The following is a 1153433-nucleotide window of genomic DNA, read 5'->3' as shown; positions in this document are numbered from 1 at the left end:
CCTGTATTAAGTGCTTTGTATTCAAAGGAAAGGGCAGTAGGGAGTTAATGTTTCTGGAGGGCTTACGATCTTCCATCTTCCTCATCTCCCCATCCCAAACAGATTTACCATTGCCAGGTTTTATCTGCTTAACATCTAAAATAGATTCAAATCCATTTGATTTTTCTTCATATCCACTAGTAACTTGTAAGCCCAAGCCATCATCATCTCTCTCTCCTTTGATTTAAATTACTGCAGCAGCTTCCCAACTGGCATCCCTCTTTTCACTACTGCTCTGCTTCAACTCATGCTCTCTACACAGCAGTCACAGTGACATTTCATAAAACATGAGACTTTCTTTTTTATTGTTTTATTGTTATTAAGACTTTATTTCTAGAGCAGTTTTAGGCACACAACAAAATTGAGGAGAAAGTACAGGTATTTCTCATATATCCCCAGCCCCCACACATGGAGTGCATTTGTTAAAATTGATGAACCTGCGTTGACAACATACTCATCACCAAAACTTAATAGTTTACATTATGGTTCACTCTTGGTAGTGTACATTCTAAAGGACTGGACAAATGTGTAATGACACGTATCCATAAGTATGGTATTTTCACTGCCCTTAAAATCATGTTTGCTGCCTGTTCTTTCTCCCCCTCACCCTCAACCCCTGGAATTCACTAAACTTTTTACTGTCTTCATGGTTTTGATTTTTCCAGAATGTTGTATGGTTGGAATTTTGCAGTATGTAGATTTTCCAGATTAGCTTCTTTCACCTGGCAGTATACGTTTATGTTTCCTCTGTGTTTTTCATGGCTTGATAGCTCATTTTTTTTAAGCACTGGGTAATATTTCATTGTCTGGATGTGTCAAAGTTTGTTTATCCATTCACCCACTGAAGGATATCTTGGTGGCTTCCAAGTTTTGACAATTAAGAATAAAACTTCTGTAAACATCCATGTAAATTGTTGTTTAGACGTAAGTTTTCAGCTCCTTTGGGTAAATACCAAGGAGCATGATTGCTGGATTGTATGGTAAAGTGTATGATAAATTTTGTAAGAAACGACCAACATATCTTCCAAAGCAGCTGTACCATTTTGCAACCCACCAGCAATGGATGAGAGTTTTTTTCTTGCTCCACACCCTCACCAGCATCTGATGTTGTCAGTGTTCTAGATTTTGGCCATTCTAATTGGTGTGTAGTGGTATCACACTGTTGTTTTAGTTTTCGTTTTCGCAACAGGCGTATGTTGAGGAGCATCTTTTCATATCCTTATTTGTCATCTGTATACCTTCTTTGATGAGGTATCTGTTAAGGTCTTTGGCCTATTTTTAAAATGGGTTTCTTTCTTTGTTTGTTTGTTTTGTTTTTATTGAGTCTCAAGGGATTTTTGTGTATTTTGGGTAACAGTCCTTTATCAGATGCATCTTTTGTGAATACAGTTGACCCTTGAACAAGACAGAGGTTAGGGGAGCCAAACCTCCTTGCAGTTGAAAAATCCACATATAACTTATAGTTGGCACTCCATATCTGTGGTTCCATGTTCATGGATTCAACCAACTGTGGATCATGTACTACTGTAGTATTTACTGTTGAAAAAATCTGCGCATAAGTGGAGCTGTGCAGTTCAAACCTGTGTTGTTTGAGGTTCAACTTTATTTGCTCCCGGTCTGTGGCTTGTCTTCTCATTTTCTTGACATTGTCATTTGCAGAGCAGAAGTTTTTAATTTTAGTGAAGTCTAGCTTATCAGTTATTTCTTTCATGGATTACGCCTTTGGTATTGTATCTACAAAGTCATTGCAAACTCAAGGTCATTTAGGTTTTCTTTTATGTTATCTTCTAGGAGTTTTATAGTTTTGTGTTTTATATTCATGTCTGTGATCCATTTTAAGTTAATTTTTGTGAAAGGTGTAAGGTGTTTGTCCAGATTCATTTTATGCATATGGGTGTCTGGTTGTGTCAGCACCATTTGTTGAAAAGACTATCTTTGCTCCACTGTATTTTCCTCACACGTTTGTCAAAGATGAATTGACAGTTTTTATTGCTTAACCCAACTTGCAAGGTCGTGCATGACCTGGTCCCTATTCACCTCTCCAGCTCATGCTTTCTCCTAAATGACTCCTTTCTATTCGTTAGGTCTCAATTATCTCCTCCTCTGAATGGCCTTCTTTGAGGATTCTTTCTCAGATAAATTTCCCATCTCTGCTATTTAGTTACTATCTCACATTATAGTTTTGATTTCTCTATAACACTTGTCACATACTACATTTTTTATATGTTTGTTTACTTATTTATTGCCTATAGTCTACTGCCTCCTAATGATCTATTCACTAGAATATAAGTTTTGCAAATATAAGGATACCACTTCTTCCTCTTCTCTGCTGTATTTACAGTGCCCAGAACAATTATTTGACACAGCAGGTGTTCAGTAAATATTTTAGAAATCTCTTTCTCAATATGAATAATATAGAATCAAGTTTTGGTCCAGAAAAGGACAAACTTTATTTATCTAAAGTTATTTTTTTGATGGGGCAAGTCTTTGTCTAATGTGTTCTGTTAGTTTATATGTTACTGCTAATGCATAATTGCTTCAGATGTCTGTCATGTTCAAGGGCCTGTGTCAGGGGCATGTGTACTTGGATCTCATTTATTTTTCAGTTTTTCTCTCTCTCACACACACACAGACACACAGACACACAGACACACAGACACACACACACACACACACACGTCGTATAATGTATATTCCCCAAATCAGATCCCTCTAGTTAGCTGAAAAATAATTAAGCATGCTGAAAACCCTGGACCACTTCATCCTCTCCTCCATCTTGCCCCTGATAAAACAGAGTGTCACTTTTGCTTGCTCCATTCCCATGCCAGGTGATACTGTTTTTCCTCATCAAGGGATTAAAAGGTGCACAAGTTTCCATGCTGTTGTGTGCCATCTTGGTCCAGGTTCTTGGCCAGGCAACATAGTTAACTGTTGTGGAATTATCTAAGGAGTCAGATTTTCTCAGTGAAGCCAATTGGAGCTTTAACAGGATCCTCACAGAGCAGAGGCTGTGGGGACATTTCAGTAGATAATTCTTAAGGTTTGGCAGACAGGAGGCTTAGTTCTCTGCATCACCTCTTTACATCTAGTCTATTATTATATTATTCTCTTTCATATTTCATTTGGATTTCCCTTTGGGTATGTGCTTTATGCCCACCTTCTTACAACTTAGAACTGTTTCTAAAACATTTATGTTCATGAAACCTTCCAGAGTCTTTAATTTTAATAATACTTAAGGCTAACAATATTGAGATGAACTCTTCTCTTCTGTACTGTCATTGTGGCTACGGTTAAATAAGTGAAATAGATTAACTGACTTTGTTTTGCCTGTCCTAATCATTTTATTTCTTTAAGATTTGGTGATGAGATCTCTATGGAGAATTTCACCCTAGGTTTACTCATTCTCTCTCATCATATTTAGTCATCTATAATGCATCATATCTAAGACATACAGGTATTTCCTTTTCTATTTTTTGGTATTAAGTTCCCACATGATAAGTACTTCGTAGTAAATATGCCAAATATTTATAAAATCTACTTGTTTTATTGTGCGCCCTGCCTTTGGTCTTTAATGTGGTCATTTGCCGTCTTGATTCTTGAAGAATGTATGATACATGATTTCTGCCCTTAAACAGCAAAAACAGAAATGACCAAGGTGTATATTTAATCATTACAATGGCCAACTGGATGAGTATACCTTGGATGTATATGTTGCTTCATGTGTTTCACAGTGTTTTCATGGTAATTACCTCATTTTAACTCAAAAATTCTGGCAGAGATGTTGGGAATATATGATTATATACTTTAGTCATTAGATAACGAAATTGAAGCACAGATAGGTTTAATAGCATACTCAGAGTCACACGGCAACTTTCTATCAGTAATAATACCCTGGAACTTCTATACCTGACTTACTTCTATTACAACACACTTAATTTGGTAATTTATCAAAACGTTTTCCATTGTATACCAAAAAAGTACATACATTCTTTAAAAACTTGACTAGTTTCTTTACATGGATGTAATTTGACAGCAGTATAGTACCAGTATTTCATTTGAGAAATAAGTGTCTTTGGTTATAATAGCACATCATATATCTGAGAGAAAGTAGAAGAGGAATTTTGTGGTGAATATCAGTACTTGAAACAATCTCTTGGAATACAACAGTATGAATTACTTAAAGCCTTATGATTTCTATTTTTCATGTATTTAATAACCAGTCAACAAAACTTGTGACAAGACTGGTAGAAGAGCCTTCACTGTAGCAAAAAAATTAAAAGTTCTATTAAGACAAATCTAAGTTAGAAGTTAGGGAATGATCTTAATGTATATATATCAGCATAAATCAGAATTCTAGAATGGTATCTCTGAATTTCCAAAGACTTTTTTAAATGTTGACCTTTATTTTATTATTATTATTATTATTATTATTATTATTATTATTATTATTATTATTATTATTATTATTATTTACCATGAAGAGTAAAAGATTACAAATGAGGCTGATGACCTCATTTCTGAAAAGGAGAATGAATAGCATGATCATAGTAGCAAATGAAGTAAAAGTTATTGGATTCAAACTTCAGAAAAATCAAATAACCTCACAAAGATTTGTGTGTGATTACATACCTGTGTTCTCTGTGTACATGTACATTTTAATTTCACTAATACTTGAAGTATGACACTTTGACCCGGAAAGAAAACAACACACATGATTATTGAGTCTCATCCTCATGAGAGTAAAACAATTGAATTTATATTTGTTCAAATTCAGATAACAGGATCTATAGCATCATCTGTAGCTATGGAAAGCAAATTTTTATTTGATATAAACATTTGTTCATGACATCTGACTCTAGGACAGCCTCATGGTTATGATTTCTAACACAGGAGTAAGGAAAATGACCTTTAATGTAATTATTGTAATTTTCAAGGGTTCTCATCACTTCTACAAAATAACATTATATTCCATAAAAACTAAACAAGAATTTATTGTGCTAATATCATTTTCTTATGGACTGAGGAAATCTCCCTTAATACTTTGCTCAAAATCAATGTAGTAAGTTTACTTTAGGAGCCTTTTTTTTGGCCCTTAATATCTGTAGACTTTGGTTCTAAACAAAGAAAATGATGGAATTATTTTGCTGAGTTTTCATATCCTTATGTATAAGAAAAAACTTAGTTGATCTTTTTTATATCACTGATTTGGGGAAAATAATAACATAATGTTGTAATATCAGTGTTTTTCTTTAAACTTTGATTGATAGGGATTTTAATGAAAAGAAAATTTATTTTGACTCATGATATTGTTTGTGTATGCCTAAGATGAAAGCAGGTACTTGAGCACTGGGCCTGCACTTTATATTTATTTTGAATATCTCAGTGCTTCATAAATATTGCTGTATCACAGCAGAAATTATTTAAAAACTAACCAGTTGAATCGAACTGAATACACACAAATATATAGAAACCAGCTGAGTTAAAATGGGAATTGATTATATTCTCTGGGTTTATCTTAGTTTAGTGAAATATCTGCTATATATTTTCAGGTTGACTTATTTATAATACATATCATCATCTTTGGTGTAAGACTTAAGGTTTCTTTTCTCGATTCATTAAGTTTAAGCTGAAAAAGTGAATTTTTAACCTTATGACTCAAACCACTTTGTAAACACCAGCGGCCACATGCAATCTCGGCAAAAGGGACCAACGATAAAGATAATAGCTAAGTTTTATGAAGTGCTTACTAGATACCAAGTATTGTAAAACCCTAAGAATTTTCTGAATCGTCTAGAATTCCAAGCTACATAACAACCTTGTGAGATAGATATTATTATTATGTTCTCCACAATGCAAACCAGGAAACTGAGGCCTGGTGAGAGTAAGTAATTTGGCCAACATCAGTCAGCTAATAAGTGGTGATAAGAATGAAAAGCCAATCATTGTGATCTAAAAGGCAGTCTCTTCACCACCACACTTAATGCTTTTAATTAGACCCCTAGGCTGCTCCAATCAAAATAGGCAAGGATTATAAAGTGGAAAGTAGAATAAAATCATGGAAGGAGTGAGGTTTCAACCTGTTTCATTAGGTAAAAGCTAATGTATACAGCAGGGTTTGATCCGATTTCGATGTCCTAAATATCACTTTTATGGTACAAAAATCTTACAATTTCCTGTCGAATTAAGTCCCAAACCTCAGCTGCCATGGCTTTCAACGTTGACTGTTGTCTTAGTCCATTTGGGCTGCTGTAACAAAATACCAGACTCAGTAGCTTATGAACAACAGAAATTTATTTCTTACAGTTCTGGAGGCTGAAGTCCAAGACCTAGTTTCTAGTATGTTCTCACTCATTCTCTGGTGAAGACCCTCTTTCTGGTTCACAGCCAGTATCTTCTCATGTCCTCACAAAGTGGAAGGGAATAGGAATCTCATTGGAACCTTTTAAGTAAGGCACTAATCCCACTTATGAGGGTTCAATCCTTAAGGCTTAAACACCTCCCCAAAGTCCAGTCTACTAATACCATCACATCGGTGGTGAATAACATTAGGATTTCAACATATGAATTTGCAGGGGACAGGAGAATACCAACATTCAGATCATAGAAACCATATTCCAGTCATTTGCTCTGTCTACTTATTTGTCTAACATGTAAGAATTCATGGTTCTCGTCAACATACTCATTTTTCCACACATTATAAATTCTATGCCTTGTATTCTCATGCCATTCTCCCCTTGCCTGGAATGTTGTCCCCAAGAAAAATCACAACAATCTATTAACACTCTTGAAGCTTCACTATCTCTTTAAGGTGAAATGATCTCTCTCCTTTAAAATAATCTACCTTTGCTTTTGGAAGAATGTATTTATCTACTGTTTTTTAGTTTTATTTAAACATTCTTCTCTAAAGGTAACTTTTGTCTCCTTATAACATTAATTTAGACATAGGGAGAAGGTTTTGCTTCATGTATATTTCTTATATACTTGTGCATTTCTCTAACATCACTGTATACTGTTAAATATCCATCAGTCATTCAATAGTGAATTAGACTGAACTACCAGGTTGTATTGGGAGGGTCTGTCTTCATCCTCACAAAAATATAACACCCACTCAAACCAATGAAGCAGCAATAATTGGCAGATTTAATATTGATCGGTAATAATGTATGTTAGTATAATTTTTAGCTAGTAATTGATACTTAATAATTATATTTTCAAACTGAGTTGAACTGATGGCAATACTGACAATTTTATTAAGTTTGCTGTGTTTTTCTTTCACTGATATTCCTGAGAAGACCATTATTATCCAAAGGCCTGGCCTCTCTGTGGTTTTAAAATTTATGTTTACCTTATAGAAAGTTCTCATATTTCAAAGTCTTAGAATTAAAGGAAAAACTTACAACACAAAATGCATTTGAAATATTTGGAAAAAATAAACACAGGCCCTTCTCAAAAGGCCAATTACTAACTTGGCTTCTGTCACCAATACCTATTCAAGATGCTACCTTAATTTCTCTTATTTAGTAACTCTTTATCTACCTATTTTGTATTTGGAATAAACCAGTATGAAACTCTGCTACCTGCTCCATGAAGTTCTAAAAATAAACTGGAAGAAGGGGGGGAATGAAGATAAAGAGTCCATTTTTACTCTACTTTTAGATTCAGTTGTCTTTTTTTCAGTATTAAAAGGTCTATTTTTATCTTAAAAGAACTACAAATTCAACCAGGGATTGTTAAAATAAAATTTATTTCTGTATCTTATTTATTATATTCAGCATCTCTCGGTAGACATGGCCTGTGAGATATATATATATATATATATATATATAGATAGATATCTTTCTTCTGTAGATTATTCATTTGTCCACCCTGGGGTAACCAAAAGAAAAAAAAAAGATGAAAATTATCACAAAGCCTTCTGTGTCAGCCAATCATAGTCTATTCAACAACTACTCTTGTGCGATAAGAGGGAAACCAGAGAGAAATCAGAGTAGGTGGAAAATAAGGAAGGCATAGGAGCTATTCTCACTTGGCAGGTGAGGTTAATATATTATGTGCATTGTACTACTTTTACTTTTAGGTCTATCAAAGGGATCTTGTTTAAATTGGGAAATATAAAGGCTAGAATTAGTAGTTTCATTTTACAGATGGAATAAACTAGAATAGTTATGGACTATTCCAAAGGTCACATAACTAGTTAGTGATAAAGTCAAGACAGTATTAAATATCTCAGCTCCCAGCCTTGTGTCCTCATTTAATGATGCCACCATCACACAGGCTGAGGTGTCTGGCAAAGGATTCACTGATGCTGATGACTTTCTTTTTTTTTTTTTTTTAATGTGAAAATAGTTCAATCCTAAATTCACAGAACAATCCTTGCAGTTGTTATATTGGAATCTTTCTCTTTAATCAAGAATACTTTGTGCTTTCCCCAGTGGACATAATTAAATTTCATATAAGCCATGTCCTGTTGTGATGTGCTGGGAATCCAGTCTCTACATCATTTCCTTGTCCTCCTGTACCTACAAAAAGACTACATTTCCCAGCTCTCTTACGTGTAGGTAGTGGTACATGACTAGTTCTGGTCAGTGGAATGTGGACAGTGATGGATGTCAGTTGCAGGCTTACTGCACCCCCCACCCCCATCTCTCCCTTCATAAGCTGGCTGAATGTACATTATGTAGTGCACAGTGTTCTGAGGAGGCCAACTGGGATGGCAGAACCACTAACCAGAAGAAGCCTGGATCTCTGAGTCACTGCCTGCAGGGAGAGCTGTACAAAAGAAATGTTCATCCAGAAACATCAGCTTTTGCATGAGCAGCAAAAAAAAAAATTAACAGTGAGCATTAATTACCTAATAATGCAGGCTTTTCCCTCCTAGTCCCTACGATTAAGGAGGTACGCATTAATAATAGGAAATTACATGGTCACTGTTTACTGGAAAACACTGTTGTCTACAAGAGAAATGTCACTCTTTTCAATGCCCATTGCCATCAGACAGTGACTATGGCAGGATAATTACTGAATTATGCACATTGCCCTTTTCTTTATGCCTTCTTATCATACCTACAGTGTTTTCTCAAGAAAGCATGTTTTCACTCCAGTGAGAACTATAATTCCCTGCAGCTGTGGATACTACTGTTCTATTTACTCTTGTCTTGACACCATAGTTTGTAAGAGTGAAATCTAATTGCAGAATTTTAATAACCAGGAAACAGGCCACAGAAGTGCCCCAGCAGCTAATAGTGTGATTGTAATATAAACACCTACTGCATTTTCATGTACTGTAACCTCTATCCAAAGGGCCCCAATCCTTCCTTGTGCCTGGCACTCCTCCACATATCCCTCAGCAGTTTGTTCAGATAGTAGCCATGCCTGACAATATGTGTGTTATCACTAAAAATTTCCCATTTCTTGGTATGTAGCAAAAATGTAGCTTTTGGCTTCAGAAAACATTCTTTTTCTGATTTTATACTGGAAATGGCTCACACCTGAATAGCCAGAAAACACTTGTACATGTGGAGAACTCACTGCCAAACCGTTGATTTCCTGGCACAATTTCCCAACCATTCCCATTACCAAATTTTTGCACGTACAGACCCAGGATGATTTGAACTTTGCTTATTTAAGTAAGGTCTAAATGTTTAAGTTGATAGGAAAATATTTCTCATGTAATTTCTCAATAGTTCACTGATCTTTTAAGATATTTTCAAACAAAGTTGTCCCCAAAGCATACAGATATGAATCCAAGTAGTGCTGAAGGTTGGTAGCCATCTTTTAAATCTATCTAGGGAATACCACTAATTCATCAGTCCTTATTGTGGAGAACTTGTCTTGGAATCATATGGACTGACTGTTAATGATTAGTTGCTTCCACCTGAGCCTTCTTGCAATCCATTCAATTCCATCACATTCATTTCACCCACAATAGTTTGGCATCTGGTCCAGTTCCTTCTGTAGTCCCTGTGTTGCCGAATTTCCCTAGGGTAGATATGTTGGTATTGATCTCTGACTACATCTTCTGTCTGCTGATTTCAAGTGCACTGTACTTTTCACTCATCCTTTTCTAGTCATCCCTTTTACTCTAATTCATGCCCTTCTTTCATGTCTGGAGTCTATTATAATATCCCCCTTTGCCTGCACTTTATGTTTGTTCTAAACCATTATGCTCCTATCACAGTAAACTTCCCAAATTTCAAAATTGATTATGCCATCACTTTCTCTAAACAAATTACCTGTTTTTAATTGAAATACAGTCAGTTACAAGGTGTCAATTTCTGGTGTACAGCACAATGGAAACCCATTACCTTTGAATAACATGTAACTTCCTCATCATGATATTCAAAATCTCCACTGTTTCAACCTACCTCTTCAGTTTGTATTCTGAGCATCCTCTCCTCTGCTCCAGGCACTTTGGATAGTCCCATTTTACTTTACCTTCTACTCATGCTATTCTCTCTCCCTAGGATGTCCTTTGCTTGATCTCTGACTGTCAAGGTCAAACTCATCTTTTAAAAACCAGTCCCAAAGATATATCCTCTTTTAAGACTACCTCCTTGGAGTTAACTGATTTATTCTCTCACCTCTTGCTACAGTTTGTCTAGATGACTCTTATGTTCCTGTTCAAATTCTGCTTTCTAGTATTTGTCAACTCTATGTGTGTTGCCTATATCTCTGTCTCTTCTAGATTTTTGAACCACGTGAGTGAAATAACCATTTTATATTCTTGTTGGTATATCCTAAAATATCAGGTATTCAATATATACATATTTTTAATTAAATTTGCCTATTGACCTTTATCACTTTGTTTTTATGTGACACGCCAAGGCTAAACTGCTGTGAGGCATGCATGGAATGGAACAGTTATAACTGTCCTTGGCCCAGTTCTCAACCTGGACACCGATATACCTGTTAACCCTAGTGCATGTTCAACAAGCACAAATTTTCTTTTACTGAACTTTCTAGTCACCAAGGGCCAGGGTGACAGATTACTCACTGTTGTGTGGAACACCTGGCATGCAATCGAGAGAAAGGAAGCAAATTTTTTGCTCTTATCTCTTGTAAACATGTCATTCACAACTAAAAATTCAGTAAAATCAGATAAACAAGGATGTCTGAAACCAATGACAAGTGGGTTTTTTCATCAGTGCACCTGAGAAGTTCATGGACAAGACACAGAGCGTTAAAAGTAGGAGAAGCAGGGACTGAGTATGGTCAGAAATAGCTGCCTTGACTTTATTCTCTCCATAAGTCCTTACTAACTAGATTCACAAAGTTACACGTCCCAACTTCTGTTCACTGCGTATGTGGTATTTCCTTTTTCAAATCTACGTGGAGTAATGCATAAAACACTAGGTTTCTAGTAAGAACATGTTAATATGAGGGGGAGAAAACTAGCTTGAGAAATGGAGGTTTTAGCAATTTTTATTTTTAAAGTGCAGAGACAGTTACAATCAATCAATTGAACATTTATTAAACTGCCTTTAAGAACATGATACTGTTTTAGGGATGAGGCAGTTATCCAGAAAGTGGAAGACATGCTCCCTGACCTGACGAAGCTCAAAACCTATGAATTGTAAGCAACCTTTTAGCACTGTCATACATTTATAGAAAGTTTGTTTTATCCATGGCTTCTCTCTCTCATGTAAATAACTTAGAGTTTTGAGAATTCTTCTATAGGTTCACTTATTATTCTATGCTTTTACATAGGCCACAGGTCCAAGTCTATCCCAGAAATGTAACTCCATACAGTACTATCTTGCTATAGGACAGTGCAGTACTATTATAAGCTCTTACTGAGTACTGTGCCTGCAAGATGCCAGACTGTGCACCGTGTGACATCCATGCCATAGAGATGTTACTGCTGAGGAGGTAGCAGTCTGGTGGAAGAAACAGATAAATATACAGAAAAAAGAGAGAAATTCAGCATTAAAAAAAGTCTATATCCTAGACAGTGTGCTGAACATTTTACATATGCAATCTGTAACTACAACATGACCTGCTGAGTCACACATGACCCTCTCCAAGATCTACTGGATCAGGATTGCTGCCCCAAGTCAAGCTTCATATTTACAAGAAGCAGAAACCTCTTTGTGGTAAACACAGGTTAACCTAGTGGCCTAGCTGTACATAAAAGGAAAATGTCTGTAGACATTGGTGGGGAATATCCTTAAATAATTTTATCTTGAGATTTTATCCATCTAGATGTGAGGGCTATACATGGATGTACAGTTACACAGCTCTGACACTTCTGGATTTTCTGCAACTTACCTAGATTGATATATATATATTTTTAATATTGAGGTATAGTTGATTTGCAATATTAGTTTCAGGTATACAGTATAGTGATTCAAAATTTTTATAGGTTATACTCTATTTACACTTTTAGAATAGTGGCTATATTCCGTGTGCTGTACAGCATATCCTTGTAGCTTATTTATTTTATGCATCTTAGATTGTACATTATATCTCTTAATCCTCTACCCCTATCTTGCCCCTCCCCACTTCCCTCTCCTGGCTGGTAACAACTGCTTTGTTCTCTGTATCTGTGAGTCTGTTTCTGTTTTGTTATATTCACTAGCTTATTATTATTATTATTATTATTATTATTGGATTTCACATATAAATAATAACATACAGTATTTGTCTTTCTCTGTCTGACTTATTTCACTAAGCATAATATCCTCCAGGTCCATCCATGCTGTTGCAAATGGCAAAATTTCATTCATTTTTGTGGCCAAGTATTTTTTTTATATATATATATATATATATATATATATATATATATATAGCATCTTCTTTATCTATTTATGGGCATGTAGGTTGCTTCTGTAGCTTGGCAATTCTCTACAATGCTGCTGTGAACATTGGGGTGCACATATCTTTTCAAATTACCGGTTTCATTGTCTTCCAGTATATACCCTGGAGTGAAATTGCTGGATCATCTGGTAGTTCTATTTTTAGTTTTTCCAGAACCCTCCATAATATTTTCCACAGTGGCTATAGATTAGTATCTGTTTTTAGGAACCAACATTTAACAGGGGACATGGTGGTTAACAAGAGAACAAACAAAAATAAAAAATACAACTTTCGTGAATCCCTGTACATCCCAATTAAAACAGGTAATCTTACTAATGTGTAAAAGGTAAGCTTTGTTGTTTTAGACTTGTTCCCAGCCCCATTCCTGTATGTCCTAAGCTAACATTGTTTGGTCTAAAAAAAGTTTCTCAGATCAAGGAGATTTTCACCATCATTTTTTTTCCTTTCACATGAGTGTGCTTGTCTGTTCCTGATCAAATGCTGCTGAACAGGGACACTGGAATGGAAGATAAAATTCTAGTTTGAGATTGTGACTATATGATGACAAATAGCCTTACTCATATTTTGTGTCCTGTTACTTATTTTGCATACCCTGTGGTGTGGGGTTATATGGGGCATTTAGTCAATTAATTAATTAATCAGTATGACTAAACACTGAACTAGGAGCCAAATGATCTGCAAGGTGACTTGGGAAAGTCTTGCATCTCCCTCGCTTTGGTTCAATTCTCTGCAAAATCAGCGTACTTTCTAAGGTCTCTTCTAGTCCTTTATCTCAATTATCCTAATGACTCCATATACCCAGAAACACACTCTCATCTGTAAATAATTTTTAAACGACATTTAATTGGCTATTCAAGGGCAAAAACTATTTCTTCTTTTAGATTCCATATTATTTTCAATCTCATTTAGAAATTTGAAGTCTGGCTCATAGTCCCCTACTTTAAAATATAAATAATAATACAGACTAATTATCAGATCAGAGAAAGAGAAAGCCCTAGAAACTGACTCTTGGAGGTCTGTCTATGAAACCATCTCAGCAGGCTCACCAGTTTAGCTCTGTAATGAACGAATCCCAAGAATGTACATAGCCCTTCCAATTGAGTTTTAGAATTTCCTCTTAACTATGAAAGTACATCCAAGAATTAACAAATCATTGCAGAAAACATCTAACATTAAAAAAATTTGAAAAACGCTATCAATCTCATCCGTGGAAAGGCATTCAAAAGATCACGAATCAAAGTGGTATCAGACTTTTCAACAGCAGTACTGAAACTCAGACGATAAAGGAGTGTAGCGTTTAAGATTCTAAGGAAAAGTGACTTACAGTATAAAATTCAATACCCAATCGTACTATCAATTGTGAGTGACATGAAAATAAAAACATTTTGAGACATGAAAACAGATCAACAGCTTCTCTTGCATTCTTTCCAAGGAACAATTTGATCCAGCAATTCCACTTCTGGGACTATATCCAAAGGAAACAAAAACATTAACTCAAAAAAATATCTGCACCCTCATGTTCATAGCAGCATTATTTACAATAGCCAACACATGGAAACAACTCAAGTGTCCACTTATGGGTAAATGGATTTTGAAGTTTTGTTATATATATATATATAAATAAATATATTTATATATACATGTGTATGTATATGTAAAAATATTATTAAGTTATAAAAATGAGAAAATCCTGCCATTTGTGACAACATGGATGGTTCTCAAAGACATGATGCTGGGTGATATAAGTCAGACAGGGAAAGATAAATACAGTATGATCTCACTTATATGTGGAATCTAAAACAGCAGCAACTCATGGAGAAAGGGGTCAGATTTGTGGTTACCAGAGGCAGAGGGTGGATTGGAGGCAGGTGGTCAAAAGGTACAAACTTCTAGCTGTAAGACAAATAAGTACTAGGAGTGTAACGTGCAACGTGATGACTACAGTTAACGTTGCTGGATGATATATAGGACAATTGTTAATAGAGCACATCCTAAGAGTTCTCATCACAAGGAGAATTTTTTTCTTTTCTTCCTTTTTATGTTATGTATATGAGATGATGGATGTTAGCAGGACCTATTGTAATTATTTCACAATATATGTAAATCAAATCATCATTGCTGTATGCCTTAAACTTATACAGTAATGCATATTAATTCTTTCTCAGTAAACCTGAGAAAAAAGGTAAAAATAGCAATTTGAGAATATACTCAAGAAAATGGGGATATAAACCAAGATATGAGATGCAAGGTAAGGGGAAATCAAAGTGAATTTTTAGATGAATATCCAGGATGATGGCTAAAGGAACTCCATAAAAGCTATACTGTAGTCCAGATTATAGCACAGGACAGAAGGCTCCAGAAGGGATGCATTCCAGATTTAGGAGAAAGAGAAGGAGGTAGAGGAAGGAAGGAGGAGGAGGGGAAAAAAGAAGGGAGGATGGGGAGGGAGGAGAAGGAAGAAGAGTAAGAAGAAGGAGGAGGAGAAGAAAAGAAAACGAGGAGGGAAAGGAAGAAGAAATCAAACAGATAATTTGCTGTATCTGAATGTACTGGAAAGAGATTTGCATTGTTAGAAGTGTAGTTATGAACAACGTATAGGTTTAGAAACAAGGACATTAAAAAAAAAAAAGGAGAGGACATTTTTAATTCCTGGGAAAATAAAACACTGTCATAACAATGTACAAAATGAATTATTTTTTGATGAAAAATACTGATATAAGTATAATGGAATCAGAGAAGGAGGAGGATTTGTGCGTTTTTTGGAGGTAGACTAGGTAAAACTAAATCCTCGTTTTCCATAATAAAATATCAACAAATAATGTAAGAACAGAAAAAGATGAATACTAGCAGTATAAGCATGTTATTTAGTATTGTGGGAATCATCGCTGAGCTGGAAAGCTGTATCTCGTGAAGAAGGATCGGTTATGAGGATGGATAGGGAAGGAAACTGCTCAATGTCTTTTCCAGTGTAACCATGTAGTTACCAAACAAGTTGACTTTTTTTTTTAACTCTGTGAATGTATAATTTTATTAAAAAATGAAATTAAATTTAAAGGAAAACTGCCGATCTTGCAATTTTGTCTAAAGTTTATTCTGTTTATTCATTTTCTGAGTGGTTGTAGATAATTCATTTTGTTTTTATTCCCTGTGTGGCTTTTGCTTTTGTTTTTGTTCTGTTTGTTTTTAAGCAGCAGGCACTCCATTAACAAAATAAATGTGTAGATATTTCCCACAGTGAACTTGGCCCATAAAAATATAGTGTATATTATCAAATTCATTAATAAGAATCATGTTTATAATTACATAATCAATGAAAAAACCTCTCTCAGATGCACCACTTCATTGTTACGGTCTTATTTCAGGCCTCCGTCAGCTCTTGCCGATACAATCATAATAAGCCCTGAGTGGTCTTGCTTTTATATTTTGCAAGTTTATAGTCTTCTTTTTGAAAGCAGACATGTACACATGAAATAATAGTTTTTCACATGAGAGTGTTTTATTGGGATTTCATAAACATAGACCCACTTTATTCAATATATTCCCAGGGTGACAGGTTTCAACTAGGTACAGAGAGTTAATTAAGCTAACTAATGATTATTAGTTCATAATAGAACAGCAAATGGAGCCCTAATTAAGGCGTGCGCTAATAGCTGCTCCATTTCCAGGCATTAGTCCCAAGTTCTTTTTAATCAGTTATATATGGCTGGGTATAATCAGAGGATGTAATAGTAATACTGGAAATATCAGCAGTAAATACTCTACATAATTATATTTCATTCCCTGCCCACATAAGACATTAAGCACCAAATTTGTGTGGCTTGTATTATGTATTGTGCAAAGAGGTATTTGTAATGACACTACTTTTATTTTGGTTTATATCATTTTTAATGTTTATTTTTGGTCAGGAGGTAATTTAGATGTTAAAATGAAATTACTAAGGCTCACTTCAGCTCACCACTGCTGACGCGTTTATACACACACACAAACACATGCATACACATACGTTCACCTTACACATCTTTCTGACCTGGAAAAAGAGAAATGTTTTTACTTTTTGCTTTTTTTTCTATAACTTAATTTTTCCTAAAGTATCATTCCCAAACTGAGTCATTTGTTTTCTTGTCTCTCAACTTGTAAAAGTATTTTTAAAAACGTATCTCTTTAAATACCTTGGAATGATAGCTCGTTATGTGATACAGCATATCTGATTAGATTTGTCACATTGCATCACACGATGTCCATAGTGAATAGAATGGGACTGAAGTAACTGGTTTGCTGGCCTGTAAAATCCAGTGTAGGCTCCGGAAATGGAAAAAAAGAAAGGCAGCAAGTTAAAACATAATGACTGTTTCTGAAGTTTGAGTTCCTGCATGTCTGTTGATAACATGAGAGAGCCAGAGTTTCCAAACAGAGCTGCTCCAGCCGTCCATGAGAAAGGCTACAGATTCAACATTTTGTCTAATCAGGGTTTGTTCAAAGATTATATCACTCTGAGTAGCCTGTACTAATGACCAAACTTAATCTGTTCTATAGAGAAGCCTTTTTCGCTTTGGTTTTGTCCTTAGTCTATTGCGTGGTAACATAGTACTATCTAAAAACAGGGTTTCAAAGTCTTTTGTAAATAGTCTCCTAAATGCAAGCTCCCTGGAACTAAGCCTAATGAAAACTGCAATTTGGTTACTTGACTCCAGGAAACACATCTCTAAAATATATTTCTATTCTTTAAAGGACATGTAACCTTGTCAAACCCACAGAAAACTGAAATTTAGGGAAAATCTGAAAGGCTAGACTTTCATATGCTACAAAGAAAGAAATTTCATCCCTGAGATCATTTTGCAGTTACGTTGCTGTATTTGTCAAACATATGTATCTCTGGGATGGTGCTTCCAATTGTAATCATGTGACCTTTCAGAGCCACCCACTTAATGTCACATGGGGATTATATAATATATATGTGACATGTGGTTTTATACACAGGATTTTTACCACTGAGTTGATAAAATCTAAGTCAGAAACAAAGAAATTCCTCCTCTTATTTAGCGTATGTAATTAGATGTGATGCTTATTATATTTAAAGATTTAAAGTATTTAATATAGCATATAGATATCTATTATTATCTTTGGGAACTTTTGGGGTGTAGGGGCCCTGGGTTTAGAATCCAGTGCTTTGCTTCTTTCTGTTAGTCTGTTGAAATAACTTTTTTTTTGCTGTTTTATTTATTTATTTATTTTAACATTTTTTATTGCAATATAGTCAGTTTATAATGTGTCAATTTTCTGTGTAGAGCACAATTTTTCAGTTATACATGAACATACATATATTCATTGTCACATTCTTTTTCACTGTGAGCTACCACAAGATCTTGTATATATTTTCCTGTGCTATACAGTATAATCTTGTTTATCTATTCTACATATGCCTGTCAGTATCTACAAATTTTGAACTCCCAGTCTGTCCCTTCCCACTCCCTTCCTCCCCCTTGGCAACCACAAGTTTGTATTCTATGTCTGTGAGTCTGTTTCTGTTTTGTAATTTTTTTTTTTTTTGGATTCCACATATGAGTGATCTCATATGGTATTTTTTCTCTTTCTGGCTTACTTCACTTAGAATGACATTCTCCAGGGCCATCCACGTTGCTGCAAATGGCATTATGTTGTCATTTTTATGGCTGAATAGTATTCCATTGTACAAATATACCACTTCTTCTTTATCCAGTCATCGGTCGATGGATATTTAGGCTGTTTCCATGTCTTGGCTATTGTAAATAGTGCTGCTATGAACATTGGGGTGCAGGTGTCATTTTGAAGTAGGGTTCCTTCTGGATATATGCCCAGGAGCGGGATGACTGGGTCATGTGGTAAGTCTATTCCTAGTCTTTTAAGGAATCTCCATACTGTTTTCCACAGTGGCTGCACCAAACTGCATTCCCACCAGCAGTGCAGGAGGGTTCCCTTTTCTCCACAGCCTTTCCAGCATTTGTCATTTGTGGACTTTTGAATGATGGCCATTCTGACTTGTGTGAAGTGATACCTCATTGTAATTTTGATTTGCATTTCTCTGATAATTAGTGATATTGATCATTTTTTCGTGTTCCTAGTGATCATTTGTATTTCTTGGAGAATTGCTTGTTTAGGTCTTCTGCCCATTTTTGGATTGGGTTGTTTGTTTTTTTCCTATTAAGTTGTATGAGCTGCTTATATATTCTTGAGATCAAGCCTTTGTCAGTTTCATTTGCAAAAATTTTCTCCCATTCTGTAGGTTGTCTTTTTGTTTTACTTATGGTTTCCTTTGCTGTGCAGAAGCTTGTAAGTTTCATTAGGTCCCATTTGTTTATTCTTGCTTTTATTTCTATTGCTTGGGTAGACTGTTCTAGGAGAACATTTTTGAGATGTATGCCAGATAATGTTTTGCTTATGTTTTCTTCTAAGAGGTTTTTTGTATCTTGTCTTATGTTTAAGTCTTTGATTCATTTTGAGTTTATTTTTGTGTATGGTGTAAGGGATGAGATAACTGTTTTGAATAATGCTTTCATCACACTGATATTTTTAATATGCCTATGTTGTAATCCATTCCCGTATGGAAGGGAGGTAATATCTGGCCATGATTTTACACTTTTGGTCCTCTTGATATTTCATTTATGTATGTATGTATGTATTTATATATTTTTACTTTTTTTAAGTTGAAGTATAGTCAGTTACAATGTGTCAGTGTCTGGTGTGCAGCATAACCCTCTTGATATTTATAAATGTAGTAAATATCCCATGTGTTGAAGAAAGTAATTGGCTAAGCCTAGACTCAAAGGGTGGAAAGCTGTCCTCTGCCCATAAAAATAGGGTAGGGAGAGAGTCAATATGTAAGAACAGTGATCTAATATAATGCAAATGATAATTACTACAGTGCATTAAATAATCAAAGTGTTCTGATTTTTCCAAAAAGAAAAAGCTGATTGCATTGCTACTACCTCAGAAGAGCTGGCTTATTTAACTAATATGTAAAATAAGATATTTTGGATAATTTTGTGTTTTTTTTTCCTATTCAGTTTTGCTAGTTGCTTCTGGAGCCAATTTTAAACCCAGGTCACATACCTTTCTATCTATCATTCAGTCATTCATTTACTTACTTATCAAATATTTGCCTATCACCACACATATGCAAGATTCATGGATAAAAGAAACTAACATGCATTGAGTCCCTACTTATAATCAGCACTATGCTTAATACATTCAACATACAAGAATTATTGTCTTCATTTTATAAACAAAGAAACTTGCACAGGAGTTAAGTAACATGTGTAAGGTCTTTCTATTAATAGGTATAAGACAAAACACAAATAAGACATGATGCCTGCTTTCAAGGAGCTTGGAATCTAATGGGAAGGTTAGACAGTTCCCTAAATAATTAGAATGTGAAGCAGATGTACCTCCTGCCATAACAAACATAGGGAAATTGTTATGTGCCAAGTCACCAAAGGTTACTAGATAGCATTGACTTAGCAGCATGTTTCCTTTAGTATGTAAGGTAGTATTTTCTGTCATCATGATTTGTGTTACTTATTTTTCCCAATACACGGTTTAGAGAGGAACATAGACTTTTCTGTTGGGGTTATTTTTATTTTTTAATTTTTTTCTGTTCACATTTTTTATTAAAGTACAGTCGGTTTACAATGTTTTGTCAATTTCTGATGTACAGCAAAGTGTTTCAGTCATACATATACATACATATATTCCTTTTCATATTCATTTTCATTATAGGGAAATATCGACTTTTGACATTATTCACAATACTAGGCTTTAGCATGAAAATGAAAACTAATTATTTTTATTATTTGTTGACAGAGCCATAAATAATTTCTTTTAAGTGGATCTCACCCACCCTCCACCTCTGTATTTGTAATTCTCAAAGTTGATTACCTTTTTTGAGAACATGAATGTGATACACAAGAAGAATATTTCTTTATCTTCCTTTTCTATATCTACTAAAACCCTCTATGTCATCTCTAGTCACAGAAAACTACTTCCTTCAGTAGATTGAGGCTGGACCGTGGGAATCAAGGATAACTTCATAATTGTACTCCTGATTTTTATTGAAACAACCTTTCTCCCCATTAATAAAGAAAGTTAACTTGTAAAGGAGTGTTTTGTAATCTAGCAGGGTTTTTTGGCAGAAGAGGGGTGGTGGAAACAAAACTTTCAAGGGTAGGAGTCATTGAAATTTAGAGCTGTGCAGATTGTTTTTTCACTTCATATTGAAATAATTCATTAGGAATTCACAGTGAAGTAAAATATAATAAAATATTAGCATCATTCCCCTCTTTCTCAAGCTTTAGGAGTAAAATGATAAAATTAGACTCCTTTCATAAAATGCCTTTTGGAAAGCTACAAGCAAGTGAGAAATAATATGGCCCTCAGGAAAAGTTTTCTACTATTTGTTTTTGTCAAATGAAGAGAGAACACAAACACAAGTGACAGTGATTATAAGCAAATTCTGAAAATACTACTCTGACTACATCTGAGTGATTAAATATCACCCCTGGCTAACTCAGATTTCCAGGAAATTTTGCAATGGAATGGATCCCTGGCACACAAAATAAAATGTCTATATATTCTGTTGGCGGAAACATTGAGACAAAATGTGGATTATAAATGAGCCAAGTTGCTAGAGAACATTCCATTCGGCAGTCTTGAATAGTAATAGCTCAAGCACACAGGGGCCTGGTGCAGAGGAGCAGTAGGGTGGCAGGGACCTGCCGCTGACCTGAGCGTCGGGAACCGAGTCCTGACTGCTGTGAAGGAATTAAACTTGATTATCCTTAAGATGCTTTCCCGATACATGATTCTGTGGTACTAATGTTAGGAAATACCAATAGCATTGAATATATGTGAAAAATCTGTATGGTTTAGAATAATTGTTTAGGAATGAGTCAAGTCCTATATAAGCACTTATAAGCCACATAGACACAAACAAGTTTCTTAACTCCTCTGAGTCACAATTTCCTCAGTTGTAATAGGGGGATAAAAATAGCTGCCTCGAAGGGTTTTGTGAGGTTCCTGTGAGATGGTGTATGTTAAATACCCAGTATAGACCCTGACTCAGAAGAAGCATTTAAAAAATGAAAGGAATTTCTTTATCTACTTTAGTCCTTATAAAGGCTGAGCTACGAATCCCTGTTTAATATCGGATTTACTTACATAACTGTTACACACATAGTACCACCCTAGAGTTAGGTGCTCAATAGATTTTTATTCAATCAGTCAGTAAGTATTAAAGCAGTTAGCTATTGTCAGTCTCCACCTATGTCTAGCCAGATTTTGGCAACAGATTGACTTGGGCTTGAGTCTTATTCTGCCACTTACTAGCTGGCTGTATAACCTTGGACAAACTGCCTAACTTCTCTGACTTTCAGTTTTTCTCACATGGGAAATGAAATTATTAAATATCATCTACCTTAGAGGATTTTTGTGCAGATTAAATGGCAAAATGTAAGTAAAGCATCTAGTGCAGTGCACGGTCATAGAAAGCACACAAGAAATCAATCATTATTGCCACTGGTCCCCAAGAGAGCTAAATCATGCTGGTAGAAAAATAAGAACTAAATAATGTTGTGTAAGGCATCAGTAAAATGTATGATAAAGAATATGTTTGAAATTAAGAGGTCTCTGAATCCTTAAATTCAATGAACTGGAAAAAATAATGTGTAAATGGAATATATTAACATGTTCCATTAGAGGGTATGCCTTTTTTAAGTTATATACACTGCATAAACACTAACACATTTATGTCATATTAAAAATAAAACTTTAGTTTTTTAGTTAAATAAAATTATTTAGCTTGATACTAAAACTAATGAACAAGTGCTAGGCAACAGTGTGTGTGTGTGTGTGTGTGTGTGTATGAGAAAAGAAAAATGAGAAATGAAAAAAGTGAATTAAAAGTTCATCCCTGCCAATAGACATCATTTCTAAATGCATTTAAGTGCCATGACAAAAAACAACCTTCAGGGTGATAAAGGAAATGAAAGCATTTTTACTTCATCTCAACCTTATCAAAGAAGGTCATCATTTTTTTTTGTTGTTGTTGTTCTAAATGCATTTAGCTATCAACAGAATAGAAAGGGAATTCTCCACAATGCTACTTCAATATATTCCTTGGTTCCAATTAATGTGTATCACCTGTATTTGTACCCGTAACAAAACTCCCTTCCCTTGGGGCTTTTGACCTAGAAGTCATTTTGAAAACAGAACTGTTTTCTCTAAACTGTTAATATGAGGAGACAGTGCTGTTGGCCATCTCTAGATTTTTCTCTCTTCTGAGGCAAAAGAAAAAAAAAGATTCTGTATACTGAATCAACCTGTATAGAGAGACTTAATGGGAAACTTTTTTTCTCATGAGGTGAAATTAGAGATGTTGGTCAGAAACAGGTTGTATGCAAAGTGAAAGGGTGTTGAAACTTGGCCTGATCATGGTATAACCTGGACCATGGCATGCCTTAGTCCTCACAAGATAATGGGAACTTTAAATTATGAGTTGTCAAAGAAGAGTAGATAAGCTTTTACTGATATTGCTGATAAAAATAAGGCCACTGTAGTGGTAAACTAGAAGAGTGATTATTTAGAGAAATTGTAATAAGTTTGTAAAATTAAGTAATATAATTCACTACATTAGCATATTTGTAAGAAAAATCAACAAAATCTCTAGATAGACAAAAATCATTTGTTAAAATTCAACATCCATGTATGGCAAAAAAAAAAAAAAACAACTTAGGAAACAGAGTAATTTTTAACAGGTAAAATATACGCAAAATCAAGCAAATCTAATCCTTAAGGTTGGGATATTAAAAGCATAATTTACTTGTTTAGATGTAAGTAGCTATGAACATATTCTGCAGTTTACTGGCTTCAGTGTGGAGGGGAAGGTGCTTGTTATCACCCTTCTCTTCAACACTGCACTGAAGATCCTGGTCAGTAATGCAAGGCAAGACGAGAAATTAAAATTGTAGGGACTGGAGATGACTCTGTAGATAGACTACTCAAAATAATGTATAGAGAAATCATAGAATTAAGTACAAATTTCAGCAGGGTGGCTAGATATAAAAATCACTATACAAAATCAAATTGAGTTCTGTATACCAAAATTTAACAGGAAACAAATGTAATTAAAACATAATTGCAAGTACACCAAAATATAAATTATGCTTATTAGAAAATCTACCTTTATGAAGAAATTTTAAAACTTTATTGAAAGAAACTAATGAATATTTAAATAAATTATGATGTTATAGACGCCATTGTGTCCCCTCTTCAAATTCATATGCTGAATCCCTAACCCCCAAGGTGACTATACTTAAAGATAGGGACTTTAAAGAGATAATTAAGGTTAAATGAGATCATAAGGGTGAGGTCTTAATAACAAAAGGGCAGGTGTCCTTGTAAAAAGAGGAAGAGACCCAGAAGTTCTCTCTTTCACTGTCTCTCTCTGTACATCCACACAGAGGAAAGGCCATATAAGGACACAGCAAGAAGGTGGCTGCCTCCAAGCCAGGAAGACAGGCCTTACTAGAATGCAACCCTGATGGCACCTTCATCTTGGACTTCCAGCCTCCAGAATTGTGAGAAAATAAGCAACCCAGCCTGTGGCATTTTGTTATGCAGCCTGAGCAGACTAATACAGGTAAGATATAACGTGTTTATGGATGAGAAGACTGAAAAGCATAAAACTATCACATCTCCTCAAGATGATCTATAGATTTATTCTTTCCTTCAGTATTTAACTCAAATGTTTATTGAGTCCCTATTGTGTACTAAGCACTGTTTTAGGCACATGGAATAAAATAGAGTGAACAGAGCATAAAAATCACTGCCTTGATTAAGCTTACATATTAGTTCCTAGAGTGCAGAGTCAATTATTTTAGGATATAGATTCTAAATGTCAAAAACTTCTACATTCAGTGCAATTCCAATAAAAAATATCACCAGGTTATTTTGGTGCAACTTAATAATCTGATTTTAAAATTCATAGTCAAGTGCAAATGTCCAAAAACAGAAAAAACACATAAAGAAGAAAAACATAGTAGGAATATTTGCCTAGCTAAGCGGTATCAAACATTAATTTAAAACAATATCAAGTCAGTATATTAAGTCAGTGCTGAAGCAACAGACAAACTGATAAACTGAACAGAATGGGGATTTCAGGAACAGAACCATATATAAATAGAAATTTGATGTATAATGAGCTGGCAAGATGAGATAGACTTTTCAATAATATTATGACAATTGCTTGACCATATGTTTTTCAAAAATGAATTCAGACCTGTGTTTTGCACCATGCATTTTAATAATTGATTTTAGTTAGATAAAAGATTTAAATGTGAAAAACAATACTGTAAGCTTTTACACAACATATAGAAGAATAACTTATTAACTCAGGTAAGAGAAAATATAGAAGATACAAAACTTGTAAAACTTAGAAGTAAAACGTATAAATCATATTAAAATTAACATCTGTTCATCAAAAGATAGCACAAAGAGAGAGAAAATGCATGCCTTAAATTGGAGAATATAATTAAAAGACATTTAACTGGCAAAGAGCTTGTATTCATATGATATAAAAACTCTTTACAGGAAACCAGAAAAAGTAGTTTAGATGTTGACTAGCTGATACAAAAATTTAAGTGAAAATTGCAAGGGCCAAGAATAGCCAAAATATTCTGGAAGAAGAGTTTGGTCAAAGGACTTGTTTTGCTAAGTATGCAGATGTATTATTAAGCTACAGTTAAGGTGGTGTGGATTTAATGCAAGGGTAGACAAACATACAGACAAATAGATTGTTTAGGGAAATAGAGATACATAGATAGACCGATAAAGGCATCACTGTAGATCAGTGAAGAAAAAGGCAGCATCTTTAATGAATAATTCTGCCTCAGTTGTACATTACTGTGAAAAAGAAATAAAACTTGGCCCCTACCTACACCATTCACAGTAATCTGTCCCAGGTAGCGTGTCAATAAAGTTGTGAAAGGCCGAAAAGAAGTCTTTTAGAAGATGATACACAAATCTGCACAGTCTTCAGTAGGAAGAGATGTTTTTATTTAGAAAGAATACAATAAACACTAACCTAAAGGAAAATATGTATGAATCAAACTATTATTAAAATCAACAATCCATGTTCATAAAAATTCACTAATAAGAGAATAAGACAAAAATGGAAACTAAGAGGAGGATGATGTTTGTAACATATATCACCAAAAGGGGGATGTATCTAGTATATATTTGGAGCATTGATAAATTAATATGAAAATGACAAACAACCTTATGAAAAAATGAACAAAAGACTTGGGCAGACAGTTACTAAGAGAGGAAAATCAAATGGCAAATGCATATTTAAAAAGATGTGCTATCTCAATAGTAAGTAGGGAGTGCAAATTAAACCAAAAGATGATGTCATTTCATATCCATTAAGGTGGCAAAAATGTCAGACCTAACATTATCAAGGTTGATGAGGATGTGGAATAAACCTATACATTTATACACTGCTGTTGGGAGTATAAATTGGTACAGATCTTGAGCAAAGAATTTAGTATTACACAATAAGTTTGAATATGCATATAATATTGGATTCAGCAGTCCCACTCCTAGGTGTATATCCTAGAAAATGTCTTACCTCTGTCCACTAGGAGATATGTATAAGAACATTTATATGAGCATTGTTTCTCTTCGCAGAAAAAAACAAACTAGAAATAGATCAAATGCCTATCAACAGAAAAAATGCAGCTATGCATTCATATGAATTATCTCACTAACATAATGTTAAACAAAAAAGAAATAGTTTAAGAAGTCATAGAAAGTTCCCACAACATAATTCCTTTATGTAAGTTTCAAAAACATGAAAAGTCAACGCATTTTTTTTTAAGGGAAAATGTGATAAGTCTGTAAAGAAAAGCAAGGGGACTGTAAATACAAAATTCAGGATTCTGAGTATCTGAGCATGCAAGGAAGGGCTTGGGTTGGTTGAATGACACACAGGGGACACCAATATCAATGCAGGATTTGTTTGTTTGTTTCCTTTAAACTGAATGATAGAATATGAATGTTAAGAGCATACATTACTTTTCTTTACCTTAAATTCTATTCAATATTTAATAAAAGCAATGAAAACAAACAGAACTGTCAGGCATCATTTTTATATAAATGTAGATATATACATCTGCAAATTTAGTGTTGAAGGAAACAAACCTATTTTTCATTATGTGCTCTTATGTTCAGAATTTAAAGTGTTCTAAATAGGCAGATGCATTTCTATTATTTTTTTATTCCACGGGATTATTTGGTGGTCAAATTGTAGGCTATTAAATTAAATTTAAAAATATGTGTTATTAAGAAGAAACAAACAATAGCAATCAAACCAACCACATTTACCTGAGGAGCAGAAAGCCTATGTGTAGTCCAAAAGCCTCAGCATTTCCTATCATTGAGCCATAAAATACTCAAAGGTATACAGTAAGTCGTTAGTAGTTCTTTGACACTCCCAGATACTGTAGACAATTCTCCTTTTGCTCTGCACTGGAGCTGAATCTCAATCCCTTCCTCTGAAATGTGAGAGAAAGACACGAGGGAGTAAGCGTGAGCAGGACGAAGAATCCCAATAGCAGCCTGGCTGAGCCTTAACCTTTTGTACAGGTCTTTAGCTACCCGAGCAAAAAATCATCAGCATGGCAGGGGGACCACTGACCTAGATGCTGTTGTCTATGAAAGGTTGTTCAGGAGCTGTGCCTTCTGGCTCAGAGCTGTCAAAGCCCTGCCAATGTGTGGTCAGTGGAGAGCATTTTGGAAGATGAGGGCAAATACAATGCAAACAGCCTTGTCAGCCAGAGAGAAATGTGCCAAATAGTGAGAAGACAGCTTAGCATGTTATTGTGTGTTACTTCAAGGAGCCCCTGAGAAGCTGAAGCCCGGCCAGACTCTTGGTCACAAGCCCTGTGAACTGCTGCTGCAAAACTGTCACAAGATTTAAAAGGTATATAAAGTTGGCGCATTTGACTGATGTTGGAAATAAGAAGGTGATTGGACAATTGAATGTTTTAGCCTGACAGATCTCCTACCAGGCTTCTGAATTGAGCAGAGAAGGGGTACACACTTGGGTAAATATAACTGGAATGAACAAACATCCACAGTTTATATCATTATTAAGAAATAAAGTAGAATATCTACGCCACCGGGGTTTCCACATGTAAATGTGACTTCACTCTCTAAGCTTATGTTCATAGGCTTGTCTGATCTTTGTTTCTTGTTAACCGGCCCACACTTACATTAGTTTTGGTTTTGCTTCAAAGTTTCCCTGGCAGTGTGTTAGTCCTGGTGGTGGTCACACTGAAGTCGAATGTATACCTTATCTCTGGATGCCGTCTTGAGCCCCTGGCCACAGTGCAGAAGGCAGTAGTGCACTCCTGGGATTAGAAACCATCATGGCGGACTAGAGCAAAGAGAAATGGGGTGAAAGTCAGATTGTTTTTTGCTGACTAAAAACAGCATTTCTTGTTAATAGTAGAGTGAAATATATTAATCTTTAATTGTCAGTACTTAAAACTCTGATACAAAACTAAAGCTATGCTAGCCTTCTAAACATGTATGTTCTTCTAAAGGGTAACACTGCCTCAATTAATCTTACCCCTGTGAATACAATTCCAACTCAGTAGTGACTTTTTGAATTATAAATACAAAAGCAGGATAGTAGCTCTGTTTCAGTAAGGTGAGGGTTTTCTTGTTGGACCGTGTGAGCAAAGAAAGTTTGCATGGTGTCTTAAAAAACATGGAAGCGAAAGGAGAGGAAGCATAGGTTCTAGTCTACTGGCGGCAACACTGGCCACGAATCTGCAAGGCCTATCCCATTGTCCCAAAAGTTGTCCCAAAAGTTGTGAACGACTTTTACCACAGATTTTGTTTCCATTTTGATTTGTTTCTTTTTCTTCCTTTGGTATAAAGAGTTCCGATCTTGTGACAAAATTTCAAGTGGAAATAGAATCCATTTTACACTGAATTATGTTAGTCTATGAAGCAACGGATCTTGGCGTAACAGAACTATAAAGGATATGCTCTACCAGAGAGAGCCAAGAAGTTTGAACTCAAGTGCCAGCTCTTGCTGATGGATGGTGGCTGTCTGCAGATCTATGTTGAGAGAGATTCTGAGGTGAAGTCTGAGCTCAGCACAGAAGAGTGCCATGATAGATTAGCAGAGTAACAGGGTGCAAGATGGCAGGCATGTTGGCAAATGCACCACTCATTTGCTATTATCATATCGTTCTTTTCCTGACGTGCGTGTGCATTTCTCTTCCTTGCTGTCATTTAAGTCTAGCCTACCTGACAAAATATGAGTAAATGGCTTTACAGTAGTAGGGGCAGAGACTACTATGATTTTATTGGTGACAAAAAGCAGTTAAATAATAGTGGTTTGTCAGCTTAAAGAGTTTGCAACTGATAAATTGGATATATTTGTTTTACATAGTAATACAATCTTGAATCCTTAGGCTCATTCTTTTTACTATTTTTTTAACATTTTTTATTGATTTATAATCATTTTACAATGTTGTGTCAAATTCCAGTGTAGAGTACAATTTTTCAGTTATACATGAACATACATATATTCATTGTCACATTTTTTCTGTGAGCTACCGTAAGATCTTGTGTATATTACCCTATGCTATACAGTATAATCTTGTTTATCTATTCTACAATTTTGAAATCCCGTCTATTGTTCTTTTAAGTGATATTGCAACAAAAAGTGAGTGTGAGTATGAACGTATTGTCCATGAGTTCTGTATAAATGACAATGGACAACACTGAAAGCAAAATACCAGTTGTCTCTTCTCTCTCTCTTTCTCTGAGAGCCACTGCATATTCTTTCATTTTAAAAGATTAGACTCTTCTTAAATTGATGTTCTTATTTTCACATTTCTCTACATGTTTTCATAATGTCATATTAAATCCTATTTTTAAAAACAGCTAAGGACATAATAGTCAGCTGTGGAATTGTAGAGTGAAAATTGGAATGGAAGTTAAAAACCTGGTTTAAGTGTGATTTTCTAATTTACCAGTGTGTCATTTTGGGAAAGTTGCATAACTTCTTTGATTACAAATTTCTGTAAAACTATAAAGTTGTTGTGAGGATAAATGTGATATAGTCTTTGAAACATCTTAGATTGAGCCTGATACATACTATACACTCAAATGATTTTATTTTTAATTTAGACAAAGTCATTTTTCTCAGAAATGCTCCAGGGTAAAATATTTCTTTGTAGTTGATAAATTTCCCAGCATTCATCATGAGTCAAATTATCAAAAGTCATAATTGGTCAGAATAAGAAATATATATCATTTCAAGTTTCTAATTTGAGTAAATTACTTAATGAAATAACAAATAAAATAAATAACTAGAATAAAATCACACCTACAGAAGTGCATACTGATACACACATGCCTCAAACAGAAGTAGAATATTTATGTCTTCTCTCATCTGTGTTAAAATGAAAGACAAAGCGGAGACCAGACGAGAATTCCTTGAGCAGACAAAACCATTTAAATAATCTAAACAAAATTAAATCTAGCTTATTTCATGAACATAAGCAAAACTTAGGTTATTTCTTATAAATGTCTCGGACAATCATAAAAGAAACTTAAGTCATCCTTCTAAAAATGGAATGAGATAGTCACTTTTAACCGATACGCTGCCATCGGAAATGCGCATTGTAATACTTAATCATTGTAAAGGCTAACAGCTTCCGTATTTTCACTTTATGAGCCGTTCTGTAACTTCATGCCCCTAAGCTTCATACCAGTCTTTAATTTTGAAAGCTCTCGGTTTACGAACTGTTCTTATATGCATAAGAAACATTTACTAAATACCAAGTATTGATTTGGTGGCTTTAATTTTGCTATTTCTGGATTTTTGACATCTGGTAGAAACACTTTAGGTTTGGCTTGATACAGCTTATTTATATGTGGATACTTGAAGCCCCAATTAAAATTATGCAGGGAAATGACATCAGCAAGATGGCAGAATAGGCAGGCCCATGCTCTTAGTTCTCCACAGAAACAGCAGTGTCTAGCAGGAACTGTCAGAACCACCGTTTTCAGTACTCTGGAAAATAGTCAAGGACTTATAGCTGCCAAGATAACTGAATTTTTTAAAAAGGAAATTTGAAAATGATTGGAAAGTCTTGTGGATTTTTTACTTGCCCTGCTCCACCCCCCCCCCCTTGTGTGCTGGCAGTTTTAAAGCAGTGGAAATTTTAAAGCAGTGCCAGCCTGTGACCCACTATGTGACTATTTCCCTAGTTCTAGAAGGAGCAGATTAGATCTTACTTGCAAATTGTTGTCTTTGTCTATTCTAACATGTCCAATGGCTTCCTGAAGAACCGATGTGAGGAACTCATCTCTGTTTCACCTAATTTGGAACATAGGCTGGAAAGTTGGCAGACGGTGCTAAAAAATGCTTAAAGTGAACTTACCAACTAAAGATGTTTAAGGCAAAAGAAAATTGGTCAAGACATAGAATAGACATCCAAGAGGCTCAGAGTAAAAGCTGGCAGAGATTCTTTGGGAAATTAGGAAAATCAAAACCAATCGTGTCTATGGGAAAATTTCAAAAGCCACGTACATGCCAATGGCAAACTGTGTACTCAAAAAATAGCAGAAGAGACCCTAAGCTTTCACCTCAGACTGACCCCTACACTTGCAGGACTGGCCAAGCATTGAAGGAATACCCTAGCAAGAGACAAGCTGCAAACACTTGAGAGGTGCTTGTTTTTATTTTTTTATTTTTGTTTCTTTTTTTTTTTCTTTACTTTTTTTTTTCTTTTTTCAGATCTTGGGATTCAAGGAAATTTCTGTCAAAGCATTAGTTGAACATGAGCTAAAAGAATAGGGACTTGGGTCACCACACATGACAAGAAATACAGGCCTTGCAAAAAGAGTTTGGAAAAGTACCTAAACAAACATGGAGTTAGGAGAGAATGTGTTTTCCATAGTTAGAACATTATAATATTCAAATGTCTAGCTTTTGATGAAAAAAAAAATCAGAAGGCATACAAAGAACAGGAAAGCATGGCCCATTCAAAGTAACAAAATAAATTGAGAAGAATCATCCCTGAGGAAGTTCAGACAGCAGACTTATCAGAAAAAGATTTCAAAACAACTATCTTAAATATACTCAGACCTAAAGAAAACATGAACAAAGGAAAGTGAAAGCAAATTGACGTAGGAACAAAATGATATTATCAACAAAGAGAATTTATAAAAAGGGATCAAACAGAAATTCTGGAGATGAAAAGTACAGTAACTTGAAAGTAAAAATTCAATGGAGGGATTTAACAGCAGAGTTGAGCAGGCAGAAAAAATAACCAGCAAAATTGAGGAGAGGACAATTGGGATTATTGAGTTTGAGGAATGAAAAAATAAAGAATGAAGAAAAGTCAACAGAATTTATGCAAAATGAATGAAGTAAAACAAAGCAAGTAAAGTGAAAGAAGAACAATAAACAGAACCTGTGGTACAACAACATACATGTTAAATGGATACACAGCATACATGTCATGGCAGTCTATCTATGCATGTGTACGTATATAAATAAAATTCAGGCTTAAAAAAGAAATCCTATTATATGCTACAACATTGATGAACCTTGAGGACGTTATGTTAAGTGAAATAAGTCACTCACAGAAGGACAAATATTACAGGCTTACATTTAAATGAAGTAAATAAAGTATCCAAATTCATAGAAGTAGAAAGTAGAATGCCATTGTCAGGGACTGGGGCAGGGAACATATACGGAGTTTCTGTTAAATGGATATAGAATTCCAGTCATCCAAGATGAAAACGTTCCAGAGATATGCAGTAAACCAATGTGCATATAGTTAACAGTATTGTACTGTACATTTAAAAATTTGTTGGATATGTTTTTCTTTTTCCACACAAAAATATAATGAGTGTTGGTGAAGATGGGGAGAAACTGAAACCCTTGTATATTTCTAGTAGGAATATAAAATGGTACAGTAGGTGTAGCAAGCAATTTGGAAGTTCCTCAAATAGCTGTTTATAGAATTGTCACATGACTTTGTAATACTCCTAGGTATATACCCAAAAGCGGTGAAAGCAGGATCTCAGAGAGATACTTGTACATCAATGTGCATTGTAGCAATATTCGTAATAGCAAAAAGTGGGATACAACCTGTGTCCATCCACATGTGAATAGGTAAAAATATGCCTACATACAGGCAATGGGATATTACTTAGCCATAAAAAGAAATTAAGTTCTGGTACATGGCACAATATTGATATATTGTGAAAACATTATGCTAAGTGAAATTAGCCTGGCACAAAGAGACGAGTATTTTATGAATCCACTTATATGCAATATCTAAAATATACGTTCATACAGATAGAAAGTAGATTAGAGGGGGCTGGGGGCAGGATGGAATATGGAGTTATTGCTAATTGTTACGTAGTTTCTATTTAGGGTGTTGAAAAATGTTTGAAATAGGTAGTGGTGATGTTAGCACAACATGAATGTAATGAGCGCTACTGAATTGGACAGTTAAAATGGTTCAAGTGGCAAATTTTATGTTATATATATTCTTCCATAATTAAAAGTATTAATCTAATATATAGAACAACTAAATTAAACAGTTAATATTGTGTAGTATGTGAATTAAGTCACAACAAAGCTGATAAGACATTTTACAGTCGTTAATATTTCTTCATTATGATCTACGTGTGTTTGCTTGTGTATATGTGTGCGGTGGTAGGGATATACTGTTAAAATCTATACATAAACAACATGCATGTGTATCTAATGGTAGAGAAGTGAATTATCATATACTTTTAAACTATCTTAAAAATCATTCTTAGTATCACTTTATTCTATGAACAAATAAGAACTTATGAGTAAAATCACAGAGAAAATATTCTTCAGTGTATTCAGTAACTGTCTCCTTTGTTAAATTTGAAAGGGTCTTCTCAATGAACACCACTAGCAATGATTTTTATAGGGTGGTGATTTTTATAAATCACACATTGTTTTAGTTAAGCAATTTCCTCTTTTAAGAAAGTTCATGAAATCCCTCCATGTGAGACTGGAAGTAATCTTAAGCATCAGCTAATTTAACTTTTACTCACTCAACCCAGAAAGGACTGAATTTATGTCAGTATTAACTTCTGTCTGATCCTTTTTACCTCAAATTCATTTAAAGCACTTTTCAAAAGTGTAAAGTTTCAAGCTGTCAAATAGCACGCGCCACTCTTCTTCTGTAGCAAAGCCAGAGAGGAATATCTCTTTTTCTTATTTTGCTATGAGTTGTACAATACTGACGGCAGTAAAGTTGATATCTACTCAGTCTTCATTTCTTTCTATGAAAACACTTGAAAGGGACATTTATTTAGGGCTTCATAAATACAGCAACCTATTCCTTTACGACAAATGAGTGAATGAAAATGTGACTATAGATAACTCTCAAACCAAGCACTATTTTGTAAGTTCAATAAGAACAGGAACTCTAGTTGCTTAAAGTTTAGATATTTAAACAGATAAAATTTCAAATAAAATTTATTGCAAAGCAAATTTACTTCCTGAAATATTTCTGTTGTCAGTTAATTATTCCTTATTTTATTTGCATGGTATATGGTTTTCTAGCCTTCCACTCTGAAGGGTCTCTATATGTTCACTACATTCTGGCAATGAGGTAGGGAGTGTGTGAGTGTGTGTGTGTTTGTCTTGTGTTCAAGGTGGGTGTTATCTGTTATATTAGGTAGGAAGATAAATATAAATTTATTTAAATTTAAAATGAGTTCATCTTATTAATCAGAGTCCTGGACATCACTGACAAGAGCAGCTCGCGTTTTTATTAACAGTTTTATGTCTCCTATCACAGAGGCTGTTGTCAGTGAAAATGTGTTCAGTAGACCAATATCATCTTCATCTTCTGAAAGTCATTAAAAATGCAGAATCTTGGGCCCCATCCACACCTACTGAATCAAAATCTGCATTTAATGAGATCCTCAGGTAATTCATATGCCCATTAAATTATCAAGACGTATCGACATAGGCATATAGAATTTTATTAATTCACTTTGGTTCAAACAACCTGACACTAAATAGTTTAAAGGAACAACTCATTTGTTTACTCATGATTCTGTTGGTGGTTAATTTCAGCTTGGTACAGCTGTTTTTTCTTCTATTGTGTAAACTACATTTCCTATGTATTTGTAGTTAACTGGAAGTTGATACTCACATGTCCACCATTTGCCTGCCTGTCACCAGGTGTGATGGCAGTAACTCAGCCATGTGTTGTTCATTATCAGGAAGGCAAGCCCAGGTTCTTTCACACGGTGATAGTTGCAGTGAAATTTCCATTGCTGAAGCTGTTTTCAAGCCTTCTTTTGTGTCATGCCTGCTAACGTCCTATTAGCCAAATTGAGTTGTATGACCAAACTCAGATCTTAAATATAATGGATTCAAGTGTCATTGTAGAGGAGGAGGGTGGTGACAGGGATGTGAAGAATCTGTGATCATGTTGCCATCTACTACAAGGACAAAATACCCAAACCCTCCTGTTTCCTACTGAGCACAAAAATAATCCACTGATGCTTCATTCTCTCCCAAGTAAGTAGACATAATTTAGGAAACTGATTGAGGCAAGTGAACTCAAGCTAAATTTAATCATCCATTCATTGATTGATTAAAATCTTTATGGCCTCTTAATTGCATATTGTTAGTTGACAAAGTCACTTTATAGATTAGAGATTAAATGATCTATAAACATATTATTGTAGACACACAGGCCACATCGCTGACACAGTATCCCACATTAGATAGTAATTGAAGTTACTTGTAATTATATATCAACATAGTGTATATCCCTGTGTGCACATGCGTGTGCATGTGTGTTTGTAATTTTACACGAATCTAAAGGATTCTGAGACAAAATCTGAGGAAGTCGCAAGTTGTGACTGCACACTTCACCAGGAGAGACTTTAAAGACTGCTCAAGATCTAAAGATAACTAACATTCCTAACATCTGAAAGTACAGCAAAACTTGAATTAATCATGGCCAAATAGTCTTCAATCCTTATTAGAATTATGTTATTTTGGCTTTATTTTATTTCTGCCTAAACAGCAAATATTAAAAATTCTATACACACATGCTCATGCTTAATACACAAATAATAACTAGCATAGTGTCTGGCATACTTAAGTATTCAGTAATTGTTATTGAATGAATGTATGCCTTACATTTTTAATAGATTTTCGTATAGAGTTTTACATGCCTGTCTAAGTTAAGCATCATAGTGTATCTCGAAGGTAGTTGCAAGTGTATTTCTTTTTCAAATTAGACAAACAAACAAAAGCACATCAAGAAAGGTCTGAGGATCTGGATACACCCAGTTCAGTCTCTTATATCATTTCTACCTGCAAGCTTGCAAATAACTGAACACATTTAGAATAACTGAGATAGAGAAACCGTAAGTCCTCCAACCATCAAAAAATATAAAAATACGTTGCCTATATGATATGACAGATGCAGCAAAGTGGACTAATGTATTCGAAATTGTGTTCAGCATAAGGTTTTGGAGTTAAGATTATTTTCCTAAGAAAAAATGAATAGCCAGAATACTCTAATAGCTGAACATTTTGGTTAAGAGAAGTTTTATTGTAGATGACTAGAATTTGTTATAACTCTACATTATGTCAGAACAATAATCTCATTTATTAAAATATTTTAAATAGTTGACCACATAGGTGAAAAATAGGTTCTAAATTCATGTGATTTTTCACTTTTCAACTAGATTTTTTTTAGCATCATAAAGAAATGTTTCATCCTCACTTCTGCTACCTGACATAAAGAACTTCCCATGATGAGTCATTCTCATAAGTAGTTGTAAGTCATTATTAATTTATGTTATCCAATAAAATAATGAGAAAAATTTGAGTGAACAGTATGTTGCCATAACACACTGCATTTACTTTGTGGAGTGGGAAAATTATTTGTGAATAATGTTCATACCTATTGATTTTTACATGTTTTAAAACAAATCTTTAAAAAATAACACAAGTATAGTATTAGAAAAATTCATATCTCCCTTGGTTATTTCTTTTTTGTAGGATGCAACATTTATGGTAAAGGACAAACCAAATAAATGAGAAGATGGGAATTAAATAGTAAGTATCTAAGGGATGTGGGCTAAGAAGACTTGCTTTATGGTAAATGCCAGCTTTTACTCCAAAGAATGAAACTTTCACTGTGGGATTGCTCTGGGGGTAAGTTATAATTGTGCAGAAATTTTACTGAGTTGCTTAGCAGTCACTCAGTTTTCTGAATTATGGCAAAAGTCATCTATCTCCTTTCTCTTTAGTGTTTTTTTATATATCTGAAATCATAAAGACATGCACAGAGTTTGCAGCATGTTTTAAAAATGAATGAAGATGTTGGGTTGTGATATTGTGATTTATAATAAGAAATATATATTTGGTCTTCATCCCGTTTCCAGCACAGAAGTAAAAAACCCTTGGAATTTCCTAAGTGGAGAGAGCAGCAAAGGTTTCTTTTGTTACGTTAATGAGGTGTCTTTTAGACTGCTCCTACTGTTGGGAGCTGGTTGCTGGGGAAACCAATCCTGAGATTAGAGGGTTGGAACTTTCAGTCCCACTCCCTGCCCTTGGGGAGGGAGAGAGGCTGAAGGTTGAATCAATTGCCAATGGCCAGAGATTTAATCAGTCATATCCACATAATGATGCCTTCATAAGACCCCAAAAGGACAGGGTTCAGAGAGCTTCTGGGTTGGTGACCATGTGGAGGTGCTGCAAGAGCAAATGGAAGCACCTGGAGAGGGCATGGAAGCCCTGGGCCTTATCCCTGTACCTTGCCCTATGCGTCTCTTCCATCTGCTTGTTTCTGAGTTACACCTTTTTACGATGAAGTGGTGCTCTAGTAAGTTACAAGTTTCTCTGGGTTCTTTGAGCTGCTCTAGCAAATTAATTAAACCCGAAGACGGTGTCATGGAAATCTCTGATTTATAGCCAGTAGGTCAGAAGTTCAGGTAATAACCTGGACTTGCACCTGGCATCTGAAGACCAAGGAGGGCATTGTTGGAACCTCCCGTCTCTAGCTGTTTGGTCAGAAGTATGGGTGATAATCCAGGCTTCCGATTGGTCCTTAAAATGATGGGGGACAGTCTTGTAGGACTGAACCCTTAGCCTGTAGAATCTGATGCTATCTCTAGGTAGATGGTGTCAGAACTGAGTTAAATTAAAGAACACACCACTGGTGTTGGAGCATTGCTTGTTGGAGATGTGGGAAACCCTTCTTCCACACTGAATTTGGGTCCAGGAATTCAAACATGGGTCAACAAATATCTAAGATATATTTGGTATTTCTTGGTATATATGTACTATTCTGTTAGTAACTGAAACTCTTTTGTTAGAAATTTATCAATATTTTCAGGATTATTATATATTTGTACTTTGAAATGGTTTATTTGTGTGCATTAGGGAGAAGTCATTCTGAGGGAATTCATTTGATGGGTATTTATTTAGGACCTACTGTGTGCTAGGCACTGCTCTAGTTGCTGGGTATAAGAGCAGTGACCAAAACTGGCAAATATCACTACCAATGTGAGGCATTTTAGAGGACTATTAAAATTAAGAATTTTGTTAGCTTGAGGATTTCTCAACTATATAATTTCAAAGAAACTAAAAGGTTTACAATTGGAGTTCTTTGACAAAACATATTTTAACACAAATATAATTTGGAATTATGTTATTGAGTGTCTGTATTTAAATTTATTAGATAAATGCAGTACCTTAAATGTCCTAATGTCAGACTGCCTGAGGGATTCGTTAGAAGGAGGCTAGATTTGGATTAGTGAGTAGAAGGTGTGTGTTGATAGCGTGTTGACTTCTTTAATGGTTAGATGGAATAAAGTGATCAGTTATATTATTGGTATTTTGTTGAAGAACTAACATATGAAAGGTACACGAAGTACATTACTCATTATTTGAATAACCAATCGAGGTATATAATATTTTTATTCACTTTTTAAATATAAGGAGGCTGAGGTTTATAGAGATTAAATAACTTGTCCAAGATCTGAAAACCGTTAAATCACAGAGCCAAATTTCTAACCTACTACTTTATTGAGTCACTCTGCTTTTTATTTATCTGACCCAATTCTCTGGCTAAACCACTCAGTGATACTCTCTCATTGGTCTCCATCCATAATATGGCCCGCTTCCAGAAGGTTCTGCTCTTGTTCTCTCTATGTGACAGAAATACCTAGAACTGGGGGATCCAGCTCTCAGTTACCTCAGTCATCTCTAATTACTTGTAAGAATAGACTGTCAGAGAGGTCCCAACTGTCCCCACTCAGACTTCTCCTTTTCATTAAGACACAGTTTCCTTCCTGAAGCATGGCAGTAATCTCCCAGTAAATGCTCAACAAGCAATGCTAATTTCTGAGTGATATTACTCATCAATAATGTGAGGCTGATCCTAGAAAGACACATTTCAGACTTTATGACATATAACAGGCACCAGATATATATTTGTTAAATAAAAGAGTGAAGGAAAGGAAAGAATGATAAATATAAGGATATATACTTGATGAAAGATTAGTGAATTGAAATCATTCACTGAAAATTAAAATACCTTTTGTAAATAAAACAAATTCTTACATGATCATGCATTAAGTTCAAAATAATATTTCTGAGTTTTCTTTTTTCTAACTCAAGTATGAAATACAACTTCCTTTTTTAACAAATATATGATATTTGGTAAGGACTAAAAAGGTCATTGAATAAGTACAGATTTAGAATTACTAATGGGTGGTATCTTTTCTTCAAACATTTTATCTTTAAATGGAGATAAGATTTATCCTTAAAATATGTGGTGTTGGCTTTATTTTAATGACATATTTACCTTCTTCATAAGAAATAATGTGTTATAAGTTATGGTGCAAATCTTCACAGTGGCTACATTGTCGTTTGGCCTGGACTTCCTGCTTCACAGCACATTAGATACAAATGATCACAGTATAATCTGCAACCTATTGTGACCCTTTGGTTTAATGAGAAATGAAATGTTGAGCATGGTTCCAAAACTCATTCTTAAAGAAGATGTGAGTTTATGCAGTTCATTCCTTGACCCTAGTACTTATTTTCACATGCAAAAAGAAACTTCTAGTGGCTAAAATTATCTAAACCTCCCTTTTATTTGAGGAAATTAATCATTGAAAATATAAAATGCTATCTTCAGTTTTGATCCAGAGACAACTGCAGCTATAAGTAGGCACTATATGCAAAGGAAATGACACTAATGAAAAAATGCACATTATAGGAAACTTTCAATATTTTTTTCATCCTATTACTGGCTACCTACTTTGCAGGACTCAAAAATACAATGATTTTTTTTTTCCTAGTAAATTAGTTTATACTGAGCCACCATTTTGTTTTGTTTTTCCCTTTCTTTCCCTACTTCTCAAGTGAAATATGAATCCAGGAAAGTTTCTTACAGTGGATAAATCACTTTACATACAAACACTGTCAAAAGCATCAGCACAGCCATGTGGATAATAATGTTATGTCATTGTTGATTTAAAAGTGAAATCCTGCAGTTAAATACAGAAAATCAAAATTGACCCATTTTTTATACATGTATTCAGCCACTCAGATCCGAAAGACTTAGAATAAGGAAGGATGTTTAACATAGGCTGACTGTCAGTCAAAATGATTTATTTGGAGACAATTTGTCCACATGCTTTGTCACAAGTAATTTTTAATGATAGATAAGAAAGACATCACACTGTGTAAACAGTGTATTTTTCAGTGCTTTGAATTCAGTAAGGAAAAATTTATTTAAATAAGACATTCGAAAATGTACAAAAATCTCAAGATTACAGCTTGGTGTCATGCCCTTGTAAAATCATATATCCAATACTAAGTAAAAGAAACAATATGGCCAGTGCTCTGGAAGCCCCATTTAGGTCCTTCCTAAATACTCTCCCCACCTTATATCCCTAAAGGAACTGTTATCCTTACCCCTAATAAAATAGATTTTTTTTCTGTGATTTTGAACTTTATGGAAATACATAAAGTTTGTGTTCTGTTATGCCTGACTTCTTTCACTCACTATGTGTTTTTTGAGGTTTATGTTGTCATGTGTGATAGTACTTCATACAATTTCATCACTAATATTATACTCTATGATTGTACTGACATATATTTATCCATTATACTGTTGATAAACATCTGTTTCCAGCTTGAGGCTATTATGATTAATGCTGATTTGAGCCATCATGACCTTGTTATTTTTTGGCAAAAATGTGAACTCATTTCTGTCAGATATATCTGTAGGGGTGGAACTGCTGCATCATAGGGTATGCATGTCTCCAACTTTGGCCGATAATGCTGAAGACTCTTAGAAATTGTTGCAATGATTTAAACTCATTTCTCTGGCCTTCTTCTGTTCCAATGTCCCATCCAGAGTATGACATTTTGTTTATTCATTATGTTTCTTTAGGCTCTTATCATCCAGGACAGTTTCTGTCTCTTCTTTCCTTCGAGGACTTCAATCACCAGACAAAAATTAGACTTTTTCATCATTTTCCTTCCTTTTATTTCTCCAGATTTATGTTTGCATATTTTCTTTGAATCTATTTTTCAATTTACTAATTCTCTCCCCAACAGAATCTAATCTGCAGTTTAATCTATACATTGCATCTCTTACTTATTTTACTTGACACTTATGCAATTTATTTAGTTCATATTTGTAGATTTCAGTTCCATGTTAAAATTCTGAATCTTGTGTTCTAGTTGATTGTTCTGTTGTTTACAATTATTTTAATTTCATATATAAAATTCTGTTATTTGGGTAACCCATAGGTTTATTACTCTTTTGTCATATGTCTCTTAGTTTTTGATCACATGATATCAAATACCATGTGCCTGGCAGTTTGTGGTTGGGTTTAATACACCGTGTTTCCAAAATTAAAGAGATAATCTGAGACTCTGAATGATATATGTCTCCTTAGAAGGATTATATATTTATTCATTTGAACTTCTGACTGGGGACTAGCTAGAACAACTAGCAAACCTTTATCAGTTTAACCCAGTCAAGACTGATATGATTCAAAAATGAAGTTCGTTTTCTTGTGAGGATTGATCTGTTTCTGGTTCTTTCTCCTTCTTTGTATATAGTTCCTCAGATTCCCCAGTCAAGGTGCTTATTCCTTGAGAGGCCCTGATCATCAGTATTAATAACTGTCTAGGGTCAGTAGGTGTATTGAAAGAATTTCTCAACTTTGTGTTTCAGTTGAACTTTTAGAGTTAGCAGATACCCTTCTTTAGGGAAAAGTTGCCACAAATGTTTAGTTTGTATCCATGGGCTTTCTTCCTCTCCCACGTTTGAGTTGAGCTGAAATAAAATGTCTACATATTAGTTATTTCACAAGAATTATTTTTCAGGTTTTCTTCATCTTTTTCTTTAGTTCTCATTAAGGACATTGGCCCCCAGACTAGAAGCAGAGTACACTGCTTTACTCAAACAAATTAGAGTCCGTTCAAGCCTATGCTCAAATTTTGCCTTTCTCACTCACAATCGAACATTTTGTCTGATATAAGAAGTTTAGAGTTTTGTAAAGTAAAAAATGAAAAAGGAATGGAGTATAAGCTTGGATATGCCCAGTGAAAGTATGAGAATCATGTAAATGACATTTCTCTTCTTTGCAGAAGAAAAGTCACTGAAGTTATTTGCTATGGAACATGTAGTTTAGTTCTATTTTGCATTCTTCTATCACTCTCCAAATCGTGTAAGCCATTAAATTCTATCTCCTGAATATTTCCCTTATTCCTTTAAGGCAGCTACTTATTAGTTTTTTCCTCCACTGCCTATTGCAAAGCCTATTTGTTTGGTATCTTTACCTGTCATTGTTATCATCTTCTTTATCATCATCAAAAATGGTATTGGGCTTCTACCATATACAGGACCCCATAGACAGTCTCATTTAATTGTTACTCTGTGTTGTAGCAGAAAATCTGAATCCACCATAAAAACAGCAGTAAATACTTTCACCAGTGGAGGAGTGGAAGAAAGGAACTAATATTTATGGAACAGGAATTATGTGCAAACATATTACATGCATGTTTTACAAACCTAAGAAGCAGATATCACTGACATTTGAATATTTGAGATCTCCTAAGCAATTTGGCTTCAAGGTTTATGTTTCCTTTACTTCACTAAGTTGTATCCTCAGGTGGAAACATTTAATAGCATAACAAATTTCTGAGAGCCAATTTATCTAATTTTCCCATCATCTCTTGATGTGTACACTACTAATTTTATCATTTGACAGTTGAGAAAATTAAGACAAAAGGAATTTATTTAATTTGTCTGAGGTCACACAACTTGTTAGTTGTGGAACTGAGATTCCAGTCCAGATCTGGTTAATTTCAAAAGTCTGCTTTTAACTAATGCAGGACAGGTCTCAGCAAGCTTATTTCTCTGCATGTGTGACAAACATCCAAACATATTTTAAATTGTCAACATCTGAATATTAGTTAAATGTGGCTTCTAAAGAAAAATTTATATTACTCTGAATAAGAAAACCTTAATCATCATGAAGATGTGTTTTCCAGTTTCCTTTTGCACATACTTCATTGTGGAGAAACTGAGGGAGATGTAATAATTGACTTATACAAATACAAACATGGACCTTTTGTTTTAACCAAAGGAGCAATAAAGTATGAGCTCAAAAGAGATATATTACTACATTTTTTGGTAAATTAGAATATTTATGGTAAATTAGTTCTGAAAATGATATAAAAGTAGCTAACATTTTAGGTTCAAAAGAGTATAAAGAGTGAAATTTATCTAACAGTTATTGTTAAATTTTTAGATGACATGTATGTTTATAATTTGGGAAAATAAACTTACATGGGAAATTATATTTCATTTAGATGTTGGCTCTGTAAAGACATTATTTATGATACTATTACTCAGATAACAAAAGCAGTTGGCTCAGAATCATTCCTTTCTCCACAAAATCAAATTTGTGTTGAATATAGATATTCAAAGTAAATGCACAGCTCTTGTGTGACTTTCTGAATACTTGTTATAATTATCTCTGTTAGCTTGAATGTGTAGATATGAGCTGCTTATACAAATTATTACTTTTACATTTTCATTGCAAATTGGAAATTTTGCAGTCATGCACATTAACAAATCTAAATTGGCCACCTTAAAATAAATGTTTCAAGGTGATAATTTTTTGACATGAAAATGAGGTTTTGGTGTCTTTTTATAGCTAATTAGTACATAGCCAATTCTAACAGTTTCCTTGTTACAGGAATGCAGAATCAGTTAAACACTGGGGTGCTAATTAAATTAACAAAACTTAATTAATGCCATAATGAAACACAGATAAGAAGTTACAACAGTGATTATTCCCAAACTTCATCCTCTTGACATGGTGCCATTATTATGTATCGGTCTCTAAGCCCTATTAAGGTAATATATGACTTATTTAAAAGTAGATTGCCAGTGACGTCAGCAAAAATGGGAGAGTAGGGAACTCCAATAGCTCATTGTTCCACAAAAGCACAGAATTAACTTGCATAAACTGCAATAATGACCTTTAGCAAAACTCTGAAAACTAATCAAAAGTTTATAGCAACCTGAAAAATGCTTAATCAAGGAAAGAAAAAAACAAACACTTGAATATCATTAAGAGTGGTTTGTGAGATTTTTACCTACCCTAATCCTACCCTGCATTCAATGGCTTGATGACAGCCTTAAAGAACTCATCACACATCCTGGTATAGGTTCCTAGTGGTGGATGGAGAGAATGCAGTATACTCCAAGAATTGTGATCTCGTGTTTTGATCTATCTGGTAACATCCTAAAGGATCAGCTCAAAGGGCTCCCCTTTGTTTCACCTAGCTCAGTAAGTTAGCATGGCTGACGTGGTTACCCTGAGGTGGGGGTGGTTGTTGAAAGCATATCAGACAAATCCATTAGCCTATGCCACAGGGAGCAAGGGATAAAAATTTTGGTAAATAATAGATGAACTGAAAAGCTTGAGAGTTAAGGTTGGTTAATAAGACACTTCAGGGGAAATGGGCTTTGAAAAGCTTCCACATATTTCTGGGAATCTAGAAAGACATACACATACCCAGGGATGGTTGCTTGTTCAGAAACTACCTGAGAAGTTCCCAAACTTTGATTTCTAGTAGATTTTCAGGTGCTGCATAAGCAAGAAATGAAGGCAAAGGCAGAGTTCTAAACTCAAAGCAAGTAAACTTAGGAAAATAATAAATATTTGAATGGGATGAATGAAAAACAATAGATAAAATCACCAAAACCAGAAGTTGTTTCTTTGAAAAGATCAATAAAATTGACAAAATTTTAGGTAGACTGGTCAAGAATAAAATAGAAGATTAACATAACTAACTTCAGAAATGAGGAATGTAAGGAATGCTAATACAATTGTGTATATCTAACAAATTAGATAACCTAGGTGGGTAATTTCCTGGAAACATACAAACTACCAAAAATGTCTGAAGAAGAAATAGAATATCTGAATAGACCTATAATAAGAAATTGAATAAATAACCAAAATTTCTAACAAAGAAAAGCCCACGATTAGAGGGCTTTACTGGTGAATTCTACCAAACAATTAAAGAATAATTAACATCAATCCTTTTCAAACTCTGTGCCCCCTCCCCCAAATAAGGGTAGAACACTTCCTAATTCATTCCATGAGGCCACTGTTCTCTTGATACTAAAGCCAGGCAAAGATATCACAGGAAAAGAAAGCTACAGGCAAACATCCCTTATGAATATACATGCAAAAGTCCCCAACAAATTACTAGAAAACTGAATCAATAGCATATTAAAAGGATGGCTAAATGGGATTTTCCCAGGAATACAAGGGTGTTTCAACATACAAAATCAATCGATGTAATTCTTCATATTAATAGTATGAAGAAACAAAAACACCAATTGATCATCCCAATAGATGGAGAAAACACATTTAACAAAATCCAACATGCTTTCATGATAAAAACTCAACAAAATAGCAATAGAAGGATATTTCTCCAAAATGATCAAGGTTATCTATTGTAAAAAGCCTCATCTACCATCATACTCAATGGTGAAAGATGGAAAACTTTACTCCTGAGATCATTAACAAAAGGAGGACGTCTCTTTTTGCCACTTCTATTCGACATTGTACTGGAAGTTCTTGCTAGAGCAATTAGTCAGGGAAAATAAATAAGACATACAAACTTCAAAGAAATAAATGGAACAATCTCTGTTTGCAGATAGCATGAGAATACATATTGAAAATCCTAGGAATCTACAAAAATATTAGAACTAATAAGCAAACTCATCAAAGGATCAGGATACAAGATCAAGATACAGAAATCAGTTGTATTGCTATATAGTAGAAAGAATAATCAAAAAATGAAATTACTGAAAGAAATACATTTACAACAGGACCAAAAAGAACAAACACTTAGGAATACATCAGCCAAGTAGGGGCAAATCTTATACACTTAAAACTATTGAAAGAACTTTAAAATGATTTAAATAAATATAAAGATATCCATGTTTACCAATTGAAAGACTTATTATTGTTAAAATATCAATATTCCCTCAAATGATCTATAGAGTCAATACAATCTCTGTCAAAATCTGAACTGCATTTTTAACAACAATGGACAAATTGATACTAAAATGTATATGGAATTGCAAAGGACCCTGAGTAGCCTATAAAATCTTGGAACAGAGAAAAAAAAGTTGGTCTCCCTCATTCTGATTTTAAAACTTAGAACAAAGCTACAGTAATCAAAAGAGTGTATTCCTGGCATAGGGATAGCCTTTAGATCAGTGGAATGGAATTGTCCACTAATAAGCCTATATATCTGTCTCTAGTTGATTCTGACAAGGTTGTCAAGACAACTAAATGGGGGAAAAATAGTCTTTTCAAGGAATGGTCCTGCAACAAGTAGATATTCACTTGGGAAAGAATGACCCTTACCTCATACCATTTAGAAAAATAACACAAAATGGATCAAAGAACTACATAGAAGAAGTTAAAGTATAAAACACTTAGAAGAAAACCTAGGTTAAATTTTCATAGTCTTGGATTTGGTTGTGTGTGTGTGTATACATATATATATAGATATATATAGATACATAGCTAAATATAGATATATAGATAGATATATATTTAGCTATGACACCAAAAACAAGCATCAAAAGAGAAAATAGATAAATGGGACTTCATCAAAATTAAAAATTTCTATGTATACAAGATTACTATAAAAAATGAAAAGACAATCCACAGAATGCATGAAAATATTTTAAAACTACATATGTGATGAGAGTCTGTGTCCAGAATATATAAAAAATACTTACAACTTAACAACAAAAAGCTATCCAACTAAAACATGGGCTAAAGAGTTGAATAGAAGTTTCTCCAGAGAAGATAAATAAATGACCAACAATCACATGGAAAGATGCTAGAATCTTCAGTCATTAGGGAAATATAAATCAAAACTACTGTGAGGTATTATTTCACACTTACCAGATTGGTCTTAAAAAGAAAACAGTAAGAGTTGGTAAGGATGTAGAGGAATTGGAACACTTAGTGTATTTTGGTGGGAATGTAAAATGATAGTGCTGCTGTGGAAAACATTTTGTCTACTCATTAAAATTTAAACAGAATTTCCGTATAAGTCAATCCTGTGCTCTTAGTGATAACTGAAAATATATATTCCTGAAATAATGTGTTTGGATTTTCATAGCAGCAGTTTTTATTATAGCTCAAAAGTGAAAACAATCCAAATGTCCATCAGCTGCTGAAGAAATGTGGTATATCCATACAATGGAATATTATGTATCCCTAAAAAGAAATGAACATGCAGCAAAATGGATGGATTTCAAAAACATTATGCTAAGCGAAAGAAGCTAGACACACACGGCACATATTGTATGAGTTTATTTATTTTAAGTGTCCAGAATAGGCAAATCCATAGAGAAAGAAAGCAGACTAGTGGTTGTCAGCGACTGGAGAGAGAGAGTGGAGGATGGAGAGTAACTAGTTAATGAGTGCGGGATTTTCTTCCGGGGTGATGAAAATGTTCCAAAATGATAGTGGTGATGATTGTACAACATTGTGAATGTACTAATAGTCACTGAATTGTGCACTTTAAAATGGCTTAAATGGTGTAATTTGAAAATAAGAACTAAGAAATGGAAGGCATTTCCTCTGGGGGTTGGATCTCTGATCAGATGGCTGAAATACTCATTGTGGTCTCCAAATTGGTGGTAGACAGACACTTTTTCTCATTGTACAATGCTTTATGCAAACTAGAGAGAATGGATCATCGAAGTTGACTGTTCACATTTCCTGTGAGCTACTTATTTGGATGATAGCACCCAGAGAATAGTGAAGTCTATTACGACAGAATGTTTCTTTTGTTTTGTTTTTTTTTAAGAACTTTTATTTTTAGTTAGAATTTTTAGAGCAGTTTATTTTAAGATTCTCAGCAAACTGAGAGGAAGATACAGAGATTTTTCCATATACACCCTGCTCCAATACATGTATAGCCTCCCCCATTATCAACATCTTCCACCAGAGTGGGGCATGTGATGAATCTACATTGATGCATCATAATCACCCTAAGTCCACAGTTTACAGTTTGGTTCAAATGTTGTACATTTTATGGGCCTCTTGTTTTTAAGAGGACTCAGGCCTTTACTGTTGCCAAGACAGGAAGAGAGGGCCATTCTTATTTCAATCAAAGCAACTATGCTTTTGTCTATTTTATAATTGGGAGTTCTATAAAAAAGTTTCATTTTAAAACAGGATCTGGGTGCTGAAAGATACTTTGCAAGCTATTCAACTAAAGTGTTCTAAAATTCCTTCCATCTTTGATGTTCTATGTGACTATTGTGACTTTTAACCTTGGAGCTTCTGACATCTATGAGATATTCCTGCTCAGAAACATAATTGCAAGGCTTGCAAGAATTTTTAGTTAGCAATTCGATATAGTTTGTATAATGGGTCACATGCAACTCCTAGAGCTTTGCAATAATTATTATCTTTAATCATCATAGGAGCACTATGAATCGGAACTATTTTCATCCTAATTTTGCAGAAGATAATAGTGAGGGAAGAGGAATTAAGAAATGTTCCCAAAGCCTATGTGAATTACAGGATGGGGATTTGCACTCCATTAAGGTGGCTTCACAGCTGCACCATGCTGTTTTTCCACACTAAAGAAGCCAACTTTCCATATTAACAAATCTCTGCTAGTGCAGCTCATTTCTAGGCTTTTGAACTACTGGGCAAGGGACTCACCTATACTTTCTTACTGACTGACTTTGGTGACTTCAGGGAGGTATTTTGAGATGGCTGGCCAGACGAAAGGTTACTCTTTCCGTCATTTTGTTTTCTCTTCTCTTCTAATGAAGGTAACCACTCCTGTAGGCAAGCTAGTGAATAGCAGTTACATAACCAATTAGCTGACAAGGGGACAGACCCACGACTTGGTGTTGCCAACTCTATTTTAATAAAACTTGACATTTAACCCTAGAGACCCATAATGGTAGCTTTCCCAGGACTAAAACAGTGTCTTTGTTGATGAACACATCTTGTTGAGAGTTTTTCTCAGGAATATAATTTCACCATTGTCTATTTAAGCAACTCTCTGGAGCTATATTTATCCATTCTCCAAAATCTACAAATAAGTATGTTTATTTATAAACTTCATGATCACAGGCTTATGCTCACAATAAAGAACATTGTTTTACTGGTCAGATACTGATCTAGAATATGCTCACAATATTCTCTAGTCAACTCTTTAGTACCGAGGAGCTGGGTGAAATGGAGCATGCATGTCAAGTAGGTTTAAGTCCCTTCTGATTCAAAAATAAGGCAAATGGAATCAAGTGAGTGTCTAGTGATATCACTGGAGCTAGCTAAGTAATTTCAAGATGGATAATTGGCATAGTTGAGTTCAGTTAAAAAGATGGGTGGAACACTTAAACTCCTTTTCGATGACTGAATATATTTCTATCATTAATTACCTGTAGATTTTCAACCATTTGGTGAAGCTGTATAGTTACTCTACTAAAATGATGCCATGGTAAAAACAGCATATGTCATTCAACATTTTTAAAAGATGATATAAAGTTAGAGAACTCAGAGATATAATTAAAATGATTCTGAAAATATTTCAAATTTCAGAAATTAAGACTCATGAGAATAGGTGGAAAGAACGAAGCTTATTTGGGCTGAAGCAGGGAACACAAAAGAGAAACTTAATAATGGGTTTCAAGTGTATGAGAATCTGTCATACAGAAAACACTATCTTCCATCTCCATTGACAGCAGAGCAAAAATAAAAGGGCTAAAACAGTAAGATTATGGATTATCTCAAATAAACAATTGAGGCACTGGTGTTAGTGATGTGAAGTCAATTTCCTTAAGGAGGAATGAAGCACAGTGAATAATAAAGTAAAGCAAATTTTAAATGTTGAAGGGTAGAATATTATTTTTAACTGTTTTGTAAAGGGAGGCTTTACTAAAGTACTAGAACATTTAAGAATCTGAGGATCTATTCTAGTCATAACATGAAGTTTAAAATCTGTGGTACTCAGACTTACAGAGAAACTTAACTCAAAAGCTTAAAGGATCCTAGTATTGAGATTTCTGAGACCAAGAGAGTGTGTGCTATCACTTTGAGCTGCCATATGTAAGGCAAAGAGAGGCAACACATTTGTTCTTCATACGACTTAGAATGCACTCCAATAACTAGGCCATTTTCTCATTCAGACTGAAAGCTTCTCCACCATTTGTCATCTTATATACCCATTTGGTAAGACGGTAAGATAATGTTTTCACATTTAGTAATTTCTCAAAATTTCCAAGCATCCTGGCATTCTGAGAGTCAATGGGAGCATTTATTTAATTCATAATCTCTAAATAATTATCTAAGGGAAAAATGTGCTTAGAGTATTTTAATTTAAAAGTATGCTAGAGATTTCATGTATGTTGTATATGTGTAGTTTATGGGTCTATGTGAGTGTTTGCCTATGCTAGTAGAAGATTGCTGGTTTTTGAAAATAAATACAATTTCTGACTCAATAAAGAAATTATGTATCTATTGGATTTACTATGGTTGTAAAAAAAAATTAAACCCAAGAGAACAGAACTTACAGTCGTTCATAAGTGCTACTTCCTACTGTTAAGTTAATGTTTTATGACATCATTAATGCAACTTTTTCACTCCCATTGGAGAATTGTCCTTTATTCTCTCTTCTTGAATAAATAGCCTGAAACAATATAACTCTGATAACTGTTCTGGCTGCAAATCATATCTGCACCCTGTTGAGAAATATGGTCCAATTTAAATTAGTATTTCCAGTAAATATACAAAAACACTTTCCAAAACATCTTTTAGGGAAGCTACATCACCAAATGATGTATTTTCTAAGTAAGGCAGACCAATTTGTATTCAAGTCATTTTCCTATCCCGTTAAACTTTACAGCATATGGCATTTTCTTCAAAAGTAATGGGACAAAGGAAAAGAGAGATACTGGAAAGAAAATAGTAACTACTTTCCTTTGTATTATATTTTTTGTTCCTTGGATTTTGTTTTGATGATAAAACAGACTTTTTTTTCTTTACCCCTTAAAGGATAAATATGGAGGCACATTTTGGATAATTTTGTGAATCTGCATGCAGTGTTGATTCATTTGATTTCCACAGACATAGAACAAATGCTGAAACAGCAAGACATTTTATAGTTTATTATTGACAATGATAATTCAACAAACATTTATTGACCTCCTATGGTTGCCAGCCTCTTGTTCTTATCATTAGTTATACAGGGGTGAAAGAGAGAGGCTGGGTCCCTGATCTCATAGAGCTTACCTTGTATAATGACAGGAGGTGGGGAGGTTAGAGGAAGCTAGAAAAACCTGAATACATCAGTAAGACATTTTAATAGTGAAAAATTTTATGAAGAAATTGAAATAAGGTAATTTAATAGAGATATCCTTGGGTAATGATAGAGGGGCTTTTTCAAGAACAGGAGGCTTATCTGAGGATGTGATATTTGAAGATGGAACCAACCTCATGAATATGCAGAGCCAGAGCTTTTCAAGTGGAAGAGACTGTAAGTACAGAGGCCCTGAAGGAGGAGTTAGCTTTGTGCAGTCAAGAAACTTAAGGATTCAACCAATGAAGTTGGGAAAACTGGATATCCAAATGCAAAAAAAAAAAAAAAAAAAAAAAAAAAATCAAGTTGGACCGTTACCTTATATCATATGTAAAAACTAACTCAAAATGGGTCAAAGATTTGAATATATGAGCTAAACCTATACAAAACATAGAAGAGAACACATGACATTAGATTTTGCCATGGTTTCTTGGGTATGACACTAAAGCATAGGCAGAAAAAGAAAAAAATAGATAAATTAGACTTTATCAAAATTAAAAGCTTTTTGTACCTTAAATGACACTAGGACTGAGTGAAAAGGCAACCCATGGAATGGGAACAATGCCAAATATCTGATCAAGGATTAACGTACAAAATAAAAAACTCCTACAACTCAACAATGGCAACAATAACAAAACAATCCAACCAAAAAATGAGTCAAAGATTTTAATAGATGTTTTTCCAAAGAAGATACAGAAATGGTCAATAAGCACATTAAAGAAGAGATGCTCAACATCACTAATCACTAAGGTAATGCAAATCAAAACCAGAGTGAGATGAAGTACCCAGGAAAGTCAAACTCAAGAGACAGAAGGTCAGTTTCCAGAGCCTGGAAGGTAGTAAGGAAATTTTAGTTGGATGACTACAGTTTTCTAAGTGAAAAGGTAAATGATATATTTTTGGGTGTAAGTAACTAAGAACAATCTGGAACATCATTTATCAATTTATCCAAAATCACCTTGCTTATATTTAAATTTGCACATTATAAAATGCTTAAATTAGTGCCTGTTAATTGCCTTACATGTTTTAAATCTCACAGTCTTTTTTTTCTATCAATTATTCTTCAATTCATTAGAAATTCAAATTCTAACAATTATAATACTTCAAAAAATTCTTCAATTAATATTAAATAATTGAAGTTATATAATTTCATAAATAAGTTTACCTATGTACACACACTATGCTTCCCATTCGTTCATTCAAGCATTTTTGACTACTGCAATCAGGGTCAGACACATAACAGGCACCCCAAAATACTGAACCTGAGTCTAAAGTGCCAAGAATCTCTTCTTTTGTTTACCTACAAAATATTATTACAAACCTAAGGAAAAAGTTGTTTTAGTATTTTAAGTTAATATGGAACATGGCAGCCTGAGAATGATACCAAGTCCATGAGTAGCATGACTTGTGCTCTGAACAATATTCTGAAGTCACAATCAACTGAATCTAGAGACAGCAGTGTATTTCCCCTTAGTCAGAATATTTTATTATCTAAAAACTGATTATATACACATATGTGTGTGTATATATATCTTTTAAGTGAACTGATAACACCCTGCAAGTTTCTGCTCAATTTTACAGTCGAATATAAAGCAAGTCATTGCTGTTTCTCAAGAAATTAATCCACATGCTTTTGGTGTTTTCCAGAATGCTGTGTAACTACAAAAATGGTGCTGTTGATTCACAAGACACAAATAACTTTTAAATAACCTTTTTGGGGAAAAAAGTCTTTCCTGAAAATCAGTATGCCAGACCTAAAGTGCAATTGGTCATTACAACATATGGCGTCAAATATTTAGTATTTCATTGTTTGAAATATTGAGGTACTATATTTCTGTTAAGTTACTAAAGGGTTGAGGAGGAAGTGGGGTTGGGGGAAGGCACTGGCACTCAGGAAGGAGACATTCTGATGATAAGATAGAAACAATTTAGGGGAGGGCTTTTCAAAATAAAACATCATTTTGTTTTGAAAATGTCAAGGTGAGGAAAAGCAACAGTTCTGGCCTTTTTAATTACATGAGAATGTCAGCCTGGCATATATTTGTAGTTCCTTTCTTTCTCATTACAGATAAAAATATTTTGCTCATTAGAAACATTGAGCAATCGTTGGTTTCTTAGATGTCAACTTACAGGTGTATTTTCCCCCATTTTCCAGCAGTAAAATGGCTTTACACTTTCTAAGAAAAGAAATTTTTTTTTTAAATTACAGAGCAAGATGGCAGAATAGGAATCCACATACTCTCCTTCCTCCCTCCAGGGACCCCAAATGAACAAAACACAAAAAACTCCCTCTGTGAGAAATGCAGAAACAGGTTAAGTGACTTCTGCACCCCATGCTGCATTAAAACCTATGGGAAAATTCGCGGTACTCACTTGCCATGTTCCCTCCCCCCAGCGCAGTATGGTACAATTGAAAGGAAACTCCCAGCTCCTAGCCTCTCTCTGGTCAGGGAAAGAGAAGACTGGTTTGTATGTAAAATGTTCTAGCTTTTCAGGGAAACTGTTTGAGTGGCTCTTGATAAATACTAAAACTTTGAATCTCAGTAGTTCTGGAGCAGTATTTCCTCACAGTAGTACTGTATAAGTAGGCCAATTTTCTGGACATATCAGTAAAAGGAAAAGAAGACTTTGGATATTTGAAGAATACTAAGAAATTGGACTTCTGAAGTTACTATTTGTTATCCACAACTCTGCCTGCATAATGAAACCCGATAAACTATTTTGACCCCTTACATCCTCCCATAAACTTTCTCCCCTATTCCTCAGTACTTGAATGGTAATGAGGAATTTTGGTGGTAGAGATAAGCTTTCTCTGTTCCTTCCTTTATTTCTTCTTTCTTTTGTGTGAGATACATTTTCTACTAGTATTATATATGGTTGTATTATGTAAGTGAAAAATCAATTATATTTTGCTTTTTAAGTCTATAGACCCTATGGCAGAGGATGGTACTCGCTGGAATTGAGCCTGTGTTTGCTAAACAATGAATATGTGTGGTCTAGAGATGTTTGCTGTGATGAAATATAAGTAAAAAGGGGGAAATAAGGTGGTATTATTTCAGTAGTAGTAGCTTGCCACCTTTAAAGCCTGCTGGAACTTCTGCAAATGTATAATTTAAATGTTACTAGACTTCCAGTGATGTCTGGTGCTGTGAATTCTGTCTGGTGTGGCTTTACTCCTCATGGTCTCTATGATAGAACCTCTGAGACCATGGTAGAGCAGAGAACCTAGCAAATAATCCAGTTGTCCAAAGCCCAGGAATTAATTCTCTGTCACATCTTCTCTTGAATTAAGACAAACCAACTTAATGATCAATTTCAAACTGGGTTTAAAAAATGATTATATAATGCATAAGAAAACCAGTTTATTCACAGCAAAACTTATCATCATTTGATGCTACGTTTAGATAAGATACTTTGATGAGAGTAAAGTGAGTTATCTAGTCTTTGATTTAAACACATTTTAAAAAATCTGTAAATATCTTGTCTTAAAATACTAGGTTAACTGCTTTCTCCTTCTAGATTTCCAGAGTAAGCTGGCCTTCACCACAGTGATAGTTCCAGTGTGTTAGATAAAGGCTGGACTCAGAGATCATTTAGTCTATTACCCCAAATTTTACAGATGAAGAAATTAGAACTACCTAAAGCATTCAAAGTCATGTAGCCGATCAGTGGCAGAAAAGTAGGAAACCAGGTCTCCCATCTTCCAGTTCAAAGGCCTTTCCATTATCCTTGCATTTCCATCCCTCCACACAGCACAAGTTTGTTAGTGGTGTACTTTCATCCCTTGGTCACTTTCTAATCTCAGTGGGAATGAGTAGTGATGGATTAATCAGATAAAGGAATTCCTACCAATGGATGTCTTATTCATGCATCAGTTTGCAGTGTTGGTTTTTAGGCCTCTGAAACACAAAGTCAAATAGAGGCTAAACCTGATTGCCCTAGAGAAACTCAGAGTTCTAGTGGGGGAAACAGGTAATTACAGTAATGTGATAAGTGCTGTAATGAATGTTTTATGAGGTGCTAAGGGAGAAGAAAGGAGAAAGCTCTCTACCACCTGTTTTGGAGAGAGGGGGCATATGGGTAGGGAAATTCACAGAGGAACTGATTCTTGGATTGAAGTTAGATTACTCCCACTAATTTATGCATCCAGCATCATACCTTTTGTGTGTGTGTGTGCAGGGTACAGAAATGCAACTTCTAAGTCCACCATTTCCTAGGCCAAAAGACAAAACTATTTTGATCACTAGAACTGGGTTCCACCCTTCTCAAAGAGAGTCATCTTTTCTTGGATTATCTCCATCTTTGAGAGGGGTATTTTCTCAAACTGTTTCCACCCTGGCTGGAATAAGCATTGCTCTTCTGCATGCTCACAGTACTCTGCTTCTCTCCGTCAATATACTTATGTCAGTGCACTGTGCTTGGCAGGTATAGCCCATATTCCCCATTCATCTGTTAGTTCAGTGAGGTACTATATCACTAGCAGGTGCCTGGCATGTACTGGGTGTCTGTTGCTGAATGAATGAGTGAAATATTCTCTAATCCTCAAAATGTTTGTCCCGTTCTTACTGTACTCAATAATTCATGAATTCATTCAATAAATATTTTTGAGCAACTACTCTTTGTCAAGCCTTCTGCTAGATGTTGAGGCCACAAAAGTAGAAAAAGACCCTTCTCTTCCCTTGCACCATTCACTGCCTAGTGGAGGAGATAGGCAAACTAACAGGTCATTGTTGGTAAGTGCCAAGCAAAGGGAAAGTAAAAACTTCCCTAGGGACACAGAAAATTAGAGGACTGAAGAGTATTCCAGGCAGAGGGAAGAGCATGTTCAAAAGCCTTAGGGCAAGACAATACGGTATCTTTGAACAACTGAAAAAATTTAGTTGGGCTGGAGCAGTAAATCTGTAGGTTTGAGATCTGCTGCTAGTCAGAACTGTCAGCGTTGGAAACAAAAAGCCTTGGGTGTGTCAAGCTCTCTGACAACTGAGACAAGCCCTCTAACCACTAGGCCCACAGACTGTGTCCTCAGAGAGCTCATAGAGACTCGATGCACCTTTGTCTAACCCTGTCTTCATTCAACATCTAAAGCTAAATCCTCCTGGCCATTTAAGCCTCTCTGACACCATCGTAACCCAACCACTCCTAATCTTTCCTCCACTTTTCACACCATTCCAATGTGACTTCCAGAACTTCTGCTGTGTAACCTGCAGCTTTTTCTTCTTCTTCTTCTTTTTTTTTTTTTTTTTTTTTTTTAACCACTTCTCCAAGGGTACCCTCCATGAATGAAACCAGGCTCACCCCTTATAGTTAGGCTCCCTGACCCTATAACTGTCTTGAATTTTTATGGTTCCCTCTCATCCTCTGTATACCTCTGGAGGTTGGGTATTTCCCTTGATCCCTTTGATATTTTGAGACTTAAGGGCTCCAAACATCTTGATAAAGGAAAAATAGAACAACAACAAACTCTGCTCCTTTGAGACACGTGTTACCTAGTTCCCCACATCCTTCCTCTGCCCACATTGCGTTTAGTAATGACTTTATTATATAGCTTACAGTTTTTCCTCCATTTCTATTTCAGACAGTATTAATGATGACTTCCAAGCATCTCAGTTCCATGACCTCCTTATCTTCATTGGGTTCTCAATTTTTTTTTCGCCAGCCCATTCTCACCGCCACATCTTGAGCTTTATCCCTATAACTGCCACCCCCAAAATCACTGATTTCTGACCCAAACTTCACTTTCATGGCCCACAATCCATTGATCCCTCCACTCTACCATTCCAGGAGACTTATTTTTTACCCACTTTCTTCCATATCCAGCTTTGATTCCATGGTTCATACTTTTAATAACACTCTTACCAAAACTCCAAACTCACTCACTTTCTGTCTTTCATTCACACCATTTGACAGAGTACTAAACTGGATGAGCATTGATACTTACATTTTATATACCTGCATCTTAGTATCACCACTTGAGAAATCTACCAAAGGGGGAAGATAGATATCTGTAAATTTATGGTCACCACTCTTCCTTTCACAGCCAAACTTCACAAAAGAGGAAAATGCCTTCATTTCCTCAAGTTCCATCCATTATTTGGTTTGTCCAATCTGGATTCTACCAAACATATTTTGCTTAATATCACCAATGACTTCTAGATCACTAAGTAAATAGACAGTTTTATTTATTTATTTATTTATTTATTTATTTATTTATTTATTTATTTATTTATTTATTTATTTATTTATTGGTCCTCAACTTACTTGACCTTTCAGCAACATTTGATATTGTTGTACATTCATTCTTTCTTGAAACATTCTCTTCTTTGGTTTCTAAGACACAATACTCTCTTGGTTTTCTTCTTACTTATATGGTTGTTCCATCTCTGTTTTCCAGACTCATCCCTGGCTACCTGAACCTTAACAGGTGGTTTTCCTCAAGCCTTGATTTTTTTTTCCCCTTTTCTCTTCTCATGCCCCGTTCTCTTCAAAAATAATCTAATCTATGCCCTAAGACTTCAGTGATGGCAAATGAATGCAATCTCAACCCTCTTCTTTGAGTGACAGACAGTATATCCAACTGCCTTCTTAGCACCACCTCTTGTCATCTCAAACGCAAAGTAATACCACATCAAATTAATGGTGTCTACCATCTGAAGGTCTCCAGTTCCCTTTCCAATATTCCCTATCTGGTGAATGGCATGTCCAACTATTTTGTAATGCCAACCCAGAAAACTGACCATCTTTCTTGACCCTTTCTTCTCATTTAGCCTCAGTATCTCATCAATTATCAAGTCTTGGGAATTTTTCTACACCTCTAGAATGCCTACTAAGACCTGGAGACTTTACCTTTCTGTATCTCTATAATCTGTCATCTTCTTAGCCCAAGCTACCATTCTCTCTTTCCCAGATTATTTATATAATTTGTTAATTGATCTGGTTGGTTACACTTTGTCCTAATTTGGGAAATGTTATGGAGTTAATACCAGCATGATTTAGTGATTGGATGCAGAGAGATGGAGGAAAGAGGAGTCCTAGATGATGTTTTTTATTTCAATGACTGGATAGGTGATATTTCTAGTCATTGAGATAGAGAACACAGTAAGAGGATGAGTTTTGGGAGTTCAAAAGTAATCTGTGTGTTGGTGGTGATTGAAGACATAGGGTTGGATGAGATCACCTAGAGCGTGTAATAAAAGAAGTGGAAGAAAAGCCAAAGCTTGGGAAATAAGACTACTATTTTCAGTAACATGTTATTCTAACTTTTAATAACACTTAAGGAGCAAAAACAATGCTAGACATTTCTATCAGTAGGTATTCTGTGAGATATAGATTCTTGAGATGAGTTTTTTTGGTAAAATGACTTAGATAAGTGCTAGTTTAATGTTTATCTTTTCTGTTTAACTGCAAACTGTAGGAGGACAGTGTCATAACTAGGAAAAAATCCAGCAGTGTAACTGCTTTTACTTAAAAAATCGTTAAGTATTAATTTCAAATGAGCCTGACAATTCTATTTTCCTAGTCAATTGTTTTTCTCACTTTTCTGGATGACTTATCTCACCTCAAATGTCTATCATTTCCTCCAACCCTCTTCAATTTCAGATGATGAAATTAATTCTCATTTTACAGGGAAATTGAGTTAATAAGGAGAGAACTATCCAACAATCTCAACTTTAAATCTACCAAACTACTTTCTTCTATGCCCCATTACAATTTTATCATGTTACTGTGGATGAACTATCCTTGCATCTTGATAAAGACAGTTATTCCATTATGCACTAGATCCTACCCGTCTCATCTATATGAAGTTTTTCTCTCAGTTTCTCTTTTCCCACTCTATAGTAAATTGCTCCCCTTCTCCTGCTTCATTGCCAGTGGCCGATAGACATGCCATAATACCTCCTTCCTTAATAAACTATTTGCTTCATCCTATCCATTACTCCAGCTACCAACCACTTATCTCTGCTCCTTTTTAGAGAAAATATCTTTGAACAAATTATCTACATACGTACTCTTACTTTTCATCCTCCCATTCTTACTCTCTGTGTATATATGTATATATATACATATATATGTATATTTATACACACACACACAGAATAGATAATAAAACATAAAGACACAATTTAACAAATATTTACAAAGCAATAACTAATGTAATCACAGCCCAGGTAAACAAACTAGAATTTTCCAGTACCCCAGAGCTGCTTCCCTGTCTTCCAGGTGTATCATTCTCCTGAGTTTTATGAAAATAATCTCTTTGCTATACATTATAGTATTTCTACATATGTTGTATCCCTAAATAACATGGTTTTCCTTTGCCTGTTTTGAAAATGTAAATGGAAATTCACTGTATTCTTTTTCTTCTTTTGTTTGATATTTTCTTTGTGAAATTCATCCATGACAGCATTTTGGTTCATTCTTATTGCTGTATAGTATTCCACTGTATGGGTATACCAAAATTAATTTATCTATTTTCTTGTTAATGAATGTGGGATTATTCCCATCATTCAATTATTATAAATAATAATTCTTGTACATGTATCCAGGTACACATGTTCATGAGTTTCTCTGAGGTATAACATAATTAGGAATGGACTTGTAGGTCATACATGTCTGTATCTTAAAATTTATCAGATGTTAGTTTTCTAAAGTGTTTGTACCAAATTGTACTTTCATCAGAACTATACAGTAGTTCCCATTGGTCTACATTCTTACCAACATTTCATATTTAATATTGTCAATCTCTTTAATTTCTTTCAGTTTGGTGGCTGAGTTATAATGTTTGATTTTAATTTAAAATTCATTTATATGAATTTTTAAAGTTGAACATCTTTTCATGTATTATTGGGGGCCATGTAGTTGTCTTCTGTGAAACACCTGTTCAGGTATCTTGGTGATATTCTTATTTGTATTACTTCTTTATATATTCTGCATACTAATCCTTACTGGTTTTACATTTAAAAATGCCTTCTACCATTTGGTGGCTTATTTTTCACTCTCACTTAGATGTCATCTCATTAAATAAACAAAAATTATCAGTTTTATTATAGTTGACTTTTTTTAATTAGTCAGAATTGGTTTTCAGTATATTATGTGAAATTCGAACTAATTTAATTTTTTCCATGTAAATACTCAGTTTTCACAGCACTAATTATTAATATTTTTAAAACTACTACTCTGCAGTGCCATATCTATAGTATCTATTATGCTTTATTGGTTTATTTTTCTATTCTGTGAGGAGGGGCTTTTTTTTTAAACTGTTGAATCATTAGTGACTGAAAATTTTCTTAATGTTTCATAGACATTCAGTAAATTTTTGTTGAATTAATAAACAAATGAAAGAAGATGATCTACTGATAAAATAAGGAATCATATCATTGCATATTTATCACAAGTCAGTTATCCCAGGGAAGATTGACTAGAAAATGTAACTGTTATACCTACACCATTACAATTTGATGTCTACTGTTTATATACTGAAGAAATAATTGGCATTGATACTTGACATTCTTAAGGCAACAGCAAAGTATATCATCCATGTTAATTAACCTCATATTATCAAAGAACAGTGCATCCGCATTAGGAGAATTAGATACAGACTGGGCATATGCTAGAGTCCATATACATGTTGACCAATCCTTAACCAAATTGTTTGGGAAAATTTTGATTCTGGACCTGAAAACAATAAGGCCCATGAAATAAATTCTTAATGTACTTATTGGACATTTAGAACCTGAAAGTTTACCAAATTTACTCTTTTCATCTTACAGTTGAGGAAAGCAGACAGGAGGACAAAATTATTTAAACATAGCTTTCTTTTTCTCCTCTTCCTCCTCCTTGCCCTCCTTTTCCTCCTCCTCCTCTTTGTCTTCCTCCTCCTCCTCTTTCTCTTCCTCCTCTTCTCCTTTTCCTTCTTCTTTGTCTTTTAATTACTGTATTACTACTTGTAATAACGTGATTTCTAACAGATTGCCCTTGAAGTCTGTAAACTGCTGCATATGTATTTTTAAATACGTTTCGGAGGCTCCAGACCTACATGGATGTATACCTGGTCTATGACATAGTAATTCTAATGCAGTATTTTAAAATTAAAATCTCGTTATAAAACATCAGCCACAGCTTCCTGTATTCATATTGCAACTTTTAATGCTATTATACTTACCTCATGGCCAGTCTGCATCTCCTCTCCTTTTAAAATTTTAGTGTGTCATTTGTTAACACTTTTTGCTTATAGTGTAATCTCTTCCCGGATGCAGTACTAATTGTATTTTTGGATTAACTTTGCATTCTAGTTTAATTGGCTCTACTTTAATTTGTTTGGAATCTCTTAACAATTTAAAGCTTCTTTTCAAAATTTTAAAAGGAGGACATAAAGAAGTACTTTTGTCCAAAGTTGGCATTCAGTGACTTGGTATTGTATTTAAAAACTTGGCTCCTTATAGTGAGGTAGAAAAGTTGTTTTATACCTTCTTTAAAAAATGAAAACATCTATATGTATGTATATGCATGACTGGGATATTGTGCTGTATACCAGAGAAAGATACATTGTAACTGACTGTACTTCAATTAAAAAAAAAAAAAAAACTTCTTAAATATGAGAGAGCATAGTGGGAAATAACAGAGAAAAAACTTGTCTCTCCCTCTCTCCATCTCTCTCTTTCTCATTCTCCAATAACAAAAGCATCATATAGGAATTAAGTATAGAAAGAGTTCATTGATCCTTTACTTCTCTTGTTTTTAATGTTTTGTAATGCTGTTTCAAAATCTGTGGTGTTAGGCCCTAAACAATATCTTCTTGGTCTGCATGCATATGTTAATTAATATTGTGCAGTATTTTTTAAAGTTTCTAACAACAAAGCATCTTCTTCAAACCCCACCCCTTTGTCCTCTTCTCAATGATATCATTTGAAATTGTGCTGTTCCCTTTTGTTGTCTCCCATTTCTATGTCTTCATTATTGGAGTCTAAAATACTGAATTTGGATGGTGTAATGGTCCACTTTCTAGTTGAGTTCAGAAATCCTGCTTGGGAGTGATTTCAGCAAGATGGTAAAATAGGAGTTTTTAGACCTCATCTCCCTATAGAAACACCAATTTTGACAATCACTTATGAATGAGAGTACCTTTGTGAAGCCTGGGAGTCCAGCAGAGAGGTCCCAGCATCCTGTTGGGGCAAAATTCTGAGAACAGATGCATTGAAGAGAGTTACAATTATAGTTTCACTTTACTCACCTCATCCCTCCACCAAGGCAGTACAGATCAGTCCCAAGAGAGACTCCCTCAGCCTGTAGTTTCTCATAAAGGAAAGTGAGAGTGTAGTGAGTGCCTGACTTGCCCAGCCATATTGAAAAAGAGGTCAATTCATTAAAAGGACATAACAAGTGTAAATATATATGCACCCAACATTGGAACACCTAAATATATAAAACAAATATTACCAAAACTGAAGCGAGAAATTGTCAAGAATGTAATAATAGTAAGGAACTTCACTGCTCCACTTTCAACAATGGATAGATCATTCAGACAGAAAATGACTTAGAAAACAGCAGACTCAAACACTATAGAGCAAATGGACTTAACAGACATACAGAGACTAGTCTATCCAATTGCACCAGAATACACATTCTTTTTAAGTGCACATGGAATATTGTCCATGAAAGAATGTATGTTAGGCCACAAAGCAAGTCCTGACAAATTTAGAAAGATTAAAATCATATCTATTATATCTTCTGATCACAATGATATTAAATCAGAAATCAATAACAGAAGCAAAACTGAAAAATTCACAAAAATGTGGAAATTAAACAACATACTACTGAACAACCAGTGTGTCAAAAAAAAAATAAAAAGGCAAATCAGATTCTATCTTAAGACAAATGAAAATGAAAACACAGCATACCAAAACTTATAGGATGAAGCAGAAGCAGGTCTAAGAGTGAAGGGTATAGTAATAAATGCCTACATTAAGACAAGACAAAAATCTCAAATAAACAACCTAATTTTATACTTCAGGGAATTAGACAAAGAAGAATAAATTAAGCCCAAAGTCAGCAGAAGAACGGAAGTGAAAAAGACTAGAGCAAAGTATATGAAACAGAAACTAGAAAGACAATAGGAAGAAAATCATTAAAACTAAGGGTTCGTTTTTTGAATGGTTAAAAAGTTGGGAAACATTTATCTAAACTAAGCATGCGAAAACAAGAGAAGACTTAAACAAAATTATAGGTGAAAGAGAAGATATTACAAATTCTATCACATAAACAAAAAGGATCATAAGAAGCTACTATGAACAATTTTATCTAAACTTGAACAACTTAGAAGAAATGGGTAAGTTCCTAGAAACAAATGACCTACCAAGACTTAATTATGAAGAAACAGAAAACCTAAATAGATCAATAATGAGTAAGGAGATTGAATCAATAAACAAAAACCTCTCAACAAAGGTAAACCCAAGATCAGATAGCTTCACAGCTGAGTTTTACCAAATATTTAAAGAATGAATGCCAATCCTTCTCAAATTCTTCCAGAAGATGAATCCAAGGGAACACTCCCAAATGCATTTTCCAAGGTCAGAATTGGCCTCATACCAAAACTAGATAAGGACACTACCCCCTGTTGTAGTCCAGGACAATTGCGGGGTAGGTGAGAAGAAGTTGTGATATTCTCGATGTATTTTGAAGATGGAGGCAACATGACTTCCTGAAGGATTTTATGTGGAGTAAGAGAAAAAAATATAAATCCAGATAGCTAAGAATTTGGGTCTTAATAACTGTAAGATTAGAGGCTGTTGTTAGTTGGAATGGGAAAGCTTGAAAAGAGCAGGTTTGGGAGATTAGCAAGGGTTAAGTTGTAGTCATGTTCATTTTGATAGTCCTGTGAGACATCAAGTGAACATGAATCCCCTTTCCTTCACATCGCTCCGAGTATCATTGCTACCATGGAGGAAGAGAACAAGAGTATCAGAATAACTCCAACCAGTGGTCCTGTATCTGGGGGAAAATATTCCAGGCAGAGGAAACAACTAGTATGAAGGTGGTAATATGAGAGCAGTGCTCAACCCTAGTTGGAATGGAAAAACCAGAGCACTGTGTTCTACAGGCTGACCACACATTTCTTCTCACCTAGGGGACAACAGACTACATGATCTGAGCACAGTGAAGTAAAGTAAATGCAAGAACAGAAAACTACCCCACCCCAAAGCACACGTGTCTTGATACAAGTATATAAATAAAAGATACACTATTAAATAGTTTTGTAGTTAATGAGGAAATTATTATGTAAATTACCACATGGGAGGCTGACAATGAAAGTATTAAATACTCAAAATTAAGTACTGAAACAGTACTTAATGGGAAATTTATAGCTTTGAATATACATATGAGAAAATAAGAGTGAAAATAAATGAGCTATACATTCAACTCAGGAGGCTAGGAAAAGAGCAACAGTAAAGTCAAAGAATAAGAAATGATATATATGATATATTCAAAATTATTGATAAATCAAAAGCTGGTTCTTAGAAAGGAATGTTAGAAAGGATAGATAGCTAACAAGATTAATCAAGAAGAAATCAGAGATGAAATACGGATGAAAAAGTGGGCAGTAAGTAAAGATAAAATAGCAATAGCAGTGTAAAATAATAATATAATCAACCTTATACAAATATATTAAAAATAAGTGAAGTTAATGTATTTCTGGAAAAATATTAAACATCAAAATAAACATACAATGAAAGAGCAAAATGGAAGCATTGAAATATTCATTCCATGTATTGAAATGAAAATAAAAATCTCCTGCCACTGCCAGTGGCCCCAGAATCAGACAATTTTACAGTTGAATTCTACCAAACATTCAATAAACATGTAATATCAATTTCTATCCTGTATGAAGAGTTCCTGAAAATAGAAAAATAAATTTAAATGATGAAAGTATTCCGAAAATATTTAAGCTTTATTGAGGTGTTTTGGCATACTATTATTGTTGGCAATGATTGGGGGGTAATAGGAAGCACCGTGTATTGCTAGTGAGAATGCAAGCTGATGCTTGTTCTGGAAAGCGTACTTATAGTACCAATTTAATTTAAAAATGTATCTTAAGACCTGGCATCTTATTTCTGTGTTTTTATCTCAGAAAAACTGTCACCCAGGTTCAAAAGAAAACAGGTGTGATACCTCTTTTAATGAGTTACTTAACATGCTAGCTATTTCTTTGTTAAGTAGAATTCTACTGCCAGTATCACTTAGAGTGCTTTGTTAAAACACGCGTATTAACAACCAACCTATGGGCAATATGATTCAGTAGATTTGGGTTGAGACCCAGACGTGAGTATCTTGAAAAATCATAACACATGGTTTTGACATTTTACCCTTCGTTAAGATGTAGTGATGTGGTGTGATTAGCATATACCCACTTCTCCCAAGAGTTCAGTTACAGGATTTCCCAGGTTCACCATGGAATAAGTGGGAAGCTCGAAGGTTGAAGAACACAGGAGGTCAAGCAAAGCTCTCATTCTCCAGTTTTCTCTTAGTCTTTAGATTGTGTATTTATCAGAGCCAGAGAGGCCAGGAAATTCATCCCACATAAATGTTAGTAGAATGCTTTTCAGAATAGAGTAAGCATTTATGGATGATTTGAGAGAGTTTATCCTAAATGTATTGAAGTCTACTCCACATCAAATTGGTTTTCTCCCATAATTTTTTGTAAACAAACAAATAAACAAACAGAAATCCACTTCGTAATCCATTGGATATATTTACCTTGGAGATATGGAAAGCCCACAAGACTTTTACTTCTCCCACCACTGTCACAAATTCTGTGTCCAAAGACTGATCAAAAACTCCAAATCCTTTCCTGTAAGTCAATGTCAGGACATTTCCTGTAGCTCATAGATCTATGTAGTTGTTGGCTGAGACTGCAGAGAAAATGAGAAACCTCTACAAGTCTGTGGTTAACACTACTGACTCCAATTCTCAAATAACCCAGGAAGAATTATATCAAGTTGATCTTCAGAACTTGCTTGCTAGCTGGTGTGACTTGAGCCACATTCACCTTGCCTCTCACCACCCCCTACCTCTCAAGCCAAATATATCAATCAGTAGATAATTTATGTTTTCTTGTTAGTGCTTCAAAAGTTGGTAAAATTTTAGCCACATTTGAAGAATTTGAAGTTGAAGTATAATGAGCTAATCAATCAGTTTTACAGATTGATTATGATCCTTTCGTTTTGGAAAGAAGGGAGTGAAGAAAAGACATAAAGAAGGAGCTGAGAGTGGAGAACAGATTGGTAAGGGAGAAAGAAGAGTATATATTCATTATTGACTCCAAGTATATCTAGAGTGGATTGATTCTTCTAAGTCTCCCTTGGGCATAGACAAATATGTAACGAAGTAATAGTTGTGGGTTTGACTCCTGTAAATATAAGCCACTCTGACTCAGGATTTATGTAGTTTTGTTTAAAACCAGGAGATTTTATGTGAAGCTTGTTTGAGGAATTTTTATTGATGAATTGCATTCTAAAATTCTAACTTCATAACTACTAGTATTTCTTATATGGTATTCATTAAAGTGCTGGAAGAGTATCTGGTTAAACAGAGTATTTTCTTTTATGGCTATGCTGGATAACAGAAGAGCTTCTCTACTACCCAGATTTTTCCTATGAGCTTTGTGATGAAGCAAATTTGCAAAACAAAAGTGAAATAATACCAAAGAGAAACTGTAACTAAAAATGAAAACTCTTCTCTGTCAATAGTTCCTATGTTTAGAGGATTTCTACTCCATACACATTTAGTTTCAGCCTGAGGTGATGAGAGAAAATAACATTTGACACTGTAACAAAAAACCTGTCTGAAAGATTATTTTTGTTTGAAAGCTGGAAAATTGATAATAGGAACTGAACAATGGTGGAAAATCGGGTAGGCTATGGCAGTGATAACATTCTGGTGGCATCCTGTCCTCTGAGCAAGGAAACAGTATAACTCAATGCCCTCCACATTTCCCTGCTTACTATATTCAAGAAAAGTGGAAGGATAGGCGTAACCTCTAACAGCAGTAGAGGAATGGTGTGGTTATAAGCAGAAAGCTAGTTAGAAAAGGTGTAGGTAGCGGAATGCAGTGGGAGGTTGAGGTCAAACAATCTTGTATTTGAATTCTGGATTGAGTACTTTCTAGTACCATGACTTATGTCAAATTAACGTTCCTGGTTTCCTTCTCTTTAAAACAGGAATATTAATACCAGCTTTGCAGAGTTGTCAGATGTAGTAATGAAATATGTAAAGGATCTTGTACTATGTATGTGGTCAGTAAATGGTAATGATTATTGTTACTTTTCCCACACCAACAAAAGTTTACATAGGAAGACCTCAAAAAGAAACCCATATGGTAGTGAATATTCTGATAAAGAAACAGTATTGCTAATGAATTTTCCTACCCGATTTCAAGCTAAATTGCCTTATTATCTTTAAAAGTTCAGCTCTCACTGTTCTAGGAAGAAAATTGACTTTTAAGTCAGAAGTAACCATTAAACATGTCTAGCATAGGGCAGTGTTTGAGAATACCATGCATAAACTAACGTGGAATAATTTAAAAATGGAGATACTGTGACTACATTGTATTTTCCTTCTTTTTTGAGGCTTTTTTTTTTTTTCTGTAGCTATGCCCAAAGTGAAAATCTGTAAATGTAAATGTAGGCCACATCACATAGGTTTCTTAACAAGCATCTCTTCATAAAGCAATCAATGATCTCTGACCAAAAATAAAATAAATTTATAAAATTTCTCTAGGGCAAAGAAATACTGTGTGCAAGCTTAATTTGAAACAAAATAAGCCTGATCAATTTATGAACATCAGTGTTCCATATTTACAACTATTCTCCACTACTCTGTATTAATATGCAAAATAAGGTTTTTTATGGAATAAAACATGTTACCAATTTGGATGCTTAATTTATGTAATTAAAGCAATTAAAAACTTAGTTATTTCAGATACAAATATGATCACTAAATATAACTCCAAAATTTATACAAAACAAATCATATATACTTTGAAAATACTCAGGGCACTAGAGAATGAAAGAGAAATAGAATGGAATAGTAGATAGCAGAGGCTTCTTAAAAGATTGAAATAAAATGACCAATCTATAAATTTAATGTTAAAAGTTAGAATGGCAAAGTATTCTAGATGAAATCTGGAATCTTCGAGAAATTGATAAGAACAGATTCAAAAATTCTATTAAGGTTCAGCATTGTAGGTTTAATGTTATCTCTGTTATGTTTAGAGACAAATGATATGTTCCTGTCACTGGATGGAATAAGAGTTTTGGACGTTTTTATCTGATGATTAGAATGGAAACCCCTCAAGTCAGATTAGAAATTCTATACCTTCAGGTGTGGATGCATCTGTGAACACCAAGGGGGGACCCAGGCTGCCCAGTTCCTGCATCCTACCTGAGAAGGAAGATAAGCAGAGTAGGTGCTCTCCTTAGAATCGGTCACAAAAGGCCTATGAGCTCCCTGCCAACCAGGGGAGTAATTACCTGGAATAGTCTGTGCTGGTAGAATTCTAGCCACAAAGATCCCTGATCTCTGTATATGTGACCCACATAATTACTTTCTCTTGAGTATGGGTAGAACCTGTGAATTTGATTTGATGTTACTCCCTTGATTAGAATACTAATCAGTTGATATTGAGGTAAACAAAAGGAAGGTAATATTGGGTGGCCATGGTGTTTCAGAGGAGGCTTTAAAAGAAGATGAAGTGTTCAAAGGGTGTGGTCTTGGCTGGTTTTGAAAATGTAGCCTCTATGAGCTCTAGAGCTGGAAAGAAATGGAATGTGTCAGCAGCCGCATGAGTTTGGAAAAGGAACCTGAGCCTTAGATAAGATCCAAACTCTGGCCAGTACCTTCATTGAGGATGAATGTACAGTGAGGCCCTGAGCAGAGGATCCAGCTAAGCTATTCAGTGCCTGGACTCCTATCCATAGAAGCTGTAAGGTGATGAATTTGGGTTGTTTTAAACCACTAAGTTTGTGGTAATTTGCTGTGCAGCAATAGAAAACTAATACACAGTCTGGTTATGCTTTGTTGAAATAGAAAAGCTCAGTTAAAATAGAAAAATATGTAACTGAGAAAAAAAAAAAACGGCATGTGCAGATATGACGAAGGAAGTGAAGACAAAAATGGAAAGTGAGTGATCAATGTGAAGTAGCCAGAAGTGTTAAGAGGGGGACAAATTGAGGAGTGGAGTGAAAGGTAGAGGGGGAACAAAGACGAAAGGTCTGTATTTATTCTGGTCTATTCTTATGAAGTAACATGAATAGCTCTTGTTCTGGAATGTGGATTGATTGATTGATTCGTTCATTTATTTATTAAGAACATCTTTTTTTTAAATGGAAGTATTGGAGATTGAACCCAGGATCTCCTGCATGCTAAGCAGGCACTCTACGCCTGAGCTATACCCCAGACCCGGAATGTGGACTTTAAAATACACTTTTTTGGCCTACTGGATAGATGGATATTGCTTCTCTTACTGAGTTTCAGACCAGTGAATAAAGTCAAAGGGTGAATGAAGGACATAAACAGACTGGGCAAGAGAGAGTAGTGAAAGTCAGTGAATATTTATGGAGAGGGAAGAAGTGATGCACAAGGTGATGAGATGGATGCTACAGACAATTTGAATAAGCTTAGAATGAGTCGTATTTGTAGCTGATTCTTGTAATGAAACTGATGATATATGCCTGAATGGATTTTTAATAGTTTATTTTCTAGTAGTTTGCCTATTCCCTAGTCCTTTCTTTAAGTCTGAGACCTTTTGGTGTAAAACATACCTAACTGATGTCTACTGCCTACTTACTATGACTTTGAAGCATTGCTTGCCCCAGATTTCCCATTACTGTGCTCTGATTACCCATTGTGATGTCCAGATACTTTATCTTGACCTTTTATTCATTACTAAGTGCATGCCTGGAGCACAAAATTCTATTACCATATACTCATGGATGCTATATTTTACCCAACAGAGTAAAATATCCCCAGTGACTCCTTCTCCTGTACCTTCCATGACTTAGAGAGTACACATCCATTCATTTACTGTCTGATAGGAAAATAGGCCATGCCTGACTAAAAAATGGGGCAGAACATTTAAATCCTAGCCCTTTAAAGTAAATCTCATATCTCCATTTTGCAAAAACATATCTATTTAAATTTCCTGAAATTTTAGGAAATTGAAGACAATGGTCATGATCCCAATCACTTGCTGACTTCAGAATGTAGTCAAAGTATGAACCACAGTTAAAGAGCGTTAGAACCATCTGTGGATAACTTGTTATAAATAGTTTCCCAGGTCTCAACCTCATAATCTTTGATCTTTGGTTAAGGAAACTGCATTTAAAACAGGCTCCTCGGGTGATTATTGTGCAAGAAAAATTTTGAGAGCCACAGGATTAAACATTTTAGAGATGTAATATAAATCTTTCACATTTTGTTTTACAAATTGGAACAAATTGTGAAGGAATGTCAGCACTTGGTAATGTATTAATTATTTTCCTTTACTCATCTCAATATTCCTTTTAATTTTCAAGTTCACAGTCTAAGGAAGTATTCCCTCAACAATATTATGTGTTTGCATGGAGTAACATGATTGCTGATATCAGATTGGCTTTTATGGGGTTGGTTCTTTTCCATGACCAGCATTTAGAGATAAACAGTGTAGGAAAGATGATTGTAAAGATGAGATAATAAGAAAGCTAAGTAAACAGGATTTGTAAGCACACTGAAGATTAATTCTTCTGGTCAGTCCAGAGACATGAGATACATGTTACAGAGCTGTGGATTCAAAACAAATATCACTCACGGGTAGGACAGAGTTATTTATATGTTGCTATATTTGCTTATTACTGGTTCTGGAATTGGGTGGACCAAACTTGCAAGTAATTGGTTTTCATTACCAGCATCAGGGCTGTTCAGAGTATTTTTATATATTTTAGAGATAAACATATCTCACTGAATTCTAATTCATGATTCATGCCCAATAAGTAAATTATTACTATACAATGTTAGACACTTTTGCACTTTTGACTCTAAGGTCACCAATGGAGAGCAACTTTCATTTTTATTGCTTAAGTAAAAACAGGAGTGAGTTCGACTAAGGTTATTTTTGTACCTGTGAAAGAATGTTTCCCTACATAGCACTATTAAACACATAGCTGAAGGTCTCCAATTTGAGGATTTCATATGGTCTGAAAAAATACCTCTCTCAGAATAATGAAAATATTTGATAAATAGAAGTGTGATTTGGGTGAAAATCCCCACAATTTCTATATGTAAGATATAATTCCTATCCATAACTGGAATTCTAAAAAACAGTATAGAAATAAGGCAGTTGATGAATGTTATAAATAAAAGTACCTTTATGTGACAATCTGAGACATGCATTTGGGAAAATGTTGATCTGTTATTATAAGCGCAACTGATCACTTTAAATTTAGGATTACAAATTAGCATTTCGTTCGGGATTAACCAAGTAGGTTGTATATCAGAGAAATAACAACCAACTCCCCAAATTGAGACCATAAATTATTGTACATAAAATATACTGCATACTAATAAACCTAGAATCTAATTATGCAAAGTATGTTATAATTAGAAATGGGATTATGACCCTACTTTACCTTAGTCCGTGTCATAAGACTACTATATAATTCCATACTATTGTAACTCTCTCTAGAAAAATTACAGAATAAAAAAAGATAAGTAATGTATTATGATTAGGAAAAGTTGAAAAGGATGTTTCAGTGAATATGAGTGACCAAATCATAATTACTCACAATTTAAAGAGAAGATAAGTTGACACTATATTGATCTCATTTGTTGGTAAAAGACTTTCAGCATTGCAATACTGAATTTTATATATATCTTTGCCAAATACTATGCATATATACATCAAGAGTTTTCCTTAAGTGATGAATTAGTTATTGATAATGAATTCTGTACAATTATGCATAAATTTAATCTTTCTATAAACAAAACATTAGTAGCAAAATGAAGAACTCAGTATTTAAAATAGAATGGATTGTCAAATGGCATTGGAATGTAAAAATTTAGCTTATTTATACTATTTGCAGTGACTTTGAAGATCAGTGCGCAAATTCAATGCCTTCCCTAATTGATTTAGATCGTTACTGGAAGCAGTAAAAATTACATTCAAAAGAAAACTCTGCATTGGGGAACAATATGAGAATCAGTAGTAAAGAATGGGGTACAAATAATTAGATTTGTAACAGGAAAAATTGGGTGTCTTAATGTACGGCAAGAATCAGATGTGACTAAAATATTCACTCGATCCGACCCTATGAAACACATGAAGGCAAAGTTTGTGGCTAGAATTTGAAATTAAGAGCTCCCTGTTGATTGTGGACTAAAGCAACCTGGCTAAAGAAAATAATGATGGTGAAGATGAATATGAAGGTGAATTTAAAGCTGATAGTGATGATGTGGCATTCATTGTCTATGTGGTGCAGTGGACATGGAAGATCTGAGTTTGATTTCCATTTTCACCATTTATTAGCATTGTGACCTTGAACAAGTTACAACTCCTTAGAAATTTCATATTTGCAAAATGTAACTAATAAGGCTTATGTCATCAGATTGTTCAAAGAGATAATGTGTGTAAAAGCACTTCACAAACTATAATTTTCTGTGTCATCCTATATTTATACTCCTGACCCTTAAGAAGGAAATTGTTTCAGTTGCCCCTAAATCAAGTAGTACCTCTCCTAAATATTAAGGCCTCTACAGCAACCTGGGGTAGTTAATTCCTGCTATGAATGATAATGCTCCAACTTTTGTCAGGTTCTAATAATCTGATATTTCAAAAGGAGTTTCAAAAACTTATGTCTACTGTATTTCATGAAATGAACTATTTATAAAAAATTTCAATTATAATCTGTGAAGTCAAGTTTATTATTAGTTCTTACTGTGTTTCTGCAATTCAGTCCTTAGTCTCATGCTGATTGCTTTCTTCATTTATTTTCAGTTTTTCCGTCTTTCCACAATAGAAACTGCAAATCTCCCTTATTCAAAAATTAATTGCATGAGAATCATAAAATTCTAGCATTCTAATATGCATGGATATTCTAATTCCTTGGATCTCTTGGGCAACAGTATTGTTTTTCTGTCAGGCATTTAAAATGATACACATGCAGAAGTTTGTTAATGGTTCATTGAAATGGATTTTAGTATATAGACTATAGCATTACTTCTTTACTTATTTGGTGAGAGTGTAATGAACACAATCTAACATGAAAACAACAGAACCTACCAGTAATTAGTAAGGATAAAGTAACCTGTATTGCAAATATAATTAAGTTAAAGACAGAAGCAAAATTATTAAACTCTAATTTCAAATTAAGTACATAAAAAGATAGCTATATTAATGCTTACCAATATCAAGTTTAAATTTGAAAACATAAAGGTAAAAATAAAATGGAAAAGTAATATTTTTTTTGTATCAAAGCACACATCTACTATCTCACTTAAAGATAAATGGGTCTATTTTTTACCATCTGAACTATTTTTAATTTTAATTTTTATCATTTATTTTTATTTTTAGTTGTAGATCTATTTTGGGGCTGACTTAAGAAAGGAGAAAAAGATATGACATAAAACAGACAAAATAATGTTAGAGTTTTTTGTGCCCAATGGTATAAAACAGCAAAATAATGTTAGTTTTTAATTTCTCTCTTGTTCTTCTGTCTTTAATATCCTGGACTGTCTCATTTACTTTTCAGTCAACATTTTTTCAATATGTAGCTCAAGCAAGACACAAGTTAAATGTTCATATAATCAATTATATTCCATCAAGTTGGATATGAGCTATGAGGTCTTCAAAAACATTTGATAAAAGCAAAATGTTATTACTCCAAATTATTTTTTATTGTTTTAGTTTTATTGAGATATAATTGACTAATAGATTGTATAAGTTTAAGATGTACAACATAATGACTTGGCATACATATATTGTGAAATGATTACTACAAGTTTAGTTAGCATCCTTACCTCATATAGTTACAAAAAATAATTTTTTCCTTGTGATGAGAACTTTTAGGATTTACTCTTTCAAATATACTCTACAGCAGTGTTAACTGTAGTCATCATGTTGTACATTACATACCAGTAGTTATTTATCTTATAACTGTAAATTCGTACCTTTTGACCACCTTCATTCAATTCTCCCATTCCCTACCTTCCACCTCTGGTAACCATAAATTTGATCTATTTATATGAGTAAATTACCTTTATTTGCAAATGACATGATTTTATACAGAAAATCCTAAAAACTCCACAAAAAAACTACTAGATCTAATCAATGAATTCTGTAAAGTCGAGGGATACAAAATCACCATACAAAAATCAGTAGTGTCTCTATATACTAACAAAAAATTACCTGAAAAACAAAAAGGAAAATTATCCCATTTACAATAGCATCAAAAACAATAAAATATGTGTGTGTAAATTTAGCCAAGGAAGTGAAGGATCTCTACACTGAAAACTGTAAAACATTGATGAAATAAATTGAAGACACAGATAAATGGAAAGTTACCCTGGGTTCATGGATTAGAAGAATTAATATTGTTAGAATGTTCATATTACCCAAAGCCATCTGTAGATTCAATACAATTCCAATTATGATTCCACTAGTATTTTTTTTACAGAAGTAGAAAAGCAATCTTAAAATTTGTATGGAACCACAAAGACACTGAGTAGCCAAAGCAATCTTGAGAAAGAAGAACAAAGTTGAAGGCATGACACTTTCTGATTTCAAACTATATTACAAAGCTGTAATAATCAAAACCGTATGGTACTAGCCATAAAAACAGGTACATAGACCAATGGACAAACTCGAGAGCCCAGAAGTAATCTCCTATGTATACAGTTAACTAATATTTGATAAGGGAACCAAGAATAGTCAGTTTAGAAAAGACAGTCTCTTCAATAAATGGTGCTGAGAAAATTGGTTATTCATATGTAAAAGAATGAAACTAAACCCCTATGTTACACCACTCAAAAATTTTAGCCACAAATTTAATAATAATGATAATGATAGCAGTTAACATTTATTGAGTGCTTATTTTGTGTCAGGCACACTGTAATATCCTCCTTATACTGATTAATTTCATGAAACATTACACTTATTCATTCAGTCCTCGAAACTACTCTATGAGGTTGCTATTACTATTTTCTCTATTTTACAGGAGATAAAATTTTGATGTTTAGACACTTTAACTAACTTATACAAGGTAAAAAGGCTAGAGTAAGTGCTGTAGATGAGATTTACAACTTAATTCTTTTTAGTTACAAGGCTAGAGCACTAAAATACCAAACCATAGTATATTATTAATGGCACAGTTTTATTTACTTTCTCTCAAGAATAATGAAATAATTGACTGGTTATTGCCTAAAAAATGCATGAAGTTAGGTAGGTGTATTTTAAGTATAAATAACTATTAGAAAGTTCTTCAGGGTAAATGTATTCAAATTATACATGGTCTGAAATCATGTATACCAGCCAGTCACCACTGTACATTTTCACATTTGCTATTTTAAAATAGTTCATGTTGCTACCCAGATGGGAACAGTCTCCTCATTTTCATTCATAATAGTGAGACAGTTGACACTAGTACAAAGTTCACTGAGGTCAATGGAGACTTAGGGGAAATTGTTTATTACTTAGTATAAGTACTATTATATTGTTCTGAAGATTAGGAATCTGTTACTTCTCAAATTCAATAATTGAGTTAAATCTACAAGATATTGCTATCTTTCTTGGGGGCTAACTTGCAAATGCTATATGAATAATTGTGATATAATAACTAAATGAATTGATGTTCAGAACACTTATATAGCCAAATATTAATTATGAACCTTTAAAAAAATGCTAAGTAGTCATGACAGGTTGTGTGTGCTTGTGTATTTGTATTGAATAAACATTCCTACGAAGATTTGAGAAAGTATGATATTGGGGTACTATTAATGCATACATTTCATGTGGATAGTTGGCAGTTCGAGGAAAAATGTGTTACTTTTCTCCAACAGAAAATAGGAGGCTATTGAATTATGGTTCTAGGAATTAAGGAATATTTCTTGGCAGCAGTTCTTCAACCCATTATGATTTTAAGATTAGTAATTCCTCTCCCTAGTTCCAAAATGAGTTATTTTTTTCCTTCTTTCTTTGTTTTCAAAAAAAAAAATGGAAGAATATTTACACACACTGCAATCAGCTGAGCTTATATTCTTAGAATGTGCGAAAATCTGGCTTATTACAATTCTAGAATTTATCAGTTGAAATTTTAATTTGCAATATAATGTCTATTTCCCTATGAATTATGACCAGGAAATAAGCTCAAATTCTATATTCAGCTGATATTTCGGCTGATTTCCTGTTTTGTTTTTCTTTCTCTGAATTCTTTTCAGTTGATATTTCCTAAGAATTCTTTCTAAAACTGGTGTAACTAGGGAACCATAAATGGGACAGCTGAACAGAGGAGAGATGGCAGGTGTTGTTTAGTGATGTTTGCCCCAGATGAAATAATTACAATTCACAACTCTGCTTTTGAATGCTAAAGAAAAGAAACTGAGAATTAGTCAGCTGTCTTATTGAAATGGAAACATTTGAAATTAACAATTCGTAGTGTATTGGTCAGCTCTCTAGAAGAACTAGAATTACTGGTTCTCAAAATTTATTATACATTGGAATTATCTGGGGTACTTGTTGAAAATGAAAATTCCTGTGCCCCGAGTGGAAGATTCTTATTGAAGAGATATGGGGTGGGACCCGGAAGTATGTCTTTTAAATAGGTGATGCTGATGCGAGTGGTCCCCAGACCTCAATTTGCCCTGGACAGACCTTCCTATAATCCTGGGCCACCAAGGAATGCCTACTGCTCCTTGGTATTTTCTATCCTAGGGCTTGTGAGATTTCTAGCAAAAGTGCCCAGGAAAGTGCACCTCCGTGCTCCTCAAATGAAAGGGGAAGGAGAGTGACAGGGGGAGTGTCAATTGTTACAGTCAGAGTGGGATAGCCCAAGCAGCTCTGGCAAGGTGTGGTGGTGCTGAAGATAGGATAGGGTTTTCATGGGGAAAGACAGAGGGGGAGGACATTCTAGAATGAAGCAACAGTTTGAACAAAGACACAATTATGATATTCAGAGTCTAGGATTTGGAGTCAGGCCCACTTGGGTTCATACTCCAGCTCTGCCATTTAATAATAGCTGTACCTATGGCCCTGAATGTTTTCCATAGCTCTGTCAACCTCCTGTTTTCATGTTTTACATCATTAAGCTTCTATTACCCTAAGGTGTAATATTCTCATAACTGCACATGCTAACTTAGGATTTTTTCTGTCTTCTGTCAAAGGGCTTTACCACTATTTCTTTCTCTGGTATTGTGCATGATTTTGCCTAGAAGGCTAGCCATTTTGTTTGACTTTTATCCCAAGATTCTCTTGTGAAGTTGTCACCAATCTCCTCTCCAAGCATAGATGCTTTGTGATTGATTACTTAATTATTTGTGGCATTTTCAGCTCAGGTTTCCAAATTTAAGTACAGATTTAAGTGCAAATCTTAGATACTTCCTACCACTTATCCTGGATGACCTACCCCAGTGTACCCCTCCCCCCAAATCCCCTGTATCACAGTTCTGATGTCTCTGTCATCCTGTGCCGTAATATCAGGGAAGATCACATCTCTTGAGAGGAAGTAGGTCAAGAATGGCTTCACAGAACAGGCTCCTTTGAGCTGACCCTTAAGAGATGGGTAGTATTTCTGCAGAAAGAGAAAGCATTCTAGAAGAGGCAATACTATGAGCAAAGGCAGAATCTTCAGAGATTCTGAATCAATAGGTCTGAGGCAGAGTCTAGATTTCTTAGAAATTTATATTTTTAAATGATTGCTCCAGGTGATTCTAGTTTAAAGACAACCCTTTGAGCATTAGTACTTGTATTCATTGATACTGTAGTAAAATTTAAAGGAAAAGGTCCTGCTCTTCAGATTCCCATACACATGCTGTAACACTTAGTTGTGATGCAACTACTGACTTAGTTGTGATGAATGACTCTTTCCATATGATGGAAGAGGGTATGAGAAGGGAATTGGGGGTGGTCATAGAACCCTCTCCATTGTTTACCAAATAGAAAGGTATAAGCATATAGCTATTTAATCCAAATAGAATCCAAAGTTGAAGGTCCATTACTAGCATTTCAAAGATTATTTATTTGGAACTTTCCAACTTTCTGTATAACAAAAGATTCTTCTGCCAGTTTAATACATGTTGACATATTGCAAAAATAAATGAAAGAAAAAAAAAAGACCAAAATGCCTCTGCCTCAAGAGAGCCTTGTTTTATACAGTAGAGAAGAAAGAGATCCTGGTATTTCTCAACAGTTCTTGAGTTAAAGAAATATGTGCCTATTACCCTGGAGAGCCAGGCTCAGAAAACACTTTCCTATAGTTTTAAATCTAATTAAGGTAGAAAGGCTTTTGGAAGAATAAGGTGAATATGAAAAAGAGAAGCAAAGTTCATAGATTTGGTTATTGTCTAGGTTTTAGAAAGAAGCAAGGTGAAATGCACACACTAGCAGAGAGGCAGGCCTGGCCTTGGGCTTTGAAAAACAACGGCTGTGATGAAAGATGCTGCAGAGTCCAAGTGGTGTGAATTGATGTCGAGATGACTTATCTCTGCCTTTTCTGGTTCATCATGGGGCTTCCTGTGTGATCCTGTATAAATCAGAAAGAGTAGAGTGAAATAGACACAGAATTACATACCTAAAAAAAAAAATTCACACAAAGGCAGCCTTGTTACTGCACAATGGACACACATGTTTCTCTACAAAGACAGTTTGTGTTTGTTTTCTACTTGGTTAGCACTTGTTGGCGTACTGCTCTGTAATTTTCTTCAGTTTGTTTTTTTTTTTTTTTTTTTTGTCTTGGACTGCATCTTCTTTCCTCAACTGGATTGAAAATTCCTCAAAGCCAAGGGTCATGCCTGTGATTTCTTTGGTAGCCCCTCACGTATTCAACACAGCATTCTGTGTACACACTGGGAGCTGGAGATGTGCTTGAAGACTGCCTTGGTATAATAGTGAAAGGCAGCTATAAAACTCTTCTGCGTTTTGTTCAGCTGCCAAAATGTGGGACCTAAGGCTAAATAGCATGTTTTGTATTAATAAACTTGCAGCCTTGTCAGCAAGTACTTCAAATGAAAACTGCCTCTCCCCATCACAGGATTGTCAGGGAGATTAATTTATGTTTTCCGATTGGCTCCCGACAGTAACTGAAGTATTGTAATTTCTGTCTGTACTAATGTTACTGAATTTATGGGGGCTTTTCACCTTACTATGTAGGTTCATAAAGCTACCTCATTTTAAGAAAATGCTTCTTCTGACAAAATGATAGAAAGTTATTTAGAGACTCTCTTATAACCACTTCATCCAAAAAAGGGCTCAGTTTTTTCAGGGCTGAAAGCCGGATCTAGAACTGTACACAGGTGTTGTATAAAAGACCCTAATTATCTAAGTTCAGAAGATTTCCATCATTGGTTGTGATTGTGTATAATCGCTATTGTTCCATATAACATATGAGATTGAAAATTTGATGAGACATGTTTTAAAAGAAAAAAACTTTTCCTTCAAAGAGGAAAATTTTGACATTGATGATACTGTATAAATAAAGGTACATGGAGAGACTCTTTGGAGAGGGGTAATAAAAAAGCCTATTATCTAAAATCATAAATACAGTTTCCCTTCTGGAGATTTTAATTAAATATATATTTTTAAAGACAAATTCAAACTCAAACTTTGGTAGTAAGAATAAGAAAGAAGACCTGTCAAGTGTACTAACCTGAGTCTGTACTGAGCAAAAATTATTTTGGTGGAATTCTGATCATGGAAATATTGCTAAGATAATTGAAATATGATATTATATAGGGGGATACATAATATTCTTGTCCAGAGAAAGCTTTCCAAGATGCTCTCATTAGTACAAACTGAGTTCAGAGTTGGTTAATCAGGTGTAGGAATGAATTAGGATCCAAACAGTCCCTGTCTTGTCTCTTTATGTCAAATGACAAATCAGGGGAAATACATCAAAGCATGAATATAAAACTTTAACATCTTAAGCACGGCATTGATTATTTTTCCAGGTTAAAGTAAATTGCAAATCCATGAGGAATGTCTAGGACTACTGAACCCTAACTATCTGATCCTGAGCCTGAAGATACATATAAAATGGGTTGACATTGTGTTCCCCACCTAATTAAGCCTACTTGTGAAGGACATTCCGATACATTCTTTGGTTTTCTTCATAAGTATAACCAAATAGCCAGGCCATGGGTGAGGAAATACAGTCACTGTACCTATGCTATAAATGTCCTATGCTTCTCAATGGGAATTTTTTTTTTTACTAAATATGATAATAAAAGTAACAATAACCACACAGCAGCAGAAGCAACATGACAACAATAATGACTAATATTTGTAAGCATTTACTATGTACTCAAGTTACTATGCCAAGCAATTCGTATGCACTAACTTAATAACTTCCTGTAATACTCTTAATGTTACTTTGTGTCCTGTTACTATCATATAATACCTTTAAAAGCCCCATGGTACATTATTGTTATTATTTCAAAGGTACAGATGAGAAAGTTCCTAGCCCTAAAACATTCAGCTATTCTGACAGAGACAGAATATTTAAGATAGGGCCAGTTCAAACAGGCTCTGGCTCAGTGGATCATGAAACACCATAATTTTCTGAATTTTGTTGAGTGGAAAAGTATTTGGTAACTCCATTCAGTGGCTTGACATCATGGATATTATCCCAAATACTTTTATGGTGATTATCCCTTTTCTAGTTATGGATGTATAGATTGGTGTATTATGTCTCAAATTTATTAAAATCTCTACAGCATATTTACTATTATTATATCATTATCCTGTATGTAGTTGAATTTCACAAAGTGTTCATAAGCTTGCCTCCAGCAGAGAATTTAAGGAAATGAGCAGTCAAGAACAAAGCTCTGCTAATTAGCTCCGAGCCTGTCTGTCTAATGGGGGCCATCAGCAAGGAAAAATGAGAAGCAATCAATGAAAGGACTTCTGTCTCAACAACACACAAAAAGGGGCTGAAAAATTTTAGCAAACTCAACCTAACAACCAGCACTCAAAAACCTCTATGCATTCTGACTATACTTCAATAAAAAACAAGAAAAAAAAAAAAGCCCCAAAGAATAGCAGTAGTAGCAATACAACTATATGTCAATTTTTAGATCTATTTAACAATACAAGCGTGCCAAGGGGGGTAAAAACCCTCTCTGCATTTCAATGAAATACGAATTTAGAATACTACATAAATCATGAATGTTTGCAGGACTATTAACTCTAAGTCTCTCTCTCTCTCTCCATATATATGTGTATACACATATATATGACATTATTATATAAATATATATTTATAAAGTTATATATACACACATCTTTATATATTTACATTTAAACTAACCACATTGACCAAAGGAAAGAGACAGTTTGAAAGATTCAGTTAGCAAAGAGCCTAAGAAAATGAACACAAACTCCCCTGCTCTAATTCAGTGCTGTTAAGAAGCATTGTGTAGAGATAAATTGGACCTTTATCATTGGACATTACCATTGGACAGCATGATACATTTTAGAACAATAGGCAAACATGAACCTATCCTCAGGTGATAGTAATCCAGTGTTAATAACTTCACATTTATATCTACATCAGTTTCTTTACAGTTTAAAAAATGTACTCAAGAAGACTATAGCACAAATCCAGTACACGAAGATAAGGGGGAAAGTTAACCCCAGTATTTTAAAACAAATACAAAACATAAATTCTACAACTGAAAAAAAATGGAAGATAAGATTCTAGGCAAAACAAGTAAAATGAATGAATAAATTATACAAGGAAACAAAACTGAATGAATTAATTTGATAATGTTGAATTGAATAGTTCTGAAATTTTTCATTAATAGTTTGATTAATACAAATGAATGACACAAGACTATGTCCATTGAATACATCTTATTCTAGGAAATAACAAGTAAACAGAGGCTAAAAATGATGTTTGACTAAAGGAACCAAAGAATGCCTTTTCCGGTTCTGAGGAATACTCTGCTTCTCTGCACTTAAGATCATGAGTGAATTAAGAGCTACACTTAATAAAAAATAAGGCAATCTCATGCCAAGGATCGGCTCTTAGAAGAGCAGAAGTGTAATATATATGCTTCAAAGCTTGGTTATTTTTGTTCATACAGATAACTGCATCTTTATTTAGGTAATAAATGGTAACGTGTAAGGGAAACTACAGTCTCTTTAATATGGAGGCAAAAGCTTATATTCCATGGATTTACTTTCCTGCTCCTTTATTTATCCATGTTCATGATTACTTTTCCTCTTAATCCCTTTCTAAACTTTCACACTCCACTTTATAAACCTCCACTCAGTACTTTAGCTGTCAAGGTTACTGCCAAATTGTGGTGATTTCATTGATTTTTGCTCACCATTCATTTATTCAGCAGATACTTATTTCGCCAAATCTGTGTGCAAAATATAGTGCTAGGTACTGGAAATATAATTTTGAACAAAACTAGCCAACATTCTTTACCCACATAAAGCTGACATTCTATTTGGGAATAAAGGTATTAACTAAAAATGTTTAAAATACATAATGAGATACGTATTATCAAATGTAGGCATTCATAAACATTCCTTCTTCAGGTATATGTAAATATTTTTAAAAACGCATCAAATGGATTGTATCAAGAAAAAAGCAACCAGAGTGGACTAAGGACCACACTCCCCGCACTCATAAGGAATTGTATACCACTCAGTAAATTGTATGTTGGTGGCATGCTGACTGTGCAGAGCTGCACATACTATGCGGGAGAAAGATCAATGGACCAAGGTGTTTAAATAGAATGAAATGACTACAAAGAAGATTCTGTTGGTTTAGAAAACAAAGATAATCCTGGGAATTTATAGGTACTGAAGATTATGGTAGGATAGCAGAGTTTGAGTTGCTGGACAGACTATATGGATTCATTTCTTTCCTTAAATTTTGAGGGGAAGAATGATTAAGACTCTTTATTGGATAGTGTCAGTATTAATCATCACTGATCTATAAACTCAGATTATGAAATATGCTATAGAGTAAAAGTGCAGCATAGTATGAAAGTGTACAACAGTGGGAACAAAGCTAATCTGAGAGTCCAGGGAAGGCTTCTCTGAAGAAGGGATTTTAAACTGAAATCTGAAGGATGACTAGGACTCATGCTTGGGAATGTTAGCATGTGTGAGGGAATGGGTTCTAAGCAGAAAGGATGGCATGCATACGGCCTGGTGTTGAGCTAGATCATGGTGTAAGATCAAAGATTCATCAAAGATTTGCTTGAGACAGATATGTCATGTAATGTCACATGGGCCCCAGGTTAAAAATTAAAGTTGTAATGTTATGATTAATTGCAAACTACAGTCTTTTCAAGAATAGTAAGTAGACATGTGACATAATTTGAATTTGTCTGTAGAATAGGTCAGCTTCCAAGTACTTGTAAAGACTGTGGCGTTGACAGAATTCTAGTGGTCCATGAAATTTGCCGTGGACATTTTGCCTTTATCATTGTGCAAGGCAATATGCAATATAATGATGTGTGTCAAACAAGTTGCATCATACTTAAGTGAGGTGAGAGATCATTTCAGATTAACATAGTAATGGAAATCCTCATAGAAGAGGTGGAGTTTGAAATAGGGTTTCAAAGAAGCAGTAATTCTGATAAGCATTATAGGGACAGTGGTGGCCATAATGAGGGAGGATATTTTCTTTGAGGAGAACAAGATGAGGAAAAAGATAGATATGAGAACATGAGGGCCATGTTCCAAGCCTGGTGATATGAACACTTTGGCATCATTGAGATGAGTTATAAGCTTACAAAGCAGGTCACAAGTTCCTTACAGTGAGAGTGAAGATGGTGGAACATGGGGATTCAGAAAACATATTCAGTGAAGAATCTGTAGGATTTATGGCTAATTCCATATGAAGGATCAGGGAGAAAGAAAAGGAAATGTTTACTCTATACTTGAATAATTAGGAACGTAAGTACCAAATAAGAGTGTTGGTTTTCTTATACTTAGTCTTCTTGTAGGCCTCACTTTCATACACTGAACAATGACACCCTAAAATGTCTTTCTTTTCTCTAATTTGCAATTTTGTGTAACAGTTGACAAATAATAATTATGAGTTACTGCATGCTGGTACTACCTGCCAGACAGTAATTTAGTTTAAGTGGCATCTTCACCTATGTTTCTACAGCCACACCTGTTGGTACAAGTGTTGACTATTTAGATACACTTTAATTTCACTTTATGACAAATGAGAGAGGAGCTAAATGAAAGAGAAAGTACTGACACTCAGAAGCAAGTTCTCTTAAATTAATTCAAGCAAAATGAAGATGAAAATCTAGTGGAATGAAATCTGTCTAGCCTTTTTGGATTTAAACTTGCACTTAATTGTGAAAGGAAAACTTTTTTATAACGTCAACATGGCAAAAAATATATCAATTAAGTGTGTATATAAATGAAGGTTGTATTTCAGGATTGTATTTTTTCTATTTAAGAACAGAAGCCCTTATGTAGCATAAAATTCTATTTTTGGCTTGTGACATATTTGGCTTGGTATGTTTTCTCAAGTATGCATTCCAGTAAAGGACCTTCTGTAGGAAAGTCACAAAGGTACAGGCACACCTCACAGATACTGCAGGTTCGGTTTGAGACCACTGCAATAAAGCAAATATCACAAGAAAGAGAGTCACAAAAATTATTTGGTTTCCCAGTCCATATAAAAGATATTTTGACACTGTACTGAAATCTATTAAGTGTGCAATAACATTATATCTAAAAAATGTACATACCTTATATAAAAAATACTTCATTGCTAAATAATGTTAAGCATCATCTGAGACTTAAGGGAGTCATAATATTTTTTTCTGGTGGAGGTTTTGAAATATTGCAAGAATTACCAAAATGCGACACAGAGACAAGAAGTGGTCAAATGCTATTGGAAAAATGACGCTGATAAACATGCTCCACACAGGGTTACTACAAATCTTCAATTTGAAAAACTGCAATATCTGCAAAGCACAATAAAGTGAAGTGCAATGAAATGAACTATGCCTTTAAGCCATTTTTTTGGCATATGAAGGAATTTTGTTTTATAAATGTTGAGTTTGAGGTGATGGTGGACATCAATATGGAAATATCCAGTAAGCAGTTGTAAAAGTAGGACTGAAGCTCAGATTGCAATTAAATGTTTGTTATATGGCTAGGGGTATATGGATCATGAGAGTGGAATTCAAATAACTAATGGAATAACAGATCTAAGAATATTATATAAACTTTGCTCTTCCAATAGTTAAAAATAAAAGAGGGAAGGTTTTGGATCTCTGAATAGCAGAGAACTGGAATCAAGTTCTTTGCAAGAAGCTAGAAACCACATTTCTGTAAAACAGGCATTAAAATATCTCTATCTGCTGGCCTAGGAACTTAGTAAGAAAGTTGGCCATCTTCAAAGTGTTGTTAAAAAGAGTCACCTGCAAGAAATCAGAACCCCAAACCAGTGCCATATACAGGAAAATGTAGAATTCATACTGTACAAAGAGATGAAAACTGTAAATTGATTAATTAATATAAAAGTAGCATCATAAACATTGAAACCTATAGGGGCTTAACAGAAGTAAATATGAACTACTTAAAGCAAATCTGCACAATCCAGGGTATACAACAATCCCATAAAAAAACTATTACTCTGAAAATGAGGTTACAGTTAAAATTGCATAATTATACATGGAAGGAAACCACTATGAGAGAGTAAGCAAATAAAGTAAACATAAGGAGTAACACATTGTGAACTATAGGTGATAGAAAAAAGTCTTTAAAGTAAGTATTTGTAAAATAATTGAGTTAAAGGAAATAATACAGATACCAAAACAGAAAGATCAGAACACCATAGCAAAAATGGTAAATAATCAGGGATTCTTGAAATAAAAATATAAGCATTTGAATAAAGAATTTGAGGAAAAGAGAAAAAGTATATTAGACATAGTTGAAAAAACACTTAGTGAAATAGAATATAGATCTGAGGAACTTGGCCAGACAGCAGCACAGAGCATTAAAGAAATAGAAGAAATCCATTTAACATGGAAGACAATATAGAAGGTCAAATCAAGTAATATCTAATCAGAGTTCCAAAAGAAAAGAATAAAGAAGATGAAAAATCGACAACTTCCCAAAAATACTTCGTTGAGAATTTCCCAGAGTTGAGGAAAGACAAAACTGTTTAGCAAAGGAATACATTAGGTACTGAAACAAAATCCAAAATAACAAACCTACATCTAGACTTTTCAAGTGGTGAAAATGAGAAGTATCAAAGTCAAACCTTAATGCCTACCAGAAAGAAGAAACTAATTATCTGCAATGGAACTATAATGAGACTTGCATAACACTTCTCATTAGCAACAATAAATGTCAGAAGTAAATGGAATAATGTTTTCAAAGTTCCGAGAGAACATAACTGTCAGCTTAAAATTATAAATTCATTTAAAGTGCCGTTCAATAATGACAGTGAAATGAAGAAGTTTTCAGACCTACAAAACTGCAAAGCTTACTAGTACAGAATATACATCAATGTGAAACAAAAAAGGGTTGGGATGCAAGAGCAATGCTGAAGAAAGAAATTGATAAATCATGTTGGTAAATTTGAACAAGTAATTGGTAACTCTAAATAAGTAATAATAATAATCATAGCTGGAGAATTTAAATGCTAGACAACAATAGTTTGACGGCAGTAGGAGATATTTGAGTGAAATTATTCTAAGATTTTTGTGGGAAAGAAGATACAGACACTGATTAATTACAGTAGTTTTAGGTTAAGCACGCATGTTAAAATGTAAAGAAAACCATTAAAATGATAGAAATAGAAATTTCGAACAAGTAGAGGAAAGGAAAATATATGAAATATATGATAAAAACTTGATCAGTTCAATAGATGGCAGGAAATATAATAGAAATGAATCCAATTATATAATAATTATAACTGAAAAAATTATTAAATCTATTAAAAGACTGGTAGAAGTACAATTTAGATATATGTCAATGAAGATAGACTGTCAAAATATGAAAAAGGCACGCCATGAGAGTGCTCTTAGTATTAACCAATGGCAAACCAATGCATAGGATGGAATACCATACAGTTCATAAAATGAATCATCTTTCTATTTATCTGTCATCTATCTATCCATCTTAACCTGTTTAGATAGCAAAAACATGATGATGATTTTTAAAAATACACAATTATATTGCAGTATTATGTCATTTATGTAAGTTTAAAGCTTCAAAATATTTTATTTATGAAAATGCATATACATATGTGGTAATTTATAAAATCATGGATTGAGGAAGATTACAGTGGGAACAACAACTGGAACAGTAATGGTTTACTTATTCTTAGAAATATCAAAAGAAAATATTGCAAATGAGGATAATATTATATTAATATTTATTCAGTATTTACTATTTCTCGGGCACTGTTCTAAACACTTTATATGTATTCAGTTATGTAATCTTACCCAATGAGGTTGATGTTTTTAATTCTGTGTATTGGATGCTTGGGTATTTGTTATATTACACTCTATAATTTGTAGGTTTTAAATATTTAATAATGATAACAATAATATAATGTTCTGGATGGTTAGGAGGTTAGTGGTAATTTTTGAGACTAATTTCAATGAACAGAAGTGAAGCCAAAGAAAATGGTGGTAAATTATAACAGGAGATTTAACTCACTTAAAAAGTTCTAGAGTGCATCCCCCCTCACACACACACATGCAATATAGATTTATAAGCACATTTTCTAAGCATAAAGGGTGTGTTTGTTATTTTATTTTTATCTTCCCATGACACTCAGTAATGGGCTCTAAATCAAACTGGTCTTAATAGATGTTGATTAAATACAAAGAAGAGGCAGATGATATATTTTAAGCTCAATGCAAGCAAATTAGTAGCTATTTTTAGAAATTTGAAAAGTCAATTCATTTAATTTTTTCTCATTTTTAAGTATGATGTAATAATCAGTGCATGCTTTCTTTCATTGTTGAAGACAATGCTACAGATTCACTTACAGTGAAATATTAACTTTGAGGTACTTCTCAAGAAGCAGTATGATGCTTATATTTATGCCCAATAAAAATATGATGATCATGCACATGCATTTACACCATACCTGGATGGCTAGAGATACAAGTACAGCATAAGAGGATAAAAATTGTCCTCAAAACATTTTTATTAAATACTTCCTTTATACAAGACACCTTACCATGTGCTTATTAATATGCACTTTGGTTACCAAACTGAGCTCATCAATTAGAATTTGACCTGTTAGTATTTGAAATACTTTGCCTTGGCAAGTTCAGCATATTGGTAGTTTTGCTAATTCTGCATTGCAAATATCATTTTTGAAAGGCTCTATCGATAACCCTTACCACATTGGGAAGCAATGGAAAGAACACAGACATCAACACACCAGATTCTTCTGCCCACTGTAATCTTGAGTAAGTTACTTCTATCTGAGTCTCTGGTTCTCTTGTCTGAAAACTGAGGCCATTCAACGAGATCATCCTGCAGATTTTTGTCCCTGAATCACTCCAAGACAATAATTTTTAAATGCCTGAGACTGCATATTAAAACCTAATTTTGTTTTTGGAAACTGAGCAAAATTTCATTTTCTTAAAAAAAGTGTTAGAGATTGCACAAAAATAAGAAAGAGAACCAGTGTGCTTTGAGAAGTAGCAGTAGAGAAGTTAGGCTCTTGAGACTCTTAATTTGGAGAACTTGCATTTCATATAACCCTAATAAGATGTCTTTGAATACAACTGTGATAAATTTCAGATTCTGGATAACATGAGGGGACGCTGGAGATTTGTGTTGTGTATGTAGAATCTACTGGGCTGACTAAATAATTTGATTAATAATGAATATGTAATAGCAGCACCTGCACTATTTCAAGCATCAATCAATGGCTTGATTAATGACTTCTGGAAGGATAGGAAGCAAAGTTTATTTTAAAAAGAAGTCTACTAAAGACACCTGAAGGTGGCATAATGACTGCACTCAAGACTCTGTTTTTGCCCTAATACAAATAAGATGTGGCTACATTGTCCAGTGATCCAAATATATTGACAGTTATTTCAAAAATAGAGACACCTCTCTCTTTCCTTCTTAGTGATTTATCCTTCCATGGAGTTCCCAATCTGTGCTTTCTCTAGAAGAAATAATCCCCTTCCATGTGTGAATACTTTAGGGATAACAAATAAAATAGTTCATTTTGTTTATACAACCACTAGAAAGAGTAGGCGCACGTTTCCTTATTTCACAGATATAGAAATAAAAGCTTAGAGAGCTTAAGCGCTCTGGTGAGTGGCACAACCAGGATAAAAACCTGCCTCCGTGATCCATGCATTAAGTCGCTTCCCATGGGGCCATCGTGCCAGAACCTCTTTTAATGAAAGCATTTTATGCAGACCAACAAACATTACCTTTAATGGAAATGACAATATTTGCCCTTTATTAGATGACACTAATTTTCTACTCCTTTTGAAGGAAGAATGGGTGTTTATTCGACTCTTTCTTCTATATTTTCTCTGGCTTAGCCTAACTTCAGAAAAGGTGCATTCTGTTCTCTCAGGGTCATACAATAAACCTAGAGAGAATGACTGTATCTCTGAAGTGGATGGATGGCAGTTTTTCAAAGCTGTCTGCAACTGGGTGGATAAGTATCAGTGATTTAGGGGAATACTAACAAGAAGTTATAACTGTTACATTCTCCAATTTAGCTTTTAATTGGCAAAAATAGTGACATTTTGATTGTGATTTTTCTCACTCCTGAATGTATCTCTTAACTGATGCCAAGTGCTTTTGTTGGGCCCACTAGAATACTAACACTGACTTTAATTTAATGATTAATTTTGCGAGCTATCTCTATTATTGAAGGTAATACTGGGCACTTGGACAACAGAGATGAAGAAGACACGTTCTTATAGTCTGTTAGGAATAAACACAATTTTAGTATCAAGTATCTCTGATCCAAATAACAGAATTCCTCTTCCTATTTACTGTTGTTTACAACCCCACAGAAAGTGCTCAAAAGCTCTAAGGAATTTTTCTTCAAATATAAGGCTTGCCGATGTCTCATGGCAGGACTTGACAACAAACCAAAATTTTGACAGATTAACTGGAATTTACACAACAGATCAAGGCAGATTTAGCAGCACAAAATGCAAAGAATCCCAGAATAGTGGTCATGGCCATCAAGGAGGGTCACCAGGAGACTCAAAGGGTTGTGGATCATACCTGATTTAAGAACATAATGTGAGGATGATTTAATAAATAAGCATGAATCCAGGCAGGCAGTCCAGCAGTGGAACTCAGGAGGAACTTGGATTAGTTGAGACCCAGCCTGGGTACCGAAGCAGGACTCAAGCCTTTAGAATGATAAAATAGAGTAAGACACTCTGGTCTAGACTCCAAGTTAAGGACTCAGCATAAAATATGTGTTTGAGCCTATATGATTACCAGTCTAAAGATTCAATTAACAGAGTGTTGGTTGAAAGGAAAGGAGGAAAAGGGCAGTAATAGACTTAGGATATAAAGGCTGCAGTGGCAAGTCTAACTGGTTTCTTGGTCACCAGACTATGCATTGAATGATCACTATACTTGCTAGTAGAATCTAGTGCAGGGATGGGCTTCGAAATCGGAGTTACATTGTCCTAGCTTTGAGAACTAGGACATGGAGCCAGGAAAATTATTACCAGAATGTCTAGGGCAGTGTCATGATTCCAGTGGGTATTGGTGAACCCTGGGGAAGAGATAGTGCCATGGTATGGGGGACGGAGGGGAAGCTTGGATTAAAAGACAGAAAACATGGATTCTAAACCTGGATCTACCAGTAAATAGTTGGGTAATATTGGACAAGACACTTTTCCTCCCTCGGATTTATTTTTCACACATATATAGTGAAGGATTTGGATTACGTAGATCTCTCTTCATTCTTGCAATTTTAACATTCTGTGATGATAGGGCAAATGACTTATATCTACTCCAGGTTTTTCTATTCAGGACGGATATTCTGAGCTGCAGGCCTGACTCAATCTGAGGACATACCATGCTTATATAACTAAACCAACGTCTGGATTTGTATTTCCATTGAGTTGATTACATCCTACAGATACCATTAAAAAATAGCATTCTTGTTTTTACTTCTTTGCCCCTCCCCTCTTTTTGCCCAAATTAAAATAATGCCACTGAATATCCATAGGGCAATATAGAATGAGTTTTTGTTTACTTTGCAATTGAAATGAACATTTCATATTTCTTGGGAAATAGTGATAATGCTTGGCACAGACTATCTGCATTTAAATTACTAGTGAGTAATTATTAAACCATGTTTATTGATAAGCTCTTCTGACTAATGACTACTTTTTTTCCCTTTGAATTTCATCCAAACTCTTATGGTTTTCTCTCTTTTTAGGTCTGCAAAACTTGATTTAGAAATACTTAAAGGATGCAGTATGGTTGGTGTTTTCATCTTCCAGGTACAGGAAGGAAAGGTAATGGATCCACTCTTATTTTGTTTGTTTTCCTTTTAGTGTTATATGTTAGTTTGGGAAGGTTTGCCGGCCAACAGTGCTCTTCTAGTCTGGCAAAATTGTGTCTGCTGGATAACACTATTCATACCTCATTGGACAGTGCTTTACAATTTATAGCATCGTATTGATTATGCGGTAATATCCCCCTTGGTAAGCCTTGCAGTTTCTTGACTCAGGGTGACAAGGAAATAACAAGAAAAGTTCATAAGCCTGAACATTTCTGGGCTTTCACTAAATCATGTTAGTCCTTGTTTGCAAAGAATCCAGACATCTAACAACTGTCGTAACCCTTTGGTTAAAAAGCCAGCACTTGAGTTTTATTTTGAAACATTTCTCTCTTTTAAAATGCATCAATACAATAATTGTTTGACTTTTAATTTCTAAAAATTGTGAGAAACTAAGTGAATCCAATTAAGAACTATTAAGAATTGAGTTCTTATTTCATTTTGGCTGTTTAGGAATGATTTTTCCAAAGCCAGTAGTATAGAATGCAAGAACTGTGAGAAAAGAAATAAAAGGCAATGCATCTAACATAGTTTATATATGCTAATATTACCATATTTCTTTCAAAGACACCTTGAAATATGTATTTAACTATTATTACACTAATGCCTGACCTTCCGTGTTGAGCTTGGGGCTCAAAAGCTGAGGTACTGTAGTTTTATAAGTTTCATATGGCCCACAGATTATATATATGTAACTAGATAGCTTCTGTCATCTTTTATTTAATTGTCAATTGTCAGCTATCTTACGCAATGAACAAAAAGTGCTTATCCAACCACATTGCTCACAAGAATATATATCTCCCAAATTTAATTGTTCACTGCTATGGGACTTTACCATAATGTTTCTACATTATGTGCATATTTATATAAGATACATCCAGAACTGACAGTGAGTCCTTAAATTATTATTAGTGTGGAAATGATGGAAAACTAAATTAGGTGATTAAGAGAATTTTATAGCATATTACATATATATATTTATTTCATGGCATTAAAATTTATTGTTACTATGAATTGGTCTCATTAATGGATGGTAGGTTTTTTTTTTTTAATGTTGAAGACATCACTATTATGGTGGCAATTTTTGGTAAAGGGGCTTTTAAGACTCTGGTTTAATTTTCTTGAAACAAAAGTATTGGTTTTGGTTTTCTTTTATTCACTGTACATCTAGTATCAGTGAAGCAGTCTGCTAAGAGTTGTGTACATGACTGAGGCAATTGATAGATATTTGGTGCATAAATGTATGAAAGACTGACTGCCCTTAAGGAGCTTATAGTATCATGAGTGATAGACATAGGTACTCAGGGAATTCTAGTACGGGAGAGTATAAAACGATGTGAAAGAGGCCCCTGATGCAGTCTTAAGTTGTCATGAAAACTTTCATGTAGAAAGTGTCTTTAAGTGGAGAGCTGAAGGATGATTAGAGATTTGCTGGTTGATGGCAGCAGGATGGCATAGAGGGGAGATGAAAAGGTTCTAGTTAAAAGGAACAGCATCCATTCCTAGAATTTCATGAGCTCATGGTGCATTTGCGGATCTCTCAAACTAAGTATGATCAACTTGATCATCACTAATGTGGAATACATGTGAACGTATTCCAATTTATTTTTTTCATTCCTAACCTAGTTCAGATTTAATCTGATGTCCAGCAGCCAATCTCACCAAGAGAGTATACCATGGCTGAATCCTTCATGGATAGTAAAGAGTTAGTTGTATCTCAAGATCACCTTGTCATCTTCATTGTTTTAGGGGAGAAAAGAATAAGAGTAAAGAAACTGAGGAAGATGAGCATTTTAATGAACACACAGAGATTTACATGCAGAAAGTGAGGCAATGATAGCCAGTGACATTTATACAATATCACAGTCCACTGAGTACCTTCACCTGTTTTATTTCATTTTGGCTTTACAGTTAGTCAGAAGGATGGGAGAGGATTGGTATGAAAGACTAGTGAGTCTAGGGTGCTTTCTCAACAGCGCACATGAGGACTCTAACCAGCTCTTCTGATAAGGATTTTGTCCATCACAAAACATTTTCTCTCCAAACCCCCCTAAAGCAGGTGAACAAATAACAAATCATCATAATGTTCGGTTACGGGTCCTTTTCTTCTACATCTTTCCTATAGGAAAAGAAATTTATATTCTGCCATATAAGCTATGACTATCCAAGTATGTGTGAATTGGAAATAGACTGCTACAAGCAATAAAAATATCTACTGTAGGCCGAGAACTGCGTGAGGTTCTGAGAGGGTTACATGAAAAGGAAGGAAATGGAGTCATCAGATAAATATACATGAAACAACTGGAGAACAATCGTGTGACACTAAATGAAAATGCAGTAGGCATCGAACTCCATATTGAAAAAATTAGGCTGTGAAAAGACAGTTAATTCACATATGGTTTAAATACAGATAAACAGTTTTGCAGCGAGCACAACTGTTTTGTTGTCCATAGAAACTACGAATGGTCATATTTCCTGATAAAGCAACAAGAAAATGTCAAATTCTGATGACAGCAAGATACAATTAGAGAAGAATTATGCTTAAAGAAAAATCAGCTCATCTAGTTTAGTAAAATTTGGATTGTTTTAGTCTCTCCCAAGCAACACATGGTGCTGTATCAAGGCACTGGCAGCCTACCAGAAGGAGGCATCAGTGATTCCATTCACATTATTGCATTAAAAGTCTCTGGAAACCTTTTGTTGCACAAGAAATCCAAAATAGCTGTAGCTATATAAGAGAAATGAAATGGCTCAGTGGGGATTTTTTATTTTGGTTTAAAATGGTAACACATAGGATTTGTTTTGATTTATCAGTAAAATAAAAAAGCGTGAGGTTGTGAGATATACACGTGGGACATGATGGAGACCTTTGCTGATAGTAACAGTTCTGCTAATTGGTTCAATCCCCAGGAAGCATGCAATCCCAAATATGCCAGCTTTTTAGACAACGCAGGTTTTTTTTAAATTAGCAGTGATATAAATGAAGGTGACACAGGGCATTTTCTTATTATCAAGGGATCCCAGAGGTATTTGTATTGTAAATGGTAGAGTTGCTGCCACTGCCACCTGACTGTCCCCACAGGAATGAGTGGTTTCACTGAGTGAAGGCAGCTCTGAAAGAACGTGCAAAATGTGACATTTATCTGTTGACTATTTGGAAATGATTTGATACCCCTGGGGCATGTCCACCTCAAGTTCACTCTCATTGTTCTGTCACTGTTCTCAAAATGGACAGGAGCAAGCCTGAAAGGTCTTTATAAAAACCGTCTTTCCCTTCATGCTGAGGTCGTATTTCCCTTGCTATGGGTCTGTGGATAATGGAATCCGCTTTACATAGCCTAGGCCAGCGGCTTTCAAACCTGTTTTTATTTTGGCCCATGGTAAGGAATAATAAAAATACATTTTATATATAGACTATGTAAACACATATACACACATATTGAAAAATATTTTAATGAACCTATCTTTTACTATTTGCAATGCTCGCTGACATTTTTTTATTCTATTACTTTTTTTCTTTAATTGGTGGTTTCAGCCATTTAGTTTATTTCAAGAATCACTAATGTGTTTCCACTTGCAGTTTTCAAAACATTGGTCCAGGATGCTTTCTTGTTGGGAGATCCACTGTTTCAAACCTACTTCTTCACTAGAAAATAAAACAGAAACTTTAAACAATTATGAATGAATGGTGTGAAAGTTGAGATAAAAATGCTATTTTAAAGTACGTTTTATAAATTCTAAAATACTGTATTTATTATTTGTCTTTGACTTTACTTAAAATTGTGTGGCTTACAGATCCAATTAGGGATGATGATTTATAAAAATCATGAATTATTATCACACTTATATTTTAGTTTCAAATTCTACATGTCATTTTGCTAAGCAAAGAAGTTGATCCATATAAATCCATTGAAAGGCCTGACCTCTGTTATGCAATTCAAAGATATTTTGGAAGATTCAAATTAAGTGAAATGCATTAATGATCATAAAAAGGCCACAAAATAAGGTATTGCCTATTAGAGAAATTAGTAGCTTCTTTGAGAGAGATGTAAACAATGATCTTTCATGACATCTTATTTTGTTGCCTCAGCTAACAATGACAAATTCATGTCATGCAAATAACTCAGCATGTTGGCATTAAAAGCATATATATGACTACTCTACATTCATCAAAACCGTCCATGCAAATCTCTTGTGAAAAATCCAGGAAAATAATATGTTTGGAAACTATATTATTGCTTATAGGTTTTGATATCTACAGGGTCTCAACTTTTTAAGTTTTGTTTTCCCTTACCCACTGAAGGATTCTCCTGGCTGTTTATTTGTTTTTTTATTAGAAAAAATAAACTGGGATACCAAGAGGTAAATAGTTTAGTTTTATTCTAAACAAAGACCATGATAACTGACACATAGTAAGTAGTTGATTAGTAAATGTCTAGTAACTTGATAAACATATCTGGACCAAATAACTAAGCAAAAAGTTCTGACTTTTGGCCCTTTCTTTTTGTATTGCATATTTGCTCGTACCAATAATATGAAGAAACTAAACTTTTCTTAAGCATAATTAGATAAGAACTTCCTGCAATAAATTATAATTCTACTACCTTTCCATTTCATATTGCAATGTTTTCAAATGTCCTGGCTGCTTTATTGCATGCAGTTATTTTGGATTAGAAGACAATAACATGGATGATGTAAGTGAGCATCATCTATTACTGTATTTCCCGTCAGTCTAGGCAAATTTGATCAGATGTAGTTAGAAGACCAGTTTTTCAGGTGATACCTTTCTCCAATCTCTTACTTTTGCATATGAATTAGGTTCAAGTAAAGAACTTCAAAGTCTCTAAAGAAATGAATGCAATGTAGAGCTTGCTATATTAAAATCTTATATATTTACTTAAACCGTTTTTCCCTGTTCCTGTAGAAGGAGAGTTTGAACTTTCAGATATCATAAAAGTTATAAATGAAAGATCAAATGTTCAAAATATGGCCTTTGGGGAGAAATTTTGGATATGTAATTGATACAGAAAACTAATAATAAGGACATCACTGTGATTTATTTCAAAAGTGCTTTCTTGAAATTCTTTTCTTGGGCTACCATATTCAGGCATATTTTACTAGATAAACACAAGAAACTAATGATCAAATAAAATGTAACTTCCTAAGTCTAGATTTCCTTGGATTAGGTAAATTCAGTTATATAGTAATCCAAGTAATAAAGAGAATGGCCTTTATGAATTTCTCTTGCTTGGAGATGAGCTGTTTCTTTGTCCCATATATTGAGGAGATATGCTATAGTGCATTTTCATGTGTTAGAATAATACAAACATTTTAATTTGATGATTAACAGTAAATTCTCAAGGGAAAACTGGAGACCTTTTCTCACACTAACCAGGTGGCCTTACCAACAAGATCAGTTGGATCTCAGATTTTGACTGGCTGAGGCCAAATGAATGAGTTAACTTTGTAGCTGCTCTTTTGCTCATGAGCGTGGCCTGTAGACTCAATTTGAAACACAGCAGACTAGACTATAGGAGATTTTTGCTCAAACACTATAAACGAGTTTTGGAGATGGTTTCTTTCAGAGCATTCAAAATAGCAACCCAAGTCCGGCATTGTGTCATCAGTAGTCAAGTGTGGAACAGTTATTGTGGAGGAGCATACATTCTGGCCAGAAATGTTGATTTGATGTAAATCTGTATGTGTATAATATGAATTTCCCTTGACAATTTTCAAATTAGTTTATCTTGTAATTTAACATAGCATCTGTTAAAGTGATCTAAATTTTAGTGATTATTTAAAATATTCTACCTTATCCATCCCACTTATAGAAGTTTGGTAACCCAAGACAAACAGATTTTCAAACAGTTTACTCAGTTTATGGGCATTTTCTATAGCTCCTTTAAGAAATATAGTTGAATTTACTTTCAGGATGCTGTTTTAGCTACTATGAGCAACATATATTTTAACTTACCTGATTTCCACTCATTTTCCCAACTTACAATTATTCCTTCTTTTTTTATATATATAATTGTAAATGTTATTCACCTTTTAGCAACTTGCCCTACTTCCCAGCACTAATTCAGTCAATTTAAGTTAATAATTTTATTCACAATAACTAACATGAGAGAAAATTGGAATAAACTAAAATGAAAATTATGAGGCTAATTCAAAAAGCAAGTGACATAAAGAATAATAGCTATTATATTTGATGTTTATATGAGTCATAAGTTTCATCACTATTATTTCTCTAGCTTAGTTTTATTAGCATCCTTTGAGCCACAAGACATTTTATCCTAATTCACATTTTTTTTCAACTGAAGGTAATAAAAGGTTATTTTTATGCAACAAAGCAGTGCTTTGTGATTTTGCTTTCCCTGATAGTGTCTTAATACTTTTGCGTCTCCCACTGCACAAAGGAAAGATGAATAATTTCTTCCAAATCAAAGGGATATTCACACAAGACCCGAAACAATTCCTCATTTCATCTTGAGCCAAAAATAATGCAATGATGGAGAATAAAATACAATGTTATGGTAACATTTTACTGACTTGTCCATTTTCTGGCATAGATTAATCAATAAAGTGCAGTGGGTAAAAGGCAGACAAAAGATAATCTCAGGTGTCTCACCACCTACTATGCTCTCCTCAATGCACCAGTCATACTATTCATAAGAAACCACAACTGACTGGCTGGTCTGTTAATCAAAAGAGTATAAAATGCCAACAGAAAAAATTCTGGCTTTGGTTGCATATGAATGGTACAACCTATTTCCAAGAAGAGGTATTACAAGCTAGTGACCGCCAAATTAATTTCTGTTTGCAGTGTAATATTGGTAGGAAAATCAGTAGCATTCATGAAGGGATTAAAAATACTCAGAACAATATTGAACAAACAATGTATAATTATGATAATATCACTACTGCAGCAATATGATGTCTCACAATATTTGGCAGAGCAGCTCCAATACTTACACTGTTCACTTCGTGGATCTTAGGCAGGTTTTCAGTATTTGTTTAAAAGTGTTTAATGCCCTGACCTCACTCTCCTGCATTCAAACAAGGCAAAATGTCTCTATGTTTCAAGAAATATATAGTCATTATTCAGTTTAACCGTATATTTGACAACATTTTCTATAAGACCATGCTTACTTAGTAAGAACAAAGGTGTATTTTACACATTAATGAAAATTTAGCAGCATAAAAGGTCGCCATGGAATACTTGTTGTGGTCACAGTTTTAGGTCCTCTTTTTTTTTTTTTAATTAAAGTATAGTTAGTTACAATGTGTCCATTTCTGGTGTACAGCACAACGTCCCACTCATGCATATACATACATATATTCATTTTCATATTCTTTTTCATTAAAGGTTATCACAAGATATTTAATATAGTTCCCTGTGCTATACAGAAGAAATTTTTTTAAAATCTATTTTTATACATAGTGGCTGACATTTGTAAGTCTCAAACTCCCAAATTTATCCCTTCCTACCCCCTTTCCCCTGGTAACCATAAGATTGTTTACTGTATCTGTGAGTCTGTTTCTGTTCTGTAGATGAGTTCATTACCATCCTCTTTTTTCTTTTTTTTAGATTCAACATATGAGTGGTATCATATGGTATTTTTCTTATTCTTTCTGGCTTACTTCACTTAGAATGATGATCTCTAGGTCCATCCATGCTGCTCTAAATGGCATTACTTTATTATTTTTTGTGGCTGAGTAGTATTCCATTGTATAAATATACCACTACTTCTTTATCCAGTCATCTGTCAATGGACATTTAGGTTGTTTCCGTGTCTTGGCTATTGTAAATAGTGCTGCTGTGAACATTGAGGTGCATGTATCTTTTTGAATTAATGTTCACTCTGGATATATATATGCCCAAGAGTGGGATTGCTAGGTCATATGGTAAGTCTAGTTTTAGTTTTTTGAGGACTCTCCATACTGTTTTTCATAACAACTGCACCAAACAACATTCTCAGCAGCAGTGTACGAGGGTTCCCTTTTCTCCACAACCTCTGCAGTGTTTATCATTTGTAGACTTTTTAATGATGGCCATTCTGACTGGTGTGAGGTGACATCTCATTGTAGTTTAGATTTGCATTTCTCTGATAATTAGCAATCTTGAGCATTTTTTCATGTGCCTTTTGGCCACTTGTATGTCTTCATCGGAGAACTGCTTGTTTAGGTCTTCTGCCCATTATTGGACTGAGTTTTTTGTTGTTGTTGTTGTTGTTAAGTTGTTTGAGCTGTGTATATATTCTGGAAATTAAACCTTTGTCAGTTGCATCATTTGCAATTATTTTCTCCCATTCCGTAGGTTGTCATTCTGTTTTGTTGATGGTTTCTTTTGCTGTGCAAAAGCTTCTAAGTTTAATTAGGTCCCATTTGTTTATTTTTCCTTTTATTTCTATCGCCTGGATAGGCTGCCCTAGGAGAACATTGCTAAGATGTATGTCACAGAATATTTTGCCTATTTTCTTTTAGGAGGTTTATTATGTCTTGTCTTATATTTAAATCTTTAAGCCATTTTGAATTTATTTTTGTGTATAGTGTGAGGGAGTGTTCTAACTTCACTAATGTACATGCTGCTGTCCGGTTTTCCCAACATCACTTGCTGAAGAAGGAGACTGTTTTTTCTCCATTGTATGTTCTTGCCTCCTTTGTCAAAAATTAATTGATCACAGGTGTGTGGATTTAGTTCTGAGCTCTCTGTTCTGTTCCATTGAGCCATATGTCTGTTTTTATGCCAGTACCATGCTGTTTTGCTTACTGTAGCTCTGTAGTATTGTCTGAAGTCTGGGAAGGTTATTCCTCCAGCTTCATTCTTTTTCTTCAGTATTGCTTTGGTAATTTTGGGTCTTTTGTGATTCCATGTAAATTTTAGGATTATTTATTCTAGTTCTATGAGAAATGTCCTGGTAATTTGATAGGGATCACATTAAATCTGTAGATTGTGTTGGTCAGTATGGCCATTTTAGTAATATTGGTTCTTCCAATCCAAGAATATGGGATATCTTTCCATTTCTTTAAGTCATCTTTAATTTCCTTAACCATGATGAAGTTGGAGTCATCCCAAGGATGATTCAACATATGCAAATCAATCAACATGATACACCATATCAACAAAAGATAGGACAAAAATCACATCATCATCTCAATAGATGTAGAAAAAGCATTTGAGAAAATTCAACACACATTTATGATAAAAACTCTTACCAAAGTGGTTATAGAGGAAACATATCTCAACATAATAAAAGCTATTTATGACAAACCCACAGGCAGCATAATACTCATGGTGAAAAGCTGAAAGCCTTCCAACTAAAATCTGGACTAAGACAAGGATGCTCACTCAACCGCTTCTATTCAACATAGTCTTGGAAGTCTTAGCCACAGCAATCAGATAAGAAAAAGAAATAAAAGGGATCCAAATTGGAAGAGAATAGGTCCTCTTTTTAAAGCAGTAACTGTTGTCCCTGATTCAAACTGATTTACCTGAAGGAAAAGTGTTTTTAGAGTCTTAGCACCTTGTCTTTTTATCCACCAAGACAACTCTAGATCCCTTTATACCATTATCTGAGATCAAATATGTCCTAAAAATCAGTGTCATCAACATTGCTATTGTTATTATTTTACTTAAGATATTTCTAAATTTGCAATTTCCTTAATTTTTTCTTCACAATATATTTCTGCATGAGTCAATGTAGCTTATCAGTAGACAATAATAGAAATACCAATAGAAAAATGAGGACCTCAGCTCCTTAGGTAACTCACTTAAAATCCATTGTAGTTCAAACATAGTAGGGGTAGTTGTGAATTGGGTAATTTATAACTATTTTAAAATTATTTTATTCATATAATCCTCCGTTGTAGTTCAAACATAGTAGGGGTAGTTGTGAATTGGGTAATTTATAACTATTTTAAAATTATTTTATTCATATAATCCTCAAAATAGTATCCCAATGTACATATTATCTTTAGCACTTATATTTATGTCCATAACACAATTGAACAATTGAGACTCAAGGAGTTTGTGACTTCTCTAAGGAATCATTGCAACTCAGCTACAAAGATTTTCCTGGGTTTATTTACTATAATTGCCTATATTTTTAACAAAACCTACCTGTATAAAATTTCCCAACATCTGTTTTGTAAAACATCTTAAATTTTATAAATTTAATGTATCAGAGTTCAATTTAACTTGCTTTTTTGTTTAACCTGAATATGACTTGAATATGTTATGTATCTCTGAATACATAGTTACTTATTATTTTTGCAAAACATAACTGTAAGTTGTAAATGTTATTTTGATACAGGTATTATGTATCATAGGTATTGAAACAGTCTCTCAATATCAATATTATATCATTAGTCAGGAAATACAGATTTAGATTCAAAACCAGGAAATCCAAGAGAATTCTTTTTTCATCTAGTAGGCAAAACAACCTTTTGTACACCCTGAGCTCATGTACCTTTTTAGAAACTTTGGAAAATAAGTTGTAGTGATTGCAAGTTAAAACAAAACATTTTGAAACCAGGAATAACAGTAAAACAAGAAGTAGCTTCACAGATTGTGTTATAATTATACTTCCTCCTGCCCTGGCTTATCCTGTGTCAATTTTGCCATTCCCTAGTGTCTGTTCATTAAATTTGAAAGAGTAAGACAGGTGTTTTGCAAAATATTAATTCATGTTACCCAGAGTAAGAAAAATCACCTTAGTAAATGAAAGATGAATGAACTTACTGAAACACTACTCATTGCTTCCAAGCACTAAATAGTAAGAAACATTTCTTCATCAAGAGGATAAATGTCTCATTATGACAAATTACTTTTCACTTTCTATAAATTGTGGTCTTTGGGATTTGTTAAAGACACAAGAGGGTGGAAATCTTATTCGTTATTTTCTTCTCTTCTGTATGTTCTCCAAAAATGGCTTTAAATGTTTTTCATTTCTCATTGCCAGTAGTCTGATTGGCAGATATGAGAAAAAAAAGAGTTGCCAATTTTAAACTTATGGAAAACTAAGGAATGTTTGAGAAAACCACTGATGTGAAGGACGAAAATGTTAGTTTCATCTGGACTGAATTGTTAAAGATCTTTATCTTATATCTGTCAACATCATCAACTTTATCCTAAAAAATTTCCGTCTTTTTCTTCAGTTTTTAAAAGATATGTCAATTTGTTGCCTGTCCTGCGGCTTAGAATATTATATATAAATTATAAAAAGTATACATAATTGTCTTTTCCTGGTAGCATTACATACATGTGAAACCATAGTGGGGAAAGATAAAGAAAGTGAAATGATTCACAAACCATCCTTGCCACTTAACCTCCTTGGCCATCCCCTGTTTTTTTTCGAAAAAGGGATATGAAATGGGAAGTATTAAACCTAGTACCAGTACAACATGACTTATTTTATAAACTCAGTCTTACCTAAGCTTTTTTTTTGCATAACTGTAAATGGCAGTCCCCGTATCTTTATGCACATTTCTTTTTTCTAAAACATTTTTATTGAGTTATTATAGTCAGTTTACAATGTGTCAATTTCCAATGTAGAGCACAATTTTTCAGTTATACATGAATGTACATATATTCATTGTCACATTCTTTTTCTCTGTGAGCCACCACAAGATCTTATATATATTTCCCTGTGCTTTACAGTATAATCTTGTTTATCTATTCTGCAGCTGCCTGTCAGTATCTACAAATTTTGAACTCCCAGTCTGTCCCTTCCCACCCCTCTCCCCTCTGACAACCACAAGTTTGTTTTCTATGTCTGTGAGTCTGTTTCTGTTTTGTATTTATGTTATTTTTGGTTTTGTTTTTGTTTTTGTTTTAGGTTCCACATATAAGCAATCTCATATGGTAGTTTTCTTTCTCCTTCTGGCTTACTTCACTTAGAATGACGTTCTCCAGGAGTATCCATGTTGCTGCAAATGGTGTTATGTTGTCGGTTTTTATGGCTGTATAGTATGCCATTGTATAAATATACCACCTCTTCTTTATCCAGTCATCTGTTGATGGATATTTAGGCTGTTTCCATGTCTTGGCTATTGTAAATAGTGCTGCTATGAACATTGGGGCGCAGGTGTCTTTTTGAAGTAGGGTTCCTTCTGGATATATGCCCAGAAGTGGGATTCCTGGGTCATATGGTAAGTCTATTCCTAGTCTTTTGAGGAATCTCCATACTGTTTTTCCACAGTGGCTGTACCAAACTGCACTCCCAGCAGCAGTGTTGGAGGGTTCCCCTTTCTCCACAGCCTCTCCAGCATTTGTCATTTGTGGATTTTTGAATGGTGGCCATTCTGACTGGTGTGAGGTGATACCTCATTGTAGTTTTGATTTGCATTTCTCTGATAATTAGTGATACTGAGCATTTTTTCATGTGCCTATTGATCATTTGTATTTCTTCCTTGGAGAATTGCTTGTTTAGGTCTTTTGCCCATTTTTGGATTGGGTTGTTTATTTTTTTCTTATTAAGTCATATGAGCAGCTTATATATTCTGGAGATCAAGCCTTTGTCAGTTTTATCTTTTGCAATCATCTTTTCCCATTCTGTAGGTTGTCTTTTTGTTTTACTTATGGTTTCCTTTGCTATGCAGAAGCTTGTAAGTTTATTAGGTCCCATTTGTTTATTCTTGCTTTTATTTCTATTGCTTCTGTAGACTGCACTAGGAGAACATTTTTGAGATGTATGTCAGATAATGTTTTGCCTATGTTTTATTCTAGGAGGTTTATTGTATATTGTCTTATGTTTAAGTCTTTGATCCATTTTGAGTTTATTTTTGTTTATGGTGTAAGGGAGTGTTCTAGCTTCATTGATTTACATGCTGCTGTCCAGTTTTCCCCATATCTTTATGCACATTTCTTTGCTTCATTTTTGAATAGCTTGGATTTTCCCTAGCTGTCTGTTGATCATTAGTCAATTGACATCAGACTACTTTTACCCCTGTAACTTTTGCCTTTGACCTCTTTTTTACCAGATGCAGGGAATGCAAAGAATGTCTGCTCTGAAATGTTTTTCTAATTTCATTTTGTTCCCTTTCACCCCCCAGGTCGGTGGTTGATTGATAACTTGTTGATTCTCTTCTAGCATGTATATTGGCTAACATTTGCTATTGTTTTGCATTAATCTCTCACTGTCCCCTTATGCATTATTTTCACAATTCTGATTTCACTGAAAATTGGAAATAAAATATATAGTTCATAGTTCCCAGCACATAATATTTCTCAATTTTAGCTACTGTATAAAATAGTATGATTTTGCCATTGTTGTCCCCCTTTACACTTATCTTAGGAATGTAATTTTTTCTTTTTTGTAATTATTTTAGTAGTTACTAATGCATTGAAAAGTTCATGTGATTTAAAATTAGTCAAAATGACTCTAAATATACAACAGCCTTAAAAAGAATAAGAAAATAAAACAAAGCAAAATAAAAATGTTAATAATTGGCACTGGAGCAGATCCAGAGAAGGATGCTTAAAACAAGCAACTTTTAGAAGTGAAAATTATTTCTAAAAAATTTGCAAGGGTTCCAAACTGGCAGCAAGTTATATCAATTTAGTCTGGAAACTATTTTGTTATTTTGTTTGGCATCTGAGTGTTTAAAAAATAACAAATATAATGCTTTCGAATGAAGCGTGTGCTTTCGGATTGCCAGAGATCCATCCATACCTATCTGTTGTCTTACCTGTCCATTTGATTCAGCATAATGCTTCATATATTTGGACATCATAATCATGCACTTTCTTCTTTTGGCAAAACTTTACTTCAATTCTTCATCCAGAGTATGTTGAGTCTCTTTACTGTCTAGGCCACCTTCCTATGCACATACTCTTGTTTCTTCATGTTCTTCTTAAAGTCTTATAAGGAGAACAGAGATGATAACTGGGTAGTCTTTAGTGCTGCTCAGTGAATATTATCATTCTCCTTGGAGCACATGGTAGTATTCTAGTTCCCTACCTGTTTGGAGTTTGCCTGGCCATGTAACTTACCTTGACCGATGAATTATCAGTGTTAATGATGTGTGTCACCTCAAGGTTAAAGATTCAAAGCCAGCATACAGTCCGTCATGATCTCTCTTCTTCCTCTTCCATAGTGATCAGAATTATTCCAGAGAGCCTGCACCATCTGTCTGGATCCCAGAATGAGGGCAAGGCTAGAGAGCCCATACTATCCATTGTGGACATATAACATGGGCAAGAAATAAAAATATTATTTTAATTCACTGAGATTAGAATGCTGTTCAGTTACTACAACATAACCTAGTCTATCTTGATTGATGAAGAAACTGTTACTAGAACTTGTGTGTTGCTTTCACATACATATACAAACTAACATATGTGGCAATGGCTGAGAGATTAGATGGCAGGCTGTAAGAAACAGTGGAAGCTTGAAAGATGGAGATCCGTGTTGTTCGGTGGCACACAAGTAGGAAAATGGCTGCTTGTGACTACTTTGGACAGTAGACCATGTCAAACCTGGCACTGGGGCTGGCTGGGAGCCTGGGTCTGCAGCAGCCCTCCTGTTGCCTGGGGCCTTGGCCGATGGCCTAGTGCTTGGATAGGCTGAGAGCCTGGGGCTATAGGAGTGGGCCTGGCACTGGAGTGTGCCAGGATCTTGGGGCTGTGGGAGTTGGCCTGGCCCTGGGGACAACCAGGAGCCTAGATCTGTGGGACTCGTCCTAAAGCCTGGGTCCACAGGGGTTGAATTGGTACTGGTGCAGGCCTGGTCCTGAAGTCTGCAGTAAAGTCAATTGCTCATTTTACTTTCTTTTCCCCACTAGGAGAATATTTCTGTCCATGCTGGCTACCAGAGCTTGGGGGAGGAGTGATAGAGACAGTGTCAAACTGTTTTTCCCTCCTCTTCAATGTGTTTTATTTCTGTGCTCCATCCAGGTGCTATAATCTTTCACCTGAAATCCTTAGCTCTTGTGAAGATATTTTTGTGCATGGCTAGTTGTTCAAATTGATATATCTGTGAGGAGAGGAGAGCTAAAGACTCCTGTCCACCATCTTGCAGGTGTCACTATCATTTATATTTTATTTTTTGTGGGTAGGAATGAAGGGAATTGAAAGATTCTGTAAATTCAGGTACTTGTAGGAGTGGAAGAAGCAGCTGCTTCTCAACTCCAAACAGCAAAAGATAAAATCAAAAAATGCTTTAAATTACAAAGGCCCATTAGAATCTTTCTTGTGATTAGAATCAAGTGGAGGTTCTAGCTGTCATACCCAATGTTAAAACCTTTCAGTGGATTAAGTTAGCATCCCATACATTCCTCCAGTTGACAAAATGGCTAGGGGAAAAGAATTTGACTCTCCCACTGCAGCCTGATTGGCACAAAGTCTCTGCAATTATGTTGACAGATATATGGGATACATGGGAACAAGAAAGTGAAGAAATATAGCGAATCTAAAGAGACTCTCAAGGAAATAATTACGGGTGTAGCCATCAGCACATGTACCTGACTGGACTCAAATACAGAAAAAGCCTATTCAATTTTAAAGAGAGTTTAGTGCCAGAGAAACCATGAAAGAGTGCTTGTGAGCTAAAAATATTCTAGCTTATCCTAACTGATAATTGCTTAAATTTGGTCTGAGTATTGTCAAGTAGAATAAAATAGAATGATTACCTCTCTTCTCATGAACTTCATATGTCTATTAATGCTCCTTAAATTTTATTTAATCATTAATGTGAAATATCAATTTTATTAAGTACAATTTAACAAATTTGAAATACCATATTTAATGCATATTTAATATTGATTTCACATAATCTGAAGATATAAAGGAATCAGAAAGGATCCAAGTAAATTCCACAGCATCTTATCCATGATGGATTATTAACAAATATGAATGCTTGATAGGCCTATCAATAATAATATTGTTGCAGACAGACAAAACATTTGTCCCCTATTTACTGTTATCCTGACAAAGGATTTCAGAAGACAGCATAAAAGAAAATCTTTATGAACTGTAATTATACAGATATTTCTTGGCTATGACACAGGGGGCATGAATCACAAACGAATATAAACGGTAAATTGGATATTATCAATAGTGAAAATTTCTGTTCTTCGAAAGACTCTGTTTAGAAAATGAAAAGAGAATTCACAGGCTTGGAAAATATTTGCAATATACGTATCTGAGAAAGGTCTTGCATTCATTACATTAGAAGAATAAGTCAATAACAAGAACTCAAACAGCACAACAAAAAATGAACAACAGATTTGAACAGCCAGTTCATCAAGGAACATGTACAAATGTCAAATAAGCACATATAAAGCTTCTCAGTCATTAGTCAGTGGGGAAATACAAATGAAAACTACAGTGAGATATCCCTTCACACCACTAGAATGGCTAAAGATAAAAACAGTTGTTCTTATGAGGTATTGGTGAAGGTTCCAAACATTTGGAATTCTCATACATTGCTGATGACAGTGTAAAAATGTACAACTACTTTAGAAACATTTTGGCAGTCTCTTATAATGTAAAACATACATATACCATATGACCCAACAATCCTACCCCTAGTTATTATTAAGTGGAATAAAAACGCCTATCTATACAAAAAGTTGTATGAAAATATTCCCAGCAGCTTTACTCATAGGTCAAAAACTAGAAACAACTTCAAAGTACATCAGCTTGTACATAGAATAACATATTCACACAATGGAATACTGCACAGTGACTAAAAGGGATGAATTTCTTACAACAACATGGGCAAATCTCAAATGCATGACTCCATTTTATATGACATTTTGGAAAAGGAAAAATTACAGGGGCAATAAGCTGTCGGTGGTTGTCAATAGTTGAAGGTGACAGGAGAGAATTTACTGCAAAATGCCTAACAGGTTATTTTGGATGTGATAGAAATGTTTTATATCACTACTACAGTGGTTTTATGCTGTATACATTTGTCCAAAATGCTACATACCTAAAGAGAAAAACCTTACCAAAAGAAAAATATATCAAAATAAACCTGTTTTAAAGGAATCAAAGTAAATTCAAGTTATTAAGCCCTGTGTTGAGTTATTAAATGAAGTTCTGATTGCTTGCCAACCCCCTTATTGTAGCTATTTATGGTTTTACAATCAACCAGAAAACATAGGGCCTTATCCACTATTGACCTGGCAAAGAACTATAGAGGGATGGATACTTTTCATATATAAGATATGGGTTAAAAACTGTACTAACTCCACAGTATATCATGTTTCCCTCCCTCTCTCCTTTGCCTTTTACCTCCCTTCCTTTCTTCTTTCACTTTACAAATATTTATCAGGTGCTTACCATTTGCCAGGAATTGTTCTAACCTCTAGGGATGTAGCAGCAAACAAAAAGATACAAATCTTGCCCTCATGTTACATATATTACAGGAAAATTAGACTTAAGAAGATCTCCATAAATGACAATTAAATGAATCTATTTCTGGTGCAGTTTTTAAAATCTCAATTGTTATATTTTCAACAAAACTGCACATTTCTATAGAAGAAAGAGTGTAGAAATAATCATACCTAACAACTCTAGGTTGCTCATTATACTCCAGAATTGTTACTTTTTTTCCTTTCTTAAGCATAAGAGACAATTTCATGCAAAGCTTAGGTGATACCTACTTATCTGATCATTCTTAGTGCTTATCTGCTGCAATAAATATGGGGGAAAATCTAGGCAGTTTGCTTCCATTCATCAGAATAGCCATTACCTTTATTGCTTTTTCCTTCTTTCTTCATTTCAAGATGAGTTCTTTCCTTAAAAGCTTTTCTATATCTGATTCAGGAACAGTATTTACTTTCATTCTGTTTTGGAAAAGTTTAATTCCCACAAAAGTAAAATTACCTAAAACACATAGAATAGAAATTAAATATCTTGTTACAATCATGTATCTAAGTAAACATATATATCAGCTTTACTCACTTTGCCCTTCTTAAGTAGAATTTCAAAGGATTACCAAAAGAAAGAACATCACACTATAACTTTGCTAGGTGAAATGTGCATTTCTTTTATCTGTGCAAGGAGATGTATTAGCACAATACGGAAGACTATGGGGGTTGTAACGGAACAGAGGGAGGTTTTTATAAAACAGAAAGTCACTTTCAACTTCACACTGAAATACTCAGGAAGACATATAAAGATCAAAAGCCATAACAAAAAGTGGTTGACAGCCTGTTGCCATAATTTATGAAGATCTTCCACTACTTATATAGCTAATGACACAAGGTTCATAGAAATAATTAGTGTCTCATCTATGAAATATATCTTTTTAAAGATAAGGCATTCATTCTGTTTTAATTTTCCACAAATGCCACCTGTATGGAAACGTTGTAACAGGGAAGGTTACAGCCAGGTGTTTGGGTAGCCATTCCTTTGTCATGCTGATTATTGCCTGCATTCTCTCTCTCTCTCTCTTTTTCTCCTTCTCTCTCTCTCATCATCATCACCATCTATCTATCCATTTATCTAGCTAATCTGTTCATCAATCCATCTTTCCAATCTGTCCATCCATCCATTTGATAAACTTTAATCCCCAGAAAACTTTGGAGGCCCATTGTCAGAGACTGTATGTGATGCTCTTAGAGCAGCAGTCCCCAAAACTGAAAAAAGTCCCCCAGAATAAAATGGGAATGAAGAACCAGTGTGAGGTAAACAGGTCAAAACCATGTTTTGAATTCAAGGGCAAGTTAGAGACAAAATGATCTAGTTCTTACCTGGATTTTTTTTCCATTACTGTCTAACATATTTTAGTAGGTTTTTAATTATAAGCTGCAGAAGAGCAGATGTTGATCTATTTTTGTCTACTTCTGTATATTGAGTATGTAGAACAATGCATTAACATTGAGATGCTCAATCAATATTAAATGCCTCATTGAAGAAATGGTTCTATATACTGTAAAGGGAAAAAGTCTGAATAAAATCTACATCTGTAGTTTGTCTCTGACCTCTACTGAATCCAGTTTTCTTCAGAGGAAAGATGAAACCTTAATTGTCTTTAAATACCAAAGCACACAGGACAGTGTCTGGTACATAAATGAATGTTTTTTTGTTTTTTACTTAATGGAAGATTTGTATGAAAAAAGAATGATTAAAATCTGGTAAGATATAGTTAACCAAAAAACGAAAAGTTATAAAAATGTATTACACTTATTCTTGTACATTTTACGATATGAAAAAAATTTAAATTTCCAGTAATTGATAATAATTGTTGAATCTAATTGCATTGCCTACATTATCTTATTTAATCCTTAAAACACCAAGTCAGATACTATTATTACCACCATTTTACAAATGAGAAATCTAAGTTAGATTAAGAATATTCTTCTTCACAGTAAATCATATCTCCTCAAATAATCTCAATTTAGAAGCAAATTTTAGGCCTAAGCATCAGTGCCCCTTTTTAAGAAGGGGCATATGTAAATTCCATAAAGAAAGGATATTTTTCCCTTTTATTTACCATTGTATCACCATAGTCCAGAACATTGCTTTATCACTATAAACACTCAATATTTGCTGAATGAATTTCATTAGACAGTTTGGGCTGTAGGTCTTGAGTTCAGTAAAGAAAATGAGGTAGGAAATGTATATTTTGAAGTAACCAGTATAGATGTTACTTGAAGCTTTTTTTAATATGTTCAAAAAATATTTGAGTCCTTACTCTTTGTTGCTGGTCTTGGGGGTACAGCAGTGAACACTAATAATGTTTTTACCTTTTAGTGTCATGCAGTTTAGTTGGAATAGTGAGGATGACCAATAGAATGTGTGTAGTGAAATAAGAGGACAGGGTTGGTACCTGACCAGTGGATAGACTACCAATAATAGGTGGAAAACCTAGACTGTGTTGTGTGAAGATCCAAAGAAGAGGAGAATTACAAAAAGAATGGTGAAAGCAACATCATCAAAAGCTACAGAAATATCAAATAAAGACTGAAAAAAATGACAAATTTTCATAATTAAGTCATGAATAGTCTCTAAGACATTGGTCTCAGGAGCAACATGAGAGCCAGATTTCCATAAAGTTTGTAACTGAAGATGTTTATGGTCGAGATCTTTGGCACCCTCATGATGTTTGTGGCATTCTAAACCCCATATTAAAATTTCTAATTTAAAAATTATTTTGATTATTGAATGAAGGAATTTTGAATGAATTAATAAATGATTGCATTCACAGGCAGTATCACCTTGTCTGTCTAGCTGCATCTTCAATTATGCATGATATAAAATTTCTCTTAGAGCTTTTAAATAAAACACTGGAGTATTTTTTTCATATGTATTTTTATTCATACTATCCTAACCACCTGAAATGACACTATCTTAACTTTTTATCCACAGCCTGCACTTTTTTTCCACCAGGCTCGGTTTACTTAACACCTTCTTCATTAAAACTTCTTCTGTTATTAAAGTTTAAAATTATCCCCCATCTTTGACTTCCTATATAGCACTCAGAGGTAATAATAAACATTCTAATACTTAAATATTTATTCTTGTCTATATTTTTCCCCCAACAAGATGGATAAATTTTGGAGGACTCGACACAATTAATAAGCTCATGGCAATTGTGTGCTCAATACATATACAATAACTAGATTTATAAATATATTTAATGACCTTGATTTAAACATTGAGATAAATTCAGATTTGAAGGAAAATTCTCTATGTAAACCATTTGGAAGCATTAATTTTTGTTTTTATTTTTTTCCTTTTCCTAACTTTGACATGAATGCTTTTTGCTACATCCTAGAAGGACTCCCTCATGTAGGAATAAAAAAGAAATTAAAACACAGTGTGACTGATTAACTCACTTTGATAAACATGCCTTGTTTTCTAAATAAAATTGATTTAGTCAGTCATGCAAATGTTGACTTTGTGTTTTGCTGGAAATTGAATGTAGTGTTAATTGCTGATATCTTCTGGATTGGGTGGTCTTGACTATACTAACATGTGGTATATAAACAGATCAAATAGCAATTTCAAATACTGTATAGACCTAGGAAGTCAACCATTTCTTGGTATTCTTCTTTGCTTTACAAAGTTAACCAATTGAATCTTTTTTCATTGTTATCAATAAACACATCTGGGGGATCTAAATTTCCATTATTCAGAGTTCAACAGAAGTCTTAGCAGGAGACAGTGATGTGAACAGTAAGCCATTTCAGCAGCTAGTTCTCAAAAGAATCCTATTTAGAGTTTTGTTGCATTTCAATTTCCCCATGTAGCTTTATGAATTCATGACTTTTGGAGGTCGGCCTGGACCATCTGCTAGCTGTTCTCTATGAGGTTACCAGAGCTTGAGATGAGCAGGGAGCAGGTGAATCAGGCACCAAGGGGATGACTTTCTGAGTAGAACAGGATATAACACCTGGGTTCTTTCATTAGTTTCATATTCTCTCCCTACTACTGATGGCCAACCACTCTTTCTTCCCAGAATTTTGAATTTTATATCCTTTCTTTCTCTGTCTTTCTGCTTTTTATTTCCATTTCCTGTTTCCCTCTCCCCAAGTACCAAATGGGAAGGGCTGTGGATAGCTTTATATTTTTTAGACCAGCCATGAAGCTAGATTCACACATGCTTGCATGTGTGTGTGTATGTATGTGTGGTAACAACAACTTTTATTGTGTACTTAATATATGCCTAGCCCAAGAACAAAAGTTTGCACATGAGGTCTCATGTAGTCTTCCCAACAAACCCATGCAGTAGCTGCTATGATTATCTCCATTTTACAAATGAGGTTAAGTTTCTTGCCTGTAGTCACACAGCTAATGATGGACAGAGTTACAGTTTTAAGCCCTTTGGGGATAGTTTGGAGGGGTTAAGCAGGACTAAACCCACACCTGAGTAACTCCAAATTGATGCTCTAAACCACTGTGCTGTACTGTTTTGTGTAATTTGCTGATTTGACCAGCCTGTCATCTGGATTTTTATGGAGATAACTGATGAAAATGTGGGACAGAGTAGGCCTGTGGCTCATTATTAGCTAGTTTTCTTATCATTGGTAAGAGTTTTGGAACATTAGAATTCTAATCTTTGGTTGTCAACTTAATAAATATCCTATAGCCCTGTCCTGCTTTGAGTTCTTTCTCAGGCCACACATGGTAAAAATGTAATCAGTCTAGCTGCATCCCCAGATCTAGTACGGATTATGGTTCCCCCTAGGATATTGACATTGAAGAGTCCAGGTTGGTGGAGATTATGTTTTCCCTGTAAACTGGAGCAGCCATTGCTGTCATGTTGGCCCATAAAGCATATTCTGCTTTAGAGTCAGATTGATTGAGCAGCTATGAGCTGACCCAGAAAATAGCATTAGTCTGACTAGCTATTTGTTCATTCTTTTTTAAATTAATAAAAAAGTACTTATTAAATCTGTATTGTCTGTCATACACTCTGGTAAGCACCTTGCATTTATTATCTCATTTAGTGTACACAACTATTCTAAGAAGCAAGTGACTTTATTATTCATATTTTACAGCTGAAGAAAGTAAGCTAGGGAATCTCAGATTAAACTCACGACTAATCCCAAAGCCTGTTTTCTTATCCATCATGCATATAATTTCTATTTAAACTTAACCATTTGAGGACATTCTTATTCACCTTTGATATTTGTACCAAGAGAAAAATGTTATCCCTCAGGATAGCGGTTTGCCTGTTGGCTTGTGAGATCATCAGGACCTTGGGAATTTTTTTAGAAGTCAACATTTCCTTTCTAGATTGAAATAAAGATAAGTACTAGCCAATAGCAGTCGTCCCTTACAACTCCCTCATCTGAAGTGGTAAGATTCTACTTACAGAGTGGTATAATTTTTCTCTTTGTCATTGTCTTTGATGTTAATTCTTGTTTCTTACCCTGAGGGATGCTCACTACCTTCCTTCTTATATCATGAATGGAAACTGTCAAAGATTCTTACAAATTTTTATGCTGTGGTTTGAGACAGACTATTTAAAAATAAATGATTAAGCTGATCCAGAAGGAAATGCTTGTTGTGCTCCTTTTTGTCTTCACTGGATATGTGCTTAATGCCTTTCAGGAATTCAGCCAATAATTAATAATTAATTTTCTGGCCTTTTGGTGGGTCTCAAACTCAGTACTGACTACCCATAGCACTGGGCAAAGTCCCAATGATAGAATCTTCATTATTGATACTGATACATACAACAAGAGGGACAAAGAGTTTATTAATGGTAGAGTTTTAAGGGAATGAGTAATTTCTCAGAATATTTTAAGACATTAAATTATTTCTTTTTTCCCTCTGGAGTATCATCACAGAAACTCATACCTAGGAAATATGTATGTATTTGTTTACCAAGACTTACCAAAATCATTTAGAAGATTATAGAAAGGTTTTAGAAAACTGGCAGGTCATGGAAGCATTCAATATAGGAAATGTCAACTCTCATTAGGGGAAAATATACAGTTTAGACATGGGAATTCAGTAGCAATAAGACCTAACATTTCCTGCAGTGAATCAGTGGAAATGATCCCCACATGACAAATGTGACTAGAAAGTGTGGTCTGAATATGGTATTGCTTATTATTATTATTAATATTATTATTATTATTAACATTTTTTATTGAGTTATAGTCATTTTACAATGTTGTGTCAAATTCCAGTGTAGAGCACAATTTTTCAGTTATACATGAACATACATATATTCATTGTCACATTCTTTTTCTCTGTGAGCTACCATAAGATCTTGTATATATTTCCCTGTGCTATACAGTATAATCTTGTTTATCTGTTCTACATTTTGAAATCCCAGTCTGTCCCTTTCCATCCCCCACCCCCTTGGCAACCACAAGTTTGTATTCTGTCTGTGAGTCTGTTTCTGTTTTGTATTTATGTTTTGGTTTTTTAATTTTTTTTTAGATTCCACATATGAGCGATCTCATATGGTATTTTTCTTTCTCTTTCTGGCTTACTTCACTTAGAATGACATTCTCCAGGAGTATCCATGTTGCTGCAAATGGCATTATGTTGTCAGTTTTTATGGCTGAGTAGTATTCCATTGTATAAATATACCACCTCTTCTTTATCCAGTCATCTGTTGATGGACATTTAGGCTGTTTCCATGTCTTGGCTATTGTATATAGTGCTGCTATGAACATTGGGGTGCAGGTGTCATTTTGAAGTAGGGTTCCTTCTGGATATATGCCCAGGAGCGGGATTCCTGGGTGATATGGTAAGTCTATTCCTAGTCTTTTGAGGAATCTCCATACCTGTTTTACACAGTGGCTGCGCCAAACTGCACTCCCACCAGCAGTGTAGGAGGGTTCCCTTTTCTCCACAGCCTCTCCAGCATTTGTCATTTGTGGAGTTTTGAATGATGGCCATTCTGACTGGTGTGAGGTGATACCTCACAGTAGTTTTGATTTGCATTTCTCTGATAATTAGTGATATTGAGCATTTTTTCATGTGCCAATTGATCATTTGTATTTCTTCCTTGGAGAATTGCTTGTTTAGGTCTTCTGCCCATTTTTGGACTGGGTTTGTTTTTTTCTTATTAAGTCGTATGAACTGCTTATATATTCTTGAGATCAAGCCTTTGTCGGTTTCACTTGCAAAAATTTTCTCCCATTCCGTAGGTTGTCTTTTTGTTTTACTTCTGGTTTCCTTTGCTGTGCAGAAGCTTGTAAGTTTCATTAGGTCCCATTTGTTTATTCTTACTTTTCTTTCTATTGCTTGGGTAGACTGTCCTAGGAGAACATTTTTGAGTTGTATGTCAGATAATGTTTTGCCTATATTTTCTTCTAGGAGGTTTATTGTATATTGTCTTATGTTTAAGTCTTTGATCCCTTTTGAGTTTATTTTTGTGTATGGTATAAGAGTGTTCTAGCTTTATTGATTTACATGCTGCTGTCCAGTTTTCCCTATGCCATTTGCTGAAGAGACTGTCTTTATTCCATTGTATATTCTTGCCTCCTTTGTCAAAGATTAGTTGACCAAAAGTTTGTGGGTTCATTTCTGGGCTCTCTATTCTGTTCCATTGGTCCGTATGTCTGTTTTTGCACAAATACCATGCTGTCTTGATGACTGTAGCTCTATAGTATTGTCTGAAGTCTGGGAGATGGTATTGCTTATTATTATTAGCACTGATGATCAACAAACTTAATAGCATAGAGAAGCTAAAGAAAAATCATGATTTCGTCTTGAACATGATAGATCACATTCCCGGTGATGGAGAGGAGGAACCCTTTAAAAATAAACTGTGTTTTAATGACTGCTTACTATTTGCCTACTCCTTTGAATTCAATATATTATTTAATTCTCACACCGGAACTATACAGTAGATAAATTGTTCCTATTTTACAGATAAAAAGAACTATGTCTTAGAAAAAAGGCTAATTAATATAGTCATTAATACACATTCAGTTTGTTTTGAATTCAGGATTCAACCCCAAAAGTCTGTCAATATTTAAGCCCTTAAGCACTTCACTTTACTTTCTTTCTAAAGTCATCCTCAGATTCCTTCCACCTACTCTACCTTGCAGCTATATTTCTACCTGTTTCTCTATTGCCTTCAGGACTTTGTATGTACTCTTATTTTTTAATCCAACTTTTGACTGGAAAAAATAAAGCAACCTATTTGTGGCAGAACTCACATATAGACTATTTGTTTTGTGGAAAGCCTTCTCTTGCTCCTTAAAAGGTTGACTACCTGTGCTAGTGCTCTCACAGAAAATTATACATTCCTCCCCCATCACACTCTTTTGTAAAGATTATTTTCTATTTGTTCTTTTCTGGATTATAAACTCCTTAGGTGTAAGTGCCACATTCATTTTGTTCACCATTGTATCCCCAGTCACTAACATAGTTTCTAAAACATGGTAGGGACTTTATTAGTTAAATGAAAGAGCTATATAAAATTTGGTAATTCTTATTAATAGATTGTACCCAATTATGGGTTTCCTTTTAGTGCTGTAATATATGGGATCATTTGCATGCATGCTAAATCTCTTTTTTAGATCGTAAGTTCCATTGGGTCACCGATCTAATCATTTATATTTTCTTACATCGTATTTAAAGAACATTGGTGCAAAGTTTTGCATGTAAAGTTACTCAGTAAGTATTGTTGATCGCTCATCTGATGCTGGAAACATTGAAAAGAAATTATACATAACATATGTTGAAATTAATGTCTCATATAGCACCCAAAATCAATTCAGCATAAAATGTAGGTTTTGTTACCAAACTCAGGTCTGGCTGTTTGCCACTAGAAAATTAATACCAAGAGAGAGGCAGTTGTTGGTAGAATGGAGAGTTGCTTTTAATCAGAATGCCAGCAAGGGACATGAGTCCACCTTCTCCCCAAAACCAACTCTGAAGATTCTGCTAGGCCATGCAAAATTTTAAAGGGAAAAGGGGAAGTAATCTCAGTTAATCATTGAGATAGGGAATCAGACTTGTCTCCATCCCCACTGTGTGCAGGCTTGTGGACTTCTTGTGATCTTTCTTTAGATGCTATCTTGTTTACACAGTTTGTTTGTAAGATTACTGAAGGGGAAGCTGGGGGAGAGATCTGGTCATCTGTTCATTACTTTGTCGTCATTTTTACTTCTTTGATCTATGGAAAGAACCAACAGGCTAGGCAAGATATTGTGTGATCAAAAGATGTGAAAAGTGTGCTTGGGCCAGGGATGAGTAGAGCATGGGGGTGCTTGCTTTAAGGTTAGTTTACAATATACCTCTGCTAAAGTGATAAAACAAATGGGTTTCCTGCAAAGAGCTGCTTACAAATCCCACCCCAACCCCATTTGATATCATTCCATGTCATTGGGATTAGGGGTGAAGGTCCTTCTTCTGTCCTTGCTTCATGCTGAGAAAGGGTGAAGAGGTCTTAGACTGAAAGATACCGACATGAGTTTGGAACATGTCTTTGCTGACAGCTTTAGTTGTCTACTTACGTATATGGGCAGAACAATCTAGAATTATTTAATGCCCACAAAGATATAGATTATTTTGAGCAATAGTGTTAACCCCATTCTCTTGAGGCCAGTTCTTGGAATTGTGCTAGCCACAGACTCAGTACTGCTCAAGACGGAGCAGCATATGTCATGGCCACAGTCTGGTCATCATGCAGTTAGCCTTTTCCCTCTGGTGGCAGTTCTAGTATCTGTAAAACAACTCAGGAATGCGTGTCAGACACTAAGCCTGTGACTCTATTGTTATGAGTATTAATTGCTTGAGCCTGCTCTTTTGTGACCCAGGGAGGCCTAGGAGACTTCTGCTTTTCTATGAACAGGAGACAGGGTATATGGAAGGGCCTTTGTACTTGGAGGGGTAGGGATTTAGAGGAAGGAATTCAGGAGTGAGATGAAAATATACCCTCTTTTCTTATTCAAGAACCAAAGATAAATGGTTGTGCCTGGGACTGTCCAATCCTGTATTCTGCAAAGACAATTGTAAATAAGCCTTATGTATTTCAGGCTGCTGTTTCTAAGTCACAGTAAGAACTGAACAACCAGTGTTGCATGGTTGATGTTGGATAAATAATGGAAATCCTGAAAGAAAGAGGGGGAGGAGAGTGAAAAGGGAAAGATGGAGAGAAAGAAGTCTTCAGTACATATATGTATGTATATATGTATATGTATGTGTGTGTGTGTGTGTATAGCAGAAGTTTGATCTATGCCAACATATATTTTCTTAGAAAGATTTACTTTAACTCAGAGATAAAAGTAAAACATTTTTTCTTTAGCATATTTATTATTTCTAGGGTAAAAGGATTTATCCTACCATCTGGAGCTGAAAATAGAACTGTTCATTTGTTGAGTTACTGTTTCTAGAGTCAAAAATCTCAAAATGATTGAAATATTTTTTGCACTTTATATGTTTCCTTTTAAGTTTATGGGTATACTTCTTTAAAACAAATTTGTTGAACAAGTCAGTATCTTTTGATAAAGATGTTGGTGTCTTTACTCTCCACCCCAACAGCTTTTCCATGCCTCTTCTATTTCATTCAAACATTGAACAAAATAGCATTCAAGTAGATAAAATATATGTAGATAGTATGTATATACAAATACAGTATTTTTATGTGTAGTATTATATGTAGTATGCATTATAACTATAATATTATACTATATAATATATACTAAAATATATACTATATAAATAATACTATATGTATAGTATATGAATCAATATCTATCTATCTATATATACACCACTTGAATGCCATATATCTGTGGGTAGATTAATTTCATCTTTGCCTTGTCCAAATGTATATATTATTATATATGTTTTTAGATAGTCTTAATTAGCATGATTCAAATTATTTCTGATATTACAGTTTTAGTGTCTATTGCTCATCACCAAGCTGGTCCAACTATGCAAAATTATAGTATTTTAAATGCTATTTAATTTAATGGACCAAAAAGGGAAAATATAAATGAATAATTAGTCATTTAGTCATTTTTGTTCATAGATCAATACTACTAATGTTCAAATCAGAAATAAATTTTATTAGATATTTCATATATTTTCCATCCAAAGGATATACCTCAAATTTTAGTGTAAAATTTTCCCCACAAGTACAGGTAATCATATATTTTTTGGGAAAGCTGTTTACTTTCAAAGGCATGTTTCCTAAATAGTTAAAGTATACTGGCATTTATAATTAGATTATTTCTCTATTGATCATTTTTATTGCTCTATTTCACATTTTATCCTATTATTTATAGGACACAGTAATGAACTTTCATTGCTTTATTGCATTATTTGGTAAACAATGTAACAAACTAGAGAACTAGAGCAATAAAATTAAGATGATTTAGCAATAAAGCAATTCCCTGGATTTTAATTAAATTATGGAAAGTTATGTACTAAAGACTCTAAACTAGGGCTCTGTAATATGGGTCTGGGACAGCACTGATCTAGTATATCACTGTGAAAATGCAAGTCATCTAAAATATCTAGTTGATCTGGATTGTGTATTAAAAATGAGGGGAAAAAAACCCCAAGAATAGACAAATAATGTCTATAACCTATCTTTTCCCCATGAATAGAGATCTCTGGCAACAAGTATGGTTCCTGACAACTGCGAGGCTCTAAATGAATGTTTCTCAATGAATGATTCCAAGTATGTAGCAATTCGCAAGCAGATCTTTATAGCAATTGAAACTTTTTAGTTCTTGAACATTCAAATCCACTTTTAGAACTATTTCCTAGAATATATTCTGTAGACAGAGTGTAAATCTAGGTCTATGACTATGAAAGTGAAAATTGTTCAATGTTTAAAATGCAATTTGAACATATCAAATAGTTGGGGGCATAGAACTACCTTACTCTTTGATAAATACTCAAGGACACTAAAAACTTATTCTAATAATGTTTTAAATGCTAATTCCACTAAATAATTTAACATATATTCATAAAAATGTCCTTGTGTTCTTCTGATCATCCAACTTAAAGCACTCTAAAATATTTAACAGCAGTTGAGCCTTTGCTGATAATTGCAATGTATGCATAGGGATTCAGAATGGGTAACATACTACGAATTTATCAATCTACCAAAAACCTACACCAAGTATAAATAGATAGAAATCTTATTTATAGCCAGATAACTGATTACTGGGAAGCCTAGGAACACAAGTTGATTCAAAAAAGAGTAAGTATAAGATTATGTCTAGAGTGGTCATCGAATAAGAATTGTTTCTGTTTCCTTATATCAGAAATTTAAAATTGTTTCACAAGTGACTGAAGTACCCAAAGTTACACACTCCTATGATTCATTAAAGATATTCTCTGCTTATTTATCTGAGTCTCATAAACATCAGAATTTGATGGACTTAAACTTTTGTTTTAATTTTGCAGCCTCCTTGGCCATAAAAATAGATCATATTCATCGGAGAGAGATGCAGTATGGGCCCCAGGGATCTAGTGATATCAATTGGTCCCTTTTTAAGATAATTTTACTTTAGGATTTACCTTTCTAACACATTTGGTATAAACACTACATTATATGCATTTATGTACTTATTTTTCAGATTAACCCTTTTGTGCCTACAGGCTTTTAAAATTGTATTTCTGTGTAGAGAATCATTGTAGTACATCCATATTCTGCCTGCTTGACCTGTAAACATTGACACTGTCCAAGATCATGTGCTTTGTCATCTTCTCACTCTGCATAATCTTCTTCAGTACATCTTCTCTTTCCCGCCGTTTTATTTATTAGTTTTAAGCTAATAACTGATAAATCTTTATTTCCCATGATAAATTTCCCTAAAGATTCAGCTGTAATTGACATCTGTCTTTGATTATCCCACTGGCACTGCAGTGGACTGAATGTTTGTGTTCCTCCAAAATTCGTATTTGAAACCTTAATCCTGATTTAATGGTACTTGGAGGTGAGGCCTTTGGCAAGTAATTAAGTCAAGAGGATATAGCCTCATAAATGGGATTAGTGCCCTTATAAGAAGACGCCAAATAGCTAGCTAGCTCTCTTGCCATATGTGAGAAAACAGCAGTGAGATGGCCCTCTGTAAACCAGGAAGAGGGCATTCACTGAGAACCTGACCATGATGGCACCCTGATCTTGGACTTCCAGCCTCCAGAGCCGTGAGAAATAAATGATTGTTGATCAAACCACTGTCTCTGGAACTTTGTTATAGCAGCCCAAACTGGCTAAAACAGGCAACTTAAAATGTGCAGAGTAGCAACCCTAAGGTCTCCAACTTCACATATACTTTGTGAAGACAGAGACCACGCATTATTTATTTCTGTACCCCAGAAACTGATAAAGCATATAATGCCTATAAGAACTGATAAATATTTGCTGAACTATGCTTCATACTGTCCAGAACTGAATTTCTCATACTGAGCTTTTTTTTTTTTTTTTAATGTAAGACCTGTCTGTATATTCTGTATTTTAATCTTGGGCCAATTCTGCAGTTTCAAGCAAAATATTTTCCAGCTCTTAAGCTCAAGTCCCCATCTATAAAATAAATGATTCAAGTATATTATCATTAAAATTTCTTTCCACAATGACATTCTTGGGACTACAAACCAAATGTTATGGGAATTGTTAGGAAAGCTTATACTTGAATTGAGTATTGAGAATTTTTTTTACTTTTTTCACCCTCAAACTTCTTTTTAAATTGTTTATAATAGCTTTATTTGTATGTATTTCAAATACCATACAATCCATCCTTTTAAAATGTTTTACTCAATGGATTGTAGTATAGTCACAGAGTTGAGCAACCATCACCACAATTAATTTAGAACATTTCCATAACCCTTAAGAGAAACTTCTTACCCATCAGCAGTCATTCTCATTTCTCCCCAATCTTCTCAACACCAGCCCTAGGAAACAACTAGTATATTTTCTGTATCTATAGATTTACATATGCTTGACATTTGATAAAAACAGTATTCTATACTATGTAATATTTTGTGATTAGCTTCTTTCACTTAGCATTGAGTTTTCAAGGATCATCCATGTTGTAGATTGTATGAGTACTATATTTCTTTTTGTTGCTAAATAGTATTCACTCATATGGACATACTGTTGCTGGTGATCAGGTTCTTGTCTCATCACAAAGAATTCAGAGGTGAGACATGGAGGTTAAGAAAGTAAAGTGGACAGGTATTAATGGTAGATGCAACACTCTTAATAGGAGAGCAGACAAGCTCAGGTGAGCAGCTCGGCCAAGTTTCTTTGGCAAGTTGGTTACATAAAGTGTAAAAATGGATGGGCAGGATGTTCACTGGGGAGAGAAGGGTTTGGGGTCGTATTCCCCGTTTTTAATCCAAGCTCCACCTTCCCAAGGGGAAGAGGGATTTCTGGCCTTATTTAGTCTAGATTGGAAGTATCATGGTGTAGGTGCACAATGGGTACTTCTAATCTGCAAGGCTAATTTTATTGTAATGAGGGCATAATGAGCAAAAGATAACATTCTGACACTGGAGATTCCTGCCTTTTCCCACCTTTCTGTGTTGGCTTCCAGGACACTTGTCACCCCAAAATGTGTGATCTCTTACCATTCTGGAGGTTCCTGCTTTTCTTTGTCTGCCCAAGGACTCCTGTTGTTTACATGATGCATGGTTTCCTGTATTTGGCCCATGCCCCCACCCCCTTTTTTTGGCCCAGTTCCTGCCATTTTACCTGCATCCCCCTTTCTCTGCTCAGATCTAGCTATCTGCCTGCTCTGACAGTATCACATTGTATTTACCCTTTATCTGTTGATGGCTATATAAAAACCTGTATCCTTTTCAGTATGTTTCTCTGCTTCTGTTTTTAAAATTGTTGCCTTCTATAAAAGAATACTCCCTAAAATTCCATCATTATCATCAAATATGTATAAGTAAAACTTTGTATTTGAGTAGGAACCATATTTTGTTTAGTTGGTTAAAGAAAAGGCTAAATGATCTGACTGAAATAAAATATTGACCAGAAAAATCAACAGTCCAGGGTGTTAATCTTAATCTGCCACTAACTTGTCTAGAACTGCTGAACAGTCCTATACCTGTTCTGAATTTTAGTTTGTCATCATTTTCTCCTAAAATGTGTTTCTAGGAATGCCATTCCAAAATATCACATGTGCACACGCAATATTCTGTGGTTATATAAGTTGCAAAAATCTTCCAAACTAAAGCTTTAATTGGAACTTTGTGATGCACAGTAGTTGTAAAATATACTCAGTAAAGGAATATTTTAACCACTTTTTTTCTAAATTGTGTCTAATATGGAAATACTCCACTTTTGACTATCCCTAACTCCCACATAAAACATGCTCAATGGAACAAACTTTAGGAAATGTAAAAGTATGTTTTCTTTTAGGAAGAAGAAAAAGGACATGGAATATTGAGCAAACGACATACCAGGTCTGTTGCATAGTCTCAAACAAATCATAAGATCTCAAAGAAGAATCCTTCGAAATAACAGGCTTAGTTGAAATAGGGGAAACACACTGAAGAGAAACATCAGGTAGAAGATATGAGAGTCTGTGATCTATTGTCAATTTTCACATTTAAAAACTATGCCGATAGGGAAATCATTAAAATATCTGAGCCTCAGTTTCCCTATCTTCATAGGGATGATATTACTTACCTATCATCATTCAAATAGACATTATGATTATAAAATGGAATAACAAATATAAGAGCTCTTTGACTTAGAAGTACTGTCTTATTTTAAAAGATATTTAACTACCTTTGAGAAAGGAAATTCAACCTTTTCATATGGTAATCAGTACGTTTAGACACAATCCGTTTAAAAGACAAAGAGTTCAACTTATGTCATTAAGAAAACTTTTTTTTTTTGCTTTTATATTTTTGGTAGTTCTCTTCTGTATTGTATTAAAGAATGGAATGAGTCAAGCAACCTTAAACCCATCTTTTGTGTTAGCATGGATTCTTGAAGATGGTAACCTATATTTTTGATGAGTTTGCTAGCAAGAGAAGGGCCTGAAATCTAGCAGCTCAGAGTAGATATAATGCTTACAGTAACATAAATGACAAAGTGTCAGTGATGACTGAGATGACAAATGACAACATGCATATTAATAAGCAGTAGACGACATTCAATCACTGTCCAATATTCATAGTCATGTTGAAGGACAATGCAATCTTCAAATGCAGCACCTCACAGAGGAGGTGTGACTGTCACCAAACAACTTCTATAACTTAGAAAGTCAGCAGAAATGTGGCAAGGTTATGCCTACCTTGGTGGAGGGGTGAATGACACCTACGTATTTCTTATATCCATACTAGAGGGCAAAAACAATAGTCCCTCAGATAGTTGTGTAGAACTCATGTCTACACCTGCCACCAGTTCAGGCTTTTCAACTGAATTTAATAATGAATGAAATGAAAATCTCTCTGTCTCTGTCTCTCTGTCTCCCTACCTGCATAGTTATTTGACTGAATTGCTTGTTTATTCAACCCTGTCAACATAGTCAATCTAGTTGGAATTTATGTGGTCCTCTGTTATTAATCTAATTATGTGCTGCAGTGCTATGTGTATGTGTTTATTCATGTTTACAATAGACACATAGGTAATTTTTAGATCTCCAGTGTCCAGACTTCTGTAAGATATACTTATCTTTTTATTTGCAGGATTTTTTTTTTCCTTTTTAACGTGGAGAGGGATTTCTTAAAGATATTTTACTATCAACATAAAATGAATTTAAATAATGTAGATAGAGACTTGACAAAAACATTCAATAACCCATCAAGGAAGTCCTGAGGTGGACAGACCAGTCCAAAAGCTAATTGTTCAACAGAATGACAGGCAGAGATACCCTCTGACAGTGTAGAAATGGCTGATACTGTTGCTGTTGTCACAACCCTAATATTATTCAACAGATATTTTGGACTGAATATAAAAATCTATCAAAAAACTATTTGGGTGCCTGAGCTTGAATGTAAATGTGTATGGAAGATTCATACCTTCAGCTCTTATGGTTATTTCTTTTCTACCATAATCAACACATAGTTTTCTTTGTTTCTATTCAGACAACAATAAGCTATATTTCAGAGATAGGTGGGTGTTGCAAATGTCTTTTCTTGAAATAACATTAAGAATGATTATATTAAATAAAACTTAAATTTCGCCCAAGAGATAAGAAATTATCTACCTAAAAATATTAGAAATAACTGGCTTTTCCATGTAATTATTTATCTTTAGCACAGTGTATTCGTCACCTAGGGCTACAAACAAAATATGCCATTCTGTGAGGCTTACACAACAGAAATTTATTTTCTCACAGTTCTGGAGGCTGGAAGTCCCAGATCAAGATGTCAGCAGGTTTGGTTTCTCTAGAGGCCTCTCTCCTTGATGTGCTGCCTTCTCTCCATGCCCTCTACATGGCCTCTCTCTGTGAGCAGGCATTCCTGCTGTCTCTTCCTCTTCTCATAAGGACAGTAGGTCTATTGGATCAGGGCCTCACTCTTTGACTTCATTTAACCTTAATTACCTGGTTAAAGATCATATCTCCAAATACAGTCAAATTGGGGGTTAGAGCTTCAACCTATAATCACAACCTATTATCAGGAGACACAATTCAGTTCATAACCTATAGACAGAAGAAAATTCCATCTGTTTTAAGGAAATACTTGGTACATCATTTTCAACAAAATTCAATTTAATTTAGTGACTATATTCTTTGATAAAGCATGTAAATCACTTATCACATTTACCGGCACATAGTACATATACAGAAAATACTTGTTATCATTACCTTCCTAGCACAGAAAATTAAAAGAGAGAAAGGGATGAGAGATAGGGAGGAGAGAGAGAAAAAATTCAAGCCTTAGAAAAACTGAAAAAAATATTTTGGGAAAAAGACAGCCATATGTAATGAAACAAAGCTTACTAAAAGATCTAGTATTAAAAGGAGCATTATAGTAATCAGTGATTCCAAGAAAGAGAAAAAGGGGAGTTTGTGGGAAGGATTCATGATGGAATTGAATTTGTAGTGGGCCTTGAGTGAGAAACAGGGTGGAAATCCCAGGCAAAGAAATTAGCATGAGCAAAGGCACAGGGATAGGAGTGAGCATAAGGTGTTACAGTAGGTTCGTCTTCTGTCTCCTCCACTCCCCAAGAGCCAAGGACAGGCTGACACACTCAACCCAGCCTGCAGCCTATGGAATGTTTGATGGTCATAGCTAAGCTAGGATACTCTGAACAAAGTATTATTTGGGCTTTCAAAGAACATATCTTCCATAGTGTTAAACCAGCATATATTTCCGATTCATGTTTATCCATACTCCCTTGTGAATTTGCTAGCAGTACATCTATAGAAAATTCAGTCACATATAGACAAAGGCAAGAGAGAAAAGCAGTATATCTAAATGAAGTTACAGATCCTTTAAGAGGCTGCTAATAATCAGATAACTGAAATGTGAAGGTGGGCCAGATACACATTTTGTGAGGGGTGTTTTCCAAATAAGGAAGTCTAAGGTTTTACTAGGATTCAAATACCAGGTTCAATTTTTGTCAGGTATTGCTCACAGTTATTAAGAAATAAAACAAATATAGTATATTTATATACACACACTTGTATATATACAGACATATACATATAACTTTAATTTTGGTAGTTTTTTATTTCAGAATTGCCCCTTGAGTAAAAATGGGAGGTTGACGTTGTAAACTATTTCAATCTGGATTGCACAAAAAGGGAGAATACAGCTATATAGGTGCTGATCATTTCCATATTCTAGTTTCATAGTTATATTAAAGATGTTCATTATTTTTTTGCATGCACCCCATTCTTAGATTATTTGACAGAATCACAGACCAGAAGAGGTAGACTTGCATGTCGTGCATTCTGTGCTTTGGCCATAGTGATTGTACCAGGGCCATCTACTTGATCCAAACTGAGATGATCTGATTTTCCTCAGGAAATTTGAACTTTAGGTACAGAGACAGATTTAGTAGAAGGGTGTTGGACACTTGAACTTGGGCTGTAAGATTAAATAGATATGGGCTGGAGACGAGTACCCATTGCATCACCAAACCACCAGCAAGACCAAAATTAAGAGTCCTACAGAGAAAGTTTGCCTGCAGAGAGATGGATGGACTGCAGATTTTACAGAAAAGAAAACACAGAACACAGAGTCTGACTTACAGACTGTATTTGAAGTCTGGTTATAATTTTGGAAAACCATTTTCTATTCTTTTGTAATAATGTTCACTCAAATCAGCGAGCTTTAGATTTTATTCCTTGTAATTAATGAGTCTCTGGCTAGAATATTTTTAACTTCATTTATGTGTGCTTTTCGATCTCCTTTACTGCCCCAGAAATGAAGGTATTTCAAAGATAGTGTTTGCTTAGAAGACAATAAGGCATTTGCGTATTATATAACCTGCAATGGATGCTGTAGACTCTCAAAAGATATTGAATGGATTGAAGAAATGCATAAGGTTTGCACTCATGCAGTGGGAACATAAATATTTTTATGAAATTATGGAATTTAATTACTATACTATGACATTTCATCCCAACATAAACCTACACTTAGAAGACCTGATTTGAAGTGGCCATAGCATATGAAAATATTGCATAATGTATCAACTTGTATCACAGATATTTTAAGGGCAATTCTTAATTCACATATAAATACTAAACAAAATTCTTTCTTCCTTCGTATAATCTTTCCATTTTTATCAGAGAGGCAATAGCGAAAGTAACATCAGTAAATAAGGCATAGTTACTGCCTGGCCTGGTGTATATTTTCATTGACTATCTCTCAAATAAATGAAGTTAATCAGAAGCCAAAGGTAAAGATTTCTGGGGGGGGGGTAAAATTTCCTCTTTGCATTGCCGTTTCTATCTCTAATAATTGGTCCATTAGAAAAGAGGAAGTGTATATTTAACCTCTATTCCTTTAGATTTTTTTAACTTCAGATTTAACCTTTCCAAGATTGTGCATAGTGCAGTTATGGATATAAGGTTTATGACCAATTTGACCTTATTAAATGCAGTCCTACCAACATCCCCTCAAATCCTGTTTGTGAAATGCTCCAAGAAGTACTAGATTCTAGACTCCATCCTGGAGTGTGGAAACTATAAGAGTCATTTTGCATCACTGATTTCTGATTTATATAAAATGATCAGTGATTTATGTAGAATGGCTTTACAGATAATATGATCTTCAGTGTGGAGAAAGTCATTACCTTCAGTGTAATATGTTGAATCAAAAGGATGAAGTGTGAATGGAGAGAACATAAGCCACTCTCCTTTTTCAGAATTCAAGTTTTCTTTTCTCTAAGCACAGATATGCAAAACTGAATCCTAATTTAGGCAACACTAAACCCTGCTACTTGATTATTTAGGTCTTCTGTTGAAGGATAATAACAATAATAACAATAGCACTGATTTTACATACGTTTAATGAGGCTTCCGTGGTCAGATCATTCTCCCCATTCCGTGTCCTACTTCCTTTTTTTGAGATATAATTCACATGGCATAAAATTCATCTGTTTAAAGTGTACAGTTCAGTAGTTTTCTGTATATCCACAGATACATTCAACCACAGCCAATTTTAGAAGTTTTATCAGCTCAGAACGAAAACCCAAACCCTTTAGCTATCCCTTGCATATCTCTTCTTTCTTTCAACCAGCCCTAAGCAACCACTTCTACTCTCTGTGTAGATTACCGTGTTCTGCACTGTCATAGAAGTGGAATTATATACTATGTGATATTTTGTGACTGGCTTCTTTGACGTAGCATGTTTTCAAGGTTTTTATATATGTTGTAGTATGTAACAATACTTCATTCCTTCATAGGACTAAATAATATTCCATTTTAAGGATATACTATCTTATTTATTCAACTGATAGTGGACATTTGAGTTGTTTCCATCTTTTTTCTACTATGAATGACTCTACTGTAAACATCCATGTGCTAGTTTCTGTGTGGACATATGTTTTAATTTCTCTTGGGTTTATATCTAGGAGTAGAATTACTGAGTAATATGGTAACTCTATGTTTAATCATTTGAGGAATGGCCAGACTGTTTGCCAGAGTGACGCCAACATTTGACATTTCTACCAGCAGTGTATGAAGGTTAAGTTTTTCTCACATTCTGGCCAACACTTGTTCTTATCACACCTTTAAAAAATTATTAAGGCTTTATTTTTAGGGAAGTTTTAGGTTCACAGTAAAATTGCAGAGAAGATACTGAGATTTCCCATATACCCCTTGTCCTCACCATGCATAGCCTCCCCCATTATCACCATTCCCCACAGAGTGCTACATTTGTTACAACTGATGAACCTACATTGACACATGATAATCACCCAAAGTCCATGGTTTACCTTAGGGTTTACTCTTGGTGTTTTATATTATATGAGTTTGGACAAATGTATAATGACATGTGTTGCTTACTCTGGTATCATGCAGAGTATTTTCACTGCTCTAAAAGTACTCTGTGATCTCCCTATTCATCCCTCCCCTTAGACCCCACCCCATCAACTGATCTTTTTACTGTCTCCCTAGTTTTGTCTTTTTCTGTCTTATGATTGTAATCACTGAGTATGTTGATTTTCAGATTGCGTTTTTTTGCTTATTAATATGCAGTAATGTTCCTCCATGTCTTTTCATGGCTTGATAGCTCACTTGTTTTCAGTAGTGAACGATATTTGATTGTCTGGGTGTACCACGGTTTATCTGTTCACCTACTGAAGGACATCTTGATTAGTTCCAAGTTTTGGCAATTATAATAAACCTTTTATTCCTAACCATGTACCGGATGTTTTGTGGGCATAAATTTTTAGCCTCTTTGGGTAAATACCAAGGAGTGTGATTGCTGTATCATATGACAAGATGATTTTAATTTTTTAAGAAACTGTCAAACTGTCTTCTAAAGTGGCTGTAACATTTTACGTTCCTACCAGAATTAAATGAGAGCTCCTTTTGCTCCACATCTTCTCCAGCATTTGCGTTTCAGTGTTCTGTAGATTTTGCCCATTCTAATAGGTGTGAAGTGATATCATGATATTTTAATTTGCATTTCAGTGATGTCATATGATATGGAGCATCTTATCATATGCTTATTTGCCTTCTGTATATCTTCTTTGCTGAGCTGTCTGTTAAAGTCTTTAGCCCAGGTTTTAATTGAGTTGTTTTCTAATTGTTGAATTTTATGAGGTTTTTTTTGTATATTTTGGATAACAGTCCTTTATCATATGTGTCTTTGGAAATACTTGCTCCCAGTCTGTGGTTTGTCTTATTCTCTTGACATTGTCTTTTGAAGAGCAGAAGTGTTTATTTTTAATATAAAAAGTTTCTTACTTCCTAATCTGTATAACTTTTATGTTCTTTACTTGTCTTATTACATTAGCTAGAATTATCTATATTGAAAAGGAATGGTGAGAGGAGACACTTTTGTCTTGTACTTGCTCTTAGTGGGAAACCTTTAGTTTCTTACCATTAAGTATAATGTTAGCTGTAGGTTTTCTGTAGATATTCTTTATCAAGTTAAGGAAGTTCCTCTCTATCCCCAGTTTACTGAGAATTTTTATTACGAACAGGTGTTGGGTTTTCTCAAATGCTTTGTCTGCATCTACTGATATGATCATATGATTTCTTTTCTTTTTAATCTTTTGATGTGATAGATTACATTAATTGAGTTTTGAATATTGACCCAGTCTTGCATAGCTGGGATGTAAATCCCACTTGGTTGTGGTATATATGGGTTATATAAGGTGTATGTTAAGAACCAGAGGCAAGAAAGAACAAGTCTTGCTTCAGAAAATTAAATAAATTTTATTTGGCTGGAGAAAAAGAAAAAAAACATTATATATCTCTATATATGTTATATGTGTATGTATATATATACATATGTAAAATAAATGTGTGGATGTGCTTGCTTGGGGAACAGAGTGAAGAGTGATGAGGCAGATAAGTAGAACTGGCACTACCGAATAAATACGGGGACCTGAAAGAGCTGTTCCCTCCCTTCGCGATGGATTTGTAAACAAACAAAACTCTTTGCACTGGCTGATGGAAGCAGTAATGCTTTTCATCTTTGTTTGAGATGAACACATGATAAAGTTCTCAAACCAAGTAAAAATTGCTTTATAGAACCACCAAGAGGCTGAGCGCCCCAACTGTTTGAGATAGTAGAACTGTTGAAACAAACTTGATGTATGTTAAAATGATTGACATTACAGAAAAGATCACAGAATATGAGAAGTGATTTACATGATAAAAGATAATGTGTACTAGACTTCTAGAATTTCACAAAATATACTCAATGAATTTAAAAAACCCAACTATTGGATTTAAAGTAAGATTAAACCCTGCTGCAGAAAGAATTAGTAAACCGCATGATAGATCTGAAGTTTTCATAATATAACACAGACAAAGTGATAGAAAATAAGAAAAAGTGGTAGACTTTGACTGGGGATTGAGAAGGCTTATAAAGCCAGAGAGAAGAGAAACAACTCAATATGCAAATGTAAAATGGTAGATAATTTTCATAATTGGTGAAATACATGAATCCCCACATTAAAGAATAAAAATGACTCACATTGGATAAATAAAAATAAATCTAGACATGAACACAGTGTACTAAAATTGCAGAAATTTATGGGCAAGGAGAAAATATAAAATACATCAAAAGAGAGTACAGAAATTAAAGTTTTACAGTATTTTACTCCAAAGACTTCTGGAAACAAACAAACAAACAAAAATACCAAAGAAACTGGAATAATATTTTTAAAGTACAGAGGAAAATGACTCAACTTAGAATTCTATTTCTAGGTAAATTGTCCTTAAACAGTGAAAGTGAAATAAAGACATCTCCAAATAAATTTGAGGAATTTTAACACTTCACAGACTGTTGCTGAAAGAACTTGCCCTGGAATATGTATTTTAGGAAGAAGAAAGTTTAATTCAGATGGAGGCAATGGTAAAAAGTAATGGTGAATAAAGAAACTGACAAATACATGGATAAATATAAGTATCAACTCTAGTAATATTAATAAAGATTATATACAGAACATTTTTTAAAGGTAGAACTAAACATTAGGAAACAAACTGATATAAGTATTCTAAGATCCTTCTATTAATCAAGGGGTTATGAGAACAAAATGATTGATTTTTAAATTTGGCAAATCAATAATATATTTTGAATATTTAATGTATCCACCAAAACAATGGAAGGAGAATGTGTAACTTTCCAAATTACTGTAGAAAGAAAAAATAACAAAGGTAGAGAAAATGAATAATAAATAAAATCACAAAATGATACAGTAGCTATAAATCCACGCTATATCAAAAATTACAGTCAAAATTTCCAAGAAGCATAATCAAAACCCCAGGAATATTTCAAATGAGAAAATCAGAGCCTCAGTGTAGGGCAAAAAAGGGTGGCCATCAGAATCTCTACAGAAAGCAGTCGGGCAAATAAAATGGGTAAATGAATAAAAGTATTTTAGCTGATCAAAACTCACTGTCCTTAAACCACCATAAAAGAAAAAAAGGAAAAATAACACATAATTCTAACTAAATTATATATTACACAGTGAGGAGTTTGACACCTGTCTGTCTATCATCTATTGTTATTTCTCTAAACTTGGAAATTAAAACACTACCACAGAAATCAATAAAACAAGGAAGAAGTGCAAAGAAGGTTGAATTCAGAAAAAAAGTATTAAACTGTAGGAAGAAATATACTTTGTAAGGCTAAAAACCACATTCGCAGTGAAGACACAACAGAAATTAATATCTGTGTGTAATGTCAAATTACATAGTACATATCCATTAGACCAGAAAATATAGGCAATGAATGGAGAAATATGTAAAAACATTAATAATGTGAATCTTTAATATACCATTTCAGTATAAGACATAAGTGGGCATAAATAAGAATAAAATGAAATTATTCTCTATAATACTGTAATTTTGGACACATCACACAATGTATTTGCTGAAATCCATAGAACTGCAGCACAAAAAATGAAACAGTATATGAACTTTTTTTAAGTTTTAAAAAAATTACAGCGTTGGAGAATTCATGATGCAATGAATAATGTGACAAAACTATCTAATTGTATTTAAAGTGCTTGAAATAACCTAGATTTTTAAAAATAACTTTGTAATAGAGTATAATTAAATCCAGATAATTATGTACCAATGATTGCTTAATTTTTGTATTTGTCTTTTATTGTAGGATTAGTTCTTTATATTCAGGGAAGTTACTATATTTTTACTTTTTGAAAAAAAATGTTAACTCTTGAAATAAAAACGTAAAAAAAATTAAAAAAGAATATGGGAAATAAAAACAACTTAAGTACCACAGTAAATCTTATAGATAGATATTAAACACTATGATCTAACAATAGACTGTATGTTTTTCCAAAATGCTTATAGAATATGCCATATTTTGTTATATATGAAGACCAGTATCAGGAAAATATCAGCAAGTGTCATAAAGAGAAACCTTATAAATATTTTCTTATCATCATGCAAAAGATCTGGAAATTAGAAATAAAATATGAAAAATTGAAAATCTCTTTCACCTGAATATTAAAAAAAAAGCTGTCATACAATTTTTAGAGCAAAGGATACTGAAAAAAATTGCAGGATTTTTGAGAAGTAATGTAATGACAGTACTACATATCATAATATATGAGATATATTTATATATTTGAAGTAGTCACCTAAAGAAAATCCATTTTACAAAAATACAGGGTACATGAATTTTCTTGTTGTTATAGGGGAACAGTCAAACAAATTCATAAAATGGGGCATTCTACAAAGCAACTGATCTGGCCACCTTTAAAATAAAGAATTTAATGGAAAAAAATGGAGGAGGTCTTTTAAATAAAAAGAAAGCATGCAAATAACGAAATGCAATGTGTGGTGTGAATCCTCATTGGATCCTGGTTGACCAAAACCAAAGATCGGTTCTATTATTGTGGCAGCTAGGAGACATGGACTGAGACTGGATATTAGATGATATCATGAAACTATTGCTTACTTTCTAAGGTGTGATAATAATATTGTGACTATATAGAAGAATGAATTTAGTCGTAGGAGACACATGCTGAAATATTTATGTAGTGAGAATGTTCACAAAATGTGGCAATATGTTGATTGTTGTTGAATCTAAATGGAAAATATATGGTGGTGAATTCTTTCCATTTTGGTGTATGTTTGCATTGTGTATTTTAAATATAACAGATATATAATAATTTATAGATCATAAAATTAAATGTTAAAAGAAAGAAACATATGCACAGTATAATACCATTTTTGTAAATATTCTAAATATACAAAATGATACTAGGCATTATTTCACACATGGATCATGTGTAATAATATCACATGCCAATTTCAGGTAGCGATTAATTCTGGAGAAGAGTATGAAAGTGATGGATGGGGTGGTAGTGAGGCTTATGTTTTATTTCTTTAACTAAAAGTGGAGGGAGAGAACCTCAGCAAATATGGCAAAATGTTAATCTTTATTAAATGTAGCTTGTGGTAATTATTTTTGTTATATTCTGTATTTTCTATGTTTATTTCATAATGAAATCCTTTTAGCTTAAAATGTCTCAAGCTTAAACGTGGAAGATAATGAATATTTATTTTGATTTTCTCTGTGATGAATGGAGTAATATTATTATCACTTAAACTGACATAATTATCTAGAGGGAAGAAGAGAGAGAGAGAATCTAGATGAAATAAGTATGCAACCATTCTACACTGCTGATAACTTCCTGAATTTTTAATCCAGAAGGAAATTCATATTCTTAGAGGTCAGTACACTACAACCTTATTTTTACTGAACCAAACTTGGGTCCATTTGCTGTCATACTAAAGCCAATCTACTGACACTGGGTTGTGGTGAAGGAAAGTGCAGTGTTTATTGAAGGGCGCCAAGCAAGGAGTGCAGGAAGCTAAGGCTCAGAAGACCCAAACTCTCTGATGAATTTCAGTGAAAGGTTTTTTTTGTTTGTTTGTTTGTTTGTTTTTAAAGTAGGATGAGAGGGTTGCAGAGTATGTGGTCATGGACATTCTTCTGATTGGTTGGTGGTGAGATAATTGGGCGTGAAGATCATTAAGTTTCTGGTTCCGACTAGTCTTGGGTCTGTGTGGTTGTAGTCAGCACACAGTTAACTTCTTCCACCTGGTGGGGGCTTTATTATCTGCAAAAGGATAGTACCTCAAAGAATATGGCTCAGAATATTACCTGCAGCCCTTCAGGAGGAACAAAATATCCCTGACTCTGTTTAATGGCTAAATTATTATTATTTTTTCTTGCTTGACTGTTTTCCTTTGTTTTTGCATTTTCTCTCTTCTCTGGTTAAATTTATTCTTTGGAACTTGAGGAAGGTCTAGGAGGCTAAAGTTTTTCTCTAAACAAGGGGCAGATGGAAGGCATAGGGGTATCTGTCGTAGGAGGGCCCCATAGGGTCCTGCTCAGTTACACTTACTACAAAAGCAATGTTGTTTTTTGGATGTTTTAAAAATTCACTATGCTTATAATCCCAACTTCCTTCATAATAAAGGAACCGTGCATATAATTCCACAATTTTTATATAAATGGGGTCAATGCAGGGATATACTTTGGTCTGTTGGAGCTAGCTCATGCTGGCTCAAGAAAGGTGATTGTACACATTTCAGAGAACTGGCTCACTGGCATATTACTGGTCATGTAGGAATTAAAGTGGTGTGCTGGGAAATGATTAACAACTGGCTCTCTTAGGGATAAAAGTTCTGATTTATGCTGTTTGCCAATTTCTATGATGTATATATGCCTACCATGTCAATTTTAAGCTACCAGTGTGACCTCACTGAACGTAGAATTGGTAATAGAAGCACAGAATCAGCCCTTGTGAGCCCGTGTGAGTTGACTCCAGCACACCTCTGAAACATACTCATCTCACACTTTCTGAGTGTAGTGGGTTCTAGAGCTGCATGATGGAAACAAGAGAGAAATCTGTTGTACCTGTCGGAAAGAAGAGGGTAGTAAGGACAAGGCTACTTTGATTAATTTGCTGTATCTTGAATTCCTTACATAGGTTAGGAATGTTGTCCTATATACTATGATAAAACACTACTCTATCCATCATTTAGGTACTTTGATAGTATGTTCAGATAATATTTCTTCAATTCTCCTAGGATTTGGGATAATGAATATTATTTCGTAAAATAACATACTGACAATGGTTAATTCTGTAGCTGCGTATTTTAAAGTGAAACAAGTTTTGAACTGTAGACAATGTAGCAGAGAAGCTGGTTGGGCAAGGAAATGTAGAAAAATAAGCTAGTCTTCCAGTTTTTGTAGCATTACCACATGAAAGGTTAAAACACCCTTCAGAACACAAGTGATTGACTAATTAACAGAACATAGGTGCTGTAAGTACACTACATTGTGAAACAGGTCATTTTAGAGTGATAACTGATTTTCTCTAAGAATTGTAACCCAGAGGAAGAGAATGCTATAGTTTCATGAATCTGGAATTATGCAATAAAATTTTAATCAGACACAGTCACATAATGATTATTTTCAGGCATGAATACTTCAGCCACCAGTGTTAATACTAAAGATTAGGTGTTGAATGTATATTATTTGTAGAAAAAATATGCCACAATTTATTTAGAAGTACTTGTAATGGAAACTGCCTGTATTTTACAAGTCATTGGAAATAAGAACATTGGAGAATCATGGTTATCATGGCACAATTTAAATACATCTCCATAAGAATAATTTTCTATATAATATTGTCTTAGTCTGTTCAAGCTGCTATAACAAAATACCAAAGGGGTAACTTATAAGAGAATTTATTTCTCATAGTTCTGGAGGCTAGAAGCCCAAATTAGGGTGCCAGCATGGTTGAGTGAGGGCCCTTTTCCTGGTTGCAGACACACCCCTGGCTGTTTCCTCACTTGATGTTAAGGGGTTAGGGAGCTCTGTGCTGTCTCTTATTAGAGCACTGATTCCATTCATTACTGTGTGCTCTCATCAACTCCCAGAGACCCTGTCTTCTAATCCCATCACATTGGGCCTTAAGATTTCAACATATAAATATAGGGGGACACAAACCATTCAGACTCTAGAAAGTATGAACAGGAATTTCTTGTACTTAGTAAAGATTTTCAAATCTTCCATATCTTTGAATTATATTATTGCTCCATCAAGCATTAAGAATGATACTGCAGAGATAAGAATAAGGTCTGTGTGTATTTATAGATTCCCCAGTGATAATTCTTATTTTAGTCACGAGGCCAGGCTTAAGGTATATTTCTGATGAATTAAAATCCCTGAAAAATATTATGTCTGGTTAGTGGAATATTGTGGTTATGTATAGAAAACTTTGAGACTGATACATAAAGCACTTGAACAATCTGACATTAAATATCATGTAATATGCTTCTCATAAAGTATCACGGATTGAGATGTCTGGAAAGCAGACTCTGAGGCAGGATTTATCAATATAGGATGGTAATTAGTACTCTTAGAATCAATACCTGTAGAAACAAGAGGGAGAAAGGAGAGTTAGACAGAAGGGGTAAGTTGAGCTGTGATACAATCCCAAATAAGGTTTCAGCTGGCCCTCCTTGAGGACTCTGGAGGTGGGATGGCCCTTACAGTTATCCCAAATAGAGGCAAGGGGGCTGGGCCTTTATGCCTTCACACTGATCAATAATTTGATGTAGGCTAGCAAAAGTCAGGGAACCTTGAGTGAGACTCTGTCCTTTAGCTGAGCCTCCAAAGAGGACTGACAACTGAGAGCTGAAGCTAGGAGTAAATTCATGATTCCTGAAGGGGGCATCTCAGTGAAGCATCACAGCCTCCATCATGTAACTGATGAAACAAGAAAAAGTGGTCCCCTACCAAAGGAAACAAAATTTATTTCTCAGCTTCAGAGAGTTGCAGGTTGAAATTTTCGTCTGCCCACATCGATTCAACTACTGTTTTCTTTCTATATAAATACTGTTTGATTTGAATTACACACTTTTAGCAAGAAAGTAATGATTCTTTGCTCTGAGCTGGGTAATATATAGTAAATACACCATGATGGCAAAGCAATACTGATGTGATAAAAATTAAGTCTTATATCAAGTATCTCTAGTTTTCTCTCTGTGTGGCATTAACACAATACATTGCATGTGCTTTTAATCATATTTGATGTATACATGTAAATATTGACTTTCCTAACTGATTCTACAAGATAAATAATAGTCTCCCTAAACATATTGGACCCAATAAGAAAAATACACGTCCTTAATATTTAAAAGTGTTTACTCTTAATATACTATTTACATTTTCACTGCTTCTCACTGACAGGAAGTGCAGTTTTTCAGCTCTTTGTGAGAAGGCTGAACAAAGAGGAGAGCATAGTACGATCAGTAGACAAATTTTATAGTAATCTGTAAAATCTAGATCTAGAAAACTCTTTTTGTTTCTATTTTTAACCCAAACATTGTAGCCAATGTATGTATCCTGCTCCGTTGTGATTGGGTGTCACTGCAGAAGGAAGCACAGTGGGATAAGTTAGTGTGCAATAAAAACCTTGGAAGCCCTTTTGCAACATATGTTGTATGGGATAACCACATCAGTGAAGTGGTTCAATTTCAATTACAACACTTGCTTTCAGATTTCTCTGTTTGGTAATTTTTGTTTTCTCATGTTTCCTCTCTGTTTTGCATACTACTCTATTCTTGCATTTCTACTTGAATTGCAGTCTGAAGGAAAAGGTAGAGAGTTCAATATTAAAGTGACCTTTGCTAGCTTTTATCTCCTAACCCTCAATAGATTGTATCATGCTAACTTCCTTTCCCATCTGAAAGAGGACTTATCTAAAATGGCATCTGATCCCATTTCCCCAAGACCACTAGGCTCCTATCATTTTCTGTTTTTTCAACCTGCTTTAGTTTTCTTCATGGATGAATTCTGACATTGTGATTTCTTTCCTTGATATTTGTTTTCTGTGACTTCCAGTAGAATGTTAGATACTTTAAACAAGGACTTTTGTTTCTTCTGTTTCTAGCTGCTTCTCCAGGAGTGGAACACAGAGTTAAATAGAATTTCAGGTACATATTTCCTAGTTATGCCACTGTCTTTAACCTCTCTTCCAGACTTTGATATGTTTATAATTTTATGGGCCTAAATTGTAGGTTACTCACAATCTTAATATGTGGAACGCATTTGCTTAATAACCCCTTTGTTTAAGTCGTGCCTTCGAGCATTCTTCTCTTCTTTTTGTTTTTCTTTCTTTGTATCATGAAAATTTCAAACATATCCAAAAACAGAGAGAATGACATGAAGAAAGCCCCCATACCCGTCATGCAGCAAAAACAATTAATGACCAGTTAATTTCATCTCTACATCTATATGCTTCCACATACACCCAGATTATTTTGAAGCATATGTTAAGGCATCTTCTAAGAAAAGTAAGGATGGATTCACAACTAGAAACAACACCTTTTGGGAGTCAAACATCCTGAATTTACGAGGTACAACCACCCCTGTCTTGTTTTGATCTTTCCAATCTCAGTGCTGTGAGGAAACCTAAAATAGGTCATGTATAAATAAAGGTTATCTTTAATATCTTCTATATCCTTTAACTAGCTATAGTATTTATTTTACCTGAAACTGAAGCAATAATTAAAGTGGATTTTTGAAACAATATTGTCTCAACTAATTATAACATTATTTTTAAAAAAGCATTTATATCCATGATAAAATCTTTTTGATGTCTGTTCCCAGCTTTCATATAACAAGAATGATGTGAGTATATATTTCTCCATAGCTGAGTATCTATTATATTAAGCATATAGTGTCCCAAGTTCCCTGTTACCCCTTATATGGTCCTTTTTGAAATTTTCTTAATCAACATGAAAAATAATAGACTTTTCAAATTGCTAGTTCTTGTCATATTGCCCATAGCTTGTGACCTTGTTAGCGTTAAAGGGACTATATCTGTGCAAATATATAGTCTCCAAATCTGTTACATTTTTTCCCATTAGTTAGAAGGGATAGATATGTATATTCTGTGACCACCTACCAGAAATTAAAAGTATACCAATGTGTCTTTTCAGAGCATGTTTTGTTTCCAACTTTAAGTATAATTAAACTACAATAAATTGCACATATTTAAAGTGAACAATTTGAAATTATGTGAAATATATACACTTGTGGCTCCATCACCCAAAAGAGATAACAAACATTTTGATCACTCCAGAAGTTTTCTTGTGCTCTTTTGTAACTCATACCTAACTTCACTCCTGTATCTGAGCAACCACTGATCTGCTTTCTGTCATAGATTAATTTGCATTTTAAAAATTCTTTGTAAATGGAATGATATAATATGTGTGCTTTTGGATCTTTTTTTTTCCTATCAGCATAATGACCTTGATTGATTTGGGGATATTGAAAAATCCTTGCATCCCTGGGGTAAATCCCACTTGATTATAGTGTATGATCCTTTTGATTTATTGTTGGATTTGTTTTGCTAATATTTTGCTGAGGATTTTTGCACCTATGTTCATCATTGATATTGGTCTGTAATTATCTTTTTTGCGATACCTTTGTCTGGTTTTGGTGTCAAGGTGATGCTGGCCTCAGAATGAGTTTGGAGGCATTCCTTCCTCTATAACTTTTTGGAATATTTTGAGGATAGGTGTTAACTCTTCTTTAAATATTTGCTAGATCTCACCTATGAAGCCATCTGGTCTTGGAATTTTCTTTGTTGGGATTTTTTAAATTACCGATTTCAATTTCATTACTGATAATTGGTTTGTTTTATATTTTCTGTTTCTTCCTGGTTCAGTCAAGAGATTCTATATTTCTAGGAATTTGTCCATTTCTTCTAGGTTGTCTATTTTATTGGCATACAGTTGTTCATAGTAGTCTCTTGTGATCTTTTGTATTTCTGTGATGTCAACTGTAACTTCTTTTTCATTTCTGATTTTATTGATTTAGGCCCACTTTCTCTTTTCTTGATTATGTACATATATATGTATATATGTACATGTATATTTATATTCTTCATGTTGTACAATTACAAAAAATAACTTCACGTTGTACAACCTAAATGTTAGGCAACTATTATTTGTCAATTATACCTCAATAAATATGGGGAAAATAAAATTAAGAAAAAAGAGAGATTGACAAATATTATATTAATAGTCTTCAAGTTGAGAAACCCTTATCTAGAAGTTTATTATGTTTCTCTGGTCTTTTTATAGAATTAGCTTATGTCATTATGAAATGTTTATATATTTTATGCCAATGGTCTCTTCTCTAATTTGTATTATTTCCTTCATTCTACTTATTTGGGTATACTTTGTTCTACTTTTTAAAGTTTCTTAATTTGAACCATAGATATTTCATCTTTCCTAATAAAAGCACTTAAACTGAAAGTTTCCCTCTAAGTGCTGCTTTCAACATTTAAATCTAAAATTTTCTTTCTAAACACTGTTGTAGCTGAATCCCAGACATTTTGCTATGTTACTTTTGTGATTGGTCCATAATTTATTTAGAACTGTGATGCTTTTCTTTAGATATGTGGTATTTCTGGATATTGTTATTGACTTCTATTTTAATTCTGTTGTAGTTAGAAAATGAACTTCCTATTTAATCTTTTAAAATGTATAGGTACTTGTTTTAAAGTCCAATATAATTTATGTATTGTTATAATATATAATGTATTCTTGTAAAACACATGTTCTGAAGTTTGTGTCTAATGTACTATAAATGTCAATCAGATCAAAGTAATTGATGGTGTTGTTTTGATCTTCTATGTCCTTACTGAGTTTTTTGTCTAATTGTATCAATTACTGAAAGATGGCTATAAAACCTACTGCTGCAATTGTGCAATGTCTATGTCTCCCTTTAATATTGTCAATATTACTTCATGTAATTTAAGAACCTTTTATTAGGCATATATATATTTTTAAGCATTATGTTTTCCTGATAATTTTCCCTTTTATCATTATGACACATCCTTCTTTAGTTCTAAAACTCTTTATTTTGGTGTCTGTTTTATCTGACATTAAACTAAGAACTCCACCCTTCTTAAGATTACTCTTTGTGTAATAAAACTTTTCCCATCTTTTTAATTTCAATGTATCTGTTCCTTTGTTATATAAAAATTATGCCTTGTAGGCAGAATATAGTAAGGTCTTGCTTTTTTCTTGTCCTCTTAATTTGATTCTGTTAATAGATTTTTAAAGATAATTCATTCAGTGTAATTATTGATTGTAGATTTCGCTTTGCCATTTTATAACATGAGATTTTTTTGGTCCTTTTTATATTTTATGCTCCCCCCCACCTTGGTCTGTCCTTTCTTGCCTTATTTTCGATTACTAGAATAATTTCCCCATAAGATTTCTTTATTCTGTAAAGAAGACAACATACTTTCCTAACTTATCTTTAAATACTGTGAGTCTGACATAAGAACACTAATATAGGCCAATCTCATTTTAACAATTGAATCTCTTATTTCTTTCTACTATAAAAATTAGATAATTTGAATTTCACTTCTAACAATGACAAATTAAGTTATTTTAGCAATATGTCTGCTGAGAAAAATAGAAAATGGGAAAAATTTAAAAGGATATATGCTTGAAGGTATATGAGCAATAACGGGTAGTGAAAAAATGTAGAGTCATGATCTGGGAAGTGACTAAAATTTATAGAGGTTATTCTGAAATCTGGAACTTCTTCCTCCTATATAAACATTTGCGGATTCCATGGAGAGGCAGCAGATATGCTCAGAAGATAACAGAGCTGTTTATAACCTAAACTGATTAAGGCATCAAAAATTATAGTCACCTATCAGCCAGGAGTTGACCAGGTAAACCAACCATACCATCCCAATGAATAAGAGAATCTGGGTTCAGATTTTCTCTATCTTTGAAACTGAATTAAGGAGATTGTGAGGTCTACCAGCCTCATGACAGACTGAATGCTAATCATCTCTTGATGAAGATAATATCTTCTAAGGCTTCAAAATATGTATACATTTTTTCGTATAAAATGAATTCTTTGTTCAAAATAACCTGTCACATGAGGAAATAAGAAAAGCATGAACAACAATAAGAACAACATCAAAGTCACACAAGAGAAGCAGGCTCACTGGGCCTCCAGATAATGCAGGTATCAAATAAATTTATAAATAACTTAATTTAGTTAGAGACATGATACTTTGGCCAAGAATTGAAACCTAAAAGAATAATAGAAATTTTAGAATTGAGAGGCGTAACAAGTGATATTAAGAAATTAGTGTGTGACTTTAATAAAACATTAAAGATAGCTGATTATATAATTAGAAAACTGGAAAATGTAGATCAAAAGAGAATATATGTTATGAAGTCAGAGAGAAAAAGACATGGGTGGAAAATACATAAGAGGGTAACAGGAATAGAGGACAGAGTGAAAAGCTTTCACATGTAAGTATAGTCAGGGAAGGGGAAGGAGGCTGATGGGGCTGAATATGTATTTGAAAATATAATAGATGAAAATTCTCAAAAATGTGTGAAAATCATCAAGATGCAGGTGTAATAATCCCTATGAGCCCTAATATGCTAACAATTATATATAAAATAGATAAACAGTAAGTTTCTACTGTATAGTGCAGGGAACTATATTCAGTATCTTATAGTAACCTATAATGAAAAAGAATATGAAAACAAATATATGTGTATATATATGTATGACTGAATTATTATGCTGGAGACCATAAATTGACAACATTGTAAACTGGCCATAGACTTCAAAAAAAAAAAAAAAAGAAGTTAAAAAAAGAAAAAGGAAAAGGACACCTAATAACATGAATATAAAATTCTTTATAAAACAATGACAGGAAAAAAAAAATCTTAGAAGCTCTAGGAGAAAAAAGTTGCCAAGGAGCAACAGTAATGGAAGTAGAATATAATGGAAAGATACTATCGATGTGCTTACAGAACTTAATTGCATGCATAGAATTGTATACCAAGAAAGGTAGCTTTCAAGAATGAAGTTGAAATAGACTTTTAAACAAAAATTATTAATTTAGTTACTAGTAGACTTGTAATAAGGAAATATAAAGGGTTCTTTAGGCAGTAGGGAAATGTTACCAGATGGCAGGTTGGCAATTAGGGAAGCAGTTAAAAGGGTAAATATATTGGAAAATATAAATGAGTATTGAATAGATACATGAGTAATTATAATTGATAGCTGCAAAATTTAAAAAGGGAAAACTGGAATCAAAACGACTCAATTTGAATTGATTCCAAAAGACTAAAGAGAGAAAAAGGGACATCAAATAGGAAGGAAAAATAGGTCAAAAGTGAGATGGTAGATTTGGGTTAATAATTATGACAGCATAGAATTGATTCAAGGATAGACAAATAAAACAATGTAACAGAATTGAGAGTCTGGAAACACATGCACACACACATGGATTTTTATTTTATTACAATGTTGGCATGAAAGATAAGTAGGAAAACAAGACATTTTTTGATAAACAGGGCTGATTCAACTGTGTATTAATGTGAAGTAAAATGAAACTGGACCCCTAACTCACACCATATGTACACACACACACATACGCACACACACACACACACACACACAATTCAAGTAGATTGTAGATTTGAATGTAACTAATAACTAATATATCTCATAATATTAGTACAGGATAATATCTTCATAAATTTGTTAGACTTTATTCTGCAAAGAGAATCTGCTCAATCTCTTCCTCTCAGAGCCAAGAGAGTAGTTCTGCCTTTTCCTCACTCATCTCAGCTGCTTGTCTTCCATTTTTCTATCACCTTCCTTTCACTACAGTTCCTCCTTTAAAGCTCACACTGTGATCCAAATATGCCTTCAACTTCTCATCCTCCGTATTGGCTTTACCCACCCCAGGTCCTTCTCTCAAACTGTGTTTCTAATAATGTTTTCTTCTATAAGGACCCCTGTCCAAGGTGACATCAGTTTTCACACGAGCAACCCATGTGATTATTTGACTCTGTAATTCCTTAACTCTCTCTCCTCTGAAGATATTTACTTATACTTCAGTGTAGCCTCATTCTCTTGTGGCAACAATTGTAACTTGTCCTCACCTGCAATTCAAACTAAGACTTCTCTCTCTGTCTAAACCAAAATCTCCTGTGGTTATTCACTCCCACTCTACCCAGTCTACCATATTCTCACATTCTCCCTATTTTCTTAGAATTTGAAATCCCTCCTGCTTTCGCACACCTCCCTTCCTTGGCTAATTTCCTAACTTTGGGCAAATGAGACGTCCATGTACCTTGCTCTCGATCCCAGGTGAGTGAACATAAGGGGTGGTTAGGAATTCAAGAACCTTTAGTGAACAAATCAACCTTCCCCAGCCAAGTGCTGACAATGCTGTTCAGTTATTTTATTTACGTCAAGTATCTCAACCCCCCCGTCAATGCTTTGAATCTTTCTCACTCTTTTCAAACTTCAGCTAAATTTGCTCTCCTTGTTTCCACCTTCACTGAGAAAAAAAAGAAACCATCCAATCTGATCTCTCTCAACTCTCTTCTTCAAAATGTTTCCACATATGTTTTCAATCTCTCTTTCCTCCATTCTGCTTCAGAAGAAATGTCTCCTTTTCTTTTGCACCATACCTCCTCATATCTCATCTCCTTGAATCTCTGAACATCTATGTATGTGTCTGTCTCTGCCTCTAGGCTTTGCTATTCTGTTCAACCCAATAATTTTCAAATCTGTCCTTTGAAATAAAATGATTATAAAACTTCTTTGGGACACCATCACTCTCAAGCTATCCTTTGTTACCTTGTATACATACACACACACACACACACACACAAATTTATATATCTCTTTAGTAGATACTCCCTTATTAACCTCATGGAATAAAAACCAGCTAACTACCAATCCATCAGCCAACTTTCTTATTGTACTTTGATTATCTCTCTGCAGAACTTGATTACCACACCCTTTTCTTAATATTCTCCTCTCCCCATGCCTTCTCTAGAGATATATTTCTATCCTAGCTCCCATTCTATTTGATCATATCTTCTCTTTCTTCTTTCCTAAGTCCTGTCTTTATTCCCCTTTAATTACAATATTTTATAATGCTTTGAAATTTTTTCTCTTCTCTTTTTGTATTTCATTTTATTCTTCATACTCCTGGATTCCTCTTCTGTGCTTATTACTTCCAAATCCATATTTCTAGTGCCCATCTCAAAAATTACATCAGTACCATCTCTTCAGTGAATCCACTATTAATGGTCCTCAAAATTAAAAACTTCTTTTTCTTTACTTGCATAGCACTTTACATACTTCATTTTGAACCTAGTAACATTTCCTTGTATTCAGAGTAGTTATTTACATGTCTGTATCTCTCCCTTTCTCTAAAATATAAGTGCTTTGAAAGCAAGGACTGTGACTTTGCCATCTCTGTATGGTGGTTTTGAGTATTGGATCTTTCTCTTTTCCAATGTGAGACCCTTTCTGAAACAAATTTCCTGTCTGTCAGTACATCAAGCTTTAGCCCTATGCTATCATTAGCATCATGTGTAGACCTAGAGCTTAGAAGTAGGAGCCAATTTTTGCCCTGCTTCATGGAGATTCAGCCCGTCTCTAATTTCTCTTCCAAGGAAACTGTGCCTAGTGAAAAATTTCCTCTTTGCAGTTTAGTGCATTAATTCTAAGCATTACACTGTCCTGGCCACAGACTCCCCTATAGGATGGGTGTGTGTGTGTTGTAAAGCCATACAATCAAGTCTCAAATGTCCTTCCAAATTTGTAGCTGGTAGAAATCTCAGCAGCGTTTTCTATAAGAGGCAACAGAACAAGAGTTTAGGTTTGGGTAATCGCTGCTTCATTTATTTCAACTTTGCCCAGGAGCACAAGCAGTTTTTTCATCTCTCTTTGTTCTTATATTTTCTGTTTTTATTTATTTAAAAAATCAACTCTATGTGATATAGTTATTTGCAATAAAATGAAGATTGCTATTTTGGTTGATATTTTCTCAATAATTGCAGTCAGTGAAATGAACTATTTCTCTTTTTTTATTTGGTATCCCACTTTTTGCTTTTCTACTTAGTGCTCAAATGGAGTTAGAGAGGCAAATCTGAGTTAATTTTTCCATTCTATGATTTCAATGGCCTTTCCCTTATCTCATTTTATCTTCATGTGATGGCCAGAATAGAATGCACAATTTTATTAGGTCTTATCGAAGAATAAAGGAATCCAATTAACATTCCTCAATATTAATATGCAGCTCTTCTTGATATATTCTTTTGCATTCTTTGGCCTTTGTAAAAGCTAACTACCAAATCCATCAGCGAACTTTGCTTTATTTCTATAGTGGCCAACATTACTATAGAAATAAAGTTCAAGGTTAATCATTTGGAATTAGCAGTAGTCATTGTTTCCCATTCCCCACTCCCTGCATGTCCTTTATTCACCCCACACTAGTTTGTTCGTGAGTGGCATGAGTAAAAAGTGGAAAACTGTACTTGCTATAAGTATACGATTGAGTACCCCCTCGCCTTCTGGACGGTTAGTAGGTTTTCCTGATTTATACGTGGCCTCACCACAGACTGAAATTTTTTGTAAATGTTACAGTATCACTGAATGTTTAGTCAGCTCTATTTTAAATAAACAAGGCTGAAAATGAAATGTTGAGTTTTTTAAAATTTAGTTTTAGAGTTATCACATGGCTTCTTCAGATTTGCTGGCCCACAAAGCTTTCTATATGAAATTCAAAAAGGATATAAATTTAGTCTGTATTATCCTCCACTCACCATTACCAACCTTATCTGTACTTGGAAAGTAATGAACAGGTAATTTATAAGATGCCTGGTGCCGAATAGGAGAGAACTAGACAGAGTCCAGAGCCTGTCACATCTACCTTGCTCAGGTTCCCCTAAGATGACCTAGTACTAAGAAAGCCATCTTGGGTAAACTGGACTTTCAGGAATCAAGTTACTTCATTATTAATGTAGTCATCTACACGTTGTATATAAGTATCATATTCTCCATTAATCATATTCTGCATCTACTCCTTTAAGTTTTCCTGCTAAAAGGTATTTTCCCTCTTTCTTCACTGATTTTTATTGGGGAGAGGGGAATTAATGAAAAGGCTAAAGCAAAAACCACCTACAGCATAAGGAAACCCCCACAAGAGAAAGATAAATTATTGAAATAAGCAGTAATTTAAACTGAATAAACATACAAGGGTTTAGAAGTCTGTTTATCCACAGTTATAACTCTGATATTTAACAAGTAAACATATATAACATCCTTGCCTATAACAGAAATGTGATATAGAAGTTGAGGGATTGGATGGTGAAATACATCATCAGTTGTCAGGGAAAATGGTTCATCTTTGCCTCAACATAGTCAATGACCAAGTGGTTTATTCGAATCAGTTTAGTGGTCTATATGGAAAATCATCTTATACAAAATGGAATGAGTATTCAATATCTAGTTTCAGGGATATAAGCTCCATAAATAACCCAGATATCATCTGTTTGAAATGAACAATAACTTCTACAACGTGGTTGTCTTTCTGAAACATCTGTAATCTAGTAACTTATCTGTAAATTTAAACTATCATTATGGAATGTATATAACACCATTTTGAATCTTTTATACTTCCTGCTAGTGCCATTTTAGGGAGATTAACACATTCATCATGTGATTATTGCCTGCTGTTTAAAATGGTATTTCCTACGGTTCTAAGATGAGACTCTTTTCAAAATTCAAGGACTGGTTCATTCCCATTTCAAGACCCTGAAAACCTTTTGCCATATGCTTCTTGGTTTTATAAAATTTTACTGTATCTCCTATAGCTTTTGTCTTCCTAGACTCACAAGTCCTAATGCTGTTGCTTGCATATGTGTGTGTCTCACCAATCTTTCCATCATTTTAGTTTCCTTTTACCAAACATTTTGCAGCTGAGTTTCTCTGACCCCTGATCTAGTGTGCCTAATAAAATGTCTGTCAAAGTAAGACACTTTTCCAAGTAGGGAACCAAATATTCTATCAGGAAACAATTATTTCATTATTATTATTTATTTTAGTTCCTGCCATGGTATGAGAGCGATCAGGTATTCACTATGTGTAGTTATGAGTACTGACTTGGCTTTCGTAGGAAGTAGAAGGAGTAATTTAACCCATAGATATGTGTGATCTCACTTAGGGGATTTATGAGAAAATTATACATAAAGATAAATATCGATCTTTGTAGATCTGAATTGGTTAAGCTACCTATAGTTATGTATTTCAAGTTCATAGTATTTGAAGTATTAAATTTCTATCTCATTTATAATTAAAGGCAAATGAAATACAGATAGCGTTTAGGAAACCAAATATAATTTTAAGAGAGAAAACAAGAGTTTAGTTTGAACTGTGTTCTACCACTTACTTGGTGGTTAATTTGCTCCATGACCTTCAGTCAGTAACCTCATTGTATCTCAGAGGATATAATAATCCTGACCTGCTTTACAGGGGCGTGCTGTACCTTAATTGATGTGTGTTAAGCGCCTGGAGGTAGTTTAATGAAAGCCATTATTGAAATGCAATTATTAACATTTGGGATAATGAAGTTAGCTTAGATGGTTTAGGCAAGGCTGGCGTAAAGATGGTTTCTAAGTTCAAGAGCACAAAAATTCCATGATGCAAAACTTAAAAAAAAAAAGTCCTAAAAAAGCAAAAATAGAAAACGAAACCATAACTGGCTTATTTGCTGACTTTAGCAGCATCAGGGCCTGCAGTTTATTGCTTTGTCTCTGATCAAGTGCATTGCAATCAATGCGAATTACTACAGAGATGCTAGGAGATAATTTTGCAAAAATGTCAAAAATGCAAAATTTGGGAGAGCCGGATAGGCTAGAAATGACTGTATTGATTTTGTAAAGGTTGGTAAATTACTACAATACCACCTTATTTTAAGGTAGATTGCAAATCTTGCATTTTAAGCAAGATCAACTCTAATTTTAAACTTCACAAAAGGCTTAGTGTATTACATGCATTAATTTCGTCTATGAGAAATTTAGAAGATCGTGTGCTTACCTAGTAGAAACTATCTGGGAAATTCCCAGTAGGGCTCATCCTTCTGCTCAACAGTTCCTGCCTGTCTCTACATTTCAGTGGACTTGTCTTTGTACTCAGAGAGCAATCAGACCATAATAGAAGTAAGTTGAAAGAAAAAAACTCCTCCTTATTCAGAAGAAATGACAGAAGGAAGCAAAAACTGTTTTTAGAAAATGATCTGAATAATGGTCATTTATTCATTGTTAAGTAATGTTACACTTATATTCATCTTTTTTAAATTAATGCTATTTTTGAATTGATGTCCATTACATTTAAATAGCACAACAATGTCTAGAACAAAGGGTCACACAAACTGAAAATTCGAAATTTAGAGGAAATTTCTTCAATTATGTCTTAGCTTTCAGGCACTGTAAAGTTTCAGTGCATCTAAAAAGTACATAATGTAATCATTCTGCTAGAGTTCAATTTTGTGTTTATTTACATTTGCTAAAAGTTTCAGGAACCATATGTTTAAAACTACAACAAACCCCCATGATATCACTTCCCACAATTAACAAAATTATTTTATATTAATGAAAAGATTTTTTTCATTTTTTATTTCAGTTTATATATATGTTTAAAATGAGGAACATTGTATAAACCCCCTTGTTTTCTTCCTCAGTCCAATTCTCCTTCTAACTTCATCAGAGCATAGCACTATTGTAAATATTTTTATAATTATAATATGGTTTAATGTTTTATAACATGTATGTGTATGTATACACTAGTAAGCATCATATATTATTGGGTTTTGATATTTGTATGTTTTAAATATATATTAATGGCATTGTACTACTAGTATTATTGTGCAAGTTGCTTTTTCACTCATTATTGTGTTCTTCATGTATATTCATTTTGATATATACAGACCTACTTCACTGACTTTAACATATATAGTAGTATTCCATTGTATCCATATACCATATTTTTCTTCTATATACCTTTACTGATGGGTGGGTTTTTTTTTTAATTTTTTATTGATTTATAATCATTTTACAATGTTGTGTCAAATTCCAGTGTTCAGCACAATTTTTCAGTCATTCATGGACATATACACACTCATTGGCACATTTTTTTCTCTGTGAGTTATCAGAACATTTTGTGTATATTTCCCTGTGCTATGCAGTGTAATCTTGTTTATCTATTCTACAATTTTGAAATCCCAGTCTATCCCTTCCCACCCTCCACCCCCCTGGTAACCACAAGTCTGTATTCTCTGTCTGTGAGTCTATTTCTGTCCTGTATTTACACTTTGTTTTTGTTTGTTTGTTTGTTTTTGTTTTTGTTTTTTAGATTCCACATATGAGCGATCTCATATGGTATTTTTCTTTCTCTTTCTGGCTTACTTCACTTAGAATGACATTCTCCAGGAGCATCCATGTTGCTGCAAATGGCATTATGTTGTCGGATTTTATGGCTGAGTAGTATTCCATTGTATAAATATACCACCACTTCTTTATCCAGTCACCTGTTGATGGACACTTAGGCTGTTTCCATGTTTTGGCTATTGTAAATAGTGCTGCTATGAACATTGGGGTGCAGGTGTCATCCTGAAGTAGATTTCCTTCTGGAGACAAGCCCAGGAGTGGGATTCCTGGGTCATATGGTAAGTCTATTCCTAGTCTTTTGAAGAGTCTCCACACTGTTTTCCATAGTGGCTGCACCAAACTGCATTCCCACCAGCAGTGTAGGAGGGTTCCCCTTTCTCCACAGCCTCTCCAGCATTTGTCATTTGTGGATTTTTGAATGACGGCCATTCTGACTGGTGTGAGGTGATACCTCATTGTAGTTTTGATTTGCATTTCTCTGATAATTAGTGATATTGAGCATTTTTTCATGTACTTTTTGATCATTTGTATGTCTTCCTTGGAGAATTGCTTGTTTAGGTCTTCTGCCCATTTTTGGATTGGGTTGTTTATTTTTTTCTTATTGAGTCGTATGAGCTGCTTATATATTCTGGAGATCAAGCCTTTGTCGGTTTCACTTGCAAAAATTTTCTCCCATTCCGTAGGTTTTCTTCTTGTTTTACTTCTGGTTTCCTTTGCTGTGCAGAAGCTTGTAAGTTTCATTAGGTCCCATTTGTTTATTCTTGCTTTTATTTCTTCTAGGAGAAAATTTTTGAAATGTATGTCAGATAATGTTTTGCCTATGTTTTCCTCTAGGGGGTTTATTATATCTCGTCTTATGTTTAAGTCTTTAATCCATTTTGAGTTGATTTTTGTATATGGTGTAAGGGAGTGTTCTAGCTTCATTACTGATGGGTGTTTAGATTGATTTTGATGAGATTTGTTTTTTGGCAGTTACCAACACTGTATGAATGTCTCCTTGCGCACATGTGCAAGAGTTTTTTCCTGGGTATGTACCTAGGAGTTGAAATGATAGATAATAATGTATGTATATTTTTAAATTTATGAGATAATATACATTGCTTTCTTAAGAGCCTATTGCAATGCAAACTGTCATCAATAATACATTGGATTGAAAATCTTAAAAAAATACATCATCATTTGGCAAGAAGATGCAGAGAAGCATGCAGTGGTGGACTATATATGTGTGTATATTAGTTTGCTAAGGATGCCATAACAAAATAACACAGACTGATTGGCTTAAACCACAGACATTTATTTTCTTACAGTTCTGGAGGTTTGGTTTCTTCTGAGGCCTCTATCCTTGTCTTGAAGACAGCTACCTTCTTGCTTCATCCTCACATAGGCTCATGCATCCCTGATGTCTCTTTATCCAAATTGTATCTTCTTATTAGAGTACCAGTCAGATTAAAGCAAGGTTTATCTATATAAGCTCATTTAACCTTAATTACCTCTTTAAAGCCCCATCACCAAATATAGTCACATTCTGGAGCACTAGGGGCTAGAGATTCAACATATGAATTTTGAGTGTACAGTTCAGCCCAGCACAACATGTGTGCATATTTATTTTTGTGTTTTCTCTCTCTCTCTCTCTCTCTCTCTCTCTCTGTGTGTGATTTAGATAAATTGAATATTCATTTAGCAATCAGTCTAAGATGGGAACTGCACTTTTTCAGTGAAAGCAAATTCCCACTTTAAAATTTAGATTAGATAGGAAATATGAGGAGCTCTTTTTCTGAGAATAGAATGCACTTTCCTCCATCTTGTAACTGACCCCTCTCAACACATTTCAAAGAAGTCATGAATTTGTTCTATTTAAAACTGAAGGGCTCTTGCTTAAATTTCAGAAAAAGGTTGCTCATGAACTAAACTAGCTTTTTAAACTCAGTTGAATTTCACAGTTTTAAATCGTAGGAAGCAAAAATGATTATGTGTCTTAAATGAGATAGTGGATAAGAATTTTCTTTCAAAATGTGTATAATATATAATGTATTAATATAACTGGGCAATAAATTGAGGCATTTCACATGCAGCTGACACAAATGTAAAGGAAGCCATTGCTTAGTAGAAAACCTGGAGATATTTATTCAACTAGCTGAATAAAAACTCAACAATATACTTTTTGCTCTTTTTCCTGAATATTCCAACTGAAATTCTTTTAGTATCTAGAAGTCAAATGGCGTATTAGATAGGATTTTTCAGATAACATTCATGTTTCACTTTGCTTTTTAAAAAATAATACAGTTGGCCTCAATGACTTGAGAACCTCAGATATAAACCCTTTCCTTTATTGAGAAGCCAATGATTGCATCCTTGTTTAGTTTCCTGCCTCAGTTCCAGTTTTGTTTTAGCTTGTTCATGATTCTACATTACAATTCTATAATACACTGTGATTTTTAAACTGATTTTATCACATTCATAAATAACAAATCCTGAATTCCAAAAATTACATGTATAAAATTAGATATGTCATAGATTCCATGCTTGCAATGATAATTATGGCAAACCATTTCTCATTTTAATTCAAATGATACTTGGTATCTCACTCTTCTGATGGACTACATAGAATAATGCCCTTTAAGAATAATGGATATTATTCCTATAGAAGTACAGTGTCATGTTTGAAAATCTTCCACTGCAAAGAAAAAAAGAAACAGTAGAATAAACCCAATTTACGTAATATTTCTAATGAAAGTATGATAAAGAGAAAATAGACTCCCTTTGCTTTTCTATATAGAATAGATGATAGTAAAGCAGAAAGTTAAACTCCGTGTAACAATATATCTTGTTAAGGATATGTTTCTGGATTTACGTATAATTTTATAAATGAGAACATATGTGGTCAATAAAATGAGTTTATAAAAATACCAATACTTAAGAACTTTGAACTTATATGTACTCAGAGCACCCCAGATACAGCCAACACATTTCAAATCCTAGGTGTTGTATTATTGAAATATACAGGTTTCATTTTGACAAAATCCTTTTTTTTTTTTTTTACCAGTTTTATTAAATTTAACAAATATCAGTCTTCTTTCGGTTCAATTGGATGACAGAGATTGCATTTGGTAAAATTATTTGATTAGAGAGTAATCATCATTATTAGATTAGAGGGAATTAAATTACAATTACTAAAAATTACAGGTAATTACAATACAGCTTAATTTCAAAGCTAAACTCATCTTCCAAAGAAAAACATTTTATGCATGTGCTTAAAATATGCCTGTATATCTATTAATGTGATGCATAATAATGGGTTTGGTCATTTGAAAGCCAAAAGTATGTAATTGAACAATTATTACAGCCACACTGCCTGAAGGCACTATTTGTCAAGGGAGTTATATGATGGCCAATTATATCCACTCAACCTTGAAGGATAATTCTATCTTCTGATGGGAACAAATCACCATTGCACTTCTTTTTTTTTCTCCCCAAAGTTTAACAATTGGCTTTTACAACGTAAATTTTCTAAAATGAATGCTTTTTTGAAGTGCCAGACTTGCTTTGATTTATGTAAAACTGTCTAATATACAAATTTATCAGAATATGTCGAATGTTCAAAGAAAATTAAAATATAACTTCAGCCCTGAAGAACATAGACACAATCTAAGAAATAAGGGGTAAAGTTTTGAATTCCTAAAATAGTAGTCAGAAAATTCCTAACCTTAAACTTGCCATTTTTCTCAAGCAGAGATGTAGTGACTTTGTTTTAATATGCATATTGGTCACCTGGTTTCCTGGCTCAGAAAATATTAGAAGTAATAAACCAGGAAGAAACTGGAGGAAACTGTTAAGGCACTTATAATGGCAATAAGAGAAGTAATAGCTCAAAATGTGTCTTCAATGAAAGGAATAGAATAACTAAAAAATAGTTGTGAACTTTAACCTGTCGCAGTACAGTAAAGGATATTCTTCATGTTTACCTTGGGTTAGCAAGAAATAATTAAATTATGTTCAGTGTCCTTCTTGGAATTCCAGGGAGTAGAATAGATATTAGAAACATTTCCATCAAAAATGACTATTTTTAATTGTAATTTCACTATCTTGAAATTCAGTTACTCACCTTCCTCAGTGAAGCCAAGTAAGGTAAACATTATTCTACACTTTTGTAACATAAAGTAGGATTTAATATTCCAGAAAGAATGATGCTTTCTTGTGATGTTACTTAGCTACACTTTCTTGCCTAGGTATTTCATTTTAAAAACGAAGGAAATAGTTTAGAATTCCAAGTAGTTGGTAGATCTATTTAATAATTTCTGGTTTGTAAATGTATTATGTATCCTGGAACCTGTCCACTTGTCTCTCTTAGATTTGGTGTACAATTTAGAGTGGTATCTGACAATATATCGTATATCAAGGATTTTTGATGTGTGTTCTTTTGGTCCAACAGATGCCAGGAATAAACATTAGAGACATACAGTGCTGCTTTGGTCTGTGAACTATGGTTGGGAAACAGTGAATTGGTCCTTTTTCAAACAGTATGTCCAATGAATCTGATTAATTTAAACCAAAAATAAAAAGGAAGCAAACAGAAAAAAAATTTACAGTGAGAGCCAGTTCATAGGATTTTTCATTATTAGAAGTAAGTTTTTAAACCCTGAATTTCTTGTAAGAACCTTTTCATGGGGGTCACAACATTATGGGAAATAAATAATAGCAGACTGTAAAAAAAATACAAGTTGGAATTATCTGACTTCTTTCACTGGAAATTGATTTATTTTGTCTTTCTCTATCATTATATGCTACATTTAAAAGCCTTAATCTATTTTCTGCCAGGGTGAATCATTCCTCTTCATCTTGCTTCACCAATCCATCTGAACCAGTTACCATGTACTTCTGGTTCTATTTTCTTCAATACTATATCCTTTCTGCCTCCTTTCTTCACTCCACTCCACTTTAGACCCCCATGGGAAACTGTCAGTGAGGTGTAAACTTCTGTATGAGAAACTGTTTCTCACACTAGCACAGCAGGTTAATCACAGACATTTTCTGAAGTCTAGAAAGGGAGGGTGATTTTGATGTCTTATGAGTAGCTAAAGGCAAGAAAACACTCAGTACAGATTGATGGAAAAATCCTGGACTGTGAATCAGAAGTCCTGACTGACTAGCTACATATTACTTTGGGTAAATCTCTTGATTTCTGCCATCAGATCCCTTGAATATAAATTATGGTTTGAAGTAGATGTCTCCTTTTAAACTCTAAAATGCTGTGAATAAGATGACAAATTATCGATTGATATATTTTCCTATGCTGTCCATTTAGTTTTCATTAATCACTTGCTATCATTAAATATATACATATGTGGCTAAATATCAAATTAACATCCAGTGTAAAAAATATTGTAGTGATAATCCAGACATAGAAAAAAATAACGATTTTATTTAGTTTCTTAGCCCAATATAATTCTACCTTGAGGATTTAATCCTATATCTAAATGTTAACTACCACCCTGAAAAAAGTTATTGCTACTCAACATTCAATCTTTTCCTAATCCAGCCACATTGTGAAACAGGACTGAATTTTGAGTCAATAAATGCCTGTAGTCACACTTGAGAAAAACCAGTCTGCACGTTCTAAGATTAATTCCTAAACCTTTTTATGGTTTAATTCTTGCAACCAGTCAGAGCAGTTGCATTTATTCTACTGTCAGTAGCTCACAAACAGTAAATTAACAATTTAGAAATATGCAAAATAAAGTAACCATGTGGTTCTGCAACCAGCTTAACCAAGTAAATGTGCCCAAATGAACCTTTGTGAGAGAAAAGAGTATGATTCTAGAGAAGGCAGTGCACTGAATTGAAAACGTAGAAGTTAAATATAATCAGAAAAGTCTTGTATATTCTTATACAGCCCTCCTTTTTGGTACATTTTTACCACTTAAGTAAAATGGTCATTCAGGGAAATGTCAGATATAATTTGTCACCACTTAGCATTAAAAAAATAATAACTGCTGCTTGTTAGAGAAAAAGGGCAGCCTTCTTAGCTATCTAGGTAAGTCAAAGAAATACAGGCAAAAATGGCACTGAAAATCAAACTTCTTCCTTAACTGCTTTTCAATTAAATTTAATATTTACAGAGCTCTTATTAATGACTGAGCTAGCTGTTTTGGAGGATACAAAGATAATTTAGTCTTGGTGCACACCCTAAAAATGCTTACAATCTCATTTCTTTTGACTTTGCAAGAAATGACTAAGGGATTTAGAGAGTTTTTTAGCTTGCTGATTAAATTATTTTTTAAAAAAATCTCTCTTTCTATAAGGATATTGTCATCAGCAACTAGAACAGTGCCAAGATCAATACATCTTTATTGAATGAATGAATGATTGTTTCCGGTTTAGAAACAGTGATGCTTACCTTCACATTTTCAAAAGCAGGTTGAAATCTCTTGCTTTCCTTTAGACTAGTGATGTAATATAATAATTTCATTCAGTTTGAAATCTCCGTATGTAGCACAGCAGGAAAAGTTAAACTAACTTCACTATTTTGCTAAGTGTTAAAGGATTATCTGATAACTAAGTTTGTAATATATTCAGAAGACTAAGTTAATAGAGGAACTAATTTGGTTAAGAACATGAGTTCCAGACTCACTAATTTTTTTTTATTTTATTGAGTTATAGTCAGCTTACAATGTTGTGTCAATTTCTGTGTACAGCACAATTTTTAAGTCATACTTGAATATACATGTAATCATTTTCATATTGTTTTTCACTGTGAGCTACTACAAGATTTTGTATATATTTCCCTGTGCTATATAGTATAAACTAGTTTATCTATTCTATATATACCTGTCAGTATCTACAAATCTCAAACTCCCAGTCTGTCCCACCTCCCCCACCCCTGGCAACCACAAGTTTGTATTCTATGTCTATGAGTCTGTTTCTGTTTTGTATTTATGTTTTTTTAGATTCCACATATGAGCGATCTCATATGGTATTTTTCTTTCTCCTTCTGGCTTACTTCACTTAGAATGACATTCTCCAGGGACGTCCATGTTGCTGCAAATGGCGTTATGTTGTCATTTTATGGCTGAATAGTATTCCATTGTATAAATATACCACTTCTTCTTCATCCAGTCATCTGTTGATGGACATTTAGGCTGTTTCCATGTCTTGGCTACTGTAAATAGTGCTGCTATGAACACTGGGGTGCAGGTGTCTTTTTGAAGTAGGGTTCCATCTGGATATATGCCCAGGAGTGGGATTCCTGGGTGATATGGTAAGTCTATTCCTAGTCTTTTGAGGAATCTCCATACTGCTTTTCACAGTGGCTGCACCAAACTGCATTCCCACCAACAGCAGACTCACTGATTTTTAAACTGTACTCCACCATTTACTACCTGTGTGACCTGAAGCAAATTACTAATCCTTTCTGGAGCTCAGTCTTATAAAAGCAAAGTGGGGGTGGATAATACACACTGTCTTCCATGGCAGTGGCTGATTTTAAAGTGAGATTATAAAATATATCTGTTTACAGCCATGAGAGAATAATAGGGTCTCACTTTCCCTCTAAATTTTGACTAACTTGAGAACTAGACAGAATATATAAAATACTGGAAAACAGTTATCACAGACATCAGGAAACAGACCTCACAGGATTGTATGCCCTGAAAAAAGGGAAACATTCAAGGTGAGACATGGAATAAGTTTAGATTTCAGCCTAGAGGTACCTCCAGACCATGCTACAGATTAGAGGAACCCAAAGAGACCCTGAAATTCTCACATGGAAGAGGAGATAGAGATTGGAGTTTGGAGAGGCCACAATAGAAGTTGCAGGGCAGAATTTCAGAGAGAAGGAAGTTACAAAGAAAATGAGCCCCATAAACTAGTGTAAGGGTCACATTAAATGTTTGACTTAATTACATTTTGTACGTACATTTGGAGAAATTGCTAGAGTTTGGGAATATAATAACTTCCTGGGAGAAATATATTAGGGGAGAGTAAGATTAACAATTCTCCAAATTCAGGCAGGTCCATGGGTCATTCAAGATCCCAACCTTGGGAGAATACACAAGGCATTCAGTAGAAATCCCAGAGGGATCACATATTAATGATGAGGGTAAATGAACCCTATATTATCAGCTATTTTGGGTCTGCCCTAGTAAAAAATGATCCTTAAAAGGGTCAGACTTATTTCCAAGTAACTAACCTACCTACCAGATCAAAGACTACCACACTTTGAATAAATACAACAAATTCTGACTCGCAAATGTCAAGTTAAAAATGTCTGTAATCCAATAAATCACTATTAGATATGAGAAGAAAAATGTGATTCATAAGCAGGAGAAATCTCAGTATAAACATACACAGAAATGATAGAGGTTCTACTATTAGCAGATAATATCTTTAAAATATGCCATTGCAAATTTAGTCAATTATTTGTATTTACTGGAAAATAGAAGCTTAATGAAGAATACATAACAAAAATAAATAAGTGGAACTTTTAGAAATGAAAAAAAATTCTTATAGGATATACAAATTGTACTGGATTAGTTTAATAGAGGTTTAGATACTCTAAGAAAAAAGGAAAAGTGTATTTGATCACACCACAATAGATAAATCACTTAATAAAAATAAGGTTAGAATAGAGAAAAAAAGAGATGGGGTAAAGAAAAGATGGGGCAAATAGAAAGTAGATTTAAACCAATAATATCAATAAATATATTACATGTACAAGTAAATCTCTAAATAACTGAGATTATATGATTGGATAAAGAAAACGCAACACAAAGCTTTATTCTGTCTATAAGAAACTCATTTTAAATATAAAGGAAATTTAGATTAAGAGCAAAAGTATTTTTAAAAGATATTCCAAACAAACACTAACCATAAGAAAGTTGGAGTGGCTATTTTAATATTAAACATTATAGGCTTCAAAACAAAGATTATCACTAGGGATAAAGAGGAATATTTCATAATTATAAAGGAGTCCTTTGACCAATAAGTCATAAAAAATCCTAATGCCCATGCACCTAATACATGACTCAGTAATATATGAAGCAAAAACTGTCAACAGAAAAAAATAAATCCTCAATTACATTTGAGTATATCAACACTTTTTTCTAAGTAATTGATTAAAAAGATAGGAATTTATAAAACTTAAATAACACTATAAAATAACTTAATTAACATTTATAGGACACTTCACCCAACAGCAAAAAAATCCACTTTCTTTTATAGGGCACATATACTATTCATCTAGATAGGTAGATTGGGTATAAAATAGTTCTCAATAGATTTAAGAGAAATGAAATCATATATAATATTGTTTCTATAAATATGGAATTAAATTAGAAATTAATAACAGAAATCATTGGGAACCTCAAATTATTTGAGAACTAAGCAGCACACTTCGAAATAGCCCATAGGACAAAGAGGAAGTCTCAAGGGAATTAATAAAGTATTTTAAACATGTAAGAAATTGAAAATGTAACATATTGAAAGTTATGGTATGCAGCTAAAGTAATGTCAAGGAAAATTTATAGCTTTAAATGCTTCTATTAGAGAATAATTACCAAAATATCAAAGTTTTGTGCTTCTACTTTATGGTATTAGAAAAACAAAAGAGCGTCTTAGAATCAAATTAAGTTAGAAGAAGGAAACAATAAAGAAAATGAGAGAATCATTGAAGAGATAACAGGCACCAAAAAGAAAAAAAGAAAAACAACAAAACCAAGGACTGGTTCTTCGAAAAGTTCAGCATAATTTATATAATCTAGCTAAATGTATAAAGCAAAAGAAATGACACAAGTTACAAATATCAGTCATGAAAGAGGAAACATTGCTACCAATGATAAAAAAGATTAAGGAGGGAATACTTTGAACAGTATTATGCACTAAATTTAACATCCTAGATAAAATGTTCAAATATTCTGAATGACATAAATTACCAAGACTAACTCAAGAGGAAATAGAAAGTCTAAATAGCTCTAGCCCAATTTAAATATTATTTTATTTTGACAAAGAAAATTCCAGTGCTAATTGGCTTTACTGGTGAATTAGCACAGAGTTCAACAATTGTAGAATTAACTAATCAAAGAATGAAAGAAGTGTCTTCAGAAACTTGTCTATTTTTTATTTAATTAATGTCCATTATCATATAGCATATGTGATTTCAGTTGTCGGAAAAGAAACCCCAGGATTCATGAAAAACATTCCCAAAGTATGTCCCTAATGGGCAAATTGGTTGTCTATCTGCCATCAGTCAATTTATTCTCATTTATTATGTATTTATACAGAGCTCAGCTTTAAATGACAAGGTTACAGGTTATCCACATACTGACTGTTAGTTTAGCTTTCCTCCATAATCACAGTGACACTATCCCCTGAACAGGAATCATTAGTCCCAATGATTACTGGACAAAATTTTTAAATCAAATCATATAGTAAGATATTTGCAATTGGGTTTCCATCAGTTTAATGAACACGAGCAGGGGTAAGTGTGGAGTATGTTAATTAAATGTGAACACAAATCATTCTTAAAATATTTGTTTTAAAGTAGGTACATTTTGATGATTCACACTGTTATTCAATGTTACATTTGTCATTAGTGTTATGTGTGCATTGCAAATTGTGGGGAAAAGTAGGATCACAAAATGGAAGAATGTGGTTGTTTAAATGTCCTAAGTAAGATTTTAAGGGTTAATGGAGTAAAAATGTTATTATACTACTGGAATAATAGGATGAGAAGACAATAGAAAAGGGGAGGGGAAACTTCACAATATTGTGGAACATCCATCTCACTCATAAACAACAGTTGTCTAATATTTAAAGTTTACATTGTAAGGGGATCTATGAGTGTGACACCTGAAGAAAGATACTTAATTCCAATTTGGAGAAAAAGGAAGGGAAGAAAGAAAGCAAGAAATTCAGCTTTTATAGCAAAAGACAGTTGTCCAACAAAAGTAATAATGAGGAGCTGGAGGCAGTCTTGCCAGTGTAAACATTCCTGCCTAGAAATCTGCAGAAATATTAGAGATTGCTTTGGAGTTTCCCCTGGGAAATTCAAACTTATCAAAATCTTAAAAGAGTGTTCCATATGTAAATTTTGATTGAGGAGCTGTGGACATTTTCCCTTGATGACATGAAGAAAAATAGAAATGTCTCCATGCATGTCTTTCTGATGTGCAGTATTCACAGGACAGAAGAGAAACCTATTGGGACACTTGTTTACTTAAGTTAATTCCTTTAATATTCAAATGCTATACTTTTTAATGATCAAATATTTCACGTAAAATGTTTTTAATTGTGACATGTTTACTTACCAGTTTATTGTTATTTATGTTATGGTTATTTAACTTTAACAGTATCAGAATAACATCAGATCCTCAGAGAGTTCTTGTAGAAGAGAAATTATGCAGTAAGAGAGCAAAAGAAAAAAAAGGAATTCTATTCTTTGCCCCTCCCTTCACCTCTAGCTAATGCCTTGAAATGGAGGAAGCATTCTGTAATCTTCTAGATTTTTCCCAGTGTATGAAAAAAACCTCAGGACATTCTAATGTTCTTGCTGGTTACAAGAATAAAACAAGGCAGCATATTTAGCCATCACCCCAAACAGAAGACGTGAAGGGCAATAATTTCTTCCTTGTCTTCCTTCTCTTTCTGTTAGCTTTGTTGGGAGTGGGAGAAAGCCAGGTCACAGAGAAAAGCAAGCCTTGTAGTGAGAATGTTACAGGCATGCTCCATGATTAAGAAGTTGATTGGACATTATCTAATATTTTGCAATGTAACAAGGTGAATGAACATAACATTTTCTATTTTTAGAAACATATAAAGTACTTAATATGAGATTCTGTTTGAAATGTGAAAGTACAGTCTTTCTAAATCAAAATGTTTGAGTACCATCTATCTGATGGCCACCACTAATTATGGTTTTAATTTAGAAAACAGAATTGGCAAGTAAAACAGATGTCCCATAAATTAAAGCATGTCTTAAGGTAATATATAGTAATATTAACAGTAATAATTCAGAACATATTTTGATTCAAGCGCTCTGCTAAATCACTCATTTCATTATCTTATTTAAACATCACAAAAATATTTGTCATTCACATAGTTCAGGTGAGAAAATAAGGCCTACAGTGATTTAGTTACTTGCCCAAAGTTCCAAGCTAGTAACTACATGTGTGTGCATGCACATATTTGCAGGTGAGTAGGTTTCATGTATGTGTGTGTATGTGTGTAATCACATGTATGTTGCTGGAGTGGGTAGCAGGGAACAGAGCGAGCAAGGGATCATGAAAAGGCTTACGTGTTATTCTGAGGAGCTTAAAATTTATCCTATTGTCCTTTAATCCCCAAACCATGGCAGCCTTGATTCTGATTCAGTAGATCTGTGTTGGTGTTCAGAATGTATTTTTAATTTTTTGGTGGGGGAGGCAATTAGGTATTTATTTATTTACGTATTTAATTGAGGTACTGGGGATTGTACCCAGGACCTCATGCATGCTAAGCACACACTTTACCACTGAGCTATACCCTCCCCCTCACTGAGTTTTACACTCCCCCTGTTTTAAAAATATACGTATTTAAAATACGTATATTTTTAAATGTTGCTTTGAGACAACAGACAGCCATTCAATAATGAAGTTTCCACACAAATGCGACACGACTAGAATTGAGTTTTATAAAATTAATTATTGAGAAACGTTAAGAAAATGCATTGAGATGGAGTGACAGGTGTTATCATGCTTTTGCAGTAATCCAGTAAATTATGAAGGCCTCAAATAAGGTAACAAAAGTGGCAGAGGGAATAGAAGTCAAGTATGTGATTTTGATGTTGTTAATGGAGGAAAATGGTGTTAAGAATATTGACTTAATGTCAGCCACTATATATAAAAATAGATTTTAAAAAATTTCTTCTGTATGGCACAGGGAACTATATTCAATATCTTATAATAACCTTTAATGAAAAAGAATATGAAAACAAATATGCATATGCATGACTGGGACATTGTGCTGTACACCAGAAATTGACACATTGTAACCGACTATACTACAATTTAAAAAAAAAGAATATTCATTTGATTTAGGTCCCACTGCTCCCAAATACTTAGTGCAGAATCATGGGCTAGGTACTTAACTGTAAGTCTTGGTTTCCGTATTTGTAAAATGAAGACTGTACAATATCACATTTAGGGAATGATAAGAAATATAACATAGGTAAGTAACCTTTGTTTTCAATGAGGTAGGTTCTATTACCATACTTATGTATTTGGGCAAGGAAAATAAAGTTGAGAGGTTAAATATCATTATTTTTAAGGTCAACCAACCAATACAATGAGGAGTCAGAATTCAAGATCAGGTAATCCGAATCCTTCATTTCAAGATTGTTGACTAGAAATGAAGAACAGACCAGATTTTTAAAAATCGGATTATAAAATAACACGATAACAACAAAACAATAACATCTAACACTTATAGAACACTTACCATACAGGTTTACAAACTTTCTACATATTTAATTCACAGAGTAGACTTTATAAAATAGACATTATTAGCCTCACTTTAATGATAAAAAAACTGAATTAAGAGAGAATGAATAACCTGCTACCAATAACCCACCAAAAAGTGGCATGGCCAGGATTTAAACCACTAAATGAACTGATAGTACACAAACACACACACAGATAGTTACATGTAAATTTCTGAAATTATTCCCCACAATTATTCTGATTTTGTACCCAAGAATTCATGACACATATTCTGATTGGACTTTTTTTTTTTTTAACCTTTTCTCTTGCCAAGTTTCAGCAAATTGTCTTCCAAAAATTATCTACAACTTAACTAAAACAACCCTTATTAATGTCATATTTATAAAGAAACCCTTCGGTGAAATGAGTAGCCTCCAGCTTTGGAAGCAATCAAAATAAAGGCTGTCAATACTCATTAACTGCTTTATGTGCAGAAAGACAAAAATAAGTTACTAAGTAAAGTGCCTTGAATGGTAGAATACTCTATAAAATACTGTAATCTGTTTCTGATCTAGAAAATTAAGAATGGATTAATGACCCAAGACTGCCAAGAAGTGGTATACAAGAAGGTTTAAAGTCCTGTGTTTCTTTAAAGCTACTTCAGTTTATATCTAATGTGGGAAAACCCGTCTCTGAAATTATCTGTGGAAACTGAATAGAAATATCTTAAGGAAATAAAGAGTCTTGATGCAAATGGGAATGAAAATCTTTGTAGAAAAAGTACTGGATTGAAATTTATCTATTGGTTCTAAGACTAGTTTTATTACTAATTGAGTGAACGTAGACAAATCACAATCTGTGAAATTGGAATAATAATTTATTTTCCATCTACAAAATGTGTTATTCTGAGATTCAAAATTAGATTTTCCCCACAAAGCAGCTCCTTCCTTAAAACATCCTCATTACTTTTAACGGTACGATTGGTTACTATCTGCATTTTCCTCTTCCCACGCACACGAGAATCTAGCTGGTAGCTCATTCCTGCTGATTTTTCATCCATAATATGTCTTGAATATGTAAATTATTTTTCTTAATCACTGACACTACTTTAGAAGTGGCGTGCAGAAGCATGCTGTAGAAGTGTATAGGTTGCCTCCAGTATAAATTGGAAACACTTAAGCGTCAATTTACAATCTTACTTTTTAAGGCACCCCTTCACAGATTTGTTATTTTCAATACATTATCCAAACAAAATTAGAAAACAAGCCAAGATTAATTGTATTTAACTTTACTGTCCCATCAGCCACTTTGTAATATTAATCCCAGTCAGGAATGCGGTCAGAAATTAGAGCAGATTCTCTGCCCCTCAATTTTCCATCTAGGTTATCTACCCCTTTATTTAAATTTCACTTTTGTTCTTACCCCGTTTATGTGCCTAAATCACTCCTAATTTTTCTCTCTTCACACATCAATTCTAACTCTCAGAGTGGATTTGCTGAATTATCAGTGTAGCTGAGTGATTATTTTATGTCCTGCTTCCATTGCCCAAGGAAGCTGTGTCAAACTTCACCTTCCCCTCAAGTTCCATACCCTCGATCCTAGAGGTTATTTTCTTTCTAAAAGAAAATAGAGATAGGAAACTTACTCAATATTGTTTTCCTCCATCTTTTAACCCACTTTATTTTCCTCCTGTCTCTATGTTTGCTGTTTTTTGTTGTTGTTGTTGTTGTTGTTGTTTTCTTTTCACTTGAGTTTATCCCCTCTGAACTTTTGGTTTCCTCTCCATCAATAATCACTACTTTCTCATACCCTCAATTTACCCCTTCTTTATCAGCTTTTATACATGCTTAAATCTCTCCTACCTTAAAACAAGCAAATGCAATACATACACATGCACACACAGTTACACAAACCCGTTGTAAATAGGCACTCTCAAACATTGTGAAACTGTAAATTTGGATACTTATTTTAAAGGATGTATGCTAATATCTACCAATATTTTAAATGTCAATACCTGGTAGCCTAGTTAATTATAATTTTGGCAACTTTGTCTTACAGAAATGCCCATACAAAGGCCCAGATACTTATTTTCAAGCGTAGATTAGATTCCCTGCAAGAGCAAAAAAATTAGAATCTATCCTAATTAGCCATAGTAGGAGAATGTTTAAATGAATTATATTTTATTTATACTATTAAAAGACTGTCACTAACAAAAATAATGGAGTAGAAACAAATATATTAACACAGTATGTTCTCTAATGTACATTAAATTTTAAAATCTCATAACAATAATAAGGTATAATAATTGAGATTATAACAAAAAAAAATGTACGTGGGCCAGACAGGATGACAAATGGGACTTTTCCATTTTTACTCTTCCTATTGAATTTGTACAGTGAGCTAAATCTTTATAATAATTGCCTCTGTGTGCATATATATATGTCTTGAAAATATATATTATTTTCCCAGATACTTTATTCCGCTATTTTCCAATCATCACACAGACTTTTGAAAATATTTGCTTTTTGATTTTTGTATTAAATTATACTTGACTTAACAATAATTATGTTAGTTTTCGGTATACAACTTAGCAATTCAATATTTTTAGATGTTATACTCCATGCAAAGTTATTAATATCTATTTAACTATGTTCCCTTGCTGTACATTACATTCTTATAATTTGTTTATTTTATTCATAATAGTTTGTTCCTCTTTATTCTCTTGACCTGTTTTGCCCCTTCCCCTCCCCACTCCCCTTTGGTAATGACTAGATTATTCTCTGTAACTGGGAATCTCTTTCTGGTTTGTTATATTTGTTCCTTTGTTTTATTTTTTAGATTCCACATATAAATGATATCATACACTATTTGTCTTTCTCTGTCTGACTTATTTCACTAAGCATAATATCCTCTAGGTCCATAGATATTGTCTCAAATAGCAAAATTTCATTCCTTTTTATGTCTGAGTAACATTCCATTATATATATATATATATATCACATATATATATCACATCTTCTTTATTTATTCATCTGTTCATGGACACTTGGGTTGCTTCCCTATGTTGACTTTTGTAAATAAGGCTGCTATGAACATTGGGGTACCTATATCATCTTTCCAAATAAGTGTTGTTGTTGTTATTATTGTTTTAATGTATACCTAGGAGTAGAATTGCTGGGTCATATGGTAGTTCTGTTTCTAGTTTTTTGAGAAACCTCCATACTGTTTTCCCAAGTGAATGCACCAGTTTACACTCCTACCAAAAGTGTATGAGCGTTCCCTTTTCTCCATATCCTTGTAAACGCTTGTTATTTGTGGTCTTTTTGATCACAGCCATTCTGACAGGTGTGAGGTGATATCTCATTGTGCTTTTGATTTGCGTTTCCATGATGATTAGCAATGTTGAGCATCTTTTCACATGCCTATTGGCTATCTGTATGTCTTCTGTGGGAAAATGCCTATTCAGGTCCTCTGCCCATTTTTATTCTGGTTGTTTTTGTGATATTGAGTTGTATGATTTCTTTGTATATTTTGGATATTAACTCCTTATTGGACATGTTGTTTACAAATATCCTCTCCCATTGAGTAGGTTGCCTTTTTGTTTTGCTGATGATTTCCTTGGCCATGCAAAAATTTTTAAGTTTAATTAGGTTCCATTTGTTTATTTTTGCTTTTCTTTCCCTTACCTAGGGAGATATATCCCCCAAATATTATTAAGAATGATGTCAAAGAACATACTGCATATGCTTTCTTCTAGGAATTTTATTATTTCAAGTCTTACATTTGTTTCTTTTGTACATTTGATTTTTTTTCATTTGATTTTATTTTCGTATATGGTATGACAAAATGTTTTAGTTTCATTCTTTTACACATAGCTGTCCAGCACCATTTATTGAAGAGACTTGCTTTTTCCTATCGTATATTCTTGCCTTTTTTGTCATAGATTAATTAACCATATGTATGTGGGTTTATTTCTGGGCTCTCAATTCTGTTCCATTGATCTATGTCTCTGTTTTAGTGCCAGTACCGTACTGTTTAGATTATAGTAACTTTGTAGTACAGTCTGAAGTTGGGGAGAATACCTCCAGCTTTGTTCTTTTATTCTCAAGATTACTTTGGTTATTCAGGGTCTTTCGTGGCTTCATAAGAATTTTAGGATTATTTGTTCTAGTTCTGTGAAAAATGTCATGGATGTCTTGACAGATGTTGCATAAATATGTAGATTGCTTTATGTAGTATGGACATTTAACAATATTAATGCTTCCAGTCCATTAACACAGGATAGTGTTCCATTTATTTATATCATCTTCAATTCCATTATCGTTGTCTTCTAGTTTTCAGAGTACAGGTCCTTAACCTCCTTGGTTAAATTTATTTCTAGGTATTTTTTTCTTTTTAATACAATTATAAATGTGGTTGCCTTTGTGAATTCTCTTTGTTATAGTTTTCTATTAGTGCATAGAAATGCAACAGGTTTATATATATTAATTTTGTGTTCTTCAACTTTACTGAATTCATTTATTAATTCTAAAAGATTTTGGTGGAGACTTTAGGGTTTTCTGTATATACTATTATGCCATCTGCAATACTGACAGTTTTATTTCTTTCCTTTCAATTTGGATGTGTTTTATTTTTTTTTCTTTTCTGATTGCTGAAGCTGGGCCATCCTACACTGTGTCATATAGAAGTGGTGAGAGTGGGCATCCTTGTCTTATTCCTGATGTTAGAAGAAAACCTTTCAACTTTTCACAACTGAGTATGATGTTAGCTGTGAGTCTGTCATAAATTGCCTGTATTATGTTGAGATGTATTCCCTCTATATCAACTTTGTTGAGAATTTTTATCATAAATGGATGTTGAATTTTGTCAAATGCCTTTTATGCTTCTGTTGAGATGATCATGTGATTTTTATCCTTCATTTTTTAAATGTAGTGTGTCGCATTGATTGATTTCTGAATATTGAAACACCCTTGCATCTGTGGAATAAATCCCACTTGCCTATGATGTATGATACTTTTTATGTATTGTTGAATTCCACTTACTAATATTTTGTTGAGGATTTTATATCTATGTTCATCAGAGATATTGGTCTGTAATTTCTTTTTTGGATTGTGTTTGTCTGGTTTTGGTATCAGGGTAATGCTGGAATGAGTTTGGAAGTGTCCTCCTCTTCAAGTTTTCGAAAAAGTTTAAGAAGGATAGGTATTAAATTTTCTTTGAATGTTTGGTAGAATTTCCTTCTGAAGCTGTCTGATCCTGGACTTTTGTTTGTTGGAAATTTAGTGATTACTGATTCAACTTCATTACTCTTAACTGATCTGCTCAGATATTCTATTTCTTTCTGCTTCAGTCTTGGAAGATTGTATGTTTCTAGGAATTTATCCATTTCTTCTAGATTGTCCAATTTGTTAGTATGTAACTGTAGTATTCTCTTATAATTCTTTGTGTTTCTGTGATATTGGTTGTAACTTTTCCTCTTTTATTTTTTATTTTATTTGGTCATTTTTTTTTTCTTAGTAAGTCTATCTGAAGGTTTATCAATTTTATGTTTTCAAAAAAACAGCTTTAAGTTTCATTGGTCTTTTTATATTGTTTTTTAAAACAATATATTCCCTTATTCTGCTGACTTTGGCCTTTGTACTTCTTTTTCTAATTCCTTTAGATGGAAAATTAGGTTTTTGTTTTGTTTTGTTTTGTTTTTTGAGATTTTTCTTGTTGCTGAGGTAGTCCTGTATTGCTGTAAACTTCCCTCTTAGAACTCCTTTTGATGTGTCCTATAGATTTCAGAAAGTTATATTTCCATTTTCATTTGTCTCAAGATATTTTTTGATTTCCTCTTTAATTTCTTCATTGACTCATTGGGTTTTTAGTAGCATATTGTTTAGTCTCCATGTCTTTGTGTTTTTCCCATCTTTCTTCCAGTAATTGATTTCTGGTTTCATACCATTGTGGTTAGAAAAGATGCTTGATATAATTTCAATCTTCTTAAGTTTATTTAGAGGGTTTTGTTTTTTTGGTTTTTTTTTTAATGACCTAGCATATAATCTATCCTGGAGAACATTCCACATGCACTTGAAAGAATGTGTATTCTGCTGTTTTTGGATGGAATTTCTCTAGATATCTATTAAGTAATCTGGTCTTTTTTGTCATTTAAGACTACTTTTCCTTATTGATTTTCCTGTCTGGATAATCTATCCATTGATATAATTGGGGTTCTGAAGTTCCTTACTATTATTACCATCAATTTCTCCATTTATTTTTGCTAATATTTGCTTTCTGTATTTAGGTACTCCTATATTCAGTGCATACGTGTTTATAAATATATCCTATTCTTGGATCACCCCTTTATCATTATATATTGCCCTTCTTTGCCTTTTGTTGTAGACTTTGTTTTAAAGTCTGTTCTGTCTGATACGAGTATTGCTACTGCATTTTTTTCTTTCCATTTGCATGGAGTGTCTTTTTTCTATCCCTTTACTTTTAGCCTATATGTGTTTTTAGCTCTAAAGTGAATCTCTTATAGGCAGCATGTAGACGAGTCTTGCTTTTCTATATTCAGCCATCCTATGTCTTTTGTTTCAAGCATGTTTTCACTTACATTTAATGTGTACTCATAGGTATGTACTATGCCATTTTGTTACTTGTTTTCTGGTTGTTTATAGATCTTCTCTGTTATTTTCCCTCTTCTTTTATTCTCTTCCCTTGTCGTTTGGTGATTTTCTTTAGTACTATGGTCCTTGTCCCTTTTGTGTATGTGTATCTGTTGTTAAGTTTTTGATTTTTGGTTACCATGAGGTTCATTTGTATGTCTATATCTGTGTCTGTATCTATAATGATACTTGTTTTAAACTTACAGTTGTTTAACTTCAAACACATTCTAAAAAGTTCTACATTTTTTAACTCCCCATGCCCTTGCCACATTTTATGCTTTGGTGTCATATTTTATGTCTTTATGTGTATCCCTTAACTGTTTATTTAGTTGTAGTTGATTTGATAATTTTTGTCTTTTAACCTTTGCAGTAACTTATTTAAGTGGTTGGTCCACTGCTTTTACTATATATTTACCTTTACCAGTGAGAATTTTTTCTTCAAATGTTTTCTTATTTCTTGTTGTAGATTTTTTTCTCACTTAAAGAAGATCCTTTGACATTTCTTGTAAGGCCCGTTTGATGTTGATAAACTCTTTTAATTTTTGCTTGTCTGGGAAACTCTTTACCTCCCTATCAATTCTGAATGGTAGCCTGCTGGGTAGAGTATTCTTGATTGTAGTTTTTTTTTTTTCCTTCCAGCATTTTAAATACATTTTACCACCCCATTCTGGCTTGCAAAGTTTCTGCTGAAATATCAACTGATAGCCTTATAGAGGTTCCCTTTTATATGAGTCTTTACTTTCCTCCTGGTACCTTTAAAATTCTCTTTTTAGTTTTTGCCATTTTAATTATGATATGTCCTGGTGTGAGTCTTTTTGGTTTAATCTTACCTGAGACTCTCCGTGCTTCCTAGACTTAGATATCTGTTTCCTTCTTCACATTTGGAAAGTTCTCAGCCATAATTTCATCAAATATATTTTCTGCCCCTTTTTCTCTATCTATTCCTTCTTGGGACCCTTATAATGTGAATGTTAGTATGCTTGATGTTGTCCAAGAGGTCCCTTAAACTATCCATATAATTTTTTTTTTCTGTTTTCTCTTCTAATTGGGTGATTTCCACTATTTTGTCTTAAGGTCACTTATGCATCCTTCTGTATCACCTAATCTGCTGTTAATTCCTTCTAATATACTTTCATTTCATTTCATTTCATTATTGTATTCTTCAGCTCTAATTGATTCTTTTTTTTTAATATTTTCTGGTTCTTAAAGTTCTTACTGGGTTCCTTTATTCTTTTCCTTTGTTCAGTGAGCAATTTTATGTCTATTTCTTTGAACTCTTTATCAAATCATTTACTTATCTCTGTTTCATTTGAGTTTTTCTGGGATTTTATCTTGTTATTTCATTTGGATCATACATCTTTGTCCCCTCATTTTGTTTGAATTGCTCTGTTTGTCTCTATGAAAGTAAGTGAAACAGTTACCAATCACTGTCTTGAAGGCATGTCCTTGTGTGGAAACATCCCTGTATAGTCTGCACAGTAGCTTTTGTGGGAGAGCTGAATCTGAGGTGAGCATGGGCTGTACCTCCTCCTGGCTTGTGTTGCTGGCCATCACCTTAGTTGGGAATATGGCTAGAGCCAGAGGAGCTAGGGTGGGAGGCTAATGAGAGCTGGAGCTTCTCTCAGGCTCAGTGGTGATCACTGCCCTGTCATGGGTTAGGGCCAGGGCCCCAGGAGCTGGAGCACCAGTCTGGATCCAGCTCAGCTTCTCCCTAGTATGATGGCAGTCGTCAGGTTGGCTGGGGGCAGTGCTAGAACCTGAGTGGCTGGAACAGGAGTCCTACAAGAGCCTGACTTCTCCCCAGCTTGATATCTGTCTTTGCCTTGGCCAGAAGTGGGGCTGTGGCCCCAAGGATGGGAGCAGGAGCCCAGTATGAACTTTGCCTTCTCTCAAGGTACAGTGGTACAGCTGGAAAGGCTAGAGTCAGAACCTGATGTGGGATGGTGAGTAAGCTTGGACTGTCCTGGTAGGCTGGCCACAAAGCACCAGGCAGTTTTCAGTCTGCTACCTCTGTGCTAGGCCTGGGAGTAAGCAAGTCAATGAGGGCACTTGTCATGAGCGGAATCTCAATTTCTTAAGCCCCACTGGTTTTCAAACCAGCCAAGGAGGGCTCATCTTTCTGGTAGCAGAATCCAGGACTGGAGTGCCCAGTGTGAAGCTTGAACATCCTCACTTCTTAGGGAGGATCCCTGAGCCTGTGATTTCACCCTCCTCTTCTGAGTCACACACCAGGGGTGTGGGTCCCAACTAGATCACTTCTTTTCCCCTCCTACCAGACTCCATGTGGTTCTTTCTTATAACCTTAGTTGTAGAAGAGCTGTTATGCTAGTTTTCATTTTGATTCTCAGAGAGAGTTGCTCTCTATGTAATTGTAATCTTGATGTATTTGTCAGGGGGAGGTGAGCTTGGGCTCCTTCTACTCTGCCGTCTTGATCCTGCCCTCTACTTTTGATTTTTTTTAATTATTTTTATAAAATATTTAGGAAGACAAAAAAATATATTATCCATAATTCTAGAAAACTAACATAATTATTTGGTGCCTTAGAATCTTCTACAGGAATATGGAAGTGGGAGAACAAAGTATAGTCTACCACGTGCTTTTGTAAATAGAGTTTCATTGGAACACCAACACAGTCATTTGCTTATGTATTATATATGGCTACTTTCACATCACAGTGGAAGAGTTAAGTAGTTTCCACAGAGACTGTATGGTCCACAGAAACCTAAAATATTTACTATCTGGCCCTTTTCATTAAAAAAAAAATTGCTGACACATTGAGTAGAATATATTATCACAGCAGTATATTTTACATGGTTATAATCATCATTTATACGATTTTGTACACTTTTCTATTTAATACCATAGCAGTGCATTTCCTTATTGCTATTTTTATGAGCATAATTTTTAATGATTTTCTGGCATGTCATCAGTCAGATAAGACATTATTTAAAAGAACTTTTTTTTTATCATTGAACATTTAGCTTCCAATTTTTCAGTATTAAAAATACTTCTCAGAAGAATAACTTTAATGAATATTTTGGGCACATTTTGCATAATTCTCTTAGGGTACATTTCAAGAAATTGAGCTAGAGGGTCAAATGATATGAATATTTTATAGTTTTCATAGAAATTATCACATGGATGTCTAAAAGATTTGTACCAATTGACAATGGCAGCAATAATCCATGGTGGTACTGAATTCATTTGACAATGCCAGAAAAGGTTATGGGGACAGTATTATTTATACATATAAATATATATTTAAAAGGTAAATATATATATATATATATATATAACATAAATTTTGTACCTCACTTCTTTATAATTGGTATTTCTTTGATTACTGCTCAGGTTGCATATTTTTCCTTCCTTTTTAAACTTTGTATAGTATCTGATCTCATTTTTTGCTCATATTCTTGGGGTCTTCAAGTTATTTGTGTTATCAATTCTGTGATTTTTTTAATGTCATATATCAATTTATCTGATATTCTTGCTTTAATATTTTAAAATTACTTAATTCGCTATATTTGGCCAAATACTTTAGACCAATGTTACCTGTCTTCCATCTTCTTCTATTCTCCTGAAGTGCTGGAGAAATTTTCATTAGTTGTCTGCTTTTAAAATATTTATCTTTTATCACTCATTTATGACATTTGACCCTGACAACCCTTATGATCATATTAAAACTCTCTTTCTTATTTATGCATTTTTTTCCTCCTAGTCCTTCTATACTGGGACTGTTTGTTTCCTTTGCTGAATTTGTCTTCCATATTTCAGACACTAATGGTCTTAAGATTCCATCTAACCATTCTTAACAATTACTAAATTTTTCTGGGCATTCTCATTCTCTCAAAAGTATTTTTTCTCTTATACTTTCACATCTTTATTACTCATCTTCCTCCTGTTCTTCAGTCATACATTTTCAATTTCTTACTGAACAGCTACAGATCGTTGTCTGGCAGGCTCTTCCAACAAATTAATTAACTCTTCACTCTCCTGAAAGTAGTTCCACTTCCTGCTATGCATACCTTGGTTTTAATGATACTATCATTGAGTTATTTTATATAGTTACAAATCTTGGAGTTGTCCTTTATACTTAACTCTTTCTAATACTCCGTACTCAATAATTTGCCAAGTATTGTCAATTCTAACTCCTAAACATCTTATTCTATTGAACCATCTCCACTGCCACAGATTAGGCCTTCAACACCTCTTTCAGTTGTTTCTTAACTGTTTTCTCACATTTAAAGTCTTCTTCCCTCTTGTTGAATGCTACCTAGTTCTATAGATTCTCCCCTTTTAGAGTACTACTCCCACTGTATTATAATAAATTATTTACATGTTTGAATTCTCCATTGTATCATAAGCTCCGAACAGTGTCATATTAAATCCCAGTATTTTAAATCCCAGTTTCTAGAATAAAGCAAGTGTCTACATTGACAGTTCAATAAATATTTGCGTATAGGCATTCATGTGTTATGAAAATAAGACTATTTGTTTACCAAGGCATTTATTCTTCACTTTAATTATGAAAAGGACAAAAGGGATGTCTATTAAAGATACTTTAAATGTCAGCATGCAGGTTTAGATGCATCTTCTTGCCATCCCTGTAAGTCCAACACACAAGCAACAATATACAAATAATCTTAATAGATCCACACCTAAATAGTTTCTTTAACACTAGATAAGTAAATTGCTATATGTACTAGAATATTTGTTTAGCTTTTTAAACAGATCCAATAACAGAGGCTTAAGACAGACAGAAGATTTAGTTCTCTTACACGTAGGTGGAGGAGCTATGACCCCAAATACAACCAGGAATCACTTTCTTCTATGTTGTTACTACTCTGTCAACCCACAAGACAAGCCATTGCCTTTGTCTAAATGGCTTGACCAATCACTACATCCAGAAGAAGGTGGGATGGAGGAATGTATAGGAAGCACCTTCCTTTTAGGTATATGACCTGAAAGTTGTACATACCACTTCTTTCATTCAATCTGCCATTGTTTAGTCATGTGACTAAATCTACAGGCGTGGAATGCTAAGGAATGTAGTAACCTGATAACCATAAGTTTGAGCCAGATAACTTTCTAATCAATACTGCTTTATTAGGCAAATATTCAAAATAGTTAAAATTAATTCATCATTTTCCTAACATATTATTATGTTCTTTTGGTGGTTCATCAGATTCTTCTTGAATCTAGGTATCATTGGTTTTGGCCAAAGAGAAAATGGTAAAGCCAGTATAGAATACATGTGGAATGTTGAAAATAGGTTCAGTCATCAAAATTCATCCTACCTAAAATTAAAAAGCCATGATTTTATTGCATATATAGAGAAGTTAATGAACATTACCACCTGTGCCTTTGCTCATTTAATTTATTATGGAATGGTATACTTCCATAATCTAAAACAGTGTAAAAACTGCAAAACAACTCACAAATGCATGGTCTGCTCATCGAACTTTGACTGATTTTTCTCCAAAATAGTGTCAGTGTATGTCTGTGTGTGTGTGTGTGTGTGTGTGTGTGTGTGTGTGTGTTTACAATTCCTGTGATTGTTGCACATGTTTCAATGAAAGGATATATGAGAGATTACTGTGATTCAAAATGAATATTTTAATATACATTTAAAGCTAGTTTCCAGGTTAAGCATCCTTTGGTCCTAAAGTGAGGCATCCAAAAAAGAAATGTCTTTGGAAGAGTATCCATCTATAATGGAGTCTAAGTCTCTTTGAATCTTTAGTTCTGATAATTTTTAGAAATTTATTTGGTGGTAGAAATATGTGTGTCAGTCTATTCAACAATAAAGCAAATATTTTTATTGTGTATTTTCTGTATGCACATCATTCAACAGTAGCATTATGCTAAATATTGGAGATAAAATGTTTAAAAACAAAGAATAGTTTCTGCCCTCATGTAGTTTAATAACAAGTCATAATTACCTTGGCAGTCTTTTGTCTTGAATATGTTTTAAAATCTCTGGGAATAGCCCAGAGTATTTAAGGGTAAATATTTTTACCATGTAATTTAATTATGTCTCTCTAATCTGGAAGTAAGTCTGGGATACCAACAAATAAGGAAAAAGTTAGTTGACTCAAAAAACTAGTTTATTGGAATGTTTAAATTCACTAAATCTTCTGATGTGAATTTTAAAGATAGAAACATCTTAATGATGACAAAATTTCTTGATCTTTTACCCCCTTTGCCTTGATATGAAAACAAAATCATGGTCCAAAAAAGAATGAACAATGACCATTCCTGGAAAGAATTTTCCACTCAGTAAGAATTGAATTTAGTGTTCTTTTTGCATTTTATCACAAGTAAACACAAGTCCTAAAAAATGATAACCATATTTCTTAGTCTACTTTTACTTATTTAAATGAAGTCTGTTCTACAGGTCAGAAATAATATGGGGGATGTCAATAATTATATATAAAAATAATCCCCAGCAAAAGGGCTGAAATTAGTCCTTTTTAGACATTAAGTCTGTGCTTAATCGTGTCTACCCAACTAGAAAGAAATGTATTAAGGTAAGACAAAAGTGTGCTTGAACATGGTGCCAGAAATAAATAATGATAGGATGACATAAATTAGGACTTTATTTTTTATTATCATGTCATGACTATAGGTTTGTAACAGCTGCAGAGACACTACAGAAGACAAAGTCCAAGAGGCAAAGAGACAATTAAGAGTTCACTTTACATGCTTATTAGTATCTTACTGGTTAACATCAGGCAAATACAATTAAAACAAGAAAAATTTACTAGAGGAGAATTTTGTGAAGAAGATGAAATCCCAAGCGAATTTAAAAACAGGAGAATCCGGGGCACTCAAAACATCTTGTTATAGCAGCCATTTCTAACGAAAAAGCACTTCAGGGTTATGTAAAACAGTTTTTCAGGTTTCTCCTAGACATGAAAGGATCGACAACTGTAACTAGGACATCCTCTCCATAATGAGGCAATACTGAAAGGTATTATTTCTACCATCTTTAAAAAACTCTTTTGCCACTCCATCATTTCTCCCCAGATGAAAACGGTCAAACATAAATGCAGTGTCAAATTTAAAAAAAAAAAAAAAAAAGGAAACTGCTCAAGTGCTGTACTGTACCTGCCAGAAATGATTACTAAAGACTCATTCCCATAAACCATCTCTGATTACAGTATTCATCTGGAAAGAACCTCCGTCGCACTCAGTTCTAAGAGGAAAATATAAACCACTCCTTTATGAGCAATGCTAGTATGGGCTGGAGTGCTGCCTTTTAAACGCAAATTAAGCCAGACCTAATTGGATTCTTCCAATAGCACAAGTTTGGAGCTTGTCAGCATCAGTATTCACTACTTTGGCAATGTAAAATCACAATAAAAAGGGACAACTGTAAAATGTACCATTCTTTGCATTTGACCAGAGGTTAAGTTGGATAGTTTTTAATAAGGATGATCTCAATTCAGGTGTTGGAAAGCATTTTCATTAAGAATATTCTTTTCAAAATAGCCACATATGAGAGTATATTTAGTATTTCACTTTTTTAAGGAAAATTTCACTAAACTTTTCTAACTTGACAGCACATTTCAGAGAGAATATATTTAATACAAAATGGAAGATCAAAGGCTTGACTCTACTCGTGCATTCATTTGTGGAAGGCTAAATTATACACAGTAAATTGGCATTATGAAGTCACCCAGTAATTGGAAATTCATAATCACTTGATTATACTTAGTTAAAGTTTGTCTTTTTTCTCTATTTAAAAAATAAATGTTTCTATTTTCAGTAAAATCAAGTATACACAAGGAAAGGGGTTTTCCATATTTAAGAGCAAAGACCACAAACCTACTGTCAAACTAGCATTTATAGACAAATATTACTTGGGCTAATGAAAATGAATTCCTAGTATATAATAAGTTAATTTATTTTTTAAAAGCAGATAGTGATATATAATCAGGACTTGAAGAATATATAAAACCATAATAACCTTATTTTTTGACAGATAAAGGAAAGGTTATTTCAGGGCACTAGGATTTAGATGGAAGACTTCTTATATGACAATCCTTTTCTGACTATCCCACTTCCTAACAGTTCTTTAGGCAAACACTACCAAATAATAAGAGTTTGCACTTTTGATTAAAAAAAACTATTTTACATCCCTGGATAGGGGCAGGAATGCATATCACCTATTCTTGGGAGGATAAATTGCACTGCTGAGCTGAAGGAGAGATTTTATGTAAGGAATATATATGCTGAAACAGGTCAAGTTATGGAAATCTATGAAAGGCAGGTTGAAGCATTTGTATTGTTAATTTGTAGCACTTTAGTTCTCTACCTTTTTTCTTCAGCAACATTTAATGGATGGCATTCGGGTGAACAATGCATTCTCAATGAGCGTACCCAGAGATACATTTCCCAGAGCAGGAGCTCTAGCTCCACCCATCTTCTCCTTCACATAAGAAAGTGTTTCTGATCAGTGAGAATGTTTTTATAGGAATAATTGTAAATCTAGTCAAATGTATTATATAAATCATTTTTAAATTGTGCTCTCATATTAGTATCTCACAATCAGTCTCATAATTACTTGTGACACATCTCATGACTGACCATAGTGTAAGAAGAGCCAAAGTTGTTTTGATGTTTTGTGGGGAAAGAAATCATATGCAAACCGCTGTGTGTATGCATTTCTTGAGCCTCGTAGTGTGGAAGCAGCAGATCAATTAAGTACCATCTCCAGGATTTCAGACTTGATGTGCTTTGGGACCATCCAGACTAAGATGAAATGGTAAACATGAAAAAAGATGGGACATTAAGAATATGAATTATAAGGAAAAATCAATAGGTTTTATTTTTATTTCTTTTATTGCCATTGCAAATAAAGAATGAGGATGCATTGTGTTGACGTTTGTGGAGTAATATTTTAAAGTTTAACAATGGGGTTTACATTCAGATTGATTTTGGCATCAATCTGGTCCAGAGAAATAATATTCTTTAGTTATGATAAACCATATGAAATTGCTGATATTTGATATTTTGACCTAGAAAAATAGTAATTTCACATAGTTCAATCTAATACAATCCTTGTTTCTGTGGCAGAGGCAGACTTGTTTCTGGGATAAAGTACAGGCTTTAATCATGTAAAGTATGAGCAAACAGTGGGATGGCACTCTTTGTGGAAGACAACTGAATAAAGTAAAGTAAACAAAAGATCTGAAATGTAAAAAATTATCTCCCTTGGATATACAAAAGGTTTGGAATTCTCAAGGAAAAATGATCAAAAAAAAATAACAAAAGCAACATTAAATATCAAACCATATTTATAGCTACATGATGCCAAACAATAAATAAAAATTGAACATCTCATCATGCTGATATTTTCAAGTACCATATAGATGAAATATCCAGATAAATAAATGCACATTTGTTTTTCTTCTAGATGTTGAGATATAATCTAAGATGGGATTTCAAAGAGTAAAAACCAATTCCATATAATCATACTAAATAAACAACATCCTCTTTTTATATTTTCTTCTTATATAAAGAAAAAGAATACATCAAGGTTAATGTAGAATTCAGAAGACAGATTTTAAAACAAATTATGGTAAATAGCCTTCCTTTATGCTTAAATGCTATGTAGACAGCTGGTCTATATATAGACTTGGTAAAGGGAGCAGAGTGGCAGCTTATAGGCATGTATTGCTTTGCCATTAACAGTAATGGTAATAATTATTAGTTATTAGCTAATAATTATGATTAGTGTTCTAATAATTTTTGAATACAGTTTCAATGTTTAAAAATTGAGAGAGTAACTACAAGTTTAGATTTCTAGCCTCTCTTGAAAATTTCAAAAATCGAGCACTGACTTCACATTTCCAGATGTCAGCAATCAGCCAGAAGTGAAGAGCAGATACTCCCTTTAGATGAGGCAAGCACGCTAATTTTCTAAACACCCTTCCCAGCTCATTTCACTCCATTATGTTCTTGTTCCTTGTAAGCATTTGAGTGTGTGATCCCTGACATAGTGTTTGAGGACCAAATATAGATGATTGGGACAGATTAGGGCAAACGGATGAATTTTAAATCAATGAAAATTCTCTTATCCCACATTTTCTTCCTCAGCCCTGTGGAAATGTATGTATGTTTCAAAATGAATGATGCTAAAAGCATGTGATTAAGATACAATTTGCATTTAAACATTTTAACAGGATTCCACCCATCTGTGGAACAATTATTCTGGTATTCTGAGGTCCTTTTCCAGAGCTTCTCAGATAATATGGTATAGATACCCACTTGAGCTTATGTGGATAATGATGAATTCCTTCATAGAGAACTTTGAAGCAGTATTTAACAAGGAAAGATGTTACAGGTGCTGGAGATTTTGAAAAGAAAAGAAAAGGGAAGGGAAGGGGAACAAAGGAAAGAAGGAAGAAAGAGAGAAAGAAAGAAAGAGCTATATGACTCATTCATCTCTATCAGGGCCAGACATCCTGTGTGGTTAGAGCCAAAATGTTTTCTGTTAATAGAGACTTCTGGAAGGAAGGGTATAATAAAGAATTTTTGGTTTCAGACCTATTTAATTTTTTTCTATAATATTTAAGGATTTTGAGTTAAGTTATAACCTTTCAGTACACCTTAGGCCATGAAATGTGAAGTAAAAGTCTTTGCTATAACAGTGAGGTTGAGACAATGAAGTAACATTACTGAAGTTAATTGACCTTTAGCTTCTTCGAGATTGAAAGAAATAGGGAGATTTGGGTTCTAAAACAGGATAAAGCCAATTTGGAGAAAATAGGCCAGGGCAAGCAACTGTAGCAGTTTGGGGAACAGTTATCACATGGCCGTAGATGAATTGCCTAGAAGCCCAGAGAATATATTAAAAATAAGAAGTGGAATCAACCACAAGAAGAATGTAAACATCCCCTGGGAATGCTCAATAGTTCTTAAGGAAGGAGTTAGACTTCCTGCAGTAAGTCGGGATAGACTCTTTCATAGGGTTAGTTGAATTTCAGAGGATGGCCTCAAATGGCCGCAGAATTTGTGGACACCTGGTGTCATTGTTTCATTATATTTCAATGACTGTTTTCCATGATTAAGGCCAGATATTGTTTCTTATTCATCTTTGTATCGCCATCCATATATCTGGCATGCATTGAAGACCTCAGTAAATTTCGTAAATGGATATATGCTGCACATATCTGGAGGTGAAGATGTGGTTAACTGGGAATAGCTCTGATTGAGAACAAATTAATTTGTCAAACATGACTTCATTCCCCAACCACGCAATCACAAATGAATCCTCCCCCCAAATTCTGGATTGTTGGTTTCAATGTCCCAACCCATATCAGAAGAGCTGAGATCCACAAGCTTGGGGACTTGCACAGAAGAGAGTCATTAAAAACCAACCAAACAGACAAGCAAACAAAAAACAGTTACACTCATGGTCACAAGATGAGGAAATCCTCTGCCAGCACTGGGCCTTTAGTTCCCTGACTTAACCCTTCTTCATTTTGAATGAAGTATATTAATATAAGGATTTATTTCTCTATTATGTCACAAAATAATTGAACTACCTCTGTGTAATGTCCTTTTTCTTGTTTCATTTTTATGTATTTATTTCCTGAAATACTTCTTTTGAAAGCATTTTTATTTGTTGGGAGATTATTTCCTGAAAGTTTTTTGCTTCAGGGTAATGTTAAGCCAGTCTTGACTGGGATTGGATAGAGAGGAATTCAAGAGAGAGTGAGGTATGATTCCAAGATGACTTTTGCCTTTAATCTTCCAGTTTAGTAAAACAGTATAAAAATCTTCCTGGCTCAGAGCTCAGAAGAGGCCTACCAGGCTCACGTTGCCCTGTGCAGTCTGGTATTTGTTCTTCCACTTATCTATTAGAATGACTTTTCTCAGCCGAGTAGGCAAGCGGCTTTAGACACAGTATAATCAAAACAGGTTCCAATGTTAGTCATTTTAATCTTTGCTTTTTTTTCAAAGTTGTGCCAAAGGGAATGGAGTAGGGCACAGAAGGCAGTGAAAATAGTCTGCCACAGCTGCAGCCAATAAGAGGAGGCTCTACTTAAAGAGAATTTAAAAACAATCAAACAGACAAAAAGTCGGTCTGCTTTTATTACCACCATATGTCAGCAATTTTAAACATTGTCAGTGATAAAATACTTCTCCTGTCATGGTTGACTGCTCTCATGGTCCCTTCCACCTTGGTACATCACTGCTTTTTTTCCCTTATTTTTCTTCCTTTCTAATTAAATTAACAAGGAGCTTATAATCATAAAGACAAAACCCCAACTACTCTGCCGCATGCTAACTATGTGACCTTGGGCAACTCATTTAACATCTCTGTGGGTATATTGATAGCACCTACTTCATAGATATGTGTGAGAAATTAATGAGTTGATTTTTTTATAGTGCTTATAAACAATGCCTGGTGCATAATAAGCTCTTAGCATATTATTATTATTATTATTATTATTATTATTATTATTATTATTATTATTATTCCTTTGGGGACTTGGCGATTACTTTTTTAAATAGGTACAATAATACTAAAACTTTTTTAATTTGGAATTCCAAATTGCAAGAATATTTGTTATATTTGCACTGCTTCTGGATATAATTGAACAACTCAAGCTTGAAATAGAAGAAACTGATCCTTCTTATCTATTTTACTAAACTGTATTAAAACAGGGACCAATGCAAAGAGACTGATTCTGCAGGGAATCTTGAGTTGTGAATGGGAGAATGTTATTTGAGTATTTATCGAATGTCTACTGTATGTGTGGTACTGTGATACCAAGGTATAAAGTATTATCTCTACCCTTATAGTCTAGCTGATGAGAATAAATCATGACCTGTATATATACAAAGTGACTCCTCTATTTGGCCATGGAAGATATTGTTAACTAATCACACATTATTGCTTAATATTAATGGTTTCACAATCTTTCGGAATGTGAGACCTCAAGTAGCCATCACCTATCTGTGGAAGTTGGTAGTTAAGATGAAACCTATTTGCTATTGGGATCAAGATGAAACAAGATGATACCTAATTGTTAAATGAATAAACTGTGCAAAAGAAAATCATATTAAAGGGGTGAAAGAGTTAAATGTTTGAGAAAGAGCGACCTTCACTTGTACTTAAGAATAAATGAAATGATATTTAAAATGACCCAAGTGATATAGTAAAGTTGAACAAATATTTTAATATGATTTCATGGTCACTTATTTTAAAGAAAATACAGTATGCATCTTTCAAAGTTTGAAATAGGTTTCATGAAAATAAAATGTTCTGATGAAGTTAAGCAATATCTTCTTAGATGATTAGGGTCAGTCTCAGTCTTAGTGTTCTATAGAATAAATTGATCAGCTGGATTGATATCCATTTGTTGAAAAGAACTATTTGGATTATATAATCTAAAAATCAAGTAGAATGAGACTTTAAATGTGACTTGTTTATTTTTCTTTAGAAAATATAAAGTACAATTCCTTTAATTTTTATAGGAGATACGTGGAGCGCCTAAATAAATAAAACATTAAGAAGGGATTTCTTATACATGTACTTTTATATAATTACATATTTATCCTGGTTGTTTCTTTTTAAATTGCCAATTCATATGACTCATGTTCCAAAATAAAGTATTTTTTATGAAAGCTAAACATGACCTATTTAAAAAATAAAGCTTTTTCAACTGAGCTGCAGGTAGTTACTTTGCAAATTAAATGTATAAGGAGTCAAGAGCACAAGCTAAAAATGTTCAAATGCATATTCAATTTTAAAATAGCATTAGCCGTTCTTTATGACTGGGGAGACAACATGGAGTATGATCCCACAATTCACTTTTTATTTCCTTTCCTTGAGTTAGTACTTCCCAACATACTGTTCTTAGTATAGGGAAATACAATTATTAATAATTAACATTTCTTACTTTCAAACACTTTGAGGAGAAACTTTATGTAATTCTTGCTCAAAGGTAATAATTGAGACTGAGGCAAAGAAAGAAAAACTTGTGGTACACACTATGCCTGTCTGTAGATTTTCTTGAGTCTCCCATCCAGGTTCAATGTGTAAATGGTTAGTCAGTATAGGGAACTATGTTTTGATAGTTTCCTTAGTGGTCCCCCAAATTCATTTTCTTAATGATCTTTATAGAATTAACTTAGTTAGCCCAAACCTTACAAATAATGATAATTTAAAGAGATCTCTTTTGGGACTTAAGCATTTTTGAAATAATTTAGATGTTTCGATACACACAGACTGTTGTGAGTGAGTGCTTTTTTTGAAAGACAATGGCCCTTTGCCGCCTTTTGTAAAGATTTCATGGATGCTTTCTAAGATGACTTCCAAGGCTATTTTCAAAACCTTGACAATTAACTGCATTGTTTTGGATTTTGTTCCTAATAGACTATGCATAAGAATATTTTTTCTTTTTAAAATTTCCTCTACTGAATCCAATATTCACATTATTTACTATACTGAGTTTAAAAGAAATTTCTACACTAAGGTAAAGCTTCACAAATTAAAAACTCAGGTTTTAAATGCAAATGTAACTTTTTCACAATAGAAATTGTCTTATCCTTCAGAGGAGATTGGTGGGAAAATCTGCATACAGTGTAGTGGAGAGGACTTGGGATGCATTTTGCAGGAAAACAGAGAAATCCATGTTCACTGGCATTCAGGAATCTAATAGATCAGGTGGCTATTGCCTGTTGCAATTTTCTTCCACTTTTTCCTGGAGGGAATCAGTAGGGGTCTGATTTCTGGTCTGTCTTGAAATATGGAACATCCCGCTGGCAGAAGTAATGTGTCCAGGTGGGCTACAGTTAGTTCTGTGGGGGAACACTGTGCTGTGGGAGCAGCTTGCGGTCTTGTTCCTAACCCCATACGTACGTTTGTTTTGAATGTAAGAGCTAGTGTCAGTAGGAAAATATGCCTCATCATTGCTATGTCCAGCTGACCAAGGAGATGGTACACAGCCCCCTAGGAGAACAATCATTCTCTTTTGTAGCTGAGGCATTGGTTTGTATTTGTCCACAGTGTGGTACTTGGCAACTTAATACAAATCTGTAAGTTATCTATAATCTGTTTTATTAAAGAACTCTACATTTCAAGGAATAAAGGCTGGCTTCACTTTTAATGGCAGTAAGGATGGACCTAGGGTTTGCTTTTGACTCTTAAAAGGCAAGAGAGTTATCATAACATTTTGTGTATATTTCCCTGTGCTATACAGTGTAATCTTGTTTATCTATTCTAAAGTTTTGAAATCCCATTCTATCCCTTCCCACCCTCCACCCCCCTGGTAACCACAAGTCTGTATTCTCCGTCTGTGAGTCTATTTCTGTCCTGTATTTACACTTTGTTTTTGTTTGTTTGTTTGTTTGTTTTTGTTTTTGTTTTTTAGATTCCACATATGAGCGATCTCATATGGTATTTTGAACACTGGAATTTGACACAACATTGTAAAATGATTATAAATCAATAAAAAATGTTAAAAAAAAAAAAAGACAAGAGAGTTGAAATCAGCATGGCCTAGTCAGAGCTAAAGTCGAGTAGTTTCAATCTGTAAGTTGTCCATCTACAGAAATCTCAAGAAGCACAGCATGTGGGCATTATAGCTGAATGCACAACTCATACATTAGTAGGAGATTTTGATCTGTCAGACAGTCGGTGCTAATCTAATGATTAGCAGTCATGTTAATACCCGTGGCATGATCATAGTGGCAAGGTAGGACTAAATACAGACATGGTAAGATTGGTCATACTAAGGTGTTTAAATAAAAATACTCTTAATTATCTATACTTAGTATTTTCAGCATGGAGTGCAATGACAGATATAAGGAGATAATACAAACACTGTGATCAATGTTTTTAAATTTAAAATTATTCTCATTTTCTGCATCAAGTTATTGTTCCACTGGACCAGATGATCCTCCTTAGTTACAAACATGCTGTGCATCTCTTAACATAAAAAAAACACTATTGACCAGATATGCCTATGCAGCCAAAGGCCCATTTCTCTGATCTCCTGTATAGAAAAGACCTGTGCAAGGGTTTCATGAATTTAATCTCTCTGTCCTCTCCTCTCATTCTCTCACTTTATTAAAATTTTGGTTTAATTCACTTACCCATAAAATACACCATTTTAATGTTTTAAAGTTCAGTGTTTTTTACTATGATCTCACAGTTGTGCAATCATCACAGTTCTCTAATTTCAAAAAGTTGTCATCATCTGGAAAAGAAACTTCTTACCCATCACTCCCCACTCCCCTTATCATGACAGTCCCTGGCAACCACTAATCTGCTTTATCGTTCTATGGATTTGCCTATTCTGGTCATGTAATAGAAATGGAATCATACAATATGGGACCTTTTGTGAGTACCTCCTTTTTTACATAATACTTTCAGGGTTCATCCATGTTGCAGCATGAATAAGTAGTTTATTTCTTTTTATTGTCAATATTGAATTATGCAGTTATACCACATTCCATTTATCTATTAGCTGGCATACATTTGGATTGTCTCTACTTTTCTACTATTATGAACAAACTACTAAAATTATTCATATATATGCTTTATTTAGACATATGATTTCAGTTCTCTTGGGTATAAACTACAAGTAGAATTGCTGGATCATATAATAACTCTATGCATAACATTTTGAAGAACTAATTGTTTTCCAAAGTGGCTGTATCATTTTACACTCACATCAGCAAAGCACATGGGATTACAAATTCTTCACAGCCCAGCAACACTTGTTCTTCTATGTCTTTTATTTCAGAAATTTTAGGAAGTGTGAAGTAGTACCTCATTGTAGTTTTGGTTTGTATTTTCCTAATGGTTAATAATGTTGAGCATTTTTTTATATGTTTATCAGCCACTTGTGTATCTCCTTGGGAGAAACTTCTATTCGGAATTTTAAAATTGATATATAATTTATTGAATCATGAGACCTTTTTAATATATTCTAGACACAAGTCCCTTACAAGATATATGATTTGTGCATATTTTCTTCCATTCCATGGGTTTTCATTTCAATTTGTTCATGATGTCATTTGAAGCACAGAAAATTTTAATTTTGAAGAAGTCCAGTTTATCTGTATTTTCTTTTATTTGTTATCATTTTGGACTCATATCAAAGAAATCATTGTCCAATTCAAGGTCATGAAATTTACTCTCTATTTTCTTCTAAGACTTTTATACTTTTGGTCCTTTTCCAGGGATCCTAATAACTCAGATTCCAAAATTTCTTGTTTTTAAAAAATTCTTAGCAATTTGTAGGCCATATAACTGTTTGAAAATGTGATAGGAATTAGGACTTCTTTTCCCCAAAAGCTGAATAAGGAGCACAGATAGACAAAAGCCTGTATATAATTTCGAGGGATTCATTAATATTTCCAAGCTCATCCTTCAGTTAAGCACTTTTGAAAATGAGGACACTATTTATCCATAAGGAATTCTCTTAATACGTGGCTCTCTATTGTAATGAGCTAGTCTCTTTGGGAAATGAGTTAACTGAGAAACTATAGGACACTTTACTCAAAGGGAATATGATTTTTTGAGTAGCATTTAGGGTATTTACATTGGTATTATAATCATAAATCTAATTATTGTGGTACTTGAAACATTAAAAAAATGAGAAAGGCAATTACCTAGGAGCCAAGAAATCAAGATTTGTCTCCCACAATCAAATTAAATGCACAGCAAATGTAAATGATCGACGTTGTCAATGTGGGGATAAGGAAAACAAAACAAAACAAACCAAAAGCATGAAGTCTGTTACATTTGGTTCTGATTTCATAGGAAACCCCTCATGTATGTAAATAAATCTTCAGAACCGACTTCCACAACAGTTTGAGTTTTTGAGTTTTTTGGAGATGTGAATTCAGTATTGGATAAAGTCCTTTTTCAGGGATCCTAATAAGTTTTCACATAAGGAACTACCTGCTTATCTTACATGTATGATTTAATTTTAGATTATTGTATACTTACCAGACCATCTAGATTTTGTATTTGGAAACATAGGTTCATATCTAAGCAAAGGAAAAACAACCATATCTCTATATAATGATGATTATACACTTATCCATAGATTCATCTATTTGGCAATATTGAACAAATTCCTGCTGTATATAAGACAGTGTTCTAACTGCTGCAGGAGAAAGGTAAAGCATGTACACAAAGCCCAGTAATGCAGTGTTGTGTGTGGAATAAGAAATTAAAACATTTTATGGGCGCTCAGAAGAGGGACAACAGAGGATTTATGACTAGGATACAACAGAGAAGGTTAGGGAGCAGGAGAATGCTCTGGTCCCAGCTGTATTTGATGAGGCTTGAACTGATCAGTATAAGGTAGTTTAGAGAACGAAGAGTTTGGGAGCAGGAAGAGTATGTATTAGGCTATGTGACGCTGGTTTATAGGAGACGTGTTTTTGACTCAGTATAGAGTGGTAGTAGCTGTACAGATGAAAGCTAGATTACAAAACAAAAATAAGGCATCACAAAGGTTAAAGAAACAGACCTTAATAATGTTCCCTTAGTAACAGGGAAGAATCAAAAGCAACTCAGTATATTTGATAGGAAATGCCCATAATTAGCAAAAAAAAAAAAAAGGAAAGGCAAGGCAGAATAAAAGGCAGCTGTGGGAAACATGGTGAATGTGATGCATGCTGAAAACCTAGGCTGGTAAGAACTGTTAAACATAGATTTCTGTCAGAAAGGTTCACTCCAATCACCACCAGAGTTCTGTTAACATTAGACTAATGAGGCTGTCACCTCATTTATACCCCAGAGGGGTTAAGCTGTGCAAAAATACTGTCTTCGATGCCCTAGAACAAATTTGCTGTTAAAGTGAATAGTGAGACAAGTAACCAATGATGGAAAAAGGATTACAATTTAAAGGATATTTTAAGTACAGAGGGATAAAAACACTCTTCACATCTCTCTTTGACCTTCTGAGTCTGCTGGGTTTCTAACGCAGGAAATTTGGGTTAAGAGTATTTATAGGCATACACCAGCATTTGGTATGTGACAGGAGTGTATTATTATTGTTTATTTTCATTGTCTAAATAACATAGGTTGAATCAGAGATAATAGGAAAGTGAGGAAACTCTTAAAGACAATTTCTGTAGCTTTTCAGTTCTTTAACTTTTTAGTTCCCTCCTCTGTTTCAGGCCCATATGCACAAAATCTGTTTCTGAAAATGAAAGAAATTGGGTTTGTTTACATTTACCTACTGTTAACTTAGCAATTTGTAGCTGTGAAGATGTACCAGTTACCACAACAATACAATCCAACAATACAATCTAGACTTTAAAATTAATTTTTAAAAAGGATAAAAGATGAGAGTGAGAAAGTTAACTGAGGACACTGATGAACACTTGTACAATAGTAGTAAAAATGAACAACCTAATGCTAAGAAAAGATACCTAAATGAAAATGAGATAGTAAACCCATATTGTGATACAGAGGAAGACCTCTGTGAAGAAAAACTGGTTTAAAAAAAAATCATTATCCATGAAATTCAGGACATACTGGTTCAAAAAGTACTGGACAAATAATACCATTTATAATTCATATGAAAAAAGTGGATCTATTTTGGATTATTTTCCTATTTTACTGTCTGATCTAACTGATCTTTAGATTAAATTTTCTGATATCAGTTTCCCATTAATACTAAATGTTCCAAACCAGCTCTCAAGAAAGCTTTCTCAACTTCTGATTTGGGATGTTACATGATCTTGATTATATACCAGTTCTTATTTTACCTTCAAATGAAATGCACATTCAAACAAATATCATCACTAAATTCCAATTTAAAATTGTTTTGATTTAAATTAACTTTAATTTCATGGAACTCTGGGAACAAGTTTAAAAAAAAAACCTCTGAATCATTTATGGGTATTAAGTTCCATTATTCTTATTTTTTTCTCTGTCTAGTATTTATTAAATCCATGTGGTCTTTATATCCATAAAAATGTTTCACAAATTAATGAATACAATTATTTAACTTGAATATAATTTCTGCATGTTGTTTGTTTCAAATTTGTCAGTTGAATCAGAATTCACTTGCTTAAGTAAAGCATTAGTATAGAAAATACTATGCCAGTCACTTCTTTTGAATGTATCCCTTTCAATCTGCAGCCTATTGATACACGTCTCTACAACCTAATCATATACATACAGTATTTGTGTCTATTATATATTTGTGCATATATATATGCTATATATGTAAAACAGGTGTGAAATACACTACTTTTGACTCAATTCACATGTCCTAACTTTAAATCTTTGTTCTAATTCTTACCTACTGTGTGATCTTGAAGAAACTGATTAACCTTTCTAAAGCTCCATTTTGCCGCCTGTGAGATGGATACGATGATACGTCTCACTTCATAAGATTATTAGTAATAATAAGCGTAATCCTAGAGCACACTTAACACACTAGCAATATTTAATGCTAGCTATTTTATATATATACACACATGAAATAATCCCCCCAAATACAAAAATATCCACAATAAAAAGCCCGAATCTATTTTAAAAATCCAAGACTATTTTAGAAATAAACATCAATTTATGTCATAGCAACTGAAGAACTCCGATAAAATAGGCATTAAATTTCTGTCAGCATCCACAGTGAAATCGAGCACAGATTAGGGAAGACTGTTGCAACATGATATATCCTTGGACTATAAACTATCAGCTAATTACCAAGCTTTTAAAAATTAAACTACCTTATTTCACAAGCTGAAATTTGTAATCCCCCTCAAGTTAACATCATTGCTTTTAGTGACTCAAAGCAAAACACAACCATTTGTGTCTTTATACTGCTGGTTTTAGCTGTAGGCTAAAAACAAACAACAAGCAAACAACTATGATTGTAATTCAGCAGTAACAATAAACAACAGTATAGTATGCAGTTCTCTCTGCCAGAACACATTTCAATTGCACCTTTCCTTTTTGATTTGGTTAACTCTACTCATCCTTTTGGACTTGAGCAAGTCTCATTTCTGTAGGGAAGCTTTCTGCAGAGTTCCTAAAACTAGGTTAGTTCCACAAAAGTTACACTGGAGTCTTACCTCATGGTAAGAACTCAGGAAATATTTGCTAGTTACTCATATTTCAGATCATTAGTTTTAAAAATAGTGTTCAGATGAACCCCAGACTCTCTCAAAGTTCCTATTGGGCATGGAGGGAGACACACAATGAGTGAGGCTTTTCAAATGTAACTAAAGTGATTCAGGTTATATCACATTCATATACACAATTTAATGTAGTATTTCATTCGGAAAAGTATTCCATTGTTTGAGTAATTTGAAAACCACTTACTCATCTAAGGAACTCAGCAGCTATTTTGCTTCAGAGGGTGTTCCAGGCATTGGGGATGTAACAGCAAAGAAAGCCCTCGTCTTAAGGGAGTTTATGTTTTTGAGGGGATAACTCAAATTGTCTATCATGGTTTTTCATTGCTGTAATGTTAAGTTAGTAGCACTCTAAGAATTTTAGCTTGAAGAAATATTAGGCCTAATTCCAAATGCTTTATTTTACATATGAAGAAATGGAGATTGAGAGAGGGAAGAAAGACTCATTTAAGATCACAGTGACTGCACTACAGAGTTAGAATTAAAACGTAGGCCAGATTTTCAGTTCAGTGTACTCAAATATTCTGCCTCTAATCAGTATATCTCTGTGGTATCACTGTATCATTTATTATCAAGAATTTGGAGGATTCTGACCGGAAATTGGTAAATCATCAGAGATTCAAATCCTCTAAAGATTAAGGGCCATGTAAAATCACCACACCAATACTAGTGGCAGGAACTCAAATAGCACATAAGTTTTTGCTATAATTTATAGTTACTTCCCTTGTATATATGATGTGGTTTTTTCTTGCTGTTTTCAGAATTCTCTCTTTATATTTGACTTTGACAATTCAGTTATAATGCATCTCAAAGTAGCCATTTTCTGGTTCAGCCTGTTTGGGGTCCGTTGGACCTCATGAATCTGGAGTTACATTTCTCTTCCCCAGGTCTGGGAAGTTTTCAGTCATTATTGCTTTAACTGCACTATCTGTTTCTTTATTTTCCTTTTTTATATTGAGATATAGTTTACATAAAACATTATATTAGTTTCAGGTATATGACTTAGTGATCTGATATTTGTTTATATTGTGAAATGATCACCAAAATAAGTCTAGTTAATGTCTATCACCACACTACAATTTTCTTGTAATGAGAACTTTTAAGATCTACTCTCAGCACCTTTAAAATATGCAATACAATATTATTAACTATAGTCACCATGCTGTATATTACATCCCCACAGCTTATTTATTTTATTAATAGGTATTTTTTAGCACTTTCATCCCTTTTACCCCCTCCCACCCCCACCCCTGGCAACAACCAATTTCTTCTCTGTATCTATGAGGGTTTTTTTAGATTCTGTATATAAGTGAGATCATACAGTATTTGTCTTTCTCTGTCTGACTTACTTCACTTAGAATAACACCATCAAGTTCCATCTGTAGTCCTAAATGGCAAGATTTCTTTCTTTTTTTATCTGAATAGTATTCCTGTGTGTGTGTGTGTGTGAGAGAGAGAGAGAGAGAGACACACACACACACACAATATTTTCTTTATTCATCATTGATGTGAGTGTGTGTGTGTGTGTGTTTGTGTGTGAGACACACACAATATTTTCTTTATTCATCATTGATGGGCACTTTAGTTGCTTCATGTCCGTTTCTCTTACTCTTCTCCTTCCGGGATTTCCATAATGTGTATATTGTAGGCTTTCTTCATACTTTTACATTCCTCTTTTTCTTTTTTCTCCTCTGACTGGATACTTTCAAATGACCTTTCTTCTAGTTCATTGATTCTTTCTTTTGCTTGATTGAGTCTATTGTCAGTACTCTCTATTGGATTCTTCAGTCCAGACATTGTATTTTTCAACTCGTAGATTTTTCTTTTTTTATAATGGCTTCTGTTTATTTGTTGATCTCATTTTGTTCATGCATTGCTTTCCTAATTTAATTTAGTTATCTGTCTTTGTGTTCTTATAGTTTACTTAACTCCTTTAAGACGATTATTCTCAATTCTTTTTCAGACAGTTCATAGATCTGCATTTCTTTTGGGTCAGCTATTAATGTTTTATTACTGTCCTTTAGTAATATCTTGCTTACTTTAGTCTCTGTAATTCTTGACTCCTTGCATTGGTATCTGGGAATTTGAGTAAGTAGTCTCCTCTCTCAGACTTTACAGTTTTGCTCTGGTAGAGACAGCCCTTCATGAGTCAGGTCAGCTTGGGGTGCTAAACAGGTCAGCTAAGTTAATAGAGTCCTTGGACAGGTGAGGCTTGGTAACAGTGTCTTTATTAGAGAAAGGCCACTGCCTGAGCTCTGAAGTTGGGAGGAATGTTGTTGGTTGAGAACAGTTGGATGGGACTGCTGGCATGGTTACCTGCCCATGTGTGACTATATGATGTGCTCTGTTGTTGCCTGGATTATCTGAAGAGGCCTCCTAGTCATGTGAGGCTAGGGGCTATACTCAGTAGTTAGGCAGAGCTATGAATGTGCTTCCCTGCTTTGTGGTGCTCTAGAGTGGACACCATGAATATTAGGAACCCAGATCTAACAGAGCTACTCAACAAGCTCCCTGGCCAGATGGTACTTCTAGTTTGGCTTTGTGGATGGGTAGAACTGCTGGTTAGGTTTTCTACTTGAGTGCCACTGCAAGGAGGAACTCAAGTCTACCAGGATCCAAGCATTTGTTGCTATAAGCCTTTCCCCCCTTCTCCGTTACACCATGATCACCAGTGATCAAATCACAGATTCTCCCCACAACCCCTGTGAAGTGATAAATCATTGGGCCTCCCAGGAAGCAACCCACAATGATGCTGGAGTTGGATGGCCACCTTGGACTCTCTTTTTCCCACTGAAAGAATCATAAGCCCAAGTGGGACCTCTCAGTATTTCACTGTGCCTGCTTAGAGGTGATGTGGCTGGAGTGTGGCCGTTCCTTTTACTCTTCTATTTCATTTCTTGGTCTCTGTTGTCTGGATAAGGGGCTTCAGCCTCACCTCTTGGTTCTGGGATTTTGACAATGGTGTTTTGTCTATGGATAGCTGCTAGCTGGCCTTCTTGTGAGGAGAACTGTAGCCAGAAACACCCTATGTCACCATCTTGATCCAGATAGATATTTTTTACCACGAATTGACTGAACTGTGGCCTACTATAGTCTGAATTAAAACAAAAGAAAAGGTAGAAAATATTTAATCAATCAAAGTTCTTAGGCAGGAATTTTATTTTGATTACAATAATCAATCTTCAGCAATTAATTACCTAAAAGAAATGGAAGCAGGTTCCACATAAAAAAGCAGTAAGTAAACATGATATTTGTGTAATGTCCAACTTGCTGCATTAAAATCTTAAAGTCTATTTGATGGAATGTTTTCCCAACATGCAAATATATCCATCCAATAGTATTGAACCTCTGTGAATGAACTGACTCTTCTTTCCAGATAGGGAGGCAGATGTAAAAGTCAAAATCAAGAACTCTGAAGACAGTCTGCCATTGTTTAAAACTGGTTATGCCACTTACTATGGGTGTGATTTCAAGAAAGTTACTCTACTTCTCCTTGCCTCACTTTCCTCGACTCTAAGGTAAAGGTGACAAAAGTAGTATCTACCTCAAAGGATTACTGAGATAATTACATTAGTTTATATATACACATACTTATGAAAGTATTTGAAATATAATGAGAATTAGCATTACCTCTTATTCTTATTTAAGCATATGAAGTTATGTTTTGTTTTGTTTTGTTTTAATAAGAGATACTAAACATTTGTTTTCTAGATCCATGGGAAATTGAAAAGAAATAAGAAATGTCAAAATAAAGTAGAAAGGACTGTGTTTTCAATTGGTACATAAGGAGGAATTACTTTCCATTAATGTAACAAAGCTTCTAAGAAGAGGGGGGCCTCTCTTATTGATGAAGATAACACATTGCCACCCACTGTGAATGCTTTAGATCTGTGCTATCCAGTACAGTAGCTACTAACCACATGTGGCTATTGAACAGTTGAAATGTAGCTAGTTAAAACTGAGATATGCTGTAAGGGTAAAATGCAGACTGGATTTTGAAGGCTTTTAATATAAGAGTAAAAGGAAGTTAAAGTAGCTTATTAATATTTTATGTAGTTTAGGTGGTGAAATGATAATATTTAGACATATTGGGTTAAACAAAATATATTCATAAGATGAATCACAATTGTTTCCTTTTTACTTTTGTACTGTGGCTACTAGAAAATTTGAAATTACATGTGGGCTTGCATTGTATTTTTGCTAGACAGCAGTGGTTTTCAACCCCTGCTACTACAAGAGTGGTCTGTGAACCAGCAACGTCACCTAGGAGATTGTTAGAAATTTAGAATCTCAGGTTTTGTCCCAGACACTAAATCATTTCCTGATATTTAACAAGATCTCCAGGCAATTCCTAAGCACATTACAGTTTGAGAAGTGCCACATTCATTGGCCTAATGACTCATATCAGGTATAAAGACATTTTCAGTTTTAGTCCTATAAAACTACATGATGATTTAATGACCAAAGTTTGTATTTAAAGAATGATCTAACTAGAGACCAAGTATCCTGAATGTTGGTTTTTTAATGTTTTCTCTTTGGTTCTAATTTGTCATTTTTCTATAATTGATGGCAGAAATTGTTTGGGTGTTCAGTAGCAATTTGCCACATGTTTACTTAAGAGGGCATTTTTCGTGAGCTAAGGGGGCTGGAGTGGGTAGGGAAGGGGACTATTTCAATAAATCTGGTTCTCTAGCACTAATGCAAGAGAATATATTATTACAATCATGTATTGTTATGAAAGTGACTAAGGCCATTCGAGTTCCTGTAGACAGCCAATTACACTTAAATAATCCAATATCTAAAAGGGAAGTCAAACATCTGATTACAAATTCCTCCGTAGTAAGAGCGCCAACAGCCTATGTTGATTTGAAATAATCAAGAAAAAGATGTTTAGTGAGATAAGAATTTTACTTCATAATTGAAAGTTCAAGGAATATAGTCAGAAGAATCAGGGAAATTCAACAATATAAATGCAGAATGGAGAATGAAAGCCTGGATGTACATCTAGCATCAACATTTTGGAAAGAAAGTTATGTGGGAAGTTTTTTTTTATTAAAATGAGTGTTAAATTAGGAAAAGTGAAGGCTGAAAGGAACATAGAGGAATATTTTTTGTAAGTTATATATTTGACAATCTTAGGAATATACTACCCAATTAAATCTGCCTGAGAAGAGAGCAAGCTTGGCTGGAGATACGAGGTATTTCAGCAAAGTACTGGAGGCAATTAATAGTGTCCAATTTAGCAAAGAGAACAGATATTGATAAAAAAAATATTTCTGTAATGCCATCCAAACTCTATGATGTAATTAGAGGCTGCCAACTTCCATTTGGTCTGGCATAATATCTTGGCTCTCTAAACTAAACTTTATTATAGAATTAATTTTTGATAAAAATCGCCATTAAGGCCATGAATATTGTATGATTAATGTACCATATGATTGTATGAACTGTATCATTGCCAGAGTAAATGTATCATGTAATTGCATGAATAAATGTAAAATTATACTATTAAATATGTAACTGATCTTTATGTGGATAAAAATGAGTCAGCACAGGCCACTTCTCTTCATTTGGGGTCATACCATGCTGCAAATCAGTGCTGCCTGCTCATATTTCTAGTTAATTCAGTTCCTTCATTTACCTGATCCCATGGCTAGGATACCAGATTTAGCAAATAAAAAATACAGGACACCCAGTGAGATTTGAGTTTCAGATAAACAGTGAATAATATTTTAGCATTAGTATGTTGTATGCAGTGGTATTTGTTGTTTATCTGAAATTCAAATTTCACTGGGTATCTTGTATTCTATCTAGCAATTTTACTACTCTTCTTTTGTTTTCAGGATATTATTACATACCTGCCCTCTCCAAATCATCCTTTCCTACACTTTTCTCATCATAGGCAAAATGTGAAATACCAGATTTACCTATTGGTTAACAATGAAAACTTTTCTGAAATAGGCACATGAAATAAAGATGCTAACAGAGGCTTGTCTTCACTAACAACGTGGAAATCCATACCTGCACTTTTCTTTTCAAAATATGGCATTTTGGTTAGAGGTGGTGAGAGTGGAGCATATAAATCCTCGACAAACTAGAGATCTACCTTTTAAATCAAGGGCCAGGGTCATTTTATTAACTTAATCTCAGCCTCTCTTTTTTCCTTCCTTTTTTTAACTTGTATTTTTAGTCTCTCTCTGTGACATAATATTATCGTAAGAATTTTACCACTAGGTCTTGAGCATTGGGGTTTTTTTTCCCTTGTTTCTTTTGTAACCAAACTTTTAAAAAATTATTTAATTTTCTCTCTTCCTGTGCCTTTATCAAGTCATTCTTACTAGTGCCTGTGCGTGCACAGGCACCTGCACGAGTGTGCACACATGTACACGTACACACACACACTCTCAGTGTCTCTCTCACCCAGTCACTTTATTTTTTGCTCTCTAAAGAGGACTATTGTCAGGGGAGAGTTCTTTCATAGTTTCCCTTTGACTAAAGCAGGACTATTTTTTGTTGCAAAATAAAAGAATAGATTTTAGAATGTTTTCTTTGCCATGGACTGACATGTTAAAGGTTTCTGTTATCTATCAGGGGGCATGTTAAAAATAAGGGGTTGGTGGAGATGCTATCGTTTTGCTTCTTACATTGAATTTGTTCTATCAAAGGACCCTGTGGTTTTTAAGAATCCTTGTCATTTCTTTTGTCTCTTCCTATTTCTCACACCGCTGTGCTTTTTCTGCCAGAGCCCTTTAATGTCCTTAGCAATAACCAATTTGAGACTGGCAAGCAAGGAAACTGACATACCAAAAAAAAAAAAAATCAATAGCATTTTTTAAAAAATTAAGTGGAGTTCTTACTATCTGCCATTAAAATGGGTTCTTTATGCTCTGGCTCTAGAGATTTCTTTACGAAAGGATCATAATGATTGAAGTGATACACAAATGTGTTCAGAGTTGAAAATTACTATGGGGGAGAGGTATCAAAATAAGAATTATACCCAAACTATGTGTATCAAGATGTCTGAGGCAACATTCTTTATTACAAAATCCAAAATTCTTCAAGTGTGTTAGAGATTTTGTTCATATTCATCATTAGCCTCGGAATACTGTATACTACCCAATCATTATCCCAAGCGTGCCCCACCCTATTACCAATTGAAGGCTTTAGTAGATCTCTCCATCTTGGAGCTCAGACATCATCCTGTATGACTTCAGTAGTCACGTGTTTGTAATGGTTGTAATGGTTCAGACCACGCCTTCCCAAGATGTACTGTAGTGCTTTAGCATGAGAATCATTTTGAGCTAAAGGCAATCAAAACCCTGCAGACTCAAGAGAAACGACTGCCCTCCCTGATCTACCTTGAATAATTCATGTATAGATGTGTTTTTTTATTGAAGTATAGTCAGTTTACAATGTTGTATCAGTTTCTGGTGTACAGCACAATGCTTCAGTCGTACATGAACATACATATATTTGTTTTCATATTCTTTCTCACTATAAGTTACTATAAGATATTGAATATAGTTCCTCATGCTATACACTATGAACTTGTTTATTTTGTATATATATAGAATAATTTAAATAGGGGATTTTTCCCAGAAAAAGAGTTATTAGCAGAGATAAATTTTATCTAAATGGCCCCATCTGTATGGCATAGCAAACAACTAATTACCCAACATCTGATCTTCTTTTTGTTGTCCTGAGAATGATCCTCCTGTGGCCCCAAGGCCCTTGCCTCAGAATGGCATATATTCCTCATTTTACCTTTCTGCCTCTGACCCTCTCACATATATGGGGTTCTTGTATTACGAAATTAAATTTGTTTTTCTCCTGTTAATCTGTGTCACGTCAGTTTAATTCTTAGACCAGCCAGAAGAACCTTGTAGGGTAGAGAAAAGTTTTCATTTACCTTGGCATGTTTGTCCCTTTGGGTTCCTTGATGGCCTTATTCAGTGATTTTCTTTTTGTAATCCAGTTTTATCCAGTAAACACAACAGAATGCAAATGACAGATGTTTCATAGCTATTTCCATCTGTCAGTGTCAAAATTGTAAGTTCTATCAGCCATCCATTTTTTTCTTGTACCATTATTTCTGTAAATCTTTGTACTTCCTTGCTCTTCACCAAAAGCCTCTTTGTACATTCTTCCAACGTGTCATTTAATATTTTTGGTGTATAATGAGCAACTGCAGGCAAAATGTGTATTGAAAGTCCCTTATAGGAGACAGCATACATTCATTCATATGGCGCAGCAAGTTCATTTCTTGACTTTGAAAGGACTTCTGCTAGTTTTACTCACCCGCACTGGTTTCAAGTAGGTTTGGAAAAATAGATTATGACAAGATAATTCTATTATGTCAATGTCAGATAATTGTTTTATTTATTCATTGTACTGATGCATCTAGTCCAAGATCTTATAGAAGTTAAGACATTCTGTTAGTTGCTGACTTTGTCGACCTTTCATAAAATAGCCATTTATGGAATCAGAGTCACAGCCTTCTAAGAGCTATCGTCTAAAAGAAAAAGGCTGACTGAGAAAGCAAACGTTAACAAAACAAATGTTTTGTTTAATCCAAACATTTTCAAAAAACAGCTTGGCATCTCTTTGCTAATACCCTGTGGTCTTGGGAAGTAATCACTTAGATTAAAGTTAATTCCTCAGTGCCTACTTCTGCAGTCAAGCACAAACCAAAGACTGTTGTGACAATTTTGACTGGACGGCTCAAATGAAAATCAGTTTAAGGAAATAAAGTTTGTGAAACAAGTTGTTTGGTTTTGTTGATATAATCGCATCATCTTGTCTGTTGACTCTTCAAGCAGTCGTTGGCATATTAATAGGACACAGGCTCAGTCATGAAGTTCCACAACTGTTGGAATTGTGACACCTCATGTGCTTGATTTTATGACGCTTATTCCAAAAAGTGCAGTATATCGCACAGTTCACTATCAAGGTTGTATCTGTTCCGTGAGTCAGGGCAGGTATTCATAAACTCTTTAGAGAGCTAAGAACGATGTATTCACTTAAAACAATATCTTTTCTAAATTATTTTTCTTTGTAGAGTTGATTTTGGTAAATTTTCAGACAATCCATAAGATATCTGAAAAGACTTTTATTGTCACGTATATTGGAACAAGAAATAAAGTCTAAAATCGTAGTTCACAGTTGCTGAATCAGAAACCTTTCTTACATTTTAGTCTATTTTTTCACGTACATAAATCACACTAATTGGGTATTATATTTCCCAAGTTTTAGGCTAGCAGTGCTTACTACAATAATTGGTACATAGCAGGAAAATATTAAGGTAAATAATGATAATAATACACTAATTCATTCATTTACCAAGTACCTGCTGCATATTAGACAAAAATAGATAAGGTTCCCATGCTCATAAAACTTAGAAAAGAAAGGGATGAAATGTAATTATTTAAATTCAATAAGATAAGATGTGTGATAAGAGCACGATTATTACATTGTGGTTTAAAACTTTGAAGCAATAATGATTATAATAAAAATGCTAATGATATAGAGGTGGAAGTATTACAGGATGTACATGCTTTCTGGCTTTGAAGTCTAAAAAGATTTTGAGATGGGCAGTTTCCTGTGCTTGGGCTGTGTTTCGAAGCAAGCTTGCTTTACACTTGGACTAGGACTGTTGGAGAATCCAGCATTGAACATGGGAGGATGGGGGAAGTAGGGAAGCTCTTTTGTTTTTAAACCTGTGTGCTCATTTCTACCCATTTCTAGCAAAAATTCAGGATAAGTAACAATTAACTGCTAAATACCTACAGAACATAAATACAGTATTAATATATATGTACAAATAAAAGCTGATGCATATATTATGTTGGAGATAGTAATAACAGAAACCATGACATTACTGACAGGAAGTGAATAAAATATGTTTACATACCTGCATGAACAAAGGGATTCCTTTTATAAATCACATAAAGCTACATATGTTTTGTTAACAGAAATTGACTGTGGTTTAATAAGTTGATTGCAGTGAGTTTTCTCGTATTCCTAGGTATAAAAGTCAGTGTAACAACCAGTGTTATATCCTTGGAATGTTTTCTTGATTGAATAGTTGCAAGCTCACCAACTACTGTGACACTCTGTTTCTCCTTATTCCTTTCCCTTCCATCTCTCATAAGCTATTGTGGAATCACCAGTTAATTAGTTTCTGGATCTTAGTCTCCTTATTCCCAAGATTTAGCAGTTTCTACCATTTCTGCCATAAAGGGCAGTTTGACAATACTCTAAAGATGTGACTTTTTTTTATATATATACCCAATGCTAGTAGACATGTGTCTTACTGTGGAGAAAATGACATTTCTGGAAAATGGAACTGGGATTTGTTTCCTTACTATATAAAATGCTAAAAGTATTCTTCTGAGCCTGTTGCATTTAATTCCATCACAAATGGAATTAACTGATGAATATGTTTTTGTTCCAGTACAAATTGATATTTTTTAAAGTATATTCTATTTCAGATGTTCACAGGGAGCTAATACATTGTTTAAAGGATTGTATTGAATAATTCTCTTGAGTAGATTCTACTTTAAGATCCCAGAGAAAGATATGTTCCCTTCAGCCTTCTTTTTGCAAAGTTTTCTATCTGGAGTACTTTCCTCAAATTCTGTCTCATGGTCTCTTACCCAGTGTTCCAGGATCAGTTCAGGTGGAAGTTTTCTATCCTGACTTACTTCTCCTCAACCCATCAACAGCACATGAATATGTGTTTATAACCAGGTAGCACTTTTTACACTGTATTTTCTTTCTCAAAATTAATTTCATACTATCATTAACACCTGAGCCATTCATTGCCGTTCAATTTCTATACAGTACAGCTTAGATATCGCTTTATACATAGTGTACTTGGGATGTCACCTTACCTACAAAAAGCTTGTTAATAGCTTATTAGTGTATTTTTCCAAAGAAAAGACAGTGATCCCTAATATGCACTCTTACGTGAAACTATTTAAATAAACTCTTTAAAAATTACTATATATTCTTGATTCTGTGTTGAGGGATGATAGGTCAGAGAAAATGGATGAACAATGTAAAACAGATGTTTCGGCATGGGTATGGCTAGGTTATAAAGAAGGTGGTATCAGGAAGAAATTGATAAACTGAAAGAGAAATGAGAGACGTGGCAGCGTGAATCATAAGGTTCAATTCTTTTTAAAGCCATGTTGAAACCCAGATAGTGGTTATCAAAGCTATTCTGCAACATTTTCTCCAAAATTATATCACAGTGGATCTCACTTTGCAGGTGATTTTTGATACAGCCCATTAGTTGAAAACCAGCATTCTAGGCAACTTGTTAGACAGAAAAAAGTAACAAGAAGCATAGCTATAATTCATCTTAATATTAGAAATAATGGTAAACTAACACTGGTGGCTGACATTATGATTGTATGCCTATAAACTCTAAAAGAATCTGCTGAAAATTGATTAGGAATAAAAAGAGGTCAGTAAAGTGTCCAGAAAGAAAACCAATATAGATAAAAATATTAATTCTTTTACAAATCAGCAATAACTACTGAGAAAACACAAATCCAATTCAAAATAGTAACAAGAATGTCAGCAAAATGGTGGAATAGGAGTTTTCTGTCTTCCTCCGAAGGAACACTGATCTGAACAATTACCCATGGATAAGCATGCTTCTGTAGACAAAATATATGTTTCCCAGGAGTAAATTTAAAAAGAAATGTGTAAAACTTTTAAAACAACAAGAGCAACAACGAAACTTTATTTGGGATATGAAAGAGAAATGAGTGAAGAGCTTATTGTAGACTAAATATTTGTGTCCCCCCTCCCAAAATCCCTATGTTGAAATCTAATGCCCAGTGTGATAGTATCTGGAGGTGAAGCCTTTGGGAAATAATTGGGTCTAAGGGCAGAACCCTCATAAATGAGATTACTGCCTGTATAAAAAGGCCAGAGAGCTAGCTTGCTCCCTTCCACCATGTTAGGACACAGCAAGAAGATAGCCTTCTGCAACCCAGAAGAGGACCCTCACCAGAATATGACCATCCTAGCACCCTGATCTTGGACTTCCAGCTTCCAGAACTATTAGAAATAAATTAACTGTTGTTTCTAAGCCACCCAGATACTTTGCTATAGCATCCTGAAATAAGACAGAGTCATATAAGATTTTGTGAGATGTTGGGTAAAAAATTATGAGCAAACATAAACAAGGTTCTTGCTCTCATGAAGTTTCAGTCTAGTGGGATAAGCATCTATTAAGAAAAAAAATTGCACACAAAAATACAGATTCCGGTTTCTGATAAGATAGAGTATGCATATACCACAACGCTGTCCCACCTCATGTAGCTATAGATCCTAGAAACAATTAAATTCCCCAGGTGTTTGAAGACACCAAAAAGTAAATAATAGCGGGCAGAATGGTGACAAAATGAAAAGTCCCAGTTGAACTGGCAATAGATTCACTATTTTTTCTTTAATATTCTGTTTAGTGGCATAGAAAACAATGAAGTGAGCCATAGAGAACAATCAGAGAGAGATTTAGAAGCTCTCCAGTTCTGGTTCAAGATAGGGAACTTCAAATACTCAATGAGAATACAGAAATCCACTATTATATTTCTTTTTTCTCTCTTCTCTTTGCACCCCAGTAGCCAAGAAATTTGTGTGCCTGACATAGTAGTGTAACCAAAGCCACAATATTCTAGCCAGGAGACTTAAAAGGCAACCCCTAAGTGACTAGAAAATGTCATAATTGTTCATTAGTTCCTCGGCTCATTCTATAGTATGCAACGATAAATCTGACACTATTCAACATGCGACACACAAAAAACATTGAGAACTGAACTAACAGATTACACCCAGGTCCCAAACTGAGCCTTGGGTGGAACACACACACAAGATGGGTCCAAATGGTACCGTAAAGGCTTTGAAAGCTGAACTGACATTAGAATCGATGAAACAGAAGACACATTGGAAAGCTCTCTGAAATTAATGAGGATGCTACCTGATAAAACAAAAGTCTCAGCATCTTAGATCTACCAATTGTCAAATTCCATCTCACCCCCTCAGTCTCTGTCTGCCCCCCTCTCAATCTGTATCTCAATTTCTATCTCTTTCTGTGTGTGTTTAGATGTGGAATATATATGTCTGTGTGGAATTATCTACATCTGTGTTTGAACTACTTGAAATTGAGTTATATATCATCCCTGAACTCTTCACCATGAAAATTACTAGATAAGTCATTTTGTTGCTGTTGTTTGTGACAATGTTGACTCTTTGGAATGCTCTTGTATAAAATCCCACCATTTCAGATATGTCAGACTGCTTCCTCATGAGTACTCAAGTAGATAATTTTGGAAAATCTATTTACATAGGTCATGCTATATGTCTCTTACTGTATTGCATCAGGGACACATGAGATAGTTCTAATTAATGGTAATACCAACTTTGATTACTTACTAAAAGTCCTAACATTTTATTCAAAGTGTATTTTTTTTTGCATTCATTGATGAATTCTTCCATAATCATTGCATGGGTATTTGTAGAAATTTTAATTCTATTATTCACTCTATATTTCCTGCCTTTTATATGTATTACCCCTCTCACTCTTTATCTCTCTCCTTCCTTCCTCCCTCCCTTACTCTCCCCCCTTTCTTTCCTTTCTTTTCTTCCTTTTCTCTTTCTTTCTTTCTTTTTTCTTCTTGAGTGGGTATTCATATGGAATAATGAGTTGTTAATCCATTTTCATAGTCCTTTAATGCCATATGGTCATTATTCTTTTTAATGTTTAATTTCCCCAAATTCGGCCGATGTGAGCTTTTCAAATTGACTCTTACCTCCTTTGACATGACCCAGTTTATTTTTGAGTATTTCTTTGCTTATTTTTTTGCACAATATAGCTCAGATTCACATATTTTCCCTGCCCACAACCCGGAATAGGACATTTCTCCAAGACACTCCAGCTTTTTTTTGGCGGGGGGTGGGGGGAGAATTAGGTTTATTTATTTAATTACTTTTTTAATTTAGATGCATGCTAAGCATGAGCTTTACCACTTGAGCTGTACCCTCTGCCCACTTCAGCTTCTTTTAATGGAGAATGGTATTTAGAAATTAAGATCTAGTTACTAGAGATGTTGTCTGCTACTGGGATATAAGTACTTCTAGTCCATTCAATTAATTAATTAATTTTTAATTGAAGTATAGTTGATTTTCATACAATATTATATTATTTTCAGGTGTACAGTATAGTGATTTAGTTTGTACAGCTTATACTCCATTAAAAGTTATTACAAAATAATGGCTATAATTCCTTGAGCTATACAAGTATCCTTGTTACTTATCTATTTTGTACATAGTAGTTTGTATTTAATTTAGATCCCCTCATCTTTTCCTATTCCATATTTTTCTTCTCCCCTCTCATACTGGGAGAGTTAAACACCTCTCCTGGTAACTGGAAGGAAAAAAAACCAGTAAAATATCACTAAGTATACAGAAGATTTGAATAGCATCATTAAAATGAATTAAGTATCATACAGAGAATTGTATCCTATAACTGTGGAATGTGCATTTCATTTAGACACACACAGAACATTTGAAAATTTGCCAGGCTTGGGATCATAAATAGAACTATTTGGGAGTAAATTTTGCAGTATTGATAATTACATAAGGATAATAATCATAAACTAAGATTGTCCCATGCAAAGCAGATTATATGGCTATCCTAGACATAAAATAAGTTTAAACATAATCCAAAGATTGAAACCAAAAAGCGGCAAGGAATATTTCTCTGGCCACACTATAAAGTCTCTGTGTGCTTAAGAGATTAAAGTTGAAATATACTCATGTAAGAATTTTCCATAGATTTCTATTATATGCAATTGAAAGCTCTAATTTCCCCCTTTAAGCATAGAATTAGCTGCATTCATTCAGTATAAAATATTTCTAACATATTTCCTTAATTTATGTATACTTTCCACATAGTACTTAATCATTACAACTATGCATAATGGACATTTAGAGCCTCAAATGGATATATTAAAAGAGAAGGAAGAATGATAATCAGTGAGTTAAACATCCATAACAACTAATCATAAAAAGAAAAGCAAATTAAATCCAAATAAACTAGTAAGGAAATAATACAAATAAAAGCAATAGCTGATAAAAGAGAAAACAGTGACATATTTTGATGGCAGCCAATTTATGATTTTGAAAATGGCACACATTTCACTATGGGCACTATTTTGAGCAGTTAACTAAAAGGTATGGAAATTATTTTTGTTACTGTAAGTGAAAGATTTTTTTCCAATAAATTTTCTTGATTGGTTGTTAAACACAAATATACAATTCATTCCTAAAAGAGAACTGGACTAGTTGTTTAGTGAATAAGGATGGTTTCAGAACTCAATAACTTCCTAAATGTGTAAAGTTAAGTCACTGTGGCCAAGTCACAGATTTATTGCAGTGTATATTCATTCATTTTTTCATTCAACAAACGCTTATAGAAAATTAAATATATGTTGGTATTAACAAAACACAATACAACTTTATCCTATTTTCTAAAAGAGCTCAAAGTTTTGGAGGGGAAACTTGTAAAAAGATCAGTTATAATACAAAGTGATAATGGATCAATAAAAATGTAGAAAGTACAGAGTTAGAACAGAAGAGTGGTTAACACTATGAAGAGCGAGTGTTTTGTTAAAGAAAGAACCCACAAAATTGTAAAGATCTATAGAGCAATAATCCAGTCAGTGATTTAAAAAAATATTTTAGTTACCACTGGTCAATTAAACTTAATCTAACTCAGTGTAGTCATGCTATTAATTAGGTTGAAAGGATTTAGGCATTGAAAAGGAGAAGGATTTAAAGGTAAACAATATTGCTAAGCTATAAATGATTTTCCCTATTAAGAGGAAACCCAAGTTGTAAAAAATAATTAAAATAATATTTTTCTCATTGTCTGAAATTCACATGTTTAATAATCATCAACCTACAGGGGGCAATAATGCAATATATTTTATAGAGTGAATTGTGCCCCCTGAAATTCATATTTTGAAGACCTAACTTATAGACCTTACACCTTTCACAAAAATTAACTCAAAATGGATCAGAGACCTAAATGTAAACCAAAAAGTATAAAACTCATAGAAGATAGCATAGGAGAAAGCCTAGATGACCTTGGGTATGGTGATGACTTTTAGTTACAACACCAAAGGCACAATTCATGAAACAATTGATAAACTGAACTTAACAAACTTAAAAACTTCTGCTCTGAGAAAGACGTCAAGAGAATGAGAAGATAGGTCATAGACTGAGAGAAAGTCTTTGCCAAGGATACAATTTATAAAGGCCTATTATCCAAAATATACAAAGAACTATTAAAACTCAACAATAAGAAAACGAACAACCTGATTAAAAACGGATCAAAATCTTAAAGAGAAACATCACTAAAGGAGATACACAGATGACAAACAAGAATGTGAAAAGATGCTCCATGTCAAATGTCATCAAGGAAATACAAAGAACATGAGATACCACTACACACCTATTAGAATGTTCAACATCAAGAACACTGTCGACACCAAATTCTGGCAAGGACATGGAACAACAGGAAATCACAATCATTGCTGGTAGGAATGCACTTCAGAAGATAGTTTGTTGGTTTCTTACAAGACTAAACATTCTAATCATAAGATCCAGCAATCACATTCCTTGCTATTTACCCAAAGGAACTGAAAATATATATCCCCCCACAAAACTTGCACTTGGCTGTTTACAGCAGCTTTATTCATCATTGCCAAAACTTGGAAGCAACCAACATGTCCTTCAATAGGTGAATGGATAAATAAATTTAGTACATCCACATAATGGAATATTATTCAACACTAAGAATAAATGAGCTATCAAGCCATGAAAAGACATGGAAGAAATTGATGTGCATATTGCTTAGTGAAAAAAAACCAGTTTGTAAAAGATTACATACTGTATGATTCCAACTATATGACACTCTGGAAAAGGCAAATCTATGGAGTCAAAAACATCCATCATGGTCAGGGTTTGAGGATAAGGGAGGGATGAATAGGTGGAGGACAGAGGATGTTTAGGCCAGTGGAACTACTCTGTATACCAAAATGATTGACACTCGTCATTACACATTTGTCTAAACTCATAGAATGTACAACACCAAGAATGAACCCTAAGGTAAACTATGGACTTTGGATGATTATGATTTATCAATGGAGGTTTAGTAGTTGTAACCAATGTGCCAGTCTGATGAGGCATGTGATAATACGGGAGGCCACGCATGTGTGGGTATAAAGGGTATATGGGAACTCTCTGTAACTTCTCAATTTCACTGTGAACCTAACACTGCTCTTTTTTTTTTTTTTTTAAAGTCTTATACTATTTAGTTATGTCTAGAGAAATTTTTAAAACTGGGTAAATTATAATGTCAGTTTAGTTTCTCCATTAACATTTGTCTGTCATTCTTTTCTAGCAGGGTGAAAAGAGCAAAAAATAACTAAAACAAAATGCAAATATGAAAAATTATGTTCATAATAATATCTGAGAAACAACTCAATAATAATGACAGGCAAACACCAAATGGTAAAGAGGTTAGAGACACTCTCTCTCATCTTAACAATATTGGTATTATTTTATTATCAACACAGCAATAACACTTACCACAGAAGTAATACTTTTCATCAGATGAATAAATAAAAATCTCTGGGGAGAAAGAAATGTAATGACAGTTAGAAGTTGTTATAACTATAAAACTTATAGAAGGCCAAAGGGGTCGTCGAAGGGAGGAAAAATACAAAATATATAAGATGAAAAAATCGCCCACATTGATAGTATTATTCTAGACAAAGTGTCACAAGATATTTTTAAGACTCCATTAAACAGGCTTTGGCTCTTAGCTTCATTGGTGCCATTTTCTCCTGCAGAGCATTTGGCTAGGGAAGAGATATTAAAAAGTACAGCCTCTAGCATATTTGTTTTAATCATTAGTAAGGTTTAATGCTAGGAATGGTTTGATATATTAGCACATTATCTCTGATCCAGAGGGGAAAAGATGCCACATTGCAATACTGTTTATACATTATTGTAATATAATACAACACATGCAATGAGAACTATTTCTATTGTACCTTATCCTTTCTCTTTTTCATAAAGAGGAAGTGAGTTGATTGCTACATCGTCAGTTTGACATGATGAGAACAAAAACACTCCAGCTCCAAATGCTCAGTAGTACTCCCTTGCAAAACATCTTAAAATTCCAGAAATCAGATACATTTCTCATGTTCTGGTAATATGTGTATTTTCATTGGGTTTAGATATAACACCTTTGCTAAGAAAATTAATAGCTCAATAACTTGTTGTAGCTCTTTAAAATCTATACTCAAGTAATTCATGATTAAAAATCTTAAGAGGATAAGGCAGGTAAATTTTTTTCAATATGAGAAACCAATGTATGTAGTGCTGCTTAGAAAAGTCAAAGCAAGGAAGACTTCTGGTAGCCAGATAGCAGTATGTGGATCGTGGGGACCTGAGAAAGCTGCCCAAAGTAGTGCTTATCTAAAGAAATTATATAAGAAATTAAAAAACAAACAAACAAAAAACCACAAGCAAAAAACCACAGAAGCATAGATAAATAGGTAGCATTGGCTAGTGTTTAGAAACATAGGCTTTTGAGTCAGCTTGGGTTTGAATACTGGCTTTTGACAAGGATTCTCTCTTAGTCGACCAAGCTTTAGTCAGAGTCCTCTGATCCCTCTTCTCAACTGAGTCTCATCCTTGGTCAAGTTCCTTGGCTTGCTAGTGCCAGTTCAACAAGAATTCTACCAAGCCAGTTTAGAAAGCATCTTTCCACCCTTGATACCTAATCAAGTTTTTCTTAGTAATTTTTCATCCACTGACTTCCTCATCCTGGTTGTTGACTAAAAATCCCTAGCTGCTCCTGTTTTATTCAGAATTAAGGTCACTCTCTCTTCTATATTGAAATAGCCCTGATTGTATTCCCATCAATTTCTCCCTTTATATCTGTTAGTATTTACTTTATGTATTTAGGTGCTCCTATAGTGGGTGCATATATATTAAAATAGCCTTGAATAAAGTATTTCTTGCCTGCTTAACTCTGACTCGTGTAATTTTTCTTTGACAGTTCTGGTGCTGTGACTTGGAGAGGACCAGATTCATCATTGGACCCCTGTATCTCTCACCCAGAATCCTACATGCATTACTTTAAAGTTTTTGTCTTCACGCCTGACTGACTGATCGAGGATCCATTGGTGAGTCAAATTCTTGATCCAGTGTTCTGAATGATAATCTGTTGAAACACTAAAAGAACAGATTTTGATTCTTACGGTTCAGCATATACTCTTGGGGCTGAGGCTGGGTTAGAGTCTCAGACTTACATTTTTGGAAGGTATCATTGGTTTAGAACCTGGGAAATCCTCATGGAATTCTCATTTGGTTGAACTTTATTTTTTTGGTATTTGGAGTACTCTTTCTCATTTGGATTGTTTTTTCTTTACAGAGCTCTCATTTTTAGAAATATTTTATGGACAATTTATAACTTCAATTGTCTCTTTGTGAAATTTGAAATTTCCTTAAACTGGTTCTTTCTCATTACCTCCACTCTTTCCATATCTTATGACCTTCAATCTTCCCTTTAGCTCCTTTAAATCATTTGATCTGCCCCAGTTCAATACCCCTACCCACTCTGTCCATTCCTGCCAGACGTCTACCTTCCTACTCTGGTCCCTCAACTCCCTGCCCTCATGTGAATATTTTGGGATTCAAGAACTACACAAGCAACCACCTGAGGATGAAAAAGAAAAAGAGAAAATTGGAAACACAGTGGATATTTTATTCACTCAGATGGGCTTTGGCGACACCCAGACAACTGCTTGGTGTCTCCCAAGTCTCTCATCTAAAATTTTGTCCACAGCGTCCATAAAATGCATATCATGGCAAAATAAAATTTTAGAAATCTCTTCCAAAGATACTCGTGGGAAGATTCAGCTCTCATACTGAGCAGATAACCTCAATATGTCTAATTTGTCAGAAACACAATTCAGATAAAAAGAAAAAGTGGGACAAAGATTAGGGTCAACTCTTTTTATATAGACCAGTGAGTTTTGTAGTACTGTGTTTATGCCTGACTCATAGCTAAGATGTTTGCATCTATCCATATGAGTATGTCCATATATACATATGTATGTATATATGATATTTACCTGCTTCCATTTGGTATTAGCAATTAATTTGTAAAATCTGATACAGAACTCTATTCTAATTGGCTTAGAGAGAATCACTTGTATAAAATAAAAATACCTGAAACCTTCCAGTGATAATAGTAATAATAAAAGCCCGAACTTCTAATAATTCCAATATGGAAAAAAAAAATAACAGTTCTCATAAAAAACTAAGCAAATGTTCTCATAAATTGAGTAAACATTTAGCAAATAAAACCAGTTTAATATTGTGGATACAATAAAAACAGCTGTGTGTTCTAGCCATTAGCATTAATTCAGTACACACATATATTTTATTCTAATTGGGTTTGCTAGTCAAATAAGGTAATATTATATTTGCTAGGTGTTTAAGATTATAAATACAATAAGTTTGATTTTAATCAAATTGAGGCATTACTGAGACAAAATTTATTTCAGCAATAATTATTTTTTGTAATTTGTCTGCTTAAAAATAGTTTCTAAAATATTTCTGGTAGCATGCAAACTTAGACTTATGCTAAATTAAATTAAGTAATACATACTAAGATAAAATACTGAAATATAACTGAGTAAAAGTTTATACATTTTTGGCTTCTTATTTTTATATGCTACAGAGGCTAAATGTATTTGAATCCATTAATAAATATGTTCTTTTTGCCACATTGAGAAATTATGCTATAAGGAAGTATATATCTATAAAAATTGTAAGATGATATATTCATAAGCATTGATAGTCTGCTAGACAATGCTAATATTTGAAAAACAACTAATAATTATCCATTTCCTAGTTTTCTCTGTAAAATAAAAGTTACTAAAAGTTAAAAATTATAATCAATATATGTAAGTGAAACTACTAGAAACAATAAAGGCAAATTGAAACAACTTGTTTAAGGGAACTATGCAAGGCAGATAGGATGATTTTCGTTAAGTAAAAAAGAGTAATTTTGTCCTAAAGTTAGATGACCAGTTGTTCCAGACTGAGAGAGAAGAGAGTGTAGGACAAAATCTGAATAGATACAGAAAGTTGTAGAAAGTTTGTGGAAAAGGAACCTTACATTATGTGGTTAAAGCTGACTAGGATTGGACTGGTTTATTTACAGCGTTTGGCAAGTTGGATTTAGTGAGCTTTAGTATCAACTGTATACTGATGCAAAACTAGTTTTCTTTTCTCTCTGTTTAAATGACTAAATTTTTCTTGGATTACTGGTCTTCTCTTAATAAGGAATTGTAAAAGACTTTTCTTTACCATTTAAGCAATCTGCCTAGGAGACAAAGATTCTCTTATTAGAATCATTTCCTCTGCTTTATGTTGACTTCATCCTATCCTTGATTATTTAAAACTTACTAATTTAAGTCTTTTTAATATTAAGACTTTTTAACTGAGTCTTCTCACTTTTAATGGAGCTAGAGTTTTTTTTCTAATCAAAGTACTTCCTATATTTACTTTTCAAATATTTTGTGACTTTTGTAAAATTGGTAGCTCAGTATTATTTCATGTTGGCCCATGATCTTATTAGGCAAGTTTCAAACATTTTGACATTTTTAGACAACTTTTGATATTTTGCCTTCCCCAAAACAAATTCTAACTGAAATTTTGATCTCAAAATTATTTGAAAATCTCATAGGGTCTTGTTCTTCCACCTTGTAAAGAGATAGATATTAAAAATAATTAGATTTATTTGATATGTTGAATTGCATGAAAAGTGTTATCAAAGAAGAGATACTTAATTTTCCCAAGGTTATATTTGTAAAGATAAAATGTTATTAATATAAATAGTTTAGGAATTGTATGAAGTTCCTAGAAATTTGTGAATGTCTTTGCTGCATACATATCTTGGCCTTGCTATGCCTCATATTAGACAAGAACAGTATAATATTCTCAGTTATACTTTTTATTATTATTTTTTGAAGTAGCTAGACATTTTCTTTTTTGAGATATAGTTGATTTACAATGTTACATAAGTTTCATGTGTACAACATAGTGATTCACAATTTTTAAATGTTATACTCCATTTATAATTATAAAATATTGAACATATTCCTGTGATGTACAATATATTCTTGTAGCTTATTTATTTTGTACAGAGTAGTTTGTACCTCTTAATCCCCTACCCCTGTCTTGTCCCTTACTCCTTCCCTCTTCCCACAGGTTAGTAGTAGTTTGTTCTCTATCTCTGTGAGTCTGTTTCTTTTTTTATATATTCACTATTCTGGTTTATTTTTTAGACCCCACATATAAGTCATGTAAGTGATAACATATAGTATTTGTCTTTCTCTGTCTGACTTATTTCACAAAGCATAATATCCTCCAAGTCCATCCATGTTCTTGCAAATGGCAAGATATTCATTTTTATGGCTGTGTGTGTGTGTGTGTGTGTATGTGTGTGTGTATATATATATATACCTCAGGTGCTCTTAAGGCAGCCTGTCTGCTGGTGGGTAGAGCTAGTCCCTGCCCAGTTATTTACTTGGCCTGAAGTATCCCAGTACTCTTGCTGACAGAATGTTGGGTGGGGGGATGGGGCTAGGTCCTGGTGCTAATAAGCTAGGGGGAGGATCTGGAATGGCACTTGCCAGCAACAATGCTCACATGGTAGAACAAGCTCCCCAAAATGGCTGCCGCTGGTGTTTTTGTCCCCAGTGTGTACTGCAGTTGCCTCTCGCCTCTCCCAAAGACTCCAGATCAACAGGTAGATCTGACCCAGGCTCCTTTAAAATTTGCTGCTTCTGCTCTGCATCCCAAAATGTCTGAGATTTTGTGTGCACCCTTTAAAAGTGGCGTCTCTTTTTTTCCCAGCCCTTTACTTTCTAAAGTAAGCCCCACTGGCCTTCCAAGCCTTCTGAGGACTCATCTCCCTGTTGCAGGACCCCCAGGCTGGGGAGCTCAATGTGGGGCTCAGACCCCTCACTCCTTTGGGAGAACCCCTGCAGTTGCCGTCATTCTCCCATTTGTGAGTTGCCTATCTGAGGGGTGTGGGACTTGAATTTATTGTAACTCCACCCTACCTACCAATTTCATTGTGGTTCCTGCTTTATATCTTTAGTTGTAGATCTTTTTTGGTAGGTTACGGTCTTTTTCATCAATGGTACTTCTGTAAATAGTTATAATTTGGGTGTACCTATTAGAGGAGGTGAACTCAAGGTCTTTCTACTCTGCCATTTGTCCAATCTCCTCTGTTATTATTTTTATATGTTGTTCGCCACACAAACAACCAGATTTCTTTGTCAATTGTATTATTTTATAATGGCCTCTCATTAGAGCTTTAGTCACAGCCATTTTAAGACTTGTTATTCACAGAGTTTTTGTTTTACTCTGATACTTCCTTGAAAATTCTTGTGATCAGCTACAGGTCAGAATGTTTAATCTTCAACAAAAAGGAACTGTCTGAGAGATTTATTGAAAGGACTATTCCAGGTACTCTGTGGCACAGGCCTCTGACGGCCTTCCTTAAATAATTTTGAAGTCACCCCACTGGACTGATTCAGCATTTTCAAAACCCTAATGGAGAAGCTGATGGATTCATGAGACTACTAACCCAAATAGGAGATGATTATGTGTTTTGTTTGGAATAATGCTGAGGGATATAAGAAACCCCTTCATCTTTCCTTTTAAGATAAAGTGGTTTGTCTTAACCCTATTTATAATTTAGTAGAATATGTTTTATAAACAGAAATTAAACATTTATTTTTTTCTCCCTTCCTGGTCCCTCAAGAATTCTGAAACTCTTATTGAGTATTCTTATTTTCATGACAATGTAATTATTTGCATAGATTCAATAATAATCTGTTTTCCTTGAAACAGGATATAATTGGAAAATGATTCAATAATCAAAGCTTTGATTGTAGTATCATATTTAAAATGATGTGTAAAATCAGATATGATTCCATGGTTTTAAGGAACAAAGGTTGAATCTATGTAGCCAATGCTTACAAAGCCCTCTTGGGAAAACTAGTCTGATAGCTAGATTACAAGGTTCCCAGCCTTACAAAAGACTGAGAAGGATCACCTCCTGGCATGTCCAAGATATTTTATGGGACCTCAATAAGAGAAGACTTTACTCAAATTTATAGGTGAATGCCAGTGGAAATTTCTTGGCTTGGTTTCCTAGACTCAAGAGACTTTTAAAATTCCAGTCTGATATTTATGAAAACTTCCATCAAAGCAAACTTTAAAAGGCCTGCATGTTTAATTACTACCCTTGTTGTGTAATAATCATGTCAAATGTAATGAAAACAGACTTAGTTTTAAAATAAGAATAATCTTATCTTTTCTCAAAAGGAGGTTTGATATAGATATAAATTTTATATTTCAATAGAAAATACACTCTTGTGGGTTATCAGATTCTGGTAGTTTATTATCTTTGAGCTAGTTTTTACTTGTTTGTTAACTACACAGTGTGATTGATGAGTCATATGGTAGTTCTATTTTTAATTTTTTAAGAAAATCATACTCTTTTCCATAGTGGATACACCAATTCACATTTCCAACAGCAGTATACCAGGGTTTCCTTTTCTTCACATCCTTGCGAGCATTTTTTAATCTTTGTTCTTTTTGATAATAGCCATACTAATAGATGTGAGGTCATTTCTCATTGTATTTTAGATTTGACTTTCCCTGATGATTAGTGATATAGAACACCTTTTCATGTAATTGTTGGCCATTTGTTTATCTTCGTTGGAGAAATGTCTGTTCAAGTTCTCTGCCCATTTTTAAATAAGATTGTTTTTTGAAATTCCTTGTATATTTGGGGGTATTAACTATCAGATATATGGTTTGCAAATATTTTCTCCCATTCTGTTAGTTGCCTTTTTATTTTGTCGATTGTTTCATTTGCTGAGCACAAACTTTAGTGTGATGTAATCCTACTTGTTGATTTTTGCATTTGTTGCTCGGCTTTTGGTATCATATCAAAAAAAAAAAAATCATTGCCAAAACCTATGTAAAGGAGCTTTTCCCTTATCTTTTCTTCTAGGAATTTTATGGTTTCAGTTCTTACATTTAAGTCCTTAATTCAGTTCATGTTGATTAATAAGTGGTGTAAGATGGGCCCAATTTCATTCTTTTTCATGTGAATATCCAGTTTTCCCAACAACATGTATTGAAGAGAGATTATCCTTTCCTCATTGAGTATTCTTGGCTTCTTTGTCAAATAGTACTTGACCATATATGTGAGGGTTTATTCCTGGGCTGTCTGTTCTGTTCCATTGGTTCGCTATGTTTTATGCCAAACCCAAACTGTTTGATTACCAGAAATTTGTAATATATTATGAAATCAGGATTATGATGCCTCCAACTTTGTTCTTTCTGAAGATTGTCATGTCTATTTGGTGTCTTTTGTGGTTACATATGAATTTTATGATTGTTTTTTCTATTTATTTGAGAAATCTGGCCTCCTCTTGTGGAGTGTGGTTCCAGTGGTGATTTATTTTTCAAAGCCATTGAGGTGTTATTTTGGTCCAATTGTTTATCTCCTGCTGCTGAAGTTCCTATTGGACTCTGCTCATGTTGCCTGCAGTAAAGGAGGCTTTACTGGGCCAGGATGCTTCCTGTTGTGGGGTCCACTTGCTGGTCCTCTCCAGCACAAAAATGTGAGTGTACAGGATGGATTAGAGAAACACAGGACTTGAGGCAAGAAGAAAGACCTGTTAGGTCAGTGGAGTTATGTAATAGAAATGACCTAGTTAAGATAATGATAGCGGAATTACACGGAAGTTTATGGGTTCAAAAGATATTTCAAATGTGTAATGCTTAGTGATGAGTTAAATGTGATGAGTAAAGGAGAGACACGACTCTAAGCAGACTCCTAGTGTTGTATTTTTTTTTTTTATTTAATGGAGGCTTGTCCTGCCGTTCACCAAGATAGGAAAGTAGTTTCTTTCTTTCTCATTCCAGACCCCCATTGTTGCTGGCGAGTCTTCTTTCTAGAAACATTTTCCACTAGTTTCTTCACTGTTTCTTCACTCTCCGTAGAAGTCTTATTCGTGCTTTGACACTTTTGACATTCTTTATTAGTGTCTTTTCCTCCGAATGATTTTATATTTTCATTTTTCACATTTCATTATTATGTTTATAATATCACATATTATATCCCCTGTAGAAATTTTGTACCCCTATATCAGTTACCATAGTTTTCTCATGTATTAATTGTGCTTTGTTCTAATTTCATGAAATAGACTTTAAACTTCCTGAGGGAAGGGACTGTGTACTCAACATATCACCCATTAAAGGGTGGGTATTCAATGCATGTTTATTGAATAAGTGAACAGACACATAAATAAATGGCATTAATTGTAACTGCATGTTCACCACAGTATTAGTGATAACATTGATTTTTTTCCAGTAGAGAATATCCTATATGTATATCACATAGAAATGTTGAAAACTATTCTGTATATAGCATATGCGCTGCAGCACAAACACAGAGACACACAAAATAAATAACGCCATCCCTGCCTTAGCCCTAATCACGATAAAAATCACTCTCTCTATAAGCATAGTTTCCTTGCCAAGCCTATTACAGTTCTGAGCTTCTGTGAGATGTTTCAAGTCATGTTTACAAAGTATCATTTTCTATCCAATTCCTAAACTTGCCATAATTTTAAATATAGCAAGGGACTAAAGACTTAAGAAAATCAAGGATCAGGAATAATTAAAACTTTTTTTTTCTGTTTCAACCTCTGCCTGAATTAAATTCTGTAGATAGTGCATATTCACTGAGATTCCAGATGATTCAAGTGTTGGCTTGTACGAGCATCCTTAGAGATGTGGAGTTTTTAATAATGTAGTCCAGAAACCAAGTACATTGAGCATAATATGAATTGCTTACACCCATATCACTAATACCATTCTGATTCTCAAACTTGTCTGTCTTCAGGCACCTCAGATCAACTATATGATATAAGATATGTATCTTTGGTTAAAGCTAGATACTTTGATTCCTGAACATTTCACTGTCTTTAATACTGCATTCTCAGATACGGGATCAAGTCTCTTGGCTACCTTTCTAGTAATGACACATTCTGTCAGAAGGTAAAAGTGCAGCTTGTGACAATGTAAGAAATAGAAGCTGCCTTGTATCTACGTCACAGAGACTAAATTTATGTGTGATCTCAATTAGCACAGTGAGCCCTCAGCTACCGAGCTACCAAGACACTTGCAATAACGTCTATTCTACTGAGCATCTATTCAGTTTTTCTGAATCAAAAACGTTTGTCACCAGAGCAATTCTTTGGTATACTTGATTTTACAATACCCCGTCAACTTTCTACCACACAAAGTTTGTTTTCCACTTGCAAGTACACTCTTCTGGGTGTCTCTGTCTCCTCTCTCTCTCTTAATGACATCATCTATCTTCCACCCCTTGACTCAAGAATGTAATATGGTGTTATGTTAGACTAATGAATCTCTTCCTTACTTTTGGCATCTCAACTTTTCTTCTCAGCTTCATCATTCATAATTGTCCCAATTTATCATGTCCTCCATCCATACCAGATTTCTTGACTTTTTTTTTTCATATGATACATTCTTCATGCTTTATTTTTGCCCATGCAGTCTTTCTACTGGAAACATACTTCTCTTCCCTTTATTGTTTTGCCAACTTCTTTTATGGCTTCTTCTGTGAAGCCTTCCCTAGCCTTTCAGGTAAAAGCAATGACTACTTTTCTTTTTTTCCATTACTCTTTTTTTTTTCAACATTCCTCCATTTTAATTGAAATATAATTGCCATATAAAAATTGTATATGTTTAAGGTGTACAACTTGATACTTTAACATACATCTATATATAAACACATTGAGAAGTAGTGACCAAAATCAAGCTAATTAACATATTCATCACTTCACACAGTTACCATTTTCTTTGTGTGTGTGTATGTATGTGTTTTATAAGAACACTCGTGATACATATATACGTATATTTTGTTTATCCATTCATTCATTGACATTTAGGTTGTTTCGAATTGTGAACAATGCTGAAATGAACATGAAAGTCCAGATATCTCTTCAAGATACTGATTTCATTTCTTTTGAATATATACCCAGAAGTGGAGTTGATGTAATATGGTAGTTCTAGTTTTAGTTTTTTGAGGAACCTCCATATTGTCTCCCATAACAGCTGCACCAATTTACATTCTTACCAACAGTGTACAAGGGTACCCTTTTCTACTCCTCCTAACCAACACTTTTTTATCTTTTTCTTTCTGATAATAGCCATCCTAATGGGTATGACGTGACATCTCATTGTGGTTTTGGTTTGCATTTTCTTAACGATCAGTGATGATGCTCAGCTTTTTATATACACGTTGGCCATTTGTATGCCTTCTTTTGAGCAATGTCTGTATAGGTCTTCCACTCATTTTTTTTTTTTTTTTCATCAGGCTACTTGGGCATTTTTACTATTGAGTTATCTGAGTTCCTTACATATTTTGGATATTAACCTCTTATCAGATATATGGTTTGGAAATATTTTCTCTCATTCTATCAGTTGTCTCATCACTCTGTTAATTTTCTTGCTGTGCACAAGCTTTTTAGTTTTATGCAATTCTATTTATCTATTTTTGCTTTTGTTGCCTGTGTTATTGGTGTCAATTTCAAAAAGTCATTGCCCAGACCAACATAAAGAAGCTTTTTCTCTGTTTTCTTCTAGAAGCTTTAAGACTTCAGGTCTTACATTTAAGTTTGTAATCCATTTTGAGTTGATTTTTGTAGATAGTGTGAGACAAGAATCCTATCTACTTTTTCCGCATTTGGATATCCAGTTTTCCTAAGACTATTTATTGAAGAGACTGTCCTTTCCTCATTGTGTGTTCTTCACACCCTTGTCAAATATCAGTTGACCATAGATTTATTTCTGGGCTCTCTATTCTGTTCCATTGGTCTATAATGTCTGTCTTCATGTCAGTACCATACTCTTTTGGTTACTGTGGCTATGTAATATATTTTGAAACCAGGAAATGTAATACCTCCAGCTTTGTTCTTCTTGTTCAAGATTCATTTGGCTATCCAAGGTCTTTTGTGGTTTCATCTGTATTTTAAGATTTTTTTTTTCTGTTTCTGTAAAGAGTGCCATTACAACTTTAGTAAGAAATGGCATTGAATCCATAGATCACTTTGGGTAGTATGAACATTTTGGCAATATTAAGTCTTCCAGTCTGTAAACATGGGGTGCCTTTCCATTTATCTGTCTCTACTTTAATTTCTTTCATCAGTGTTTCATAATTTTCATTGCACAAGTCATTCATCTCTTTGGTTAAGTTTGCTGCTAAGTATTTATTCCTTTTGTTGCTCTTGTGAGTGAAATTTGTTTTTTAATTGCCTTTCCAGAAAGTTAATTGTTTTTATATAGGTACATAACTGATTTTTATATGTTGATTTGCATCCTGAGACTTTGCTAAATTTATTAGTTCTAACAGTTATTTTGCTGTTGTTGAGTCTTTAAGGTTTTCTGCATATATGATCATGTCATCTGCAAACAGATACAGTTTTACTTCTTCCTTTCCAATTTAAATGCACTTTTATTTCTTTTTCTTGTATAATTGCTCTGGCTAGAACTTCCAGTACTATGTTGAAAAGAAGTGAAGAGTATGAGCATCTTGTCTTGCTCCTGATCTTATAGGGAAATCTTTCAGTTTTTCCTCATTGTTTATAATGTTAGTTTCTTTTCATATATGGCCTTTAAGGTGTTGAGGTAATTTTCGTTATATTTGATGTATACTTGAATTAAGATCATCCTTTATGTTCGTCACATAAGATGTACATATGAATCTCTGCCTTTCTTTCATAGTAAGTGATCAATACATTTTATCTCAGTATTATTATCACTTTTTACAATTGTATGAGAACTATATAATTCCATGTTTCCTCCTTTTGCATTACAGACATACCTCGTTTAATTGTGCTTCACGTTACTGTGTTTTGCAGATACTGTGTTTTTTTTACAAATTGAAAGTTTGTGGCAACCCTGTGTTGAGCAAGTCCATTGGTGCCACTTTTCAAACAGCATTTACTCACATCATGTCTCTGTATCACAGTTTGATAATTTTCACAATGTTTTAAACCCTCCACCAGCTAAAAAGATTATGACTTGCTGAAGGCTCAGATGATAGCATTTTTTAGCAATGAGGATTTTTAAATTAAGGTATGCACATTGTTTTTTCAGACATAATGCTATTGCGCACTTAATAGGTTGCAGTATAGTAGAAACATAACTTTTATATGCACTGGAAAACAAAAAAAAAAAGTATGACTGGCTTCATTGCAGTGAACTGGAACTCAACCTGCAGTATCCTGAGGTATGCCTGTATATTCCAGATTCAGAGCTTAATCATCATTTTAATTGAATTTGTAAGCTCTTTCCCAGTATCTAGTGTATTGTTCATTTAATTACTTTATTTTATAGGCTTAAAAAGTGTTACTTTAGATGTGTTATGACATTATATGTAATTTCAAATACTGTCAAAAGTATGCAAGTATAAATTATAGACAACAGAAATGAAATGTCTAACATGTTATACTTGCTATTTCAGAAAATAATTTTCTGAACTTCATCCCCTGCCTTTATGCTCATAATTTTCAAAAGTAAGATTTTCTGACTCCAAAGACAAGTAGATCATTATAGCAGGTGTAAATTGAGCTTTTTTTTAAAATGTAGTAACATCAAGCATTTTATACTTAAAAAAGTAGCCATTGCAGCACAACTGGTTGTTCTTGTCTGTTCAGTTGTCTTCATAGAACATTTAACTTTATAATACACTATATTCATTATTTATTTAATATGTCTCTTGTCCATCTCTCATAACCATATTTAAGTTTTACAAGGGCCAGTATCTTTTTCTTTAAAATTATTCACTGATGTATATCAAGTGCTTGGAATAGTACCTGCCACACCATAGAAGATCAATAAATTTTGGTTGAATGAGTGAATGAACTATCCCTTAATCTTGTATCCTACCTCTAGTTATCAATCTCTTCCCAATCCCTTCTCATCATTCTTTTTCTTTTCTCAATTTGTACGCACGACTTAAACCATGACATTTATGATTCTGGCCTAACTATTCTATTAGGAAAAAATGTATCTATCATTTCGATGACCTCCTCAATACTAGACACAACAGGCACACTTCAACCATCTTATTCTAGTTTAGGCTATGTTTGACACTGCTAGGTTCTACTTCTTGAAACTTGCCACTGCTTTTTATTTCCATTGTAGTATATTCTGCTTTTTATTTCCTCTTCTCTCTGATTTTTCCTTCTCTTACTTCTTCCAGGGCTCTTCCTCTTCCATGGGCCTCATTAATACTGACGTTTATCTCTAGAGATCCACTACTGACCCACTGCTCTTTTAAATCTGCCTGCTTTCCAAAAATAATCTAATTCATGATCATAGTATCAACTATCATGTCTAACTCACAGAATCTGTAGTTACAAAACAGATCTCTACCCCAAGTTTCAGAGTCATATATCTAACTGCCTGCTGAATGACTCCTCCTGGGAAAGCCAGTGTTATCTTAGACTATACAACACAAATGCTAAACTCAACAACTGAAACTGGCGTTTATCCTGCTTTCTCTACTGAATGGTACCACCAGTCATTCGGACACCCAAGCTAGAAATATGGAAATGATCCTTGATTTCATCTCCCTCTCAGTCAATCAGCAAATCTTACCAATTTACCATATAATTTTTTTCTTTGATGTGACTAATCACTGTTCCTGTCAATATCACCCTGGTTAAGCTCCCCATCATTTGTTACCTAGGTGATTTGTTGGCTATGAAATTTGAGGAAACAAGTAGTATAAAATGGCATCTAGATTTTTATGTGCTTATCTTAGGTGACTTAGTTGACTGGGAAGTTGGAGGTATTATAATAGAACTTAATACATTCTTCCAGTCACCAAGACTGCCCTCTATCAAACCAGTCCTTCACTATCTTCCAAAGCAAGATTTTGGAGTTGTCAACATAGAGATGGCAGTTGAAACTGTCAAATTAGATGAAATCACTCAGGAAAAGAATAGATAAAAAGGGAAAGCAGTGGAAGAGTATATTTGTTAGCAAGAGGTGGTATACGTGTTAGTGAGAGGTGATGAGAGATGGGATGAAGAGATAAGGAGAGACCAGATTATTAAGGGCCTTGTAAGGTATTCTGAAGAGTTTGAAATATACTATAAATTCAATGCAGGGAGCATTGTAAGGTTTAATTCAGATAAATGAATGCCATATTAGTTTTTTTTAAGCAGGTTACATTGATTGCAGTCAATGGATTATTGACTATAAAGAATAGAATTATGATTGGGGAAAAGCAAGACCAGAGATGGGAAAAGCAGTTAACTACAGTAATCTTGGTGAAAGACGATGGCAGTATGAACCAAGCCAGCAGAAAAAGATGCCAAGTCCATCATTGTGAGGGATGTATATTGCTTAAGGAGGAGTTCCTTGTGAAATAACATGGGAGTGAGCTGCCAAGATTCGGGCTCAGATTACATAGGATCATTAATTAAAAGAGTATGGAAGTTCACCAAACCCTAGAATAAAATGCTGTTTAAGGAGAAGTACTTAAAATCAGTGATGTGGAATAAGTGTTCAAATGAAAAGAGTGCTGAGATAAAAACAAAGTGCACTTCAGAGTTTCAAGTATCAGATGAACGGGGGAGCAAATTAGAAAGCACACTGAAAGGTTTGGAGGATGTTGGTGTTTGGGGTTATTAGAGAATTTATTGAGGGACTTACATCAGGGAAGGGGTGAAAAATCTTAAAGGAAGAGACTTTTAAAGAGTAACTTGAAAAATTAGTTGTGTGAATGAAAAATGTTGCCTGCCACATCAGTAAGCAAAGGATGTTACAGCCATCAAGCCACTGTAGCCGCTCAGGACAGTGAGCCCTGAGGGAACTCAGGATACAGATAATCGGACTGCCCACTGCCAAGCCCTCCGCCACTGCAGCCACCCTCAACGGTGTACCCTGAGGGGACTCAGGATGGAAAGGAATAGGATACTGGCCCTAGACAGCTAAGGTGCATATCAAAGGAATGATTTCAATGAGCCCAGACTCCTGTATCTTCCCATACACAGAAAAGCACTAAATTCCTTAACTTGAGATATCTGGTTTTCTTTAATTAACAGTTATCTTTTGATGTCCCGATTACTTGATCTTTGTTGCAAAAACTCATATATATATCCTGGCTCCTCCCTTACCTCTTGGGAGCAGTCCCTTAGAGCAGTCTGAAAGGCTCTCTCCCAGGTTTGAAGTCCTCAGAAGATCCACCAAATAAGATATAATTCTCAACTTTTAGGTTGTACTTTTTTTTCAGTTGACAATTGAAATTAGAGGGGAAAAAATGTGGGAACAGTATTCCAGCTTGATGGAGCAGCACTGCAAAGACCTTGAAGTGGGAAAGATTGTGGTATTTTCCAGAAATTAAAGGAAGACCAGTATCTTGATTTCAGAAACCTGGAGAGAATGATACAAGATAAAATTGAAAAGTTGAGCAGAAACCAGGACATGTAAGCCTTACTGATAATTCTTTAAAAAATTTTTCCTTAAGTAATGGAAACTTATGAGTGACTCAATCAGATTTGCATTTAAAGATATCACCCTGGCTGAAGTCAGAGAATGAACTGTAGTGGGGCAAAGAAAGAAGCCAGAATATTTGTCATAGTGCATTACAGTGGTGCAAAGGAGAGATGATGTTGTCTTAGGGAAGGATTGTGGCAGTGTACATGGAGAAAAATGGTCAAAAATTCAAATATACATATTTGAAAACATACCCAAGATGGGTGTTTGGGCCATATGGAATAAAATCATTATGGTTCAGGAATATAATAGATGTACAGATTAGAGCTATCTGAGAAGAAGCCTCAGAATAAGACAAGAGGAAGATTAATTTTGTTTTTTAAAATTTTATCAGCTGAATTTTGAGACATGCAGTTATTGAGGTGTCTGTAATGTATTTAAACAGAAATATCTACAAATCCTTTGAATACTTTACCCTGCACTTAATTCAGAGATCTAAGGTAGGAATAAAATTTTGAGTTATTAACACTCTTAGTAATTGACAAAATAGGAGTTGATGAGATCACATACATTTTTGGTAGGATGAAAAAGAAGGTCCAAGATAGAACTCTAGAGTTTCTATACTAGGTAGAGGAAAAGAATTCATTAAAAAATTAAAAGGAATGTTGGTGTCACTCACAAGGAAGTAATCTATCTTAAAGCCCCATAGGGGAGACAGGCCAAAATAAATTCCAAGTATTTGTTGGTAAGTATCCTGTGACCGTCACTGCAGTTGACATTGTATTATAGCAATGTATGTGTTTTTTAACCACTCCTACAAGGTTCAGAATTCCTATAGTGAGGAGACAGGTTGTAGTTTCATCTTGTTATCTTTGTCTGTTCTTTTCAGAGTGCCTTGTAGATGCTCACTAAAACTATATTATTGACTTTATTAATGCAACTAGAAAGTAATAAAGGTGTGTGTTGTCTTATTTTGCAATTCTCCACACATTATGAAAGGCAGAAAAAATGGAAAATAGAATACAAAGGAAGGTGTACACACCAAAGAAAGTTATCAATTCAGCTGGAAAAAAAATCAGTTAAACTATTTATTACTATTACTTTAGAGCTTAAATTGATACAGTTTTCCCCCCCTCTTGACTAATGATTACTCTGCTATCTATGTAAAACAGCCATAGTGGGGAGGAACACAAGAGAGGGAGGGAGGGAAGAAGGGTAGAAGGGAAGGAGAGAGAAAGAAGGAAATTTTATAATTTGAAATTGGATTTGGAGATTATCATCTCTTTTATTTATTTGTACTTCAAAACAAATAAAGATACTTCCAGTGTTGTTGTGGATATTAGCAACTAAAGTATAAATTATTAAATTATTTAAAAATCATACATTATATATCTCACAAATTGACAGGAAAGCAGTGTAGTCTTTGAACACTTGAAAAAAGTATAGGCAGTTCTCCTACAGTTGCCTTTATGTAATCAATATTCTCAGGAGGTAAATAAACATAAAGCTTAGGTCACCATCATTTGCCAGCACAATAAGGAGCAATGCCTCCCATGTTTTCTAGGACACAAGATATATATTTTGTTTATCAGTACACCTGTGTGGATCTAAAATGAAGGTATTCATGTCACAGACTAAAATGGTTCTGCAAATGAGACTTAAAGTTGTGCTAGAAGAAACACACAGTATTTGTATACTCATATCAGAAGAAGTAATCTAGGCCAATTGTAGTAGACAATTTATAGTAGTGTTGTCCTCCATGCCCAAAGGGACTCTCATATTATCTTCCTGAATATCATTTGACCCATTCCTTTAGACCCCTGAAATTATATGGGTGGAAAAGTCTTTGTAAGAATGCAAGTGGAAGGGACACTGTAGTAAATTATTTGTACCATTAGATCCTTTAGCTCGGGTTAGCTCATAGAATTAGCTACTTGAAAGTAAGCAGCCTTAAGTGGAGTGTTGGTTTTACAGTACTGCCAGTAGGAGATGAATGTTCTCTCTCTAACTGAAAAGTTGATATCTTTAACTGGATACTCGTGGCATATTTCAGGTCACTGTATTAAAATTTTATCCTCTGTATAATGTTAAATTAATAAGCACAACACATTTCCATTATCTTCTCTGAGTTTGTAGTAACATCTAAAAGAAGGGAGGGGGTATGACGTTCTAGATAGTGGACTGAGTGTACATTTTTACCTGTTCATTCTCTGCAAACTACCAAACAATGATGGTAAAAGAAGAACCTTAAACAGTGAAGAGAATGGGAAAGGGGTCATCATGGAATTAAAGAAGGTGAAAGTCATTTGATAGAAAATAAAAAGACAAGTGGCAGTCTAAATGTCTGAATACACAAGAGGGACTATAGAGGATGAGAAAATCTAGACTCAGAGTTGGCAGGGGTGAGAAAAAGAACACACTCCCCATGGGGAGGACTTAATTACTAGTCTGCCTCTAGTAAATCCCCCCTTTTTTTATACTCAGAACCCAGTCATCTGAGCATATTAGCCTTAGGTAAAAGTAAAAGGACTCCTCTCTAAAAAAATTTAAACCAATAACTCGAGAATTTAATCTGTTGGTGAATGTGTGTGCTTATTGTCTCACAAAAGTCTTCCCATTCTAGGATTTGAGAGAATCCTAGCCTGAAGGCTGGCATCATACTTACTTTAAAATGAAACCTGTCAGTGAACAAGCCTGGCCCACATACACAGATTTCCAAGTCTGACTACATAAACACAGGGAAACCTAACAGGAAAATGATCAGTATAGAAACAGAGCTACCTAGAAAAAACAGACTACCTACCTATTCTCAAATGTAAAAAATCCCCCAGGTGTGAAGAAAATCAACAGCACAAAAGGCAAAGAATACAGAACAAACACATGTTTTAAACCGAGGGAAAATTTTATTAAAAAGACATCATTTAAGAAGCAAGAAATCGAACTAACAAATAAGCATAACTATAGAGCCCTTTAATTTGCTTTTTTAGAGGGACCTGTAAAGCAATTTCATTCATTACAAATCAGTAAAAGAGGAAAAAAATCATAGTATAAAAAAATTGGAAAATATCATAAAATATAATTTCCAAAATTAGAAATTATGTGGAAGTTGGAAGATACAGCTGAAGAGGGGAAAAAAAGAAAGAGGAAAGTCAGTAGACTAAATAAAGTTATTGAAACAAGAAAAAGAAGTTGAAGTGTGTAATTTAAAGATACAATAATAATCAATAACTGTAGTTTTCAAGTATACCTCAATAAAGCTAGGAAATTCTTTTAAGAGTAACCAGTAGTTTAAGTGGAAGGGTGACAATGACATAGAATCTTGCCTTTCAATAAAGAAAGTAGATGGATAATGTATTAAAATAAGAAATCAATGAGCAATATAAGCATATTATTTCAAAGTAAGTCTGAAAAACTTTAAAAAAGGTAATGGTTAAAAATGGTTACCTCAGAATACTACTCAGTAATAAAAAATAATGAACTACCGATACATGAAGTAACATGAGTGAACTTTTTAATACATTTGAAAAGCAAGACACAAAAAGTATATGATGTACTGCCTACTGTACATTTCCTGTTAATTTCTAGAAAAGACAAATTAATAGTGATAGAAAAAGAGCACTTGTTGATAGTGAGAGCCAGGGGTTGAGGAAAGAAAACTGAATACAAAGGGGCAGGAAGGAATTTGTGGAAATTATAGACATAATTTGTATCACAGTTGTACTGGTGGCTACACAACTGTTAGATTTGTCAAGAGTCGTCAAATTGCCAACCTAAGAGGGACAGAATGTAGTGAATGCACTTTATAACACAAGAAAGCTGGTCAAAAATTAAGAAATAAAACTGGTTACCCCTGGGAAGTAGAACTGGAAATATGGAGCAGTGGAGAATGGAACGGTTGCAATTTATTAAATGATATTGTATATGATTTAATATATTAACCACGTATAAAACTTCAATAAAAATTAAAATAAGCAAGCAAACAGAAACAGAAGACAGTGAGTAAAATATATGTGGATAGAAAGGATATGTGTATAAATACCACCTGAAAAGATTGTGCTTACTCTGTTACACTTTTTTATTCAAAATATCTTTTTAAGTTTAGTTGTGGGTAAAGGACTTAATTTATTTTACTAAATATTTCAAAAGAATTCTTTTTTTATTTAATTTTTTATTGACATGTACTTGATTTACAATGTTAGTTTCAGGTGTACAAGAAAGTGATTCAGTCATACATATACATACATTTTTTTCATATTCTTTTCCATTATATGTTATTACAAGAAATTGAATACAGTTCCCCGTGCTATATAGTAGGTCCTTGTTGTATATCTATTTTATATATAGTAATATGATTATGTTAATCCCAAACTCCTAATTTATCTCTCCCTGGCCCTTTCCCCTTTGGTAACCATAGGTTGTGAAAATAATTCTTAAACAGTCAAAGCAATACATGATTTTAATTTTGACAGCATTCGTATTATAAAATGGTATACTTTTTATTATAAACTATAATGCTTTATTTGATAAGATGACTCTGTTCTTTTGGTTGAGCTTTAGTCTCCGGTTTTGAAACTTCCTGGTTGGCCATACATATAATAAAAACCTAGAATCTATGATGGTGGCACCATGAGAGGAGAAAGAAATAGAAAAATTTAAAATATACCTTTACTCTGAGAACAGGATTCTATGTTATGACTTTTTTAGTTGTCTGTCTTTCCTGTAAGGTCAAGAACCATGTCTATCTTGCTCATCACCTTATCACCAGTATCCTAGCAGAATATATGGCACATAATCAGGATTTAATAAATATATGTGAACTTAATGAATCCACAAGGAAATATAATATAATTTATCCACTCAGTATGAATTTATGTAGTGTTTACTATGTGTCAGGTATTACACTGGGGGAATTGTGACAGAAAGTTATACAGAAATCATGGTTCCTACCCCTAGGGAACTCACAATCTCAGAAAAGCATCACACAGCAAATTATTTAATACTATGTGATAAATGTTGCAATTGAGACATTAACAATGACTTCAGAAGATAAGAGGAATATTTACAAGATTTGCCTGGGAGAACTGGGGAAAGCTTCAAAAGGAAGCCATATTTACAGTGAAGATTTTAATAAGTTAAGGCTGATACTAGAAAACTAAAGAAGTTCTATTCAGAGAGAGAAACAGATGCATAGGCCAAGTAGTATGAAACAGCATGTTACATGTCAGAAAAAAACAAGTAGTTTTGTGCAGCAGGAGCACATATAGAGAAAAAGAATGGGAATCCAGTGCTGGAAAGATCGATTGGGAGCAATATGACCAGAAGAGCATTAAAGACTTCATCCTGGAGTCACTGATGAGCCAAAAGAGGATTGTACAGGGAAGTGTTATTCTGGCAGTGGTGTGAAGGAGAGAAAAGGAGCTGATAGTCTAGGGGAAGAAATAAGAATAGGTGATTGTTATTGTCCAAGCTGCAATCATGCACAGATACAACGCAATAGCCATTATAATAAATACTTTGGGTTATATAAAAGGAAAAATGTTGCCTGATATGGATAAACTTTTAAAGTAAGGATGATCTTGCATACATGAGGCAGAATTCATTCTTCTTTCACATATTTGATGTAAAAGTACTTGGCTTTTCTCTTAAACTATAGAGAAAATATGCTGATTTTTTGGTATATTTGTTTAGAATTAAATATTTGAATATTGTATAACAAAAATTACTCAATTTTGAAAAATATTTTGAATCATAATCATATTGTAAATTATATGCAGATAATTCAAAATTCTGCTTTAATTAACATATGAATTCATAATGCTCATCTTAGAACTAGAGTGAAACTTGTATACCTCCTGAAGTATAGCATTAACCTGAGCAGTTGTTTTGATGTTACCTATATCCCAGGTTCCATGCCCTCCCGTCTGTTTTTACTTTACAAGAAAGTTGCGGGAGTGTTGGCAACTATTTCTTTTCCACTCTTTGGCAAAAGAATAATTTCCTTAAAGTGGAAGGGGTAAGAATGGTTTTAATGTGGCAAAGATTATTTAATTAAAACACAGAGTATAAAGTACCAAGGTTCCACTGCTTCACTTCTTAAAATATAATCATTTCAAATCTTCTTGCACCCTCAGTCACTATTATTTTTAGCTTTTTGAAAGCAAGAACCATGTCAATTCATCTCTGTTATCTCAGCACCTTTTCATTCCATGGGCTCTAAATAAATAAATCTCCAGGGAGTTTCAAGCAACAAGGAAATGATTAGTGTATAGCAATAATAATATTCTTGGCCAAACCTTTACATAGTCAAGTTCCCTTAAATTATTTTCAAAGAACTTAAAGAAATACTATAATGTTAGGAATTTGTTTGTTACAGACTTCTTACTTATTACGAGCCCCCTTACAACTCCAGGTAATTCATATGGGTTGTCAAAAAAAGTGTGTATTGTTGAGACCATGTGTTCATATGAAGATGTCATAGAAACATCTGTGTGACTGGATACACAATTGGCACCCTTTTATTCATTTCACTGTTTCAATAGACACTTTTTGAACGCTTTATATTTACCAGGGTTTAGGATTACAGAGATGGATAAGACATAGCCTCTCTCTTTGATGGTCTCAGATATGGTGGAGGATCCTGACATGTAAAAAGATTACAGTGCAAATAGTATGTGTTTTATAATATGTGCGATTAAAATGTGTTATGAGAGCTCAGAGGAAGGAGCAAGGATATTTCACTGAGAAAATCGGTTAAGGTTTAAAAAAATGACATTTTAAGTGGCTCCTGAGGGATAAAATGTATTTAATAGGCATATGAAAGGATTAAGGACAACATTTCAGTTATTCAGAACGGGAAATTTTAAAAAGCTTAAAGATGTAAAAAAACATAGTGCATTTCAGGATTGGCAAATAGTCAAGTATGACAGTAATGTGACACGTGTGGATGATAGTTCTGATAGATAGAGCAAGAAGGCTGGAAGAGGCCAACTTGCCAATACTCTTAAGGTACCATACCAAAGTGCTTATTAGATTATAGCATGTATGTAACGGGACACTGGAGGTTCCTTCAGGTGACTGATATTAATACACTTCTGTTTTAAAAGGCTGTTTTAGATGACTCTATACAGGTGGATTGTTGAATATGAAACTGTAGGTAGGAAATTTTTACAGTTGTCTAGGTGAAAAACTATGAAAGACAAAATTAGAAGGGTGTGGGAGAGAACATATTAAATAGAGATTTGGGAAGACTTGTACTCTTAGAATTTAAAATAAAAGTGAAGTCTAAGTAGAATACAGGTGAGAATTGAAGGAATAAGCATTGAAGTAATGAGACCCGCTCTGAAGTCAATGAGGATCAGTAGAGAACCTTGAAGAATAGCTTCAGTATGTAAGAAGGCAAAGGCGAAAAGACAAAAGGGTCCAGTAGAATGAAGAATATTGAGTCACAGTACTCATAGACATAGGAATAGAGCTGGAATGAAATGGTTGTGTAGGAAGCCAAAAGAATAAAGACTTACCCCAAAATGTCAAATATGAAAGATATGTCAAGTAAAATGAAGTCTGATAAAAGACTGTTGGGTTTCATAAGTAGAAAGTCATTGACTGACTTCCTGGCAAGGATTTTAAAGAACTAAAGACCAAAACTAATTTGGAGTGAGTTGAATAATAATTAGTAAGTTAAAAAGTAGAGGTGAGGTGAGAAGTCTACTTTCTTAAGAAGTTTGTGTAAGAAAGGAAATACATCATCAATAAGTTAAAGAGAAACACAGTTGAGGGGTTTCTTTTCCTCTTTTTCCTCCTCCTGCTTCTTATCCTCTTTCATCAGTTCATTCATTTTCTTCTTTTTATTAAAAAAAAAACGTTAAGCATAATTATAGACGGAAGAGTCTATACAATAGTAGGGGTATTGAAGATAGTGGGAGTGGTGGGAAAACCCATAATTGGTATTCCCAGATTACAGGGAAAAAAGTAGCATAGAGATTGATAACATTAGGATTTAACACTGAGGACCCCAGGCTCTGGAAACTGGAAGTCCTGAGTTTATATTCTGGCTCTTCATTGAATATTTGTGTGAGTTGAGAAAGCTATTAAACCTTTTGAGTTTCAGTTTCTCCATCTGTAAAATAGGAACAATAATAATAACCACATCATAGGGCTATAATGAGGGAAAAAATGACATAATGGAACAATAAACATGAAACATTGCCTGGTACACCGTAGATGATGATAATGTTCATGATGATGATGATGATGATTGTTACTGTCAGAGGTTTATCTTTGCAAAGGAGATAGGTTACCCATTTCTCTAAAATAAAATTAAAGGAGATAAGGATGATTAAAGTCATAGATAATTTTATAGGTAACCAGGGACAATGTCAAAATTATTTTATTTCTGGAACAGTTTTGTGTGTACATGCACACATACCATAGGCACAATATGCACATTTTACTTGGGACTGAGTAGCTTGGAATGCCCAATTAATAATCTTAGTCATCTTCTCTATAGTAATGAAAACAGCATGATACTGGCACGAAAAGCAGACACATAGATCAATGGAACAAAATAGAGAGTCCAGAAAAAATCTCACTCACCTATGGTCAATGAATCTATGACAAAGGAGGCAAAAAAATACAATAGAGAAAAGACAGTTTCCTCAACAACTGATGCTGAGAAAACTGGACAGCCACATATAAAACAATGAGATTAGAATATTCTCTCACACCATATGCAAACATAAACTCAGAATGCTTTAAAGACCTAAACGTAAGACATATAACCATAAAATTAGAAGAAAACCTAGGCAGAACACTCTTTGATATAAATTGTAGCAATATTTTCTTGCATCAGTCTCCTAAGATGAAAGAAATAAAAGCAAAAATAAATAAATTGGATATAATTAAACTTAAAAGCTTTTTCACAGCAAAAGAAACCATCAACAAAATAAAAAGACAGCCTATGGAATGGGAGAAAGTATTTGCAAATGATGCAACAGACAAGGGATTAATATCCAAAATCTACAAACAGCTCATACAACCCAATATCTAAAAAACAAACAACACAGTCAAAAAAATTGGCAGAAAACCTGAACAGACATTTTCCCAGAGAATACAGATAGCTAATAGGCACCTGGAAAGATGCTTGACATTGCTAATTATTAGAGCGATGCAAATCAAAACCATAATGAGATATCTCCTCACATCTGTCAGAATGGCTGTTATCAAAAGGCTAGAAATAAAAAGTGTTGACAAGGATGTGGAGAAAAGGGAACCCTCACACACTGTTGGTGGGAATGTAAATTGGTGCAGCCATGATGGAAAACAGTATGGAGTTTCCCCCAAATCTAAAGATGGAACTACTGTAAGATCCAGTAATTCCACCCCTGGGTATATATTTGTAAAAAAACAAAAACAATAATTTGAAAAGATCCTTGTATCCCAATGTACATAGTAGCACTATTTACAATAGCCAAGACATGGAAGCAACCCAGGTGTCCATCAATGGATGAATGGATTAAGAAAGTGTGGTATATATACAATGAAATATTACTCAGCCATAAAAATAATGAAATATTGCCATTTGTAGCAACATGGATAGACTTGGAGGATATTATGCTTAGTGAAATAAGTCAGACAGAGAAAGACAGATACTATATGATATCACTTATATGTGGAATCTAAAAAATAATACAAATGAATTGTATATGCAAAAACAGAAACAGACTTACAGATACAGAAAAAATCTAGTGGTTATCAAAGGGGAGAGGGAAGGGACAAATTAAGGATATGGGATTAACAGATACAAAACAGATATTATATTATTCATATAATAGGTAAGCAGCAGGGATATACTGTATATCACAGGAAATTGTAGCCATTATCTTTTAGTAACCTATAATGGAGTATAATTTGCAAAAGTAGTGAATCACTATGATTAAACCTGTAACTAACACAATATTGTAAATTAACTGTACTACCATTTAAAAAAAAAAGAAAATGGAACAAAAAACATGATACAATTCCTTGACCAAATATTTTAGCCATCTAGACTCAGATAAAAAGTGTAAGAATAACAGAGAAACACAATCTACCGCGTGTCCAGTTCTCACCTGACCCTCTCTGCATGATAGATAAACTATGATATTCTTCACACATAACTGCAACTTTATTAATATAAAGTTATCTTTGTGTCTTATTACAAATATTTTTTAAAATTGTGGTGTGTGTGTTTTTAAATTAGTCATAGATATGTGACCTAGTACCAAAGTATGGTATTTTGAGTTTCCCTCCATTCATGTTTTGTCCACCAATTAATTCTTTGTACAAATATTTATTTCTCATATTTTGCTACTTTTTCCAATATTGGTACACTGAAGCTGGCAGCCAGTGTCTCAGGACCACTTCTAAGTCTACTGGAAGCTATTACTTGCAGAGTTTTTGTCTGCTTGTCCATATTGCATCAACAAATATGTATATTATGGAATGATAGTTTGGAAGTCCTTTGTGAATGTAGCACTGTTGTACCATAAAACAGGTCACTGTCTTAACCTCCTGCCTATGAGGTAGATTAGCTAGAAGTTAAAGCTATTAATGTATAATTTTAAGAATTAGTGTTTTAGCATCCTATTTCTTTGTCTAGTGTTCATTCTGAAGCAACTGTGACAAAAATTATTTTCATTGTTCTATAGGGAGATCCTGCTTTGTCATATTACATCTATTGCTAAAACTCAGGGATCCTTGTTGGCAGTTGAGGCAGATAAATTTGTCAGAGAGATAATGCTCCAGGTTCCAGGGACCCAAATGATCTCTGTCTCTGGGTCAGTGTCATTAATGATTACAGTATTGATAAGCTCAAGTTAAAGTTGCCTGCTCAGACCTCTGTTCCATATTAACTGTTCAGAATTGGATATCCATGATAAAATTTTTTACAACAATGAAAATTGTCACTCTGCCAGCTTGATAAATTGTAGCCCCAACTGGCAGAGCCGTTTGCCTTGCAGTAAGCACAAAATGATAGATCTTTGCTGAATACAAACTATAATGCTTGCACCTTTCACAGTTAGTTTAGCTTGTAAACACAGCAGAGAAAAAAAAAGACTTTGATAAAAATTGATGGTTATGTACAAAACAAGTCTACAAGTAACTTTTTTTTTTTTAGTTAAAGGGTATCACCTCAGTTATTGAAAGCTAGCCTAAATGAATACCCTAAAACAGCTGAAGATTATGGTTCAAAACTTCCTGTGGCATATAGTAAACTGATTATTCCACACATTTTAAACTAGTTTAACTTTCACCAATCTGTTATTTCTAATCTGCAAAAAAGTCTCCTTTCATCTTTTACTACTTTCTACTCAGAACTTGAGAATTTACTGGTACATTGTATAAACATTGTACCATTGGTTACATAGGCGTCTCTCCGATACCAAGTAATTGTAACATATAAACAAATAGCCACCCTGGGTGTACTATCAAAAAAATAGTTATGGATATATTTCAAAATGTTTTGAGTATGCTGTTGTGTGATACACCAGATTAATCCTTAGGCCTGCTTCTTTTCCTTAGTTACTGAGTAAATGCAATGATATCTGAACAACAATTCTATGATATATCCAGAAATTGATGTTAATCTTCCCTGCTCAGGCAGGACTCAATTTATAGGCGTGAATTTAATAGAGAGGAATTCTTTGGCGGGGGGAATTACTCAGGTCTACATTACTCTGGTGATTTTTAAGATATGTTACACCAACACTGCTTCTTCAACTTTAGGCTACCCAGATTACTTATTATTTTATATCATTATATATGTTCTGTGCATATTATACCTCTACTTCTGTACAGCACGTTTACCATCAAAAGTTCAGTTTCCATTCGTCACCATGCTATTGACCTCTTTGACCCATTTTGCCCTCCTCCCGCACCATTTTCCCTCTGGTAACCACTACTCTGTTCTCTGGATCTATGTATTTGTGTTTGTTTTCTGCATCTGAGTCAAATCATATGGTATTTGTCTTTCTCATTTGACTTATCTCACTCGGCATAATACCCTCAAGGTCCATCTGTGTTGTTAAAAATAGAACAATTCCATCTTTCTTATGGCTGAGTAATATTCCTGTGTGTGCGTGTGTAATTTTCTTTATTCATTCATTGACTGATGGACACATATTTTGTTTCCATGTCTTGTCAATTGAAGTAATGCTGCAGTGACCCTGGGGGTGTGTATACCTTTTCAAATTAGTGTTTTCATATTCTTTGAATAAATAGCCAGAAGTAGAATAACTGGATCACATGGTAGTGCTATTCTTAATTTTTTGAGAAATTTCCATACTGTTTTCCATAGTGGCTCCACCAATTTACATGCCCACCATCAGTGTATGAGGATTCTCTTTTCTCCACATCCTCTCCAACACTTGTTATTTCTTGCCTATTTGGTATTAGCTATTCTGACAGGTATGAAGTGATATCTCATTGTGGTTTGATATGCATTTCGCTGAGGATTAGTAATGTTGAGCATTATTTCATTTGTCTGTTGGCTCATCTGTATGTCATCTTTGGAAAAATGTCTATTTAGCTCCTCTGCCCAGTTTTTAAAATTGGGTTTTTGTTGTTGCTTTTGAGTTGCAGTTCTTCATATACTTTAGATATTAACCCCTTATCAGACATACGACTTGCAGATACCTTCTACCATTCAGTAGGTTGTCTTTTGATTATGTTGATAGTTTCCTTTGCTGGACAGAAACATTTTAGTTTCATGTAGTTCCATTTATTTGTTTTTTGCTTTTGTTTCCCTTGCTTGAGGAGACATATCCAGAAAGATATTGCTGAACTGATGTATGAGTGTACTGTGTATTTTTTTAGGATTTTTATGGTTTCACAAGTTACATTCAAGTCTTTAATCCATTTTGAGTTTATTTTTGTGTATGGTGTGAGGTAGCAGTCTAGTTTCATTCCTTTGTATGTGGCTGTTCAGTTTTCCCAACACCAATTACTGAAGAGACTATCCTTTCTCTATCATGTGTTCTTTGCACCTTTGTCATAAATTAACTATACATATATGTGTAAGTTTATTTCTGGGCTTTAATCCTGTTCCATTGATTTATGTGTCTGTTTTGTTGCCAATACAACACTGTTTTGATTACTATAGCTTTGTACTATAATTTGAAATCAGGGAGTGTGATACCTCTAGCTTTTTTTCCCCCCAAAATTGCTTTAGCTGTTTGGGCTGTTTTGTGTTTCCATATTAATTTTTTTTAATTTGTTTTATTCATTAGAAAAATGTCATTGGGTTTTGATAGGGATTGCGTTCAATCTACAGATTGCTTTAAATAATATAGATGTTCTAATACTGTTACTTCTTCAAATTCATGAGCATAAAATATCTTTCCATTCCTTTATGTCTTTTATTTATTTCAATAATGTTTTACAGATTCAGTGTACATGTCTTTTACCTCTTTGGTTAAATTTATTCCTAGGTATTTTATTCTTTTTGTGCATGACTATAAATGGGATTGTTATCTTAATCTCTCTTTCTGCTAGTTTATTGTTAGCATATAGAAATGCAACAGATTTTTGTATATTGATTTTGTACCCTGCAACTTTACTGTACTGATTTATTATTCCTAATAGTTTGGGGTTTTTTGGTGAAGTCTTTAGTGTTTTCTGTATATAAATTTGTGTCATCCTCATATAGTGACAGTTTTACTTGTTCCTTTCCAGTTTGGAAGTTTTTTCTTTTTCTTGCCTGATTGCTCTGGCTAGGACTTCTAATACAATGTTGAATAAGAGTGGACAGAATGGGCATCTTTGTTTTGTTCCTGATCTTGGAGGGATAGCTTGTAGGTTTTCACCTTTGAATATGATGTTAGCTGGCAATTTGTCATATATGTCCTTCATTATGTTGAGGTACATTCCTTCTATACACTTTTTATTGAGAGTTTTTATCATAAATGTGTATTGAATTATGTCAAATCATTTTTATACCTATTGAGACTATCATGTACTTTATTTCATTTTGTTAATGTGGCATATCTCACTTACTGATTTGCAGATGTTGAACCATCCTTGCATCTCTGTAATAACACCATTTGATCACGGTGTATAATCTTTTTAATATATTGTTGAATTATATTTGCTAATACTTTCTTGAGGATTTTTACAACTATGTTCATTAGAAATATTGGCCTATAATTCCCTTTTTTTGTGTTGTCCTTGTCTGATTTTGGTATCAGGGTTATGTTGGCCTTGGAAAATTAGGAGGAAGTGTTCCTTCTTTTTCAATATTTGGAAGAGTTTGAAAAGTATAGGTTTTAAATCTTTTTTGAATGTTTGGTAGAATTCATCTGTGAAGACTGGACTTTTTTTTGGGGGGGGGGGTGGTTTACTACTCTTTTAAGCTCCTTACTAGTGACTGGTATATTCAGATTTTCTATTTCTTCATGACTCAGTCTTGGAAGGTTGTATGATTCTAAGAAGTTATCCATTTCTTTTAGGTTGTCCAATTTGTTGGTTTATAGCTGTTCATAATATTCTCTTATAATCCTTTGTATTTCTGTGTTATCCATTGTAATTTCTCCTCTTTTGTTTTTTATTTTACTAATCAGAGCAATCTCTTTTACCTTATCGAGTCTAGCTAAAGGTTTGTCCATCTTGTTCATCTTTTCAAAGAACTGGCTCTTAGTTCCATTGATTTTTTTTCTATTTTCTTTTTAGTCTCTACTTCATTGATTTTCAATCTGATCTTTATTTTTTCTTTCCTTCTTCAGACTTTGGACTTTGTTCTTTTTTCCCCCTAGTTCCTTTAGGTTGTTTGAGATTTTTAGATTGCTTGAGACTTTTCTTTCTTCTTGGGATAGGCCTAATGCTATAAACTTCTCCATACCACTTTTGCTGCCTCCCATAGGTACTGGTATGTAATATTTTTATTTTCATTTGTCTTCAGGATATTTTTATTTTACTTTGATTTCTTCATTGACCCAATAGTTGTTCAGTAGGGTGTTGTTCAGTCTCAATATATTTGTCATTTATCCAGCTTTCTTGTAGTTGATTTCTAGTTTTATACCATTGTAGTTGGGAGAAAATGCTTTATATGATTTCAGTCTTCTTAAATTTATTAAGATTTATTTTATGCTTCCAAAGTATGGTCTGTCCTTGAAAATGTTCCATGTACACTTGAGAAGAATATGTATTCTTCTACATTTGGATAGAGTGTTCTGTATAAATCAGTAAAGTTCTTCTGGTCTAATATTTCATTTAAGGTGGCTCTTTCCTTGTTGACTTTCTGCCTGGATGACCAATCCACTGATGTAAGTGGGATGTTAAAGTCTGCTACTATTATTGCATTGCTATCTATTTCAACCTTTAAGTCTGTTCATTGCTTTATATATTTTGGTGTTCCTATGTTAAGTGCATACATATTAATAACTGTTATGTCCCACTTATAAATTATTCCTTTTATCATTATATAATATATAATATCTATCTTTTTCTCCTTTTTTGTTTTTTTTTTTTTGGTTTGAAATCTTTTGTCTGATATGGGTATGGGTATGGCTACATCGACTTTCTTTTGGCTGCCATTTGCTTGGCGTCTCATCTTCCATCTCCCTTCACTTTGAAACTTTATGTGTCTTTAGAACTGAGGTGACTCTCCTGGAGGCAGCAGATAGTTGGGTCTTGTGGCTGTGTGTGTGTTGTTGTTGTTTTTAAATTGTAGTTGATTTACAGTATTGTGTAGTTTTGGGTGTACAACATGATTTAGTTTTACATATATAAATAATTATATATGTATATTCTTTTCAGATTATTTTCCATTATAGGTTATTAAAGATATTGAATGTAGTTCCCTGTGCTCTAAAGTAAATCCTTGTGGTATATCTATCTATTTTATATATAGTGGCATGTATCTGTTAATCCCATACTCCTAATTTATCTTTTCCTCCCAGCTTCCCCTTTTGGTAACCATAAGTTTTTTTTTTTTTTCCCCTATGTCTGTTAGTCTATTTCTGTTTTTTAAATAAATTCATTTGTATTATTTTTAGATTCTACATAAATGATACCATATAATATTTGTCATTCTCTGTCTGACTTACTTCACTCAGTATGATAATCCCTAGGTCCATCCATGTTGCTGCAAATGGCAGTATTTCATCCTTTATTATGGCTGAGTAATACTTCATTTTATATATGCTACACTTTCTTCATGCAGTCATCTGTTAATGGCTACTTAGGTTGTTCCATGTCTTGGCTATTGTAAATAGTGTTGCTAAGAATCTTAGGTTCCATGTGTTGTTTCAAATTAGAGTTTTTGTATTTTCTGGAGCTATGCCCAGGAGTGGAATTGTTGGATTATATGGTAACTCTACTTTTAGATTTTTAGGGTCTTGTGTTTTAATCCAGCCAGCTGCTCTATGTCTTTTGATCAGTGAATTCAGTCTATTTATATTTAGAGTGATTATTGATAAAATGATGGTAATAAGTTCTCATTTATCTTTTGTTTTCTGGTTGGTCTATATCTTCGTTTTTTATTTTCATTTCTGTTTGCTGATTTGTTAGTAGTTTTCTATGATATTTTTGTTTCCTCTTTTTTTGTGTATTTTGTCTGTGCTCTAGATGTATGATTTGTGGTTACCATGAGGTGTTTAAAAGCTGTCTCATAGATAAAATAGTCGTTTTTATGCTAATAACATCTTATCTTTATTTGCCTATATGAGTTCTATTCTTTTTCTCTTCCCTTTTTATGTTTTTGTTGTCTCATATTACCCATTTTTATGTTTTGAGTTTGTTACCAAAGTGAAGTAGTTGTAGTAATTTTTACTTTTTCCTTTTAACTTTCTATGCCATTATTGTTTAATAACCTATTAGAATATGAATTTAAAATTTTCTGATTCTGTCTCTCTATCACCTTAGTCAGAGTTTTCTGTGCTTTTGCCTTTTTGATTCAGGTAGAAGAGCTCCTTTCAAGATATCTTGTAAGACAGGTCTAATGTTGATGAACTCCCTCAGGTTTTGTTTGTCTGGGAAAGGCCTTATTTCTCCTTCATAGCTGAATGATACCTTGCTAAATAGTATATTGAATGATGGTTTTTATCTTTCAATATTTTGTGTATGTCATTGTACTCTCTCCTGGATTATAGAGAAATCTGCTGATAGCCTAATGGGTGTTCCTTTATATAGGTTATTGTTCTTTTTTCCCTTGCTGCCTTTAAAATTCTGTCTTTGTCATTGACTTTTGACAGTTTTAATATAGTGTGTCTCGTAGAATGTCTTTCTGCATTCAGGTAATTGAGTGTTCTCTTAGCTTCATGGGCTTCTATATGCAGTTCTTTTCCAAGATTTGGGAAGTTCTCAGCTTTTATTTCTTTAAATGAATTTTTGGGTACCTTCTCCCCTTCTCCTTCTCGGATGCCCATCATCCTAATTTTGTTCTTCCTTACAGAGTTGAATGGTTCTCAGAGACTTTCTTTATTTTTTTAGATCCTAATTCTCACTCCATTTTTATCCGTATCACTTCTAAAGTTCTATCTTTGTACTGTAATTCTGTATTCTATATGGTCTGCTCTATTTCCGGTGTTTCTAATGCATTCTTCATCTCATTTTTTGAGTTCTTCAGCTCCATAATTTCTGTTTGGTTCTTTTTTCGTTTCAATGTTTTTTGGTAAAGTTTTCCTTCCAGTAGGTGGCTCTATAGCACAAGTTTTTTGTTTCTCCTACCTCTGCTACCTCTGGTTATACTTGAGAATCAACACTTAACATCCTGTATTACCTCTTTTAGAGACATCTCCCTTCATTGTTGCTACTTGTGCCTCTGGGTTCATGCATGACTTGCTGCTACCAGTGTCACTGGCATTGCTCCCTGTGACAGCAAAATGGCGGGTGCCTCTAATGGGTCTAGGGTCTCCTCAGTTGTAGGCTCCACCATCATGAGGAGGTATGGAGACCCAGGGTCGTAGGTGTATTTGCCATGACTAGGGTTGTCAGGTTCATGGGTGCCACTACTGCTGGTGGAGTTGGGAGGCCAGAATCATGGGTACCTCCATGGCTTCAGGGACAGGGTCACAGGTTCCTCTGCCCTACTGTCCACTACCCTGTGGCTGTGGGCACCACTACAGCTGGCAGGCTGATTTTGTGTGTGATGCCGTCTCCAGTGCTGCTGGGTCCTCTGGGGCTGAGGGCTTAGCCGCTGCAGCTGGTGGTCCATGATCACAGGTACTGCCTCCACTGCTGGTTCTACTTCCTCTGTTTTCCAGTCCACCCACCTTTAGATGTACAGATATGTGCAATTCTCGGACATCTTGGTTTATAGGCAAAGGCATAGTTTTTGAATTATGGATATAGCTTGAAGAGGAGAGACAAAGGGAGCATTTCATGATACCATGCTGCTGACATCACTCAGGAATTCTTTATTAATAGTTAAATGTTACCTTTTTCAACAATTATCTTAAAGTTCTAGCTTAAACCAAATACACAGAAAGCAAGAAACTTCCAAGTTATATATAGTCATTACTTTAATCACCTGCTCTCAATCCTTATCATTCCTAGTTCCTTTTTACTTTAATCATGTTGTTCAGTAACCTCACAGAGATAGATGCAGAAATAAAGAGATGTTCACGTATGCATTAGATAGTATTACTACATATGATTTCTAACACCACCCACAGAAGATGACTAGAAGCAATGACTCTTCAGTAGGAATGAGCATATCTAGCAATCAGATATTAGTTTTTTACTTTTTTACCCTTGTCAGTTTACAGTGTTGTCAATTTCTGGTATACAGCACACTGCTTCAGTCATACATGATATACATATATTCACTTTCATATTATTTTTCACTGTAAGCTGCTACAAGATATCAAATATAGTTCCCTGTGCTATACAGTATAAACTTGTTTATCTATTATATATATACCAGTCAGTATCTGCAAATCTTGAAGTCCCAATTTATCCCTTCCCACCCCTTTAACCCTGGTAGCCATAAGTTTGTTTTCTATGTCTGTGAGTCTGTGTCTGTTTTGTAAATAAATTGTCTTTTTTTTTTTTTTTAAGATTCCACATATGAGTGATAGCATATGGTATTTTTCTTTCTCTTTCTGGCTTACTTAACTTAGAATGACATTCTCCAGGGACATCTATGTTGCTGCAAATGGCATTATTTTATTATTTTTAGTTTCTAAGTATAATTTGTCACTAAAAGGAACCAAGGCTCTTTGCCAAAGTTGTTGACTTCAAACTGGGGCAGGGGATGAATGTTCAAGCTGAATTTGGAGCATCTTGTGATTTCAGAAATAAGGATGTACTAAAACAAAATATTAATGGAGTTATATCAAAAAGGCACAGAAGCCAACTTGAAAGAGCTCACAAATTTGGCCAAATTTGGAAAAACTTGAGCAACAAAATAAATAACAATATTATTGATCATAACCCCTCCCAAATAAAATAGATAACCACTTGGTCATAATGATTTAATTAAATAATTGAGGAAGAAGGGACAACCCCTCCTTCTGGAAGAATCATCCTTAGAACCCAAAATTAATAATTGCTGGTACAAGTGTACCAAACGATGATAAATCTCGTGGGCAAAATTTTAAGGAGACATAGAATATTTGCATGACCTTAAACTACCCCCAAATATTACTTACAAAAGAGAAACCTGAGAGCACCATGCAAACCAAGGGATCAAGGTTAATATCCACAATTATAAAGTATCATGACATCATATGATGTCTGATACTATAGACAAAGAAGGACACGTTACCCATATGGTATTTTTATCAGTAACAATAATGCATTACCTCAATGTGATCATGAAAAAATATCAGAGAGACACAAATTGACGGGCATTCTACGAAATAACTGACCAATACTCTTTAAAGTTGTCAAAGAGTTATGACAACTACAACAATATGGGGTCTCTGATTAGATCCTGGAATAGAAAAAACTACATTAGCGGTAATCAGTAAAATTTTCATGAAGTCTGTTAATTTCATTAATAACCAGATTACAGTGTATGAGGTGTTCTAGGTGTATGAGGTGAATTTTGTTTCATAAATTTGTGAAGGATGAAAAAATTCAGTTAGGCAGACAGATGGGATGAAATATTTTATTTGCTTGGTTGTATTATGGCAGGAGAGATACAAGCGTACTTAACTGTTGATGACAGAGATAGTACATAGAAGGTGAAAAAAGAGAAAGGAAATGGATAGGATAATTAAAACTGTCAGGTACTGGAAGGAAGGGAATCATGACTCAATAGATATTGAGGGCTACTATTTCCACCCTTAACAACTGGAAAGTTGGACATTTGCATCATAATTTAAGAACCATATGTATATATTGGAAGCCTGGGTATTGAGAAAGTGGTTGGATTAGGTTGGGAGTTACTGGTAGTTACCTGCTTGTAGACTTGATACAATATGGGGCAACTAAGCAGTGAATGGTATGTAATATTTTATAGACTCATCTGTATTTTTGTTTGTATCAGTAGTTTGTTCCCTTTTATTGCTAAGGAGTATTCCATTGAATCTCATGGAGGTAACACAATTGATTTAACCATTCATCTCTTAATGAAGATACTGATATATAGACTATCAGAAATAGAGCTGACAAACATTCCTGTACAAGTATTTATGCATGCACATGTTTTTATTGCTCTTGGTTAAGTACCCAACAGCCTTATAAGAAACTGCTAAACTACACCATCAGTGAGTGGCAGCCTTGTTATCATTTGTTATTCATTTTATGCTAGTCGTTGTTATACATCCTAAACATTTTACAAAAATTATTCATATTAAATCCTCGAAACAATTCTACTTGGTGAATATTATCCTCTTCTAGTTACCAACAAGGAAAATGAGAATCAGAGAAACAATGTCATATGCTTGAGGTTATAGAGCTAATAACTGTGAAGCTGGGATTTGATTCCAAGGTGCTTGGATTCTAGAATCTGCATTTTTACAGGAACATTCAACTAGTGTCATTCCTGGCTTTAGGAATGGCTTTTGAAGATTTATGAATGAACCTAAATTTTCCATTTTTCTGGGGTCTGCTAGTGGAAACCGGTTACTTGGCCAGTTACTGAGCTTAGGAAACTGCAGTAACTTTGATTTTCCTTTTTTGGATTCCACATATGAGTGATATTATGTGGTATTTTTCCTTCTGGCTTACTTCACTTAAAATGACGATCTCGAGGTCCATCCGGTGTTGCTGCAAATGGCATTATTTTTTATGGCTGAGTAGTATTCCATTGTATAAATATACCATATCTTCTTTATCCAGTCATCTGTCCATGGAAATTTAGGTTGTTTCCATGTCTTGGCTGTTGTAAATAGTGCTTCTATGAACATCGGGGTGCATGTATCTTTTTGAATTAACGTTCCCTCTGGATATATGCTCAGAAGTGGGATTGCTGGATCATAATGGTAAGTCTATTTCTAGTTATTTGAGGAAGCTCCATACTTTCCATAATGGTTGCACCAAACTACATCCCTACCAGCAGTGTAGAAGGGTCCTCTTTTCTCCACACCCTCTCCAACATTTTATTGTTTGTGGGCTTTTGAATGATGGCCATTCTGACTGGTGTGAGGTGATACTTCATTGTAGTTTTTATTTGCATTTCTCTGATACTTAGTGATATTGAGCATTTTTTCCTGTTTGTATTGGCCATTTTGTATGTCTTTACTGGAAAATTGCTGTTTAGGTCCTCTGCTTATTTTGGATTGGGTTCTTTGTTTTTTTCTTAAGTTGTATAAGCTGTTTATATATTCTGGAAATTAAACCTTTGTCAGTTGCATCATTTGCAAATATTTTCTCCCATTTTGTTTTGCTTATGGTTTCCTTTGCTGTGCAAAACTAAGTTTAGTTAGGTCCCATTTGCTTATTTTTGCTTTTATTTCTATTGCCTGGGTAGACTGCCCTAACAGAACATTGCTATGATTTATGCCAGAGAATGTTTTGCCTATGTTTTCTTCTAGGAGATTTATTGTATCTTGTCTTATGTTTAAGTCTTTAAGCCTTTTTGAGTTTATTTTTGTGTATGGTGTGAGGGAGTGTTTTAACTTCATTGATTTCCATGCTGCTGTCCAGTTTTCCCAACACCGTGTACTGAAGAGACTGTCTTTTCTCCATTGTATATTCTTGATTCCTTTGTCAAAGATTAATTGACCAAAAGTCTGTAGATTTATTTCTAGGTTCTCTATTCTGTTCCATCGATCCATAAGTCTATTTTTGTTCCAGTACCACAATTGTCTGAAGTCTAGGAGTGTTATTTCTCTGGTTTCATTCTTTTTCTTCAGTATTTCTGTGGCAATTCTGGGTCTTTTGTGATTCCATATAAATTTCAGGATTATTCTAGTTCTGTGAAAAATGTAATACGTAATTTGATCTGGATTACAAATTGCCTTAAGCAGTATGGACATTATAATAACATTTATTCTTCCAATCCAAGAGCATGGGCTATTTTTCCATTTCTGTAAGTTATCTTTAATTTCCTTAATCAGTGTTTTGTAGTTCTCCATGTATAAGTTTGTCACCTCCTTGGTCAGATTTATTCCTAAGTATCATATTGTTTTGCATGCAATTTTAAAAGGGATTGTTTCTTTACTTTCTTTTCCTGCTATTTCATTGTTAGTGTAAAGAAATGCAGCTGATTTCTGTAGGCTAATCTTGTATTCTGTTACCTTGATGAATTCTTTTATCAATCAGCTCTAGTAGTTTTTGTGTGGAGCTTTTAAGCTTTTCTATATATAGTATCATGTCATCTGCATATAGTGACAACTTTACCTCTTCTCTTCCAATTTGGATCCCTTTTATTTCTTGCTCTTGCCTGATTGCTGTGGCTAGGACTTCTAAGACTATGTTGAATAGACGTGGTGAGAGCTGGCATCCTTGGCATTGTTTCAGAATTTCACCACTGCATATTAGCTGCCTGTAAGTTTGTCATAAATAGCTTTCGTTATATTTAGATATGTTCCCTTTATACCTACTTTGGTAAGAGTTTTTATCATAAATAGGTGTTGAATTTTATCAAATGCTTTTTCTGTATCTATTGATATGATATGTGATTTTTGTTCTCTGTTTTGTTGATGTGGTGTATCACATTGACTGATTTGCATATGTTGAACCATCCTTGTGTCCCTGGGATGAATACAACTTGATCAGGGTGTATGATCTTTTTTATGTGCTGTTAGCACAATATATTTTATGTGCTAATATATTGTTGAGGATTTTTGCATCTATGTTCATTATTGGCTGGTAATTTTCTTTTTTAGTAGTGTCTTTGTCTGGTTTTGATGGTGGCTTCATAGAATGAGTTTGGGTGTATTCCTTCCTTTTCAATCTTTTGAAAGTGCTTGAGAAGGATCCATATGAGTTCTTTGTATATTTGGTAGAATTCCCCAGTGAAGCCATATGGTCTGGGATTTTTGTTTGTAGGGAGGTTTTTTTTTTATTATTATTATTGCTGATTTCATTTCATTTCTAGTGATTGGTCTGTTGAAGTGGTCTATTTCTTCTTGATTCAGTCTTGGTGGACTGTATGTTTACACAAACTTGTCCATTTCTTCTAGGCTGTCCAGTTTGTTTCCATATAGTTGTTCATAATAAGCTCTTATGGTTTTTTGTATTTCTATGGTATTGGTTGTAATTTTTCCATCTTCCTTTCTTATTTTATTTGTGTTCTCTCTTTTCTTCTTGGTGAGCCTGGCCAAAGGTTTGTCAATTTAGTTTACTCTTTCAAAAAACCAGGTCTTGGTTTGGTATTTTTTAAAGATGTATTGTCATAAAAGAATGGGTCATGCTAACTTTGTCCAATGTTTCTGGAAATAATGCATCATATAAATACACAACTGTAAGTATAAAAGAGAATATGACAAAAATATATTAATTATAAATTAGAAAATGAAACATATTGCATATCATTGTTTTGCTTTCTAGTTTGGCATTTAATCTTCTATTATTTGAAAAATGTAGTTATTTTCAGTAATGTGTAAGTAGTTTGAAATTAAAACTAAATTAGAAGGAACCCAACAAACTCCCTTAGGATGATTCCCAACACAGAAATACACATAATGGGGAAATGCCACAATTAGTGAAGTAAACTTAGATGTTACTGACTTCGTGAAGCATGTGTCCAAATCTAAGACCATCCCTCAACCCCTATGTGAAAGTCTTGGTATTTGAAATTGGCAGTGTTTATGGATATCTTCTTGCTTAGCTATTTCAGTCTTTCTATTAGGGAGGAACAGATTCTAATAGTTTTCTTTTTCCTGACCCTGCCCAATCTGACCATGATTAAGTTCAACAAATAAATTGTGCTACATTAGCAGCAGCCAACTCATGAAAATCTGCTACCATTAAAAAAAAAAAGTTAGACTGTATTAAGAGCTACAGATATGACTCTCTCATCTTTAGAAATAGAGTTGCTGGTGTAGAACATCGTTAAATGCATCTTAACAATAATTTATTATTAACTGTCTTCTATGTAGAGTTCAAGGAGTGACCTGGAATAGTGCCTTAGAAACAAATACATAATATAGAATACTTTTATCTTCCTCTTAGTGCCAGTAACTCATTTAACTAGCATAAGAAGAATAACAGTAAGATGCAATAAATAATGAGGTCTGTTTGTGTGTGTACTGATTAGAACAGAGAGAAGAAAAGGGGGTCACCTTGTTCTTAAGTTATCCATTTCCTCTGTCTTTGATCAAGAGCATAGAGGTCACGTGGGAATTTCTTGGTAAATCAAAGAGAAAATTTGTCTTCAGTTAATTACCAGGGCCTCTTAAGTAAAGAGACCCTTATATTTGGGTGATTTGTATTGTTTACTGCACTAGAATTTTTTTCAACTACATTTTGAACATGTTAAGATGAAATCGGAATTTTGAGTACTAAATGAAATAGTGTGAGTTTTGTTCCTTAAATTGTTCATTGTATTAGCATTTTTACATTTTAATGAGAAAGCAGTCAGTCACAAAGTAAAATGGCTTACCAAGGCAATCTGCATTATTTGTGAATTCCCAAGCCAAATAATCATGGGAGTTCTTTTCTACCAAGCTTTACAATGTAATTAGCACGAGACCTCCTCTGTTTCTCAGCCAATTTCACAGTCTTGAAGCAATCTAGATATGATGATAACTATTTAATATAAATTCAAACCATTAGAGTGATGAGAGTTTTTTTTAAACATCACTGTTACCTGAAATAGCCAGAAAGAATATTGTTCTGTATGACTCCTCAAGAAAATAACCCAGCTATTCTATAGACATTATCTCTGAATATGACACTACTAGATAGTTGGCAATCTAATATCTGCTACCTGTGGATAGGTTAAAGAGAAAAAAATAGTATCTACTCTTAAAAATGCATCAAGTAGAATTATTTGCAAATTATAACTCTGCTTGTAGAAGAAATATTCTCCCAAAGGATAGGCCTAAGGGAAAACAGTATATTTTACTTATGTATTCAATTGTTATAAAAGTGCTTATTAAACAGTATATGATGTTATACATAGTGATAAAAGACAATTGGAAAAGAAGACATGCCATAGAGGAAAAGAGTGAAACATACACAATTTTTTGTTGATATGTGTAATAATATAGGCATACATATTGTAAAATGGGGGAATAAGGAATGAAGCAAATGTTTTCCCAGTCTAAATAATGACTATTATTTTACTAGATATATTGAGAATGAAGAAGCTGTTTGGCCCAAGTGCATGGAGGCAAGAAAGAGGATGGTTAATTTTATACAAACTTACTGGAGGCCTGAAGTTCAAAGTGAGTTCCGTGGAGCCCAAATCAAAGGTAGTACTCCTTCAGAAGGCACTAGGGTGAATCTGTTCCTTTGCTTTTCCAGATTATAGATACCTGCATTCCTTTGTTTTTGGTCTCATCACTCCAACTTTCTCTCTACTTCAATCATAATATCACCTTCTCTGACACTGGACCTCCTACCTCCCTCTTATAAGGACAATGCAGGATAATCTTTCCATGGCAAGATCCTTAACTTAATCACATCTACAATGTCACAATATCTCTCCTGTCATGTAAGGTAACATCCATAGGTTCTGGGGATAAAGTGTATACATCTTTGAGGGAGGGGAGATTATTTTTCAGCCTATCACAACTTGATAAAGATGATGGAGATCGGATCAGGTCAAGGATTTACTAAGAGATTACTTGAAACTCTCCTTCCTGAGAAAGTGATTATAATCAGCAGAATTAAACAGAGGTATCCTGGTACAATCTTACTTGCATGTTCTAATTTTGAGGAGTGAAGATGAGGAAGGCCATGGGTCAGATAGGGAGGCTTCCACTTGAAACTATTTCACTGCTATAGTTAAGTCATGAAGACATTCAAAAGCAGTAGCATTGGAATAACCAAGGAGAAATCTACAGTCAACTGAAATGTTGTCCGGGCTCATTACTGAGACAGTGGATATCAGTGGCAAAAGTGAGACTAGACATTGTCACTCTGTGTTAGTATGTGATTGGCTGAAAAACAAAGAAAAAGGAATTTAAAGAATAAAAGGGAGGAAGGGAAGGAGGGAAACAGTTTCACAATGAAGGCAAACAACATCTCAAAATAGGAACAAAAAATTAATCTGTAGGAATAAAGCTTCCCGGCTGGGACTCGCTGACCATACCTCCATTTCCTTCCTGCTCTTCTCACCACATCACTCAAACTGCTCAAACTCCTAGCTGATTATATAAAGTGACATCAATCAGGCTCCTACTTAAGTAAGTCAGAAAGAATTGAAGGCATACCTGAGGGTAACCAAAGAGAATACTTTCATATTTCCTTGGAGCTAATATCAGGCTTGCAATGACCATCATGGTTTCTGTGAAAATTAATTGTCATGTAAAACAAGGAACAAAATATAAACTCCAAACCTCATGTAAAAACATATATGCAGAACAGATTTACTACCATAAACAAAAGAATAGTTTATATATCATCTGTGTTGTGAGACCAATTGTTTTTTCTTTTAACTTTTTAAAAACAATTTGCTTCTTCTGGGAACAATCCCCTTTTCTGGACTATACCCCATCCCCAATTAAGTGGGGTCCAAGATGTTTTTGTGTTATCAGATGACTATGCTTACCCTATTTACACCAAAATAGTGCAAGTGTGGACTCCTCACTGAATCTAGAACAAAAAGAGCCATTTCCAGTTTCTTCCAAAGTGGAAGTAAGAAAGGGAGTGAGCCCTACCTATTCCAGTAGTGGAAGCTCTAAAATTTCCACTTGGTAGCTGAAGAGAGAGAGGAACAGCAGGAATTTCTGACTCTGTTCAAGCCCTGAATTGGAGTCTGTGGAGGATCTTCTTATTCTGTCCATCCAAGGAGTCTATGAGTAAAATCAATAAATGGACCATTTTACCTAATATAGTTTTAAATCGACTTCTTCCACATAAAAGCAAAAGAACCTTCACTGACATAATGCAATTGTTAATAAAATAAATTTATGGAACAATAGAATAACATTCTCAAAGTAATTCCAGAAAATAAATTGAAATTATTATAATTAAAGAATTAAATTTGCATCAATCTCAGTATTAAAATAGTGACATAAAGTACAAGCTTTAAAGACTTACATAAAATGCAAACGAATAAGGCAAATAGAGAAATATAGTGAGAAAGATGTGAAGAACAGAAGACAGATATCAGAAACAGCAATGAAGCTTCCAAAGAGGAAACTTCTCATAGGCTGAAGAGGTGAGGGAATGTATGCTAATTTTGTCAATATATAGTTAAACAATGAACTAATTAAAGTCTTCACAGAGATGAAGAGAACCCTATAAGCTGAAGTTATAGGATTTGGCCAAAGCAACAGGTAAAGCATATTAATATCTTTGAAATCATTTTAATATTAAACTAGAATAAGTGCAAATAAATTTGCACTTAATTATATAGGAAAATAAAAGATAACAAAAGCAGAACTAAGTAGTATAAAATATTAAAAGGAATAATTAATGTAGGAAAAAGGGAAATTAGAGTATATTAATAAATGCAAGAACCATAACCAAACAAAATGACAACCTATGGAATGAGAAAAAATATTTGCAAAGTATGAGACTGACAAGGGCTTAATTTCCAGAATATATAAACAGCTCATACAACTTAATAAGAAAAAAAGAAACAGATCAATCCCAAAGTGGACGAAAGACCTAAAGAAGCATTTCTCCAGTGAAGCCGTATGAATAGCCAATAGACATACAAAAAAATGCTCAATATCACTAACAGAGAAATGCAAATCAAAACTACAATGAGGTATCACCTCACACCAGTCAGAATGGCCATCATTCAAAAGTCCATAAATTACAAATGCTGGAGAGGCTGTGGAGAAAAGGGAACCCTCCTACTCTGCTGGTGGGAATGCAGTTTGGTACAGCCATTGTGGAAAACAGTATGGAGATTCCTCAAAAGACTAAACATAGACTTACCATATGATCCAGCAATCCCACTTCTGGACATATATCCAGAGGGAACCTTAAGTCAAAGAGATACATGAACCCCAATGTTCACAGCAGCACTATTTACAATAGCTAAGACATGGAAACAACCTAAATGTCCATCGACAGATGACTGGACAAAGAAAATGTGGTATATTTATACAATGGAATACTGCTCTGCCATAAAAAGAATAAAATAATACCATTTACAACAACATGAGTGGACCTGAAGATTGTCATTATAAGTGATGTAAGCCACAAAGAGAAAGAAAAATACCAGATGATAACACTTACTTAAATGCGGAATCTTAAAAAAAGGCAAATGAACACATCTACAGAACAAACAGACTCACAGACATAGAAAGCAAACTTATAATTACTAGGGGCAAAGGGAAGGGATAAATTGGGAGTTTGAGATTTGCAGATACTAACTAATATATATAAAATAGATAAACAGCAAGTTCATATTGTATAACACAGGGGACTATATTCGATATCTTGTAACCTGTGGTGAAAAACAATATGAAAACGAATATATGTATGTTCATGTATGACTGAAGCATTATGCTATGTACACTAGACACAACACTGTAAACTAACTACAATAAAATGTATATATACAAAATATAAATTAATTAAAAAATAGAATTAAGACAAAATGCAAGAGATATATCTTATTGTTTCTTTTGAAAACAAATAAAATACTAACATTAATGGGCCTTGAGGGTATTATGTTAGTTGAAACAAGTCCGACCAAAGAAGACAAATGCAGTGCGATTTCACTCATATGTGGAATACGAAAAGCAAACAAAAATAAAATAAGTGAACAAACCAAACATGTAGACATAGAGAAAAGAGTAGTGGTTACCAGAGGGGAAGAGGTCAGGGAGTAAAGGGGGTCAACTGTGATGATGGATGAAAATGAAGGTTTTGGTGGTGAGCAAGAAGCAGAAATATAATGTTGCATATATGAAACTTATATAATATTATAAACCAATGTTACCTCAGTTTAAAAAAAACTTTAAAAAGTGGAGAAAGCCTAAATATTAAACAAAATGGCTATGAAATCAAGCAAAACAGACATAGCATTTTTTCAGAAGAATAAGTTAATGACATATGCAAAAAAAAGCTAATATATTTTGACAATTCCCCAGGACAATGTAAATAGGCAAAAAAGTAGAAAACCTAAATAAACCAATGACCTAGATTGTTTGTTTTAAATATGACAAAATTACTTTCAAATACATATTTGACAAACTTTTTAAAGAATAAGTTCTTTCAAAGTTTAAAAAGAACAGATTCTTTATTTCATTTTAATTTGCTATATTGGAGAAATATTTCCAAAATTATAAACCTACCCTAACAATAAAATTTTGTAATGCTCACTCAAAAAAATGTTAATTTCAGAACAATCTCAAATTATAAATGCCAAACTCTTAAAGTAAGCCTCAGTAAAATAAATATTGCTATAAATTGAAAGAAATATTACAACATAGACTAGTAAAAATTGTGTTAAAATATTATTATTATATAATACAATCCTTCACTTCATTAGATCAAGGAAGAAAAGACAAAAATACACCCATTAATATTCTGAAAAGGCATTTGATGAAAACAGCACCTTTTCCTCATTTAGAAAATGTCTTAATAAATAGTAAACTAAGAATAAAAAAGCTTTTTACTAGATTAAAACAGTACTTAATCTAGTGCAAATAAAAGGATCTATTTAATTGTGTTCATTACTTATTATGTTCTATGTATTTTCACCATGTGCAATAACATTAGATGCTTAGTTCAAGATAGTGGCTTGAGCATAGACTGTCTCTAAAATCCTTTGTAATAATGAGCTATGAGAAATTAATGAATTGGTAACAGCAGTATAGCACTAGGAATATTATCAGCAGACTAGAAATTGTGAAGATTTTCTCAAAAATAATCAGAAAATGTTAGATTTGAAAAGAAACAAATGTCAAAAATGTGTGTGTGCATATACACAGAAGTTTACTCTAAAGACATGCATAGTCAATTCTGTTAAATAACATCAGTGAAAATAGCAACTTACGGAAATCCAAAAGTCTATCCTTCCACAAAAGTAATAAATAAATAGATAAAACTATCAAACATTTTTGGAAGTGTGGAATCTAACCCAAAACTTAACAGCAACCAGGGATCTCTTAATCAAGAAAATATAGGTGAATCTTAGTAAAAGAGCTTCATGGTATTTTGACTTACCCTGGTAACCCTTTCTCAGCTTCTGTTTGACAGTGGCTTGAAGACAGTAACCGGCATTACCAGTACAGCTATGTTAAACCAGAGAGAGCAAAATGGACCTTAGTCTCAAAAAAAAAAAAATTGTGTTTGTTGTTTTGGACCCATCTTGTGGGTTGCTAAAGGACTGTATCAAAAGACTTGTCTTTATTCTGCCTTACTTGGAACTTTCTAAAGGCTAAGGCAGCTACCAAGGGGGAGGGGACATTTGTGGGAAATATTTAAAAACAGATGTATTAACTGCTACTTACTGAGTGAACTAGTACCAGTTGGGGGAAAAAATAGTCTAACCAAAATCTTAAGAGAAAAGGCTAGAGAGTAAGATGCTTTGGGAAATGAAGACTTTGGAAAAGTTACACACATTCCTAGAAATCTAGAAGGTCATGTGCATGCCAAGGGCTGGGTGCATGTTCATAAAAATATGAGAAGGTTCTAAGCTCCTACTTATTGCTAAATGTCAGGGTTTGTGCAATAAGAATTGAAGGTTAAGGCAGAATTGTAAACTCCTTGCTGTGCACTGAAGGTATGCCCCAACACTCATGTAGAGCCAAGCTGTAAAGACTGGTAGATTGTCTGGGTTCCAGACATTTAGAAAATCTCTATGCAGTAACTAGCTAACTGCTAAATTAATGGAACTGAGACTTCAGTAATGACATTAAAAATAATGTAGAATTTATGAAATTTGTCCTTAAAATCACTAAACAAAACAAAACAGTACAACAAGCATCAACAACAAACCCAGGGAAGGAAGAAAAATCTGATTTCCAGAGTTGCACATTGTAATATTCAAAATATACAGTTTTTAACCAAAATAAAACTACTGCATGATTTCAGTTATATGAGGTATCTAAAGTAGTTAAATCCATAGAAACAGAAAGTAGAATGGTATATACCAGGGTCTGGGGGGTGGGGGAGGGAAGGAAACTTGTTGTTTAATGGGAATACAATTTCAGATTTGCAAGATGGAAATTTTCTGACGATCTGTTTCACAACAATGTGAACAGGCATAATACTTCTGAACTCTACATTTAAAAATGGCTAAGATAGTAAATTTTACGTGCTTTTCACCACAATAAAAAAAATCTAATCTTTATTAAGGAACTATAAAAAGAACAAACTAAACACAAAGCAGGCAGAAGGACAGAAATGAAAATGACTAGCGTATAGATAAACCAAATAAAAAATAAAAACAATGGAGATAATCAACAAAACCAAGGTTAGTTCTTTGATAATATCACCATATTGGCAAACCATTAGATAAAGTGAAGAAGAAAAATTGAGAAGTGTTAAATTACTAAAATTAGGACTGAAAGTAGAGACATTACTGACAGTAAGAAATAAAAGGGGTTAAAAGAGAACACTATGAATATTTGTATGCTGACATATAGATAATGTAGACCAAAAGGACAAAGTTCTTTAAATGGGAAAAGTACCAAAACTGACTCAAAAATAAATAGAAAATCTCAATAGACCCGTATATAGGATAGAGATTAATTATAAAAACTTCCAAGACATCAAATCCTAAGCCAAGATGGTTACGCTGATAAATGCCACCAAACATTTGAAGAAGAATAAATGCCAATTCTTCACAAAATCTTCCAGGAATTAAAAACAGGAACGAACACTTTCCGATTTCTTCTATGAGGCTATAATTACACTGATACCAAAACTACACACAAATATACCAAAAGAAAGTACAACAAAAAAGACAAATCTCTTATAAATATAGATACAAAAATCATTAACAATATACTAACAAGCCAAACCTAGCAATATATAAAAAGAATTAAGCACCAAGTATGACCAAGTATAATTTATCCCAAGAATGCAAGGTTAATTTAATATATGAAAATCAATTAATGTAATACACCATATAAACAGAATACAGTCAAAAACCACATAATCATCTCAATAGAAATTGAAAAAAATATGACAAAAATTCAACACTCCTTCATAATAAAAAATCATTTAAACTAGAATTAAAAAGAAACTTCAACACGATAAACTGACATCTCTGTAAACATACAGTTAATATCACACTTAATGATGAATAAATCTTTTCCCTTTAAGATCCAGAACTGTTCTTACCACTTAGCTTCAACAACATATTAGAAATTCTAGCCATAAAAATTATGTGAGAAATGAAATAATAGACATCCATACTAAAATGAAGGTGTCAAAGTATTTCTATTTGCAGATGCAATGAACTTATATCTAGAAAATCCTAAAGAATCCATACAAAAAGTAGTAGAGCTAATAATAAGCAAGCTCAGCAAATTTGCAGGGCACAGAATCCACATACAAATATCAGTTATATTTCTATAGAATAGCATGAATAATCCAAAAATACAATTAAGGAAACAAATCCATTTACAGTAACATTGAAAATAATAAAATACTTAGAAATACTTTTAAACCAGGAGGTGTCAGGAACTCAGCTGCGCTAGAAAGACCTGATCCGTCATGTGTCAGACAGAGATCAGCCAAAATGGAAACAACAGTAAAATCTTGAAACACATACTGTGATGGCTTAAACAAGAGGCTAAGACCTAAGAAAGCACTGATTTTCCCCTGGTTCATTCTTCCCCATGGAATGGCACACTGGTCAAGGCTCAGATGGCTCAGCAGAGACAGGGATGTGACCCTATTTCTGAGGGAGCGTGGAACAAAGAGCTTTTGCAGTTTCATGGACCCAGGGGCCATCGAAAGAGGAATGGCTAAGAGTTAAAAAAAACATTCTGAGTACTGAGTCAGAATAGGGAAAGTTGCCTTCAAGGTTTTCCCCTCTCCCCTGATAAGGAGGCCTTGACAGACATACTTGAAGTAAATCCAGCCAAGGACCTCAGATAAAGACCTAGGAAGGAGGACATTGACCTGGGAATGCAAGTATGTGAAGAAGAGCATGACAGGCCAGGTGGACTTGAGTCCCTGACTGCAGCCTCACTAAGACACTGTAATTTGTTGGCTGTGCATGAGGTCTGGGGTGGAAAGGGCACCATTTCCTCGATGAGCACTGCCAGGTAAAACCTATGTAATTGCTTATGGTTGGGTCTGGAAAATCACACAAAGGCCTTTGGCCAGGAACCAGACTCCTCAGGATGTTGAAGACATACACACTGAAAACAATGAAACATTGTTGAAATAAGACAAGACACTATAAACCTCTTAGAAGAAAACATAGACGAAACATTCTCTGACATGAATCTTAGCAATGTTCTCTTAGGGCAGTCTACCCAGGCAATAGAAATAAAAGCAAAAATAAATAAACGGGACCTCATTAAACTTAGAAGGTTTTGCACAGCAAAGGAAAACAACCTATGAAATGGGAGGAAAATATTTGCAAAAGATGAGACTGACAAGAACTTAATTTTTAGAATATATAAACAACTCATACAACTTAATAAGAAAAGATAAACTCAATCCAAAACTGGGCAGAAGATCTAAACAAGCGTTTCTCCAATGAAGACATACACATGGCCAATAGGCACATGAAAAAATGCTAAATACTGCTAATTATCAGGGAAATACAAATCAAAACTACAATGAGGTATCACTTCACACCAGTCAGAACAGCCATCATTCAAAAGTCCATAAATGATAAATGCTGGAGAGGCTGTGGAGAAAAGGGAACCCTCCTACACTGCTGCTGGGAATGTAGTTTGGTGCAGCCGTTATGGAAAACAGTATGGAGATTCCTCAAAAGACTAAACATAGACTTACCATATGATCCAGCAATCCCACTCCTGGGCATATATCCAGAGGGAAGTTTAATTCAAAGAGATACATGCACCCCAATGTTCACAGCAGCACTATTTACAATAGCAAAGACATGGAAACAACCTAAATGTCCACTGACAGATGACTGGGTAAAGAAGCAGTGGTATATTTATACAATGGAATACTACTCAGCCATAAAAACAATAAAATAATGCCATTTATACCAACATGGATGGACTTGAAGATTGTCATTCTAAGTGACATAAGCCACAAAGAGAAAGAAAAATACCATTTGATATCACTTATATGTGGAATCAAAAAAAAAAAAGACAAATGAACTTATTTACAAAGCAGAAACACACATACAGAAAACAAACTTATGGTTACTGGGGGGAAGTGATAAACTGGGAGTGTGAGATTTACAGATACGAACTACTATATATAAAATACATAAACAACAAGTTTTTACTCTATTCCACAGAGAACTATATTCAATATTGTGTAGTAACCTATAATGAAAAAGAATATGAAAATATATGTATGTATATGTATGACTGAACTGTTATGCTGTACACCAGAAGTTGCTACAACATTGACTATAATTGAATAAAAACAAAACAAACAACAACAGCAAGAAACCCAGTAAGATACCACTTCACATCCTTTAGGATAGCTAATTTTTTTTTAATGGAAGTTAACATTTGCTGGCAACTATGTGGAGAAGGTGAAGCCCTAATTCTAAAATTAAATAATAATATTAAACAAAACCTTATGACCCAGCAATTCTAGTCCTAACTATAAACCCAAGAGAATGGAGAAATATATCTTCCTACAAAAACTTGCACATGGATGTTCATAGCACTATTCATAATAGCCAAAAAGTGAAGAGAAGCCAAATGTCCATCAATTCATGAATGGGTTAAACAAAATAGAATATCCTGGCAGGCTGCCAAGGTGGCAGAGTAGAAGGAGCTGGAACTTACCTCCTCTCACAGACACACCAAGATCACAGCTAAGTGTGGAACAACAAATCTTACTTAAAAACCAATAATAGACTCATGGATATAGAAATAAAACTATGGTTACAAAGGGGAAAGGGTGGGGGAGGGATAAATTAGGAGTTTGGAATAACAGATACACACTACTATATATAAAATAGACAAACAACAAAGACCTACTGTATAGTACAGGGAACTATATTTAGTTTCTTGTAATAACATATAATGGAAAGTAATCTGAATAAAAAATATATATGTATGTATATGTATACCTGAATGACTTTGCTGTATACCTGAAACTAACATTGCAAATCAACTACACTTCAGTAAAAAATAAAATTATAAAACAAAGCATATCCATACAATGGAATATTATTCTGCCATAGAAGAAGGATATATATATATATATAAAAATAATGGAATATTACTCAGCTATAGAAAGCAAAAATTTGCAATGTAAAACAACATGGATGAATCTAAAAGGTCTTATGCTTACTGAAATAAGTCAGACAGAAAAATAAATACCATATAATTTCACTTATATGTGGAATATAAAAAACCAAACCAAACAAATGAACACACAAAAGACAAACAGACTCATAGATGTAGAGAACAGACAGGTGTTTGCCAGAGGTGAAGGGTCTGGGGCAATGAGTGAAATATGTGAGGGGGATTTAGAGGTACAAACTTCCAGTTATAAAATAAATGAGTCATAGGGATGAAATGTACAGAGTGGGGATAATAGTCAATAATGGTATAACTTTGGTGACAGATGGTTAACTAGACTTAATGTGGTGATCATTCTGTAATATACGGAAATAAATCAGTCTGTTGTGCAAAAGGAACTAACACAGAGTTGTAGGCAAACTATATTTCAAAAACCAAAGAAACTCATAGAAAAAGAGATCAGATTTGTGGTTACCAGAAGTGGAAGGGTGCAGAAAGGAGGAAACAGGTGAAGGTGGTCAAAAGGTAGGGATTTCTAGTTATAAGATAAATACTAGAGATGTAATGTATAATATGACTAATATAATTAACACTGCTGTATGTTATATATCAAAGTTGTTAAGAGAGTAAATCCTAAGAGTTCTCATCACAAGGAAAAAACCTTTTTTCTACTTCTTTAATTTTATAACTATATGAAATGATGGATGTTCACTAAACTTATTTTTGTGATTATTTCATGATGTATATATAAGTCAAATCATTATGCTGTACACCTTAAAATTGTGCAGTGCTGTATGTCAATGATATCTCAATAAATAAAACTGGAAAGGAAAACAAAGGAAAAAGCAATAAAAATTCACTAAAAATGTTAGGAGTTAGTTTTTCTGTTACATAAAAGAAGAGTGGCCATAGAGGGTCAAGGAAAGATGCACGATCAGTGTTCATCTCTTTCCAGTGCTCCTGTTTCCTGGCTTTAGACCCTGTCCCTTATCCTTCACTCTCAAAATGGTCATCAATTCGCCAGCTCTCATATTCACGTTGTAGACAGAAAGGAAAATAAATAATAAAAACAACAGATGCCAATTAATTGTACTCCTGGGCAACAACTTCCACTAACACCTTTTTGGATAGGACTTTGTCACGTAGTACAAACTGCTTTGCAATGGAGATAGAAAAATGCATTTTTCATATTGTGCCTGTTGCTGTTCTCAAAAATATAAGGACTATGTAAGTAATAACTGTCAGAGTAGGTAAGCAGGTGGATATCTGTTTAAGACATAAGTTATTCATTAAAATTTATTATATGAATAAGAAGAATGAATGAATATATGTATGTATCTTATCCAGTATCTTTCCTTTTTTTTTTTTTCTGTTTGAAAACTTATTTCTAAAAGTTGAAAAGCTACTTTTTGCTGCAGCCCTTATAACACCCCTGCAGAAACCAAATGACCCCTGGGTGAAATTTGGGGGAAAAAACATGGGCCTAGTCCTTTCTGTTTGTTTTATAGATTAAAAATAAACATTGTCTTATCTGACTCTAGCAACAACACTTTGGTGAAAATTAAGTAGGTATTCTGGATCGTAATGAAATTCACGTCCAAGGTGTAATATGAGTTATTCAAAGTCAAGGATGTGTAGAGTGGAAATTAGCAAGTCTTTTGTCTATCCATTTAAAGATTTTCCACCATATTAGAACAGCCATCTCAAATACGAAAGGAAAATATATAAATTACATTTCAGTTTTAACAAATCTGAAAGGTTTAGATCTTTTTTTGTATATAACTATATAGTGACTTGAATTCTGACTTGAAATCTACCTTTACTTCAATGTAAGACTCAATATTTTAATGAGATATAATTGACACATAACATTGTATAAGTTTAAGGTGTACAAATTGATTTCATACATTTATATTGCAATATGATTGACATTGTAGCATTAGCTAACACTTCTATTACATCACAAACACTCAAAATTCAATACAGTGGTTCTTAAAGTAAGGTAGATAGACAAGCAACATTGGTATCACCTGGAACTTGTTAGTGATAAACATTCTCAGGCCTCTTCAAGAGCTAGTTAGAAAATTTGTTAGTGGGACTAGCAGTTTGTAAATTAACAACTCTTTCAGAGGATTCTGATACTCACGCTTTAATGGAGAGGAATTTATTGTAATGTTGTTACCTTTTTCTCCAAATAGAATAACTTCCCCTTTCTCTATCCATCTTTTCAAATCATAACCACCCTTCAAAGACTGACTTATACAGTATATGTGTATTATTATATATTATTTCATTCAGCTATTCCTTGTGATCTGCTGTAACTGGCCTTGACTAACTGCTGTTTTTATTGTCTACCCATACTCTCCTTCTGAGGTCAAAAGCTGAGTATTTATGGGACCTGCATGCCCCTGGATACCCGGGTTAACCTTGAAGGATGCTGGCTCTTATGTCTGCCCATTCTCACGTCGGAGTCATTGTTCGTCAGATTTCCTGTTTCATAGGGCTTTGTATTCTTTCTTATATGTGGAATTCTTAGGTATAAAAATACTTAATAATTTCATTCTCCCTGTCTCTGTCTCCTCCCTCTCTTCTCTCCTCCTCTTTCCCATACCCTCATCTCCCTCTCCTTCCCTTCTTTCCTTCTCTCAAGAAAGTAAAACTTTCAGGAATGAGAAGGGGAAAAAATACATATCAATCTCATTCTCTCTCCCATTCTCTCTCTCTCTCTCTCTTCTCCTTATTCTTGAAGGTTTTACTTAGCAATTTGACAACTCTGCCATAAAGCAAATACCGAGTTTGTTTATAGAGGGAACAAGATATGTGCAAATATAGTAGTGAGGTTCCAACTTGCAATTCTCTGGCAGACAAAAAATAATTCACTGCCTAAATGCTTTTGTGATCCTGAGAAAAGGATTTTTGTAAGACATATTAAGGAAGACTTTGTGAGAAAATGTAACATATAAACAATCCACACATAGTTATGAAATCCGAGCACATCATGTCCTACTACCAGGCAACCACAACTGCATTAAATAGATAAGGGGAAATCAATGGAAGCAAATGAATTTTTAGTTGGAAATTGAATTGCAAACATGACCGACATTTGCACTATAATATAGATGTTCTACAATCTAAGTATAGTCACATTTGTTACTCTGCTTTAATTTTCTTAACATTTAACACTTTTATAATGTATAACTGTTATATTATCTGTTCCTATGCTCAAATGTGAGCCATATGCGTACAGAGGATAGTTTTTCTTCATTGTTATATCCTCAACATCTAGAAAAATGCCTGACTCATAGTTTGAACCCAATAGATACATGTTGCATGAATGAAAGATGAGAGAATGGTGGTAACCCTTGAAGTTAAGATGTAATTTCTTTAAAAATCTTAAAATATCTTCTGATATGTTTTTTTATTCTCAAAATGCTAATCTGATTGATACCAATGATAATTAAAACACATCTTCTTAATGACAGTGACAAGCCTAAAGACAGGTAATGAAACATCATGAACACCAATATGCCTGCTTCTGGGCCAGTCATACTGGCCCTTGACAATAGTCATTATGATTTAGAGTAATTTAAACTAACTCAATAAACCATTATTGAATATATTCTTTCAACCTCTGGTTTTATGAAGCAATAACAAAAATTGGGAGATATTATTTTAATTACCTATTTCAACTGCAGGGCAAAATATAAGTTTCAAAGGCAGTTTTGTTTTTTTCTAAGGATTTTTTGAATAATTAAAGCTTTTAGAGGTAATCCGACAACACGAAGCCAAATTTTCATACCAAATAATAATGTTAATGCTTTGCTGAAAGTTCAAACTCATATTAGAAGTGTCCTACCAGGGAGGTAAATAACTCCAGATGAAGTTGAAATTGTTGATTGAAACTGTATGCACACTATTATATCTTTATGTTTGTCTTGAAATCCTGACCTTTTTATATAACTCTGAGTCCTTTGATATATTTGCCATTTACATGTAAAAGTACTGTGATGTTTTGATTTTAGATATCTTGAAGATCAAAAGGAGGAATTTACAGTCTCTTTGCTTTCAACTGATTATTTGCTCTTCTATTTTCATTTATGTTTATTCATTTATTTATTTGATCATTTATTTTCATTTATTTAACACCTCTCTTCACCAGGCACTGAGCTGGACACTAGAGCTGTCACTCAGAATACAAAGATGGATACAAGTAGCAAGGGATGGGGCTGTCAGGGAGGAATGGGCCACATTATGAAGGACCTTAAGTGCTAAGGAAGGTTGGCATGATGCAGAAGTTACTAGCTACTATTTGATATCTCAGCTATCTACTTATCAAAGCAAGTCTGTGACTTGTAGCATGGCTCCGAGCTGATCCTCAAAGCCCTGATACTTCATACATTTCAATTACAGGCCAATCGGTGTGAGGGATACGCTCCGGGTCCCAGCATCTCCAATTAGGACACTTCCACTTTCACATGAATTGTATATTGCTATGGTGTATAATTCTTCTGAAGAAGAATTTCAGCCAAAACAAGATTTTTTTCTCTTGTTTTGGTGTTTCAAATGATTATTTTAAATGGAAATATTTATAATGATCTGGCACAACATATCAGGCAATTTCCCCATGAGACCACGATTAATTTGTACCTAAACAGTCATCATACCATGAATAACTAGAAAGCTGACTAAAAAGTAAGAAGCAAATATGTTTTAGGCTTTGGAAAATAGTGCATGACTGTGTTTCATGAGAAAATCAAAACAAATGAGATGAGCACTACTATCGTCCTGAATTTCTGCCTCACTCTGGCTGGGAGAGGGGGTGCCCAAGCAAGGGACAAAGGTCTCATTGAGCAAAGGAGAGAGGATTTGGGAGCTCATAGAAACTGACATACCTAGAATAAGCAGGGCCAAGTAAGAGAGAAAATGTAGATATGCAGAGAAAGTGCTCTCAAACCTGAGTAGTTTGAATTGAGTATCTGAATAAAATATTACCAATTCTTAGGGGTAAGTTTCCATTGGACTAGGCAAAGAATACAATTGAGTAAAAACAAAAATAACTATCATGGAGTTCTATGTGGAAAAACTTCTACAAGCTTGCATTGTTTGGGAGATTTCTAGTTCCATGATCCAGGTTGAAGAGACATTTTTCAATATCCAAGATATGCAGTAAATATCACAAAAAGTCACACCTTAGGAGAGAGCACAAAACCAGCCCTAGAGGTGATGTTACTGGAAATGGTGAGTAGGGAACTCGAAAATTCTGTTCATTCACTAAAGTAGCAATTAAACTGGCAAAAATTCTCAGATTCAACTTTTCTCAGAAATCTAGATTCTAAGTAAAAACTTACAGCAGTAAAGAAAATGCTAAATGAAGAAGGAAGCCACTAAATCTCAAGTGAGAGAGCATTGTGACATATTAACTTCCCTGCCACCATTCCCCACTCCCTAGCTTGGTGCTGATGCCCGGAGGGAGGCCTGCATCCCTGACGCAGATAGCTAGTGCAGAGACAGCAGTACTCATGCTATTCCTTCATGAGACGGTCAGTCAGCTATAAGCACAAGTGGGGACACAGAATAAGTGCAGGAATTAGAGAGACAGAATCCCCACATGCCATGAGGGGGCCTTGTCTGAGGGAGTACAATCAACCAAGCAGTTGGGGAGTTGAGAAAAAGAATGAGGACTCATGGAAAAGTGCTTCTATTGAGAGTCAGGGTAGAGGAAGCAAGCAAAAGTCACAAATGATTTCATTGGTGCATATAAATGACGCTAGATCACAATCAGGGGAGGCCAAGAAACGGAACTTGTGGCAGGGGCTAGCCTTATCACACTGAAGTACCTTGGTCACCTAGGCAGGGGGCTCACAGCATATCTGTGGAGACGTTAAGGCAGCAGGAAAATACGAAGTTTTAAAATTTACAATAAAATACCTATACATCCTATTGGTTCTGTTTCTTTGGAGAAAACTAAGACACCGTCTTGACAAAAATAGTTTAGAACAGCTGCTAAACAAACATATAATGCACAAAAAGCAGCAACAACAAACCCCACAGAGAGGACAGAATCTGGTTTACAAAGTTAACATGTTATCATGTTAATAAGTACATTTTCAACAACAAAAAAAATGAGACATTTGTAGAAACAAGGAACAAGTTTGGCCCATTCACAAGAAAAATAATAAAATAACTAATAGAAACTGTGCCTGAGGAAGCCCAGCCACTGGAGTTACTAGACAAAAAAATTAATCAGCTATTATAAACTTGTTCAAAGAACTATAAGAAATCGCAAAAAGCATGTGTCAGTAAAAAGATACTATTAATAAAGAATTATAAATTATAATAAAAAACCAAATAGGGATTCTGGAACTGAAGTACACAATAACTAAAGAAATTCACTAGAGGGTGTCAACAGATATTTGATGGAGCAGAAGAAAGAATCAGTAAACTAGAAGTGAGATCAAATGAGATTATCTCAAGGAAAAGAAAAGAAAAAGAATGGAGAAAAAAAAAAGACCCTAAAGATATCAGTGGCACACCATACCATCAAGCATACCAACATGCACAATAATGGGCGTTGCAGAAGAAGAGCAGAGCGGGAAGGGATCAGAAGGATTATCTGAACAAAAAATGGCTAAAAAGTTCCCACAGGAATCTATACATAAATCTGTAAGAAACTCGGACTCTCCAAAGGATAAATACAAAGAGATCCACACTGACAGACGTTATCATCAAACTGTTCAAAGACAGAAACAAAGGAGAGGATCTTGAAATCAGCAAGAAGAGATTCATTATATACAAGGGATCCTCCATAAGATTAACTGCCAATTTTTCTTCCAAAAACGTGGAGCCTAGAAAGCAGTAGGATGACAAAAAACAACAAAACAAAACAAAACAACCCTGCCTACCAAAAATTCTAGATAAGGAAAAACTATCCTTCGAAAATTAAGGAGAAATGATGACATTTCCAGATAAACAAAAGCTGGAGTCTGTTTCTGGTAGATTTGCACTGTACAGGGAATCCGTCAGGCTTAAATGAGAGGAGACCAGACATTAACTCAAAGACATATGAAGAAATAAGAACTCTGACAGAGGTAAATTCACCAATGAACACAAAAGCCAGTGTTACTGTATTTTTGGTTTATAACACCACTTTCTTTTTCCTATGTGATTTAATATGTGCACTCAGAAAATAATATTATAATCTTTGTTAGTAGGAATACAGTTTATAAAGATGTAATTTGTGGCAATAACAACATGAAAAGGGAGAAGCTGTGTAGGAGCTGAGCTTTTGTATACTACTGAGGCTAAACTGGCATTAATACAAACTGAATTGTTGTAAATTAAAAATGTTAAATGTAATCCCTGGAGCAACCACTACAGTATACCTGAAGCATACACAAAAAATTAAATGAAAAGAGAATCAAGGCAGTACACTAGAAATATCAAGTAAACACAAAAGAAGGCAATAATGGAACAATTAGTGAGCAAAAATATACAAGATAAATAGTAAACAAATAGTAAATGGCAGAAGCAGTCCTTCCTTATCAGTAATTATTTTAATGTGAATGGATTGAAAACATCCTTTGAAAGTCAGAGGTTGGTGAATAGATAAAGAAATAAGATCCAAGTCTATACTGTCTATAACACTGTTACTTTAGGTATAAATGCGTAAGTAGATTGAAGTTAGAGGGTGGAGAAAGACATTCAAAGGAAATAGTAACTAAAGGAGAACTGTGGTATCTTTACTGGTATCAGACAATATAGAAAATAGACACTGCATTAAAATTGTTATAAGAGACAAAAAAGGACATGTTACATATTGATAAAGGAGTTGATTTATCAAGGTGATACAACAATGATAAAATATATACACTTAACAACAAAGCCTCAATATATATAAAGTTAAATTAACAGAATTGAATGGAGAAATAGAAAGTTCAACAATAATAGCTGAAAAATTCAATACCCACTTTCAATAATGGATATAAAATCTAGACAGAAGATCAGTAAGTAAACAGAGGATTTGACCAACACTATAGATCAACTAGACCTTACAGACATATAAATGCACTCCCTCTTACCACCAAAACAGCAAAATATATATTCTTCAAACATCCATGTGGAACTTTTTCCAAATAGATCATATGTTAAAACTCAAAACAAATCTCAACAAAATTAAAAATAGTGAAGTATTTTCTCTGACTACAATTGAATAAAACTAGAAAATAATAACAGAAGAAACCTGGAAAATTTACAAATAGGTGGAAATTTAACACTCAAATAACCAAGTGGTCAAAGAAGTAAACAGACTGGAATTATAAAACGCTTTGCAAAATATAAAAACAAAACCACAACACACCAAAACGTATGGGATGCCTCAAAATCAATGCTTAGAGTAAACTTATAGCTATAAATGCCTACATTAAAAAGGAAGAAAGATCTCAAATCAATAACCTAACTTTACACTTTAAGGAAGTAGGAAACGAAGAGCAAACTAATTCAAAGCTAGCAGAAGGAAGGATACAATGAAAACTATAGTGAGATAAAAACAAATAGGGAACATAAAAACAACAGAGAAAATCAATAAAACCAAAAGTGTCTTTTAGTATCACCTTAATTTTTGAAGTATTTAGCTAGTTTGACTACAGAAAAAGAGAGAAGCCTCAAAATACTAAAATCAGAAATTTGAGACTACTACTATCAAACTTACAGAAATAAAAAGGATTGTAAAACAACGATACGAACATATGTAAGCCAGCAAATTAGAAAAATTAATGAAATGTACAAATTCCTAGAAATACACACACTACCATAACTGTATACACAAATGTATGTAACAAAACAGAAACAGACTCAGAGAGAACTAGTGGTTACTAGTAGAGAGATGGAAAGGGTAAGGGGCAAAATAGGTAAATGGGTAAGAGATGCAAACTACTATGTATAAAATAAATAAGCAACAAGGATATATTTGTACAGCAGAGGGAAATATAGCCATTACTTTGTAATAATTTTAAATGGAGTATAATCTAAAAAAATTAGAATCATTATGTTGTACACCTGAAACTAATACAATATTGTAAATCAACAATACTTCAAATACAAAGAAGAAAGTACTTAAAAATAAACATAATAAGGAACACAACAGAGGAAATGGAAGCTATATATAAAAGGCAGAAATCTTGAAGCTGGAAAATACAAAATTAAATGAACCATTTCACTGCATGGACATAGCAGTAGTATAGAAACTGCAAAAGAAGAGATTATTGAACTTAAAACACCAGTCAACAAAAACTATCCAAAGTGCAGTACACACACACAAGTGAATGAAAATAAATTAACAAATCCTCAGTAAATTGTGAGACAATATCAATCAATCTGATATACATGCAATTGTAGTCACAAAAGAAAAGGGAATAATAATAATAAAATAATAATATTGATAATAATTTGTTTATAACATATGTAAAAGTAAAATGAATTAAAGATTGGACTTAAGGAAGTTTTGGAACATTACAAGTTAAGTGGTACTCTGTTATTTGAGGGTAGACTGTGATAAACTCAAGATGAATATTGTAAAGGCAAAAACAACAAATGATGAGATAAAAATAAGACAATAGAGAAATTAAAGAGGTAACAGGAAAGTAAGGAAACCAATAAAGGAAAATGTGGTCAGAAGTAAAACAAATAGTATAGTAGGCTTAAAACCAACATTTCAACATTTAAATGATGCTCTCAATGTAAATGGTCCATAAATATACAGTCCTAAATATATGAGGTATCCAAGAAACACACTAATTTTAAAGGCAAAGACTCCTTTAAGTAAAAGTATCACAAAATATACAGCATTATAATATTGGTCTACTAATTACAAGAGAGCAGAAATGGTTATAGGAATTAAACTTCAGTATAAAGGATATTAACAGGGACAAGGAGGGACATTTCATAATGATAAAGGGAAGGATTCATAAAAAATGGCATTAAAAAAACTAAAAGAGGATGGACTTAATAACAAGAGTTTAAACTTAACACAGAGTAAGTTGATAGACCTTAAAGACAAGTCCATGTTTATATTTACAGAAGTCAGTATTACCCTTAGGGTAATTGGAAAAATTGACAAATTGATTGACAGAAAATCACTTATAAAAGATTTGTACACTGCTATCAAACAGTATGACCTAACTCCCATTTATGAAATATTTCCCATAACACTATCAAAATAAACATTATTTTCAAATGTATATGAAACACTGACCAAGACAGACCAATATGTTACACCATAACCAGTCTGTGACTTCAATTTAATTTAGTTAGAAATCAATAATAAAAATGTTATTTGGTAAATCCCCCAAACATTTAAACATTACACAGCATGATTCTAACCATAGGTCAATGGAAATATCAAAAGGAACTCATGAAGTGTTTGAAATGAATAATGAAAGCACAACATACAAATATTCGTGGGGTGCAGATGGAGCAGGACTAAGAGGAAAGTATGGCTTTCAATGTTTTAAAAGGACAGTGTTTAAAACCAATGACCTAGGCTTCTATAACTTAGGAAGTTAGAGAATGGGTAGTAAATTCAACAAAAGGAGATGGAAAAAGATAAATAAACACTCAAGTAGAATTAAATAAAATAGAAGATGGACTAATAATAGAGAAATTTGATGAAACCAAAAGCTAACTGAAACAGTAATAATAAAATTCATAAATCTCTATCTAAGATTGATCAACAATACATGTTGATGAATTAAATAGTTACATGATCCCTAAACAGAACGCTAGATAGATGACTGATCGACTGATTGATAAAGAGTGAGAAAGAACTCAACTTTACCATTTACCATTATCAGAAATAAGAGTAAAAAGTGATTGTAAGTTTTCCACTCATTACAGGGACAATAAGACACCATTATCAACAAATGTAGGAAAATAAATTTAATGAGTTACATAAACAAATTCTCTGCAGAAATACAACCTACCAAAGTTTAGTTTTAATGAAAGAGAAAATCTGAGTAGACTTATATATTAAAGAAATTTAATTTGTTATCAAAAACTTTCACACAGAATATTCCAGGCGGAGATGAATTCACTGGTAAATTCTACCAGACATCCAAAGTCTCCATAATGCTAAATATTACATAAATTCTTCCAGAAAATAGTGGAAGAATAAATGTTTCCTAACACTTTTTAAGAGGACAAAACTATCCTGAAATAAAAATGAGAGAAATAAGAGAAAGAAAACTGTAGACTAATATCCATCATGAATAGATACACAGAATGCCTTTCTAAATTATTAGCTAATTGAATACAAAAACAGTTTGAAAATATAATGTATTGTAGACTACATTTGTCCTAATAGAATAGAAAAAATATAACTTGACATATTAACAACATAATGCAGAGAAATATGTATTTTACTCAATTAATGCCCAAAAAGCATTCAGTAAAATTCAACACCTGTTAATAATAAAGTTGTACAAATGAAACAAAAAAAAACTTTCAACACATAGAAGATGAACAGGTTATCTCAACCTGGTAAAGGGCATCTATGAAAAACCTATGGAAAATGTTAAACTTCATGGTAAAGACTGAATGCTTTATCCCTAAGATCAGGACCAAGACTATGATGTCTGCTCTCACCGTTTCCATTCAGCCATTTACTGAAAGTGCAATAAGGCAAGACAAAGAAATAAAAAGCATATTGATAGAAAAGGAAAAAGTAAAATATGTATATTGAGAGCTGACATGATCCTGTTTATAGACCATCCTAAGGCATCTACAATAATCTACAATAGCTAGAAAGTAAATTTACCAGGATCCAAGGTATAAAGCCAGCATCAATTTTATTTATATATGCTATGAACAAAATTTAAAACTTAATTTAAAATGTGTCCTATAGAATTTCATTAAAGTTATAATAAAATACATAAAAATATATTTTTAAAGTATGTCAAGACATACAATAAACCTACAAAATATTGATCAGTTTTCCAAATAAATTAAGAAAATGGAAATTTAAATCAACATAATCCATTAGAATACTCGATACTGCTAAAATAAAATTTTTGCCAAATTGACCTACTGATTCAATGCAGTCCTGACTAAAATCCCTGTGGAATATTTCTGTAGAAATTTATGAGGTTATTTTCAAAGATATATGAAAATGTAAATAATAGATAATAATAGAATAGAAAAAATCTTAAAAAATAAAGATTCACTCTAAAGCTACAGAAATCAAGACAGTGTGTAATTGGAATACCCATATATATAATTAGTACAAAATGGAGAGTATAGAAGTAGACCCATACATATATATGGTTAATTGATTTTTACTAACAATACCAAAGTAAATCAATGAGGAAACTACAGTATTTTCAATGAACTGTCAAGGAGCCACAAAATATCTACAAGGGAGAAAACAGAAAAAAGACTTTTATCCCTACCTCACATCATACACAAATATTGATTCAAAATAAATCATAGAACTAAAAGTAAAAGGAAATACTACAGTATTTATTAAAGAAAATAGGCAAAAAATATTTGCATTCTTGGTGCAACAATATTTCTTAGAATGGAAACAATGAGCATTAAAGAAAAAAGATAAATTAGACTTCATCAAAATTAAAAATTAATGCTCTCCAAGAGCCACTATGAAGTAATTGAAAAGATAATCAGAAATTGGGAGAAAATATTCATAAATCTTATGTCTGACAAATGATTTGTATATAATATACAAAGAGCTCCTATAACTTAATACCAGAATCCAGTATTTCTTCAATGTTCAAATATTTGAAGGCACTCCACAAAAAATGATATACAAATGGCCAGTATGCATGTGAAAAATTCTCAATATATTTAGACATTAAAAAGTGAAAATTCACATAAACAAAATATGCTCTGGAATGCCTAAATTATATAAGCCTAACAATACAGTGTTGTCCGGGATGTGGAGCAATAGGACCCTCATTCATTGCAAAAATACAACTTGCCAGATTTAGTCAGACATGAAACAGTTTATGTTTATTAAATAAATTAATTTTTTATCAGTATTTTCACACCAAAAAACCCCCTCTAGGCCAAGACTGTTTTACTTTAAGTGTCATGCATTTTTGAAAATGTAAATTGAGAATGTAAAATGGTATAACTTCAGAAAATATTTTTGGCAAATTTCTTTAAAACTTCAGTATGTTACTGATTAAATTCAGAATTTAATGTAATGTCCAAATTTCTCTTTTTTTTAATATGGCAACTGTTATCTTCTGTCAAAATTTAGTTGGACATTTTTGGAGAGGGGTTTCTTCTTAATATAAATTAGTAAGTATGTTTGCATATTCTGGAGGAGGTATTAACAGCCCTTAAAAAGAATGTCAGTGTATATGGAAGTCTGCACATATATAAGATATATTTTTATGTATACCTTAATTATGGGGTCTATAATAAAATGCACTAATGAACCCACCATTCTAAGACTACTCAAAAATAATCCATTAAAATATTTTTATGTATTTTTGTTTAAAAAGTCACAATTCATTATTAAGAACACCAAAATCAATGCTGGCATCCTTTCTCAAAAGCTTGGGAAATATTTTATACCTCAGTAATGCAAACAAATTTTTGTCTGAAAAGAAATGTCTTAATGCAAAACTACTGATTGAATAAAATTGTCATCCCAAATCAGTAGCACCAAAAAAATGACTATTTGATTTAATCCAAAAATAAAAAGTGAAGCTCTTTACCTTCCATTTTCTAATACAGTGAAAGGTTTAACAATGTTGATGTTTATTCAGATAGAATCCCAGTACTGAGTCAAAAACATTGAGCTTAGCATCTTAGATATTCAAAATATCACTTGTATGGTTAAAATGAATATACACATTCTCTAGCTGAAAGAGGTTGATTATAAGGCTCATCACTCACTTAAAGGGATAAATGATTTCTTGTTTTTCAAATTCAGAAAAGGAACAGTGAAAGATGTAAGAGCCTAAAAAATTACTAAGTGATTGAGGCTAACTCAAAGCTTTTTAGGCTATTAAGACACAACTCTATATCTAATACAAGTAATCATCTTAGTTGTATGTGGTTATATGCTAGAATAAAATATTATCAAATTGTTTATCTGTAATAGATACACTTCAGATTTAAAGGAAGATATAATTAGTTTAATTTATTTTTCCTTTTCTGCTGAGAAGGCACTGATTTAATGGATGGATAGACACAAAGGAATCTTTATATAACTAGATATCAGTATCTATCTACTTTTCATACTCATATGATAGCATATGCATGTGTGTATGCAGTAGACAGATATAAATACATGCATTTAAACATGCATATAGATATATATGTAGATATATAGTCGTATCACTGTTTCAGTCTTTTTTCCATAAACAAAATCAGATTATTTGGTAAAGGAAATAAAATAAAAGCTAGCCAATGAACACAGTATGTTACAAATTTAAAATAGAATCAAATAAATGAATTAAAACAAAATGCATACATATGAAGGTATATAAATATATACCTCTTTAGTATACCCATAATGCCTTGCACAGTGTATATATATGTGTATATATGTATATATAAAGTATATACATCAGGAAATGGCTGCTGATACAATATGACACTTGCTATGTTGAACACCATCTAACACGCATGTGTAACTCTTGGCATATGTTATTTTTAATTCTAGAGATTTACAATTCTTGCTGGATGAGGTAAATCCTTTTTGCCTCTGAAATTCCAAACAACAACAACAACAACAAAAAACAATGTAAAAAAGCCTGTTTCCTCTGGCCAAAAAACTCACAAAGGTACAGCACAGCAGGGTCTTAATGGGGATACACATACCCAATAGCAGTAGTGGGTCATTGTTCTTAGAGCAGCAGCAACAGCAGAAACTGGGCTGGTCAACCCATCCCCTGCCCCACGCCTAGAAGCAGCAAGTTGACAACTATTCCACCTCCAGCTCACCTGCAGGCATCGTGTCACCTGGCCCTCCACCACCAGCAGAAGGTGACCCAAGACAGGAGTCTCCCAATCCTACACACAGTGGTGGAGAAATACCTAAACCCAGCATCTCTCAGGCTTCTACCCCATAACAGTTGGTTAGCCAGTTCTGGCAGTTCCCAACCTTCTACCAGTTGGCAGACACTGCTGTCTCTGCCTTCTACCCTGCAGCATTCAACCCACACAGGTGTTTCCCTTCCCCATCAGCACAAGAAGAAACAGAGTGGTAAACTCACAGGTACCAAATTGCTGAAACAGAGACCAGGGGAAACACTCATCATCACAAGATTCTGGCATTATCCAAAATCTCACCTAATATCACACAGCCAAACAAAGCGCCTTCCACCACCACAGGTGTTAGCAACAGGGATCTAATTTTGAACTCCAGTGGAGTCAGAATAGCATTGCAAAGAGTTGGAAAAGTTAATTGTCATTGATACTTCAGCCCACAAAAGCAGACCATAATCTACATGATAAACTTAAACAGGATAACTTTCTGCTAAAATAGAAGGTTTAACATAATACACAGAATATCTTGGATACATTTGATAATCACTATCACACCAAGAACTGGAAAAAATCCAAAATGAATTAAAAATACACAATCAGTAGACACCAATACGTAGGTGAATATAAAGATGGAAACATCATACAAGAATTTTAAGGAAGCCATCATATGATGGACATGTTCATTTGCTTGATTTTGGTGATTGCTTCACGGTGCAAACATATATTAAAACATTAAGTTGTGTACCTTAAATATACACAATTTTTATTTGTTAATTATACTTCAGTTAAACTTACAGAAAGGGAAAAAATAAAATACTCATTGAAAAATGCTTCAAACATCAATGACATCTGTTGAATCAAGTTAAAATAATAGAAAATATTAGCAAAGGTATATAATTTATAAAAAAGAATAAAATAAAAATTTTAGAACTTAAAAAAAAAACACAAGAACTTGATAGATGAGTTCAATAGTAGAATGGAAATAACAAAATAGAATCAGTGAACGTGAGAACAGAATTTTTTTTTTTATGGCTTCTCTTTCTTTATTAAACTTCTAATTTTGTTCATGTGTTGTTTTCCTGATTTCATATAGTTGTGTTCTCTTGCATCTCATTGAACTTCTTTAAAATAATTATTTTGAAAAAAATTATTTACATTTTTTTTGTCAGGCAATTTGTAGATTTCTATCTATTTGTGGTCAGTTACTGGTGCTTTATTAGTTTCCTTTGGTGGTGCCATATTTGCCTGATTCTTTGTGATCCATGTAGCCTTACGTTGGTATCTGTGTATTTGAAGGAGAACTGATTATCAGGTGTTAAGGTAGGGTAGAGGAAAGGATGTGTCTGTGTGTGTTTGGTTATTAAAGGGCAACAATAGGGATCCTTGTGTTCATGGAACTGTTTTGTATTTATTATTGTGATATATATAGAAAAAAACCCACATAAATCTAAACATGAATGCACATTATTTAGTACAAGGAAAACAAGAAAATCTGAACAAGATAGGTGAATTGTGTTTATGTCAATTTACTGGTTGTGATATTTTACTGTAGTTTCACAAGACGTTATTGAAGGGAACTATGTAAAGTGTCTCTATGTTTTATGGTGTCTCTATTATTTCTTATAACTGTGTGAGAGTAAACAGTTATCTAAAAATTGTAAAACTGTTAAGTAAATAAACTAATAAGGGGATTGAATTGTAGGAAAGATAGAACAAAAAAAGATAGTTTTCCGAGGAAATTAGATTCCATCTTTTGTGGGAATGGTTAAGTACACTACTTGGATCTATGTTGTCAAATACTTACTTTTGAATACATTCAGTGAATGATTTTATAAATGGGCAATTGAAATATCAACAATGAACTCTTTCTTGATGTGTAATTATTCATTCACTTCACATAAAACTTTTAATATAAAAATATGTAGGAGGAAAAGCAAAAAATAAAGGGAAAAAGAAGAAAAATAGTTATTACCAAAATTTTGTGATGCAAACATAGTGTCCTAAGTTGGTCAACAGGAAGAACCACCACTGAAATAATTTAATGGTTTACTTTAGTAATATACTTTAAGTCCCTTTAAATATTATTCCCTTATTATTGGCTATTTCCAATTCAGATTTGATCTTTAGTATTAGGATTTGTCCTTATGTCTCAAGTGAAGAGTCCCACATACCCTGTTGACAAACAATGCTCTTAGTCCTGTGGTTTCTGCTTATAGCTTTACTATTATTTTACTGGATAATTTCTACTAGTCATTACAATTGTTCTTGCAAATTCCTTTGGAAAGTATGCATTTATTAGTTTGAAAGTTTCCTATCCCTTGCTGTGTGAAAACGACTCTTGCTGTGATTAAATGAGGAGCAAAAAGTCACTCACGGCAGGTCTGGTGGCATTCAGTACCCTTTCATGCAGAGTAAATGGGACTGGTGGGCTTTCCACTGAACATTATTTCTGGGACTGCTCAGAAAGAAGCAGACTGGGAGCCCTACACAGATGCGCTCTTATGCCTTTTCAGAGAAGCAAGAAAGAGAATTATTTTTCCTTTGGTTGACAAAGTTGAATAGCTCCAGATTATTAACATTAGTCACTTTTACAACTGTCCCAGTTTCCTCTGTGTGTACTCAAGCACAGATATTTCTTTCTTATGTTTTTCCTGATATACCTTATGCTGAACCAAAGCAACCAGAAAATTGACTGGAAGTCTACTTACCAGAGAAAGACAAGACCAGAAATGGATAGTGGATTATAAGAACAGTAAGATCTCACGGGATAGGATGCTTTCTCCCTCTCCCCGCCCCCCCACACGCATGTCTGCATGCTCACTGCTGTGTGTGTATCTGTGTCTGCCAGTATTGTGCTATATGTGATTCGATGTTTAATAGTTGTTTTTAAAACAAGAAAGAAATAATGAAAGAGAGAAAAATGGAAAAACTAACTTTTTAAAGAATGACTATAGACTCATATGTATTTTCCTAGTCCGAGTTATGATATATTCTGTCACAATAGATCCAGTTCACAGTTGAGGAAAGCCATACAGTCTTGGGCACATTTTAGAAACACAACCAAATGAAATATTTGAACAATGTATTTTTGTATAGTAAAGAGGTAATACAATTTATCAGTGGACTATTTCTTTAGATATATTAACACTCATGTTTATCTAATTAATTGTTAATTAGTTTTTCAAAATTGTCATATCAGCTGGCTGTTATAAAATTATTTCTAAATATACAAAATTATCTTTTCTAAGTAAAAAAAACTTAAAACAGAAAATTTAATTAAAACTAAATGTGTAAAATACATTACTCAGAAGGTTATAGGATAAAAACTGACAGGTTTAAGAAGGGTTAGATACATTAATTAGTGATATTATTGATGGTTAGAAAACCAAACAAAAATATTTGATGTTTATTTTTTAAATTTCTGAATATAATATCATAATTGACAATCTTTCTGTTCTAAAAATAGCTGTTTATTATCCATGTTAGGGGATTAAAAATTAGGAATAAAGAGATGTATGTTGACGAAGTAATCTTTTGTGGTAGTTTGAATTGTTATTCACTATCATTTCTTCCATCCTCGTTCTTGCCATGTTTCTCTGCCCTGTTGATTTTGGTCATGACCATGCAACATTTACTGCATGCGAACAGAAGGTTTAAATGTAATTGTGACCCGTGACCTTCTTGCTTTCAATCATTAAAAGATATAGCCCTCAGTCATTAAAATTGTGTGTCCAAGATCACAGATACATTAATTACTTCAGTTTAGATTTCTGAATGGCAAGACATGTGGAGACATGTTTAGCCAAACCGAACCGAGCCCAGCATATACTGGCCCAGTAGAGTCTAATAAAGCGAACATATGCCAGTAAAACTCAAGACAGCTCAAAAGAGTTACAGGGGACCTTATACCCTAAAGTAACATAAGTAAGAAATGCATATTTGTTTAAGTCTCTAATAGCATGTGGCTGTTTGTTAAATGAAAAAACATAGTGAAAACACATCAATAAGATCCTGTAACACTATTTAACTTTTTTTTTTAATAGCCTCAGCTAGACTGGGGCTTGTAGGGTCAATTCAGTCAGACTGGCTCACTGGTATAATCAATTGTTACATTAGTGATCATCAAAATGGAAGAAAATCCATAACTGATATCCTCATAAACAGTTTTGTCAGACCACACTTACAGCACTACTAGAGAATTGAGTGAAATAATCACAGTGGGTAGTGACAACACTTTGGGCCAAACTTGTAGTCAATAAACTTGATTACAAATAAAATTTGATAGAATAAGAAAAACAAAATCCATGCGCAAATCCTTTATTTGTTCTTACCTGTGAACTATAGATTAGGACACATGTCATCGATACACAAGACACACTCCCCTTAAGAAGTTAGAGACTAAGTTAACTTCATTTCTAAAGAAGAGTTTGATACTTACAGTCTGAGAGAGATAATGACTATCACTACACTTTTACCTACAATTTCTTAAGATATATTACTCAAATACTCATAATTAATAAAATTATTTATCATGCCAATGAGGCACTCAGTTTTTATGGAAAAAATGGCCTCCTCAGCATTCTTATTTTTTAAATATATGACAGTTATTATAATTTTTATCTTTTTTATATATTTAGTACATACCATGCAGAATGTCTGGAAAGCATTATAAAGAAACAGCACTAAGAATCACAGACATTGGGAGAAACAAACAAACAAGGAAACTACAATGATCATGAAAAGGTCAGTGTTTGGAAAGGTTGCTAAAGAGTAGCTCAGTGGAAACCTGGCAACTAACTGTGCCCAGAATTACAACATTAATCTCTACCAGCGTATAGCATTCAGGACTTCTGACGTTAGAGATGAATGTACTCTCAGCAGGTAGTAGAAGGCCTATCGGGTTACCTGAAACCCATCAGTGCCACGTAACAATAACCGTTACTTTTTTTTTAAGAAACTGAATCCAACAGAGACTGCATCCAACACTGACTGTTACAGATAATTCTGCTTAAATGCACAGCCATAGATTGAGAGATCTGCAACTCTTATTATTGATACTGGCCCACATACTGATGAACTTCTATTTCAAAAGCATATTTAGAGTATCATTTACATTGAAGGAAACTTATATCTCTAAGACAAACAAGGGGAAAAATCGAAACCAAATCACAGAATCACACAAACACAAAATCACAGATTTATCCTATATTTCAGATACTCGTTGGTGATTCATTCATCTGTATATTTTAAAAATAATTAAGGAGAGCCTACTGAGTGCTAATCATTGTTTTAGATGAAAGGAGTACAGTAGTCAAGAAGACATACAAGTTCATGTTTCCATGGAATATCCTTCATTTTCTAGTTGGAGGGATAGACACAAGAAATAAACTAAATAATTAGTTCATAGTTGATATTTGCAAGATGTATTTTTTAAAAAATCACAGTGACTTAGTAAGTGAAGATACTACATGAAGATCAAGGAAATACTCTGGCATCTGGTTTCCAGTCCATCATGAAGGGAGCTTGTAAGTCATTACTCTGTCCTAACGACAAATAAAAAGGTGAAAAACTGAAAACCTCCAACTCTTTTGAGATCTATCACATTATTGAGGTTACAGGGAAACTCACTGCCCCCAAATTGGAGAAACATCAGTCAGATATGTAGATCACAGCTTTTCAAGCAGACACCCATAAGCAGAAACCGAAATAGGAATCAGTACAAGAGTAGGAAAACTTAAACTGTAGTTGGAAAGTGACTGGAGGTTCAGTGTAAAGAAACCTGAGAGTTAAAAACCCCAGGAGGTGCAAGTCTTAGGGAACCATACCCACAGTTTTGTGAACTGCCAGGAACTTCCCTAGGTTCTCACAGTTGTGATCAGAGAAAAATTCCTCATGATTCTGCCAGGAGGGGGAGAAAAGAAACCATTTTGAAATATACCAGATCATTCTGTGCTACTTAACAAAGCCTATCCTCAAGAGAAACTATTTTAGTAGAGCTCAATCTATTAGAGCTTTATCAAAGCTAAGTGACCTGGGGGAACAGAAATATCCAACTCCAGCTTCCTCTTGCTTTCCAAATGGGGAAAGTGAGGAAAGGGAAAGACTTAACTCCAGCCCCCTCTTTCCACCCTATTTTCCCACCTAAAGGAGTGGGGGATGGAAGCACTTTAGAAGTTCACAATTCAGGGTCACAGGGTCAACTAAAAGACTGAGAACCAATCATAGAACTACAGAACACTTTCTTTCTCCCCACATCTCAGCAGCATATTACTGAAAGCCTATTTACCACAATTTCTTTTACCCAGTATATTATGTCCAGCTTTCTATAAAAAAATACATAATAAGAACAAAAAAACACAGTTAAGGCAAAGAGTAAGCATCAGAATCAGAATCAAATACGGCAAGAATGCTGGAATTATCAGAGAAGCAATTTAAAATAACTATGATTAATATCCTAAGGTCTCTAATGAAAAAATAAGACAACACACAAGAATAATTGGGTAAACTGAGAAATGGAAATTCTGAGAAAGAATCAAAAAGAAATGCTAACACTGTAACAGGAATAAAGAATGTCTTCAATAGATTTATGGGTAGACTGGACACAGCTGAGGAAAGAATCTCTGAGCTTGAGAATATGTCAATAGAATCTTCTTAACTGAAAATCAAAATAACATTGACTGGAAAAATGGAACAAAATATCCAAGAACTGTAGGAAAACTATAAAAGGTAAAACATATGGGTAATAGTAATACCAGAAGAATGGAGAAAGGAACAGAAGAAATATTTGAAGTAATAGTACTGAGAACTTCCCCAAATTTATGTCAGAAGCCAAACCACAGATCTGAGATACTCAGAGAACACCAAGCAAGATAACTGCTAAAACAAACAAACAAAAAACACAGACAAAAAAGACTCACAAGTACATCTAGGCATATCATATTCAAAACTAAAGAAAATAAACAATAAAGAAAAAAATCTTAAAGGATGCCAGGGGTAGGAGGAAGCCCTTACCTATACAGGAGTAAAGATAAAAATTACATCTCATTTCTCCTTAGGAACCATGAAAGCAAGAAGAGAGTGGAGTGAATAATATTTAAAGTGTTAAGAAAAAACTACTTGTTCAAAATTCTGTACCCTAACAAATTATCTTTCATAGGTGAAGGAGGAATAAAGACTTTTCTCAGACAAAAAAAATATTGAAAAAATGTGTTGCAGTAGACTTGTCTCACAAGAAATGTTAAAAGAATTTTCTCAGAGAGAAAGAAAATGACATGGACCAGAAACTTAGATCTAAATAAAGGAAGAGCACTAGAGAAAGAGTAAGAGAAGGTAAAATAAAATCTTTTCATGTTTCTTATTCTCAATCTAAGAGATAATAGTTTGTTCAAAATAATAATAGCAACAATGTATTTGAATTTACTTCATATATAATTTAAAGGAATGACAACAGTGGTGTAAGGGATGGAAGATAGGAATAAGGAATACTTTATTATTATAAGGTACTTGCACTATCTATCAAGCAGTATAGTATATTTGGATTTTGAAATGGAATAGTTGTAAATGTACATTCCAAAATCTTGGGCAATCACTAAAAATGTAAAAAAAAAAAAAAAAGAGGCACAATTGATATACTGATAAAAGAGAGAAAAAGGAATTATACAAAATACTTAATTAAAACCACAAAAGACCAAAAAAGAGTGGAAGACAAAAATAGGAACAAAGAAAAAGGTCAACAAATAGAAAACAGTAACATATGGTAGACATTAATCCAACTATGTAAATAACCACTTTAAATGTCAATGGTCTAAATGCACCAATTAAAAGACAGAAATTGTCAAGAGTGGATCAAAAAACAAGGCTCAACTATATGTTGTCTATAAGAAACTCACTTTAAATGCAGACATATGTACATTAAAAGTAAAAGGATAGAGAAAGACATACTAAGATAAATTCATTAAAGGAAAGTTAGAGTAGCTATATTAATTTCAACCAGAGGTGACTTCTGTGCAAGAGAAATGATCAGGAATAAAAAGGGAAATTACATAATGATAAAGGGGTCAATTCTTCAAGAAGACATAACAATCCTTGAAGTGTATGTACCTAACAACAGAGCAACAAAATTCATGAAGCAAAAACTGCTAGAGCTACACGGACAAATAGATGAAATCACTATTATAACTGGGAAGGTCAGCACCTCTCGATCAGCAGTGAACAGACCCAGCAGGCGGAAAATCAGTAAGAACATAGTTGAACTGAACAGCAATATTAATTAACTAGATATAAGTAACATATATAGACTGCTTCATCCTATGACAGTAGAAGACACATCCTTCTCAAGCTCACATGGAACATTCACCATGATAGACCACATTCTGGATCATAAAACATGACTTACCAAATTTGAAAGAATAGAAATCATACAATGTATGCTCTCAGACAAAAAAGGAATTATACTAGAAGTGAACAACTGAAAGATAGCTGGAAAAATTTCAAAACACTTGGATATTAACCAACAATTCTAAGCAACACATGAGTCAAAGAAGAAATATCAAGAGAAATTTAAAAATATTTTGACCTAATAAAAGTGAAAACATAACTTATCAAAATTGGTGTGAGACAGTAAAATCAGTGCTTAGAGGGAAACTTATAGAATTGATTGTATATATTCCAAAACAAGAATGAGCTAAAAATAGTAATCTGTTTCCACTTTAGAAAACTAGAAAAAGAAGAACAAATTATGTTCGAAGTAAGCAGAAAAAAAGATTTAGAGCAGAAACTAGTGAAATTAAAAACAAGAAATCAATAGAGAAAAATCAATAAAACCAAGAATCAACTCTCTGAAAAGATAAATAGAATTCGGTAAACTCATACTCCATATTGTCAAGATGTCTTTTCTCTCCAACTTTATCTATAGACCCAATGCAATCCCAATCAATATCCCAGCAATTATTTTTTTGGATACTGAGAAATGGGTTTTAATATTTATATGGAAAAACAGGAAAAAAGTGGCCAACAAAATACTGAAGAACAAAAAAATTGGAGTACTAACACTACTCAACTTCAATACTTAAGTATAAAGTTACAATGATAAAGACAGAGTGGTATTGGTGAAAGAACAGACAAAATAGATCAATGGAACAGAACAGACTGCTCAGAAATAGACCCACAAAAATATGGTCAACTGATGTTTGAAAAGGGAACAAAGGCAGTAAGACAGAGGAAAAGTAGTCTTTTCAACAAATGGTGTTGGAACAACTACTGGATATCCACATGCCAAAAAAAAAGAATCTAGATTTGGACCTTATACCCTTCATAAAAATCAACTAAAAATTGATCACAGATCTAAATGTAAAATGCAAAAGTATAAGTCTTCCTTGAAGATAACAAGAGAAAATCTAGGTGACATCAGGACTGGCTATAACTTTTTAGATACAACACCAAAAACACAATCCATGAAAGAAAGAATTCAAATATTGCACTTCATTAAACTTAAATACTTTGCTTGTTTAAATCCACTGTCAAGAGAAATAGAATATAAGCCACAGACTGGAGGAAAATATTTTTAAAAGACATATCTGATAAGGAGTATTACCCAAAATAAATAAAGAACTCTTAAAACTCTACAATAAGAAAATAAATAACTTGATTTTTTAAATGGGCTAAAGAAATGAACAGATAGCTCACTAAAGAAGATAGGCAGGTATCAAATAAGCATATGAAAAGATGTTGACCGTCACATGTAATTAGAGAAATGAAAATTAAGACAACCGTGTAATACAACTACACACTTAGTAGAATGGCAAAAACCTAAGACACTGATAACACCAAATGCTGGGGAGGATATGGAGAAACGGGAACTCATTCACTGCTGGTGTGAATGCAAAATGGTATAGCCATTTTGGAAAACAACTTAGCAGTTTCTTAACAAAACTAAACGAACTGTTACCATGTGATCCAGCAGTCATTTTTGCTGGTATTTATCCAAATGAAATTAAAAACATGTCCACACAAAAACCTGCACATGGATATTTATTGCAACTTGATCATTTCTAAGACTTGGAAGCAACCAAGATGTTCCTCCTTATCTGAATAGATAAACAAACAGTGGTACATCTAGGCAATGGAATGTTACTCAGCAATAAAAAGAAGTCAGCTATCAAATTGTTTAAAACATAGAGGAATCTTTAATGTGTATTACTGATAAAGGAATCCAATCTTAAAAGGCTATACACTATACAATTCAACGGTATGAAATTCTAGAAAAGATGAAACTATGGAGACAGTATAAAGACCAGTGGTTGTCAGGGGTTAGGAAGGAAAAAGTGATGAATAGACAGAACAAAGGATTTTCAGGGCTGTGAAACTGTTCTGTATGAAACTATAATGGTGGATACATGTAATTATACTTTTGTCAAAACCCATAGAATGTACAAGACCAAGAGAGTCCTGGTGTGGGTTTTGGATGTTAATTATGTGTCAGTGAACATTCAGAGTTTGTAACAAATGTACCACTTTAGGGCTGGATGTTAAAAGTGAGGAAGGCCATGGCATTTGTAGGGGCATGGGATATAGGAGAGCACTGTATTTTCTGCTAAATTTTGCTGTGAACATAAAACTACACTAAAAAAATAACCTATTAAAAAACCTTTTTAAAAATATTTCATGCAAAGAACAGCACAAAACAATATTCCCTGAGTTTCTATAAATGTAGCATGTTCAAGGAATAGAAGGAAAGGCTGCGAGGCTGGAACATGAGAATGAAGTGACTGGTGGTTGAAAAAGAGTAAAGTTCAATCAGTGCCATTTAGATTAGCAGTTGATAATGCAAACAGACTGATATCTCATTATTGATCTGGATCTGCAAACACAAATGTAACAATTGAACAAGTTTATTTTTATTGTTTTTGAATACCAACTACATATGAAGCATATTTCTGGGTGGAGGAAATAATAAAATTATGAGTAATTCACAGTCCCTACTTTTATGGGGCTAAAACATTAGTACACTACAATGTATAGAAATAAAACAACAAAAAAATGCACTGCTATCAAAGAGGTAAAAATGGAATACTTTGAGGATCAAGAGGAAAAATTTACATATTTGTTGATTATAAAATATTACTTGAGGAATTATTGTGTGCCAGGTATTATTCTGGGCTCTGAGGAGGATTTTTGAAGAAGACAAAGATATCTGTCCTCACAGGAATCATTTTCTCATTAGGGGGACAGACCATACACAATGAGATTAATAAATAAATGTACTATATAATATGTCAGAAGTTGAGATGTGTTGTGGAAGTAAATAGAGCCATGCAAGGAGATTAGAAAACCTGATGGTATGTGTGGGGTGGTGAGTGCAATGTTTTATATTTATTTATTTAATATAAAGTTTCAAGTGTATACTACTATAATTCAACATCTGTATACCCTGCAGAGCAATCACCAATCCCAAGTCTAGTTACCATCCATCACCATACAGTTGACCTGCCTTCACCCATTTCAGCCCCACCAACACTTTTCCCCTCTGGTAATCACTAATCTGTTCTTTGTATCAATACGTTTGTTTTTGTTTTAATTTGTTTGTTGGTTGGTTTTCTTTAGATTTCACATACAATAGTTGTCTTTCTCTACCTGAAGTGATAGACTTACCTATTAAGATATTTGTTAGAACAATATCCAAAGCAGATGAAACAGCATCTGACTTAATAGTGAAACAGTAACATCTGCCCTGCTATTGTCAGAAACGAGACAAGGTTGCCTGTTATCTCTACTACTATTTAGTATTCTGTTGTAGATGTTAGTCAACGCAGTTAAACAGGAGGAAACACCGCAATTATACAAATCAGAAAGGGAAAGTTAATCCAACCCAATTTGTAAATGGTATGGATATAATTCTGGAATACTAAAGAATTCATGGAAAAAGTACCATAAGAAAAAACATAATTTAATAAATCATATCAGGTAATGCAATTCATTTATACAAATTAACATAATCCATGAATAAAATAAAACCAATTTGAAAATATAAAGGAAGAGAATGTCCCATTCGCAAAATAAATTTTAATATTGGATATAAATGGCTAATTTCAGGACTATGTTAATGAACATACAGACTGACTCTGGAGCATCCTTTAGTGCCAGAAATTAAGGAAGTGCTAAAACAAAACAAAACACAAGAACAGATAACAACTAAAATGATGTGAACACATCAAAGGGATGCAGAAGCCAACTTAAAGAGCTTCCAGAGGCCAAAGCTATAGCAATTTGAACCACTAAAGTAATATTGGATAATATCCCAAAGTAAAAAATAACCCAAACTATAAATGACTGAATAATGATTGAATAAATTACTGAGGAAGAAGAGACAAATCTCCTTTGAGGGAGAATTTCAAATAACTTATGTAGATTTTACCCCTCATGTAGGTGGAGTATTAATCTCCACACCTTAAATGTGGGATCCACGTATTGACTTCCTTCCAAAAGAGTACATTATGGCTAGGAAAAAAAGAGTAACTTTACAGTGAAAAAAAGCTAACAAAAACTACCTCAGCCAAATGATCAATGTTACCATCATCTATGATAAGTCAGTCACATTGATATGATGTAATGAAACTGGCACCTAATCTCTGTGGTCTTCCTCCCCAAAACACACCCCAGTCTATTCATAAGAAAGTAATCAGACAAATCCCAATTGAAATTGAGGGACATTTTACAATATACTTGTCAAGTACTCCAAAAACTCAAGATCATGAAAAATAAAGTTAAAGAAACTCATAGCTAAGAGGTGTCTAAGGAGACCCAAGGACTAAATGAAATGTGGTATCCTAAATGGGATCCTGGAGCATAAAAATGGTATTAGGTAAAAACTAATAAAACCTGAATTAACTATGGACTTTAGTTAATAATAAAGTATCAGTATTTATTCATTAAGTGTGATAAATATACAATCCTAATGTGAGATGTTAATAATAGGGGAAACTGGGTAGAGTATACAGAAACTTTCGTATTACCTTAACATTTTATTTCAGTGAATCTAAAACTACTTTAAAATTTTAGATAAATGTATTTTTAAAAACTGAGTGTAAGCTTAACAAGAAATATATGAAGCCTGAATGAGAAAAATATAAAACACTTCAAAGATTCCCAAATGGACTTAAAAACAGAAAAATATATTATATGGTCTTAGAAAGACTTAAATTTATAAATATTTCACTCATCCCAAGGTAAATTTATAAATTTTAGTCATCCTGATAAAATTACCATTAGGTTCTTTCTCTCATGGTAGATCTCAAAAAGTTTATAACATTTTAAGAACAAACTTACTGGAATTGTCAGAAAAAAAGTATAAACATATCTGATATTAAAGCAGCCTGTAAAAACTATGTAATTAAAACATACTAGATTTTTATTAATATACAGAGTAATATAATAGAATGGGCAATCTAGCAGGAGACCCAGTGGATAGGGTAGTTTAGTGTGCAATGAAGGCATTTCAAATGACTGAATAAAATATAAAAATATTTTGGTTACTATTAAGATAATTGGATAGCTTGTGGGAAAATGTTATATTAGTTATATTCCCTTCATGGTAAATCAGAACAGATTCAAAAATCAATATGAGATTGAATTCTACTTCTAAGATGGTAGCATGAAGTGTGCCAGAGACCCACTCTCAGGCAAAACAAAGCAAATTGGTAAAAATTGTATTTAAAAACCCAGCCATTTAAAGTCTCTGGCCATTGTCTTAGGAGAACAACACAAGTGAAGAAATGTCTACCTAAAAAAATTACTAAAACTATAGTGAGAGTCTGAGACATTTGGGTCAGGATTATTCTCACAACTTTCTAGAAAATCTAAGACTATTCTAAATTAAAAAAAAAATTACATTGGGCATAAAATGAAAAATAAATAATTAATATTTCTGCTTCCTCCCTCCCTTTCACCCATCTCATCTTGAAGTAAATTCCACTTTGTGCGGGTTTGGTTAAAAAGATAGGGGATAAATCCAGAGATCAAAATTTGCACCTCTTGGAAAGTGATGGAAATGTTAGGTATCTTGATTGTGGTGGTGGTTTCATAGGTGTATACATCTAACAAAATTCATCAAATTATAATCTGAAATATGTGTAGTATACTATACAGGAATTATACCACAATAAAGGTGTTTAAAAAAAGAAAAAAGTATAAAAGTAAACAACAAAAAGAGAAGAAGAAAAAAGAGAATATGGAATTCCCTTTCCTTTCAATTCCCAAAGGTTACTATTTCTGAGAAAGGCATAAGGCCACATTTCTCTTCCTTTGTACTTGCAAATTGAAGAGAATAAATTCCTGTTGAGTGTGGCTGACATATTTGGGACTTCTTTATTCATTCAGCCTCTACCTATAGAATGGAGGCACTATTTCAGGAGTAGCAGACTGTGAATACTGGGTCTTAATTGCCCTCAGCCTCGCTTGCCTCTAGGGCAGAGGATTTATGCTGCGAGAAGCAAGTTAAGAACAGAGGCTACTTCCCTACCCAGTGCTCTTAGTTAGTAGCTTCGCTATTTTGCCCAGGTGGAGAAGTTCATAAGGAAAAAAGCTCACCAAAGTCCTCCACAGAGGAACTGAGTTTGAGACAGAAGATTAGGAATTTTAAATCTAAGGCTACTCTTAAAAATAATAGCTCCTCAGTAGCTGCTCTTTTCCCAAAGCCTTACAAGCTGAAACTGGATGACTTGATATAAATATCAAAGAAATCACCACAACAGATTACAGACTAAGGACCTTCATGCCTGCTGCTGGGTGCTCCACTCAGAAAAGTTCACTGGAGCAACGGATGCCATCACCAAATGCATTCAAACTGCAGACCAGAAAATCCATCAGATCACCACATGAAAGTTTGAGCCTAACATCTGGAAATCTTCTCAACCAGCTGTCCTCTGGACTCAGAAACTGGGTTTCCAATTATTAAAGTTTGGTTTTCTTTTATTTTCAGAGAAATCCCCTCATTAAATACTGACTGCTTTCATCATCTAGCAGATATCCTCCACCAAATGAGAAATGGACTTATGTTGTTCAACGGAAGAAGAATGGATCTTCTTTCCTTGAACAAGAGTGGGGGACAAAGACTTTCTCCTTTGATGAAACTTGACTCAAGCTCCTCTATGTCCGCTTTCTGACTAGTCTCTGACTTTGGCCTCTGTCCTTGGTCAGTTTAGTACAGTTTTAGCAAGAATGCCACTGGGTCAGTTTAGTGAAAATTCTCCATCCTTGATATCTGATCAAATTCCTTATTGCTCAGTCTCAATATCTTCTCACCCTAATTTGCCTTCAGCAAAAATCCTATCAAGTTGATTTAACTCAAATTCCCCTTATCCCTGATGTTTCTTCTTAGAAATATTCCACCCACCGTACTGTACCCTGTTCATTCGTTATAAATCTCCACTTGTCTTTGTTGTATTCAGAATTAAGCCTAATAATTTCTCTCCTGTTATGACATCCTACTGCAGTAATCGCCCTAAATAAAGTCTGTCTTACCATTAATAATAATAATAATAATAATAATAATAATAATAATAATAATAATAATAATAAATCCTCTCTTAATTAAGAGCAACAAGATAAATGATAGGCCAAGTAGTTCAGCAGTAAGAACCAGAGAAAAAGAGAATTAAGAGCCTTTCTGGAGTCAGAACAAACTTAAAGACTGGCATCAAGATCAACCCTGTCCAAATTCAGTTGGAAAAAGTATTGAACAATTTAAGCCCCAAGGCATTGTTGAAAACAATAGGGCTAACAACTGGTAATTACTGGAGTCTAAAGGCTGGGGGTAATACCCAATTAAACAGACCACTTAACAGAGAATACCAGGGAAAGAGGCAGAGAGCCTTAGTAAAACAACTGTGCATCCCACTGTGACTATGTGCACCTCTCTCACACTTTGGGGAAAATAGACATTACTAAAATGGTCCAGCTACATCATTAGATAAACAATCAACAGCAGCAAAAACAAACCCTGGATACGGGTAAAAGGGAATTTGTATGCACAGTTGCTATATTATCTAAAATATCCAAATTTTAATAAATTATGAGACATGCAAAGAAACAGGAAATTATGACCCATACAAATGGAAAAAGGAGGCAACAGAAACTGCCCAGGAGAGTGGCCAAATGTTGTATTTAACAGACAAAGACTTCAAAGTAGCTAATTTAAATATATGCAAATAATTACAGGAAACCATGCTTAAAGTAAAGGAAGGTTTGATAACATAGCTTTATCAAATAGAGAATATTGATTAAAAAATAGATATTATAACAAATGAACCAAATGGAAATTATGAAGTTAGAAAGTATAAGAATGAAAATGAAAAATTAACTAGAATGGCTCAATAGTAGAATTTAACTGCAAAGGAAAAATCAACAAACTTACAGATAGATTGACAGACATTATACTATCTAAAGAGAGACAACAGGATGAAGAAAAATTAACAGAATATCAGAGAAATATGGTGCACTTTTAAATGCAACAGCATACACATAGATTATGAAAAGGAAAGGAGAAACAGAAAAGAGCAAAAAAACAGAAAATGTGGGTAAATATTGGCTCAAAACTTCCCAAATTTGCTGAAAAACATTAAACTAAACATTCAAGTTCAATGAACTACACATAGAATGCAGATTCACATGCAGAAACATAGTAGAAAAGACAAAAGAGGAAGTCTTAAAATAGAGAAAAACAAATCATCATGTACATGTGAATCCCAGTAATGTTAACAGCTTCTCATCAGAAAAAATAAAGGCCTAACCAGCAGTGAGATGACACATTCAAACTTCTGAAAAGATCATGAACCAATATACAGCAAAACTATCTCTTAAAAGAGAAGACAAAGACTTTCTCAGAAGAACAAAAAACAGAAAATTTATTGCTAGTAGACAAGAAATGCTAAAAGTTCTTCTGAAGTCGAACAAAGAGTTCTACAGAAAGGTAGGAAACCCATATGGAGTTTCAAACACACACACACACACACACACACACACACACACACACACAAAGATCACTGGTAGAGGCAATGATGCAATTTATAACAGACAAAATAAATGCCCACTTCTTCTCTATTCTTATATGGAAAAGAAAATGTATAAAACAATATTTATGTAATTATATTGTTGGGCCCATGTCATGTGGGACTGTAATATATTTGACAGCAGCAGCAGAGGAATGACTGAAAGCAAAGAGGTAATGGAGTAAGGAAATGACAACAGATGGTAACATAAAAAAACACAGAAACCAATCAAGAGAATCAGAAATGGTAAATAATAAGTTAAGTATAACAAATCTTATGTGTACCTGCTCTCCTTTTTTAATCATCTTCTTTAATAGACATAAAATTTTCAAAAGTAATAATTATCACAATATACATTTAGCTTTGTAATGTATATAGATGTATTCAGTAGAAAAATAAGCACAAAAAGGGGGAAAGTGGAACGGAGCTAGATAAGAAAATGGAATGGCATTTCTATAATCTCATTGGAGTTAAGTTAGTATAAACCTCAAGTGGATGTGAAGATTTAAGATGTATATGGCACACCCTAAAACATCCACAAATAAACCCCTCAAAAATACAGTGGAAAATTCATTACAGGAATCAAAACCTTAAACTAGAAAATATTCACTTAATGCAAAAGAAAGCAGTGAAGAAGGAACACAGGAACAAAAGGGACTTGAGACATATAGAAAACTAAAGTTAAATGGTAGACATAAATTTAACTATATCAGGGATAAGATTAAATGTGAATAGATTAAATAATCCAAAAAAAGAGAAACAACAAGTTCCTACTATATAGCATAGGGAACTATATTCAACAGTTTGTAATAACCTATAATGAAAAACAAGTGAAAAATAATATATATGTATAACTGAATCACTATGCTGTACACCAGAAAGTAATACAACATTGTAAATCAACTATACTTCAAAAAAATCCAAAAAAGAGGCAGATTGTTAAACTATGTTAAAAAATTTAGAAACATATTTATATGATGTCTACAGAAGACATAGCTTAGACATGTTACCAAAGATATATTGTGTTCAAATAAAATTAGGCTGGAAATAAAAAGGTGGAAAAACATGTATCCTGCAAATAGAAACCATAAGGAAGCTGGGGTGGCTAAACTAAAAAAGATAAAGATAGATTTAAGAACTAAAAATGTTACTGGAAATGAAGAAGTTTTAAAATGAAAAAAGTGTCAATACATTAGGAAGTTATAACAATTATAAAAATGTATGTGCTGAACAGCAGGACAGCAGGGCACCAAAATACATAAAGCAAAGGCTGATAGAATTGTAGGGAAAATAGACAATTCAATAATAATAAGACTAAATATTCCACTTTCAGTATTGGCTAAAACAACTAGGCAGAAGATCAGAATGGATACAGAAGACATGAACAACAAAGTAACCAAACTAGACTTAACATCCATCTATTGAACACTACCCGACAACAGCAGGACACACATTCTTCTGAAGTGCACATGGGACATTCTCCAGGATAGATCATGTGCTAAACCATGAAATAAGCCACAATGGAGTTAAACTGAAAATTAATAATACAAAGAAATTTGGGAAATTCATACATACGTGGACATTAACAGTTTACTTAACGAACAGGACAAAAAATATCACCAGAGAAATTATAAAATACTTTGAGATGAAGGGAAATGAATCACAACATACCAAAACTTATAGGATGCAGTTAATACACTGCTCAGAGGTACATTTAGAGCTGTAAATGCCTATATTAAGAAAGAAGTAAGATCTCAAATTAACACCGTAATCTTCCATTTTCAGACATGTGAAAAGGAAGGGCAAGCTATATGTATAACAAGCAGAGGTAGAAAATAATAAGGATTAGAGTAGAAATTAAAGAGATACTAGAAAAACAACAGTGAAAACTATCATCAAAACCAAATGTTCATTCTTTGAAGAGATTAAAAAATTGGTAAACCTGTAGTCTGACCAAGAAATGAGGATAAAGACTCATGACTATAAACAGAAATGAAAGAGGAAACACAATTACTGACTTTACAGAAATAAAAATTATCATGAATGAATACTATGAATAACTGCATGCAACAAAATTAGATAAACTAGGTGAAATGGGAGCATTCTTAGAAATGTGCAAACTATGGATACTGACTTAGAAGAACTAAGTAGTCCAGATCCATCTGGCTTTACTGGTAACTTCTACCAAATATTTGCAGAAGAATTAGTATCAGAACTTTGAAAACCCTTCTGAAATATAGGAAAAGAGGTAACATTTGGTGAAAGGAACAAGATTCAAAGAAGAACACATACTGTGTCATTTCATTTATGTGACATTATGGGAAAGGAAAAATAAATGGATAGAAGATTACATGGTTGCCAGAGGTTCAGTGTGTTGGAGAGGTGACAACAAAATATTTAGCATGAGGGAAGATTAGAGTTGTGCTACAGGATTTAATAACATTTATAACACTGCATAAAACTATATAACAAAAAGAGTAAATCTTGGTGTTTGTTAATTGAAAAATAAATTTAGAAAATGTCATCTAAAATGAAGAGTCAATTGAAGGTTTTGACAATTCCAAATATATACACTTCATATTAACTTTAAAGATTATTACAAGCAATGTAATTACAGTATTTAAGACCACTGTAAAAATACATATATTTTCTTCAGAAAATAGCAGTAGCATGGTGTTAGATGCCAGTATGACTAAAAATATGAGTATGTCCAATAATTATTCTGACTGTACTTTTTATATTGAGATAATTGAGTCTATAAAATATTTTGCTGCTATGTGTGTACAAATACACTTTTGTTTTTAGAATTTATCCATGAAAATATTTTTAGATTCAACTATATGCTGGGTTCAACATTAAAACAAAACTATGTCATTATGTCACGAAACAAGTATCTCAAAACTTTTATAATCTTGATTTGTTTTAGTATCCCATTTTCACTTTCAAAAGTATACTGATTTGGATGACAAAAACTATGATCACCTGTAGAAGAGGAAAATTCAGCCTAGGGGATTTAAATTGTTTTCTCAAGATTACATAGATTTTTAATATTTAGAATTTCAACCCAAAGTTGTCCTGCTGCAATCCGGATGGTCTTACTACTACACATGCTTCTCCCAGGCTTATACTTTGTAATTTTCTATGTAAATTTTGTAGACAAAATGAGTAAAAAACTTTACTAGGCGTAAACACAACCAGTTCATTTGCCTTTGGGCTATGTCTAAAACTCACCGACAGATTCATCCTTTCAGTCATATTTTCTTCTGAACTTCGTTAATGCCACAATGCCTCTCCTTCCAGCTCATATTTATCAATAGCACCCTAGTTATGTTTCTTTTTATTTTATGCAATTCTTTACTGCACCAAGAACTTTAAGAAGGTTTTGCATTTTGCAAATATTGTTTAGAAACATATAGAACTATGGAAGCTAGATATATATTTGTGAAAATAATAATGAAATAAATTAAATAATAATGAAGTAATTAATTTCTAATATGAATACAGGAGTGTATCTTCTTCCCTGAATCAAGCTGAAAGTAGTTAAGGGGACTAGAAAATGAAAATGAATATATGTATATATACGCATGATGGGGACATTGTGCTGTACACCAGAAACTGACACGTTGTAACTGACTATACTTCAATCAAAAAAAAAAAAAAAAAAGAAAGTAGTTAGGGCCCTAAAGAACAATATTTCCCTAATTTTATATATATTTTATTTTTCAGTTGTCACTTTGTTCATTCAGTTTGCAGAAAGTTTTATTTAAAAAATATAGCTAGAGTAACTAAAAGAACCATTGCTTAAAGATAAGATAGGTACAAGTAATTTTGATATCTAGTAGGGCACCAACATTAACATAAAAATCCATAAAATTTGTATCTACAAATAACCACTTAATAGAAATTTTTTTTTCTTAGCCCAACCTATGAATTCAATTTATATACAATCATTTTCCTGTGGAGACTAGTTACATTATTCATTTGCAAGCAGTAATAGTGAGGTATATTCATCTCTTACAACTCTATATTATTCATCTTAGTTTCTCAAAATTAATACCCAACTGCCAGTAATGACATTCAAAAAAATTGTTTGAAGTATCTGCTTATTGCCTATACATAACGATGAAAATGTCAGAATTATGATAGCACCTCAATTCTAACTTTTAGAGCTTTTAGAGCTAAATAAGTGGGTCAATTACAATTCATTCTTCTTAGCTAGGGATATTTTAGGAATTTAAAAAAATTGTAAAGCTTCTATGACCCAATAATAATAAATATATATACTGAATATTTAAAAGAAGGGAGTTGTCTAAATCTACTTCTGCCTATGACAAAGTCTATTAAAATATCTTTTAATTTCAAGGTTAAAACTTCAATAATCATGATCACATCAAACTTGTTCTCCATATGTACTTTAAGTACTTAAGCAAGTCATGAGACCCTTCATATTTTTGCAAAGAAAATTCAACCAACATTAATAGTTTAAGAAACAAAAATAATTATTTCAATTTCCTCTGACCTAAAAGTATTTAAGTGACTGAGAAATATACAGAGAAAGGAAAAATGAGCTATACTTGTTCACTGTTTGTGTGTGCTTTTCACATTTAGGTCTCCAGTATGGGAGCTAAAAACATACGGTAAATTTTGCAAACCACCGCAAGTGGCCCAGTGATTAAAAGACACAGTCTTTGTTCATATAGCACTCATATAGGCAATATGTTTGTCAATTCACTGACCTCAAAGAATTGGTAAAAATATAATAATATTTGGGTAGCATATAGAGCGCAGCATAGGGTGAAAATTCTCTCTTTATTCCATAACATTCAACATCCATATTTTCTTATATGTACCACGTATTTCTCATTCATAAAAATAACTAGCATTTGAGATCTTACTGTGTGCCAAATGTGATTTTGAGTGCTTTTATAGATTTATCTCCATTAGTCTTCACAATAGCCCAATAAGAGCTATTATTACCTACTTTTTACAGATTATGAAATTGAGACCTAGAAAGTTAAATAATTTACCCAAAATTACAGATAGTAAGTGCTAAAACAGAGTTATGTGTCTAAGCAATCTTGTTGCAGAATCTTTACTCTGAATTGCCAACCTGTAACATTACCAAACCCTATTTTTTTCCTTTAAATAGCTCTTTAAGTTGCCTAAGTTTCATTAACTACTGAGTAGTTCAATGTTTAACCCCCAACGAGTGTTTACATTAAATCTTTACTTTAACCCCAATAATTATTCATTTTCAGTGAAAAAGTACTAGCAAAACATAAAGTAAAAGTGACAGCTTCCACTTAACCTCACCAATGCTGGTGAGTTAAATCCCTGGATTTCATTTTCTCCATCTAAATCTTGGGGTAATGCCTGTTTGTTTCTCTTGCTACCTTACCTTCTTAGTATTTAAATCAATTTACTGTTACTTAATAAATTAAATTTAAATATTAATATCAATAGTATCAATGTTATTTAACCAATATCATTCAATTATTAATAAATGTTATTAAATATTAATTTGGAATTAATATTTCAAGTATGTATTTCAAGCTTTCATAAATACTTTTAATTATTTCACAGAAGAGACACACATAAACTCACATATAATTGTGAATTATGTATTATTAAACAGCTTTCAAATGAGGAAACTGAGGCACAGAGGTTATGAATTATATGACTAGAAAGATGCAAAGTGAGGTTCAAAATAGTCTCCTGACACCAAGGAATATATACTTTCTAACACATTATACTAAGTACAAATTGAAGCAGTGATTGAAACACTATAGCCTGAAAACAATGCCTATTATTACAAGATGGGTGGTAATGAGATAATAGTGTTTTATTCCTTCATTTTGGTTATAGAAAAACAAGTTTTGAGAGGTATATAAAGAAGGCTAGATTGTGGTAACAGATTAAAATATGAAATGGATCTATAAATAGGTAGTTCATTTCTTACTTACTTAAGAGTCCAAGGAAGTTATACATTTGTTAGTTCTGCCTTTTCTAGAACTTGATTTCCAGTGTTACCCAGGTGATTGCCATCCAGGTGGCCAGAAAGGAAAAAGAACATGGAGAAGCATATCTAACTTCTTAAGAGCTCTGGCCTGGAAGTGACACAGATCACCTCTACTCACATGACATATGCGGTAACTAGTCTTTGACCACTTAAGATTAGTGATCACATAACTTGCTGGCTGGGTAACTGCTACCTAGGTACAAGTGATACTAAAAAATTAGAAATTAGATTAAGATGGACAGATAACCACTAATAACTATAGGAGGTTATTAGTTGATACTGAGTTCACCAACAGCCTAGAAATAGATCGCATATCAGAGGGCATTTTTGTTGTTATATGAAGACCGATGGGTCAATATTCATTGAAGTGAGCATAGCCATCATGTGTGTATAAAATATATATATATATATATATATATATATATATATATATATATATATATATATATATACACACATGGCTTAGAAGTTAGAAGACACGCCTAAGGCAATTACAGATGAAAATAAACACAATAAAATTATGTAAGTTCCATTTTGGCCACCTGCCAAAGGCTCTTTAATAGCTACTCACTCATAATCATTCTTTAATGAAAAATAAATAGAATTATAAATGTTGTTAGGCTAATTTACTGTTCATCAGAAATTAGAAATGAATAAAATAATTTACCGTTCATACATTTATAATCAAAATCAAATGAGAACTGTTTGTTTGTTTATTTTTTACTGAAGTCTTTAGCTTCCAGGCCATCAGAAGAGAAATAAAACTTCAGCAACTAAGGACAAAGGGCACTGAGCTGCACCCATTTTCTTTGTAAACTGTTGCTTTCTTTGTTAGAAAGGCCTTCACACAAGAAGCCAGCTTAGAAATCAACTGTAAACGTTCTATTCTGATTCCAAAGACTGAGAAAATACTGAAATGAAGTATAAATGTCAGATTTTGTTTGGCAGGTTGAATAAAACAAAGTAATGGTTGTTTGCATGCTGTTAAAAAAAGCACTTTTAAGGAGATGTACGGTTATCACTTTAACTGTAAAATAAATTTGGTTATTGTATTATTTATATAGACCTGAATTATATCTAGAATGTTAAAAGAACAGGGAGTGCATCTGTTGATTGTGCTAGCATCGGACTGCCTTCTCATTAACATGGTTGAGAAATATCCAATAATCTCTAATACCATTCTGACCACAGCTTAAACCTTCCAGTTCAAGTTCATTCACCCATGCATGATTATCTAAATACAAGGATGTGCCATGAAGATAAAAGTAGAAATAGGATGATGCCAAACTGTGGCTTAGCTGTCATTCTCATTGCTCAGTGCAATCATAATAGTTCTAAATTATCAGCCTCTCCTCAAGAGTAGGTAACTATAAGTAATCTACATACATGTGAGTATTTAATTATTGTCTAAATCAGTAAGACTGATCTTTTAAAAATATTTTAAATATAATCTGTACAGTATAAAATATCAGACAGAAGTCTCAAATTTAATTTTAACTTGATTTTTATCCTGTGAAAATAAACTTACAGGGAGACAATGTCAAAGACTTTTTAGTATGAGAATAATGTGCACTGTCACATTCCAGAACATTCTTTTTTATACAAAGTCAATTTTCTTGTACAACTATTATGGAAAAAAAGGTATGAAGTTTCCTAAAAAGATTGAAAATAGAGCCACTATATGATCCAGCAATTCCACTTCTGGGTATATATCTGAAGGAAATTAAATCAGTATGTCAAAGAGCTATCTGTACCCCCGTGTTCATTGCAGCATTAATCACAACATCCAAGACATGGAAAGAACCTAAGTGTCCATAAAAGGCAAAAGGATAAAGATACATACATATATACAATGGACTATTATTCAACTATAAGAAAAAAGGAAATCCTGACATTGTGACAACCTAGATGGGTCTTGAGGGCATTATGCTATGTGAGATAAGTCAGAGAAACACAAATACTGTATGATCTTCCTTATATGTGGAATCTGACCCCTCCCCAAATTTATAGAAACAGAGTAGAATGGTGTTTGCCAGGGTCTGAGGGTAGGGAAAATGGAGAGATGTTGGCCAAAGGATACAAACTTCCAGTTACAAGATGAATAAATTCTGGGGATCTAGTGTACAGCATAGTGACTATAGTTAACAATATTTGTATTATATACATGAAAATTGCTAAGATACTAGATCTTAAATATTTTCACCACACACCAAACATAACTATATGAGATGATAGTGTATGATGAGGCCACCCAAGATGGCTGTGTGCTTGCTCTTGGTACAACCCCTGCTTGACCTGTCCCTGCTTCATCTACATACACCCTACTCACAGGACTGACCTTCCCCCTTAATCCATAGAACCTAATCAGTAAATACCTACATACTTGCCCCTGGGCCCCAGCTAGTGATTGTTCTAATCTTCAGATCACAATGGTTCCCTTTGATAGTTTAACAAAGGGAATATCTCTGCCCCAAGAAGGTACTTAGCCCAAGGGGCAAAATGGAAGTGCCCTTCTACTGGTTTCCTTGGTAACCAATGAGCCATTCTGAAGTCAATTTAATTTCATAGTTTCCCTATTTCTCTCCTGCAGGGAAGACTGCTGCTGCAGCATCCTGTGTGCTGTCTGCTGTCCACGGTGGGGTGTAGCTCTAGGACTATATATATATGATACAATCAAACATCTTTAGAAAAACCAAAGAATTTAAAAAGATTAATTGTCTGCTCCAGATGTTACTGGACAGAGTGGAGAAAGAAAACTCAAGTTTTCAAATTTCAGTCTCAAGTACCAAAATGACCTGAAATCTTCTATGTGTGTCCTGAAGGAAACCATTATTGTCTATAGCCTCAGGGCTAAGATTGCTAAAATTCAAAAACAGAATCTCATTCTGTGACTGGCTAAATTACAATGCAAATTAAATTCCCATCTCACAGGGTTTCTACTGTTAAAGTAAAGCCATTGATTGGGAACGAAATGGACCCCTTAATTTAGAATGGAGATATGTGGGAAAACTTGGATTAAACTGGGGACACTGAGCCCCTAAATTTTAAGGACTCTTTTTTTGCCAGTGGAAGAAGACTCTCCACCCTCAGTGGGAGCAGTTTCTCTCCATCTGAGGGGATTAAACTTGCACTGACTAGGAGATTGTAATGGCCTCCCTTAAGGCAGTTGCTCTGCAAGAGAATGCTAATTCTTCTCAGGACACGCCCACATCAGCTCTCTTTGCTTCTAGACCTTTAACAAGATACAAGTCTCAGCAGGTCCCTAAAGGTGAGGTACACTTTGTGACCATGAAAATGTGTGCTATGCACCAAAAGAACTACTTGAGTTTTCTAATTTATACCAACATATCTCAGGCACATGTGTGAGCATGGTTAGAATATTGAGATGTGGGATAATGATGGAACATATTTAATGTTGGATCCGGCAGAATTTATTGAGATGAGCTCACTAAGCAGAAATTTTGCATTTAAAGTTGGAGCTCAGGGAGTTAGGAAGGGCTCAACTGGTTAGCTGGTTGGCTAAGATATTGCTGGTGATTAGGTTCTTGTCTTATCACAGAAAGAATTCTGAGATGAGACACGGAGGTTAAGAAAGCAAAGTGAGGATTTATTAAGGGATATAGTTTGCTCTCCAGGGGAGAGGGGGCAGGCTCAGGTGAGAAGCTGTGCTGAGTTTCTTTGGCAAGTTGGTTATATGGGGGGTAATAATGAATGGGTGGAATATTCCTTGGGGAGAGAAGGGTTTGAGGTCATATTCCCTGATTTCCATTACAGTTTTACCTTCCTGAGGGGAGGAGGGATTTTTGTCCTTATTTAGTCTGGATCAGAAGTGTCATGGTGTCAGTGCATGATGGGTACTTCTAATCTACAAGGCTAATTTTATTGTAATGAGGGCGTGATGAGCAAAATGTTACATTCAGACACTGGAGATTCCTGCCTTTTCCCATCTTTCCTTGTCTGCCTCCAGGACATTTGTCACCCCAAAATGTTTATTTCTTATCAGTCCAGAGGTTCCTGCTTTTCTCTGTCTGCTCAAGGACCCTTGTTGTTTACATGATGTATGGTTTCCTACATTTGGCCCATACCCTACTTTTTTGCCCAATTCCTACCATTTGGCCTACATCCCCCTTTCTCTGCTCATATCTAGCAGTCTACCTGCTCTGACAGAAACGTGGACCAAAAGGTGGACTACAGTGAGTGAATTAGAAAAGCCAGATCTGCCTTGATTTAATGTAGAGGAAGGCATTCAAAGGCTTAGAGAGAATGGAATATTAGAGTGGTTATGTGACTTAAGACCTACTCTCCAACACAGGGAGGTTCCAGAAGACATACCTTTCACTAAAACTCTGAGAAATAAACCTCTGAGGGGAACCCCAGCATCCTTCAAAAGCTCTGTTGTCGCTCTTATATGCAGGCAAGACCTTTTCATGGGAGAAAAGTCACTGAGTTGGCTAATGTAAATACAGTGGGAGTAATTGGATTCCAGGTGGGAAGGGTTGAGTGGCATCACTCTTACCACAGGCAAGGTAAGTGTGCTTGATTTAATGGACAGTTGTCAAAACAGCAATCAGAATAGTCTGAATCATGCAGATCTATGCTTTTGGCTAATCAGTCATAGTGACTGTGCGTTGAAATAGAAGACTAGTAAATTATTTCATTTGTAAAAGCTGAAAAGTTCTAGGTGAAGTGAACAAAAGTCTAAAACTGGATCATAAAAACAAAGTTTTGGATCTTTAATCAATTCCCAGGCTTGAGCCATTTTACATACCCAGAACTCCCTGAATGAAGGAGAGTCCGGGTCCCCTTGAGGAAGGATCCCAGTACACAGCCAAAGTTGTACACTTACTCCTTCTCTCAGCATTCCCCCAAAGGATCCAATGGCTTTGTATGAGGGTAACTACACTTGGGAAAAGAAAATCATCAGACCTTTTGTGGATTATAAAACACTGGCTCTCAAAGGACACTCACTTGAGGAGACCCAGAACATCATGCAGTGTACCATTTAGAGTGGGGGGTTATGAAGGTCAGGTGATCACTGAAATGCTGGCTCTGATCCATCTCACAGTGGGCCCAGTGGGTCCCCAAACCTGCCCTGTGGTTATTTCCCCACAGGATGCATAACTGGAATACATATACTCACCAGCTGGCAGAATCTTCACACTGATTCCCTGACCTGTGGTGTGAGGGCTACTATGGTGGATTAAGCCAAACAGAAGCCACTAGAACCACATCTACCTATCAAAAATCATAAATCTTAAGCAATACCACATTCCTGGAGGAGTTACAGAGATTAGTGCCACCATTAAGACTTGAATGATATAGGGGTAGTAACTCCCAACACATACCCATTCAGTTCTCCTATTTGACCTATGCAGAAGTCAGATGAATCTTTTAGAATGACAGTGCATGACTGTAAGCTTTACCAGGTGGTGATTCCAATTGCAGCTGCTGTACCAGATGTGGTTTTATTGCTTGAGCAAATTAACACATCCCCTGGTACCTGGTTTGCAGCTACTAATTTGGCAAATGTCTCTTTATCCATCCCTGTCCATACAGTCCACCAGAAGCAGTTTGTTTTCAGCTGGGAAGACCAGCAATATACCTTCATGTTCTGGTCCAGGGATACAGCAACACTCTAGACCTGTGTCCTAATTTAGTTTCCAGAGATGTTGATCACATTTTACTCCAGTAATATATCAGTGTAATTCATTACATTGATGACATTATGCTTATTGGACATCGTGATCAAGAATTAGCAGCTACTATTGACTTAATGCTAAGATATTTGCATGTCAGAGGGTGGGAAATAAGTCCTACAAAAGTTCAGGGTCTTTTTACCACAGTGAAATATCTAGGACAGTGAGGTGTGGATTGTGTTGAGACATCCTTTCTAATGTGAATGTTATACACTAAATGTTTGTCCCCCCAAAATTCATATGTTGAAACCTAATCCCCAATATGATGGTATTTGGGGGTGATGTCATTGGAAGCTGATTATGTCATGAAGGTAGAAGTCTCAGCAATGGGATTAATGTCCTCATAAAAGAGACTCCAGAGAATTCCCTTGCCCCTTCTACTGTGTGACAATTCAGAGAGAAAATGACTGACTATGAACCAGAAAGTGGGCTCTGAATAGACAGTGAAACTGACAGCACCTTGATCTTGGACTTCTCAGCCTCTAGAGCTGTGAGAAATGAGTTTCTGTTGTTTATAAACCATGCAGTCTACAGTATTCCATCATAGTTGCCCAAACTAAGACAGTGAAGGATTATTATTGCATATGGCCCCTTCTATGACCAAAAAAAAGAGACACAATGACAAGCCCCCTTCTTCCGATTGTGGGAGCAACATACTCCCCATTTAGCTGTCTTACTCTGGTCCATTTATCAAGGGATCTGAAAAGCTGGTAGATGTGAGTGGGGCTCAGAATAAGACAAGACTCTGCAACAGGTCCTTCTTTCTGTGCAAGCTGCTCTACCTCTTGGGCCAGATGATCCAGCATATGCAATGGTGCTTTAAGTGTCAGTGTCAGATAGGGATTCTCTTAGGGGCCTTTGACAGGCCATGATAGGCGAATCATGGCCCAGGCTGTTAGGATTTTGGAGCAAAGTTCTGCCAGACTCCACGTATAACTACTCTCCTTTTGAGAAAGAGCTCTTGACCTGCTACTGGGCCTTACTAAAAATGGACTGCTTAACAAAGGTTCAACAAATTACCATTTAAACTTAGCTGCCCATCATGAACTAGGTATTTTCTGACTCATCAAGCCATCAAGTTGGGCAGGCACAACAGCCCGCCATTATCAAATGGAGATCGTATAAGTGATTGGCCCAAGCAGGCCCTAAAGGCACATAAACCACATGAAGAAGTGGCCCAGATGCCTGTGATCCCCATTTTTGCTACACTGCCTTTTCTCTCCCAGCCCGCATCTATGGCTTCATGAGGAGATCCCTACAATCAGTTAGCAGAGGACAGACTAGAGGCTGGTTTACAAATGGTTCTGCGTGATATGCAAGTGCTACCTTACAGGGGACAGTAATTAGTGACAAGAAACTTTGAGGAAAAGGCCTGTGGATATACCTCTTCTAGTGGGAAAAACTGTAGATATTTGTGTCCCATGTGAATGCTCACCGTAAGGTGACTTCAGCAGAGAAGGATTTTAATAATCAAGTGGATAGCATGACTCATTCTATGAATACAAGTCAACTTTTTTTTCCCTCTAGTTACGCTTGTCATTGTCCAAAGGGCTCAATAAGAAAGTAGATATGGCTGCAGTCTCAGGAGGACATGCATGAGCTCAGCAACATGGGCTTCTATGCACCAAGTCTGACTTGGCTATGGCCACCACTGTTTCCACTCTACCAACAACAGACCAACACCAAGTCCTCAACATGGCACCATGCACTGTGGTATCAGCCAGCTACCTGGTGGTGGGTTGATCACACTGAATTGCTTCCATCATGGAAGGTATAGCATTTTGCTCTTACTGGAGTAGATACTTTCTAGGCCACCAGAGAACATGATCATGGGAACAAAAAGCAAAAAATCTGATAGTGAGTCACTAGGAGTAGTAGTAAATGGTACCATTTTCATTCCTTGATTACTGGATCTGTGAAATCCTGGCTCTGAGCAAAACAGCACCATGAATAAATGCTAGAGAGGGTATGGTGAAAAGGGAACCTTCCTACACAGTTAGTGGGAATGTAAATTGGTACAACCACTAATGGAGGACAATATGGAGATTCCTTAAAAAACTAAAAATAGACTTACCATCTGATCCAGCAATCCCATTCCTGGGCACATATCTGGAGGGAACTCTAATTAAAAAAGATACATGCACCTCAATGTTCATAGCAGCACTCTATACAATAGCCAAGACATAGAAATAACCTATATGTCCATCAACAGATGACTGGATAAAGAAACTGTGGTATATTTATACACTGGAATACTACTCAGCCATAAAAAGAATAAAATAATGCCATTTGCAGCAACATGGACAGACCTGAAGACTGTCATTCTAAGTGAATAAGCCAGAAAGAGAAAGAAAAATACCGTATGATACCACTCATATGTGGAATCTAAAAAAAGGAAAAAAGAAGACACTAATGAACTTATCTACAAATCAGAAACAGACTCACAGACATAGGAAACAATCTTATGGTTACCAGGGGAAAGGGGGTGAGAATGTATAAATAGGGATTTCGAGATTTGCAAATATTAACTAGTATATATAAAATAGATAAACAATAAGTTTCTTCTGTATAACACAGGGAACTATACTCAATATACTGTAGTAACCTATAATGAAAAAGAATATGAAAATGAATATATGTATGTGATTGAAAAATTATGCTGTACATCAGAAATTGACACATTGTATACTGACTATATTTCAATTTAAAAAAAACAGCACCATATATTGGTCACTGATTAAAAGCATATGCACATTGTGGAGAAAATTGCCTCAACCCTGGAAGGTATTGCCACCTTGCTGGTCATGTAACTGAGTCTTCAAAAGACTGTTCCACCATTTTACTGATAAATGCTTCAGGATCATGGTGAACATGGTAAGATCAGTGAATTCCATGAGCACGGACAATTGCCACACTTGTTTTGCTGATAAATGAGTTCCTTGATCACAAGCAATGGTATTTCGAATACTACAATGGTGGATAAGGCATTATGTAACTCTATGGGTGGTAGTTTTGGCAGAAGGATTATGTACAGGGAAGGCAAATATATTTGTTAATTGTTACTCACATCTGCAGGAATCAGCCATTATTCAGTTTTAATCTAGGACACATATAAATATCCATGGAGACTACAGTTACACAAATATATTTTTGGATTCTACAGTGATTGGAATCATGAAATTAGCGGCACTCAGCTGCTTTAGCTCTCTAGGCATATATATTTCTGTCTTCATCAATCAGCTCTCTGCCAGGAACAAATGCATGGTTACATTTTACCCAGATTGTCCCATTGTTTAAATGAAGGCTATTTAAATAACTTGATGTTCAGTTTCACGACTTTCGGGCATATTCTGAGCTGGGTACGTAACTATGTTAGTACATCATTTTATGGAACTTGTCTCTGGGGAGCATTCACCCAATCATCCTGTTCTTTATAGAGAATCTGGAAGGAATCTGGATGCCCTGTAGACAACGGAGCAAGAGCTATTGCTATTCACTTTGCCTGTATTCACTCCAATTAGTTCAGCAGCTGATTAAAAAAAAGAACATATGAATGGGATTTTGGACTATACAAAAATTGAATGTAAAGAAAGATGACTTCTGTTTGTTATTTTTGTTTTGCAAGAGACACATTTGTCTGTGACTAAAGCTATTTTAACTGCATAAAATATTTGAATTGGGCTGTGCCATTTAACACAGTTTTTAATTGTGGCAGCTATATTTTGCCTTGCAGATATTTCTAAGTACAAATTTGCAACATAAGCACACAAATGCATATAAATACATAGTCCATTTCTGTATAACCTTTATATTTCTGACTCATTTATAACTGTTAATGAAATCCAGGTCAATAAAACAGTTACAGAGAAAGTGGATGCTATATTTTTCTAAACTTGTGTACTTACATGCTGTTCTTGAAAACTGCTCATTTCCTTGGTATCATAGCATTGAAATATTGTGAAACAAATTGAAAGCATTTGTTAGAATGCATAGCTCACTTAACAATCTGCCTTTGCCTTGTGTTATGATTTTCCTACTTGACACAAATAATTCATAATGGTCAATCTTTTATAAGCTTGTAACTTAGGGCAATTCAGGTATCATTATCCTCATTAATAGATGGCTACAAACACACTGAAAGTAAAAGGATGAAAAATATATATCATGGAAAAAGCAACCATAAGAAATCTGGATTGACTATCTTAATATCAGACAAAAAAGCCTTTAAAGGTTGTTACTAGAGATAAAGTGGGACATTATATAATGATTAAAGGGTCAATTCATCAGTAATATAAAATAATTATAAATATGTATGCACCTAATAAGAAAGCACCAACATGCATGAAGCAAACTGACAAAAATGCAGAGAGAAATAATCAACTGAACAATATTAGTAGGAGACATCAGCACCTATCTGTCTATAATGGATAGGACAACAAGGCGGGATATCAACAAGGAAATAGAAGACTTGAACAAGACCATAAATCAAACAGACCAAACAGACATCTACCCAACACTCCACTCAGCAGTAGTAGACTATATATTCTTCTCAAGCACACATTGAACATTCTCCAGGATAGATCACTTGCTAGGCAATAAAATAAACAATACATTTTAACTGATTTAAATAATACAAAGTACATTCTGTGACCACAGTGGAAGGAAATTAGAAGCCAATAAAAGAAAAATTTGGGAAATTCACAAATCTGTGGAAATGAAACAACACACATCTACCTAACCAGTGGTCAAAGAAGAAATTAAAAGGGAAATCAGAATATATACAAACATTTTATCCTCAAGGATAAGATATGAGAAAATATGTGTACACACATTTCATAGAAGATAGTCAAATATCCAAGAAGCACAAAAGAATATATTCAACATCATTAGCCATTAGAGAAATGCACATTAAAATCACAATGCGATATCACTGCACCACATTAGAATCACTAAAAATAAGACCACTAATAATACCAAGTGTTGATAACAATGTAGAACCACTGGAACTCTCATACATTGCTGATAGGTATGAAAAATGGTATAGTCACTTTGAAAAACATCACAGGATCTTAAACTATTACACATATATTCTACATATAATCACTATATGTGTAACATGTTTAACATATACACTATACGACCCAGAAATACGAAATACTATACGACTCTTAGTATTGCCCCAAGATAATTAAAGCATAAATCCACACAAAGATTTATACACAAATACTTATAGCAGCAACAGTTATAACATCCTCCTAAATGGAATCAATCCAAAGGTCCATCAGTTGGTAAATGGATAAACAAACTGTGATATACCCATAGTAGAGAACACTGTTCATCAGTCAAATGAAAGAAAATATTCATACATGTAAAAGGATGGATGGATGTCAAAGACATCCACCAAAGAAGTCAAACATAAAAGGCAAGATACTGTATGAGTTCATCTGTATAAAATTCTATAAAAGACAGAAAAACAGATCAGTGTTTTCATGAGATAAAATTCCAAACATGAGATCAACAGCAAAGAGGCAGAAGAAAGTTTTTAGGGATATGGAACTAATTTATATTTTGATTGCGTTTGTGGCAGTTAGTTCTACACTTTAATAAATTAAACTTTAATGTATATACTTGATTTTTAGAAAGGCATGAAGTGATTGGAAATGGACACTCTCTTATTTACATGACATTGAAAGTGAATATGGAGCAATTTATGCATCTCTCAGTCTGCACGGTATTCACACATGATAGTAAATTTTATATGTATTTTATATAGAATCTATCATAAATTATATATGTCACATGTATAGGTGATTTTTGATTTAGAAACAATAATAAAATAAATATACATGTAACCAATACTCAGCTAAAAAACATAATACTGCAACTATTTTTAAGACCATTTGTACTGGGGTCTGATGTGATCTCTCTTCATCCCATCAGAGTAATCAACTGGAATTTTGTGTAATTTATTCATTTATTCCTTTTCCTTTCTTTATAGTTTCATCAGAGCTGTGTGTATCCCTAAACTATATGTTGTTTAAGTATATACTATTACTACTCTTTAAGTGCTCATCATACAAATTTTCATATGCTTCACAATGTCTAAAATTAATACTTTAAACTTTTCCTCAAAAAATATTAGAATTTAATTCCAATAATCTTTACCCCAAATTATATGTTATTGCCCAATGTTTGCTTTTTTAAACCTTAAAAGTAGGCATCATTGTTATTATTTTATCATTTTTTTAAACTTACCCACTTGTATGGTGTTTTTGGTTATTATTCTTTTGTATTTCTTTAAAATCTCTTCTAAGATTATTTTTCTGCCTCCTGAAGAATGTCCCTTAAAAAGTTAAGTTTCAGTTTTTGTTACCTGAAAATATCTTTATTTACCCTGATTTTTGGAAGGTAGTTTCCATGCTTTGACACTTCTAACTTGGCAAAGTTATTGTCTTTCATTTTGATAAAGATATTATTTCATGGCCTTCTGGCTTCAATTACTGCTTTGGAGAAGTCAGTGTACTTGTCAGTTTTTGTAGGTTATCTGTATTTTCTCTGGCTATTTTTAAGATGTTACCTTTTTTGTATTTTATACTTTACTGTGATACAGATTTATTTAATCGTATTCTGCTTGTGAACTGCTGCTTTTCTGGCTTTTCAGACTGATTTTATTGATACATTTGGGGAAATTCTCTGGCATTCTCTCTTGATATTTCCTTAGTATGCTTCTTTCCCTTCTGATATTCTTGATTAAATAGGTGAAAATTTCCCACTCTTCTACATGTTTCCTAAACTACTTTTCACATATTTCCTTTTTATCTCATGGTGCTGATTTTTTCATAATTTCTTCAGACTATATTTCTTTTTAACAATTTTCTAATCACTTGTGTTTAATCAGCTTTGTAAGTCCTCCGTTATCTTTCTAAATTAAAAGGGGTTAATGTTTTAATTCTAAGAGTCCTTTTGGTTCTCCTTTCAAATTGATTTCAAAATTTGTGAAAGCACTTTAGTCAGCTTTCATAATATTAGTAAACTTTCGTATGTCTTTCAGCATATTTAACATCCATGTTTTATGTTCTATTCCCTGTAACTTGATAATCTAAAGTAACTATGGATCTAAGACACCTTTTCATTATTTTTCCTAAGTGTCACTCAGGATAAGTGGTTTCTTATATAGTTTTTCAGTTTTAAATTGTATTTGTTATTTGGAACTTTGTGGCAGTTTGTTGTGACCATACCCCAGAGAGGATGTGGTTTGGGTGTTACCAGGTGTCTCAGCATTTTAGAAAACTTCAAACATTTAATTAAGGATTTTTTTCTTTCTGGCCACATAAATAGTGTGATTTAAAACCCCATGTACACATGAGGATAGAGGTTACATGAGGATTTAGTTTTCTTTTCTACCTCTCTACACAGGACCAAGACCAATATAAGCAAATGTTCATCTTCCTTAATCAAATCTGTCTCTCCATCTGTCTCTGTATCTCTGTCAGTCTCTCTCATACACACACATACACACAAACTTTTTCCCTCTATGAAGTTGCAGCATTTTAGTACACCAGCTTTACCCAAGACTTTCTGATCTAATGGAAGTCACAGGATTTGTCTTTTCATTCCCACATGTGTATTCCCTATATGCCTACTTTCTCATTCATTCTGGCCTCTAAGTGTTTCGCTTTCATTTTCAATAATTTATTCATGCATCCATAAGGGTATTTTTACATTTTACCTAGCAGTTTCTCTGGCTATGCTGCTAACTGTGTTCTTAGAAAATGAAATCTGCCACATGTGTTTTGTAGTTTATTTCATATAGCTTTGTTTATCAGGGTGCTGCAGTCATGGTCAATGCCAAATCCTCTATCAAACTGTAAGAACTGCAAATATAATCTGTATGGCTCTGCATGACCTGTTACATACCTTGTCTTACATTAGTTTACATGCCTTATCTTACATTAATCTCTAGTTCACATGCCTTGTCTTACATTAATCTCTCCTTCTCCCTATAAGCACCAGTCATACTGACTGTTTCTTGAGTCCTTCAAGCCTATTTTCTATTATGTTCATCCTAGCCTAAGAGCCTACACACATACTGTTTCTTCCTCCTTGAATGATATTCCTTCTCTGGTTGCTTACTATATCTATGCTTCATCAAAATACATTCGAAAATATTATGGCTTATGGCTTAAAGCATCAATGATTTATTATTCCTTGTGATTCTGTCATTTGGCTGGAGTCAGTTGGGTAATACTTCTGCATGTGGTGTTGGTTCACGTCACTCAGATGGATAAACCGAGTTGGGGGCTTGATTCTGGCCAGGTGATCCAAGATAGCCTCAATCAACTATCTGTCTTTTAGTGTTACCAAGCGTTCCCTCTGGCAGGGTAGCTGGATTTTTTAAAAATTATTTACTTATACTGAATTATAATTGACATACAATATTATATTAGTTTTAGGTATATAAAATATTAATGTATTTTTCTATATTACAAAATGATCACCATGGTAAGTCTAGTTACAATCTGTCACCATACTGAGTTATTACGATATTATTGACTATATTCTCTATGCAATACATTAAATCCCATGACTTATTTATTTTATAGTTGGAAGTTTGTATCTCTTAATCCCTTCAACTATTTTGCCCACCCTCTGACCTCCTCTGGCAACCACCAGTTTGTTCTCTATATGTATGAATCTGTTTCTGATTTGTTTGTTTTTATATTCCACTTATGAGTGAAATCAAAGTATTTGACTTTCTCTAATTTATTTCACTTAACATAATACCTTCTAAGTCCATCCATGATGTTGCAAATGACACAACTTCCAAATTTTTATAGCTGAGTAGTATTCCATCATATATATATGTATTTTTACCAAATCTTCTTTATCCATTCATGTATCGATGAATAATTAATAGATGTATGAAATTAGGTGGTTTACATAGCTGCAAATAGAGATATATCTATCTTTTCACATTTGTGTTTTTGTTTTCTTTGGATAAATACCCAGAACTGGAATCACTAGATCATAACACAGTTCTATTTTTATGGTTTTATGTTTAGCTTTTTGAGGAACCTCCATACTGTTTTTCTCAGTGGCTGAATCAGTTCACATTCCCACCAACAGTGCATGAGGGTTCCCTTTTATCCACATCCTCACCAACACTTGTTGTTTCTTTTCAATTTGATAACAGCCACAGTGGTAATACATTAAATGGAGTTTAAAAACCAATAGAAAAGATCAGTGAAACTAAGATCTGATTCTTGGAAAAGATAAACAAAACTGATGAACTATTAGCCAGACTCATCAAGAAAAAAAAAAGACCCCAAATAAATAAAATCAGAATTGAAAGAGGAGAAATTATAATTGATAACAAAAAATAAAAGATCATGAGAGAATACTCTTAACAATTATGTTTCAACAAATTAGACAACCTAGAAGAACTAGATAATTTCCTAGAAACATACAATCTTCTAAGATGGAATCATGAAGAAACAGAAAATCTGAATAGACTATTTACTAGTAATGAAATTGAATCAGTAATCAAAAACCTTCCAACAATCAAAAGTTCAGGAACAGATGGCTTCACAGGGGATTTCTATCAGATAGTTTTTTAAAAGTGAATACCTATCCTTCTCAAATTACTCCAAAAAAAAAAATTGAAGAGGAAGCAACACTTCCAAACTTATTTTCAGAAGTCAGGATTATCTTCATACCAAAAGGACACAAAGATACTAACATAAAAGAGAAAATGACAGGCCAATAACCTTGATGAACATAGATGCAAAAATCCTAAACAAAATATTAGCAAACTGAATTCAACAATACATTAAAAGGATCATATACTATTATCAGGTAAAATTCATTCCAGGGATGCAAGGATGGTTTAATATCTGCAAATCAATTAACATGATACACCACAATAACAAAATGAGGAATATAAATCACATGATCATCTCAATAGATTCAGGAAAAGCATTTGACAAAATTCAACATCAACTTATGATGAAGACTCCCAACAAAGTGTGTACAGAGGGAACATACATCATAATAAAGGCCATATATGACAGACCCACAGCTAACATCATATTCAGTGGTGAAAAGCTGAAAGCTTTTTCGTCTAAGATCAGGAACTAGACAAGGATATCCAATCTGACCACGTTCATTCAACATAGTTTTGGAAGTCTTAGCCAGAACAATTAGTTAATAAAAATAAATAAAGTGTATCTAAATTGGAAAGGAAGAACTAAAACTCTCACTCTTTGCAGATTATGATACTATCTATAGAAAATTTCAAAGACTCCACCAAAAAAACTATTAGAACTAATAAATAAACTCAGTAACATTTCAGGATAAAAATTAATGTACAGAAATCTGTGCACTTCTGTGCAGTATTAACAAACTATCAGAAAGAGACATGAAGAAAACAATCCCATTTACAATTGCATCACAAAGAATAACATACCTAGGAATAAATTTAACAAAGGATGTGAAAGACCTGAATTCTGAAAACTATGACATTGATGAAAGATATTGAAGACTACACAAATAGAAAGATATACCATGCTCATGGATTAGAAAAATCAATATTGTTAGTGTCCATACTACCCAAAGCAATCTACAGATTCAGTGCAATCCCTATCAAAATCCCAATGGCATTTTTCACAGAACTAGAATGAATAATCCTAAAATGTGTATGTAGCCACAAAAGGCTCCAAATAGACAAATCTTGAGAAAGAAGAACAAAGCTGGAGGTATCACACTCCTTAATTTCACACTATACTCCAAAGCTATAGTAATCAAAACAGTTTTGTACTGGCATAAAAACAGACACATAGATCAATGGAATAGAATAGAGAGCCCAGAAGTTAACCCACACTCACATGAACAATTCATCTAGGACAAAGGAGGCAAGAATACACAATGGAAAGAAGACAGTCTTGTCAATAAGTGGTGTTGTATTTGTTTTTATTGTACCTCAGAACTTGAAGGGGGTGACTGCAAAAGTGGCAAGGTCTCTTTAGATCTAGGCTCTCGAAATTGCTGTATTAGTTTTCTATTACTGTTGTTACAAATTATCACAAAATTAGAGACTTAAAACAGCACATTTGGTGGGGAAGGGATAAATTAGGAGTTTAGACAAACAACAAGGTCCTACTGTATAGCCCAGGGAACTATATTCAATACTTTGCAATAACCTATAATAGAAAAGAATATGACAAATAATATGTGTGTGTGTGTATACATATATGACTGAATCACTATGCAGTACACTAGAAACTAACACAACATTGTAAATCAACTATACTTCAATGTTAAAAATGGCACTTTTATGGGAAGAGACGAAGTATACTGCTGTGAAGATTAAGAACATTCATTGTGTATTTTTAACATCTTGGGGTTACTGAAATTAAATCATTTAGTTTGATTTTATCTGTGATTTGAAATATATGACACAACCAAATTTTCCAAAGTTAGAAATCAACAGAATTATCTGGAGAATAAATACAGTTAATTCTCACTTTGAACTGTAGCTATGATCACAGAACACTGATTTTTGTTTTTTATGGAGGTAAAACTTCAAGAAATTTTATATAGGGCAATTTAACAACATATTAAGATGAAAATAGGATCTGTTTATTATAGAGCCAAGACTAAGGTTTGTGAGCAAATGCTCAACTTGGGACAACATTTTTCCATTCCATTCCATTTCATATATTCTGAATGAGCCATTTTTTTTCTTTGATCTGCTATATCTCTCTCTTGTGATTGTTGTTTGTTATGAATCTGCTACCAAAAATGCATTTCTTGTTTTATCCCTTAAAAATAGCCTTTTTCATACAAGGAGGCAATATGAAGACAAATTTACAAAAGGATATTTGCTTTGATGACCAAGTGCTTCTGAAGTTTTCACAGAAATACATTTTTTACCTAATATGTACTTTTTTAACTTCTAATCGGTGTATTAAAATATCATTACTTCTGCTTTAAATAAGAAACACTTATTCACACAGTAATAGTTTTCTTTCTAGCTTAACATCTCAAATTTAATACATCACTTTTATTCTTTTCACGTTATTGTTATAATGAAACATAGGCAAGTATTAACTGTAAGGAGATAATTTGAAAAATCATTAATTTTGTAGGAAATTAACTTGGTTGAAGTCATACAACTTTTATCAAAGGCTTATATATGTACCTAAATATTGAGAGTATAACAATTTTGAATGTAAAAATGGCAGATTTATATCAAAATTTTCAGATGAAACATTTGATGATTAGCAGTTTCTACTGAGTAAATTTTAGCTCTAGTTTTTGGTTCAGAAGTTATGAAAACCTGGGATTTAAGTTTCTCTTATTATTTAAATAAATACTTCTATGATTTTATACTGTTAAGAATATAGTTTGCTGTGAATATTTGGTAGTTTACTGAACCTCATTTCAATATCCATCTTTATAAAAATCTTTAAAAATTGTTTAGAATAGCATTTTATAAATTTTAATTATTAATTTTTCTCAATTCATTTAGTTAATCCCAGAATATAAAAGAGCATGGTGATGCAGCAGCTCAGATTTGACAGTATTCTTCCTTGTGTGGATTCTGTCACCAGAAGGGTATATCCCGTTTAGGTATTTTGAGGGCCAGATGACTTGAATAAAGCATGTTGCACCTGTTCCTATACTTTGTGGCCTCCCCTCCTCCATACATGTCTGGAAAAAATGAATGAAAATGTACTGTAACTTTTTATTCTATGTGTGTGTGGGGGGGTGTAGTCTTCCCCATACATATATCTGTATCCCACTGGAAACGCTGCAAATGAAAAGAAAAAAAAAAAAAAAGACTGCTTTTGTCTTTCATTCTTTTCATTGGAAATAATAGAGATCAAATCACATTAGTGTAACTAGAGAGTTATGAGAATGATTATGAATAAAGGGACATCTTATAAAAATCCAAGAAAATGAGCCTTTATTGTATTTGGCTTCCAAAGTGATTTCTAGACTTGAACTAGAGTGTGGTTCCAAATTAATAGAGCTTTAGAAAATTTTTCAGTGGTTATTGTAGAGCTGTACTGTGATGTTCCAGAAGTAATCTTTTCCAGCTATACTCTGCATATCTTCCTTTTTGCTTCAGATGACCAGTAGGCCTTCTCCAATAATTCATAGTCTGTATTTCCTTACATCTTTGAATTTCACCACATGGCACTCCACTTTTGCTCCCTCACAATCATGTAGTTACATTTTTGTATCATTAACTGGCAGCTTCCTTCTATGTTTTTTCATTCAAGTTCCCAAAATAGACTATGTGATTCTTCAGTTGAGCCAGACCACAAATGGATTTGTCAACTCCTGGGTCAATAGTCCCTTCTCAGTCCAAGTGGTTCTGGCCACCATGGGATGAGTGCAGGGGGATGTATGAATTATGACTGTCTAGGCGTCAAGAGTTTTGAATGGAGCAGTTTCCATTAGAAAGGAGTATCAGAGTGGTATAGAGCATGAGTGGCATATATAATGTAGGCATATAACCCAAGGACAAACTCAAAGGAATAGCATGAACTTTGGAGAATAAAATTCAAAATCAATTAGGTATAGGAAAATGCCAAATAAAACAGATTTTTTTCAAAGCATTTTTATCTGCAAAATTGAACTTTACGGCCTTCCTGTCCCATACAAATTATTTTTTTTTTCCTGAAATAAAAAGTCTATGAATAACAATATTGTGGTATTTGAGTCAAAATGCTCTTATGTAAAGATTCAAAAGGTGATACTTTTCATTATGTGAATTATTTGTTATGAACTGAGATGTGATTTCTGTTACTGAAATGAAAAATTTACAGAATAAAATATTTATATTAAAATTCTTATTTGTTAATTTATTTTTAACCCTGAGCTGAACAGTGATTTGATAAAACGTCATATGCTGAGTATGGAATTTATGGTATCCTTTCTAAATCAAAATCCTCCCTTGTGTTTACATAATGTCAGTCACTAGAGTTCAAAGCACTTAACAAACATTTCGCAACAAGCCTTAATGGATTTTAAAATTAATTAAGGAAGAGAATGTCGCATTGCACCTATGCTGATTCGGTATTCATTTGTCCTTGTCAATGCCTCTTACTCTTTTCAACATACTTACCCTTCGTACTTTTTAAATTCACCCTTGGAATATTCCTCTGACAGATTAAAAATTGCATCTGGATTCCAAGTTGCTCAAGGTCACAGAGCCAGCAAATAGGAAAATTTAGGTCATTACACAATTTGTTTAATAGCACTGAAACACAAATTCTGTACATTTTAGACATATATCATTAGAGGGTAAGGTGTCATGTATCTTCTAATAGACAATGCAGTATTGCCCCTTCATGTTCTAGGAATCTTTCAAATTAAAAAAAAAAAAAAGAAAAAAAAGGGTTAAATCTTTCATTAAGCTGTTTGCTCTTCATAAGGTTCATTAAGACAACTAGAGGTGACACTCACCATAGCTACCATCAAAACGTCTAATTATAATAAATATTTTTAAAAGATGTTCATCCATTGACTTCACTGCAACTTTATTGAAACATCAATTATAAGAAACCTGCCAGTTTGTGAAATAAATATTTATCCTTCTGTCCATCTATTCACCGATCTATTTATACCCGTTATGGGTACTTTCTCCCCATCAGAACCTGTCAAATTAAATAGATTATAATCATGTTGTCAAGAGCTGACTGTACTTCCATTAAAATAAAGTTAATCTGAGTGCTATAGTCACATAGTTATTTTAAAGAAATATTGTACTGTTAATACAAAATTAATAGGAAGTTACTTAGAAAAATTAGTGATAAAGTTAACTCCAAGTATATCTGGGTAAGGTTTACCTTAAAATTTTATTATCCCACATTCAAAGCCTTTGGAAGATTAAGAGCTTTTGAAGGTAAGTGAAAAATTATTAACTGTACTTCTACTGTTTACAACTAAAACGATCTAAAACTGCTGTTATTAAGAGCTCCAAACACACTCCTCCCAAATATATATTGAAAGCCCCACCTACAATAAAGAACCATTTGCTGATGCCCGATATTTGGCCATCAGTATTTCCTTTCGATTCATTCTTATCAACCTTTACTGCCCTTTAGAATTTCCTGGGGACTATTAAAAACATCTCATGTTTAAGCTGTCTCTCAGACCAATTCAATCAAAATCTGTGAGGTGGGACTCATGCATCAGTCTCTTCTAAGGAGGATACTAAGTGAATCTAATGTCTAGTCCATGTTGATAGAGTTAAGTAAGTCTCTACCACGCATTTTCCCTTCTTTGCCTACTCTATGACATTTTAAATGTCATAAAAGAAATGTACTACTTGGAATCAACCAGAGATTCTTAACCTTTTCTTGGGCACTGGACTCCTTTGGCAATCTGATGAATCCCATGGATCCCTCCTAAGAATAATATATTTTTAAAGTTGTATACCAGGGTATCTTTTTTTTATTGAAATATAGTTGCTTTTCAATGCTGTGTTAGTTTCAGATGTACAGCAAAGTGATTCAGTTATTTTTTTTTTTCAGATTATTTTTCTATACACCACAACTTCTTTACTCAGTCATCTGTCAGTGGACATTTAGGTTGCTTCCATGTCTCGGCTATTGTAAATAGCGCTGTTATGAACATTAGGGTACATGTGCCTTTTCGAATTAGAGCTCCCTCCAGAGATATGCCCAGGAGTGAGATTGCTAGATCATATGATAAGTCTTATTTCAGTTTTTCAGGGTATCTCCAGACTGTTTTCCTTAATGGCTGCACCAAACTACATAAGAATAATCTTTTTAAATGCATAAAATACATGAAATTGGAATGGAAGAAAACTACTGTTATAAGTATCAAAATATTAAAAATTGTGTCATAGTAATATAATAATATTACATATATACACACATTATATATACACACACACATAGCTATTAACTTGGTTAAAATACATAGCAGTGAATTTATTATCAAAACTTTGAGGAAGCTATGAACATCAATGTCATTTATCTTCAACAGCTATAATAGATTAAAACAATATTCATCTATCAATGAGCCAATCACCGTCCTAGTAGTGTGTAAGACTGTTGTTGACTTTTATAATAGATGAAAATGCTGAATTTCAGTTACATTTCAGAGAAAAGAGATGTAATTTATTCGCACTACCCAAGTTTATGAACATTCTGAATTTTATAAGAGGTCTGTGAACCCCAAATAATAACAAAGATGTTTTCTTTGTTAAACTGCAAATATGTCTCAATAAGGTATCACAAATAACAACACAGAAGCTGGCATACAATTTTCAGTCTAATTTGAAGTGGTGGATCTTACCATCAATAGGATATAGAAAATTATTTCAGTGGCAAAAATGCTTAAATTATCAAGCTTTTAGCCAGAGCAGACAGATATTGGGAGAAAACTTATGGGTTGGTCTTAAGGTAGCATTCAGGTGACAGGATGACATAAAGGAATTAAGAATTGAATGAGAAGTCAATTAAGGAGAGAAAGGACGTTTACAAGCCATGGAAAATAAACTTTCCCTGGTTTATAGTCTTTGTTCAGGGTTAGACCAAGTCAAAGTGGTTTTACTGGGGCAGTTATGGCCTGGTGTTACGGGCACAGAATGGAGCTAGGTACCCAAGGGGAAGTCCAGGGAAAACATCATATATTTATATTCAGTCCTCAGTATCAGAGGTTAGGAAGAGGAAGAGGTAGGTGATAATATGGGAAAATAAATGGTTAAGTGTTATAATACTTACATTAAGAAATCAACTTTATTTACTTTGATTTACCTTTTACTCTACACTACTCTTTAGATTATTTTTAAAGAACTCTTTAGATGACTTTTTTAGAACTGTGAAGTGGTAAGTGTAAATCTTTCGTTGCACGCTTCAAGTAGCAGCTCCCTCTTAAACATTGTTTAATGAATGCCCTTTACAACTATTATCTGTCTTTCTAGGACTTGAGGGCCAGGAGCAAAGATTTGCATGCCTGGGTTTAATATTTTACGGATTTATTAACAGATCTTCTAATTCACAGGTTTATTAAGATCTAACAGAATTTAGAGGCTAGTGGGATAGGGACAGTCATTGCCATTCTCTAAAACTACTTTTATTTGAGTCATTAAGAGGTAAATTACTAAATTAATGATGTGTTTCTGTGCACAAGTGCATAAATGACTTGTATTTAAGCAAAAATAATGTAGGCTGGCTAGAATGATGTTGCTGATTGACTGATTAGGGAGTAAAAGTTGAGGAGCATGGTAAATGGAAATTCCACATAAACTGAGGGATGTGTTGGGTATTTTTAGGGTAGCCTATCTGTAAATCAATCTTTCTGTAAAATCGTATTAAATACCAGCTTTGGAGTTGGTATTTATTTCTTCCTTGTACTCTAAACTTGTGCAAAGCTTCTAAAAAGATCTAAAATACCCCCAAAGTAAGAACAAAAAGAAAATAGGACATTTGGTGATATTTTGTTGCAACAATAATTGCATTTTGTGCCACTTTATTATCTCTGTAATGGACAGGATACCCCAAATTCTAGAGGTATTGTGTAGAAAAATGTAAATAATTGTGCATAATTTGTTACTTCTATTTGGTATTTAACAGATACACACTACTATATTTAAAGTAAACAATAAGGACCTACTGTATAGCACAGGGAACTATATTCAATATCTGATAATAACCTATAATAAAAGAGAATCTGAAAAAGTATATATGTGTATATATATGTATAACTGAATAATTTGCTCTACACCTGAAATGTTATAAATCAACGATACTTCAATTTTTAAAAGCTGAAAAATAAATAAATAAATAAATAAGAAAGGAAAAAGTCTTTATTCTGTTATCTTTCATTCTAAAGCACATTGCTAATTCCTTAGCACAGTTCCATATAACATCATCAGTTAATTCTACCAAATGTTTGAAAAACAAACACCAATCAGTTGCAAACTCTTTTACAAAACAGAAGAGGTGAGGATACTCCCTAATTCATTCTGTGAGGCCACTAATAGTCTGATAAACAAAACTAGACAAAGACATTATAGGAAAAGGAAGACAAAGACCAGTATCTCTTTGAATTGCAAAATCCTCAAGAAAATACTAGTAAATCAAATTGAGAAGCATATTGAAAAGACTTTACACCATGATCAACTAGAATCTAACCCAGAAATGAAGAGTGGTTCAACATGCAAAACAAAATCAAGGTAATACACCATACTAATAAATAAAAAATAATCATCTCAATAGACACACAAAAACACATTTGACAAGATCCTACATACTTTCATTGGAATAGAAGGATACTTTCTCAGCCTCCTAAAGGGCTCCTATGAAAAAACTCACAGCTAACATCAGACTTAATGGAGAAACACTGAAATATTTTTCCCTAAAGTCAGAACAAAAGACAGCAATAGACATTTTTGCCACAACTGTTCAACATTTTACTGGACATTCTAGTCAAAGCAATAAGGTAAGAACATGAAAAAGAAGATTCAGATTGGAAAAATAAATACTTGAAACTGTCTTTTTATGGAATCTTATATATAGAAAACACTAAAGATTACACAAAATAATGCATTCGATATAATAAATGAGTTCAGCAAAGCTACAGGATACAGGAAGAGTGTACACAAATCAGTTGTATTTCTACACAGTATCAATGAGCAATCAGAAAAAATTTTTTAAAAACCCAAATCTATCTGCAATAATATAAAAAAGAATGAAATACTTTTAAAAAGTTAATTGAGAAAGTATAAGAATTTTACATTGAAAATGATAATTGTTGGGGAAAAACAAGGCTTGAAGACCTAAATAAATAGAAAGGCAGTATATGTTCATGGCCTGGGAGATTTAATATTGTTAAAGCAATCAGTTGAAAAGTAATCTAAAAACTTATTAAACTTCCTGTCTAAATTCCAGCTTCACTTTTTGCATAAACAGAGAATCTAATCCTAAATTCATCTGAAATTTCAAGGTACCTTTTATAGCCAAAACAATCTTGGAAAACCAGTACAAAATTCACTCCCTCTACTTACCATTTTCTACATAGCAGCCAAAGTTATGTCTTGGAAACATAAATCACATCATATTACTATTTTACACAGAAACCTCCATGCATTACAATGAAACTCACAACAAAATATAAATTGCCTGTTTCTGTCTATAATGTCCACATAGTTTGGTTCTCAACTACCTCTATTACCTGATCTGTAACCACTCTTTCTGTTGTTTACTTAACTCCAGCCACTAGCCTCCTTGAGATCCTTGAATACACCAAGCCAGCTCTCCAGGACCACTGTGTATTATTCCTTCTTTATCTGTAATGCTTATTCTCAGCTATCTTCAGGGTTTGCTGTCTCACTTCATTCAAGTAACTGCTCAAATGTCACCTTTCCAAAAAGGTATCTACTCTATCAAAAACAGCACTCCCAATTCCCATACCTTCCATGGGTGATCTGTTTCCTTTCTGCTGCTTTATTTATCATCACTGTTATCTCATATATATGAAAAGATTTATTGCTTCTTTCTCCTCATAAAATTTAAGCTCATGAAAGCAAGAGTTTTCTCTATTTAATGTTCTGTTGCCAATGCCCGGACCAGCACACAACATACGGTTAAGTGCTCAATACATATTTTATGAATGAAAAAATGGGTATTAGTAAATGAGGGAATATTTACCTCTTTACAATTTGAAAAATATTAAAAATGTACATCTGCCTCTTTCCCCATATCCTTTCTTCTCCAACTCTTTCCCAGTAACTTTCTTCTTCCTTATATAAAGGTATATAGCTATGAAATGTGTATTTTACAACTTTCTTTTAGGAACTGAATGGAGCTTTATTATTACTGTCCTTTATGATTTAAGTTGAATGCTTAATATTTATTTTCTCCTACATTTGAAATATAAATGTGTATATTTTAATGATATGCATATACATGTAGATATATATTTATATGAGTATATACATATACTTGGGCCTCTGTATCTGCAGGTTCCACAACCATGGATCAAAAATATTTTTAAAAATTCCAGAAAGTTCCAAAAAGCAAAACTTGAACTCACAGTGCACTGTCAAATATTTACATACCATTTCTATTGTATTTACAAGTATTTACATAGCATTTACACTGTGTCAGGTATTATAAGTAATTTAGAGCTGATTTAAAGTATACAGGAGGATGTGTCTGGGTTATATGCAAATAGTTCACTATTTTATAATAAGAGACTTGAGCACCCATGGATTTTGGAATCCTTGGAGAATCCTGAAATGAATCCCCCACAAATACCAAGGGACGACTATCCATACACAGAGATATTAGTGTATTTCTATTTTCTCAGGTTATAAACCTGGGTACTATGATAATGAAAATGAAGTCATATTCTCTGATTTTATGCTCATTCTAGTTGCTTTACTTTGCCTAGAAAAAAAGCAAGGAAAACTCAGCTCAGTGATTTCATGTGGCTTACTTAACCTGGAACAGTCATCTCACCTGCCTATATTGATTAAAAGAAGCAAAAATATATGGGCAGCTTAAAAGTAAACATTATCTCTAGGAGCCTCTCATTAATCATACTGGGAATTTGTGACAGTTAGCCACATAATCAAAATTCCAGAGCATTTTCTTACTTTGTAAACTTTTGTATTATTTATTCATGACATTTGTATGAAAAAAGGAGTGATAGTCTTTCTCAACAAGAAGTCAGTAGTCCTAGAATATTCATTAGTGATATGAGAAAGAATTCTGTCCTGAATTCAAACACACACTGATGGACTTCTGCTTACTCAGCAATCATTCATCTTCCTCTGCTCCACTTTTACTTATTCATTTATTTTTAGGTATATGAGTAGGAAATTCGGCCATCTCTCTCCAATTGCAGTCATAAATTCCACAGCTGAAATTCCGAGAATCCGATTTTCCAATGAACTTTTTAAGGCTTTTAAAAGATCAAATGATATGAATCAGTGCCATAGCACAATATGATATTTTAAAAGTTATTCAGAACCTTCTCTCATCAGCAGCTTTTAAGGTGGATCCCTTTGGTCTTTTCTTGGATGAGCTGTAGCCTTACTCTTTAATATCAACCAGCCTCTTTTCTAGAGAGGAGGCACTTTGAAATTGGCAACCATTTAAGCTCACTGATCAAAGTGTGCCATGGATTGTTTCCAACAAACTGCATCTGCATCTATGACCACTGGCTTCCAAAGGATATTTCCTAATGCAGTTACAAAATTGGCTCTGACACTGGTCACAGGCCAGCTACCCTCAGTTTTGCTCCTCTGATGGCTTCCATCAAAGGCCATTGAGCAGTTTTCGATGGCACTTTGGCTTCTTTCATAACACGGTGAAAGAGGAAGGTCATCTTCTATAAATAACTGCATCTTTTTAAAAGTACCAAGCTAACTGCTTTCAAAGCCAAGCAATCCTAATGTATGCATGGTATATATAAAATGGTTTTCAGATGTTGAAAAGTGATTCAAGGGAAAAATTACATATTTTCTGGAGAGAAATTGGTTTTCAAAATTAAATTAATGTGTTTTATTTTAATTTATTATAAGATCCATCTAAAAACCCACAAAGTTTTAAATTGTGCTTTTATTGAAATCTGGTTCCCAGGTTATTGGTTTATTATTTTGACTGATGACCACTGTTTCCATAATCAGTTGTCAATATCCATATCAGTATTAAACATACATCAATTAACTTTTAGGAAGAACAAGTGAAAATCATGTGTCAATTTTCCAGAATTAAAAAAAAAATTAAACAAAAATGACCCTGAAAATATAAAGCCTCTAATAAGGGCAGTAAAAAAAACAGAGAATAAAGTAAATATGTAGGAAAATGGAGGTCATTTATAGGCATATTCTACAGGTCTGCTGATGCTTGAAATATACTTCCCAAAGTAAATACAAGTGGGCATGTAGATACTCTATCACTCTGGGAAACAAGTGATTAAGACATAGTCTGTTTTTATACAGATTTTAAATGCATATGTTTTGAGCTCCAAGAACTCCATAGACATAAGCATACAGGACCAAGTAGTGTTCTGCCGAAGAGCCATCCTAATTTTTAATGTGGTGATGCATTCTAATAAAATTATTTGGAGAAATCAATTTAAAAAGTAAAATATGTAGATAAAATGTTTTTGTTAATTTAAATTAAATCAAACCTTCCTTTCAAGCTTCTAAATATCCTTTCATATTTCATCAACTGAAACATTTATGTCAAAAGCTGTATGTTTTAAACATATGAATAAGAGAAAGAATAATGAAAGACTTGGCCTTTAGTTTTTTTTACGCACTGAATGTTTGTTTCTCCCCCAAAATTCGTATGTTGAGTTCTTAAATCACAATGTTTTGGTATTTGAAGATGGGAATTTGGGGAGGGACGTAGGGTTAGGTAAGATCATAAGGTGGGGCACTCATGATAGAATTAGGGTCCTTATAAGAAGAAATATCAAAGAGCTTGCTTCCCCTCCCCCTTCATTCTCCGTCACATCTTTCCTCTCCTTTCCTCTTCCACTCCCAGTGCACACACTGAGGAAAGAGCATGTGAGCACATGTCAGGAAGCCAGGAATAGGCCAGAAACAATTAGAATTAATAAATGTATTCATCAAGGTTGCAGGATACAAGATTAATATACAGAAATCCGTTGTGATTCAAAAACTAATAATGAAATATTAGGAAAAGAAAGTGAAAAAAAAAACCCATTTATAATTGCATCAAAAAATTACCTAGAAATAAACTTAACCAAGAAGGTGAAAAACCTATACACTGAAAACTATAAAACACTGATGAAGGAAATTGAAGCTGATATAAAGAAATAGAAGAATACTCCATGCTCTTGGGTTGGAAAAATTAATATTATTAAAATGGCCATACTACCCCAAGCAATATGCAAATTTAGTACAATCTTTATCAAAATACCCAGAACACTGTCCACAACACTAGAATAAATAACCCTAAAATTGATATGGAACCACCAAAGACCCCAACTTTCCAAAGCAATCCTGAGAAAAAAGAACAAAGCTGGAGGTATAACCCTCCTAGGCATCAAACAATACTACAAAGCAACTAATGTGTAGTACTGGCACAAAAACAGACACAGAGATCAATGGAACAGAATAGAGAGCCCAGAACTAAACCCAGACACCTAAAGTCAATTAATCTACAACAAAGGAGGCAAGAATATACAATGGAGAAAAGACAGTCTCTTCAGCAACAGATGCTGGGAAAACTGGACAGCCACATATAAAATGGTGAAATTAAAACATCCCTCACACCATAGACAAAAATAAATTCAAAATGGTTTAATGACCTAAACATAAGACATGATACCATAAAATTCAGAGAGAACACAGGTGAAACACTCTTTGACATAAATCATAGCAATATATTCTTAGTCTCCCAAGGCAAAAGAAATAAAAGCAAAAATAAAGAAATGAGACCTAATTAAACTTAAAAGCTTTTTCACAGCAAAAGAAACCATCAACAAAATCAAAAGATAACCTACAGAATGAGAGAACATACTTGGAAATGATGTGACTGACAGAAGTTTAATTTTCAAAATATACAAACAGCTCATACAACTTAATAACAAAAACAGACAACCCAATAAAAAAATGGGCAGAAAATCTGATCAGACTTTTTTCTAAGGAAGACATATAGGCATATGAAAAGATGCTCAACAGTGCTAATTATTAGAGGAATGCAAATCAAAACCACAATGAGATATCACCTCATCCCTGTCGGAATGTCTATCATCAAAATCTACAAATAATAAATGCTGGAAATTATGTGGAGAAAAGGGAATCCTCCTATACTTTTAGTGGGAATGTAAATTGATGCAGCTACTATAGAAAACACTATGGAGATTCCCCAAAAAACTAAAAATAAAACTATCATATGATCCAGCAATTCTACTCCTGGGTATATATTCACACACACACACAAAATGAAAACACTAATTTGAAAAGATGCATGCACTCCAATGTTTATAGCAGCACTATTTACAATAATGAAGACATGGAAACAACACAAGTGCCAATCAACAGATGGATGGATAAAAAAGAGATTGATATATATATATATACACACACATAAACATAGATACACACACACACAATGGAATGTTACTCAGCCATAAAAAATAATGAAATATTGTCATTTCCAGCAATGTGGTGGACCAAGAGAATATTATGCTTAGTGAACTAAGTCAGACAGAGAAAGACAAATACTATATAATATTACTTACATGTGGAATCTAAAAAATAATACAAATGAATGTATATGCAAAAATAGAAAGACTCTTGGACATAGAAAACAAACTTATGCTTATCAAAGGGGAAAGAGAAGGGGGAAGGGATAAATTAGGAAGGGATAAATGTGATTAGCAGGTACAAACTACTATATATACAATAGATAAGCAACAATGATTTACTTTATAGCACAAGGAATTACACCCAGTATCTTTTAATAACCTATAACGGAATATAATCTGCAAGCACTGAATCACTATGCTATACACCTGAAACTAACACAGTATCGTAAAGCAACTATACTTCATTTTTAAAAAATGAAACCAGAAAGAAAGTTCTCATCAGAAACCAAATGGGCTGGCACCTTAATTTTGGTCTTCCCAGCATCCAGAACTGTTGAGTAAGAAATTTGTTGTTTAAACCATCCTTCTATGGTATCTTGTTAGGACAGCCTGAGCTGACTATTAAAGGCTGTCTAAAAAGTTTAGAGGAAGAAATAAACCAGAATGCCTTTTCACTTAACTGAGAACTGAGAGTCCCAGTCCCTATTTCTTTTTCTCCACTCTTCACTCTTCAGGGGGCATTTTTGTCTTGTTTTGTTTTAAATCAATGGTGGATAAGTCCTTAAAATGCTGTTCTAAGAAAAGTCACTAGTATTATTTTATTATTTCATGAAATATACTGTAGCTTGGTGTGGTTAAGAACAAAAGTGACACTTTAAAGATAAGAATTGGATACAGATAGCTCTAAGAAGCAAGGGAACAAACTGACATTAAATGCTGTTTCAAATACTATACTAACTACTTAACTACCTTAATATTTAATATATGTTTAATCCTTAAATAATCCCTGAAAATGGATATCTCCTTTCAGAGATGAGGAAACGAGAGCAGCTTGTAAAACCATAGACCTACTACATTAGAATCACAAATAGAATTATGTTATCCAAAGCCCTGTTTTCTTTCCACCAAGCCGTATTACCTCTCAAACCATGCACACAATTAGTGCTCAATCTACCATACCATTGAGAGACTCTGTGGGGCTTAATGTCTTCATCTTCTCTGAAATGAACCCTAGATTTAAGATGCCTTGGGATACTACATTTCAAATTTCACTGTATTGATTCTCAGTGATCCTGAGTTTATATTGTCTGAGGGTATTATGAATGCCGCTTAATGTAGTAGTCAAGAATAAGGACTGATGCAGACCTCCTGGATTCAAATCTCAACTCTATCTCTACTTAAATAATATTTTATGCTTCTTGGTTCACATCTGAAAAAGCATATAATAATAGTACACAGCGGACAGAATTGTTGTATGGATTAAGGGAGGCAATATAGCTGAAGTATTTAGAAGAGTGCCATATAAAGACTGGTCATTGTCATTGTTATAAATGATGTAAGAAGTAGTACTTCTTTTGGAAAAAAGATACCTACATGATTTAGAAATATATAGATGTTAAATAATGAGTATTTTGATCTGAGATTCTTAAACTAGTTGAGGAAAATAGTCTTGGTAGTATAATGATTCTATGCTCATGCAACTGAGCATTTTATTGTTAATTTAGTTATTCTACAAAATATGAAAGAGACTTTGTTTCTCTGTTTTATTTCCAGGATATCAAACAGTGCCTAGTATATATGTATTTTTGAAGGAATTTTGTCAAAATGTTTGTTTTTATTATATGTGAACAATGTAGATTTGTATGTGTTATGTGTCTGGGGAGGATAACTTGAAAATCATTGAACAGGTCTCAGAAGACTTTGATTCCAAAACTGGCTCTGCTCTTCACTTTGTGTCTGTTTCTAAGTGAGTAGTTTAACTTCTCTAAGCCTCAGTTTCCCTATCTGTAGAACTATCTATCTATATTAACCATGTTTCTAGATTCTGTATTGGCTATTTGACATCTATTATTCCCAACCTCTCCATAAGTCCGCTGGGTCACAGGGCCAGACTAATGACCAAAGTTGTTATTATCTTCACTGAAAAGTAGATTTCACAGAGTGATAAAGTCATATTACAGTTCCCCAACCAGTGACCTTGCCCTGCCGGTTTCCCCTTATTAGCCAATAAGGGACATCTCCGCCTAGTTACTTCCTGCCACCATTGTCATAAAGGCAGAATCCCAGTTCCTCTGTCAGCTTACTAGGTCCTTCACATGATAGGCTTTGTGTGGTCCTGCATGGCCTGCTGTGTGTGCCTCTCATTTCTGGGGGAACTGATTTTTAAAAATCTTCTTTCAGTGGGATTAGCCTCTCTATATCACTCAGTCGCCTTTATAAATTAAGATCCAGGTACAATACACAGCCCTCTGTTCTAAATATCCCAGGTGTATATTTACAATTACATGAGAACTATAAGCACTTAATAAATGGGAAACAGCTATGTAAATGTAGCTTGCTCATCAAACACCTGTTTAACTAAATCCCCAATCAGAAATGTATATTCCAATCTTTTTACATAACATAAAACAAAATTAATGACTTCTGAGACTTAATTCATATTTTTATGAATTTGTCTCATATATATTAAGCATATGTCAAATCTCTTCAAAATTTAGTGATAGCAACCCTTTATTACTAATACTATAATAGTCATTATTTTATTACATTTTTTCAAAACTCAGTTTATTGAAGTATAATTTGCACATAACTTAAGATCACTCTTTTTAAATGTAGTTTTATGACTTTTGACAAACACTTACAAGAATGTAATCTTACAACCACAGTTGAGATATAGAACATTTTCATCATCGTAAAACGTTCTCTCTGCTACTCTGTAGTCAGCCCTCTTTTTCATCCAGAGCCTCCATTTCTAGCCCCTGACAAGGACTGCCCTGCCTCAAGGGATACAATTTGTGTATCCCAGTCCGTTTTGGAAAGGTCTGACTCTCTCTGTAATTCTGAACTCTTAGCTGCATTTGCCATGTTTGCCTTGTGACATCAACTCTTTGATGAGTTCAAGAAAATAAATGATATTTTAGAGTATCTGACATTTTCTCATTTTTTATTGTGGTAGCAATGCTCCTTCTGCCTTATACATCCTACATGGAACTCAAACTATGTTACCTTTTGGACATACATTACCATGTTGGAAACAAATTATAATTTGTGGATTTGATTTGTACTTTGGTTTCAGATAGGGCAGGGTTAAAACGTAAGAATTTTTAAGCTAATTTAAAACCACATGAAATGGAAGAAATCTGTTCTTTCTTCTGGAAATCTGCAATTCTGTAGAAGATAAATAAGCAATAAATCTAAATATTCCAAGTATTTCCCCATTCTCTATAAAATTTTTAAAATCATTGCCTATCAGCATATTTTTAAATCACTTAATGTCCATATTGAAAATTATTCAATATTATTTCTGTATGTGTTTAGTTATAAAATGTAAAATTACAGTTAATTTATGATAGTACTATAGGACCATTCATTTAAAACTGTTTATGTAGGCATATCCCCACAGTGAGCTAACAGAAGTTAAAATATAATTTAGATAAAATGGGTTCCTGGTACTAAATTCAGGGCTTGTAATTCAGCATGTGCTTGTGAACTGTAAACATATTTTCTGGCTGACACAACTGGACCAGTCACTTCTTCATTAAGCCTCAGCATTTTTATATCTAAAAGAAAGTTTGGGACTTGATTATCTCTTGAGAAACTTTCTAGTCTTAACAGTCTTCAGAGTTAATCTAAGGATGTAATTAGGTGAGTCTATCTGTAAAATTAGACATAACCTTCATCTGCTGCTGCATCTTTTTTCGTTATAGATACTTGATTTCTAGGGATGTTGTGTGGGGAGAACAATTGTAAGAACTCTACCTGCCACTTCTTGACTTTATGAAAATCACGGAACTGAGACTAGCAGCAATCCCTGAGGAAATAAAGAAGCTTGTATGACAGTTTTCTGATTACTTCAGGCAAAGAAGTTATTTCCTAGCTCTGTAACAAACACATGTTTACTTCAAAACAGAACAAAAATCTTGTTTATAGGATATTTTTTCTTCAACAAGGATTTAGATTGTGCTACTTCCGGTGAAACGAAAGAAAAAAAAATGTTTTACCTTCACAGATGTACACATTTAATAGGCCAAGTAATAAAAGAACTATCAAGCTAAGAATTTCCACTGCTTGGGATATTGAAAATAAAATCATTATTGAAAATCTTAGAAAAAAAGAACTACTAATGCTCATCCAGCTGAAACCGTCCAGGGCTTCTGGGGTTACTATTTACTACGGGTTGAATGTCTCTGTGACCTCAAAATTCACATACTGAAATTCTAATGCCAAATATGATGGTATTTGGAGGTAGAGCCTTTGAAAGATGCTTAAATCATAAGGGTGGAGCCCTCATGAATGAGATCTGTGCTCCTATAAAAGAGACCCCTCTGAGCTCACTGGCCCCTTCCACCACGTGAGGACACAATGACAGGTTTGCATCCTGAAAGAGGGCCCTCACCCAACCATTCTGGCACCTTGATTTCAGACTTCCAGCCTCCAGAACTGTGAGCAAGAAATTTCTATTTTTTTATAAGCCACCCAGTCTGTGTTATTTTGCTAGAGTAGCCAGAAGAGACTAAGACACTATTCAAACTTCAAACTGTAGGACTTGGTAAGAATTCAGAGACAAACACACTTTGTCTTTGCCTCTGGAAAGGGGCAGAATTTTCTCAAGGATGGGGATAGTATTTCTGACTGATATACTTGAATCAAAGAATGCTTTGAAGCTATGAGTACAAAACTGAAAGGAAGAGATAGATACTTTCCCTTATGAACTTTAGGGGAAGTCAAAGTTAGTACTTTTCATTTTTCTCTATGCCACCATAATTCTGACATGAAATTTTCCAATCTCTACACTAAAGAAATTAAAATAAGTGCATTAGTCTTGTATGGGATGAAAGGTCATTGTAGCAGAAGAAAGCAAGCCTGTTGTGCCACATGCCACACACGATTCAGCTGGAAAGAGTGCTTTCCCATAAGGTTGTTACTTAGAATTACAAGTGGTGATAGAATGTGTCAGTGGTGGTAAGTAACTCTGGATAATTCCAATTCTGAGACTCATATAAGTGATAATTAAATCAACATAAATTAACTAAGGTTTCTCCCTTAAGAATGGAAGAAGTAGCCTCTGAATTATTATGCATTACATTTTCTTGAGACTAGATACACTAAATGACTTTCATGATGACCAGAATTAACAACTATAATAAGCCACTGTCATTCTTACTGACAGACTCCATACGTTTGGGAATTTTCCACCTTATGATGCAGAATTTCCTCTTCTTACAAAGAGTTAAAATGCCAGATATCCAGTTTTCCAGATTCTCTTGCAGCTAGGGAGCAGGGACATGACAATATTGACAAATTATATCCACTCTCTCAGATTTTGAATGGGAAACGACAGGCTAGACGAAGCAGGGCCACTGCAGAACTGACTGTGGTGATGGTACAGTAGTGGCAGTGGCTACATCCAACGTCTGGAGCCTGGAGCGGCATCAGTTGTAGCAGTAGCATTAGTCACTGTTAGTGACTGTAGCGAGTGGTGGTGTTTGTGACCAGCAGTAATAACAATGTTATCTTTAGAAACCTAACACTGTGGCATTAATTGGAGCATATTTTCTGGCCACTAAGACTCTAAACCTGATTCTTCTGTCTTTCTGGAAATTCTTTAAACTTTCAGATGTCCTCAAAGATATTTTCTGCTTAAGTTAATTAGAAGTGTTTTTTGTTGTTTGAACCTAAAATCCCTGATGGATACAATAATCAGGAAGTAGAATTATCTGCTCTTAGTCCATACATACCACATTGCTGATATTTGAAAGTCTTACTATACAGTTATTTAAATATGACTGATGGTGAATTTGGCCCTATATTATAATCCTTAATTGTAACTCTGCCTTTAACCATCCATTGCAGACTTTCTTTATGAATTATCTACATGAATTGCATGTAAGACTGTACATGATAAACGATAAGAAATGAAACCCATAATATTTGTAAGCTTTTTGATCTTAATAGTTAATCCACTTTAGATGTCTGGTCATGAATCTTCTCAGTCAATCTCTTTCTGAATCTCTCTTTTCTCTCCCTTTGTCAATTTTGATAAAAAAAAATGTCAATTTTTTTTATCAAACAAGTTTCAAGTAATCCTATACTCTTTCAAGACTTGTGCTTAATACTACTGGTTCCAGGGAGCAGTACATATAAAGCTATAGAGAGAGGAAGGAAGGAAGGAAGGGAGCAAAGGAGAGAGGGAGGAAGGGAAAGAAAGGAAGGAAGGGAAAGGATAGGAAAGGAAAAGAAAGAAGGAAGGAAGGAGGAGAAGAAAGGAAGGAAAGAAGAAAGAAAAAGAAAGAAGAAAAGAGAGGGTGGGAGGGAGGAAGGAAAGGAAGTAAGAAAGGAATGGAAAGGAAAGAAAAGAAAAAAGGGGAAGGAATGAAGGGAAGGAAAGAAGGAGGAGAAGAAAGAAAGAAAAAGAGAAAGAAAGAAGGGAAGGAAGGGAAAGGAAAGAAAAGGAAGGAAGGAGGAAAAGGAAGGAAAGAAGAAAAAAGAAAAGGAGGGAGGGAGGAAGGAATGGAAAGGAAAGGAAAGAAAAAGGAAGGAAGGAGGAGAAAAAAGAAAGAAAGAAAAAGAGAAAGAAAGGTAGGAAGGGAGGGAGGGAGGGAAAGGAAAGAAGGGAGGAGAAGGAAGGAAGGAAAGGAAAGGAAAGGAAAAAAGGAAGGGAGGAAGAAGAAAGAAACATGGAAGAAACTAATTTATCTCTAGGTAAATTGTTGAAAATCACTGAAAATCAAAATAGTTTCTAACAAGAACATACCTATGGAAACCTATCAAAAAGAGGCATAATTTTTAAAATTATAAAATTTCCTTTTCCTCCAGGAATTATCATTAAATTTCATTTCTTTAGTGATTTCAATATCTTAAGAAGAGATAGAATTCACAATAAAACCACAATCCTTTAATTAAGGGGAAGAAAACTTTTGATTTCTAAGGCATCTTTCTCTATAGCCAAACAAAACAAAACATAACAAGTTATGTTAAAAACAGTAAGAAGATACTTGATTCATCAGGCTTTGATTTTCATCACCTTCACCTTCACTTTGCCTTCACCTTGAACTTTACCTTCACAGTCCAAGATGTCAATAGTGATAGATTATTTTTGCTTAAACACAAACGTAATGCTGCCAATTACATGAGTACAGAAAGGGCCTCTTCTTAAATTTAAAAGCATTAGTTCCACCTGTTGACACTGGTCTCTTCTCATCCTCTTTGTCTTATTGCACCTTCTAAAAGGAGTGTTACCTATTGCCAGTCCTGATTAAAAAAAATGATAATAATAAGGCTATTCTTGGCTTTATATCAATCAGTGGCATACCCATGCTTTGGTAATATTTATTGTTTGACTATAAACCCTGACCTAGACATTTTAATGAAGCAAAGAATAGAGCAGAGAAAATCACCATGCACCTATGTACAATGATGAGAAAATCGGCACTTGCATCCCAGCTGTGATGAGAACAAGCACCATAATCCCTCCCCTGCCACCCAACTGGTGTGAGGCCACGAGAGATTCTCATGTCTAAACAAATCTAGCTCTTCTCCTAGTGAGAGCTCTTTAAAGCATACTTCTCAAGACACTCTAGGGGTGTGTCAATGCACCTGACTAACCAAAATCCCAATTCCATCATCCATTTACTTGGTGCTCTCTACAAGTCCCTTGAGTTGCTATTTCCTCATTTGTCAAATGGAGATAACAAAATCCCCCACATCGAAGGGTTATTTCAAGGATAAAATGAGATAATAGTTGTTAAAATATTCTAATATTACTGAAAGCATTATGTAAATGTAAGACATTGCTATTACTAGAATTAATGAAGGTTTGTACTGAGGGAAAATGATGCAAATACAATGCAACAGAACAACACTCCACCAACCCAAAACTACATACTACAATCATATACTCAGTGCGTGAAAAATTTGGAGACCTTCTGGCTTGGCTATAGCAAAACAAAAACAAAAACAAAAACAAAGTCAAGGTACTTTAACTATTATTGGTGACTTTTTAGTTTACAGTTTTTTGTTGCTGTTTAGAAGTCGCAATTTGCTAAATGCAAGGCAGCACAAATCTACATAATTTGATCCACAAATACACACATATTTCTAGGGCTAATTGTTAGCCTACTAATAGATACAAATTTGCACTTGTGATTGTAAATTGATTATATAACCTAAGACTTAAATCATCCTCTTACATATTACCATCAGCTTATTTGAATCCTAACATTTATCACATACCAAAAATATTGCTTATTTATCTGTTAGCTTTCCCAACAAACCACAAGATGCATGATTATGGGGACTATGCTCGTCTTGCTCACCCAAGTATCTGAAATATAGAAGACACTAGATAGATTTTAATGGAATGATGAGAGAACCAAATGAGTACTAGAATGCCTTTCTGCTGGGTGAGAAATTCCATGTTGAGGTTCAGATAAAAAAGGTTAAAGAATTTTAGATATAAGGTTTGATTTTTTTTTTAAAAGTCATCAACAGTCTTTTCTGTATGATCAAAAATTATCATAAGTTATAGTAGCATATGTGACATTGATTACTGTGATGACTGATATAAATTACTGAATGATTATGGAAACAATGAGATAGCAATCATAGTTGTGTTAATAGGTGTCTCATGAAAGAGATGACAGTTATGGTAAACTACTGGCAAAGTTGGTGAAGAGAAATAGTAAGATGATGAAGTTTTGAGTAGAGAAATTGTGGAGAAATTACTGAAAGCTATAAACAAAGCTCAGTAACATAATGAAAATAATGCAAACAAGATTATAAATGATAGCCCATAAGCCCCCAGCAAAAGAAGCATAAAACTCAAAGGGTAAGCCCTGGGGTAGGAGAACAGACTGATGAGTACATTTGATTGAGTCAAAAGGTACACAGGAGAGCTATGAAACAATAAAAAAAAAATCAAAATGTCTTTTGTCTATCAAAATAGAATAGAGCATGGAAGAGACCTTACCTCAGTCAATTAAATCTACACTGAAAACTACCTCCTTTTTTTCTACAACCAAAACTGGCTACCATTAATGAACAATCCTTGCTTTGGATTATCTGTGAAGAAGCAGGTTTCTATGTGTTAGGATAAATGCCTGTGGCTAAAATAGAGTTATTAATAATGTATGAGTCTATTAAAAATCAAAACTAATGCATGTTGGTGATTTTTCACTAAGCCCTTTTCCCTAAATCCTCTATTTCTATAAGTTAGTTTTTTTCTTTCTTTTTATGTCTAGGAGCAAGGAAAAGTACAAGGCATTTTAGAGTTGCTTCTAATGCCATGACTCAATACTATATAAATCTACGTGCATTTATTCATATGTCTCATATTAGTCAACAACCAACAAGCCAACAACTGTAAAATCAGTTTGGAATTCATAAAATGCTGGAAAAAAGACTTGATAAATTGGAATGATTCCCAGAATAACTGAGAATTTGCTGAGGTCTATTACGAAATTTTCTGTCATAATAAACTATAAACACATCATTTCTATTATTTATATCACCATCTAGTCTACAGTCTTAATGCAACATTATATCAAATGTAGTCTTCAGCTTTATATGCTATTTTAAATTTCTCCCAGTAGATTTATTAAATAATTCAAATGGAGTGATACCAAGCAATGTTTGGTATTTAATGATTAAAAACAATTTCACAAGCCCCAATTCTCTTCTAATTATTTTTTTACCTCATTTTTTAACCACATATTTAATTTTTGAAAAATTCAGTATTACTCCTTCCCTCCTTGTCAAGGTGTCCAATTCACTTTGAAGACAGAAGGAGAAAATTCCTCACTTTTGTGTAGAAGGAGACTCAAGTTACACATCTCATTTTGCACAGAACAGTAAGGAGGCAACATATGTCTTAGCAAGTATAAAAAACAGATCTATGGAGGTGGTGGGTGTCTCCCTGCCAAGCGATATGGAAGAATATTTGAGGGGACAATATGGCAGATAGGGAGCTATGCTGCCTTTCTGAATGCATTTCTGGGATATAATGAAGTACTTGAGAATTTTGCCAAATATCTGGCACATGAAAAGATGTTCAATATCACTAATCAGCAAAGAAATCCAAATGAAAATCACAACGAAGTATCACCTCACATCTGTTAAAATAACAAATGTTAGAGAGGATGTGAAGAAAAGGGAACCCTTGTATACTGTTGGTAGGAAACAGTAACTGTTGGTAGGTAAACTGGTGCAGCCACTATAGAAAAACAATATGGAGGCTCCTCATAAAATTAAAAATAGAACTACCATATGACCCAGCAATTCCACTCTTGCATATATTTCTGAAGAAAATGAAAACACTAATTTTGAAAAGATATATTCACTCCAGTGTCCACAGCAGCATTATTTACAGTAGCCAAGATATGGAAGCCACATAAGTGTCCATCAACAGATGAATGGATAAAGAAGACATGATATATATAGTGGAGTATTAACCATAAAAAAGAATGAAATTCTGCCATTTTAAACAACATGGATGGAACTAGAGAGTATTTTGCTTAGTAAAATAAGTCTGATAAAGACAACTATTCTATTTTATCACTTATATGTAGAGTCTTAAAAAATGAATATAAATAAAACAGAAACAGGCTCAGAGAAACAGAGAACAGACTAGTGGTTACTGGTGGGGAGAGGGATGGTGGAGGGGCAAGAGAGGTATGGGTTTAAGAGATACAAACTACTATGTATAAAATAGATAAGCAACAAGGATATATTGTGCTGCACAGAGAATTATAGCCATTGTTTTGTAATAACTTTAAATGGAGCATAATCTATAAAAATATTAAATCATTATGTTGTACCCCTGAAACTAATATAATGTTGTAAATTAATTATACTTCAATTTAAAAATATCCTAGGAATGAAATGTACAAATTCCACAGTTATAAGCTTAGCATTCTTGATCACACATTGAAATAGAAAAGTAGATAATGAGTTTCAGATATAGAAAGGTAGCCTAGGGTAAGATAAAGAATCATAAAAGATTTCAACAATCTGGATATCTGCAAGAAATCATACTAGGCTAAAATCAGCTATGTGATGAATTCTTCCTTTAATTTACTGTTAATAGAAAACAATAACAATGGGAACTATTAATATGGACCTAATTCTGACTATCAAATTAAAATGAGTTGCTTAAATTGAAATAAATAGTATTTGGGGGAGACAATGAGAACAAGGGTAAAATGGACATGGTCAAATATGTATCTTAGCCTTTAAAGAGGCAGAATGCAAAATTTACGATCTGTGGGTTGACTCTTAAAAGTGAATATAGATTAAGAAGACTTAAAATATCTTAAATATAATTCTAAGTAAATAGTTATAAATGACACAGGTAAAGATAAGTAGTTTGTCTCTAAAAAACTGGTTGAAATTACATAGACTGTCCCTCCCGTAATGTTAAACTAATAAGAATGGAATACTTTTGCTAGCATAGTCTAAAAAAAGTCTTCAAATAAAAAGTGACTCTTAAAAATATTCTAAGGGGGATAAAGGGGTCTACTATATTTATATTCAGAACATGTAAAAGAACAAATAAGATAGATAGGGATTTGGTTTGGAGTGGGTGAGGTCATAAAAATAAATGACAGAAATAATACAAAACTGATCAATCTTAATATAACAGACATCTCTATTTAGAAGACTGATCATCAGACTGAAAATTGTGGAACAAACACTGGCAAGAAGAAACTAAATCCTACAGTATTTGGCATTGATTCCAAGACATCACATAGTTGCTTTACAGAAATCCAGGATCTCAGTTTACCAAAATAGTTCCCAGATGATATTGTCAAAGTACAGTTTACAATATAGGAATCATGATAACTGGAAGAAGTGACAACAAATTTAGGTAATGAAATACAACACTATTTTTCTAAAAATCTGAAAGAAAGTGCATCATGCAATGGGTAGGTGAGTTTTATGTTAACTGTAAGAAAGATATCAGAATATGTATATATGCATTACTGGGTTTTAATTATTTAATACAATAAGGACTTTGTATTGGAAGTCAGTTATATCATAAAAACAGCATCCAGACATGTTGGGATGCCAGTAGCCAACCAGCAGGGAGAGAGGAAGGTGGACCAATTCACTCTCTAGGTCTGATCTCCAACAAAGGTAGTGCATATTCCAAAAAGAGCCTCCAGAATTAAGTTCTAATTTGAACTGCCATCAATATCCAAAAGATCACAGTTAAATTACATTGTGGCATGATATATTTAAAGTGATGCAAGGGAGAAACGTACAACCAAGAAGACTCTATCCAGCAAGGCTCTTGGTCAGACTCGATGGAGAAATCAAAAGCTTCATAGATAAACAAAAGCTAAAAGATTTCAGCACCACCAAACCAGCTTTACAACAAATGTTAAAGAATCTTCTCTAGTCATCAAAGCCTAAGAAATGAGAACAAAAAGAAGAAAGAAAAAAAAAAAGAAAGAGACCTACAAAAGATTGCTTTGGCTCTTTGGGGTCTTTCATGGTTCCTTATAAATTTTGGAATTGTTTGTTCCAGTTCTGTGAGGAATGTCGTGAGTATGTTGATGGGGATTGCGTTGGATCTGTGGATTGCTTTGGGTAGTTTCGCCATTTTTATAGTGTTGATTCTTCCAATCCAAGAGCACAAGAAATCTTTCCATTTCTTTCTGTCATTTCAGTTTTCAGAGTACAGGTAACCTCCTTGGTTAAGTTTATCTCTAGGTATTTTGTTGTTTTTGATGTAATGGAAATGTCTCTGCCAGTTATAAAATTCTGGGTTTTGAAGTGAAAAAAAAAGTGAATGAAGGGCTGCAAATGGTAAAATATCCTTCTTTTTTATGGGTGAGTTGTATTCATACATACACACACACACACACACACACACACTGCATCTCCATTATCTATTCAACTATCGATGTGCACTTAGGACGCTTCCGTATCTTGGCAATTGTAAATAATGTTGCTGGTAATAGCAGGGTGTATGTATCTTTTTGAGTTAATTCTTCTTTTGTGGTTGGCTTTATTCCTTTGATAAGTAAGATAAAATGCTAAAGCTCTAAACGTTCTTAGAAATGATGAACAGTACATATATGTAAATTAAAAAAATATATGTGCAGTAAAAAAAAAAAAGAGCTATCAAGCCATGAAAGACATGGAAGAAACTTAAAAGAAAAGAAATATTACTAAATGAAAGAAGCCAGTCTGACAAGGCTACAAACTGTATGATTCAGACCAAATGACATTCTGGAAAAGGCACAGCTACAGAAACAATAAAAAGATCGTGGTTTCCAGGGGTTTGGGGAGACGGAGGGAGGAATGAATAGATGGAGCACAAGGGGTTTTTAGGGCAATGAAATTATTCTGTATGATACTACAGTGGTGGCTACATGCCATTATGCATTTGTCAAAACCCATAGAATGTACAACATCAAGAGTGAACCCTAATGTAAACCATGGACTTTGGTTCATAATAATGTCCATGTTGGTTCATTAATTGTACTAAATATGCCACACTGATGAGGGATATTGAGGAATAGGGGAGTATATATATATATGGGTGGGGAGGGCTATGTGCGAACTCTGTATTTTCTGCTCAATTCTGTTGTGAACCTGAAACTGCTTTAAAAGAATAAAGACTACTAAAAATAATTATATTGAGGAGTCCAGCTCCTGGTTAAAAACTTATGAGTGATTTTTCAAGTCTGATCATAGACAATTACCTGGCAGGCTTTAAACGGGGGAAATCTGCCCTCCCCAATACAGATATGATGCACAGGCAAAGCATTGTAGACCCTGAAGGGTGTTGCAGTCAAATTCTCAGGCCCCTCTAGCTGGTCATGCTCTTCACTTATTTGCATTTTGAGCCCAGTCGCCTCTATTCCTATGTCTCCTTTCCGGTGGCCAAGGGCAGAGCTCCTTCTGCTAAGGCCTCCTCAAGTAGGGAGGGGAAGGGGGGAGAAACCTTGAAGACACTTTCCCACACTCTGACTCAGCACCAAGTGCTTTTCCATTCCTAGCCTTCCCCTGTTGGCTCCCCATGGCCCCAGGATTGATAAAACTGCTAGAGCCTTTCGTTAGAATCTGTTACTGGCTAAATAGTGCCCCTCAAATTCGTATGTCTATGCTCGAACCCCTAGTACCTGAGAATGTGACTTTGTTCAGAGATAAGGATTTTAAAGAGGTAATTTGGATAAGATGAGATCATATGGGTGGGCCTTAATCCAATCTGATTGATGTCATTAAGAGGAGATTTGGATAAAGAAACTCCTAGAGGGAAGACCATGTAAAGATACCAGAGGAAGATGGCCTTAGAGAGAAACAACCCCTGCTGAGACTTTGGTCTCAAACTTCTTAACTCTCGAATGGCAAGGAAATGCTTTTCTGTTGTTTAGGACACTCATTCTACGGTACTTTGTTATGGCGGCTAAATTTATTTGCTAGGACTGCCATAACAAAATGACACAGACTGGGTGATTTAAACAACAGAAATTTATTTTATCACAATTCTGGAGGCTGGATTCCCCAGATCAACGTGTTGGCAGAGTTGGTTCCCCCTGAGTGCCTCTCTCCTTGGCTTATAGATGACTATCTTCTCCCTGTATCTTCACATGTTCTTCCTTTGTGTGTATGTGTGTCCTAATCTCTTATAAGGACATCAGTCATATTGGATCACGAAGTGTGAGCTCATTTTAATTTAATCACTTCTTTAAAGGTCCTGTTTCCAAATAAAGACACATTCTGAGATACTGAGAGTTAGTTAGATCTTCAACATATGAATGCGGGTGGGGGAAGGTGGACACAATTCCATCTGTAACAGCAGCCCTATCAAACTCATGCATGCTCTCTCAGCAGTAAGATGACCCCCACATCTGTTCTGATCCACGTGACCTTCTACCAGCATGCTGTTCCTTGGGAAAATGGAATGCAAGGAGTCTGTATCTTCTCGAATTTTAGCCCCTTGTTTATGCAATGATAGAAATGACTAAAGTCTTGATTGTTACTTCAATTTTTGGCTTGTTGCTTGAACTAGATATTCTGATACCTGACATCTCAGTTAACTCTCTAGTTCAACTGAGTTCCTTACATACATATTCTGGTTGAAAAATATCCCAGATGATAAAAGTATAAGAAAAATGCTCACATCTTCAGCTCCATACTAAAAAGGGCCTGGCAGGACTTAAGAAAAAGTTCAGAGAAATGGTCAAACAAGTGGGGGACTCAATGCAGAAACAGAACCAAGCAAATGAGAAATAATCCCAGTGATTGGCAATGACCAGAATAACCAGTAACTTGGGAGGGGAAGGAACCAATGCAAATAAATCATTGGACAAGATAATGTTTCTAGAAGACATTCCAGATTTCAGACCAGGAAGATTAATTCCAAAATCTACCTTCCTGTGAAGACTTGTCATAAATTATCACATTTTCTCAGACATGGGGTGGAGCAGAGCATGCCTTTGGGAAGGAAAGGCTGAAATTGACATTTTAAGAAAATTATCCAGCCCAAATTGATTCAATTTGCTTTTATTAGAGAGTAACCAGTGTTTTAATTTTAATTTTAATTCTATGAAAATTATTTCATTTCTGTATTTAAACAATAATTAGAACTAAATGTTTCATGATAACATTTTGGAATGGTTGGCAAAGTGAAAAAAATAAAATGGAAGTTTTGTAGAGTTACAAGCAGTTGAATGTCCATAACCATAAGGATCTGATTAAGGGATCATTATCAAGCGGGATAAATTTTTAAGTAATTTTGATGTCAGCCCTGTTCTATTAAATATTTTTATTAGTGACATGAACAAGGACATTTAATAACTTGATGGTCAAATTTGTCAAAAATATAAAAAAGGAAAGAAGAGTTCACATGTTGAACAGCAGGATGACAATCAAAAAAGATATAACGGGCCAAATGTAACAATGTAAAATTTAACAGAAAATAAAGCTAGGTATTTGAGTCTAACTATGCAGAAACCAAAGGACATGCAGCTTACTTGGTTTATGTGAATATAAGACATTTATGGATACTGCTTCAAAGAAATGAATTTATAAGGCGATATGACTGATTATTTTCAAATTAAAATACAAATTAAATAATTACGTATGAAAGATTACATTTATTCTATTTTATCTTGTACAACAAAACTAGGACAAATTAGTAGAATTTTAAGGGGGGAAAAGTAGCTAAATAAAAAGTAAAATTTTCTAATACCCAAACTATCAAAAAATTTTTTTTTCCTAAGAGCTAATGAGCTCCTCTGCACTGGAAGTGTTCAAGCAAAGCATGAATAATAAAATATGGTAGTGTGTGGTAGCTTTTCTGATAAATTTTATATATGTACACTTTGGTTAAGGGAAGCCTTACTTTAATCAAAAATTAGATACACTATAGGAGTTGACTAACTCAAAAAACTTCCTGACAGTCAACAGTATTTCTATATCATGGACAAGAATTGGATTTTGAATAGAGTCATTTTCAGGCAAGAGTATCTAAGGGCCCAGCAATTAGGTATAATAATAAAAAATTGTTACATTTTACTTTCCTATGACTCATCTGAGCTATAAAATAAATTATCTGGCATAAATATTATATAGAAAACAGAGGCCATCTCACAAAAAAGGTCATAAATAATATTAACTTAGTAAACTGAAATGAGAAAGATACAGACATAATTTTTCATACTTCTCTTTTTAAATTGCTCTTAAGATGAAGTGATGGTAAAAAACATCACTAGGGGATTCAGTGTTTTTCTTCAAAGGCTCTCATATAAAATTGTCTCAGTTTACTAGTAAAAGGATGATTTTCTCCCACATGGCAGCACTAAAACTTTGATTTTCAAATTGCAGTATCTATGTTCTTCCCTTTCTCTTAGAAAAACAATGGAATTCAAATTCCCATGCCTGATATATAAAGCTGTCTATTTTGTTATTCACCATTTTAACGCGTAAAATTCAAGAGGCTTTCAGTACCTTCACAATGTTGTATAACTGTCACTACTATCTAACTTCAGAATATTTTTATCATCCCTCCTCCTCCCCCCAAAATATATACCCATTAAGCAGTCATTTTCCATTTATCTCTCCCTTCAACCTTGGTGGTCACTAATTCGCCTTCTGTCTCTACGGATTTGCCTATTTGGATATTTCATACAAATGGAATCATACATATGGCCTTTCCTGTCTGGATTCCTTCACTTAACATTATAATGCTTTTAAGGTTTATCCATGTTGTAGCATGTATCCATATTTCACTCTTTCCTATGAGTGAATAATATTCTATTACCTAGAAATACCACAATTTTTAAAATCCATTCGTCAGTTTATGGACATTTTAAATTGTTTCTGTCTTTTGGTTATGGTAAATAGGAATGCTATGAACATTCCTGTGCAAACTTTTCTTTATACATATGTTTTTAATTTTGGGGTACTACATGAGTTTTCTAGGGCTGCTCAAGTGTAACAAAGTACTACAAACCAGATGGCTTAAGCAACAAAAATTTTTCGTCTTTTAAGTTTTGGAGGCTAGAATTGAGAGATGAAAGTGTCATCGGTGTTGGTTCCTTTCGAAAATAGAAAAATCTAATCCACAAATATTCTCTAGTTTCTGGTGGTTTTCTGGTAATCTTTGGCATTCCTTAGTCACCCTTATCTCTGCCTTCATCTTCATATGTCATTTTCCCTAAGTGCATGTCCATGTTCAAGTTTCTCCTTCTTATAAGGGTACCAGTCATATTGGGTTAGGGTCCACCCTAATTACCTCACTTTAACTTGGTTACCTCTGTACAGACTATTTCTCCAAGTAAGGTCACAATCTGAGGTAACGGGGATTAAGACAGCAACATATATATGGAGGAGTGGAATTGCTGAGTCAATTGTGTTTAACTGTTTGAGGATTTACCAGCAATGTATGAAGGTTCCAATATCTCCATCCTTTCCAGCATTTATTACTTTCCTATTTTAAAAATTGCAGCCACCCTATCTTTGTCAATTTTTATAACATTACATTTCAAATACTCATACTAGTGATAGGGCTAGTGGATTATCATCAAAAATGGAAATATGTCACTTATATGTGGAGTCTAAAACAAAGACATAAGTGAACCTACTTACAAAACAGAAACAGACTCACAGACATAGAAAACAAACTCATGGCTACTGGGGGGAAAGGGGGTGGAAAAGGATAAAATGTGAGTTGGAGATTTGCAGATACAAACTACTATATATAAAATAGATAAACAACAAGTTTATACTGATTAGCACAGGCAACTATATTCCATACCTTGTAGTAACCTATAATGAAAAAGAATATGAAAAGGAATATATGTTCGTGTATGTATGCCTGAAACATTATGCTGTACGCCAGAAATTGATGCAGTATTGTAAACGGACTATATTTCAGTAAAAATGGAACTGTATAAAAACCAGTGATGAATAATGCATTCTTCTTTGAACATCAAATATTCTTCAGACCCTCTATAGATTAGTGTGCAGAAAAATAGCCCTACATTTACTTTCACAACAATATAATTGTATCATTGAGGGGTTACAAATAATTAATGTTAAAGTTATTACTCATTTAAACAATATTCTAATGTCATTTCTTTCTTTGACTGACAAAAACTTAAAACATGGGGGCTTTTTACATGAAAATATGTCATTGATATGAATCTTTCTTTGAGTGTGTATTTCCATCTATTTTTAAGACAGGAACTCAGCCAGCCCAATTAATTTCTCTCCTAGGTCTCATTTAAGATGTAGTATGGGACCCTTCTCTATTACACATACAAGTAATATGAAAACTCAAAGCAGTCTCCTTTAATCCTTCTTGAATAAGAATTGTGACCATGGGGAAGAGCAAGTTGCTATTTATATTAACATAACTGTTACTGTTATATTAGTGAAATACAATGTTACCTTCAGGATGAGGAAGCAGACAAGTTAGAACTCGATTCCTGATTCTCAGTAATATACCCTATTTTAAACCCAGCTTCACATTTAACACATAGATAAAGGCAATATTTAACCTATATGGGGCAAACCTACTTTGTACTTAAATCCAAAATGTTGAAGAGGGTGTTATAGAGAAATGTGATTATTTATCTTGGTAAATTTGCCTGAAATACTTGACTTTTTGAGGGCTTTGCTTCCTTCTTACACTGTACATGTAACTTGTGTTAGTATCAAAGAGACAGTTTAATATACATGAGGAACAATATATAATTCTTCAAACATGGGGAACCTAGCAGGACAACCTCTATTGCTCAATTTCTGTTGCATAATCTGATATTGACTAGAAGATATCTCATTTCAGTATGTATGTAAGATAACTTGAAAAATTCTAGCCAATTGAAATTTAGAGAATATTTTCAAGATATTTATTTTAACGTATCTTCATGTTTGTTTGAATAATGTTTAAAATTATAATGCATTGAAAAGTTACACTGAATTTGGTAGATAAACTGAGTGGCTTCATTATGAAAAGCATAACATGCTTAGGGAAATTAACCAGCATACATGCTGCATGTAGAGGTACAGATCATTTAATTAATGGAAGAAAATCTACCAGAAGTCTTGAAGCTGTCAAGTTCTCTCCAAGAGCAAATTTGAAAGAACAATTCCACTCAATAAATAAATAGCCTTTTTCATAAATGCACATGAAATAATACTGAAAAGACATCTTACTTCTTCATCTGCAAGATGCATAAGGACTTCTATTGCATCTATTTACTTTAAAAAGAGAATCAGGTAACATATAAGTTAATATATGTTAATATAATGTTAATAATAATAACAATAATATTCTCAAGGTATCTCTAGTCTTACATCACTTTTTTCACATTTCTCTTTTACTTTCCATTTCAAAGAAGTGAAACTCGCTTCATGTTCTCAATTTGGGGATCCTCAAAGATAAACCTAATTCCACTTTTTTACTTTCTATTGGCCAATAAAATAGATTTTGATAAAGTCCATTCGGCCTGGTGGAGTTCTTCATCACACCTTTGTTGGCTAACCCTACATGCAAAAACCTTGAGCTACTGAAAATATTTTTATCTCATATTACATGCTTTTTTTTAAACAGCAAAATGAGTCCCCCAAATGGCATTATTCTATTTTTCTGCTCATTTTGATGACATTAAAACAGACAACAGAATGGCATATGTTAGACATAGACATACCTACCAAAACATAAGCCATTGAATCTCCCTGTAAGTTTCATATCAGTCCTCAAAATTCCAAAATATCTATCATCCAGAACATTAAAACAAAACAAACCTTGATGATCTTCTTGTGAATATTTCCAATTGTTTAATAGATAAGAAATATACTAGCATTCCCTTTATCTTACTGTATGTTACTTTAGCAATTTAATGTACTAAATTAAGATGACAAACCTATAGATAAAATAGATGTCTGTGACAACATAACTGTCCTGGTCCATTGTTTATATGGCATGACTTGAAAAATTTCTTACAGCTCTCACAAACCTCTTCCACTGCCCTACCTTCAGATCTACAGTCGTCACACTTATCCACACACATTGGGACTGAGTCCTTAAAAATCCCTGTTAAAACTGCAAATACTATGTAGGCTTTATAACTCACTTAAACTTCAATTTGAATGTATATATCAGATTAGTAATGAAGAATACAAAATTGATCATTTGCCCAGGGAACCTAGACTTCTAGGAAATGGAGTGAAGATAAGGATGAACTTAGGTATTTAGCGATTTCACAGTAAGTTAATGGTAAAGAAGACCAAAATTCTTAGGCATGGGATGGTATCTTCTCTTCACTTTTTCACTTTTTTCTACCATCTGGTTCTGGAATTTGTGAGTGCCTTTGTGTATATGGTTATGTACACAAATACACACACATAAAAATATATATCCTTGACTTTTGACTGCATGCAGAAAAAGTTAGATTATCTCTACTGTGAACACTCTGAAGACCAAACAATTTCAAATTTTTCTTGACATTTTTTATACACTATTTCATTCAGGATTTTGTTAACTTTGCTACAATTTGAGAGGTAGAACTAGGATTAGTAGGTGAGAGTTAATAATAAAAATAAGTAACACTTATTCCATGGTTACTATTTTCAAGTCACTGCGCTTAGCATTTGTGAGTAAATTAGCTCGCTGAATTGTCACCACACTAGGAGGTAATGTTATTATTATTATTCCCATTTTGTATATATGGAATCAAGCTCGCAAAGAATAAGCAATCTGTCCAGCTTTGAGACTTAATACTCATAACTAGGTTTTTCTGATTCTAGAACCAAAGCACTTAAGAAATAAGCTATGCAATCTGACTTCGTTCGATAGAGAAGAACTGACTTATAGTCAGAGTTCAAAGGAGTCTAAAGGGAGATAATGACCCTTATTAGTTGAAATGTTATAGCTGAGGTTAAATGACCAGCAGACAGAGTTGTAATGGCGATTAAAGCATGGTACCTGTGGTAGTCTCTCCAAGTTGTGAGATTCTCTTGTGAGGGATGTGAAATTGGGCCCAGCATAAAGGAAAGGGTAAGAGAAGAGGCTGAGCAAAGAACAGAACAGGCATTCCTTTTTTTTTCCCTGTGTGAGATTAGTTTTTTGGACCACATTGTTGTAAATTCCCAGAATCTATATTTGAGTGGAAGAAGTCTTTTCCAGAGCCAAATTTAATGTGATCTAATGACATCCATCATTCAGTTTTATCTGACCCGTCACTACCTTTCATTAATGCAGATAATCAAAAATGAATCAATGAACAGTGCTCAGATGAGTCCAAGAGCAATAAAACAGATTCATGTGAGATATATCTTTTTATTACACACATATGCTAGGTTCTGTCACCTTTAAATACACAAAATATGAGGTGCTTATTTGCAAGCTTTTAATTTTTACATTTAAAATCTTAAAATTCTGTAAGTGTATTTATTCTTACTAGGGGACAAGGATGATATCACATGGATAATTCAATTCCAATAGCCATCTCTATGGAATTCTGCTGCTTTATTTAGCAGTCACTGTGTTGAAAGCAGTAACAGGTCATGATAAACTAACAAACTAATGGTTAATTGCTTGTAATGACTGGTTTCTTGGAGATGATAGCCTAAATGTATTTTAAAAGTTGTATGCTTTCACATAAGTCTATGTATGCACAGAAGTTACTGTGCATACCAAAACACTGGCTCTTATCCCTTGAATTGCAAAGACAAATATAAAAACAAAAATCTTACTTCATAGTGCTATCATAAAATACAATATTTTGTTCTTCAGTCACACATTAAATGGATTACCCTTCTCTCTATATAATATAAATCTCTCTATACTAATGTATTGATCAAAACAGTTGGTCACATCTCCAAACACAAAGTTAGACTGTTTAAGATGGATTATTCATAATAATACATTCATTTACTATTATATGTTTCATATTAGGACTTAGGTAAGCTATGAGGATTGTGTTTGAGAGCCCACTTTTGAAAACAGGGATCTGTTAAGCTCAATTCAAAGACATTTTAACATAAAATAGTCACTCATTGTGAGAGGAAGCATAAAATCCTAGTTTGAACATTGACTCTCACTCACAAGCAGTAATGGTACTTTGGGCTCTACAGGGCAGTCAAAACTCATTGACTCTCCCCCAAAGTTACATCTTGTTCAGAACTACGTCATTTTATATAATGGCAAAGAGAGAAAAAAATCTGACTTGCCTGCATGGATGTTATTAACAATTATGAAATATACATTTTAGCAAAATAAGTAGAATGCAAATTCCATTCATAAACAGCAGAAATGGTAACATTCCTCACTTTTTTCTCTTGCATACATGATAGTGTTACTGTTATTGTTATTTAAAATTAAGAATTTACAAAAGGCTATTTAAAAGTATTGGGTTAATGGGGACCTTTTTTTCACTAGCGAATTGTTTCAGTGGTGTAGACTTAGTAAATTAATTAATTAATGGGAAACAAATACATAAATGTATCATAATTAATGTTCAGGTCCAAACAGATATCTGGACAAAAGAAAGAATTAGGAAATCAATTAGATCATTAAATTCAATTGTCTTATTTAGAAAAATAAATGGCAGATCATAATGTACATTTTAGAATTTTACACTCCTATATTTCTCAAAAGGTTCTGAGGATCAGTCAGTATTTTCATATAATTATGCCTGTAACTGAAGAATAGAATTTTACTCATGTAAACTCATTATTTCACTAGACCAGGATTCAAAAATTTGCTAATTGTCCTTCTTTGATATAGATATGTATTAGTCATTCAATGTTAGATCATAGAATTTATAATAGATTGGCTGTTAAATTATATAAGTGAAAAGCATTTATAAAATACACAATTTTCACCTATCATAGGTGCCTAGTAATTATTAACTCCTGAAATTAATTACTAATGTTTACTAACTTAACAAGATTTTGACTAAAGTATCAAAATATCAGTATTAATATGTATTAGGAAACTGAAAATCATTAGACTTGTAAATGATTTTTAAGTATTATTTAGGTGTAATCATTTTAAATACGCCAAATCTTCTGCAAAGACTCCATTTTTCCTAATCATAAATTGAAAACACAGAAATATTATGGTTTTTGAGGTCTTCTATGAGCCATTCAAATATTTACCTAAAAATTAAGCACTCTGATTTTGGAAATGACTTGAAACATAATCTCAAAAAACTAACTTTTAAGAAGAATGCCAAACAGCTGATATTTGCATATATGTATTTTAAGGCACCAAAAATTAAAATAAAGACTAAATTACTTCCATTTAAATAAATGTAGACTGAAAATTCACTTACGAACCTAAACCTAAAACACAAAGTGAGGGCTTGAGTGAAAGTTAAGTATATAAATTGAATTAAATATGAGAAATAAGAGGAGAGCTGAGAAAAAAATGAATATCAAACTAAGAATTTGTCAATTGTTTACTAAGAATTTAAAAAATGAAGCACTGTAAAGTGAATAAATTCAAGAATGTTTTCCAAACTCAAATCCCAATACGTAAAGGAAATTTAAAAGCATATACTGTTAAATGTATACCTTAGAAAATGGGAAAGACGTCAATCTTTCGTAAGAGAAACACCTGCCACCAAGGAAACTCAGTGCTGAAAAACTATGAATGAAATACGCGTAAAGTGTTCAGAAAACAGACAATATGTTAACTTACAGCATATCTTCGAGTACCCTAAGCCACTTTCACCTCCTGAACAGAGTAAAACATATGGGAATACGTTTTATAAAAGCTATTGCAACAGTGTTTCTAAACAAGCAGAGCAGCTGTTTCTATAATTACAAAACAGCTAATTTTTTACTAATTTGGGACACGAGTTCATAGATAGGCAACAGCTGCAGTTTTGTCAGCTGCATCCTAATGCTCCACACACCTCTGCTCAAGGAAATACAAGTAGACACCACCTCCTTTTACTGCCCTATCTCCTCTCCTTTCCAATAAATATCCTGAAGGTCATCAGTAATGAAGTTTCACCAAAGGCTTTTTCATTCGGGAAAAGGTAGATGGCAAACACCAGATCTCTCGAAGTCAGCTCTAGGATTTTAACAGAGTAATCATGGTTTAGAAAAATTAAAGAGGAGTCAGAAAGGACTTCCTACCTGGTACAAGTTGTTACTTCCTTTCACAGCTTGGAACCCTAGTCGTTGGCGCTTCCACTTAATGGCTGAGATAACACTTTTTTTTTCCCTAGTAGAAAATGGTAAGAAAAAATAAGAAAAAAAGTTCTATTAGTCGTTGCCTTATTAGAAAGGGATTATTTCATTCCCCCATTTCCTCACTCTCTCTCTCTCTCTTTTTTTTTTTTGTCTCTGTTTATTTTCTCTTCGTTCAAGAAAACTACTTTAGATGGAGAGTAAGGGGGTGTTTATCCTGGCTCGGAGGATGCATGTTTGTGTGATAACTGCTTGCTCCCTGCAGTATAGCTGGCAGGATGTGATGTGCATACTAAAGGAGATTGCATTAGACAAGTCTTAGCCAAGCCAGGTTTCCATTCTCAACATTTCTATCACAGAGTGAGTGGGCTTGCTTTGTAAAAAACTGCAGTGTTATACTGATACAAAAATGGGTCAGTGTTTCAATAATTGCGTTTGCGGGCAAAGGGTACTGAGGATGTGTTTGAATCCAAAGAAAAGCAGATCGGTCAAAGGACCCTTTCAACCCAGGTGTCGTGTCACAGAAAAGCAGGTACTCTCTACATCTCAAATGTGGTAATATTTTTTTGCATGTAAAAAAGATCACTGAATCTTGCTTGCTGTTTCTATCCACTGAATTTTTAAAAATCAATCTTTCAGATTTTCAGTAATCATCTCTCATACAAAGTCTAACCCAGAAAACATCAATACTCCCTCAAGCCTCATGCGTAAACAATACTTAAGAGGGTAGGAAAAAAATAATCCTTTGTTGCCCAAATCTTGGTGAAAATTTAATATGCATAGAACCCCCAATACTGGTATGAAGTAGAAAAAGCCTCTACATTTGTTCCAACATTTATGTATACACTAAATGTCATTCTACTCTGGTTTGGGAAGCTAAAATAGCTTTTTGACATCTCAGTTGTGTGTATCTCCCGGAAGCCAATTAAATTCATTAGTAAAGCTACACAGAAAATATGTAATTAAACCGGAATCCCTTTTCAGTTTCTGCATTATCTATACTATTATGAAACACCTGGTAACAGACTTCATCCATCACCAACAATACAATTAAAATTCATTAACTCGTATATTTTTGCACCAAGTTCCCATCATCCATCCTCCCTTGGACTTATACAGATTAGGATGTATGGAATACACATTATCATGACATATGTTCAGTTTCTGGACTTTAATAATATTGATATATTTTTAATGCTTTCTGTCTTTTATAATGGGCTTAATTATCAACTCTGACACATCATCAGACAGACAGACACTAACTGGCATCAGGCAGATTTAGACTAGCAACATAAAATCAGAGAATTAGTCTCAACCTAACAATAGTGAATTCTAAGTACTACCAAAGCCTCAGTACAGTACCTTCTTTCCAAAGTCAACCTTTAAACTTCAAAAGCTAAAAATACCTCCTAAGATAAAATACTTTCTGTTGCAGTGGGGAAGGTATATAGTACTAATAATGAAGATAATATGACAGGAAATTCTCAGTTTGAGCCTTACATGAATAGAAACTGAAAATAAAAACACTTTCCCTCGCTAGGCATATGTAACTGTAATGAGTTGATGATTCACACATGCAGCTGATCAAAACAGGATTCAAATCTCTGCATCAATCCTTCCCTGAAGAAAATGATCATCATCTCTCAGTGGCTAAAGGCTACACCCTAGTTTGTTTGTTTTCGAATTAGGATTACTTCACCAGCATTCAAAAATATTTTGCAATAAATAAACCAGAAGGCCCCAGCTAAATGCCTTTTGATTTTTTGTGCTGTTTTTCACCTTTAGAATCATATGTTAGATTGAATTCTAGAAAATTGTTGCAGATAACTTGTAGGTTTCTCTTGATAATAATTATATAAAACGCTTAGGCTAGTGGAATCGATATTTGCACAAAATGACCTATATGAAGGTGAAAGGTCTTCTTAATGACACTATAAACACTGCTTTACTGAAAGATATGTCTCCTTTTGGAGTTTTCAAAACACAGGGGGGTATTTAAATCTGGGTTATTTCTGGGAGTTTTTAAAAATCACTTTATCTGAGAGGAAAAGAAAACATTTCAGTTACTTAGAAAAAGCTCTAAAAACCCTGTTTTATGCCACACTATCATCAGTAGTTAGGAAAGAAGCTAACAATATAAAAAGACAAATAAAAAGAAACAGTCTGTTGCAGATATTCATGCAACCTGTTATTCTTCCAAGTCTATGACAGTCGTGCCTTTCGAGTGAAATACGAGTAACACTTGGCTGCCAGAAAAATCTTTATAGGCAATTGTGCCAAAAGATGTTTATACAGTCTGCCCTCCGTATCCACAGGTTTGACATCTGCAGATTCAACTGACCATGGCTTGAAAATGTTTAAAAGAAAATCCAGAAATTTCCAAAAAGCAAAACTTGAATTGGCTGTGCACTGGCAGTTATTCAAATAGCAATGATATTGTACTTACAACTATTTACATAACATTTACATTGTATTAGGCATTTATAAGTAATCTAGAGATGATTTAAAGTATACAGGAGGATATGCATAGTTTATACGCAAATACTATGCCTTTTTATATAAAGGACTTGAGCATCCACAGATTTTGCTATCCACGGGGAAGGGGTCCTGGAACCAGTTGGCCATGGATACAGAGGGTCAGCTATATATTAACACTGAAAATGTCTGACAGTCACTCCTCCTAGAGCTTTAACTCAGAGTCATGATTGAGTTTAAGATGTCTTTCAAGTTGGGTAACAACAGGAGAATTAGGGTCACATGAGCAGACTGACAAAAACTCTAATACTCCTCGACAAATCTAGAGAAGTACCCATTAGTACTAATAAATCTTTAAAACAAAATTGAAGTGACGACTGCAAATTTTACAGCAATTATTCTAATTCAATGAAGACGGAAGAAATTTGTTCATCACAGCAAAAAAAAAAAAGGTAAATTTTACAAACTTTCGAGATGGAGTCATCATTATTTTTGATAAGGATAAATGAAAATGTATCCGAGCATTTTACTTTACTTAATTGGGATTTATACTACACTTATTCCCCAAAGGACTTGAGGATGCTCTATCATAATTTGCAATGGAATCAGCAATGATAAAAATATAAACTGGAATCCTGCAAGAGAGGAAATAAAAGAAGGAAAAAATGAGAAAATGTGTAGTTGTATTTGGTGTTCACTTTTTTCAGAAAATGGAAAATAAGAAAATTAACTGACAGGTTCTTTTCTTGATTTAAAACCTATTTTTTTTAAATTGAGATATAACTGACATACAACATCGTGTTAGTTTTAGGTGCACACAATAATTTTACATATGGATATATTGTGAAATGATTACAACATTAGTTTAGTTAACATCCATAAGCATATACAGTTACAGTTGTTTATTGTGATAAGAAATTTAAGATCTACTCTTTTAGCAACTTTCTGGTAAACAATACAGCATTGCTAACCATAGTCACTATACTGTATAGCACAGCCCCAGGAATTCTTTATCTCATAGCTAGAAGTTTGTACCTTTTGGCAATCTTCACCTATTTGGCCCAGGACTCTCACCCCCACCTCTGGCAACCACCAATCTGTACCCCGTATCTATGAGTTTAGGGCTTTTTCAGTTGTTGTTTGTTTAGTTTCCACATCTAAGTGAGATCATACAGTATTTACCTATCTTTGTGTAACTTATTTCACATAGCATAATGCCTTCAGGGTTCATCCATGTTGTTGCAAATGTCAGGATTTGTCTCTTTTTTATGGATAAACAATATTGCTATATATATAAATAATATAGTATATTATTATACCATCAATTATGAATATTAATTAATTAAAATATTTATTATTAATAAATTATTATGTTATATATTGTGTATGGATGAATAATCTCTATGGATGAATCACATTTTCTTTATCCATTCATCCATCAATGTAAACTTAACGCTGATTCCATGTCATGTCTACAACCTAACAATGCTTCAATGAACATGAGAGTACAGATATCTCTTCCAACAGCAATTTCATTTCCTTCAGATGCACAACCAGACCTGGAATTAATGTACCATACTGTAGTCCTACTTTTAATTTCTGAGAAACTTTTGTACTGTTTTCCATAGAGGTTGTGCCAATTTATATTCCCACCAACAGTTCACAAGTGTTCCCCTTTTTCCATATAGTCGCCAACACTTGTTATTTCTTATCTTTTTGATAGTAGCCATCCTGAGAGGTGTGTGGTTATGTCTCATTGTGATTTTGATTTTGAAAAGTGAGTTGCTTCATACAAACAGAAAAACATAAGAACCAGGCTGTTCTCAGGTTTTTTTTCTTTTGCAACATTCTGTGCAAGACATGAAGCAAGAAATATTTTCAGAATTTGAGCACATAAAATTTGGAACACATGCAGTTCTACCAATCAAGTTGTTTTAATGAATGAAGACAGCAGAAATAAAGTCTGAATATAAAAGGTATTTGAAAATAAACTAACCACCTACTTATGAAAATAAAAACTTAATAAAAGACATGCATTTATTATCTGAGAGATTAAAGAAAAAATGAAGAAGTTATAATATGGAAGAAGCTCTAGTAAAAATATAAATCAGATATAAATAAATTTTCTAAATAATCATACATTTTGGTTGCTAAAATGGATGCAAATAATTCTGGGGGTAATAGATAATCAATTGATAACAATGCAATTTTTAATATTGATTGTATTTCTATATTCTACTTCTGCACACCTTTGCTGTCATGGTGATTCTGCTTTCAATCTATTGCCTGACTGAAATTTCAACCTCTTGCTTCATACAAATGTGCTTGCTTCTTTTTTGGGGGGATAGAGCCTTCCACTTGCAACAAGATTTTGGAATTTGTGGATCTTTTTCTCTTTTTCCTTTGCCTGAATTCCAGGTGAATTGCTTGAGGGCTGAATTTGCTGGAAATCTGACCACCCTACCAGTGAAGAGAATTTTTCTATGAGACTCAGAAATTTTTCTACAAGTATAAGAATGAGGAGAAGCCATGGAGAACGAGATGATCAGCCTTTCCTTTGGAAAACAAGTTACTCCTTGGGCGTGATTTTTACCTCTTCGCCAAAGGGACACTCTAGTTTAACCCAAAATTAAACAGACCTGGAAAGAAAGACCAGAATAGGGTAGTTGATAATTCTGGTGTTTCACTGTTTTGCTTTATAAATTGTATGGTTTTTTGTTGTTGTTCTTTCCGATTTTTCTTATGCAGTCTTTTGAAAAATACATGTTCAATATTCACATAAAATTAAAAAAAAAAAGACTACTGATTACTCACTTTTCTCATCTCTAGGAAGATAGGATTATATTATCTGTTTTCCAAAGTCTTTTGCAATTTGAAAATACTATGATGATTATAGTTTGATAGATATATTTTTCATTTACTATTCAGTGTATTATATTATTACTTCCATAAGTCACCCAATCTTTCAGTTAATTCAGTTCACAGAAAAAAATGTGTGGAAAAGAGACACAGTTGACTGGATTTTTCAATTTTCACTTTTCGACAGGTTATATTTATATCATGCTGACACACTAAAAAGAAGATCAGTAAAACTAATTCTGTTAGGTGAAATAGAATTGGTTACAGAAATTATATATATAGTATATAATGCAGAAATTACATGTAAATTATCTGACATAATACAATATAGAAATTATAATATATAATACAGAAATTATATATGATGCATTATTTATGTATAATTATTATATATAATGCATATATATTATAAAACTCAGTCTCTTATTCTAACTCTGATAATGTATTAACACAAAAGTAATATGTGCTAAGGGAAGACAAATTTGAAAATACAGATAAGCAAAGGAAACAAAGAGGAAATGAAATAAGAAAAATCTATTTTAATTCTAACATCCATAGATAACAATTATTGTTTTAATGTGTATTTTCTTGAATCCTTCTCTCTCTTTTACTCCCCAACCCTGGTTTACTATACATGCAATTATGTGTTCTGGTTAATTTTCTCAGTATTATATTATAATGATTTTCATGTCAATAAATTGAGATGTTATTCTCATGTCTTATGCATAAAAGTCCTTGGATTTGATGTATCAATCTATAACATCTTCTGCTTTGGATATTTTAGTTTATTCCAATTTTTTTTGTTCAAGTGAACACAGCTGTAATGCATATGTTGAGAGAGCTGAAAAAAATTATTCTGACATGTGTCTCCTGGCTTTAAACCACTGCTTTAGTCCATATAATATCTATTGAAGTAAAAAATATAAAGTAAACATATAGATACAGAAATTATATGTATGTATTTCCTAAACCACTATTTATTCTAACATACTTGACTGAATTGTAATTCTTTTTAGTTCTAATTTGATATGCTCTACTTATCATATGCTAAATAATTAACTTCTCTTTGTCCTTCTATAATTGCTGTTTTGTTCAATTAATCTGTATGCTCATATTTGCACTAGTATCACACAATTTTTATTATACTTTTATGACAAATGATTTTACATTGTATAGGGAATTGCTATAATTGTTGGTGTACACACTGCAGCAGGAAAAATCAACAATGATAAACAGTTCATACATATGTGATAGTCAAGATTGGTAATGTCCTGACAGACGCACTGATAGCTAGCAAATCCATTTACTTTAATTCATTTTGATGTGACATTTTTACTGATGGTCTTTGTACTGTTCTGTTACTTGGGCTGCTGCTCTCAATTAAGAATGACAAGCAGAAAAGAGTCTCCCTAGATGGAGAAATGCAGTTCTCTGGAGGTAACTCTGATGGTGAATTAAAACTCAGTGAGCCAAGAACATGGTTTTTTACTCACTAGTCAATCCAAGTGTAATTTGAGAAAGTAGAACTCTTCAACTAGTTCCCTATGCGTGTTTTTCCTGTTTTTGGAATACAATAAATGTTAAGAATACTGTTTAGTTTGGTTAAAAAAATATGGCATTCAAAATATGGCACTCAGAAGTACTGAACAAAAGGCATTATTTTCAACCTTGTCATTCTATCAGTAATAAAAGAACACAAGGAGATGGCTAATAAAAGCAGAGAAATAATATGATGATCCCATTACTCTACTAAGCAAAAAGATACAACGATTAAATAACTGAATTGTTTTCTGTTTCTTGAAGGTGACTAAAAAAAAAAGGCACAAGACCTAGTAAGATGTGATCTTAACATCTGTATCCATAAGGGCAAATCTGAACTATACTGTAACACCAGTATTTTCACTAAAAAAAAAAAATCAAGTCCTGAGCCTAATTATAACTTATATATTTGAATTTAAAGTGCATCTTTTGTACCTTGGGTTTCAGCAAAAATGTGTTCAATGACAGAAGAGAGAGTAAAAGAAAGAATAATAAGGAAAAAAAATCAGAGAAGTTATATTTGTCCTTTAAAACTTGGAGAAATGTAGATAATGAACAATCTTTGACTGGATTAGACAATAGTGTATACACTTTTACAGCAATGTTCTTAAATATAAAATGGTTTGTTGTAAACCATTTTAGGTTTGAGATCCTATCTCTAATGCTTGACTTTAGCTTGAAGGATTTCTCAGTACTTACAGCTTACTGGGGATTCAATACTAGGACAAATTGATTAAAGAAGTGAAAATTGATCAATGATATCATTAGACAAAGTATATAAAGGATATAATTTAGACCAACTATCCAAATTATGGGCATGCTTTTTGAAGAAAACAAAAACCTTAAAACTATAATAAATTAAGATACCTAACAATATATGAATTCATAAGTCATACATCAGTATTTCTTATTATACACAGAATTCCAAAACCTGTACTTTTGAAAGATTGGCTTTTGGCTCTTGTCTGTGGAACTTCAGTTGCTAAGTAACTCATCTTTGTTATAAGCCAGTTGTTTTGTGTCGCTCTCAGCCTATCAATAGTGGTGTTACCGGCTAGGAATGGCTGATGTGCTCTCCTGGGCCCATCGTATTTGTGAGATCCTCCACAAACATTTTTCCAACCAGAGCCAATCTCATGGCTAGACAGGCCCTTAAGGTTCCTATTATGATTGTATGATGCACATCAGCAAAAATAAACAACAAGTGTCTTCTGTATAGCACAAGGAACTATATTCAGTATCTTGTGGTACTCTATAATGAAAAAGAATATGGAAACGAATCTATGCATGTATATGTATGACTGAAACATTAAGCTATAGATCAGAAATTGACACAACATTGTAAACTGACTAGGCTTCAACGAAAAAGAAAAAAATAATAAATAAATTTAAATTAAGTAAAAACAACAACAAAAAACCAAAAACAAAAAACTATCAGGGAATTTTTTTGGGGGAAAAAAAGAGATCTATTACTCACATGTCCTGGAGTGTACGTGGCAAGCCCAAGGGCCACAGAGCAAAGTCACAAGGGGAGAAAGAGAGAAAGAAGACACCAACCTGGGTCTCTGCCATTATTGGGGTCCAATAGAGGGATGCCTAAGGCTTCACAGGTTCACTCTATTGGAGTATTTCAAGCATCAGAGTAGGAATTAGGGCATGGGAAGGAAAACACAAAGTCATTCAAGTGGTAGGTTACTCAGGGTTTTCTAAAAGGGAAACCTCATGTGTGGGGCAGCCTGGTTTCTTATCTAGTTGTTTCACCAGTAGCTGTGACATATAGCTGACAATATGTTTATTTGAGATGGATGTTTTTGAAATGGATGCCCTGGCAATCCAAAGCTTCATATCAGACACATTACAATCAATAAGCTTGATGCCAGGCACTTACACGACAGCAATTATACCAGTGAGGCAACGTCACCTTTGCAGAATACGTATTAAAGACAAAGCAAAAGAAGGACATTGGAGTTTTCAGGACATCTATTTTTCTCCCCTCTATTCCATAATTCCCATTAGCACTGAAGTTTTCTCTAAATCCAACTTTGATCATTTGCCCCACGGCTAACTCTCTTCTGTTGGCTCCTGATTGCCTAGATAATGAAGTTCAAACTCACCCTGATAACATACAATTTATACTCCGATATGATGAAATATTTTTGATTACTTAATAGCCCTTTTATTTCGATTCATTTATATCATTTTCTAGCTGTTCCATTTGTCCAAAATGTTCTTCTTCCTCTTTGAATTAGCCTTGGTTGAATTCAAATTAAGGACAGACAACATTTCTATTCCTATGTCAAGGTTTATTCAACTCAATGAAGAACAAAACCCTTTGCTTAGACTATCATAGTATTTTGTATACTTCTATGCTGAATGCATCATAGTCTAAACTTATTATGATTTGTCATGCCTATCCCTGCCCTCGCCACTACACTGTGACCACATTGGAAAATGGGCCATAATGTATTCATCTTTGTAACTCTGCAAAGAAATGGAGATTGTTGTACATAGAAGGAAATTATGATTATTAAGTACATGGTAAAGTTTATAATATAATCAATTCTAATTATAATATGACAGACTATGATGTGGGAGTAAAGAAGACAATCTTTTACCTAATCCAAGTGTCTTTGTTACAAAAGAAGCCTTGGTTGCCAAAGACCAAGGGTTGCAATTTCTAACTGATTGCAGTTTCTGATTGTAGGCATAAGCCATGTTATACAATATTCTTAAAACACCAGGACATAGCACAGTGTTCAGAAGATAGTACAGGCATACCTCAGCTGTACTGTGTTTTAATGTTCTTTGTAGATATTGTGTTTTTTACATAATAAAGTTTTGTGACAACCCTGCATCAGGCAAGTCTATGGCTACCATTTTCCCAACAGCATTATTCTGTAATTCAGATATGTATACCATTTTTCTTAAACACGTAATGCTATTGTACACTTAATAGACTACAGTATAGTGTAAACATAACTTTTATACGTACTGGGAAACCAAAGATTTTCTTTGACTCACTTTATTGCAATATGTGCTTTACAGTGGTGGTCTGCAACCAAACCTCCAATATTTCAGACGCATGCCTGTAAACTGCCAATAAATAATTGTTGGTAGTTGAAACGCACCCTACCATAAGCTGATGCAAGGGTTCATATATCCCCATTCCATTTGAGGATAAAGTTTAAAAAATAATAAATGCACATGTACTTGCTGAATTGAATAATTCACCAAAGAAAATATAATTGGATTAATTATGTTTGCTAGAATTAGTTATTTCCTCAAATATTATAATATTAAGACTATATCAACATATGCTATGGGGCATGGAAGTCATTCTAGGTATTTCTTCCCAAAGGAATTTAATGCAAGGAATTAAATGCTTTAAGCCATTGCAAGGCTTGGAAGTCAGGTGTAGAGCACGAGCAGCTTTCAGATTCAGGACAGCAACTGTGGTAAGGAAAGTGAGGAAACGACTGCAAATGTCACACTTTCCCTGCAGCTCTGACATATGTGACTTACGGAGAAAGAAGTCTGGCTGACTGTGACAATTAGTCATGTCTGGTGAACCCAGTATCAACAATTGCTGTCTCTCGTAATAAAGACAAATGACTTCTTTTCCTCTTCTGCTTTCTAAGTCTCTTCCTGGTATCTCATTGACAGAATCTAAATCGTGTCTAGTATCTTAATGGCAAAGATGTGAAAACGGTTCATTAAGGCAAATAGTGAGTCCTTGCAAGATAATGTCGTGACAACTGTTTCAATTAAATGTGAAGCAACGAGGAGGGCAGCATCTTTTCATGTAGTTTGAATAAACATTAAATAGAAGCTTCAGGTCTCCTTCATTCATGCATTCCTTTCTCCCACTCTCACCCACATATCATCTTTCACTTTATTCCTGGACTAACCCATTTGTTACATGAATACATGTAGACCCTAGTTACTGATTATCTCAAAACAACTGACTTTATTAGATTTTTCTGACAGGAAAGGGAAAAAATTTTCATGAAAAAGGGTGTTCTTTGGTCTCACCATTCCAGTAATACAGACTTATCACTGGTAATTTCCTCAGTCAATTCTAATAATATATTATATCTTGATCACTGTGTCACAAATTGGAAGATCATGAAGTCACATGGGCATCCAGTAATCTGAAGGCCATTGCACTTGTGTCGGCTACATATAAATCATTTAACCATTTTTTTTGTTATTTGGACATTCCCTGTGTACTGTGCAAACTGAATGTTACTTTATTTGGAAAATAGAATCTTTAAAATGTAATCAAACCCAAAATCTTGAGATGAGATTATCCTGGATTATCTAGGTGGACCCCAAATCCAATCAAAAATGTCCTTACAAAGAAACGAAGAGATTTGAGACGGACAGAAAAATAGATGACAGAGGAAGGGACAAAGAAATGTAAAGATGGAGGCAAATATTGAAGTGATATAACCACAAGCCAAAGAACATGTAAAGTTACCAGAAGCTGGAAGTGGCAAGGAAGGAATATTCAAAAATTAATAACGTATTTTTCCTCTATCGGAGAACAGCAGGAAATTGATTTTGTCTGACTATACTAGAGTGTGGTTAATATGCAACTATGGAGATTATAAGAAGCCAGTGATGAGAACAAAGTGGGGAAGATTTTACATACTATTAATATGCATTTCAAAGTACTCTGAATACATTTTCCAACAAAAAAATACATACTTTAAAAAATGCTGTCCAGTCAATTTCAGTCAGAAAGGACCTTAATGATTATCCAATTGAATACCCCACTGAATGATTGAATTTCCTCCTGATATAATAATAGATGGTTTTCTAGCTTTTTCTTTAATACCTGCAGTTTTATTGAACACACAGACATCCAAAGTAGCCCATTCCAGGTCTGGATAGCTCTAATTGATAAATATTTCTTATTTGGGTGCATTATTTGTGCTTCTAGACCTTTTTCTCTGCTGGTACTTATGGAATCCTTCAAATATGTGAAGTCAGCAAAATGTGCACCCCACCAACAGGGTCTAATTTTTAGATAAATCAGGTTTTCCAAACAGGTTGTGTATAAATGAACATTTTTGATATAACTGTAGGACTTTATATGTATCTGTAATAAATTTTACTTGGTTAGATTCAACTAATGTTCTGGTCTACAAAAATGTATTTTTGGTTTTAACATACTAAGTCTCCTCATTCTAATGTTGTACATAAATGATAACTGAAAGCAATCGATATTTTCCTTAATAACTGGTAAATATTATTAACAGGAGAGAGGTCTGTTGCATGGTATTAGTGAATGCACTCTAGGTTCATCAGGACTCAAAATTAGCACTGTCCCTGTGAGGTTGTTCAACTAGTTAGAGATCAGCCCAACATTATTATCAGTTAGCCCAGATCTTTCCATCTTTTCCAGAAGGACACAATGACACACTGATGAAATACAGACATACTACGTCTATTGCTCTATTTCCCTGATGTATTAGTCTAGTAGCTTAGTCAAAAATTCAAATGAATGAATGAATTAGTGCTCATTCATCTCAGTTCATAATTGTCAACAACTTTTATAATCATTGATTTTATAATTGTAATGAAATCAAGAGACATGTCACTAAAATGCTATTGCCTTTTGACGAAAAATAAGGACCATTTTTCCATAGTCACCCTTCTAACCCCTTTCATATGTTTTACAATGAGTAAAAACTTATTGGCAGCTTTGGTGATGTAATTATTAAAATTGTTCAGAACTCTCTTTTGTAATTAATTTCGGTCAGGAATCTTGACTACATCTAGAGAAACCAAGTGCTTTCTTACATTCTCCTGACATATCAGCAGATGCAGTTTTCCATTACCAGTGTTGATTACATATTTTCTGATCTGAAACTAATGCATCTTACCTGAGAAGATGGAAACATAATAGGAACTGAGTAGTTTTACTTCTCTTCATCATGTATGAATATCACATTTCCTTCCTCAAATGTCAGATTTTTCCTTTTTTTGTTATTTATTTGTCTGCCCGATTTTAGTTTAAACATTATTTTAAAATCTCATTTGGACGACTTTATAATTTTGTACTATTTGCCAATTTTACCTTTATACATCATTCCTATTTTATGACAATTTTGAAATATTTGACTTATAAAACATGAACCTACACACAAATCTTATACTTTCCTAAAATTAACTCAAAATGGATCATAGAACTAAATGTAAAACTCAAAACTATGAAACTCATAGAATGTAACAGGAGAAAGTTTAGGTGACCTTGGATTTGGTGGCCATGTTTCAGATACAACACCTAAAGGATGCTGCATTGAAAAAAAAGCATAATTTGGAATTCATTTAAATTAAAAACTTCTGCCCTGTGTAGGACACTGTTCGAAGAAAAAAAACACAAGACACAGAGTGGCAGAAAATATTTGCAAAACACATATATCATAAAGGAGTGATACCTAAAATACCCAATAAAGAGCCTTAAAACTTGATGGTAAGAAGACAAACAACTCATTTAGAAGTGGGCAAAAGATCTAAACAGACCCCTCAAAAAATAAGATATATAGTTGGCAAATAAGCATATCAAAAGATATTCAACATCAAAGGACATCAAGAAATTTCAAATTAAAATAATGGTGAGATACCACTACAAGCCCACTAGACTGTATAAAATCCACAACACTGACAATACCAAATACTGACTAGAATGTGCAGCAACAAGGTTGCTCATTCAGTACTGGTGGGAATGCAAAATGGTACAACCACTTTCAAAGACGTACTGGCAGTATTTTACAAAACTAAATATACTCATACCATTTGATCCAGCAATTATAGTACCTGGTGTTTACCCAGATGAGTTGAAAACTTGCATCCACCCACACAAAACCCTGTCACACAAATGTTTATAGCAGATTTACTCATAATTTCCAAAACCTGGGAGCAACCAATATGTTTTTCAATAGGTGAATGGACAAACATACATAGAGTGATATGACCAGACAAAGGGATACTACTCAATGCTAAAAAGAAATGATTGATCAAGTCATGAAAACATGGAGGAACTTAAATACATATTGCTAGTGAAAGAAGGCAATCTGTAAAGGCTACATACTATGCAACTCCAACCATATGACATTCTGGAAAAGGCAAAACTATGGAGACAGTAATAAGATCAGTGGTTGCCAGAGACTGAAAGTAGGGAGAGAAGGGTACGACTTTTAATGGTAGTGAAATTACTATGTATGATACTGTCTTGGTGCATATATCTCATGACAGATTTTTTAAACTTAAAGAATGTACAACACAAAGAGTAAATCCTAATGTAAATGATGTACTTTAGTTAATAATTATTAACTCATTAATTTTAATCAGACTAATGCAAAATGTCAATAATAGGGGTCTCCACACAAAAATTACTAGAGCTGATAAAAGAATTTGTTGAGGTAGCAGAATACAAGATTAACATAAAGAAATCAGTTGCATTTCTTTATACTAACAATGAAATATCAGGAAAAGAAAGTAAAGAAACAATCCCTCTTAAAATTGAATTCAAAACAACAATATACTTAGGAATAAATCTGACAAAAGTGGTGAAAGACTTATACGTGGAGAGCTACAAAACACTGATTAAGGAAATTAAAGAAGACTTAAAGAAATGTAAAGATATTCCATGCTCTTAGATTGAAAGAATCAATATTATTAAAATGGCCATACTACTCAAGGTAATCTGTAGATTTAATGTGATCCCTATTAAGCTACCCATGACATTTTTTCACAGAACTAGAACAAATAATCCTAAAATTTATATGGAATCACAAAAGACCCAGAATCACAAAAGCAATACTGAAGAAAAATAATGAAGCTGGAGGAATAACCCTCCCAGACTTGAGACAATACTGCAAAGCTACAATAATCAAAACAAAAATGCTAAATATTGCTAATTATCAGAGAAATGCAAATCAAAACTACAATGATGTACCACCTAACACCAGTCAGAATGGCCATATTTCAAAAGTCCACAAATTGCTGGAGAGGGTGTGGAGAAAAGGGAAGGCTCCTACAGTGCTGTTGGGAATGCAGTTTTCGCAGCCAATATGGAAAACAGTACAGAGATTCCTCAAAAGACTACATATAGACTTACCATATGATCTAGCAATCCCACTCCTGGGCATACATCTGGAGAGAACTCTAACTCAAAAAGATACATGCACTCCAATGTTCACAGCAATACTATATGCAATAGTCAAGACATGGAAGCAACCTAAAAGTCCATCAACAGATGACTGGATAAAGAAGCTGTGGTATATTTACATAATGGAATACTACTCAGCCATAAAAAAATACCCAAAAGAATGCCATTGTCAGCAAAATGGATAGACCTGGAGATAGTCACTCTAAGTGAAGTAAGCCAGAAAGAGAAAGAAAAATACCATATGATACCACTCATATGTGGAATCTAAAAAAAAGAGGACACTAATGAACTCATCTACAAGACAGAAACAGACTCACAGACATAGTAAAAAATCTTATGGTTACCAGGGTAAAGGTGGTGGGAAAGTACAAATTTGGGAGTTTGAGATTTGCAAAATGTTAACCACTATATATTAAAATAGAGAAAAAACAAATTTATTCCATATAGCACAGGGAACTATGTTCAATACCTTATAATAACCTTTAATGAGAAAGAAAATGAAAACAAAAATATGTATATACATGCATGACTGGGACACTGTGCTGTGCGCCAGAAATTAACACATTGTAACCGACTATACTTCAATTAAAAAATAGTAATAATAGGGGTAATTGTGGGATGGGGAAGAAAGTGGTGTAAAAAATTAAGAAACAGAAACCTCAATTAAATAGAGTCAGGAGAACAGAAATGGCAGCTCTCACTCAAGTGTGCCAATAACAGAACCCAAAAGAAATAAAGAGACAACTCTTCTTTCTTGGCAAGGACACATCCAATGAAAAGCCATGGACTCTTAATTGCAATTCTCTGCTGATCCCAAATAAACTCATTTTGCTAGAGAAATAACTAACCATCTATTTCTTTTAGGTCAACAGAGAATACATTGGGTCTCTGTATTTTCTATAAAATTAAAACTACTCTAGAAAATTAAATATATTAACTACAAACAAATGAAGGGACTGAATTGGGTTTACACTTTCTGTCACTTATAATTTTATCCTTAAATGAATTCATGGGCAGTCATTCAATTTCCTCCCATTTTATTCACTGTCCCTAGAGTTTCTCATCATAATAATGTAGAACTATTAGAAAAAAACTCTGGAATTTCAGGGCACCAGAACCTATTAATTTTATCTCACATATAACTCTGAATGTATCCTCTCTTAAAACCTTGCTTTGGTTTTAGTAGTAGCCCTCAAACTGGTCTTCTTAACTAAGGAAATATCCCCATCAGTCTCTAGTCTTTTCTTCCATCAGTGTTCCTTCTAAAATCCCATATTCATTATTGTAAAATCCATTGTTGAAACACATCACCATTTTTTACAATATACATTTTTTTCTTAACATGGCATAAAAGGACCAACACAATTTTTCTCATCTGTATTTTGTCTCTCATTTTTTTAACATACTTTCCACTCCCTACTTATTACATACCACATACAAACACACTCAGAACAGTTTACAAAATTAAAGTCCATATAAATTTATGACTAAATATTCCATGTTGAGTTGTTTGCTTTCTCCAAAATATGTATTTCTAGGCTATTCTAGCTACAAATTATGATCATTTATTCATTCACATATTTATTTTCTACTTTCTTTAGGCTAACAGTTTCTTCTGGGAGGAGATACTATCTCCAATGTTACTCACTGCTCAGAACAGTAACTTGTACATAGAAATAAACTGTTTGTAAAACAATGTATATTGATTAAATATTATGAAAAACATTTAACAATTTTTGAAACAATGAATAAATGAGAATATTAATCTTTTAAAATATATTGTTACTTCTTTCATCTTAATAGACAGTTATTTTAAATAAGTTTTATATATATTGTATATATATATTTTATCTTCTACAAGTAAGACTGGACTGGTCAGAAAAATTTCTTTGAAAACTCTGAAACACAAGTACAGTGAGTTATTATCCTTTGCTTTATACCTGTATTTATAAATGCTATTTTCAGCTATTTCTGAAAAATTTTTGAATAACCATACAAAATCTAACTGTATTGTCATAAAAAACTTAATTAATACAGTTCCAAATGTTTTGCCCATTATCAAACATTTTGTACAATATTCCATCAGGTATTTTGCTATGCATACATGATACTAGAATGATTAAAAAAATCTGAGAAATTCAACTCTGTATTTAAATTGGTAGCATGACAACATCTACATTGCTTGCCCTCCACAAAGATGTTTTTGTCTCCTTCAAAAAAACAAACAGTATAGTTAAGCCTGAGAATTCTTTAGCAGGCTAATGGTGTAATATCACTACAATAAAAGAAAGATGGGAATTTTCATTAGAGTCAAGCATTCCACAAGTTTTAAGGAGGTTGTTAATTCTAAGCCAAGTGACTATCATCTATATCCTCCATTTTCCTTACTGAACTGCTTCAAAATTTCACTGATGTATCATTTCATATTTAACACTCATCAGTCTATTAAGTTCAAAGGCTCTTATTAAAATATTAGTATAAAGATAAATAATATTCTGTCACAATGAAATCCACATTTAGTTACTTCTTTTTATTAATCCAATAATTCCATTAATATATTCTCATTGGACAAATTCAAGCAATAGTGATTTTTACACATAAGTATGTTAAATTTGAGCTTTTTCCCACTCTGCTACCACCACCTACTGTTAACTGCCCACACTCTTCTCAAGAGGTGATTTTTGTCAATATTCTAGTTACACATTTTTCTGTTTTCATATATATATATATCATTAAACTGGTTTTGAACATACAGATAGTGTTTTGTGATTATTTTTATCTCATTAAAATATATTTTAAAGGTCTTTTCATGTTACATACAGGTTTATATTTATATTCTAATAATAAAATATCATTACATGGAAAGGCAACATAACACAGTGATTAAGAGTGTGAACTCTGAAATCAGTATGTTCGGATTACAATACTTGTTAACCACTCACTCCCTGTTGTGAATTATGGCAAGTTATTTAACCTCATTGAGACTGTTTTCATTCCTATATATTGGAGAAAATAATAGGACCTTTCACTTTCGTGGTCATGAGCGCTGGATGAATGAATAAGTGTAAATCATTTATGTCTCAGGTCTATAGTAAATACTCATTAAATTTCAGGCATAATGATGACATGGATGGGATGTATAATTTAGTAAATTATTCCACATATTTCTTGAAGTTTTTTTTTTACTGTTACAAACAATTCAACAGTGAATATCTTTGCTAACATAACCTCACCACTTGTCAAATATTACTGGACGTTGAATTGCTCCTTAAAGCATACATACATCTTAAATGTTATTATATATATTGTGAAATTGCCTTCTAAAAAGACTATTATTTCATTGATTTGTAGAGGCTGTCTATAATCTCTTGATAAGAACTATCTTCATCTGTTATTAAATCTTACCAATCTTAGCTCCAGATTTGTAACTTTTTAAACTTTACATCAATTGTCATTTATAAAACAGAAATTTAATTTTAATTAGGTCAAGTTGTTTAGTTTTCTCATTAATAACTCTTGGGTTTTGGATACTGTTTAAGATCAAGAGCCAGGGATTTTTTTTTCCCTGAAAAGGCCAGATAGTAAATATTTCAGACATTATAGGTCACATATGGTCACTGTAAGATATTCTTCTTTGTTTTTAAACAACTCATTAAATGTGAAAACCATTCTTGGCAGGCTGAATTTAGCCACAGTCCAGATGTGAGCCATAATTTGCTGACCCCACTTAAAACTGCTGTAAAACTATTCTACTATATTTCTACTAGTCTTTATTGTAGTAGTAAGGTCAGTTTAAAATAAAAATAAAAATTAATCCAGGGACAAGCTAAAATACATGACCCTTGACTTCATATGAAAAAAGAAGCATTCACTGAACATTTTTAACTCACTCTTGTGTTCAGGGGAACACAACACATGTGGTATAGTGTACCTACAACCATTAAATAACTTAAAATGTCTTGAGTTGATATCATATCAAGGTGATAGGCAAAAAACACTAAAAGGAATCAACCCAGAAAGCAGGGTACTCCTAGTATGCAAAATCAAAGTTTACCGAAATATGAGATCACAATAAAAAGTTACAAAGCTACAAAACACAAAAGAAAGCAGTTCAAAACAGGAGCAAGAATCAATGAAAACAATCAACAGTGGATTCCTAAATATGCTGTTAATTTTTTCATTACAGAAAATAACATGACAAAAAGAGATTTGAAATGTTTAAAGAAATAAAAGAGAACATTGAAAACAAAACAGGTTGGTGTGGAATGCAGCCAGGTAACACTAACAGAATAAAAAACAACACTGCTGAAATGAAAAACTCAGTAAGTTTTGCTTCTATTCAGATATATAAAGAGTCTGAAAGAGCATCCCTCACAAAACAGGGACAAAAAGCAAATCTTTGATGCCTTGAGCTTATCTGACTACAGATGTCTCAGGGAAATCAACCAAATTGATTTCTGGAGTAAGACATGTACTTTCAGGAAGAAACATGACTTGAGCATTTGCTTATCATGGGCAGAAACCACTGAAATTCATATAAACCAATTAGAAGATTCAACTACACAATTTTTAAAATTGAAGTATAGTTGATTTACAATATTGTGTTAGTTTTAGGAGTACAACAAAGTGAATCAGTTTTTTTTTATAGATTATATTCTATTATAGGGTATTACAAGATGTTGAATATAATTCCCTGTGCTATACAATAAATTTTGTTGCTTTTCTATTTTATGTACAGTAGTTTGTATCTGTTAATCTCATACTCCTAATTTATCCCTCCCCACCCCTTCCCCTTTTATAACCATAAATTTGCTTTCTGCATCTGTGAGTCTTTTTCACTTTTGTATACAGATTCATTTTTATTATTTTTAGATTCCACATATGAGATATATGCTATTTGTGTTTCTTTGTCTGAATTACTTAACTAATTGTAATATTCTCTAGGCACATTCACATTTCTGCAAATGGTAATATTTCATTCTTTTTAGGACAGTGTTATTCCACTATACACACATGCCACATTTTAAGCCAAATGTCTGTTGATGGGCACTTGGGTTGTTTCCATGTCTTAGCTATTATAAATAGTGCTATTATGAACACTGAGATGCATGTATCTTTTTGAATTAGAGATTTTGGGGTTGTTTTCTGGATATATACCCAGGAGTGGGATTGCTGAATAATACGTAGCTTTATCTTTAGTTTTTAAAGGAACCTCCATACTGTTTTCCTTAGTGGCTGCAACAATTTACATTCCCACCAACAGGGTTGGAAGGTTCCCTTTACTCTACACCCAATCCACCATTTATTATTTGAAGATTTTTTGATGATAGCGATTCTGACCGGTGTGATATGACACCTCATTGTGGTTTTGATTTCCATTTCTCTAATACTTAGTGATGTTGAGCATCTTTTCATGTGCCTCTTAGCTGTCTGTATGTCTTCTTTGAAAAATGTCTGCTTAGGTCTTCTGTCTAATTTTTGATTGGGTTCTTTTTTGTTTGTTTGTTTATATTGAGCTTTATCAGCTATATGTATATTCTGGAAATAAAACACTTGTCAGTTGCATTGCTTGCAAATATTTTGTCCCACTCCATAGGCTGACTTTTCATTTAGCCCACAGTTTGCTGTGCAAAAGCTTTTAAGTTTGATTAGATACTATTTGTATTATTTGGTGACCCTGTCAGCTAGACATTTTTAATGAATTTCTAAAGTGGAATGTGGGGTATCATGATAGGGTAAAGCCCCTAGGGGGCACAAAATAGGGATATTTACACCTTCTTATACGCTTTTGTCCCAAGTACCCCACTAGGCTTTCAGGAAGAATGATGAGAATCCTGAGAAGACTTCCCCCAAGGTGTTGCCTTGGGGAAGGGAACAGCAGCCACTTCGAAGGCTAAACACAAGTCCCTAACTTCTGTCTCCCTTATGGAAAAATCATTAACACACAGAGGGAAGAGAAACAAAACCATAGCCTGAGACAACTGGGGATATTTTATCAAGCCAGGAGAATGACCTACAAACACACACCTCTACCCCCAGGAGGGAAGTGAAAAATATATACCAGATATTGACTAGGATCCACTCTCAGCTCCTTGGGGCTACCCACAATCCCCTGCCACACAGTGCACAAACTTACGGTTACCAGCGGTGGGGAAGGGAGTGGCTTGGGATAAACTGGGAGTTCAAGATTTGCAGATACTAACCAATATCTATACTATAGACAAACAAAAAGTTCATAGTGTATAGCACAGGGTACTTATATTCAGTATCTTACAGTAACTTATGGTGAAAAAGAATATGAAAATGAATATATGTATGTATGTGTATCACTGAAGCATTATGCTGTATACCAGAAATTGAGACAACATTGTAAACTGACTATATATATATATATATATATATATATATATATATATATATGTTACAGTTCATAACAGAATTGCTCACACGCAAGGACTGAAAGCATAGATTCTTAATCAAGTAAAATTGCTGCCTTGAAGCCTATTCTGAGAAATATTTGACATTTAACCACCTCCCTGTATTGAAAGTGCAATGAATTTTCTAACTGTTCTTTAAGTAATAAACATCATGTTTCAGAGCATAGACAGAGATCTTAAATAGAAAAAGAAAGCTCTAACAAAAAAGTTTTGAACGGATATTATGCCAAAAGAATATTCAAAACAGACTATTTTTATCCCCTCTGGGCAACTTTAAAGAATGAAATGGGAAAGTCTAGTTTAATTGTTAACGTGTTAGAATGAATGAATGAATGATTAGAACAAAGGTTGCTCCTATGATGTTGAGAAAAATGGCATACAGAAAAATGAATGAAAGGAAACATCTGGAAGATAATTCCCACACAAATTCCACAGAGACCTCTATAGCTCTAAAGAGGTGAACATGCCTTTATCAGAGTTCTGAAAGAATAAAAAAGCAACTGTTGCTTTAAGTAACATATTTCTCTTTTCCTTTCTAGTCTATTTGGTACCTCTCTTGTGATCTTAGGGTTCTTTGGGATAATTTGGATGTGGGATAGAGGTGCAGAATAGGGATTATCAGAATTATTGCATGCAGGATTTGTTCTAACTTAAAATTGTAGGATGCTTCAGAATAATTAAGCTAAAATCAATACAATTTTAGTGTATTTGGAGAGGGAGAATGCCCAGTTTCTCTGAGCTGTATTTTAAATATATTTGTTTCACAGTAATATGCATGGAAAGTATGTCGAGTGGATGAGGATTAGTTAACATCAGAATCAAAATTCAAAAGAAGCTTTGTAGCTCCCTTTTTTATGTTAAGGAACTAGTTATACACCAACCCACCCCCGCCCCAGCTCCTAACACTGACTTCTTTGGGATTTAACTATTTTTACCAAGTACCAACTAGGGGACTGTTGATTAAATCAGTTCCTTTTCAGTCACTCTCTGAAATTCACTACACACAATTAATTTTAAAGTAGCCTTCAGAAAGTCCCCCAAGGAAGAAATTCCATATTATTTCCTATCTAAATACAGAATGGCCTTTGGTGCACTTAACCTCAAAGTAAATTAGGAAAGAGAATCACAAGTATCAGCCAGTTCTCTCAATGAACTTTTTAACGTGAGGGGGCTAATAAAATTCTGGAGTTTTGAATTTACACAAGACAAGAAACAGAATCTCATCATACAACTTAGTAGGTAATCAGTGGTCTTGGTTTTCCTAGGACTGCCCCAGTTTTAGAAAGTTCTGCATCCCATGAAACCTCTCAGTTTTGAGCAAACTGGATACTTCATCATCTTATGGTGTGGCCAAAATGGAGAGAAAAGGGCTGAATGACAGTTCAGATACTTGGATTCACAATTGGTTGAGCAACATCCTCAATAATTGTCAATCTGGAATATTTTTAACACCTTATTCCTTATCTTTCTATCGATTACTTGGAGCAGTTTACTATGCAAATGCTGATCAGAGATTCATGCAACATATACGCTGATGAGAGAATGATATAAAGATAAAAATGATAGGTAAAACGTTAGTTCAAGATTTTAAAATAGTCCTCTTTGCCCCTACTGTTGATACCTTGTAATGGAACTTCAATATAAAACTTAAAAAGGAAAAAATTAAATTACACAATTAGATTTGTAATGTGTATCACAGTTTAAGAATGAACAGTGTTTACCAACTACATTCAGAAATGTTTTGACTTCTCTAGTATATCAGTGGAGTCTGCTTGAACTCAGTTAATTTGCATACGCCACTGGCAGGTCTGGAGAAAATTATAAAGGAAGAGACTAGGCAACAGGCTGAAGTCAGTTACAAAACCTTAATTATCAGAAGAAATGTATTTCTGAGAAGAGAACAGTTCTTGTAAATTGAATTTGTTTCCTACCTAGAATCACTTTGGCCTAAATCCTATAGAGAAGTGGTACTGTGGGGGGAGAGGCTCTACATGAGATTTGAAAAAAATATCTTCTATAGCATATTAATTAAAAAAGAGATTCCAAACTGGTAGCAGTCAGGGTAAATCAAGTACACAGATAAATTTTCTTGGACCACATGTGTTTTTACAAATGTACCAAGTGAACTAAGGGGAGCCTTGGCATTGGTGATGGAACACTTCTGTATCTTGATCATGGTGGTGGTTATATGAATGTACACATGTGAGAAAACTACACTGAACTATAAACACACATGCAGATGAGGGCATGTATAAGTGGTGAAATGTAAATAGGCTTTGTGGATTTTACTAGTGTCAATTTTCCAGGTTTTAACATTGTATTACAGTTACACAAGATGTCACCATTGAGAGAACTGGATGAAGATTACACTGAGCCTCCCTGTACATTCTTTTAGAACTTCCTGTAAACCTGTAATTATTTTGAAATAAAAAAGTAAGTTAAAGACCATGTTTCAAAAAAAAAATTGAAATAATAATTGATGTACTACCTCTACCCACCCAGTTACTAAATTTTTCCATTTTATCTCAGACATATCCAAGCCCCCAACAAAGCTCTGAGGTGAGAGTTGAAAAAACCACTACAAAAGCAAGAAACAAAATAAACAAAAACCTAACTATTCATTTTAAAATATGCTGTTCTAAGTGACAGAATCTATAAACATTTTTATATAATACATTCTCCTTCCTGAAAACTAGATAATAGACATCGCAAGCTTGGTGGGAGGATCCCATGGATAAGAAAATCTGAGACCTGGGAGGAATAATCCTCAACTAATCAAATGATTTTAGTGGTCCTCATCAGGATGCCAGATAGAAATGGACTCAATACCCTGTTATCTTTTCTGTCACTAACTGTTAAAGACACATATCAATGAGACCTAAGCAGGAGTTACTAGCTTTTTCTTTTCCCCCAACACTCCGCTTAATCTCCTGCCTTTCATATGAAAAACCCTATGTTGACAACTGTTTCTATAGCCTGGGGTACAAAAACCCCGTAGAACAGAGATATGCAAGACTTCTCAGAAGATGTTGGTGATAGGAAGGGAAGGGAAACCATTAAGATTTCCAAAGTGAACTCTTATCAAACAGATCCAGAATCAAACTCACCTAAGATTCCCCACAGTCCCATTATAACAGTGCAACATACCACACTTATTACAGCGAAGATTTCACAATGTATTCATACATCCAACAAGTATCTGTTGAAGGACTATCATCTGCCAGACACTGTTCTAAGCATTGGCATAAAGCAGTGAGAAAAGCTCTTATGGAGCTTACATTCTAATCTGTGTGTCTATGTACGTGGGTGTGCATGCATGGCTGGGGGAAATAAAACAGTAAAGGAGACACAAAGTCTTTCAGGCACGGTAAAGGGGCAGACAAGTTTAATTTTATAGGCTTCCTTAGTAAAGCGATCAGGATAAGCCTTATATATTGAGAAGATAATATTTATGTAAAAAAAATGAAGGTGAGGGGATGAGGAATGTGAATATCTAGGGGAAGCACATGCCAATTACAGCAAATGCAAAGACCCTGAAATGTGACTGGTCTGGTGTGTTGCAAGTACAGAAAGGAAGTCACTGCAGTGTTATCAAAGCAATGAGGGGACAATAGTAAAAGATGCAGTCAGAGGTAATGGGGGGTTTGTAAAGGTACCTATGTCTATTCAGGTCCACTTTCCAGAACAGACAAAATGTACCCATGAACACAGATCATTTTTTTCCTTGTGATGGGAACTCTTCGAATTTACACACATAACTTTCATATATAACATACAGCTGTGTTAATTATATTTATATAACAAGCAGTGGTTTCTTCCCAGAGACACTGAGCAGTCTGGGAGAGGGAGTTAGTGAGCTAGTTTCAGTTCAAGATTTTGTACAGGGATACAAACTGTGCCCACAAACCTCTTCTCCTCACTATTTGTGTTAGGTGGGTCATAGATAATGCATTAAATTAATAACATGCAGATTATGACCTGCTGAATGAGGAGATACAAGTGACCCAAACAGGTGGCTTCCTCAGCATCCAAACTCCTACTTTTGTAACTGAGCAGGACTCTGTGAGGACTTCCTGGGACAGACACCCCACACCATTGTCATCTACCTACCTCTTATTTGTATAATTTTAGCCTCCCAGGCTTCTTCCGAGTTGCAAAGAATAAATTTGATCAGAGGAGTGAGAAAATGCAGAAACAAAGGAAAATATTCAAGCAAGTAAAATAATAATAGTTTAGCCATTGAACAAAATCAAAGACATTTAGTTCCTCTTCAAGGCCTATAAATAATATGCTGAGTCATATCTTTTAAGTTGCAGATACAGAAACCTCCACCAGGTGGAAGGAGCTAACTCTATGCTGACCACAAGCATGTAGACCCCAGATTGGCTGGAACCAGTAGGTTGATGATGTTGACTTCCAGTTACCTCACCAACGACTAATCAGTAGAATGTGCATGAGCTGATCACACACGCTGCAACCCTCTCCCTCACTGTGTCTTTAAAAATCTTTCCCTGAAAGCCATCAAGGAGTTCTGATTTTTTGAACATTAGCATCCCAGACACCTCATTTGGCACCTGCAATAAATGCTGCACTTCCCTTCACCACAACTCTTGTCAGTCAACTGACTTTACTATGTGCAGGTGAGGGGACCCAACTAGTTAGGTTCAGTAACAGTTTGGGGAAGTGCAAACCCTGGGGTCATTATGACTAAAGGTGCAGTTTCAGTTCACCCATATAAAGAAAGTAAAGTCACAAGATTTATTACTTACAAATCCCAGAATAGTAGGGGAGAGAGGGAGAGTAGGAAGGAACATTAAGCCAGGGGAAAGGCAATCCTCTGTCTCACATCACCAGTGGGCAGGAAAGAGAGCAGGGTAGCAAGCACCAATTACTTATAAGGTGGTTGTGGCAGAGGCCACTAACTTCTTGCGGGCTCAATTCTAAATGGTTATTTTTAAAAAGTATCTTGGGAAAACCAAAGTAGGAACTTGAGGTGGGAATCGTAAACTCAGATCCTTATCTAAATATTAAGATTCTTGAGTGTGAGCAAGTTAGAATGCCCAGGCAGCAACTCAAAATGCCTGTTTTCTCATCATTACAGCCATTGGCTTCTGATACTTACTTTATGAGATTTAAAATAAATTACTAATTCCATCTCTTTATTTTTTACTTTCTACTTCTTGAGTCACTTTGTATACCTTGTGTCCTTCTTGTAACTTTCCTATTTCATTTAAATGATCTAAATGTTTGCAATGCAGTGGTTCATACCATTCCTTTATTATCCCTTCTATTTCTGTAAGGTCATTACAGTAGTGATGTCCCCTCTTTCATTCCTGACTTTAGTAATTTAGTATTTTTGAGTCTTTCTCTCTTTTTGGAGGATCAATCTACTTAAGGTGTGTCAATTTTGGAGATTTGTTCAATGCATCATCTCTTGCTTTTGTTGATTTTTCTCTATTTTCTATTTCTTTTATTCCTTCCTTCTTCTTGCTCTTGGTTAGGTTTGATTTTCTTTTTCTATTTTCTTAAAGATGGAAGGTTAGACTATTTGATATCTTTCTTCATTTTTATGTAAGTGTTTACAATTGTAAATTTCCCTCTTCACTATTTTAGCAGCATTACACAAGTTTTGGGTTGTTTTGTTATTATTTTCACTTATCTCAAGTTATTTTCTTGTGATTTGTCTGACTGATTATTTAGGTATTTCAATTTCTACTTATTTGTAATTTTCCCTTATTTTCTATTGTAGATTTATACTTTAGTTCCATTGTTGGCTGGAGAAGAGATTTCTTTGATTTCAAAATTATTTTAATTCTTTTCAGGATTATATTATAGCCTAGCATATGTCTCTCCAGGAGAAAGTTTCACGTAGCCTTAAAAAGAATGGGTATACTACTGTTATTGGATAGAGCAATGAATAAATATCTGTTAGTATCAGTTGACTTATAGTGTTGTTCAAGTCTTCTATTTCCTTGTTGATCTTCAGCCTAGTTTTTCCATCCATTATTGTAAGTGGGGTATTGTAGTCTCCAACTACTATTGTTGATGTTTCTATTTATCCCTTCAGTCCTGTCAGTTTTTGCTTCATGTATTTGGGAGCTCTGTTGTATAATATAATTATTATTTTTTTGGAGGGACTGACCTCTTATTATTGTATCATGTCATTCATTTTCTGTAACAAATGCATTTGTTGTAAAGTCTATTTTGTCTGGTATTAGTTTAGATACTTCAGCTCTCTTAAGGTTAAAGCCTGCATGGTATATATCCTCCCATTATTTTTCTTTCAATGTATTTTTTAATCTGTTTTTTTTCTTTCAGCGTACATTTGGATTATTTTTGTTTATCCATTCTAGCAATATGTACTTTTTAACTGGAGTGAATATTCTATTTACATTTAATGTAGTTACTGATATGGTAGAATTCACTTCTGCCATTTTCTCTTAGTTTCCTACATGTTTTACATCTTTAGTTTCTCCATTTTTGTATTCTTGTCCACTTTATGTTAAACAGATAATGTCTAGTTTACTTTCTTAATCCCTTTGACCTTCAACTCCCCTTTTCTGTACTTTTATTGTAGAACCAATTACAATATACATGTATATATCCAAATTATAAACCCATCAATATATTTTATACTGATTATGTTATGAAGTTATTTTTCAAAACAGATGAGAAGAAAAGTGATACAAGCCAAATATACATGCACGCAGTCTTTTATATTTACCTGTGCCTTTATCTATACTATTTCACTTTATTTCTCCTTATGATTCTGGGTTACTGCCTATTGTCCTTTCATTGCAGCCTGAAGAATTCCCTTTAGTATTTCTTGAAAGGCAGCTCTACTACTGACAAATTATTTCAGCTTTTGTTTACCTGAGAATGTTTTAATTTTCCCTTCAATTTTGAAGGAGAGTTTAGCTGGGTATAGAATTCTTGGTTAAGAATCTTTCCCTTTAAACAGTTTGAATGTCATCCCACTACCTTTTGGCCTCCATGTTTTCTCAGGAGAAGTCACCTGTTAACTTTATTAAAGGACCCCTTTTTTGTGAAAAGTTTTTCTCTTGCCACTTTCAAGAGTTTCTTTGTCTATGACTTTCATTAATTTGATTATAATGTATCTAGATGTGGATCTATGAGTTTTTTTTTTAATTGGAGATCTTTAAGCTTCTGGAATATGTAACTTGATGTTTTACCTAATATTTAGGGAGTTTTCATACATCATGTCTTCTAGTATTTTTTCTATCCTAGTCAATTTATCTTTTACTTCTGTGACTCACCTATACATTAATATGCTTGATAATATCCCACAGGTCTCTGAGGATCCCTTCCTTTTTCTTATTTTTTTTTCTTTCTGATCTTCAGACTGTATAATCTCTATTGGCCAATTTTCAAGTTCAATGTTTCTTTATCTGCTGGCTCACATCTGTTTATAAGCCCTTCTGGCACATATTTTATTTCAACTCCAGAATTTATCTTTTATTCTACTATTTGTAATATCTATCCTTTTACTGATACTCTCTGTTAGGTAACACTTTGATCCTATACTTTCCTTAAATTCTTTAGACACAATTTCCTTTAGTTCTTTGAAAATATTTATAATAGCCAACCTAGTCTTTTTTTACTTATTACAAAATCTAAGCTGCTCAGGGACCTTTTTCCGATTATTTTTATTCCTTTTGTATGTGACATACTTTCCTATTTATTTAAAGGTTTTTTACTTATTGGCTGAAAACTAGATACCTTAGCTAAGACATTAATATAAATCTGCTATCAGATTCTTCCACCCCTCCTCCCCAAAGAATTTATTGCTGTTGCTGGTTTGTTCTTGTTTTTTACTTTCTTGTTGATGCTTATTAGCTTAGCAGAAATATTGGACTAATAAAGTAGATTATGTTTTCCTGGCAGTGTGTGGCCATTGAGTCCTCTGGCAGTTTTTGTTGTTGTTGTTGTTGTTGTTGTTGTTGTTAAGTTCTCATTTTATTTTTAAGCCTGGGCTTGCTAAGGATCACACTTGTGTCAGTATAGTTTAGCAGTGATGCCAGAATTAATCATGTTTCCTTAAATACCTTTCCTTTATATTTTCTACCTTTTCCCAAGGGGACATATGTGAAAAAGAGGACTCTCAAACTTCAGAAAGTTTACAAGACAACCTTAGATTTCACTTCCTGCTTGCATAGATTCTCAAGATCACCCAGAGGTGAGTGACTAGGAATTTCTCCCTTCATAGGTTTTTACTAGCTAAGTGCATAGCTTTCTGCATAAGTGAATCCTATTACATTGCCAGAAATGTGTCAGAGCTTTGCAACAATCTCTACTATTATTTGGTTTTCCAGTATATCCTTTTAAATTCCTGGCCAGGCCCTACATTGCCTCATCTGAAATCACAGTCAGGCAGCTGATATGTTCACAGAGTTTGCTATTGTTTGGATAACCACAACAAATAAAATAGTAACCAGATTTTGAGAATGCTGACTTTCCAGGGACCAATAACTTTGTATAAAATATTTATTGTGCTCTAGGGATGGTGCTTTTAACAAAACTCCAAAAGAGGTCAGATCTGTCCATTGTCTGCAGCTTTTGGCTACTGCGCCAGTAAGCATGGGAAGGATGGGTGAAAGGAACAGACATAAATTAAAATGTCAGATCTCGCTGTTTTACTGAGAGTCAGTAGTTTATACTGGATAGACCATGTTCTGCTTTTTCTGTGGCTTTGGTTAATTGTCAGAGCTCTGAAATAGTCTATTTCATTAGTTTTTCTTTTTTTTAGAGGGAGAACAAGTATACTAAGGTTTTTATTAAATTATTTTGAAAGTTGAACCATAAAAGGAATTTTTAACAGGGTAAAATATTTGAATAGAGAACCATTCTGCTGTCTATCAACTCTGAGATTCCATGCTTCTATGACTTTAAATATGTTCCTGTGAAAATAAATTTTGTAATCTATAGAAAACCTCCCTCCATATACATAAGGCTAGGGATTCATTAGTATTAACTTATAAAAGAATGAATATGAATGTTTTCCATTTTTGAACAAAGTTTTCTTGGGATTTTAGAGCAGAAAAATCTTCATTTAATTCAATTTACTTATATTTTCTTATTACCATTATGATTTTGCCAGCATGATGCCTAAAACTTTGAAGACAATAATTAACTACTGCTGCACAATGATACTAAATTTAGAATCATAGAAATAAAACATTGTAACATATCCGTATGTATGAATAGACAGAAGGGAAGCTATCACCCAATATCTTCTGAGGGATAAACAGGAAGCCACATCCAGTGAAATTTCCTCAGTTTCAATATGGAAAAAATATTTAGTTCCATATACAATATGGAGTGATACCTAGTGATAATGTATGGTTTGAATTTAATGGAAATATAATAGGTTTACCTGGCCAAAAGCAAAAAAGTAAAAGTAAAAAAAAGTTGTAAAGTTAATCTTTTTGTTTAAATATTTATCATTTGTCATGTATAATTGTCCAGAATGTTTGCAACAAAATTTATATGTGCCATTATTTTGCATAAAATCAATCCATTTTAGGCATAATGATGTAATTGTAATCCTTTCAAAGTTAGATGTAACAAATCATTCATAGGTTCCACCACTCAACAGTTGGGCATGCTCCATCTTGTGTCTTGTCTCTCCAAAATTAGAAGAAATGTATGCATTGAAAAATGAATACCAGGAAGCAGTCAGTTTGTTTATATCTCTATTCTTTATAAAGCCAAAAAGTACCCTACATAAAGTTAAAAGTCAAAGTAATGATGCTTATGATTTAGCTGAGCTGGATCCTTGCATATGTTGATCAAAACAAAAAAAAAAACCCAAAACAAAAAACAAAACATAGATCAATCAAACTACCATAAGAATATCGTCATGAACAGACAGCCTCCTGAATATTAAACAACTTCAGTATACAAATTTAATTTTTACATTGATCAAGTTGATAAAATATTCTCCAAAGAGGACTAAATATTTTCAAATTCATTACCATCAACTTTCTTCACCACAATTTCAAACATCATGTAGTCTAGTCAGTCTTTTGATGCCTCATGGACATTTTGTTGGAAAAGTACTGTGTGCATTTGAGCATTTATGTATGAGTATGTATAATGGTCCTTATAATATAGTGACTTTAGTCCAATCAGCTAATAATCCACTCAGGAGTTTACATGATTCCACTCCATTGAACTATATAACCCACTTTAGAGATTGGCTGGCAACTCAGCTCTCTTCTGGAGATGCAGAGAATTCATATAGCACTGCATTCAATTGAGAAAGCTCTTTCCCTTGAGATTTTTATGAAGTAAATCTTTTGTAATTCAATACTTAACTTTTTCCCACTAATGAATCCAAAGTGGAAGAGAACAGAGTATAGCTTCTCGCACTCCAAGACCCGACGTGATGTAGAGGTACAGAATTATGACCATATGTGTCAGCACCAGAACAAATTATGTTTTTCTTCCCTTAATCTTTTATATTACTGAGATAGTCATTTGGCTCACATGTTCAATATGTTTTATCTTTTCAGTTCACCTATATTAGCATATCCAACATAAAATTATCAGTATAACAGGCCACTATTGTAATAGGTGGGACAACAAAGTGATGATTTTGCTTTGGCAAACTAGTGATTTATTTCTGCAAAAAATATGCAGGAATGATCTCACCTAAGCAATGTAACTTACAATCAAAGGGATTTTTAAAAGGACCTCACAACAAGCCAAGGTTTATTAAATTAAAACCACTGCCTGCACCCTCTGGTACACAGAGAGTCCCTTCATGTATTTTAGGAAACAAATGGAAAAACATGCCATGTTCATGAATTGGAAGACTTAATATTGTTAAGATATTAATACCACCTCAAACCATCTATATATTTTATATAATCTTTATCAAAATCCCAGAAACATTTTTTCAGAAATAAAAAATTCATCCCAAAATGTATATAGGATTGCAAGGGACCCAAAATAGCCAAAACAATCTTGAAAAAATTAACCAAGACAGAGGTCTCACATTCCTGACTTCAGACCTTACTGAAAGTCACAGTCATCAAAACAATGCAGTACCAGCATAAACAGAGATTATAGACCAATGAAATAGTATAGATAGCCCCCAAATAAACTATATGTTCAAGAGAATTTTGACAGGGATTCCAAGAACATTGAATGGGGATATGACAGTCTTTTCAACAAAAGATGTTGGGAAAACTAGATATTCTCATGCAAAAGAATAAAGTTGGACCGTTTCCGTCCATGATATACAACAATTGAATCAAATGGATCATAGGACTTAACAACTAAAACTATAAATCTCTTAGAATAAAACACAGGGGAAAGCTTCGGGACTTTGGATTTGGCAATGATTTCTTGGATATGACACCTAAAGCACAGACAACAAAAGAAACATTAGATAAATTATAATTCATCAAATTAAAAAACTTTTCTTCATCAAAGAACTCTTTCACTAGAGTGAAAAGGCCACCAACAGAATGGGAGAAAATGTTTATCAATAATATCTGATAAATTGTTACTATCCAGCCTATATAATGAGACTATATAACAAAAAGAAAAACCAATCTAATTTTAAAATGGGTAAAGGAATTGAATAAACATTTCTCCAAAGATGTACAACGAGCATATGAAAAGATACTCAACATCAGTTATCAGTGGGGACACAGAAGTCAAGATCACAATGAGATACCACTTCACACCCATTAGGATGGCTATTATCAAAAACAAACAAATGACAAACAAAACAGAAAATAACAGGTTTTGGCAAGGATGTGGAGAAACTGGAATCCTCATGTTTTGTTTGTGGGAATGTAAAGGGGTGCAACCACTATAGAAAACCATGTGGCACTTTCCCAAAAATATAAACATAAAATTACCATATGATCTAGCTATTCCATTTCTGGATATGTACCTAAAAAGCAAGGATGCCACATATACCTGTACACCAATGTTAATAGCAGCATTACTGATAGTAACTAAAAAGTAAAAATGATGCACATGTTCACTGACAGATGAAGAGATAAACTAAATGGATGTACATACAATGGAATATTATTCAGCCTTAAATAAAGGAGTGAAATTCCGGTATAATGCTACAACTTAGATAGGCCTTGAAAGTAAAATAAAGCCAGACCCAAAAGGACAAATATCACACAATTCCTCTTATATGAGGTACCTAGAGTAGTCAAATTCATAAAGACAGTTAGTAAAATGGTAGTTGCCAGTGACTGGGTAGAGGAAGTTATGAGGAGTTGATGTTTAATGGGCACAGAGTTTCAGTGTGAACAGATGATCAAGTTTAAGAATGATGGTGAAATGAAAGTACTTAGTGCCTCTGAACTACACAATTAAAATGATTAAAATGGTCAAATCTGTTACATATATTTTCATCAGAATAAAATAACTAGTAAAATGAGTGTCACTATTGTACTAATATCAATAAAACAGTATGAATTCCATAATAAGAGTGTTTTTAAACTTTTAGTTGTCATTACTGTTATCGCTACTACTATTACCACTACCACTACTTCTGTACTATTAGAACAATTTATGGATATTTGTTCATTTAGCACACAATTTAGCTTCTCTGGCATCTCTTCTCCCATCCATAGAGTCTGAGAGTTTGAATCCCGGTAACTGTGTGTCTCCCCAGTCCCTCAACCATGACTGATTGGATTGAGAGTAAACAGATAATCCAGTTTGGGTCAATTACATTCTTACTCCCAAGAATTCAGGCAAGTATTAGAGAGATAATCAGCTAGAATTACCAGATGACTATAATCCAAACATGGGAACTGTGAGAAATACATATTCTTTCTTGTAGATGAAGAAGCAGAGAAAACCGATCTACAAGCAAGACCTTTTTTTCTTGAAATATTATTATAGCCCCACTCTTAGGTGTATAAGACACCTTCATGTTTACATCTCTACAGATATCAAGATATATCTATATCTTTAGATTTAGACCCCTCCCCTTGTTTAGCACCTAAAAGTGAAACCTCAAGTTAATATGAAAAATGAAAACCTTTTAGAATAACAGTGTACCTGCATGTAAAGGCAATACTCTATGTGTATACCTCAGCCAATGATATTGGACTCCTTCTTCATACAATTTCTTTTATCACTATTTTTGCCAACACCATACATACAGAGCTACAGAAAACTCAAAACCTAAGTCAATGTGAAGTGCTACATGGTCAGACATTTACCAGGATGAAGAGTTAAGACAGAAAATATGCTCCATGAGGACAGGGTTTATGCCTACTTTGTTCAACGAACATTACTTGGCATGAGAGGCAGTTGAGTAAATATTTATTCAATACATAAAGAATGGCCAAAATTACACTTTTTCTGAGTGCCCCAGGGAGGGGGGCTGCTTCCTAGCTTTCCTCTCCTATCCTTTGATTTCCTTGTTAAATTCTCAGATTACTGGAGAGCAGGAACTGTCATTGTCTTGCATAATGCTGTATCCTCGGCACCTAGTATATAATTGGTGCTCAATACAGACTTGTTGAATAAATGAGTGCATGACTTTGGAACAAAGTGCACACTGCAGATGTCATAAAACAACACGTCTATGGATTCAAACTTTTCAGTTATCAGAATTCGAATTGAAAATGTTAGTAATTTAGAAGAAAAACAAGTTGGGGATGAAAGGCTTTAGTACCTGGTTATTCTCTCCAGAAAACCAAATCAACAGAATTCTGTGATCAATAAAATTTGGAATGACACAGTAGAGAGATGATTCAAACACAAGTCCAAGATTATTCAGTTGGACGTTTCTTTTCATTTCTCCTGCCTTAGATCAGGCTTGGTCTAGACACTAGTAAAATAAGTTAAATTTGCAAGTCACTTAGAATTAGTTCCACCTGAGAAGAGGACAGGACCTGACATTCATGCAAAGTCCACAGTCTATGAAACCAGGGAAATTTATTAGTTCCTGGATCAGGTTAGAACTTAGCTCAAGAAGAAATCAAGAGAAAAAGGGAAAAATACTAAAACAGTAGTTACAGAAACTTATGAAAAAGAGAGAAAATTGTATGGAATAGAGCTATATTTTTTACCTCTGAATCAAAATTTCTTAAATTTGGGTATGAATTGTCAATGTGCTATATGGGTGTTTAAAACACGTTTATGATAGAGAGGAAAGGTCTGCTTTGTTGAACCATGAATAAATCCCAAACAAAGGCGTTTGGCTGACTGGACAGCTGACAGGTCATCAAAAGTAACCACCAAAGTAAATGTTCAAAAATAACTACAAAACACAAAAATGGAAACGTATCTTAGAAATATGTTCAAAATGTTCAATTGCCACTTTAGTATGCATTCTTAGGCTCTTGTTTTTCCAGATCTTCCCACTGACATCAGGTAGCTGAGTATGGAGAAGCTAAGTATTGTTATAAACACTGAAGACAAATGAAACAGAGACTTTTATACTCATCTTAAGGATCTTCTCAGAAAGATACCAGCCCCAAAATAAAACAGAAGTTCAACTTCAACAAAATATTTATAAACAATGTGGATCTTGAGTTGAGGCTTTGTTTTGTTTTTTGGAGGGGCAGGGGTGGCAGTAGCAAAATCATTAACATTGCATAACATAGGATGATAGTTATTAATATTTAAATGTATACATTTTCTCCCTAAAGTCCCACATTTAAGGCAAGTCCCCTTAAGGCAGCTGTTTTATTCCTTATCTCTCTCTGCCTCTTTCTCACTCTCTATCCCTTCCTCCCTCCCCACTAACCCTCTTTTTGTCTTCTTCCTCCCCCTCCTTCCTCTCCATCAATTATGGAAATAAAATTTGACACATCTCAACTACCTTCATTCCCTGTCATTCTCTTTTTCACTCATCATCCTCTTCAATGTAACAGTGAGCCTTGTTAATTACCAGAGCAAGTCAAGTTTAATTTCTTTAGAAGACAATGGAGGAGAACAACTGTAAAAACTTATACTGCATTCTCTTCTTTCATTCATATCTTGATGAGGTACTATGGACTGTTTTATCAGTCAAAGTTCCAAGGCTTAGAATGAACAAAATGCATATATCTACATGGGTGATGCCTATGAAGAACATAAGGTCTAATACAGCTACTGTAAATAAAAATAATTTTTGTAACACTGTCACAACTCTTATTCTTGGCTGTGAAGAGACACATGGAAAATAAAGTTAAACTTTGAATTTATTTGTAACTCTTTAGGCATGGGAAAGAGGTCTATGAATCTATGCAGAAGAGGTCACAGAACAAACATTTTAAAATAAATAAACATACAAGAGCAAATGGCTCCGACTCTCCTACTCTGTTAGTTGCTGCTAAGAAAGATACACGGATTCTCTGAAGTTCTGCTATGGGGAATGCCAAACTAAACAAGTATGAAGATAATAACATGATAATAAAACTGTATTTTTCACATTAATAGTTAAAGATAAGTGCTCTCATTTTAACATCACTGATTCCATCTTTGCATATGCAAAGTGGAACATCAACTTATAGTTTAAGTCATTATTTTATATAATCTTAAAACAAAATTTTGTCATCTAAGTATGTAATTAACTATAATGAGAGAGAATTCACTCCAAAGGACACACATGTTTGCTCCAAAGGTAAAGCGGAGAGGACAAAATCAAGTGATTTTTTTAGGTTTCTTTTACCTGATTTCTGCATATGAAAATTAATCATTCTATTACACTCACTCTACTGATGACCTAATTTCCAGGCACTTTTAAAGATGAAATCACAAATACTTAATAATGAGTTAAACCCTGGCAAGAGAAGCAGATTAAAATCACTTAATTACCTACATTTTCAGAGTATAAATGCATTAATTCTTTGGGAAGAAAGGTATTTTGCTAATGCAGGAACTATCCAAATTACATATATTCAAAATTCCAATATAAATATTTGAATCTGGAAGATAATTTAATGAATATCATATGGCCAATTTGCCAACTGTGAAAGCCACAGCATCAGAAGTGTCTGAGAGAGAAAACAGGACTGACAGAAAGCATGAGTAAGTAACAATTAAAGCCACACGGAAAGATATATTTTAATGTGTACAATAAAATATAATCTGAATTTCCCAGAAAAGGTATAGGGAAAAAGATCATATTTTCCACACATCATATTCAATTTTATTCCAAGTATTTGACTACGCTATTTTCCTTCAAGTGACTGGTCTTTCTACTCCTCTGTCTGATGCAAATTACATTTATACTTCCTGAAGCAATTCATAGTCAATCTTGTTCTTTACTATTTCCTTTTATTGTGTACTCATAGCATATAAAAGAATGAAAAGTCAATAAAATGGCAATTATTTTTTGAGAATAATTTTATGACAGTCCCTTAAATGATTTTTGGCACATATTTTAAAGTTATTTTAAATATACTTTAAATGTTGGATGATCTTAATGAAAAAAATAGGTGCTAACAGAATGAGTTGTAACCATTACAGAAAATTTAGTGATGTTCTTTTTGTTTTTTAACAAAGTTTTCTAGCCTAAATGGGTCTGTCCATTAAAATTTACACACTTTTTAAACAGAACTGTCAAGTGATGTTTAAAAATTATAAGTGAACAAAGAGAGGGTAAATATTGGTAACTGGCATTGATGATAACCTTTGGATTTAGAGGAAGTCCTATACGAAAGTAACCCTCAGGAGTTGGAATAACTTGACCAATTTCTTCCTGCTAGTATATGTCTTCCTAGAAATAATTACACAGTTTAAAGGTAAGGTAAGCCAATATACTAGGAAACTGTTTAATCGAATAAAATGAGGCATTAATTGATACTCCTTAGAGCCTATTACCTAGGGAGTCACTTGGACCTATTGAGAAAATATATATAGCAAAAGCTTAAAATCTATATGCTATTGATGTTGTTTCAACTCTGGTTCTTCCCATATGTATTAGAGTTCTTTCAAGTTTGACTAATAAACTTGGAAAGAACTGGGTCATAAATAGGATGGGTTAATTTAAATCATAAATAAACAAATGAAAAGGTAGTAATTTATAAGTATTGTAGTTAACAATCATTTGGTTACTTTAAAATAAAACCTCTCCATTCAAGACCCTCACCCAGGTTTTAAAGAAATAAGACACATTTTAGATATCCAAATTATCAATTTATTACTGTATTATGACTACTTATATTGTGGGTTCGTCACCATTTGTGGGTTCTGGCCAGCAGAAGTCCCACCGAGATGGAATGAATTACTCAAGACTGGGGAAGTCAAGAGAGCGAGAGGGAGTCAGGAGCCAACTCCATGAGCCTCTCAAATCTCCCATGTTTACTAAGTACAGTTGAAGCAGGAATTTAGGGAAGGACAGGGTGGGATCACAATGAGTACAAAGGCTTTGTTTATTGTTGGTGTTTGGCTCAAGGTCAGAAGACCCTTTTTGGTGAATCATAATCCTGTTGAGCCTTTCAGCTTATCAGGGCGGAAGTATGAGAATCAGCTGCTTCACAAGATTTTCCTGGACTCAGGCGACTGTGCCTGTCTTAGGTTGCCCCCTCAGGGGATCTTACCCATCATTGGCTCACCAGCCTTCTCACCTCTGAGTCTGCAGCTTTCTATAAGTTGTTTACCATTCCAGCCCGAGGCTGTTTTGGGGATAGAAGACTAACATCAGGCACGCCCAGCGTTTATAGCCGGGGGCCTGGGTCATACTAAAACCTCAAGGCAGTTACTAAGCACATCTTCTTTAAGGAGATAAGTGGCTGGGATCTGTTACAATTTGTTAACCCAATCATGGGCTCCCACATTATATAATATTATACTGTTTTAAAAATATTTTTAAGGTAATATTTGTGTTCAATCTCTTTCTTAGACTAAGAGGGCCCAAGACCTTGATGGGAAAATCAATGTGAGGTTATTTTCATAAAAAGCTGAGGAATAAAAACTAAAAAACAAAAATTTTAAAAAACAACCATAGCTTCAAATTCACATACAGCTCTCTTAAGAGCAGGGAAAACATCTTTACATAACCCAACAACCATGTAATTCAAATGAATTATTTTAATTCTTTGAAAATGTAAAACAAAAATGAATAAATAATTTTTGACTGAATATTGCAGGCAGTTGTTTTGATGTCATGCCATTCAATTATTTTTCTCTGAAGAGTTGAGTGGAGTTCTTTAAAACAGTAAGAAAAGTTACCCACTATAGCAGAGGATTATACCAAAGGTCTGTCCATAATCATGTTCCCCCGGAGTGGTTTAAAACGGGTGAAACTATTTTTATTACTTTATCAGTAGTTCACATATAATGTGTAAATTATAATTGGCATTTATTTCTCATTTAGCTTCCAAAAGCACTTTCCAATGATCACCTCTCTAATCCAACTGTGAGGTAAATAGATGGCAAATATGATTAACCTTCTCCCTAGTGGGATATCGGCAGCGGAGAGGGGTAAATTACTTGCTTAAGGTCACCTAGGGGGTCAGCGACAGAGCCAAAATTTGTTTTAAACTTCTACTCTAAATTTGATAGGGACATGCAGATGAGCTTTTATGAAACCAACTGAATTGCTTTAAGTTTTTTTGAAAATTAAAAATGATTACGTTCCATAAGAAATAGACACAATAAATGAAATGTAATATAAGTATGAGTTTTCTTCTCATTTTCTCTTTAGGTAAATTGTTTCAAAGAATGCAAATTTACCCTGAACTAGATATGACATTAAAAGCTGTTTTCTCATATGCTCCTTGTCTCCTGAACTGTGTCGGGGAAGGTAAAATTGCCAACTATATAATGCACACACACACAAACAAACCTGGCAAAAGTCACAAAATGACATTTAATAAAATATTCATTAATACAGACAAATAATAATGAGTGAAAGTTTTGAATTATGGATATAAAATTCATCTTCTCTCTTCCAAGTACCTAGAGCAAATCTATTTTAAAATTATTAACTCTAGGATGGAGTCTTAATTTCAATAAAAATATAAGCAGCTTATATTTTTCCTAATGAGTTCAAATTTTGATGAACCTCTGTCCAAATTATGTTCAATTATGAAGTACGAAAGTTCCTACTAATGAATGTTTAGTGTATTGAATGCCAAGAGAATGTTTCTCAAGGTGAAAAGAAGTCACAATCTCTACTTAATCACTTTTGGACCTGTTTTTGATTTTGATTTTTGATGTTTAGTAATTTTCCCCTAGAGTTATTAAAGCTGGACTAGAAAGGAATCTGCAAGTACGTAGTGTTAACTCTATTGTGTAATATTTAGGCTTTTCAAAAGGAAAAATGGCTTTCCCTCTGTATGCTCAACAGTCAAGTATTCATTCAGCCAGAAAATGTCTCATATCAATGGAATGGATGATAGAATATTAGGGAATATGTAAGCGTCTCTAATTAGCAAAGCATTCTTCCACGCTTGTCACAGAAAATCAAAGCTTGGCAGAAAACCATGCTCATCTCACATAAGAGGAATGAGGCTTAAAACAGCACATGCAAATGGTGACCTTTAAAAAGTATGTCAAGTTGTTCTATAAAGTGTTTTAAAACCTGAAAAATAGGCATTAGTTCAGGGAAATAAATATGGCAGAAGGAAGACTCACTGTATTAGCTTATATTTCTATAGAACTTTCCCATTGATTTGGTTGAAAGAATCAGTTCCCTATTATATATTGGTTTACTGGTCAGAAAGGAAAAGGCAAGCTTTCTAATCATTATCTATCTAAAAATTAGTCCACATTTCTTCTGTTCTCTCTTGTGGAATTATTGATGTTTTGATGACATTATATCACAAAGCATGGCTGCACAGAAAGAGAGAAGAAAAATATAACACTGATTAATATACAAACATTTTTGATTCAACACAATGAGGGAACAATCAGAACAGGAGTAAAAAAAGGTCAGCATGAGGTAGGAGAGAGGCTCATCAATGAATAAATGAATATGCGATCCCTTAGGAGGAAATTTACTAAGGAGAATAATAAAGCTTTAATAATTGGAGAATAGACGAATTGGTAATTTAAATACTGCATATATATTTTCCCCATAATTATGTATATATATATTTCAAGTAAAATAATAAAATACTAAAGAATATTGAGAAAGACATCATATGACTTCCATTTGAATGTGAACACAGCAGTATACAGTAAGAATTTTCTACTTCTCTCCGAAATCAGTTAGAAATACCAAAAAGAACTAGGAAACACATGAGAACACAAACACAAAAGGTCTAAAAATGCTGCTATAAGCAGTGGAGTTCAAGCAGAGATACAGGAAAAGTCAGGTAGAGAAAGTTCTCATGGCTGCTGATGTCAGAAATAAATAGTAACGTATATTTGCCCAAAGCGAGGGGCACACGTGAGAACAATGGCAATTTCATGATGGAGTTTTCCAATGACAAAGATTCTTTGCTTGATTAGACTCTGGTCAGACCCCTGAAATCTCTCGTAGGCGCATCTGTGCAAGTCTTTGTAAAATCAAGTTTTGGCAAAAACCCTGCTAAGTGAGTTTTACCAGAACCTCCTGCCCCTGATATCTGTTCTGGATCCTCATTCTCTCCCATCTCTCAGCTGACTTCTCATCGACCTAGCAAGAATCCTGTTAAGCTGAGTTAGCCAAAACCCGCTTACTCATGATGTTTCCTCTTAGTAATTTTCAATTCACTAGCCTCACCCTGCTGCTTGTTGTAAATTCCCTCTTACACAAGCTGTATTGGGAGTTGTGCCGAATCCCTCTCCTCTACTGTAAAAATCCCACTGCAATGGTCCCTGTATATATTGTTAACAGTCCTAAATAAAATCTGCCTTACCACCTTTAACAAGTATCATCAATATTCCTTTTCTGTAAAACCAACCACACACTTTGGTTCCATACAGAGGAAGCAGGCTTAAAACACACAGAAGAGTCAAATTTTCAAAAGCAGTCTTGTAGCAGATGGTAACTATTCTAGATCGTGTGAACTATTTGAGATGTTGAGAGAGAACTAACATCTAAATCACTGCACATACACACAACCATGACTCTAGATAACAAGGAAAAGCACAAAAAGCCTGGAACACCATCCACGCTTCTTCAAGGAAAGTCTCTAGTCAAACCTGATCCTGTAAAAATTTAACACAATGAAAAAGGAGTATAATTTTAAAAAGCAGTAGCACAGGATAAATTTAAAATAAGAAAAAAAGGATGAAATAAATGTTTTTTAGCATAATTTATGAACAAATTAATTGAAAGTTAAACTAAAGTCAATGTTCCAGAAAACATTGACACAGGATGTATGGATAGATCTGCAGATAGACAGATACATGGATACAGATATACTGTTTATCATGTATATGATATACATTATATTATTATATGCAAAATAGTGTACTACATGTATATACATCATCTAGCCTATATAATGCATTACTTAGTTAATATATAGTTTAGCATATATATTATAAACTATAATATGCTACATATAAACTATATAATGTATTAAACAGATAACATAGTGTATACCTATAGTACATTATAGTCTGCATATATATGTGTAATATATTATATATCAAATACATAATTAATATACATATACATTCCTAAAAATATTGAACTTTAAGTAATAAAGATAAAGTCTTTGTGACACCAAAGAAAAACCAAGTTGCATATGTTGATTTTTTAAAAAATCAGATCTGACTTCATAATTCCCCATACACTGGTCAATATCCAGAAGGCACACACACACACACACACACACACACACACAGACACACAAAAACCAAAAAAACCTACAAAATCCTTAAGGAAATGTTTCATGCATTTTGGATATTTATATACATAAACTTTCAATCAAGTATAAAATCAAGAGGGTAAAAAAGCCTAAGAAATAGCAGGCATGATTGACTTAAACTACAGAACGAAACTTTGTAATGGGGTTAAAATTACAGAGCTAGACAGGAAGGAACTGGGAGTGATTGCTAATGGGAAGGGGTTCTTTCTGGTGTGATAAAAATGTTCTCAAGTTGACTGTAGTGGTGGAGGTTGTATAATTCTGTGAATAAACTAAAAATCACTGAATTGTGCATTTTAAAAAGATTAATTTTATGGTACATGAATTACGTCTCACTAAAGCAGTATAAACATATTCTATGCCTCACACAAATTTTGATATGTTATATTTTAATTTACATTCAAAGTATTTTCTAGGTGGGAAGGTCATGTTAGCAAGATGTCCAGACCTCACTCCCACCCTCCCAGAAACACCAAATTAACAACCGTTTGTGGGTAAAAATACATTTATGTGCACTTCAGAGTTCAACTAAGAGATCCTAGCACCCTGATAAGGCACAAAATCTGCAGTCAGCTGCAATAAAAAGGGTAAGAAGAACTGTTTCCCTTTATCCATGTCATTTCCCCGCCAAGCCAGCATATTTTAGGACTAAGAGAAAGTCCCCAGCCTACAACTTCTCCCACAGGAGAAGGAGAGAGTCAAGTGAGAGTCTGGCCTCCCCAGCCTTTGGGGGAAATTTCCCAAAAGTTCAACCTCTATCTTTCTACACAACTAATGGTTAGAAAATAGGCACAGATGCATCTGGAGGCAAGTAAGTTCAAAGAAAATGGGCAAGGTCTCAGAAAATGACATGTGCAACTTTTTTGTAATTGAAGCATCCTTGATTTACAGTACTGTGTTCGTTTCTGGTATACAGTACAGTGATTTAATTATACACGTATCTACCCTTTTTTCAAAGCCTTTTCCATTATCAGTTATTACAAGATACTGAATATAGTTCCCTGTGCTATACAGTAGGACCTTGTTGTTTATCTATTTTATAAACATGTGGATCTTAACTTCCCAGTGCATCCCGGCAGATGGCACCCGCTTCACACCCACAACTAGTGACTTGTACACTCTTGCAGCTGGTGCCCCATATACCCTGCAGCAAGCACAGATCTCCGCAGCTAGTTCTACTCTACAGGATGGGGTGAAGGTGAGTAACACTCTGACCACTTCTTCAGGAGTGAGACAGAGAAGTGGAGCTTGCACTCATCACCCTAGCATCACAGTACACTACTTGAGGGAAAAAGGATGGGTGACTTCAGCACACTGACATGGAATTGTTGGGTAGGGAGAAGGTGCACAATCCTAAGACATTTCCTTCAGGAGGGAGGGAGGTAAGTGGTGCTTGCATCCAATGCCTTGACGTATCAGGCCAGAGAGTGGGAAAAGGAGTGGGTGGCTCTCCCAGCATGGCTCTGTGAGATCAAGAGAGGACACACAATCCTAAGACTTCCCCCAGTCCACAAACGAGTGAGAGAAAAGAAGGAGGCACATCTATAGAAAAGGTTTGAGAGATCACCAGAATCTTTAGCCTGGCTGTCTTGTGAAGGTATTTCCCTCCTAAAGCCAGCCCATGAAGACTGAAAGAGGTGATTGCTTCTTCAAATGTACATTCATCAATACAAGGCTACAAGGATAACAAAAAATACGGAAACATGACACTATTTCAGGAATAAAAGAAGCTCTGATAACCAACCCCAAAAAATTGAAGATCTATGAGTTATCTGATGAAGAATTTTTTTTTTAATTATCTTTTCATGTACCTGTTACCATCTGTATGTCTTCTTTGGAAAACTACCTACTTAGGTCTTCTGCCCATTTTATTGACTGAGTTGTTTGTTTTTCTGGTATTGAGTTGTATGTGCTATTTATATATTTTGGATATTAATCGATTGCTGGTCACGTCATTTGCAATTTTTTTCCCATTCCATATGTTGTCTTTTGATGCCATTTTTTAATTTTTTCACTAATTATTGGAGAAATGCAAACAAAACAACATGAGTGATCACGTCACACCAGTTAGAATGGCCATTATCAAAAAACCTACAAATAACAAATGCTGGCAAGGATGCAGAGAAAGGGGAAACCTCCTACACTATTGGTGGAAATGTAAATTGGTAGTCACTATGGTAAACAGTATGGAGCTTACTCAAAAAACTTAAAACTACCATTTGATACAATAATTCCACCCCTGGGTACATACCTGGAAAAAACAAAAACACTAATTCAAAAAGATAAATGTACCCCTATGTTCATAGCAGCACCACTTACAATTTTTACTATTTACTGTTGAATCCTTAGAATCAAGTAGAAAAATGTTTGCTACTTCAGATGTGCTGGCAGACTAACAACTCATCAAACACCATGAAGAACTACAGTTAACACTGTACCACAAAAGGAAAAAGACAATTCTCCAAAAACCAAACTTAAAGTCATGGAATACTGTGTTCTAAATGGTAGAGAACTCAAAATGGCTGTAATAAAGAAACTCAGTGAGATACAGGAAAACTCAGAAAGGCAGATTCATGAGCTTAGGAAACAAACTAATGAACAGAAGGAATATGTTATCAAAGAGGTTGAAATTCTAAAAAAAAGAACCAAACAGAAATTATGGAGTTAAAGATATCAATAAATGAGATGAAGAATGCATTAGAAAGCTCTGGAAATAGAGCAGACCGTATTAAAAAGAGAATTGGTGAGCGTGAAGTAGAAATTTAGAAATGATACTCATAGAAAAGGAAAGAGAATCAAGATATACAAAAATGAGGAAATCCTACAGTAGCTGTCCAACTCTTCTAGGAAGAGCAACATTAGGGTAATGGGTGAGAAGACAGGGAGAGGGAGCAGAGAGCTTATTTTAAAAAATAGTAACTGAGAAAATCTCAAACCTGAGAAAGTATTGATATACAAGTCTATGAAACTAAGAGAACATCTAATTATCTCAACACAAAAAGACCTTCAACAAGACACATTATATGAAAACTGTCAAAAGCCAATGACAAAAAGGATTTTAAAGGCAGCCAGGGATAAAAGGATAGTAACTTACAAAAGAATCACCATTTAGGCTTTCAGCCAATTTCTTAGCAGAAACTCTACAGGCCGGGAGGAAGTATAATGACATTCTCAAAATACCAAGAGATAAAAAAAAAAAAACTGTCAGCCAAGAATACTCTATCCAGCAAAGTTATCATTCAGATATGAAGGAGGAATAAAGAGTTTCTAAGAAAAACAAAAAATGAGGAAGTTCATTAACACTAGGCCTGCCTTACAAGAAATACTGAAAGGTGCCCTTCTACCAGAAATGAGAAGCAAAATAAACAAAACTTGAGTAAGGTGATAAATAGGTGAACAGAAACAGAAAATTATAAATTCTATACCACAATAGGTTTTTAAACACTTTATTATAGCATAAAGGTTAAAGGTGATTAGAAGCAGAAAAAATAACTGTACCTACTTCAATTCAGTTACAAACTTACAATGTAAAATACTGATCATTTGAGACAACAGAAAGATAAAAGGAGAAGAGGAAAAGGATGGAACTTGTATAGGTAAATGAAGATACCATGTTATCAGCAGAAAAATTACTATTTTCTATATGAGATATTTTATACTAACCTCATGATAAACACAAAACATAGATCTAAAGCAGAGATACAAACATTAAAAAGAGGAAACTGACAAAAACATCATAGTAAACCACCAAATGAAAATGGCACACAGAAACACACAGAAAAAAAAATGGAGCTATAGAGCAACCAGAAAATGAAAGATAAAAATGGCACTATTAAATCCTCATCTATCAATTATCTTAAATCGAAGTGTCTTGAATTCACCAATCAAAAGACCCATAGTGGCTAGATGGATTAAAAACAAGACACAATTATATGCTGCCTCCAAGAGACTCCCCTCAGCTCTAAAGATAAACATAGCCTCAAAGTGAAAGAATGGAAGATGACACTGCAAGCAAATGACATCCAAAAGGGAGTGGGAGTACAAATCCTGATATAACACGAAACAGACTTCACCCAAAAAATGTTTAAAAAGACAAAGATGAACAATATATAATGATAAAGGGGACAATTCATCTAGAAGACATAATGATTATTAATAAGTATATATAAACCTAACTTAACCACACAAAAATGTATAAAATAATTATTAATAGACCAAAAGGAGAAATTGACAGCAGTATAATAATACTAGGGAAATTTAATACACCAGTGACATCAATGCATTGATCATTCAGACAAAAAGGAAACAGTGGCCTTAAATGAAACATTAGACTAGATGGATTTGATCTGATAAGATTTTTATAAAACATTCCATTAAACTACAGCAGACTATACATTCTTCTCATGTACACAATGAACTTTGCCAAGGATAGATAATGTGTAGGGATACAAAAAAAGCTTCAATAAATTTAAGAAGACTGAAATCATATCAAGCATCTTTTCCAACCACAATGATATAAAACTAGAAATCAGCTATAAGAAGAAAGTTGGAACAATCACAAATATGTGCAGACTGAACAACATTCTATTGAACAACTTCATTAGATCAATGAAGTGATCAAAGGAGAAATTTTAAAAAATACCTGAAGACGAATATTCAAATATGGCATACACAAATATTTGCATGCAGCAAAAGGGGTACTAAGAGGGAAGTTTGTAGCAATAGAAGCCTACCTGAAGAAACAAGAAAAATCTCAAATTAACAATATAACCTTATGTATAAAGGAACTAGAAGAAGAACAAGCAAAGCTCAGTCAGTAGAAGGAAGACTCTAATAAAGGAGAGAGCAGAAATAAATGAAACAGAGACTGAGAAGACAATAGAAAAGATCAAACTAAGAGCTGTTTCTTTGAAAAGATAAATACATTTGACAAACCTTCAGCTAGACTCACTAAGAAAGAAGAAAGAGGGTGCTGATAAATAAAATCAGAAAGAAAAGAGGAGAAATAAAGATACCAACCACAGAAATACAAATAATTATAAGAACATTATGAACAGTTATACACCAACAAATTGGACAAACTAGAAGAAATGGACAATTTTGTACTATCATACAATCTTACAAGAGTAGAATCAGGAAGAAATAGAAGATCTGAAAAGATAAATCAAAAGTAAAGAGATTGAAACAGTAATCCAAAAACTCCCCAAAAACAGAAGTCCAGGACCAGACAACTTCACTGGTGAATTCTACCAAATATTCAGAGAAGATTTAATACGTATCCCTCTCAAACTCTTCAAAAAAAAAGAGAAAAAAAGAGGAGGGAGCATATCCTAAATCACTTTGTAAGGCCAACATTACCCTGATACCAAAACCAAAGACAACACAAAGAAAATTACAAGCCAGTATCGCTGATGAATATAGATGCAAAAATCCTCAACAAAATATTAATTTACCAAATTAAAGAAAACATTACAAGGATGATGCACCATCAAGTGGGATTTATTCCAGAGATGCAAGGATGGTTCAACATGCAAAAACCAATCAATGTATATGTATAAAATTTTATACACAGCACAAACTATTCTATACATTAAATAAGCTACAAGGATATATTGTATAGCACAGGGAATATAGACAATATTTTATAATAACTTTGAATAGAGTATAATCTATAAAAAGTTGAATCACTATGTACATCTGAAACTACTGTTGTAAATTAACTATATGTCAATAAAAATAATATCAACAGAAAATTATAACATCAAAAGTAATCTATTAAGTGTTGTACAAGATTAGTAAACTGAAAATTATAAATATTAGCAAGAGATATTTGAAAATATCAAAATGAATGGCAGAATAGAATGTGTCTGTGTATTGAGTTAGTATTATTAAGTTGTCAAATTTTGTGAAATTAATCAGTAGATTCACTACAGTACAATCAAAATCAAAAAGAATACTGGGTCAACTGGGGATCCTCATGGAATAAAAAAGAAACTTCATTTCTTTATCTCATGACATATACAAATACAGTCTCAATTTATTCTGATCTACATTTTAAATGTACCATAATAAAAATGTTAAAGAAAATAATGGTAAAACATTTTTGTGACTTAAGCAAATATTTCTTAAACAGAGCAAATATATGCTAATCATAAAAGGCAAGAATGATACATCGAATTATATTTAAGTTAAGTACTTCTGTTTATCAAAAGACACCATTCAAAAAAACAAATTTCAGGATGGTAGAAGTTCGCTTTAATACAACATCCAATAAAGAATGACTATCCAACTATATAACCTAAAAAAAACTAAATCAAAAAGGAAAAACCTAAAGGAACTGAACAGAAAATAGGGCAAAATAATTAAACAGATACTTCCCAAGAGAAGATATGCAAATAGGTATTAAACATGTGAAAAGGTGTTCAATCTCATTAATTATCAGGGAATTGCAAATTAAAACCACAAGAAGATACCACTAACCGCCCATCTGAATTGCTAAAATAAAAAAAAAAAAAGTATTAAACACATGTTCCAAGGGATGTAGGACAAGGAGAGTACTCATGAACTTTGGAAGTATATCCTTTTAAAAAGTGTCTGAGAGAACCTACCAATGCTGAACATGTTTATAACAAATGTTCCATCAGTTCTACTGCACAAAAGTTAATACATTGCTTTCAAAAGACATGTACTGAAACATTTGTGGCAGTACTACCCATAATCGTCAAAAAAACAGAAAAAAATCAATGTTTATTAAGAATAGAGTAGGTAAATGCATTTTATTCATACAATGGAATACATTGCAGCAAAGAGAATGAATCACTAAATTATATCCTATAATCTGAATGAATTTAAGAAATGTAACTTTGAGTAACACAAGCCATACCTATCTTAGTCAGCTAGGGATACTGTAACAAAATACCATAGATTCGGTGGTTTAAACAAGAGACATTAACTTCGCATAATTTTGGATGATAAGTCTAAGATCAAGGTGCCAGCCAGTTCAGTTCCTGCTGCAAGCTACTTTCAGCTACCTTACAGAGGGCTACCTTCTCATTGTGTCACTATATGAAGAAGACTAATCTCTTGCTCTCTTCTTCTTCTTAGAGCCACCATAAGTCACCAGCCACCTCATCATACGGTCCCCACTCTCATGATCTCATCTAACTCTAATTACCTCCCAAAGGCCCCATCTCTGGATGCCATCACACTGAAGATCAGAACTTCAACATATAAATTATGGGGATATACAATTCAGTCTCTATAGCAATACTCATATCAGTTCATATCTTAGAGGAAGAAAGATGTTCTCTCTACCCTTATAGGCTTGATAGCTGGGCCTATGAAATAAACTAGTAACAGGAAGATTAATGGGAGAAAAGATATACAAACTTATTATTTCTTAATAATATGTTCACAGGGACATCACAGTAAAAAAGTGAATACCCAAAAAAGCAGTGACATTCCAAAGCTTATGTATCTTCTTAAAGGGGGAAGCGGGAGGGAGATATGAGCCACTTAAAAAAAAAAAAAGAGTAAATTATTTTTAGGAAAGATGAATGGGCCCTTAGAAGAACAATAGTTTGTCCAGATTTGCTATCAACTTCTAGTCTCCTCTCTTGGGATAAGAGTCAATCTTCTCTGATTAATGAATCTCCCAGGGAGGGGATTTATGAAAATTTAGTCCCTCTTGGAGTATTTGTCTTTAGAAAGATAAAGGGAGTTGAGAAAAAGCCTCTCACTATTTGCTATTTTTCAAGGGTCTTCAGCTAAAAATAATCAATATATCAAAGCTGCATATTTGGGGTACTATGTACCTCTTTTAATGTCATAAGATCACATTTGTATAAAGTACAAAATAGTTAAAATTCATAAACACTATTACAAGTCATGCTTTTGGTTACTTTTGTGGGAGGTTAATGCAAACAGTTCTGCACTACTACTGACGTGCTTTTCGATCTGGGAGTTGGTTACACAGGTGTGTTCCATTTTAAAAAAAAATTCTGCATGGTATGCTATTAACACATGCGCTTTTCTATCTGTATACATGTATATTATACTTAAACCAAAGTATCATACATACACACACACACAATTAGCATATTTGCTAAATGTGCTATCAGCAAGTTCCTGTACTATGAAGTTTTAAGTTGTTGATGCCATATCTAATTTCCAGTATGGTATGTTCTATCTATTCAGTGACACCTCCTTTAAAAAATATCAACTTGAATTTACAGAAACAGTAAAATAAATTTATTCAATTCCATTCATGTCTTTGCTAATGGTTTTCATCAGTACAGTCAGTAGATTTTTCTGTGCACACAAAGTAAATCCAACATCACTGAAAGATTCTCTTTGGATCAAAGATAAAGATTTTATACATTTTTAACATCAATCTTTTTTTTTTAATGGAAGTTAACATCCATCTTGAATTATTTTCTACTAGTGAAACACAGGTGAAATTTATTCTATTGTCCTTTGTACTGTCATTTGTCTGTTTCAATGCCATTCATTTGGGCAAAAACTCCTTTGTTTTCATATGTTAATTCAGTGTTAAACTGTTTTGAAACATGTTTTTGAACTTTTGAGAAGCATCATTATTCTACAACTGCTCAAGATATTTCCATGTTTGCCTTTATATTTGTCTTTCAAATAATTTTATCTCCAGTTAGAGATGCAAACGCCATCATTCATTTCCAATTTGTCTGAAATTTGTACAAACTCTTGAAAGTCACTCACTTTCATTAGTTGCTCCCTAGTTGCGAAAACCTAAATGCTTAATATTATTACTTGTTTAATTATTACTCAATCTGCCAGTAAATGCATTTTTGCCACAGAATAAGAAATCAATCTTGTGACATCTACTTTCCTGTAAAAATTGTGATCTTGCCATCAGATTCTGGAAGATTCAAGTTGGCCATGTTCATAACTGTTATAATTGTTTCTTCTGGCTGTTTTCAATATAGGAAATATTTATTAATTCTTTTAAATATCAATTTTCATTGTCTTTTATGTCTCTATTTTAACAAAATTTCCAAATGGCAAGTTGACTGAACTTATTTGCTTGGAAAAATTTATGACATATTTTGTTTTCATTTTTATACATAATAAGCATGGCAATCTGAGAAACCAGTAGAAGCAGATTTTGTTACACAGAGGGACTTTTTTCCTGGTGACCTTAGTAGAAATTTAAGATGATGGACTGGAAACTGGGAGGGCTTTTCTGTTGCCACTGCCCCAGCAATTTTGAGAGGTGGCCTTGACTCCTTGTCTGTGTGGGCCCCCTGCCTGTTTCAGATTTCAGATTTTAATTAATTTGAAATTTATTTTAGGACATAGTATACAAAATAGTCTTAATTTTATTTTTTCATTTGGTCAAAAAGCTGTATCATGTTTCCCACTGTTACAGAAAGCAGTGATTAGAAAGACTATCTTATACCAATTTTCCATTTATGAGTGTAGGAGTTTCTAAGCTTTCCTTTCTGTCAAGTTATGTCTTTTATTCTTTTCTCTGTCAATACGAACATGCCTTGAATATCAGAACATTATAATATGAATCGATATATGGTAAGCCATGAAAACACAGCTTTTTACTTACTCAAAATAGACTTCTGGGGACAATTTGTATTTCCTTATGATCTTCAGATATAATTATCTATATCATCTTAATATTAATATAGCACCACCCTAATGTTTATGGCCAGTCATATATCTTTAACTGAGAATTAGGAATTGCTTGCTGATTCTCCTGAGTAAATATTTTTAATGGATTTCAATTGAGTAAATTTCTCAATAATTTTCAAAGAACTAAGTATTTTCCCTTAAACAATGCAGCACATATATGTGAACACTATTATGAAGACATTTTCAAAATTACCCTTTCATCCTAGTCTCTGCACAATTATGAATTTGCTCTTGAATATTTTGTTTGAAAATACCTCATGGAAACTATTGTAGATGATTGAAAAATATATGCAGGTATATTTAAAAAATTAAGTAATCAAGGTAAAATTCTTTAAAAACATACATCATTTTTGCAGGTATGTATTTTTCAAAAACCACATATAAAGCACCAACAGTTTGAAGAATCTGTGAAACACTGACATAACATTGGTGCTATAGATGTGCATGGGGTTAATTCTGTTCTGGTGTAATAAAACTATCTGTTGTCCAAAAAAAGCAGCATTTATTCAGTTTATATATGTTTAAAGACTGAGAATATTCATGATTATGCAAATTATATTTTATATGAATACACAACAGGTGACAGAAAAAAGTATACAGCATAACAATTATTACATAATATAAATGGTTTTCTTTCTCTTTTAATGCCTGCTACATGCGTCTAGTGATACATGGAATACCTGATTACATGTTTTTAAGCAACTAATTTTGTTAAGTCAAAATACATAGGAAGTGAAAATTGCATAGGAATTCCCTGAGAAATTAAACATAAAACCCTAGGCACCAATGAAATATATTGTTCTCAATTTTGGGAAAAATAGAGTATACACTTAAAGGTCTAGACCCCTATTACATAATAAATATTCAATAATTCAAGATTAACAAAAAGAATGAAGTGTGAAAATATTAGAATTTATCTTCAAATTACTCAACCTCTAATCTTTAGGAAACACAAACTCCTTTGGTCTTGCAAACAGAAGAAAACCTGCTAATACTATTAGTTTTCTAGCAAAGATCTTCAATATGGCAATTTAGGATAATATGCTGACTTTCCTAAAATTCCACTGAAATTATATCTGTATATATATACAGGATAGTTGTCTTCAACAAGCTGTGGCTCTACACCTGAAGAGGCAAGGCAAGGAAAACTGAGTGTATTTCTCAATTCCCAGCCCCACTGACTATTCAGCTCCTTAAGCTTTGACTCCACCCCTAACTCCAGAGAATTCAAAGATTTTGCCTGGTGGAAAAGCAAAGAACCTGAGAGTCAGCTGGGATGAGCCAGCCTGAGGTCAGAAAATCTTTCAAACACTAATCTTGGCAACTACTCTTTCAAAAGAACCAGATTTTGACTGATGTCTCTGGACCCCAGAGCAATATAGCAATCAACTGACAATTAGTGGAGCTTAACATCTGAGTTCGGTCAAAGGCAGAGATAGTCAAAAAGAGCCCTGCCAAAGCCACTGACATCCCAGGGTGACTGTAGGCAGAACACAGGTTATGCGACACTGAGGAGCAATTTCAGAAGCTTAGTACTGCAGGGGGACAATAGAATTTGCAAAAATAATCCACCAAATCACTAAATAAATTTAAAAAGCACAAACAATAACAATGCACAGAGATGTTGACTTACTACAATATATTGTCTAAAGGTCCAGTTTCAATAAAAATGAGAAATAAAAACAAATATAAAACTATGACACATACTTTTGGGAACAAAAATAACAAGAAATACAAACAGATGTAGAAGGGTCACAGAAGTTGTATTTAGCAGAAAACAGACTTCAAATCACTATCACTCATTATAAATATGTTTAAAAAGCTGAAGGAAATTGTGACTGACTACGTAAATGAAGAGATGATGACAAAGTCATATCAAACAGAGAAAATGAATACAGTAATACTTTTCTCTTTAAAGAAGAACAAAATGGAAATCTGAGGACTGAAAAATACAAAACTAAAATGAAAAACTTCATACCAGAAGCCAGCAGTAGATTTGAACTGGCAAAATAAACAATTACTGCAACTGAAGATACACTTGTAGAGATTCTAATCTGATGAACAGAATGGAGAACATCAACAACAGAATGGACAAAGAAGAACAAAGAAACTGTGGATTAGGAAATAGGACCTTTGAAATTATCCATTTAAAGGAGAACAAGGAAAAACAGAAGGAAAAAGAGTGAAGAAGGCCCATGTGATCTATGGAATACCATCAAAAGGAACACTTTGTAAATTAATAGAGTATTAAATAGAGAAGAGAAGAGAAGAGAAGAGAAGAGAAGAGAAGAGAAGAGAAGAGAAGGGAAGAGAAAGAGGACTGAAAGTTTAACTAAAGAAATAATGACCAAGAGCATAACAAATCTGGGGAGAGATTTGGATATCCAAGTTCATGAAGCTCATAGATCTCCAAAACAAATTCACTAACATACCTGTCACAAAAAAAAAAAAATTGTAATTGTCCAAAAATCTAAAAGCAGTAAGAGAAAAGAAACTTATAACTTACAAAGGAACTTCCCTTAGAGCATGAGTGAACATCTCAGCAGACGCCTTGCAAACCAGGAGGGAGTGGGATGATATATTCAAAGTGCTGAAGGTAAAAAATACTAAAAGGTAACCAATAATACTATACTCAGCAAAACTGGCCATTATTAATGAAGGAGAAGATGAAGATATTCCCAGACCAACAAAAGTTTAAGGAGTTCGTCACCACTAAATTTGCCTTATAAGACATGCTAAAGGGAATTCTTCAAGTTGAAATGAATGGACATTAAGTAACAACCTGAAAATATATGAAAGTGTAAAACTCACTGGCAGAGGTAAATATTCAAAATTTAGAATAGGCTAATACTGTAACCATGGTGGGCAAATCACTTTTATTTCTAGTATAAAAGGACAAAGGTATTAAAATGTAGATACAGTAATTTGTTAATGGATATACAACATGAATATACGCAAAATATGACATCAATAGAATAAAATGTGGTTAGAGAGAACTAAAGTGTAGTTTTTGTATGCAATTGAAGTTAATTTGTTAGTTGCTCAAAAATAGCCTGTTCTATCTATCTCTCACAGTAACTATAATGAAGAAACCTCTAGTAATACACAAAAGGTAAAAAAGAAATAAAAGCATGCCATTACAAATATTCAACAAATCACAAAAGAAAGACAGCAAGAGAGAAAGAAAGGAACAAAGAAAATAAAAACAGAAAATAATAGCATGAGAAGAGTAAGTCCCCACTTTTGATAAATGACTTAAAATGCAAATAAATCACCTAACCTAATCAATAGATATTGAGTAGATGAGTGGATTTTTAAAAAAAAATTCCTACAATATGATGCCTACAAGAGATTCACTTTAACTTTAAGGACACACATAGCCACAAAGTGAAGGGACAGAAAAAGTTATTCCATGCACATGGTAACCAAAAGAGAGTAGAGCCAGCTATACATACATTGTAGACTTTCATTCAAAATTGGTTGCAAGAGGCCAAGAGGATCACTATACAGTGATAAAAAGTCAATTCATAAAGAGGATATAAAACTTGTAAAAACATATGCACACATAATTGAAGAAAATAAGTATTTAAACCAAGCATTAGCAGAATTGAAGGGAGAAATAGACAGCAATACATTATTAGTAGGAAACTTCAATATTCTACTTTCAACAATGGATAGATTATTCAGACAGAAAATTAATAAAGATCTAATACATTTGAACAACAATATAGACCACTTGGACCTAACAGATATAAAAAGACAATTCCATCCAATAGTACCATAATACACATCTTCTCACGTGCACATGGAACAGTTTTCAGAATAGATAATTTAACCTTATATGCAAGAGTTTATTTCTCGGCTCTCTATTCTATTCCATTTGTCTACACAACTGTCTTTGTCACTACCACACTCTTGATTAGTGCATCTTTGTAAAAGCTTCGAAATCATTATGTGTGAGGCCTCTGTATTTGATATTTTTCAGGATTGTTTTCGCTATTCAGGATCCCTTGAGATTCCATGTGAACTTTAGGGTGGATTTTTCAATTTCTGCAAAATAATGTCATTGGTATTTTAATAGGGATTGCACTGAAACTGCAGATTGCTTTGGATAGTATTATCATCTTAAAAATATTGTCTTCCCACCCATGAATGAGGAGGTTCTTTCACTTTGTAAATATCTTCTTTAATTTCTTTCACTTGTTTTATAATTTTAGGTATAAAAGTGTTTCCCCTATTTAAAAAAGCATTCCTGAGCATTTTATTATTTTCCATGCTATTGCAAACTGTATTTCTTAACTTTCCTTTTCGATTGTTCACTGTAACTGTATAAATTGCAACTGTTTCTGCACGTTGATTTTGTATGTTGCAATTTGCTGAACCCAGCATTTATAACACCTTTTAAAACAAAATCTTTAGGTTTTAATACATATATGGTTAATTCATCTGTGAACAGAAATATTTTTACTCCTTCCTTTCTAATATGGATGTGTTTTGCTTCATTGTCTTGCCTAATTGCTCTAAGACTTTTAGGAGTATGTTACATAGAAGGAGCTAGAACGGACATTTTTGTCTTATTCCTGGTATTACTGACAAGCTTTCAGTCTTTCAGCATTGTCTATATGATATTAGATGAAACCTTATAATGCTGAGGTAGCTTCCCTATGTTTCTAGTTTGCTGAGTGCTTATATTATGAAAGCATAGTGAATGTTATCACTTTCTGCACCAATTGAGATGTTTGTGTAGCTTTTCCCCCACATCATTCTGTGAGTGTACTATATTACATCAGTTTATTTTCCTATGTTGAAACATCCTTGCATTCCAGGAATAAATCCCACCTACTCAAGGTGTAACATTCTTTTCAAGAGCTGTAGAACTCTGTTTCCTAGTATTGTGTATGTGTTTGCATCAATGCTTACATTGGTGTGAAAATTTCTTTTATTGCAGTATCTTTGTCTGGCTTTGTTATCAGGGTAATACTTGCCTCATAGAATGAGTCTGAATGTATTCTCTTCTACTTTTTGTAGGAGTTGAGGAATATTGATATTAACTTTTCATTAAATGTTTGATACAATTAACCAGTAAAGTCATCTAGTTACAGGCTTTTCTTTGTTGAGGGGTTTTTGATTACTGACTCAATCTCCATACTAGTTTTAGGTCTGTTAAGATTTGGTAACTTGTGTGTTCTTAGGAATATATTCATTTAATTTAGGTTCTCAATTTGTTTTTGTACAATTTCTCATAGTGTTTTCTTATAACCTACTCTACTTCTATATTTTAATGTCCCTTCTTTCATTTTTAATTTTAGTTATTTGAGTCCTCTCTTTTTCTTAGTTATTTTAGACAATATTCATTAATTTTGTTAATATTTTAAAATATACAACTCAGTTTCACTGATCTTCTGTATAGTTTTGGATGATTATTACTGATAAGTAGATGTCTTAAACATCAATACAAATAGGAAAAATTACTGAGTAGAAAAAGTCAAATGTAATAGTGGGCAATTCATATTAGAGGAAATCTGAAAAATGAAATAATATACAAAATTTTAACAGGCAAGTTGAAATTGCAATTAGAACTATACTTATTCCCTGATCCTTTTTTTTTTTTTTACTGAATGATTAAGGTATAAACGCATTAGGTAGGGCAGAGCAAGGTAGTAGCTGAAGTGGGTGTGGTGGGGTGGGAGGCCAAGATGGCCCAAAGTGGAGTATCAGAGCTCAAGGTAAAGAGAGCATCCATGTGGTTGTGAGAATGGAGATAAGCTCACTATAGAGGGAGAGAACCAGAATAAAGTCAACAGCACATCGACGCATGAGGGTTGCCTGACATGGGGTATCAGAGCCTGAGTAGGATGAGGAGGGTGCCTATGCAGAGAAGGAATTTGACATATCATATCCAAAATAAGTTATGGAGGGTATTAATGTTGAAAATATGGCCTGCCCTAGTAATTCAGCATCTAAGAATGGTATGGAAGATATCCACATGGGGAGAATGTCCTTTTATACATTATTAGAGCAAGAGCAGTATAAAGGATTTTTACATCTAGAGGAGTGATCAGACATGGGGAAGGTTTTTATGCAATGACAAATGGAGATGAGATGAAAGCCTGGAGATGGAGTCCTGGAGTCTGAGTACAGTGAGGAGTGTAAATGGACAAAAGTAGGTGTGGCAATATTGAAGAAAGATGCATTAAACACATGGAGGGTAATCAAGCAATATAATATGCAAAAATATTAAGAATTTTGAGGTTTCTTATTGAGAAGGAAGATACAGAAATAAAAAGTGAGAGAACTGGAAAGATCCTTCTGATATTAGGCTGCAATTGGAGGTACTGGAGTGATCACATAGGTTTCAATATATAAAGATGGAAACAAAAATAAGTATACATGACGTGTGTTTGTGTGTATGCATGTGTATGATTCCCTAGCTCTGTCCCATGGTTTTGTGGTGGTTATATAACATAATACTCTCATTAGCTTAACATTTTCAGACATGATGAGACATTAGATTAGCAACTTACAAGTAGTTCAGGAACATGAAAGTTATTTGTATTACATATATAAATTTTCTTTAGGTTTGTGACTGTTTTGATTGTAAAATAAAATAGAGCAAACTGAATTTATGTTTTCTTATATATGAGCTCGGGAAAAACATACATACTTGAGATTACCAAGTATTGGTACAAATGTGGAACAAAAGGATCTCTTATATGCTTATGTAAGGACGTCAATAGGTGTACTTTGGAGAGTATAGTAAAAGACAGGTTAGCCAATGATTCAGTCATTTCCCTCTGAGCTATGCACCATAAAGAAAGAAATAGTAAGCTTGGAATACTTTTCAGCAGTAAAAAGGAATGGATTAGATAGACCAGGGGTCAGCAAACTACAGCTCACAGGCTAAATTCATTCTGCTGTCTATTTCTATACAATCCACAACAAAGAATGTTCTTAAAAGTTTTAAATGATTCATAAAAAATACAGAACAATATTTTGCGACATTCTGAAAATTATGTGAAATTTAAATTGTGGTACTCATAAACAAAGTTTTATTGGAAGGCAGTCACAATTCTAAATTTATGTATTGTCTATGAAACTGTAGAGTTGGAACACAGACCATCTGGCCTGTAAAGCTTAAAATATTTACTATCTGGCCCTTTACCAAAACAGTTTGATGACCTGCAGATCTATATACATCAATTTGTATAAGTCCCCAAAAACAATGTTGCATGAAATAACTAAATCTAAAATGTGATGAAATATCTACATGATCAATACTGTATTTTTAAGCAGCCTTACAGAAATTCTGTAGAAGGAACTTTTTTTTTTTTTTACTGGTTTTACATAGATGTTATATCTCTACTGATTAAATTCAATCACATCTATTTTTCTACTTTATATTAACATGCACACATCCTATATTCTCTACAAATAAAAAGGTCTTGTAAATTTCCAGAGGGGTTGATTCACCTCTGTAACTCTATATGACAAAGAAAAGTGCTTTGAATTAGGAGGTATCAATGGATATTTATGAAAAAGTGAATACATTAAATAAAGTGAATTTTTCTCTAGTAATTTCTAGTAATGAGATAAGAGAGGACTTCTACTAAATTACCTCATATGCCAAACAGTGTCACGAAAAGCACTAGATGATACAACTGCAACTGAATAAATATTTTTCAGCTTGACTTTCTCTAAAACTCTTGATTTGTTAAAAAAAAAAAGTTCATGTTATTTTATCAAAGATACATTCAAAATTGTTAGCATGCTAAAATTCTTAGCAAGGCATTCAATGTCCGTTTAAATTCTAGTCTCATATTCTTCTATTTGCAAATAATTGACTCAAGTCACTAAATTGACTCTATCCACTGAATTCCTCACTACTTCTTTCACATAATTTGTGGCCTTGTTTTCCTCTCTTCATCTCTGCTTTGTGAACAACTAGTCATCCTTCAAGTTGCAGTAATAGAAGTATCTTTTCCCAAATATGCCAGGAAGAATCGTTGTTCGATATGACACTTTATTCCCATTTCTATTATAACCCTGATTACATTGCAAAGCAACATACATATTTCTGTAAGTGTCTACAACTTGACTGAGAATTTTTGATGGTATCAGTGACCTTTTATCATGGTGAATTTCCAGTGTCTAATCCACAATCTGGATTCTCAATAAATATTTGTTTTAAATGAATGAATTAAAAATATACATTTGAAGCAGTAAATAAAACATGAAAATAATAACTTCACAGGAATGTAATGCTTTATCTTTGAAAACCGCGTGTACTTTGATACCTTTTAGTTTATTCAAGCAGCAGTCCTAAAAGGTAAGGACACATTTATGTCATGTGAAGGGTAAGCATTTGTAGAATAAAGAAAATGAAGCTGGAGGAGTGCCAAGATGGCAGAGTAAAAGGATGTACAGCTCACGCCAGCCCATGAATACACCAAAAATAGCATCTAAAGACCCATCCATTCATGCAGAACACCTACTGGACTTCGGCAGAATATCTCTCACTTTGAAATACAGGAAGATTCCTCACAAAAACAGGTAGGAAAAAAAAAAAAGGAAAGTGGTGCGGGGCCTGTCCCACAGGGAAGAAGCGGTAAACGAGGACAAACACCTTCATGCTGTGATGCCCCATCTCCAGAACAGAAAGGGAACTTTCGAAGCTCTGGGGAGAAAGGAATAACTGCTTGGTAGACAGAACTGGCAGAAACCAGCACACAGGGTTCCTGTGATCCCCAGGCTGAGATGCAAGTGGTGGGGGCGGGTTACAGGCGGGCCAGGACTAGCTGCTGGAGTTCGGTTATGACCCCAGGGAAAGAGCTAGGGCTCACTGCATAAAGGCAGCCTCACGGGGCTGGAGTTGCAAGATATGGCTTGGATTGTGGACAGAAGAGAACAGCCTGGGACATCCACAAAACAGCAACATTGCTAGTGTGCATGGTGGGGAGGGGCATAACGCAGCCAGACCAGAGGCACTGCCCCCACTAGCCCGGAGGGATGGCACAGCACGAGTGTTGGCACGGCCTCGCAAGAAGAGAGGCAGGGCTCTGTCATAGCCATCACAATCACTGGTGTGAGGCTTCCAGGGAGAGGCAGGGCTGAAACCTGAATCCAGACCCAGTGGCCTTGCAACTTCATAGGTAGTGCTTAGATTTGTTTATAGCTCCAGGCAGAGGAGGCAGATATGCTCCGCTAGCGCCTTTCTGGGCCTGCACCTCTAAGACAAACGAGTTCTGATGCACGGTGGGGGAGGGTTTAGCATTTACAGTGGGCCTGTGTACCATATGTGGGCACTGGGCTAAAGTCCGCACTGAACCTGTAGCACACCACAGATCCAGATGCATGAATGCACACTTGTTACGGCGGGTCCTAGTGCCTGACATTGGTGGGTCTGCACCGGTGGCTCTGCGGGCACACAACCCGGGTGGACACGGGAGCTGGTTGCTCACATTACTACAGCAGAGGTGGAGACAAGGGCAGTGTCAACAAGGAGAACTCTGTAAGCCTGCATAACAAGTGACAGACAGCACCACAGAGAGCATTTCCTGCAGAGGGACATCTCCAGCAGAGAAATACTTGGCAGCTCTTCTTCCAGCTGAAACATTCATACTAAAGACAGTGCTCATGACATAAATATAAGACATGCACAGTCTACACAGGAAATCTCCTACTTAAAAAAAAAGCCCTTCAAGACAAGTAGATAACTGATAACCCTAAATCCATAGAGCCAGAGAAATACAAGTAAAATGAGGAAGCAGAGGAACCACTCCCAATTAAAAGAAGAGAAGTTGCCTGAAAGAACCATCAACGAAATAGACCTCAATAGTCTACTAGATCATGACTTCAAAAATGAGGTGTAAAGGCACTGAAGGAAATAAGAGAAACTCTAGACAGACATGCACAATATTATAAAAAGGAAATAGAAACTATAAAATGGAGCCAATTAAATTCAGAAAACTCAATGGCTGAGGTAAGAGCTGAGCTAAAGTCAGTCAAAAGCAGGATAATGCAGAGGAATGAATAAGTGACTTAGAAGACAAGATAACAGAAATCACACAATCAGAACAGTAGACAGAAAAGCAAGTGAAAACCAACGAAAGCAATATAAGGGACCTATGGGATAATATAAAGTGTACCAATCTATCTACAATAGGAGTGCTTGAAAGAGAAGAAAGAGAAAAGGGGATTGAAAAGGTATTTGAAGAAATCATGATTGAAAACTTCCTAAATCTAAAGAAGGAAATAGATATCCAGAGAAATGCAAATCAAAACTACAATGAGGTATCACCTCACACCAGTCAGAATGGCCATCATTCAAAAATCCACAAATGACAAATGCTGGAGAGGCTGTGGAGAAAAGGGAACCCTCCTGCACTGCTGGTGGGAATGCAGTTTGGTGCAGCCACTGTGGAAAACAGTATGGAGATTCCTCGAAAGACTAGGAATAGACTTACCGTATGACCCAGGAATCCCGCTCCTGGGCATATATCCAGAAGGAACCCTACTTCAGGATGACACCTGCACCCCAATGTTCACAGAAGCACTATTTACAATAGCCAAGACATGGAAACAGCCTAAATGTCCATCAACAGATGACTGGATAAAGAAGAGGTGGTATATTTATACAATGGAATACTACTCAGCCATAAAAACCGACAACATAATGCCATTTGCAGCAACATGGTGTTCCTGGAGACTGTCATTCTAAGTGAAGTAAGACAGAAAGAGAAAGAAAAATACCATATGAGATCGCTCATATGTGGAATCTGAAAAAAAAAAAAAACAAACAAAGCATAAATACAAAACAGAAATAGACTCACAGACATAGAATATTAACTTTTGGTTGCCAAGGGGGTCGGGGGTGGGAAGAGATAGACTGGGATTTCAAAATTGTAGAATAGATAAACAAGATTATATTGTATAGCACAGGGAAATATATACAAGACCTTATGGTAGCTCACAGAGAAAAAAAATGTGACAATGAATATATACATGTTCATGTGTAACTGAAAAATTGTGCTGAACACTGGAATTTGATACAACATTGTAAAATGATTACAAATCAATAAAAAAAAGTTAAAAAAAAAAAAGAACGAAATAGATATTCAAGTACAGGAGGCACAGAGAGTCCCAAACAAGAACTGAAACAGACCTTCACCAAGACATATTATAATTAAGATGGCCAAAGTTAAAAAATTGATTCTAAAGGCAGAAAGAGAGAAACAGTTATTACAAGGAAACACCCATAAGGTTTTCAGCTGATTTCTCTACACAAACACCGCTGGCCAGAAGGTAGCAGCAAGATATATTCAAAGTCCTGAATGAGAAAAAGCTACAACCTAGGTACTCTATCCAGCAAGCCTATCCTGTAGAACAGAAGGGGAGATAAAGAATTTCATGAAAAAACAAAAGCTAACATAATACAGCAATACTAAACCTATCCTAAAAGAAATATTGAAAGGTCTACTTTAAATAGGAAAGAAGCTATAGAAAGGAGAGAACCATAATTGGAAATGTGATAACCACAATGAGTTGTAAGAAAAAAAAATGAAGATGTAAAAGAAGACATCAAAATCATGACAGATGGGAGAGGGGAGCAAGAAAATATACATTTTTTCTTTTTTTTCATTCTTTTCAGAATGTGCTTGAGTTTATATGACAACCAGTTTAAAGCAAACAGATATATTAGAGGATTAACATACTTGAAAAACAGGGTAACCACAAATCAAAAGCAGGCAACAGAGCCACAAAACCCAAAAAGAATCCAAGCTAATACAAAAGAATAAAATAAGAGCCTACAATATGCTGCCTAAAGAGACCCACCTTAGGGTGAAGGACACAAATAGATTTGAAGTAAGAGGATGGAAAAAAGATATTTCATGCAAATGGAAATGACAAGAAAGTGCGGTTACCAATACTGATATCAGACAAAATAGACTTTAAAACAAAGGCCATAAAGAAAGATAAAAAAAGGACACTATATAATGATCAAAGGAGTCATACAAGATAAGGATATTACACTCATTAATGTACTCAATATAGGAGCACCTAAATATATAAAACAAATACTACAAGACATAAAGGGAGAAATAGATGGAAACACAATAACAGGGGACTTTAACACTCCATTAACAACATTGGACAGACCTTCCAGACAGAAAGTCAATAAGGCACTGGAGATACTAAATGACACAATGGAACAGTTGGGCTTGGTTGATATTTTTAGGACATTACATCCCCTGAAAACAGAATATACATTGTTTTTAAGTGTGCATGGAACATTCTCTAGACTAGACCACATACTCAGGCACAAAAGAAGACTAAACAAATGTAAAAAGAAAAATTATTTCAAGTATCTTTTCTGACCACAATGGCATGAAGCTAGAAATCAATCAGAGAAAAACAAATGAGAAAAAAATGACTGCATGTAGATTAAAAAACATGTTACAAAAAACCAAGGGGTCAACGATGAAATCAAAGAAGAAATTAAAAAATACTTTGAGGCAAATGACAATGAAAACATAATCACACAACATATATGGGATACAGCAAAAGCAGTCCCAAGAGGGAAGTTCATAGTGATACAGGCCTTCCTCAAAAAAGATGAAAAATCACAAATAAATAGCCTAACCTATTACCTAAAATAATTAGAAAAAGAAGAGCAAACAAAACCTAAAGTCATCAGGAGGAAGGAAATAATAATGATCAGGGAGAAAATAAATAAAATAGAGATTAAAAAGCAATAGAAAAAGCCCAATCAAATTAAGAGCTGATTTTTTGAAAAAGTAAACAAAATCGACAAACCTTTGGCCAGGCTCACCAAGAAGAGAAGCGAGAGGACACAAACAAAATAAGAAAGGAAAATGGAAAAATTACAACCAATACCATAGAAATACAAAAAACAGTAAGAGCTTAATATGAACAACTATATGGAAACAAATTGGATGACCTAGAAGAAATGCACAAGTTTCTAGAAACATTTAGTCTACCAAGACTGAATCAAGAAGGAATAAATCACTTGAACAAACTGATCATTAGAAGTGAAACAGAATCAGAAATAAAAAACCTCCCTGCAAAAAAAATGTCCAGGACCAGATGGCTTCCCTAGGAAGTCTAATTTGAAAAGATACATGCACCCCAATGTTCATAGCAGCACTATATACAACAGGCAAGACATGGAAACAACCTAAATGTCCATTGACAGATGACTGGATAAAGAAGCTGTGGTATATTTACACACTGGAATACTACTCAGACATAATAAAGAATAAAATAATGTCACTTGAAGCAACATAGGTAGAGCTGGAGATCGTCATTCTAAGTAAGCCAGGAAGAGAAAGAAAAATACCATTATGATATCACTCATTTTAAAAAAGAAAAAAAAAAAGAAGGCATTAATGAAATCATCTACAAAACAGAAAAAGACTCACAGACAGTAAATAATTTTATGGTTACCAGGGGAAACAGGATGGGAAGGGGTAAATGGGGAGTTTGAGATTTTCAAATATTAACTATTATATATAAAAATAGATAAAAAAGCAGATTTCTTCTGTATAGCATAGGGAACTATATTCAATATCTTATAGTAACCTATGATTAAAAAGAATATGAAAATGAGCACATGTATGTCTATGTATGACTGGGGCATTATGCTCTACATCAGAAATGATACATTGTAACTGAGTATACTTCAATTTGAAAAAAAGAAAATAAAGCTAATTTTCTGCATTATTTTGTTCTTATTTCTTCATGATCCTATTTTCTGACACCTCTGCCAATTTCACGCTGTGTACATTTATCTTGCTAAGTTCTTCCCATGAGGGAACCTTACTTAATCTGGCAAGAACTATATCAAGTATACATGCTTTTTGTTTTCATTTTACTTCCTTGTTCCTCAAATTAACATCATCATCATCATCATCATCATCATCATCATCATCATCATCATCATTATCATCATCATCCTCCTCCTCCAAGAAAAGATTCAAATGAGTAACTTTTCTAAACCCCTCCAAGGTAGTATGCCAGCCTGATTTTGGAAGCTCTATCTGGTATACAAGAATCAATTCTTTTCTGGAATTCACTCACTTTACCAAACCTATTCCTGTCCCTACACATAGCACAAAATCCTGTTTGAATTAATGAAATATAGCCATTTAGCATAAGCTAGTATTTAAAATATAAAATGGTCAGAAATTTGTATAATTTGTCCTTCCATGTTTAAGAGTTAATGGTCTTTTGATAATTTATACAATATATTCTTTGTACATATCTATTTTACTAGTTGAAATGAATAAAAATTATACAGTGAAACAATTTTTTGTTTTATTGTGATGAAAGTTTAAAACTAAATCTGACTTGCTTTTTTGAGTCTTTTAAATCCTCAAACATGTTTTTTAATAGTAATATGATTATTCATAGAACAATATTGAAGTAATTAGAATTAAATATGGACGGATTAATTATCACATCAGGTGAACTCACCAATATTTATCAAAATATTTGACTGCTTCTCTTTTTAATGATTCAAAGAATCATTCTACCAGTGATTATACAGTGTTAGACTAGCTTCATTTTCCAACAATAATACCTTGATCAGAGCATAATATTCCTGCATAAAAAAGGGAAAATACATTTTGAAAAATTAAAACTCACATAAATAAATCCATCAATCTAATTCACTTTAGAAACACACTCCTCAGTCTGATACAAAGGTATTCTTAAAAAGGGAAGGTCTCAATTATATACTATTACATAACAAAGTATTTTAAAATGTAGTGGCTTAAACACTATTGTTTCTCACAATTTTCTGGATTACCTAGAATCAACTGGACAGTTATATACCATATGTTTTCAGCTCGAGCTACATTTATCTGTGAGCTGAGATGGGTTTGGGATTCGTAAGATAACTTTTCCCACTTATCTAGCAACTCAGTTAAGGTAGCTGGAATGGATATTAGACAGCTGTCCTCTTTCTCCTCGTGTTTTCTCACCATCCAGTAGTTTTACCTGAGCTCTGATACATGGCACTGGATCTCAATGGACAGAAACTGGAAGCTACAAGACTTTTTATAGAGTCTGGGTTTGGAAATGTCAGACTATAATTTTCATCACATTTCAATGGTCAAAAGGTCAAAGTAAGTCACAAGATCAGCCCACACTTTAAGGAAAAGCAAATACAACCTACCTCTTGATAGGGGGAGGGCAGAAATGTAAAAGTATGGGAATAATTGATGGTGGCATCTTAGCAAACAACCTATCACAAGACACCCTCTGACCACAACAATCCACATACCTCCCAGGTGCAAAATATATTAATTCCCATCCCTCATCCCTTCTAAAGTCATTCCTCACTATGGCATCATTTCAAAATCAAGGGTCTCATTAGCGTACTATGTTCAGAAGTATTTAAGGCCTCTCAAGGATGGATAGTCTGTAATTCTATGAACTCAAATTATCTGCCCCTAGACACCGAACATACCATGGTAACACAGAACTAAAATAATCATCATCACAGTTTCTGTCATTCAAAAAAAAGGCACACTAGCACACTGGACTGTTAAAAAGATATAAAACTGTGCCAGGGATACATAACGAGTTCCACCTTCTTGCTCACAGAAGATGTCCCTTGATTAAGGTACAATTCTACTTTTATGGGAACAGTTCCTTAATCCATTGTTCTTAGTGGTTCTTGACTCCACCCTTTAGGTCCTCTGTACTTTTCCATTAAATGTGACCTATGTTTGCAATTGAATAATCCCCTCAGTCTTCTTATTGCCAATTGAAATTTGGTAGACAAGGTCTTCTTTTTACTTGAACTATCTCTATAACTTTTAGTCCAGGATGCTTTTGCAAATATGATTTTCTTAAAACATTTGTGGGGTTTCTGTGAAGCTTATTTGGAGTCATCTCATGCCACACTCATAATTCTTTCTTAGATTTACCTTTCTGTAGTGTGAAAGTGTCAGGCTGCTGTGGGACAATATTTAAAAAAAAATTATTTATCTAGTGAAGGGGAACAAACTTTAACTATTGTTGAGGTCTTTACAAAAATTTTAACTGTACAATTTGTACAAGCTGTACAATTTGATTAGACTACTGGCTTTACTATGATCTGTGCCATTTGGCATTTCTTACTTTTAAAATATTTTGCCAACTGGAGAGACTTGGGTCCAAATTAATTTTCCTTATTTAGCTTAACTTTATATTGCAATACTTGCGATACTTATATTCTACCACTAAAGCAAGCTGTTTGACTCTTCCAGCTTTCTGATCAGAAATTTCCCTAGCCAGATCCTCAAATTTATTAGGTTCATTTTCTTTCTTCCATATTATCTCAGGCGGCAGTGTTATTTAACTTATTTGCCAATACATAATATAGGTTACTTATTTTCCAGCTTTCAATGAACCAATTTCCTAGCTGGTCTTCTAGTCTCTACTAACAGTCTCCTCATCACTCTTCTGCCTCTAACTCACATTTGTTCTCAAAACCAGTGCATATGTTTTAGCTTGTTGTCCAAGTAGCATTCTATATTTAGATACTAATTTCTGTATCAGCTATCTATTGCAGCATAACAAAATCTTAACACATGATGGTTTGAAATACAGTAATTATTTCTAATAATTCTGTGAGTCGTCTTGGCTTCATTGTGTACTCTTCAACAACATGTGTGCTGGTGTCATTCTTGAAATTGTGTTGAGCTGGGATCTTGGCTGAGGTGGAAACACCCAAGATGAATTCAGTCAAAGTCTTGGCAACTTTGTGGGGATTGCTGGAATAGCTGAAGGCCAGATAGGCTTCTTTCTCCCTTATGATTTCCTCAGTAGGTTATCCAGACTTCTTTACATGGCGACTGGTTTGTAAGAAAGCAAACACAAATGTGTATTGTCTCTCAAGATGTAGGTAGAGATGGCATGGTATTAATTCTATCATATGTGATTGTTTACAGTAAGTCACATTGCCATTCCAGATCCATGTGAAAAGGAAACAGACTACCTTTTCATGAAAGAAATGGCATATAGTTAGAGGAATAGGAAGAATTAGAAGGCTACTCTTGCATATGATCCACCAGACATCGTGTTTTATTCTATGTAACACAAAAAAACAATTGATTAGTTAGGATTTTGATACTGTGATTAGGGATATACTTATGACATCTCGGATATGTTTAGCTATAAAACAGAAGTTAACTAGAATCCAATTTGCTATATCTCTCAAATAATCAGTATTTGTGACATTTCAACCTTTCTTGCAGAGACTAATAGAAAATAACAAGTTAATGTAAGAAGAATATAATTCACTGGTAACTTTCAAGAGATGCTCCAGATTTAGTATACAGTTAGGATAGTCTCCTACATCTTTAACACATAAACTCATGTACACTATGAACTGCTGTACTGGCAGATGACCCTGAAATCACTGTATGGTTTTCAAAGAGAAATTCTATTAAAATCACTTTAGTATAGGAGGTACATAAAAGTAGACACAGGCATTTTAGAACACTTAAAAAAAAAACAAAATGTAAAACAATGGGCTTTTTGCTTAATTGTCAGTTAAGCAGAGCATTTCAACAAAAAGACTACCTATTTCTTAGGCATTCTAGTTAACCTGGGTTTTAATACATTCTGTGAACTCTAAGTTTTAAAATTAGTTCTATTCAAAGTGTTTTATGTATTCTGGAATCTCAAATATGAACTGGAGATACAATAAACTAAAAGATTTAAAAAGCATATTTTTAAAACTCAGAAGGACAAGTTAGATACAATCATAATTGAATCCAAATGAAGGCAAATTAAATTGATCAGAGTAGAGGAACAATTCTCATAAGTAGAAAAGAAGCCTTTATTCAGGATACAATATTAAATGAAAAAATTACATTCAAAACCATGAAATAAGCAATATTTCTTCATCAAATTTAAACTAGTTTACAATAACTACTTTCTCTTGATACTTACTCAAAGATTTAAAAAACACTAAACTCTGGAGTTTTAAAGAAATTAATCTCTTCCTCTTTTAATTCTTCATACTGATATTTAAACATTGAGAGAAGAAATAGGTAAATCATGGGGTTTATATTTTTGTTTTAGAACAACCCAAAGTAATGAATTAAATAAAGGAAACATGGCAACACAATAAAGAATATTTTTATATTTGGTATTCCATTTAAAAATTATAATTGTTATAATATTGTGGGTGAAAATGAGTAGGAAACAAAATAATACTAACAGAAATAATAAATTAACGTACAGATACAGCAAATATGTATCATGACTGAAAATAACAATTTGTGTTCAAAAATTTCAATTGCATGCCAGCTATTTATAACTTGGAATTCATTTCTCCGATGTATAGCATATAGAACCAATGCTATAATTGAAGGTCATTTCCTCAGATAATGCAGTATTTAAAACAAGTCCTCCACCAGATTTGCTGTCCTGCTCCTAGGTTTTGAGGAAATTTTTACTGTCTCCATGATATTAGGATCAGATTAAAAATATTTATTTTGTGAAAGGAATCTTACTTTTCAGAAGTCTCTCCATACAATATCCTCTCTGCATACAATATCCTAACATATCATTTTCCAACGATGTATTTTTTATTAAATATAATTTTATTAAATATCTTAAAATCTTTCAGTCCATTATTTTTCCTTCTGCTCTGCCTAATCTGTTATTTAATCCATTCATTTTAGTGAGATATATAGACAGATACTGATATAGATATGTATATATTGATTTATAGTTATTTACACATGTTCATTTATAGAAATATATTCCTTTTATATATGCCATATATTTACTTAGAGAAGTTCTATTTGCCTTTAATTTTATCATTTGAGGGAAACATACACCTGTTTTTATAGAAGTTCTACTTGGAGCACTAGTCAGGAGGAGCCATGTAGGGGTGATGGAAATGTTCTATATCTTATCAGTGGTGATGGTTACGGTGTTTCCACATTGAATTGTACACTTAAAATCAATGAATTGTATTGTATGCAAATTATTCCCCAATAAAAGCAAATCTAAATTATAACTGGAATTAATTTTACCATTGTAAATTTTATTTTGAACTAATTATATCTAACATTAATAGTCATTACTAACCAAAAAGAAATCTAATAGTAGTTATTTCTTCAGTTCTACTAGGAGAATTGTGAATATTTTCATCAGATAATCCAGGACTGTTCTCTTATACTGTTAATCCAATTACTCTGAATACCTGTCATCATTTTCTGTACCAAATTTTAGTTATTTACAGCACTGGTGAAATGAAATTCAAACAGCTGATTTAAAACAAGTCAAAATAGTTCCTTAATTTAGCTGATATTTTCAACCATTCAAGCACTTTTCATATCTTTCCTCAATGTTCCTAAAATATATATAGATTTTCTCTGGTTCCACTACATTGAATAAAGGATAGTTGATTAAATAGTTATAAGGAACTAAAGCATACTTTCTTTACTCAAAGAATGTAACAACCACGGTTAAAACAGGAAACATCAAAATTGTCATTAGAGTACTCAAGGACAGACTGCTTGAACTTGATGGTATTGTAGGGGAGGCAAACTTCTAACTTTGCCCTCTTAGAGTTCTTTTGGCTGGGCCTGAGAATTAAATTAACATAAGACAGAGCAACAGAAATAAAGCTTTCAAGTTTATGTAATAAAAATTCTATATGGTATGAGAGCTTTCACAGGGAATGAAGACTCAAAGAAATAGTGAAATCCACTTGCTATTAGATTGAACAAAGATAGGCAATTGTGGAAAAGTGACTAAACCATGTGTGGAGGCTGGAGGAAGATAAGAATTATTTTAACAAGATCTGTTTGTAAAGAATTCTCTAAGTCTCAACTTCTCATCCTTGATCATAATAATGTTACTTTCTTTCTGGTATAGGGAGAACATCTTTTATTCTGGGAATATTATCTCCTCCTCTAAAAAAAAGAAGGAAGGAAGGTCAGGGTTTTTCTTATATTTGCTGATTTTTAAGTGCCTTTGACTCAAGAGTCAATATGCCACAGTGGCATATTTTGGGGTGGCATGTTTGCAATTCCTTCAGTATTTAAAATCCCTGTTTCAAACATTGATATTCTATTAATATAATTGGCCTAGATTTGTGCCATCTGCCAATTTGATTAGCATGCTATATAACTGGATTTGCATCATCAATAAAATATAGAAAAGAATAAAGCATCCATTTGTCTCACTAACTACTTCCTTTATCAAGGCTTAAATCAATATATTAATCATGACTGTTTGGAAAAATTTAAGTATTTCTTCATCTGTCAGTGTGATAGCTCATGTTATTATTACTCGTTATAATGACCACTATTCTCATACATAATTATATGTTCAATAATCCAGTCAGAATTTTGGCTGGATAGTATCACAAACTGTATATAGCAATTGTTATACAGTTAATTGTGAAAGCTCTAGAATCAGACAGTTATGTGCTGAATCCTGTCTGTCATTTGTAAGAGATGTAGAGCAAAGTTTTTAACTTTCCTAAATATTTTATCTGAAAAAAGCTGGAACATCTTTTTGTCTATCTCTGCCGACCTCTGTGAATTTCCCATCAGTGGTTAGTGTTTTTTGGTTACAAGTAAATGAGAGCTTTATTATTACATTCTTAGCAATTTATAATTATGGGAATTGATCTTTGTAGGAATGATCTTATTTTTCATTTAACAAATCAAGTTCTTTTTCTGATCTGATTTTTTATAGAAGCATTCGCCTTCTTCATTGACTCTTTAAATATTTTCAGCAGTGTTTCTCTCTGTATTCTGAAATATCAGTATCCTGGCATATAATATGTGTAAACAAGGAGACTTGACTTCATCTGGAACAAAGATTCTCACTTAGAGTCTCTTGTATAGACAGTCTCCTATTTTAATTTTTTACTCAATTTATATCCAATCTTCACCATACTTAAATGGATCCTCCTATATACAGAAAATAGAAGTAAGGGGTGGGGAAATTTGCTTTATTTTTGTTTTCAGCCACCAATAAATGTGTCCCAAACAGTGGACTTATATTTTCCTATTATTCTTGGATACACTGATTTCTTAATGTTTTGTTTTACTGCTCCAAAATAAAACATTGCTTACACTGTACTTGGCAAACGCACATCACCAGGAGAACTGTTTTGTCAACCATGCTGTGTCTTCTTTGATATTTTCAAGATAGGGAACAGGAGGTGGAATCTTGGTGGGCAAGTGTAAGTTACTTGTAGAGGTCAAGTAATGTATGTAAGTAACATCAAAAACTAAAGATTAATAGGACATCTTCTCAAGTGGAATGGCTTTAAAGGAATGAGAAGATATCATCCCCAAATATACACTTTTGTCATAAAATTATTTTGGCTGAAGGCAATTAAGAAGCAGTAAATGCAGAAGAAGCTCCTCATTTTCTGCTTCAAGTCAGGAAATAAATTCTCCTTTTATTGAAGATGGACTCTTAGCCCAGAAATGGCATCAAAGGAATCTGGAAACAAATTTTGTTAAACTCTCCCCTGTTTTCCTAGTTACTTTTTTACCATTTACTACCCCTAGCTCAAATCACAGAGGGTGATAGTTGAGGGAAGCCCATAAATTTTTATTCTATAATTGTCACAAAAGAGGAAAATTGACACAAAAACCCCTGTGTCTTCTGACAAAGCTTTAATTCCAGTGAATACTGCATGGTCAAAGAATTTGAATAAATGAAAAGAGTCTGGTACATTAGTAATATAAATTGTTATCATAAAGAAGAAGGAAAAAATTAAGCATCTATTTTACAGCCTTGAACAGAAGGTGGGCTATTTTGCAGGCATGCCAAATGATTCTTAAATCCAGTTACAAGACAATGTCACTTGATGACAGCTTTCAGCAGATGGATACTAGCATATGTGCACTGTTCAGTCTGATTAATTAAATGACCACAGATTAAGTTTCCTAGAATTTTTTAAAAGGGGAGAAAGAAAGAGATCTCTAAAGGCACATCCTGTCAAATTTAAGGCTTGTAAACTTTCTTCAAATACTATTCATTTTACACAGATGATGCTTCAAAACAAGTCATTACGATTAGTTTTCAACAGTTCACTAACTAAATCCATTTCTTTGGCAAATTAAAAGTGTTTATTCTTTTTAATTTAAAAGTTTTGTCTATATTTTTCTAATTCATAAAGGTGCTAAAGAATGTCACATCAAGAAATAATAAGATGGGGAAAATTGTCATTGAATTCTCAGAGGAATTATGTTGCTAACTATCAGAGTTATCTTTACATCTTCTTGTAAAGAAGAGGATCACTATTCTCTCTCCATCCCATGATACACATGTGTCATATGGTAATGTACAACCATGCCAATGGATAATGAAAATCCTGATGAGAATGGCTAAGAGAAGTAACTGGTACATTTCTGATTGAACCATAGCTTCCCAGGGAAATTCTCTGTTCTGCCGACTATGAAAATGCGAAGAAAATCATTCACATTTTCAATATTTTCCTTAAATAAAGTGAAAATCATCAATCAGAAGAAAAGCTCATTTGTATTCACTTTCAAAACCTAAATAACTGTCATTGCTCATTTGATGCTATTTTTTTTTGCCTAGTTATAAACAAAAATTCTGGAAGTATCAAATTTAGTTTGAAGTTACACAATCAACATTGTATGTATATATCAGACATTCACCTTCTTTAAATTTTTACATATCACACGTTTATACATTTCCTGTGTCATACATTTACACAATAACTTAATAGTTACGAAAATTTACATTAAATGCTGCAGTAGCTGGAGACAACAATCACTATATCTGTTCCCATACTGTTGTCATACAAAGAACAGTATCAAAAGTTTTACTAGCAGTCTCTGCATCAAAGGAAGCAAAATACATACATATCTGATGTGTCAAAGTAAACACAAGTACTGGTATGAAAATTAAGTATTTTTTTATTGCTCTGTGTGTCTTTAGACACTAGTATACGATCAAGAGAAATTTACAAGCTCATTATTAACAAGTCACAGAAGCGATGATAGAAGTTTATCCAAAGACAGATTGGAAAGATTTCAATGTAACCTATGTAGATTTAAATAAAGAAATGAATACTATACTGTTTGCTGCCCGTCCATAAAACACCAAAACGCAAATATAACACCTTAATATGGTAGAAAATTACTTATCAAACACCAACTGTAGGCTAAATACTCTGTGGCATACCTTTATTAGATGCTTATCATGGTAGTTTGAATGAGTTTTTCAACCTAGCAAGAAAACCCTTATTTTTCAGGTTCTTTTCAGGTGCATTTATTTAGCACACACACAGAATAAAGTCAATAGCAGGATGACAACTGACAGTAATAAAGTGTTTTAATTAGTTTTAGCATTTGAAGACAATGGGTGTTTTTACTAAGCACAGCATATGTGCTGGACAAAGGTACCTGCTTGTACAATTTTGCTTGGGTGGACATGAAAAATTTTGAATAATAATAAAAATTCCTACATATCTTCAAGGGCCTATTGACAAGAACTTAAAATCTATGCAGAGATATTAAGGAAAGTTTTTGTGTTCTTAAATTTGCACAAAAATAAGCTCATGTGTATACATTTGATTAAATGAATTTTTATGAAGGATTTTCAATAAATATATATTTTTAAAAGTTTAAAATTAAACTTTGTCAAATCCTCTAAAGTTCTAAAGAACACAGTTTGAAAACCAGAGCCCTTGAAGATGACAGACTGGAGTAACGTATTCATTCCAAGGTAAAATGTTACCTCTGAGTTCACAACTTAATACGCTGAATAATGTAAATTTCATATTCTATTCTATCATATCTAAAATGGTTCCATGGAAGTTACAAGTATCTGCAGTACTCCCTCTATCATCCTAACTGCTACAACTGCTGTAAGTAAGTGAGGTCAAGAAAGCACAAAGTAAGGAAGATAGATGATCTGATGTTGGTGCCATAGTGAGAGGATAAATAGACAAAGGAATAGTGGGCATATGACTTTGAACACCTATCCTGTTGTATTAGTGTGTGTATATATATATACACACACACACACTATATATATATTATATATATGTAGTATATATAATATATCCATCAAACATGAAACTGTCACTCAGATTAATCTAACACAGAATTTCCTCAAAGTAATATGATCCAGAAAAGTTGCTTATATTTGTCAAATAACCTTGCTTCTTTAAAATATTTCATTTGCCCAGACACTTGTGTGAACACTGAGGTAAAATTGCTTTTTTCTTCTCTAAAACAGATTAAGTCAGTTGAAAAATAATTATATTGGAACTTTTATGTGCCAGACCATGCTATAGATATTTGGGATATATAAAGGTACTAGAAAGATGTAACACTCACCTTTTATCCTAATAGGCAGAGATCATAATAAATACAATAAATAATACCAAGTACTGATAAGTTCTATGGTGTCAATAAAACAGAGCAGTGCATTAGAATGTAACCATGGTTTAGGAGGAGAATGATTTTAGTTTGATTGGTTGGGTAAGTGCTTATCTGGATGATTCAAACTTTGATCTGACACAGGAATTACGGGGAGAGACATGTATGAAAAGATCCGAAGAATGGTGCTACAAGCAGGAGGAATAGGAATAGTTAAGTCCCTGAGACAGAGATAAGCTAGACTAATTGAGTAACAAAAAACCCCAGCATCCTAGAGTTCAATCAGGTAGATGTTAAGTTGTAAATTTCTCTCAGACATCGATGTTGAAATGTCCATTAGGCAACTGTATATACAAGGATGAAGACAATGAGTATGTCCAAAGGGATAGAATCAAATGGAGATTTAGGCCTTTATAAAAGAAACATTTCTTCCATCATAAAAGGAGACAAAGGAGAAAAATGTGGGTATAAATGTTAATAGGTTGGCAAAATTTAAGGCAATATATTAGTTAAGTGTATAGTTCTCTGCATTTTTTCTTCATGAATTATGCACTGAAGTTATTAGGTAAGACAGAGGTGGCAATTTTAGAAGACATAAGCTGTAAATCACTTCTTGTAGAAAGTGACAAAGTAATAAAACAAGGAAATATGATAGAATTGTCTGTCAATATCCTATGTCCATTGAAAACTTTTGATAATAAACTCAAAGTGAGCTTATTTAGAGCAATCATGTAATCTCCATAAATACTCAGCTTCACATTAAATGAAAGAATAAATTTTATTAGGAATAATCCACTTATGTTCTTAAAAATTAAGAAATGTATACTTGTAAAGCAATGATGCAAGTGACCCCAGACTTTTGTCAAGTAATAGAAACTAATATGTAGTGTTTTGATTACGTCTTTTGTAATATAATTTGAATTCAGGAAGTATGATTCCTCCAGCTCTGTTCTTCTGTCTTAGGATTCCTTTCACTATTTGGGGTTTTCTGTGGTTCCATATGTAATATTTTAAATCCTTTCTTTTCATTGCAACAATTTTCACAACATCTTCACCAAGAATAGATTCCATCTCAAGAAATATTCTTTCCTCAACCAAAAGAAACAACTTCTCATCTGTTAAAGTTTGACCATGGCATTAACACCAATTAAGGCACATCTTCAGGTTCTATTTCTAATTCTAGCTGTATTGCTATGTCCACCACATTTGCAGTAACTTCCTCCACTGAAGTCATGAACTCACTCAAAGTCATCTATGAAGGGTGAAATTGACTTTTTTCAAACCCGTGTAAAAATTGGTATTTTGACCTCTTCCCATGTATCACAAATATTCTTAATGGCATCTAGAATGGTGAATCTTTTGCAGATGGTTTTCAATTTGTTCTGTCCAGATCTGTCAGAGGAATTACCATCTATGGCAGCGGTAGCCTCATGAAATGTATTTCTTAAATAATAAGACCTGTAAGTCAAAATGACTCCTTGATTCAAGGGCTGCAGAATGGATATAGTGTTAGCAGCCATGAAAAACATCATTAATCTTTTTCTACATCTTCATCAGAGCTCTTTGGTGACCAGATGTATTGTCCACAAGCAGTGATATTTTGGGAAAAAAATACTTTTTTTCAGCACTAGTTCTCAAAAGTGGGCTTAAAATATCCAGTAAACCATGTTGTAAACAATTCTGCTGTCATTCAACCTTTCCTGTTCCATTTATGGATAACAGGCAGAGTAGATTTAGCATAATTTTTAAGGGCCCTAGGATTTTCAGAATGATAAATAGGTATTAGCTTCAACTTAAAATCACCAGCTGCACTAGCCTTTAACAAGAGAGTGAAACTTGTCCTTTAAAGCTTTGAAGCCTGGGATTGACTTCTCCTATCTACCTATAAGAGTCCTAGGTGACATCTTCTTCCAATAGAAATCTGTTTTATCTCCAATGAAAATTGTTGCTTAGTGTAGCTACTACCTTCATTAGATTATCTTAGCTAGATCTTCTGGATAACTTGCTGCAGCTCCTAAATCAGCCCTTGCTGCTTCACATTGTACTTTTATGTGATGGAGATGGCATCTTTCCTTAAACCATATGAACCAATATCTGCCAGCTTCCAGCATTTCTTCTGCACCTTCTTCACCTCTCTCAGGCTTCAATGAATTGAAGTGAATTAGGGCCTTGCTCTGGATTACACTCTGGCTTGAGGGAATACTGTGGATGGTTTGTTCATCTATCCAGACCATTAAACAATTCTCCGTAACAGCAATACAGCTGTTTCACTTTCTTATCATTTGTGTGTTCACTGAAGTAGAACATTAATTTTTTAAAAATATTTTTAAGTAGCACTTTTAATTTCCTTCAAGAAGCTTTCCTTTATATTTAACAACATGGCTAACTGATGCAAAAATCCTAGCTTTCAGCCTATCTTGAATTTTGATTCACTTTCCTCATTAAGCTTAATAATCTCCAGGTTTTGAGGTATTTTTTTAACTATTTTTTTATTGAGTTATAGTCATTTTACAATGTTGTGTCAAATTCCAGTGTACAGCGCAATTTTTCAGTGATACATCAATATACATATATTCATTGTCAGATTTTTTTTTTTTTTTGCTGTGAGGTACCACAAGGTCTTATATATATTTCCCTCTGCTATACAGTATAATCTTGTTTATTTATTCTGCATATGCCTGTTAGTATCTACAAATTTTCAACTCCCAGTCTATCCCTTCCCATCCCCATCCCCCTTGGCAACTACAAGTTTGTATTCTATGTCTATGAGTCTGTTTCTGTTTTGTATTTATGTTCTTTTTTTTTTTTTTTTTTTTTTAGATTCCACATATGAACAATTTCATATGGTATTTTTCTTTCTCTTTCTGGCTTACCTCACTTAGAATGACATTCTTCAGGGACATCCATGTTGCTGCAAATGGCATTATATTGTCATTTTTATGGCTGAATAGTATTCCATTGGATAAATATACCACTTCTTCTTTATCCAGTCATCTGTTGATGGACATTTAGGCTGTTTCCATGTCTTGGCTATTGTAAATAGTGATGCTATGAACATTGGGGTGCAGGTGTCTTTTTGAAGTAGGGTTCCTTCTGGATATATGCCCAGGAGCAGGATTCCTGGGTCATATGGTAAGTCTATTCCTAGTGTTTTGAGGAATCTCCATACTGTTTTCCACAGTGGCTGCACCAAACTGCATTCTCACCAGCAGTGTAGGAGGGTTCCCTTTTCTCCACAGCCTTTCCAGCATTTGTCATTTGTGGACTTTTGAATGATGGCCATTCTGACTTGTGTGAAGTGATACCTCATTGTAGTTCTGATTTGCATCTCTCTGATAATTAGTGATATTGAGCATTTTTTCATGTGCCTATTGATCATTTGTACGTCTTCCTTGGAGAATTGCTTGTTTATACATCATGATCAAGTGGGGTTCATCCCAGGGACGCAAGGGTGGTTCAACATATGCAAATCAATCAATGTAATACATCACATCAACAAGAGAAAGGACAAAAACCACATGATCATCTCAATAGATGCAGGAAAAGCATTTGATAAAATTCAACACCCATTTATGATAAAAACTCTCACCAAAGTGGGCACAGACGGAACATATCTCAACATAATTAAAGCTATATATGACAAACCTACAGCCAGTGTAGTACTCAATGGTGAAAAACTCAAAAGCTTCCCACTAAAATCTGGGACAAGACAAGGCTGCCCACTATCACAACTCCTATTCAGCATAGTCTTGGAAGTCTTAGCCACAGCAATCAACCAAGAGAGAGAAATAAAAGGGATCCAAATTGGAAAAGAAGAGGTAAAAGTGTCACTATATGCAGATGACATGATACTATATTTAGAAACCCCCCAAAATCCACACAAAAACTACTAGAACTAATCGAAGAATTCAGCAAGGTAGCAGGTTACAAAATTACCATTCAAAAATCAGTTGCATTTCTTTACATTAACGATGAATCAACGGGAAAAGAAAGTAAAGAAACAATCCCCTTTAAAATAGCACCCAAAGTAATAAAATACCTAGGAATAAATCTAACCAAGCAGGTTTTGGTTTAAAGTGAGAGATGTGAGACAATTCCTTTCACTTGAATATTTAGAAGCCATTGTGGGGTTATTAATTGGCATAGTTTCAATATTTTTGTGTCTTAACAAATAGGAGGCCTAAGGAGAGGAGCAGAGATAGGGGAATGGCCGGTCCGTTGAGCAGTCAGAACACATACAACATTTATCGATTAAAGTCGCTGTCTTATATGGATGTGCTTTGTGGTACCCCAAAACAATTACAATAGTAACACTAAAGATCACTGAAGACTACAATAAAAATATAATGAGAACATTTGACATATTGCAAGAATTACCAAAGTGTGACACAGAGACACAAAGGGAGCAAATGCTGTTGGAAAAATGGTGCTGATACACTTGCTCAACACAGGGTTCCCACAAAACGTCAATTTCATAGCAATGCAATATCTGCCAAGAGCAGTAAAGCTAAGGACAAAAAAAGGTTGCCTGTGTGGCTTTATTATGTGCTGAGACTTTGTGTCATGATTTTTCTGCATCTATTCAGATGATCATATTGTTTTTATATTTTATGGTTTTAATGTGGTGGATCACACTTACTGATTCGCACATGTTGATATATCCTTGCATCCCAGGGGAAAAATCTCACTTAGATATGGTGTATAATCATTTTAATGATTTCCTGAATTTGGTTTGATTCTGTTTTTAAATAATGTTTGCATCTATATTCTTCAGGCATATATTCATCTGTTATTCCCTTTTCTCATAGCATCCTCATATGGTTTTCTAATCTGGGTAATTCTGGCTTCATATCTTCCTCCTCCTCAAAATTTTTGGAAGTGTTTGGGAAGAATGGGGTTAACTCTTCTATAAAAGTTTGGTAGAATTCACCAGTAAAACCATGCAGTTTTAGAATTTTCCTTGTTGGGAGCTATTTTTTTAAATTACTGATTCAATCTTCTTACTCAATATTGGTCTGTTCAGATCATCTGTTGCTTCATGATTCAGCTTTGATAGGTTATATGTTTCCAGGGATTTATTCATTTTTTCACCAGGTTGTTCAATTTATTGGTGTACAGATACTCATACTGGTCTTTTATGATCATCTGTATTTCTCTTGTATCAGTTGTAGTAGAACAATATTGAGAGCTCAGAAATAAATCTATGTAGGCATACTTGGTTAACTAATATTTGATAAGAGCATAAAGACTATTCAACGGAGAAATATTACTCTCTTTAATAAATAGTGCTGAGGTAACTGGATATTCACATGCAAAAAAGGAACTAGACCTCTGTCTTTCATCACACACAAAAATCAACTTGAAATGGACTAAAAACTTAAACATAAGATCTGAAACACAAAATTCCTAGAAGAAAACATAGGAGAAAAGTTCCTTTATGTGAGTCTTGGCCATGATTTTCTGGCTATGACACCCAAAGCGTGAGCACCAAGAGCAAAAGATAAACAAATAGGACTACATCAAACTAAAAAGCTTCTACACAGCAAAATAAACAATAAAATCAAAAGGAAATTTATGCTGTGAGCTATCACAAGATCTTGTATATATTTCCCTGTGCTATACAGTATAATCTTGTTCATCTATTCTACATATGCCTGCCAGTATCTACAAATTTTGAAATCCCAGTCTGTCCCTTCCCACCCCTCTCTCCCTTGGCAACCGCAAATTTGTATTCTGTGTCTATGAGTCTTTTTCTGTTTTGTATTTATGTTCTTTTTTTTTATATGTATGTTTATGTATAACTGAAAAATTGTCCTCTACACTGGAATTTGACACAACATTGTAAAATGACTATAACTTAATAAAATAATGTTAAAAAACTAACAAACAAACAAACAAAAAGGCAATTAATGGAATGGAAGAAAACATTTACAAACCATGTATCTGATAAGAGGTTAATATCCAAAATATATGAGGAACTCATACAGTTCAATAGCAAATAATAATAATAATAATAATAATAATGATGATGATGATGATAATAATAATAATAACTTTTAAAAATAGGCAAAGCACTTGAATAGAAATTTTTCCAAAGAATATATTTAAATGGTCAACAAGTACATGAAAAGGTACTCAACATCACTAATCATAAGGGAAAATGCAAGTAAAAACCATGATAAGATCATCTTACATCTGTTACAATGCCTATTTTCAAAAAGATAGAACATAACAAGTGCCGGCTAGGGTATGGAGATAAGAGACTCCTTGTACACAGCTGGTGGGAATGTAAATTGATAAAGCCATTATGGAAAACAGTACGGTGGTTCCTCAAATAATTGCAAGTGGACCTGCCATATGATCCAACAATTCCACATCTCGACAACTGGGTATATATCTAAAGGAAATGAAATCATTATCCTGAAAAGATATCTGCACACCCATGTTCATTGGAGCATTATTTAAAATAGCCAAGACATGGAAACAAGCTAAATGTCCAGTGACATTCAATGGATAAAGAAAATATAGACTAATAGATTATTAACTATTAATAATGAAATAATATTCAGGCATAAAAAGGAATAAAATTCTACCATTTGCAGTAAGATGCATGAAACTTGAGGGCATTATGCTAAATGAAACGAGTCAGAAAGAGAATGACAAATACTGTACTATCTCACTTATATGTAGAATCTTAGAAGTTGAACTTATAGGGAGATCAGATTGGTGGTTATCCAGGGTAGGGTTTGGGTAGTGGCAGAAAGTGGTAAATTTGATAAATGGGTAAAAACATCCAGTCATAAGATGAATAAGTTCTGGGCAGGTAATGCACAACACAGTGACTATAGTTAACAGTACTGTATTGTATATTTGAAAGATGTGAAGAATAGTATATCATAAAAGATCTTACCACATAAAAATTTTAAGAATGTGAGGTGATGGTGTTAATTAACTTTTTGCAGTAATCACTTTGCAACATATACGGTATTACTAGATTATACACCTTAAACTTACACAATGTTTGGTGTTACTTATATACCAGTAAAGCTGAAAAAAGAGAAACTAATGTGCAGGTGGTATGTACATAATGCAAATATGGTATTAAGATTTTTCTAATGGATCACAGCATCAGAACGTCTTCCTCTGTTTAGCTCTCTAATCCTATCATTGCTGACCACTTTTCACAATGGATAAGATCAAAATCACCACTGTTACCACAGTCACACACCAAGTAAATTACACCTGTATTTATATGCATGGAGTCAAAAAGGTTTTAAAGGACTGCACTGAACAGCTCAATAGCATAGACTGTTTTTAACAATAAAAGTGAATATACCAGATGGTGGAAGAAAATGAGTTCTTAATCCACCTCAGCCCACGTGTCTTTCCAACTATTATTCAATCCATCCAAACCTATCTGAGTAAATATTATGCCCAATAGCTCAAAAGATGATACATTTTCTAACTTAAACTCTTGGTGGATTAATGTTCAAAAGCTCCTTATTTGGACTCTATTATCCACTAATCTTTCTAAGCCTTACACATGCATGAGAATGAATTTTAACTGTGTATTTTATTGCCCTGGTGAGAATGGAAGAGAAAAGTAAGAAGGGCTAATTTAGCATACTTTACTTAAAATAATGCCTTTTATAAAAGATAAAGAATAATTGAAAAATGAAAGTTTTGAAAAGCTTCACTAAATTCAGAGGATATTTACAATGGAAGAAGTCTGTAGTGTCAATATTATACTGAATAGATTAGACATCTGGGGTGAGAAGCAGAGGAGTATATTATTTGTAGCACAGAAGTACATTAATTGATATTGGACCCTTACAGTGGTAAGTATTTCTGAGTTTGTGTCACTACTGGAATTAGTTTCAGGGTCAATAAGGTAGATATGGTTACGCTACTCAACAACTTCTTCATTTCAGTGGGTTAACACAATGGAGGCTTATTTCTCACTTATGAAAGTCAGCTATAGATGCAGGCACCTTTCTCAGGAACCTGTCCTCTGTCTAGGAATTCATTAATTCAGGATGTTGAGAGACTTTAACACCTTGTAGTTGCACTATATAAAATATATAACCTCCTTGGCCGGAGAGGTATAAAAAAAAGCTAAACAGGGAGCAGAGCACAAGATTTCAAATTTTTTCATAAAAAAAGTGATGCACATCACCCCTGCTCATATTTATTAAACCAAGCAAGATGCAAGGTCATGCCCACCTTTAAAGGGGACGATGGTGGGTGTAATTCCACTTATGTGCCTGGATGGAGAGGAGAATCAAAAATGTTGACAAACCTGAATGAAGTTCATGAAAATATTCTTGGAGGATACTGGGTTACAAAATGTGGCAGTTACTAGGCAAACAGATTTTTATGAGAAGTGAGTGTCATGCCGCATATTTGTCAAATGTGTGGGATAGACAGCCAAGACAGCTGTGTCTTTAGACAGAGTTGGTGGCAACTTACATATATGGTGCAAAGACTACCAAGGGACTCTCTTACTACTAATATCTCATCTTCAGGCTCAATGGAAGTATATTCTGTCCCGATGCTTCTTTGGTTATTTTTTTCTATTATTATCTCTATTATTACTAAAATTTTATTGACCATGTTTTACCTTACAGGAAGTATGTAGTAATTTTAGATATAAGCTTCCTCATAGTAGCCATACTAGTCATATATTATCCACATTTGTAAATAAGAGAAAAGAGTTTTGAGAAGTTAAGTAACTTGTTCAAGTTCGCACAGCTAGCAAGTAGTGGAGCTATAATTTGAGGTGAATTCCCTCTGACTCCAACAAGAGCATCAAACTTAATCACAGATGAAACTCAACTAACTTTCCTGGTAAAGGAAAATAGTAAATGATTAGCACACAAACCAAAGAACTAAGCTCTGGTGTTGTTCCTGAATAAAACTGCCATTATTATTGCACTACCAATGTAATCTAAATGTTAAAATTTTCTTTTTAAGTTATTTAGGTTAGCAGTTCTTATACCTTATGGTTCCAGTACTTATTGAAAATTATTGGGGATGCAAAAGCCTTTTGTTCATATGGGTCATATTAGTGATATTTATAGTACACATTAAAACAGATCACATAAAATCTTATAATGAACCTATTATGTGTAAAAATAAAATATTTTATGAAAAATAATTATATTTACAGAAATTAGTATAGAGTGGAATTTTTTTTACATTTATTCAAATCTTCTTAATGTATATAATAACCAGACGTAAGATCAATAAAGAAATAGAGGAATTGAACAATATTAAATAATAAGACCTAACATACATATACAGAACACTCCACTCAGAGCAGCAGAATCCTCATTTTTCTCAAGCGCACAAGAAACATTCTCCAGGACAGGCTATATATGTTAGGCCACAAAATAAGTCCTAATACATTTTAAAAAGATTAAAGTCACATAAAGTATCTTTTCCAATGATAAGAAAATTACAGACTTCATACAGAAAAAATTATGAGAGACTATGAACATATGTATGCCAAAAAGTAGATAGCCTGATAGAAATGGGTAAATTAAAAGTTTTATCTAATTTTTGACATATAAAAAGTTAATCATGATGAAATAATTTCTATTGAAAATATGAATAACCTATAACTAGTAAGGAAATAGATTCACTTAACACTCCCACCATATATAAGCTCAGGACTAGATGACTTCACTAGCAAATTATACCAAATATTAAAGAGAATTAACCAATTCTATCTTTTCTCAAAAATTAAAGAGTAGGGAATACTCCCTAACCCATTTTATGAAGCCAACAACACTCTGATACCAAAGCCAGATAAAGGCGCTACAAGAAAAGAAAACCAAAGTCCAATATCCCTAATGATTAGTGACACAAAGATCTTCAACAAAATACTAGCAAACCAAATTCGGTAGTGCATTAAAGGGATTATACACCATGATCATGTGGAACTTATTCCCAAATGCAAGAATGATTCAACATATGAAAATCAATCAATGTAATACATCACATTAATAGAATGAGAAAAAAACCACACGATAATCTTAATTTATAAAAATATCATTAGACAAAATTCAACACCCTTTCATGATAAATAACACTCAATAAAGTATAGAAGGAAACTTAATCTGATAAAGGCCATGTATAAAACCTCATAGCTAACAATATACTCAATGATGAAAGACTGAAACCTTTTTCTCTAAGATTGGAAAAAGACAAGGATGCACATTTTTTGCCACTTCTATTTAATACATTATTAGAACTCCTAATCAGAGTAATTAGGCAAGAAAAAAATAGAAACCATCCAATTTGGACATGAAGACATAAACTTATCTGTATGCACACTAACATAATCTTGTATGTAGAAAACACTAAAAATTCCTCACACACAAATTTTTTGTTAGTTCTATCATTTTTAACGAAGTTGCAGGATACAAAAATCGGTTGCATTTCTATATATTAGCAATGAAAAATTCAAAAAGGAAATTAAGAATATAATTCCATGTACAATAGCATCAAAGAGAATAAAATACCTAGGAAAAAATTACCCAAGGAGGTGAAAGACCTGTAAACTAAAAACTACAAAACATTGTCGAAAGAAAAGAATGCATAAATAACTGGGAAGACATTTGTAATGGATTAGAAGACTTAATATTTTAAAGATGACAACAGTGCTCAAAGTGATTGCTATAGACTGAATTGTGCCTTCATTCAAATTCATATGTTGAAGCCCAAACCCCTCAATGTGACTGTATTTGGAGATAAGACCTATAAGGAGGTAATAAAGGTTAAATGAGTTCATGAAGGTGGAACTCTGATACTATAGGATTAATATTCTTATAAGAAGAGATGCAAGAGAGCTCACATTTCCTTGCCCCTCTTACCTTCTCTCCCCTTACCCTCTACATGCAGAGAGAGAGGTTATGTGAGCACAGTGAGACTGTAGCCACCTGAAGGCAAGAGAAGAGATCTCAGGATGACATGGACCTTTCTGGCAACTTGATCTCAGAATTCACAGCATCCAGAACGGTGAGAAATAAATTTCTGTTGTTTAAGTCACCAGACTGTTTCATTTTGTTATGGTTGCCTGAGCAGATTAAGATAGTCAGCTAAAGATTCAATACAATCCTTATAAAAGTTCCAATACATCTTTGGGAAGAAATAGAAAAACCCATCATTAAATTCATATGAAATTACAATGGACAATGAATAGCCAAACAATTTCGTAAAGGAAAAACAGAGTTAAAGGTCTCACAACTCCTAATTTCAAAGCTCACTACACAAAGGTAGAGTAATCAAAACAGTGGGATACTTGCATAAGTATGGACATAGACCAATGAAATAGGATAATAGATAACCCCCAAATCTACTTTCACATATATGGTCAATAAATTTTTGATGAAGATGTCAAGTTTTTTCCAATAAATAGTGGTGGGAAAACTGGTATCCACACATTAAATAATGAAAATTGAATCCTTACCTTACACTGCATATAAAAATTAATTAAAAATTGGTTGAAGACCTAAATTTAAGGGATACAATTATAAAATCTTAGAAGGAAATATAGGAGGACAGCTTTATAACAATGAATTTGGCTGTGGTATCAAAATAATAGGCATACAATAGATGAACTGGACTTCACTAAAATTAAAAACTGTGCAACAAAGGATACTATCAAGAGAGTGAAAAGAAGGCCAATAGGATAGGAGAAAATATTTGGCAAGCATATATTTGATAAGGGATTAATATTCAGAATATATAAATAACTACATTTCAACAATAAACAACCCAATTCGAAAAGAGGCAAAGGACTTAAGCAGACATTTCTCAAAAGAAGATACATAAATTGTCAACAAGCACCTGAAAATGTGCTCAACATTGTTAGCCACTAGGGAGATATCTGCAAGTCAAAAGTACAGTGAGATTTCATGTCATATCCACTAGGATTTGTGTCAAAAAATAAAAATGAATCAGAGAATAAATGTTGGAAAGTACGTGAAGAAACTGCAACACATGTGCTTTGCAAGTCGGAATATAAAATGGTGCAGGTATTGCAGAGAACACTTTGGCAGTTCCTGAAGAGCTTAAATATATAATTACCATCTCTCAGTATATAACCAAAATAATTGAAAGCAGGAATTTAACATATACTTGTACCTTAGTGTTTATAGAAGAACAAGAGTGAAGATGTGGAAATTATGCAAATGTCCATCAACAGATAAATGTGTATATACATATGTACAATGGAATTTATCTAGCCTTAAAAATCAGTAAAACTCTGACACATGTTGCAGCATGGATAAACCTTGAAAATATTATGCTGAAGTGAAATAAACCAGACACAAAACGACAAATATTTTATGATTCCACTTATATGAGTTCCCTATGATAGACAAACTTGTATATTCAGAAAGTAGAATACAAGTTGCCAGGGACTGGGGGGTGGAGGATATGTAAATTATTATTAATAGATACAGAGTTTCTATTTAGAATGATAAAAAATTTCTGGAAATGGGTAGTGGTCATGGTTGTACAGCATTGTGAATGTACATGACGCCACTGTATAGTACATTTAAATGTGGTTAAAACAGTAAACTTTGTTATGTCTATGATCACACAATAAAATGAAACAATATTTATGCACATTAAGGTTTTTGAATTATTGATATTTAAAAATAAAGCTTAGTAATAAGCACAATAACATCTATTTAAAGAGAGGTATAGAGTCGGACAGCAAAATATTCTAGAATATATTGCATCAACATTTTCACTAATTATTTAGCCAGCAACCCTGAAATTTACAGATTATACAGAGAGAAAAAGTGGATATTTTGCATGTTATAATCATGGTTCAGATTTGTCTTGACAGGATGAAGTAATACTGAGAAGACGAAACTCATCAGGAATCTAACAAACTGCACAAATTTAGAATGGTAGAATTTTAAACATTTATTCAGGGGGTTAATTCAACAGCAAATTTTAAATGAGTATTCGAATAAACAAAAAAAACCTCACCATAAGTTATGGAATAAAGGAATTATTAAAGAAATTAACATTTGCATAGTCTTGGGAAGTGTTGGGCAGTAAAGATCTACAATGGTAGTGATAGTACCAGTGGTGTCATCAGTCAATTAGAGAAGCTAGAAAAGTAAAGTCGCCCAATGTGGGATGGCAAAAGGATAGCTGGTGGAGAAATCTTCGGTGATACATTGCCTCTGTGGGCTTAGGAATGCTATTGGTCAACAGGACCAACAGTAAGGAAGGAGAGCTGAAAACAGAATAGAGTAGGGCAAGGACAAATTGGAACGCATTGACATCTCTGTGTCATCACATCTAGCAACTGCCTATCTTCAGGGAATTATGGCTGTTACTTATAAATATCATGAAAATTTGCATTTTGGTAAATATCAACACAGAAGGATCTATCTGATCACTAATTCTCTGCTCAGTATTTTTTTCACTACTTTGCAAAATTTCTGTTGACCAGACTAAGTTCATTGATTTTTTTCTTCTACGGTGTCTGGTCTGCTGCTGATCTGAAAAGTTTACACTGCCCATATTATAATTTTCAATTCTAGAATTTCCATTTCTTCTCCTCTGGAATTTCCATATCACTCATGATATATCATATATGTTCATCCATTCTGTTCATTTTTTTTTAATGTAAAGTCATTACCGTGTTTTTTCAAGTGTTTATAAAATCCTTGACTGCTAATTATAATATCTGTTATATTTGGCTTTGCTTTTGCTGCCCGTTTTTTATTGCAAAGTCTTCTACCTTTTATATGATTCTTAGGTTTTAATCTTATGTTGGACATTGTCTACTGAAGAACAGTAGAGACTGAAGTGTAATATATTTGTTTGGTGCCTGGAAAATGTAAACTTTTTTCTCTGTCAAGTGACTAGGTTAAGAGACTGATCATTTAAATTCTTCTCCGCACCAAAAATGTTTTGCTGAGCAGGCTACGGGTTACTGTTTTAACTAGATGATGTTTCCTTGCAGTTTTAAATGAGGTTAAGGAGTTCTCTCATTGCTCTTAAATCCAACATACAAGTTGCCCTGCTGAGAAGCTGGTATGTTTGATCTTGTCCGTATTTGAGTCTGTAATAAGTTCAGTTATGTCCTCAGCTTTGACTCAAATATAGATTCACCTTTAGCAAGGCCCTGGAATAGAAGCATAACTAACTTGCCTAATACTACAACATCTCTATTTGATATCACAGTTTACTTCCACTACAATTTACTTAACAAAATTTCTAGAATGGGGTGGAGGGTGTTTGAACTGCTAGGCTGAGCAATTTATTATTGTGTTTGAAAATCTTTTTAAGTCCAATCCATTATACCAGCCTATACTGAAATTTTGACCTGTTTTTTTCCTCTACCTTGTAAAGTCCTATATATGTCACACTCACTATTTCTACACATGCCTGTAACTTCTAGAACCATACTAAATCTAGGCTGTTACATGATTGTCTGAGAGAAGCCACTGGTTTTTCTTACATATGAACCCAGATCTCTCTGGACTTAAATTCATTAAGATATTTTTGTGTCTACTGTACTCTGATAGAGTTGAAGAAAATATGGTTATTACCTTATCCATTATTCTTTGTTGTTACCGTGGCCACGACTGGATGTGGCAACTTTCCACAACATAAACCAAAATAAAATTCCAACTTATACATTCATGTTGATGAAAAAATTGATAAAATATTAAAATATATAACTTAAATGTATATCAAAAAATATGTAACATGATATAGTAAAATCGCAAAGATCAATTTTGTATTGGAAGAGAAGAGACATAATTATGTTTAACTGCAGATAATTGGATTTTTAACAGGAAAACCCAAGAGTGTATAAAAAATTAGATAAATTAAGTAACTTTCTAGCTTATAAGATTAAAATATAGAATAAATAACTATTCCCATTTCTAAAAATCAGTTAAAAATTGATGCGGTAAGATAGCTCATCCACAATAATGAGAAAACCTTACAATACCAAAGATTAAATTTAATACAAAAATTAGATAACCTTATGAAGTAAACTATAGTAGCCTATTTAAGGACACAAGGTCTGAAAAGCTTAAAATAAATATTCCATGTTTCTGGACAAGAAGATATAATAAAATTCTCCCTTTTTTCTTTCTGAACTTCACAGAATGATTGTAAAATTAATAGAAAATAGTATTTATCATAGAAGAGAAAAACATTTTTAAAAGAATATAAGTATCATCAATTAATATCTGACAAAGGAGTAAAGGCAGCACAATGAGGAAAGAATAGGATTTTTAACAAATGGAGATGGGACAACTGGATATAAACATTCAAAAAAATGAATTGAGATACAGACTTTACATTTTTCACAAAAATTAACTCAAAATAGATCACAGCTTGAAATGTAAAATGCAAAAGTGTAACATTTTTAGGAGATAACACAGAAGAAAATCTAGATGGCCTTGGAGAAGGCATAATGATGGGGCCTAGAGTTTGGTGAAGGAGAGAGTCCTTGTCACAAGTAACAAGGATGCTTAGAGTTAAAGGGTGGGAGAACAGATATTACCCTATTAAAAGGAAGAACTTAAAAGTCACACTGGAAAGGACCCAAATACAAAGATGGGTGAAGAATTGGGGAATTTTTACAATTAGTGTACATTTTTACAGTTAGTTTACTTCACTAAAGAACTAGTATTCACTTCTAACCAGTGTGGTTCAAGAAATTGTATTTTTGCAAGCCCCACTTGGGTAATCTTCTGCGTCTGTTGCACCACTGTGATGGTGCTTTGTAATGGCATGGTCCAAACTGTGTTTCAAGCATTTTGTTTCTAAATTGTTGAATATTTTTTCTTATAAAAGCCAAGTGGACCTGAATACTCAGGTCTTTGAACTCAGTAAGAGTTAAGCCTCTGGAAGCAGACTGTTTTCGTTTGAATTTGTGAGTGTCATTAACTAACTACATGGGCATAGACAAGAACTGACATCTAGAAAATAAAAATAATAAAAACAATTAACTTACAGTATTGCTTCATTAAATGTCATATCGCAAGAAAATAATTTAGCAAAATGCAACACGAGCAATAAATAAAGGTTATCTAATATCTAAATCACAAAAGTTTTAAAAAATTTCCTGTTGCTAAAAGTCTAACAATTATTAACAATATCCTCCTCCTACTGATTTTTAGGAATGCTTACATTTCCACAAGTCTGTTTACATGTTGCTTGTCCTTTGAAATAGCCCCAATTTCAAGGCCTGTGTTCCACTCCTTGGCAAGTCATATTAGACATTGTGGGACCAGCTAATTTCTGACATGAATTACCCCCTAGGAATCCTTAAATCCTCTTGGGAATATATCCCAACATTCCACACAGTGATAGCTGACAACAAGCTTCAAAAATTAAGTTCCAGTGATAGATCAGAAATAATACAACAGAATATCATTATAGGAACCTGAAAAATCAGATACCCATCAGATATTGTGAAGTTTCAAAAGGTTAATTTGCATTTTTACATTTTGTTTTGCATTTTATCTTTTTAATTTTATTGTTAAACTAGAAAAATATCAAAAATTTAGAGTAAATACCATGATTACTGAATTTTCTTTTGCACATAAAATATTCCTGTTTTACAAATAGTAAGTAATAGTCTATCTCTATTTATGTGTTATTTCTTTTTCTTTCCTATCAATTTGCCTTTGTCTCCACACTTTATACTACATTTGTTTCTCTTATTTTCCCTTTTTATCCTTTGCTTTCATATGACACAGGTTTTTTGTGTTTTTAAATAATTTCTACCAGTCTTCCAATCTTCCCTTCATTTCTTTTATAATTCCTGAGATGTTAGCCTGTTTTAAATTGTTCTCCTTTACTTCAAATGTTTAATTTTAGGAAACTGAACAAGACCTGTCAATTCTTCCAAGGAAAGAAGTAACAGGCAAGATTGTGACTGTAGGGAAAGGCTGCCAGAATTAAGAGTGCTTCCAATGAAGAAAAATGGGAAAGAAATAGTATTTTTCACGTAATTACAATGTGTGTACTCAAGAATGACATGATCTTTCTCTTTGTTGACAAATTTAAGTACAAATTTGAAGAATTATTCACATAATTTTGACAAGCATAACAACAGTCTTGCCTATGTAAAGTTTTCTAATTCTCTACCTGAAAGATGCATAATGCATTGAAAGAAAGTAAACTTAGGATTTTTTTCCTAATTTATTGTTGAAATCTTTAGGAAGCCAAATAACCTGTTTCTCTTTACTTAAAAGTAAGTGAAGGAAAATATTTGTAAGAAAGTAAAATACTTATATAATATTGCAAACTTTTAAAACAGCTTTTATAGAAAGATTATTAAATATCAGGTGCTATGATAAATACTTAGATGGCTTTATTTATCTGGGGGGGGTAATTGGGTTTATTTATTTATTTTAATGGAGGTACTGGGGATCAAACCCATGACTACGTGCATGCTAAGAATGTGCTCTACCACTAAGCTATGCCCACTCCCCTAGATGGTTTTAAATTAATTCTCACGATAATTTTCAGCAATCTGTTATCATTATAGCCATTGTGTAGATGAGGATTCTGATGCATTATCTTACACTGTTCAGGATGCTATAACAAAATTAGCATAGGATGGGTGGCTTAAGGAACAGAAATTTATTTCTCATAGTACTCAAGGCAGGGAAGCCCAAGATCAAGGTAACAGCAAATTTGGTGTCTGGTGGGGACCCATTTTTTGGTTGACAGATGCTCATCTTCTTGCTGTGTCCTCACATAGTGGAAGGGGTGATGGTGCTCTCCAGGATCTCTTTTATAAGGTGGCTAAGCTCATTCATGAAAGCTCTACCCTCATGGCCTAATTACTTCCCAAAGGCACTGTATCCAAATACCATCATAGTGGAGATTAGGTTTAAATATATGAATTCTGGGGAGAACATAAACCCTGGGATGACAGCAGGCACTGAAAGTTAGGTAATTGTGTCAAGTCTGCATAGCTAGTAGATGGGGGAAAAGGACTGAGAAACCTGATCTCTTTGGCACCAATACCCATGCTATTAATTTCATTAAGTGCACATACATACTCACCACGGTGAATCTTGCCAATGCCACAGAGCAAAGCATAATCATACCAGTGATAACTTCCAAAGCTATGACATAGTCTTTGCTTTTGTTCAGTTTTCAGCTTTACCATTTTCTAGCTATGCGATCTTTGGAAAATTTTGGAAACTAATCTATTATCTATGCTTGCATCTGTGAAATAAGAATAATTAGAGCACCTCTCAGATATAACTATTAAAAATAATTAAATCATTTAACATATAAAACACCTTCAATACCATGTAGCACATAATGAAGTACTATATAACTGGTTCTCTTTGTGTTCCTATTTGCATAACTTGCATTTATCCCTCTTCAAGTTCACTGATTTTTTTCTGGACTATGTCAAGTCTACTAACGAGTCTGTTGAAGGCAATCTTTATCTTCTTTACTTTGCTCTTTACTTATAGCTTTTTATGATTTTTTCTTATAAATTTCATCCCTTTGATGACTTTACTGATTGGATCTTGCATATTATCTGTCTTCCACTGGAATATTCATCATATTAATCATAATTATTTCCAATTCTCTGTCAGATAGTTTCAACATTTTGTGTCATATGTTAGTCTGGCTCTGATTATTACTTCTGATGATTGCTTTGTTTTTGGAGAATGTGTTTTGCTTACCTTTTCATATACTTTAAAATTTTTACTGTTGGAGAAAGTTGTACATCTTGTTTAGGAACAGTAAATAGTTTTATTGCCTGAATGTGAGCATGTATTTTGTTCTCCTAGCCTAGAATCTATGTGGATGACAATCTAGTTAGGAGTTTGGCTATAATTGAAGTTTGTTATTCCTATGGTCACCCTCAAGATCCAAATTTTTGCTGGCATTCCTTGTGTTAGTGTGTAGAGTAGTAGTTTGCAAGACTATGAAGAAAGCCTTCAACAGGCTCCTCAGCTCACCTACACAATCAAGGAAAGACTATACTATGTTTATTTTATAATTTTACACATAATAATATATATTTTATATAATAGATTTTTTAGTAATTATGTTTTCTCATTTTGTATTATATTAGGAAGAGATAACATGAGGCCTACCCTCTAAATTTTTGTCTTATAACAGTATTATTAATTATTAGCACAATGTGTACAGATTGTATGATTTTAATATATGTGTAAATTTATATAAAATTTCTTTCAAAGTTTTTTGGCAAACTAAATCAAAGACAACCATAATGTATCACAACCTTTATAGCACACATAGAATAAAATATTTGAAAGCATGAGCACACAAATTTTGAGTGTGGGTAAAAGAAACTACACTGTTCTAATAATATTTTGTTGTTTATGTAATGTAGTAGTATTTTTGAATGACCACCTTAATGAGTTAAAATTCTAATGCAATCTCCAGAGAAACTACTATAAAGATGAATAGTTTCAATTGAAAAAAAAAAAGACTCAGGTTGATTACAAAGGTGGGAAAATCCTGTCATTTAAGCATGAGCTGTAAGCAATCTTATACGGCATAGGAATATCAAACAAAATTGAAGTCAACAGGGATTATGTCCAGAGACATAGAAGGAAATTTTATTATAATAGAATGAGTTAGTTGTGACAACATAAACTAAATAGATTTTTATATTCATCTTTCATATTCTTATTAGAGGTAGATAGAACATTTATCAAAAGAATATATGCTGCTACAGTAAAAATTAAAAAACAGAAACCTTAATTAAATGGAGTCAGTAGACCAGAAGGGGAAGCTCTCATGCCCTGTGATGATAGCAGAGCCTAACGGGAAAAAGAAAGACTCCTTTTCTTTTCTGACAAGGACTCAGGCAATGAAAAGCCATGAACTCTTTGTTTACCATAGCCCTGCAACTCCCATTTGATCTCTATGAAAGAGTTCCCTTTCCCTTGCTATTCAGGGGGACTTGCACTTAGCTGATAGAGGTTGCAGATCCTGAGTTGCAATTCTTTGCTCATCCCAAATAAACCCATTTTTGTTGGAGAAATAAGTGGCAGTCTATATATTTTAGGTCAACAGTATATACTGTGTCTCAATCACTTTCAAGAAGGAAATCATACAGCTAATATTATTTAACCAAATGAGATTAAAATAGAAATTTATTACAATAAAATACCTGGAATCTTGAAATTATTTAGAGTAATGGAGTATATGGGGATTCTCTCCATTTTTGATACATTTAAAACAAATGCTGCTAATTAAAAATAACTGAAAAAGTCACAGTCATTCTTGTCACAAACATCAATAATTTTCTTCAAACTGAAATCAGTTCTCATTTATGCCAACATGTAAATCCAATAAAATTTCAGTAGAATTATGTGGTGTATGTTTTATACACTGAATTGTGGAAGCATGCATATGAAATAAAAATAAATTCAGCTTATAGGGATTTTATCATCCATTCACATTTATAATCCTTTTCCAAAAACTTACCACAAAGTTCAAATATGTTTTGTTTCAAAAACTTCAATGATCTTTACTATAAACCTCACATTATTGCCATAAAACTTTGTAAATAGTCATTATTGTTACAAATATGTTCATCAACAGATGTTTTAAGGGATAAAATGACTCAACTCAGGAAACATGCAATTTGACTTGTCACAGGGTATGGAATCTCAAAAATAAAGAAAATACATTAGATTCTGCTTCCAGGGCAGCTAAAAATAAGACTTCTGGTTCTATCTGATTTCTTCCCATTAATTTGGTAAGTATGTAAATTGAGAGGAGATGCTATTTATTTTTAAAGTTCTATATCTCTATAGTCAGAGAATAATTTTTAAAAGAAGTCAAGTTATGTGTGTCATAAATTTAATTTTGCTATTCGATTTTGGAAACAAATTATAAATGGAAATAGTGTTTTTCGTACCATGGAATTATGGTAAAAACTGATGCAATACTAAACCAGAGTAGCAAAAAAATGTTTATTTCCCATCACTTATGAACGTCATTTAAAAAGAAAAGCATGCATTAGTGGAAAGAGCTTCTCTAGATGCTAACTGTAGTGGGATATTGGAAATTAATGATTAAACACACACACATTAATTGACATTGCAGGAAGCAGTCTGTCAGTGATGCATTATGGGGAACTGAGACTCTCAGTATTGGAGAGCTAGAAAGCTACTACTGTTGAAAATTAAAGGAAATTAAGACTTAAAGAAATAAAAAATCAACTACCATAAAGTCCTACAGTGAAATTTTTTTTCTCTGAACAAGATAGAATACCAGTTAATTTGGAACACACTTATTACACCTCCCAAACCACACCAAAAGCCTGCAAATAGCGACCATAGAAATAACAAACTTCACACAGAACAATAAAAACAGTGAAAAGAGATTCCACCTTCCAATAATCTTAGGATTATTTGAGTAGGCACTTTGAATAACACTCCTGTTGAGAACAGACAGATTTGGATTAAATATATCTATGTTTATATATTTTATCAATATCAGTATCTACTTACACACACATTTACATATCACTGTATCCATTGATTTGAAGGCATCTAAAAACTAACAAGGTAGAAAAATATTTTGGCACCAAGATTCAGGGAAAATATTCTGACATGTCACACTGGAATTTGGCCCACTTTTCCTTAGGGACATCTATGCATATACCTGTGTGGCTGTAAAATAGATGGAGATTCTGAAAGATTTATAGCAATGGGGGCCAAATGGAATTTAAGGGCTAGAGAAAAATTGAATAATAAAAAATATCCATCCCAGGGTCTAGAAACAATTAAAACTATCCCAAATTCTAATTCTCTTAAAGTGGCTTTTTAAAAATTATTTGCCTGGCACTGGAAACATAATTTCTTTTAGATAATCACAACATTTTCTAGAGTATCAAAGTATTTCTACAGTTTTTATATACAACACCCAATTCACAATAAAAAATATTGAAGCATTTGAGAAAAGAAGATGATGTGATCAATAACCAAGAGATTATAGAAGAAAATGAAAACAGATCCACAGGCTATTATAAATGTATTAAGACTGTGCAGGATAAAATAGCCAAAATGAATATAAAGATAGGAGAGTTAAAGAGAGAAATTGATCTTTTGTCAAAGAATCAATTAGAAATTACAGAACTTAAAAAAAATCTGAATACGCATTCATTGTAAAGTCTTTACAGGTATTACAGAATACCACAGAAGAAGGCATTCTTGAATCTGAATCACAGGTTAAAAAGAAAATAAATCACTGTTTGATACCACTATGAGTAATATCAAATGATTTAATATATGTGTAATGGGATTCTCAGAAGTGAAAGAGGGCAACAATAGGGAAGACGAAGTATTTGAAGACATAATAGATATTTTCCCATAATAAAGAGACAATAAATACAGATCTAGAAAGCTAAGCAATCCAAAGAATAAATATATAGAATACAGCTATGTATACCACTGTAAAACTGGAGAAAACCAAGAATGAAGGTAATATCTTCAAGATAGAAAAAACAACACTGCTTTCAGAAAAGGAATAATAAGTAACATTGTTGAATTCTCACAAGAAACAATGACAATAAATAAATCTTTAAAATGTTGAGGGAAGAAAAAACAAACCTGTCAACTCGTAATTCAGTATCTAGCAAGTGTATCTTTAAAAAACTAAGGAAAAACAGACATATTCAAATGAAAAATGAGAGAATACATCTTAGCTGACAGTAATTAAACATAGTCATAAAAAGAAGTTATCAGTTTTAAAGAAAATAATCCAGACAGTAACTTAGATCAATAACAATTAATGAAGAGAACCAAAAATATTATTTATATAGGTGAATATAAAATTATATTTTGAAAACATTTAAAGTGTTTTGAAAATAAAACAAAAAATAATAAACATATTTTGAGGCTTATAACAGGCATTTTTGGATATAAATATGGGGAAAAATGGTAAACATTTCATAAGGTTAAGATGTAGAATAATACTAATTCTCACATTGAATATAAAGTTGAATAATATTAGTGAATGATATATTTCCCTGGGTTAAGCTTGTTACCCAATGAGAGTTTCAAGGCCACAGTGCAAGTAGGGAAAACACAAAAAGTCACAGCACTCTTACTGAATTAAAATGACATGGTTGTGAGTTTAGGGAGGCCAAGGTAACTATAAATTTTTGTTGGAGTACTAGAGAAAAGAAAGCTAATAATAAAACCTTGGGAGAGCCACAGAAGGCTCCTCTCAGATCTTCAGCTGAGTACTAGTAAGTACCTATATGTAATTAGACTACTCTAGGCTGGGGGGAAACACTGAAAAGGAGCAGGCAGTAAAATTACTAGAATTCTATTAGGGGAGGAAGTATGTGTTCTAAGCTGCAGTGGGAAGTTGCCTTAATTGACAAGGCATTAGACAGAATTCTCAGAAGCGTACTGCATAACGAATGGGATCAAATGAAGCTTGGACTAAGTACTTTCCTGGGACTTAACAAAGAGTTCCTAACACGAAGCCCCAAAGCATAAATGTGATAATAAGCAAGTTAACTGCATGCCAGAGAGGGGGAAGAAGGGAGATAACCACCATATTAATGGGGCTGCAATAGAATTCAGCACTCAACAATGTACAAAAAATAATCATATTTAACTTCTAGGAAGAACAAAAAAACAATATTGAAAAGAAAAATTACCTAAATGAGTTTAACAACAGATGAGAAATTGCATAGATGAAGACTTGTGAACTTGAAGACAAAGCAATTAAAACTCTTCTAAATGAAACAGAGAGGAAAAAAGAAAAGACTGAAATAACTAAAGACAGCATCAGTGGGCCAATTTCATGAAGCATCATATATTTATAGTAGGAGTCTCCCAAAAAATAAATCATTAGGGGAAGAAGACAAAAGAAATATTTTTAAAATGAGTGAAATTTTTTAAAAAAATTGATAAAAATTAAAACCAATGTTATCAAGAACTCAAAAAAATGCAAGTCTGATAAAGAAAGCTACACCAAAACAAAAAATAGTCAAACTGCTGAAGAAGAATAATAAACAGAAAATCTCAAAAGCAAACAGAAGAAAAAGTAGTATTACATACAGAAGAATAAACACAAGAATGGCAATTAACTTCTTGTAAGAATAAAGTGCAATCCAGTAAATACTAGTGTGATCAAATTACTGAAACTAAAAAAAAAAAAAAAAAAAAAAAATTCACATAAAATTCCATACCTATGAAAACATTTCAAACAGGAAAGCTAAATTATACTTTAGATCTACCGAGGTTGAGAGAATTAGTGGCCAGAAGAACCATAGTAAAATAAATTTTAAAATAATTTTCTCAGAGAGAAGAAAAAAGATACTAGATGGAAATCTGGATCAATACAAGGAAATAAAAGGCATTGAAAAAGCTCAGTATGTGAAGAAATATAAAAATTTTGTTCTTATCTTTAAAGTATCTCGGAAAAATTGTAGACTGTCAAAAGCAAAAGTACTGTGTTTTAGAGTTTTATATATACAATTATATACAGTAAAAATACTATAAAATTGGGAAGAGGAAATAGAAGTTTCTTGTGGAAAAATTCTTACAGCATAGATAAAGTGATGTAATATTGAGATAAACTGTCATAAGTTAAATGAGTATTTTTAAACTCTAGAAAAAAAAACTTACAAAGGAAGTAGTCATATATAGTAAGTCAATAATAGATTAAAATAGCATGACAAAATTTTTTAATTCATCCAAAAGAAGGCAGTATAAAAGAACTGATGGCACAAATCAAGAATGTTTAGCAAGATGATCAGTTCAAGCCTGTTAACACTGATAATTTTATTAAAATATATCCAGTTAAAATGTAGGGATTGTCAGATTGGATATAAAAGTGAGACCCAATTGTATGCTATTTATTCTAAAGAAATTTTAAATAAGATGACACAGATAGGTAAAACAGAAAAAGGCAGAAAAAGACAGATCATGCTAATACTACTCAAAAGAATATTTGAGCAGCTGTATTAAAATCAAGTGACATAGATTTCAGAGCAAATAATTTTACAAGGGATAAATAAAGTCATTCCATAATGATAAATAGGTCAAATCATTGACAGTACATGTTAAATATCTATACATAAAAAATTATCTCAAAAAAACCCCACAGTGTTTCAGTGTTCATAATGCAAACAAAAACAGAACTGAAAAAAAGGACACGTCTACACAAATAGTTGGAGACGGCAATATCCCTCTCTCACTGACAAAAAAAAAAAAATACAGAAATTTAGTAAGTATATTAGTACAGTTGACAAATACTACCAAATAAGTTGATCTTTATGACTTCTATAGAATTTTCACCAAAAGAGCAGAATAAACATTCTTTTCATTTTCAAATGCAACATTTTCCAAAATATACTATAATTGAGATCATAAGACCTGTTAAGATTGAAATCATGTGACATACATTCTCTATCCACAAGGAAATTAACTAGAAATGAAAAACAGTTTGTTCTGAAAAAATCTCCGTATACTTGTAATTTAAACACACTCCCAAGTAGTGCATGGGTCAAAGAAGAAATACAGAGAAATTAGAAATATTTTGAACTGAATAAAATATAATCCATAATCAAAAATTTTGTGGGATGTAACCAACAAATCTGTAGAGGAAATTTTGCATCATCAAACATATTTATAAACAAAAGTAATATCAAAAACAAATGATCTAAGCTTCCATATTAAAAAAAATAGCAAATGAAAAACTTGAAATCTAGAGTTAGGAAATGGAAAGAAAAAATAACAAGAAAAGCAGAAAACAATGACATTGGAAACATAAAAGGACTAAGTACAATCAATGAAAGCAATAGCATATTCTTTGAGAAGACCAATAAAATTTATGAAACTCTTATCCAAGATAGTCTGGGAAAAAATAATCCAAGGGAAAGAAAGGAGGAAAGACGTATTACCAGTATCAGAAAAGAAAATGTGGTCATCAATATAGATACTACAGACCTTAAAAAATAGAGCAATGTTATGTTATATCAATTAATTTGCCAGTATAGAGGAAATAGAGAATCCCCCCTAAGATAAAAAAGCCCAATGCTTATAAAGAAGAAACAGATAAATTAAATAGCCATATATATTTAAATTTTTGAATTGGCTGTAAAAAACCTTCTCAAAACAGAAACTCCAGGTCCAAATGACTTATATTAAACATTTAACATGACTTGTATTAAACATTTAAGAGATATATTAATTATCTTTTACATAAACTAAATGAGAATACAGAAGAAGTAACACTTCCTAACTCATTCTGTAAGGCCATGATGATCATAATAACAAAAAAGAAAAAAATTCATTAAAGGAAATTGAAGGCCAGCCATGGACATGGACGTAAATTCTTAACAAGACACTTGCAATCTGAATCATAACCAAGTTGAATTTATCCCCAGAATGCAGGTTTGGTTTAAGTGTGTAGGTTCAATTAAAGTGAATCAATACATAAACAAAGTAAAAACATACTATGATATTTCTAATGATGCACAAAAGTATTAAAAGTATTAATATTTATTCAAAGAAAGAACTCTTAGTAATCTAGAAATAGAAGCAAATTTGTTAATAACTGATGAAGGGCATCTATGAATGTCCTTTATTAAAGACATCTTATTAACTTTGTATCATAATTAATGGTGAAACACTGAATACATCTACCTAAGATAAGGAGCAAGACACAAATATCTGCTATCACCACTCTTATTCAACATTGTATTGGAGTTCCTAACCATAGCAAGAAAAATAGAATGAAAGATTAGAAAGCGGGGGTAGGGTATAGCTCAGTGGTAGAGTGTTTGCTTTTCATGCTTAGCATGTGTGAGGTCCTGGGTTCAATTCCCATTATCTCCACTTAAAATAAAAAACTATAAATAAAATAGATTAGGAAGAAATAAACTATTTTCAGATGACACAATTGTATATGAAGAAATTCATACAAAATAAAATCTACAAAACAAAAATATTAGAACCAGCAACTGAGTTTTCCAAGGGCACAAAACAGAGGTTCAATATACAAAATCAATTTCTTCACATGTGTCATCAGTGAATAACCAGATGTGAAATTTAAAAACTTAAAAATTTCATTTACATAATATCAAAATCTATGAAATACTTCACAATATATTTTAAAAAATTTTGTATGATGAACACTGGAAAACCTAAAGCATTGCTGAGAGGAGTCAAAGAAGGCCTACATATTTGGAGAGACAATAAAGGTTGCTATAACAATTGCATATTCATGGCAAAAAAAAACCCCTCAAACTCTACCTCACAAATAAAACTTAAGTTTTTCATAATAAAACAGTAAGAAAAACTTAGAGACACTGGGGTTAGAAAAGGTTTTGAAAATAGGACATAAAAAAATGATAATATAGACTTCATCAAAATTAAAACTTGGTCTTTAACAGATATTGTAAAAAATGAAAATACAAGCTATATACCATAATAAAGTACTGCTAATCAAAAATCTTATAAGAGCTTGTAAGTGGAATACACAGCTGCAAAATACAAAAAAAGGGTAAAATATCTGAATAAATATTTCTCTGAAGATTGACAAATAGCCAATAAGTAAACAAAGTGATGCTCAACGTCATTAATTATTAAGGAAATGCATATTAAAACCACAATGAAGTGACACAAGTAAAAATGACAAAGTAGGGAACTCCAAGGGCCTGTCCTGCCACAAAGCTACCTAAAATACAAACAAAAACTATCAGAAACAACTTTGTCAGCACTTGAGAATACAGTCGAAAGCTTACAGCAACCATGCAAATGGTGAATCAAGAAACAGGTAACTTAACCATTGTAGGAGAACTCTGTTTAAATTTTTTTTCTGTTTTATGTATAGCAGTGGGTATGTGTTCATCTCAAACTCCTAATTTATCCTCCCCCAATTTTTTTCCCTTTCTGTAACCATAAGTTTGTTTTCTATGTCTGTGAGTCTATTCTGCTTTGTAAATAAGTTCGTTTGTTGTATTTTGAATTAGCCTCGCCCTACCCTCCTCCCCAGCAAGGCACTGGTCTTGAAGTCGTCAGCCCAAGTTCCCAGTGTGTGTACATGGTGTCAGAGGGAGCAGAACAGGGCCTCATTCTCAAGGAATTGTGCTGTCTGTTTTGAGCTTAGGGATTCCCTGAAGTACTGATGTAAGATGCTGGCCTTTGTTTTGCCTAACTCAGAACTGTCTTAGGTTAGAAAAGCAGCTAAGTAGACAGTGTACTTTAAAAACATTATAAAGGCAAAAGAACAATCTGATGTCATGGTACTTGTTTAAGTCCTTGATATACTTCTTTAAGAAAATGTTTTCCACCTTGTTTTTATAAGGCTAGTGCCATATATTCTTTTGTTTCTTTGCAGGGGGGTAATTAGGCTTACTTATGTATTTATTTTTAGAGGTAAGGGGAATTGAAGCCAGGACCTCGTGTATGCTAAGCATGCGCTCTACCACTTGAACTATACCCACCTCTCCTTTATATTCTTAAGTTATTAAAGCCTGGCTTTTCATGTTTATTGCCAATGTAAAGTGTAGTTTTAATTTGCTAGGTATAGATCCAATTTTTCCCACACAGATAAGCATTTATCTCTATACCACTTATTGAAATGTTAATTATTTCTTCATGGATTTTTAATGCTATACTTTCAAATATCAAGTGTATTTTTTCCAGAATCTCTATCCTATTCTTAGTCTACTTGTCTACTTTCATTTCAATAACCAACTGTAGTACTCTTACTTTATAATAAGTCATGATTTCCAATAAAGCATGTCTCTCCTTGCTTTCCTTTGAAAAGTCTTTCCTGTTCTCAGATATTTACTCTACAATAGTTACAAAGAAAGGAAAAATATGAAATTCTGAATGAAGTTATAATCAATTTATATAATACTTTGAATATTATTCACATTTTTATGTCAGTGGTTCCTCTTCTTTAAGAAACAACTTATGCAAACTCTAGATACTGAAATCCATGTTTTCGAAATTTGATTTAAAAGCTGCAACTATTAAAATTATTGTCTATGCCCTATTTTTAACTCCTTAATACACTAAAGTGACTTATTTGATCTAAGCTGTGTCCACCCTTGCTCTAAAGATACGTACACATAAACACTGGCTTTCTTGTCTAAATGAGGAAGAAAGATAATGGGTATAAAAATGTGTGGAAAAAATACACTGTATTTAACATTTGCAAATATGATCAAATACACATTGCAATAGCTGTCCATTCTTTAGCTTTTTTCAATAGCCTCTGCTTCCACCATCTTGGGAACTTTCTTGGAGATCTCTTCTTAATGATTTAGTTTTAAGGACTGATTTACTCTATTACTCTCTCTATGGTGAAAGGATTTTTTGTTGCTGCTGTTTTTTTTTTTTTTTTTTTTTTGCTTTAAAAGGGAACCTCAAATTCATCTTTGTTCTTTTGGGGTTATATGAGCTATCACTAGTATTATTCCATTAAATTCTATTTTTCGCCTAATCTAGATCTAGAAATTTGGCTCTGAAAGGGCAAAGAAAAGGTGATCGCTGAAGGCAAATATAGCCTACAAGGAAATTTTTAACATAGTCAAGCTCTGAACTATTTAAATTTTCATGAAAAGTTTTAAGTCTAGAAGGCAAAGCTGATGATAAAGGAAATACTTTATACTTAGCCAACAGAAACTTAAATTCAAGGGAAGCAGTTGTATTATTGTGCATCTTGTGTGTGTGGGGCCAAGCATTAGCTTCCATAATAACTGTGGAAAATTGTATTACTATTCATTTGACTCTACCCACTCTTTCACGGATGCTGGATTGGATCATTTGACTTGCTTTATCCAGTCAAATGTTTTTGTAAGGTTTGGCTCAGCCTCCTAGAATCCTGTTTCCTTTCCCACTGTGGGAAGAAAATGCTCTGGGTAGCCAATGGTCCCAGATTGAGAAGACACACAGAATGCATATACCTGAATTCAGTCCTCTGCCTGAAATCAAACCCAATCAATCCAGCTAATCCCAGCCAAATTTAGCATACTCAGACAGTGAGAAGTCAATGGTTCCTTTCAGTACTCAGTTTTGGAGGTTGTCTATTAACAGCATTATTATAGTAAGGGATAACTAATAATATAAGCACTGTTACAGCTTGGTAAAACTAGGTAGTTCCATACACAGACCATATAAATTTTGTTTTTTTTTTCCTCTTACAAAATGATATTTGTTTATATAGCTAGGATAAACTACAGCTGTGACCCTAAGTGAAAGAAACCTACAATAACAGCGGCTTAAGTAAGATAGAAATTCATTTTTTTTTTCTGTCATGGCAAGCAAACATCCAGGGATATTTTAGCAATTCCATAGACATAAATGACCCACAAAGCAAGAAGGTAGCTGCATACAAGTTACAAGAAGAGGCCTCAGAATGAAACCTGCCTTGCCAATACCTTTATCTTGGATTCTCGAGTCTCTAAAACTGTTGAGAAAAACATTTCTGTTATTTAAGACACCCAGTCTACGGTATTTTGTTACGGTAGCCCAAGCAGACTAATACACCTTGACCATTTATTTTTATTTTCTCTTCCAATGGCTATTTATTTCTTTTGTTTGTCTTTCCAAGTGTTTTACTTAGGAACCTCCAGAGAATAAGAATTAACAGGCTGAGAAGTCTCAAGATGCTCAGTTGTCAAGATGAATACCCTGAAAAGAGCCAATAGTGTAAATTTCACTCCAAAATCCAGCAGGTTTGAGGTCCAAGAAAAGCCTCATTTTCAGTTTGATTCCAAAGGCAGAAAAAGATTAATGTTACAGCTCAGTCAGAGAGGAGGACTTACTTTTAAGCTGTCTTTTTCTATTCAAATCTTTAAATGAGTGAATGAGACCCACCCACATTAAGGAGGGCCATCTGCTTAACTCAGTCTTTTGATTCAAATGTTAATCTCATCCAGAAACACCCTCACAGGCATGTTCAAAATAATGTTTGACCAAATGTCTGGGCATCTTGTGGCCTAGTCAACACATAAAATTAGCCATCACACCAAGTTATTGCTTCAACTTCATCTTCTATACTTTGTATTTATTTCTTCTCCAATCACATTTTTTTTCTCTGAATGTCCTTTATAGAGATAAAACCATGCCATCCTTTCTTTGATGCAGTGTAGTCTCTTAACTCTGTCAGAATATTTATCATTTATTTTTTATCTTCTTTCTGCGTTATTTCGTTTTCCATTGTGGTCTTCTGTTATGATTTTTAAGTTGATTTTTATTATGTTATACATTGTTAACAAATGATTGATAATCCATGCTTCCTATTAAAATTTTTGACAGAGGTACTAAGAAACTGAAAGAAAGTTCTATGTGACTGGGTGGTAGTTTCAAAGGATAAAATCCACTCAATGTATGGTAATGTTTTATTAGATAATCCGAATCTGCCAGAAACTGTAAGCCATCTTTTCCCTTATGCAACACATTTGCATTCTATGTTATAAAATATGAACATCATTCTGAAGGTTATTGGAGCTGACTGTAGGATCTAGGGGTTCCTGTTTCATATTCAGCTATTTTGCTAGTTTTTGCATGGCAACCCTTACCTCTGGCTGAGCCTGATGTTTCTTTTTCCTTCATTTCCCTTCCTCCCTTCATTCCTTCCTCCTTCCTCTTTTCCTTCCTCTTTCTTTCTTCTTATTTTTCTTCTTTTTAGTTATAATTTTTTTCTTGTGGTGAAAGATTTTAAGATCTTTGAGAAGTGTGCCAAGAAGACACAATGGTGGAAAGGATAGTCTCTCTAACAGTGTTGGGGAAGTTGGATATCCACATGCAAAATAATGGAATTGTACCCTTATCTTTTACCATATGAAAAGAAATCCAAAATGGATTAAAGATTTTAATGTAAGATCTGAAACTTCTAGAAGTAAATATAGGGGAAAAGCTCCTTGACTTTTGTCTCAGCAATGATTTCTTGACTATGACACCAAAAGCACAGACAATAAAAGCAAAAATAAGTAAGTCGGAGTACATCAAACTTAAGCTTCTATAAAGCAAAGGAAATAATCAACAGAGTGAAAAGGCAACCTAGGGAATGGGAGAAAATATTTATAAACCATATGTAGGACAAGAAGTTAACTTCAAAAATATATCAGGAACTCCTACAAGTCCACAGCAGAAAACCAAACAGCCCAATTTAAAAATAAGCAAAGAATTTAAATAGATATTTCTCCCAAGGAGACACGCAAATGGCCAACAGGTATATGAGAAGATGCTCAACATGCTTAATCATAAGGGAAATGCAAATAGAAACTACAATGAGGTATCTTCTCAAATTTGTTAGAGTGGTTACTATTAAAAAAAACTGTTGTTGAGGTTGTGGAGAAATTGGAACCCTTATGCACGAATGGTGGAAATGTAAAATGATGCAGCTGCTATGGAAAACAGCATGAGGGTTCCACAAAAATTAAAAAGACAATTACCAGATAATCTAGAAATCCCACTTCTGGGTATATATCCAAAATAAGTGAAATCAAGAGAGAGCCTCTTAGAGTTTATTTTTGAATCCTGTCCCCACACATGACTGTGTAATATTGGGCAAGTAACTTAGACTCTCTGCCTTAGTAAAATGACAATACTAATAGTACATACATAGAAGTGTTGTAATTTATGAGATTAAATTATTTAATGTTTTTAAAACATTTAGACCAGCAATAGAACATGGTAAGTAGAATATAGTTGTTTGCTAACTAAAATTAAGTTGGTAACTGAGATAAAAAATGTTTCTTTTAAAGTCAGAAATCAGGTTTCACAGAATGACAAAGTATTAACAGCTTAAATCAATTCAAGGAGTGGGTTTTCTGTTTTTAATAAAAAAATCTAAAATTTAATATTTAAATATTTTCATATTAAGTTAAAGTTTATCTAATTGATATGTTTGACAGAAATATATACCTTAAATATTGGTGGCTATAAATTAGAATGAATTTGAGCACAAAGCACTCATCATGAATTTCAGGGAAAGAAACCTGTAATAATAATTGCATTGAATCAAAAGGGCAATTACTATACACAATTTAACCATGAAAACCTAAAACAGCAGTCACAGAAATGACAGGTTTGTCACATTTTGCACTTGATTATTTCCACTTCTATTTGTAGAAATGAAATAAATTTTATAAAATCAAAGAACAAATCCATTAATTAATAAGGCATACTATCATTAGGTAAATGTGAGACTTAAAGATGAAGTGTTCTGTTTCTTTAAAAACAAAAATAATTATTGATTTTATCTTATACTAAAAGTAATATGAGCTTTTGGTTTTAAAAAAACAGATAATTCAGGAGAATATAAAACACCGTAAAATCAACATTCATCTCACAACACAGTGCTAGTCACTAAAGACATCTTCATATATATATTCATCCCTAGATTCACCTACATAAATAAGTATTTTGTTTTACTTTTCAAAAATGAATCTTGTATTATGTGACCTCTTTTCCAATATTACATTTCAGATATTTTCTATATCAATGCATATAGCTTTATAGTATAGTTTTAGTGACTCTGATGTATTACCTATACACATAATTATATAATGATGGGTATTTATTCTTTTATTTCTAATCTTCTTGTATTATGAAATTTTAAGACAGGCCATATGGCCATTTGTGGTCAACCTGTATTATTATTTTCTAAGAAATATTCACAGAACTGAAATTGCTGGTAAAGTGTCTACACACATTTTTAAAGCTTTGATGCATAGAGAAAAATTTGCTTCCCAGAAAAAATATTTGCAGTCTCATAATTAATGTTTTTCATTTTCTTGCAATTTTCCATTAAAATATCAACCATTTGTCATCTCTATGAACCTGATTGGGAAAGTATATCATACCATTGCTTTAATTTTTATCTCTTTAATAAAGTTAAGTATTTATAATGTCTATTGGTATTAATTATTTTATTTTGAATTACTTTTTAAGCAATTTGTCTACGTTTTCTAATAAACTCTTTAAATTTTAATGGTACTCTATTGATTTTGTAATATAGATTTAGTCATTAAAAATCCCAGTGACAGAAAGAGAAGATAAAAGTATAATAAAAGATATCAATCTTACCACCTAGAAATAGTTACTCCTATCATTAACTGAGCGTCAATTACAATATAGTTCTTCATACATACAGATGAGTGACTAACCAGTAATTAGTTAGAAGTAATGAGGAATTGTTCCACACTTGCTGTATTTAAATAGAATTATTCCATTCAGTTTATTTGAGTTAACTGAACACACAGAAGTGCTGCAGTAGTAAATCTGAAGGCATTATGAAACTTGAAATAAAAGTTCAATTACAAGGAGACATTAATTTCCAAAGAATTCATCTGAAACATTAAAAAAATGAAAATTTTTCAAAACCTAGTTTCTTTTTGCTCATGTATAGAAATAGAATCATTTTTACATTGATCTCTATCCAGCAACCTGTCTAAATTCTCTAATTATAAATTTGCTTATAGTTTCTTTTGAGCTATATATAAAAAAGAACATATAATCAGATTTAAATCTATCCATTAATCCTTAGACCATGTATTTATACTTGTCTTATCTTACTGCACTCTCTAGTACAAAACTTCCAATGTTGAACTGTAGTACTGATGGCAGACCATCTTTTCTCCAGATTTTAAAGGAATAAGTTTTTCCAATTCTGTGGCAGAGGCAACGCTATATATTCATCAAGTCACATCTATTCTCTCTTTTTCTGTATGTGCAGAAAACTATATTCCCAAGCCTCTTTTGCAGTTACTTTGTGGATATGTTACTGGATTCTGGCCAAGGGATATGGGCAATTGAAGTAAAACTCTCCAAGACATGCCCTTAAACAGATCTCTTGGGACCCATCTGCTCTCCCTTTCCATGTGAGCTACAATCCATAAATTTCATATGTCAAAGCTGCAAGATGGAAGCAGCTTGGATCTCTGAGTCACCACTTTGAGGGCTACTGTCCTGGAGAGCTGCCAGATCTGAATTAGAATTTGTCTAAATGAAAAATAATGTTTTAAACCAATATAATTTTGGTAATCATCTGTTGCTGAAATAAATCCTTCCCTTCTTTAACTAGAGTAGATTCCGTTATCAACAAATCAGACATGAAAAATACACTATCTATTTCTTGTTTTCTAAAAGGTTGTGTTTTTTTTGTTTCAAATTATTAACAATGTTGAATCTTATTCAATACATTTTTCTCATCTAGTAAGTTGATCATATTTTTCATTCCATCTGTTAATGTTGTGAATTATGTTATTAGGTTTTATATTATTAATTTAGGCTTCCGCTACCAAGTGAACCCAATTATGATGATGATGCCTCACCATTTTTCTCAAGTGTTAGGTCTACATTGCAAATATTTTCATTATAATTTTTGCATCCAACCTTGTATTGTCCGTGCCTGATTTTAATACCAAGGTTACACTAGCCCCAATTAAATTAGTTGGATTATTTGCTGAGGTCTCCATAAGGGACTGTACAAAACATGAATTCCTTACATAGTTGTTAGAATCTACTGGATAAACAACTGGACCTTAATGTTTTATGAAAAAATTTGAACTCAATCATTTAGTTTCCTAGATTATCAAAGAATATTCAGACTTTCAGGGGAAGGGCAAGATGGCAACAAAGGAAAACCCTGAGCTCACTTTCGCCCATGGACACACTGAATCTACATCCACATATAGAGCAATTCCTCCTGAAGAAAACCTAAGGGATGATTGAACAGCCACTGCACATAGAAGGACCACATAAAAACAGGTAGGAAAGATGGAGACAAGTTATCCAAAGGAACCCCACCACCACTGTGGCAACCTGCAATGGGGAGGGGGATAGCTGAGGGACCTCAGCACACACTTGCCCACCTAAGGACACAGCAATAAAACAGCAATTCCAAGGGCATCTAGACTATCCTGGAAGAAAATCCATTTACTAACGCTAGAGCTTCCACCAAACAAGCAAGGAACTGCTGGAGCCCTCTGAGATTGGAGGCGCTAGAGAGCACCATTGTTTGAGTCTGGTCAGGTTTCCGATCAACCCTCTCCTATTCCAGCTCCAGCCCCAGCCATCTCCTCAAGGAAGCCTGAGGCACAGAACTACCCAGAGATGGCCCCAGCCAAGACCCAATCGAGCTTCAACCACTACGCCAAGATCACAGCATTCCTGAGGGATTACCAGTGGCCTAGGACTGATCCAGCCCCAGTCACCTCAGACACTGTGCCCCCTAGTGACTGCCTCTAGCTCAGACCATTCCAGCCCTATAGCAGACGTGCTAAAGGCACCAGACACAAGCAGGCCACACAGGGGATGCTCCCACACAAAGCCACTCCAAAACCAGGAGAAGCAGCTGTTTTGCCTAATTCACAGAAGCAAAAACTGATCAAACAAAATGAGAAGACCGAGGAATATGTTCCAAACAAAAGAACAAAATAAAACCCCCGGGGAAAAAACCCTAACAAAATAGAAAAAAAATTAATTTACCTGATAAAGAGTTCAGGGAAATGGTCATAAGGATGTTCACCGAACTTGAGATAGGAATGGAGAACTCAGTGACAAAGACCTAGAAAATATAAGAAAGAACACATCAGAACTGAAAAATACAATAATTGAAATTAAAAAATACTCTAGAAGGAATCATTAGCAGATTAGATAACACAGAATGGATAAGTGATCTGGAAGATAGAATAGTGGCAATCACCCATTTAGAACAGTGAAACAATAAAGAATTTTTTAAAATGAGGACTTTAGGGGACGTCAGGGACAATACCAAGTGTAGTAACATTTGAATTATAGGGGTCCTAGAAGAAGAGAGAGAAAGGGACATAAAATATATTTGAAGAAATAATGGCTGAAGACTTCTCTAACCTGGGGAAGGAAACAGACATCAAAGTACAGGAAGAACAGTGAGTACCAAACAAGATGAACCCAAAAAGATATACACTAAGACATATAATTAAAATAGCAAACACTAAAGAGAAAAAAAATTAAACATACAAGGGAAACTCCATAAGACTATCAGCTGATTTCTCAGCAGAAACTTTACAGCCAGAAGGGAGTGGCAGAAGATAGTAAAGTGTTGAAAGGAAAAATCTTGCAACCTAGAATACTCTATCCAGCAAGGTTTTCATTCAGAATTGAAGGATGGTTTCCCAGACAAGGAAAAACTGAATGAATTCATCACCACTAAACCAGTCTTAACAAGAAATGTTAAAGGGTCTTCTTCAAGTGGAAAAGCAAAGGCCACATCTAATAAGAAGAAAATAAACAAAAGGAAAAAATCTTACTGGTAAAAGCAAGGATATAGTAAAGGCAGTAGATCAGCCACTTAAAAAGCTAGTATAAAGGTTAAAAGACAAAAGTAGTGTGATCAACTATAAATACAGTAAGTAGTAAAAGGATACGCAAAATTAAAAGATGTAAAATATGACATCAAAAACATAAAATGTGGGGGAAATAAAAATGTAGTGCTTTTAGAATGCCTTTGAAATTAAGTCACTATCAGATTAAAGATAGCTGTATATGAAGGTCAACATATATGAACCTCATAATAACCACAAACCAAGAAACCTACAGTGGAAACCAAAAATAGAGAGGTATCCAAACGGAGCACTAAAGGAATCCATCAGACCACAAAGGAAGAATCCAAGAGAGGAAGACATAAAGAAAAGAACTACAAGAACACCCAGAAAACAATTAATAAAATGGCAATAAGTACATACATATAAATTATTATTTGATCCATTTATCTGTTGTTGGGCACTTAGGTTGTTTCCAAATTTTGGCTATTGTAAATAATGATGTGATAAACATAGGGGTCCATATGTATTTTTGTATTAGTGCTTTCATATTCTTCGATTAATATCCTTAAGTGTGACAGCTAGATGATATACTAGATCTATTTTTATTTTTTGAAAAATCTCCATTGTATCTACCCCAATTTACATTCCCACCAACAGTGTTCTCTTTTCTCCAATGTGTTATTCTAACAAGCATGAGGTGGTATCCTGTTGTGCTTTTGATTTGCATTTTCCTAGTCATTAGTGATGTTGAGCATCTTTTCATGTACCTTTTGGACATTTAATCACTTTCTTTGGAAAAACGTCTATTCAGGTCCTTTGCCCATTTTAAATTATATTATTTGTTTGCTTTTTGCTATTGAGTGCTATATTTATATATTTTGCATATTATCCCTTAATCAGATATATCATTTGCAAATACCTTCTCCCATTTGATAGGTTGCCTTTTCGAATTATGCTAAGTGAAAGCAGACAGAGAAAAACAAAATGATATCACTCATATGTGAAATATAAAAACAAACAAAAAAACAAAATAAATAACCAAACCACCCAGATCTGATGTAGAAGTCTTTGTATCACTGAAAGATCCTAGAATTTGAGGTATAAGCTATAATTGGATGAAACTCTAAAGCTGTTTCCCTTAGAAAGGATGTATGTCCTATGTTCTATGAGTGAAAAAAAAAAGGTGAAGCCAATATTTCAGTGGCCTTTTGCTGAATCAAAGAAGATTGTTATTTGTCCTCATTATCCTCTCTCTTACTCTTCCACGTGTATAGACTTTTCACTGGTAATACGGTCTTACAGACTGAAAGATTCTCCAGCTTCCTTGCAGTTAACTATAGCCGTGTGACCAAATTCTGAGCAGATTTAATGAGCAAAATTGGTATGTTCAACATATCATTTGAATCTTTAAAAGAAAGGAGAAAATACTGTATTTCTTCTATTCTGTGTTTTCACTTTCTGGAATGGGGATGACATAATGGGACCAAAAGCAGCCATTTTGATTCACAAGTTTCTGGGGTACCAATCTACAACTTTTGGTACCAGAGTAGTTTGGTTTGAGGAATCCAACAGTGAAAAATGGATTCTGTAATTGTATAACTCACTGACTGGAAAGCAGTCAAAAAAGAAGGAATCACTGATTCCGACACCAACATGGATGGACTGAAAAACATTATACTGAGTCAAATTCAGCCACTAAATAGTACACCATGTACAATTCCACTTTTACGAAATTATAGAATATATTCTATAGTGATGGAAACATATCAGTGTTTGCCTGGGACTAGGAATTTGAGAACATAACTGTAACAGCCATGATGGAATTGGGGTAGGGTGTGGAAGTGCTCTGTATCTAATTGTGTTGGTGGCTACATGGATGCATACATCTGTTATGTCATGGCAAAGCGTTCAGTATAGCTGTGGTAATACAGTAAAAGCACACTGAGTAACAACCACGTCTGTAGCTCTTGAACAAGAGTCAGCAAAATCCTTCTTGAAGGGCACACAGTAAATATTTCAGATTTATGGAACACAAAGTCTTTCTCACAACTCCTCAACTTGGCCATTTTAGAGCAAAAGCAGTCATAGAAAACATAACTAATGGGCAAGGCTGTATTCCAATACAACTTTATTTATAAAAATAGGCAGCTAGACTGAGTACAATAGTTGTCAACTCCTGCTCCAGAGGAAAATATTGGAAAAAATACAGAATTCTATTTTGATTGATTGTTAGTGAAGTTCTACAAAAGAGAAATCAACTCAATCTGGACTGGTTCTGCAAACGGAGGTGAAAATGAATACAACTTTCCTACGAAGACCCTCTCAGCTTACTGCCTACCATCCTTATCAACTGCTACTCTCATATTTTGAGGCTTTACATGTTGAAAAACTTCAGTGATTTCTGTACCTCAATTTGAAGTGCTTATAAAATGTGACTTCAGTGTGGAAGCTATATTACAAGTCAAGATTGTTGAGACTTTCTCAAGCACCTCCCACTAAGTAAGTAAGAGCCAGAGTCTGCCAGTAACAGAAACCAGTCTTGAGCCACCAGTATGGCGTCTTCCCTAAGGAGTCCAATTATCCACATCATTACTAATTGATTATTTTGAGTTCCATCCACTTGAGAAAATGCAACATTTCATGGTGACGGAGACTGACATGTATTCTGGAAATAGGTTTGCTTATCCAACAAACTGAAGTACTAAGTGTTTTAATTTGTACTATTAGTCCTCTTTTTGAAAATTTTTTAAAGAAATCATAACCATGCAGCATGACGAAGATGTACCTGTATGGAGTAAAGTTATTTTTGAGAAATATATGGTTCTGAATGGTATAAGGTGTGAACCTTAGTTAATTCAATTGACATCCACAGAGTTTCCCTTTATTGGATATAGCACCTGTGCCCCATCCTCTGTGAACACTGGTTGATAACAACTCATACTTGACCCTTTTTTTTTTGCCAGATCCAAATAGAAACTTCTTATTCCATAAAGCTACACCACACCCATCTGTCCAATAAGAGGCTGACTTTGGTCAATGTCTCACAAGACATGAAAGAATAAAAAGCCTGCCCATTTGCTTCAAGGTGGGGGCAGGTATGTGTGGCAAAATTTTTGCTTCAGAGCTTCTTTGTGTGATCATAGTAAAGCTAGACTCCAGGGGAGGTGAGAATTCCTTTTTAATATTTTTTTCTTCGTCTTGTCCTACTTTGCTCACTCCCCTTCCTCCAATAGAACTCCCTAATAAATAACTTAAAAAAAGAGAAATTTTTTTTCTAGGCTTTGCTTTTCTGGAACTCACACTAAGCACACAATTAATACTCAATTTGTAGATTTCATGTCACTCCATCAACCTATACATAAGCACTACCCAGAAATTATGCCAGTCTTTGCAGCGTGTCCTTTTTAATTTTACTCAATATATCTGGCACATTAAACAATACTCCATTGAGCTTTGGTTATTTCTGAACACATATAGTTGAAAACAGTCAATATTATGTAATGTAACTCTATTACATATAAATAGAATTATCATATATTTACTCTCCTGTGACTAAATTTTTGTTTTGCTGAAGATTTCGTATTAAAGACATTCATACTGATGGATGTAGGTTTACTTCACTTATTTTTTTGCTGTGGTATTTCATTATATAAATATATTGAAATACAGCACCCATTTTTCCTGTTGATGTAAATGTGGATTTATTCCATTTTTATATTAAAATAATTTTAATGAATATTCTTGTATTTATCCCTTATAGGTGAGGGAGCAGCATCATAAAATATTAATATTTTTAGCTATGTTAAGTAATGCCAAACTATTTTCAAACTGATTATACCAATTAAACTCCTATAAACAACCTAAAAGAATATCTCTTCCTCTACATATTTGACAGCACTTGGTGTTGTATGACTTGTATTTTTAAATTTTCCCCATTTGGTATATGTGAAATCATATCTCATCATAGTTTTAATTCCAATATCCTTGATTATTAATAAGTTTAGATATTTGTATATTTATTAGTACTTGTTTCATCATTTGCCTTTTATTGTCTTTTGCCCCATTTTCTATTCAGTGATCTGCATTTTTCTTAATGAAAATGTAGTTCTTATGAGGAAAGTGACTTCGTTAAAAAATTGATGATATAGTCTTATGGCTTGTATCTTTAAGTGTTTTAAAAGTGTAATGCATAAACAGAAAGGGTACAAACTATGATTATACAGATTAATGGATTATCACAACCAAACACCTAGTGACGACTTTAAATCTCAGGATGAAGTTCTCCGTCCCTAAAAGGAAAGAGTAGCTCATTAGGAGTGTCTTTTCAAATGGTTTATACTGTATATTTTGTGCTTCAGATCACACTGTCATGATCTAGAAACCCAGCAGGTCTATGTTGTGACTGTAGTTTTGGAATTCTCCATAAATTCCACAGTGTCTTTTTTGCATTACAAATAACTCTAATACCAGATTCCTTTAGGCTATTTAATTACACATGGTGAAAGAATTCATATAAATCAATGCTCTTGTCCATCCCAAGTGAATCACAACTACTTCTAATGCTCCTTTTTGATAAAGATAAAACACATTCATCAGATTGACAGCAACAAATCACATACTTGATATACATTAATTTGCTCTAGAAAAGAGACCACATCTAGCACAGCAGGTACCATTGGGATATACTTGCTTGAATTTGGAGTAGTCCACTGTCATTCTACAGAATTAGTCAAACTTCTGTGTGGGTTAGATTGTGAATTAAAGGAATACTATCACTCCAGGATCATTTTTGTGTTTAGGGTTAACACTAATCTTCCACTCTTACATAACAGATGCATTATTGCCTCTTGGTGATTACCTTGCTTGCTGTGGAGGCCAGAAGAATATGTCTAAAAGACTTCCAACTATAAGAATAACTGACCAAGGACTCAAGCTGCTGCATTCTGAGATTGATTACCATATATATGCCAAGGCTGCACTTCCTACAGACCTCTCCCTGCCAGATGACTGAGCACGGTAGGGATACCAAGGCAGGCCTGTTCTCAGTACAAGCAGAACTTCTTTGTAGGCCAAATTTGGCTTGAGGATTCTCCTAAAGCTTTACTGAAACTTCCTGAGACTGCAGGACAGTTTAAGATGCTTCTAAAAAACTTTCTTCTGTCACTTTCACTTGAAGTTAGACTCCTGATGCAACCTGCCAGTCCTCTCAACTCTTCCCCAGCTACCTCACCATGTTCTCTCACAGGCATTTCCCCTCAAACAGTCTTTGCACGTTCAGTCGTATTTAGCATCTGATTCTTAGAGAAACCTGAATGACACAACTGGTGGGAAGCATTGTTAGAGGTTTTTGGCCTTCCCCACCTTAATATCTCTTACACCACAAGTCAAGGAACCAATTAGAATTCTGCCAAGAACTCAGTGGGCCCATTCCAATTTATACATCTGGGGACTGGAGAATTGACTACCTGATTTCTTGTTGGACACAGTGGATCCACTATGAGCTAGAATTGATCCATAATTCCAATTATTACTTGGCCCCCAAACACTCCTACTTTACCAAGGGAACCATGATAACACTTCAGATCTCAGAGTGTAACTGTTAACTTGGGATTCGGAGGTTTCAAAATTTGAGTGCATTGATTGACACAGTTGTCTTCATTCATATCTCAGTTCCCATTATGTGTTCTAATCTTGGATTCACAGACCTGCTGTGGTTGAGAATTCAACTTTCTCCAGACCTCTGCTACATTTGTAAATAATCCCTGGGCCTGGCCCACAGCATTTTCTGTTTTTAGGCTGCAGAAAATGGAAGTACAAGAAGGATCCAATTACACTTAGCTTAAATGCATGATTAACTGTCCTCCATCTTACAGTGTCTTTCTTTATAGCATCAATTACCCGAAACCACAAGTCAATTCCATTGTCCTTATAATGACTATTTTTCAATACAAACTACTAATTCATTACCTCAGTCAATGTATTATGTTCTACAAGTCACCACCAGTGAAAGTTTTACCAATGGGCATGGCTACCATGTCCCAGGATGATCAAAAAAAAGCATATTCATTTATATATGTACATACAAATGTACACAGACATACATACATGTGGGAAAGTGCCATTATTTTGTTTGCCAAAAAAACAGATTGTACTACAAAGACTCCTGTGAATTTTCCATTTCTCTATCAATAGTATTTTGGAAAAATAAACTTAAATTAATGGAAAAAATAATGCATGCATAATTTATTAAAAAATTTTTTTACTGATGACCATCAAATATTTTGTTTTATCCCTAACAAAAGGAGTCTATAAATATCCTTAAAAGAAAAACCAAACAGAACACAAAAAATTAGAGGAGTTTATTCTTAATACTCCAAGTGGAGTAGGTGCCCTAAGCTTAGAGAGCCTTAAACAAATAGTAATTTCTGCACACATCTGTCCTTTTTGACAAGGACAACAGCTCCATCCTATTTAGCTGCCAAACAGCAGAAATCCCTATTGTGCTAATTAAGAACCAATTTACTGAAAGGGTCAGGTGAGCCCAAAGAGCTTGGTAGCATTCCGTCTTCTACTCAATTCCCTCCCCTCCCCACATTTTCCCTGGTGATTCTGTCTCTCCTTAGCACTAGATCTATCAAAAATATCTAAGACATTTGATTAAAATGAAGACTCTAGGGACCTTACTAAGTCAAACTTCTGGGCCTGAGGCTCAAGCATCTGCTTTTACTACAAATCCTACAAGTGGACACAGCTTCAATACATAACCCAGGGATTTAGCAGGAGAAAACTGAATAGCCCATGGGAAAGGAAGGGTGGATTAGAACCCCTTAAAAAGACTCACTACCAGGATGAAAATTAACTTCGGCGCTACCAAAAATGAACTGAAACCCAAAATATGTCGTATCACTTTTATTGAATGCATGCTGAAGCCCAAGGGAAGATGCCACCTTCAACCACTGCTCCTGTGATCTGATGCTTTAAGCTGTCCCTTGTGCTGTGAATCCTTTAAAAGCATCTTCTGTGAACGACATGTGTCCCATACTCCCTGAAATCTGCAGAAGTGATCCACATCTGCTTGAAGCTGCTGAGAGAGGTCACGATGGAAGCACCTATCCATGCAGAGAAACATCTATCAGGAGAAGCTGTGATCTTGATGGGGGTCCCTCTGGAGGCCAGCTGTTCCAATTCTTTCATAAGTCTTTCCTCAAGCCCGGGGAAGAGAGTGCTACCCCCAGACATCACAATTTCTGCAAAAAGATTTTTCTGGATGTCGGTGTCACACTTCATAATGCTGCTGGAGACCATTTTTGAGAGTCCCGGGTTGTGGATGCCCAGCAGGTCAGGTACAAAAAGGATCTCAGGTACCTGGTACAGCTGGTCCCCAAGCTGGATGATATTCCCATCTGGCAGTTTGTATTCTTGCAGGACCTTCTTTGACCTCTTACATGATTCTTTCTCTGGATCCAAGGCCACATAACACAGCGTCTCTTTTATGTCATCCACTAAGGCCTTGTTGAGTAGGCAAGGGTAATTACACCCACTAGCGAGGAGGAGTCGGGTGAGGTGCTCTGTGATGTCCTTCCCTGCCACGTAGAGTTTGGTGACAGCATGAGGCAGAGAGTAACCCTCAAAGATGGGGACAGTGCAAGTGACTCCATCCCCACTGTCCACCACTAGGCCCGTGACAGAGGCAGAGGCGTAGAGAGCTACGACCCCATGGTTGGACAGGTAGAAGGCGGGCACATTGAAGGTCTCAAACATCACTTCTACTGCCTTCTCTCGAGATTCCCTTGGGTTCAGTGAGGGCTCAGTCATAAGCACAGGCTGTTGACAGGGTTTTACTCCCAGCTCCCACTCATAAAGATATTTCCAGAGATTCTCCATGTCATCCCATCTTGTTACCAGCCCACGCTCAATGGGGTAGTGTAAATGCAAGGCTTCATACTTGTACAGGGCTTTTTCCCCAACAAAGTAATTCTTCTGATTGCTTTCTGATATAGCCATGTTGAATTTAGGATGCCCCACGACAGAACTGATGACATGGCGGGGTCCAGTCTCTCCAGACAGCCCTACTTTGCAGAGTCCCGATCCATTGTCAAAAATTACAGCTGGAGTATCTAATGCACATGGGCTAAACATGTCTGCAGCCTGCTCTTCTGACCTTCACCAAAATAAAGAACACAGCTATTTTGTGAGACAATAGTAGATACCTCTGGAAGTTGAACAGCCACAGGATTCCAAAGTTCTCAGGTTGTCACTCAAGCAGAGCTAGCAGGCTATCAGGCTATTCCTAATCCCCAGAACACCCCATCCCCAACCCATGAATCTTGTCCCTTTTGAGGCAGCCCAGGGCCTGCTGAGGCAATTTCAGTGACGCTTGTTCCCTATGTAATAATCTAGCTAAGGTAACAATTGTTCTCAGACAGCATCAGAGGGTGTTTAAGGGGTGGGGTCTCTGAGTTACCAGTCCTCCTATCCTGGTGAGACTTGAAACAGAGGAAATCAAACTTTACCTCTGGACAGCTTTGATAAGTTGGTGAATATGAAACAAAGGCTTAGCCTTGGAATTGAGTGAACCAGCCCAGGTGTGAGGTCATCCTAGAAAGCTGGCTTCTATGCTCAGCTGAGCTGCTGTCTGTGGGACGACAATAATAACCTTTCCTTTGCTAAGGGAAGGAACTAATCACCAGATACAGTTTATACTGGAGTAAAATTGCCTATAATCCAGTTCCAGAGTTGCTAAGAACACTCTTTTATTCTCCATTGTATATTTTCTCCTGTTTTAAAGCAGCTTTACTGAGATAAATTTCATATACATTTACCCACTTACATTGAACATTTCTATGATTTGCTATATATTCACTATCTATAACCATTACAAAAGTCATGTTTATAAGATTTTCTTCACTTCAAAAAGAAACCTCAAACCCTTTAACTATCACCCTCCTCAAGCCATCCTCCTGAGCTCTAAACTCCACAAATATATTTTCTGTCTCTATAGATCTTTCACTTTTGCATATTTCATATAAACTGAATCATATATATATACATATATATATCCTTTTGTGTCACATTACATACATTTAACAAGTTGTATTCAAAGTTCTTCCATTGTTTGAATATCACACTTCATTTTATCTATTCTACAGCATACCACTGTTCATACTGTTTATTTATAATCCATATTTATTTCTGTAAATTTGGTAGTAATATTCCCTTTACTTTTTTGAAATTCTTAAGAGAACCAGCTTTTGGTTTCATTGATTTCTCTTTTTTTCTATTCCATATTTCAATAATTTCTGCACTGATTTTTAAAATCATTTTATCCCTTTTGATTGCTTCAGTTTGCTCTTCTTTTTCCTGAGTGTCAAGTTTGAAGGTTAGGCTATATATGTGAAATCTTTCTTCTTTCTAAATATAGACTGAGATAATTCATTTTATTTTTCTACTTGGCTAAGCTGTTGTGCCCAGTTGTTTGGTCAAACACTATTCTGGACATTACCATAAAGGTATTTTGTATATGTGATTAACATTTTAAATCATTTTCCTTAAATAAAGGAGATTAACATCTATAAGGTGGGTAAGCCCAATTCAAATAAGTGAAGACTTTTAGAGCAAAGACTGAAGTTTCTAGAAGAAGCAGAAATTCTCCCTGAAGACTATAACATAGAAAACTTGCCTGAGTTTCTAGCCTCTTGCTGGCCTTCCTTATATATTTCAGTCTCAAGACTGTAACATTAAGATGATTAAATTTATGTGTCAACTTGACATGGCTAATAGATGCCCAGATATCTTATAGAACATTCTTTCTAAGTGTGTCCATGAGGGTGTTTCTATTAGAGATTAGCCTTTGAATTGGTAGACTCAAGAAGTTCAGTCTCACGAAGGAGAGCGGGCATTATTCAAACCATTAAAGGCCCTGAAGAAAACAAAAAGACAGAGGAAGGACAAATTTGCTCTCTTATAATAGGTATTTCTGGGATACCCATCTTTGAACATCAGATATCGACATTCCTGGTTCTTGGGCCTTCAGACGTGGACCAGGACTCTCATCATTGACTCCCCTGGTTCTCAGGTATTCAGAATTGGATTGGAACTATATCACCAACTTTTCTTGGAACTGTGTTTCACAGCAGCTCTCCAGAACTTATTCATTTTGTAATGCTATAATTATCTACCCATGGAACAGCAATTTCTCATTTCTGCTGTTCAGGAGCTTTTAATCATCAAATCACAAGAGTAAATAGCAAGCAAGCAAGAAAAGAACAAAAGAAATAAGAAACAGATAGAACACAAACACAATGGCAAAATAAATTTCTATCAAAAATTACTTCAAATATAAATTAATACATTCCCCAATAAAAATGACAAAATGATAAAAAGAGAAAAATCTAACCATATTGTATCTACAGCATAATAGCTTTAGTTTTAAGGATACACATAGACTGAAAGTAAAGAAACAGAAAAAGATATTCCATGCAAATGGGAACCAAAAGGGAGAAGGGGGAATGCACATATCAGACAAAATAGACTTTAAGTCAAAAGCCATCACAGGAGACAAAGATCATTACATAATGATGAAAGGGTCAATTTCTCAGGAATATAAAACAATTATAAATATATATGTACACAGCTTCAGAGCATCTAATTATATAAAGCCAGTATTTGAGAACTGAGGAGAAAAATAGAAAGCAGTACAGTAATAGTAAGAGACCATTACTCTACTATCAACGATGGATAAAACATTGAGAAACAAGATCAGCAAAATCAGTAAGCAAACAGCAAACTTAAACCTATAGACCAGACAGACCTAACAGGCAATGCATTCCACAAGAGTAGTATACATATTGTTCTCAAGCACCATGGACATCCTCAAGACAGATTATATGGTAAGCCACAAAGTCTTGACAAATATAGCATTTAAATTATATCAAGTATTTTTTTCTGACCATAAGGGGGTAAAGTCATAAATAGGGAGGAAAATTGGAAAGCTCAAAAAAGATGTTTCAACTAAACAAAACTATTACAGATTAATGTTTATGTACTCCCCAAATCATATGTTGAAATGAAATCCTCAATGTGATGGTATTTGGAGGTGTGGTCTCTGATTATGTCATGAGAGGAGAGCCCCCAAGAGAAGGATTGGTGCCTTTTTAAAAGAGACCCTAGAGAGCTCCCTTGGCTTTTCTACCATGTGAGAACCCAGTGAGAAGACATCAATGTATGAACCAGAAATCAGGTCCTCACCAGACACCGAATCTCTTGGTGTCTTGATCTTTGACTTTCCAGCCTCCAGAACTATGACAAGTAAATCTCTATTGTTTATAAACCATCTAGTATATGGTATTTTTGCAATATCCTATTGACACAAATGAAGATGAAAACACAATATACCAAAAGTTATGGAATGCAGCAAAAGCAGTACTAAGAGGGAAGTATACAGTAGTTAATGTCCACATTAACAAGAAAGATCTCAAATAAACAACCTGACTTTACACTGAACGGAACTATAAAACCAGAAAAAACTGAATGCAAAGTTAGTTGAAGAATGGAAAAAATAAAAATTAGAGCATAAATAAATGAAATAGAAAATAGTAAAACAACAGAAAATATGAATAAAAATAAGTTGGTTTTTGAAAAGTTAAAAAAGTAAAAAACTCTTGCTTAACAAATAAAAAGACTCAAAATTAGGAAAGAATTCAAAATTAACGCTGTAGAAATATAAAGGAACGTAAGAGAATACTATGAACATTATTTTCCAGCAAATTGGAAAATACATAAATAATGTTAAAATCCTACAAATATACAATTTACCAACACTAAATTCACAAAGAAATAGAAAATATGCACAGAAAAATGATGATTGTGGAAGTTGAATCAGCAATCAAAATTTTCTGAAATTAAAAAAAAAAAAAGGCCAAGACCAGATGGCTTCACTGGCAAATTCTACCAACATTCAGGGAAGAATTAATGCCAATTCTTTGCAAACTCTCTTCCAAAATTAAAGGGAATACTTCTTAACACAATTTACAAGGCTATAATTACCTTGATACCAAAGTCACACAAACTCACCACAAAAACAGAAAATCATAGGCCAACATCCCTGATGAACATAGAAGCAAAAATTTTCAATAAAATTCTAGCAAACTGAGTTCAATAGGACATTAAAAACATCATATACTATGATTAAGTGGGATTTCACTCTGGGATGCAAGAATGGCTTAATATATGCAAATCAATAAATGTGGTAGGCCACATTAAAAGAATGATGAATAAAAATGATATGATATATCAACAAACATATAAAAACATATGACAAAAATTGTCATCCTTTCAGAATAAAAACACTAAAAACATAGTAAAAGATGGAATGGAACTTCAACATAGTAAATGTCATATATGTCAAAGCCCACTTTTAATATCATACTCAAGGGTTAAAAGAAACCCTGAAAACTCTTCCTTTAAGATCAGGAACAAGAGAATAATGCTGTGATGGTTAATTTTAAGTGTCAACTTGACTGAAGCTAACTGATGCCCAGATATGAGGTAAAGCATTATTTCTGGGTGTGTCTGTGAGAATGTTTCTAAAAGAGATTAGCATTGAAATCAGTAGACTATGGAAAGAAAATTCACCCTCACCAGTGTGAGCAGACATTACCCAATCCATTTAGGTCCTGAATAGAACAAAAAAAGGCAAAGGAAGAGTGAATTCTTGCTCTCTCTTGGTGAACTACATTGTTTCTGATGAGAAGTCTGTTGTTGATCTTTTTCGGGTTCCCTTGTAAATATCAAGTCACATTTCTCTTGCTCTTTCAATATTTTCTTCTTGTCTCGATTAAGGTTTTTAAAATAATCTGGAAAAATTTCAGCCTTTATTTCCTGAAACACATTTTCTATTTCCTTCTCTCTCTCCTCTCTCATGCAGCCATTATGCATATGCTAGTGTGATTGTTTCCCACACGTTCTGAGGTTCGAATTATTTTTCTGCATTCCTTTTACTCTCTGTTCTTCAGATTGCATAATACCTATTGATCAGTTTTGAAGTATGCTATCTTTTTTTTTTTTGCAACTTAAAATCTACTGTCGGGCAGCTGTCATATATTTTTCATTTCAGTTCTTAGAATTTCCAACTTGAGCCTTTCAATTTGGTTTTGTTTTATAATTTCTAACTCTTTATTGATATTCTCTACTCAATGCAACATTGTCATCACACTTTCCTTTACTTCATTATCCATAGCTTCTTTTAGTTGTTTGACATTTTATAGTCTTTCTAGAAGAATTTGTAAAAATGCAACATCTGGTAACTCCCACAGGTATTTTCTGTTGCTTGCTTTTCTCCCTATATATGAATGTCATGCTTTTTTACTGTATATATTGTAAAATTTTTGTTGGAAACTGGATGATTTAGATAATACATTCTAGCAAATCTGAGTACTTCCCCACCCCTAGGATTTGTTATTAGTTCATGGTTTGTTTAATGACTGACTATATCATTTAAATGGAGTCTATTTTAACTCTGCATTGTTAAGCATCCTATATTGCAATCCAAGGGACAGTCTCGAATGCCCATAGTCACCCTGGGATGATAACCATGGTTTTGGCGGAACTCTCTTTGTCTCTTACCCTAACCACATCCAGCTATAAAGCTCCACTAATTGTGGGATAATTGCTCTATTGATTTAAAAAATGTCTTTAGACATAATACCTCACATTCTAACCCAATCAAATCCAGACTTGTATGAAGTGATAGTTCCTGAGGTCAGTGTTTAAGATTTGTTCTGACCTGAGGATGTCTCCTCTAGCTACTTTTTTAAGGTTTCTCCAGGCCACTACCCAACTTACAGTTGAGCCTATATCTTCATAAATTTACCAATAGTTTCCAAGTTGTTATTCACCACAATCCCCAGTGTTTTTAAAGAGTGCCTATAGGCTTGAATTTCTCCACACTGTGTTCCAAAGAAATTTAGTTCCTTTGTGAAGTAATTAGGAGCTTTATATTTTTCTATTCTGCTTCTCCCTCTGAAATAATTACTGAGCCAAGACTATGAAGCTGGAAGTGTAGACAATGACATGTTTCTCACTGAGTGACTCTTCCTCTGTATTAGTTGAGCATTCAATGGAAAATGGAGTGACCTCAGGTATTCTTAGCTTGCCTCTCCAGATGTGTAACCACTGCTGTATGAGCCAGGGAAAGTATAGTTATGATCCCAGTATTCTCAGTGATTCTGGTCCATACATCAGCCTCTGTCCCACTGTATGGACCGAGCAGAAAAAAGGAACATACACTGTTCATTCACACCTACTTGGTACAGCATTGGCAACAAGTATCTGGAAGAATAATAAGGAATACTGTATGTACCTCCCTGAAAGACAGACTCAAACTGGAAGCTCTAGGAACAGAGACCCCCTGTGTTATTGGCTGAATGCATCTGAAGTTTCTTTCTCACTGAGTCATAAAGGAAAACGGAAGGGCCAGGTCTTTTCTCAGTTACCATAGACTCTCATTGTTATCACCTAATTTCAGTAGATTTTTGTGAATGTGTCTTCATTTGCTGCCTGTCACTAGAATCATTTCCCTAGTCTTTAAATGTTTTGCTTTAATACAATTTTGCAAGCATTGTTTGAAGTGTCTGTGAAGTGCTACTTCCCTTGCCATGCTGTAAATACATCACACAATCAAATCTTGCAAGGTTTTACAAAATGTGTCCATCATACCACTACCACTACCTGTAAATAGGTTCTTCATTCTTCTGTTTGGCAATATGTTTTTTTCTGTGTGTGTCCCTGAGTATTCTTTAATTTTATTGCAATTTGTGTAGTATATTCCATTTTATTACACTTCATAAATATTAACATTTTACAACCTTATTTTGTTGCAACCCTGCATTAAGGAAATCTACTGGCATCATTTTTCCAACAATGCTTGCTCACTTTATAACTCTGCGTTGTCTCCTCAATTCTCAAATTTCAATCTTTTTCATTATTATTATAATGGTTATATGATCTGTGACCATTGATTTTTAATGTTCCTCTTGTAATTGTTTGGAGACACCACAAACCATGTCCATACAAAAATACAAACTTTATATATGTGGATGTTCTGACTGCTCCATCGATTGGCCATTCACTGATCTCTTTCCCTCTCCTTGAAACTCATTACTAGCTGCTACACAACAATATTAAAATCAGGATAATTAATAACCATACAATGACCTCTAAGTGTTTTAATGAATGGAAGAATCACAGCCCTCTCACTTTAAATCAAAAGCTAGATGATTAAGCCTAGAGACGACGGCATTTCAAAAGCTGAGACAGGCTGAAAGCCAGGCCTCTGGCACCAGCAGCCAAGCTGTGAGTGCAAAGAAAAAGATCCTAAAGGAAAGAAAAAGTGCTATTCCAGTGAACAGATGAATGATGAGAAAGTAAAATAGCCTTATTACTGATATGAAGAAGGCTACAGTGATCACAACAGAAGATCAAACCAGTCAAAACATTCCCTTAAGCCAAAGCCTAATTCAGAACCAAGGTCCTAACTCTCTTCAATTCTATGAAGGCTGAGACAGGAGAAGAAGCAGCAGAAGAAAACTTCTGAAGCTAGCAGAGGATGGTTCATGAAGTTTAAGGAAAGAAGCCATCTCCATAGAGTCAATGTACAACAGGAAGCAGCAAGTGCTCATGTAGAAGCTGGAGTAAGTTATTTAGAAGATCTAGCTTAGGTAATAAAGGTGGCTACACTAAACAACAGATTTTTAATGAAGATGAAACAGTCTTCTCTGGGGAGAAGATGCCAGTGAGGACTTTCATAGCTAGACAGAAGTCAACGCCTAGCTTCAAAACTTAAAAGGACAACTGACTCTCTTGTTAGGGGCTAATGCAGCTGGTGACTTGAACTTAAAGCTAAGGCTCATTTACCATTTAGAAAATCCTAAGGCCTTTAAGAATTATGCTAAATCTACTCTGCCTGCGCTCTATGACACAACAAAGTCTGAATGACAGCACATCTGTTTACAACATGGTTTACTGAATATTTTAAGTCCACTGTTGAGACCTACTGCCTAGGAAAAAAAAGACTCTAAAAAGTATCACTGCTTATGGATAATGCAGTCAGTCACGCAACAGCTCTAAGGGAGGTGTAAAACAAGACTAATGCTGCTTTCACGCCTGCTAACGTAACGTCCATTCTGCAGCCCACGGATCAAGGAGTCATTTTGACTTTCAAGTCTTATTATTTAAGAGATATATTTTGTAAGACTATAGCTGCCATAGATAGTGATTTCTTTGATGGATCTTGGAAAAATACATTGACAATCTTCTGGAAAGGATTCACCATTCTAGATACCATTAAGACCATTCATGATTGATGGGGAAAAGTCAAAATATTAACATTAACAGGAGTTTAGAAGAAGTAGATTCCAAATGTTATGGATGACTTTTAGGGGTTCAAGACTTTAGTGAAGGAAGTCATTGTAGATGTGTTGGAAATAGCAAGAGAAGTACAATTAGAAGTAGAGCCTATGCCATAAAAAAATTAAAATAATGCCACTTGCAGCCACATGGATAAACCTGGCGATCATCATTAAACCTGAAGCCAGAAAGAGAAAGAAAAATACCATATGATATCACTCATATATGGAATTAAAAAAAAAGAAAAAGAAAAAAGATGGTGCTAATTAACTCATCTATAAGACAGAAACAGGCTCAAATACACAGTAAACAATCTAATGGTTACCAGTGGGAAAGCGGGTGGGAAGGGATAAATTGGGAGTTCAAGACTTGCAAATATTAACTAGAATACATAAAGTAGATAAACAACAAGTTCCTTTTGTATAGCACAAGCAACTATATTCAATATTTTGTAGTAAAATATAATGAAAAAAGAATATGAAAATGAATATGTGTATGTATGGCTGAAACATTATGCTGCACACCAGAAACTGACACACTGTAAACTGACTATACTTCAATAAAACTATACTTCAAGTAAAAAAAGTAGAGCCCGAAGATATGACTGAATTGCTGCAATCTCATGATAAAATTTTAAAAGATGAGCGGTTGCTTCTTATGAGTGAGCAAAGAAAGTGGTTTTTCGAGATGAAACCTATTCCTGATGAAGATGCTGTGAAAATGTTTGAAATGACAACAAGGAATTTAGACTGTTGCATAAACAGTGATAAAAAGAAGCAGGGTTTGAGAGAATTGACTTAAAATTTAAAGGAAGGTCTAATGTGGATAAAATGTTATCAAACATCGTTGCGTGCATTAGAGAAATTGTTCATGAAAGGAAGAGTCAATTGATATGGCAAAATTCACTATTGCTTTATATTAAGAAATTGCCACAGCGACAACAACATTCATCGAACACTGCCCTAAACAGTCAGCAGCCATCAACATTTAGGGAAGAACCTTCACCAACAAAAATGTCATGACTTGCTAAAGGCTCAGGTGATGGTGAGCATTTTTTCTCAATTCAGTATTTTTCAATTAACGTATGTACATTTTATAGAAACACTGCAAACTCAATAGACAACAGTATTATGGAAACATAACTTTTTATGAACTGGAAAACCAAACAAATTGTGTGGCTCACTTTACTATGATATTTGCTTTATTGTGGTGGTCTGGAACTGAACCTACAATATCTCCAAGGTCTCCCCGTGCAACATTTTAAATATTTTCCTACTTGCTATGTATTTATTTATTTTGTCAACTGGAGTCTTTCATGAATTCAGAAACGTTCTTGGTTATTTTTTTTTCTCAAAATTGTTTTTTCCCATTCTCTCTCTATAGTATTCATATTAACCATGTTTGAACTTGCATTTCATTTCTTCATTTAATATTATCTACTGCACTTACAAGCCTCTTTCTATGCCTCTTTTTGTGTAACTTGTTTTCACTTCACTAATGTTCTGTGTAGCAGTGTAAATTTACAGTTAACACATCAACTGTATATCTCATATTATTTTATTTCTAATATCAATAACCATTCATTATTTCTAGAAGTTTTGTCTTTCCTTTCCAAAAGAGCTTCCTCATTTTCAGTGTCACTTATTTAATCATCACACATTTAAATATTGACCTTTCTTAAATATATCAAATTTTGATTTCATATACTACACCATACAGTTGTAAAATATGCAGAGCTTTAGGTCTAATACTAGGTTTGTTTTGTCTTCTCTGTCTCTAGTTTCTACAGACTAGATTCTTAATATTCTAGTAGTATTTTTATTATAAAACAATGTTATTGGTCTTTCATCTGTAAAAATTCTTTGAAGTCTATACTTAAAGTAAATTCCATTAGAGACAATTTGTTACTAAAAAGGATAAGTTTAAAGTAAAATTTTGGCTTTGTGATTTATAAGCCATATAGGTGCACTGGATCCTGTTCCTACATCTGTAAGTGTAAAATACATTTAGGAAGTCTTAGGATACAATTTCTATGTCACTGACCGTGTGGGTTTCTTTCTTCAGGATTCCCTACTGTATATATGGAATTCAAACGCTACCCCTCACCCTATTTGTATACTCTATTTTCCTCTTGTTTCGGCATATGTTAACAAAGATATAGGCGACCAATTAAAGCAAAATTCACTGGACAAACATCAGATCTATTACTATTTACCATCATGGACTGAACCTTTATTTTTACAGCTTTTAAAATTACCTGTTCCAAGCCATGCATGGAAACATACAAATGCATTATATTCAGAATTTCAGGTGTCCTATAGACACTAAAACATCATTTATTAAATATTACTCTCTTGTCCTTTCAAATCAGTTACACTGTATTTCAAATAAAGGATGTTTTATCTTTGTCATTATAATGTATTGAAAGTCAGTTACATTTCTGGTATATAATAATGCATCAGAAACTCAAGGAGCACACTGCATACTGCCTACAATATTCCCATCTTTTTCCATAAGCCTTTTCGTGTTCACTATCCACCCATGATAGTAATTTACTTCATTATTATTGTTTTTGCTCTAAATATGAAAGGATATTACAGCTATAATAATTGGGTATTAAGTCATTAAATAGCTTTTTAGAAAACATTCACTTTTGCAAATTTTAATTCCAGATAAAGTAATTTTCTAGGCTTTTCCAAAAGGCTGTATATCATAAAATTTATTTATTTGCTTTCATCAAGTCTAACATTTATCCAAGTAGACAAAGGGCATTGTCTGTGACCCATATACTTTCCTAATAGTCTCATCAAAATGTTCAGCTTCATGGAAATTCCCCAAGTGAATATTAGGTAGAAATTGCCAGGGGCATTATTTAAGAAAATGGCAGAGTCTCAGTAAGAATCACACACTTTTGGGCATTTTAACTTGTGTTGTTTCTATTCTCCCCTCCACAGAGCCACACTTGCTTTGAAAACCAGGAGGCCATAATCACACTGAAAACTAGAAGCCTGGCAGCACTTGGAGAAGACAGAATTAGTCTGGAGGGCCTTTAAAGCCCCATCTCCACACATTGTGATTATTAGATTTGTCCAGTGGTTTCCGGGAAGATTCAACTCACAAAATTGTCTTTACTTCACATGACTCATAGTTTTCCTGGTATGAATAGCATTTCCCCTGGAGGCATTTTTGAAAAAAAAGAATTGGAGGCAATTGCTGAACATTCCAACTTCCTGATATGGTGGATAAGAGTTGTGGCAAACAGTGCCTAAATAAAAAAGTTAAAAGGACAATCTGAGGATCAAATATCTTTAGTGGGCTTTGACAAGTCACGGCATATTCCTGGGGATCTAAAATGTCATGCACATACATAAGGCTGTATGTATGCTTAAGACAGATTGAAAAGGGCCTTAAGCTCCAATCTTTGTCTAACTTTGGGGCTGTGCACAAAGAAGGAAATGCAGACCAAAGCAAACTGCCTGACTGAGTGTTGAAGCTGGTCCCCAACACTTACAAAAAGGCCTTTAGCAAGTATTTGGAGAGTTATTAGTTTAAACCAACTAAAGGAATATTTTTCCAAGATTCTTGTCTGCTAAGTTAACTTAGTAGAAATATCAGTGGCCACACATGAAAAGAATGTACATTTAAAAAAATTTTCTAATAAAAATCACTAAACACCCAGTAATAACAACAACACAACCAACAAAAACAAAAAGTGATGACAACAACAACAAAACCTTCAAGAGAATCTAATTTCTAGAGCTGCCACCTTGAATTTTTAATATGAAGAGACGAAAAGGCAAGCCACAGACTTGGAGAAAGTATTTGCAGAACACATAGCTAATAAAAGACAGTTATCGAAGATATACAAAGAACTCTGAAAATTCAACAGTAAGAAGACAATCTAATTAAAAACAAAGACCTTAACAGACATTTCACCAAAGAAGACATACAAATGTCACACTGCATATAAAAAGATGATCCAAATCATATATCATCAGGGAAATACAAATTTAATCAACTATGAGATACCACTAGACACTTATTAGAATGGCCAAAATCTGGAACACTAACAACACAAAATGGAGGAGAGAATGTGAAGGAAAAGGAACTCTCATTCACTGCTGGTAGAAATGCAAACAGTACAGAAAATTTGACAATTTGGTAGCTTCTTACAAAACTAAATACATTGCTATCATAAAATCCAGCAATCATGCTCCTTGATATTTATCAGAGAGATGAAAACTTATGTTCACACAAAAACCGGCACACGAATGTTTACAGCAGCTTAATTTATAACTGCCCAAATGTGGAAGCAACCAAAATGTCTTTCACTAGGTGACTGGATAAATACATTGTGTTACATTCCCAATGCTAAGAATAAATGAGCTATCAAGTCATGAAAAGACATGGAGAAAACTTAAGTGCATATTACTAAATGAAATAAGCCTATTTGTAAAGGCTACATACTGTATGATTATAATTACATGACATTTTGGAAAAGGCAAAACTAGGCAGACAATAAAAAGAATAAAAAAAAATCACTGGTTGTCAGGGATTTGGGAAGGAGTAGGGGAGAGGGGGGAGGCAGAGCACAAAAGACTTTCAGCCAGTGAAAATCTTGAAACTTGAGACCCGTTCAATAATAAATTTCAATTTACCCCTTCCACCAGCCTTGGCAATGATCATTCTACTTTCTGCTCCTATGTGTGCGACTATTTTAGATACCTCATGTTGGCAGAATCATGCAGTATTGGTTTTTCTACCACTGGTATATTTCTCTTAGAATAATGTCCTCCAGGCTTATCGATGCTGTAACATAGGGTGAGATTTCTTTTATTTCGAGGCTGGATATTATTTATTGTATTGATATGTAATATTTTCTTTATCCATTCATCTGCTGATAGATATTGAAGTAGTTTCCCCATCTTGAAAATTGTGACTAATGCTGTGATAAACATGGGATTACAAATATTTCTTCAAGATTCTAATTTAAATTATTTTGGGTAAATATCCAAAAGTGGGAAAATGTATCATACGGTAGCTATAGTTTTAATTTTTTGAGGAAACTCCATACTGCTTTCCATCATAGCTGTATCATTTGCTATTACCATCAAAAGTATAAAAAGGTTTCAATGTTCTCACATTTTCATAAACAGTTGTTATTTTTTGTTTTCTTTTTGATAATAGACATCCTAATTGGTTTAAGGTAATCTCTCCTTATGCTTCTGAGTTGCATTAACCTAATGATTGGTTACATTGAACATTTATTCATATACCTGTTGACCATTTGTATGTCTTCTTTTTTTAATTAAAAAAATTTTTTTTCAGTTTTATGTCTTCTTTGGAGACATGTTTATTCAAGTCCTATGCTCATTTTTAAATCAGGTTTTTTGGTTTTTTCCTATTGTGTTGTGAGTGTCCCTTATATATTTTAGAGATTAGCCCATTATTAGAAAAATAGTTTGAAAATATTGTCTGCCATTTCTGAAGTTTCCTTTTCATTCTGTTGGTATGTCATTTGCTACACAGAAAATTTCAGTTTGATATATTCTCACATAATTTTTGGGTTTTGCTTCAGGTGTTTTTAGCATCATATCTAAACAATCATTGCCCAAGACCAATGTCACAAAGCTTTCCCCTACAGTTTCTTCTAAGAATCTTACAGTTTCAGATCTTTTAACTATTTAATTCATTTTGAGGTTCTGCACGCGCGTGTGTGTGTGTGTGTGTGTGTGTGATAAGGTAAGGATTCAGTTTCATTCTTTTACATGTGGATATATAGTTCTCGCAGCACCATTTATTTAAGAGACAATCCTTTCTACATTGTGTATTCTTGACACCTTTGTCAAAGATCAGTTGACCATACATACATCTGTGGGATTATTTATGGCCTCTGTATTCTGTTCCATCAGTCTTTAAAGCTGCCTTCATGCCAATTTCATACTGTTTTATTACTTTTTAATAAATTTTGAAAACATAAAGTGTGATGCCTCCAACTTCGTTTTTCTCACTCAAGATTGTTTTGGCTCTGGATTCCTTTGTGGTTCCATATGAATAGTAGTATTGTCTTTCATGTTTCCAGAAAAAAAACACCAAAGGGATTTTAACAGCTATTTTACTGAATATGTTGATCGCGTTAGGTAGAATGGATATATTGACATTGTAAAATCTTCTGGTATAGGAAATGAGATGTGTTTTCATTTGCTTGTATCTTCTTTAATTTATTCCATCAATATTACCTAGTTGTCAGTATATAAGACTTTACCAAATTATTTGCTTCCTTAGTTTCTTTATTAGATCGTTTACAATAAGAATATAGAGCTGCAGTTGATTTTGGTATGTTGATTTTCTATTCTTACATTTTGTGAATTTATTTCTTGGTTCTAACAGTTCTTTTGGTGGAGTCTTTAAGCTTTTCAACATATAGGAGCATACTATCAAAACAGAAATAATTTTATTTCTTTCCTTTCCAATTTGGAGATCTTTTCTTTCTCTTAACTGTTATGTGTAGGACCTTCAGTGTTATGCTGAACAGAAACAGTGTGAGTAAACACCTTTGTCTTTCCTTAGAGGGCAATCTTTTCAATCTTTCACCATTGAGTATGTTAGACCAGGGTTTGCTATATATGGCCTTTATCTAATTCAAAAGTAATCATTAAAAGTGAAATTTAAAAATTACACCAGAAATCATGGAAATTAAAACCAGGAAAACCATTGAGTAAATCAGTTAAGCTAAAATCTGGTTCCTTGATATGATCAATAATATCGATAAATTTTTAACCAGGAAAACCCCAAAAAAAGAGAAGAAAAAATTATCACTATGTTAAATGAAATAGAGTTTATCACATACTATGGACCATAAAATGATAATAAAGGAATACTATGAACAACTCTATGACCACACATTAGAAAACAGATAAAATGGACCAATTCCTTGGAAGACAAATACTACAAAACCTAACAAAATGAAAAATGGATAATCTGGGGTGGACTATATCAAGTAAAGGAATTGAATGAATAATTATTAAATTAGTACTACTGAATTGCACCAAATATTTAAGGAAGATACGATACTAATTAGCCAGATTTTTTTTTCAGAAAATAGTCAGAAGAAACATTTCCTAACTCAATCTATTAGTCCAGCATTGCACCAATATTAAAACCTGATAAATGTATTACGATAAAAAACTACAGTTAAATATCTCTCATGAACATAGATGTAAAACTCATTAAGAAAATACTAGCAAATAAAATCCAAAATGTATGAAAATAATTATACTGCAAAAATATTTGGGATTTATTCAACATTTGCAATGCCAGTTCAACATTTAAATATCAAAGTAAACTACCACATCAGTAGGTTAAAGAAGAAAATCATATGATCATATTACTTGAGGTACAAAAAGAATTTGAGAAAAATTAACATCCTTTCATGAAAAAAATGATTATCAAACTAGGAATCTAGGAATAGAGAAGAACTATCTCAGCTTGATAAACAGTATCTACAAAGAAAACCAAATAAAATGAAAGTGTGAGCTCCCAGTAGGCAAAACTCACTAGAAATTTTGAACAACACAGTAAATAAACCTTTTAGGGAAAATATTTCAATATTTAAAACAAATACTGTTGAATACATGCTGACACCAACAAATGGTTGAAAAATTTAAAAATTAGGGAGAAGAGACAAATTTCCCAATCAGAAAGATTCCGAATAGTTCCTATAGATACTCCACCTTCAATGGAGTGGAGCATGTGTCCTCACTCCTCAAATGCATGCTGTGCATAATGACTTCTTTTTAAATAGTACAGTAAGAAAAGGAGCAAAATATTGTAACTTTGCAGTGGATAAAACTAACAAACATTTCCTCAGCTGAGTGATTATGGTTAGCATTATCTGTTATAAGTCAAGCTGATAGAATGCACCCTTGACATAATGTGATAAAAATAGCAAAAATGGTAATTTATCTCTGTGGTATTCTGCCAAAACATCATAGATTCCAGTATAACCATGCAAAAGTTATTATATATCTCAATTTTTGTATTTTCTATAAATGTAGACATTTTATAATATCTCAAAACTATCAAAGTTTTTTTTTTAATTTTCCCTTTGATTTCTTTAGTAAACTATTTGATGGTTAGCAGCATTTATTTAGCCTCCACGAATGTGTGTTTTTGTAGTTTTTTTTTCTTGCAGTTGATTACTAATCTCACAGCATTATCGTTGAAAAGATGCTTCACATGATTTAACATCTTAAATTTCACATTTAAAGTAATTATTGATAGTTATGTATTTATTGTTATTTTGCTAATTGTTTTCTGGTTGTTTTTGTTGTTCTTTTTTTGTTTCCATCTTTTTCTTTTGTTCTCTTCTCTTGTGAATTGATGACTATCTTCACTGTTATGTTTGAATTCCTTTCTCTTTTGTGTGTGTGTATTTGTTATAGGTTTTTTGGTTAGTGGTTACCATGAGGTTCATATGTAACAACTTATAAATACACATGATTCCTTTAATTTCATTATCTCTTAAACTCCCATTCTAAGAACCTTGTTTTTACTACCCCTACCCTTGAACTCTTTAGTACATAGGTTTATTAGCTCCATTCTAGTTCTTTTTCTGAGGTTTTCTTTTTCCTTCATTTGGAACCTGTTTCTCTGTCTCCTCACTTTCCCTAATTCTTTGGGTTTATTTTTCTGTATTAGGTAGGTTGGTTATAGTAGCCAATACTATAGAGATGGCTCATGTAGGAGACATTCTATGGGGCCCTGTGACACACTTCCCTGTGGTCACTGGAACTATGTGCCCTGGGGGTGTCTCCTCGGTGGGCTGCATGGGCTCTTTTGTTGTGGCAGGACTGTCTACTCAAGGTTGACTTGTAGGCAAGGTTGGCCACTGATCCAGTTAGATGCCACTCCCTGCCTTGTTTGATGGCTACTGCTCCACTGGTAGGCTGGCCAGGTCCTAGTGCACCTACCTGAAGGGCCCAGGGGACCCTGGGGATGGTTTTGGCCTGCTGTTGGGTGGGTTAATGTCCCAGTGCCATTGGCTGAAGGGCCTAGGAGGTTCCTGGAGCTGGTGCCAGACCACTTGTGGGTAGAAGCATGTGATAGGGAAGCTGGCTGCAGACCCCAGGGGCCCTGAGGCTCATGCCAGTCTGTAGGTAGGCAGGGTCAAATCCCCTCAGGGCAAACAGATCCTGGGACTGCTGGACTATTGGGCAGGTAAGTCTATGATGCTAATAAGCTATATGTAGGACTCCAAAACAGCACTCACCAGCACCAGTGTCTCTGTGGTAGAATAAATTCTGCCAAATGGCTGCCACCAGCATCAAAGGGGATTCCCACTTGACTTCTGCATCTCCATGAGGCTCTCCAAGTTCAGCAAGTGAGTCTGACCCAGGCTTCATTCAGATTACTGCCTCTGAGCTGGGACTTGGACTGTGTGAGATTTTGTGCATTCCCTTTAAGACATGAGTCTCTGTAAGTTAAGTCCCTCTGGCCTCATAAAGCCTGACATTGCGGCTACTTACATTCCCAGTGTAGGAACCCAAGGCTGGGAAGCCCAATGAGGGGCTTACACACCTCATTTCTTGGGGAGAACCTCTACAATTATGATCTCCATCCTGTTTGTATGTCACTGACACAGGGGTGTGGGTAATGAGTATACTGCGTCTCTAATCTTCCTGTGTTCTTGTGGTTCCTTCCTTATATCTTTATCTGTGAAAAATATTTTATGATACCCTTCAAGTCATTCTCATAGATAGCTGCTCTATAAATACGTGTAATTTTGGTGTGCCTGTGGGAGGAGCTGAGCTCAGGGTCTTCTTACTTCACCACCTGGCCCACCAAGTATTCTACATCACACTGTTATGACTACAAATTACATAATTATATGTGTTATATATTATTACAGTATTCAAATACTACTTAGAATTTTACCAAGCAATGAAAAATAAATGAATGTTAAATACTAAAAATAAGACAAAACTACAGCTTTTTGAACTTGTAATTATCTACTTAAGAAAATCTAACAGAATGAATACAAAATAGTTCAGTTGATAAGGTAGTCTAGAAAAATGTAAAATACAAGAATTACATACAAAAGTATATAGATTCCCTAGCAATGGCAAATTTGAAAATATTGTGGACAAGCATCCTATTCATAAGATTAAAAAATGGTAAAAGATGTGAGACTAAACTTCAGATTAAATTTGAATGACCCAAAAGGGAAACAATCTATGAAGTTCCTCCGAGTAAACAGAATGTCATGCAACATTCCTGGGTGGAAAGACTTCGTATTATAAAGTTTAAAACTTTATAAATAAATGTATAAATTAAATAAAATCCCAATAAATTTTATAATATATTTTGTGGCAATTGACATACTGATTCTCAAGTTCATCTGAAAAAAGAAAATACAATATATTATAGATTTTATCTTAAAAAGCAGGTTTCTGTTTTAGACGTCTAGCTAGAAATAATGAAACTTAGCTATTTTTAACTTCACTTTCTTCCTATCCCCCAAAAGAGTAGGACATAACATTCTACTTTTAATAAAACAAAATGGCCACAAACTGACAGAACAAACTACAAACATCTGGGCAGTAAGGAGCAAAATAAGAGATATTTACATCCAAACATATTTATGTATTTGGAGAATGATATGGCTTTCTCCAAAACTAAAATTCAGAGTTCTAACAGAATATACAATAAAAATTTGAATAAATGAATACACCTAAAGACATGGGCAATGCCAAAGAAGAAATCAGAATTATTTCTGCAGATCAAGTCTTTATGGAAGAAGAGCAAAGAATGTGGATGTAAAGGGAGGAATCATATCAACTGAACAATGTGTGTACATATGTACATGTGTTTGTTTGTGTTTATTAGTTTCCCAGATGACAAAGAGGGCTGAGCAATGTCAATCTGAATCAGAGAAGATAACCAGTATTCTCCTATTCACCTGTATTCTAAGTCATACCATAGAGAAACAATGATGAGCCCCATATAAGTTCTGAAGGTCAGAATTCTATGAGATGAGTTTCCCCTTGGAAGAAGACTACAATTTTGGTAAATAGGCCAAGAAATAAAAAAATTAAGCTAAGGATCATCCTAGAATCACAATCCCCTCATGACAGGACTGAGAAGAATGAATGAAAAAGTGTCACTGTGCTACTCTCATCAATCACCTCCTCTAATAATAGTCAATAGATAATATACAAAGTTGAAACATGTGGTTAAAATTAGCCAAGAGACTGAAAAAGAAATTGACAAAACGTCAATTTATAGTAACATCAAAAAGAATAACAACAAAAAAATACTTAATAAATTTTACCAAGGAGGCACAGAGTTGTACATAGAAAACTACAAAACGCTGCTGTAAAAAATATATAAATAAATGAAAATATATCTTGTCTGCATGAATTGAAGTATTTAGTATCATTATGATAACTATATTACCCAAAGTGATATACAAATTCAACACAATTCCTATTAAAATCTTAGTGGTGTTTCTAAAGAAATGGAAATACCTATTCTAAAATTCATTAAGGAATTTAAAGCAACTTCAAATAACCAAGACAACCCTGAAAAAGTAGAACAAAATTGAAAGACTCACAGTTACCCATGCCAAAATTTACCACCAAGCTACAGCAATCAAGCAATGTGTTAGTGGCTTAAGGACAGGCTTATATTTCCATGAAACAGAATTAGATTTAAGAAATAAACCCATGCATACATATTCAACTGATTTTCTTCTAGGGTGCTAAGAATATACAATCACTAAAGAACAGTGTCTTCAAATGGTCTTAGGAAAATTAAATGGCCACATGCAAAAGAATAAAGTTAGGTATTTATCTTAAAGCACATACAAAAATGAACTTAAAATGGATCAAAAACTTAAATTTAAGAGCTGATATGTAAAATTCTTGGAATAAAACATAAGGGCAAATATTTTTGACCTTTAACTTGATAATGGTTTCTTAAATGTGACATCAAAAGTACATATATTCAATATCTTGTAGTAGCTCACAGTGAAAAAGAGTATGAAAATTAATATATGTATATTCGTATATGACTGAAGAATTGTGCTGTACACCAGAAATTGACAGAACACTGGAAACTGACTATACCTCAATTTAAAAAAAAGTACATGCAGTAAAATAAAACATTGATAAATTGGACTTCATTAAAACTGAAATCTCTTGTGCATCAAAGGATGTTACTAATAGAGTGAAAAGCTGATCCAAAAAATGGGAAAAGAAAATCCACATATATGATGATGGCTTGATAGCCAGAATGTATAAAGATACCTGACAAGCCAACAACAAAAATACAAACAATCCAATTTAACAATGAGCCAAGGACTTGAATAGACATTTCTCCAAAGATATACAAAAGGCATAAATACATTAAAAGATGCAGAGTATCACTAATCATTGGAGAAGTGCAAATCAAAACATGAGGTACCAGTAAACCCACTTTAGAATGGCAATTATTCAAAACCAGGAAAAACCTAGCGTAGGCAATGATATGAAGGAAAAGGAACCCTCATAATTTACGATTGGGAATGTAAAACAGTGCAGCTGCTCAGAAGCATTTTACCTTTAAAAATTTCAACATAAAATTAACATATGACCCAGAAATTCCAATCTTAGCTATATACACAAAAGAGGGGAAAGCAGACACAAATAAATACTTGTATATCAACATTCAAAGCAAAGTGCCACCAAGAATGAACTGAAACCCAAAATGGCCAAACATTTTTATTGAACATCTTACCCAAGGAATGATATCACCTCCCACTGGTTTCCCTGTGATCTGACATTTTGAGGTGTTGCCAGTGTTCTTCATTTCTTAAAATCATCTACTCACAGATCTCCCAACTTCTTGAAATCTGCAGAGGTAATGCACATCTTTTAAAACTGTCTGGAGAAGTTACAACAGATGCACTGATCCACTCAGAGAAACAACTGTCAGAAGCTGTGATCTTGATGGGAGTCCCTCCGGAAGCCAGCTGTTCTAGCTCTTCCCTAAGTCTTTCCCCATGCCTGGGGAAGTGAGTGGTGCCCCCAGATAGCACAATTTCTGCAAAAAGGTTTTCCTGGATGTAAGTGTCACACTTCAAAATACTGCTGGAGACCATTTTTGAGAGTCCCAGGTTGTGGATGCCCAGCTGGTTAGGTGCAAAAAGAGTCTCAGGTACCTGGTACAGCTGGTCCCCAGTGTGGAAGACATTCCCATCTGATAGTATGTATACTCGCAGGAGTGCCTTTGGCCTCTTACATAGCTCTTTCTCTGGCTCCAAAGCCACAGAGCACACCTGCTCTTTTATGTTATCCACTAGGGCCTTGTTGAGTAGGCAAGAGGATTTATTCCCACAAGCAAGGAGCCGGGTGAGATGTTCTGTGATATTTGTCCCTGCCATGTAGAGCTTGTTGACACCATGAGGCAGGGAGGAATCCTGAAAGACAGGGACACTGTAAGTGACTCCATCCCCACTGTCCACTAGGCCTGAGACAGAGGCAGAGGGGGAGAGTGTTGCAACCTCATGGCTGGACCGGTAGAAGGCAGGGACATTGAAGGTCTCAAACATCATTGCTGCCATCTTTTCTTGAATCTCTTTTGGGTTCCAGGAAGGCTCAGTCATAAGCACAGGAAACTGACAGGGTTTTACTCCCATCTCCCACTTAGAAAGTTGCTTCCAGGTAATCTCCATGTCATCCCATTCTACTACCAGTCCATATTTAATGGGGTAGCACAAATGCAAAGCCCCATACTTGCAAAAGGCTTCTTCCCCTACAAAGTACTTTCTCTGATTTTCAGCTGTCAAAGACATGTTGAATTTAGGATACCCCATGACAGAGCTGATCACATGACGGGGTCCAATCTCTCCAGACATGCCACCTTTGGAGAGTCCTAATCCACTGTCAAAAATTACAGCTGAAACGTCTGATACGTATGGGCTAAATATGTCTATAGCATGTTCTTCCAAATTTCAACAGAATAAAGAACACTTAGCTACATTGTGAGATGACAGGCACCTCTAGAAGTTTAACAGCCACAGATTCCAAAGTTCTCAGGTTGTCACTCAGGTGGAGCGAGCAGGCTGTCCCCAGTGCCCCAGAACACTCTGTCCTGAACCCATGAATCTTGTCCCTTCTCAGGCAGCCCAGGGCCTGCTGAGGCAATTTAGTGGTGACTGCCCCCTATGTAATAATCTAGCCAAGGTAATGATCATGCTCAGAGAGCATCAGAGGGTATTTAAGGGGTGGGGTCCTGAGCCACCAGCACTTCCTGCTAGGTAAGACAGGAAGCAGAGGAAGACTATACTTACAAGCAGCACTGATAAGTCTGCGAACAGGAAGCAGAAACCTAACTTCAGTACCAAGTGAAGCTACCGCCATGGCCTTAGCACAGAGAACTGATTTCTCTACCCCATTTAGCTGATGTTTGTGGGATGACTAAAATACCCTTCCTTTTTGGAAGGGGAGAAGCTAAGCACCAGATATAGATCTGGCTCCCAATAGGGATGCCTGCAAATCAGTCCCAGCAGTTACTCAAAACATCTGTCTTTTCCCCCCTCCATACAATTATTCTTAAACAACTTTATTGAGATAAATTTCATATACCATATAATTCACTCATTTAAAGTGTATACTGCACTTTTTTTGTAGATTCACAGATATGTCCAAACATCACAAATATCAATTTTGAATATTTTCATCACTTCAAAAAAGAATTTCATACATACCCTTGGCCAACAATCCATATTCAGACCATTCCCCCAAGCCCTAAGCAGCCACTAATACATTTTTTTCCCTTTATGGATTTACTACTTTTGCATGTTTCTTACAAATGGAAGCATAAGATAGGTGGCCTTCTGTGCCTGGTTTTATTCAATTCACATATTGTTTTTGAGGTTCATCCATTGTTTGGATATAGCACATTTTCTTTTTCCATTTATCAGTTGACAGACATTTGGATTTTTCACATCTCTAAATTCATTAATATGCTGCTAGAAACAATCTTGAACGTTTTTGCAAGGATTTATGTTTTCATTTCCCTTGGTTATATACATAGAAATGGAAAAGTTGACTCATACAGTAGCATGATGTTTAATCATTTCAGGAACACTTAGTCTGTTTTCCAAATTATCAGGCATTTTACATTCCAACCAGCACTGTAGGAGAGTTCCGAAATTTTCACATGGTTGACAAAATTAATTAGTATCTGACTTTTTAATTCTAGGCATCATAGCAGACGTGATATGTGACATCACAATGTGGCTTTGACTTCTGTTTCCTTGCCAGCTAATGATGTAGAGCATCTTTTCATATGTTTTTTTGGTCACTAGTATATTTTATTTGGAGAAATATCTATTCAGTTGTTCAGTCCATTTTAAAATTAGTTAACATTTTTATTATTGAGTATTGACAGTTCTTTACATATGCTCGATAGTAGTACCTTATCAGATATACGGTGCTCAAATACTTCTCCCATTCTGTGGGTAGCCTTTTCACTTTCTTGATAGTGTCTTTTGAATCACAAGCATTTTAAATTTGATGAACTAGAATTTATCTATTCTACCTTTTCTTGCTAGTGCTATTTTTATCATATCTAAGAATCTATTGCCAAATTGGAGTTCATGAAGATTTATTCCTATGTTTTCTTTGAAGAGTTTTACAGTTTTAAATCATACATTTAGGTCTTAATTCATACTTATTTAATTTTTGTATATGGTGTGAGGTAAAGTTACAGCTTTATTACTTTGCATGTGGCTATCGTGAATACAGTAATGTATAAATAATATTACATACCATGACCAAGTGGAACTTATTTCAGCAACGCACATTTGGTTCTGTCAACTAAAAATTGACACTTGCTATCTGCCTCTATAAGGATTAAGTCACAAATCACTGTAGCCACTGAACTTCAACACACCCTGAAAGGAGTTCAGGATGGAGATCAGGAACTAGGCACTCTGTGCTCTTGGAAAAACTGGCAGAAAAGGCCCTCAATTAGTTAAGACATTTTCTGGAGATGTCTTTATGAGCCCAAATTCTTGTGTCTTATCATCTGTAGAAAAGTACTAAAATCATTAATGGAGATGTCTGTTCCTTGTGACTAGCAGCAACTTTCAGGTGACTAGCAGCATGCCTCTGCCAAAATGTCTGAAGGCCTGCACATCCACCTTCACTAAAATCATCTATAGTACTGACCTTCCCCCTACCTCCTCAGAGCTATCTGAGACACTCTCCTGGGCTATAGTCCTCATTCTGCCCCAAGTAAAACTTAATTCACAAGTTTCATGTTGTGTATTTATTCAGTCAACAGGCCAAAATGAGGAAATCAATCAATATAATGTATCATATTAATAGAATAAAAGACAAAAATCATATAATCATCTCAATACACAGCAAAAAAGCATTTACCAAAATCCAATGTCCTTCATGATAGAAACACTCAAAAATGAGTAACAGACGTGAACTTCCTCAACCTCATGAAGAGCATCTGTGAAAGCACCCACAGCTAGAATTGTACGTAGTAGAGATGGCTTCCTTCCCCCGTGTCAGGACAGAACAAGATTGCCACTCTCACTATTTCTTTTTCAGTATTATACTGCACATTGAACCAGGACTATTAGTCAAGAAAATAAACTGAAAGCCATCCAGGTTGGAAAGAAAGTAAAATTATATAAATTTTCAGATAACACAGTCTTGCATATATAAAATCCAAAGGACTCCACCCCCTCCCAAAAAAATAACCAGCAATGCTGTAGAATAAGAAAATACATAAAAATTTTCTTTTTATACAATAGTAACGAACAGCCTGAAAATGGATATGCAAGCAGGGATAGAAGGGTTTCAACCAGAAGAGAAAAGAACATAAACAGAGACACTATGTTAGGTAGGTGTTGTGACAATTTGCAGTGTAGCAGTAAATGCTGTCTTGAACTGCCTAGTTCCCACCCTTCAGGACTCTGCAAGGAATATTATAAGCTGACAAAGAGACCAACACTTTTGCACTTATCACCTTCCATTGACTTTCTCCAATGCAATGATGTCACTCAGCAGGAGTCATCAAATGCCATTGTCCTTGTAATTACTACTTTCCCAAACCTCTCAAACCTCCGAGATACAGCACCCACTAGTGTATTCCATCTCATTAGTATATTGATGACTCACGGCCAAGGATCTCTCCAGATATTGTCCTCAGCTAATGAGAGCTACCTTGCCTCATGTTTGTGTTTTCTCCCCAAGGGCAGCCCACATTCAATGACTTAGCCAGTGATGGAGACATTTTCCTAGACTCCTTGGTTCATCTTGTAAGACCTCTGAAAGCTTATCCCAGGTCAAGAGCTCCCCATAGGATTAGCAGAAGCTTGATATTCAAATGTACCACAGTTCAGCCCAGTTTTGCTTCTCTCACTCCCTTCCAGGTATTGTTGCCAATAGCACTCAACAACGCAGTTCTGCATACGAATACCTGTCTTAATGTCTATATCCTAAGAAACGGAACATTAAAGGATTGGCCTCAGGAGTGATCTGAGAAAGCAGAATCTAAATTGGAATTGTGGATCTAAATAATTCACTGGCCAGGGGGCAAGGAAGACCCCACAGAAAGTATCTGGCAGACTCTAGAGAGGCAATTGTAAAAGAAAATAAGTATCACCAGAGTTGAGCTGGAATCAGTATACTAATGAGAAGGAATACATTAGTAGGTGCTGTATCTCAGAGGCTTGAGACATTTTGGAAAGTAGTCATTACAAGGACAATGGAATTTGATGGCTCCTAGTGAGTGACATCGCTGCATTAGAGAAAGATAATGAAAGGTAATTAATTGACAATATAATGCAAAGTACAGAAGTGAGGGCCCCTTTTTCACTTTATAAAGAGACTCTCATTTCTAAAAGCCACAAGGCAGAAATAAGTGAGAATTAGGTTCAGAATTTAATTATAAGGATATTTGAGCTCTGATACATTTGAATTCTCAGCCCTAGAATGGCAGCTATGTTAAGACCAGGGGCATGTTTCAAAAGAAGTGGGATCCTGAGATATAAAATGGAAAATATAAGGAAATGCATCTAAAAATCTTAAATCACCAGATTGCACTGAAACCTTTGATTCTGCCAGAGTTGGTCCACTGCTCCCTGTCAAAGGCTAGCACCCTTCCCTTTAAGATGATGTACAGCTCTCTGCATTAGAAAACCACAAGTGTCCATTCAGTATTTATCTACATTACTGCTTCAGGCCACCATACAAATAATTACAGTCAAGTCACAAAAGAATTGGTCCAAGAAATGGTTGAAGTACTAAGACCAATGTTAACAACATGGCAATAACTTTGGAAGGTGGTACTAATGTACTTCTAGGACGGCTCTTGGAAGTTTGGCAACTGTGATGGCACACACCAAATAATACAGAAATGAATTTCTATGTCAGACAGTAGAAAAGGGGATTGAAAGTTTTAGAAAAGTAGACCTTTCAAAGTATGTATACCACATAAGGATGAAAAGAATCCTGCCAAATAACCATGTTCTCTGGGAGGGCTTCGTTTTTGAAAATAATGAATCTACGAGTAAGAGGAGCACCAGCACAGTCGCTAATCTCCTGGCTGTCCTCCCTAGGCCATGGCTGATAGTAGGAGATGCTATTACATCATGGTGCTCCCCAATAGCAAGGCCAATGATAGGACTATGAAATAATAAGGGCTAGGTGATGGCAATTATACGTAAGAAGCAGTGTAGGCAAAATCAGGATAATGAAGAGCAAGTTAATAGCGGCACCCAGAGAAGCTCGACCCCAAAAGAGCTGTAAGATGAGTAATTAAACATAGACTCCCCAGGGGCAAGTTTGGTAGGTAAACAAAAAGATATTGTTGACTCTCTATTATTTAGATATATCAAGAATGGGTCATCAGGAGGCTGACAGTAGTGACTTCTCAAAAGCCTCAATTCATTGCCCAATTTCCTGTTTTTAGACCCAGATTCACAAAGTCCAGGAAACGCTGGCTCTGCTTGAGGAAAATGCTGCAAGCCCATGGTAAGTGCATATACAGTGATAATTTCCCTGTTTTCCCAAATGGACTTGCAATCATTTTTTCAACAACTTAAAATTGGGAAACTAAAATACTTTTTCAAGATTAAAAGACAGAACCTTTAAATTGATATTGATACAGAGACCTAGAGAGTCAGCCCGACCCTACTTTCAGTAAGGGTGTGCAGGCAGTTCTGGCACAAGTTTCAGCTCATTGTGAGTCCATTTAGCCATTCAACGATACATTAGTCAGAAACCAGTGCCCAACTACATATTGGGCAGACATATTCGGCAATTAAAGGAACCCTCACATGGCTTATTTCGCCAGTGAAGTAAAACCAAATCCAATGGGGACAGTCAAGAGAGAACCTCCGAAAGGGGCCCCCTCACTCTAGCAAGTATAGTAAATGTCCTCCCTTCCCCCACAAATGTCATTCTAAGGAACTGACATTGCAAAGATTAGTGTTGTGCTTAAAGTCACAAAATTACAGGAGTAGTGATATTCCCACTTAATTTACTAGTCTGGCCCATACAAAAAAACAAATTGGCCCTAGAAGATGACTGCTAGAGTTGGAATACAACAAACTCAATCAAGTGTAGTCCCAAATGCATTTACTGTATCTGATATAGAATCTTTCCTAGACTAGATTAACATGGTCTGACATGCATTATATACAGTCACTCATTTGGATGTGATCTTTCCAACTCCATCAGTAGAAGTGTTAAAAGCCATTTTCATTCACATAGGAAAAAACAACATCCATAGACATATGTCTCATAACTACTGTCATAATACAGTACTAAGAGACCTGCACTGTACACTTTGCAGTAAACCACACTGACTTACTATACTTATTACATACATCCCTCATGTTAACGAGAACAAATGTACAAGAAGTAGCATCTAGTTGTAGGTCTTAAAAAGACACGTGAGCTCCACAGGCTAGCAAATAAACACTCTAAAGATTCAGTGGCCTGAAACGTCAATGAAATTTTTAGATATTAAGTGGTCTGAAGCATGCCAAGTCATCCCGTCCAACAGTCACCATGAAGGAAAAAAGATAATACATGAAAGTCCTCTTTGGGTTCTGGGTGCACTGTATTTCCATGCCTGTAGATTCTGCACAAATCCATTTCCCAAGTAACAGAAAAAAAGTGACAGCTTTCAGTAAAACCCAGATGAGGAAAAGGTCAAACACTGGGTCTAAGTTGCAGAACAAGATATCCTCCTACATCTTTCATATGATTCAACAAGTCCAACATACTCATATGTGGTAAGAAAATATGCTGTACAGCGTTTATGGAAAACTCCAATTGAAAAATACCAATGGAAACTCTCAGAGTTCTATAGTAAAACCAAGCCTTCCCTGGTAGAGACTATATACCATTCAAAACACTGTTTCTGGAATGCTATTTGGATGTGCTAAAAACAGAGCACTTGAGAATGGAGCACAAACTGATCATGCTGCCAGAACTACCCAACAGGACTGGGCTTCTGTCAGACTCACCAAGTCATAAGGTCAGGAGGCTCCAATAGCAATCCATTTAAAATTACAGTAGTATAATCTAAAATTATATATAAGAAGGGCCAGAGGACACAGGTAATTTGTACAATCAGGTACTCCAAATCTCAATGTCATAGATAAATGTTACAATAGCATTTCTCTTTAGCTTACATCTATGAACACATTGGTGTGGATTTCCATATGGCAAACTGGCAGAGGATGCAAAAGGCTGAGATCACCTAATGAATAGAGAGGCTTGCTACATGGATAAAACAAACCAAAAAAGTATGTTCAGCACTACAACCCAATTCAGTCCTTGAACATAAGGAGTGAAGTTAAATCATCTCAGTGAGGAGAGGTTCAAATAATATTCCTGGTCAACCACTTTTTTGGAAAGTGATATGGTCTGAGAATATAATACATACAGATTTATAGGCAGTGACCAATGAATTGGACAGTAAGTCAAGGGACTGGAAGAAATAAGATTGAAAGATCTTTGGAAGGACACAGAGAAGGAGCATGTAGGTGGACCTATGGGAATGAAAATAAAGTGAGTAGCATAATGGCAGTGATGGAAATTAAGCAAGGATTCAGTGTTATGGGCTTCCATTCTTCAAAGGTAATCTAACAAATGCTGCTGCCAAATATCCAATCTGGAAGCAACAGAAACCAATGCTAAGCCTTGGTACAGCATTATCTCTCATAGAGACTCACTAGCTACTTTGTGTAAAAATTGATTATATTAGGTCTCTTCAATCTTGGGAGGATATGTGATTCATTTTGATTGGAACTGACATGTATTCTGTGTATATAAGTTTATTTTTCCTGTCCAAAGATTCTTAAGCTAACACTATTATTTGAAAATTTGCACAATGTTTATTATCCTAAAGTGAGATTCCACCCTAACAGTTCATTGAACAAACCTAACATGGATTCCACCACAAAAGTTTACTGGCCAAAGGGACCATTTTACAACACAGGGAATTTGGGAATGGAGCAAGACTACATGATCCACTAGTATTATCCCATACTGCATATCCCACACTGCCATAGAATTATAATATGACCCACAAAAGGTGTGGTCAAGGTGAAAGCTGGGAATTGGTACCTCCCAGGGTACTAGACACAACCAAAAGCAATAAATGTGATATAGTACTGTGTGACAGTTAGTTAAAATTCATGAGTCTGGGAATCAAGAAGTGAAAAGCAGGGATAACCACTCTTAACAATCACTCCAGTGACCCACTTGGAGAATTGTGCTTCTGAAAGCTAAATCATTGGTTTCTGCAAGTTTAGGGGACCTAGTGGCCACAGGAGTAATTCTTCCACCCACCAGAGAAAATAGAAAGAATGTCCCTAGGGAGATGGGAATATCACAAAAGTAAAAAGTGAAATAATACAAGTAATTACAGGCATACCACAGAGACATTGAATGTTTGACTTCAGATCATCACAATAAAGTGAGTATCACAATAAATTGAGTCATACTAATTTTTTGCTTTCCCAGTGCATTAAAAGTTATCTTCCCATGATACTGTAATCTATTAAGTGTGCAATAGCATTTTATCTGAAAGCCCAATACACATACCTTAACTAAAAAATACTTTTTATTGCTAAAAAAAAGTTAACCATCATCTGAACCTTCAGTGAGTTGTAAAATCTTTGCTGTTTAGTCTTGCCTTGATGTTGATGGCTGCTGACTGACCAGGGTACTGGCTGCTGAAGTCTGGAGTATCTGAGACAATTCCTTAAAATAAGACATGAAGGAATTTTCCCATGTCAACTGTTTCTCTCTTTCATGAACGATTTCTAGGTAGCCTGCAATGCTGTTTGATAGCATTTTATCCACAGTAAAACTTCTTTAAAAATTGGAGTCAATCCTCTCAAACCCTGCCATTACTTTATTAGCTGAGTAAACAAAATATTAGAAATCCTTTGTTACCATTTCAACAATCTTCACAGCATCTTCACAAAGAAAAGTTTTCCATCTGAAGAAAATACTTTCTTTGTTCTTCCATAAGAAGCAAATCCTTATCCATTAGATTTTTATTATGAGACGGTAGTAATTTAGTCACATCTTCAGGCTCTGTTTCTAATTCTGGTACTCTTGCTATTTCCACTACATTTGCAATGACTTCCACCACTGAAGTCTTGAACTAACCCTCAAAGTCATCCATGAGTTTTGTAATCAACTTCTTCCTAACTCCTGTTAATACGAATACTTTGACCTTTTCCAATGAACTCAAACATTCTTAATGACATTTAGAATGGTAAATCCTTTCCAGAATATTTTCAATGTACTTTTCTCAAATCCTTCAGGGAAATCACTATTTATGGAAGCTATAGTTTAATAAAATGAATTTCTTAGATAATAAGACTTGAAATTCAAAATGAATCCCTGGTCCACAGGCTGCAGAATGGGTGTTATGTTAACAGGCATGAAGATAATGTTAATTTCATTGTCTATCTCCACCAGACAAGTGCATTACCCATTATCAGTAGTATTTTTGAAGGAATCTTTTCTCTGAACAGTAGTTCTCAACCATGGGTTAAAAATATTGAATAAACCCTGTAAACAGATGTGCTGTCATCTAGACTTTGTTGTTTCATAGAGCACAGGCAGAGTGGCTTTAGTATAATTCTTAAGGGCCTTAGGATTTTCTAAACGGTAAATAAGCACTGGCTTCAACTTCAAGTCACCAGCTGCATTAGCCCCTAACAAGAAAGTCAGCTTGTCCTTTGAAACTTTGAAGGCCAGCATTGACTTCTCTCTCACTACGGAAGTCCTAGGTGGCATCTTTTTTCCAACAGAAGGTTGTTTCATCTTCACTGAAAATCTGTTGTTTAGTGTAGCCACCTTCATTATCTTAGCTAGATCTTCTAAGTAATGCTGCAGCTTCTACATCAGCATTTGCTGCTTCACCTTGCACTTTTATGTTATGGAGATGGGTTCTTGCCTTAAATCTCTTGAAACAACCTCTGCTAGCTTCAAACTCTTCTTCTGCTTCTTCTTCATGACTCTCATCCTTCATAGAATTGAAGAGAGTTAGGACCTTGCTCTGGATTAGACTTCAGTTTAAGGGAATGTTGTGATCGGTTTCATTTTCTAACCATACAAAACTTTCTCCATATCAGCAAAAAGACTGTTTCGCTCTTGTATCATTTGTGTATTCACTGGAGTAGCACTTTTAATTTCTTTCAGAACTTTTCTTCTGCATGAAAAACTTGGCTAACTGTTTGGCACAACAGGCCTAACTTCCAGCTTTCAACATGCCTTCTTCACAAAGCTTAATCATTTCTACATTTTGATTTAAAGTGAGAGATGTGCAGCTATTAATTTCACTTGAATACTTAGAAGCCATTATGAGGTTATTAATTGACCTAACTTCAATACTGTTGTATCTCAGGAAACAGGGAGGCCTGAAGAGAGGGAGAGATGGGGAATGGTTGGACTGTGGAGCACTCACTACACACATATTTAATGATTAAGTTTTCACTTTACAGTGTCAAGGTTTGTGGTACCCCAAACAATTATAATAGTAACATCAAAGATCAATGATAACAGACAGATCAAGATAGCAGAGTAGGAGGATGAGGAACTCACTTTTCCTCATGAGTACTTCAAAAATACATCTACAGGTAAACCAACTCTCACTGAAAATTGACTGGAGACTGGCAGAAAGACCCCTGTACAACTAAGGCTGTAACAAAAATCCACACAGATTCAGGTAGGGATCTGTGCTTCTGAGATGGGAATCAGAGGAAAAGGGGGATTACAGGGGTGGAAAGAGTCCCTGGGGAGTGAAAAGTTCAAGCCACACATTGGGCACTACAGCCTGGGATGTGACAATGGGAAGCTGAGCCCTACTGGCTCATTCAGTGACCAGTGGGAATAACAGGAAGGCTGTTGGAAGCCTGGACTCTGCACACATGCTCGCTTGGTCCCTAAGCAGGACAGAGGGAGCAGACTGGGACTGCATGACTGGCTGGCCAATGTCATGTGACTGCCCCACTGCACAACAGCCTGACTCAAGTGAACATTCCCATCCCACTTACTTCACAATGTCACTTGAAACCTTGGTGAGGGTGGCAGAGGTTGAGGGGAGAGCTCAGCTGTGAGAAAAAAAGACAGCTCAGAACTTAAGTGGCATCTGAACAGGGTAGGAGCAGCCATTACTGGCACTTACAAAGGTAGTGCATTAAATGACACCCTTTTCAGACTGCAACAGATAACTGTTTCCCTAATTACATGGAGGCAGAGAAAGTTAATCAAAATGAAAAGACATAGGAATTTGTTTCATTTGAAATAGGAAAAGAAAACGCATGAAAAAACAACTAATGAAACAGATATAAATAGTTTACAAGAAAAAATAATTCAAAGCACTGTTAATAAAGAATGAGAATTTTTATAAGGAGCTAGAAAATAAAAAAGAACCTGTCAAAACTGAAGAATATAATAACTGAAGTGAGAAAAACCATAGAAGGAAGGACCAGAATAGGTGATGTAGAAGAATTCATGAGTGATTTGGAAGATAGACTAATGGAAATAACCTAATTAGAACCGCAGATAGAAAAGTAAATTTTAAAATGAGAAAAATTTAAGGGATCTGAGGGACAAAGTCAAGCTTATCAACATCAGAAAAAGATATCCAGGTACAGAAAGCACAGAGGATCCCAAACAAGATGAACCCAAAGATCTATACCAAGATGAAAAGAGAATTCTAAAGACAGCAAGAGACAGACATAGTGTCATACACAGTGAAATTCTGGTATGATCATCAGCCAATTTTTCTGTAGAAACTTTAAAGGCTAGAAGGGAAGGCCATAATATATTCAAAATGATGAAAGGAACATACACAAAACTTAGGATACTCTGCCTAAAAAGATTATCATTTAGAATTGAAGGATAGATAAAGAACTTCTCAAACAAGCAAAACTTAAGAGTTTATATGTGCCAAAACTATACTAAGAGCAATGTTAAATGGTTTTCTCAAAGGCAAAAAGAGAAGGCTATAAGAGCATGTAAGAATGTATAGGATAGCAAAATTCCCACTAGTAAAGGAGAATATACGATAAAGGCTGAGTATCAACAACTTAAATAAGGTAGTAAGAATACTAAAAAATAAAACATTATAAAATCAATGTTAAAATAATCAGTAAAAGAATAAACATGAAGATATAAAATATGACACCAAAAACATAAAATGTGGGGGAGGGGAGTATAAACTGTAAATCTTTTAGAATGTGTTTGAGCTTAAAGGACTATCTGTTTAAAACAAGTACATATAGTTAAAAGTCAACATATATGAACCCAACTGTAACCACAAATGAAAAATCTATGATAGACACAAAAAACCAAAAACAAAGAAACACAAGCAAACCAATACAGAAAATACTCAACCTATATGGGAAGAAACTACTAAAAGAATGAAAGAACAGGGGAGAATTATAAAAACAACTGGAAAACAAGTAATAAAATGGCAATAAGTACATACCTATCAATAATTACTTTCCATATCAATGGACTAACTCTTAAATCAAAAGACAGAGGGTGGCTGGTGGATAGAAGAAAAAAATACCAAGATCCATCTATATGCTGCTTACAATAGACTCACTTCAGAGCTACACATACACACAGACTGAACGTGAGGGGATGGAAAATGGTATTTCATACAATTGGAAATGACAAGGAACGGGGTAGCAATACTCATAACCGACAAAACAGGCTTAAAACAAAGTATACAAGAAAAGACAAAAATGGTCATTATATAAAAATTAAGTTATCAATATAAGAAGAGGATATTATCCATGCAACATCTATGCATCCAATATAGGAAAACACCTAAATGAATATATAAGGGAAATATTAACGGACATAAAGGAGATAATTGACAATAATACAATAATAGTATGGGACTTTAAAACCCAATTTACACCAATGGACAGAACATCCAGACAAAAAAAAAATCAATAAGGAAATAGTGGTCTTAAATGACACAATAGACCAGTTGGACTTACTAGATATCTACATGACATTTTACCCCCAAAAAGCAAAATATACATTCTTTTCAATCCGGACATGGAACGTTCTACAGGATAGAACACATGCTATGAAGCAAAACAAGTCTCAACAAATTTAACTGAATAGAAATTATATCAAGTTTACCTGAATAGAAATTATATCAAGAATTATTTTCTATGACCATAACAATATGAAACAAGAAATTACTAAGAAGAATAAAAATGGGGAAAGGACAAACACACAGACAATAAACAACATCCTACTAAAAAAACAAAAAACAAAAAACAATGTGTCAATGAAGAAATCAAAGAGGAAATCAGAAAATACCTCTTGACAGATACATTATCTCTATAGACTACCTTCTCAGAACTTCTTTTGCTGAATCTTATAAGTTTTTGTATATTGTGTTCCCTTTTTCATTTTCCTCAATTTTTTTCTCTTCGGATTTTTTCTTGAATCCATTTCTTATTCAAGAGTGCATTTTTAAATTTCCATGTATATTTGAATTTTCCAGATTATCTCCTCTTATTGATTTCTAATTTCATTTTATTATGTTTGAAAAATATACTTTATATAATTTCTATCTTTTGGAATTTTTTGAGACTTGTTTTTTGCCCTAACATATGATACATATTCAAAAATATTCCATGTGAATTTTAGAAAAAATGTGTATTTGGCTACTGTTGAATGGATTGTTCTGTCTATGCCTGTTACGATTATTTGGTCTATAGCATTGTTTAAATCAACTGTTCCCTTATTGACTTTCTGTCTCCATAATATACCCATTGTAGAAAGTTGAGTATTAATGCCCCCAACTACTATTTTACTGTTATTTTCCTGGTAGTTCTATTTGCTTTTCTTTAATAAGTTTGGGTGCTCCAATATTGGGTAAATAAATATTAACAACTGTTTTCTCTTTTTTTATGGTTTAACCCTTTCATAATTATATAATTACTTCTATCTCTTTTGACAATTTTTAACTTAAAGTATGTTTTATCTCAGTATAGGTACCCCTGCTGTTTTTGATAATCATTTGACTGAAATATCTTTTTCCATCCCTTCAGTCTCACTGTTTTTGTGTCCTTCAAGTTAAAATGAGTCTTTTTTATAAGTAGCTGTCACTGAATCTTGGTTTTTTATTTGTTTTTAATGCATTCAGCCATTCTGTGCTTTGATTGGAGAATTTAATCCATTTACATTTACAGTAACATATATAAAGACTTACTATTGACATTTTGTTCATTATATTCAGAGTCATTTGTAGATTCCTTGTTTCTTCTTCCCTTTCTTTTTGTGATTTGATAAATTCTTGTGATGTTATGCTTTGATTCCTTTATTATATTATTAATGTATCTATAAGAAGTTTTTTCCTTTGTGGTTATTATGGGTCTTCCATAATAAATTATTATCTTTTTATAATATCATGTTTTTGATAACATCAATAATATACATAAACTTTATATTTTCACTTGACTCCTTGTCATCTTTTAGGTTACTGATGTTACACATTACATTTTTTATATTATATATCTAATAGCAAATTATTATAGTAACATTTATTTTTAATACATTTGTTTTTTAACTTTTAAACTAGAATCATAAATGAATTATGTACCACCACTACAATATTAGAAAATCTGAATTTGACTATAGATTTATCACAACCAGTAAGTTTTTAAACAGTGGAATTTTGTTAGGGATTGTGTTGAATTTTATACATGGCCTTGGGTCACAAAGACATTTAGCAATATTAATTTATCAATATCTTATACTACTCAGTGTAGAGATCTTTCACCTCCTCAGCTAAATTATACTTCATATCTTACTTTTTACGCTATTGTGAATTAGATTTTTTGTTATATCATTTTCATATATTTTGTTCCTAGTATAAATACAGCAGATTACTGTGTTCTGTTATTGTCCTGCAACACTGGGGCCACTTGACTTCTACATTCTCCCAGCTAGTAAATGGGAATCCCACTGTATCATGCATCTCTCCTGCATACACATCCCCATCCTGTGGCTGACTCACTTTCTGTACTCTCAGTGACAGCAAAAACAAGCCTTGGCAGATAGCTAATAAGCACACCAAGAGGACTGGACTGAATCTTCAGGCCAGGTTGAGATAACAAACTTGAGCTTTACCTCCATCCTTGGTAAAGAAAAAGGAGGTTGCCAGAAACTCAGAACCTGGCCGGGTGAATTTCAAAATTGAAAAAAGGCATACGAACTTAAGAAATGTGCAGCAAGAAGCAAGGAGCAGGTCTATACATGGAATATCTCAGAAAGACTAAGGACCCCTATCTGTGCTGATGGAAGGCATTTCTCTTCTAAAGTCAGTCAGCAGAGCTGGAGGAGGTGACTGCTACTCTAAATATAAAGATAGACAAAAATACAAGACTTAAAGGGACATGAAAAGGCAAAGAAACATGACATCACTAAAGAATAAAAATAATCTTCCATTTACCAACTCCAAAGACAGATCATCAATTTACCCAATATAAAATGCAATGAAAAATAGCTGTTTTATAAAAGCTCAATAAGCTATCAGAACACATAGAAAAGTAATTTAACAAAATCAGGAAATAATACATGAAGAAAATGAGAAGATTAACAAACAAATAGAAGTCAAAAAATGGAAATAGAACATTTGGAGCTACAAAATAAAATAAATGCAATGAAAAATGCAATACAGATCATCAACATGTGCATAAATCAAACAAAATAAAGAATCTATGAATTACAGGATGCTTACTTTGAAATTATCCAGTCCAAATAGAACCAAAAACACAGAAATAAAAAAGTGAAGAAAAACTATATGATCAATGGTTTTATCATACCATGAGAAGAAATAACAAGTAAATTATATTATCATCTCATAAGGAAGAGAGGAAGAATTTGACAAAAAGCTTATGTAAATAAATAATGGATGAGAATTTCGCGTAACTGGGGTAAAATTTAGGTATCGATGTACAAGTTATTCGTAAGTCACCAAAAAAACTTCAAAGAGATCATCTCCAAGATATATTGTAATATAACAGTCAAAAATCAAAGATAAAGAGGGAAATTTAAAAGCAGCAAGAAAAATAAAGTTTGCAAATTACAAAGAAACTCTCACGAGATCATCAATTAATTTTTCATCAAAAAACTTATAGCCAAGGAGAGAATGGCATTATATATTCAAAATACTAAAAGAAAAAATGTCAACCAAGAATACTCTGAAAATAATGCCCTTCAAAAATGAAGGAGAGATAAAGAAATTCCCAGAGTAACAAAAACTGAAGAAACTCATTGCCCCAAGACCTGCCTTACAAGAAGTGTTGAAAGGAATTCTTTAAACTGAAATGAAGAAATGCTTTCTAGTTAGTAACATGAGAATACATGGAAATATATAAGACTGGTAATGGTAAGAACATAGGAAATTAAAAGATCAGAACAAAAATAAAGAAATAGAGACCAGAAAACAAATTCAGAATACTCTAGTTATGTAATATAGTGAAATATTAATGACTTTAGTCTAGAATAAAGGTGAAATGTCTAGAAGTTTAAAAAATAACCATAGCATAAATAACTTATTGATAAATACACAATACAAAAATAGATAAAATATAGCATCAAAAAATAAAAGGAATGAATTAAAAAGGTAGAGTGCGTGTGTATAATCAAAGTTAAATTGGCATAAGCTTAAAGGAGACTATTTTAAATAGTAGATGTTTTATGTAAGCCTCATAACCAGAAAGCAAAATTCCATACTAGAGTCACAAATGATGAAAAGAAGGGAAGGAGAGCACACCATGATAGAAAATCAACAACTTTACAAAGGTAGACAAAAAGAGAAGAAAAAAGAAACAATGGAAATATAATACAACCAAAGAGGAATTAATAAAATGACATTAGTAAGTCATTACATTTCAATAATTACTCTATAATGTAAATGTATTGAGTCCTCCATTTAAAAGGCACAGAGATACTGGATGGAAAAATAATAGACAACTGTATACTGCCTAAGAGAGACTATTCAACTTTAAGAACACACATAGCTGGAATGTAAAGGGATGGAAAAAAGACATTCTATGCAAGTAGAAACCAAATGAAGTGATGATAGCAGTAACTATAACAGACAAAATAGGTTTTAAAAAAAAACTTTAATAAGAGACAAGAAAGTCATTACATAATAGTAAAGGGGTTATCTCATCAAAAATATCATAGTAATAAATATATAGGCACCCAACAACAGAATATACATAGTATGCAAATAGTAAGAGAACTGAAGGGAGATACAGGCAATACAGTAATAGTAAGGGATTTTATATGTCAACTTCTGCAATGGGTAATTATCCAAACAAAAAACAAAAAACCAAAAACCAAAAATGAAATGTTGAACCTAAACTTTACCTTATATGAAATTAACCTAACAGACATGTATAGAACTTTTCATGCTACAGCAGCAGAATAAACATTTTTCTCAAGTGCATGCAGATTATTTTCCAGAAAAGATCGTAACATAGGTCACAAACAAATTTTAGCAAACTTAAGAAGACTGATATAATACCAACTATCTTTTTTCAAATACAGTGGCATGAAACTAGAAATCAACAAAAGGAAAGATAGAAAATTTATAAACATTGTGAAGCTAAACAGTACTTGCTTGCAAAACCAATGGGACAAAGAAGAAAGCAAAAAGAAAAATTTTTAAATCTTGAAACAAATGAAAATGTAAACATAAAACATCAAAACATATGAGATGCTGCAAAATCAGTTTTAGTGAGAAATTCAATGTGATAAATGCATATATTAAGAAAAAAGAAATACCTCAAAATAGACCTCTAAGTATTGTACAAGTTAGAAATACAAAAAATTAAGCCCAAATTAGCAAAGAAAGGAAATTAAAAGATCAAAACAAAAATAGAGATCAGAAAATAGAAAAGATCAATAAAATTAATAGCTGTTTTTCTGAAATGATACAGTTGCCAAATTTTAACTACATTAAGTAAAAGAGACAAAATTTAATAAAATCAGAAATAAAAGAGGAGACATTAAAATGTACACAACAAAAAATGCATAGGATCATAAGAGACTACTAGAAACAGTTATATGTTAAAAAATAGGATAACCTAAAAGAATTGATAGAAACCCAACTATGACAGTAACAAAATTAAACTAAAATTGATTAAAAATTCAGTCCCAAGACAGGATTTTTTGGTGGATTAAAAAAAAAAGAATCGAAATATATGCTATCTACAGGCAACACAGTTTACCCTCAAATATACAAATATTTTCAAAGTAAAAAGGCAAAAAACATATCATGCAAACAACAACATAAGACAGTTACAGGGGTTATTTTAATATCAAAAATAGCATTTGAAACATCTTGCTAGAGATAAAGATAGACATTATATAATAGTAAGAGGGTAAATCTATTAAAAATATATAAAAAGTATGAGCCCATATATACACCAAAAGAAACAGCCATAAAAGACATGACACAAAAATTGACAGTAATAAAGAGAGAAATAAAAAATACAATAATAATATAGACTTGAATACAGCACAATTAATAATGAATAGAACAAATAGGCAAAAGATTAACAAAGAAACAGAAGATTTGAACACCACCATACAATAACTAGATCAAATGAACACAAATTACTCTCCAGGTTAGACCTTATGTTCGGCCATAAAATAATCCTCAATAATTTTTAAATTATTAAAAGCATACAAAGTCCATTCTCCACTGGAATGTAATTGGAAATTCAAATCACAACAAAACTTGGTAAACTCAAAATTATGTGGGAAAAAAAACACAACATCCCTAAATAACTAACTGGTAAAAGAAAAAAATCACAAGAGTAATTAGAAAGTACACTGAGATGAATGAAAATAAAAACTGATGAGATGCAGTAAAAGCAGTCAGTAGAGGTAAAGTCACTGTTGGAATTGCCTTTCACTCATATACGGAATACAAAAAATTACACAAACAAAACCAAAATAAATTAAAAAACCAGATCAAACAAAAACAAACATATAATTCAGAGAACAGAATATTGGTTATCAGAGGAGAGGGAGGGGAGGGTGAAATGGGAAAAAAGATCAACTGTGTGGTGATGGATGGAAACTAAATTTTTGGTAATGAGAACACAGTAGGAATGTAATATTGTACACATGAAACATACATAATAGTATAAATCAATATTACCTTAATAAAATATAAATTAAAAATAGTTATAATTACCTATATTAAAAAGAATAAAAATCCTAAAGTAATAATCTAACCCTCGAACTTACAAAACTTGAAAAATAAAAGAAAACCAAACCAAAAGGAACTGAAAGAAAATAATTAGGATTAGAGCATAAATTAATACACTAGAGAAAAGAAAAACAATTGAGAAAATCAGCACAACTAAAATTTGTTCTTGTAAATATTGAAAAAATTGACAAACTTAGTCTGATATGAGAGAGAGAACAAACTACTAAAAATCATGACTGAAAAAGAGGAGATTAATAATTACCTTAGAGAAAACAAAAGGATTATAAGGGAACACTCTAAACAATCACACATCAACTAATTAGATAACTTAGGAGAAATGGATCAATTTCTAGAAAAAGACCAACTACAAATACTGTCTCAAGATAAAACAGTAAACCTAGACAAACTTGTAACAAACAGGCTAAATTAGCAATGTTTACACTACTGAGAAAATAAAAGACCAGGATATTATTGCTTCACTGGAGAATTTTAGCATGCGTTTAAGATAATTAATACTAATCCTTCATGATCTTTCTCAAAATTGAAGAGTAAGGAATACTTCCCAGCTTATTTTATGAGTCCAGTAATAATGTGATATCAAAATCTCAGACAGGATATCACAAGAAAAGGAAATCATAAATCAAGACCTCTTATGAGCTGAAGGAAAAAAATCATTAACACAATACTAGTTTACTGAAACCAGAAATATATAAAAGGGATTATGCACCAAGAACCAGTGGGATTTACCCCAGGAATTCAAGGGATGGTCTAATATTCCAAAATCATATCACCCATTTTGGTGATGGATGATGGTTGCTCAGCTCCTTAAATATACTGAAATCCACTGCACGCTACACTTTAAATAGATGAATGTTTTTGGTATATGAATTCTATCTCAACAATTGTTTTAAAAAAAAATCTGTCATCTGTAAATATGTCTTATCCTTGCCATTAACTTATTATCCTAAGAGTGTTTCTCTCCTTCTCTACTACAAATCATTAGGCAGAAGCTGAGTTTATTATACTGAATGAGAATAAATAAATGAAGATTTAAGGGCTTTCTGAGTAGTGTGGATATTCACATTAACTTCCATGGAGCAGAACGCAATACCATCTTTTTGTGAAGCATGCAGCCAAGTCATCTGCTACCAATCAAGCTCCTTCTGTTTCTTAAATTCAGTTTTTTGGTCTTTGAAAAAGAATTCAATTTCATCTCCATGTTTTCATATTCATACCTTAATCTTATGTTTTTGACTGTGTTTCCCTTTCTCAATTTAAACAGCATATTATCTTTCCTGAAGAATTTCTTATTTCTAAGGTATAATTTCTGTTACGTTTTAACAATATCTTCAGTAGTTATGCATTCTGAATTCATCCTGAAGTGACACAGAAGATTCCTATCAATTAGAACATAAAAGGATCCAAGCACACTTTACTATGTTTAAAGCAAAATGGTAGGTCACAGCTAATTTTTCACTGGATTACTTTTAGATATAGTTTTGAAAGATATAAAAACCAGAATTGTTGTATTTGTTATTGATCTGTAGGATACCCATAGATTCCCTTTTGTTTGATTTTCAGGGAAAAACAAGAAAAAGGAAAAGAAAATACAATCAAAGGGCATTAAGTGACTTTCAGAATTGTAATCCTAATAAAAATCTTTTTAACCAATATCATATTGATGTTCTCTTCATTCATTTCCTACGGATAATTTTCCCTATTATCAAATTATATTTACTACCTGGAGTTCTCTGTAGATATAACTCCACATCCAAACCTTTATTTAACCTCAAATCTTTAATAAATGGAACTGTTGAATGAATCCTGCCAGTAAGTCACAAGCAAAGACTAATAAAGCTTTTGTGGTTATTGGAACATAAGAGAGAAAACATTTACTTCTATTATAAAAGCACTTTATAAGAATAAAGGACATCAGGGATTCACATTACAAGATGTTTGATGGTATAGTCAACAAAAGTAATCAAAGTGGAAAAGCCAAGAAAAATAATACCCATATGGAGCTTCTGGCTACTGTTCATAAGCACTAAGTTTATTTTTATAAGGATTAATTCAACAACAACAATAAACCGACTTCAAAGAGTCAAATCCAAATCCAACCACTTTGAAAGAATTCCTCAGATGTATTATCGTCCATTTAATGAAGATCTGTTAGCTTGACTTTCAAAACTGTCAGTGTACTGCATAATATGATTACTAGCTATAGTGGTATAAAAGCCTGTAATGATGGAGTTACCTGATGCCAATTAGCAAGGCACCCCACTATACTCCTTGGTCAGGGAATGTTGAGGTCTTTGAATAATGACAGAGAAGGATATAGAGGATTTAAGATATGATGGGAAACAATTTCTGACCAATGCTTGCAACATTTAACAAGTACATTATAAAATATTTTAAGAAAGAACAGAATCTAACATCATAATATATTTCCTACTGTAAAGAAAACAGTAAGAGAAAAATATTCCTTTAACTGAATACAGATAGAAGTTTGAATTTTTGAGAGGAAAAGCTAATGAAACAATAGGAGCAAATACTAAACAGCATAATCATTTTATTTATATTGAAATTATTTAGGTTTCTGAATTATTTCCATGGGGCCATTATATTATATAGAAATCTCCTGATAAGAAACTGACCAGATATAATGCTTTTTGAAATATTGTGTGATTCAGATGTTCAGTTATATGTATATGTGGAACCATCCCAATCAATAAAATGAACAAACCTCTTCTAAAACTTTACTTACACTTATTTGTATAGTCTTGTATCTAATGAATTTAATATGTGCTACTCAATTTATTTTTAATAAAATCTATTTCAACTGAATTTTCTAAAAATTTACTTTTCTATATTTTTTGATCAATAGACATTCTTGTGGGAGTTGACCTTAATAAAAATGATAACAGAATAAACAATATTAAAATGTATCTGTGATCTGTTTTATTTGAAAGACATTCAGAGTCAATATATTTTTAAATGCACATGTTATTGAATTTTAAAGGACTTTTTAATTAAGTGTTGTACATGGACAAAATTATAGAGCCATGTGATAATGCAAAGTGAAGTGTAAAACTCCGAACTCCTCATCAGTACAATAATATTAAAAATAGTATAACATGTTTTTCCCCTTTGTCCCTCATAGCAACACTATGTTTTTTTTCTGTGAAAGAAAATACTGTGAGAGTTTTCTCCCTTTTCCCAAGCTTTCAAAATAGCTGATTTGTAAGCTGCAAAACCACCACATATTTAAAAAAACAATCAAAGTGCTATCCTAATGCATAAACATTCAAGATATAATTGGCAAATTTTGGCATCAAACAAACCTCCTGGTGACTTATTAAGGATCTCACAAAAGTCTACAAATGGAAGAAAACTTAAATGTATAATACCTTTAGGTACTGGTATTTAAAAAAAATAAAAAGATTTGTTACTACAATCCCAGAGGACAGGAATTGCCAGGATTTGTTATTTATAGATTACTGCACTACCATCAAGGAAGAGTATTTGGCAAGGGATATAAAGTCGAGGCACAGTGAAATGACAGGGTAATATAAGTTATAATGAAATCCAGGCAGAGAGTTTAAAGACTAGATTTGGATTTAGGTTTACCACATACTCGTGCCAAGATCTTTATCAATTAACTGAGTTAATTTTTGTCTGTCTTTCTAGTCTGTAATATCTGATTAACAATGCTCCTCTGTGTACCCACCATCACAATGTGATGACAGAAAATATTAACTGCACATTTTATTAAGGTATGCTTTCATCATCTAAAAACAAAAAGCCAATTAATCTCATAATAATGATTAAAATAGTAAGATATTATTAATTTATTAATTTGTTGACATTCCGGTAGTCAGGAACAAGTATTTCTTGAGTGCTTACAATGTGGCAGATGCTATATTAGGTACTAGAGATCCAAAGGTAAAGATGATGAATAAGAAGAGTGTTGAGTTCCAGGGAACTTATAATTTAGTGGGGCATACAGATACATACTTAGGCAATCATAATAGAGTAAAATGCTGTGATGCATGAAATAGGAAGTGGACTGGAGATACAGAATTGAGGCAGAGCTGTTTTGGGGGGCTTCCTGAAGGAGGATTACTATGTATTTAATCCTGAATAAAGAGTGAAGGGAAACAACACAAACAAAAGACCAGAGGGAGGAGAGAATGTAGCAAATTGTAAGTAACTGAAATAATTTCTATGAGGCTGGAGCTTATACAATGTAGATTAAAAGGAAAATCAAGTCTTTTCGATATTGATGTCAGTTTTCAATTAGTGACGTATTGAATGACCCTATGATCAGTAACTGTGAGTTATATTCTTTAATGCAAATGAGAGTTGAACTAGGAGAATCAGGTAGACTATTCAGTAATATAATTGGTGCATCAAAGTGCATTATTTTTTAAAAAATTAGAAACGATAAATTAGGTAAATAATGAAAGCATTCTTCAAAGTTAATGCAACTTGCTATAACAACATTCATCTTTGAGAAAAATACTGTTCATTTCCCTTTGGCAATTCCTCTATTTCTCTACTCCACATTCTAGCTAAACTCTCAAAATAGACGTTTATAAGCACTCTCCTGGTCTCCAATCTTCCCTTGTACCCTCTCCAAACAGGCTTGCATGATAAATGTAAGTTTTTATTAGTATAAATATGTAACACTTTTATCCAAAAAGTTAATACAACTTGATGCATATTAACACAATTAAGTCGATCAACTTTTCGTGAAATTGAGTATGCTTGAAATTTAGCTAGAAATATTGACCAGAAATAAAGAATTGTACATTGTTCAGTGGGCTTTCTAACCTGAAAAATCTCCATGAAAGTGGTTATTTAGACCAACATAAATCTGAAGACTATTGCATAAAAAGGAAAACCATGAATATAATGACATTACTTACTTGTTACTCAAGTATTTTATCAGCAAAAAGTCTTTACACCTTTGTCTGTACTCACACGATACTCATCCAAAGTGTATACAAAAGAAATGTTAGGCCAGTAAAAATTTTTTAGAGTCATAATGGATGACTGGAGATACTAAGCATCTTGAAAAGGCCTTACAATCAACATAACAAGATTGGTCTCCACTTAAATACGGAAGGTAGCCATCTAAATGAAAAAATGCAAATTGTGCTCTCAGGTTTATTCTACGATCTGAAATTGTCAGCATTAGATTATGTTTTTTAAGATTCAGATACGGCTTCCAGAAAGCACCTGCTAATGCTTACAGCTACCAGGGATGAATACTTTATTAATTCTGAAAATTACTTATCAGATTATCTAACTCCCACTAGCAAACAGCAAGCAGACCAAGGTATTTCCTAAGAAATCAAAAAATGGATGATTAAATCAGGTATGGAAAGAAGGGTAGAAGAGACATTCTTTCACAAAAAACAATGAGAACAATTGTAGATAAAAACTGGTCTAGCTGATGTATTGTGTAAAGTTTGCTTATTGTTCATAAACCTTCTCATATATATGACTTTATGATCACAAAATCTCATTCTCTCCTAAATTTATCTTTTCTCTCACCATGAATTTACAAATAAATGAACCTGTACAGTTAAAGTCTATGATTTCTGTTCCTGGGCTTGGTTTGACATGGTATTTGAGAAAGAAGACAGCAAGGTAGGGAGCTATTTGCTTGAACCTAAAAATAATTTAGAAGTAATTCGGAATAGCTTTGTGGGAAGTGAATGGCATACAGCAAGCATATGCACAATCACTTGTACATGGTTTCATTAATTCTTCATGGACGGGATAACAGTTAGTCAAAGTCCACTCCATAGGTTTGCTGTTTAGCCACAAAAGAAGAAAAAGCAAGTACTATTTATTTTGCAGTACAAAACCAGGAAGTAACCAAAGCTTTCCATAAATAGGATTTCTTAAGAATTCACATAATTTAGCCCTCCAGATCACAGGTCAAAAAGTAAAAGCGGGAATTGAGAAGAACAGTCAGTCATTTCCAAAGTGATAAATACCTAGGTATGACTTTTGGTAAAAATTGGCAATGGTAATGATTCCAGCTTTGAATTGTTTTATTTTTTGCTGTTTCTTCTATGTGAATAGAAAATTGAGGCACCTTTGACTAAGATTTCTAAGCAGCAAAGCTGTTTTGTGTGTGTGTGGTGTATGTTCATTTGTGATTATATAAGCATCTGTTACAGTTGATGGTTGAAGAGGCAAATGGATTAAAAAAAAATCATATAAACCTACAGCTGCTGCCAGTAAGGATATCTTCAGGGAATGTGTTCTTATCTACAAACGTTTAGGAGCTCAGAACTCTTGAAATTTCTGCAATGATGAATAGCAGTTACTATTAGATTATTCAAAATGAATCATCTCTATTTTCTAAACAGGAACAAAAAAACTAAGGAAAAAGTTTTTTGACAAGATACCATAGAATTCCTTTGGACTATTTCTATGAATGCTGTTGTAGCTATTGTTATGGAAGGATATGGAAAAGTACATTAAGACTACAATAACACAACTCACACATGAGCAAATACTATAAGGGGCAATACTGTTGGATAACAGAGATCTCACCATGCACTAGACATTGAGGATATATCTAACATAAAAAAAATCTAATAGAGATACATGTACACGAATAAATATTCGGAGAAATATTGCTTACCGGCCCCTTTAAAAACTTTCCTTCAGCATACTTCAAGTAAAAATCACTCAGTTGCCAAAAAGTTAATGCAATATTAGCCTCTACTGATGAAGTTACAGAGGTGACAACATACATTTTATGTTAAGCAGGTCATATAAATATATCAGTAAAGGGACCAAGTCTCATTAGACATTTTATTCCCTTACCAAAATATGCTTCATATATAAGAGATGCCCAGTAACCAACAATTAGACTGATGGATAAAATGCTAAGTTATGTGAAAAAAAGGATAAAAAGAAATATAGAGACAATTCTGAGAAGGAGGATAGACGAATAGCTGTGTTACAATATGTGTTCGTCTGTTATTTTGACAAATACAAACACTAATCTGGTATTTCGGAGCCTCCCTTGCAGACAAGTTCAATCATATTACTGGTTTTCTGAAAAGGTGATTTATCAGAAATTATGTATGTACCTTCTGGAAATTACATAGGTAGAGGTGCCACTTCTTTTCCTTTTAATAGGTGGCTGGAATGCAGACTCAGTAAGTAAAGCTGGAGAAGCCACTGTCCATCCTAAGGTTGAACCCATATCTTAGAACTGTAAGGAAACAATCTAGAAGTAGCCCACAGACTAGAAATCATAGAATTTCTATACCAGCCCTAGAATACGTATCTCTGGAATTTGTTTATATCAAAAAAGAATATTTTGTAAGTAATTATGCAGAATTTGGATCACATATTTTCCATGAAACTCTGGAGGCAGAATTTGTATCACGTAGTGGAAGCTATAAGGAAACATACTTGAATGACAAGAAGAATATTCTAAACTGTAGAGTCACCGCAAGAAGAAAGGAAAAGATATCCAATAATAGTGATGGCAATCTAGGTAACATAAAAATACCTGCTTACTGAGTAAAACCAGAAAAGCTTGGCACAGTCACAATACCACAAAAACCTGCTTAAAAGCAATTTAGAGGAGAAGATCAAGACAGCAGAGTAGAATGTGGCGCTCACCTTCTCCCACAAATATATCAAACGTACATTGACGTGGGGAGCAATTCTCACAGAATAACTCCTGAAAGCTGGCAGATCTCATGCAAACAAAGCTGCCAGAAACATCACCACATAATTGGGTAGCATGAAAGGAGAAAAAAAGGAATCGGGAGGGGACCTGCACACCTGGAAGGGAGCTGTGAGAAAGGAAAGGTTCCCTCACCACAGGAACCTCCTTCCCTGGCTGGCAGGTCAACAGGGACAGTCGGGGAGCTTGAGAGTCTCAAAAGTAGAGTGCAAGAGCCGGCTTGTGGTAGGCAGGGTAGAGAGAGACCAGTACAGACAATCCTTGCCATTTCGCTGAAATTCCCAGCCTGGAATGTGAGCTTGTTGGTATGCATGCCACATGGATGCTGACACTCAGGCTTCAGTGGACAGACCCGGGAAGAGGATTAATTTGGCTGTGTGTAAGACAGCCTGAAGGGCCAGGAGTGTGGTCCAGGCCACAACTGAGGGTGCCCACAATAAAGAGTGTGGGTCTGCCATAGGGGCCCCATTGTCTACACAGAAGGGAGGAGCATGGCCCCAACAAAGCAGCGTTATTGACAAAATGTTCACAGCCAGCACGGTTCTGGATGATAGGAGTTTTGGGAGCACACAAGCATCAGGGGGTTGTGTACACAGGGAGGCAAGCTGAAATCTTCGCCTATATCAGCACTATAACAGTGGGTGAAGAGATGTGGCTTCAGTGGGGTTATAGAAAACAGTACAGAGGTTATTTTAACATTAAAAACAAAGTTACCATATAATTCAGCAGTCCCACTCCTGGAAAGATATTTGGAAAAATTCTAATTTGCAAAGATACACATACCACATATTCATAGCAGTGCAATTTACAATAGCAAAGATGGGGAAGCAACCTCAGTGTCCAACGACAGATGACTAGATAAAGAACATGTGGGATATTTATACAATGGAATACTACTCGGCCACAAAAAGAATAAAATAATGCCATTTGCAGCAACATGAATGGACCTAGAGATTATCATACTTACTGAAGTCAGAAAGACAAATATTATATATCACTTATATGTGGAATCTTAAAAAAGATAGAAAATGAACTTATTTATAAAACAAACACAGATTCACAGACAAAGAAAACAAAGTTATGGTTAGCAAAGGAGAAAGGGGGGATGGAGGAATAAATCAGGAGTTTGGGATTAACAGATATATACTACTATACATAAAATAAATGAACAAGGACTTACTCTATAGCACAGGGAAATGTATTCAATATCTTGTAATAATCTAAATGGAAAAGAATCTGAAAAAGAATATATATATATATATATATATATATATATATATATATATATATATGTCTGAATCACTTTGCTATACACCTGAAACTAACACAGTATTGTAAATCTATTATACTTCAATTAAAAAAGACAATTCAGAGCTAGAAATGTGGTAAAAATCCTATGCAACTAAGATTTGGGAGAAGATGGAAACCCAGAGGTGTATCCAGCATTTATGGTAGCTTTTTTTTTTTTTTTTAAGAGGCACTTGCTAATTCCTAAAGAAGCATTAACTGGCAAAAATACTGAGAATAGATTTGGAGACTCTTGTATGGCGAAGGAGGACAAAATCGGAGGTAAAATCTCTCAAGGAGGGAACACCCTGGTAAAATTCTCAAGCTTTGAAATGGAATGTTTAAAGATTTACATCCTAGAAATAAGATGGCACTTATCACTATCAGTGATGGGAGCACAGTGTTAAATCATCTCAATCCCTATTATTTGATTTAGGTGATTAGAGATTACCAGCGCCCCTAGACACCAGCCAGAATAAAAAGTAAATTTCTGCTTAGAGAAAAAAATTCATAATTGGCCTGAAATTACTGTTATATTTTTCATAAGCAGTATCCTAAATAAAAAATGAGACACACAATGCAACAAAAAATGTACCAAATAGAAATCAAGGAAAAAAAATCAAACATTGAAAACAAAACCATGGAAGTAAAAATAATGGTAATACTAGATACAGACCTTAAAGTATACCTAATTTTTCAACTATGTAAAAAACCAAGATCAAAAACTGAGTTGAGAATGACAAAGTAAAAAAAAAAAAAAAAAAAAAAAAAAAAAAAAAAAAAACTTAAATGGAAATTCTAAAAACATAGTAATTAAAATAAAGAATTCATTGTATGTTTTAACTATAGATTGGAGGAATAAAAACATACTTAGAAAATAAAAGATAATAAAACTGTATAGAATAAAGCATACAAAACCAAAAAAAGTTTAGAGACAGAGTGTATAAAGCATGAAACTCTAGCATGTGTAATTGGCATTTCAGCAAAGGGATAGAGGAAATGTGACAAAAGCAAATTTAGAGACAATGAAATTTGTCTAAAAGGGACAAGGCTGAAAAGATTCAAATTCAAAAGAACCTAAGCACACTAAGTAGGATAAACTAGAAGAAAACTATACAGAGGAATTTGAGTCAAACGAAGATAAAGGGAAAAATAAAAAAATATTATCCAAAAAAATTTAATTTTAAATATAAACAATTAGAATTCAACATGTTTTCAAATGTAAAAAGGGAGCCAGAAAACAATGGTATAATATATTCAGCGTTCTGAAATAAAATTCTAACGTAGAATAAATGCTATACTGAGCACAAATATTCTCCATGAGTGCATATGTAATAAAAACGTTTTAACATAAGCAAAAACTACAATTATTTGTCATCATCAGACTCCAATAAACATTAAAGGACACTCTTGAGAGAGACGGTAAATTATCTCAGATGGCATAGCATACATGTGTCAAGCACAAATGGCATATTTATATAATTTTTTAAAATGACACATGAAAATCATACACAGTATGTTCTGAAAAGATAGGAATCAAGCTAATAATCCATTCTTAAAACCATAAAAATGTCTGTATGCTTTAGAAGAAAGTAAAACATTTCTAAATAACCTATAGATAAAAAAAATTCAAAATTGAAATTAAGATTGGTTGAGTGGAATGGTAATGTACCAAAATTGTGGAATGTGACTAAAATCAACATTAGAGAAAAATTAATAGAATTAATGTATATATTAGAACAAAGGTTGGAAAGTAATGACAGTAGGCAACAACATATAATACAAATTAAATTCAATTATATGTCAAATATAAATAATACAGGTAATCTAAAGATCAATCCATCACTATTTATAGATATAAATATTAAAATCTGATATAAATTTTAATTCCAAAATAGTAAAATTTTTCTTTAAATGGACACACCTTTCAATAAAATAATTTCATAGTCCAACTGCATTAAAATTCATAGCTTCTATTCATGAAAATACATTAAAAGAAGGAAAACAAAAGCCCCAGACTGGGAAAATAAAGGTTTCGTATAGAAAATGTATAAAAAACTAGTATAAGTAATATTGAAAGAGTAACAACCTAATAGAAATACAAAAAGGAAGCTTAAATAGAGACTACCCAAAGAGCCAATATATATGAAAATATGAAAATCTTCCATAATCAGGAAAGTGAAAATTTAATCCAGAATGAGATTCAGTTGCTCATCCATCAAAAATGCTACAATAAAAATAAAACTAAGAGTGAAAATACCATAATTATTGGAAAGCATGTGAAGTAACTGGATCTACCATCTATTACTGATAAATGTGTAAGCTGGTACAATCATTTGCAAAAAATTATCTACAAAAATTGATCTAGCAAATTCCCTATCAGGTATTTACAAACAGAAATGGGAGAATATTTGTACCAAAAGACATACACAATATTTTTCATTACAGCATTATTTCTGTAAATTGAAATTCTTTGGAATACTCTAAAAGAAATAGAGCTCACATGCAGCATAGATGCAGTTCACAGACAAAATGATAAGGGGAAGAAGCTGTGCAAAAAGAACACCAAGTTTATGAATCCATTATTTAAATTTCAAAAACAGACAAAACTTACCTATGAAATTACAAGCTAGAATACTGATGATCTTTAGAGAAGAAGCAGTGACAAGTGATTAAGAAAGAGAACAAAGGGTGATCAGAAATGCTAGTTACCTCCTATGCTTAATCAGATAGTGATTAAACAGGTGAGTTCACTTTATGATAATTAATTGAGATGTAAATTGCAATTTATGTACTTTTGTCGTTGATGTTTCAATTCAGTAAAGAGCTCCTAAACTTCAGTGACAAAGTTAAAGTAATACTTAGAGGAGAATATAAAATCTGAAATTAATATATTTAAAAATAAACATGAATGAAAATCAATAAGCTGAGAATTCAACTCAGAAATAAGAAAAAACAGTAGCACATTAAACTCAAAGGTAAAATAGAAAATGGAAGTAAAAACAAATTAAATTCATGTGATAAAATTATACTACACACAGAACCAACCAAACTAGTTTTTTAAAAAGACTAATAAAATTGATAAACCTTGGTGAGTCTAATGAAGTGCAGGCATGAAAACTGCATGTATTAAGAGTTCTCCAGACAAACAGAACCAATAAGATATAGACATAGATATATAAGAGGAAATTTATTTTGGAAATTGATTTATGCAATTATGGAGACTGATATATGACACGATACACTGCAAGTGGGAGAACCAGGAAAGCCAGTGATATAATTGAGCCCAAGTACAGAGACCTGTGAACCAGTTGAGCTGATGGTGTAACTCCCAGTTTAAGGCAATAGTCCTGATACTTGGGAGGGAATGTGGTTTACAGGTGCAAATTCAAAGGCCAGAGAACCAGACGCAGTAATATCTAAGGGCAGAAAAAGATGGATGTTATAGCTCAAAAATAAAAATAATTCACCATTATTCTAACTTCTACTTTTATATAGGCCAGGAATGAAAAGGATAATGCCTGCTCACACTGATGAAGAGAATACGCTTTACTCATTCTACTGATTCAAGTGTTAATTTCCTCCACAAACATTCACATACACACCCAGAAATAATGTTTTACTAGCTATCGGATATGCCATAGCCGAGTCACGATTATAAGTAAAATTAATTATCATAAGAGGACATCACTAAAGATCAATAAACACTTCAAGAAGTCTACATGAAATGGAGGATTCATGAAAGATAATGGAGCAGGAAATATTAGAAATCTGTCTCCCCACTTCGGACAAAAATGGCCCTATCGGAACTTATCTGGCATGATGATTTTGGAGCTATAGAGTCCAAAGAAGGCTTGTAACTCCCAAAGGAAAGCTTGGATAGTAAACTGTGGTTAATTTCACTCCAAATCAGCTCTTAACACTGTATAGGTACTAATGATCCACCTTGCAATTCAAAGGCAGGCAAGCGTGCATGTGTTCTTGGAGCAGTTTGCCCACAAGTTCTGGGAGCCAGGGTGAACAAAATGAACTCCACATAACAAGGATCTTTACTATGATCACTGATTGCTGCTTCTGATCACAGAGATGCAAACAAAGAGGTGAAGGCCACTGTTGTTGCATATTTTCCTATTGTTGCAAAGCCTTCTCCATCTTGTTGAATGAATTCCAAAGGATTGAAAAGGAAGGCAGCATTTTTCTCCTTCATTAAACAAACCAAAAGAAATTCTGGAGCTGAAAATTCCAAGAACTGAAATGAAAAACTCACTGCAAAGAATGAAAAGCAGATTTGGTCAGGCACAAGAAAGAATCACAAAATGTGAAGATAAGACAATGGAAATTATTAACTCAGAAAAAAGAAAAAAAAATAGGAGTAAATTGAATACAGCCTAGGTGACTTAAGGAACACCCACAAATACATAGCACATGCATTGTGTGAGGCCAAGAGAAAAAAGGGCAAAGAGAATATTTGAAGAAATAATGGCTGTAAACTTCTGAGTTTTGATAAAAGACATGAATAAGTATCTAAGAAACTCAATAAATTCCAAGTAGGAACTCAAAGGGACTCACACTGAAACACATTATAATCAAACTGTAAAAAGCCAAAGACAAAGAGAATTTTGAAAGTAGCAAAAGAGCAGTGACTTGTGATATACAAGAGGTCCTCAATAAGATTATTAGCAGATTTATCATCAAAAACTTTGGAGTCCAGAAGGCAGGAGGTTGATACACTCAGTTTTAAAAGAAAAAACTGTCAAACAAAAATTATGTATCTGGCAAAACTGCACTTCAAAAACTAAGGGAGAAATGAAGACATTCTCAGATAAAGAAAAGCTGAGGGAGCTCATTTCGATTAGACCTGCCAAAAAACGCTAGAGAACGTCTTTCAAGTTGAAAGAACAGGAGGCTAGGCAGTAAGACAAAAACGAATGAAAATATAAAATTCTCCAATAAAATTTAATATACAGACAAATGTAAAAACCATTTTGGATTCTGCCTATACTTTTTAATGTTATACAAAATTTAAAACTTAAAGATAAAAAATAATTGTTAATATATTAACTGGTTGCATGATATCTAAGGATGTGATTTGTGACATGTATAACAAAAAGTGAGGAGTGGTAGGGCTATAACAGGGTAGAGGTTTATATGCAATTGAAGTTAATTTAGTATCAGTTTAAAATAGGTTCTTTATAACTTTAGGACATGATATGAAATCCCTATGGTAACAATAAAGAAAATATCTATAGAATATATACAAAAGGAAGTGAGAAGTGAATCAAAACATAACATTACAAAAAAAATCAATGAAACAAAAGGGAAGGCAGTAAGGGAGCAGCTGAGGGACCTAAAAAGCTGTAAGTCATACAGAAAACAAATAATAAACAGCAAAGATGAATATAACCATAAATTTAAATGAATGAAATTCTCCAATCAACAGATACAAAATTGGCAGAGTGGATAAAAAAAGTTCAACCATATGCTGCCTAAGAGATGCATTTGAGATTTAAGTACACATGTAGGTCAACTGTGAAAGAATGGAAAAAATATTCCATGCAATGTAAACAAAAAAAGCAGGGGTGATTATACTAGTACCAGTCAAAACAGACTTTATGTCGAAATCTGTTACAAGAGATTTTGTATAATATAATATAATATAATTTGTATAATAAATACAAAGTTAATTCCCTAAGAAGATATAACAATTATATACATACACACATCATTGTTTCTATAGATATAAAGCAAACATCAGAAGAATTGAAGAAATAGAAACCTCAAAAAACAGTAGTAGGAGATTTCAATATTCATTTATGATAATTAATAAAAAAGAAACACAATCAAGAAGTACAGGAATTAAACAACACTATAGATCAATTGGATCTAACAGTCATATAGAGAACACTCCATCCAACAATGGCAAAATGCACATAGTATACTACAGCATAGTAACCATATGAAAGCACTGTGTCTATGATTTAGTACTGCAAATGTAAGTATAGCCCTAAATCTCTTTATAACATGATAACTAAAACCATAATTCTATAATTATAACTATATTTTTATAACATTATTACTACATCCCTATACTATAATACTAAACCATAACACTAATAGTATAACCATAACAATATAACTATAAACAGAATATCATAACTATAAAAAAACCACACAATCACTACAATGTGAAGACTATCACTATAACTATATACCTTTCATTATAACACTATAACTATGTCATTATAATTATGTACCACTATAATTAAAATATTACAAACAAAACTATGACTCTATAATTAAACTTTGTCATTGTGACACTGTAACTGTAGTCTTAAAAGTGTAATACTAAATTATATACAACTAACAAAATGACGATAACCATATGACCATAGAATTCTAACTATAATCAAACAACTATCATTAGAACCATCCTAATATCACTACAACCATAAAACTATAATTATAAATATAGTAATTCAATTATACCATTATAATGACAACTATAATGCTCTACCTAAAACAATATCACTGTAACCTTAACACTATGACTATATTAATAACACTGTAACTACGTCGTACAGCATTATAGCTGTAACAGTAGCACTCACTATACATATAACTACAGGATGAAACCTAAGAATATAAACATATGCTTATAACTATAACATTCTAACTTGTAACTATAACAATAAGTCTTGAATAATAATTATTACTCTAAAACTAAAATGATAAACTTTTATCAATAACTGTGACTCTTTTACCATACACATGCAACTAAATTCTACATCACAAAACTTATAAATACAACAATATAACTATAACAATTTGATTCTGAACATAACACCATAACTATAGCATAATAACACTACAATTATAAATGTACCACTACTATTTTTACAGGTCCATAAAAACTATAATAGTAACACTATAATTACAGTGCTAATACCGTATCAATAACATTGACACAATATCTGTATCATTACCATAATAACTACAATTGTAACTTTAAATCTATAACACCACCACTATAATTATATTACCAACACTGTAACTATAAAATTAATACCTTAATCATAATTTTATCACTGTAAATATAATTATAGCACTATACTATAACCTTAGTGCTGTAACTTTTTAACTACAAAACAAATTATTAACAATATAATTAAAAGGCTATAATTACAAATATAATAGTAAAATGGTAACTTTAAAATTATTAACTCCACAATTACAATTGTAACACTGTAACGAACATAACTACAACAGTCTATTATACTAAAAATGTACATACAATAGAACTATATTACTGCAAAATGTAACTCTATAACTCCAGCTATATTAGCAACAATGTAACACTATAACTATATAAATATAACCATATCATTATAGCTCTATAATTATATTATTCTATTACTAACATGATACATACACATATAATATTCACAATGTACATAATAATACATGTAATAGTTACTTTATATAGATGTGTGCATATACACACATATATATATACACACACACAAACACACAGACATACACGCACACAATGAGCATCTCTGGCTCACAAATAACTTTAAAATGTATTTTCTTACTAAAAGAAACAAGGACCAAGGTCTCTAAGAAAATGGCTTATTCCAGTTTTGGAGCAAGTGATATTCATTATAAGTCTGGAAGGTTAAACAGAATGATATCAAACAATATTTGAATCTAATTAAGCCTTACATAGAATTTAAAGAAAACATGAGGCACAGAACCATAAGTTGAATAACATGACAAAGAAGTAAACAGATACCCAAAATGTTCTGTCACCTGCAGGATAATTGCTCTTTCTTTAACGAGTCAATGGTATTAAAAGAAAATTAAGTGGAGAATGCTTTAGACTAAACAAGACATAAAAGACACCACTGATATTTTATGGAACTAATTTAAAACTGAATTCAGACACAACAAATTCAACAGCACTATTTTGAGAATATTCTGGTAATCTGATTATGACCAGGATATTAGAACCAAGGAACAACTGTTAAACTGTTAGGTATTATGATGGATATAAACATTATATAAATACAATTCTACATTGTTAGAGATGCTTAGCTAAATATATAGGAATGAAATGAGGTCAGAAATTTTCCCCATAATTCTTTTTCAATGCAAGGAAAAAAAAGAAACAAAAGAAATGAAAAATAAGGTCACAGAGTTGGCAAAATCTTGATAATCTTAGAACATGGGTAAAGGCAATATGGGGTTCATCACATGGGTTTACATATTTGTGTAGGTTGGAAATGCTTTATTTTTAATTTTTGAAAACAATATGACTTATGAATAACTTAATAAGAATATATTTGAAATTTTATGGAATGAGTAATGTCTAAAGAATACACAATAAAAACAGACTAATGAAATAAATATGAACTCTGAATACTTCCTCAATAATTAAGGACTAGAGCAATAGTCAAAATATTTCCCCACAAACTAAACTTCAGGCTTAATTGTCTTCACTAAAGATTCTACCAATTAGTTAGGAAATACAGAATTAGAGTCTTAAAGAAAATTTCCTACAGAATAAAGATTTAGAGACTAATGACCAACTTATTCATAATCTAGCATAACGTTAACACCAAAACTCAACAAATACATGAGGAAGATAAAAAATGTCAGGCCAATCTAACATCTTGAATTATCAGTAGATGAAATGTCCTAACTGAAATATAAGCAAAACAATTTCAGCAATACATAGAAAAACCCAAAGTTGGGTTCCTGTCATGAAAGGGAATTTGGTTTAACATGAGAAAAATCAATTCATATAACATATTAAAGATGAAGAATTAGAATATGTGATCCTTACAGGCAATCTAAGAAATGTATTTGATAAACTAAAAAGAGACGGAAACAATGATGACTTGATAATGATAGGTATGTAAAATGTACAACAAACACCATCATTAAAAATGTGTAATAGAAAATGTTTCCCTAGAGCTGGGTAACAAGTCAAGGGTGTCTGCTATGACCAACTGTACTTAACATACATGAAGTCCTAAACAGTGACAGTGCACTAAAGAAAGGAATTCAGTAAAAGTATAAGTATTAGAAAGGAAGAAATGAAATCTATATTTATAGATAAATAATTTTTCACAGGAAAATCCAAAATATATATATAATACTCTTAAGAAATAACACGAAAATTTTAAAAATTTATTAGATATAAAATCAATTTTTGGTTGCAGCATTATTTTTCTTCTTGATTAGTATTTGCTAAGGGTTGGTACAAGAGGTGAATTTGAAGGGACTGCTTAATGATTACAGGGTTTACTTTTTGGGAAATGAAAATGTTTTCGAATGGGGTTGAGGGAGTGGCTAAACAACATTGTGGATGTACTATACGGCACTGTATTTCACACTTCAAAATGGCTAATTTTATGTTATGTGAACTTTACCTCAGTAAATTTTACCAACGCAAAAGTTACAAAAAATTAACAATCCAATTTGAAATGGGCAAAAGACATGAACAGACATTTTACTGAAGAGGATAAACATGGCAAATGAGAATATGACAAGATGTTCAACATTATTAACCATCAGGGAAATACAAAAAATAGAATCACAATCATAAATCAATACACACTTACAATGCCTTAAAATATAATTACAGCATGAATGCTGGTGAGGATTCAAGAAAAGTGGTTTGCTCATGTATTGCTAGTGGGAATGTAATATGGGACAGTATAGTCTGGAAAAGAATTTCCTTTAGAATGAAACATGTAATTGCCACCCAACTCAGTAACTGAACTTGAGAATTTATCTCAGAAAAATGAAAATTTTTGTTCACACAAAAAATCCATACACAAATATTCATAGGAGTTCTATCCTTAATATCCAAAAACTGGTATCAGTCCAAATATCCTTCAGGAAGTGAATGGTTAAAGAAACCTTGGTCCATCCATTGCATGAAATACCACTCAGTGAATAAAAAAGAAACACACTATTTAGACACAAAACAATTTGGATTAATCTCAAGGAAATTACGCTTAGTGATATGTCAGTCTCGAAATGTTATTTGATTCCATCTATATTGCACCTTTTGAATTTTATAATCACAAAAATATCCATCATTATGGGAAAAGCATACTGACAGTTTTATGGCAAGTCTTTGTATAGGAAAGTTAGTTGTTAATACAGAAAATCTCCCCTTGGGGATAAGTATAATCCTGACAGAAAATATGACATTCCCTTCTCAGCACTGGTTTCTAGAGACAATTAGTAAGTAAAGCCGAAATTTGTTAAGAAATGTTTTGAAGTGATTGTTTGAATGGTACTTAGGAAAAAGGTAAAAACCTTAAAACTTTAAATGTATCATTTTTTTTCTTAGCTCTCTGCTCAAAAGTCATATTATTAGCAATGGCTTCCCTGACCAATGGATACTCAAAAATCAGTCCTGAACTGTCACTTTCTGGCCTCCTTACTCTATTTTTCTGCATAGCACATTTCACCATCTTACACGCTATATATTTATTTCTTTGTTTTCTTTTTCTCTTTCTCCACACCACTTGGATATAAGTTCCACGAGAGAAGCTTTCTTATTCCAGTGTTACACTCCTAGCATCTAGAAAGTTATTGGTACATTATACATGCTCAATAATTATTTTTTAAGTGAATATATGAATGAAACATTTAATTATAAGAGAATTCTTTGTCTTTTGGTTGACTAAAACTGCCTCTGTTGAGCTTTTATTCCAAGCATTTGCTGAAAAGAATGATTTAGGTATTAGAAATATTTAAATCATACTGGTTGTAAAAGCATGTATTTGACATACGTTATTAGTTCTCTTTTTAAACCAAAGTTCACTATATTTCATTAAGCAATTCATTGTGTAGTTAACACTTGTAAACAGATTAATGAAAGATCTCAACTCACTGGTATATGAATATGAGATAATTTAACTTTTTCCAAGCAGTACTATCAACCATTTTCAGTTCAATTTTTGCTTTCTCCCAAGGCATCAGTGTCACTTAACATCTGAGTTAAAGTTCATAATTTCCATAGATTTAAGACATAAAAGCAGTCTCATTTAGTTAGTTCTTGTTCTATTCATATTAAAATTTAATCCTCTATTAATTTCCAAGCTTTCCTCTTTCTTGTCCACTTCTATCCTCCCCTCACACAAAGATAAATGATAATGCCAGAATATTTCTTATCTCTTCTAAATTACTCTTCTTTCCCTGAGAATGCACTTCTGCTATTAGCATGGAGAATAGGGAGAGGATTAAAACATGTAGTCCCCTAAGATACCTACTCTGAAAGGCTGCAGTCATATCCTAACTCAATGAAAATGGCACTCTGGCTTCTTAGCTAGACTTTAGGGTTTGATATGGGCAGGACTTGGCATCTGACACTGAGAATTACTCTCCTGTGAGATTTAGCTACATCTGGGAGCACTGTGCTGTGTTTCTATGTTATATGCACCTTTGCTTCATACGTTGCTACAAGCCTACAGTCTCCAAACTCATCTTACCCTTTGTTAACCTTAATATAGAGATCGTAACAAGTTTAAATTTCTTCCTCCATATAAGGAATTTGAGGGTGGTGCCCCCTGCTATTTTTCCACATGACTGCTGCCCCCCACCCCCACCCCGCCATATCTCTAACAGAATTTCCACTTCCGATAATACTTTATGTTTCATTGAGCCTGAGGCTGTGGACACATTCAGCTAGGGATTTAAATGCTGGTATCCACTTCTAAACACATGGATTTCATAAGTGACTATCTCTCCCTTGACTTCTGAGAGAGAAAAAAAAAAAAAGATAAAGGCTGACACCCTATTGGCTACTACGCATTCTCTTGCCTCAAAAAGTGTTAAGTGTTATCTTATAGATTTTCATGGTGAGGGTAGCAGGTGGCTAAGTTGGAGTCAAACAAACCACTTCCCTATAAATTTAAACTTTAGTTCAGCAAATCCAACAGTTAAAATGCACTAGCCAGGAGGCAGGAGCATAAATAAGTGGACCCCTCCCCCCCGCCCAAGTGTTTAGAAAGGTGTTGCTAAATTTGACAGAACACAGATCTTTTTTTAGAAAGATATTTTAAAAACATTTTTGACTTCAACATGTTTTAAAGATCGTCTATCATGAATGTTGATCTATTTTTATGGTTGTAGAACACTGATGTTCAAAGCATCCCCTGAGACTTCTCTCATTCCATTATATGCCTTGCTTACTGTTTAGCTGTCTCTCTTCCCTGGCAAACTCTGAACTCCTTAAAGGAAAAGAATGTGACTTCTCTTTCTGTATATTCAGCTATGAGCTCAGGGTAAATCATATACGGTTCTTAAGAAATATTTCTTGAATAAATATTTTGAATCCCACACTAAAACTTCATTAATAGGGGTTAGCTGTAGGATTTTATTTCTTTAGTATTGCTCTATTCACACTATTCACACAGGGATTGAATCTTAGGCCAGGAGTTAGGATACTTAAAACATAAAATGTTTCCACATATAAAAAGGAAAGCATAATTTAATGATATAATTAATATTTATAGATAGTTATTAAGTAGTGAGCAGTGTTAACCAGTGATTCCAGGAAAACTAGGAGATTAAAATTACAATCAGATAGTATTGGAAAAACTCCTACTTAATGGCAAAAGTAAACTATTTTTATGTGTTTTCATACTATAAAAATAAGCAACAAAGATCAAGTACTTAAACAAATTTTACTCTTTTAAGTTAAGATTTTAACATAACATAGCATCTGTTTTTAAATTTTACTCTAATAAACCTGACTTTAATTTTATTGCATCAGCAGATTCCTCCTAAGCCCCTATACACTCTCCCCATTTTCTTTTAAATCTGAATATTGATTTATAACTTTTAATCACAGACATTTATTTATAAACAGCCTGGTATATCAGTCTTTTAATTTCCCTAATTTCCAGAGGACCATAGACTCCTGAATGGCTGAGAAGGCACATGTCTCAATGAGTAATGAACCATGGCTACATATGAAGTTAAGTAACTTTCCCTGAAGTGGTGTCATAAGGTCCCTTCCCAACATAATGTAAGCAATATTAACAATAACTTATGGTTAACTCAAACAGAAGAGGTCAGATAAGATCACTAATGGAGCCATTATGACGGTGGCTTCTAATTCTGTCCTGTGAGACATTAGGTCTCTCCAATTATCAATGGCCCAATAGTAAAAACACATTAAGGCATCAAATTACATACAGAGAAAACATAAAGAATAACCTTTTCTTTTCTTTAACAGTCTACCAGGAGTACTATCACTGTAATGATACTTTTTCTTGAGTTGCACTTAAATCTTTACAAAGTGCTTTTATCTATTCCCAGCTTCCTTATAACAACCTCAAGCAGTATAATGCAGATTTGTCCCATAATCAATCAATAAGAACTTAATGAGTATCTGCTGTGTATGACATTGTGCTAGGTGCTCTGGGTGTTATAAAGAAGTATAAATGTAATAGTAAAATCCATAATAATAGGAGACAGTCATTTAAGCTATGTTTTGTAACCAATAGACAATTTTCTATTACACCTTGGTTTAACTATTACTCAATCGGGACCACTTTTGATTCTGGACTAAGAAGAGCAAACCATCTTTCATGGAAGTTTATTATCTGTACACATCCCAGGGTAAAACTATAATCACACTTTTAGAGTAATTCAACACATTTCTACAAATATACACATACATCTACTAGTTAAAAAAATAGCATATAAAAATAAGACATTATAATGGTTCAATATAAGTATATTTTACTAAGAAATATCTACAGAATAAAGTTTTATTTTTTTCTGGACTTAAATATAGTTAACTGAAAGTACATTAAAAGGTACATAATTAAAATACAAAATTTGTAGATTCTCTAGTTAGTATATTCAAGTTCCAGTATCTAAGAAATTTACTATATATTGTTTCTCAAAACAATACTATAAAAACTTAATGATTTGTAAAATGCTAATTTTTAAAAAAATCTTAGTTGGAAAAAAGAAATACCTTTAATGTTTCATTAATATTTAATGCTAACGTTTCCTTCACAAGCTCATTTTAAATGAGCATAAATTTCTCCAGTTAAATGTTAAATTATTTAGGGAAGAAGAGTATCCTTCAGGTCTCCACATGTATCCACATGTCACAGTGGAGGATATTTTATTGTACACTATAAACAAACCACCCAAGTAATAGAGTTAATACACACATTGCAGTAGAGTTGTAACTATAGTCAAGAAAGAGACATAATTTTACCCTAAAATTTTGTAAACACTAATATTTTTCATATTGTGATGATTGTGGACAAGGTATGTATCTTCATTTGTTCTATAAATTCCCATTAGTGCCTCTTAGTGTCTTTAACAGTATGCATTATTCACAGTATTGTTGCAATTCAATGCCAACATTACTTTTGTGCAAATGGCAACTTAAGTAATTATACAATAGGCTGTAACTAAGTGAAATATGAATATTTCCCATTTGTACCACTGCTTTTCAGATCTGCTACGATTGTTAACGTTCATAAAAGTGCAGTAAGTAAATTACAGAACATTAGCTACATGATTTTTATGATCAGAAACTGCCATGTAATGGAAGTTCATGAAATAAAACCCCAAACTCAGAGTTTATAAAGCAAAATTATATCATATCTTTTGCTCTCTTCTCGATGCCCTCTACTTCAAAAGGCTGACAACATGATATCCACATTGTACGGCAAAAATGCTCATTGAAACTATTTGCTTAGTTCATGGAGGCTTCCAAATATTACAGTTAGTGAAACCGTTGCTGGACTTATTTCTATCTCTTGCTCAAGTCACCTCCTCAAACCAAATTCTCTCACATCCATCTACTACACTTCAAACTTTAGACTTACTCATACCATAACTTGAAAACACTGATTCCTCCCTCCTGTGGTGGCTTAGAGTACTGCATGTGTGTGCATCATTTTGTAATGGTATGGTTCACGGGTTCTCAAGTCACAAGCTGTCAACTCTTCAACACAATAACACCTCAAATTACTGGAGTGAAGATAAACTTTTTAATAAATAGTGCATTGACAAGTGAGTCCTTATCTTACAGTATACACAAGAATAAATTCCAAATGTCGTAGGGATCTAAAAATAAAAAAAATTAAAACAAACAAGTGCTAGGAGGAAATATGGGTGAGATATCCTTTAACTTTAATGTAGGGAAAGACTTTCCAACTATGATTTAAAATCTATAAACTAATATGGAATGATTTCTAAGATATAGTGTTAAGTGAAAAAACCTCAAATGTGTATCTTACTCTCTGTGTGAGAAATAGGGAATATAAAAAATTAAGATATATCTGCTCATTTGTGCAAAGGATGTAAATATTAGAAACTGAATAGATTGGTTATTTACACATGGCAGGTGGAAAATAAGTGGCAAGAAGGGAGGAACCATGCAGCAGGGATTAGAAGAAATGACAATTTCCAGAAAGTCTCAAACTCAGAATCATATTAATGTTCATATACACTGCAGAAGCTAAACATATAAAAGTAATTAAAACCAACCATGACTGAGGGGAGATACTCAAATGGAATTCAAACACTGACAAATGAATCAAAATTATTATTAATAAATGATACAATCACACTGAAAGAAGTGGGGTAGAGAACATGTGGTATAACTATGACATGCAACTAGATACAGATCGCAGATAATGAAATCCCAGTAACAGTGAGTCTACCTAGCCCACAGACCTCGTTCTCTAAACACCATTCTCCAATAAAAGAAATCAAGGCCCCAATGAGAAGTGGTAGTAGATCCAGGTGGGAAGCAAGAAATATGCAAGATGGGATTGAAATAATTTGTGCTTCTCAGAAAGTGACAAAGTGCACAAAAGATGAGACTTGTCAAAACAATACAGGAGAGACTTCTGATCTTGCTACATGGGACAGATTCACGTAAAGCCCTTTATACAACTAGAGACACTCACCCAGGATTGCCTGCCAATCAAGTGTCTGGGCCAAGAATTACTCTTCATTCCTGCAGGCAGAGAATCCCTTATTGACCATAGGGCCATCTGGCCGGGCATCACTGGCAGAAGAATCCAGCCTAAGCAGGTTCCTGGCCTGGGAAACATTGTTTATTTTCATGGGGAAAAGAATCTCTTTACCCACCTAGAAACAAAGCAGCAAAATCACACTAAAAGGGGGTACCTGCCACAACAAACACCTGGCCCTGGAAGTATGCTTTGTCCCATGAGCTGGAGATTCTATTCACTTACTAGGTGGCCAGACCTGGAGAAGCTACTTGTCCATTCTCAGGCTGCACCAGCAGTGAAAGACTCAGAAGAACCACATAAACAAATTAAAACAAAACAGAACCACAAACATTCTGGAGATTAAACTGTCACTGGAAACACAAAATAGGTCATAACCTCTGTACTGAACCGAAACTACCCGCAAAGATAAAGATTTAAATAAGACCCTGAGCCTTATAATGTAATAGTTGAAAACTCCAGAATATAATTTTTATGTCATCAGCCATATCAAGACACAAGAAGAGCTCAACAAGATAACTGACATCACCATTGAGAAGACACAAATGTGGGATCTGACAAGTGTTTTAAACCAAACAACATGAAAATCTTCACACAGCAGTTACATTCTAATAAAGCATGAAAAAATAGGAAATCTCATGAAATAATTACTTATAAAAAAGAAACTAAGTATTAGAAATGAAAATATAACTGAAATAATACAATGGATGAGCTCAGTAGTAGAGTGAAAAAGACACAGGATAGAATCAATGAACTTAAGCACAGATTTAACCTACTCACTTTGAACAACAGACAGAAATTAGACTAAAAAAAATAAATGAACAGGACTTCAGGGATATCAGGGACAATAACAGAAGATACATCATTCACATCATCAGAGTCCTGTGCAGATATGACAAACTAAAAAAGGTTTAAAGAATATTTGAAGAAATAATGGAAGAAAAATGCCCACATTTGGTAAATACATAAATCCACAAATTCAAGAAAATGAATGAAGCCCACATAAGTAAACCCAAGTAATTCTATCTCAAGACACATCATAATTAAACTTCTGATAATTAATGACAAAATAAAGTCTTGAAAGCACCCAGAGAGAACTAACATATTACTTACAGGGCAGCACCAATTCAAATGACAACATATTCCGCATCCGAAGAAAAAAAGAGGCAAGAAAGAAGTGGCACAACAATTTTCCACACATTAAAAGTAAGAACTGGCAACTGAGCAACACTATCTGGAAAGAAGAAGAAATAAAGATATTTTCAGATAAAGGAAAATGAAGATAATTTGCTATCAACAATTTACTATTAAATAATACTAAAGTAATTTCTTTAAAATGAAAACAAATAGGAAAAAAGAAATACTGGAGAAATAAAAAGGAAGAAAGGACAGAGAGAAAAAAAATTAGGTCGATTCATTTGACTTCATATGTTTTCACAAGCAGATCTGATAATAGAAACAAAAAGTACAACACTGTCTGACACTCCAAACAATGATGTTTAAAAGTGGGGAAGCTAAAATTAACTGAACAGAAATAGGGCTTCAATAGGGCTACTCCACTTGAAGTAGTAAAATCTGGACACTAACAGGCTATGATAAGTTGAATATGCAAATTGTAATACTCAGGGTAACTGCTAAGAAAATTCTACAAAAATGTACATTCAAAACTTAGAAAACAAATCCAGATAGACTCTTAAAAAGTATTTGAATAACCTACAAGAATCTAGCAAAGAGAAACAGAGGAATGAGAAACATTGGAAACAAATAGAAAACAAATTTAAAAGTGACAGATTTAAGTTCTAACATATAAATAATTATCTTAAATATAGAATCTAAATACACCAATTAAAAAGAAGATATTAGCAAAGCAAGTAATAATACCACTACCTATGTGCTGCCTGTAAGAAACTGGACTTGAATTCAATGACAAGCAATTTTGAAAATAAAAGAAGGGCAAAAGATATACCATGCATAGTTTGTTGTTTAAAAAAGCAGGAGTGGCTATACTAGTATTTGAGAAACAGACTTCAGAGCAAAGAAAATTATACTTGAGATAAAGAGAAACATTGCATAATGATAAAAGTTTAGATCCACCAGGATCATAATGTGTATGCACGAGACAGTAAGACCTCAAAATAAATGAAGGAAAAGCTAATAGAAATGCAATAATAGACAAACAAGCTATTATAGTTGCGAACTTCAAAATCCACTCAGATGAAGTGAAAGAATTACCACTCACAAAATCAGCAGCGTTATGTAAATGGACCAGAAATGGCCTCTGTATACTGGCTAAAAATGGCCAACATGCTACTTAACTGCTACACATCAGTCTCGGACATTAGCCCAAAGTCCAGAGATGCCAAACTCAAATTTGTACACATCCAGTTGTTTTAAATACATCAAAATGAACATGAAGTTTACCTACTTTGTATACATTGTGGAATTACACACAACTTCTGCTAAGCTTAGATAAGATAAACACAGTATCTATGAATGAATCCAAATCACTGCTGCCACTTGGAGCTCTCTGGCCCAGAGACTCTCCATCCTACCACTGAGTGACATTACCTAACATAAGCCCCACTTTCAATCTTCTGTTCTCTCCTGAGAAGTCATTTGGATTATCCCCATTCTGTGTGGTGGCCCTGCACCACTGTCTCTGAAGGGTTTCTCCTGCAACTTTGTCCAAGTATCACCTAATAAAGATTGTTATGTGTTACTGCCGCTCATGGTTCTGTCTCTTTCTTGATCTACCCTGAAATTCTCTAACTTACCACACAAGGCTACAGCAGATATGAACAATGACATCAACGAACGCAATCCAAATGACATATAGAGCACTCTACCCTACAAGTACAGAATACTTACTTTTTCAAGCACTCATGAAACATTCAAAAAGATAGACCATACAAAAACACACACATACATAGGAATTTAAATTCTATAAAATGTTCTCTGACATAATGAAATCCAATAGGAAATCAATAGCAGAAAGGCACTGGAAAATAACACTTGGAAATTAACATATTTCTTAATAATTTATGGCTCAAAGAAGTAAGTTTCAAATGAAATAAAAATAAAATGCTTCTGAAAATACAGCATATTAAAATATGTGAGATACAGCTAAGGCAATGATGAGAGGGTTTTTGTTTTTTTTTTTTGTTTTTTTTTAGCACTAAAGGCTTAAATTAAGTGATGGTCCTCAAGTCAGTAATCTTCCTCAAAACATTAGAAGATGAAGAGCAAAATAAACCAAATACAATCAAAAGGAAGAAAATAAATGTCAGAGTAAAAATCAATGATATTTAAATTAGGAACATAATAGGGTAAATCAATAAAACAAAAAGAATGTTTCAAAATTTAATACAATAAAGAAGCCTGTAGCCAAACTGGCAAAAATAATCTTACCAAAAGGAGACAAAAAACATCAATATCAAGAATGAAATACATGATATCACTGCAGATCTTGCAGCCATGAAAAGGATAATAAGTGAATATTGTGAACAGCAATGTGCACATAAATTCAACAACTTATAATAAACCAATTATCCCCAAATACAACAAAGATGAATTAGATAATATGAATAGTCCTATCACCATTTATAATTTTGAATTAATGACTAAATAGCTCATGTAAATGAAATCTAGAGACTCAGACAGTTTCTCTAGAGAATTTCACTAAACATTCTAAGAAAACCTGGCAACAATTTTATGCAATGTATTCCAGAATGTAGCAGAGAAGGATACTTTCCAGCTCATTTTATAAGGACAATATTACTCCAATACCAAAATAAAACAAAGACAGTACAAATAAATAAAACTACAAACCAATATCTCACATAACCTTGATTCCAAAACTCATAAAAATATTAGTAAATTACATTCCACACTGGATAAAAGAATTATATTCCATGATAAAGCAGTATTTACTCCAGGTACACAAGGGTTCTTCAATACTGAAAATCAATCAGCATGATCAAACACATCAATTAGGCTAAATGATTAAAAATCTGATGATCCTCTCAACAGACACAGTGAAAGCACTGGACAAAATTCAACAAGCATTTATAATAATTTCTCAGCAATTTGACAACTACTTCAACTTGAAAAGGGTATCTACGAGAAATACCTACAGCAAACATTGTACCTAATGGTGAAGGACTGATCGTTTTCACCCTAAGATCTGGAATAAAAGCAAAGATGCCAACTTTTATTTATTTATTTTCAAATTTTTATAATTTTATTTTTGCTGTTCCTTTTTTTTCTAGCTTTACTGACCTACAATTTGCAAATAATATGGTGTAAATTAGAAGTGAACAATGTAATGATTTTTTTATACACATATATGGTGAAATGATTAAATAAGTTTATGGAACATATCCATTACCTCACATACCTACCCCCTTTTTTTAGTGAGAGATTTCAAGATCTGCTTTTCTGGCAACTTTCAAGTATACAATAGACTTTATTATTATTAACTGTAGTCACTTTGCTATATATTAGATACCTTGACCTTACTCATCCTATAATTATATTTTTCCCTTTGACCATCATGGCCATTTCCCCCACCTCCTTCTTCCCTGGATATCACCAATATATTCTCTGTTTCTAAGATTTCAACATTTTTAGATTTCACGTATCAGTGAAATTATACAGAATTTTTCTTTCTCTGTCTGACTTACTTTATTTAGCATAATGCCCTCAAGGTTAATTTATGTTGCTATAAATGACAGGATTTCCTTCTCCTTTACGGATGAATACTATTCTATTAATAAATACATCACATTTTCATCCAACATTCAACAGTATATGGACACATTGATTCTGTGTCTTAATACTGTAAATATTAATGCAACAAACATGGAGGTACAGATATATATACAAGATAGGAATTTTATTTTCCTTGGATATATATACACACAAATGGGATCGCTGGATTATATGGTATTTTTATTTTCAATTTTTTCAAGAATTTTTATCCTGTTTTCCATACTGGCTGAACCAATTTACATTCCACCAACACTGAACAAGCGTTCCCCTTTCTCCACATTTTGCCAGCAATTGTCATCTCTTATCTTTTTTATAATAAACATTCTAACATATGTGTGGTGGTATCTCACAGTCATTTGGATTTGCATTTTCCTGATGATTAGCGATGCTGAACACCTTTTTGTGAACCTGTTGGCCACTTCTATATCAAATCTGGAAAAACATCTATTCAGGTCCTTTGCCGTTTTTATTCTGTCTTTTTTTCTGGGAGGTAATTAGGTTTGTTTATTTATTGTTTTCTGTTTAATGGAGGTACTGGGGGTTGAACCCAGGACCTCATGCATGCTAGGCATGCACTCTGCCACTGAGCTATACCCTCTTTTTTGCCCATTTCTAAATTGGATTATTTGTTTTAATGCTATTGAGTTACGAGAGTACCTTATACACTTTGGAAATTAACCTCTTATCAGATCAGTGATTTATAAATACTTTCTCCCATTTCATAGGTTGCCTTTTCATCTTGTTGATTTTTTTTTCTGTGTAGAAGCTTTTTAGTTTGATGTAGTCCCACTTGTTTATTTTTGCTTTTCTTGCTTGTGCATTTGGAGTCATATACAAAAAAATCATTGCCAAGACCAATTTCAAGGAAGTTTTTCCCTGTGTGGTCTTATAGGGGTTTTATGGCTTTAGGTCTTATGTTTAAAACTTCAATCCATTTTGAATAAATTTTTGTGAGTGGTGTAAGATAGAGGATCAGTTTCATACTTTTACAGGTGAATATCTAGTTCTTCAAACCTTATTTCTGAAACAAATTATCTTGCCCCACTGTGTATTCTTGGGTCCCTTGCAAAATGTTAATTGACCATATATGCATGTGTTTATTACTGGGCTCTCAACTCTGTTCCATTGGTCTATGTTTCTGCTTTTATATCAATACCATACTTTTTCAATTATTATAGCTTTGTGGTGTAGTTTTAAATCAGAAAGTGTGATGCCTCCAGATTTGTTAGTCTCTTTTCAAGATTGTTTTGGGTAGTCAGAGTCTTTTATTTTTTCATAAGAAATTTAGGATTGTTGTTTCTATTTCTGTGAAAAATGCCATAAACATTTTGATAGGGATTGCATTGAACACATAGATGTTTTGAGTTTTATGGACAATTTAATAATGTGAAATTTTATAATCCATGAGCATGTGATACTTTCCCATTTCTTTGTGTCTTCTTTAGTTTCCTTTATCAAAGTCTTACAGTTTTCAGTATATAAATCTTTCATGTCCTCAGTTAATTTTTTCCAAATTATTTCTTTGTTTTTGATGTTATTGTTAATATGATTTTTTCTTTTCGAAGTAGTTTGTTGTTAGTGTATGATTTTGTATATTAGTTTTCTATTTTGCAATATTATTGTATTTGTTCATTAGTTTTAATACTTGGTGTTATCTTTAGAGTTTTCTACATATAACAGAACATCAACTGAAAAAAGAGACAATTGTACTTCTTCGTTTCCAATTCACATGTCTCATAATGCTGGTGTCATAAAATGAGTTTTGAGTGTTCCCTCCTCTTTGATGTTTTTGGAAGAGTTTGAAAATGCTTGCCATTAATTCTTTCTAAAGGATTAGTAGAAATTACCAGTGAAATCATTTATTCCTGGGCTTTTCATTGTTGGCAAATTTTTCATTATTCAATCTACTTACTCATTATTGGTCTCTTGACATTTTCTATTTCTCCATGATTCAGTGTTGGTAGGTTGTATTTTTAGGAATTCATCCATTTCTTCTAGTTCATTCAATTTGTTTGTGTATAGTTATTCATAACAGTCTCTTATGATTCCTTATATGTGGTTTATGTTGTGTTAGTTTGTCAATTTTGTTTATCTTTTCAAATAGCCAACTCCTCTTTTTGTTAACCTTTCTTATTGCCTTCCTATTCTGTATTTCATTGATTTCTACTCTAATCTTTATTATCATCTTCTTCTTACTAACATTGGGCTTAAGTTTATTCTTCTCTTCCCAGAACATTAATATATATGCTTAGGTTGCTTATTTGAGATGTATCTTTTTTCCCTGAAGTATGCATTTAGAGCTATATATTTTCCTCTTAAAATTGCTTTTGATGCATATCATCAGTTTTGGTATATTTTGTTTCCATTTTCATTTGTCCCAAGGAATTTTGTTACTTCTTTTTGAATTTCTTCTTTCCTCCGATGGTTGTTCAGAAATGTGTTGTTTAATTCCATGTATTTGTTTATTTTTAAGCATTCCTTCTGTTATTCATGTCTATTTTCTTATCTTGCAGCCAAATGTATATTGATATTTGACATAATTTCTGTCTTTTTCAATTTGTTGAGACTTGTTTTGTAACCTAACATATGATCTGTCCTAGAAAATATTCTCTGTGTGTTTTAATGTATATTTTGCTGCTGTTCTATGGAAAGTTCTGTATATGTAAGTTAGGGCCATTTGATCTATACTGCTGTTCAAATCTCCTGTTCCCTTATTGATTCTCTGTCTGGATTATCTAGCAATTGTAGAGAATGACATAAAATTGCCCCAACTATCATTACATTATTGTTTATGTCTCCTTCCATTCTGTTAGCATACGCTTTAATACTTAGGTGCTCCACTGTTGAGTGCACATATATTTACAATTACCGTATCTTCTTGATGAATCAAACCCTTCATTATTATTTAATGGTTGCCTTGGTCTCCTGTAACATTTCAGCATAAAGTCTATTTTGCCAAATAAAAGCATAGCTATCTCTACTTTCTTTTGGTTACCATTTGCTTTGAATGTCTTTTTCCTTCCCTCCTATTTGAGCCTATGTGTGTCCTTAAAGAAAAAGTGAGTCTCTTAAGGACACCTTATCACTACATCTTATGTTCTTACCCATTTTACCATTCTATGTCTTTCAATTGGACCGTTTAATGCACTTAAACTTAATGTAATTAGTGATAGGTATGGACTACTATTGACATTTGTTAATTGTTTTCTAACTGTTCTATAGATCCTATGTTCCTTGCTTCCTCTTGTGCTATCTTCTTCTGACAAATTGATGACTTTTTTGGCAGATTGCTTTGACTCTTTCTTATAATCTCTTTTGTATCTACTACAAGTTTTTCCTTTGTGGTTACCACAAGGCTTACATAAAATATCTTATAGTTATAATATCCTATTTTAAGGTGGTAAGAAATTAACCTCAAAAACAAACAGAAACTTTATACTTTTACATCTACCCCTTCACATATCATATTATTGATGTTACAATTAACATTTTTTATACTGCATGTCTAGTAACAAATTACTGCAGTTATGGCTATCTCAAATACATTTATTTGTAAATCTTATGCTGTTTGTAGTAAGTGATTTATGTACCACCACTATAATATTAGATCATTTGATTTTGACTATCTATTTACCTTTTCTAAGTACATTTTACCTATTGATATATTCTTATGATGTTAATTAGCATTTCATTTCAGCTTTAAGGAATCTCTTCAATATTTCTTATAAGACAGGTCTAGTGGTAATAAATTGCCTTGGCTTTTTTTATTGTTTGGGGAAGTTCTTCCCCTTCATTTCTGAAGGAGAGCTTTGCTATTCTTGGTTGACAGGGTTTTATTTTTTTCTTTTAATAATTTGAATTTATCTGTCCACGCTTTCCTGGCCTGCAAACTATCTACTGAGAAATCTACTTACAGTCTTATAATGGCTCCTTTGTATGTAACAAGTTGCTTTTCTTTTACTGTTTTCAAAATTCTCTGTCTTAAATACTGACAATTAAGTTATAATGTGTCTTGTGGTATGTCTTTTGAGATTCAACCTATTACAGATACTTTAGCCTTCATGAATTTAATTATCTCTGTCTCTCCTCAATTTTGGCAGGTTTTTAACTGATTTTTCCCTTAAAGACCCTGCCTCTTTCTTTTCTTCTTTTCCATCTGGAATTTTCATAATGTTATTTCTTTTGATGATGCCCTATAAAGCCAAAAGGTCTTCTTAATTCTAATTCTTCCTAATTTTTTTCCTCATGTAATGGGATAATTTTGAATTATCTTATTCAAGGTCATTGACTCTTTCTTCTGCTTGGTCCAGTCTACTTGTGAAGCTCTCTATTAAATTCTTCAGTTCAGTCTTTGTATTTGTCAGCTTTAAGATTTTTGTTTGTTTTTTGATTATGTTTATTTCTTTGTTGAACTCATTTTGTTCATGCATTGTTTTCTTAGATTCATTCAGTTGTCTATGTGTTCTTCTCTTTAATTGAACTCCTTTAGGAGGATTATTCTGAATTATTGTTCAAACATTTCATAAATACAGATTTCTTTAAGTTCTGTATTTGAAGCTCTATTAGTTTCCTTTGCAAGTGTCATGTTTACTTGATTCTTTGTGATCCTTGTATCTTTGTACTGGTATCTCTACATTTAAGTAAGCATTGTCTTCTTCCAGAAATTACAGGTTTGCTTTGAACAGGAATGTTGGTTGTCAAGCTCTACATTCAGGTGGGGCCGCTAGCTGATCTCTGCAATCATAGCTTTCTTTTCTGACAGGGAGGTGCCAGTGACTGGACTCTGTGACTGGGCAGGTCTCTTGGCTAGGCTTCTAAATTGTTCCTGGTTTAGTGAGGCCTCAGGCTGTTCTCCCTAACAGGACAGTGCCACTGGCTGGATTCCACATTTAGGTGGAGCCAAAGGCTGTGAATTGGCATCAGAAAAGCCACTGGTTGTGTGCTCTTTTGTAGCACAAAGCCACTGGCCAGAATTTCTGGTCATCCAGGGCCTCCAGTTGTATTCTGACATAGAGTAGGACTTAAGATTGAGTAGAATGGTCAGGCATCATCACTGTAAAGGGTATGTTTACTAACTAGGCAGGGCTATAGTTTGGGTTCAACTGATGGGCAAGGTTGTAGGCTGGGCACTATGGCTAAGCAGTGCTGTAGGCTGGGCTCCAAGACTATCCAGGGTCATTGTTCAGGGTAACTGATTATTCAGGGCGAGACTATGTTCAATACTTGGGTGGGGTTGCTGGCATGCCTTCCTGCCCAAACGAGGTTATAGGATGGACTGCACAGTTACACAGGTTCTCTGGCAAGGCTGGATTACAACCTATGCTCAGCAGTTTGGAAAAGGTTCAAACATGGTTCTTTGATTTGGCAGAATCATAGAATGGGCTATACAGTTAGTACCAACTGAAGTTAGAGAACCAGACCAGGTACAACTGCCAACCATGCCCCCTTGCCAGATGGAGCCAGTGGCTCAGTTCTGCACATAGGAAGATCTACTGGCTAGGATCTCTGATTGGGCACCGCTTCCAATGAGAAATCTATCTGGTAATGTCTGAGTGTTGGTTGCTGTGAATCCTCCTCCCCTTGTTTCTGATCTCCAGTTGTCAAGCTCAGTGGATGCTCCCAATGATTCCCATAAGGGGAAACATGACTGGGTCTCCTTAGAAGCATCACACAATGCTGAAAAATCTGTATGTCCACCTAGGGATTTCTTTTCCCACTGGATGTATCATAGCCCTAGAAGGGCCCTCTTACTGTGCTTCTTTACCCACCTGGGGAAGGGACAGTCTAGTAAATGTGAAATTGCTCCTCTTACCTTCTAATGAGGTCCCTATTAGTCTCTATTGTCCAGAGGGGGTATTTCAGCTTCAACCTCTGGTTCTGAGATTTTCACAATGATGTCACCAATGAATACTTGCTAGTCGGTATTCTTGTGAGGAGGACTAACAACAGGATTAATTTGCCACAGTCTTGATGACTTCAACTTAGCCAATGTTTTTATTACTTATTACAGACTTTAACAACCCATAAATGATGTATTTCCATGGAGTTGTCTCAGCACAGAAATTGTGTATCACCTGCAAATTTGTTTCACCTTTCTCAGTCTTTACCAAGGTCAATGATCAACACAGCTTGCTCATCTTCTCTAGTGCATTGTTATTGTATGAAGAATGCATAAACCACTGATTTGGAGTCTGCATCTTTATTTTCTGAGCAGCAACTCTAGATTTAAATTGTATATTTAGTTTGTAATGTTCTTTTTTTTCTCAATACTGGATATCTATCTGGAAGAAATAGCTGTGCCATCACTCGCAATGATGTCCTTACACCACTCTTATTCAAGATAATATTCGAAGTTGTAACCAGAGTAATACAGCAAGAAAGGTAAATAAAAAGCATACAGACTGGGAAGGAATAAATGAAACTGCTATTATTTATATATCAAATGATTATGTAGAAAATCTCAAATTAAACAAAGTTCTTAGGACTAATAAGTGAATATAGCAACATTGCAAGATATAAGATCAGCATGTAAAAATCAATTGTATTTCTATATACTCACAGCGAACATGTACCAACAGAAATTAAAAACAAACTACCATTTACAATAACTCCAAAGAAAAGTAAATACTTACATATAAACATCACAAAATATGTACAGAATCCACATGATAAAAAACAGCAAATTGATAATAAAGAAACCAGAAAATAGTAAAATAATATGATTAACATATCACACCATTCGAATGGAACGTGTGAATTTTCTCCAAATTGATGTGTAAGTTTTCATGAAGTAACTATTAAATTTTAGTAAGGCTTTTTGTAGATAGAGAAAAACTAATCTAAAATTTATGTGGAGAGGCATGTGTCCTAGAATAGCTAAAATTATCTTGAAAAAGAAGAATCAAATGGAAAGAATCACACTACCTAATATTAAGGCTTCCTATATAGCTACAGTAATTAAAATGGTGTGGTATTATGGAAGGATAAAACACAGATAAATGAAACACAATAAATGAAACCCAGAAATATACCCACAAAAACATGTTCAACTAATTTTCAACAAATATGAAAAATGCATTAAATTCATAAAGGATCTCTGTTTTAACAAAATGATTCTGGATATTCATGGACAAACAAAAATGAACGTCAACCTAAATTTAGGAGTCTTATATAAAAGGTAACCTAAAATGGATCATGAAATTTAATGATAAATACAAAACTATAAAACTTTTAGTAAAAGCAGAGGAGAAAAATCTAGGGGACCTAGAGCTTGGTGAAGAGTTCATAGGCTTGACACCAAAATTATAATCTATAAAAGGGAAAAATGACAATTTGGATCTCATCAAGATTAAATAATTTTTCTCTGTGAAAGAATCTGTATAGAAGCTTACAAGCTGAGTACTGAGAGAAACTATTTTTCAATCACATATTCAGTAAGGGAATTATATCCAGAATATATAAAGAACTCTCTAATCTGAACAATAAGCAAACAATCTAAATAGAAAATGGGTAAAAGGCATGAACACATATTCCACCAAAGAGGATTTACAGATGTCATATAGGCACATGAAAACATGTTCAATATCATTGTGTACTAGAAAATTCAAATTAAAATCACAATTAGAGCCTGCTAAACAGTTATGATAATGACTAAACTTAAAAAATAGTAAAAAACAAAAACAAAAACAAAAAATGTTTCTGAGAATAGGGAGAAAGTGGACTGCTCATATGTTGCTTTTATGAATGTAGAATGGTACAATAACTCTGGAAAATAGTTTTGTAGTTTCTTTTAACAACAAAACATACAACTTCCAAACAACTAGGAAAGTATCATTTCTGAGAAAAATGAGAACTCAAGTTTATTTTAAAACAAGAAACCTCTACTCAAATGTTCCTATAAATTTTACTTCTAATAGTCAAAAACTGGAATCAGCCCAGATGTCTTTGAAAAGGTGAATGGTTAAACAACATGTGGTATGCCCATCCCATGTTTGATGATTAATTTGATGTGTCAAATTGACTAGACCACAGAGTACCCAGACATTTGGTCAAACATTATTCTCGGTGTGATTGTGAAGGTGTTTCTAAAGGAGATTAACATTTGAATTAATGGATTAATTAAAGCAGACTGCCCACACTAATATGGTTGGGCCCATCCTATCAGTTGAAAACCTGAATAAAACAGTCTGACCTTCACACCAGTAGGAGGAAATCCTTCCTGACTGCCTATTTTTTTAAGTGTGATATTTACTTATCCATCGAATTAAACAGAAACATTGACTCTTCTAGGGTCTCTAGTCTATAGGCCTTTGGCCTTAAACTACATTATTGGTTCTCCTAGTTTACAGGCCTTCAAACTTGGACTGGATCAACACCATCAAGCTTGTGGACTGCATATCTGGGGACTTGTTAACCACTATAACTACATGAGCCAATTCCTTATACTAAATAAGGAAGTAAGTATAATCCTATGTTTTTGTTTCTCTGGTGAGCCTTGATTAACACAGATTTTAGTATAAAAGTGGTTCCAGAAGAACAGAATTTTAAGGACGAGTTTTCTATATTCACTCTGAGGTTTCTGGAATTGACACTCTAATTTCACTATATTTAAAGATGTTCATGACTATTTCATGCAGAATATCACCACTGGATATTCCTATCAACCGCTTATAACAACCAACGATCTGTGTAACTGTGTATATGATACTTTTGAACATTTTTCTCAAACTAACGAATGTAATGAGATTGGCTTTCTTCGTATGTTGTTAGACAAAGTGGGGAAATAAAAAGATGAGCTAGACATTTAAATTTCAAGCTCGAGAGCTGCATAAATTATTTGAAATCTTCTATACGTGCCCTGAAGTAGACCCATATCTCCTATAGCTGCAGGTCTGAGAATACTGAAATACTAAATGCAGAACCTCATTCTGTGACTGGTTGAATTACAATGCAATTGAACTCCCACCCTCATAGATTGTTTTGTTAAAGGGAGGACACTGACTTGAGAGGAGGAGATCCTAAAAGTTGGGATGGGGAATGTATGGAAAGTCCCTCATGAAACTGGGGACACTGAACCACTAAATTGTGATGTCTTCTTTCCTAGTGGAAATGACCTCTCTTTCCCCAGTGGAAACAGCCTCTCCACTCCATTCTGATAGGATTAACCCTGAATTGCCTGAAGAATCTTTTACAGTTTTCTGATAGCAGTTACCATGCCAAAGACACTGCCATGACTCCTAAGGACCCACCTCCAACATTCTTTTTCATTTCTAGACTTATAACTAGACTCAAGTCCCAGTAGGCTAAAGGTGAGATATAAGGCGCAACCCCTGAGGAAGTACCCTACACTCCAAAAGAAGTACTTGAGTTTTGCAGTATCTACAGACAGAAATTTGTGGATGGATACTCATGGTGTGAGATTACAGAGAAAGGAACACAAAGTTGGATCAGGCTAAATGTATTGATATAAGCTCACTAAGAACCCTGAACAAATATACTATGGAACACAACTCAACAAAAAAGGGGCAGGAACTATTGATGCATATGACACCTTACATGAATATCCAGGATATTATTCTGAGAAATAAAACCAATCTAAAATGTTTGCAAACTATTTAATTCTATTTATTAAACATACTTGAAATGACAAAATTATAGAAATGGAGTAGTGGTTGACAGTGGTTACAGAGAGAGGATGTTTGGGTGTGGGGGAGAGATCTTAAAAGTACAATAGTATGGAAAAGTATGGTTACATAACTTTTCTCTATCCTGACTCTCAAAAGCCTTGACATGAGAAAATTTCACAGAATTAAATATACAAAAATATACAAAATTATTCAAATAATAACGAGGAAATCTAAAGAAATTTAAAGAAATCAATGTCAATATCCTCATTATACTAGTGTAATACATTTTTGCAAGATGTTACCAGTGGGGTAAGATGGGTAAAGGGTACATGGGATTTTTCTATATTGTATTATAAAACTGCATGCGAATCTATAATTTCTGTGAAATAAATGTTTGATTTTTTTAAACAAATGAAAAAAGCACACACTAAAACAAAACATAAGCATGAACCAGAAGAAGCTAAATGGCCACACTTATAAAAATCTGAGCAACAAAATAATTATACTATTGAGTTGTAATCTACTGAATAAATTAAGTATCCATAAGCCTCCACAAATGTAAATACACACATACATACAAGCATGTTCGAGAATACCGTACTCTTCCTTACAATAGTCATCAAGTTAACAAATAAGGGAGATTGAAAATCAGTGTTAAGTAAACACTACAATCTTAAACTCTGCAGCTATGATCCACTGGTGGGTGCTAAAATTAGTGGGTACAAATCTGAAGAGAAGTAGAATTTGGAAGTCTCAAATTATCACTCCCATGATACTTATCAACTACTGTGGAAAAGACAGTCATTTTACATCGTAGAAACTATACAGACACCAACTTAATCAAGTGATCAAGGTTAACATCAGCAGTAATAAGACGTGTGGACATCATGAACCCCTTGATATGATGCAATGACAAAGACATAATGTCATTTGTGTGGTACTGTTACAGAAAATAAATAACTTCTCTCCAATCATTAGAAAAACCGAAATTGAGAGACATTCTCTAAAATAACAGACTGTTCTTTTACAAAAGTGATAAAAGTTGTGAAAGACATGGACAAACTAAAGAATTGTTAACAGGGTGGAGGAGACTAAGGACAAATAACAACAATTGCAACCTGGGAATGGTATATGGTACAAATGAAAAGACTGGGAGGAAATCTGGTGAAATTAGCATGTCTATAGTTGATAGTTAATAATACTGGATTTAATAATATAGTTAATCATAAGATATAATTAATAACATTAATATAATTAATAATATTGTGGTAAGGCCATTTATATGTTCTTAGTAACTACACAATAATTGTGTGAGAGGTTAGCATTAGGAGAAGGAGAATGAAGGATACAAGAACACTTTGTACTATTTTTAAACTCTTTTATATGTATAAAATTGGTTAAAATTAAAAAATGAGCCACCACATTTTTATCAATTTCAATTTTTACTATGGCTCCAAGTGAGTAATCAGTTTTATGGTTTTCCATCAGAATTTTGTGCTGAGGGATTGTAACACTTCTGTCTGCCTTCTACTGATAAATCAAATATTTAAATCCCTTTCTGTGACTCCATTGTCAAAAGCAGTGTTTCCCCTCCATATAGTTTATATTTTTCACGGACTGGGATCTAAGGAATCTGAATCAATCAATCAATATATCTCATCCCTTAACTATAGTGGTCAATTCAGGGATGCATGTCTAAGCCAATGTGGAAGAATAAGGCACACAAAGGTGTTTCTGTAGGCTTCTTGGTCCCATTAACATACAGGATGCTGTGGTTTAAAGAGGTAATATCTAGTACTACTAGAGTCGTTTCTGATAACAGGAAGAGTACTTGACTGAAAATAAGGTTGACACACTGAGTACAATAGATCCAAGACAACCACAGAGAATCTGAAAAGGAGCCCTGATAATGCCGCAGTGCCTAAGAGTAGATATAGCCCCAAAGCACAGAGCCGTTCATTCATCTGATCTAATGAACTTCCTTTTTTTATTAGTTTCAGGTGGATGTGGTGACTTGTAATACAAAAACTTCTAACCAATGTTCACATTATTCATTATTACTGTTCCTTATGAACTCTTCCACAGTGTTAGAATTCTTTTTTTGCCACAGTTCAACTACAAATTAATTAGACTTGGCAGGTAAAATGCAACCTATTTTTTTTTTTTATCCCTGACCTTAGTATATATCAGACATTGTACCAGATGGTGTGGAGGACACAGAGATGAATGTGAGAGAGTTCCTGCTCTCCAGGAATGGCCAGTGAACCACAGAAGTTAACACATTTACACAAATAATTATCAGGTAGAAAATTATTCAGTCATAAGAAACTACAAATTAAATGTTATACAATTTCTGAAGACTATAGCATTACTTATATCTCAGTAGATCAGGAAAGAATAAATGGGAGAGGTGGCATTGGAGCATGACCTTGAGGAGGGAAATGTAGATATATGGCTACAGAGGAAGGCAGTTAAATAACAGAGAAAAACATCAGCAAAATCTTAGAAGCTTCCTTCAAGAGTATTTCACATATTTTTCTTTACATATATACACACACACACACACACACACACACACACACACACACACACATATAAAATGATTTTGTGTAGGATTTTAAATAAAATGGGTGTTTCTATGCAATTTTTAAAAAGTAGGTTATCAGGGATGCAATTCAACTTTCATTTTTACATAAAAAAATAAAGGTCTGGAAGTGGAATAGTGACTTAACCCACGGTTATTAAGTTAATTGTCAAACTTACCCTAGTATGTGAGAAGCAAAGGATAGAGTGAACAATGGCCACGTTTGGTTTTGAATCCTATCAATGTCGTTGATTAAGTGTTTGTTCTTGAATTATTTCCTAAAATTTTTGAGAGCCTCATTTTTTGTTATCTATCCAAAGGAAATAATAACTATCTCACAGGGTTATTGAAAGACAGTTAATGGATATATAAACCCCTTAGTGTTTTATCTGGAATATATTGTTTTCACAATAAATCTGACCGCATTTCCATAGAAATTCAACTACCTATACAATATACTTCTCTGTTTTAAGAGAAGTTGCCCCTATCAGGATCTTTCCTGCAACATCTGCTCTGACTTGTACAATATACTGTTTTAAAAGAGCCAAATTTGCAAGCCTGAAAGCAGCTAATTGGTCTAGGGAACTGTGCACAAGCAGAATGCATCTGAATATGAGCTGGGCAAAAGGATAGCCAATCATTTGTAAGCTGGCTTGACATTAACTTTCCCAAAGTGAGTGGTAATAAACAAACCCAGTCAAAACACCTCTTGGGAAGTATATGCTAAATGAATAAAAAGAAGGTATACTACTCAGCTCAGGTTTCTATTCCAAGTGATAATGAATAACGTTTTCTCTTTTCTATGAAGACCAGTGCACATCCCAGTGTTCGAAATTTTGGGATCTGTGTTGACAATGTGGCAAATGAAATTACTTCTTCTATGCCATTCTAATAAATGTCTACCACTAATGGTAATCTGTGATTTTCTTTTCTTGAAACCCAAAGAATTACAGCTTGAAACGTGTTCTCATTAAATGGCACAAATAGTGGCGGTGGTGGTATTAGTAGTAGCAGCAGCAGCAGTAAAATGTTAGTAGGTAGCTGAAGCAATGAAGGAGACAGAAGAATCAAAGTAATGTAAAGTACCATTATATACAAATACTCATTATCTCCTGGAACAATACATACACTATCACCTATCTTCACAGCCACCCTGTGAGACAAGATTCATTTTTCAGATGAAGAAACTGAAGCTTCGGTAGTAAACTGTCTTCAAATCACAGAGCTTAGAAGTAGAGAGTCAATTTCTTTCCACCACATCATGCAGCAAAAGACAAGTATTTCTCTACTTTTAGCTTTTGATGAGACTCAACTACACAAAAACTGGTCTTCATACTCACTTGCTTTCAACAGTATCATCCTCTTACCTCCAAACTGATGTTTACCCTCATCACTTCATTTCAAAGGCTATCATCCTGTATTAAGCTTCAGATCATTTGTGGTGAATCAAAGCCTAACAGATTACTCATTGCTAATTAAATAGCCTGATTCTGTCCACTGAAGCTAATGCATTAAAGTATTTAATGTTTGTTTGGTAAACTGCTTTACTAAATGCTCCTTTGACTTTTATTGGTAATAAACATTAAGCATTAATGGCCTGTGAAAGCAGCTTCCCATCCAGTTTATGCTGTTACTATTTACAGTTTGTTAATGAAATAACATTAACTTCCTTCAAATCAAAAGTTGTTTTTGTTCTCCTCTTTAGCTTTTATTGTATGGCACGAAGAATAATTCACTAAAATTTGGACAAACAATGCTTTTACTAGTAGTTCTTCTATAAAGAAAATGATACTTTGCTAAGCCCAGCACACTCAGGATTCAGTGATGAGGCTCCATATCAGACACAGGGCTAATCCTATTTCTTTAGCTCACATCTTTCTCTAGTGGCATTGTGGTTATCCTTGGGTACCTACAGGTTTCATCACTAATAAAGCCAAAGAATCCTCGATTCCCAACTTCTACTGTAATTTGACTCCTTTTAATATGAATTTTTCATTTAGGCTTTCTGATAGTGATGTCTTAAAGTCTGATTAACTTTCTACAGGTTGAACTTCTACAATAGAAAAGAATGTGGGAAGAAGTTGGAACATGTAACAGTGTCCTGTCTCTGAACACTAAATCTGAGTATGAAAGCATGCCCAGTTAAAGGAAGTATAATTAGTTCCTTAATGAGCAAATTTAATGTAAGTTAAAAAAATAAAATATGATATAGAAAAGAAACACTTAAGTCCATGTTGCTCCATTTTTTCTCACTCTGATTTCCTGACTCATTTTGATATTTCATCTTCTTTGTTCAAAAATGTTGATCCTCTAATTATTGCTGAACATACTAAAAATGAGGGAAGTAGGTTAAATGACAAAATAACTGATCATTCTCTGAGGTTCACTGTATTTTCAGTCACTCAATAGCCAGCAGCATCTAGGGATACTCTGATCTTTCAAGGAAGCTACGTACAACGTAAACTACAGATGATGGGAAAGCACAGTCCCTAGTGTGCTGTGTCAATGCTCAAGGAGAATGTTAAAAGACCCATGAAAACCAAATGCCTTGCTCTATAACTTGGTTAATTCAACACCTTAGAGTAGACAGACACATATTTGAAAACCTTGTTTTACCTGTGTTTACATTATGGATTTCTGATGGATAACTTATTTAACAGAAATATTTTAGTCCAACTTTCCCATATGACCATTAGAATTAACTGCAGGAGCTACAAACATTGATTGATACTGCAAAATGATAATTGGTATTTAAAACACAGAAGGGACAATTTATCCTAGGAATATCAACTAGCAGTCTGGGTATTTGCAAAGTATCTCTGTCTGGCATGTGCAGACAGGTAGTCAAAAAGAAACAAACACACTTAGGTGCAGAAAAAAAACACAGTTTTCTTCCTGAACACAATTTTCTTTTGTGAAAAACTTGTCTTTGCTTTGTGTGGGTCTTAAGGAAAAAAAAAACCCTAGGCATCTGACATAAATCATAGCTTTAGTGAGTGTTTTCTTCGTTTGCTGTTATTATTTTAAATACAAGTAAGTAACTAAGAAAACTACTGATTTTCTTTCTTTATAAATTTACTTGGTAAACTGTTCTCAGGTCATCATTTATAGCTTTTCATCAATCTAAACCACAAGAGATCATCTATTAATCATTAATTTAAATGTCAAAGAAATAAATGGCCAATCAAGAGACATACAGTGGCATATGGAGGAAAAACAAAAACACCTATCCAAATGCTACCTATAAGAGATTCACTTCAGAACTAAAGACACTCACAGACTAAAAGTGAGGGGATAGTAAAAGATGTTTCATTCAAAGAGAAATGACAAGAAAGTGGGGGTAGCAATACTCTTATCAGTCAAAATAAACTTTAAAAGAGACTGTAACAAAGGCAAAGAAAGGCATTATATAATAATAAAGGGATTAAAACAAGATATTACACTTGTGAAAACATATGCATACTAATACAGGTCCATCCAAATATATAAAACAGATATTAACAGACTTAAAGGGAGAAATTGACAATAATAAAATAATAGTATGGGATTCTAAAACCCCACTTACATCAATGGATAGACCATCCAGAGGAAATAAATTAACCAGCAGTGGTCTTAAGTGACACAATACACCGGCTGGACTTAATAGATATCCACAAGCTATCCATTCAAAACCAGCAGAACACACATTCTTTTCAAGTGTACATGGATAGTTCTCCAGTATACACCACATGCTAGGCCACAAAAAAAAGTCTCAACAAATTTAAGAATATAGAAGTTACATCAAGGAGTTTTTCCAACCACAATGGCATGAAACTAGAAATCAACTACAAAAAGAAAAATGGGAAAAGAATAATAAATATATAGACTAAAAAACATGCTAATAAAAAAACCCATAGGACAATAAAAAAATCGAAGAAGAAATCAGAAAATAACTTGAAACAAGTGAAAATTAAAACACTGAATTCCCAAATTTATGGGAAGCAACAAAAGTTGTTTAAAGAGGGAAGCTGATGGTGAGACAGGGCTTCCTGAATAAACAAGAAAAATCTCAAATAAATGAATCTAAACTCCAATAAAAACGAGTAAGAAAAAAGAAGAACAAACAAAATCCAAGGACAGCAGAAGTGAGGAAATAAAAACAATCAGAGAGGAGATAAATAGGGACCAAAAAAAATAGAAAATATCAACCGAACAAAGAGTTGGTTCTTTGACATGATAAGCAAAATTGGTAAAGCTTTAGCCATGCTCACCAAGAGTAAAAGAGAGAGGACACAGATTTTTTTTTTAAAAATTAATGAAAGAGGAAAAATAACAAATACCAGAGACACAAAAAATCATGAGCAAATACTATGAATGCTGATACACCAAAGAATTGAACAACCAGGTAGAAATGAACAAATTTTTGAATCATACAACCTGACAAGACTGAATCAACATGAAACAGATATTATCCACAATCACTAGTAGTGAAACTGATTATGTAATTAAAACAAAAACAAAAACAACAAAACTTCAGCATACAGAAATCCAGGGCCAGAGTTTCAAAGGGAAAAGTATGAACAAATTAAGTTTATACCTATCTTTCTAAAACTATTGCAAAAAAAAAAAATGCAAGGGCACAGAACACACCCACCTTGATTCTATGAGGACACCATTACTCTGACATCAAAATCAGACAAAAAACTACAAAAGGAGACTATTATAAGCCACTAACATTGATGAGAATAGATGCAAAAATACTCAACAAAATAGCAAACTGAATCTAACAGTATATAAAAAGGATCATAATACCAAAAACCAGGCAAAGACACTACCAAAAAAGAGAATTATAGGCCAATATCACTGATGAACATATATGTCAAAATCCTCACCAAAATATTAGCAAATAGAATCCAACAACACATAAAAAAGATTATACATCATGACCAAATGGGGTTCATCCCAGGGACACAAGGGTGGTTCAACATATGCAAATCAATCAATGTAATACATCACATCAACAAGAGAAAGGACAAAAACCACATGATCATCTCAATAGATGCAGAAAAAGCATTTGATAAAATTCAACACCCATTTATGAGAAAAACTCTCACCAAAGTGGATATAGAGGGAACATATCTCAACAAAATAAAAGCTATATATGACAGACCTACATCCTATTCAAAATAGTCTTGGAAGTCCTAGCCACAGCAATCAGGCAAGAGAGAGAAATAAAAAGGATCCAAATTGGAAAAGAAGAGATAAAAGCATCACTATATGCCAACGACATGTTACTATATATAGAAAACCCTAAAAGGTCCACACAAAAACTACGAGAGCTGATCGAAGAATTCAGCAAGGTAGCAGGTTACAAGATTAACGTTCAAAAATCAGTTGCATTTCTTTACACTAATGATGAATCAACAGAAAAAGAAAGTAAAGAAACAATCCCCTTTAAAATAGCACCCAAAGTAATAAAATACCTAGGAATAAATCTAACCAAGGAGGTGAAAGAATTATACACAGGAAACTATAAACCACTGATGAAAGAAATTAAAGAAGACTTTAAAAAATGAAAAGATATCCCATGCTCTTGGATTGGAAGAATCAATATTGTTAAAATGGTCACACTGCCCAAGGCAATCTACAGATTTAATGCAATCCCTATCAAATTACCCAGGACATATTTCACAGAACTAGAACAAATCATAATAAAATTTATATGGAACCATCAAAGACCTAGAATTGCCAAAGCATTACTGAAGAGAAAGAAAGAGGCTGGAGGAATCACTCTCCCAGACTTCAGACAATACTATAGAGCTACAGTCATCAAGACAGCATGGTATTGGTACAAAAACAGACATATAGACCAATGGAACCAAATAGAGAGCCCAGAAATGAACCCACAAACTTTTGGTCAACTCATCTTCGAGAAAGGAGGCAAGAATATACAATGGAATAAAGATAGTCTCTTCAGCAAATGGTGTTGGGAAAACTGGACAGCAGCATGTAAAGCAATGAAGCTAGAACACTCCCTTACACCATACACAAAAATCAACTCAAGATGAATCAAAGACTTAAACATAAGACAAGATACAATAAGTCTCCTAGAAGAAAATACAGGCAAAACATTATCTGACATACAACTCAAAAATGTTCTCCTAGAACAGTCTACTCAAGCAATAGAAATAAAAGCAAGAATAAACAAATGGAACCTAATGAAACTTACAAGCTTCTACACAGCAAAGGAAACCATAAGTAAAACAAAAAGACAACCAACGGAATGGGAGAAAATTTTTGCAATGAAACTGACAAAGGCTTGATCCCCAAAATATATAAGCAGCTCATATGACTCAATAAGAAACAACCAAACAACCCAATCCAAAAATGGGCAAAAGACCTAAACAAGCAATTCTCCAAGGAAGACATACAAGTGATCAATAGGCACATGAAAAAGTGCTCAATATCACTAATTATCAGAGAGATGCAAATCAGAACTACAATGAGGTATCACCTCACACCAGTCAGAATGGCCGTCATTCAAAAATCCACAAATGACAAATGCTGGAGAGGCTGTGGAGAAAGGGGAACCCTCCTACACTGCTGGTGGGAATGCAGTTTGGTGCAGCCACTGTGGAAAACAGTATGGAGATTCCTCAAAAGACTAGGAATAGACTTACCGTATGACCCAGGAATCCCACTCCTGGGCATATATCCAGAAGGAACCCTACTTCAGGATGACACCTGCACCCCAGTGTTCATAGCATCACTATTTACAATAACCAAGACATGGAAACAGCCTAAATGTCCATCAACAGATGACTGGATAAAGAAGAGGTGGTATATTTATACAATGGAATACTACTCAGCCATAAAAACTGACAACATAATGTCATTCGCAGCAACATGGATGGACCTGGAGAATGTCATTCAAAGTGAAGTAAGCCAGAAAGAAAAAGAAAAATACCATATGACAATGCTCATATGTGGAATCTAAAAAAAACAAAAACAAAAACAAACAAACAAAGCATAAATACAAAACAGAAATAGACTAATACACATAGAATACAAACTTGTGGTTGCCAAGGAGGTGGAGGGTGGGAAGAGGTAGACTGGGATTTCAAAACTGTAGAACAGATAAACAAGATTAAACTGTATAGCACAGGGAAATATATACAAGATCTTATGGTGGCTCACGGAGAAAAAAATGTGACAATGAATATATATATGTTCATGTATAACTGAAAAATTGTGCTCTACACTAGAATTTGATACAACATTGTAAAATGATTATAAATCAGTAAAAAATGTTTAAAAAAAAAGGATAATACACCATGGTCAATGGGATTTATTCCATGGACACAAAGATGGTTTAATATTTGGAAACTGATCAATGTGATATACCACATAAACAAAAGGAAGGACAAAATCACATAATTATCTCAATAGATGCAGAAAATGCATTTCACAAAATTCAACATCCATTTGTGATTAAAAACTCTCAAAGTTGGTAAATAGGGAACATATCTCAACATAATAAAGGTCATTTATGACAAAATAATAGCTAACATCTTTTGTACTCCGTTTATGGGATTGTAAATGCGACAACTACTATGAAAACAGTATAGAGATTCCTCAAAAAACTAAAAATGAAACTAGCATGTAATTCAGCAATTCCATTTCTGGGTATATATCTGTAAAAAATAAAAACACTAATTCTAAAAGATATGTGCCCCCCAATGTTCAAAGAAGCACTACTGGCAATAGCCAAGATATGGAAGAAACCCAAGTGTCCTTTACCAGATGAGTGGATAAAGAAGTAGTAGCATATATATAATGAAATATTACTAAGCCATAAAAATGAGATTTTACCATTTGCAGCAATGTGTATAGACCTAGAGAATATTCTTACAGAAATAAGTCAGACAGAAATACAACTATTGTTTGATAAAAAATAAACGAATGTATACAGCAAAACAGAAATTGACTCACAGATACAGAAAACAAACTAGTTCTTACCAGTGTGGAGAGGGAGGGTGAAGGGGAAAGACAAGAGAATGGGATTAAGAATTACAAACTGCTATGTATAAAATAGATAAGCAACAAGTATATATTGGACATCACAGGGTCATAGACATTATTTCATAACAAATTTTAATGGAATATAATCTGCAAAAATACTGAATCATCATGCTGTACACCTAAAACTGATATTGTAAATCAGCTATACCTCAATTTTAAAAAAAGATATACAAAGCCATGTTTTATAAAAGTAAAATATAACAAAACAAAGTATAATATTTATAAACAAAAAATATACCAAACTGAATGAAGAGTCCAGAAATATACCATGTATAGATGTTAACATGAAATGATAAAACTGGCAGCATCAATCTGTGTGTACATGATAGAGTATTTGATAAGTTATTTAGTAGACAATATGGGAAAATTAATCAAATCTTTGAGATATCTATTATTTTAACCATTTGAGTAACTTTTTTAACTTTTCATTTTGAAATAATTTGATAATTACATAAAAGTTTCAAAAAGTGTACAGAGAATTCTCATATTTGTTTTAGATGTACAGCATAGTGATTCAGTATTGTTATAAAATATACTCCAGTAAAAATTATTACAAGATGATGACCATAATTCCCCACACTATATAATACATCTCACACACACTGAGAACCAGGAAAAAGCAGTAATTGGAAGGAGCCAGGGTAATACCTACTTGCTGAACTTAGAAAGTCTCTTGGAAAAGCAGCTGGCAAATGGGACTCACCATGGTGACATAAAGTTGGCAGCAGCCATTTTTGAGAGGTCATTCTACGACAATGGCTTTGGTGCTGGTAAGCACCATTTTAGAATTCTTCCTCTAGCTTATTAGCACCAGGATTAGGAGCCATCTACCAGCTGATCTGAGCAGTTCTGGTACACATCAGGCCAAGCGTCTAGCTGGGTTGGGACACCCCTACCTAACAGTGAATCCAGGACCTACAAGACTCTGCATCCAAAGACTCTGAAACACAATTTCATACACCAGTGGGGAAGTACAAGCCCGAGGACAGTCTAGACTCTAGCCCTGCCCACCAGCAGGCATATACCAGCCCTGGAAATATTGCAAGAGCAAAGCCAGTGATGCCAAGATCCAACCTATCTACCAGTAAGCCAGCAGCATTCCAGGATTCCCAGAGGACTGAATTTGTGCATCAGCAGGCAGATATCAGCTCTGGCATATCTTCTGCCTAGGAACGAGCCACCCCAGGATATAACTGGAACCATCTACAGGCTACCACCAGCGTCAAGATATCCTGGAAGCTGCAGCCAGCCAAGTCAGGAATTGGCCCCACCGACGAGCAGGCCAACATGAGACTCATGACACTGTGTGTCATAGTCCCATGCATCAGGAGACCAATAATAATTCCAGGAACCCCAGCCCTGCAAACAAATGCCTCGTGATGGAGCCCAGGCAACCAGCAGACTGACATCAGGACTGGAATGGCCCCATGTATCAGGGTCCATCAGCAGCAACACAAGTTAGGGCCTGATAACAAACAGCATTGGAGGCCAGGCATACGTACCAGCATTTCCAAAGTACTCAGCCAGCAACAACAAAGGACCTATATAGCCCACATAGAGGACATCCCTAGAGCATATAGCTCTGTTGAACAGAGATGAGTATGCTTTGGACCCCACAGGTTGTTTCCTACATAAGGCTACTTCTCTAATATCATAAAATATAACCTATCAAACACACAAAAATAAAAACAGCAAACTGGGTAAAATGAGATGACCAAGAAATATGTCCAAAACAAACAAACATGATAAAATCTCAGAACAAGAGCTACATAAAGTGAAGATAATCAATCTATCTAATAGTTTAAGATAATGATCATAAAAATGATCAAAGAACTCAGGAGAATGGATTGATACAGTGAGATTAGCAAAGAATTAGAAATTTAAATAAAAAGCAAACACAGACAAAGAATATAGTAACTGAAATTTAAAAATATACTACAAGAAATCAACAGTAGATTAGATGATAAAGAGGAACAGATAAGTAAGGTAGAAGATAGAGTAGCAGAAATCATTGACGCTAAACAGAAAATGGAGTAACTAACAAAAAGCAATGAGGACAATTTAAGAGACTTCTGAGACAACATCAAGCATCCTAACATTCACATTAGAGGGATTCCAGGAGGAGGAGAGAGAGAAAGGGTCAGAAAACATATTTGCAAACATATTTGATGACAAAACTGAAAACTTCACTAACCTGGGAGAAAAAAACAGACATCCAGATCCAGGAAGAAAAAGGATCAACCGAAAGAGGATCACATCAAGACACAATGTAATTAGAATGGAAAAAAATTAAAGATAAAGAGACGATATTAAAAGCAGTAAGGGAAAAGCAACCGGTTATGTATAAGGGAGCACCCATAAGGCTATCAGCTGACTTTTCTGCAGAAACTTTGCAGACCAGAAGGGGGTAAGACAATATATTTAAAATGATAAAAGGGGAAAATATACAACCAAAAATACTCAACCCAGCAAGGTATTCATTCAGATTTAACTGAAAGATGAAAAATTTTTACAGACAAGCAAAAGCTAAGAGTTCAGTACAACCAAATCAGCTTTACAAGAAGAGTTAAAGGAAACTCTCTAAGTGAAAAACAAAAGGCCATTAACTAGAAAAATGAAAACTATGAAAGAAAAAAAATCTCATTTGTAAAGGCAAATTATGAAAGGAAAAATCTTGTTTTAAAACAAGCACATATAAAAATTGTAGGAAGGTTAAAAGACAAAAGCAGTAAAATGACCTAAATCAGTAATAAGTAGTTAAGGGAAAAACAAAATAATATAAAATGTCATGTGAATGACAAAAACAGTGAATGATAGGGGAGGGAGTGAAAATGTAGGGTTGTTAAAATACATTTGAACTTAAGAGATCAGCAACTAAAAATAAACACACACACACTGCGGTGGGGGGGGGTTGCTATCTATAATGACTCAGGAAGCTAAAAAATCTCAAATGAACAACCTAATCTTATATCTAAAGTATCTAGAGAAAAAGGCCAAAAATCAAAACCCAAAAGTAGTAGACTAAAAGAAGTAATAAAAATCAAAGCAGAAATAAATAGACTAAAAAATAGAAAAGATCAATGAAACTAAGACATTGTTATTCGAAAAGATTTTTAAAAAACTGATAAACCTTTAGACAGACCCATCAAGGAAAATAGACAGAGGGCCCAAATCAAAATCAGTAATGAAAAAGAAGTTAACAAGTGATACCACAGAAATACAAAGGATCATAAGAGTACCAGGACAAATCATATCCCAATCAATTGGACAACCTAGAAGACAGGTATGAATTCATATATACAATCTCCCAAGACTGAATTGTAAAGAAATAGAAAATATGAAGAGAAAAATTACCAGTGATGAAATTGAATCAGTACTAAAAAATTGCAACAAACCAATGTCCAGAATCAGAAAGCTTCACAGGTGAATTCTATCAAACATTTACAGAACTGTTTATATCTGTCCTTCACAATTACAAAAAATTGAAGAGGAAAGAATGCTTCTGACATCATTTTACAAAGCCAATATCGCCCTGATACCAAAACCAAAGATAACACAAAAATAATAAATTACACTCCAATATCACTGATAAACATAAATGGAAAAATTCTCAACAAAATATTAGCAAATAGAATTCAATAATACATTAAAAGGCTCATACATCACAATCAAGTATGATTTATCCAAGAATGCAAGGTTAATTCAGCATGCAATATACCACATTAAAAAACTGAAGAATTAAAATCATATGATCATCTCAATAGATGCAGAAAAATGCTGACAATATTTAATATCCATTTATGATAAAGCTCTCAACAATCTAGGTATATGAAAACTAAAATCTCTACATAATAAAGGCCACATATGACAAGCCACAGCTAATGTTATATTTAAGGGTTAAAAACATGAAAGAATTTCCTGTAAGATCGGGGAAAAGAAGAGGATGCTGACTCTTACCACTTTTATTCAAAATAGTATTAGGAATTCCTACCCACAGCCATCAGACAAGAACAAGAAATAAAAAGTATCCAAATTAGAAAGGAAGAAACAAAACTGGCACTGTTCACAGATTACATGATACAAAACATACAAAATCCTACAAATGGCACCAAAAAAGTACTAAACATCAAGTAATTTGGTAAATATGCAGGATACAAAATTAATATACAGAAATATGTTGTTCTTGTATACACTAAAAACAAACTATCAGAAAAGGAATTTAAGAAAATAATCTCCTTTACAACTGCATCAAAAAGAATACAGTAACTCAACTACGAGGTAAAAGACCTATACTCTCAAAACTATTCCACAATGATGAAAGAAACTGAAGACAATGCTGATGGACTGGAAGAATTAATATTGTTAAAAATCAACATAGTACCCAAGGCAATCCACAAAGTCAAAGTAATCCTAATCAAAACACCAATTTCATCTTTCACAGAATCAGAATGAATAATTCTAAAATTTGTATTGAATCACAAAAGACCCTGAATAGCCAAAACAATAGTGAGAAAGATGAAGCTGGAGCTATAACACTATATGATTTGAAACTGTATTACAAACCTATAGTCATCAAGACACCATGGTGCTGGCACAAATGGAGACACATAGTTCAATGGAACAAAATAAAGAATCTGTTGTCCAACCTCAAACCTGTCAGAATGACTGTTATCAAAAAGACAACAAATAACAAGTATTGGCAAAGATGAGGAGAGAAAAAAATGTGACAATGAATATATATATGTTCATGTATAACTGAAAAATTGTGCTCTACATTGGAATTTGACACAACATTGTAAAATGATTATAAATCAATAAAAAATGTTATATTGTTCAAAAAAAAAAGATGAGGAGAGAAATGAACATCTGTGCACCATTGGTGGGAATGTAAATTGGTACAGCCAATATGGAAAACAATATGGTGGTCCCTGAAAAAATTCAAAGTAGAACTTATATTTCATCCAGCAACTCCACTCCTACTTATTTATCTGAAGAAAACAAAAACACCAATATAAAATATATATGCACCAATATGCTCACTATCTTACAATAGCTAAGATATAGAAGGAAGTCCCCGTCAATAGATGGATTGTTTCCAAAAAAACGCATTACATATATGCAATGGAATGTTACTCAGCCATAATAAAAATGAAACTTGCCATTAGTGACAATGTGAATGAAACTAGAGGGTATTATGCTACATGAAGTAATTCGGATAAAGACAAATACTATATGATTTCACTTATATCTGGAATCTAAAAACACAAATGAACAAATAAAACAGAAAGGGAAGTCATAGATACGGACAACAAAGACTTGGCTGCTAGGGGGTGGTGTGGGGAGACAAATAGATGAGGGACATTAAGAGGTACAAACTTCTAGTTACACAATAAAGGAGTAAAGGGTATGAAATGTACAGTGTTGAGAATATGGCCAATACTAATGTCATACCTCTGTATGGTGACAGATGGCAACTGTAAGACTTATCTGTAGTGATCATTTTGAAATGTATAAAAAATATCAAATCACTATGTTGTGCACCAGGAAATAACATAGTATTGTATGCCATATATAATACTTCAAATTAAGCCAAAAATTTTATAGGAAAATAGATCAGGTGTGCAATTACCAGAGGTGAGGTGTAGGGGCAGAGGGAATTGGATAAAGTTAGTCAAAAGCTACAAACTTCCAGTAATAAGATAAGTACTACAGATGTAAAGTGCAACATGATAAATGTAATTAACATTTTTCTACGTTATATATGAAAGTTTTTAAGAGAGTAGCCTTAAGAGTTCTCAACCCAAGGAAAGATTTTTTTCTATTGCATTAAATTTATATCTGTATGAGATGATAGATATTCACTAAATTTATAGTGGTAAACATCTCATGATTTATGTAAGTCTAATAATTATGCTATATACTTTAAACTTCAATGGTGTATGTCAATTATGTTTCAATAAGAGTGGAAGAAAAAAGAAAAATGAACAAATAAATATGTTTGGTTTAAAACTTATGAAACAATTTGCTTGATCAAATGCTTCACTTTTCAATTTTTGTGTCAAAAAGACTCAAATTGGTCTGTGAACCAAAGAGACATATTAAATTTTCACTGTTTTCAAAAATTACTTTGAGGTGACAAATTACTATATTTGGTTTATAGAACCATAAATACCACCACTATCATTAAAATTTATCATAATTGATGACAGTGATTACTGAAATTTTCCCTTCATATTTGATCTTAACTAATAAATTTTCCTGACAAATCCAGTCTGTTTATTCCCCCATTCTTCACTTTATTTTCACTTAAATACAAATAACATATATAATTTCATTTTACACAAGTTTCTTCATTTTTACTCTAGCTAGAATTACTGAGTCCATCAACATTATAATTACCCGATGAGATTAAGAAAGTATCTATTTTCATTTAATTTTGTTGAATAAACCCAAAAAAAGACCTCTATTCTTTTCTGTAGACTGTATGCTTAACTCTAGAATAACCATCTCATGAATGAATGTGATAAAAAGCAAAGAAATATGTATGTAAGCACCTTGGAAATAATAACTACCTGTCCATTTTGTAAACTGTACTTTCCTTAAAGAAAATGATTTTTAAAAAATAAAATAAAAAATAGAGAAGATATCAAATGAGACTGTTATACAATTATTGTTGAAATTGTCCATCATAAAATAGAAGAAGATGTTTTAAAGATGCTTGCAATTTAACTGCATTTCTATTTTGTTTCCTTGACTTGTTGAGTGATCTGTTCCATAATGTGCTTTTATAATTGAGGTAGATGAAAAGTGAAATTGATAAAAAGGCATAATTGGTTTCTCTTTTTATTGGGTGCTTCTGTTCAGAATTTTATGTAGTCTTCCTGCAGAATGTTAAAATTCAAAGAAGATTTTGCAGATGGTATTTAAAATGCTTTTTCTCTAAGTTGTTTCAGTCCACGGTATTATGTTCAATGTCTTAGAAGAAATAATTAGTCTTAAGAAGCAGGATGATCTTGAGATAGGTTGGGTTTATTTTTTTCTAGCTTGAATAAATAGAACATAAATGGACATTTTAGAAGTAATTTACATACCTTCAGTTATAATCAAATACTTTATTCATTCCCTAGAAATGTGGATGAAATTCCTCACAAGTAATTTTGAACCATAAAAAATGGTTCCTCAAATAATAAGCAGCTCGGTTTTAGAGATTTCCAAGAGGGACATCTTAATGATATTTCAGGTTAGTTATATCACATAATGTTTCCACACCTGTCTTGAAGAAACCTGGGCTGCTATACTCAATCAAATAAACCCTTAAAATTTGGTCATATTCCCTCCTATTTTATAATTATTAACCCATAAAACATAAAGAAGTACATAAATAATCAGACAAATTAAACAGATAATTAAGTATAAATTAGAGCCTCCTTAAACTTGGTCTTGTAACCCATACATTCTGGACATGGAATATGTCAAAATATTCAAAACACAGGGAAATATATACAAGATCTTTTGGTAGCTCACAGCGAAAAAAAATTTGACAATGAATATATGTTCATGTATAACTGAAAAATTGTGCTCTATACTAGAATTTGACACAACACTGTAAAATGACTATAACCCAATAAAAAAAACTATAACATTAACAACTTAAATAAATAAATAAGTAACTTAATTTAAATTTATAGATAGAAAAGAAAAAAGAAAGCAACAAAGAAAGCAAGCAAGCAAGCAAGAAAATGATAGCTAGATTGGACGGATGGTTGGGTATATACAAATATTAAGGGAAAATACTGCCTTAAAATATAAAAGGTATAGAGTACCATAGCTCCCTACTGAAGTCTTTTGAGGATCTTGATTAAATAATTCAAACTAAATTGCTTCAGACATGATGCAATTCAATGAGAGTGAGAAGAATAATATTGTGGCCTCTGATGTTAATAGGAAAACTTTCAAGCATAGGTAAATCAAGTTCATTTGATGATTTCTTCTGTCCATGACATATACTTAGTTCCTACAGTGAGCTCAGAGTCAGAGTAAGTGCTCTGGATGGAACATAATATAAGCGAAAGCCTTATTCTGGTCCCTAAGGCACCTTTATTACTTAGAGAAGCAACATCAGACATGCATATACACATAATACCAACATATGCTTTAAACATGACTAGACAAAGCTTATTAATCAATCTACGAAAAAATATGAGAAAACATTACCTTCTAAAATTCCTATCCATTAAAATACTTATTCTCATAATATTTATTATTCTTCTTAAAGGAGGTACAAACAATATTTTAGAAAAAAGTAGAAATAACAGAGGTATGAAAGAAAATGCTGATTTTTTAGATTTTATACTGTAGGAAATTGATTTTTCCTATATTATCCTCTTCTTTTGCCCTTTTCTCTTCTAATGAATTTGTCACTATAAAATTGATTTCAAACATTAATATCTATTTACTTGGCCAAATCTTATTATATCATCTTGGCTTTGATTTTAATTATTACAAAGTAGCATTTGATAATCTTCTGGTGGAAAAAAAAAAAAACTACTCTGAGCCTGATTGATTGTTAGGTTATGGTGCTGAGTGAGGTGGTTTTAAATATTTGTTAAGTGCTTTATGATGAATAACTGTTAAATACAGTTTTGAGAATACTGGTTTTTAAACCCAATCATGCTGTTAAAAAAAGAGAAAGAAGCAAAAGAGTAAGCTAATTGTACGATGTGGCTAAAAGAAGCTAATCTATTCTTAACCTTAATTCATAAGTGACAGCAAAATTAAATGGAGACAATCATGAATCACAGGAGGATGAGAGTTGGGTAACTAATTGGCCTATTTTCCATGCTGTCAGAATCCTCTCAAGCAATTTTCTTCAATTATAACTGCAAATCAGCATGCTATTTCCTCCACATGAACTATCCATTGCCTGAGGACTAACTAGGTATCCTGGGATAACTCATGATGAATTGTTAGAGACCATTTTCCATTAGTGAATCATTACAGGGAGTTCGCAGTGAAATACTAGAATAAAAACCCTCTAAAAGTCCAGGTGAAGAAATCCACAAAAAATGCATTACATGTAAAAGGCTGACTGCCCTGCTCATCAACAAGAAATTGACCAATCTGCTAGCAAACTCTGCGAAACAAACAAACAAAAAAAAGCAGAACAGAAGTCAAAATATTGCCGCCATATACTTAACTCTCTGTGGGATAACTCTGTCTCCCTGTGTACCAAATAAATGGTATGTTGGCCAGAGAATGCTGGTAGTTTCACATTGGATCGCACATTTTTTCCTGTAATTTTAATTCAGTCAACTCTGGTACTCAGAGTGACTTATACCCTCTCATGTATTACCCAGGTATATGGGTTCCTATGATATAGAACCTTGTCTTCTACACATCAACATCACTATCATGTTCTGCTAGAAGTGAAAAACAGAACTTTTGTTTCAGGTTGTCACTTTAAAAAACACATACACATATTAATTAGCCAAATGCTCTGAATCTAAACTTCATATTCCTTTTATGCACATAAGTCAGGTATCTGACAGGTGGACAGGTTTCAAGAACTATCAGGGAAGTGACTATATCATCTATGGCAAACTGTAGTTGCAAAATAAAAAAATTAAATGTTTGGAGAGAACGATAAAAGTATAGGCTAATTATTTTTATAATAGCCCTTTTGGGTTTAGGAGTCTAAAGTGTCATCCAATATATGAAAATCCAATCAATAAGAAGACATTAGCATGATATCATATCTATTATATTATGCCATCATGTAGTTTAATTGGAGTTAGTTAACTCTTACTATAATGATATTACAAGTGTATTTTTAGCTCTTCCTTCAAAGCATTTATTAGGGGATTTTGTACAAAGTATTTAATAAATATTGTTGAAGAAAGATTTTTAAAGCATAGACTTATTAGGTATGACACAGAAATTTACAGGTAAAAGGGTGGGAAGGTACATGATGAAAGTAAACTCTTGGCATTTATATGACTGCTCTTTGGAAATGACATTGCCTTAAAAGTCAATAACTTTTTAGACATCTGAAGCAAGAGTTAAGGAGAAAAGAACACATATTTAGTCTGTTAAGAATCTTGTAGATGTCTAAAAATAGAACTTGAAAAATGTAAACACATCATGCATTACTGAAACGAAGTAGATTGAAGTCTCTTAAGATCTATTCAACACCTCAATAAACGCACACTTATTCTTTAGTTTAGTTAGGTTTTGTTCTGAGATTGGTTTAACTATTACCAAAGGAAATCTGCATATCTACAACTATGAGGTTATTGGTGGCAGAATTCATTACCTTTTGGCTTCATAGTTTTTTTTTTCTCTAAAGGAGATATCTACATTTTCTTTTTAATTTTAATTTTATTTTCTATTTATTTGGGGGGGGGTTGGTTTATTTATTTATTTTTGGAGGAGGTACTGGGGATTGAACCCAGGACCTTGTGCATGCTAAGCATGTGCTCTACCACTTGAGCTATACCCTCCCTTCATAGAGTTTTATGTTGTCAAGAATGCTTTTCAATAATTGGACACCACATTCAAAAGAATTTAATTCAACCAGAGTATCAAAACTTGACACTTTTAAAACAACAGAGCCAAGCTTTTTTCTTGTGAGTTAGTCAAACTCAAACCATGTATATAATAACTGGTTCTACATAGGACATTGAGAATATTGATTATTTTTGGAATTGCAGTTATACTAAAATTGTATGATCTAATACTCAGGAATCTTTCCTAGATTTTAAACTTTGAGGAGGCAGAGTCTTTCCTTGATTTGTTTGCCTCATACCAAAGTTCTAAGATACCTATTAACATAGTGTTTTCTCAATAAATATGTGTTGAATGAATGCTTGAATGAGTCATTAATACAGAAACAAAATGCCAAGATGAAAAAGCTTCATAAGAGTGACATCAGCATCATGGCAGCATGAGATGCTTTCTTTGGCTCCCCTCGTCAGTCTACAAGTAGTAAAACACCCAAAACTCAATAAATCTTCCACTGCCCAACACACCAGGATGCCAGAGAGATCCATTCATCTGAACATCTGAAAGTGGATGGATTGGAAAACACAAAAGTGGAGGAACGTCGGGAAAAGTGGAGACCGTGCCCAAATATGGGCACCCCAGCAGCAGTGGCTCAGTGTACAAACTGAGAGAATATGGTAACAGTAGCAAAAACAGTGCACATGATTCCAGCACGCCAGCTACCGGAGCGCCCAGGATCACAGGGAACTTGGCAGCTGTAACAGCAGGGCTCATGATTCTTATTCCTCCAGCTGCAATGGAACTTGCAGCTCTGGCCCCCCTGCGCATAGCAGTGGCATTTGTGACCTAACAAACCTGGATGCAGCAAAGGAGCCATGACCCAGAGTCCCCTCCATTACTCTCCCCCTGCCACAGCAGTGGTGCTCTCAACATAGGCAAACCTGAACACAGCAGAGGTGCTCACCACCCTGGTGCCCCAGCAGCAATGCCAATGACAGCAATGGCACCAGCAGCCGAACAGACACGAGTAGTGACGACATCTCTGGCAGAGACAGAGGAGAGTGGAAAGTGCCGGTTCTCAAAAACAGTCAGAGGCAGCTAAAAGAAACCAAAAATTAGCACAATAGCACCACCAACTAAAAAACAAAAGAAAGGCCTCAAATTACCAATCTGGTAAATTGCTAGAATTAAAGCAAACAAAGCTTTGACTAAATGAGAAAGGTATTTCCTAATTTAAATGCAGCAGCAGAGAAACAACACATTAAGCACCATGAAAAACCAGAGTAACATGGAATCACAAAAGAAAATGACAGTTCTGCAGAAACTGAACTTAAAAGTCCTAGAAGATTGTGATCTAAATGATAGAGAATTCAAAACAGCTATCATAAGGAAACTCAACAACCAATAACAAAACCCAGAAAGCCAGTTCAATGAGCTCAAGAATAAAACTAATGAAGAGACAGAATACTTTACCAAAGGGATTAAATCTCAAAAAAAAAAATTATTCAGCTAAAGAACTCAATAAATGAGATAAAGAATGCATTAGAAGTGGGGGCGGGGGTCTAGCTCAGTGGTAGAGTGCATGACTAGCATGCATGACGTCCTAGGTTCAATCTCCAGAACCTCCACTAAAAAAAATAAATAAACCTAACTACCCCCCCCCCTCAAAAAAAGAATGCATTAGAAAGTATTCAAAATAGAGCATACCGTGTAGAAGACATAATTAGTAAGTCTAAAGACAGAAATCTAGAAATGATTATGGCAGAAGCAGAGAGAGAACTAAGATTTTTAAAAACTTAGAAATACAAGAACTATCAAACTCCACAAGAAAGAGCTACCTAAGGGAGGGTAAAGGGTGTACCACAAAAAGAAGAGAGACAAAGGGGCAGACAGAGCTTATTTAAAGAAAAAACAGCTGAGAACTTCCCAAACCTCAGGAAGGAAATGAATATAAAAGTTCACAAAGCTAAGAAAACACCTAATTATCTCAGCACAAAATAGATCTCCAAAACACACAAAGCAAAAACTGTCAAAAGTCAAGGACAAATTTGTAAAGGCAGACAGGGAAAAAAGAAAGTAAAGTATAAAGGAACCGCCATTAGGCTATAAGCAGATTTCTCAGCAGAAACTCACCAGTCCAGGAGAGAGTGGAATGACATTCTCAAAATATTGAGGTAAAAACTGTGAGCTAAGAGGATGCTATTCAACAAAATTATCATTCAGTACTGAAGGAGAAATAAAGGCTTTCCAAGAAAAAAGCTGAGGGACTTCATCATCACTATACCTGATTTATAAGAAATGTTGAAACAACTTATTCTAACTGAAATGAAAAGGCAAAAGCACACAAAACATTGAGTTAGGTGAAAAACAGAAGCACAAAATTTCAAATCTGTATTAAAACAGGTAAAAGAAATTATAGCAAAAAGGTTAAGTATAAAAAAGTATTAAAAATAACAATACATACTTCAGTTAGGTAACAAAGCCACAACATGAAAGGAATAATCTGTGACAATAAGAACATAAAAAGGGAAGAGGAGAAGGACAGAACCTGTATAAGCAATGAAAATAACATTCTATCAACAAGAAAAAAAAGGTTATTTTATCCATGCGATATTTTATACAAACTTCAGGGTAAACATACAACATAAATCAAGAGCAGAGACAAGGAATATTAAAAAAAGAAGAAACTGAGAAAAAAAATCACAGAAAACCACCAAACTGAAGTGTCAAATAGAAATATAAGGAAAAGAAACAATGGAGATATAGAATGACCAGAAAACAAAAGATAAAATGGCAATACTAAGTCATTATCTATCACCAATCATCCTAAATATAAAACGATTGAATTTACCAATCAAAAGACACAGAGTGGCTGGATTGACTTTTTTCTTTTGTAACGACCCACCTGTGCTGTCTCCAAGAAACTGACCTCAGCTCAAAAGACAAATATGGCTGAAAAATGAAGGGAAGAATGATGATTCTCCAAAGAAAAGGCAGCCAAGACAAAGTGGGTATATTCATACTCATATAAAACAAAATAGACATCAAGCCAAAAAGCTAACAAGAGACAAAGATGGACTTTATGTAATGATAAAGGGGGGCAATATATGAAGAAAGCATAATATGTACACACACAAATACACACACACACACACCCCTAGCATAGAAGCACCAAAATATATAAAGTAAGTATTAAAATTTACAGAACAAAGGGGAGAAATTGGCAGCAACACATTAATAAAGGACTTTAACAACCCACTTAAATCAATGGCTAGATCATCAAGACAGAAGGTCAACATGGAAATAGCAACCCTGAAGGAAACATTAGACCAAATAAACAATACATACATACAGAACATTTTATCTAAAAGCAACAGAATATACTATCTTCTCAAGTGCACATGCAACATTCTCAAGAATGGACTATGTATTGGGACACAAAACAAATCTCAAAAAGTTTAAGATTAAGACGATATCAAACATCTTTTCTGACCAAAATGGTATGAGACTAGAAATCAACTACAAGAATAAACCTATAAAAAACACTAATGTGTGGAGATCAAATCACTAATGTGTGGTGACTAAACAACATGTCCCTGAATAATTGTTGAGTCAACAAAGAAATCAAAGGAGAAATCAATAAATACCTGATGCACAATGAAAATAAGACATACCCAAATCTATGGGATTTAACCAAAATAGTACTAAGAGGGAAGTTTAAATCAATACAGTCTTGCCTCAAGATGCAAGAAAAGGTTCAAATAAACAATCTGACCTTACACCTTAAGGAACTACAAAAAGAAGAACAAACAAATCCCAATTTCAATAAAGGAAGAAAATAGTAAAAATCAGAGTAGAAATATATAGAGACCTAAAAGGCAATAGAATAGACCAATGAAACTAAAACATTGCTCTTTGAAAAGATAAGCGAAAAATAACAAACCATTAGTTAGATTCATGAAGAAGAAAAAGGGAGAATGTTCAAATATGTAAAATCAGAAACAAAACAAGATAGGTTACACCAGATACCAGAGAAACATAAAGGATTAAAAGAGAATACTATGATCCACTATACACCAGCAAACTGGACAACCTAGAAAAAACAGATAAGTTTTTAAAATCATATAGACTTTCAAGATTGAATCATAAAGAAATAAATCTGAATAGATTGATCACTAGTAAGGATACTTGAAACAGTAATTAAAAAGCTTCGCAAAAACATAAAGTCTGGGACCCTACGCCTTCACTGATGAATTTTATCAAATATTCAAAGACTTAATACTTCTTATTTTCAAACTCTTCAACAAAAGTGAAGAGGATGCAATGCCACCAAATGAATTTTATGAAGACAACAATGCCATGATAACAAAAAAGGGCAAGATGAAGACACACAAAAAAAGAAAATTATAGGCCAATAACTCTAGTGAACATAGATGGAAACATCCTCAACAAAGTATTAGCAAACCAAATACAAGAACACATTATTAAATTATCAATAAATCCCATTATCAAGTGGGACTTATTCAAAGGATGCTAGGATGATTTAACACCTGCAAATCAACCTAATACACCACATTAAAAAACTAAAGGATAAGACTAATACGATCATTTCAATAAATGCAGAAAAGTATTTAAGAAGATTAAAAATCGATTATGATAAAAACTCTAAATAAAATGAACACAAAAGGAATATACCACAATTTTAAGAAAGGCGTAAATGAAAATCGCATGTCTAATATCATAGTCAATGGTGAAAAATTTAAAGCTATCCTTCCAAGATCAGGAGTAAGACAGTGATACTCAATCTTGCCACTCTTATTCAGCATCTTATTAGAAGTATGAGCCACAGCATTTAGGCAAGAAAAAGAAAAAGGCCATCCAAATTAGAAAGGAAGAAGTGAAACATCACTATTTGAGGATGATATGATTTTTGTATATAGAACACCCTAAAGACTCCACAAAAATGCTATTGGAAATAATAAATACATACAATAAAGACTCAAGGTACAAAATCAATATACAAAAATCTGTTGGATTTCTATATACTAAGAGGAAACTAGCAGAGAAAGAAACTAAGAAAACAATCCCATTCATAACTGAAATTTAAAGAATAAAGTGTCTAGGAATAAATTTAACCAAAGAATTAAAAGATCTGTACACTGGAAACTACAAGGCATTGAATAAAGAATTTGAAGACACAAAGAAATGGAAAGATATTCCATGATCATGGATTGAAAGAAGTAACATTGTTTAAATATCCATATTACCTAAAGCAATCTACAGATTAAATATAATCCCTATCAAAATCCAAAAAACATTTTCCACAAAAATAGAACAAAAAAATCCTAAAATTTGTTGAGAACCACAAAAGAAAACAAGTAGACAATGCAATCCTGAGAAAAAGAACAAAGCTGGAGGCATCACACTCCCTAATTTCAAATTATGCTACAAAGCTATAGTAATCTAAATAGCATGTTACTGGTAAGAAAAGAGAAACTCAGATAAATGGATCAGAACTGAGAGCCCAGAAAGAAGCCTATATATATAAGTTATTAGGATGATCAAAATCAAAACCACAACAAATTATCACCCTCCCTATTTAAAATGGCTATTATCAAAAAGACAAGAAATAATGTGTCAATAAGGATGTGGAGAAAATGAACCCTTAAACTCTGTTATTGGGAATATAAATTGATGCATCCACTATGGAGAAAACAATATGGAGATTTAAAAAAAATAGAACTACCATATGATCCAGTTATTTCACTTTTGGGTATTTATCTGAAGAATATGAAAATGATAACTTGAAGATATATGCAACTCTATGTTCATCACAGCATAATTTACAATTTTCAAGATATGGAAACAACCTATGTGCCCACCGATGGATAAATGGGTAAAGGCAACAATGGGGTATAATACGTACACACACAATGGAATATTATGCTAAGACCACTCCCCCCCACGCCCCCAAAAAGGCCATGAAATCTTGTCATTTGCAACGACATGTATAGAAATTTAGGATGTTATGCTAAGTGAAGTAAGTCAGAGAAATACAAATACTGTATGACTTCACCCATGTGGAATATATATTTAAAAAGCACCAAATAATCAAATAAACAAAACAAAACAAAACAAAAATATATAGATACAGAGAACATATTGGTGGTTACCAGAGGGGCAGGGTGTGGGGAGGACTAAATGGGTAAAAGAGGTCACCTGTAAGGTGATAAATGTAAACTAGATTTTTGGTGCTGTAGTGTGACAGAACTCAAATTGTAATGCTGTACAAATGAAACTTATCTAATCTTAAAAACCAATCAGTGTTACCTCAATTAAAAAACAACTTCATAAAAAAGTAAAAAGTCATGCTAGTTTTCAAACTTGAAACTTATCTATGAACCATTGTAGGATAATATAACTTAAGAAATGTTAATTACTTCTGAGAAAGACTTGAATTTCTAATAGTGTCACAAGTAACTTGTATTTATATATACACACAGAGATGTTCACACTACACTGTCACATTGTAGGGAATTTGCATATTTTATTACCTGTGTTTGAAAGTGTGTGCATTATAAACAGCTTTTTAAGGTTATTTGAATGATAAACTCATTCAGCATTGTTTCCACCTCATTTAAGAAAGACAATGCTAATTAAGTTAACCATGTGTTTTTTTTTCCCTTAACTCAATAGTATTTCTATTAATAATTTTGTAAAACTTATAAATGTCAACTTCTACATGAATGGTAGTGACAAATTAAGTAGGGAATAATTTAACTCACTCAAAACTTAAAAAATCTTAAGATTATTTCTTTGAAGTTGACTAAACATAAAAGACAAAGTTACTGGCATATTCTGGCAATAATATTTAATTATTCTTAACAGGACAAGTTTTTAAGGTTCAGGCAAATGGAAGCATTTTCCATGTACAACTTCTGTTTGAATTCTATGACTGATAAACTTAAGGATTTGTGTTGTTGTTGTTGTTTTTCTTGTCTGTGATCTTTCTCATGAAAGACGTTTTTGTGTATATCAATATCAAAATGTCATGACTAATACTGCCACTTATTCTTCTACTAGTACAACTAAAGTACATTTTGTTAATATCACAAGATCGATTGACATGTACATCTGGTACTTTATGTGGGTAACCACATAACCTGAAAAAAATATTTGAAGATTTTATTGATAAGCCTAGGTGGATATGAATAACAAAGCTGCCAACTTGAAGGGGATAGTAAAAAATGTAATACTAAGCTCAGCCTAAGATCCTTCCTGAAATGTTTGTTATCACGTTAAGAAGCATGAGATAAGCGACAGCTCTACAAAAGAAGAAAATTCTTCTATTACTACTAAAAATAAAGCAATGCCAAATCTTCTACTCCAAGCCTCTTTTTCCCTAGAGGACAGCTATTTTTATAAATCCCAATGTGTTCTACATGAACTTCTGGGAAGTTTACTTATCAATTATTACTGACTGTGCCTAAATCAGTTAACTATTAACAAGCAGAGTAGTTAAATTCAAAGCATTAAATCAAAGTCAAAATGTATATATATAAATTGTGATTAATAATTCAATAAAATGTAATAGAAACAAAAATAGATAATAATCATAATTCATTCATGTATTTCTATTTCTAAAAGCACTACTATTAATATTTTGAGTGCTTACTATGTACCAGGTTCTGTGAACACTGTATGGATTATCTCATCTTAAAATCATACTATTATCTCCATTTTACAGATAAGGAAATTGTCAGATGTTGCAGCGTTCCAGTTGATATAAAAAGAAATTGTGAAAAAGCATACATTAGAAGTAGTAACCAAAATTTATTTTTCTTTGGTGGGACACAATTGTAAAGCCTCCGTTATCATAATAAATTGCTAATAAATTATGCTTAAATATTCTTTAACAAATGGAAATTGTGTATGAAAAATATTGCCAGCCATATCAGTAAACAAAGAATGCTGTGGCCATCAAGTCATCAGCTGCTACTGCCACTCCCCTGACAGTGAGCAGAGGGAACTCACAATGTAGACAAACAGGCAGCCTAGGCTCTGCAGCCACCCCCAAAGGTACCCCCTGAGGGAACCCAGGATGGGAAAGAACAGGATACTGGCCCTAGATACCTAGGTCCTTATCAAAGGAATGATTTAAATGAGCCCAGACCTTTGTGCCTTCCCATACACAGAGAAGTGCTCAATTCCTTAACTTGAGATCTCTGGCTTTCTTTAATTAACAGTAGTAATCTTTTGATGTTCCAACTTTCTGTTCTTTGTTGTGAAAATTCACATATCCTGGCTTCTACCTTGCCACTTTTAAACAGCCTCTTGGAGTGATCTGAGATGCTCTGTCCTGGGCTCAAGTCCTAAGAAAATCTGCTAAATAAAACATAATTCTCAACTTTTAATTTAGGTTGTGCATTTTATTTCTGGCAACAGAATTAAAACATCAACAAAAACTATTGGTTTGAAAGGTATTTAACTGGCCATGTTTCACATTTCTGAGCTATTAGATCATATTAAATGTATGATTTATCAGCTATTACTGGATACAAAGGAGGTGCAAATCCATATTTATAGGGGATGACCTAGACCATGAATGACTAAGAATTAGAGACTAGAAAGGTAGAAGGTAATGAGCAACAGTAAATTAAGGACGTCCAGACAAATAGGAAAATAGGAAATTTACATATGAAAGGTCCAGCAGTCTAGAAACAAACACAACAAATTAGGGCCTTTTAGTTTTTCAAGGAGTCAAATGTTAAACATTTTCAGGTATGTGGGCTCTTCTAGAAATCTAACAACAGGTAATGGCTACCCAAACATTAAAGAGCCTGGTATGGAGGTAAATATTTATAGAAAATTGGAAGCACCAAGGAGCAAGAAAGAATCCAAGTTCCTGGACAACATGGATATCAAGGCGTAAGGAACAAATCAGAAACTCAAATACCAAAACTAAACAAGAAGGTGGTTATTTGATTACAAGAAAGATACAAGAGCCAAATTTTGGGAATAGACCATCGGTTCAAAATTGGACCAGTGGAAAGTTGGCTCGGTGGTAAGTAAGCTGATAATGGAGGAAACCTTGGTCTTTTGATTTCCCCTACTCTAGGGTCAGATTGTTTCTAAACCTATGAAGGTTTGAGCTTGGATATAATGGAAAACAATAGTGATGTCTGGAGATTCCAGGAACAAAGAATCTAACTCAATACTACAGAGTGAACTAAAATGAAAGGATAAAAATCAGGAAATATGTTTTACAATCACTTTTTCTTCTGAAAACTAAACATAAGTTATCTGTAGTATACGCTTATCTACACGTTTTTTAATATGACTAAGAGGGAAGTAGATTAATGTTATTTTTCTGAGCATTTTCTGATTGATGAACACGATACCAGATTTTTTGAAATGCTATCATAATTTTTAGTCAGACATTATGTCCACTAGATAGCTTCATAATGATTTAAAATAAAATTTAAGAATTTAAGCTTTAAAGAATATAACAAAAAAATGATTTCACTAACCAATTTTAAAAAATAAAACTGAACTGAGCAAATCTAGACCTATCAATCATGTTAATGTGTGCAAACACATTTTCTTCTACTCTTTTTAGTTTAGGCTCCAACACTAGGCAGTGGATTATAGAGAGACTAGAACTGATTAGCAAGAGTGACAATCCTAATGCTAAACCAGCCTAGCCAGGTCATTACAACGAAAATTGATTTGTAAAAATATTCTACCAACAAGAGATGCTACATTGTAGTAAATACATTACTACTATACTACTGTAACCTCAATGTTTATGTTATTTTGACTTCTAAATTAATTTGTGTTGGGGGTGAATTTTTGTATACTTTAGGAGTATGATTTTAGAATATGGTGTATTTAATGATATAGTTCCTGGATATAATAATATTCTGTCCTGGAAATTTTAACCAAAATCAAAAATGTCCATAAATAAAATAATTGAAATTATTTACCTCTAGACTATACAACATATTCAGAATCCAGTAAGGGATCATTAAATAAGATATGTTCAGAGTATACAAGATCTACCTCAGTAAATGTTTGGCTCTGAAAATGTTTTAATAGTGCTATGTAAATTTTAAAAATAATTTTGTACCAAAATATTTGGTTTTGTGGCTCTAGCGCTCACAGAGGGCTGATACTGATTGAGCACTGATTCATCATTAGGAACTTCTAAGATGCAGAGAAGTAAAATATTTAAAGTTGGAGGACTCCCTTCCGACACTGCAATTGGGATGCTACTTCTATCAGATCAAGGATACAAAAACACGTGTGCGTAATGATAGCTACACAGGGTAGCAATTCCATTTTTTCTAAAAAAATCTATAAATGGGATCACCTTTTATTACTCTTTTGACTTGAGGTGAACTTGAAGTAGACTTGACATTTATATCTATTCAGGTCAGACACACTTAACTCTACATGGTGCAATTCCAAGAGTCCCTCAGGAAATGCTGCTCAGTCTTAATGAATGCATAGACTTGCTTTATGTTTTCCCAAAGTCAAGCAAGGCTCAGTTCAAGCTTGGCTAATATTCAGGTTCGGAGAGCAGAGAAACATGAGATGACTGTGAATATATTAATCAAAAATGCAGAGCACTGCAAATATTAAGAAAATAAGAAAAGAGATAGTAGGTTGCCACTTCAAAAATTGTCACGGGCATCTATTCAACATGTCGTACACAGACCTAGCTAATGCTTAAGCAGCCCTCATAGTTCACAAGAACTCATCAAGGCAAGCTTAAATGTGAGAAAATTCTGTAATACAATTTACCCAGGGATCAGAAATATTAAGTTACTTCACTTCATAGACCCTTCTTTGTGAAGTGAAGACCTGGATTTTGAGTGATTTGAGAAACCAAATTTGAAGAGGGCACAACAGAGTCACTTAAGTACCGAGAACAATATTTACACAATACAAAGATTTATTATTATTTAGATCAAGCCATTTATTCCAACTCTATAAAGCTTAATAGACATAGAGAAGTTTAGTGCCTCAGAGCCTGAGAGGAACTGGCAGACTGACAATTATAATTTTTCAGTCTGGAAAACTTCTGTCAAAATATATCAGAGTGTCAGCCCTGGTTTAGTAACAATGTGAAAACATATTCAGTTGGCCATTAAGACATCTAAATTAATCAATTTTAATTTTTAAAAAATTTAACCTAATATTTGAATCTCTTGCAAAAGCAAGAAGCATGCATTATTGAATTGAACAAAATATACTGCATACCTACTATGTACTGAGTGCTGCAGGAGGTACAAAAGAATTAAAACATACTCTCTTTCCTCAAAATTTTTAAATTTATTACAGAAAATCAATATGTTCACCAGTGCACAGCTAACTAATGAAAAAAGGAGTTAAGTGCTTAGTTGAAATATATGTTCTAATAAAACAGCCTACTAGCATCCAGTTTGTTGATTAATTATAAAGGTACCTCTCCTTAAATGAAGTTTAGAAGTTTTGAATCTTGTAGGATTTTCCTCTTTATTTCCCATACTAGTTTTTCCAGACACTGAGAAAAACGTTTATTTACAATCAGAGAAATGATGCTATGATTTTTATGTTTCACACTGGTGGGGAGTTTCACTACAATACTAAAAGAGAAACAGAAGATAACTAAAAATAGAGAAACACACAATATACTATAATTTCTTTAGTTAGACTTGTTGCTTATGTAGTGTATTGACTGAGGCTATTTTTTTTTATTTAGTTAGTAAATACTTACACAGTTCTTATTCTGTGTCAGTCGCTATTGCTACAGCACCGTCTCTTGCTCTGCCTTTCAAATGAACAATGCTTTCAAGTTACTTCTCTGCTCACTGGTGTATTACTAGTGTATTACTCCACTCTTTCCTGTACAACTGTTCTAAGGACTCTAGTCCTTTTCTCTGCTGCCCTCAATAAAGTACATCTATTTAAAGGATTTGCCGGGTGGTGGTATGCAAATACATGATAACCAAAGGAAGAGGTAGCTAATGTGTTTAATCACGTACTTACTCTAACAGCTGCTCTTCTTAGAGGCACTGGGTTAGATTCAGGCACTTTACTAGTTACTCTGTTGTCTCATTTAATACCCACTACAACACTGAGAGAGACATGCATTCTCACTTCACGTATGTGGAAACTGAGACTCAAAAAATTAAGATAACGTTACTAAGAATTGATACTTGAACCAAGGCATCTCTGACTCCAAAGCCTGTGCTTTTTCCACCCCAAAGATATTCTGTCCTAATCCTGAGCTGGAAAAGACCTGGTATGTATGCTTCCACTCCTCTCTCCCATGTCCTTGGTAGTCACTGCTGAATAGTCACAATCCCTTTCAGCACAGTGTGCTAGCTGCCTCTGTGAAACAGACTGAAATTGACATGGGAGATGACATAGTTTCATCATCGTTGCCATAATCCAAATGCGAAAATTTTCTCATTTTATACGTTTAAATGCTTTTAAATACTTCTATTAAATGATAGTCTATCCACAACTGTTTACAGGTAACACTCAATTGAGGCTGATGAAAGAGAAAAAGAGGACAGAAAGGGGATCAGAGCTCAAGTTTTAGCACTATGGCAGATTTTCCAAGAAAGAAATTTTATAGGGTTAAAAATAAGCTAAAACAAGTATTTTTTCCTACATCTAGATCAGCAATATTCTTTGCTGAACAAAATTGAAAGACAATTTTAATCTTAGGGTGATGATGCATAATTAAACACATAAATGTCAAATTCAGAAATAACCTCAAATTCAACCATAAAATGTATATTTTAGAATAATTATCTCAGTGCTAAGACATAAAAATGTAAGAAAAGTGTGAGAGCCACCTGTTCCTTTCTTTCCCCACTTAAACAGCAAACATGACTTTCAGTCAAATCAATATATTCCTTTAAATGAACTCAAATGCTCTAATGCACTTTGAGTAGCTGCTTTGCTGCTTTTTAGCATTAAATGCATTTCTAGGACTCCGTATCATAGAACAGGCATGTATATGGATTTTTTGTTATTTGTTTATATTATATTTTTATTAACTTTTAATTTATAACAATTAAATCAGTAGGGAATATAAAAATTTAAACTTATTGGGGATCAGTATATATTATACTGAAAAATACACGTTAATTTATTTTTCAATTGTAAGATGTAGCAATACGGTGACAGCATGTACATTTTTTTCTGTACAGTATTCTTGCCAAAATTGCCACAAGAATATTCCAATAATTTAATTTAGAACATTTTCTTGTAGATGTGTAATAGTAAAAGCAGCCTTCTTGACAACATTTCTGTTGGAGTGGTACAGAAACCAAATTTGTATCACTGACAAATAATAGTAACAATTACAAAAACAGCAGTGACATTCTGATATTTACATGCTAGTTTTTAGTTGATGAAGCACTCCACTTACATGTTGCTCATTTAGTCTTCACAATAACCAGGAGATTACTCATAGTGTATCTCAGTGATTCTCACTTCAGAACTATGATTCAGTGGACCTAAATTTTACATACTCATCTACAAGTAACTGCAAAGGAGTATTGCTACCCAGAGTTCTGGTCTACTCAGACCAGCAGAGTGAGCATCACTGGGGAGCTTGTAAGAAATGCAGAAACATAGGCCCCACTCCAGACTACTGAATAGAAATTTGCATCTTATCAAGATTTCGCCCAGTGATTCATACGTACATTAAAGTTTGAGCAGCACTACTCTAACCACACTTTGAAGGTAGGTTTGGTTATCTTCACACTGATGCTTGGTGTCCTTATCTGCAGATTAGCAAGCTTTCAGTCAAAGGTCTCTGCTAGCATTATCATTCATTTATGTAACAAATGTGATTTTTTGTTTGTTTTTAACTGAATACTCACTTCAAACCAGAGACTCTGTTAGGTGTGCTCTATAAGATGGCAATGAAGAAATACGCAGTCCCTGCCTTTACAGAGTTCATAATCTACCGCAGGGTTTACAGCCATCATCATCGTTATTGTTAGTATCGTTATTATTAAAGCCAGATATTAAAAGGATGTAATGGAAATAGACTGAGAGGAGGAGGGCCAAATGCTTTCAGCCAGCAGTGTCACACAAGCAAAGGCAAGGAAAAGTTAGCATATTAGTTTGGCTCCCAAGAGAGAGGGGTCATGGCAAAAGGTACCTCCAGCAGAGGAAGAGTATGAGAGGGGAATGAGGAGAAGGACAAGAAATCAATACATGTCTTGAAGTACGTAAGTCATTTTCACAAAGTCATACAGAGTTCTCTTTTGATACAGAAAACATTTTGCGTTGGATAAAAGAGACAATAGGGAAAATAACACGTGTGAATTCTCTCTAGCTCCTGCCTCAACATTTTCTTACTTCTGGCTTCACTGGGGCTGTGTGCCCAGGGCTTACTGACTTTTGAAGGCTTCAGAAACAAGTTCTATCCTGCTGTGGTTATAAGAGGACCGACTGCACGTGAATCAGATTTCACTTCCCAGAAACTAAGTCTCTCTTACATGAATGTATGAATGCCAGAATCTCTCTCTCTCTCTCACACACACACACACACACGCACACGCTTGACCTAATGCTGGAGGGATGAAAAGGCATTCTTGGACTGAATTTCTGCCTGCCGCAGAGTACACACCAGGAACCCACTGCTTGTATTGACAAATCTCTTAATTAGAAGATAGGATTCACTCTCAATTAGAGAAACAGATTGAGGTGTTTCCTTTAAAGATAAAGCCATTGAAACGTATGGAGAAGTTCGGTAGTGAAAAAGGCAATTAGGCATATCACCTGGAGCCTCCTTGCATTTGCAGGCGTGAATGCACAAACAAAACAATTACTCCACTCAAGAGGTACTTCACCGTGGCTCTGAGAGGGAAGAGGATGAATCAGTACTGATGAGTATTTAACAAATGTCCTCTGAGATTAATCCCCACACACAAAAAAGGGAATCACTCCAAGCCACACTACTTTAGTATACTTTTCCTGAAACCCCACTGAATTTCTGTAAAGGAAGATGAAGATCATACTTAGAATGCATGCAGGAACAAGCACTTTTTTATTTAAGAATTTACTATATTTTAAAATATCTCCTGTTTTACTTAGGTAGCCAGCTGAATTTTGTGTCATTTCATTCATTCATTCATTCATTCATTCATTATTCATTCAATGAGTAGCATCTATAGTATACACAACTCTATAATCACATTCAAATGTGTGAAAGAGTAATTCACTGTCCTCTAAGGTTCATTAGAAAGACATTTGCTAAGACATTTCATCAGATAATGAGAGAGAAAAATTAAGTTCATGGGTTAGAACACACGTAATGGAAAGTTGGGGCATGTGTGTGCATGTGTGCACACACACAAGAGAAGTCCCAGTATGAGAAAAATTAGAACATGTAGAATACTTAGCAATATGTTGGAGATGAATTGAAAAGGGTGCAGACTTTGAATTTGGTCACTTTTAGAACAAAAGTCACTTAAAATCTAAAAATCCAACTATAAAATTAGACCTTTTCTGTCTATATGATGTCAATTGTACAACTTGGTATTTTCATTAAATTTGATGGGTTATCCTAGTGCACAATCATTTTTTTTTACTTCCTCTGATTGGTACTAATACATATTTTCATCCATAGGTTACTCATTATATAAGTAATCCTTGTATGTAGGCAAAATATGCCCTCAGAAGATCTACAAAGATCTGCTGCCCAGAATAAATAATTCTTCAAATGTTTTTTTGCTGTCTGATATTACAAGAGAAGAAACTCTTTTACTGAATAAGAAGAAATAAGGTTTAAAATTGCAATCGAAAAAGAAAGAGAACACAGAAGTTTAAATATATTCTTATGTCCAAATGAAGCGAACACTAGAACCTGGAGATTTCACCCATGACCCATCTTGTTGGGGAGGATGTCCACGCTGAGTGGCTTGGGGGCGCCTTATGACTTAGTAAACCTTAGAAATGTGGTCCAAATTCCAGGGGCTACAACAAACTACAATATTTTCCTCTGTTCATTAGACATGACAAAAATATTGTCAAAGTAGTTTCAATTAAACAATTTGTCAAATATATGGTTTGCTTGATTTAAAATTTTTACTCTATTCCTTATTAGGCATTATAGATAGGCATATAGATAGTCATCTATAAGAAAGAATAAATCAAATGTCCTAGATATTTAATAAGCATATTGCAGTCATGAAGAGAGAAATCAACTCATTTGACAGTTTGTTGACTCTTTTGATACATACTAGAATTTAAAAATAAATGTCAGAGAAGTTTCTACATGTATGACTATCTACTATGATCAACAAACAGTTGTCAAAAAGTACCAGACAACCAAGAAAGTTTACTTTTACTTTGCATTTCCATTTAATGTAGGCAACACAACTCATACTTTTGTGTTGAAAATATGTCCTGCTGATATTTACAAGATGCCTTGCTATTAAAAAATCAGTTTTTCCTATTTCATGATTGCGAATCCCAGACTCAAGAGAGTCCCTTGATGGGTGCTTATTAACATCAGATTTACAACTTACTCTCCAATCAAAAGAAAAAGTTCGACTTTTTTTCCTCCAGGGGAAAACACTAACTTTAACAAAGTTTTGTGAACTCATGCCATCCATATTTATTCCTTCTTTTGCAACTATGATTCAGCTGGAGATGTATAAGACATCAATTTTCAGTAGCACATAAACAATCTTTACACTGCTTTAGACTTAATTTTATTTTCCTCAATTGATTTGAGCTGTTATAATCTGAACTCTAAGCATAGCCATCTGACTTTGAAGCTCTAGATTTTGCACAATGTGCTCACCCCAAAGGTACTGTTGTCGAAAAACACATTGGTAATAAATTACGGGGAGTTCGATGCAACCCATCCTCACTACAGGAAGTTCAATACAAAGAACTTATTACTGGTGATGTGTCAGGGACAAAATCTTTGGCCCAAACAACAGAAAAGAATTGTCTCCTTTTCCAGTCTCATTTTTTATTATTTATACTTTATGCTCCAACATTTCCAATTTCCTTGTGTCTCCTTATACACATCACAAGGATGCCTGATTTAGACTCTCCTTAGCACTGTCCTCTCTGAAAACTCGTTCTTTGAAGAACCTACTTAGCCATTAACACATGGCTCTTACCTTAGCTCTTTCAGGAAGCCTTTCTCCCTCCTTTAATCATTTCTTCCACCTCCACCAAGGCTGACTGAATTCTCACACCTCTGGTTCTCTTAGCCCTAGGTATGCATATATCATTTTAAGAGTGTATCACCTTAAGCACGTAAGGCTAAAATAATGGAGAGTCAAAAAGAAGCTTTGAAAAACATCTTCCTTAAGAGGATGTCCCACTGAAAACAAACATAAATCATCCCAGGAGCCACCCACCGGATTTTTCTTTATTCATCAAGCATGATTAAAGTATTTTTTTCTCAAGGTCTGTTTCAATCATATCACTTGCCAAATGCATGATTTGCTAGAATTGAAAATTTCACTCTGTTGTTTACTAATAGAGGCAGGCATTTAGAAACAAAGGTGTACTGAACTCTCTGAGATGCCTAAGGTTGGGTGAAGAGAAGAAAGGCTTGACACACACAGTAGCTTCCATAAGTAGATTGGGGGGGAAAGGAGCAGCGAGTCACATCAAATAGCAAAACAACCGTGTTGTTCTCTTTTGGGAGCCTAATGAACCACACCAGTAGTTGGAAGGAGAGGGACAGTGATAGTAAATAATACAGAAATCTCTGGGAAGAAGACAATTCCCACTGATCTCCTAACCCCAAGTCTCCAAGCTGGTCTCCTTCTCTCCAGGTACCTAGAGTACCAGGTGGCATTCATACATGAGTTCATGGGTCGCTACCCCTCTGGTGATCCTGCAGTCCTCGTGGTTGCAGTCATCTCCCTTTGTGACTAGTGATGACATTTACGAAGCAACTAGGGTAGAGAATGTGGTAAAGAAATATTTGCTTTTTCATCCTCTCTTTACATAGTCTCAATGTTATGGGGAGTCTAAAATTGCCTCTCTGCAAAATAAGGTTTTAAGATTAACTGAGGCAAACAAACAAAGATAAAACGACTCCCAAGGCTTCAGGCTCTTCTTCTTGGCTTTTCTGTCTCAGGAACCACCTCTGGTGCCACCTTGTTTCTCAGCCTCAGCTCCTCATGTTCAGATTGCACCTCTGGCGCCATCTTTTTCCTTCCCTTCTATGTGACCTAGGCCTCCATCACATATACCCTCAAATGCCCCATTCTAACTCTCCCATCAAACTTCTCCCTTTCTCGGAAACTCTCCCACCCGCATTTCCTCTGAACTTGTCAGAACATTTCACTTAAAAATGAAGTCCTCTTAAGGATCCAGAAGTTGAACACTTAATTTATTTTACGCCCTGGACCAAAGCTGAACTGTGAGCCATAGTAAAAGATTCTCCCAAAGCATCCAAAGTTCCTCACCAAATTGCCAAGGAATTTACTACAGTCGTCTAAACTTACCAGCCTGGTTTCTCTGACTTACATCAGCTGGTTTATACGCTTGTTGCTGCAGACCAGGCTCAGCATTAGATGAAAATCACTTGTTGGAAAATCCTGAAAAGTCTTTAGGATTACAACTGGGAGACTGACCCACTAACTTACTATATGAACTGGTTCCAGCAATCACTAAGTGACTTCATCAAGAAATTCCTAAGGCTTTTCCAAAGCTTCTTGATTGGAAAAAACTGGTATGACATTACAACTCCTTTTGATGTTTTTGTGGAAGCATGTATACCTAAGGCTACTTTGGCCCAAACAGTTGAATTATACACGTTTTACACAGGCTGGTATTTCAGCCAAGGGAAAAACTGTCAATATTTATACTGATAGTAGATAACACATCTGCAGTAGCTCAGGATTTTGGAGTGTTGTGGAAGCAACGTAGCTTCCTTTCTTCCAGGGGAACTAAAATTTGAAATGGCCCCTGTGCTCAGAAATCACTGAATGCAATACATTTACCTGCCACTTTAGCTATTACTAAGCTTCTGATACAGGCTAAACTTGACTCTCCGGAAGCTGAAGGAAATCAACTTGCTGATATTTCTTCAAGGAATCCTGCCCTTAAAAGACAAACAGCAGACAGACCTCTGTCATGGTCCAAAGGGATATTTCTCGAAATGATAATTTTGAAAAACTGGCTACAGAGGCACAACACTTGGCTTCAGTAAAAGAAAAACAAGATTAGAAATTCAAGAATTGTTGGTTTGATTTAAAGAAAAAAAAAGAAAACAAGCCCTGGTTTGGGGCAAATGACAACCCAGTTCTACTGGCGAATCTAAAATTCCCATTCCTCACCATTGTACAAGCATGTACTGGTCTACTGACAAAACGATAGTGTTCATGAACCAATATTCGTGAGAAAATATTAACAAGGCTGCAAAAAGTGTCTACCTTACTAGTTCCACTTGTGTAAAGACCAACCCAGGGAAGCCTGTTCACACTACTTCCAGACATTTTGAAACTGCCTAAAATGGACCACTCGAGGTCTAACAAATGGTCTTCATATAACTTCCTCCATCTCATGGATGCAAATGTGTTTTATTCATGGTCTGTATATTTTTTTTTACAGTGGACTGAAGCCTTCCCTTGCAGACAGGCTACTGCCTTTTCTGCGGCTAAAATCCTTTTGAGAAAGATTATTCCTACCTGAGGAACTCCTATTGAACTTCATAGAGATCAAGGAAGCCATCTACCTGGCCAGGCACTTTGTTCAGTCTGTGCTTTTTGGCCAGTGTTACCACTTTCATCGTACTTACCATCCTCATTCCACAGGCTTAATCAAACGCACTAACATCATTTTTAAGGCTCAACTGGCAAAATTTGTAGAGGCTCTCCATAAACCTTGGCCACAAGCACTGCTGTTGCTCCTTCTGGATCTCAGACTCACCCCTTTTTGGAATTTGAAAATTGCACCTCTTATGGAGTGATGGAAGTATTAGCTATCTTGACTGTGGATTAGTTTCATTGGTGTGTACATCTACCAAAATTAATCAAATTGTACATCTGAATTACGTGTAGTTTACTATACAGGAACTATACCACAATAAAGGTGTTTTTTAAAACGCTGCTTTCTTTTATGATATTTTCATCACTTTACTCCATCCTACCAAAATTTCAGAAATATCACAGAAATTTCAACCTACTTTTATGAGACCAATTAGGAGTTCTGTGAATAAATACTGACAAAAGCTGCCGCTAATAGGCTATCCTCAAAAAGTCAGAGTATGAAAAGGGATATACAATACACCTCTCCAACAACTGATTGAAAATTAAATGATTCAGGTAGGAAATCTGGTGAGTTGCAGATAACTAACTCGAATAATTATTGTTACACATCCAAGTCAACAAAATTTTATTTAACCCAAAATCTGTAGCCATGCAAGTGGCAAAACTTGGGGTGAAATATAAAAGGGAAGCATAATATGTCGCCCTTGACTAGAAGAGCCTCCAATCTCATTTGACTGACAACATTGAGAAATATGAAACAATTAGAAAACAAAAGAAGATAGTATGAATTCAAATGCCAGACTGAGGGCTGCAAGTAATTAACTATTTTGACACTAGCCGGCCCCATAAAACCATTTATCTACACTCCATCTTTAAATTGTTCAAGCCAAAGGTTTCTCCTTAAATAATCTTGTCATATCTTCACTAGGATCTCATATAAACAAAGATGATAAATTAACATGGTTCCCCTAACCATACATGGAATAATTTATCAAGAAATAATTTAAAACAAAGAAAACTTATACCAAGAAAGGAAATTGTATTATATATAAAACGCTGTCAGTTCCACGAGTGGAGATATGCGCTGGCATGATCTAAATATATCCAACACCCCAGATGTCTAAAACCAAGCCAACAAACCTTCACCCCCATTTTCTTGGCCACTCAGAAAACATTTCTAAACTTCAACCATAAATAATTCTCGTTGTTTGATGTGATCAATAATTGATACCTTTTTTCCACTACTGATTTGTAAAGCAATTGAGGGCTACGGGAGCAGTAAGGCAGCTTTAGAACTAAATGTCAGCATTATTATTGATGGAGCGACTGAAGAACTTGCGTTCGGTTTTTCTCAAAGGTGGAACTCTTAATCCTGAACCCTAGTAACAGACAGAGTGTGGTAAAATGCTGGCCTCTCCCTTCAGGGAAATAGCCGGGCCTTGAAGGTAACTGAGCGAAATGACTGTTCTCTGCAGAGAGACTGAGCTGAAGGAGAAAGGGAGAGGGTGCTGACATCCTCATGCCCGGTTCTTTCTCTTGAGTTTACCACTGGGACAATTAACTCTTCATCCTTTGAGAGAGGGATTCAATAAAGGAAAGAACAGAAAAGCCAGGAGTTTCCTAATTAATGCTCTTACACATAGACATTCAGGATGAAAGAGATGTTTCAGATGCTTCCTGCTCTTCTCCTTTCCTTGTAACATATACTTTCAAGCAAATGCTGTTCCATGAAAAGGTAGTGCAACAGACAGAGAGTATTAGTAATGATAAAGATCTCAGGCTCAGGAAGCAAACACAGGAAGGTATGAGTTCCAGCTCTGCAACTTACTAGCTATGTGACAGGACGCAAGTTAATCAGAAATCAGAGTATAATTGTAACACATAATCTACAGAGTTATTTTGTGAGGATTCTATTAGTCAATCCATATAAAGCACCTAGTAGACAGACATGTGACAAAATACTCAATGATACTAATTTCAAAGAATAAATGATTTCAGTATAGAATGATTAAAAGGATGTTTGAAAGCTTCCCCTGTCTATGTAACCCAGCCTGGTATTCTGCCATATTTCCCTAAAGTTATTACTGTAAGAATAACTTTATTATTAAATTGAGGTTTGGGGGTCTACAGAAGACCAATTTGCAAATTTAACCCTTGGAAAAGATAACCCAGAAGTCCATGACATCACATGATCACAATAGTGTGGTTTCACTGGTTACTCTGCTAGTAGACAGTAGGGCTCTAACAGGGTAGGGCATGAATTACATCAGATTTTGATAAGAAAGAGGTGTAAGTAAGTGTGGACAGCAAGCCTGGTTGGAAATAGTCTAAGAACAGGGATCAGGAAGATGAAAAATACACAACTTAATTTTTTTCATCATTATGTTTTAGGCTATTCTAAAATACACGAGAGACATGTGTGTCTAACGCAACTGGTTCTCCCAGGAGTAATTTGCAAGAGGTAACAGTGTCTCTTCCAACAGAAGTATTTCTTAACAGCCTACTGGAGACCAGCCCCTAATTATGTCTTCAGATACAACTTTCAATGGTTTTCTTACATCCTCTTGTATATGACCATTCAGTTCTCAAAAATCTGTAAAATCCCGGTCCTGTGACATAACTGTATTCAATTAACTGATTCTAAACACACTTACCTGATTTCCACTGATACGCTTCTACTTTGCTTAGCTGTTTAGGAACAGACTGAGTTTGACTGTACAGAAGTAAAACCAGAGCTCGCATAAAAGACATTAGAATTCAACCTACAAGTTTCCTATTCCCTAATGTACTTCTTTTCTTATTTAATTACTAGCTCCTGGCTGTTCACTTTTTCACCTAGTTTCCATTAGCTCCAACTTGTCCAAATAGCTCTTCGAAAAGAAATGCAGTTATTGTTAAATATAGATTTGAGAAAGCACATATTTAATAGTCATTTTTAATTGCCAACCCATTTTGTTTCTGATCTCTCTCTGATATAATCATAAAGGCTTCCCATTATCTGTGCCCCTTTATAATCTGACTGCTTTTGTGAGCATGAATTCATTTCACTTTTCTGCTGCCTTTATCTCTGTCCCAAAATTCTTAACTGTTGCAGCAGACTTTTATTTTATTCCACTTTCCTTTTCTCCTCCTGTTTCCAGAACAGATTTTTCTTTACCTGGAGATCTTTGAACAGTCCTCTGGGAGGCTGCACTGAATTCGTCTTGCTCTTTACAATTCCTCTGAAAAAGAAAAATACAATCTGTTGTGCTTTAATTATAATTTCCCTTAGGATATGCTATTCTTCCATAGTCAGGAAGCTTAACACTTCTTCCGAGCAAACCAGATTCACTCAATTGCTTGCTTCCTCCAAACCTTAAAGCATGCTACAGTCTGAAATTCCATTTCTAACCCAATTTAAGTGGTCCTGGTCACTGGTTTCCTGCTGACTGAGTTTCCCACATTTCCAATCGATTTCCCAGGTTAAAATTGGTTTTCTTCACAGCCAAGAATTGACTAAGATCCATTAACTTGACTGCATTTGTTACTCATATATCTAGATATATTCTGCTTTTTCAAATTCAAATGACTCGGAGAGAGGTAGGTCTCTATTAGTAAAGTCTGGATAAAAGAACAGTTTAACCACGGTGGTTTCACTTTAACTTGTATTAAAAAGAATAGATCTGTAAAATAACTCTTAAGAAATGTCCCTACAATATTTTGTCAAATAGAGGTCATTCTTGAACTATTTGAAATGAATAGGGTAAGAATGATAAACACTGTCTTGAAAAATTAAAAATTTCAAAACTGCTAAAAAAAAGTATGTTTTCTTAATTAAAGCAGGTAGAGGTTATCTTTCCAAAATATATAATATATATTTATATAATACTGAATACACATATATTTGAAATATAGATACACACATATTCTTTAAACCTTTAAACCTTGGTTAATTTTTAAAATTCCTACCTATTCTTCAGATGTCAGGGGAAAAAACGACCTCTTTTATTATAACCTCACCATGAGAGCAATTGGTGGTTCTCTCTTCTGTGGTCCTTTGGCACTAATGAATACCTGTGAAATTGTTCTTATGATACTGTATTGGAATTATTTAGTCACAGCTGGCTGTAATCTCCGTAAGGGCAAAGACCATCTCCCATGTACATTTCTATGAGTATTACTCCACCTCTAGAGTCTGGCATGCTAACTGACATGTAGTAGCTCTTCAGCATAAATCAAAACAAAATCTCCACATTCACTGCTTCAATTTTCAGTCTAAATTGGTAAAATCAGAAAGGAGTAAGGAACTTTAGATGTCCCAAAAGAGTAAAACCACAGCTGTTATCCCAACCATCTTACTGGATCCAACACAGGCTGTCTACTGTTGGGGGAAAGGAAGAGAAGTGAATTTGAGCTCCTCAGTCTTTGCCACGACTCTGATGATGCATCTTTATGAAGCCATCATCTTCTAGTCTGAGGTCAATATAATATAACCGACCAAAAGGAACACACTTTGGGAGAAACCGTAAGGTTTTGTAGAAAACATTTGTCCAAGTTTCCTCATATCATAGGTTTCTTTCTATACTATGTCCTAATATCAGGAGACTGTAAGTGGCACACACACACACACATACTTCCTAAACTAATAATTATAAGAGACTGAGTCTTTGGGTGATGCATTTCCTTCAGTGAGGCAGGAACAAAGAAACGGTTAGACAGCAACTTAGGTAAAATCTCGCACCTCTACTCCCAATTTGGGTTTTTAGATAAACATATGCTCGATATGAGCTAGGAACTTGATGAAACTTCAGAAAATTAGGTTGTTTCAATAAACGTAAAGCTTTCTATCTAAGGACGGTCTAATTCCCACATGCAACTGGTAATCAGACTGGATCGACACAGTATTAGAAGATCATCGACAAACTAAAGAATCAAAGGAGGCCATCCAGGATGGTGAGAGGTCTGGGGAAAAAAATGTCAAATGTAGAACATTTGAGAAAAGCCTTGATAGGAAAAGATAGGGACAGGAAGTGGGTTTACGTCGTCTGTTTAACAGTAAAATCTTATAGGCAAACATGAGTAACATTAACTTAACTTTTCTTCTATTGATTTTCAAAGAACAAAGAGGAACAATGAATAGAATTCTGGGTGTGTATTATGTGCCAGGCACTTCACATATATCCTCTCATTTAATACTCATAGCAAACCAATGAGTGATACACTAAGATTATCCCCATTTTCAATAGGAGTAAATGAAGAGTCAGAAAATTAAGTCACATGCCCAAGGGCATATATCTAAGACGGGGCAGAGATGGGAGTCTAGATCTGTCAGAATCAAGGGCAACTGCTCCAATTATATCCTGTTGCCTTCTGGATCAATGGTACTTAGAACTCTGTAACAACAGTTTAAAATAATGAACTCACCATTGCTGAAAGTGTTATGGTCACATGTCTGTATCTGACATGGCTGCTCTAGAGGGAGCACATTGTAATGGAGCCATGAATGTCAATGTATGCTCTGTAAAACCATAAGAATTCTATGGATCCATATGAAGGCTGCCATGCTCTAAGCTAAGTGAGGGGCTGCGGCTCAGAGATGTGCACATCCTCCCTTCTCGCAATCAGAGCCATTCTACTTTCATCTGAAGCCCAGCATTACTGCATCTTTACTACGCACTGGCCACTGTTTTAAAAACCTCACACGTATTAATCCATTTAATCTCTACAACAGCACTTTAAGGTAGGTGCCAATATTTTCCCTATTATATGGATGGCAAAAAACCAAAACAACAAGAACTGAGTCATGGAGAAGCGAACGTCTAACAAGGTGATACAAATTGCATAGGTGGGAGAGCTGGGATTTGAAAACAGGCTGTCTGGTATAAGAGCATTCACTCCTTAATAAATCAGCCTCTCAATTTCATTACAAATAAACTTCTTTGAAAGAATTTTTATGAACAAAAAGTAATATAAATTAAAACTGTGTTGAAAATTACATCCTCTGGAGTTCTCTTTAGAATTCTAAAAGTCTGATTTCAAGTGTCATTGGCTAAGTAACAGTCTTCTAGGTTGAGCTAGGAACCCCCTATAAATCTTTCTACCCAACTAAGGCACTGGCTACAATCTCTGACTCTAAACTTGAATGTTGCCTTGGCTTTTCTAAGCCATCACTTTCAGGGTTTGACCCTGCTGGTATCTGCAAACTAAAAAGTTACCATGGCCTGACTTGGTCTCCTGGTTCCACAATTTATTTCCTGGTTCACAGGGCTTGGCTCTAAGCCATGGTGTTTTTATACACTAAAGCTGGCTGGCTGGCTGGCTGGTCCACTGATCCAGCCTAGTTTGAGCACAAACTGGGATTAAGGTTCATCGGACACAGCTGATGAACTGGGGGTGAGCCTGAGAAGCCTCCTTGGTGAGGACTCTTACTTGGAAAAGAAGGAGCCATGCAAGAGTGATGAGCCGACCCCAGTAAGAAAGCCCCAGTCACCAGAGCAGAGACGAACAGTCACTGTGCACCATGGTTGTCCACCATTCAGATTTGTCTCCTGGCCAAGACAACCACGGACTCATGACTCAGTGCTGTGGAGAACAGGAGAGAGGCACATAAAAACTCAAGAGCACTGGTTCATGGAGAACTGTGTAAAACATCTGGATGCCAGCTACACCACCCCCCCAGCATAGATCGTGGAGTCTCTGGAATTGCTCTAAAAATAACAGTTGTCTTCTTTACCCAAGATCTAAACCATTTGAAGAAAAAAGGACAACCACTGAAAATCAAAGACATCTTTGTGATTGAAAAGTTTAAGTGGGAAGAGATAACTTTGTGTGAAAGCCAAAATGAACTTCCAGAACCCTTCCCTGCCCCAGTCTAAAACCTGTAACAACCGACTTGAGGGCATATTTCAGTTTATCATATACATAATTGCATGTATGGGTTGCTGCCACCCACTGGTCTTGGAGAAAAAGAACACATTCCCCATGCTTAGAATTTTGTGATGTTCATCTGTAAATTATTCTCTTGCAGAGTAGACTATAACATAAAAAAAGGAAAGACAGATTTGCTACAGCACACTGTGGCACCTTCAGTGCCCAAAGTTTGTTAAAACCTAAGTCTCCAACTGAATACCCCATGACCAGCAAGAGACGGGGGAGTCCACTGAAGCAACAGTACCCTCTAAAGGTGTATTTCCTCACTCAGAGAGACAAGGTAAGTGACTGACATAAAAGCAACCAAGAGTGACTAAAATTGGATTATCATTGCTTCTTCTGTTCAGATGCTGGAGATATTTGGGGAACAGCAGGTAACTAAGTGTGCATAGTACTTAAAAATTATTCACTCCATTAATATAGCTGATGTCCCAATTTATACAAAGGGTCACCCGATACACTCATTTGTTTCTATCTGTAGATTGATGAAAAGGTATGTATCTTAAGGAGAGAGAAAATGCCATATTTATGAAACTCCAGATACTAGTCACACATGTAACTAGATTGTAAAGACATTGAATAAAAAAACATTGCTAACAATGTTTATATAACTGATGTAACAATGCTGATCTAAAACAATGTTTGATATAGTGTTCCAATGAATGAACTACTCAGCTACAGACTAGTCATTTCCCCTGAACCATATTGAAACAAACAATATTTAATTCAGTAAGGTTAAGAGAAGTCTTACAGTCATAGCCTCTATATCTTCCCTTCAAATTTTGCACTTATCATTGGTATTACTATGCATACTGACTCTTTAATCTCCTGCAATTTTACACTTATAAAATAAAACAAGAAGATCCAAGGACGGAGAACACAGACTTGCCAGTTAAAACAAGCAGCCAAGTGAAAGACATGTAACTCTAGGGAGCATAGGATAATTATTGCCTAAGATCAGAGATTCTTGATAAATTGACTTTTTGAATGTGCTGCAGCATAAATTGGATGAACACTGCCTTGAAAATTAAAGATTAAAATTGGACTGAAAGCTTTTCCTAGAAGCTTACACCCAGAGAAGATGCAATCATCAAGAGGTAGTAAATAGCCACCTCTATACTTTCAAAGACTTCAATAACTTTCCTCCAATAGCTACAGTACCATAAGGGGTATCTTTACTCATGAATGCAAAGCTTCTTTAAACAGAATTTAAAATCTTAATTAAAAATGAAATAAAAATATTGAAACTATACGGTAAACCGAAGAAACAAATTATGTAACGATTGAGAAATAATCATTTGTACTTGACGAAATAGTGTATAGGTGTATATAATCTGTCACAATAAATTTAGATTTTTCAAGACACACATTATAATACTTAGAAAAAAACAGTTTCATTAGGTCAAGGCAATAAAGAAAAAAGGCTGACTTGTAGATAAAATTTGTAATTTTTTTTAGCTTCCACATAAGTGATATCGTATGATATTTGTCTTTCTTTGTCTGACTTACTTCCCATAATATGGTAATCTTTAGTTCCATCTTTATTTACAAACCAGAGATAGTCTCACAGACATAGAAAACAAACTGGTTACCAGCATGGAAAGGGGGTGGGAGGGATAGATCAGGAGTTTGGGATTAATAGCTACACCCTACTATATATAAAATAAATAATAAGTAACTACTGCATAGCACAGGGAACTATATTAAATATCTTGTAATAAGCTGTAATGGAAAATAATCTGAAAACATATATGTATAACTGAATCTCTTTGCTGTGCACCTAAAACTAACATTGTAAATCAACTACATCAGTTAAAAAAAAAAAAAAAGAATTAAAAAAAGAAAAGTGGGTGAATCTCAGCTAGAACAGAAAGCTTTGTATTGTTTTAAGTTGCCTTATTCATGTAACCCCCTCAATTTCTATGGCAGCGGTGAAAACAGGAACCGTCATGGTGGAAAGCAGCAACTAGAGGCAATAGAAAAGGTTAGATTATCCTTCAAAGATAAATTTCCCACTAACCGTCATTATCTGATTTGGAGGGTGATTCCCTAGAAGACACCACTCACAAGTCTGTCTTTATTATGCCAGATTTGGAGCTTGCCCAATGAGAACAGCCTTTTTCCCCGGCGAGTTCATCAGAGTAAATCTTCAGAGGCAATTGTTGAACATCTCAGCTGCCTGAGGTAGTAAATAAGAGATGGAACAAACACTAGGCTATCCTAAAAGCTCAAAAGGAAAAGGTGGGGAATGAGACGTGCATAGGAGGTTTTAAAAGCTCACACATATTCCTAGGTACCTAGAGGGATACACACATGCCTAGGGCTGTGCACACGTGTGGGGCTGTGCATGTGTTCAAGAAAGACTTAAGAAGGTACTAAGATCTCACTTCTGACCTTGAGATTCTGCGCAATCAGGAAGGGAAGGCCATGACAGAGTTATAAACTGCCTGGCTAAGCGTTAAAAATGTACACCAATGCACAGAGACCTTTGGCAAAGACTGGGAGACATATAGGTTCTGGGCTTTTAAGGAACTCTCAGTCTGATTATTAGATGACCACTAAGCAAACTGTGTAGAGCCTTCAGTAGCCATAGACAACAAAGAATAAAAACTTTACAGAATAAACTTAGAAAAGACTCTCAATGAAAATATTCATCACAGCAATATGGGGTTCACTTCAGGTTTCCCTAATCATAATATATCCTTCTTGAATTCTGAAAGAAATCAATTTAACTTCTTAATGTTTATATAAAAGTAGGGATGCTAGGGTTGAAAGAAGAATGTATGATTTCTTCCCCAAATCACCGATCCCAGTGACTAAATTATACCTTAATAGAAATGGCGGTTCATTCTCCCAGAAACACACACCCACAACAATTTGCAACCAATATATCCTCCTGTACACGTGTCTGCATAAATTATCTTTATTCACAGTATAACAATTAGAAACACATATAGGTTATACCTACTGAAACATGTATGTAGTATTACTACAGATTTATCTGTGACACATATTTTCATTGGTATCTAAAATAAATGAATTATTCACTAATATCATTCACCCTTTTTTAACTGTTTTATCACCCCCAAACCATCTCTAAGATTTTTACTCGAAAGGACTACGTATTAAATTTTATTATTAATTTTGCTTCCCCCATAGGACTTAGTCCCCATAGTGCTTAGTACATTACTAATATGTAACATTAAATAAAAATTAGTTGGTGATTAATCATATAATCTTCTTACTCAAACGTCGGAACTACCAATCACAATAGAATACGTCAAGACAGGTTTATTGTATGAATATAACAGACAATCTTACAGACATCGAAGGATTGAACCCAACATACTATTTGGCCAGGTGGGACTGAAACTGGAAAGTCAGGAACTTAAACTACTTTTCCTGTCTCTCATGGCCCAGAAGTTTTCTCATCTCTATTCCTATCTGTGAATATACTTAATTCTCCTATTTTTCTTTGCTGATTTACTTTTGCCTTATGCTCATGGATCTCTGATCCTCCCTACTTCCAGCCTTAATATGGCGTAGACTTGTTCAGGAGTTAACTGGACAAAATTTCACATGGCTGTTTTCTTTAAGCACACTTTGCGTAACTGTCCTACTCTCTCAGTGCCTCAGCTCCAGACTCTAAGGGAAAATACATATTAGCTGATAGGACCACTTTGGGTCAAGTGTCTGTCTCTAATCCAGTCAGCTAATGGCCAGTTAAAGGTGGAGCAAACACTTGCAGCAATTTTTGTGTAATATATTAATAAATTTATTGTATCTAAAATATTACATACACATATATCCTAAGTCAGGTAACTGTCACAGAATCATTGCACCTTAGCATCAAGAGAACGTCCTAATTTTTTAATTAGAGAACCAAAGATTAGTGATGTTATAGGACTTGCTGAAGTTCATGTACTTGTCAATGTAAAGTTCAAGTAGCACAGCTATGACTGAAACCCAGGTCACTTGACTCTTGATCAATATTTTTTTCTGCTGTAGCTCACTATACTAAAATACAGTATGAATGGCCAGTCTGAATTAATAAAATATTTTGAGGCAAATCCAGCACCAGGATTTCAAATAAGCACAACATCATTAATAAGTCTATATGAGTATTGAATAGTCAGTTCCTCGGGACCAGCTTCAATGTACAGATAAAAATTTACCATGATTAGTACAACAAATTCTGACTGCAAATAAGTACTTTAAAATTTTTCTAAAGAAACATTTTACTAAGCAGTGTAAATAGTCCCTTTCTAATCTTTCTCACTGTATTCATTTGCCTAGAAAACCCTTTAATTTCCCCAATTATAGAGAGAAAGTAACATCCTGCACAATCTCCGAATAAATGGTTGGAAATGCTAGGATCCAAGTTAATGAATTTTAACTGTTTATCTGATAAGATATTGTGGCACAATGCAATTCTAAAACTATGGAAGGCAAATGGATTGATATGCTGCAAACACAGGCTGTTATCTGTGTAGAAACAATAAAATAATAATGTACCAGGGAGCAGCATGCAGTTAAAGCAAGCATAAAACAGATGTGCAATAAGTATGCATCAATGGCATTAAGACCATAATGTTGATATATTTACATTTCCAATAAATTATGCCTTCAAATATCCAGTTGTTCTGCATGTGACCAGCATGGTTTGCAAGTAGAAAATAGGACTTTTGTTTTGGTATCATCTCTCTTTCTGCGGAGATCATGCTAAGTCTCGCAATGAAATGACAGGGATTTCTCATACAGCTTACTGCCATTTCCTGTGCTTCGGGACTGGAAGCCCTGTTTGAGGGACACAACTCAAAGTCAGCTAGATAAGAAGCCAATAGTAGTCTTTTTTCTTCTATAATCAATCATCTCACGCTATGGCAGGGCAAGTAGCTCTTTTGTCATCAAGAATAAAATGAGAGAAAACAAGATGCTTCCCCATCCAGCAGACCGATGGCATCATTAAATAACCCAACCTTGGATTTATTAATGCTATGAAAATATAGTTTACGAATTAGGATTACTGTGTATGAAAATTGTAAAATGGGATATTCTGGAAGTAAGGACATAGGTGTTTCTCTGTTAACTGACATGAAAGAAAAGGACATTAGAAGTATCAGCGTTACGAAGCTGAAACATAAGATGGAGGGTGGATAGAGATTGTACCCAGAGGAAAGTTATTTGAATTGTCAAGTAAGAGCCAGCATCTATAAAGGCTGGAGAGCCAGTCTACACAGAACATGGATTGAGAGGCCTTAAAAGGGAGATGGGGAAGATAGGATCCTCATTAAAGTTGGAGATTCCCAACCGGGACAAACAAGTGCAAGTATCAATAAATTTTTCATGGCTTTACACATAGACAACGCCTCTGAACAAGCTATTTCAAAATGAGAGAGTTCCACTGACTACCATTCCATAAGAACTGTATCTAGTCTTTACTTATCTACCAATAGTGTCAAGAGTTGTCCACGAATGTTCTGCAGTGACAAGAAGCCAGCACTAATTACTTTCTCTCCCTCTCCCTCTCTATTCTCCACCCCCATCTCTATCTCTACTCTCCTTCATTTTTTTCCCCACAGGGACCTGGGGCTGGGGAACAAACAAAAAAGCACTTGGAGACTGGAGAGTTTCAACTCAAACTCAGCGTATTCTTTAATCTCAGTTTTGTTCCTAACTACTCTAAGAGTAAAATACTCTAGCCCACGCTACTTAAGTAATCTTAATTGATATTCTGATATTCTACTCCAAAGCAATACAATTAGGGACTGGTATATATTCTTTGATAATGAAACAGAAACAACAAAGAAGTTAGAGCTAATAGTTCACAGTCTAATCTGGGGAGAAAAATTAAGAATATTTGAAAAGCTTAAAGAATACTAAGAAATGCAAACTAATACAGCTGAAAGGAAATGCAAATACAAGGGCTTCAGAGACTAGAATACAAAGATTACAGATGGGGGGCGAGGGGGGAGTAAAGAGTGGAGCAGCAATAGGTCACTGCTCATCAGGCAACGTTCATACTTGCATCCAGATCTAGACTTGCAAGAGATAGTTTGTCGTTATTCAGGGACAGAGATGAGCAAGTCTGGAAGACGTATTTTTTTTTAATTCTTACTTTTGATGCAATTAACCAAGTTATTCAGGATAGGCAAGGTTTTTGTAAAAATTCTCTGGGCAACTGCCTCTCTTTATTTTCTCTCTGAAGCTTTGGTCTGGATATGTTACAGATTAACTTGGTCTAATATTCCCTGTGCCCCTTTCTTATTGATGAGAGTTGTTTTTCAATCTGACCCCTAAAGCATTCTAGAAGGATGGAGTCAAATGAGAGTACCATCTTCTTGATAAGCCATTATCCTGAACTTCACAAGCCGAGTAATGAGCAGGTGAATGAAGAGTACAATGCTCACTTCTCAGGCCTTTCCTTGTTTAGCCATCCCCCCAACCCCCACCCCTTCTCCTTGACATACACACTTTTCTCCTAAAAAGCAAGGCAGATCACTGATCTCTAACTTGTTTTTTTTTTTTTATTCCTTTCCTGTTCTAAATCAGGTATGGGGAGACAGAAAGAGAAACAGCACAAGAAACTAGAAAATTTGTGATATTTAGCACATTCATGGACCAAAAAAAAAACAAGAAAGAAAAAAAAAACCCTTTATATAATCCTTTTGCTCATCTTTCTCAAAGGCTTTAATTAAGGATACAAAAGGCAAGGCAGATATTTTTTTCTTACTTCTTATAAGAACCTGAGCTTTGATCTTCCTCTGACAGGCCAGCCCTAAAGGCATTAACTCAAAAAAAGTCAGAAAAGAGACTGGGGTCAGAAATAAAACACCTACTTGGGACTCCTGTCTCCCTTCTGTGTAAGCTTTTTCTTTCACAGAGTTATTACTCAGCACAGCTATAGAGAAAGTTTTTATTACAAACTGACTTGAGCCAATTTGATCATGAACAACTCTCAGTTTCTTTTCTGTAGATAAGGGCTGTCACTAAGGAAGTTTGAGCTAAGGTTTAGCTACTTTCTCCAACCCTTACTTCCAGGTTATAATGAAACCAAGTATAAGAGCAAATTCTGCCACATATACATTAATTAAAAACTCCTTACCAAGTAGACAGAAATTGACCACAGATCTGTTCTGGAAGCTCTATAAAGGCTTAGCTCTCTGTCATTTTAGGTGCTCCTATCACTACCTTGCATGAAAGAAAACTCACAGCAGATCCAACACTATTCTAGAGGCATAATTTTTTTGTCTATAGTCAATATCAGGCAACTGAAAATCCTCTAGAACCAAGGTAGCAGCTGTCCAAACTGTATGAAACCAACTTGACAGTAATGACTCACTGGATTCTACAACACTTTCATCAAACCTAGAGAGAAACTCTGACATACTTCAGCCAATATTCGTATCTGTATCTTGAATACCTTTCATTTCTCCAGCAAGAGCCCATTTCTAACAATCCGTCATGCTAATTAACTACTAATGAATTTCACCAACAAAAGCTGATTTCTGACATTCTGGATGATATTTAGAATAAGCACTTGGAAAGTCTGGCTCAGGAGTCTAGACTTTCTGAATCTAGTTGACAACCTCTGGAGTGTGGATTAGTCCTGACTTAAATGGTCATTGTGGATCTTTTATTTGAACAGACAACTGCCTCCCACATTGATATTCAAGCTGAATAATATATATATATAATATCATATGACCTATGTTGAGGTATAACATATATTATAAAACTCCCAGCATTTAGCTGTCAGAGGAATAGTAGACTAGGTTAAAAACTGCACAGTTACCCACTCTGGTAAATGAAAGGGAATTTCCTGACTGTTTAGAGGATGAACTCAGGACTCAATGTGAGTGGGGTTTGGGCGTGTGAACCCTGAGATCCCTTCAAACCTACAATTTTAGTGTAAATTCATTGCTTTGTAACTGCATTTAGGGTTATGTTGTCAGAAATCTTTCAGTGGCTCTGGAGAGATATGACCACAAATATTTTCTAAAGCAGGCTCTCCTGCTCCACTTCCAGTAGGGCGAGTGTGAGTTTTCCTTGTAGTGGCAGGCACAGGTATATAATGGTGCAAAAGATACTGGGTTCTGGTTGTTGTTGCTAATAGAAATAACTTTCTACTTTATAATCTTCTTATACAGCAATATGTACACTTTTTTGAATTAATGAATAAGCATTAGGGCACCTCAAGAGAAAGAAAGAAGTTTTAGAGAAATAGATTTCAATTTGCTTGGCCATCAGCTTCTGAATAACTCAACAATTTTTATTTAAATAAATGAGGATTTCCAAATATAGTTGGCCAAGGGCAGTATCCAACAGAAAAAATAAAATCAACTTGCTATTTTGGGGGTAAGGGGAGAAAAATCATGAAAACAACCACAATAAGGTAAGCAGCACTGTTAAACAGTGTTACAAAAGGTAAGCTCTTAAGAAGGCTTTCCTCTGAATATCTCAGCATCTTGATTGCCTCTCGAGATTGCTGCTGAGCTGGGCCACTTGTGTGTAGGTCTAGATGGTATATAACTGCGCAATGTCTAGATGATATGATTTGAAGAATGTCAGTAAAGACGTCCATGATGAACAATCTCTCCCCATTGGACTGCTCTTAGTACTTGAAATTTGGAATTTTCCGCACTAATCATTACCTTGAGTCAAGGCTCTGAAAGCCCCAGCGCAAATGCACACATGCTTTGTAGGAAAGCAAACGCTTAAAGCCTTGTCAGTCACTGACATCCATTTGGACCTCCTTTAGTTTCTCAGGAAGCTGCCACTCAGTAACTCAGAGGCATGACCCAGATGGATGGGAATCTCAGGAATAGAGTGGAGTTGGACTGAGGATAAGAGAAGGAACAGGCAGATTCTACAGTAGAAACATTCAGCGGGAACTCTATGAGGATCATTACAAGGGCGTAGAGCAAAGGAGAGAACGTGAAACAAAAAAAAAAAAAAAAGGAAGTCTGTCTAACTTGGCGACTTGAACATTTTACCAAAGACCAATCCTGTGACCAAGAATACAGTATGTGTTACCCCAATGGAGGATAATTAAGTCCGTATAGTGCACAAAGCTTGGTCCTGTTTCACATTTGCAATAAAAGTTTCCTGATGGGTAAGACAGGAGAGAGCATGCAGAAAGCCTGGGAAAAACTAGAGCCCCTGTTTTCTTCCTTTTTCAACAAGAACAGGCTACTAATTAAGGTGTCCACACTAATTGCAGACTCACAATTCTCTGTGAATGTTATTTCTTTAGAGTGACCATAAGTTGTGAATCAAGCTTTGGTACAGAATTTCTGTTTAAAATCTCCATGCATCTTCCTAATGTGTCATCTGACATTTGTTATTACTTGGCTGTGGACTGGCTTTGAATAACTTATGAAATATTTATGACAGCGAGGGCTGTGGGAATCCTATGAACAAAGCATATACATGCAGCTAAAGATTACGGACCATAAGTGATGTGGCAAAATCAGTACTCAGCCTCCATTTTCCATTTGTTCATTTCTAAGTGTGCTCGATTCATGTCTTTCATTCCCAAGTTGCACTGTTTAAAGACATTTGCTTACCATTCATAGAATGGCAAGTTGAAATAAACTCGGGATTTTTATTAGAAATTGTGTAAATTTACTATCCTGAACCAGAGAAACTTAGGCCATTTGGACCCAAGAAATTTTTTGGAGTTTCCCTTCTGTGATTGACAGCAGATGTCAAAATGGGGGAGAACTGAATCTCAGGCTAGAAGCTGGCAAACAGGCCTGAAGAGGAGAGGAAGAGTGCAATAAAGAATATAATTAGGATTCCAGAATCAGGATAGGAGGATATGGATGTTCTGTCTTGAAAACACTAAATGTAATGTGCACCCCAAGCCACCAGCAGGGCTATGAGCTATTTCAGGCCTTCAAAATCATCTTGACATTGATGTAAGATTATATGCCAACACGTGGGAAAATTGGAGTTCAATCCTAATTTCTCATGTGCCAGGATCTGTGCTTTTTATTATTATTATTATGCTGCAGCTGTTACATCATAAGACTGCTATTTTCAGCAAGGAGAGAGCAGAAGCCCATAGGTAAAGCTAGCTAACCCTTCCTTCGTGCCCGTTCTTGGTGACTGAAGAGTCTTCTGTGACAGCGCCTACACCACTTTCTTGTTCTACCCTGCTGGCGCCTAGTCTGGGTCACTTGGTACAACCACCATCTGCAAGTACAAGAAACTCTGAGCTCACGTGCTTAAAAGAAATAGGGGCTTATTACTTTCAAAAAACAAAAGGTCTGGGAGTATGTTGTTACTAGTACAAGTGACTGATGCTGGTTCGATACTTCAGCGATGTCAAGGACACTGTTCCTGAAATGTTATTAGCATTTCTCTCAGGACCACAAGATGGTTGCTTTATTGATCAAGGTTCTCCAGAGGCAAAACCACTTCCAGATTCTCCAGACAATGCAGCGTCATAATGAGGGCATGGGAACTAAAAGCAGTCGGAGAAAACATACACGGGGCAACTGAAGGGTCCTTGAGTCAAACCTCATCCTTCTGTAATTTTACAAAGATTCAGGTTTGCTATTAAAATATAATGGAATTGGAAATCTGAAGCTCATGTAAGTGCCTTGTTTTGCCTTTCAGGGATACTTTAAAAACTAGAGTCTAGAAAAGATTTCCTGTTGCCCTGGAGAGGCAATAGCAAGCTGGAAGGAACGGGGCAATTTACTTCCTGAATTTTGAGTGATAAAAATCACGTACTTTTGGCAGACAATTGGCCAAAGGCCTCTTTCAAATGTCAACAACAACCCTCATTGATACTGAGAAAGTATAGTTTCTGTCTTTAAATATACAGGTCAGGCAAGAAAGCGGAATATTACAAATTTCCACCATGCTCATTTAGAAGTAAGAACTTGTCAAATGTACTTCAGTGCATCTGGTGTGGTATTAACTAAAGCACAGTTAAACAGAGCAGAGAGCAGCAGGTGAATGTAGGAATGGGATCTTAACAATTAACATCCACAGGCACACACATATTCAGGAGATGCCTTGTCACCAACGGATTACAGAGTCATACAGTGCAAGTATACACAGAATGATTTCTAGATTCAGTAATTAGGATCCAGCAAAACAGGGAGCTCCATTAATCAGAAAAGCTAATATACCCTCATTTTGTGTTGAGGAAAGCAAATAAGACAGCATCACCTGGAGTCAAGTTAATCATCTCCTTTTTCTATATTTTTTGGTATCTTAAGAGGATGTGCTGAGTATGCTGCTAACCGCAGAGGATTCAGACATGAAAGGCAGGATGTGCCCTCAGGCAGCCCACAGTCTAGTGGACCAGGGATCTCCCTTTTTCATTTCCTGCATCAGCTCTGACAAATATGTCTGTAGCCCCTAGATGCTTCTTGTCATTGAAATAGGTTTAAATGTAAAGGACATAGTATGATATTTTTGTCATTCGCAGGTACAAGGCAGTTATCTTCCCACGAGTTCTCATCTAACTCTAACTTTTATACTTGAACATAACTTTTATTGTTTAAAACAATAAAGCTCTTGATTTAAAACAGCCATACCTTGGGTTATTTTTGTCTACAAGAGAGCAAGTTCTCCCCTAGTTAAAAAAAATTTTTTTTAGAGACCTGATCTAATTGTCCCCTATCACCTACAGAATGAAGTCCAATCTCCTGAGTGTGTTATTAAACACCTTCCACGATGTGTTTTCGGTCTTACTTTGCTAGCTAATCTCTCGAGGACCTTACACTATATCCGAGCTGAGTCACTGTATAACCCTGCTGGAAAGCAAAGTGGGGTCTAACTTCATTGGCCACTGGCTCCCATCTTGTGTGAAAGCCCTATTTATTGCAAATGCAGTGAGGTTCAAGATCTTACCTTGGGCCAAGGAGGCAAGAGGCAAGACGTGAAGGAGAGGACGAGGCTGGCTGGAGAACAAACAAGCAATCTACTTGGGGAAGGAGAGAGACACAGGCCATGACCCATGTCACCAGCCTTATCCAATCTCCCTGGATCTGGCCAGTGAAACATGTGCCAAGTGCTGGGATAGTCTTATCATTACTGCTCTTGTCCTGGAAAAACCTTGACAACTATCCTTCGAGTGCTGCCAAACTGCAGCCAGGGCCTTGACGGATTTCAATTGTTCAACCAGATCCCTAGCAGGTTAGCCGAACAGGCCGGTCCTTGTCCTTCCTTTAATCTGTCAAAAATGGAAATCCACATTTTACACAGTCAAGGTTTTCCGGGGACACCACTCATTTTGTATTATAAATTTGTCATTTCCTTTCCATGAATAAACACACCCATAATTTTCTCATATTACTGGCTGTCCTCAAACTATCTCCTGTTTATAATGCCCTCGTTAGAATTGTTTCAGTACAGTCTCAAATGTCTCTCTTTTTTTTTTTAAAGACCAGGTATTAAATCTTAGGCTTTGTGAGCCATATGGTCTGTGTCATAACTACTCAACTCTGCTGTCAGCATGAAAGTAACCACAGACAATCCCTAAATGAAGGAGCATGGCTGTGTTCCAATAAAACCTTATTTACAAAAACAAACAGTGGGCCATATTTGACCCCCAGGACCACAGTTTGTCCACCCTTAGTCTTAGCTGTTTCCTTCCCTAGTGCTCTAGCCAGAATTAATACGTCTCCTTTGAAATGCACAGAACTTTGCAGAGGCCTTTCTGACAACAGTTATCAAAGTCTCCCTTGTAGTTCTTTGTTCCTTTTATTTTTCCTCCCCTCTGAATTGAAAAATCCTTTATCAGTGTTATTAGGTGCTAAATAAGCTATCGAATCCAACAAAGAAACACTGAAGAATACTCTTATTTTTATCTAATAACTTGTAGTATACAAGAAAAAAAATTCTCTCAATCCTGTGGAGTAGTCTTGGAGACCTTGGAGATGCCTAGTTTGTGAAATATTTGGTTTACTCCTGTTCCTTATTTAACTACTGATTTTTAGCTGGAAATATGGCTGACTGTAATCATGACTATAATTTTCAGTTTCCCTTTAAGATAGATGTGGCTATGTGACCATCTTCTGGCTACAAGGATACAAAAACGAGCATCATGTGCAACTTGTGAGAACTGTCCTTAAAGGCAGTGGGCTTGTCCGCCTTACCCCACTGACTTGGACAGCTGTCTGGGCTCCAGTGATAAAAAGTTCCCATTGACGAAAGCAGGACAGAAGCAAGAAGGAGCCCAAGTCTTTCGTGAGCACGTAGCTGACATACCAACCCGAGACCTTTGAGTTTCTTACACAGAAAAGAAAGAAACTGTATTTTATTTAAGCCACTTATATTTGGACTATTGATGGCCAGACTCGGTCCTTAATGCCATGAGTATCAGCTCTCTCAATGCAATCAAAGTTATGGCCTAGTTCTGAGTCACTTCCCAGGGTCAGAGGTCTTCCTGGGCTGGCCCCACTGATTGTGCAGTTCTTCACAATGACAGGAGAGCAAGAACGAGGAAACCTGTCACTTTGACACACTCCTTCCTCGCTTCAGTTACGTCCAGCACTCAGTGCACCCTGGCTCCAATTGAGTCACTGTTGGCATGATATTTCGTCTTGTTAGTTGCTGCTCATTTCTCTCTAAATAGTTCCACTGGGTACGTAGAAGGCCTCAACTAGCTATTTTTTCTGTACCCCTATTCTTTGAGTGTTCCAAATCCTGAGTCATAAACAGTAAGTGAATAATATACACGTATATATGGGATATGGAAAGAGAGTAGGCTACCCTCCACATTCCCTCTGCCTTCTTCTTCAACAATCATATCCCTGACAACTACCTTTTTTTTTTTTTTTCCAGAAAGGGTATAGTTATCTGGGTGACTAAATTACCAGCTTGGTTGGCTTCTATTCTCCCTCCTCTTAAGGCTCTTCCCTCCCTCTTTTCACCTGAACAGCTAATGAACTCTGAAAGGATTCAGCTATTGGCATTTTATAACTGCTATCCATCCTAGAATTTTCAAAGCTCCTTCTTGCCTGAGATTATCTTGAAGGGGCCTGAACTCGTCTATTTCTTCAGAACACTTAGCACATTTTCAACATAAGAAAACTGATGGGGTTTAACACATGTTTTCTTCACAGAATATGTGAGAAAGTCACTCCCGCTTGCGTATTTGTCCCTTTGTATTTTTTCCTTCTCCTTCCCTTAGCCCATCTGTCCCGCCAGGGAATGTAAACACTTAAAAGGCACTGGGAGGTCCCCTATATAAAGAAATCAGAATTTTTTTGTTTTAGTAAACTAGAACATCCTTTCAATATTATGAATGATTGATACAAGTTTCTCTGTTTCATCAGTTGGATTTTATCCTATTGGTTAGAAATTTCCACCTACATTTTTCCCATATGTTGATCTCTTACTTGCTTTTCTTGCTTTCAGTTAGAGGAAACAAAGTATGCAGCATCAATGTTCCATGTTTCAAAATTTCTCTGCGCTGATTGAATTGCTCGTAGGAAATCCATAAAAGATTACCAACACAAGTAATAAACAAAGATATTAATGATACCAAGTAAACGAAGGGCCCATGAATTCAAAGGGTGTGCATGTGAGCACATAAAATCTAATCAAACTTGAACTATCTGGACATAATGAATTATATATGTATTATAGTTGAAATAATCCAAAACCAGAAAACTATGTACCTGCTTTGGATTCTAACTTAATATTCAATACTGTTTACTGGAAGAGAAAGATAGTCATTAACAGACTGATGTGTCTTCAACAAGTCAATGACCACTTAAAGAAGCCAGTTTGCTTACAGGATGAAGACAATGTTTTAGAAAGCTGAAGATTTCATTTTTAACAGTGTCTAAAAACAACAAACACTGCTTCCTACAGTATGCCCAAACTAACTTGGATAAAACCTGAGACTCTAATAATCTCTAGAGTGTCAGCAAATCTTCTAGTCCTATACTATAATATGTTCAAAAAGGGTTATCTGGTATTTTTACTATCATTACTATTGCAATTATTATTTGTGGTAATAATTCTTTTTTGGTAGCTCCTGGATGAAGTTTAGAACATTAAAGGACAATTTACAAAAACCTTTCACAATCATTGCCTCATACAAAAATCCTATAACCTAACTCGACAAGAACTCTCAACACACTTTGAGTCTTGGGTCTACTTTCTGCTTCCTGGATGACCAGTAACTCCAACCAGGACATTTCACACATAATTCTGCCATCAGCTTATATGATAAGCTTGGCCCCAAGCACAGGTATTTTTGAAAAGCACCTCAGGTGATTTTTTAATGTGCAGCCCTTATATATGTCTGCTCCACCAATCTTCATATGTTATTTTATCTCTAACCAGTTTATGTTCTAATGTGGCTGTTAGAGATCCAGACATTGCACCCACATTCAGAGGGAGGATTTTGTTTTTAAATCAGGGGGAGAGGTACTCTGCCTACCTATTTGACCCTTGTTTCGGGAACCTTCCCAGAAATTTTTCCCAATAAATTGTATATCCTTATCACTTTTTAGAACTTTATCATATGGCTACAAAAAGTATCTGAATAGATCAGGCGACTGCATTACAGAGATCCAAAATGAATAGCAAACACCAATAGAACTGTAATCTCATAAACTGCCTAAGGCAATTTTGCTCATTTGTGGGTCGCTCTCTTCCACATGGAGAATCCAGGCTCCTTCCATCTTCTACTGCTGTCATTCCCTAAAGCCTCATCGGCAATATTGCATCTGGCATGTGGAAAGGGATAAAGAATGTGGGTGGAGAGATCTTATTAAAAGCCTCAGCCGAGAACTGGGAGGCATCCTTTCCACTCACGTTCCCTCGCTTAGAACTCAGTCAATATGACAAACACTAATGGAACAGGAGGCTGGAACATGGAGTCCAGTTGTGTGCCCGAGAAGAAAAGGAAGTGGATTTTTGATGAATCATCTCTTACACTCTAGGAATTATAATCTTATAGCTGAATATATGATGATACCTAATAATTTAAGAGTTTTGTTGGTAAAGAAGATGGGAAGAATGGATGTAGGATAGGTCTCTGCTACCTTGCTTTCTTTTTTATTTCCAGGATACAGTATAGAATTGCTAGCTCATCTTACAATTGTAAGAAAAGATATGAAGCAGAAGTGAGATGACCTGGATTCTCATCAAGGGTTTATATTAATACTGAAATGTCTGATCAGGAAAATGTCACTTCAACATTGTTTTTAATTTCCTTATCTGTAAACTAGGAGTAGTTGCCCCTACTTGACCTATATCTGAGAAGTGTTGTGATAATCCAATGAGAATATGGGTGTTAAAATATCTAAAAAAGACAAAGCAAGCATATGACCATCAGAGACGATGCTTTCCTCTTTAGGCTATTAATGTAAGTGGAAAGTATCTCAGAGTCTAGAAGGCAAGATAGAAATCAGGGAGGGAGAATACAGTGAAGATCTATGAAAACTGACTCAAGCTTCAAACCAGAAAAAGAGCCAACAAGGTAGCTTGTCACTGCAGAACTGTAACTCAAAATAAAGGAACCAAACTGCCACTTGGTTTCACAACAGCATGTTGGTTTGTGACATAAACGGTTGTCTCTGTAGCATAAAATGGATGGTCCTGAACACAGGTAAAAGATTGGAAATGCAGAGTGGCAACTAAGGTGACAAGACAAAGTTATTCCAAAAGGCTAGAATGCAACATATGACTTAGCCTCAGGTCACAGCTGAAAAGGGCAGAGATGTCATATTTGGGCAAGGTAAGTGAGAGAACCATGGTGGTGCTCCTTCCCTCCTACAAAGTGCAGTTACACTTCTGGAGCGAAAAGGTGTTGTTCCTTTCTTGGACTGATAACCTCATTCGAGTATCCCACAGAGAGCAATTTACACCTCTTTTGGGGGAGGTAAGAGGCAGTATCTGTACAGGAGTGAAAGGAATGACAGCCAGAGGAGGGGAAGAGATGAGGAAGGTAACTTGAAAAGTCAACCCGTTCCTCTCAGAGTCAATCGTCCGGTTACAGAGTTATGATGGTGTTCGCTGCCCAGGATACAGACAGGTGTATACTGAGGAGCTCGAGGGAGATCCGGCATAAGGCAGCAGAGCTGAGGGAGCTGTGGAAAAGGTTATAGTGAGCGTTCATCCCTTGATGCACCATATTCATCACTCACTTTCCCAAACCAAAATCTACTTGTATAAAAGGGTTAGATTTTCTTCTTGGTCTCTGCAGACAAAATATATCTTCTCAGGAGCATAGAAAGATCCACTAATACATAACCTATATTTCATACTTCCTTTCCATCCCCACTCCCAAATGCAGAGAAGTCTAGCTCAATGCTACGTAAAGGACAGGTACTTACTGAAAGCCTACTTAACTCTACAACACACCAGGTTCTTCTAGGGGTCAGTGGCCTCATGACAATCAGGCTCCAATTGATTACTTCCCCCAAACTCATAATCTACTTGGCATCTGGCTGTGCAGATTCCAGTGACCACCACAACATCTACTAAATCAGAATTGTAGGATGGGTAAAGGACTTGATTTCTACATTTTAAACCCCTTTGGTAGTCCTGATGTATCCCAAAGTGCATAAAACAGGGGTTGTTAATCTGGGGTGCAGAGCAGAACCGTCTGGAAAGCACTTAATTTTTTAAATGTAAACATCCTTATCTTAGGCATTCTGATTCAATAGATCTGAAATGAAATTGAGGGATTGTGTTTTGTAACTCTGTTACCACTGGTTAAGAACCTTCTCAACACCCTTACTGTCATTCTCCCATTACACTTCCTTCAGCTAGAATCCAAAATCTTCCCTTCATAATTTTATCACTAATCAGGCCCCACAAGGCCTCAGGCTCCCCAGGCACCATCGCTACATCCACAACCCCAGGGAAAAAGAATCAGGCTCAGCGATGCATAATTTGATGATCTACATTGTTTAAAATTGACAACAGTTTTGATCATCTCACAAGGAAGTGGGAGGAGGGGGCTTAAGCAGGGTTCCTTGTAATACATTTGTTGATCAGACTATAGCCCAGGCATATTCATTCCAACAGTTTGTTTGAAGTTTATGCATCTCCTGATGCAAATATGTAATTTGTGCCACTGGTGATGGGAATTGCAGCCTTTCAAAGAGGGGCCTTGTAATGATGGCTCGGGAGAGTATATTGACAACACAAATGTTAGCACAATTATGTACAATCTCCATCTGCTCCCTAGCCTGATGTGTTTAGGTATGCTATTTATATCACAAGAGCATCTGCAGTCACATATTTGGGGAGGCTGCTGTAGAAGAAGTTTCTATCAGGTCTCTTTAACTGGGAACATGGCAAGTTTGGCCTTTATTCGATAGTAGAGCACTGTAATCAAAGTTCTGTTTTCCTGTCATTGTTTCTAACGCTGATCATGGGCAAAACCAGGACACCAAAGTTCGCCACATGCAATCAGGATGGGATGTTGACTTTTCTGCCCCACCCTGCTCTACTGAAATTAATAATAGATGGCACTGACCACCTACCATGTGCCATGCATTTTTCAAGTGTTTTTATGAACACTTCCATTTTCATTTCACTCTCACAATATTGTAACGTAGATACAATATTACCATTATCTTAACCAACCACATTTTATAGGCGAGGAAACTGAAGCACAGAGTTTAATTTTCTCTTAATCACTGACACACTAGACTTCAACTCCAGCCATCTAGATTCACAGACAGTGCTATTAATTGCCACGGTATACTTCATCCTAAGGAAACCTGCTATAGTGAAAACAGAATGTGCTTTCAAATCAGGCTGGAACATACTTTCATCACTTACAAAATGGAAGATATTGGGCAAGTTACCTAACCTCTTGGAGCCTCAATTATTTCATCTGCAAAATGAGGATAACAAGATTATAGTTGAGTTACATTGTATCTGTACATTTAACTTAGAAGCTAACTTTAATAACCTAGCATCTCAATCACCCCGAGGTACAATTGTCCTATCTTCTGTAATCCTCATACCACACAAATTTGATAACACATACTAAAATTATGGAAACCTACCATAAAAATGGTGTAAAGTAAAAGGTGGAGACCATCAGCCACACTTTAAATTCTCTACTCATCCTCCATCCTTTTCTAAGGATCGGCTAACTATTTCTAAGGTAGTATGGTTTGCATGTTTTTAGCACCAGCATGTAATGTTTCCTTTTGTTTTTCTTCTTTCACTTAGTTTAGGTCAGGGACTCTCAGATTAAGTGTGCATAAGAATTACCATCCAGTGGTACATATACAAAACAATGAATACTTTTCTTTATGAGTAATTTAAGGGATTTTGATGGATGATTTTAAAAATCTTCCTATATTTGTGCAAAGTACAAATACTCAAGTACCCAATATCTCTCTCCCTATTTCAGAGATGTTTTGAAGACTAACTGATATAATAACACGTCCTGAGTAAATAACATAGTGCCTGACATATAGTAGACATTAAAAATGTCTAAAATATCTATGTGAGTATGAATAGAGTGCAGAATAAATTCATCATAGCATCATCGTTTAATTGTTCAAGATGAGAGGTCTAGGGAAAGATTCCCTGGGTTTACTTTATCTCCCTCTCACTAGCTATCTTCTGCATAAAAATTAATAATAATAACAGTCTTATATGATTGAAAGGATGAGGCGACCTTGTATTTGGAAATATTTAGACTAGGACCTGGCACAGCATAAATGCTAATTACTATCACTATTTATTCAAGAAGGGAATTTCTCCACTAGCTATTGAAAAAAGTTATGGCAAGAGATTGTGGGAAGAAAAGAGAGAGAAGTCATTATCAGATGATAGTAGGCACAGAGGACAGACTAATTAAGGTGGAAATAGCCTGAGTGGCTAGAGTCAGGGGTACCACTGAGTATAAGGACAGGAATTCATTCACTACATCCAGGTTCTTTAGAGACAAGTCCCTCTGTACGTGTCAGAATTGTGTGTAGCTCAGAGCAGACCAATTTGTAGCAGCTTTCTAGGTACTCAAGATTTCCAGTTTCAATTAGCTTAGCGATATTGCATCTTGCAGTCAATAGCTGTAATAGCACCTGTTTTCTTTCTAACTAGGATATAAAAACATCATTTTCTATCTTGCATGTTTATTGGAACCTCTCTGGTGTGCGACAAATAACTGCCATAAAGCCTCTGAGGTTGAAGACTGCCTTCCTTTCTCTTATGCACCCTTAAATGGGAAAAAAATAGATGTTCCAAGTTTAGCTTTAGATATAATATGCAATATAGCAATTTAATAGTCTGAATTTAAATAATTGAATGTATTTACAAGAGCTATTTTTTGCTGCTGGAATAATCTTTGTGAAGTTCAAAATATGAAGTACTAACACTAAACACCGTTAGTGTGTTAGGTCTCTCCTTCCTAAGAACCATTGTGGGCACAAAAATTCAGGTCATTTCTGTGATGACAAAAGGAGCAAAGCACAACGTCTTCGCATTTTGCTATGGAAAGTATGAAAGTCAGACCACATACAAATAAAGAGGAAAACAGCTGCTGTTGGAGCAACTGATTGCAAACTGTAGTATCACTAAACAATTTGCGCCCAGAGTGTTAATTGCATGGCCAGCTTTTACACTGGAAGTATAAATTATCTATCAGAGCCCTACCCTCAAAGAATTCACAGTATACTTGATGAGATATAATATTTAAGACAAGGATCACAATGCAGGATAGCATATATTCAAGTACCAGGTGGTGTGGCAGGGATGTACAGGGGCCATAGAAATTCAGAAAAGTGAAAGATCATTTAGAGTTGAGAGAGTTCAGGAAAGTCACATGGCAGACAACACTGAAGGGTTAGTATTTTGTGTGATAATTTATCAACCGTATAGTTTAACGAGAAAATTCTTGGTTATTTTTATCCCCACTGAAGAAAGAGAAGAGAGTCTTCAAGATCTAAGGTCTCTCTAATTCTAGAGAAGGGAAAGATTCAATTTTGTATTTTAGAGCAAATGAGGAGAAGTTGACATCCTGAAGATAAGCTCATTTGGGTGAGGAAGCCCCACAGAGGGAATGACAAGTTATTGACTGTTATGGACTGAAATGTGTCCCCTACCCACCAAAACTCATATGCTGAATTCCCAATGGCCAGTATCTCAGAGTATCACTGAACTTGGAGACGAGGTCTTGAAAATGGTGATTAAGTTAAAATGAGGTCTTTAGGATGTACCCTAATCCAATATGACTGGTGGACTTATAAGAAGAGGAGATTACGACACAGACATGTACAAAAGGAAGATTACGTGAGGATGCTGGGAGAAGACCGTCATCTATAAGCCAAGTAGAGAGGCCTCAGAAGAAACAACCCTACTGACATGTTGACTGCAGAGTTCTAACCTCCAGAAGTGTGGGAAAATAAATTTCTGTTGTTAAAGTCAACCAGTCTGTGGTACTTTGTTAAGGCCACCCAAGCAAGTAATACAGTGATTAAAAACACTGTTACAGAACTCACAATTCCTGCTACGGACTTCTTTTGTGCCAGGTGGGCTCACTCATACGTCTGCAGTTGCTCACAGCGGAAGCTGGATGAGTTAGGATGACCGCACTCACTCATCTAGATGTAGGTCTACAGCCTTTTGGCTATGATACCTACTTTTCCTCCATATGGCCTCTTCATTCTTCAGAAGACTGACTTGGGCTTCTTTACATGGTGAAGTGCTTGGTGCCAAGAGCCACAAGAAAGAACCAGCTCCAAAGTTTAAGTACTTTTCAGGCCTTGTGCTAGGGTCACATTTGCAAAGATCACATTAGCTGATGTAGCGCACATAATCAAGCCCAGATCTGAAGTGGCAGAGGAAATGACTCAACCGCTTGATGAAAATAACATCAGAGTTACTGTGCCAGGGGGCACATGTAGAAGGATGAGAAGAATGTGTGGCCAATTCGGGGATTTAGCACAAAGAGAACAGTCATTTGCTGTTTCAAAGGTTTAAGGGAAACAGGCTCATGTCCTTCTTCACCTAGATCACTAGAGACTGGTACAAGGACTGAACTGGAAGTAGAGGAGACTATGAGGGAAGTGGAGAGTGTGTGTGTGTGTGTGTGTGTGTGTGTGTGTGTGTGTGTGTGTGTGTGTGTGTGTGCATGTGTGTGAGCTGTGTGTGTGTGTATAGGGAAGAGAAAACAGCTGTAGGAAAAGAGCACCCAACAACTTGAGCAGAAAAGATGGTGCTAGCATATCACCTTAAACACAGGACCAAGAGGTTTACATTTGATCTAGTTTTGTTGCCCATTTGGCTTACAAGAGAAGTAAAATAAAGTATTATTTAGGGAAGATGGAAAAAAGTCAAGAATCTGGGTATTCTTAGGAGTGTCATGAAATTTTCATTAAAAGATCAAAAATAAAATTTCTCTTAATTCTCATTAATATAAAACAATAACATCTGCTATTTGGCAGCCGCAGGCCGGCGTGGGAGACACGGCATGAATTTAGATGCACGATAATAGAGCTTTGCTGGATCAGAATTCTTACCCAGCAGCAGTGCATTCAGTCTTGGATGTAATCATTCCATGGGGGTCATTTATTCAGTGCCCACTATGTGCCTAGGTATGTGTTAGTTTTTCTGTCAATCATGCAGCATAATTTAGTGGAAATCTGAGGGCTCAAAGACACAGAGGATTGATGTCTGGTCTTCTCTCTCTTGCATACTAGCTATGACATATGGACTCTGTTATTGATATTTTTATACTTCAGATTTCTCCTATGAAAATTAGAGAGATTATAACACTATATCTCACAGGCTGTTGTGATTAATAAATAAAAAGATATACATAAAGCACTCAGCATGGGCACTACTGATAGTTGGTACTTCCTAGTGTTAAGCTATACACAGAATAGAACAGTATCTCTCCTCACTTTTCTCACTCTCCCTGCCTGGGCCCAGGCACACAGAAATCCTCATATTAGCAATCACTACAGGAATTCAGACCGAGCGAAGTGCTCAAATGGACAAGGACAACTCAGATTTTTTTTTTTTCATTTTCCATGGAAGGAGAGAGTTAAGAAAGAAGTTGCTTGGAAATATGTTTCTTCTCCCCCACAAAAAGGTTTTTGAGACCTCTTTTCAAAAACAATTCAGTCTGTGTCCTTGAGACAGTTAATGAGATATGCTAATTTGGGATAAATACGTCTGCTATGAATTCTAGATAAGAAAACATCTGCTTGACTCACTTTCGTTGTTTTCTAAGGAGGAAGTCAAGGTCTGAAGACAATAAGATATAAGGTATAAGACAGTGCCAAGAAGAAAACAATTTAAAACAATAATTATTTCTCAAGGCAAGCTCTAGAAGAAATAATGATTATATCACACATCAAGCAAAGAAAGATGATTCCTGAATTTCCAGTAATGAGACCCAGGAAACGCAGACAAAGGGGTTAAAAATGCCCTAACAACAAACAGTTAATTAGAACTGGAAAAGATCATGCTTGCCTGAATCAAACCATTGTAACCGAAGGGAGGGTACCTGTTTGTAACCAAGGTACATGGCCCAAATTTAATTTTCTCATCACTGGGAAATATTTCACAGAACCATGAGATAATTTTTGTTTTAGTTTTGTTTTCTCTTTCTCTCTCTATACACACACACAGAAATCCATTTCTCTGGAGAACCCTGATTAATACACTACCTTGCTTTTAGCTCCTATTTGCCTGATACATCTTTTCATCATTTTATTTTCAACTTTTTTCTATTATTTTAATTGTGTCTCTTATAGACAATGTGTTGTTGGTTTTGAAAAATCAGTTGAAGAATGTGTCTTTACATTGGTAAGTTTAGCCTACTTATATTTATTGCAAATAATGTTGTACTAGACATTTTCCTCATTTTTTCCATTTTCCTTTATTAGTATTCTATTTTCCTTTATTTCTAGTTTTTTTTTATTTTAACTATTGATATTTTAATTTCACATACTTGTTCCTAATGATCTTCATGTTTCTACTTTATAATATTAATAGTCTCCTTTACTGCTTTGAGGATATTTATTATTCTTATTATAAACTCTTGGTTCCTTTCTTCCAATAATTCTTCCTTGTGTGGTATGTTTTCTTCACTTATTTGTCTTCCTATTATGGTATTTTTACTCCCCAGGTGTCTAGTTATTTTGGCCTTTGAATTCTTTATCCCACAGAGATATAATCTACTCTGTCTGGTTATGTGTACTGGGGAAGGGCCAAATTCCAAGTAAGTTTGTATCCCATCTGTTGCATTAAATGATAGTGAATATGTGCCAAGAAAGAGTGCCTACCCCAGGCACAACAGAACCATTATTAAACATATCTAGCGGCTGTCACTTCACTACACAACCACTCCAGTTTTGAGAACAAGCAATGCTAAAAGTGGCAATCTCCTGAGTCTAGGATCCGTGAGCTCTGAATTTTGTGGGTAATAGGGTAAAGGAATGAATGCCCTACACTGACTGGTCAGTCTGCACTTGTTCATACCAACTTCTTACATACACTGCCCTGACATTAACTCATGGGCACCAGAAGACTCTGGGCTGTTACTGCCAAATTCTATGGCAAAAGATAGGCAATGATCAGTCTAAGGCGATGCAGAGAAGAGGTAAGAGGATACAAAAGCTCTCACTCAAAACATCCCCTCACTGTTGTACCTGGCTAATCTATGAGGCAGGCTGAAATAATCTACACACACAGACACAGACACATACAGAGTTCCTGACAAATTTTGGCCTTCCCAGAGCTTCTTATATCTTTTCTATTAATAGCTCCAATCCATCTTCCTTATTTGTTTTTGTGTTTCTAGAAAATGGAAACCCAGAGCTCTGTTAGTTCACAATTCTTTCAGGAATTACACGTTGTCATTCTCAAATGTCACCTCACGGTGATGTGCACACTATAGGAAAACTTTGATGGAGTAGGAAGATGCTAATAAGCTCACCTCCTCTCGCTAGCAGACCCAAATCTCAGCTATCTGAAGAACAATAACCCACGTACAAGAACAGAACCTAGCAGAACAGAACTACAATTAAAGATACAAAGAAGGAACTGAAACAAGATGTTTCGACGGGAAGGACTTGGGATTTAATCAGATCCCATAACCCTTAGGCAGACAACCTGCAAACTGGAGAATATATTGCAGAGGTAAACCCAAAGGAGTCAGAGTTCCAGGCCCTATGTCAGACTCCCCACCCAAGGGGTCCAGCATGGGTAAGATGAGTCCCAGGAACACCTGGGTATGAAGGCCACTGGGGCTTGATTTCTGGAACTCCAAAGTACTGGGGAGAATAGAGACTAAACACTTAAAGGGCACACACAAAATCTCGTGCACACCGGGACAAAAGCAGTAATTTGATAGTAGCCTGAAACAGACCTACTTGCTGGTCTTGGAGAGTCTTCTACGGAGGTAGAGGCAGCTGTGTATCATCCTCGGGACATAGATTGGTGGCAGACATATTTGGGAACATTCAACTGCGTGAACACTGCTGCTTCTGATGGCTGACATCTCAACTCATCCCTAACAAGACCTGGCCCAACCGAACAGCCTATAGGTACCAGTCCCTGAGGTGCCTCAGGCCAAACAACTAACTGCCCAGGGACACAGCCCCACCCATCAACAAACAGGCCACCTAAGGATTTCCTGAGCTCTATACAGGGCCTTGTAAACCATTGAGCCAAGACCCAGCTCCAGCCACCAGTGGGCAGGCATAAGCCCCTACCACCAAGAAGCCTGGACAAGCCTCTAGACCAGCCTCAATGACCTGAGGAAGACACCATAATCAAAAAAATTACAGCCTGCAAATGGAGTCCATAACACAGGCCAGACCCTACCTCGGGAGTAGCTGGGCCCTGTCCCTGCCTACTAGAATAATTTTCAGGACACTTTGGGCCCCACACATAACTTTGGCAGGAAACAATCCCCCGCTACCAACAGTCTGACAAACTCTGGGATTACTGGGCCCTGCAGTCAGATTCTAGTGCCAGAAGTCCAGCACTAACCCCAGAATCTGCCTTAACTTACCAGAGGGTGGACAACAGCCCCAGAGTCTCTGGACCTTCATTCCAATCACCAGTGAGCTAGCACTAGCCCTAGGGACATGTAAGATTCAACAACCAGCCACCTCATGACCAAGTTCCACTAAACAGAGCTGGCAGCATCTCCACAAGGTGGACGGCCTGGCAACTAACCAGACTAGGGTCTATCCAAGCCAACCACACTGCCGACATAGAGAACCCAACACAACAGCCCTCTTCGGGTGAACCCTTAGAGCCTATAGCTTGGGTGACAAGATGGGAGTGCACTACTGGGACACAGAGGACATCTACTACAGAAGGCCACCTCCTCAAGGTTGAGAAATGTAATTAACCTGCCACATACATAAAAATGTAAGTAGCAACTTAGACAAAATGATGGGGCAGAACAATATGTTCCAGTAGAAGGAACACGGTAAAACCCTAGAATAACTAAGTGAAGTGGAGACAGGCAATGTACCTGAGAAAGAGCTCAGAGTAATACTCAAAAACATGATTAAAGAACTTGGGAGGAGAATGCATGGGTGCACAGAGTGAGAAGTTATGTTATTAAAAAGGAGTTTGAAAATAAAAAGGACAATCAGAGATGAAGAATACAATAACTAAAATGAAAAATACACTAGAAGGAATCAAGAGTAGACTAAATTATACAGAGAAATGGATCAGTGAGACAGAAGACAGAGGAGTGGAAATTACTAACATTGAACAGAAAAAATTAAAAGAAATATGAGGACAGTACAAGAGACCTTGGGGATAATGCCAAATTCCTTAATATTAGCGAGATAGTGGTCCAAGAAAGAGAGAGAGAAAGGGCCTGAGAAAATATTTGAAGAGATAATAGCTGAAAACTTCCCTAACCTGGGAAAGGAAACAGTCACCAAAGTCCAGAGTCCTGTACAGGATTAACCAAAAAAGAAACACACCAAGACACATGGTAATAAAAATTACAGAAATTAAAGATAAAGGGAGAATTTTAGAAGCAGGAAGGGAGAAGCAACAAATAGCACAAAAGGCAACTCCCATAAGGCTATCAGCTGATTTTCGAGGAGAAACACTGTAGGCCATAAGGGAGTGGCACAACATATTTAAAGTGATAAAAGGGAAAATTCTACAACCAAGAATAATCTACATAGCAAAGCTCTCATTCAGATTTGATGGAGAAATTAAAAGCTTTACAGACAAGCAAAGCTAAAAGAATTCAGCAACATCAAATCAGTAAAAGTAAGAATAAAGGTAAGAAATCATCCCCACCCAAAGCTAGTAGGGAGGTTAAAAGATGTAAGTAGTAAAATAATATGTATACACAATAATCAGTTGTGGGATACATAAAACAATTAGATGTAAAATATGATATCAAAGAGTAATCATGAGGGGAACAGAGTACAAATGCAGAGTTTTTTAAATGTATTTGAAATTAAGAGATCAGCAACTTAAAACAATCATTCATATATATAGATATATAGATATAGATACAGATACAGATATAGATATAGCTATAGATATAGATATAGATAGAGATAGAGCGTGCTAAACAAAACCCTAATGGTAACTGCAAGCCAAAAATCTATAACAGATATACAAACAAAAAAAGAAAAAGGAATCCAAACATAACACTATACTTAGTCATCAAATCTCAAGAGAGGAGAACAAATGATGAAAGGTGGGAAAAAAAAAACCCTACAAAGACACATCCAAATCAATGAACAAAATGGCAATCAGATCATACTGGTTGATAATTAACTTAAATGTAAATTGAATAAAAGATCCAGACAAAAGACACAGACCAGATAAATGGATTAAAAAAAAAAAAAAGACCTGTATATTTGCAGCCTAGAAGAGACCCTCTTCAGATCCAGAGAAACATACAAACTGAAAGTGAGGGGATAGAAAAAAGGTATTCCATGCAAATGGAAATCAAAATAAAACAGGAGTAGCAATACTTATAACAGACATAATAGACCTAAAAATAAAGACTATTACAAGAGACAAAGAAGGACACTACATAATGATCAACGGATCAATCCAAGAAGAAGATATAACAATCGTGAATACAGATGCATCCAACATAGGAGCACCTAAATATAGAAGGCAAATATTAATAGACATAAAAGAAAGTAACAGTAAGACAAAAATAGTAGGAGACTTTAACACTCCATTGCATCAATGGACAGATCATCCAGACAGAAAATCAATAAAGAAAAAGGCCATAAATAACACTTTAGACTAAATGGACTTAAATTGATATTTATATAACATTCCATCTGAAAGCAGCAAAATAGGTATTCTTTTCAGGCACACATGAAACATTCTCCAGGACAGATCACATGCTAGGAAACACAACAAGCCTCAGTAAATTTAATAAAATTGAAATCATGTCAAGCATTTTTTCTGAACACAACACTATAAAACTAGAAATCAATGAGAAGGGAAAAAACCAAAAAACAAACAAACAAAAAAATATCCAAACAAACAAACAAAAACCCCAAAACATACACACACGGAGGTTAAAAAATATGCTACTAAACTACCAATGGGTTGATGAACAAATCAAAGAGGAAATAAAAAAATACATAGAGACAAAGTAAAATGGAAACATGATGATCCAAATCCTATGGGACATAGCCAAAGCAGGACTAAGAGAGAACTTTACAGTGATACAAGCTTCCCTCAGGAAACAAGAAATACTCAAATAAACAAACATTACACATAAATGAACTAGAGAAAGAAGAACAAACAAAAATCAAAGTCATTAGAAGGAAAGTAATCATAAGTATCAAAGCAGAAATAAATGAAAAGAGACTAAGAAACAAACAATAGAAAAGATCAATAAAACTAAAGGCTGCTGGGGAGGGTATAACTCAGTGATAGAGTCCATTCCTATCATGCACAATGTCCTGGGTTTAATAGCAGTACCTCCATTAAAAAATAAATAAGTAAATAAACCTTATTACCTCCCCCCCAATATAAATGAATAAATAACTAAAACTAAAGGATGGTTCTTTGAAAAGATAAACAAAATTGGTAAACCTCTGGCCAAAACTCATCAAGAAAAAAGGGAGAGGACAGAAATAAACTGAGAAATGAAAAGGGAGAAGTTACAACTGACACCACAGAAATACAAAAGAAAAAGAAAAAAAGAGAGAGAGAGAGAGACTACTATAAGCAACTATACATCAATAAAATGGACAACATAGAAAAAAATGGACACATTCTTAGAAAGGTAAAATCTCCTAAGACTAAACCAGGAAGAAATAGAAAATATGAACACCAATTACCAGTACATAAAGTGAATCAGGAATTTTAAAACTGAACACACACAAGTCCAGAAGCTTATCACTTCACAGGTGAATTCTACCAAACATTTAGAGAAGAGTTAACACCTGTCCTCTGAAATTACTCCAAAATTGTAGAGGAAGGCACACTTCTAAATTCATTCTATGAGGGCACCATAACCCTGATACCAAAACTAGACAAAGATATCACAAAAAAAAGAAAATTGCAGGCCAGCATCACTAATGAATGTAGATGTAAAAATCCTCAACAAATTACTAGCAATGTGAATCCAACAATACATTAAAATGATCATACATCGTGATCAACTAGGATTTAACCAAGGAATGCAAGGATTTTCCAATATCCACAAATCAATGTGATAAATCACATTAACAAATTGAAGAAAATCAATGATCATCTCAATAGATGCAAAAAAAGCTTTTGATGAAACTCAATATCCATTTATGATTAAAACTTTGAGAAAGTGGGCATACAAGGAACATACCTTAAAATAATAAAGGCCATATATAACAAACACACAATTAACATTATACTGAAAGGTGAATAACTGAAAGCATTTCCTCTAAGATCAGGAACAAGACAAGGATGCACACTCTCACCACTTTAATTCAACAGATTTGGAAGTCCTAGCCACAGCAATCAGAGAAGAAAAAGAAATAAAAGGAATACAAATTGTAATGGAGGAAGTGAAACTGTCAAACTTTATTCCCAGATATCACGTCTTCTTCAATTGTATTTATTGTAAATTTATTTAACCATATTGTATCTTTTTTAAAACCAAATCTGTGCTTTATTTTGATAAAAAGAGGGTCTTCTTGATTTTATTGTAGTCAAATTTATCTGTGTTTTCCTTTATGGACAGAGCTTTTAATATCTTTAAAAGTTCCTTTAATGAGGTATTCAAATATTCTCTTCCATCATGTTCAAAATATTTTTAGTTTTGCATTCCATATTTAATTTTTGTATAGTATATACTATAATCCTAGAGGTTAGGATCCATTTTCGTATTTTCCTATCACATGGATAACCAAAACTCTTTCATTTATTCACTGAGCTGCAGTTTCAACAATGTCATAAAGCATATCTATTCTATTCCACTGGTTTGTCTATCAGAGAAAATACCACATGATTTTCATGAATATATTTGATAATATGTCTTGATACCATATGGTATAAGTCCCTTACACATTTTTCTTCTTCAGGAATGTCTTGGTTATTCTTTGCCCTTTGTTTTTACATATATGTTTTAGAATCTTTTTGTCAGCTTCTCAAAAAACCTTCAGGTAATTTTGACTGGGATATCACTGCATTTATAAATGATTGTTGGGAACCTGGCAAGTTTACAATATGGAGTCTTCCTTCCCAAGAACATGATACATTTATCTATTTCTTTTCATCATCAAGATGACAATATTTTGGTAAGGACTCCTTGATCGCCCTCTTCATTCTTTCAATTTTACACAGATTTTCTATCAACTACTGGTCTTCAGTGTACAGAATTAACCTTCGTTTAGTTTTGAACCTTAGAGTTCTGTTTGTATGCCTTACTCCTCTATCCCCCCAAAATTAATCAAAGACAATTAGTAAAAGATGAATATTATAATATTCCAGTTCTCTTTTTTATATTTCAATGTTATTACTTAAAGCAGTTAGGTGTTTTCTTTAAACGCACTTGAAAATGAATTATCTCTGAACCAGTGCCTACTGCTCATTCTGGTGTGAGGCCCACTCTCAGAGACAGAGAAGGCAGAAAGATGATAAGAACTAAGTCATTTTTACTTTGTTTCTGTCAACTTCCAGCATCAGATCCTCCTTGCTCTGCTCTTACTTGAGGCATAAATTTTAAAGCCCTTTTATTAATCTTAGCCATTTGTGTAAGCCCACATTCACTCTGAATCTTAGTCTTTCTGCTTCTAGTCTTATACATCATGCTATTAATATAATACTTCTTGGTTATTTAGCTTTTTCTTCTTCATTTGAATTGCTTATGTTTATAATTACACCTTTGGGTATTTTCCCCACTAAGTCTCATCCTTCTTGGTTGCAGAAAATGGGAGTCAGATATATATTTTCCTTGAACATTTTAACTGTACTTTTCTATATTTAGGGTTCATATCACAGCATCCTGCATCAGAAGCAGATGTTCAGCGTTTGAGTGGAGCAGAATGAAGGACTGTCTCAAGGAGAGAGTAGTCAGAACTGCAGTTGCAGGCCAGAGACTGCGGACCCAGGATAGTGATGTACCTGGGAATGAAAGAACTTGATCACAGAAAAAGCTGCCTTTATTCTCAATTTTGCTTCAGGCTGCCCTGATGGGAAAATCTCCTTCTAAAACTATACCCTCACTAAAGAATGCATCCAGTTACTTGGGTTTAAACTATATCATGGGAAATTGTCATGTCAGATTGTTTTCCTAAGTAGAGCTACATGCTTCAATTCAGATTGTAGAGGTAGCTCTGTAGTCTAACGCTGTCAGGCAGTAGCCTCTGGCTATCCTGACAATTTGGATCGCAGAACCACATCGACATTCTGAAAAGAAGTAAGAAAATGCATTCCCGTTCTCTTTTCTTAGCTATCTAAAATGCTACTTCAGGTAGATAGGAAGTTCAGGTCTCCACACTCCAGTGCTGGTTCCTCAGCATCCTTTTCTCCTTCTGCATATAGAAGTACTGCTTATTTTGACCTAATCTGATTTGCTGTATTCCAGAAAATATACTATTAGTAAGATTCATTCATGGGATGAGATGCCAGAAAATAAAAGGAAATTGTACTATTTTTCTTTCCATGAGGTCTCATCTCATTTCACATTTTCAGAGTGCGAAACTCAATTCACTGTACCTTCCACACTTCTGTCTACATTTTGCCTGATCTTGTCTCCTTCATTAGTATTCCCTCTATTGTAATTTGAAGAGAGAATACAAGTAAATAGGATACTGAAGCCAAAAAAAACAGTGGAAGCAAGAAGATGCTGTAGGATTGAGAGTAACTGAGGAAGGCTAGAACTATTCATTCACTACCTGTTTCATCTCAGTTTTTATCGTTATCAGGAGTTTTCAAACTTTGTTCCAAAGATATCCCAAACCCTAGGCAGAGTCTTAGAGTCCCAATACCTGAAAAAAAAATACTGGAGTTCCAATATCTCTGTGGTTTTAATTTTAAAAATGATAGAAATTTGTTTATTCATTTAATAACAATATATTGTGTACCTATAATACATCAGGCACGATTGTGGAGATAACGTGAAGAGTAACAAGGACCTGGATAATTATTCCAAACTGCTTAAAATACTGCTCATTTCTACTGGCTCCTAAAAAAAAAAAAAAAAGGACACCCACTTTGACTCAGATCATGTATGAACTGAGGGCACATTCCTGCTATGGCATTTGGATAACTAAATGTCTGAGTCATAGGTCTGGAAGTAATCCAACTAGTTCCCTATACCTAGGATTACAACTCATATATGCTTGTTTCAGGTCAAAAGCTCTCGGGTTCTGTGATTTTCACTTAACTCTAATTGATGCTATTGAAATTTTCATCTTCATAGTGCAAAATTAACACAGTAGGGCCCCTTTATAAATCTGGTGTCTGGAAACAATATAAGTATTAGTCTTATAAGTTATTCAAATTCAGAATGTTGCCTGTGGAGAGACATGATTGAACCTACCCACTAATGATAATAGATATTATTATTATATTATTATTATTATTATTATTATTATTATTATTATATAATGGTGTTATAAATTTTTAAAGATCAATTTTGAAAATTAAATAATTCTTTTTTCCTGAACTATAGTTGATTTTTAAGAATATACTAGTTTCAGGTGTACAACATAGTAGTTCAATATTTTATAGATTATACCCCACTTAAGGTTATCATAAAATATTGGCTTTATTTTCTGTGCTGTAGCCCCTTTTGAGATATCTAAATATATATTTTAAAACTTGATAGGATCTTCGGCACCAAAAATTTAGTGAATAATTCAAAGCATCTATTATGTCATGACATCACTTACATGGTGAGGTGATCTTTCACTTCTATTTTAAAAAAGTAACCCGAGGATATATATTTGTTCCCCTCTGCTGTATCAGTCAATCAGAGAACTGGTATCTTTCCATATGCAGAAATAATACATTGTCATTGCTGTAGCTGAAAATATTAAAATTTAAATTACATTCTACCCTGCTGTCAAGATTGTATTAACCAAACTTAAATATACAAAAAAATGACAGTACAATAAAATACACAGTATGATAAATCACTAAGCTTCTCTTTTTCATGTATGTGGAGAGAGGGCTGAATTAAGGGCTTGAATCTCCCTGCTCAAACTTGTCTCAACGTCCTAACATTTGTAGTAAAGGGAGGGGGAATTTAAATTAGCACCCAATTCTTCCCTTAGAATACATTTCTTGCCCAGACAGAAGTTTTCTTCACAGTAGCACTGAAATCAATTTAAAATTTATATTCACCATAGGCCAAATTGGGTGTGGGAACGGGGTGGGTACAAAAGAATTTAATTGAACAGTAGTTCTAAGAGCCGAATATCCAGAGTCACACTGATTAAGGGACTGGAATTGGATCTAGGTGTTCAGAGGTGTATTTTCTCCAAAACCAGAAATACAGCAGCAAAGGCTAACTCACTTCCCTTCCACTCATAATCATAATGGGAAATTTTAAAGTACATCATGGCAGATCAGTAATGTCTATGAAACCTGGTAAATTGGCACTGTTCCTCACAAGCCAAATAAAATATCACTTTCATGCCTACGAAGGTAAAATACTTTCCTTAATATATTCAAAACATATTTAAGGAGAACCTGCTATGTGTGTGGTACTGATCTATTTGCCAAGAGAGCATATATAAATAACACTGATAAATACCATAATCACCACAGTTCACAACTCATATTATGCTTACTATGGGCATTATGATAGGTGGCTTATATGTAATCTTTCATTTTATTCTCATAGTGGGCTTACAATTATTACTATTATTTTAACAACGAGGCACATGGACTGGCTGAAGTGAGTGATTTTCTCACAGGTACAGATGCAGTAAGTAGTAAACCTGAGATTTAAAACCAGGCAGTCTACTTCAGAGTCCACACTCTCAAGGAATTAATAGTCTAGCTGGAGGAGAGAGACATTAAAACATAAGTAAATGCATTAATCAACAAGACTGTATCAGCTAACAACTGTTATAAAGGAAATAAAAGAGGACAATGAATTAAAGATTGGCCAGTGGGTATCATATGATATGTCTTTGCTGACTTACTTCACTTAATATGATAATCTCTAGGTCCATCCATGTTGGTGCAAATAGTATTATCTTATTCTCTTTTTATGGCTGAATAGTATTCCATTGTATATACACCTCATCTTCTTTCTTCATTCATCTGCCGATGGACATTTAGGTTGTTTCTAGCATTATTAAATGAAGTAAGTCAGACAGAAAAAGACAAATATCATATAATATCACTTAAATGTAGAATCTTAAAGAGAGATACAAATTTTATTTACAAACCAGAAATAGACTCACGGACATAGAAAACAAACTGTGATTACCAGAGGGGGAAGGGATGGGGGAGGGACAGATTAAGAGTTTTGAATTAACAAATGCAGACTATTATATATAAAATAGATAAACAATAAGGACCTACTGCATAGCACAGGGAAGCATATTCAGTTTCTTGAAATAACTTATAATGGAAAAGAATCTGAAAAAAAGTATATGTATATATATGTATAATTGAATTGCTTTGCTCTACACCTGAAACTAACATTGTAAATCGAATACATTTCAATAAAAAATAAGAATTAAAAGAAAAAGATTGGCCATGGGAAGTAATATTAGGTAGGCTGGTGAGAGAAGATATACTTTGCATTCAACAAATATTAACTGAGCATAGACAACGTGCCAAATAGTACTCTAAAGCTCAGGGATCCATGGTGAAAAACCAGACAAAGTTCTTAAGCCCCTGGAGCTTAGATTATGATATAAGAGACCATTATTAAGTTATCCCCGCTAAAACATACAATTATAAATATTCTCAGTTTAGGTTGTAAGTGTTAGAAAGGAGATATAAAGGAGTAGAATGAATGATGATAACAAAAGGAGTTGATTAGATAGAGAGGAAGTGGACAAGTAAAGCTGCTCTGAACAAGTTCCACCGAAGATGGCATCCTAAAGAATTAATGACACTTACCCAGATCAGGAGGAGACCATTCCACAAGAAGGGGAAAGCATACGTGAAGTCACTAAGGTGTGATCGAGCTTGATGCTTTCAAGGAACTTAAAGAAAGCCATTACGAATAAGTCATAGAAATTAAGGAAAGAATTATGAGTGGTGCCAAAAGATCACGAGGCTGCAGTGTAGACAAACAATTGGAAAGAGGAAGTTTAGAATTAGGAAGACCCAGTTAGGAAAGCATTCCTGTAATCCAGCCTGGAATTTCTCTGGCTCTCATTTAAAATCAAGTGTAGGTTGGGCCTTGGTCGTTCCACACTGCAGTGCTTAGAAGAGGTTCAAAATAGGGGAACTCTAGTACTTCAGAGCATGGAAGAGAAAAACCAAGGTTAAATGTCAGAGAATATTTTATTAACTATTATATTCCCGTGCTTGGAACACAGCAGATACTCAGCGATTGTTTGGAGAAGTGAGTGAAACCGAACAAGCCTAGAAAATGTGAATGAACAATTATTCGCCAGACTAAAATACAAGGTCGAAGGAGATTCCTCACCCTACACTGAATCATAAAAAAGTTGCTCTACCTGTTTCTCAACCTTTCCAGTGCGGAAGAATCACCTGGGGAATCTTGTTAAAAATACAGATTCCTGTTCAAGAGTTTGGGGAAGAGGACCTTCAGTTCTGTAGTTCTTACAAGCTCCCAAGTGATGCCCACTTGTCAATCCTCTGAGCACACAGTAAGCAGCATTTAACAAGGGCTCACGTGATTCATATTCCTGTTAAAGTTTGAGAATTACTGGTCTCAATGACCTCTAATTAGGCTCCTTTTCAACCCTTGGATTTGATCATTCTAGTAAGTATTTTTAGAGCAAATGAATAAAAACTAATTAAATTATTTTTTGCCAAACAAAAGAGCTAAAAACAAAAGCTAGTGCAAGATGAATTTAGGAAAACTCAAAGAATGTCAGATTCACACACAAGGGTTGTTACGAGAAGCTGGAGAGACTCTACCTAACCTCACTGGGGCAGAAATAAAACACGCAGCACAACTCCAAGGGTGAACTGTTTGTTTTGTCTCCTGTTCACCTACGACGACTCCTTTAAATGCATGACACAGCTCTCTGCTCTCCACCTGTCAGGTGTTGAGCCAGACTTCCCTGTGGCCCCAATTCTGCTGCAGTCACTGGTGGCTAGGTTGTGACCCAGGGAGGCAGCCAGATGGGGACAACTGTCACTCATCTGCATAAAATCAGCCTCCAGTGTCTAAGAAGAAGGCAGACATCTATCTTCCACCTCTGGGATCAAGCAAAGCCATCCATTTTCTGTTCTACAGAATGGTGTGCTCAAAAGGGTCTTGTCCTTTGGTTACTTTATTTCCCTTGAATACTGCCTTGATGTTAACCTAAAATTGGTTTCACCATCAATAAAGCTGACCTGAAAATATAGTTCTTCCTAGTTTCAAATAGCATTTTTATGTGTTCCTTTGTGTCTAGTAAGAGCAGGGGACAGAGAGAGAGTAGAAGTACTTTTCAGAATATATAGTGTGGTCCAAAGTAGTCTGTAGCTATGACCCCTCCCCCTCCCGGATCTGTTATCACTGTTAACTGTTACTCAGTTACATCCACCGTTTCCCTTCCAGGGAGAGTTCACAGCCCAGCACGTGAGTAAGGTCCTCCTGCCTTGCATATTGTCAAGCTCCTAACATAATCAGCTTTTCAATGACCACTTCCTAACAGGAGACACCCAGAACAGTAATTCGCCAACTTTGCAGTACATTAGAATCATAGGAAATATTTTTAAACATCTCAATACCCAGGTCACACTCAGAACATCAGAATTTCTGGGAGCAGTTCCACCCAGACAACAGTATAATGTAAAGATCTGCAAGTGATCCCAGCGTGTGGGCAGACACGTTGGAGAGGCATTGGTGAGTGTCTTATTCCTTTCTTAAGAAATGCCTATACCTTTTAACTGTGGCTATTTGGAAACAAAGCTTTTAGATGAATTTTTTAAAAATTACATCTGTGGTCACTGTAATGGGGAAGAAGCAGGGGAAAAGAGATAGCCTTAGAACTCTGGTTCTCAGCTGGGGGTAATCTTGTGTTCCAGGGACATGTGCCAATATCTGGAGATGTTTTTATTACAGCTGGGGAGGTGTGTGGTACTACTGGCATCTAATGGATTGAGTTCAGGATACTGCTAAATATTGACCCAGAATGTCAATACTGTCAAAGTTGAGAAATCCTGCTTTAGACAGGCACAGGCTAGTGGTGCCCCACAAATCCCACCTCTTGGACATGTGCCAACATGATGTAAAATTAGTGCGTGCCATGACCAGAATGGCCAAAAGCCATCCAAATGGACTACACTGGCTTGACTTTAGAGGTATTTCTAATGTTCATTATATTTTTATCACAACCCATCTCGTTTATGTATGCCTATGTGTGTATGCATGTGTGTTATGTGTGTGTGTGAGAGAGAGAGAGAAAGAGAGAGAGGGAGGAGATTCTCAGTGATTTAGCTAAAACAGTGTAACAGTGGTATTTGGAATGGGCAGGAGAACCTGCCACTGATTTGAGATCTCATTTCTATTAACAAAATAGAATTTGTGGAAAGATGAGTGAGGTACCTCTCTCTTAATTCTCTCTCGTTTCTTTGTTGAAATGTTAGTGGCAGATTATATAACTCCCACCAGGCTAAAAATAAGCTACACTCAAAAAGTGATGGATATGAGCACGTGAGCTGTCATGTAATAAAGATAAAGATTTCTTTCTCTGAAGATATATAGCTTCATGGAGAGACATAGTCTGCCTGAACTCATGCAATTATTATGAACATTCTGTAAGTGATAAAAAAAAAAAAACCCAGGCCTGTAATCAGCTTTATAAATGAGTGCCTGGCAGTTCCTAATAACTAATGCACACTGCATGCAAGGAAACTCTCTTGAGGCATGGTTCCTGGAATCAGATATTCAGTATTAATTACCAGGGAAATTTTCTTAAGCGGGAAATGGAAAATTACAGACTCAAAGATCTAAATATATTATCACTGTATATACATGGCTCGCTTAGATGGAGACATGGTCACCACAATATTGTGTAGCCACTGGCCACAAGCAAAAGCCCTCCCTCAACACCTCAATGCCTGTATGCAGTAGGTGAAGATGGAGTGGCCATGGAGAAAAATGACAAAACTGGGGAGCACAGAAAGAGGCAAAGGGAAGTGCCAAACTCTAAATTTACGTCTCACAGTTTTCCCAAGAGCTGGCCCTAGATATAGCTTATAGTTTACAGTTAACATTTATTATTTCTCTATGCTATTAACTGTGTGAAGCACGTTACATGCACTATCTCACAATGACTCTGTGAGAAAGGTATTATTATACCCATTTTACCAATAAAGAAAACAGAAATTTGGGTATGCCGAAGGACTAGCCCAAGATTTTATTGTCATAGGGTGATCGAATTGTTCCTTTAACCTAAGTCTGACTCCAAAATCCATGTGCATAACAACTGTGCTATACTGGTACAATAAAAAATTAAGCAATGCTTGGGAATCATAGAATTCTAGAACTGGAAGGAAACTTAGAGATAAAATACTTTAGTCTCCCTTTATTAATAAAAAGACACCAGTGTCCAGAGGGGTAGGGTGATTTGACTAAGGACACACAACTCTAATTACTCCTTCTACTGTTCCAGCCTCTTCCAGTTAAGTGTATGTTCCTTAGAATGATCTAGTATCTGGCCCCCAAATAGATAATCTGGCAACCGGAACTAGGTACTAAGAGAGATAGAGGGAACAAAGATCGTATTATTTCCAGTGTCAAGGAACTTCCAGTAGAATTTCAACAAAGAAACCCTTCCTTGTGTTTTGGTCATTTTATAATACTGCTAAATAAGGCAAGTCCATGTAACTAACATAAACTGCGTTTATAAACACAGAAAGAAAATGGAGGAATACTGTGATCAGAGCCAAGAGATAAGAAGGCACGTTGCCTAGAAGAGGTGGATGTATCTCCTTCACTTGAAGCCTCTAGGTGATAACAGGAAAGAATGTGCCACATCCAAAGTCACCTCCAGATATGTGACGTTAGGCATGAGGATGTTAGTGAGATATGGAGGGTCACACTTATTCATTAACAGGCTATACATCCCAGGACAAATCATTTTACCTCCATGTCTTGGTCCCTTTGTAGTGCATGTCGAGTTTATCATACTTAATGGACCTTTCAAGGTCTCTGCCAGGATTGCAAGTAAATGTTTGCTATGAACTTGGAACAGCAAGAACCAATGTTGAACTCAACATACAAAACACTGTAATTACATGGAGGTGATTGACTGCTTTTTGAAAAGTTTTTATTAATCCTGTTTTTAAATTCTAAATATTACTACAGTGCATTAAAGTTACACTTTTTTCAACTGCAAAGTATAAAATTTATTTATTGATTTTCTAGGACAAAAAGTTTACATAGTTCTCACTAAAAAGAGACTTTATGTTGGATAAGGCTTTGGGTTAACCACGCAATTTTGAGGATCTTGTAACTCCAGATTCTATGAGTGAATTTTTACATATTATCCTGCCTTACCCATGCAAACTACAGTTGTTCCTCAATATCCTCAGGTTCCAGGACCTGTACAGATACCAAAATTCCTGGATGTTTAAGTCCCAAAGTCAGCCTTCTGTATTCAGATTCTGCATCTGTGAATTTAACCAACCACAGATCATAAACAGTATGTTTTTTTAAAATCTTCTTATAAATGGACCCACACATTTCAAAGCCTTGTTATAAGGGTCAGCTGTGTGTGTGTGTGTGTGTGTGTGTGTGTGTGTGTATCGTGGAATCAGAAAGAAATCAAAGATTTGAAAATCACTTTGTTAGGAAAACAGATATTTGACTATAAGTCAAAGATTGTGCATTTTAAATACAACCATTTTGTGCCTTTCCCTCAAGTTGTAAGCACATTAATTTTTAACCTTAAAACAAGAAAGGAATTCATAAAAAATGCTTGTTTCCCAGGGTTGTGGGGTCTGTCTTCCAGTGGTCTTCTATGTGGAAGCCATTCCTCATTTTCTCAAACCTTAGGGAAAGAACATTCAATCCCTTAATAGACTTTTACCAGGTTGAGACCAGGGAACAGTGACAATTGGGATGAGAAGGTCTAGGGAGAACCATGATTATATTGTCAGAAAAGACACCAGAGAGGAAATGGTCAAGGTGAACGTACCACTAAATTGGAAGTGTGCCATTATGGTCAGTGGTATTAGAAAAAAAAAAAAAAAGGTTAATTACTCCAATCCATAATCCAGAGTAGGGTTCCTTGGGAGTCAAGGAGACCTAAAATTATCCTTACAGTCAGGAAATAAAAAGAAAAGACAGCTTTTATGCACAGATAAAAAGAACAGTATGAGAAGGAGGCACAGTGTAGTGTAGACAAGTAGTTCCATCATACCATGCGGAAACCAAGCCTACTGTGAATGAGAAGACGGAACCAAGGCGAAATCGTAACAGAAAGAGGACTCACAGTCTCTCTGGCTTTTTACAAAAGGCATGTCTCCACTGAGCAATACAAATGCAAAGAGACAGATGTATCTGAAAAATAAGTGTAAGGACAGCTGCAGCTACAACAATAGAAACAGCTGTACTTAAAGCAGAATCCTTGGTGCATTTCAAACTGGATTAAAGTGGGCACAAAGGGAGGTTGAGAGGCCCCCTACAGTGAACATCCTTCTTGAGCCATTATTTTTCAGATGCTAGACTCAGAAGACATCATCTTTAAGATCGTAAGAGACACATCCAGTTTCTTAGAGACTTAACTTTAAAAGAAGCCCCACAGAGCAAAGAAGGTTTCTTTAATAAAAGGTGCTGACGCCACTGGTTGACTATTTGTTGCAAAATATGAACTTAGTTCTCTCCACCTCAAGCCTCACAACAAAACTGTTTCCAGATGGATTAAAGAGTGAATCACAAATATTAAACCATAAGAGGACTAGAAGAAAACGTGAGTAAATAATTAGCTGGTTTTTCAGTGGTGAAATCTTGCTAAGCATCAAGGCAAAGGCAGAAATAAAAAGGAAAAATTTTTATATTTAAATACAAAAAATTTTCAACAAGCTGGGAGGCGTTTCCACTGTAGATTACAAAGGGCTAATTCTTCTTAATATATGCAAAACTTTAAGAATAATTAAGAAAGTGATAAATACCTAATAATGAACTAAATCAGGGGTTGGCAAACTATGACCCATGAACCAAATCTGGCCCACTGCCTGTTTCTGTGAGTAATGTTTTCCGGAACCCAGCCATGCCTATTCAGTTTTACATTATGTAATGGCTACTTCTGCACCACAATGGCAGAGTTCACTACTTGAGATCCAGACACCATATGGCCACAAAGCCTAAAATGTTAACTATTTGGCCCTTTACAACAAAAGCTTCCCAATTCCCGAACTAAAGAGATAAACAGAATTCACAGGACGAGAAAGACAAGTGACCAATCTTTTTCTAAATGTAATTTTTGATCCACTAGTCATCAAAAAATGCAAATCATAAAAATAGACACCAGGCACTATTGGTAAGGTTCTGGAAAATGTGTGTTCTCAGGCACCATTGAGCGGAATATAAATATGTAAGCTCTTTCTGGGAGATACTACAACAGTATGGAACAAAGGCTTTTTGCAAATGATCATAACCCTTGGACACGGTAATCCTAGAGCTAGCATTTTGTCCTGAGGAAATAAGAGATGCACACATATCCATGCATAAGGATATCCTGTAAAAATTAATACTAGTGCAAAACTGAAAATGATATTTTGGAAGAATATTTTAATGACACAGGATAATATTCACAATATGATTTTAAATGGAAGGGGAAAAAAGTCCAGAAATAGCGAATCCAGCTTAATCTCACACCTTGTGTTCTGCTGCAGATCACACATATCTGGTCTCATATGACAGCTAGTGGGGTGAACTGACCAGAAGTACATTACACGGGAGAATGAAGAACCTCCTTAAACAGAACTCATTAAGGGAAGAAGTTACGTGGAACACGTGTGGCCAAAAATGACAACATGACCTAAAAAAAGACCTCTGTCACAACAAGACCTCTGTGAGTCTCCATTCTCCACCATAAAATGGTACCAGGAAAGCCTTCTTTGCCCCATTCACCAGTTTATCAATCTCAGTTAAGATGCTTTATATTGAAATGCTTTGAAAACCACCAAGTGAATTATCCAAATAGGTCGGTCTTATTAGTTGAGGTGATCAGAGGCAATTCCCCAGGAATTGCCTAGTGTTTTCTTCAACAGCGGCAAATACTACTGCAATTAATTTGACCGAGATGAAGATTTTTGATACTGTTTCAGGTGGAACAGGGTTTCCTCACAAAGGGCTTAGTTTTTAATTTCCACTAAGGTTGAAAGGCAAGCGCCTAAGAACAGCAAGGCTTCTGATGTAGCCCAGTTAATGCTGCAGTGTTTTATTACCTCCATTTGTTATAATACTGCTTTTATTAATATAGTCATCTCCATGACTCATGCTACCGTACCAGCCACATGCGCCTGCGTTTAAAATTAACTTCTACAAGCCTTTCATTTTCACAGGAGTCTTGCATCTTTTTTTTTCTATGCTTAATTGGACGACACACATCCCACTGCCACCACCCCCTCCTGCTTACCTCAGTGCAGAAAGCAAACATCCTGATTCTTTCCCTTAACTATCAGGATAGTTTGGGGAAGCAGTAATGAAAATAACTTAGCACTCACTGTTAAGCTATTTTTGTGTATCCAGAATGTACCTGTTGAAAGTTGTCAAGCTTCAGAATGATGGAAAAAACATAAAAGTGATTCTCTTACTCTTTTCTTCTATGTCACCACCATTTTTTCTCTGAGCCATGCTCCAAATATGGGGAATACATTCAACTCTAAAATTCCCTATATCCTCATCAAGTAGTATGATTTTTACCCCTTGTCTCTCATGTTCCACTGCTATCATTTTAGTCCACTGGTTCTCAAATTTCAGCATGCACAGATAACAAGGCCCTACCCCTAGTTTCTGATTTAGTAGCTCTGGGAGGAGGCCCGATCATTTATATGATTAAAAAATCCCAGATGGCACTGATGCTGTAGTCTGGGGACCACAATTTGGGAACATTATCCTAATCTACTCCTTCTAAATGACTTTAATACCTTCTAACATTTATTCCTCCTTCAATCTGCTGGGCATGCCTACTCTGCACAGAAGAGGATGGTGGTCACAAAACATGCTCTGGAGTCAGAATGAACTGGGTTTGAATCTTTATTTACTATGTGACCACGCAAAAATTAATGTCTTTGAACCTCAATCCCCTTATCTGAAAAAATGCTGGCTGATGATAGTACGTATGTAATAATATTACTCTGAAGATTAAGTGAGATAATTAATACAAAGCACTCAGCACAATTCTTACTACATTGTAAGAGATTAGTAAATCAAAGGTATGATCATTGTTTACCAAAGAACAAGTCTTAAAACATCTCTATACCAATAATAGCTCTACAGTAGTCAGCAACTGAAAATGGTTTTGACCAAGCAAGGCTACTGAAAATCCTAATGAAATAATAGAAGACATGCACAAAGACTTTGTGTAAAGGTGTGTACTGTCGAGGTAGGTATAATAGTACAAACTGGAAAGACATGACCAATGCCATTCAAGTTCTCAAATAAATTATAGAGCATTAGTAACAAAGAAATGCTATGCAACCATTAACAAAGAGAAGGAGTGTAGCAGAGTCTAGGCATGCAAGCAAGGCTGGGAAGCATGGCTGCATGGACTTAAATACCAGCTGCCCTACTGAATCGTTCTGTGACCCTGGATAAGATAAAGCAAACTCAAGTGCACCTGCTCCTAGTCTCATCTTAACTTCACACTCCTCTGGAGTATTTGGTATTTTATTTCTGAGATTAAACCATTGCCTTGTATCCCATTGCTGATAACAGGGTCTTTGTTGTATTCCTTGGCCCAAAGCCCCTTCCTTGACCCTTCCCCCGAGTAATTCATGACTTAGGGCACCTTGTTTTCCTCTTGGAAATCCTTTCCTTCCCGCAAACTAGAGTCTCTTTTTTCAGCTCTGGATTTGTTACCTATTGTTGTCTAGCAAACTACCGCAAATTTAGCAGCATAAAACAACACATGTTGCTATCTTATACTTTCCATGGGTCAGGAGGCCAGGCAAGCTTATCTAATTCCTCAGTTGAGGGTCTTACAAGGCTATAATCAAGAATTTGATGAGCCTGCATTCTTGTCTGTAGTCTCAATTAGGTTGTTGGTACAATTAGATTCCATTTCTCTGTAGGATGGACGGCCCTGGCTTTTTCTGGCTGGAAAATTTTCTGGTTGGATTTTTCTCAGCTGGAGGTTTCCCTCAGGTTCAGGAAAACTCTGTTTTTAGAGACCACCCACAATTTCTTGTCATATGGAATTGCTTTAACCTGGCTACTTACTTCATCAAGTTGGCAAGGAGAATCTCACTCCAGTCAGCTAAGAGAGTCTTATATAATGTTATATAATCAAGGAGTGACCATACATCCCTTCTGCCATATTCTGTTGGTTAGAGGAAAGTCACAGGTCTCACCCACACTCAAGGAGTGGCATCTACTCAAAAGTGTGAACACCAGGGGTAGGATATCATTGGGGTCAACTTAGGGTCTATTTGCCACAAGTACACACCAAGAAGCTGACAACCCGATGCCTGCTCACAGATTAGCTTGATGTAGACTATTTGCCCAGTTGAATATTACATGGCCCTTAATTTCCTGTATTCCACCTGACTATCCATTGGGATGCCCCATTTCCCTCCCCCATTTATTTTGAAAAAGTTCAAACTTATGCAAAATTTGAAGGAATATTACAGTGAACACCTGTATAATACCCTTCATCCAGGTTCTCCAATGGTTACCACTTTACTACATTCTCTCTCTCTCTTTCCCTCTCTCACATACGTATGTCATTAAAAAGTATACATGCATACACTTTTTGATGAGCCGTTTGAAAGTATATTGCAGGAATCATGACCCATTACCCCTAATTAAGCATTCATCTCCTAAGAACAAGGACATCCTCTTACATAGCTATATTATAATCCCACTTAACAAATTTAACATTCATAAATGATCTAATATACTGTTTATATTCAAATATTTCAATTATTCCAATAACATCCTTCATAGTGCTTTCCCTTCAGGATTCAATTCATGATCACGTTTTTAGTTATCATGCTTCTTTACTTTCCATTAATCTAGAATATTCTTCCAAATTTGTGCACACGCACATGCGTGTGTGTGTGTATCCTTGATGTCAATGACAATTAGGAGGATTATGAGCCAGTTGATTTGTAGAATGTCCCACACTATATGTTTCTCTCTGTCTCATCAAAAGTGGATTCAGGTTAAACATTTTGGCAAGAATATCACACAGGTGCTATTGTACTTCTCAGTGCATCTTATTTGGAACCACCTAATATTACTTTCTTCCATACTGATGTTGACAGTGTTCACTGAGTTAGGAAATGGTTTCTCTCATTTTCTTCAATGTAAAAGCATCTTTTTTTCTTTTTTTTTTAATTGAGAATAATCTTTGAGACAATGTAATATCCTGCTCCTTAAAAACTTTTCACCTTAGGGTTTTAGTATCATTGATGATCCTCACCAAACCAGTTATTAAATTGCCGATTAAAAAATGGAAACTTTTGAATCTTATCTTCCTTCTGTGTTTATGAGTTGGTATTCTTCCATAAAAAAATATATTTCTCTTCTCTCCACACTACCTTTTTTTGTGTGAATGTTCTTATGAAGTCATGGATTTTTTAATTTAATATATTATAAATCATTACTATCACTTTTTATGATCAAGTTTTCCCAAACTTGGGCATTGAGAGCCTCGTTATGCTGGCATCTACATTCTTTTTCATAGCCTCTCAATTTTTGAGAACTTTCTTACTTTCAGTCACTAGATGTTGGTCCCAAGCTCGCTTTGTACTTTGCCTTGAATTAGATATTTCTTCAAGGATCACCGAATCTGTGGCAACTGATACTTAGAAATGAATATCTGACTGCTACAGGTGCTCATTACTACTTGAGGGGATACCCCATCATTACGTACAAGATTTCCCTGCCACCAACTCTGCTTCTGTGTTCATATCTATGCCTGCTCACTAGGCCTCCATGGCTATACATGGCTCCATCTTCCTTCTTACATTCTTGTTTAGTACTGGCCAGCCACACCCATTTCTCTTATTCCTTAAACATGACTATATATTTCCCATATCAGAGAAACATGCTGGTTCCTCTAACTGTAGTCCCATTTCCCAGCAGGGCTGGCTTATTCTTATCATCCATGCCTTAGATGGAACATCACCTTGTCAGAGAAGCCTTGACCATCCAATATAAATTAGGGCTTCCCAATCAGTCTATCTCATCAGCCTATTTATTTTCATCACAGTCCTTTTCACAATATATAATAATAATCCTTCTTTAATGTTTTAACTGTGTGATTTCCCGCACTACTATGTAGGGTCCTTGAGAACAGAGTCTTCATTTGCCTTGTTCTCTGTTCTATCCCCAGCAAATAAAAGTGTTTCAAAAATAAAAGGTGTTGAGTAAAACATACTAAAGAAATACATGAAAAAACTCAATCAAAATAAATAGTGAGGGTGGAGGTGGAGTTAAGAACCACTGCTGGGTCAAAACTCTGTAAACTGTTGTCAGCAACGATATTCAAATTTGCTCAGTTATTCCTTTTTATTTCTTTAAATTCAAGGATGTTTTGCAATTTCTACATTAGTTTGGAGGAAAGAACACCACAGCACAGGTATGACAATTTACATAGTTGGTATCATGCAATATTATGTTCATAACAGGTATAAAGATAGTCTTCAGCTCTTTGGGAAGTTGGAGAAGCTTCTACACTCTGGTGTGTGTCACCACCTAAACACGTGGATGGTAGGTGAATGGGGCAGGTAGCAGGGGCTATTACAGTGAAGGTCATTAGGGTCAGGTGGGCCTTTTGCCAACTTAAAAAAAAATGTATCATGTAAATACTTATGACTACAATCTAGCATCCAGTGCAGTCCTATCCTATAATCAGGGGGACCCATTCTCTTTTTGAAAGCTGTTAACTCTATAGCTAATAGGCAACCTGCTTGGGGACAGAGTCCCTTATGACTATTCTTTCAATCAAATTCATTAAGTATGTGTTTAGGAACACCTTCCAAAATAAATTTACCCCGGTGAAAATTAAAAAACAGGAGAAAACAGGGAGGAAAAGACTGACAACACATTTCTTAGATTTTAAGACATTCACATTTGAGGATAAATAGAAACATCACCAGGAGAAATGTATGTAGTAGGGACTTCAATATTATAGTGATATAGATTTATATCTCATTTATATATTTATGTACCATTTATTCTGAACAATCCCACAGGATGAATACTATTATTAGCTCTTCACAAAGGGGGATACAGAGTCAGGGCCATTAATTGTTTTTCCAGAACTTCCCTCAAAGCTAATTTGCACAGCCATGATTCCCATCAGTCTGTTTTGTGTCAAAGTCTGTGCTTTTTCAAATATATTATATTGCCTCAACAAGGGGTAGCAGAGTATCTCTTAAGGTGGAGGAAAACAGAATTAAAAGGGAAAAAAAAGGATTTTAACTTTCTAAGACAAATGCTCTCTTTCTTCAGGATTTCCCAGAAAAGAGACATAGGCCATCGCTTGTATATCCTGACACAGTTTTGCCATTGATTGGCTCTAAACTTGTCAAACTCATCCACAAAATGTGTTTACCATAATGAATTTTTTCTTGATTCCACTTTGAATCTCAAGGATTGAGAACAGTAAAGTAAGTCAAACTTTCTTCTAATATGATGAGAGAACAACACAGAACTCTGCAGAAAGACAGACTGTCTAAGACCCATCCAGAATTTAGTTGCTGAAGTAGCACAAAGACCTCGCTATGGTTTCCTTTCCTGTAACAATAGCATGGCCCCAAGAACGAGGTTTCAGTGAGACCCTGGAGGGTACTATAATTTCATTAAATTATGTTTTATTATCTTATAACTTTCTAACCTTCACAAATAAAATTTCATTTCTAGCTGAAACTTGATGTCATTCTTTTCTGGCTGGAATGGGAAGATTTGGGGAATGGGTGAAAGAAATTTATTGAGTTGTTAAAAATATATGATCCAGGTCTTGTCTAGTTTTCACGTCCCTGGCTCATAAACACAGTTGCTCTCTTTCATGCTTCATTTCTGTCAATCACTGTGACAGGCAGAGCAGAATTCCCTTCTTCTGCCTTCTCAAACAAAAGCAAAATAAACAAAGTAATATTTTGATGTAGAACATCAGGATTTTGGTGAAGGTGAACTATTTTCCAATTCCAGTCCACCATGAGACCTGCTGTCAGGTTGGGGGTAGTGGGGACTGCAAAGGTAGTCCCTGGCAGGGCCAGTGCGGAGGGAAGCCTGAGGTTGGGCGTTCATCTGAGCCGTTGGGGAATGTGAAAGAGCGAAGACCTGACGCAGTATGTGGGGCACAAATGCCTCTGCTTAGTGTGCTTGGCTCTTCCTCCCACATGTGGATTCAGAAAACTGAGAAGGAACCTGGCGGAAATGTTTATGCTTTGAGTATAGGTTCACAAAAACTAAAGGAATCCAAGGTGACACAACATAAAGACCTACCAGGCATAACTTTATGACTCAGTATTGTCAAGTCTTATCTAGCGTGTTCTGGTTTTTTTTTTTCACTGAAGTACAGTCAGTCGATTTACAATGTTGTGTTAATTTCTGGTGCTCAGCATAGTGATTCGAATATATATTTCTTTTAGTATTCTTTTCATGATACACCATTACAAGGTATTAAATATAGTTCCCTGTGCTATAAAGTAGGACCTTGATGTTTATCTATTATATATATAGTATATATAGTAGTTAGTATCGGCAAATCCCAAACTCCCAAATTCCCCCTCCCCATCCCTTTTCCCACTGGTAACGATATGGTTGTTTCCTATGTCTGTGAGTCTGTCTCTGTTTTGTAACTAAGTTCATTTTTGTGTCCTTTTTAAAGATTCTACCTATAAGTGATATCATACGGTAATCTTCTTTCTCTTTCTGGCTTACTTCACTTAGAATGATGATCTCCAGGTCCATCCATGTTGCTTCAAGTGGCCTTATTTCACTCTTTTCTATGGCTGAGTAGTATTCAATTTTATATAAATACACACACACATACACACATACATATATATACACATACCCCACAACTTCTTTATTCAGTGATCTGTCAATGGGTATTTATGTTGCTTCCATGTCTTGGCTATTGTAAATAGTGCTAGTGGTACTTTTGTAGGAGCTGTTTTGAATTTTTGGAGGGTAAAATGTAAGAAACTTTATTACTCATAAATATAAACCTTGTTGGAAAGACTACATGATAGAGAATGAGCAAACAAATGGGGAGATACAGGCTGGTGGGAAAGCGTTTGTACCTTCTCAGAATGTCGGCTCAATGTAGGAGAGCTACCTTGGACAGTTTACTATCGAACCCAGCCCTGTCATGACCAGAGTGTATAAGTTACACCTTTCTGGCATAAATTCAGTAGGTAGATTAATATAGTCCTCAACTCATTAGTACATAAGAGCCGAATCTAAAAAGCCAGCTGTGCATTCGATAATTCATGTCATAATCACAAAGATAGTGAGAAAGTTGTATTTTCATAAATACATAACCTCCTCCCTGATCCCTGGATCAACACTTTCACCAGATTTCCTCAAAACCTACATAATACATAGCAAAAATAAATTAGAGGTCAAAAGAAACCAAAGAAAGAGAAACCAAGGACACAAGTTTAACCATGTATATATACACCTAGAAGTCAATGGAGATTCTGGACATACACAAGTGTAATGCAAACCACAATGCATAGTGTTCAAAAACTGGAAACAAGTTGTTGAGTTCAAATCTTAGTTCTACTACATACTAGTTCTATGACTTTGAGCAAGTTACTTCACCTCTCTGGGCCTTCATCTCCTGATCTGTAAAGACTTATAGAGTTATAAGGCTGAAATAAATCAACAGTGCAAAATGGTTACAACAAGTCCTGATATATAGTGAGTGCTAGGTAAGTGCTAGGTAAGTGCTATTATTCTAAGCTACAGGTCTCCATCTGCCCAGTCTTCCATCTGTAACGGGCACAAAGAGATAATGGGCAAGTGAGTCTCTATTTTCAATTAGGTTTTGCCATAATTTGCATGCAAAGAAACAAAAATGACAGGCCAGCCCCTTAATCAAGCTGTTCCCCTCTATCTCAGACAATATGATTTCTCTTCCCCTCTTCTTTGCTCATCTCCTTTCCTTCTAGTAATTTAAACGATTTAACTGATCATGCATTTCTCAAGGGAAAGGAAAAGTGTCCATTCAACCTGTAACACATGAAAGCAGAGTACAGTCTTGTAAGGCCAGGACGGACACCCAGTGCTCTGAAGAAGATTTCCATGATTCTCTTCATGGCCACCGCCCACGGTGATCTCTACGTTTCTTGAACTTACATAACAATGCATTGTGAATCATATCCCTAGCACTAAAAATTAGTAAAATCATCTCATGATTTTGACTGTGAGACTTGCCTACTTGCCCAACAGGATTATAAGGATTTTTAGGGCTAGGAATATTGTTCCATTTTGTCATACCTTCTGTAATAGCTACCACAGGGCTAGGCATGGTATAGGAGCTTCAGAGCTCTTGTTTAATGACTGACTGATTGACAACTCATTAAATTTTCCCCAATTCACTCAACAAACCATCTACCCTTAACATATTTAATCCCACTGGAGGCAAAATTTGAAGTTCAGGGAAAAAAATAACAGCACAGTCTCGCCATTCTAGAAAAATGTAATTTGCCAACCTTCTAAAGTTTTCTTTTCTTCCCAAACCAGCAGATTATGAAATATAATTTCCCAGAGAAATGTGCCATTTCCTTCATTAGCAATAGGCAAGAAGATCTTGGTAGAAATATTACAAACTATAGAGATGCTATCGTTTTGTACAAGGGAAAATACTAGAATTAAGCATTATTTTAGCCAAAGTAGAGAATCTACAAAAGCTGAGTATTATGAGGAAAAAAGAAAGCAGAGGATGTCTCTTCAGTGAGATAATCAAATAAAGATCAACTTATTTCCCCCGACTCCTTCTTGGTACTGTGTCAACTGCCTAGGCTAGTTGATTACTCTTTTGCATCATTTCTGTTCAAGGGCTGTGGGTAGAGTCTCAAATAGCCAGAGACAGATATGGACAGCAAAAAAGGAAAAGGTAACAATAATTTACAAACAGCATATCCTACATTTTATGGTAGAAACACCTTCATATGGGAGGAGGGTAAGGCTTTGAAGTGCATGCATCTGGAAAATGCACTTTAAAATACCTAATATAACTAAATCACATTCTAGATATTTCCATTCACACTGTGCTAGACTGCTGACCATTTTGAAATGATTCCTTTTTATCTCTTTAAGGATCAATAATATGTTCTTTGTCTTCGTTTTCTTTCTGGAATTAAAGTTGAACAATTGCCACAATTTAGAAAGAAAGAGATCGAATCACAGACAGAAGATCTGATTTACACAGATACTGTCAAAAGCAAATTAAAAGTGTTCTTGGTCTTTCAGTTTGAAACACAATGCATCTACTCACCTTTCTTCTTGTCAGACTGTCTTTGCTCAGGATTTCCAAGATGCTATAATCCTGAGAGTCATTCTCTTCTCTCCTCCATTCCTTATGGTAATCTAGAATAACAGCAAAAAAAATACACTAAACCACGGAGGAAAAATGAAATATCACACTGATTCATTCAACAAATGTTTAGTGAGAACCTACTATCTGCTAAGCACTGTTACAAATAAAACAATGAACAAGAAAAACATAGTCCTTATCCAAAGAGAGCTCAAAGTTCTGTAAGAGACAAGAGACTCAACAGTTACACACTAGTGTGGGTGCAGAGATGGGAAAAACGCAGGGTGCTCAAGAGGGACATCCAACTCATAACCCAAATGAGGGAAGGTACACGGGCAGGGATCAAAACACCCTCCCAGAAAATATAACATCTGAAGAGAAGAACTGAAGCACAGGTAGGAATTGATCAAATTACAGTCAGAATAGGGTCAAGCGGGAATGATTCAGATAGAGAAAATAGAATGTGTAAAAGGACCAAAGGAAGAGAGAATAATTCATTCAAGAATCTGAAGTATGTTTAATACATTTGTTCCATAAAAGGCTGGTACAACAGTGAGAGATAAGGGATGAAACTGGAGAGGTAAACATTTAACTCCTGAATCTTACCATGGCTAGTTTGTTTCCAGGTTTTGAGGAGCATATCACCAATTCTTTTCATTATGTTGCAATATCAGTACTTGAGCCACAAAACCCTAGCACACCCTTCAGCATCATCTTGCCTAGGTTTATTAATTTCCTATCTTGCAGAATTCCTTCATGCAAAGAGCAAAATGTCAGAATTCAACATCGAAGAATAACTTTGGACATGTTGATCAGTTTCAAGGAGAGAGATTCCCAGTTTATAAAAGAATTAGCCCTCTTAGTTCCTGGTTCTGTACTGAATGAAGTAAGTGTCCCCTTTTGAGGGAGTTGAACATCAAGGATGACTTTGTATTTCAAGAGAAGCCTCGCTACAAAACATACGGGTATGTGGCTTTATTCTGAAAGGCACATCTGTATAAGCAACATGCAATCTAACCTAAGAGGCCAAAAAAACGTTATATCTAAAAAGCAACAAGGAAGTCATTACCTCACAACCAGCATTTGACAAAGCTAAATAGTTGAATAAGAGCAATGGAGAGATGACATAAAAATGACCTCTGTTAATGAAATGACAAGAACCATAAAAATAGCAAATTTCCCAGCCCTCAGCTCTTAGACGCCTGAAGTCTCTGAATATTTTTTTTTCTTGAAAAATCTAGGAATATTTCATTCTTTTCATGGAGAAAAATTTCAGAGCAGATTTCCATGTCAATCGGATAGAAACAACATTAGCATATACTGAGCAACTGTGATGTGCGAGGCTCTTTAGTAAGCATAGGAAAAGCAGATCTTGGCCTACGTACCTTCCACTTTAACGATGATACGAGTACAACCATGTTCACCATCAATTTATCATGAATTCTTTTAGTTTTCTCTTAAAAGGTAATCATGGGAGAAAAAAAAGGAGCAATGTGGTTAGTAGGAGAAATGGGACAATTACTTTCCATTTTCCAGATTGCATTTCACATAAATATTAGTATTCCAGGAAAGATTTAATTGATATCAGATTTACAAAGAAAGGAAAGGTGAGTTTAAAAAACTTGAACAAATCTCCTTTTTTACAGAATTTCTTAGAACATTTTATCTACGAATATAAACTATGAATCTCCAAGAAAAGAATATCAGATGCAATTTTCCTCAAAGGTATTTGTCCTTGTTTTTATAGAATTCCTCCCAAATAGAGTCTATAAAGCACAATGCTAATAAAATACCAGGAGTTATTTATTTTCAGAAGCTATGGGCTTCAGGAGGTTAAAAAAAAAAAAGTAACATACCAAGTGTTTTTAGTGTTCGCTAATATAAATAAATGCCATACTTCAAGTACCCCACCTCAGTAATGAAATCTTCTTTCCTTAAGGCCTTGGGCCCAAATTAATCTTTTGAATCTCTCAGGTGTCATAGCTTTCTTTAGCTGTACTCCAATATAATATACCCAGCATCGTGTGCTGGAGAAATCATGAGCAGTAGATACAGAATCAACAGAGTTTTAGTCCTAGCTAGGAAATATGAGCAAATAACAGTGTCCTTGAACTTCAGTTCCTCCAACTATGAAATAAAGGCAACACTACTAGCTAAAATGAATTGACTTATGTGGGAATTGTAAAATGTTATATAATTATGCTGTAGGTATGTGTGTGTTGTGTATATATATATACACAACACACACACACACATATATATGAGAGAAAGTCAGAAGGACAGAATATTACAGAGGACAACTACATATTCACACTTTGACTCAACATAATTCTGGTTACTTTGTTGTTTAAAATATTTTTGATGATAAATAGCACCAATATATATTTAAATGTTTAAAGTAGCATGATTATACCCAGAAGACATATTACACAATATTAGTATTTTTCTATGCTTTACAATGGCTTTGTTCATAAGATTTCCTCTCTTCCTCCTCTACCACGCTCAGTCTGCTGGAATTACGCTGGAAATGTGAGGATTTAAGTGTTTCACTTTGCTTTTTACTTTGCTGTCTATACAAATGAAAAATAGTATACTTCATGAAGAATCCGACGATTCATTTCAACAATTTGCAAAATCCTGCATCTACAGTAATTCCTTGCATATACTTACCTTGAGAGTTACACATAGCAAGTCAGTAAATCCAAAATTCATCAGGATTACAGCAAGTAATAGTTGATTTTTAAAACCTAAGAGTCAGCCATGATGCAAGTTTCTCAAGGTGACTCAACAGTCAAGGCAAGGGAACAAAACTCAGAACTCTAATTTCCCATCCTGCCTCCCTCCGATTGTCCAGGCACCCTCCTTAACACAATCAGGTTTCACCTACAAGAATACTGGTTAATATCTCCTGGTGCTAAAATGGAATTGGGAGGCTTGAAAATGGAAATTGGTTACTTAATTCACTGTGAATCAATGTCTCTGTTGATAATGCATCTGTCAATGTAAGTATCAGGGATCCAGCTGGGTACCGGTGCATAGCTCCTCAGTCACTGTCTCAGGATATCCTTGTGACATTAGGGAAAAGATCAGATTTTCAATCAGGCTTCAGCTGTGCTGCCCTTTTTTCAGCACACATTAAAATGCACTTAGAGTGACCTCCCTACAAGGGACAAAGAGGTAAAAGTGTTCTTGAAAGAGTATTGAAAGAGTCAGGGACCATTCTAAAGAATAAATGTGAACAATAAATACTGGATGCTGATGATAGGCTCACAGACTGCTTAGACATTCAGCGTGCGCTTTGAAAAAACATCCTAAAATATATAGGTGGTGTGTACACACTGTTGAGTATGTATGCTTGCTGAGAAGGAAAAAACTGTCCATAAGAATAATTTATAAGTTACTAAAGTGAATCATGGGCTACATGCAATTAAGATGTGAGAGAATTCTGTGAGGACAGGAACCGTGTCTTCCACATCTCTGAATCACTATTATTTAGCATGGTACCTGGACTGGAGTAACTACTTGTTAAATGTTCATTGGACGAATGAATAAATCAATGAATGCACACAAAAGTAAATCACAAATACATATATTCAGGTAAATGATGTTCTTAGAAATTGTCCAACAGTTTTATCCCTTAGCCTCTGAGTTATTATTTCGGGATAATGCATTCCTCTTTATACACTGTCACATTAGAATATATGCAGAGCTCATAGGAATAGAGAAAGAAATCAGATTTCACTCAATATACGAGAATTTGGTACAAAGGTTTGCTTGTGCAAATATACTCAATTGGTACTCATCCAATGTTTGAGTAATGGGACATTCAAATAAAGTGAAAAGTCCAGGAGAGACTGGAAATCACATCTGCCATTTCTATGCACCTACTATATTCCACATGTGGTATCTATGCTTTATTGATTTAATTTCATTTAATGTTTTCAACAACCGAGTGACGTAGGGATTACATTCTGTATTAAGGAAGCTAAGGCTTAACAACAGTAAAATAACTTATCAGCGATCATAGAATAGGCAGTAAATCAATGATTTTATTGCATGTCTAATATTATAACTCGAAACCTTCTACACTGACTCTAGCCACCACCACTTTCCATCACACACACACACACACACACACACCACTGCAAATAGGATAAAGAAAAGCAAGATTTCTTCACAATTCATCCTCCTCCTTCTACTCTTTCAACTTCCCATGCATACTCTGTTCTGGCTACAACTTACTTGTCTTTTTCCTGAGAAATGCCATCTATTTGGATACATCTTTCTGACCTTTTGTTCATGATATTCCCCCAGATGAACTCCCTTCTTTCTGTTCTTTGCTTAGCATTATTCCAGATATTATCAGGTCCATTTGCAGTATCACTACCAGTCAGTGCCCTAAAATCTTTGTCCAAACTGATAGTACAGATGGCCCTTACCACAATGTAATATAAATGTAAGTAGTATAATATCTAGGAAAAGACATTATACATGGGATACAAACTGCTAAGCTGGAAAAACCAGCAATCTCGCTTTGATGACTTAAAAGGCACTTTAGTATCTCACTGCTGCATAATTACAGGGCAGTGTAAACGCTCATATTCTGGGGATAGTAGTATAATTAAGCCCTCATGTTTTAAAGCCATAGAGAGCAAAGTTGAAAATGCTAGCTCCATCAATTATTCACATGGATCTTGGGAAATTCACTCTAATTCACTGTCTTTCCATCTGTAAGATGGGATTTGATAATAGTTTCACTATCAATAGCTGTTCTGAATATCCAAAAAGATAATCTCTGCAGTATTTGCACGCAATAGATATTAGTTAGTAAGTTCTAGATGTTCACAGGTGCTGATCAATTGAGAAGCTGTACTATTAATTACCTGATCAATAAAAGTTTACATTGCAGATTAAGCTAAGTTGGGAACAGACATAGGCCAACAGCACATTCTCTCCATATTGACTGTAAACTAAGATTGTGCCCATATACAGAGGCCTATAAAAGGCAACTAGCAGCTAGTACCATGGGAATTCCTGAAACATTTCAGAAATATTCCTATCAGGAAGTCGATCTCCCCATGACAGCCATAAGGTGAGATGACATGGCGACTAGAATGAATATCAGCTAGGTCAACACCACAGGTAAACAGTGGTCTGCAGTCTTGACTTGTACTTCAGCCTAGTGGGGCAGGATGCCACAAGCTCCAACATACTGTTTGGACCAGACAGTCAGGAAATTAAAGAGTAATTTTAAGAGCTGCTTCAATAAGTTCATGGCTTAGAAACTTTGGGTTGTTCCACCTGGTCGAATGTTTGGCAGACAAGGTTAACTGGACTGCTGTCACATTAGAATCTAGTGAGCTATGTCATTGGCCATATATTGAAAATAATCCATTTGTAAATGGGCCAGCTGATCAGAAAATATAAAAATAATAATATTTTGGCTACGATGTGGACAAAAGGGAACACTTGTACACTATTGGTGAGAATGTAAATTGGTGCAAACAATATGGAGTTTCCTTAAAGAACTAAAAACAAAACCACCATAAAATCCAGCAATTGCATTCCAGGAGATTCTGGAAAAAAATGAAAGCACTAAATAGAAAACATGTGCACCCCAATGTTCACAGCAGTGTTATTTATTATAGCTAAGGTATGAAAGTGACCCAGCTGTCCATTAACAGAAAAATGGATAAAGAAGATTTGGTATATATACATATATACACACACATATACACACAATGGAATACTACTCAGCCATAAAAAAGAATTAAAATTTTCCATTTGCAACACTGATAGACCCAGAGAATATTAGCCTTAGGGAATAAGTCAGACAGAGAAAGACAAATACTGTATGATATCACATATGTCAAATCTAAAAAAATAAAATAAGTCAAATTTATATGCACAACATAAATAGGCTCAGATATATAACACATATTCCCAGATATATTCTATCTTCTACCTGCATCCTGAGTCATAAATCACCATTAAAATTTATCATTTATGTGAGTAACTTGTTAACTTTCTATTTCTTTCATTGTATTATAAGCTCCAAGAGGGCCAATGACCATGTATATTTTGTTTATTGCACTGTCCTTAGCACTTACCTCAAATTCTGACACAGTAGGTACCTAATGAATATTTGGTGAATGCACTGATTCAATCAATATTCCCCTTGGCAGGGTCACACATGATTTTATGGCCTATTGCCAATTCCAAACTTCACACTGAGGGTCACTTCCACAAACTTCACATAAGTTTAGTAATCACAATCTTGAATCCTTATGGAGCATGTGGTAGAAATAAGTGAAGTGGCCCTGGTGTAAAACCAACTGAGAGTAGTCAGGATTATAGAGATATAGAGTGCATGCAGTGTCTAAAGACATTAAAAACTACTGGACTGGTCAAATGAAACACAATCACTGGGTTAACAGTTTGCGACCATTCTTTTGGCTCAATGAAGACATGCTGTCACCCGATACTGGAAACTTTCTATCATCCCCTGAAATCAACTGTCACATAGAAATAGGCAATTAGCCAAAGAGAACAATTTGCTACAAGGAATTCTTAGATATAGCTGTCAAGGTGTATTCATTTATACTATCACCATAGAATGAAATTAGGTGAAAATCTTTGAGTGGGTCCTAAAAAACAGAGAGAATAAAATTGAATGAAACAACAACAGGATGTCAGCCATAAGGCTATCAATTTTATTCCCCTGAGTAATTTTCCTCTAAAATTGTAATGATCTATGAAACTGAGTCACTTAAAAGTAAATAAACCAGAAACAAACAAATAAAAGAGGAGAAAATGTGAGAAAATCTGTAACACAGAATTGTGTATTTTCAATGAAAATGTATAGTATATTGTATCTGTAAAATATATTCTAAATGGCAGAGAGTAATGGAAAGGGAACAAAATAAAATCAGGGAAGATTTCATGATGACTAACATATTACTTAACTTAAAACTGTGATGGAGAAAAGTAATTATTAAAAGTATCTAATTTCACTGTGTGCCTGTTATAGTCTAGAAACCATTCTAAATACGTAACTTGCTATTATAGCTCACTTACTCCTCCCAGGGCTGGAGAAGTAGATGATATTATTATTATTATTATTATTATTATTATTATTATTATTATTATTATTATTATTATTATTATTATTATTACCACCTCATTCTTTAAAAAATAGGGGCACAGTAAATTTACAAAACTTTTCAAAAGTCACTTAACTAGTAAAGAGCACAGCTGGGACTCAAAGACAGGTTTTCCTGATTTAAAATCCTAAAGCTAAATCAACTAATTCCCCAATATTTTAATAACCAGACTAATGTATCATATACATACATACTACACACACACACACACACATATTTATATCGAATCCTACAAAATGATATAGCAGATTTAGGAGAAATAATTTAAAAATCTACATATAAAGGAAGGATTTATAGAGTAACTCTATACTTATGTGTAACTTTTTATTGTCATAGAGAGAGGAAAACTCCTATTAATATCTGTAGAAACAAATCAACAAGAAAAATAAATAAATAAAAAACAGCTTACCTAAAAATTAAATCAAACATAGCTTTTATTTTTAATATCTTCCCTAACATTAAAGGCTGGGAATCAATGAACAATGACTATGGAGTTTTGAGGAAAAATAAAATAGCAACAAAATTCTATACCCAGCCCAGCTATTATACACCTATAAGAGTAGCAGAAATATAGATATTCAGATATTCAAGGATGAGCGTATACAGCATAATTACTCTACATAAAAAGAATAACTTCAATAAATCAAGATATGAGTCAAAATTATGAATTTGAGAGTGGGGGTTATGCTACAAAATAAATAGTAATTAAAGAACAGGAAAATGTAGAGTATAAATAATTGTTAACAGAAGTATGAAATGTTTAAAACTTTTGTTATTATGAGAGTGAGATTTATAATGCATCTTTTGAAACTTGAGCTTGAAGTCCCCAAATTCCCTCAAATGCTCAGACCCTTCCCAAGACCCTGGAATGAAGGTCCCTAGCAACGTGTTCACCAAGTCCTATGTTTTTGAAAAAAGAAGCAAAAATAAACTATTTTACCTATGACTAGTTTCTACCTCAACATCTGCTTTGTTAAATTCCCCCTTGTGTAAAGGTCATTGGAGTAAACATGGGAATTCTGGGAATTCATTTAAAGGAAAAGTGAGTTGGGAATATATTTTGTTTTGGTTTATTGGGATATATATATACTTTATATTATAAACAAAATACACAGGATATGCACATATATTACAATACTTTACATACACATATACACAATAGTGTTCACAGTTACTTCTATGTATAATGTTTAGAAGCCATCCCAGCGTAGGAAGGGCTTCCAGGCAGGCTTCTGGTGCCTACTGTGCCTTGGTGTCCGGGCATGACGGAGCAGTATGCATGACCATGTAAATATGTCCATGCCCTCCAGCATCTGGCCTGAGCAGTATGTGAGCAGAGGAGGAGAAGCAAGTTTTCAAATGCATGGACCTAGATGCTAGCCTGTGGAAAATTACTCCAAATCTTATGGGTCATATAGGAAAGAAATTTAACAGAAGTTTTCTAAAATTTGACCTCACATCTTAGAAATTATGTGACCTTACAAATAATCAGTTTTGATGCTCAAAATCATCCTAAATTACTATTTTTAAAAACCCCATCAACGATGCTACAGGAAAGATGAAATTACCTTTATAGCCTCTTGGATAAAAGTAAAAAAAAAACAAAAAACAAAAAAAAAACTCTTGGGTCATTTCTCATTGGTCAAAGAGTATCTGGCTAAAACATGATGAAAAAATAAATCACAGATATCTGCAAGGCAAAGGGTATGCACAATTCTATTGTTGGATATTGTTCAACCATCTTTCAAAGACTATACAACCCTATCAATTGTGAATGACAAACTATTTACAGTTTTGAATCTTCAACAAAATTATAGACAAAATATCTAATTTTAAATATTCATATTAATTAGGACTATATTATAATACAGGTTATCCAGCTAATGCTTTTTTTATCTGTGAATTATTAGTTCAAGTCATCTATGCTTTTTTATTTTGATCCTTTAAGCTATCAAAATAAAAGTAGAATATATAACTTCTAACTCCTTAAATGTAAAGCAACCAAGGAAAAGATTAGATTATCAAGTGAGAGAAAAAACAAAGAAAAAATCAGGCAGTATTAAAAGAGAGAAATCAAACCAAATATACCAGCAGTTAATAAAATAATCCATATATAAAAGATAGTGACTTTTATATATGTCCTAAAAAGAAACTATCTTTTACAGGATACATTGAGAACAAAATTATTCATCTGAAGGAACGCTTGAAGAAGCTGAAGAATTTTAAGCAAAGGAATAATGTAATCAAATAACAATTTGATATGACTAAACTAAGATCATTTAAAATCCAGTGACAGTAGATGGAACAAAACAGACTGTGTATATATACATAAAAACATCAAATCTTTGGAAATTTCTTCTAAGATAAATGTGGCAATTATAATCAGCAGGGTAAGAGCATATCTATAATTCTCAATGGGACATTTTTTATATTTTGGGCAGGACATTTCCTGCCCAATGCAGCATTATACCATATATTGCAGGATATTTGGCATCCTTGGTCTCTAGGTTCTAAAGTTCAGTAACACTTCCCAGTCATTTTGCCATAGAAAAAAAGTCTATACACATTTACAAATGTATCTTAGAGAAGAGATATTGCTTTTAATTGAGTATCAGTGGTATAAAAATGGTATGGGAAAAACTGGCTACCCATCTATAAGAAGAAAGTTAAAAATAAAATTAGGTATTTCAAAAATAATTTCATATTAGACATGGAAACAACCTAAATGTCCATTGAAAGGCGAATGGATAAAGAAGATATGAGATACATAGATATAGATATAGATATATGAAATATTACTCAGCCATAAAAAAGAATGAAACAATTCCATTTTGAGAAACATGGATGGACCAAGAGATTATCATATTAAGTGAAGTAAGTCACACAAATATCATATCACTTATATGTGTAATCTTAAAAAATGATAAAAGTGAACTTACACCTACTATATAGCAAAGGGAATTATATTAAATATCTTGGAATAACCTATAATGGAATAAATCTGAAAAAGCCTATATATATATTATATATATAAAACTGGATCACTTTGCTGTATACCTGAAACTAAGACAAAACTATAAATCAAATATACATCAATAAAAAATTAATAAAGCTTTAAAAAATTTTATACGGATTAAAGATTTAACATTAAAAAGTGACATCTACTGGAAAAGTATTTTGAATGATTATTGATCTTGAGGTCTGGTATCACGACCACAATGGGTCTAATTATAAAGACAACCACTCATAGGTCTTTATCGGCTATTAACACTAAAAAATCCTAAACAACCTTTATATGTGAATGACAAACTGGGGAAGCATTTTCAACATAGACCCAACATAAAGAGTTGGTATCCTTAAATTATAATAATCTTACTTTAAATAACTTAAAAGTATGCCAGAATTTTTAAAAAATAGTTTGAGAATGCAAACAGCAAGCATAAGAAAAATATTCCCCTCACAAGTAGTCAAGTAAATATAAATTAAACCATGTTTAATCAACTGACAAAGATTAAAAATAACAACAATACCTAGAGCCAGGGTGGGGACAGGAAAATTGGCATGCTCATACACTGCTGATGACATATTTTGAAATATGTAACAAACGCCTCAAAATTTGTATGTTATTTCAGTAAGAATTTTTACTCCTTGGACCTTATCCTACAGAGATAATCAGACGTTCATAGATACAATGTGATCATCATAGCATTGCCTATGTAGGAACTCAGGTTATAGGTTATAAAACAAACAGACCCGGACATCTACGGCATGAATAACACAGACGTTGGTGTTTTCCTTATGTAAGGAGTGCAGGGCTGGCTCAGCATACTTCTAATCTCATAGTTTTGATCTCTGGATGTAAGGCTACTACTGTTCCAGTTCTCATCACCTTCCAGCCAAGAGTAAAGATGGAAAGGCCAAGGAAGCACTGAGCATCAATTCATTTTTAGGGACAGAACTAGGAAGTGGAACACACCACTGCCACACATGTGCTATCCGCTAGAAGCACACAGCGAGAGTTGTAAAGGAGGGCGGAAAATGTAGTTTGAAGTTGGGCAGCCATAGATCATGCTAAATTTTTGAGTTCAATTCATAAGTCAGAGAAGAATGGAGGCTGATCTATACCTATCAGTCTCTGACACAGTGAAATACTATAAACAGCCAAAATGTCCAAGATTTTGAAAGCAGGCAGACAGATAGCTGTGTGTCAGTGTGATGGAATATTCTATAACCATTAAAATTAATGCTGTGGAAGAATACTTAATTACCTGGGTAAAAGGTCCTTGCTAAATTCTTGTCCAATTGCCTTACAACACAGCAGACAAAGAATCTGACAAGAGCAAAGTGCCTTTAAGTAGTCCAAGTTCATATCTGACAATTTTGTTGAGGACTTAAACTTGAGTCAGGCTTCAGCACATACTTGGGCTTTATTCATCTGAACTACTTACCTACCCTCTGCTACATTTTTGTGTGTTCCCATTTGTGGACAATCCAACTCAGTGCTTCCATAGCAGGGTTTGATGCAATAATGACTCCTTTTGATTGAGTGCTTAAAGGAGACCATTCAGAAAGTCAGCATTTTCCCATCATTAAGGCCTTTGTTCGGCAAACACACCCAGTAGGTAGATACTAGAATCATCCTCATTTTTGCTCACAGATTAGGTAACTGCAGCTCAGAAAGGTAAAACCTGCCCAAAGGAAACAGCTAATAAGTGGCAAAACCAAGGTTAAAATTTTTCTCTCCTAAGCCTGTTCTCTATACCATTGCATTACTTTTTGCCTGAGAGAACACGCTTCACCGAAAATTTTTATGTAAACATACAATATTAAGTCAATTCATTATCTACACAGATAAATATTTTAAGGAAGGTACATGTATCGGAGACAAGGGAAGAAACCTCACATGATGCAGTCCAAGGCCGAATTTTGCCCAGATGGCTTCTCCCTCCCACTAATGCTGATGGGTGAAGTTTGGCACTAATTATTTAATAAGAAGAGGCTGAAGGGAATTTCTACTTCTTATTTCATTTGCACAGAGTACTATACCCCAGTGAAAAGATAATTACTTAACAAAGGGGAAAACATGTCTTTAAGAAAAATTATAACTGGAAGTACTTGGAAATACAAATTCTTCATGCATCATCAGTATCACACAATCTTGACTATAAAAGAATGAGAGAAAGTCATATAAAGGCGACCACATCATATGGCAGCATTGCCCAAGTTTGGAAAAAAGAAAAGAAAATCATGCTTGTCTTATATACACTGCCCTCCCCGATGAAACTCACCACAATCTCCAACCCTAAGCAATGTACAAGAAAAGAAGTTGACCATGAACACAATTCTGTATCTTAGCTATTGTGATTTTCTGAGTGGAATCTCTTCTTCTCTATCTGACAGAGAAATGAATGAAACTTGTAAGAATGAAAAATGAAATGTGATTGAATAAGGGAACTTTCATGAAAGAAAATTTCATTTGTTTTAAGACCCATAAATACAGGCAGACACAATGAAATATGAACATAAGGTAAGAATCCAGCTTACTCTGTGAAGCTCTAATGCTGGCACACTTCAGCAACCACATGTCCTCATGGGGCTTGAATATTACCAATCACACCTTCCTTGGGTAATACCTAAAGGCACCAATATCGCTACCAACATTTTAATGCATTTCTTCTGTGTCCCATTTGTTCAGGACTGTGTTCTCTGTGAATGGAGGCCCATGAGTTCATAGATTATGCTATCACAAATAACCTACTTGCCTTTAAGCAATGGACTCCTGGAGAGGGTGATTTATTCCACTGCAAGAGGATCTAACAGGAATTTCAAGCATCATGGCGGACCGGTGAGTTCCATTGTATCAACTACAATGCCGAAGAAAGGTTCAGCCTGTTCCCTCCTCCCCCTTCTTCTTCTTCTGCATAGCATACATGGGTTTACATGAACAAAATTTCAATTTGTGTTCAATGTTGAAAACTTGGAAAATGTAAAAAGGCTAATGGAGAAATTAAAACTAACACAATCATCTAAGTATTTAATATTTAGGGTATGTACTTGATCTTTTGTTCCAAAAATGTCTGTCTACTTAAATGTTTATACAAAACTATAACTATTAACTATGTATTGTTTTATAAACTGGTTTATTTCAATTAAGAGTATACAGGTGTGTTTTCCTGGATGTTAAGTTTTTCTACAGAATAAATTTTAATAGCTTTACTCTATTTTTCCCCTTCTCCAAATCAATCAGCTTTATTAGCATTTGCATCACCACATCTACAAGGTGCACTGGTTTGTGGCCATCCTGTTTATACTGTTTGACGTTGTAGCATTTCAATTGTCACTTCTTAGAAAAGGGACCTTCTTACTGTATTTTATTCTTAGAATTCTATCTGGCAAAGATAACTGGCTTGAGTAGTAGAAAGGTTTCTGCTGTCATTAAACCTTTATAAAATCATAATACAGACCGAATGAAAATTAATATTTTATCTTTAAGTGCAGCTTTAGAATCTTCAGTTTCCACATTAATAAAAATAGACATGGCCACAAATTATCTGTGCTAGAGTGACCCTTATATATTTTGCAGTCTGACTCACTAAATGTCTGAATTGGATTGCAAACCAACCAAGGCTGCATAAAGTACACTATCTTTCCCAAAGTTATACAACATGTTAGGATCAGAGCTGAGACTTGAACCCAATATTCCTGACTCCCTAAAATTCAGTGCTATTCCAGCATATCACACTGATATGTTGTAACCATGGGCTCTGGGTTTTAGAGGGAATTAAAAAGCACTGAACGCTTTTTGTCCTGGTCTAGTCTATGAGACTGCTGAAAAAAATGACCTACTTCAATCTCCTACTTCTCTAAATGGCAATAAGAACCAAAACCATTCATCCACACATCACCCTGCTACTATGGGCATAAAAATGGCCTTGTGACATTACAGCTGACCACAGAAATGCTAAGGATCAAACAGACTACCATGAAAAATTGTACACCAACAAATTTGAAAACCTAGAAGAAATGGAAAAATTCCTAGTAACATACAACCTATCCAGACTGAAACTTAAAGAAATAAAATATCTGAATAAACCAATTACTAGTAAGGAGATTGAATCACTAATCAAAAACCTTTCAACAAAAAAAGTTCAGGACAAGATGGCTTAGTTTGTAAATTCTATCAAACATTTAAAGTAGAATAAATGCCATCTTTCCCAAACTCTTCCAAAAAACAAGAGCAAGGAGTACTTCCAAGTTCATTTTATGAGGGAGCCAGTATTACCTTGATACCAAAACCAAACAAGGATATTACAACAAAAGAACATGACAGGCCAACATCCCTGATGAATACAGATGCAAAAAGCCTGAATAAAATATTAGTAAAGCAAGTTCAACAACATAAAAAGGATCACACACCATGATCAAGTAGGATTTATTCCAGGGATGCAAGAATGATCCAACATCTACAAATCAATCAATGTGACACTCCACATTAACCAAATGAAGAATAAACATCCTATGATAGTCTTAACAGATGCAGAAAAAGCATTTGACAAAATTCTATATCCACTTATGATAAAAACTCTTAATAAAATGGACATAGAAAGAACGTACCTCATCATAATAAAGGTCAGATATGAAAAACCCCAAATTAACATCATTCTCAATGATCTGAAAATTGAAAGCAATCCCTCCAAGATCAGGAACAAGACAAGGATGCTCATCCTTGACATTCTTATTCAACATAGTATTGGAACTATTAGGTACAGCACTTAGGCAAGGAAAAGAAAGAAAAGGCATCCACATCAGAGAGGAAGAAATAAAACTGTTTCTATTTTAAGATGACATGACCTTATATATAGAAAACCCCACAAACTCCACCAAAAATTATTAGAAGGAATAAACGCATTCAGTAAATTTGCAAAATATAAAATCAACATACAAAAATTAGTTGTGCTTCTATACACTAATAACAATCAGAAAGGGAAATTAAGAAAGCAATCCTGTTTACAATTGAATAAAAATAACCTATGAATAAATTTAACCAGGGATGTGAAAGACCTGTACACTGACATTTATAAGACACATATGAAAGAAATTTAAGACACAAATAAATGGAAAGTTTATAAGTTGATGGATTGAAAGAATTAATATTGTTCAAATGTCCATACTACCCAAAGCAATGTACAGAATCAATGCAATCCCTGTCAAAATTCCAATGACATTTTTCATACAAATAGAAGCAACCATCCAAAAATTTACATGGAACAACAAAAGACCCCAAAGAACCAGAGCAATACGGAGAAATAACAAATGTGGAGGTATCATACTTCCTGATTTCAAACTATAATGCAAAGCTTTACTAATCAAAACAGTATGGTACTGGCATAAAAGTAGACATAGATAAATGGAACAGAATATAGAGCCCAGAAATATATGGCAAATTAATTTATCAGAAGAGACAACATTATATAATGGGGGAAAGATAGTCTCTTCAACAAATAGTGTTGGGAAAACTGGACAGGTACATGCAAAAGAATGAAACTGGATCTCTATCTTATACCATACGCAAAAATCAACTCAAAATGGATTAAAGACTTGAATGTAAGACCTCAAACAATAAAACTCATAGAGGAAAACATAGGGGGTAAGCTACATGACACTGGTCTTGACAATAAATTGTTTATTTGATTTGACACCAAAAGCAAAGGCAACAAATCAAAAATAAACAAGTGTGAGTATATCAAATGAAAAAGCACCTGCACAAAAAAGGAAACACTCAACAAAATGAAAAGGTAACCTATAGAATGGGAGAAAATATTTCCAAGTCATAAGTTTGACAATAGTTCAATATCCAAAATATATAAAGAACTCAAACAACTCAATAGCAAAAACAAACAAAACAACAATTTGATTAAAAGTGGAAGGAACTGAATAGATTATCTTTCCAAAGAAGATATACAAATGACCAACAGGTACAATAAAAGGTTCCCAACATCCAATCAACAGGGAAATGCAAATCCAAACCACCATGAGATATCACCTCACACCTGTTAGTATGGCTTTTATCAAAAATGCAAGAAATAACAAGTATTGGTGTGCATGTAAAGAAAAGGGAACCATTGTGTACTCTAAGAGGGAACGAAAATTGGTGCAGCCACTATGGAAGACTGTTATGAGACTCTTCAAATAATTTAAAGTAGTACCCCTATATGATCCAACAACCCTACTTCTGGATATTTTCTGAAGGAAACAAAGTAACAATTTTGGAAAAGATATTTGCACTCCCATGCTCCTTGAAGCATTATTTACAATAGCCCAATGAATGAATGGATAATGAAAATGTGGTACACAGACACAGACACAGACACACAGACACACACACATGAATATTATTCATCCAAAAAAAAATGAAGAAAATCCTGGCATTTCCAAAACTATGGGTGGAACTTTAGGGCATTATGATAAGTGAAATAAGTCAAAGAGAAAGACAAATACAGTATGGTACCACTTATATGTGGAATCTGAAAAAAATCAAATTCTTAGATACAGAATTCAGATTGGTATTTGCCAGAGGTGGGGTGCTCTAAAATGAGAAAAGGTGGTCAAAAGGTACAAACTCCCACTTGTAAGACAATTTGCCATACCTACACTAGGCAGACATTAAAAAGAAACAAAAACAAGAAAAACAATGAGGTATCTAGGAACAAAAAAGAATTATAGAAAATACAAAGGAAATACAAAGCAAGTTTCTATAGTCTTTCTGAAGTAAAATATATATATATATATATACACATATATATATATTATATATTTATATTTATATGTATATATATATATATATATTTTTTTTTTGCTATCCACCATCTTGATTAAGATTTCCTTACCCTTCTGGGAATGTTCTGCTCAAACAAATGGTTAGATTGTTTATTATAGCAACTTCCTGAAGGATTCATCAACTATTCAGTGGAAAATGCTCTTAGATTCCTTGAATCCCTCACCTTAAAATATTCAATCTTCTGTTTTCACCCATCTTAGACTATTGCATCATGGTCCTTACCCATTCCTAATCAATTTCCCACATTGAAAGACCCGCCTTAAGTCAACTTCTCAATAAATTCTGACCTTCCCTTCATGCCATCTGAGACACTTCTTAAGCCTTGTAGAGGTGATGTTCACCCTTGCTGAGGGAAACAATAAAATCAGGAACATCATCAACAGATTATACTGGTGGTTTGGGGGAGCTAGCTCTTCAATGCAACTTTAGAGCTACAGACAGGACGTCAGGACATCTTTTCATCAAGGGTTATTTCAGTAAAGCTCTTACTGTCACCACACAGCCTCTACATGGGGCGTTGGGGGGAAGCACGCTAATGCAGCACTGTCATCAGGATTCCAGGGGAAGCTCGCTGCACAGAGCTGTTGTTCCGGTTTCTGTCGGATGGGACATTTTTTAAGGAATGAAGAATTGTATTTCAACTTGCCCAGAATGACACTAGCAAGAGGAAAATAGGCAATCTTTATCCTGAGCAAAAGACTAAAAGGTATAAAGAACTGGGAAAGGAGCAAACAAATGCTTCTCTCTGTGGCAAGCCAGTGCCAGAGAATGTTCATTCTCTGACACCTCACCTATGGGACCAGAGCTGAGGAAAAGCAGTGAGGCCATTTTGGAGTCCTTGACTCTTCCAGAGACACAGAAATCAGATACATTATTCTGGGTTAGGCTGTTGTTACCAGTATACTGAGTTCTTACCTGTCTCCAGGATATTGAGCACATTTAGCACATTCTAATGCCAGTAATTGTTCTCTTGGTTGAAAATCAAAGCCTATGAAAGGCTGCAGAAGTAGGGATAAGGGTGAGTCAGGTGAGTCTTAGTGGTGAAGAGGGATAAGGATGAACTTTTTTGGCCAATCAGCTGTGGAAAACAGATGCCAGAGAATTCTGTTAAGGTGATGTGTTTTTCTTTCTCCACCCATCTCCCACCTCCAATGAAGGAATTCCTCGGGAGAGGGGAAATATGACAGTGTGAAGGAATGAATGAGTCTGTCTTGGTGCTCCATAGGTGGGGAACAGCTTGTTGGCTCCTCAACTTCATCACCTAGAGCATCATCTAAGTTGTCATTTCATTTCCCTTTTCCTCATACAACACACACACACACAAACACACAGAAACACATACTGAAAATAGAGACTAGCTGGCTTCACCAATCTTTCTCTGCAGACTACGAACTTCACAGTATCTCTGCAGGCCCCTATTCATACATTTTCTATAGCCAATCTTAGAAGACAATCTGAGGAGATGAGCATCTCATTGGGCCCAACTCTCAACTGGAAATTGGTGCAGTACCTAACTCATATAATTGGTGTAAACATTCCAGAAGACAACATATGCAAGTCCCATAATGCACAGACACAAAATCGGTGTTTGAAAAAGAGTAGTCCCACCTCACTGACCAACTCTCAAGAATGTGGGCCGAAAACCATTTTCACAAAATGATTAAAGGTATTAGTTATGCACTGCAGCTTGAGCAGAATCATGCTTTTCATCGGAGTGTAGAACTTGTTCGGAACAGGTAATCATCCCCCTGGCAAAATACAAGGAATCCTGGAAGAATTAGCAACTTGAGTCATTCTAATGACATCACAATCTATCCCGGGGGATGAGCACTGAACTTGTCATTTTGAAAAGCAGCAGAGCTCACTCATAATATTTCCTGAATCATGAGGAGAGAAAACTTATCTTCAAAGTATCCAAAATAAGATAGCAAAATATCTTATCAAATCTCACCATACTTTTCCCTTCCTAACTTCCTTCCTTCTCTACCAAGTGACAAAGTGTAGCTAGGCATCGCCAAGAACTCTTGCCTCCCTTCCTTCAAAAAAAAAAATCCCTAATATTATTTTTAAAACATAGCTTTAAACGAAAAGATTGAAAATAACTCTGAATCAGAAGTAAGGACATATATTCTCACCTCTAAATTAACAATGTTTTAACAGATTTTACTTATTTGGGATTTAAATAAAGCAGCAACATTTAAAAAATCATCTGTCCTCTGCTGTTTGGTGCCAAGCTTGAGCCTTATGGGATTTCAAACAGTTGAACTAGTAAACCTAGGGAAAACACCGTTTCTGATGGAAACAATGGCAGATCCTTTACCCTAACACTACCAGGAGCACCGAGCTCTGCGGCAGGTGATGTTTCACCTTAGGAAGGGCCAAGATTTCTAGGTCTGTGTCTCTTTGAGGGATGGGGATGGGGAGGTGTGAACAGTAATTCAAATGCATTAATCCTGTGACGGAACGCTTTTAAAAGGAGAAACCTGCTAGGAAACATTTTTTCCAAGTGCTACCTGAAGAGAAGGCACCGCACACCACTGCTCTCTCTTGCCTCTCTCGTTCTAATTTCCTAACCATCCCTCCCTTCCCGACTCCTCACCTGTCCTGCAGTCCTCAGAGAGAATCCAGTAAGCTGGGGGGAGGGGAGGGCTAACATATTTTAAAATCTGTTCGTAAGGCTGAAATGATGAGCATGATTAAGTCCCCAGGTTCCCCCTTCCTCCTCCCTGCTGCCTCATTTTACATAGTCTTTCTAATAGTAATTAGATCATTTGAGAATTGAATCGTCCAATTCCTAACCAAGGTCTGTTCACAGAGCTAATTCCCAGGACAAAAGAAAGGTTTTTCTCTTCCATGTGATTTTTCAACAATCACTGATAGTCAGCCTTGACAGCAGTTAGAAAATCTTGGTGTAGCCTGAATATTCCTATTGATTAGCTGATACATGGCCTGAGAGTTGGCTGGGCTGATTGCTTTATCACTAAAGCATTCAAGAAGTTCAGATTAGTTAGGCATCCTTGTAAACTCCCATTTATCCAAAACTCAAACCCCCAGAAAGTTCAAAGAGTCAGCATTATTTCCAGGTATTGTACAAAGGAAGAAACAACAAGGCAGGAGTCAAGAAGGCCTTCTGAATCACCACCACTTCCCTCTGTCTCTTCCTCCTCCCTTTCTTACAACAGGCATTAACTGAGGACTTCCTATGTCTCTGAACACTGGACTAGGTTCTGGGGATAGAAAGATCCGTAAGATATGGCCCCTGTCCTTGAGGAGCCTGCAGTTTAATAAGGAACCTGACATGCAAAAAGGCAACTACAATACGGTGAATTAAGTGCAGTGACAGAAAGGTGGCAGTACGAAGGAGATGGCATCCTTTTGCCCAACTGAACTATTAATGGTGTTTGAGTGGATTCCAATCCTTGGAAAATAGGTGATCAATGTACCCTAGAAGACTGAACACTGGCGTGGGACCTAGCTGTGTCTGAGTTCCCAGTCTGATGCTAATATAAATGAGCTGTGCAAACCTGGCAATCACCATTTCTGAACGTCACTCATTATTTCTGAGCTTTTCTTTTTCTTTTTTTTTTTTTTAATATGAAAGTACTAGTACTTACCTCACATGCACTGTCTTCTTAGTTTCCCATAAGGGCAATAGTATTCGTCTCTATTTCACAAAAGAAGAATTCACAGTCCAGAAAAATTGAGCAACTAGCCTAAGGACACCCAGCTTGTTCATGGCAGGTTGGCTGCTGCCAACTCCAATGCTCTTTCCCTGCCTTTCTTGATCTAAAATATACAGGTCACTAAATTACACTGATTATGAAGGAAATAGACATCATTTTAGTAAGGTTTTCGATCCTGAAAGGTGAAAGAAATGGGATTTGTCAGTTGTTGAGAGTATCTCATAAAACAGAATCCTACCGCCAAGCACACACTCTCCCACTGCACACACAATCCCTGATTCTTCCTGCTAATTAAAGTGGTAATACGTTTAGCATGGTCTTTATGACTTTTAAGCAGAACTTTCAGCTCTACCTTTGGTCTCTAAGTCCAGACAGTGCACACAGCCAGTTAGCCAGTGGTTTTGGCAGGCAGTCGCTCCAGCCACGCATTGTTCACTTTCTTTCTCTCTGCTGGCAGGAAGTGAATGGGAGACACCTGAGGTTTCTTTGATCCCCTTGTCTCCTAATGGCTATTTGACACGTAGGCCTGCTCTGGCTCAAGTTAGCAGCTGAGTGCCTACTTGCAAAGTCAAAAGTCAGGGGGGAAAAAAACTACCTTAATAATTTTGATGAACAGTACTTCCTAAACTTAAAAAAAAATTATTTAAAAAACTCCATTGAAAATGTGCTGATATCAGAAGCCAGGGAGTATCTTCATACTAGTAAAATGATGGCAATAGTTTTAGGTTAGTGAACTGGAATGAGGAACACCTGCCTTGCCTCTGATGCTCCTGGCATTTGGGAATAGTGATAAATGACTGGAGGTTATTAGATATGTCCTGCAAAATGGTGGTGAGTTGGAACTTGAAGTTTGTCATTTGCAAAAGGGAACTGACTTCCCCAATTGGACCTAATTATGACAGCCATGATAAATAGCCTTTCCCTGTTGGCATGTTTATTTCTCAGGAACCTGAACAAGGAAATTGGCTTTACGCATTTCTGTGGATGGGAAGAATTACCATTTTTATCATTCCTTATAACAAATTTATCACCTGATAATCTGAAGGCACAATCAAATTGCAAACACAGATGACTTCCTAAGCATTTGGTGTCTGTTCAGCAAGAAGAATGGTTCTCAGAAAGGGAAAGGGAAGTTTCTCTTCCTTTATATTCATAATGACCCTGCGCTAGGTAAACCTCTCTCCAGCACTCAAATCTTTGCCTTATAATTGACAACTTCCTATTTGCCAATAGGGTTCTTCAGGACACATACGGATGGGGAGAAAGTGGAAAACTTTCAATTTTTAACCAGTTTTTCTCCATTTGGTTACATAAACATGCCAGTTAATTTCTCAGTGATCTCGGGCTTTTCATTCCCATTTACTGATGGAGAAAACATGAAATTCTTGGAGATGACTGCTCAACATAGCAACAAATTATCTGACACTCTAGTCTTGGCTACGGTGCATAGCTTATTGTTAATGATATCAATAGTTAGATAGATTGATAAATAACATTTAATACTGAATAGATAGACCAAATACTATGCTAATATTTTGGCTCAAGAGCCCTATGAGGTAGGTCTAATTCCCATTTCATAGAGTAGAAAAGAGAGGCCAGGAAGGGGTACTATTTTTGGTAATTCATATTTTAGTATCATTAGACTTTAATATTATGTTCATTTATTAAATTGATTTTTGAAATTAGTTTTTAAATACCCAGGATGAGTTCTGGAGCCTGATTTTAATATGTCTTCACTGACATAAGAATTATCTGAGGTTGGGCCCAATTTCACAGTTTTGTTGTTTGGCAGTGTTTGGTCTAGAATTTTCGAAGTCCCAAGGCTATACAGACCAAGAATAACATGAATAGTGAATCTTAGTCATTTCCACAGTATATTTTGACATATTTGGAATTGAACTCCCTGTGATACAGAAATGTTGATACACCAAGATCCAGCAGGAATTGGATCCAGAGAGGATACGATCTGGCATTGTACCTGCCCACTAGGGGAAGATAGGAAGATGAAGGAGGCTAAGATGACAACAGAAATTAAGACTGTGAATCAAGGCATGTTATTTCCAAGGCAAGGGAATTTTCACCAGTGTGATACAGAAAAATAGAAGTATGTCATATTCAAAATAGAGTGAAGGGGGAGGGTATAGCTCAGCGGTACAGCACGTGCTTAAAACATACACAAGATCCTGGGTTCAATCCCCAGTGCCTCCATTAGAAAATAAAGCTAATCACACCCCTCACAAATAAATAAAAAAATCTTTCAAAAAGAGTGAAATTTCCAAGTGGTAGTCTTCTTTGTTGATGTTGCACGAACACGTATTGGGTACCTTGATATTCTTGTTAATGGTGCCCTTGATAGAGATGCAGTTTCTAGATGGGCAGTTTCCAAGTTCAATGTTTTAGCCAAATCTCATTCAGTGTAAAGGAACAGGAAGCCATGAAATGTAACTCAAGTATAAACCACCCTTTAGAAGTTAAATAAAGGAATAGCCTTCTGAGAACAAGGGTGTGTAGTGAGGGTAGGTGGTGAGGGCAGCAGTAAGCATTAACTTGGTGAACTACATGAGGATTCGTTGGTCAAAACCAGGAGGAAGCCTGTGAAAGGCTCTAAGTATATAATGCCAACATAAACTTAATCCTCCTCTCACCAGGAGCAGAGTTCGGGATCGCTTGTTAGGGACAGCAAATAGACAGTGCATGTGTTCTCTCCTCCAAGGCCCATGACAGCCATCAGTAATTGATCACAGCACCACAGAAGTCTTCTCCGAAGTGTTCCAAGTAGTTATTGCTAATAATTGCATGTTGGAATGGGATGAAATCATTTCCCATGACTGGCTTAAGTATTTCCTGTATTTCATCTTGGAAGTGGGTCAAAGACAATACTAAAGGTGCAGAAATCAGTGAACCCAGCTCTTCAAAAGCTGACTCATGTAAAAACACTACAAATGAGGTGAGCAGGTTAAGACAGAAGAAAACATCATATGTGTGTTTGGGTATGTCTCTCTGCACTCTTCCAACTCATACCCACCCACCACAGAAATCAGCACGGCATGTACAGGAACTAGCACACCACTTGGAATCAAGCACCTGTAGATGGAAATCCAGATTCCACAATTTACAAGCCTTAGGCGAGTTATTTAAATGTTTAAGTGTCAGAAATTCATCTGTAAAATGAGGCTATTCAGATCGACAGGACCAGAGTGACAAGATGATTAAATTATCCAATATATGTGAAAGCTTGGTACCTAGCACATGGTCAGTTCCTGATAAATACTAAACAAGGAAGAAGTGCAGAGTAAAATGATTTGAAAACTGTCAGGCAAACCCCAAATGTTCATGATCACCATTCATTCTCTGAATTCTCGTGAGCACCCAGGAGATTATATAAAAAACAAATTTTTATAAAGCAGCATAAAGTCCAGAAAAGGCAAATCACAGGATGATGTGATCTTGGCCCAAGTCCAGTTCTAAATCTAGGGAAAAGCCAGGAGTTGTGAATCCCACTTGACATTTACGAGTGGTGCCTGTGATCCCTGGATTTAACTCTGGCCTGGCCTGGAAACGACTCTACCTTGCCTCTGGGATTTCCTGGAAAGTGATTATTTTAGACTGTCAGGGATCGCCAACAGATCCGGAGGTCATACAAGTAGCACCCTTCACTAATGAGGCAGAGAAACACTGCAGGTCTCCACCTCGCCTCCACTACCCTCCACTGGCAGAAACAAAACACAGACCAAATTCCACATTTTAGCTTCAACTAGGTGGCGCCTAGAGGCTCAGTGTCGTACAATCACTTTTAGAATATAACCTAAAATTGTACTTTCCCAGACACATTTCTCAGGTCTCTTGCAGGATCACAAGGTCAAAACCACATTTTCCCCCCTTAAAGGTACCTGGAAAGTCTTTTTTGCCTTGTGTCCCAAAGGGAAAATAAAGAGCTTCCTAGCATACAGCTGTAATAATTGGGAATCCTTCAATGCTCTGCAGAGACTAATCTGACAGCATACCTTGTTTGCATCAAAAAGCATCACATTAGTCAAAGCCTCAGCTATTTGCAATGCAGTTCAGTGCTTTCTTCTTTATCTGAATAGGCCCATCTTGCATGCCAAACAACCCTTGATTTTTCATGGTTTTGGAGGAAAGTCACAAAATTTCTAAAAGGGGAAATTATATAAACACATTCACATCTGGCTCTGGGATGTATGATATTTATACAGATTTTTTTTTTCCTTTGCTGCAGCTTTACCTTCTGGGATTTTGCTTGGATTAATAATAAAATTAGTACATTTGCTAATGAGAATCATGGGGTTATAAGACTCCGAATGCTGGATCTGGGGCATTCTAAATTGGCAGCAGCTAATCCATAAAGTGAACACCACACATGGAAGCAGTTGAGAGGTAACATTATTCACAAGAGGAGGTGCGGAAGATAATAAGCCTTCCGTCTACTGCAAATAATTTTCTATCCCTCACTTTGGGGTTCTCAAAAAGACTCTTCATTTCAATGCCATTAATTTTTGAGAACACTTCTTGCCCTCTCTCCTGCTCAGTCCTATCGGGAACCAGGGAGCCTCTGCCAAGGCTCTCTGCTCGTTCTTTTCTCTGAAAGCTTCTGCCTGCCTTACTCTACCCTCTTAACAGCTCCGTTCAACTGGCCCTTCCAAGTGAGACAAATGACCTCAGAAAATGTTGAGAGAGTTGCCGAATAAGACACCGAAGACCCAAAGCCATGTGAAGTGAAGACTTAATGGCTAAGCTTCACACAATGGCTGCACTCCAGCCATCCAGAGAAACAGCCTCTTGGTCAACACTTCTACACAGAACAGATTTTAGCCCCTTCCTCATTCTAACTGGCTGCAAGAATGCCTTCCAAATCCACTCACGGCATCCCTAGGCACTGCCCTCACAGCACCCAGAGCAAAGACAGGACATCGGATCTTACCCAGGTCGTTGCCTTTTACCCCAGGAGCTCCTTCAACTAAGTACAATTCAACTTCATGAAATGCCTGTCTTAAAGTAGAGCTTAAGTGGACCATGGGATTTCTCTCCTTCTGCACCACATCCCAGGCTCCCAGCCCCTTTTTCTTCTCAAACCGTAGAGGCTACTGGGATTTTCTCTCTCTGGAAAAAAAAAAAATGAATAGGCTAGTAAAAGATCTAGTCTTCCGGACAGTGAGCTGAGGAATGTGGGGAGAGTGACTCTGTAGGCTATGTCATCAGTGCTCGAATGGGGCCTAGCTTTGACTAAGTGCTGGGCAACTCCTCACACAATCTCAAAGGACAATGTTAAGTCAGAAACAGTCAGGCTCTTCTCCTTTATAAACTGCCTCCATTTGAGCCCCAGAGATCAGACACGGGCATTTTTCATGGTTCATATACCACTTGTATCTCATCAACAGCTGATGAAGAAGATTGGAAATTCCTATTTAGGTTAGGGCAGAATTGGAGCTCAGGGCTTGAACACATGAATAGTGAAGGAATATACAGAGCCAATGTGGGCAGGGAGCAGGAGGAAACTGTGCCAGATTCGTTTCCATTGTCCCTCTTGTCATTCTCTTCTGACTGTCCTCATGCTACTTGTATCTTTTGTCCTTACACAGATGCAGGGTTTCCTGCAGTGCCGCCCTCGTGCCCTCCACTGAATCTCATTTCCCATGCTGCCCAGCATCTTTTCCCAGCTACTTTCAAGTGCTGGGACAGCTTTCACTTCACAGCTGTGCAGGCCTAGATTACAAGTCAGCAACTGGGAAAGAGGTCAAAGTTCACCCTCACAGATAACCATAACCCATCAGGTTCACACTGGGCCTCCTGCTATTTCTTCACCTTTATATATGTAACTGCATGAATGTTTGTATGTCTGAGTCTGTCCTATATCCTCAACTGGAGGAAACTTAGTAGAGTAAGGTGATATAATTCAGTGGATAAAAACATGGGCTTTGGAGTCAGATAGACAAGGATTTGTGTTCTGGTTCTAGAATTTTCTAGCCACGCAACAGTGGGCAAGTTACTTAAACTCCTCTCTGAAAATAGAGAAACGAATAGTGCCCCATACTGCTGTTTTGAGGATTAAATGTGATGATGCATGTAAGGGGTCCAGAATTATACTTCATTTATAGAAGTAGCTAAACTAAGCTATTCAAAGGTAAAAACCTGATTTATTATAGAAGATTTCTTCCCAAGCTCAATCCCATATATCCTGTAATGAAGAGCAGTCATGATAGATTCCAGAAGATTGAACTGGAAAGGGCCCTAGAGATCGGGCTGCCTGAGCCTCTCATTTCTCTTATTAGGAACCTGACAGGCAGAGCTAGAACAGACTTGTCCGAGGTCATTTTGGAAGAATGTGGCATACCCAGCATTGCAACTCAGGACTCATTATCCCCCTTTCTTTTGTTCCGGTTTGTCTCAGTGATACAATTTCCAGAACGCTTTTCTGCATTAGCTTTTCCAACACAGTCTGGTGGGAAAAGGGAGTGACATACCGAGCTCTGGCTGATAGAGACCAAAAGCACAGGGGGCTGGCAAAAGAAAGGCAAACACCCCAATGCTCTGCATGGTAGAAGCCTGCACGGTTACTGGAGAACAAAGATGAACATACGTGTGCACATCACACAGATGACATCACAGGGAAACGCACACTCGACAGAAGAACACTGGCCAGGCAAGGGAACAAAACGCTGCGAGTTGTAGTGCAATCTGAGTTCATGAGGGCTGAGTGGACTAATTCAAACAAACAAACAAACAAACTTCAAGCTAAGAAGGCTGAACAGAGGATGACATTCTGGAAAGAAATGAAGACTAAACTCTTGCATTAACTCTGCTAAAATATCTTTCCAAGCATTTTAGAATAATAGGAGCAGCAGAGGACACTGCCCTTGTCCTCCTACCAGAATCTCTTTTAGCCCCTAGAGCTCCATTTACAAGGAAGACCACCTTGGATCTAAATCTTGGTTTCTGTGTCCTCCAAAGGCAAAGACTTTCCACACCTGCCAGGCTCTCCTGCAGCCTCCTCAGTCATCAGACCACACATTTACCACAAGAGGCCAATGCCAGAGAAGGTTTTGACAGAAGCCATTTAGTTAAAGTGCACTTTCAGCTGCCAAAAATACAAGGCAAACTACCCTGGCCAAGTTCACACTCCTTGGGATGATCGCCGGCCCCAGGCCCCAGGCCCCAGCTCTCCCATAGAGGGGTCAGACTGACCCCTGCTGCAGGCAGCTTAATGGAGAACAGACAGCAGATTTCAGTAATGGATCAGTTCCTCTCCTCAGCATGCCCGATCTATAATGAAAATGAATTACTGTGTTTTAGTTCACTCAGAATAACCAAGTATGGATTAGTCTTTGATTCTAACTTTGCAGATGCACAAATCCTATTGTCTAAGGCTTTAGCAGGACACTGTAATGTTTCAGGGCCGGATGTGGGAAAGGAAGGTGTGTATAGATTAGCCAAATGTCCATTTATTCACTGACACGGCAGGATTCAAATAATAGATCTTCAAAAACAATATGCCCTAGTCAGTCTCCTTCTCAGACGCAAACTTCCCTTCACAGGCACTAGAAGAGTGTTCTCAGCAATGCAGAGCTGCAGAATAAGCAAGGTGTCTCTGCAGGTCTCCGCATCCCTCATTAGTGTCCTGCCCCCACGTCACAGCACTCACCATGCCTGGAGCCCAGGCCTCCCCACTGCATGCCACAGCCCAATCTCTTTTACTTTTTTAATAAATCCAACCAACATGTACTGAATGGCTACTGAGGGGAATCTCAAGTGTTATCCATTATTTGCACTTCCAGGGAGAATGCATATTATAGAATCTGAGACAAGATACACAACTGGGAAGCCAGGCAGAGACCAGATTATAAAAAGTCTGGTACACTATTATTTGAAAGTGCTTAGACATTATCATTTACGAAGTGGGTATCTTTTCGAGGTTTTAATATAGGAAACTCATTGTCAGGTTTAGAATAACTGTGATGAAGATAGTGAAGATGACAAAGTTGACATTCAGTATCATCGTTTGTTGCAAAGGGTAGTCCGGAACCAAAGCCAGAGTTCCTGGAGAAGGAGGGTCAATTTTCAAACTCAAGCCAAATCAAAGATCAAGGCCACAGATTGAAAAAATGTAGAAACTATTACAAAATCAAGCCAAAAAGATGTCACTCATTGGCCTAAAGTGAGCTTCCCTGGCCCTCCATTCTAGTAAGGGTAGTTCAATCCAATCCTGGGGGTGTGGCTGGATTACACATCCTGAATGATTTGCAGAAGGCTTCCTTCCTACTTAGGAGGTGGAGAAGCAAGGAAAAAAAGACATGAGAAGAAAAAAATGAGAAAGTTTCAAACAGTTTGATAGACAAGAAAATACTTGAGAATGCCTGCACTCGTATAAGCATCCCAGCCACTCTTCCAGCCTTGACTGACAGAGAGGCACTTTGACCACTAGACAGAGCCTGGAAAAAATGACTTCAGATTATAGAACTGTCCCATTTCAATTCTTTCCCAATTATTCGAACTTCCTTTCTACAAAAGTGTGAGAGAGCAATAGGCCTGAGTAAGGCTTATTATAAACAAATCTCTGTATCTATTTACTTCCACAAATAAGGAGCATATGAAACCACTGAACTTTCACCATTGTGATTTACGATGTATTCCAGAGGATTAAGTTATAGTCGTAGATCCTCACAGTGATTTTTTTATTACTCTCTCTACATGTAAGTAGTGTCAGAGTCAATCATGAATGTGAGAAGTTTAGGTAACTATTAGTCTGCTGAACTGCTGTAACAAAACATCACAAACGGGGTGCCTTAAACAACCAAAAATTTTTATCTACCGGTCCTGGAGGCTAGAAGCCTGAGGTGAAGGTGTTGGCAGAGTTGTTTCCTTCTGAGGGATGTACGAAAGGATCTGTTCCGGACCTTTCTCGCAGCTTCTGGTGGTTTGATAACAATATTCGGTGTTGCTTGGCTTGTGGCTGTATTACCCCAAACTATCTTCAGGCTCACACAGCCTTCTCCCTGCGTGCATGTCTGTCTCTATGTCCAAATTTGATTTTTTTTTTTTTTTTTTTTAGTTAGACACAGTCACATTGGATTAGTGCACACTCTGCTGGCCTTATCTTCACTTGATCATCTGCAAATATCCTAGTTCTAAGGTCACACCTGCAGGTACTGAATGTTACAGAGCGTCAACCTCTTTCAGGAGGACACAATTCTACCCATGACAGCAATCGGCAACGTGTTTTCTTACCTTACTCCTTCAGAGGTGCCAGTTACTATGTTACATACTCTGCATATATTCTCACATATAAATCCCGCAACAACTCTCCCAGGTTAGCGTTATTACTCGGGTTGTAGGGTAGGCCAGAGTGTAAGCTGACCCACTGGGTCAGATGAGGGAATGGCAACTAAATGCGAGAACAAGGCAAGTGCTGTTTGTTCAACAATTAAGCAGGTAGTGATTTTTTAGAATGACTGTAACAGATGAAGTATGTCCACAATTTGGAAGTCAATCCACAGACGAAGGACAAGGGCAACCCAAGTGCCACAAGTAAAAAATTCAAACACACTCTTACTTCAAGATCCAAATACATCTTCATACTTGTGACCAGTGGAAGCATGAGCACCGCTGAGTCTCAGGTGAAATCCTGACTCGTAGATGAGATGACAGGAAAACGAGGGTTCAGAGAGCAGCAGCCTGAGCAACTGAAGAGACCTGGGTCTCACCTATTAAACTTGATGTGCTCCTGAAATGGAGGCTGTCTTTGATATTCATTTCACATTCGCTTTACATACATACATAAACACCCCCCCAATCAATCAATAAGCAGGCAGACAAGCAGACACTATGTGTATAGGACATACACAAGTGGGACAGAATTGCACCGTGGGCGAGTGCACGGTGTCTGGAGCCAGATTTGCCTGTGTTTCTATCCAGGCTACAACACTCCCTTGTGCTCATACTTCCACTTAGATATGTCACAACATCCCTGAGACTTGTTTTCCTTATCTATAAAATGGGGACAAATTACAGTACCTTTCTCATGGAGTTTTAATGAGGATTAAATGACTTACTATATTTAAAGTACTTACAAAATTCACAATACATAGCAAGCATTCAGTAAGTACTATTATCTCAAATATGCAAAGTACATAGATTCAAATAAACACAAATATAGTGGATAGGGGAGCCCTGATATCCCTAGAGACTGTCACATATTCCAAACTGGTGAATTTACCTTTTATAATTTCCCTTTGAAAATGGTACAAAGTAAAGCTTGAGATTCTTTATGATCCCATAACAACAGGGCCATAATCATTTCTAAAGCTGTGAAAATACATTTGGCCACTGAAATCAACTCTCTTATTTTGTAGTATTAACTGAGAACTAACCTGAATCTACAAATCTGAACCAAAAGTGATGAGGAAGATCAGCTCATATACTCGTCTGAGATTCCTGCACAGTACAGGAAATGCAAATCCAAGCCCATCTGTCCCATCCACTGGAAACATATCTCACTTGAAATTGAGAAGCAAATCATAACTTCATTCTTTCCTCACAGTCTGTCCCATGATTCAGTAACTCAAGGGCTGACGACCTAGTACATATTATCTTTTGGAAGCAACCAGAGTGCATTTTTTCTCCATCCTCACATCATTACTATTTTTCTGTCTACAGAGACTCCCAGAAAACACTTAGTTAGTCCCCACAAGTAAAATGTTATAGGCAAGCATGAAAACAAGACAAGATTAAAATGATAAGTAAAGAACATAGAAATCCAACCCAACTAATTATGGAGGTTACTGATAAAGACATCAGAAACAGTAATCAAAGTCATGAATGAAGAAAAATTTTCTGTGTTTTTTAAAAAAAGGCAATGAAAAGAGGCCTGAACTGAGACATAACCTACCCAAAACAAATTTGCATTAGAGAATGAAAAAAAAAATCCTACAAGTATGCACATTATAAAATATACTGGTTATCTATAAAGCTAAAAAATTTAAGCTAGCTTTAAACATCTCAGGCATAACACACTATACTTCAAAAGGCAATGAATGAAGCGAAATCAACAGGATCATGAGGGGAAATATTGTGAACTAAGAATTATATACTAAGCATAATTGTCTTTTTTTTTTTAATTGTCTTTCACCTATAGAGGAACAGAGTCTTTCAGGTAGTCAAAGACTCAGACACTACAAAGGCTCAATTGTACTATCATATATAAACCTTATAATAAACACTTGGACTATATATAAACAATGGATGAATATTTATGACTCAAAAACAGGGAAGTTATAATATAAAAAGAATAATTCCTTGACTACCATAGTCAAAGACTCAGGAGCCTAACATTAACAATAGCAACACACGAAATTATGGTAGAACATGGTACTAACTGGAAAAAGACCTGTGTGGGAATCCAAACTACATCACTGTTATTTGATTGCAGAGGTCAGTAATCTGGCTCAAACTATATTTGCATTCATATCCATATTTATATTTATATTAAATAAGCTTAATCTAGTTTGAGCTGTATTTCTGTCCCTGTAACTTGTGTAAGTCTTTGTTTCTTCTTTCATAAAATAAAGATAAACAACCTAAATGTCCAGTGACAGACGACCGGAAAAAGAAGTTGTGGTGTGTATGTATGTATGTGTATGTATACATATTTACATACACACATACACACAAACAATAGAATACTACTCAGCCATAAAAAAATAAAACAAAACCATTTGCAGCAACACAGATGGACCTGGAGATTGTCAAACTAGTGAAATAAGCCAGAAAGAGAAAGAAAACTACCATGTATCACTTATATGTGGAATCTTAAAAAATGACACAAATGAACTTATTTACAAAACAAAGACAGACTCATAGATACAGAAAACAAATGTATGGTTACCAGGCGGGGAAGAGGGTGGGAAGGGATAAACTGGGAGTTTGAGATTTGCAGATACCAATTATTATATATAAAATAGATAAACAACAAATTTCTACAGTATAGCACAAGGAACTATATTCAATATCTTGTAGTAACCTATAATGAAAAAGAACATGAAAAGGAATATATGTATGTATATGTATGACTGAAACATTATGCTGTATACCAAAAATTGAGGAAACGTTGTAAACTCACTATACTTCAATTACAGAAGGAAACAAAATTTTTTTAAGTAGAATAAAGATAACAGCCATGACAATATCTGTATCATAGGTTTACAGTGAGGAAAATAAAAAATTTAAGCATATAAGCAAAATGCAGTTTTAAGAAAGCACCATAATTCAGCCAGAATGCTTGATTGCAAATTCTCTAGCAAAATCTAGAGGGGAAAAAAACATGGTTTGTACCGTATCCTTTTGAAAGGGTATTATTCATGTCATTTCGTCCCTTCCTTATCTACAGTTATTAGTTAAAACAACATGCCACATAAGATGGCATAGTCCTGGCTATGCCTCTTAAATAACTCCTAGATTTCTCCAAATGTTTAATGTACCTCGTTATTCTACAGAAATACCGACCTTCTGCCTGATTTACAAGATCCTTCAAATATCAAAACACTTTGTATATCCACTGTTATTTCTGACTACCCATACTAAATCTCTATCCTAGCCTTTGTTCCTTATACATAGATCATGCCCTATCTGGATGAGAATATATATTAAATGCAATTCTCTTGATCTAGACCGTCTAATTCATTCTCTACTCCTAAGCTATACTCTGTTCCCATATAAATTCCACCTTTGCTATGACAAATTTCCCAATTTTCTACATTTTTAGAAAATCAGAAAATTTGAATATTTTAAATTGATCATTTGAATAATGCAATCATAGTTTCAGCATAGTCATACACAAATTGTCATAGTCCTAATACAAATAGAGCAGAGTCATAATACAAATTGATTGTGTTACATTTTTTTTCCTACACCATTCATTGTATTGTGTGTATTTGTATCACATCCCCAAATAAACTGTAACTTCTTGGGGAAGAAAAACATGTTCTTCATGAAAAACTGTTAATGATGTAGGAAAATGCTTATTATTTGGTGTTGAATGAAAAAAGCAGTATAAAAATTGTATATACAGTGTGATCTCTACTACATGAAAAATAGAAGTAAGAAAGGAAGCAAATATGCTAAAGTAATGACAACGTTTCCCTCTGGGTGGCGGAATTATAGGTGACTGCTGCGTTCTGCCTTAAACTTGCCGATTTTAATTTTTTCATACGGATGCATAATTTTATGCTCAGGAAAAAATGCTTAATGTTACACACATTTTAATTATTCATCCAAATTTTACTCATGGTGAAGATCTGTTCAAGCAGACGCTTTAGTGTTTCCTCTAACAGTTGCATCATAAACATGTTTGAATGGCTGCCTGGTTTTCTCTCAAATCACATTTCTACCGAGAATCACATGTTTCCTATGCATATATTCAAACCTCAAATTAGCCATCTATATTGGTTAGGGTGCTTGTGATTTATGGTGAGAAATAAACCTGAATAAAAAGGTATCTTAACAACATAGCCTATTGATTGGTTCAGTGAACAGAAATATCCAACATATGGCTGACTTTGACAGAGTTTGATCAAGAAATTCAAGACATCGTCCGGGTTTCAGCTCTGTGGTCACACAAGTCTCTCTTTCTGTCTTCCTCCTCCCTCAAGCTTTGTTCTCAAGCTAGCTCTCCTCATGGTGCCAAAAATGGCTGCAAGAATTCTAAACCGTGCATTCTCAAAGAGTATTCAGACCAGTGGAGAAGAGAAAAATCTTTGACCCAGGTGATATTCTCAGCAAAACTACTGAGGTTCATTATGATTGGATTGGATCACATTATGTGCCTACCCATGACCCACTTTTTAAGTGAATGCCGTATACTGATTTGTTTAGGCCAATCTGGACCCACTGGAAGCTAGATGTAGAATGAATCCCATGTAAATCACATGGCTGAGGACAAGTGAGAACTGAGGAGAGGGTAAATTCTAAAGGAAATCCGGAGTACAGTTGACCCTTGAACAACGTGGGAGTTAGGGGCACATACCCTCAGCACAAAGTTCCATGCTCAACTTACAGCTGGCCACCCATATATGCAGTTCCTCCGTGTTGGAGTTTCTGTATCTAACCATGGTGCAGTACTACAGTATTTACCATTGAAAAAAATCCACATGTAAGCGAAGTCCACAGTTCAAACCCTTGTTGTTCAAGGGTCAACTGTACTGTTATACAAAAGAGGAGAGACTCAATACTGGAGAGCAAAACCAAGGCCATTTTTTAAGCGTTCAGTACTTTTTACCTCTCTCTTGAAGAACACTTTACTTGTTGGAGCTGAAACAATTTCAGGAGAGAAATCCTCTTAGTTCCACATAGAGTATAGAGGGTGAATTAGTCACATCATATATTGAAGTATCATAGGTTCTGATGCTTTATTCTTTACCAACAAAATCTATTGTCCAACTCAGAACTCCCACTTACTTCCCTTTTTTCCATGTATCTCCAGCAATAGCTGGAAAAAATGTGTTTTTTTCACATAAAACAATTTTTTTTATGAAATCTAATTGGCACTGATGACTATGCCATTCATTAATTAAGGATTCTCTCACGTATACTTGCCTTGCAGTACATGTGATTTAAATTTTGCATTAGTAAGATTTTGAAAATCACTACAAGTAATGATTTGTTGGATGACCCATGAAGAATATCCCAAACTGTGAACATTTGAATCATCTACTGTATGTTAGATTAAATCACAGCAAATCACCAATATTTGACTATTTTTGACTTACAACAAAGGTAATTTCATTCGGCTCAGAATAAAACACACACATACACATGTGCACCCTGGTAATTAGGAGTATAGTTACACATCTTGGAAAACTATAAAGGCCATTTTGATCATCTGATTACTTCATATTTTATGCTATGACTGATGTGAAAGGCAAGAAAAAAACACGTTTACGGCTCTACAGAGGAAATGATACAGTGCAATCCTTTTCATAAAAAAGCACCCGATAAGCAAACTTTACTGTTTTTCTACTTGGTCTTATCTTCCCCTAAATTCAAATCTGCCAAAGCACTTCTTGTGGTTTCTTTTCAGTACACTCACTGAGTGACCCTAAATGACCTCTGCTAACACCCTCAATTTCCTTCCTTGTCAAAGCAGATAGGCAGTCAGCAGCTGACGACTGGGTGACTTTATGACCCCAACAACAGAATGACAAATCTAGTTTTCTGAGAATGGGTAAGCTGACAGAAATGAATCATTCACATCTGTGCACTAGAAACAAACAGAGAAACTACCAACACATGCCCCCAAACTGTTCAGCTACTAATGATCTAAACAGAATTTGACCTGAAATGGAAAGACATATCCCACCAAGTAACTTTTTACATATTTTGTCTGAAAAAAAAATTCTACAGCAGAAATCTTTATTGACTCCTTAGCTGGTTTTGTTTTGCAGTGATCCAATTTCTCCCAGCCCTTCTTTTCCCTTAGAATTGAGGCTGACTAATTAGTGGTAAATAGGGACAAAAGAATTTACTTGGAAAATCGTTTGACAAGTACAGGAATCGAATGATCTATAGATAAAAACTAGTGTTTTCCTTGCTTTTTCAACATCTCAAACAACCACAAATTTTAGTAAGTGGCCTTCCTCTCACAGCAGTCCAAAAGAACAAGACCTTCTCCACATTGTTACCATGATGAAGCCTCTGCTTAGAGTAGCTGTGATCCCAGAGGAGTGTGACAGTGAGGATGGACACCAATCAGGAAATGTCATCTTGAGAAACTTCACTGATCACATGATGCCTTCTAGCACTGAAGAAATAGGCAATGGAGAATTTGGCATCCTATTCAGAGTTCACAGATGACTAGCTAGGCTGGTCTCCTTTTCCTCACGGAAAATATTTCAGAGCCCTGTTTTAGTTCCTCATCCTCTCTGCCATTACCCAAATCACCCACATAGCATAGTTAGCAGCCCGGACATTATCTAGAGAGATGAAAGTCCACACCACAAATGCAACACAGATTCAATTTAAGTGATATTTGAACGAAGGCAGAGCTGTGGCTGATATTCTGAAGTAAACAACATGAAATATTCACAGGGAGAGGGTAAAGAGCTGATTACCATTCTCTTTTGCTTTCTTGGGGTAGAACCACTGAAAATCTATGACTAGAATTATGTTTAATTAAAATTAAGGCATCTTTGAAAATTACTTCCTCTGGAGACTAGACACTTTAAGAAACTGATTAATGTCTAAATTAGGTTTTTTTTTACAACTCCAGGTGTTATAGACAGTTTACAAAGTTGATTGATGCAAAGAAGACCATTATGTATGATTTTCAACATGTGTAAGGCACGGGCAAAGATGTAAACATATGAAGGAAATTTGACAGGAAGGATTTTATTCTACTTTATCAAAACAAACAGGAAAACTGACTCAGAAAAAAATCACAATTGTCACGGAAGAATAAAGCTAGATCACAGTATCTCTCTCCCTAAATGAACAAATGAACAGAAGAAATTGTATAGCAGCACCTATATGGATAAAATAGTAATAATTTCTATAATAAAAACAATTTCTGTTATATGCTTTGAAAAGTAGTAGCCAAAGAGGGAAAAAAACATTACAGTGTAGTTCTGTGGTGCTCCTATAAACTCTATTTTGCGGAAAGGTAGCAGATCAGCAAGATCCAGAGTATTCTGATGAATAAATTCCAAATCTGGACAAAAGTAGATTGACAAATCCGAAAGAACAGTTGCAAAATATTCCAGAATAGGAGTTCATACATACCATAATCAAAAATTCACCACAGGTGAGAAAACCTGACATTTTTCAGGGTTCCAAAACGAATTGTAGGATTGAGTCAAAGTTCAAGCATATTCTGATAAAAAATACAATATATTCTCCAAGTTGGTGGACTGAGTCCAGAGATAGGACCTCTTATTCAATCTTTGAAGAAACAGCAGAATCCAGTCCATCCACAGAAAGGTCTATCCATGAGCAATGGAGCTCTTCCCTTCTACCCAAAATATACTTGGGAGATAAAGAAAAACAAGATCCAAACACAGTAGGAAGAAAATAAAAGAAATTTCATCTACCTTACATAAGACTAAATGAAGGATCTGTACAGAGATTACACATGTTAAGCATGACCAATAAGCACTATGAAAAGGAACTGCATGGCAGCTAGGAAACCTACTAAAAATAATACACAGAAGGAATATAGCAAGTGTAGCACAGAGTGTTAGTGCTCCACTAAGATCACGCCAAATCCTTTCTTACACATTTTTTGGTGTCCTTTGCTTTGATGTAACTTTGTTTCTAACAACCACCATCTAAGGCTTTTTCTCAGGGGTCTGCCCTTTGAGCTACTGGGGTCCAATTTGCCTCTAGTCCAGCAGACATGGAAGCGCCCCAGAATGTATTGATCTCTCTCCCTCTACCCCAATCAGTTTGGGCTTAGCCAATGGCTGATGGGTGAAAAGAGTATGAAAGTTCTTCTTGAGTTGGTTTCAGGGAACTGAGCTGTAATGTACATTCTAGAACCTAACTGCATCAATACGCTGAATACACTCTCTACAAGGTTTTGCCTAAGACACATCTTTGTGAAGTTTCTAACCTTCACACTCTTCATTCCCCTGGGATTTCCCCAGGAGTACTTCCTGCTTTAATGAATTACAAACCCAGGAATCCTCCCTCTCATGGGCTGCTGCTGAAGAATCCAACTTAAGACATGAAATTAGGATTGAATATTCCAATGAAAGGAAGAACATTCCCTGTGTGTACGTCATGCTATGGAAGAGTTTAATAACAATACGATTTCAGTAAAATAAGGTCTCAGAGACAAAAAAATAAAACACCACATTGAGATGACAAGTGAGATTACTGTGATAATACAGCTAACTGAGGATCAAAGCAATACCATTACAGAACTAATGAACAATAATAGTCACAAAACAGACTAGTTATGGGTTAAAATCTAATTACTGAGAAAGAGAAAGTACCCGAAATAATTACAGAGAATGCAGGAAAAAAGATAAATAATAAAGCAATTAGAGAACAGATTTTGGGTGAGTTTGTATGTGTGTGCATTAGGCAAAGACAATCCAGTAAGAGATCCTAATAAATATATATACATATATATGTATATACATATATTTATAAATTTACCAGAAAATTTCTCAGAAGAAAGAACTTACTCTGCAGAATATAGAACATCTTGTTTCACAAAAAAATTGATATAGAAAATTGACATGGAGACTCAAATCAAAGCATACTCTGGTCGAGTCACTGATTTTACACATTAATAAAAAATATTAATGCATTTAAGTTTTATGCAGACAATGTGTAAGAGGAAAGATTTTGTGCATACCAGAATTCTCCAATGCCAGAAGACAGTAAGACAATATCTACCAAGTTCTATGTGAAGTCAAGGGTCATCCAGATAGATGATACCTAGTCAAGTTGCCCTGCAGAATAAAGGCCACAGAATGTCTTCTGCAAGCAAGAACACAGAGACTAAAGCAACTATTAGCTTTTTCTTGACAATTACCTGAGGAAAAACTCTGGTTAAATAAAGATAAATCAGATAAACTGCCCCAAGAATGTAGACATTGTGGTAAAAGGGCTACTAATGTAAATTAAATAAAGTAAATCATAGAACTACGACAAAACCACTAAGGGAATTATACTGTTAAGCTTTTAAGGATATTTGATTTTAGAAAACTTGGTTGAATCATATAGGCACATTAATCAAGGCAACAAACTTGTCTGGGAGCAGGATATGGACAGAATCCCATTCATAATGACTGATGTTGAAAATTTAATCACAATAACATTACGGTGTTTCCATGCTTACGTAACCAGTAGAGAATCATTTTGCCAGTACTGATTCCTTCAATTCACTGAATGCCATAGGTGATCTTATCGTCTAGTACAGGGAATGGACAAGATTTTCCCCCCCAAAACTATACATAATCTTTGTTACCCTGGCCTTTATTTTCAACTGATCATGTAGACGTTCAATAAATACTGGTTTATTCTTCCACCACCACCTCCTCCCCACTTTGTCAAAAAATAATTTTAATAGTTATTTTGCGACCAAAATGTCAATAGGCTCTTTTCTATATATCATCTCCTTTCATATGTGCAATAATCCTACAATTTACAGATAAAACAGAGGTTCAGAGACATAAAGTGAGGAAGAGCCAAGAATCTCGATTTAAATCTAATTCTTTCCATTATGAAACATTCTGCCCTCTTTGAAGCTCCTGGTGTTAAGCTCTGAATGCAAAGGACCTATTGCAAGTGCTTTCCTACCCTATCAATTCGCCTCCTATAAATTCGCCAGTGCCCCAACAATTAAACTCTATGAATTCAGAATTTCAACTACATGTTAAGTGACCTTATGCTTTGCCCAAGTGTATTAGAGATGCCAATGGAGCCGTGCCAAGGTATAGAAAAGGGGGAGTAAAATGAGATGGCCACAGAAATTTCAGTGTTATTATAGCAAGTCAACTATGCACCTTTGCCCTCTCCTCACTCCAACCTAAGGTTCTATGAAGGTAAAATTAACAAGATAGGTAGAAATTTAGGAAGTCAGCTCCTATGTGTGTGATTGTGGAGCTTAATAATTGTGTGTGTGTGTGTGTGTGTGTGTGTGTGTGTGTGTGTGTGTGAGGAGAGAGAGAGAAAGAGAAAGAGAGAGAGAGAGAGAGAGAGAGAGAGAGAGAGAGAGAGAGAGAGAGAGAGGGAGGGAGGGAGGGAGAGAGGGAGAGGGAGAGATGCATTTGTTTTGCAGGCAGAGAATGATTTAATGTATTTTTCCATCTGGCTGTATTTTTCATTCAAGATTTCCCTTAATCACCAGGTAGGAGCTGTTCTGATTAAATGGGCTATTCTTGTCAATTATATGTCACAAATACCAAACCCCAGATTGCTCAGGATTGCTGCTAGTGTGACAATGACACCTATCACAAAGGCAGTAGCAATCCTGTTTTTCCTCCCCCGGAAAGTTCAGAATTGAGACAAGACGACACAGAAAAGAAATGCAGACCCACTTAAGCTGCAGCCAGAGAAGAGAAAAAGTCATTCTGCTCTAATTAACTCTTCTTCACCCCATCAGGACTGAGAATAGTATTTTCTCAGCCTTTCACTGTAACTGAGGCGTGAGAAGGTGACACAAGCCTATTCACCTCCTCTGGAGAAGAAAGAGCCAGGATTAGAACATTACAGCCCAATATCGCAACCTAGGAAACAGGCCAGAGCCTGCAGCTAAGAGCCCAGAGGAGACTGGTGTTTGAAATTTAATCTATTGAGTCAGAAACATTTCCTGCCATATTGTCTCCATCCTCCAATTTGTCACAAGCATGGCGTAAGTCAGCAGAAAATACCCCAACCTCACTGCTGCCTGCAAAGTGTCATGGCAGAGTGAGTGAGCATGTGTATAGCGCTCAATTCTGGGGAACAGTGGAAGATTTATTTGTTGTAAAATATCCCTTCTCCCACTCCCGAGAGCCTGGAGGCCTGCAATTAACACCCTCCAAAGAAACATTTACCAGTCCTTCAAGTCAACTGCAAGTCCCCCAGGTTAAGACATTCTGTGACCTAAGATGGGTGACATCCCATTGAACTAAACTAGCTAAAGAAACTAAATTGTCTCTCATGTGGCAGAGAGAACCCCAAAGGACTCTTTGGTCAATGACAGAATTAGCCTAAGACAATGTCCAAAATATGGCACCCTGTCTAGGCCTTGAGGGACACCACAAGGCGATCCCTGGAGTTCAGGCATCAGTATGAGAGCCCTGGGCTAGTACCAGCAGGATGAAGGGGGAAAAGGCAAAACCCTGCCAGTAACTAAGAGGACACTGACAAGAAAGGTATCTTTTTGCCTGTCTGTGATGAGAGGTAAAGTAAGTTACATAAAAAACTGAAAGATACAGAAATTGTTGGTACATGTTAAACGTGGAGAAGACAAAGAAACCAGAAGGTACTTGGAAAAATCTTAACACAGCTTTAGTCTGATTTAACCTACAGAGAGTATGTTAAATGAATATGCTCCCCTGGGTTCCAGGCTTCTGGAGTCATTTTGAATCCCTGTAAAGAGGCACAACTTAGAAGTGAATCCCATATGAATATCCTTAAACTGAAAGGGTTCCAAAAGTATTCTTGGGATGGTATTAAGATTTAGAGGCTATGATGAGCACTACTATGTTGATATAAATGAGACTCTAGCTCAATTGTGAAGGACAGGATATGTATTTACAATTGTTAAACTACTCAGGTTAGTCTGTGAGAAATGACCGGCAATGAGAAAGGTATCTGAAGACTAAGTATGGGTAAATGGCTTGATTTTCAAAAGCAGAAAAATGTTGGATTCTGGAACAAAAATCCAGAGAGATAAATTTTGATTTCCAGCAAAATTCAAGAATGGGTTAATAAGCAGATGACTCAGAGGCATTTATGAAAGCAGCAAATGTGGGGTCTCTAAAAATTCATGTTCAGTTCTTTTTACTGTAGTGTTACTTAGCTGGCAGATTTGCTGGCAGATTTGATGAATGCTACAATTAGAGTTCATGGAGATTTCAGAAAAGAATGTAGTAACTCTGGCAACTACACAGAACGAGGCTGACTGGATTCAGCTAAGTACATACTTACAAAGTTGGATGACCATTGCCAGAGTGTGTACCCTAAAGAATAAATCAGTGGCAACGGAGATGAACAGGTTTCTGGTAATTCTTTACTTCTGCTTGTTACAGAGAAAAAACAGGGACAGGGACAGCCCTGCTTATTATTTAACTCCTCTTCATTCAGAGAGTTAGTAAGCATATACATAAGTCTTATCCTACAAAACAGACTTTGTTATACACTGGTTATTATTCTGAAGGTATCTATTTCCACAAGGAGCCCAGAGTCCAAGGTGAGTGATGGACACAGGCACTAGGAGCGTGTTTTGCCTGAGGACTGGACACACTGCCTCAGCTTGCAGACATAGCCCTGAGTGGAGGCAGAACCTACACGATACTGATGAGTTCCAGATAGGAGCACCATTGCTTCAGTGCCTATCAGTATGAGTACAAAAATCACCCCTGAACTCCTTCATATTTGAGCTTGAGTTTTTGTTTGCTTCTTTTCTTTTTTTTTTTTTAATTTCCGAAATCCTTACAACTCATTACCACTTAGATGACAATCCTGCAATGACAGATACTAAACAGAAGTTTTGATAGGGGAAGCATTACACACTGTGGAAGAAGGTAAAAGTACAGGGGATCAGAAGCAAGAATGCAGATTGCAGAATAAGGACACACACCAGTCTTTGACTCACATCTCAGTTCACGGTTGGTACTCAATATACATGTGATGGATGAATGAGTGAATGCATGAATGAATGGGCAGACAAGATGGAAGAGTGCATACCTGTTTGTAACATGCTGTCTATATGTAGTGATACCTCCATTTACCAAACCCCAACAAGTATTTAAATTGTCAAAAAGATAGAAATTCTAAAACGTTAATTTTAGGAGTTACTGAAATTTAGTATCAGTTATTTTCAGTATTTAATTCAGTTAATTCAGTATTAATTCATCCCGGCAAATTTAACCAAGAAGGTTTTCCCTGTTTTTTTATTTCCATTTTCTGCAGTTGGAACGCTTTCCCAAAGCTCTATCTCCATTCTGATGCAAGGTGTCCTGCTAGTCTCACTTCATGAAAACTACCCGGCACAAAATAACAGAATGGCAGAATCAGAATAGCATTTAATCCACTTCAGTTTCTACGTAGGTTCCTGGTTTCCATCATGTAACTCTTTACCATCATGCATTTATGTGCTAAGGGTTATTATATCTAATTGTCTATTGAGGGTAAACACATGTAATCATATAATTACAATGTGTAGTATGTAATTATGATGTATAATTACGTAAATATCACCAGAATGGTGTTATAAAGACCTTCAGAGAACTGTTGGAAGGAGACAAGTTTTAGTCTCTGGCAGCTGTGAATACTCAGTTTCAAGGTGTATGTGCCTGTATGCGTATGTGCGGGCAGGCATATGTGCTAATGTGGGGATGTCAGAGGATCACAGAGTTCAATATCATCTAGATTGGAGACTAGAATAAGGGCAAGCAGAACTGACTGCTTCTGAGGGGTTTTCCACTATGGTTTCAAATCTCCATCTTCTTGGAACATGTTAAACATGCAGTTAGCTAGCACTGAGCCAGTTTAAATGTATGTGAAGGATTGTACCCAAGGCAGGCATATATATGGATGATTCAGAAAATAATTAAACACTTTTGAAAATTAAATATTCAGTAATTATGTAATATATGAACATATAGCCAAACTAATTTATTAAAAAATCTACCACAATTATTTTTATAATCTTGCAAATGCTCAATATTTATTCTTTATTACACATGCACACATTCAGTCTTATAGTAATTTATCCCAGACTGTCATGGTAAGGACAGCAGCCAGGTTGTGTTTTTTGATTTCCTCAAGCCTTCAAGAAAGAGGTGGTACAAAACACAAAGTTCTGAACATACCGCTACAAGAAAAGATTCCCATAGCATGGTAACTGGGGATCTGGGCGGCGAATGCTTTCGAGGTAAGTCAAACCTGTGAACACTATACCTAATCTAATGTCATGTTAGATTTTTATTAGGGGACCTCCAGACTTATTTTGGAAATAAAACAGAGATTCAACCTTCTGGAAGTGAAGTTAATAGAGATACCCTTTTAACATCTTCATCCGATATAGGATTCCTATCAAACTGTCTGTACAAAAGATAATAGAGCAAATCTCATGTGTGAGAGATAGCACAGATGTTAACTTTTGACAACTCTTAAATGTGTCATGCTGGTTTCTACTGTCTGATTATGGTGGTTCACTTTTTCACTTCAGTAAAATGTAGCCTCTTGAATTTGAAGTAATATGCAAAACTGATTCATTTCCATATAACTGAAAACTGCAAAAGTCGTATCACATTGCCTCATCTGCCTCCATTACGATCTTTGCCAGATGTAAAGGCCTGTTTAATTTTTAGCAATTTATGGAAAATATGGCAAACCAATGGCTGAGAGATGCCTGGTTCCCTGCTAGCTTTTCCTGGGACTGCTGATGGTGACAACGATGTGATTGACTACTATCTCAGACACACCAGACCACTCTGTGCTAATGCCCTTTCCAGATGCAGGTTTTGCAAGCCATCTGTTTGGAGCAGCAGTAAACATTGTTAAGACCTACAGTGGTTTGTTGCGTAGTACATAAAATGATCTCTGCACTATAGACATAGAACCAACTTCAGCAAGCACTAACTCACAAAATTGGCAGATGTACGTATATCTCTATAATTTCATGCATATTACATGTTAATATATCGTCTAGTGACTAAGAAATAAATCTATCAAATTTACAATTCTTTATGTATCACCCTGTATTTTTTAAAGCTCCACAGAATATTCTGATGGGTAGACGAGGGTTTAGAGGCAGCCTATAAGCAAGACTGTCCATACGTCCACAGTTTGAAGGGAATTCAGACTTCACAGAAAGTTGACTTTATTTGCTTTCATCTGCCAATATGATATTTCCACAATTATATTCACTTGGTAAGAGCCTTTCTGGAGATTTGTGTATTTTAAATAGATTAAGCTGTCTTTTATTCAAAAAAAAGTAACAGGTAATGAAATTTACATATCCTTTCACCTGATTAATCTGTCAATAGTCATTTTCTTATAAGGACCACAGAACCCTGATGGGATAACATGAAAGGTAGATGGGTTTGATTTTCCTTAACTATTATTTATGGAGCAACTATTCTCTGCCAGATACTATGCTGGGCTTGTGGAGGGAAATACTTACGATTAATCAGTATGGCCTTTGCTAAGAAAGGAGCTCACAATCTAATTTGGGAGGCCTACTTGCCTGACAAACTGTTTTGATGGGTAGGGAGAGAAACGAGGATCTCTGGAAACAGAAACATAGCTGGCAGGGTTACTGCCAATTCCCTCAGTGAACTGCTGAAGGAGATGGTCCTCAAAACAAAGAGACCCCTAACAGACTCAACAAAAATGAAGCTTCTGTTCCTGAGTTAAGACTACATTATTTTCAAGACTTCAGCATGCTCTGCCTCGTATCTGCTGAGAAAGGCAGATATATTTCATCCCTTGCCCAATTTCCTGGAAAAATATTCAACTGAAGAAGAAAAAGATAACAACTTGTTGACACTGATAAGAGAAGGCTCCTGGCCTGGAAGACCTGACATGACCATTTATGGTGCTGTAGTGACTTCTCTACTTGTTCATGCTCACAGTTAGACGCAGCAAGCTGTTGATTTCATACTTGAACGAGATGCAACTAAATTTCTTGTTGCTTCTGTGGATAAGGAATTTTGATGAACAATCAAAGGCTCAAACAAAAAAATCAACATGGAATTTGAAAAGTATCTTAAGAAGAGAGTGACATCACAAAGATGGCAGAGTAGGAGACCCCAGCCTGTCACCCAACAAATATAAACACTTAGCCAGCTATCCACGAACAAAAATAGCTCTCTGAAAGAGCTCTACAGTCTAAATAAGAAACTTCAGCAATACAGTGGAACAAAAACCCAGGAATAACTGCACAAACTGGGTAGGAAAAATCGCTTCACATTGACTACATCACTCCATGCCGAAGACCAGCATCACACAACTATATGAGGGAACTCCTCAGCTCAAAAGAGTTCCCCTCACTAGGCAAGGCAGAACAGTATGAGAGATTAGCTTCCACAGCTTTCTGAGGCACCAGGTGAAGGACGTGCTTTAGTTCACTTGACCAAGACACTAACAAAGCTGGGCTGTACAGAGACAGCTAGACATGAGAGAGAAAAACAGGGGCTACCAAGATCAGCTACACAGTGGGAACAACTAGGGTACCCAGGGGCCTGCTCTGCAGACAACCCTAGCAGGATTCACCAATGGTCCACACAGCCACCACAGACCCCCTGCAGAATTCACTGGTTCTTGTTCCACAAGTATTCATATCTGCTGACTCCAGCTGCCTGAGTCCCTCACTACTACCTTCCCACACTCTACCCCCAAGAGAGTTCAGACATCTACAGCAATGCGAGCTCAAGATACCAGCCTAGAACTCCAGAGCTGAGCCCCACCACCATGCCCTGACTTGGTGGAAGTCCCACCCTCATGTACTTGCATTCTACTGTCCTGACGCCTGTCACCTGCTTCTACTGCGGCATGCACACCCACAGTGAGATCTGAGAGCTGCAGAAATACAAGTCAATAAATAACCAAGGTCCCTGAGCTGCTTGGGGGCCCAAATTCGGCCCAATCTCCTGTCACTGGCCTGCATCACTAGGCTCACTTGCAATTACCTCCAAGATGTCCACCTCCGTTCCCTGAGTCCAGTCCCCATCACAGGCTACCACTGCTGTGTGAACACCCACACGGATACCCTGCAGCCACAGGAGTGCACACTGACAGTGAGGCATCCCACAGCGGGCTTGTGGGCCCGGATCTGGCACTGTCTTATATCGCTGACCTGCACCACTGGGCTCATCTGTGGCTATCTGCTCCATCTGTGCACCTGCACACTTCGAGTCTGAGTCCTAACACAAGCCTCCACTGTCATGTGCATACCTGCAAAGAGACTGTGCAGCTACATGAGTGCGAGCCAACAATCAAGACCCCCACAGCCATGTGTAGGCCCAGATCCAGCTCTGTCCCGTAAATGGCCTGTATCACAGAGCTCACCTGCTGCTAGCCTTTCCAACTGTACACCTGCATTCCACTAGTCTGACTCCAGACACTGGCCTCCACTAGCCTGTACCCATGGGGAGAACTAGCAGGAACTGTACTGCACGGTGACAATTCTAGCCCCTGCATCTGTCAGTATCTACAGTTGGCCCTGACCCTTAAAGCTTTCCCTGGCCCCAACCACTACATATGTGTTTGCAAAAGCCACTGTCACTATACAGGCACTAGCAGCTGGCTCTCACAGCCAACCATATGCCCATCACTTAATCGAAGTGCCATCGATGCCTGCCATGGTCCCTAGCCATTGAACCTGAAGTCATTACTGAAAAAGTACACTACCGTTATAGCCTCTGTGAACCCCCTGCAGTGCTTGCCAGAGACCACACAGTCGTCGATGTTATGGACCTCCATTGTCCATAAAGGTAATGGAGTCAACAAGTAATCATGGACCTGGTGCCACCATATATCCCCAACATTTGGTGCCCTGCATCACTGTACCCACAGTCATTGACTATATAAGCATGCCCTCATTCACAGGTCTTCACTTATCAAACTCAGTCCATCATGTCTGGAAGAGTAGATGGCTCCTTCAAATGCTCAGTCATCTACACAAGGCTACAGGAATCATAAAGAACCAGTAAAATATGGCTCCAACAAAGGGATACAATAAACTTCCAATTACTCATCCCAAATAAATGAACGTACAGGAATTTCCAAGCAAAGGATTCAAAATAATCATTCTAGAGACACTCAGAGATAAAAGAGAATACAGATAAACAATTTAATGCAATTAGGAAAATAATACAAGAACCAAATGATAAGTTCAACAAAGATGTAGAAAACAAAAAAACAAAACTCCACAAGAATAGAAATTTTGGAGCAGAAGAATACAATTACTGGTCTTAAGAATTCAATAGAGTTTCAAGAGGAGACTGGACCAAGCAGAAGAAAGAATTGGTGATCTCAAAGACAAATTATTTGAAAATATCCAGTCAAAGGAGAAAAAAAAATGAAAAGGAATGAAAAAAGTCCATGGGACTTAAGGGGCACTATAAAAGGAAACTGTCTACTTATTGATAATTGGAGTCCCAGAAGGAAAAGAGAGAGAAACGAACAGTAGGCTTATTTAAAGAAAGAAGGGCTGAAAAACTCCCAACCTGGGGAGAAATTTGGACATCCAAGTTCAGAAAGCTAACAAACTACACCAAGATTTCAACATAAAACAATCTTATCCAAGACACATTATTTTAAAACTACTCAAAATCAAATCAAAGAGACAACTTTAAAATCAACAAGAGAGAAAATTTTTCTCATAAAAGGGAACCCCCATGAGATTTTAAGTGAATTACTCAGCAGAATCCTTACAAGTGAAGAAGAAAGTCATGATATATTCAAAATGCTGGAAGAAAAAAATGCCAAGAATACTTTATCCAGCAAAATTTTCCTTGAGATATGAAGGTGAGACAAGGGCTTTCTGTAACAAACAAATACTGAGGGAGTGCATAAACACAAGACCTGCCTTACAAGAAATGTTAAAATGACTTCTTCAAGATCAAATAAAAAGATGCTAACTACTAACAAAAAAGTATACAAAAGTATAAAACACACTGGTAAAAGTAGGTATATAGTCAGATTCAAAATATTCTAATACCGTAATATGATATATTACAACTTAACTGTAGTATAAAGATTAAATGACAAAAATATTAAAATAAACTATAGTCAAAATAATTTATTAATGGATACAAAATTTAACGTGATGTAAGTTGTGTTACCAAAAACATAACATGATTGAGGGAGTAAAAGGGTAGTTTTTTTAATGTAATTAGAATTAATTTATTGTCAGCTTAAAACAAACTGTTATACCTATAAGATGTTTCACATAAAGCACAGGGTAACCTCAAAACAAGAACATATATGAGATATATACAAGATTAAAAGAAAGAATCAAAGTGTATCACTATGTAAAATCATCAGTTCACAAGAAAAGACAGCAAGAGATAAAGAAAGGAACAAAGGAATTAAAAAACAGCCACAAAAAAAGAATTAACAAGATGGCAATAGTAAATCTTTACCAACAGTAATAACTTTAAATTTACTGGATTAAATGATTTAACCCAAAGTCACAGAGTGGATGAATGGACTTAAAAACAAGCTCTAACTGCATGCTGTCTACAGGACGCAGTTTTAAGGACACAGGTAGGCTCAAAGTGAAGGGATGGAAAAACATTCCACACAAATGGAAACCAAAATAGAGCAGAGGTACCTATACTTACATCAGACAAGACAAAGTCAAAAACTGTAACAAGACTCAAAGGAGGTTATTATACAGTTGACCCTTGAACAACACAGGGGTTCGTCTACATACTTACAGTTGTCCTTCCATATCTGCAGTTCTTCCACATCCAGGAATTCAACCAACCAAAGACTGTGTAGTACTATAGCATTGATGATTGAAAAAATCCCCATATAAGTGGATTTGTGCAGTTCAAACTCACATTACTCAAGGGTCAAATGTATAATGATAAAAGGATCGATTCATCAAGAGGGTATAAGAATTTTATTATGCATCCAATATTGGAGAACATAAATGTATTAAGCAAATACTAACAGATTTGAAGGGAAAAACAGACAACAATACAATAATAATAGTGGACTTCAATATCCCTCTTTCAATAACGGATAGATCATCAAGAAAGAAAATCAATAAGGAAACATTAGACTGAAATTATACTTTAGACCAAATAAACCTAACAGACATGTACAGCACATTCACTTCAACAGCTGCAGAATACACATTCTTCTCAGGAATGTATGGAACATTCTTCAGAATGGATCAATTCTTATGTCACAAAACAAATGTTTGCAAATTGTAAAAGATTTAAATGATATCATGTACCTTTTCCAACCACAATGGTATAAGGTATGAGACTACTAATCAGCAAGAGGAGGAATACTGGAAAATTCAAAAATATTTGGAAATTAAACACCACACTCCTGAAACCAGTGGGTCAAAGATGAAATCAAAAGGGAAAGCAAAAATATCTTGAAATAAATAAAAATGGAAACATAACACATCAAAACTTACAGGATGCAGCAAAAGCAATGCAGAGGGATGATTGTAGCAATAAATGCCTACATTAACGAAAAAGGAAAATATCAAATAAACTGCACGCCATATGATCCCACTACCATATGATTGAGCAATCACCTCATGGGTTTATATCCAGAGGAAATGAAATCAAGATCCCTAAGATATATCTATACTCCTTGTTCATTCTGAAGTATCATTAAAACGAAGTTAATTAATGTATCTATCACCTCACGTATTTACCATTTTCTTTATTTCTTTTTCTTTCCTTGGGCTGAAGGCAGTTGAGTTACCCTCTTAGCAAATTTCAAGAGTACAAAACAGTATTATCAACTAAATTCACCATGTTATACATTAGATCTCCAGAGCTTACTCATTATGAAACTTTGTACCCCTTGACTAATATCTCAGTATTTCCCATTCCCCCAAGTCCCTGGAAACCACCATTCCACTCTCTGATTCTATGAGCATGACCAATTTAGATTCCGCATATAAGTGAGATCATGTAGTATCTGTCTTTCTTTCTCTGGCTTATTTATCATAATGTCCACTTATTTCACATACCATAATGCCCCCAGGACCATACTAGTTATAAAAATGGCAGGATTTCCTTATTCTCAGGCTGGGTAATATTCCATTTTATACAGATAGAGATATAGGTATCATATATTCTTTGCCCATTGACCTGTAGATGCATATTTGGGCTATTCACATATTATGACTATTGTGAATAGAGCTGCAATAAACATAGGAGTACAGATATCTCGTGGAGATTCTGATTTAATTTCCTTTCAATAAATATACAAAGTGGGATGTTGAATTACACGGTAGCTTAATTTCCATTTTTTTGAGCAACCTTCATACTATTTTCCACAATGGCTTTGCCAATTTACATACTGATCAATAGCACGCGAGAGCTTCCCTTTCCCCAAACCATTGCCAACACTTGTTATCTTTCATCTTATTGATAACAGCAATGAAATAACAGGTGTGAAATCATATCTCATTATGGTTTTGATTTGCATTTCCCTCAAGTTTAGTGATTCTGACCATGTTTTCATTTACTTACTGGCCATTTTTATCTCTTCTTTGTAAAAATGGCTACTCAGTTCCTTTGCCCATTTTTAATTAGGTTATTTATTTTCTTGCTATTGAGATATACGAGTCCCTTATATATTTTGGATATTAGCTGCTATTCAGATACATGTTTGGTAAATATTTTCTCTCATTACAAAGGTTTTTTTTTTTCACTCTGGTGATTGTTTCCCTTCCTTTGATGTCCAAAAGTTCTTACTCCACAGTGCAGCTCAACACTAGGAAAAGGCCTGCGGTGGCTGAGGGGAGTGCCCAGCTGTGAAAGATGTAGCTGGTTCAAACCCTGAATGGTATGTGAATGGAGTGAGGGTGTTCCTTACTGGCACCTATAGAGTTAATGTATCGGGAGTGGTCCAGGGCTCTGAATGGGGCTGGGATCACCACATTGTACTCCCTGAACCATATGAAGTGAATGCTCTGACCCCTTTTACTCCAGTACTTCTCTTCTCTGGGCCAAAGATACATGAGCAGGAAAGGAGAAGAGCATGTACTGAGAGGGAATAGAGTCAGCCTGAACCAAAACCTCAGGGCTACTGCTACAGCAACTTGGGACTTACCCCGACCCCTATTAGGGTAGTGTTGACCACTGAGCAGGGAAGAAGCACCAGCTAAAAACTGGCTCTGACCAAGTTGCTGTTTCTACAGTCCAAACTTCTGGCAAGGTGATAGCTGCCAGAACACCTTACAGAAACACAACTCAATCACATCAAATCTAGCTCTCCCACCAAAGCCACTGGGTGCTCACAGGCTATATAAGGATGCTCCCACAAAAGATAGGCTTCCCAGACAGGAATTGGTAACTGTTTCACCTACTTTCATAGAGATAGGAAGGTCAACAAAATGAGAAGACAGAGGAATTTATTCCAAATGAAAGAACAAAACAAAACTCCTGAAAAACAGCTAATAAAACAAAAATAAATCATTTACCAGAAAAAGAGTTCAAAGCATAATTATTAAGAATGCTATCTGAATTAAGATAAGAATAAATAGACACAATGAAACTATGAACAAGAAATTAGAAGAAAAATGAATGAGAATTGAAGAATACAGAACTGAAATGAAAAACAAGTGAGAAAAAATGAATAGCACACTGGGTAATACGGAAGAATGCACAAATGATCTGGAAAATAGAATAAGGGAAATCACCCATTCAGTACAGGAAAAAAAAAACAATTTTAAACAATTAACAGTTCAAGGGACCTCTGGGACAATGTCAAGTGAAACATTATTTGCATTACAGGGGACCTAGAAGGAGATCAGAAGGAGAGAAAGGAGTTGAAAGAATATTTGTTGAACTTCTGGATGAAAATTTCCTAAACCTGAAAAAGAAAACAGATACCCAGATACAGGAAGCACAGGGAGTCCCATACAACGTAAACACAAAGAGACTCACACCAATTATGATATTTTTACATATCAAAATTAAAATGGTAAAAGTTAAAGAGGAAATTCAAAACGCAGAAAGAGAGAAACAGAAAGTCACATACAAAGGAACCCCCATAAGGCTATCACCTAAATCTCCTGAAGAAGCTTTGCAAGATAAAAGATAGTGCCATAATATATTTAAAATGCAGGAAGGGGAAAAAAATCTGCAATCCACAACAATCAATGCAGCAAAATTAGCACTTAGAATTAATATGAGATAATTTCCCAAACAAGCAAAATTGAAAAGAATTAATTAATACAAAACCAATCCTAAAAGAAATAATACAGGGTCTTCTCTAAGGTAAAAAAAAAAAAAAAAGGCTACAAAAAGAAAAATCTATACTAAAGGAAAAATACCACTAATACAGGCAAATGTATGGTACAGACTATGGATCAATCACTTAAATAAGCTACTATAAAGACCAAAAGACAAAACATGGTAAAAATCAACTATAACTATAATAAAACAGTGAAGAGATAAACATGAAGACATAACATAAAATATGACATGAAAACACAAAATATGGTAGAAGAGAATAAAAAGCTTAAGATCATATAGAAACCGTTGGAGCTTAAATGACTACCAGTTTAAATATGTAGATATACTTATAGGTAAACATTTTAAGAATGTTATGGTACCCCTAATCAAAAACCTACCATAAATATACAAAAACTGGAGACAAAGGAACACAAGCATACCAATAAAAAGTATCATCAAACCACAAGGGAAGAAACTAGAAGAAAAAGAGAACTGCAAAAGCAACCAGAAAATAAGTGACAAAACAGTATTAATTATATACATATCAATAATGACTTTAAATATCAATGGACTAAATTATCCAATCAAAAGACATAGGGTAGCTGGTTGCATAAAAAAAAAAATCAAGTCCCATCGACATGCTGATTATAAAAGACTTACTTCATAGCTTAAGACACACAAAGGCTGAAACTGAGAGCATGGAAAAAGATATTTTATGCAAATAGAAAGAAGAAAATTGGCGTAGTAACACTAAATCAGACAAAATAGACTTTTAAATAAAGGACATAACAAAAGACAAAGAAGGGCATTATATAATGATAAAGGTACCCAAATAAGAAAAGGATATGCCACTCATTAACACATTTTCACATAATATAGGAGTACCTAAATATATAAATCAAATATTGACTGACATGAAGGGAGAAATAGACAACAATACAAGACTATTGGAAATTTTAACTTTCCAATTACACCAATAGACAGATCATCAAGAAAGAACATTAATAAGGACAGAGCAGACTTAAAGGACACATTCAACCAGTTGATTTAAAAGATATCTACAGGTTATTCCATACAAAAATAGCAAAATGTATGTATTTTTCAAATGCACATGTACGTTCTCCAAGATAGATCACAGGCTAGGCCAAAAAATATGTCTTAATAAAATTGACAGAAGTAATATCAATAATTTTTCCAACCACAATGATATAAAACTAGAAAGTACAGAAATGAAAATGAGAAAAACACAAATACATGGAGACTAGACAACATTCTACCAAAACCACCAATGGATCAATTAAGAAATCAAAGAGACAACCAGAAAATACCTCAAAAGGAATGAAAATTGAAACAGAAACTTACAAAAATCTATGGAATGCAGCAAAAGCAGCTATAAGAGGGAGGCTCATAATGAACCACAAGAAACAAGAAAAATTGCAAACAATCTAACCTAACACCTGAAGAAATTAGAAAAATAAGATACTTTTCGACAGTATCGTCAATAAGCGGTTTTCAAAAAAAAAAAAAAGCTACACCTAAAAAATGAAATTAAAGCATTTCCTCACATTATATACAAAAATAAACTCAAAATGGATTAAAGACCTAAAAGACTGAAAAGTGAACATCCCATAGAAGAAAACATAGCCAGAATATTCTGACAAAAATCATTGTAATATTTTTGCATCAGTCTTCTACAGCAAAGTAAACAAAAGAAAAAATAAACAAATGTGATCTAATTCAACTTAAAAGCTTTTGCAAAGCAAAACAAACCATTGACAAAAAAAAAAAAAAAGGCAATCTAAGGAGTGAGAAAATATTTACAAATGATATGACCTGTAAGGGGTTAATACCACAAATATATAAACAGCTTATAAAATTCAATACCAAAAAATAAATGATCCCCATTACAAAATTGTCAGACGGCTTGAACATTTTTCCAGATTTACAGATGGCTAACACACACATGAAAAGGTGTTCAACATCACAAATCATCAGAGAAATGCAAATCAACATCACAAAGACAAATTACCTCTCACCTGTCAGAATAGCTATCATTTAGAAGTATATAAATAACAAATGTTGGCAAGATGTGGGGAAAAGGGAACCCTACTCGCTGTTGGTGGGAATGAAAAGAGCCACAATGGAAAACAGTATGGAGCCTCCTCCAAAAATTAAATTAGAAATACCATGTGATCTAGCAATTCCACTCCTGGGTATATATTGAAGAAAATTAAAACAATAATTCCAAAAGAAACATACACCCCAGTTTTTATGGCAGCACTGTTTACAATAGTCAAGACATGGAAGCAACTTAATTGTCCACCAACAGACAAAAGGTAGATGTGGTATTTATACTGGAATACTCATCTGTCATAAAAAAGAATGAAATGTTGCCATTTGGAACAACATGGATGGCCTTAGAGGGTTTTATGCTTAGTGAACTAAGTCAGAAAGAGAAAGACACTCTGTGTTATCACATATATGTGATACTAAAAAATAAACAAATGGATATAATAAAACAAAAACAGACTTTCAGATATGAAGAACAGACTAGTGGTTACCAATGTGCCGAGGAAATGAGGCAGGGACAAGATGGGAGTAGGAGATTAAGTGGTACAAACTAGTATGTATAACATAAATAATCTAGAAGGATATGCTGTGCAGCACATGAAACATAGCCAATATGTAATAATTCTGAATGAAGTATAATCTATAAAAATTTTTAGTTATACGTGAACATACACATATTCATTGTCACATTTGTTTTCACTGTGAGCTACCACAAGATCTTGTATATATTTCCCTGTGCTATACAGTATAATCTTGTTTATCTATTCTACGTATGCCTGTCAGTATCTACAAATTTCGAACTCCCAGTCTGTCCCTTCCCATCCCCCTCCCCCCGGCAACCACAAGTTTGTATTCTATGTCTATGAGTCTGTTTCTGTTTTGTATTTATGTTCTTCTTTTTTTTAGATTCCACATATGAGTGATCTCATATGGTATTTTTCTCTCTCTTTCTGGCTTACTTCACTTAGAATGAAATTCTCCAGGGACATCCATGTGGCTGCAAATGGTGTTATGTTGTCATTTTTTATGGCTGAATAGTATTCCATTGTATAAATATACCAGCTCTTCTTTATCCAGTCATCTGTCGATGGACATTTAGGCTGGTTCCATGTCTTGGCTATTGTAAATAGTGCTGCTATGAACATTGGGGTGCAGGTGTCTTTCTGAAGTAGGATTCCTTCTGGATATATGCTCAGGAGTGGGATTACTGTAAACATTTTTCTAAATACTTAAAAAAATCTTTTAATCACCATACAGTACACCTGAAACTAATATTATGGTGTAAATCAATAATACTTGAATAATGAAATTATAATAAACATTCTTGCTATGTTTCAAAGTGATTATGCTATTTAATAGTATCACCAGCAAAGTATGAGAGGTCTAGTTGCTACTCATCCTCTGGAGAGTTGGACTGGCCAGGAATTGCTTTTTCATTTTGGCCATTTAAAATAATCTACTAGTTTTTTGTGTGGTTTGATTTGCAATTTCCCTAGTAAGTAATAGTCTTAAGCACCTTTTTCTGTGCTTATTGCCATTTCTATACATTTGTTTTTTGCCCCAAATAAACTGCCTACCAGCATTCCTTTTTCTGAGGTTCTGTTTTTCCAAATATTTATTTGCTTCTACTTTGCTTTCTTTGTGTTTAAGTAATATGCATTGTATGATTTCAATTAACATTTATTTAGATGTATTTTATAGGCCAGAATATGATACATGTTGGTTAACAGTTCTTGTGCTCCTGGAAAAAAACTTGTATTCCATTGCTTCTTAGTCAGTTTTTCTCTATCAATTAACATAAATTGATTGCTAATACTGCTCCAGTATAATACATTCTGCTGATTTTCTGCCTGAACGTTCTACCGAATGTGACTTTGTTATTTACATGGTATAATTTGTTCTACTCTTTTCCTTTATAACTATCTACATCTTTATATTTATGGTTGGTTTCTTATAAACAATATAATTTGATACATCATTTAATTCATATGTTTAGACAATTTACATTTAGTATAATTATATAGTTGGATTATGATCTACTGTCTTTTCCTTCTGTTGTTTCTTTTTTACTGTTTTGCTCGTGACTTTTGGATTTATTGAATATTTTACATAATTCTTTTTTATCCCCCAACACCACTGAAGGAAGCCTTTTCCTGTCATCAGCTCTACTCTATTTCTCAAGAGCACCTCTATGTGATGGATATGTTAATTAGTGTGAGTGTGGTAATTATTTAACAATGTATACATATATCAAAATATCATGATTCATACCTTAAATATATACAATTTCATCTGTCATATATGTATATTTCAAAGCAGCTAGTGTAGCTAAAATAGTCATCATGGGTAATTGTGACTATTCATTAAATGAGAGGATACAAAACTTGGCCCTGGACACACGGTGACCTAATCAAAACAAAGTCACATCCTTAGTTCAGGCTAACTTTTCCCATTACTATGGTACACATTAACAACTACAGTTGGCTGAGTTACCAGGACAGAGGCAACGTATATGGTTTTGATGATGAAATACATATATACCCGACTGTTGACTGAGGGATGCAGCTCAGACATAGCTACACTGAACTGTTAAGACTGACTACAGCTTTAAATAGGCCCCATATAAGGAAATCCTACTGAATACTCCTCCATCAAACATTCTTGGTGGACATTTCATAAAAATAAAATATTAGTTAAGTGTTCTTCAGTCTTTTGAAGATTAAAAGATACTTTTATTGAAACTTTTTTGAGCTTCACTAACTTTCCGTGCTTTGTTCATGCTATTTCAGTTAGAACAACTCAGTAAGGCTCCACTTTTGAATTTATAACAAGGCCTAGGGATAAAGTAAAGGCCTAGTGCAGAGAGTGACCTACATTGTACATAAAAAAAAAAAATTAGTGACCTTTTCATGTGGTCTAGAATATTTCTTTATCCTGACCAAACTCCCGTTTAGTTTCACCTAATCTTAGAATCATTTAAAAAGGAGAAAGATTAAATGACTGTCTTAATTGCTTAGGAAGTAAAACTTCAGTACAAATGATAATAGAAACTCCTGGACAACAATAGTAAAAGTTATCATTTAGTCAAGCTGTCAAATTTATTTAAACTTACCAAATTCAATAATTTTTCACCTAATACATTGTGCTCAGAATTTTCGTAATTGTTGGAGGAATAAATAAATAGACTAGACAACGTCCTGAACTAGCTTATCCAATTGTATGAAACAAGACACATGCAGAGGAAAAGAGAAAGAATAATGTAATAAAGCTTGTGCTGTCAAGATATTAGATACTAGGATGTTCCAAAAATATAAAGGATGCTCTAAGGACTAATCAGCTATTACAGAGGTTCACTGGCAAACTTGGCATATACATCTCTTTTGTTTAGTAAGAAGAGTGTCATTTTTGTTTTAGTTTTATTTGGAGTCTACCTTTAATATTAAAACATTCTAAGACATATAAATTGTAATGATAATAAAATTAATTCCAACAAACTTTCACCTAGATTCACCAAAAGTTAAAATTTTACCCACTGGCACTCACATGCTCACATGTATTTTCTCTACTCCACCACAGGATTATCTCCCAAGTACAATAGTATTCTTTTACTCTAAAGTGTAATTTATCAAATTTAGACAATGTAACTTGATACACAATCATCATTTAATATAAGCTATACATTCACATATTGTCAATATTTCCCTTTATAGCAGTTTTAAAAAAATCAACTATCCAATCTAAAATCATGTATTAGATAACCTTTCCATACCCCTTTGGTCCAATTTAAAGTAGAAAAGATCCTCAATTTCTGGTTATCTTTCACAACAGTTAAACATTTAAATTGTCCACACAAGTTTCTTTTTAATGAATTTGGGTCTTTGGTTTCATTTTGCCACAGATCTCCATAATGAGTGACGCAGGGTTACCATCATAGTCTATATGAATTCATGAATACCACATGAATTAAACTGGGAGAGTCAAACTTTTAAATTAACTTTTTGGCCAATGGAAATATTGAAGTTTGAGTCACAATTATGGAAGCTTTCTTGGTCGAAATAGGATGGTTTTGAGAAACGACTAAGGACATCCAAGGTTTGTAAAGATTTGTCATTGTAGATGAACACAGTATACACAGGAGGTAGTCAGAAGAATCCTGCAAGTGTGCTTGATTAGTCAAAGGAACAAGTTACCTATACGTATGATCTGCATATTGTATTTTCATTGTTTAAATCAATATTGAAATAGCATTATCTCTGAAATTTACCTTAATCAAGACATAGAAACAGAATTGCTATAGGTAACTATAAAAATCAATTCAGATATAAAGACAACAGGAAACAGCAAACTATTAAATAACTTTGACTATGGACATAGTGTAGTAACAAGGACCACACTTAACTGCTCAACATAAGTAATAAAAAAACTGGACGAAGTAACTCAAACATCGGTTTTCACACTTTTGACAATGAACAGCATTGACCTAGGATTCCTGAGTGAAGGGAAGCAAAGTGAGCCCCACAAGAGATCCACCTTTCAATTTGGAGACAATTTCTACAATAAGGGTATAGAATAGAGAATCCAAACAGGGCTCGGTGGCCTCATTGAGATGAAGAGATGGAGTATAGAGTTCAGAGATAACTGAGGAGGGTGCAAATTATAAGGCAGAATTCAGGATAAGCAAGAGCTATGCAGAATAAAAGCTTCAAACATCTATATAGCACTGACTTCCAAATGTATAATGCAGACCCTTTGTGGCTTGGTAGAAAACCACTAGAAAGATGCAAGCTAAGCAATACCTAGAGTTCACAGAAGTGATGAAAAATTTAAGGTCCAACCAGTCAGAGCAGAGAGATGTTCATGATCCCACGGATATTCACTGGAAACCCCAGAAGAATAACTCCTTTGTAATACAGTTTAACCATTCCCTGAAGTAAAGGTTACACTAGAATTCCTTTAGAAACTATTAAAAACAGGTTTGGGGGCATCAAATTGATCTGCAGCTTATCTTGTATCAAAACAAAACCCAACATCTTTCACAGAGAATATAAAAGTCAAACAGTCCACAATGTAACATTTACAATGCCCAGTATCCCAATAAAGAAAATGATTAGACATGTCAAGATATAAGAAAAAAATGACCCATATATTCAAGATGTCAAATTTCCACAAATGCATGTATGTTTTTAATGCATTTTTAATAAAAATCCTAGCAACATTTTTGGAAATGGAGAAAAGCTGACTTGAAAATTTATTTGGAAAGGCACAGGCACAGGAATAGCAAAAGAAATTTTTAAAAAGAATATAGTTGGAGAGCTCACTATCTGCTATTAAGATGTAAAAAATGCACTATGATAATCAAGATACTATGATCCTGGAGAATAATATACATACTGATAAAAGGAATAGAAGAGAATCTAGAAATGGACCGACACAATTGTTTTTTTTTACTGAGGAAACCTTGGTTTACTAACAATATGTAAGTTTCATGTGTACAGCATTATATTTCTACTTACTGTATAAACTAAAGTGTGCTACCCAATAATAGTTTATCTTGCTTCCATCAACACACAGTTGACTGTCTTTACCCATTTTGCCCTCCTCTCAAAACCCTTCCCCTTTGGTAGCCACTGTTAAAAGTCTCTGTACCTAAGCATTTGTATTTATCTTGTTTGATTTTTTTAATATTCCACATAAGAGTGGAACTATCTGGTAATTATCTTTTCCTTCTGACTTATTTCAGATATGATAATACCATAAAGGTCCATTCATGTTGTCAAAAATGGCAAAATTTTATTTTATTTTTTACAGTTGAGGAGTATTTCAGTATATGCGTGTGTGTATGTGTGTGCACACGCAACACCTTATCCTCTCACCCACTGACTGGACAATTAGTGTGTTTGTATTATCTTGGATATTGTAAATAATGCTGCAATGAACATAAGCATGTGTATATCTTTTTGATTTAGTGTTTTGATATTATTCAGATAAATTCTCCAAAGTATAAAAGCTAGCTCACGTATTTCCACTGATAATTTTTAAAGGAATTTCCATTATGTTTTCCATAGTGGGTACATCAATTTAAATCCCAAGCAACAGTGCACAGGGATACCCTTTTCTCCAAATCCATGCCAAAACTTGCTGTTCGTGGTCTTTTTGATGATAGCCACTCTGACAGTTGTGAGATAACTCATTGTGGTTTTAGTCTTGATTTGCATTTGCCCAATAATTATTGATGTTGAACATCTTGTGATGTGCCTGTTGTCCATCTGTATGTCTTCTATAGAAAAATTTCTTTTCAACTCCTCTGCCAGATTTTTAATCAGGTTGTTTCGGGTTTTCTCGGTGTTGAGTTGTATGAGTTAATTACATATTTTAGATTGGATATATGATTTGCAAACATCTTCTCCCATTTAGTGGGGTGCTCTTTGTTTTGTTCATGGTTTCCTTGCTGTACAAAAACATTTAAGTTTGATGTAGTCCTGTTTATTTTTGTTTTTCTTTTGTTCCCCTTGTCTCAGGAAATATAACCAGAAAGAAATTGCTAAGACAGATGAAAAATGGTACTGTACGTTTTCTTCTAGGAATATTATGATTTCAGGTCTTGCATTCAAGTCTTTAATCCATTTATGCTTGATGTTTGTGTATGGTCTAATAGCGATCTAGATTCATTCTTTTTCACGTGACTATCCATATTTCCTAACACTATTTATCCTTTGTAGAGAGTATCCTTTTTCCACTATACGTTTTTTCCTTACTGGTTATAAATTAATTGTTGATACATATTTGAGTTTACTTCTGGGCTGTCAGTACTGTTCCATTGACCTGCATGTCTGTTTTTCTGCCATTACCAAGTGCTATAATTTCAAATGACGGACTCTGATAACGCTACCTCTTTTCCCCTCAGGATTACTTTAGCTATTCAGAATCTTCTGTGGTTCCGTATACATTTTAGAGGTTTTTTGTTCTGTTTTTGTGGGAAATGTCATTGAGATTTTGATAGAGACTGCATTGAATCTGCAGATTGCTTTAGGTAATATCAACATTTTGACAATTTTAATTCAATTCATAAGCATGTAATATCTTTCAATTGCTTTGTGTTTTCTTTATTTTTAACACTGTCTTATAGTTTTCAGCACACAGGCCTTTCATCTCCTGGGTTAAATGTATTCCTAGGTAATTTATTCTTTTTGTTGCAATTGTAAGTGGCATTGATTACTTAATGTCTCTTTCTGTTACAGTGTTGTTAATGTATAAAACACAACACATTTTTGTACATTGATTTTGTACCTTGCAACTTCACTATATTCATTATGTCTAAGATTTTTGGAGGAGTCCTCAGGGTTTTCTATATATAAAATCACATCACCTGGAAACAGTGACAGTTTAATTCTTCCTTGCCAGTTTGCCTTATATTTCTTTTTCTACCCTATTTTCTCTGGCTAGGACTTCCAATACTATGCTAAATAAGAGCGGCAAGAGTGGGCATCCTTCTCTTGTTCTTGAACTTAGAAGAATAGAAATCAGTTTTTCACCACTGATTATGATGTTAGCTGTGAATTTGTCATTTATGGTTTTTATTATGTTGAGGTACATTCATTCTTACACATTTTATTGAGAGTTTTTATCATAATTAGGTGTTGAATCTTGCCAAATCCATTTTCTGCATCACAGAAATGTGATGATCACACAATTTTTATCTTTTGTTAACGTGGTATATGGCATTGATTGATCTGTGAATGCTGAACCATACTTGCATCCTGGAATAAGTGACTACTGACCATGGTGTCTGACTGTTTAATGTGTTGTTGTATTTGGGTTGCTGGCATTTTGTTGAGAATTTTTGCATCTATGTTCGTCAGAGACATTGGCTTGTAATTTTCCTTTTTGTGTTGCCCCTGTCTATTTTGGTATTGGAGTGATGCTGGCCTCGAAAAGTGAGTTAGGAAATGTTTCCTCTTCTTCATTGCTTCGAAAGAGGTTGAGAAGGGTAAGTACTAAATAATCTGTGAATATTTCACTGAATTCACCATTGAAGCCATCTGGTCATGGACTTTTGTATTTGGGGAGTGATTTTTTTAATTTTATTTATTATGATTATTTTTTATTATTATTATTATTATTATTATTATTATTATTATTATTATTATTATTATTATTATTATTAATTTCAATCTCCTTACCAGTGATCAATCTATTCAGATTTTCTATTTCTTTGTGATTCAGTCTTAAAAGGTTGTATGATTCTCAGAACTTATCCATTTATTCTAGGTTCCCAGTTTGTTGGTATATAGCTGTTGATATTATTTTCTTATAATCCTTTGTATTTCAGATGTATTCATTGTAGTCTCTTTCATTTCTGATTTTACTTGATTCTTTTTCTCTTGTCTTAGTAAATTTAGCTAATGGTTTTCCAATTTTATCTTTTCAAAGAATTGTTTTAGTTAATTCAATCCTTTCTATTTTCTTTTAAGTTTCTGTTTCATTTATTTCTACTCTGATTTTTACGATATTTTTTCCTTCTACTAATGTTGGACTTTGTTTTTCTCTTTATAATTCCTTTAGGTATAAGGTCAGATGGTTCATGATTTTCCCTTTTTTTAATAGTCATTTTACAATGTTGTGTCAAATTCCAGTGTAGAGCACAATTTTTTAGTTATACATGAACATACATATATTCATTGTCACATTTTTTTTTTGCTGTGAGCTTCCACAAGATCTTGTATACATTTCCCTGTGCTATATAGTATAATCTTATTTATCTATTCTACATATGCCTGTCAGTATCTACAAATTTTGAACTTCCAGTCTATCCCTTCCCACTGCCCTCCCCCTTGTCAACCATAAGTTTGTATTCTATGTCTGTGATTATATTTCTGTTTTGTATTTATGTTTTTTATTTTGTTTTGATTCCACACATCAGTGATCTCATATGGTATTTTTCTTTTTCCAGCTTACTTCACTTAGAATGGCATTCTTCAGGAACATCCATGTTGCTGCAAATGGTGTTAGGTTGTCAGTTTTTATGGCTGAATAGTATTCCATTGTATAGTAGACCACATTTTCTTTGTCCAGTCATCGGTCGATGGACATTTAGGCTGTCTCCATGTGTTGGCTATTATAAATAGTGCTGCTATGAACATTGGGGTGCAGATGTCTTTTTGAAGTAGGGTTCCTTCTGGACATATGCCCAGGAGCGGGATTCCTGGGTCATGTGGTAAGTCTGTTCCTAGTATTTTAAGGAATCTCCATACTGTTTTCCACAGTGGCTGCACCAAACTGCATTTCCACCAGCAGTGTAGGAGGGTTCCCTTTTCTCCACAACCTCTCCAGCATTTGTCATTTGTGGACTTTTGAATGATGGCCATTCTGACTGATGTGAGGTGATACCTCATTGTAGTTTTGATTTGCATTTCTCTGATAATTAGTGATATTGAGCATTTTTCATGTGCCTATTGATCATTTGTATTTCTTCTTTGGAGAATTGCTTGTTTAGATCTTCTGCCCATTTTTGGATTGAGTTTTTTGGTTGTTTCTTATTATGTAGTATGAGCTGCTTATATATTCTGGAGATCAAGCCTTTGTCAGTTTTACCGTTTGCAGAAAATTTTATCCCATTCTGTAGGTTGTTGTTCTGTTTTACTTATGGTTTCCTTTGCTGTGCAGAAGCTTGTAAGTTTCATTAGGTCCCATTTGTTTATTCTTGCTTTTATTTCTATTACTTGAATAGACTGCAGCTGGAAGGACAGGGTATCAGGCCCCATTGCTTTATTGTTGCCAGGTTCCCTGTGGCTATGAGCACCACTGCATCCAGGAGGCTGGAGTTGTCTGTGCTACCTCCCCTGCTGCTGCCAAGATTTTGGGGGCTGTGGTTCAGCTGCCATGACTAGGAGGATGGGGTAATAGGCACTGCATCCACTATTCCCCTGGTTCCGTCTCCTGTGTATGTTGCAGTCCACCCAACTTTAGATGTACAGATGTGTGGAACTCTCCAACATTTGGGTGTGTTGGGCAGAGGAACATTTGTTGAGTAATGTATATTTTACTGGTTGCAGAGTGAAAGGGAGAGACAAAGGCAACTTCTCTTCCCACCATGATGCTTATGTCAGTCCCTCATCAACTGATTTCTGACACACGTGCAAAGCCAATTCAATAAAGAAGGGATTGTCTTTTTAAAGGAGAGTTCGAAATTTGTAGATACTGACAGGCATACGTAGAATAGATAAACAAGATGATACTGTATAGCACAGGGAAATATATACAAGATCTTGTGGTAGCTCACAGTGAAAGAAAATATGACAATGAATATATGTATGTTCATGTATCACTGAAAAATTGTGCTGTACTCTGGAAATCGACACAACATTGTAAACTGACTATAACTCAATAAAAAAAAGTCAAATAATAATAATAATAAAATTTAAAACAGTTCAACATTTTGGGGAGAGAGAAATGAACCTCAACATGAACTTCTACATACATTTGAAAAATAATATATTAGTATCTGAGTCATGCTCTTTCATCAATCTGTAACATACAGTCTGTGCACAGATTAATGTATACTCTGCAATCATTCTGAATGGTCTGAGATTGACAATCACTGAATTTAAAGAACATTAAATCTAGTAGCAGCAAGTAATGAGTTAGACATGCTATTTCATCAATTTACAGGCACTTCTGATGATACACGTATTTCCTTCTGAAAAATTCATGCTACTGTACCACCAGGGACCTAGATTAGTAGAGAGGAGGGGTCTGGCTCAGAGAAGACACATTCTCACTTCTAAAAAATAAAGAGCTAAAAGTTAGTTTAATTATTTTAAGTTTTAATTCAAATGGCAGCAAGAATTTTTCTTTCTCTAATGTAAAACATACTGAGTGTGTACTATGTGCTGAGGCTTCCTAGCATGAATATTAGAAACAAGGCACAGATATTGGTAAGTTTACATGGCTATCACACCAAAATTGAAAATTTTTTTGTACCTATACATCTTTTAACTCCTGTTTACCTGAACATTCCTTTCATGATTTCTAAAATCAAGGAACGTTGGTTGAACATTGCATAATTGTGAAGGCAAAATTTGTATTAAGTACAGAAACCACTGTTTCATTCATCAGGATTGTTCCCAGAGTGATTGATGACTTTACAAAGCATCCAATTCCATTGTTAAACAAGTCAGGTAATTATCAAGTCTTTAATCTCTGAAAATTTTCTTCTACTATCTACTTGGGACTAAATTATAACCAATGGCTATCTATGAATTCTGCACTTCTCTAATTTTGCCATGGCACAGATGAGAACAATGCAGTCAGAAAATAAAGTGGAATAAAAGAAGGGGAAAAAGCAAAATAAAGTGATGTTACATATTTGGTTCAGGAGGGAATTAAGAACAAAAATATTTAGTTAAATTAAATATTTGGCATAATGAAAATTAAACTCCTAAGAAAGGCACTGAGGACACTCCAAGATTGTAAATCCATCTCCTTCCCTTTCATCCCAGCATTTGCCACTATATACTCTAGTCTACCACTCATTCACATTTATCTTTCCACTCATGTGACTTGCTAACGTAATTTTCTCTGCATGACATGCCTTTCTCTAATTTCTGCATACCTAAATTCAATTCACTCTACAAGGCCTAGTTTAAATGCTTTCGGATTCATGGAATCCTCCAGATTAAACAAACAGAAGTATCTTCACATTTCCCTGCATTCTCCCCCACATTCCTTTATATGTACCTCCTCCACAGCACATAGAAAATTTTATGGTATATCACAGGCACACGTGCATGTTATTTGGTCTTTCCTGTCAGAAGTTTTTAGGATGAACACCATTTTTTCCCTTTGTTTTGATCCACAACTACAATGAGTTAAAGTAATCACTTGTCTCATTTGAAGGAAAACTGTCATCATGAGTTCAGGGTTCATACCAAATGTGCCTTTGTATACTCAACAGTGCCTTGCCTATAGTCCTGCCTACAATATATATTCAAAAAAGTTTTCTTGAGTGAATCAATGAAATGAGTAAGTTAACTTTGTGAATTGACTCCACTAACAATATACCCCTTATGATTACTCACTGATTCTTGAAACTTCTTGGAGACTTTCTCTCCAAGTTAGGGCAGACTACTTTCTGATTAACATATCTTCCTGTCAACAACAAATAGAAAAGAAAAAATGATAAATAATCTATTTGAAGAGACTGAAAAATTATTATGACAATAAAGATTTGAGGGTCTAAAATTCCAAGGAAAAAATAAGAACAAAGAGTTGAATCCAAAATTAAATTCCACTTTTCCCTTTGTGGTACTTGCCACTTTTTTATAAACAGGAACACACTAGTAAATGAAACAGAATTCAGTGGTTGGCACGTTGCAGAGATATACTAAGCTTTCAAAAACCCCATGGAATAAGAGAGCTACAAAAAATAGTGTTCACACCCTGTCAAGGAAGAACAGTCTTAGAAGGCATGCCTGTCATACACTGAGACCCCTACAAGGCTGGCTACTCTCTAGTAATAAGGAAAAATCAGAACCAGTCTAGCACTCACAAGGAATGAAATACATTTTTAAAATATGCTCAATTCTAGACTTGATTAAGGTGATCTTGCCCTTCCTTAATTATCCAAGTAAAAGTAAATCATCTCTGAAGGAAGAAAATACTTGCCATACTCTTAAATTATGGCAACAATTGTAATACAAAAATTATTACATTAAATACAAAACACTAGGCATATCAAGAAAGGATAAAATGATCAAAAAAGTAATAAAAAGAGGAGAAAGTAACACAGAAGAGATATAATTTAGAAACAAAAGCTATGTATCTTTTAAAAGTATGTGAAAAGCTAGAGAAGTTTAACAGAAAACTGTAGTTAAGAAAGAATTAAATGTAAAATATAAAACTGAGAAATTTGAATTTATTTACAGAAAAGAGACAGACTCACAGACATAGAAAACAAACTTATTGTTACCAGGGAGGGGGAAGTAGGAAGGAAGAGATAAATTAGGAGTTTGAAATTTGCAGATACAAACCACTATATATAAAATAAATAAGTTTCTACTGTATAGCACAGGGAACTATATTCAATATCTTATAGTAACTTATGGTTAAAAAGAATACGAAAACGAACACATGTATGCTCCTATATGACTGAAGTATTGTGCTGTACACCAGAAATTGACACAATATTGTAAACTGACTATACTTCAATAAAAATAATAAACTAAATTTTAAAAAATTACACATTCAATGAATGGGTCTAGTCTCAGAGCAGAAAAGAACCAACTAAAAGGATAAGTAGTGAACTGGGAAATAACTCAGTAGATATGATCCCATATATCAGAATCACAAAGAGAGAAAGAAAGATTAAAGGTATAGAAGAGAAAATAATGGATGTAATGGACACAGAGAAAAGAGCTAAAAAGTGTAGTCAGAGAGCAAAAGGGAGAGAGAATAGGGCAGAATAAATATTTCAACATATACTAAAGAAGAATTTTGCCAGTTTTGTTACAAATCACAAGCAGAAAAAATATAATAAAAACAACATGTTGCCACTGCACAGACTAAAGACAATGAGAAAAATATTAAAACAGAATAAAAAACCACATAGCTTTCAAGAAAGCAACAATAAGATTTATAACTACCTTCTCAAAGTAACCAAGGTAAAGCAGAAGATAATAGAATGAAACATCAAATCTAGGAATGTATACCTAGTGAAAATATCTTATTCAGATGAAAGTGAAATGGATAAACTTTCTGAATACCAAAACTGAGAAAATTTTTCAGATAATTTGTAGGCCATGCCGAAAGAAATTTTAAAAATATAGACACTTAATAATGATAAAGGACCCTCCCTATGCATAAAAAAGATGTAACAATCCCAAAATGTTAGTGCCCAATTCTTTATATAAAGAAAAAATATACAGAACAAAAAGTGATAGATATCACAATCAAAGAGAAAGATTTCTAACCTTTCTTAATGACTAATAAAAGCAGCACAAAATCAATAGTAACATATAAGATGTAAGTACTATGATTGAATATCTTGACCTAATTGGCATATTAAACAGCACTACACCCAGCAACTGAAAAACACTCATTTTACTCAAATATAAAAGAAATATTAATCAAAATTGAATAGGCTGGGCTGTATCAGAAATCTCAATATTTTTCAAATTACTGAAATCACACGAAAACATGTACTATGGCCACAGTGTAATGAAGCTGAGAATAAACAACAAATGACAACAGAAAAACAATAAAAATTAAGCAACACACTTCTCAATATCCCATGTGCTGAAAAAGAAATCACAATGAAAATTGTTCCATGAAAATTGAACTGTTTTGAATAAATAATAAATACATCAAATCTTGTAAGATACCTTTAAGGCCATGCTTAGGGGAAAATTTATCATCTTAAAATATTGTTAAAAAGAAGGAAGCCTAAAAATCAATTCACTATCTCAAAAAGATAGTAAAAGAACAGCAACACAAATGGAAACCAAGTAGTAGGAAGGAAAGAATGAAGATAAAAGCAGAATTTAATGAAACAGAAAACAAACATACAAGGGAGAGGATCAACAAACCAAAAGTCGATTTTTAAAAAACATTAATAAAATTGATAAACACTGGTAAGGCTTTTGAAGAAAAAGTAAAAAAGTACAAATAACCAATATCAGAGCATGAGGATAGTAAAAAAAAAAAGATTACAAAATGATTTCAGTGGTTTTTAAATGCCCACAAATTCTTTGATACTTCTACCTTGAAGAAGAATGTTCAAATCCTCCTCCGATTAGGTGTGGACTGGACTTATTGACTCAAATTTACCAAAGAGAATGAAGGGGAAGTGTCGGTGTGCAACTTTGGAGAATACATCACAAAGGTACTTCAGTTTCCCACTTCTTCTCTATCTTGAATTACTTGGTCTGGAGGAAGATAGATGCCAAGTCATAAAGACACTCACCTATGCAGAAGCTAGGAACTGGGGCTTCCAGTCAACAGCCAGTGAGGAAATGATACTTCCTGCCAACAGCCATGTGAGTGAGCCCTCTTGGAAGTGGATCCTCCAGCGGGAGTCAGGCCTTAAGATGACTGCAGCCCCAGCTGATGTATTGACTGCAACCTCATGAAGACACCTTAAGCCAGGAACACCCAGAAACACTGCTCCCAGGAATGTGACCATCTGAAACGATAAATAATAAATTTGTGTGTTTTAAGATGCTAACTTTTGGGGTAATTTATTATGCAATGATAAGTAACTAAAACAAGGGTATAAAAACATTGATAAAAAATGCAAAATAAGTGAAATTTTACATTAAAATTAACATTTAAAAACTTAATATTGGCACAAGAATAAATATTTGATAAATCTTAATAAACATTAAGGAAACTAAACCTGTAATGACATTTCAAAGATCAAGTCAAAAAACATCCAGGAGGAGATGAATTCAGAAGTGAACTCTTTCAAAAATTAAGGAAAAAAAGTATCCATTCATAAATATTTCTAAGGAATTAAATAAAAACTATTTCTCAACTGGTCTTATTAGACAACAATTACTGAGATACCAAAACCTGGAACAAATTTTAACAGAAGGAAAAAATATGTGGATTCTTTTTGATGAGCACATATGCAAATTACCTAAACAAAATATTAGCAAACTGAATCTAAGAATTTTAACAAAGCATGCTATAACAAGATAAACTGGTTTTACCCTAGAATACTTGTTTAGTTAATATGAAAAAGTCAAGCAATGTAATTCTTCACTGTAACAAAAGAAGAAAAATTATATGATCATGTTAGTAGATAATGAATAAACATATTATACAACTCAACATCCATTCACAACAATAATTTTGAAAGACATTTAACAAAGTGATAGAAGGGAACATTTAAATTGTTCAGATATATAAAAATAAAGAAAAATTCATATTTAATAGTAAAATATTGAAAAATTAATTAAGCTAAACTAGAATTGAGAATAAGATAAGGATACCTATTATGACTAAGGACATGCAAAATTATGCTTGAGTTCTAAGACAATATAGGAAGTTTTTTAAAAAAGTGTAAGTGCCAAGGAAGAAGAAACAACACTGTTAATATTCTTAGGCAACATGAGTGGGTACATAGAAAATCCAAAATAGCCTATAGCTAGAAAATTAGAATTAATAACTAAGTGTAGTCAATTCACCAGATACAGCATCAATTTATTAAAAGAAACATTGTATTTCTACATATTAGAAATAAGACATTAGAAAATATAATTTTTAGAAGGTATCATTCTGTTTTTATAAAAATTTACAAATAGATAGCATTCATGATACAATCAAACATATCAAATACCTAAGGATAAATCTTTTAAAATGCACGATACTTCAACACAGAAAACTACATACCAATATTGAATGATATCAGAGAATCCTAAATAAAAGGAGAAATATACCAGAGTCATGGATTAGAAGACTCCATATTTTAAACACAACAATTACGTGTAAATAATGTTATGTTTTAAATGAAATCCCCATCAAAGCCAAGCCTAGCAGGTTTTTGGGTTGTGGAACTTGGCAAGTTGGTTCTGACAGTTTCATATAAAGGCAAAGGACCAAGAATAACTGAGACCATTTTTAAAAAAAAACGAAAATTGGAGAACTTATATTACAAGATATTAAAACTCATCAAATGACCATATTTAAGACAAAGGGTTCTCTATAAATGCAGAAAAAGAGAAAACTCACAGTAGAAAATCCAGAAACAGATCCACATAAAGTAATCTGATTTATGTCAAAGGCAAGATGACACATCATTAACTGGATAGATGACAGACTTTCCAAATAAGTGGAAGGGATCAATTGGTCATATATATGAAAAACTGAATATTGACTTTTATCTCATACTATACAAAAATTAATTCTAGATAGATTGTTCATATAAATCTTAGAGGTAAAATAGCAAAATCTTTAGAGTGTAACACAGGACAGAATCTTCAAGAGTTTAATTATCAGATATATTCTAAATAGGAAACATAAAACATCAAGGAAACATTGATAATCTGGACTTTATTAACACTAAGAATATCTGTCATTAAAAAAAAGCATCAATAAAGTGAAAATGCTACCCAGTGTATGAAGAAAGATTTTAAAATTCATTTATCTTATTAAATACTCATACACAAAATACATAAAAACTCCTACAATGCAATATGTAAAAACTGGACAACCCAATAGAAAAGTGAGCACATGAATGGCTGGTGAAAAGATGAGAGACACTCACATTCATTAATTAGGAAGGAAACACAAATTAAAACCCCAAAGAGATACCATTAAACACATATATCAAAATGGCTCTAACTAAAATCTGCTATGACAATATCTCAAATGATTAAAAACAGAATTACCATACGATCCAGCAATTCTGCTCCTAGGGATATACGCAAAAGAACCAAAAGTGGGAACTCAGATATCTGTGCATTCATAGCAGCCTTATTCAGAATAGCCAAAAGTAGAAACAACCCAAATGTCCAGTGACGGATGAAAGGATAGACAAAATGTGGTGTGTACATGCAATGGAATATTAAAAAGGAATGAATCCTTAAAAAGGAATGAAATTCTAATACATGCTACAATATGGATGAACTTTTAAAACACTATGCTAAGTGAATTAAGCCAGACACAAAAGGACATGTCCTTTTGTGATTCTATTTATGAGAACTATCTGGAATAGTCAAATTTATACCAATAGAAAGGAGAATAGTGGTTAGCAGGAGCTAGCAGGAGAGGGGGCTGTGGAGATACGGTTTGAAAAGCAAAGAGTTTCAGTTTGGGATGATGAAAATATTCTGTGTATGGATAGTAATGATGGTTGCAAAACAATAAGAAAGTATTTAATGCCACTGAATTGTACACTTAAAATGGCTACAATGGTAAATGATATACATATTAAGTTAAAAAAAAATTTTTAAAAAGACGTCAAATACAAAATGTTGGGGAGAATGTACATCAACTGGCATGCTCATATACTGCTTGTGGGAATATGAGTTGACACAAGCACTTTGGAAAAATGTTTGCAATATTTATGAAAGCTGAACATAGGCATTCTCTATAAAGAATTATAGGGTTATCACCAACATAAACCAATTCCTGCTGTCTACACTAAGATGCATGTATCTCACACACAGTATTGAACAAAACAGTATATATCACATTATTCCATTTATATAAAGTTGAAAAATAAGCAAAATTTATCTATGACATTAGAAATCAGGAAATCAAGCTACTGGTTACCATGGGGTGGAGGGGAAGGAGTGACTATGAGAAGGCATGAGTGGTCTTGGGTACTGGAAATATTCTGTTTCTTGATCTGATACTGGTTACTTTCAGAAAATTCATGGAGCTCTATGCTTACACGTCATGCACTTTTCTGTTTCTATGATGCACTTCAATAAAAGTGTTTCTTAAAAATCAATCATCTGGCATTCTGAACATTCTAAAATGTAATCTGAACATTTCCTTTCATCTACCCAATCATGTAACAGAACAAAGGAGGCTTTCTAGAATTCTTTCCTCAATGGAAACGGTTGAAATAAGCCAAGGCAAAATCACTTGAAAACCAATCTATTTTCTAACTTTGGAGCAAGTAGCAGATTTTACATGCCTGTGGACTTAGCCACTCACATTTGACCTTAAGCAGTATCACAAGGACATCTTGTCTCAGCAGGCAATAAACTATCAAATTTTTATGCTATACGTTTGTGATGAAGCTAAATTCAGTCAGTCACAAAATAAATGTGTGTGTGTGTGTGTGTGTGTGTGTGTGTGTGTGTTGGGATATGGGGCAGGACATTCAGCAACGAGGAAACAAAACCACTTTAATTCTCCCAGTTTAGATAAAGGCTTACAACATCCTTCAGGGTTAACAGTGAGGACAGGGCATTTATTTTTTAAACATCAAACAACAGAAATTTTGTATGATCAAAGAAAATGATTGGACCTCAATCCAATTAAATCTCTTTTGCTTTTCTACAAACTTTTGTTTAGAAAAATTTAAATCTCTTTTGCTTTTCTACGAACTTTTGTTTAGAAAAATGACAAGTATTTCTACAAAATTCAGGCTTTGTATTTCAGAGTTATCCTCATCGTAAATTAAATGATCACATGGTCTTCTTTGTAGCCTAAACTCTCTTGAAGAATCAAGAAAAACCAAATCAAAGAGGAGTGAATAAACTTTTTAAAAGGTGAGGAGTACAAAAATCAAGAGAGGAAAAGCAGGGAATAAAGGTAAGAACAATGAAGAGAACCAGTCAAGAGGAAAAGAGGAGAAATTAGGAGAAGAAAGAGGACACTCAGTGAAGAGGAAACAGAGAAAGGAAATAAACAATCAAAGCAGTGGGAAAAGAACAAAATAAAGGAGACCAGTGGGAAGTAAACAGACAGAAATCTGGATGTCAAATAAGACAAACACAGAATAAACTGAAAAGTAAAATTGCAAATCACAAAGTTTTTCACACTTTACAAAGGAATTGTCATAAAAAAAATTAGCGATTCCAACACGTCCAGCCCCACTACGAAACACAAAGCTGTATGCCCACTGCACTCTTCCACTTATGCTACAAATAAGAAACCAGTAAGGCACTCAAGAATTAGACATGAATAACTCTCACAATCTGAGCTCACAATACATTCTTAAGGTACGAACGATACACTAACAACTCACAGTGTCTTCCTTCTGAAACCAGCAAATCCACGTATCTAAGAGTAATGGCAAAAGAGATAAGCACAAAAACATTACAATAGGTTAAGTTCCTTCAAAAAGAGCTTCAAATTTTGAAAGGAAAGAAGAAAAGGGGGACTTTTACCTCTCTGCCTTTCATTTGAGTTCACTTCCACTATCTCATTTTGTATTAAGAAAATTCAGTTTAGAATGTGAAGTCCCAACCCCTGAACAAACGTAAAGAAGTCATTATTGGCCTTACAAAAGTGATTTTCCTGTTTACAAAGTAATTCATAGGAAAATTCTTTAAACTGTGAATTTAAGCGTTGGTTTACAGATTATTAACTGCTTTGCAGGGAGGCTGAGAGCTAAAACTTAGTCAGTATCCTGTGAAGACCAATTCAAAATACGGATAAATGACTATAGAAATAACAATGAAAATCAACAGTAAAAAAAAAAAGAATAGAATTCACCAAAATGTTGCAAATGTCGTTTCAAAAACATGGGAATAAAATAACAAGGCAAGCTGCTGTAATCCATCGCTATGGGAGAAGAGCAGAAAAGGGAGAAGGGGGGAGTCATGACGTGGCAAGGGAGAAAGAAAGAGACCAAGTTAGAAGTTTTAGAGAAAGAAAATATATCACAGTGCTACAGACTTCTTTCAGCTCTTCATTCTCTCTCTCAGGGCTGGCATTTTTTGTAACTGCAGTGAAAGATCTTAACCAGTCCCACAGATACCCTTACTCTTAGGTGAAATTTGGTGTGTGGGAAACAATTCAGTAAAGTTCAAGTGAAACCACAAAATAGACTTGGTCTTCACTAATGTATTAGACATTTCTTGTTACTTTTTTTTATTTTAATTATAGTTGATTTACAATGTTGTGTTACTTTCTGTCAAATAAAATAATGATTCAGTCATAATTATACATCTTCTTTTTCATATTATTATTATAAGTTATTATAAGATACTGAATATTTTGTAATAACTTATGGTGAAAAAGAATATGAAAACGAATGTATGTATGTTCATGTATGACTGAAGCATTATGCTGTACACCAGAAATTGACACAATATTGTAAACTGACTAGACTTCAATAAAAATATATTAAAATATATTGAATATAGTTCCTGGTTCTATATACTTCAGGAATTTTAACCTTTGTCACAGCCTCAGCTACCATCAGGACAAATTATTCCAGGTGGATTGTGACTTACTCCACGTGGGTAAACCCGGTAACACCTATCCTGTTTTTCTGGGGCGTCACAATTTTTACCAGGGTATGAGAAATTAGAGATCTTTTCAGAACAGAACTCCAAAGTGCAGGAGGAATTAAGGCCCCGCTGGCTTAACTTAGACCAATGGAAGCTAGGTGCTGGAAGATGAATCATTTCCCATTATGTCCCTACATCTACTGTCAAGAGAGGTACTTGCTGACACAGCTTCTCAGAAGACAGTCCAAGGAACCCAAAAAAGCTCTTGGTATCAAGTGGTGAGTGACCAGCTTCGCCCTTGTAATGGCTCACCCTCCTTCCTTGTCTCACCTTATCCCTCACCCCTTCTCCCTGAGATTGCATCCCTAATTAAGAATCTGCTTCACGCTCTGCTTTCTGAAGAACCCAGCCTAAGATGGCACTCAAAAATACTAAGATTCTTTGGGATTATATACTTAGGAAGCACAACACACAAAGTGAGGAAAACAAGAGCCCCAGAGCGGCCCACCACTGAAGCGAAACTAAGACTCTCTTCATTGATACTTCTCCCTGATCTCAAATGCTACGTTTAAAATTTTAACTGGTACAACTAATTGAGGAAATTAATCCACAATTTACTTCTCACTGTGTAAAATAGTTATTCAACTAAGAAACTCAAGATTGGTACTACATATGAAACATATGCAAAGCATCTCTTTTGTTTTTTTTTCCATTATGTGCTCCCCTTTCTTAAAGCCACTTGACTACAAGAACCGCACCCTTGATACATTCCTGCCTTATTCCTAGTGACTTTATCTCCATCTTAGTTTTAGCAACATCAGCCTAAGGCACTGTCTTGCATTTGCAGGACCTTAGAAAACAAAAGTCTTCCTTCAGAGTCCTAAATTTGTGTCTGCATCCCTGCTACCAGACTTCCTGATGCCTACCTGCGTGGGGAATTCTCTGACTATCAACTACTTTGAGATTCTTGGGCATGATGCTTGATCAATTTTTAGGATATCTCTATTACTTCATGTTAGAGAGCTTGCTTGTGATTGTGACCTGCTATCTACTCATCAGTAACATGTTGAATTGAGCCAGTCTGTTTTAGCTCCTCCCTCTCTGGCGCAATTCCAGCTGGAGTCATTGATATCTTATGTCTACATCTCATATCTGTCCGTATCTTGAACTAGTCCTGGCCTATGAAAACAATATATGAACTTTCGGAAACACAGAATCTATCACACACATAGTCAGCCTTGAATGTCCATCTATTCTCAAAATTTCAGTTTTCCCTTGCTTCCCTCAGAGTTGGTCAAAGCCAGACAACTGGACTTCTGCTTAATTTTTATCATCTACTTCTCTTTTTTTGTATATATATTTTTTTATTCAAGTCTAGTCAGTTTACAATGTGTCAATTTCTGGTGTAGAGCATAATGCTTCAGTCATACATGAACATACTTATATTTGTTTCCATATTCTTTTTCCCCATAAGTTATTATATGACATTGAATATAGTTCCCTGTGCTATACAGTATGAACTTGTTGTTTATCTCTTTTATATATAGTAGTTATTATTTGCAAATGGGGAGTTCGAGATTATCACCTATCTAAAGTCTCCATGAGGACAGGATATTTCAACCTACCTGGGCTGGCCGTACACATACATATTACTAGGAACCATAAAAGCATTTCCAATCTTGGTGTATCACCTGCTCCCTGGATTCTACATGCAATGCCCTATCCACCAGGATGAAATACTTTCAAGACTAATACCTTTTAAAAACAAGCCCCTATTCTCCACATCTCTTCGAATACTGTATTATACTGCCCAGTTTCCCTTGCATTGATCAGCCTCAAGAGTCACATTTTCCCAGTGTCTTTCCCCCACTAGTCACAGCTTCCTCAGTCTTTGGTAGTCTGTCCCAGCATGCATCTTGGATCTGCCTGAACTGTGACAAATGGAGCTGAATCATACATCAAGTAAGCACACAAGCTACTACAGGGTCTTCAAGAACTTGGTTTCTAGGAACTGAGGTAAAACATTTTACTCACCTTCTCTACATTTGTGATATTATTTATTCTTAGCTGATAATCCTTCAGCTTTACCTATTTTGGGAGTGGGGGCAATTAAGTTTTTATTTATTTATTTATTTATTTATTTATTTATTTATTTATTTGTTTATTTATTTATTTATTTATTTATTTAATAGAGGTACTGAGGATTGAACCCAGGATCTCAGGCATGCTAAGCACGTACTCTGCCACTGAGCTATATCCTCCCCGCCAACCCTGGCTCCAGCTTTGTATTTTTAAACTGAAGAAATTACTTCTTTTTAGGATGCCCATCTATGGAAATCCTCAATTTCTTATCTTCACATTTACTTTCTCTGGATATTCTCTAGGTATCTAATGTTTTCCTTACCTAAGTGAAACAAACTTTGATAGATAATCAGGCGAGATATTTGATGGAGTAAGCTATAGTATGAGGATGCTAGTGAGACAATAAATGAGATGCCAGGAGACAGGACTCAAACTCTAATATCATCTTTCATAGATACATCCTAGGAACCATTGTGTATAGCAGTCAGAGTTGAAAGTAAAGGGTAAAGAAATAAAAGCTTCTCAAATTCATACAGGAAGGCCAGTCTGTACGGGGCTAACCTAGTTGCTCTTTTTTTCTTTTGTACCCTCCTAGCTAAGCTCAATACAATGGATGTCAACTTGAAATAACTATAATTATGATTAGCCTGGAATTAGAGGTAACCCCAAAGTTACAATCTCACACAGCAACATGAAGCTGAATGGAAGGCTTCAAACAAACTTCCTCAGAAAAGACTTCATTAATACATTTTCTTTACTGAAAAATCTTGAGTACAAACATTTGCAAATGATTTCATGTTGTCAATGCTGAGAATGGCAATGCTGAGAATGGCTCCAGTTTGTGTGATTCTCCTATCTTGACTCTTGTGTATTCTTTTTGAAAACTACCTACATCAAGGAGATATGGAAAAAGGAAGGTGAAGAAGAATGAGAAATCCTTTTATGAAACATTGTGAAATGAAGCACTTAACATAAAATAAAATATAGACTTTTTAAAGAGGTAAGTCCACATGTGCTCATACCAAATAAAAGTCAATTTTAAGAGAATTAAAAGAAAAATCTTGACTCCACGAAATGCAAGACACAGACTTGTAAAACCAAATAGGATGTACATTTAAAGAATACTTGCTCATTGACCCAATAAGAATAGAAACAATAACAATGATAGATGATGATGTACACTTTTGTACATTTGTTCTTACCAACATTCAGTGCAGCTCTACAACAGTGTCTACCTATGGTCTCTATCCTTTGGTGATGAAAATTTCTCTGCATAACCCAACAAGACCATTCACTAGCCAATTGAACAGGCCCATTTCCCACTGATTTTCTTTAAGATATGTATTCCTGCTAATGCTAAATGGAAAATGAAGCCAATCCTCAATAGTTAAGTTAATAATGATCACTAATCTTTCAAGCAACATAAGAGAATTAGCAATAGTACAGAATGTTTACTGAAATAAAATCTAAATCCCTTAGCATGAAATTCAAAGCTATGGGGCCCACATGTTCTCAATTTCACTAACCACTTCCAATTATCTGTATTTTATTCAATTCAAGGTATACTGCTATCTCTCCTCAAGCAAACCTCTGTCATACCTACCTCCAGGACTTTATTCATGATAATTCCACCTCGTACAATGTCCTCCTCCTATGGCTACCGATCAAAATCATATCTGTCCTTCAAAGTTGGTTCAAATGCTGTCTCCTCCATAAAGACTTTCATAAATGTTTGACCTTGAAGAGCTCTTGATCATCTATAAATTCTGGAAGCATTCGATATGTATCATTATAGGTAGGCTGAGTACATCTTCACTTCTCTACGTGAGAAATTCCTGTTGTACTGATATATCTAATATCAGTGCTCCCTGTACTCTCAAATGCAATCTAGTTTAGACATTACATTATGTGACAAACATAACTGTATTACTGTAGTATTCATTATACTGTTCTATTTTTTATATTTCTATGTAAGTTTCATTCCCTATACTACATTGTAAACTTCTTTGCGAACAGAAACCATAGGCACTTGAGGCTAGCTCTTTTCATTTGGTTTAAGATGTATTTATTGAGTTAATCAATGGAAGAGCAGCTGATTTTTTTCCCTTAATGAGGTCCTAAGTCATCAAATATTTAAAGACATATCTTGAAGAACAATGACTAGGCATTATTAAATTGATGCTAATAATGAAAAACTCAGAATCTTAATTATAACCAATCACAGATCCAAGATAATTTATCCACTGCTTGAAGGTTGAATTAGAGTGTTACATGGGTCCCTCTGAGCTCTTATACTTGATGATTATGACAAGCAGATATGGAAGTGATATACCTTCTTCTTCAGGCTCTAATATGCCTTCACACCTTCAACTGACTCAAATGATGACCTTGGAGTAATTCTATGCTTTTCTTCCAGAAAGAGAATTACACCAGGAAGAAGGACAGAACTCCTCCTGCCCAATGCTTCGTATATTTAGGGAGTAATGGAATGGTTTTCATAAAAAATAAAAAGCTAACATCTTGCTTTTAATTTTCTTCCAAATCATATTTAATTCTCCCCACATCCTAACAAGTCAGATAAATCTAATAAGGTTTACTCTGTTAAAATAAATTAACCACAGTAAAAGCTTATCGTGTACATAGTAAAAAAAAAATTCATCCACACGAGTGTCACCACAGTTTCCAGTTTTAGAAAAGCAGATATTAATCCAGATTCAAGCAGTAATTCTCATAGATAACTAAATTACCTAGGAAATACAAAACAGACCTAATTCTTCAAGTGGAGCTACAAAATAACCGGTTCAAATGGATTTTTCAGATCTCTGCTGCTCCTGTTTTCAGGTTTGTGACTTGAAAGCCAAAAGGGAAAAGGATAAGGGGAAAGTCAATTTGCACCATTTACCATGCTCAGGTTCGGTTTCCTTTCACCCCCTTTTCCTTTATATAGCAATCTCTACAGCAAGTGGAGATCAGGAAACCCTAATTTTCTTTGGCCTCATCCTTTATATCACTTTTCTCGAATTCAGTGAGGCAGTGTTTGATAAGAGTGTCAAATTAGTAGAAAGCCTGAGGTCTAGCAATTTGACAATGACATAACTGTCACAATGGGTCTACTTTCGGCATATACCAGGCATAATTAGAATCAAATATCTACCTCTTATCATTTCTCTTGGGTTCACCCAACTCTGAAAGCTATCAGGCCATTAACGCATATCAATTAGTAATGATTTTCCCCAGGCCCCAGCAGCTAGTGAAGCCTACATTTAAAGGTGATCCCAGCAGTCAAAATTTTAATGTGTACAATTCAAAACTATCTACTTGGATACACAGAACAGTATCATCTGAAAAACTCCACTTCCTTAATATTTTATACTGCAGCCATTAAAAAATATATCACCCTTTTGGATGAATGTCCAATGAACATCTTCATACCTATTAAGAAATATTAATTATATAAAGGTTTGGAAAACATACAAATCATTTAAAGTAGAAATAGGATATGCAATAGCCAGGAAGAACTAATGTTATTACTTTTGTGGCCAGTTGAACACATTCTTAGTATAATTGTTTTCAACTGAGACTTCATGACCCAGAAAAAATTACTTCCTTTGGGATTTGACAGGTGGGGGCAGAAAAGACACACAGGAGATATTACAATTTCAGTATATCTTAAATAGTCACATTAGATATTAGTCAAGTTTTAATCAACTAAGTCAAATACACTCTAATATACAATGTTTGAGAAGCAATCTTTTACAGATTTCACTGGGTAACAGCCCTGTTTCCTAGCGAAATTACAGCATGAAAACTGAGTTGATTTCTATCTGAAACAAAACAAAAATAAAAAAAGAAAGAAAGAAAGGACTTATGCTGATTTCACGGTCTTATGTACAGACTGCCTTCAACACAAATATACATGTATGATGGTATTCTTTGCCATAAATTGGAGGTATGTTGAAAGTCTAACCAAATTAGTTAGGGATATTGGCGGTCAATAGGGATAGGCCTACTCCTGGGAAGGTCTATGGGCAAGGAATTAAGGCCAAAAAGAATCTTCCTCACTGAACTACTTCAGGAGCTAAAATTACATATAAATTTAATATCTCAAAATGATTAATTTAGAGGTCCAAATTATGGCATAAATATTGCATATAATGAGGGGTGTGTTCAGTTCAAGTAAACAATCTGATTAGTTGGGTAAAAGCATTACACTAATTTGGTAAGAAACAAACTGAATTAAGTCTGATAATGAGGTCAAGGAAGCTAGGAGACTGATCTTCTTTGGGTTCTTATATTTTGCAAAAGCTTTAAGCAAGGCTACCTTTGGGAAACTGAACTTGAGATGTATGATTCTGGAAGGGGACTGGTGGTGTTTCTTTCCAGGAGCCTCTTCAATTAATTGGGATTCCCCCAAAGAAACAGAAGCAATATGATGAGTTTATAGAGAAAAAGATTTATTATAAGGAATAGCTCTCATGATTGTGGAGGCTGGCAAGTCCCAAGGGCTATAGAGTGGCTCCTGACAACACTCTAAGAGATGATGGCTTAGTCCAAGTCTGACTCTGAAGGCCTGGGAACCAGGAAAGCCAATGGGGCACTTCTAGACTGAAGGCCGGCAGACCCAAACCCAGGAAGAGCTGATGTTTCAGTTCTGGTTCAAAGGCTGGAAAAGAGCCTATGTTCCAAGTTTGAAAGCTATCAGGCAGGAAGAATTCTCATTTACTTGGGGGAAGGTTAGCTTTATTGCTCTATTCAGGCCTTCTTCAGACTGAACGAGAGCAATCTGATCTACTCACTTTACCAATTTAAATGTTATATTCGCCTAAGAATACACTCATATAAATGTCTAGAATAATCTTACGACTGACTATCTGGCCACTGCATGCATCTATCTAATTGACACATAAAACTAATGCCACAGTCCTTTTCCCAAAGATATAGATTATGTTAACAAAGCAATATGAAATGGAAGAAATGGAGAAAATGGAAGGGAACTGACGCTGGGTAGATACAAATGCATGGTTGAAAAATGATAAAGAAGCACTTTTATGTAAAAAATTACTAACTATATTTCATCCCTGGGTCTGGGGGATAGGAAGCATGAGACTATAAGCTCAAGGATAGTTGCGGCTTTATCTATTTTTTGATCACTATATTCTCAGTGCCTAATAATATACACCATTAAATAATTCTTCATTGACCCATTGAATACATGAATGAAAGTTCAAAAACTTTACAGAAGCTAGAAAAAGAGCACAAAACTTCATAAACATCAGAGAAGCTGAGTTGAGATCAGAAATTCAGATGAAGCTAGAGACATAAAAGTTCAATCTGGTAAAAAAATGTCCAGAGAATTTGGGACAGTGTCTCTACTGAGGACAAACATTGCTGTATAAACAGTAGCACACATAAGAACTTAACTGAAAAATAATGAATTACTAATGACTCTAGGACAGAAAATTTCTGCTCTCCATTTTTATGTTACTGAGGCTGTTTTTTATATTTGCATATTTTTTCCCGCTGAGGTTACCTCCTTTAATACTAACGCTCTTACTAGAGCAACTACCTTTTATCATACTATCAAGACACTCAGCTGAAGTTTCTTTCATCATGAAAAACTGAATTTATCCTCAAGCACCTAGTCTACCCACGAGCACATGAATGGTTGCCAGGTATTATAACTTTCCATTCTGGCATCCCACTGCCATCTAGACTCAAGGCTACTTTCTGTATATATCTTGAGCTGCTGACTTGGACATTTTTCAGGAGGTTAAAAGGTTCAGAAAGTGCTTTGTAGGGATTCAAGCAAGAGTCTGGAAAACATTTTTCCCCACTCAGTGATAAAAACTAAAATGTACATTTCCTTGTTAAAAAAAAAAAAAAAGGATGGCATCCATCTATCCAGTCATTCATTCAAAAAGTACTGAGAAACTATTATGTGCTGGGTAGTTTTCTAGGCACAAGGGAGAGGGTGGTGAGTCACACAGAAGATATCTGCTCCAGTGAATCTTATATTCCAATACTACATCAATCTAGAAACAAAACAAGTTATTTATTTTAGGCCAGAGGGCTAAACTGTATACATTCAACAATCCAACTTGAGAGAGCACGTTGACCCAGCAGAGCTAGTGAAAATAGTCAGCCATTCTTAGTAGCTTTATTCCCATTCCAATATCCCAAATGCCTTTTTCATTTGTTATCATAAATTATGGTTTATAATTTAGATCTCCTATTCTATATTTGGCCACAATCACCAGTAGACAAACCATGGGCTTCCCACACCAATGCATAAATTTCTAACTGGAACATAAGTTGATTCCACCCTGATCTTTTCAAATGCTTTTGACTCCACCCACTCCAAAGAGGTCTTATTTCTATACTGAGTAACATAATACAGAAGGAAAAAATACAGATGGATTAAAAAGACAAAATCCAAAAAAAAAGTGATTTAAATAAAATATGTGATGATGCTGTGAGGTGCTATAAAGTTTTTATTGCCACTTGTTTGGGAAGACCAGCATAACTTATGTTAGTGCTGCCACTTATAAGTAATGTGGTCACCACAAACTCACTGCAGTAAAACCTTCAAACATCTCCACCACCACATATTATACACGTACGCATACACCAGTAATTTAGTAACTTTTCCAGCTGCCTTCCTATGTGAAATACTTTATTTCTTGATGCCCCTTCTTAATGGGACAAATTCATTTTTAGCACAGCGTGTGGCTGATTAAACATAGAGCTCTAATCATTTTTTAAATACGGTTCCAACAATTAATTCACCACATCTGACACTAAATGTCTACCTCAATAAATACTTTAGATGAATCTTCCCTATGTTAACCACTGCTAAGTAAGTTGATGTTTTCTCCAATCCTGGTGAATAAAGATAAGGTTCACCTTAACTGAGTCACTTGGACCTGTTGCCTCAATGTTGCACACTATGTGAATCATGGAAGATCACAGTGTTGAAGGGCCTTAGATTTTAACTAGTAATTGTTCAACTATGTTTTAGTGAGCCTATGGACTGATAGATGGTTTATACAGGATTGAAGAAATGTAGCTTTAAGGAGAACAGCTCGATTTTAATCCTTTCTATACATGGGAGTTTGACACAAGAAGTTATTTGAATAAAAATTTATGCTATGAAAATGTACGCAGAAACACAAACATATAAACAACCTACCTAGAAAATTACTGATGTGGACAAGTATTACCACTCTCTGTTTGAAAGATGAGAAAATAGATCCCTGAAAAGGTTAAGTGATAAACACACATTCACACAGCCATTGAGCACAATGAGCATGAGGGTAGTTAGTCTCTGGTACATCCTACGATACAACAATAAATTACATAATTGTGATTAAAATCATGTATGGTATCAGTAATGTTGGCGTTGGGCCCAGTATCATATGTGAGATAAAATATATTGGACATAATGTATTTCACTAGTGAGAGCACATTTTGATTTCATTCGTTTTCCTGAGTAAAGACAAGGGTAGATACTAAAACAGAAATATTCCAACTTAGAACTTTCAGAAAAACATGGCATCTCTGGGAATGAAAGAAGGAATATAAAATACAGGAGGCAGTACAGCAGAGTAAGAGGACATGGAACCTATCTCCCCCCATGAACACATACAAAATACATCTGCATGTGGAACACTTCTCATCAAGAAATAACAGGAAACTGACAAAAGGAATCCTAAACAATCAAGGATTTAAAAAAGAAACACCCATAATTCAAATGGATGGGACAAAAGCATCAGGTCAGAATGTGTGCTCTGGAGATGGGGCTAAGTGGGAAAAAGACACTGCATAGGCAGACAACCTGGGAGACAAGCCACAGACTGGGCATACCAGTTCTGGAGTCCTATGCATAGGAAACAAGTCACTTTAGCTGCTTAGAAAACAGCTGAGAAAGATGGAAATGCTGGAGAAGTCTAGACTCCATCCATGAAGAGTGCGTGGGTGCAGGCTTACCCTGAGCAGGGCAGAGAGAGGTCTGCCTTAGCTGCTATAACCTCATAGCACTCCCTAGTCTGACCAAATGAAAACTCCAGAACAGCAGCTCACTCAACATCACAGGTTAGCACTAGATCTAGGGCATCCAGGACCAAGGAAAAGACTCGACCTAGGGAGAAAGAGGTAACGTGGGGACCCGGATCACAACCCAGGTAGGGCAGCAGCAGTCATTGTTTGTGCTTCCTCAAGCAGATCCCCCAGAAGCAGCCCACACTTCTGAGGGTAGCATGGCTGTTGGAACTCCCACAACAACCCAGCTGCATGCCCCAGCCCAAGGCAATGAACAATCCAGCCCTGATCATTTCCACTTCACAGTCTAGCATTAGACCTGGGGCTGCCATGGCAGGGAAAAGAGGCAGCCTTGAGTTACATCTGAGCAGAGCCATAGACACCTTCAAAGCAGGACATCAGAACTCTGTAAGTGCCCAAGCCCCACTTACTGCAGCACTCCTGTCCTTTGGGGCAAAGATAACACTGAGGGGAGAAGGAGAGACACACAGTTAAATGGAACAGAGCCAGTTGGAGCCTGACACTCAGGACTTCTGCTCCAGCAACTTGAAAGCAGATCCCATTCCAGATAGGAGAGTGATGGCCACTGACCAGAGAGGAAATCCCACTTCACATCCTGAGGGGGCTCTAACTCCTCCATCACCAGCCACACCCACTACCAACTGGATACCTACCAGCACACCCTGAGGAAATACGTGGCTGGCGTCCACGTCAAATCCAGCCCTACCAACAAATGCATTCGGCACATGCAGACTACACAGGGACACCCCACGTAAGAACACCCTGTCAGGACCAAAATAGGTAACTATTTAACATACATTCAGAGAGAGAGAGAGAAACAAGTAAAATGAAAAGAAGAATTGCCATTAATTGAAAGAGAGGAAAACCCTGAAAAAATTAAATAAAAATAAACAATTAACCAGATAAAGAATTCAAAACATCAGTAATAAAAATATTAACAGAATGAGGTAAGAAAATTGATCTAAACACAGATCCCCAATCAAAAACAGAAAATTCAGTATCTGAGATAAAAAGCACTCTAGAAGCAATTAAGAGCAGAATAAATGACTCAGAAGAATGTCATGAGAGATCTGGAAGATAGAATAATGCAAATTACCCAATCAGAAGAGCAGACAGAAATACAAAGGAAATAAAATGAGTGCAAGATGAAGAATCCCAGAGATAACATCAAATGTATCAAAATTTGCTTTAGAGGCATTCCAGAAAGAGATGAAAGAAAGTGATGAAAAATTTTTGCTAATAAATTATGGCTGAAAACATCCCAAACCTAAACAGTGAAAAAGATATCCAGGCACAGAAAGGATAGAGCACCCTAAACAAAAGGAAGCCAAAAAGACCCACAACAAGAAATATCATAATTAAAAGGACAGAAGTTTAACATAAAGAGAGAATTCTAAAGGCAGCAAGATAAAACAAAGAATCATACACAGGAATCACAATAAGGCTATCATCTGATTAACCTGCAGAAACTTTGCAGGCCAGACGGGAATAGAACAACATATTCAAAGTGCTGAGAGGGAAGAACCTGAAAACTAGGATATTCTACAAAGCAACAGTCATTTAGAATAGAAGGAGAGATAAGAACTTCTCAGACAAGCAAAATCTAAAAGAATGTAGCAATAATAAAACCTACCATAAAAGAAATATTGAAGGGTCATCTCTAAATGGAAAAGTAACTATCTGAAGGAAAGGGAAGATCTCAGTAGGAAAGGAAAATATATAGTAAGGACTGAAGGTCACATAAATAGGCCAGTATAAAGATTAAAAGATAAAATAATTATAAAAGCAACTATAATTACAATAAAATGTAAGAGATAAGCATGAAGATGTAAAATATGACATCAAAAAATAAAGTGTGGGGGAGGGGAGTAAAACTGTAGAAGGATTAGACTGTGTTTGAACTTATATGACTATAAGTTTAAATCAATTAAATATGATTATGGGTCAATACACAGGAAACCCACAGTAACCACAAATCAAATATTAAAAATATGTAAACAAAAACCACAAAGAAAGGATCCCAAACATACTACTATAAAAATTTTCAAAAAACAGTGGATGAAACAAAAAGAAATGAAGAGGAAAAACTACAAAAATGACTAGAAAATAAGTAATAAAATGACAATAAGGACATATCTATCAGTAATTGGGTTGAATGCCAATGGAATCAATGCTCCAATCAAAAATCTACAATAGCTGATTGATTTAAAAAAGAAGACCCTTTAATATGCTACCTACAAGAGATTCACTTAAGTGCAAGAGACACAGACTGAAAGTGAGAAGATGGAAAAAGTATTTTATGCAAATGGAAACAACAAGATATTAGGGTTAGCATACTCAGATAAGACAAACAGACTTTAAAAGAATGACTAACAAAAGACAAAGAAGAGCATTATACAATGATAAAGGGTTCAAAAGGAAAAAACAAAAAAGGATATTATACTTCCTGATATATATGCAACCAACATAGGAACACCTAAAAAGATAAAGAACATACTGACAGAAAAAAGCAAGAAACCGACAATACAATAAAAATAGGAGACTAACACCCATTAATATCAATGGACAAATAATCCAAATAAAAGATCAATAAAACAACAGTGGTCAAAATAACACAATAGACCAGTTGTACTTAATAGATATTCACGGGACATTATAACCAAAAACAGCAGAATACACATTCTTTTCCAGGGCACATGAAACATTTTCCAAGATAAATCACATACTCATTCACAAAACATGCCTCAACCAATTTAAGGAGATGGAAATCATATCAATTTTTTCCAACGGAAACAACATAAAACTAGAAATCAACTACAGAAAGAAAAAATGGGAAAAGGATGAGGATGTGGAGACTAAACAACATGCTACTTAAAAATAGATCAATGGTAAAAACCAAAGAGGAAATCAGAAAATGCCTACAGACAAATGAAAATGGAAATATAACATTTCAAAATACATGAAATGCAGCAAAACCTGTTCTATAAGGGAAGTTCATAACGATACAGGCTTTTTTCAAGAAAGAAGAAAAATCTCAAACAATTTAACCTATCATCTCAAAGAATTGGAAAAAGAAAAGCAAGCAAAGGCCAAAGTCAGCATAAAGAAGGAAGTAATAAAAATCAGAGGAAATAAATGAAATAGAGATAAAAAGAAACAATAGAAAAGATAATGAAACCAAGAGCTGTTTTTTTCAAAAGATAAACAAAATTGATAAACCTTTAGCTTGGTTTACGAAGAGTAAGAGAGGATCAAAATAAAGGTGAAAAAATGAAAGAGGAGAAGTAACAACTAATACCTTAGAAACATTAAAAAAAAATCATAAGAGAATACTAAAAAATTGGACAACCTAGAAAAAATGAATAAATTTCTAGAAACATAAAATTTTCCACAACTGAGTCAAGAAGAAACAGACAATTTGAACAAACTAATCACTAGAAATGAAATAGAATCTGTAATATAAAAGAAAACCTCACAGATGAACTCTATCAACCATATACACATAGAAGAACTAAAAACTATGCTTCTTAAACTAATTCAAAAAATTAAACAGGAGGAAAAAATCCCATGTTCATTCTACAAGGCCACAATTACCCTGATACCAAAAATTAAACAAAGACACTACAAAGAAGGAAATTACAAGCCACTGTACTTGATGAATATAGATGCAAAACTCCTCAACAAAATATTCACAAACTGAATCCAACAATACACAAAAAGGATCATACACCATGAACAAGCTGGGTTTATTCCAGGTCACAAACATAATTGAACATTCACAAATCAATCAATGTGATGCACCACATTAACAAAAAAGAAAGACAGAGATCACATGATCATCTAATTATGTGCAGAAAAATATTTCACAAAACTCAACACCCATTCACGATAAAAACTTTAACCAAAGTGGGTAGACAGAACATATCTCCATATTATACAGGTAATATTTGACAAACCCGCAGCCAACATAATGCTCAATGATGAAAAGCTGAAAGCCTTCCTACTAAATTTCGGAGCAAGACAAAGATGCCCACTTTCGCCAATCTTTTCAAAATAGTATTGGAAGTCCTAGCCACAGCAGTAAGACAAGAAAAAGAAATAAAAGTTATCCCAATAGGAAGGGAAGAGGTAAAAATCTCACGATGAAACAGAACATTCAGGAAATAAACCCACACTGACAGTCAATTAATCTACAACAAAGGAGGCATGAATGCATGATGGAGAAAACATGGTCTCTTCAAAAAGTGGTGATGTGAAAACTAGACAGCCACATGTAAAACAATGAAATTACAACATCCCCTCACACCATATAAAAATAAACTCAAAATTATTTAAAGATATAAATGTACGAATGGAAACTATAAGACTTCTAGAAGAGAATATAGGCCCAATACTCTTTGACATAACTTGTAGGCATATTTTCATGGAGAAGTCTTCCAAGGCAAAAGAAATTAAAGCAAAAATAAACAAATGGAACCTAATTAAACATAAAAGGTTTTGCACAGCAAAGGAAACAACTGAGAAACTAAAAAGACAATCTATAGTTATGGAAAAAATTTTTCAAATAATACAACCAAAAAGGGGTTCATATTTAAAATATACAAAACAGCATATACTACTTAGTATCAAAAAAACAAACCATGCAATCAAAAAATGGGCAGGAGACCTAAATATTTTTTTGAAAGAAGACATACAAAGGGGCAACAAGCACACAGAAAAACGCTCAATATCACTAAAGATTAGAGAAATATAAATCAAAACCACAATGAGCTATCAACTCGTACCTCTCAGAACAGCAATCATCAAAAATTCAACAATTAATAAATGTTGGAGAGGATGTGAAGAAAAGGAAACCCTTGTACACTGTTGGTGGGAATATAAATTGCTGCAAGTGCCATGGAAAATAGTAAGAAGGTTCCCTAAAATATGAAAAACAGAACTACCATAATATCCAGCTTTCCCCATCCTGAGTATATATCTGAAAAAAATGAAAACACTAATTTGAAAAGATACATACAACCCAATTTTCATAGCAGCACTATTTACAATAGCAAAGACATGGAAGCAATCCAAGTGTCCATCAACAGATGATTGGATTAAGATATGGCATATACATACATACACACAAACTGGAATATTACTCGGCCATAAAAAAGCATAAAATACTCTTGTTTGCAGCAACACAGATAGACCTGGAGAATATTATGCTTAGTGAAGTAAGTCAAAGACAAATACTGTATGATATCCCTTATATGTAGAATCTAAAAAAGTACTACAAATAAATGTATATATAAAACAGAAACAGACTCACACATACAGAAAACAAATGTGGTTAAAAAATGGCAGTGGGAACAAGGGAAAGACAAATTAGAAGTAGGAAGTTATCAGATACAAACTGCTATGTATAAAATAGGTAACCAATGAAGATATACAATATAGCACAGAATTATAGGAATTATCTGGTAACAACCTATAATGGAGTGTAATCTGCAAGGATACTGAATCTCTATGCTGTACATCTGAATGTAACATAATGTTGTAAATCAACTCTACTTCAGTAAGAAAGGAATAAATGTAAAAATGACCATATTTAAATACATTACTGCCCAAACTGTCCAATTTCCTAACCATAATATGGCTTGAAGACAAGTCCTTTCATAAACCCCTAACTCCCACATATGCCACTTGTCAAGAGAAAAATCTATCTTTTGCACATTTACCTTTCTCTTTTATTTGATTGTTGAACCCCAAATTAACTAAGAGTGTAGAACCTGCTTGATCTCACTTGAACATGTCTACTCAGAAGATCATTGTAAGTGACTGCAGAGAGAATAATTCTCACAGAAACTATTTCCCTGCCAATATGCAGAGTTGACTCTGCAGGGGAATTTTACTCTCAAAAATGCATTTTCATAAGGTGACACATAGATTGATATTAGCTACTAGGATTATATTATCTCATTGTAGGAAAACACCTACATCTTACTATATATGAAGATAAAGTAAGCTGCACTATATAAAAGCATGTTAATAAGGGAATATATTTGAACATAGGCTACATTCAATGACGGTCACCTTTCAGTTTTTTTCCTCAAAAACATAGGCATCTATGTAAATACGGTCAATAGGTGCCATAGCACAGAGTCCAGGCTGAGCCCTCTATAAGAATCTCAAGGCTATTAGCTTATAAGAATTATTTTCAATTTATCCGATTTTGTAACCTAGTTCCATAAGGTGTATTCACTATTGCTCTGACCTTGACATCTGGTTGCCTTATCTCTCTGGTGATATTGTCCAAGTGCTCAGTGGCCCCAACCAAAATGAGCAATCAGCCTCTAATCTTTTTCTCAATTCTTTTACTTCTATCCCTAGGATGAACTGAGCCCTAGGCTACGTGCTTAGAGAATCAGTTGCCATCCCCTTTTATTCAGAAATTGCAAGGGTAACCTGGATTTTGATAAACTATCCGGTTTAGCTGTCCACACCAATCAAAATCACAACTGGGAAACATCTACACAAATTGAGTCCAAAAGCTCTAGAACGGGCTGATTATAGGTCCTCCTTATACATAAAACTACTTCTTCAGTCTCATTAATATCTGGGTTTTTTTTTTCAGTTTATACAACAGGGAAAGAACACATTAAAGATATAAAGTATTGAAAAAAGTTTTGAAAAAATAGCGAATCGTAGAACTGCGGGTCATTAACGGAGGTTGAGATTGTTAGAGGAATAGCCCAGCTGTGTGATCTTTAAAGGTAAAGGAGAATGACCTTTCTGCTCTACTTGAAAGACATCCTGGCCTATTTCCATCAGAAGTATATCCTAGACTTGACAGGAAGGAGGGCAGGTGGGAAGGTCTCATTTTGTTTGTTTCCTTTGTATAACTAGAACCCTGAAAGGATTTCTATCTTAATATTATACTAAAACTACATAAACTGAAATAATTTTTTTCTTTGAACATCTAAGACAGGGATAAAAAAGGGTTAGATAGGTTAACAAATATATCCATAATGCTGAAGACTATTTCAAAATTTATTAAATGGGCCAAAATTGAAACCTCACCGGTGATCTGATGGGAATGTAAAATTCACCCAACTAACTGAAAAATATTGGCCTGTATTAGTAACCAAGCAAATGGAAATCTTGGCTCTGAAAGCCTTTGGTTCAATCTGCATGTTGGAGAGAGTGTGCACACAAGACAGTTCATCATCCATACAATAGGCTGTAAATTATTTGCATGACATCTTCTTTGCATTAGATGCCATGGGCCTGTAACAGGTTAGAGTAATATATAGACCATTTAAGTGACAACAGTCATAAGTTACAGATGGAAAGCTCTATTTTGACCAGCCACTGTGCTCCCTCTTATCCCAATTTTCAATATGAAAAATCACCACTGAATACCAAAAATGCCTTCTTGGAACATCAGCTCTGATCTGAGGGATTTGTCATGTTGTAGCTCATCCACTTCAAAAGCACTTCATTCATTTGTTCCATATTACCAAGACTGAGATTTCACTGAATAATTGATGGAAAGAGAAAACTATGAGCCACCTGATACTCAGTAATTATGGTTTTGATACTACCTTTGTGAAAACGAATGACAGTATTAGCCAATAAGCACACAACCTAAATGATTTAAGAGGCAATTTATCAAAAGGACTGTCTATATTCCTACTGACATTTAAGGATCAAGGCACTGACCTTTCAGTGCTGATCACTGAAGCAGCTTTAAGTTATACAAACGTGGGAAAGGGAATGCATCTTCAAAGCAGTATGTGAGTGAGTGTGTTTGTGTGTGTGCACGTGCATGTGTGTGTGTATGTGTGTATGACTATCATCACAGTACTTTACAATGTTTATGATCTTAGGCAAGAACAGATAAGGAATTTAGAGAAAACTACAAAAAATAAAATAGCATTTATTCTGTTTATTGTTGTGTAGCAAGTTATGTGTATGGAGCTAGTCTTTTAATAGTCTTATCAATTTTGTAAAGTAAATATTATAATCATGATAATCCCCTCCATCTACATTGCTAATTCCCAAACTGGTATTTAATCTTCCTGTACTTGGATTAACTCAAGATGTGCAATTGATCATTTCAGCTTCTATTACATCGAGTGTAGATGACAAAAACATGTGGCTGGTCAGGAAGTACCAGCACTGAATTTTCCATCAAGCAAGTAAGAGAGGCATAGACGTAGGGAGGCAATGTATGGGTTGTGTTCAGGGAGATTCACTAAGGTGGAGAGCAGCTGGCAGGTCGTAAACGGCCAGGTAATCAGACAAGATTCAGAGTCCAGAAAGTTAAAAGGGTCAAAAAAATCAACGTTAATGAGCAGATTTGAACTTTAACACAAGAAAGAGATGATTTGCTCTCTGTCCTGTTTTATACTTCCTCATGGATGTTAAGAGCCCTGAGCCCGTTAACTAGTCATCATCTCCAGAATGAAGCCAGATCGGTTTATTTGAACTCTGCCTCGAACAAACTGAGGCCGATGTACTAAAATCTGAGCATGGTATCATGTAACTGTACCTTTTAACACCACCTCTCCCCATCCCCACTCCTACTCTGGCTGGCACATTGTGATTCGGCAGTAACTTCCTCCCTCTCTTTTCCTTCTTTAATCTTACTAAGGCATTCAGGAGAAGTAGAAAGTGTCTCCTCTAAATTCAAGGGCTTTAACATCTAAATGAAGGGAAAAAGTATGGGTAAATTAAATCAGTAAAAGTATATGAAGAAACTTATACAGTGCCATGTAAGATAAATGTACATAAGCGCTAATGAACAAAAAGAGTGATCACAGACACTTGTTAAACAACATATTCTACTAAAGGGCATGTTTTGAGTATCATGAATTTCTAAATGGCTAAAATGAATTCATTAGGTAGTTTTCTCTCTGTCAGCAGGTGTCAGTATATGTAGTATAACTACATCTATTGTACTGTTAAATAATCCTTCCAATCACAAGCTCTTAGTGAGTCAACACATTTTTACAATCATCAGTGAGGTTCACAAAAAATATACTTTGGGCAGAGAGAAAAGGAGAGTTATTAAGAGATAAGGATGAAGTACCTAAAAGCAACCTATGGAAAGAAAAAATAATTATAAATTATACCTGATAAGGTGTTAATATGTAAAATATAGAAAAACTCAGACCACCCAAAGCAAAACAAACAAACAAAAAACAAAAATAAAAAACTAAAACCAAAAAAGCCCCATAATAATCCAAATTTAAAAATGAGGGAAAAAATACCTGAAGTGACACTTTACCAAAGACGTTATTCAAAGGGCCAAAAAGTTCATGAAAGATGCTCAATATCACAAATCATCAGGGAGACTCAAATCAAAACTACCTCATGCCTGATAGAATAGCTATCATCAGAAAGACAAGAGGTAACAAATGCTGACAAGGACGTGGAGAAAACGGAAGCTTTGTGCACTGCTGGTGGGAATGTATATTAGCACAACCACTATGGGAAATAGCGTGGAGGTTTCTTTAAAAATACAGCTACTATATGATTCAGCAACTCCACTTCTGGGTATATATCTGGAGGAAAGGAAAGCACTATGCGGAAGAGACTCATGCACCCCCGTGTTCATTTCAGCATTATTCACAATAGCCAAGACATGGAACAATGTAACTATCCATCAATAAATGAATGGATAAATAAAACGTGAGACAGGTATAGATGTAGATGCACATACATATACACAATGGAATACTATTCAACCAGAAAAACAAGGAAGCTGTCATTTGCAAAACACTGATGAACCTGAAGAATATTATGGTAAGTGAAAAAATTCATAAAGAGAAATACAAATAGAGTGTGATCTCACTTATAGGGAGAATCTAATATTTAAAAAAAAACATAGATGAAGAGATTAGATTTTTGGTTGCCAGAGGCAGGGGGTAGAGAGTGGGGGAACTGGAGGAAGGTGGCCAAAAGGTATAAACTTCTGGTTAGAAGATAAATAAGTACCATGGATGCAATGTACAATATGATGACTATAGCTAATAATGCTACATGATATATTTGAAAGTTGCTAAGGGAGTAAATCATAAAAGTTCTCATCAAACATAAAACAAATTTTGTAAGTATACGAGGCAATACATGTTAAATGAACTTGTGATAATCATTTTACAACATATATGTATGTCAAGTCATTATGCTGTACACCTTAAACTTACACAATCTTGTATGTCAATTGTATCTCAATAAAACTTGAAAAAAATAAATTGTCCTCCGGAGAGGTTAAAAAAACAGACTGTGAGAACACCCACTTATCCAGAAATAGTCTCTACGCTTAGCAGTATACATAGTCATTATTATTTTTGACCCATGATATACTTAGCAGACTTCCATCTAACATCACAAAGTCATGACAGCCGAATCAATTCAAGATAGGTTCACTTTTACTGTTGCTTGCCTGGAGGTTGCAGTCTCCTACCCAGATGATCCATATTGGATTGTCACCTTCATCTTTTTCAGTGACAGGGATGAACTCACCTTGAGCTGATGGATCTGAAAATACTGAGGCTCTCCAACAGGAGAGGAACATTGCAGAGCTGATCACTGAAGCAGCTTTAAGTTATACAAACGTGGGAAAGGGAATGCATCTTCAAAGTACTATGTGAGTGTGTGTGTTTGTGTGCGTGCATGTTCAACAGTAAAATCATTTTCACATTGATTTCAGCAACCATTGGTTTTCCTAAAGTTGACCTACACCCTATTTTTCCCACTGAAATCCAAAACACCTCCATGGTTCTATCAGCTTAACTGACCTCATTCGTTTTTCTTTTTAGTTGCTTTTTTCCCCTCACAGAGGAAATCAGACTTAACTGCTTTAGAACACAATTAAGAACATACTTGTCTAATGGATAGTCACACTCAAAATTGTGCATTCAGTTATCCTTTACATACACTGAATTGAACAGGTTTAGCAATTTCATATGTAGTACTTATTTCTGTATATGTTATACATGTACACATATATCCACATATAAGTCCATGTGTTTGTGTGTGTGTGTGTGTGTGTGTGCGCACGCGTGTATGTATTTTTTTCCCTTCAGGCATACTCACAAGTTTCTCAAAATCTTATCTGTGTACCAAAAATAAAATTTCTAAGCCAATGTTAAGGTACTCTTATATGCCAAATTAAAAATATGATTTTAGAAAAGAAATGCACAAATACATGTTCTGAAGTGTCTCTATTAGAGAAGTACAAAATTTTATATGCTACATAAAAGGGAAAATTATTTCCCAAGAAATTTTTCTCTTTGGGTATATATATCTAATCCGTATATCTAAGGTTAGTTTTCATCCAATCAATGAACCTAGACCTTCAGTTCAGGCCTAAACTTTTCCTTTGATTGCATCTGAAAAACACCAAGAGCAAAGCAGGTCCTCAGGGAAGCAGAAGATGTATCTGCAAAGAACTCTCTCTTTGTAGGGATGCAAGGAGAAGTGTCCGTGTAACCAACTGCTACTGTTTGTGCCCATCAGTTCGAAACAAGCATTTTGAAAACTTGCCAAGATGACCCAAATGACCAATATGATCAGATATCCAGAAAAAGAAAAACAGGTAACCTTACAGACATTAGAGCTGCAGCCTGCTTGTACTGAATACGGGCTCAGTCCTTTCCTAGTGGTTGGTATTAAACTACTTCCCCTTAAAAAAAAATTGCTTCTTTGCTCACAGTTTTATCAACCCAGCCAGAGTGCTTCGGAAGAGTGAAGAAAGCAAGTCAGAATTGCAGGGGAATTCACAGAAGATTCTGGTTGCATAGGCAGTAGATTTTACATAATCTGTTTTATCTCTACCAAAAATACACTTCAGAATCCCCAGATTGTTCTGCTTTCCTTACAATTTTTAATTTGGCAAAAATCAAACTATGAACTCTTGGTTTGGCCACTGTTGCTTTGACCAGTGGGTCACTTTAATAAATTAAGGCTCTGGAAAGGAACGTTATGCTTTGGAGAGTTTGTGAAGGATTAATTGCTATGAATCCCACAATAACAAACAATTCAATTTATCACTGCATGGGTGAAGGGTACGGAACTGAAGTGCCCACGTGACTATCCACTCATATGGAGATAGCACATCTCAGGTCACGATAAAAATAGACTGGGAAAAAAACTGGCCATGCCTCACTGAGATTTCACATGCGAAAGGGCTGTGTACACAACTGGATGTGGATGAATACGTTTAAACAGAAGAATAATGAGCCACTGCTGCTGAAGCTGAAGGTGCCCAGGGGACATCTTGCATAGACCAAGCTGATAAATTTCTACTGGTAAAAATACATCTATCTTGCACCCATCTATATGTGAAGTTGTTTGGAATTCTGCATCGAGCAGTAAAACTTGATGCAATCTTAGGATACCTGCATTTTCCAACATGCCGTACTAAGGAGTCAACCAGGAAAACTGTATTTTTCATATAAATTCAAACAAATTTAACTAAATTAATCTTACCTCACCATATCTTCTGTTTCCAGTTTTATGTTCATACTAAGAGAAGTCAGAGTTCCTATCCTAGAATATCTTAGAGAATACTTAAATATTACTAGTCCGTAAGCTCCTTGAGAGCAGAGATCAAGGCTTATTGATATCTTTTGTGCCCAGTGCCTTAATTGTGGATTGAAGTGAAGTAGGTGATTATTAATGGATGCTGAATAAATGGACGAAGAAGGTGTAGGTATGACTTAATATGACCAATACTATACTGGATAATTAGGTACTAGGATGCACAGGATAGAAAAAAGGGTAAGAAATATGAGCCTATTTATAAAGGTCAAAGATGGTTGTACCAACAGACGGCTGTAAGTTTAAGCTTTGGAATATTCTGAGAACTTATCAGATTGATTTGCTAAATTCAGAAGAAACCCCCATTGAACTCAGAAAATAACCCCACTGAAGCAGTGCGAACTGTCCAAATGCACCCTGTTTAAAAAAATAAGCTATTTCCTTTCTTTCCTCTCTGTTTCAGTGCAGGATCAAGAAGCGACAGAGGGACATGGAAAGAGAGATCACTGACCCTGCGTCATCTGAGTCAAGTATGCAGCCAGGCCTGACTTACTCCAAAGCCACTTAGTCTTAAACCAATCTACATTCTGTCCTCCACAGATGTTCCTACTGAATTGGTTTAGGGGTCAGGTAACCAACATGGCAGCTTGGACAGAGAAGTGCTAGCTGCTGCTCTAATAATTCGAACAGGGCTAATCCTGCTCTTTTCAATCCACTTTTTAACAGTGCATGCCCTTCCCTCTACCAGTTCTCTTCCTTTTCAAAGGCAGAGGGCATGTGGATATGACTCACTACCTGGGCTGTAACGATAAGGCAAAGTCCAGCCTGTGTGCATTTGTACCCATTTCTACTTGGCACTTGAGATAAATCTCCTTACTTTCATCTCAGAGAGTGACATTACTCGCTTTATTTCAGCTGCTAGAAAGGATGAAAGCTCTTCCAGTAAAGATGTGCCTTTGAGCTACTAAAAAGTAAATGATTGATATAGAGTATAAATCTTCATTCTTCTGAGACAGATTTGTCTTTGAGACGGGGGAGAGAGACAGAGACAAAGAGAGGGAAAAAAAGGAAAGAAAGGGAGGAAGGGGAAGAAAGGAGGGAGGGAGGGAGGGAGGGAGGGAGGGAGGGGAAAGCTATCCTTTGGGCAAAAAGCACTGAGGTCTCTTTTAGAAGTTAAAGTTATTTTATAGATACAACATGACATGAAAGAGTTCAATACAAGCAGAGACTAAATATATCACTCAAACTTTGTGTTCCTGCCAAAATTCAGGAGTTCCAGAATTCTATCCCAATTTAAATTTTGTATATTGTAAAACCAGGCTCCTGATATATTTAAGTACGTTTTTATGGTTCATTAATATTTACTGGAGGGGGTTCTTTTAAAATGCATATTCTGATAATGGGTACAAATCTGTATGAGAGGATTTGTTGGGGGGTAAAATGTTGAGATGGCTGTCCAGCCAGGTATGCCCTCCTGGCTCCTATTCCAAGCTGCAATGGGCTTTTAGGGATTTACACGTTCACCAAATACTCAGATGTTGCATTTCATACTTTACTCCACCTGCTAAAACTGACATTTGCTTGAAAATCACTTGTGCACTAAGGGAAAAACGTCCTTTTACTCAACTCCCTGATTTGCTCTGCTCTATCAGGAATTTGGATGCAAGTAGAGACAACAGTCCATGAAAAGCACATATCAAGCACTGCATGGAAGGGGGAATTTCAACTCTAAAGAGTGAGATGCTGGTGACTAAAATGGCTGAGAAAACTACATCTGTCTGGCCAAATTTCTACAACGTGACCAATAAGAAAAAGACAAGCTAGACATTTTAGATGAGGTAAACAGTTATTTTAGTGTTTCATCAAATAGGAGACTTTTCTTGTGAATTTAACTTGTATCTAACTAACCTCCTTAGAATCCTTCAATGGTTTAGCTCTATCTATTGCTTCACAACAAATTATGTCAAAAAGATGTCAGAATTTTCTGCCTTAAAACAACCACCATGATATCACATCTCAAGAATGCAGGCAGGACTAGGCTAGGTGATTCCGCTGCTTCAAGTAAGCGGTGTCAACTAAGGTCATTCAATGGTATTTATCAGGTGGGTAGACTTTGTATGACGTGAAATGGCTTCATTCATACATCTGGTACCTTGGTACGGATATTTGGAAAGTTAAAGTCATCTAGAACTATCAAGTGAAGCACCTACACTTGGACTCTCCAGCATGGCATGCTCAAAGTAGTTAGAGCTTGTGCATTGTGCTTGAAGGTTTCCTGAGAGTGTATTTAAAGAGACAAGAAGTGGAAGCTGACAGTTTCTTCCGGGCTCAGCTTAGAAACTGACATACCATCATTTTTTCCATACTCTTCTGGTTAAGAAGTCAGAACTGGTTGAGATTCAGGAGAAGATGGCATAGACTTGACCTCTCAGTGGGAGGAGCATCAAATCATTGATGACTATCTTCAACCCATCATAGGTTCTTCAAGGCTCTCAGGGTAAATGGAGGCTATACAGTGAATAAAGACCAAGAGCTCTAGGCTAAACTAATTTTCTTTGAATTCTAGGTCTATCCCTTAATGATCTTGGGCAGTTATGTAATCTCTCTGAGCTTCAGTTTCTACATGTGTAAAACAGCTATGATAATACTGGATTGTGTGGTTGTGAAGATTAAATTAGATAATGCATATAAAGTACATATAACAATAAAACGTATATAACAGTAACTTACTAGCACACAGTAAATCTCAATAAATACCAGCTATTATTTACAAAATCCAAACTTCTTAGCTTAGCTGACAAGACCATTCATTACCTGACTTCTGCTTTCTTCTCAAGCCTCATATACTGTAATACCTCACAGGCACCCTCAACCCAACCCAGCCACACTCAACAGTTGTCCTCTGAACATGCCCAGATCTTATACCTCCATGCCACTGCACATGGAGCCCTGTCTGCCTAGGTGAATAATCTTCTCTTCCTACTCCTTTTCCTGGTTAACTCCTACTGCTCTTTTAAAAAGCCAGATTATAAATTACTACCTCCATGTCGCTGAATCTTAACCTCCAGTCTGGATTAGGTATCCCTGCTCTGTGTTCCCATAACATTCTGTGCACACCTTTTTAAAAGAATTTATCACTATATTATATGTGCCCACTTATTATGCCATACACTAAACTTGTATTTCCTATAGGCAGACATTCTACCTAACCTCTCTGAATCTGGGGCTTTTAGCAAAGTCCCTAAAACCTAGTAGGAATTCAGTAATTTTTTGTGAAATAGAGAAAGATGGTTAAAATAAGAATTGATTTACAGATAAATCAAGATAAATACAGCCTTATCCCCATAAACCAGTATTCAACAACACAACAGTTATGGAAAATGAAGCACACCTAAGAGAAGAATTAAACTTCACTGACTTTTATCATCAAGAACTCAACAGCCATGAAGATGCATCGACTAGGTAACTGAATGTAGTGTACTCACATAAAGCTGGAGGGGAGGGGGAGGCACAATTGAGTTTGTCAAAAAAATGAGTCTAGTTCATTTCAATTATTTTCCAAACTGTATTTGAGAAATGAATCTTCTATATTAAAGACCAATCAAATTTCCATAATGGTCCCTGTATTAAAAGTTCTGCTGTTTTACTAGAAAGCAAGCCTCAGTTCAGAAAGACTAAGAGGTAAATGGAAAGTGATGTGGGTCTAACAAATCATCCTGTAAGCCAAGGGGTATCTCTGTGGCTCTGCCTCACAATGAACATTTCCTGCTTCCCTGGAGACAAATACAGCTTTTTACCATCAATGTGTGAAAAATTCATCATGTTGTGTGCATTATTTCTTGGTACGGATTTTTTTCTTAATTTCTAGTGTCAAAAGTAACCTGATGGATTAAATTACCTCACTTTCTCTGACACCCTGCATCTATTTCATTGACAAATTCTGTCAGCTTTGTCTTGGAAATAACACAATATGACTTCGCACCACCTCTACTTCTGCCATGCTGGCCAAGCTGTCATAACCTCTTCCGGGATTAGTATAGAAGTCTCCTAACAGCTCTGTCTGCTTCTATCCTCGCCCTGAAACAGTCTACCTACGATTTGATTCCATCTTCAAACAATTTTGTTACGGTAGAGATCATCTCTTTCCTTTACTAAAGAGAAGACATACATACACAGGGAAGAATGCGTCCTGGGTTATCCATGTAACGGTATAGAGCCGCAACTGGAAGGCAGATCTCCTATCACCAAAGTCTATCTTCTTTCCCTTACACCAACACATTGTCTAGTAGTAAAACTAGAGCCAAATCATATTTTCCATTTTATAAAATCTACTTTTTCATTTGGATAGGCCCACTAGGAAATTTGGACATTAATGGGAGAAAACTCACATTAGTATTCAAATATCCCAAAGACACCTACCTAAATAGTTCACCATCAGAGGCAATTTTATTCTTATAAATTGGCCCAGTTGAATGGCCTTTACCTTGTGAAATCCTAGAGATCAGTGTTTTATTATTGTTTTTGTTTGTTTGCATTTTTAGCAATGAAACCCTATTATCTTTCTAATAAAACCTTATACAGAATCCCCCGTTATAATGAACATATAAAAAGAGAGCATTTTTTAAAAAGAATAAAGGAGGAAGTGTCCAGAGATTCAAGTCCGTGGTTATCTACTCAGCCCGACCCCCCACCTCCCCAGTTAGTCCCTGAGGTGTCTACACAGAATCTCAGGCTCCAGGGGAATCCAGTTTGAGAACATCTTCTATACAAGACTGATGGCATTCAGTGTGATCCCCAGACCAGCACCATCTGCATCACCTGGGAGCTAGTTAAAAATGCAGAAACTTGGGTCCAAATCTGCATTTTCACAAGGTTCTCTCTAGTGATTCATACATGCGTTCAAGTTTGAGAAGACCTGCAATCTAGACTCTTGAAAAGGTCTTCTAGTCAAGATTTTAATGTGGTTCTACTAACATAAGGTCAGACTCCAGAAACTGAGCAGAGTAAAATATATATCCAGACACCTAGCCAGATGTTTTATGTTGCTTCTGTGTATTCTTCTGTATGGCAAACACAGCCTACGTCTGGATTCATCCTTATCCATAGTAGACCAGGCAGTCACCTCTGGGGGGGGGTGAGTTGATGGGTACTAGAAAGGTATCTCAACCTCATGTTTCTCTCCTACTAGCTTTATCACAACTACAAGAAAGCTTACTTTATTCACTTCCATGAGTGAAGGACAGTGAGAATGTAGTTTTCAGAAATTTATTACACTGGTGATAACAGGTCATCAACAAACTTAGCCCAAATACATTCAGGATGAAGCAGGCCTTAGAGCGATGAGTTGCACAGGCAGATGAGAAAAGGGCCACATTACAACCAAGTGAAATACCATTGGATGTTCAGGAAGGGATGAGGGAGAGGGAAAGAGAAACACAGCACTCAAGGCACACCTGATCTCCTTAATCAAGCTGCCTGCCACAGGCTCTGCCTGGGTCCTACACTCAGCCCTTAGACCGTTCACCCCAACTTACACAACGGTGAAGGAAGCAAATCAATCCACGCCGAGTGACATCATGGCTGATGACAGGAAGTGATAGTAAGGCTGGAAAAATCAGTGCCTTTATTCCTACCCAGAGAAAAGAGTGGTTTTGCTTCCACTCATCACTGTCTATGCACTCATCTTTATTAAATAACTCTATTTTATCTTCTAAGGAAATGGTAATGCATTTCACCATTGAGACATTCCAACATGGCACTACAAGGAGGCTTCATAAAAGGAATATAATGCCAAGGTCCATAGCACTTTTTCCACTATGCTTGCAACAGGTGCAATGCTTACTGGGCTCAAATCGTTAAGGGTTCCATTGTCAGAGAGAAATGTTAAACTGAGGATTTATTCAAATACTTCAAGCCAAAACAGGCCTTCACCTGAAAGGTCTAGGAAATAGAAGCAATTGAAATGTATTGACTTGGGAGTCCAGATAATGAACTCGGTTCATCTCTTTCATTTTCCCAGTGTAGACCTGGTCTGATTAATCCACTAGCCGTAAAATCACAAATTATCCAGATTAAGTCTATAACCTTTGAATAAGCTTTTGTAGTACTGGTATCAAAATGCGTCATGGCACACAGGCCAGCATGATTTAAGTAGATATATTCTTGACACCAGTGTCTAAATATTCCAGAAATGCCAACCTAAATGTTTTATTGGCAAAGGCAATTTTATTGTTATAAATTGGTCCAATTGAATGGCTTTTGCCTTAAGAAAGACTTGAGATGGTGTGTCTTGTAATTCAAAGCAGACTTAGAAGAGAGGCAAATGTATCTTAATAATGGCAGACTCCTTTTTCCTTCTTTTAAGAGCCAGGAAAAACCTGTGCTGCTAGGAAAACTATCATTTGCAGGTATGGTAGATTAACTAGCCTCTAAAGCTTAATTCCCAGGGCATGTAGGAAGGAAATAATCCCCAGTTCTCCCTGTTAGGAAGACTGAACCGGAGTCTGAGAGAGAAGCCTGAAAGTTTAAGGGTGGCAAAATACAGTAAGGAACAGCAGGACAAAACATTGTCACCCTGTGAAGAATGCAGGGTTTTTTAGGGAGCGGGGCAGGATACAAATCTAAGGGATGAGAACGAAGGGACTATGTGGATGGAAGGGGACGTGACTACAGAGATCCTCCTCTTCAGACACCCAAGCCTGGATAGAACTACCCTTACTTGGCACAAGAAACTACTAGGTTAGAGTTCCAACCTCTGTTCCTCGAAACTAAGCTATTGTTCTAAGATCTATCTGACACTTTATAAAGAACCTGTGACTATACATTTTTTATAGGCCAACACATTCGGTCTGGGGGAGACTGGTGGAGCAAGAAGTACTCAGGGAAGAATGTAAACACTGAGCAATAATCTTGCAGGAGCTCTACAGAGAGGGCTGAGGGAGCATCAAACTGCGTATAGATCATTGAGTACGGTCGTCCATGGCCATTAACATCTGTGGATAGGTCCATGGGCCAGTGGTGGCAGAGAACCTTCCCCCATCCCTACACACACACAGGGCTTCAGGTTTCTCATCTTTAACATGAAGACCCAAAGGTGATGATAATAATAATAATAAGAGTTAACATTTATTGAGCCCTTATGTGAAAGTATCATTTGTATTGATTATTTTATAAGCATTAATTATTCCCCTTCTGGCAACAATTTTATGACCATGCACGATTTGTGATCTGTCCTGTAGAGATGAGAGAATAAATGATTTACACAAAATGCCACCTGGGTAAAAAGTATTGGAGCTGAACAACACAAGAACTATCAGAGCTAATAAAAGAATTCAGCAAGGTATCAGGATACAAGATTAACACACAGAAATCAGTGGCATTTCTTTACACAAACAATGAAATATCAGAAAAGGAAAGAAAAGAAACAACTCCTTTTAAAACTATATCCAAAAAATAAAATAAAATACTTAGGAATAAATCTCGCCAGGCAAGTGAAAGACTTACATGCAGAGAACTACAAAACACTCACTAAGGAAATTAAAGATGAGCTAAAGAAATGGAAAGATATCCCATGTTCTTATTGGAAGAAATAACATTGTTAAAATGGCCACACTATCCAAAGCAATCTACAGATTAATGTGATCCCTATCAAATTAACCAGGACACTTTTCACAGAACTAAAACAAATAATCCTAAAATTTATATGGAATCACCAAAGACACAGAATTGCCAAAGCATTACTGAAGAAAAAGAATGAAGCTGGAGGAATAACCCTCCCAGACTGCAGATAATACTACAGAGCTACAGTAATGAAAACAGCATAGCATTGGTACAAAAACAGACATATGGATCAATGCAACAGAATACAGAGCCCAGAAATAAACCCACAAACTTTTGGTCAATTAATCACTGATGAAGGAGGCAAGAACATACAATGGAACAAAGACAGCCTCTTCAGCAAATGGTGTTGGGAAAACTGGACAGCAGCAATGTAAATCAGTGAAGTTAGAATACCCCCTCACGCCATACACAAAAATAAACTCAGAATGGCTTAAGGACTTAAAAATGAGACAAGACACGATAAATCTCCTAGAACAAAACATAGACAAAACATAATCACACATACGTGTCTGCAATGTTCTCCTAGAGCAGTCTATCCAAGCAATAGAAGAAAAAGCAAAAATAAAACAAGTGGGACCTAATTAAACTTATAGGCTTTTGCACAGCAATGGAAACCATAAGCAAAATAAAACAACAATGTACGGATAGAGAGAAAATATTTGCAAACAATGAGACTGACAAGGGCTTAATCTCCAGAATACATAAACAGCTCATACAACTTAAAAAAACAAACAACCCAATCGAAAAGAGGACATAAGACCTAAATAAGCAATTCTTCAAAGAGGACATACAAATGGCCAATAGGCACATGAAAAAATGCTCAATATCACTAATTATCAGAGAAATGCAAATGAAATCTATGATGAGGTGTCACCTCACACCACTCAGAATGGGCATCATTCAAAAATCCACAAACAATGTATGTTGGAGAGGCTGTGGAGAAAAGGGAACCCTTCTACACTGCTGGTAGAAATGTAGTTTGGTGTAGCCGTTATGGAAAACAGTATAGAGATTCCTCAAAAGACTGAAAATAGACTTACCATATTATCCAGCAATCCCACTCCTGGGCATATATGCAGAGGAAATCTTAATTCAAAAAGGTACAGGCACTCAAATGTTCATAGCAGCACTATTTACAATAGCCAAGACATGGAAACAACCTAAATGTCCATGAACAGGTGACTGGATAAAGAAGCTGTGGTATATTTATACAATGGAATACTACTCAGCCACAAAAAAGAATAAAATAATGCCATTTGCAGCAACATGGATGGACCTGGAGATCATCATTCAAAGTGAAGTAAGCCAGAAAGAGAAAGAAAAATACCACATGATAGCACTCATATGTGTAATCTAAAAAAAAAAAAAAAGACAAATTTATTCACAAAACAGAAACAGACTCACAGACACAGAAAACAAACTTATGCTTAGTGGGGAGGGGGGGAGAAAGGGAGTGGGAAGGGATAAATTGGGAGTTTGAAATTGCAGTTACTAACTAATATATATATATATATATATATATATATATATATATATATATATATATATAAAATAGATAAGCATCAAGCTTCTACTGCATAAAAAATGATATTCAATATCTGGTAGTAATTCATGGTGAAAAAGAATATGAAAACAAATATATGTATATTCTTATATGACTGAAGCATGCTGCTGTACATCAGAAATGGACACATTGTAAACTGACTATACTTCAATAAAAAAAATATATAAATTTTTTAAAAGTATTGGAGCTGAGATTCAAAGACAGATGTTTAAAATGCCAAAGGATATGGGTGTTATACACTGATATGATGCTTGCTGCTTCATCGAGATCTAAGAATGATGCTTTCCTACCTCCTCACCCTACTCTTCTTCTAGACCTTCTCTTCTACTAAACTTGCTCTTCAAACTCGCCATTATGTATGATCTGATGCCAACTCATTCTTCTAACCGTCATGTCAGGGCTTCTTTCTCCAAAGCCACACGTTACATTTGGCAGAGCCAGGCCTTAAAGCTCAGTATTCTGACTCCTAGGCCAGAAATACTTAGTCTATCTACTATACTTTCTGAGCAGGTAAAATCCCGGAGTTTCCTTTTGATCAGCCATGACATAACTTATGTAATCACAGAAGGAATAATAGGCAACACTTGTAGAGATCTTATTGTTACGTCTGGAACTATTCTAACTACTTTACAAGTATTAACTCCCTTAATTGCCACTAAAATCTTATAAGGTAGATACTGCTATACCCAATTTTACTGATGTGGAAACTGAGGTACACACACAGGTTAAGTAAATTCACCCAGCTTACAATAGAGTTAAGATTTGAACTAAGGCAGGCGAATTTCACCATTCTCTGGTCCTAACCACTAAACTACCTCATAAACCAAATATCAAATTAAAGATGTCTATGTTTTGACTTTCATATCTGTTTTACATAGCTCCGTCTCCCAGAAATATACAGATTCACCGAGAAGAAACACACTACATTACTATCAGAGGGTTCAAATTTTATACTGGGGAATAAGAGAACCAACGAAAAGCACTAACTCCTCTATATAAAGTGAAGATGAACTTCTAATCCTGCCACTCCACAATGGGGCTTGACGTCTCCTTCCCAGGGGACATCTGCGTACTGTCAGATACTCACAAGCTGTGCAACAGAATCACAAAATTGACTGTGACTGTGCCCTGGGGACAGTTCCAACCCTTAGAGTGCACACTGACAAGAATAGACCAGTCTCCCACTATAGAACTGAGCTGTTTTAAGAATCTACATGCCCTAGGGGGGTGTCTTCAAGTCTTCATAAGGAAGCTGGATTTGGGATGAAAGAGGATGAAGAAGAGGGATCAAATGAGCGAGAAGTTAGGATTAAATATCCAAATCCCTGCACCATCCAGACCAAGCTTATTCCTCTACACACCACATAAATGAACACACACACACGGACATACAAACACCCTGAAAATCACAATTCAGAAGGAGAGGAACTTAAACAACAAACTCAATTATATTAGCCATTACTCCAATTTCCTTTTCACTTTAAATTAGTTTTACCTCCAAAACTCCCATAGTCTGTGTGTTCTTATAATAGCAGGACACTGCCCTGAACAGGACCTGACAGTGCTCCTGGGAGACCCAAAGACCTCCAGGAAACAGACAAGTTATTTGAAACACTGTTTACCACAGATAATTTATGTGACTATGGACAAGTCATTTAATCTCCATAAATTTAATTGTATTCTTCTGAAAAAGGCAGGGGGCAACTGACTCCGTGATACATGTATCAAATGGTTAAATAAGTGCTTGACACATAGTGGGTTCTCAATATTTTTTAAATGAACAAGCAAATGAATGAACAAACTAGTTCAAAAAGATAGTTTTAATCACAGAAAAAAATACCTTGATCTTAATTTTTTTCCTGTGTACCCACAAAAAAGACTTTGATCTTATCTCCTAACAAGGTAATTCCATATAAAGTCAGGCCTTCCATAAGCAGAGAATTGAGCCGATTACCCGAGATCCACAATAATACAGTTTTAGCTCTCTACAGTGTTTTACCAAAAGAAGAGCCTACATACCCTGATCTTGTGACATACGTATTGGAAAAGATACCCACCACCTTGTAGTCTCTGATTATCTGATTCACACCCCTTGTTTTATCTGCTTCTATTATGACAATGCTGCCACCTTTTGAAATAAGATGCTCATCAGATTAACTAGAAAACACCTATAAGTCATTGAACTGTTCCCACTTTTACTTTGAGACAAGATCTCACAGTTTTGGTTTCATTTTATGGGAAGGGGTATAAAGCATGAGAAGTGAGAAGAGATGGAAAGATTATAATAAAAACTCATTTCTGTAATCCAAGGGTTTGCAACCAGTGACCCATGGACCAAATCTGGACTGCAATCTGTGTATGGTATGCAAGCTAAGAATGTTTTTTTATATTATCACATGGTTAACAATTCTTTTAGAGGCTATTTGATAACATGCAAAAATTATATGTACTTTCTGTCACTGCTTTCATGCTGTAATGTCAGAGTTCAGTAGTTGTGCCAGAGACCAAATGGCCCACAAAGCCTAGAATACATTACCTGGACCTTTACAGAAAAAGTTTGTGGACCCCTGATCTATTCTCTACAGAGGACCTTTTCAGAAGTAACAGTTTGGAGGTCCATTACTGACAGAAGTCTGTGAATTTGTCTTCCGCAGACCAGAAGTCTTCTTCAAAAGTGATGTGTCTGCGATTTCTGAGTTGAAGAACAAGATCAAGCATGATAAATAATGTACGAGGATGCTGTCTCCCAATATGAAGGAGTAGGGAGTGGGCTTTTTTTGTTTGTTTAACTTTCTTCTACTAGCAGCAGAGCCTAGACCATTTCACATTTGACTCACAAACACGTATTACCAGCTTCAGAGGGGATCGCTACCCTAGAACTTCTTTGAAGAACTCTTCATCTATGGTGTCCTGAAGCATCCGAGCTCTGTGCCTACATAATTCCTATCTGGCCTCAACATCAGTGACTAAAGCTGATATCCACAGGAAAGCACATCTCTATAAAAAGGTAAAAACAAGCCAAGGTTTATAAACACTAGGGTTTCTGACAGTGGGGAATTATAGAAAATGCAAAAATGTCTCCCTCTTTGAGGAGATACATGTCCCAAAACTTGCCTGCAAGGCACAATTCTATATAAAGGATGTAATATTTTTCCATTGATTTTCATTGTAAAATTGATTATGAGTTTCTTTGGGAAACAATTTGTTTCCAGGCACAATCAAATTGCTATTTTAAAAAGTAACACGTTTTTTAATGACAATATTAGAAGGGAATAATCTTTGTTTCTAATAAAGTTTTAATAATGAATTTTGCACAAAATGCCTGATACAAATAAACATACAACAAGCAGGTTGTTCATAGTTTGGTTTCAATGGCTTCAAGCAAAAACAATAATGATTAAGCAAAAAGAACAAGTCGACCAAAAATTTCCTCCGCTTTGAGAATATCTTCTAAACAACATTTACAGCAAAATACATAGTACCTCCTTTTTACCAGAGAAAGGCTTTATAGAAGCTTCGAGAATTTAAGGCTGGCCAAGGTAATACACGTTGAAGGAAAGACCAGACACTAAATTTGCTACAGAAGCAATGATTTCCAATAATGACCTAAAGGACGCAATGGTGCTAAATGAAATAACTGTAAAGATACTTATAAAACACACAAAAGAAAGACTTCAAATAAATTTTAGGTCCCCGATGTAGAGAATTTATAAAAGCATAAACTTTGGCATGTTGGCTTTCAATATAAAATTGTATCCATTTATATCTCAAGGAAGTTATGTATGAAAAGCACTTGTTTGGGAAATAGTCTAGAACAGGGTTAAGAATGTAAAGCCAGATGGCCTGGTTTTACATCCCAGCTCCTCCACTTGCAATCTATATGACCTAGGGCAATTTACAAAATGTATTCGTGCTTAAATTTCCTCATCTGTAAAATGGTGACTATAATAATTAGACTACCAAGCAGGGAAATTCTAAGGATTAAATACAAGACGTACAACAGCACTGAGCACATCACAGGCATTCTGTAAATGCTGTCTCCTCCACCTCCTCCTCTTCTACCTTGTCTTCCTGCTCCTACTTCTACCACAATTCCTCATCATCATCATCCATATAAAATTCCTGGAAGACTGTGTCTTAGTATGGATTCTTGTGGGTACTTTCCCCAAGTACCTAGGTATACATTTGTCATATGGTATATCCTGGTCTGGATTTGCTATAAAACACCTGTTGCTCCACAACACACCTGAACTCCAAGGGATATATTACTTACATGATGCTTACTCCATCTCTTACTTACAGAAGTAGTTTGGAAACCACTGGAGTTATATATTTCTGATTTCAAAATTTCCCCTGTCTCAAACCCCAAATTCACAGCTCTCAACAGGGCTTCTGAAAAAATCCCACAGAGGACTGTTATAACAGCTGGGTAGCCAGGTAAGTTTTGGAGCTTGCATACGTGTCCCCTAAGTCATGGTCACCAGCCAACATAGCATCCTGTTACTACTAAAGATCCTGCAATAACCAATTTTCTCACTATATTACATGTTAATCCTCTGATAAAGTTTCATTTTCTCACAAATGAGATATAATCTTGTATATAATTGTTTAAAATGAACACAGTTGCCGATTTTCTTAAAAGAGATTTGTAGTTGATTTCATTCTTCTACCAGGTGCCATACACTATACTGACTGCTGAGGGGAGAGCAGGGAAGGAATGAGATATAATCTGCAATTATGCTTTTGTTTCATTTTCACTTATTCATTCAGGAAGTATTTATTCACTTCTTCCAAGTACACACTGGAGATACAAGTGCCCCAAATAAACAACATGTAAAAGCCAAACAAATCATTAGCCCTGTCATCTGGGATATTACCATTTACTACTTAACATTTTTTTTTAAATGGTAAAACGAATGCCTTTAACCAATCACTTATTCTCGTGATTACTATGTAGTAACAACGTAACACACTAGCAATGAAACTGGATTTAGAACACCGCCCTCCTATTGCCAAATTCCAAGCACTCCTGGCTCAGACTAAATCCAAATTCAAAATTCAGCATCTCATTTCTAATATCTGACATTAACATTCTATCAAATCCATTTTTTAGCCAAACCCATTTTTAACATGCAATCATTTAAGATAGTGTATCTCAAGCACAAAATTAATTGATTCTATTAAATTGTTTTTTTAATTTAGACTAGACCACAAGGGAATTTTTCCTCTGTTCTATTATTAATGATGCACATTTTAGATCACATCCTCTTTTAAAAATGAGTAATTATGTTATTACACCGTGTTTTCCTTTGTTTCTCAACAGTTACAGTGTGTTTTGACACTCAGAAACTCATGAATTCAAGTAATTGTATGAGATAAAAATATTTAAAACTTGAAGCTGAGAGGAATAAATAGCTGAACACTGTATTGTAAATTGTAGATTACACAGTCAATAGTTTTGAAGCTGAATTTTAGTAGTACCTTTCAAATAGTCTCCTCGTGTTCACATCTCTTTTACGGCCTAATCTATTATGCACACCACTACAAGATTATTCACTGAAATCCCTAAAATGCCACTTCTGTCTCCTCACCTCAAAAATGCAGGTGGCTTCCCACTGCCTAAAAAGGCCAAATACAAACTCCTGGGGTAAGGGAGTGGGGAGAAATCATGGTGGGGTGGAGCAGGAGGAGGCTGAGTTCACCTCCCCCTGGGAACATATCCAAAATACAGCAATTCACACTGAAAACAACCTGGATACTGGAAGAAGACTCTTGTACAACCAGGGCTGTGAAAAAAGACCCACACAAAGTTAGGCAGAAAAGGGAGAGAACTGATCAGGTTGAGAACTGGGCTCCCAGGAAGAGACACAGGAGGAGGGAGATTACAGGGTCTGGGAGACCCACCCTGGGGAGTGAACAGTGCGAACCACATAATGGGCACTCCAGCCCCGGGGTTGGACAATGGGAAGATGACTTCCTTTTCCCAGTATGAAGACCAGTGTGACTAGTGTGAGAAACCTAGTCTCCACTGGTGAAGAGCACACACACACTTGCTTGTTACCAAAAGGAGTTGGCAGAAGCAGATTGGAACTGCCCGGATCTCTGGCTTGTTTACCACAACCACCCCAGCCCCTGCCCTAAGCCGTACCCCTCCTCCAGCACCTCTGGCTCTGAGGCAGCCCCACACGAGGGTGAATGCTGTTCCTGATGAGGAGTGTGTGCCAGCTGTGGGCACGGAGCCGGCTCAGACCCGGCACCACATCTAAACGAGGGAGTACAGCCATTACGGGTGCTGGTGGTGGCATCACATTGGCAGCAGTCTGGGACTGTGACCGATGTGCACAGTGCACCCCAGCACATCCCTGGCCCATGCCAAGTGCTGGCTCTGGCACCTCTTACTCCACGGTGCAGATCAACACTAAGGTGAAGGAGACTATTGCCAAGAAGAGGGCACAGTTGTGATGGACACAGCTGGCTCTCACCCGGCACTACATCTGAACGGTGCATGGGCAGCCGTCACCAGTGCTGGCAGAAGCAGCACTTTGGAACTCTGACTGGCATGCCAAAATGGTCTGAGAATGATCAAGAATGTGCCCCAACCCATGACAATTGCCTGCTCTGGCCCCTCTTGCTCCATGGTGAAGCTCCCTCCTAGGATAAAGAGTGACATTACCAAGGAAGGTGTGCAGCTGTGTGGTGCTGGAGCCAACCTGGACATGGCATAACATCTGAAAATACTGGGGTGACTACTGCTGGTCCCTTGTTGAGATGGCAGATCAGAAGTAGTCTGGAACTCAACCTGGCACGTAGGGACATCCAATCATGTGTCCTAGCCCGCAATGGGCTCCCACTCTGGTACCTCTTGTTCTGCTCCCCTCTGAGGCAAAGGTGCCAATGCTGGTGGGGAGAGTACACACTTAGAAGGAATGGAATCAACTTGGACCTAATCCTCAGGGCTTCTGCTCCAACACCATGAGATTAGACCCTGTACCCACTAGACCAATGTCAGGCACTGAGCAGAGGAAAATCCACAGCTCACACCTTCTCTGGCTCTAGCATCTCCACCTCCAGCCCCACTTTCCACCAAGGTGATGGCTGATAGCACACTCCTCGGAACTATGTTCACTTCACATCCAGCTCACTCATAAAAGCAACTGGGGACACACAGACTGCACAGGGATGCTCTCACAAAAGGACACTGTTTCAAGATCGAGATTGGTAACTGTTTCACCTAATTTCATACCAACAGAGGAAGTTAAACAAAATGAAAATACAGAGGACTTTGTTTCAAATATAACAAGAAAAAATGGAAAAAAAAAACTAATGAAACACATAAGTAATTTACCAGATGAAGTATTCAAAGTAACACGAATGCTAACAGAACTTGGGGAAAGAACAGATGAGCTCAGAATTTTAACAGGGATCCAAGAAATGTGAAAACAGAACCATTCAGAACTGAAGAATACAATAATATAAATGAAAAATACACTAGAAGTAACTAACAGCAGTTTAGGTAATACAAAAGAATGCAACAGTGACCTCGAAGATAGAATAATGGAAGCCACCCAATCAGAACATCAAAAATGAATGAATGAATGAATGAGGATAATTCAAGGGACATCTGCAAGAAAATCAAGGGCACTAACATTCACATTATATAGGTCCCACAAGAAGAGAGACAGAAAGGGGTTACAAAGGTATTTGATGTAATTAAAGCTGAAAACTTCCTAAAGAAGAAAACATACTTCCAGGTGTATGAAGCACAGAGAGTTACAAACAAGATGAAGCCAAAGAGACCAAAATTAAGACATATAATTAATGTGAAAAAAGTGAAAGAGAGGATTCGAAGGGCAGCAAGACAAAAACAGAGTCACATACAAGGGAATGCCTATAAAGCATCAGTTCATTTTTCTTCAAAAACTTTGCAGGCCATAAAGAAGAGTGATAGTAGCCTTAAATCACTGCAAGGGAAAAACATGCAATCTAGGCAACTTTACTAAGAAAGATTATCATTCATTATCTGAATTGAAGGAGAGAGAAAGAACTTCTCAGATTACTAAAAACTAAGAGTTCACCAAAAATAAACCAACCCTAAAAGTAATATTAAAGAGTCTTCTCTCAGTAAAAAAGAAAAGGCTACAACAATAAGAATTCATAGGAAAGGAAAAATCCCACTAGTAAAGGGAAATATATATTAAAGACTGTGAATCAACCACTAACATAAGCTACTATGAAGATAAAAGGACAAAAAATTGCAAAATCACCTATAACTACAATAAACAGTGAAGGTATAAACATGAAGATGTAAAATATGATGAAATATGGGGAAGGGGAGTAAAAAATTCCAAAATTTTAGAATGTGTTTGGAGTTAAATAAATTCCAGTTTAAAACAAGAAGATATAGTTATAGTTCAACATATATGAATCCCATGGTGACCACAAATCAAAAAACCTATAATAGATACACAAAAACTAGAGATAAAGAACCACAAGCATTTTACTAAAGAAAAATATCCAACTACAAGGGAAGAAAGTAAAAGAAGAAAAGAACAGAGAAAAATTACAAAAACAACCAGAAAACAAGAAAATGGCACTAAGTATATATTTATCAATAATCACTTAAAATGTTAATGGACTAAAAGCTCCAATCAGGAGACATAATGTGGTTAATGATGAGGAAAAAAAAAAAAACAAAAAACAAAAAACCAAGACCAATCTAGATGCTACAAACAAGAGACTCACTTCATAGCTAAAGATACATACAGACTGAAACTCTAAGGATATAAAAATCTATTTTATGCAAATGGAAATGACAAAGTGGGCTAGCAGTACTTGTATCAGATAAAATAGAATTTGAAACAATATCTGTAAGAAAATAAAAACAAGGGTATTATATAATGATAAAGGGATAAACACAAGTAAAGGATATAACATTCATTAACCTGTATGCACCTAATATAGCAGAAGCTAAATATATAAAGCAAATATTAACAGACATACAAGGAGAAATTCACAATAATACAATAATAGCCAGGGACTTTAACAACCCATTGACACCTATGGACAGAAACCCAGACAGAAAACCAATAAGGAAAACAGTTGTCTTAAATGACACACTAGACCAATTGTTCTCAACAAATAGCTACAGAATATTCCATCCAGAAACAGCATAATATACCTTTGACAAGTGCACAAATAATGTACACCAGGATACATCACACAATGGGACACAAAACTAGTTTCAGTAAATTTAAGACGATAGATATTATATCAGGCATTTTTTCCAAACACAAAAGGATGAAACTAGAAATTAGTTACAGGAAGAAAAATGGGAAACGCATAAATGTGGAGAGTAGACAACACACTACTAAAAATGAAACAGTCAATGAACAAATCAAAAAAGCAATCAGAAAATATGTTCAGACAAATGAAAATAAAAATACAACTTTCCAAAACCTATGGGATGCAGCAAAAGTAGTTCTGAGATGAAATCTATAGTGATAATGGCGGAGCTCAAGAAACAAGCAAAGTCTCAAATAAACAACCTAACCGACCATTTATATGAATGAGGGGGAAAAAAGACAAACAAAGCCCAAATTCAGCTCAAGGAAAGAAATAAAAAAGATCAGAGAGAAAATAAATTAAAAAATAGAGGCTAAAAAACCAGAAAGGATCAATGAAACCAAGTTTTTTAAAATATACCTAAAATTTCTAAGTCAACAGCCAGGCTCATCACAAAAAAAAAAAAAAAAAAAAAAAACAAACTAAGAGGACTCAAACAAAATAAGAAATGAAAGAAGAGAAATTACAAGAAATATCACAAAGATATAAAAATCATAACTATATTATGAACAGTTATATGCCAATAAATGAGACAACATAGAAGAAATGGATAAATTTCTAGAAACATACATTCTTCCAAGACTGAATCAGCAAGATTTAGGCAATCTGAACAGACTAATAATTAATAGTTAAATTTAATTTGTAATTAACAACCTCCTAGCAAACAAAATCCCAGGACCAGATCTACACAAGAATATACAAATTTAAAAAGAAAAGCTAATACATACCCTTCACAAAACTATTCCAAAATTTGAAGAGGGTACAAGATTCCCACATTCATTCTATGCGGCCACCACTACACTACACCAAAGCCAGAAAAAGAAATATAAAAAAATTGCATTATAGGCCACTATCTTTAATGAATATAGATTCAAAAATCTTCAACAAAATATTAGCAAATTGCATGCAACAATATATAAAAAGGACCATACACCAAGACCACGCAGGAATTAGGCTAGGGTCACAAGGAAGGTTTAATATTCACAAACTGATCAAAGCAATACACCACATTGTCAAAAGAAACAATAAAAATCATATAATCATCTGATGAGGTGCAAAAATGCATCTGACAAAATTCATCAAATAGTCATGATGAAAATTCTCATCAAAGTTGGAGTATGGGGAACATAGCTCAAAGAAATAAAAGCCATTTCTAAAAATCCACAACTAATGTCATACACAACAGTGAAAAGCTGAAAACTTTCCTCTAAATAAGGAACAAAACAAGGATGCCCATTCTCGCTATTTCTATTTAACGTAGTACTGCAAGTCCTAGACACAGTAATCAGACAAGAAAAAGAAATAAGAGGAATTCAAACTGGAAAGGAAGACGAGGACAAGGCCAAGATGGCGGAGTAGTAGGATGCACATAGCTCACCCTCTCCCACAAATACACCAAGACTCACATCCACGGACCCACTCAGCCAACCAGAGCACCTGCAGAACTCTGACAGAACACTGTCCTCTTCAAAAGACAAAGGCGCCAAAAATCTGGTAGGAGAAAGGAAAAAAAGAAAGACGAAAAGGCAAAACAGTGCAGGACCGGTCCTGCGGGAAGGGAGCAGCAAAGGAGAGCTGGCGCTAGCTCGCTGGGTCTCCCCTCTCCAACCGAGAGGCCAGCGGGAAGGAGGGGGAGCCTCCAAGGCTCGGATCTGCCCCCAGCACCCCTTGACCTGCAGAACTAAGTTAAACGGGCACAGAGGGTCCCTGCGACACCCAGCCCGAGACCCGAGCTGGGAGCTGGGGGCCAGGACAGGCTGCCCGAGCCGGGTGGAGGACCGGACGGCTGCACCGAGGGACTGCACGGTGCTGCGCAACGTGGAAGAGTGGGTGCACAGGGCAGAACAACCTGGGCCCTCCATGAAACAGCACGGCTGATGTGCCCGGGGGATAAGGGTGCGTACCTCCATCTCTGAAAACCCACGGAAGGTTTTCGGCTAGGAGAGGCAGGGCTCAGGCGCACCGCCAGGACAAACAAGGAGCTGAGTTTGGACATGGGGGGGGGGGGGAGCGGCTGTTCCACCGTCTTCCCTGGCCCGCCTGCGGAGCGCCGACCTGGGGTGGAGCGCAAGGTGCAGCGAAATGCTCTGGACAGAGCTGCGGAGCGACCAGCGCCAGGAGACAGCGGGTGCCCCCCCGCCCCCGCCTTCCCAGCAGGAAGGCTGTACTGGGAGGGGGTGCGATATGCTTGCCAACAGGCACTGGGAGCAGCACAGAGGAGGGCACCAACGCGGGGTGGGGGGAGCCCTCTGGAAACAGCAAGGTGAGCCTCCAAAACAGGATGAAGACAGAAAGACTTCACATTAAGAGCATACAGTCTCCAGGAGAACACCCCCTGCCCCCACCTTTTTTGATCTGTTTTTACCTGTTGTATTTTCTATTACCTTTTTAATTTTTACTTTTTAAACTTATATATTCTCCCAGTTTTAATCCCTTTTAAATTTTTCTTTTAAAATAATATTATTATTTTTAAAAATCTACATCATGTCACTTTTCTCTTGGTTTTGATCTCCTGTTATTGATTATACACAGGTTTCAAATATATTTTTTTCCTCTCTTCTCCATTTTTAAAGGTTTTTAAGAGACATCTCAACCCGACTGCTATTCTGCTTCAACTTGCTCTTCAATTATTCATTATACACTGTTTTCAAACCCTTTTTTTTCCCTTTTTCAGAATTCTCTCTTTATGATAACTTTTTTATCTGTCCTATTTTTTCTTATCTTTTTAATTTCCACTTTCTAAATAACTATATATGCTTCTAGTTTTAATTCCTTTTTAAATTTTTCTTTCTAAACAGTTGTATATGCTTCTAGTTTTAATTCCTTTAAAATTTTTCTTTTAAAGTAGTTATATTATTATTTTTTAAAAAATCCACCTGATTTCATTTTCATTTCTTTTGGATTTGATCTCGCGTTTTTGATTATAAACAGGTTTCAAATATCATTTTTTGAACTTTTTTCTTCTTTTTAAAAGGGTTTTTATTAAAAAGATGTCTCAGCTCGAATGCTAGTCTGATTCAAAATGCTCTTCTGTAACTGATTATACACGGTCTTCAAACCTTTTCTTCCTCCCTTCTCTTAAAATTCTCTTTATTTTAACTTTTTTATATGTTGTATTTTCTATTACCTTTTTAATTTCTACTTTCTAAGCAAATGTATATGCTTCTAGTTTTCATTCCTTTTTTAAATTTTTCTTTTAAAGTAGTTATATTATTATTTTTTTAAATCTACCTGATTTCATTTCTTTTGGTTTTGATCTCCTGTTACTGATTATAAATAGGTTTCAAATACCGTTTTTTGATCTTTTTTCCTTTTTTCTTTTAAGAGTTTTTGAAAAACAGGTCTCAACTCGAATGGAAGTCTGATTCAAATTGTGTTTTTATAATTGATTACACACTGTTTTCAAACCTTTTTTTTTCACCCTTCTTTTAAAATTCTCTTTCTCTCTCTTTTTCTTATGTTTTAAGTTTTATTCCTACATAGGCATTAGATAAATAAATAAACTCCTTTAAGGACCACAATAGCTAACTGATACTCCATAAGCCACAGTGCCAGAGAGATACGAGCAAGATGAAGTAGAGAAACGATTCCTAATTAAAAGAACAAGAGAAATCCCCTGAAAGACCGATCAATGGAATAGACATCAACAGCCTACTAGATCAAGATTTCAAAAAAGGACGGATCAAAGTATTGAAGGAAATATAAGAGATAGTGTTTAGAGATATAAAATATGTCAAAAATTAAATCGAAGCTATAAAGAAGAGCCAAGTAGAACTGGTAAAATCACTGGCTGACATGAGAACGGATCTAAAGGCTGTGCAAAAGCACACTAGATAATGCATAGGAACTAATTAGTGACCTAGAAGACAGGACAACAGAAATCACTGAATCAGAACAACTGCAAGATAAACAAATAAAAACAAATAAAAGCAACATAAGGGACCTATTGGATAATATAAACCGTGCCAATCTTCGCATAATAGGGGTCCCATAAGGGGTGAAAGATCAAAGGGGATTGAAAAGGTTTTTGAAGAAATCATGACTGAAAACTTCCCAAACTTAAAGAAGGAATCAGATATCCAAGTACTGGAAGTTCAAAGGGTCCCAAACACGAAGAACCCAAGCAGACCCACACCAAGACATACCATAATCAAGATTGCCAGAGTCAAGGATAAACAAATGATCCTAAAGGCAGCAAGAGGAAAGCAAAGAGTGAATTACACGGGAACCCCCATAAGGCTCTCAGCTGATTTCTCTACACAAACACTATAGGACAGAAGGGAGTGGCAAGATATATTCAAAGCCCTGAATGAAAAAAAGATGTAGCCTTGGATACTTTATCCAGCAAGGCTATCCTTTAGGATAGGAGAGATAAAGAATTTCACAGACAAGAAAAAACTAAAAGAGCTTAGCAACACTAAACCCACGCTAAAAGAAATACTGATAGGTCTACTGTAAATAGTAAAGCAGCAGGATGCTACAGAAATGAGAAACTCATAACTGGAAAGGTGATAACTCATGAATTACAAATAAAATAAACATGAAATTGTAAAAGAAGACATAAAAATCATTAAGAGTGGGAGAGGGAAGCAAGAAAATATAGAGTATTTTTTTATTTCTTTTTAAAATTTTTTGTTCTCAGTAGGATGGGTTCAAGATATAGTAACAGGCTAACAGACTTACAGAAAAGGGTAACTATAAGCCAAAAACTTACAAGGGAGTCACAAAAACTAAATGAAATCCATGATAATACAAAGGAAAATTACCGAACCACAAAAGGAAGAAGAAAGGAACAAAAAGGAAATACCAAATCAACTGCAAAGATAAGTTCAAAATGGCAATAAACACACATCTATCATCAATTACTGTAAATGTTAATGGACTAAATGCTCCAGTCAAAAGACATAGAGTGGCAGACTGGATAATAAAACAAGAACCTTCAATATGCTGCATACAAGAAGCCCACTTTAGGGAGAAGGACACATACAGATTGAGAGTGAAAGGGTGGAAAGGGATATTCCATGCAAATGGAAAAGCCAAAAAAGCAGGTGTTGCAGTACTGATTTCAGACAAAATAGACTTTAAAACAAAGGCCATAAAGAAAGATAAAGAAGGACATGTAATAATGATTAAAGGAGTGATACAGGATGAGGATATTACACTCAATAATATATATGCACCCAATATAGGAGCACCTAAGTACATAAAACAATTGCTAACAGAGATAAAGGGGGATATTGATGGGAATACAATCATACTTGGAGATTTTAACACTGCATTAACATCACTAGACAGATCTTCCAGACAGAAAATAAATAAGGCAACAGAGAAATTAAATAATACATTAGAAAAATTAGATTTGGTGGATATTTTCAGAGCATTACACCCCCCCATAGGATATACATTCATTTCAAGTGCACATGGAACATTTTCTAGGATTGCTCATGTACTTGGGCACCAAAGAAACCTCAACAATTATAAGATAGAAACTATCTCAAGCATCTTTACTGACCACGATGCAATGAAACTAGAAATCAACAACAGAGAAACAAAGGAGAACAAAATGAAAGCATGGAGATTAAACAATATGCTATTAAAAAACCAATGGGTCAATGAGGAAATCAAAGCTGAAATTAAAAAATACCTTGAGACAAACGAAAATGAAAGCACAACCACACAAAATTTATGGGACACAGCAAAGGCAGTGCTAAGAGGGAAGTTTATAGCAATACAGGCCTTTCTCAAAAAAGAAGAACAATCTCAAATAAACAATTTAACCCACCAACTAAAAGAACTAGGAAAAGAAGAACAAAAAACCCCAAAAGGCAGCAGAAGTAAGGCAATTATAAAGATTAGGGAGGAAATAAGTAAAATAGATTTAAAAAACCATAGAAAAAATCACTCAAAGCCAAAAGCTGGTTTTTTGAGAAAGTAAATAAAATCGACAATCCTCTGGCCAAACTCACAAAGAAGAAAAAAGAGAGCACAAATTAGCAAAATAAGAGAGGAAAATGGAGAAATTACAGCAAATAAAACAGAAATACAGAATATCATATGAGAATATTACAAAAAACTATACGGAACCAAACTGGATAACCTAGAGGAGATGGACAAGTTTCTGGAAACATACAGTCCACCAAGACTGAACCAAGAAGAAACTGACCATTTGAACAAACCAATCACTAGAAATGAAATCGAATTAGCAATACAAAACCTTCCTACAAATACAAGTGCAGGACCAGATGGCTTCACGGGGGAATTCTACCAAACATACAAAGAAGAACTCATACCAGTCCTTCTAAAACTCTTCCAGGAGATTGAAAAGGAGGGAATACTCCCAAACTCATTCTATGAAGCCACCATCACCCTGACACCAAAACCAGGCAAAGGCACTACCAAAAAAGAGAATTATAGGCCAATATCACTGATGAACATAGACGCCAATATCCTCACCAAAATATTAGCAAATAGAATCCAACAACACATAAAAAAGATTATACATCATGACCAAGTGGGGTTCATCCCAGGGACACAAGGGTGGTTCAACATATGCAAATCAATCAATGTAATACATCACACCAACAAGAGAAAGGACAAAAACGACATGATCATCTCAGTCGATGCAGAAAAAGAATTTGATGAAATTCAACACCCATTTATGACAAAAACTCTCACCAAAGTGGGTATAGAGGGGAACATATCTCAACATAATAAAAGCTATATATGACAAACCTACAGCCAGCATAGTACTCAATGGTGAAAAACTCAAAAGCTTCCCACTAAAAGCTGGGACAAGACAAGGATGCCCACTATCACCACTCCCATTCAACATAGTCTTGGAAGTCCTAGCCACAGCAATCAGGCAAGAGAGAGAAATAAAAGGGATCCAAATTGGAAAAGACGAGCTGAAAGTCTCACTATATGCCAACGACATGTTACTATATATAAAAAACCCTAGAAGGTCCACACAAAAACTACTAGAGCTGATCAAAGAATTCAGCAAGGTAGCAGGTTATAAGATTAACGTTCAAAAATCAGTTGCATTTCTTTACACTAACAAGGAATCAACAGAAAAAGAAAGTAAAGAAACAATCCCCTTTAAAATAGCACCCAAAGTAATAAAATACCTAGGAATAAATCTAACCAAAGACGTGAAAGAATTATACACAGAAAACTATAAACCAGTGATGAAGGAAATTAAAGAAGACTTTAAAAAATGGAAAGATACCCATGCTCTTGGATTGGAAGAATCAATATGGTTAAAATGGTCACACTGCCCAAGGCAATCTACAGATTTAATGCAATCCCTATCCAATTACCCAGGACATATTTCACAGAACTAGAACAAATCATAGTAAAATTTATATGGAACCATCAAAGACCTAGAATTGCCAAAGCATTACTGAAGAGAAAGAAAGAGGCTGGAGGAATCACTCTCCCAGACTTCAGACAATACTATAGAGCTACAGTCATCAGGAGAGCATGGTATTGGCACAAAAACAGACATATAGACCAATGGAACAGAATAGAGAGCCCAGAAATGAACCCACAAACTTTTGGTCAACTAATCTTTGACAAAGGAGGCAAGAATATACAGTGGAATAAAGACAGTCTCTTCAGCAAATGGTGTTGGGAAAACTGGACAGCAACATGTAAATATATGAAGCTAGAACACTCCCTTACACCACACACAAAAATAAATTCCAAATGGATCAAAGACTTAAACATAAGACAAGATACAATAAACCTCCTAGAGGAAAATATAGACAAAAGATTATCTGACATACATCTCAAACATGTTCCCCTAGAAGAGTCTATTCAAGCAACAGAAATAAAAGCAAGAATAAACAAATGGGACCTAATGAAACTTACAAGCTTCTGCACCGCAAAGGAAACCAGAAGTAAAACAAAAAGACAACCTACGAAATGGGAGAAAATTTTTGCCAATGAAACCAACAAAGGCTTGATCTCCAGAATATATAAGCAGCTCATACAACTTAATAAGAAAAAAATAAACAACCCAATCCAAAAATGGGCAGAAGACCTAAACAAGAAATTCTCCAAGGAAGACATACAAATGATCAATAGGCACATGAAAAAGTGCTCAATATCACTAATTATCAGAGAAATGCAAATCAAAACTACAATGAGGTATCACTTCACACCAGTCAGAATGGCCGTCATTCAAAAATCCACAAATGACAAATGCTGGAGAGGCTGTGGAGAAAAGGGAACCCTCCTACACTGCTGGTGGGAATGCAGTTTGGTGCAGCCACTGTGGAAAACAGTATGGACATTCCTCAAAAGACTAGGAAGAGACTTACCATATGACCCAGGAATCCCACTCCTGGGCATATATCCAGAAGGAACCCTACTTCAGGATGACACCTGCACCCCAATGTTCACAGCAGCACTATTTACAATAGCCAAAACACGGAGACAGCCTAAATGTCCATCAATAGATGACTGGATAAAGAAGAGGTGGTATATTTATACAACAGAATACTACTCAGCCATAAAAACCGACAACATAATGCCATTTGCAGCAACATGGATGCTCCTGGAGAATGTCATTCTAAGTGAAGTAAGCCAGAAAGAGAAAGAAAAATACCATATGAGATCGCTCATATGTGGAATCTAAAAAACAAAAACAAACAAAGCATAAATACAAAACAGAAACAGACCCATAGACATAGAATACAAACTTGTGGTTGCCAAGGGGGTGGAGGGTGGGAAGGGATAGACAGGATTTCAAAATTGTAGAATAGATAACAAGATTATACTGTATAGCACAGGGAAATATATACCAAATCTTACGGTAGCTCACAGAGAAAAAAATGTGACAATGAATATATATATATATATGTTCATGTATAACTGAAAAATTGTGCTCTACACTGGAATTTGATGTAACATTGTAAAATGATTATAAATCAATAGAAAAGTTTAAAAAAATTGGAAAGGAAGAGGTAAAACAATACCTATTGGCAGATGACATGATACTATGTATGCAAAAGCCTAAAGTCTCCAACAAAAAAACAGCGCAACTAATAAATGAATTCAGGGAAGTTGCAAAATGCAAAGCGATTATCAAAAATCTATTGCCTTTGTATACCTTAATAATGAACTATTAGAAAAAAAAGCAAGGAAACAATCTCATTTAAAATGGCATCCAAAAAAAAAAAAAAACCACCTAGGAATAAACTTAACCAAGCAAGTAAAAACCTGTACTCTGAGAACTATAAAACATGAAAGAAGGAAACTGAAGATACAAAGAAATGGAAAGATATCCTGTTTTCATGGATTGGTAGAATTAATATTATTAAAATGGATATACTACCCAAAGCAATCTACATATTTCACGAAATCCCTATCAAAACATCCATTATATTTTTCATAGAACTAGAACAAATAATCCTGAAACTTATATGGAATCATGAGACATCTCGAATAGCCCAATCTTGGGAAGAAGAAGGTTGAGGTATCACGCTCCCTGTCTTCATATTGTACTACATAGCTACAGTATTCAAAACAGTGTAATACTAGCCAAAAAAATGACACATGTATCAATGGCACCAAATAGAGAGCTCAGAAATAAATCCATGTACTTATGATCAATCAATTACATAAAGGAGGCAAGAATCTACAATGAAGAAAAGATACTCTCTTTAATAAGTGGTGCCAAGCTAACTGGACAGCTACATGTAAATGAATGGACTTAGAACATTTTCTCACACCCCTTACAAACTAAACTCACAATAGATTAAAGACCTAAATTTAAGTCCTGAAACTATAAAATTCCTTGAAGAAAACATAGGCAAATCATCCTTGAACATACATTGTAGCAATATTTTTTGTTTCAGTCTCTTAAGGCAAAGAAAACAAAAGCAAAAATAAACAAACAAGATGTAAAACAACTTAAAAGCTTTGCACAGTCAAGGAAACCACTGACAAAATGAAAACCTGAGGAACGGAAGAAAATATTTCCAAATTATTTGACCAATAAAGGGTTAATATTCAAAATATATAAACAAATTATACATCTCAATATCAAAAAAATTAAAAAAACAATTAAAAATGGACTTAACACCTGAAGAGATATTTTTTCCAAAGAGGATATACAGTTGGACACAGGCATATGAAAAGATGCTCAACATCTGTAATCACTAGAGAAAGGCAAATCAGAACCTGAATGTTATATCACCTTGCACCTATCAAAATGGCTATCACCAAAAAGTCTATAAATAATAAATGTTAGCAGGGATGTGAAGAAAAAGGAAACCTAGTGCACTGTTGATGGAAATGTAAACTAGTTTAGTACAGCCAGAATGCAAAAGAGCATGGTGGTTCCTCAAAAAACTAAAAATAGAACTATCATAAGATCCTGCAATTCCACTCCTGGGTATCTATTTAAAAAAAAATGAAAACAGTAATTTAAACAGATGAATGAATGCATCCCAATGTTCATAGCAGCATTATTTTCAGTAGCCAAGATATAAAAGCAAGCTAAGTGCCCCTCAACAGATGAAATGGATAAAAAAAGATTATACATATATATATATATATATATATATATATATATACACACACATATATATAATTTTTTTACACACACACACACACACACACACACAGTGTAATACTACTCAGCCATAAAAAAGAATGAAAATGTGTCATTTTCAACAAAATGGATTGACCTGAAGAGTATTATGCTTAGTGTATTAAGAGAAAGACAAATACTGTTTGTTATCACTTATATGTGGAAACTATAAAGTAAAACACCCAGATGAATATAAACAAACAAAAACAGACTCACAGGTATAAAGAACAAATTAATAGTTATCTGTGAGGAGAAGGAAGTGGGGGCAAGACAGGAGTAAACCACTAAGTATAAAATAACTGAGCTACAAGGATATATTGTACAGTACAGAGAATATTACCAATATTTGATACTAACTTTAAATAGACTATCATCTAAAAAATACTGAATCAGTGTACTGTATACCTGGACAGGATAAAAATATAATCTTGAAAATCAACTATACTTAAAAAAAAAAACAAACCCACACTGCTGACGTGGAATTCTGAATCTTCTATGATTTTATTATGTTTTTATTAGTCTTGAACAAGTTACCATGCTACTCAGTTTTGCTTTTGTTGTTATGTTTTATTTTGTTTTTCCTGAATTAATGTCTTTTATGATTGAATATGGGCAAAGAAATTGGAAAAGGTATAGTCTTCCTCCAAACACCTTTTTTCCGATTTGGAGATGTGTGTGCGTGCATATGTATATTATATGTATGTGCATATGTATGTATATAAAATGCCTGGTTTACCACTTACTACATGGTCTAGTGATATAAATACAGATTCTCAAAGCCTTCATTGGGGTTTATTATGTGGAAGGCAAACAACAGTCAACCGAATAAGCTAGACTAGCTGTGAGATCTTTTCTTTAAAACCTCCTATATCCATGTCATGAACTGGGCAATTTTCCACTAAGTTTAAACAGGTTTTCCAAGAGTCCAGGTTACCATCCACACACACCACAAATTTTACAATATATAGTAACCAATCCTGTAAGTCACTGAAAAAGAACAGAACATAAAAGTCACTTTATGCTCTCAGGGAATTTCTGCGTAAGTGCACCTTTTGACAACAGTGTGGGAAATAAAGTATACCTCTATTTTCTTTCAAGTCCAGATTTCTGTCATTCTATTCTCCACATAATCTAAATCAAAGTAAATATTTAATGTAAAAGATTCAATCCCCCAACATTGACCAATCTTTTTTGAGAACTTTAATATGTTTAATTTTGTCACCCTAATAGGTGTCAGAAAATAAAAACAAATAAAAATGCCATTATGTAACTTCTAATGGGCCAGGAATACTTTTTCTTCAGTAGCAGGCTGTCATGTGATTATTAATAATTTTATACTTTAACAAAAAATAAGCAAATGCCAATTGGGAAAATCAGAAGACCAATGAGGAAAATACCACCACTCATTCACTACAGTTTGGTTAGATGAATTTGTTACAGATGTGACTTTATTCCACAATATCTGCATTTAAAGAATGTCTTGCTTCATCACATTTTAAAATTATGCAATCTGCCCAAATGGTCCATTAACCATGGTGTTCATCATTTTGGTGACATGTCCCCCAACCCTCACAGGATTATGCCAGAATCCCATGCTTATGTGTTGACTTGAAACTGAGGGGTGATACAAAAGTCCATAGTACATAATAGCTATCATCTTTCAGTCTTATCTTAAGGAACACAATTCTGCTGTTAAGGAGACCAGCCATGTTAATTCAGTCATTTGCTGTGATGGATTCAGCTTGCTTCCTATGATAGTCTGCTTAACTGGCCAAAGTCCATGACACATACGGTCAAGCCTCTACAGTCATTCTGTAGTAATTATACCTCTAAAGGTCTGTGAGCAAGTAGATTCCTTTTTCTTTGCTCCTGGAAACCTTAAAGACACCTCTCAGACTTAGGAAAGCTTTCCACTAAAGCTCCACTCTCAGAGCTAATCCTCTTCTTCCATATACTGGAATTTCCCCTCTTAAACAATCCTTCCAGAAAATAATGTTTCTGAAAATCAAATGGCCCGGATGGTGGTCACCATCTGCATTTCTGGAAACTACCTCTTTCGTAAACACAAAATGCAAGAGTCCTCCACTCTCAACACTGGCCTGACAAAACCGCCAAATTTTGGCTCTTTTTTCAGGATAGGGAAAGAAAAAAATGTCCATCTCAGTAAGAATAATATAGAAGTCAGTATCATAATACATTATTCTGTCACATATAAGTCACTGAATGTCATGGAGAAAAATACAACTCAGTTTAACATCTACTGCATGGAAGAAAAAATTTACAAATGTATGTATTATGGTTTAGCATATGCTTCTATTCTCAAAGTTGTTTTTACTATTATTGTTGTTAAAGTAAGAAAGATCCTGACTTGATTGGAGCAATTTTAAAAATTACTTACTTTACTTTTATATCAAAAGGGGCAAACTCAACAAATATGTGTATTTCCTAACACCTGATAAGTCTGAAAATATTAGTTGCACAACTATATAATTAGTTTTAGGACTAGAAGTATAATCAGGAGCTTTAAATTTCTTGTAAATTTCTTGCACGCACCAGAGCCTAATCTTGAAAGTTCAAACAGCTCTGTACATACGTGCATATCTATCAATGGACTTGGGTCAGTGAATATGGCAAGAATGTTTACATTTGAAAGTCAGATGTGAAAAATGAGGTTCTAAATGTTTCAGTGCCCCGTATCTATTACTTAATCTTTGAAAAATTAAAATTATACTCCCTTTAAATTTGTCAACTAGAGCAAGGCAGCACTTTTAACAAATTTTATCATACACAAAAGTTCTCTTCCGTTAAATTATGCCAACATCGCCATCACAAAAATTACGACCTGGAGACAAGATGTCAGCCAAAGCAACCTTACAAGTGAAAGTGTGTTTTGCTGTTCTGACATACTGTCAGCTTGCGCATTCAGGGTAGCAAATTCTGCTTAGCACTGTCCATAAATGGTGGAAACTAATTATGATCCATAATTGTATTTGAGGTGATAAAACCCAAGTCCTCAAAATCAAAGGAAATGGCTTAAAGGGTGAGGTGAACAGGTCAAACCAAAAATGCAAACTAGACCAATGCAGCCTCTTCCCACCTGGGAAGATATTAAGCCTAAAGGGCTGAGCTCTGCAAGTTTCATGTACATTTCAGCAAGGCAAGACAATGGGGCATCAAGAATTCCTCAGTTGGAGATTGAAGTCTCCCAGTTCAAACAAAGCTCTGAAGCCACACAGCCAATTGCAGGACATCTGAAGAGACAAAGATGAAGAGAATCAAAGGAGTGGCTGAGTCCTAGTTTCAGATATTTCATTGTGAGAAAAGGGAAGAGAAGTAGGCCAATTACATAAGGAATGCTCATACTCACTTTCAAGCTCTGTCTCCAACTCATGCTTGTTCTTTTTCTCTTTGTTAGAATACCACACTGTATTATCCTGAAGGAAAGGAGCACAGGCTATTCAACTACAAACGTCCTGGACAAGACTCATTTATATTCTTTGACTTTCCCCAGGCAACTTGGCCATGGTCAGCATTCCAGAAGCAGATACAGGGCTCAAAAGCAATAGGTGAGAAGGAATAGCTAAGGGCAAGAACAGTTTGATTATTTTGAGATGTTAAAACACAGCAGGGACTTCCTCTTGGCATGGTAAGAGCCTACAAAGATGGCATGTCTGTTCAATTTTAACTTTCACAACCTAGAAAAGAGAGACAGAGTCTAGATAGGTTCAAAATGAAGAAAAAAGATAATTAAAGAAATGGATATGGGACATGTGAGATGAGAAATGATTATACACAAAAAACAGGCTACCAAGTTAACCTTTTGGATAGAATAAAGAAATCAATGAAACTGCTAGGGTGACTAATTTTACTAAAGGAAATAATTAGCTGTTTTAGGCAGGTATATATTCCAATTCATATAATTACAGCCAAAGTGAAGGCATCTCTTCTATAATGCTGTATTTTTCAAAATGCATTTCATAGGACAGTTTCTCAAAATCCTCTGAATTGCTGGTTAAAAAAATATATACTGTGAGACTCCTTCCCAAACCCTCGAACTGGAATCTCCGGAAATTGGGTGGAAAGAAGTCAGGATTTTTAATACCAATAATCATCATTATTTGTCATTTTCATTGGGCTGACATTTGCTCTGATGGTGCCTTGAATCCAGGTACTAGCAGCACATAGTACTATCAGTCACTATATTCTTCACTGCCATTCATTTTCAATAAATTCATAACAAAAGTTTCACTTAATAATCTCCCTGGTCAAGCAATAAAATTATTGATTTTATTAAATATTGAACCTTGAGTATGTGTCTTTTAAATACTCCATGGGACAAAATGCACAATCTGCATAAAGCACTTCTGACGTGCCGAAGTATAACGGTTGTCACAAGGAAAAGCATTTGTTTTACTGTTTGAGTTGCAAGCCCAACTAGCTCCTTTTCTCATTGGACACTATTTTCACCTGGAAGATGAACTATGATTATTCAGACTTGTTTATTTCTTGAGAAATTAATAAACTGAGACTGTCACTTCAAGGAAAACAAGAGACAGTATTTGTTGCCAATGATATTATTCTAGCTTTCAAGGGAAAATTTAAATTTTATGAAGTGTGTATCTGCAAATGTGAGCATGGCAGTTTCCTACTCTTAAATACTGTTCTAATAAGATCAGTGGATATCAATAAACATTATTGTTAATACTGTATAATAAAATATGTCCACATTCAGAAGACCTGTATAACTCAGTGAATTAAAATATTCCAAATGAACAATAAATGATATTATAAAATCATGCAGGAGGAAAAGGTCCCACTCTGAGTGCAGAATAAACCATAGAATGTTAATGAGACAGGGTATGTGATATGATAACTAACCTGTAAAAAATTCCCTCTCATTGATGACACAAACAGATGGAAAAGCAAAGCATGTCCTTGGATTTAAAGTATCAATATTATTAAAATGACTATAATATCCAAGCAATCTAAAGATTCAATGCAATCCCTAAAATAATACCAATGATACTGTTCACAGAACTAGAAAAAAATAATTTTAAAATTTGTATGGAAACACAAAAGACCCTAAATACCCAAAACAATCTTGAGAAAGAGGAAAAGAGCTGTAAGAATCATGCTCCCTGACTTCAGACTATTCTACAACACTACAGGAATCAAAACAGCGTGTCATCGGCACAAAAAAAGACTCATTGATCAATAGAACAGAAGAGAGAGCTCAGAAATAAAGCCACATTCTTATGGTCAATTAATCTATGACAAAGGAGGCAAGAATATACAAAGGAAAAAAGACAGTCTGTTCAATAACTGGTGTGGTAAAACAGGACAGCTATATGTAAAAGAATGAAATTAGAACAGTCTCTAACACTATATACAAAAATAAACTCAAAATGCTCAAAATGGATTAAAGATCTAAACCTAACACTGGATACTCTAAAAATTCTAGAGTAAAACACAGATAGAAGAAACTGTGATATAAATCATAGCAATATTTTTTAGATCCATCTCTAAGTAAAGGAAATAAAAGCAAAAATAAAAGCTTTTGCACATTAAAGGAAACCATCAATAAAATGAAAAACCAACCTACTAAATGGGAGAAAATATTTTCAAATGATATGACCAATAAGGAATTAACATCCAACGCATATAAACATCTCATAAATCATCACAAAAACTCAATTGAAAAATGGGCAGTAGAATTGAATAAACATTTTTCCAAAGTTGAAATGCAGATGGCCAACAAGCACAAGAAAGTACGCTCAACATCACTAACCAGGGAAATGCAAACAGAAACCACAGTAAGATATCGCACCATACCAGTCAGAATGATAATCATCAAAAAGAACAAAAATAACAAATATTGGCAAGAATGTGAAAAACTGTAACCCCTGAACAATGTTGGTGGGATTGTAAATTGGTGCAGCTACAATGGAAAACAGTATGGAGGTTCCCACAAAACTAAAAGCAGAACTACCATATGACCCTGCAATTCCACTCCTGGGCATATAACCGAAAAAACCAAAAACACTAATCTGAAAAAAAGCCAGGACCCCAATGTTGACAGCAGTATTATTTACAACTGCCAATATGTTCACAGCAGTATTATTTACAACTGCCAATATGGAGAAGCAACCTAAGTGTTCATCAACAGATGACGGGACAAAGAAGATGAGGTATTATATACACACAATGGAATACTACTAACCCATAAGAACAACATTTTCCCATTTGCAGCAACATGGATATACGTGGAGTACATTATACTAAGTGAAATGAGTCAGACAGAGAAAGACAAATACTGTATGATATAATTTCTATGTGGAATCTAAAAACTCCAACAAGCTAGTGAATACAACAAAAAAGCAGAAGACTCACAGAGAACAAACTAGTGTCTATGAGTGGGGTAGGGGAGGGGCAATATAGGGGTGGAGTGTAGGGAGGTACAAACTACTGGATGTAAGACAGGCTCAAGGATGTATTGTACAACGTGTGGAATATAGCCAATATTTTGTGATAACTAAATTGAAAGCAACACTTAAAAATTGTATTAAAATAAATCAAAATGTTAAAAATACATTGCATACAATAAATTTACACATTATATGACAACTATATCTCAATTAAATTATGACTGTATAACCCCCAAATAAATTTAAATTTAAAAAATTAATACCTTTTGAGTATCTAAGAATATCACCAATCATCTATAAAGACTATAAACTGTTCCCTCTCTTTCCAACTATGTCTCTGAGTGAGGCTGGATTTGTTTTCCCTATACTTCAAACAAAATAACATACTGCCACAGATTACATGGAGAAAAACATATGACTGCATAGCTGCCTTCTGATACACCACATATTAAAGAGAATTGCAAGGGGAAAAATCTGCATTATTTTACTTTACTGTTTTGGAAAATAAGATTAGTTTTCATAAAACTATGTTATTTAGGTAATTATGCAATGCATAATAACTTAGGAGGGGTCATCATAATTTTTTAAGAGTATAAAAGGATCATAAAACCAAAGCTTGAGAGCTGCCTCTCTAGGTAATTCTGATTCTCAATTACATTTGAAAATCATTAGTCTAATGCTAAAGCTATGAACACATGGAAATGTTTTAATAAGAGTATTGGTGTAAGCCCTTACCATCTAGTCTTCATCAGCATGTAATTCTTCAGAGATATTTGTAAAGTTTAGTCACAGATCTCCTCAAAGTAAGGTGGAGGAGGAGTCGATGGGAACCCTCAAGATTCCTCCCAGTTGTCTTAATCTCAATCAATTCATCTGAAATAGCTTCACTCTATATTTAGTTTCAATGTATTTTTAAACACTTATCAACAAGAAATTTATTCAAAGTAAATTATATATCTTGATCATGTTTCACAATCAAATAAATATAAACCCTCCTGTATACAGGAACTTTTAAGAACTGCTTGGTAGACACAAACACTATATTTGAATTTCATTTTACGCTGGTTTCTGCAGAGTTGCTTAATTATACAGCTAGCCAGTCAACAGGGGTTCAGGGTAGATAAAAGCTCTGCTGAGAAATAAGAGAGAAAAACACTCATTGGATACCAACTCTATGCCAGCCTCTCTGCCAGGCATGTGTTTCTTTCCTCCTAGGGCGATAAAGTCTAGTGAGCAAAAGATGTTTCCAGAATCTTCCCTCTGACTATCTGTTCTGTTGTTAAATCTGTTCCTATAGTTGACACAGAAATCCGGGAACAAGCTAACTTTTAAAATTTAGGAACCATCACTCCCACTGTATTATACGGCTGCTAGGACATTTCTTTCTCTTCCCCTGCACACAGTAAACCCTGGTACCGCAATTAACTTCGTTATGGCACAATATGGTTGTAGGATAAATTGGCAAATCTAAATCAAAACAAGTTTATATCAAGATTATGAAGCCCTGCTGCATGGTGACTAAAATCATAGGTTTTTGATCAGAGCCAAATTTGAATCATCTCTTCCACTTAGTATACAGGTGGGTCCCCCTAATAATCATACCTGGCTCACTCTTCTGACCAACAAACGAGATATTCATCTAAAGCATATAGAACACTGTTTAGCATAAAGTGCCCAGTAAATGACAGCACTCCTGTGTTTCTTTTTTTTTAAAAAAAAAAAAAATAACTTACTGTAAATATCTTTGCTTTAACACATAAACTCTGACAGATCACCATACATTATTCATTTTATCTTTCAGAGAATAGCAGTTAAAAACTTTCAGTTTTTGCCTCCCATACCTCTGAAATACATGCAACCAAGTTACACATTTTAGTGTCTGGAAATTGGTAAAATACATTCATGATCTGAAAACCACACCAAGACCAAGAAGGCATACTGTGTGTGATTTTGCCTTTTCACAGATGAAGAAATAGGGAGCTCAGAAAAATTAAATGACGTAGCTAAGGTCATACAGGTAGTAAATAATGGAATCACAAGTCAAACCCACCTCTGTCTGATGCTGCCGCCATGTTGTTTTAATCTTTAACTGACAAGGATCAATAAAGCTCAGAATAATGGCGGGTACTCCTGAAAAGACCATTCATCAAAGGAAACATCAAAGAGCAATTCAATTTGATTCACTAGTGCAGACACACTGGGCAACAATGTAGATTTAGACAGTCTAAAACTGAATGTCAGTAAAAAGAGAAACAAAATTGTTTCCACTAGTTTTTAGACAATTAACAAGGAAATAATTTGAATTCCTCCATTTTCCATCATTTTGTTTGGTCGAGGCTGTGCCCCATGTTTCTCCCCGGACTGTGAAAGAAGCTCTAAGAAAGAACAGGGAAGTATCGAACTTGATGCAGTGCGACAATCACAGAAGCACTTTAATCAGGAGGCACTTTGAACTTTTATCCTGAAAAGCTGAGAAAAAACGTTGAGTTGTGTGATTGGTGTAAACAACCTTTGATTTTGTAGGGCCCTAAGAAGCCATTTGAGATCCTTTCATGGAGGATGAAGTAAGAGGTAGGCAGTAATTGCTTTGGCATCCTTCAGGAAAAGTCAATAATGAGTATGAGTGAAGGGTCAAGGAAAAAATAACAGACCCACGCTGGGGGTTATCAGAGAATGCGAAAATCAGACTAAAGAGAATTTGATCAATTGTAAAGTGGAGGATTGCTCTTTGTCTCCTTGGCAGTGATTAGGGAAACGTGATGCATCTTACAAATAAGGAAAGGGCCAAAGTGACAGTAATATCATAGAATACCCAACTCCAGGATAGATTTATCTTCTAAGAAGTACAATAAAGCTTCAGTAAGTGAGATGCTAAGGGACTGGTGTGTTGTAGCTAATTAAATTGCTGTGCAAGTGAAGCTTGATCTGAGGTTTCCTTTAATCAATCCTGGCTAGTGAACATATTTGAACCTGTCTTTGCTAAGGAAGGCTGGTGCAAAGCCTTAGGGCTGTCATACCGTATGCCACTGCCCAAAGTCCAAGCCTATGGAAAATGGGATTTTCACCTCCAAGTATTTTTGTCATATACAAATCGAATTTATTAGTATTACTTTGTTCGATCTTTCTACTTCTCTTCTTTTCTCTCTCTCAGTCTCTGTGTCAAATTCACCATGTCTTGTCCAGTCAACCTCATGTATCTTTCTCACTTTCTGAATATCTGCCCCCATCCATTCTATTCCCATGACCACCTCCTCCTTTCTCTCCTGGTCTAAAACAATAGGCAACTATTTCTTCTTCGTTCTTCTTAACTACTCTAGTCCAGCCTCCATACTGCACCAGAGGTATCTCTCTAAGCTGCAAATAAAGCCATGACTTGTTGCATTTGAAGATTCTTCAGTAACTCTCCATTGTCATCCAGAGACAGTCTAAATGCCTTAACCTGACACACATTCTGAATGATCTAGCTTTCTGCCTGCTGGCCCAACTGCCTTTTCTGCCACCGTCCAGGTCTAAATGTGTACTACAGTCCTACTGAACGACCTGCAGTTCTTACTGTATTATATGCCTTTTCCCCTTATATTTCTCCTCTGCCTAGAGTGCCCTGGGTCCCTTTTGTACCCCTTCACTAGGCCTACTTTTGTTAATACTTCAGAATTAACTTCTTACGTCACCACCTCAGGACCCCTTCCCTGATATCCCCATAGTCGTCTGTCCTATGCATTCCGTAACATCCCATGCTTGGGTCCACACTCAAAACATTGCATTGAAATTATTCATTGATCTACCTGTCTGATTCTAATTTGAATGCAAGGACTGTGTCCTTTGTCAGTATGCCCTGTGCCTACTACTAAGTTTATGAATGAATAAATTAACTTACTCAATACTTGCTTGATACGGAATTGTTTCCAGCTACCTATCATTTTCTCCTAAACCAGAAGCATCACTAAAATATCCCAATTAATTAAATAGTGCACTTAACTGCACTCTAGCGTTTGAGGTTTTAATGTGATTTTTCCATGAAAATATCTTCATCTAGGGACAGAGATATTCTCTAACTTAGACTCGACATTTTAACCAAGCAGTGACTAGTTTAACCACTAAGCAAGCCAAAGAAATATGTGAAAATATACTCATTGCAGTCTCAACCACAAATGCCAGCACATTTAGAAAAACTTCTCTAAGGAGAAAAAGTCCTACCTGTTATACTATCTTGTCCTTTCCTTCAGCTTTAAGTCTGTCTGTTGATCTGGAGTTATGGTTCAACAAAGCAGAAGTCACGTCTGTTGTACGAGTCACTGAGATCAAGTATAGCCCATGTTACAATGGGTAGAAAACAATAAAATCCTAACCTGTTGTAACCAGGGGGAAATGCCAAACAGTCTTCACTAAGGGACGCTATGGCTTCCAAGCTTTGGACATTACAACTTAGATCCACTGTGGAAGTTAGTTTCTCCACCACAATAAGTGGACAATTTAAAACACTTTCCATCTTCACAGTGCAGACAGGGGCAGCTTCATAGAAAACACCAAATACTCACAGGAGAGAAATAGAAAGCCAAAGGGCCAAAGAAACATACAAGGAATGATTCCCAATGTAATATATAACACACAAGAGGCATTTCAGAGAGGATCCATGGTTTAAAAGGAATAAAATTGATCAGTACTCTGAACTGAAAATGATTTTTGGAGCAAGAGTTTAATCAGAGGCTAAAATAGGGGGCCCTAGTATAGAACACCCCCAGGGCAGAGCAGCACAGGGCAAGAACAGCTTCAGGCACTCTGACAAACATCAGAAGAACTTGGACAACTCCAGAATTTAAAAAATGTGGATCAGATGAGAACATAGAAATGTTTGTACCTTCAAATGGCTAAAGCCTTAAAAAAATTCCTTCTACAGGGAAATTATTCATATCAGAGAACTACCTCTTATCATTTACAGAATATTGTATGTACACAGAATGCTGTATGCAAAATTTCCACTTAGGAAATTGTCATCCCATTGTGTTTACTTACTCCAGCTAAACTTTCTGTCATCTCCTAAAGTTCTGTGCTAAAGAAACCCCGTAGAATTTTTTAAGGAGAGTTATCTAGGACGGTCAAACCCACTTGACTATTGCAATCAAGGTTCTGGCATCCAGAGTAGCTGACAAGTTAAGCAACACCCTTACACAAAAAGACTTTAACAATGGTTTGCACGCCTGGGTATGCTACGCATTTCACAAGTATGTTACTGACACTTGAGACACAGGACAAATAGGTAACAAGACTATGTCATATCTGAGAGGAAAAGCAACCCTTCCTAATACTTGCACTAGATAAGATGTCTTTTTCTTCACTTGCACTGCAATTATTTTTGGAGAGATTTTGAGAAGCCTCTAGGATAAAGAAGAGAAAAGAGGGTAAACATCTTGGGACCCTAGCTGATCAAAGAAATAGGTTTTCATCTATGTGACAGTAATATGGACTTCAGAGAACACATTTGTTTTTAATCCTAAATCACTCAACTGACTCTGGGCCTTTATTCGATATCATAATAATCACCTTACATAATCATGTTTTCCTTTCCTACTCTATTAGCACCATCCAAGGGAAGGAAATAAGATTCATCTAAAGGTGTTATACAATCTGTACACAATTGTGAATTCCTTTCAATATGTTGCGACAGATGAGGTACAAAACATCTCTGCTCTATCCAACCTCATTTTCAGAAAAATGGTTGTGAAATTAAATATGACAGGGGGAAAGAAAGAAAGAAAAGACAGGTAATTACTAAGCAGACTCTTGGATTTCTGTGCTCATGGAAAAAAAAAAAACAAGAAATCAAGAGAAGTAAAAAGTCATTTCTCAATGACCAGGAAAGAGGATCTGTTCTGAAAAGTATTTAGAAATAAGACTGGGGGATAATAGGAGGTCCTTCCATTTCTACTTTGCTTCACAATTTGTAACATTCAATGGATTGACAACCCCTTTATATTTTATTCCCAGTCCACTCTTTCCCATCAGTGTATGTGTACCATGAAAGGTATACCTAAGATCTCCTACATAGATCATAATGTTTTGAGTTTTCTCCATTTCTCCAGAGATAACAATGGATATAATGCAGAAAGAAATGTGTGGTGCACATATACGTTCACCTGTTTGCATATTCTTGATCCCACTTGTCTTCTCTTAAATGAACTCATCTTCTAAACACCAAATACTTTGTTCTAAGCTCTTCTAAGTTTGCAATAGTATAGACGTAGTTGCCCACTCCCTTCTATAAATGTTCACATCCCAGCAGAGTATCATGTCATCTTCAATCTCCTTCCAATTCACTGACAACTAATCCTCTTCATTCACATAGTTTTCTCTCTATTCCACTATTTCGGTTATTGTCAATCTCATTTACCTCATCATTTGAAATTGACACTTTGAAGACAGCTTTGACTCCATCCTCTAATCCATCTATAATACACATGATTCATTCAATCCAACCAACAATTCTAACAAGATGCTTCTCTCTCCAATTTGTTCCTTATGCCTCCTTTCCACTGTCACCTATCTAGTCTTCACATTATGTATCTAGTCTTCGCAACATTATCAGATTATCTTAATAACCTTCTATTTGCTTTTCTTATTTCACAGAAAGGATCATTTAGTTCAACCTCCACTTCTGCATTTTTTTTTCAGCAAATGAGAAATCTGAGCCCCAAAGAGGATAAGGGCTCAAAATGCCACAGCTAATCATAATCAGAGTCAAGGGTAAAAGTCAGATTTCCTAACGCTTAGTCAAGGTTGGTTGGGTTTTTGTTTTTACCGTGACATCATGCATCTCTGGCCCTACACCAACTGCAGAACATCCTGCATGAAACTGCCTACCTAATCCATCTTAGACTTTCATTTTCATTAAACTATTCCACCTTTCAAAACCTTTGTATGGTATCCTATTTCTAATTAAACCAATCTACTCTGCTTAGCATTGAAATTCTATCTCAAACCCACTTTCTCAAAAAAAAATTTTCTGTGAATTCTTGCTTCACATGCATTGGCTCTAATTGGTGAATAATAATAGGGAGTCACACATTTACTGGCAACATAAATGACGGTGACCTGTTGAGATGGATGCAAACTCTCATAGTAGTCCTTTCATTGTGTCTTCAAAAAATCCCAGCCCTATTTCAGGCCCACTTCCATTAGAAGGATCAGTCTTCTATAAGTTGCTATTTTCCAAGAAAGTAATATGAACGTTCTTTAAGTTTTAAATCTCTATGAAGGAAACTTGAAGCAGCATTCAGAGGCTGAAAGAAAACAGACTTGGAGTCAAGTATACCACTGAAAAGAACAGCAATGCCATATCCTTGCAAATCGTTACCTCTAAAGCTAACAGAATAAATCAATTAAGAAAAGAGATGAGAAATGTCGGAGGTAGCCAGTCACAGAGTATCTTAACAAGAATAGAACTATTAATGCCCTGAAACTCACAGTTCTCACCTAGCCAAAGAGGCCTTTGAGGAGGGGCCAGGAGCAGTGAGTAGAAGGAGGCATAAGAGATAAAGGTACAACAGAAATTGACACGTTGTAATTGACTATGCTTCAATTAAAAAAAGGAATAAAGTAAGGTGAAAATTGGTGACAAGGCATAGGAATGAAGGAACAAGTAAGAGGGTTCTGAATCTAAATGGCCGAAGGATGCCTACCAACTTTCCAAACGAATGAATGCACGTAAAGGACAATAGCAGTAGCACTGCTGTGTATGGACGACTTCACATTGTAAAAGATACTTTTCTATGAAGTATCTCATCCTATTATCACAACAATTCTGTGAGGCAGTATTTGTTATTCGTTTATTAGAAATGAAAAGAAAAATGGAGGTTGTGAGTAGGTAACCTCTCTGAGGACACACAGCTTGAGCAAGGGTTTAAAGCTCATCTTGATTTGTCATTAGCAATGCTAGAAACATGTGTAATTACTTGTTCTGTGACTGCCTTCTTACTAGCTTTTACATCCCATGAGGGCAGGAACCACATCTGTCTTGTTCACCACGATATCTCCAGTGCTTAGTACAGTGTCTGCCCCAAGGCAGGCTGTTTAAAAATCTTTGCTGAGTAAATGAAAGAACAAACATGCATTGAAGGTTTCTTCATAGAAAATAAATTATGAAGCACAATTTCAGTTTGAAAACCCCACCTAAGATTTGCGGTGACTTCATATTAGCAATAGAAATATATTGAAGATCCATTAATGTCGAGTTATTCATTGCCCTTACTAAAATCTCAAAGAAAATTTAATTTAAAAAATAATTCAATTGACAAACCACACTGTGTTCTGACTCAAGACAAATACCATTTGGTATGTAAAACAATACTGGCATGAGATTCAGAGTTATTTCCTGTTCCCTCAAATAAGTGATGTTACTCAGATGACTGTTCTCATAATTAATATTTTCTGTGAGTGAGTTCCATTTTCTTGGATTATGAATATACTTTATTCCATATTATCTATCTCCACTGTAACTTAGGTTAACTCTTTCGTGTTATATAATACCAGTGTTTGTTATTTTGTGATGACTGCAAAAATTCATAATGTAATTAAAAATCGTAACAAATATTCGGCCTGAAGAAATGCAAGTTGTCTGACAATAATGAAATTATACTAATTTTTATTAAGGTAAGGATGGAGGAATCAATTTTAAATTCACAAAGAAAATGCTTCATAGATTGTACATGCAAGAAATTTAGGAAAGAAATTAACATGGGGCTTAAATTTATTTCCCCTTTACCCACAGCCCTTCTCTTGCATTTCTGGTGTTTCAAATCAGCCTGGGACTTAGTGTCACCAAGGAACTGAGCAAACTGAACCAAGCCCTGGAGTACCAGTCTCACTCCACAACCCCATGGTGCTTGAAAGAGTGAGTTTTAAAGAAAAAGGAATTAGAACTTGACTGTAACTCATTGCCCAGAAGGCCAAAATATAAATCAGTTAGAAAGGGCTTAGATAAATTTATGAATGAAGAGTCCATAGAGGGGAAAGGGAAACCAAAGAGGAAGGATTACAATCTCAGACCTTAAAATGGGAAAGGATCTCAGGAGAGCATCTGCTCCAGCTGCCTGCCCCTCAGGCAGGTAAATATAAATCCCCACTTTGCTGATGAGGTAACTGAAACTTAAGGAATCTCTTGCCCAAACCACACAGCCAGTCAAAACAAAAAGGACCTAGAAACCAGGATTCTTGAATCAAGGGGCAGCATACATTTTACTGTCCTGCCATACTGCTTCCCCCTCAATGAGATCCAAAGTGTGTCCTGATGCTGGGCTGAATCAGCCAGTGGTTTTATCTTTGGAGATTTTCATTTTGCTTTGGACCCTTTATCCAGTCATCTTTGTATTCATGTACCATGGCAACCTTAAAACAGGAGTTGTATCTTTCATAATTACCTTACTTTAACTAATACCATTTGATCTATACTCTAAATCTTATTTCTTCTGACAGATGCAATTTCATCAAAAATTAAAACTGAATTCCTGGTATATTAAAAGACTTCCAAGATTCATACAATGTTTAAATATCTGTATTCCGGGCTATAAATTCAGGCTGGACAACTGTTTGGAGTTTGTTATAATGATGTATCGTGAACATTTCAGTTTCAATTAGCAAGGAGAAAAAAATGCACTAGCATTGCCTATATACAGAATATTTTCCTTTGTATGCATTCCACATGAATGGACGTTGATTAGTACAAAGATACAACTTGCAGTCCAGAAGGCAATGTGGTAGAGTCAAGTGTCATAGAATTTGAGGACAACCTTTCCAATATAACCTAGTTTGTGATTTGGGACAAGTCATTTCATCTTTCTAAAACTCTGTTCAATAATGTAAAACTATAAAGGGATTGTAATATTTTCCTCCTTCCCAGCATGAAAATATGCTTCATAAACTGGGAAGTACTATACAAATGTGAAGAAATACTATTATCAGGTATAACCTCCCAAACATACTCTCTCTTTTTATATATATAAATATGACTCTAATATGCATTTTTCTTTAAACTTTCTCTATATATAATATATGACTCCATTTACCAATTGAATTTTCACAACATAAGTCTATATAGGGTTGGTCCTTGAGACTTAATGATAAATAAGTTAATCTTGCTTTTTGCAAACCCATATAGATACCTAGTATTCTCAGGCTGTTCCCAACTGCCAAGACTCACCTCTGAAGACCAAGGAACCTAGGACTGTCTTCTCACTACCCTCTCTCCATCTCACATTCAGGAGTCTCTCTCTCCTTTCATTCATAAACCTTCCTGTTTTACAACCCCTTCTCCAGGGCCTTTCTCTCTGCTTTCCAAGGACAATGGAATAGTACCTAACAGGTATCTGCTCTGCATTACCGATGGCTAATAATGAGTCTCCATCCCATTTGCAGTAGTTTCTCCATTACTCCAGGCCTCCTAGATAGAGGATACTTTATGCCAAAGCAGTGACTCGGAATAAAGGAGTTTCAGACACTGAGGCAGAGTGACTACAAGATACCTTGGAGCCAGGAGTATTTTATAGTATCCCATATCACAGCCCAAAGATATGTCCTGAGCAAAGTCTATTCTCATAAACACTTCTGACTTCCACGCAACACTACAGGCATCAAATAATGTCAACTGTCTATTAGTCCCATGAAGAGTCACTTTAAAGTGAATACTGAGGGTATACCTTGACATCACCTATTGTTTCTCTTATATACGAAGGCATTTGCTACTTAGGAGGTAACTCAAAAGCTATATGTTTAAGTTACTATTGCTACAAAACCAACTATCCCAAAACTTAATGGCATGAAATAGTGTGAATTTTACTGTATCTCGTGAGTTCTGTAGGTCAGGAATTCAGTGAGGACACAGCTGAGTGATTCTCTGCTTCAGGTGTATCATCTGAGGTCACTTAGTGGTACTCAGTGGGAAGATTGCAGCCTCATGGGACCAAGATGACTGCACTTATGTATCTTGCGTTTTGTCAGAGTCTAGAGGCTGTGCTGAACTGGGACCGACAAGCGGAGCACCAAAAATGGAATCTGCAGCATTGTGGACTCAGGGTGGTGGGACTTCTTACATGGCAGCAGACTTTCCCTAGACTGAGTGTCCCCAAAAACTATAAGGAAGCTACATTGCCTCTTAAGATCTAGACTCAGAAGTCACATATTAAAGAAGTTATAAGCCAACCTGATTCAAGGGAAGGAGACATAGATTCTTCCCTCCCATATCAGGAATAGCAGTAAAGATGCTTGAGATAATTTCTATCTTCTTAAAATTGTTGAGGCTTCTTTGGTGCCCAAGTACATGATCAATCCTGGGAAATGTTCCATGTGCACTTGAAAAGAATGTATATCCTATTTTTGGGGGGTATAACACTCTGAAAATATCCACCAAATCTAATTTTTCTATTGTATTATTTAATTTCTCTGTTGCCTTATTTAGTCTCGAAGATCTGTCTAGTGATGTTAATGTGGAGTTAAAATCTCCGACAATGATTGTATTCCCATCATTATCCCCCTTTATCTCTGTTAGTAACTGTTTTATGTACTTAGGTGCTCCTATATTGGGTGCGTATATATTAATGAGTGTAATAGCCTCATCTTGTATTACTCCTTTAATCATTATAAAATGTCCTTCTTTATCTTTCTTTATGGCCTTTGTTTTAAAGTCTATTTTGTCTGAAATCAGTACTGCTACACCTGCTTTTTTGGCTTTTCCGTTTGCATGGAAAATCCTTTTCCATTCTTTCACTCTCAATCTATATGTGTCCTTCTCCCTAAAGTGGGTCTCTTGTATGCAGCATATTGAAGGTTCTTGCTTTATTATCCAGTCTGCCACTCTATGTCTTTTGACTGGAGGATTTAGTCCATTAACATTTACAGTAATTAATGATAGATGCGTGTTTATTGCCATTTTGAACTTATCTTTGCAGTTGATTTGGTATTTCCTCTTTGTTCCTTTCTTCTTCCTTTTGTGGTTCGGTAATTTTCCTTTGTATTATCATGGATTTCATTTAGTTTTTGTGACTCCCTTGTAAGTTTCTGGCTTGTGGTTACCCTTTTTTATAAGTCTATTAGCCCATTATTATAACTGTTTTTATTAAACAGATAGTAATATGAATAGCAAAGAATTTGGAACCATTTGGAGCCATAATGCACTCTTTGGATAAGAATTATTTCTATTCCTGATGAATGCAAAATATACTCAACTCCTCCCAATACTCCTTAAGTGTTGTATCCAATCTAGGCATCGGGCTGAGGTGTAAAGTCCAGGACTTTGTCATCTTAATCAGGTCCAAGCAAAGAGGAGGCTCCTGGGATTCAGTTCCTCAGACATGGGTCCTTTCAATGTGAAAATCTATGAAAGGAGACAAGTTACCTTCCACTCAATGAAAAACAGTGTGCAGACATAATAGGAATAGATACTTCCATTTAAAGAGATGGGGGTATGAAGCACATAGCAATTCTAGGTTCAAGAGAATTCTGAAATCCAGAATCTCCATACACTTTCTTTATTAGGGTCCATTTTACTCCCTGTCTCTTGACTCCACTCCCTAGAGTCTTGGTTCTGCCCTGAGTCACCCTTCCTTTTTCATAAACAGTAACCTATGTTTGGAGCTGAGTAGTTTTCTCAGTGGATTTATTTCCTGATCATAGATGTTTTACATCCAAGGCTCTCTTTTAATTTTATATTTTCTCTGTCCCTTTCAGTCCAAGCTGATATAATTGTTTCCAAAACTTTGCTAACTTCGTATTTATTGATTTCTTATCCATTCCATTAGACAGAAGTCATACCCCCAAATTGCTTCATAAGCCTTTCAAATATGTTGTGCTCTCTGTGAAGCTGAATCCTTGGAAAGCCTTTTGTCTGTCTTAAAGGGTCTGATGCCAAGCCTTAAGTCTTTTCTAAGATTTAACAAAGAGCTTTAAGGCCGCACCCTTAGCTTCGCGTTTTGCCCCAAAAGTGTATTTCTTGGATTTGATCTTTGCCTTGAAGTCCTTTCTTAGTATGAGAATCTTCTACTGGTATCGACTGGAGATGAGAAATAGTTTTATTTTTGAATCCATTAAGTTCTGGCTCTATTGTATGTCTTCTAAATACTTCTTGAGAACTAAAGAACTCTTTTTTCAGTTTATTTCTATTTATACTGTATGACAGACAACTAAAAGGAACCACTTGATACCCTCAACACTCTGCATGGAAATCTCTTTAGCCAGAATCATCATTTCAGGTATGTTTCTATTTGTTTTGTTAAACTTTCTGCCACTGCATACTAACATGTCTCCTTTCCTCTAGCTTCCAACAGCGTTTTCCTTTAAGCTCTAGCATCCTCCTGAGGCACAGCAAAGCTTCCCTAACAGTCTCCTCAATGTCCTTCTAGTTTCCATCTGCTGCCTGGACCCAAAAACATGCTACGGGTTTTCAGTGTTATTCCATTACCCTAGTACTAAGATCTCTTCTAGTTACTACTACTGCCTACCACACTCTGTAAAACAAAGTTTCTTAAAACAACAGCCATTCTATTATATCTCATGGATCCTGTAGGTGAGAAACTTGGACAAGCCTGGCTGAACAATACTTCTGCTTCCCAAGGCATCAAATGGGCTTATTCAGTGGTACTAAGCAGGTATATGGGGTGGGCTACAGGGTCGAAGACAGCTTTACCCTTTCACTCACACACCTGTGCCTTGTGGAGATGTCTGGAAGGCCGGATTCAACTGATACCAGAGCACCAACGTTCTTACAAGGCTTGCCTCAGAGTGTTCCAGGAGAAACGGGCAGAGCTAGGTTGCTTTTCAAATGCAGCCTCCAAGGCCATATAGCATACCTTCCTTTCACCACGCTCCGCTGTTCAGAGCAGTCACAAGGCCATCCAGACTCAATGGAAGGAAAGCTAGTTCCCAGGTCTCCATGTGAGGAAGGCCAAAGAATCTGTGGCCATGTTTTAAAACTACCATATTCTATAATCCGTTACACTCCTTTCAGATTGGTAAAGATGGTAATAATAACCATGAGACAGTATTGAAAATTCCTTATATTCCAGACACTAGTCTAAATACATGCATTGTCTCATTTAATCTATACAAAACCTCTATGAGATGAAAAGTGCTGCTCTCCCAATTTCAGATGAGGAAACTGAAGGACAAAGAGGATAAACAACTTGTCCAAGATCCCCCACTTTATAGCTGACAACACCAATTAGCAAGATACACTTAGATATACTTAGATCAACCTATACAGCTTATGCCTTCCTTCATGTAATTTCATGCCAAGAGATCATTGATATACAGTGTGCTTGCAAATTACATCAAAATGTAAATCAGGATGAAAATTTAATAACTTTCCCTCATAACCAAGCAATATTCTGTTACTGTAACAAATGAGAAAATGAAAGAAAAAAGTGAGATATTACAGTGACTGGAAATAAATGTGAAGAATTTATCACTTTATATGCTTCAGGATGGTAGAGGAAGAGTTTAGGGACACTGATATTATTAGTCAGGTTTCATTTATTTATAAAAAGACAGAGTAAAGTAATGGAATGTCAATAACTGTAAATTCTAAGAAGAATTTATATGAGGATAGTTGATATAGTTTTTAATTACTCAAAATGATAATTGGAAGAATTAAAGTCTCCAATAGTGCCAACACCTAGAGAAAATCACTTTAAATATTTTGGTGCATATTTATCCAATCATTACAAACTATACACAGACACACACACACGAACACACACAAACTCATTCTAGATACTGTTTCTAACCTGTATTTGTCACTTAACAATATGCATGAACATATTTTCCTATTTTCAATACTATTCGCACTGGTGTCAGAGTATTTGTACATGATGCCCCATTAATACTGAACATTAAGAATTTTTCAGTATAAATAATGCTTACGTGAACATTCTTTCAACTTGAATCTTCATCCACATAGCCATGATTATTTGATTAGCATAAATTCCTCAAAGTAGAATCACATGGGAAAATGATATGCAAGTTTTCCAAGTTTTATATCATATAAAAGCAAATTATAAATAATTAGTGTCTATATATACACATATATGAGTGTGTATCTGTTTGCACACACACACACACACGCATGTAGAGAGAAAGGGGGGGGGGGAGAGAGAGAGAAAGAAAAGCAATTTCCTCAAAGTTTCCTGTTTTACCTTTTGGAGGACTCAAATTATTCCCATGTCACACTGCTTCAAGTTAGGTACATGCAGTGTTGGCCTTTGACTCTCAGAAAGGGCTTCCCCATGGGAAAGGCAAGCCTTGAAGAAAAGAGGCCTTAATAAAATAAGACCCCAAAACTAGAGAGCTCTGTGTCCAGATATACTGCCTTGTCGTAAAATAATTGGCTCATTAACTAGCCAGCCTGGCCTAGTCCCATTATCAAAGGCAAATCGGAGAATAGGCTGTGGGATCACATACTCTCCCGACATACCAATTATTCTCTGGATACAGTGCTGTGAAGACAGTGTACTTTGATACTGGGGAAATGTTAAGTGCACTTTAGGCCCTATGCTGTGATCTAGGCACATACAAACAATGGGAAGGGATACAGGATATGATAAAGGGAGGTGGCACTGAGAGGCACGGCACAAAAAAGGAAGAGGAACAAGAGCTTATTAGGCCAGGACAAAGGTTTGGGCCCTCTCTTTTTATCTGTGTAATTTTTGAGTTCATTTGAGTGGGTTTCAAGAGAGGGTCATTGGTGATCTGAAGGGACACAAATTCTATGCTTAGGGAGATAACTGCCATCAAGGAAACTACCTCTGTCAGTTAGCAGGATCTTTTACCTTGCATCCCCAAATGCCACTCACCGCTTATCACCTTGCACCCCAAGTCAGAACTGGAAAATGATGACAAAGAAACGATACAAAGGCAATGGACTTACAGGGCTGCATACCTAAAGAACCCTCCTCTTTCGGCCACAGAGCCTGCTGTCTGAGGCACATGGAAGGCAGTAGACAAAATCAGATTAAAGGAGAAGTGAGCAGGGAATTGCCCTGACACTCACTTATAAGAGATGCTCAAATATAAATGGAATACATTGACTAGTGTAAACTCTTCATACCCCAAAAAGTTAGATAAGAACTTTAGGTGGAATTTAGGAAACGAAACCAAAATCTTCATCCATCCTTTTCTACAGATCTATCCCTGTTGAGTGACTGTGTCAATCGAGTCATACAACTAGTATGACTCAGTTAAAACAGAAATATTGGTCTTCAGACTTCTATTCCAGGGCTCTTTTCACTGCACTGTGTGGGTTCTCTAAAACAACATACATTTGTTATCAAGTTACCTTTCAAACCACCAAGTGGAGAATGAATGGGAAAGGTTTTATTTTGTTATCCCCACTGTCTTATTTTCCAACATACACACTTGATTTGAACTTTTGAAGTAAATCATTCTCTTTACATCACACCCTGACAAACACAAGGAACCCTTGAATTCTTTCTTTGCAGTCATACCCTTCCTATGTTACATGTTATCAGTACATCTTTAGTTATGCCTTGTTTTATCCTTTGTCAGGAAAGTACAGACTTTGGAGTCAGATATCAGTTCAAATTCTACCTAAATAAAATGTGTTTCATCCATGCAGTAGAATATTATGTATTCTTTACAAATTATGATGTAGCTACCTCCTAGAAATCTATGAACTGATATGGAAGAGCATATATAATATATTGTACAAGGAAAGGCAGATATCACATCAATGTACATAGTATGTTATGATTTGCATTTTGAAATATATGCATGAATATTATATACAGAGAGAGGACAATTGCTGAAAGAACAGATGCCAAAATATGAACAGTTGTCAGTTTGGGCGACAAAAGTAGGAGCAGCATTAATTAATTTTCCTTTCACATGTCTGTTTTGTATATCTATGTGTGTCACTATCATGATTTACTTGTATAAACTGTTTTAATTCTAAAACCGTTTTAAATTACCAATCCTGCCCTTGTTCTAGAAGAAATATGATTTCTACTCAGAAGGTTCCTGACAGATGTTATCACTCCACAGTTTCTTATCTGAAGCCCGAATGGGAATATTAGGTCCACTGTTGTTAACTGAAGGCAGTCACATGCCAAGACAATTAAAGCATTTCTTAGCTCTACAAATAATAAACTGCTCATCTGTTGAAAGAACAATTGCCCATCAAGATCTGAAGGTTGAGACCTCTTTTGCTGTCTTAGTCCTAATCTTAGGTTGTCTATTATTTTGTCATTTTCCTAAATTATTGCTAGGATATAAGTTCAATTACAACTATCTTATATTTTTAGATCATTTCTATCCATGTTTTCTGAATGACCACATTTCCCCTCACCCCATCTGGCCACAAATATCCTCCTCTGACACCTGTGAGCATCATTATTCAGTTATCTCCCCATCATTCCATTTTCTTGGTAGAAAGACCAATTTCTTTCGGGATATGGGTATGACTCCACTTGATAGCTTTGTCTGGCCTCTGGGCTTCTAGATATAGAGTGAGAGCCCTGGCCGATAGAGTCTGATTATTTTGGTGACCCCAGAAGTATCAACCACTTTGTAGCTACTGAGGAAACCCTATCCACATTTCTCATCAGGGAGGTTCCAGGTTATAGATGCCTGCACGTGTCCCCAGTGGCTCCAGTGGCTCTCAGCAGAACACTGATAGGATCCAGGACACACTGTGTGCCTGGTTTTATACACAGTCCCCATGGCAGGTTGTTTGTCTGAGTCTGAACTCCAGCCCAGGCAGACGTCCACATTAATATGGAGAATAATAGAGTTCTCCGAGGTCCGTCTCTGCCTATGTTTTTCTCAATCTGTCTCTAACTCCATCTGTCTCTCTTAGTTTCTCTTTTCGGTCTGTGACTGCGCCAGTGTGGTTTTTCTCTTTGATTCTGTCTTTCTCTCAAGCACGCTGTCTTAGACTGTGTCTCAAAGGATGCAGAAAGAATTTCTGGGAGTCAAGCCTCTGAGAAATGGAGCTCCGAGAGTGTTCAGAGGCTTTGATGGATTCCCTTTCTCCACCTTGGTGCTCCCTGTGTTATTCGTTTCTCTTGCTCAGAAACCTGTTTGCACTGCGTGGGAAGGCTCGTGCCCGGATGGCTGTTACTCAGCGAACATGGGTCCTCAGCTCTTTCCCAATTGCAGCCTCCAGCACCCTCTTCCAGGAGCTCTAAGCCAGACAGGGCACGTGGCACTTCAGCATCAACAACAGGCCACTCACAGATGAGAAAGCAACATACACAGACATTATCCTCCCTCTGGAGAAAAGGTCTGAGCTTCCAAAAGGTCAGTAAAGTCCATCTCTAAAAGCAGAAACATAATAGTGCCCTTTCAAGAGCTCCTCTCAACAAATGTTCTGCATCTGTTTGCTACAGAGAAGGGATAAGTGGCTACAGAAATAGTTATTTCGAAAGATGTAGGCACTGGCCCTGGATTTGGAAAGACTGCAGTAAAGAGAATAATTCTGCATAGAGAAAGCAACGGGGGAAGGTATGCTATTTACATGTAAGCTAGCAACTGCTTTTAAGTGATTATAATGGCAAGGCATAGCCCTTTAAATAGTAAAATTACTGGCATTAACCACCACCACCAAAATGCCATCTGCCTCACTAGGTTTGGACAAGGAACAAGTAAGAATGTATATTATCATGATGTATTATCTGGTAAAGTAGAATACAAATAAAAAGCTATATCACACAGGATAAAATCCACATATAATGTAGGGCTTACTATGAACCAGGTAGTGTTTTAGATGCTTTAATTTCATTCAGTCATCTCACTCACCCTACGAGATGGCTATTGTGATCATTTGTTCTAAAAAGATGTTCAGGGTCAGAGAGGATAAGTAGCTGGCTCAATGTCAATTATCTACTAAGTGGCAGAATTCTCTGGTATATAGATTTGAAGATGAAAATGTTACTGTGTATCTCTGTCACAAGCAGGGAGAAAGCAAAATGTGGCTGAGGTGGAGAACAATGCTCCAATTTCTTTGTTCTTCCTCTTCCAGACATTAGGCCCTACTTCTCAATCTTCTAAGCCCTTTCCCCTTCTAGCATCTATTTGGGTAACCTGCATTCACCTTATATGCAAAGCAATCCATCCATCCAATTCTTGCCTTCTCTGAGCACCCACAAACCAATAACCTCACTGTCGCATAAACACTTAAGACTGTTTCACAAGCAGCATCTCTTAGCATCAATGGTACAGCAGTCAACTATGAGCATGAAGAGTAAGCTGTTTTCACTGAAATAAGGCTCACTTTGCAAAGACTTGACCATTTGCTCCAGCTAAGGTTAACTGACTTCCACAAAGAAACAGACAAAAAAAAAAAAAAAGAAAAAAAAAAAAACCTTGCTAATTCCTGCTTTAAGATTTTAAGAAGTCTCTTCTTCGTTTTTATCTATAATTTAAGCTCTTCTTCTTTCAGTTCAAGCCCTTATCTGCCTCAAACATACATCATAATGCATCTCTTTCATGAAGCATCTCAGATTAACCCATACAAATTCTGACCATTCTTCTTGCTCTCCCTTTAGGATCAAGTTTTTGTAAAGTTATTTTGCTCTCACAACAATGGTTTCAGAGTTGTCCTCAAGCTGCTTTATTTCTATCTGTTGAGTGTCCCTTAACTCCATGGTGTACTGGCTCCTACCTAGAGATAAGGATCACATATAATGGAAATGGCATTAAACTTGGTATCTAGACTAGAATCTGAAAGATCAATGTGGTAACAAACCATGGGACCCTTTGCACCTCAATTTGCCCATCTGTTAAGTAAAGAATTATATGTTCTCTAAGGTCTTCAAGGCTTCTTTCAGCTTCAGAATTCTATTCTATTAGATTTTCTAACTTCGTGGTGCTCTTCCCACTAAAGTACCCAAGTTATTCTTTCTTTCCTAGTAGGATGAGATACAGTCATAGTTCATGGAAGGAGATCTGTGTAAGTGGTAACACTGTCTGAAAGCGAAAAAGAAATGTCAAGATCATGAGGGAATGTATCAAGGCATAAGGCATTTAGTATATAATTATTTTATGAACTATGAAATGTTTTCAGGCAAAATCCAGACAATAGCTTAAAGACTATTCAGCATTTACTGAGTACCTATGTGTCCAAGTTCAGATCTTCTATAGCACTGGACAAAACATGGTACCTGACCTCAAATAACATATATTCTAATGGGGAAGGGTGGGGACAATTGTATTCAAATAAATTCAACCACACGTTTCACCTGATGGTGTTCAGTGCTATGTAGAAAAATGCAGGAAGCTGGAGGTACTGATTATGGAGGGGATACAGTTTTAAACATGGATTTAAGAACAGCTTCAATGAGAGAATGAGATTCGAGCAAAGACCTGAAGGAGATGAGAAAGAGAGTCACGTAGATATTTGGGGGAATATGTTCCAAGCAAAGAAGAAAGCAAATGCAAGTCCCTGAGGAGCATGCCTGCCATGTCTGAGAAACAGCAAATGACACGGCAGGATGACTGGAGTGGAGTGACTGAGGGAGACTGGGAGAGGAAGTGAGAGAGATCACTAGGGCTTGATGATGAAGAGTCTTACAAGGCTATGTAAGGACTTTAGGGTTTGCTCTGAAAGAAAGGTCATTAGAAGATGTTCAGCATTGGAAAGTCAAAATCTAACTGAGGCTTAAGCAGTCACTCTGGTTCCTGTATTGAGAAAAACTGGTGGGAGGTGGGAGCAAGGGCAAACGTAGAGACTTATTTGAAGGCTACTGTAATCATTAAGAAGACAGAAAGCACTGATTTGGACCAGTTCAGTAGACGTGGAGGTGATGAGAACTATTCAAATTCTGGGTATATTTTGAAGGTAGAGCCAGCAAGATTTCCTAATTGTTTGAGATGTCAATTGGAGGTTTCCTGCCCAAGGACAGATCTGGAAAACCCAGGAGAAGAACAATAGTAAAACGACAGAAATACTAGAATAGGAATTATTGCTAACACATAGCATTTACTACCTACTAGGCACTATCCTAAGTGCTCTATGAGCATAAATTCATGTCATCCACATAAAAATCATATGAGATATGTACTGCTTTAATCTCAATTTTATAGGTAAGGAAACTGAGGCATAAACAATCTCCCTAAGGTCACACAGCTGGTATATGGTACAGCTTGAATTCAAATCCATGCAGTCTGATTTCAGAGTCCATGCTCTTAAACTCAATGATAAATTCTTTACTACAGTTCACAACACAGCACAAATACAGGTGCATATAAGGAAAGACATTCCCTATTGCCTACTATGTTAGAAAAATATTTTCAATTGAGGACTTAACTTTTCATTGCCCTTGCCACAGACTTCAGTGTCCTCTTAGTAATGTACCTTCTTTTTAAGCTACAAGCGTTATCAATACAACCGGCCAGGCCATGCCAAATGGCACATTGAATAAATAATGTCCTTTGGAAACATTTGAATTGTTCCGGTGTATATTTAGAGAAAGCAATGAAATATAGCTAACCATTCTGGAAGAAACATTACTATTTCATGTAACAAGTTTTCCTTCATATTCTGTAGGAAATCTCCAAGGCCTTTTCAGATTTACCAATTCTTTGGGCACCTTCTGCAGTAGATGTAAGCAACTATACTCCTATTATATAACTGGGAAGCTGAGTGTTCTAAAGTTAACTGGCTGGTCCATGGCTAGGATGAAAAGAGATGAGACCCATGACCCAAAGAAGTCATAAATGTGGTCCAAGAAACCACATGCACAAAGACAAGAGAAGGTAGGAAGAGTATGACTTAGCATCACATGTGATACTCCTCCCAGTATGATCAGTATGAGTCAGCATTGATCAAGGACCACCAGTCTAACCTAATACAGTCTAACCAGCAGTATTAAACGTACGGTATTTAAGGAAATTATACGGCTGGTCCATTATCCTCTGGTCAGATCACACTTGTAGTATTTCATTGACTTCTGGCTACCACTCCTTCCGAAGGCTGTGTACCAACTGGGAATGTGTTCAGGAGAGGGAGATCAGGATAGAAGCCCTTGAAATCTAGTGAGATAATCATGACTCTAATAGCTACCACTTATTAAGCACTTATCATGTACTCTGCTTAATACTTTAAACATATTATCTCATTTAGTCCTCACGACAGTTCTTTGAGCAAGGCTACTCTCTAAGGCTCAGAGATGTTAGATAACAATGTCCAAGCTCAAACAGTCAATAAGATGTGGTGCCAATACTTTAATCAATGTCTGGATGATTCCAATATACCATGTTGGAATTTATAGAGGAAAAAAAGAGCATCTGTCACGTGCCAAAACTTTACACAAATTGTATCACTGAATCCTCAGAACAGCTGTATGAGGTATCTTGTTACTATCTCTATTCGACAGATAAGGAAACAGAAGCTCAGAGTCGTTATAAACTTGCCCAAGGACACATGGCTAGGAAGTGGCATAAGCAAAGTATACGATGAAGAACAGTTGGAGACATTATGGACGTTTACCTAGAAAAAGCAAATACTGGAATAGCATTTCAAGATGGAAGTTTGGCAACAATAACTTTGAAAACTACTGGTAGCTTTCAAATTTGGAATTCTAAGATCAACCCATTGTGCTGTGTACATGACTCATTTCCATCACTATGTATGCATATATGTATTCATTTGACAAATGATGTTTCCACAAATGCATGCTGGCAACTCTGCTCTGCACTGGGAATGTAGGAGTACACAAGACACATAAGGTACCCGCTTGTAGGAAACTTGCATTGTTAGTCTGCATTTTCTGATTTTACCCTCTACCATCCTATGTTTTTCAGCTCTTTGAAAACTCAATTTCACCTAAGAAGTCACTTTCCTCTCTCCAGGAATCTTCAGTAATAGGTTCACTGCTCCACCATGCACACAAACACAAACTAGTAGCATGCGTTTATTCTTCTTGTATTCGATTACTTTGTCATTGTTGTTATTGGTAGTGAGTTATTTCCTCTCCTTCATTCATCTGCATATTTATCCACTGATTATTTACTGAGCACTTATTACAGGCTAAATAGTATCATAGGGGCTGGGGATGCAACGGTGGTAAAGAATGACGCTACAATATTACTCTGCCTTCTCAGCTTTATTGATTTACTTCTATCTTTTGTCCTACCTTCCACACTTCTTACCTAGCTAGCTGCTTCTGATGCACCGATATGGAACACTTTAGGTGCTCCCAGAGCACTCTGAAATCTACTGACCTAGTTAAACCACCCGTCCAGTGCAGAAGTCCCATATGCTAAATCCCAGGCAGCTGGTCACCCAGGTTTAACTAGGATTTACACAGTAACGATGAATTTACTACTTCTCACAACAGTCTGTTCTAATGTCACAAAGTCTTTTTCAAACTGAATTTAGCTCCGTCTCATTCTGGTTTTCATTTATTGGTCCTAGTTCTGCCTAACTCAGTTCCAAAGAAAAGGTTAAATCCTGTACAGCATCCTTTCAAATATTTGGAGACATCTATTGAGTCTCCCATTTGCCTCCTCTTCTTGAGGTTAAATGTCCCCATATCCTAAATTAAAATGCTTTCTAACCTTCTTAAATACCTTAAACAGCCTTCTCCAGACACTATCAACTTTGGCAATATTTCTCAATGTATAATTTATTTTGTTTTATTTGTTCATTAAAAAAAGAGTATATACCCAGCTAACACCGTCCTTGAGTACTGTATGACTCACATTCTAATAACAAATCTACAGTTAAACATTTTAAGGAATTCTACTTCATGCTAATTACAGGACTGAAATTTTTTCTAAGAAGCATTTTGGGTGTTGTACGGTAAAAGTTAGAGGCCAGAAGAGCAAATGGCGTTGCAGCATGAGTCTAAGATGGGATTCTGACATACCGTGTCATGCTTGGGAGGCTGGTAGCCTACTTACTTGAGGGCCCGAGAAATCTCTTCGGAGAGATGTTTTTCCCAAGTGAGGAAGTAACCAGGCCCAACCAACTGACCAGAGAAGCAAAGAGTGGATGAATGTGAGTACAACTGTGGTGCGCTTCTTGACCCAGTCCACATTCAGTTCATGTTTGACACTAAGGGAGAACACGTCAAAACCGAACTGTTATGCTAAGATGTCTGTAACATGTTGGGACATCAGCATCGGTACTCGGGTATGCCTATAATTTAAGGGAGCACTGAAGGGAAAGTGGGGATCAGTTTGTACTTGGCAATGAAACACAGTGCATCATTGATATCTTAGGGGTTCCGGTTCATCAGTTGTGACAGAAGACAGTGCTACCTGACAGACAAGGCAGTAACTGGCAGGGGGGAGAGTGCTGTAACAACCTGGGGATGCATAATACATGTTTAGTGGTAATTGCTGGTAGGTGACGATCAGCAATGGCAAACTTATTCAAGACTACACATGAAAGGCCTGGGGAGTTCCCAACACTATCTTAGCGGTGACGTTGGAGGGGATATGGAGAGTCTATGTCATCAATTTGGCAAGAATTAGTGAAATTTATGCTATGATTTCTGATGCAACTCAAATTATCCCCATAGGCTATTCTTAGAAGTAAAAACGAATAAAATGTTCATAGTGAACCATGCTTACTAACCAAAGTATATCAGTATAATCTGCACTGCATCCTTTCAAAACATCAAGCCCAAGAACCACCCATGAATCTCCTTCTTTAATAGGTAGGTTCTAGCAATCTGTATCTTGAAAAAGCTCCTCCTACAAATGTGTTGAACATCTCTAAATAAAAACCAGTGATATAGAGCAGGTATTATCAACCTTTTGTAGGGGAAAAGGACTAGATAGTAAATATTTTGGTTTTGTGGGTCACAATCTCTGTTGCAATTGCTCAACTACACTGTCACAGTGATAAAGCAGCCAAAGACAACACGTAAATAAGAGCATGACTGCATTCCAATAAAACTTTATTTACAAAAACAGGCAAACAACCCATGGGCCATAGTTTGTTTGCTGAGCCCTGCTATACATGAATGATAATTAAATTAATGGAAGGTCCTGCATGCCAAATTGACCAGTGCAGCTTAGATACAACACATAATTAGAATTCACTGGAAGTACTGGGCGGAGGAAAGTGATAGCACTAAGACAGCCTGAATGACACTGTTGGTATTTTTTTCTTGCTCACGAGTCTGAAAGGAAAAACCTCACATATTCCCAGAAGTTTAGAACTAAGCTTTCTGGCCACATTCCAAATGTGAAACTCCAGGAAAATAGCTTTGGGACCAATAAACTGAAGTTGTAGTGAACACAGTGTTCCAAGACAAGAGGCAGGCAGATCATATAAACCAGTTCAAGAAGAGTTTCAATAATTCAGCAAGGGTCATCTCTCAAATGGGTTATAAAGGGAAATGTGTGTTGTTTAGGAGATCCCTTAACTTAGAGGATGATGTCAGGAAGGACAGGAAGGTCTACCCCCAAGACACCTTTGGTTTGGGGGTCCAAGATCTTATAATTCTACTCAGAAGGAAAGTGAGGCTTCTTTACAGGCGCTTAGGCAAGGATGCTGATTGGATCAAAATTTTCCCTAACTGACAGAGTCTGGCTAAATCGTCAGCTCTTGAACAATGGTAAAATCCTCTAAGGCCCATTCCAGCTCTAAAATTCTATGATTCCATTATGCATTCTCCTTTCATATCCATCCTATGGGACCTCTTCATCTACCAACAGGAAGGCACCACAATGTGATACAACTGGGAAACAGTGGAGAAAATGCCCCTCTGCAAACCCCTCTTTTCCTTAAGGAAAAAGTGCCAAGCACATGGCTATGGCCTCACTGGGCTGCTTCGTTGCTCTTCTCCTCCCTCTCCTGTACAGCACTTGAAGAACATAAGGGATTATATGAAGTAAGGTCCGAATGTATTACTAAGTCAATGACTAGATCCCGTATCAAGGGCGACTTGGTTGTAAGCGACTCACCTCGGGGGAAAATACCCTGTTGGCACAATAAATCCCACATCACTCGATCCTATTTTTGAATTTGTCCCCTTTCTAACTGAACTGGTCACGAACGCATCATTTCTGCCTATGGGTTCCCCATTCAGGCTGTTGAACAACTGTCATTATGTGGGGGAGGGAGCAACAAAGGGCTTAAATGACTTTCTTAAAAAGGAAACTTTGAATAGACTACACTGTATAGCACAGGGAAATATACACAAAATGTTATGATAACTCACAGAGAAAAAAATGTGACAATGAGTGTGTATATGTCCATGAATGACTGAAAAATTGTGCTGAACACTGGAATTTGACACAACATTGTAAAATGATTATAAATCAATAAAAAATGTTTAAAAAAAAAAGGAAACTTTGAAGAGTAATTGTGCTTTTCCCCCCTCCCAGCTATTACTTTTCTGCTTTTAAATCTTCATGTCTCATCTGGATGAGCACCTTATCACTAGCCAACAGGGGAAGGTGGTGTTTGTATTTGTATTTGCATTTATATGGCATTTTCACCCAGCATATCTCATGCTGCTGACAGACCAATGAATCACAGGCCTGTAGCCCCCTTTCTACAGGCATCATGGGAGCAGCCAACTTCCACATGTTCTACAGTAGCACGCTAATTAATCTTTCCTAATTTTAATTCATAAAGAAGATGCTGTGGCCAAGGAAGCCTGAAAGAGTATGGATGCATGGTTGGCTGTTTCTCCCGACACTCAGGAAGTTAGAAAGATGAGGAGAGCATCACACAAGTAACCACGATTCCTCATAGTCTGTTCTTTGCTGACATGGTTACCTGCAGGCTCCTAGGCTGGATGGGTCATTGCAGCTTTGAGATTACTTTAGACATCTGTCTTTTCGAAGCTGGTAGCAGAAGGGACCCACAATTAACCTACAGAATCATCCAAGGAACTGAGTTTGGATATTGAGTTTGGGTATCATATCTGTTCCTCTTTAGAAACAGCTCTCATTCAACAAATATTCATGCCCTTTTTTCTAAAAGGCCAAGTTTAAGGCTCTATGTCATTAGGAAGGTGCTACTGGTGATGGAAGGTCATTTTGGAATTCATTCTATGGAAATGTGGACCATCTAAGAACTTGGAGGTGGGCATTAGGAACTTACTGCTCAAAATAGACATCCTTACAACAGAAGATCAACTTCCCCTATCTCACAGAGCCCCATTCTTTCCCAAATTATCCCAAGTGCCCTGTCAGAGGTTACACACCGAGCTGGATTGCACAGGCTGACTGGCACAACATTTACTGTGTTCCTGGATAGGCTAAACTGCAAGCACCCCTCAAACACAAGAACTATGTACAAACAGAAGCTCCCTTCCCCACAACATTGACTCTCTCTTGGCTTTCCTAGGGGAGGTAGCCTGGGAATTCTTTTGAAACTGCCAACAAGCTGTAGCCTTGCAGTAATTAAGGAGCTAGTGAACTTGATCTTTATGGCAAATCCCGTAGGTTTTCACTATCCAGAAAGGACATAATGTTACAGCATTTAGTAAAATGAGTAATTAGCTGCACATGGTGTAAACATCAAGGCCACTCTTGACCTCCGTTACTCCCTCCACTGCCTTGCTGCAGATGTCCTGCCTGGAGGCTCTACTGAGGATGCTTGAGTAAAACACAACCTAGGTACAAAGCCAGCAGGGTGAAGCCAAGAAACTCCTCAGGCCAGGTACAGTGGTGGCTCTCCCGCCTACTACACAGATAAAAATCAGCCGCAGAGGCTGCACAAGACATTTACATTAGGGTCCATGATAGGAAAACAAATGGTTGGCTGAGATAATGGGGACTTGTGTGGTATGCTGAATTCCTCAGTCTTTATTTTAGCCAATTAAAATTAATTCCTTCAGCCTCCCAGCCCGGAAATCCCAAGTTCCCAGACATGTCAAGTTGCGGTTCAATTTCGAGACAGAGGCAATTCCTCAAGAAACCCCAGCCTGACACAATCAAATAAGCCTTGTCAAAGTCCACCTAATCAAAAACCCCTCACTTAATCACATCAGCTTCTTGAGCTCAAACTAGACAGATTCCCATCAGGGGATGGGAGCTCTCAGTCAATGCAGCCTGTTATTCAAATGGTCTGAGCTGCAGCTCTCCTGAACAGCATCCAGGTTATGGGAAATCAGCTGCAACTAATTAAAACCAGTGTTCTGCTCCCCACACCCACGACCCAGCCCCTCCTCATGATCAGGCAAAGATCCGAGCTCTGCTCCAATCATGGCAGTGCATCAGGAACCTGGACCAGACAGTTAATGAGATCATGGAAGCCAGAAAGTCAGCAAGTAAAAGCAAAGGTAAATTCTGCGACGGGGGAAGGGAGCTGAGAGAAAGGCATGGCTCAGTGAGACACCTTCAGGAAACATCTTCTAGATTCACGAGCTATTTAGCACATTGGCAAACTTGATCTCAATAGCACTGATGTCTCTTCACATCTCCAACATCTGCCACTCCCTCAAACCATTTGCTTTATTGAACCGAGGCCATCCTCAGTAACAGGATTAGGTTATACAGCGGTTCATCATAACTCGAATTCAAATTGACCACTCAGGAGTCGTTTACAGCAGACTGCTGAAATACAGAGGTGAGGAAGTTTAGGTCATGTTAAATACAGTGGAGTGACAGTTTGTGTGTGATGGGTTCTGGCAGTAAACAGTGGGTATTTAAATCTTGTCTCCAACAGTCACTGGCTGTGTGTTCTTAAACCATTCTCCTTCATCTCTGAGCCAGTTTCTTCATGTACAAAATGGAGATAATGGAAAACAGTTCATGGAAACTGCTTTCAATTTTATCTTGAAATAGTAAATGGGATATACATTTTAAGTTGGTGGAGAGAGAGAAGGAATCCAGCACAGTGGGTTATGTAGAAAGCATTCAACAAATGCTAGTTTTCTAAACCTTTATGTTTTCTGGAAAAATCACTCAAAGCTCACATCCTATTCATATTGGATACACGGTAACTCCTTGTAGAAGGTACAGAAGTACTTGTGAATCCATAGTGTATCTGTTTACTGTCTGTCTCTCCTAAAATACTATCCATTCCATGAGAGCAGGCACTTGGTTTTGTTCACTGCTGTATATCCCCTATTCTTCAAGCAGAATGAAAGCCCAAAACTGCTCAATATGTTGAGTAAATGATAAATCCAGTTGCTGGCATCCCCGCTCTACACAAAACCTATCTTCATGGAAACCTATCTTCATGAAAACCGTGTGTAAATTAAAATATGTACTAAATATTTCTTAATACATGGGAGGCTCCCTATGGGAGAGCCTTTGCTTTTATTCACTCATTTAGCAAATATTTACCGGGCACCTGTGACATGCCAGGTGCCGTGCTGGGCACAGGAAGTAACAGTGAAAAAATACATGTGTATTCATTGCCTGCATGGAGTTTAAAATGTAATGGGAAGTCTACAGTTTTAAAAACAACCCTGAATAGTATGAGAATCTATTTGGAATATTTCAATCATTGTATGTGTACTTTAAACAGAACCAAGCGGCATTAAAATGATCACAACCAATGACGCATAGTGCTTGCCTTTGACATTTAGGTCTGAGTTAACTAGTCCTGACTCATTCAGTTCAACTTCCAATATGTTTGAAAGAGCCTGTCTTGACACATATGAACTCTCACTGCCCCACTTGCTCTTTGCACCTGAGAATTTCCCTGGTGCATTATTCACTCTCTGTCTGTTTTTTCTGGTCTCACAAGAAGACATACTCCTTCCTCAATGCACACAGCGCCATTGGCTGTATTGGCCTGTATTAGTTTCTTACTGCTTCTGCAACAAGTTACCATACAGTTAGTAGCTTAAACAATACAAAATTATTATCTTGCCATTCTGCAGGTCAGAAGTGTCACACTGGTCTCCCTAGGTGAAAAATCAAAGTGTTGGCAGGGCTGTATTCCACTCTAAAGGATCCCAGGGAAAATCTGTTTCCTTGTCTTTTCCAGCTTCTCCAAGCCACCTGCACGCCTGCTTTGGCGCTTGCCCCCCTTCCTCCATTTTCAAAGCCAGCAGGGTATCATCTCCACAAGTTCTTCTGACTCTGACACACTGCCTTCCTCATCACATCTCCCTCTCACTCTTTTAAGGCTCCTTGTGATTATATTGGGCTCACCCAGATAATCCAGGATAATCTTCATGTCAAACTGTGCAGCTTAATTATGTAGTAGTGAAGAACAAATCTGACTTCATATTAGATCTGCTCCTTTGGCTCTAACCCTGGGCTCTGTTTCCTGAGCTTAGTCATGCAGGCTCTGCACCTTTTGTGAAAGAATGTTGCCTAGAGCCTGCAATATACATGGTAGCCTATTCTCAAGGCTCTGAGCTTTATGAGTATAACACTTTCCCATTCATATAAACATAACAAATTGCAGAAGAGACAATAACATGTCTTGTTGGAGGTTTACAAGGACATCATTACCAGACCTATGTGGACAGCTATAAGAACAAAGGATTCTGACACCAAGAAGTTTGCAACAACCTACCACACCCCGTCGTCTTTTTAGTATAAAAGGAGCCTGAATTCTGACTTGGGTAAGATGGTTCTCTAGGACATTAGTCTCCCATCTTCCTGGTCTGCTGGCTTTCCAAATAAAGTCATTATTCTTTGCCCCAGTACCTCTCCCAATTATTGGTCTGTCGTGCAGCGAGCAGTACGAGTTTGGAGTCGGTTAACAATCACATCTGCAAGGTCCTTTTTGCCAAGTAAGGAAACACACTCACAAGTTCCAGGAATGAGGATGTGAACACTTTGTTTCTTACCTTTGACATTTGAATTTTAAAAGTACTCATAACTTCACTCAATAAAAATAACCCTTCTTTGGGCCATTCTGCCCCTTGAGTCCTATTTCTCATACACTTCAACTACCATCATCTTGAAAGAAAAAGTTATACTTGCTTGTCACTAATTTCTCAACCTCAGTTCCCTGTTTTCTTCTCCCCACTTCTCATCCTACTTATTTTCCACTTCTTCTTCAGCTTTTTCATTCGCTTTTATCTTCTATAAACATGTGCAGGGCCTCAGTCCTAGGCCCTCTCCTCTTCCATCTACATGCTTACTTCCACACAAGATATGGTATATACCAAAGCTGCACCTACCCACCTTGACTCACTCAGCAAATATTCATGGAACACCTACTTCACTGTGCTACGCAGTTCTGTTAATATTGGAGAGAGATGGTCTCCAAGTGTTCAGTCCAGTTCTAATGGATTATGAATCAATTCACGTCTCTCCATCCCCACTGCCACAGCCATCACTTGGCCAACTAAAGCACCCATATGTCTAGTTCCCCAGCATTCTCCATTGCCCTAATCAAGTCCATTTCACATCCAGTGCCAAAAGTGATTTTTCAAAAATGAAATCATGATTTAACTTTCGTGCTTCAAAACTGTTCAAGGGTTGCCCATTATCCTCGAGATCATCTTCAGATCCCTTAGTTTGGCAAAAAAAAAAAAAAGCCTTTCACAGTCTAGGGCCTGCTTTTCTTTGCAGCTTATTTTATCACCTTTGCCTCCCCTTGTGGTCTACACTCCAACCCTGAACAATTAAGTTCTGTTCTCTAAAAAAGCTCAAAGCCTCTGCACGTTCTCCTGCCCCTCTTCCCCGCATCCCTAATATAACTTTCTTTTCACTCTGTCTTCCTAACTCTCTCACACACACTGCTGGTTCCTTGCAGCTTCTCCTAGAGGGGTTTCTTTATTTAGAAGCCTTCCCTGAATACCCCGGAGTAGGTAAGGTATCTCTCTTCTAAGGACTTCCTATTAATAGCAATGATAACATGATATGATTAACATGGAAATAGATATATATTTTCTGCCTCATTCCCTAGTTTCACACATGCGTTCTAACCATCATTATCTGCCCAGTAGCTAGCATTATGCTGAGTAAAATACGGTACATGCTCAGTAAAGATTTGTTGGATGAATGAATGAATGAATGGGTAAATTCAATTATGACACAGAACAAAGGCCTCACTAGAGTGTCAGAATAGAATGAGACTATTTCCAACTACCCAATCTCTATTCTCCCTCGTGTACCACTATGAGGTCATTTCTATCTTTCTCTCCCAGAGTCCACGCTAGGATTGAAGAGGAACAGAGTCTGCTACTATGTCAAGTGGGAAATCCTATAGGAACCCACCCTGACTGACCTCGTACCCCAAATCCCCACATTTTCATTATCATTAACTCATTACACGCTGATGAGACAGGAGTTCCAATTCCAATTTCAGTTGTAGTTGCACCAGGGTAGAGAATCTGTCAAATCATCTGTAGTTGTGGACATAATCATGAGAACTGCTTTACCACAGGATCACAGTGAATAAAACAGAGCTCCTGTAGGATGAAACATCAGCCAGTACAATTCGACATGAGAATCTGGGGTAGCAAGTGCAAAATATTGAGACCTGGGAGGAGGGCAGAGCTTAGGAAAAGACAGCCCTACAGTAGCCAGGATTCTGAAGGTTGTTAGGTTCTTGGGATTAACCTGGGAAGCAAAATGCTGCTTCAAGGGAATGAGTTGGGCCAAAAAGCCAAACACGTCTCCAGCCTTGGTGCTAAGAAAACAAAATTCAAGATGGTATGGCTTTCAAGAGTACAAAGGGGAGAGAGAAAAGGTGCTGATCTTTTTTGGAGATTTCAAACGGACGGTGTATTTGAACAAAATGGAATTATTATTTATCTTCAATTTAGCCTTCACAATTAATAAAGCTTATTCAAAGCCCTAGAGATTAAATAATTATTTGAATCCAGATATATTTAAAAAATACAAAATCAGCTCATTGGTAATGAAAATAATTATAAGTCACTGGAGGAAGATGAGAGATGTGACCTTTTAATTAAAGATTAGCAGTCTCTGGCAAGTGTGCTAAAATCATAAAGGCAACATGACCTTTAAATATCTTCCCTAAGGCTGTAAATGGGGTAACTTGTGAGTGTAAGAGTGTGTGTAATTATATACACACACATAATAAAATGGACCGTCCCACATAATTTAAAGATACACTGATACACCCAAATGTGGAAAAACAATCATGATTCTCAATACTGTTAAGGTAAAAAAGAAATTGAACATCTATTTTGTTTTAATATTTTCTAAAAAATGGGCTGTGCAGAAAGGTCATTTATATCATCTTCATAAACACTAGGCAAATTTCCAATATAAAATATCTATCCAGTTTTTAAAATGTATTTTAAAATATTATTGTTTCTGCTATTTCTTTTCCATTTAAATGAAGATGAAATCAACTAGCTATCTTATTTAGAGTTCATATGTTAGCAAGGAGCAAAAAGTCAATGAAACTTGCCAAGACAAAAAAGGATGCTGGAATTTACTAGAATATAGGAATATGTCAGAGACCCTAGGTAAGGGAGTACAGGCAGGTTTCATGAGGACCTGGGACCAGAAACAGTAACAAAGATACACTTAATCTTTTTTTCTTTGGAGCCAGATGGTGTCTTGTCTCTTTTTTTTTTTTAACTGAAGTCAGTTACAATGTGTCAATTTCTGGTGTACAGCAACAGACTTGCAGACATAGTAAACAATCTTGTCTCCTCTTAATCTCTGTCTAACCCTTTTTCTCTCCATCATCTCAGGTTGCTATTAGACTGGGTGACTTAAGTAATATTTACTTTTCATTGTTCTGGAGGCTATGCAGTCCAAGATCAAGGTACTGGAAGAAATGGTTCCCAGTGAGGGCTCTCTTCCTCACTTGCAGACATCTGCCTTCTTACTGTGTTCTTACATAGTTTAGAGCACAAGCATACTCTGGTCTCTTCCGCTTCCTATAAAGATACTAAATTTCATCACGGGTTCACCCTCATGTTTTAATTAGACAACCTAATTATGTCTTAAAGGCTCTACTTCCAAATTCCCTGACATTGGAGGTTAGGTTATGAACATGTGAATTTGGGGGAAACAAAATATGTAGTCCATTATACAAAACCCTCCGCCTCTCTCTCATTCTCACTCTCTCTGTCTCTCACTCTCTCTCATTCTCTTCCTCCTGGCTTTCCCTGTTCCATGTGCATACAACCAAAACAAGGCTACTCTAGCCTCAGCCACATATGATGCCCTAGTTTGTGCAAAAAAGATTAGTTGGAATCTCTGGTCCTGATTCCAATTTTCCAGGAAAATCTATTTAACTCAATCAGCCTGTCCTCTGTAGACTTCAGTAGGTATCATGTGGGGTGTCAGCCAGGCCATACATATACCATTCTCAAAAAACTGTTCTGGAGATGAGCACCTGCACCTTGGTTTATGTTAATCCCTGGGCTCAGCTGGCTGGGAAAGATCTGGATCTCTGAGCCAAAGGACGCACTGTAACATTTAAAGTTATAGTTTCTATTTATAAGCATATTGCCTAGAAGGAAATAATCAATCTTTCAAAAAATGATAGAAACCTGCTATCTGGAGTCATGATCATTTAATTAGGAAGTATTCATTTCATTCCAGGATACAACAAAATAGAATGCCAGTCACAGAGGTGAGAAAAAGGAAACTTTGCCAGACACTAATTCAAAATTCTATATCCAACTGAAGCAAGAGATTGTCGACCTCAACTGTAGGAGGAAAAATATCTGCAATACTTATAGGAAAACTTAAAATTTTTCCACGATGACTAGAAGTGACACCTGCTTCCAATGGTGGTCTGACATTAATCTAACACCCTCCTCTGAAAGGCCAGAGGTGTGATTCAGATATCATTTAATTAATCCATAAAATAACTCTCTCTGAAAGAAAAGAAACAGCATCTAGTTGCCTAACTTTAAAGACAGAAATCGAACTTGGCATGCTACTGAAATTCTACACAATAATCCAATTACTGTCATCAGACCTGTTTAAAGAAATCTGTTTTCTGGCATGGTCAACAGATGTGGTTAATCTAAGATTCAACTTCATTGTCACCATTCTGCATGAGACAACTTTCAAAGACTAAGAAGAGAAAATATATTCTATACTGAAATAAGACAGAAAAGAGCTTGAACTCTCTTTTGATGATTCAGAAGGCACTTCATGAAGCCAAAAGGTCTCAGGGCTAACGTGGTGAACATCAGTTCTCTTTGAATAGCAACTGTGGAAAGGGAGCAGTTAATGGAGAGTTATTGGTGATAGGAAGCCAGGTAAATCGGCTTTTAGTTATGCAGTGAAATATGGCCATTAAAATATTCTATATGTATTTTTAACTTGTTTTGCAGGAGGCTGCATTCTTGAGGATTTTGTTCCAAACTAGATGGTATACAGCAATTCAGAAATCCCCAGAGGTTAAAGAACAAAGGACTATAAAGAAAAATGTGTGCCTTGTAAGCAGTGTTCTCAGTAATTTGTTTAAGTTGTGAGCAGACAGCCATGCTATATCAGCAACAAACTATGAAGACTGAGCCGACATATAGAGAGATCACTGCTGTAATCCAATAAAACTTGTAACAAAGTTGTCATCAAATGGACATCAAATGACCTATGTAATTATTACTATGCTACATGGAAACTCATACTTTAAAAAAAAAACATACAGTTACTGAATATTCACTCTGTACTAAATGCCACGCAGAATGTTACGAGTACAAAGACAAGTAAGATACTATCCCTGTCCTCCAGGAGCTCAAAGTCCACAGGGAGAAGACAAAATGATAAAACGATTTAGAGGTACTGGGGTACAAATATGCATACTGGTCTTGGGGATGTGGAGCTAAGTCTTTCTGGAGGAGGTGATACAGAAGTTGATTCTTCATGGAGAGGCAGGAGCGCACCAGAAAAAGGATGGGGGTCCAGTCAACACAAACTATAGAAGCACAGACACAGGGGCAGAGAAAGCACTGCAGAATGTATGTGAGGAAAAGGCAAGCTGCTCCTCACCAGAGAAGGATGAAGTGTGAAGCGGCAATATGGAATGAAAATGAGGAAGCACGAGATCAAGAGAGTACTAATGAACAGAGCATGATGACAATGCCTTTGTCAATTTCTCTTGGTAAATTTAGCTCTTTCACATCATTGGAGACATTTTATCCTGGCCTCACTTAGTCATCATCCTCACTACACAAAAAGATTTTAGCCCTTAACTTCTGAGTTTCCCCTGCAACGAACTGGTCTTCCCTTTTGTTTCAGGGTCAACTTCCCTGTGCTTCACCCATTAATGGCCAAAGCACCTGGCTTCTCTCCTGCCCTGGCCCTGAAACCTCAAGGGACCCAGTCAAATAACCTGGATGCAAGATGTCCTGAGGCACCTGAAATGAGGGCCCTGCGAGATTATATAAGTCACTCAAGGTTTGACAAACAAAATGTGGAACAATTCAAATCCAGGTCATTCTATTGTTAAAGTTGAAACATTATAAAATCTAGTGGCCTAGCAAGTGGTGGGGAAAGGGGCAACTATAGGAAGCAACTCATTATTTGACCATGATCCCTATGGATAAAGGAGCTCCCTTCAAGCATAGCAAGAGAGAAGTGTTTGAAGTCTTTCGGGGACGAAGGAAAAGCCTCCTTAGCCCCCAAATACCCTTAATGCCACACTTGAACTGGAAGGAAGACAGTAAATTTACTCTGCTGCTGAAGACTTAAAATTTAGTGTTTGTACACAGACAGGGGTTTGAATCCCAGCTCCCCTTCAAACAAGCTGTGAAATTTTGGGGCAACCTTTCTGAGTCAGGGTTTCAGTGTCTGTAGACTGAATGCTATAATAACCACATCATCATGCAAGTCTATCATGAGATTCAAATTAGAATACACAGGAAAAGCATCTATCACAGAGTCTGGCCAAGAAAAATGCTCAAATTGAAAAAATATATGTAACCATGTTCTCTGTCACTAGTATCCTCAAAACCCTCACTCCTGTATCTTTCACATGTGCTTCAACCAAACTCCAAAATTAAATTGTTTATTAAGATTATTCAAACGTGTGTTTACCCTTTTTCCCCTCCTGGGGAGCTGAACATTGCTGGGGAAACTTCTATGAATATCATGATGGGGTATTTTACATGAACCCTTGCTGTCCCACCTTCAGTGGACTTTCAGAGCCTATTAACAATGCTTGTATTTTCACCAGTCCAGCTTAGCTGGAGAATTTTTCAAGGAACCTACACCAAAGGTATTTCCACTTTTCTCAGGTCCCTCAAGCTTTCAGCAGATGAGCTCTTCTATCTACTTTTCTGAGGAGGGTGGGAAACGTTTCATATGAATTCTTTCAGCTCTCAGTGATCCAACCACAAATGTCCCCTATACTTTTACCATTATTTCCTTTCATTCTTGCTTTGTGTTTCAAAGGGAGAAGCGTCCACCTCTTTGAAGACTAATCCTTCGATTTCTGCTGTCCCTTTCTACTGGCTTCCTCTAATACCTTACTCTGTGAGTCCAGTCCTTCTGTCTCTCACATTTTCAATCTCACTTCTTTGCACTGATCCCTTCTCTTTGGCCTGCAAACCTATTCAAATCTTCCGTTAATTAAAACATCCCAGCATCCAGCAAAGTGCTTTGGAAATAGACAATCAATGGATATTTATGAACGCATCAAACTGCTGGTGAAAAATCCCCGGCACGAAAAAACTATAGCATCAGTCTCATTTTCTTCGCTCCAAGTCATAGTTCAAAGAGCAGTGTACAGCCAGTTCTTTTCCTTTATGCCCAATTCCCATTCACTACTCAAACTACTCTAATCTGATTTGTGGCCTCGCTTCTCCACAGATATTGCTGTGACCAAGTTACCAATAAATGACCTGTCACCACGTCCAGTGTCATTCCCAGGTGCAATTCTATTCAACTTCAGGGCACATTTATCACCTCCTCTCCTCTGTGAATAGTAGCCTTCCCTAATGGCTTCTGGGATATGCATACATCCATTTGGCCAGCATTTCCTGTGCAACTATTATGTTGAGACAGAATAATGAATACAACAAAGCTCCTGCCTTCAAGGAACAGACAGGCCTATAACTGTGAGCTTATCCCATGATCAAGTATCCTTCATTATTCATGTTCTAATATCCTTCAGGAGCTCTTCTCCCTCCTCCTCCCTCCTCAATACAGGAGGACTTCCACAAGGAAAAGTCCTCAGTCTTCCTGTCTCACACCTAGAACTCCATTTTTAGAGATGCCACCAGTCCTATAGAGTCATTGGTCACAGCTATAACAGTATCTCCTAAATCCGTATTTTTCCCTCTGAATTTTCTCCTGAGACTCACACTACATGCATGTCCAGCTGTGTCCCAAACACCTCCATCTGAATATACAAGTAACGACTAAGCTCTGCACACCCCAATCTTTTCTCCTCACCTATCTCCTCCAATAAACTGCTCCTGTGATTCCAAATCTGCTTTATAAATTACTCTTCTCTCAATCATCAGAACTGACATACTGGTATCATCTTTAAATCCTCCTTCCCCTTCATGTATCAATTCGAGTGAGTCACTAAAATTTGGTAGACCTTCTTCCTCCTGTCTTTTACTCTGTTCACCCTTCCATCTTTTCTGCCGGTGTACCTGTTCAGGGCATCATCACACGTCACCTAAACAATTAGTCAGTTCTTTAATGTTTCCCATCCTTCAGCCTCCTCCACTTCAACCAAACATTCAGAATCCCATTAGACTAACCTTCCAAAATTAGAGCTTCTCATTTTAAAAACAACTGATGTATTAATGTTCCATAAAGGGGAAATTTATTAAATTTTTCTGCTAATAATAAAAAGTCTCGGTATCATTTCAAATAACATGCTATTCATTTACTCTACATTCTGGCCACATGAAACTGCTCACTGTGCTTGGAACATGTTCTACACTTTGCTTTTAGTACATCTTTCCCTTGTAGTTCCTTCTGCTCATAATGTGCTTCTTCAATATTTTTATTTCCTGGGTAATAAACTTTCAAGTCCCAATTAAAAACCTGCTAAAAATAACCCTCTTTTCATATATTCCTGTTATAGTTTGAATTTTGTCTATTGCATGCTTTATACTGTTGTCTCTGAGTTATCTTAGAGCCTGCCTTTCATTTCTTCCATTTCAATCTTAAGTGGTTAATTTCCTGAGGATGGGCCCAAGACCTATCAGCCTTTCTGTCTGCCACATCTAGCCCAGTTGGTACCCTGCAGGCAGCAGAGGCTCAATAGCCATTGATTTGAATTGACATGAACTACAAACAACACCTGGCAGAAAAATCATCCTCACAGGAATGCAGTGAAAGTAAAGTGATCAAATTATTTCCTGGTTAATTAAGAGAGGAGGGTAGAAAGCAGCAAGGGGCTGAAAACTTGAAGGAGAAGAGTGCTTCACAGGGCAGAGAGCTCGAAACGGGAAGGCTGATGCTTCCCAGAAAAACTCACTGACTGCATGGATGTGTCCCCTGCCCCCCTCACCTTATTTTCACTTCAACTGACAAACAAGGATTAGCGGACCAAAGGTACTTGCTGCCCTGGCCAGGAAAGCTCATGTGTATCTTAAACTGATCACTGAGGCACAACTGAAATCCATACCCGTTGGTCTTCCAAATCAGAATTTATGCCGCTCACCACCAAGGTAAATTGTGACGATATGATCACTATTATAAAGTGACTTCAATGTCTTTGATACATGACCCATAATCCTGTGTCCAAATGCATGCAGTTTTTCCAGTGTAGCCATATTCCAGAAGTGCCCTGTGCAAATCAAACTTACATACAATGAACCACACTTGAACCCTACTTGCCACTACCACACCACCCTCTCTGCCAGCCTTAAAGCTACTGCACACTACAGGATTCAGACAGTACAACTCTGCCCAAGACAGAAGGCTCTTTTCTGTGTCCCGATAAAATACACACCATTCCTACCCTCCTAGCTTACAACTTAAAGAACTGCGTGGTCCTCCCGTGCCCTGTATCACATTATCAGAACACCAGAAAAGGTCAAAAACACGGTACAGTCCTCTTAGACACTTGCCAAGCTGCACCTCAGATCATAGGATCCAAGTGGAACCTTTGTACATATTGACATCTATCCATTTAACAAATATTCATCTAGTGCCTAATGTCAGCCTGGCACTGGGCTAGGCAGTGGGGGTCCTGGGTAGACATGGTCCTTGCCCTCATGGACTTAGTGATGTGTAACTAAAATAACTCATGTAATTAAAGCAGATAAATGTATTCCTATGTCTTTATATTATTCATAAAATAACCATTTATTTATTGATTAAACAGATGCCCACTATGTACCAAGCACTGGACAAAGGGCCAATTTACCTTTTAGAAGGGAGACAAACGAGGTAACTCAGACCCTCAGCAACTACCTATCACTCCAGTTTTCCACTCCGATTAGCAGCTTTCAGTTATTCCACCTCAACACCCAGTTTTAGACTGCGAGCTCTCCCTTTGTAGAACATCTGTCAATGCTCAGAAGCTCTGAATCGTATCTGCTACCGACTTACTTGTTTGAATGTCTCTGACCCCTGGTTCCTAACTAGTTAGCTAACATCCCCCCATTTGCTTTCCTCTGTTCTTCTAAGTCCTAAGGATCACCTAATACGCCAGTATTTGACAAGGCCATGACCTTGCTCCTAGATTTCGCTCTCCAATGGGTCTATATCTGATTCTTGTGTGATTACCTTCCTACTCAGAACTTGTCCAACCCTTCTCTTCTCTTTCGTGACTATCCCAAACTTGGATTTTTTCAGCTAGTTCTGACCTGTAGTCAGCCTTGAACTCTGATACCCTGGTGACCCTGGGGCCCTTAAGAAAGGACCTTGGCTTCTTTCCTGGGGTACCCAATGTGCTGCCACCATTTCTCTCACTTATTTCATGCTCAGGCCTCTTTTCGCTAGGAACAAGGTGCATGTATATGAAATGTATAGGAAATGCAGGTCGCTACCTACTTAAATTGGTTCAAGGAACTTCTACAGCTATGGAAGACCTTTCAGTGCTATTCTCTTCTGTATAAAACTCCTGAGCCTTTTTTTTTTAACATTTTTTATTTATTTATAATCATTTTACAATGTTGTGTCAAATTCCAGTGTTCAGCACAATTTTTCAGTTATTCATGGACATATACACACTCATTGTCACATTTTTTTCTCTGTGAGTTATCATAACATTTTGTGTATATTTCCCTGTGCTATACAGTGTAGTCTATTCTACAATTTTGAAATCCCAGTCTATCCCTTCCCACCCTCCACCCCCCTGGTAACCACAAGTCTGTATTCTCTGTCTGTGAGTCTATTTCTGTCCTTTATTTACGCTTTGTTTTTTTTTTTGTTTGTTTGTTTTTGTTTTTGTTTTTTAGATTCCACATATGAGCGATCTCATATGGTATTTTTCTTTCTCTTTCTGGCTTACTTCACTTAGAATGACATTCTCCAGGAGCATCCATGTTGCTAAAAATGGCATTATGTTGTCGGTTTTTATGGCTGAGTAGTATTCCATTGTATAAATATACCACCTCTTCTTTATCCAGTCACCTGTTGATGGACATTTAGGCTGTTTCCATGTTTTGGCTATTGTAAATAGTGCTGCTATGAACATTGGGGTGCAGGTGTCATCCTGAAGTACTGAGCCATTTTTTAATCTACATTTTAAAGCTTTTTTTTTTTGAGGGGGAGGTAATTAGGTTTATTTATTTACTTATTTTTAGAGGTACTGAGGATTGAACCCAGGACCTCATGCATGCTAAGTAAGCATGTGCTGTACCACTGAGCTAAACCCCACCCCTCACCCCTCAATGAGCCATTTTCAAGCTATAACTCAAAGGCAAGGAGCTATGTCTGAAAGTTTGCTTATAAGGCACTCTGCAGTCGCAAAGCTCTCTGCCATTAATATGTTTATCAGCTTAAGTCTGGATTCTTGTTACGGTCAAATTTGTATATTTTCATAGAACTGTAAAATACCAGGTTGATTTACATAAGGATTCTAGGATATTCTAGAGACCTGTGGATGGTAATTTTGTCACATTCTCTACATAAAATTTAAGATAATCCTCTAGAAGGCTGTAACCAAAGGAATGCTACAACACCTAAGGCCAAACAAGAGCTCATACCAAGCAAAGGGGGATCTAGCCCCAACAAGTCCTGTCTCAAGGCACTGTCGCACTCTCTTAAGAATCAGAGCCCTGACTGGTATCCCTGATAAGACTTCTCCGAACAACTCTAAGGAACAGTAGTTGGGCGGCCTTACAAGTTGTAGCAGTTAAAGAATACAGCCCACTGAAGGGCGGCCGCACAGCGGAGCGCCGCAGAGTCACCATTTCAGGTGAGAGCAGGCTCAGGAACACAGTAGGGTGGTCCGAAGAGAGACTAGAGTGACCGCTAGACAGTTCTGGAATGAGAAGAAGGGACTGCACTTCCCAGAGATGTTCCTGAACACTCAGACTAGGATGTTTGGGGACCAGCGTTTTCTCCTCAATAAAGAGGACATTCCACCTCTGAGAGGCTACATCCTGCCATTAGGTACCCTGTCGGGGAGGTGAGCCAAGACACAGACACTCAGTATGGACATCAAGAACATGACATGATGTTCCTAAGTTCCAGAGGGAAGACACAGGGTAATGGGAAATCCCGGTACGCCAAAGGTACCAAAGGAAGAAATCAAGTAAAATAACACAATGAGAACCCAGTTTCCACTTTGGAGGTAGACTTCCCAATGATCATCAGTTTGGTAGGACCACTAATACACTTGGTCCTGGGAGAGAAGTCGAGGCAATGCACTTTCCCATCTTACTCAAACATCTTATAACATCCCCATCAAATCTCTGAAAACCACAAAGCAGTAAGTCATTTTGTCAGTAAAGTTGTAATACTGTGAAAAATCTTTCCAACGGCTGTGATCAACAAGTCGTTTGCCTTCCTTTAGCAAGTTCAGATTCTGAAATATTGACAAGGGGAGCTGGGGGAGGAAGGCTGCAGTCGAGGGGAAGAAAGAAAACGATTTCCTCTCCCAAGTCTCCGCGAGCCAGGCTTTACCCACCTAACCCTGAAGTCAAAGAAAGCATTTCCACATACTTTCCCACATTTGTTTCCCCTCCCCAGTCTCCCAGAGGCTCTTCAGTCTCAAACGGGAGATAATCTTCAGATCAATGCGGGCTGATGTCAAACTCTTACTAAGCCATGTTTTCCCAGCTGGGGGTAAATTCCGCTTGCCTGGAAGTAAAACTTCCTAATTAGAAATGTCAAGTCTCTGTCTAAACAGCGAGGAAGGAACCAAGAGTGGGAAGTATGAGGCTGTAACAATTTTTTTTTAATTAACTCTTCCTTGACTCTGAATTTCAAAGCTTTTGGGCGGTGAAACTTGTAGTGTTGAACTTTGGGCTGATTTTCATTCATTTTCTACTGGATGGGGCTTGGGGGCTGCAGGAGTGTGGGACAACAGAAAAGGGGTAGGCAGCTAGGAAAGCCCTGAACAACTGCCTCTTGAGTAGCCTGAGAAGACAGTGAAAACTCCTCTGTCCTAGATTACTGTCAATTCCATTCTTACTACACTGACTCTGCATCTCCAAATTTCTTACTTCTCTGCCTAAAACCATGGAAGAAGGTCCATCAAAAAGGTAGAAAAATATCTGGGAATGGAAATGAACTGTCATTATTTGACATTAACACCTTCCTCCAAAAGTTTTTTTCATAGCAGCATAGGAAAGTATGGAGGAAATGAAAGAGAAGGTATTAAAGTATCATCTCATCTCACTGAATAGACATTTTTCCAAAGAAGACATATACAGATGGCCAATAGGCACATGAAAAGATGCTCAACCTCATTATTCACCAGAGAAATGCAAATTAGAGCCACAGTGGGATATCACCTGACACCTTTCAGAATGTCTATAATTAGAAAGAACAAAAATAACAAATGTTGGCAAGGATGTGGAGAAAAGGGAACCCTTGTACCCTGTTGGTGGGAATGTAAATTGGTTCAGCCACTATAGAAAGCAGTATGGAGGTTTCTCAAAAACTTCAAAATGGAGCTACCATATTACCCAGCAATTCCACTCCTATGTGTATACCTGGAAAAACCAGACACTAATTCAGAAAGATACATATACCTCAGTGTGTTAATAGCAGCATTCCTTACAACTGCCAAGATATGGAAGCAACCTGAGTCTCTATCAATAGATGAAGGGATAAAGATGTAGTATATATTCATACAAAGGAATATTACTCAGTCATAAAAATGAAATCTGGCCATGTCCAGCAACATGGATGGACTTGGGGGGCATTACGCTAAGCTAAGTAAGTCAGACAGACGAAGACAAATACTGTATGATATCACTTATATGTGCAATCTAAAAACTACAACAAACTAGGAAAAATAACAGTTGATGCATAGAGAGAACAAACTAGTGATTACCAGAAGAGGTGGTGAGGAGAGGAGCAATATGGAGTTGGGGGGGCACAAACTATTGGGTGTAAGACAGGCTACAAGGATGTATTTTGACAACATGGGGAATAGACCCAATATTTTGTAGTAACTATAAATGGAATGAAACCTTTATAAATTGTTTAAAATATCAAAAAATAAAAACTAAAATCAACTTGAAAAAACATCACGTCATCTCATTCTTGAGGTTGGAGGAAATACTGGAAGAGGAGACAGAGTGACACAATTTGATTATATCACCCTATATCCCCCTCTAGTACAAAAAAGGGTGTGTGGAGCTAGCAACTGGCCTGTTAGCTTGTATAGTTCCCAGGATGGTTAAGAAAGAGTTGGTAGCATTTCTCAGATTCAGAAAGTGGAGAACTTCTCTTCTCCCAATGCATCTCACTTCTCCAAGTGGTTCTGAGCCCATGTCAGACTGTGATTTTTTTATGGGTTCAATTACCAGCTGGCTTTTAGCATCTAAGTTGTTTGCACATGGGGCTTTCAAAATTATAGGTCAAGCTGAAACTGATGAGTCTTTTTCTCCCCCTAAATGCTAAAGAAAGTTTGCCTCATATTTTATGTTTTTCCAGATATAAAGGAGAGCTTGCCAGGTGGCATATTCAGGTTCTAATTGGGAGCTGGGTAACATTTATCATAATTAGCTCTGTCCCCAGTGCCAGTCTCAAGCAGCTTTCCTGTTGCGTTTCTGGCCGAGGCAGGCATGCCAAGCAGAAGGGGAGGCCACCCGCCATCATGGAGCCTCAGTCTATGCCAGGTCCATCTCATCTGCTAAGAAACATGGAAACCTACAAGATGTTCAGTGCATGACAGGAACCTCACGTACCACTGCTTGGGTTTAATGGGGCACCATGTCCAGTTCCCTCATATCAGTAATACTGCATTTTTTGTTGAAGAAGAGGGTATACTTCAGAACCACAATGGCTAATTGCTTTCTTCCTTTAATGTCACTGTATCAATACTGTCCTTAAATATGTCGTTTTCTTTTAAAATGTGTTCATAAGAATGAAGCTTTCACATGGCACACACTGAGGACTTTTCACATGCAAAGAAGTCAGTGAGAAAAAAAAAAAAAGCCTGCAGTCAACGAGCAGCAGAAGCCAGGAACCTAAGAGTGATTGAAGACTCAGAATCCAGGCGTACTTGGACCCCAGGGCTGGACTACAGACTTAGGCAACAACACTAATCACTGAGAATAAAATTCATGTCTCTTAGAGGTGTCGTCAGAGGCAGGAAATATCTGTAGAGAAAAATTTGAGGCAAGTCTCTCTAAAACAGCTACCCTGGACCATTTTCATCAAAGGAAAAGTGACTTTGCACTTTTCTTCAGGTGACAGAGCTCTGCGAATGACTATGCCCAAGGCTGGGACAGGGACAGCTTGAGCGCTGTTGCTGGGATGATTTATTCCAGTATCTGGCCGGCCGCTGGCCAGGAGACGAATGGCCTATCTCCTACATCCTTCACGTCACCTAAGCCCTGGTCGAAACAGAGAACTTAGGAAGGCAAAGCTCGCAGCCAGAGTCATGTAGTTTTTTTTTTCCCCCCTTAAATTAAATACTGGACTTTTGAGTTCACGACATTCCTTATTTAGTCTGTGTTTTGAAAAGGGCTTCTTTACTAGTTTTGCTTTCTGACCCTGAATGCTGGCAGTATTAGCATTCCCCCATTCTAGACTAAAAACATTTCCTAGCAGTATCTTGCATTTTCCCACACTTATCAAAGTAAACCAGCAATTAGATGGCAACCCTCTGCATGTCGCCCTGCTTGGAGATAGCCGGTGGGCTCGGCTTAGAATTACAAAAGCTTTTTGGCATCAGACCTCTGGACGTGATTCAGATCAAAGTCTCCAAGGGGCCTTTCTCTGATAAATGGTCCCAAATAGCCAAAATCAGTATTTTACTTATATTTTGATGGGTACTGATTGCTGGAAGTTGTTTGAAATTATAAATGATAAATATTGAAGCATTTGAGAGGGAAGTAAATACACGCTGTGTGGTTCTGCTCAATGATACGCTGTTCACACTTAACTGTAAGCCAAGGGGCAATAGCACCATTTAGTCCCTGGAACTTGAAGAAGTTTCCTTTTAACTTTCATTTACCTTTTGATGATGATCTATGGGCTGAATGAAGCATGTGAGTTGGAAGTTGCTCAGCATAGAATGTGATAATCCAATTTCAAATGAATTTGTATCCATTCCTAGAAAACCCATACTCTCTCCTTATTCTCTAGAATATAATTTTTTATTATTGTAATACACACACTCCTTTCTAATTTTATACTTTGTATCCATTAAAGGGCTACAAAGGGACCAGAAAGTTTATTCCAAAAAAACTAGCAAATGAAAGATGAAAGAATGATCAGATCAGGACTTCGCTTTAGGCTCACAGTGAGCAAGAAACAGCACCATCACCAGGTATGGTACACAGGGATGGGACCAGCACTTTGCAGTGTGCAATGTTTGTCTTTGTCCCCATCTCCTATTTCCAGATGTCCCACTGTGGCCAGTCCTATAGGGTCTTCTTCTTAGCAGACTACTGACTGATACTGGCTGAAAACATACTCCTCTAAACACTATTAACATTTTCATAGGAAACGGAAATGAATCTCTAAAAGTGAAATGTCAGGGAATATGACAAGCAGTAAATCTAAGTCTTCATCCTTTTCTAGCAATTGTGAAATTGTGTCCACTAGGCTGCAAACTATTCTACCTACTCAACAGGTTAGGTGCATGCAGAGTTATGCCTTGCCTAGTATCCAGAACCTGACTAAGCATGCAAGTTACACAAATTCCTACCTATCTACATAGCAATGATGTTGTGAGATAGACTGAGAAGTCCCCAAACACAGAATTATTACCAACAAGATTCATATACTAAATTGCATGAAGTTACAAAAATTTTTTTGAAAGTCTAACTTCAACCTTAAGTTCTCAAACTTTCCTTATTCAGTATCACACTATCACCTGGAGGGCTTGTTAAAACAGAGTTCTTTATTTAAAACTTCTTTTAAAAAGACAATATACAATGGAATACTACTCAGCCAAAAAGAAGAATAAAATAATGCCATTTGCAGCAACATGGATAGACCTGGAGATTATCATTCTAACTGAATAAATCAGAAAGAGAACACAAAGTACATACTATATCACTTATATGTGGAATCTGGAGAAAAAAAAAAAAGGATACAAGTGAACTTATCTACAAAAAAGAAACAGACTCACAGAGATAGAGAACAAACTTATAGTTACCAGGGGGTAAAGGGTGTGGGAAGGGATAAATTGGGAATTCAAAATTTGTACCTCCTGGGGAGTGATGGAAATGTTAGCTATCTGGACTGTGGTGGTGGTTTCAGTGGTATCTATCAAAATTCATCAAATTGTACATCTGAAATATGTATAGTTTATTGTACAGAAATCATACCACAATAAAAGTGTTTTTAAAAACACAGATAGCTGGACTATACTTCTAGGATTTCTCATTTAGTAGGTCTGTGGTGGGGCCCCCAAACTTTGATTCCTATCAAGCTTTCAGATAATGGTGATACTGCCTTTGTGAACCAGGCCCCACTCTTTGAGAACAACTGGTCTACCTCAACAGAATGCAACTCACTCTAGGAAACATAACCCATGCCATCATTTCTCCCTTATTGGTATTGAATTAATAAACTGAACTTCCTAACCAGAGGAACTTGGGAAAGCACACAAATGTCTGGTTCCTGATAGAGAATGAAGGGGGAGAGGGAAAGAGGGAGAGGATGCTTTAGGGAATAGAGAGGAGGGAGAGGAGAGGAGAGGAGAAACTGCAGTGTTACAAATTTCATTGCTACCAGAATTCTTCCAAGGATCAACCTGGTCCAACACAACCCAATTTCTGAGAATAGGATTTTCTCATGGGATATCAAGTTGAGCCAATAATTATTCAATGCCTACTACATGCTAGGCATGGTAGGACTGAGTTCAAAGAAGTCTGTTCTTCTACCTCATTTCAAAATCAGAAGCAGAACTCAGCAGGGAAAAGTTTTCATTTAAATGTAGGAGATAATTAATGTATTAAGAGGACATGGTGTTAGCCATTCACAATTCATGCCATTTAGGGATTAAATGAGTGAACAAGTGCAGACAAAAGAGAGAAATAACATAGGTTTGTTTTTTTTTTTTTTTTTTTTTTGGCTGCAAGTTATCCTCGTCAGGGCACTTAAGGTAGGATAGGCTAGTATGCTAGCCTATAACTAGCTGCAATAACAAATAATCCTCAACTCTCAGCTGCTTTCAACAACAAAGGTTTATTTATATTTCACTAATGAAAAATGTGTTATACGCCCAGGTGACTCTCCAGGGTAGCTGTTTTCTATGTAAAAGCTCATTACTAGACCTCCATATCAACACCTGCCTCCACAATCTTGTCACCAATGGATGAGAAAGTTGGTAAGTCAAGAGCCAGCCAGTAAATGTAACTATGTCACATCTGCTCACATGTCATTGTCTAAAGACAATCTTCCCGCGTGTCCAAAAGGAAAGAGAAACCAGATATTCAGACGCTTCACTGTACCAAAAAAAGATGCAACAAAGCTTTGACATTGGTGGATAAAATCTGCCCTTGATCCTAATAACAACACTCAAGCTTCTAGAGAGATGGTGATTCAGGAAAATAATGATATAGAAAGTATTTAGGCTTTTGGCCCTAAATGAAAAATTAAAAGGATCTCTACCTAATTTGCCTCACAATGATTGGGAACTCTGATCCAGAATTATGTTTCTTCAATAAACATCTATCCTCACCCCCCCAAAAGAGAATATGAAATTTCAAAAAGGACAAAGGAACTGTCTCACCGTAAATGGTGATACCAAGGAAAATTATAAAATGGAAGACATGAGGTCCTGGGTGTGAATTTTATTAAAGATGCAAGAAATTCTGGTGCAAGGTAACATAAACAATGCACTTTCTTTAGTAATGTTTCAATTATGCAAACACAAGACACACATATACACACTACATACTTGGCACAGCTTTCTGGCTTTACCAACTTTAATAGAGAAGATGGGGAAATCACTATTACAGAGACAAACGATTTCGCCTTGCCAGGAAGCTTTTCATTAAAAGGTTCTAAATCCATCATAAACTATTCAAGTCCTGACTCAAGGCAGAAAATCTGTAAGAGAGGCTGTTTTCATCCATTCCCTGTTTATCACGCTCAATTTCCATTACTGAAATTCTTATGATTGCACATATACTCAGTACCCAAAACTCCCTAATGCAACCAAATGTAAACAAAGTATTGGTTAAGGTCGGTCTGCTACATTAAGCCAAATCAATTTAGTAAACATTTACTGAGTGTGCACTATGTTATGACACTGTGCAAAGTGGTAAGGGAAATTCAAAGTTCATAGGATTTTCCTCAACCCAGACTTCTCACTGTCTAAAATAAGCTGTTAAGAAGACCAGTCTCTTCATGCTTGGTAGGGCCAATCAGTGCTTTAGATCAGAGTCCAGAGCAAGGGAGGACACACATCTAGCAGCTTCAGTCAAGAAGGGCTTCGGGGAAGAGATAAGACTTGCCCTGCGTCTCCGTTAACAGGTCTGCCTTGGTTAGGGACTGACAGGGGAAGGAAGTAGACAGCCTATCGTCAGGAAAGAGCATGGAGAAAGTCACTGAAAGGGAAAACTCAACATGGCCAAATGTGTAGAAGAGATTGGTGATGATTAAAGGAGACCGAGCTTCTTGAAAACTTCTTCCTTAACCCAAGTTTCTGGACATAGAGTGGAGTATCAGGGACTAACCTTTCTGAAAACACCCCACACACACCAGTGAATCTCAATTACTCAAAGCAAAGTTGGTGATCACATCGCTGCACTATTTGTATCTTTGCTCTTACTAGGGTCTCTTTCCGGATTGTCCTTTTCCTTCAACTCTGTCTGTCCTTCAAGAACCAGCCTAATTGCAGACTCTTCCAAAAAGCCTTCCTTGATTTCATGTTCCCCACCATGACAGGTAGATGAGTCCTCTCCTACTGCTGTGATATGGGAGATGCAGGGAAACATGAGAGCTGAGGTGTAATGGAGTGTTGAGGGATCTAGAAGGAAGGAGCATCGATTTGCACCAGGAGTTTTCTTCATTTGAGTTGAGGTTACCATGTGAGTGTAAAGTAGGCACTTAATCAACAACAAAGTAAAGACGGCCCAGAACCCGATGTAACACTGATATCACCAGTATCACGTCTCTCCAAAGCCAAATTATTAAACACTCCCTGTCATTCCCTCAATACCTGGAATACAGTAAGTTTGATGTTTTTTTTTTTAATTTAAAGAATGAATTTATCATCAGGGGTCTATATGCTTTTTGTGCAATCACTGTAGTATCTGGCACTATGCTGGTTTACAGTAGACAGATCATTTCAAAATCTCATTTCAACATTTTTGGATACCTCTGCCACGCCAGACACTACTGATGACGTTAGGCACATAGAGACTATCAGCTCATTAACCCCCTTCTTTTCAAGGAACGGAGGAGACACGTACTGTAATAGCAGGCACAACGAGATTTCTGTAAGTAGAACTAAAAGCAGGTGCGGAGGGAGGGTGAATGCTAATGAGCAGAAAGAAAAAAGTTGAGGAGTAGCAGTTTTTGCCGGTTGGTTTGAATCTGAGACGCAGAGAAACTAGCGATAATGTCACCTTGGTAGATTCTAACCTTTTAGACCCCTGATGTCTAAAAAAAGAGCCTCTGCTTTCTATCTCCGCATACACTGCAATGAGTGTGCCCCGAAATACAAGTAGGATTCTTTGTTTGGGCCAATTTGGCGACAGAGGAGCCTTGTGAAGCGCCCCCTTGTGGCTGTGGAAAATACAAGCAAGCAAGAGGGAAGCCATTACCTGATCCAATCCCGACAGGAAAGTTAAGGCTGGAATATGAACTATATGCCTTGTTGTGGGAGAAATGGTAAAAAGAAAACAAAGTGATTAAAATGAAGAAAGAGTTAGAACGTGTAAGGTATTCCCAATATTATTTTAGTTTGAACTCTCCCACCTCCAATCCCACGGCCAAATATGAGCCTATGAAGAGGAAGGCCATAGCTGCACGAGATCTCTTCTTCAGAAGGAGGGGGTAGACCAGCCGACCTCTTTAATATGTTCAAACTCCAGAATATTATGATCCTGTAATACAACTTTTGTATTTCCCAGGGTCTACCAGGAGGCTAAAGGACAATGCTGACTTGTGGGATTGCAAAGAAGGAACAAATCACTATCCCCATCACCTAGCAACCTCAGGCTACTTCCTGGAGAGAGCCATAGGAAAGAAAGGAGAAATTAGGAGTTACAAAACATCTGCAAAATCTTAGTTCATATCCGTGAAGCAGCCGAAGCCCTGGGGACCAATAGTACGGACAGGAAATCAATATTAAATACTCTTTGTACATTAGCTCCTGAAAGTTCACTATCAACTTCTGAAAATGATCCTCTACAAAAGGCAGCTAAATCTTGGGCAACCTTCATGTGGCTTGGTGACAGAGAGGCTAAAGAGTCCCCAGGGGACCCATGGAAGTCAAAGAACAGGAGCTATAGGAGACTTCTGCATCGTGCCACCGGGGCTCTGGGCGAGGTCACTCAGCCTTGCATTTGCATACAATAACCACTTCAACTGCACCCTCAGAGGGAGGTACTCCCTTGCTGAGTCAGCTTGCTGAAAGTTGAAGATCTGCCCTACAGGAAAGAAAGTGGGAAAGGTAATGGCGAATAAGGAAGGGCCTGAATCAGGAAGATGGTTCAGTCAAGTGCCTCCTTCAATTCCCTCCAGGGACAGAAACTCATCCCCTAAGCAGCTGGTACACTGTAGGAGTGAGGGAACAGAATGGCACCTCTCCCACTGGCCCACGCTCTCCTGTCACTACATCCGGATATCCCCCTCAGGCTTAATTTGGCTGCCAGGTGTTCCAAAGCATATGTGTGTGCATGTGTGTGCATGAGCTCTTGTGCTTTTGAGAACACATGTGAGTTATTATGTGTCTGAACTAATATAGGGAAGGAATTGAAGGGTAAAGAGCCTTCTTGAGATTAATTGGGCCTCAAATGCCTCAAAACCTGAAGCCGAAGTTGAGCCTAAAGTGGCCCATATATATTTTAAGCTTATTTTCTGTAAGTCAGCAGCTGGTGTCAAACAGAGTCATGTACATAACCTTTAACTTGGCCATTATCAGCTGACATACTGACTATTGCTGGGTGGATGGATGGACCAGTCACCTGTCATCATATCCCCAATGTTCACATTCAAGTGAAAAAAAAAAAAAGCTATTTCATTGCTTAAAATAAAGGGGGAAAAACAGGCTGATTTTCTATTTATCTTCTCCCCAAATCTATTTGTGTTTCTGCATCCCAAGATACTGACAAGTGTTGCTCTGTGAAACAGGGAAGGAGACTATGTCAGAGCTTGCTGGCTAAGTCTAAATGGCAAGTAAGGTTTGCTTACATACCAGTTTATGCCTATTGTCCTGGCTTGATTAATAGCATCCCTTTCCACTTTCAAAATCAACCCAGTTTGAACTATGAATAATATGGTTAAGAGATAAAGTGACTCCTTCAGTCAACAGGGTTTTCCCCCCTTATTTAATGAATATTTGGACTTCTGTCTGTGTCTCCACCACTGGATATACAAACTGCATTAAACACTGGCAGGGCACCTCTACCGCTTGGAACCTCTCCCTTATGAGATTATTTTTTTTTCCTGCATCTTATTTAGGCATTCTTTGTTCATGACCTTGGGAGCCAGGGTGTGCTCCAAAATAACATTATCTTGCACCCCAACAGTACCCTGGCAACCTTTAGCTATTACACTTGGAAATTGAAATCAATTTCCCTCTCCCAACTCTGCCTTTAGGGCCAGGTGTCTGTAAGGTTATTTTGTAGGTAAACATCTCTCCACAGTTCAGTGGAGCTGATGAACTGGGATGCAGAAAGCCACCCCACTGACAAGCCCATGCACTTGAGGTTGAAATGAGAGACGTGCTGTTAGTGAATGGGTTATAGGCTGGCATTCAGATCCAGTTATAAGACCAGCATGTGCAAGCGGGAGGCACTGTCCACACATTTTCTTCTTAAATGCCCTCGCACTCCTCAGGGCATGGGTGATGTACATTTGCTTTAATTACTTTGATGGCTTCAGAGTATTTCTCTTAAATGACTAGCAGTTAATTCCTGGGTACATAAAAGTTCCTCTCAAGTATCTCTGGGAGACACTAAACTGCTCTGGAAGCAGGAAACAGTAAGATCAAAGAGGACTCAGGTGTCTGTCTGGAATGGAGGAAGAAAAACAATTAGAGCAAGGGCTCCTTAATTTCAGTGTGATAGGAATGCAGCTTCCCAGGCCCAACTTCTCAGAGAGTCCAATTCCTTCGATGTAAGACGGGATACAGCAATCTGCACTTAATGATAAGAATTACTGTGAGCAATTCTGAAGCACTGGCCTCATGACCTCTCTCTAAGAAAGACTAAATTAAGAAGTTTTAATTCAGATGAGTCATAAAAATGAAAAGGTGACAGAGTTCAGATCAAGGGAAACGAAGCTCATAGGAAGGCAGGCAACACTGACCCGGCTGGACAAAAAGCAGCCGAAACAATGGGAGTCCCAGCTTGGCCGACCAGCTAACCAAAGGAAGTTGGCAAAAGCTGCATACACTGCATTAACTATCTATAAAGGCCTGTTCCTGTAGAGATTGATGCCCCATTCTAATCTCACCACCTGCAGTACAATAGCAAATGCAGCAATTATACAGACAAACTTCAGTGCACAGTACTCAGTATGTAACAGATATTCAGTAATGGACTAATGGGTAGATAACGGGTAGATAGCAAAATGGATTTTTTTCCATGGAGGAACCTCAAGAGACATTTAGGGTGGGAGGAAGATGTGATTCATAGGCTATGGCCACAAAGCTCTCTACCATCTCTGGATGGTGGAAGAGTCAAAGAACAAGAAATAAGTACACAGCTAGCACCTATTCCCACAAGGCCGGCTCCCAGAAGACTGTTATTTTTGGCAACTACACCGACAACTTCATATTTTGTGGCCCTGCTCTCCAATCCTTAGTTTTCTGCCCCTTACCTACTTCTTACACATGCTGTACAAATAGACAGGCTGGATTTCGTTAAACTTAAGTCTTTGCCTTAGATAAGGAGCTGCACTGGTACACTGGTGATTCAAAGAAAATCAGTTTTGGTGCATTTCTAAAGGAAAGAAAGTGCTAACTGGGGATGGACCCTGAGAAATTAACTCCCCTCCATGGGATCTCAGGACAATCCGTTTTCTATTGCAGAGTAGGGAGGTAACAACTCTTACCCCAGATTACTCTGAAACATCACAAAGCAGAGGCAATAAATCTGGGAAAGCAGGAGTCACTGAGGCAACACAGATAAGCATGTGATCTGAAATGTAAGAGACCTGGATTTGAATCCAAGCACTGCCATGTGGAAACTGATAGACCTTTGGAAGGAAATTCAACTCTTCCACGTCTATTTTCAGATCTGTAAGATGTGAATGACAATAATAATAATACGTATCTTTTTCACGGATTATTTGGAGCATAGAATAAATGAGATTAATGCAAAGAATTGAACATAATTCCTGACACTTAATAAGTACTCAACATAAGAAATCATCCTTACAATGACATGCCATAAGCCGTAGCCACGTGAGATCATCAGGTTTGTAAGGACATAGAGAAGCATCTCTGTCCTGTCTATGTTGCCTTGGTGATAGAGGAACGTGGCTAGGGATTTGTGTACTGATGTTAATTACACATAAATATCTCAGGTAGTTGTTTTTGTTATTATTGCCATCCGCTAGAGGCTCTGATTAATACTTCCTTCCCTTGTCTCCGTGCACTGCCTCTTCAATCCTCTAACGTCCATAGTGAGAGTGAGCCTCCTTGAATGGCTGGGCCTCAATTTCTCTGTGTCCAGATCAACTTTGGCTCAAATGCAAAAACTAACAGCAGGTAAAATCTAGCTAATACCAGGAAGAAAATAGAATCACCATCAAGTGGTAATATTATAACAAAGTAGACACTCTCAACCACACTTTTTAAAACACAGAGATTCACTAATTTTACTGGTATTTGTTATCTCCATTCATACACTTATCAATCCAAAACATGACCTGTAGAGCATGTCAGGGAAATTATGCTAGTATTTTTGTTTGTTTTCCTGCATCACTGCTGGGAGTGTGACACACTTTCAGAGCTGGTAGCAATGGTACCACTTTACGTTTGTATGAAAATTGTTTTCAAAGCACTTTCACATATCACTTTTCTCATGATAACTCCAGGGGAGAGAATCTGCAGAGAAGTGACCCCCAAAAGATAGAAAGTCAAAAAATGACAGGTTAAGAGGCTGAGGCAAAGTGACAGACTGCACTAAAGAGAAAGACAAAGACAAGCAGGCAGAGGCAGAGACGTGGAGACCGAGAGAGGTCACCTGAAGTCACCAAATGTGAGGTAACAGAATTCAACAGCAGCCACAAGTGTCAACTAGGCAGGAGCCATCAAAGCAGAACGCAGGTGAAAGGAAAATGCAAAGGGGCAACAAATCAAAGACCTTCTCAATGAATAAGCCCTGAGCTCGGCCCTTAAAGAGGGCAAGGCGCTGTCACCAAGGCACTCTTCCTGGTTGTCTTACTCAAAACATCAGTGACCTCAAACAGCTAGCAGACAGGGAAAATACATGACCGAGGGAGGCCTGAAAGATAAAGCTGATTTTCTCAATTTAACTCTTTCCTCCTTCCATAAACATACAGCACAACTTTTCCCGCTGTTGTAATAAAGCCACTTTGAGGCGGGGCTGGCCACCGGACCATTTGATACAGGGCAACTTGACTGGGGGCTACTGATTTCCATCAGGCAAGAAAAACTGATCAAACTTTGCTTTTGACGATTAAAACTGCTATAATATCAAATATTGTTCTCTTAAGCCACATCTTGCCCCTGCCCTCTTTTGATAGACTCTAGTCTTCACACACAATTCCCTTCCCCCCCCATCCTCCAAACACACAGACAAGGAAAAACTCACCCATCCCTCGAACCTCACTGGCCCAGGCATTAAGCTCCACGTGGGATGCAGCCTGTCAAGCAGGACAAAAACTTCAAGTGAGGAGACTGTTGTTCCTCTGCAAATAGTCAAAGTTCACAATGGTGCATTCCAGTAAGAGTAGGTGTCAACTCTCCCACCCATCTTTCTGGCATTCTTCGTAATGCCTTTCCTTCTGGCATCAACAGTCCAGGTCTGAGATCTTAGGTACTGCTGTGGCAGAAGCTATAATGAGATTTGATGCCCTTTTTAAGGCTTAAAAGACTGTCTTTTCCTGGCGAAAGCGCTGACCTTCAGATTACTGTTAAGTACAAGAAGACACCGCTGCTACTTCATAAAACCAAGGCAGCGTGCCCACTGCCGCCCATCCTCAGTGGGTGAAGGGGTCCGCTGGCAGCAAAGTGCAACTGATGCCAAAGGAAAGTCATTAGAAACAGAAGCAGGGGGCATACAAACAGCAGCTTCCAACTGAGCTCAGCTAAGTTCCCCTCCTGATAGATGGGGCCAGGGTTCGGTGCTGGGCGCAAGGAAGGAAGTCGGTCCCTGACTTTGATAAGCCTTCTGCAGAGGTTACCATGTCACTAGAATGAAGACCTGGGGCAGGGAGTCAAAAGGACTGATAAAAGCCAGATCCGGATAGGCAGGTGGCTGTGACACTGGACCCCTGCCTGGTCTCTCCGCACCAACAGGCAATCCCTGACTGCTGTGTGGGAGGGAAATAACGCTGGTTCATGTTTTGCGGCACACTTCATGGAGGGGAAGAAGTAGCAGGGAACTGAGACACAGGGCAGCAGGTGGGAGCGGGGAGAGCGGTGCTGAGCGATCTGCATTGCGCTGCAAATGGCACAATGACCGGAAAATTGAAGTCCCTGCGGGGAAGTGGCTAAAGGGCAGTACTATTAAGTATGGATCTAGTCCACCTGGGAGACAATGACTTTGCTCTCCTCACTGCCTCAGACCTTCCCTTGGACAAGTCTGGGGCCCTAAACTCTGACCACAGCCTCAGTCCCTCATCTTGTCCAGCTGTTTTAAAAACAACATCAGAGAGCAGACATAATAGGAAGCATCTATTCGCTCCATCCCAACAGCAAGATAACCAATTCAAAGGAACAATGAAGGACAGTAGGCGAAATGTATTATGTTTGTACAAGAAGAAGAGCAAAGAGAAAATGTGCTTGAATAAAGGAGAAAGAAGACTTGCCTTGGAAAGCTTCAGATACAAGTTCCTCCCACAGGGCCCAGGGTCAGGTAGATTGCTATCTTTGATTTATTGGCTAGATGTGTACAGAGCGATGCCCACGTGGACACACAGAGACCCCCCACCTATAACGCAGCAGAGAGGGAGTCACTGATTTCTCCCACCTTGTCAGAAAGCCTCGCTGTAAGTCAAAGGAAAACTTGATGTGGTGGCTGATAACGCTAACTGAAGCATGGCCGTGCGGGAAGAGGATGTGAATTTTTGAGGATCCCAGTCTGGAGAAGCCTGGGTTCAGCTCCTGGCCATCCCCTCGTCTTCAGTCCAAGACCTTGGATGAGAAGTCTCCACCCTCTGAACCTCACATTCCCCATCGACAACACAAGATTTCTAACGATACTTATTTTGTAGAACTAGTGTTAGGGTTAAAGGAGATACTGTAGGTAAAGCTCTCAGCACAGGTCACAGCACAAAATACTGGCAGTTAACAATAACTATTGTTATTATTGCCACCACGACCGTTAACAGTTCTCTCCATGGTTACCAATAGAGTAGAGGAGAGACACTGTTAAGAGCTCAGTTTTGGCAGCAAGACTTAAGTTTCAGTATGTTCTCCACCACACCTGTCTCACAGAATTGTCAAGACTGAATAAGCAAGCATATGTGCAACACATAGAAATAATAGCGCCCGGCACAAAGGAAGTGCCATGTAAATCTGAGCTACTATTATTAGTATTTTGGTAAACATCTTGAGGGCTTGGCTTTTGGGTCCCAACAGTACCTTCAGCTCACAGCACTGTGTCAGTCTGTATTGCTAAACCTATGAGTTCCACAAAAAGCCTAAACCTAACCACTAAAGCTTCAGCCCACAAATGAAGGTTTAGAACCACATCTAGTCGTTAAGATTCTGTCAGCAGAGGCAGAGGCCAGCGTACTCCTCCAGGATCCAACCCTCTGTCGTCTCCCATTTACAAGGCACTGAGATACCATAGTTGCATCTGTCACAGTGGATTACGTTATGTCAGTAGGACAACGCAACAACAGAAACAACTGGTTGTGGCATGTAAGAAAATGACAAATAAGTCCCAGGAATTTGAAAAGACAGTTTTCTAAAGGGAAGGAAGGTGCTGAGCCAGGATGTGAGATGAAAACCACTTACAAATTGAAAGATGGAGAAAGGGTCTCTTCATTCTAAACATGGCCCTTCGCCAAGTGGGAAATCCACATAATTTATATTTACAACCTTCCTTCTGTTCTCTCAAGTGGCGACTGGATGTCTGAATCGGTGCCTGTAGTAACCCAATTAGTTCTGTCTTCCCTAGAAGGGACCCGTATTCCAGAATGTTCCCTCTCAGCACCCTCCTGTCTTACTGAAAATCCAAAATTTTATTCCTTTATTATGTGACCTGGGATATACAAGGCGGATCAGATCTTAAAGCATTACTCTTCTCAGAGGTATTTAGCAGTTTTAGCCTGGGAAAATGTCTGAGAAAAAAAAATTCAGGGACTTTTCAACAGATAGATATGTGAAGACATTGGGCTAGTGGGGACCTTTGGAAGTGCCTACTGTATTTTTTCATTTGTTTTTTTCCAGCAAATATATATTGACACTAGGTGTTAACTCTTTCCCAGGCATAAGAACTTCAACAATAAAAAGAAAAAAAAAAGATAAGGTCCCTGAATTTAGGAAGCTTATGTTCTAGTTAGAAACAGACAAACAAAATATATATAGATACACATATATATAATTTTAGATTATGTGAGCATTATGAAGGGAATTTATTTAGCAGAGTGATAGAATAGAGGAGAACAGGGGTGAGGGGAACTGGAAAAGCAGTTGAGGGATGATTTCTATAAAGTAATGACATTTTACCTGAGATGTGAATGGTGGGAAGAAGCCTACCAAGCAGAGATTCGGATCGTGGTAAAAACCACTTCAGCAGGGAAAATAGCAAATTCAAAGGCCATATGAGGGGAATGAATTTGGAATTATAGAGAAAAATGAAGAAAAGCAGTGTGGTCAAAGTAAAGGGAACAGGCAGCGGAGTGGCCAGATAGAAAAGCCCGGAACCAGATGATGTCATAGACCTGTAGGCCAGGAAAAGAGAATCTGGATTTAACTCTAATGGAATGACTTTGGAGGGTTTTAAATCGAAGGATGATGTGATATGATTTATATTATTGATAAATAAAGCAAAAATAAGATAAGACAGGAGAAATAGACACAAAGCAGGTCATAGCCAAGCTTCATGAGTAAGTTGACTCACAACACATTAGTCCATGAATCTTACATTCTTCACAAGGAAAGTGGAGAAAAGCTTCTGGGATCTGGACACCATAACTTGGAAAGAGTCATCTTTTCGTGGGCAAAGAACACTTACTTTTCCTAGAAGACAGCTTTTGAAGCTTGTTCATGAATTCCCAAAGACTCTGGGCTAACGAGAACCTTAAATGACCTAGTCTACTTTCCTTGATAATCCATGCTATATGCATGTGTAAGACAGTGTTTCTAAAGATTCTCCACATGGACAATCTGTGTAACACCTAGGTCACACTCACCTTGTGGCTCTTCTTTAAATGTAGATTCTTAGTCCCAAATGCCAAACTTACTGAATTAGACTATCAAAGAATGTAGCTCAGGAATTGGACCCATTTTCATTAAAGATTGACTATTATTTTACTATGTTGTTCAGTGAAAGCAATTAGGAAAGAGAAACAAAACAAAACAAAGCAAAACCTATTTGAAGACACTAAAAAGATACCAAGAGAAAATATGGAGGGCTAAAATCTGAAAGAAAGGAGAAGTCAAGAGAGGGGAGCCAGGAGTTTGGGGTTACTCTTCTCCTGAAGGGTTTGCCAATTATGAAACAGAAAATAGCATACTGAAGCTGAGAAGCTAAAAAGAGTGTTCTGTAATCTCACAGGGCTGAAAGGAAAAACACTGGAATTTGGGTCCTATGAAGAGGTTTTGTTAAATCTTACAGGTTGACAATTGGTATCTTCAAATGTGATGTCCTAACAGTAAGAATGAAGCAGAAATAGATGAAGTCTCGAATGGCTGAAGCCCAGATTTGAATAACTTTACCTCCTAGCCTAACTGCATACTAGACACAAAAAATAAATCCCCTCTAGAGAAAGGTAGCATCATTCAGAGTAGTGAATATCTTTATAATTATTAATATGCAATATATGATATTCAATAAAAATAACCAATCATACTAAAGGACAAGAATTACCTAAACACTAAGAAAATGAAATTGACATACACTCATAGGAGACCCAGATATTAAAAGATACACAGGAAATCAAAATAACTATGATTAATAACAGGTTTCTGGATTTAAACAACAAGATGCAGCGTTGTGATAGGAAACTGGGACTTATAAAAGAAACTGTAAATTTTTAGAAATGGAAAGCACAAATTAGTCAAATTAAAAACTCAGTCTATGGGTTGAAAAGCAAATTAGACAACCCAGAAGAAAAGATTAGTAAACTAGAAGATATCAAAGTAAGTAATATATAGATTTGACCAAACCTTGAATAGACAAAAGTTGGACAATACTGAATGGACTTAAAGAGATATTTTGTACACAGCAAAATTTCTAAAAAAAAAAAAAAAAAAGGATGACATGAGTCCCAAAAGGAGAAGAGAAGTAGAATGGGGCAGAAGTGATATTTGAATAAATAATAGCTTGTATTTTCAAAAGTGAGGAGACACATCAAGGCACAGATTTGAGAAGCCACAGGTTCCAGTTACCCAAGCAGAATAAACACAAAGAAAGCCACATTTACAAATATATCATAGTGAAGATGGTAAAAATTGACAAAGAGAAAGTCATAAAAAGGAGTTCAAAGACAACATTAAAACTGATATATATATATTGTAACTGACTATACTTCATTTAAAAAACTGATATATAGAAGATATTTTCAAAGGCAGGGAGGAAATAATTGCTAACCAACAATTATGTCACTGTATTTATCATTCAAAAATAACGACAGAATAGAACAATACAGGAAGGGGAGAAAAGAGTAACTTTATAGTAGAGAAACTTGGCAAATGCTACTTTAGTGAGATGGATCACAATAAATGTCAACAGTGATAAGTCATTTTACTGTGTTTTTTTACCCTAACCCCATCACCTTAGTCTAATGATGAGAAAAATGTCAGAGAAGTCCCAAACAAGGGACAGTCTACAAAATACATTGTCAGTATGGTTCAAAACTATCAATGTCATTAAAAATTTTTTTTTAAAAAAGCAGGGAAAGGATCCAGGTACAAGGGAAAAACTAAAAACTGAGGGGGGGAAGAAGGAAATCTGATAACATACTGGCTTTAACAATAATATAGCAATATTGGTTCATTAATTGCAACAAATGTGTCATACTAATGTAAGATGTTAATAATAGTGGAAAACAGATACAAGTGTATATGGGGATTTTCTATCGTATCTTAATGATTTTTCTGTAATCTAAAACTCTTCCAAAATGAAAGAAAATAATAAAGAAAAAAGATGATGGAATAAACATTTTAATGCTAACAATTTGACAGAAATAATCATCAACAGACCCACATTAATGGAGATGAAGTTAAGGGTGAAGAGCAAAGAAAAGATTAAATATATGGGTAAATCCAAGTAAGTATTCACTATGCAAAGCAATAATAATACTAACTCCTTCTGGGGTTTAAAATATATATGATATTAAAATATGCAATAATAGTAACCCAAAGAGGGGGGTGGTAGATAGAGTTAAAGTATCCTCAGGGCAATGCTTTGTCTATGAAGTCAGAAAAATGTTAACTAATTTAATCTTTAATAAGTCAAAGGAGCATGTTATAATTTCTATCATAATCACCAAAAGAATAAGATAAAATATATATCAAATAAACGAATAGAAGGGAAGAATAGTCAAAATATACTTAATGCAAACAAGGGAATAAATGAGAGGTAAGGGAACATATAATAGATGGGACAGATGACAGATAAAAACAACTAGTTAGAAGGTACAGACAACCCTCCAAATTCACAGATGCAGAACCCACAAACACGAATGGCCAATTGTACTATGATGTTTTGTATAACGTACTTGAGCATCTGCAGGTTTTGGTGTCCACAAGGGTTCTGGAACCAATCCCCTGCAGTTACTGAGGGATGACTTTATACTTAAAGCTAAACAGATCAATAATTTCACTAAATACATCTGGCAAAAATGCTCCAATAAAAATATATAGATTATCAAACTTGATTAAAAATAACTATATGCCACTTACAAGAGATTTACCTGTAAAGACACAGAAAGGCTGAAACGTAAAGTACAGAATACCTGAAACAAAAGAATGGAAAAGATACATCATGCTTCCATTAGAAAAGGAGAGCTGGTGTACTTCTAGTAAAACAGAAAATGTAGACGTTAATATAATATGCATGACTGATGACAGCGACCAATTTTGATGAAACATTCTATCAAGATATAATAATTTGTAATTTAAATGCTTCTAAGAATATGGCATTGAAGTATTTGGAAAAAAATTTAAAAACTACAAAAAGAAATAGAAATCAAGTTAGATTTATACCAGGAGTGCAAGGCTAGTTTAACTTGCAAAACCAAATCATTGCTATTCAATACATGAACAAAATCAAGTAAAAATACCTCAATGAAGCAGACAAAGCATTTAGTAAAATTCAGAATACAGTCATGATTTTTAAAAGTAACTCTTATCAATCTAATAATAAAAAGGAATACCTTTAGTGTAACAAAAGACTTAACATAGATCTCACAGCAAACACAATACTTTAAGGTGAAATGCTGAAAGCTTTTTTCCCTGAGATTAGGGGTAAGACAAGAATGTTCCCTCTACCTGCTAGTATTCAGCACTGTACTCAAGATACTTACTGGAGCCAAGAGGTCAAGGAAAAAACTGTAATTTTAAGGATTGTAAAGGAAGAAATAAATTCCTCTATATTTTCCGATAACAGAATTGTACACATAGAAAATATAAAGGAACCTAAAAGTAAACTATAATGATTAATAATTAGCACCATGACCAGAATCATAGTCTATATACAAGATGTATTTTTATATAGTATCAACAAATAATGTGAATATATATATTTAAAGATACCATTTACAAGAGCAACCAAAAAAAAAAAAAAAAAGCCAAACACCTAGAAGTAAATCTAATAAAAGATATGCTTTGTACAGAAAAATGGTAAGGCATTATTGGTAGAAAGAAGACTGAAATAAATGGAAAAATACACTAAGTTCGTGGATTGGGACACTCGGTATTTTAAAAACGTTCATTCTCCCAAATCTACCTACAGATTTATTACAATTCCAGTTAAAACCCTATAGTTTTAGTGGAAATTAGCAACATAATTCTAACATATAAATGTAAATACAGCCAAGAATAGTCAAGGCAATCTTTAAAAGGAAAACAGTGTTGGAGAACTTATACTACCAGGTACCCAGTGCTTATTATGAAGCTACAATAATTAAGGTGGTAGAGTGTTAGTACAAAAAGATCAATAGAACATAACATGGAGTCCTGATATAGATCAACACATCTACGGATACTTGATCAATGACGAATGTGGCACTGGAAAGCAGTGGGAAAAGAAAGTGTTGGATTACTTAGCTATCAACAGGGAAAAAGTGAAATTTGACCCTTACTACACACCATATACAAAAATGATTTTAAGACAGATTATAGTTCAACATGTGAAAGATGAAACAAAAATTCCAAAAATAACAAGGGGGAACACTTTTAAGAATTTTGAGTAAGAAAAGACTTCTAACTTGAAAGAAAATACAATGAATAGGTGTTTATTAAAATTAGTAGCTTCTCTTTAGAAGGACACCATTAAGAAAGAGAACATGCAAGCCACCAAATGGCTTTTGCAACATATAACTGACAAAGGGAGTATATCCAGAATTAAAAATATTATCAATACAATGTTGAACGAAATATTCCATAGAGTACAGACTATATAACTTACATTATATAAATTGAAAATAGGCAGTTAACTTAATCTATTGGAGACAGCAATCAGGATGGTAGTTACCTCTGGGGAGATGGGTGGGATAATGAATATCAGGAGTAAAGGAAGTTTCTGGGACCTTGTAACACTATCTGTATTCACCTGTGTAATGGTGTTAACAGGCATTCTCACTTTGTGGTCACTGACTATCATTGTTCCTGTCTGGGTCAGGCAATCACTTCATATCACATTGGACCTTCTACAACCTTCTTGGTGACTCAGTGCCCTCACCATCATGGCCATCTCTCCATTACAAGTTTAATATGATGATCAGCACAAAGCTTAGCATTTAAAGAGGGACTGACTTTTTTTTTATTGACCTGAGTGAGAGGAAGAAAGTAACAGAACAAATTAAGAAAAAATGTAGCTATGTATGAAGGACAAAATGCATCCATCAATGCAAGACTATTTGAGAACACATTATCAAAAAGCACAGAAATCGAAACATGGAAGACCAGTAGCCATTGCATCAAGTCTGGCCACCCTATCACAGAGGGGCAAGTAGAAAAGAAATGAGAAAGAGGTACATAACAACGTTCTCCAGATTTCTCTTTCTATACGTTAAGACTCACTTCTACGACATAAAAACACACACCAAGGTATATTCACCTCCTTCACCATCCCTGCTCTCGCCTTGTTTACAATCCCAATGTTAGTATCTTTGTTTCCTCACCGAAAGAACACTTAAGGTCAGGTGCTTCTCCTTAAAGCCAAGGAAAGACAAGCAGGAAAGATTCAGGCAGGAAATGGGCTAGTCCAACAGTTCTCAAACAGCACTGTGAATTATAATCACTGAAGGAGTTTGTTAAAGTACAGATTCACAGGCCTTCCACCTGGAGAGTTTCCATTTTAAAAGTACCATAGGAGAGTCTGCCGCAGGTGGAGAAACACTGATGACACTCAACACCCTACCTTCCCTGAGAGTGACTATTATTGTGCTATATATATTAACTGCAGGCCCAATTTTTTAAAATTTATTTTCAAGGTAGAGAAAATCTATAAAATTTACTAGGTATCATAGTAATTCCTATTTTCTGAAAACTTGAACTTGGATTTGATTATTTTGCAATAGAATACCATTGTAACACACACTAAGGGAACCGGCTATTTAAAGGAAACCCATGGTGAGTCCTTCTGTAAAGTGAAAAATTATCCCTTGATTTGTTTGTTGCATAAATCCTGATTCTCCTATGTGAGTTTACCTGCTGGGAAGAAATGTTCTCCCCACTGTCTAGGTCCTCTTGGCTAGCTTTCTGCTCAATATGTGACCTTATCACAATTCTCTGATTTACTAGGAACTATTTAGAGAAACAAACAGAGTGGCATGTTAACTAGAGTGACTGGATTAAAGGACTGCCAGGAGTCAGTAAGACAAAAAGATAAAAGGAGCTTAGCCCTCTGTATGGAAGGAAAACAAAATAAAAGGAAGGAGGTTAAAACCAAGAGAAAACTTCTATACCTGTGAAGGGATGTGGCTCTGAGGCTCAGGAGACCTAGGCTTGACAGCCTGTTTTTTTGCAAACTGTACAAGGAATGAGGGCACAAGACAGTCACGAGTTCCTTCAATAGCAAGGTAAGCTTAGGGACATGTCTCACTGGATATAAGGTATGACCATGGAGGAACTAGAAAGTGAAGACTAGTTAGAGAACCAAGAAGGGAAGGATGGAGGTCACAAAGAGTTCCGATTTCGAGGATATTTCAAGTCCATAGTACCAAGGTTGTTTGTATATTTGTTTCTCTTAAATACTCCGTGCCCTGTGACAGCCTCAGACGTACAACAGATTTGTTAAACTTAATGAAAGTAGTCAAAAAGGGTGGTATCAAAACCACCTACTGGGGACAGAATGCATATTGTATCTTGAGGTCACAGCCCAAAAGGAAGCCATGATGATTAAGTCATAGCACCAAGGACAAGAGGGGACTTTTAAAATCATGCAGTCTACATAATAAGAAGCCAACACTTTGGCAAGGAAGATCTAAATGTCTGTCATGAAACTTGTGACACTGGGGTATAAGCACAATACATGAGATGACATAGAAAAGATTTCAACAATAACGTGCAGCATATAGAGAATGTATAAAATTGTCAGTTCCCTTCCTCTTAATTCCCTACCAATCTCAACTGATTTTCAACAGCCAGGATGCCTTTTTCTCCCCCCTGGGAAAATAGTTTATTAAAATTCAGCAAGTGAGAAGTTCACAACAGACATGAATTTGCCAGATACATTTACTTTGTAATAATTTTAATATTCCATTGAAACTGGCTAGTCAGAAAGAGAGAGAGAGAGAGAGACAGAACATGAATGGGAAAGAAAGAGTACTGTGGTGTTTTTTACTATATAAATTACTGTTATAGAATAGGTTGATAATCCAATTTCATGATTATTCATTATGAGTTTTAAATTTAATTTGGTACTCCAAGCAATTGTACACATTCCCTCTCAATTCTAAAAACAAATAGATTAAAAAAAACAATGAGGAATATTATTGTTCTTTGCCCTTTTTAGAATATGAAAATTAAGGCTCAGAATGTAGAAATGACTTGCCCATTTTATATGACTATTAAGCAGTCATAGCTTTCAAAACAAACTACTCTTTACTCCTCTGACAACTGCTTTTCTAACCACCGCTCTTATCTCCTATCATCTTAATACAGGAAAAATGGATCATGATATTCAGAAGTCCAGAATCTGTCCTTTGAAACAGAAGTTCTTTTAGCATTTGATGGTCACTGGAGCAGACATAACCATTTGCAGTTGGCCCCTGTTGCCTTCCCTCAGTCTGTCAGGAAGACAATGGACAGTATGGAGACTAGTGGCCAGAGAGAGCATGGAAACTGGTGGCTGGCTCCACAAGTAAGGATGGCAAGGGAACCCGAACACTTATGATGTCTGTTGGCAACTCCCGTGGGACTGTAGGCAAGGTGTCCCTGGATCCTGCGGGTGTATGACCAGGGGGGCCAGACGCTGTCCCTGAATTCATGCTGGGTGACCTGACCGGCGATGCCGTCTCCAACCACCGCTGCCAGGCCCTGCGGGGCGGCTGCCAGACGCTGCTGGCCTGGGGCCAGCACTGGGAGTCCTTCCTGCGCTTGGAGGCCACCGGACTGCCCTTCAGGCCCTGGACCACCATGGAGGAGGGCATCCAGCTGGTGAGGGGGCCGCGCCTGCTGGACTGGATCCAGGATGCCTTTTTTAAAATAGGGAATACAATACTATGGTGGGCCATGGTCTACTCTGGCAAAAATTTAACAAGTTATTTCTGCAAACCTAATATCTGCCCAGAACCATGGAGGACACAAAGATAAACACAACACAACTTCTACCTTAAAGGAGATAATTATTCATAAATGAAACAAGATGTGCAGAAATGACCTCAATTCGAGGAAGAAGCCAAAATGTGATAGATTTCTATTAAATTCCAGGAAACCCAGCGGTTATTTTTAATTACTCACAAGAGTTCATCAGAAGAAGTGTCTAATTAATAGGATTTTATTTCTTCTTAATTGCTAGCAGCATATCAAACCAATCCATCTGAGAGACAGCTAGGGTCCTGAATCACATCGGCGAGCACACTCAAGATCAGCGGAGTACAGGAAGCAAAGAAAGAAAAGTTCAGGATGACAGCAAATAGTAAAGTCATCCTAAACTCAAGTGCCAAATGGTTCATCACTCACATCTGGGGGAAAATAAAGATGAGGAACTAAGAGCTGGGTTTATCAAGTCCACCTCTATCTGGAATTGCCCCTTTGGCACGTTGTCCTGCCCCAGGCAGACGCACAGTCCAACAGAACTCCAAAGTCAGCCATAAACAGAAAGGGCTACATTTCCCTGAAACGCCCTCCTGCCCCCAGAGTCAATCTATCAAGAATTTAGCCTCTGCCTCCTTTGGAATACATTTCTCTATCTCGAATTCACACTATCTTTGTGAGTTAACAGTTGAAACTTATTAAAGCAGGGCTCTTCCAAAATTTACTTTAGAAATGGAACTTTTTTTTTTTACCCTAAATGGTCAAGAAACCAAATATATCAAAGAAATCAAAGTGAAGCTGGTGTGCTTGAAGCAGGGCTGTGGACATGCGGGGCCTGCTGCCCATGCCCCCGTCTTCTCTCCCGTCCCTCAGCGGCTCCTGGGGGCGCTTTGCAGCACCACTGAGAAAAAGGAAGCCTTTGAACTATTATTATATCAGTGTCAAAACGTTATTTTAGTAACTGGGCAGCCTCCTTTAGAAAAGGAATGATAATATTTTTAACAAAATATCTTGATAATTAGGTATAAAAGGTGAGATCAGGAGGGCCTGGATTGGGAAGAACACATATAAAAGTAGAGCAAATTAAACCTCCCCACAGAAGAATTAACTAAGCCTTTGTTGTGAGGGGAGAGGAAAAAGCATATTTGTGATACAATGGGATATTTATGATGCTGCGAAATTGCCACAAATACAAAAGCTCACCCAGATGGTCCCTGACTTTCCATGGTTTGACTTGATTTTTCAGCTTTCCAATGGTGTGAAAGCAACACACGTTCAGTAAAAGTCATAATTCTGAATTTTCATCCTTTTCCAGGCTAGCCACATGCAGTAAGGTCTTCTCTGTAGACGCTGGGCAGCTCTGGCGAGCCACGGAAACCAGTCAGCCACGTGACCACGAGAGTAAACAACCACTAGAATTCCAATTCTGTGCTCGTACCGCCACTCTATCTTCACTTTCAGTGAATAACATGAGATAGTCAACACTTTATCATAAAACAGGCTTTGTGTTAGATGATTTTGCCCAACTTTAGGCTAATGTACGTGTTCTGGGCATGTTTAAGGTGGGCAAGGCTAAACTTTGATGGTGGGTAGGTTAGATGTATTAAGTGCATTTTCGACTTATGACACTTTCAACTTACAGTGGGTTTATCAGGACGTAGCCCCACTGTAAGCCAAGGAAGATATGTGCCAGTGGGTATTTGTTGTGCAAATCAAAGAAATACAACTGAGCTCCCAATTCTGGATTGGCATGAGACGAAGGAAAGAGAAAGAAAAGGGAAGAAATGGACCAGTTAAGAACGAGAACTCAATGGAAAAGAAAACTCTGAACCAGAAGTTACAATAAAATGTGATTCCTTTTCATTGATACCAAAAAAAAAAAAAACTGGGCAGGCAATGAACATCCCACAAAATGTAGGATAACGCCCTGATGTAATTTTATCTAAATTTCAAAGAGCACGACTTAGATTAAGGTCCAAAAACCTATTTAGCACATGAAGAGACTGTGACATATCTGTGTCTGAGGTTGGAATGAAAAACTAACTTAAAAGATTATTTTCTTCTCCCTAATTCTCCTTCCAAGTTATCAGTCTTTACAACGAGAGAGAGACAGACAGACAGACAGACTATGGGGACTTTAACACTCCCAGAACAGAGAGAAAAGGGTGAAGCAGAAGTAAGAGTAGGGAAGGAGAAAAGGTAGGAATAAAAAAAAAAAAGGAAGTATGGCATAAAGTAAGACAAGTACAAGACTAGAAAAAAGGAGAAAAAGTAAGGTGAGGATAAATTTTCTAGCCAAGTTGGGAAAGCTCCTTCCAAAACTCAGATGACTGTGGCCCACACGTGCACTTGGTTATATGCCCTAGTTGTTTTTATCTCCAGAAGCCAACTATCATCTCCAGAATTTCTAAAGTTCTACGGAAATTTCTTCAATTTCTCATGGCTCCTACAAACCATATTGCAGCACTCTGCACAAATGATGCCCAGGAAATGTTGTTTAAATGAAAAAAAACAACTCACTCCTTGGTCCCCCGATCTCTGTGTCCAGGTACATGTCTTCACACCCTCCAAGACTAACGAACTACCTATAAATCCGTCAGCACGTCATGCTATTTCAAATCCCCATGACGTTGCACATTTTAGGTTTTGCTGCCAGAAACGTCCTTCCTCACTTTGTCTATCTGCCAAATTCCTAAATTCTCACCTTATGCCCACTTCTATTATTTTGTACATCATCCAACACATCCATTATCTGTATGTTTGCTTCACACACTGAACTGTGAGATTTAGGAAAATAGGTCCTATGTCTCTCTTAGCCAGTGTGATATTCCCAACACTTCACTTCGTTCATTCAGTCAAAAAGTATTTGTTATTTATCTATGCCTAACGTCTCAGTCAATTTGTGAACATGACAACAATGACAGTATTATTGACACAAAGAGATGACTAGAACATAGCACAGACCCTCACACGTGCCAGGTGTTCAGGAAATATTGATTAAATCGATTTAACACGGCAATTGTAAAAACACTGCCAATCTCTGTCTATAACTCGAATGTCTTACGTGTAAAAGACCAGCAAGTATAAAGATTTTGGAATCGCCTTTAAGCAAAGACATTACTATTCCTGGAGCTTTCTTCCTTCCTTAGAGAAAGATTATTTTCTGTTTCTGCATTTAGCATTAAAAAGCCTTGTATTACTGTCCATGTACAACTCGGGCGAGTGAAGTGGTTTAAAAAGAAGCGGCAATGGAACCAGACAAACCTGGGCCTGAATTCTCACTGTGACTTAGTACTTGTGAGATCTTGAGCAAGTTACCTGATCTCTGAGTCTCAATTTCATCACCTATAAAATGTGGAGAAAAAGAATTACCGATTACACATGTGCAATATGTAGCAAGGAACTGGGCAAATAATAAGTGATCAATTAGCATTAGCCAACAATATTGAAAAGTATAATCAAGATTCAGTGTTTATCCCAGAAAAAAAAAAGCCACAGGACCTGAATGAAGCACAGTGAGAGCTGAAATGGAGCACTTTCAATCAGGGCCCGGGACCCGGGCAACGACTTGCCGGAGCCTCCGGGACACGGTTCTGTATCACCAGGCCTACCTCTACATTCAATACAAAATATTCCACAGGCCACAGTCAAACGAGGCAACTTATTGTCTGGAGTTGGTCTCCCAGTGAAGCAGCAGCTTCTCTCCGCCATTAAAAAATAAATCTTGCTCTATTTTGAGTATCTGTGTTTCATAAAATATCTTCTGATACAAAATGTATGTGGGACCTTTAAAAAATCAGAGGATGAGGAGAAATAATGCTCGAATTACAAGCAGGGAGAGAAACTGCATGCAGATGGCCTGGCAAATGGGGAGAGGGGTGCTTAGCAGCCTGGAGTGACTTGGAAGCCGGCAGGCAAAGAAAGGGCTAATTGGAAAAGGGCCATTTCAAGGATTCACTCTGCTGACATGAAGCCTCAAAACATGCCATCCATCTCATTTTCTTTCTTTCTTCTCATTCCATTCACGTGGATGTTACAGGTTAGAACAGACTTTAGGCTCTAGGTCAGGAGTTGGGAAACTTGATCAGTAGCAAGCTAGATTGAAAATTCTTTGCAGACCACAGGGTCTCCATATCACCTACTCAACTCTGCTGGTGTCACACATAAAGAGCCACAGGTAACAGGAAATGGAGGGTGATGACTGCGCTCCAATACAGCTTTCTTTACAAAATCCGCCTACGGGCTAGATTCGAACCACGGGTCAAAGTTTGACCACCTCTGCTTTAGAAGCCAAGAAAAGCAGCACAGGAAGAATATTTCTGGGAAATGGGGACAACATGGGCAAAGCCAAGATCATGAGGTTCTGGCCTCTGGTTACCTCTATGACCTTGGATAAAGTACACCATCTGTTTACGGCTCAGTTTCCTTATCTGCGAAATGAAATCATCTCTATGACCCTTTCCGTTGTCAAAATTATGACTTTTCTGTCACAGTAGTGACTGTCAAATATGTTGCAGCCTTGATTAGATTTTTTTGTTTAACAGAGTCTAATACAGAAGCCCCAAATGCAAAACAGATGAAAATGGAGTTAGTCTATGGTTAGTCTATTTGAAGCTGTGGAAGGAAACCTGAAGTTCAACTTTTTCTATTATCAGTGCAAATTACTGACCATTCTCAAACTCTTGATTCTCATCCATAGTTTTAAAAATTCCCTGTCACAATAAGGGGTTTAGTGATGTTCATAGCTTCATTATAAAAAGTATTCCATCTCCTAATCCTTTATAGGCTATGAATATCTTTCAAATATATTTCCTCTAAACCAAAACTTTTGAAGCTAGTCTATCTTCACAGAAAGGAATAACTTTGGACATTTCAGGAAATGTGGCAAAGGAAAGAGGGGGTTTATTTCAACAAGTATGCATGGATACACTTCACCTTATTGTCTCAAAAGACCTTCAGAGCAGAAGAGACTGGTAACATTCTCTCCAATATGTGAGCTACTTTGGCAACATCAGTCAGAATTTTTAATGAATGTGACACTTAACATGACTAAGTAATCACTGTGTTGGCTTGCCTGGAGTAAGTTTTATCACAGAAGCCCACCACGCATTTCTGCAGTCTGCAATTAACACATTGCAAGTTGAGCTTTCCTGTAGCATCGAGGATGGGTTGAGGTCTGTCGACACCCTATATGATGTTTTAGCTTGTCAGCTTGTGTGTGCCTAAGAGAAAAAAGACGTGAGGGAAGGATGGAAGGAGAAAGAGAGGAAGGGGAGAAAGAAGAAAAGAGAGAGGGAAAGTGAGCAATTTCATTTATTTAGAAAATGGAGGAAGAGGAGAAGAGGGGGGAATGAATTCAGGACTGGACTGAATAATAACTGCTTCTGCAAAACCATTGGTGTTAAATGCAGCAAAATCGGATCTAAACTGGGATTTTAAAAACCTACTATTATCTCATCTGTTATTCTGAAAACCCTCAAAAAGCTGATAATATCGTGGCTAGCTGGCATCTAGAGGGCAATTTTCTTGAAGCCAGCTGGTTTCTCCTAACAGCACCTGCAAAATTAAACTAACTAAAAGACTGCCTCAAATTATTAGCACTGCCCACAGGGACGCAAGCAGTTGTGTAGGATGATTTCAATGACCAAAATAAAGGGAGAATATGATCAAACCATCTCACTTCATTTAATTTCACCATTCATAATGGTCACTAAAGGCCAAATGAAAGGTTCCATGATTTAGTGACTATTTCTATCCCTTCTGAGATCTTACTGTCAGAAGCAGATTATGCTGCACCATACTGGCTGTGCAGGGAAAAGCAGAATACAGAAACTGAGTATGCAGAGTGACTTGAAACCAACGACAACAAAAAGGAAATTACTGGAATGGTGTATCATGAAATGGAGAGAAGAAACAAAGAACTGTAACCAAAAGGGGCAGGAAGCAAGTTAGTTTCAGGGATGAAGGTAACAGAAGCTAACCAACAGTCTTCTCACAGCGGGCCAGTGGATGCCAGAGAGGTGACTGGCTGCCGTCTTCTTTTATGTCATGTTGCTGCTCATATGTGAAATGAAATGCTATGCTAACACAGCTTCAAACCTTTGTCACTGAACCTGATGATCACTTATAAACCCCTCCAGTACAGAAATGAGTCACTGGAAAGCTCTTTGGAATGGATTTTCTGCTTCTATCCTTGTGCTCATGGGAACAAGAAAGTCCCAGGACTGGGGAGGTGGGGGGAGGGAAGGAGAGAGACAGGGGTAGATATTTAGCTTGGGCTTGAAGCTCACCCATTGGATAGAATAAGCCAGGGTATCTTAACTATTAGTCACGCCACCATTGCACAGGGAGGAGAAAAAGCCCATACCCTTGCAGGAAACTGAGAGCGTGTTTCCAAAGAGGAGAAAATGAATAGAGGGGGCAGTAATATAAAATTAATATTAAAATGAAAATATATACATAAACAGACACATGAAAAACCTTCTAAGTTACTAAGAACAACTTCAGTGACTAAGAACTTGCTGTTTCTTGAAGTAGTATCTTGTCAGGCTCTGAGTCTTAAAACTTCTTCCTGATCTTGTCCTGATTTGTCTCATTATAGCTTTAGCCCACTGGCCTACTTGCATCCTTTCATCACTACCCAGGATAAATCTTCATCTTCTGCTTCAGTCCTTCAGGTATTTGGGTCAGCTTTCCTCTCCCTTTTCTCCAACCTTTTTCTTTTCTGGGCTTTCTTCAGTCATGGCTCACAGACCTTAGAATTGCTCTCACTTCGCTTATAATCCATGTTTTCCTAGATCCTGGAATGCCTAACTCACTGTTCAGATTTCAGTTAAAATGTCATCTTCTCATAGAGATTATCTGAGCACTCCATCTAAAGTAGCACCTTCTGAGTTACATTTTGCGATTTAAACAAATTTAAATATGTATGTACAACAAAATGAAATACACAACATGGAGGTAAGATATAAAGATACAAAATGAAATGAAAATGCATGTCACCATCATTTGCTTTAAGATAAAGGATATTGCCAATAATATCGAAGCTCTTGCGGACCCAACCTTCTCCTGCACTGACGTAACCACTTTCCTAAACCATATTGATTGCATATTTTTACTTTGCTTTATGGTTTTACTAAATTCATATGAGGCCCTAAAATATACACTCCTAGTCTCACATGTTTTAATTCATATAAATGGAATCATAGAATATACATTTTATATGACTTGTTTTTTACTATCCATCATATCAGTGAGAATCATTCGCACTGATATATGCAGTCATCGTTGATTCTTTCCCACAACTGTATAGTCTTTCCTTCAATGAATATAACATGTTTTACTTACCATTCTGCTGCTAATGGATATTTGTTTCCATATGTTTGCTATTAAAAATAATGCTGTTGCACACAGGACTTTTAAGGCAATGAAAGTATTCTGTATAATCCTATAATGGTGGCTACATGTCATGATACATTTCTCAAAACACATAGAATGTACAATACCAGGAGTGGACTCTAATACAAACTATGGAATTTGGGTGATAATGATGTCTCAATGTAGGTTTATCGACTGTAACAAATGGACCACTCGGTGGGGGATGTTGTTAGTGGAGGAGGCTGTGTGTATGTGTTCGGAGGCAGGGGATATACGGGAACGCTTGTACTTTCTGCTCAGTTTTGCTGTGAGTCTAAAACTGCTCTGAAAAACAGTCTATTATCAAGTAATGCTCTTATGAACACCTATGCATTCATTCAACAAAGAGTTATTGAGCACTTACTATGATGTAGGAGCTAATCTAGGTCCATGGATTCCAGTAGTCAAACAGCAGTCAAAATTGTCTGGCCTCATGGAGTTTATACTGCAATGGGGGAAGACAGAAAATAAACAGGTCAGTAAAATATTCAGGATATTAGATGATGCTAAATGCTATGGATAAAAATTAGAGCAGTAAAAGAGGTTAAGGAGTGTTGGAAGGGTGTATTTTCAGGTTCAATGAAAAGGAGATATTTGAGTAAAGTTCTAAAGTAGGTGAGGGAGCAAGCCATTCTCTTCTGGGTAAAGAGTGTGCTAAGTTAGGGGCATTTTTGAAGTGTGAAGCAAACACCAAGGACTGTTATGAGGTTGATGCGCTAAGTGAGGAACGGAGTAAAAGGGCATGGAATCAGATGGGCATTTAGAAGGTGAGGTGGCACAAATTCTATAGAGCCCTTTAAGCTACTGTTAGCCTTTGGACTTTTATTCAAGGAGATATGAAAAACTACTGAAGATGGATCTCTAGAGTAGTGAGTGGTAAAATTTCTAAGGCATAGTGTAGGTGTATCTTCAACTTGCTAATAAATGGCAAACTATTTTCAAATATAACCACAAAAATACACTTCCACTAGCAGTCTATGAAGAATCCTCACAGTTCCACGCTTCACCAACATTTGATATTGTAAGGCTTTGAAAATTTTGCAAATCTGATGGATTTAAAATATCTCACTGAAGTCATAATTTTTATTTCCATGATGACAGAGATGGAACTTTTATTCATTTTTTCCCATACAATAATTTTATTCTAATTTTTCACTTCCATCAATGTACTTACTTTTCACCAAAACCAAAGCTACTTTTTGAATGTTATATTTACTTCCATTTAAGCTGTTTAAAATAATTTTTTTAAACCTGAGCATGATGATGTCAGTAGAAATTTTATACTAAAACTAACCTTTTCATTTCTTTATTTCCACAAAGTAATCACTGTCAGCATTTATAAGACTATTTAAAATTGAGGGATAATTTAAATGCAGTTGAAATGCACAGACCTTAAGTCGTTTTTGGCAAATACATACAGCTTGTGTATCCCAGATCACTATCCAAATAGAAAACATTCCATTGCCTCAGAAACTTCCCTTTTGTCCCTTCTTAGACCCACCACAATCCCCTCTATGTGAGCTCTATCACAGTAGAAGTTTTGTGTACAGAAGAACTTAATATAAATATGAGCATACACCATACATGATCTTTTTACCCAACGAGTTTTTCAGATTCATCCAGAGTGTTGCATACATCAGTACTACTTTCGTTTTAAATGGTAATATTCCATTGTGTAAATACACATTTTGTCCATTCTCCTACTGATGGACATCTGAGTCACTTTTAGATTGATATTTTTATTCATTAATCTGTGGTGAACATTCTTGAACTATGTTTATTGTGCACAGTGTTTTCACATCTCCTGGATGAATACCTAGGAGTGTAACTGCTAGATCATAAGAGTAGAATCTTGTCAATTTTCTTACGTGGTTTTATCATTTTACATTCCTACCACCAATGTATGAGCTCCAGTTGCTCCAAAACCTTGAAAACATTTTATGCTGTCAGTCTTCTTTACTTTAGCCATTTTAGTGGGTGGTATCTCATTGGGAAATGGTATCTCATTGTAGTCTATACATATTTTTTATTGAACATTTATGTTTTCTATTCTGAAAAATGTGTCTCCAAGCCCATATTTCTGTTATTATTTGCCTGTTTTATGAAGGGGAGATAATTAGGTTTATTTACTTATTTATACTTGGAGGAGGTACTGCAGATTGAACCCAGGACCCCGAGCATGCTAAGCATGCACTCTACCGCTTGAGCTATACTCTCCCCTCTCTGAGCCCATATTTGTATTTAGATGTTTGTCTTTTCTTTTGAAGTCAGGGTAATAATTGATATTTCATGGTCCCTGATCCCTTCTCTGTTACATGTGTTGCAAATATCTGTTTCCTAGTTTTGGCTCTTTACTTTCCCAAAGATGTTGTTTCATGATCAAAAGTTCTTATTTTACTGTGCCCAAATTCATCAACCATTTTACTTTATGGTTTGCAATTTTTACTAAATTTTAACACCTTTATTGTGGTATAATTCCTGTACAGTAAACTATACATATTTAAGATGTACAATTTGATTAATTTTGATAGATGTAAACACCTAAGAACCACCAACAGGTTTGCACTTTTTAAATTCAGCTTTTTAAGTTTCAGGAAAAATCTTACTGGGATTTTTTATTAGAGTTGATCAATTTGGAAAGAATTAAATATTTATAAAATTGAGTTTTCCTAAGAACAAGATGAATCTGTCCATTTAATGGTTTTGACAAGTTTAAAATATTTCTCCATAGTATATCTATGGAGGAAAATTGCACATTTAAATGGTGGCATTTTAAATAGTAGCTTTATTTTAATTAATAACATTGTCTAATTGTTTGTTGCTGGTGTCTGGAAAGGCTGGCATCTAGATTTTTGTATATTAAATTTGTGTCCAGCCGTCTGGCTAAACTCTTATTAATTCTAATAAGTAGATTTGTCTTTTCAATTGCCTAAGTCATCATTCTACCTACAAATAACATTTTTTGTTTTTATCTTTCTAACCCACATAACTTTATTTTTGTGCTTTATTGCATGGCCTAGAACCACCTGCATAATTTATTAAAAGCGATGATAGTGAGGATCATTTGTTTCTGATTTTAAAATAATTCCTTCTAATAGTTCATGATTATAAGTGTTGCTAAAGGTGTTTTGCACATACTTCTTATTAAGGAAGTATTCTTATATTCCTAGTTTGCTGAAAGTTTTTAAAAATTATGAATGGACGTCAAATTTAATCTCGTTTTGGTGGCATATCTTCAGGTGACTGAAGGTTTAAACATACAGGTTTAATTCTTTAAACTGATAGTGTCAAATTACAGTAAAAGAGTTTCTAATGTTGAACTAAAACTGGATTCCTGAAAAACTTAACACAGTTATGAGATATTATTCTTTTAATAAATTGCTTGATTCATTTGCTGATATTTTGGTTTTTATTTTTGTATTTATTGTAGTGAGTGAGCAAACCTGTAATTTTCCTTCCTTATATCATCTGCTTTTTTTTAAACAAGGTTACATATAGGTTCACAAAATAATCTGACAGTGTCTCCTATTTTTCTATACTATGTGTAAGATTGGAATTATATGGTGCTTAAATATTTTACAGATCTCAACTATAAACCATATGGGTATAGTGATTAATTTGGGGGGGATTCTAAACTAATAATTCACAATTTCTATTTCTACCTTTAATTATCAAGCTACATTCTCCCACTGTACAATTTTACTTATTATTAGCTTTTAGATAAATTCTGTTTCTATGCTTTCTTCTTTGACCCATGAGTGACATAGTAACATTTTTATATTTTCAAATATAAGGGGGTTGGTTACATTTTTGTTACTCATTTCTTAACTTAAATGCATTTTGGCTAAAGCATATGATCAGTATGATACTGATTAATTTTTAAATGTGTTTTAGGCATAGTACATGATCAGTTTCTTGTATGCTTAAAAAGAACCTCTATTCTATGATAGTCAGAAAAAGTATTCTAATTATGTATGTTCATTAAAGTTAACACTTTCGTTATTCTTTTTTATTCTTTTCTTAGTCTCCTATATTATTTCTGAGTTTTATTTTCTTGATCTATCAATTACCTAGAGGGATATACAAAATTCTCTTACTATGATGGTGGATTGGTCAATTCTCTGGATATGGTAATACTTACTTCCTGCTTCCCTATCAGCTCGCTTTCAAGGGGCTCTCCACTCAGGTGATCCAGAAGATGACCTCTAAAGCACAAGATCCAGGATAATCACACCTGGGATCCAGATTTGGAATGACACTTTGCCTAGTAACAGTGTCTTTTGAAATCTGCATACACAGGCGGGAAGTCAAAGCCCATATGGGAAGGGGGCAGTGAAAGTGAGCCATCAGGGTATTTCAGCAGTTCCTTGCAAAGCACATAAGGAACTACCCATTCACCTACATCCCTGGCTATGATCCAATTCAGGACCCCAAAGCAAAGCAAACTCCACAGTATTTAATCACTAGTGTTTCAAATAAGGAACTTCCCCTCTTTTTCATATGCTGTAAACAATCCAAGAGATAAAAATAGAACAAAACTAAACCAAAAAAAACAAGGTGACAGGGATGGAGAAATCTAAAAATACATCCAGACCAAAATAACCAGGGTGATGGGTGATTTCCATAAAGTAAAGATAGAATGCCTTATGCATGTGTATGTCAAGACATCGGCTCAAACATCAGGCACCCCAGTTTTCAAGACACATTTAGCTACTGGCAGGCTCAAATTAATTACAAGCCGTTCATCCCGAAGAGAGACAGTTAGTTTTAAAAGGCAAGTTCTAAAATTCATGGAGAAACTGAGATGGAGAAGGCACTCTGGCTGGTTGATGCTGATCTATGTTCAACTGACCCATGCATCCACACTCCTTCTCTGTCAAGTTTGACTTTCCTTTCCCTTCTACATACATCTCTCAAGATCTATTTATCATTTCCTTTCTCCTACAAGATAGATTTGATTTAACCTGGATTAATAGATTTATATGTATATGTAAAATATAAAATGCATAACACATGCTAGGTAAATACATACGTATATAACCATAATATATATAAATATATATGTGCACATAAATGTGGTGATGTATGGGAGACAAAGGTGTATGTCCCAGGCTCATTCATCCATGACACAAAGTTTAAAGGCAAGACATTTAGCATTAACTACATTTCCTGGGGAAAAATGACTGTCATTCTGCCCCCTCCCAATATAGTTCAGCCACTCTTATTAGAGTTGGCTTTTTGACTCTCCCAGATAAAAAGAACCCACTGGTGAACCATTTAGCACCTCACAAAATGCATCTAAACATAGCAAAATTCCTTTTACCCTTCTCAGAAGAAGGGGGAAAAAAGCTTTAGCGGGGAGGGTATAGCTCAAGTGGTAGAGCGCAAGCTTAGTATACACGAGGTCCTGGGTTCAATCCCCCGTACCTCCTCTAAAAATAAATAAATAAATAAATAAACCTAATTAACTCCCCTCCAAAAAAATGTTTTTTTTATAAAAGCTTTGACAAATAACTATCAAGAACTAAGATCCTGGATTCCCTAATATTCAAAAGATTTCATCTTGTCTTGCTCAGGAAACAGAGTAGAATGAGATAGCCAGGGATAAAATGGTTAATCAGAGAAGGGAAGAGCTCATACAGCTTGACCAACCTCAGTAATTGACCTCTTAAGCTAATGTGTGTCATCCTAACACTGGAAGTTTAATCAACGGGGACCAGTTCCTCTTAGCATCCCAAGTTCTATAAATCACCATGTGTCCTAATTAGAATCAACTCTCAGTAGACTCCCCAGATTACTCTGCCTCAGAGATATAGACAGGAAACCAAAAATCATGAGATTGTGGCCTCTCATTTCTGTAGATCTCTATTTTTCACTTAACGGTTATTTACTGAGTAACTACTACATGCAAGCACTGTCTTCAACACAGCAGTGAAGGAGTACTGCGCTCAAAGCGTTTACTAACAAAAACATGTGCCCCGCCAGCAAAGACTTTGCTAAGAAAGAGACAGATAAAAGCTTGAGAGAATTCAGACAAAAAGATATGAGGGGATCTCTTAAAGGGAAGAAAGAGAAGACATGATTGTATTCAGAATAAAACCCAAACTTCTTACCATACCCTGCAAATGCCATACATGATCTGACTCCTGCCAATCCCTCGAAATTTCACAACAGCCCTAAGAAGAGGATGGCAATATTAGGCCCATTGCACAGAGAGAAAAATGAACCCTAGAGAAGGAGGACATGACCTATTATATGTCAGAACTAGCCATCTCATATAAAAACAGTTATGGCTTTAATGCAAGGAGTTTAAAAATAGACTGGAAAAAACGTAATAAGATCTGAAGTTGATAAGGCTGCAGAGCAAGGGGCACTTTCATGCACCATCATATGACTTTGTCATGGTGTTTTGGAGGGAGATTTGGCAGTGTTTACAACCATTTAAAAATGTGTCCTTTAAGTGACTATTCGTATTCTAAGTACTATCCCACTTACATGGGCACGTGCACTCATCTATACATGTCAATGTACAAAAAAAGGTCGGGGGAGGGCATAGCTCAGTGGCAGAGTATGAGTTTAGCATGCAAGAGGTCCTGGTTTCAATCCGCACTACCTCCATTATGATAAATAAACAAACCTAATTACCTCCGACCCTCAAAAATATGGTAAAAAATTTTTTACTTAAAAAAAAGTATGACTGAAACATTATGTTCTATGCCAAAAGTTGACACAACATTGTGAACTGACTATACTTCAATTAAAAAAAAATCAGAGAGTGTGCAAACAATTCCCTTCCCAGTGGTTGACTCTGGGGGGGGGGGGAGAAAGTGAGAGTGGGGCAGGAGGGGTCAAGATGGGCTTCACTTTTTACTCTATTTTTCGCTAAACATTTATGGGTAGGATATATTTGAGGTTGTCTTACGTACTTTAAATCAGTATTTCTTTTTAAAAGAAATAAAACAGGCTAGATGAACACACTGGAAAAGTCTTCAGTGACGGCAAGATTATGGGTAACATTTCTTTTGTCTCTTGAAACAGGATACCCTTACCCTTACGTTACATTTTTGGAAATTTTGATGGACACAACAGGGAAAAGCTATCATATAAACACTGCAAGCGGGTTTCTCTGTCTCCCATGGTAAGGACTAAAGTCACATTTGGGGCAGACTGCTGTTTTGTTTGGACAAGAGTCCCCTGAACAGCCCCTTGTTACAGTTAAAAACATCAATTTTACTTGGAGAAAATGATCAAGTAATCTGAATGGACATGTTTTAGATTCAAATGTAACTCTTCTTTTCCATAATGTGAACTGTAATATATGACTGAGCCAGGGCTGTATCTGCAGATTTTATTGCTGTGGAATTGGTATGGGGGTGGCTTTGTATGCCTTTAGACTACACTGTGCTTGGATTGTTGTCTGTTCACTTGGAGATGGGGAAGTGTCCAGCGATACCTCACGAGACAGCTTTAGTGGAGACCCAGACACCTACAGAAGGGCAACACACACATGAACCTCACATGCTGCAGAGCTCGAATTCTTATAAAACGAGAACTGGGAGGTTTCTGTGGCTTCAACTGCACTGAATTGGTAGGATTCTATACATTGTACTTTTAATCTGAAACCATATGGCCCAAACTTTGGGAAATGCACTGATGCTAAATAATCATCTCCTGCTATCACTGTCTTTAGGGTTAAAGAGGAAGGGTATAATTCCACAAGTTTCCAACAAGACAGAGTGGGAGTTGTCTCCTCGGAAGAGGTGACATTGAATTAGCAGTCAATAAAATGACAGGACTTGGGGGAGGAAATCAGAACATGGGAAGCTAATTCAAGAATAAGGCAAGTCAGTGAGCAAGCTGGCCGAGTAGATCAGCGTGAAGTCAAGTCACAAGGCATGACAAAGTCGTCAAGTCTTTCTTCCAACATAGGGTCTGGCAGCATCAGATACTGAGCCAAGGGGTTAAGCCAAAAAAAAATTCTGCAGCCAAACTTTCAAATACTATCTGATTCCTAGGAAGACAGTGCTTTTCTCATTCGTTGCTATATCCCTAGTGCCTACAACAGTACCTGGAACATAATTGCTGCTTAAGAAATATTTACTGACAGAATGAATACATGAAACACGGGAAGCGAGCTTCTCAGGTCTTAAAGGAACTTCTCTCAAAGCTACCTAACAGCAGTAAACCTTCCGCAGATCCACCTGTCTGATTTGAAATGAGTACTCCACAGGTTCAGTTCTGCTCCCTCAATATCCAAATTATCAGGCAAGGCAACCACTAAGGAAAGTGGAGACTACCCAAGGGGAACTAATCCTGGAGATTACAGCTGGGGGGAAAGATGGATGCCACCCGATGCTAAAATAAAAGACACCAAGTCAGAAGCACAGATGTATAAATAGGCTTTAAAGTGAAGGCAATGCTTCAACTCACTGGAGATACATCCACAAGGAGGCCTTTTGTAAAGACTTGGTTTTCCTTTTATTATTTTTTTAATGTTCCTTCTAAATACATAAGGGGAAGGAGATGAGTAGAAGTTGATAGATAGGTGGCAATGCGATTGTTTCTGGGTTCCACAAACCCCAGGGATGGACCCTGAGCCACGCACACCCCTGAAAAATTCTGACTGATCATATATAAATCTATATTTTCTGCATCATGAGGTTGGGAACCTCAAGATTTTAAAACAATTACTTCAACTCTCCATTTCCCTTTGCTTGTTTAGACACAGATTTAGTGGCCATTTCAAGATAGGAATGTTCTGATTTCTTTCACCTGCCAGGATGCCATTGCATTACACCTTTTTATTCAAGTTTTCATGTCATTAATTTCCCCTCTTTAATCCTGTGAGGAGCCAGTGTCCTTTAATGTCATCCATCAAATTTCCCAGGAGTGAACACCTTGTTTTTTCATCTTGCAAACATCTACTAATTAATGGTCATCACCGCCTTCTCATTAATGCTCAATACAGGAGGCAATTAATGATCACTCATGCACCAGATGAGATTTTCAGGCACGGCTCACTCCAATAGTGCTGGAGCTTTTCTGACCTCAGTCTTAATTCTGTTTCTGTGTCCTTTCTGTAAAGAGAAGGATGCCACAATTTTACTTTCTAGACTTCTCCCAAACAATAGACTCTTTCCAACAGTCAACAAATATGTTGTCATCGCCAGATAATATTTACATATATTTTTTCTTTAAAGTGCAAATGCAATACAAAGGGACCACAGCCCTTCAACTTTCTACCTCCCTCTAGCTATTATGTCCTCTCTTCATAGCCAAGCATCTTCCATAAGTAAGCTACTCTCACTGTCCTTACTTCTATTTTAACTGCGTATAATCTGGTAACTGAAATACACTTGCTACTAAAATTACTTACCAAGCTCAATAATTATCTCTAAATGCAAAAATCTTTGGATTCTTTGTGCCCTATGCTTCTACTGATTATCTCTTTATTTTAACTAATCATTCTGGTGATGCTTATAGTACCTTTTTTGTTTGTTTGTTTTACTTTCAAATTTCTTACACGGTTTATCCTCATTTTCCTTCACTTTGTCCATCACTCAACTATTGATATATCCCAGTCTTCTTCCTTGGCTCTCTTTCCTAAAATTATCTTACGAAAAACCACCTACTCTTCCGTTTTTAGCTAATCATTTTTCAAATTGCTGCCTTGTGTCCCATTTTATTTCCTGAGTCTGGGTTCATTATCTCGCTGTCTACTGAAAACCTCCACTTGGATGACCCACAGAGAACTCATGCTCAGCGGCTCTCAAACTAGACTCATCATCTGCCTCACCTCAAATATATTCCTCCTCCAGCGTTCTTAGGGCATCACTACTCCTGCAGGTGTTCATGTCAGAAATGTGGAAGCCAATCTTTATTCTGCCATGTCTCTCATCCCTTCACGCACAATCCAGTCTTAACACTACTTCCTAATGATCTCTTAAACTCTTATCTTCCTTTCCCCACTAATAGTTTACCCCCATCAGTATGAAATCCAAAATCCTTATGACAACCATCCAATGCTCATTTAACAGCTGTTTATTGTCAACTCTTGGTCTAAGCATGATACAACATACTTTTCATGTTTAAGCCCGTAACTACACTGTAGTGTCATCTCCTCCTATTTTATCCAACCTCCTTGCCACTTTCCTTGCTTGAAACATAACAACTTACTTACATCTAACTAAATGCATACCTCTCTCTTGCTTCACTCTCTTTGTAGAGATTCTTTACTGTGATTGAGTTTTGTAAACATTCAGTTTAAGTCAAAATAATTAAATATCAAGCGACTCTATTCTTTTTGTGGCTACACAAGGGTACCCAGATATATTCTTTTACTTCCTGGGGACAGTCCATGTGCTTTTTAATCGATCAGACCCACTGCTACTACAAGGAAATGACTCAACTGGCCTGAGGAGTTTTTGCTGGAGGCCAGCAAAGTAGGTTAGATGGACTTGAGGTGAGGAAGGGAACCAAGGGTGACAGTTCTGCCCAGGATGTCTTCCAGTCCAGCCAAGAAAAGCTGGACTAGATTAGGCTTAAGTTATCCAAATACTTTTGGAGTACACTTACTCAAGACTTTAAACCAAAGAAAATCTTTGGTACAGAATGTAAATCCTGATTTAAGACCTAGAAGAGAAAAATGATGAGACTGAAAGATTTTTGACCCTCATCACAACAAGGGCGTGGGCTCCACGTCTTTCTGGGTAGTATGCTAGCACTGAAAGGGAGAGAGAAGGGTAAGGGATTCTAATATCTCTTTTTTTTCTATTTCTTTAAGCTTCTCATTACCCAGGACTACTCCCAGATCATCCCCTTTACTAAAGTTCAACTTGTTCTGTCAATATATCCTTCAGTGGGTGTTCCTCACCTGCTGCAAATGCTTTCTTTACAGAGATTATTTTTCAATCAAATTTTCCAGCCTAATACTCCCCTCTGAGCATTCCTGACTCTCTTACTATTTCCACTCTCAGTTAGGAGATCTCCCTAGGATTTGATTAAGCATGGAAAGAAAATATAGTCATTTTCTCCTCCCCCAGGAAAGCCAGACACAATCCTAATGATAAGACATACAATCTGATTTGGGGCGGGGGTCTTTCCTCTGATATATATCACAGGTATTCAAATCATTATCAAATCTTCGTTATTTAAACCATTGTTTCTGCTGCTCATAATTTGTAACAACTGCATTACTGGTAAACAATTGCCTTAAAATCCAGTTTCTACAACACTATCTTTCAATTTCTTAACACTAACAAAAAGCATGTATGTCAGACTTATAATGCACAAGGCATTGTTCTAAATTGCCTATGAGTCAGGCATCATTATTACCCAAACTTTACTGATAGAGAAATAGGCACAGAGAAACTAAGACACTACCCAAAGCCACACAGCTAACAAATGTCAGAGACATACTTCTAAGCGCGTTTCTTCTAAAAGTCGTCTGGCTCTCAAGTGCACATCTTCAAGTATTATGTTTTTCCTGTCCCCTTTTGACTATCAAGTCAGAGGTAAAATTCACCTGACATTTCACATTCTCTCCCCAGCAGCCTTTCAAGATGCTATAAAGACACACTTCGTAATATCTTAATTGAAACCCCTCATTTGAAATATCCAATACAGTAGCAACTAGCTACATGTGGCTATAGAGATCTTAAAATATAACCAGTGCCACTGAATTTTTAATATTATTCAATTTTAATTACTTTTCACTTAAAATAGCCACGTGACAATGACGACTGCCTTGGAAAGTGCAGTAGCCTTGGTTGTTTTTTGTTGCTGTTGTAGTTTTAGTAATCAGAAAATGGATGTTGAGTAAACACAGACTTCCCACTAAAAAGAAAACAAATTGATGAACATGGCCTTTTCCTCCCAATATAATACAGCATAATTGGGAACCTAAGACACAGTGAAAAATACGTAACAATCTAATGTTGCTGTTGAATTGAGAGTGATACTAGGACAAGGCAGAACAAGAGAAGTCAGGCCACTGAACCAATGCACAGATATGTCATGTTAGGTTCATGGCAAACGAGTTCAAGGTTACAGCCAGAGCACTAGAGGACAAGATCAAGAGGGTTCAGGTTGACCAAGAGAAAAACATGCATCATAGTTTTGGATGTTAACCTAAACAAAAAGGAGATCATCCGTGGTGTACAAGCTGAGGCAAGACAGAAGTCTCTGTGAGGCAAAAGGGCTCAGGCATAGCACAGACTGAGTGTATATGCAATAATTAACCCATACTGGGCACCACACAAGAGAGAATAAAATCAAAATAGGAAGAGATGATACATTTAAAAGGAAAAGTACCAGCAAGCGGGTCAACCTCAGCTGCTCCAGCTGAGGACCGCAGATCGTAATGGTAACAGGTACTGCCTAGCGGGCACCCAGCCAGACACCGCACTACGTGCTTCATATACACATAATGCATTTAATCTTGCAAGGAAAGTATTATTCTTAGCTTCATTTTATAGATGAGAAAACCGATCATTATTGAGGTGACCTTCCAAGAAGCACACAGCTATTAAGTGGTAGAGACAGGATTTAAACCACATTCTGTCTAATTTCAAAGTCCATCAAATTTGCGCTACTCTATAATTATCTTTAGGCCTAGAAAGAGGGAAAGTTTCTTTAGGGGAATTTGCCTGGTCTAACAGGAAAAAGGAGCTCTCTTCAAAGAGAAGTTCAGAAGAGTAAGAGCCTGAAATGATATGTCCGATAAGGGTTAATATCCTATACACACACACACACACACACACACACACACATATAAAGAATTCATATATTAACATCAAAAAACCAATATGATTAAAAACTGGGCAGAAACAGACTCATAGACATAGAATACAAACTTGTGTTTGCGAAGGGGGCCGGGGGTGGGAAGGGACAGACTGGGAGTTCAAAATTTGTAGATACTGACAGGCATATGCAGAATAGATAAACAAGATTATACTGTATAGCACAGGGAAATATATACAAGATCTTGTGGTAGCTCACAGTGAAAAAAACATGACAATGAATATACATATGTTCATGTATAACTGAAAAATTGTGCTCTACACTGGAATTTGACACAACATTGTAAAATGACTGTAAATCAAAAAAAATGTTTAAAAAATATAATGGAAAAGAATCTGAAAAGAGGGGAAAAAAGAACTGGGCAGAGGATCTGAGTAGGCATTTTTCCAGAGAAGACAGAGATGGCTAACAGGCACATGAAAAGATGCTCAACATCACTACTATCAGGAAAATGCAAATCAAAACCACAATGAGGTATCACCTTACACCTTTCAGAATGGTTATCACCAAAATCTACAAATAACAATGTTGGCAAGGATGTGGAAAAAAAAGGGACCCTTGTATACTGCTGGTGGGAATGTAAATTGGTACAACCAGTATAGAAACCAATATGGAGTTTCCTAAAAAAAGAATTAAGACTAGAACTACCATACAATCCATCAATTCGACTTTGGGCTATTTATCCAAAGAAAATGAAACCACTAATTCAAAAAGATTTATGCCTCTCTATTATCAATGCAACATTATTTACAATAGCCAAGATCCGGAAGCACCTTAAGTGTCCATTAACACATGAATGGATAAACACATAGTACATATATACAATGGAATATTACTCTGTGATAAAAAAGAATGACATTTTCCAATTTCCAACCCAATGAATGAACTTGGAGGGTATTGTGCTTCAGGAAATGTCAGGTAGTGAAAGACAAATACTGTATGTTTTCACTTATGTCTGGAATGTAAAAATGAAAACAGACGAACAAATACAATAAACCAGAAACAGACTCAGAGATACAAAGAACAAACTAGTCGTTACCAGAGGGGAGGGAAGAGGAATCAGGGGAGAGGTGAATTAAGTGAAGAGAATGAAAAGCACAAACAGTTATAAAAAAAAAAATAAGTTACAAGGATGTAATGTACAACACAGGAAATATAGTCAATATTTTATAATAACTTTGTATGGTGTATAATCTATAAAAATATCTAATCACTATGTTGTACACCTGAAACTAATATAATACTATAATTCAACCATATTTCGGTAGTTTTAAAAAAAAAAAAAAGGAGTCAGAGGCTACATGATGGGCATATGTTATAATATCAGAGATGAAAGGAGAGCTTTCATTGGGGGAGTGCCCGATTGTTTGACCAAGGACAGTGTAAGGGCTACACTGGAGGCAACAGCAAAGGGTGGAACACTGTTAATATTAGCTTCCATTTAAACGTGTGCAAGCCACTGAATGAGATATTTCCCATAGAACTAGAGGATTTATAGCTAATATTCATAATTCTCATTTAAATTATTTATGGGAGATGGTGATGAGCTGTATGTCACAGGCGAAGGCTAGAGTACATGAAAAGGCATGTGTTACAACCCAGGCAAGTCCAGTTCTAAAGTCATACTTTTTCCTTGCTGAACAAATGGCTTCCATGAAAGGGAGCATGGAAGGCTTTGATCTTTCTCTGTCCTTCAAGTGTTCCCTTCTGGGACTTCTATTATTCAGATCCTCTTTTAGGTTGGGTGTATGTTTCAATGGCCAAATGTCCAGACCATCCAGGATCTCTTGGCCTCTGAAGATTATGTCCTCTTCTCAGCTATTAATTTTCATAGGAATCAACCCAGTGGTAACTGTAGAATTTCTATATGGTGAGGGAATGGGGGTATGGTGATCTGGTTAGAGACCTACCTAGGGAATCTGTCTGTAAGCTGCATCACCATGGTTCTTATTTTGATTTACATGAAAGTTTCCACTTCCTGATTACTGGCCTAGTTTTAAAACGTTGTTTCTATTGAAGCAAAATTTATGTAAAGAGAAATGCACATGTCTTAAGGGTACACATTTAATTAGCTTTGACTAATGTGTAACCTCCTGCAACCAATACCCAAAGCAGGATATGGAATATTTCTATTGTCCCAGAAAAAAGTTCCCTTGGTACCCCTTCCAAATCAATCCCTCACTACGACCCGTAGTCCAGGTAACCACTGTTTGATTGTTTTGTCCATCCTTGAAATCCATTTAAATGTTAAGTATATAGTTTTCTGTCTCTGGTTTCTTGCACTCAACCTTGTTTGTAACAGTGATCTTTTTACTAAAGAGAACATTCTTTCCCCATCATATATTCTTAGCCAGCCTTAAAAAATTAAGGTAAATCCTGTCATTTGCAACAACATGGATGAACCTGTAGGACATTATGCTAAGCGAAATAAATGAGGCAGGAAAGAATGGACACTAAATTATCACCTATATGGGGAATATAAACTCAGAGGCAGAGCACACAACTTGTGGTTACAAGGCACTGGAGGCGGGGCAGGGGGAAGGAGAAACTGTTGGCCAAAGGGTACAAAGTTTCAGTTATACAGGGTAATTAAGTCCTAGAGAGACATCTATAGTACATCATACTGCATACAGTTAACACTGAATTGTACACTTAAGATCTTATGTTCTGTTTTTAATCCAAACAAATACGTAAGTAGGAGGAAACTTTTATAGGCAATGGATACACTCATGGCATTGATTGTGGTGATTTCATGGATGTATACTTATCTCCAAATTCATCAGACTGTATATGTTTAATATGTTCAGTGTTTTGTATGTCACTAATACCTTAATAAAGCAGTTTAAAAAAAGACTGACCTATATTTTAGCCTACATCAGTAATCCATTCTTTTTGCTGAATAGTATTCCAGGGAATGGATATAACATAACTTGTTTATCCATTCCCCTGTGGCGGGGTATTTGGGTTGCTTCTATCTTGAGGGTATTTGAAGAAAAAAGACCTGTGGGAAACATTCTGTACAAGTCTCTTTTGTGGACATGTATTTTCATTTCTCCCGGGAAAAGTGCCTAGGAGTCAAAATGCTGGGTCACAGAGAAGGTGCAGATTTAAACAGAAGAAACTACAAGGTGGTTTTCCAAAGTGGTTGTAACATTTTATAGTCTTTCCAGCCAAGGACAGGAGTCTTGGTTACTTCACGTACTCACAAAGCTTTGGTATTGCCAGTCTATTTAATTTTAGCCACTCTGGTGGGTGTGTAGTGGTATCCTACTGAGGTTTTCATTTACGTTTCCCTGATGACTAGTGACATTAAACATCTTTTCATGTGCTTAGTGAGGTTGGAATAATTTTTATAGTGGTAGACAGCACATATCTTCTACCAATTAAGCTGAGACATTATTAGCCTGATGTGTTTTTGTATTGAGGATGGCAGGGCTAATGGAGATGAGGGGATGGCCTCATGCCCCTCTGACAAGCAACCTCTTGCCATGTTCACGGTGCCTACCCCAGGCAAAGACCCTGCTGCTACTGCTGCTGCTGCCTTTAAAACTAGAAAACAATGGTCGTTTTCCTTCAGCAATTACTTTCTCAAGTCTCTGAATTATCATTCTGTTTTTTAAAACCTCTTATAAATCAACCCCAAAGCTACAAAGTCCATCCAGGACTTAAACTTTAGTTTCCAGACAGGAAAAGAGGGGGAATCAACTTTTGAAATTCACAATTCATGGATTTATGTCCCCCTCATCAGCCCACAGCACTAGAGATGGTCTTAATACTGTATAACTGGATTATAATTTTGGTCTCACTGAGTTAAAATAATGGCAGCTTCAAAAGAATTTTTTTTAATTAGGAGAGAAGGAACAACAAAGATGTAGAGAAAAATCAAATAAATGAAGATAAAGCAACATGGTCACCTCCATTTTGTTTGAATGAGTTAGCTCAAATTGACGGTATGATTTTGTTCTCTTTCGGCCAAATGAATTTTGTATAGCAAGTTTTAAGGCGAGGAGAGGATTAACCATCAGCTGATACATTTCAGAAACGTGAATGTTGTACATTGAAGACATCTGCTAGGTTACCAAATACAACTGCCTGCAGACTGCAGGAATCAAGTCATAGAACTCAGGAATGCTTCTATCTTTTGAAGTCCATTGTTCATAATATGAGCCCCCGGAGCCACACAAAATAAATCTATTGTGTTCTATATATGAGCACTTAATAGGTTACAAAAGGTGAGATGCCCCCCACCCTCAACTCAGCTTTGACCCTCTCAGTTTCTTCAATTGATGCTTTATAGAAACCATTAGCCATCATAGTCATCTCTGTTTAACAGACTCCAGTTTGTCAGTAGTCTCCCTAAAATGTCCCCAGCAAACAGTATTTTATGTAAGTCATCTGACCAGTAGAGATCATACTGGGTCTGTAACCTTCTAGAAGAGATGCAACATACTCTCAGATTAAATTAGCTTTTTGGTTGCAGCATTAGCATTGACTGGTTTTGCCACTAGACTCAGCGAAAACCCTTAGGCTTTTTCATAAGCAGCCACTTCAGTCCTGGCTTCCTCACTTGAGACTTTTTTTTTTCTTTTTTGGAGGAGGAGGAGGTTGAGTCGAGAAGTTTTCACTAAATTAGTCTTTATTAAACTTCATCTTGTTAGTTTCAGTCCACTGTTCTAACCTGCCAAGATTCTGTCATACCATGTGAAAATTCTTTGTACTTTCACTCTTCATTTTTGTTGGAATATATTTCCCTAATATCTCTGCACACTTCTCTGCTTTAGAATCTAGAAGCTAAAGGATACAAATGATTCATTCCTTGTTGCCTCAAGTTCTTAAAGCGTCATCAGTGTGAGTTTCAGTATTTACTGCCCAGGACCTTTGGAACATAGAAGATATAGGAGGTAAGAACATTGTATTGCAACTGTATTGAACCCAGGACATCCTACAGAGGTATTTTTGTTTCACTAAATTCCTGACGTGACATCCTTTTACTTATTTTTCTTCTTCTTTCTTCAGAAAGGGAGAGCTAATGGCAATAAACCACAATTTTGTGTAACTAAGGGTCCAATTGGATTCAATTTAATTGGGACTCTATTGGAATGTAACTTAACCAAGTTACCACTATGTAGCATTTAAATTTCAAGTGATGTTATTATTTACTCACTAAGAAAAATAAAATCAGGACAAAGAAATTCCATCGGAAACAATGTCTCAACCCATACACTTGTAAGGAGATGGGTGGAATAATTTGCTCTTTGATCTAGCTTCATAAGTCCTTTAAGATCAGAGCTTTCTAAAAAACTAGTATTATTGTAGTAAACATAAATTACAACATAAGTGAGTGTTTACTAAAAATTCACCTATGCAGAAAAAACTAAAAATGGTATAATGCAAGTATTTTCATGGAGATGTGACATATTCCACATTATCACTCAAGAGAGTCCATTACCAAAGGAGAATTCACGATGACTATGTTAACACTTAATAGATGCTTTTGACATAATGCACACCCCTCTCCCACTTGCCTTTCAATCTAAATTTTCACTGTTCATCTAGAACGCTCATTGCCTGAAACTAATCAAATTTCTCTGAACCTTAGTACATATCTTATTTTATTGCCTCCCTTTACTCTTATCTTTACCCAAAATCTTAGTTTGGATAAAAGTCTAGTAATTACACGTACTCAACCAAAGGAGGTTTACATCCACAAAATAACTGCTCTCTGATGCATACTAATTAGGCAAAAATTCCACTCTTTGATCAGAAACAACTAAAGCTCTAGGACAAGTTCATTAAAAGCAAATTCTGGTTTGATTAAACATGTTGCTCTCTTCAAAGTTTATTCATTACCTATGATATTTGTCATCTATTAAAATAGTTTTAAAAAGAAATTTAGAATTTCTGCACAAGATTGTTTGGAAAGTGCCAATTCTCCCAACCTATTTCCACTTGTCAGAACCTAATAGAATATTTCAAAGTTACTATATACTGTTGTGTGACAAGGGCATGACGTTAAGTCAGATCTGATTTCCAGACTCATCTCAGATTCAAGTTATCTCATTGTTAATATTAAGATAGTATCTGTCTCACTAAGCTGTTGTTAGGACAACTTCTATAAAGTGTATGGTATGTAGTAGGTGCTCAAAAAGACCACTTTCTTTACCCCTTACATCTACTATCATTCCTGGGTCAAGGTTAAACACTAAACGTTATCTATAACAATAGCAATACAGAGGAAATCCAAGAATAAGATTCAACTTACAACCCTACTGTCAGGTGAACATTTGTTTTAAGTAAAATGACCTGTCTTCATGAAAATTATCAGTCCGTAACAAATGAGAACAATATTTGAATTTTAACACACCCTGCATTATGTAGAATAAACTCAAGTTCAGCTAGCCTCATATAACTAGGTTACATGGACTTACTTAGACACATTCTTTTTAAAACAATAATATAAAACTCCAATTCGTAGATTCAATCTGCAGTTCTTTGTTTTGGATATGTGTCAACTTGGTGTGTGTGTGTCTGTGTATGTCACTTCGACATATATATGTGTTTCTGTGTGAGTGTGTTATGTATGCTTATATTTTTGGTTTTCTCTTCCTCCTAAATCAAGCTAGGAACCTTCTGAGATGAGGGATTGTATCTCCATGATAAGAAGGCCCCCACCATGAATAGCATACATGTCTTCCCACTAGACTGAACTTTCCTGGCATACAGGGACCAAGCACCCTCACCCAGGTCAAAGTCTTACCTACAAATGTTGCTAACTGTCAATCTGTTGTCCATTCATTACGTGCACATAGAGCAGAGCCTGGAGATTACTGATGGATCCGGGGAGCAGCTGAATTCGTTATCTCAGAGGCCTGTGTCACACAACATTGAGCCCTAGACTTAGGATATTCATAATGAAGCCATTCCTGGGTGAGGTGCTTAAATGGCTCAAGAAACTGCAGATGTTCACCTTGCAAAAATAAAATTACAGCCAAATGGCCGATAAAATGCAGCGCTAGGAACAGGACTGCTGGGAAGTTTCTTGGAATATACACAGCACTGGGCTGGCATTCAGAGACCACCTAGGTTTCTGTGCTGACTCTGCCACTGACATTTCCATGACCATGGCTAATTTGCTTCATCTATCCGAGTCTCAGAACCTGGATCATTAATGAAATGAGTCTATGAGACTTTAAGTTCCTTCCCAGGTCTAACAGCCTGAAGTTTAACATTAAATCAAAATGGATGTTTCTATCTCAGAATTAAAGGCTAAAATTAGAATCTAGATGATCCAGGTTAGCGCATGCTCCATTGCTACTTTGTGCTATGCTTATCACACGTTCAGCTTGTACCCCAGATACAGGAATCATGGCTCACACGTGTGTTGAAGGCCAAAGCCTAGGCCGTAGCTACTTAAACTAGTCCACGCTTTTAAAAATATCTGTGTGTAGCCGTAGCTACTTAAACTAGTCCATGCTTTTAAAAATATCTTTAAAAAGATCTGATTGATCTGGAAAATGAGAAATCTAACTACTGTTGTGGCCTCAGAGCTGTGATGTCGAGATTAGCAAGGTAATATGCATTAACACTGGTACTGCTTTGAGTTGAGAAATAAGAGATGGTGTAAGTTCAGAGTAAATGCACAGATGAAGGTCAATTTTGTGTATCCTTTGAAACCTTTCCAGTGCTCAGCAAATGTTAAATAACATGATGGGGTCTGCTGGCTCTTTTGAAAACCTTTTTTTTCCCCCAAGAAGTCTGGTATTTCTGTATCTGACCATAAAAGGATAGTTAAGAAGAAGTTCTTGGAAACCTACTTAGTAGTAGCCACAGCAAGCCACTAAGTGGTTTGCTGTGAGGGAGTCAAGAGATGTCCTCAGTCTCCAACTCTATTCAATAGCCTCTCTCTTTATAGCTCTTCATAGTTACTGAGATTCTAATCTTCGAGTCACCTCTGTGGACAGGATAGGCAACACTGAGTCAGATGGGATGATGGGAAGAAGGACAATATGTCCAGGGCACAGAAGGAGAGTAAGCCCAGGAAAGGGGCAAGAGGAGGGCACTCAAGGAAACAAGATATGTTATGCTATAGCATTTCTTTTCTTTTCTTTTCTTTTAAAAATTGCACCAGGGCTAGAACCAAAGTGGGGAGAGGTGACCAAAACAGAAAATATACTTTCTCTCTCCTTCAGATCAAGCAAAATAACAACTTAAAGATGACTTATAAAGGTGACAGTTGTCATTTTATTAGACCCTGGGTGTATAATATAGCCTTTGACTTCCTCAGTGGAATCCAAACACTTTTCACCATCTCTAGTGCTACAACCCTAGTCCAAGCCAACCATCACCCCTCACCAGGATTTTTTTTCACTGAAGTATAGTTGATTTAAAATGTTATATTAGTTTCAGGTGTACAATATAGCAATTCAATATTTTTATAAATTACAATTCCACTTAAAGTTATTATAAAAATATCGACTATACTCCCTGTGCTGTCCATCGCATCCTTCTACCTTATTTATTTTACAGCTGGTAGCTTGTACCTCTTAACGCAGTCCCCAGTCTTCCCCTCCTCCACCCTGCTCCCCACAGGTAACCACTAGTTTGCTCTCTACACTGTGAATCTCTGTCCTGCTATAGTCATCATTTGTTTTATTATCAACCTCCTTAACTAGTCTGTTTCCACACTTGCCTCTTACATTCGCCACGCAGCAGCTAGAGTGATCCTTTCAAAGCATAAATCAGATAATGTGACTACCCGGGTTACAACTCTCCAGTGGACTCCCATTGAAAGTGGAATGAAATCCTAAGTCTTTTTCATGGTCTCCTGACTATCTCTGCGACCTTACAGCCTCTCGCTCTTCCTGTCCCTTTGAAGTCCACCTACACTACTTTCACTCAGTCCTTTGAACACCCTGAGCTGTGTCTTATCTCAGGTCATCTTGCACTTACCCTTCTGTATAGAACTCGCTTTTCTGAAAATATTTTTTATAAACATTTATTTTCCACATTTCTTCACTAGGTGATAAACTCAGACGGAATGGTCCTTGTCAGTCTTGATCTTCGTTTCACCCTCAGTGTTTGGGCCACAGATGAAATATAATAATCACCTAATAAAGGTTAGTAAAAAGAATGACTAAATGGCAAAGGGAGCCAGCAAGTCATGAAAGGAAGTGCAGGTGAGTCACCAAGAATGTGCAGCTGCAATAAGCTAGCCTGGCTACAGGGAGTCCACACATCATGGTTTTGTTACTTTCTGTAGAAATGCTCAGTACCTCAGAAGCAAAAAACAAAAAATTTTTTTAATTGGATGGTGGAGGTTATCCAGGTTTTGGACCGGCAAGGCAAGAACTCTGACAGACTGTTGAGGGGCGAAGGAATCCCAGTGAGGACATCATCAAAACTGCCACCTGCAGAGCCCAGGTGGATATGATGATGGGACCACAAAGACAATATCCAGCAGGGAATGAGTGGTAGAGAGCCATGCAAGCACAGGAGACTGTGCTTAAGAGGAGGACCAAACTTCAGGATCGCTGATCAGGGCTGTTCTCAGTGGTGAGGGAAGGTATGTCTAACAGAAATGAAGGGAGTATGCAGCTGCGGAAGTGAGTTCAAGGCAAGGCTGGAAAGACCCCCTCAATCATTCAGTACTATCTCACTTAGCTATAAATGTCGGCCCTGACAACACTGTGAAACTAATGGACCATTCAAACTTGCACTGGACTCCCGACTCCTTCAGGCAGAGTCTACCTCATCACACAGGGCTTAACTAGCTGAGTTCCAGATACAACCTGTTCTCTGACTTTGGAGAAGTCTTTCATCTGCCTATTCTCCAGCTCTGAAGCCCTACCCGAAATTCTTGATCCTTCTTTTTCTATCTCAAAACAGACGCCACCTCTACCCCAGGGTCCTAACGGAGCTGAGAGCTAATCTAATTCACAGTAAGATGAGAATGACTGCAAATGACTTAAAGCCTTACCAATGCTGCCTTACAGGAAAATTTTGACAGCGTCCTTCCTGTCTTAATGCCAATCAATAAACAGTAAATACAGTGAAAATTTAAGGCCATTGTCAGTGCCCACTTTAGACGGACTTAAGGTCATCTCCAGCAAGCACTATCCCCAGGCTTCTCCACTGTGCTATGGAATATTCATGTGGAATTAGGATCTCTTGGCAGCAATGCCATCTCTTTAGATTAAACCTGGATTGCAGGCCCTCTTGACTACACGGGATCAAGAATGGCAGTGAAATCTCAGAGCAAAGAAAACGACTCTAATCCCCACACGTCTATGTGGTGATTGGCATGCCCCCCAAGGAGAAAGTGTCCCTCCCTGGAGCATTAGGCCCTTAGGGACAGATTTCCCAGTGCATCATTTTTAGATCTATTAGGACTAACAGGCACGATGTTTGCTAGGATACTATAAATCAGGAAGGAAAACATACAACAGGAGGTGCAGAGAGGCAGGCGCTGGCCTGTTTTGCAGACTACGAACTGGGCCGTTACTTATTAGCATCATGATTAGGATTATTTCCAACTGCTCCTGTCTATTTTCCTTCTGGAAGCTAGGATGTGACTGCATTTCAACTGGTAAAGAGTTTATAATTCATATTTTTTGAGAAGTAATTGAATTTGCAAAAGTTGAGCCTCATAATTTCAACTGAAGAATCTATTAATGAGTCAGATGGAGGTTGGGGTGTGCAAGTGGGTGGTTTTTCCCTGACTATTAAATGGCAACTTCAATTTGGGAATGAAATCACCCTCCATTGATTTCCAGTGTATTCTGCCATCATCCAGATAGCACTTCCAAAGAGTTCTGTAAATGAGATTTGTAGCCGAGGTAATTGCTACTGCAGAAGCATGCAATAGAAGGCAAGCTTTCTAACTGCCACTTTCTTGATGGAACTTAACTACCTCCTTTCCAAATCAAAGCTGAGTGAGAGAGATGAAGTTCTGCTTGATTTCTGACCTTGCCTCTTATCTCCTACAGAAAGGTGACACTTCAGACAATACTTTGATCCACATCTCACTTTATGATGTTAATTATCTAACTAGAAACAATTTTAACAATATTTTAGCAAGTTGTTTGGTATTAACGATCACAGCATAATTACTGTTAGCTTTGGGAAATTCTCTTCAAACTAACAAACAGTAACCAATTGTCTTGTGATGATTTTTCAATGATATTGTCCAACAGAACATAGTAGCTCCTGCCTGGATGGGACTTGCTACTTCTAAGTACAGTCCTTTCCGGATAGTTGGGGAAAAACTAAAAGTCATCTCCATAGGCTGATTCTGCCTACATCTGAGTGTCTGATATTCGTTGACAATGGATACGCTCTACCTGAGTCAGTTCTTCCAAAGCATGCTGTACATCAACCACCAGACCCTGTGTCTGAAAGTCTGGGGAGGGCTCGTTTGGAGAACACAAAGCACCTGGGACAGCCCCCTCCACCGCCAATATTACAATTAGAAACGTCAGGTAGGCTGGTACCATGCTGGGATTGTAGCAAACATCCTTCTGCGTTCACTAGTTTTTATTGTAAGTAATTGATACCAACCTGTTTCCCACTCTATTTTTTTTCTACCTCTCACCATAGTTTCACGTGTTTTGTGGGGAGGAGGGCAAGTGTTGTTTATTTCATTGGCTGCCCACAGTCCTTATAGATTTTTGCACCTAATAAGTACCTGACTAATGTTTAAATAAATTGTGTCAGTATACTAAATATTAATAAGGTAAAAGTATTCTAAGTGCCTTTACTGTAAATGAACAGTAGTAGAGAAGTCAAAAATCTCTTATCATCTAAAAATAAATTTTAGCCATCTCTGAAATCTTTCCTGTGTTTTTTAATAAAGAGAAACGGGAAGGTAAAAAGCATTTAAAAGTAACTTTTTTCATTCCCCTCTTTTTCTACTTTAATTTAAAACAAACAGGAAAAAATCAAAATGAAGACTTGAGCTCTGCCGAACACAATGTCATATCTGAAATTAGCCTGAATAGTAATAGAATGGATTTTTTTTAATGCTTGAATCATCTTAGTTTATAAGAGCACATTCATTTATAAGACTTCTTTTAACTTAAAGATTTAAAATGTATTTTAAGGTTAGGACAACTTTAAAAACCAGTATCTTACTCCCTAACAATTAGAAAAAGCCTATTTATAAAAGAGCTTTCTCCTTTTTCAACTGTTAGAAGACAGAAACGTCAGACTGTAAAAGTTACTTTTAAATTCTAAAGCAAAAGATTCCAGAGATGATGATGATAAAAGAATGGTGTGTAAGTGAAGGTTCTCACTTATCCGAGTCAGATTTCCTTCCCAACTAGATCCTTTGCTTGCTGGAACTTAAGGTCTTATCATGCCCCTTAACATTGTCAGAATTGGGTCAAATTCCCTAGGAAATAGAGTTCTTCAGTAGTAGTTAATGCGGAACTGCTCCCAGGAAAACTGTGCAGCCTAACTGAGGAGCCATCGGAAATGTAACAGAAATGTCAGCCTGGAAAGTACCTGTCATAGTAAAGTATCTACCATTAAACTTCCTTGACGGAGGAAGAAAGACTGGGCTCTTTCATTTGTTTTTTCCATTATTGGTACAATCTGCTAAGAATGACTACACACTTGTAATCCCTGAAAGTCACAGGAGATGACCACTGATTGCCAAGTGTTTAGCGATGGTTCAACTCAGCTTGACACAGCAGTGGGCTAGCAGTCTGACGGAAGGACTTGCTTCCTTACAAGTGACTGAGGAGACCCCTTTACTATCCTCTATTTTATCAACTCTAATTCTTATTGCCTCCTATCAGCTGTCTCCGACCATTCAACCGATTTGCTTGGCAAACTAAGTGAAGAAGAGAGAAAAATGAAGCAGATGGATAGATGTGGGGCCAGGCTGAGTCAGGAATTCAGGATTTCTAGAAGCAATTCATGTTGTAAGAAGTCAAGGGAGAAACTTACCCTTGAGTCAGGGAGTTCTTGTCGTCTGGGCTTTGTATACACAGTAGTTTTCTTTTTTTCCTGGAAATGCAAATAGTGTCTGGGTGTGGGTGTGGTCAGCCTGGAGAACCAAATTTGTAAGCAAGGGAGCAGGTGGCGGCAAGTCAATCATGATCCAGAGACAAAACTGAGAGCTAAGCTTTCAAAAAAGTCGTTTCCCTCAAATAGAACAAAAATGAAGTAAGTGGATTTTACTTGAACTAGTTTTAAAAGTATGGTCTGGGTATTCCTGGTGGTCCCTGAGATGTTTTTTGTGGAGTCTACACAGTCAACACTATTTTCATAGTAATTCTGAGACATTCCTGGCCTGTTCCCAGCATTGACATTTTCACTGGGGGTGGCAAAAGAAATGGTGGTAAAATTACTAGACCCTTAACATGAATCAAAGCAGGGGCACCAAACTGTTATTAGTATCATATTAAGTATTGGCTTTCTATACTACTACTAATAAAAATTGCTAATATAAGTTCATCAGTATACTTTCTTTTTCCAAAAATCTTGAAAAGAGGTTCTATCTTTATTGAAAATGGTATGCCCGTGAGAAAATGTTTTTGACTTTGGCAGAGAACTTTAAATTCCATCAATCTTTTATGTCAAAACAGGATTCTCAGATACACCCTTCTGTATATTGATAACTATTACACATTAAAATGTAGTTAATAACTAGTTGCAGCCATGCTAACAGAGTTATTCTTCATAATTAAGGTATAAACATGCATACATGTAACGGATAAAGATCAAAGAAAAGTCCAGTGTTTCTACCAAGTAACAGCTATTTTCAATTCCTTACATGGAGGCAGAATAACTTAATAGCCCCAGAAGACTCTGCCAACAGTCAGCCTGAATGTGAGTCCCAGCTTTGCCACCTCCTTGTGCTTCAGTTTCTCTATTTTTCTTAAAGAGCTACCAGGATTAAATGACTTAGTGTCTGCCAAATGCCTACAACAGTGCCTGGTACGCAGTGAGTGCTGTATGTTAATTATCAATACGATTGGTGAATTATTTGTAACTGAGATCACGTGTGACTACCAAGCACAGCTTGTTTAGAAATTTAAGATGTGAGTTTATAGAGGCCAAGTTTATGTCTTGTACTTCAGCAGGTATCAGTGAAATCAGGTGAGCTCCTGTCTTAGACTAAGAAAGTGTTGCTTCCTTTGGCCTGTCACATTTCTACTGGGCTTTCCATGGTTTGAAACTGGTCTTTGTTATTCCCTAAGGAGGGGACAAGCTCAGTAGTCAATCACATGCAATATTTTCCTCTGATTTTATGCCAACTTTGCCAACATACTAATCTATTTTCTCCTGCTCCCAGATTTCATTTACCAGGGTTACTTCCCGATTCCTACTTCTGTAACATACTATTTTGTAAATCTGCTTTTACAATATCCCCCTTTCTTGCCAAAGTATCTTTTTTTTCCTAAAATTATTCACAGGAATATTTAACAAAATTAACTGCAACATACTCTTTAAGAAGAAAACTCAAGGAGGACCTCTGGGGTGGTGACAATGGTCTGCTTCATGACTTGGGTGTTTGCTTCATGATAGTTTATTGAGCTATACATTCATGGTTTGTACACTCTGTATGAATTCTACTGCACGACAGATTTAAAATGAAAAACAAGAAACAGAGGGGAAATGTCATATTTTCCTTTAGAAGGAGATACAATCTGGCTATAGTTTTTTAACTCAAAGTATGAATTATGCTATGACACTGACTTTTAAAATATTAGGTATTCTTGCTTTAACCTTTGACACAGCTCTAAATCTATCACACACATGGCTCCACTTCAAAGGAGAGCGATTTATTTCCATTATTTTAAACCTCCAAATAAGATGGTTGTTTTCAGAAGCCAGTCTCAAGAAAAGGCACAGAGAAGGCTATCGCATTATTTGAAAGTGTTCCAGCAGCAGCTTACACTGGCATAGTCTTTCATCTCCAAATATTGTCCATGGCCACTGAGAAAGGTGGCTCTGGTCTGAGCAGGGTACCTTGCCTTAACACCATCTGGTGGAGGAGATTGCTGGTTTTCAATCTCCATGCCTTGCTTCAGCCCCCCACAATGCTGATTCTGAAGTCCAGTAAGATGTATAAATAGCAAATGACAGTTGGCAATTGGCTACTATCCATCCTTGTAAAAGCATTAAGAAATATATTTAATACTTCAAAAATTTAACCATCCTCTTTGCTCATGTTTTCCATTTTATCTTGTAATGCTCTAATTTCTGCCTTCACTTATCTCTGGCTTTTCACAGTTCTGACAAACTATATATTTGAATGATGCTAGCTTTTATGGAGGTGACCACAATTCTTTCAATTTTCTTCATTCCTTATCCTTTATTCACCTGCCTTGGTATCCTTGACTTCTATTTTTGAGAAAGAAGTTTTGGGAAGATAATCTGTGAGATTTTTTTCCTCCATACTATGATTTTTACATACTACATTGTATTGCCTGACACTTTCCAACATGCGACTACTGCTTTTAACTAATATTCCAACTCATGCTCTTTTATTAACATTTTTATTAGTGATCATGCTCCATGAACAAGATATTATAGATTAGATCATACAAATGTGGTTTAGGGATGACTTTTAACGAGGTTATGTCAGCAGGAATGCCAAAATGAGTACCTTCAAAAATGCACTCCTCTAGGAAAGCAATGAGAGCACCAGCAAAAAAATTTTTAAATCAACTTTTTGAAGACTCTGGAAATTAATCAAATACCTGCAATGATCTTATGAGCATTCATTTAAGAAAACAATTTCAATATTGGTAAGAGCGATGAGCTATGTGACATTTTAACATTGCCTAGTCCCATACCATTTCCCCAGGTCCACAATAGCCTTGAAAACCAGCAATTTGGATTCACAATGAAAATCAGCAGCCTGACAGCCACTAGAGTTGACAGAATGGGGTTGAACCTCCTTCAAAGTCCCATTTCCAAAGAAGTGTCATTATTTGACCCGTCCAATAATACTTTCTGAAATATCCCACTTGGAAGTCTTCTCTTTAATTGACCTGATTAATAAGACATCACTCCGTGTGAATAGCATTTTTCTGAGAGGGATTTGTTAAAAAACAATATTGGCAATTGTTTAGATTTAAGGCTGCTTGATGCAATGGGTAATAGTTGGACAAGTGATAGGCTAACCAAAAATCTTAAAAGAAAAGGGTAGGGAATTACTTATAGGAAGCTTTGAAAACCTCCTGGATATTCAAAGAAATCTAAAATACTGTGCACACATCCCAGTTTGTATACATGCTCACAAAATACCTAATGCCCGAAGGCTCATATAAAGACCCTGAGTCATGACTTGTACCAGACCTTGAGGGTCTCCATAAACAGGAAGTGAAACCTAAGATAAAGTTTTAAACAGCCTGGCTGACTGTTGAAAATGTACCCCAAAAGGCACAAAGAGCCATTCAGCCAAGACTGAGAGTCACAGAAGTTCCCAAAATTCAAGGAAATTTGTGTCCAATCATTAACTGATCACTAAGATAAATGAGCGCAAACTTTAGTGACCATACCCAACAAAGAAAATAGTTTACAGAATTAGTTCAGAAAAGTAACAAAATCACCACAAAAAAATTCAGCAACAGAAACAAACCCTCAGAAGAGGGAGAATCTAATTTTCAGAGTTTACACATTATTTAAAACATACACTCTCCAACAACAACTAATAGGACATACAAACAAAAAAGAAAGGATGGGAAATATATAGGACAAGTCAATAGAAATTGTCCTTGAGAAAATCTAGACATTAAATTTACTAGACAAACACTTTAAACCAGCCATTATACTCATATTCAAAAATTAAAGGAAATTATGTATAAGAAATAAAAAAGGTATGAGAACAATCTTTTACCAAATGGAAGATATTAATTAAGAGATAAAAATAAAAACTATAAAAGAAATCTAGAGCTGCAAAGTAAATACATGAAATGAAAAATTCACCAGAAAACCTCAACAGATTTGAGCAGGCAGAATAAAGAACAGGGAACTTGAAGATAGGTCCACAGAGATTATCTGGTTTGATAAACAGAAAGAATAAAGAATGAAGAAAAATGTACTGAGTTGTGAAGACTTGTGGGACATGATCAAGCATACCAACGTATATGTAACTGGAGTCTCAGAATGAGAAGAGAAAGAAGGCAGAATATTTTAAAGAAATAATAACTGAAAAAAACTTCCCAAACTGGATATAAAACATTAATCAACACTTTCAAGAAGCTTAGTAAACTCTATGTAGTAAAAATGCAAAGGTTTCTCCACCTCGACAAATCATAATCAAATAGATAAAAGCCAAAGATAAATGAGAGTAACCTAAACCTGCAAGAGAGAGGCACACCTCATATGCAAGGGATCCTCAGTAAGATTAACAGATTTCTCACCAGACAACAGAGCCCTGATGACTGAGATGAAAAGGGCACAAGACAGTAATTCAAATCCACACAAAGAAATATAAAAGCACTGATTAAATTAACTACATATGTAACTATAAAAGACTGTGTGTATATATACTGTTTATAACTTTTTTCTCCTATCTGATTTAAAATACAACTACATAAAGGAAAAATTATAAATCTATATTGATGGTATATAATGTATAAAGATGTGGTTTTATGATAATTGCAGCACAAAAGAGGGTATAAATAATGGAAATATATTAAAAAAGTGTTTTTTTAACATACAATTGAAAGTAAATTGTATTTTTCCAAACTAGATTGTTATGTGGAAACATATTAATTTTAATCCAGAGAAAAACTGCTATAAAAATAACATTTTAAGAAATACACTAACATTTTAAGAAATACATGTTATTAAGAAATAACATTTTAAGAAATAACAATATAGTTAACCACTATATATAAAAACAGATAAAAACAAATTTCTTCTGTATAGCATGGGGGACTATATTCAATATCTTGTATTAACCTTTAATTAAAAAGAATATAAAAAAGAATATATTATGTATATGCATGACTGGGACATTGTACTGTACACCAGAAACTGACACACTGTAACTGACTATATTTCAACAACAAAAAAAAATCCAGAATAAAGTGAATCAAATTAAAAATAAAAAGAAATACACTAAAAGAAACGGTAATTAAAATGGGCTATAACAAATATATATTTAACAAAGAAGCAGGCAATAATTGAGGCTATAGAAACAAAAGACATTGAATGTAAATGGATTAAACATTCCAATAAAAAAAAAAACGATTGACAGAATCAATTATAAAATTCCAATTATATGCTGTGTAACGTAAGACTCATTTTAGAGTCAAAACACAAAGAGTTTGAAAACAAAAGAATGGAAAAGATGTATCATGCAAATAACCAAAAGAAAGCTGAACTGTGTATCCTAATATGAGGTTAAAAAGGACTTCAAGACAAAAATTGTTAATACAGACAAAGGAGGACACTTTATGATGGTGAAAGAGTCAATCCATCAAGATTTAACTATAAACATAAATGCACATGACATATGTCTCTAAAACACCTGAGGTAAAAACCGACATGACTGAAGGGAGAAATGGACAGTTTAACAAGAATAGTTGGAGACTTCAATACCCCACTTTCAATAATGGCTAGAACAACTAGGTGGATGATCAATGAGGAAATAAAGTATTTGAACAACACTATCAAACAACTAGAGACCAAAGCTAGAGGTATCACCCACCCTGACTTCGGACTATATTACAATAATGAAAGCTGAGGCAGTCAAACCTGCATGGTACTGGCAGAAAAACAGAACCTAGATTAATGAGACGGAATAGGGAGCCCCAAAATAAACCCACGCACCTAAGGCTAATAAATACACAAAAGACATGACAAAGGAGGAAAGAATATACAATGGAGAGAAGACAGTCACTTCATCAACTGCTGTTGGGAAAACAGGACAGCGTCATGTAAATTGACGTTAGAACACTCCCTCACATCATTTTCAAAAATAACATTAAGATGGTTTAAAAACTTAAATAAGGCATGACACCATTAAACTCCTAGAAGAAAACATAAGCAAAACATTCTCAGACAAAAACTGTAGCAATATCCTCTTAGATCAGTTTCCCAAGGCAAAAGAAATAAAAACAAACAAATGGAACACAACAAAGAAAGCCATGGACAAAACAAAAAGACACTCTACTGAATGGGAGAAAATATTCGCAAATGACACCAACCATAGATTAATTTCGAATATATACAAGCAGCTAGTACAACTCAATATCAAAAAAAGTCAGAATGACCATCATCAAAATATCTACAAATAATAAATGCTGGAGATGATGTGGAGAAAAGGGAACCCTCCTACGCTGCTGGTAGGAATGTAAACTGGTACACCATGATAGAAGACATTATGGAGATTCTTTTAAAACTAAAAATACAATTACCATATAATCAAGCAATCCCACTCCCAGGCATATAACTGGAAAAGACAAAAACTCTAATTTAAAAAGATACATGTACAGCAATGTTCGTAGCAGCACTATTTACACTAGCCAAGACATGGAAGCAACCTAAATGTTCATTAACACATGAATGGATGAAGATGTGGTATGTACGTGTGTGTATGATGAAATACATAAGTGATCTGTGTGCATATTTATACATAATGGAATATTACTTGGTCATAAAAACAATGAAATATTGCCATTTGCAGCAAAATGGACAGGCCTAGAGATTACCATACTGAATGAAGTCACACAAAAACACATATTACGTAATACTGCTTATATGTGGAAATGAAAAAATAATACAAATGAACTTATTTATAAAACAGAAACAGACTCACAGATATAGAAGACAAACTTATGGTTACCAAAGGGGAAAGGGAGGGAGGGACAAATTAGGACTATGGGGTTAATGGATATACACCACTATATATAATATAGATAAACAGAAAGATTTACTATATAGCTCAGGGAACTATATTCAATATCTTGTAATAATCTTTAATGGAAAAAATCTGAGATATATATGTATAACTGAATCACTTTGCTGTAACCTGAAACTAACACAGTATCATAAATCAACTACACTTCAAACAAACATAAAAACACAGAACAAATGTGATACACCACCTGAGAGAGGTGGAGCCACAGAATTGATCTAACTGCTCGGCACAGTTGGAGTTATGATTTAAAGACATCTACAGAAACACTTTCATGCTGGTACTAGAAGATTAAAATTCTGTTGTTAACAAACTGGTATTCATTTGGATTAAGCATAGCTCTCTCCAAATAGAGTCTTCTAAATGTAAAGACTTTAGTTAAAGCAGTTACTAATAATAACTTAGTAAATATTAACTTCTTATTGTAAAACCCCCAACCTGGGTGTAGCCAGATCTAGTTCTAGCCCCAGTTCTGTCACTAACTTACTGTACTTCCGTGGCCAAGTCACATTATTTATACGTGCCCCAATTTCTTTACTTCTACATGAAGTTAAACTTGATGAACTCAAAAGGCACAAACATTTTCAGCTCTAATACTCTATTCATTAATTTACTTATTCAGTTTAATTTTTATTAGGAGCCAGATCACACAGTCTTATAAGTTGTAGGTACACATTTGGATATTATGTCGGTTACAATGGGATACCATTAAGAGGTTATAACGAGGGTTATGATAGGGTCAGTTTTATATCTATAAAAACATTAATCAGGCTGTAGTGTGAAAAATGGCTTGCAGGAAGGAAAAGAATAGGAGGGGGACACCCAATATGTAGGCTTAGAACTTACAACACACTTACTTTAGGACATTATATGCTAACCTGATAATGAAAACTGGTTAATGTAACTTTCTCTCTGAAGGGTATAACTCTTCAAGATTGCATAGGAAATTGGCAAGAACCCAAATGCTGTGACAAAATAAATTTGCATTTCATATAAGAAGAAAAATATCTATATTATGCACCTTATAAAGGAGTCTATTATCAGTCCATTGAGGTGCCTTTTAGAATTTGTATACATAGCTTAACACTACTCAGAAATACAAACAGAACATTATGATGATACACAGTTTTCTGTTTCTAAATTAGTGTTAAATCTTAGACTTGGGAACAAAAGAATTAGCAGTGATACAATTTATTGTTAATTTAGTAATATGTTAACATCCTTGACTGAAGACTAGAGCCCTCATGGTATTTATTGCTTCAACAAACATACGACTAGATTGGGAAGGAAAGATCAGCCCAGCTGGCATCTACAGATATAGTGGTCCTCAATTGTCATTAGCCAGAATTTTACCTGCTGTCAATGACATGTTCTAGGGGTAAATCTCTATTGCCTGGAAGATTCACTTTTACGGAGTAACTCATAGCCCCAAAGTGCTTTACATTCTTATTGTAATAGCAAGAAAAAAAAAAAACTGAATTACCACTGGCAGCAAAAATACCTACTAACAATATTAGGCATGATTTATCTCTACAGGGGAAAAAGGGATAATAGTTCTTATTTTGTTTACCTCTCTCAATGTGGGATGAAAGTAAAAACAAGAAAACAACAGATGGTAGCCTCTGAAGGCTTCCTACCCCACAGCTTTAAGCTTTACATCAAAAAGAAAAGGTATATACCAAATATTACTGTATGTACCTACTTAAGAGAATCTGATGCTACAAAGATTATAAATTCTCAAATTAATTCTTCTAATTTTCCAATCATTCTGTATTTTGACATGTAAGATTTTAGCTAAAAAACTAGATAATAAGGATATGGTACTGAGACAAGTCACTCATTTTCTGGCAACTGTGTAAGAGAGCTCAGTAGAAAAGCACTCCGTAGAGGCTGCTGGGCACAGCTAAACTTGGCTTTCACCACGGGTCAAGGGGCTTGATGAACTTAAACTGGGAATTTAAAGAATAAGGGAGCATGTTTGCATATATACAAAGGGCAACAAAACAGCACGCTGCTTTTGAGAACTGTGCCACTAAGTGTATGTTTAAGCTGGAATGTGGCCAACGATTCTATCTGTGAGAATTAAGATGACTGTCAGTGAGTGTGTCTAACAAAAAAAAAAACATCAAGCCAAGAGAATGGTCTAATATTGAATTTACCAATTTTGTGGAAATTGCAACATGCTACAGCTATTTATTTTTGTGAAGCTGCCCACAGGGAGAAGTTCTCAAACATTTCATATATATCTTGGAAATGACTGGTGACAGTCTAAGGTTCCACAAAACAGGAACATGTACCCATGTCTTCGCTTGTGCAGTTTTGTCTGCCTGGTGATTGTTGCTACGTCAAGGCCCAGCTCACAGGTTGTCCCCTTTTTCTGAAAGTCATTGTCCTGGTTCACATTATCCTCCTCCTCGAGAAGCAAACTGATCGCCTTTGAATATATATATGTATGTATATATATTCTTTCATATATATATATGTATGTATGTATGTATGTATATTCTTTCTTTCAAAAGTTTAACTTTCCCAGAAAATTTTCCATGATAAATTCTTCCCCTCCAATACCACTCAAACATCCTGCAATACACCTATAAACCTACAATCATTTGTGTAACAAATTCTTCTGAAAGTTTGCTATTTTTTTCGATGTGGCAATAGTTTACTTTTCTTGCTGTATTTTCTTTTGTGAAGATGCCAGATTTTATTTATACATTTTACTATTGACGTATAATTGAGAATGTTCCAGTTACTGATTTTTATGCACAGTGCTGCTGTGAACAATCTAATGTATATTTTGGTAAGCATATATTCACTTTTTTGTTGTGAATATAATTAGGAATATTATTGCTAGGTCATAGGATATCATATATTCAAATTAATTTCTACTGCTAAAAGTTTACCAAAATAGTTATACCAATTTACAACTCACACAAGCAATGTAGGTACATTCCAGTTACCCCACATCCTCACTAACACTTGTTATTATCAGGCTTTTATCCTTAGCCATTCTGGTGGGTGGATTGCACTATGATAGAAAGTAGAAAGACAGGGGATATGTCCAGGACAACACAAGAAAACAGGAATGGAAATTTAACAGCACAAAGTTGAAAGCAGTTATTGAAGAAAATTAAAACTGTTTCATATTTGTACCCACTGAAATTACACTGTTTAATAAATCAGTTACAATTCCTTAGGCATTGGTCTTCCTCCCATACTGATTACATTCAAATAGAAGAAACTATACGTTTCCTACTGGCAGCTTACACAGGGCCTGACTCAGGCACTCACACAGTGTTTGGAGTTTATTGGGGTGGGGAGTTAGGTTTATCTATTAATTGGGGGGGAAATTATTAGGTTTATTTATTTATTCTTTTAATGGAGGTATGGGGGATTGAACCCAGGACCTTGCATGTGCTAAGCACGCACTCTACCCATGAGCTATACCCTCCCCCACTGAGTGAATAAATGCTCTAACACCTACTGATTTGAGAGACACTACATCTTAAAGATGGAGAAAGCAAACAATGGACAAACTTCAAGGAGCAAGAGAACATTAAAGGATTCCAGAAGAAGAAAAAAAACACTGGACCCAAAAGTGACCAGTTGAAAATGAAACACACATAAAGGAGAAAATAGAGGGCTAGTTTTGAAAAAGTTGACCAAGGGGTCTACGTTTAATAGCATCGCAAGGAGATCCCTGTTACCAGAGTGAGAGAAAGGTAAGTATCTTCAAGATACTGAAGACCTTTTTGGACAAAGCCTTCAAAACACCAAATCCTACGGCAATCTCTACTGGAAATATGCATGGCCCTAACCAGAGATCGTCTCAGCCAGAGAGGATTTCCAATCTTCCAAAAGAATTCAACAGACGATTTTTCCCTTCTGTTTGCTACAGAACTATTTGTCATTTTCCTTTTCAGTCAATAGCCACAGTGTCACATGCCACCCAATTCCCGGCCAGCCTGAGTCGTATCAGCAAGCTGAGTTTGACACTGACCTTTTCGGATTCAGTATTTGACTGCTGGGCCCATCAGTGTCTCTCTGTTTACAACTTCACTAAACTGTAAAGAGGGGACCGCCAGTCAAAATACCACGAGCTGAAAGGTCACAGCAGACAGCTTACTATTTGCCAATGATTTTTAATCATTCACTCTGCAATACACCCAGGACCCTACAGTTAATTCCATTTGTTACTGACAAAGAATTTCACCCAGCCTTTGTTTCTAGAGTTTAACAGAAACCAGAGACAAATACAATAGAATCTCACTATATTGTGGGGATTGGGGATGATTCAATTCAACAGGCTTTTCTTTATTACTTTTAACATGCCCAACAATCTGTTGATTACTCTGGAAACACAAAGAAAGCAAAAACCTTGCACCTTACGTTACTGAGTTTTGGGAAAGTATGGAGAGAGACAAGACATATCCATGTAACCCACATCATTTCAAGCCCTTCATAGCCTGTGGGTATTCAATGAAGTCACCAAGGCACATTGGATAAATAAAATCTAACACTGTCTTCGAATGGAACACAATGTATCCCTCCAAAACAGGGTTTCTCAATGTCAGTCCTACTGACTTTTGGGGCCAGATTGTCTATTATTGCGGAGAGGTGTCCTGCACATTGCAGGACATTGAGCAGCATTCCCTAGCCTCTGCCCACTGCGTGCCAGTAGCACTCCACTCACCAGTTCTGACACCAGAAAAAGCTTCAGGTACTTTCAAATATTCCCTGGGGGGCAAAAGCACCCCTGGTTAACGAACATTGCTCTAAAAATGAAATAGATTTAGATTCTTGACATATTATTAGTGGAAACTGAAAGCTGCAGAAGACTCACATTTATATATAGATACATATTTTATACATATATGAGAATGAATGGATGAAAGAGCCTTATGCATCTTATACTTGTAGAAAATCCATTCATATATATATACACATAATATATGTATATACATATATGTGTATATGCACACATGTAAAAATCTCTATCTTGAACTTTTCACTAATATATATTATGTATGTATAGTATAGAAAGTCTAGACAAATGACTCTCAACCCTGTCTATACCTTATAATTACTAGAGGAGTCACAAAAGCAATCTTTGGGAGTAAGACCTGGGCTCTGGTTTTTTTTGTTTTTCTTTTCAAAGTTCCTCTAGTGATTCTACTATTATTCAGCCAGGATTGATAACAATCCAGAGGGCTTGTTAAACACAAATAGCAGAGCCTTACCTCCAGAGTTTCTGAATCAGTAGGTCTGAGATGAGGCCAGATAATCTGCATTTCTAACAAGTTCCCAGGTGACTCCTAAGGTGCTGGTCCAGGAACCACACTGAGAACCAGGGCTCTAGAAGTGAGTGCCCCAAATTACTGATGGTGATCTTTTTCTCTCTTAAATGGAATCATAGGTCAGAGGAACAGGGAAAGTTCTAATCCTAAACTTTAAGTCTTCTATGTTGTTTTTATGTTTATTATAGGTATGTAGTTATAAGGCTTTTAAATCGCCAAGAGTACATTGCCATCATTTGAAGTCCCATTTATGTTCCTTCCAAATTTCCACCCCAGTCCTTTCACCAAAGATATTTACTACCCTGAATATTTTGTTAATCATTTTCTCACTTTATAAAAGTAGTTTTATCACCTATACCTGTATCCCCAAATAATGCATTGACTAAGTTTGGCTACTTAAAAAAAAAAATCCTGAAACTAAAATTACACTATCTGTACTGATCTATGACATGGTATTTTTTGGCAATCACTGTAATTTTTAGATTTGCCTATGTTGGCGTGTATAGCTGTGGCTTACTCATATTCATTCACTGCATTATTTTCCCCAATGTACTTATAACTGTAGTATGTACAGTCATATTATTTCCAGGTTTTCTCCATACAAACAGTGCTTCTATGAACATTCATACATGCACATGTTTGTATTTACTTGTATATGCCTCTTTCATCCCTTCACTTTCAAGTAGAAAGCACAGAATGCATCAGAGGACAAGTGATTATTTCAAGTCATATAGCAAGTTTGTGTCTCAGCTGAGAATAGAATGCAAATCCAGTCATCTGTTCAGTATACCAACCCTGACATTCTGAGAACAGGCCTGTGAAGGAGATTCAGGACAGAAATCTCTGATAGGTGGAGGGGAAGGAGGATAAAGTAATGGGCCTTCTGAACAGGAAGTCAGCCAGTACTGCTCAGGCCCAGAAGGCCATGCCCTGGGGTGCTGTTGGCATCACGGAGGGAAGATCTCAGGGCTCCCATCCACGACTGAGGTTATCAACCCCAGGGTTGTACCAGGTTAGATTGGTCATTGAAAGACCGAGCTTTCTCATGGGGTAGTTCCCAGCTATAGAGTAACCTGCCAGCCACCTTGATGGGGGCTTCCAGAAGGCATTGTTTTAAAGCAGGCACCATAGCACTGGCTGAAAATACCTCAGTCAGATTATCATGCTTTTAATTAGCCGTGCATGATGGCAATCAATTAAGGGTGGCATAAAAGCCAATAGAAATAATGCAGCTCTCATTAGGGATTTCTCATTTGTTATATGAGCGTGTCTACTGGATGAGTTCCCATTAAAACAAACCGGGGCCTATTATTTAAGCCATTTCAGGAGAGTGCTAGGTTATCTTTCCATTTGACATTTATTGTACCTGGCATAAAGGTTAAAAACAATTATGTTCACTTGGAATATTTATTATCTTATGAGATTCAAGTAGGGCCATTATGTTTGTTTCTTCTCCTTATCAAAGCTGGTCAAGGGGAGACTTTTTAATAAGCTTGAGCTAAATATTAAGGAAATTTTCCCTTTCCTGCACTCAGAGATAAACCCGCGAATAGTGACACTCTGTAGAAGCTCTGAGACGTGTCATTTATTCTTTGCACACTGCTGCCGGCCGCTCCCTGTGCTTTGGGCCAGCTTCCATTGTCTCAAAGAGTCATTCTCAGCATCCCCAGGGAGGCACAATCAAATTAGTGGAAAGAACACTGCACTGGGAGATGGGGGTGCTGGTTGAAGACCTTCTTCCACCAACTTCCTGTCTAACTTTGACAACTCCATTTCTCCCATTGCTCAGGCCAGAAACCCTGACTCATTTCTTTCTCTTATACCCTACATTCAAACCTTCAGTCAATCTTGTTTGGTTCTATCTTCAGAATAAATCCAGAATTTGATCACTTCTTATCTCTTCCACTAAAATGGTCCATCAAGCCAATGTCATCTCTAGCCTGGATGAGTATCATAGCTGCCTACCTGGTTAAATCACTTAGGGCTCTCCAGAGAAACAGAACCAACAGGGAATATATAAGATATACAGAAAGAGATGTATTATGACTGATCAGATCACACAATTATGGAAGCTGAGAAGTCCCCCAATCTGCCGTCTGCAAGCTGGAGGCCCAGAAAAGCTGGTGGTGTAATTCAGGTCCAAGCCTGAAGACCCAAAAACAAGGAGGTAGATGGTGCAAGTCTCAGGCCAGATTTGAAGGAATGAGAATCAGCAGTGTCAATGCTGAGGGCAGGAGAAGATGGATGTCTTACCTCTAGCAGAGTGAATTTGCCCTTCCTCTGCCTTTTGGTTCTGTTCTGGCGTCAATGGATTGGATGATTCCCACCTGTATCGATGAGGATTATTTTCTTTACTTGGTCTACCAATTCAAATGCTGATCTCTTCCAGAGACACCTTCACAAATACATCCATAAATAATGTTTTACCACCTCTCTGGGCATCCCTTAGCCCAGTCAACTTGACAAAATAAACCATCACACTGATCTTATGTTTTCACGCTCACTTCCCCCAACTCCACACAATGGTCTATCTTCAACAGTGGAGTCAAAATCTAAATGCAAGTCATAACACACCACTTCTCTGCTCAGAATTTGCAATGGTTTCTCATCTCACTCACAGGCTTCCCAATGGCATTATAAACCCTATGGCATCTGGTACCCCATTACCTCACTTCCTTCATCTCCTACTATCCTCCCCATCACTAACTTTTCACCAGAGAAGCTGGCCTTCTTGCTGCTGCTAGAACATGTCTGACTCAGGGATTTGGATGAACAGTTCCTTCTGCCTGGGAAGATTTTTCTCCTGGATGTCTCCAAGGCTCACCCCCCACCTTCTTCAAGTTTTTTCTTTTAAAATCTTAACTTCTCAATAAAGTCTAATCTCTTGACCCTATTTAAAGTTTCAACACTTGCAAGCCCACACTCCTGATTCCCCTTTAACCCACTGTCCTTTTGTTAGTCTTTTTCTGGGGCATTATCAATTGGTAACATTAGCATAATGTTAGGAAAATTGTTACTACAATTAGGACAACATTTTTCACCTGTTTTCACTGATTTATCGCAAGTGCCTTCAATCGTGCCCAACACAGAGTAGGGACTCAATAGTTATTAGCCTAATTTAATAATATTTCTCTAATTTAAACTATAGTTTCTCCACTTATATAATGATATGGTTGAACAGGTCCAGAGGTCATCGCATTTTTTTCTGTAAAGATCCAGATAGTAAAGTGTTTTCGCAACCATATGGTCTCCGTCACAACTACTCAACTCTGCCATTGTACTATGAAAGCAGACATAGGCAATGCACAAATGTATGGGCATGGCTGTTCCAATTACACTTTATTTACAAAAACAGGCAAGAGAAATCAGATTTGGCCCCAAGTCATAGTTTATCAACACCTGAACTACATGATCTCTAAGAGGTCACTCGGTTCTGATGTTCTGTGACTCTGGAGTATGAAGGATCAGGTTTGATTTTAGGGAATTTGGGGTCATCTTTCATGTCATACCACATAAGAACCACCTATTCTGCTTGTGCTTAGACCTGGACGGCCCACGGAGGAAACAGAGTAAGCTAGGCAAAGTGCCAGGATGCCAGACCACTGAAAAGTGTTTTATGTGCGTAAGTCACTACCTCCCTTCTAGACAGAAATAGTATTAGCGTCCTCGGTGGTTCCCATCACAGCATACTACAGGCTGGTAGAGAATCAGGAAGAGAATGCCCCTGCCACACAGAGGACTGGTATAGTGAAGAACTTAACTTTGCCCACAAAGAGGTCTGGCTTTTGCCCTTGGCTTTTGGAAGGTAACTTCTAAGCCTTTGGAATATCATTCCTTACATTCTCTGTCTCTGTTTATGTGGGGGTCTTGGTCACTGGAGAATCTAACAATAGGATTACTGACAGGGACTTTGGGCCACACAGTATCCACTTTACTTCAAGAGGGACTGGAGACTGAAGGTGAGCCATGTGACATCAGTCCTACCTCTAGAGTGCCTGGAAAGTAAGGGTCAGACACGTAGGCAGTCAACCATAGAACCGGAACAAACTCTCTGGACACCAAGAGTCAGGTGAGCATCCCTGCTTGAAAATACCCTGTGTGTACTGTCACACACTGGGGATGGTCACACAATACTGCCCAGGGTTCCATTGGAAAGGACAACTGGAAACTCTGCGTTTCCAACTTTCCTGGACGTGGCCCCATGCATCTCGTCCCTCACGTGATTTTAATTGATCCTTCTGTAATATACCTTAACCTTGAAGATAATAGCTTTGAGTGGGTACTGTGAGTCCTTCTAACAAATCATTGAACCTGAAGGTTGTTTAGGGGAGCCCCTCAAACTTGCATTTGGTGTCAAAATTGAGTACAGTCCTGTGGAGCTAAGGAAAGAGAAAGAAATTGATTTACCTTCCCCTGCTCTCTTATCCTCATACTAACGTTCTCAGGCTTTTAAAATGACTAACTTTGACTCTGTGGTCTTTTAGACCCCACCAAAGGCAAACTCCCAAATATTATGAAGTTGCAGAACCACTTCAACAGGGAAATGCTATGTCCTTGATGTTGACCATCAACATCCATGAGGTCCCGATGCTGAGGTCATAACGTAGAAATGCAACAATTCTGATTGACAGGTGACCATCAAAGGAGATGCTGGGGGCATGTATCCCAGGCATTCTATCACAGAAGCTGGCTGAGCCAAATCTACGAGGTTTCACTGCCATGTCATTCATTACCCCCACCTCTCCCTCCCTCCCGTCTCTTGCCTCTCTCATGCATGTGCAAGCTCGAGCTTGCGCTCACGCGCTCTCTCTCTCTCCCCACCCCCCCTTCCTCTCTCTTGCTGCCCTCCCTTTTTCCCTATTTTTGTTATGGTCAATTAGGTCATTTAAAGCGCAGCAATGATATAGCCAAACTGAACTGTTTATCCATCCCAGCCATCTGAAAACTATGTACTATTTGAAATGTCAGTCAGAATAGTTGAGTAAAATATGATATATCCACAATGTAATGCTACTAAGCCATTAATATGATATTTGTAGTGTTTTAATGACACAGATAAAATGATTCAAACTTACTGGGAAGAGGCAGGATTGGAATTTTATATACAGTGTGTCAACTGTATATGTTTCTATACACGTCTCTAGTGCAAATAATAATGTAGGAAATATACACAAATATTCAGTGATTATTTCTGGATTATGAATGATTTCCTTTGTTTTACTTTACATATTGGTTCCAGAGAACTAATATATTTTAGAGATTAAAAAATATTATTTTACAAAGTAGAAAGTGTATTGATGACCACAAGGGAGACAGTAGTTGTCAGTGCCTAGAATCCTTCCCCCTTCCAGAGACACACCTCACAGTGCGCCATGTGTGTCTTTCACGTGGCAGAGGCCGTGTCGCCTCCCCTTCACTGCTGAATCCCCATCCCGTCACAGAGAGCACAGTATAGGGCCAGCGATTGCCCGGGAAATGTCTGCAGAACCATGGATACAACGGTACAAAATGGTGACTTAGTTTCCAAAGGTCACAAATGACACTCCTTCTAGAACCTTTCCACTGTTCTGCTGGCCTGAGAGGATCCAAGAAAACTACTTGTCAGTCTCTTAGGTGAGAAATACTGCATAACACAGAAGAGAAATACAATGCTTTTTCCACACGACTTAGTGCAGGCTAAATTCTCTTCTCGCCTTACAAGCACCGTCTCTCTGGCTGCCCAGATACCTTCTTCCCCGCCACCCAATTAACAGTGCGTTAAAGACCATTCTTCTAACACCTTTAACCTTACTCACTGCCGTGTGGCTTTCAAACCCGTTCCACTTACACAAATGCCAAGTCATACCATTCTATTTCTTGGAACTACTCGTGTAGAACAGAATTTGTTTACTGCTATGGGAGCCAATTCTCAACATTTCTGACAACCCCGAGGGGTTTCTGGCCCAGCCAGTGACCTCACACTTACATACAATGTTGCTCATTTGTGAGGTCCTCTGGTGTCTGAAGGAATCTCTTCTCCAGTCTTCCAGGGTGCAGTCAGCCATGGGACCAAAAGAGGCACCACTTTATGGGGGCCTTGTGAATAATTCTGAGAAAATTTCCAGCACATTCTTGATTCTTATCAAGTCCCCACCCAAGAAAAAGTAGGAAATACAAGGACTGATTTTTGCATCTTTCCTTGAATCCGCTTTAGGAGATATAATGAAGTGGCTACTGAATTACTCACATTATGTCAAATGGCCACTATGTGAAAAATCAATTTTAGGAGCTTTAGAGGTGACACTTTAAAAATAGACAGAAATGCTCCTTTGTCCTATGTTCCTGAAATCCTGACAATCTAATTTCCGTGCAAGCACTTAAATAAGAAAAAGGTTGACTGTTCCTCTACAAGAACTAGAAAATATACTATCAGAAAGTCAAGCAGGAATTCCAAAAACTCACCTGGATGAAAAAAAGTAAGCAGGGAACCACTTCTAGGTCTTCCACATTAACACAGAGTATGCACCATTCCTGACCCCTGCTCTGGGCCGAATATAACCGGTAACATTTTTTATGAGCTTCACAGGAGAGTGGGAGATTTCCAGGTCTTTGGTCCACAAATTAGAGAGTCCAATCCTAATCAAGATGGCTAGAGATGAGGATCAACTGGTTCTAGGGTTTCAGGGTGACCTAACCAATTCCACTAAACCCTATATATGCGATTTGAATAAAAACCTCAATATGTAACAGTATTCCAGTGAAATATCTCTAAGTATATTTCTCTGTAACAGACTTTTGATACCTAAGTTTCCCAGGGGTATAAATTTAAACAATAAGAAATGCATAATTCTCCAGTAAGTATTCCAAGTACAATTATACCCTGAGATGGGAGAATCATTTCCAGAAGAAAATATCTACACAGTATTACTTGATCTATGATATTGGCCATTTAAGGTTACCTTTGTTAATATATGGAATATGGGTAAAAAATACTAGAGAACTGAGAACTTTTCCCTCCTCTGCACCTTTGCTTCCTGCTATTTATTTACTTAATTTCTGTTATTTTGTCCTCCCAAAGCTAGTAATTTCCCTGGCATCATGGATGGCACTAAACATTGTCCCAAGGAACACACACACACCCGCACCACACATGTGTGTGGCTGTAGGCATTCGAGTTGCACCAGTATGTCTCTTAATACACACGTTTAGGTTCTCTGCAAAGACGGAATTTCAAACCACACTGTTTCATTTGGGCTGAGCCAGTTAGCTCCTTTGGTTAGAAATCAAAATTCACAAAGCTAAGATAGAAGTTTGACAAACACAGAGAGAAACTGTTCCAGTTGCTACAGCTAGGGCTCTGACCTAGGCCACAGATGGAATCCTAACCTCAGCTCAGTGAGTCACCTTGGTAAGAGGGACTTTAGCTTAAGTGAGATTATAAGGATGGCTCAAGGCAAATCCACAATGACTACTGGAGAAAAACTAAAAGAAGGCTGCTACTGGGTCCCACGTATGCCGTTTTTGTATATAAAGGATACACAGCTGATTACTTCCTTTGTTCAGCGAAATGTAAACCTCTCCAGACCCCTCCTTACTTCTCGCAGCTCAGTCTGTGCTCTCTGCTTGTAATGACTTTGGCTTTTGGGATTAGCATAGCTTTAAGGCTACTGAGTTGGTTTATTTCTGTTTTATTTCCCCTGGACCCATGCAGAATGTGCACAGAGAACACAGTCTTGACCTTTGAGCTGCATAATGCTTTTGTAATCAATACCATAGGAAATGCATCGCTTTATCTTTTCTAACACTTAAAAAAAAAGTATACACACCGTTTGTAATGTTGTTGTCAGCCTGCAGATAAAGGGATGGCGACTGGGTCTGTCTGTGATGGTCCTCGGGTATATTTCTGGAGAAAAAGCATCACTTCTATATAATGACAATAGAGCTTAAATTCCTGGGATCTGAACCCAGACCAGTACCCTGACAGAAGTCTCTGTAATCAGTTTTCAGTGCCAGCTCATTTGAATCTCACACCCCATCTTGAAGCAAATAGGGCAGAGTTTAGTTTTCTTCATTTTTAGAGGAGAGAAAAAGAAGTGACTCACCCAGGCTCACACAGCCGCTTACTGATAGAGCGAAGACTGTCCCAGGTCTCATGGTTCTTTTGTGTGGCTCATTTCAACAAACAAGAGCAGGTACACAGATGAGATAGGCTCTAATTCAAAATTAGAGCAATCTCCCAGAGTCGGTCATACTCTCCTTTCTCTTGGGACAAATGTATCCTTATGGATACCTGGTTATTCTATGTGCCAAGATTCTTGGAGAAAGTTTAACAGAATTAGAAGAATTTACCTTGAAGCTAATTTGTTTTTTCATTTTTTTTTTTTGACGTACAGTTTACAATGTTGTGTCAATCTGAAGCTAACTTTGAAATCACAAAGCTTAGTGGGATTTTTGCACCCCTACATTTCCACTTTCTTACTTCTCATTTTTCCCCTTTCATCGTTCCCTGGTTAGCAGATAAACGTGTCTATTTCCTTTTCTCTCATTTTTTCCCCCACTGCCTTTAGCCGTTTGCCTCAATGCTCAGGCTTCCGGTGGCATTGCGTAATCTGTCCTGGATACATGGGTAATGTATGTTTCTCCCTATTCCCAGCGCTCTTCTTCACTATTTCCTGCAGGAATTAATTCCAATTTATCACCTTCTAATGACACCAGTGACAGCCACCAATCCCACATCTAGATTCTACTCTTTCTTTAGAATTCAGGGATCTCTATATGTTTCAGCTTTGAAATTTGCTCACCCAAAGGTTTGCAGCTCTTTTTTTCTTAGAGTTGTTTCCAGAAGTCCTGATAGAGTTGAGATTATATTTAATTCCCATTGGAAAAGTGATTGCAAGCCTACCAGGTAATGGCACAGATGTGAAACGAAAAACCAACAAGGGCAGCCCTTCAAGTTTAGAAGGGAGGCTGATGTGTGAGCAAAACCAAAGAACAAGATACTATCCTTTACCCATGCCCTCCTGCCAATCAGAAAAGCAGAGGAAGATTCTTAATCTTGATTGTATTATCAGAAAACATGAGAGATATGGTAATCCAAAAAGTAACTGGTCAAAATTTTCAAGCACTTACAAGAATTACGTGCCCATTTTCAAAGATTTTCAGTAAGAACAATTATGCAATTTTTCTCTGAGGTGGTCTGCAACTGGGCAAATACATCAAACTTAACAAAAAACATAAGGTATGTGGACATGAACTCTGAACATAAATCTTATCCAGACTGGTGGAAGACTATTTTTAGAAATAGAATATGTTTATTTACTGAGTGATAGGCTCAGTCATAGGACTCAAAAAATAATAAAGAGGAATAAAACAGAGCTTTGCTTCTAGAGGCTCACAGTTTCCTTGGGGAGCTCCATAATGAGCATGATAGGCACTGTAATAGTAATTTGCACATAATTCTATAGGATCAAAAAGGAAAGAAGCATCAAATCTGTCTAAGAGGGTTGGGGAAGGATTTGTGGTTGGATCTCGATGACTGTACAAGAGAGTGCTAGGTGGGAGAGACAGGAAGACTTAGAAAGGACGCAGCAGGGTTCAGGGTGTGTTTGGGGAGCAAGCACACCTATGTGACCTATTTTTACAGATTATTTCAGTGACAGAGATGAAGTTTTATGAAAGTAAACGTACTGTGGTAGCCTTGTAGTCCATGATGGGAATTTAGGACTATATACTGTACACAGATTTATAACAGAGAAGTATATGGTCATATTTCCATTTTAGAAAAAACCACAATGACTTCCAGACAAAGGTAGTGCTAGAGGAAAGAGAATAAAGGATGTATCACAGAGTCCAAGTTGTCAAGTACCTGCCTGGAGCTGTCCAGTGGCTGAAACAACCTAGCAGTGCTGAACAGTTGAGTTCAATACTAATGGGAACAAGAGGCAGGGGGAGAAATAATAAGAAAATTTCAATGGGCAATAAACCATGAAAGAAAAGGGAGAAAGTATCAATGCTACAATTGATTATTTACTATATACTATGCATAGAATGAAATGTTCTATACCTACTATCTCATTTAATCCTTTCAACAATCTGATGAAGTAAGTATGATCATCCAAGTTTACAGATGGATAATCTATAGCAGAAAGTGACTGTCTTGCCCAGGGTCATGTACAAAGTGGGTGATGAAAGAGAATTCCTACCTCCACTTGTAGTTTCTTACCTAGAGAAAGCAAGAACACACAAAAGAGAGTGGCACAATACAGGAAAAAGAAACACGAGGAAAAGTAAAAGAAAAAAAAATTAAAGAAGAAAATGGTGAAAAGGAAGCAGATTATATTGATGGATGACCTTACACAGAAACTCGAGAAAAGATTTCACTGCATCTTGCCTTGAAGTCTCTTATCCAAGGTGCCAAAGATTAGTGACCAATAGCATGAATGTATATTTCCGTAACAATTAGCCAAGGTTGTGTATCTGAGTGCAGATCCAACTGTTACTTGGTTAACCCAGACCAAATTACAATGTTTGACCATTTTTAACCTATAAAAACAGCATCTTAAGAGCTTCCCATCATACTAATTTTAAAGTGAAATATGTTCCCAGCCAAAGGTGATTTCCTTACCTTTAAGCCTTGTTACCCTCAGCCCCACAAACCTGCCCAGGGAAACTGGACATATGCCAAGCTGCAATGACTAAGAGATGGTTCACAAGTGGATCAGCCTAGTTTAAAAAGCCATGGGCAGTAAACAGTAGGAAAATGTATTCCTATTGTGATTGTTTTGCTGTGTGGAGTGGAGATGGTAAAAGTATAGAGAGTTGTCAGAGGACTAACTAAACTGAAAATGGGACCTGGGAATCACTGAGAGGTGTATATTTCTCCCATCAGGGCTGATAACAGGATGTGATTATATTTTTGTAAATGGTGACTGCATTCAAACCCACTTCAATCTTGTTTTACAGGTCTTCAAAAAGAGAGCTATTTTAAGACTTCATATCAATTAACGGGTTCATTAATAAAAGCTTTCTCTCCAAGAAGAAGATTGCTATCTCCATGGATAGACTGCACTTTTAATTACATGAAATGATCTCCAAGTAAAGCTGCACTGAGCTGTCTGTGCACCAGACCAACAACTCTGCTGTTTTGCAACTGGTGGCCTTTAAGAATCCTTTTTTTTTTTTTTTTTTTGAGGACTTTCATTTTCTTGAATACTGGTTAAAGGATGATGGGAAGACAGGTGGAAAATCAAGATAGGAGGCATAAAAGCAAACTGCTACACATTTGATTTTTTTCTGTTTATCAGAAGCAAATGAAAGGAGGAGAGGAAAAATCTCTCTTGGCAGATATGAATTAATTCTTTACTTTTTTTTCTTTTTTAATAAACCATCTTCTCCTGGGGAAGAATCTTGCATTCAATATTGAACACTAACATTTTAGAGCTGGAAGGAACTTTAGATATTTAGTTCTACACTTCATGTCACAATTAGGAAACCAAGATTAGGAGAGAATATATATGTTGGTCAAGGTAAGTAAGTGGCAGTCAGGCCAAGAACCAACATCTTGAGTTTCCACCTTTGTTCATTGCACTGGGTCACTTAGTTTCTGATCCTACATGATAATAACAACTAACATGTTAAACACTTACTAATCTCTCTCTAGAGTAACGTATTTAACCCTTACAAGAACACTTTCAGTTAACTGATTATTATCCACTTTTACGGATAAGGAATCTGAATCCCTGAAAAGTAAATTGAATTTTCCAGAATCATCTAGCTAGTAAGTAAGGTGAAGTCATGCTTTAAAGCCTGACAGTCCAGGTCCAGGGTCTTTTATTCTTAACTGTTCCGCTGTATATTGTGGTATCTACCTTCAAAGATGCATATTCTGTTTCCTCAACTAGATATAACCAACAGTACCACTTGTATCTCAAATACCGAGCAGATAGAAAGCATGGGATATCTGTTTGATCCTGAGGAAGGTAGTAGCAAAGATAGGAAAACAATGATTGTAGCAGGTGACAAGGTGAATTTACATTATAACCACCACACTGGCGCTATCAGTGGGCTCCTACTGCCTGTCCTGGGCCTCTCCCCCTAGTAGAGTAGATACATAATTGGATTCAAGTTTTTCCCAAACTTCCCTTTTCCATACACTAAGCTGTCCTTACAACAACTTTATAATAAATGGTGCCTGATGGCTTCCCGGAGAAAGGTTAAGGATTTGACAACTTGGCCTTTTCAGCCTGATGACTTCAATACAAGAAGAGAGTAGCTGGACCGTTGGCCCCACCAGCAGAACTCCAGTTACTGCCCTCAAGAAGCAAGCTATCAGCACGTGGGTGACCAGGGAGAACTGAGAACTCTATCAATTTAAGTCACCAAGCATTTCTCACGTACCTCCTGTCTGCCAGTCACTGTGCCAAGTGCTGTGGGAGACACAGGGATGAAAAGGACACTGCGTAGTCTTTGAGGGTCTCTCACAGATTAGTGGCAACAGACTCATCAATAATAAGTGACACTTGAAGCAGAATAACATGCATGTCTCATACGGGCGGCAGCCATGTGCTGTGGACACAGAAACCACTTCCTCTCACTTGGAGACATGGGAGCTTCAAAGATCAGGTAACATTTGAGCTAAGAGTTGAAGAATGAGTAGATTTCGTAGATGATGAAGATGATTAGAGAGAGGGGAAAGAGGATGATTCTAGAGAGAGCAGTAAGAGCAAAGGCCTGTAGGTAAGAAATGTCCAGGTGCATTATGATGAGCCCCCAGTTTGTTCTTAGGAGTGGTAGGAAGGTCAAACTGGGAAATGTAATTAGGGACCCAAACATGGAGAGCCTTATGTATGTAGCTAAGAAATTGGCTTTATTATTTTGAAATTTTGGATCATTTAAGAATTTTGAAGAGGGGAAGGGTATAGCTCAGTGGTAGAGTGCGTGCTTAGCATGCACCAGGTCCTGGGTCAATCCCCAGTACCTCCATTAAAAAAATAATAACAAATAAATAAACCTAATTACCAACCCCCTCCCCCTCCAAAACACAGTCTTTGAAAAAAAAAAAAGAATTTTAAGCAGAGGAATTGCAGGAGTTCAACTGTGACTTAAGGCAATCTGGTCTCACCATGTAGAATGGATTAAAAAGGAGAGGCTAAAGGCAGTAAGAGAGTTTGGGAAGCTGTTATGGTGGAAAATAAAATGATGCGACCTGGGCAGAGTTGTGATAAATAGTCTTTCTTTGGGGGTACTTCCAGAAGAACCCACAGAGCACCTCACCCCCTTTGCCTGCCCCCACCAAACAGCTGTCTCAACCCAGGCCCTGTTCCCCAAGGAGCCTGCTATGTGAACAGGAGGGGAGGTGGAATGAATTCATCATGTAAATTCTAAACGTAAATATCCAAGAACATAGCCTTCCTCAGTACTACAGCCAGTATATTTATTCATTGATAGGGATCCCGTGAAGACAGTGGCTGGACATCTACAGTCACCATGAGCCAAAGTGAGATGGAGATGTCGCAGCTTGATGACATAAGTGGTCAGGCAGAGGCACCAGCCATGCTAGGCTTTAGATGATGCCTCAGAGTACAGGCCCAACAGGGAAAGAAAAATGATTTGTGAGCTGTGCTTCTGTGCTCTCCTGTTGTCCTAAAATGAACCATCATTTAACTAAAATATTCCAATGGAATTAGAGCTGTCCTAAGGGGAAAAGTGTTTCTATAATTTGCATGTATGTTTGAATTTGCCTATCCGTGCATTTCAGAGTGAGGATCCAGGCCGGAAACTATTCTCATCACCCCAGCAAGTAAATCAAACTGATTTACAAATTTTTCTCTGCTCTGCTCATTGCCTTCTATGATAGACATGATCAATTCCAGTTGCTCTGAAGCCCAAATAAGGTCAGAATTTCAATACTATTAGGGGTGGATTTATTGCTGCAGGCCTCTGCTCCTTGCAAAAAGGTGGGAAGGAAAACACCTGAGGGACTGCTGCCTTCAGGAGGCACTGTGCTTCACAGTGGTTTGTGTGGCTCATCGCGGGCATGAGAAAAACGAAGGCAGTTAAAATTTGTCTGCAAATCTGTTGTTTCCTGGTTTGCTTCTAGGAACACACACCACCATCTGTCTCACTGGTCTTAAATCAAAGCCTGTCGCTGTAACACGAGTGCTTTCTACCTCTCTGTATTCTGCTTTCTGGTGTCATCCTTGAAGAAGTTCAAGGGTTGTGCTTTGTGAATCTATACTTCCAAAGAAAACCAAACCACCCAACCTCATTTTTTCAAAACAAAGGCATATGGCTGGACTCCAGAAGACGCCATTTAGAGACACGATAATGTGAATGGTGCCATCTGGAGTTGGGTAACACTGAGGCCCTACAATTCCACATGCCCTCCCAGACCTTGATCTGGAGAAAACATAAAAAACAAACAAAAGAAGGAATTGTGTCATGGTTACAGTGGCTGTCCTTTGTCATCCTCTTCATTCTGCTCACTCTCTAACTTGTGTTTTTCTTCTGTGGCAGAGAAGATGGTACACGCCCACTAAAACCCACATTCTTCTCTCCTTTCCGAGCACAGCCCTAGACTGTACTTCCCAAGGGCACCATGTAACGAAGTCTTATCAACGAGCAGCAGTGACATAGGTCACTTCAGGGCAAAAGAACTTAAAAGTGGATGCTCCTTCCATGTCCCCTGCCTTTACATGTGAGAAGGATGCCGGCAGATACTCAGCCTACAAGATGGCAGAGCTGCTACATGGAAAGTGGCTGAGGCCCCGATGACTGAGGGGAGCAGGGCTCTCCTGCAGTCCCACACTGGACAGTGACAGGTCAGAGAGATATGCTTTGAATGTGTTATGCCAATCAGATGCAAGGAATTTTTGTTATAGCCATGATGGTGAGCCAACTTACACACCTTCCCAATGTCTTCAAACGTAAACTTTGTCCTGACTGCACAGGGCCTTCCACTCCAGATCCCCACCCAAACCTGACCCCTCAGATCCTCAATGGAGTATTTGTGCTCCCAGTTCCTTTCTAATGGGTCTCTATTCTCTGTGACCCCAGAATTTTTCATAAAGTAACCCAGAATCTCATGTAAGAACCATTCATGAGTTACTGGATGTCACTTCCCTTGGAGGAAAACAAAATCAGATGAGGACAAGGCTCAGAATGGTTCACATCTGTCACAGTGTCACTTGGGATTTGGTGAGGACCGTCAAGTAAGAAATGAAGAGAGAATGTAATAGTTTTGCAAGTTAAGTGCACTAAACTGAGAACTCTCTGAAGCTAGGCACTGAGTCCACCTTGAAAGTCAGAGGGCTGAGCTCAACCTCAACTTTGCCATTTCTGTGATCATAGGGAAGTAGCTTCTCTGGGTGGCAGCCTCCTACTTATAAGATAGGAATGACTATATTAGCCCCTTCTTTGGGTTATGAATTAAATGAGAAGAGGTGTGTAAAGCACTTAGCATACAGCCTGGCACAAAAGAATCCTTCAGTCAAAAATGCTTCTTAGAAGAGGATGTCTAGCATGTTAGAACCACTCAAAACCTCAGGATGATTTCATTCCTCTTGTGTCCAGATAGTGAGCTAGTAGCCCAGATGAATGACAGGGCTTTTCTGTTCCTTTTCTGAAAACTCAGCTGCAAAGAAACCAGTTCCAAGAAACTTTCAGAGACTGTTCTCCCCTGAATTGCCATGGCACTGGGACATGCGATTTGTGTCGTTTTTCCTTCTGGACTTGCCTCGGTTGAGATGCCGCTGTAGCAGTACCTTCTTGGGCGGTGTGGTGGAGGTGGATGGGGAGCAGACCTGAGAACCATAAGCAGCCCAAGGAAGCCCAGCTCATCATCCTCCGGCACCAAACAGCAAACAGTGGTTTCCCTATCCACGATCTCTACTGGCCAGACTGGGGGTCTGAAGAGGACAGTCAAAAGTATCTGGTTTTATTTTTATTTCCAAAGAAAAATAATCCTGGTATACTTCTTAAGTCAAACCTTAATGAACTGCTTAGCTACCAGCAGAGGATCCATTGGCTACAACACATGAATCTAATGTCTTTTTTTAAATAAGTGTCTCAATTTCACCCTTCTCTATCAATTATTCAGGTTTGTACTCAGGCTCCAGATTAGTCATGGCAACGAGTTCCTACTCGAACAGCAACACAAGCAGCTTTTCTCCCCCTTTCCTTCTCAAAGCTATAATCAAATCAATAGCCACAACTCCGTCTTCCTGGCCTGGGGCTGAGCCAGCCACAGCCACTAGAATGGCAAGGCTGAGGGCTTCGTTATTTTTCATAGAAAGAGATCTCACTATTGATCACTAAGGTAAAGAAAAGCTGGGGGCAGGATGGGGGAGCTAATGGAAAAAGATGAGATAAAATCCAGCTGGGCACCCCTGAGGTCATTCGGTGGATAACTGAAGGAAGTTTGAGTGAGAATCTGAAAGAAAGCAGATAAAAGGACCCCAATTCTGCAAGCACTGCACGGAGTATCTGACGGCCCTTGCTGTCTTGGTGTATGTTATTTTTTTCCAGCTGAACTACCTAATGATCAAACATGACACACCTCATGCTTACTAGCCTTTGTTCAGGAAATATCTGAAATTTGCTTCCCAGCTGGAGGCTAAGACTGTGTACATTCCTTGCACTTTATTGGAAGGCACTTTTTCAACAGAACTGCTTCTGTGTGTTGTTACTTCTGTGCAGATGTGCCTTGCTTTTACGCAAGTAGGTTCCAGAAGAATTCCCTAAATTGCATTTTTGTAAATCAAACTCTGTTTCTTCCCTGCTACACCATATAATGCCATATAATCACAGGTAGGCTGTCTCATCACTTGGGCTTAAGCCTCAACTCAGACGCTGGAAGATTTTTTCCTGGTTCTGACCCCATCCCAATGTGTGACATTTAAAAAAAGGACTTCTAGCGCAAGGAAACCTGCTAATGCTGAGGACTCTGTTAGAAGTAACAATGTCAACAGCTGTCATTTGGAGGTGACTGCCTATGCATCACACTAGGAAGGTGACATGTTATCACATTTAATCCCAAAAGTACTGTTTGAGTTAGGTGTCCTTATTCCTAGTTCACAAGTACAGAAGAGTCTCAAAGAGATTAAGTAATCCTACCAACTTCACAAAGCTCCTTAGCAGTAGGGCAGAGCTTCTAAATCATGCCTCTGTCTGACCTCAGAGCTTTGCTCTTTCAACTGCTCTACTACCTCCCTAATTTATGAAATTTATCACCAATCTATCTACACTGTTAACATGGGGGAGGGGAGGGTCTCCTAATATTCAAAATTGCAGGTAATGATTAGTCTTCATTCTGCCACTAAAATGCTATGTGAATTTCACCAAGCAACTTCCCTCTCTAATTCTCTCACTTCCATCACCTGTAAATTTAGGAGAGTGATCCAGATAATCTGTAATGGCCTTGCCACCTCTAAAGTTCATGGCTATATGCTTTTAAGTTCCTAAGAGAAACACATTAATCATTAAAATCCACTTAGGTGCCGTCTGGTGCCATAAGTTTTTCCACAAATGCTTCCAAAATGGGTATTTTCCCGCACTGATCAGCTCTACCGTGAAACCCATCACTGTGAAGTGTTTTCATTCGTGTCTACACATGCAAACCCTTTTAACCTGATGTTTCAAATACATTTTGTTCAGCTCTCAGAATGAGACCAAATGAACAGTGTGAATGAATTTTTCACTTTTCAGTGGATCATTTCGATTTCCTTGTCTAAATGTCCTCTCTTTGCCAACAAAATCATCTCCTACCTGAAAAATGGCTTTCTGTTTCCAACTGGCCTTTTTGAAAGCAACAAAGCGGCTCTGGCAGGCCTGCCATGAAACCTGGGGTAGTTAAAGTAGGTTGCCAGTTGCATCTCAAGCACCTCAGACCCACTGTGCCTTGGGTTTGGTTTTCTCCCAGCTCTGCTGCACTTTCTGGAAATGATCTGGAACACCAGCCTCTAAAAGGAGCTGCATTCTGGCATACCCAAATGTGGTTCAAAAGCCATGTAAATAAATATACATGAACTGAACTGGAACAGCTGGGGAGTTCTCAACAGGGACCTCTAATGACCTCTGAATGAAAAGGGACACAGCTGATCAAGGAATCATTACTAAGATTAAAGGCTTATACCAAAATCACTGCGAGACTTAAGCTACTGAATTTACAATGTTGATGGCATAAACAGGAAAGCACTAACTAGCCATATTAATGTGCTGCTTCAAAGTCAGAGAAAGCGGAGAAAGCTGGGTCACTTCTCTACCCCTTTCTGCTTTTGCAAACAGCCAGTAGGAAGCTGAACTTTCGGGGAAAAGGGCTTCGTTTCACAGCCTCACATTATTGTTAATGCAGCAGCGCCTTCTGTTCCTTCAGGTAAATTGTTCATAGCACAGAGCCGAAGGAGTCAGTGTTTGAGTTCCACCAACACTGTCCATTTCAGGAAACCTGGCCACCAGGCATGCCAGGATCTCAATGAGAAAGCAAAGAAGGTTCTAACAGGGGAAGTGGAGAAGTTTGAGGACGAAGGAAATGACGGGGCTATGTGGCTCAGCTCGGACACTGTGGCTGTCAAGTAGGAGGCTCCTCCCTAGTCCAATAAATGCTCCAACCTCATTTGATGTGGGTTTGAGTAGCCACCTCGGAAAGGATGGGGGATGAGGTATACAAGATGGTGCACAACATGGACACTCTCCAGACAATGGCAATACTCAAAGCACCATGGTTCCAGACTGTTTGAAGAAAAGATTACAAAAAAACCCAAAAGATTGAGTGACAGGTTTCAGCTCCTAAGGGGAAGGGTTTAACACTTGGGCTAGGTAGTGGGTAAGGGTCACAAAGCCAGGTGGGATTTCAGGAATACAAGTCCCAGCAGAGTAGCTAGGGGATTAGGCAGGAATCATGAGGTCCACAGTGAGCACACCTGATGAGGGGAGGGGCAGCTGAGATCACTGGGCTTGTGACTGGGGCATACCACTTACGAGCAAGTGTTTTGTTTGTTTTTGATTTTGCATTAGTGGTCAGGATCAGCTCAGAATCTCAGAAACTGAGCAGCACAAAGTCATTAGGTTGAAGACATCAGCTGAGAAGGGCTAGTAAACTCCCACCAGAGGGTACAAGTAAAAGTATATAGATTGCAACTGATTCATCACTTTTGGGCCATACATTGCTCAAGGTCCTAGCCTCACTGCAAAAGAACAACACATCCTGTTACCATTAATTTTCTAGTATGCTTTTTGTCAATCAAAAGGTGAGGACCAGTGCCCTGGCAAGCAGCGAGGGGAGGAGAGCTACGGCAGACTTCTGCTGCAACAGAGAGGGCTTCTGATCTTGAAGAAATTCAGTGAGAATGGTTTCCTCCTCCCAACTCCTGTCCCTTGCCAAGACCCGACCTCCAACCACCTCAGTAGAGCCGATATGGGCTTATGTTTTTTAGAAGAGCCATGTGCCAGGGGATGGGATGGGGGTGGGTAGATATATCAGGATCAATCACAGGTCATTCTTTCTCTCCTTTAACCTCAAAAACTCTAAGACTTGCCTTCAGTTTCACAGGACTATAGACCTATTTAGATTTTGGGGGTCCTCTTGATCCCTTCCCAGATCTCCATATTTGCTTGCTGAGGCCTGAAGTCCCTTTATAAAAGTTGAAGCTCATTGTGGAATGAAAACCTTAAACTAAAAAGGCCTGCAGGCAATGAAACACTTTGGGATAGATAAACTTCTCAGTCAATCCCATATCAAAAGAATGACATCATTCCTGTCTTATTTGGATAAGAAAAGAAGTTGGCTATTCAACCAAATGGAAGAGGGACCCTATGGGACTGGCGGGGGGTGGGGTGTTACAAGGGAGGCCAGTCTGCCTGAGGAAAAAAAAAAAAAAAACAATTTACAAAGAGAACACATTCCTGCCTGGCTATGTTGGAAGATGTCTTTCAGCTGAACGGGAGGACTGAAGTGGGAAGTAGGGACGCCAAATGAGAAGCTATGCACCAAAATATTTCTATCAGAAGACTGGAAAGCAAATTGTTTTACATGCCTTACAAAGCCTTCACTGTTTGGCCTTTTAGTCAGCAACATTCAAATAATGGAGCTTCTTTGCCAAGGGTTTTGCTGCAAGAAATATCTTTAGGGATCAAAAGAGAAACTCACACTCCCCATCGCTTTCAGGGCATTAGGAAAATGCAAAGATCCCGAGTCCTAAGAAAGCATTCCTCCGCACACATGAGTCTCCTACTATTAACAATATATTGTATGATCAAGAGCAAGGCCTGGCAACCTGTGAAAGCCTTGGCTGAGTGTCCTGAGCCTGGTGTGCATTTTCTTCCCAGTGATGGGATGCTCAAAAGCAAACCATGGCCATCATACTCCAGCATGGGGCAGTGCACAGAGGAAGCAGGAGCCGGGAGGCCAAGATACTGGAAGAATAAGTTATGGCCAAAACAATTAGTTCATCCTTGGTTTTAAATACTGATCCCAGTTTATGCCAAAAGGATGAATAGGCAGTGAATAGTTACACTTGCATCTAACCTTTCTGGCATACCTGTTGGGTATGATCTCCCTCCTCAGAACTGCGGGCGATGGGGCTACCTCTGACATGGTGTCTGGGTTGAGAAACAGTATTTCTTTCATGAGGATTCACCTGCATGTTTATTCGTGCTGCTATACTATGAGCTTGGATGTGTTTCCTGGGCTTACGGGGTACTGTGCCCACCCTTGAGCTTCTCGCCTGGGTTGGTGAGATGTTCTTCATGGACCAACCACTGCCCAAAAAGGAGCTCAGGACTCTAGCTGGACTTTATAGGCAATGTGGTTTCTGTACCAGAAGTGATCATTATCTCTTCAGGTGAGGCCCTAACTGCAAGCCTTTTGTAGGACTCATATAACACAGTTTAAGCAGTATTTTTTTAAACTATGGGTCAGAATTAGCAGTTTTGAATGGAATGTGATGGAAAATAGAGTATATTCTATGGTAAATCTAATAATGTGTCACAAAGGGTAAAGTGAATCTTAATTTAGCAAAAGCTTTCTTTCACATAGGTCTATGTATGTTAGGTTACACTATGAAATACACTTCTTCCTTGGGTCATAGATGAAAGTTTGAAAAACACTGGTTGGACTTTTTAACCAAAATTGATACCACTGCCATTTCCCTCTGAAGACTTCCCTGAACTAAGTAAAATCAAGTTCTATTAGAAAGTTCCACCACAAAAGGAAGACAACAGTGCTTGGATCCAAAAACACCAATGGACACATCCTGACAAAGACATGTTCTTGTTTTTTGAGTTCCTTTTTTTTTAATATTTTATTTATTTATTATTGTATTATATTATTTTATTTTGGCAGGGGGGGCAGGTAATTAAGTTTATTTATTTTTGGAGGAGGTACTGGGAACTGAACCCAGGAACTTGTTCATGCTAAGCATGTGCTCTACCACTTGAACTATACCCTCCCCCCCCTTGAGTTCCTCTGTTACTACAGTAAACGCTGGCCTACCTCCCTAAGAGAAGTCCCTCCTTTCAGAAGTACTTTGAGATCTGGCTCTCAGGTTTCCCATACATACAATGGAAACAATGGTAGCATCTATCTCCAACAGTAAGGAGAAACATATGACATGGTGATGATAGTTAACATTTATTGAGCTTCTGTTGAGCATTATGTACTGGAGATATATGGGAACTCAGGTAGGCAGACATCGTAAGCAGTCACTAACTGTTAGTCTCTTCCTCTTACCCTGCCTCTAAGGCCTGTTCCAAACTCAATAGTGTATGATTCCAGAAGAACCAAAGCAATGGTAAATGCTGACGGATCACTCTAAAGATCCCAGGCTCATGTAAGGCACCCAATGGCTTGGTAGAGTTGGAAGCTGTTACAGAGAACGAGACATCAGTGATAGAAATCAACCTTTCTTGGGGGCAGCAAGAGAGACCACAGTAAATAAATTTAAACGTGGAAACTGTAGCCACAGGTGGGCTTGAATAAGCCCTGCCCACCTCTAGCAGCAACCTGAAGGCATCACTATCTAGACTAAACTATTTCAGCAGCTCCTCAACTGCCTCTGAAAGAAAACTCAAGGACCTTAACACATCCTCTAAGATCCTCCTTGGTAGGGCTCCTGCTGGCCTCTCCAACCTCATCCCTGCCAGTCTCATTCAGGTACCACACTGGATAGACACACCATGCCATGACCATTCACCAATGCAGTCAAATGTTCACCCCTTATGACTTTGTTCATGTTGGCCACTTCAACAGAAATGCCTTTCTCAGCTTCTATCCAGTGAACTCCAAATATTTCAAGATCCAGGTTTAAGAACATGTTCTCCAAAGAGTTTTTACTGGTGTCATCACCTCCAAAAGAGCCTGCACACTTACAAAGCAAGTTCCTACAGCACTTTGGGCCCACCGACATTAAAGTGATCATCTAGCATTCCAACTGCTTGTTCCTATGTCTGTCTCTCCCAGTAAACTGAGCTTTTTTAGGACAGGGACCACATCTGGCTTAAGCATCATCACCTCCTAAACAAAGTATCTGGCTTAAAGTAGGTCTTCCATAAATGTCTGTTGTATGAATTGGCGTGGACAAGCGTGACTGACACGGGAAACAAAGGACCCGATCATAACCAGCAATAAACAAAAGGAAGCTATGATCACATTTCTTTTATGTCTTCCCCATTGCAAATTCCCTGACAGCAGTCACCAACTTTGTCTCATTCATCACTGGATTCCCAGAACCTAGCCCAGTGCCTGGAATACTGTCGGTGCCTGGAATGACTTAATGCATGAATAACCTAAAGCAAGGTTTCTCCACTTCAGCACTGCTGACATGAGGGGCTGGATGAGTCTTTCTTATAAGGCATCTGTGCTGTGCACTGTGAGGTGCTGAGTAGCATCCGTAGCCTCTAGTCAAAAGATAACAGGAACTCACAGAACCCCAGCTGTGACAACCAAAAACATCTCCAGAGGATGCCAGAAGTCCCCTGTGGAGCAACACCGCCTCTGCCTGAGAAACTCGGGTGTGGAGAGAGAGCTATCAGAAGATGGCGGAGATTCATTCTACCTGCTTCTCAGAGAGTGGGCTTATTCAACATTTAACTTAGCACATCTCTCTCTTCTCCTATGTTCCCACAGCATACAGAAGACGGAGGGAGGTGAGATGAGCCTTCCATCAGGCAGTTTGGCTGGGAGCCAGGCATGCTTGCTTCTGGTCTCTCTCCCTCCTTTGCAGCCAGCTGTTACCCTCATTGACCAGCACAGCCTTCCTCCCACCTCACTCCACACTGTGCTTTCCCAGCTATAAAGACAATTCTGTGTGGGCTGTGAACATTAGTCTTTACCCTGGGTGGCTGCCTACCAGGCACTCAGTTCTCCACAGGACATTTGATTAGCACTGTGTTTGGTGAGCACCCACTGCCTTCATTAAGACCAGACCAGTTAGAGGGAGCGGCTATTCTGTGGGCGGAAAAACAATGAACAATCACGAGGGTTTCCTCCCATTGCTTTCCGAGGCCCCTGATTCCTGTGGCTTTAACCCAGGCCTTCCTGTGTTTCTCATTCCAGAGCTCTCCATTCTACAGACTTACCCCTTCAAAGGCTACTCAGAAAATGAAAGCCACGACAAGAACCACGTTGCTCAGGGACTTCACTTTCTGTTTCAAATCTGACACTTGGGGAGTGAATGAATGAATAAATGAATGATGGTGAGAGAGTTGTACAAAGATTAACCAAGCTGGGAAAAAAAAAAACTTCATGATTACCTGGCCTAAACACCTTATGTGTCATGGAGGAAAATAAAACCTAGAGAAGAGAGATGATTTACCCAAGATGATAACCAGTGAGTGGTACAGGTGGACCTAGAGCCTAAATTCCCCTGTTCCCCATCTAGTATTTCTTTTTCTTAATCAGCCTTATATTTATAGGAAAAAAAGTGAAGGCACCCCTCCATGAAATCAGTAAGATTTCTCTGCTGAGATCAGGCTGATGCTCATTACAGGTGAAGAAGGCAGGATGTTGATGCCCAGCACAGTTTTTCATACATGGCAGGTGCTAAATGGCTGTGGACCAAATAGTTGAATAAGATAAGATGTAAGTATGGTGTTAGGGGCTTTGCTAAAAAGCTCCATGTTGCAGTCCTTGCTTTCTCCACTCCTAAATTCTACCTGACTACTTCCTGAAGGCCGTGTCATCCAAGGCAGTGTCACTTTAGGACTGCCCACTTTATCAGGAAAGAGGCTCTGGAATTAATCTGACAACAAGAAGTCTGGTATCTGGACTGAGATGCTGCCATATCCTGACGATTGAGGCACAGCTTATAAATTAGCTTCTGCCTTGGTTGATGTTTAAAGCACATTTCTGCTTTGGGATCACAGTCCTATCTGAACCTCAGGCCATTTGGCAGGTACCCTGGATCGACTTCTACCTTCTGCCAGCCTGTTCCCATGGAAGACAGACCCACATTGTCCAGGGTTCCAGTGACCGGTCTGGGTGGTATTCTAACCTAGATCACTGTCTTAACTATGAGCACGTCCTTGAGAGTCCTGCCATTCTTCACCCATCAGCTTCCCCTCGTCTCCCATTTAGCTACCAGTGCTGCTCCGTAGCTGAATCTCGACTTAGTGATAGTTTCCTTTTAGACCCCCACCTGATTGTACAACTACAAGCTCAATGTGATTTACAGATAGGCCTGCTTATTCGAGTTACAGCACCTCGGCTATCGGACACAACATCAGATACAAACAAGGTCCAAAACTCTGGGTCAGTCACTGGATTTTCAGAAAACCTCCTTTGAAATGAAGATACTAAAAGGGGAAGGAGCTGTATATGAACGTCAGTATTCCTCACAGACTCTCAAAACAGATGACCTTCCCCAAAGCCTAGAGCCTGAAATCAGACAACCTCCAGAGACATGGAGGTCCTGGCACATGAGAAAGTTGGAAAGCAGTGACAGAGGCTGAACATGACGACGAGCTGTGGAGAAAGACGAAGTTAGGGAGGCATCCACTGTGGAAAGCCATAGGCAGCCATAAGAGAAAAAAAAGGGGGGTGGGGAAGCTTCCTTGAGATATGGTAAGGGTCCAAGTAGTTCAATTTTCTGGGGGCCTGGGGAAATAAATTTTGCCTCCTCATTGTTTAACAGAAGGTTAATCCTGTCCTTGGTAAAGGGAGGAGCTTTCACTCGATGGGGACCACGTTACAGAGCATGAGTGGCCCGTGGTTCCACATGCGGGTCCATGTCTACTGTCTACGTGCCTCTCCTTCCCTTTGCACCAGCATGTTTTCTGGCCCCTTCAGCATCCACAATGATCAGGTTTAAGATGATGCCTTACAAAATCTCAAAGACACTCACTCTGCTGGCCTTATCACCACTCCATTATGGGAGGCCGTTCAGTCCACTTTGTAGCATATATGCTTTTAAAGGAAGTGAGGTCTCTAACAAAAGCCTATTAATAGGTAACACACAGAGGGCCAATAACAGTTAGTGAGTAAGCATAATTATTAAACCAGTCTTGATAGATAGCCTCATTAAGTTTTCATACAGGATCTGAATTAATAAAGTCACTGTCCTCTTCGAAGAGGAAATAGTGGTCATGGGGACACAGGCTGGGATAATGTAGCTGCTTAATGAAACATACTAGGCTAAGTCCCATTTTTAAAGAGGGAGAGGCAAAATGAGGTAAGTGACCTGGCTTAAAAAAAGCATGGAGCCAGGGATCAAGCAGTGAGCCATTAGACCATGGCCCCATGGGTGATACTCAGTCCTGTTCAGCTTGTGTCTGGAGGTGCCTCACCTCTAAAACATTGTCTTGAAGCTGACAATCCATGACTACATCAAATGTGGGTAAAGATTCAGATTTTGTGGCCTTCTACCTTAACTGCAGACACTCAGTGGCCTCATGTTCCAGGTGCTTGAGACCCCACACTATGGTACCCCATATAGATTTGCTCGGTTCCCGAATGTCTACATCTAGACTTTTCCCCTAGACCCAACAAAAAATTTCTGGCTTGTGTCACATTATCTCTGGCCTGGATTTCTGCTAGGGTTCAACTTATAAGACTGGTGTTATCAAATTGTTTTCAGGTGGAGAAATACTTGAAAGTCACAGCTCTCTTTATGAAACATTATGAAATACTGATGCTATAAAAAGAAATGTCTGGTTTTATGCAAAATGTAATTCATAGGGAACCATATAATTACAGTATTTTCTGCACATTCTGCCTATATGTGGTTAGCCTCAGGTATCAGGATTGTTTCAAGGCAGTCTTGTACAAGGAGGAATGTCAATTTCCCAGACGAGAAAGATCCTTAGAAGACTCTATCCCTTTCTCTGGTCCTCGTTCTACTTGAGCTCCAGGTAAGGAATCCTCTCCTCCCTCCACACAGGCAGAATCAGAGAGGCTGAGCTTCTGAATATTCTTTCCCTGGTAGATAACATCTTAAGACTCTATCAAGTCATTCCTTGGGGGACAAAGGACGAAAGCCGAAGTAGGTTCTGTACAATGGGTGAAAAGTCAAAAGAATATATACAAAACAGCAGGACATACTTTCTGGAGTAGGAGCAGGTTATGACAACAGTCAGAAAGATACCTGGAAAAATTTGACCTTGAAGTCTAAGATGTGCACAGACTAGTCAAAGTCTATGGGTCATTCCGGTGTCAAAGACAATGGGAGTGAGAAGGACAAGGCCCAAGAGCTAAAGTGAGGAAGGCAGTGGAGTAAGTGGCCTTGAGGGAGACCTGCCTGCTCACCTGTGTGTGTGTCCCTGTTCATTCTATAAAAAATAAAACAGCACAAGTGGAGACAAAGTGCTATTTATCCAAAGTACAAGCATTGTCTAACATTCACAGAGTGAAGACCGACTAACTAGAAGGCAATTTACATATCTATCTTGCAGAGTAAGTATGATGCTTCAAGCTGTAGAGCCCCGGGAAAGTTATTTAACCATTCAGTTTTCTTATCTGTAAAACAGAGATTATAACTAGACCTAGTTTCTACAATGGTCGTGAGGATTAAATAAACCAGTGCACACAAAGCAACTAGTGCAGCATACATAATGTTACTCAATATACAGATGGCTATTATTACTATATTTGTAACTAATACATTTAAGTAGGATGACGAACTCATGGTAAGTCTCAGTACAAAATTCATTTTCCCAGGCGAGGATACCATTAATACCATGTGTGAAACCAAATACATTTTTAGATATTTTTAGTAGTCAAGTATTACATGGACAATTACAGATTTAAGAAAAGGAGACCAATGTACTAAAAAAAAAAAAAACTACCCTCAGCAATAAAAGTTTGGATAAGACCCTCAAAGTTATCTGAAAATGTTTATTTTATGTGTGTAAGTATTCACAGTGCTCTCTATTGTTTACACACCACCAATCATCCCCCTAAAAAAAAAAACCAAAACTTGGCTCAAAACTCAGTCTAATTGACAACTTGGAATGAGGAAGCGGACGTAAAAAAAAGAAAAAAAAAAAAGTCATACTTGACTGAATTCAAGCATTTAGGGATGGTCTGTTGAATTAAATTTACTCAAATTGTGTGCAGAGGCACAATTCTAGCAAACCCTAGGGTCTTAAGGGAAGGCTGTTAAAAGTCCAAATTTGGAAAAAGCTGAACTAACTTGGCAGACACTGAAGTGCCAAAAGTGTTGTTGAGAAGTCACAGTACTAAATGCCTGTTAAAAAATCAGAAATCAGACGGCGAACCGTGTGGAGGACAAGGTTAAACACCATCAAAGAGAAGGATTGAAAGAAGGTCAATAATTGCCTGGACGGGAAAAGAAGATGAATAGAATGATTTTTTCTTGGCCCACACCACCACAGACCTCTGCCAGACGGAGAAGTATTGATGGAGTTTGAAGTGACCAGGAAAAATGCAGGTGTGCCCTCAGCTTCACAACTTGAACCGTGAAATATAAGAAAAACTGGTAGCAGGTGGGGGGTATCGCTTTTGGCTCCCACGTCTGAACGTACCCAGTTGAAAGTCGAGAGCTGCTACACACAAGACATTTGATGTACAGTGAACTGATATTTAACATGAGATTTTCAATCATTATAAAAAGGTTTGCTAATACATAAGGGACAGACGTTGAGTTTAATTAAATGTGCTGGATAAAGGCTGTTTAACCTAAAACTACAGTTGCTGAAAATCTTTCAAAAATTCAAAAATTCATTTGTCAGTTTTCCGTATGCGTGTGCCTACTCCCTTCTAGACACTGTGCTAGGTGTCACAATGACTCCAAACATTAAGAAATCACTGCAAGGGGGAGGCTCTAACTCAAATGGGAGAATGAGTGCTTAGCATGCATGAGGTCCTGGGTTCCATCCCCAGTACCTCCTCTTAAAAAAAATAAATAAGTAAACCTAATTATCTCCCCCAAAAATAAAAAATTAAAGAAGTCACTGCTCCTGCCTTCAATGAATGAACTCATAATCTCTTAGGTGAAATCATTAGAACCCAATATACTCACTAAAAACAAACAGCTACTAGGGTTACAGTAGGAACAATCGCTAACATTTCTTGGGGGCTTATATGTTGAATCTAAGTGATTCACAGACATTAACTCATTTAATCTTCCCAGTCATTCTACCACATGGATATGACTAGTATCCCCACTTTACAGGAGAAGCAACTGATATTCGGAGTATTTGAATCAACTGTCCCAAGTCCACCCAGAAAAGTGGTGGAACTGGGAATTGAACAGAGGGTGATCCCAAAGGCCATGCTTTTGAATTGCATACTCTACTACTTCCCAGCAGGAGGATGTCTTTGATTCAAAGAAAGAAATCCACTTGGTCCAGAAGCTCAGGGAAGGTGATCTAGAGACGTGAAAGTTTGCGTAGTAGCACCCAGATCAGCATTCATGGTCAGATAGCTCCCCAGCTGCCCCTACAACTATTCTGCTACCACACAGCTAAGCTTGTTCCCAGCCTGATTTCACTTGATCTGTCTAGGGCATGGTCCTTCCTTTCCCAACTTTGAGGATTCTTCTGGGCCATCTCAAGCATCTAAAAAGTAGATGCTAAAGAAACCTTCCTTCTTTAATTTCGAAACATTGTACTTCTCTGTTTTTACACCGGAATCTATAATCACCCTTCACAACTATGCAATGTAGCCAAAAGGGTCTCATCAAAGTCAAAAGCAGGAAAACATGGATCCAGGTCTTCACAAAATGATACCTAAAGTCATTTCAATATCATTGAAGGACTAAATTGTGGGTCTACCAAGACATAGATTTAAATTATGATATTTCACATGTTCTTTTTATGTTACAATTATTCAGTTCTTTTGGGCTAAATTAAGATTGGGATCTTCAACCTCTTTTGACTAATGCCTATTGTCAATCTCAGTTTCCCCATAACCATGCATTTTCCAGTACTTACTACGCTGTCCTTTCTTTGTGTAAGGATATTTCACAAAAGGCAGGGTTTTCTGGCAGCCACAAACAGCTACCACCAATGCTATGGGAACAATTTTATAGAAACCACATGGCTAATTAACAGGATGCTCATAAAACAAGAGAGTCCTAAAATATTGAAATAGAACACTGGCTTCTAAATTAAGAAACATGGGGCAGGGGTGAGGGAAGGAAGAGATTCTTATATGATGACTGCTCCTCTCCCTCCATTATCTGAGTTGATCACATCCCTTGTGAGAAAAAAAAATTACTGTTTTAAAATCTCTTTAGCTATAATTAACATCCCACTGGTCTCTTCTGGCTTTTTTCTATGACAGAGATTCTTTAACATGGACCTCTGATGGCTAAACTGTAAAAGATCTATAATCCCCAAAAGCTGTGAGCAAAATTCTGCATATCTAAGTGTGGGGAGAAGGTTCAAAGCTGACTCTGCTTAGCTTCTCAACGTGGTCCTACCCCAAATCACTGCTCTGAAAGTTGTTGTAAAGCCTAGTGAGAGAACACATCCTAGATGATATGAGACCATAGCTAGCATTCCACATTTCTCCTCTTGATATTACTACTACTTCTGATTGCTGGAGGAAAACTTCAGAATCACACTAAACAGGGGAAGTTTTAGTATATTTAATTACAGTGGAATTTCAATTCTGATATTTCAGTCATTGTGGCCAACTAGGAAAAGCTAACCCCAAGCCATTAACACTGCATTTAAATTTTGATTCTTATTTTGTAGTTGGCTTTATTCCTTTGAAAACTATGTAAGTTTAAAAAGCTAAAGATCTAATCTGTTCTTAGAAACAATAATTAGTACATACACGTAAACTAAAAAAAAAGTGCAGTATTTACAGGCAATATAATGTGTAAGTGCAGTCAAACTGTAATAATTCCACATAATAAAACTGAAAAAGACAAAAAATCCTTTTATTTACCACCAAGAAAAAATTAATTAAAAATTCTGTCAATTAACAAAAATAAAATAAAATAAAAATACAAAAATAAAATATGATAGGAAAAATGGACCTCCTGGAATGAATGCTGGGTCCAAAAGACCATTATTCTCTTTGATTGGAGTCTTCTTTCTGCTTTGGTTTTTGTGTTCTAACCTAGAACCCACTAAAGGACACTCAGAGGGAAAAAAAAAAAAAAAAGGATATTTGCAAAGATTAAGGAAGCTCAGAATTTGTTTACAGGGCATTATTTGTACCACACTGTATATTCACTGCCATGAAAGCAGAAAATAGTGAAATTAATCCTCACAAAGCAAATTAGGACAATATTGTGCTGGGTCACGCTGGTGGATTATCAGATTTCCATTCATCAATCTTGAGCTATTGCTCTGCAAATACTCAAAACCTAATTTGATACTCTACATAAAATTGGGACAAAGCCAATTGTATCCCCTCTCATTTGTCAGGATTTCATTCTTCTTAACAAAAAAGAAAAACCTAAAGAAATTGAAACAGGTGTATGATACAATGCTTTTCACTGTGCATCGTGGATGACTTTCTTTTTAGGTGCCATCTTTCCGTGTTAATTCATGGGTAAAGTGGCACTGAGAGGAAAATACCATCATTTAGTGGCCTAGGGGAGGACTGCATTCACTTTTCGCTGGAACACAGCATGGCTGTCATCCATTGTATCTCAGGAGGAGGCCACACCATCCGCTTACACATCGATTGGAGCCACTATTCCAGAGGGAGAATCAAACCCATTGTACCTTGTTACAATAGAAGCTCAGATCATAGGACAGCCTTCTGGAGAAGCCAAGCAGGCAGTCAGCAACCAAAATCAAGCACCCACTGTGTGCAGAGCATGAGGCCAACGAATAATACATGTAGGCCCTCTCATGAGGGGATGCTCATTGACACTGATAATTGACTCAGGCCACATGGCTTAACTCAGTATCTTCCCATTTAAGAGTAGTACCGATTACTGTACTCCTTCAACTCCATCCCTCACCTGAGTTCCCCAAACCTGCTTATTTGAACATGATTACTTGCTCCACATTAGAAATAACAGCCCTCTATTAAGATGGATGTGATTTTCTCACATGCAAGGAGACAGAGTGCCTGCCTTCTGGGCTCTGAATGGAGTGTTGGCCCCTAGAAACAGGGATTGAAAAGACAGCTCATCTATTTGTGCGAGGCACTACACTGTGGTGAACCTCATTGGGATTCTCCTGCCTTCTCACTTTTCGACCCCCTTCTCATGTAATTCCCCTGGCCTCCAGGAATCAACATCAACACTGCCTCTGAGCCTGGAGACTCAGAATGCTTTCCAATCATATCATGGGGTGATCTCCACCCCTCCCCAATTATACACAGCTTGGGCAGGGCCAAGGAGGAGGACACTTGTTTTACCATCCTCTCTCTCTTGCCATTTCAGAAAATGCCCAGGAAAACAGCCAGGATTTGCATACTTCTCTATAGAGTTGTTTAAGTCATGCCATATAAAAAAGTACAAGGATCTAAGTTTACTTAAATTATTCAACTAAATGTGCATTTATTTTCTATTTACTGTTAATTATTTCTCGCATGGGAATGAACATAAGAACGAAGAGTTGTCTATGAAATCTGAAGCGTGTTAACAAGAAATCAAGGGTGCTGTTAGGGGCATGACAGTAACATCAACTGGCCTGGGGACCAAGTTTCTCAAGCAATGTCAACTCAGAAGTACTAAAGCGCTGTTTCTATGTCTTTAAAACATTTTTCTCACATACAAAAAGAAATGGTCTCTTTCCATTCTTTCACAACCATGCTGTGACTATATGTCTACTTTCATTGCATATAGTGTCATTATTACACATACTGACTGTCAAAACCAATAAAAGGAAAAGGAAGGGTGATGGCCCTCAACTGTCAAGTCTCCTGCATTCCAGGGGAGAGCAAGATGGTGGAGTAGGAGGATGTGGAGGTCACCTTCCTTCCCAAACACATCAAAAACACATCTACCTATGGAGCAGTTCTCCCTGAAAACTAACTAGAGACTGGCAGGAAGACCCTTATACAACCAAGGCTATAAAAAGGATCCAAAGGGCATCAGATAGGAAGGGAAAAGAAGCAATCAGATCGGGCCTGTGCCCCCATGAGGGCACACAGAGAGGTGAGGAATTAGATGGGCTCAGAGATCCTCTCCGGGGAGTGAGTCGTTTAAGCCACATTTTGGGCACCCAGACCTGGGGTCTGACAATAGGAAAAAGAGCCCTCTTAGCTGGATTGAAAGACACTGGATCTAACAAGAGGTCTCCAAGTACCCTAGAGTCCACTAGTGATGTGTGCAAACACACTTGCTTACCCCCAAAACAAAGAAGGGGAAGCAGATTGCCTGGAACTCTGGTCAGTTCCCCAGGACCACCCCAGCACCTTCAGTAAACACCACTGATGCCTACTATGCAGATACTTCAAATAGAAATACCACATAATTTTCCCAAACTCAAGTAGCTTGCACTCTTTAAGGAGGAAACACATGAAAAAAAAATTACAAACCAGTATGAGAGAAATCCCCTGAGAGTGGTATGAATTTGTTTTGAAATTCAGGGGGCAGTTACATCTGTTTTCACAATGGGAACAACTACCTTTTATTGGGTGGTTACTTATAGGCCAGGCATGTGCTAAGTTTTTCATGCATTACAGCTTAATTCCTCCCCACAAAAATAATAGAATCTACTTCACAGGGCTGTCGTCATGTTCCGGGTTAGGAAACTGAGGCTCTAAGAGGGTAGGTAAGCTGCATCAAGGTCGCAGATCACAAGAGGTAGCTCATCCTACAGTAGTAAAGACATGACGTGAGGCTGGGGAAGGGACTCCAAGCATCATATATGACGAGATGTTTATTGACCTGCAGCCTACAGAACACCAGAGTTTATTGTTGAGTAGGGATAAGGATGTTGTCAAAGGCAAGGAAAATTTTAAATAAAGCCATTGTAAGTGGGGAAATCAAGATTTATTCTAAAAAGCATGATGAAGATTTTTGACTAAAGTCCCTAGGGAGTCACTGGGACAGAAGGTCTGGGACAGATGATGGCAGGCCTTGATAAGTGTATATTCAGTTGACAACTGGGAATCACGAAGCTTCTGAGTGGGGAGATGAAGTGATAACAGCAATGATTTCAGCAGATTCATCTGGCAAGGTGACAGGATGCACAGAGGTGACAGAGGCTGGAGGTAGGGAAATCAGTTAATAGACTCTAAAGCATACAGACAATGAGGGTGACTACTGAGGGGAGGAAATACATTTATAAGACACTGTCAAATAACAGTCACCAGACCTGGTGACTAGGGATGAAAAGAAAGACAGAATCAAAAAGCACATGAAGCCAAGAAGCTGGCACAAGCCTCTACACCAGCCTCACCCACCAGGGCACAGAAACCAGAAGCAAGAAAACTGTGATCCCACAGCCTGTGGAATGCGTCTGCAGACACAGGCCAGACCCTACCCTGGGACCAGCTGGCCCCTGGCCCTTGGATGATGAGAGGAGAGTGCACTGCTGGGATGCACAGAACGTCTCCTCCAGAGGGCCACTTCTCCAAGGTCAAGAAATGTAACTAAACTACCACATACATAAGAAAACAAAAAGAAATTCAGACCAAATGATGTGAAAGAGGAATATGTTCAAGACAAAGGGAACAAGAAAAAAACCCAGAAGAGGAACTAAGTGGCAGGGAGAGAGGCAATTTACCAGAAAAAAGTGTTCACATTAACGATTGTAAAGATCATAAAAGAACTTGAAAGGAGAATAGATGTAACACAGCAAGAAGTTCGAAGTTTGTAACAAAGAGTTATAAAATATAAAGAACAACTAGAGTTCAAGAGTACAATAACTGAAATCAAAACTATACTGGAATGAATCAATCATGGACTAAGTGAAGCAGAAGAACAGATCAGTGAGCTGGAAGACAAAGTAGTGGAAATCACTGCCACAGAACAGAAAACAAAACAAAAAAAGAATGAAAAGAAATGAAGACAGATGAAGAGACCTCTAGGACAACATCAAGTGCACTTAATAATATTCACACTGTAGGGGTCCCAAGAGGAGAAGAGAGAAAGGGCCTCAGAAAATACTTGAAGAGATAATAGCTGAAAACTTCCCAAACATAGGAAACAGTCTCCCAAGTCCAGGTTGCACAAATAGTCCCATACAGGATTAACCCTAAGAGGAACACACCAAGACATATAGTAAAAATAAAATAATAAAAATTTTCTGATACAGAGAAATCTGTATCTCTGATACAGAGAAAATATTAAAAACAACAAGAGAAAAGCAACAAATACCATACTAGGGAACTCCCATAAGACTATCAGGTGATTTTTCAGCAGAAACTCTGCTGGCCAGAAGGGAGAGGCATGATATATCTGAAGTGATGAAAGAAAAAAAAAAAAAACCGACACCAATAATACTCTACACAGCAAAGCTCTTCATCAGATGTGATGAGGACATCACAAGATTTACAGACAAGCCAAAGCTAAAAGAATTCACCACCACCAAACCAGCTTTACCACAAATACTAAGAAACTTCTCTAGGCAGAAAACGGTATAACTAGAAACAAGAAAACTATAAAAGGGAAAAGCTCACTGGGAAAGGCAAACATGCAGTAAGGGTAGGATATCATCCACACAAACTAGTGGGGAGGTTAAATGAAAAAAGTAGGGAAATTATTTGTATCCACAATAAGCAGTTGAGAGATACACAAAATAATGAGATGTAAAATATGATACCAAAAACAGTCATTCTGAGGTGAGGGCAATACAAATGCAGAGAATTTGAAGTGAATTTGATAATAACAGATCAGAAACTTAAAGCAATCACATGTATATACCCTCTATACCAAAAAGTTACATTAACTGCAAACAAAACAAAAAACTATAATAGACACACATAAGAAGAAAAGGGAATCGAAACATAACACTAAATATACTCACCAAATCACAAGAAGACAAAAGAAAAGGGAAAAAAAGACCTACAAAAACAGATCCAAAACAATTAACAAAATTCCAATAGGAACATACATACTGATAATTTCCCTAAATGTAACTGGATTATATGTTCCAACCAAAGGACATACACTGGATGAATGGATACAAAACTAAGACTCATACATTTGCGGCCTACAAGAGATTCAAGATCTAGAGACACGTACAGACTGAGGGTAAGGAGATAAAAAAAAAAGGTATTCCACATGTGGAAATCAAAAGAAGGCTGGAGTAGCAACACTTATATCAGAAAAATATAGTCTTTAAAGACTGTTACAAAAGACACAGAAGGTCACTATATAATGATCAAGGGATCAATCCAAGAACATATAACATTTGTAAATACATATGCACACAACACAGAGCACATCAATATATAAAGCAAATGTTAACAGACATAAAGGAAAAAACTGAAAGTAACAATAGAGGGGGATGTTAACACCTCACTTACATCAATGGACAAATCATCCAGACAGAAAAATCAATAAGGAAACACAGGCCTTAAATGATACATTAGAGCAAATGGACTTAATTGATATTTATAGAGCATTCTATTCGAAAGCAGGAGAATACACATTCTGCTCCAGTGCACAAGGAGCATTCTCCAGGATAAATCACAAGCTCGGCCACAAAGCAAAGCCTTGGTAAATTTAAGAAAACTGAAATATCAGGCATCTTTTCTGACCACAACACTATGAGATTAGAAATCAACTGCAAGGAAAAGAAAACTGCAAAACACACAAACACGTGGAAGCTAAACAATATGCTACTAAACAACCAATGGATCACCGAAAAAAATCAAAGAGGACACCAAAAAATACTTTGAGACAAATGAAAACAAAAACACAATGATCCAAAACCTATGGGATGCAGTAAAAGTAGTTCTAGGAAGGAAGTTTCTAGCTACACAAAGTTACCTCAGGAAACAAGAAAAATCTGAAATAAACAACGTAACCTTACACCTAAAGCAACTAGAGGAAGAAGAAAAAACAAAACCCAAAGTTAGTAGAAGAAATCATAAAGATTAGAGCTAGAGATAGAAATAAAGAAAAGATCAATGAAACTAAAATCTGGTTCTTTGAAAAAAGATAAACAAAATTGATAAACCTTTAGTCAGACTCATCAAGAAAAAGGGAGAGGGCCCAAATCAATAAAATCAGAAATGAAAATGGAGAAGTTATAACAGACACCACAGAAATACAGGGGATCATAAGATGCTACTACAAGCAACTATTCACCAATAAATGGACTACCTAGAAGAAATGGACAAATTCTTAAAAAAAATACAATCTCCCAAGACTGAACCAGGAAGACACAAAAAATATGAACACATCAATTACCAGTACTGAAATTGAATCACTAATTTTAAAAACCCCAACAAACAAAAGTCTGGGACCAGATGGCTTCAGAGGCAAATTCTACCAAGCATTTAGAGAAGAGTTAACTAACACTCATCCTTCTGAAACTATTCAGAAATACTGCAGAGGAAGGAACACTTTTGAACTCATTCTGTGAGGCCACCATCACCCTGATGCCAAAACCAGACAAAGATATCACACAAAAAAGAAAATTACAGGCCAATATCATGGATGAACACAGACACAAAAATCTTCAAAAAATACTAGTAAACCAACTCCAGGAAGACATAAAAAGGATCATACACCACCACGATCAAGTGGAATTTATCCCAGAGATGCAAGGATTTTTCAATACCCGCAAATCAACATGATACATACACCACATTAACAAAGTGAACAACTAGAACCATATGATCATCAGTAGATGGAGAAAAAGCTTTTGATAAAATTCACCACCCATTTATGATCAAAACTCCAGAATGTGGGCATAGAGGTAACATATCTCAACATAATAAAGGTTATATATAACAAACCCACAGCTAACATCATACTTAATGGTGAAAAGTTGAAAGCATTTGCTCTAAGATCAGGAACTAGACAAGGATATCAACTCTCGCTACTTTTATTCAACATAGGTTTGGAAGTCATAGCTACATCAGTCAGAGAAGAAAAAAACATAAAAGGAAGTCAAACTGAAAAAGTAGTGAAACTCTCACTGTTTGCAGATGACATGATACTATACATAGAAAATCCTAAGGACGCTACCAGAACACAACTAGAGCTCATCAATGAATTTATAAAGTTGCAGAATACAAACATTAATACACAGAAATCTGTTGGACTTCTATGCACTAACAAAATATCAGAAAAAGAAATTAAGAAAACAATCCCATTTATCATCACTTAAAAAGAATAAAATACCTAGGAATAAACCTACCTAGGAAGCAAAAGAACTGAACTCTGAAAAGAATAAGATGCTTCTAAAAGATACTGAAGACAATACAAGGAGATGGAAAGATATACCATGTTCTTGGATTAGAAAAATCAATTATTGTTAAAATACGCATGCTACCCAGAGCAATTCATAGATTCAATGCAATCCCTATCAAATTACCAATGGCATCTGTCACAGAACTGGAACAAAAATTTTTTAATTTGTGTGGAAACACAAAAGACCCCAAATAGCCAAAACAATCTTAAGAAGAACACAGCTGGAGGAAGCATGCCCCCGACTTCACACTATACTACAAAGCTACAGTAATCAAAACAGTATGGTACTGGCACAAAAATAGACACACAGATCAATGGAACAGGACAGAAAGCCCAGAAATAAACCCACGCACTTATGGTCAATTAATCTATGACAAAGGAGATAAGAATATACAACGGAGAATCCATTCCATTCAGAAATCCTTCTACTGGGCATATATTTGGACAAAACTCCAGTTCGAAAAGATAGATGCACCCCAATGTTCATTGCTGCACTATTTACAATAGCCAAGACGTGGAAGCAATGTAAATTTACATCAACAGTTGAATGAATAAACACGTATATATGTATGTATATATGTAGGTGTCTGAGTGTAATGGAATATTATTCATCCAATGCCATTTGCAGCAACATTGATGGGCCTACTGATTATCATTTTAAGCGAAGTAAGTCAGAGAAAGACAAATAACATATGGTAACACTATATGTGGATCTTAAAAAACAATAAAAATGAACTTATTTACAAATCAGAAATAGACTCACAGACATACAAAACAACTTATGGTTACCAAAGGGGAAGAGGGGAGGGATAAATTAGGACTTAGGATTAACATATACGTGCTACTATATATAAAATAGACAACAAGGACCTACTGTACAGCACAGGGAACTATATTCAGTATCTTGTAATAACCTCTAATGGAAAAGAATCTGAAAAAGAATTGATATGTAATATGTAGAACTAAATCACTGTGTTGTACACCTGAAACTAACACAAAACTATTTAAAACTATATATAAATTTTAAAAATTTAACAAAAAACAAAAAAAGCAGCTGAAAAACTGCTGGATACAGTAATAATTACACCAAGAAAAGGAGGTGGTGCGGGGTAGAGGATGGTGAGTTTGTTTTCCTTTGGTTTGTATTTGAGCTATCTGGAACAACTAAGAAATTCAAAACAGCAAATACTGTCCTTTGGACCTGAGTGTTGTGGATTTTCAGACATTCAAGTTGGATATCACAATCTCCTTCAGAGCTTTTTGAACAAAGTAGACATATTTCAGAAAGTCGTATCTAAGTGGAAAATGGGTCATCTTCCCACAAATCCACATTCAATCAGTTCACTGCTTAGCCATTGCAAGCAATGCCCCTGACAGCGAAATTTTTAAAGGGATGTCTGCCTCACAGAAACATTCCCTTTTGTAAGCCTGTTAACAAAGAGCCATTGCTTATTTCCAACTTTTTCTTTGTCAGAACACAATGTAATGTTGGCTGGTCCTCTTTACAGCAATACTTTTCTGATTGGAGTTACATGGTTTTCTTGGCAATGTGGCTGTCACTGAACATTCTTTAATCTTATCTAAAGCATCAAATAATAACAAAATCCCCAGATAGCATTTGTGTAGTACATTATAGTTCACAAAGAACATCCACATATATAGTATCTTATTTGGTTTTCACAACAAAGCTATTGATGTATATACCACTGTCTTTATCTTATCAGTGTAGAAGTTGGGGTTCAGAATGTTTTGTAATTTCCCTAACGTCACAGCGTCTAATAAATTACAGAGCAGGGATTCGAATCTAAGTTCTCTGATCTACTGTTCTTCCTATACCACAAATCATCCCTCTTGTATAACCAAATGTAATTACTTTTTCTCAAAAGAATGACTTTTAACCACCACCACGATCCCTGGAAGCTACTGCAAAATCAATAGAGCTCTAGTTTATCCTCGGTGAAGTTAACTACAATGGTTCCTTTGAATTATCCTTAGTGTGCCATTAAAATAAAGGATTGATATTGAGCAGGCATTGGGAATCATCAGTTACCAACAATGTATCAAGTCTTTCATAACTCACTGCTAATATTAGCTGCTATTTATTCATGTATCCATTGGATAAACACTGAGTGAGGACCATACTATGCCCATGCACTGTGCTAGACAGATGCTGGGGATAACATGAGGCCTATAGCTAAGTAGGGAGAACACTGGATCAGAAGTCAGGACTTACAACTTCAGTCTGGCTCCATCACTAATTATCTATGTTGCCTTGGGCAAGCCATTAAATGTCTTCTGTGCCTCATGTATTTACATGACTCCATACAATTCAAATAAGAAAATGTGCCTGAAAGAATTCTACAAATGCTAACCTCCAGAAAATTGGGAGGTTTGATCAGGAAAAAGAGGACCACAAACGGACACAGTAAGACAAACAGGGATGGGGTGGGAAATCCAATCACTAATTTAAACAATCAAATTTTTAAAATAACTTATGTCTCATTACTGTTGAGTACACACAATAACAACAATAGTGACTGACTACACTGACTACACACACACAGGCTGAATTAAGTCACACAAGAAATATCCAATTTCTTACTAGTACTTTCAAAATGACTTCTAAATTCAAAAACTTCAACAGCTGCTTTTTGTTCCCTAAATAATCTCTGTGCGAAAACAGATCTTGCCAAAGATTCCTAACACGGTCCTACCCAAACTGCTTAAATTAATTTCTGGACGTTTTGGAAGAACATTAATTCTTTCTTCCCAAATAATCTTAAATGGAACTGCTCTTCTCCAGCCCCACTACAAATGCCTTAGTTTGAGTCCCTGTCACCTTTCGCCTGAGCTACAACAGCAGCTTGAGTACCAGCTCCGCCACCTACTAGCCATGTGAGCGCTGATGACTTACTTAACTTCTCTGAGCCTCAATTCCCTCCTCTTTCAAATGTGGAGATAACAGTAATACCTACCTTATGGGATTGTTGAGTAAAATGGGAAAAAGTATAAAAAGTACAGAAGACTGCAGTGTCTGGCACACAGTGAACACTTTCTGGACATTGAGATACACAGAGATGTAAACGTAGAGCAGAAGTGATTTCAGAAGTTCGATTTCAGAGGAGTTGTGGGGACAGCAATCTGGTTGGAAAGGGGCTTGAAGCTGTTTGCATAGCACTTTTTAACAGATGGCTGAAGTGGCTGTCATGGGAAGGGCTGAAGAAGATTGCAGGAGTGTTAACCATCACCCCAACCATTCCTTAATGCAGCCTGATATGCACATGAAGGTAGAAACAGTCTCAAGGAGAACACATCACCCCGCTATTTAAAAGCCTTTGAAAACTTACCACTGTATATGGGTTGAAATTCCTATTTTTACAATGATTCACAAAGTCTTCTACAATTTAACTACAAATTCCTTTTCTAGTTTCTTACTCTGATATTTCATCCCCTAGCTACATTAGGGGCTATATATCCCTGCACTGTCTTTATGTTAGACTGCTAACTCTTCTTAAAATATGATAGACATTTCCATTCTTCTGGGTTGTTAATCATATTATCCCTTCTACCTGTATTGCTGTCCCCTTTCATGTGTTGCAAATTTCTAACCATCACACAAATCCCAGAAGCAAACATCACTTTCTTGAAGTCTTTCCCAGCATAAAATACTACAATTGTTAATAATGGTAAACTCAACAATCGGGAAACAATATGTATTTGTTATCCTCAGTTTAATAAGGTAGGGTTGCATTAATCTAATTTCTTAAGTGGGAAAATTATCTCCTTAAAACGGTAAAGGTAAAACTCATTTCACATTTCAAATGAGTTAAGTTTCAGTTATCTGGGATTTCATTTGTGTGCCACACCAAATTCTCTGATTATTGAAAATAAAAGTGACATTACTATACCTTCAAGATTCAAACAGAAAACACACTATATATCATTATTCATATATAATATTAATATTCTAGAAAAATATATTCCAGAGCTCTATTCATCATCTAACCAACATACAAATGATGGCCCTTCATTCCATATCTGTGGCTCTCAAAGGACCTCAAAGAGTTAACATGTCTGTTTCACACTCCGGTCTGGAACGCCACTCTTCCTTCCACTACTGGAATTCCGTTCCAGCATTAGATTACCGAGCTTCCCGAATGCCTGCCTATGGGGATGTGGGTAATGGTGCCATCTGACACTTATCATAATTTCATTCAAAGTCATATTGCTTTTACATTGTATTTCTCTTTGCCATTCTGGCTCGTAAGTGCCAGCAGCAGGCTCAAATTTTACCTAAATGCGAGCATTTTGACTTGGGGAAAGAATATTGCTCAGTGTCATTTGCTTAATAGTATACATTACTACAGGGGGAGGGTTCTGACCCAGGGCCAAGTCCCCTGCATCCAGAGGGTGGGAAATTTGAAGGGCAAGGCAGCAGTCCCTGCAGAGATGTGAAAATCCTCGCTGAGCAGCGAAAAGTGGGAGAGGAAGAGAATCTCACTGGAACCTGTCACCCCAAATCAAGGCTGGCCCTCGGGCCCCAAGAAGGGAGGAAGGAAAACAAGTACCCCTCAGCTGCCGGGTAAGGGAAGCTTCACCATCCCTCCTCGTGAAGGTCCTCCGCACAGGTAAGGCTAAATCAGCTCTAAGTGCTCATCAAAGAGACGCCACAAAAGATTTTAAAGAAGGCAGGTGATCCAAGCAGGGTAACAAGAACCAAGGGACAGATAAACGGTTTTAATTCACCGTAAGATACGTTCTAAATAGAGCTTAGAAATAGAGACGTCTATAATGAGGGAAATGATAAGCCAGCCCTATGAGGTGGTAGAACTGCAGATGTGGAAGTAATAAGATTACAACCTGAAGGGCAGAGGGAAGGGGATTACGCTGTGCATGTTCAGGAAGCAGTCAGGCTTCCTGCTGTCCAAGAAGTTGAAGGCATTTTCAGCGCTGGTTGAGGGTAAAGAGGCAAGAAATCAGGTCGGTAGAAAAAAAAATGTACTTGGAGAGAGGGGAGATGATGGGGGGGCTGGCAGGGAATTGGGAAAAGAGGGAACAGCCAAAAACAGAAGCTTCTTTGATCTGGGGCAAGTGGAGTATGGTGGCCCCTTACTCCTTCCGGCCCTTGTCCAGACCCTCATTAAGAATCACCTCCTGCCCCCGACACTCCTGAAGGTCCCCGGAGCGCCACACAGCCTCTGTCTCAGGGTTCCCACTGACTGCCTACCCCACCCCAGGGGGCCCTACCCCAATGGACCAGAATTTCACAATTTGCCGTCCAAGTCAACGTCGTATTCCCTCCGGGAGGGCTTTTTAGGTGTCCGGGAGGCATGTGGGTTCCCCAGAAGTCTGCTTTCACCTAGTGCTCGCTCACAGCAGGGGGGCCTTGCACTTCTCTGCTTCAGCTGAAAAGCACTACTTTTGTCATTTTATATATAAAGGTGCAGGATAATTCTGTCCAAAAGCAGGTCACTGTTCACCAAGATCTGAAAACTACCGTGACAAACACACAAGCCACTCCTACTGCGAACGCCCCCTAGAATGAAGCGCTTGACTAGCTGACAAGGATGCGTGCGGGGAGGGCCTCTCCCATCACATTCTACGGGCAGCCATTTAAGGTTCATACCAGCTACAGATACAGGACTGTCAAGACCAGGCTCAGACAGTCGGGGTCCAAACAAAACAAAACTTGTTCAGAGCCCTTACAATGATGCATTGACTAAAGACCTTCACACAAAATTTTCTCAATAGCTCTGTCCTCTAGTACAGCCAGTCATTCCAGCAGAATTAATAGTCTTCTCCCCTTTATTTCTCTGAGATCGTACGTTCCTCCTTTCACCACAGCTTCTTACAATCCTTCCTGGATCTTTTATAGGCACGTGTACTATCTTTAAATCTCCAAGGTGACAAGCTGAAGGCATCCAAACATACACTGTGTCTTTCCAAACACATTACACTCTAAATCTAGGCCCCCTACAGCAAACCAGTCCTTTGCCACAACTGCTGAGTATTTGGTTGTCCCAAATTTCAGGAGATTCCACCCTCTCTTTCTGTGGTTTTTAGATTTGATTCTCTCACTGAGCTAACACCATAAGACCAACCAATCACAGCTCTCACAAAGAATGAGACTGACATATTATCTATACACAAAGATCCATATTTCTTAAGTGGTCACTATTTCTTTCTTTATTGAGTGCTTATTATTTCCTCTTAAAATCCAAATTGCTGAGCACCACTTTAAAGATTCTCCATGATTTTGATCCATCAAAATCTCCAACCTTCGTATCTCACAGCATCCTTTTGTCTGTCTCTATTCTAAACACTCTGGTCTACTGACAAGCACTTAAAACTTTATACCTCCCCTTCCTTTGTTCTTGCTAGTTGTAGTGCCCTTCCCCACATGCTAATCATTTTCCAAGGCCCAGGTCAAATGCCACTTCTTGATAAAATTTACCTGATCCTTCCAGTGAGACAGTACCACCTCACTGTGTAACTACTGGCATTTTCTGCTTGGAGCTCTCCTGGGCACTTCCACACTCTACTTTCTAATCATGTACTTGTCTGGATCCTGTCCCCTAAGAAGTGCTAAGTCCCAGAGGGTAGAAGTCAGGTCTACTTTGTTTCAGTTTACCCACTATGGCCTCACAAAAATGCTTCTTTTAAATGAGAATCACCGGCCATCGCCATGCTTATTTCACCATATGACTGAAGAGAGCCTTGCAAAATGTAATTTGTACACCTGGCAGTAAATCTGTTTTGAAGAACACTTTTGCACATATATTTCAATGACTCAAGAGGACTCGGAGAATCCTTTAATCCAGGACTTGACTGTGATGAGTGCACCAGTGGCATAAGCAAAGAAGTCCCTTCTGTGGAAAATGTTGTAATGGGACAAGACCTTAGACTGTGAAATTCTTTTCATTTGTGGGTTTCTTCCCCCCAGGGGGTGCCTCAAGACTTGATAGCATCCGTAAAGACATTGTTTTTCTCTGTTCCCTCCTGCTTTAAAAACAAAAGGTCTTTCGAAATTCCATCTCATCAGCTGACACAGCCATGCATGTATCATTCTAGTTCAAGAAAAGAAAACCCCTACAGATGGAGTCCATTCCCTCAAGAATTCACTAAAAGTATAAACTATTTTCCTACCAAAATATTTTAACATAACTATGTTATTTATTTATGCATCAAATTCCACAAAGAACTTTATAATAAGAACACACTTAGTAAGATAATGATTAAATATAAAAAGGGAATTGGGACTAGGACAGATACAAATTATACCTATTTGTCAATTCACCTATTTGCTGTGTCAATCTCCTACTTGACAATAAGCTCTTTGAGGGCAGGGTTTATATCTGCTCCATTCACCACTGTTTACTTAGCACTTGGTATATAGCAGGTACTCAATAAACATGGGTTGAATTAATGAGTTTTAAAATAACATTGGGTGTAGACCATAAAGCAAAATCTGCATGCTGTCTTTAAGCCTCAAACTTGGATGTGAACTCCCTGGAAGCCAAAGCAAAAAGGAAGGTGGATTTAATTCTCAAAACAAGTCATTCATACCAGTTTGTCAAGTGAAACAAACCTTTCTCTAGAATTCACTTTCAAATAAATTGCTCACATGGGGATTATAACAGGCGCTGAGTTATATACCAAAGGACACCCTTAACACTACTTCTCTGACTTTCCTTCCGCTGTTTATTATCACATACTTTGAAAACAGCAGAGGCCAGAACGTTAAAACATGAACTGAGTTGAAGGGGAGGCTCCAGTGAGAGACTAAGAAAAGAGAGATGTGTTAATATATACCCTTCTGCAGACCTGGCTTGATTCAAGCATAGAATTTTAAATTCCTTTAGATCCTCCATACTGCCAACACAATACTTCTCATCCATTATATGCTTGCTGCCAACTAATCAGTCATTTTAAAATATCCAGTTGTTTTCAGTGAGTCCCACTCTTCACTTCCACCTGTGTTCCTTTGCTTTTGTTGTTCCCAATATCTGGAAAGTTTTCTCTACCTTATCTCCATCTGTCAAAGTATAACCTATCTTTCAAGATTAACCAGAAAATGCTACTTACTTTTTTCAAACACTTCTCAACTAGCTATATGATTCTTTGACATCCCAAGGTATAATTTACCTCCTTTACTTCATATTTGTATGACTACTTTGTGTTAAAATCACCTAGAAATGTTACCTTTATGCCAGGAATTCGGTGTTGCTCATGTTTAAATTCTCAAAAGGACCTACCATCCCATGTTGCACTAACAAGGCATTTACAAAATATTCAGTTAAATAACAGTGGGTTGGTAATTGCCAGATTTGGTTAACCTCATTCAGATAATCACATTGGCAATTCAGGTCAATCCATAAATCCTGGAAATTTTTCAAAAGGTATTATGAAAGTAGTAATACTTAGCAAGTTGGGTGTAAACAGGAAAGAACATTTATGAGTATGGGAACTATGATGTTTAGGACAAAAAACAGGGATCCACCAAGTTCAGAATTTCAGGATGGCATAAGCCATCTTACTCAGTTTTGTTATCACAGATTATAATCCTGATTGTACCATGGCCATGTGCCTTCTTTAGGAATTTATAGTGCACTGAACCTAACGGCTAGAAAAACTGCTCTTTGGGCAAAGACTCTGGGCTTTGGGGGAAGAATCACTGGGTGCAATCTCACCCTGAGAAGACTTATGACATGTCATCAGCAGCCTCAGTTTCTTGACTTTGTGCACAGAGACTTCCAGCTGCTCCTGCCCAGCGTATGCTCAGTTTTCATGTTGTTTCTCTAACCAATGCTAGACATCGAGATCTGACCACTGCATCTCAAACTCATCCTACCACCAGTGCCTCTAGATTTCTTCCACTCAGGCTTCATTTTCACAGAAGTTGTAGGCTGTTACCAGCTGAATGTATTGCATCTCTTTTCCAGCAATCTTACGTTTCACGAAGGTCTGGAGGCTGTGCTTATAAGAGAAAGGAGAGAAAGGATGGCAGGGGCCAAGGGACCCAATTGCTTAAAGAAGAAAAAAGATAACAGCTTTATTGAGATATAGTCCACAAACAAAATTTTCCCTTTCAAAGTGATTTTTAGTATAGTCACTGAGTCCTACACCATCACCACAATCTAATTTGAAAACATTCCCAACTGCTGCCTTTTGGTGAATGCTTTTGATCACAAATGGGACTGAGAAATATGGCATCCAATGCCTAGCCTCATCGTAGAAGACACAAAGTGTGAAACATCACGAATAGCACCATCTATGAAAGAAGTAACAAAGACACTAGCCCGAAATTCTGTTCTTTTGTATGAAAGTGACATGCCATCCTTTTTTGAATATCTGACAAAATGTAATTATGAAGTACTTTTACATTCAGATATCTCAATGAGTAATTAAAACCACAAAGAAGGCAAGTAGAATGTGGATACTAAATATAGCAGCTGAAAATTGGAATTGTGTGAGGTGGTACCTACTTAGTTGATCAATTAGAAAAATAAAGATGTATTGATGGGACCATTTTTTCTGGTCATCTGTCAAAATTACCATATATGCAATTTTTACTAATAAGCATCTTATTTTACTTCTGTGTTAAGGATTCTAGTTTTGATCTCCAGCTGAAAACAACTCCAGAGTTCCTATGGTTGCTAGGGAACCCACAAATATGATTCTTCAAGCTCTTATAATATAAAGGTATAATTATACACTTGCTTACAGGAAAAGGAAAAAAGGGGGGGGGCCATCCAAAGATTTTTCTTCCCTAAAATGAGATTACAATGCAATCATTTCTATACAAAAAATAAATAAAATGACACAGGGAAACAGCAGTAAACATGATAACAAGGAAATCATCTGAACTTTCTATTGTTCTCTCCCACCCTCCACCTCTTCACATCTATTCTTTATGATGGAATCATTTTGATTTGGGCCCCAATGCAAGATGCCGTCTTCTGTTACTGCCTTCAGTAATATTCCATTTAGCTCCCCTCCAAAATTAGAAACAAGAAGCTCATTAGAGTGGGTTATGAAATTTACTCCTGATAGATTCTCAAATTTGTTATTAATATTTCATTATTGTGATTGCTGATGGTCTCGGGTTCAGGGGGAAGCTTTTCTGGGATAATCAATCTCCTGTCTTTATGAGAAACATTATTCATAAACTTATGTAAAAGGTCTGCTCTTTCATTATAGTATAACCAGCTAACAATCTATCTGTGGGTGCCCATCTGACCTTGCAATTACTGGCTTATCTCCATGATACATTGCAATGGAGTTATTAATTCCACTTCCTTAAGACTTTCATTCTTTTGCTCTCTAGGTCAGCCAGGGAGAATGATAGAGATTCCATTAATAACAATTATCAGCAGCTCAGGAGGCATGTGAAAAACATTCTTTCAAAAAGTGAGGATTTGCTCCTGAAGAAAAGTAAATGTAACTAACTCCAATTCCAGGAAAACCCTTTCTCTGAACTCAAGAACATCAACTTGAAGGTAGCGGTTACTGGCTAATGAAATGAAGACAAGAAAATTTAACAGCATCCTGGCCCTCAGCTGGAAATGGACCACTCTGTTTCTTGGGAGCCTTCTGGCAAAATCCCCAACTGATGCCTTTACCCTGTTCCCAAGGGTCCTGCTTGTTGCATGACTTCCCACTGCTAGCCAGCCAGTGAGAGAGGAAGGAAGCAAGTCTCCAAACTGCTGTCCCAAAGTCTCAGCTGTGCAGACAAATGCCCCATTCCAACAGTGAGCATACATCCAACTTTGCTTACAGTCCATTTGTCCCAGTCAGAAACGCTCTTAGTGCCCCTTCTACTTCAGGGGAAGCATGTTTTTCCCGGAAGTTGATTTATTTCTCCTACCATCCTGGACCACTCTCTGTTTGCCTCCTGACAGGGCCTAACTATTTCAGGAACCCACCCCCATAGTGGCTTCACTTGCTCAAGGCACCAGCGCCGCTATCCACACCTTCAGATGGTATCCTTTTGTGATGACACAATAATCTGGAGCAGTTCTCTTCTGGTTCCAAGTATAGTTATTACTCAAGAACAAGTATTTAGTAGACATCTGCTATCACCCGGCACCATTCTCAACACTAAGGTAGCACAGAGAACAAAAGAGACCAAAATACGGACCCTGATGCAACTCTCATCTCATTAGGAGATTGAGCTAAAAAAGAAAAGCAAGGAAACATACAGTATGTCTAATGGTGGTCCAGGCTACAGATGGGAATAACATACAGATGCAGGATAACAATTGCTAGGGCAGGGTTTTGGGTAGAAAGGAGAAGCAGTTATAACTATCTCTTGATCGCTTTTTCAAAATGTGTTTTTACTGCCCTGTTATGTGTGTTTACCTATATTCTTCTTGGAAAGAATAGAGCAGGATTTATAGTAGAGATAAATAAATACATTTATCCTATATTATTTCTAAATTCCTCTGCCTGGTTTTTAGGGTCCTCCACATTCTGATCAAAATCTACCTTTCAGTATTTCAGTCTCAAATCACAGAATGGGAAGACTATGCAACCCTCTGACATCACTCTTGCTGGTGCAGCTTGGCTAGTTCAGCATAAACTTCCCACTCAAAATTCTCTAACACATTTCCTCTATGGTAATATCATAAAAGGGTGCCAGGGCATTCCTACCATTTAACGGGAAGATAAGACCTGCCCATGAGGCTTTGGATGCTGGAGGTGGGGTAGGTAAGAGCCCACCCCCATTAAAAGAGCAGCCTGACAGGCTAAGACTTAAGTTAGATGGAAGAGGCTGGAAAAAGCACATGCTCACTGCCTGCCAATTATCCATCAGTACACGTGCCTTCATTGCCAGCCCTGGAGGTCAACACATTGGCTATAAGGCAACAGCGGGAAGAATCTTTAGGAGGGAACCTTTCACTTCATGCCACACCTCTGCAGTGTGTACTGAAATTTGAACCGAAATGTTCATCCACAAGACACGTTTCTTGCGCTCCGTGGGACTGAGTATACCAAGTTAAGGTGAGACACAAAAGACAGATATCTGAGATCAGCTGAGAATTAAGCCAGACTTCTCTGGGGAACACATAAATAAGAAGGGCCGCAACAAAGAGAAAAGGTACAGTCATAAATATAAACCATATTTCCCTAATCCTTGAAAAGGACAGGTCATCAAAAGTCCCAGAGAGAAGGAACTCCTTATAAGAAAATATCGTAATCTGTATGAGAAAGAAGATTCAGAGCTTGACTTACCAAATCCAAGACTAGTAACGTCAGCTAGGAAGAAGGATTTCACTAACATTTGAAGTCTGAAAATACTTTTAAAAAGAATGAGTTCCTGGTAAAACTGCAAGGCAAATCCCTGAATATGCACGGTATATATGGATGAGGAAAGGCAGTTCAGAAGGTGTTATCATGACCAGAATGTATGGTGCCTTAAGTTTCTAAGATTTATAAAAAGCAGTGAGAAGGAAAGAAAAATCACTGTTGATACGCTTGTATCCAATCAAAATTGCATAATGATTAGTTTGCCAGTAGAATTTAGAGTATAAGAAAAAGGCATCAGATTTCTTCAGCAGAGGAGAAAACTAGTAAGGGTCAATTGACCAAGGTCAATAAACCATCTCTATTTATACCCAACACGTCCCAGGGGAACATTGTGTAGACTCAAAAGGGGGAGTTGGTCTTAGCTGCCATAACACATCATCACAAACTGATGGTTTAGGGAGATATATTCTCTCATTGTTCCTAAATCAAGGTGTTAGCAGGGTTGGTTCCTTCTGGAGGCTCCTAGCTTCTGATTGCTGCCACTATTCCTTGGCCTGTAGTTATATCATGTTACTCCCTGCCTCCATTTTCCAATGGCCTTTTCCCCTGTATTTCAAATATTTCTCTCTTTTCTCATGTAAGAACACCAGTCATTAGACTTAAGGATCACCCTACATCCAGGACAATCTCATCCCAAGGTCCTTAACTTAGTTGTATCTGCAGAGACCTTGTTTCCAAACAAGGTCACATTCATAGGTACTGGAGGTAAGGACTTGGACAGATCTTTTTGAAGGACACCATTCAACCGACTACAGAGTTGATCAGAAGGAGAAGGGTAAACTCCAGCAGCAGCTCTGGCAGGGCAGGCAGTTCAACAACTATCTGCTCCTTATCAAAGAGCCAGATATCCACTGGTCTAGGGGAAATTAGTAGTAGTAGTTTTGAGGAGCTTGGCTCTTTTTCAAGGGCTTCTTCAAAGAGGAGGGCACCTAACTCCAAAAATGCAATTTGTCAAGAGCTCTGTCCCTGAGGATGTCACATCTGCAAACTGCCCCATCCCTCTGGTGCTAATAGGTGCATGCCCTTGTCTGCCAAGGCTCTTCTTGAGTCTAAGGCAAAAAATACCTACGACAAAAAAACCCTAATGGGTACATACATCATGACACTCCAGAAAAACGCAAATGTGTGAGGGCAACATTAGCACCTTAAATAAAACTAAAAATGGTTAGATAATGAGTCCAATTATGTGTCACTGCCTGTAAATGTCTAGCTGTCTGGCACACAGTAGGTGCTCAACCAAGACACATCAAGTGTTTGAATGAACCACAGATTTTTGTGTTTAAGTCAACATTCATTGTTCAATTGTGAGAACAGGGCACCAACAAGGATAGAGATGTAAAACTGACTGCCAGGCAGACTGGGTGGCTGTGCTCAGAAAAGTTATACTCCACCAACAAACAACTCCTGTGCCCTAATACAAAAAAAAAAAAAAAAAAAGGCAAAAGATATCAATGACTGCACACAGCAACCAAGAAAATGAAGGGTGCTTTTGGCTGCCAAGTTTGGAACCTCAGGAATATAGCAGATGGAAAAATATATTCCAGAATATGGCAGGAAGCCAGCTGTAGACACGCATGGTATCTGGAAATCGGTTCCCCTCACACCACATTTCATTATCAGCAAGACACTCTCATTCTTCCAGTGCCAATGACACGTGTGATGTATGATCCCAGTACATACACGTACACTTCATTCTGGAGTAAAATTATTACAAGGAAATAGCCAATAGTCCTCATATATCCTATTATAATAAAGCCTCAAAAGATGGATTAACTTTGCAAACAGGATGGCTGTAAACAGAATACAAAACTCAACAGCCAATTAGCCCTTTCCATAACATTATATGACATGAACTGAAACATTCTCTATCCTAAATGCTGCAAGTCTTAAATGGAGGAGAAACTCCACAGAGTCCCTTATCAAACACCTGTCACATTCTTTCAGGTATAAGTAACAACAATGAAGACCTAGTGCCCCCTTCATAACTCGATGGTTTGCGGGACTGCTCCTCTTATGGCTTCTGTGTAGGTAAAAAGGTGTAAAAAGTTAAAGAAGCCCAAGTTGACAAAACCGGTACCCTGACACTGGAAAATACCCTTCAGTATTACCCAGACTGCCCTGCACTACAAAAATCTGGGCTTTTTCTTCAGCATACTTGGCAATTCAAACAGGCTTGGCTAGAAAAGTCACTGATCCATAACTAGAAGGCAACAAAATGTCATCAAATGTTCCTTTGCCCAAGAAGAGTGTGCGCACGTGCGGGGGGGGGGGTACTTGGTTGAGCGCTAAAGAGGCTGCAGTGCGAGCGCTTTAACGCAACACAAATTCTGTTGCCTTCAAGCAATACACTGCAGGGCTGACACCTTCCCATGCCTGTTTTTGGGTGTGTGCCTCATTCTAGCAATTAACCACGATAGCTTTATTATGGTCCATGGAACAGCTAATCAATCGGGTGGGCTGCTGGTTCCAGTCCACAGCCGGTCCTGGGTGCCTGCATAATGCCCACAATTTTGTTCCCAGCTGTTCACTCTAATCCATTTATAGCTGTTTATGGCTCACACTCAGAGAAATCATCTATTTACAGCTCATTCATCATTCTTAACATTTTTACAAATCCAGGCTGAATGCTCTGAGGGTAGGAAATCAACCCAGACTTCCACGGTCCCCTTTGCTATCTCAGCCCACCAAACTTCCTTTTTCTCTGAAAGCAACACAAACCGTATTTTGTGACACTCCAAGTTTACACGCAACTGGTTTCACCTGACCCACGAGATGATACTTCTCGAATTTTAAAAAGCCAATGTGTAATTCTGATTTCTCTTCTACTGTACAGGGGCCCAGCTGATTTCACAGTGGTTGCACTAGGTCTCTGGAAGTGGGGTAGGATGCGTACAGATGAAAGTCAACAACCAGTGTGAATAATGCTGGAATGCTAATGGGAAATCAGACTAGAGAAGCAGTGTCACTTAAGAGTGTCACCAATATAGTAAAAAGTAAGTCTCTTCAAAATACTCACTCCAACTCTCCCGCCATTTTTATTCTACAGATTGGTACAAGCTCTATGTACATCATTAGCGAACAAAAGTGGAATGTCAGTCCCGTGCCTTGTGAAACCAGTGCTCTGAAAACCTGCTGAAATTTTCTAATAAAACTTACAAGACAAAAATTTGTCTTAACTGGGGGAAGATGCAATTCTATGTCACCTAGGAGTCAATGCCCTCCAGGCAAAGACCACCAGAGACACATCTATCGTTGCACAAAGTTAAATATATTGGTTTACTGCAATGAGGGGACAGTACACCATGGAGAAACTGGAGGTATTTTCGAGAAAGAATGTGTCACAAAATTTGGGCTGGTCCTGGGTTATTCTGAAGAAGGTTTAAGTACTCGGGGCCATGCTCTGGATGAGGCTCTCTAAGGAAGCAGCAGTAATTCTAAGATTGGAACGCAGTAATTTTTATGGAAGAGGAACAAGGAAAGCAGTGGGGCTACGAATCTAATTGGTGGAGCAGGAGCCGTCATGTGTATTCACCGGGAGAGGAAGATGTTTGGTCATTTTTGTGGTTTGGAAAGCGGTCTTGTTTTTTGTCTGGGCTCAGCCATAGTTACCAAGTGGTCTTGTTTTGTCTTGCTCTCTCTTGATCACAGAGTGTCCTTGATCGATGCTGGTGTTCAGAGAAATTCTTTTCTGTTCAACAGAACACCCCGGTCTACATCAGAGTGCCAGGACAGCAGCAGGCACCCAGCAGTCAGGGGCCATGCTTTTCTCACTGCCATGTTTTGTAGAGGGAAGTGAACTGTCAGGAAATCTCATAAGCAATGACAGAGTTTCTCAACACTAAGGGGAAAAAAATGTATTACTGTACCTGGTACCAAATAGCTCAGCCTTTCTGAAAGAATCCTGGCCTGTCTCCATATTTGCTGAAATACTGACACAGATGTTTCTAGTTTTCATAGCTTTGGTTTCTCAGGACTTGTTTCTGGCTGCTGATATGAGCTTCCTTCTATTTGGTCTCTTTTCTTATAGAACTAAGCCAAAAATTAAAAATTCAAAGAATAAAAAGAAACATATTAAAAGGAAGCCATATTTTGAAGTTAGGGAGAATGAGTTTTCCCCCCCATAGTTACTCTGTTCAAAGTATTTTCAAGCGTACACAACATTCCTTATTAACCTATACAAATGAGGAGGATACAAACATATAAAAGGAAGTTTTCCAGAGAAAAATACCAAAGAAAGAAAATGCCACCCTGAGTACATACATCCCAGGTCTAGTCCTGGGCTCTAAGGTCCATTTCAGAAGATTTCTCATCTTCCCAAACATCATTTCTTTTAAAAAAAATTTTTAATTGAGATAACATTGCTTTATGATATGTAAGTATCATGTAAAGATTTTATTTTTACTTCTGAATACACTATGCTAAATTCAACACAAAAAATCTAATTTCCATCCATCAGCAGTTAACTTCCTTTATCCATTTCACCCTCCGCCCTCTTCCCCTCTGGTAAATGCTACTCTGTTCTCTTTATCTACATGTTTGTTTTCCTTTGGTTCAGTTTGTTCTTTCCTCTTTTTTTTTTGTTTTCTTCTATTCTACAGGAGTGAAATAATACAGTAGTTGTCTTTCTCCAGCTAACTTATTTCACTCAGCCTACTCCCCTCAAAGTCCATCCATGTTGCGAATGGAACTATTTCATTGATTTTTGTGGTTGAGACTTATTCCATTGGATATACATGTACCTCTTCTTTGGACGAATACCTAGAATTGGAAGAGCTGTGTCATACGGTATTTCTGTTTTTAGTTGAGGACTCTCCATGTGGTCTCCCACAGTGGCTATACCAATGTACCCTCCCATCAACAGTGTTACGACGGTCCCCTTTTCTCCATATCCTTGCCAACACTCATTTCTTCCTTTTTGATAACAGCCATTCTAACAGGCATGAGGCAGTATCTCACTGTGGTTTTCATTTGCACTTCCCCAATGATTAGTGCTGTTGAGCATCTTTTATTGGGCCTGTTGGCCATCTGCATGTATTCTTTGGAAGAATGTCTACTCAGCTCCTCTGCCCACTCTTTCTAAAGTGAGTTTTTGTTGTTGTTGTTGAGTTATATAAGTTCTTTATATTTTTTGGATACTAATCCTTTATTGGATATGATTTGCAAATACCTTCTCCAATTTGGTACGTAGTCTGTTTTGTTGATGTTTTCCTTTGCTGTGAAGAATCTTCCTTTTTAGTTTGATGTAGTCCCATTTGTTTAATTTTGCTTTTGTTTCCCTTGTCTGAGGAGACACTTAAAAAAAAAAAACTGCCAACAGTAATGGGAATCCAAGAGAAGAAATGCCTCATTCTACTACAGCTCAAGGTATTAATAAATAATCTCTTCTAGGAGTACAACAATAGACCTTCTTTCACTTATGTCTGGGGTTTAAATTTTTATCATCCTCAGGATACCCCAAACTAAGAAATTAAGTTAAAAAGATCTCAGGTTAGAAACAAGTCTTGACACCAAGAAGTAAACTTTCTCAATAGGAAAGCATCCTTAACCCAGACCCTCAAAATCCACACAAAATGAATTCAGCGACAGCAAAACCATGCTTAGAATTAGCAGAAACAAGAAAATACTTACTGACTCCAAGATATCAAAATTTTATAAGATAAAAACAGGCAGATTTGAAAGAAGCAAAATATAACATCTAGATCTAAAAATGTGACTGAAATTACAACTTACTGGATGAGTTCAACACATTAGATACAGCTGAAGAGAATAAGTAAATGGGAAGATTAAACACCAATAAATATCCAAAATAAAATAGAGACAAGATTTGGAAAGCAGGAAACAGAAATTCAGAAATTTAGAGGATATAATGGGAAGACTTGCGCTATATCTAAATAAAGTTCTTGAAAGAGAATTAAGAAAACAGTGGAAGCAATATTCAAAGACATAATGGCTGACAAGATGAAAGAATTAATGAAAGACATGCTTCCTCCCCTTTGGAAATATGCTACATACTAAGGAAACAGACACACCGTGGTGTAACTATAAAACACCAAAGAGAGAAAAGAAGATCTTAAACACAGCCACAGAAAAAAGATGGGAAACTTACAAAGAAAACTGGACTGAGAATAGGATTCTCCACAGCAAGAAGGTACTGCAGAGCACGGTGGAACAATGTCTTCAAAGTGCTGAGGCAAAGGAATCAATCTAGAACTGTGTAGGTATGAAAACTATCTTTTTAAGAATGGCAGCAAAAATTCAAACAAAAATTGTGTTTACCACTTTTTCAGAAAGAAAATTATCCCAGGTATATGACTAAGTTAAAGGAAAGAATGGTGAACAAATAAATTGGCAAACAAGGAGAGCAAATCTAAATAAGCATAGATAGTAAAAATAATAATTACTAATTATGGGGATAAAAAACACAAATAGTAACAACAGTATATAAGTTTAGAGGTGACTGGAGTTCCAGTATCGTTTACTGGGGATTGAAAGCAGATACTAACTGCTATATATAAAATAGGTAAACAACAAGTTTATACTGTATAGCACAGGGAACTATATTCAATATCTTGTAGTAACTTGTGGTTAAAAAGAATATGAAAACTAGTATGTGTATGTTCCTGAAATTGTACAGAAGTTGACACAACATTGTAAACTGACTATACTTCAATAAAAATATATTTAAAAACAAATTATGTTTAGAATTTGATATATATGCATGATACACTTTTAAAGGTGAATCACCAATATAGAAGTAGACTGTATAATTTCCAAATAAGTAGAAATGACAAAATGCATTCGGGTTAAAAAAAAAAAAAAACAGTCCAAATGAGGGCAAAAAAAGGAGAAAAGAAGCATAGAAAAAGCGACACAATTCAAAAGCTTAAAATAAGTTGGAAAAAAATGTATCTAAATTGATCAGTAATCACAATAAACATAAGTGGCCTAATACCCATAGTGCAATAAAGCAAAGCATTTTCTGAATTAACACCAAGTAGTAGTAAGAAAACATCTTGTTTTTCTCAGTTATTTATTTAAATCTATCATTGAGATGTTTATCCAAGTCCCTTTGAGATTATGTGTCCTGAATTACACACCTTTCTGGGGAAAGATTTCCATAAGTTTGTCCCCTGCTGTGTGAGGAAAGTTGCCTTCCATTCATCCTGAAATGACCTTTCAAGACTCAGTAGGGGCCCACTGAGGTCTAATATTCTGGGAGTCTCAAAACATTGCTTCATTGCCCTTTCAAAACTCTTTTATGATTTCCATAGACATCAAATCCTATTATTACCTCACAGATTCCCCATTCTCAGAGTTAAAACTTCTCATCCATTTGTTTCGTCTGGAGAGTGAGTTGCTCTCCACATCCTCTAACCATGGAAGCAGGGAAATAATCCAGAAGCTGCTTCCTTAATGTAAAATTCTAATTCAGAAAATGAAGCCTCATGAATCTTAAAACAAGTATTTTAATTACAGAAAAGTTTCCACCCACCAAATACATAATGAATCAGACAAATTTCTTACATGACTTATTTTCTAGAAAATTATTTTCCACACTTTTTTGGCCTAATAAATCTCTCAAGAAATATTTTAAAATAGTGTTTGTTGTTTCTTAGAAGTATTAAGGGAAATATTTTAGGTAAAAACATATTCAATGTTGATAGCATATTAGTACACAAGTCACCAAAAAATTTATTTCTAATGTAATGTTTAATTATAATTTAATATGTTAGAAATACTTATTAATTTACTTTATGTAACATTAGCATGATGTCAACTTATAAATCCCTTTTGCATTACTTTTGGTTTGGGAGCCAAATGACTACACGAAGGAAAGTTGAAATTTTGCTTAATGTTATAGCATCAAAACGAGGAAATAACTGATTTTTTTGAGCTCTTGCATTTTGTACTTAAAGAACTGGTCTCTTTTTGTAATTTTGCTGCTTTTTAAATAAATGACAATCTAAGAAAAATGAATTTGGTGTTTTATCCACCAGATTTTCCCTCCCAAATAATTTAGTTTGCACGTAGTCTTCATTCCAAATGAAAGAGCAGAAGTGGATATAGTGCATTCTTATTATATGAAAGAAATGAGAAATGGGCTAAAGTCAAACAGGATGATAAAGATAATTGACAAGTAAGGGTTTGGAGGTAGGCTAAGCACGCTTGTTGCCATGAAACACTGAGACTAATTTTCAACAAACAGAAATGGTATCCCTTTCAAAGTGATCAGACTGGGAGGCTATAGCTCCTTCCCATGATGCCATTCAAACTGCTGTGTTACAAATATGCTTAGCAAGGAGGCTTAACACCGTTTTAGAAGCATACAAAGAAAGCTCCCCCCTCTTCTTTTTTTTTTTTTTTTTTTTTTTTTTTTTTTTTTTACTACAAGAGGGATTTATTCGGTTTAATGAAACACACTGTAAAGTATACATTTAAATGACTTTGCTTTCAAAATTAAATATAACCTCAAAGAATACAGCTTTGTCACAAGGGCAGAAGTCTAAAGGACTGAGTCAGTGTCAGAAGGCAATTTCAAAGGCTGAGTGTCAGCAACGTTCATAGCTCTGGCAGACTCATGATGGCCAGCGCCAGTACTGCAAGGGATGCATGTAAACGGCAATGCCAGTCAATTAGTTATAGCAGCTTTATGATTTTTAATTAAATCTAGCTAATTATTCACTTATGGTCCTATCTCACAGAATGTTGCCTCATCTTTTAAGATTCTAAGCACATACTTCTTGAGACTAGGGAAAGGAACTCTAGCTCTCCTACACTGGGAAACTGTCTTCACACCTTCTCTAACTTAAGGCTGTCCAGTTTTCTCTAGTTAAGGCTGACTCTCTAAAACATACAGAATTAAAATATGTCTTTCCTACCCTCCCATCTCCCTTTCAGGGCTACTCCTTGTTCTAACCAGATCTGTCACATACTCAGGATCTTCATTCTGGCCTGGCTTGCCAAGGAGTTATGTCACACATATATGCCATTCAGCCTGGCATTAAATACTCATAGAGAAAAAAAACAAAGGAATCAAGTTGCAAGTCTTCAGCAACTACATAATACATTTTCTCCTGCAGCTGGCAAGGAAACCATCTTCAGGGTTGATGGAATGGGGACTGAACTATCCAGGCCCAGCCCTTGGCAGACTAATGGTTTCAGACAACAAGCAGCAAGTAGACACAACTGAAGAAAAATCTCAGACGGCCCAGCTGCTAAAAATGTATGTCATACAGAGATTATGAATAAAAGAAATAAAACCTATTTTTCAAGGAAGTCACCTACAGGTCAAAGTAATACTAGAATGACTACTGACCTTTGCAACTAGGATATCACACTGTTCTTTATATATAAAAACCTGACACAGCGTTTGACACATAGCAGAGTTAACACATGGTACATAATAATTTTTAAGCTACCTGACTCACAGACATAGAACCCAAGATCTCCTAATCACCAAAAGTAATCAGACTTGCTCTGTCTCTTCTCTTTCATACACACAGCACAGCAAGAAGGGAGTAGGGGAGAGTCCAAGATATCGAAAGTCCATAAATACGGTTATAAACGCACATGAAGAGTGTAATTTATCCATCCTTTCCAGCCATAAATTCACTTTTGAACTTTAACCACTGCACCTCAAAAGGGATTCCCAGGTTCTCCAAAAAGTGTCAACTACCACTCTGCTTTTTGTCTTCGTAAGAGGAAAAAGAGAAAAAGGACGAAAGGAAAGAAATGTAATAAATGAAGAACCAAAGGAGCAAGAACTTTAAAAATGAACGTCTGGCGTGCCAGGAAGAGCCGAGCACTAGAGGGCAGGAGACGTGGGGTACTGTCCAGATGCTGCCACGCGCTAGTCAGACAACTCTGCACATTATCACTGCACCTTTTTTTCTGAGCCTACATTGAAACAAAGAAAAAGACAGTCTTTGTCAAACATACTTCTTTGGACAATGTTGAGGATCACCTGAGATAAGGGATAGGAAAGTTGTGGCCCAAATATACAGTGCTATAAAACAAAGTTGGCTAATACAATCATCCTTTTTCAAGAGTCCCATAAACATAGTTGACTAACTCTTAATTGATAAGAACCCAACCATGAGGAGAAATTGATGACGACTGAAATAAGACAGACATAGTAACAGCATGGGGAAATAGGCTCTATTAACCAGCTAGATTGTTACCACCAGCACCAAGTTTTTTTTTTTTTTTTTTAAACAAGGCACCTGCAGTATTCATGATCCCTGCAGAAACACCCAAATTTTTTTCAGCAGTTTGAAGCTTAAGAATGCAATTCGGTTGATGCTATATTGGCACTCAGCATCTCTGAATTTGCTTCTATGTTCAAGAACTTCATCTGCATTAAAAAAAAATCCATAGCTGCTTTTACCGTAGTAAATATAAAATGCTACCATACGTTTAAAGTTGCTGTTCTTTACTTAGCATTGGTTATCTTTGATAAATTAGAACCTTTCCTTGGAAAAGATAAGTTGTTAGTCACAACCTATGTAATGAAAAGGATTCAGAGACACCTCAGGACACTGACGGTGTCACGAGGAAGTCACCATTCCTCCTGAGGGTGACGATGAGCTGAGGCATAGCAGTAAAATGCTTGAGGGACCCTGGCTGATCCCATCACAGTCAGGTGGTAGTTTGCTCCCCAGTTTGTCGTTTCCTGTTTTCGTACCTTTTAACTTGCCGCTTTGTTAATACCATATTGCCACTTTCTTCCTTTTCAATTCCCCTAGCCAATTTCATATGCCATTTTCTTCTTTTATGAGAAACTCCTTTTCTGAGAAGCTGGCCTATAATCACCTCACCATTTCTCTGCCTTCTTTCTGACATATGAAATGCCTACTATCAATTCACCTTCATTCATTTTTGCAGTTTCTCTTTTCTGCCTTTAGCTGCTCGTTTTCTACGCCATCTCCCATTCTCATTTGTATGGCATTTCCCTTTCCCTTTCACTAAATGTTGCCTTCATTTATTTCAGTGACCTCAGGAAGCCTTGATCCTGACATTCATGTGATTATGAAGTGTTTATTCTTCATAATATAAATAATTCTGAACACTTAGCAGGGGCCTGTTTTCCTCAGGTTAACTCCTTTAAGATACGCTGAAGTACACAGCCCAGTGTTACATGAGTGTTTTGAAATGATCATCGCAAATAATACGGGGAAAGATTTTAGAACAAGAACTAGATAACGTAAGCTTGAGTCAGAAGAAACTTGTCATCTATACATTCAATAAAGGACATATTGGCTTTCCAAAAATATTGGGTATTTTCCAGTTATCAATAGCTCCAATTTTAGCCATAACATTATTATTGCCGAATGTACTTAGATTTGACTGTATATTTTCAGGAGCCACTTTGGAAGCAATAAAGAACTACTGTGGCGACACCCACAGGTGGAACAAAAAACTTTCGCCACTTAAATACCATGTATTTTGTGCCTTTACGTTTCAGTTGTCTGCTAATTTTGTGTGTTGTTTTTCAAATATCCAGATCTCATTTTGGTCATATGAGATGAACTTCTGCCAGTGACCCCTTAACTAGAGACCTAAGGTTCACCTTTAAGGAAACTTTGTATCATTTAGTAAAATCTCCAGTAAGCTACTGAGCCCCACAATGGCAGCCATGGAGAATCGTCATCCTCCACTCACAACATGACCCTCTCGGAGAAACTGTACTAATAACTGGGTTGACCTGCTTTCGTTCGCATAATAGCTGTTTGGAGAATCATTTCTTACCTCTAATCAGTATGATATTTTTATACTAACTGCATCTAAACCACATGATACCATGACCCAGATAAATCCCAACTGACAGACATTCCACAGAACTGTCAAGGTCATGAAAGCAAGGAAATTCTGAGAAACTGTCACAGCCAGGACACAGGAGTCTAAGGATAAATGACAATTAAATGCAATATGGTACCCTGCATGGGGTCCTGGAACACAAAAAGGAAATTAGGTAAAAATGAAGGAAATTGGAATGAAGTATGGAAACTAGTTAATAATAATGTATTGATACTGGTTTATTTATTATGACAAATATATTAAAGTGTTAATAATATGGGATAGTAGATGTGGTGCATAGAGAAACTCTCTGTAGTATCTTGGCAACTTTTCTTTAAATCTAAAAACTATTCTAAAATGTTTGAAAAACTGTTTACAAAAAAAACACAGCATCCAGCAAACCAAAGATAACCATGTAAAAAAGATACATAAAACATTTGGCTTATAGAAAAAAAAGATAAACAGAGAGAAAGAGCACAAAAGATAGAAGAGATTCACAAAACTTACATAAAGATTAAAAGCTATAACACACTGTGCTTAATATTTTCATGTAAATAACAGTCAACTTGAAAATTTTAGCAAAGAACTTGATATTATAAAAAGAACACAACATTCTTAACCCTAGTCAACAATGCTGTACATAAGGTTTCCAGAACTTATTTAGCTGATAATTGAAACTGTATCCTTTGATCAGTATCTTCTATTTTCACCCATCCACCAGCGTATGTTAACCACCATTCTACCCTCTGATACTGTGGAATTTTCAAAGACAGTAGATCACAAGTATTCTTATCACAAGAAAAAAACAACTATGGAAGGTGATAAATGTGTTCATCAGTTTGAGTCTGGTAATCATTTCATAATAGACACATATATGAAAATATACTGTACACAAAATACATGCATTTTTATTTGTCAAAACAACATAAAAACATAAAAGCTTGAAAAAGAATCCAATAAAAATTCTAGAACTGAATAGTTCAATAACCAAATTGAGGAATGTAATGGGTAAGCTTAACATTAAGAAACTAATGAAATGGAAATTATAAAAACCCTACTGAGGAAGAGAAAAATTTAAAGAAAATAAGAGAAGTAAAAGATATAAAAGATACAGCAAAAAAGTTAGCATATATGAAAGCAGAATCCCAGAAAGAAAGGCAAAAATGATGGATCAAGCAGAAGAAACCATCTATGAAGTACAAGACAGAACATTTGAAAGTATAATGTTAGCAGAAACAAAGAACAAAGAATGAAAGTGAGTGAAGAAAGCCTCCATGAATTACAAGACACAATTAAAATGAACAATCTATGCTTTATTGAAGCCCCAGAAGAAGACAGAAAGGGAGAAAAGGTAAATTTAGAAAAATAATGGAGGGGAAAGTATAGCTCAAATGGTAGAGTGTGTGCTTAGCATGCACAAGGTCCTGGCTTCAAGCCCCAGTACCTTTTCTAAAAATAATTAAACCTAATTACCTGACCCCCACCCCCACCCCCAAAAAAGTAAAGAAAATAATGGATGAGATCTTCCAAAATGTGGGGAGATATTTGGATATCTAAGTTCATGAAGCCCACAGGTCAGCGAAAACTTTTAAATGAAGAAGATCTTCTCCAGGACACATTATAATAAAAGTGTCTAAAAACAAAGAGAAACAGAATTTTAAAAAGGCAGCAAGAGGAAAATTTCTGACATACAAGGGGACTGCCATAAGGCTATCAGTGGAGTCCGAAGCAGAAAACCTGTACAGTAGGAAAGAGTTCAATGATATATTCAAAAGTGCTAAAACTACCAACCATGAAGACCTTACCTGGCAAAGTTTTCCTTCAGAAATAAAGGCAAGATAAAGAATTTTCCAAACCAACAAAAGTTGAGGGAGTTTGTCACTACTAGACTTGCCTTACAAGGGCTTAATTTCCAAAATATATAAGGAATGCCAACAGTTCAACAGCAAAAAACAAAAACAAAAACAAAAAGCCTTAGTAACAGTTTTTAAGATGGGTCAAGTTCTTGAATAGATGTTTCTTCAAAAAAGCAAACAGCCAAGAGATGTATGAAAAATGCTCAATGACACCAATCATCTGGTAAATACTAATCAAAACCACAATGAGCCATCACCTCACACCTCTCAAGATGGTGATTATTTTTAAAAAAACAAACAACTGTTGGAAAGGATCTGGCACACTGAAACCCTTGTAAACAGTCGGTGGCAATGCAAAACAATGCAGCCACTATGGATAACAGTATGTAGATTCCTTAAAAAAATAAAAATAGAACATATGACCTTGCAATCCCACTTCTGGATATTTAATGACAATTACAATTATTTAAATTAAAATTGAAATAAGGATTTCAAAGAGACATGAGCACTCCCCCACTCATTACAGCACTATCAACAATGGCCAAGACATGAAAACAATTTAAATGTCTCCTGCCAGATGTGAGGATAAAGAACATGTGGTGTGTACATACAGTGGAATACTATTCAGCCTTGACAAAAGGCAATCCTGCAATATGTGGCAACAGGCAGGAACCTTGAAGACACTGTGCTAATAAGTAAAATAACCCAGTCACAAAATGGGAAATACTGCATGATTCCACTTATATGAGGCATCTGAAATAGTCAAATTTATAGCATCAAAGAGTAGAGTGGTTGCCAGGGACCAGAGGCAGGGATAAGTGGGGAGTTAACTCATCAACACATTTTCAGTCAAGCAAGACGAATAAGCTTTAGAGATCTGCTGTACAAAAATGAACTTACAGTCAACAATAATTTTACACTAAATGTTGGTAAGAAGGGAGCTCGCATGTTAACTGTTTTTACTATAGTAAAATAAAGTCAAGGATGGATGTTATAATTTCTAGGTTAATTACAAACAGATCAAATAAAGAATATATAGACAGCCAGGGGGAAAACAGAAATATAATACAATCAACCCAAATCAATAAACCCAAAGTACGTTTGAAAGGAAAAAAAGCAAAAAAAAATTTGAAAGAAAAAAATAATAAACATAGTACGACAGTAGATTTAATCTCAAAGGTATCAGTTATTTCACTGACTTGTCAATAAACTTGGCATTTTAGTTAGACTCATAGACTGTACTTAAAAGAATATGCTGTGTAGAAGAGACATATCCAAAATATAAGGATACACAATTGTTGAAAAGTAAAATGATTGAGAAAGGCATAATATTCAAACAATGACCAACCAATACGAAGTGGATGTAGCTTTCTTAACATCAGATACAATGCTTCCACAAAAAGCTTCTTTAGAGATAGTAACAATAATAAGTGATAAAACAACTCTAAACCTATCACCTTATAATACGGCTATATTATTAAAGACTTTTAATATTTCAAAACATGACAGAACTCGAGCAATTCTCATATATGCACAAAAATAAAGCAGAAATCCAAAATACCAATAAATACTTGAAAAAGTGTTCAATCTCAATAGTACTCAGGGAAATAAATATTAAATTTATGATGATATACTGCTATACACCCACCAGAAGAGATAAAAAGGCTGAAAATAACAAGTATTGATGAATATGAGGAGGAACAGAAAATCTTACATTGCTGGTAATGTATGTGAATTGTATTTAAATTGGTACAACCATGTTGAAATACCACTTGGCATTATCTTAAATGTGAACACCAAAATATATATCCCATGATTATGATGTCCTATTTTATCAAAGATTTTTTTAAAGTAAAAGGGGAAATATAAATAATTACACCAGGACAATAGGTATTAACGAAAACTGATGTAAGCAAACCAGGATTATAATCTCCCTACACACGACCCCACAATCCTCACTCTTAAGTATAAAACTAACAAAAACGCATGTGCGTACACAATAAAGCATTATTCATAATAGCTAAAAACTGAAACAAACCGAGGATCTATTTCCTAGAGGCGAATGTGGTCTATTTATCCCTAAACAACAGAGAACGAACTACACCAACACAGGAAAATCTTGATGTGTCCCAAAAATATAATATTGAGGGGGAAAAAAAGACACAAAAGAATAAGTACTGTATAATTCCATCTATATAGAATTCAAAAATAAGCAACGTGTCAGGGTTTAGAAATATAAATATAGATGCTAACACTATAAAGAAAATTTAGGCCACAATGACTATAAATATGAAGACAGAGGTTATCTGTAAGGAGGAATGATGATTGAGTACTTGAAAGAGGACGCATGATGGCGTCCGGAGAAAACGGTGGCCTTCAGTCTCTTCATCTGAGCTGTGTGGTAATTACTTGTTGAGTGTTTACGGTGTGGAAATTGATAAGCTATATATTTTGTGCACTCTTCTATATGTCTATTATATTTTACAACAAAAGGTTTTCAAAAAAAAAGAAAAAATATCAGGTGCTGAGCAAAGAAGTACTAAGTAATAATGTATAGAGGGAGTGAAGAATTGGTACTGAAATATATAGTCTTCAGTCTGAACAAAGAAGTCCTCTTGAACAACAGCATTATCTTAGTTCTACTTTTGCTTCAAAAAGCAATTGTAAAATGAATAGCATTTTTAAGACAAGAATTCCACTAGAAAGATGCACCTTGTGAGGCGATTCAATAGTACACTGGAGCAATGACAACCCCTCCAAGGGTTTTTACCCAACAAATATATCAAAGGAACCTGTTTATAGCACAACCTAGCCCTTCTGAATTGAACCCCAAGACAATGCTAGAAGAGACATGGGTGTGCTTTGCCCATCTTTCTGAACAAATGGTATAGATAAATCTTTTCTCTTGGGATATAGGTCAAACAAGATAAAGGAAAAGAATTCCAAAAAGGGATCCTCTCTCTTACACATCCCCACCTCCATCAGCCTCAGACAAATCTCTCAAGTTCCAAGATGTGGTCCTATCAATGTGTCATTTGCTAAGTAAATATGACAGTTTGATCTAAGTCTCGATTTTATGAGATTTGTCTATTTTAAGCAGGAAGTAAAATGTGCCAAATTCTTACTTCATTTTCGCTCTGAGGTTTAAATGGGAATAACCATTCATCTAAGTGTTGGACCACACTGAACAGAACCACTTAAAACCCAGGAACATGTCACCTGCGCTAATGGTTTCCGCTAGCATATGAGGAAATGTTACTTGCAGCTTGCTCACCACTTTGGATTGATGAAGGCAAAGGAAAAAAAGATATCTCAAAGGAACTTCACCTCTGTCCTTAAAATGCATGGAATCAGCATGTTGAGAAGATTAGAAATACATGTCATTAATGAATCTTCAAAAACCTATTAGGGACATGTTTCTCCATTAAAAATTAAATCTGTGCTCTCAAAGGACCCAATCAAGAAATACTTTCACTATAAAGAACATTAGTGAGACAACTGACAACATTTGAATAATGATTATAGATTAAAAAACACTATTTTTTATTATGACAATTGTACTGCGGTTATATAAGAGATTGTCCTTGATTTTAGGAAAAACATACTGAAGTTTTAGGGATAAATGGACATCTTATTTGCAACCCAATCTCAAACAGTTCAGAAAAAACTCGATTTATAACTATATCTATCTGTCCTTAGGAAAAGAGAGAATGTAGCAAAATAATAACATTTGAAAAATCTGAGTGAAAGGTATATGGAAATTTTTTGTACTATTATTGTAACTTTTTTAGAAGCCTAAATTTATTGCATAATAAAAAGCTAAAAATAAATGAGCTCATGAGCCAGGATCTAGGGTTAAGAATCATCATGTGACTCTGATAAAAGTGTACACGCTCAAACAAAAACAAATTATATGACTGGGTCTCAGTCACCTTTAATAATAATAAGCTGATTAGATGGTATTTGGGTCCCATTCCACTTCTAAATATCATGGCTCCAGGTCCTCTTATTTGCCCTCCATAATCTCCTTTTCAACTGGTTGATCACCCATTGCAAGTTAATACATGACTACTGACAACAGCATTTAAGAATTCCATGGCAAGACCTAATATTTTGTAATATAAACTCATTTGATCTTCACAACAACTGTATTTGTATGTACTATTACTATATGTAGTAGAAGAAACTGGGGGCACAGAAAATGACAAAATATACCTTAGGCAGTGGAAATGGTAAGAAGAGAGAGCTGGGACCAGAGGCTATGCTCACATCCTTTATAGGAGAGGTCAGCAAATGTTTTCCGTAAGCGGCCAGATGGACAGATGGTAAACAGTTTAGGCTTTGTGTACCACTTAGGTCTCTGTTGCATATTCTCGTTTTATCTATATAACCCTTTCAAAATGAGGAAAAAATACACTTTGACCACAGGCAGTACAAAACCAGGTATGGGGCCAGATTTAGCCTTCAAGTTGATTGCTGTCTTTTACTACCTTGCTTCTTGCAAGAGGACTGACAAGTCATCAAGTGATGTAACTAGAAAGGGACCTAAAGTGATCACCTCTTCTAACTCATTTTATAGATGAGGAACTAAGATATGAACTCATTTGCCTAAGGCCATATTGCTCATTAGATTAAAACACTGGTCCTCTGGCTCCTCATTGAGTGCTCATGGAATCACAGAGCACTTAAGTTTAGACACATCCAGGGGAAACTCAAAGTATGTTATTAACTTACATTTGCTTTTATGGCCACTGAAAACCAATCAACCACTTCAAATCAAGCTAGAAAATAAGATCTATACAAAAGCTGTTAATGATAATAAATGTTACACAATTATGTACTTAGCTATTTAAACTGATTCAACTTCAATGTTTTTCTGCCTACCATTTTAGAAGAATGAGAAGAACTAAGAGTATTCTGCCTTCAGAAGACAATCTGTGGAGAAACATGAAAGTCTGAGTAAAATACAAGAAATGAGATGGGGAGGGATCAACGAGGGTTGCAGCAATCCCAGGAGTTTCCAACACATATATAAGTGCAGACAAAGCTAGAAGGAACGGGGTAGGCCCTTTGGGGAAGACTTTTGCACTGCAGTTGCATGGACTTGAAATCAACAAACATCAAACCAAGACTAAGGGAAAGCATGTGTTATAGAATACAGTGACTAAGAAGGTATAGTCTCAGCCCTCGAGGACCTTGAAATCTGGTGAAGACCACATTTTCACTTGTGGCATCCACCGTGATTTGAACACATGCCTCACAGTAGTTCTCCTGAAAGCTATGAACTTGACATCTAACACAGAATACAGAGAGAGTTAAAAGAGGAATGAAATTTAATGGTTGCACAGGAAAATGGCGACTTCAAAAGCAACTGATGAACCAGGTTCTCAATAGCTCCCTCAGGGTTACATCTCATCTCCCTGACTTTTTTACTCTGGGGCAGGAAGAAGTGTGGGGATATCAGAGAAGTCACATATCCAGTCCATTTGAGCTGAATCTGCTGTCACTGTGTAAAATTCAATGTGATGCATATATGCTGTCTCGTTATTTGTTTGCCAGTATAAACATCAGCTGAGCGTATGTACCAAAGCAATCTTTACCCATCAAAGTCCATAAACTTTCTTCAGCCCTCCTTTGTTTAACATTTTATCCCAAAATTATGAGATATCTTAATGCTGACTCTAAAATTGATGTAATATCAAGCACACTTAACACTTAAATATTCATCAGTTGTTCATATCTGCATGTGACTGTCATGTTTTCATAGCCTTATAGCTGTCCGTGTAAGCTACAGAGATGATACTAACAGTAGTAGCACCACGAAGCAAAGTAAAGTTGTTGAGCTGGTGGGTAAAAGAGGGAGAGGACGGAGAACTCTTACAAGAGCTTTGAAATGAGTGCTAATGAAATGTGAGAGTGCAATACAAAAAATGACTAGATAAGAAATTACAAGATCCAGGTCTGGGCCTTGGTTCTGCCACTAATAAGATATGAGATGGTGACACAGTAAATTTCTTAGCCTGCAATTTCCTCCTCTGAAAATGAAAGGCTGGGTGAAATGAATTCTAAAGGCCCTTTAAAATCTAATAGCCTTTTATTCAATGGATTATGCATATTTTAGTATAAATAAATGCTGAAGGAGAAACAAGTTCTGGCTTCTAAAACTATTACAAATCAACCAGGGACCAAAATACTAGACTGTCAACACTGAACAGGACCTAAATGGTCATCTAGTCCAGGGATTGGCAAAATTTCTGAAGAGCTATAGAGTAATATATACATTGAGGACCACCTACCTCTCACACATATTCTTATTTTTTCAAACAATTTTAAAAAGCATTCTTATCTTGCAGATTGTACAAAAAGCCCAGATGTGAGCTTTGAGACAATTTACCAGCTTCTGGTGTAGTCTAACACTAACTTTCCATCTATAGATGTTAAGTGACTTGTGTCAAGTCACAAAGCTAGTAAATAACAGAGTCAGGAGTAGGTGTCAGGGTTCATGGATCCCAATCTAGTGTTCTTTTCTACCTCTCAAAAGATGACATAGCTTTTAAAGCTCCTTAGCATAGTAGAATTTGGGGGGAACTTTCTTACACTCATATCCCTTTTGGCAAATTATCTTCATGACACATGACCTCACGATACCTTCTGATTACCTAGGGTACCAATATAGTACTATATACAAACCTGACTTTTTCTAGACAGTACCTTTTGAATCAGACTTGTATTATTTATTCTTTACACTTTATCTAACCTTAGCCACCCAACACCTCTTTCTCTCAAGGTCCTAATTTCTGTAATAGAAAACAGACTTTCCATCATGAGAATGTGGGTAACTAAGACAAAGTTTTTCGCTTTCAGTTTATAGTCGTAATGGTAATTTTAACACCATACACTTAGAAATATCTCCTCCGTAACTAGAAAAAACAAAATTATTAAATGGAAAAGCTCAATGGTAAAGGCAAACTTACAGTAAAATTAGGAATTCATCCACACACAACTAGTAGGGAGATTAAAAGACAAAAGTAGTAAAATAATCTGTAGCCACAATAAGCAGTTAAGGGATATAAAATTTGATACCCAAACCAGTAATCATGAGGGGAAGAGAATACAAAAGCAGGGTATTTAAAATGCATTTAAAATTAAGAGATTAGCAGCTTAAAACAATTGTAGATAGACTGCTATACCAAAAGCTTATGGTAACCACAAAAAATCTGTAACAGATATACATACAAAAAAGAAAAAAGAATCCAAACATAACACTAAAGAGTTACCAAATCACAAGAGAACAAAAGAAAGGGGAAGAAAAGACCTACAAAAACAAATCCAAAACAATTAACAAAATGGCAATAAAAATATATGTATCGATAATTACCTTAAATGTACATGGATTAAACGCTCCAACCAAAAGACAGAGACTGACTGAATGGATACAAGAACAAGACCCATATCTACGCTGTCCACAAGAAACCCACTTCAGAGCTAGACAAACGTAAACACTATTATCCTCATTTTACTGTGAAGAAAATACAGTTTCAATCAATTGCCTAAAGTTACACAGCTAGGAAATGGTGAAACAAGGATTTGCATCCATGTCTATCTGACTCCAAGCTGCTTAAGCAGTAAAGTTTGTAGATTCAGAGCAATTCGCTTACAGAAGTATAACAGGGTATGTCACAAGGGACAGGTTCTGTAGGAGCCCCCGGGGTACCTTAGAAATAGTTTGTTTCCTTTCCTTAAGAAAACACCAATCATGAGGCTGAAACTTAGACCTGAGCAGTTACCCTGTCCCCACGCCTCCAGTCTGGATTTCCCAATCAATATGGCAGCTCCAACAACACTGAATAACCGAAAGCAGTGACGGATAGTGACGGCCTTTGGAAACGGAGTGCACTGGGCAGCCAAGTAATACAATATCCATCAATTAAAACAGAGGGATTCTAGCCAGTGCAGCATTTGGAAATTAAAGTAAACCACTGAGCAGGTGGTGAGAGGTACTTGATCATACCCATCTAATGTCTAAATTTAATCATCTCCCCAGCTGGGCCACCCACAGTGGATACAGTATAGAAGGTCTTCTTGTTTGTAGAGGAACACAGTGCCCTGTGGTACAACTCTTTATCAAAGCAGTCACTACCAGACGTTTGTTACCCCCAAAGCCCTCTGGAGTTGCTCCTGAACATCTGTTAGTGAGGAATTCATCCTGATGGATGACTTGCATGTTGAAATAAGCATGTAATACCTAAAATTGAAAGTTCCATTCTCACTTCATTACTTTCATGTAATGGTGGAAAATATACTGAGCTAAGAATCAGAAAGCTTCAGTTCTGTCCACTGCTACACTGTAAACTGACCGAAGTGGCTGAGTGAACTTGAGCAAGATATTTCTTCTCTCTGGGGCTCAGTTTCCTCTTCCCCCGAGAAAAGGGGGAGGGTTAGGTCTAACATCATCCAAAATCCTTAGTCAGGTTCACAGATTCACACATCCTTCCCTTACTCCAGACTCTTACTCTTCACAGATAAAATTCAAACCTGACCTGGTATACAGGCTTCTCCATGATACACGCTAACTTTGCCTGTCCTGTTCCATCTCCCAACCTTTCTTAAAAACATATGGTCAGCTCATAGTCAGTTGCTTGCTCCACATAGAACACATACATTCACTGTTCCTTGCCATGGCCATGCCTTAATTCAGGCCCTTCCCCCAGCCTAAAATGTCTGCTCTAATCTAACTTCGGCCCCACCCTTCAAGGCCAACTTCATTCTAATGTTCTCAAGAAACCTTTCCTTCAGGAGAAAGAAAGAATATAATCGTTAAAGGACTGCTAGGGCAGAGTTTATTCAGAATCCTATAGCTCCATGTTGTGGTGGTTGTAGTTCAACTCGCTGACAGCCCAAAGTCAGCCAAAAGTCAACCAATCGTAACTGAACGCATTCTAGTGTCTTTACTGTGGTGATACCCTGATTTTACAAAGTTTTCCAAAGACATAATGGTATGTATACCTTTTAAAATGGTAATAACTAAACTTCAAGTCCTCTTGACTTTAGCACATCTATAAAAATATTGGGTTGAAGATATTATCAGATCTGGGGAGAATACTGCATTATATCATAAAATATGAGTTCACAGGATTCTTAGAAGCCACCACACCAACATGACCATCTAATGCAGGATCTCCCTGAGAGATGGTCATCCTACCTCTACTTGACCTCTACTTAAACACTGACAGAGATGAGAAACTCATTACTTCACAAGATCCCTCAGAAAACATCTGTGAAATTACTAAATTTAATTAATTCATTTAGTATATAATTACTGAGGACCTACTATGTACCAGGTACTATTTTAGGTATGAAGGAGAGACAGTGGCAAACAGCACAAACAAGGTCCCAACTCTCAGGGAGCTTACAGTCAATTGGTAAGGAAAAATTTAACAAGTACATTAATAAGACCAAGAAGTGTTATGTGATAAATAATAAGAAAACGTGGGAAGCAAGGAGGCTAGTATTCGAAGGGTTGGTCAGGGAAGACCTGAGGGGGTGACAGTGGAGTGAAGACCTGAATAACTAGAAGATAACTATGCAAATATTTAGGAGAAGAGTGTTCCGGGGAGGAAGAAGGGACAACAAGTGAAAAGAGTCACACTTTAGGTCAGAGTGTACCTACTGTGCACAAGGAACAGTAAGCAGACCACTGTGGCTGGACTGCAGTGAGCAAGAGGGAACAGTAGGCAATGAGGTGAGAGAGAAACAGGCAGAAGCAAATGCTGTGGGGCCTTGCAGGTCATAGTTAACCTGGTGTTCACAAGGCAATGGGCTGTTCTGCCTTCTAGGATAATATACACCAATGTTATCCCTCTCCCATTAGACAGCTCTCTACCTATCTTAAGACTGCTTATACCCCTCCTCTAAGGCCTCTCTTTTATGGGCCAAAAGTCACCAAATTTTTCAGCCACTCCTCCTGGATTGTTTCCAGATTCATTACTCCAGTTGTCCCCTCCAGGCATGCTCCAGTTTGCTAATGTCCTTCCTCAGCTATATAGTGGCACATATTGAGTGAGAAATAAATGTTACTTAAGGGAATAAATAAACAACATACCATGCTCAATGCACGGTACAGTAGGACAATTTCTTTCACTGTACAGATTATAGTTGTTATTCTAACCCAAGTAGAATTCATTTTTAAAGTAACACACTCCATTTCTACCTTTTCATGTGTATCAAAGATGACATGGATGCTGATTTTCATTGGTGTATGAACAAGCAATCACATCAATGGAATCTCATAAATTTTGCTTCAAAATGTTACCATTTTATACTGAAAGAACATGGTAGTTGGACTGCAAAAAAAATGGCTTAAATTCTTCAACCATCAATGGATCCATACGCTTTGCCATGGGACTTTGCGGTATTTTCCCACTTTGGGTGAAGTGTTCTTCCCCATGCCTTGATTTGGGGTTTGGACATGTAACTTCCTTTCCCTAATTGAATGTAAGCAAATGTGACATAAGAGGAGCCTGTACTCATTTACGTTTGCTCTATGAGGCTCTGTCGTCTTATGAACACACCAACGCTAGGCTGCTGGAGACATGCAAGAGAATGTGGAAACGATGAAGCCATGCTAAACAAACCAGCCCCCAGGTGACTCACAGATGAATACAGGTGCAGGAGTGAGACCAGACAAACTGGTCCATCAATTCAACAACTCACCAGCAATCATATATGGCTGTTGTTTGTTACACAGCAATAACACTGATACAAAGAGCTGTCAGTCTATGGTGTCCAATCACACATCTCCTTCCCCTAACACACATGTGCACATACATACATATTGAAGCAAATGAGTTTGAACTTTGGTATATTGGTTTGGGAAAGTTTGGGACTTTTGGTCTAAAACATTACAGATGTAATAGGATTTTGTGTCTATGTAACATAGGTCATATTCATTAAGCTACTGAAATATCACTACCACCTTTGGACTCAACTGAATCCTCATTATGGATAGCACAGGGACGTGAATGGTATGTAACATGCTAAATCAACCAAAACTAAAAACAAGTGTTACATACACAAAGCCTACACCTGCTAAAAGTGTGCTTTTTCTCCATTTTCCCTCAGATCTATATGAAATTATGGACCAACTGTAGAGAAAAAATGATTTCTTGGAAGAGCAGAGTTTCCCATTATGTCTAAGATAACAGAAAGGATATTACCACTCTGCCAAATCTTCCCACAGTTGACTTGCTGTGAATTGCAACAGTAAAGTTAAAGAAAATTATTATTAGAGTTCAAAAAAACAAGTTGTTTTAAATAAAGTTTACATTAGTCTGCAGACATTCCACATCACAAAAACCACTTCATTTACAATTCCCAACAATTGGTCAGGGCTTATTAGATGTTTTTATATTTGGATTCACACAGTTTAATACTTTTTTTTTTGGTTTTGTTATTTATTTTGTGTCATCAGAAAAGAAATTTAAGACAAATTAAATTCAATCTTGTTGCCAGCGATGTGTCTGGAGTAAAATAACTGACTTATAACTACATGTTACAAGAAAACAAAATAAAATAGCTCCAATCTTGAAGATTCTTTTGAGCTATAAAAATGTGGTGTGCCAAGGAGAAATAAGGACATATGTTCTCAAACTTTGCTTGTGAAAAGTACATACATTTTATTCTCTAGGACCCATTAGAAGGTCATGAGTATGATGGTTAGAAGTAGAAAAATCATTACTAAGAATAAAAACAGTGTGGAAGGGGATAGGTCAGACTACTGCTCTCCTACCTCAGATTAGTGAATCCTTGGAAAACTTCAGAGAAGAGGATATCATGAAGATGAGGATATTATTCTACTTAGAATTCTACCACATATGCCTAGCCTGGCTCCCTAAGCTATACTCTACCCTTCTTGCAAGCCCAGTTCTAGGACTCAACTTAGTCCTCATCAGGAAGGATTTTGGTGAAACCTCGTTTAGTATTCAAACAGCCCATCATTAAACGACCTTCAATACTAGTCACGTTCCGATCACAAGGCCCCAGTCTAGTAACTGAACTTCTTGCTAAAAATTCTGTGTGCCTAGTTTCCTCACCCCCCAAAAAAATGCCATAAGGTGACTTAAATGAGATAATGCAAATGCCTGGCACATTATAAAAATGTGATAAATCATCTGCTTCTAGGTTACTCCTATTACTAGTGGCCTGGTGGTAAACTAGCTCGCTAGGAAAAAAAAAAAAAAAGCCCTAATTTATACTGCTTGCTCATTCTCATGGTGCAAATACTGTTATAGCTGATGTCAAACAACTAATGTGAGGCCAGTGGACGAGGAGTTAGCAAGCAAAGTACGCACCATCAGCTCTAGTGAGCCAACGTAAGCCAGCTCCAACACACCATCACATGCCCCAGACTCCACTTTGTAATCCACTTCAAGTCATGGCCCCCATGGATTTCCCCTGTATCTTAATCCTGATCATTGAAAAACTCTGGCCCTCTCTTGCTCTCAAATAACATTCTGGAATCTCAGAAGTGACCCCAGCCCATGTTATCTGTCAGAACTCTGATCAGACCATCCCCCTTCTCATCTGGAAATTAGCATATCCTGCTTCCCAAGGGTCTGTCATCATGCCACAACGTTTGTCAGGCTACTCTGTCCTTGAGGGATCTGTCTCTCTTCCTCTGCATGGACTGCCACCATCTTCTAGTTATGGCTTTAGTGAGGGCTCTAAAGCCTGGGGTCAAAGACAGGGCCTACTGAAATAGGGGTACAGTTTATGCCTTGGAACCAATAAGTTCACTCATCCACAGAAGTAAAAATCTATTCCCTTAGTTTAAGTAGCACTTTATTTTTCCTATCTGGATACCAAGCACAACTTCTAGGTACTAGTAGTTGTATAAGCCACCATAAACACACTAGGAGTTTCAAGATGCTATACACACAGCCCATACATCAATAAGAGAGGCAACATCGCTTTCATGAACAACTCACAACATATAATCACACTCAAACGATGAACTCCAAAGTTGGTTCATCATATAGAGTAAACCAGTGCCAATAATTTACTCATACACTAATATGGCTGTCAAGTCTGTCATTTGGTAACTGGCAAAGCTGAAGGCATACTGACGCAATTATCTGTGCAAGTGAGTGATCCAATTATGCGTACAATTGTGGCACAGCATTAATGCTGATAATGACACGAAAGATGATCCCAGAATGACTGAACCAGAAAAGAGGAAAAAAGTAATTTGATTCGGAAAACATGAAGCCATTGAGAGCATCTGTGGGCAACTGATAGCTCTTGAATACTCCCATGAACAGGGTCGGGATGTCGGGACAGAGGAAAGACTCGCCCAGTGAATTTTGTATTTCAGTTAATAGAAACCATATACCTTACACAGATTATAAAATAACAAATATTTAGGACACATTGAAACACATGCAGCAGAGAATCTGAATCTGATCAAACATAGTCTTATTTTAACATCTTGAATGATCTTAGCATTACCCTATGCTTATGAGTTCCCCTCTGAACTATGTAACTGTGCAGAAATGCTGAGTGGTTAAGAAGCTCCTGAATTTCTAGCTTTCATGAAAATAAGTGCTTATTTCCAGCCTGGTCCCTCTCTTAAGACCCTACACAAAAGTGATGAAGCTCAGTGAAGTCTGAATCAAAAGGTTTCTATAGAAACATAACAACTAAGTCTCACCCAAAGGCCTTCCAGCTTCTCCTATTTACGTTGCAATTTATCATTCCTACCTGGCCAAACTCCCTCTTCATGTATCTGGCTAGTCACCTCATCCTGAGGCTGGATCAATCCCCTGATTGCTGATTCTTCCACCTATTTATTTGATTATATAATCATTATGGAACATCTCCTATGTGGTGGACACTAATGTGTTTGGGATTAAATACCCACATACAGACAAATCTGCATACCACGGTCAGTGTCCTCAAAGGACAAACAAATCTAGTGCAAGAGACAGACAGGTAAACAGGAAATCACAAAAGAATGGAACAGTTTCATTTTTGTGTTATCATGGGACAAAAAAATAGGAGCCCAGAAGAGAAACACTAATCTAAACTAGAGAGTCAGAGACAGTTTTCTGGCAGAAATAATCTGAGGAAAAGGACCAGTAGGAGAGAGCTAAAGAACAACAGAGCAGTGGCCATAACAAAGTCTTCGCCTCCAGAGGTCTGTAGTGTAGGGAAAGAGAAGTGATAATACATATGGAGGGGCTTCAAGATGGCAGACTAGAAGGATGCAGAGCTCACCCTCTCCCACAAAACATTGAAATACATCTACACATGGGATAATTCTCACCCAATACCTACTGATCTCTGACAGAAGATCTTATACAAGCGGAGCTACAAGAAAAATCTTCACCGAACTGGACAAAAAACAAGGTCCTACTGTATAGCATAGAGAACTATATTCATTATCCTATGACAGCCTATTAATGACAAAGAATACAAAAAGGAATATATATGTATAGCTGAATCACTGTGTTGTACACAAGAAACTAACACAACATTGTAAATCAACTATGCTTCAATTAAAAATAAAATATAAAGGTAATAGCATACACATTATAATACGTACATATTCTGTAAATAATGTAGGTTATATACACATATATGTATGTAATATGTATTATTAGTATACATAATAATAATATGGATCAGTATGCATAGATCTGGTATAAAGAAAAACAGAACAGGGTATAGAGACAGCATAATAGGGGTGGGTGCACTTCAGACAGAATGTTCAGAGAAGGCCTTGCTGAGATGTTTGAGTAGACTTGAATTACATGAAGGAGCAAGACATGTGAGCATCTGAGAGGAATATTCTGGGACAAGAAGCAGGAGCACGTTTAAAAAGTTCAAGGACCAACACAAAAAGCAACACAGCTGAAGCTGAGTGTTGCAAGAGTAAAAGAGGTGGGAAATCACATCCGAAGGCAAGCCAAAAGCCAGGTCACAGAGGATCTTGTAGGCCACGGCGAGGTGTTTATTGTTTTGGATTTTTCTTGAACTTCAGGTGTACAGAATTTAATCGATCATAATTCTTGCTTCAGGTTACATTATCATTGCTTTATGAATTATTCTTTTCATTGATTTTAGGGTCTTAATAAATATCCGTGAACCCACTGTCCAACCCCCAAATTGGGTATCACCTTTGTTTCTTCACTACCCCATGCTCCATGGCCTCTTGAAGGTAACCACTATTCTGAATCTTTATGTATTATTCCTTTTACTCTTTATTAATTTAATCAAGTGTAAGTGTGTCCCTTAAAAATGTGTTGTACTTGCTTTATTTCATTTCAGCAAAAGATCATCACGTCGTGTGCTGTCTTCTGGATCTTGCTTCTTTTCACTCAGTATCACATCACTAACCTTTATTCAAGTTGCTGCTTTTCACTGACATAATATCACATTCTGTGAACATTCCACAAGTCATTTCTGCATTTTCTTGTTAATGGACATTTGGGTAATTCCCCAAATTTTGCCGTTACAAACAATGCCACAAACATCCTAACACATGTCTCCTTGCGTATATGTGGTAAAATTTCTCTCGGAATATGTCTAGTATTGATGCTAGGTCAATGGATATGCATATGTTCAGCTTTACAAAATAATACCAAATTGTTTTCCAAAGCAGTTGTAGCAAATTATACTCCCAAAGCAATGTAAAAAAGAGCTCTCATACACATCCTCTCTAAACACTCTGCTTTATCAGGTTACCTAAATTTTATCAAATGGATATAAAATGGTATCTCATTGTTGTCCTGATCTGTATTTCCCTAAGTGAGGTTGTGTATCTCTTCATGTTTATTAGCCATCTGTTTTTCCTATTTTCTGAAATGCCTAGTCCTCCTTTTTGGTTTCTCTATTCACTTCTTTTAGATTTATTTTGTATTGAGGTAACATGAGTTTATAACATTACAAGTTTCACATGTACAACATTGTATTTCCACTTCTGCATACCCCACAGTATGTTCAGCACCAAAAATTTATTTTCCATCCTTATGAAATTTGTCTTTAAATTCTGCCTATGGTATTTAGTGATAATCAAAAGATTTTTAATTTAACAATCCTTTATACTATGGCAAGGGTCTTTATGTTTTATTTGCTTACTCCAAGGTGAGAAAAATAATCACTTATATTTTCTTTCGAAAGTCTTAAAATTTTGCTTTTGGTATTCAAGGTCTTAATCCTGGTAAAGTAGATTTTTTTTTTAAATATGTATGGTAGGCATCAATTTTCACTTGTCCCCATATGTACAGTTTTTCCAGATTAATTCATTGTAGTTCTTTTCCCCTGTGATCTGCTATATCACCTCTGCTATATGTCAAACTTCACTGCATACGTGGATCTGTTTGTCAAATATTCTATTTCACTGTCAATGTGTCTGCCTGTCCTGATTCCATACTGTCTTCCTTACTCTCATTTGAGATCGTTCCTTCTTGCCAAACATCACCTACAATCAGCTACTATTAGCAATCTTTGGTTTGGAAGGCCATAGAACCCCCTTCTTTTACACACTTCTTTATAAAGTAAATATTTTATGTACCTCATTGACTGTATCTGCCCAAGTCATGGCAAAAACCCCAACGTCAGGCTCACATAGCATGTGTGTGTGTGTGTGTGCTGGCTTGCCATTAAAGGAAGGGGCATTCCCTCCCTTGTCCCTTTCTGACTCCCTGCAGCCTGGAATAAGGATGCATTGTCTAGAGCTAAAGCAACCATCCAGGAATATGCCGTGACCTTGGGAACGAATACTGCACACAAATGAGCAACAAGATAGAAGGACCCTGGGTCTTGAGACGGTAGAGCATCCTAGCAGCTCCGTAAGACCTAGCTCCAGTGTCTTCTATGAGTGAGAAATAAGCTGTCTTGTTCAAGCCCTTGCCATTTGGATTGTGCTACTGGCAGCCAGACCTAATCCTAAGTAAAACAATTCCCGTTAACTACAACTTATGCATCTCGCTTTAATCAGCAATACAAAATCTCTACAGTTGAGACAGTTGCTAGACAGCTCAAGCTTAAATCAATAGCTATCCACCTTCTGCCAAAAGGCAAGTTAAAGCAACTAATAGTCAAGAACTGAATAAAAGACAACACTATTCATCCATCCCTTCATCATTCTACACTGTCTGCATGCACTCACATCAGCACAAAGCAGTACAGTCTGGCTGTGGTTTCACTCCTCTGACGAAGGCTTTTCACTCAAGTATAAGTTGATAACATGATCTCTCATCTGGAGGGGGTGGAGAGCAAAAGGAATTGTATATAAAACCCCGTGACAGAGCAGGAGAGTTGGTGGAGTGTTCTGCAGTTTTCTCTCCGTTGGCTGGATCAGGATTACCTGTGGCACTGATATTTAAGGGAAACACAATTTATTTTCCAAATTAGCACACTTTTAGGAGTGAAAAAAGACACTACTAATCCATACATCAGGAAACGGGCGTAAGCCGGGACTGTCCTGGGCAAAAAGAGATGCATGGTCACCCTGGCATGGAGAGACAGTTCTCTTGGTCAGACTTAGATTAAGTCAGTATGCATTTCTTTACTAAAATACCAGTGACACTGCCTGAAATTCTTATATTGTCACAAAACTGCTGGAAACCAAAAAACAAACAACAACAACAACAACAAAAAACTAAACAGCGAAAGTGATCTGGTCAGACAGCAAAGCCCAAATTAGGTTAATTTAATTGCAACTGCTATAGAAGGGAAATATTCCAAAGCTGAGAAAAGAGGCTTACCATACATGTGACTGATGCAATATAAAGATTTAACCCCTCATCCCTCACTTTGCCTTTAAAAATGCTTTGCTGAAACCGTTTATGGAGTTTGGGCGGCGGTGGGGGAGGCATAAGTCTGCTCCGCCCTGCACTAAACCTTTCTCTGCTCCAAAAAAAACAAAACAAAACAGACTAAGTCCAACAGAGTATGTAAAGCCATTCAAATATTATTATAGTCATTTGGTTGTTATTCATGAACTCATTCAGAAACTACTCCAGTAAGTACCACATAGGACAAAGTGAAAGGAGGCTCCACAGCTCTTGGCAGCTACACGTTTCAAATGTCATCCTTTTTTCTTCCTTTTTTAATCCTTCTCTTCTTTCTTCTCCTTTTTCAGACAGGTCCAGTGTCAATTTGGTTTTTTTGTTTTTGGTTTTTTTCAATGCTATCTATCATTAGTCTGGTTATGACCACTTAACCCGTCTGTGCAGAATAAATACAGGCTTAGCAAATATGCTAGATGAGTTATCTGACTTTGGGCTTATGCCCCAGTAGGCTGGTGTCCAACCCCACTTCCATCGCATCCTCCAGTACGGCAGAACCTCATCCACAGACACAGATGTGCATCTTTCTGCTTCTGAACTCGTCAATAATGAATATAGTTCCGTAAGGCTTTATTCCCTAGTATCAAAATCCTTGCTTTGGTAACTATATTATCTCACACACACACACACACACACACACTCCTAACTAGTCCACATACAGTATTTTTATTATATCTATATTTAAAATAGTCTTTATATAGAGACCTATAAAACATCCTAAGGTGAACTCATAATTCAAAGCACCACTGGCTTATTTAGCATCATTCAGCCAGTATTGATACTGAATGCTAACCCATTTGATAGCTTATAATTCACTGTTTGGAAATAGAGGCCTTTAATAGAACTCAGGCTCGGGGCCCACAGAAAAGAGAATTTCATGGGAAATATTTTTTGATGCTTTAACTTTAAAATGCGCTCCTTTCAACCCCAGCCTGTCAAGCAGTTAATGATCATAAACACATGCTTGAATGCACTCAAAAGATTGCTATTTAAAGCAAAATTACAGTCAATCTTCCAGTAGAGCAAAATTTTTTCCTGAAATGGGAATAATCATCCCCTAATTCATATATTTGGAAAAAGTTTTATATCTATGGTTTCTGAAAGCTTCACTCTTCCTTCAATTCAGGTCAACAGGTATTTACTAAATGCTTACAGTCATCTCTCCTCCCTTTCTCATCTAAGTGAGCAGGGGGCACTTTCCCGCCTTGGGTCAGGTGCCAATCCCTCAAATAATCCACAGTGTCCAAGAGGTGGGATCGCATTGTAGCAGCTTGGTGATTCCTGTGGAAACCATGTAGATGTGGGAGGCGAATGCAGAGGAACAGATCCTAGGAAAGGGGGTGCGTGTTCCAGGCATAGAACAGTTGCCCACTCTAGCCTAACATACAAAAGAAGCTTATAGTGCAGCTTGTCTTTAAGAAAATTATATCATTTTCCCATTCCTGAGATTTTTTGAATTAAAAAAATCTTTCTAAAAAGAGACGAGAATCTTGACTGTTCCATTAGGAGAATCAAGTTTCAGCTCTATCACAATTCAGGAAGGTGGCTATTTCCTTGGGTCTTCAGTTTCTCATCTATCAAAACAAGGAGGCTGGACTAGATGGTTTTTAAAGTCTGTCATCTTTCCTACCTAGTGATATTGCACCATTCTATCTATCCACCCAATGGCTCAAGCCAGAAATCTAGAAGTCACTCTGAATTGTTTCTTTTTTCTCATCCTCTAAATCGAATAACCCTCCCCACCAAAAACCACTGCCCCCAGTCTCCCTAATCTTAGCATGTGATAATTTTAATTTCTTCCAGTTGCTAAGACTGTATCATCTTTGACTCCTTTGTCCTGTAACCCACAGGTAATTAACTGATCAGTAAATTCTTTACCTTCAAAATTTACACAAAATCTAACCTTTTCACAATCCCTTTGCTGCTGCCACCCAAATCCCAATCACCATCAACTCTAGTCTAGATGACTGAAATAGCCTCCTGAATGGTTCAAGGCTTCCTCTGTTGCCCACTTACAGGCTGTTATTAACACAAAGCTAGAATGATCCTGTTCAAATGTCAACTGTTACAGACTCCTGCTCAAAGCCCTCCAAGGGCTTCCCATCTTATTATCTGAAAAACCAAGGTTCTTACAATGACCCAACATGAGCACCCCCAATGCAGAACACCTTAATCTCGGTTATCAACACTCTCCGCCTCACCCACTCTGATCTAGACACACTGGCTTCTCCTCTGTTCCTCAAAATGCCAAGTACATTCCTGCCTCCTGATGTTCTATTTGCCTAGAAAACTTCCCCAATATGACCACACAGGTTGCTATCTTATTTTCTTCAAGTATCTGCTCTAATGTGACTTTTTTGAGAGCTTTTCCCTAAACCACGCTTTGTAAAACAGGAACCCCAAACCCATCCCAGTATTCTCTTGATGTCCTGCCCTACTTCATTCTTGTCTATTACTCTTCTCTCATCACCACTGGCCATATTACACTTTACTTGTGTGTTTATTATCTGTATCTTCCCACTAGTCTATAGGCTCCATGAAGACAGGGATTATGTATTTTGTTCTCTTATTTGTCCCCAGTACCTACAACAATGCTTGACACAAAAGAGGCACTCCAATATTTGGTGGATGAATAATTAAATGATTATAATTCATCAGCAGTTCCTCTCAATTCTAATCCCAAAATGTATGCCAAATTGCCTTATTTCTCTCCAACCCACTGGTGTGACCTAGCTTTAATCTCCGTATCACTCTTATCTGGACCTGTGCAGTAGTCTTCTGCCTGGCCTGGTCTTCCCACCTCCATTCTCACCCACCTCCTACATTTTTCAGAGCTGTTTTCTAACAATATCTATCAGGTCACATTCTCACCCACGTCAAACTCTCTAACGGCTTCATGCTGCTTTTAGGATCAAATTCAAACTCCTTCAAAGCCAAACATGATCTAATTTCTGCCAAACCTTCAAACATCATTGGGGAGGGGGGGATTAGGTTTATTTATTAATTTTTTTAAACGGAGGTACTAGGGATTGAACCCAGGACCTCATGCATGCTAAGCACACACTCTACCACTGAGCTATACCCTCTCCACCTATAACCTCATTTTAAACAAGCTTTGTCAACATTTCTATTTTTCTATCCCTAGAAATAACCATCTGGGAGCTTTACATTTGCTGTTTGTTCTATCAGGGTCTCTTCTCTTCTGACTTTTCCTTCTTCTTAGAATGTATTCAAATTTGTAACAAGAATTGTATTTGTATGTTTACGGGATTAATGCCTGCCTGTGCAGCTTCTCTAAGCTCTGTGAGGTCCTTATTTCAATCTTATTTGTTTTGTTTACCACCAAGTATCCAATGCTTAGCTAAGTATTTGGAATACATTCAACGAATCTGCATGAAATGATTTAGTCTAAGCCAGTGAAATTTAAGCCTATGTTATTTGTTAACGTGTATAACTAAGTTTCTCGTTAAGTTTCCAGTTTTGAGGTTAAGCTCCAGATAATCTCTCATAAACCTAAAGAAAGTATAGCTTTCTTATTTGACTTTGCTCTTTGCAAGTAAATAAAGACCCTTGTGGGAAATGAAGTGCAGCAGTGAAGGTAACAAGCAGTTCTAAATGTTAACTCTTTAGTCACGGCTACTCTTGAGGTGGGGGAAGTCTGAGAAATTTTCTATGGGACTTCTGTCTATATAAGCAATTTGATTTAAAAATGGATCACAAAATGAACAGGCCAATGTGAAATACAGTGATTTATCAATGAAGATTAAGAAATGATGGGTACAAAAGAGACACTTGTGTATTTGTTTCTTGTCTAATCTATGTGCATGAAGATTCTTCTTAGTGTTTGGATTCCATCTCCCCTTATGCTTTATTGTCACATATGCCACTCTTGGCTAATTTCACATTGGCCACCATGAGAAGAACAGTGATGCTGTTATTCATGCTGCTGTGGCTCTTCAGAACCCATCTGTATTGAGATGATGTAGATCTATTTGACGCTGATTACATCATTGCTTATGATGCTGTGTTATCTATGCATGCCCCACTCCCATTAATGCTTCCAATTACTCTGAGAAATTGCTATTGTGTTTCATTCATGATGATCACAAATGCCAACCCTGTCCAGGGTATGCAGCAAAATTTAAATGATGATTTCTTCTCTGGTGATGTTAAATTTTTACCATTTAGGGTTTTACAGCATAAACATAGAACATCATATCCCCCACTCAGGTCTTTTTAGTATTTTAAGCCACAATTATTGCATTCCTAGAATATGACTGCTTTCGGTGTTGACTGCACCCTTGACTTTCATACACTCACACCAGCTGGGAGGATAGACAAGGGGCCCACGGACAGCATGAGTAGAGTTGTTCTACTCATGCAAGGGATGTCTGTCCCTCATCTGGCACAGCTTAAGATCAGCCTCAGAGAACAAGACATCCCCATGTCAGTCAGAGGCAAAAGAGGACATGCATAGGGAAAACCTGTTGGTAGTACACAGCAATGATCTCAAAAGTCCTGAGAGGAAGGTGGGACCATCCACAGAGGACCATGTAACACATGACACAGAGCCTGTGGGAAAGGATGCGGTGACTGTCCTGGGTGCCAGCAGTAATGGAGGGAGCTAAAAGATACTTGCAGGTACCCCCAATGCCCTCTGGTGATAAAGGCATAAGGCTTATTCGTGGTTGGAATGTAGATTGGAGAGCCAGCATGTAGCTCAACGAACACAGGATGAATTTAGGGTTCCAATGTGAGTGAGGGTCAACCCAAATCAACATCACAGTACCAGTAGTGGCAGCCTAAACTTCCATAGTTGTGGGAAAGAAATACTTTACCAGCCAAAAGGAGCTACTGGCTTACCAGGCCACCTTCATAGGAAAGAATGCAATTCACAAGCCTGTGAAAGGATTTTTACAGGAGTCCTGGAGCAACTTGAGGCATCTGGTCAACCCCAGGGCGAGAACATAAGAGAAAACAGTGCCCTGACACAGAGAAACAGGGACTGAGACTCACAGTTACCAGCCCACACTGAAGGAAGCTCACCTGGACAGCCTTAGCGATGCCTCAGAAAATCTTGAGGAAGTCACTTGAAGTGCAGGGATCCCTGAGGTGTGGGCTTAGCGAGACCTTAGACTAGCCCAGGTCTAAGAGGGCACTGTGTGACACACACACACAAGCAACAGCTTTATTTTCTTTATTCAGGGTGGGCAATTTCTCCAGCTTGTCCTTTGCCGAGTAGCCAGAAGCAAAGCCCAAACCCTTTCACTGTCCCAGCTGATCAATAAAGAACAGCAACTCCCCGATTTTCTATGCACTATGTACGTTATGTACTATGCCCAAGAGACACTAGTTTTGGGTTCAATTGTAGGTATTATTATAGATCTTGTATACTGTCTTTCAGGAAATATGCCAAAGGTGCTAAGGAAGTGCCTGGCAATCATCAATGTGTTCCTCACCTCTGATTTCCAGGCCTTTTTAGTCTTCAATAGCTGGACAAGCAAAGCGGTTTCTTTGCTCCCAAAGGGCCAAGGACATGGGGATGGCTTGGTGAAAGACATCCACATCAGTTTAAAAAGAAAGTACAGAAACAAAGCAAACGAACTAAGAAGTTTGGGCATGCCAATCAGATCACTCTCTCCCCCAGATCACCGCCTTCCCGGTATACTTCCTTCTATAAAACGTTAAGATTAGCAGAAAATCAAGCTGTCCCTTTGAGTGCATTTTCCTCTTTTGTCTAAAGCCTGTGAATTAAAACCGCTATTTTTGGCAGATTTGAAAATAGGATGTGGGTATTAGAAAAGATGCCATGGGTTTTCTTCTTGAGCCATTTGAAAGGAAGTGCTGAGGAAGGCATCGTTTTTAGTGCTCTTTTAGCGACTTGGGAAGAATTCGACTGCTTTACTGCTTGTGAACACACAGACCCCAGGGCCCTATATTCTTAGGGAAAAATGAGCTTTGGGACCTGAAGAGCCTCCACAGAGGCCCCTTTTATTGCTTACAAACTTCCTCTGTGATTAAGATCCATACTGGACCTCAGTAGTTAGGTAGCACAAACCCCCACATCTGCATATCTGCCAGCCAATTTCCTCTCGGCCTAGGGGTTCCCAGACAAGTGCGAGAATTGGGTGGTTTTATTCCTTTCGGAAATGAATTGTAAGGCTGGTATCTGGAATCTATTATAATGAACACCTTAGGTCTGCTACACAATGGTCCTTTGCAAAGTGGTTTCTCTTTTAGGCAAAGGCAGTTGTGGCTTTAGAAAGTGGTTTTCTTTTTTTCCTTCTGTGTCTTTTTTTTTTTTTTTAATCAGACTATGAGGGCAGGAGAAAAATAGAAAATTTGTTTTAATGCAGCTGAAGGAAGGGAAGCAGAGTGGTGTGTGGGGGGGGTGGAGTCTAAACTTTCTCACATAGGCACCTGAATGCTGTGAAAAGCCTACCCGGTTAAAAAAGAAAGAAGTTTTGTATTCCACATGAATTTCTATGCCTCACATGTGAGTCAAAGATAACAAGAGATAACTTAGCTTTCCTCGGAAAGGCAAATACAGGGGCAAGTTTCTTTAACAGACTATTCAGTGCAGAAAATGCTAACTGCATTTCATTAAATGAAAGTAGAATTCACCAATCTATGATTAAATTTTAACATGGATAAACAAAGAGCGTGTGGTTTGATTGAATTATAAATTTAAAAGGTCAACTCTTGTCTCTCAAACCCTTAAAAGTTTGTTCTCTTAGAACGTGTCTACACAGGTACTGAGTCACTGTTTGCAACGTCATCAAAATAAGCCACAGACCTTACTGCCTGTGATACAGCTTCGCTACAACACTTATTCCTTCTTTCAAATTGATGGTGATCTCATCCCCTCTGCCAGTTGTCGAGCAGGGTGGGTAGAGAGGTGAAGGCCACATCTCCATCCGGGCACCGCGGCTTCGGTCCTTACCTCCCCACACGGCAGCTCTGACACAGGTCCTCCGTGTTCCCCCAATGCAACTGGAATTCTCACCTGCACTTGAGCTTACTTCCTTCCCACTCCTCACCCTTGAAACTCTCACCCTTTAGCTCAGGTAACATTCATCCCTGATTTTTTTTTACCTTCATGCCTTGACCGCTCTTTTCGGAGCTTTGTTTTACTTTGTTCTTCTCTGCCTACTCTTTAAACGTTGGTGTCCTCAGGGTCCTGTTCTCAGTCCTCTTCTTACAGTTTTACATGCTCTTTTGAGATCATCTCATCAACAACTACCTATTTCCATTTGCTTGCTAAGTCAGTCGAGAGAGAAAGAGACTGAGACCGCACAGGCATATAAACTTGAGAAAACTGGCTGAAATGGACTCAGCACCCTGCAAAAAACCCACACCCATCCTCTTGTAATCTGTATCTCAGCTAAAGTTACCATTCCTGCCAACCGCTGAGAATCATCTGTCATTTCATCTTTGACCATGGTTATCTGTCCTTACCGCTATCAATCAAGAGCTAAGAGAACAATCCTCTAAGCCCCACTGAGTTCATCCCCTCATAGCCTCCTTGTTAAAGAAAAAGAGGATTCTGACACTTGTTAATAAAGTATGAAGAATTTATTCGAGACTATTGCAAAAGGGGTATAATAGAGGAGAGAGATGGGGGTTCAACTCTAAATGCAGCAAAGACTGTTGGGGAGTTTTAGCTAATGAGCAGCGTGAGGGGATCAGTGGATGAAAATTACTGAGTGCAGACTTTAGAGGTGGGGAGATTCTTACTAAATGGACTTCACAGGATTCTTGGCGAAAGCAGGCCAGGGTGACCAGGTATCAAGGGTGAGGGGCTATCTTGAAAGCGACTTAGGATTCTCACTAAAACTGGACTTAGCAAGGATGGACATGGAAGTCCCAGATCGAGGCCTAGCATGAATAGGGCTCAGAGGAGCCTCATTCAAGTTTGGTCAAGGAGAGAGTCTTTATCACGCTGCTCCACTTCTGTCCAGGCCCTTGTTATCTCTTTCCTCAGTTGTTGTACTAGTCTCCTAACTGTGGCCTCTCCCTCTAGTTTCTAACCCCTAATACCTCTCCTCCTCATTCTAGCCAGAGCAGTCTTTCTAAAATATGTTTCTGATCAAGTCCTTCACCTTCTCAAGAATCCAACTTCAATAGACCCCCACTGACTACATATATAATTTAGTATCTTTACAGAAGTACAACAGTTACAACTTATTGAAGACTTACCATGTCTCAGGCCTTATGCTAGGCACATGGCAAACATTATACTTTACTTAACAAATTAACCCTCACTACAATCCCATAAGTTGTTCCAATTAGTATTCACATTCCATAGGTCCTCATCCAAGATACAGACTGAGTAACTTGCCCAACGTCACATATCTAGGGAGTAGCAGTGCCCAAGTTTGAACCTGTTCCATCTGATCCTGAACCATATTGTTATATAGCTGCTCTCCTTCACCATCTGGCCTCAGCTGTCTTTCCAGCCTCATTGCCATGATGCTCCCCTACATTTTGTCAGCACTCCAGACACCCCAAACTATTCAGCATTTTGCAAGGACACCATTATGTCCATCTTTCATGCTTCTGCATCTTTATACGTACTATCCCTTCTGCCTAGAATATGTTGTTCCATCTCCCAGACTTCATGAATTTCTACTCGCCCTCCCAGAGCTAGCTCAAAACTCATGACCACAGTGTAGACCTGCCCGACCTTCCCAGTTAAGTCATTTCATCGTGTTGAACTACATTGCCTCGTACACACAAAGGAATGGAAGCTCAGTGGAGACAGAGGCTGTCTTCTTTAGGCATTGCTGTTTCTCTGGCATCCAGTACAGTACTTGACACAAAGAAGGCAGTCAATAAATGTGTGTTGAAAGGGTGAATTTAAAATACCTTTCTCGTATCACTTAAATACAACACTGGAATTAATTCACATGGCTATCTCTAATTCTATACTTTAAGCCCCTAGGGTGGAACCACATTTTCTTGTCATATCCATTGTTCCTAATGCAATGTATGACTCATACTAGGTATGGATTAAATATTTATTTAAAAAATAGATGTCTGAAATTCATACTATAGACAGCCATCCCTTGGAATAAGGTTTTGTGGGCCTAACAATTTCTTCTTGACATGCTATTATGCCTGAGGAAAGCACAGAAGCCACACTTTGGCAATTATCGGGTATAAGGACCTGTAGCAGAGACTGATCAGCCAGACTGACTGCCAGTGTGACAGCTGCTGGCAGGTGGGTCCTTGGATAGGACAGAACATTGTGCGGGACAACAGGTCCATAACAAGGGACATGGTTAGAGGTCCCGGCGCTATCTGAGGGTTGCCTCAAGGCACTCAATGTCTTAAGGAAAAAAAGCTGGTGTACTTGTCAATGTCTCTATGTATCACGTGCCTGAAAGTGGAAAGTGAAACAGATGGTCAAATCAACTGGTTGCTAGTTGGATGAGGAAGACATTGGCCTGGAAAATTCACAGGTGGAAAAAATTCTCCTACAATTTTACCATTCTAAACAGATAAGTCTTACACGGAAACACCGACAGCAGACACCAAAGAACACATACTAAGTGGATATTCTGAAGAGAGAGGGAAATGTCTCCATTTTGCTGAGTGCCGACCCTGAATTAGGCTTTGTACCACTCACTCAGGCCTGTGGCTGCTGGCAAGGGCCCCAGACACTGCATGAAACCAGCAAGACCACCGACAGGGTCCCTACTTCCTCGAAGGCGCGTATCAAAAAGCCTCCTTGACATTCTCATTCCACAGGGAGCACCTGGAGTTCTTTGGCTGGAGGAAGGAAAACTGATGGAAAACTCAGCTTTCAGCCTGTTCAAGAATTAGATTTATCTGGCTGCACAGTTTTTCATGCAGAGTTAAAACCACTTAATGGGTCTATTCGCAAAGCTTCTTTTCATCGATTTTCAGCAGAAGTAACTTTCTAAGGCTCTTTGCAAGATTTTGCATAGTTATGCCTCAAGGAGGCTGGAGAATAAAGTTTCCGGGGAGAAGGAAAAAAAAAAAACAAGCACACAATTCACAAAGGCCTAAATAGATGGGCCAGAGAGTGAAAATTCAAGAAGTTGCAAACTATTGGACCAAAAAAAATGGGGGTGTCATTACTTCTAGGCCACAGGGAACCATGGCTAATCCCCAGAGCTCTGAGGAACAGCATCCACCTTGCACCTCAGGGAAACCAGTAGCAGTTGAATGTCTTTCTGGTTTAATTTGAAGTCCAGGAAGCCCTTCCTTCCCTGCCTTGCCCTACTCTAGAGCTTTCAATTCCCATCATTACAGTTTGGTGGGGTTTTTTTTTTCCCTTTGGGGTAAGGCACTCAAGTGAAATGGAAAAACACCCCAGGAATACGAAGGCATTAACTTCTGGTTAGATTTAACTACCTTAGCACTGATTCACTTAATAGTTACCAGGGGAACAGCCTGGGAAGAAGAGAGTAAGGCCTTGAAGGCACAGACTCGGGTGTCAGAATAAAGGAAGGGAAAAACTGAGAGTGGAGCCGGGCCCGGATTTGGGGAACAGGAAATGGTTCACCAGTGGTTAGGCCACCACACCACGAAAGATGCCTGCTGTCACAAGTTTTCAAACCTAGCTCCAAAGGAAACCTTACAAAATGAGATTGGCCTCTTCCCTCACTCCTGTAACTCCTCCATACTTCTTTTAAAATACTCTTTTATTTATGTTTATACAAAGGCATTGGAAGGCACTACAAATCCTCAGGAATAGGGAATCTGTCCATCACTAGAAAGAGGACTGGGAGGACACGCTGTGCTTCGCCTTGAATAAAGGTCTTTGATGTGGGGTGTCACAACTCAAAAAGGCTGTCCTGTCATCATCTGGCAGGAGCCCCACAAAGCCATACTGATGCAGCTCTGAACTCCAGCACACCAAGCTCTCATGAGAAGTCTAGCTAGCTTTTGCCAACTACGCCCGTCCCTGTCCTCCCAGGGCAAGAACCACCCACCCCGCAATTGGGTTCTAGTGTGAAGCCTTGGGACCTTGTGTCCTTCATCCCCACTACTCACCATCACTCTTGCTCACTGAATCGATTTGTCCCCTGTTGTGGCACAATCGTCTGCTTTCTGTAGTCCCTCTGGTTCCCTGTATTGTGCCCTCGGGAGCCTCATTCTACTGTCAATAGCATTTGCTGTATTGTCTGCCTTTCCCCTAGTGTTCCCCTGCCGCCTGCGGGCTTCCCCCTCTGAGATCTCTGCTTCTCTCAGGACCACTTCAACAGGCTCGTCCCCTTCCTCGCAGGGCCAAGAGAGTCGTTCTACCAGCTCCTCACTCATCTTGGCTATCTGCCTTCCATGGTGATACCACCTTCCTTCAACTCCCACTCCTGTGAAGCTCACACTGTAATCCAAGGACACCTTCCCCTTCTCATCCCCCGCACGGTCACGTTCCTCAGCTGGGCTCTCCATGCTTCTGGTCACTTACTCACTGCCTGTCCCAACACTCCTAGCTTACGCCCTGCTCCCCCCTCAAGCCCCCAGGGCCACCTGTTCTTCACATTTACAAACAACAATGATTTAAAAAAAAAAAAACAAACCTTATTTGGACACCGCCTTCTTCTCAATTCCCCATTTCTCATTCCTTTTACTGACAAAAATTGATGAGTAGATTTCGTCTTGCACACCGCTTTTACCACACACGCTCTAATTAAGTCTTAGCACTATACTTACACTGTTCACTCAGAGGTAACTAACGATCTCCTAATTGCCAAATGCATCCGCCTCTTCCCCAGCTCATCCAGCTCAATCTCTCAGCAGCATTTGATAGTTTATTACACAATTTGTTAAAAAAAAAAAAACTTCTCCCCATCACCTCCTCCTTTTCCCGTCTCCCCTTCCCTCTCCCCCACTAGAAATATCCTTTGACGTCATGAAGACAACAAGGCCCTCAACTTCTCCAGCCTTGCCCGGTTATTTTGCTGTTTTACTTCATGCAGCCTACATGCCCCCCCCAACAACATTCACACAGCACTCCCACTCCAGCTCCAAGAATTTCACTTCCTCTGCCTTCTGCTGTATTTGTCCCTCCCAAACCCAAGCTTGGACAAACACAACTGTCCATTTTCACTGTGCGAGCTTCGAGGTCACCAAGCACAGGTGGCAGAAGTCATGTCGGGGCATGAAGTACCTCTGAAGCACATGTGTTTTATGAAACAGCACTCGGGTTCTTAGTGTGACTCCACCAGGTGACTTGGCTCAAGCCAACCTCCTTGATCAGGACTCCCTAGAGTGTGTTCCTTGGAATCCTAATGATAGGGAATCGTAGAAACTCCTACGTGCAGAACTGATGATGGATAAATAAGTTGGGAAATGCAGGATAAACAAACACAGGTCATTTCTCTATTACAGAAATCCTAAGAGTCTCTAACATCCTCACATACAATGTCAAAGGTCTATATGATGAATTTTTTAACCTATCCGGCCTTAGAAACATTTTTCTCATTGTCTCCTGGAATAATATTCTGAGGGGGTATCACTGCCTAAAATACTGCCATGTTGCATTCAGCCATTTCCATTTTCTCTTCTCAAATGTCCTCCCTCGACCCATTCTCAAACTGCCTAAAGCATTCTGAGTTTCCTTACTCACGATTTTTGCACCCTGCCTCACTAAGTAACAATTTATATCCAATGTACATGAAATCCCCTTCAATTGATGATTCATCTCTCCCTAGGGTAAATGTAGTTCTTCTCTGCTATAAAGCCAAATCTTGCTTTATGTTTCTGATCTCTCATCATCGCTCTAAAAGTTGCTCTTTGCACCCCGATCACTTTTTTTCTGCGTTCTCCCAGAGCTTACACCCTCTGACCCAGACACCACCTCACTCAAGTTCTTCCCTAAAATAAACGAACCTACATGCCCTGTGAGCTGTCATTTTTATTCATGCCCTTCCTGCCAAATTCTTTAATTTTTTTGGGGGGGGAGGATGATTACGTTTTTATATATTTATCTTTAATGGAGGTACTGAGGATTGAACCCAGGACCTCATGCGTGCTAGGCATGCACTCTACCACTGAGCTATACCCTCCCCTCCTGCTTCCTGCCGAATTGTTGAAAGACTAGTCTAAGATATCTGCCTCCTTGTCACTATCTACTCACTTCTCTACCCCTGCAGTCTGGCTGCCAACCACACCATGATCTGTAATTGTGGACCCCAAGGCCTCCTCTCGATTTTCATCCCAATGACCATGTTAAGGCATCTAGCAGTGTCCATCATTTACTCCTCCCAGGACTTACACAATTCACCCTTCTTTTGGTTCTCCCCTTAAATCCCTGGCTACTCCTCACTCCTTCTCAGTCTCCTCCCCTGACTCCTCCTACTTTGCCCACTCCCTCAGTGCAGTGGTTTCTCAGAGTTCTCTCCTTGACTTTCATCTTCTCACTCTGCCCTCCCCATCTAAAGTGAGCTCATTCCGTCTCATGCTTCTGGTCTTCATCCTTCTCCTGAGCTTCAGACATGATTTCCCAATAGCCACTAGTCATCTCAGTTCACTTAACTGGAAAATTCCTAGTCACACATGCCAACAATTTCCATGTCATTTTTCATTCCACCCTCACTCAGCCAGTCTCCAAACACATTCCCACCCACAGGCAGCCCAAAGAGTCACTAAATTCAAATTCTATCTCCAAAATGTCATTTGTCCCTGGCCTCAATTCCCATTTCCAGGACCCTAGTTTAAGCCTCCATCATCTCTTGCACTATGTGAAGGCATCCTGATTCAGGTGTTAGCAGTATGCTATGTACATCACAGGCACCTAGGACATGCTTCTTAATTTAAATGCACAACATGATGAAACCACCGTGCAAAGAACAACCTGTCTATAGTTAAGAGAAAAAGCTTTGGAGCCGGACTTGCGTGGATTCATACTCTAGCTGAATATGAAGGGGTAACTTACTAGCTTTTTAGTTTGAGCCATTTAAATAACTGTTCCTTTGTACTTCTGTTTCCTCATCTGTAAAATGAAGATAATGGCACTTACCTAATAAACTTATATGGATTAAATAAGCTAATGCGTGAAAAATGCTATAAAAACTGCATGGCAAGTAGTAAGCAACCCAGAAGTGTTAACGGTGGTTAACATAATTACCTCCTTACACATTCACTGCAACAGGCTGATTCATAGAACATTTTCCTAACCTTCACGGTTCCTGCTTTCCCTGACATAGGATGGTATCTGCTTGAACAGAAAAGTCCTCTAGATCAAGCCAATCAAAGATATTGTTTCTGTCAACACATCACTTAAAGTGACCACATCAATACTGATTTGAAAGCAAGATTTGGCCCACATAATTTCTAATCCACTCAAACTACCTCTGAAGGACCCAGTGTTGAATGCCATTAGGGATTTGATTATTCTTTGTGTGATTTTTTTTAATCACAGACCAGAGCAGGAGTTGGCCAGAGAGGCCTCTGAGGCAGTCTTAAGGCACTAAGAATGGACATTAAGGACAAGAAGCCCAGTGGTGTGGCTCTGAGTCCGTCCAAGACAGGAGGCAGAGCCTGAGGACAGACTCAGACATCTAGTACATGTGAAGCAGTAGAGGTTCCCAGTCAGAGTTGGACGCTGGACTCAGATTGCCTAGTTTCAAATTGAAGAAGTGGCTTCATCTGAGTCTCAATGTCCTTGTCTGTATCATGGCATGACAATATAGCATTATCTCCTTCAGAAGACAGTTGTGAGGAGGAAAGAACAAAATCTATGCACACAGCTTGGCACAAGGCCTGGCTCAATGATTACTTTTAGCATCATCATCATCCTCATCAGTAACAGAGCTTAAGCCCAAAACACCAGCCCATAGTTAACCAGGGTCACAGGCAAAAGGCAGCTGTAGGTTTCTTATGACAGAACATCCTACTTAAGACTCTACCAGGCTTCCTGTATCCTGATTTGTTCCCACCCCCAGTTTTTTCTTTTGGAACTTAAGATCTTGTCCCCATGAATGACTACATGGATTTGCCCTCTATAGTGGAACTTCGGAGTTCAACTGCCTTTCCTAGGTCCCCCATGACCAGTGCCCTCCTTTCCTCTTCCTCTTCATCTGCCATCACTCTCATTCTGATCTTCATCCTCTAGGTACATTGAATGGCTCAGTGTCTTCACATAGTCTCTCTGTGCTTTAGTTCAAGCTACTCCATATGCTTAGGAAGCCCTCCTTCATTCAGCAAGTAACTGAGAATCAAGAATGTTCGCCAGCACTGCTGCAGGTACCAGGGGATACACCCGTGAACACAACAGACCAAATTCACTTACCTTCCTGGCACTCATATTCTAGTGGGGGCAGAGAGGTTCATAATAAACATGTGAATAAAACAACACAATTACAGATTGTGATAAGTGCTACGGAAATGGACAAAGACTAATACAGAAAATAGGGCATTACTTTCAACAGGGTGGACAGGAAGGGTCTCTCTGAAAGGTGTCATGGACTGATTATTAGTAGTATTATTACCCCACTCATCTGTTAGGTTTCAGCCTTAGTCTTCACCCCTCCAGGAAGCCTGCTCTGAATTACAAGTCCGGATACTTTTCTTCTGCACTCTAACAGCACCCAGTATATGCTGCACACACGGCCTGACGCATATACTAAGCCCGTAGTAGAGAAAGGATTCTGAACCAGAGGACTATGGCCACTTAGGGAGTCCGCAGGAAGAGGAAAGTGCACTCAAAAGTTAGCCTACATATGCATTCGTGTATTTTTTCTGGTGTGAGTGGTTCACAGGTTTTGTCATCTTCTAAAAGAGTAAATGACCGCATCAAAGGGTAAGGCCCACTGCTGGGCTGACGGTCAGTGAACCATCACATTTCGCTCCCTTTGTGAGCACTGCATTAGCTGTCCTTGAACGAGCTCTGTCCGGGGGTATGTGTGGCTTAATGCCGAATTAGTGCCCATACTGATTCATTCCTTTAATGTATTTAACACCCTTTATTGAGCGGTGAAAATACACCAGGCACGATGTTAAGCACGGTGGGAGTTTAAAGAGATGAGATCCAAGTATAAAGCAGAGCAGAGGCCTCCCACCATTCCCTCACATACACCCATTCTCTTCTATTTGGTCATCAGCACCTGTAAAGACAGAACCCCTTGCTGTGCTTTCTTCTCTAGCTCCCTGTAGCTCTTAATGTGAACTCCTCATGTAGATGGTACTCGGTAAAAGGCTATTCATTTCTTGGTCACTTTTGTCAGAAGACAGGGCAGTGAGCTGAATTCTATCATAGCCAGTTAACAATGAGTCTGAGTGTATGTTCAGAGACGTGATTACATGTGATTTATAAAAGGTAACAACAGCTCAGAAAGCACAAAGCCTTCTGAATTAATGGTGTGACCCTGCCCTTCCTGAATTGGAATGGTGGGACCCATGTTATGGTCTGTGGGAAAATGAGTGAGGCTCCTGGGAGGGAATGAAAATAGCCGTAAACTGTATCTTGGGGCTAAATTCATTCCAATCAGAGACCACAACACAGCATTAGGACATAATTCAGAAAGCAGCAGGATTATTCAAGCCAAGGAGACTTTGCTGGGGGAGCACTCAATATGGCAAAGGAAGGAAGATGGAGGGGAGGGGAAGAGAGCGTAAATCAGGGGAAGAAAAGGGAAGGGAAAGGAAAACTTGTGTGGCTGGTGACCACTGAGTAAACATTTTGGTCATTTGTCAAATGTGAAATAGATTTGTTACAGTCAGTTGACACTGTCACTGAAGTAATAATTCTAAATTCTTCTCTCTCTTTCTGCCTAATTCCTAATACTCTGGCCCATACACCTAGCTGAAAAAACAAATTGCATTTCTTCAGCCACGAGTAGTCTTCCTTAGAAGAATAATTAAAACCTTTATGCCTCAAAACAGTTACCCTTGTTTTCTTAGACCCCCACTGTAACACCATTTTGGTCCTCTCTGTTTTGTTAATAGCTCAGTTGGGGGAATCCACGATATTCAGAGTTGCCTTTTATAAGAATAAATTTTGCCAAATTAGGCAAAGTATTTAGGAAAAGGGTTAATTTGAATTTGTGCAAAGTCTACTTTTTGGAGCAAGATTAAAGAAAAAGAATACTATCACATATTAAGCACAAATGTAAACTAACCGCTAATACACTGCTTTAGGATAAAGACCCCCTTGGACAAGCTTTAATTAAGAGATATGACTCATTGGTAATCAGAATATTATTTGTAGGAAGGCAGGTGTTAAAAAAGGCAATTTGAGAACTGTTTTTAAAAAAGAGTTTAATTTCTTATATAGACTTGGCATGTCTCTTACAATCTTGTTTTACTGTTTATTTGTACATGCAAAGATATTTAAAGCCCTGGGTTTTCTAAATGATCATAAATTCTAAAATTTAGAGGGAGAGCTTACAAAAATGAGTGCTATGGTGTGTATGTGAAAAGGAACATGGAACCTTAAATGTTCAAGAAAGTCGTAAGTATCTGTGCAAAACCAAACCTCACATGATGGCAACATTTCATACCAGGTCCTACAGGAAGCTTTCCAAGGGTAAGATCCTCAGACAGGAGATGGGTTTGGCAAACGTCCCAAATTGATCACTGTGTCACCATATACCCAGATAGACTTCTATAATTCATCTCCAGTCTAGAACAAACCATCTCATTTGTAGACATTTTAATTCTTTAAACATATACATCATAGTTATTTTAAACTCTGTATCTGATAAATCCATCACTGGGGGCACTTGTGGGTTTATTTCTATTATCTGTGCTTTGCCTTAGTTTTTGGTCATGTGGTCTCATCTCATTCTCTGCCTGATTATTTTTGACTGACTGTCCAAGACATCACGTGTGAAAACCTGAAAAACTAATTTGAAGCTTAAGATAATATTACTTTCCTCCAGAGACAATATATATTTGTTTTTGGCAGGCATTAAGAGCCTAAAGGCACTAACCACTACCAGATCAATTTTAATCTAATCAGATATTGGAATGACCAGATGCTAGGCTTGAGTTCCTGTAAGGGGTAGCCTATTTCTGGTTTGCCCTTACACCTAGGATGTTGCTTTTCAGGGTCGCAACCCACAAGTAGAGGCTTTACCAGAAACCCTCCTCTTTGATAAGCCCTGACATTCAGGGGGGCCAGCCTCTGGAGTTGTAAACTCTTTTCAGTTCCTCAGCTTCACTTTTGGAATCAAGAAATATGGTGAGGGAAGATGTGGCACTAAAGTTAGGTTCACCTCTTTGGTCTTCTCACCTGTCTTGGCCTTGGCCCACTAATTCATCCCAGCCTTATCTGATCTCCAGTGTTTCAAATGGGTATTATTAATATTTTGAACAGAACTATTACTGTTTTCCGTTGAAGGGTTGGTCCAAAGTAGCAGGAATGACTTGTTCATTAGGCACAGTAGATGCTGTGTCTAAGGCCCACAATACTTTTAGGGGCCCACAAAAATGTTTTAATTTCTTTGAAAATTCAGAAGAGATGAACTTTTAGGTTGGATAAGATGTTTTAGTACGTAGTATTAACATATCCATCTTTATACCAATACTATCATAAAATACAATTTTTAATAATTTTTTTTATGGAGGAAAGAGTTAATGAAGGCAAAGGTGCCAAGAGCCCACAAAAGTCATACTACGGCTCTCAACACCAGCAGTCTGCCACTGCTGAAAGCAAACCTTCTCTGGATGTACTTCACAGGCATTCATACTGCAGTATAAAATATCATGCAAATGTGATTACTCTGCCAAAAACTTTCTCATCCACCATCTTGTTTGAGACTCCCAAGAATCTGGAAAGCTAGGGGGCAGGGGGCCGGGGGTGGGGGGTAATGAGTTCTTCAGTTGAGGGAAATGGGACACAGAGTTCACTTGACTTGCCCGAGGTCACACAACAAGTCAGTAATAGACTCAGGATTCAAGCTCCCATCTAGAGCTGAACAATGTGCAAGAAATGCCTTGTACAATATAATCGCAGAACCCTTGAATATTTTGAGAGCAATATGACCTGTTATCAAAAATGCTATGGAAACACTGTCTTACATCAATAAGCATACTGATCAAAAAGTCATGAAATCTGAATTTTAATCCTGGCTCAGTACTAACACAGTGTGTTACCTTGAACAAGGCATGTCATGGTCCTGGGCCCCTTCTCTAAAACGAAGCACTTGGAGAGCTCAGTCTGAAGTTCTCCACCAGCTCAATTGTTTTGTTTGTTGTTGATCCAACAAGGCTAACAAGCCTAAACACTCATCCTGGAATTTTTTTTAAAGGATGCTGTGAATAAAAAGGCCAATTGTGATTCTTTAAGTCAACATAAATAACCTACTATATGATAGCCAAAAGTATCTAGTTGTCTTTGATGTAAGAAATTAAAGCATAGAGGGGGAAAAAAGAGCCACACCAGTGAAACCAGACCATGTCAGATAAGTACCATTTCCCCTATTATCAGCAGGGTCTCAGAGACAAATCAATAAGCATGGAGCCAGGTCCCTGTCCACACTGCCACTGTCTTTATTAATACTGCCATCTTCAATCCCATTAATATTGCAAATACCAGCAAACCATTTGTGTTTAAGCCTCTTCCACTCCCTTGTACTAAGATATGACAGCTTAAAAGCAAAGTTATATCTGCTTGAATCCTATATACTGGGATTCTGATTCTAGAATAATCCTCGACAGCCAAGTCATTTTCTAGCCACATCATGAGTTACTTAAATCACATTTTGACCTAAGGGGAAGAGAGAGTACAAGAAGGAGGAAAAATCAGGGCACTGGGCTTTAATTGCCACTGCCTGAGGTGATAGTTACATTCGACGCCTTTCAGAACTGCCTGCTGCCTGTGTTTTGGAGGTAAGGCAGTAACACTCCTCTGGGACACAGGACACAAGGGTTCAGGGTCTACTCTGCCACAGACTTTCATTGTCTAAGTCTAGTAAACCTCTTCCCTCTCTGCACTTGTCTCCTGTTTGTACAGAGGGGAGTTTCAATTGATGATTTCTAAGAGTCCTTTTAGTTCTAAATGTTTGTGATTCTATTCTATGTTTTGCAACATATGGGCTCACTGTCCTCTTCCCCAGATCCATGCCACCAGAACTGCTCAGTCTCCCCATCCCTGGCTTTTCTCAGTGAGGCTGTGTGACACCAGGATACTAACAGAGCTAACACAGACTGCCTGACACTTTGCCAACTGTGCTGCCCACGTGGGTGGCTAAAAGGATTTTAAGAGCATCATCTACTGACAAGCCAAGATCTCTGAGGGGATGGGGGTGAGAGTGGAGGAAGGAAAGAAAAACCTCAAGATGCAGGGCTTCATTTTAAGCAACGTACAAGCCACACATTTTCCTTTCACGCCATCAAAGCCTTGCTTTGTGAGGAGCAGAATGCTGTTGGGGCACCTGGTGGCCCCTTTTCTGAGAATACATTTTCTTTCCACACTGATGGCCCTTTATCTTCTGTACAGCTCAGACAGCATGCGTTATCCACTGCCAAGGCAGGGAACTGCACCAGTTCCCAGAATGTAGATGCCCCGGGTAATATACATGAAGAATTCAGTAGGGACGGCACTACTAATGGGGCTGCAATGCTGTGGGAAAATAATGGAAGAGGAGAGCGGGGTGGGTGGGGGAGGAATGGCTGGAAGGGGGAGGCAGAGAAGGAGGAAGACAGACAGCAGAAGGGAAGAAAAAACATAGTAGCCTGAAAGAGAAAAACAAACTTAATTGATTCTTTATTAGTAAAAGGCATACTTCTTTATGTTCAAATGAAGGGATTTATTAAATGCGGTTTTTGGAACTAGGAAATGTATTGTGAGGCATATGAAAAGTGTTTAAAATTTAGACAAGAAAATAACTCACTCATTCCTGGCACACAGCGCTAGACCATTGGTTATTCTCTTTCAGATCTGCAACTGACTACTACCATTACTTTCGGTAACCGCCCGTCCTGGGGATTGGTGGCAAGGCCTCCAGTGCTTCATGAAACTTGGATATGTATTGCAAAATGGCTCAATGGCTATATATTAAATCTGGTTTAAAAAAAAATGTTGTTTGTTGTCCCTGAAGCCTCTGCTTTGGACACGGTGGAGCCAGTGACATATGGGCTCACCAGTGGAAACCCAAATTAAGTGGCTCCACACTTCGATTTCCCAGTGCTACATCAACCCCACAGAGCCAGATGCCTTCGGCAGCTACCTGGCTGGCCTGACCCTCAAACCAATTCTGCTTCCTGTGACTTCCAAGCACATTACCTCCACCGCGAGACCCTTTTCCAAATGGGCAAGAGTCTTGCAACCATTAAACGCAATAATGAACATAAAGCCCCGAGCACAGAGATGTTCACGCAACGCTAGCCGTCAGGATAATCGTTACCACGTGAGCAATAATGGTAAGGGCAATGGCTGTTGTTCTGATTGTTACTGGTATCCTCCCAGCAGCCTAGATCGGCTCGTTCCTATAGCCTGCAGTTAGGTGAGCCCCAAAGCCTCCGCCTCACCAGGTGAGTGTTGCCAGTTCCCAGGTCCCCTCCCCTCCTCCCTGTCCTGTCCTACTACCCACTGTGTGCTCCAGGCTTCTGTTCTGACAAACAAGCAGGCCGGGAGCCAGGACTCACCAGCAGGGATGAGGGGCTAATGGCCCTACCAGCTGCAGCACCTAACCCCAGGGAGGAAAGAAAAATGAAGGCGCCAAATATATAAATGGCCCCTGTCTGGACAGCTCATGAGAATTATTAGTTAAGCACTGAGGATGTTTCGTGCGCTCACGTCTTCCCAGTTATGGGAATGATGGTTGCGATGTGGCCTATCACCCTTCATTGCTTCAGCCCATCAATTACCTGCAAGGGAGGGGAGGGAGCATGGCCCGTTGCCAGGCAGGGACCTGTAACTGATGGTCACCTGAACAGCAGGGATCCAGTCTTGCATTCAGTATGAGCAATTAAGAAGAAAGTTACACTGCAAATGGGCAGGTGCTACATCAGGTTGGACTCTCCCATTTCAAAACTTGACCCTAGCCTTGCCACCTGGCAAAGTATTTTTTTTTTTTGAGACACTCACAGACAAAGCCACACTCACTCAGGAGTGGGTGGGCAGCCGTACTTAGGCATCAAGTTCAAAGGCTCCTTCCCTGAGGTTTCATCTCAGATTGTGCCTCTGGAAGGAGTTGCTGAGAAATGAGATGCTCCTTCTTAAATACCCACTCACTGATTCCTCCAAAGCTAACATCCCTGTCTGCTCAATAAACCATCATCTGTCACAGTAACTGTACTAGAGCATCGCGGGCTCAGGACCAGAACCCGTAGCAAGCAACACTCCTACATTTCAGTCTCCTACCTGGCTGCTGTTATGTCCAATTAAATGTTACCCCTTGATAGTTCTTGGTCCACTGGGCCACCCTGCCACCCCTCCTTATCTTTATGTTTCCTTTTTTTGCAGTGGAAATAAGCTTAACTACAGTAATTAAATAATATGCAATAGGACCTAGCACGGTGACCAGCACTAAATAGCACACGGCAAATATTATCTTTATGGTTTCTTTTCCACTGCTGCCACCTTTCCTCCCCTTGGCCCCAGGCCTTCTCCTACCCCGTTACACACCAGTGTGCAGCAACATACAGAATGGGGTCTGGGCCCAGGCAGCAGTGGCAGCTCAAGTGCACACATTCTCCTTACAGAGTCCTTCTTAGCATCCGTCACATAGAGCGGCTGTTTTCTGTCCAGGGGCTATGAGCTCTCTGAGGACAGGAAGCGTGACTTACAATAGTATCCACTACAAAAGGCGTCCAGTGCGGAGTAAGCCCTCGAAACTCGGGCGCAGTATCATCCGTCATCCTCATCTCTCATCACGTTCCCAGCACCTAGCACAGTGCCTGGCATATTAAAGGTACTAAATACATATTTAGAGGTCCATAATCATTTACCTAAACCCTTAGGGTCCATAAGTACAAATCTGAAATAATGTTCAGATTTCAGAAAGATAAGAGGGGCACATACTGTAAGTTGCAGCCCAGCAAGATGGGGAGCAGCATCACATAACCCAACACATTGATATACCTGTAGTGAAACAAAGAAGTACGCACCCTAAGGTGGATTAGTAAAGAATATAAAAGCCCTCAGAGATCAGATCAGGAAGGATTTTGCTGTCAAATGAGTTTGCGTGCCAAATTTACAAAAACACAACTCAATTTTTAGACCTCTGATTTTGGTTGTATGGATAGGAGCTTATGGATCTGTATTAAAGAAAGAAATGAGTGGAGAAGCACAGTTTAGCCTCAGGACCCCTTTCAGGGTAGGGCGATGTCACTAACTACCCTCCTCTAACTCCTGGGGCAAGGTCACCTTCTGTGTCTGATGACACAGGCCAGACCCTGTACAACGTAACTTCTAAGGAAGCCAGTTCTTCTCCCTCACTGCGCTCAACAGTACGTAGGCAGAGAACAACGGGTGCATATGGAGAGCTGGGAATGCTGCCATTCACAGGGCTGGGGCCTTAAGCAAAGCCTTTACCTTTCCTGGCTGCAAACTCCTCTTCCGTACAACTAGGAAAGGGTAAATTGACTAGGTAAATGCTACTATTCACTGAGAACCTTCCAGAGTATGATTACTGCCCATATTTTACAGATTAGGTAACTGGGGCTCAAAGAGTTAGGGAAGCACAGCCCTTTCCCCCTTGGTTGGGAGTCAGTTGAGAGAATAGAGGAGGAAATACTGGAAGTCAAAGTGCTAAGTGTACACACAATACTCTCAAGATGTAAATAGTGTGACAGACTGGAAACTCAACTGCGGTCTCTGCCCACCACCTCCCTGCTAGCTTTTTGTGCCACAGCAACTGCAGCTGGGACAGAGTGTGAAGTTCAGCACTAAAAGGGGAAGTCAGGGAACTGGAAACGCCCCAGTGTGAGGGAGAAGCAAGGGCCACTTAATTGCTGAGATCAAGGTGCTCTATTTTACTCCTCGTTGAGAATGCAAATAATGCCATCATCACCTATTCTTTGGCAATCTGTCTTAGTATTCAGAGTGCAGTTGTGTGGTCTGAAAACAATTTAAACTGAACAAAAACTAGTGCTGCTTTGACTGATTCTGATATTGGATTCTTCCCTTTCCCTCCCCCAACCCCAGAGTCTCTTCTATGAATACACAGTGAGTCAATCTGGTATATCTTGATGGTTGAATAAGCTCTTTGATTTTTGAATTATTTTAAGATTAACTGAATTTGAAATGTGGGCTGCCTGCAATGTCTTGCTGGCACAAAAAGATGAGCTTTGTTATTAACAGACTCGCACATGACATTTTTTTTTTAATCATTATTCACCTGCGCTGAATTCGCGTTTGCTGTAGCCTGGCCCGGCTGCCTGGATGGGTGCTGCGAGGCCAGGTTCAAAAGTGCAATCTACAATCTTCTCTCTCAACTCCCATGAACTGCCACGTGGCACGGGGTGACTTCTGCCTGGGAGCCCAGACACATATTTCTTGCCGCAATCAAGGAACATTGTCCATTATATTACGGTTTTTGAGAACTTGCATAATGTCCCAGATGAATAAAAGCTGTCATCCAAGAATGATATTATGGGTAAGTTGAATCAGAATGTCACTGGAGCTGTTCGAGGGTTTGTGTGTGAACCCTGCAATCTTGTCCTTGGTCCCAAAGGAAACTGAACAATTTCCTATCAGCCTTAGGGCCTCAGTCTGTGGACTCCAAGGTAATCAAGCATCCTCTATCTTCCTGATTCCCATAGTAACTCCCATTTTTTTCCCCTCTCTCCTCTTCTCTCCCTGTTTTCTTGATCCATGACTCTGCTATTTGTTTTAAATGATTCCTTTTCCGTCCACACTGCCACCTCGACTACCCTGCTGTGCCTTCTCCCTGGCCACTGACTCTGGTATTTATTTTCTCCTATTCCTTCTGGGCCAGCTTGTCCAATCTTATCCTTCCCTTCAGTTTTTCTTCAACGTACTTCCCTAGCTTTTTCATCTTCTACCTGCTCCTGAGCAAAACGCTGATTTGGCCAGTCCCACAGACAGTGGCTAGAGCACAACACATCTGAAAGCAACCGGGAGGTGATGACTAGCTGGTCTACTCAGCCACCTATGAGGAATTCTGCTTTAAGGCATTGATAAGAATGATTTGAAATGACCACGTGGTTATTTGCAGAGGCTGGTGCTTCTAAAGTGTTCCATTTTTGCATTCCTGTTATACAGGTTAAACCTTATGTACCAAGTGTTCATGAAAACACCAGCTTAGGGATACACAGCTTAGGAAACACCAGCTTAGGAAAGCCAAGAGGCCTCACAAAGGCCCCATGGGATACAAACCAGCCATCAATCAGGCAGTCCTTGAGCGTGGTAACAAGCAAGAGGGTGGCCTGATCACAATTACAACAATCCCAAGACCTACTGAAACCCCAGCCCTTCCAGAGCTCTCCCTCCATCTCAAGTTCAGGCTCAGGCAGAGTTGTGATGGCCCTGGGCAGGTGACAAACAAGAACTTTTTCATACATTGTCACAGGACAGCTGTGCCATCACCACTGCCCAGCCAATCAGCACAGCCCTGTGAAGTACTCCCTCCTCCTCATCTTCCCTGGCAGCCCCAACAGGTGCCAAGCTGAAATCAGTGGGGAGAAACCCCTTTTCTCTCCCAGTTACACTCTGCTTTTAGCTCCTCACACAACAAGAACAACTTGTGCTTCTAGGGTCATACATAAACTCTGCCCATACAGCTCTTGGCTATTATCCCTTCCATCAGTAAAACTGCAAGCAGCTTGAGACAAGAGCTGTGTCGTTTCTCTATCCCCCAGTGCCCCTAATGTGATGCCCATCACCCAGTAGAAGCCCCATAAATATGCATCAGATTGAGTTGGACTAGTCAGTACCATTCTCAATATTAAATTACTCCGCCGTGTGCTTTATTCACTACACACGTCTACCGCCCTCTCCTACTTGGTCTCCACTTCACTGCAAGACAAAGAATGAAACTGTCACTTTAAATTCAGTGGCCTTCCCTTTATGTAAAGCTAATCATCTACAAGGTTTTTCTCTCCCACAGATACCGTACAGGGAAACAATTAGCAGTATTTTTTTCTGATGTCAGTAAATGACCTCAATATTAATCTTATCAGGCTTGCCTCTTTGGGGAGTTTATTCAGAAATCAATTCAGGTTGCATTATAAATCAAAAGAAAAAAGCAATCCCCAGCTTTCTCTTCTACTAAAGTGATCAGTTAGGTAATAAATTGATTAAAATCTCAGGATTGTGTCACAAATGATCGACTCAAATTTTTTTTCTTTTTCAGCCATATATTTAATTCGCTAATCTGCTGAAATCATTTGTTCCACTACCTGCTGCAATATTTCCTATCTGTTTATTCACTTGTGCTCTGACATGTTCTTTTCCCCCAAGACACCGGACATACGGACCCCTATCTCCATCTCTGCCTATGTGATTGCCACCCCATAAGGGGCACAGCTTCAAAATCCAAACTCAGTTCTCAATTTAGGCAGTTCATTAAACATTCCTATTAGAAATTCCATTTCTTTCCTCTTCTTTCAGCATCAGCCAATAACCGTGGTGACTCCAATGACCTGCATAACTTACCTCTAACCCTGTTACTTTCTTGTACACATGCAAATTCAGAACATAAAGACTCCAACTGCCTTTGTCAGTGCACTAAATTCAGGACATTTTCAGCCAGGTTTCTTCTAGTTATTCATCTGGATGTCCATGACCTCTGTGACTCTTTCCACAGCAACGCGTTCTATTTCAAGATTGAAATGAGCCCAGGGTATACAAAAACATAAACTCTGCATTCTCAGAATTGTCTAATTAGTCGGTAATGATCCTGTTTATACAGTTTCCATAACCTCCACTTCTGCTGAGGTCCCCTTCTTCTCAACCTCTCGGCCTCTGACACAAAACAGATTTCATTTCCCCAAGTCATATCAGAGGAAGTCTATTTTTGATTGCCTTGTGTGTATTCTTTCCCTTCTCTGATCAATGTCACCAAGAATTAGATCAGTCTTTCTGGAGCCTAGTACATTTGTTAAGAACTTCTGGCCATTTGCTAAGCAACAAGTATTCTCTACAGTAACTTCATTAGAGACTTTCTAGTCAGTGTCACATGAGAATCCTGGATCAAATAGCTCCTTCACTGAAAGATTTTGACCCTAAGAGTTTTATGATTTGCTTTATGTTCTAACAAGACCACATTGGCTGCTGTAAGGAGAACAGAACATACGGAAGGATAGAAACAGAGATACCAATTAATAGGCTCTTGCAATAATCCAGATGAGAATAAACTGTGTTTGAATGAAAATGGTAGCAATAGAGGTGATGAGAAGCACTCAGATTTGGTATATATTTCAAATGTGAGGACAACTAGATTTCTAATGGAGTCTCCAATTACTGAAATGAGAAAGAAGAGAAAGAGGAAGAAGTTTAGAGCAGAAACAGGATCAGGAGTTGGATTTTGAATATTTTGAAATCCAAAATTTGAGGTGCTTTTTGGAAATCCAAGTGAGACATAACATTAGGCAGTTAGCTATTTGATTCTGAGCTTCGGGGAAGAGTCTGAGCTAAAGAGAAGAATGGCTGCGTAGTTCACATGTAGAGTGAGACTGGATGAGATCATCAAGGGAGTGAAAACAAATGGACGAGAGGTCCAAGGAATGAGGCCTAGAGCACCCCAGCAATTAGAAGTCACAGAGATAAAGAACCACCAGTAAAGAAGATTGCTAATGCGTGACTAAAGAGAAAATAGCATAGACATGTATCTTGGAAGTCCAGTGAATAAACTGCTCCATGGAGGAAGGAACGATCAACTGTGACAAATACCACTAAAAAGGCCAGTAGGGTGAGGACAGAGAGTTAACTACTGGATTTGGCCATTTATTGATAATTGGTGACCGTAGTGAATCATTTCAGTGGAGAGGTGAGTATAAAAGCCTACTTAGAGTGAGTTCATGAGAGAAGCTTTCCAGAATCTCTGTCCTTTCCTACTAGTGTCCCAATTTGGGGGAAAACACCTCTACCCAGTTTTGGGGAGGCTTAGCAGAAGTATAATGCTCAGCTTCACCTGTCTCCCCCTGCCTCTCACTATGAATATCCAGGAGTTCAGATCCTTTTTGTACCAGCCCTCTAATACAGCTAGGGAGCAGTCATGTGAGAAATGCAGCCAATCAGGTGTCTTATCTGGAGTTTGCATTTTTCTTTAAAAATCAGCAAGGATTTTTGAATGGTAATCTTGTAACTTGCTACCTTGCTGAATTCTTCAATTAGTTCTAGTAGTTTTTGTGTGGAACTTTAAGGGTTTTCTATATATAGTAAAACAAAATGACAACCTACGGAATGGGAGAAAATTTTTGCAAACAGTGGAACCGACAGAATATATACGCAGCTTATATGACTTAATAAGAAAAAAACAAACAACCCAATCCAAAAATGGGCAGAAGACCTAAACAAGCAATTCTCCAAGGAAGAAATACAAATGATCAATAGGCACATGAAAAAATGCTCAATATCACTAAGTATCAGAGAAATGCAAATCACACCAGTCAGAATGGCCATCGTTCAAAAGTCTACAAACGACAAATGCTGGAGAGGCTGTGGAGAAAAGGGAACCCTCCTACACTGCTGGTAGGAATGCAGTTTGGTGCAGCCACTGTGGAAAACAGTATGGAGATCCCTCAAAAGACTAGGAATACACTTACCATATGACCCAGGAATCCCGCTCCTGGGCATATATCCAGAAGGAACCCTACTCCAAAATGACACCTGCACCCCAATGTTCAGCATTATTTACAATAGCCAAGACATGGAAACAGCCTAAATGTCCATCGACAGATGACTGGATAAAGAAGTGGTATATTTATACAGTGGAATACTATTCAGCCATAAAAAACAACATAACGCCATTTGCAGCAACATGGATGTCCCTGAAGAATGTCATTCTAAGTGAAGTAAGCCAGAAAGAGAAAGAAAAATACTATATGAGATTGCTCATATGTGGAATCTAAAAAAAAAAAAAATACTAACAGAAACAGACACAGACATAGGATACAAACTTGTGGTGGCCAAGGGGGAGGGGGGTGGGAAGGGACAGACTGGGAGTTCAAAATTTGTAGATACTGACAAGCATATGCAGAATAGATAAACAACATTATACTGTATAGCACAGGGAAATATATACAGGATCTTGTGGTAGCTCACAGTGAAAAAAAAATGTGACAATGAATATATGTATCTTCATGTATAACTGAAAAATTGTGCTCTTCACTGGAATTTGACACAACATTGTAAAATGACTATAACTCAGTAAAAAATGTTAAAAAAAAATCAGCAAGGAAATAAAGGTAACATGTGTGGCCCAAGTAGTGGTGGCAGCAGCACTGCCCTAACCAGGCGATCCCCACTGAGACACAGTGTTACTATGTTCACTGGAGCTGCTTCAGTTTCTGCTCTTTGCAGACTTGGTTTCCCAGCTTCCTTTCAGTTTTCTGAGTCCCTGCTGTCCTTCACAAATATCTCCTTTAGTTTAACATAGCCTGAGTGTGTTTGTGGTGCTTGCAGCCCAGAACGTCAACTTACACAGTTGTACAACCTCATCAGGAAGCTAGACCACTAGCTGTAATGGTGAGAGTTGGCAAGGTACCTCAAATTTTAGGTAATTTGCCTTTCATCCTCAAGAGGCCAACGGGCCAAGGGTTTTTTTCTTCCCCCTTGAAGCTTTTTCTGAGACAGCAACAGAATCAGCTTAGAACTAAGCACGTTATATACCATTCAATATGGTAAACATTGATTATACCAAGTACTTGAAACTCAAGTGAAAAGGAGAAATAAAACCAGTGAGGGATGGACAGTGATGGAGCAGTGAGGGGAGACTTCATCCACTCCTTTCCCTAACGTGTTCTTTCGCCAGATGACATTTTAAATACTTGTGATAGAGTTAGATTATAGTCAATCCTTTCAAAAAAAAAAAAAAAAAAGAAAGGAAGAAAGAAAAACTCTGTCCACTGAAGAGCAATCGGAAATGAAGATGAAGTAGCTCTGAAATGGCAGTGTCAATCAGTAGGGACGGATCATCAATTTCCATAGGACTTTTCAAGGCCACATTAAACGTTCATCACAGACTAAACCTCCAGTTTAAACTCTCTATTTTATCTTCATTTCCTGGGACTATACACCTCTATATTTATTCTGGAACAGTTCTCCAATCAAGGGCCCATAACCAAAGACTCAAATTTAGTAACTTCATGTTGTAAACTCTAAGCTCCCCGAGGGCAGTTCTCAGCACAACGTCTGACCTACGGTAGCTATTCAATAACTATTTAGTGAGTAAACAGATTTTCTTTTAAAAACTTCTCCAGGAAAATAAGGACACTTTTGCACTGAATTTTGGGTGTACCATCATTTACTTTTTTCAGAAAATTCTCAGCACTTGACTTAGAGTAAGTGATAGTTTGGATTTTGTTAACATTAACACGATAAGTGATAACTTAAAGCCCAAAGCAAAAGAGACTTTTTTTTTTTAAACCCAAAGCAACTCTTCCTTAAAAAAATACACAGGAAAAACAAAGCAACTCTTCTACCCTATGTGTGAACCACCAGATATAGAAGATAGTGTTGTTTTAGGATAATAATTATCATAGGTAAAAATTTGTGAATGCTCACTATACGCTAGGAATTGTTCTAAGTGCTTTACATATAGCATCTGATTAGTATCTGATAATCTACTCCTAGCATGAAGAGGAGAAGCCAAATAGGAAAAAGATGGATAACAACAATTATTGTTATAGTAATCATCATAATAACCACAATACTACAACTACTTATTGAGCACTTACTATTTGCAAAGAATTGTTGTGTTTTGCATAATTATCTATCTCATATAATCCTCCTAAAAACCCTATGAGGTAGGAACTATTATTCTTCCCACTTTGTAGATGAAGGGGACAACACTGAGAGGTTACGTGACGTGCCCAAGAACATACAGCATTGGAGTGTTGGAATCTGAACTTGAAGCTCAATCTGTATGACTCTAAAGCCTGAACTCATACTGACTCTGCTGCATTGCCTCTCTTCTGGATAGCTCTTTGTCCTCAATCCAACTTTGCTGACTTAAGTAAGACAGTATGTGGGAAACAGCTTTACTAACAGGTCACTACTATAAGATTACAAGTGTTCACTGTCATCATTCATTTGTACACTGAACATTTCTGCATTCTTCTTTAGATACTAGAGATGGTGTTAGATGCTAGAGATAGAGCTGCAAGCAAGAAAAACAGGGCCCCTACCTTTAGGAGCAAACAGTCTAATGGAAAAGCAGAGATATAAACAAAGAGATCTAATCAAATGGAGGAGGAGAAATAAGAGATGTGTGTGCAAATTATTATAGGACTACACACACCAAAAAAAAAGGTATTAACCTACCCTGGGAATAGGAAGGACAGACAGAAACTATTTCCTAAAGAAGATCTATTGTGCTGTAGAGCAGAAATTGGTGCAACATTGTAAACTAAATATACTTCAGTTAAAACAAACAAACAAAAAGACCTAAGATGAATCTTAAAGCTATGTCATGGGCCAGGAAGGTATAGGGAGAGAAAGGCATTCCAGACAAAATGGAATAGTATATGCAAAGTATACCAGCAAAAAACAGCATGGTATAGGGAAGGAATGAGGAATATGCCCAAGGCAGGCCTGGACAAGTAGGCAGCACAAGGTCCTGGAGGGCCTTAAATGCCTTCTTAGCTAGGTTGAACTTTATTCAGTTCGTAATGAGCAGGCTTTGCAGAGTTTTAACCGTAGAAGTGATATGATCAGGTTTTAGTATAGAAAGATCTTGCTGATGGTGGTGTGTAGAATGGACTGGAAGGGAGAAGATCAGAGGTTAACTGGAAAACTATTATTGTAATCCAGAAGTTAAATAAGAGCGCATTGGTAGGGATGCGGAAGAAAGGACAAATGCAAGGAACATTCAAGAAAGAAAGTCAACTGGACAGTGATTTATTAGACATATGGTGAAATAAAGAAAGGAATGAAAAATGACTTTCCAATTGGGTGACAAAATACAGACATCCAAAAAAGGAACAGGTTTGATGTGGGCAGTGATGAGTTCCACTTGGGACATAAAGAGTTTGAATTGCCTATGAGACATCCAGCTGGAGGTGCTGGCAGGCCATTGAATATGTAATCTTGACATTTCAGAAAGACATTGGGGCTCAAAATATCATCCGGGAATCATCACCACATGGGCAATGAGTGGATGGCACTGCCCGGTGAGAGTGTTGACCTTGGTTAAGAGTCATTTTGATGGATAATGGCAGCAAAAGCCAGTTTACAGTGGAACAGAGAGGGAATAGAGGTGTGAAAGCAGAGGCAATGAATGTGACCGACTTAAAAAGTCAGGATGAGAAGAAAAAAATAAGAAGGGATAAGACCATAGGAGTCAAGGATGAAATTCTGTTCATAAAAGAAGAGACTGAAACATGTTAATTGTTGCTTGAAATGTCTTTCAAGGCCCCCATTGCGATGGCAGCTCTACTGGAAATGGGCAAGTTAGATCCCTGGGAGTGGAGCAAAGGAAAGAAGCCCAGCTCTCCCCATGTTCTGAGAAATTTAGTAATGATGGTTCGGAAAGATGAAGTTGACAGAAAGGGATTATTTAAGAATAAGACAAATAAATTGGTGATCCACTTATTGGTATTTTGGGATTGTTAATAAATGTTTAACAAAAAGGGGCTCAATAATTCAACATCCCACATTAAGCCAGAAAAATATGTTAAAGCTGTCTGTAGCTGCCCATAAATTGAATCATGCAGCATGTGATCGACTTCCTGCCAAGAACATGTGCCAGTTCCAACTTAGTCTGCTTTATCTAGATACAGTAATTATTTCATTTTGGCAAAGATGCTTGTTTGAAATTAGCACTTACTGACCCCTACATCTTCCCCCCTTTGGAGTTCTCCACATCTCCTACTGTCTGCTTAAAAAACTCTGTTTATGACAAGGTCTCTCTACAACAGTGGCCTTCCAGAAAACATTCGGCTCCAGATAGGGACTCACAGGAGGGGAGCCACGGTACTGGTCACACTGGGTCTGGTACCCAATGAGCAAAGGACCACACAGCCAAGCATCTGACCCACCGGCAAGCAGCCTCTGAGCAGATGGTGACTGCTGCCCTTCCCGACTCAACCCAAGATTCTGGGCCTAATCACATCAGGTCATGCAAATGGTAGGGACAGTGTCAGGGGAGCTTGGCAACAACTTGATTTAGTCCTGACAATTTGTTCCACAAGTTAGTGGTCACTTCTGCCTCCATCTCCTGATCTCATGGGGACACATTCCAGATAAAAGGACAGCTTGCCTACTCAGGGGACTATTTCTTAGTGTTCACAAAGCTGCAAAGCCCAAATGGCACCTACTGACACCAAGCCCCCTGCCCCAGCTGTGTGTTTTTTTGTCACTTGAGCCCAAAACAGTAGCTATTGCTACTCCGAATCACGAAGACCCTCCTCAAAACAACTCTTTTTGCTTCTGTGTGTAGTCTTTAGGTCCACAGGGGCAAAGAAAGCCAGTCCATGGCCTCAATAAGGGTCATAGATGCCGTAACAGTATTAGTTACCATGATCTGAGGTACTTACCACATACACCTCAGGCACTGTTTTAAGTGCTTTATACATATTGGTATTTTTAATCCTTTCTACAACTCAGTGAAGCTAGCATTTATTAGCATCTCCATTTCACATGTAAGGCAACAGAGGCACAGAAAGGTTAAGCGATTTGCCCAAGATTTCTTAGCAAGTAAGTGGAGGAGGCAGCATTAAAATCTAGGCATCCTGACCCCAGAGTCCATGCTCTTAGCCACGATGCTCTGTTGCCTTTCTGGGTATAATGTCCATTAACCCTTCTGAGTCTGGTCACCTAAGCTTACTTCTGTCATGTCTCCTCCCTGCTCTGCACTTCAGATAATGCAGCTTGATACCAAATGGGCCACTGATTCAACATAAGGCCAGATTATGAATCCAAGATCAGGCTGAACTAGGATACCCTACTATATCTAAATGAGATCATGTAAATAAAGCTTCCCAGAGCAATGTTTGGAGCATAGCAAGCACTCAAAAATACCTGTTTGCTAGATTGTTTTAAAAAAAATAAATAAAAAGAAATTTCTGGTGCCCAAGCAAATCAAAAGAAAACAATCTAGCTTAAAGGCTTTAAGGAGGTAGGAGAAAGGACAACTAAGTCACTTTAAGTAGCCCCTCCTACTCCATCCACACACAGATGGCGTTATAGATATGGGCCACTGGAGCCTCTTCCAGCCTTGAGGTCCAATTTAAGGGCACTTCAGAAGCTTTTTAACAGAAAAACAGCCAATGTGGACATGGATGAAGTGAAGTAAATCAGATAGAAAAAGACAAATATCTCATGGTATCACTTATCTGTAGAATCAAAAAAAGATGATACAAATGAACTTATTTACAGATCAGAAATAGACTCACAGACATAGAAAACAAACTATGGTCATCAAAGGGGAAAGGAACAGGGGAGGGACAAATTGGGAGTTTGGGATTTGCAAATACTAACTACTATATATAAAATAGATAAACAATAAGGACCTACTGTATAGCACAGGAACTGTATTCAATGTCTTGTAATTACCTATAATGTGGGAATCTGAAAAAGAACATTCATATATACATATATAAATGTACAAAGTGAACATTTATATATAAATATATGTAAATGAATCACCTTGCTGTGCAACTGATGCTGACACAGCATTGTAAATCAACCATATTTCAAAAGAAAAATAAATAAAAGAAAATAAAAATTAAAAATAGATCCCCCCCCCCAAAAAAATGTAGACATGGAAAGAAGGTGGGGAGTGGAAAGGAAATGACATGCTCAGTAACAAGAAGTGCTCTGTCCTACAAAGCAAACCTCTACCACTTCCCTCTTATTGAGTTAAAAATAAACCTCAGATGTATTCATCATTTGTATCTAAGTATAGATGATCCTTTCCAAAAAGAGGGCTAGCTATCGGCTGGCTCCCCTGGAAAGTGGGAGATCCCTGAGGGGCCTGATGATCTAAGGTTGGAAGACAGAGCCACAGAGGCCGTCCTTCCAGGCTTTGAAAATTTGTATTGCGCTCGACCCACAAGCCTCCTGTCACAGGCGGGGCTGACTCCTCCATTAAGCACAGTAGACAGGCCTGAGGCTAACAAAGATGTTTCGTTTTCTTTTAAAATCGTAAGAAATACGTGAACTTTAAGGTAGAAGAAAATTTTTGCCATATAATATTAATAGATTCATCTTCATAATAACACAGTCATAGGATAAAATCTGTAATATTTTTCATGGAGGAAGAGGCCCACGGAGGCAAAAGGGCATTGGGCCCAGGAAAGTCATAATGGGGCCCTGGGGGAGACGGCCAAGACGGAGGAGTACGACGCGGAGCTCACCTCCCCCATGAATACACCGAAAATGACATCCACATACGAACAGTTCTCATGGAATACCTACTGAACTTTGGGAGAATATCTCTTATAATCGGAAATACAAGGAAATCCTTACAAAACCAGATAAATGACAAGTTTCTACTGTATAGCACAGAGAACTATATCAATATCTTGTAGTAACCCATAATGAAAAAGAATATGAAAAGGAATATATGTGTGTATATGTATGACTGAAACATTATGCTGTACACCAGAAATTGACACACTGTAAACTGACTAGACTTCAATAAAAAAATAAACATGTGGTGCTGGTCCAAGGCTGGGTTCCCAGGGAGCAGACACTGAGAAAGAGCTCAGTGTCCAGGATGTTTTTGAACATGTGCCTGTGGTCGCAACACTTGTAGAAGAGAAGGAAAGGAAGCAGAAAGAACAAAGGGGAAGACTGAGCTGTAAGTCAAGTTCTAGGACAGATTCGGTTGGCCCCACAGGCAGCTCTGAAGCTGGAATGGCCCTTCAGAGTTGTTCCCAATTAGCTGAGATGATAGTCCCAGCCCCTTTGTTTCCACTTCTGTTACTGGAGATGGGGTGTTCCTGGAAGGAGGCTGACCTGGGGGTGAGGTGACCCTCTGCGCTGAAGCAAACCTCGAAGGGGCCGATAGCTGGAGGCCATAGGCGGACCTCACTCCCAGTGGCTGAGCAGTGAGCCCTGATTTGGAGGATATGGGCCCTGTCCCAGAGCTTCCCCACACGTCTGACACTCACCCCAGCGGGCAGGATCTTTTGTGGTGAGGAATCAACACCACCTCTGCTAGCTGAAAGCAGGGTCTAGAGGCATCATAGCCCCACTTCCTTCCAGTCTCTTAAGAACAGCCACAGGAAAGACCTCATAAATTAAATCAAATACATTATGTAGCGCATTTATTTTTATCTCAGTCTAGCCCTTGGGTTATTTTTATCACCTTTTATAAAAGAAAATTCAGCTCTCCCTGGCCATCCCATCAATTTGTCAAGTTTGAATTCTGAAATCTATATATCCATATAAAATTTACACCCCCTCCAAGCACATTTTGATCCCCACATAAAATTTATGTCAGCAGTGTTTTGCCAATATGGCTGCCATAAAAGTTTTGTTTAGACTGAGAGAGCGAGTTGTATACATTGGAGATAATGATTTCCTTGGTGCAGGATGGCCAATGACAGAAGTTATAGGATAGAGTGCTTGGCTGTTATGGGCACACATTTACTGGCATAAATGTGTTCATCTTCTGATTAGATAAGAAACAGGCCAGGTCTTGTCTTATCTAAAGGCCTTTCTCAAGCCTGTGTTGCACGGGTAGTAACATCCAAAGAAGGGAAGGAAATCATCATCAAACCAAACAGAAAAGTCAGTTGAATAAAAAACCTGCTTGAGGAATGGTGAAGACAGAAAGGGAGGAGGGGTTGCATTTGGAAGTTTGGACAAAGGTGAAGGTTTCAGGAAACATTACCTATTGATTTCTCACTTGCAAGTGGTAGAGGAGAGATCTCTGGTTAGATTTTTTAAAAAAATATGATTATGATCAGCACCATTTCAGGGAAGAAACAGTAAGACGGAAATGCCCATTTTCTTTAGTGAAATACCTGTCACGTCCTGCTTGGCTCCTCTCCTCCCTAGATTTGATTATTCAGAGGTAACTTATGAAAAGCAATTTCAAAGTCTGTACAGTATCACGCTCATTTTCCCAAGTATTCCTTTTAATGGGTTTTGCATGTCCTGGGTTTCAGATTACGTAATCGTAGGCAAACTCCATGATCTGACTCGAGCAACTGACAGATTTTATTATACAATCCCAAAAGGCTGGGGAAAGCTTTTCTTCTTCTTGCAAAGCCGTAATTGCCTGAGCTTTTCTTTGCAGCTGCCTGCCTCTCGGCAACCCAGTTGGGTTGCAGTTTGCAGACTACTAACTTCTAATCACCAACTCCAGTTTTCGTGATGAGGAGAACATCCATTTGGCACAAAAACAAAGTGCTAGGACCATCCTTTTCTGTCATAAAAATGGTCCAAATACCAGTTCCCATTTCTACCCCACAAATGCCTCTTTTTTCTGGGCATTGCAAGGCGCACTTATTCTAGACTTCAAAAAAATCTACTTTAAGAAAACCCAAATTGATAAAGCACTAGGGGTAGATGATATGGGTGAATATAAGTGAGAAGGTAGAAACAGAAAATGTAAAAGTATGTATTTGTTTTAAATAAAGGTTACATGATGGTCCCTCTTCAACACCAGCACTCCCCAATACTCAACAACTGGTACATATAAGTGCACCCACACTTCCTTGATAAGTGGCCTTGTAACCTGCTTGAGCCTTTCTTTACTTTATATAGCTTTAGTTTTACCAACACAATCCCCATTCTAGGGCATAGGAGAGTGGCCTGTATACACTTGGTTCTCAACATGAGTACATGACTTAATGAAAGAATGAATGAATAAATATGTACTGAATACCTACCTTAAAAATGGAATTACTGATAACCAAAAGTGAGAGTATATGTGAAAACAGTTAACAGAGGTCCTGGCACTTAAAACACATTGTTTTCGCTTTTTAATGCAAAATATATTCAAAACATACTTGATGGAAGAGAAGACACAATCAGAACCTCAAATCTGATTCCTGAGATGCTGAATATTTTCTTCAAAATAATTCCAGACTCATAAGTAAAACCAGGGAGCTCTCTGTATAAGCATGAGTATCTATTTCTACAGTATCTCAATTAAATTGTGGAAGATGGAATAATCAATTTAAGAACACTTTAGTGACCAATAACAATACTTGTGTATAGACGCATACACACATACAAACAAAAGGGACAGGATAATCACCATAAATTCAGACTTAGTATGTGATAAATACTGTTTTCCATCTTAAACAAGGAAACTAAAGATCTTAATCAAAATCTTTAATCCATGGTCCATTACTCGCATACTTATATTCTCTTAGGAGGACTGATTACACAGTGACCAGTGAGTGCCTAATGCAAGGAGAAAATCCACATGGAAAGTAAGTGGAAGGGCTAGTGTTCTCCTTTAACTAGTAGTGGTTGCTGGGAGGAAGAGATTATACAGAAAAATGCAGCATGTATGCACCCCCACACACAGACTCTGGATTTTTGACAATACTTATTAAAATTTCAAGAGAATATAACAATATTCAGGTATCATAGCCTGTGTTCAGGTGCTAAAATAAAACATCAAACAAGAGACAGATTTGTGCATCTGCTGATTCACCAAACTAATATTTTCACGACCCTAAGATAGTATTAGCTAGTTCCACCCCTAGCTGTGCAACTACAAAGATTGATGAGATAAACTTGATGCTCGACTTTGACATCTGTTAAAGTTAAGTTTGAAGCTTGTCAAAAGTCTGACAGTTTCTCTTTAAAAATAAATTACCCAGAATATTAAATGATGTTTTATGTACAGGCGCATTCAATTTGATTTCTGCAGTATCATAGAAATTACCAAGCATGGCGTTGGAGGTTTTAGGTGGAAAAAAACCTTTCAACATTTATTCTGAATTTGGATTCTGAACCCCTGAGGGTGGCTCCTTTTGAAAAATCTTTCCAGTTACAAAGGTCTTAAAGGCTTCATTACTAACTGTGCTTGGTTGTTGTTTTCTTTGAGGGGGGGATAATTAGGTTTATTTATCTATGCTTAGCGGAGGTACTGGGGATTGAACCCAGGACCCCGTGCATGCTAAGCATGCGCTCTACCACTTGAGTTATACCTTCTCCCCAATAACTGTGCTTTGAAAGCATGAAACATCATACGCTTGCTTGTAATCTAGGAGGCTCTCAAGAAAAACTGTTGAAGTGTGCTGTGACTTTGTCTCCTCTTGAAGATTCCTTGTATGGGGGGACAGGGAAGAGGACCTCTTGGCTCCAAAAATTAGAGATCTACTAAGAAACTTTGACACAGCTTTCCCTATTGTACAGTTCAGTGGAAGAAGAAACAATGCTGGCAATTTGTAGCATCAGTGCCAGTGTTGGTCAACCAGATGATTCTCAATAGCTGTGCTCCAGAGCTGAGACTTCAAGTCCAATGGAAGTAGGAAGCACAGGCCTCTAGGATGGGGACTGGAGAGCTCTGAACCAATCTAACATTTACCTTCTTGTGCTGCTTGAATCACTGCATCAAAATCACCTGGGCAGTCATTACCAAAGCAGATTCCTGAGCCATATCCTAAATCTACTGAACCAGACTCTAGATTGGGGAAATGTCTTTGAACTGCAGGTTTAGCTATCACACTCTAGGTGACTGTCATGAATCATAAAGTTTGGGAACCACTAAATTGATGCTTCAGATAGTGGGCTAACATCCCAAGGTATAGATCTTCAAGGATGCTTGCCATGTGAAAAGGACTTTACTCATCTTAAAGCAAAACCTGAAAATGGCAGCCAAGACTACAGAAATATATGAGTCGACGGATAGGAGTTTGGTAAGAAATTTCATCACTACAGGCTTTCTTCTCTCCATCAACAGAGCTTACATATTACTGACTACATTTTCAAATGTTCTGTCCATTTTCAGTAGAGAAGCTCAGGACTATGACTGAAAAAGCAGCCACCACCATGACCCACTCAGACTTAGTGGTCACTTCTGAAAGCTTCATGGACTAGATTATGCAAAGTGGGGGCTTAGGGTCATTTCTAATTTCTGGTTAACTATAGATTAAGCAGAATTTAGATGCAACTTCCAATGTGGGAAATCTTTCTCAAATGTCATTTCTTTTTCTGTATCTGAAAGAAGTCTAGACTGGTAACTATATCTGAATTACTTCTAGAGTACCCACAACTCTGCTGGGCCTCAGGGTCTCCTGAACGTACCGATGGTCAGGAGCACAAGACTACATCCGTATCAGAGACAGGAGCGCTGGCTAAATTATTCTAGCCCAGTAAATTCCAGGACAACATAGTTGTTGGTTTTATTGTAATCAAAATAATTCTGAATGTTTTTATATCCCCTATCTTCATTTTTTTAAACATTTTATTATGATTTATCTTTCTTCAAAGAGAGTTGGAGACAAGGTAGTTGAAGGGGCAGAACCAGCAAAGACATTGGTGTAATTCTGGGCTCTAGGTAATTGGGCCTCAGTTAGAAAAAGAGTTGACTGTATCTGAGACATTAAGTGGCTACACTTTCACACGCTGTCCAGCATTTCCCAAAACTCACGTCTCCTTCCCAGGATGTGAATTACACGTAAAAGTCGTCAAGTTAAGTTTGAGAAACATTGAGCTATTCAAAGTTAACTGATTTCTTTCCTGTAGAACTTCCAAGAGCTTTTATTATGCTAATCTGTGCTCAGAATCTCCAGGAGAAAACCAGAGAATGTAGCTTTGCACAGTCCTTTTCCATAGAGCATCTTATGGGAGTGGTTTCCCACCCCTTCCCACAGCCACCCAAATGAGTCCTGCTCTGAGAGACTGTCCTGACCATTTTCTCTAAGGGAGCCCCAATCCCCCAATCCCCCAATCCCCCAATCCCACTCTGCTCTATCCCTTTAGTTGCCTTTATTTGCTCCTTGGCACTTACCATTACCCAATCAAAATATGGTCTTTTCTGTTTTTAATTGAAGTCTACTCGGTCTACACCGTTGTGTTAATTTCTGGTGTACAAAATAGTGAGTCAATTATACATAAATATGTATGTTCCTTTTCATACTCTTTCATTACGGGCTATTATAAGCTATTGAATGTAGTTGCCCATATGATACAGTGGGACCTTGTTGTTTATCTATGTTATCTATAGTAGTTTGTATGTGCCAATCCCAAACTCCCAATTTATCCCTTCCTACCCTTTGGTGACCATAAGATTGTTTTCTATGTCTGTGAGTCTGTTTCTGTTTTGTAAAGATGTTCATTTGTCTCATTATTTTAGATTCCACATATTAAGTGGTATCACATGCTATTTTTCTTTCTGGCTTACTTCCGTTAATATGATGATCTTCAGGTCCATCCATGTTGCTGTAAATGGCATTATTTTATTATTTTTTTAATGGCTGAGTAGTATTGTGTATGTATGTGTGTGTGTGTATACACACACACACACACATATATATACACAACTTCTTTATCCAGTCATCTGTCCATGAACATGTTTGCTTATCTATTTTTGTTCATCTCCCCTACTAGATCAGAAGCCCAAGACGAGAACTTGTGTCTCTTTGATACAACTGTTATATTTCTAGTGACTAGAACAGTGCCAAACATATATTAGGAACCCAATCAATATTTATCGAAATAAAAAACAGATTAAACATCTGATTAATTCCCTTTTGGTCACCAGATACCAAGTACCATTAACCTTGAAACCAAATGATCAAACCAGTATTACTGCCCAATATCATATCATACAGCGCAGATAAAAAGTCTTCAAATTCTTCTGAAGGAGGGAGGTGGCCTTTCCTAACTGCCTCGTGGGCAGGTCCAAACTATGCTGCTCTGCAGTGTCAGCTGAATTGTCACATTTTCCCAAATCAAACCTTTGAGATTTAGTCTATCCTGAAAAGTTTCCTGAAATATCTGTCTTGCATCCTGGTCCTGTATCATTTAGAGAAGATGACGAAACAGTATTTCTATGTTCAGTAACAGAATAACAAAGTGAATTGCCTATACTGTTAACTTAGTTTCTAGTGGCTAATTCTCACAAATCAAGGCCAAGCTGGTATTACAGTCAATACCCTAAACCACATCACAGACTAGAAAATGGAGGATTTTAGCCACCCTGAACATGGGAAAGTGTGAAGATAAAGGACCAAGAATTACAGCACTTCATAAATAGAAATGAAGCTAGATTAATGAAAGAACGAAAGGAAGGAAGGAAGGCAGGCAGGCAGGCAGGCAACACAAATGAATTCTAAGGGTAAGATGGTAGAATGAGGATTGTTCACACAAAATCTGTGACCAAAATTTAATGAATAATAAACATAAATTATGAAAAAAATAGGCAGCCAACAGAGCGGCTCATCTTCATGCCACAATCTTTGAAAAACGGCAGCCAAGAGCAATGAGAACTAGAGGATTCTTTGAATCTTCTACAGCTCTCATCAAGCCCTTATCTCCCACAGATCAGTACAGTGGAAAGAAGGTGCGTGGATTAAAACCCTGAAAGTTGAAAGTTGACTGAAAGGAAAAGATTTGGAAAATCTCTCAAGAAGAGGTCACCCCTTACCACTTCGGTATCTTGCCAGGATACTGAGGGAAGTTCAGGAAGGTCAGAGAGGCTTCATTTTGGTTCTTGTGGTTAGTACAGATAGTAGAATGAGAAATCAAGACAAGCATAGCAACCTACAGATAATTTTTTCTGGCAACAACTGAGAGGAGGCAGAGTAGTAAACAAACAAGAAATTAAATAAGACCAAATTGTTTGAAGGAGTTAAGGGCTCAGAAAGAAGAGGCACACGGACATGCCCTGATGAATTCCCCCTCAAGTATGCAGGGTAATAGTTGTTGGTGGCCGAAACCCAAACGTTTGCATTTTGTTTTAGTAACTGTCTAAGATAGGAGGGTGAAGTGGGAAAAGTTTGATTTGTGGCATTAAATGCTTGTTGGAAGGGAAGGTTCCAGGCTTCATCTTGAGTTTGAGGTCCACCCAGAGCTGAAGGCATCTACATGGAAGAAATGGTTCTGCCACGTGGGGCAGTGGTTCCCAGTCCTCAGGACACACTGGAGTCGCCACCTGGGGAGGTGCTGAGTGTACCTGGCCAAACTAAGGGAATCAAGCTCTTTGGAGTGAAGGCCCAGGCACTGGTACTCTAAGAAAGTTTTCCCCCAGATGACTGTGATGCCTAGTGAGGATAAAAAAAAAAAAAATCACTGAACGGGGTACGAAAAAAATCCTATTATAAGCTTTTTTTTTAAATTATGGTCATGAAAGTCGGGATCCACTAACTGTGACTGCCCTTGCGCCACAAAATGTGAATAGAACACCCAGTGCCTAGTCTTCAAACTGACGCTCTTCAAGAGACACAAAGTGAGAGGGCGTGAAGAGGACATCATCACGCTACTTACAGAATGTCTCAGACAAGCCTGTAACTTATACGTGAATACAAGGAAAAGCTGTAGAACAAGTCTGCACAAGCACGACAGGAAAGGGGTGGGGAGAAAACAAGGGAACGAAAGAAGGGAGTCCGTGCTTGAAGAAAACATTCCCCACTCAAGAGAAGAAATATTTCAAGAGCACATAGTCACTGAAACGAGACATCAAAGCCAAATGATAAAACAATAGAATGATAAGATGAGATCAAAAGGGAGACTACAGAGCTAAGAAAACAAACTGAAAACCAAACCAGCATTACTGAACTCTGAAACATATGATGTATCCAAAAAAATGATGACAGAAGAAAGCAGAGGTTATGATATTAATATCAGGAAAGATTGAATTCAAGGAAAAAAAGCGTTTTGATAAAGGACACCATCCGCAATGAGGACCTAACTGCTATAAACATTCATATACCAAAACAACAGAATCCGAACACATAGAACATAAACTATATAAAATGCAAGGAGAAACCTCTAAAAACCAGTAGGAGTAGATCGTAACACATCTGTCAGCTAAGACAAAAATATCACCAACAATAGCCAGGAAAATTCTGAAAGAGGAACAGCCTAAGAGAACAGAAGTAAGAGCATTCTGAAGCTGCAAACATTTAAAGAGTTTAATAATGGAGAAGAAATAGGTAAATCAATGGAATACAGGAGAGTTCAGAATTAGACTAACGTACACATGAAGATTTAGTGTAAGACAAAGGTGGCATTTCTTATCAGCAAAGAAGACATGTTTAATTTATTTCATGATATTAATGTGATGTGACTCTCAGAAAAGAGCTTACTTTCTTCCTCATTTATTATAATAAAATAAATCCTCAACGGATCAACTATTTCAACAGTGAACCATAACAAAACCATAAAATTGTGAGGTGAAAACATATGGAAATTATTTCATAAATGTGAAGTTAGAAGCCCTTTCTAAGCTGGATACAAACCTCAGAATCCAAAGAGAAAAAAGACAAGTAAAATTTACTACAAACAAATGTAAGGGTTTTTTTTAATTGAAAATGTCAAAAACAAAAGACAGACTGGAAGAGTGTTTGCAGCATGTATGACAAATGACTATGTCCCTTCATTTACAATAAGATTGTGCAAATCGATGACTAAAGAATGAACACCCCTCAAAGAAAATCAGGCAAACAATTTTAACAGGCATTTCTCAGGAAAAGAAATACAAATGGCCATTAAACATTTGTAAAGATGCTCAACCTCATTCATGATGAATGAAATGCAAATACAAACAGCAATGAAGGTGCCTTTTTCACCCATCAGATTGTCAATAATTCAGAAGCTCACAAGATGAGGAGTAACAGGCACTCTCATACACTGTGGGTGGAAACACAAGTTGGTCCCACCTCTGGGGAGGATAATCAAGCACCAGGGGCATTCTACGTATCCAAGAACAACTACTCCTGGAAAGGGGGCCACTTGCAGGAAATCTTAAAATGAGAACCAGAGTACCATAGATTTTAAGTTTAGCTGGAATTTTATCTTTAAAAAATACTGTCTAGTCATATTTTTGGAAAAGAAAGTCTTAATGTAATTATACATGCATTCTTTGAATAAACAACTAAATGTTGCTTGGGGATTTCTTTGGTGTGACTTTTCTAAGAAAAATGGCATGATATTACAATGAGGCATCTTTCTTATTATTTTACAACAGGATCATAAAGAATAAGCTTCACAAAATATTCAATGGCTTCATCAATTTTCCCAAAGACCTCTCTTGATGCCTGAGATTTCAGTTATTCTCTTTCATCCTATCCATCTCGTCACTACTGTGTGAATTTGTTCTTTTTCTCAAGAATCAACTTTGCCAAGTTGTCACCTGCCAATGGCTTCATAGACGTCAAGCCACTCTCCATCACTTTCATCAGCTTCATTACGTTTTGTGTCTTTTACAAAATTTGAAATTTCACATTACAATTGATTTGTACTCTCCTTCCTTTGTAGAAACTGCCAGAGACATTTATATGATGGGCAAGGATAAACTCCAGTACTAAGCAGGGAGGAGTGTTGAGTGAGAAATAATTTCACTAAAGAATAAAACTGTCACTGTTTGTAGACGACATGATGCTATACATAGACAATCCTAAAGATATCACCAGAACACCACTAGAGCTCATCAACCAATTCAGTTAAGTTGCAGGATACAAACTTAATATACAAAAACCTGTTGCATTTCTATAATACTAACCACAACCTATCAGAAAAAGAAATTAAGGAAATGATCCCATTTACCGTCATATCAAAAAAAATAATAAAGTACCTAGGAATAAACCTACCTAAGGAAGTAAAAACCTATATCGGGAAACTATAAGACACTGATAAAGAAACTGAAGATGACACAAACAGATAGGAAAGAGGTACCATGTTCCTGGATTGGAAGGATTAACACTGTTAAAATGACCATACTGCTCAAGGCAATCTACAGATTCAATGCAACACCTAGCAACATACCAATGGCATTTTTCTTAGAACTAGAATAATTCTAAAAGTTGTGTGGAAACACAAAAGATCCTGAAAAGCCAGAACAATCTTAAGAACAGAGCTGGAGAAATCACTCACCCTGACTTCAGACTATACTGCAAAGCTACAGTATCAAAACAGTATGATACCAGCACAAAAACAGACACATATATCAACTGAATAGAATAGAGAGCCCAGAAATAAACCCACACACTTACGGTCAATTAATCTATGGCAAAGGAGGCAAGAATATACAATGGAGAAAAGACAGCCCCTTCAGTAAGTGGTGCCGGGAAAACTGGACAGCTATTGGGCTCCTGCCCACCTCTCTAGGCTCATCTTTCCCAACTCAAGCCTTTGCATCTCATGTTCCAGCAATCTGAATTATGTAGCACTCCCGTAACAAAACTTGCTCTTCTCCTGGCCTTTGCACATGCTGATCCTGCCACATCAATTACTTCTTCCTCCTTCTGCCTTTATGTATATCTAGTGAATATCCATTCATTCAAAAAAAGCCAGCCAGAACTTCTCTCTTCAAAGAAGTCTTCCCTGACCTCCTGAGTTCATTCATGCTTCCTCTGTGGTATCTCTGTACCTTGTACGTTTTCTCTTTTTACTGCACTTATTGACTAAATATTCTCCAGGTAAGGATTTTTGTCTTGTCTTTTTTCCCTAATGCCTAATACATAAGCAGCACATAGCAAACACTAAATAGCTGAAGTTAATTGAACATGGACTGTATGTGTGAGTAGAAACTAATAGTATACAATACCTACATTCTTATGTATAATTTTTCTTGGGGAATAGAAAATATTATCAAGACTTTATATGTATTAGGTCCATTAACTGCCCTGAAAGGATAGCATATGAATATATATGTATTTATATCTAATAAACCTTCATGCTGCTGGTTGAAAAGCTGCATAAAGCTTTGTCTCCCTGGGACACAGCTAAATCTAGGGCAAACAGACCTTTTTTCTCAGAGCTAAGGTTTCAAATCCGCATGGCACTGAAGGCAAAGACGATGCAATTTCCCAGCAGTGAACAAACCAGCCATTTGGTGCCCATGCAAGCGTTCCACGCCATCTTCTCAGGTCACATGAAGGAAGTGGGCCTAGTATACCAAATGACAGGAAGACAATAAGAGCAGAAACATCTTTTCCTTCTGCGTGAAACTTTCAAAAGCTCAAAAGCACAGGTATCAATTCTGAGTTAGCAAAGCCTAGCTACCCACTGCCATTCAGTCCTAGCATTTAGATGAAGAATCACTAGGGTCGTCCTCCAGGTGCACAGAGTGGTTAATAAAATAATAACTATAGCTTTTTTTTTTCAGCTACCTAGGGCCCCTATAAGGGCATTCATCACTGTTAGGCCCAGTCAGCACCACATCGTTTCTCTTCAAAGACCCTTTGGGCACCGTCAAGATTTAGCCCTTTGGGGGATCCCTATCTTCACTCTAGTGATTTTCAAGTTGTTTGGATCACTGCCAGGGTCACAATCACCTAGGCTTATCTAGGACATTTCTGACGCCTGCAAGGGGTCCTTCCAGAACCTTTCTTTTAGAACATCAGGAGTTAAAAGCAAACTACCCATCCTTCAAGGTCAAGCCAAGTTCTATCATCTCCATGGAGCTTTTCCTAGTTAATCCCACTCCTTCCTCAACAAACCGTTGTCAGCATCCCTATAATGTGTACAGTCCATAGCCCATGACTGAAGGCTTGATGACATGGTGCCGTGTATTGTTATCTAAGTGTTTCATGTAGGTTATTTTTTCTCCCTAGAGTGGTAGGAAGCTCCCTCAGGGTAGAAGTCAAGACGTCCCATTTGAGCCCAGTTCAACAAATGTCATCTAGCACTTACTATACCCCAGACTGTACTGGCTATGACTCTCTTAGTTGCAAACTACAGAACACCACTTGAGTAGCTTAAGCAGAAATGGTGACTTAATTATAAGGATATAGAAATGAAAGAATACAGCTGGGCCTGAGGAATGGACTGCTTTAATCCTCCTCTCATTCTTTGCAAACCAGTTTCCTCTATTTTGGGGACCAACATGGTAGAAAACAGCTTCAGGTAACCCCTGAGCATACATTACTGATCCGACCCTACAAAGGCAGGATGCTTCTCCACGTCTCAGTTCAAATTCCCATAGCATGGACTCTGGCCCAAGTTAGGTCAGATGATCAGCCCTGAGCCTGCCAACTCTGCTGAGAATATAGGTGGCGAGATAGACATATAATAAAATAATTTGAATATAACATGGTTAAGTGTTTTGTAAAAAGAGGTAAATGTACAGTGCTATCAAAACAAACAAGAGAGGTAGGGAGGAAGGCATTTAAAACTGAGGGGACCTGGAATAAAGGAAGATATGGACACATCAAACTGAATTACATGTCTGAGGATCTACAAGCAGCATAAAATGGGAGACTAACATCTTTCAAAAGAGGCTGGAGAGGTAAGCAGAGGGGCAAGACCATCAAAGTCCTAGAATGAGGTATTAGGAAAATGTGGTATCACCTGATGTATGTTCTAGGTCACTCTGACAGCTGTGTGGAGAATGGACTGGAAGAGAAAGAACCCGCCCCAGAAACGCAGCACAAGGCACACATTCGGCGACACTGTATCAAAGTCTGGTGGAATGAATGCAATGCATGGCATCTAATTTCTAGCCCACAATTCCCCAGCAGATAATCAGTTATTTGATCACTGGTGCCCCGACCCCCTACCTCCCAAGTTCCAGGTAGGGTTGTTTATGTAGTCCAGGAGTTTTAGATTCCAGGCTGTTATGGAGACCTCCCTGGGGCAGGACAAAGCCATAATTAGGAATCAGGGACCTAGGGCTTAAGAAAGAATCCCTAGCCTGGGGCAACAGGAACTCCAGTTGAGATCAGTTAGCCTGGGGCTGAAAAGAATCTTGTCAGGTCACCTGATAGGAGCCTGTAAAAAAAAAAAAAAAAAGAAAAGAAAGAAAAGACCTGCCTTCCCCCAACTCTTCACAGGTATACTCCCAGAGAGGTCTTTCTCTCTCCTTCCCGCACCACGACCCACTACATCCACCCCAGCCACCTGCAAGTAGCCCCGACACCTCTTTGGTGCCGGTAATCTGACGGTCAGCAAGTAAGAAAAGGGGGCCCTCCAACTGATTGTTCCAGACAAAGGTTAACATCTGCCCAGACCAGGCCTACAGAGCTGGTTCTGCAGCCACGACATTCTCCTGTCATCCTCTCAAAATCCTGTCACCTAACACACTCAGTGACAGTTCCCACCAGAGGAATTATTTTAGCAGAGCAGACCTAGTCCTCCATCTCTCCATGACTGAAAAGCTTTCAAGATCTGATGCATTCTCTTTTTCTCTCCCTCTCAACAGAACATTTTATCTGAGGAAAAGAGAAATCAATCCCAACTACTACTAAAGTTTACTACTCAAGAGACACACTCAAAGGTCACCCAAAGTTAGCGCCTGGTGTTTGCTGTCACAGAGAGTGGCTTTCATGTGGAACCACACAGAGATTTTAGGGTTTGCTCTGTCTGGGGTCTATCAAATCGCCATTTCCGGAAATAGAGTCCTGCGGACGCACGTCAGAGACCAATTCCCTGCCTGGTGGCCCTTTTTATGCTGCCTTCCCTTCCCTCCCAGCCTCGTCTACCCGCTGGTGGTTCAGGCATCCAGGACCTTCCTTTCCCACTATCCAGGCCCACTCCCACCCTCACTCCCTCCTTCCCTTCCCACCTTCTCTCAGATGCAGCTCTCTCAGCAGAGGAGCTGTTCCCTCTCCAAGGACAACGGAGAGAAACCCTCAGCTAACTCAGCACCAACATGGAAAGCTGTATCATTAGACGCTGGCAACACTCTCACCCCAAGAATATAAATACATATGGCCATAAAAGTACAGCCATGGAAATGCTGAATATGTAATACACGTGTGTGCACACGCCAACACATTATCATTCTTTCTATGGCTATTTCACAGCTAATAAATTAAGAATGGATTCAGAGAGAGAGAATAAGACTAGGCCAATCTAGGGATTTGGACTCTCACAGTGGACAGTGACTTATTCTCAAGGGAAACCTCTGTGCACACAGAACACAATTGTTAGTCTACTCCTCTTCAGGGTAAGTATGGGCGTCTCACTTGAAAGTAATTCAAATGTCACAAGCTGAGAGCTGGCTTCAATTCAAAGCCAGAAGCAGGCAGAGGCTTCGTGGCAAGAGCTTCACTCTCTTGCCTCCTCCAAAGACCCTTCCTCCTTCCTACTCAGCCTCTCTGTGCTCTTCGGAGGGCCTCTACTCAAAGGATGAAAGGGACTAACGAAGACCTTCATACTGAAAGCATCATGACAACCTGTTACTCTTTTCAAGGGTGTCTGCACTTCAAAGGAGAACAAAGAGTATAACCCTAAGGAATGAATCCCTATTAGTGGAATTTCAGAAATATGGTACCTGGATGAGGAAGTTTTAACTGGAGAGGAAATAGGCTGGAGGGGGCTTTCCACCATTCTTCGAATTACATACTTTTTTTTTTTTGCCTGTATGTAAAAATAACATGGTGTTGACCCCTTCTCAAATTACTTCATTTATCACCACTGTCTATAAGATAAAGTCCATGCTCCTTAGTCTAACACTCAAATCTTCTCAAGTTTTCTAGCCTCATCTTCCAGAGTTCCCCTGCAAAACTTCTTCACTCCACTCATTTACTCTTAAACACTTTCACGTACAAATTTTGCTCATGAGTCTTCTGCCTGGAATTCCCTGCAATTCTAAAATCTTCCAACTTCAACCCCATTCACTCTTCAAGGTCAGCTCAAATTCTACCTCCTCTATAAAATCTTCCCTTTGCATCCCAGCCAAAAGTAAGCTCTTGCCAAATATTTATTTGCATTCTCGCATTGTAATTAAAATTCAGAAAAATACAATACAACACAGTTAGTGGAATGGGATGGGGCTGGTGTCATAACCATCTTCTATCATTTTCTACAAACAGTGTGAACTGGGTAAGTAGCCAATCTCTGTGGACCTTATTTTTCTCATGTTTCAGAGGGGGAAGGTAACTATCTCACAAAGTATTAATCATTAAATAGCATAATTCATAAAAAGCACTATCCCAGTGCCTGAATAAATAATCACTCAATGTATGCACACCCTGATGACAAGTCTATGAGGACCCTGGAGTATTTCATCAAGGCCTTTCTCCTTGCTTTACCTACTGCCTCTGTACATCTTCCATCTTGCCTTCCTAACTTGAATTGTGTGTGTGTGTGTTAGATATTACTAGCTGCCCACTAAAATCTGTTCTTCTCGTCTTTCTGGAAACACGGAGAGAGACTATGTTATCTAAACTTTCCTGCAGTTAGGTGTGGCTTTGTGACTACACACACGTGAGGCTTGAGCCCTAGTTTCATCTTTCTCAGTACATTTCTAAAAACCTTGCAAAAGCCATTTTACTTCCCTTGATTGTTCTGTATTGTTCAGTATTCTCATTTGGGAGATGGGGGTAATGAATTATAATGACTATGGCATCAGAAATAATCTTTCCACATTACTCTGCCCCCAAATGCAGGGACTGGGTTCCTTACTCTGCCCCTAAATGCAGGGACTGGGTTCCTTAATTTCTAAGTGATCCCAAATATGTTGAAATATTTCATAACCATTAGGGGCTCTATAAACTTAGCCACACAACCAAAGAGGCCCTAGATGACACACACGACTGCAGGTGATTAGGAGAAAGATGCCAGAATGCATCTGTCTCCACTTTTAAAAGCCCACTGTAGAGTATTGTATCAGAATTAATATCCATGAAAGTCAACCCTTAATTATAACTAAAATAAATATTATTATAACTGAATCATCTTTCTTCACTGACTCAATAAACTATCCAACTACCATTATTCTAAAAACAATCTTGAAACAAAGAGAAGATTTTAATTATTAGAATAAACAAAAGAGGGGACATTACCACTGAATATAAGGAAATAAAAATAATTTCAAGGGAACATTATGACTAACTCTATACCAACAAATTAGATAACCTACATGAATTTGGCGAATTCCTATAAAGACACAAACCACCAAAACTGACTCAAGAGTGAACAGAAAATCTAAATAGACCTGTAATAAGTAAGAGGTTGAAATAATAATTTTTTAAACTTCCACAAAGACAAGCCTAGGCCCAGACGGCTTCACTGTGTGACTATCAAACATTCAAAGAAGAATTAACACCAATTCTTCACAGACTCTTTCAAAAATAGTAGAGAATTTTTCCCAATTCTATGAAGCCAGTATCATCCTGATACCAAAGTCATCCAAAAATAACACAAGAGAAGTACAGACCAATATCCCCTATGTACATAAACAGAAGTGTTCTCAACAAAATACTAGCAAAGCAAATACAGTAATGTATAAAAAGGATTATACATCATGATTAAATGAGATATATGCCAGGAATGTAAGTTTTATTTAACATGCAAATCAATGTAACATACCATATTAATAAAAAACAAAACACACATGATCACCTCAATAGATGAAGAAAACCATTCAACAAATCCAATACCCCTTCATTATTCAACAGACAATAATAGGAGGAATTGCCTTGATCTGATAAAAGGGGGTCTAAATGAAATGCAAAGCTAAGACAATAATTAATGATGAAAGACAATTACCTTTCCCCTAAGATCAGGAAAAATGCAACAATGTTTGCTTTTGCCACTTCTACCCAACGCTTTACTAGAGGTTCAAGTCAAGATAAATAGATAAGAAATAAAACGAATCTAAATTGGAAAAGAAGTAAAATTATCTGTTTGCAGATGACATGATCCTATATGCACAAGACCCTAAAGGCTCTACAAAAGAAAATTGTTAGAAAAGTCAAATTCAGTAAACTTGCAAGATACAAAAATCAACATGTGAAAATTAGTTGAGTTCCTATATATTTGCAACATTATCATTTAAAAAGGAAATTAAGAAAACAATCCTATCTAAAATAGCATCAAAAAGAATAAAATATTTAAGAATAAACTTGACCAAGCATGTGAAACACTTGTATGGTAAAAACTACAAGATACTGATGAAAGAAATTAAAGGAGACACATCTCATGTTCATAAAACAGAAAATTAAATAGTTTTGAAATGTCCATACTACCCAAAGCAATCTACAGATTAAATATTATCTCCATTAAAATCTCAGTGTTTCTTACAGAATTTTTTCTAATCGTAAAATACATGCAATACCACAAAAGATTCAGAATAGCCAAAGGGATCATAATAAAGAAGAACAAAGCTGGAGGAATCACACTTCCAGATTTCAAAATATATTCCAAAGCTACTGTAAATTACAACGGTATGGCACTGGCACAAAAGACAGACGTAGAGACCAATGAACACAATAGAGAACTTAAGGGGGTGGGAAGGGATAAATTGGGAATTCGAAAAGTGCACCTCTTGGGGAGTGACGGAAATGTTAGCTAGTGGTTTCACTGGTGTATACATCTATGGAAAATTCATCAAATTGTACATTTGAAATATGTATAGTTTACTGTACAGGAATCATACCACAATAAAAGTGTTTAAAATTTTTTAAATGATAAAATAAAATAAAGATTACTGTATAGCACAGGGAACTATATTCAATAGCTTGTAATAACCTATAATAAAAAGAACATGAAAAAGAATATATAAATGTATAACTGAATCACCATGCGGTACATAGAAACTAGCACAACACTGGAAATCAACAATATTTTAATTTAAAAAAAGCCCACACATATAGAATCAATTGATCTTTTTGACAAGGGTGCCAAGAACACACAATGGGGAAAGGAGTCTCAAACAGAGTGTCGGGCAAACTAGGCATCGACGTGGAAATCAACTATATTGGACCCCTATCTTACACCATACACAAAAATCAACTCAGAATGGATTAAAGACTTAAATTTAAGATCAGAAACTAAAACTCCTCAGGGAAAAGATAGTAGAAAAGCTTCTTGACATCGATCTTACAATCATTTCATGGTTATGAAACCAAAAGCACAGATAATGAAAGCAAAAATACCCCAGTAGGACATCAAAACTAAACCCCTTCTGCACAGCAAAGGAAACAATGAACAAAATGGAAAGGTAATCTACAAAATGGGAAAAAAATATTTGCAAGTTATCTATTTGATAAGAAGTTAATTTCCAAAGTACATAAGGAACACCTAACACTCAATAGCCGCCCCTCAAAAACAGGCAAAGGACTTGAACAGGCATATCTCTCAAGAAGGCATACAACTGACCAACAGGGAAATGAAAAGATGCTTAGAATCATTAGTTATCAAGGAAATGCAAATCAAAACCATAATGAGATATCACTTGGTTATACACCTGTTGGGATGGCTATTATTTAAAAAGCAAAAGATAAGTGCTGGTAAGATTTGAGAAATTGGAACCCTTGAACCATACTATTGAGAATGAAAATTGGTGCAGCAGTTGTGAACAGTATGGAGATTCCTCAAAAATTAAAAACAGAACTACCATATGATCCAGCAATCACACGTCTGGGTACACATCCAAAAGAGTTGAAATCCAGATCACGAAGAGATGTCTGCACTAATGAATAGCACATGTTCATTAAAATGCTGTGTATAATAGCCAAGATACAGAAATAGCCAAGTGTCCATTAATACATGAATGGATAAAGAAAATGGTCTATTTATGACTGAGTAATATTACGTTGCACGAAAAAGGAAAACTTGCCATTGGCACTAACATGGATAAACCTTGAGGACAATATGCTAAGTTAAATAAGCCAGTCACAGAAAAGGACAAATACTGCATCATTCCACTTACATAAAGTATCTAAAATAGTCAAACTCATAGAATCAGATAATACAACAGTGGTTGCCAGGGACTGGAGGGTGAAAAAATGTGGAGTTGTTATTCACTGGGTATGAAGTTTCAGTTATGATAGATGAGTAAGTTCTAGAGATCTGCTGTACAATATGGTTACTAAAATTAACACTATGGTATTGTGCACTTAAGTTGTTAAGAGACTAAATCTTACGTTAAGTGCTCTTACTACACAGACACACACAAAGACACACACCAAAAAAGGGACACAAGGAAGCTCTGGGAAGAAATTGGATATGTCTGTCTTTCTGGTGATGGTATCGCTGGTATATGCCTATGTCCAAACTCATCAAATTGTACCCATTAAATACATGCCGTTCTTTGTATATTAATTAAACCTCAATAAATCTGTGAAAAAAAGACTGACAAGGATAGATATATGTATTAGTCAAATAGAATTGACATCTGCTGGGCTTGTGTGACAATACTGTAACTCAAATGACAAAAGGTCAATTGGCAGTTCTGTCTACATGCCATGAAGACATCAGTTTTTTTCCCAGATTTACTGAGATAAAGTTGATATATAACACATATAAGTTTAAGATGTACAACAATACCCACACATATTGCAAAATGATTAACACAATAAGGTTAGCGAACACCTCCATCATCTCACATCAATACGTAAGATCTACTCTCTTAGCAACTTTCAAGTATATAATATGGTATTATTAAGTATAGTCACCATGCTGTAGATTGATCCCCAAAACTTATGTATCTTATAAATGGAAGTTTGTGCCCTTTGACCAACATTTCCCCATTTCTCCCACTCCCCAGCAGCTGGCAACCATCATTCTACTCTGAGTTCAGCCTTTTAAGGTTCCACATGTAAGTGAGAACATGCAGTATTTGTCTTTCTTACTTATTTCACTTTGCATAACGCCCTAAGGGTTCATCCATGTTGTTGCTAATGTCAGGATTTCTTTCTTTTTTATGGCTGAATAACATCCGTGTGTGTGTGTGTGTGTGTGTGTGTGTGTGTGTGTGTGTGTGTGTGTACACACACACTTTCTTTATCCATTCATCCATAAATGGACACTAAGGTTGCTTCCATGTCTTGGTTATTGTGAATAACACTTCAATGAACATGGGGATACAGATACTTCAACACAGTGATTTCATTCCCTTCAGGTATATACCCAGAAGTCAGACAGCTAGATCATATGTTAATCCTATGTTTAATTTTTTGAAGCACCTCCGCACTGTAATCCATAGCAGCTGTACCAATTCACATTCCCATAAACAGTACACAAAATTCCCGTTCTCCACATCCTCACCAGCACTTGTTATCTCTTGTCTTTTTGATGATAGCCAATGTAACCTGTATGAAGTGATAACATGCTGTGGTTTTGATTTGCATTTCTCTGATTGGTGATGTTGAGTCCCTTTTCATGTACCTGTTGGACATTTGTGTATCTTCTTTGGAAAAAATGTCTCTTCAACCCCTCTGGCCATTTTTTAAATCAGTTTATTTGTTTTTTATGGTATTGAGTTGTATGAATTCCTTATATATTTTGGATGTTAAATCTTTATGAATTATATGGCTTATAAATATTTTCTCCCATTCTGTAGATTGCCTTTTCATCTTGTTTTGCTGTGCAGAAGCTATTTAACTTGATGTAGCCCCACCTGTCTGTTTTTGCTTTTGTTGCTAGTTCTTTTGGAGTCATGCCAAAACATTTATTGGCAAGACCAATGTCAAGAAGGCTTTTCTCTTTATTTTCTTCTTCGAGCTTTACAATTGCATGGTTTACATTACTTTAAGTTGATGTTTGTGAATGGTGTAAGGTAGGGTCCAATTTTATTCTTTTGTATGTGAATATCCAGTTTCCCCAACACCATTTACTGAAGAGATTATCCTTTCCTCATTGAGTATTCCTAGCTTCCTTGTCAAATATTAGTTGATCATATATGCATGGGTTTATTTCTGGGCTGTCAATTTCGTTCCATTGGTCTATGTGCTACAAACAACCAGTTTGACTGGGTTGAGACCAATGTCTGCTCACTGAGCTGACCTTATTAGCCACTTGTGTTGACACTGTATTAAAATAGCATGACTGAATCCTTGCTCGTTATTGTCTGAAAGTTCAAACTGATATGAATCACATGAATCATGCCTTTTTTTCTAGGTCATTCAGCAGCACAGGATTAAAGTAGCCAGTTTACCTCAGATGACCAATGCCTGGCTTTGAGCCTACAGGCACTGTCCAGTATGGACTGAACTCTGGAACATTTGATCCACCTTCCAAAACAAGGTTCACATGCAAATAAAGGCAATGAAAAGGCCCTTTGAAAAAAGGGCAAGTGCAAATCACACACACTTAATTTACATTAATAATAATGAGAGATCACCTCATTGCCACACACGGTCCATCTCAGGGCTACCTATGGTGTCTTAAGTTCCCATCATGTAAGTCTCTCTTAAATATCAGTATCTGAGCAGAGGAGCAGACCAGATCATACCCACCCATTATCACATTAGTCTGATTTAGTATCTCAAATTACCTACCTCTTTACTCTGAAGGTATCCTTCCATTCATTCAGTTAATAAATATTTAATGAACACCCACTCAATTCAAGTTCTCTTTAAGTACTATTGATAAAGCACTCAGGGTTGAGAGAGAAGGAGCTGGACACCACAGTTAAGGCAAGAATAACCTCCAGGTTATCAGGCTTTTAGGGTTTTGTAGCAAGTCACTACTCTATAGACCAGTGTTCTACTCAACTAAGTTAAATGAACAGGACCCAAAGTTCTGCTAGAACACAGTGCTGGCGAAAGCATGCGGCCTGGCATCATACCTGAGGTGGAGTAGGTACTCAGAAGAACCTGGTGTTGACATATTTTCCAAGAGGTAAATGTACATGAATGGAAAACATGAGAACTCGCACTCAACGAAAAGGTAGGGAAACATCTTTCAACAGAAAACCAGTGTATAGATAGTAAAAACTGTAGTCATTCTAAAAGAGCAGTAATGAGAAGTTACACAAGATACATAGAAAGGGCTGATAAATTTAAAAAATATATATATATATATATTATATATAAAATCAGCCAATCGGGAAGGAGGGAGACATAAATCATGTGTCAAGCCCAATGTGTTTGGTTTTTTCCCAATGTAAACTGTACAAAAAGGGAAACATAAAACTTCAATGAATCAAGCCTTAAATGTTAGTCCTATAGAAAGTTTCAACAGCATACTGGTAATATACCAAGCCGAATAGCTAACATAGCTCCAGGGAAAGATATTTTTGTAAGGAAAAATGTGAGGGAGCCAAATTTATGAACCAACTTGCTCTTTAAAGGTGAATGAACTTCAACCTTACTACCGTATCTCCCTAACTAGCAAACACTCTCCCCCTGGTTTTATTTGTGCACGTTGTCAAAATAAGGATAGTGACGCATTTCCAGCCAGCAACGTACTCTGATATCAATGTCGGATGAATATCACCCAGCCACCGCGTTTAGAAAAGAAATGTGGCTCATTCTTCAACTGCCTCTAATCGATACCTCCAGAATTTATATTCTGTAAACATCCACACTTTGCTTCTAAACAAATAATTTCATCATAAGCTAGTTCTCAGTAAAAACTACAATAAGTTTTCACAATATATTATGGGAGCTCTGGCTCGTCAGTTCTAAATAATGGCTCCTTTTGCTGGACAAGTAAATTGAAATTGATTTGTTTCGGCCGCCTGTCCTAGAACACACAATGCCTGCTTACAACAAGCCTATTGACTTCTGCAAACAGTACTCCAGCCTGCTTCCTCAAGGACTCCAGGCAGGATTTTTAAATCATCCCACCTTCTCTCCCCAAATCCCGAGAACAAAGCATCCATCTCAATCAGGACTCTGCACAATGTGTCCAAGAAAGGGAATGTGAGGGAACTTCCATTGAGATCAACCAAGCAGAGCCCAAGGTGAGAAGGGAGCCCTCAGATGGAAGGCGAGGGACACAAAAAGGGGAATGATTAAAAGTCAAATCAACCGCTCCTTGTGAATCACAAGGTGAGTAGAGAGTGAGAGACTCCCTCCTTCCCCCTTGGGACAGTGCCATCATGGAAACAGTTGAAGATACAGAAAAAATATCCTGAGAGAACACATTTCTGGAGGGTGACTGTGAGCAGCCAAGAAAACAGTGCAGGCTTCTGGTAAATGCTTTCCAAAGATGCTACATACAAAGTCAACAATGCCTCCTGGGCTCCCTGTCACTCAGGAAGGAAGGCTGGTGAGGCAGAATGGGAATCTCATTTTAACCGTTACTGCAGAGGAGTCTGGGACTGGATTCTGGGCCGCACGGAGGTTTCTTTCTATAAGTATATATCTGAGGGCAGAGGTTGGCTCTAGTAGCCCTCCAGTCATGAGCTCCAGAGACACCATGAGCTTAGCAAACAGCAAAATGGCCGTCCTTGGCCAACTGAGGACCCCCTATGGATTTTAGAGTCTCCAAACTGATGTTTCTTTCTATAACTCTTTTCCCCACAATTCTGTGAGGGAGGCAGGGCAGGTATCATTCTTCTCATCTGAAAATTTAAGAATATGAGGCCCGGGGGGGGAGAGAAAAATTAACAAAGCTCCAACAGCTTGTAAATGGTAGTCCAGAAATTTGAACCCAGACCTTGTGGCTTTAGAGTTAGCATTCTTCACAATATTTGTGTTCTGTTCCTTCGTTCTATCATCCATTCATTCAACAAACATATATCAAGTGCTGACTTTGTGCCAGGTAGCGGGAGCCCCCACATTGTTCACTGTCTAGAATTGCCCTTCAGTACCATCTCTTGATGCTACAGAAACCTCTCCAACAGCACCTACCACCAGCCTCACCTCACTAGAAGACCATCACTCACTAGAACTTCAAACCCATTGCTTTCTAAAGACTGCTGCTCCTCAGCTGTAGGGCTGCTATTGAGGTGGGAAGCCCCATAAAAAAGACCGGCAGGACCCCCAGGCAGGGCCACTACTCTCCTGCCAGCACCATCCAGTTCCCTGGCCCAGCAGCTTTATCTCACTTTTTGCCTCTGAAACGTCTTACTTCTAGAGAAGTGGAACTTACCCCTAAAATTCTATTGGTTCCCTGAGCTAACTCCTGATTGGTCCATTTGTAGTGCTTTATTTGCATGGAGCTCACTCCTGATTGGTTATTTCTCTCATTCCTGATTGGTCCATTTCTATAAAGCTTGTTCCTAATTAGTCAACCTTTGTTATACCTTATTTGCATATGATGTTACAAAATGTTGCAAAATCTAGACTGGTAGCCCATAAAAGCCTGTGTAAACCTACAGATCAGGTCTAGAGCTTGGAGTGTTAACTCCTGTGGGCCCGCTGGTGTAATAAACCTGAGTTCTCCAACTCTCCGAGTGCTGCTTAGCCTCTCGCCCAGATCCAGGCTGCCGTCACAACTGAGCTGTAACACCGAGCTATAACACTGAGCTGTCACATGCTTTTCTGCAACACTATGACCTGACCCAGGAACACCTGTGAAGCTGACACAAGTCTCTCCTCTTTCCACACCCAGCAGTGACCCTCTGCCCCTAGCACCACCCACAGGCACACTGACAAGCCTTTTCCCAATACTATCATCTAGAATGTTCCTGCTCCCCCTCACAACTTCCCTGCCCTATATTCCCATTCTCTGAGGCTCTTTCCCTGCTAAGGAGGCAGTACAAGTCATCTCTACTGAAGTCACTCCCCTTGATTTAACATACCTGCTTTCTCACAGGGCCCTGCGACTAACTCATGTCAGGAGGGGCCTGTGTCCCTTACTTTTTGGAACAATGAAATGAACATGCGGTAATAGTCATGCTGTGGGGACTCGGTGCAGGTATTAGAAAGTGCAGGGGAAAGTCGGACCAGTCAGATGTGGGCCACACAAACCCTGAAAGGATAAAACCTACAATTACTTCTTCCTCTTAACCCTTCATTCCGACAGCCTGTCAGGCCTTGTCCTCAAAGAGCCTCTGGAGAAAATATTTATAGCAGAGCTCCTGTCAGTCTGGTCTCGAGTTACACGACCCTTGTCAACAAAATCCAGCCAAAACTGCCTGCTTCACTTCCAGCTTCTCCAAGGTCTGTCGATGACCTTGTGTTTCAGCAGTGGTTACTATCTTACCTCCGGGGCTTATGAGTGACCACTTGTCCCCTCCTTTCAGAATTTTATATACCATTTAGAACGTCAACTTTGGCCCTGATGGCAATATAAGGGAGGGTAGCTTCTCACACAAGGTTATAATAGCCGTCTCCCTTCAGAATCTGATCTTCAGGAGTTTAACAAGAGCTTAAAAAATGCACCAGTGAGAGAAACCTTGGCCCCCTGCAGACCCGTAGCCCTTCGGGATGAGGTGCTATGAAGGAGGGGCGGAAAGACACAGGAGGACCTTCAATCGGTTGGAGTCCTGCTGTTTCCCCCTCTGATTATTTGCTTTCCCAACCCTGTTGCCACCCTGATCCAGGGCCTCCTCCCCTCACGCCAGTCTTCCAGCAGTTGATATCTGCCTTCCTCCAAGGTTCTCTCCCCTTTGATCCATACTCTGTACTGCTGTTAAGATGAGTTCTTTCAAAAACACGTTATTCCTCTGCTCAAAATCCTTCACTGACTATTTACAGAACAAAGCCCAAGCTCCTCTGGCCAGCGTTCAAGACCTTTCATGCAATGGACCCACCCTACCTTACTGACCCAACCCTATCCTCACCTCCTTCCTTGCATGAGACTTCTGTCCTGCGAAGACCAGCTCTGCATTGTCCTGGGCATGCATTATGCTTCCTGTATCAGGGTGCCTTTACTGAAGACTGCCTCTCCCACCCACTGCACCACAGACTCTCGCCTAACTCTCCTCGGTCCATCCAAGCCTAGGCTTCTTGTTTCATGCCTTCTTCCTTCAAACCTTCCCCAGTTGCCCCTAGCCTACCATGAGTGCTATTAGGAATGCCAAATATAAGACCCCTTCCCAGATCTACAGAATCAGAGTCTGTGATTTCAAGATCCTATATATATTACAGTTTGAGAAGCACTGTCCCAAACAACACTCTGGTTTATATCATTAAAAGAAAAGAAACTAAGGTCCCCCTGACTGCAAATTATGACAGACAATCCAACTCCCCTCTGCTCTTTTCCCCAACTCCACCCATCTCCCATCTTCGTTATGGAGTCCTTCTAGTTTATGGAGATACAAATCATAAGGTAAGTGTGTACCTTCCCAACTAGCTACATCCACAAGCTGTCCCTTCTACCACCTTTGTATCCTTTAAGGACTCAAAGCCCCTTGTTTTTATTTCATCAGGCTTCCCTCTTCTGGGATCACAATTTCATGTAATTAATTTTGTTGCCAGCAAATTATAGCTACACTTGTCTACACTGCCTCCTCCTCCAAGGCAGAGCAAATTGTTGATTGGGCCAGGGAGCCTCGTCTTCGGCAGCAGGAAGGAAGGAGTCAGCAGGCCGGATGAATGTACTCTATGTGGAGAGTCTGACACCCGGGAGGAGCAGGGCCAGCGCTGGGATGCCGCTGGAGAGCGGGAGGTGGAGGATTTGCCAAGATCGGCTGGCGGCTCCTGTTTCCAAATCACCCTACGTACCCCAAGCCACATCTAGACTCTAAGAGGACATCAGTGCTGGAGAAATTTGATGAAGTCCCCAAGAAGTCGCCAAAGCAAAAGAAACCAAACATCTCAGAAACTTGTTCAGGCTCTCCGTCTATCCCTTTGACAATTTTTCTGTTTCTTAATGTCTCGCTCCCAGCCCTTCTCTCCTCTTCCCTCTTTTCTGACTTGCAATGCTTTGAGCTTGATGAAAATGGGATTTTTCCGGGCGCTGGGGTAGAGCTGGAGAGATCTATCAAGAAGCACCAAAGTCTTTTACTTCAAGTTCAGCTTTCTTGACAACTCAACTGCTGTTTGCCGCTTTACACCCCCCACCTCACAGTCTGTAATTCTACTCTAGTCAGAAACGAATCACTTAAATAAGCTGCAAGGCAGTCGATCTAGTCAATCTGAATTATGGACTTTTTTAAAAACCAGAAGTAGATTTTCATTCTGCCATTCAATATTAGCCTAAATTTGGGAAAGCAAGCATTGTGTATTGAGAGGCTCTTATGGAATTTACCACAAAGAGAAGAAAAGACATCAGAAATGCACAGAGAGCATTAAATTTTAGTACGCAAAACAATAGTCCAACCATGATTGCAAATGCCTGCTTCTCCTAGAATCAGTTTTCTCCTGTACAGGTAAACCATTCTCCCTATTTTGAATCAGCTTGCAACAGTCCACTGCTAACTCGACCCTCTCATCACAGACCCCAAAAGAAATCGCAGCTCAACTCAAATCAAAGCGACCACACAGCCCAATCCAAGCGATGTGACATAATGAATTGTTACTGCAGTAGTTTTGAGCACCAGTCGCATCAGAACTACCTGAGGGACTGGGACTTGTTAAATGCCGGGATTCCCTGGTCGCACCTGAAATGGAATGAATCCAAACCTGCACATTGAAGGCGGGCATCCCCATGTGTAACAAGCTCTCCAGCTGGTTTGGGAACCTACTTTCACGTGTGCCTAAGCCCCAGACCTCTTGGACTGCCTGATTCTGCCACCACTGCAACTGTTTTCTAGTAGATGTCCCCTGGCAGACACCAAGGGCACTTCCTGTCTTCTTCACAAAGCTGCACTAGGCATCAGTGGTGACACTAAAGTTGAATGCCTTTAAAAGGGTTTTCCTCTGAGACCTTTTACCTTCTCGGCCAGCAGCCAGTGAAAAACTTGTCCTCTCCCAGGCGAGAGGCCTGGCAGCAGACTCAGACCTCCAGGTTAAGCAGCATCCTACGTGACCGGACTGGGAGTCCCCACATGCAAAGGTCCTGACTACCAATGGGATCTGGAGATTGCTCAAGGTGGTTATCACTTCCAAGGTTTCAAGGATGGAGGAGACGAATATCACAGTGGTCATTAAACATGTGATATTCCAAAATGCCTCCTTTTAAAATCCTTCCAGGCAAGAAGTGCTGGATTCTACAGGAGATATGACAGAAAAAGCTGTGAAGTAGGTGCGGTTTGTTTCTGGTGTCCCTCAGTCTCCACATTCTTTTCCTGCATAGTCCGTCTGGCGGGGCCTGATGCCCCTGGGCCTCCGGGGGTGGCAGCTGACTCACGGGTGTCCCTTGCCGGGACCTGCTCCTGACCTTCCCTTCCTTCTGCCTCTGCCCCCGTTACCTTCCAGCTCGGCTCTCCTCCCTCAAGGCTGTGCTCTAAGAACAATGTAGTTGGTACTGGGTTACATAAGTGCCCTTTGGGGTTTAAGGAAAAGTTCGGCTGGAGGCTAATTTGAACTAACCATTTCACCAAAGGTCAATGATCCAGGTGATTTTCACTATGTCCCCTAGTTCCTAGCTAACTCTGGCCCCAGACTGAGCACTAACCCTGGCCATCTGACAGCTATTTATGGTTAGATACTAAGAGGACCCACAAAAAAAAAAAAAAAAGTATGATTGATTCAGAGGAACCCCATGCCCCACGAGTAGAGACACAATTCAAAAGACACATCCTGTCTAATTGACTATAAATCAGCAGTGTTACTTTGCTATAGGAAGGATATCAAGTTATCAACTGGAATTTATAATCCACCAGTAAAAGTCAAGAGATGGGGGGGTGGAGAGGACTCGCAATAGAGTCTATTATGTGAGCAAAGGGAATTAGGCCGAGCCTACGCCACCGAGATCTCAGAGCCTCACGGTCAACATCATCAAGCTGTGTTTTTTAGTGTGTTTACTGATATAACCCTGACTCTGCTCATATTGGAAAAATAGGAACTGAGCCAGGGTGCCAGAATATTTATGGAAGTAAATATTTATAAGCAGAACAGACAATAAATGTCTGAGAGCAACAACCTTCGGAGCACCCAAACGTGAAACATCCAACACCGTTGCCATTTGTTGTAGCTTTGAGCTGTAAACAACAGTTCTTAAAATAAATTTCAGTCTCCTACTGGCATCTGAAACACGGGAAAAAAATATCTGAATGACCTCAAGGCGGTTCAGTCTGAAACAACTGTCAAGTTCTGCCTGCTATTAATTGTTGGAGATTCATTCAAACGTCTTTTTCTAAGAATCTCTGAATCCAGTCGTTTCTCAATTATTCCCCAGATGCTAATCACTCCTCCCAGCTCACTCCTGCCATCAGGCAATGCGCTGCCAGGAAGCTCCCCTAGGGAACAGGTGCATCTCTGGCTCCACCAGCCCAGTAGGCTGACAACAGATGAACTCCTAAGTAGAAGCACGAATGGTGAATGGAAACTGCACCATGTCCTAGGATGGGGGTAGTAATTGTAGCCCTCAGCAAAATGAGGAGAGAGGTGAAGTCTGTCTTCACCATCTTCCTCCCCACCCTCTTTTCTGCCTGTCTCCTAGGCCAGCAGCACGAAGTCTTCCCAACCCCCACCTCTACCTGGTCCTGCACCAGCGCAGGGGCCTTCTAAGTATAACCAGCAACATGAACAAGCAAACAGGGGACTTGTGTTCAAATCTGGACTCTATCTAGCTCCATGATCTTGGGGAAGTCACTTCTTAGTCTCAGTAACCTCACTAATAAGATGAAAGGAAGGAGGGTCAGGGGCAATAAAATTTACAGAGCTCTTACCACGTGCTGGACACTGTGTTCAAGGCCTGCTCATGTCAGTCACTCCCTTCACCTTCCCAAGCAGTTATCACAATGCTTACTTTACACGTAAGGAAGGTTAGGTTCTGAAGGGTTACATGACTTGCCCAAATCTGCCAAGTATATGAGCAGCAGGAGAGGGAACTGCATCCCCACTCGCAGGTCTGACCACACTGCTTCCCCGGGGCGTGGCACAGATGGTCCCAAAAGGCCCCTTCCAGCTTGGACACCGCACGAGTCAGTGAAATCCTACTATGTACTAAGCTGTCCACTCCACCTTTCCGAGGTGCCAGTTCCATAGACATTTGTTTTTCTTTCTTTGTTTTTAAAGTTTGGATGATATAAACAAGAGATATTGAGCAAAGAGCATTTGGTGCCTGGTTTAACAGTGAGTAAACCAAGAGAGGGGAGACCTGAACAGGTCTTTAAAAGATAATGTGTCAGCTAAGTTTAAAAACAGGTGCGACATGCCCACCTCTGCTCTATGAGAGAAAGGGAAATAAGCTACATGGAAGCTAAGATTCTGTAAATCACTACCCACCACCACCTTCCATCGAAGAAAGGAACTGGTTCAACTCCAGACAGTTTAATGGACTGAAAGTGGATGCTGTCTCCCCACCAACTGAAATGAGATGAAGGGTTTGGAAGGGGTAGGTTTCTGACTTATGCAAATCAAAGGACGGTAGAATCATTCCCTGAAATTGGGAAGCTAGACCAAGAGCCAGAGTTGGAGGGAAATTCATGAGTTATCACAAAAAGGAGTTTGCCTAAAATCTTCTCTCATCATGAGTATCTCCACTGAAACAAGTGCCAATTCACCACTCCTGTAGGGTTTCAACCTGTGATTCAAGTCCACATCATCTCTCCCTAAAACTACTGTAATAACCTTCTAACTGCTCATCCTGCCCCTAGCCCTGCGCCCTTCCAATCCACCCCCACACTGCTGCCAGAGAGTTTGAACTCAAAGGCAGATCTCTTCATCCCATTCCCTTGTTTAAAGACCCTCAGTAGCTCCCCACTACCCTCAGTGTAAAGGTCTAGCACCCACAAATGATGCATAAAGCACTTCATGAACCAGCCCCACCTACTTTTCAAGATTCACCTCTCCAAATGCTCGGAGTTCCCAGAGCACACTAAAGCATGTCAGATTTGCGTGACTCTGTTTATGCTGCTCTCCCTAAAATGCTGTCTCCTGCAACCCCATCTGTCTGGTGAACACCTACCCAAAACTCACAAGTCACAGCATGTGTACCTTCTCTCTCAAGCCTTTCATGACCTCCTTACCATGACCTAATGTGTGCCCCACAACCAGGATGTGATTCTATCATAATACCTTTATCACTTTATAGCACTTGATTGTATACAATTACAGGTATTATGATAGAATCACCTACTGGTTGTGGGGCACAAAGTAGGTCACGGCATTCTCAGGGATTGGTTCTATCTAGGACCCACTGCAGATACTAAGATCCCCAGATACTCAAGGCCCATAGTCAGCGCTCTGTATCCATGGTTCCACATCCACAGATTCAATCAACGTTGGATCACATATTACTATACTTACTACTGAAAACAATTCTCATGTATATGGACCCATACTGTTCAAACCCATGTTCTTAAAGCTCCACTGTATACGTTTGCAACCTCACCACTAGACACGGTGGCCCTCAAAGACAAGGACTATGCATAGAGCTTGGCGTATTTCACTCGTAGTGAAAGTCCACCGAATTAACAAGTGGATGGATGATTAAGTGGATAAAGCAGCTGAACGGACTGATGAATAAATGCGGGCAATACTAGCAAAAAGAAGATACAACCCAGGACATGTTCACAGTGGATCACTGTTTACAAAGCACTTTAAAACTTTTTCTATTTGTTCCTGATACTATTGTGAGGCAGAAAAGGCAAACAGACGCTGTCACCCCGTCATTCTAGAGGTGAGAGACCTGGGCAACTTTCAAGGTCACGGATCTAGTACATGTCAGAGTCAGGACAAGAACTCAAGTGGCCTGAGGTATTCCAGAATTCTCCCTCTGGTGGCTAACCAAATGCTAAGGCAAGAAAAGCATTAGATAATGGGAAAGTTTTTCTTTTAAGACCTTTTTCCTCCCCAAATTAACGTGCCCTGTGCACTCAGCAGCCACCTCCTCAGTACCACTTTGATGTTTAGACTTTCTCACGTTTGACAAAGTCAGGTCAGCGCTGCCTGGCCTTGTCAGCGCTCCCAGGGCACAACAGTGCAGGGCACTTAGGAGGAGCCTCCAATGCTAAAAGGCCCTTCGCGAGTCTCATCGGAAAGTCACATACATAACTCTAAAAATATCCCCCGTGATCTATGCATATAACCAGGGTGTCTGACAAATTCAATTAAATCTGTCATACATCATTCTCCACAGCGTTATTTAGAAAGACATAGTAGTATCGAATTTTAATTATTCAGCTCCTATTGATCCTACCATCATCTGGTGAGAATCATTTGCAAACTGACAGTCCCCTCAGGAGACAGCCACTATTATCTAATTATAAATCTCACAGTGTCATTTGATAAAATGTTAGGATTTTTCCTTCCCACAAGAAAAGCCCAAATTTTTGCCAAAGTCTCATCTAGAAACTGAAATAATGCAACAGATAACTTAAGCTGAGACAAAGTGGAGCCTGGTACATTATTATATTGTGTTCACCACTCTAACACTTGGGGCCCACCATAGTTCCTGGCACATAATCAGTGTTCCAAAAAAATCTTTGTTGACCGACTCAGTGACTGGCTGGGTGACTGTTTACTCTTGGGCTAGTCCTTCAGGGCGCTCTGGCAGTGGGGATTAAGTTGCACCTGGAGGTATTTCTGTTCCCAATGTCTCCCCAGCCCTTGGTCAGGGACCTAAAGTTCCCACCATTCCTTACTCTTCTGTGTTGAGACTTGAGGACACCTGTGAGGATGCAGAAATGGTGGCCACTGGTGATTACCAGCAGAGAGAGGCTTTTGCCTAGATAACAGGGCCCTTTGGGATGAACATTAGGCCAGCAGGGGTGGAAGGGACTTGGTAGAGAAGTCCTACAGCATAAACTCTGGGGAGGGTGTATGAGGGCAGTGCCTAAGCACACAGCCATTTATTCAAGGTCACCACCTGGGAAACTGCAGAAACGGAGCAGCGAAGAGTCTGGCAAGGAATATCATCAATAAAAATAATTTCAGAATCAAAAATAACACCATAAGCTGGGCGTGACGGGTAAGAAAGATTTTACCAGGCAGAGATGGAGAGAAATACGTTGCAGGCAGAAGGGAATGCATCAGCGAAGACACAGGTGATAGGAAAGACCAGGGTGTATTTCAAACATAGAGCACTGGAGGCAAGAGGGAGAGAAGTCTGGAAAGGTAGGCTAGGGCCAGTCGGTGGAGGGCTTTAGATGCCAAGTGGTGGTTTTGGGGTTTTATTCTACAAGCAGTGAGGATGAAAATAGTGGCAGTTATGAAAAGGATGGGGACATGATGATGGCTGTGCTTTAGAAAGATGACTCTCATGAGCGTTGGAAGTGCAGATAGAGAGAGAGTAGAACAACTTTGGAGGCTCCCGAAACATACCAGAGATGACTAAAGCCTAATCAAGGGCATAAGCAGTAAGAGATGAAAGGAGAGGAAAGAAGTGAGGGATGCTGTAAAGCATCTAATAATGTTTAAAGGTTGTGGGAACTGAAGGAGACACAGGTGATGTGAAGTTGCACTTCTGGTACCATTCACCGAATTAGGGAAGAAGAATGACATTTGGTTCTTGTCTGTTTCATTATTGTTATTGTTGTTCGGGGAGTGAGGAGCTCACTTTGAGAGTATCAGTTTACAGTACCTGCAGGATATCTAAGTGAAAATGTCCCATAAGATGCTGAACTTCAGATCCAAATTTCAGGAGAAAGGCCAAAATTAAAATATGTAGATTTGAGAAGTCTTTTGCAAGAGTGTATCTGATCATCCACCGGAGTGAATGAAGGGCAGAAGTAATGAGGAGACTAGGACCAAATTTCCAAATGAGGAAGTTATCTTGGAGGCCCAACTTGAGTCATTTTCAATAAAGCACTATGTGTAGCAAATTTTATTTTTGTTTTGTTTAGTTTCTACTTATCAGAACCAACTACATTGGCCAAGTGATCACGAGAGTAACTCGCTAGAAATAAACTGGTATAAGGAAGAGTACGTTCTCTAAAAAGAGGTCTTGGTTAAGTCATGTTGACGTACATAAAGCCGTGCATAATATTAAGAGTTAAATCTTGATTTTGCAATTGGGGAACTCAAGTGCCAAAAAAGTGAGGTGACATCTCTGAAATCACAGTTAGCAAGACTCAGAGCAAGACTAGAATCCAGTTCTTTTGCTTTGGAGCCCAGTGATTCATTTTCGCCCCCATGCCACTAACTCACAACTAACAATTGACATGGTGGATTACTGCACTTGATCCTAAGAATTGCAAACAATTTCAGGTGTTTGGTGGAGACAAGGCATCATGCACCAGGCTGACAGTTGTCTACTTAATATATGGTTAACTGTCAATTACTTCTGCCAAAAAGGAAGCCATGTCAAGAAAACTCCAAAATACTGGGTACATCTCCAAATCATTTGAGTTTAACACATTTTTCAAATTTATATCACTTAAAGTAAGCCATGTGCTCTTGAAAGGTTATCTGCAAAAAAGCTATTTGTAAAGTGAATCATCCTTTCTCCCTTGATTTATAGTAATTTCTAAGATATGATCTTAGAAAAAGATAAAATACACTTTTCAAGACAGCCCAATCCTTTCAAAAATCATTAAGATGTCTTTAATATACGAAGAACACCTGAAAAACACTCCTTGGAGCCTGTGGGAAAAAATTCACACCCCATAGCATGCCATCCAAAGTTTCCAACCTCAGATCCCCAACCTAACTTTGTAAATCCATCTCCTCTCACACACATCTACACCAACCACTTCTAATGACACGAACCCATTAGCTCTTCCCCAAACACACTATGCACACTCAGGTTTTCTCTATTCCTCTGCTCATACTGTTCCCTGGTTTTGAAAATTACCTTCTCCATCATCACTGGTCAAATGTCCTATCTGTTTTTCAAGATCCAGCTTGAAATTCACTTCCCCATGAAGCCTCCTCTGGTCACTCCATAGAGAAGTACTCTGTCCCTTCTCCACACCTCCCAAAGGAAGAGCAAGCAGAATTCGAGAGCAACCTAGTTCTGGGACACATTTAAGGTATTACTTCCCCTTAAAACGTAGGTCAAATCTACCATTCACTCATCTGTCCTTAAAATGTGCTCTGTACTAGAGGTCAGCTCACTGTTAAGAATATCACGATGCACAAGAAGAAAGAGTCCATGCTTTCAAGGAGTTCACAGTCAAGCTGGAGAGGCAAACAACTAAATAGGCAATTATAATTAAATTACAATGAGTGCTCTGATAAGGATAAGTTCTGGACTTGCTCAGGACCTGTCACATCTTCTCTAGTATTTCTCCCTTTTGAAATGGCAATGTATGTCCTCTGACTGTCTTAACACAGTACTTTGGAAGCATGGAACTTGTCTGCTTTCAGAGTCACAGATGGAGAGCAGTTTGCCTCAGAATGAATGTATCTTGAATCCCATTCATATCTGATTTAGATGATATTTAGATAAGACTTTGGGCTTTAGGTTTTTAAGCTGATGCTGGAACAAGTTAAGAGTGTTGGGGCTATTGAGATGGAATGAATGTATTTTGCATATGAGAAGAACGTGAATTTTGGGGAGCCAGGGGACAGAATGCTATAGATGATTGAATATTTAATTTATGTGTCCCCCAAAACTTGTATTGTGAAATCAAATCCCCAATGTGATATTTGGAGGTGGAGCCTTTAGGAACCCTCATGAATGGCATTAGTGCCCTTACAAAGGAAAGCCCTCCCCTTCTTCCACCACGTGAGGTTACAGTGAAAAGATGGCCGTCAATGAACAAGGAACTCAGCTCTCACCATACACCCAATCTGCCAGCACCTTCATCTTGGACTTCCCAGTCTCCAGAACTATGAGAAATAAATTTGTGCTATTTATAAGTCACCCAGTTTATGGTACTTTGTTACAGCAGCCTGAACAAAGACAAAGACAAATGGTGAAAGAGAGAAGAAAACCAAGGATTATTTTTAGAGGTCTCCAGCTGGGACCGCTAGAAGTTATTTACTCCGACAAGAAACACAGGAAAAGAAGTAAACTATGAAGACAGATTGAGAAGTGAGGGAAGATGATTTTTTTGAGGTATGCTGAGTCTGAGGTCCTTGTATCACTTAGCACTGCATCTGGCATCCAGGAAAGATTCAATTCATATTTGTTTATTTTTTAAAAACTGATTTTAAAGAGACAAGTAGACCAAGATGAGCTCATAAAATAGACTGACAAGGGAAGCCAGTAAGGTTCGAGAAAAAAACGAAACAGTGAGTAATTTCACCAAAGTCAAAAATAGAGTGTATTTTAAGATAAAAGTTCTGGTCTAACAGTCAAACACTGCCAAGATGTCAAATAAAATATTAAAAATCATCTACTGAATTTGTCAATGAAATGTTGTTGGTTTCAGTATCATGAGTGTAGAAGCCAAAGTTGAACATGTTTAAAAGTAAATGTTGCTGGGACTTCCCCTTCTGGCCAAGATGGACTAGCAGGACCCAAACATACCCTCCCGCCTGAAATAATTAATAAAAAGGAATAAAATATATGAAAAAAATATATGAAACTGCAGTTTTCAGACACTGGACACCAAGCAACAAATGACAGTGATCCTTGAGGAATGGGAAACAATTGAGGTGAGCCTGACACCTACGACTGCCTGAGCTTACTACCTGAAAAGAGCTTCTAGGCTACGGCACAGGGAGGGTAAACCCAGACCTAACTTAATAGAATTTTTGAGTTGCTAAGATGGAGCTAGAAGTCTAGAGAGGTCAGGAGGTTAGAGTTTGTTGAGCAAGTTTCTGAATAGCAGAGAACACCACAGAGAGAACTCTGGAGACCTGGGGAGTCCCCCTTGAATATTCAGTTGAGTATTGATTAGCACATCCATGCGAGGTAATTTCCCACTTCTGGAGGGGAAAAAAAACATTATTAAAGGATTAGCGCGAACAATACTAAGAGCTCATGCAGGGCAGGAAATAATGCCTGTTCACAAAGAAAGGAAAAAGGTTATTTCAGAATGATAAACAGGTCAATTTAAGAGGGTATAACAGTCTTAAACATGTATGCACTTAACAACGGAGCTGCAAAATACGTGAAGCAAAACCTGACAGAGGTGAAAGAAGTTTAAAAACCCTCAAATATAGTTGAGAACTGTAACATCTCCCTCTCAGCAACTAACATTACTACCAGACACAATATCAGTAAGGATAGGAAAGAACTGAATAACATGTAATTGATATAGATAGAACACTTCACCCAACAACAGAAGAATATTCTTTTCAAGTGCACATGGAACATTTTTCTAGGCCATAACACAAGTCTCAAATTTAAAATAATTCAAAAATCACAGAAGGCATTTTAAAAAAAAAAAAAGCACCAGAGTGCAAGTAAGTTAGAATTCATTAATAAAAAGATCTCTCACAAATATTTATAAACAAGACATACTTATATGTGACCAATGGATTAAACAAGGAAGCAAAAGGGAAATTAAAAACTATTTTGAATTGAATGAAAATGAAAACACAGAATATGCAAATTTGTAGGGTGTAGCTAACATAGTGGTTAGAAGAGGATTCATAGCATTAAATGCGTACATTTGAGAGGAAAAACGTCTTCTACTTATGAAACTAGAAAAGAGTAAATGTAACCCAAAATAAGCAGAACAAACAAAAAGAAAAGAAATAATAAAAACTAGAGTGGAAATCTGTGAAATAGGAGGCAAAGAAACAACAGAGAAAAATCAATGACAACAAAAACTGTTTCTTTGAAAGGACCAATAAAAATGAGAAGCCTACAGTGAAGCTCATCGGGAGAAAAAAAGAAACAAATTAACAATATAAAAAATGAGAGCAGTGACACCAGTACAGATTCTACAAATACTTAGAGACTATTAAGAGAATATTATGAAGAACTTTTGCTGAGGTGAAACTGACATATTCCTTGCAAGACAAAGTACCAAAGCTCACTCAAGGATAAATAGATAACCTGAATAGACTCATACCTATTAAAAGAATTGAATGCGTAGTTGAAAACCTTCCCACTAAGAAAACTCCAAGCCCAGATGGTTTCACTGTAGAATTCTAGCAAACATTTAAAGAATACTACCAGGAGGGGCCAAGATGGCAGAGTAGAAGGACTCTCGTAGCTCACCCTCTCCCACAGATAAAGAATAAATACTACCAATTCAATACAAACTCTTCTAGAAAGTTGAAGGGGAAGAAATACTTCCCAACTCATTCTATGAGGCCAAAGATATCATAAGAAAACAAAGCAAAATTTAACCTCTCAAATCTAAACATATTTAAAAGGGATAGTAAATCACTACCAAGTGGGGTTTATCCTAGTATTCCAAGGTTGATTTAATATTTGAAAGTCAATCAAAGTAAGTCACCATCAATCAAAAAAGTAAAGACATACGATCACCTCAAAAGGTGCAGAAAACACATCTGACAAAAATCCACCACCCACTCCTGATGAGGAAAAAAAAAAATTTACAAGTTGGTAAATAAGGGAACTTTCTCAACCTGATAAAAGGCATCTATAAAAAAAATTACAGCTAACAATCTACTGACACATGCCATAACATGGTTGAAGTTTAAAAATATCATACTTAGCCAAAGTCAGATATAAAAATGTACATGCTACACTCCATTGACTCCACTGCTATGAAACTCTAGAAAAGACTAATCTATAGTGACAAAAAACAAAAGTCATTACCTGGGGCTGGGTGGTGGAGGACTGACTGGGAAGGGGAAACAGACTTTTGAGGTGATGAAAATATTCTATATTACGACTGTGGTAATGGTTACACAACACGTATGTATTTGTCAAAATTCAATGTACATTTTAAAAGTATGCATCTTACATGTAAATTACACCAATAAAGTTGAAGTTTAAAAGTACACGTAGGTGAGGAGGCAGAGACAGTTTACCCTAGTCTTTGAAACATTTTGGCTAGGAAGAGGAATAGGGGATTAAAGGCCAGGGGGTTTTTTTGTTTATATGTTAAGGAGTCGACTTACTTGAGACGGGTTAAAAACTGAGAAGGGAGGAAGGGACTGCAGATACGGAAGACAGCCTGCTGTAGTCCTACCATCTCTTCCAGCGATCCAAATTTCAGACTTCCCTATGAGATAGGAGTCTCCTTGTAATCAGACGTGTTAAGATTTGGAAATGTGTGTGAAGCTATCTGGACTTCCAATGAGAAATCTCAAGCAGGCCCAAAGTTTGTCTCTGGGCAGCATATGTGAAATACTCTCTCCCTTCTAGCAAACCTCAATTAATTACCTAGGCCTCGACTACTGGTAAGAAGTGGAGAATTGCTCCCCTCTTTCCCCAATTTTGAGAAGACTGCCCTTTTAATATCGAAAGTTAGCTCTCACAAATGTTGCAAGATTCTGAACTTGCATTAAATGTTTTTTTAACTATCAAGTGAGACTTACTCCATTTGAAGTCTTCTTTGTCCAATTTCTGGTTAAACCGCTTGTTCTTTTTTTAACTGAACTATAGTTGATTTACAATGTTGTTAGTTTCTGTTGTACAGCAAAGAGACTCAGTTATACATATATGTGTATATATATTCTTTCTCAGATTCTTTTTTATTATGGTTTATTACAAGATACTGAATATAGTTCCCTGTGCTATACAGTAGGACCGTATTGTTTATTTTATATATAATAGTTTGTATCTGCTAATCCCAAACTCCTAATTTATCCCTTCCCCCACACCCTTCCCCCCAGTATCCATAAGTTTGTTTTCTATGTCTATGAGTCTGTTTCTGTTTTGTAAATAAGTTCATCTGTATCACATTTTAGAGTCCACATATAGGTGATATATATTTGTCTTTGACTTACTTGACTTACTATGATAATCTCTAGGTCCATACATATTGCTAAAAATGGCATTATTTCATTTGCTTTTGTGGCTGAGTAGTGTTCCATTGTGTGTGTGTGTGTATATACACACATCATAACTTCTTTATCCATTCATCTTTTGGACATTTAGGTTGCTTCCATGTCTTGGCTATAGTGAATAGTGCTGCTATGAACACTAAGGTGGCATGTATCTTTTCGAACTAGAGTTTTGTCCAGATATATGCCTGGGGTGGGATTCATGAATCATAGGATAACTCTATTTTTACTTTCTTAAGGAATCTCCATACTGTTTTCCATAGTGGCTGCACCAAACTACAGTCCCATCAGCAGTGTAGGAGGGTTCCCTTTCCTCCACAGCCTCTCCAGCATTTATCATTTGTGGACTTTTAAATGATGGCCATCCTGACCGGTATCCTTGTAGTTTTGATTTGCATTCTCTGATAATTAGCAATATTGAGCATTTTTTCATGTGCCTATTGGCCATTTGTATGTCTTCTTTGGACAAATGTCCATTTAAACCTCTTATTCACTTTACCCATCAACCTGTGGACTGCTTTGAATTTTAAAAACAGTTTAATTTGGTTACTCAGGATGGAACTCCTTTCCCAAATGCATTTTAATTCTCAGCATCGATATACTAGGGAAGTTTTCCAAGTAAGATCTGCAATTAAATAGGGGCTATCAATGTTAAAACCCAAAGGGGTGATTCTAATGCTGGAGGTTTCAAATGCTTTGGCACACCAGTGGGCTAAATGATTCAGGAATGAAAGAAGCTTTTAGTACTAGGTGCCATTTGCACAAATGGCTCTCATGACCATTGGCCTTGGAAGCTTAAACATAAGAAAGTGAAGCAAGACAAACTAGCCAAGATTGCATCGTGTCTTTAATAAAAAGAATGTCAGACACGTTTTCAAAGAGAACTTACACTTTCATCCTAGCTTCTAACCTCAGAATTAGGGGCCACATTTCTCATACCCTCACTTCAGCCCTGTGGCTTCTAGGATAAAAGTATATATATACATATATATATATATAGCATTTGTTATCATATGAAAACAGGTCACTCCTGTCCTATTAGCCAGGTAAGCATTATTGCTTTAGTGGAAGTAATGGACAAACACTACAGCATCCTTAACTTCTTTCCTGGTCCCTTTTATGACCCATAATACATGTATCTGAGGTAGCTGGCCAGGGTTAGGGCTCGGCATAGGGACTCACTTGTGACAGGGTTAGAGTTCAGCCCATGATCAAGGTCAGGGTCTCAGCCTCAGGCTGAGACAGAGACTACGTTTAGAGTTAAAACCTATGGCGTGGGTTCAGTCCGTAGCCAGAAGCAGACTCAAGCTACCTGGCCCAAATTAGAAGGAACTTACAACCTTGGTCTCATTAGCACAAGACTCTGACCAGCCGAGTTAAGTAGGCAGCGTCTGCTCTGGAAGAGTCTGAGCATGCGCCCTGGGAGCCACTACTTGTGGGTCCTTCAACCTCTGCTGACAATTAGCTGAGAAAGCCATTTCCTCTCACCATGCTTCCCATTACCCAATCTTCCGAGTGCGGAACATGATCATTATTTCTCACCATGGGATGAGGAGGTAGAGTGGGAGGCGAGCAAGGAAGGGGCAATGAGCTTGAATTAGTATCTGCAGCTTGTTTCCTCCCCTGTCCTACAAGCCTTTGTCTCATTTAAAACAAAGCCCAGCTTCCAATTTTAACCCTCCAAGCATCATCAGCTCTTTTATGTTGCTCCTACCCACAATTCGAGCACTTCCTGGTTTTCTGACATGTGAGTGTCTTATTTCCCCCTCCAGCACCATAATTGGTTCTTTTCTCTGTTGTTTGTGTTCCTTTCTGACCTCCCTCCCTCCGCGAACGCATGCATGGATATACACACACACACACACACATTTTGCAATCAGAAGTGTTAAGTGTTGCAAAGATTTGCAATAACATCTGGAGTCCAGTTAGAAATCTTAAGCAAGCAGAGAAGTACGCACACTGCTTCTTCAGGAGTTAAAGGGTCCTAGCCCTTTCAGAAAGAAATTCACTTAACAGCATCTTGATGCAAGGCGATGACTGTACTAGACACTAAAGTGGAAGGACGTGCAAGATCTGGCATCATTCAATCACCCTGTGGGCTAAAAGTTTTGCCTAGTTCCCAGGCTGCCCCTGACAGCACACCCCAGAACCCCAGCAGCTCCTGGGGTATGAGTAGCTCCCAAAAAGTTTCATCTTGGTCCTTGACAAGTAAAACTCAAAGTGCACATAACAGGTCAAGAGGAGTACTTAGGCAACAGAACTGATGATGTTTTTGCCACTGATCACGATGATTTTAGATCATTTAAGGTTTTAGATCAGGATTATTATTTGAAATCATTTTTCTCCTGGTAGTGCCATCTCCACCCGAATGACCACCAGTGCTTCCCCAACTCCACCAGTTCAGTGGTTCTGTTTATTTCTTCAGGGAAGAACACAAAACAAACACAGGGGGGAAAGTTTTTCAGCTTTGGTGTCCAAAAGCTTAGGTCCTGAGGGCAATTGAGAGGAGAAAGGGTAAAGTCAGTAAGTTTATTGAGGAGAGAAGTATTTCCTATTTCTTGAGACTAGAAAACCACCTTCGCTGTGATAAGGGAAGAGACCAAGAAACAGTAAAACTATAGATGTGACTCGAACCCGGGGGGGGGGGGGGTCTTTGCAACCTACTTTATGACCAAAAGCTCGAGAGATGGAGAGGAAAAGAATTCTCTGAGCCTGATTGTGGCCTGGAAGAAGCAAAATGATTTCCAAGTCCTCAAATGAAGCATGTAATTATCGGAGGAAGCCATCAGGGATTACGGGGATAGGTGGAGGGAGGGCAAAGGGGATGGTAAAGGGGCCGGGTGCCTGGGAGACGACACGGAAGATCAGATGGCTCCCCAGTGTCCACAGCCCTAGGAAGAGAAGGAGGCATCCTTGAACAAAACAAGAGAGTTCTGCCAGCTGAGGGCTAGAAGGAGTCAAGAAGAAATTAAGTCACACTAGACAAACCTAAATTTGTGGGCTGAGATTTGAACACACCAACCCAAGATGTAGATGTTGACCGTGTCCCTGAACTAGTCCACTTTCTGGGTTCCTCAAATTTAGCTGAAGCTGACTCTTGGGCGTAGGGGGCAGTGTTGTTGAGCAGTGTCAACTCCCAGTTGGTTAGGAAAACAGAGGTCCCAAAACGCATCTCACAGGTGCAAGTAAGATCAACCTCTAACTGCATGTAAAACTTAGACAGCAATTAAACGAGGACCATGATGCCTGCAGATGGTACAGTTTTCCCCAGGAGAACCTGTCTGTCAAATTTCAGCTACATATACGGAGGTGTCATCAGACACTTGTAGAGTATAACTCATTTTCTTGTCAGTTAAGTATCTGGTCTGAGGCACACAGCAGTGTTTAACTTACAGCTCTAGACACACAGAAACTGGTGCTCACTCGCACACACGTGTGCACATCACAGTGTTCAAAATCAAAGCCTCCAGGTGCACACAAATATCCTCTCCTCCAGTAATTACCTTAGTTCCAGGTACACTTTTAAAGTACAAACACAAATAGCAATCATAGGTGACTATTACATGTTCGTCTCAGACTATTTCCTGGGACACTTCAGAGGGGCTCCCTGTTGTCAACAGTCTCCCTCTTTGTGTCTTACCTCAATGCTCTCTTGAGCTTTGTCACCTTCAGTCCAGACATGACTGGAGGCCCAGCTTCTCTGGACCATGCTCCACCTCCGATAAGTTGGCTCCATCTTTCATTTCTTCAATTCTGACACCCAGGCTACGTTTTCCCACTTCCCTCCTCTGACCATTTGTCAGTCTTCTCCCCACAAAATTACCAGCACTGTGATTTTTCCTAGATTTCCCTCACTGGTTCCAGATGTCTGTGTCATCTCTTTGCCGACTTACAAGGTTCTGCCTAAGGAGGCAGCAGAGGGTCATGACCAAAAGCACCAGACTTGAAGTGCTTACACTCAAAAAGCTTCAAGTTCAGGTGTCTTCCTGCCATGTACTAGCTGGGAACCTTTGGACAAAGGACTTCATGGTTCCCAGGCCTTGGTTTCCTCATTGAAAAATTTGAGGGTTGAATGAGACCAAGATCCTGTAAGCTAGAGACCAGTATGGTGAACTGGGCCCACTGATAGATTTTGTTTGGCCTACATGGTGTTCAGTTTTTTTCATGATTATAGGTAGAGAATATATCCTATTCTTTCCCAATGTGCCCACCACTCTTTTAATGCCTTCCCCCCAGCTTCCCTCATGAACACCACACTTAGGACCACTAGGTCAGGCCCTGGGTACCTCATGTCCGTTCAGCTCTGATGGCTCTTTATGCTTTGTCATTCTTTTCCTCTTCTGACAAGCACCTCCCACTCTGCAAGAGCTAGGACTAGGCTTTTACAGGTGGTATTTGGGACTTCAGTTGTCTGTCTAGCCATCATTCACAAAGAATGCACCCCACGCACATTGATCCACAGCTCTCTTCTGTCTCTGCCCCTTCCACAGCACTAGCCAGTCACGTGACATGAGACAGTCTGTCCCAGGATGTGCCCCTATTCAGTACCCTCTGGAGTTCTGAGTCCAACAACAACAGGGAGCACCACCCGGGTTTCAATCCCTTCAAAGAGAAAGCCTTTAAAATGTTCATAAAAGCAGCTCAGCAGGCTTTCTAGATATCAAATCTCTCTTACAAAGCAACATTTTGATGTGTTAAATGTAAATCAATTGGAAGCACATGGATTCAACAGGGCCTAAAATGTGCCCAGGCTTAAAAACGAAGGAAAACAGCTTAGTGCAGTGTCGGGGGATATTTGCTAGTTGAAAAATATTGGAGGGTAGAGGGTTTTGAGATTCCATAGAATCTCAGCTACAGTGAGGTTTCTGGATCCTATCCCCATCCCTTTCCCACCTTCTCACTCCAGTTCAGTCCAAAAGTAAGACCAAGTCAGTAACAAGAAATAAAAAGCAGATGCTGATGGTATCCTCATCCTGGGGGAGACGTGAAGTCCAGCATGGAGACCTGTATCCATAGCCCTCAGGTAGCCCCATGTCTGCCGGTAGACTCCCTAGTATAGCTGCATGGCTGGGAAGGCATTCTCTTCAATAACAAGTTTCAAATCTGATGGAGAGAAATTCCTGCTCTCAGGGAACTCCCTACCCAGCTAGTAACACTAAAACAACATGCAGAGCATATTTGATCAGAAGATCACAGAGATTCAGATCCTAAAGCTGGTAAACAAAGCAAAACTATGATTCAGATTGTCGCTAGATTCATAGTCTCTGCTACTTAGAATAATTTAATTTGTGGATGCCGATAATAACAATAATGCTCCAATAATGCAATGGTAATAATGTAATACTATTCTCTCTCCTCCTCCTCCACTACTACTACTACTACTACTAATAATAATAAATAAGGTCGTCCATTTATCAGGGCCCTTATGTGATAGGCACTGAACTAGGCATTTAATATCCGTGTGAATACCTCTTCTTACTTAATCCAGCCAGCAACCCTGCAAGGTAGGTATTAACAGCCCCACGTGGAAGACATGGAAACAGTCTGACAACAAGTTAAAAGCAGTTCATACATATGTAGGTGCTTTTGGTCACACATACTCTACCGACCACTGTATTTTTATTCCCTTTCTTCAGGAACAAGGCCAGCTAAACATTACGTTCTTCCCCTTTCTATATTCCCTTTCCAACAAAAACTTACGTTCCTTACTCCGCAGAAAGCCACGCATTGGACTCTAAACACCCTGGCTGTCCAATCCATAGTGGTAACTAAATGACTGGCTGACCTTTAGGTTTGAGTCTGTGAGAACCATACCCAAGCAGCACTGCTGGTGGCCAGGTGTCACACACCGTCCACAGCACTGAGCCATGAGTCTGTGGTTGTCTTGGCCAGGAGATAAATCTGAGATCAAGACAACCCTACTGCACAGTGACTGTTCCCATCCCATCTGATGACTGGGGCTTGCTCACAGGGCAGGCCTATCACCCTGGCACAGCTCCTCCTTCTCAGGCTTACAAGTGCCACCAGCTCACCAGCTGTGTCCAACAAAACCTAATCCCCATTTATGCTCAAACCAGGTGGGAACAGGGGATCACCTGGTCTCAGTGTGTAGAAATGCCATGGGCTAGAGAGTCAAGGGTGGTGAGCCACAGAGTGAAGACCAGAACCAGAAGACCTGGGCAGACGGCAGCACCCCGCCAGGGTGCAGGTACCATCAGGGTCAAACCCAGCCAGTCTTGGCTAGCAAAGCCAAGGGCCAGATTCAAGCCTGCAGTCAGAGGTTGAGGCCAAGGTCTGAACTTGGCTAGGGAGAGTCATAGAGATTTCTTGACCAACCCAACCTGGAGGACAATGACTAAACCAATGAAACTTGAAGCTTCCAAAGGGCATAATTATAGTCCTTTTCAAAATCTGTTATCCCTATCACTCCTCATGCATATGAATTCTTGCCAAGAAACTCATTATTTCTCATAAAATTAGGGAGCTGGTTGACATTCTGCATGGGGAATACATGCCAGGTAGCCTGGGTTCAAATCCCAGCCCCAGCACTTACCCTAGCTGCCTGACCTTGGACAAGTTTCTTCACTTCTCCATGCCTCTGCCTTTCGCCACCTGTAAAACGGGTGTAAGAACAGTACCTCCATCAGCACTGCTGTAATGTATCAATGAATACATACATAGGAAGCTCATAAAACAGAGCCTGGTAAGTGCTTAATACACGCTGGCTTATTGTTATCATATGAACACCGAGTGGCACTGAGGGGAGGAGGGGTAGGTACGGGCATCCCAGAGCCCAACCCCGCACTGGGCACACTTTGAAAATCAGTGCTTGGGTACCACCTTTCACCAGTCCAAAAGCCTCCTCTATAGCACCTGACCTCTTAACACTTTCAGTGATGAGGACCTCATTACTTTAAAAACATGTCACCATCTCTAATTATTCCGAGCATCCAAGTCTCCTCATATTGACTCAAAATTTACCACCTGGTAGTGTGGGAGCTGCCACTAATGCAAGAGGCAAAAGGGTAGAGCAGAAAGCAGGTGCCCTTGAGTCAGAATTAGAATCCCTTCTCTGCAACATCTTAGCTGTGTAACTTGAGGGAAGTCACTTAATTTCTTTGAGCCTCTGTTTCCTCATCTGGAAAATGGGGTAATAACATTATCTAAGGCACAGGCTTGCTGCTATTGACTGAATTGTGTCCCCTGAAAATTGCTGTGCTGAAGCCATAAACCCCAATGTGACCGTATGTGGAGATGGGGTCTTCAGGATGTAAAGGTTAAATGAGGTCATAAAGGTGGGGTCCTAATCTGATAGGAGTGTGACCTTAGAAGAGGAAAAGAGGAAGTCTCCCTCTCTCCTCCCTACCCCACTTCCACGGCACACGCTAAGGAAAGGCCACGTGGTCACCTAGCGGGAAGGCAGCTGTCCGCCAGCCAAGACAGCCCTTACTGGGAACTGAATTGGCTGTCACTTTGATTTTGGACTCCCCCAGCCCCCAGAATTGCAAACAAATCAAATGCTGTGGTTTAAGCCACCCAGTTACGGCAGCCCGAGCTGACGAATCCAGCTGCCGTGAGGATTACGTGAGGGAGTATGTGTAAAGGGCCTGGCCCAAAGGCAGCACTCAAAAGGTGGAGTGATTTTTAGTTCTGAGGTCTGCCCTGGCCAGATAATTAAAGGCAGATGGCATGGAGGACCCGCCACAGCAGTTGGCCCGGCACAGCCAGTACTTGCCTCTTAATCTGGACTCATTACATGCCCCTGTCGCCTTGACTCCTCTGAGCTCCCTGAGGGCAGAGAATGCATTTCAGTCCTCTCTGTAGTCCCACTGCCCAGAATATCGTGGATGCCAGGGGTAAACGCCGGGTTAATGGATGGACACACACCGTACCTATTAGTGGGCATTTGGAAGCCGCCTGGCCACAGAGACCTCCATCCTTACGCTCACAAGCCTGAGGATGATTTGATCTTATCTGGAGTTCTGAGGCTGACAGCAAGCTTGCCGCCCCCCCAGCCACAGAGAACCCCGAGCAGGAAAAAACTGTCCAGCCGTAATTCCCAGGATCCTTTCAGCAACTGAGTTCACGAGTTTCCTGCACATGATGACCCCACATTTGCAAGTGTTCTCCCTCATTGGGAGGCATAACACGCCCTTCCCCAGAACATTTCCAAAAGAGGCAATTCCAAAGGATGGAAAAGGGCTATGTTTGTTCAACGCCAACTTTGCTAGGCAGCTCTTGTCAGATTTATCATCTTAATCCAGTATTTTGAGTGAAATAACTGCAGCTGGTTTTTTGCCGAACTGTCTCAGAGCTGATGGGCGGCATATTAGGGATAATTGTACTAAATGATTTTCACAATCTTTTGCAAGAACACAAGTCCACTGGGACACGGATTATTATTGGGGCCTGTGTGTGTAGTTACATTCTTCTTCTGGATGGGAAGAGATGTTAAGTTTGGAACAGTGGGTAATGAAGTTTGGGCCAACTGGGCTTCATAATATAATGCAAATCTTGTAATAGAACGTGGTGCTATAAAGCAGACACTGAATAGCACTTCAGAAAGATTTGCCCAGAACACAAGAGGCAGAAAGGAAAGAAAGAGAGAAAGAGGGAGGACATTAGAATGGTAACAGCAGTGTGATGAGAAAAGCCACCCTATGCCTAGAAGAGAGGATAAGCGACCTGGACATGAATGTTTTTCTCCAACAGTAAGAAGTGGCTTTTCCCAAATTCTTCTGTTCCCCACAGGATCTCTGACAAATCTGGGAGCAGAGTAATGGTAATATAAATAACAATAGCCACAGCTAGCATTCGTCAAACGCTTACTGTAGGCCAAGCACAACACAAAAGCTAGCTCACTTCATCCTCGACATGTATTATCATCCCTGAGTTACAAACAGGGAAACTGAGGCTCAGGAGTTATGTGAAGGGTCCAAGGCCAAGAGCAGAGCCCTGATTTGAACCCACCTTTCACAGATGAAGCATCACTTAATTAAGCTGCCTCTCACCTCATCTACCGGATCAGGCTGAGGCCAGGATCCTTTTTGCCTTTCTCCCATCCTACAAGTGATTTTATTAACTCTGATCCTGTCCTTCCTGTCTTTGCTTTTAAAAAGAGGCAGCTTCTTCCGTCTGAAATCTGTTTTCCTGAGGCTGGACCCCTCCCTTCGACTATTTCCATTAAGTGTGTGGCTGCCTGGGTGTGGATTGGTGGGTGTTGCGTGTGAGTGAAAGGAAGCAGGGAGGGAGGGAAGATGGGGGTAAAACCAGGCCGTTCAGAGGCAGCCGTGGATGCAGAGATCTGTGGCTAGATGCCGCATGGCATTTCTCTTCCTGTTAGACAACCCTCACCCGACAGACCCCAAAAGCCCCCAGGGCCTGCCATTCAGGAAAAGCGGAGGCTGAAATGGCCTGGAAGCACCCGATGCCTGCTCCACCGGATGCGAGATTGGGATTCAGGGCGAATCTCAGGTTTCTTGGTGCCTTCCCAGGGAAGAGCCGCCCTTGAAGAGAGCTCGTTCCACTGTAGGGCACTGGCTCCTCCTGCCGGCCCGTCCTAGGAATGACCTCTGTTTGTAGCTCTGCTAGTCTGTTCTTCCCCTTGGAGATGAAAGATCCACCCCAGGCAGTCACCCTCCCCTCTCCCACTTCAGGCCCCCTCCAAGCTGGAGGGGAAGAAGAAAGCATCACAGAGGAAAGGACTCCCCCCCCCCCCCCGCCTTCCGCTCCTGGCCAATTACTCTGAGCCTAAGCAGCAACCCTGGTGGAGGGAGGTTTGATGAACTATTCATCACAGTCCTAAATAATTCATTTCCCTTTGAGAGCCAGCAGCCCACAGGAGCCGTAAGGTTTTCTTAAGTTGACACCTTTTGAGAGATGAAAAATAAAGCAAAAGCCCCCTTTTAGGGAAACCACAGTTGCTTTATATGCCGTTTCCTGCCTCCCCCACCCCCTCCAGTGTTACCGGGCTCCTAGGCTCTGCCCCGCTCCTCCTGATTGGTCTCCTATTGTTCGCTTTGCTTTTTTGTTATTCAAACAACTCTACTTTGTGGGACCCCCTATGCAGGCCCTGCTAGCATTATCTCTTTCTCCCCCAGCCCCATGGGCTTCCAGTGTCTAACAACCCAACTGCCTTTAAACTGAGGCTACAGGAGCAAGAGGAGGGCACAAGATCGGGGGTGGGGGAGGGGGACTGGTTGTGTCAAATGAGATGTGTCCCGCGCACTGCAGGGCGTTCAGGCGCTCTCCTCTGTGCTTACTTGGGCTGCCCTGACACAGCTCCACTACTTGTCATTCTGCAAGCATTTTCTCTCTCCATCCTGGATTTTGAGCAAGACCTCCACAGGGCTCTCCTCTGGGCCAGCCGGGGCCAAACACATGGGATGAGGCTTCTCTGCCTCAATCCCCAGCCATCCACAGACCGCAGAGACCCGTTTCACATACAGGAAGCAGGCCACAGGGGACAGTGCGGATGGAAGAAGGTGGGCTGAGGCTAACTGTCTTCTCTGGTATTGACCCAGCCTCCTCCTGCTGGCCTTGGTCTTCCAGCTCTGGGGCTCTGCTGATGCCCTGACTACAATGGCATTCCACTTGTCCCCATCTGGCACACTCCAGAGGGGACTGAGCAGAGCAGGTCCATGCCGGAGCCCCCAGCCCCCCGCCCCCCGTTGACATGCCTGGTATCTTTTTTTCTTCTCTCTGCATCTTAGAGAAAACCTAACAGATTTGGAGCCACAGTAAAGAAAAGAATTTAGGATGAAGAATACAAAGGACACGTGGCCCCAAACAGTTTAGCCTTCAAACTCACCCCACTTCAGGCAAAATAACACCCAAGAAAACTAACACAATGAGAAACTGTGCTTACTTAACAAGTAAAGCAAAGGAAACCATTGACAAAAAGAAAAGAGAACTGAATGGGAGAAAATATTTGCAAATATTATGACTGATAAAAAGTTTAATATCCAAAACATATAAACAGCTCATACAACTCAGTATCAAAATAAAAAGCCCGATTAAAAAACTGGGCACAAGACCTGAATAGATATTTTTCCAAAGAAGCCATAAAGACAGCCAATAGGCACATGAAAAGATGCTCAGCATTGCTAACCATTCAGGGAAATGCAAATTAAAAACCTCACACCTGCCAGAATGGCTAGCATCAAAAAGACTACAGATAACAAATGTTGGTGAGGATGTGGAGAAAAGGGAACCATCCTACACTGTTGGTGGGAATGTAAATTGGTGCAGCCACTGAGGAAAATGGTACGGAGATTTCTCAAAAAACTAAAAACAGAACTACCATATGATCCAGTAATTCCACTCCTGGGTATATATCTAAAGAAAATGAAAACAGTAACTTCAGCGATTCTTGGACCCCAATGTTTACAGCAGCATTATTTACAGTTGCCAAGATATGGAAGCAACCTAGGTGTCCATCAACAGATGAATGTATGAAGAAGATACGGCGCACGCGCGCGCACACACACACACACACACACACACACACACACACACACACACAGTGGAATACTACTCAGCAATAAAAAGAAACTATTCCCCTTGGCAACAACATGGATGGATCTGGAGGGTATTATGTTTAGGTAAAATAGGTCAGAGAAATAAATACTGTACATTATCACTTATCTGTGGAATCTAAAAAAATAAAAATGAGTATTCGATAAAGAACAATATTGTGACATAAAAATTATACAAAATTCAAATTTCAGGTTCATAAATAAGATGTTATTGGAACACAGCTACACTAAGGCATTTATATGGCTGCTTTCCTACTTTAGTGGCAAAGGTGGATAGATTGCATAGCCCAGAAAGCCTAACATATTTACTATCTGGACCTTAACAGAAAAGTTTGCCACACTCTGTCTAGATCTGTTTCTCACTGTCACAGTCATCACCGGGATCATGGGATTTGGAGTTCCAGATCCTGCCCTAAATGTTCTGAATATGTAATGGAGCCTAATATCCATGTTTTCAAAATCCCCTTAAGAACACCAACTCCATCCAGGTCCAGGATTTAAACATCGCAAATTCTAATGACACCCAAGTCTTCATCTCTAGCCCAGAATTCCCTCTTAAGTTCTAAACTCATCCTAGAGCCTACTTCACATTTCCACATAGACAACTAATTGACACCTTTGATCTAGCGTACCTAAAACTGGACTTTCCATTTTCCACCTCATGTGTTCTGCCAATCTTCTCCACCTCTAATCTTCCCTACTTCAGTTAATGGCACTAACAGTTACTTAGGCAAAAAACCTAGGAATCTTTGTTGATTACACTTTCCTTGATCTTCCATGTTCCATCAATCAGAAATCCTATTGGCCTTGCCTCCAACAAATAAGGAATCCAATCACTTAGAGCCATGTTCACTACCACCACTCTAGTCTAAGCCATTGTCATAGCTCGCTGGGACTACTGCAATTGCCCTCTAAATATGCTGTCTGCTTCCACTTGTTCAAGTTTTATATTCAATAAGGTAAACTTATGATTCAAAGAAATACATGTCAAAGATTTGGGCCAATGCATTAATTAATGCAGGAACGAGTAAGATCTTAAATCTGCTCCAAAGACCATTTGAGAAGCTAAATATTTGTAGTAACGTTAGGATATTATTTATGAGTTAGATACAAAACTAGTTAATATCCAACAAAGCCATAACTAGGTTATTTTTTTTTACGATGGGAATGGCAAAAAAAAAAGTTATTTGCCTCTCTACTGGGCAACAATCTACACGTTCACCTCTGCTTGGACACATCCTTGTCCTTCTCTGTATAGATTATTATTCCACACAACAGCCCAAATGATCATTGTAAAACATCAATAGGGTCATAAAACTAAAACACAAAATCCTAACTAGAGCCTACAGAGTCTGTGTGACTAGACTCCTGCCTAGCTCTCTGACCTCCAATCCTACCACTTTCTCACTCATGCACTAGGTCTTGGCTTCGCTGGCCACACTTCCAATTCCTGGAACACGTTAGGCTCATTCCTACCTCAGAGCCTTTGCAATTAGGCCACTCTTCCACGTACCTGAAACCACCTTTGCCCAGATCTTCCTTTGTCTCCTTGTCATGCAGAACTCAGCTTGACTATCACATCAGAAGATTACCTAATTACCAAATTACCTACCTCTTCATTCTGTTAGTCCTTCAATCACCCTATTTCCTTCACAATAACTATTCCTTTTTGTTTGTTTGCTTATATATTTGATTATGTCTCTCTCCACCATTAAAATGTAAATGGCATGAAAGCATGGGACTCTGTCCTGGTCCCAGATATGTCCCTAACAAATAGCGTAGTCCTTGACACATTTTAGGTGCTCAATAAATATTTGTTCAATTAACTGATCTAGAATACATTCTGAGTTCTAGCCCTGTCTCTGTCTCTGACTGGCAACTCTGGATTTAGGCACGTCCTTCCTCTCCCTTGAACCTCAATTTTACCATCTAGAAGACAGTAGCATGGAAGGAAAGCATCTGTGAGGTACCTACCAGCTTTCTGATGCAATCAAAGATCAGTCAAACTGATAGACTGCAGCCACTTTTCAAAAGCAGCAGAGACTAGAGCAGCAGGCATCTCACCATCACCTACTACACAGTAAGCATTTCTTCAGGCCCACTCTGCCGGGCTCTATGCTGAATGTTGAAAATACTAAATGGATAAAAAATCCATCCTTCATAGGGATGGTAATCAAATTTAATTAGGAAAACATTTCATATACAGGCAAAGCTAACAATACAAAGTACTTTACTAATTGCCAGATGAGTTACAATCCTAATCATTTCAATAGCTAAAATTTGAGAGCTTACTATGTACCAGACATTATTCTAAAAAAATTTTATATATTAAGTTATATAAGCCTCACAGCAAACCTGTAAAAAAACAAAGGACCATTTTCAAAAGCCCTAGGAAATAGGCACTAGCTTTACTATGGCTATCCATAGATAGCAAGTATTACTCGAATTTAGAAGATCTCACTGAAGACTGAGTACAGGCAGTCTTGGCAAGGTGGCAGGAGTGGGGCAGACAGAAGCTGGGCCTCAAGTGAAGAATGGGGCTTAGACAACTGCAGTGGAAGAAAGAGGCCATTCCAGGAAGGATCAACTTGAGGCAACACCTTAAAGGGGAAAAGCATTGAACAGTTTGAGGACACAAGGAGCAGAGTGATTTCACTGGAGTAGAATTGTCTGGTCAAACTATTGACAGACAAGTTTTGAGAGAAAAGTGGCAACTGAATTGTGGATGACTTTGAATGGCATTCTAAGGAATGTGGCCCTGTTCCTGGAGATATTGAGGAGTCATTGGCATTTTTGAGAGTAGTTTTACGTTCAAAGTAACCATCTAAGAAGATTAACATGGCAACTAAGAGGCTATCACTTGACTGGATAAAGACATTATGGTATGTATACACAATGAAATACTACTCAGCCACAAAAAATAATGCCATTTTCAGCAACATAGATGGACCTGGAGATCATTCTGAGTGAAGCAAGCCAGAAAGAGAAAGAAAAATACTATATATCACTTACATGTGGAATCTTAGAAAAAAAAAAAAAAAGACACAAATGAACTTATTTACAAAACAGAAACAGACTCACAAACTTATGGTTACCGAGGGGAAAGGGGATGGGAAGGAATAAATTAGGAATTGGAGATTTGCAGGTACAAACTCCTATATATAAAATAAACAAAAGTCCTACTGTATAGCACAGGGAACTATATTCAGTATCTTGTAGTAACCTATAATGAAAAAGTATGAAAATGAATATATGTATGTTTATGTATGACTGAAGCATTATGCTGTACACCAGAAATTGATACAACATTGTAAGCCAACTATACTTCAATAAAAATAAAGAAAAAAGAACTATCAAAAAAAGGCTATCACTAAAATCCAGGTGTGAAGTGACAAAGGTTTGTATTAAGGTGGTGTTAACAGGAGAGAAATTGGGGCTGTAAAAGAAATTAGAAGAAAAATTAACTCTAATTGGCAACTGGCTTGACGTTAGAGGACAAGATGGATATAACAAAGATGACCCCAGTTTTCCAGCTGGGGTATTTTTGACAGAAATGAGAAAGTCTTGAGGAATGGGAGGTAAAAATCGAAAGTCATAGCCAAACTTTAGGCACATTTGTAAATGACTGATCACTGAGAAGACACAGTCATGTAAATAAATAAAGTTACTTGGCTTAAATTCACAGAATAAATATAGTGACTGCATTATCAGATGCTCATGAGACATTAAATAACTTTGTCATAACCACTTAGAAAGGCATGAAGCCCCACTTGGTGTAGGTTTCATATTTTCTGCTTAGCTGACAACTGTGAGAAGCTATCTGAACCTAAGTAGAGCACGTGGTAGATGAGGATGTTCTATTCATATATGGCAAGATGGACAATTTCCACTCACCCCTCTAGATATACTCCCCAGGCTTCACCCTGCTCTCTGCCTTCAGAAGGTGACTTATATGGACCTTACCAACTGGCCCCTTCCCTCTAGCTTCAGGACGGATTTGGCCAATGCAACCTCCACTGGAGATCAGAAGGAGACAAAAAGTAAGGTCAGGGTATTTAATCCTCGGGCTTCCTCCCTGCAAAGTTTCTCTGGCCTGGCTGCGTCCCTTATCCAAAGATCATTGATCCTCTCAAGATAGTCTCGCTTGGGGGAGAGTATAGTTCAGTGGTAGAGTGTGTGCATGCACGAGGTCCTGGGTTCAATCCCCAGTACCTCAAGTAAAAATAAATAAAAAATCTAATTGCCTACCCCCTCCTGCCAAAAAAAAAAAAAAAAAAAAAAGAGATAGTCTCCCATTACACAACTCTCCCCTTCCAAGGTCTGGTAACTCGTACCTCCCTTTATTCCATGAGTGGAGGACTGGTCGTGTCTTCACTGCTACCATCCTTGAAGTATGACACAATCTCTTGCAGTTTCTCCACCTACGCCTTTATAAATAATCTCTTCGTAAGTAAATCTTCCATGAATGATGCTGATTTTCTACGTTATTTCCGTTGGGATCTGATACAGTAATTATTCCTTCAGTGGTCCCAAGAAACAGACTTTCAAAGTGAGATTTGAGATTCATGTGGTCACGCTGAGGAGTACCACAATAACCTCCTTGCTGAGGAAAAATAGGAATGGGTTATCTGTGGCATGCAGTGGCATCATAATCACTCAAATGACTACCCATCACAGCATGGAATGAAGTTCAGGTAGATGACAGTGTCTTGGGAGATCAAATGGCCATAGCAATTAGTCCACAAGGGCCTGGACACTTCCTTCATCAAGTCATTAAGACAAACATCGGTGAGGGGAGCACCATCAATGAGAGAGAGTTCTGTGATGGCATCTTCTGTAGGTCATAGATGACAGTAAGGGATGCTATCATGGAACTATGTGTCCTGTTCTCAATGGGAATATGGGATCCCAAAGTGCTAATGGCAGGATGGTGTCACTTAACAATCAGCGACATAGTAGGTGCAATTTACACACTAAGACTCAGAAACAAAATGGTAATCAGTGTTGACCTGCAGGGATCTATAGTGATGGTTAATTCACCATGGAGGTCTCAAAATGAAATATATCAAGCCTACCGATGTGCTGCTGGGCCCATATAAGCAGAACGAATCTTGGTCTGCTAAGCAGAAACCTAACTCAGCTCACTGCAGTGACAATTCTTGGCCTCTTCTACAATTCCCAAATGAAAGTCAGTTCACAGGAGTGAAGCCCTTGAGGCTGCAGGAGTAAACTGTAAATCTCTAAGCCTTCTCCAGCGGTACTTACGGCCATATACTAGGGAGAGAAAACCACTCAGTTCTCTGGGGGATTATTAGATAGAAACTCTAAGCTTACACTGATTCCCAAAAACCAAAATGCCACCATGGTCTACCTGTCACAATGGGGACTTCTGGAAGTCAGGTAGTAGATAACCATTAGTCCAATGGGACAGAAGCTTCATCCTCTGGCTATTTTCCCAGCCTCAGATTAGCTGAAATGGGAGTAGCAGTTTAGTAATTGGAAGATTCTCCTCTTTTGTTCCATGGCCTGTGCAGCAAGGACTATTACAGTAGGATCAATTCCTGGAACTGCCTCTCCCCCAACACAATAGTAAACCCAATGATACATCACATCCCTGGAGAGACTGCAAAGACTAGTGCCATGTTCAAAGAACTGAAAGGCACCAGGATGATGCTTTTCACCACATCCCCAATTAACTTGCCTGTGTGGCTGGTGCAAAAGCTCAGGTGGGTCTTGGTGAATGACAGCAAATATCATAAACTCCATCACATGGTGATGCCAATCACAACTGTGGTTCCAGATATGATATCTTTATTAGATAAAAATCAAAATATCCCTTGACACCTGGTACACAGCTATTGACCTGGAGAATGCTCTAGAATGCTTTCTTTTCCATCTTGACCACTAAGGAAAATTACAAGCAGTCCGAACTGACATGTAGGAACAATAGTATATCTTCACTCTCACACCCTAGGATTGTCAATTCTCCTCCTGTCATAATATAGTCCAGGGGCCCCTGAACATCATGCTGCTTCATTACATGATAGTATATGGCTAATGACTTGATGAGAAGTAGCAAGAATCCTATATACCTCTGTGAGATAGAAGAAACATTTTTGCAGAAGTTCAGGGGCTTGCCACGTTGGGGATGTTTTGAGAAGGTTTAGTGATCTGGGATATGTATAGATATTCTTTCTAAAGTAAGAGACAAGTTGCTTATACTTCCTACCCTGAAGAAAGAGGCACAATGCTGGGCAGGCCTCCGTGGACTTCAGAAGCAAATCCATTCTACATTTGCATGTGCCATTCCAACACATTTTCCAGGTAACCAACCCATAAGACTACTGTCTGGCTTCTGATTAGATCTGGCCAATGGGGAGCCGAGAAAAGAAACTGAAAGGAGAGAGGGAGGTGAGGTGAGGTTATTTATTCCCCTGGCTTCCTCCCTGTGAGGTTGCCTTGGTCTGACTGTGCCTCTAGACTAAGATAACTGGCCCCCCTTCTATCAGCCTCCTCTGTTTGAATCTCTCCTTCTGGGTGCCTGTAACTGCTCCCTCCTGTCCCTTCAACTCAGACACAGTAACAGCTCCGTTTGACATTACTATGCTACACTTTGTAGACCCTTTATACCTACAGCTCTGTAAACAGTCCATTCATGAGTCATCCCTCTTCAAATTATCTTAATCTGAATGTACCATGTGCTTCCTATTAGCACGTACTCACCAACACAATGGGAAGTGGGTTTGACATATGTGCTATATGGACTACATCATCTAGGTGTCATACTTTAGAGCTTGGGTTCTAGAGTCAAACGAACCCATGTTTAAATCCCATGTCCACCATTTACTAACCTGTGTGACTCAGAAATTTCTTCAGCTCTGAGACTCAATTACATCTGCAAAATGGGAATAGTACTAGTATTCACCTCAGAGTTGTTGTGGGGAATAAATAAGACAACTCAGGTAAAGGGCTTGGCATAGTGCCCAGCATGACATAAGTATTCAATTATATGAGTTATTCTCCTCATTCGTTTTATAGCTCATAGCATTCACAGAGGAGGAAAGTACAGTTTGAAAATTCATTAATTAGGGTCCTGTTTACAGTTTTATTGTTAACTCTAATTGCTTGTTTGAAATAGTCTCCTGACTTCATTAAAGTAATTATTGCCTGTCAGTAAATGATGGGTTTGAATTTCTGCACATATGCTAGAATTTCACGCATCTTGCACTTCACAGCAGGAACCCAGTCTTAGTCAACACTTTCTTGCTCTGACATCTGCACTCAATGCATAGGGTCTTACTTAAGCAAAGACATAATTATCCTTCAAAATAAAAGTGTAAACAGAATTGTGCAGCTCAGATTTGGTAACTTGCTCCTTTGTTGTGAACATTCTAGTTACATTATCTATACTGGAATTTCAGCATCACGGTCAGCAAATCACGGTACAAGGAACTAAACTCCAGGAAACTGAGGCCAGGCTGGGGGTGAAGGGAAAAATCCAGGCAGTAGACCTTACCAGCCCTGGGAAATTACCCAGGAGCCGGAGTTCTGGGCAAAATTTGGAGTCCTGAGTCGAGGGTTCAGATCTTCAATGCCGTATAAGCCTTAGAAGAATTATGTAAGCAAGGGTCAGGGGATATATCCAATACTTAAGAAATATCTATCCAACACCTATCATGTGCAAGAATTCGTAACAGGTAGTGAGTTACGCCAGGAGACTGGACATGGAAAATAAAGACAAAAACGGGTCAAAGTCTAAGAAAATATCCTGAACCAAGACATTTGTAGAAAAAGGCAAGAGTTCAAGTATCCAGACCAGCAACTGGGGCAGGCAATGTGGAGTGCTCCCAACAAAGGCTTTACTAACCAAAGCCAAATCCTCCTTTCTTTTCGGGGAACTTCTCATATGCTTCCTTACCAAGGAATGGCCATGTTCAAGCTCACAAATGAAAGAATCTTTTAAGAGTCACAGGGGACTGGAGGGAAGAATGAAGTTAAAATGAGAGAGGTAAATAAATCCTAGTACACGTACATAAAATGTACAAGTATAAAAAGTGTATGTTATACATCTTCAGTACTGCCCATAAGCCCAACAGTTTTTTTGCTTGTCTGTTTTCACTACCTACATTGTATTATTCATAGACTGGAATACTTTAAGTCTGATAAAAATCAGACAACTTTCTCAATTCCTCACCACCAATAAAGGAAAGAGAAATATATGCAGTACGTTTATGGGGCTGCAAAGGGAAATTCTGGAGATTCCATTCAAGATAGAGGAAACAGACATAGGCTGTGGATGAGAGAAAACAGCAAAAAAGACAACAGAAAATGAAACAAGATGAGGTGAGCTTTGGGTTATGTTGTGACCCCTCAGGCAAACACTATCCCAGGAAGACCTGAGTTACAGGGGCAGAAGGGGTAGGAAGGGATGAAAAGAGGTAGTCAGATCCTAAAACAGGTTTCAAAATCTTTTTTTTTTTTGGTCTTTATTTTTATTTTTAACACCTTTATTGTGGTATGATTCCTGTAAGGGTTTTATAATCTTTAAAGGTACCAACTGGCTTTATGAAAATTCCAATACACAAAATTGTGAAATTGCCCAACCAGAAAAGTGGGGTTCTATTTTCCAAATCACAAAAGAATTTTACTTTTTCTTGAAGATAAAGGCTTCCCCAAGTATACTTAATTAGCTGATTATGGACATAAACGTTTGACAAAAATAAACAATGTAATTATATTTGTCTATGAATGATAGTCATGTATTTTATATTATATGTGATTTTCAAAATAAATCTGCCTTTGAATATACAATTCTATCATGTATCCTCGGATAACCGTGGGTTGATACGTCACTTAGGTTGGGTTCCCCCAGAAGCTGACCCTGAGACAAGACTGTGACATAAAGTGGTATATTTTGAGAGTGATCCCAGGAAGCACCAGTACGAAAATAGGGAAGTGTTGCAGGGAGAAAAGGAAGCCTATACAGAGTGATCACTGAGCAGGTCGCCATTATGGGTAACTGGGGCTCAATCCCACTGGGGACCTCTGTAAGATAGTACAGAACACTCCTCAGAGTTATCCCCAGAGAGTGGGAGGGATTTGGGGTATTTATCCACCAATTCCCATCAGTTCTTGGTTGAGGGCTGCTTCACTGGTTGTGAGACATGTGTTAACTCCCCAGCATAGGTCACATGAGCACCAGACACCAGAAAAAGCACACAGACAAGTGCTTGTAGTTCAAATATGTCAGATGGGTATACACAGAAATAAGTACCCAGGAGATATGAGTGGGGTTCATCACTCAGTGTGTCTGCAACCCCGCACAACTTGTTCCAGCTACCTGAAGGACGAAGGAGTAAGTTGAATGGCAATTTCGAGGCATCTTCTTACTGTATAATTCTTCAATTATATAAAGAAAATATTGTTATAATTACTATAACATAGAAACATACATTGCTAGAGACTGAAAGTTTGTGTCCCTCCCCCAAAGTCTTATGTTGAAACCCAACCCCCAAGACAATGGTATTAGCACATGGGCATTTGAGAGGTGATAAGGTCATGAGGGTTTAATGCCCTTATAAAAGACACCTCAGAGCTCCTTCCCCTTCTGCCATGTAAGGTGACAGCAAGAACAGCCATCTATGAACCAGGAAGGGAGCTCTCACCAAAGTCTGCCAGCACCTTGATCTTGGACTTCCTAGCCCTCAAAATTGTGAGAAATGTTTGTTTAAGCTGCTGAGTCTATGATATTTTCATTAGAGCAGCCCAAAGGATCTAATACACACATACACACACTGATGACAGAAGCCAAGGACCATGGGTGTCTCGTTCACTACTAGAACCCCTTGTTCAACCTGTACCCATCTGATTAATCAACAGCTGAACAAATGAGAAAGTAAGGAATCACAAAGTATTCAATTCAGCTCATATTTATACTTCTTTGGTTGACTAGTCATCTACAACCTTTTGCTTTTTGAACAGAAATCTCTTTTCTAGCGAAAGTCAGCTAATAGTCTATAGAATCCAAATTTTCAGTGAGGGAAAGAGTTCCTCTTTAAGCTAACAAATGCCTGTGTTTTACAATAGCATGACAGACAGGTTCTTAATTGATATGCTAATAGTTCTTCCCTGTGTATGGTCATTAACTCCAGTTGAATCTTCAGCCATTTACGCAATGTGTGTATATCTATGCCACATACAAATACATTTGCATACATATAAACAAACAGAAGACCATGCAAATGGGTTGATTTTATCTGTATCAATTTTCTTTTATGGTACACTCCCAAGTTTTGACAATTGGTTTAGCACAATTTAGCTGCAAGTATTTAAAATATTCTTGAATGTGGGGAAGTAACAAAATGCCTTTTCACAAGCTGCAGGAAGAAAGTTCACAAGAAAATTAGGGCAATTTTGCATAGCAACTTGTGTATTTACATATCAACAACCTATTTAATGAAGAGCACCAAAAATAGCAGATCGAGTGAGTCCAGAAGCTGCAAACACAACACATCCTGCTTAATTCAAAACAATAGCAGTTGAGCAAGCCTGGTTTGTGTTCTAATATTGGAAACATTCAATGTTTCTTAAAAAAAAAAAAGAAAAATTCTGGCTTGCCTTCTTCAAACTAGGAGGTATGCTGATCACATAGGATGTGGTCCTTATCTACCAATCTCAGCCATCCTAGTGAACTCACTTCTCTTCTGAAGTGAGTCCTGGTTCTGACAGTGAATCAGTTAGCCATCAGTGACCAAGTGCCCTCTCTGAGCTGAACACGGAACTAAACATTACTGAGGGGAGACAAAAGGAACGAGGCTCAGTTCCTGTCCTTGAAGAGTTACAACCCTGTTGCTCATATAGGACACACATTTTATAAGAATAACCCCTAAAGATGCTTACAAAGCAACATTAGGCAGTGCCAGTTAGGAGCAGGGAGAGGAAGAGTGAAAGGGACTAAGCTCAAAATCTGCAAACCCATAAAGTGGGGAGATGGGAAAATAAATACTTTTTTGACAAATCTTAAAATACTTGGACTAGCAAGTCACTTGCCTCAGACAGAAGCCTGAGCCTATATGGCCAGCCCAGTGTGCTTCAAAAACATCTAAGTGAATGCCTACAGCTTCTGTCACAGCCTACTCATGTTACCTCTGGTGGTTTCACACATTTACAGTTACTTTCCGGCCTGGCCAGTGAAGACATCTGAATTTGCTGGCCCTGAATTAGAGGCTCACCTTTAAACTTGGAACAATGGTTGCGGATCTTGCTACTCAAAGTTGTCGTCCATGACCTGGCCGCAGCGACAGCATCACCTGGGAGCTTATTAGAAATACAGAACCTCGGGCTCCACCCCAGACCTGCTGAATCAGAATCTGCTTTTGAACAAGATCCGGACTAAAGCTGGAGAACTGCCGGTTGAGGATGCGTAGAAGAAAGCCCTACTTCAGCCAAGAATAATTAGAAGTTAAGACTGTGCTACCCACCAAGAGATAATGCTGGGCGAAAAAAACCAGCTTGAGAAACGCTGGCATCATACGAACTACATACAGTGGACCTTTAAAGCAGTGATTCTTAAACATCAGTGTTCATCAGAATTATCTGAAGCGCTTGCCAACTCCCTGGCTCTACTCAGGTGGAGATCTTGATTGAGGACATGGAAGGTGAAGCCTTTCCAAAGACCCACAAGTGATGCCGGGTGCTACAGGCCAAAGTGTGCTCCCCGCCAAATTCGTATGTTGAAGCCCCAACCCCACAGTATGACTATACTAGGAGGCAGGGCCCTTAGGAGGTACTTACAGTTGAATGAGGTCATAAAGCAGGGTTCTAATCCAGTAGGACCAGTGGTCTTATAAAAAGAGGAAGACTCTCTCCCTCTAGAGCACTCAGAGGAAATGCCTTGTGAGGACGGAGCAGATGTGTGCAGCCAGGAAGAGCTTCCTCCCCAGAGCCCGACCACGCCGGCGCCCTGGGCTCAGACTTCAAGCCCCCCGAACTGTGAGGAAAGGAATGTCCAAGCCGCCAAGCCTATGAAACTTTGCTGTAGCAGCCTGAGCTGACGCACGGAGTCCCCAGACCTCACCTTCACCCTGGACAGACCTTCTTGTAGCTTGAGTCTCACAAGGAATGTGGACTGTCCCTTGATATTTGCTATCCCAGGGCCTCTGAGGATTTCAGCAAAAGATCCCAGGAAAGTACAGCCCTTCACTCCTCAGATGAAAGAGGTGGGAGGGCCTCGGGGTCAGCTGCCGCGGTCAGAGTAGGGTGGCCCAGGTCACGGGACAAGGTGCTGTGCTGGCTGAGGACAAAAGAGGGTTCCCACAGGCAAGGCCAGCGGGGAAGCGGAATCCAAGCTGCCCAGCACTCTGCCCACTCCCGGCCCGTGCACGTATCAGGTGAGCAGGAATTTGGTCTCACTTTCCAGTCCAGAGCCCTGCCCCGCCATGACCTCCATCCTCACCCTCAAACAGGATTGCTGTGGGGGTGGGATTCATGGCTGAGTGCAGTCAGTGGTCTGGGCTGGCTCATTTTGTGGCTGGTTTGCCCTGGGCTTCCTGCCCTTTTGCAATCCCAGCTCAAGGGCACAAATTCTAAGTACAAACCCTGGGTCCCTCCCCTCAATCTCCAGTTAAGCCACTGCATCTTGGGGTTCCCCAGCTCCCCTGCACTACAATGGTATCCCCATATTTCTCATCTCCAGAGCAACAGAACATGGCGACCTCGCCTCTGTTAGGGTAAGCAGATCAGGGATTTCCATAGGCAGAAACAGAGGCCAAGAATGTCCCAGTAAGTATAAAGACATCAACACTGGAGAACACTGCTTTTCAAACTTCATTACACCTCAGTGTCACCTGGACAGCTGATTATAATGCAGATCTGGGAGCTCCTATTCTGACTCAGTAGGTCTGAGGCAAGGCCGAGGAATTTGCATTTTAACCAGCATTTCCGCTGATTCCAATGCAGGTGATCAGAGGACCACACTTTGAGAACCACTCTTTGGATCCACTGCTCCAGAATCACAATCCTTCACAGAGATGAGACAGCATACCTCTGAACTCTGGTTGCAACAGGAGAGGTGAGTGCTTTCTCTGTAATGGACATGGATGAAGGCACAGCTCTCTAAGATTTTTTTTTTTAAAAAGCAAAGGATAGAAAATTCTAGGGGAGAGGCCTGAGGTGGAGCCTCAGAGAAAGTAGCATTTTATTCCAGACTTCCAACTTCTTCCCCAACATCTGAAAGCAGAACCTTCTGTTGGTCTCCCCTAGGTGACCTGTGATTTTGTCCCCCTCTACAACAGCTTTTTAAGTGACTTTTCCTTCCTGAATCTTTACTTGGCCCCAGGCCAGAACACCTTCACATGGTCACCAGATTTTTTCCTTTAAAAAAAATTCTGATCATGGTTCTTCCCTGCTTAAGAACCTTATGAGGATAGCGCTCCAACTGCCGTGTGCACTGGCTAGGAATTTATTTTTTAAATGCAGGTTCTCGAGCCTGTCTCCTGCCTCTTGCACACAAGCCAGCACACACATGCAGTTATAACTCTGTAGGTTTCGGGTAGGACCCAGGAATATGCATTGTAACAGGTTCCCCAAGTAATTCTGATGCAAACTCTGGACAGGCCAATGCTCATAAATTCAGGCAGGGTCTATCCCAGGAACCGTTAGCATTGTTCACTGGGGCCTTCAAGACACACCATTCAATTCTTAGGACTTCAAGCTCTGTGGGAGACGTTTGGGGCCTGAAAAACACAGCAGGGGAGAAGTAACCTGAAGCTGTCCTCAGAAAAGGAATGGCCGGGTCTCAAGGATCAGCTACTTTGTGAGAATCCAGGCCCAGGGTGTGTACCCACACTCCCTTCTCCTGTTGCACTTTTAAGTCGGTGGAGGGAGGAGGAGTTTTGAGGGAAAAAAGCCAAAAGAAAGGACGGGCAGGCAAGGAGGAAAGCAGAAAATACACTCAGTGCCTAGGGGATTGGCAGGGGGGCTTGCGGGGAGAAACAGATGAGGATTTAGAGCGAGGTATTTTTTTAATTGAGTAAGGAAATAATTCCACAGCATTAAGTACCACATCACACCCGAGATTGAGCAGAGCAGCCCGGCCCAATACCGCATGCCATATGGCGAGTTAGAAGCCAAGCGGACCTGGTACCCCCCGGCTCGGAGGAAAGGCTACCTCTCGGAAGCTGGTAATTCCGCAGACCACCTGGGGTTCTTTTCACTGCAGCATCCCTTGGGACCCAAGGCTGCTTTGTTTCCCCCAGCTAGGGCTGGTGGCTGTGTCAAGCATAGGTGGTTTTTTTCAAACCACATGTTTCAGGGCAGCTGACAATGAGGCAGTCAGCAGGCTTCACGGGAAGAGTTTGTGCTGATTTCAGTCCCTAAGCCAGTCAAGCTACTTGATAAGACATTGCCATGAATAAAACCTAACTTCAGGGATAGTCGTAAGGCCCCCACTGATGTCCCCCACTGCAACGATTTTGGATTTTCTAGTGTTGGATGCACTGCAATAGATGAGGTGTGGAACCTTGCTCTGGACTTATACCCCTCTATACACACACACAGACCCCATTCTAAAACTCTGCTTCCTACGTGCCATTAGACCAGGCATACAGGTGAGTGACTGCTCATTCAATTGCCAAGTCCAGCCTAGTGTATTAAATGGGCACTAATGGCCAAATGATCACACTTAAACGTGTCAGGTAAGTAACATCATGGTTAGGGGCCAAACATAACTGGACCAGCACTTATGCCAGCGCTATCCCCTATTAGCTGCCTGACCTTGAGTGAGTCATTTAACCACTGTGTGCCTCCATTTTCTCATCTGCAAACCACAGAAATAACAGCACAGATCTCAAAAGGTTTTACCAGCATTAAATGAGGTAATGTATGTACAGCATGTAGTACAGAACCCATCAGATAGCAAATGGCCAGTCATTTTTAGCCATTTTGATGTTGCTGATGTCACTCCTCTCCAGCAGCGTTTGGCACTTCAGCAGAAAAGTTCTAGAGACCTAGTAACCACAGTAATTCTGGGTATGAGGGAGAGCTGGTTAAGGGCAGCTGAGCTTGGGACACTTGTCAATTGCAGCACACCCAGAACAGAACTCATCAGAAATCCTGGATCTTTTCCTTACTGCTAGCCTGGACCACACCTTTTAATGTTTCCATCTCTTAACCACAAAATGGGATGGCACTGGGGCCAAATGGTCTTCTCTGTATGAAAGGAAAGAAAAGGGGCCTAAAGAAAACACGAGGTAGGACTGCTCTGATCCTTTGTGCTGCTCGGTGGGCTATTTTTGGCACTCTGTCCTCACAGTATGTCTCTGTTTTTCATTCCGTGCCAGAATCAAATTCCAATTAGGGGTTCATCAACAGTAGGAATTCTGTGGCAGAGAATAAAATAATTGTCACATGTTTGTCTTAAAGCTGATTTTTACTTAATAAACCATCTGTTGGGGATAAACTGGTACCATACAAAAAGTTCTTTTTTTATAGATCAATCAGAAAGTTTAAAGGTCCAAAGCGGTGTCTGTGCTTCGACAACCCTTATGCTAAGGGCAGAGCGTACATTTTTTAACATGTCAGACTACAGGTATAGCTGCTGATCAGGTGTCTAATTAGACTTCCACTCTGGGCAGGCAGTAAATGCCCTAAACCTTGTGTATCAAAGTGATTCACTGGGGATGACTAATGTAATATAGGACATTCACATGGGCAGCAGGAATCAACAAGCCAACTACAAACATACAGGGACTAAAATTAAAGAAGCAATCAGAAAGGATCCATCCTCTAGAGACACAACATAGCTCCCTCAAGGTGAAGTGATCAGTGGCCCTTTCAGACAAAATCTAGGTGTCACAAGGTTAGGCACAGAGGCCTGAGCCATCTACTAACAATTCTTCAGTGAGTCCCTTCTGAAGCTTGCCTTGATCCCACCACCCTCACTCTAACCTTGGGTTAAGCTGATCATAACTAAATTAATCTGGTCAATTAAATAACAGTAACGAGAGAGGAACCAATGATCCAGATTCATTTAATTTTTACTGGAACCAGGAGCCCCTATAGCCACGGCATCTAGGATCCTGCAGCAATAAATGCATATGAAATCTGAGAACAGAGACCAGTCTAGAAGAATCTACGACAATGTTATTGACGCATGGCCAACCCCATGTCATAAATGCCAATGTCTGCACTTCAAGCCTGTTTCAAGGAGAGAGAGGCTTTCACAAAGTTTTGATGAGCCCCACTTCCCCAGTCCCCTTCCAGTAAATATGATCCCTTCCCAAGTATAGCAGGCACATGACCCAGGGTTAATGGTGGAGGAACTCTCCCAACAGACAGTATAATTTAGTTGCAGTTACACTTTCCATGTTTGCCCTTGCTTGCCTCTGGTTAGATCTTTTCTAGCATCTCATCTCACCCACTGGTTTACAAACTCGGCCACGACAGGATTCCTTGTCACCACGTCAAACCTCAAAAATCCTCAATTCCAGGTATTTATGGACTGTATAAAAGAATCAAATTTTTTTCCACCTTTAACCTTACTTACAGGGAGGCTATAACTGGGTCCAAACCACGTGTATGTGGCCCAAGTATTTCCACTGAATTAGATGGAGAAGAAAGGAACAAACGGAAGCGACAGACGAATGGTCATTTAAAGCCTTTCTGATTTTCTGATAATCAGGAATGGTGGCAGAGAACGGGAGATGAAGCCAGGTGTAAAAGGTTTCTGCACCCCACTCCAAGTTCACTGTTATGTTAGATTTCCTATTAATATTGTCATTTTTCATAACAAAAGAATTATTAATTATTAGGAGTATGCAGCAGTGGCCTTAGGAAAGATCACACTTGGGCTTTCCCTTTCTAACTTCCCAGGAGAGGAACGGTGGGTATTCTAGGGAAAGGAAGGGCACGGGTGCTGGTATAGGCCTTCTGCTGTCCATCAAATAGGCCCCAGGTGGTACCCGACCCAAGATAAAAAGCACTGCCCTGATCTCTATGCATCTCATCAGCCATCTTATAGACTATACCCTGCTACTCAGCCTCCAAAGCCAGTGCCCACTGAAAATCTGAGCTAACGTTTATTTTGTCCAACTCAGGAGCATACAGTGTCAGCAGCCAGGTCCACCTTGCCCCTCTTGGCGTCACTACATTTTAGACCCCCAATGACATATCTAAGCACCATGGACGATCGGTGCTAAACCATCACGTTGTGGCCGGCTAAGGGTTGTTTCAGTAGCTGCATTTCTCCCAGTAAGGTTCTCCCTCCTGGGCTTTCAGCACAGAGAGAAACAAAAGCAAGACCCTCCTGCAGTTGTACCACTGCTAGTTTCTCAACAACTGGACACTAAGGCACAGTTGGCAGAGGCATGATCTCTGGCTTTGGTGACCCTCTATGTGCCCCAGTTACCCTGAGTCCAAATTATTCAGAGGCTCAGCTCCCTGGGAAAGGGAAGCATGCTGAGACATCTCCTCTTAGAGGCTTTCCCTGCACTGTGATCTGTGAGTCCACGATCACAGACGAACCCAGGGACTGTTTTTATCCACTGCCCCCGTCAACTCCCCGGGCCCCCGAAGAGACAGTGGTATCCATCAGGTCTCTAGAAGCTATTAATCTCAGGACCTTCCTTTCAGCCTGAAGAATGCCCCTTCACTGGTCCCTGTTATTAATGTATAGAGCTGATTCAAAGCACACTGCTTCCGTGCCAAGATTTCACTGTCGGATTTCTTTATCTTCTCCAGCCTGCTCTGTGCCTCACATCAGATGGTCTCCTATGGTGGAGGCGGGGGAGTGGAGGGAGGGCAGGGAAGCAAGGAGCCAGAGCAGAGGAAGGATGAAGAAACAAAGAATAATCAATGTTTTGGGTTGGTTTTTTTTTTTGGTAGCTAGAGCTTGCCTTATGACATATCTGGAGCTCCCTCCAGCCTGCACCAAAATCTGAAATTTCAAACAACATTCATCCTTTTGACTTCATTTCAGTTCAACAAAGATGTATGGGGCATTGACTTAAAGTAAGATACCGTGCTAGACTACATGGGGTGTGGTTCCCGGGCTTTAAGAAGACTAGCATGGAAGGGAAATGAGAAGTAGACAAAACTAACTAGGAAATGCCAGAGAAAGGAATGGCCCCTCTAGTAAGCACAAGGACATCAAAGATAGGGGAACAAGGACACCTCGCGGGAGAGCACAGGGAGGTGGCCCTAGGATCTCAGAGCATCACTAAAGGCAAAGTGCTACAAAGCACAAGGGGAAGCACCCATACAGGACTCCTGTACCACTTCTTGAGGTCCTTCTCCAAATTGTACATCTTTAAAACATCTGAAATATGGCTTGCAGCCTAGCCTCACGTGTGATTAGAGTAGGAACACATCTCCAGCATATGAACTGAGAAACAAAGACCACCGCCTCACGTCAAAGTCCATCCCTGACCAGGAAACTATACAAACCGAAGTAGCCCATCCGGAGGGGTTTCTTCCTCAGGCCCTTTCCCAGCGCCCATCTTCCTCCAGAAGAGGTGAACAGGTCAAAAATCACTGCTCACAGTGCCAAGGGGGTCCTGATGAAACCTGAGTGTGCCAGGTACCCGTGGTGGAGTCGAGGGGAAAATGGGTGGGCAGCCCCGCTTGGGCCAGACTCTGCCAGATCACCTCTGCCTTAGCTTTGACTCCTGTCACCTCACCTTGGACAAATTACTTCAGCTTCGTGGGCATCAATTTCCTCACCTGTGTGGCAGTAAAAACGATGACACAGCAAGGCTTATGAGATGGTACTTGTATGGCTCTGGATAGCGCTGGCTCAGGAAATACTTCACAGTTGTGTTTACAGCGGGCCCGGACGGTGAAGAGCTACGTGGATGAAGGAAAAAACAATCACCCTGCACCTTGCCGGGACTCCACAATAAAGGGCAGGGCTGGAAGGGCAGAAGTCCAAGCTTGTCTGTCAGAGGACAAGCCGATTCTAAACACTTCCAGAAGAGAATTCCAGCAGGAGGTGGGGCCATGGGGCAGACAGAAGCCTGAATGGGAGTAGTTCAAGTGTGTCTGGCAGGAGGCGGCCACATGGGAGGAATCAGAGCTGACGCAGGGGCCAGTGAGGTATACCCCCTTCCCCTGGGCATTTGCCAGAGAAGGGGACTGAGGATGGAACTTTCAGGAATGGGGTCCTATAATGAACAAGACTACTGTCCCCTTATCTACCCCTCTGAATTTCTCTCTCATTTTGTTTTTGTTTGGGGTGGGGTGGTAATACTGTCTTTTGGTTAGTTGGGAGCCTGGTGTTAATATCTTTATACAGAGGTTTCATGCAACCTCCTTGGTTTCCCAAATGAGATGACCTGGGTGGCAGAATCAGTGTGATGGTCACTGTAAAATTCAAAACCAAAAGTGGCAACAAGAAGCTTCAAGCAAGAGAATCTTTTGAAGCAAACAAACAAAACTGCAGAGGGGTGAACACAGAAAGAGAGCCAATCTGGAACCGTGGGGGAAAACACAGCAGCTCCCCTGGGGCGGAGGCCGAGTGCACAGGCTAGCAGCAGGGCTTCCATGGCCAAAGGGCCACAGCTCCTCTCCTACCAGGTCCCTCGCTCCCCTGTCAACCTCCTTGCTTCGTCCTCCGTGGATTTGCCAATGTTGCTGTTAGACCTTGAGGCTTCATGTCCCAAACTCCCCCACCAGATGACCTTTTCTGGTGGACACCAGCGGGAATGCATAAGACCCCACTGGGCCTAGGGTGACTCTGCTAGCCTCTAACCGAGAACGGGACAGAGGCCACGCTGGATCAGGTGCTCTGGGGAGGAAGGATTCCAATCTAAAAGGAAGGAGGTGAGACTGGAATTTCTGACAACAAGGTATAATAACATCCCTGGATGAAGCCTGAATTTGCCAGCTCTGGAGAGAATCCTATGGTCTCAGAAGGACGGAGTCTGGGGAAAATACAGGCATCACTTGAATTATAGAAACATCTCTCCTATTTTCCAAGGGAGCGGAAGAGAAAGCATTTGCTCCACTACCTGGCTTCCCTGCCTTCTGCACTCATCACTTCATGTTCAGTCTCTCTCATAGTTGAAGCTGAAGCCTTACGATGTGTACAGAACACAAGCCCACAGCTATTCAATTTCTAGAATATTCTCTGGCCAGGCATGTTACAAAAGATCCCAGATCGTTTTGCTCAACTCCTCTGAGATGTTGTTTGATCAAGATAAAATTCCCATCATTTAGTCTCGCCATCACCTGAGTTTTACTCATTTTGTGGCTCTGGCAGTATTTTCAAATGATCACATGTTGAATTGTGGCAAGGAAGATGCCACAGTCCAATCACCCAGAAAAGCAGCAGGGAAGGGACAGCAAGACAAAAAGCAGCAGAAAGGGTGAGGGCGCAATGTGGTAGGAAGGCTGAAAGGGGGAGAGGAGAGATTTATTCAGGGAGATAAGCTTTAGCAGATCCACGCAGAGTTCCCTAAGCCAGCGGGGTCAATTTAGAATTGATCTGGGTGACAGGAAGTTTGAATACATTCTATACTTGTTTCTACTCCCCCACCAGCACACTGTATTTTGATGACTGGTCTTTTGGCACAAGCCTAGAAAATGCATAACTGTGAAGGCAGAAAGCGTTGCACATATTAAACAGTGGTTGGTGCAAGACACATTCAGTGGAGCTCCCAGTGATCTGCATTTGCTCCATTTCAACCCACTGGACTGCCAGATAATGGCCATTGGAGCCTGAATGTCTAGGCTAGGGCAGAATACACCCCCTGGAATTTTTTTTTCCCTAAATCTCTATTTATCAAGCTCCCTGACTGATGTGAAAATCCATACAGCAGAGACAGCATCAACTCTTTCCCCCCCCCCCCAAAGAAGAATACTCTTTTTTTCAGGTAGTTCATCCTCTAGGCTGCAGACTGAACACAATTCTTCTTTTTAAGTCTGGGCATTAATTAGAGAGATAAAGAAATGCATCTCCTTTTGTTCAGGAAGAGAATTCTATTGAGCCTTTGACAATGAAGGGGCTTAAGGGACAGCCCGAGTTGCTCTGTCTGCTCAGAGCCTCTGTGGAAGATCAAGGGCTCGCTCATGGAGGACCCTGGCTTTGTGCCACCCTCTTGCTGCCTCCCCTGGACTCCTGTGGGAAGGAGCGTCCTACAAGTAAATAAAAGGTCCGCGAAGGCCAAGATGAAGCCAGGGACTTGACACCACAAACCTGAATGTTCCATCGGGGCACCTAATTGCCTCAGGAAATCTGTGTTCCTGTTTCAGGCCCCGCTTCTCTCCCCACCTATCAGCTGACAGATTATGGTGGGCTCGCAAAAAGACAGGCCACTCGGGAACCCAGCCAAGTTGGGTTTCTCGTTGGCACAGAAGACTTCTTGAAGCCACACAACTAGTTATTCAGGGGCCTCTGGGACAGAGGTCCATTTTGCCCATCGATGGACAGTTGCCTTTGAGAACAGTCCTCGGTAACAGAGGAGAACAGTAAACATCAACAGCCTCGACGGGGATTAAATGTAGGGCCTGGGAAACACTGGGTATCTCCTGACAACGTGCCCAGTGCCTACCGCAGGCTCCCTGACTGCAATCCCCTGTCCTTTTCCCAGTTCCTTGTATTACAGTCCCCGCTGCCCTTTAGGCCACTCTCACACCTCTCACTGGATTCCACCTGGCAAGATTTTTTTCTTTTTTTTTTGGTCAGGGGGAGTTAAGAGAACTTTTTAATTGAGATATAATGTATATACAGGGTAATGCACACATCCTAAGTGTCCAGCAGAGTGAATTTTCACAAACTAAACACATCCACGTAACTGACACACAGATCAAGAACAAAAACCCTGCTAGCAACCCAGAAACTCCCCATCTCCCCTCCAGTCACTATCCCCACGATAATGAGGATGCTGACTTCTAGAAGCACAGATTAATTTCATCTGTTCTGAATTTTATATAAACTGAACCCTACAGTATGCACTCTTGGGTCTAGTTTCTTTTGCTCACTATTATGTATTAAGAGGTTCATTCAAATGTTCAAATACATTCTTAGCAACTTCCTTCTCATTTCTGTTAACTGCATATTCATCCCAAGTCATACAAACTTATTTATCCATTCTACTACTGAGGGGAACCTGGGTAGTTTCCCAATATGTAGCTGTCACAGAGTTGCTATGCACATTTTAGTACAAGTGTTCTGAGGAACATATGTATGTTCTCATGGACTTTAGTTTCCCCATGTCTGCCAAGCTCAAAGCTCTGTCAGATTCTAAATCTCACTAAACAGCGCTGATAGGACTGATTAATTATAGTGATTTTTTATAACGTCGACTATGTACACACCATGTATAACCCCCTCGCATAGAGTGTGGGTGACACTTGTGATTTGCTTCTAAATAACAGAACATGGCAAAGGCGGTCACACTGATGACTACATTATAGTTATACAGCCATGGGGATCAGATGTCACCCCGTGATTACACATAGGCACACACACGTGTAAAAAGGCCTACACAGAGGGCCACGTGCCAAGAAACTACAGGCAGGCTCTAGTTGCTCAGAGTAGCCTCTGGTCCGAAGCCAACAAGAAAAATGGAAACCTGAGTTCCGTAGCTGCAAGATTAAATCCACCAACAAACTGAATGATTTTAGAAATGGATTATTTCCCGGTTGGGATTTCAGATGAGAACACAGCTGGCTGATACCTTTGTTGCAGCCTTGTGAGGCAGTGGGTAGAAGACCTACTTAAGCCAAACCCAGACTTCTGACCTACAGAAACTGAGATAATAAATGTGGGCTGTCTGAAGTCATTAATTCTGTGGCAATTTGTTACACAGTGTATCAGCTTCCAATTGCTGCTGTAGCATATCACCATGAACTTACTGATTTCAAACAACACATATGGTAATAACTCTCAAGGTCAGAAATCCTAAATCAAGGTGCTGGCAGGGCTGCACTCCTCAGGGAGGCTCTAAGGGAGAATCGGTTCCCTTCCCTTTTCTAGCTCCCAGAGGCCACTTCCATTCCTTGGCCTGGAGCCACTTTCTCCTCTCCAAGTCTCCGCCTGTCTCTCTGACCTTTGCTTCTTTCATCACACCTCCTTCTCCGACTGTTTTATCACCATCCTCTTAGCAGGATCCTTGTGATTCCACTGGGCATACCCAGATAACCCAGAATTATCTCAAGATCCTTAATTTAATCACATCTTCAAAAGTCCCTTTCACCGTGTAAGACAATGTGTTCACAGGTTCTGGACATCTTCAGGGACCATTATTCTGCCAGCTACTTGCTGCAAGAGAAAACTAATACACCAAGGACTAGGGGAATGCGTCTTCCCAAATGATGTTCATCCCATTACAGAAAATAGTAGGTTACAGGAATTGTCCAAGCAGCACCAAGTCCTCCCCTAGAGCCCCTGTAATCTCTCAAAGTTCATATATTATTTCAACAAGTCATTTATAACACCTTCTGTAAGTTCATTCTGGAGGATCATCAATAGATCAAAAACACAAACTATAGGGAAAAAAGTCTCCTTTTTCCTCGTTTTCATGAGGTGGGGATGAGTATTTATATGGGAACATAATCGAGAAAGCTTTTTTTTTTAAACAGGCCAATGCTTTTTAATTTAAACAAGATAGAAGGGTGGGCTAACTGTTTGTAATCTTAATATACAGCCATCTAGATGTATCAACCAAAACTGTTTGGCTGTAATTCAGATCCCAAATACCTGTGGTTCAAACAAGATAGTTCGTTTGTCTGTTAAATCGAAGTCTGGAGATAGGCAATCTAAAATGCTCATGCTGACTGTGGTCCATCAAGTCTTCAGGGACCTCACATGCATCCAGGAATTGAATGAAGATGGGAGGGAGGAGAAAGGGAGAAAAGAGAACATGCCAATTTTCTTCTAAGAAAAGGTCCCCAAAACTGCCATAAAGTTCTACTGTCATCCCATTGGCCTTATACAGCCACATCCAACAGCAATAAAGTAGTTCTTTTCATGAATGGTTGTTAAGTCCATTAAGAAGCTGACAATTTTATTATTATGGAAGGAAGATAGAATGGAAATCGGGGATAACTCTGTCTATGGAAAAGTCAAAGATATGGTTTCAATCTGATGAGTTCAAGTAACCACACTGGAAGCTGATGGCTTTCTTAAGACCATTATTGTTATAAAAGACACTCAACTGAAATGAGATCCTGGGAATTAAGAGCATACACATACACTTCTTGAATGTTTGAGAAACATCCTAAAATCTTCTGTTCCCTTTCCTCACATCACATTAGGCTCTAAGTTCTTTTGATTCTATCTTCTTCATCTAATTTCCTTGTTCTCCATTGCCAGTACTATAGTAAAACCTCATCAGCTCCAATACGGATTATTACAACAACCTGTAGGAGGTTAGCAGAGACCCTGCTTGACTTCCCCTGTCCTCTTCCACACCACACCATACACCCAAGATACCATCCATATTGGTCAGTTGGTTGAATTTATACAAACCTGTCCATTACACTGCTCAGATTTATTTTGCCATATTTGAATCCGACAAACACTTCCCAAGTGGGTCATGCCAGACAACAACATTACAAGCCAAGATTTCTTATTTCTTTTCTCATAACTTTCCAGTGCTCTTTTGATTCATTAAGGTAATCATATCTGGACCTCTCTGAACAGAGTTCAGACTTTTCTACTCCTCCTAAGTTTATGACCACATCCCTGGAGGTCAGTAACCTTGATTGATTGATTGATTGATTGATACATACATACATAGATCTATGACAATTATTTATTCCTCATCCCCAGGAGCCTTCTTCTGATATTGACAGAGACTAAGAGTTAGTCTCATAAAAATGGAAAATGGTGACAGATGGAAATCTGGATCTACACAAAGGAATAAATAACACTGAAAATGGTAACTGAGTAGATATATGAAATACTTTTTATTATGAAAATTCCTTTAAAGATAATGGAATACTGAAATAAAAATAACAAGGTAGTATGAGGTTTATACACTATGTACAAGTAAAATATATGACAAGGAAGGCACAAAGGTTGGGATGGGAGAAATAAGGAAGTAAACTATTGTAAAGTTCTTGTACTGGACATGAAATGGTACAATATAACTTGAAGGTAGACTCTGATAAAAGATGTTTAATATAAACCCTAAAGCAACCACTAAAATGAAAAGTAATAGCTAACAAGCTAACAAAGGAAATTAATAGAATTGTAAAAATATTTAATTAATCCAAAATAATGCAGAAAGAGGAAATGTGAAGACTAGATGGGACAAGAAGAAAATAGCTATAAGAAACACATCTCACATCTAAATATATAAACAGATTAAAAGTAAAAGGATAGAAATCTTTCAGGTTAACATTAATCAAAAGAAAGTTGTGTCTATATTGATATCAGAAAAATTAGATATCAATTACCAGGAGTGAAGAAAGTCATTTCATAAGAATAAAGAAATAAAGTCATTAAGATTACATAACAATCCTAAACATTTATGCATCTAATAACAGAGCATTAATATACAGATGGTCCCCAGCTTATGATTCAACTTATGATTTTTCGACTTTACAGTGATGAAAAAGTGATACGTATTCTATAGAAACCCTACTTCACATTTTGAATTTATCTTTTCTCAGGCTAAGGACGTGTGGAGCAATACTCTCATGACGCTGGGCAGCAATTGCGAGCCACAGCTCCCAGTTAACCACACAATCACAAGGGTAGACAACCAATAAGCTTACAACCAACCATTCTGTACCCACACAATTATCCTGTTTTCTACTTTCACTACAGTATTCAATAAATGACATGAGATATTCAACACAGGCTTTGTGTTAGATCATTTTGCCCAACTATAGGCTAAGTTTCCTAAGCGCTTTAAAGGTAGGCTAGGCTAAGCTATAATGTTCAGTAGGTTAGATGTGTTCACGACTTCACAACTTAATATTTTCAATTTAGAGTAGGTTTATCAGGACATAAGCCCATCATAAGTTGAGGAAGATCTGTACATGAAACAGATTGAAAGAAGACAGACAAATCCACAATTGTAGATGGAGATTCTAACACCTTTCTCTCAACAGCTGATAAAACAAGTAGGCAGAAAATCAAGCTATTAAATATTTTAACAACATTGCCAACCAGCTTTACCAAATTGGTATTTATAGAGCACTGCACTTAACAGCAGAATACAAATTCTTTTCAGATGCGCCTAGAACATTTACCAAGACAGAATATATTATGGGCCATAAAACAAGTCTTGATAAATTTTAAAGGCTTCAAGTCATAAAAATTATACTTCTTGTCCACAATGGCACTAACTTACAAACAAGTAATAGAAAATTAACTGGAAATTCTCTAATATCTGGAAGATAAATAGTACATTATTTGACACCCATGGGCCAAAGAAGAATTCAAAAGGGAAATTAGAAAAAATTTTAAACAAAATGAAAATGAAAACACAACCTATCCAAGTTTGGGGTTACCAACAAAGCAGTACTCGGAGGGCTATTTATAGCACCAAAATGCCTAAGTTAGAAGACAGTTCTCAAATCAATGACTTCTGCTTCTACCTTAACAAACTAGAAGAAGAACATATAAAAACCAAATTAGAAGAAAGAAAAAAATCAGAAGACGACAGACCGGGAGGCATGTATTACAAAGGGGTATGAGGCAACTTTTGGAAATGTTAAAGAAGCTCATTCTGATTGTGGTGACAATTTCACAGGTATATACATACGTCAAATCTTATCAAATAGCACACTTTAAATATGTGCAGTCATACTATATATGTCAAGTACATTTGAACAGATCGGTTTTAAAAATGCAACCCTGGGCAAAGATGGTGGAGTAGGAAGACCAGGAAGTTATCTGGACAACACCAAAATTACTACTATTTGCAGAGCAACTATCAGTGAGAACCACCTGAAGACCAAGAGAAGATGTTCCACAACTGAAGATAAAAGAGAAGTCACAATGAGGCAGGTAGTAGGGACAGAGACATGGTATAGTCAAGACCCAATCACCAGGGAGGGGACCCACAAATAAGAGGATATTCACAATTTCAGAGGTTCTCCCCAAGGAGTTAGGGGGTCTGAGTCCCATGTCAGTCTCCCCAGTCTGGAGGTCCTGCACCAGGAAGACAAGCTCTCATAATATCTGGCTGTGAAAACCAGTGGGGATTGTGTATAGGAGAGCCAGAGGGCTGTAGAAAAGAGATTCTGCTCTAACATGTCACATGCAAAATCTCACATGTTCTAAGACCCAGCACAGAGGCAGTGATGTGAAAGGATTCTAGGTCAGACCTACCTGCTGATCTTGGAGAGCCTCCTAGAGGGGCAGAAGGTAACTGAGATTCCCCCTGGGTACACAGATGCTGGTAGCAGCCATTTTGGGGAGCTGCTTCTACTTTGAGGACACCGATGCTGGCAAGCACCATTTTGGAGTCCTCCCTTTAACCTGTTAGAAATGGAGGCTTACCCACCCACCAGCCAGGTGGCACCAGTTCAGGGACAATCCATGCCAAGCAGTCAACCATGCAGAAACCCAGCTCCACCCACCAGCAGGCCAGCATCCTGCACATGAGGCATGGCCTGGAAGCCAACTGGGCTATGGTCCAGCCCCACCTATCAGCACACCCACAGCAGTCAGCCCCTCCACAACAGAAGGGTCCATAAACCCAATATAGGCGGCACCCCTAGAGCACATAGTTCTGGTCACCAGAGCTGAGTGTGCTGCTGGGCCCCATAGGACATCTACCTAATGTCACCTCTCCAAGATTGGTAAATGTAATCAACCTATCTAATACATAGAAATTAAAAAAAAATGGAATTAGGCAAAATGAGGCAACAGAGGAGTAAGTTCCAAATGAAGGCACAAGACAAAAATCCCAGAAGAACTGAGCAAAGGGGAGATAAGCAACGTACACGGTAAAGAGTTCAAGGTATTGATCATAAAGAAGCTCAACGAACTCTGGAGAAGAATGGATGAACAGTGAAAAGCTGAACAAACATTTAGAAAATATAAAGAAGAACCAAATAGTACTGAAGAATACAATAACTGAAAAAAAATACACTGGAAGGAATCAACAGATTAGGTAATTCCAAGGAACAGCTCAGCAAACTAGAAGAAAGAATAGTGGGAATCACCCAAGCTGAACAGAAAAAAAGCAAAAACAATTTTAAAAAGTGAGGATAGTGTAAAAAAAAAGCTCTGGAACATCAAGCACACTAATATTCCCATTATTCTAGGGGTCCTAAGTGAAAAAGAGAGAAAAGGGGACAGAGAATTTAGTTGAAAAACTAATAGCTGAAAACTTCCCTAAACTGGGAAAGGAAACAGATATCCAAGTCCAGGAAGCATAAAGTCCCAAACAAGATGAACCCAAAGAGACCCACACCATGACACAGTGTAATTAAAACAGTAAGTCAGTAAGTTAATAAAAGAAAGAAAAGAAACAAAGAAACTGGAAAAGCACCAAGAGAAAACCATCTAATTACATATAAAGGAACTCTCATAAGACTCCCAGTTGACTTTTCCACAGAAACTCTGCAGGCCAGAAGGGAATGGCAAGATATATTTAAAGTGATGAAAGGAAAAAAACCTAAAACAAAGAATTCTCTAACCAGCAAGGTAAGGCTATCACTCCGATTTGAAAGAGAAATCAAAGTTTTACAGACAAGCAAAAGCTGAAGCTCAGCATCATGAAACCAGCTTTACAAAAAAATGTTAAAGGACTTCTCCAAACAGTAAACTCCACAACTAGAAATACAATACTTACGAAAGGAAAAGTCTCTTCGATAAAGGTAAATATACAGTAAACAATAGTACATCAACTTATAAAGCTTGTAGGAAAGTTAAAAGACAAAAGTAGTAAAATCATTTATAGTCACAATAAGTAGTTAAGGGATACACAAAACAAAAGGATGTAAAATATAATGTCCAGAACACTGAATGTGTGGTGAGGGGAGTAAAAATACAAGGCTGTTAAAATGCATTCAACTTAAGAGATCATGGACTTTATATATATATATATACACACACACACACACAAAAATATATTTATATATAGTATTATATATAAACCTCATGATAACCACAAACCAAAAATCTATAATAGATACATACACACACAAGAGAAAGGAATCTAAATGTAACACTAAAGATAGTCATCAAACCACAAAGAAAGAGCAAAAGAAACAAGGGAACTATAAAAACCAGGAAAAATGGCAAAAAGTACATACTTATCAATAATTATTTTAAAGGTAAATGAACTAAATGCTCCAATCAAAGGACACAAAGTGGCTGAGTGGATTTAAAAAACCCGAAATCCATAAATATGCTGCTTTCAAATCCAAAGACGCAGACTGAAAGTGAAGAAGTAGGAAAAGGTACTCCATGCAAATTGTATTGAAAAGAAAGCTAGGGTAGCAATACCTATAAAAGACAGACCGTAACAAGAGACAATGAAAGATATTACATAATAAGACCATCAATCCAACAAGAAGATATAACAATTGTAAATATATATGCATTCAACATAGAAACACCTAAATACGTAAAGCACATGTTAACAAACAAAGGAAGAAAGTGATAGTAACACAATTTAACAGTATGAGACTTTAACATCCCACTTACATCAATGGATAGAGCATCCAGACAGAAAATCGGTAAGGAAACAGTGGCCTTAAATGACACTTTGGCATTTATAAAAATGTCAATCTGATCTCATCTGATATAATGTGTCCTATAATGTATATAGGACACATTCCATCCAAAAACAGCAGAACAGTCTTTAAGTGCACATAGAATATGATCTGTTCTGGAGAATATTCCAAATGACAAAACAATTACTCAAGAACTTAAGACTAAAATCATATCAAGCATCTTTTCTGACCACAATACTGTGAGACTAGAAATCAACCAAAAGAAAAAATAACTGCAAAAAAACAAACATAATGGAGACTAAATACACTACTCAACAACCGATGAGTAACTGAAGAAATCAAAGAGGAAATTTTAAAATACCTGGAGAGAAATGAAAACAAAAACACAATGATCCAAAATCTATGAGATGCAACAAAAGCAGTTCCAAGGAAGTTTACTGTAATACAAGCTTATACTAGGAAACAAAAATCTCAAACAACCTAACCTTACAGCGAAAGGCAATTAGAAAAAGAACCCAAATTTAGTAGGAAAGAAATAAGGATCAGAGCAGAAATTAATGAAATAGAGGCCCCCCAAAAAAGAGAAGATGAAAGAGCTGATTCTGTAAAAACATACACAAAATCTGTAAACCTTTAGCATGACACAAAATTGGTATCTAGAAATCTTTTGCATTTCTATACACTAACATATCAGAAAGAGAAATTAACAAAATCTCATTTACAACTGCACCAAAAAAAGAAAATACCTAGGAATAAGTCTCTAACCAAGGAGGTAAAAGAGCTGTAGTTGGAAAACTATCACTGATGATAGAAACTGAAGATGACACAAACAAATGGGAAGATAAACCATACTTAATTTGAAGAATTAATATTGTAAAAATGAAAATACTACCCAAGGCAATCTATAGATTCAATGCAATTCCCATGAAAATACCAATGGCATTTTTCACAGAACTAAAATAATCCTAAAATTTGTATGGCGGGGAGGGTATAGCTCAAATGGTAGAGCACATGCTTAGCATGCACAAGGTTCTGGGTTCAATCCCCAATACAATACACTCTCTAAAACTAAAATAAACCTAATTACCTCCCCCACTCCCACCAAAATATAGTAATTTTTTTTTAAATTAAAACAGCAGGCTTGCTTTAAAAATAAATAAAATAAAATTTGTATAGAAACACAAAAGACCCTGAATAGCCAAAACAATCTTGAGAAAGAACTGGAAGAATCACTACCCGACTTCAGACTATACTACAAAGCAACAGTAATCAAAAAAGTATGGGCAAGGGAATTAAACTGGACTACTCTCTTACACCATATACAAAAATAAAGTCAAAATGGATTAAAGGCTTAAATGTAAGACCTGAAACCATAAAACTCCTAGAAAAACATAGGCAGCATTTCTCTGACATGAAGCAGGCAGCTTACTAAATGGGAGAAAGTATTTGCAAACAATATATGTGTTAATACAAAATATACAAAGAACTCATACAACTCAACATCAAAAACAGCATGATTAAAAAATGGGCAGAGGACCTGAATAGACATTTTTCCAAAGAAGACAAACAGATGGACAACAGACATGAAAAGAATTAACCATCAGAGAAACGCAAATCAAAACCAGTATGAAGTATCACCTCACCTGTCAGAATATTATCAAAAAGATAAGAAATAAGTGTTGGCGACGATGTGGATAAAAGTGTACTCTCATGCACTGTTGTTGGGAATATAAATTGGTAAAGCCACTAAGGAAAACAGTATGGAGGTCTCGCAAAAAACTAAAAATAGACCTATCAGACGATCCAGCAATTCTCCTCCTGGGTATTTTTCTAAAGAAAACAAAAACATCAATTTGAAACGATGTATGTACCCGTACATTCAATGTCACATTATTTACAATAGTCAAGATAGGAAGCAACCTACATGTCCATCAATAGATGAACAGATAAAGAAGATGTGGTATAATACACACACACATTTATATATGTGATAGATTACTCAGCCACAAAAAATTAAATCTTGCCATACACAAAAACATGGATGGACCTAGAGGGTATTATGTTAAGTGAAGTAAGTCAGAAAGAGAAAGGCAAATACTGTATGATTTCACTTATCTGTGGAATCTAAATAACAACTGAACAGACATAATGGAACAGAATCAGACCTGTAGATACATGAGGTGGTTGTCAGAAATAAATGAGGAAGCTTAAGAAGGGCTAACTTCCAGTTGCAAAATAAATGTGTCACGGGATGAAATGGACAGCCTGGACAACATAGCAAATAATATTCTAGTATCTTTGTATGGTGACAGATGGTAACTAGACTCATCATGGTGATCACTTTGTGAAGTACAGAAAGATCAAATCACTATACCGTGCACCAGGAACAATCATAATGTTGTAGGTCAATTACACTTCAAAAAAAAAAGTTATCCAGATCAAATAGCAAATGTTCTGTTTCCAGTTGGCAGTGTATTTCTTTAAGTACCTGCCCAATTCCTTGAGCCTCTTCCGTGCCCAAGAAGGAGCCACCACAAAAATGGAAGAGGATGAAAACGCAGGCAGCTGTTTGCCAAATGCAATAAAATCTGATCCTGAGAATCTCACAGGGTTCTGTGAAAATCAACTGATAGCAGAGCTTGTTACAAAGTTCAAAAGTATTCTAGAAATGTAAAGGGCTTACCTCTCTAATTTCAGGTTGCCTGGTAAACTAAATAATGGGACCAAGCCAGATTTGTAAGTGGATCAAGTTTGTCTTTGGTCCTCTGCCAGCTGACCCTGATGCCCTCAGGCTGTGACTCCCAAGGCCAGGGAAGGCCTCAACAGGGGCTCATCCTGCAACTCCTCCCCCCCTCTCTGCTCAACCCCTATCAAGCTTCCTGTCTCCCCTAGACAGCATGCTCACAACTAAAGTGAATGCTAAATAAGCAATTCAGATGAAGGACTCTCTTAAAAGCTATTTACCAGTACCTTATCTGTGACTCCTAGTGGCTTACTCTGCCTTAACACTGGCTAAATACTAATTTCAACAAAATCCTTCACTGACTGGCTCTTACGAGGGGGTGGCATTTGGAGGTAGATGGCCCCTTACTCAGTTTGTCCTTTCAGAGACAAAGTACTTCGTGGCAATCCCTTCTGCTGAGTTTACAATGCTGCAGGTTTTCTGCTCCAGTTATTTTATTGTAAGCCAGGGATCTATTACACAAGCGTTCTAGAACTCTTATCAGCTTCCTTCCTCTTCCCCCACCCATGTGTGCACCTTTAGAAATAAGAAAGCCAAGCAGCTTCGATTACTAAAAGCATTGCAATGGACAATTTCATCCCTTGTATATCACTTCAGGGTTATAATTAAATCGTTAAAATGCATTGCTAATCTGTAAATCTGGTCTCATTAGCATAAGTGTGCTCCATGCTTCCTAAACACAGTGAATGTTTGGGACTTCAGACTTTTGGGCTAGTAAACCTTCATGAATGCCATGCCCTGCATGGTGGCCCAAGAGGTTCTGGACACACTTTCTCCAATTCTGTCCTATACACCAGGCAGTGTTGTGTTTTTTGTTTTTTGTTTTTTTCAACAGGTAATAGTTTCATACAGGTCACTATTAGACCTCTAACCAGCTCTCTTCAATTTTTTTTTTAGTGTATCTAGTTTGAGGTTGTTCCTCCCCATCCTCTGGAATAAAGTATAAAATAGGCTTACTGATAGAATCAGTCTCCTGGAGGCATCGAGAAAATTCTAAGAGCATACAGCCAGTTGGCAACTTCACTGGCCTAAGCGTCTTTGAATCTTTTTCTTACCCAAATATTTTCTGGATGCTGCAGTTACTGCCTCATTGCATCGAGGGTGGTTTTTTGTTTGACTTCATCCATTAACTTTCAGTTTATCATTGTTGTTCTAGGGTGTGGCCATACCTGGGCATCCAAGGATTTTTTTTTGAGAGATGCACATACGATGTACTATGCACTGCTCAGCTCCATTGCCAAGTAGGTGTTCACATTCTTGGCCGGCTAGCCTTGGCTCACTCTTCCCCATGTTACTCTGCACTATATGTTCCTTTCTGGGACGTCATACCTCTCTCCCTGCCGTGAGATTTGGTTAGACACTTACTCCCCTCCACCAGGGGACCACAGGCCACCAGCCTCCCCAGCACTGATCACAAAGCTGAAAGGAAAGGTTTGCAGTGGAAAGAAAACTTTGTCTAACCTTTTGTCATCTCCCAGAGTGCTACTTTTCTGCCTTCTCCCTTGGCACATGTGATCTGCCAGCGCGAGCCGGGGGCAATAGTAGGGGAGGGTGGAGGTCATCACTGGTTGGAAATAGCTCATTCTCCCTCTCCCCAAGGTCACTGGATGGGTGGGGTAAGATTTGAAATCTTGGTTTCCTTTCTTTCAAATATTCCCCAATAGCTGGGAAATCCTCTTTTTCCAACTACTTCCTCAAAAAGAGAAAAATAATCCAACAAAGGAGATAAATGGTCTTTTGGAGTAATAAGATGCTAAATACAACTTCTAAATCTAGAAACAAGGAATCTTCCTGAATTCTCCCTAAAATGGCCAGCTGATGTGCTTCCTACTTTTAAAAAAATGTGTTATCAGACTCCTAATACTGCTCTTACAGAATCTTCGGGACCCAGAAGCACCTTAGTTTTGCACTGTCCTCAGAAGACGTGATAGTTTTTATAATTTAAAAGTTTTTATAATTCTAAACTTGTCTCAAATTCTGACAGATAATCTGGAAATGTTTCAAATCCACAAGAAAAAAAATCGAATTGAAGCTTCTGTGCCAATTTAAAAATACTGGAAGACATCTTTATATACTAGTTATATTTTCTAACATTTTAATTGGCTTCTGCAAGTTTGAATTTATACAGCATTCAAGTATTTATCCAAAAGCCTCTAAGAAACTAAAATTCTACACTAAGAATGTATACAATTAAGTAAGGATACTGGAAATAGATATACCAAGAAAAAAAATCTGAATTATGAGCCATGAATCAAAAGAGTTTGCGGCAAAACCTTTAGAACTTCAATTTATAGGTATTGTTTTTTTAAATTCATATGGAATTCTACTAGGCATCAACTTGGTCCTCAGTAGGAAAATTAAGATAAGGTAACCTCATTAAAATATTAATTGGAAAAATCATTTTACAAACTGCAAACTTTGTCTAACAATACATAGCATGATATATGTAATTGTTAAGGGAATGCTGCAATGTTATAAAAAGGAGAAGTGTGTGTAGCTCAGAAAAGAGCAAGAAATTAAGGAGTTTTAAGCATAGAATTCTGGAGAATTAAATAATATTTGAAAATGTGAAGTTCAAATATTACTGGAAATTAGCCAGACTTGGTTTATTCAGCCAATCATATACATAAATGTTACACCATCATACATGAAAACAGAACCTTATAAACAGCATCTGAAATTTTCCATCATCTTCAGGTAGACAGGTAAGTGGACCCTCCCCTTCAATTGCTATATAAGGGGAAAAAAAAGTAGTAGAAACCTTCACTTTAAAGAACTATCAACTGCTGAAGTCAAGGCCTTCAAACTGAAAGCAAACAAATCATTGAACAAAACCATCAGACAAATTCTTATTTAACCACACAGAATAAGGAGCTGAGTGATTTTAAAATAAAGAAATCTGACTGTGCATTCTTAGTGGGATGCAGCTAAGAACAAAAGGAACTGTATTGAAAATCCTGAACTTTATTCAATAGCATTTCCGTTCGTTTTAATATTGCATTATTATTTTGGAACTCTTGTTTGCCCAGATTAAGCAAAGAAGCCATTGTATTTATTGTATCAGGGATCAAAAACTTCCGAAGGAATTCTGTACCACTAGAAAAGAATTGGAATATCAACACGAAGTAAGAAAAAGCACACATCGTTTCTGGCTCTGTTCACTGAAATGACCCAAGAGCAATGAAACCCCCACAGTGCCCCCTAGTGCTCAGATTCTGATCTCCGACCCTATTTTTTTTCCACTAAGGAAACACGGCTCCTTGGAGAAATGAGTGATTTCATGTCTGGAGCAGAAAAGTATAAGATGAGCCTGGAAAATCTTGCTGTGCCAGAAAGCAACAAGGTTTTCAATGATTAGTGAGTCATGTGAGAAGGACACAGGAGCCAATTTAAAAGACTCCACTGGCCAAAGTTGTGACAATTTTCTAAGTCAATCATACCTCACTAAAGTGATTTTAAAAAGGTGAATAATGACCATAGTTAAATATGTAAAAAAATCATATGTCCATAATGACTGACACAAAGAGAAAAGATAACAAATGATTCTAAAAGGAGGTGAAAAGAATAGAATGCATTTCTCATTCATGAGGCATTTTTCACTAATTTACTGTGTCAATGGAGAATATAGGAATTAGCAATGGTCAGTACCATCAGTTGGAGGGCAGTTTCTGACTCCAGAGGAGTATCAGAATGGCCCATAAACCATGGTCTCAAATTCAACAAAGCTAAGTGAACTGTCTAGAACTCAACTGGTATAAATTTAACTATTCTTAAGATTGATATGGTTCTAAGAACATGAATGAATGTGAAGAGTGTTGACATACCTCAAGATCCCATCAATTTCCAAGTTTTTTAGAGTGAGGAGAAATACATTAATGCATTGTAAGGTTTTATCAACCAGATGAAGCTGCAGGCTTATTGTGTAATGTGTGAAATTTTAATCCAGGGAAATGGGCTAATTAGCTGAACACTCACTGCTGAAGGTTACAGAATCACTCACAGTACTATCACGAATAGGGTTCAAGATGCCTATGAGAGTCATGAATGAGAATTCAGTCGGCCTCCATACCTAAATCTCTGGCAGTAAATATCCTCATGTATCTGGTATGGTAATTCTTTATGTGGAATGACTTAGAATTAAGTATAGCAATATTTAAGAGAAGTAACCCATTATATTTATATCTGTGTGTTAAGAAAGCTGTGCATAATTTGATATTTTATATATTTGTGATACAGGAGAGAAAGTGCCCTGTTAGTGATAGCCTTGTCAATCTAATCTGAAACATGTAATTAATTCTGAGTTATGATTTCCAAGTGAAATCTCGTTATTTTCAGTGCTGAAACATCTAAGATTCTCAGGGTTGTCATTTTTATGAATTTAATTTGTAAGAAATTTTTAGTTCCTACACAGATTTGTCTGGAAGATCAGGTAACTCAAATACTACAAGGGGATAAGCTTGAGGCAACATAGCTGTTAATATCACTCCCCACCCCATCACCACCCCCCACAGACTGTCAGCCCACAACAGATGCCCCGCTGTCCCATCCCTGGGTTCTGTCCCATCCACAATGGGGCCTCTCTAAGATAAAGCCAGCTTGGACAGCAACCTGTCTCCACTAAATCCTGATGGGAGTCCGAAAGCCTCCATGTCCTTCCCCATGTAAAGCACACAGGGGTGAAGAGGGTAGTGTTATGGAAGAAATGTAAGATGCTGAAATCACACTGAGATTTTTCCAATACAGCATCTTCTCCGTGTGTGTGTGCACTACCCACTGTGCGCTGCTTATTATGCGAGAAAGCTACTACACTTGTGATACAGGGCTTTCTCCTACCTGCAAATTAATTCTATTGACTGTTTCCAGGAAGCAGGATACTCCCATGTCTTAGCTGTGTGACTTTTTTCAGGACGGCCCGAGGCTTTCCTCTGCAGTAAGGATAATGCTAGTACCATTGTTTCTTAAAAATGCTCCAGGAATTACTTCTCTGTGGATTTTCTTGGAACATGAACTCAGACCAAGGTTTTTGTTTTATAGGATAAAATGTCCCATATGTACCACATGTACTTAAAGCTGTTTTAAAAAAAAAATCACATTCTGAGCATTTTCTTTATCACTCTCAAAGCTCTGGCAGAGTAGAAGCAAGACAAAATGAGATATTAAGCAAGGACTAAAAACATGTTGCCATGGAACAGGCCTTCAGGGACCTAAGGCCCCTCAAATTATGAGGAACCTATGAACTGCAAGTCACAACTCCGCCCACATGTAACTATCCTGGGGCCTCTTTTATAAAGACACTAATCTCATTCATCAGGGTTCCACCTTCATTACCTAGTTACTTTCCAAAGAGCCAATCTCCAGATATATATAAATTATACCCCAGCGGTTCGGTTTCAACATCAGCATTTGGGAGGAGTCACAGACGGTCCATAGCACACTCAGGTAGCCGTGTGGACTCCAGACCACCCAATAGAAACCTACCCAATTCCAAGCCCACCCCACCTGTGAACCAGAGAGCCAAAAACTCAAGCCACAAGCCCATAGAACAGGGCAAACCTAACTCCTATGCAAACATAGACACAACTGAAGATCTCAAAGCCTACATGGGAACCTTTAGGTTTCCAAAGCCCAGGGCATTTTTTGCCTAGAAGGGAAAAGGGAGTCATTCTTGGTATCCACGAATTCTTGAGGCGAAGACCACAATGAAGTCTTAAAGAAACGCATGGGTGGATAACACCCGGACTAATTACACGAACTGGGAACAACTGAGCTACTTAATACCAACCGGCGTCTTCTTCACCATGTTCACCTCGCTTACCACTGTCGTTTGCCATCATCTACGAGGAAAAGCTTCCTTCCCTGCCTTCACCTCATCCATCTCCCCTGAGCGTCTCTTATGGTGATCGTGAACAAACGTCATCTTTGCTGAAGCATACTCATACCCGAGTGTACGTACAGGTGAAAATGTGGGAACTCAAGTCCACCGAGGACAGAACATGAGGAAGAAGTTAGTTCCTCCACTAAAAGGCCGTGCCCTGTGTCAGTCATTGAGAAAAAGTGTCAGCATGATGATCTCAAATATTTCACTAGGGCAACAATGATCTCCCTTTCAAATGGATGTTAACAGCCCCTCTTAAATAGACTTCTGGAAGTTTGCTAACTTATGACTACTCCTTATAGCCTGCTGAATGTCACAAGGTCTTGCCATCGCCATCCAAGGATCAGAAGGACATTCATCCTCTGCCAGCATAAGACAATTCTTGGGAAGAAGTCTGAGGTCGTTGAGATTGTACTCATAGAAAACACAGCCTGTGATCTGTACTAAGGATCAGGGGTATGGTGGGCCTCAGCTCTGGCTAATGACTATTTCTCCACTGCCTCTTCCATATACTTCTTACAAACTGACAAAGACTTCACTAAAAATTCTGAGTCTGCACTTTTTTCCCCACAACTTCAAGGAAATTAAGACAGCTACATTTTATGCACACCCGAGGTGGGGGCTGAGAGTCACTTCTGCTGCAGGTGCATGTAAACAAAATGTCTCAAGATGGGAGGGTGAGGCAATTCCTACTGGCAGCTTCTACAGGAACCAGGCTACCAAGTCTAAAGAAAGGTGAGAAGGGAGAGCCAAGAAGAAACCCAAAGGTAACTTAAAACACAGATGCACACCGAGCGATGCATGGTGCAGGCAGGGAGGACGATGGAGGCCGAAAGACTTCATTCCCCACGCCAATGAAGGCAGGGCATTTTTAGGTGCTTTCCTGCAGATGTGAGCAGGGAAGGCTTGAGATTAAGGGATGCTTTTTTCAAATATTTGTGTAACATTAATTTAGCAGGGGTGGGGGTAAAACCGATTTGCTATTAATAAAAATAGAGTCATTGATTAATTTACTCCCAGGGGCCCAAGGCTATTTTAGCAGCATGTTTCTCCTCATCTTTCTTGCTCCCCTTTTTCTTTTGCAAATTTCTGAAGCCCACAAATTCTTAAGAGTCATATTAAAGGGATTCAAGTTGAGTTAATAAACCTCCTGTTGCCATTACCAGCACCGTGCTGTGTGATTAGAGGGCAGCATCGCCACAGACTATGAGTGAAGTGTGTTTGTTTATGGTGGTGGCATTTGGGTTTTCCTTTTAATTTTTGAAAGAGGGTGCTGTCTACTTTGGAAGGAACAGAACCAATATGCATGACACTAGTTATGTGAGGTCATGTACATAAATAAACCTCAAGAAACTAGCACTAGGTTGCCGGTTTACCCCAGTCATGTTTTAGGGCCTGGGCTAGAGTGGCACCGTGGAAAGCCCCTAGCTGGCCACCTCTTCATTGGCCACCTGGCCTGGGTGGGCGGAGAGTGGCCTATGAGCCTATGATACCATGCAGGAGCAGACACTCCATCTCCCAGATCGGCCTTTGGAAAGAAGCTAAATGTCCTAGCCCGTTTCTGAGGTTTCCATGATTGCCCCTTGGACTGGTACCTCTCCCACTGGACCAGATGCTCAAGTTGACAGTGGCATCACCATACACCCAGCCCCTCCTTCAGTCTGCATCCTGGCCCTCTATACTAACAGCTGTGCTTCAGAAGTGGGTGGACATGGAGTCAGCCAGGTATGGGAATAAAGGGCAGGCTTGCCATGGAGCTGGTGGAAGGGAAAAAGATAGAGGGTGAGAGAGGAAGCAAGTGGCAGCAGAAAGAAGAGTTGTGTCCAAAGGCAAATCTCTTCAGCCTAATCCATTTCTTCTAGGCACCAACACTAACTCTCCCCTGCCCTCTTCACAGTGGCCCTTGGGTGTCTCAGTAGAAGGGCAGGAGCAGAAGCTCTTCCTTAGTAAAGACACTGTCTCAACCCTGCACCCAGTCATGTCTTTCACAGCCTGGAAATGCTCTCAAGTCTCTGAGGGACATGGAAATCAGATCACTCTTTGGAAAACTTAAGTAGTTTTGTACACAAGGCCAGGAAATGGGTCATGAATCCTAGGTGGTTAAATGAACTGTTAAAACCCATCAGGCATTGGGCTTATTCTCTGCCTCACCCAAGACAGAATAGTTGGGGATAGGACATACACACATATGAATCATAAAACAAAACAAGGCAGTATGCTAGAGGCCAGGAGGTACATACTTACTCTTCGTTACTTTAATGTGACGTGTGAATCCCCAAGTGAATTAAAGAGAAGACAGTTCTAAAGAGAGAAAGGAGAGTGATTTGAACCCTGAGTTCAGTAGTTCAACTGGGAAGGACTGGTCTCCTGGTGACATTTGGCCATGTCTGGAGACATGTCTGGTCTGTGGTCATCACAACAGGGGGATGCCACTGGCAGCCAGTGAGTAGAGGCCAGTGGGCTGCTCAACACCATACAGTGAACAGGACAACCCCCACGACACAGCGTCATTCGGCACAAAATGCCATTAGTGCCACAGCTGAGAAACCCTGCCCTAGAGCTGTGGTTCTCAATTTCTAGCAGGTATCAGAATTCCTCCCAAAGACTTGTTAAAACACAGATTGCCGGAACCCACCCTGAGTTTCTAAGTCAGTAGTTCTGAAATGGAGCTGAGAATCTGCTTTTCTAACAAATTCCCAGGTGATTCTGAGGCTCCTGATCTGGGAACCACATTTTGAAGAGCCCCTGCCCTAGTTCTCAACTCTAATTACCCTTCCAACTATCCACCTGCTCGGAAATGTGGTCAGACCCACATTAGCCCAAAGTCCTTAGATGCTGTTAAATGCTCACAAAAGGAGGAAGCAGAAGAAAAAGGGATTTTTTTAAAAAAGGAGGAAACAAGAGGCTCCCCTTTAAGCAAAGAGACTTCCCAGAGACTTAATTAAAGTTTGGGAAAGTATCCCAGGAGGCAGAGGGTGGGGGGGAGGGTCAATAAAATTGATCCACATAAATTCTTTGCAGATACAAAATAAAACTCACATGCACAAAAAGAAATTTGATCAATAAATTAGTAAATTCAAAGTGAGAAGGGAGTAATTAAGAGGCCCATTTAAAGTGCGGAATACATTAAATACAGAATGAGTGACTCCGCCGGGACCACTGAAGCAGGAAACACCGATGTGTTGGAGAGGCCTGGAAGATTAGAAACATATTTCAACACAGAGAAAAGAGAAAGGGGAGAGCCCAGAATGATGAGCATGCCAACGGGGTGCATGGATCTGAGCCTTTGGTGCCTCCGATTTTGAAATCCTATGAAAAGTTTAACAAAATTGCAGACACACGCTTGTGTATGTCCCAGGCATAGCAAACTGGTAAGTAACCTGCTGCGAGAGCTACCCGGGCCACACCTGGCCCTGAGCAGTTAATACATCAAGTCCCTTTATATCGGAGGAAACAAAAGGTTTATCCCCAGTGAGCTGAAGCAGAGGCAGACCTCAATGATCCCGAATGATCTTGGACACCCTGGCAATCTCTAAGACCCCTTGCCGGGGAAACTGCGGCCAAAGCAGACTCCACTGACAGTTCAAGCCAGAGCGGAGGGCCATAAGGCATAAAGGTATCAATTGTTGCTAAGATGGGCCAGGATAGACCTAACCTTTAAGTTAGAGGTATAGTAGGCTCTCGATAAATGTCAGATCCCTTGCTCTGAGGTTGATTTCAGAGTCTAGTTCCCCACTTCACCCCTAAGTGAGTCCCCTGGGGTTGCTGTCGGCAGTGGAAATTCAAATCAGACCAGCTATGCCCATGAATCATCGTGATAATTCCTTTAGAGCTGGTGGGGAACCAGACCTTGGCCACAAACTGCATTTCAGCAAGAGGCAGCCCTTTCTGGCTTCTCGGCCCCCTTACCCTGCCCCTGGAGACCTCTAGGAAACTTGAGTTACAGCTTATCTTCCTCTAAGGAAGCTCAGTCAGCCTAGCTCCATGAATTTCACTGTGGGTTAGGGCTGGGAAGTGGATTTTGCTTTCCGTGGAGCCCTTTCCAAGCTTGGGGAACCTCGCCAGGGAAGGAACCCAGAATTCAGCTCGTAAGACTCAGTTTGGGTCTGAGCTTCATTTTCTGCACGCGAATATGGGGCCCAGGCTTTAGCTTTTAGTGGAGTAGGGAGGGGGAGGCGGCTATGGTTAAAGCTGCTTCCTGTTTTTTAATTTCCATCAGGCCTTCATCATTAGCTGGCTGGGAAGGTTTGCAGAGCCAAACCAACAGCTGATTCCCTCAGGCTATGTCTCAGTTCTAGCGCTTTCCCAGGCTTTGGGCATAAGAAGCACCTCCCAGGGTAAGATGACTTGCCACACAGTTGGCTGACACCTGCCTATGAAGGGGGAAGGCTGAAACCACCTGCCCAGAGCAGCCCATGAGCCTTCACAAGTCAGCGCTGCCTTTGGCAGCCTTTCTTCCCCACCAGGCACAGATCCTGCTGCAGAGCTGGGGGACAACTTCTTAGTCCCGCGTGCCCTTCCAACCTGCTGGTCAAGCCTATGCTGTCACCATGGGTGGCTGACATGGTCCTCCAAGTGTGAGGTCAGTTAAAAGGCAGGAAGCTGCAAACTCCTGGACACTAGGATGGAGGAGGGGGTTGGCAGGCATGCTGATGACACTGTTTGGACTGCAACACGCTGGGCAGAGAGGCATCACACACTTGAACATCTCTACCGGAAAGAAGGAAGCTCAGCGCACCGTGAGGCGGCAGCCCTTCTGCTGCTGAACAGCTCTAGTGGTTCAAAGGCCATCCTTGTACCCAGTCCCCATCTGCCTCCCTAGGTTTCCCATGGAGCTGCATGCACTATGTCTGCCGCTCCTGCCATCTGATGCTATCTCCTTGTGTGCACTATGTCTGCAACTACACCAGATGGTTTATGAGCGCATGGACCACGTCTCCTGCTCCTTATGCATTCCCATAGTGTTGGTGGCGGGCTCCAAGGCTGCTGGGTAGTGTTCTCAATCGTGCTCCAAGTTTCTCCACTTATGAGCATCCCCTCCCACAGCCCCTTCCCGTCAAATCTGAATTTCGTTCACTCCAACTCTACCTATCTGCTCAGGCCAGGGTCACCCTTGAAGGATCACGTCAAGTTCACAGCCATCCTTGGGAAATGTCCACTGTAAAGAAAGTGATTTGCTTGAACTCCAACCACCTCATTTCTCCAATGCATGCACACCGGCACCACCACCCAACCCTTTGTCTTTGTATATCTAGGTTAATGTCATCCCAAGTCAACTTTAAGAATATCCCTGAAAGGTGAAAAGTCAGTCACAGAATGCAGTGTAGAACCTGAGGAGGATGAGCAAAACACAGAAAAGCAAGGGCACTTCACGCTCTTGCCTTAGGGCTTTATCAGCACGACAGCAGGTTCATCTCCCCCTCCCCCCCTGCACCCCCCACCACTTGGTTTGTGCCTTAGCCCGCACGTGCAGCAGCCCACAGCCCACTTCCAAAAACCCAACCGACTATAACTGGGACACAGCAATGCTGCCCTCCTGGGATGTCCTTTTGTATCTGCTCTCCACAAGTCCAACTCCTAGCACCCTTCCAACCCCCGTCCCATCTGACAGCTTCTAGGAAGTGCCCTCACCTTTCCTGAGCTCTTACTGTGCTTCTCTATGCCAACACCTAGCATGTGCAGGAACATTCGATTCTTTCTTCTCTGTTAAAACATGTTTATGTTTTGTCTCCTCATGTAGACTATGACATCCTCAGAGGCCGGGACAAAGATGGCGATACTTCTGCAATTGATCATAATTGTACATGATGGTACAGGGAGGGGCACACAGCTGGTGTGTAATTAAATAAGTGGTTTAGAAACATCTGGAAAAGCAGGCTACCAGGGAGTGAGTCAGGTATACAGGTTAACCTAATCTTCTTGCACTGTCAAGGTATTGAGCACCTCCCACATGTAAGGTGCCGCTCCATCTTAGTATAGAGGCCCACTGGCAAAAGATGCGCAAGTCTTCTCTTACCAACCCCGAACACAATCTGTTCTTCACTCTGCTGTTTTTCACACACACAATTCCAGCTAGTCACACCCTTTTGGCCCTTTGTCAATATAGCCTCTGTGAGCTTTGTCTCCAGCAGTAGGCACGGGTTTGCCTGAGCCATCCACAACTTCACACCAGGGACATGGTTTTTGTGAAAACAGGTGAGGCTAAAGTTACAGCTTGGGAAAAATGCCCCAATTCACAGAAAAACCTCATGATGTTCTGGTGAAAAAAACAATCAGCCTAGCCTCTAATGTAAGGGCCTTCTTAAAGTAGGCAAGGAAATGAGCCCAGTGTGTAAGGGAGCTGGTGGACACGGTTGGCATGGCATGACAGTGTAACAATTCCTGATGAGACTCCATCAAGCACTAAAAGCATCTGCATGTACAGAATGTATCTCCTGAGGACCTGGAGTGAGTGCGGCAGGCAAGCTTCCATGTACTATGAATATGCCTCGAGGACTTCTACATCCTTTGCCTAGATCCATCCACCCCTTGTTAGTATCTTCTTGGTCCTCAAGCCTCAGCCTAAATGTCACCCAATGCCAAGAGGCCTATCTAGAGAAGCTCCTCCACCAATGTTCCTCACCTCAGCTTTCATAGCACTTCTCGTGATCTGTAATTTTATAAATACATTCATTTTGCCTACACCTCCATATACTTATATTCTCTATGTACTTAGAATATAGTGAGCGCCAGGGAAGACCTGCCTATGTCTACTTCACTCACCACTGTATCCTCTACAGGACCATACAAAATTGGTGCTCAGAACATTAAGGTAAATGATTATGAGACAGTATGGCACAGCCAAAACACAGGAAATTTCAAATCAGGTGATCAGGGTTCCAGTTTTAGCTGAGCCTTTTACCAGCTGCATAACATCTGACAAACTGCTTAATCTGAGCCTCCGTTGTTTTTTTTTTAAATATAAAATAAAGTCACCTACTTCACAACACTGAAAGAAAAATTATGAATGTGAAAATTGGTAAAATGTGAAGTCCTGTACAAATGTGAATTATTATATGAGGCACCTAGAACAAGTACCTACCTCTACTTTCTCTCTAGCACGCCCACCACGGGCACGTGAAAACCCCACCAGTCACGCTGCTTGCTGAATGCTCATCTCTGAGGCAAAATACAAAACCACTATGAACCTTCAGTGCAGGCATTTGACCTTATTACCTGGCAGAGAGTAAGGTCCTAAAACAGTGGGCTCAGGGGAGCTGGTCTCAGGAGGAGGGGAGACAAGAGGAGAATCTTAAAATGCTTTAAGCGCAGAAGACTTTTAAAGAATAAACACAGGCCAAGGGGAGGGGGCCTAGTGGAGCCACTACACAGAGTTATTAGGCAGAGGGAAGACACAGAAAGGGGACGGGTTGAAGCACCAGCTACAAACTTTCTCTCCTTGGCCTGTGTATCTCAGGGACGTTTGACTTTACAGAATCCATGTGCTGGAGAGCGGGGAGGGAAGCCTGAGAGCAGGAAACGGACGCCAGGGGAGGTGTACTTAATCATAATAACCATTAGTATTGACTTTGGTGCCATCTTAAAGGAGCCATTTGTTATAAGAACCAATAGTCAAAACCCCAAGTCAGCCAGGCTTTGTCTTATGAGCTCTAAAAATAATGGTATTTTGCTGTTCATCTGTTTTAATTTTCCAAATTCAAATGCAATTTGAAATCAATTCAAAAATTGATCTCTTTCTTGTAAACAAAGAGACGTTAAAAGAAGAAAGGAAGGAAGGACAGACTCGGCTTTTCAGTGTGTCACATGACAATACCCAAAAAGCAGGAACCCAAGGCAGTAATTATTCCCCTAACTGAAGAAGTATGGAAGGAAAATGGGTGAGAATTATGACCCCACATGAACAATACATAAAACCTCTCCAGAGCTTGAGGCTAGCAAATCACTTACCTACAGCTTCAACAATGACATGTAAAAGCCGGAAGAAACACACAGTTAAGGTCAATTGGCTCCTAGTTTTTAAGCCATCACCACATCTTCACCAGCCCCACCCAATGCCATTCTGCACCTCTGGCTGGCAAACGTCTACGCAAAATTAAGAGCTGTTCGCTCCTTTTCAAGCAGCTTGAAAACAAAGTAGCAATAGTTGAGTGATCTTACAGTTACAAGTTTGGAAAAGGTCAGTAGATTGCTTTCCAGCCAGGCCTCGTGAGGGTGTCTGCACCTTGGTATGGTCACCACAATCCGAGGTCTGGCACTCTGCTTTACAGGACCTCGGTTCTGCAACCTTCCCTAGCCTCCAGGGACTGCTTCACAGGAGCCAAACTCAGACTGATGACCTGGACCACCAAGGTATGAATAGATGACGGTAGGATGGAGCCAACAACCAAAATACTTGGGCCCACTAGCCCAGTCTCTAGAAAAGAAATGACACTCATTTCTAAAAAGGAGAAAATAAACATCAACAGCATCCATTTAAGTCTAGGCTCATGGCTTCACTTAACTTAATTCTTTGGGCCTGGATTTTCTGGCAGAACCAGAAGAATTCTTACCGCACTACAGAGACTGCTTTTCTAAGGACTCAAAGCTTCCACACAGAGTCTGTCTCTTGGATGTGGAGAAATCCCAGAGGTCTAACACCTTTTTCAAAATTCCTTATGAGACACCACCAGCGTCCCTCATCCTGACATCTGCTCATGAAGCACACACTGCAGTGACCGATACTGCAGGGGCTCTGCCGTGACTGCCCTCCAGATGGACGCCTTCCTGGGGACATCACCCTGCCTGGCGTTCAGACCCACCCCCGCCCGCGGCTGCACCTTCACTGTCTGTCGCTGCTGCAAGATACAGCGCTCATCCCCTCCAGGAAGATTCATGTTGCCTTTCATCTCGGGGGGAGTCATTTTCTGGCCTGATTCCCCAATTCTGGGTGTGCCCCTCTGCTGAGAACAATGATGAGTTCCCACTCAGAGCTGGGGCAGGGAGGGGGAGATTGGGGAGGGGCAGTGACAGCACAGGATGGATGGTTCTAGACCACTGGAGATCAAGCAGTTCTCTGGGCAGTGAAAACCAGGCATCGTTCACTTTAGAAAGAAGCAAGGTGAGGGGAAATGAGGGGGCCCAAAGGCAAATCTCAGAAGCCAGACTGGTAAACCCAAAAGGGGCTCCCCAGTGTCCTTGGAATCAAATCCAAGCTGAGTTTTCAGAGCTCATGAGGCCCGGAGTGCCCCAGATTCTACCTGCTTCTCCAACTTCACATCATATACTCACCCCCTCCCCACCACCAGCTCCATCCACACTGACCTCCTTTATGTTCCTTCGACCTGCCAACCCATTCCCACCTGGAGTCTGCGAGCCTGTGTTCCTCCTGCCCAGGACCCTCTTCTCCTCTCACCTTGCCTGGCCGAGTCCTTCCCACCACTCAGGGGTCAGCCCAATGCCAGCTCCTCTTCTGCTGGCCTTGCTACTCATGTTGCCCAGCCCCTCAGCCACTCTCTCCCCCATCACCATGTTCTATTTTCTCCTTGGCACTTAACCTGACATTATATTACTTTTTCTTTACTGTCTGGATTTTCCTTTATAAGAGACAGGTCAGAAAACCAAAGTAGGAGAGACTGAAGAACTGCAAGTCAGACCAGTTAACAGGCTGTAAGGAGAGACAAATGCTGGAGGAATGAGCAGACTGGGTGAACGTCAACGGGCCAGGGTCAATGTGCCTGGGCTCTCTGCTTGGTAGCAGACCCCCTGCACATACGGCTCCCTGCCTCCTATCTCCGTGGAGGGAGGGATGACTGCTTCAGTGCATAGGAGGCAACAGTATTAGAATCCCACACTTGGTCCTCTTCAAAGTAGGAAAAGCAAACGTTAGTTGGGCAACATTAACAGCAGGTTTTTAGAGTTACTTCACTGAAAGGATTAGATGGGCCTGCCTCTTTTCTCTCTAGCACTTTCCCAGCTTCTGAACTCCATTCTGCTGGCCCATCTGGGTGGGGATTCTCAATTACAAAAGAAATTCTCCATTCTTCTGCCTCGAAGCCTGTCATTTGGGATAGTCAGAAGCCCCATTCTGTCTCCTGCCTACCCCATACCCTCTGGTCCATCTGGAACAGAGAATCTGGTGTTTTGGATAGGCAGGACATAATAGAATGTGTGGACTTCGATCACTGAGATATTTATCTTGGCTCTGCCACCTATTGAGTGACCTTGGATAAATCATTTAATATCTGTCCCTTAATCTTCTCCTCTATAAAACAGGAGTATTAATAACATCAACTTCATAGGGTTGATACAAGGATTAAATACTGTGATATGAAATAGCTACCTTAAGTTTTATCATTAACAAGGGTTACTAAAGGTATGACAGTGATCTACGTCTAATTCCTTGTGTTTGTTGTCAACTGGTTAGAGCCAAGCAGGGTAACCAGATGAGCCTCACAAATCTCTGACATGGCCTGGAAAACTTAGGGAATAAACACAGGAAGAGTGGTGTGTGGGGACTAAAGTACGATATTAAGAATCCAAAGCTTTTGGTGGGCCTTACCAGCACTGGTGTTCGGAGCCTTACATAGGGATTCACCTAGCATCCTCAAAGTTTGGGTCTGGGGCCATGATTTGCAGCTAAAGAGCTTGATTTGGGGTGTCTGAGGCCTTACAGGGATTTAGCCTTGGGAAAGAGCCAGGTGAGCTCCAGAGTCTGGAGAAACACTCTGGGGCACCTTGACTACAAAGGTGGCAGAATTCCCTGAGCATGAGAATTCCCTGGGAAAGGGGCAAGGTCCTTACTAGAGGCAAACAAGCTGGTGTAACCATCACTTGATCCCTAGTATGTGAGAGTAGTTAACAGGCTCAGTCTTTTTTGTTTAGGGGGATTCCTCCTCTGCTCTATTTCTCAGCTAGGACTGCAGTCCAAGGTTTTAGACCACAACAGTAGCTGGATTCTTTGTGAGTTAAAGTGCAAGCATGTGGGATTCAGGGCTTTTAAAATTTTAGTACTGGTTCGTTAAGATAGAATTTGGGGCAGCTGATGTAATGCTAGCTCACTTGATCTTGTCTGAAATAGCATACAGAACCAAGGAGGAAGACTTAGAGGGACAAACTTTGGGTATGTTTGGAAGGTCCAGTTTCCCTGGAATCTCTGCTCCACCTCCACTCAACCTATTCAGGAGGATGTGAGCGTGTTCTTTTGTAATTAACTGGGAATAAGCAGTCTTTTTCTAATAGGTCTATCAAGGGGCCTGACATCATAGAAGTGAAGGATGGCCACTTACTGACACTGTCTCTTCCCCATTCTCCTACTTTTCCCATTTTTCTTTGAAGTCCCTGTTGTCTTCTTATTCTACAGACCCTAAACTGTGAATATTGCCAGTATTTTGCCTTGTTTACTTTGCCCTTGTCCCACCCACACTCAGTAGACTCATCCCACTGCCAAAACTTCAGCTCTCTCCTCCAAGCAGATGATTCACTTACAGGATCCTACCTCCAAGTGTATTTCAGATTCATACTTCACAACTTCTATGTGCAGTGCTGTGTGGTTAAGGGCAGGGAAATCTGATTTCTAGCCTTTGCCAATTTCCATGCTGTCAATACCCCCACCACGGCCAATTTCAAGCTGTCATTAAGAGGTCACTGAACACGGAGTTAAGAGATATTATACAATCACTGTGGCTACAGGTGACCTTCACTTGGACATTCTGCTTTCACCTCAAACTCATCTCCAAAGATGAGCATCTCCCCACAAAACTTCTCTTCCAAGTCACCTTTGCTCTGTCCATGGTACCCATCAGAAGGAGCTAGCAGTTCCCAGGTTTCCCTGTGGCAGCTTCCACTAGAATAACATACACGGCCGCTCTGTGACCCCTCATCCTCAAGGCATGACTTTGCTTATTGGCAAGACTCATGAACAAACTGTTGAACTCATTTCTTACTGTGCCAAAGGTTGGCCAACTCCAGACTGAGAATCAAATTCCAGCCCACCGCCTGGTTTTGTAACTAAGGTCGTATTGGTACACGGCCACACTTGTCCTTCACCTTCTGTCTACGGCTGCTTTCACACCTCAACAACGGGGCCAAGTAGCTATGACCAAGACCAGCCACACAGCCTGCAAAGTATTAGCAGTCTGCTCTTGCTTGATCAATCCTCCTGTACCACCACTTTTTCATGCTGCTTAAGAACTTATAATGGCCACCTACTGCCTGCGAAATAAAGTTTATTTCTGTGCAAACAAGGGAAGGGAGATTGTTTGGGGCAGGGGGATTTTGTTGCTATTTCTTAGAACTTTCAATTCTCTTTGAAAACAGGGATACACTTAATAATGGAAGGAGGGTTTTAGCGTTGACATTTTCTGGGTGGGGGCCAACTTGGGGCAATGTGTGCATCGTTAAATTGTCTCTGAAGAGGGTGTTCTAGCATAGCTGTGTATGAAAAAGATGAGAAATCGAAAATTCAAGGCAGCTTTCTGAGTTTGGTCAACTTCATAGAAGTAACTCCCTGTGTGGACCAATTTCAGACGCTTTAGGGGAAAGGACACACACGAAAGCGACATTCACAGAAGATTCGAGGGCCTCAATTCCCATCTCACAGGGCCCAGGTGGCAAGGATTAGAAAGGCAGATTGACAGGTGCAGAGGTAGGATTGGGACTTTCCACTGAGGTCTTTCATGAAGAGAAAGAGCAACTCTCCTGGGTAACAAAAGGCTGGACTGTTAACCCTTCTGTGTAAACAGAGCAACAAACTGGTGTAGTAGTGGCTTCGCCCTATCACCAAAGCAGAAGGCAGCCTCTCTCTCCATCTTCTCTAAGTCTACATTATAGAAGTTCTTGTTAAGGCTGAGAGTCAAAATGAGGGTCCAAGAAACCAATTGATCCACCGTGTTAGAAGGTACACCTTTCGGTGGAGGAGAAAAGGGATTATGTACATAAATAGACTAAGAGAAATGCTCTTTCCATTGCTTCTGGCTTGGAATGGTCTTCTTCAAGTACCTAACGGGAAGGACTCATCACTTGTAAGGCTCAACAGGACCACGGTTGAGCCCCAGGTAAAAAGACCTAGCAAGGACAAAGAAGGCCAGATCTGCTCTAGACTTTAGGAAGAAGGGTCCTATCTTCTTTTGGCTTTGTTTTTTCTATGCTGCATTTTCCAAGGGTGAGGATGATATGGAGAATCAAAACCAAGGTTTGGCCCTAGGGGGAAAAAAATTTAGAGGCTATTTGGTCTGCTTCTGGTCTAGATCACAGGCACAAAGGACAGAAGTAGTCCTTTCCAATATAAGAGATCTGGTTAATAAACCAGAGGAGAAGCTTACAAAGGGGTTACAAGAGCCTAGCCAGGAGTAGTACTGCTCAAACAGAGGAAGTATAGCTTGATGGTTAAGTTCAAGTTCTCTGGAGCCAGACTGCCTGAGTTCATTTTCCAGCCCTGCTTCTTCACTAGCTATGCGACCTTGGGTAAGTTTCTTAGCATCCCTGAATCTGTTTCCTTAACTAAAGTGGGGAGACTAACAGTTCCAGTTTCATGAGGTTGTTTTGAGGATTAAATAAAGTCATTCTTGCCAATGCTGTAGAACCATGCACTCAATAAATGTCACCTGTTATTATAGAACAATGTGTCTTCCCGGCTAGAGATAGTCCTTGGCAGATGTAGCAGCAGAGCTGCAGCCACAAGGTCTGGGAGGTTGTACTCCTAGTTGCATAGAGACTTGATCATCAGTGTGCCAGCCAAGTCCACCTCCTTACTGCTCCTTTCTCACCTTCTCAATTCTACCCTTGCTGTCTCAGTCCCTGCCGCCAAAAATGCCTTCCCCCTCCTTTCTCTCTACCTATCCAACCCCAGCACAATTCTACCTCCTACAATACCAGTGCACTTACAATCAATACTAAGCAATTTAACACTTAATTGTTCTTCAATCCTTTCATGATGCCTACAGTAATCACTCCTAAAAATTCAAATATTAAATTGCACTGTTAAGAGGAAAAACATCATCTAGCTCATAGTAGGTGCTCAATGTATGCGCTCTCTGGAAAGAGGCTAGAGAAGTATGCAAACATGCCTCCGCAGTAGGTCATTATCAGCCATTAGTAAACCACTTGGCATTACAACCTGGTGATTTGTAGACAGGGGCTCCAGTGTCAGACAACCTAGGTTTGAATCCCAGCTCCCGTGCTTGCTAGCGGTGGGATCTTAGACAAGTCACTTAAACCCCTCTGGGCCTTGAGTTCTTCATCTGTTGAATGGCTATAATAGGAAAAATCAACTTCAGAGGGTTGTTGGGTGGTAATGAATGAATTTGTATTTAGCAGAAGGCCTCTAAGTGTCAGATTCCATTGTGTCGGTTGTTAATGCTAACGTAAACTGCTTTATCAAATTGAGTGAATGGGACCTCCTATAAATGAAACACAGACAATATACATTCTGATAGAAGGAATTGCTAAAAAAAAAAAAAAAAAAAAGGGGGGGGGGGTCAAAGCATGGGGTCAGGCATGGGAAAGGGACAGCCCAGGAGAGGAACTGTAGGGAGAGGCCCAGGGGCCTATGAGAGGCCATACTATGAAAGAGGACTCCTAAGTTTGGAGCACTCAACACAAACTTCAGCCTCTCAAGTTTACCTTAGGCTGGTTCTCAGTGACTCAAGTACTCTTGTCTGGCCCAAGTTGTGCTCTAAGAAAGAGAAGAGCTAACACTGCATTTCTGAAAGACTCCCATTTGGTTTATTAAGTAATTAACTTCCTGATGCACAGAGGACAAAGCACTGACGGGACTTCTGAAGCCAATTAAAGCCCAAATGAATGGATTGCTGCAAAGAATGGGTTCACAGGGAAAAGCCTCCCCTTTCTGATGCTACCTCCCACCAATATACTAATTAGGCTGGGGAGAGAAAGAGCGGATGGCAAGGTGGCAAGGAAATGCCAACCTGAAAGAGAGGTAGGAGGTCTGGGAGCCAAAAGGAAATTAGGAAAAGCTCAGACTCTCCCTCAGTAAGTGTTAAGCAGAAACAAGACAAGCCCAAAGCACCAGATCTGACCCTCCACTGGACCCAGAGCACCGCCCCTCTACAGAGGCCCAGAGCCAACTTGTGCTGCTCTATCACGTGGGTTACCCTTGGAACCCCAGGCTGGCCTCCCTGAGTCTCTGAGTATTCCCGAGAGGCCCAGGCCACTGGGACTCACCAGATAGCCATTCTAATGTTAACACAAATCAAGCACAGCACAGAAGACAAAGCCCCCAAAGTGAGCGAGCTGGGCTGGTCATAAGCCAGAATTTTATTCCATTTCTGTGTTATTTGAAACTGTCTTTTAAATTGTGTTGTACACCAGAAGTTGACACAACATTGCAAACTGACTATACCTTAATTAAAAAAAATAAAATGAAACTGCCTTTTAGATACATGTTGTTCTTCCCCACCGACCTGAAAGCTCAAACTGTGGAACCATCCCTCACCCATTTCTCTGTTCTCTATTCCCCACTAGTGCCTAGCATAGTGCTTACACCAAGTAAGTGCTCAGTGGATGTTTGTTGAATTGAAATATGTTTGCATCTCAAAAATGGCTAAGGACAGGAGAGGAATAGAACTAGGAAGAGTTTCTGATCATCTGCAGTAACATTCCTTCTCTTTGTGGATTTTCTGCTCAATTACCTTGACTAAAGAGCACCGGACACACCAACAACGATTTCCCAAGATGTGTGACAAGCTACACAAGCAATACAATGCATTGGGACCTAGATTTCCTTATGTTTCCCCACCGTCAATAATCGCCTAACTCTCTAAAAAAGCATTCTCTAGCAAAGAAAGAGACATAAATTTTTAATTTTTTTTTTAAATCATGAGATTCAGCTTTAGGTACCATGTAATTTGAGGCAGGCAGTGTTGTCTAGTAGAAAGAGCACAGATTTCGATGTGTATGACCTTGAGTAAGTTACTCTGAGCTTCTGATTCCTACCTGTAAAATGGCAGATTAACAGACCTTACACTTCATAGGATTTTGAGGTTTTATCAAGTTCATACTTCTAATGCACTTAGAAAAATGCCTGACAATAGTAAGCGCTTAGTAAATTTTAGCAGGTATTTTTATGATGATTAAGTTAAGCAAGATGAAGCATGTAGAACAAGGGTCACAGCTCTTACCTAATTAGGACTCAAACATGTTTGGGTACATCTGGAACAATCTTTAAAGAACCCTAAAGAAAGCTATTTCTACCTCAGGTTCTTAAGAAAGCTCCTGGAGAACTGTAGTACAGGAAGGAATCAGACACACTGACCTTGATCAAGAGATAGAGCGGGTAAAATATCTCCAGCATCAGGGATCCCGAGGACAGTGTGATGCCTGCCACTTGGATCTGCTTCCTAGCTCAGTCCCACATATCCTATGTCTGAGTAGGGAGGACTGAAACAGGTAAGGACACTGTTTACTAGAGTGTTACTAGAAGCTGTAAGGGAAGGACAAGCGTTGAGCTAAGTAACTTTCGGAGGCAAGTGGAGGTTTTAAGATAAAACACAAAAGAAACCGTACATAATCATCATAGTCTATTTGAGAAAGTCATTTCCCACAGGGCTTTGGGTGAACAATGCTGGTATCACTAGACATGTAGACTAGAATTGAACAATTAAGTAAAGGCATGGCAGATGGTAGGAACCAGGCTTCTTGCTGTCAGAATGGCAGGTTACAGATAATCAAGGGGAGAGGCAAGAATGATGCATGTGGTGAGAGTTGAAGACATCAGTTCAACTTGTCCCAGTCAAGAGGAATCCAAGATGTGACTATTAAACATAACGTGGGATCCTGGATGGAATCCTCAAACAGAAAAGGAACATTAAGAAAAAAAGACGAACTCTGAATAAAGTACATACTTTAGTTAATAATAACACGTTAATACTGATTCATTCATTGTGACAAAGGCACCACATAATGTATACTACCTTTTTCAACTGTTCTGTAAATCTAAAAACTATTCGGAAATAAAAGTTATCCCCCCCAAAATTGTAAGGTTATCAGCAGTCCTGCTTGAAGACCCCTTCCCAAAAAATGTAATACCAATGAGAGAGGTGCGTTCTCCCTTACTTTGGGGCAAATTCTTCAGGTGCCCTGGTACCGTGAACATTTCTACACTTTGCTGTCATGCCCAGAAGAGCAATAGGGTCAGGAGACATGAGTTCAGCAGGGCAGTGGCAGCAAGGAACAGCACAGCCTTAATGAGAGACAGAAAGAACAGGTGAATACCTCATCAACATCCAACAAAGCAGCATCAGCACATGGTAATGAGAGGAGACTTGTGGGGAGATACCCACTAGAGACTTCAAGAATTTCAGGGACACAGCAAGGGAGTGGGACCCTACAAGAAGCAGGCAGAACCAGAGCCAGTGGTACTGAATTATGTACCGTTATCATTAAGATGGTTGAGAACTAAGGAATCTTAGAAGTTATACATGCAAAGTATACAGTGTGGCCCATACAGAAGTCCTGCAAAGTTCGTTTCCTTACCAATGTGCTGGAGGTGGTCTACTCCAGCTCAAGAGTCAATTGTTAAATTTTTGGACATTTTGTGAGCCAGTTTGTAAACACAGCCATTATTAAAAATTAATGGATCTGTATCTCCAATAAACAAATCATATTAAAACTAAAGTTAATACTCCAAACACATTTCTTCCTTCTTGTACTACATTTTACTATTATCTATGCCTTTGAGGTTATTTGTCTCTAGCATCCGTGTGGTGGAAATATCCTATTAGTAGCATGCTGCTGCCCATCTCTTCTGACTCCTCCTTCAGTTACACCACAATTACAGCCTGACAATTCAGTTCAGTTACTCCTGTCAGAGTGGGGAGTATTTACATCATGGGACTTCAAAAATCCTAGAAACCTAGACTCAATTTATCAGACTGTTATTGTCTAGACTTTTAAAAAGTGATGAAGTGTTAATAACAAGTTAAACTTAAAAGCATTTTGTGTAGCTGTTACATGGTGCCCACCACAAAATGAAGGACATTTTCTTTCAGTATTTGAACCCTTATTCAATTCAACAAGAGTTGTTCACATCGCTGATGAAGAAATGAAGTCCTGCCCTGCATCTCTGTTGTTTCCCTCTCATCTTACTCATCAACAGAATTGAAAATCTCAACCAACACTGATGTCAGGACCACATTCGTTCAACCCCAACTGTAGGTTGGCTAGGGATACAATTCTGCAAAATGACAGAAAGCGTCCTGTGAGAATAAACTGGTTAGGTTTTTCGAAATCGTGTGCTATTCATGCTTCATATCAATAAAGTGTAGAAATACACACCACACTCTTTTTTTTCCCTAGCGAGTTTGCTGTTAAACTTCTACTCGACAGCACAGGCTCCTTGTCCCTTTGCTCTGAGGACAATTATATATAAAGTATGTCTCAATCATCACTACAGTCCTAGTTCATTGCTTATGTCTCTCCAAATGACAAGAGGCTGGCTGAGCAACAGCTCCAACCTGGAAAACAGAGATGAGAAAGGAGGGACCATGTGAGGCAGCTAGGCAGAGGCTGGAGGATAAGAGATCAATTCCCCTGGAAATGGAAGGAATTAGCACCAAACCTCACCCACGTTCGGCAGTTCTGGCCCAGCTGGGCTCGAGCCGGCTCTCTGCCTCCCCCACCTGGACCAGGAGCGAGCAAGCACGCTCCTGTCACTCATCCTCAGCACCCAAGCTCCAGTAAACACATTCCATTTGCAGAAGCTTCTACTGGCAGCAGAAATGGCCTTACTCACTTAGGGGGAAGCCTTTTTCTGATGGATGTTGTGAGGGCATGGGGAAAAGGCGCTGCACAGCAGTGAATAAGGTAGTACTTGTTTCTATTTTGATACTGCCGCTCCCTGTCAGCTCTCCCAGGGCTAATGGAGAGACGACTGTGTGTTATAAACAGCAGCTCAGGGGACCCACCATCAGTGTACCTGACGCTTGACTCAGAGGCTCCTGTCAATTCGGAGACTTACAGAATCACAAGACCATGGTGTTTCCTGCTGTTTCTGCCTTAATTAATATGAAAAATTAGCAGCCAGCACTCACCCTTGACGCAATCTTGATATAACATATGTAGTACGTCTGCAAGAAAGACTTTCCTTTTTTTGCCTTTCAGCATGAGAAGGAGCTTTAGCGTTTCATTTTGGTATTGTAGTTATTGCCGCTGGTGTGGTATAGGGAATGGAGAGAAAAAGGGTCAAGCCCATATAGTCATAAGACTTAAGTTCAAGGCAATTTGATGCTGGAGCCAATTACCCACACCTCCTCTCAACTCTACATTCAGTGGCTACAAGTTAGTAGTCAGAAGTCCACCCTGATGGGACTGTTTATGCCACAGAAATCAGCCAACACAACAAATCAGGGCTTCTCCCCCTAGATATCCAGTTTATTAGCACCACACAAGCTCAAAGGTAGTCATCATCCAACATTATCCCTGGAAAATACTGAAGAGGATTGGGACATGGGAAGAGGGGGCAGGGGGAGCCACAAGGAGTCAATTTGCAATGAAAAGGGATGTTGAAGAAACCCTGCCCTCTTCCCATTCCCTAGGTGTTGGCTCTTGTTCCCCCTTTCTCAGTCCTGCACTTGAGAGTGTGAGAGGGGCCGCTTACAGCAGTCGTCATGAATATTCCGAGTGGAGAGCCACTCAGAGCTCAGCCCGAAAGGCACAGTCCAGCTTCCTCCACCTGCAGTATCAGATCCCAGAGGGACTAAAAGGCACAGCGGCTGCAGATCCCCACCCGGTCACCAGGAAAGCCCCACTCCAGCACAGCTCCACCCAACGGTCTCTGGTCACAGAGGAGCCACACAGAATCCCCCCTGCTGCTCAAATTGCTAGGCTAGACTCAAGGGGCAATTCCAGAAAAATAAAGGGATTCACCCACCAAGCTTCTCCGTACCCACCTCCTTGGCCCCCCTCACTTTCCCTGGGTCATTGCCCTGCACGCTGGGCAGGGGCAGGCAGCACTCCTTCCTCACCCCTGCCCCTCCTCTGTGGTAGATTCAGAAACGGCTCAGGACAGGTGTTAATGCTGTACCATAATCATCTAGCACTCAGGGCACACCCTGCCCTCCCCGCTCCGGCTCGGCAGACTTTCCAACCACAAACATTTAGAGCATCTACCATGCGCCAGTGATCTATAGGTGTGTTTCTCTAAAATGATACATGGCTAGAAAGGCATGGACCTTGCCCTCTCAGAGTTTACAACTCAAAGACAACATACATATGGTCCTCTACCACAGGACAAAATGAAATTTAGTGCTGACTAGTAGCAGAGGCCCAGAGATAGTTAAGTCCCTGGCATCTGGAAAGATGAAGGCCAAAATGAAAAATAGTAGCTGATGTTTACTTAGCATTTAGCACATGCCAGATTCCATGATAAACTCTTCACATCAGTCACCTCCTTCAATCCTCACAACCACCAGCAAGACAGCTAGCATCAACCCCACTTAACAGTTTAAAAAAAAATCAAGGTGTAAAGAGATTATACAAAATCATACACCTAGTTTAATGTTGGAATGGGGGTCGGCAATAGACCAAAGGCTTATAACTCTCCCCAAATTCACATGTTGAAATGTCAGCCCCCAAAATATTAGGATGTGGGGCTTCGAAAGGTGATGAGGTCACAAGGAGGAACCCTCATGAATGGGATTAGTGCCCTTATAAAAGACACCCCAAAGAACTCCCTTGCCCTTTCTGCCACTTGAGAATCACGGTCTAGAAACTGGAAGTGGGCCTTCCCTAGAACCCAACCATGCTGGCATCCTGATCTTAGATTTCCCAGCTTCCACAACTGGAAGCAATATATTTGTGCTGTTTTATAAGCCACCCAGTCTATGGTATTGTGTTCTAGTAGCCTGAACAGACTAAGACGTGGTCTATCCCAGGTCACTCTGATTCCAGAACTCCAGGCAGGGTTCAAAGGAAGATGAAATGAGGTATCATACTCTTTTATAAGCCGGTCTCCACATTCTTATATAACAATTCATTCATTCTTTCAGCACATCCCAAGTACTGTTCTACAGCAGTGAAGAAAACAGACAAAATTCTCTGCTTCCATGGAAGTTATAGTACAATGAAAGGTAAGTCCTCTTAGAAAATTTCATGTCTTGGGACAAATACTTTAATAGCAGTGGAGCAGAAGGTGATAAAGCCCATCAGATAAATATCACAGACAGCCTTGTAGTCACATATTAGGCTTATTAACTTGCTACAGCAAGGGAGACTACACACCAGAGAAATCATGGCATACCTCACCAAAGGAAGTGACAGCATTATTTCGGATCAGGCAGGCAGGGTGTGGGGGAGAGTGGTATAGGAACAACTTAAGTGAAGCCAAGGTCTGATGGTCTCACAGTAGAGCAGGGCTGTGTATAAACGGGTGAATGTTAGCACTAGGCTGAGATGTAGCCTCAGGGTCCCACCTTCTGGAAAAATACAGAACTGAGATAAATGTTGAAGGTTGTCCCAAATCCCCTTCTGGGAAGCTCTGCAAAACCAATCAAGGTGTTCCAGCCAAGAATGGGATGTTCCATTATCACTGATGCAATTTCAAAAGCAAAGCTGTGTCAGCCTGAGATTTTAAACAAGGCCTTTCAGCACTATATGCTTCTGTTAATTAACAAGAAGAATGTTTTTTACAGGTTCACAAAGGTGATCCCAACCCTAACAACCAGAGTGTTAACAAGGCCACCAAAGAGTGAGGAAGCTGCTCTGTCAGAGGGAGGAAAAAATTTAATGTTGCCAAGACAATATGGGAGGGAGAGGTGAGCTGAGATGGGAGAGTAACAGGGAGAGGTGGAGCCAGTCTGTGGGGGTGAGTGATGATGTGACCCTGACCACACACAGACTGGGGAAAGTCTGCGCTCAGGGGTGGTGTCAGAGGATGGGGGCGGGACCTGAGAGGGCAGGGGTGGGGCCTGAGGAGGAGGTGGGGCCTATGTTTCACATCCAGTAAATCTAGTGTGGGACTGGGACAGTGAGCGACCAGGAAGTATATGAGGCTCCCTTGGAAGTTCACCAGAATCTTTGGTATGTGTTTGAGCTTCCAAAGGCCATGAAGTCCTTTCACATCTTAGATCACAAGGGCAGAACAAGCTGACGTCAACCATATAGGCCACAAAGCAAATCAAAGACCTGTTAATTCAACCTACAAGGAATAAATTCAGAGAACACATTCCCTCAAGAAGTGGCCACCTCGATATGCACTCCACCTCTATTAGTCAACAACTGACAAAGTCAGAAGTAGGCCAGGAGAATTCAAAAGGGCCAAGCAGCAAGCAGTTGAGACAAGCAAAATATGAAGAATCTTAAGAAAACCAAGCTAGCGAAGTCAGCACTATTTCCCTGTGCTGCTTCCTCAGGAAGCGGGAGGCTCCACGGGCTTCCTGTGGTCACTCTAGAAAGGCCAAGGCAGGAGACTTAGTGGCATCTGCTAATGGGACTCGGGTTTGTGCAGTTATGTTATCCCAGGAATGCCGAGGAGGAGCTAAGTGAGTGTGATGAGATAAAGATCATCGTAAACCTGACTTGAAAACTGAGTCTTAACATCATGGCATCTTAAGAACATCCATCCTCATGACTGGCTGAGCGCATGAGAAGTCACTGAGTACAAGAGTCGTGGTCCTAAGCAAGGAACCACAAACGGGCTGGAGTCAGACTTCAAGACTTTGTAAGACAAATCTGTTCTTCAGGGATATTTTGTCCCCCATAGTATCTTTTAAAATTTTCTTTAACTTTCCAACATTTAAAAAAATAGAACTATTATGTTAGGGGAAAAAAAATCAAATTACCTCCTCCTGAAGAATCAGGAGATCTAGCAAGACGTGGCCCAAGTTCCCATGTAGCAAAAGGAGGCTGGGGTGGTTGGGGAACGCAGCCTCTGCTTTCCTGAAATCCCCACCCACTCTCAAACATCTCATACTTGAGTCAGTTTTGCTTATTTATATTACCTGGTAGACTCTGGGAGGAGTTTGTAATTCCTGTCTGAAGTACCCAAGTTCATAGCATTTTGCTGGAAAAAAAAGTAAATATATGCCATCTGTTCACTCATATACTCAACACTGGTTTTTTTTCTCCAGCATATTGTGCCTTGTAAGGCTGTTTTTTCTGGGCTGGGCGCAGGGAATCGCTTCCCCTCCACCCAGGTTCCCTGCTTTGTTCACTGCATGGTCAGCTTGGGGTCTTCTGTTTGGTTACCAGCGTTTGTGAAGGACAGTGTGACCTCTGGGGCAGGAGGACCCTTGGAGTTAAGAAAGCCGTTAGCAAATCAATCCTAAAGTGATTTATTTCCCAGCAGTAGATAGCAAGGAGGCAGTGTATATTTATCATTTGGACAAGGCCTTAATAAAGATAAATTCGGAGTTTGAGTACCTCTAAGGAAGTGGCTTTAACTTCCGACATATGCCAAAATGCACGTCACAGCTAATTAGGCGGCATTCACATATGCCTTGCAAGTGGGTCTAGGCAGGCAGTGGGTAGGAATGACATGTTCGCCTGCATTGAGATGCACCACGGATGGGCTGAGAACTCAGGGGGCTTTGAGACCCATGTCAAGAGTGAAATCCAAGGAGATCCCCAAAGCCAATAATGAATATGTGCTCATTATAAAATCTATGGCAAGACTTTGTTTAGCTGCAGCTTAGAGGGCAAGTGAATAGGTAACAGTTACGTTCAAGGCATGGATAAAATTATGATTGCTGAATTTCATTTTTATGTGTCCTGTCTGCATGTGGAAGATCTCTGCATTTACCAAAAAGAAAGTGGGAGGATTTAAAGAGATGACTGTTCTCCAAATGATCTCAGTAACTGGCACTTTGGGCTCTGTCTTGAGAATCGGGACCTGGACTAGGATAAGTCCAACAAGGCCCGTGGGGCACAAAACTGCAGGAGGCACTCACTCTTAGGGTCCTGCAGGAGCGGGCCCAGCATGTTCAAGGGAGCACCTCCTGAAATTCTGCTCCCTAGGGCTTGTGGCACCCTGGTTGGAACATCTTCATTCTTGAATTGTGATGCTCTAAGTTCTCACCAAGGAAATGGGAAGGCCAACAACGTGGAATACTTACAAAATCATGTATAACAAGTATAGTAACAGCTTAGGACAGACTGTGCAGATAACATCGCAAACACTTACAGGGTCACAGGAAGGAGGGGCAGAGATCAGGAAAATCTAGTAGCATGCCTGAGTGTCCTTTTCTCAGTTCCAAAGCCCACTAATGGAATTAAGTGCTAACGAGGTACTGCAAAGGACAGCGAGCCTGCAGGTCGCAATGAGCCCCACTCTGAAGTTCTGTGGTTTGTAGTTGGGGCATTAGTAGATTGTACCAGTGGGGCTAACAGACAAACTCATTTCTTCAACTAGGCTAAGAATCTCTAAAATCTGGGTAACATGATTCATTTGCTTGTGAATTTTTTTCCCTATGGAGCCCCAAAGGGAACTTCAATCTTGTCTCTTTTATGACCATTTCCAAGTAGAAAATAGTTCTAGATAGGGGTTCCATCAGGCAGGCTAAGGAAGAGGGGCAGGAGACCTCAGATCTTACTTTGCTCCATGTGGCTCAGGCTAAATTACCAAGTAGCCTTGGTTTTAAAACCCCAGCTCACTTCATGCCCTCTCCCTTCTTCTAGCCCCAGAACATGACTACCTATGTCAGGATTGAGAAAACAGGCAAACATGGGGCCAAGCTGAGAAGTCATTCTCATCCAGCTTTCATTGGAACTGAACCTGAGACTTTCCCAGTGGAGGATCATTGCATGCTTCCAGGTGGGAAGGGTGGGGAACAGCCACCTCTTCAACAAAATTTATCGAACTGGCTCGGAAAGTTCTGTGGGCACAAAAATCATTCTTGTTAAACAGAGAGGCTCTCTGGAAATGAATTCCCAACATAGGGATTAGCATTTCTTTTGAAACGGTCACAGCACACAGAGGGGAAAAATCCTTGATCAAATGTGGTTTCCATTTGCTAAATTCCAATTAGCTCAGCCCTCTGACAGCTTCTCCCTTGGTTTGGCTGCAGGAGTGGGGCTTCCACGAGACCATTTCCAAACAAGTGATTGCACTCAGCATAGCCCAGAACTTGGCATTAAGTAGGGCTGCCTTTTCAAAAGTTTATGCTCAAACTTCTGAGTTAGTCGACACCGCTTGTCACTTAGTCAGGTATTTCTTAAGTACTTCTCAACGTACAAGACTCTACTCTTGGTCCTGGAGGGGAGGCAGGGCGAGAAAGATACCAAGGAAATCCCGAGTCTGCTATGAGAAATAACTGTCTAGTAAGGAGGTTAGGATATGCACATGAATAGCCAGTAAGGAACGTTACATTCCATCAGTGGGAAACAGAAAATATATTCAAATCTCCATACCCAAAGAGGATTCTGCAGATCCGCGCATGAGTATCTCCAAGGAGCTGGTTAGAAATGCAGCATCTCAGGCCCTGCTCAATGACTGATTCAGAGGCTGTAGTTTAAACAAGAACCACAGGTAATTCTGATACACTTCACCGCTGGAAAAGCCCCAGCCCAGAGCAATTCAGAGGAGAGAGAAATGGCTTTTCAGCTGAGGGGCTCAAGACAGCCCATGAGTCAGATTTTAATCATGTGGCACCAACTTCTAGTTGGCCACCAAAATTTGCCCTCCGTTTCTTCCATCCCTGTGGCTAGACTACACTGCCTAGCCTCTTTCACAGGAGTGAGTGACTAATTTCTTTTCGATGGGATGCGAGAAGCAGCACGTGCCACTTCCAGGCTTAGATCTTAAGGGAGTGGACCAGTCTTAGTCACTCTCTCCTCTCCCTCCAGCTGGAACCTGGATGAGGCGGGCCAGCCCTGACCACTCAGATGAGAACCACACCGCAGGGGATGGTAGAGCAACAGCCTGTTAAATGGACAACTTATAAGGAGCCTAAGTTCTTGAATGAAGACGCAGAGCCACTGTCATTCTGAAACACAACAGAACTGACAGGAAAAAATGAACTTCTGAATTTTTAAAGCCCTTCTCCTCTATGGTCTCTTTAAAAAAAAAAAAAAAGGCCCTACTTTACCCTCACAAACGCAGACACGTGAAATGCAGATAGAGATGGTGAAGTGTATTACTGTTGGTTGAAGGAGCAACATCAGTAGACACAGGGGTATGTGTGACTGTGCATGCAGTGTTCAAGGTGTTGCAATAGTTTGGCTGGCAGGAGCCTATGGTATGTGAAGTCCTAATAGCAAAAAAAACTGGAAAGGTATTAATTCCAAATTCAGATTATGGGATCTGGTATTCCAGGCCAATGGTTAACAGGGAGTCCTTGACGATCTCACAAGGGAAAGGCATAATGTCTGGGGGAAATTTTTCTAGCAACAGTGTCTGTGATAAGTTGAAGTGGGGAAAGAGACGAAGCCTGGTTAAACTTTTGCAATTGTCCAGCTCAAAAATGGCAGTGAAGAACCTCAACGATGTTAATTCTAGGTCAAATATAGTGATCAAAGTGGCTATTCTCAATTTAGGTGTTCCCTCCCCAAAAAAGTCTGGTAAGAAGCTATGCACTTTTAGAGGTAGAACTAATGATAGAATATCTAGTGTAGGGTAAATTTAGTTGTGCCAAATTCCATAGAAAAATAGTAAATCACCATAGATCTTTGAACGTGGACTTGAGCAAAAAAAGAAAAAATTAGAATATGGAAGAATTTTCATAACAAGAAAAAGCTATTATGTGGAAATGTATACAAATATACTCATCTGAATTTCTAGAAGTTCAACTAGAACTGAATTTTTGTAAATGAAATGATCTTCCCAAAGAGCTCCTCCTTTGAGCTCTTTTCTCTTTGACTAATTGTCCACAGTAAACACCTAACGTCTGACCTTTAAGTTTCTTTGTCCCAGACTATTATACAGCTAAAGGTATGGGAAAGATTTTAATACACTCATCACTAAAGCCAAGTAGTTTTGTGTTTCAAATTTTAAATGCTTTTGTAATTTGGCTTTTCAGAAAATTTAGAGTTTGTGAGTTATGCCTTAAAGTATGTCTCAGCTATACTAAAAAAAAATAAGTGAATTTAATGATAAATATACTTCAAGTTGGTGACTGGTTAGAATTCCAGGATTATAGCAGGATCCAACTGAAGCACTCCTGAGGGTATGAGCACACAAATATTGAACTTGAAAATTACAGGCTTCAAGAGTGCAGAGTGCCCTAAAGAAGTTGATTGAAATCAATTACCCTCCTGAAAATTGGGAGGTATTCAGAGAACAATTAGGAAGCATTCAATCCATATTCATTAATACAGAGTGGGTCCCCAAATGACAGAGATATCTGCTGTGATTAACAAAGAAGTGAAATTTTTTTTTAAGACCGCCTCATAAGAAACAAGTGTGGGAAAGGCTTACAGAGCACAATACACAGTAACAGTAACATTAAGTTTTATTAGAAGGAAGCTGCAATCTCATTCATGATGAAATGTACTAATTAATACAAGCTGAAGTGAGGGGCCCCGATTCAGGTGTTACCCAACACAGGGAGGAGGGGACGAAGCCTCATTTGCCCCTCCCTATGGCTTATTTGATAACTTAATAATTCATCTGGTAGGTCAGGCCCCAAACATAGGCAGAGGGAGGCTTATGTCTCTGAGGTGGTCCCTGGCCAGCAAGCTCCCTGCTGCTGAGCTACCATCATCTGGACAGTCTCAGAATTCACTTCAGCCTTAAGAAGTAAAGAATCCAAGCTCTTGGGTGCTAATCAAAGGCCTATCACCTACTTTCTCAGGGTCCTTGACAGAATCACCGATCTCTCTGTAAAATGGTAATACTCGTCCCACCGACCTCACAAAACAGGTAATAATAATCAAATGTGACTGTATGTATGAAAGGTGATCATTGCTGCACAGAGCAAGAAATTGCTTTATGACTTTGTTCATAACAGCATCTTACTATGTGCCAGGTTCTGTGCCAAACACTTAAATTATTAATTTCTTCATAACTACCCTGTGGGAATGGGTTCTCTCGTTATCCCGTTTGACAGGTAAGGAAACTGAGCCTCAAAGAGTAACATACCCAAGATCACACAGCTAGTACATGGTAGCACCATCATGTGAGACCAAGCAGTTTGATTCCAGAGCCTTATTCTCTAAACTGCTGCATTCCATTACCTCCTGATGTTAATATCTGACATGTGTGTACTATCTTGCCTTCTCTGGGCTGCTAATTCCTGTAATGAACTCCTTCCACACGTCATGAGTACGGTGTACTTCCCTGCAGCCCCTTTAATCAACACCACTGTCTTGTGAGGCAGGGGAATTATTCCCTGTGTCATGGAAGGGAAACCAGACTCAGGGGAAGTGACTTGACCAAAGCCACACAGCTAGCAAGTGTTGTGTTCTTGCCAAGACACTGAAGCTGCTTTACCAATTTGGTTTCCTGGGCACGGGGAGATCAGGAAATGTTTCTGTAGCCATTTGATATGAGCATTCTATTCCCTGGAAATGCCTTTCACCTTTCTTGAAGTGTTTTATCTAAGTTCTGTAGAATTTAGGAGTTGCAAGGCTCATGAGGTGTCAGAGCATTAAGAAATCACAGCTAAAACTCTAGTAAGGTGCCATCATGGGGACTCTGAGAACCCAAATGCATTCACCAATGACAATCCTAGAAGCTGTTTGAAGACCTAAGCCATTTTTGATAGAGTGCACCACCTAAGCCCTTCAAGGGTGAATCCATAGACAAGCATGCATGGTTCACGAGCACACCAAGCACAGCATACAAAAGGACTCCTTTGTGGAGATTTTAACTGCCAAGAGTAATTTGTTTGAATGCAGAATTCAGCATCGGTCAATGACTGAAGGTCAGACTTAGGTGACATCTCATCAGATTTTAAGTCAACCCTGAATCTCAGCCATCAATACATTCCCCATCCCCACCGCCCCCCAAAGGCAAATGAAGTACACCTGAAAGGCAGAGGAGTCTTGCTCCGGGAATGCCTTCATTCCCCTTCCAGCTTTCAGCTCTCCAGCTGCCCAGTGCCCTCCCGCCGCTGAGGACCATCTGGTACTGCCCTCCCTGCAGGACTGCATGTCTCTCACCTCCACTTATCTGTCTAAGTGACCCCTTTCCTTAGGGCGGCACATGGGACTGCAAGCAGCTCTGAGAAATTAATTACGACGATTTGTTAATGGCTAAAGAGGAGTTTTGTTATTCAGCCCACATGTATCCCACCCTAGCAAACAGGAGGGGGCATGGTACAGTCAAGGACAGCTGGCCTAAAAATCCACTAAGCTGAAAGTCGGGACAACAGGGTCCTAGTCCAAGGTCTCTGTTTGAGCTGTGTCATTTATTTGGTATCAGTATCTGAACCTCTTACCCATTTGTGGTACTCCCCTGCCTGCCTCCACAGTCTATCCCGGCCTCGCCTAAATTGAAGAGGACTTATTTTGGACTTTTATATGTTTTTTTCAACAGAATTAAGACTGGCTTTATTTAGGCTTATACACATTTTACTGCTCCCCAAAAGAGGGCTTCTCCTTCCTTTAATTGAGTCTGACTCTATAACTCAAATAATTGATGGAAAGTACATGTCCAGAGCATTCTTAGAGTATTTTAAATTTCGGTCCAATCTTAGAGTTGTAAATGCCAAGATAAAAGTTTAAGACTTGATTCTCTAGGACAGTAAGAAATCATGGAAGCTTTCCGGGCAGAGGAGTGATGTAAATACGGTTGAATTTGTAATACTAAGTACTTAAATTAAGATCACACTATGAGCTAACAACCATGCCCAGAGCCTTACACCATTACCTGATCCTTAAGACAACCCTGTGAGCCAGGTATTGTCTCCCACATTTTACAGATAAGGAAATTGAAGCACAGACAGGTTACAAAACTTGTTTAAATGCATCTGGGACATAATCCAGGTCAGTCTGATTTTACAGCCTATGTGCTTTACCACTATATTGAGCAGAGTCCATTTGCCTGATGAATCAAACTCCGTGTGCATCAGGAAGGAAACAAAATGCCCCCAGTCCCACCCCACCCTCTTCTCCCCACCCAAACTGCCAGCTGCTAAAAATGTCATATAGAGATTTATCCCACTAAATGATTCAGGTCCCCTCCCACACAGTGGCCCTTGGAGCTGCCATAGGTTATTCTCCCTTGATAGTTTTCCACACTCTGAGTAGAATGGGATAGAAGACAAGAGGCAGACTCTGGGAATCTAGGTGGTGAGGAAAAAAGGGATGGACAGACAGACCATCAAGGGGTTAAAAGGAATGAAGGAGGCTGGGAAGGCAGCGAAGAGGGTACCAAAGACAAATTTTTCTGACTTCCTGACTTGACCAGTGGTTGGTTTACATATTATAGAAAGCAACCTAAGTAATGTTCCTTCTGCCTTGGAATGAAAAAAGAATGTTCCTCAGTATTCCAAACCATCAAACTAACTCAAAGACTCTGTTTTACTACTAACAAAAAGTGGCTAGGAAGATAGATTTCTCGAAACTTCTGCCTCGGCTAACAGCATCCTGCTCCCTCTGATCCTTCCTTTCTTTACCGCATACCTCACTCCTGACTCACATATACCACCTTCAACTTTGGAGCAGATTAAGGCCAAGTGCAGCTTGTCTCCTGATTTTGCGCATTTCTTGAGGAAGGCAGTGAGCGCTTCTGGTCCTGAGTAAAATTGGCAGCTACAGGGAGATAAGGGTCCTATAGCAGCCTCACCTGTCTAGTGCCACCAGGCTCTAATAGCCTGATGAGCCAAATTGCTTTCTAGAATATACCAACCACTGGCTGAATTACAAAGTCAGAAAAATTTGTCTTTGGTACCCTCTTCACTGCCTTCCTTCCTAAAGACCTCAGCTAAGCAGAGATCCTCACACAGTAGGGAAATGGCCAGAAGAATAGTAAGAGTCGGCAGCATCCAAATAAAGACTCATCTCTCACTCATCAGAGAGGCCAGGCCTTGATGCAGGAAAGACTATGGCTGCTAAGACTTGCTTCAGTAGCTGTACCCTATACGCTCTCTGAACTCCAGCAGAGTTGTGTAGAACTCCCCTCTTACTATTGTAAATTCCCCCCAAAAAAAGTTTTTACCTCTTACTATTTGTCAAGCAGGCACTGGAAGAGGCATGAGACCACAGAGATAAAGAAAACACAATCCCCAATAACCCCACCTTGGTCGCCGTAGGATACCTCATATGTTATTGGACTCACCATTTCCTCGCAGACCAGAAGGCAAGATCCTGGTTTCTCCAGGGCCCATTGCAGAAGCGCAGTCTGTAATCAGGAAGAACAAATCTGACTCCGTACTGGTTCTGTTCCTTTTACTTTAACCTTTGTCTTCTATTGCTTTTGCTTAGTCTGACTAGCTCAAGCAGGACCCTGTGGGGGGGTCCTCCCTGGTATAAATCCTTTCCAAGTCCCCGCATTTCATGTTTGTAGGAAATAGGCCTCATTCAGCCTCCTTGACCTTCCCCGAGTTCTGAAGAGCAGATTCAAACAATCTCTCATCAAGGAAGGGAGGGACTGAGTGGGGGTTGGGGGGTGGAGGGGAGGAGGAGCCCTCAAGAAACCACAGTGCAACATTGGGGCAGGGTCCCAGTTCCTCCAGAAGGAATATACAAAGTACCCTTGCGTTGTTCCGCAGGAACTGAGGCCCCCACCCAGGTGGGGGATGGTGACTTTAGGCTGAGCTCGAAATTCCTGGAAAACCGCCCTGCTGCCTCACCACCAACCAATTAGAAGTCACACATCCCGCAGCCCTCACCCCAGATTTTGCCTATAAAAACTCTTTCCCAATAAGTATCAGTGAGTTCGGGTTTTTGAGCACAAGCCCACGTTCACCTGGCTCGACCCTGCGAATAAAGCTGTCTCCACTCCAACCTCCGACTTCCCGGTTTGCTTAGCCTCACAGTGCGTGGGGCACACGATAGCGATTGGTACGAAGCAGACAAGTTAATCACTAAAGGGATATTGCCTCTGGCAGCTTAAAATATACCTAATGGCCCCTTTCCCGGAACCCTGCCTCTTGCTAGAGCCTTAAGCTAAAATACATTTTTTTTTTTTTAGCTCGCAGGAACCTCTTGACCTAGCCCAAGTTTGAAGGGCTGCAAGAAAGAATGTAACAAGTCCCCACCCCCACCCCCCCGGGTTCTGCCCCCACCCCCCGGGCAAGAAATTTACAAGGACCTATTACTGCCTCCTCCCGGCACCTCCCCCTCTTTGTAGCACAAAAGAAACTAACATTCCAACCACTGCAAGTGGGTTCTTTACACAGTTCGCCATCTTCTCGGTTTGCTGGCTTTTCCCGAATAAAGTCGCTATTCCTCGCCCCAACACCATCTGTCGGTTTATCCGCCTGTCCGGCGGCAAGCAGTATGAGCTCGGACACCGTAACAAATATAGGTGGCAAACAAGATTATAAACAAAGCGAATCCTACTTTTACACCAACTCGAGAGACTTGAGCTTTCCTAGTAGATCTCCAGTGAGCAATAGCTGCAAACACTTTCCTTTTGACTCTTTTCAGTCAATGGTCTATATGAGAGGTTAACAAAGCATAAACGCATGAAAGAAGCACCTTCAATTTTAAGGAACCCTTTTGTACTCTAAAAAATAACCTCCCCAATAACGTAGCTGATCTTTTAAGCAAGTTTGACGAACCTGGTCTTCCTAAAGTCGGGCCGCCTGCAGCAGCAACTTCTCCCCAGCCCCTCTTCCACAAAGCAACCTCCTAGATTTAAATACACCCCCCGAGGAAAACACGTTCCCTCCCAGCAATACTTGCGTGAACCCACAGCTGCTGCCTATTGTTAGGCATCAACGCAAAGCAATCAGACTTTCTTTGTATAAGCTGAAAAAACGAGGAAATCGCACATCTATGCCTAACTGCCTCACACCTGTGCTCGCAAAGGTGGCACCAGTACTGAGCATCTTGTGACTAAATCTGGAAAATTGTCTACTTCAAGCCAAGTGACTTTCAGCGCTTTAGGTAAGCTTGAAACCTCTCTACCGGCTACATAGGATTTGGAATACACATGTTTGTTCCTTTTTCCTGGTAGTCTTTCAAGTCTAAGCTCTGGGTACATGACCTCCAGACCATAGCTATAGGCAAACACTCCAGACATAGAACTTCAGTGGTGTGTCTGCAAATTAGCCAATAGGAACTCCCTAAGTGCAGAGAGGACTCAAGAGAGAAACTGAAACTCAATCCATAAGCAGACTCTGTTTCCAAGTAATAATGGCAACAATTTATTGTGTGCTTACTATATGCCAGGCACTGTTTTAACCATTATCTCATTTTTTACAGGTAAGGGAACTGAGGCATGGATCTGCTAAGTAACCTGCCAAAGATTGCACAGCTAACAGATGGGAACCCAATTAACTCCATGTGTTTTTAATTAATTTATTCCACTTACTACTCAACACGGTTAAAAATACTTATGTTAAACCAATTATAATTTGCTGATTTTAAAATCAACAGAGCCTTTAACTAGTAGAATTTTTATTTGTTTCTATTTGCCATAGTATTTACAGTTTGCTTTAGTCAGACAAACGGTAATGTCCCTGCTGTAGGCGTAGCCAGCCATCAGGAATCATTCTAAATCTGCTCCTGTTCCTCTTTATCCCAACCTATCAAAATCATATACCCCCTCCAAGATCCAACTCAAATACTCCCTCCTCTCTGAACCTCTTCTAGTCATCTAATTAGGTATGATGTCTTCTTCCTTATCTTTCTGCTTTGGGAAATTATGATGGTATAGCTTTTAGTAGCTATTGGGATGACTGTTTTATCCTCACCTTCTATTCAACCATAAAATCCTCAGAGGCAGAAACTGAGCCACACTCACCTATGAATTGTCCACATAGCCTAACACAGTGCCTTGCAATAGTGGATCCAAATGCATATTTACTGAATTTAATTTCCAGTTGAGAACTACAGTCACATCTTGCTATGAAACAAAGAACTGAGAACAGTGAGAGATGTAGGGGGAAAAATGTAAATTGGAAGAGATGTCAGAATGACATTATTAAGAAATAAGCAAGAAGGAAATACGTATAAGTACCACAAGTCTACATGGTGAAGGAAGCTAGGAAGAGTGTAAACCAGGTGGCATGGGAATGTGCCAGGATGAAAACCACAAGGTAATCAAGAGGACAGCTAGGAATTGCTAATATCCTGATCACAGGGCTGGGGGAACAATGGGAATCCCACATGATCCAGTAATTGATCAAATAATTGAAAGTGATAAATGTAAGAACATAAAGTCAAAAAGAGTCAACTAATGGAAAGAGAATAGACAAAACCATATAGAAAGTTTAATTACTTCATGCAGTATAAGAAGTCATCAGCTGGTTGAATGTCAAATTATTTCAGCAGAAATTGGGGCAAAGAGTATAATTTTGGAAGACTTATCATTGTTGACTCACTCTTCCAAAAGAGGAGAGGAGTAGCTTCATTTTGTAATACACACTAACAGTTTCTCTGATCACTCAGATTTTCACATCTTATTAATCATCCTGTTGCTCCTTTGGAAAGTCCCTCACTGAATAGTCAGCAGACTAGAGAATCCAAGCTAAACCTAGATCTTTAAAAAAAAAAAATTCTTAGAAACCTTGTCAAAATCCCATAATAAGAGGGAAGGTCCACATTTGGAATGAGGTCTATGAAGGGACCAGAGTCAAAGATCTAGTCCCTCGCCCATTTCTTACAGTTGGGCTCAGCTCAGACTCTCAATCAGTGGTTCCCATATGCCGGCTCATGGAACCGAGCCAGTCTGTGTACCCCTGCTGGGGATGAAATAAAAACAAAAAACAAAGATAACAAAGACTAAATTTAATTATGTTTTCATTTTTATTTTTTGATGTGTCTATTTTTAAATTCTTATTTATTCTTTTTTTCTTACAGCGACTTAGTCATAAAATTTAATGTAGTCAATGAAAATGGTTGTTTTTATTTTAGTACTCTGGCCTTCCTGCTTGCTTGTTATTAAAGTGCCTTTTCTTTCATAAAATAATAATAATAGTAGTTAGGAGTTGTTTGTGTGTGTGTGTTCTTACATGGCAAAATTAATTTCTGGCAATTTAATATTAGTTCTCCAAGTATATATCTATATTTATCTATACACACTCACACATACACAATTTTTTCTTTTTTTTTTGCAACTGGCCTGAGAACCTCTGCTCAGAAAGATGTCGATAACTTTAACGAGGGTATGGAAGGATTAGAACAAACCAATTCCAATTAACAGCTGAACTCTGCAGTTAGGTAGCCATTTTCTTCAAGTACAAAGGACAGTAAATTTTATTTAGTTCAGTTATACAGTAATATTAATTTCTTGCAAGTCTATCAAAGGGAAATCTATGAATTAATATTGTTAAGGTCAGTGTTACGCTAAGGTATTAAGACACATGACTAATAATCATTCTGTTTAATGTGCAGAGCATGTAAATAGTGCTTCTGAACATTCTAAAGAGAGATGCATTTATCTATTTACCCTTGAATCAGGCACCCCCAGATTGCAGCATATTTGTATTTATAGATTTTTTTTTCCCTTGGAACGCAGCCTCACGGACACCTCAGGGCAGTCTCTCACCATCCTTTTGCAGCTTCCTGGTGGAGATGACATTTGCTTAGCTAGAGAATAGACACTTTCTGGCTGAGTTGCTCATCACACCGATACCCCAAGGCCTGGCTGATTTGCTGTCAGAGGACTCCAGCTGTTTAGCTGCCACGATGTGTCTTTCGTAGGAAAAGACATTTCTTGGAACATCAACAGCTTGATAGGGACTGGGGAGTGCAGGGGAGAAAACTGGAAATTTTGGAGGAACAGAATGGTTTGAACTTGGAGGAGGCATGAAGAGAAAGGGATTTGGGAGACTTGCCCCCACCTGTGTTTGAAAGACTCATTTTCAGAGCTAACCTTACCATTAGAGATGAGCGACCCTCCACAGCTTAGAGGGTCAAATGTTGGAAGAAGTGGTCTATTACTGACCCTAGGGGTGAACAGATCAGATGAGGATGGAAAACTCATCAGAAAAGCTAGAAAATGCCTCATGAAGTGGTCAACAATCTCAGTTCAATCTGATTTTCTTTGTGCCTTGATTTCTGAAAATCATGGGTAAAGAATACTCTCGGGCACGCTTCTAAGACCCAGAGAGCAAAACACTGGCCAAAGATCCTTAAATTCTAAACGCTCCTTGGGGAAGCAGAGTTGGTAGCAGGAACACGCAGGAGGGAGGGGCGTCCACGGGGCTAACAAGGCTGTGCTGGCCAGTCGGGAGCCCAGGTGGGCCAGTTAGCTCTGCTTTCTTCCCAGCCATTTACTGACCCCTGAACTCTGGCCAATCATCTCACAGTTCTATGCCATTGGTCACAAGGTTCGCCAAGAGAAGGTGGTTGGCTCAGTGAAAACTAACCAGCAGAGACAGAGTTCCAGGGGTCCCCTGTATGTACGAGGGGGCTGCACAGCCACACTTCAGGGCACCAAGTGCAATTTTACAGCCTGCTGAGTCCTTCTGCCCCCTGTACCTTCCACTCTCACTGCTCTTCTCATTCTCTTTTGTCGTTGTTGGCTTGCCCATTTGTTTCTCCCACTCAACTGTGTGTCTTCCCCCAACTCTGTCACCCTGGCACCTCACACAGTTTTGGCAGAGTAAGCACTCAATAAATCTTTGCCAAATGAATGATAGAATATGAGGTGCCAAGCTTCAGGGTTCCCAAGCATTGTTTATAACAACTCAGTGGGTCACCAGTTTCACCATAAAATTCTGAAAAAAAAAATCCCCAAAGAAAATGCATGTCATTCACTGTGAAAATTGTAATAGATAAAAGTCTTTGCCAAAATATTACCACCTATGTGCCAAGGGACAGATGTGAATAGTAACAAATTAAGTAGTCTGCCAGGGTAACAGTTTTTGGTCCTCAAATGATCTCTTAATTTATTGTAAGTATCGCCCAGGTGTTACAAAACCTTGATGGATTTAATACGTTTTCCCCAAACCTTTACCCTAGGCTCTAATCCGTTTTTGAATTTAAAAAATCATAATCTGCATTCACAATGGTGGTACTTTGGCCCTAAATGTCAGATAGAGAAAGGTTAGGAGAAGGAACACCCAGTGAGGTAGCCACTATTATTAGCATGTCCATTTTACAGAGAGAGAAACTGAAAGTCAGTATCGATGTGATTTACCCAGTCACTTACCAGCCAGCCAGGTATTGTGTTTTTTTCCCAAAATTTTATTTGGAAAATGTTTTAAAATACAGAAAAACTGAAGGAGATTCCATGTGAAGGAGATAAGTGGAGGAACTTCAAGTAAGGTGGGGGTATACACACAGAAAGCATCAAGCAGTCGGAAAGGACAAAGGCTAAGCTGAGTGTGGTGGAAACCTCAAGTCCATATTGGAGCACAGTGGGAGAAGGAGCTGGAAAGACTGGGGAGGGCCATTTATGGTTCTATTTCAGCAGACAATAGTGAGGTAGAATGGACCTAATCATCACCTGAAACTAATTATATGTGTCAATTACAGCTCAGTTTAAAAAAAGAACCCAATCACAACCACACTATAGGAAAATTGAGTTTGTGGCATTCTATTCAGTTGAATCAACATTTTGCAGTTATCTATTACGTGCTTCATAAAGAGGACTGTAGGAAGGAGAAACTAAAGACTATGGTGAGGATTAGGGGAACTCATGGGTTATCTGCTATCATTATCCAGGCTTAAAGCAATGAACATCTTAACTAATACCGTGGAAATGGTAATTGAAAGATGGAAACTTATTGAGGAGGTAGAACTGAGAGCCCTGGTGACTGGATATGGTGCTGGGAAGGGTACTAATCTCTCTTCTGCTTATAGCATATAGCTACCTGCCAATAGCAGCAAATGTGAATATTGGCCGTAGTTCCCAAATAGAATGGGGCCTTCCTTTTGTGGAATTGGGTCTTTTTCCATTGTCTCTGCTAGAGTATGGCTCTCTCCCCACCACTCTGGAGTAACTATGTCTATTTGAACCTTTATGCTTCAGTGCAGTGTCACAGGAATCACAACTACTTAGGCCACTGACATCCAAGTGAAGGAAAAATACTCACTAGGATTTTTGCATATGGCCAAAAAAAGGTGATTGTTTCCCAGGAACATCCAAAGGAAATACCAAGGAACAATCCTACCACCACCAGAAATCCTTCTTCCACTGACGTTTCAAATGCCTGACAGTTTCACCATTCAGTGAGAGAATTCAGAGACAAAGATTCAACACTTAGGCCCTTTTGGAGTCATGTGCATTGAAGTTATATGGAGACATTTTTCCTTGAAAGAAGCAAGAGATTGGCATGGGTTCATGTATCTGGGGCCTCAACGACCCTTTTTCATTGAGTAGAATAAAGCCCTCAGAGAACAGGACTCTGGAAGTAGTTAAGTGAGGATGCATGTGGGGATATTAAGAAAGTCCACAACAGGAAACAGGCCCAGATAGAGCTCCAGTTTGTGGGTGCATGGGTGCCTATGTCAGTCACTCGAGACTATGAATGAATGGGAAAATG

General features: G+C 36.5%; 2 protein-coding genes and 2 long non-coding RNA genes across 4 annotated transcripts; all 4 read right to left on the bottom strand.

The window, feature by feature from the left end:
* Positions 1-478670: 478670 nt before the first annotated feature.
* On the bottom strand, positions 478671-479804 carry LOC105098827 (actin-related protein T1). The gene has a single exon (XM_010991578.1). It carries the CDS (start codon positions 479802-479804, stop codon positions 478671-478673), a length of 1134 nt encoding a protein of 377 aa, XP_010989880.1.
* Positions 479805-500935: 21131 nt separating this feature from the next.
* Positions 500936-502471, bottom strand: LOC105098831 (actin-related protein T1-like). Its single transcript, XM_010991582.3, is given in 3 exon segments — positions 500936-500982; positions 500985-502040; positions 502402-502471. Coding segments are annotated over 3 exon segments (1173 nt in total).
* A 101780-nt stretch (positions 502472-604251) lies between these two features.
* Positions 604252-730754, bottom strand: LOC135320225 (uncharacterized). Its single transcript, XR_010379476.1, has 3 exons — positions 730683-730754; positions 660322-660413; positions 604252-604446 (listed from the first exon to the last, which is right to left on the bottom strand). It is a non-coding gene; the product is annotated as an uncharacterized LOC135320225 (long non-coding RNA).
* A 63-nt stretch (positions 730755-730817) lies between these two features.
* On the bottom strand, positions 730818-1146291 carry LOC135320227 (uncharacterized). The gene is made up of 4 exons (XR_010379478.1): positions 1146110-1146291; positions 1071721-1071779; positions 870469-870549; positions 730818-730901 (listed from the first exon to the last, which is right to left on the bottom strand). It is a non-coding gene; the product is annotated as an uncharacterized LOC135320227 (long non-coding RNA).
* Positions 1146292-1153433: the final 7142 nt, after the last annotated feature.

This window comes from Camelus dromedarius, chromosome X (genome assembly GCF_036321535.1).
Source record: "Camelus dromedarius isolate mCamDro1 chromosome X, mCamDro1.pat, whole genome shotgun sequence".
Lineage (NCBI taxonomy): Eukaryota > Metazoa > Chordata > Mammalia > Artiodactyla > Camelidae > Camelus > Camelus dromedarius.
This window is presented reverse-complemented; position numbering and strand designations above follow the sequence as displayed.

Bases quoted from the DNA above. Each gene is read 5' to 3' on its own strand.
- LOC105098827 (XM_010991578.1), bottom strand. From the start codon at position 479,804: ATGTTTAGCCCATGTGCATTAGATACTCCAGCTGTAATTTTTGACAAT.